This window comes from Equus caballus, chromosome 19 (genome assembly GCF_041296265.1).
Source record: "Equus caballus isolate H_3958 breed thoroughbred chromosome 19, TB-T2T, whole genome shotgun sequence".
Taxonomy (NCBI): Eukaryota; Metazoa; Chordata; class Mammalia; order Perissodactyla; family Equidae; genus Equus; species Equus caballus.
Window position 1 is genome coordinate 52,971,688 of NC_091702.1, and position 1,140,327 is coordinate 54,112,014.

The 1,140,327-nt window shown below is 38.4% G+C and overlaps 4 protein-coding genes, 4 long non-coding RNA genes and 1 other non-coding gene across 65 annotated transcripts; 4 read left to right on the plus strand and 5 right to left on the minus strand.

The window, feature by feature from the left end:
- Positions 1-40,530: 40,530 nt before the first annotated feature.
- On the minus strand, positions 40,531-203,562 carry LOC138919256 (uncharacterized). The gene is made up of 2 exons (XR_011429276.1): positions 202,839-203,562; positions 40,531-41,471 (listed from the first exon to the last, which is right to left on the minus strand). It is a non-coding gene; the product is annotated as an uncharacterized lncRNA (long non-coding RNA).
- Positions 203,221-949,854, plus strand: ZBTB20 (zinc finger and BTB domain containing 20). Of its 50 annotated transcripts, none has more exons than XM_070243771.1 (13): positions 203,277-203,362; positions 337,545-337,795; positions 365,473-365,523; positions 420,922-420,967; positions 513,098-513,171; positions 619,946-619,993; positions 726,437-726,536; positions 796,170-796,209; positions 900,235-900,335; positions 908,147-908,310; positions 908,685-908,872; positions 936,469-938,073; positions 949,042-949,854. In XM_070243771.1, the coding sequence occupies exons 10-13, from the start codon at positions 908,300-908,302 to the stop codon at positions 949,461-949,463; spliced, it is 2,226 nt and encodes a 741-aa protein (XP_070099872.1). In that variant the 5' UTR covers positions 203,277-203,362; positions 337,545-337,795; positions 365,473-365,523; positions 420,922-420,967; positions 513,098-513,171; positions 619,946-619,993; positions 726,437-726,536; positions 796,170-796,209; positions 900,235-900,335; positions 908,147-908,299; the 3' UTR covers positions 949,464-949,854. The 50 variants fall into 50 exon arrangements, with proteins under 50 accessions (XP_070099874.1, XP_070099900.1, XP_070099884.1 ...); XM_070243770.1 differs by lacking the exon at positions 203,277-203,362 and adding an exon at positions 249,556-249,706; XM_070243769.1 differs by lacking the exon at positions 203,277-203,362 and adding an exon at positions 249,556-249,706 and having other exon boundaries at positions 337,545-337,688.
- LOC138919254 (uncharacterized) lies at positions 289,880-421,577 on the minus strand. 3 transcript variants are annotated; one of them, XR_011429270.1, is made up of 4 exons: positions 421,456-421,577; positions 420,289-420,417; positions 405,863-406,045; positions 289,880-294,689 (listed from the first exon to the last, which is right to left on the minus strand). It is a non-coding gene; the product is annotated as an uncharacterized lncRNA (long non-coding RNA). The 3 variants fall into 3 exon arrangements; XR_011429268.1 differs by lacking the exon at positions 289,880-294,689 and adding an exon at positions 379,770-384,019; XR_011429269.1 differs by lacking the exon at positions 289,880-294,689 and adding an exon at positions 402,856-403,183.
- On the minus strand, positions 579,791-587,212 carry LOC111768978 (uncharacterized). Its single transcript, XR_002801656.2, has 3 exons — positions 587,081-587,212; positions 586,794-586,927; positions 579,791-583,639 (listed from the first exon to the last, which is right to left on the minus strand). It is a non-coding gene; the product is annotated as an uncharacterized lncRNA (long non-coding RNA).
- On the minus strand, positions 860,931-880,776 carry LOC138919255 (uncharacterized). Of its 4 annotated transcripts, XR_011429273.1 has the most exons (5): positions 879,463-880,774; positions 872,989-873,106; positions 872,417-872,496; positions 867,567-867,679; positions 861,425-861,808 (listed from the first exon to the last, which is right to left on the minus strand). It is a non-coding gene; the product is annotated as an uncharacterized lncRNA (long non-coding RNA). The 4 variants fall into 4 exon arrangements; XR_011429271.1 differs by lacking the exons at positions 867,567-867,679; positions 872,417-872,496 and adding an exon at positions 867,208-867,516 and having other exon boundaries at positions 860,931-861,808; positions 879,463-880,776; XR_011429272.1 differs by lacking the exon at positions 872,417-872,496 and having other exon boundaries at positions 861,357-861,808; positions 867,208-867,679; positions 879,463-880,408.
- A 21,865-nt stretch (positions 949,855-971,719) lies between the features above and the next one.
- MIR568 (microRNA mir-568) lies at positions 971,720-971,780 on the plus strand. Its single transcript, NR_032970.1, has one exon. It is a non-coding gene; the product is annotated as a microRNA mir-568 (primary transcript).
- Positions 971,781-978,061: 6,281 nt separating this feature from the next.
- TIGIT (T cell immunoreceptor with Ig and ITIM domains) lies at positions 978,062-1,010,403 on the minus strand. Of its 2 annotated transcripts, XM_070243814.1 has the most exons (6): positions 1,010,294-1,010,403; positions 1,000,055-1,000,124; positions 996,315-996,464; positions 994,951-995,280; positions 992,683-992,789; positions 978,062-980,441 (listed from the first exon to the last, which is right to left on the minus strand). In XM_070243814.1, the coding sequence occupies exons 3-6, from the start codon at positions 996,376-996,378 to the stop codon at positions 980,205-980,207; spliced, it is 738 nt and encodes a 245-aa protein (XP_070099915.1). In that variant the 5' UTR covers positions 996,379-996,464; positions 1,000,055-1,000,124; positions 1,010,294-1,010,403; the 3' UTR covers positions 978,062-980,204. The 2 variants fall into 2 exon arrangements, 1 of the variants encoding a protein (XP_070099915.1); XR_002801849.2 differs by lacking the exons at positions 1,000,055-1,000,124; positions 1,010,294-1,010,403 and having other exon boundaries at positions 978,062-978,765; positions 980,150-980,441; positions 996,315-996,490.
- Positions 1,010,404-1,023,182: 12,779 nt separating this feature from the next.
- Positions 1,023,183-1,026,100, plus strand: ZNF80 (zinc finger protein 80). Its single transcript, XM_023623731.2, has one exon. The coding sequence runs from the start codon at positions 1,023,552-1,023,554 to the stop codon at positions 1,024,443-1,024,445; it is 894 nt and encodes a 297-aa protein (XP_023479499.2). The 5' UTR covers positions 1,023,183-1,023,551; the 3' UTR covers positions 1,024,446-1,026,100.
- Positions 1,026,101-1,071,517: 45,417 nt separating this feature from the next.
- Positions 1,071,518-1,112,731, plus strand: DRD3 (dopamine receptor D3). 2 transcript variants are annotated; one of them, XM_070242757.1, is made up of 8 exons: positions 1,071,646-1,071,911; positions 1,078,417-1,078,721; positions 1,088,536-1,088,648; positions 1,099,179-1,099,321; positions 1,106,410-1,106,606; positions 1,107,736-1,107,813; positions 1,110,711-1,110,993; positions 1,112,126-1,112,731. In XM_070242757.1, the coding sequence occupies exons 2-8, from the start codon at positions 1,078,452-1,078,454 to the stop codon at positions 1,112,320-1,112,322; spliced, it is 1,281 nt and encodes a 426-aa protein (XP_070098858.1). In that variant the 5' UTR covers positions 1,071,646-1,071,911; positions 1,078,417-1,078,451; the 3' UTR covers positions 1,112,323-1,112,731. The 2 variants fall into 2 exon arrangements, with proteins under 2 accessions (XP_001917447.1, XP_070098858.1); XM_001917412.5 differs by lacking the exon at positions 1,107,736-1,107,813 and having other exon boundaries at positions 1,071,518-1,071,911.
- Positions 1,112,732-1,140,327: the final 27,596 nt, after the last annotated feature.

Genomic DNA, 1,140,327 nt, shown 5'->3' on the forward strand with positions numbered 1-1,140,327 from the left:
CAAATGGGGAACCACGGCCAAGACTTCTTGTTTTGATATCAGATCAGAGAGACACTGGACCACAGCTAAAGAGCCATAGTATCAAGAGAGGGGAGGGAGTTTGTGGATATTTCTGTCTTCATTTCACTGTCGATGGTAGCAGTGCCAATGTATCCACACTCTCATTGGATTAAAAACAAATGTCCACTATAGGCTGGTCTGATACATATTCTCAAATTTTCTACCTCTATATTTTCTCCACATTAGCCTGAATCATAGACATACTGCGATTCTTATTCAGCAAACCATCTGCACCTAGTTTCACAGTCTGGAAGTAAAATCAATACGTAATACAAAGAAATTAAAATATCCTAGTATCTCTAGTCAGAATAGTCTCCCTATCTTAAAGGGATGTTTTCTTCTTGGTTGGAAAAAACAACCAACTCCACTCAATCTCGTGTTTGTTTTCTATGTTAAAATTATTGGGTTACCTACTGATTACCAGACCTGGCCAATTAGTCTAATTATCTCATTACATATTTTCAACTTCTCCAGCTGTGAGAGTTACTCTTTATGTTGACTCTTTCAATAAAGAACTCTCTAAGCTGAGACAAATGATGAGTGAAGTGATAAACACCCACCAGCAATTGAACCTGAACACTTCTTTAGAGCAGCATACGTGGTATAACTGAGCCATGGATAGAATCCAGGGAATGAACTGGGGAGCTGTATTCTGAGGCTCTGAGGAAGTCCACAACTCCTGGCACCTGGAAATGAAATCGGCACTAATTTTAAATTGAATCCCATTACTATTGCAGGATATAGATAGAGATATGGATATAGATATAGATTAAACATAGTTATAGATAATAGATATAGATATACATAGATGGGATTACTTTGGGAAAATATCAAATGTTACCAGATTCAACTGTGTATGTCCTAGAGGAGCAGGAATAAGAAGAATAGGCTGTCAAAGAAGTAAGATACAGAGATAAGGAAGACAAGCCCGCTTCACAGGAATATATAATCTAACATTGACTTTCTCTTATTCCTACCTCCTCAGGGGAAAAGAGTGCTACAGATGAGGTGATGGTGTTTTTCCATAGTTCCCTTCTATGCTCAGCAGGCAGCACAGTAGAGGATTTGTCAAAGAAATCTCACAGTTCCAGATTCTTCTATATGGTCTCCTAGTTTTTAGTGGAAAAAGTGGTTATGATCCAAAGAGCCCCCCAAATAGAAAGAACTTAACCTGCTACCTTAAGTCTTTAATGAGGGCCACTTCCCTACGCATGGCCACTTCAGGCTTTTATTGTCCAAAACAAAAGCCACCTTAGAAGCTGCATGGGAAAAGAACAATACTCTTAGGATGGATTGGAAAGCTAAAAGTATCTTTAGCATTGAGACCATGCCTGTATTAACAAGATGGTTGGCAACGACCCTGTGCCTTGTTCAAAGCCTGCCATCTCTCCAGGCCTCCAACCTGTCCCCTCCAGCTTCTCCTCTGATCAGTGAGATTCTCTGTGTCTTTGCATAAAGGTCATGGAATCCTAACAGCTGCAAAACATACCAAAGGCGGATTAACTAGCTTGATTCCAACCTACTGGCTGAAATACATGACTCAGAATAAGAATCTCAGATTAGTAGTATTGCCCATCACCCCTGACACTAGGAAATGGAGACACCTATCTAACCTTTCTTGGAAAACGGGCTATCAATATCATTTTCTCAAAGCTCCTGGGAAGAATAAATAAACAACAAAGTGCTCAAAATTCCCTGACAAAGGGGTTCAATTTCAGCCACAAGAGTTCTAAAGACAATTACAAGAACCAAAACCCATTCAGTGATACAATGTCTCTTAACTTTCTAGAGAATACATCTAAGACCATTATAGGAAGAGATTGGATGTGGACAAAAGAAAAATAATACACAATTTGCTAAATTAACTGATTAATTGAAATAAATACGTAAACCACAGCTGGTTTCCAGTCATCTGGATGAGTTTGTGACCACGGCTGGATGGAGCAATTTGAAGTGTGGTGTAGACCTAAGGAGTTGGGGAGCAGCAACATGTTTATTTGTGCTTAAATAGAAAGGCAGATAGCTAGTCCAGGCAAGAACTTCCTCCACAGAAAGAAACTGCAAATAACTCATCCCAGGCTGCCAACTAGAGGCTTATTTTAGAAAGAGTAAGTCAGAACAGGCTGCCTGGCCAGTCCAGCAGAATTTAGAGGTGCTCCTCCCACACACCAGGCACTCATTAGCATGTCTACTCAGTTTCTCAAACATGTAACAGCTGCAAACAGACAATAGTGGGAAACCGTCACAGAGAAAGAAAAAAAGTACTGGGAAAGGCTGTTAATTAAGAAAAGATGGAGGGGGATGTTTCCGTTAGAAAGAAATGCAACTCAAACAGAAGAAAAAAGTTTCGTTAACAGAGAGTTTTGAGAGAAACAACTCAAAGGACCAGAAATCATAGTAAAATATATTGTCATCCTGCTCAAGAAGTTGAAACCATAGTCACCTGTTCCTCAAGCGTTTATTGAGTACTTACTGAGTACAATGCACTGTGCTGAGTCCTATGTGGGCAAGAGAAATGAAATTAGATAATTCCTACCTTTAGGCAACTGGCATTCAGTTGCAAGGACAGAATATTTATATCAATAACTAGTATGCGAAATCGTGAGTTTCAGTCACCTGTGAAATGACTATATCAGCTGTTCAAAACTGTTGCCTTATAAGGCACATTGCTAAGTGAGTAAAAGGTCAATAACTTAAGATGCCATCCTTGACTTTAAAACAAAAGGAAAGTTAAATGTAGAATGTAGAGTCAGGTTGATTGCCTTTTTTCACTTTCCTTGCTTAAAACTCATCAGCTCAGGAAAGTGCCCCTCTGTTTACTGGCAGATCACTCATATCGGAAGCTACATGTCATTCACTCAGCAGAGAGTTCAAAGCCACTGTCTGGAATGGAGATTTCAGCAACATTAAGCAATGCAAGCCTGAGAGCAGCCATACAAGCCAGTCCAAAGCAAACAGAACCAAGGAAAGCAAGACATGCAACAAGGACTCCTGGGGCACCTAATAGAAGAAATACTTGTTTACAAAAATAGGCAGAGTCATTACAGAATTAAAAATCAAATCACATTTGATGAGAAATGGAGAATGAAAACAATTTACTGATTAATCATTATTAATCTCGATCACCACCTTATGAGGTGGCAATAACAGTTCCATTTTACAGAACTAATTGAGACAAATAAATGCATAAACTGGCTATAGGGCACACAGATTGGAAGTTGCAGAACCAGAATTCACATATCAGCCAGTGAGCTCACCACTATGAAATACTGACTCCCACTATGTGGAAGAGATAGGGTAGCAATGGGCTCCTAAGACTTCCCTCCTGTGCCCATGTTTCTTCTCTTACTATGGTTTGCGGTTGGGCCATGTGTGTCAAACTTCCATAGGCAAAGAATAGCACAGAGTCTAAGTAAACGGCATGTTCAGCCTGCAGCAGACAGCAGACGCTGCTATGCTCGCACCATCATTTTCTACCCACTCATCTCCATTATGTCCCTCCTCTGGGAGTGTCATCCTAGAGACTTTGTTCTCCTGGGTAAGCCAGAGTCACTTCAGAAAAATGAAGGTCAGCAATCACAAGTATTGCCCTGACGCACAGAAAACTAGGCTCATACCTTCGAGAACAAAGTCCCTTCTTCAGAGCTGCTTCAGTATATCTAGCCAATAGCTAACTGCCCCTTTGATCCCTGCAGGAAAGAGAAGAGGGTCCAGGGCTCACACTGGCCCTCAATGAAGTGAATGGACATCCAAGAGGCTGGGGATGAGGAAGCCAACACTCAGCTGGGGTACAGCAGCAATGCCACCACTGGGTATTTGCAGATTCCAGTGACTAACTTCAACCAGCTAAGAAAATCAAGGTTGGGGACTTAGTAAAAAGCATGATGAGAAATATCCTAGTTTCTCACATTTCTTAGGACTGGCTCTTAAATGTACATAAATGCTAATTGTTTGAAAGGAGCACCTCCTGGAATTGAGGCTCAGTTTATTATTCTGTTACTGCTTTTCATCTCCATGCTGAGTTTGCCTTCTGATATACCCAGAGAGCGTGTCCAAGCAAGAGGCCGAGAAGGAGAGCACCAACAGAGCAGAGATGTGCTTAATGCAGACGCCATTAATAAATCACTGATAGTTAAGATATAGATTGGATGATGGGTGGCAGATGGGAAAGAGGTACGTCAAATTGCTTTTCTCATATAGATTATTGGATTAACAAGGAAACAGCAGGCAAGTGGCAAACTGGCATAACAAATTGCTATCATAAAAAAAAAACTGAACTTATCCCAGGATGGTAATAAGGCTCCGAAGGCCATTAGCTCTCTGGAGAGGTGCTTGAAGAGGAATATCCCTCTGAGATGGTAATACAGGGAACACTCTCCATACTCCTCTTCTCCTCACTACTGTACCTAAGCCCACTCTGGTGAGGGAGGGACAAGGGTGAGAACCTAACTGCAAAGGGAAATGAATTAATGATGTGGCTATTAGCAGGCCCAGTGACAAGCGGAGGTGCAAAGCACACCGTTCTGGCAACCAACACTGGTTGCAATCTATACTGCCTCCTTTTTTTGCTCCCACCCTCAACATTTTATTTTGAAAAATTTCAAACCTACAGAAAAGTTACACTAGTAATACAATGAGCACCTGATACTATTTTTGAAGATTTCACCTATTATTAATATTTTGCCATGTTTGCTTTCTCTCTCATTTTCCTTCTCTTCTTTTGGTGAACAACTAAGTGGCAGATATCAAAAAATGCTTTACCCCTAAATGCCGTAGTATGTATCTGCTGAGAACGAGGTCATTCTCCTCCACATCCACAACAGAATTTATCATTTTCAGAAAATTTCAGCTTTGATACATGAATTATGCAATACACATTCTGTGTTCAAATTTTCCAAATTGTCCCAATAATGTCTTTTATAAGTTTGAAAAAAAATCTGGGAACAATCAAGAATTATGCATTGTTTCATTGTCATGTCTTTGCAGTTATTTATATTGTAGAACCATGCCTAGCCTGCCTTTTTTTTTTTTTTTTTTTTTTTTTGACTTTTAAGACATTGACATTTTGAAGAATCTAGGCCCGTTGTTTGGCAGACTGTTTCTCAATTTAGATTATTCTGATTGCTTCCTTGTGATTAGAATAAGGTTAAACATTTTTGGTAGGCTGTGTCCTTCCTGGTGCATCACATCAGGAGACACATGTTGTCAGTTTGTCAAATTTGGCGATTCTAAGTTTGATCGTTCAGTTAAGATGCTGCTGCTGGGTTTCTTCATTGCAAAGTTACCATGTTCCCTCTATGCTTAGTAAGTACTTCTGAAACCCACTGATTATAAAGACCAACATTTCACAGAATAGTTTTAGCATGCTTTGATGATTTTTTTGCTTGAATCAATTGTTACAATGGTGATTGACAGCCTTAGAAAATCATCATTTTACTTTTTTTTTTACCTTTATGATTTGCTATTCTTCTGTAATGATGAACTTCCCTTTCTTCTCTCCATCCACCCCCATTGTTTTTGGTTCCATTATGGCCTCATAAAGTTTTGAAAGTAAGCCTATTACAGTTCATTCCTGCCACTATTTATTTTGACACTCTACTCGTCTCCAATTTGGTCAGTGAAAGCCCCTTCAATCTGGATTCCATGTGTTTTTTGATGTTTTCCTATCAGTGTGTGAACACTTCTTTACTTTTTGGTGCAACTCAGTGCTCCAGACTCACCTTGTACTTCATTGCCCATACTTAGAATCACACAGTTTTCCAGGGAGCCTTGGTTCCTTTAACTGGGAAATGGCAGTTAGAAACCAAGATTAGGATAATAAGTACATTCATTGCTGCTGAGGTGTAATTGCCTCTGAGCCCTTTCATTTTACCCAGCAAGAAAATATATATTTCACTGAAGTCATGAATTCATACTGATACCTCCAATTCTAATCCAATACAACAGAATTCTCCTTCTCCCTTTCCTTAATTTTTTCTCCACTCTCCTACCATGAGAACTCCATTCCCCCCAAAACACCAATATATTTGCTCATTTGCGCAATTCTACAATGCACACAAAATAGTTTCAAACTATTCCACTACCAACAACAGTTTCTTTTTGTCTTTAGAAAATATTCCACTGCGACTGGAATGCAGTCAGAGTGGTGTTCAAAATTTACTTGAATTAAACTGGCTTTGCTTCCTTGTGTTCATATTACCAATTTGATATACAGCTCAGTTCATGTGTTTCTATTTGTATTCAACTTTAGGATTTTACTATATACTGTGAATCAATATTCTTTTCTGAGGATGTAAAACATTAATGTGGCTTAAAAGTCAAAACTAGATTGAAAGGTAAAATTTGAAAAGTATCATTTCCTTTATTATTGCTTCCACTGTATTTCTACCCATCCCCAATAGTCAACCAATTTCTTTAGTTTCTGTGTTAAATGTCTTGTGTGTCCATGTGAAGGTATTTGTGTGGGTGTGTGTATATTCTTATTTCCTTTTCTTTCTTACAAAAATGGAAGCGTACTCTTTTCACCTTGCTTTTTTTCACTCAGTGTGATATTTTGAAATTAGAAGCCACTTTCTAATCCTCGGGTTCTGTTCCATTCAACTTCTCAGGCAATGAAATCATATCTTAACTCCAGGTAAAATGAGTGGTTCCTGCAAAAAGGAGTTCAGAATATGAAAGACAGGTGGATTGTGCTAACTTTTTAACTGAGACAGGGATTTATGTGCACATATTTCACTTAATATACTTCTAAGTGTGGTTCAAATGACCCCCTCAATCTGAATTAATTAAGGGTGCTCATTAAAAATTCTTATTCCAAGGCCCTACTCCAGATCTACTAAATCAAGCTGTCTGTAGGGTAGAGTTCAGGAATATGCATTTTAAAACTCCTGGATGATTCCATGAACCTTCAGAGAAATTTAGGCTGTTATGAGTGGAATAAGTGTCTGGGAAAGCCACGAAGATGACTTAGCATGACAAAGTTTTTTTTCACTTGAGTGTCTAAGCCTGCTTTTCCTCTGAGAGCATGGATTTTTTTTTTTTTAATGAGAAGTTGGTTTCTTTTAGAGTAAGCTCTAAGCCGATGTCCCCTGCTGGGGTAAGCCAGATAGATAAACTCTGTATCCCTCTTAGATCTTTGAGATAAATCAGACAGCTGGATAGAGCATATTAGAACCACATTTTCCCTTCCTCTAATCTCCAAATCTCAGGGTAAAATTTCCAGGGAATACAGTGGCCTTCCAAATGTGCAGGTTCCAATCCGTGCTACATTTCAGCCAATGGAAACAGGTCAGTGGAGAGTTTAAGTATCACAAAACCCTAGTACTTCCATTGCTTCTCTCATCTTCCCTAACACTTTCATATTTTCCAAAAATATTGTGATTTGAAGATGCCTGAGGACACATTGTCTCATCCAAAATTAACTGCTTTATAAAAAACATGAGATATTCTTGGGAGAAAGGTAGGAGAAATGAATCATCTACTCCATTTTAAAGCTGTGAAAACTGAGATGCAGAGAAACATGGGGATGAGAAGGTAACTGGCTGGAGAACCTCCCAGACATTGGGAGACCCCTTCACAACACTGTGATGTAGGTAGGTCTTTAATAACTCACTTTTAATAGCCAGTGTTTATCAAGTACCTACTATGAGCCAAGGACTTGGCTATGTGCTTTACCTACTTTAGCTCATTTAATCTTTACAACTCCCTGAAGCAGATCCTATCACCACCTGTCTCTGACAGGTGGATCAACTGCATCTTAAAGATGGTGTTACTTGCCCAATTCACCCAGCGAAGCAAAAGCTAAATCTATGTTGCTCTAACCAGAACTCAAGCCCTTAACTGCTACACAACTGAAAAGGGCCTTCAGAAACATGATTCTTTCCGAGTACTAACTTAGATGCTCAGTGTCTCAACCTGTAGACTGCCTGCCTGAGGATCTCCACTTAACCCTCCACAGGATCTCCCCCTCAAATTACAAAGAGGCAGGGACTCAGGAAATTTGGTTGTGACCTTAGCCAAGCCACTAGCCTAGGGTTCAGTGTCCTCATTCTGTAAAATCAAGAAGGACAGATTAAAAAAATTCATATATATATATATATATATATATATATACATATACACACATATACACATACTCCCTTTCACTTTTGATAGAATATAATCCAAATACCATATGCCTGATTCACATGGTTACATTGTTTTAATAGTTTTGTTTTCTTCCTCTTTATTGTTTTAATATTTTAATGTGCCCCCTCTTTATTCCCAGAGGCATTTGAATTCCAAAAGAGGCTACTGTATTAACTCAAAGAAATGAGTGTCTGATAATGGAAATTTTCAGGCAATGGATCCAATGAGTATTGGAAAGCTGCTTTATCCTGATTATATTTCTTTTCCCATTCTGAGAATGATTGTGTTCAGGAAATGCTCTCTGAGATAAGGCTGGATAAAGTGGGAACCAGGCCCAGCTTTCTTAAACAGGGTTGGCAGAAATGAGGTGAGAAAACAGGGCCCACAAGCCAGCTGGCATACATGGCAGGGGTCCCTCCCAGGCATCAGAGATTCAGGGGAACCATAGAAACCGTATGTGTGAGAAACACTGGCAGAGGAAGGAGAGCTATCAGAATTGTCTCCACATGGGGGTAAATCCCAGGATATTCAATATGACGGCAGCTTCCAGGACCCTTATCTTCCAGCGTGGGGAGCAGAAACTCCTCGAAACCCCACTAGCCAATGAGACAAGAACCACTTCTCTGGTCCTCACTCAGACCTCATCTCTACTTGTTCAGGTATCCCTCAGTGGATGGTTGGCTGACTAGAAATGACCTGTGTTTCTGTCCTACTGATTTTTTTTTTTTATTGAAATAACATTGGTTTATAACATTATATAAATTTCAGGTGTACCTCATTATATTTAGTTTCTGTGTAGAGTATATCATGTTCACCACCCAAAGACTAACTACTGTCTATCACCATACACATGTGACATGTGCCCAGTCACCCCTTTCATCCTTCTCCCTCCCCGCTTTCCCTCTGGTAACCACCAATCTAATCTCTGTATCCATGTGGTTGTTTTTTATTGTTTTGATCTTCTACTTATGAGTGAAATCATACAGTAATTTACTTCCTCCCTCTTACTTATTTCACTTAGCACAATACCCTCAAGGTCCATCCATGTTGTCACCAATGGCAAGACTTCATCTTTTTTTTATAGCTGAGTAGCATTCCATTGTGTATATATACCACATCTTCTTTATCCATTCATCCATTGATGGGCACTTAGGTTGTTTCCAAGTCTTGAATATTGTGAATAATGCTGCAGTGAAAATAGGGGTACACATGATCTTTATGCATTAGTGTTTTTGTGTTCTTTGGATAAATACCCAGAAGTGGAATAGCTGGATCATACAGTAGATCTATTCTTAATTTTTTTCTCTTTTTTTTTTTTTTGAAGATTAGCCCTGAGCTAACTACTGCCAGTCCTCCTCTTTTTGCTGAGGAAGCCTGGCCCTAAGCTAACATCGCGTCCATCTTGCTCTACTTCATACGTGGGATGCCTACCACAGCATGGCGTGCCAAGCGGTGCCATGTCCACACCCAGGATCTGAACCGGCGAAACCCAGGCCGCTGAGAAGCAGAACGTGCGAACTTAACCTCTGCGCCACCGGCCCGGCCCTGTATTCTTAATTTTTTGAGGAATCTCCATACTGTTTTCCACGGTGGCTTCACCAGTTTGCACTCCCACCAGCAGTGTATGAGAGTTCCCTTCTCCACATCCTCTCCAACACTTGTTATTTCTTGTCAATTATAGCCATTCTGAGGGGCATGAGGTGATATCTCATTGTAGTTTTGATTTGCATTTCCCTAATAATTAGTGATGCCGAACATCTTTTCATGTGCCTGTTGCCCATCTGTATAACTTCTTTGGTAAAATGTCTGCTCAGATCCTTTGCTCATTTTTTAATTAGGTTGTTTGTTTCTTTGTCATTGAGATGTATGAGTTCTTTGTATATTTTGGATATTAACTCCTTATCAGATATATGGTTTGCAAATATCTTTTCCCAATTGTTAGATTGCCTTTCACTTTGCTGACAGTTTCATTTGCTGAGCAGAAGCTTTTTAGTTTGAAGTAGTCCCATTTATTTTTTCTTTTGTTTCCCTTGCCTGGGGAGACATGGTACTGAAAAAGATGCTGCTAAGACCAATCTTGAAGAACATACTGCTTATGTTTTCTTCTAGCAGTTTTATGGTTTTGGGTCTTACATTAAAGTCTTTAATCCATTTTGAGTTAATTTTTATGTATGGTGTAAGATAATGATCTACTTTCATTCTTTTGCATGTGACTATCGAGTTTTCTCAACACCATTTATTGAAGAAACTTTCCTTTTTCCATGGTGTTCTTGGCTCCCTTGTCAAAAATTAGCTGTCCATAGATGTGCTGGTTTATTTCTGGGTTCTCAGTTCTGTTCCATTGATCTGTTTGTCTGTTTTTGTGCCAGTACCATGCTGTTATGATTACTATAGCTTTGTAGTATATTTTGAAATCAGGGAGTCTGATGCCTCCAGCTTTGTTCTCTTTCCTTAGGATTTCTCTGGATATGCGGGGTCTTTTGTTGTTCCACATAAATTTTAGGATTCTTTGTTCTATTTCTGTGAAAAATGTCATTGGGACTTTCATAGGGATTTCATTGAATCTTTAGATTGCTTTAGGAAGTATGGACATTTTAACTATGTTAATTCTTCCAATCCATGAGCTCAAAAAAGCTTTCCATTTCTTTGTGTCATCTTTGATTTTTTTCCAACAACGTTTTGTAGGTTTCAGTGTACAGATCTTTCACCTCTTTGGTTAAATTTATTCACAGGTACTTTAATCTTTTTGTTGCAATTGTTAATGGGATTGTATTCTTAATTTCTCTTTCTGCTACTTCATTGTTAGTGTATAGAAACACAACTGACTTTTGTCTGTTGATTTTGTATCCTGCGACTTTATTGTATTCATTTATTGTTTCTACCAGTCTTTTGGTGGATTCTTTAGGGTTTTCTATATACAAAATCATGTCATCTGCAAATAGTGACAGCTTTACTTTTTCCTTTCCAACTTGGATCCCTTTTATTTCTTTTTCTTGCCTGATTGCTCTGGCTAAGACTTCCAATACTATGTTAAATAAGAATGGTGAAAGTGGGCGTCCTTGTCTGGTTCCTGGTCTTAAAGGGATAGCTTTCAGTTTTTCACTATTGAGTATGATGTTAGCTGTGGGTTTGTCATGTATGGCCTTTATTATATTGAAGTACTTTCCTTCTATACCCATGTTGTTACTGAAACCAAAGTGGGTTTGCCTCCTAGAGAGTTAAATCAGACTTTCCAACAGCAGTAGTTGTCATGCAAAGTAGGGTATATTTGCAGCAAATAGAAGGCCACATGGAATCACTTCCAAAGTCATGGCATCCCTGAACATAGGGAAGCAAGGTCCTTTACTTGTACAGGCTCAGTTAGAAGACATGCTTCCACAGGCTGGCCCTGTGGTGCAGCAGTTAAGTTCGCACGTTCTGCTACAGTGGCCAGGGGTTTGCTGGTTTGGATCCCAGGTGTGGACCTATGCACTGCTTGTCAAGCCAAGCTGTGGCAGGCGTCCCACATATAAAGCAGAGGAAGATGAGCACGGATGTTAGCTCAGGGCCAGTGTTCCTCAGCAAAAAGAGGAGGATTGGTGGCAGATGTTAGCTCAGAGCTAATCTTTCTCAAAAAAAAAAAAAAATAGAAATGTGCTTCCATATGCACTGCAGGTTATGGTAATAAGGCCTAAGCTCCTTCTGGAGAGGAGATCTTAGCATTAAAAATGAGGCGAAGGTCATAGGCATGCTCTTGTGGTGGGGCTTGGTCTGGTTCAGGGTGCTTGGTGATTGCATCTCTTAAACAGTGAAATGCTTCTGAACCCACGCTTGAGTTCCAAGGGGCAATTAGTCGGTGACAATTTTATTCAGAGTTTTTATCATAAATAGATGTTGTCAAATGCACTCTCTTGTGAAATGCTTTCTCTGCATCTATTGAGATGATCCTGTGATTTTTATTCCTCCTTTTGTTAATGTGGTGTATCATGTTGATTGATTTGCAGATGTTGAACCATCCCTGCATCGTTGGAATAAATCTCCGCTTGATCGTGGTATGTGATCTTTTTAATGTATTGTTGTATTCTGTCTACTGATTTTAAGCTTTATGAGGACAAAATAGACATTATTTTGTTATTCCTCACAGCTCAAATAGCTCTTCTACAGAGCAGTTACTAACTGTATATTATACTACAGGAAGAACAGAGAATAAAGCCAAATTCTGAGTTGGAGAAACCCAACTTATATTCCAGGTAAAATGAGTCACATATAGACCTAGTTCTTTTTAATATTGCTTGTAATTCATTCAACCAGTCAACAAATATTTATTGAGCACTTTCTATGTACCAGGCGCTCTACTAGAAGCTGAGGTTACAGCAGTAAACAGGACAGGTACCAAGTCCTGCCCTCCTGGAGTTGATTACATATTGGTGGAGGCAGGGAATGAACATGTAAACAAACAAGTAAGAATTTCAGATAGTGAGAGTGGTTATAAATAAAATTGCGATATTGTGATTTATAAGAAAAATTTATATTTGGTTATTCCGATGACCAAAATATACTTTCAAATATATTTGTCTTCCTCCAGGGGTACCTGGCTCACAGCTCCCAAAACTCCTTGGAATTCCTACCCGGTGAGAGTGATAAAGGTGCCTTTTGTTATGTTAATGAGGCAACTTTTGGAAAGAACCCAAGGATGGTGGCTGGTTGCCAGTGGATCCAACCATGTGATTAGAGGGTTAGAACTTTCATTCCTACCCCCTGACCTTTGGGGAGAGGAAAAGGGCTGGAGGTTGAGTTTAATCCCCAATGGCCAATGATTTAATCAATCATTCCTATGTAATGAAGCCTCCATAAAAACTCAGAAGGATGGGATTTGAAGAGCTCCTGAGTTGATGAACAAATGGAGATTTGGGAAGAGTGGCACGCTCAAAGAGAGCATGGAAGCTCCACACTCTTTTCTCATGCCTTGCTCTATGCATCTCTTCCATCTGGCTGTTCCTGAGCTATATCCTTTTCTAACAAACTGGTGATTTGGTAAGTAAAATGGTTCTTTGAGTTCTGAGAGGAGGAGGTCATGGGAACCTCCAATCTATAGCCAGTCTGTCAGAAGCACAGGTAATACCCTGGGTTTGTGACTGGCATCTTATAGGACTGAACTCAACTTGTGGAATCTGATGCAATCTCTGAGTAGATAATGCTAAAATTTAGTTGAATTGTAGGATACTCAGGAGCATTGCTTGTTGATGGTGGGGGAAACCACTGCCCACCCCAACATTGGAATTGGGTCCAGAGATCCTAAAGAAAAATAAAACAAGCTAGTTGGATGGAAAATGATTGAGATGTGGCAGGGCAAAGTACTTTAGGCAGGAGAATCTGGGCAGGACTGTGAGCAAATAAAGGACTAAGGAATTCTGAGCATGCTGCGCATGGCCTGTGACTAAGGAAAGTCTCAGGAAAGTTTGGAAACTTTCTAAATTCATCAAGAATTTTTGATAGCAGTTATAAAAGTAATATGTGCACTTGCTAAAACATTTTTGTAGTACAGTAGGATATTAAAAAAAGCAATATCCTCCCCCAAACCCTACTATTCAAGGCAAGACTGTTAACCACTTTCTCGTGTATTCTTCTAAATATTTTCTATGTATATATATATATGCATATGTCTGAATACCTTTATATACAAAAGGCATCACATTAGCTTTCTCTTCTGAGCTACTCAGATCTCCCTTCAAGAAAGACTTCCTTGCCCAGATGCAAGGGATGTGATGAGCTGACAGCCTCCAGCTTTTAAGATCTGCCTCAGCTTTTGATCCAATAGTGGTTTCATCAATAACTGAGCCAGACAATAGTAAAAAAGAAACAGCCATTTCTACCTAACTGAGACTTCTCTAATGAGGAATGTTTAAATTACATCTACTTTTGCTTTGCTTTGTTTTGCTATTAAAAACAGTGTAGCAATTAGCATCTTTAAACATGTATCTTCTTGCACGAGTGAGTGCCTGTTTTTCCCTACCCTCTATCTAATATTGTTTGATATCTAACTTTAAGTCGGTCCCAGTCTGATAGAAGAAAAACAGCACTTCACTAACATTATAAGGAGGGTGTCGGTAAAGTTTGGAAACTATTAGCAACTTCCTAATTACGAGTAGGCTCAGAATTATTTGGTATCACTCCATCATTTGTATTACCTATGAACTTCTCTCCATGCTCTTTGCCCTTTTCCTACCAGGTTGTTGATCTTTTTTTAAATTGATTTGCTGGATTGTTTTGTAAAAGAAATGAGGTATTTTCCATAAATGTTGCAAATACTTGTCCCTGTTTGTGGTTTGATTTAAATTTTTTTTTTTTTTTTAAAGATTGGCACCTGAGCTAACATCTGTTGCCAATCTTTTTCATTTTCTTCTTCTTCTCCCCAAAGCCCCCAGTCCATAGCTGTATATCCTAGTTGTATGTTCCTCTGGTTGTGGCATGTGGGACACCACCTCAGCGTGGCTTGATGAGCGGTGCCATGTCTGTGCCCAGGATCTGAACCTGGGCCGCTGGAGCAGAGAGTGCGAACTTAACCTCTTGGCCACAGGACTGGCCCCCAATTTTTAAATTTTTAATGGCATTTTTTCCATTCAGTAGTTTTAATTTGCAAGTAGTCAAATTTATCTATTTTTTCCAATATTGCTTCTGGGTTTTGTGTCATGATTTGAAGTTCTTCTCAGCTCTAATAATATTTTCAAAATAGGTCCTCATCTAATTCTAATATCTTTAGCTTTTTTCCCTTTAAAATTTGAGTTTCATCTACAATCTATTTTGATAAAAGTGGTGAGATAAGATTTCAGCTTTTTTCCCCACCAAATTATCCTTATCACTTTTGAGTATTTCATCTCTTCCTAACAAATTCTAGATTTCTCTTTTACAATAAACTAAAACCAGATATATCTATTTGGCTCTATTTCTGGGCTTTATATTCTAATTTACTGTCCTCTTTTGGTATTCTTCACTGATACCAAACTGTTTTTTTATTATTTTAGATTTATCATATTTTAATAGTCTTTGTAAATTATCTTCTTTCTTTGGGATTTCTCTGGCTATTCACTTATGTTTATTACTAACCTTACTTTTTTACATTATTTTCCACAGATATCTTTTGCTTTTGGGTGAGTAGCTAAAATGTGAATCTAAAACTAATTCAATTTTATCTTCTATTTATTTTTCCAGGTTACGTTCAGCATTATTTCAATTTTGCCTCCCCAATTTTACTATTTCAAATAAGATAGAATTGGATTTCTAGAGTAAACAAGCTTTCCATGTTATAAGATAGTTTACAAGATGTTACCATTCAGGGGAAGAAACTGGGTAAAAGATCCAGGGGCTCTCTCTGCATTTTTTTTCTTACAACTGCCTGTGAATCTACAATTCCCTCAAAATTAGTTTGTTTTTTTATTTTTTTGTTTCTAGCTAGTACAATGTCTGATACATAGCAGATGCTTAATAAATGTTGCTTTCCTGCCTCATTCCCTGTATCCCTTCAATATAATTTTTTTAAATGTATTCTTCAGTTTCAGGGTAGGCGTTCATCAATGTGTCTCTAAGGCAAATTCATTTAGCTTTGAGTTATACTATAAAATGGGTATTATACTCCCACATCTCCAGGAGACTGATCTGAAAAATAGCTATTGCAATTAATCATGCCATAAATCATGATAACCAGCTACTGGATCATGGGATCTTCTCCAGTAGGGCTTTTTAATCTTTGTAGCAATTCCTATCTTTAATCTCTTTTCTCACTTTGAAATTTCTCCACAATCGCCAGCTCCCCTTTCCCTTCCTAAGTTATAAGAAATAGACCACATATGTGGATGCCACATAGCTCTGCATCTGCATTTTTGAAACCAGAAAACCTTCATGCTTAGGACTGTTCTAGGAAAGACAGATTACTCATCAGGCTAGTCCTAAGAAAAGTCAGGAGGTAAGTAAACCTTGCCTTGAATTCCAACTCCATTGCCCTTTCCAAAACCACCTCCCACTCCCCACCCCCATTCTCCTCCCACGGCCCCCAAAGCAATTCCTGGGGGTGGGGTGAAACCAGCTCTTGGTCTATGCTCAACACATATTCCCCACTTACAATATTGTCAAAGCTTACTTCTTTTCTGTCTGTGGAAATCTTATTTCAGAAATTGTTTAATTTTCTCATTCAAAATGTTCTATGTAAGACACAAAGGACCCTTGAGCCAAAGCAGTGTAAGTGTGAAACCAGCTGGTAGCAACAATCTGGTAGGGTAATGGCCCTTCTATTATTACGTGTGAATCCATTTTTACGTGTTCTCTGCTAAAGGAGAAGAAAGTTGTTCTGCTCTTCTAAAGGGTGAGAAAGGATAAGAAATATATTCAGCAGAAATGCTGGTTGGGAAATCCCCCTGTGTTGGCAGATTGGGGATTTAGTCCTGACAAGATGAGCAGTGGTACCTGATGCATCTCACAAAGCGAACTGGCCTTTGGCCAGGAGGAGGAAGAAAACTAGAAAAAAGAAAACGAAGATCAGGGATTGAAACATTAGACCAACGGCTAACAGAGGTAACGCTCTAATGCTGACAAAGAGTTCATCATTTTAGACAGAGAGACAGAGAAGGTAAAACCATTAGCTCCTAAAAGAAAAAACCCAAGCACTTTGACCTCAAGATAATCAAAACTAAATCTCAATCAAATTTCAACAGGGAATTAGATTCAGTGGAACAATCTGACCAAAGCCTACCATTTGGTCAGGAGCAGATTAAACTATGCCCAACAGTCATTAGGAGAGTGCAAGAAATAGTCTATTGACTTCTACTGGCATTTATTTCCACAGGGAAAAAAAACTGCAAACTTTTAAGTTGTTTTAAAACTGTTCTCTCTCATATTGGCCAACAATAAGCTCAAGTGCTTATTAGAGCACATTGCTCTTGATGTGAAAACACTGAATACAAGCGTATCTGTCTTTATCTGAGTCTAACAAGTCCACATCTTAGATCCTGAGAAGATATGGCAAAAGAAAATGATCTCTGGAGTGAAAAACCTGGTTGAAATCATAGCTTAGCTATTAGCTAGCTACGTGATCCTGGGCAATTTACTTAGACTGTAAGGATCTGTTTCTTAATTTGTAAAATGAATAACATATTACTAACCAATAAGATTTTGTGGGGGAATTAGAGATAATATACACAAAATGGTTAGCCTCATGCAGGCACACAGTACAAACATAACGAATGGCTGTGACTTTTATGATCTTGACACATTCCAGTCCCCTGTGGTCAAAATTTGTTTCCAAGTTTAGCTTCGAGTCATAAATATACCTATTTTCCAAATAATGTAAAATTCAAAGGGTTATATCACAGACAATGCCACAGTTCCCTTCCCTCAGAGATGGTCCTCTGCTTTGCAACAGCATAGGCTAAATTCCTGCTGAGTTAGTCATGGCTTCAGGTGTTAGTCCTTCTTTTGTATTGGCAGCAGTTCAACCATAGATTCTCATTCTTCGTTCAACAATCTATCTCCTATGACTCAGGCACTGCACTGGATCAGGGAATATGCAAATTAATAAGACCAGATCATCACTGTTTTCATGGAGTTCATGAGCACTCACAGTGATTTAAGATAAAAACAAAATGCTTACAGATGTTAACTAAGACATTTACTTTCTATTAGTACATAGAATTAAATTTAGATGAATATATATGTATATATGTTTTATAGTAGATTCATTTATATCTCATATCACGGGTCTGATTAAGAAAATAGAAAACATGTGAGTTGTTTTAATAGAGAATTTAATATAGGGATTTACTTAGCTTTTGGAGGACTAGAAAAAGGCAAAAGAGAACCCTGAGTTAACACGGAGGAAGTGATAGCAGAATGCAGCTATCATCCCCAGGGCTGGAGTAACAAAGGGATATGGGGAATGACAACAAAGAAATTTGGAGGATGGCCCTACAACACTGAGACCCAGAATCCTAAGGAAGAAACAGTGCTGGCTGGCGTGATGATTCAGGCGCTCAGAGGAGTGTCCCTGTGGAGCTGGGACTCAGCTGGTACAGACATTTCTGAGGAAGAGGTTGAGTATGAAAGCATGGAGGAAAAACTGAGAACTGAAACAAACTGCTACTGGAACTAGCCTCTGCTCCTGGGGCGAAGAACCATTGCTGACATGATAGCGATAGTGATAGGAGCAGGAAGCCAACAAGAAGCAGCACGATCATTTTCTTTCCTTCCTCCTTCCCTCCAGTTTCCCTCTAGAGTTCTCCATTGGCAGAATCTCACAGGAGCCAGCTGGCAAAGCAGCAACACGGTCTGGTCTGCGGGGTCCCAGCCACAGACTCAAAGAGCAGACTATAGAAGACTAAGTTTGAGTCTGAAAATAACAGCTTAATAACAAGGACATCATTTTTTTTTAATAGTCTCTTATTCACCCATAAATTCTGCTCACAGTTGTTTTGGGCCAAGTTTAATAATGATATTTGCTTATGTATCCATTGAACTAGGTGACAAAGGAGATTTTTTTTAAAAGACCAAGTAAATTTTAAGAAACCTTGACTCTAGGACTTGCTCTGTCAGTATCTGGTACATATATAGAAAAAAACTTTAAGAAAAAATAAATAATAAATTTTTTATTGTTTTGAATCATAAAGATCATCTAATGTTGCCTATTTGTTTTACAGAATGTCTTAGTAATTTTCACACAATAGGAATTTTTTGCCATCAATATACAACCTATTTTGTTTCTATGAAACAGGAGTCTGGACCAAATGACCTCGACTGTGTCCAACATGCGGTTTGCCCATATCACCACTCTGCCAGCATCCCTCCACCGACCACACCCAATCATTCAGTAAACATATAACTAAATGTTAGGCATTGTGCTAAGCCCTGAAAATGGAGTTCCTGTCTTCAGGAATATTATAATCTAAAGGGGAGACAGAAAGACAAACAGCAGATTATAACAATTTTAGGTGTTCTGATGGAACTATGAACAGAGCATTAGGCAAATGTGGAGAAGGGGCATTTAATCTAAACTAAATGTGGAGCTTGAGTTGAATCTTAAAGGAAGAATGACAATTGGAGAGTTGAGAAGAGAGAGAATCGGAAGAAAAGGAAGGAAACAGGAGATCATTCGAGGTTGAAGGAGTAGCATGTGCAAAGGTTAGGACATGAGCGGAAGCTGTTTTCAGTCCCCACCAGGACAGGCATGAAACTAAGGCAGATCACAGTGTGTGTCAGTAGAGTTTCAGCTGCAATTAAGAAATTCCTAGATAGCAACAATTTAAAAGCAGTATTATTTCACGTAACAAGAAATCCAAAAGAAGGCAGTTCCAGAATTGGTTAATTAGGCAGCTTAATATCAAGGCTCCTCCTTTGTGACTCTTTGTGGATTCCCTATTTTGTGATTCTCTGGGCTCTCTCTTTATAGGTCCAAGCATCAAATATTCTTAAAACAATATCCAAACAAGAGAAGAAAGGCAGACCTTTCTCCTTATGCATCTCTCCCTTTTGAACGAGGGAAATTCACCTTTCCCCCAAACCTCTGTAGAAGCCTGCATTTCTCAAAAAAACAGAGCCTAGAGTAAATGCCTGCAGATTAGTAGGTATGCATATTATGAGGTAATTATTTCTGGGAGAGGGACTGGTATGAATGAAATGAAGGAGGAGGGAAAGTCAATGCAAATATGCGTTATTAAGCTGGCTACTCACCATAGGCCATTGTGGCTGGGTCCTACTGGAGTCCTCTAAAAAACCATGTAGAGTGCCCTTCAGGGCTGTCAGGGCAAGACACTGAAGAAAGAAACATTTGTCTACCAGCTTCTGTCTCTCATTAGACAAGAGTTAACCCAAGGAAGTTAACTCTGTGTTGCACTTCCAGTTCTATGAATGAGTGAACACGGCTGAGCATATTCCCAAAGTGTCCTACAGCGAGGTACAGAGACGGTCCAAGGCAGAAATTCACAGGTCCAAGAAATTCACAGAGATGAAGTGCTGCGGGCTACACCCACATGAACATCTGCTTGTTATAGCAATGGCCGGAGCAAAGAGGTAAGCTGAGAGAGTGGGAGGCAGGACCTATGAGGTCTAACACCTCCCAGAGGACTTTTCCTCAGGCTCCACTGGTAAGGATTACACCACGACCCATCGCAAAACTACAAAGGATGGTAGGGAGCAGTGATAAAGGCGAGCTGCAGACTTATCTTCCAAAGTGTTCCATCAATAGATAATGCCTAAAATTAAAAAAAGAAAAGTAGAAGCAATTTAGACATGTTAGAGGTACACAGGTATATTTCAAAAGAAAGTTAAAAGTGTTGAAAGAATTTGCCTCTGCAGAGCAGGAAATGGAGATGCAGAAGACTGGGAATTTTTTTTTATGTCCTACAGTCTTTGATGCCTTAAATAAAGTTCATGTTTAACTTTGATTAAGAATAATTAAATTTAAAAATTGTACGTGAAAGCTAACAGACACCGTGTAACTTACATAATTCATATACTTTGTGCCTTCAGATGTCATTGGTGGCCCTTGAAATGGCCTTAGAAAGAAAAGAGCAGAGTAAGTGACCACCACTAGAATAAAGTGTCTAGCTTGTAGAGAGCCAAGAGATGCTTAGGAAAGAAATGGAAAGAGGGAAGGAAAGAGCAGAGGGCTGAGGAAAGAAACCCCTGATTAGCACTACCACCACCACCACCTCACCTCTTTGGTGCAGTGGAAAAGTGCCCAAACACAGCAAAACCAGCCTGGAGCTTTCAGTTTAGGGAGCTTCCAGCTCTCTTACTATGAGATATTTTTGACATAATTACAATAAAGACAGGAAGGGAAGCCTTGGACTGATTTAGCTTTATCTTTCTGTTCTAGATTCCAAGAGGATGAATTTAAATAATGGTATAATGCTAGAATCTTAAATATCAAGGTTGTGCTGGGCACATAAAGAACTCCTCTGATAAACACTTATTGTCCAGGGCAATAAAACACAATCATTGCTGCCAGATCTGAGTTAGTCTTCAAATGCTACCACATAAACTTTTTAGTAAACAGTAAATAAAAAGTGGGAAAAGCCACAATTCTCTTCAGCAGAAAGAAAACACTCTGTGAATTTCTGAATTAAATATACTGGTATATCCTTTAATACAATGACATGCTAAATTCCATCTTTGTGTCACCAGTGCTAACTATGATGCCTTGCATGTAGGAGATGCTTTATAAATTATTGCTGAAGTGAATTAAACTGTATTGAATAATAGAATTCATTTGGCATGTTTCCCAGGTTTTCCATTTCATATTTACCCTTGCCTTTATTTATTCCTTACACTTGTATGTAGACTGGCAAGTTTCCTGAATTCTCTATTGCAGACCTCAGTAATGAAGGGGAGGAGAAAGAAAAAGGACAAGGAAGGATGAAGGTGGAAGGGACAAAGAAGGGAGCTGGGGAGAAAGAGAGGGAAAGGGGAATGAGGGAGGGAGAAGAGGGAAGAGAAAGGGATTGAAGCTTTGACCAGGGGCCCTGAGGAAGAACTGAGGTAGGAGAGAATGGACTAAGGGTGATTAAAATGGCTCTCTCAACAGTCTTCAACACGTGGATCAAACCATTCTACTTCATTCCACCTCTACAACTTCTCAACATCTTCAAATTTCCCTGCCCCTTGACACTCATTTTTTAAAAATTTTCCCCATTGTGAGACTTACCTATAAAAGACGGGCTGGCCCAGTGGCATAGTGGTTAAGTTTGTGCTCTCTGCTTCAGCGGCCCAGGGTTGTTAGCAGGTTTGGATCCCAGGTGTGGACCTACACACTGCTCATCAAGCCACGCTGAGGCAGCATCCTACAGACAAAATAGAGGAAGATGGGCACAGGTGTTAGCTCAGTGACAATCTTCCTCAAGCAAAAAGAGGAAGATTGGCAACAGATGTTAGCTCAGGGCCAATCTTCCTCACCAAAAAAAAAAAAAAATAAAAAGGAAAAAAAATTCAACCAATTGTATTCTTTAAATTTCAACATCTCCACTTCCTCATTCCTTTCATTAGTTTTTGTATTTTTAACACAAAACCGATATCAAATAGCTTGGTTTAGATGCCATGGAAAGCAAGGTTTGATTTCCCAAGGCTGATTGACTAGATTAGAATGCTTTCTTCAGTGCAAGGTAAATACAATTCAGCAACAGAATGCTGTGAGCAAAAAATTCTAAGCTCAAAAAATACTATGCTTTAGAAGACTGAAGCATAGCATGTTGGACTGGATTTGAACCTCCTTTCTACTTTTAATATTTGTATTGCTTTAGTGGAAAAACTCTTCAAACTTTGGTGCCACAAGCGAAGTGCGATATGGGGTCCCTGGAGAAATTCTAGATGCTAGAAACAAAAATGATTCCAGATTAGTGGAATGAGTACCAGTAGGAAACCCCAAAGGAGCTGAGCTTGTGTGTCTTCAAGAAAAAAACAACTGTAGGAAAATTTAATTGTCTTTGAGATATTACTAGCTAACGTAGGACTGGTGGTGGTAGTGATTTTCTGTTTCTATTAAGGAAAGAACAAGTGGGAATAAGCTTTAGTATCAACCAAAATGATATAAATTTGAAGAATCTCTTAACTCGAAGGTTGGTAAAACACTAGACAATATAACTGTATCAAAAGTATCCAGGAGACCTTCTGGTGATTCTGCCACAAACATCCAAGGAAACAAACTTACTTTTGGATCACAGCCCTATTTCATATTCTATAGCCTCTAGATAGTGGGTTAGCGTGGCTTTCTTATTTAGCCATGTTGTATAGAAAGTCTGCCTTCCTGTAGAGTGAGGAATGTTACCTAGGTAGACTAACCATGGTATCCAGCTAAGTCATTGCATCCAGTTTAGCAAAACATAATTCAGAACAGTGAATTTCACATATCCAGTCTCTTTTATTCTCAGGATAGTTACTCAATTCATAGCCTGGGTTCTCGAGGATACTGCCTTTTGCCATGCTCCAGGTATAATTCCAGTCTCCATTGACAACTGAGCCTTGAGTTACATGTTCCCCTGAGTTTCATCCCCAAAAATCTTTTAAAAAGGCTCCCTCGAGTCAATTTTCTTACTTAAATCATCCACCACAGTCATTATCTTCCTCCTCACACGTACAGATTATCATATTCATTTACTCTTTTTCTTTCATGTTCTGTTGCTAGTCAGGCTCATTATAAAATTCACATTTAGAGACCCAAATTTTCATCAGCCTGTTTTAGATAACTCAGTGGACGGGAAAACAATTCACAATGAAGAGGGAAGTAGGAAAATCTGTCTGAGTGCCTAGCCTTCTCAAGTCTCATCTTTGGCCCAAGTTTATCCCAGGCCTTCACGTTATTCTACTTAAACTCCATGACGGATCTCATCTGTTCCAATGGCTTTCATTATTACTTGTTCACTGACGACTCTCAAACCTGTATCTTCAACTTATCTCCTGGGTTCCTGATTTAAACATCCAACTGAATATTTCAACTTGTATGTCTTACTACAATTCAGACCCAACTTGCCCAAATTTAATGATTCATCTCCATCCTCTCCTCATTATTTGTTCCTCCTTCTGTGTTTCCCATCTAAGTGAATATCACAGCCTTTTCTACCCAGTTCTTTAATTTACAAACTTGGTAGTCATCTTGTATTCCTTTTTCCCCTCTTGCATAGCTATACAAAAAAGTTACCAAATTCTATCAATTATACTTCCTTAATTGCATTCAAATACCATCTCTTCTCCCCATCCTCAGCAATATTATTTTAAATCATCAATACAACAGTCTCTCACCAGGACTCCCTGCTCCATACTTGCCTATATCGGCTCTATTCTTGTCCTGACACCATTCATTCATTCATTTATTCAACAAGAACTTCTTAGGGACCTACTATGTGCCTGGCTCTGCTCTTGGTTCTGGATTTTACCTTGTATTCAGTGTGACCCTAGCAAAATGCAAATTTGATCATCTGAGTCTCTTGTTTCAAGTCCTTTAATTTTCAAGTGTCTAGAAAAAGATTCTCCAGTGCCTAGAGTCCTTAGGATAAAATATGAGCTCCACAGCATAACTTACTGGAGGTCTCCGTAGCATGACCTCTGTCTATCTTGTCACTGTCATTTCTTGCCATTCCCCCTTACCTCTGCTCCCACTTTATTTTCTAGAGATATTAAGTCATTTGCAATTCCTCCACTGCTCCACGCTCCTGCTTACCTCGTGGTATAGGTTCTAGATTCTCTCTCTTCCTGGCATGCCCAGTTCCTCCACTTCAATGCTCAACTCACAATTGTTATTCAAAACTCACTGCTGGTATTTTCTGTTCTGAGAAGCTTTCTTTGACCCTGTCCTACTGTCCAATCTGACTGACATGCTTGTCTCCTACTTGCTCCCATACGTCTGTAGTCACCTCTGACACAGCCCAAGCTATTAGTATCTGCCAGTTTACATGTCTACCAGTCCCCCTAGACAGTGAGCTCTTTGTGGGACCATGATTTATTTGTTTTAGCATCCCTGGTGCTTAGCATATGGTAGCTGCCTAATAAATATTTGTTAATTGAATTTTTGGATAGTTGGAAAGATGTCTATAAAAGGAGGTTGTGAACATACATTCACTGTTTAAAAGGAAATTGACTACTTTCAGGGATAGTTTGAGATCAGTGGGAGTAGTGAACAAAAGTAGATGAAGGAAGTGAAGCCATTTAAGATGAGTTGTCTTTCTTAATTAAAAAGAAAGTCACAACTTTCTGGTGAAAGAAGTGGAAGAGAGAAGGAGAGGGCACTAAGAAAGTAATTGTGACCTATTTTCTCTGAAGTCTGAAGTAATCAGAAAATGCAAGCTATGGGTGATGTAATAGCCTGGAGGGGAGATGGTATTGATGTTGTTATTGCTTCTTATATACCGAGAATGAAGGCAAGTGATTAAGTTATGAGGGAGAGGCAATAACTTTACCCGGTTGTGATAGGTAGGGCCGGGCGCCTCCCAGAAACCTGATTATAGTTTTCTGCTATATTAAGTTGGCACAGCTGAGCACAGTGCACCTGTTTCCCACTTCTTGCCCTCAACAATTTGCTTTTTACATTCTAGAGACTGCCATTCCATAGAAGCACCTGATTAAGTGAGCAATGAACAAAATTAGATAATGATACAGCACCAAATGAGTCAGTAAGAATTCAACCAAGCCACAGTCTAAACCTTAGGAAATCTGTTTGCAACAACCCATGTTTATGAGGAAATGTGGAGGAGTAGGAAGCATGATACAATCAGTGTTCAAAGGGATTGTGTTAGTTCAGGTAGGAAAACCTTACTAAGGGTGTCAGAAGTTTCATCAAACTTGGAAGGATGTCAGTCCACCTTGTCTATTCTAATCAGCTGATTCTGTCGAACCCATAAAATCGTGGAGCTGAAAGAAGCCTCTGAGATATCCCGGTCCAATTCTCTCATTTTACAGGTAAGGAAACCTAAACCTAAAGATATTATGAAAGCATGTACTACTTGAAAATTACTTTGCGTGCTCTCCTTCTGTGGTTCAGATTAGCAAAACTTCTCTCCTTACATTTCAGATGCTCTAATCTTAGTTTAGGCAGTTAGAAAAGGGCAATTTACGAACTTCTTAGGTCAGGAATCTCTGTTTTCTCCGCTCACACTGCAATGGCTACATTTCCAAGCTGCCACTTTTCTGTAATTATCACAATAAATTTAGATATATTAAAGATTAATGTCAGACTAAATAATGAGGTTGTGTGTGTGTGTATAAGTCAGTATGCTAAATATATCTGCTAAATTCTTCTTGTCTTTAAGGGAGCCTTTACCTCTAAACATTTTAACCTAGTTAGCCTGTTGCTTGGAAAGAATAGCTGAAAAAAGGAGTTTGTCAGATAAATATATGGATCTGTGAAGGTCATAGTAAAATAAAGTCGTGGAATAAAATATCCAGGGCAACTGAGTAAGACCCTTCCCAGAACTTCTAAGAGATGCTGACATTTCCAAAGAAAATATGTTGGGGTCCGAAAGCAATGATGCAGCTATTAAAAATAGTCTCAGCCATGTTCTTCTTCTCTCAGGCCGGAGTGATACACTTGCAGGTAACTGAGAAACAAAGGCCGTCTTCTTAATTTTCTTCTTTTTTTCCAAAATACATCTCTGAGTGAAGGATCCAGGTGAATTCTTCCTAGACTGATGAGCTCAGAATATTAAGTATCTCGAGTTAGTGGGACACATAGAGTTCATCCTGACTGGCAATAAGTTTTAAGGAGTTACTCAAGCCAGAAAAGGCAATTTGGACTTGAAATTCTGCTGTCTGTCCAGGTAGTATCTTTTCTGCTGAATCCAGAGAATTCTTGCCAATTTGGAAAGTCACAGCATGTAACGTGGATTTCTGCCCAGGGAAGCTGGATGGCTACCAAATCCTGCTTCACAGAGAACCATCTACACTCCTGAGAGGTTTTTTCTTGGTCATGAACCACACAGAATGAAGTTTGAAAGGAATTTTCACAGAAGGAAAAGTAGCCCTGGAAAAAGTTACCAATGGCATCAATAGAAAAAATGGACTACCAGATGATTTTGAGAAGCACAGCTTGGGTCAACCCTAGAAAAACTTTGGGAAGAGGATAGGTACAGTAGTACAGGGAGAGTTGAGGTTTACTTTGATATCTTCCCAGTTCTGCCGTTATACCTCTTTACTCATTCTTGATATCCTAATGAAATAATTGACAAAAGTCTATTAAGCATCAACTGTACGTACTAGACACTGCATCTACATGAGGTGTAAAAAAAACTCCTGAACTCAAAGAGCTTATTATATAGTTGGATAGAAAATACAAGAAGGTGAGCAAAGTGGAATGCGATAAAGACCAGATGAATTCTACAGAATAAAGGTGTTATTTCAGGTAACAGAATCTCCAAGAGATTGTGTGTTTCCAGAAAAGAACCATGGGACTTGAGCCAGACTTGGAGGATATTGTGGTGGACACTAGTTGTCAATCAATACCAATTTTCCTCTTTAATCTTACTAAAAGAAACCGGAAATAGAATTCTATTTGCATGGAAACCAAGTCAATAGACAGTATCCTCCCAGCATACTATATATCTAGTTGTAGCCATGTTATTAGGTTTTGACCAATGAAATATAAGCAAAGTATTGTGTAGACAAGCAGAAATTCTGCTTAAAGAGACATGAATTAGCAGACAGAGGCACTAGTTTTTATACTTTCACCTTTTCTTCTTTCTCTGATTTGGAACTTTAACATGATGGCTGAGCTATAGCAGCCATTTTGAACTGGAAGATAACTGTGGATAGAAATCACATTGCAGGATGGTGAAGCAAAAGGGGCACAAGAATAAGTAAAGAATTTGCGGTCTTTCAAGGTTAGAAGTCTAGACCATGGGTTTTCAAAATTGTGTTGACCAATTATAAAAAAAAGTTCTCAAAATAGGGAAGGACAAACCTTTATATGTTTTCAATATAAAATTAGAAAAATAGTTATCCTCCATTATTATCATGTCACATGAGTAAACATTTTAACATTAAAAAATAAGATACTGTGTGATTTCATAATAACCATAAGTTAAATGAACGTAATATTAAGAGAAATTCACATATTGCTTTTATTTTCATTTCAATATGGCCCAGCAACAATGCTTTCATAGATGAGCAGAAGTCTACATATCAAGGTTTGGAAATTGTTGCCCCAGGCTTTAGAAATTTTATTCTAGAGTAGTATTGCCCCAAATGTGACATTTAAGATGATTTTGAGTGGGAAATGAGATGATTTAGGGTGGTTTATGAGAAAGTTTCACATTCTGCCTCGACAGGCCAATAAATAACACTGAATCACACAGTGAAAAAAGTTATTATGTCTTTTTTCTGTTTTCCTCCAGCTCTTCTGATCGGAGAGAGAGACTCAGTTTGGAACTACTCCATCCGTGATCCAGCGCTAAGCAGCTCCCATGTAAAAAGAGGAAGCGGCTCTCAGTAGCAGAGTCTGGAAAAGGGCTGGTAAGAATAGTTTCAATTTAATTAGCATTGCTTTGTTTCCATTATGTTTATATTGATAGTTACCTTTTTATAGTAAAAGGTTTTCCATTTAAACTCACGATAAAAAGTTTCCTTTTAAAACAGATTTATATAAGGTTTTTAAAAAGTCAATCTATATAAGAAAATACACTAAATAGCTAATCATTTGGTGGCACTTGAATACAGCAAAACTCACGAAGATGTTATGTGAATTACTGAGTAAATTGAGTAAATGGAAATAACTTTGTGAGGCCATAAAGAGTTACCAGGTAGATGACTCCACCCTGGAAACCTGGGCAATCAGTTAAAACAAAAACAACTTGGTTCAGCCAGAAGAGCTCATTCCCCTTTTGAGTTCTTTTTGGCATCTGTTTGGCCTGGCTTTTCCTGACCTCCATTGCCCTGGTCTGGTTGACCTGACCCTACATCTTATCTAGTCTTTATCTGAAACTCATATTCATTTTGCTGTGAAGCCTGTGCTCACTTTGTCTATCCTCCTTTGTCCAATCCTGGGCTGCTACCTGAACTGCTGCTGACTCACCTTATGCTACCTGGTAGGTGGACTGTGTCCTATTCTGTGCTCTTACTGCCACTTTTACAAACATGCTCTCTCTTCTTAGTAAACTCCACCTCTATGCCAGGATTTTATTGATTGGCAATCTAGACCCAAGTAGTAGTATCAAACTTTCACTCAAAATTCTAAAGGACAGATTATAATTAATGCATTTTTTAGAAGAGCTGAGAAAAAAAAACGTTTCCACAGTCTACATTCTTATTGAACCAATTCAGTTCAGCTTAGCCTAGTCATTAGCTGCATCATTCCACAAACTAGATATGCTCCCCAAATATTATGTTTCTTATAAGATTTTGATTTCATGAAATAAAAGATCATTACAGCTTCTAGAACCAAACCAAACAAAAATGTTCTAGTAGAGCCTAGAGAAATATCTACCTTTCTTCTACTCTATGAAGTCCATCAAAACTTCTTCAAGTTTTCAAATAGATTTCTTTCCCTTAAGAGGACAGTTCTCTGACTCTAGAATCTCACTTATTTTATCAGCTCTTAAATAAACATTGTGAAGGTGTCAGGTTGAAAGGGTCCTTACAGGTTGTGTAATTAACTTCCCATGTGATGCTTAAACTTTTTCTCAACTCAAAAACTCTATATGGAAATGGCTTTCACCTAAAAATGTGTTCTCCTGCCTTGAAAGCCTTTATAGCATTTGTTGTTTTCCTAAAAGAGATGAGATTGCCCTGGGATGTCTGCATGCTCAGGCTGAGGCCTATTTCAGTCCATCAGAGAGATAGATGGCCAGGGTTGGTGAGATGTGTTATCTGTGGCAATGTAACCATTTTTCTTATTGTACAACTAACTGACCCATATAGAGATCAACTGATGATTTGGCCTCTTTATCACCCCGAACCAAGAGAATCCTCTAGACCAAATACTAACAATTATGGTAGTGAAACAGTTATTTAGGGGAAGATATGTGTTCTGAAATTAAAATTTTTAAAAAAGTCACATTAAAGTGGAAGCGTTTAAGTCCCTGCAAAATTGCAAATTTGTATTTTAATAAAACTGTAAGTATTTGCCTACATCTCCTGGTTTCCATTCAAAAGAGAGTGGAACGGTATCAACATTTAATAGATGTCAGTAATTATACTAGGCATTTTCACTATATTATCTGTTTTAAGCATAACAATTCATAGAAATTCAGTTTGACGTAATTTGCGCAAGTCACACAGCTAGTAAGTGGTTGATTTTTGATTCAAAAATTTGACCGTAATGGTAGATACATAACATTGTAGATTTGTCAAAATTCATGGAACTGTACAACACAATGACTGAACCCTAATGGAACCTATGGGCTTTAGTTAATAATAATGTATCAATATTGGTTCATCAATTGTAATAAATGTATATTAATTCAAGACGTTAATAATAGGAGAAACTGTGAGAGGTAAGAAGTATATTGGAATTTTCTGTGTTTTCTGCTTAATTTTTCTGTAAATCTAAAACTGCTATAAAAACCACTTATTTAAAAAATAACTGCAAAATAAAAGATACACGCACACATTTAACCGTCCACTCATTCTTCCCATTTCTCTCTTAAACTCACTCTAACGAGGTTTCCCAGGGTCCCACCTCTCCATGGACATTCACCCTCTCAAGGTCATCCGAGACCTCCATATTGTTACATCTAATTCTCAATCCTCCTCTTACCTGACGTACCAATAGCATTAGACACATTAATCACAACCTCTTTGTTGAAACATTTCTTCACTTGACTTCCAGGTATCACATCCACCTGTTTTTTTCTCCTCTTCCCTGGCCCCTCCTTTTCAGCCTTCACTGATTTCTTCTTTTCTCTCTGACCTCTTAACATTGGAAGGCCCCAGAACTTAGTCGTTTTGGATTCCTTGCTTGTCTATCTACCTTACTTTCTTAGGGATTTTATTTAATCTGATGACTTTAAATTTAGATTATATGCTAGTGCTTCTCAATTTTGAAGGTCCAGAGACTTGGTCTCTTCCTAAACTCTAGATTTATATAGTAACTACATAACATCTTTCATTAGTTAGGGTTCTCCAGAGAAACAGAACCAATAGGAGATATATATATATATGTATATATAATTATATATCTATATATTTTATTATAAGAAATTGGCTCACATGATTATGGAGGCTGGCAAATCCAAATCCACAGTGTGGCCAGTAGGTGGATACCCAGGAGAGCCGACGGTGCAGAGAAAGATGAAGTTTGAAGGTGGTCTGCTGGAGAATTCTCTCTTGCTCAGGGAAGCTGGTCTTTTTGTCCTGATTCAGGCCTTCAGCTGACTGGATAAAGTCTATTCACATTATGGAGGGCAGTCTGCTTTACCCAACTTTTCCAATTTAAATGTTAATCTTGTCCATAATCACCCTCCAAGTTATCCCATAAAATTAACCATCACACATCTCAAACATAATATGACCAAATCTGCTCTACCTATTTTCTTTCCCCAGCTCAGATATGAGAACTCCATCCTTCCACTTGCTTGGGCCAAAAACTGTGAAGTCTTTCTAGGTTTGTCCTTTCTCTTATACCTGACATCCAGTTTTTCTTCTTTTCACCTCCACCAATCCTACCCTGGTGCACGCTAGCATCTTCTCCTCCCAGGAGGACAGCAAGAGCCTCTTAACTGTTCCCTGTTTCTCTTTCCCTCCTGCTCAGTCTGTATTACTGTTTCTCCAACTATTGTGCATAGCAATCACCTGGGGATCTTGTCAAAGACAGATTCTGATAAAGTAGATCTGGGGTGGGGCCTGTGTCTCCATTTGTAATATGCTCCAGGAGATGCCAATATTCCTGGTCCACAGACAACACTTTGAATAGTGAAAGTCAGAGTGATACCTTTAAAACATAAATGAAATCAGGTTTCTCCTCTACTCAAAATAATCCAATGGCTTCCCATGTCACTCACTGTAAAAGCTGTATTCCTGGCAGTGGCCAACAGTGCTAAATGATCCAAACTCCTCCCTCACCTCTTTCACCATCAACTACTACTCTCCCCCTTGCTAATTCCACTTCAGCCACACCAGCCTCAGTGTTCCTCAAATATTACAGGCAAGATCCTACCTCAGGCCTTTCCACTAGCTCCTCTGTCTGGAAGGCTCACCTCCAGCAAGCTTCAATCACCTTTGTATTTTGGCTCAATTGTTCTCAGTGAGTCCCAGTGTAACCACCCTATTTAGAACTGCAAACACCTTCCGCATCCCCAGCACTTCCCATCTTCCCTGCCCAGCTTTATTTTCCTCCACAGTACCTTATCGCCTTTACCATACTCTACAATCTACTTACTCATCAGCTGTGTTGTTCATTTCTGCCTCAAAGTACAGGCTCCTTGAGGGCAAGGACTTCTGTCTATGTACTCACTGCTGTATCTCCAGCACTTAACAACAGTGCTTGCACATCGTGGATACTCAAAAACCATTTATTAAATAAATGAATTCCAAAGGCCACGCTTGTTCCAGGACAACAGACTGTCTTTCCAAAAATCAAAAACTCAACAAAGCTTCAGAAAAAACATATTCAAAAGTCGGGGCTGGCCTGGTGGCATAGTGGTTAAGTTCATGTGCCCCACTTCTGCAGCCCAGGATTCGCCAGTTTGGATCCTGGACATGGACCTAGCACCACTCATCAAGCCATGCTGTGGCAGGCGTCCCACATACAAAATAGAGGAAGATGGGCACAGATTTAGCTGAGGGACAATCTTCCTCAGCAAAAAGAGGAGGATTGGTGGCAGATGTTATCTCAGGGTTAATTCTCCTCAACAATAAAAAAAATATTCAAAAGAAAGTCTTCATATAAACTATATCTAAATTGAGACGTGAATACAATTTTGATTTAGAAAGACAAATGCAGATATTGGTTGTTAAATATATATAACTAATGCCATCAATGTAGTATAACACAATGTAGTATAAACAGCATAAGCTTGCTCTTACTAAAATATGTATAAAAAAAGAAAGGAAGAAATACTAAATGTTAGCAGTGGTGAGTCATGGGTAACAAATACTCCTATATAATTTTCCAACTTTTTTTATAAAAATGTAAATAAATTGGTAGTAAAGATTTTAATCTATGCAGTATAAGCGTATTTTTGTTCTACAATGTCAAAGTTTAAACAATTATAGTTTCATTTATGGTGTGCAAAAATAGAAATAAGCTGTTGCATTAATCCAGATTCTTTGTGTCAAATCTCAGAACCCATCTAGTTATTTCAAGCAGAAGATAAATTGATTAAAGAGGAAGATAACGGGATCTCCAGAAGCTCACAGCCAGAAACTCAGGCTGAGGCTCAGCTCGGAGGTTGGTTAGCCCTGAATAAGAGCCAGATCACTCTGTCAGTTCCCTGAAGGTGCGATCCACCCGTCACAGGGCGCAAGCAGACAGCTCAGTTCTCACAGCATGGGAGATCCAGAAGGCCACCGTAGCAGCAGCTCCGCCACTGCCCCTGACTCTCCATGGCCCTTCACCATTCTCCACCAACCCTGCCAGCCACAGGGACCCCAGGCAGCTTCCTCTTTTCAGGCCATATGTACCTGTGCCTAGTGGCAGGGGAGGCTGGGAGAGGCATTTAGGACTTTTATACAGGAAATTACCAAAATGTAAGAAAAGCATTTAAAAGGTATTGAGCAACCACAGTTATGACACAGGTCTAAGCCAGACCCTCAAACTACTAGGTCTCTGGGTTCAAAGCAGTGGTATGCAAGAAATGTTTCATGACTAGCCTTCAGGGCTGGGAGATGCTTGATTCCTAGCCTTTGTGAATTTCCAAGCCATAAATACTCCTAACAGGCTGACTTTTAGCTACCAACATGACATCACTGAATTCAGGGTTTTGAGAAGAGATGCACAGAAGTACTCTATTCCAAAGTATTTCCACCATACAGATATAATAGATATAAATATCCTTCAAACAGAGCTAATAGTACAATGCAGTAAAACAATTAGGAACTGATAAGTTTGGAGTACTTATTATCTTTGCTTTAATATAATTTAATTGAAAATGTATCTAATTTTTAATAATGGATGTTTAACAACCAGCTCACAGGATATCTGAAAGTTTAAGAATTAGCTCTCGTGAGCTGGAATAGCCAACTCCAGCACGTCACGGCCTCAAAGCAGATGTTTTTTTCTTTTATAGCTGGCACCTTTACAGTCTTGGACATCAAAAATTGTACAGGTTTGCTTTTTCTAAACTAAATTAGAGAATCTCCTCATTTAAGTATAAAAATTCCTAATGTATTATTTAAGAAGGGAAATGGAATTCCTATTGCCTTCTTTGATTTCTTCTCATTGCCATTGGGTTTCTGCCTTAATTTTTGAGTGCCTCATCTAGGCTTCATCTTTAATGCTTAACTTCTGAAGCTGCCATTCTATCAAAGCTCTGATGGCCAGTCTTTCCTTGCCTATCAAGGCCTGCATGGTCAGAGCTACGCATAAACCAGTTAGGATTGGGGCCTTTTCTTTCCTTAGTATCCAGCTAACTTCTACCCATTCTCCAGGGCCCAGTTCAGACTTCAATCATTCCTGGAAGACTTCCCAGAGCCTCCAATGTCCTAATGCAGCCAAGGTTAGAGGTCCCTCCTCTGTGTTCCCACAGAAACCCTCACTACCATAATGCTTAGGATACTGACCATAATTTTTGGAGACTACCATTTTATACATCTGCCTTTATAAGCACTTCAAGGACAGGGAGGCTGCCTTCTTGTCTTTCTGTGCCAAGTACCCACTTAGCATAGTACCAGGGATGCAGTAGACACTCAGTTCATCCATCCATTAATTCCTTCTTTCACTTACTTAACACATGTTGAGCATCTACTAGGTGCCAGACACTGTTTTATGTGCTAGACATACTACAGCGGAAAAAAAATTCTCACAATTATAGAGCCAACATTATAAAGGAGGTGTAGGTAACATTTAGTATGTTGGATGACGTTAAGTGCTATGGAGAAAAAATGAAACATACAGAGAAAGCAAGGATGGATGGGGGGTGGTGATGAATTTTAAGTAAGGTTGTTGGAGAAGACCTCGTTGATAGGTTGACCCTTGAGCAAAGACCAGAAAGAGGTGAGGAGGCTAATGTGAATAGCCAAATACAGTGAGGGCCCTCTCTACTTTCACAGGACAGTATAAAGTAGAATCCTTTTGGCTAATGTTTCAGACACAGATTGTTGGATTCCAGTAGGCCCGCATCTCCAAACATCCCCCCTGCCTCCAGAGCAGTTGCTATCTCCACACATCAGTCCCTCCTTCCTCTCCTTCCTGCTTCTCCATTCAGACCCTAGCTCCTTTCACTCCTCTCTGACTCATCCTGCTCTTTTATTCTTGGTCATACTTCCGTGTTCTGAGTCATTCAATTCTAATCAATGAGAATTTACTTCCTATGTGGCCAGCACTATGCTAAGTGAGAGGAAAGATTATAAAAAAGCACAAACTCCTTGAGGACCTTCTGTCTAAATACAGTCAAAGAGGCATAGACAATCTCTTCTCTTGACAAACACCTGTGTCAATGTCTTTCTATCCATGAAGTGATCTCTATTTTGCTAACAAAGAAAATACATAACGTCGAGTAAAAGGGAGCATACCATGATATTCATTGAATTGGGAAGAGGTTTATTCATTATCAATGCCTATATTTTCTGATTATTTCTCAAATCCTGGTCTTAAAAGTGAAATTTTTAGCAGACAGGTAGAAACTGGATATGCACTATTCACGTACTCATAGCATCTACAACATCTGTATTTGGGCAAAATTCCCACTTCTCTTCGTAATAACAATTATGGAGTGGCTAAGAAAAAACAACTTGGTCTTTGTTGTTAAGCAATTAAAGGTCCCATAAAGGTGACATTTATTTGTATTGACTTAAAGAAAATGTAGACTTGTCCAAATTGCATTTTTATTTGTTCATGTGTTTCTGATTTAAAGGGAACTGTGTTTTGCAAGCAGGGCTCTATGAGTCAGAAGGTTTCCAGTATCCTGGTTTGGTTATAAAGAAAGAAGAAAAAGAGATTAGCAAGTGAATACCTACTTGGTGCCAGCCACTGTGGCAGATACTTCCCAATATACTATTTCATTTAAAATATGCTGTCTTACGATCTGTGCATGTGTGCACACACACATTTGGAGGAGGGACTATTACCTTCAGTTTAAGTCAAAGGAAATTGAGTTCCTGAGAGAGTTTGAATAAGTTTTTCAACGAGACACAGCTTGTGAGTACCAGAAATGGGATTCCCGTCTATGTATGTGCCTGACTCTCAGAACCATGGTTTTTTCACTTTCCGTGCTTCTCTCAGATGAGAGCATCACACTGATGAGGCCAAGGCCATGAAGTTGATCATTATTACTTTGTGTCTGCTTTAATTCAGGCCATAACCTGCCCTCCTCCATCCTCCAGCTTCAGGCTAGAGGCTTACGGATCCAAAGCTCAGTTTTAAAAGATACCAAAAGAGAATGTGTGAAGTAGATGGGTAGAAACCCATCCTGACCACTGGATAAACAAGGCTAAACACATGCATTAACGATGGGTCATCAATGCCATCTCTGTTGTGTTCAAAGGCTAACACAAGCTGACCTCTGTCTTCCCATATATCTATGTCACTCTCTATCCTTAAAATGACAGGGCACTATCACCCACCATGTCAAAAAAGGGAATTACAAGGATTCCAGCTATCTCTATCAGGAGAGGAAATGGCCGGATGAATTTTGACTAATCATAGCCTTTTTAGTAGAAGAATAACCAGCCAGATATTGCTGGCCTTATGCGTCTGCTAATTTACTGCTGCCCTTTGGGGATCACAATTATGAGTCCTGAACTCCAATGTCTCCCACTGCTGCTTTAGTGTAGAGAACGACGCTGTGTGTGTGTGTTCATGCTGATATCTGGATACACATATGGCAATGATTAGAGTGATTAATTAATAACATAAACTGAAAGGTTCTAGGGCTCCTTCAGGGAGATTAAATGAATCTGAATCCCTCAAAAAAATAAATCAGTAGTCCTCAATCTGTGCTGCAGCTTATGTGTCCACCAAATTTTGAGCAATGTATAAAACTTATTTTTACAAATGTGTAAACACACTGATTAGTAATATCTGCCAAGTGGACCATTGAGCTAGGTAGTTTTTGACATATTTTGAGGAATGAGTTCCAATTTGATGCCAAGTAAGAGATAAGCTGTATAGCATTAAATCAAACCTGTGGCAAGGAGAGATGGTTTATTTCCTGGAATATCTAGGAACTTTATTTCCTGAGTGTATAAGACAGTGGGATCAGTGACACAGTGCTAATGTCCAATCCAGGGCTAGTGAAAAAAAATGGAGGCAGAGCTTAGAGGTGAATACAGAACCCACTTCTAAAAACTTAGTTCTATTTATTTATCCATCCATTGATTCTATTAACAAATGTTACTAAGCGCTTACCATGTGTGATGATAGGACCAGTCCCAGATAGAAATAATGCTGGCAATAAATAGCCCTGGAGCTCAGTCAAGGCCTTGAATCAAATGCGAAGCGCATCATAATGCACTGCACTCTTCGGTTCAGTCTGTGTTTATCTCTCACCTATACAGGACCCACTGGGGACCTTCAGTGTCTTATAACTTGTAATTGCTGATGAGCCTCTGGCAGGTGTGGCTTACCCTAATGGACTGAAGATGTATCGTGTGCTTTTAGTTATATCCGGAAAGCGCCTTGGTCAATGGCAAACCTCTTTAGTTGGGCTTTTATCCGGTCCTTCTCTGCTTCCTCAAAGCAGAGGAGGCCATTGGAGTGAGATCAGTATGGGTTTTAGGAAATGCTGACACATGCTTCTGAAAATGAATAGAGGGGCAGCTTTTTTTGATATCATTGAAAATCACTTGCTGGAATGAATTTGATATGGATCAGCCACAAGGGCTGTATTATTGATGAATGACACAAATGAATTCACAGCAGCATCTAAGCCTATTGATTCTATCTCGTCTACATTTTGAAGGCATTGTACAGCCACTAGCCTGAGGCTTTGCCTCTGTGCAGGACATTTGGGAGAACTGACAACCCCAGAAAATGAATGGGCATCTGCTCACTTTACTACTATAGGTGTATTAGTTTGCTAGGCCTGCCACAAGAAAGTACCACAAACTGGGTGGCTTGACCAACAGAAATTTATTGTCTCACAGTTCTGGAAACTAGACCAAGACCAAGGTGTCAGCAGGATTGTTTCCCTGAAGGCTATGAGAAAGAAACTGTTCCATGCCTCCAAATCCCTTCTGGTGATTTGCTGGCAATCTTTGGTGTTCCTTAACTTATAGAAGCATCACCCTGATCTCTGCCTTCATCTTCACGCGGTCTTCTCCCTGTGTGTATGTCTGTGTCCAAATTTCCTCTTTTTGTAAGGACACTAATCATACTGTATTAAGGGTCTACCCTTCTCCAATATGACCTCATCTTAACTAATTACATCTACAACAAATTTATTTCCAAATAAGGTCATATTTTGAGGTAGTGGGGTTAGAACTTCATTATATGAATTTTGGGGTGGGGGGGGATATGATTCAACTCACAACAATAGGGAAGGAATAGACAGGGCGCATATCCTGCTTCATGGAATGGATATAATAGGCTGTAGACAATCCCAGAGGCCACAACTATGACTGGCACTCCATAGATAAACCTCACAAAATTTGCAAACCCAACTCAAATGCATAAATAAGACAAAACAAGTCATTTGTTCCTTTCCAACTTGTCAGCTCTGTCTTATGGCCATTTTATGCAATCTGGGAGATTTGCTTATTAAGATCTACTTGTAGAAACACTTAACTAAATTGATCATTGAGGTGGAGCAATTTACTTTAGCAAAGTAATACATTTTATCCTATTTTCCATACTAGTTCCATTGTAATATCACAAGCATATTTATGGAAAACACTTGTATCTAATCAAACAAAATAACAACTATAGAAAACATTTGTATATCATATTTCTCAAAGAAAATTTTTACTAAAACAATAGTAAAATTATCAGGAAACTCTAGTAAATTCAAAGACACTAAAATGAGGCTGTAAAATCACACCTGCCATCCTGTGAGCAGATGCATCTGTCCCACATGGCAGTCCTCAGAGCAGTTGAGCTGCGATTGTCACCAGCCTCAAGCTACACTAACATTTCTACCTCGGCATTCAAGGTAGATTCTACTTTTTCATACTTTTCCCTCATCATTTGAACTTAGTGGCTGTTCCCCCAAATCCCTGCTTGGTGAGACTTTAGAGGTGTCAGAAAAGTCCAGGTGGAGGAGATAAGAAAACATAATTTAAGAGTTGAAATATCTGATTCTTGCTTATCATTGGAGCTCAGCCTAAAATCTGCTCGGACATGTGGTTGTCTAGCAACCAACTAATGTCCTGTAATGATCTACAAATTGAAGCCTGTGCTGAATGAACGTTCTAGTCCAAACCCAAAGCTTTATATAGTTAATTGAAAGCTAATGTCCTCATTAGTGGCTGTTATGGAGGCTCAACAAGTGCAGTTTGCATGTGCTAAGTGTTGAATATTTATTAGACATGTTGTTTAATACAGAGTAGGAGGAACTGAACAATCCATCTGGTGGCAACTAGGAGAATAAAATGGTGGTTTGGAATTGCCCAACCCATAAATACATTCAGGACAGCTGATGCCCACCCTACTGTTCACCACAACTGTCTTAATCTACATTGCATCTTCCTGGTTCCTGGCTTTTCTTAGCAGAGTCTGAATATTACCAAGGTCAGACTACTTCGAACCTGGCAAGTAGCACTCAGACTTATTATATTCCTTGTCAATCACCTATTGTTCATCATAAAATCAGCAGGAAGTAAATGAACCTTTGTAGTTGATACCTACAAGCCCTTTTTGGTTGACGTTAAAATAAGTGTAAATTTAAAATACATTAAAACTTAAGAAATTATGTTTGCCTTAATTGCTACTCACACAACCACCCTGAGCTTCCAGGAGTCATCCTGATATGTTCCTCTTTTTTTTTTTTTTATTGCAGTAACATTGGATTATAACATTATATAGCTTTCAGATGTACATTGTAATATATTTTGAATTCTGTGTAGATTATATCATGTTCATCACCCAAAAACTAATTATACTCCATCACCACACATGTGAGCCTAATCACCCCTTTTGCCCTCCCCCCTCCTCTCTTCCCCTGTGGTAACCACCAATCCAGCCTCTGTTACTGTGTGTTTGTTTGTCATTGTTTTTATTTTCTACTTATGAGTGAGATCATATGGTATTTGACTTTCTTCGTCTGGCTTATTTCACTTAGCATAATACCCTCAAGGTCCATCCATGTTGTCACAAATGGCCGGATTTGATCATTTCTTATGGCTGAGTAGTATTCCATTATGTATATACACCACATCTTCTTTATCCATTTGTCCCTTGATGGGCAGGTAGGTTGCTTCCAAGTCTTGGCTATTGTGAATAATGCTGCAGTGAACATAGAGGTGCATGTATCTTTATGAATTTGTGTTTTCAAGTTCTTTGGATAAATACCCAGCAGTGGGATAGCTGGATGATATGGTAGATCTATTCTTAATTTTCTGAGGATACTCCATACTGCTTTCCATAATGGCTGCACCAGTTTGCACTCCCACCAGCAGCGTACGAGGGTTCCCTTCTCTCCACATCCTCTCCAACACTTGTTGTTTCCTGTCTTGTTAATTATGGCCATTCTGACCGGAGTGAGCTGATACCTCATTGTACTTTTGATTTGCATTTCCCTGATAGCTAATGACGTTGAACATCTTTTCATACGCCTGTTCGCCATCCATATAACTTCTTTGGAAAAATCTCTGTTCAAATCTTTTGCCCATTTTTTAATTAGATTGTTGTTTTTTTTGTTGTTGAGATGTATGAGTTCTTTGTATATTTTGGATATTAACCCCTTATCTGATATATGGTTTGCAAATATCTTCTCCCAATTGTTAGGTTGTCTTTCCATTTTGTTGATCGTTTCCTTTGCTGTGCAGAAGCTTTTTAGTGCAGAAACTTTTTAGTTTGATGTAGTCCCATTTGTTCATTTTTCCTTTTGTTTCCCTTTCCTGGTCAGACATGGTACTCAAAAAGATGCTGCTAAGACCGATGTCAAAGAGTGTACTGCCTATGTTTTCTTCTGGAAGTTTCATGGTTTTGGGTCTTACATTCAAGTCTTTAATCAATTTTGAGTTGATTTTTGTGCATGATATAAGTTAACGGTCTACTTTCATTCTTTTGCATGTGGCTGTCCAGTTTTCCCAACACCATTTATTGAAGAGACTCTCCTTTATCCATTGTATGCTCTTGGCTCCCTTGTTGAATATTAGCTGTCCATAAATTTGTGGGTTTATTTCTGGGCTCTTGATTCTGTTCCATTGATCTGTGTGTCTCTTTTTGTGCCAGTACCATGCTGTTTTGGTTACTATGGCTTTGTAGTATATTTTGAAATCAGGGAGTGTAATACCTCCAGCTTTGTTCTTTTTTCTCAGGAATCCTTTGGCTATTTGGGGTCTTTTGTTGTTCCATATAAATTTTAGGATTCTTTGTTCTATTTCTGTGAAAAATGTTGTTGGAACTTTGATAGGAATTGCATTGAATCTATAGATTGCTTTAGGAAGTATGGACATTTTAACTATGTTAATTCTTCCAATCCAAGAGCACAGAACATCTTTCCATTTCTTTGTGTCTTCTTCGATTTCTTTCAACAATGATTTATAGTTTTCGGTGTACATATCTTTCACCTCTTTGGTTAAGTTTATTCCTAGATGAAGAATAAAAATCACATGATCATCTCAATAAATGTAGAGAAAGCATTTGATAAGATACAGCATCCATTTATGATAAAAGTTCTAAATAAAATGGGTATAGGAGGAAAATACCTCAACATAATAAAGGCCATATATGACAAACCCACAGCAAATATCATTCTCAATGGAGAAAAACTGAAAGCTATCCCTTTAAGAACAGGAACCAGACAAGGATGCCCACTGTCACCACTCTTATTTAACATAGTATTGGAAGTCCCAGCCAGAGCAATCAGCAAGAAAAAGAAATAAAAGGGATCCATGTTGGAAAAGAATAAGTGAAACTGTCACTCTTTGCAGACGACATGATTTTATATATAGAAAACCCTAACGAATCCCCTAGAAAACTTTTAGAAGTAATAAATGAATACAGTCAAGTCACAGGATCCAAAATTAACATACAAAAATCGGTTGCATTTCTATACACTAACAATGAAGTAGCAGAAAATTAAGAATACAATCCCATTTACAATTCCTCTTTTTTTAAATCTCTTTTTAAAAGAGATAGTTACTGTAAGAAAAATCCTCTAATGATATAAAAAGTTAAGTGATTGGTATTTGCTAAATTATTCAGTTGATATATTGACCATCCATTATGAATTTAGGATTATGCTAGAATCTGTGGGGGCCAAAGAAGAAGTATTCCATGCAATTCTTCTTCCTCATCACCAAAGAACCACCTCTTCTGTTTTTTGAAGATGAAGATTAGCCCTGAGCTAACATCTGCTGCCAATCCTCCTCTTTTTTTGCTGAGGAAGACTGGCCCTGAGCTAACATCTGATCTGATAGCAACTTTTCAGGAAAAAGAGAAAAAGAGAGAAAATCTCTACTACCTTTCAATAAGACTTTCTAAATTTCAGAAATATAAAATGAAATATGCATATCTTAGAATTTTAAAAGAAAAAGTTATTTAGGCTTCTAATATAGAAAACGTATGAAAAAATTCACTGCTTCTATAGTCCTGTCTGAAAAGATAAGCTGCAACAGTTGAATAGATATTTTTACTCCTCTTTGAAAATCAATAAAGTTTTCAAAACCATGTATACTTCAAATACTTGTGGTTTTTAAGCTTTAAACTAATTAGTAGTTTTATTAAATGTGCTAGATTTTTAACACTTTTTTAACACTCAGAATGTTTGGACGCATTGGTGTTATTCTCTGTCTTTCTCTCTACCCTTTTTAGCCTCTCGTTCTCTCTCCTTTTATGTGTGGCTCCTTCTCTAAGTTCCTTAATTCTCTAAGCCTCAGCGGGATATTTGTACTATTGATTGCATTATTTAATTAAAGCTTTGTTCTTTGCTTTTAAACCAACAATTCTTTCCCTCTTAAAAAATAACTAAATTCAGTTGTTTTTGTTAATTCACATAGCTCTCAATTAATTTTGTACTTCACCTCAGTAGCCCTCAATTTTTTAAGTGTTTCTGGAAAAAAAAGTACTTTTATAACAAAGTATTTCAGTGTAAAAAATTTATACTTTGCAAATTCAGAAAGAAAAATATTACTTCACTAATATAATAATTTGCCTAGACAAAAAAGAGAATCTTTTGGGGGCTGGCCCCGTGGCCGAGTGGTTAAGTTCACGCGCTCCGCTGCAGGCGGCCCAGTGTTTCATTGGTTCGAATCCTGGGCGCGGACATGGCACTGCTCATCAAACCACGCTGAGGCAGCGTCCCACATGCCACAACTAGAAGGACCCACAACAAAAAATATACAACTATGTACTGGGGGGCTTTGGGGAGAAAAAGGAAAAAAATAAAAATCTAAAAAAAAAACAAGAGAGAGAATCTTTTAAAACACACCAGAGCCAAAGACCAAGTGTCTCTATGGCTATTTTAACTTATTCCCTTCCCTAAACACAAGTCCTAAATGTTGTATCTGGCAATGAACCTGTGCTCTCCTAAATAAAGTTAATGATAACACCAGTCATAAAACAATAACGTACCTGCTATGTGTCAGGTTCACTCTCGCTGGCTCTCTCTCACACACACACCACTGTGGGACATCATTACTGTCACTTCTCAAAGAGTAGAAAACAAAAGCCAGGAGTCACAGCCAGTAATTGGTTGTGGGAGAAGTAAACTCCACAGCCCTTACTGAATCTTCCAAATTCTCTTTAAAATAACCACCTAGAATTTTTTAGGACCTCAAATTCCAACTTCCAGCCAGTCAGACCAATAATATTTATTCAGTTTCCTTATATATACAGTACTATTCTTGGTCCTGGTACAGAAGGGAATCCATACATTACAGGACTTTTTTTACATTTAAGCATATTTTCCTGAAAGTTTTTTAAAAAAAAAACAGCTTCGTTGAGATATAATTCACATACCATAAAATTCACCATTTAAAGTACACAATTCTGTGGTTTTAGTATATTCACGGAATTCTGAAACCATCATCACAATCTAATTCCATAACATTTTCATCACCCCAAAAAGAAGCTTCTTACCCACTTGCAGTCATTCTAGTTTCCCTCTACCCCCAGCCCTAGGCAACCACTAATCTACATTCTCTTTCTATGGAATTGCCTTTTCTGAATGTTTCATACAAATAGAATCATATAATATGCAGTCTCTTGTAACTGGCTTCTTTCACTTAGCATAATGTTTTCAAGGTTCATTCATGTTGCAGGATGTATCAAGAATTAATTCCTTCTTGAGGCCAGCTCAGTGGCACAGTAGTTAAGTTTGCACGTTACACTTCGGTGGCCTGGGGTTTGCCAGTTCGGATCCTGGATATGGACCTATGGACCTATGCACCACTTGTCAAGCCATGCTGTGGCAGGCGTCCTACATATAAAGTAGAGGAAGATGGGCAAGGATGTTAGCTCAGGGCCAGTCTTCCTCAGCAAAAAAGAAGAAGCAGAAGAAGAAGAAAGAGGAGGATTGGCAACAGATGTTAACTCAGGGCTAATCTTCTTCAAAAAGAAAAAAAAGAATTCATTCCTTCTTATTATCAAACAATATTCTATTATATGGACATACTCCATTTTATTCATCCATCCATCCCTTGATGGACATTGGGTTGTTTCCACTTTTCAGCTACTATAAATAATGCTGCTATGAACATTTGTGAACAAGTTTTGTGAGAAAATTTGTTTTCACTTCTCTTGGGTATAGACCTAGGAGTGGAAATAGTGAATAATATGGTAAATCTATGTTTAACATTTTGAGTAACTGAAAAAACTGTTTTCCAAATGCACTATTTTATATTCCCACAAGCAATGTCTGAGGGTACCAATTTCTTCACATCCAGCAGGACCTATTCTTACATCTTATTACGTTATTACATTTTAATAAAGGGGAATTTCACACAAACATGAAATTAAGGGAAGATTTTCCAAAAGCTAATTTGTAATGCTGGTGAATTTCTCAAGAATGAAAAAGGAAAAGGAAAAGAAACATTCAATATAGCTGATATTTGGCCAATTTGAGTTCTGGCCTGGAGAACATCTTATCTAAATATTAATCTCAGAGGTTCTTTCTCAAAATACTCAAAGTTTATATAATTATTTCTATCATCATAGTCATCAGTATTTTTTAAAAATATACCAAAACTAGTGGTCATGAACTATGTTGAAAGATTTTATTTTGTGATGATCCAACCTAAAGATGGCTTTTTTATCTAAATTTTCTAAATGGTAGGCATTTCAAACAATGTTTTCCATGTCTCCCTACAAAAACAAACATAAATCATCTCCAGGCAAAACTGGGCTTTTTGTACATTCTAAGTCTAAAACTTTGACTTGAAAATGTTCAATTTGGATAATACAGCATATTTCTTGGTGCCTAGCAAGGTGCTGGATACACCTTAGGAACTTAGTAAATACTTATTAGTGGGGAGGGAGGGAGAGAGGGAGGAAGGAGGGAGGGAGGATAGGAAGGAGAGAGGGAAAAAAAGAAGGAAGGAGGAAAGCAAGAAAAAAAAGAAGGGAAAGAAAAGGGAAGGAAGAAAGAGGAAGAGATGGAAGGAAGTCAATTAAGAAACTTAAAAATGCCCCTGGAATTTAGAAAAGTAGGTGTTCTCTAAAGTATAAGAATATTCAGAAAGCCAGAGTCTACACATACTAAGAACCTCCAAAGTGTGTTGTATAACACCATAATATGTGAAGCTTCATTAATATTTGTCCTTATGTAACTACAGATGATTATAACTGAGTTTAAATAACCTGGTAGATACTGGTTTCAATGACTAGGTAGAAGCGTGGGATCTAGGGGAATGATGATGCATTATTGCTAGACCTGTCAGGAAAGCTTACAGGAGAGGATTGGGCACCAAAGTTAAACAGATGACTATAAGAAGGTATCAGTGCTGAATGGGTTAAAAGAAGGAAAGGCCTAAAAATTATAACTCCTGAGAGCTGGTAAGAAAATATAACTTTGCAAATGAAAATGAAAATACCCAGATATAAATCTGAGAGGTTCCAATGGCCATCACCTTCAGTCTTAGCAAAGCTCTCCCCATTAAGTTTAGTTGTGAGAAGAGAGAAATATACATAGAGGCAAAATGATTAAGGGATCAAGACACATGAGAGTAGAAGCCAGTTCTCTCAAATACCAAAACTACACAACAGATATCATGAGATGACGAGTGTGACAGAACAAGCCTCTCCCCCAAAACATCAAATGTCCACGTCCTCTAGGCCAGTCTTCTATTTTATCAATCTTCCTTCATCTAGAGTTCAAACTGGAAATCAACCAATGAACTAATCTGTATTAAGTGATATATTTACTCCTCCCAAGAGTATTTGTATTTTATTTGGGGTCAGTCCCTTCTGGCCAAATAAATGATGCTCTGTTTGTCCTTGTCACAGCGTTAGAGTCAGGTGGTGAGACGCATTTTAAGTCATCTGGGGAAGGAGTGTGGAGAAGGAAGCAGAGAGGACCTCAACAGCTCCTCAGAGCACACACCATAGTTAGTCACCTTTACCACCTTTTGCAAAGTAATTCTAAACGTATGATTGGGTGAAAATATGGTATGTATTAAGTAGATATTGAAGATATCCATTAATTGTACTATGGAGACATGGTCTGATTTCGAAGGACCAAGAAAATTTGTGGAAGTGTAGAATATGGGCAAGTACACAGGAATAATCTGTGGTGTAAATTCTAGTTTCTGGCTTCAGGGTCAGGAGACATGGATTCGAGTCCAACTGTGACAAAAAGTTTGTAATTCACTCTCTCTTTTTTTTGGTTTCATCATCTATGATGTTAAAGCATCTTTTTAAAAATTTTTTTCTGAAGAAGACTTGCCCTGAGTTAACATCTGTTACCAATCTTCCTCTTTTTGCTTGACAAAGATTTGCCCTGATCTAACATCTGTACCAATCTTCCTCTATTTTGTATGTGGGTTGCCACCACAGCATGGCATTTGCATTACTATCAGTTTTTTATGTTAACTTTTATCTTGGCAGAGTTGTAAAATATACTTATCAAAGATAAGAAGTAGTCAGGGCATCCACCAAATTTTAGTCTTTCACAATTTTTTCTTACAATAGGTTAGATGATTAGATTAGAAAGAGCCAAACTTTCCAATTCTAATATTCAATCAGTTTCCACAATCAATAAAGGGAAAAGTAGAGAGAAGAAAAACAGTAAGAGAGGTAATGAACTGAAAAGTCTGAAAAAATTTAACTTACACACTGATAATCTAGTTTTATCACCAATAACCTTCCTCTCATCTCACATTCCAGAATTGTATGCTTATTATTAATGGATACCATACTTGTTTGAACAGAAAGGGGGAAAAAACGTAAATCACAAGAGACTCTAAATTTATTATACTCATGGATAAATGGCAAAACCTTCATTGCACATTCACAGGATGCCAATGAAATACCATGATCCTTGGTTGAAGTAAAATTTGTTCTTGGTTAGACTGACAAGGGTAATTAATGCTTCTATAGAAAAGCCTCGATCCCAGTTACTTTATGTCACATGAAAGAAAATTCCGCTATCCACTCCTCCCTCATCTGAGGTTAATATTGAGTTATGAATCACACAATGACAGCCCTGCAGAGACAGGCAAAGTGGTGGCTGAGCTCACCCTGCAACACAAAGCACGCAGCCAGGACTGCAGGCAATAGCACATTCACCTTCCCAGAGCAGAGCTGAGCAGGACATTGTCTACAGGTTATGGTCTAACAGGATGATCTCCAGGGCTTTTCTGAGGCCACTGGCTATATTAGCATCTGTGTGCTATCTGGCCAGATATCTTTCCCTCTCAGACACACCCCTTCTTTTATTCTCTCTCTTCTGTCAAGGCAAATCATTTAAAAGCAGGCCACACCATTAGCGCTATGGCTGAAAGGAACAATTACATGGAACTCACACAGGAGTTATTTAAATTAGCATTTTTAAATTTGTGAACATTTATTGAACATTTCCTGTATGTCAGGCACACTATATTCATTATCTCATTTAATCCACCCAACAAGCCCACGAGGTAGGCTCTGATATTATCTCATCTTATAAGTGAAGATGGTAATTAATTTGCCTTAAGTCCCATAGCTAATAAATGACAAAGTCAGGGCTCACCCTGCATCTGGCTGATCCCAGACTCCACTCTCTTAAGCATAGTGCACACAGCTTCATCTCCACCATTTCTCCTAACCAGACTCATGGGCAGGTAAAAAGTGACGCTGCTTCCCTCAGAAAGATAAATGGTAGGTTATTTTACACTCCCCCACACTGAGCATGACCAGACACTCTCTCCAGGTTGCAGTGAGCTTAGACCCAGAGCACACTTGTGCAGGGAAAAAAAACAAAGACTTTAGCACACACAGGACTGATGCTGATCTGCCTCCCATTCACTGCTACTTACTTTTTCTCAATGAGCCCACCCTGACCAAGAGAGGGAAGCAGGATTTGCTTTTGATGAAAATTTGTTCAGTAGGGTTTTCCTTGAGCAGTATACAATGAGGTCTGAGAGTTCTTTGCAAGACCTCACAACCCCATAACCCCATCTATTAGAGTTCAGTAATTCTTGTTGTTAGAAATTCCCTCTATAAGAAATTCTTTCCTTTGTAGTAAGCATTGCTAGGCACAGAAATTAGATCAGATTTTGGAGGAAAAGAAATCTCACCTGCATCCTTTACTAATCAGATAAGTTCCCAACCTCCTTTGAGCCCACTTCCTCATCTGCATAAGGACACCCTAGGGACCAAAAAAGTTGGTTGTTTAAACTTCCCCTTTTAAATGCAAAGCCATCTGAAATTACTCCCACTTTATTGTGATTTTGTCTACAAGATAATATTTCTCCTCAATAGACCTTGGGAAAATGGTGGTGCCGGTAGAAAAAGGGAGCTCAAAAATGGAAAGAATGAACATTAAAGAGATGAAAAAAGCACCAAAGATACATGTCCCCTAAATCACAAAAGCACCTCAAGAGGAGAGTCCTTTACTTCAAAACCTACATCACAGGTGGTAAAGACAGGAGGTGAGGGAGAAGACGTTAAGACAAAGGAGTTAACAATGCAAAGAACACTAAAGCATACGTTTATTGCCTGGGCAAAAATCTTTTCTCTGATCGTTCACTATAGCCTTCAGGCTTTATACACATCTTGAAAACAACAGACTTTCAGGACCACGCAGAGCCCTAGGGCAACATTATATTTAAATAGTCATCACTGTGTCTTTAAATAGTACAAAATGGAGATGGTGCATTCATATTTCATCTTGTTTCTCACTTGCAAAAAACCTGGCACATCAACCAACTAGCAGAAGAACACAGCTGCGAGTCAAAAGACTAACTACTAGCCCATAAGACTGTTCAGGTCAATAAAAGCAATATAGGAGACATCATCTATCATTGCCCCTTCCAGCATACTTGCTCACCAACATTACAACCCACACACATACGCTCATGTCCAGTGTTTTATGTTTAAATTAATAAAGGAATAGAAGATGTAACTAAACTATGTATACAATTGTGTACAATTCACTTCTCTGTTAATTAAGACTGGTGTCTTGCATTGTTGGACTCACAGGGATTCCCCAAGGCCCAACCTGTCACTAGCTCTGGATCACTTCTTTTCTACTGCCCAGTGTCTTTTCTTTCTGATGCCCATATTGGAAAGAAATTTAAAAATAATTATAATGGATGAGTCTATTTTGTTTGTGCTTCAAAGCGCTTCTAGGAACAAAACCCAAAGAGAAAGAACATTATTAGGATGATTCCACATTAAACTAAGATCTATGGACTCCCAATTGAGAAAAATGGTTTAATCATCACAACGCATATTTATTGAGTGCTCACAGGTATGCTAATGCTGAGCTTTTGTTATTTTCACTGGCAGTCACAACTTCAGACAGAAAAAAAGGCACTTTTTATTAAGAGAAAGGCACAAGGGTAGAAGTCAAAAGACCAGAGATTCTGCTCCAGAATCTGATACATTCTATTTGAACCCCGTCTGAGTTCTTCCTTCTGAATAGGGTTTACTTGACTGCCTCAAAGGGTTATGGTAAGAATCAAGAGATTCATATACGTAAAAGTGCTTTAGAATTTGTTAAGTATTATATAAAAATTAAACTGTAATAAAATCATTATACTTAAAAACAAACACACCCTGGAACTTTAATGAAACCAAGGTAAATCACACTATCACAATTAATTCCTTCCATCTTATAAAATGTACAGCAGCAGTAGAGACAAAATAAATGTTTAAATAAGACTTTCAGAATCTGTGTGGTTAGCTATGCTCACTCAGTAGCAAAGAGTCCCACTACTCTATCTCAGTGTCCCAGGACACATGGCTCCAATTGATGCCTCAGCAAAAGTATAATATATGTAATTTTTTGGTATTGCTTGTGAACGCAGAAATTGCAATGTCAAACCCACTCATGTCAAAAGCTGAAGTATGGAGGCAGAAAGGGTGTTTCCAATGACAGGTGCAGTTAGTACACAATGCCAAAACTTGTCTCAAATTGCTTCCAACAGTCTAACCCTTCCTGTCCATCTCACAAGTGTGACACAGTATGAGAAAACCTGGAAAAAAGGGAGTATTTCCCACCTACCTCCAAATTTCCAAGGTGGGAAGGGTGGGTATTCTAATTATTGGAAACATGTTAAAACTATTGATAAGAAATAAAACTACATAGACTGTGGTTAAATGCTATTTAAATTGTATCATTGAAAAATGCAAGAGTTTAATCAAAGTAGAAAAACGTATAGCATTGAAAATTTTTGAGTACTTTAATAGAACTTAACCAACAATAACACTTTAATCACACCATTTCTACCTAGCAGACATTTTTTGTGCTGTCTACACATAATTGTTGACATATATCAACACTGCATCATTTTGCCTCACTTGCAGCATAGACTCCCTTTGGGGTAGCTGCACAGTTACAGTAATTATTATTTCTCTGACAATTAGACCCAACACATAGGAATGGGTTCTATAAACTACATCTATACTATGAGACCCTATCACTAGTTGTATTTGATTATCTAGAGTGGACACCTATTCTGAAATTTTCTCCCAGGAATTTATACTTATGAACTAAGAAGTGCAATTACTTTAGGCCAAATATTGGTGCATTGGAGAAGTTGTCCATTAACTGAAATCTCTAGAACTTACCCAGAACCTACTCTCTCCAATGACTGATTGTTCAATTCGTCCTTGTAATCTGTAAGATAGACTAGTATACGTCCAATGAATTCCTTTTTAGCTTATTTAGAATTGATATAGCGACTGCAATCAAAAGAACCTTAATATAGAAATTGTTATTCAAATTTGTTTTTCCTTGGCTCATTGTAGTAGGCAGAATTCTAAAATGACCTCCTAAGATTCCTACATATTAGTGTACAATCCCTGTATAATTCCCTCCCCTTAAGTGGAGGTATAACATGTGAATATGAGGGAATATCATTCCTATTATTAGGTTACTGATCAATTGACCTTAAGTTGATAGACAAGGAGATTATCCGAGTGGGCCTGACCCCATCAGGAGACTTTCTGAAGTTATAGAGATTTGAAGGGCCTATGGAAGGGGTCATGTGACAAGGAACTATGGGTGGCCTCTAGGATCTTAGAGTAGCCCCTGGCCAGATGCCAGCAAGAATATGGGGACCTCAGTCCTGCAACCAAAAGGAACTACAAGATTGAATTCTACCAAAAACCACATGAATTGAAAGAAGACTTCACACTCCAGATGGGAATGCAACCCAGTCAACACCTTGATTTTTGCCTCATGAAACCCTGAGAAAAGACCTAGATAACCCATACCCAGACTGAAGATCCACAAAAACTGTGAGATAATAAATTTATAAGTTTGTGGGAATTTGCTAAACAACACAGTTACTCACTATTTTGTCTGAGATTACTTGTGGTTTCTCTCATATCTGCAATTATTTGAAAATTGTCATAGCTGTCAGTGGCTATACCACTAGAACAATCTCTTATTTTCTGCTCCCTCTCTTCCTTACCCTTCTCCCATCTCTCCCATCAACACCTCTGCCCATACCTAGTTCAGCATTCCTAAGAAGTTTGGCCAGTCAGCCAGGGTTAGGAAAACCAACCAACTGTGGTTCAGCACCTTGGACAGCAGCCCCATGTACCGCCAGCCAATCCTTCTTCCGCACCTGTGTCCTCCACCTTGACAATCTAGTCATAGTTCTTTCAAGCACATAAACCATGTGGTACTCTCTACCATTCTTCCTGCTTCATGTTATGTCTCCTGAGTACCTACAGTCAGTGACCAATGGAGAAGTAAGACGATTACACAGGTCAATGTCTGTTTCTGTTCATCATTTATACCCACACCTTTTCCAGGATATTGTCTATACTATTTCAGCCTCCACTGACCCTTCTCACACATTATTTTTTACAGTATTTGTATACATCATTGGCTCATGTAGATTGCTTTAATCGCCTCACTCCATTTAATGTTCTCTTTTCCTAACATGGTTATAACTAATTTCTTAAGAGAAGGAATTATATTTTGTACATTAGTATGACCTTGAGTACAGATCAATAAGTCCTTATTGGTTGATGGGGCAATACATAATATCATCATCAACTTTAGTCTCAGAGAGGAAACTAAAAATTTGATGAGAAAGGGTTTTCACCTACTGGTGTGCATTCCCTGCATAATCCTCTCTCCTTAAGTTCTATCTTAGACCCACGTCTAAAACAACAAGGACTAAATTTGAGGAATTGAGGAGATAAAACTCATGGACACCACCCAGTTCCCCATGCCAAAACTTTCTCAAACATCAAAAGGGATGAGAAGCACAGAGACAAAGAGTTACATCAGAGTGAATAAAGCTCTTCTGCTTCTTGGGGGTGGGGTATCTAGCGTAGTGGTGTTGGTAGGCAGTCAGCACGGGGAAAGGAACCAGCCAAATCAGAGAATCTGAAAAGGACTCTCCCAAGATTGTATCTATTCCTTGTGGGAATGGCCATGAAGGTGCCCAGAAACAACTTATGCTTCCATATAGGACAAAATTAAGCTCCTTAGCAAGCTGCATTGCTAATCATTGTAATACAGACTCATTGTAAGGGCTCTGGGTACTAAAATTCTTGCTTATGTGATCCCTCTAATTCTGAACCTCCACCTCAGATTATGTAACTCCTTATCTAACCCTGCATTACAGGACCTAAGAATTTTCTATTTTTGTCGATTTAGGGGCTTTCTGAGAACAGGCAGGACTGTATTCTTCCAACTTTACAGAGATAAGTTCTCATTACTATACAATCTTCTCAGCACCTAACAAAAGAAAATAAATAAAAAATTATCTTCAAGAGAAAGCGATGCATGTAAACATATAATGCAACATGATAAGTGACACAATGGAAATATGAACAAATTACTATGGTAGAACAGAGATAAAGGGAACTAACTCCCACTGGGGAAGGTTTTAGATTGGAAATGCCAAGATAAATTAGAAAAATCATATAAATAGAAGTTTAAAAAGTTAGATATTTGCTGAGAGATGGTGATAATGGTGGAAACTACGCACTTGTGGGGGCAGGGGTATATGGGGAATCTCTGGACCTTCCTCTCAATTTTGCTGTGAACCTAAGACTACTTTTTAAAAAATAAAGTCTTTTTTAAAAAAGCAAATGAATAAACAATTAAACAAAATTCAATTTTAAAAAGTTAGACAATTTTAGAAACAATACCAAACAGAAAATAAAAACCAGAACTTCCTGAACAGAAAAATTTAATGTGAGGTAAAAACCCAGAGCTCATTAAAAAGACTATATGTTCCAAGGACTTACGAAGAACAGTGAGGGTCAAGAGTCATGTTACTGAGTTTAGAGTCAGACAGCATTGTGTCTCTTTCCCTAGACCACTTTCCATGCATTCTGTTCTGCAGGGACAAATTTGAGTGGTGCTTTATTTGCATGTCAGATTAGGATGACATTGATCCAAACAGACACCAACACAGAATTGCAGAGGAAGCCCTACTGAGTCAGTACTGAAAAAGGAGGATACCAACAAAGGCACAATTGAAGCCATGAGGTACAGGAAGTGTGTGGGCATAGGTGTGTGGGAAAGGATGTCAACACCATGAGTCAATGCCTGAGGACAGATGGGGGTGGCCATACACACAGGAAAGACAGAGGCAGAGAGCCCAATGCGAAAATGAGTGAAAGAGAGATGAACTGAAGCATAGATATTAAGTTATAGGAGACAGAAGGAAGGAAGAAAAAGAGAAACAAACAGAATCCAAGAAGCAGATGGGAGCAGAGGTTCAAAAGCAGAAAGACAGATTGTCTACAATGCCAGCTCAGAAGGGCAAAACTCCACTGTTTGCTTCTGGATTTCACAAGAGTGTCCTTTCAGCATGTTCTGTGGAACACCATGCCCTACAAATATTTTCTATTTTTTTCAGGACAAGAAAGAACTTTTCTCTCCCTCTATCTATGCTGCACCCCTCCTCCCCATTATGAGATTTCAGCAATATTACTCTGTCTTGAAAGCACACATAAAACAAGCAATATATTATGACCATTCCAATATTTTAAATGAATTTCACAATTTTCTGATGGAAGAGTTGGAACTTGCAGAAGGGAAATGTTCAGCCAATTCTTTAAAGGTAACTTGTGTCACCTGGGAAGAGAGGCACATTAATTATCCTCTTGTGATCGCGCAACAGTTCCTGTTAGGATAGCCAATAACTGGGCAAGTGATATCAGCAGCTATATTTAGCTAAGGGCCAATTTTCACTTTGTACTTCAGTTCAGCCTGTAACGACAAAGACGAATGTAACAGGAGCGCCATCATGACTCCTGAATGCGGCGACAACATTATGCTATGGTCAGACATAAGGGTCCCTTCCAGCCTTTGAAGACCTGCCACAGGGTAGTGGAGGTAGACCTGCATACCTCCTTACTAACAGGAAGAAACTTAACTCCAGTAGAAGGAGAAAGGGACAAGAGAAAAACAATTTTTTCCCCTCTCTTTGCCACTTCTAGTCACATTCTTCTCTCCCTAGCCCTTTTTAGAAAAATGTGTCTCTTTTCTCCAAATACTGTAAAATCAAACAATCATCTTCCAATTACATGAACCTATCTACAAAGGTCATTTAGCCCAGTATCCTACTTACAGTGAAATTTCATCAAACAGAAAAGAAAAATAGACCCATAAAAACGAAGGGAAAAAAAATGAGATTCCTTCATTTGGCCATTAGATTTATAATGTATTCTCTAATTCTTCTACTAGACTAGCAGTTCCAAGCTGCAGGAAAGAGTCAGGAGGCTGGGCTGGATTCCAGGTAGGTAAAATATGCCTAAGAGATTTTTGAAATATCACATCCCATGGTGAAATCAAAACTAAGAGCCAATCAAATAAAACTTCAATCCCAAAGAGCCGGGAAGAGAAGCAGAAACAAGACAGGACGCAATAGGACCAAGAAAGTATGGTCCATTCTAGGGGCACTTCCTCAGTGCAGGAGAGGGGTTCAGGGCTTTTGTGTAGAGCTCATTTATCTAATCCACTGAGCAAATGGACCTCTAGGAGCAAGGGCCAGGTGGCATTGCATACCTGACCAGTGATTTTCCAACCATTGCTTGAACCCTTTCAATGTCCAAAACATTACAACTTTTCAGGCACCTTATTTCATGGCAGACAATTCCTGTTACCAGGAAAGATAATCACAAGATCTGCGTCAGAAAGTTCTGCCCTTTCTTGGTCTCTCTATTGTCTCCTAATGCCACATTCATCTCTCCGCAGCAGTAGGCTTTGCCTGTACTGCTTCTTCTTCTCCTTTCAACTCGAGCTCTTCTATTATTCTTAGGCTTTTTTTCAAAAGTGAGTTCCTGCTGGATTTTTGCTTTCTCCAGCTATTTTTCCAGGTGCCTGACACTCTTTTTTTTTTTTTTTGGTTCATTTTTGATGCTCTTCTTGCCGTCTTGAGTGTGGGTCCATTAAAAAAGCTGAGCTGGCGCGTGCTCTCTGTGCAATCACTTTCATTTCTAACTAGATCCCCTATTTTCCTTCTCATAGAAGTTATTCACAGTTGTATTCGGAATTTTATTTGTTTTTCAAGTATTTCAACCCTTTGAGCCATAGAATAATATTTTTTTAGCATGTTTATTGTAGAAACAGGGATAACATTGTGTCACAGTGAAAAAGACAGACCATAGATCCTGAGGTACACAGAGGGCATGCATTGATGGCCAAATAAATACTACAATAGATGCTCCCTTCTATGTAGCCCCTCAGGAGTGTTACTGCATAGAACAGGAGAACAACAGCACCACATGAGAAGTGGATGCTGAGCTGGGCCCACTCACCCACTAAGTGGTTTGCTTCTGCTGACCAGGCTTTCAAGATGAGTGATTCTAATTTTTCCTTCAACAAAATCGCAGCTCTCAATGAGTCATGGATATTTGGGTGGCTTTAGAGTGGGTAAAATCACAGATGTCAAATCCACAAATGTTAAAAGCCTACAGCAGAGATCAAAACACAAACGTTATAGGAGCCAGGCAGGAAACATAAATGAATAACTCAGGATGGATGTAAGACAATAGTGAGTGGTAAAGGCTATGTTTAATTGGGAAGGAATAATAATCATAATCATAGCAAACATTGGTATGGCACTTATTTTTTACAAGGAAGGAGTTGAAAGCTCATACATACTGATTTATTGAACCCTCAAAACTACCCTAGGAGTTAGGTTCCCTTATTATCCTCCAATTTAAAGACAGGAAATGTGAAACACAAAGCATTTAAGTTACAAGCACATACCCCATATAAAGTGGCATCTACTACTCAAGTCCAATGAATTGTTGTCATTAAGATTAGTGTTCCAATGCTGTCAAATCTTGTGATTTTATAACAGAAGCTAGGAATTCAAATTTGCATGTGAAATCTTAGTTTTAAGTTATGGATCATGGTCTTTAAACATATTTTATAGACCAGATATGGCAGCATTCAGCCCAGAGGATACTAGTTTGTGTTTCTGGTATTTAGTACACTTTAATAAAGGAGTCTTCCTCAAGAATGATGTCTCTGTAGTTAGCACTTCCTACATTGTCTTTCTGGAAAACTATAAGGAGTGATAAGATTAAGAATTCCTTATGATCAAGGAAATGAAATTCATTCATTAATTCCTGGGCCATAAGTCCTTTGAGTAGATGCACACATCATACCGCTACTATACAAAACCACAGTTTCTGAATTCCAGAATGACACACACACACACACACAAACTACGTGTACAGCAAATATAAGTAATAAGTATCTTTTATAACTAAGCTTTTCAAATTCATTTCTGAATCTCCGACAACCCAAGTGCATTACAACCATCTCTGCCTTCTTTCCCTCCTTTGATCCACTTCCAAATGAGGTGTTGCTGAAGTCATAGCACCACCTTTCAATCTCCTACTATTCCAGTCCACTCAATCGTCCCACACCAAAAAAACTCTCAACTGTGCCAGGATTCCAATTATACTCCAAAAAGTCCCTTCTGGATATCTCTACTACCTTTCCAGAGACAAAAATATTCCTCTCAAGAAGAGCATACAGCATAAAGATGGTAAAGTTCAGAGAGTCCAGCTTCTTTCTTTTAAAGGTAAAATAAAGGCGTAGAGAAATAAAGCAACTTCTGCAAGAATTTATCCTAATAAGCAATCTGTGAACTTCATACGAGTATTCTATCAGATGGAACCGTTGGTTTATTATTTTGGAAACTTCCAGAATTGTAGTGTATCCTGAAAGCAAATACATGCAAAATTCAGGCAGTTTTTGGTTTAATGCATTTCCCTGACACCAATATCCCCCTTTTTCCTCTCCTGTAGCCACTACTCATTGTTCAAACACAAATCACTGCCACTCCCAAGAAGCCTTCCCAGACACCCTTTCCTTACATCATTTTCAACTGAGATGCTATTCTTTTGTTCTCTTCCTGCTAACTTTTATCAGCTTTTTCATCACACTGGATTTCAGAGGCTCTTTAGGCATTTGCCCTGCGCCCCTCAACTCCTGCCTCTTGGGGACGATGGATGGACCTTTTTATTGCTGTGAACCCAGGACCCTGCCAGTTACTGACAGATGCATACTAAGCTGTCAGAAAAAGTTAGTTTAATGAATGGATGAGTAGATGCCCCTCTATGCCCTTTGGAGACACAGGAGAGAATTGATATCTCTACCAAGATGCTGAGTATCTGAGGATGAACTCTACCACAGAGGAAAGAAAAAACTTTCTCAGTGACCTTACCCTTTGAGGGAGGTGAAAAAGTGAATCTTTCTTCCTAGACAATTTCTTTCTATCATGATGGACTCTTAAAGAAAGTGATTGTTTTACAAGGTTGACTCAAGCACCTGTAATATCAAGTGATTTTTTTTTACAGATAATCTGTTCTGTTTGAACATGGACTCTGGTAGAGGGGGCATGGCGGGAAGGAATAAGAGGACTCTGTAGGTTTGGTCCTCATATAGGGTACAGATTAGAAATGTGCTTGCTTACCTACTAAGCATGAGATTTCGGAGGGTCAGAAACCCACACTACCTGTGTGTCTGATGGTGTTTTGAGGCACATTTGTGTATGTTTGCATGCTTTCTTTTCTTGGGTCCTTTAGCAAAGCTCCTTTTCTAAAATTCATGTGATCTTAGTTATATAAAGGCAGAGAATAGTTTTCCCAATGCTTGTGTCATAAAGAAAGGGAGACCAGCAGTGTCAGCAGAAATAAAATAAAAGAACCCCCAAGGGCCTGTATATCTATTCTTTGAACACCACAAAAAAACAGGTTAGAAAATATAGAAAAGATTTCTCATGCACCTCCTTAATATGTTTCATATTTGGCACTTTCTTTCAATCCTCATGAGCACAACCTCAATTTAGAACCTCATCATTTCTAATTGGCATCATTTCATTATCTCCTCATTGGTCTCCAAGATCCCAAGTCTCAATTCTCCCATCCTCACATCTTCCAATCCATTCACCATGCTCTGGAGTGATCTCTCTGAAAAATTCTTTCATTCCTGACTAAGTTAAGCTTTAGCACTATTTTCTTGCTCAAAATCCTTCAACATCTTGTATGAGGCTAGTATTACCTTGACATCAAAATCAAAGATATCACAAGCAAAGAAAAGTACAGACCAATATCCCATATAAATATAGATGTAGAAATCCTTAACAAAGCACTAGCAAACTGAATCTGATGACATATAAATAGGATTATACACCATGAAAAAGGTGTACTCACCCCAGAAATGCAAAGTTGCTACAACATATAAAAATAAATCAATATATCACATTAATAGAACAAAGGGCAAAAACCATAGGATCATCTCCGCAGACACAGAAAAATCATTCAACAATATCCAACGACTTTTCACCATAAAAACACTTAAACTAGGAATACAAGGGAACTTCCTCAACCCAAGAAAGGACATCTATAAAAAAACTAACAGCTAATATCATACTTAATAGTGAAAGACTGAATGTTTTCAGCCTAATATAAGGAAGAAGACAAGGCTATACACTCTTGCTACTTCTAGTTAACATTGTACTGAAGGTTCTAGCTAGGAAGGCTAAGCAAGAAAAGGAAATAAGAGCCATACAGTTTAGAAAGGAAGAAGCAAAACTATCTCTATTTGCAGGTGACATGGGCTATATTAGAACTAATAAATGATTTCAGCAATGTTGCAGGATACAAGATCAACATATAAAAATCAATTGTATTTTTATATGCTAGCAATGAACAATCTGAAACTGAAATTAAGAAAGCCATTTTTTAAGAAGAATAAAATACCCAGGAATAAATTTAGCACAAGAAGTGTAAGACGTGTACACTGAAAGCTACAAAACATTGTTGAAAGAAATTAAAGAACTAAATACATGTATAGATATTCCATGTTCATGTGTTGGAAGACTTAACATTGTCATGATAGCAATACTCCCAAACTGATCCACAAATTCAACGCAATACTTACAAACATTCAGCTCTTTTATGTAGAAATTGACAAGATAGTCCTAAAATTCATATGGAAATGCAAGCAACAAAGTCAAGGACTCAATTGTCCCAATTTCAAAACTTTCTACAAAGCTATAGTAATCAAGAGAGTGTGGTATGGGTATAAAGTAAGATACATAAATCAATGGAATAGAATTCAGATTCCAGAAATAAAACCTTACACTATGGTCGGTTGATCTTCAACAAGGGTGCCAAGATAATTCAATAGGGAAAGAATGTTATTCAACAAATAGTACTGGGAGGACTGGATATCTACATGCAAAAGAATGATTTTGGAACCCTAGCTCCTTCCATATACAAAAATTAACTCAAAACAGATCAAAGACCTAAGTACAAAATCTGAAACTATAAAACTCTTAGAAGAAAACATAGGAACAAATCTTTGTGACCATGGATTAGGCCAATTTCTTAGATATGGCACCTAAAGCACAGAAGATGAAAGATAAAAATAGATAAAATGAACTTCATCTAAATTGAAAAACTTTTTGCTTCAAAGGACACCATCACGAAAGTGAAAAACAACCCATGAAGTGGGAGAAAATATTTGCAAATCCATATATCCGATAAGAGATGTATTCAGAATACACAAAGAACTCCCACAACTCAACAATTAAAAGATATATAACCTGGGGCCAGCCCTATGGTCGAGTGGTTAAGTTCTCATGCTCTGCTTCTGGGGGCCCAGGGTTTTGCTGGTTCTGATCTCAGATATGGACATGGCACTGCTCATCAACCCATGCTGAGGCAGCATCCCACATGGCAGAGCCAGAAGGACCTACAACTAGAATATACAACTAGGTACTGGGGGGCTTTGGGGAGAAGAAGAAGAAGAAAAAAGAAGAAGAAGAAGATTGGCAAAAGATGTTAGCTCAGGTACCAATCTTTAAAAAACAAAAAGATGTTTAACCCAATTTAAAAATAGTGTTACGGACTGAACTCTGTCTCCCCAGAATTCATATGTTGAAGCTCTAACTCTGATTGTGACTGTGTTTGAAGAGAAGGTCTTTACAGAATTAATTAAAGTTAAATGAAGACATTAGGGTGGAGCCCTAATCCAATATGGCTGCTGTCCTTATAAGAAGAGTTTTGAGGTGCATGCACACAATAAAGGTCAAGTGAAGACACACTGATAAGGTGGTCATCTTCAAGCTAAGGAGAGAGGCCTCAGGAGAGCTCAAACCTGTAGATACCTTTATTTTAGACTTCCAGCCTCCAGAACTGTGGGAAAATAATTTTCTGCTGTTTAAGTCACCCAGTCTGTGGTATCTTGTTATGGTAGCCCTAGCAGACTAATGCAAATGGAGAAAGGATTTAAACAGACATACAAATGACTAGGAAGCACATGAAAAGCTCAAGATCAGTAGTCATCAGGGAAATGCAAATCAAAGCCACAAGGAAATGCAACTTCACACTCACTAGGATGGCTAAAATAAAAAAGACAGACAATAACAAGTGTTCCCAAGCATGTAGAGAAACTGGAACCGTTATATGTTGCTGGTAGGAACATAAAATAATGCAGCCATTTTGGAAAACACTGTGGCAATTCCTCAAAAAAAGTTACCATACAACTCAGCAATTCCACTCCTAGGCATATATCCAAGAGAAATAAAAACATATGTTCACACAAAATCTGTAAACAAATGTTCATAGCAGCCAAAAAGTAGAAACAACCCAAATACCCATCAACTGATAAATGGATAAACAAAATGTTGTATACATCCATAGAATGGAATATTATTCAGCCATAAAAAGGAATGGAATACTACTGCATGCTATAACATGGACAAAACTTGAAAACATTATGCTGAGCGAAAGAAGCCAGTCACAAGAAGACCATATATTATATGGTTCTGTTTACATAAAATTTCCAGAATAGGCAAATCCATAGAGACAGAGCTAGATTAGTAGTTGCGAAGGGCTAGGGAGGAGAATGAATGATGAGTGAATACTAATGGGTACAGAGTGTCCTTGCAATAATGAAAATGTTCTGAAATTAGATTATGATCATTGCACAACTCGGTGACTATACTAAAAGTTGCTGAACTGTACACTAAAAGGTGGATTTTTTATGGTATGTGAATTATATCTCAATAAGGTTGCTACTTAAAAAGATCATTTAGCATCTCCCCTCTGCCTACAGATTTAAGTCCAAGCTCCTTAGTTAGTGCTCTAGACTTTGCTTACCTGTCTCACCTTCTCTCTCACCACTTTGACATTCTCATATATCTTCTCTTAAAAGAAGGAATTCCCTTCCTTATTTCCTGGAAATTCATACTCATTCTTTCATACTCAACTCCAGGGTCACTTTCTCTGTAGTCCCCCCAGTCAGCAGACTAGATTACTTTCTAATTTGTGCCCATGCTGTATATTTTACATACTTCTGAGCACTGAAGTTTTTTCTAAGGACATTAGAAAATTTTTCTTATATGGTCACACAAACAATGGGATTGTTAATAAATATTTCACCATTTTAAAAATCATGACATGTTGATAATTAATTGAAATGTCCTGATGCTTGGCATTTGTTGATAGAGGCCTACAAATGACCACTTGATGATGCCATGGTGCCTTACCTACACAATAAGGACAGAGAGCATGGACTTTCATGGAGATACTGGAAATAAATTTGTCAGAGACTACTTCATTTTATGAAAATATCATAAACTTCATGGAGAAAATGCACATGCCGCTGAGCAGATAGGATTGTGTATAAACTGAAAAAAGTTGAAAAGCTAAATTATAAAAAATCAGCAAATGACACATACCTTTTCAAAAGGTTTGTTTCATCACTCTCTCTTTGGTTTCTGCAGATGCTGTTCCAACAGATCCTGATCATACGTGGTTTAACCACAACCTTATCTTCCAAAAAATGGGTATTTCCTAGTAAACAAACATTTAATATACTTTTTTAGTGTTGCATTATGCTTGTTGCATCTTCCAGGAAAAGGTTGTACACTACAAATCCTGAATTTTTGATATGACAGTGCATAAAATGTACTCATTGTATTTGTGTCACTATATTTTTAAGATTTTTATAATTTTGCTTTCCAATATCAGGTAAATTATGAGAGATAACTTACATTAATACATTTTTACTTATATTAATTTTTAACATATCATTTAATACAACTGACTTATATTAAATGAAACTCTTCAAAGATATAAATAAAAGTCTTTATGTGTGGCTGGGTAGATTAACAATAAAAGTATTTGGGCCGGCCCAGTGGCGCAGCAGTTAAGTGTGCACGTTCCACTTCGGCAGCCCGGGGTTCACTGCTTCAGATGCCGGGTGTGGACATGGCACTGCTTGGCAGGCCATGCAGTGGTAGGCGTCCCACATAGAAAGCAGAGGAAGATGAGCACGGATGCTAGCTTAGGGCAAGTCTTCCTCAGCAAAAAGAGGAGGATTGGTGGCAGATGTTAGCTCAGGGCTAATCTTCCTCAAAAAAAAAAAAAGTATTGATTCATTTTCTAGCAGCAATTAAGATTAAGAATAGTCATGACATTAATTTTTCTTTGGGTGTCTTGAAAACTGTAATCCACTAATTTGTTGATACACTAACTATTTAAAAGGATGGGTGTAAGGAGATCTCAATTTCTTCTCCTCTCTGCAAGTCATTATTGGTAGTGGGAATATAACTGAACCATGATGGGAGACATTGTAAATACTGTATAATAGGCCCAGAGGCAGGTACAATCTGTGGAGGCAGATAATAGCAAGGTGAACACAATTATAATTGAGACTGATATTGAATTTATACATTTAGAAGTCACTTTCAGATACATTGTCTCATTTCATTCTCATAACATCCTCTGAAGAAATGAAGGTGGGTTTTATTCTCATTCTATAGGTGAAAAAACTCAAGCCAGGGAGATTGAATAAATTTTACAAGGTCAAAAAGTCATCCATAGAACCAGAATCCAGGTTTACTGACTCCTTTCCTGGAGCTCTTTCTAATTACCCATTGTTAAGCCTCAGAGCTGCGTGAAATGGAAGGGATGAGAAATGTACTAATGGACATTTACTATGCACTAAATGGACTAAATGGACACTAGAATTGGGGAATAACACTTGGAAATTATATTCAGGCACAAGGTATAGAGTCCCTGTGATTTGTCAAGCTCTGTGATAGGTGCTATGAAAACAGTGACAATAATAAGATGTGATAATATGGTCTTATATTTCCTTATCCAACTTGACATGTGTTATAATGGAAGTAAGGAAGCCATGGACCCACTGACAAGTGATATTAACATATACAGAATATTGAAAGTGTAGTTAAGAAATAAAAGATAAGCCAGAGGATATAAATGGAAAGACTGTCCTTCTGCAAGACAAGGAAAGGAAGAGTACCTTAGAACCAAGTCCTTTGTGGATGGATAGGATTTCCATTCTTGACCTAACACTACAAAAATGACAGTAAATAAAATGTACTGATGCCCCACCTATCAACAAATTATAAATTTGTTTTTCACGATCTACTATTGAAGCTACTTCTTTTTAGTCTGAACCCTCTCTTCTTGGACTATTGAGTTTTATAAGATTAATACTCATTCTGCGAAATATTAGAAACTTTTACATATTTAAATTTACCATTTTAAGTTTTAAGGATACATCTTAGTTGGCTCATGTTGCTGTAACAAAATACCTAGACTTGATGACTTAAACAACAGAAATTTATTTTCTCACATAAATAAATCACAGTCTGGAGACTAGACACTCATGATGAAGGTGCTGGCAATTTTGGTTTTTAATGAAAACCCTCTTCCTGGCTTATAGATAGTGGCTTCTCTCTTTGTCCTCATATGATCTTTCTTTGGTGCATGTGTGAGGAGAGAGAGAGACAGCACATGAGTTCTCTGGTGTCTCTTCTTCTAAGGACACTAATCCTATGGGATCAGGATCCCACCCTTATGACTTCATTTAACCGTATTTACATCCTTAGAGGCCACATCTCAAAATATAGTCACACTGGGGTTTAGGGCTCCAACATACGAATTTTGGGGGAACATAAACATTCATTCCACAACAGATACTTCCTCTTAAAATATTGATATTTTTTTAAAAGTATAGATTCAGCCTACTTCTGCTCTTCAAATTTTAAAGTCTCTGGTCTTATTTTCCCTCAGACTTCATCTTTCCAAGCTGGAGTCTAAGATTTACCATTCCTCCAAATCATTTTGATCAATTTAGCATCCCTCCACTAGATCTACTGCCTTTTTTAAAGTCAACTTTATTGAGATGTAATTTACATATAATAAAATGCACCTATTTTAAGTGTATAGTTTCATGAATGTTGCTAAATGTATACATATGTATAAGTATCATCACAACTAAGAAATAGAACACTTTCATCATCCTAAAACCTCCCTTGTGCTCCTTAGCAATAATCACCACACCCGTGGCACCAGACAACCACTGATTTGCTTTCTCTCACTATAAATTAGATTTACCTGTTCTCCATTATCCCAGAATTGGAATAATATAGTTTGAACTGTTTTGTGTCTGGCTTCTTTCACACAGCATTTTTTGAGATACACCCACGTTACTGTGTATATGCATATCTCTGTCCATTTTATTACTGTATGGTAGTATTCCAGTGTGTGTGTGTGTGTGTGTGTGTGTGTGTGATATAGGTCACATATATACGTATATATGGATGTGTATCACAATTTGCCCACATGTTGATAGATGTTTGGGTTGTTTCCAGTTTTGTACTATTAAAAATAAAGCTACTATGGAAACTCTAACTGTTTGCAGACAACATGATTTTATATATAGAAAACCCTAAATAATCCATCAAAAAACTGTTAGAAATAATTAACAATTACAGTAAAGTTGCAGGGTACAAAATTAACTTACAAAAATCAGTTGCATCTCTGTACTCTAACAACAACTTACAGAAAGCGGACTCAAGAATACAATTCCATTTACAATTGCAAAAAAAAAGAATAAAGTACCTAGGAATAAATTTAACCAAAGAGGCAAAGGGCTTATACAATGAAAACTATAAGACATTGCTGAAAGAAATAGGTAATGACATAAAGAGATGGAAAGAGATTCCATGCACATGGATTGGAAGAATAAACATAGTTAAAATGTCCATATTATCCAAAGCAATCTACAGATTCAATGCAATCCCAATCACAATCCCAATGACATTCTTCACAGAAGTAGAGCAAAGAATCCTAAAATTCATATGGGGCAGCCAAAGACCCCGAATTGCTAAAGCAATCCTGAGAAAAAAGAACAAACCTGGAGGCATCACAATCCCTGACTTCAAAATGTACTACAGAGCCATAGTGATCAAAACAACATGGTACTGGTAGAAAAACAGGCACACAGATAAACGGAACAGAACTGAGAGCCCAGAAATAAAACTGTACATCTACAGACAGCTAATCTTTGACTAAGGCGCCAAGAACATACAGTGGAGAAAAGATAGTCTCTTCAATAAATGGTGTTGGGAAAACTGGACAGCCACATGCAAAAGAATGAAAGTAGACCATTATCTTATGCCATACACAAAAATAAACTCAAAATGGAACAAAGACTTGAAGATAAGTCCCGAAACCATAAAACTCCTGGAAGATAATATAGGTAGTATACTCTTTGACATCAAACTTAAAAGGATCTTTTTGAATACCATGTCTTCTCGGACAAGGAAACAAAAGAAATAATAAACATCCCTGATTTCAAATTATACTACAAAGCCATAGTAACCAAAACAGCATGGTACTGGCACAAATACAGACACACAGATCAATGGAACAAAACTGAGAGCCCAGAAGTAAACCCACACGTTTACGGACAGCTAATATTCGACAAGGGAGCCAAGAGCATACAATGGAGAAAGGAGAGTCTCTTCCATAAATGGTGTTGGGAAAACTGGACAGCCACATGCAAAAGAATGAAAGTAGATCATTCCCTTACACCATGCACAAAAATCAACTCAAAATGGATTAAAGACTTGAATGTAAGATCCGAAACCATGAGACTTCTAGAAGAAAACATAGGCAGTACGCTCTATGACATTGGTCTGAGCAGCATATTTTCCAAGTCCCATGTCTGACCAGGCAAGGGAAACAAAAGAAAAAATGAACAAATGGGATTACATCAAACTAAAAATTTTCTGCACAGCAAAGGAAACCATCAACAAAACAAAAAGACAACCTAACAATTGGGAGAAGATATTTGCAAACCACAGATCAGATAAGGGATTAATATCCAAAATATACAAAGAACTCATATAGCTCAAAAACAAAAAAACCAACAATCCAATTAGAAAATGCGCAAAAGATCTGAACAGAGATTTCTCCAAAGAAGAAATACAGATGGCCAACAGGCATATGAAAAGATGCTCAACATCATTAGCTATCAGGGAAATGCAAATCAAAACTACAATGAGGTATCACCTCACTCCGGTCAGAATGGCTATAATTAACAAAACAGGAAACAACAAATGTTGGAGACGGTGTGGAGATAAGGGAACCCTTGTTCACTGTTGGTAGCAGTGCAAACTGGTGCAGCCACTATGGAAAGCAGTTTGGAGTATCCTCAGAAAATTAAGGATGGATCTACCATATGATCCAGCTATTCCACTGCTGGGTATTTATCTAAAGAACCTGAAAACACAAATGCATAAAGATACTTGCACCCCTATGTTCATTGCGGCATTATACACAATAGCCAAGACTTGGAAGCAACCTAGGTGCCCATCAAGGGACGAATGGATAAAGAAGATGTGGTATTTATATACGATGGACTACTACTCAGCCATAAGAAATGACGAAATCCAGCCATTTGTGACAACACGGATGGACCTTGAGGGTATTATGCTGAGTGAAATAAGTCAGAGGGAGAAAGTGAAATACCATACGATCTCATTCATAAGTAGAAGATAAAAACGACAAAATAAAAAAACACGTAGCATTGGAGATTGGACTGGTGGTTACCATTGGGGAAGGGGGGAGGGGGGAATGCAAAAGGGGTGATTAGGCTCACATGTGAGGGGATGCACTATAATTAGTGTTCGGGTGGTGAACATGATGCAATGTATCCAGAATTTGAAGTATGATGTACATCCGAAAAAAATAAAAATTTAAAAAATTTTAAAAAAGAAAAAAAAAAAAGAAACGAGTGGGAGTTCATCAGACCAAAGAGCTTCAGCAAGGCAAAGGAAACTAGGATCAAAACCAAAAGTCATTCCACCAATTGGGAGAAAATTTTTGCAAATCATATATCCAATGAGGGGTTAATCTTCATAATATATAAGGAACTCACACAACTGAACAACAACAAAACAAACAGCCCAATCAAAAAATGGGCAGAGGATATAAACAGACATTTTTCCAAAGAAGATATACAGTGTCCAATAAACACATGAAAAGATGTTCAACATCACTAATCATCAGGGAAATGCAAATCAAAACTACACTAAGATACCATCTTACACCTGTTCGAATGGCCATAATCACTAAGATTAAAAATAACAAATGTTGGAGAGGGTGTGGAGAAAAGGGACCCCTCATACACTGCTAGTGGGAATGCAAACTGGTGTAGCCACTAGGGAAAACAGTAGGGAGATGCCTCAAAAAACTAAAAGTAGAACTACCATATGATCCAACTATCCCACTACTGGGTATCTACCCAAACAACTTGAACTCAACAATCCAAAGTAACATATGTACCCCTATGTTCATTGCAACACTATTCACAATACCCAAGACGTGGAAACTATCCTACTGCCCATCAACTGATGATTGGATAAAGAAGATGTAGTAAATATATACAATGGAATACTACTCAGCCATAAAAATGACAAATTCATCCCATTGCAACAATATGGATGGACCTGGAGGAAATTATACTTAGTGAAATAAGCCAGACTGAGAAAGACAAACAGCAGATGATTTAACTCACATGTGGAATATAAACAAGCACATGGACAAAGAAAACAGTTCAGTGGTTACCAGGGGAAGCGGGGTTGGGGGTGGGCATGGGGGTGAAGGGGAGCACCTATGTGATGACAGACAAGAAATAATGTACAACTGAAATTTCACAATCATTTAAACTATTACGAACTCAAAATTATAAAGCTACTGTGAATATTTGTGTATAAATCTCTGTGTAGACATGTTTTAATTCCCTTTGGTAAATATCTGGGAGTAGAATTGCTAGGTTGCATTGTAAGTATATCCATAATTTTATAAGAAACTAGCAAACTTTTCTTGCAAAGTGCTGGTAGCATTTTACCTTCCTACTGGCAATGTGGGACACAACCACTACATTCTCCACAACACTTGATACTGTCACTCTTTTTAAGATTTTAGCTATTCTAGTGTGTATGTAGTGGTTTTAATTTGCATTTCAATTATGGCAAATAATATTAAACAGTTTCACATGTTTTTTGGCCATTCACATATCTTTTTTGAAGTATTTGTGCAACTCATTTTAAATATATATCATGCTCACTTAGTATACGTATTGTGAATGTTTTCTCCCAGTCTGTGGCTTGTCTTTTCATTTTATTATAAACAGCATAAATTTTTAATTTTGATGGTAACCAATCATCAATTTTTTAGTTCATGCTGTTGTGTCCTAAGAAGGCCTCGTTTCGTCCAAAGTTGTGAAGATTTTTCTCTTACGTTTTATTAGTGCTATATATTTGGTTTTGTTCTAGAAGTTTTATAGCTTTCACTTTTTGTTGGGGGTCTATGATAAATTTAGATTTAAATTTTGTGTATTGTGTGAGATGAGAGTCAATTTTATTTCCAGATAAACATCCAGTTTTTCCAGCACCATTTGTGTAAAAGAGTACACTTTCCCCCATTGAATTGCCTTGACATCTTTGGGGAAAATCTATTGAATGTACATATGTGAGTCTATTTCTAGTCTTCTGATCTATATATCCATTCCCACACAATACCACACAACCTTGATTACTATAACTTGATAGTAAGCATTGAACTCAGGAAATGAGAGCCCTGTCACATTGTTACTTCTTTAAAGAACTGTGTTGACTGTTCTAGATCCTTTATAGTATAATTAGACTGTTGAATTCTACAAAAAAAACCAAAAAAATTAAAACAGTCTGCTAAAATTTTTATTGGGATTCCATTCAACTTATAGATCAATTTGGAGAGAGCTGACACTTTACCAATACTGAGTCTTGGACATCTTTAGGAGTTCATTATTCAGCCTTCTACAGTGTGGAAACGAAATTTTCTTTCAGCTTTCTATGTCTTAAGCAGAAGGGGAAACTTTCTGGCTCTTTTATATATCTTCTCATTTTCTTCTTTCCATGATTATGTTTTTCCTTTTTATTTAATCAATGTGCATATTTATAATCATTTTAAAGTTTTTGCCTGCTAATTCTATCTTTCTGTATATCTTATATTTCTATTAATTTTTCTCCTCGTAATGGGTCAGTATTTCTGCTTTGTATCATATCTTTTAATTTTTTGTTGGATGCTGGACATTGTGTTTTACATTGTTTAGTGCCTGGATTTCTTTTGTCTTCCTTTAAAGAGTGTTGAAATTGGTCCTGGCAGGCATTAAATTTAATTGTGGATCAGCTTGATCCTTCTAAGGCTTGTTTTTAAGCTTTTCAAAAATGAAGAATCTGGGGTATCCTTTACTCTGGGACTTGTTTACCCTTTCTACAAAAGTGGAACACTTTTGGAGTCTCTAGTGAATACCCGAGGTATTCAACAAAGAGTCCTTGCTCTGGCTGATTGGAACTTGAAAGTGTCTCAGCTCCGTGATATCCCCTGGAACTGTTCAGCTTATGTCTCCCCAATAGTACTTGCCAGGCCATGTGGAGTTGTGCCTTATATTATTCACAGCCTCATATTCATCAACATACTTAAGAGACCCCTATGCAAATTTATGGAGCTCTTTCTATGCATAGTTTCTATCTAATTCTCACTCCAAAAATTCCAGACACTGTCTTCATCTCTCCAACCTCTGATCTCTGTCTCCTTGATTCAGTGAGCACACCAAGCTTTGCGTTGATTTACTCTTGCTACAATATGGTCCAGAAGGTACCTTCTGGAAGGGTGCAAGCTGGGGCTATCATAGTGCTCACCTCATTTGTTTCCCTTCTGTAAGGAATCACAGTCCTATACTCTTGTTTCCAGTTATGTTGGATTAAAGTGGGAGGGCAAGTTTAGAACAAATTTCTCTCGCATGGCCAAGGCAGAAATCCTTTCAACTTGCCATCATTTTTTAAATGTACACAGAGTAATGCAACATAAATGCGTGATGATTTCTTACTATGCCAAGATAATAATACTATATTAAACATCCTAATCAAAAATTATTCTCTTCCAGATAATACCCAGAACAACATTGACATTTTTGCCATGTTTAGAGAATCATGTAGATCCCTTCAAGGAATGGTTTGCAGTTTGTACTTTATTTTTTTAAGCTAGAATTTATTTGGAATTCTTAATTCTTCATGAAGCAGAAAAAGCCAAAAGAGATTAAATTGTGATTCTTTCTTATAGTGGATAAGAGGCCAAAAAAATCCCTTCAAAATCAGTTGTAAAATCTTCCTTAGAAGAAAGCACTTTTGACTCTTCCACAGTAGCCACCTTTGGAAGGGTAATTGTAGGACCCCTAGAGTCATTAAGGATAGCCTCTCCTAGGAGGATGATTAAATAACCCCGCTGTTTGATGACAAATGAGTAATAAGACCATTTTTTTGGAAGGTTTAGGAAGAAGAGCATTCTGATACAAAGGATAAATCCCAAAAGATGAATTCCAGCACCAGCTAACCCCTAGAAGATGCTGTGAAGCTGAGTGCTAAGGCTGAAGTTTCAGAACTCCAAGCACGGGGCACCTTCCTTTGAGTATTGGATAAGCAGAGCCAAATAGACTGTGTAAGACTGGTCTTCATCTGTGGACTCATTTGGCAGTAAGAAGCAAACTGGTAGTGGACTAATCAGACTCTAATTCTCTTTGCATGAGAGAGTGGTGTACTTCTTTGGGAGTGTGTAAATAGACTATAACAGTAGGTTCTAGAGATCTTTGGACATTTCAAGAGGTCCTGCTAAAAGTAAAGCTGAAGGCTCCACCGGTTAATTCAAAATATAAAATTACATAACCATATTTATGCACCACAACTATAGCATATTTCCCATTACCCACAGACTTGAGTATTTTAATGGCATTATCATAAAGTATTTCTCTAGAGTATTTATATGCAATTTTTCGAAAAATCATTCCATTTACACACAAAAAATTTATAACATCTCTAGTAGTTCGTACAGCAAGTATCCTTACAAGAGTTAGCTCTGAAAAATATTTAACTTTCTAAAGTGAAAAAATATACAATTACTTGCAGTACTACGACTCATATAATGATTTTTTTTTTGATTTCTGTAATTATTTTAGCAAGGGGTCAGTCTGTACTCACTTCTGATAAAAAAATAAAACTGCTAAAAACTGAATGTTCAGATTTCTGTCACCTCTAATGAGAAAAAGCTACCTGGTGTGGATAGATATTATCACATTTCACTTCTGTGTAGGGAAATGACTTCATTCAACATCATAGTTTTTAAAGAATAAATGGAATGATTTCCCTTCAATGGTATTTTGTACCATCTTAATTAACAAAGAGAGGGTTGTAAAATGGCAAGGAATATTAATACTGTTTAAAAGTAAATCTCTGATCAATAAAATAAGCATCAGTATATTAGATATTCAGACAAAAAACATAAGTCAGATTTCTAACACTTACCCTCTAGCTCTGTGCTGATTACTTTCAAATGTTTGTCTTTTGCCTTGATCTCTCCTCTAAGCTTCAAATCCATACATTTGCTTGCCTACTGGACATGTGTACTTAGGTATATAATTAAGAACCTAAATTTAATGTGTTCAAAATGAAACTCTTAATTTCTACCTCTGTCCACACTACCCCAATTGGTTCCTCCAAGCATCTCCTCCACGGCCCCTACTTGCCCAAGCAAAAAACTAAGAGTTATTCCTCAACTTTCCACTGGAGATCATTCAACACAAGACTATTCTCTCCATCATGCTTTCCACTTGGCTGCTTCCATTGTTAATCTCTAAAAAAGTGCAAAACCAATTTAAGTTTTTTAGTGAAGAGAAACAGCAGAGGCCTCTCCTAGTCAAGCAGAAGATTTCCCATTTTCAGGACCAGAGTCAATTTCAAAAGGCACTTGTCCTCCACTGATTCTATCAAGCCCCCTCAGCTAAATCAAGGTGGCACTTTAGCAAAACTACCTGCTAGCGCTATATGTGTAGTGGTGTACTTGTTTCCTACGATAGCTGTAACAAGGTACCCCAAACTTGTTGGCTTAAAAAACAGAAATTTATTCTTTCACAGTTCTGTAGGCTAGAAGTCTGAGATCAGTTTCACTGCACCAAAATCAAGATATTGGCAAGGTCACCCTCCCTCCAGATGTTCTGGTAAATATCCATTTCTTGCCTCTTCCAGCTTCTGATGGCTACCAGCATTCCTTGGTTTGTGGATGCATCACTCCACTCTTTGCCTCCATGGTCACATTGCCTTTCTTTCTTCTGTCCGTGTCAAACCTCCCTCTGGATAAGGCAGTTTCTCTATGCCTTTTTACAAGGATATGTGTGACTGCATTTAGGACCCACCTGGATAATCCAAGATAATCTTCCCATCTCAATTCTTAATTTAATCACATCTGCTAAATCCTTTTTTGCCATATAAGGTAAAATTCCTCTGTTGTAGGGATTAGGATGTGGATCTCTTTTGGAGGGGAGGGCATTCTTCAGCCTACTTCCTTCATAGAAATAATTCAGGCAATGCCTTTAAACATATCACTGACTGGATGAAAAGACCTAGAGTTAGATTAGAAATCCAACTCCAATCATCTCTTTGTATATCTAGAAGTTAAACTGACATCATCTTCCCTAGATACGGTTGAGTATAATACTTTTAATATTTTTCCCAACCTGTCAACATTATTTATTACTACCTATAACGCAGTTGCAAATAATCAATGCTTATATTATGTCCTACAAATAATTTATTCTTTCTGGAATATTCCAAGACTTGTGAGCTGCTTGTCACTGAAGGCATGCATATTGGTAGCTACACTCAATGAGTTGAGTGGAAAATTAAATCCATCTTCATCAACAGAATATCTCACAAAGGATCTTTCTTGTTCATTATCTTCTATTTTTAGAAAGGAGAATTGCACCCTAGATATGGCATTTTATACCATCTTTCTTTTATGTTATTCAGGGAACCACAGTGATTTATTTACATTTCTAGTCACTTTGTGGTCAGATCTTTCAAATGTCCACTTTCGACACAAAGCTGTGTTACCTCTGCAAAGATGCTCCTTTTTTTCCTCCTAACTATTAAGTTTTATGTCACGGATTGAGAAAGTTCAAAGTACTGGAAAGATCCCAGAATTTGTGGTCATAGAACCAGAGTTTCAGTTCTGACTGTGCCATTTTCTCAGCTCAAGTTTCCTCATCTGCATAATGGAAGTGGTTACAATAAAACCTATAGAGCAATGTCATTAAGAGAATTAAATGGAAAAAATATGCTTGGGAACTGTAAAATACAATTCAAGTTATAATTATGATTACTTTTGAGACTCTTCCCATTGTCTTTGAAACATGGTTTTGTTTCAAATGATCCTCTGTTCATTAATTTCCACTTAATCATTCATTTAACACTTACGGAGTACGTACTGTATACTAGACACTGTTCTTGGTGCTAGAGACACAACAGTAAATAAAGCCAACTCAGTCACTGCCTTCATGGCACTTACTTTCTATCAGAGATCATTAAGCTCTAAAGTCCTATCTTTAGAGACTTTTGCTAGGAAATTTGCCCTTTTAGAAGTCTGTTCTATTCTGGTTTATGGAGAAGTCATACAGTGACTCATTTTTCATTCACTCAACAAATCATTGTGCCTCTACAATGTGTCAGAATTTGCTATGGATATAGTCATAAAAATGACAGTCACTTCCCTTGAATGGTTTAATTCAGTAGGTGAAATAAAATGGTACTACTACTAGAAAGAGAGAAAGAAAGGGTACAGCATCCTATAGGAGCTCCTAAGAAGGAGCATCCAACCCAGGACAGGAAGTCTCATCTTTTCCGAGGTGATAACTTCTAAGCTAGGTCTTGAAGGACTAACAGGATTGGTGAGGGAGAGGTCAGACAAGCATTCTGGCAGATAACTACCAAGATAAGTAGTTCTTGTGGGCATCTGAGCAGCCACAGGTGAGAACATTGTGACATGGGACTGCTCAATTACAGGGCAAGCAAATAATATCCTCTACAAGTTTTGGAAGGATTCTCCCACCCATCCTCCCAAGAAAATACTTAGTTTTCTTTTAAAATTATTTTTGTCAGTATTTGATGCCTCTTAGTTGACATGCTAAGTAAATGCCCTCTTTATGTTCTAATTGAAGGACTGAATGGGAGTCAAAATGTTCTCAACTGGCTGAGTAGAAGAGACCTTTCTGACACTATCTTTGTTTGGTAGGACCAGGCAGGTTTTTCACTACAGAACTCTTTGACAATTGTCTTGATACTTACTCCTAAGTGACTGGCTTATAGTTCTTATTATTCCCTTGACTAATAATAGAAACCGAACTGGAGCAGAGCTAAGAATGCTGATGGAGACTAAATAGATGCAGCTGTGGGCTTTGGCGGTGGCGGGGCCTAGGTCAATTGTGATGCTGTTCTCTGATCAGGTAGTTTTCATTTCCAGTTTAGCCAATTCATCATATTGGAAAGCTGCTGATTGACCTTGTATCCTTGGTGCTAACCATTAATTGGGCTGAATATTTATTTGGACAAAACATTATTTTTGTATATTAGCCCTAATCTTATTTTTGAATACTTTTAATCATTTTATGATTCTTCACCTTAGATTAGACACAACTTTTGTGTTACAAAAAGCTAGGTATTTCTGTAAAATTGTCTGTAGAGTCATCAAAGTTCTATATGACCAAAGTTTATCTTGCATGATGTCCAGATTTTCTATTCTATGGATGCTTTCAAAGCTAAATCTCTTTTATGACAATGTGTGGTTCTATTGCCCTTTCATGGCCTGTTTACGTTGTACTGAAGATTATCAAATATGTGGTATTGGTGGAAATCTGATGGTTTTATTCCCTTCCTCACAAAGAGAGAATTATCTCATTTTTTATGGGAACATGGGTAGTGATTACCCATTGGTTTGCTGCTTGAATGTAAAACATGCCTTTGTTATGACTTCTAGCTTTGGGGAAAGTGTCATCCTTTGATTCAAACTTGAAGGATGAGACTAAGCTAGTTAAACTTGGCCCTGAGTCCTGTAATAAATTACTAACACTATAAAGTATTCAGTGAGGGGGGTGGTCCTATGACAAGAAAAACCCCCTGCTTCTTTACCTCTCTGTGGAGATGACTGTCATCTCGCCATTTGAAGTAATAAGAATGGCCTTGGTCATTTTTGTAATTTATCGTGAGAAGAATTGGTTCTTACTGCTTTCTCCAATACCTCTCCTCTATTATCAACTGACCTGACACCTCTACATTTTACTGATATAATTTCTTCTATCCAGACATCCTCTGAAATCACTACGATTAGGTTTCTTTACAACTCAGTGGATTCTGGAATTTAAAAATCCCCTCTCATTGATATAGCGCACCAAGAACTATGGTGCCAGAGTGGAAGGCATTTATCACAACAAAAAAGATCATCAATGCAGAAGATGTGGATTGGACAGACTGAGAGCTACAATACCCTATAGATAGTGCCAGCATTTGGAGGAAACAAAATCTTCGGTGTAAATCATCTGATGAAGAGCCATCACTGAAAGGCTATGTTTCCATAGTGACATCACAAAGATGGGAGAGAAGGAAATCCCAGCTTCTGTTCTCTAATGACAAAGATAAACAATTAGACAGCTATCCAGGAACAAAGACAGCTCTGGAATCCACTTAAGAAACTTCAGAAGCACAGTGGAACACAAAACTTGAGAATAACTGCACAACAAGGGAAAGAAGTACAGCTTCATCCCACCCCTCCCAAGCTGGCATCGCTCAGCAGCAAGAGGTAACTGCCCAACTAGAAAGAGGTCCCCTTGCAGGGAAAGGGAAACTGGGATGAGTGACCAGGTTCCCCAGCATTTCCAGGTACCACACAAAGAACCCACTTGGTTTTCACCCCAACCAGAGACAGACAAAGCTGAGATGAACAGAGATGGCTAGGAACAAGGAAGAAACGCAGGAGCTACCTATATCATCCAGCAGCAGAAGCGACTGCGGCTCCCAGTGACCAGCTCTGCAGACAACCCCAGTAGATTTCACCACTGAAGAAACCAACAGCCAGCACAGCTGCTGTGAACTCCCTGAAGATTTCATTGGGTGAGAAGGTTGTCCCACAGATATTCACATTTGCTGTTGCCAGCCTGAGTCCCTCCCTCTTCTTGCCTCTCCCACTCCTCACCCCACCCCTGCTGGAGCTCATGACCCACACCAGCAGCCAGTCCAGGCCTCTGCACCTATCTGAGTACAAGACAACAGCCTAAACCCTGGCAGCTGACCCTCGTTGCCATTTGAGCACCTGTGGCAAAATCCTGCAGCCACGGAAGTGCCAACTCATAGCCAAGGCCCCCACAGCCTCTTTTAGGTCCAATTCAGCCCTGTCCTCTGTCACTAGCCTGCCCCACCAGGCTTACCTGCAACTAGCCCCCTCAGCTGTCCAGCTGCATGCCCCAACTGACCCCTATCACTGGCCTCCACTGCTATGAACACTCCACGAGGAGACCATCATCCACAGTTGGTTCAACATATGAAAACCAATTAGTGTGATGCATCGTATAATAGAATGAAAGACAAAAGTCATATAAACATCTCAATAGATGCAGAAAAAAGCATTTGATAAAATTCAAGAACCATTAATGATAAAAATTCACAACAAACTGGGTATAGAAGGACCATAACTCAACATAATAAAGGCCATATATGACAAACCGACAGCTAACATCATACTCAATGGTGAAAGGTTGAAAGATTTTCCTCCAAGATCAGGAATCAGACAAGGGTGCCCACTCTCACCACTCCTATTCAACATAGTATTGGAAGTCCTAACCAGAACAATCAGGCAAGAAAAAGAAATAAAAGGCATCCAAATCAGAAAGGAAGACATAAAATTGTCTTTGTGTGCTAATGACACAATCTTGTATATAAAGAATCCTAAAGACTCTACCAAAAAAACTTAAAATTAATCAATAAATTCAATAAAGTTTCACGATACAAAATCAACAGACAAAACTCAATTGCATTTCTACACACTAACAATGAATTATTTGAAGAAATAGAGAAAATAATTCCATTTATAATAGCATCAAAAGCAATAAAACACATAGAAATAAACTTAACCAAAGAAGTGAAAGCTCTAAACACCAAAAAATATAAGACATTGACGAAACAAATTGAAGAAGACATAAACAAATGAAAAGATATTCCACGTTTGTGGATTGGAAGAGTTAACATCACTAAAATGTCCATAAAACCCAAAGCCATCTATACATTCAATGCAATCCTTATCAAAATTCTAATAACAGTTTTCACAGGAATAGGAAAAACCATCCTAAAATTCATAAGGAACCACAAAAGACCCTAAATAGATAAATAAATCTTGAGAAAGAACAAAGCTGGAAGCATCACACTTCCTGATTTCCAACTACATTATAAAGCTATAATAATCAAAACAGGATGGACTGCCATAAAAACAGACTAATGGAACTAATGGACTAATGGAACAGAATCCATTAGTTCCATAGACTAATGGAACAGAATCAAGAGCCCAGAAATAAACACACATATATCATCAACTAATCAAGGGAGTCTAGAATACTGAATGGGGAAAGGATAGTCTCGTCAATAAATGGTGCTGGGGAAATTGGATAAAGACATGCAGAAGAATGAAATTGGATCCCTATCTAACCCTACTCACAAAAAATTAACTCAAAATGCATTAAGCACTTAAACATAGGACCTGAAACTGTAAAACTGCTAGAAGAAAACACAGGAAAGAAGCTCCTTGACATTAGTCTTGGCAATGAACTTTTGGACATGACATGTAAAGCACAGACAAAAATAAACAAGTGGGACGACATCAAACTAAAAAAACTCCACAGCGAAAGAAACAATCAACAAAACGAAAAGGCAACCTACGGAATAGGAGAAAATATTTGCAAACTATTTATCTGAGAGAAAGTTAATGTCCAAATTATAAAAGAAACTCATACAGCTCAAGAGCAAAAAAAGAAATAATCTTTTAAAATGGGCAGAGGGCTTGATATTTTTTCCAAAGAAAACATACAAATGGCCAAGAAGTACATGCAAATGTGCTCAACATCACTAATCGTTAGGGAAATGCAAATCAAAACCACAATGAGATATTACTTCACACCTGTTAAAATAGCTATTATCAAAAAAGGCAAGAGATAGCAAACGCTGGCAAGGATGTGGAGAAAAGGGAACCCTGGTACACTGCTGGTGGGAATGTAAATTGGTGCAGCCACTATGGAGAACAGTATGGAGGTTCCTCAAAAAATTAAAAGTAGAACTACCATATGATCCAGCAATTCCAATTCTGGGTATATATCTGAAGAAGATGAAATCACTACCTTGAAGAGATAGCTGCACTCCCATGTTCATTGCAGGATTATTCACAAGAGCCAAGATATGGAAACAACTGAAGCGTCCATCAATGGATAAAGAAAATGTGATATAAAGAAAGAAAATGTGATATTTATCTATATATAAATGTAAAATACATATAATATATAAATATATAGAGAGAGAGTGGAATATTATTCAGCCATAAAAAAGGAAATCTTGTCATTTGGAACAACCTGGATGGGCCTTGAGGGCATTATGCTAGGTGAAATAAGCCAGAAGAGAAAGAAAAATACTACATAGTATCACTTATATGGAATATTAAAAAAAAAAGTAAAATACACAGAAATAGAGAGTAGAATGGTAGTTGCCAGTGTATGTGGGGTGGGGGAAATGGGGAGATGTTGGTCAAAGGGTACAAACTTTCAGTTATAAGATAAATAAGTTCCGGAGATCTAATGTACAGCATGGTTCCTATAGTTGATACTATATTGTATACTTGAAAGTCACAATGAGAGTACAGCTTTAATGTTCTCACCATCACAACAACAACAAAGTGGTAATTATGTAAGGTGAAGGATGTGTTAACTAACCTTATTGTGGTAAATATTTTACAATGTATATGTGCATCAAATCATCACACTGTATACTTTAACCTTACAAATGTTATACGTCAATTATATCTCAATAAAGCTGGGGGAAAAAAGAACATAAATAATTAGCTAACCCCCTAACAGTGAACAATTGTATGTTTTGAAATTTTTCACAAAATGTTTGCAATATCCCTTAGATAAAAATATTATTAATGAAGGCTGGAATTGTGGACAACAAGAAAAAAAGAAGGCTGTGTTTTCATCAATTAAAATTCAGCACAGTGCCAAGCAACAATGACACTGAGCTAGCATTATGCTGTGATAGAACAAAATGGAACAAGAGTAATGTAGGATATACAGAAATGGACCCAAACTAGATGAGGACAATTCTTTTAATCCCACTTTTATCATTTGTTCTTCCCTGGAAATTTATACCAGATCTCATCATATCTCCCTTAGTGTTCTCTGTATGGCTGTGTTAGTTTCCATTTGACACTGTTAACATATTGCCACAAACTTGGTCACTTAAAACAAACTTATTTTAAATAAATTTAAATTACATAAAATAAATTTATCATCTAACAGTTCTGGAGGTCAGAAGTCAGGGGCTGTGTTCCTTCTGTGAGCTCTAGGGGAGAGTCCATTTCCTTGTCTTTTCCAGCTTCTAGAGGCTGCCCAGATGCTCCACCCTCTGCTTCTGCCTTCACATCTTCCTCATTCTGACAATCCTGGGTCCCTCTCATAAGGACACTTGTGATCACATTGGACACACTTAGACAATGCAAGATTATCTCCCAATTTCAAGATTCTTAGTTTAATCACACTGCAAAGCGCCTTTTACCATGTAAGGTAACATATTCACAGGTTCCCAGGATCAAGACTTAGATATCTTGGAGGGCCATTATTTAGCCTACTACAGTGGGGGGAATGCTCAACAGTTCTTTTGACAGCCTGAGGCTTAGTCAGGAATATCAGCAAATCCTTCTCGTCACCCTGTGGTCTAATGCCGCTCCACCAGACTCAGATTCACTCGTGGTATCCAGGAGTCAAATCTGAGTAAGAAACTTCCCACACAAAATTGCTTTAGTCAGATTTCTTTTCATCTAAAACTCCTGTGTGCTATGTCTCACACAATAAATTCCTGCATTCAAGTCACTGGTATGAATTTTGAACTGCCAAGGACAGAGCCATTTTGCAATGAGGACCTCCCTCCTTAAAAATTAAACAGCAGCTGTTTGACAAGTAATTCATTTAATAATGCATGAAGTGTTTTACCATTTTATCCTAAATAACATGAAAGAAATGATCAAATGCATCAATGAAATCAATAGGCACTAAGTCAATGACACTTGCCTGAATTAGCAGTCAATCACTACTCTACAATGATATGAAATCAAAATAGCTTCACTCATCTTTGCTGAATGCAGATTGGTTCCTAGTGATCACCACATTCGTTTCTAAAGGTGCACAAGCCTTCTATTTAAAAATTTAATCCTAATTGCTGATAAAAATTAAAATTCAGTTGTTTGGTTCATACTTTCTGGCATTAATATGTCTCCCTTTAGAAAGTGGGATGACATATACAAGTCTCAAGTTTCCTTGTACTTCTTTTTGATGCCATGGACCTATAGCTTCTTCTTAGTCTACATAGTTAGAATGAACATTTTGGTCACATTTCTTTTTCTCTTTCTCTAAAACTTACCTCATTCACTTCACCAGAGCTTTAGGCTTCTCAGTGTTTTTCTTAAATTCCTGTTATTCCTTTTAAATTCATCTTTCATTTTATGTCTCTCTTTATATCTTTTGTAAAAGTCTTTTATGAACCTGGGCTCAGAATAGAATACCTATGCAACTACATTATTTTCCTTCGATGTCTTTCCTTTAGCCTTTCTCAGTGAACTTTTCAAAACTTTTGTACGATCCAAATTATATTTATAGAACTTTCCATCCTTCATAATCTATTTTCCTTTTCAGAGTCTCAAGGAAGCATTTTAACAATTGGCTTTTAAAGTCCAGGGCACATGAATAACTAAGCCCAGTGTTCCTTTTCTTTGGTATTAGGCATTTACCATTAGATTAATCAGTTTTTCCTTCTTAGTTAAAATCAAGTTCAGGATGGTATTTGCCTATATTGAATCTCTTAGTTTCTCAGTAATAAAATGTCTACTAGTCAAAAATTTATCAGATGCCCTCCTTTCGGCCAAATTAGACGTCCAACAGATTTCAAGAGAGCTTAAGTCACCTGAAACACCAATACCTAGCTTTAGAATCTGCCGCATAGAAGCATATTTTGTCAAGGAAATCTGTGAAACATCACACAATATCATTTCAATTTAGTTCTCTTTCTATATTATTCAACTGCCCTTTGCCATGGTTACAAACACAAGTCTATAAATTTGCATACAGTTGATACATTTTTTTCTGGAAGGAGCTTCTTTTCATCTCTTCTTTTTTATCTATTTTGAGCTGCTATATTCCTGTCTACAATCTAATAACACGCTTAGTAATGCCTAAAATTGTGCTTATCTCATTGACAAGACATTGTTTCAATTTATTACCCATTTTGGGGGGCTAATTATGCATCAGTCTAAGGCCCAACTATCCTTCAAGATTTATTTCCATGCTATTTTCACTTGATAATTCATGATCACAATACTCACTTTAAAAAGAGGTATCACTGCATCCAGCTGATGTTAAATATAATATACACCCCAAAATCTACCAATGAGGAATACACACATTCTGGCACATTGGCACAGTAGAATATTATGGCGACATGAAATAGAAGCATGTGGATGATGTTGATACATGGAAACACCTACAGCCCTGAATAGGGAAAATGTTACAAGAAAGAAGCAGATCACCACATTGATTCCAACTATGTGAAAACGACTATACGTAAATTAACAGCAATTAGATCATTTGGAGAATGTAAATGGTTGGTGTTTAGTCTTAAATAGTAGTTTGGAGTATGTTCAAGGTATCAAGATTTTATAACTGCAACTAAGTAATCAAAAAGTCCATACATATTTTTACACGTACAATGAAACAGCTTTATCCAATCGAAGTTCACTCCAGTGGCATCATTAGCTGACCCATAGGTAATAGCTGCATCACTGAAATTCTTGTAAAGAGGCTGGGACCAGAGTAAAGGAAAAAAATAATTCACTTGCTGGTTTTAGTCTTTTATATGTATGTGTATACAGTATAGATATTTTCCAGAAAGATAAAAGATTTTAATTGGAGAGTTTATGAACTCGTAGGTTTCTTAAATGCAGCCAAAACTAACCTGCATCAGACTCATCAGACTCATTTGGTGGTTTTGTAAAAAAGGGGCAGTCCTGGTCCTTATCTGGACCTATTCCAACCACAAATGCTGGAGCCTGGAGCCTGGGACTCTGCCTTTTTTGATAAGCACCTGAGCTGATTCACAGGCATACTAAACTTTAATAACTATAGCATTATCACGAAAGATTTCAAGGGGTTTATGAATCCCCAAATCTTGAGGGTATGATCATTTTTCATGGCTGTCATTGGATTTTAATGAATTCATGACTCCCAAAGCTAGATGGATCCAGGAGAAATTTTGAGATGACTCTCTTACAGCATACTTTTCCACAATAGGTATGGATAAGTTTTAGATGGCCCAGCATGCTTTGGGAGAAAATAAAATGAACTCCCATCCCCAAATTTTTTCTTGAAGAGCTACAATTTTCAAGGTATATTTGAGAAACAACCCTCTCCCACTTTTTGACTCAAATAAGATTAACCTATTGAATGCACCACCTGAAAGACCTATTTGCCACATAGACTGATCAAGTTCAGAATTTGATTTGACATTAACAGGGCTGATTCTCTACAAAGATAAGCCCTGGTGTTTAATAATGTAGAATGTGAGTTATACTTACAGTCTTTATAGTATACCTAAAAATCTTTCCATAAGTCACCGAGGAAAATCAGCCAATCCCAATGCAGAGATTAGGCAGTAATTGGTGTCACTGAGGATATCAAAAAAGTCTCTCTTTTAAGAATGGCAATTCTTAGATGGCAGATATATTTAGCACAACCATATCTATAGCAATGAAAATGATCAAGTTCTGTTCCAAGTTACACTGAGATAGTGGACTTCCAACTTGCTAATGATGCTGTAATGGGAATAACTTTGAGGAGAGACGGTGAGCATGTTTTGCATTTGGAAGTCAGAGAATAGACTGTGGTTGATGGAAAAATGGAGCCACAACATTTTACAGCTCCTACCATCAAGAACTAGAGTTTATTTTCCCACTCTTTGGAGCTGAATAGTTTTATGATTTGCTTTAACCAATAGAATGTAACCAATTCTAGCATATGAGCCACAGCTTTCATATTTGCCTCTTGGAACATTCCACTTCCGTGTAAAGAAGCAGGCTGTGCTACTGAGTGAAAGATGACATGGAGAGAGAGACCCAGCAAACAGCCAACATCAAGGCCCAAGACGTGTGAATAAGACCATCTTAGACTCCCTACTGATGACTGACAGAGAACATGACTGTAGCTGGATGAATGATCTCACATGAGACCAGAAGAAGAATCACCCAGTTGATCTCAGCCAACACAGACAATTTTGAGAAATATTAAATCATCGTTATTTTTAAGCCACTAAATTTTGGAGTGCTTTGTTACATAATAAGTAATGCATGTTGCAACTTTATTTTATTAAAGAAATAAGAACAAAGACATAGAAAGCACTAGAATATATTTTGAGGACAATAACTTATTGCGGTAGGCAAGAATATTTGCTACCCAGACCCCCCTTCAAGGAAGGACTTGCTTCTCAGCTGTGGGAAATGCAGTTAGCAGACAGCCTCCAACTGCCAGCTCCTTCAGCGTTTACCTCAGCTGCTGAGAAAGCCCTCTCCCAAGGTCGTACCTTTTCTAGGGAAGCTCACATTCAGTGGCTGAGAGGAGAATACAATGCCTCAGCAATTTCAGGACAAAAAGTGAGATGCTGATGGGCAATTCTTGGCCAAGGCTTTTAAATAAGTTTGTGAGAATGCTTGTAGTAGGGACAGTTTCTTTAAGGTCATAGATTACGATGGCAAGGATTAGCCCATACATGGCCAGCTTCTAGGTTCGCTCTGATGAGGATTCCCATCAGTATGTTACCTCAAGACTGCTACTACCAGGCACGAGGGGGAAGTGATGAGCTATGTCTCTACTCATTGGTCAATGACTGCCATGTTCTTGCCAGTTAGGCAAAGAAGGCAATTCTCACCACTTACCTGGCCCCACTTGACTTTTAAATTTTGTTACTCAAAGTTCAGGAGAGAAACGATAACAAGTCAGACCCTGTCTTGAGATTTGCCTTGATTTGTTTAAAAAATTTGATTAGTTTTATTACAAGAATATTGAACTACACACCCAATGTTTTTCAAATCATTTACTCTTCACAGTGACTAATCAAGATGTGTATATTATTCTCATAATAAAAAAAAAAACAACACTGAAGCTCAGTTATTCAAGATCATACAGGCAGTAAATGACATGGGGAGGATTTGAACCCAGGTCTTTCTGACTCTTAAGCACATGTTCTTTCCGCAGGTTCACTGCCTCTTGTAGGGCTAAGCACTGACTAAAATAGGAGCATAATGTGACTGTTTGAAGAAAGGGCATGGCCCAAAGGCCTACCATGTATAAGTTTCCTTAGTACAACTAAGTGAAAAGCAGAGAAACAGAGACAGAAAGAGAGTGTTCCAGAAGGAAAGAAAAAAGGAAAATAAAGAAGAAATCAAAATAATAAAAAACGTGGTAGGAGAAGAGAGGAGTGGTCACAACAGGAAAGGCTGGATAAAAGCCTATGAAGTCATACAAAAGATGGAAAGAATGAACATGAGAGTCCCCAAACTCTGATATGTAAGAATTTAGATCCAAACCCTGAAACTTGAAGTGGTTAATTTTAGGACAAATAAGAAGAACCACTTTACACAGCATTGAGTAAATGTAAAGAACTCATCTTCCCATTGAGATAGTACTGGCTAAAATTATAAGGGTTACAGGAAACAATTTCATGAGCACCAGATCCTTAATAGTTTGGTAAAGGAAACCAGAAAGTTTGGGGTTGGGTTGGAAAGAGAAATCCATAATGCTTAGCTCCCACGGTCCTACCTGGTCCTCGGTCAGAGGCAGAATTCTGGACATGCTGGCCCCCACCTTGCCCCAGTTTAGCATTTCTTATATTCATTTGTTTGCTTCTGGGAGAAAGAATATGCTGCTCTGGCAAAATTTCTCCTGACAGGGCTTTGGATTCCATTTCCAAACACCGAAAATAATCTCCCTTAAAGACAGAGTTTCTCTCTTTGTCTCAAGGTCACTTGCTTGGTGTGGGGTGGGGTAGAAGTGGTCCACGAGCAGCTGAGCCCCTCCCTCGACTCCCAGAGCAGCATCCCTGTAAACCCAAAGCCTGCCACTTGGGTTTAACTCCTAGATTTCTTGAATACAGACCTCATCTCTGCCCCTGCATTGAGCCTGCGGTGAAGGGGGTTAAATCTTCCATTCTCTCTCTATTGTTGGTAGTTCAATAGATTTTTATTCTCTCTTCATCTCCTGCCCCTCCCTCTAGGGCTGAAGGCCTGAGGTTTAAGTCTCTCTTGAAGAAACGGCCATGCTTCATTTAATCCTGCTGCAGCCACACTGCTGTGGATGTCATGCTTCTGATGAGACATTAAATCAAGGTAAACATTAATCCCCCAGGCTGGAGCATCTAGGAAGAGAAGAAAAATGTGGCTTCACCTCGCAGGAAACACTGCAGTCAATCCAGGCCCTCTACTTTGTCCCCAGACCTCACACCCTCAGAGTTAATTATAAAATGCTCCCTCTGGAATATATTAGAAGCCACATTTAATTTGGTGGGGAAAATATTTTCACAAATCTCGCCTGAATACAAATGCTTCTAATGAGTAGTAGACAAAAATAAATAAATAAATTTGTGCATCAAAACAGAGTACTTCTGCCTTCAACAAAGAAGACCAATATAACCTATATTCCTGCATGACGCGGGTGCAATGAAATGAAATGCAGACTACATGGGCAGTCACGCAATCCAGTTAAGTAAATTACCTAAAAAAGGGCAAAACCCATTTGAGAAAAGGCCAAGAAGGTGCCAGCTCAGGATTGCCATTTCAGGCTGCCTTCTTCTAAATGTTTTACTTTTTCATATTTCATTCTAATTCACCTGGAATTTTGATGTTAATTAAAGATATAATTTAATTTACGTTTTAAAGATTTTATTTTTCCTTTTTCTCCCAAAGCCCCCGAGTACATAGTTGTGTATTTTTAGTTGTGGGTCCTTTTAGTTGTGGCCTGTGGGATGCCACCTCAGCAGGGTTTGATGAGTGGTGCCATGTCCGCACCTAGGACTCCAACTGGCGAAACCCTGGGCCGCTGAAGAAGAATGCACAAACCTGGCCACGGGGCCGGCCCCTAATTTACTTTTTAAATTAATTTTACCAGCGCCGTCAACTGGAAAATTCTTTTTATCATACTGATCTAAAACATATATGCTAGGCTTGTGTCAAGGCTCTCTATGCTGTTCCACTGTTTTGCCCATGATTCAGACACCAGCACTACACTGATTTGATTTATTGTGGTTTATTGTATGTTTTAATATTTTATAGCCCAAGTCCCTTACTTTATTTTTTAAATTTTCATTCCTATTCTCACCCATTTATTCTTCCAGGTTAAAAATTCACTTTGTCAAGTTCAAATCACTAAATCTTGATGGGATCTTCATTGAAATTAAACTGATTTTGGAAAGAATTGACATGCCATCTAGAAATACATCTCCATTAGATAAGTCTTTTCTTAAAATGTTTTTTATTCAACATTTGTGAACATCCCATCTATGTTAGTCAAGACTCTTTGTTTGCCAAGAACAGAAACTCAAATTGTTATCGTTAAAAGGGGTGATCAATATAAGCAACCCCAAATTGATCATAGTTTTACGTGCAAAATCTAAAACTATAAAGCATCTTGAGAAAAAAAAATAGGAGAAATATTCATGGCCTTGGATTTAGCAAACATTTTTTAGATAAGACACAAAAAGCACAAACCATGAAATAAAACAATTTATAAATCGAACTTGTTCAAAATTACAAACTTCTGCTCTTTGAAAAACACTTCTAAGAAAATGAAAAGACAAGTCACAGACTGGAAGTAAATATTTGCAAAACATAAATCTGATAAGGACTTGTATACAGAATATACAAAGTATTCTCACAATAATAAGAAAACAAACACAATAAAAATGGGCAAAATATTTGATCAGACATTTTACTAAAGATATGTGGATGGCAGATAAGCATATGAAAAGATGCTTAACATCATTTTCATTGAAATCACAACGAGATGCCCCTGTTCACATATTAGAATTGTTCAAATTAAAAAAAAAAAAAACCCACAAGAAAATATCAAATGCTGGTGAGCAAACAGAGCAAGAGGAACCTCATTGCTGGTGGTAATGCAAAATGTTATAGCCACTCTGGAATACAGTTTGGAAGTTTCTTGGAACATTAAATATATATTTAATATATATATGGTAAATATATATTTACATATAACTTAGCAAGCTTACGTTTAGGTATTTACCCAAGAGAAATGAAAACACAAGTCCATACAAAAACCCATATGCAATTATTTATTGTGGCTTTCTTCATAATCACCAAAAGCTGGAAACAGCCCACATGCCCATGAACAAACTGTGTTATATCTGTACAATGAAATACTACTTAGCAATAAAAAGGAACAAACTACTGATACTTGCAACAATGTGGATGGATCTCAAATGCATTAATACTCAAAAGGCTACACACTTCATGATTCCATTTACATGATAGTCTGGAAAAGGCAAAATTATAGGGACAGAAAAACAGATCAGTGGTTGCCAGGGAGGCAGGGTAAAGGAGATTGACTATATAGGGACATGATGGAACTTTCTGGAGTGATAGAAATAGTCTATATCTTGATTGTGGTGGTGATTATGCAATCTTTATATTGATCAGAATTCATGGAACTAGCTAAACATCATGAATCTTACTGCATGTAAATTATACCCCAATAAACCTCTCTTAAAATGCGGAGAGGCATTTTTTGGCTCATATATTTAAGAAGTGTAGGTGTTTCCTGGTTTCAAGCATATTTGGGGCTGGGTACTTAAGAAATGTCCTTAGCCATATATCTCTTGCCCTTCCTTCCTCCATGCTGTCTTATTCTTTCCAAGTGGTGGGGCCCACCAGTCACTCCCATCTTATGATAATCTTTACAGCTTATAAACTCAGAACAAGATCCTCTCTCTCTTTCCATGACAATAGCAATTCCCCCCAAAAGGACACTGATTGGCCTTACTTAGGTCTCATACCCACCGCTGGTCACTCAATATCTGGGCCCTGGGAAATGAGATACTCTGGTTAGCCACCCTGAGTCAATTGCCCTCCCCATGGCAGGGAAGACAGCCGCATCAGAATTGCTTGGTGTGCAGAGGAGCAGTTTCCAACAGGAAGGGGAGCCAGGCAGACAAAAGAACAGTTGTTCCAACATCCTCATGCTTGATTACTGCATATCAGTGATCTGTCTGCTGCTCTCGTTGCTCAACAATACTCAGTCAGGCCTCCCTTTTTCAAGCTGTGTTACAAGGAATCTGTACAGCACATTTTCCGGATTTCCATCGTGTAGTTTTATGCTTTCACTTACATTATCTGCTATGGATACTTCTCTTAACTTCCCCATTTTTTCACATTGAGCCCACCCTGTGTTTTTGGGTTGGAATGCCTCTTCCACGCTGAGAGACTGACGTTAAGGTAGAATGCATTCCACTTCCAGTTGGTGATTTGACCGGCCACTCTGGTGATAGAAGTCCTAGGAAGTAACCGTGTGCTCACCCTGCCTGGTTCTCAACCCTCTCAGCAGTTGCCCTGACACAGAGCAAGAGAGGACAAGACCAACAGGTGAGCAGGACTCATTGCATAACTAATGTCCCCATACACGCCTAACACATGTACAGTGCTGTCAGAGCTCTCTTTCAACTGCAGAGACTGATGATACTGTCTGTAGATGTTTTTAGGCCCCTCAAGATGCAAACACTTAGATTTTTGGAAGAAACCTTAAAGACTATTTAGTACAAAAGTCTAATTTTATAAATGAGAAAACAGAAACCCTGAGAGTTTCTAGCCCAGGAACTTGGACTAGAACCTGGGCCTCCTTATCACTTGACCTATACACTTGCTACTACATTCTGAAACTTCTCTTTTTCTGAGATTTTCCTCTAGTTAATGATTTGTCTCTGAACATTTCTACCACAAATGAAAGTAAATGTTTTGAAATGCAAATCAGTTAAGTTGTGCCCATTTAGTCATAGATGGTGATGTCAGTGTGTTATCCTGGGAGGATGTACAGCTTAGTGAGCTTTAGAGTCAGAAAAGCTGGAATTTGAGTCCTGGTTATAAGTTATTAGTTGGGTGACATCAGCAACTTATGCACCATTTCCTCACCTATAAAATGGGGACTAAGATAGTATCTCCTTTAGAGGAATATCATGCAGAATAAGATTTTTTAAATATTTAGTATAATACCTAGTGTTTGTGTGTGTGCATATATATTTATATATATATGTATACATATGATCCTTACTTACCAAAATTAGCTATCTTATCAGGTTTTCTCTCTGGTCCATGCTTCTGCCCTGGTCAAGAGGCAGGATTTAAAAAGGAGGGAAGAACACCAAATTTTCCAGACAGTGAACCCAGTGGAACTAAAAGAGTGATTTCATTTAACGCTGCTTTAACAAAATATTGGTCTCTTATCAAAGTACCTGGTATCGCTGTGATGGATGTTGAAACAGGGGGAGGAAGATGATAGCTTTAGGACAAGAAAAGTAACTTTTGGGATTTTGCTAGGTAATATTGGAGTTTACTCTAGTATCTTGGTCGCTTAAAACTCTGGGATGATACAGTAGAATGAAAATCAGGATTTGGGCAGCTAAAGGACAGGGTGGGACAGGAAAGACTAGCCAAAATGACACAGGAGTGTGGAATGTAGATGTATTGCTAGACAAGGTAAGAAAAAGGAAATGGGAAGGCATGTTGGGTTCGGGCAGGCCAAGGGTCAAGTCTAGAAGATCAGCTGAACAGACAGATGGTAGAGGTCAAAGGAATAGAAGGTACAGTTACAAGAACAAGCAGCAAGAATCAGAAAATTGAGGATCTGAGTCTCATTATAAGGAGCTCGGACAATAAGACATTGGGTCATATGATGGGGATTACCAACAATGAGCCTGAGTTCTAAGAAATGAACTCATTACTGCCACTAAGGCAAGAATTCCACACACGTGCCCAGGACCAGGACTGAGGCCAGAGTACCGTAAATTCTGCAGACAAGATAGACGGGGGAAGATTTTAGGCCAGAATGGGGAGTGAGGAAACAGTGTCCTGTTTGTGAAGAAAGTCCTTCACAATCTTCACACGACAACAGACTTTCACAATCCATGTAACTTGAAATAAAGAAGAGGAAAGCAGGATTGCAGAATTTATAGAGATATTTTGGTACATGTGCCCAGAGGCATTTAAAAAATATGGCCTTGTTTTTCAAAATTAAGAAAATAAACTGAATATATTGGTAAAATTGGTATCACACTAAAACCCAAAGGATATATTTGTAAATTATTTGCAAGAATACTCTAAGGCTCTTGGGGTACAGGTTATGTAGTCAAGTGGGAAGTATTCTTTCAAGTATTCTATGAAATTCAGAGATGGAAAATTCTATAGTCATGGACAGTGTTGAATTTCAAGTTTGTAAGGACTCTGAAAGGGATACCTTCATTCCTTGACACAGCAGAGCATCTGTGTGTGTGTGTGTGTGGGTGGGTGGGTGTGTTTCACGGGAAGCAGGTAGAGGTATGGGTGCAATGTGTGGGCATGGGAACCACTAAAGGAAAATTGAGGGCCTGAAATATAAGTCTAATCAGTAATTACAGAAATTATCTAATGGTTTCTGCAGTATGATATATATAGATCCAAAAACTCTGGGTTGGGGTCTCAGTGAGTAATCTAAGAGAAAGAATGAGGAGAAACCTTAATCAGAAACCTCTATACTCACTTCAACCAAACTGATTCTGCTTTTTCATATATGTTTTATGAATTGAGATTAATTCCATAGAACATTTTGTTTGAAACAAAGGACTCCAATATTTATCTCAGAAAAATTGTAAAGGATTTTGAAATGGACTAGCAATAGTAGTAACAAAATAGGTTACTGGGCATCCTGTTGAGTACCTCCTTTCAGGTTATTTGGAGAAGGCTGCACCTTTTATTGTCTTTGAGGTATTTTACAACTCTGCAAGTTATAAAACACTTACAATAATGCAAATGATTCTTGTCCATAGAAAGGCAAATGATCTTTTTCTGTTGAAATATTGCCTTGTGGATATTAACCAGATTTTTATCTGTTTGTAAAGTTATTTTTTATTACTTATATGTGTGTGTTGTTTGAATTATCTTGGGCACTAGTTGTCAAATCTTGCTGGTTCCTTCATTAATTAATGAGTTAAATAAAAGTCTTTCACATGTGTTCATTTTATATCAGTACAAGACTCATAATTTTACCTTTTTGTAAAAAAAATCCTTTAAAATTTATACATAATTGGGAGCTACTGATGTAAACACCGTAATTCACAAATAAAGAAATTGTAGCCTACTGAATCTAAGTGGCTTGACAAAGTGATAGTCAATTGTTAGCATCTGCACCATGACTAGAACTCAAACTTACAACTCTCTGTCCAGTGTTGATGCTGTTCACGTGAGAAACTGATCACTGATATTTTAAATTTGATGAGAAAATTTAAGCTTATTAATACACAAAGATTTACTGAATATCAAAGTATTAAGGCAAAGCCAGTCAAATTTTGTCACATATAACAAAATTAGCTCTGTCTTATCTGAGAATATGTATACAATACCTGATTTAAACATAAATAGGACATGTCTAGACTGAAAACAAATTATTCTTTACCTCCCCAAGGGAGGCCTCTGGTACCCAACAATTCTGTTGGTCTGAAGGAACAACTCTCATTCTTTTTCCTGCCTCGACACACATGATGGATGAGAGTCACATGTGTGACACACTCCTATGGGCACAGATACGGTGGTCTATCCATTACAAACAAATTCCCACACACTGGCTGCAACTTCCCTTTCTTCCTATTTCAAGAGAACATATGAGAATGCAAACAAATGGGAGACTATTAAGAGTTTATTCTGAAATACATATGTTAAAAAGGAAAATAATTAGTATAATTGGGTATTTTACCAACTACAAGGAAAAAGTCATCTGAACATATTTCACAACCCTGAGACTTACTAGGGTATTTCACCTCCACAGTTGACAATCACTGGTTCGGAGAGATGTTAACCCTTCTTTTGAATAAAAGGAGCAGAAGCAGGTATCCACAAAGAAAAGCAAGTGGAAATCAGCAAGGAAAAAAAAAACCATAAGAAGGAACAAAGACTTTAAATGAGATAATTAGGATTGAAAGAAAATAAGATTTCTAAGGGAGGGTCCTAGACAAGAAAGGATTAAAGGAGAGAAGAAGAGAAAGATAAAGACCAAATAAAGAAGACAAACCAGTAAAGGATTGATTCCAAAGTAAGTCTTTAAATATATTTCGTCTTTTTGTGTTTTCTGATGTAGAAAGTCTGTACTTCTGTAATGGGTTGAATTGTGTCCCCTCAAAATTCACATGTTTGAGTCCTAATCCCTCACACCTCACAATGTGACCTTATTTGGAGATAGTGTCTTTACAGAGGTTTGTTGTTAGTGCCACCGAGTTGATTCGGACTCCTAGTGACCCTGTAGACTGCAAAGCTGAACCCTGTTGGGTCTTTTGCACCATTGTCTCACTTTCTGGTGCTCTTCTGCTATTCATAGGGTTTTCATAACCAATTCTTTGTAATTTTCTCAGAAGTGGGTGGCCAGTTCCTTGAAGGACTCCCTAGTTTGTCTTAGTCTGGAAGCTCCACTGAAAACCGCCTACCAGGGGTGACCCTGCTGGTGTTTGAAATATGGGTGGTATAGCTTTCAGCATCACAGCAACCTACAGCAGCCACAGTATGGCAACCAATAGATGGGTGGTTCGGTTCCCTGACCAGGAACAAACCCAGGCACGGCAGTGAAACTGCTGAATCTTACCCACCAGGGCTGGCTTTTACAGAGGTAATCAAGTTAAAATGAAGTCACTAGAGTGGGCTCTAATCCAGTATGACTCGTGTCTTTATAAAAAGGGGAAATTTGGAAATAGACCTTCACACAAGAAGACCACTGTGTGAACATAAAGACAGAAATCTGGGTGATGCCTCTGCCAGCCAAGAAACACCAAAGATTGCCAGCAAACCATCAGAAGCTAGGAGAAAGGCATGAAACAGATTCCTTACAGCCCTTGGAAGGAACCAACCTGCTGACACATTGATTTTGGACTTGTAGTCTCCAGAACTGTGGGGACAATTAATTTCTTCTGCTTAAATCACCAAGTTTGTGGTACTTTGTTATGATAGCCCTAGCAAACTGATACAATCTTCAGGCAGTTGCAGTCATCCTCAAGAAGGTGGGCCCATGTCTACTTGTCAGGTAAAATGGCTTTCTTTGCCGAAGGTCTAGAAATTGGAGAATTAGGGGCAGGGCTGACAGGGAAACCAATAGCTAGATAGTACTGCCGATTGGTGTTAATTCAATGGAAAAGAGAGGGGGAAAACGCAGACATTTTATTATGTATATCCAAAACACATTTAAATAATAAGAGACTTATAAAGTGCTTCTAGGGCTCAGAATTGTATTTCTGGCAGCAAACAGGTCAGACAAGGTGGAGTATGAGATAAGCCTGAAAAGTCAGACTCATCCAGCAGCCTGGTTCTCTCCAGGTCTAAAATACTGTCCAGAATGTGAGTGCCTGCAGCTAGAATGGCAATTCTCTGGGTAAAACAAAACAAAATTAAAATGCATGTTAATTTTTATTATTCTCTTTAAAAATGTGACTCAGTTCAGCTCTGAAAGTTAGCCTGGGTAATGAATAAAGAGTTATCATGTTCATTCTCACTTACAGGGCCGTGGCCTTAATATCCCTATATGAGTCCTCACATACCTCTCAAACAGTAGAGAAGTGACCACTGGAATTAACAAAATTGTAGATCAAAACATCAAATGTCTATAAGAATACATGGAGGTCAAAGAACATATAAAACAAATGGTCAATTGTCCCATCAAATCGTTAGACCAGTTTGACTATACTGAACTACTATATTGCCATGTGAAAACTTTCTAGACCAACCATCCCTTCAGTCATTCCAGGCTCTGGTTTTCCCATAACAGTTCTCTACTGTCATTAAGGCATGATTACTATTTCCATATGTAGACCATGGCTAGTAACCCTGTGGAAAGAAGCAATAAGGGGCACACTGTCCTTCCTTGAAAGTAAGTACGGTATGATTTGCTTGACTGGCAGTTGTCACGTGGTTGTTACCAAACTTGCACCATAGTTCTGGCTCTATGATATTTGCCTGTCTGGAATGTCCCCTTCTGATATTCTGGTTTTCCCTGGATCCTCATTCCTCTGTGTTATTCTCCTTTCTTTGGTCTTCACTTATTGTTCTTTGCTTCTTTCTCTCTTCTACTTAGCAGTATTCACTTGCTAACTCAAGGGAATTTATATTTCATACTTCTGCTTCAGCAGAAGGTGGTAAAAGGTCCCAGCACCTGTTCAGACAGACTCTCCCTTCTCACTAGGCCCATATCTTATGTGCCTTAACCTTTCTTTCTCAAAAACGACACTCTAATCCTAACATCTTTTATTCCATAGCTGAATAAGTTAATTGGGGTAGATATGTCTGCTGTTGGGGAGTGAAGTCAAGTTTCTTTCCAATGTCTTCAAATACCCATAATCCTACTCCTATCTTTAAAAAAGAATTAAATAAAACATCTTTACTTGCCCATTTCACCAGCTTTCTCTTCCCTTCCTCTTGCCACTCAGTCACTTATGTTGTCAAAAAGACCATGAGACTGGAAATCAAAAACCCTGGATTGAGTTCTAACCATTCTCTTGCTTTTTGGAAGGAAAGTTTAGAAAAGTCCTTTAACTTTTTAATATTCTTGCCTGTAAATGGGATGATCACCATCAACCCTGACGACCACACAAAATTATTATGAAAAGAGAATGCTTGAAAAATGCCTGATCTGACTGCAGTTAGCAAAATTAACATATTATGGAGATATTAGATGTTTTACTATCTTGCCTGAAAGAAGTCCATGAGCTGGAGACAGATGGGTGAACTAAATCTTATCTAAAAGCTTCAGAAGAAACCCAGGTAAGATAATATTGGCCAGAAAATGGTGTTCAGATTTTGAAATGTTAAACAGATGAATGAAAAAAATTGTTAAAATAAGACTGAGGACAGTTTGAGGAGGATGGCATTTGCCCAAAACAAATAAAAGCTTCTTCCCCTTTCTGGAATTCTTGTTTCTGTCCTAGCGAGCCAAATCTTTTCAGCTCTCCCTGATAATTTCAGCCAACATTGATCTCAACTCCTCTTGTCTGCCCAGAGCACAGAAGATCTATATCATTTACTTGGGCCCTTAATTAACAGGTTATTGCATATTGTCTTGATTTCTGTGCATTCTTTAATGTATTAATATTCAACAGCATCTTGGGTTCAGGTGACTTATACCTGTTCATAGGGCTGAGCACAGTGTTAGACACATATTGTTATCTCATCCATTTGCCTTTGCATCCTATCTTATGATGCTTTCAGATTTCTGCTTCTCTTTCCTCGACTTTCTGCATTCTTGTATTTTCTTGGAGAGCCAATTTTCTAAAATTTTCTTCTGGATCTTGCAAGCTCCTTTTCAAAGTTATACTTTTTCTTTTGAGCCTTCACAATAATTTTATTCCCCTCATTCTGAAATATTTCTTTATACTCATCATGTTGGCTCCTACTCCCTGTATAGTTAAGTACTGGCTAAATCCTCTTCTTAGATATACCACTGATCTGGGTCAATGTCTACAGCTTGGATTTCTATGAACCACAGGGCTGAAATGGACAACTTCCTGGTTTTCTGATGCTCTGAACAGATGGAATTCATATACACTGTAGCCAGCACTCTCCCTCTTTTCTCAACCATATTTTACTTGTGAAGATTACACCTCCCATAGTGCAACACTCTACACTCTGCCCACCTCCTCATTACTTGCCTTTTCTGGTGTTATAGGTTCTGGTTGGATATAAAAAGAGAGATCTCACAACACAATAAGTGTGAATATACTTAACACTACTGAACTGTACACTTAAAAACTGGTTAAGGTGGTAAATTTTATGTTACGTGATTTTTTACTACAATAAAAAAAAAGAGAGCGTGGTCTTGACTTGGAACAAGGAAAAGAAAAAAGGGAGAAGACAGCATTATGGCTACCCCAAAAAGCAGCAGAGAAGTGGTTGAGGGGTAGCTGCCCAAATTATTACTTGAAACAGAGCTAGCTTTTGTGAATGAAGGGGCAGATCATGGGGGCTAAGGAAAGAGAGAGACAGGTCTTCCTAGGTACTTTGAGTTGAGCATAATAAAGGTAAGCTACTAACTGAGTCTTTCACTCTAGAACCAAAGATCTTGTAGCTAATGGAAATTCCCTCAGATTCCAGCAATAAGTTGATTGTCAGTCATTGTTTTCAGCGTCACTGCGAATTTCCACCTTTATCCCACCTTCATAGATATTTTTGTAGGAAGACATGACGGAACTTTATTAGGAGCACTATCCAGGCACTGGTTTATGTGAGAAGCCCCATTTAAAAGAAAGCTCATTAAATAGATTTCGAATCAACTTTCCATTCATGTTTAGAAGTTTTCAACTAAGGAAAAGAAAAAGCAGCCTAATAGCAAGCCCCTAAAAAACTTAGAAATTGATTAGAGGGGGAGTAGAAGAAACTATGAACTTTCCAGATGGGAAATGAGAGGTTCCAGGCATTTTCAAACATTTAAAGCACATCTAAGAACATGGGGAAAGAAGACATCACAAAGAGCCATCTTAGTAAGCTGGTTGCAAAAGGATTTTTAGTTAAGGGAATAACTGTCTTGAATACTGGCCTAATGCAGGGTAGACTTTTCATTAACATATAGCCAATATTCTGTTACAGTTTCCAGCTGTGCAAGAAACACTAAGAAGAGAGAAAACTGACAGCCCCCACTCTGTAGAATTCATGTATAAAGCTTATGGATTCCAGAAAAAGATAATCACTCATTCCACAAATATTTACTATATACAGAACCAGGTCTAACCTCTTAAATGAGCAGAACAAGCAGCTTCTTCCATGGTGTGTGATAACAGAGAATTTCAATGCTCCTTCATATTACTCAGACGCCTTCCTCTTTACTTCCTTCCTTTCCACCCAAAAAGCAATGTTCCCATTAACACCAACTCTCCCTGTTAACACCTATGCTTTTCTCATATTAACTAGTTGCTACCTTCAGAGGCAGGAAGAAGGAAGCCAATCAAAACACAAGTTGCAGTAGGAGGAGACATTTAATTTTTTTATTTTATTTAATTTCGTTTTACTGGGCTCCTACTATATAAAACCACCATGTAGGTGCTGTGAAACATGCACAGATAAACAAGACACTATTCTAACCCTCAAGGGAGCTTTATAGCTGAGGGGGCAAAACTCACCTTAGCCCAAGAGTCTATGGGAGGAAACAATAAAAATGGGGAGTTGATAGTGAACTAAACTGGGAGAAGGAGGTCTCAGGGTCCAGCCAGTGGTGCTATCCGATCACTTTCAAACCCTATGTCAACAGTGAGGAGGCTTAGAGACTTGTCTGACCTACTGACTGAAGAAGAGGCTACATAGGGGGCTGCTTTTACATCCCAGTCCAGTTGCCACACACACATCTATACCAAAGCTTGAGGGCCCTAGGAAGGTCTGATCCTGGATAATTGTCATTTGGAAAGCACGAATAAGTCCTAACATAAGAGAACTGCACCCACTTATCAGCTATATAAGAACATATATCTGCTTAACACACTCATCTCTAAGTACAACAGAATGCAGCGAAGGCTTTGCAATGATGCAAAATTATATGAGTGGTCTTAGGAAAAAGTAAATACTACCGTCCACTGCCTGACAAGTTGATTCATTTACTCACTCACAATACTTACTAAGGACTTTCTACATGCCAATCACTATTTTAAAAACTGGGTATGGGTAAGACGGTATACAATACACAGTCTAGAGGACCAAACTCAGATCCTCCAAAGCAGACCTTCCAAATGCTTTGTTAGCAATGTGTCCCATGCTTACAGGGATGTATCTAAGCTGAAACAATCTACATCTCAATGATTTGGGCCTATTTGGTGTTTGACCTTTGGCTTTCTTGTATTGCCAGTGACATTAAGGATTCTTCAAGATATCCACTGGAGACTTCCTATATTATTAGAAACCATTACAGTCAGAAAATTAGAATTCATTAACAGGCAGATAAAGTGCTTGCTACTATGATATATGGGACTATATTTCTCCTGCTGTGTAAGATATCTGCTTCATCAATGCAGGAACAGGATGATCTTTCATCTGGATGAAATAGCCTTGAACGCTTCGTCACTGCAGTGCAGCAAGAAAGTACTAAAACGGTTCTTCCTAGCCTCTTTCTGCTGATTAAAAAAAAAAAGACTGCACCACCTCCCAAGGGCTTCGATGCAGTTGCTATAGCAACACTATATCTGAGTCAGAACTATTAACAATCACCATGGCAACAAGTGTCTCACTTGCCATTTCCAGAAACTCATTGCGTTTGGACTAGAATCATCACACCATGTTAAAAGGGGTGGGGTTTTGCTCTCCCTAGGAAACAGGATACTTTCTTTAAATAACTTATCCCAAAAATGTTTTAAATAAAATAAAATGAAAGGAATTATAAGGGAATCATGCTGTCATAAGCTGATTATGCTCTTTTCTGAAATATTATAGTTTAATGGAAATAATGGTTAAAATGTTAATAATTGATATGATAGATTCGTTTTTCCCAATAGGATCCAATAAAATCTTTGGCATGTAAAAAGTTCCTTCCTATTTTGTAAACTCCAGTAACTGTTTTATTTCTCTTGCCCAGCTCTTTTTGTCTCTGCTAATTTCCCTTCCTTCACTCTGTCAGACACTCTCTTGAATATTTAGCAGACAAGAATTCTTTAGAGATTTGTGGATCACACTTGTCAAGTTAGAAGCAGCAGAAAGGATCACACATATTTCTGGAATTGCACCAATAATGGAGTGTGTGGTACTCCGTGGGAAGTGGTTATGGTGGAGCTGCAAGCCCATCCTATTTCTCTTCTTCTTTAAACACAAGGTAGTAAGATGGTAAGAATGGGCAGTGTCCAGATTTTCATGCAGAATGTGACCTCCACACGTGACGGACACTGGAGCAGAATCAACATAGACAGCTCCAGTCCCTGAGACCTATTGGATCATCTTTGCTCTTGTGTCACCTTCCCTCCCTAGATGTCAGGGCACCTCTTCACCTCCTGATCCTAGTGCCCTGATCATACCATGTCATGTCACACAATGACATTATCTTAGGATCTTTGTGCTGGACCAGAGTTGCTGGAGCCAGATAAGGTTGACTAGCAGCTTTCAGAATAGGTTTTCATTTGTACTGACAAAGAAAGGTACAAAACCAAAACAAAACAAGTTTTCCTAAATCAAAGGCCAAATTACACCAAACTTCAAATTCATCTCTTTTTTCTTTTCCAAGTATTTTGGACAGTGAAAACAAAACTTCTGTGCCCTGATACGCCCTTTCTTCCCTCAGAGCTCACACCCAGGAGAATGGAGGCAGGCTGCAGAACAAGCAAACTTTAGTAGAGAGAACACAGCTCTACCTGTGATGGCAAAAGGGAAATGGAGGTGACCCTTCTTTTCACTGGGAATCCTAGGTTATTTGACTCTTCATGCCCTGTATTTACTTAGAATAGAAGTTGGAGGAGGGGAGAGGCAGGGAAGATTAAAATGTCTCACTAAGCCAACGTATAGGAAGTCCTTGAGGAAAGACTCTCCAAGCTATCATTGACAGGTTAGAAGGACTCCAAGGTCAGGGTGACATTAGGCTGAAAGCTGATGGCTATCCTGTAGCCCAGGGTAAACAGCCTTGCAGAAAAACAAAAGGTTGTGTTTTATAATGAACCCACCTCTGAGTGACAGTCCCACATTGCTGCCTGGATTACCCAAGAAAATATGAACTAAACTTTCTCCAGAAAATGTGATATAGGAATGCTCACATTTGCAAAGTTTTCTTTGAAATTCTATAATATGTATACAGACCATTTAACTGTTGACTTCTCAATAAAATTTTTCCCATGTTCTAAATGAAATCAATGCCCCTCTAGAAAAGAAATTTCCAGGCCTTGTGACATGGTATGGATAATTAAGTGCTCCCCTACATAGTAATCAGTGTAAGGGGCTTCAGCTGGGGGACTCATGCTCTGATTGGCATTTGCCATGACTATTTGGGTACCAAACTGTAGGCAAATTGTATAAACAGTAGATTTAAATTCAAATCCTTAGTTCTCCCTTTACTAGCTGTGAGACAATGATGAGTACATGACTTGATGAGCACGTGACTTGATCACACTGACCACATTTTTTCCTCATCTTTGAGACAGAACTAACAATACATACTTCATAGAATTGTTTCTATGATTAAATGAGCTAAGAGACATAAAGCACCTAGTACAGTGCCTGGCACTCAATTAATACTATTATTACATTATGGATGGATTCAATTTGTCTATCTACTCATTGCTTCTTATTAAGATAGATATAAAAGACTTCTGCTGCAAAGATTGCTCATTAACTTTATTCATTCATCCCTTCATTCACTTGACAAACATTTATCTCTGAGAGGCAGAGACAAGATGTATGCCTTGCCTTTTAGGAGTTATAGTTTACTAATGTTGAAAAGACTAGTAGAAGACGGAAAGCATTGCACATGATGTTTTGGTTTCACGGTTAACCACGAGATCTTTTCTATCTGGGTTAAGTGGTCATGCCTTTATCTTTGTGAACTGCTCTCCCTCTCTAACACAACTTTTAGTAGGTAAATATACCATGGGCTTTTGTACTCCATTTGTGAAGCTATAGTATAGGTTGTCCCAATATTGCCATTAAAATAGCCTAGCATAAAGTGTGTGTTACTCTTGGCTATAAAAATGAAAGATCCCTATAGACTGGAACTTGGCAAACACAGTTTGATTAAGTTGGGCTATTTTTGTTTTATGCTCAAAGGGAAGCAACATGCCCTGGTGAATCAAGCCATTTTGAAATAAAAAAACTGGACTTCCGGGCCAGCCCTGGTGGCCTAGTGGTTAAGTTCAGCGTGTTGCACTTCAGTGGCCCGGGTTCAGTTCCTGGGTGCCGAACTACACCACTTGTCTGTGAGTGGCCATGCTGTGGTGGTAGCTCACCTACAAAAAGAGGAAAATTGGCAGCAAATGTTAACTCAGAGCAAATCTTTCTCAGCAAAAAAAAAGGAAAACTGGACTTCCCATTCCAACTCTGCCACTGAGTTATATTCGGAAAATTCCTCAGATTCTCCTCATTTAAAAAATTGGAGAATTTCCACCTCCTTTATTTTATTATAATGAAGGTGAGTAAAAGTGTTAAATGTTATAATGAACCCTAATTCTTTCATGTGCTGTCTCAGAATGGGAACCTGAAAATACTGGTTCTGCTGCTTTCTTATTCTACAAAACAAGAGCAAGTGAATATAATCAGTCCAGCCTGATTTAGCCATGTGCCAAGAGACCTATCAAGTGTCAGAGATGAAACCTTCTAGCAAACAGTCCATTCTAAAAGAATTCAGACATGTTGGCCACAGTGAAGGCACAAGTGGATAGAGTGCAGAGCTCAACTTCTGAGCTCCAGTTCAAACATTGTGTTTTGTTATTTGTGCACTGCCATTGATTTTTCATAACTTTCCTCCTCACAACAACTTACAACATTAGGAATAAATTGCTTTGTGAGACACTCTGCCTTCCCTTTCTGCTTTCAAGGAAGCTCATGGAAGACAACAAATAGTAAGTTTCTCTTGTCTTTACCACTTTCTTACACACACACACACACACACACACACACACTCCCCAAAGGCTAAAAGCATTAGTTATCATCATGCCAAGTTCTCTTCGGTAGAGGCCATCCTGGGCATAAATCCGCTGATGAAGCAGTGACACTGTCCAGGTCTAGCCTGGACCAAGAAGTCCTGTGAAACCAGCTGGTTGCTGAGAGTCAGCAGTAATTCTCACTGAACAGAATGCTGCTTTTCTCCACAAACTCTTTCCTGGCTTCTCCAGCTTTGGAGATTTATCTTCTTTCTCACAGAACTTTCAAATCTGTTTATCTGGCAACCTCTTCAAAAAGGTTAGATGCTCTCTGTGGGCAGAAACTGTGCCTTACGCTTTCTTTCCTTACAGCAGCTAAGACAAATCACTTGTACATCCTTGTTAGCAAATGTTTTGATTTTAGGATTGTGTAAAGACAAAATATTAATAAAATACTTCCTGACTGCTGCTGAGATATGGACAAGGGAAACTATTCCATCTGGGCACAGTAGGTGCAGTTTTCTTTGCAATCTTGCCTACTGAGTAGAGACAGTATTTGAGGTATACATTGAGTCAAGACCCTCTAGTAATTTTATCTTATGTATATGGGATCTTATTAGGGCTAAAAGGCACAGATGGCTTGGCTCCATCTTAATTAACCAAGCTGTGACAAGATGAAGTGAGACAGACCTAGAAAGATGAGCAGGAACCACCATTTTGAAGGATTAAGATGGTCCCTATGATTTAGACAATCCAACTGTTATAATTCTATATTCAAATTGAATCTGTTACTACCAAAGATCCAGTCCAGACTTGGTGGTCCCTCTGACTCTCCGCTCTTGTTAGAAGTGGTCACTCTCAGCGTTTCAGGTTAAAAAAACCTATTAGTTAGGGTTCTTGGGTTGCCAGCAACAGAAACAACTCTGGTTAATTTGAGCAAGAATTATAATATTGGAAAGCTACTGGGCAATGCATGCAATCAAAAAGAAGGCTCAAGAACCCGATTTAGAACAACTAAGAACTGGGTAGTTCCTAAAGGTCTCAGCAGAATCTCAGCAGACGCTCTTCTGCTGGAATGAGTGGACCCTTCCCCCCACCCAACTCCCCCAGGAGACAATGATTAGCCAAGGTTAGGGAACATGTTCACTTCTTGGCTGCCCTGGAAAGGGAATATAGCAGAAGGAACCTCTAGGGAAGCCCACACTTCTGTAGAGAGAGGACAGGCAACTGAACTCACCAACCCACCAAGATCTACCCAGAGTAGGGAGACCATCTACCTCCTGCTACCAACCAAAATATCAAGAAGCTTAAAGCAATGAGAAAAGGATATTGGGCACCTCTAAAACCACAAATATCCACTATACCTATCACCCCCCTTTCTCTTCTGCTGTAGAGTCATTATTAGATCTAAGTCTGTTAGCCCTTAATAGAAAATGTGGAGAAATTATGGGTGCCTGCTGTTTAGAGGCTTGCTAATGAACTTGTCCCAATCAGCTCGCCTAATTTCCCCAGTATACTATATTCACAAAGCTTCTAAAATAAAGATTCTGCCTATTCCTCTGTGTCCCTACATATCACAGCATGTAATCCAGGTGCTCAGTTTAGCAACATTTTGCAATATTGATACCATCCCTACCTGATATGCTTGAAAGATAATGATAAACAAAATGACTCTGGCAACTTTTAATATTTTCCGAGCTTGACAAAGGAGGAAGGATTCTTTAATATTAACATACAGTTGGATTGGAATAAGCAGCTAAAGCAACTGGCTGTGCAAGGTTTATAATGTCTAAACTCCCACCAAGCGGCCATCATCTCTCCATATGTCTCCTGGTCAATGAGAGCCAAGTTTAGGATTTATAAAAATCAGGGCAATGCCTTTTCTGGTCATGATACCTGTAAGTGAGCAAATGACAATGACCTACTACATAGCAAATCAGCATGTTTAGTAGCCGTCATCCAAAAAACAAGCCAGAGAGCCAAGATAGCACTTGCGTTCATACAAGCCCTCAAAAGAAAGATTCCCCATGTCCATGTTCTGCTATTTCTCTCCAATATTTACACACCATAATATGACAGCATAATGTATATTTACTCTGATTACTAGGCCATTTTCACTTCCCAGCTATTTGGCTGATAATTGCTATTCACTGTGTTTCCTAAATGCTAAATGAGCAACACGCTAGTGCTGATGAAAGTTGTACGTGCCATTTTAGTGCTGTGCCAGGAAAAGAAGCTGGGACCACAGGGGTGCCAACTGCAAAGGCTCACTCTGTACTGACCAAACCTTAGGTCTTCATTTTTTCCTTCAACATTTCAGAAGTTATAACTGCATTTATATATTTAAATATAATTATTTTTGTGATTTATGCTGTTGGTTAGCCAACAAAGTCCAAAAGATACTGAATTATCTATGTTTTGATTGGTTCTTTACTGCGAATATACAATCCAAATAATTGCCAGTTCTTTCTGCTATCCTGTGAGTTTAAGGGCCAAAAGTTTGGCTATCTTTCATGCTGGTTTTAAATGACTTCAGATGTCTCTAGCAACTATAGGAACACACAGCTACCCTTTAAGATGCGGCATTTCCTGCCCAGTAGAAACCCTTTGAAAAAGTATTCCTCCTAAACTCCAATTTTAGATGTACCCTATCTGCAACTTTCCAGGCCTAGACAAGAAAAGGAAGATAAAAGCTGAGGATATCATGCCTAGCTTTGTTTCCTGAGGTTTGGGGTGAAGATCAGTAACAGCCCTGGTGTGACCTCATGAGTTTCATCTGCTTCTGGTTTCGGGTACACGTACATTCAGCATGGCTTTGCAGAGCTGTGTGGAATACAGAAATCAGACACTCAGGAGTTGAAGAGCAGTATTAAGTTCACACGTCCCTCATAAATCTCGAAGCTCACCTGATTGGCTGTAGCCTTACTTTCCCAGTGAGGGGCAGAGTCCTATAGGGACAAGGAGACCAGGGTATAAGGGCAGGAAGGATAAAGAAGGCAAAGCAAGGCTTGCAATTCCACAAGTCTGTCCAAGGTAGGCTACAGAATGGATAATTACTCCCAGTGCTTGCCCCATGGGTTTGCCATTTAAATTAGGCAGACATCGCTAGGAGGTAATTACAGGTGTTCTAGCAAAACCAACAGGGATGTTTGGGAGTTTCTGATTGTGGTTGTAGAGGTGACTTGGCAGCAAGGAAAACTGAATATAATTATTTTTAAGCCACAGGAGAAACTGAGATACAACAAACAATTGTTTTAAAAGAGCATCATAAATTGAAGAATAAGTATTCTGTCATACATGCAGTTTGGAAAATTAAAAGCAGAGTGGCACTACCAATGACAACAGTAAGAACTATTCTAGAACACTCTCTCTTCCAGCTTCCTCATTTCACCCTTGCTTGTACCTCCAAGTTCATTCCTTCCACAACGCTGTCTTACCTTGACCTACAGACTATAATTACAAGATAGCCAACCACCACCATTCACTCTGTTTGAGGCTCCAAATATTTCTGGCGGGTCTTGGTTTAACCTTTTGTTTGTCTGTTGTTATTATTGGTTTGTCTGAAATTTCATGGAAAGACAACTGGGCTTGAATAAGAACATTTGATTTCCATTCCCTTTTTATAAGTTAAGCAAGTTATTAAACCTACCTGGGCCTTGGCATCTCAATTTGTAGAATAACATCTATCATGCCTAATTCATAGCATTATTTTAAGAATCAAAAGAGATGGATAGGGGCAGGCCCCATTACCGAGTGGTTAAGTATGCGTGCTCCGCTTGGGCGGCCCAGGGTTTCACCGGTTCAGATCCTGGGTGCGGACATGGCACCACTTGTCAGGCCATGCTGAGGCGGCGTCCCACATGCCACAACTAGATGGCCCACAACTGGGTTGTACAACTATGCACTGGGAGGAACTTGGGGAGAGAAAGCAGAAAAAAAAAGAAGAAGATTGGCAACAGTTGTTAGCTCAGCTGCCAATCTTTAAAAAAAAAAAAAGAGAGATGGATATAAAATATGCTCCATAAATTGCAAAGTGAAGGACCAATGGGAGTTAGTTCTTTTTAATATAATATTTCCTGATTTTAGAAAATTTGGAAAACAAAGTACTAACATGGACAAATTCCTTTCTCAGACTTACAGTTTTAAGTCATGGCTAAAAAGTCTCATTCCTCATTTCTGTGTAGTCACCCACCTGGGGCAGCTCACCCCCACTAAGGTGGCAACATCTATCACATTCACATCTCAGTCTCCAATTCTCTGATCCAGAAAACACATGGGAAATGGAAATTCCTGGCATATACTGCTCCCCAGATCCTTCCCTTAAGGAGTACATGTTAGGAAATTTTGGTATCACTCAAGACACCACGAAAAGCAGCATTCCACAATGGACAGAAGAATACCTTAGATTTGTGGTAGGCACAGATCCTGGTGATTGGTGGGTATTTTTCTTCAGGTCTTCCCTGGTCTGGATCTGCCATCATTTTGTTGGTTTTTTGATTTGTGTGTGTGTGTGTGTGTGTGTGTGTGTGTTAATCCAGTTCCATCTGTGTAATAGGTAGTAGAGGGTATCCCCAGATATAAGTCCTATAAGTCTTGGTATGTGGTCAAGCTGTGTTTTCCTCCCTTCTTGCGTACTCAAAAGTATGTTATCAAGTTAAGAGATATAATATTTTAATTAACTAGTAAATGTCTTGTATATTGACCCTGAGGACATGTTTATCCATTGGTTTTTATCCTGGCATCACTGGATCTGTAATGACACAACATCTTTGTCCACAGACAGACTCCATGATACCTGGAGAGTGTAGTGGGGAAGCACTCTTGGAGTGGAGGCCATGACAGATGAAAGAGTAGAACAGACACTGGAAACTTACAGCTGCATAAAATTCCCTAATGCAGCACTCTCCCCTCTAAATTCCTGGCTCCCATTCCAGTGCTAACTTACTGTAATTCTTACTGATTTCTATTTGCGCATATACCTTATATATTATATTTTCTTGTCTGAAAGAGAAATTTTGAAATAGCAGGATCAGAGAAAAGTTAGAGACCTGATAATTACGTGGAAGGCAGTGTTGATGATGGCAGGGAGCCAGCACAGGATGAGCCCTTGTGAGCACTCTGTCTTTCCTCGAGTAGCAGAAAAAGTTCAATCACATTCATCACAGATTAAAGCGTTTGAGTTGCCACTCCAGAGCACTTGGAAAAGGATGTCTTCTTCTCTCTCATCCAGAGCAGCTTAAGTTTTCCAATCATCTATTAATTTTCTTCATATGGCACAGTTTTTCCAACTTTCCACCAGGGGTTCTTCTTAAAAACCATTGGTCATTCAGAGACATCCATTTTTCCTTCACTGAAAAAGCTTTGAGAGGCTTGAAGGTCAGGAAGAGCGGAGTATAGGGCTGATCTGCAAAAAATGTGAAGATAAGTTTTGTGTTCAGAACCCCTGATTTCCTGCTCTGTGTTGTGTGTCTGTAGAGACGGTTCTGAAAATTAAAATAGAATGAGTGTGGGAGCAAACCTGAATCACTGAACCCTGAGAGAAAGCATGTATCTGAATCAGGTTCAACTCAATTCAACAAATATTGATTGACTGCCTGGGATGTGCTATCACAGGGTTAGCAGGATAAAAAGCAGAAAACCTACAGAAAGGAGAGTGATTAAGGTTCTCTCACCTCCTGTCCTTGGTAGCTTTCTTTTATACCTGAATCTTGACTAACAACTTAACTTATGAATTACAGGAAATTTTTGCCATAAGTTTTTGCCTTCCAAAAATTTTTACCTAACTCTGGTAATAGGATACTGATTTACCTTGGGAAACACCCCCCTCCCACTTTCAGTTCCTGACATTTGGTAAAACTGATTCCATCACCAGTAACAGGAGAAGGCATGTGACATAGGCTAAGGCAATCAGAGCATGACATCGCCCTTGCTATAGTGATTGGTTCAGGGAAGGGCATATGAGAATATCAAAGCCAATCTCAGCTGATCTTGACACTATTTTCCAAAGCTACCAGAAGAGAGATGCCCTCTCTTAGCTGAAGTTTCTGAAAGCAGAGATTAAGGGCTTGAAGCTGCCAGCAACCAAACTGGCATTAAAAGAAAGAGTTGCCTAAGAAAAGACCTATCCAGAGAAAAGCAGAGCCAAGAACCAGAGAGAGAATCTTGAAGTCATTGAACCGTGAGATCTACCTTTTCCAGAAGCCATCCCCCTTGGAATTCCCAGTTACCTGAACCACTAAGTTCTCCTTCTTGACCCAGAATGAATTGGATTTATTGAGACTTGCAACTCAAAGATTCCTGACAAACTCGTTCCTTTATTTGATGAATCATCCCAAAGGATACTACCTTTCCTTCCATTAGCCTTAGTTAACTGAAAGAAAAGATCATCATTAAGAAGTCATATTTACAATTTTATGTAAAATTTTATAGGAATGTAATTTATCTTAATATACCTTTCCATTAGTAAGGAACTCACAAGTGGATACCAACCTTCATTTGTTAATTTGAAGTAAAGGGAAGAATATACTTAAAACCATTGATCAAGAATGTAAGTTCATAGGCAACGGGAATGAATATTAGGATATTGGCACCTTGGCACATTCACCAATGGTTTTGTCAACCCCTTTTACCTGATACCTCCAAATAATATAAGCACATGTGGGCACTCATCTTCCCCAACTATGTGCAAGTTAGGGACTAATCAAACTCCAAAAGAGACGAGCAATTCTCCACACCTGGTCTAAAAGATACTGGGACAGTATCAATCTCCTATTGCAGTAGCATAAAGCTCACCATCTCAATAAATCTACTGTTTATTACAGTGTTTACTAGCTGCCAGCCACCATATGAAGAGCTTTACATGTCAAACATTTCATTGAAATTTCAAAAGACCCTATTGTGAGTCCCATTAAAAATTAGGAAACTGAGTTTCCTGCAAATTAAACAGCTTAACCAAAGGTCAGCTAGAAATGCAAAGCTCAATTTGAAACCATGTGCATATGATCTCAAACCTATGACCTCAACTATATTATTCTCAGCCCATAATCTCACCTTCCCATCCTTTACCCTGACCATCATGGTTATCAATTGAGCACAATAGAATCTTGACAATTAACTCAACTTAATATCCTAATGCTTCTAGCCCTGCTCTGCCCCAAACTACACTCTTTCCTCACCTCAATGCTAAGATTTCAACTCCCCAAACTCTGAGGATTTAATCCATCTCAGGGAGCAACTACCAGGGAGACTCAGTCTCAGTGTGAAAGAAAGGAAAGAGAGCATAGTCCTTTATAACTCATCCCTCCCATTACAAACTCATCATCAACTTCTTTAAAACAATTCCTCCTTTAAAGCAAGCACTAAATCTTAAGTTATTGGGACAGCTTCCTCAAATGAAGTATCCAACCAGTTGCTAAATTCTGCAAATTCCCCCTTCAAGATGACTCCTGTCTATTACTTTCTAATCCTACTGCCTTGTATTACCTGCTCGGCTTAGGACTATTATAAGTTCTTCCTACCCAGTTTCTCTGTCTCTGATCTCTCTCTCCCTGATTCCTCCTAGAGAGTAACCTAAAAGACTCTTTTTATCACATTCCTTCCCAGCTCAAAAAACTTCATCTGCTCCCCTTGTTTACTGAATGGTTTTAAAAAGTTTTATCATAGCTTCTAAGGACTTGCATAAACTGGGCTCTGTCTATTTTTCTCTCCCTTTGCCTCCCTAAATACACTTTTCTTCTAAAGTGTCCTGGTTGCTGGGCTCTGAACTCAGGTTGCTTTCTCAGCTCTATGATCCTGTTCACATTGTTTACTTGGCATGAGATGCACTTCCCCTTGTCTCCACCCAGTGATTCTATTTCATCCTTAAAGACCCAGATTACATTCTGTTTCTTCTGAACCCCCAACCAGAAATCCTTCCTCTTCCTCTGAATACCTAAGGAGCCTACCAGTATCACTTATTTTTGATACTACCTTCTTTGATACTTATCTCATACTGTCTTATACTGCAACTATGCAAGTGGGGATTTCATCCTCCCCACCAAATATTAAGCTTTTAAGAGCAGAACTCACAATGTACACATCTTTATGCCCCACTGCAGCACCTGGCCCAGTGCCTTGGCTATGAGAGATACTGCACCGATATACTAACTGAAGAAAAGAAACACATGAAATGGGTAAAATGCTGTGGTAGTCAACATTCAAGACATTCCCTTAGGATCCCCGCCTCCTGGTATCATGCCCTTGTGTGATTTCCCACACACACTGAATAACCAATAAGACATTGCAGAAATAACAGAATGGGACTTCCAAGGCGAAGTCATGAAAGATATTGTGAACACCAAGAGTGACCATAATGTAAACTATGGACTTTGGGTGATTATAATGTGTTAATGTAGGCTCATCAATTGTAACAAATGTACCACTCTGGTGGGTGATGTTGATAATGAGGGAGGGTATGCATGTGTGAGGGCAGGGGGTATATGGGAAATCTCTGTATTTTCCCCTCAATTTCCTGTAAAACTGAAACCACTCTAAAAAATTTGTCTTTTAAGAAAAAGATACAGTGACTTTCACTTTGTGCTCTCTTCCATCACTTACTCTTGGGGAAGGGAGCGACCATGTCACAAGGACACTCAGGTAGTCCTAGCGGTTGATCATATGGTGGGGAACAAAAGCCTCCCGCCAACATCCAGCACCAACGTATCTACTACATAAGCGAACCATCCTGGCAAGGGATCATCCAACCCCAGTCAAGTCTTCAGATGACAACAGCCGCAGCCAACATCTTAACTACACCTTCCTCAGAGACCCTGAGACAGAATCACCCAGCTAAGCTACAGAATTCCTGACCCATAGAAACTGTATGAGATAATATATGTCTATTTTTTTAAGATCCTAAATTTTATCATTTTTTTACAAAGCAATATATAATACACAAGCCCATCATGGTAGGTATGAACACAAACATAAGAAGTCCAAAGAACTTCCACTGGGTTTGAGGAAAAGATGAAAAGAAAAATGGGAAATAATAAAAGAGAGAAAGACATCAAAAATTTGAATACCTGAGCTGTGCATGAAAAATTTTTCTGTTGCCAGAAGCCATTAATGAAAGATTGTTTTCAGTATCCAGGTTTCTGCATGTTTCTGATCTGTGAGTCATATTCTCTAGGTAAATTTACAATCCCAATTACCAAGCATATGAAAAATATTAGTGACTATCATTCATTTAGCATTCCTATGTGCCAGAAACTGTTCCAAGATCTTCCCAACAACCCTAGGATATAGCTATTCTCATTATCCCCATTTTCTAGGAGAGGCCACTGAGGCACACAGAGATCAAGTAACTTGCTCACGGTTTTAGAACTGGCAGGTGGCAGAGCTGGTCTCGCATCCAGGCAGTCTGGATTTACAGCCCACATTCTGAATCATTATGCTGTATGAGACATCATGCTTCCTTTAAGACTTGACATTATATACAACATTTCACAGAAATCACTTAAAGTATAAATTTAAGTTTATTTAAAATTGGTGACTATAATTAACACATAGATTGGCCCCAGCAATCCCCACTTGGTTACAAGATGGTCTTACTTTACTTCCTCTGATAGTTAAAATAGTGAAGTAAAGCTGAGAGCTGTCTCATTCGGAACTCCCTCAAGAGACGCTCTCAAAACCTTGAGTGTATTTATCTCCAGACTAGTGGGATTTGAAGCATCCTTTGAATCGAGTTGGATGCATCAAATAGTGATGTTTGAATCCAGGCGGCAACTGTTGATTTTCTAAATAAAATAACATTCATTTTACTCTTTTGTTGAAGTCTAGAAGGAACATAGTAAACAAAAAGTACAATTTAGGAGATATTTTTATTCGGCCTATTATTTAGTACACGGAGCTTATACTGTAATAGGTATAGATTGATTATAATAGTTTTTCATCATCAATAAGCATAAATTATATTGTAACAACTCAAAGTGGACATTATGGTTTTTTTCACATCCCAAGCATCCAACAAAACGTTCCATAGATTGGACCATAGATTAGAAGCTCAAAATAATAGATCCCTTCTCAGTATTCTAAATAGAAACTTACCCAATAAACACAAAATATTTTCCAAATGTATTAATTTTGTTTTAAATACAAGATAAGTAATATAAATACATACTTACTGTAAGTAGTGAAAAAAGGAAAAGATGTATTTAAAAAGTTAAATCTCTTCCCTCACCCCTCCTACATTCCCACTCTCCTAAACTAACCGGTTTCTGTCTCTTTCCATACCGTACCCCATACCAACACAAATATTTGCAAACATATATAGAGTATTTTGTGGTGGCTGTCACTGTTTGTTTCATAAAAATTGGATCGGAAACATTACACACTACCTTCAACTGAATATTATTCCTTAATAATATACTATTATGGACGTTCCATCAGGTCAATAGATTTCTAACCATTTTAACTCATTCCTGGTAAAAGGTGCATAATGATCCAAAACTATACATCGGTTTATTCTACCATTCTTCTATTGATGGTCATTCAACTCTTGTCTAGAAACTTTTACCACTACAAACAGCCCCACAGTTAAACATTCTTGTACATATGGCCTACATTCTGCTTTTATTTCTGTAAGATGAATCTCCATAGTGGGGTCATTGGGTCATGGATATGCATTTTTAAATTTTAATAGAAACTTCTAGATTACTTTTCATAGCAAGATTATAGAACTTGACACTGCCAAAGCAGTCTATGAGGATGTCAGCTTCCCCATATCCTTGCCAGCACTAGATCTTCTAATTCTGTAGTTTTTGCTAATCTGATGGGTAGAAATTATCCTCTTGTTGCTTTAATTTTTACTTCCCTATTAATAGAGTAAAGCTTATTCAAATCTTTACAGACCACTTAAATTTTTCTCTTCTCATAATTACTTATTTATATCGTTTTTCAATATTTCTATTAGGTCTTTTTTCTTAACAATATGTAAAATCTAATTGTATTGGCTTTTTATCCATAATTTGGGTTGCAAATAATTTTTTCCAGTCAATTCTTTATTTTTATGATTTTGTTTATAGAGTATATTACCATCCAAATACTTTTATTTTAATAGAGTCAAATATACCTATTTTTTCTTTTATGGTTTCTGAATTTGGTTTCTTAGATTCCTTCTGGCCCAAGATCATGAACAGTTTTCTAAATTTTCTTTAAATATTTTATCATTTCATTTGCTTCACATTCCTTTTCTTTCAATATGCTGGAGTTATTGTTCCATTACCTTCTAGCTTCCAACTTTAGAGATAAGAAGTTTTGGGCTATTCTCATTTTCCTCTTTAAATAAACTGAAGGGTCTAGTAAGTTTGAAGTGTGTATATTTGTATGTGTGTGTGTTTTGTTTTGTTTAACAATACTGTCTGAAAGCTTGAAAAAAATCCTCTCTTTATCTTCGTAATTCAATAATCTTACCAAAGCATATCTAGGTGTGGGTCTATTTTCATTAATCCTTCAATAAGCCCTTTCAATTTACAGACTTTAAAAAAAAAAACAATTACTTTTTAAATTTTCAATAAGTTCCTCTTCTAATTTCCATTAGTCACGTGTTGGATCTTCAAGTTGTGTAATCCATGTCTCTGAGCTTTTTCAGCTTATTAATTCTCTGTGTTTTCACTCTGTTGAGATATCTTTTCCACTGGATCTTCCAAGTCACAAATTCAGTTCTAATAGTAAACATTCTTATCTTTTTTTCAACAAGTTTTTAAATGTTGTGAGTTTCAAAAAGCATTGTTTATAGTCTTGTTGCATCTCTTTGAGAGTTCTTATTATCTTTCTTTTTTAAAGCATCTTTGAATTCTTCTATTTACCTCAGTGGAAGTCATTTATACCAGATGCTCACCTAGGAACCCCTCTGTGAGTGTCTTTTAGTGAAGATTATTTTTGTTTTTCCTCCTTACAGTTTTACGTTCCTTTAGCAGCCACATTAGTGAGACTATTCAAATTTCTCATCCAAGGGCAGCTCACCAAGTGGGGGCTCTATGTAGATTCAGAGGCAAGTAAATATCAAATCGGGTCTGCTGCTGAGCCCTAGAGAGAAAGCATCTCCAAGAGGAGGTCCTGTCTCCATTGCAGAGATTGAGAGCAGGAATAAGAGGCCAATAGGCAAGGGCTGCCTTCCCAAGAGGATATTCAGGCTCTGCCAATAAACTTTTCATCATGAAACCCAAAACCAAGCCTTTCCAGAAAGCTCAAAACCAAGCAAACCCTTTCCTCTGATGGCAGTCACTTGTCCCAGCAGCAAGGAAAAGAGGCCTCCACATTTGCTCTCCCCTGCACATGATCTGCTCCAACAGATCCCTGGATAAGAGTCCACCTCAGGACTTCATCAGCTTGCTGCCCCAATACTGCATTGTTCCAGAGAGAGACTTAGAAGGGAAGAGGAAAAACAGATCTAGGATGTGTACTCAAGATAATATATTTCTAGGATTTGGTATTCAGCAGAGATTTTTTTTTAAGACCTTATAAATACTCATTTCTCAGTAAATTCTTCAAGAATATGTACCTCCAAACTATAGTGAATGCTGTTAATAAAAACCTCGAATATTCTTGAGCCAACCCTGATGGCCGGGAAGTGAAACTTCGGCACACTCCACTTTGGCGGTCTGGGTTCAGTTCCTGGGCGTGGAACCACAGCATGCCTCTGTCAGTAGCCATGCTGTGGCAGCTGCTCACATAGAAGAACTAGAAGGACCTATAGCTAAAATATACAACTATGTACTCGGGCTTTGGGAGAGAATAAAAAAGAGGGGAAGATTGGCAACAGAGTTAGCTCAGGGTGAATCCTTCCTAGAAAAAAAAAACAGAAACCAAAAAACCCCTGGAATATTCTTTGTGCTTTTCTTTCCCTTGGACATGAATTTCTCCTGGCCAGTCAGAGATATTCACATTTCCTCAAGGCGAATTGGGATGTTTATAGTAGCAGTACAAAGAGTTAGGCTAGTCATTCTTTTTTTTTTTTTTTTTAACTTCGAAATGACCTCTTTAAGCCCCCTTCAAAAAGGGGGAAAAAAACAATACTTTTGAAGGAAAAAAAAATAGTTGTTTTTTTTTTTTAAAGATTGGCACCTGAGCTAACATTTGTTGCCAACCTTCTTTTTTTTTTCCCCTCCTTCTTCTCCTCCCCAAAGTCCCCCAGTACATAGTTGTAGATTCTAGCTGTGGGTGCCTCTGTTGTGCTATGGTGAACACCGCCTCAGAATGGCCTGATGAGCAGTGCCATGTCTGTGCCGGGGATCCGAACTGGCAAAACCCTGGGCCGCCGAAGTGGAGCTCACGAACTTAACCACTCAGCCATAGGCTGGCCCAAAACAATAGCTTTGATTCACATGAATTTGGACTTGCAAAAGGTAAGATTTATTAAGAGCAGAAAAGCTCTTGAAAAATAAACAAGATATAGATTTATACATAGCAATAGATGAATCTGACAATAGATGGATCCAGAAGACTCCTGACTGAGGATCTCTCACTGAGGGGCACACAGACTGGTAGGAGCAAGGAGAATGGGATGGAGCGTGACAATGGATGAGATAGATAGAGCCTAGAGCTGAGGAGAAAGCCCTGAATACTCCTTAAAGGGTCGCCACATGGAAGCCAAACCCACATCTGCAGATCATCTAGAGCCGTTCAACTGAGCACAACACATGTGCTGAGGTTCAAGTTAGACATTCTACTCCCTGCTGTCAAGTGAGGTCCTGCATGACATCCTGAATTGTTTTCATATATAACCATAGCCTGAGACTTGACTGAGTTCCATCTGAACTTTCTGGTCTGAACTTCTCTAGGACACTTGTAAGCCCCTGAAATAGATGGTGTGCACCTTGATGCCCAAAAGCTAACTGGTAGCAGTATGCATGGTGAAGTCCTCTTGTATTTGGATGGTACTGAGCAGTGAAAAGCCACCCCACCACACAATCATTTGAAAGATACTTCCAATGGCCCATTTTATTTCCAAAACAAAAAGAGTATATTACAAAGTAGTTTTAATGCTGTAAAGGTAATTTATTATTATTTCAATGTGAGTTTGAGGACTCACGAATTCTAAAAGGATATAAATGTTGATAGTGAATAAAAGGGGTTACTTTTAGTATCCAGACACTATTCACTAGAAGGTACTAAGAATAGTTGAGTCACTGGCACCGATTCGCATAGTGAATTAGTGTCACTACTTCAGGATATTACTCAAACCGACCCTTTTCAACTTCTAAAATACTTTTAACCAAATGAAAAAACGAGTTAAAATCAACCTGATGACACTGAAAAAAAAAATTAGCGTTATCAACGTTTATGTTCACAGTGTGTTTTTGGAAGAGAATTTCATTTTATTTTTTCATAAAGCATCCTCTAATAACCAATGACCGGCTGGGATTCAAAAGAAAAAAAAATAATAAAGAATGTTTCAACCTAGAAAAATGTACCAGTCCCTGCTGTAGAAGGAGTCAGAGCTTGGCCCTGGCCTGTATGATCATTCCAGTCCCAAACTGGAACAGCAGACTACACTGTTCCTTATCTCTCCGTATGCTGAGAAACCAATTATGTTAAATAATATTGCCTGAAGGGATTTTTTCAGAGCCGCTGGAGAAAGATCAATGCAATAACCTAGGACCTTAAATGTCAATATTTAGTTTTAGGAAGCACACAATTTTCAAAGATATAGTTTTGGTAAATATTATTTTTCATAACAGACTCAATAATTAACATTTTACAACAATATTCCTATTGTGATCCTTTGGTGAACAGCAGCAGGACAAGCAATAAATTATAAATACCAAATATTTGCTGAAACAATATTTCAAGGAAACATAAGCCTCTTATCATATCAATCCAAAAGGACTTACTTAACTGACTACAACCTTTAATACAACTATCAACCAGATGGGTTGGATATTCATTCACTCCTTCCATTTCCCACACTACGAAAGGCTACACATTTCTCTGACTCGCATAAATAATAAATTGTCCTTTGTACAAAGATGAGTCTTTATTGTTAAATCCCACAATAAAAATGGAAGTGCCAAATGGAAAACTATATCCCCAGGCAAGAAAAGTGTGTGCTTTAGGAGATATGGGATTTAAAACAAAACTTACGATGTAAAATAAGAAAGAAAAGATTGAAATATATATCAGGGAAATAATATCTAAATAACTTACCATTAGCAAAGGATCCTGTGAGAAAATAATGAGCTATTTAAAGCATATGTTCAGAATTCACCACAGGCAGCATTTCTTCAAAGGAAGGGGAAAAGCTTGATCTGGTTGGGGCAATGACCCTAATGGTGAAAGCTCCGGGTTCTGTTTCACATTATGCCATTGAAATTGCTGTGAGGATTTGAGCCACACACTGTGTCTGCTGATGGGGTCCCAAGTATTTTCCATTCACCCCTTCTCAATATTCATCCACTGAATCCATGCTATAATGAGGCCAGGGAAAGCCAGCAGCATAAATGCTTTAATAGCAGAGTTCTCAATAGCGAATATCCAACAAATAGGGCCTATGTCTTAAATTTGCATTATGCCAAAACCAACACAAAATCTCTGGAGAGAATGAAGTAACTATCGACCTCTTCAAGGAGCTTCTTGACTGGCGGAAACATTTGGATTAATAGCTCTTCCCCGTCTACGTCCTCTCCACTGCTCTTTTTCCTCTGCACCCTCAAATAGGAGATAGGCTGATCTAACCTGGTCAAATAAGAGGCCACACACTGAGCCTCAGGGCCAAGTACTGAAATTTTCAGAAGCCATCAGGAATGACCTCAGTTCCTTTTTGGACACGTATTGTCCCAGGAATTTGGACATTTAAGATATGATCCAAAAATCCATACCCTTATTCACCTTACTTACTTAGATCTCTCAACCTTGCATTTCTTTCTGCTTCTCAAGAGTGTGTGAGGTCCAAGTTTAATATCCAAGCCCAGCTTTTAGCCTGGAAGTGAAAACGAAGCAAGTGGGCCTTTCAGCCTCTTTGCTTGTAGGCCATTCAATATGCATAGCTTAAGTAAAGGACTTCTCCATAAAGCCCAGCCAAATGCACCAGAGTTCTGACTGGAGTTTGGATCCAAAGCCCCAGCTGATAACAATATGTTACTTTTCTTTGATTTGCCTCGTCTACGCAAATATTTCTTGGAGTCTTCCCATGTGAGAATGACCAGTAAAGATCTGGATGTGGATACTCTGGGTCTCTTGGCCAAACACCATCATAATACTATCTTAATAACATAAAGGCATAGTTGCTTGCATATTGTTTTGCCATGACTCCCTTGCTAAAAAAGTACAAACTATATGGTCAGCACTTGAGCAGATACTTATAAGTTCTCTAGGAATTTTGGATTGAGTCCACTATTGTCTTAACAATGAAGCTGGTGGGCATATATTAAGTAGTTTCTACCTGGATAGGGAACCACTCCTCTGCACCTTTTGCAGAGAAGGTAGACTGCCCGAGATACTGTTTTGGCTAAGGCCATAAGACAAAAAACCATGCCAGGGTTCAGATTAGGAACAAGCCAGGCTTAAGGGATCTACATCACCATCACTATTAGAATTTACTTCTCACAAGTTCTGGAGTCCCAGTGGACCTCTGCCGATCTAAGGTGATTCCCCAAGCGTCTTGTGAGGTCTAAATAGGACAAGAATTTTCACAGATTCTCCGAGTAATTTGAACTCCTTAAGGTATCCTCAGACCTTCCTTTTCCTTTTGAAGAACACTGACTCATAGACAACTTGAACCAGGAGAATCTTCTGGATTAGCTTTGGGTTCTGTGTGCATCAACTTTAACTTCTCTTCCATATTACACTCTGCCCTGCCAACCACTACCACCAACTCTACAGACCATGTCTCATGTCTGTAGCCATGGACATTTGACTAGAAAGGTCAAATTAGTGAAGTCTCTAAAATTTTGTACCACAGCATGTTTTTCACTAAAAGCATTGTAGCAAACCTACATCTCTTTAAGTTATATAGAACATATGACAGTCTTAAGGGCAACCGTAGGACCCCAAAGGAATAAGTCACATTAGCTAACAACATGCCTCCACTTAACTTGGTCTTTTCTAGGGAATCATATAATTTCTAACCCCTTTCTGGTACCACCTTCTCCACCAATCACCTTAACACAGATTGTATTTCAAAGTCTCCAATCACTGAAAGTCCAGTGTTCCTATGACTCCAACTTGTTGCTGGTAGCAAGTCATCATCACTTCCACCAAATAGTTTCTATAACAGCCAACTACAACTTCCCCTAAGGGGATTGACATGCCCTTTTTGCTTTAAGGCAACTCAATATAGCAGAAATAATCTGTGGCCTCCAAATACAAGTCTTCGTTGACCCAATCTGGTAGTTCTTCATTCTACTCCTAGAGCCTTGGATATTACTGGCTTCTTCTAGTTTCTTGCTTTTTGGAAGCCTCCCATATAGAACTCTCAGCATTCCTGACTGTAGATTCTACAGGGTGCAGATCAATGTTCCCAAGACTTTTCTCTTCCACGCTACCCATTTCTGTCCATCAGCCTCTCACAGTAACATCCCCAATCTCCCTTCTCCTCATTACTCAGCTTCCAAGTCTTTTGACTATCCCTGTTATCATTCTCTGGCTAAAGCTTAGGCTTCTTAGCCACTCTTAAGAACGTCCATGTCCCTGCTAAGACTACTAAGGGAGTTTTGGGGCCACACTTTTCAATTATTCTCTTGGGAGTCACCAAGTGAAACAATTCCTCCTGGCATCGCATATTATCACTTCCCTACATAGGTGCTCCTCCTCTGGATACTGAAACAGGCACAAACCTACTACTTGCCTTTAGGTTACAGTAGTTCTTCTAGGCTATGAAGATGCCTTGAAGGGCACTTTAGTAGAGTCCCTTAGTATCTCTCAGCATCTTCCAAATCCAGATCTCTTAGAGACTTGGCAATAAGGCCTTGTGGCCAACTGTTAGTTGTCTCCAATATCTGCCTTCCATAGCAACAGTTTTACCTGAGTACATAGCTATGTAGTTAAAGACCTTCCTTAGCCTTCACGGCAGGTGAATGTGTCCATATTACCAACTTGACCAGTGGGATGTGAGAAAAAGTGATACATGTCCCCTCCAGGTCTTGTTTTTAAAACAATTGGGACCTACACTTCCCTGACTCCATTCTCCCTCCCGTTGGCTGCCTGGGAGATGGAAAGAAATGGAACTACTCTCTTGGACCCAGAGATAAAAGCCTGAGGTTGAGATTGGCAGAGCCACCTTACCATTCTGGACTATCACGTGAGAGAAAAGTAAACTTCGCCTTGTTTAAACTGCTGTGTTTTGAGCTCTATTCGTGACAGTTTTAGTCTGTACATGGCAAATTCACCTCCCATTCATCTTCCTATACAGCACCCAAATCTCATAGGTAGTAGAGTTTTCCAAGACAAATAAGCAGCACCCAACTCTAAAAATAATCCTACATTACACAATTCTATCATAAAGGATCTAGAAGGGGGCTAACAACAGTTTTATAACCCTCTGTGGTCAGCAAAGAAACAGGTAACATTGCTTATAACTGTTTTGATCTCTATTCTTTGTTTCAAGCTCAGAAATTTTCAAGAACTCCATCATATCCAGACCTACACCTGGTCTATTCAGTATCCTACGGCAGCAGAATCATCAGGAGTTTTCTTCACTAGCTATCATTATCTGAAGAGAGAAACAACTACATCTCCCTTCAAAAGAAGAGAAGAGGAATTTGCTGAGCAGGTACAAAAATTGCCCCCTTATAGCTTCTAAATTGTTACTTTACATCTTAGGCTGAGTCTTAAGGTGAACCCCCCAAAAAGAGACCTGATGCAGTGTTATTCTGTCCACTAGCAATAAGGGATGCTATTTTCTCTTTGTGGGGTGAACATTTGCCTTAGTCCACATGGTTTATAAAATAGTATTAACCACATATTCTCACCTGAAGTAATACTCATTCTCAAGAATAATGATTTCACGACTCTTGCTACCTTTTCTGCTTCCTTCCTAGCACATCATGTTATCCCAAAAGGGACCCATAACAACTATCAAGTAGGTTCTCCTACAAGTGGAAGGAGAAAATATAAGGGGACTTTTCTAGCAGTCATGATCCAGGGAATGATGGCAACTCTTCAGGCACATGGTGGTCCTTCTCCTCCTCCATCATTATCACCATCGTCAAACATTTCTATCAACCATCCTGTGATTCTTAATCTCCCTGTATTAGAAATTGTGATTGGAGACAGAGAGAGAAATCCCTTACCAAGGAACTTTCAAAGGAGAGGAAATGAAATGTAAATTTGTTCTACATTTCTCAACATCTGCTTCAGGCATTTAAGATGCCTTGTAGGAACATGCTAACATCTTTTCATCTCTCTTATCAACTTATCATCATCTTATAACAACAACCTGGAGTTCTTTATGTCATTCTACATATCATTCTAAAGAAGCTACTCCTCCCTTTTCACATTCTCCCCTCCCATTACCTCCAATACCATCTGTATCGTATAAGTACTAGCCTATGGATTTATCTGAAACACAACATTCTGTTTCTGTGCTGTCCAATCTATACCAATCACAATTGATACACAGCGATTCCAATATGTTTCACAATCTGTCATGCCTCTGCCATTTAGCTAAACAATCACAGTGAATAGAAGAATGGTGCTTTCTTCTTTTTAACAGTGAGTACAAGGTAACAACAATTATTGTTCTTTGGTCCCTTGTGTTATGGCTGACATAAGACATAGATAAATTAGTACTCCACAGAGTGACAAGACACATTGGGATCATTTTGGAGAGCATACAAAACCCATAAGTCAGTTCACTGTACCTCTTAAACTGCTATTAAACACTAAATGTTGGAAGCAGAAGGCTTTTTGACTGCTTTGATGTATGCTTCTTTCTGACGCAATTGCCCTAGCCCAATCATGCTAATGAAATGTTCCAAATCAACAAAAGCTTTGTGAAATCAGTACCTTCACTAACACCAAAATGATTCCTGTACCTAGTTTCACTGCCCATTATCCCTTAAGTGCAATTGATAAATAATCAGTTTTACAAAGTAGGCAAGAACCTATATGTTGACATTCACACTCACAAACTTATATGATTTTCGTATTATTCATTCAAGAAGTAGTTACTGCACGTCCCCTCCCCCTGCACCAAGCAGTGTATTTTGCTAGGATACTGAAGTGCTGTACTCATTTAGCAAACCCAAAGCAACAGCATCAGCTCCGTAGCATGTTCTTTTGTTCAATTCCTTTGCAATTCAGTGATATATGAATAGTTTACTAGGTGACACCTGAAGGGAAAATAGAGAAAAGCAAAATTCTTTGTTTAAATTGTTTTCATAGTTGGGCTTATGTAATACAGAAATTAATGATCCTAAGGATTGTGTATTTTCATTTATTATGATGTTGAAATTCTCAATTCTGTACTGAGACACATAGGACTAGAATACAAAGTGTTTCCGGTAGAAATACGAGAGAGACAGAACATTGTTTTGCTGCTTTTAAATAAGCCAAATAGCTCAGTCTGAAAGGCTGTGTGTGTCAGTGTGAGATAATCCTGCCCTCTCTCTTCCTCTCTCCCGCTTCTCCAGGGAAATGAGTCACACCTGGTCGCTGCCCTTGATATGATGTTTGATATTCTGAATTCCCATCAGCCCGGCACAGCTAGGATGATGTCAGCACAGTTGACATTGTTAGATCCCTGCTCTGCTTACATCAACTCCCTGTCGCTCAGGCATCAGATGAGTGTGGCGAAGGGGAGAAGGCATCATCTTCTTAGCAACCAAGCCCGCGTATCCAGGATCCAGAAATGACATCTGGCACTTTGCTTTAGGGATTTCCAGCACTTCCCAGAATTTCAGCCAGGTTGGAATACTATTTCTCTGAGTTAAAAAGATATTACTTTATCTTCTTCCCATCAGGATGTATATGCATTTACAATATTTCAAATCAAAATTTGTATCACCAAAGCACTTTTTACCACAGGCTTCACCCCATATTCTCTCAATTCTTCTGGGATATCCTTTATTGACTTTTTAAAAATAATCATTTCTGGTTAAAAATGAGAAAGCTAAAATGAGGCCCTTCTATCAACCTTCTAACTCAAACCAAGGATATGTATAATATAAGCAATCAAGTTGGATGGAAAATAGACATGACTGTGCTAATTATAATAACAGTCTTTTAAGATGACTCCGGATAAAGTGTAGCAGTATTTCTGTGTCTCCTTTGCTAGATTATACCCACTTAACAAAAAATATAATAACACAATACACTTCGAAATTGCAACCTATATAGACATTCGGTCATATCTTGATTATCTGGGGAGTGAGGAAGGGGAGAATTTTAGGAATAACGTACAAGGATATTTTGGAAAGTATTGTGCTACAATGGAAGAACTGTGGTAGTACCATGCTACCCTTTTAGAGCTGTCAGAATTCCCAACAATGGAGTCTGAATGTCTGCGTTCCAAGAGCAATCTCTCCACAGTATTGTGGGTATCTTGGCTACTTCATGTGAATGGTTCCAATCATTTTGTAGCTTTCTTTTTGCTCAGTTACGTATTCATCCAAAAAACATTTCTGGAGACAGGATCCCTGTCTCCGTGACACTTAGAGTCAAATGGGAGAGTAAGGTAAATAATCAGACAACTACAGTACTACATGATAAGTGCTCTCATAAGAAATAAACCCAGGATGCTGAGGGCAGGGAGAACCAGAGCTCAACTCAGCCTGCAGCCCAGATATGGGGAGAAGTCCTCAGGGCCGGCTTCCTTGAGTTTTCATAATAGTTTTCTCTGTTGTAATGCAAAAGATTTTCTTAAGTCCTGACACTTTATCTATCAAACACTGCTTCTAAAATTTTTAACAAGCAGCTCCTTTCAGTCCAGACAGTTCATTTGCCTCCTGACATGCCCGTGTTATCTTGAGCATCGACATTCCACAAAATGAGAAGCAGGTATTACATTTGGCCTCCTGTGGCAAGGAAAATGAGAAGAGTTCAGAGAGATCTCTCTTCAAATCACAAGACCTGAACGGGCGGGGCTATATACAGCACCTGTAGCTCCCTCACCACCTCGGCAGATTACTTTACAAGCTGTATAGTCACTGCTTATTTAATTTATCCCTCCCTTTCAAGAGACTGAGCTCTTTGAAAGCATAATGTTTCTATCTTGCTTATCCCACAGTATCCTCCAGGTATCCCCACAGTCTGACCTAGGCCCTAGAACAGAGAGGTGCTCAAAAAATACTGTTGTTGAATGAATATGTTATGCTTTTGCATCTCTTCCTAATTTAATCCTGGCTTCACCCCTACAGTTTAGAGAAGTGTTTTCTAATGTTTTTCTTATTCTAGCCCACATAGGAAATGATAACATGTGTAAGGCACGCTGCAGTAAATGAGGGAGGCTGCACCAGGCTGCAGGCTGTTGGTTCTAAACCCTCCCTGATGCCCCAGGACCCCATCCTCTACATCCTACCCCTCCCCCAAGAACTCAGGGGATCAGTATCAAAGCATATCTGAAACTTATGTGAGGCTGATCAGTTGTGAAGCTCTTCTAGTTTAGAGAATTAAAAAGGAAGAGCAAAACAGGTTAATGTTCTTCACTTGGCTTCTTGTACCCCAGTTTTCTTTCCCAACGTTGTATAATGTTTTTCCTGTTAACTTTCAGTTTTAAAAATATCTTTTTAGGAACAAATCCCTGTGCATTGCCGGTGGGAATGTAAAATGATGCAGCCGCTGTGGAGAACAGTATGGCAGTTTCTCAAAAAATTAAACATAGCATTACCGTGTGATCCAGCAATTCCACTTCTAGGTATCTATCCAAAAAAACTGAAAGTAGGGACTGGAACAGATATTCATACACCCAGCTCATAGCAGCTTTATTCACAGTAGCCAAAAGATGGAAGGAACTTAAGTGTTTATTGATGAATGAATGGATAAACAAAATGTGGTACATGCATACAATGGAATATTATTCAGCTTTAAAAAGAAAGGAAATTCTGACCCATTCTACAGCATATATAATCTTGGGGACATTATGATAAGTGAAATAAGCCAGTCACAAAAGGATAAATATTGCATGATTCCACTTAAATGAGATATCTAGAGTACTTAAGTTTATAGAGACAGAAAGGAAAATGGTGGTTGTTAGGAGCTCAGGGGAGGGGTCAAAGGAGAGTTATTGTATAACAGGTATGGACTTTCAGTTTGGAAAGAGGTAAAAGTACTGGAGATGGAGGGTAGTGATGGTTGCAGAAAACAGAACAACTTAACATCACAGAACTGTACACTTAAAGATGGAAGATCTTATCTTATGTATATACTACCACAATAAAATGTATATATTTTTAAATGGCATTATTCAAAACACTTAAAATGATAATTATTACTATATTTGTTGAATGATTAATGGAATGCTTGGTTGCACTGTTGACGTGTTCAGACATCATGGAAGGCACTTTGTTTCTCATCTTGCAAAGTAAAGATTGTCAATAAGTGTTCATTAATCCCATCCCTAACCCCAGCCCAACATTACTACTGCCAGTATATGTTGTCCAGATGGGTCCCTAACCTTCCATACATTATGAAATTCTCAAGTCATTTCAGAATGGATTTCAACTTGACTTGTTTGTCATAAGCAAAGACCCATACCATTTTCCATTTTCATTCTTGCCTTAAATTTTTAATAAAATGTGATTGATTAACATTTAAATGCAAACACAAAAGCCTTGATCGACCTGCACTTACACTGATCAATGCTTCCAAGAAATGCAAAGCTCTAGACCCTTGAAAATGAAATATAGTTTTGGACTGACAGATTTTCATAGTGTGCCGAGCATTAGATTAACACTTTTCTCATGATGTGTTTACCCCGCACAGCATTCAATGTGACTCAAATAGCATATTATTTTGCTCATTTCACTCACTGTCTTTCCAAGGTAAAAATTACACATTGTTTTTTTCCCACCTTCATCTTAGACTCTTAATTTAGAGTCCCATTTCTTATTCTTGGTTAAGAAAATCAAATTGAGGACAGATTAAAGAATAGTCTTGTTGAGAGGGAGCAGAGGGCAGACACTGGCCAAAAAAAGGGTCCAATTGTATAGTCGCAGAGAATTCTATGATCAACCCAGGAAAATAGTCAGATGCATGATTATCCTATGCCTAAAAACTATGTTTGGCATTTTAATCTCTTGAAGATACAACAAATAATTGAGACAGAGCAATTTGAAGCTTAGACTTCAGTTGCCTCATCGTTATAGTTTGAACCCTTTTCAAACTGCCTGGTACCTAGCAGCCCTTCAGTTCCACTCCACAGCACCACCTTTTTCTAAATCAGTAAGTGATGCCAGTCCATGACAACAAGTTGCTTAGTAGAGGGGAATGTAGATAAATAAAAAGTTGATTACAATATTTTCTACTTCACTAAGACTTGGCCCTGAGGGGTTAGGAAATGTTCACTGGAAGAATTAATATCCACATTGAAAAATAATCATCATAATAAGTGGGAGAGTATAAGGAAGAGTTCGACCTTTGTCCTGGGGCAATGGGGAGATATTTGAAGGTTTTAAGCAGGAAAGGGATATGATCGATTTGCATTTGGAAAGATCTGCAATTTAGAGATGAGGTTGGAATAAAGGCAAAAAAAAAAAAAGGGGAGAGAATATAGTGAGATTAACAATTTTTTAATCCAAGTGTTTCTTGCGTAAAGTTTTGAAAGATAAAATTTTGGCCATGAAGAAGCCCTAAAGGTTCAAAACTAATAATGATATCTCTGACCATAAACAATTTAAAACCAGAAATGACTCCACACTAGACTTGGCCTGCTCGTGCTCTTTCTGCACCCAAAGCATTGGACCAGCTCCTAGAGGGGATCTTTGCTTTCTAGCTCCTTCTGGGAATCCCTTGGTGGGTGTTCCACAGGTGCTCCAAATTCAACATGCCCCAACCCAACAGCCTTTTTCTGTTCCCTCTCCCTCCTTGACCACAGCTACACATCCTGTACTATTTATTTCAGTAAATAGCATTATCTTCTCTATAAAATGCTTAAAACTAAGAATCTTTGCTCTCCTCTATTTCTCCGTTTTCTTTACCATATATGTGTATGTACTATTTCATTCTATCTCCTAAACACCTCCTAAACTCCTTTCATCTTCTCTGACCTTATTGATTGTCCATAGTCCAGACTCTGTCACCTTTTACTTTGACTATTATAACAGCTGCTATGAGGCCTCATTGTGTCCAGTCCCTCCACCTAGAATCCCCCCTCTACACTGTTGCTGCATTGAACTTTCTCATATACAAATCTAATTATGTCACTCCTCAGTTTCAAATTAAAACTTAAATTCCTTTACATGGTTCTGTGTGGCTCTTGACCCCCTAGCCACGCAGTTTGTTTAGCATCATCTCTTGTCATCCCCAACTTCAGCATGCCAGACCTAGTCACCATCTCTGGTTGAGACACTCTTAAAAGGTCAAACTCCATTTTCAATGACAATTTCCCTGTGCCTTAAAAGAAATCAGCCATTCTTTCGCTCTGTGCTCCAAGAGCATGTGGTTTGGCTCTAACATTATTGCTTTGGATTGTAATTATTAATTTACATGTCTTCCTCCTGCCTTCTAAATCCTGGGTCTTAAGTCTGGTTCCACTGGCTCCAGGATGAGTTTTGGGGGTTCTGTGCTCCTTCAAATAGCATGCATAATTCTGTGTGCAAGTGTGGGTATGCATATCAGGTAATTTTCATCAGCTCTCAGAGGTGTTTATGAACCCCCAAAAGTTAAATATCATTATTGTCCTAAACCATGAGCTTTTTAAGGGCACAGAACACATTGTGCACTTTTTTGTATAACCAGTTTATTGAAGAGTCTGATCTCAGTAGGGCATAAACATGAAACAGTTTTATTTTTCTCTAATCCTGACTTTGAACTATATTCTGTCAAATCTTCTTTTCCTGCTCTTTAATGACATCTCAGGCAGATCTCACAGCTTTCCGGTCTCTTTCAGATATTAAAAAGACCAGTTGACTTGTTTGGCTCTTGATTCAAGCAAACCAACTCTATAAACACATCTTTGAAACAATCAGGGAATTTCAACATGGACTGGCATTAGAGAATATCATGAAATTATTATTAATATTATTTGGTGTAGTCAAGTTGTGGATACACCTGCAAGTGCCTAAGGGTTAGAGATGTACACAGAAGTGTTTTCAGACAAAAACTAACTGTATGATATCTGGGACTTGATTCATCATACTCCAGACAAAATGCTGATAATTATTGAAGTTGGGGAATGGATACACAGTTATTCTTAATACTATTCTTTCTATTTTTGTGTATATTTGAAGCTCTTCCTACTAAAGTAATTTCTTTTCTAAACGCAATCCAATCCAATCTAAAACCTCACTCTCATTCATACCCAGTGATGTGCTGGTAAATGTTTAAGAACCAGCTCTATGGTGGAAAAGAAAAGCCCGGATTTGTAGCTTGCCAGTTTCCATAGTGTAAATACTACCATGGCCAATTTCAAGTTACCAACATGATTCCATTGAATTCAGACTTGGGAAGAGACACACAATAACACACTGTTAAATAGTATTTTCACCATAACAATATACTAGAGGTAAACAATAGCATAAAGTAAAATGTAGTAAAACAATTAAGTGACGAGTTTTGAGTGTTTATTGCCCTTGTTTTCATATAATTTATTTATTTAATTGTATGTTAAAGTTTAATTTTGAATAATAGCCATGTAACAATTGGCTCACAAGATTCCTTAAAATTTAACAGTCTCCTCGTATGAACTGGTATGAGCCAGCTCCGGAAAACCACAGCAACATCCTTCCCTTTCAACCACCTAATGCAGCCAAAGTTGAGAACGACTGCTCTAACCTCAACTGACACATCTCCACTCCTTACTCATTACTGTGAACATACCCAGCTCTTCTCAATCAGACAACCAGCCAGGGAGATGGCGAGGCAAATATATTACCCCCTCTCCTGCACTCTCCCCTCATGCTACTCTGAATCCTAGACCCAGGACTTCTCCTTGCATGACACACCAATTTGCTCCCTGTCTTCTTGAACCCTGTATTTGCTTCAAAATAGTTTTGCACGTAAGTCTACAGTATTTAAGTGCTTCTCTCTCTCATAAAGGAATAGCTTAATTTTTCATGGATTGTATTTTAAAGCAAGAGGATGAGAGAAACATTTTTATTCCTAATAAATACTGTTAGGGTATTGATGCCTTAATTATTGAGTACCCTCTTGGTTTAAGCTTAAGTACAATACATCTATTTATTATTATAACTGCTCAAAAATTTTACGTAGCCCAATCCATGCTGTTACTTACACTTGTCTTCTCCGTATTTTAAATCATGTGACTTCAATTTAACAATGAGAAACCATAATCTGTATTTTCATATCCCTATTGAGAAGACTAAATTTATCTTGACCACTTTTTCCTCAGAAGAATAATGACATTTTAGGTAGAAGGGACAGACAATAGAGTAATTCCAGCACAGCATTTTATCTTCACCAAAACAAAACAAATTTACTAAACAGTACATACTTCACCTCCTGTAATCTTTACACAACCTAAATAGCACAAATTTACATGGATGTCCAAGGCAAATTAATTCTGACATGGCACCCCCAAACCACGTGGCTTATACAACAGATGACTCTTCCATGTAAAAAACAGGCTGTACTGCCATAGTCACAGACTGATAATGCTAGGAAGAATATCTAGCCAACATCTTAACTCCCAGAGACATTAAAAGAGTTTCAAAGTTGCCACACACACACACACACACACACACTCATCGCCCAGCTAGTTAGTAATAAACGCCAAGAACTAGTATTTATGGAGCTAGAACTAGACCCATTTGTATAAATCTCATTCAATACTTATAATTCCACTAAGTCCTGTAATACCCATTTTGCAGATGAGCAGACCAAGATTCAGAGTGTTTAATAAATTTGGTCACCCAGGCAGGAAGTCAGAGAACCTGGATACAAATAAGATCTGTCTGACTCCAAAGCCTGCAGTCTTTGCCCAAAATCATGCAGTCTTCCAAATCTGGGGCTCCACCCTAGTCTGCTGACTCTAATGATCTTTCTACCTCAAACCAGAAGCATCTTAAAGCCCACACGTAAAGCTTCATTAGTGCAAATCCGGGAGAGAGCAAGAAACAAGTTCTGATGCCCACTGAAGTAAGTAAAATCTTTCATCTACCAGCTCTCCCATGCCAATGTGAAATTGGAGACAAAAAAACAGTGAGCTATTGAGATTCTTGCCTGTTACTACTACCACGTCTGCAGGTGTCTACAAACTCATCCATACGATGCAGGTCAGAAGAATCTGTTAGCTTTTCCAGCCTCCAGCCTTCATCTCTGGTTCACTGCTGAAGCCCCATCACCTAGAACAGTGTGTGGACCATCGTAGAGGCTCAAGAAATGTGTTGACTGTGTAGATAGCTACTTCAAATGAGTACGATTTTGAACACGGCAAGCCGTCTTAGTGCCCGAGCCACAGCTCTTCTTGTGTTCTCCCTTGTACTGATTTAAAAAGGAAAAAAACAGAAGTCCTTCACACAAGAGAAGGCAGTCTTAAGTTAAACAGATGTGCTGCATTGCAGAAGTGCAGGTTCAGAGGTTGAACTGATAACCACACCAAAGTAAAAGAGGCTTTCCTTCTTGCAAATAAAGGTTCCTTGCTTTTTGTGACCTTTAGGCTAAAGATTTTAAAATATTACTGAAGAATGCAGCTAGGCTGTTGTAAGATAGCCATTCATTCGTTGAGAACTCTCCAGAGGCTTCTAAACAAGTATGCACAGGAATTTTGTTTTATTTAGTTATTTACTTTTGATGGAGGCTTTCAAGGTTTGTGCCCTTTTCCTCAGCAATTTTTTAATTAGCATATCTGTTACCTCCGAGTGGGACAAGTGCCACAACTGCTTGCTGTGGCTGCCGCATTGACATGCAGGAAGGATCTCAGAGACACTGAGCTTGAGAGAATCTGTAGCTTGTCTGTCAGGAAATAAATGGCGCTGAGTGAGCGCCAGCTTGGGCAGTTCTGCTGCAGAAGGTGGCGGTGAGAATCAGGGAGCTCATACACATGAAAATACTCTGGAAACTGAAGCGACTCAAGAAAGGAGGAATTGTTGTGGACGTGCTAATCATGGTGCCAAATTTACATTTGCTATCCTGTTCATCTTTTTTAAATTTTCTGTCTTTTTTTTTTGTTTTAAATCACAGACTAAACTGGAAACTTAGACTACCAGTCCAAGCAAAGGGATGCTGGGCTCTTAGCCAAGCTGGTGCATGAAACCCTGCAGAGTGGCAGGCAAGTGTCCATCTTTCAGGATGGCCATGATATCACTCATGAACTGATAATCACAGTGCAATTTGTCTATGCCTTCCTTATTTCAATAGCACTATCAGGAGCACAATATCAGCTATTTTGTACCTAACTGGAATATGAGTAGAGTTGGTATGCACAGGGGAAAAAAGAGCAGCCAAAGTCAATGTCACCAAATCCTGTGAGCTACAGCCCTCACCCAATCCTCCATCTGGATCAGAACCTAATCACATTGTTTGCGTGAAATCCTAACAAGCTTGTCTTTATGGTTTCCAAGACCACAGCAGACTATCAGCCACACATTTTCATTAGGGAGAGGACCTATTTGATCAGATATACTATACATTGATAAGAGTGATAGTAGTGAGAAAAGGTATGTGTATATAGCCTGCAATATCAAAGGCAAGTAAAGATGGATACAAACTCAAAAATCACAGCAATTTAGGAAGAGTAATATAGAAGCAAGCAGCCTCGTATACTCTGCTGGCCCTTGAGAGCATCATTGCTCTACAGAATAATCACTGATGTGCACAATGATGACTTTGAGTCATCAAGAAAAGGTTAAATAATGTTCAGTCTTCTTTAATTAAGAAGGCAGCAAAGTGTATAATCTATTTTAGAAAGATATCCCAAATAAATGTGGTAAAATTTTAAGCAGACAAACCTGTTACCTAAAATGACTTATTTCCTAACAGTTCTGACTCCCTGAAACTTTCACAGGTCCTACATCTTATCCTTCAAACTTCCTTACCCCATTCTCAGGGCTAAGACTATTGTGCCTTTCCAAGCATTTGAAACTAGTTCTTCCCTTTTTGGTTTACTTTTTAGCTCAGTGATCTTACCACTACCATCATGCCCTTCCCTCAAAACACGTCCCAGGGCTGCTAGTTCTGATGGCCACCAAAGATCCAGGCTATGCAGCTAGCCCCCACCTGGTACTTAGTGAGGCCTGAGAGGTGCATCAGCAAGATCACTGTGCTGGAAGTTACTAGGGAAAATTCATATGTTGAAGCCCTAATCCCCAATGTGATGGTATTTAGAGATGGGGCTTTGGGAGATAATTGGTTTGAAATGAGGTCATAAGAGCGGGGTCCCCATGATGGAATTGGTGCCCTTCTTATAAGAGACTAGAGAGCTTGCTCTTTACCATCTTCCCCCCTGAGCACCGCACCCCCCCCCCCCACCACCACCACCACCTACTATGTCAGGACACAGCAAGAAGGCAGCCATCTGCAAGACAGGAAGAGTGTCCTCATCAGAACCCAACCCTACTGGCACCCTGATCTCAAACTTCTCACTCTCCAGAACTATGAGAAATAAATTTCTTTTGTTTAAGCTACCCCATCTATGGTATTTTTGTTATGGCAGCCCAAGCCGACTAAGACACAGCCACCATACCCAGCAACTCCTGTTCATTGTTCGCTGTCATTCCTTTAAGAAAGGGTTTCAAGTTTTCACCTTTCTGCTTGTAGGACAACATGGGAAAGAAACAGTCTCCCTAAGGAAGGGGAAGGGCAAAGGAGTGAATGATGGGGCTCATCATTACTAGCATATCTTCATCAACTCCTTTTACACCAGGCTTTTGCTCTGCCCTGATACTCTCCCTGTGGATAATGGCACCAGTCTGGGTCTCTGCAGTAAAGAAGCTGGTAATAATTTTCTCTAACTATCTTAGGAGAAAGGAAAGAACAAAGTTTAAACCACAGACAGAGACAAATAGTAGTGTTGCTGGTAATAAGGCAGATTTCTACCAAAGGTACCAGTTTTTTCAAATATGGTCAGATAATCAAAAAGATTCCTGAAAAGGTTTCCTTACCCCTAAAGGAAAAAATAAAGTCAGCATTCAGGGTGCTCAATAAAAAGAAACCAAAGTTAAACCCAATGCAGGATTCACCCCAGGGTGAAATCAGAGAAGGCTTGAAGGGTCTCAGAGGAACAGCTATGTTCAAGTCAAAACCAAGTGTTAAGGAGTCCCAATTTTGAATGGATCTCCCTGGAGCCTCAAGATTGTCAAATGCTGGCTCCCCCAAATAGCCAAAATATTAACAAAATAACCTGTAACTAAGACAAAGCTTACTGTAGCAAGGGAGAGCACTGCTGACAGTCTTAGTAGCATCTCAGAAGGGAAAGAGAGAAGCTGGGATATTTATTGAGATTTTAAAGTCTGGGTTAAAGCAGGTCTTTTGATGAAGAGGCTTGGTTAGAATTGGGTTAAGGATCATCCTATGGTGGTTTAGGATTGGTAGACACAGCAAGGCAGGTATCATGAAATGAGGAATTCTGAGGTTTTGGGGCATAAACTGTTTTTGATGCTCTCTACTAAAAAGTCGATGGGTCTTTCAGGAAGTTCCTGGGATGAACAATAAATTTATTTGTAACTTTGTCTTCCAGGGCAAAAGCATTCCAGTGAAGAGTAGCAGAATATGCCACCACAAAAATGCCACTTTGGCATAAGACTTATTTTAAGCTGAAGGCAATTAAGAAGCAGATACCAAAAAACCTCTCTTCCCTGTCCCTATTTGCCTAAAAGAAGGACATAAGTTTGTCAAGCTGTCCCCCCACCACTCTCTGTCAGGAAAGACAGAAGTTAATCTCTGAAGACAACTCTAGACTCTCATTGGCCGAGGGATGGCAACAGAGGAATCTACAATCTTTATTAACTAGCCCTCATTTTCCATTAGTTCCCTCATGTGTTTACCTTTCCACAATTTGTCATCCCTACAACCTCAGAGTCCCTTTCATTTGTCCTGTCACTTCTCTAAAAGTTCAGTGTTCTTTTGTAAAGTGCCATAGAAGCCCAAGTTCTAACCACTTCTTTGCGTTACTCATCTCTGAATGCTCCCAGTGGTAAGTGTGATGCATGTGTTAACAAAGTTCATTTCGTTTTTCTCTTGTTAATCTGCCTTTTGGGAGTCTAACTTACAGGGCCCCAGCTGGAGAACCTAGGAGAGTAGAGGGAAAAATCTTTTCCTCCCCTACATGGGAATGACAAAGTTATATCGATGACAACAGTGAAAGAGTAAAGTCAGGTTAATGTAGAAGTAAGCTGGGTGGATGGTTTCCATTCTCACTCCTTGATGCCCCTAACTGTATTCAGTTGTGTCCATGTCTATTCCCCACCCAATAATTTGTAAGTTCTTTCAGAGCAGAGACTATGTCTGCCCCTGAAACATTGCCCATTGTCTTTTCTGTCTACCATATTGTTTCAGCTTCAAAATCACTATCATCTCTAAGATCTGTATATCTTCTAGAAGTTTCTATTATAATTTCCAATTCTTCTGTAGGCAAAAAGCTGCTAGACAAGATAATGGCAAACACCAGTTGTGGGTTTTTCTAAACGAAAACTAAAATCATCCTAGATTCCTTGAGCATGTTCAATGTAATTCATTCAGAGAGTATGTTTTGAGCTAATTTTAACATGGATTGATTGTTAAGCCTTCTCAATTGTTTGCAAAACAGTGCTAAAATAAGATAGCTTGGGTAGATAAAAGTGTATTGTATTTTTTTCCACAGCAGTGTTAAGCGCTTAAGAATAACAATTGTAAAAACTCCATTTCAACAGTGTCTTATTTTTATTACACCAGTTTGTCATCAGCAAAACATTGTGAAGTTTCCTGAGGAGAGAAGAGTTCCTCTGAATTTGAAACACCTCAGAAAGAAATGTTTTTAATTATCACTGGTATTATTTCAGATCCCATGTTAGTCACAGGTGCCCCACTCTTGGCCTTCCCTATGAATCTGCTTTTATTTATATCTTGTAAAATGCTTTTCTCTTTTAGAAATGATGTTGCTCTTTCTTTTCTCACTTTCACTGCATTTTATGTATCACTTCATCAAATACTATAAGAAAGCGAATTTGAGGTAAATTATAAGGTGACGAGAGGTTTCTCAGAGACATCACTTGAAGCTACAACAAGAATGCTCCATGAACACAACAATGGTTGGATCTTTATACTGCTGTATTTACCACATCCAGCACTATGCCAGGCATGCTGGACATTTTCTCCTTTACTCCTTAAGCCTGTTTCACATTCCAGATTAAAAAATGAGACCCTCGGGTGCTGAGAATGTGAATTTTACTTCTACCTCACATTATCACTCAATAACGCTTTATTTTCTTAAGTAATCTGTTTAGGTCTCTCCTTTGAGAGTCTCAGGCATGATTATAAGCCAAATGCAGCACTGTGTTCTCCACAGTTGTCAACTGATGAATTCCAGGGTCTCCTGAAGGCAGCAGGATGGTGTTATATGGGACTGCATAACTCCAAATTGACCAAACCATGCCCCTGGCTCTTATATTTTATAATCTGTTTTCAGATCATGATCTGAAATTTTCTAAGTGTTAGAGGAGAAAGCCTGAGAAATGCAGCCTCAAAAGACACAGGAGATAAGGTAAACAGTGTCTTTTATCCAGCTATTAAAATCTCCAATGGTTTAACTACACTTAGGCAGACAAATGCCTATAGTTGTATTTCCCCAAATGTGCTAGAAAGTAATCAATAAATGTGTGAAAAGGGCACCTTCATTGCATACCTTTGAGAAAGCTGAATTAGACAAAGTTAAATAGATTTCTCTACTGCAGGATTTCTAGAGCCTTTAATATGTTCTGAGGGGGATAGAATATGCAATGTTTTCCCAGTTAATATACAAAGTAGAAAACTTTTCACAGAATATTTCTTAAGACTAATGTTCAAAGAAAAACCATTGTGAAATACAGGGCTAAAGAATTAATATCAATTAACAAATGGTTCCAAGTAGCTCTCTTCCATCCTTCATCAAAAGCAGATAAAATTAACCTTCTCTTACTGGTAATTCCTGCCAAAGTCATGGGACTAATCTAAGTAAATATAATGAGTTATATACCGTCCTTCACCATTTGCTGTGGCCAGGAGAAAAAAGAATATGCTTGTTAGATAGATGGCCTGGGACATTTGCCCATCCCGAATGCCCCCAACCTCTGGAAAGGTGGGAAAAGCAGTGGGGTAAGATGCACCCACATCGACTAAGTGAAAAATCATTGGCTACTACATTTACATAATGGTACCTACCCTATATGATTGTCAGGATTAAAAAAGATAACGTATTTAAAGCACCTTACACAACGCCTGGTTCATAGGAAGTGGTGAATTAGTGGTAACTGCTATTACAATAACAACATCAACATCATTACACCCTCTGTTTGCTCAGGGCATATCCCCTTTAGGGCTTCTAATCTAGAGCCTCTCAACTGACCTATCCTACTCCTGTCTGATAATTCCTCAAACTGTATCTAATTATCTTTCAAAAAATTCATATCTGAGCATGCCACTCCCTATTCTCTATAGAACTCTATGGAATAAAGTTTAAACACGTGAACACAGGAAGGTCTCTCTGTAGTCTGGTTACAGCCTACCTTTCCAAGTTCATCTTCCACCATTTGCCTGGTCCCATGGTCTCTACATTTCAGCCCCACCTCACCTTTTATCCCTGAACTCTCATACATCTGTCTGTTTAATTATATCACATGCTCCTGCTGTTCTGTCAAAATGAAATATGCTTCTCCTGACTCCAACTGCTAAAGTCTCCCAGGCCAACTCAATTACTATCCACCCTTGATATCCCCAGTCAGACTTAATCACTTTCCCCTCTCTGATCCCATACATTTTTTACCTCTATCATAGCACTTTTCACACATCCTCATATAACGACTTGTATGAGTGTCTATTTCCATGCATCACTCTGGACTGTCTGTTGCAGGTGATAGAAACCTAATACGAACTTGCTTGAGTAAAAGTATGGAGATTAAATTGGAAATATCCTGGATCACTCAGGTAATTCATAGAATACATGAATAACCAAACTTCAAAAGGACCAGAGATACATCCAGACTCCTGAAAAAAATTGCAACCACAGACAGAACACAGACAGAATTTTGTTCCAAAGGCAAACTCACATCAGTTTCTCTCTGTGGATGGGTTTTCCATCTCTCTGTAAAGTGTATTGAGGTAAAATTTATGCATAGTAAAATATACCATTTTAGTATACAGTTCTATGAGTTGTGGCAAACACATACAATCATGTAACAACCATTACAAATAAGATACAGAATGATTCTATCACCTGCCCAAACTCCCCCATGCCCCTTTTTAGTCAAATTCTCCCTGAAACCTCAGCCTCTGGAAATCACTAATCTGTTTTATGTCCCCACAGTTCTGCCTTTTCTGGAATGTCGTATGAAATCATACAGCATGCAGCCTTTTGAGTCTGGCTTCTTTCACTGAGTGTAATTGTATTTGAGATTTATCCATGTTGTTGCACGTATCAATAGTTTCTTGATCTTGCCTTATTACATTAACTAGGACCTCCAGTAAGATATTGAACAGAGTGGGATGAGTGGACACTACTGCTTTTTCCCAGTCTTAGGGGCAAAGCATTCAGCACCTCACCATCAAATATGACATTAACTGTACATTTTTTTATTCATGCCCTTTATCAGGTTGACGAAGTCTCCTTCTATTCTTAGTTTGCTGAGAGTTTTTCTTGTTATTGTTGTTTTAAACCATGTGGATATTGAATTTTATAAAGTTTTTTTGCAACTATTGTAAATATTATATAATTTTTCTCCATTTGTCTGCTGATGATCAATTACGCTAATTGATCTTTGAATGTTGAACCAGCCTTGCGTTTCCAGGATAAACCTCACTTAGTCATAATGTATTATCCTTTTTACATATTGTTGGATTCAATTTTCTAATATGCTGATGATTTTAGCATCTGTTCATGAGGGATATTGATTTTTAATTTTCTTTATTTGTAATGTTTTGTCTGGTTTTGGTATTAAGGTAAAGTATGTTGACAAGAGTTCCTTCTATATTCTGGAAGAATTTGTGAAGACTTATTATTTCCTTCCCAAACGTTTAGCAAGAAGTACTAAATTTCTTTGATACAGGATTATCCAGGTTATCTATTTATTCTTGCATAAGCTTTCTGATAGTTTTTGTCTTTCAAGTAATTTTTCCACGTCATCTAAGTTATTGGATGTGTGGACATAGAGTTGTTCCTAATAATCCCTTATCCTGTTAATGTCTGTAGAATCAATACTGATATTCCTTCTTTCATTTCTGATATTAGTCATTTTTTGTCTTCCCCCCCACCTTGTTCGGTCTGGGTAGAGGTCTATCAATTATATTGATCCTTTGAAAGTACCTGCTTTTTGTTTCATTAATTTTCTCTATTTTATTATCTTTAATTTCTTTGATTTCTACTCTTTATTTTTCCCCTATTCTGATTGCTTTGAGATTTAATTTGTTCCTCTTTTTCTAGATTCTTAAGGCATAGATGATGGATTTGAGACCTTTCTTCTTTTCTAATGTAAGCATTTAATTCTATAACTTGCACAGATAGCACCGCTTTAGATGAATCCCACAATTTATTTTTTTCAGGAAGGTTAGCCCTGAGATAACATCTGCCACCAATCCTCCACTTTTTTTTTCTGAGGAAGACTGGCCCTGAGCTAACATCCATCCACGCCCATCTTTGTGTACTTTATATGCGGGATGCCTGCCACAGCATGGCTTCACAAGCAGTGCATAGGTCCACACCCAGGACCTGAACCAGTGAACCCTGGGCTGCCGAAGTGGAACATGTGAACTTAACTGCTGCACCACCAGGCCAGCCCCTGAATCCCACAAATTTTGATCTGTTGTGTAATTTTCACTTAACTCAAAATATTTTCTTATTTCCTTTGTGACTTCCTCTTTAGTCCATGGATTATTTAGAAGTTGTGCTGTTTACTTTCCAAAATATGTGTGGATTTTCCAGATATCTCCTTTACATGGATTTCTAGCTTGATTCCATTCTGGTCAAAGAATGTACTCTGTATAATTTCAATCTTTTAAATTTCTTTAGGTTTGTTTTATAGCCCAGAACATGGTCTACCTTGAAGAAAACTGCATATGCATTTAAACAGTATGTACACTCTTTTGTTGTTGAATAGAGTGTTCCATAAATGTCTAATAGTTCAAGTTGGTTGATAGTGTTCGTTTTCTATATCCTTCTGATCTTCCATCTTCTTATGCTCTCAATTACTGAGAGTGTTGAATTCTTCAGCTATAATTGTAAAGTGATCTATTTCTGCTTCTAGTTCTATCAATTTTTGCTTCATGTAATTTAAAATTCTGTTGTTAGGTACATATATATTTAGGATTGTTATGACTTCTTAGAGATTGAATTCTTTATCATTATGTAATATGCAAGAGTAGATTTTGAAGAACATCATGACTTCCTCACCCACAGAGCTCATGAGTAATGCCAGATCCTGAGTTCCACAATTTGGCCCCCACCACCAGACACTGACGATCTTTCCAAGGTAACTTAAAAATTGACTCAAATTGACCCACAGTTTAAGTAGATACTCAACCCTAGAGCAATCAACAATGGCAAGGTGGCAGAACATTGCATCTACCCCATAAATTGCATGGTTGGAATGAGAGAAGGAACAGTTCACAAGGGGAGGGATGCTGGGAAGACAGTATCAAAGGTGTCCACCATACTCCCTTCTAAGCCATAAAAATGCTGAAGTTATGACACTTGCCATATTGATCCTGTTCATCCTATAGAAGCTAGCAAAATATCTACCATTGAAGTTTTGGTCAAGACCTTTGTTGTGACTGCTTCTAGTCCAACTTCTCCCTCTGCCCAGTATTGTTTCTTTCATTTCCCCAACACGTGTAAATGCTGAGAGCACAACTTGGTGTACTTCCTGCACAATCATCTCCATCTCAGAGTTTGCCTGCCAGGAACCTGTCTTACAAGACAATCTCATTTAAGAACCTAATAAAAGATATAGTTCTGCTTAGAAAAAAATGACCACATAAACATTCAATTTTATATAAATTTAGGACATTCACAGCACTATGATTCTCACCATGGACCCAAAGAGAACAGTTTAAATGTCTCATTTTGCAGAAGCTTAGGCCCAGAGATATTTGCAATTTGCCTAAGGTCATATGATGACTCAATGGAAAAACTAGAACTAAATCCTTGTTTCTAGTCGCATAGTCAATTACATTTCCACCACCTTGAGAAATTTGGGGCATTTGCCGATTTCTATATTTTTAAGTACTCAAATTAATAACCTAATAATTATAGAAAACATATCATGTTCCAAGTACCATGCTTACTGTTTGTCCTGTATTATTTCATTTAATACTCAACAGAAACTTTTGAAATAGATACGATTATCCTCATTTTGCAAATGACAGAAATGAGGCTTTTTCAGAGTAACTTTTCAGAGGTAGTATGAGAGTCAACATTTGGATCCAGTTGTCTTTCTGTAGAACCAATTCTTATAACAGAAATACTGTATACACGCAATGAAAATGTTTTTGCTTATAATACATTTTATTGATTTTTCCACATATTACAGATCTATACACTAGGAAGCATACACATAAAACCTGAACTCGTTCCAAATGGTTGGTTCATTAACTCAGCAAACAACATTATTGAGGGCTTACTATGTGCCAGGAACCACAATCAACAATGACCAAAAAAGATATGGTCTCTGCCTGTAACGAATTTATAGTCTAGCAGGAATACAGACATTAAATTATTGCAAGTGTAAATTTAGTTTAATTCACGCTAAATTTCATTTTTGTATCAAATTATGGTAAAGCACAGATTGCTATAAAGGCATTTAACAGGGGAATCTAAAATAGAATCAGGGGGTTAGAGGAGACTTCCTAAGGAGGGATGTTCAAACTGAGAACTAAAGATGAGTACAAGAGATTCAAGTGAAATGAGATGGCATAGTGTGTTTGGGAGGTGAAATGGGGATGGAAGAGACAGGTCTCTATTTCGATGAGGATAACCTTGTACCAGGGTTCTGATGGCTTTGACTACCCTTCTCTCCACCTGTTCTAAGTATGTTTTACCTTATTTGTACCATGTTTTTACCATGTTTGTTCTCCTTTCTTCAGTTCTATAATTATTCTCCTTGATGAATGGAAATGAAATATTGTTAGTGGTTCTCATTTTCTTTCTGGTACAGGCAGTCATCTTTGTGGAATGACTTGAAGAAAACGCTGAAAGCAGTCTTTATCCCACTTCACCACGTAATTCATCAATGCACACAGCTATATAATTCCTCCCACTCAGCCTCTTCATTCATGTAAGTAATTATTACCCTCCATGGTCCTCATTTGGAAAGGCAAATCCTCCTAGGGAAGACTATAAAGGAAGCCCCTAAATCAGACTGAATGATCTAATTACATTGTCTGCTTTCCTTATGACCCACATGAACAGGTGTCAGCAACATGTTCCCTACTTTGGAAAGGTTGTGAATTCCTGATGTAGCCCAAGTCTCAGAACATAGTTTTCCCCCTCTGTGACTGAGAATGCTTCACTTCTGTCTTTGGTACTTCGCAGTGTCACTCAGAAAGGTGCAGAGTAGTGTTCAAGCTATCGCTAAGGGTGTTCTCCACTCTCCTGGAAGAGTAGCCAGACATTCTCACAACCAGCCAGGTGACCTTCAGATCTAAGAAGAATAGCTACTCTTGGAGCCATTCAATCCCACACTCAGTCCATCCTAGGCCCACTTGATGAGAAGGGCCATTTGTTTCTATTGCATGGTCCTATGGTCTAAATTTAACATGTGACCTGAGCAACAGGGAAAAGACAAGATATTTACCAGAATTAGGGAGAAAAATGATAATGCAGAGACCTTAGGTAGATCTTTTCATTTCCATAGGTCTCATTTTTCTCAACTGTAAAATAAGGTAATGGGACGAGAGATGGCCTCACGGATCTCTTCCAGCCAGGGTAGTCAACTTCTTCCAGTTTGCCTGAGATGGTCCTGATTTTAAAACTGAAAGTCTCACATCCTGGAGACCTTCTCAGTCCCTGGCAACCTAAGATAGTTGGTCCTAACTTTGTCCTCTGGTCCATAGGGAAGTCCTAACTCATCACTTGATACACACATATTTAAATTCACTGTTTGGTTCAAACAGTAATAGTCCCAACTTCATGAGAATGCAAAAATGCAAATATTTTTGTCTTATTTCTCACATGGGCTTTGGTCTTTCTATATTGTTCAGTTTTAATTTAGCCAAATGAGTGCTAACAGAGTCAAAGGTTGAGGGGTTTTCTGCCTTGTGAAATTCTCGGATATACCACACCACTTGTTTTGACTCTGAGTTTGGCATGGCAACTCTGTGTGTCATGACAGCTTTCAAAAGTGGTAAAGCACAGTGACATGATGTCATCAGCCATCTTCTCAAGAGCTGCTGTCCCAGGATCATTTATCTGATAGGGAAAAGCACTTCACAAAATGTAAAACTAAGAGTCACAGGTATTTGTAACTGCTACAAAAATTAGCATCTGTTATTTGATATTAATATTAATGTAATTATCTTTGTGACTCTTCCAAATTCATTCCATTTCTGGTCTCTGCTTAGAAAGGAAGCAATGACCTCATCCTTAGCCACTATTCTAAAATCAGTCACAGTGACTAAAACCCTTGTTCTCTTCACAAAAGAAAAAATCAGATGACCTTTGCTCTGACCTTTGGCTTGATATTTACAAAAGCTAATTATGGGGTGGGCAACTCTCCTCTATCATTCAGGGACATTTGGTTAAGGTCTAGTCTTTAAATTAAAAAAAAAAGTGATTCAGAGAGCTGTTTAGGGCTTTATACAGTATGATGAAATCTAGAAAGGGATAGCTAATTTTGAATTTTGGCCATCCACATTGATTTTCTCAAAACCAATCAATTAGAACATGGAGGCAATATAAGCCAGTCATTAAAATCAGTGTTTCGACTAACAAAACGGAATCAGTCATCTGGTGGTCTGGCGGTTAGAGGTCATAGAGATACACAGTCTGACAGCCTCAGAATTAAGCCTCTCTCATTCCCACCACCACACCCTCTGCTACTGCACCAGCAAGAAAAGAACTGCAGGCAACTGTGCATTAAACTCTAAAGGTTACTTGGCTAATAAAGAGAAGAATGTTCCTAAGATTGAGTGTAGTCATACATCCCCATAATGCACATATCTTACTTATTTACCCTTAAACAACCTTTACGCTTATAAAGAGAGATTTTTAAAGGGTAAAAATTCAGAAGAGAAAAAAAGCATTTGGTAATTAAGACAATAATGGAGGCACGCAGCATTCCTCTCTGTCCCTAGGGTTCCCCTGGCAATCTTTTTCTCAGGGTACAAGTAGAGGTCTGATTCCTTTTGTTCATTCCAGCCACCGCCCTTTAGCAATGTGAGTCTGAGCAAGACTGCCACGCCCAATCACAGGACAAAGGCAGAAATGGGGGAACTCTGGGCACAACACAGATCGACTTTATTTATTGATGTGTAATATGTTGGTCTCAATGACATGAAGGTACAAATCATTTGTTATCTCTATAAACAAACAATTAAAACAGGGGGCTTAAAATATATGTATGTGCTAAAATGCTATCTGATAAAAGTATTCTTTTCCTAGAAAGAAAGGGATGTGGCCAGAGTTCTCTGATTTTCAGAAAAAGGGTGAATGCTGCCCCCTTTTGACTATTAAGAGCTATATCCCACACAGCCTTAAACCTAAAACGTAATGCAATGGATGGACTGTGGGAGTACAGATCCCATTTCTATAACGAGAAATCTGATTAAATCTTGGAAATGCGAAAGTAGAAGGGGGCTCAAAGTTTATCTAATAAAACTCTTAATGGGACTTTTCTAGCCTCCTGGAAGATTGGTCATCCTTCATCCAGCCTCCTACATCACTTTAGTTGTGCCTCTCTTACAGACTCTTAATTCTGCCTAGAAGGATAATTTGAGTTTACTGCAGTTTCTCCCACTAATCATAGACTCCTTGAGAGCCGAGGCCATGTCTTTTCTGCCTATGTAAGTGTCACAGTACCTACAAAGAGTTGTGCATAGTGGGTGCTCAAAAAAACATTTATTGAAAGCAAATGTCTAACTGAGGTCAAGATCATAGTCTAGTTATGAGTGGTTCCCTGAGCCAAGCTAATGACTCCATCTGGGGTTTAAAGTCAGAATATTCACATAAGTGGTGTCATAATTTAACCAAGGAGCTCTAAACTTTTTGAGCACACATAACAATATTATGCTTATTTATAGATTATATGGATCTATTACTGAACTATGTTATAAACATTAAAAATACACAAAAAGTAAAAAATAAACAAGATGAAAAACTTAGTCACACTACACAGATATAACTAGACATGAAATAAACCAGACACAAAGGAGTGCATACTGTATTATTGCATTGATACAAAACTCAAAAACAGGCAAAACCAATGTATAGCTGGGGAATCATTGGGCAAATACTGGCCAGAGGGAAGAACATGAGTGACTTCTATGATGCCGCTAATGTTTTATTTCTTGATCTTGATGCTGGCCTCACAGATATGTTCAGTTTGCAAAAATTCATTAAGCTATACACTATGATATGTGCACTTATCTGTATATTATACTTCATTAAAAAAGATTTTTAAACAGTATTTTTCTCAAACCCCAGGAAACTGACTTGCATATTTCCTAGCGTGTATGCCTCCCATTTGGCTTACCTCTGCTTTAATTAACAAAGCTAATCAAACTCTTTCAGCTACTGGTCAGACAGGAAGAGACCTTCCATATATGGAAATTCTCTGAAAGGATTGCCTGTGCATCAGCTCCCAGTTGCTATAGCAACTACAGGGCACCTATCCTCCTTGAGAAAGAATTTGTTCCTCTTCCTGTCCCTCTCAGGTCCCTAAGATGTTATTACTCACCTGGGAAAGTCATTTCACACATGTGAGCCCATTTTCTGGGGTGAGGGGAGCACTTTCACGTGAACAACCTCATGTTTGCCTCCTACAACCTCAGATTTCTCATCTGTAAAATGGAAAGTGGACTTCATGGTTTTGTGGGAAAGATTTACTACATGAAAATGTGAAGAGGACAGGACCTGGTAATTTGTTGACCCTTCAAGAAATGTATTTATTTAGTAAATGTCCTAAATTCTTAGGGAAAATGTCTTCCTCTAGGAGTCAGAGACCCACATCCTAGACCTGGTTCTGCCAGCCATTAGGTGAAACCTTAGGTACACCACTAAATGTCTCTCTGTCTTAGTTACTTCAGCTGTAAAATGACCAGATAGTCTTCAAGTCACAAAGGTCAGCACTTAGATGTGAATAAAGACTAAAAGGACAATACAAAACTCTGCCAGCCAGTGAGCGGGAGCTCAATTTAATCCTGCTGCATGACTAGAATTTTATGACTTGCTGGCCAGTTGCTTCCTTGGCTTTTCACTTTATTACTACAATTTCCTGTGATAGTATAATTTCCTGTTTTCTCCCCTGCCTTCCTTTTACCTTGCTTAACCACATTGTGTTGTTGGACCATGAAGTTTTAAGGAAAAGACTCTGAGGAGACTTTCAGTCCTTTGTGACTGACTGGTTAGCTCTGCTAACAGGACGCGTCCTCTGACACACTGGAGGAAAATTATGGTAGTAAGAACAAACAAAAATGGTTTGGCCTGTGTTGAAAGGTGCAGCAAGGAGAGGATATTTTAAAAGGAAGGATGTCGTTATTAAATTTGCAAAAGCAAAGCAGAACAATGCAAAACAATTACTATAAAAAAATGAACTGGAGATGATGTTATTCAAGAAAAATCTGTGGAATATTTTAAGCATAAGAAAAGCTAGTGAGGAAAATGGGAGCTTAGACTCAAGTATAAGTCTGCTTTTAGAGAATAATCAAGTCCTCAAAGCAAGGAGGAACACAGCTCAAAGTAGATGGGCGCTGCTCTAGAAAACATATTGATGCCTAAATGTAAATATCTAGTAATAACGCATAAATGAAAAGATATAAAAGGGGTCAGAAGATATATAAAGATGCTACGCACTGTTCAAGACTCTAGGATAACCGAAGAGAACTAAAGAATAAACAAAGGACTATGGAATTGTTGATATGCAGCCTTTCATGTTTATCTCATTAATATTCTTGAGACAAGATCTGATGAAAACTAAGATTAGACTCTGTTAAGGACAGAGTGATGGATGAATATAATTGCAAAGAAGAAATATGAGAAAGAAAAGAAAATGAGAAATTAGAGTTAGCTTTCAAAGACAATAAGAGTAACAGAAAGAAGCAACCCATGATAAGTATCCTTGTAGAGAAGCACAGATAACAAAAAAAAAGCAGATATTTTCATCTGGGGAAGGCTGAGAGGCCAACGCAAATGCCAGAACTGTCCACGGGAAAGGTCAGGGCTGTGATGAGTGAGGCTAACTCCTCGTTGGGAGGGTGGTTGCTTAAGCTTACTTTGGAGAATCCACCATCTGAATACTACCTAGATTCAGATGCATAGATTTCTTTTAACAAATGATGAAGATTTCTTCAGAGAAACTGATCTTGTCATGTAAGACAAGGTCTTTTCCGGCTAGTGGGAAGAGTTTTTCAACCCCTAAAGCTGTATACTCCATTAAAGTACATACAGGAGACACTGGCAGGGGGTTTCCGCATGTCCGGGATGCAAAGGGAACTCTATTAGGTGAAATATCTGCTACGCTGGTACTTCTCAAACTGTATTGTACATATGAACCACATGGGGATCTTGTGAAAATGAAGATCTGATTTACTAAGTCTGGAGTCTGAGACTCTGAATTTCTAAGAAGCTCCCGGTAATGCCCATACCTGGATGATGGCCCAAGGGCCATGCTTTTAGTATCAAAGTAAACATGCACATTTTAAAAGCAGAAAGAAACACTAATAGTATCAGACATACACCAAATCACTATCCACTGCAGCTAGAAATTGAACGGTTCATTTAATAAACAAAGATAACTAGATATAATTCCGACCCTCCAGAAGTTCACTATTTGAAGAAACATTGCATTGTTTGTAGCGGTCCACATGACAAAGCACTATAACGGAGCTATGAATACGGCGCTTTGTAGCACAGAGGCGGGGGAGCTGACAGACAAAGCGGAGAAAGAAAAATAAACAGCTTGTACAAAAGCACAGAGGCCAGGAACTGCAAGTAGTTTAGTATGGCTTAAATGCAGAATTTATTTAGAAGAGGCAAGAAGATGAGGCTGGACAGGTAGAGATCACTAGAGGTTTGGTTCTCCACCCTGAAGCATTTGGATATTATATAACAAGCAATGTTAAGCCACTGAAGGGAACAAAGTGACATAATTAGATTTGTGTGTTTAAAAAGCTGTTCCTGACATATAGTGGTTACCAAAGATGAAGGGGGTTGGGGTGCGCATAAGGGGTAAATTGACACATATATATGGTGACTGACAAATAATAATGTACCACTGAAATAATTTCACATTATAAACTATGATGACCTCAGCAATAAAAAAAAAAGTTGTTCTTGGGGCTGGCCCCGTGGCCGAGTGGTTAAGTTCGCGCGCTCCGCTGCAGGCGGCCCAGTGTTTCGTTGGTTCGAATCCTGGGCGTGGACATGGCACTGCTCATCAAACCAGGCTGAGGCAGTGTCCCATTTGCCACAACTAGAAGGACCCACAACGAAGAATATACAACTATGTACTGGGGGGCTTTGGGGAGAAAAAGGAAAAAAATAAAATCTTTAAAAAAAAAAAAAATGTTGTTCCTGCTACAATATAGAGTATGGGTCACAAGTGTGGGTGGAGAAAGTACTGTAACAGTGCCATCAGAAAATAACGGGGGCTTGAAATAAATGAATGGCAGTGGGAATAAAGAGGGAGGTGCATATTCAAGAAATGTGTATTTAAGAAGGTGCCAGAGTGCAGACCAAGATACAAGAGGACGTACACAACAAAGGGAACTTCAAGTACAGAAAGGATATTCTTCGCACACTTATACTCCAGAAATAAGTTAACAGAGGGTCATATATTTTAACTTGTGCCAATGACATAATTATTATTTTTGAGCAAAGGGATGATAATGACAAAATGATACATAAAATGAACTAGTATTTTAAGATAAAAGAGCTAGAAACATCACATGCTATCTCAGCATCTGAAAAGATGTAGCCATTTTTTGCAACCTAAAACCAAGAAAATCTTTGTCCTACATTTATAAGGGACGCGAATGTCCGTTTCAGAACACACTGCTCGGTCAGACAGTGAGAGCCTGAATTAACCATCAGACAACAAATATTTTGGAGACGGACTTAGAAAAAATTATAAATACATAACAGATACTGCCCCAGACCTTACTGATCTGAAAAGATTTTTTTCCTAAAACAAATGTATGTGGGAGGGCCAGCCTGTGGCATAGTGGTTAAGTTTGCACGTTCTGCTTTGGCGGCCTGGGGTTCATGGGTTTGGATCCTGGGTGTGCACCTATGCACCACTCATCAAGCCATGCTGTGGTAGCATCCCGTATACAAAATAGAGGAAGATTGGCAACAGATGTTAGCTCAAAGCCAATCTTCCTCACAAAAAGAAAAAAGAAAAAATTTCTTTTAAAAAATGTATGTGGGTCATGACAGAAACCAAAAGCTGCTTTCTGGAGCCAACCCGGTGGCACAGTGGTTAAGTTCACATTCGGCGGCCCCAGGTTCTCTGGTTTGGATCCCGAGCACAGACCTATGCACCCTCTTGTCAAGCCATGCTGTGGTAGGTGTCCCACATATAAAGTAGAGGAAGATGGACATGGATGTTAGCTCAGGGCCAGTCTTCCTCAGCAAAAAGAGGAGGATTGGCAGGAGGTGTTAGCCCAGGGCTAATCTTCCTCAAAAAAAAAAAAAAAAAAAAACTGCTTTCTGACTCAGGCTCTCATTAACATCATTTATGGAATAACCTTTCCCAATACCCTCCCAGAGGGGGTCAGAAATAGTTTGCCAACAACTAACACTGGTAAATTCACCATTAGTGGGTATGGGCCAAGCAACTCCATGCCCCAGACTCTCCTTCACGGCTGCTTCCTTCTCTGTTGACGCTGCCTCCCTCGGTATTAGCCTGTGTTACCAGCACTGCGGCTACGTTCATTCCCCCATTGGTATCCCAGCTACTCGCCCAGGGGCCAAACCTCTCCCAATCACTTTTAAGCATTGCCATTCTCCTGCCAGTCTTCTGAGACTCCATCTTTTAGGTTTCCAGACCCAATTCCCTTGTGGGATGCGGTAGTTTCCCTACACCAACAAGCAATTCCCCAACACCAGCTGGGAGTCCTCTGGTTCAACTCTATTCTAACCCTATCTACCAGAGATTGCATCAGATTCCATAGGTTAAGGGTTAAGTCCTACAAGACTATGGCCCCTTCCATCCCAACACACACTCTTCAGATGCCAGTTGCAAGGTTGTTACCTCTGCTTCTGACTGAGAAGCTACAACGACCCTCTCCAATTCAGAAGGCCAAACACAACTCCAGGTTGTTACCTGTTCTTCCGACCAATTGGCTATAAGTCGGAGGCTCCCATGACCTCACCTTGGGTTTCATTTACTTGCTAGAACAGCTTATAGAACTAAAGAAAACAGTTTACTTACATTTGCCAGTTATTATAAGAGAGTGATAAAGGATACAGATGAACATCCAGATGGAGCAGATGCACAGCGCAAAAATATGTGGGGCATGGGACGAGCTTCCATGCACTCTCTGGACGCACCAACTCTCTCAGCACCAAGATGTCAACAACACAGAAGCTCCCCAACCCCATCCTTTTGCCTTGTTATGGAGGCTTCATTACAAAGGCACAATTGAGTGAATCATTGGCTACAGACTCTGATCCAACCTCTAGCCTCTCTCCCCACCTGAGAGGGTTGGGAGTTGAGATTGAAAGTTTCAACCCTCTAACCACATGGTTTGATCTCTTGGCAATCAGCCCTCATCCTTAGGTGGGGTCCAAAAGTCACCTCGTTAACATGAGAGACCTTTCTCGCTCTTATCACTTAGGAAATTCCAAGGGTTTTAGGAGGTCTGTGCCAGAAGTGGGACAAGGAAAAAGTATACATTTCTTATTATAAATCACAATATCACAGTCCAGAACACACCTATCAGCCTCACCTGAGCAGAAGGTGGGAGGAGTCCCTGCCTTCTACCACATGCAGGCCTTTGCCCACTCTTCTCTGTCATTCTCTGTCATAGGGCTCTGCTCCCACCGGCATCGTCTTCTCTTGGGTCCCATCCTCACTCCCAAAGAAGATTTTTTCCTACCCTTACCACATTTCCCTGCCTTCCATCACCAGATTCAGTCCCCACTCCTACCTCCAGACAAAATGCCATAATAGGATATTGCTACAGCTGAGGTCGTTTTGGTTGGGAAAAGACCCAGTACCCAAATGAAGTGATGTAAGTGCAACAGAAAAATAAAATGCTATGTACAAGAAACCAGTCACCGCAGCTGTCCACTGGGTATTGTACTTCAAATCCAAGCTGTATAAGCCATGGTGCTCACTAGAACTAGTGCTGGTCATAAGTGCACCTTAAGGGGAAGGAACTACCTTCTCAAGCATCAACAACTTCTTAACAGACAAGTACAGCATCTTTTCTTTCTACTTGGCTTTTGTGATACGAGACCCTTCCAGTTCTTCTTCCGCATCGTAGTTTTCCATTGCTGTGACAACAAATTACCACAAACTTAGCAGTTTAAAACAACATCCATTTATTACCTCACAATGAGTGGGTCAGAAGTCTGGGCACAGAGTCGTTCACCTGGACTCTGCCTGGAGCCTCACAAAGCAGAAATCAAGATGTTGGCTTGATTCTCATCTGAAGGCTCTGAGGAAGATTCCACTTCCAAACTCATTCTGGTTGTTGAGAGAATTCAGTTCCTCGTGGCTATAGGGACTCAGTTCCCTGCTTTCTTGACGCATAACTCTCTTTAACCTCAAACCAATAAGGGCATTTCTGATCTTTCTTAGGCTTGGATATCTGACTTCTCCTTCTACTACCAGACAGAGAATAATGTCTGTTTGTAAGGACTCATAGGGTTAGATTAGATCCACCTGGATATCCAGATAAGCTCCCTATCTTAAGATCAGCTGATTAAGAGACTTAATTACCTCTTCAAAGTCTCTTTTTGCTACCTAAGGTAAAAAATTCAGAGATTAACCCCAGGTGGGTGGGGGGGAGGTCACCATGGGGGCCAAATTCATGGGGGCTACCACATTCTACCTCACTGTAACTTAGTGGATCCACTGTTAGTTCACCTCTACCTGTACTAAGGTTTGCAACCGTGACAACATATTATGATCACCAGGAGGGCATTAAAAAACCCTGATGGCCAGTCCCTAAAACCAGTTATACAGAATCTCTGGGGATGGGGCCTGCCTCAGTAGTTTTTAAAAGCTCTCCAGATGATCCTAACTCCAGCCAAAACTGAGAACCATTGATCATCACTCTTTTCCTGGATCAGTTTATCAATTGATATGCTTTTAATCATCACCTCTATAATAATAGTTCTCTGTTCTACATCTTCATCTCTGACCCCTCTTGCATTCCAGACCCAAAGCTCAAAAATGCCTACTGATGAGGAAATCAGCTCCTCCATGAGCATCAGACCTTCATGTCACATGTTCTAAAAATGTAAATCACAGCTGAAAAAGATCTTTAATATCTTTTCTCTCTTAGGAAACTACTACATTTCCTTCATAGAAACAAAATATTTTTTATTTATATATGGCCTTGCAATGTAACATACTTTGGGATGTATGCTATCAGTATTCTTTTCAAAAATACATTTGCAGTTTGCTCACCCCTAACAAAGTCCTCTTCTTCCCTATTGAGTAGCCACTTGGTTTCATATTCCCCATCTGAATGTTTCACAGGACCTTTCCCCTCTGACCCCAAAGCAATTCTCAAAGAAGTCTTACTTTGCATAAAATCAAGCATGTAATCTTGATGTTTTAAGGAACCAGGTTGTGATAGTTCCCAGCCTTTACCTGTAAACACTTCATTCCTCCTTGCTGCAATGCCGGCCTTGTAAACAATAGTCTTGATTTTAAATTCTGAGTATGTGTTTTCCCCCATAACGATCTAGAACAATTCAACATGGGTATCCTGTAATGCCTTCAAATTCAACATATCTAACACAAATTCACAGACTAGTATATGGATTGTTCAATTGTCAGCTTAGACTACAGGACTAAAAGATTTTCACAAGAGTTTATGCACAAAGCTCTTAACTGAGCCCAATGTTATTTCAAGAAAACAATGGGCATCCACTCTCCATAGATACTATGGTCTTGTTTATTTGTTTGTTTCAGGTTACATCCTCAGAAAGTCATATATCCTCCAAGAAACTAAGAGCAATTATTATGTTCTTCAATTCACACTGTGTTTTTTTACAATGAGCATGTTAATTTTATAAACAAGGAAGCAGCATAGCCCACAGTTTAAGAAGCTGGTCCTAGAGCCAAACTGCCTATAGTGCTAGTATCAACGTTACTTCTTTGTGATTTCAGATAAGCCTTACTTTTGTCATCTGCAAAATAAGATAATAATAGTAGCTTCTTATAGGTAGTTCTGAAGATCAAATGAGATTATACAGGGTAAAGCACTTACATCATAGTAGGCACTTTAAAAAGCTGGCCATTATTTTTTTTAAATAAAGTTTTTATTTTAATAAAATAATTTTACAAACTGAGTCTTCCTTAGTTTAACCCTATAGACACACCATCACCAAACTGGGAAGGCAGTCTAGTGGAGAGTCTCAAGCACAAAACAGACTGCCTGCTTCAGACCCTAGCTCTGCCACGTAACAACTACGTGGCCTGACTTAAAACTCTTAACCTCCTCTCACCTGTGCACCTGGGATAATGTTGGAAGCTGCCTCACCGGCTCTCATGGGGATTAAATCAGCTTAGTAAAGAGCTTAGAACAAGACTTGGCACATAATACAAGTACTATGAAAGCATTTAATAAATTTTAAAATGATTACTTTAATTTGTTCCCAACTTTTATCACGGGCTAATACATTTGCTATGGAACTATTTAAATAATTTACATATTCAAACTTATTATGAACTTAGTAACTTTTTAGTTACTTTCTTAAAAGACAGAGTTTACCATTTCTTTTAACATTCTCTCTTGTTATATTTTGGAAGTTGGAAACTTTTTTTGAATGGTTTCTTAAAGTTTTCATGATAAAGCACCTAATTGAAAAATTAATATTAATATTCTAATCACCTTATGGGTAACTTTGACTTCGTCTCAAGCTTCTGTTTTTCCTCATTCTGATCTTTCTGGCTATGAGATTTTGTTGAAAACTTATTCCATATCTCTCTGGAGTAAAATATATTTTCTACCTTCAGAAAAAAAAGAACTCGTTTAGTTAAAATTACCGAAGAAAAATGGAACTTCATGTATTTTCCTCTCTTTATTCTGAGAATGAGATTCAAAATCATTGTGATCTTTGTATCTATAAATATAGTTTTCTCTACCTAGCAGATTGAAATATATCTTTTAAATATTACAAATACAAGAATTGAATGTGTAGGAAGTTGTTCCTTGAGAATATCTTCTGACTGGAACTCAAATCCTAAATGGAAATGTCTTTTATTTCAATAAAAATGTCCTTTAGTGATTTCTTAATATAGTTTCTATGTTCCTAGAAAGTGATTTTCTTCCTCTGCTGTTCCCAGTTATCTTCAGGCCAAAGCTTCTGGGTTTTTTTGGTCTTTTTCTTTTTCCTCCTTTCTAATTCTGTTTTTTTCTTGCATTAATTTGCTTTTGTAAACCAAAATGTAATTTTTGTTTGTTATAACAATAATCTTTGTATTTTATTTTAGTCTATGTGTAGATTTTCTTAGCATTTCCACTTTCTCCACATACTCAGGACAGTATTTTTATATTGTGTATTTTGTATTACACAATATCAATTGTTCCATTATTTGATGATTAGGAAACCCTAAAGTGAAATGCAAATGAAAACTACACTAAGATATCACCTTACACCTGTTAAAATGGCTACAATCACTAAGACTAAAAATAACAAATGTTGGAGAGGGTGTGGAGAAAAGGGAACCCTCATACACTGCAGGTGGGAATGTAAACTGGTGCAGCCACTATGGAAAACAGTATGGAAATGCCTCAAAAAACTAAAAATAGAAATACCATATGACCCAGCTATCCCACTACTGGGTATCTACCCAAACAACTTGAAATCAACAATCCAAAGTAACATATGCACCCCTATGTTCGTTGCAGCACTATTCACAATAGCCAAGACATGGAAACAATCCAAGTGCCTATCAACTGATGATTGGATAAAGAAGATGTGGTATATATATATACAATGGAATACCACTCAGCCATAAAAAAAGACAAAATCATCCCATTTGCAACAACATGGATGGACCTGGAGGGAATTATGCTTAGTGAAATAAGCCAGACTGAGAAAGACAAACAACATATGATTTCACTCATATGTGGAATATAAACAAACACATGGACAAAGAGAACAGTTCAGTAGTTACCAGGGGAAGCGGGTAGGGGATGGGCACAAGGGTTGAAGGGGAGCACTTATATGGTGACAGACAAGAAATAATGTACAACTGAAATTTCACAATGATGTAAACTATTATGAACTCAAAACAAAGCCTAACTCAAGCAAAGTCAAAAAATAAAAAAGAAAACCCTAAAGTTCAGTTACTTCTTTTGATAACATCATTATTTCTTCTTCAAATATCTGTGTGTCCAATTATTGATACTTGTTTTGCAAGTATTTGGAACATTTTTACTTTACATTCCGTTTCTCTTTCTCCTCTTCCTCATTTTTAAAACTGAATTTAGCCAGACAGGAGCACTTTGCATCATTTATCACTAGATTACTCTTTCAGAGATCTAGCCCACTTTGCACATTACTCTTTAAAAGTTACAGATTCTGGGCCAGCCCCGTGGCGGAGTGGTTAAGTTCACGCACTCCACTTTGGCGGCCCAGGGTTTTGCTGGTTTGGATCCTGGATGCAGGCATGGCACGGCTCATCAGGCCATGCTGAGGCAGCGTCCCACATGCCACAACTAGAAGGATCCACAACTCAAAAAAAATATAGAACTATAAACTGGGGGGATTTGGGGAGAAAAAGCAGAAACAAAAAGAAGATTGTCAACAGTTGTTAGCTCAGGTGCCAATCTTTAAAAAAAAAAGCTACAGATTCTCTTTAAATTCCAGGAGCATCTTCTCAAATAGTAAAAGCCCTCAAAGCAAATAATGGTAGTTTTTGAAAACAATTCTCTGCCTGTGGTGGCCTTCAGATGTGCCTCATAGGCCTCCAACTATAGGGCGTGTAACTGACCAAGGGTCCAGTTGCTGTGCTGTAAAATCCACCTCTGTGGGTACCCTGGGGCCATGCTTCTTCAGGGCCACTTCCAGTCTGACTAAACTAACAGGCCCATTCCTGGGAGATGCTTCTAAAGGCCAGCTTTGGCTCTAGAACTCCTTAGTGGGCCTTGCTAGGCTGTTCTGCGGTCTAGCATGCTTCCATCCAAACTTCTTCCCCTTTCTTCTTCACTCAGAGTCAGAGTCACATCTAGTATGATGGTTCCATCACCATTTTACCACACCAAGTATTTCCCTAATTAAATTCATTTAATTAATCCCTACTTGGCCTCTGTGTCTTAGAGGACCCAGAATAACACACTGCCATATATATATTTAGAAATACCTACTATGTAAGACTAATGCCAAACATAATGGGTTATCTGGAAGGAAACCAAGAAAAGTCAGGGCATAGTCTATACAGGATTGGTCTACTTAAGTCTTTAGTTCACAATCCAGTAAACCCATCTCATTCTAAATTCATCTTTTTTTTTTTTTTTTGGTGTCACCTGTGATAAAGGGATGTCTGTATAATTTCCCATCCACAAATCAGTCTTTCCTGTATTAGCTTCCAATTATGCTTAAAATATAAACTTCTTACCACCGCCACAAGGCTCTGTAAAGATCGGGTCCCTGCCTGCTTCTCCAACCATATTTGGAACCATTATCATCCTCAATCTCTGCCCTAACCACACTGACTCTTCAGTTCCTAGAACACACTAGGCTCTTTCCCCTGTCTTAGAGCTTTCATCTATGCTGATCTTTCTGCCTGAATTCCTCCTGCCTCCACTCTTTGTCTGGTTAACTTCGACATCCTTCAGCTCTTAGCTTAAAAGTCTCTTCCTCAATGAGGCTTTCCTTGACCTCCTCTCCCCACAAAATCAAAGTTATGAGAATCGCATTGCTTTTCCAATAGGTCCTGTTGCCTTGACATCTTAGCACTATTCACAATTTTAATTATTATAATTGTTAATCTCCTACTGTGTGTTAAATGCCCCACTAGATTATAATCAGTAAACTGCCAGGAACCATGACTATTTTGTTTTCCTTTGTATATAGTGCCTTACACAGTTGCTAGTAGTGGATAAGTACCTATCCATACTTGTTGAAGAAATTTACAAGACATTTTCACATATTGGGATATATGCGTTAGATATTCTGGTTCAAAAATGGATTCGGCTTGAAATAAAGAAGGCTGACTTATGACCTATCCAAATACATTGTACATCTGCTTTAACCATTAAAGTAAAGAATGCAGTCTCTTAAGATAAGAATGCATACTTCCCCCCCTACAACGTAATGCCTACCCAGCAGCCCAGTATTAGAACTCCTGAAGATAAGTTCCCTTTCCTGGACATCAGGGTCATGTTGACCCGCTAATTTGCAACTGAATACCTCTTTGAAACTTCGATGAATATGTATCCTAGGCATGTTTAATGTATGTTCTTTGTTCTAAAAATGTATAAGACTGTACTGAAAACCAGGCTTCTCCGGAATGCTTTCTTCCTTCGTGGAAATTGCCTTCCCAGGTTATAATCCTCACCCTAGCTCAAATAAAACTCACCTTATCTCTCTTATCTATAGAAGGGTTGTTTATTATTTTGTGTCAACAGAATAAATAAATAAATGCATGAACAAACTTCTTAAAACATTTTTTGAACAATTAGGGTCATGTAGCTTGATAGAATATTGTTATTTTTGTGCTCACTCCACTATTTGATAATGAAGGAAGAAAGCCTCAGTCAGAATGTCTTTTGACCTGAATCCTGTAAAATGTATACAATCTATGTACTTATGATCTCCCAGGGATAGATATTCTTCTTGTTAGTAACCAGATTACATGTTTCCATCTTTTCCGGTTTGTAAAAAAGCATTGGTCATTGTCACCTACTCAAATCCTTAGGCACTATTTTGGAAAAAATTCTCCTGTCAACTTATATCTGAGTCCTTTTCTCCATCTCCCACTTGCCATTATTCCAGAGAGTAGACACAGCCTTCCAAACTGTTCTTACATCTTTGATTAGCAGTAACAGATACTCCCTGAGGACAGTAATTTCTTAAAATCCAGTATTAAAAGACCATTTTTCTCTAGGGAAAACATTTTAACATTTCCATCAAAATTGGAAAAGCACATGCCCTGCAACCAAGCAATCCACTGAGAAATACTATATCGTCTTATGCACTGATTATTTCCATTTGAGTTATAAAGTTTGCTCTTTGCTGATGTCCTAATCCACGCAGGCCTCATAAGCACCCTGGAATTGGAATCGTTTATGTAGAAACTCAATTAGCAGTCTTTCTTTCTTTGGCAACTGTCTATCCTTGCCCTCTCTATCATTTCATTTTCGTTAATGTTGGTAATAAATCAGTGAGGCTGGGTTCCCGGGAAGAAGATTCCAACCTGTCATTTCCAAGTGAGAAAAGTCCCAAGTAGCACAAAAAATTTACTAGATTCAAATCTTTGGATGAATCTTAAACTGGATATTAGCAGTAGTCATCCTTCTAAGAGTACCAGGGATTTCAGCTCTGAGAGAAAAAAGAATGGTTTCATTCTAACTAGGGGATTCCTAGCCCTTCCATAAATCCGCATTATTATTCTACACAATTGAGAATAGAAATCCTATCTCTATTATGACTGTCCCACTTGTAGTAAACCAACAGGTAAAACCTCGGACTTTTGGAAGTCCTCACAGAGTCATATAAAACTTTTGCTTAAACTAATATTCTCCTCCTTCCCCAGAACACAGAATTGTGTAACAGGTTCAACCCCACAACGCAGCAGCATTCACAAGTATCTTCACTGTCTCATTCTTTCTCAGACCTTCTGGAATGTGTCCCAACCCATGTAGACTCTGTGCTCAGGCATGCTATGCTGTCATAGCAGAAAAATGGAATGAAAGAGTTAGCCAGACCAGCAGAACTGGGGCAAAGGGAATTAACTCTTTGGGCTGGTCCCCAAAGAGAAGTGTAGATTTGAACCCAGTCCAGGCTTATGCTGATATTCATGGGATTCCTAAGAAGACAGGGCATCATATGAAGAGTCTCTGGCTAGTAATATACTCATTGTTGAGCAAATCTTTGGGTTGCAGTTAGGTTAGTCCAGTCAGAAAGGGAACCTGAAAGTAAGATCCAGCCTCCAGGGAAAGCAGATTAAAAGAAAAAAGAAAGAGAGCAGAACACCAGGTAAATGGCGTAGAGGTTACAGTAAGCCAAGGCCACAGTGCCAGCAGGAAGCTGGATTGCACACCAGCAAGGAAGCAGAAACTCTGGCACATGGACTAGTTACATATGTTGAATATTACGGAGCAGATTGCCGCTCACCTCAGAGGCAGGTGGCAAAGGGCTTTGCCCAGGACACTAAAACTCAGACTGGAGGCCACAGATTATTTCCAGACCTTATCCACTTGTAGATTTGGGCAATTAAAATTTGGTTTCCACTGGTTCAGGTAGTTGCAGAATTGAGCCTATAGGAGAAAGGTTGCTGGAGCTTTCATCTGGACAAGACTAGGAAAGCAAGAACTAAGTAACATAACCCTGAGCAAATGAGGGCCAAAGGACTAGGGGATACTTACATGTCTAGAGAACAGCAATACTCATACATACTACTTCATAGAAACCAGAATGCCTTTTTTCCGTGGCAGAGGTGTGTTGAGTGATTGAAACAAAAAACTTCTGTTCATTGTTTATTGCTTTGTCCTTGTGAACACACCTACATTTTATTTTTAACGATAAGATTTCTCAGCTACAACTCCCTTAGATAAAGTTTTTATGAATATTTTGTCTGTCTCTCTCTCCTGAGAACAGGCTTAAAAATGAATTACAAGCAATTCATTTGGGTAATTGATATATTGCAAGGTATCCATTTTATTTCCTTACTAATGGTATACAAACTCTCTATAGCAACAGCAACTGTCTTAGTCAGCTCAGGCTCTGTAACAAATTGCCATAGACTGGGTAGCTTAAAAAAAAATCTATTTCTCACAGTCTGGAGGCCGGAAGGTCCAAGCTCAAGGTGTGAGCAGATTCAGTTTTGGTGAAAGCCCGCTTCCTGATTTGCAGATGGCTGTCTTCTCTTTGTATCCTCACATGGCAGAGAGCAGAGACAGCGCAGCTCTTAAGTTTCTTATAAGGTTGCTAACCCCATTCATGAGGGCTCCACCCTCAAGACCTAATTACTTCCCAAAGGCCTTCCTAATACCATCATATTGGGGGGGAGGATTTCAACGTATGAATTTGGAGGGACAAAACATTCAGTCCATAACAGCAACGTAAGCATCTGTTTGGCTGCTTGCCTTAGCATCTCTCTTCTACTCCCCGCTAAGGTTATCTGAAGGGCACCAACATGCGTATTCCTCCGATTGGGAAAAATAGAGAGGTTCAGGTGACAGCCAACATACCTGACTGCTCATCTTATTCTAAGTTTATTGCAAAGGGCCTTAAACCTCAAAATTGGGGGTAATTTCATTTATAGATGATTAGTGATATGAGTCGTTAGTATTGTAAGTAGTTAATAGTAATAATTGAGCTCCTGTCTCACTTCTGTGACCGGCCCCCACTGCCTACCAGAGTTCCAGTGATTGGGTCTGTCTTGTTTACTGTGCCTAATTGAATACATTGACTATACATTCATTCATTCATTCATTCAAGAAGTATTAATTGAAATCTACTTTGTGCCAGGCATTATTTTTCCTACTGGGAATACAACAGTGAGTAAAACAAAGTCCCTGTCCCTGGGACTAACATTCTAGTTGAAGGGTTATCAGGAAGAGCAGTATAGCAATGTGTGCAAGGAGGAAGGTGGAACAATGAAGTGAGAGAGATTTAGTAATGGATCAGATCACATAAGGCCTTGTAGATCACAGTAGGGAGTTTGATTTTATTCTTAGTGGTATGGGAAGCTACTGAACAGTTTGGAGCATGAAAGTAACATGATCTGGTTTACATTTTAAAAGACTCACTCTGGCTGCTCACTCAGGGCTAGAGTGGAAACAGAAGGATTAGGAAGCAACTACAGCTGTACAAGGTAGAGATAGTAGTGGTTTTGACTAGAATGAGGCAATGGACATAGAAAGTGGTTGATTTCTGGCGATAATTTTAAGGCAGAACTGACAGAACTTGCTAACAGATTAAATGTGGGAAGGAAAAAAGAAATTGGGGATGACTCCTTGGTTTTTACCTGAGCAACTGCCTGACAAGATGTGCCATTGGTTACAGAAAGATCAAGTTTGGGAGGTTCCATTTTGGATTGTGAATATGTTAACTTTAAGATGCCTATTAGACATTAAGATGGAGAGATCAAATAGGAAGTTGGATAGAGCCTGGAAGTTGAGGGAGGAACAATGCTGGAGAGAGGCATTTGCAAGTCACCAGTGGACTTGTACAAACTCTTAAGGAAATATATTGTTCCAGGGAAAGAAAAATTTATTTCCCAATGATATAAACACAGTCTATTTCTTTCTCTGCAGTGCAACTTCCAACACACAGCCTACATTAGTTATATTCCTTGAATTGCAGGCATCAGAAACTATCTCTGTTTAGCTCAAGCAAAAAGAGGATATGTATTGAAAGAAATCTTTTGGTTCTTTCACAAAGAAAAAGTTGAAAGTCTCACCTGAGGACAGGCAGTGACCAAGGGCTCACCAGAGACCTTAGTGTTAAGAGTTTGAGGAACTGCCATTAATTCCATCCAGATGTCATGACTTTTAAGTCCGCTAGAGTCATAGTAATGCCCTACAAAGCCGTGGCCTTCCACATTCAATTCCCTCATCTATGAACGAAAGGGTTTAAATAAATCCTTGCTATTCACAGTGTGGTCCTTGGACCAACAGCTTGTTTGGAATTTGAATCTCAGGTTACACACTCTAGACCATCAATCAGAATTTTCATTTTAATGAAATCCCCAAGTGATTCATATGCACATTAAAGTTTGAGAAACACTGAACTAATGGTTTTCCAGCCATAAAACTCTCTGATTGCCTGAAGGGGTTAGGGGTTCTCATGTATGAGCTGCACTGTGGAAGCCTCTTTGGATTCCTACCAATATAAACTTTATTTAAAATAGAATTAGAAATAGTTTTGTATTAAATGATCACAAAATAGTTAAATTTTATGTTTAGTGTACACCTTGGTTATACGCAGGTAGGTTATAATATATTGTAGAAACATTATAAACCGCTTGCTGTACATCTCATGACCCTTCTTTTCAGGAAGTTCAGAGTTACTTTGAGGCAAACTTCTACTCTGGTGATCAATATATTTATTGTATATCCTTCAGTCTTTTGAAACTCATAGATTTGATATTCTGATTGTGTCACATTGCTCTAAAGCAGTCTTTATTTACACCACATAGCTGCTTTCATTGATCAGGATTCTGCATTTGTAGCATTCTATTATTTATACTTTCTTTGTCATACTTTTATGACAATATTCTTGGGAACTCACACTATCTACCTGTTATAAAATAATAAGATTGAGAGGAAACCTATAAATATTAATGCCATTGTTTGAGGAAAAGGCATGGCAATTTTTATTTGATGGAAGTAAACATTGGCAGCTCATTAAGATTTTGGCTCAGCATTGTGGTCCAGAAAGCCAATAGGTCTTGAAACAGAATGTAACCTGCCTATGAACTCACAATCCCCCTAAATAACTTCCATGATTCCTTAAATAACCTTGTCCAAAGAATTCTCCTAGAAATGTACCTAGCAGATATGACAAGGAAAATCTGTCAAATTTTTAAAGTAGATTACCTATTGAAACTTACTCATTAGCACTGTTTCTTGAAATGTGACTCGTAAACCTCTTATAATAGAATCACTTGGGAGGCTTATCAAACTGCAAAACTATGACCTACTCCAGATCTACCAAATCAGAATCTCTGGGGGTGAGGTCCAGGAATCAGCATTTAAAAATGAGTCCTTAGGTGAGTCTCATTACACTAAAGTTTGAGAATGACTGTACTAAACAATTAATTCTCAAGTTTAGTTTTCCATTGACATTAGCGTCAATTTCTAATGGCTGAGCAAAGCATTCACCTTTATTGTTTCACATTATATTTGCTCAGACTCTCCACGCCTCACATTGGAATGACATTTTGACAAGTACATGGCTTAATTTTTTTTTCTATTTTTCCAAAGGCTTTAAACAAACACTTCTTCTTGACAACTCCTGAAGATAATATGTATTAAGGCACAGCATTTCCAGAACACCTAAGAATATTGCTTTGCCCAGGATTGGGTATCACTTTTTATAGAGGATCACTGATCCACAGTGTAGGGGAGGGAGAAAAACAAGGAAAGAAAACCCACAAAAGGAGGGATCAACTTAATTTAATATTTTAAAATATAAAAATATTCATCTGTTTTAAAATTTAAGAAAGCTTGGGGCTGGCCTGGTGGCACAGGGGTTAAGTGCGCACGTTCCAATTCAGTGGCCAGGGCTTCACTGGTTCAGATCTCGGGTGTGGACATGGCACCACTTGGCAGGCCATGCTGTGGTAGGCGTTCCACCTATAAAGTAGAGGAGGAATGGGCACGGATGTTAGCTCAGGGCCAGTCTTCCTCAGCAAAAAGAGGAGGATTGGCAGCAGATGTTAGCTCAGGGCTGATCTTCCCCCCGCTCCAAAAAAAAATTTAGAGTTCGGCCCGGTGACGCAGAGGCTAAGTGCGCACGTTCTTCTTCCACGCCCAGGGTTCGCTGGTTGGGATCCCGGGTGCAGACATGGCACCACTTGGCAAGCCATGCTGTGGTAGGCGTCCCACATATAAAGTAGAGAAAGATGGGCACGGATGTTGGCTCAGGGCTGGTCTTCCTCAGCAAAAAGAGCAGGATGGGCAGCAGTTAGCTCAGGGCTAATCGTCCTCAAAAAAAAAAAAAAAAAACAAAGCTCTTTTCTCAAAATTGACATAACTTTATTATTTTTCATAACACATGCTTGTTAAATCCACAATAAAGAGACGGTGGAGGTTCTCTCATTATCTTACACATCATTTAAATAATACAGATATCTCTATGGTGCCTCTACAGTGCTTAGCACATGGAAGGCACACAAAATATATATATTGTTTGAATGAATAAATGGCACATACAATATGTACATTTTTACATACTTTCTTGAAATCTGATTATTTTCCAGTTATCAATATACCATAGAATTTTTCTGTAACAATAGCAATTTAATTTTCTATTGTATTTGATGAATCATAATTCATTTAACCAATCCACTACTAATGGACATTTACTTTCAATTTCATACTACTAAAGGCAATTCTAAAATAAACAGGTGTACAATTGTCTGGTTATTTTTTGGGACAAATTCCTCAAGCAGCATTGCTGAATCAAAGCTTATATATATTTAAAACTTCAATACATGTTGCCCTCTTGAAATGTTAATTCAATGCCATTAGAATTAATAACTGAGTATTTGCCCACAATGGATTTTTGTCATTCTGATGGTCAATAAATATAATCTCATTATTTTAATTTACATGTACTTAATTACTAGTGAAAATATATCTATTTCATAAATTTATTAGCCCACATGTATTACTTTTATGAATTTCCTGTTAATGATCTTTAATTCATTTTTCTTTTTTCTTTTTTTGGGGGGGGGGGAGGAAGATCAGCCCTGAGCTAACATCCCTGCTAATCTTCCACCACTTTGTACACGGGATGCCTCCACAGCATGGCTGACAGTGGAGTATGTCCACACCCAGGATTGGAACCCACAAACCCTGGCCACCAAAGTGGAGCATGCAGAACTTTAACCACTCCCACTCTGCCAACAGGCCAGCCCCTAATTCATTTTTTTAATGGAACGAAACAGGAAATTTTAAATTCTAATTAGTAAATATAACACCATAGCAAAACTCCAATGTTCTGTAATCATAAAAGAAGGAAGACATACATAGAGAACGGAAATCAAATAAAAATTGAGAAAGCCATACATAAAATGAAACAGAGAGAAAGACAGCGAGAGAGAGAACAAAGTCCTACAAACAGAGGGACATGTTGAAATGGACATAGAGATACCAAACCCGCTTACATCTACCCAGACAGACATGCAGCCACAAAGACACATGGAGAGATGCATTGATGAAGGCACAGACAGAGATGAAAAGTAAATAGAGACACCAAAAGGAAAAACAGACAGGGCACACATAAAAAAGGCACATATAGGGGGCCGGCCCAGTGGCACAGCAGTTAAGTTTGCACATTCCACTTCGGCGGCCTGGGGTTGGCCGGTTCAGATCCTGGGCGTGGACCTTCACACTGCTTATCAAGCCATGCTGTGGCAGGCGTCCCACATATAAAGTAGAAGAAGATGGGCACGGATGTTAGCTCAGGGCCAGTCTTCCTCAAAAATAAAATAAAGTGAAATAAAAAGGCACATATACATAGTTGCAGCCAATGACACAGAATCAGATGTATATACACAGTGGCATATAAAAAGTCAAATAAAAAATACAGCACAAACAGATGGAGAAAAACCATCTACACCCAAAAATACAGAAGACAGAGGTGCAAAAAAAGACATGCAGAAAGCAGACTTAGCAACATGGGGATAGGCAAAATCAGAGGGAAGACTTTCATGAATTATAACCCCATAAGATGGTTTTTTTTTTAGGAAGATTAGCCCTGAGCTAACTGCTGCCAATCCTGCTCTTTTTGCTGAGGAAGACTGGCCCTGCCATAACATCCATATCATCTTCCTCTACTTGATATATGGGATGCCTACCACAGCACAGCTTTGCCAGTTGGTGCCATGTCCGCATCCAGGATCCAGGCCAGCGAACCCTGGGCCACCGAGAAGCTGAACCTGCGAACTTAACCCCTTTGCCACCAGGCTGGCCCCCGTAAGATGTTTTTTAAAGATATACTTACTAAGGCCTTTTAAATTTATGTGGCCCTATCATCCCTGGTGGCCAGAGTTAAGGTAATGTCTTGCTCATTATCCTGTAGATCAGATCATCTAAAATCAAGGAACAGATATAATCACAGACTTAGATTCCCCTCTTTATTTTGGAAACATACAAAAATGAACCCTAGTAATCAAACACACACGAAATAAAACAAATTCTTATTTTAGCTATTCCACATAAGTACAGAAGTAATGTATCCATTTCCTGTCTTCATTTAGACATAGTCATGGAATATGAAAAATAGCTTTTTAAAAATGATATAGAGAACCACGGGTCTCGCCAAAGCTGCTTCTTTTACTAAATCCTAAGGCCAAAATGATCCTAACAAATCTACCATTTTCTGAATTACTGTTGGGAAGGAGATGAAGGAAAGAGCTAAAATAGCAGCTGAGAAATAAGCATCTGAAGAAATTGCGGTAAAGTTAATCTGATTTGTTTATGAAGTTCCGTTCTCTGAGAAGGAAGGCAGCTCAGCAACCACTGGTTGTTACAGTCACCTTACTATTGAGTTAATCAACTCAACTGTGTGGAAATTCTATCAAACACTCATCAATCAGCCATTATGAATGACCAAAAACAAACAAACAAAGAGATTTAACTAGAAAACCATCAATTCAGCCTTGCTATCCAGACACCGCCAAAGTATTTCAGGGACGCATAAATATTTTGAAATATGTTTAAATAATGTGTCCTGGCTGCCAGTAAAATTTTTCCAAGCAAATGTTATTGAAAATGTTTGGGCTATCCACAAATGTTTTTACAAGCATTCCTACTAGGCAACTACTGAAGCCTCAGAAAAAATTCGGGCCAACAGGAGAACTCATAAGACAGAAGTGCTGAATGGAAGGTGACCTCGGGAAATGTAGGCAGGAATGTTTGAGCTGTTGAGATGGTTCAAAAACAAATGCATGTTTCATGAAAGCTTTTGAAACAAATAGTTCTGGCTAAAAACAAACATTTGAACACTGAGGACACACCCAACAAAAATGTTTGTTTACTGATACTAACATTTTGTTTGGCACATATTTGCCAGAGCAGAAGCGGGCAAAAATAAGATAAATGCAAACACCTCACAGAAGGCAAAATTGCAGTAAATTTGTAAGTGTAAGAAAGATGAGAACATTTGTTTACTGAACATAGAGCAAAAAATAGATATTTATGGCTTATTTAAAGTAATGACTATTTTGCCAGCATAAGATCAAAAGCACAAAAAAATCCCTAAATATTATGTTGTACATTACCGTAGCTTTTACAGTTGTACAATGCTGCACAGTTCTTTTCAATTAACTCACATATCACTTCTCTGAGATCAGTTGATGACAAGTATTATTATCCCCATTTCACAGATGAAATATATTAGCTAGATAAGGCTGTTCTTAGTACCTTATATCACATTTGCCTCCTGGCATTATAAAATATACTTTAAAGAGACTATATTCTTTGGTTGTTTTAGAAAAAAAGATCGATGGTATGCATTATTGACTAATACTAAGAAAATAACTTGTACAATAAAGGAGAAAAACTAGAAAATATAGGAAAATATAAAAGTTCATTTATTGGTACATTTCTTTAATAACAATTTTAGAATGCCTGCTGTCCACTCTGTTTTCATCCTATATCATTGTCACTATCATATTAAGTCTTAAAATACATAAAATTCTACTTATGTTTCCATTTTTCTTTCTTAATTCTTTGATCTAACTGGGCTCAAATTCTAAATGTTGTATACAGAGATTTACACTCGAATACAGTTTCCCCCTTACTTGACTCGCCTGTTGCCTGATCTCCTTTCATTTCTCCTTCTCTTTTCCCACCTTCCCTTAAATGCAGTCAGTTTCATAGGTTCTGGCATCAGCTTGTTCTTCCATGCTGAGTTCTTTGCTAACTCTAAGCCCTTGCAGGGCTTCTACTGATCCCACTAAGTGGTCATGGTGGGTTGGGAGGAGGGGAGAGTACTTTTATTTCTGGCCCCACTTGTCTCACACTTCAAACCCTAAATTTCCAACTGCATGATGGAAATGTCCACTTGGTGTCCTCCATTAGTATATCTAACTCAAAATGTCTAAAAGATTATTCATTGACTTCCCACAATAAGCCTATTTCTCCACATCCATGGATGGCAATATCATCAACTATAGATTGAATGTTTGTCTCTTCCCCAAAAATCCGTATATTGAAACCTAATCCTCAATGTGATGATATTTGAAGGTGGAGGCCTTTCAGATGTGATTGGGTCATGAGTGTGAAGCCCTTAAGAATGGGATTAGTGCTCTTATAAAAGAGACCCCAGAGAGCTCCCTCGACCCCTTCCTTCATGTGAGGTTACAGTGAGGAGACGGCAGTCTATGAAGCAGAAAGAGACTCTCATTAGACACCGAATCTGCTGGCACCTTGATCTTGGACTTTCCAGCCTCAAAAAACATGAGAAATAAATTTGTGTTGTTTATCAGCCACCCAGTCTATGATATTTTGTTATAGCAGCCCAAATGGACTTAAGACATCACCCTTCTAATCACCTTTTAAAAATCTCTCCAGCGCCTGAGTCTATAGCTCCAACTGCTCAATTCTATTGATTTTACCTCCTGAGTCTCTGTAACACACGACACTTCCTCTTTATTCTCACCAACACTACCCCAGCGCTATCAACCACCAATCATCAACTTAATATTGGCTTCCTTACCATCTCTTCTGTTTTCCCTCTCTCGTCTTGCTTGCTGTTGTCAGATTAATCCTCCTAAAGCAATGCCACACATTCGTGAAGTAAACTGAAGCTCTTTGACTGATATTCCTTCAGCTTTACAGCAGCCAGGAGGGAGACCTCTGCTTCAAGTACTTCTCATTTTCCTTACACTTCTCCAAGGGAGGATTGAGCAATCCAGCCAGAGGTGTGCCCTAAGGGGGTGGTCTTCACTATCAGAAAGGCTATCATTTTATAATCTTTTCCCACAAGTCATCTTCACATTCCAGCAAACTGAACTTCTCTCTGTACTCAATGTGCACGCCACACTTTCCAGCTTCCAGGTTTTTCCTCAAGGTGTTCACCTGAATGCAGGAGTATTTAAACTCTCCTCTCCACTTGTCCAATTTCTTGCATTCTTTATGGTATAGTCTAGTCCATGAAGCTTTTCCCGATTAGCACCAAGCAGAAAGCAACCTCTAATGCCTAAGTATATTCTCTGAACCTCTTTTGCAATTTTTAACAATTTCTAACACGTAATATGTGCACATACCACTCTTACTAAGCAGTAAGTTCTAATAACAGTTTTCAATCTTCCCTAACCTTATAACAATAGGTATGGCATACAGATCCTTGATAGTTTACAGATGAATGGATAAAAGAATAAATGACACAACTAGAAGGATCCACAACTGAAAAAAATATATATACAACTATGTACTGGGGGGACTTGGGGAGAAAAAAAAAAAGAATGAGTGAGCTAGAACAGGAATTGGAGGATAACTAAAATATAAACATAAAAGCATAAAAAATGGTTTCTCAAAACCTGTTTCAAGCCTTCTGATTTAACAGCCTTCACAGAAATTAATTGCAGAAGTTGTTAAATATAAAAATACTACAAATATTGTATCACTTTGAGGAACTCTATTGTATGTTGAGCAAGGAACCAGGCACATTATTTCTGCAGTGGATCTTTATTGTTTTTGCAAACCCATTATGCATTCCTCCTTATTCTAGTTACAGCATCTAATTTTGATTTGGTATGCTTCCCTCTTCAACTCACAGTTGACATGATTCAGATGGAGCTGACCCAGCTGTGTCTCAACAAAGTATATGCCCTCAGGCCACAAAATTGACTCAGGAATGAGGCATGGGGCCCTCCTACATCAATTAGAGTTCATCTCTGGACTTTTGTTGTAACTATTGGGAAAGAGGCACCAGGCTTATAAAATGTAAACCTGGAACTCCAAGGTCCAACTTGGCGACAGCTGCATGAGAATGAAATCAACACTAAGCAAAACAAAGATATGGAGAGAAGAGTTTGCAGAGGATGTGATCCAACTTGGATCCCGCTGCGTCTAAAGTTAGACTCTATTATTCCTTATTTTTTTTTAATTTTTTTCTAGTTATATGAGTCAATAAATTCTCTTTTGTTCAATCTAGTTTGTGCTAGGTTTCTGTCACTTGAAACCAAGAGTTCTAAATAACGCCACCTTATTAAGTCTCACATTAATTCTGTAAGGTAAACCCTATTATTCCCCATTTAACAGACTGGAAAAAAACTAGATCTTGGAGCTTTATAAATATACCCAAAAAATTTAAGAAGAAAATTCAAAATCGTCCCCCAAAATATTAACAGTCTTGTAAGTGAACATTAAGTAAGGCCATCTTGTAAGTGAACATAAGTGAGGCCATCTTGTTACAGTAAATAACTCTTTCCTAGTTGAAACTTTCTAGTATGTGATCATTATAAATTGCTGCATGCTTTCATGATTTTCTGGCCCTGATCCTGTACTCATACCCCTGCTGAGGTATTCTGATAGCTTTGTTCTTAGCAATTTTAATGAATTTTCCCAGGGAATAAGGTCTCCAGAAAGAAAGAACAACTGTAGAATATTCATCATCATCAACAGAAGAAAAGAACAATGAGAGATCCTAGAGTCTGTCATGTACGTTTCTAAACCCCCTCCTTACTGCCCATTTTCCCTCTATAACTGCCTCAAGATTCTGTAATCCTTGAAGATGGGGTTTTGAGACACTAGTTACCTGTCTTCTGATTTGCTGGCTAATCTAATCTAATTAAACTTCCTTTCTTTATCTCTAACTCATTGTGATTAATTGGCTCAGATCTGGTGACCAGAGTGGGCCCATTGCTCGGTATCGGTATTACTCATGGGTACTGAAAATAAAAATTATTTAATTTTTTTATTTTTAGGATTTCCTATATTTTCAAACTTTCTGCAAGAAATGCATCAATTTTGTATAAAAATAACTGTTTTAAAAATACATCATTATATATTTGGGATATTGCATAAACATTGTGTTATAACTTTATTCTTATAAAATTAGGTCATAAGTATTTTTCCATATCGTTATATTTTTTAAAAAATATCATTTTCAATGACTCCAAGTAATTTCCTACTTGCCTTTATTTAAACATTTTCCTATTGTTGGGCATTTACTTTATTAAAATTGTTTTTGCCATTGTAAGTATATAACTAATGCTGCAGTGAAAATATTTTATTATATAAATACTTCACATCACAGATTAATTCCTCAGGTTAAATTTCCAGAATTATTTTGAGTTAAAAGGTATAGATGTTTTAAGTAACCCTTTATACATATAAATGGCCAAAATGTCTTCTATATAAGAGTTCCGATTTAAACTTTCAACAGAACTCATATCTCAATTGTGAGATGACTGTTTTTCTCCACATTCTCACCAAGACTGGGTACTATCACTGTTTTTAATTTGCCTATTCCAGAAATTAAAATTGGCACTGTGTTATTTTCAATTCCGCATATCTTTGATTATGGATTATGAGAGCTATTATCATTGCTGAGTTTTAATATTTTTATGTTTCTCAACTGCTTGTAAATCTCATTTTACAAAATGCCTGTTAATGATCTTTGCCCATTTTTCACTAGAGTCTCCATCTTTTTCTGATTTTATTACAAATATTAATTCCTTTCTCTCAACCGTTTACCACACCCCTGAAATTTTTTTTGTACAGAAGTAAAAATAAATTTTAATATTGTCAAATCAATTATTTGGTTTTTTTATTGCTACAATGTTTAGAAAGTCTCCCACTAAAAAACAGGCCGATATTTTCCTAAATACTTCTCTTACTTGTCCATTTCTCTTTCACCTCACTCAAATCTTCACCATCTTTCTATTCTTCCCTTTATCTTCAAATCTCATAATCCTATCTATCGCATTAGTTTCCTATCTGCCAGCATACCTCTGACTCCATTCTAATTCATTTTTCTCATAGAAATCAAAGTACTCTTTTTACATATGTTAATCTGACTGAGTCTTTCCCCAGTTTAAAAATTCCCAACGACTTCTCATTGCCCTTAGTGTAAAAACTAAAACTCTTAAAAAGACCTTATGCAATACTGGCCTCAGCCTAACTCTCTAGCTACCCATCTCACCACTCTGCCCTTTGGTTTCTATGTCTAGTCAGCTAGACAGCCTTCCACAGATGGCCTTCACACGCACTGCTTACTTTGCCCATTATAGTCTTTGAACTCTTTTTTCCCTCCTACACCTAGCTAGCTAAAATCCTTGAGGTCTTAACTGAAATGCAATTTCCTCCAGTAAGTCTTCCCTAATTCACTCTACATTTGTACTGTAATTTTTGTAAACTTCTGTAAAAGTCTTCTCCAACAGACGGTAAGTTCCATGAGGGCAGGGATAATGTCTGACTTCCTCAACACTATTCTTAGTGCCTACCAAAGTCATAAGTAGCATGTATTAAAAGAAAAAAGGAGAACATATTATTTTACCAGTGCTACACTATTTTATTGAGTATAGCTTTATAATATGTTTTAACATCTGGTTGGATATATCATCAAATTTATTATTTTTAAAATGTAGTTTGAGTATCTTTGCCCATTTATTCTAATAGATAAGACAGTTCAAGGGGAAATATTATTGGTATATGAAAGACTTTGAAACTATAAATGTGAGCAGAAAAGACAACTTTATAATATTTGGCCCTCTGATCCAGGAACATGGCATATTATTATTACTCAAGTTTTCTTTTATCACTATGCTTATTTGGAAAAATTGTTCAAATAGATCCTGCATAGTTTTCTTAATTTCTAGATATTTCATAGTTTTCTTACTATTAAGAATGAGATCCTGGGGCTGGCCCCATGGCCAAGTGGTTAAGTTCACATGTTTTGCTTCGACAGCCCAGGGTTTCGCTGGTTCAGATCCTGGACACGGACATGGCACCACTCGTCAGGCCATGCTGAGGCGGCATCCCACATACCACAACTAGAAGGACCCAAGACTAAAATATACAACTATGTACTGGGCGGGATTTGGGAAGAAAAAGCAGAAAGAAAAAAAAAGATTGGCAACAGTTGTTAGCTCACGCGCCAATCTTTAAAAAGGAAAAAACAAAAAAAAAGAATGAGAGCTTTCTTCCCTTATATTTTATTATTTTTTTTTTAAAGATTGGCACCTGGGCTAACAACTGTTGCCAATGTCTTTTTTTTTTCTGCATTATCCCCCCTCCCGCCCGCCCCCGCACCCCCCCACCTCCCCACCCCCATACACAGTTGTATATCTTAGTTGCAGGTCCTTCTAGTTGTGGGATGTGGAACGCCGCCTCAACATGGCCTGAGGAGCAGTGCCATGTCCACGCCCAGGATCCGAACCCTGGGCCACTGCAGCAGAGTGCGCGAATTTAACCACTCGGCCATGGAACCAGCCCCTCTTCCCTTATATTTTATAATAAGCTATTTTATTTTAGAGAAGTTTGACCCCATACCCAGTTTCCTCTATTATTAACATCTTACATTGATATGGTACATTTGTCACAATTTTTTTTTTCTGAGGAAGATCAGCCGTGAGCTAACATCTGCTACCAATCCTCTTTTTTGCTGAGGAAGACTGGCCCTGAGCTAACATCCATGCCCATCTTCCTCTACTTTATATGTGGGCCGCCTGCCACAGTATGGCTCGACAAGCTGTGTGTGGGTCCACACGTGGGATCTGAACTAGCAAACCCCGGGCCACCAAAGCAGAACGCGCAAACTTAATTGCTGCACCACCAGGCCAGCCCCCATTTGTCACAATTAATGAACTGATACTGATATGTTATCATTAACCAAAGCCCACAATTTATTCAGATTCCCTTTCCTTTTACCTCACATCTTTTTTCTGTTTCAGGACACCATATAAACTTCATTAGTCATGTCTCCTTAGGCTCCTCTTGGTTCTGACGGTTTCTGAAACTTTTCTTGCTTTTGATGACCTTTACAGTTTTGAGGATTACTGGTCAGGTATTTTGTAGAATCTTACTGGATCAGGCTTTGTCTGATGTTTTTCTCATGTTTAGACTGGGGGAATGTGTTTTGGGGAAGAATATCACAGAGCTAAGGTAGTATTCTCATACATCATATCAAGGGTCTTAACTACCAATATGACTTACTGCTATTGACATTAACCTCAGTCACCTGGCTTGAGGAAGTGTAAACCAGGTTTCTCCACTGTCAGGTTATTTTGGGGGGTCTCCTTTCCCATACTCTACTCTTTGGAATCATCTCCTCTTATATTTTTAACTGAATATTTTTTAATAGGTGAAGATTATTAATTATAGTATTTATATACTATTTTAAAGTAAATTATAAAGAGTAGATAGTCACCAAGACATTTATCAATTATAAAATATCAATAAGAAATTAAAGTACTCCCATTAAAAAAATGCCCAAAAAACTCTATTCTTCAATCTCATTTTATAAAAATACACTTACTTTGCTGTGGCTTAGCAATATTTCTATAATTAATTTCTGGAAATATTGAAATTATAATCTCAACATTTTATGATGTTATAAAATAAGAACAGAAATTCAGGGCAAATGCCAGGTTAAAAGTCCCATGAAAGCCACTCAGTACAAAATTTGGTTCATTTAGAAGTACTGATCTTGTATGTCCAGCTGCCTGCCTAGCTCCATGTCTATTGTGTTTATTGTGGTACATTACTTGACTCTTTGCTAACTACTTCAGTTCCTCTCTATATGATTTATCCATCACTGAATAAGAAGTTACCCCCACAATTTAGTGGCTTAAAACAACAAGCATACATTATCTCACAGTTTCTGTGGATCAGGAATATGGCGACTTAACTGGGTCTCTGCTTCAGGGTCCCCCACAAGACTGCAATCAAGGTGTCAGCCAGGCTGCAGTCATCCCAAGATTCAGCTGAGGGAGAGTCTGCCTCCAAGCTCACTGCTTGGTTATTGGCAGGATTCAGTTCTTGAGGGTTATTGGACTCAACAAGAAGGTCTCAGTCCCATGTTGGCCAGTGGCCAGAGGTCATCCTCAGTTCTTAGTCATATGGGCTTCTCTGACATGGCCGCTTGCTTCATCAACGTGTGCAAGCCAAGAAGGCAAGAGAAAGAATGAGAACATGCCAGCAAGAGAGAGTGCTAGAAAGACAGAAATAACATTCTTGCATAACAATTACAGAAGTTACATCCTATCACTTTTGCTGAATTCTATTTATTAGGAGCCAGTCACTAAATCAAGGCCACACTCAAGGGGAGAGGATGACACAAGGGTGTGAATACCAGAAGGCAGAGACCACTGGGAACCATATCAGAAGCTGTTTACCACATCATCCCTGGGAGGTTCCTGCTGTAGGAGGATTATACATCCCTATCTCTTGAGCAAAGGAATGACCATGTGACTTGCTTTGGTTCATGAAATCTAGACAAAAATAACACGTTTTAACATTTTAAAGCATTTAAAACCCTATGTTATGAAAACTGCCTCAGAGAAGCTGGAACTTCTGAAATGTTGGAGTGAAGAGCTTGGCAATTCCTCTCCCCAAAAAGCAGCAGAAAAACTGGATACTTGAAAAAAGATTTCCGACTGTGAAAATCAACCAAAGGCATACAATTAACTAAGAAACATCTATTCAAGAAAAACTACCGAACTTTGGGTAAGAACAGTGGGAGTTTATGGCATTTTAGCCATTGGCTGTACCACCCCCAGGGTAGGTGGGCCATGAAAATCATCATCTTTACTGCCAAAGTGGACTGACTTGACTTGGAACAGAGCAGAAAATCCCCATGTCCAGGGCATTGTCAAAACTGATAGTGATCTTGGTGACAAATAATCAGGATGGACAATATCACAGGCAGCCTTAAATTGTAATTAAGGTAAGGACAAGCAATAGACTGGCAGACTAGTCAGAAATTTATTGAGGAGAAATTAAGAATGAGACAGCTTTCCTCATACTAAACACAAAAATTAATTCAAAATGGGTCATAGACATAAATATAAGAACTAAAAATATAAAACTTTTAGAGAAAAACATACTGAAAAAACTTCATGACTGTAGGTTAGGCAAAGAGTTGTTAGATGTGAACAAAAAGCATAATTCATAACAGAAAAAACTGATAAATTGGACTTTGTAAAACTTTAAAATTTTTTGTGTTTCAAAAACACCGTTAAGAAAATGAAAAGATGGGGGCCAGCCCAGTGGTGTAGCAGTTAAGTTTGCATGCTCTGCTTCATCGGCCCAGGGTTCACCAGTCGAGATCCTGAGTGTGGACCTATGTACGGCTCATCAAGCCATGCTGTGGCAGGACTCCCACATATAAAATAGAGGAAGATGGGCACAGGTGTTAGCTCAGGGCCAATCTTCCTTAGCAAAAAGGTGAGGATTGGCAGCAGATGTTAGCTCAGGGCTGAACTTCCTCAAAAAAAAAAAAAAAGGAAAATGAACAGACAAGCCACAGACTGGGAGAAAAGATCTGCCAATCACATATTGGATAAAGATCTTATCTAGAATATATAAAGAATTCTTAAAATTCAATAGAAAGAATACAACTCAAAAAAACTGGTGAAGGGTTTCAATAGATATTTCACCAAAGATGTGGTTAATAAGCACATGAAAAGATGCCCAACCACATTAGTTATTTGAACTAGAAAATGTAAATTAAACCTGCAGTGAAATACCATTACATACCCATTGGAGTGGCTATAAAATAAAAAGACAAACAATAACAAGTGTTGGTGAAGACATGGAGAAACCAAAACCCTCATACATTGCTAGTAGGAATGTAAAATGGCTAGTCACTTTGTAAAAGCTTGGCAGTTTCTTAAAAAGTTAAACATGAATTCATCAAACAACCCAGTATATCAACTCCTAGGCATCTACCCAAGACAAATAGAAATATATGTCCACACAAATATTGTACATGGATGTACACAGCAGCTTTATATGTAATAGTCAAAACCTTGAAACATCACAAATGTCCATCAACTGGCGAACAGGTAAATAAATGTGATATATCCATGCAATGGAAAATTGTTTAGTAATAAAAGGAAACAAACTACTGATATATGTTGTTACACTACAGATGAACCTCAAAACCATGCTAAGTGAAAGAAGTCAGACACAGAAGATTATATATTGTATGTTTCCATTCATATGGAATGTCTGTAAAAGGCAAATTTTTATACAGAAAGCAGATTAATTGTTGCGTAGGGCCAGGGGTAGGATTCACTGCAAACGGGGATGGGAGATGTTTTGGGGGTGATGGAAATGAAATGTTCTAAAACTGGATGGCAGTCATCAGTTGCACAACCCTATAAACTTACTAAAAGTCATTGAATTGTACACTTAGAATGGGTGAATTTATGGTATGGAAATTATACCTCAACAAAACTGTTTTAAAAAATGCAAACGTCTGTGTATGGTTTGAGTCTCTCTTCTCTGTGTCAAGACGACCAGTTATGTTCCAGATAAAGGTCGTTTCAACAGCCTGGGTCCCCAAACGAAGACACACATGGAGCAGAGCTGCAGGCAAGTCATGATGGATGTGAACAAAAACACAACCTTTGTGTTTGTAAACCACCAAGATTTGGGCATCACTTTTTACTCCAGCATAACAGAGCCTATATGACTGATGCATTTATCTTTCTAAGAAATAAAATGTATTGTGACATATTTATGTCAAGTTCTTCAATGAAGAATTTCCATTTAGGGAGTAAAATTATTACTAAATACATTTTCTGTGGTTTCATAACATAACTTATGGGTCTTTAAAATAAAAATATAAAACTTTCCGTAACAATTTAGTGTTTCCCGCAACTCTAAGTCATATGACAAAATTATTTAAATATATTTGCATAGCACCTTACTTAGTGATGGGAATATCCCGATGAACAAGATCAACACGCCCCTGCCTTCACAAACCTTATAGTCTAAAAAGTCATTTATTATCTGTATGCTTTGTATAATCTATGAAAACAGACTGTAATTTTATTTTCATATTCAACGTCAATTCCTTCTTTAAAATAGAGGAACTAGATGATCATCCTTTCAGTCTAAACTTCTGAGACTATCGCTTTTGACTTAGACAATTTTTAAAGTGTGTATTTTAATTTGTAGTCATTTTAATTTCTACCAGCAGGTGGAACCCTTTAGATTTATTTGTCTCTTACTTTAACGCAGCAATATATGTCTTTGTGATTTCTTTTCATTTTTAAGAATTCTTTTTTCTTTGATTTAATATTTATTTCGAGAACAGAAATTAATGAAAGTAGGCAAGAATTGTCATTCCACATTCCAAAAAAATCTCTACGTTAATGGAATCCACATCAGCATATTCCATTAAACTTAGAAGTTCACAGACATTTTGTCATAGAACACCTGTCATGGAGTAAATGCTTAAGATAGACTCTGTGCTTCCAATGGAGAAAAAATATGTATGAGCTAAAATTCAAGAGGTTTCTATTGTCTAGACCAGGGGTTGGCAAACTTTCTGTAAAGGATAAGATAGTAAATATTTTAGGCTTTGTGGGCCTTAAGGTCTCTATCAAAACTACTCAAGTCTGCTTTTGTAGCCCACAAGCAGCCACAGACAATGAGCAAGGCTGTGCTCCCATAACATTTTATATATGTACAATAGGTGGGCAGATTTGGCCTTTGGGCCATAGTTTGCCCACCCCTGCTTCAGGCCAGTGGCTCCTACACTTGAGCATGCATCAGAATCACCCGGAGGGCTTGATCGCTGGGCCTCATCTCCAGCATTTCTGATTAGGCAGGTCTCTGGAGGGGCTCAAGAACCTGTATGTCTAACAGGTTCCCTGGGGATGCTGATGCTGCTGATTTCAAGAACACACTTCACTCAGGAACCCCTACTCTACGTTATATTACATCATTTCTGCCACCTTGTTTTTGTAACATTTAAAAACAGTTAAAACAGACTTTTTCTTAACATGAACACTGTGAGATTTCCTAATGAGATCATTTGGCAGGGAAAAAGGTTGAATGAGTGGGAAGTACGACTATATTGTGACTTATCTGGTTCAACTGTAGTATTTTGTATTTGAGGATGATGCTATAAAAAATAGATTCTGCATAGGGTCACGGGCTGAAAATGTGCTGACATCATTATGAGAAGGTGGGAAAAGCAGTACCCACCACTCAGAGGCAAACACTGCTCTCATCTTGACATGATTCCTATATTTTTAATGCATATTTTTACATAATTAAGGTCATATTATACATTGAATTTTGTAATATGCTTTCTTAAGCTTAGTGATCAGAATCATTTCCTCTTGTTATTAAAGCTACTTGTAAACATTTTTAATGGATGTGTAATATTCTATGATATATGTATATAACCATATTTTACAACTATTCCCACCACTTCCATAATTCTTGGATATTTATGTTCTCCTCAGTCTTTTCCTGTTAAAAACAATCTTTCAATGAACATCTTTGAGAATAAATTTGTCACTATTTTAGATTTCTTTCAAAAATAATTAATAAAAGTGAAATTTAGGGATATTTTTAAGGTTCTTGATGGATATTGGAGTTATTTTGGTTATAACCTCACCCTTATTGCTTAAGAGAGCCAACTTCACATACACCCTATCCATCATTGGGCATTCCAGGCAATTTTCTTAATTTATATACAAAACAGAAAGTAGCTGCAATTGGCTCAATTTTCCCCATCAGATTAGAAAAATTTCTCTTTAGCCTCTCTGTCTCCTGCACCAACCCTTTGCCCCATTCACCCTATCTCACTTCCTCCACCCCCCATAAAGTCACATACACAAAAACACAATTACGAGATATTTGGATTCAGGCCCAAATGCTGCCTAAGGCTGCATTCTCTACGGTGTTGTACTTGGCTGAAACACTTGTATGCATCTCCACAAATGTGCAGAGTAAATGCCCTACTCAAGGGCAAAACGACACCAGAGTGTGGCAGTCCAAAGAACAATCAAGAGACAGAACTCTCCAGCTTTCTGGCAGCCTCCTCACCTGCAGGCAACACATCTTGAGTCAAGCCATGGTTGCTGGGTTGAAATGAAATAGCACAGCAAAAAGGATGATTTAGTTTCTATAAGAAGCCATAAATGTGCTCCCTTGGCTATAGAAGCCCTTGCCCAAGGAAACTTCCCCCCCTGAAGATTGAGTGGAGAAGAGAAAAGCTTTACAAGCTTCTTCTTTGCTTGGCTCTGGAGATAGTTTTTGACAAGTTTATGGAGAAAACTTGAAAGAATCTTATTGTCAGGAAAAATAAAAACTCAGAAGTGTTTTGTGTTGATAAACAACTGAAGACCAGATGAGAAAGAAGCTGTCCCTGAAGATGCCAGGACTGACAGATGGCAACCTATGCCAAATTCTCTCTCTAACCCCACCCTCCGTGCCTTGGCATTTTACAAGTCATACGAACCTTGGACTCAAAACTGGGAGACCAGGGGTGTAACCGCAAAGTGATTCCGTTTTCAGCACAGAGCAGAATAGTGTCACAAAGTTGAAATTAAGTTCAGCTGAGAAATAAGAGATGAAAGATCTTGCAAGCTATCTGTGTAGACTGGCACTCAAACCCAAACTCCTGTCATTTTCTGATACTCCACTACCAGGTATGGCACAATCACTACAGCCTCTACCCTCCATGAAAAGGATATTCAGAAGTGACGATGGATAAAATTGAGGTAAAAACATGTCTACATATTACGAATGTTTTCAAATAACTGGCTTATTGGTGGGAATAATATTGTATCGTGTTCAGTTGAGTTGATGGTTAAAGGAAGCCGAAATAATTGATCCCCAAGCTCTCTATGATCATATCCTTGACAATGTGACCAAATTTATAGAGAATAACAGCAGCAGACCCAAATTTCTGTATTTATATTTCTTGCTTGAACTTCATGATGAAAAACATAAAACTGTTCGGAGTTATTTTAACATTAAACACATTCATCCTTGGAATCAGAAAATGCTAATGCTTTCCTATGCCCATATGCTGAATAAAATTGAAAGTAAACAGAACTAGCATATTTTGGGAATTGCTACTATATTCATCAAACCAATTAAAAACTCATTTCAAGGTGGTTATTATAGTAGAATTTGTTGGTATTTATACATCTGAAGAAGAGACACTTCTGTAGTGGTATGTTATACTACATGTATTAACAATATAAAAAGAACCAAGAAAACTAATCCATTTCATAAATGCCAGAATTGGTTCATAAAGCCTAAAATATTCAGAATCAACATCTTAAGGATGAAGTTCTTTCTGCACTATCATAAGTTTAACATTTTCAAATAAAATTATGTGTATTGTCATAAAAGTATAACAGATTAATAATAATAATGTTTGATTGTCTGACTCATACCTATATAAGTCTTCACTTATTTGACTAGATTGCCACAGCCTACTCATTAATTAAAAGGCTTTTAAAGAATTAATAGTACCGCTTGTCTTAGACTATAACATACTTTACTGTTTCTAACATATTTACCAATTGAGAAAGAGAAAAATCAAGTTCTATTGTAACAACCTTACCTCTATTATGCTAAATATTATCCTAAAAGATTTTATAGAATAAGACTTTGCTAGAAAGTTCTTCAGCCAGTTAACATTTTCCTATAGTTAATAATTGTTCTTATATAAGAATTTTGTCTTTTCAATCACAGAGTAAACACAGAGAACAGAGAAATGTTGTACATTGTTCTTTATACCTCTAAGTGTCACACACTTCTGTAGATTTGAGCCATACCTTGTGCCTGGGAAAATCTCATTCTACATTTCAGGAAGCTTTACATGTACTCTTCTCTTTTCCTCGAAAACATATTAACCAGAGAATACCAAAAGAAAGTGTTATCTAAATAAAATCAAGGTAAAATAGCTTGTGAGAGGCAAATCACAGTAGTGGCTATCATGCTTACAAATGCCCCAAACATACTAATGGTGGTCATTCTTGCCTTGTGCCATGAGAAGTAGTGGATATGAAAAGTCTCTGTATAGAGTCAACCCTCTCCAGGATATTGTAACAGCTATGCTGACATTCCCTGCCAGTTTCGTAAAGCCAAGATCCTTCCCCAGCGGAAGTCCTGCTCTTGGATACTGGATTTTGGTACAAGTCACACCTGAAGCTCCATGTGCACTTCCTGATCCTGTCAAATATCTATGTCATCCTGCATTTTCTCCAGCTCGCCATGAGTGTTGCTTAACACTAAGGGAAGGTACGAGAAAGTCCCAGCTACCAACAGATTTGTCCTTCCAGTAGATGCCTGGGACTCCTTCCCTTGGGGTTATACTGTCTGGTTTTGTAACCATTACACTGGATTTATCAGCCATACTAGGACAGGTATGAGGAGGTAGATCCACAATTGAGGAACAAAAGGTTTCACTTGGGGCTTTAAAGTTTGGTTTTCATCACTTTCTTCTATAAGAGATGATGGTTCTCTCTGGTAACCTATAAGGACCTAAAAAGAAAATGAGAATCTATGCAGACAACAGGTTCCTTTCCTTATATTAGAAGTCATGCCTCTCTTGAAGAAATGTTCAGAGATGGTACAGAATCTTGCCCAATTTCCAACATATACCAGAGGGCAAGAAAAGGTCCCTTGAAAGGACAAGTATCCAGCAGTTCATTATAGTGCCTAGAGGACCCTACAAATCTGATCACTGTGGAGGACAAACCAGAATTACAGTCTAGGCTCCCCTTCAAACTTTCTTCAGTATTAAATCCTAGAGAACTTTGAGCTAATCACATCAGCAGTTCAGATTCTGAAGAAAGGAAAATCGAAATCAAGCCCCAGATGAGAAGGGAGGCTTGATACTTCCTTGGTATGAAACAGATCACTGAAATGAACATTTTTTGTTGCATTAGTTCAGTCCCCCTTTTCCAAGTATTGCCTCCCTCAGCTCCCCCAAACTATAAGTTTGCAGAGAGGGATGCCTCATTTCTAAATGCAACCCAGCTACCATTGATTTGTTCTGGGGTGGACACGTGGTCCTACTTGGGCAAATCAATTCTTGTCCCAAAAATTTGGCATCAGGGATATAAATAACATAGTTTCCCTCTAGGTACATAACAGGCCAAGTACAAAGCTGTTGGCAAATATGGTTTCCACCAGTGGACAGGGAAGCAAAGGAAATTGATCTGTATCCTCCTGGAGTGGTGTGAAACTGAACTTCCTCTTTCTCTTTGCTAAGGATCCTCCTCTTTCTTCCCCTCTAGTTCGTGTGACGATGGCAATATAGTCAGCATATGCTTATCTCCACTTTGAGATCACATCTCTGTATAAAGAAGCACTCAAATTAGTGGGGGAAGAAACTGCTCCTACCTTCAACTCCACAACTAGAAAATTAGTCCTTAATCAGACTAATTAAATGCTATAAGTGTTTTTGGGCTCACAGTCAAACTGTTAAAGTTATATTAAAAATTTGTCCCAATTACTAGGGTAAAGATAAAGGCTGCTTTGTAGCTATTATTCAGGCAGCACAACACCTTTATATTAGAATCCTTCCCTCCCTACTCTCTATAACTAGATTCTTGCTCACCTCGCTCACCACTCAGGACACAGTTTAAATCCCTCTTTGCCATGAACTCACTCTAGGCTATCAATTCCACATCTTCCACATCAAGCACTCCTTCTTTAATCTCCCAGAGCATCTATTAGCAATATGCACCGCCGTTGTCCAGTTGGTTATGGTGCCCTGTCACACACTTATAAAGCCCTGTGGAAGAGGTAGGCCAAGGGAACTGTGTCCTTTATCACTAATCACTCTTCCTCCCCCAACCCCAACAAACAGTCAGCTTATCTACCCTTTGAGCAATATGAAGCCACAGTGTGGATCTTCATCCTGGAGCTCCATGAGATTCCATCTCTCTTATTATTACATGAATTCTAGTGAAAACCCCCAATGAGTCTCTATGACTAGAAATAAAAATAACTAAAACACTAGCCATTTATTAGATGCTCTCTTATGTCTTTTGTGGTATGTTGCATGTCTGTCTATTTAGTGAGATTATGAGCTCTTTGAGGGCAGAGATAGTATGTGTCTTCCCAAAGGAGTCAGCACAGACTCCCGACACGTTGAGATACTCAGGAAGAACATCTTAAATTGGAGTGACATTCAATCCCAATATTCTTTCTAAAATCAATTTTAAAATTCTCCCAAATGTATTTGTTATATGCTATTTTCAATGACAGCTGAATTCTTTCTTTCAGATGTGGGATGTCCTACAAGACTTCTTCCCAGACAGCAGAAAGAACAGAACAGTTTATCTAATCTATTATTTTCTCCTGTATTTAATTTACTTCAACGAGAGATAGAGAATCAGCCAGCAACTTTCTTAAAGCACTCCTATGTATTCACAGCACCAAATGTCTGCTAGCAAAACTTTTCACCCCTCAGTTTTCTGCACAAATAAAAATCATACCTGGAAGTGAAAAATACTATGGAGAGGGACGGTGAGAAATGAGGGTGAGTCAGAAAATACGAGGTAAGTGTATTGTCAGCTGTTTGAACTCCCAACCACTAGCCACACCCACAGTGGGGAATAGAAGCAAGGGAGGTGGGGTATTATCTCTCAGCCTTCATCTCACACTGCATTCTGACAGCACACTAGAGGCTCATTATATATAAGTATACAGAGTAACTCTATGAGGCTTAAGTTTTTCTCAAGTCTGTGATGTTTTGACATTTCTAACTATTAATCTTTAATAGAAAAGATAAATCAAAGGCAAGTTACCTTGGAAGTATTTTATTTAGCAATATTCTTAAATTACACCTCATAACTTTGATCCTTCCCTGGAAGTCTATACTCGAATCAGAAACTTTTGCAAAATTTTAAAGCTTTAACTCTAAAAATACTCAATAAAAATGCCAGAAAGACAATAATGTATTTTTTAAATATCTTCAGGCTCAAATTACTTGCACTATTTTTTTCTAATTAAGATAAATAAAAAAATTGCATAAATATTTTTCCTAACTCCAGAGACTACCCTATGCTTCCTTTCACTAGAATTAAGTCACTGTATCAACTATCAATGCATTTGTCCTTTGAAAGCCATGCTAATTCCTACATTTTATGAAAGGATTGGCAGAAACAGCCTTTTTCTACCAATTTCTCTTAAATCATGATTTATTCTCTTGCAGCTTTCATTTCCAGAAAAACAGATATTGCTTCTTTCTGTGTAAGAAACGCTATTGCTATAAATCTCAACCTTCCCCTCCCATTGGAAAATATTATCTAATCTTTTCATACCCTAAATAAAAATTCAGCTGTTAGTGTTCAAGAATTCTAAAATGTATTTTTTTCGGTCTGTGTGTCCATGGCAGTAGACAAGACTAACTTCCATCTAGAATATAAAATAAGGCAACTGTAGAGGTGATCTAAAAGTATTATAGTGCACAGCTATTGTTTGGCCTGCTCCAAAACCTCCTCTCTGCCTATAGAGACCCACTCATTCTCCACTTTTAGTCCAGTGGGGCCTAGAAGTACCTGAGACTTGAGTCAGCCAATGGAACTCTCTCAGTGGAAAACCCTGCAGGACTTTTGCTAGGACAATAGAGAAATATCCCTTCTGCCCTTCTGTGATTGTGGGTATTACCTTTTCCAGTATCCATCTCACCTGTCTCCCATTATATGGCAGCCACTTGGCTTGGGTGAGATGGATAAAACCCCCAACTCCAGAGGTGGGATCTGGTTAGTATAAGCCAATCAGTAGAGTTCCTATCCCCCTTGCCCTAGATATTGGGTCCAGGATGGCCATGACCTAAGTTGGTCCTCACAGAATGAAATACAGGACTTCTGTCCAATAATTGAGGGGAAAGATTTATTTTCTTTCTCTGATTGATGTGGTGTGCATCTGTGAGGCCTAGGACCATTATAGCTACACCTGACACACAAAGAAGGGCTAAGAGAATCCTAGAGTTTGATCAAACCACACCTGGTGCATCCAAACCACTGCCCTACCTCTGGATTTCTGTTATGTGAGCCAGACATTTATTATTTCTTTCTTTATTTTTTTGTTTTTTTTTTTTTACATTTATTATTTAAACCAGTTTGTGCTGAAGATCATGTATGCCTGAAGTTTTCATTACCATCTTTGCCATTACATGGAGACAGTCCACCTGAAAATAAAGTCAAAAGTGGAGAAAAGCAGAGCCAGGAAAGACAGCAGCAGAGACTGACTGCTGGTAACATCACTCTCACTGGAGGTTCCTTCTTCATCTGTAAAGTAATACAGTATCCTTTCTTATTTAAATTAACTTGAGGTGGGTCTTCTACTTGCAAACGGGAAGTAAGTCCTGACTACTTCAGTAGTGTTTCTGGTTTGTATACTTTAGAGGCTCCAAGACTGGATTATTCTGCCATTGAACAAACCATCAAAACAACCAGATTTGAAAACAAAATGAATAAATAAAACAAATATCATGATTTTTCAGAACTAAGTTAAGTAACTAACCATTGGTCAGAAAATCTTAATTTAAATTACAATTCAGGCAGAATTACCAATTTGCTACTTTAAAGGATAATACTGGCTAAAAAATAGAGAAAAATTTCAAAAATGGCTTAAATTCCATCACCCTATTAATACCTGGTTAGGTGCCCATTCGATTTGCTCCCATTGGGTGATTATTAACTGTGTTACATTCCAGGCTCCAAAGGAGGCTCAAGGCTTCCTCTCTCTCCAGCATCACACAATAAAGAAGGTTATACGATGAAGGTCAAGAGCACTGCTCAGCTCCAGTGCTAAGGGCTAATCCTTCCAACATGACACAAGAAGTTGGACATCCCTGTGGCTTCGTTCTTTTCTCCACACTGGTCGTTTTTGAAATCTCCTCTTTTTGGGTGCTCTCTTCATGGAGGGATCTTATTCTCTGGGCTTTCCTCTCCTCCCATGAATCTATTATTGTCAGAGGAGTCTGGGCCCCTTCTTTCTAAGAGTTTTTCTAGCGTCATCATCCTCAGGCTCTTACAAATGGACAGAACATCAGGGGAGTCAGATAAGCAGGCCATAAGTTCAACAGTTAAAATAGACATTCAAAGAGAGAGCAGCTGTATTAGATGATATTTCAACCAGCCTATCAAAAATAATCTCATGCATAAATTCTACCCCACAATAAAGGATACCTCCACTGTAACATAGATATCAGTCATAGTAAACTATTTGACATTTCCTGAATTCACTATGCTTTTAACTTTGCTAAGCCTCAATTCCTCGTCTGCATTAATGGAGATAAAAATTGTACTTAACTCATAAAGCTATTGGAGAAATTAACTGTGTACATAGTCCCTAGGCACATAGTAAGCATTCAATAAATGTTAGGTATTAAAATATAGCTGCACCATGCCCCATATTATATTGTAATAGAATTATATTTATTTCAGGAGACTATGTGATTCATGAGGGTAGGAACACTGACTAATTTGCATTTATGCACACAGTATTTAGCAAAATTAGGACGTTTTCAAGAAACGTATGTTCAAGACATAAAAAAATGAGTGTCTAGAGTTCAAATTCCTATTGGCCATGTGGGAGAATGGGAAAAAGACATTTCTTACAAATATCTAAGCCATATACAAATCATATCTAAATCATCATACATAAATGTAAATAACAATGTAATAATGTGCTAATTTTCAAGATATGTGCTTTGCATTCCTACCAAATTAAAATTTTATATTATCTCTGAATTTGAATGGTAGATAGTACAGACAACGAAGAAAGCAAGCAAGCACTGATTCAGTATGTACAGATTAAAGTAAATTAGAGTGTTTGTAATGAGAATCAGGAGATAGGAATAAATATCTCTCTTTCCCTTTCCCTTGGTCTGCTCCTCAGTGAAGGAACTCGAATCTACTTCAGGTATATGTACCACTTCTCTTACACTACTGATATGGGAATCACTGAAATGTCTGAGGATTGAAGGAAGTAAAAAGTTAAAAAGGGCTGTGATTATATGTTCCTGAACCTTCTATTTACAGGGAAGCACTCCTTTCCTTGTCCCCCAAATCTAAATCATCCCAATTTCCTGAGAATATAACCATCTATTGCAAACGTTTAGTTCTTATATGCTTCCAACAGTACTACTCTTTCAATCAAATTCGTGAACAATTATAAGGCTCTGGGCTCCAAAACCAGCCTTCTGCCCCATCATGAGCTCACTAGTACTGGCCATAACAACAGATGTATATGGGTCCAGTGAAAATTTTTCATTCAAAATGACAATATGCAGTCTCACAATTTTGAACATTATTTGCAAAGTGTATAGCCTAGGAAGGCTTGCAGGAAATGATGAAATTAGAAGACAAGGAAAACATTTTTCACACTGTCTTGTTTAAAAACTGGGGCATGGGGCTGGCCCCGTGGCTGAGTGGTTAAGTTCATGCACTCGGCTTCAGTGGCCCAGGGTTTCGCTGCTTTGAATCCTGCGCGTGGACATGGCACTGCTCATCTGGCCATGCTGAGGCAGCATTCCACATGCCACAACTAGAGGGACCCACAACTGAAAATATACAACTATGTACCAGGGGGCTTTGGGGAGAAAAAAGAAAATCTAAAAAAAAACAGGGGCAAAAAATGTTACATTTTCGGGGGGAGTTTATGATCTCTACATAGACCAAGAAAATGAAGTTGAACATAACATACTTTATATATCCTTAAATAACCGAATTTATTGTATATCTGTAAAAAAGCACTGAAAATAGGCATCATATTTTTTTCAAAATATCCAGTCTTCAAACTTAGAAGTTTATTGTCATTTCTCTCTGTGGCTTCTGTACTTTCCAGTGATTTTTATGAGGATAGTTGTTTAAATTTTAATTGCAGGAAGACATCTTGTTTTGAAACTTAAAATGTCCTTGGCATTTAGAATATAATTCATTTAGGTGCATTTCATAAACCTGGAAACATTAAAATTCTAACTAAGACGTTGAAGAAACACTGGAGTTACTAAAAGAGGTTTTAAACAAATCTTCTCTGGAGATTGAATCCAGAGCAGATTAATTTTCTGCACAAATAGTTTAGGAATGCACAATTTGAAAAAAGAAAGTAATCTCTCAAATTTCCTTTATGCTTTTTCCTACCAGGGGATGATCTTTAGTATTTCTTTACCTAGAGGCATGATCCACTTTTGGCAGGATTCACAAAGCTAGCCACCTCTGTCATAATGTAAAGTCATATTCTTCAAGAAAAAACAAGTCACCAAAGGTCCTTTTGTTCCTTTCTGCCAATTACAAACAAAGAATAAAATAGCTCTCTATTAGAGAATGGGCTTACTGGATCTGTGGAGGGAGACAAAGAAGGACCTTGGTGGAGTTCACGGTCCTTCCTCTGACTCTAGCTTCCTGGCTGTGATTCTTGATTAGACGCCATTGCATTTTCCATTGGCCTGTGAGAGATATGTAATTAATCTTTGATAAACTGAGCTATTTCCAGACTGAAGGCTGTTGTAAGATTTCAAAAGATCTTTAAAAAAAATACACAGATTTTAGGTCTGTTCTCTAAAAAACATTTAGCAATGTGGAAATCCTATTTGCCATCTCTGCCTCATCCATCCTAACCCCCTGAAGGTCTACATGTTAGGAAATAGTCCAGAAATCCTTGAGCTATAGTAATTCAGAGGTTAAGTCCTTGGGTTACACAATTGCTATACAAGAAAGATCTACTCAGGATTGTTGTTAAGACCTAGGGAGTGATGTCTAGAATATTAAATTCATTTTAAAAATGAAATTCTTATACTCCTTGGGCTTTCTTGAGAGTGTAATGATGAATGCGGCAAGAGGCCTTCTGTGGTAGGCTGAATAACTAACTGCTCCTCTGGCCCAGGGATGTCCATATTCTAATCCCCAGAACCTGAGAATGTGTTACACAGCAAAAGGGAATTTGCAGTTGTGATTAAGGATTTTGAGATGGGGAGATTAATCAGGTAGCCCAACGTAATCAAAAGGATCCTCATAAGAGAGAGGCAAGAGGGTTAGAGTTAGAAAAAGAAGATGTTAGATAGAAATAGAGAGAAAGGGATTTGAAGATGCTATGCTGCTGTCTTCGAAGATGAGCTACGGAATGCAGATGGCCTCCAGGAACTAGAAAAGGCAAGGAAATGAATTCTCCCCTAGAACCTCCAGAAGGCACACAGCCTTGTAACACCTTAATTTTAGTCCACTGAAGTTGATTTTGGATTTCTGATGTCCAGAACTGTAAAATAATAAATTTGAATTCTTTTAAGCCACTAAGTTTGTGATAATTTGTTACAACAGCAATAGGAAACCAATACATCTTCTCTAGGAGCTTGCCAATGTATATCAGGTATATGGACATTCTTTAATACTAAAAGTGGTCCTTGTGTCAACATTGAGGCATTCACTGAACAACGGGGCCTCAAAAGGGGAGAACCCTGCTGGGTAAATCACACTTAAATTATTACTCTTTGGTATCATCATAAATTTTTTCCCAGTTTAAATGTGATTTATCCAGTGACAGAAATTGCAGCAGACCCTAGGACAATAAGGGAAATACTTCCATTCTCATATGCGCAGGAAAAATTTGCAGGAAAGTGTTGGTCTGGCCCAGCACGTGGTTGAGGTAAGAAATCCTTCTGATGCCACCACCTATCCACTGCCTGGATGCCAAGAGTAAATTCTCTCTTTCTCTCTCTCTCCTTTTTTTCCTCTGAAAGATCTCTATAACAAAATTGATGTAAGATTTGAAGCCCAGGCTTTTGGGTCCATAAATGATACAAACACAGGGAAAAGGGTTTTCACACCATGCCTGACCCCTAAGAAACAAGAGTGGGACCAGCTGTAGTGACGTATGTGTCAGGCACTAAAGTACTATCTATCTTACAGAGAGACCCATCAGTTTTCAAAGCAACACTGAATGGAAGAAATAGCATCAATAGAAACCCTACCTAGTGAATAAATCAGATATTCTCGTCATGTGACAGTTGAGCAAGAATGACCCTTTGGGCTTACTAAGTATCTCTGAGAATCTTAGACTTATCATTGGGACATTCTGGGTTAGAATGAAAGTTATCCTTGCTCTATTAGCTGATGCTTAGGAATAGCCAATTTGAATAGTAGACATGTGAGCTGGGTTTATATGCTCAACTTGGTGAAGTGATATATATTCATTCATAGGGGCTCCAGTTATGATGGAGTAGCTCATATTAAACTGATTCTTTGCCAGAAACAACTATAAAAGCTGAATAGAATATAAATATATAAAACATTTGTTTGAAGACAACTGATGTAGACAGGATTTGAGGGGCTATGATTCCTGAGAGAAGGGAAGCACAACAAAGAGAACTCTAAAGTCAATCTGGCCTTTTCCCTGGGTCATTTGCTAATTCACAAAGCAAAGGCATAGAGTCTGAGTAGAAAGCTACAGGCTCATGGGATAGAGGCAAGAGAGGACAGAGTTTGAAACTTGAGGGCCAAAATTTCAGAGAGGAAGGAATGACAGAGAAGAAAGCCCAAAACCCTGCATTTGATTTCCCCTAAAGGAGTCTGTGTATATGCAAGAGAGTATTTAAGCTGTACATGCAGAGTAACTCCAGGAAATCCATCAGAAAACAGTAGCTATGAGGTTACAGCTGAGCAGAAATTTCCTCCTTGGGAGAGAGGGGATGTAGTTCAGAGATTGCGAAAATAGAGGAGAACCTGTAAATACCTAGACTTCCATTTGAGACTCCAGAAAGTCTATGCCTATGGAAATAAATCTGCTTGACATAGACCTGCCTGAATAAACACCCAACACCAACCTTCATCAGGATCAGAGTGATCTGCCTACAGTCTATCTGCCTCCCTGAAAAAAACTTTTGTTCTTCTCCAATGAACTTTTATTCACAACAACCCTCCCCAATTTCCTTCTAAGACCTAAGAAAAGATGATTTTCGTTTTGTGTCTTCAGACTTGTCTGTCATTGACCTTATTTGCTTGTTCCAAATTGCAATTCCTCTGCTATTTCCAAATAAATTCATTATTTTTTTGAGCTGACTTCAGTTTACTCCTTTATTTAGGTTGACATTACATGCTGTCAGAAGTGGACTCCAAAGGAGACAAACCCCTGAGAAACTAACGACCCTTGGAACCATGTGAGATACATTCTTGAGTCCCTTGTGCTCTCCGCTTCCATGAGTCATCTTTTTTTTTGGTTCAGTAAGTCTCTCAAATTCAAGCTCCCTCCCTTTGGATGAGCTCTCCAACTTTATTCGGGATCCGTCTCTGTTTTCATGAAGGCATCACCCTTCCTGGTGAATACTCTTTTGTTTTCTATTTCTGTTTGTTGAAGCTTCCTGCTACGTCAACCATCCTGTTCAAAAAGGGGGAAAACACGTGATTCCCAGTGTTTTAGAACAGCTGTTGGAAAACACGGCCCCCAACAGTAAAGATTTTTAGGGAATCCAAAGGCAAGATAGGTTGCACCCGGTCAATGGAATAAGATCTTGTGCCTTTCTGGAAATGGATGAACTTTTGGATAATTTGAAATTGTATTGGCCATTTTGGGGAAACTATGACTTAGATAAATTCATCTTAAGGGGTACCCTCAAAAGAGAGGATTCCAATCTCTCATAGGCAATGAAATGCATTCTTTGATTGGTATGCAGTAACTTCTAAAAGACAAAATGATTCCAAAAACAGCTCTAAAAGGATTCTTACAGTAAGCAAAAAAAAATCTTTAGTAAAAGACTTTGGCCATCTGAGCAAATAACCTTAACTGAACCCATTTGCCAGAAACACAATTTGGATCCAACTATTCTTTCGAGTTTTGTACCTGAGACATGGCTAAAATTTTTAAAACAAAAGCTTTAAGATCTCTGTTTGTGTCTACCTGTATATGTTATGTAAATCTATGTATTTGTGTTATAGGTAAGTGATCTTTTTCTACCTCCAGATGGTATTGCCAAAGTTAATTTGTAAAAAAGCTCTATTTAATTGCCTTAAAGAAAAATAGGCATTTATGTAAATTAAGTAAACTAATCCAAATGTTTTCTAAGTTCACATGATCTGAGATAATCTTTGATAAATAAAAACTAATTTAAATGTATTGATTTAATAAAAGCAGGCATGCCTTCAAAATTTGTCAACAAGAAAAATAAGATGATGGTTTTAGCTATTTAATACCTAATCCAAGCGTAATTGCTAAAAGCAAGTAATTTAAATAAATGTAAATAAAATCAAAGTTCATACTAAGTTAAACAAAATAATGGATATTCACTGAATATCTAAATCATTTCCAAATAAGATAAACATTAAATGCTACACATAAGTTTATCTACTTTTGGCTTTTTAATTTTTACAGAGAAACAAAAGATATTTGGGTCTATTAATAAACACGTTATATGCCAAATTAAAAAAATTATGAGCAAAAATATACTTCTAAAATTTTTGAAATGTGTTTATAAGTTTGCTAATTTGCTACAGGATGCTAATATATAAATAATTCACAATAACTTGCTTGCTAGTTTCTGCTGGAAAGCAAAGATTACAAATAGTTAAAAAGGTTGGAAGAAGAGAGGAAAATACAAAATAAATCAAAGAGAAAATGTCAAAACACTTAGAGTAATAAGCATAAATTAACTCTGTGCAAACTGTGTGCACTGATGCTGAGAGAATGCAGGCAAAGCAACAAGGGCCCCTTTGGAAGATGAGAAGCAATGGAACTCTCATGAGAGCTTTCTCCTACCGTGGAAGGATTTACTGTAACTTCTTGTTTTCAAACTGTCGTCACAGACCATTGGTGAATTATAATTAACATTTACTTAAAGAGAAAACATACATATTGTCTATATTTGTCTATAGATAAGTGGATAATATGTATATTCAACTTTATAATTTACAGGTAGATTTATTATAGATTTATTATCTATGTATAAATAAAAGAGAATAATTTCATAAAGTGCAAAATAGTGTGCCAAATACACTGAAAACAGGAAATACATGTTAGTTTATTAAATTTTTACTTCAGTTTTATATGTATAGGTATATGCTGGCCATAGTACAAATTTTATTTCTTACTTCTTGGAACTTCTTACATGTTTGAATGATCCAACATGTTTGAAAGCCACTGCTCTTATGCCAAGTAAATTGAGGAACAAAGGGTCTATGTGGCCAGTTGAAAAAGCCAATACAAGAACAGCCACCCTTTTTGTCCTGCACACACACAGTGATAACTCCTCAAGGCCAGGCTATAATCACTCTTCAATAGGCTCATACTTTGTTTTGCCTTGTCTTTTCAGATTTACAGCTAAGCAGCAATCATTATTTTAAAGAACTTCCCCCATTTCTTATAACTACTTGTAAGGCTGGGAATTTTGGTGGTAGCTTCTCAGATATTTATAGCTCTGCCATCAATAGAAGTTGTTGTCCCATATTTCAAATCTTTATTCTGCCTGCTCAACTTAGAGCAACTCTTTTCAGCAATAACGTGGTGATCTTGTTACCCATGCCTGTTCCGTCATTCCCATTTTAGCAGAGCAATGTCAGGATGAACCTATAAACACAAGTGAATCTCATACTGTAATTTCGAAAAAGTGTTTGGTTTATTTTAACTATATTATGTAGAAGGAGTTTATATTAACTTAATGTAATGCATAGGCAATTACGCTATCCTCTATGAGTAAATCCGTAATTATTCTGTAACAATTGTCTTGCATCATTTCTTTTCTAGAAAGCTTTGTAAGTTTTTCAAATTGACAAAATGACTATATATGAAAAGTAGGTAAAGATAAGTGTTTTTGGTAAGAGAAGGTGTGAAGAATACAGACACATTTCTGTTAAAGAAAAAAAAGAAAGTAATTTTGTCCTAAAATAAAATGATTATTTCAGAATAAGGAAGAAATATGAAATGGATATAGAAAGTTGTAGAAGGTATGTGGAAAAGGAATCGTGAGAAAGGAATTTTATGTGTGGTCAAGCTGACCAAGATCAGAATAGATTTATTTAAGTTAAAAAGAAAAAGAAGAATTTTAATATCAAAAGCACACTGGTTCAAAATTAGAATTTGGTTTTCTCTCTGTTAAAATTTTCTTAAATTATTGTTCTGATCTTAATTAAAAAAAGAGTAATGGAAGGTTTTTCTTTACCTTTAATGTAATCTAAGAAACAAAGATTTTATGTCTTATGAAAATATTTCCTGTGCTCCACGTTGTCTTGTCAGATCTTTGATTACTTAGAAAAAATGAGTCTTTACAATATTAAATGAACTAAGGCCTTTTACAACTACGTAATTTTCTGTATTTGCCTTTAAAAATCTTTTAATTGTCTCTGGTTTAATGGATAACTAAGTATTGTCTCACAGTGACTTATGAGGCATTTTGACGAAATGTTTTAAACCTTTTGGTATTTTGGACAGGCTTCCCAAAAATCAAATTCTAAACGAAGTCTTGTTGACTTGAACTAACTTTGGGATTTTTCCAGAAGCTCCTAAAACATCTCAAAAGATTTGTTCTCCCTCCTTATGAAAGAGAGATATTAAACTAATTAGGATTATTTGATATATTACATTACATGGGAAGCATTGTCAACTAAAAAGTAATGCTAAGCCTTAAGTTGTGGCTGTATACGTATATGTTCTAAGTATTCTGGAAATAATATGAAATTCTTAAAAATTTTATATATCCTGATATATTATCAATCATAATTCCAATTATTATCTTAAAGTATTCTATGTCACAAAAATAACCAAATTCCCTTGTCAAATGTATCATAATGAATTCTCATCAGATCTTTACTAATAGGCATTTTTAAGTTTTTTGTCATTTATAGACAATTACTGTTTTACTCTGATGCTTTGGCAAGAAATTATGCCTGCAAAAGTGCTTTATCTTAAAAAAGATTCATAGAAAAGACTTTGACAAGTACTCTAGAATAAAGATTTTTGATAACTTTAAGATCATAACACTGAACTGAGTAAGAACTTCTAAAATTCTAATGGAAAACTGATTGCTTTAAAGTTTTATTTTCCCAGACTTAAAGGACCCCTCTTTTCCTCCTCTCCTTTAAGCTATGTATAACTGACAGCAATTTGGTAAAGAATATCTTTGTAACAAAAGTGGAAGCATTTATCTTTTTCTCCCTGCCTGATCTTTCCAAAATTCAGAAACTCTCAATGAGCATTCTTATTTTTCTGGCAACACAGTTATTTGCACAAGTTCAGTAAGAATCTGTTCTTCTTGTAGACAGGCCACTGCCTCCTCCATAGGTCAGATCCTACTGGAAAGGATCATTCCTACTGGAAAATCCCCTTCGAACTTCATAATGATGGGAGAACTCACTTCAAGGGTCAAATACTTCGACAGGTCCATGCTTTTTGGCTGGTTTTACAACATTTTCACTGTGCCTACCACCCTCAATACTTAAGGCTAATGGAACACACTAATGGCATCATTAAGACACAACTGGCAAAATTTTTAGAGACCCTTTAAATACCCTGGCCAAAAGCACTACAATTGTCCTTCTAAGTCTCAGATCTACATCTTTTGGGACCCATAAATTCTCCCCTTTTGAGATAATCACATGACACCCAATACACCTGGCTCCTGCTTCTTTTGATCCATGACTGATAAAAGGAGATATACTTCAATATCATAAAGGCCTAATTGCTTCTGTTGAAAGTATGCATGCTTTAGCAGAGCAATTTTTCATAGCTCACTCCCAGGAGACAAAGACCTTAAGCATCACTCTTACGGCCCAGAGAGTTCATCTATTGGAAAAGACACCTAAAGAAAGATTCTCTCCAACCTCCTTGGAAAGGACCCTATCAGATACTATTAACCAATCCTTCTGCCACCAAACTCCAAGGAATAGACTCTCGGAGTCACATGTCACATCTAAAGAAAGCACCAAACCCTGACTGGGCCTGCACACCAACTGGTGACCTAAAAATAAAGATTTCCAGGAATTGAAGCAATAACAGCTGAATGGGACAGCTTTCCCAAGATGACCAGACCAGGCCTATGTACTTTCTTTCTCTCTCTCTTTCTCACTTTTTCTTCTCCTTCTCTTGTCTGGAAAGACAATACTCTTATCCGCATTTCCCAATCTATTACAAAGGAGGGAAAACCTCTCTGACTGTTATGTCTGTCACCAAAAACTCCAACTTGTTCACAATGTCAGAGCCCCCTTGCTCTTGCCTGTAACAATTTTTTAGTCCCAAATGCCACTGTCAATTATACCCACAAGCCTATGGGTGTTACCTATTGGGTTAGGTTGTTATAGCCAGGTGCTTCCATACCATGCTTTGACCTTTCTCCAACCATAACCATGCTAGTTCAACTAAACACTTCCACCCTTGCCAATCATATAAGCTTTGCTTCCCCACGTTCTTGTCCTTATTTAAATTCAGTCTGTTCCCTGGCACACAAGGAAAATACAAATGGGCTAACTCCTCTTTGTAAGGCCTTTAGAAAGACCCCTTTAGGATGGGATGACCTCTCACAGAATGTCACCCCAACTCCTCTGATCCCTGGCTTGAAAAGGTCAATCGGGAAATTCTAGCTAAGGAAGCTATCGCTAACCAGGACTTAGCTGGAATCCTCTGAGCTCCACCTGGTTTTAATTTTGTCTGTGGTGGATGGCATTTCCTATGGACACATAAATACTTAGATAGCTGGAGAATGGAGGTCAATGCTTATTGGGATGTTTAACTCTCCCTGTTCATAATTACTTTTACGTTTCCTATCTGTTACCTGTCAAATCTCTGCAGAAGTCATACACTCAATAGGGTGATGCTGGCTCAGTGCTTCAAGATGCTCTCCAACACTTAAAACTTTGGTAAGATAAAGGCTTTAGATGGAAAGTGCCTGAAAGTTCTCCCTCTTGCCTTCCTTACTACTCAAATGTTGCCTCAATGGTTTCTAATCACTATGCACTTTCCCTCTGAGACAGGACAACCAGGAAAGGTCCTTCCTGGCACCAAGGGACAAAAACCACTAACTACGGACAACCTAACTCTTGATCAGTGATGCTTTCAAAGAAAGACCTTAATCAAAAGAGGAAAATGAGAAGATAAATAAAGGAAAACCTCATTTAAAATGGAGTCAGGAAGTCCTGAAGGGGGAGCTCTCATGCATGTACCACTTGTTGCAGCCTGCATAACCAGTAGGAAGAAAGAAGATAACAAGTTTAGAATTCTTTCTATAAAATTCTCTCAGTCTCAGCTTCTCATCTGTGATGACAAAAACGTTTCTTTTCTTCCAGTACAAGGGAAGACATTTTTCACATAGGAATTTCACTTCCTGCTTTAACAAAAAGAAGGAAGATCCTTTCCTGCCCCAGGAACAGTGCGCTAACCAACAGTTACGGCCAATATGAAATCACCATAATCTCGGTCTCTTGTTCTTTGCCAATCTTTTATTCAAAACAACCCTCCCCAATTTCCTCCTGAAACCTAATAAAAGTTGATCTTCCCTTTGTCTCTTCAGACTTGCTTATGGTTCACCATAGTTTGCTTGTCCTAAATTGCAATTCCTCTACTTCTGAGTAAACTAATTATTTTTTTGAGCTTGACTCAGTTTACCACTTTATTTAGGTTGACACACATTTTGATGTTTGATTCAATTTTACTTCACCATGAAAGAGAGACTGTTTTTTCTTTTAAGATTCTTTTATTGGTTATTATCTGCTCAAGTTAATGGTGAGCACACGTATAGAAAAGTAGTACCTGTCTTTGAGTAAATGGCAAAAATATCAAGTGATGTGTATTTCATATATGGTCGTGTGTGAGGAAGGGTGTTAAGTTGTTTAACATATCCTTCAAAGACCATCTTAAAAGTCACTTCTTCCATTGAAAGATTTCCCTGATTTCTTGCCTGCCAGTCCTCAAAATGTAAATAATATTTCTTTTCTGATCTCCCATAGCACTTTATTTATTCCATCAAGACTCTTCTCATTTTGGGTAGTAATACGGTTTTTTTAATGTATATGTCTAATTAGTGCCCTTCTTAGAATCTAAGCCCCCTGAGAGCATGATCTGATTTGATTAACTTTTGGATTCAGTATAGTAATGAGTTCAGTGTATTACAAATATTCCCAAATTCCTAGGAGTTAGAAATTCTTTCTTCTGTATTCCCATGTTGTACATACCACATATGTATACAGCACAGTAATTTATTCTCTTACTTCTCGCCCAATACACAGTGAACTCTGGAGAAAAATGCCAAATCTTCTCTATCTTTAGTTCCTAAGTTTCTGGCAATTTTAAATGCTCACAAATATATCTAATATGAAGAATATGCGCTTAATATTTGTTGAATGAATGAATGAGTAAATGGCATAGTGAAAAGAGCTAGACAGCTTGAGTTTGAACACAAGTTCTGCCACTTGTGAAGGATAAAACATTCAAGGTGTTGTGTCCTCATTTGTAACGTAGAAGAATTCACTTACTACTAGTTTGGCCTCTTTTGATGCACTTTTCAAGCTTTAGAGATTGTCAACTATTTAGGATCTGTGAAGGCAATAGGTTAGGGTACTGACAGAAATTCCTTATAAAATCCTTCTCTAAGTAATCATCACATTTATTTTCATTTTCTATCAGTCATGCCTTCTTCATCCCCCCTGTATGTTTCTTACCACATCATTCTCATTGTAACCTTTTTCTCAGTTCTGCTAATTGCTAAATCAAGAAAACATTTCTTTTCACCCTTGCTATAATTATGGAATTCTTCCTATATCTTTTGGGATGTTTGTATATCTGTGTGTGTTGAGGGGTGGGGGTTGGTGGTCGAGGTCTGTGTGTGTGTAATGTAAATATAAAGACTGAAGAGTTCCTTATACATAGAAGCATTCTAACCCCAGATTCTAACATCAGGAGAACTGGATATGAATAACCACCATCTTAAAAAGGGGCAGTAACATCCAGGGCCTGACCTCATCACTAGCATTTGAATCAGAACATTTTACACTGCTTTCCTAATGCTTTCCATTATAACTCTAACAACTCTCATGCTAATACATTGAATAATAGCTTTAAAAACTTGTTGACAAGATGAGTTTTAAGTAGTACTTGGAGAGGCCATTGCCCGTTGGAAAAGTTATGGGATTAACTATTTAAACACTTTTGTTAAACTTCATTGAATTTTCTCATGTGCAGTCGATTACTCCACATGAAATCCAGGCACGACATCACTTTTTGGCTAAAATTTATACATAAATTCTAAAATATTCTGGTCTCTGGAGTCAATAGGAATTTTTACACTTTACTAGACTTCAAATTTGACACCTGATGCAATCATTTTGTCGATTCTGAGACCCTCATATGTATATTCCTCAAAAGATAGATCTAATCGTATTTATGAGGCCAAGGCCTTGCACACTTTTTTCACCAGGATCAATTTATTTTGCCTAGGGTCTGCCAAAGTCCCTCTAATCAAAGCCAGGTATCTGTAAGCTTCCTTGTAAAATCTAGTTTTAGCAAGAAGCTAAGTCAGTTTAGCAAGAAACCACCCCCCACATCTGATTAACCTCAATATATGATCAGGTCCTTCATCCTCCACCATCCCCCGGTGATGACTGATAACTGTGGCCCATCTTCAGCAAGAACGCTGTTACGTCGGTTTACCCAAAACCTCCCCTTACCCCCAACGTTTCCTTTCAGTAATTTTCCACCGACGACACACACCCCGCCCCCCACAGCCCCCTCGCGCCCCGCCCCCGCCCGCCCCCTTGCTCCTTGGCTAAAATTCCCACTTGCCCAGTCTCTCACCCACCGCAAAATTCTGTCGCTGGGGTCCTATCCATGCCTATCTGATGGTCCTGAATAAAGTCGCCTTACAATTTTTAACAAGTATCACCAATAATTTTTTCTTTAATGTATGATGTTTGTCCCAAAGAAGACTAAAATAAAATTCAGAGGACTTAACGCAAGTCTATTGCAAATTATACAAAAAATGCACGTCCTTAAAAGATACTGTTTTCAAATTGCAAATACAGTTTATTCTGCGTATGCAGGGTCTTTTTGATAAAGTCCCTTATTTTGTGATAAACTATTGCTATCTGAGCTCCCTAAAAAGTGCAACATTTTATTTTCGCAGAATTTTTTTTTCTTTGCACAGTGAAAGGGGAAATTTTTTTTCCATCTTAGCCCTTTTTAGGAATCCTTTTTAGGAATCTTCCCTGAGTTTCCTGCTGGCCTTGAGCCTCTTTTTTTTCCCCCTAACGCCTGAGTACTGGACCAACACTTGGTAAGAATCTGGCTCTGGGGAGTGCTCTGTTGAGTGACAAATGGATGAGAATGAAGGTTTTATTGAAGCATCTGAACCGCATTCAATTTTCCGTGTTGCTTTATTTGTTCCCTCTAGCCCTCAGGATATTGAATTTTGTGGGCTCCGGTTGGGTCGCTGGTACTTCAGGCGTTTAGTAATAAGAAACATAATCTGCTTTTCCCGTTAGGATAATATCCTCATTTATATTAAGGGCGGCTTACCCTGAACTGTTTTACATAGTATTTTTCGAAACCTCTTGAAGGAACAAATTTTCCCTTCGAGCTCTGGCATTGCTTCAGCGGCCTCTGGTGACCTCCTGGCTTGGCAACCTGCGCCCTGCCCCGCAGGCAGCAAGCCTGACCCAGAGTGGCCTTGCGCGCCGCCGCCTCGCCAGACCCTCTCTCCCTCCCACCGCCCTGGACCAGCTTCCATCCTGCAGCCTCAGCCGTCTGCGACAGCGACACCCCCTCCTCCCTCCCGTGGCTCCCCCCGCAAACGGGCCGCGCCAGACAGCGGGTAACCGCCGCCTCCGCTGGGGCATCCCGGCTCCATAGGCCCAGCGCGCTCCAGACATCTGCCTCTCACTGGCCACCGTCGCTGCCCCTCACCCCGCGGCCCCCTCAGCAATTGGCCCCAGGCCGTCCTCCGTCATCCTCGGCCTCGTCTCAAGTCCCGCCTCCGTCGCCGGGTCATTTAAGTTTATCACAAATAAATAAATAAAGGAGGAAATAGAAATGCGTAGAAAGTAAAAGCAGTCAGGAGGGGGCGGGGGCGTGGAGGAAAAAAGGCAGGAGGGGGGAGGAGTAGACAACCAAACCTGATTGTGTCTGTGTTGGCCAATCACGGCTCACTCCAGTCCGGTCTGACGGGCTCTCTCAACCAATAGCCTTCCACCTCTCGGATCACTGAACAACGAGATACGACTGACCTTTCCAGAGTGGGCAAAGGTGCGGCAGAGTGGGGGGGAGTGGGAAGAATGTTGGCCAATCGCCTGTTAGCACTTCTCTGAGCGAAGTTTCCGTGCCCCAATGGGTGTTTGAGATAGCGGATTGGGCCTCTTCTAGCCCAATCGAAGGTGGTAGAGATGAGGGAAGAGGCAGATGGGGGCGGGGACCGGGGAGGGGAGGAGGAAGAGTGCATTTTGTTTATGGGTGGCAACCTCACGAGGGGCGTCCCATTCTGATTGGCTCCGTGAAGCCAGGAGTGGCATGAGAGCAACCCAATAGTGAGGAAAGATAGAGGGTTCGCCGCGTGAGGCGCCCAATGTGGGCCTTGTGCCGAAGAAGTAGGGGCGGGGGGAAGTTTAGGAGTTGAGGAAAGAAGATTAAAGAGCGCGAGGAGGTAACGCCAAAAACTCTAATTTGTTGTGGGGCGGGTGGGAGGGGTGTGTGCGTGCCGAGGGGGGCGAGGCGTCTGCGAGGCGCTTGGAGTGGGGGGCGGCGGGACAGGGAAGGAGGGGCGCGGGGTGGGGTTGGGGGAGCGAGTTAGAGCCGCGAGCCCGCGGGCCGCCGGCCGGCCGAGCGCGCGCGCCCCCGCGCCCCGCCCCGCGCGCGCCCCCTCCCCCGGGCGCCCCTGCTCGTGCCCGGCGGCGGCGGCGGCCTCGTCCGACCCCGCGGGGAGGAGGGAGCGCGGGAGGGTCCCCGTCCCCGGAGCGGGCGGGGCGTCCCGCAGCTGGAAACGTGTCTTCTGCCTTCTTCTCTCTACTCCCTGCGCCTGGAGCTGCCGCTTCCAAGAAGAGGAGCTGAGGGGGACTAGCCGGGGCTCAGGAGCTGCTAGAGGCGCCCGCTTGTCTTCCGCCCCCTCCCTCTCGCCCTCCCCCGCTTGCGGTGGCTCTCGCGGGCTCGAGCGTCTTCAGAGGACGGGGGGGCGGGAGGTGTCCGGGCCCCAGAGCCGCTGGACGCCCCTCCGGACGCCGGAGCTCCTGGCCTCCGCCTGCTTCGCTGCTACGACTAGACAGGAGGGGGCTTGGGAAGGGAAGACACATCTTTCCTTCTTTCTCTCCTCCTTGGGGCTCCTTTTGGAAACATTAAAAAATGTTTACGGTTTTCGATAGCTGAGATAAAACGGTTGGAAGCTTTTGAAAGTTTAAAAGAAATGCACTCGCTCTTACATCGTTTAATGCGTTACTGTCTGTTGGGCTTCTGGACCTCTCCCACCACCCACCTCACGCCCCCTTCCTCCCCGAAGCTGTTAGCCTTTTTAAGGATGCTGAAGAGGCAGGAGGCAGAGATTTTCCAAAAGTTCTATTGATAAACACACTTGCACAAACATATGTTAAGCACACACATAAACTATAAACATTAGCTAAAAACACAATATGGCGTACAGCTACGCTACCTAGCGGGGTAATCCGCTGATCTCTTAACACTGAGCCCAGTTAAATGGGGTCAGTGGCAGGATGACAGTTCTCCAACGAAAATCTGAATGAAACAGGAAGTAATTTGGTAGCCTGTGGGTTAAGTACTGTCCTCAGAATCAGCACTGGCCCAAGCTAAATTGAGCGTGTTAACTTTCTAGACGTGGAAATTGTCTTCCCTACTTCTTACCGATAAAAATACCAAAATGTGGCTAAAGTCGAGGGTCTTCTCACTGTGGTCATATGTAAGTTTCAGCTAGTAAAATTAGCAGAGGCCACTCATTCACCCAGTGTTTTCAAATGAACTCAGAATATTCTACTTACTATCGTTACTTGTTGCTATTGAAAAGTTTTAAAGTATAAATTATAACGCCCGTTTTGTAAGTATATTCTAGCACTGTAAACACCAAATTTAAATGATAAGCAGCTATCATTAACGAATTGCATAAACAGTTTACTCTCCTACCCGTTGCTCTTAATCCCAAGTACCCTTTGCTATCACATGGGAATAGTTAGGACAGGCCCTTACTCCGCCCCTCCCCACACGTGTAAGTATGACCAGTCCACGTTTGGCTACTTTCTGCATTTCTGCTTTACAACTAGGTGTTTCTGTAGTTCTAGGAAAAGAACCCAAAAAACGTTCAAAATCAAAAACTGATTTTTCATGCCTTTGTTTGCTCTTTGTCATTTGTAATCAGAATGTATCACAGTTGACGCACACAGAGCGTGTGGTGACACCACTGTGCCCTCTGGGAATAGTCTTCTCTCAAGATAGCTTTTAGAATTGTCCTTGAAGAATTGCTGATGTTACTCATTGTTCAGTGCTCAAGGTTTCATTCCTAAGATTGGGGTTGTGATTTCCATTGAGCTCAACTTTGGAGGACTCTAGGCTTGAGAATATGGTGCTCAAACAGGTGAGAAGATGGAGGAAAGTGAGTCTTCTAGATCTCTATTAGCTGCTCAGTGAGTCCAGCAGTTGGGTATTCTGGGATTTGTGGTTTCAGATCTCACAGACCAGTGGAATACAGGCCTTTTGCATATGAAGATCGAGTGATAAGTTAACTGGCTACCAGCCTCCAAAGCAAAACACCCTTTCATGGTAAGGTCCTGATTTTAACAGACTAGACAAAGAAATTTGACTAAAAACTGTCAAATTTTACCCATTTCCAGGAAGAAGTCTTTGTTCTTATGTGTCTAGTCCAGTTAAGATGCCAGTATTTTAAGATTACAGTCATGCAGCATAAAGACCTTTTGGTCAACAACAGACCAAATATGCAACAGAGCTCTGGTAAGATTAGTACCATATAGCCTAGGTGTGTAGGCTGTGCCGTCTAGATTTGTGTAAGTACAGTCTGTGATGTTTGCACAAGGACAAAATCACCTAAGGACACATTTCTCAGGACATATCCCTGTCATTAAGTGGCACATGACTGTACTACTACACCAAGAAAATACAGGTATAGTTCATGTGTACACTGACTAGCTACTGAAGGGCGATATGAGTTTAAGTGGAATACTAGAGGAAAGGAAAACTTCCACGTGAGGGTTATAATCAAAGAGGGGAGTTTAGAACTACTGGTCCATGTGATGCCAGTTTCCTGTGTAGTCAAGTCAGAAAGTTTTTGAGACCCACAAATATCCAACTGCTCTTGCTGTCAAATTAATACAAATTTGGCTACTTGGTATAGGAACAAAATCTAAGGAAAAAGCCATTTTAAATGAATTATTTTTATCTCAGTAGTGAAAGTCTTCAGAAGACTTTCTAATCAAATTGGACTTTCCAAAAAAAGCCTAGACTGAATAATTACATCATTTTAGAAGAGTAATAAAAGATAACAACCAAGTGCCTGTAAAGGATCTAAAATTTATAAATGAATTACATATTATTCCAAGTAATTTAGAATGAGTGGTAAGGAGAGACTTCCGTAAAACATTTGGAATAGAGAAGTGGGACTTGATGGGCTCTGCCTTATTCTCTGAAATAATCGTGTTTTTCTGAAATGGATGTTGAAATGCATTAAATTGTTCTGGACACTTGGGATGTAACAGTGAACAAGAGAGAAAATTCCCTGCCCTTGTGGAGTTTACATTCTAATGTCACAATGTCACATATACTTTGTGTACTTCAGATTGCTAGGAGAAGAAATCTTTGGATGAAACTTTAAAACTTAGCAGTTTTCTCATTTTAGGGAATACGATTTGAAAGAACTTGCAAAAGTTTGAGGGGTAGGGAGATATTTATCAATTGTCAATGATTAGAAAGGAAGAGCTTATTTTGTTTCTTATTTGTACCCTTCTTTATTGTCGTGAAACGTTCCCCATATATTTCCGTAGGTCTTTTTAACAGACAGGGGTTTTATTTTTTCATAATTTTAAGCATGCTTTTGAAATAAATAAAATGTTACCTTATATTAAAAAAAATCTGTGTCTTGAAATTTACTGTAAAATTCCTATAGAGCTTTTGTCTTGTTAGCAAACTGAGGTAAAACATAAGCTAGAATATCTTAATTTTTTTTAGTTAGAATTTGTTTTAGGAATATGTCTGAAAACTCAGGTTCCTAAATCTTTTTCCGTTGTGATTTTATCAAGAGAAGATGGAACTTTGTTGCAATTAATTTATAGGTGACATTAAAGATAGAAAAAGCCCTGCAAAAAATGCTTTGTTATTTAAACCTTTCTTTCAAACTACAAAAGCATTTGATTGGCACTTCTCTGTTTTAATAGACCATTTGTAATGCAAGAGGAACGTTACAGAAGATTTTAGCATTACTTTAAGTCTAATCATTTAGTCTGTAGGTGTAAAAATCCTATGTTTCTAACAGAAGGGAACTTGGTGCCTGGTTAAGGGAGTATATTATTTAATGCTGAGTTTGTTGCTTCAAGTAATGGGTGTCTCACCTTTCCAAAACCTAGTTCACAGTTCTCAAATAACAAGTTCTGATTTTCGTTATTTTTCTCCTTCACGGTGAGTCTTATTTTGTTAGGCAGATCCAAGTTCAGTTCTTAAGTAGCATAACTTTTTACACGCAGTCCTCCCACGACCAGTGTTCCCATTCCCTGCTGGGAAGGGCTTGTATTTCTATACGCACATTAGATCTCTCTAATGCTACTTTGTAGCATAACATCTCTTCCAGAAATGGTACATATTAATGTCCTTTAGGGAACATTGAGGTTGCTTCTGGCTATTTGTATACAGACCTGCCAGAATCTGAGAGCTATAAATAGGAAGATTTGGGAAGAAAAGCAGAGACTATAACTAATGGAATATACTGTTTTAACTGAAATCTTTTTTAAAGAGCAAAGTGGAAGAATGGTCAATAGAATGCTAAACACTAAGAACTTTTCCTAATTCTGTTAAGATGGTTGATCAATGTGTGTTTATGTGCGTGTGAGTATATGTTTATATATGAGCAGTTTTTGAATAAAGACATATTTCAGTACTGGATAAATAATTCCACTCCTGCCTTGTGGTCCTTGACATGGAAGGCATTCAAAGTTCCCAGGTTGTTTTTTAAACTCACTTTGTTAGTTACCAAAACTTTGCTCTAAGCAACATAGAAACACAAGCTGATTAAATCTTTGTAAATTTTGTAATAATTTTGATTAAAAGTTGTTTTGGAAAGTTTTTTTAAAGCGTGATTACCAAGCAGCACATAAAATGAATGAAATCTAAAGTGAAGAGTTCTTAGAACCCTGGATCCACATAATAAGACAGTTGAGAGTTTCAAAGAGGTATTCACAGGGCAAAAGATAAAATCTTGACATCTGTCAAATTTTTATAGTAATAAAATAAGCATGACTAATTCTATTAATATTCATGTTTTTAAGGTAAGTGTAAGTATGTGTATAGTGCATTTTAAGTCAAAATTTGGGGTGTTATTGGCTAGACACAGTCATTTCTTTGCCAGAGAGACTAGGCTGTGTGAGGGCTAACCATCTGTCAAGTGATAGAGACAAAGAAAGGTTTAATATACCAGTTTAAAATTTCCACTAACTTGTTTTGAATTGTATTGTCATTTTGTTTTGGCCTTCATACTCTGTGTTGAATATGCACTGGGTCAGTCACCCCACTCTGTTTTATGAACAAACTATTCAAGGTCTAGATAAGGTTATTGTCACAGCTGATGAGATGCAGAGGCAAGATAAAATGTGTTTTGATTTTGCTTTCATGTAATGATCAAAAACTCACAAGTGGGCCACCCACTAGCAGTTATACAAATGACTTCAAGCACACTCATTTTCACCCACCCATTCTGAATTTTGGGTGTCTTAATTCTTTTGCTTTATATGTTCAAGCCTTGTATTTCAAACCCATTCCCGAGCTGTTTGGGGGCGGGGGAAAAAGTAGCAACAGCAATCCAGATTGCCTGTTTTAGGTACAATATGGTGTGATGTGAAATTGAAACAGCAGATTGGTGAGAAACTTTAGTTTCAAACAAATATAAACTAGTTTGTTTAGTGAAGTCATACACAAAACAGTAGTCTCCATTGACAGGGCAACTTTTTTTTTTCCAGTAATTTCCACATCATGAGGTCACTGTGGTTATTATAGGCCAGTAGTCTATTTCCAAGGCATCATATAAGAAAAGAAGCTATAATATTGCTGATTGTAATGATATACTTAGATATGGCAGGCCGAAGAATTATTTATAGCAGTGCTAATTATATCAACAAAAATAGCAATATTAATACTGTGAGTGTCAAAATCCATTCTTGACAGTATGAGGTAAACAGAACTATAGTCAAACAAAGCAGCCAGCCTGTCTCTACTGTCAGCTCATGAATATGCACTTCAGGGAAAATACGCACACAGTTTAGAGAATTGGGTACAGTGATTTCGTCTCCTTTGCAATTACTTTTGACTTTTTAAAAAAGATGTTCTGTATTTCTAATTCATACAATATTAAAAAGACTTGGATTTTTAGTTTTGAAATTCTTCGTGGGAAGAACCTCTAACAATGTACAAAACAAAAAACACGACTACCATACGTACACACACCTAATAAATCTCTGGCTTCTTTTAAATGTTAAAAAATAATCTTTTCCGTGATTTTGATGTAAGGAAAAGCATAAATTTCCTTTTTGATTTTTGTTCTTCTGGTCAGTTTTTATAATTTTATGATATTTTGAGCTTACTGGGAATATAAAATCAAATAAGTACAAGTCATTAAATTCAAAAGTTTTTAACATGAGGGGACAACATCTAACTTTTCAGTCAACCCCTCATATGTTAGATTTAACTCTGACTTTATTGCACGTTTTCAAAAATCTCAAATGTAGAGTTAGGAGAGATTATTCTAGGTCTAGGGCCACCACTAACTGATGTGATCTTGGTGTGTCACATAATCTAGTTGGATCTCTGCCATAGCTGCTTCATCTTTAGGGTCCTCTTCAGCTCTAATAATATGAACATGTTTCTTTCAACATTGAATCTTTATTTTAGCCTCGGGTAGTGTGCCTGAAAGTGATGTGTAGAGTACCAGGAAGGAGTATGTGTAAAATACTTGACTTTGCTCTTTACTTTTAATCCTTGATGGAAGTTTCATTTTAATAATACCTGCTTTCAGAGATGGTATAGTAGTTTGTGTCAATACATAACATTAAGTACTTATAATCTTTTATAGTTGGTAACTATGATACATTTATCAGTTTACGTAACTTTTTCACCATTTCACCTTCACTCATGAAGATAGATTGGTAATAGAATTTATAAACATAATTCTTTGCGTTTTACTCTGCATAAAGTTGCTTAACTGGAGAAAGCAGGTAATAACAGAATGAATTAACTCAGTAGTCTTCTAGTTCTATAAAATAATATTGATATATTTCTTCAAGGTAAAAAGGTAAACTTGGGTTTTGTGTCGCTAAGCAAAAAGTAAATATACTTTGAGTTATCAGGAGCCATCTCCACATGATCTTATAAAATTGGTAATTTTTAACTACTGCCTTTGATTATTGATCCTACATCATACCCATCCAGGGATAAATTTACATAGGAGAGATGATAAGGTAGACAAAGTTGACTTTTGACGTAGAATAGTGGAAAGAATCTGCGTTAGAAAAGACTTTACAAATACTGCATGTCATATATAGCAACAACTGCAGACAGTTCGTGTGTATCTACTTGATAGGTCTTTATCCAATGATAACCTAAAGTTTTCATTTAAAATTTCATTCAAGATGGAAAATTCACTCTCAGTTTCTTTATAATTGATTCAAATTCCTTTTGCTGGTGTGAACGGTAGTGAGAGGCTCAAAACCATCAAACACTTGTACCTGTTCATGAATGGAAACAGCAGTTTTTAGAAAGCTATACTTACAGTCCCTGAATTCTCCCACTTCCCCTACACTGATCCATAGCTCCAGATCTTCCTGGTACTGATCATAATATTTTAAAATCACCTCATAGACAGAATATACAGCAAACTCTCAATGTATTAGGGAATGTTAAGCTATTCTGGTCTGCCAAATGTCTAACTAGTGGGGAGAAATGGCAAGATAATTTTTAGATCACCCATTTGGCACAAGAGGTGGTATGAGTACCTTGTTGTGTACAAATAAGGGAAAAAATATTCTAAGGGATATTTACAAGGGAGGCTGAGTTTAGATGATTAGTTAACTGAAACCTAGCACATGTATTGAGGAATTAATGTAGACTCTTTCGTAAAGACATTGATGCCAAAAGGACTAGCAAAATTTTTGGTGGGAAGCTTAGTGAAAAGAAAAGAAAGTACATTCTGTCCTTGTACTAAACAATAATACTAATGACAACTACAAGAGTAGCCAACATTAATGAGAGCTTACTCTGTACCAGGCGTTGGTTATATCTGCATTTTCTCAGTTAATTACATAATGCTAAGCGGCAGGTACTTTTACTATGCCATTTTTAAAGTTAAGCTAAAGCTCGGAACGGTTAAGTAACTTGTTCAAAGTCACACAACTAGTATAAACAGCTGGGAATTCAAATTCAGGTCCAACTCTTGAGAACCTAAGCTCTTAATCACCACCCCATCATTCCTCTATTCTGGGGCCATTTTCATCAGTGCTTGTCCAGATTTGTACTGGTAGTTTTATTTCAAGACAGTTATAGTGGATTTGGAGAAGGTTCCAGAGAAGGGCACAAGGTGAAAGAGCAGTAAGTGGGAGGAATGGTTGCTATGGCACAGTCTGTTTTTAAAATTTAACTCTTCAGTCTAGAATTACAAATGCTGAGAGGGAATTTGTCTAAAGGTTTTACAGTGGATGGACTGGGTAGCTGCTGCCTGATTTGGTTCAGCGAACAACAGTCAAGCTGAGTAACAGATGTTAAAACAGGCTGAGACAATCATGAGTAGGAACAGGGCAAAGGAAGCAGTAGCTACTGGGAGTACTGGGAAGGTTGAGGTCAAAAAGGAGAAGTAAATCTACGCAGACTGAGTTACCAAGAAGTAGGGATCATAAAAAGGGTGAGGCAGGACAGAAACAGAATATGTTAAAAACTGCAGCAGATCCTACCGACTTTGGAAGGCCCTTACATTTGTTGTTTTTTGTATGCGTCCTTATATTTGTTTTAGAAACCAACAGCTGGCTTAAATAGGGGCCACCTAGAGTTTGGGATACAAAAACAGCAGAGTTTGGGCACAAAAATCATCATCATCAATACTTAGAATTAGGTAGTAAATTTAGATACATTACAAAGAAATGCAATTTAGCACAAAAGCCTGTGTTGTAAGCCTTAGAATTACTTGTCATTTATTGAATACTTAACTGTGTGTCACTCATTTCTGAAATCATTGTTTCTGGGGGCATTTATAATGTAAGTTGCTGTCTGCTGTCCAGTTTTCAAATACAAGAAAACACGTCCTAGCTTTCCTGAGGATTTGATGGGTGAAATAAATTATACCTTAATTTTATTTCATTTCATTATGTAATTTAGACATTGATCTCCTTCCCACATTCATGGAATTTTAAACTAGGCTCCTCCAGGCTTATGGTGGAATAGAGTCTAGACTTCTCTTATGTAACTTTAACTTTTTCTTAATTTGTCACTATACTGAAAGAAAAGTTCATTTTTATTTGACAGGATAAATGCATTTCTGTCAGAGTAATCGGCTCAAATGATAAGCCCAGGTAAAGTCAGTGTACTTGAGTTTGGATTATATTTAGGATAGCCAGCATGAGTTACTGAAAAGGGAATTATAGAAAGTTTTAAGGTGAATTTTTGTTATTTCAAATAATCTTAATGATATCAAACCATGTACAAACAGATGTGTATGCCATGTATACATATGTACTCATACCTTTGTCTATGAGGTACTAGAGACTTCAAAAGTTTTTAAGGGATAATATTCACTGTTGAGCTGTCTTATATATATATGAGTTGGATCATCTGAATGGAGTCAAAGAATAATGAAAGATGAAAGTGCTATACCACCACTTAGGTGACTTTACTTTTCCTTATGACAATATCTCTGATGTTTTCTTTGAACTCTTATTTTTAGTGCATTAGGAAATAAGGTGCAATAACCATTTTGTATGTTTCAAGTAGGTACATCACTAAGAAAAATATGTTGTGAAATTAGAAAGATGATTGACATTCAGTTTATGCATGACACCTTTCCCCTTCAGGTTCATTGTCATGGTACTCTTTTGTTCTTGTTCTTTTGACATCTTGTGGTACCTAGTCTTTTTAACAGCTATGTTGTTTGCATCTCACCTTCCTATATATTTCTGACCCTTACAGAAATACCTTTGAGAACTCATGGTCTCAATAATTTTATTTGTTCTGGTAAAGGGTTGAGAACAAAGCAATAGTATGTTGAAGGAGTGATTTGAGCTGAAAACAATATGGAAAAAAATGGGCAGACTTCCAGGCCCTTCTGATTCAGATATTCTACATTATAGTATCAACATTTGTTATAAAGTGAAATACCAAAATGTATAAAAGCCAAAATAAATAGTTGTTATTCTGTAATTTCGTGTTATGCATACCTCTGTTTCTATCTATTATTTGTGTAATGATGATTTTATTATGCAAAAATGGGTGCATCCAGTGTAAAGTGAATTTGATTCAGTTTGGTGATTTATATGCAGTTTAACTCATGACTCAAGTTCTTTGACATTCATCACTCAAGAAAGGTAACATTTGGAGTTATACTACACTGAACTGCAATTCCTTAAGGGCAGGTACCACGTTCTGTCAACCTTGCAAGCCTTGGTGCTTAGCATTGTACCTGGCACACTGGAGGGATTCAGTGTTGATCAGGCTCTTTTGTAGCTGTCCTAGGAAGGGTTACTGTGATTCTTGCTACCAGGCTAGCCATTCCCGTATTTTCTGTTGACTGGTTCAAATTTAATGTTATTACCTGTTATAGGCTTTCTCTGTACTTTTCTAAGACCCAAACATTTTTGCACGTGCTTATGATCTTTTATCCTTTTAGATACTTAATGAAATTCTATCATGGCAGAATTTCCAATAAAAAATTATATTTACCATGATTCAAAAAAGAATGATATCAGATAGCACGCATCAATAGTAAAGCAAATCTGCTACAATCAATTCAGGATATTGTATTGAATAGAGTACACAGAATTACTTACCTAGTGATTCAAGGATGAAACCCAAATTTCATATCCTATATGATCCCTCTCTGGATAGCAGGATAACCCACAGTATTTTTTGCTCTTAATAGATTGAAATTGAGATTTTGAACATTTTATATGAGTTTCCTAATTCTTAAAAAAAAAATTCATAGAATTTCACACAATTAAAAAACAGTTTTAGCTTATTTTCCCTTATTATCTACATTGTTTAGAAGTCTAGTCCAGGAAAACACTTTAATGTTAGGTGATATTATATCCTTAGCTCTTCTAGAAAGGAAAGAATGTAATTGGGCTGTGAACAACATGGAGGGTAATGTCATGAAACCACCACGTAGGATGCATGTTTATTCCTATATAACAGCTGACATGCTTTCTCATATTTATAAGACTTCCTAGTTAGACAGTGGGAAACTTACATGATTGGCCCAAGTCATAATTTGTCTTTCTGCTAACTGAAACTACAGCAAATTGAGTTGAAGTTGTTTCCAAAACAAAGGATAATTATGTCCTAGAATAATTAAAACTGGAGTTGCATTAACACTTATTTCAAGTGATTAATAGCTGTAGTATATTTTGGGATTTGTATCTAAGCATAAAAACATATTGTCATTTTTATATATTCAGGAATATGCTTTCTGAGAAAAGTATTGATTCTTGGGAATAATTATAATAAATTCGCAGACACACCTCCGACCCACGTATCTCCCTTCCCTCAACGTTTTTAAAATTAAGGATTCTGAAAACAAGGTGACCTATGTTTGGCTACCTTCCCCTTCACTTCCAATTCCTGGCTGCCTTTCTGAATCAAATCTCTCTAAGACCTGTGACCAATTGCCATGACGCCTTGGTTAGAGAAACTCTGCTTTGAAACTCTTCTACCTTCAGTTGGGCAAGCAGCTAGAGAACAGTACTGAAGTCCAGGGATACAGATCAGAAAAGAGTAGACATCGGGAAGAAAAGCTTGGGCTGCAGAGGTCTATGAACCACTATGGGAGATCACTATTTGCTCATTTTAAGCATCCAAGTCTCCCCAACTAGCTAGAATGCTAAGGTAGCTGAATATGCTGAGTTTTCTTTGTCCTGGAGGCTGAAAAGAAATAGAGAGATAGGGAAACACAGAGATCTTCCTCCTCGTGCCTTAGCAGGGAGCTGACAGACTGTCTACCTTTGCTTTCACGAAGTGTGATATTTCTGTCCTGTAGGCTACTGCAACCACCACACCTGAGCTCCCAAGAGTTTTCAATGAAAATAACATCCATTTAAGGTGACCTAGTCATGAGGGAGAGAGGATCAGGTAGGAAAATCAGAGTACATATTCCAAGCAGCTAGTACTACTGGCAAAAATAAATGAAACCTGAATTTACGGGGAAAAAAATTAAGAACATTTAAGGAAATTCAAACACAGAACGAAAAAGAATTTCAGATACTAAGGAAAACACATCTCAATTGAACAGCTCAGTGGAAAATCGAAGGAGAACTTGGTCACTGTTGAAAGATGTATCAGTGAACTGAGAGGCCCAGTGCAAGAAACACATCAAAACACATAGAATACCAAAGTAAAACATGATGAAAATGTTGACTAAACAGGGTAAGTCTTGGAGGATAGATTAGAAGTCAAAACATGTGCATAATAGGACTTACAGAGGGAAAAATAAGAAGAGATGGAGGAGAGAGATAATTAAATAATAGAAGAAAAACAATTTCTCTGAGATTAGGAAAGATCAGAGCCTATAGATTGAAAAGGTTTACTGATTTATGGTCTTGCTTGAAAGAAAAGACACACTTAGGCATATCCTGATAAAAGTTTGGAACTCCAAATATAAATTGAAACATCTTACAAGCTACCAAATAGGAAGAATAAGTTCCTATAAAGGGGAAAAATATCAAAGTATCATAGAACTTCATAGCCTGTAACATAGGAAGCTAGAAGATAGTGGAGTGACAGCTACACATTGCAAAAGGAAAATGATGACAATCCAAGAATTTGAACACCAAGAAAGTTATCATTTGCTAGTCAAGGTGAAAGAAATACATTTAGGGATAATCAAGGAGTCAGAGCATATATAAGCATGTATAATTATTATACTCCATCTGAGAAAATGTCTGAGGATAGATTATAAGCAAACAACCCATGAACCAGAACAAAGACTTCAAGATGAGGAAGGTGAAGAGGAAAGGATATAGTGGTGAATAATGAGCATTTATATATAATTGTGTGTGTGTATAATTTCATTTGTGATAAAGATAGATGGCTAGTAAATATGTAATAAAATAGACAATTTCAGGCCTTTGAAATAAAAGGATCATATTTCTGTGAATAAATTTTTATAAGTACTGAACTGTCTCATTAGTTAATGGAGGGGGTGGGCAAGAGGAAAGTAAAAGAGGAGGAAAATGAGTGGTGGGAGATGAGTGGGAAGGAGAAAGACAAGATGGAGGGAAGAGAATGTGTGCTAAAGGTCTCATTTATTTAGGAGGAAAGGAAGGCGGGGCAACCTCTCGGTAGGATAAAAAGTGTCTCTCATATATATATGTTCATTTGAGTAGAGAAAGGAAAGGTTAATGCAAGAGAACATCATGTAGAACTTACATATTAGGAAGAAGAAAATAGAATGCAGGGCCACTTGATCAAAGAAAAAATATGGAAAAGGAAAATAAGTAAACAGTAAAGTAAAATAAGAATAGGTAACTGGAAGATATACATGTGAGCACATCAGTTATTATGTTTAATATAGATTGAGTTCTCCCATTAAAAGGCAGATGTCAGATTGAATTTAAAAACATAAGCCCCTCAAATTATAACACGAGAAGAACACCTATGACAAAGTTATAAAGAAAGGTTGTTTGTGAAATGGTGGGCATAAAAGACACCAGGCAAATGCAAACAAAAGGAAAATAGGAAAACATGAGTGAACATGGATATCAAAAGGGGTTCTGTAATGCTAAAAGGCACACTGTGTGAAAACCATGTAAATCTGTTCACAGCCGATTTATTTATAGTAGACAAGTCCGTAAAGCAAAAATTGTTGGAAAGGTCCAGACAGCTCTGTTAAACACGTACAAATAATGGTTAAGAGAAATGGAATAATATAATTCATAAACTTAAATATATGTAGAATCTGATATTCTTTAAATAATTTTTTAATATCTTTGCTTGGCCACAAAGAAAAATTTACAAATTTCAGAAAGCAGAGATTTTACAGCACAATCTCTGATTATAAGCCAGTATAATTAGAATTTTAAAAGTTTTTCTAAAAGGTGACAAAAAATTCTTAACTCCTTAGAAATTAAAGAAAGCACTCCTAAATAACTCTTAGATAAAGATGAAGTTACTTAGAAAACAATGAAAAGGAGAATATTTTATATAAAACCTATGGAAAATAGCTAAAGACATTGTCAGAGGAAAGCTGATGGCCTTAAATGCCTTCACTATTGAGGAAGATGGAAAATAAAGGATAATCTACTAAGCTTAAGAAATTAGAATAAAGAATAATACAAGATAGAAGAAGAGAGAATTAATTTTTTAAAAGATGAAATTGTTGGAATGGAAAATAAAATACAATAAAGTAAAATCAATCTATACTTTGGCTCTTGGGAAAGACCAATACAATACATAAACTCCATGTGTAAATTAAAAAGTAGAGAAGAAAATGAGCCCAACAATTCCACTGTGAAGTGGAAGAGAATTGAAAGCATATGTTCACACAAAACTTCTGCACAAATGTTCATAGCAGCATAATTTATAGTAGGTAAAAAGTGGAAGCAACTCAAATGTGCATCAACTTATCAATGGATAAATAAAAATGTGGTGTATCCATACAACAGAATATTATTCAGCCATAAAAAGGAATGACGTACTGATACATGCTATAATGTGGATGAACCTTGAAAACATTATGCTAAGTGAAGGAAGCCAGATACAAAAGGCCACATATTGTATAATTCCACTTAGATGAAATGTCCGAAATAGGCAAATCCATTGAGAGAAAGTAGGTTCGTGGTTGCCAGGGGCTGGGGGAAGGGAGGATGGGGAGTGACTGCTTACTGGTATAGGATTTTCTTTGGCAGTGAAGAAGATGTTCTGGAATTAGATAGTTGGTGATGTTTATACATCCTTGTGAATGTACTAAAAGCCGCTGAATCGCACACTTTAACATGGTTAAAATGGTGAAGTTTATATTATATGAATTTTATCTCAATAATAATAAAGTTTATGGAAAAGAGAATGAGCAAAAATAGACACTAATTAGGAATCAGATAGTAGACAAAACTGGAAGATGAAAAGAATTTTGAAAGAAATCTAAGTACAACTGTCTGGAAATAGATTTGAAGACTATGAGAAATAGAACCTCTTTTAGTGAAATGCAAATTATAAAAATTGACCAGAAGAGCTAGAAACCAGGTACCTATTAGTATAGAAGAGATTGGAAAGTTGACCAAATGTGGTCACTTACACTTTAAAGAATGGATAATTTTGATGGAATTTAAATTATTCTAGGCCACTGAGAAATATTGAAATCTAATTTCATTTAATATCTAACTCTGATAAAGATTGTACAGAAATAAATTACAGTCCAATCTTACTTATGACATAAATGTGAAATTTCTATATAAAATATTAGCAAATCATATTGCCAATAAATCAAAAGAAAATACACTGGGACCTAGAAGTGTTTTGTTTTTTTTTAAATAGAAATTGAAGCATGATTCAACAATAGGAAATATATCAACATAGTTTGTTATATCGCCAAGTTAAAAGAGAAAAATCATACATTCATCTCAATAGATAGTGAAAAGTAATTTGATACAAATCAACAGATATTCTTTTAAAAATCAATGAGAAGATTAAAAGAGAATTTCTTAGATATAATAAATATTTTCATTCACAGCCAACAGAAAATATAATCTGAAATGATTAAGTCATAAAAACATTTCAATTAACTTCAAAACTAGACAGGAATCAGCTATGAAAATTACTTAACATTAACTAGGAGGCTTTAGCAAATAGCTTTAAGCAAAAAGCAAAAAGCTTTACAGTAGGCAAACGATATAAATGATATCAACATTTGTAAAAATGACCATAAAGTGTCTTTTCAGCTCATATGATCTCACCTAAAAAATTCTAGAACTCTAAAAATCTAGAAAAATTACTAAGAAAAGTTAAACAGGTAGTTGGATAGAAGATAATTAAATGAAAATCGATAGCTTTTCTCCGGAAGTAATAGGCATCTAGAAAACTTATTTTCCCAATAGGAAAAAATTATTTTATTTCTCATAGAAACATAAATTACAAAGTGCTTAGTAATAAAATTATTAGGAATGGCATAGAACCTATATTAAAAAAAGAGGTAATATCTTATTAAAAGACTTAAAGTAAGATCTGACTAAAGAAATCACACATTTTGTTTTTGTATGAAAAAATAGCAAAATGTTAATTTTTCCAAAGTTAATAATTTATTTAATGTGATTCCAATTACATTTTCAATGGAGATTTCTTTTTCTTTTTTGAGTTAGACAATATTATTTTTAAATTACATGGAAGATTAAGTGCTAATAAAAGGCAAGAAAGTATGAAAAACAGCAATGAAGAGGGGCTTGCGTTATACGTACTAGAACATATTACAAAGTCAGCTAGTGAAAACAATATGGTAATAGCACAGGAATAGACAAATAGATCCATTGAACAGATAGGAGAATCCTAAAACAGGAGACAGTTTAGTTGGAAAATGATGGATCATTTAATTAATGGGATTAGTGTAACAGGTTATCTTTGTGAAAAAAAATGAAAACATATTCTCATTTTGCATGTTTTTCAAAAACAGTTAAGGTGAAAGGTTTAACTGAAAAAATAAAACAAAAAAACTTGCCAAAAAATCTAGGAGACTATAAAATCTTTTAACAAGAATGAAAACCCAGAAAGTTTAAAATGAGTTAACACAGTTCATTACATAAAAATAAGAAGCTTTTATATAAAAATAATATAATAAAATTATTAGGAAAATATAGATTTGGAAAATCTATATTTCCAAATATATAGATTTGGAAAAGTATGTGTACTTCATATTAATATGAAAGGTTAATATCCAAGAGCTCTTAGATGTTGCTAAGAAAGAAGTTATGAAACAACCCTATGTAAAAGGAAACGACAATTCACAGAAAAGTAAATTGTATTGGTTAACATAGGAGAAGATGTTCAAATTCACGAGTAATTAGCAAAATTCAAATTTAAGTAAGAGTGACGTATTGTCTCCTAGCATTTAAGAATTTTATTAGTCTGATGGGTTTAACATTTATTGCTAGTGGTGATGTGGGAAAAACAGACTCATTTGTTACTGGCGGAAATGTGATACATTTTAACTTTTTTGAAATGCAATCTGGTAACACATATTAAAAGTTGCAATTCAGAATATCCTTTGATTTAACAATCTCATTTTTGGGAATACATCTCATAGAAATGTAAGTATCAATGACATGTGTTTTTTGGTTTCAAAGTTGTTACAGCTTGTTTGTAGTGGGGGGAAAGTAATTCCATCAGTAAGGTAATGCAAATAAATACTGGAAATTCACACCATGGAATATAATGCAGTCATTAAAAGATCCGAATTAAAGCTACCTCAGGTGATTTGGAATAATTTCCAGAAGTTATTGATGAGTAAGAAGAGCAAGTTATAGGAAAGTGTGTATAACATAAAATTTTTGTAAAATAATGACAAGGATCCTGGAATATGTATTTCATGTGTAATGTATGTATATGAATATATCTGTTTTATAGTGAAGTTATTTGCAAATGGAGAAGAATATGGAAGGGTGCATGCTAAGTTGTTAACATGGATTACTTTGGATGGGAGGAAATATAGAGGGAGAAGAGCAGAGAGCCAAGCAATGAAAGGAAAAGAAAAATTGCACTAAAAACACATTCATCATCATTTCACGTGCCTGTTGGCCATCTGTAAATCTTCTTTGGAAAAATGTCTGTACAAATCCTCTGCCCATTTTTTAATTGGGTTGTTTGTTTTTTGGTTGTTGACTTGTATGAGTTCTTGATATATTTTGGATATTAACCTCTTATCAGACATATGATTTGCAAATATCGTCTCCCAAATTTTAGGCTGTCTTTTCATTTTGTTGATGATTTCGTTTGCTGTGCAGAAGCTTTTTAGTTTGATGTAGTCTCATTTGTTTATTTTTGCTTTTGTTTCCCTTGCCTGAGGAGACATGATATTCAAAAAGATACTGCTGAGACTGATGTCGAAGAGCATATTGCCTATGTTTTCTTCCTGGAGTTTTATGGTTTATGGTTTTTAAAGACATTCAAATCTTTAATCCATTTTGAGTTAATTTTTGTGTGGTATAAGATAATGGTCTACTTTCATTTTTTTGCATGTGACTGTCCAGTTTTCCTAACACTCTTTATTGAAGAGACTTTGCTTTCTCCGTTATATCTTCTTGACTCCTTTGTTGAAAATTAGCTGTTCATAGATGTGTGAGTTTATTTCTGGGCTCTTGATTCTGTTCCATTGATCTCTGTGTCTGTTTTCGTGCCAGGACCATGCTGTTTTGAATAGCATAGCTTTGTAGTATATTTTGAAATCAGGGAGTGTGATGCCTCCAGCTTTGTTCTTTATTTCAGGATTGCTTGGCTATTCTGGGTCTTTTGTTGTTCCATATAAATTTTAGGATTCTTTGTTTTATTTCTGTGAAAAGTATCATTGAGACTTTGATAAAGATTGCATTGAATCTGTAAATTGCGTTAAGAAGTGTGGACAACATGAAAAGATGTTCAACGTCACTAATTATTAGGGAAATGTAAATCAAAACTACAATGAGATATCACCTCATGCTCCTCAGAATGACAACAAGTAACAAGTGCTGGAGAGGATGTGGAGAAAAGCGAACACTCATACTCTGCTGGTGGGAGAGCAAACTGGTGCAGTTTATGGAGATTCCTCAAAAAATTAAGAATAGAACTACCACATGATCCAGCTATTCCACTTCTGAGCGTTTATCTGAAGAACATGAAAACACCAATTCAAAAAGATATGTGCACATCTATGTTTATTGCCGCATTATTCACAACAGCCAAGACTTGGAAACAACCTAAGTGCCCATCAATGAATGAATGGATAAAGAAGATGTGGTATATATATATATACAACGGAATACTACTCAGCCATAAAAAGAATGAAATCTTGCTATTTACAACAACATGGATGGACCTTGAAGGCACTATGCTAAGTGAAATAAATCAGACAGAGAAAGCCAAATACTGTATGATTTCACTCATATGTGGAAGATAAAGAAAAGAACAAGAGCAAACAAACACATAGACACAGAGAATAGCTTGTTGTTTACCAGAGTGGACGAGCAGAGGGAGGAGGGCGAAAGGGGTAAAAGGGCACGTGTGTACAGTGACAGATGGCAATTAGACTTTTGGTGGCGGACATGATGTAGTCTATAGAGAAGTAGAAATATCACGATGTATGCCTGAAATTTATATCATGTTATAAACCAATGTTATCATAATAAAATTAATTAAATTAAAAAACACATTAAAAACCCCACTTATGCTTTTTGATAAAATTAGACACATTTGAATATATATGTATAAAGAAATTAAAATGTTTGAAAATAATTATGGCTACTTTTGGTGGTCATGATTTGTTTTTCTGAATATTGGTACCCAGCAAATGCTTTTTTCCTTTCCATTTGCAGTTTCTTTAATTTTGTACCACATGCTACCGGAATTTTCTGCATGTTCTAAAAAATCTTTAGATAATCTTCCAGCGTTTCAGGCCAAAGAAATTTATCTACAAATGATTTATAGTTTGAGATCAAATCAAACTCTATGAGTCATACCCATGTCAAGGCTGATGTGCAGCTGGTATCCTTGGTAAAACATGTTTCAGTTTGTTCAGTGCTCATTTTCTTTGGTTGGTACCTTCTGTGTCAGTTGTTAAATGTTTCTAATATTACCCCTGTCAATGTTACAAATTAATATAACAACAAGTGTGCATGAATCGAAGACTTGCCCATAGAACGTGCTTAATAAATACTTGCTGATTTGATGTAATGGATTTTAGGTACAGTAATGATTTTAACAAGGTAACAAAATGTAGAAGTGTAAGCATTTAAGAGTATTTAAGAATTAAACTAGAAGTCAGCATATAAGATGATTTTAGGCAGAACTCTTGACTTGTGTGTCTCAGAATCTTAATGTTTGAAATAGTATATTTTTCTCACTTATTTCACACAATCTTTGTGAAGCTCAAGTGAAGTCATAAATGTCTAAGTGCTTTGAAAAACATTATGCATTGTGCAGAGAATGATGATGATGATGAAATCTGAAGGCAGTCTTTTTTACACTTAAGGGACATATATTTCATTTTATATATATATTTCAAGTTGCATGTTTGATGATAAGCCTCTTGGCATATAATAATAGAACATATTACTGGTGAAGCTATTAAAACCTCAAACAGGCAAAACAGTGGGATCTGTGGAAGGTGTGAAGACATTTAATTGCTTAAAGTCCAAGATGATTCTCCAGAATTTCTTTATTTTCCTAGTCATTGAGAGAAACTCTTTATTCAAGTATATCTCCTGATGACTTCTTGTTCTAGTGTAGAGATATTAATGTTTTGTGGGAAGTCTGGGCCTTCATCACATCTGGACAAAATGATAATGTTGTGTTGTGTTTTGACTTAATAAATGGCCTTGGACAGCTAGGCACAGCTGTGTAATCTGTTGTTATATTTCATTAGAATTTCTCTCCTTGTAGTTTGTAACTGCAGTTAATAGCGAATATAGCATGAATACTTTAAATGATAAAATCTTTATCATCTTTTAGTAACCAGACACCAAATTTACCATTGGATAATTTTTTTAGGGGTGTGCGACTATCAGGAAATACCTACATTATGATTTATTGATTAAAACTAACACTGCAAAAGGGTAAAAACCTTTACATTCTTTTGTTACAGAAACATGGGTATAATCTTAATACTCTAGAATCGGTACTATTAAAGATACCTAGATTCTGGTTAGGGGAAAATGGAATGGATGAATGTGTTTCACTAAGTCTAAGTAAATTATTATATATGACTCTTTCCAAGAATATATCCTCATTTTAAAATTTTCCTGCCTTGATAATTTGGCTTGTACTTTCTCCATAAATATTCTTGCTATTTCACTGGTCTAATATCCTTCAGTTTCTCTACCATTCTTCTCATAATGGAGACAATGTTATAAGAAAGCTGAAAAGATAGATCTTAAAAGAGGTAACAGTGTTTCTTTGTATTTCTTTAAATAGACCTTCCTTGAGGCTAGTAGTAAAAACTACCTGAATCGGTTCTATTTGATATTATGTATTTCACTTAATGAAATCATTCTAACCAGACATATTTGCACTTTGTGCTTGTGTATTGATTATCTTTATTAAATATGAAATTAACAGTAATTATGATAGATATATTTTATAATATATCTCTTCACTCTTGCTTAGCAATATTAGTATTAATAGTACAGTAGAAGGACTTTTTAGAATACGCTGTGTGTATTCTTGGATGTCTATGTCATTGCCAGTCATCTTTTATTTCTGTTCTTTTCCTGCCTCCTTTGAAGAAAATTTCTAACCACCAATGATTGCTCCTCCAAATGCAAGTTGCAGTTCGATAGAGAACAGTAAGGAAATCTTCAAGTAATCTGTTTGTTCCGATCCTCAAGAAACCAAAGTGATCTTCCTTTAATTCTAAATATTCTTTCAGTTTCTTGTAACTCAGGAAAGAAGTTTCTTTCACTTCAAAGTAAACCCTGAATCCCAGTATCTTTTATCAATATCTTCTACTTCACCTGGGAATGGGCTGAAACCAAATCATTATTTCTTCAGACTGTAATCAGCCTTCCAAAATATGGCACCTATCATCCCATTCGCTGGTCAGGCCAGTTTATTTCAGTTTATCCCTCCAAGTCTCTGAATTTCTTGAGTCTCTGAGGCTCAATCTTAAAACTGTGGTTATTTTTATTTTTCTTGGTTCTTTTTTTTTTAAAATTGAGTTTTAACTTGACCAAATAAAAATATTTACTTGTTTAAACCTTTAAATTGCAACTTTTACATTTATAGTTGCCTTGAATAGTATCAATCTTTTTAGCTTCCCTTGGACCTCATATTTGGAAGTCAGTGGATAATACAGAATATGGTCTGTGAAACCTGTAGCATCTCCATCACCTGGAAGCTTAGAATGCAGAATCTCAAACCCCATCCCAGACCTAATGAGTCATCATCTTCATTTTAATTAAATCTCAAGCATACATGTATACATTAACGTTTGAGACATACTGTTAAACTATGTGTCATTTTTTTAAATTGGACTTCAGGTGCACAGAATTGGTTAATTATAATACCTTTCATAGTCGTTGTTCCCTTTATTACCTCTTTTATTTCATTCTTTCATTCAGTCATTTATTATTTTTAATCAAAATGAATACCTATAAATTCAAGACCTACAGAAAGAATTAACAATAATTTGCATCTATGTGCTCTTCCCCTACTCACATCAACACTCTCCCAACCAGAGGTAACACTATTCTCAATTTTATGTTTATTGTTCCATTGTTTTTTCAAAAAGTAATATATATATAGCTATGTCACTTATCTAAATATGTGACTAATATATCAATACCATGCTATATGTAACTCTTAGAATTTGTTTTTTTTTGCTCTCAACATTATTAAAATTCACCCATGTTTTTGTAAGTAACTGTAATTCATACAGTTCATTTTTCACTTTTATACAATATTTATGACAGTACCACAGTATATTTATCCTCTCTCCTGTTAATGGGAATTTGGATTGTTTCCTGTTTTTTTTTTTTTTTTTTTTTGGCTAACAAGAATAGTGCTGGTATAAACATTCTTGTATATGTCGCTTGGTGACATTTGCAAGACATAGTCTTAAGTATATACTGAGATTGGAATTGCTGGATGATAGGTATGTAAATGCTCAACTTTGCAAGAAATCGTCAAATTATTTTTCCAAAATGTTATTACCCATCTACACTCTCACTAGCAATGTATGAGGTCTCTCTGTTGACCCATATTCTCTTTAACACATGGTATTGTCAGATTTATTAATTTTTGACACCTGAATACATATCTCATTGTGGTCTGGATTTGCATTTTCTTGTTTACCAATGAAGCTGTGAACATGTACATGTGTTTTCTCTTCTGTAAAATAGTTCTTCATGTCTTTTGCCCATTTTCTCCTTTATTTTAATTTTTTATGGATCTTTTCTATTTATTTGCATGAGTTCTTTATATATTCTAGATACTAATTCTATTTTTTCTCCTGATTCATAACTTGTCTTTTAACTACCTTGAGGGTATTCTAATGCACAGAAAAATCTTAATTTTTATGTGGTCATACTTATTTTCTATTACGATTAGTGCCTTTTCTATCTTCTTTTTAATAAATCCTACTCTGAAGTTGATTTTTGTATATTATCTAGAGATTAAAGTTTAAGTTGTTTTCTAAAGGGAAGCACAATTTTCCAGCTCCATTTAATCTGTGTTCTTGTCTTTCCTCAGTAGTTTACCCTGCCCTTTCTCATATAGCAAAGGTTCGTATAAGTGAGGGTGTGTTTATAGACTGTTTTCCCCGTGATGTTGGTTGATTTGACTATCCCTATGCCAATAACACATTGTCTTAATTACTAGAGCTTCATAATAAGACCTTATGTGTGGTATAGAGAGTCTCTCAGAATTCATTTTTCTAATTCTACCTTTTCCTTAAATGTCAGCTTTTTTTCTCCCCAGCTACATTTTAATTTAGAAACTATATGCTTCATTTTTTATTTATGCCTACAACCTAGTTATTAATACATATATTTTTTAATATCTTTAAGTTTATCCAAAGCATTTCTTACAGTAACTGTTTATTTTGGCTTGCAGTTTGTTGATGATGCCAGCCTGTGAAATTTAAAAGCAAAAACCCAACAAAATGTAATACCAATCTTATAATAGTCAAACTAATTCAATATGAATACTACTCCAAATTCATTTATTTACCTTAGGATGTCATTTATATCATAATTTATTTTTTGTTTTTCTTCCTTTTTTTTTTTTTTTGAGGAAGATTAGCCCTGAGCTAACGCTGCCAATCCTCCTCTTTTTGCTGAGGAAGGCTGGCCCTGAGCTAACATCCATGCCCATCTTCCTCCACTTTATATGTGGGATGCCTACCACAGCATGGCTTGCCAAGCGGTGCCATGTCCACACCTGGGATCTAAAACAGCAAACCCCAGGCCGCCAAAGTGGAATGTGTGCACTTAACCACTGTGTCACCAGGCAGGCCCTATATCATAATTTCTTAGTGTAACAAAATAAAAACTATTCACTTAGATTACTTTTAGCAGTTTTTATAAATCTAATGAAAAATTATCCAATGGAATCACATCCATTCGAGGATTATTATAATTTTTAACTAACTCTTCAATATCATTAAATGCCAGACAATGTTTAAATACTTACATTTTTAAAGTCTTTTGTTCCCTACAACTCCACAAGGTAATTAATAATATTACCCCTATTTTACAGATGTGGAAGCAAAGGTCGAGAGAGATTCAGTGGCTTGTTAGCTTGCTTGTTAGGGATGCAGATGGTATGTCCAGGTAGTGCTAAGAAATGTTTCCTTGTGAAAACTTCATTGAGCTAATTTTATGATGGTTAGACACCTCAACCTTCCCTCAGTGCCAAATATTTTTATTCAGGAGAATCAAGTTAAAAACATTAACATCAAAGCCAATCTTGAGAGGGAAGATGCAAGGTACATGACTGTGAAGAAGTATGTAAGTTGCCTTGGAAATGGGGATTGGATGTATAGTTACTGGTTTTGAGTACTAGGTTGATTGTATGTGTGACGTGGCGTCAGGTCTCATCAGGTTTAGCTTTGGCCGTTGGAACCTTCCTCACTCATTTGCCTTTTTCCCTTCTCAGATGTCCAGAGCCTGTATAGTGGTATATTTGTCAGAGGATTGACAAGTATTCTGCTTAATGTTTCTAATAAAGACACACTCTTTGACAATTCAATCTGTATCCATTCTTAATCCTTTGTGTTTTTGGAGTGCTTTCTTCTTTTGTTTCCTATTCTCTGTGTCTATTTTGATTTTTAAAATAAAAATATATGATCAGATAGGTAAATAAATATATGTTTTATTAATGTCATATATTAAAATATATTCAACTATTCTGCTCTTCTAGATATTATTTGTTAAATTCTGTGAAAGACAAATATTAAGGAGAAAGAAGTTTCTATGAGATGGAATGAAAATAGGTGCCCACAAAAGTATTAAGAGATGGGGGCTCCTAATATTTCTACTGTGTGCTCACAAGATATCTTAGTGGGATGTAGATTTAAGAAAGTAGAGGAAAGAACCTTTGCTGACCTGGAGAGGATGCAATAGGGAGAGGTGCATGACGGCACAGCATACACAACTAGCCTGTGACAGATCATTTGGAAAGGAGCAAAAAATAGAACTTTATGGCAAATCATGCACGTTTTTCACAATGACTGGATTTTTGAGATGAATTACTAGGCTTTGACCTTTTGGTTGATACATTTTTGCTTGAAGAGTGAATGTTTTATGTTGGAAATTAGTGTGCAGAGAAGACAGAACTTAGAGAGGAAGCGGTAGGTGGAAAATGATCTGGCTATGTGAAGGGAGGCTTATGGAAAGGTGATTGTCAGTAGGGGATGGACATTGAGGTACTTAAAATGGGATATAACCCATAAGGGATAGAAATATATTAGGCAGAATGTATAGCAGTTGTAGGAATGTGTGGTCAGAAAGAATGAAGGATAGGATGTGTGAGGATAGCCTTTACAGATGAATGTTCGTTGGAAGAGCAAGAGCTCAGACTTTATGGAGAAGCAGGGCACATAAAGGCATTATGGGATTGTGATACCTTTTAAATGAGTTAAATTCTATGGAGACCAAGGATCTCCTCGGAGATATAAGGTTGTACAGATACATAATTTAACTTGATTTACATGAAACGTAGGAAGGAATATTTTGATTGAGGAAAATTTTTTAAATTCAAGGGAGAATGGAGAGCAAGAGACAGGTATATGCTAACATTTTGTTAATGGAGATAGAGGAGAGAATTAGAGAGTCTCTGTTCATTGGCTTTGTGATCTAAAGTCAATTGGGAAGCCCCAAAATTTAGAAAAAGAATGTGATCTTGATATTTAGATTCATACTTTAAAACTTCAGTTTGGCCTCGCAAATTATTTATTTATTTATTTATTTGAGGAAGATTATCCCTGAGCTAACATCTGCTGCCAATCCTCCTCTTTTTGCTGAGGAAGACTGGCCCTCAGCTCACATCTGTGCCCATCTTCCTCTACTTTATATGTGGGATGCCTACCACAGCATGGCGTGCCAAGCGATGCCATGCCTGCACCCAGGATCTGAACCGGCGAACCCCGGGCCACCGAGAAGCAGCATGTGCAAACTTAACTGCTGTGCCACCGGGCCAGCCCCGCAAGTTATTTTTTAACTCCCCTCTCCCTTCATCTCCCATCTCTACCTTCTAATTTTTGCCTTTTGTTTCATTATTAAAATTGAGACAGTTCACCATGACATTGCTCACATATTCTTTTCAATGAAGATATTTAAGATATGTTTGTATTTGCTGCATAGCCAGCTTCTAATAGTCTCTGCCTTCAGCATTTAGACAGGAAACTGAAATTAGATTCTAAATGCTCAGAAGAATCCTCTAAGGTCTAGAAATACATAGTTTCATTAAGATTACAAAAAAGACCATTGAACTTGACAAAGTCACTTTCTATTCTAATTCAAAATTTCAAAATCAAAAAATGGGAAAACTTTTTCAAATACACAACGAGATTTCATGGAAAATAAACTATTTTATTTATACTGTAAAAATAAACTTTGAGCTTTGAGAATAAACTAGACTTGGTGATGTTGAGATTTTGTAAATAGTGGAAACTGGTCTTTCTATAGGTGTTTATTGGAATATGGTAGTTTAGTGATGGCATGAATTTAAACATCATGAAATTAATCTTTATATTCCTCAAAAATAAGACCATCTTTGGAGACTATAATCTCAGTGAAGGTTTATAACCTTTCTTGCCCCAATTCTTTGTGTCAAACTAAAAAAAGTTGGAAAATAATTCTTTAAAATACTCTCCTTCCCCATAGACAATACTTCCATTGATTGTCAAGTAATGTATCTAGACTAGCCCACTAACAGACTTTCCCTTCATTATCCCTGACTCTTGTATTTATTTGCCTCACAGTCTGGAATGTTTCTGGTTCAAATCTCAATGGAGGACAGACTGAAAATCTTGCTTCCATCCTCTTTTACTTTTCCCATTTTTCCCAGAGATGGTTCTGATCTTCACTTTAAATTAGTTCAGTCATCCAGAGAAAAAAAAGGATGATAGTGACAATAGGTAAAACATGAAAGGTAAAATATTAATTGCTAAGATAGGATAATAGATATAAGAGAGAATTAATTTATTATACACTATTTTTTATGCTTTAAAATTTTTATAATAAGAAGATTTTTAAAGTGCAGTCAGGAAAAAAAAATAAATTAGCCCAACCAACAGATGGGTTTGTTGGCCAGTTATAGCTAGATATGAATTCAGGGAATTTCAGGGCACAGACTATAAAATTGACTTTATCTCAACAGGTTATAATTTTCTGTTATTTAGTATGGTCAGTCCAGGGTTTAAAGCACTTTAAATTATTACCTTAAAGGTAAAAGCTCAGATCTGAAACTACCAAACAGGGCAGACTGTCATCACTTCTCATTAATTCTGAAGTTTCATCCCTTTTCAAATTTCTACTCTATTTCTTTCTCTTCTGGTTAAAGCCGTTTTCAAATTGTGGCTGTTCCTTGCCATGCTAGCTAGAATACTTCAATCTGACTCAAAGATTTTCCATTTTGTACCTTTTTCTTGTTTTGTTTTGTTTTGTTTTTTCCTTCAGTGTACTTAATTACTGCCTCGAGTTGAATATGTTCTATTGTGCCAATCTGTTATAGTAGAAAGGGCACTGGATTGAGAGTCATGAGTTTTTACTCCCAGCTTTCCCATCAACTAGCTTGGTGATTTGGGGGCAATTATTTCACTCCTTAAAATCTTCTAATGTGACATTCTCTTCAGTTTCTCTTTTGGAGATTTTTAACCATCTAAACCTGTTTTCTTTTCTTTCTTTCTTTCCTTTTTTTTTTTTTTTTTTGAGGAAGACTGGCCCTGAGCTAACATCGTGCCCATCTTCCTCTGCTTTATATGTGGGATGCCTGCCAGACCATGGCTTGACAAGTGGTGCATAGGTCCACACCCGGGATCCAAACCTGTGAACCCTGGGCCACTGAAGTGGATGTGCAAACTTAACCGCTGCGCCACCAGGCTGGCCCACATTCACACCTGTTTTTAAAAAAATGCCTTTCCTAGATTAAGGTGCTGTGACACTCTCTCATTTTCCCTTGTCTGAGTTAAATGCATCTTGATGGTCGCATCCCCCTTAAATCTTCATATTGTATGTGTGCATTCCTAAAACAACTCCTACTGACTTTTTAAAAATTGAATTTCTTCAAATAGATGTTATTTTTTAGAACAGTTTTAGATTTACAGAATAATTGAGAACATAGTACAGAAAGTTCTCTTATGCAACACCCAGTTTGCCTTATTATTAGCATTTTGTATTCGTATGGTACATTTGCCGCAATTAGTGAACCAGTATTAATACATTATCGTTAACAAAACCCATGGCATATTCAGATCCCCTTGGTTTTTACCTAATGTCTTTTTCTGTTCTAGGATCCCATCCAGGACACCATATTACATTTACAGACTTTATATTTTCAGCAGTTTTAGGTTTACAATAAAATTGAGAGGAAGGTATAGAGATTTCCCATATACTCTTCCCCAACACATGTATAGCCTCCCCCATTATCATCATCACTCACCATAATAGTACATTTTTTTACCAAGGATGAACTTACATTGACATATCATAATCACCCAAGGTCCATTTTTTCCTTAGGGCTCACACTTGGTGTTGTACATTCTATGGGTTTGGACAAATGTATGATGTCATATATCCACCATAATAATATCATACAGAGTATTTTTACTGCCCTAAAAATCCTCTGGGCTCTGCCTATTTATCTACTTCCCCCACCTACCTTTGCTGGCAACCACTGATCTTTCTACTGTCTATAGATTTGCCTTTTCCAGAATACTATAAGGTAGAATTATACAGTATATAACCTTTTCAGGTTGGCTTTTTTCACTTAGTAATATGCATTTAAGATTCCTCTATGTCTTTCCATGGGTTGAAAGCTCATTTCTTTTTAGCACTAAATAATATTCCAGTCTAGATGTACCACAGTTTATTTATCAATTCACCTGCTGAAGGACATCTCGGTTACTTCCAAGTTTTGGCAATTTGAATAAAGGTGCCGTAAACATCCATGTGCAGGTTTTTTTGTGGACCTAAGTTTTCAACTCCTTTGGATAAATACCAAGGAGCATGATTGCTGGATTATATGCTAAGAGTATGTTTGGTTTTGTAAGAAACCACCAAATGTTTTCCAAAGTGGCTGTACTGTTTTGCATTCCCACCACCAGTGAATGAGAGTTCCTATTGCTCCATGTCCTTGTCAGCATTTGCTGGTGTCAGTGTTCTGGATTTTGGCTATTCTAATAGGTGTATGGTGATATCTCATTGCTATTTTAATTTGCATTTCCCTGATGACATATGATGTGGACCATCTTTTCATATGCTTATTTGCCATCTATATATCTTCTTTGGTCTATTTTTAATTGGGTTGTTTGTTTTCTTATTGTTGAGTTTTAAAAGTTCTTTGTCTGTTTTGGATAACAGTCTTTTATCAGATGTATCTTTTGCAAATATTTTCTCTTGATATTGTCTTTCACAGAACAGAAGTTTTTAGTTTTCATTTTAATGAAGTCCAGCTTATTAGCTTATCTTGGGGACCTCCCTATGATTGGATCCCCTGGAGTTTTGAACTCTCACAGTTGTCACACTGAGCCTCTAGCTATTGGCCAATTATAGTTCAGGGTTCCTACCCCAGCACTGGTTCCTGTGGTAATTTCTGCTGGTGAGTCTCTGTTCCAGGAAGCTGTGACTCCCTGTACTTGCCTGTCTCTCCACTTCTGGTGGCAGTGGTTTGTCCTGTTTTCTTCTCTCTCTTAGGCATCCAAGAAGAATTGTTGATTTTTCGGTCTATTTGGCATTTTACTTCTTATTAGGACAGAACGGCGACTTCTAAGCTCCTTACGTGTGGAATCAGAAATGAGAAGCCCTCCTACTGAGTTTTATTAATTAAATGCCGTACACAAATCTGATCCTTATCACTAACCCTAAATAAGTAATGTACAATTTAGTGCTTGCGTGCTCTCTCTTTCCCCTTTTGTCTTCTCTCTCTCACTCAATAATCTGTTTTAGAATGATGGTGTTGAGTAGGATTAGAGCAAGGAATCATGAAATTAAAATATTTGAGAACTACTTCATTCAATTTAGAGCTGTTAAATAAGAAGTCAGCACTTAGGTAAAGTAAAAACAAACACAAAAACACAAATAAGATGTATTAAATGCTTACTGTGTGCCGGGCATTGAGCTGGGTGAGTTCAGCATCTAAGGGTTCAGACTCTAGAATTAGTCTGCTGGATTTAAGTCCTGGTTCTAGTGTGTTAGTTGGGGGACCTTGGACCTCAATTTCTCATCTGTAAAAGGTATAATAATAGAACTTATAGAGTTTTGTGATTATTACATGAGATAATATATGTAAGATGTTTAACATAGTGTCCATCATATGGAAAAATGTTTGACAAATGCTACTTGTTACCAATTATTGGATTATCTCATTTAATCATGGTAAAAGCCTTGTGCTATAGGTACTTTTGTTTCCCCATTTTAGAGATGAGGACAAAGAGCTTACTTACATTCAGGTATTTGTCTAAAGTAGTAAGGCCAAGATTTGAACTTAAATAGTCTGAATCCAGAACCCATACATCTTTAACTTTCATGCTCCATTCCCTCTTAATTAGTAATAAAGAGATAAAAGAGAATCTAAGGACTCAAAGAAATTATTCTTTTAGTGTCGTCTCGAGTCTTGTGGTCGTCTAAGTGATTAATCAGCTATTCTCTTAGAGTTGGCCAGATGAAATGGTGATCTTGTTTTAATGGAGCACCCAATATTTTAGACATACCTATTTTTCCAATATTATTTTGTTGGGTTTTTTTGGTTTTGATGAATAGGTAGTTATTTTATTAAGATATTTTTAGGTCTATAAAATAATATATGTACTATATAGAAAATATTGAAAATACAGAAAAGTACACAGAAACAAAGCATATGATTCCAGTACTCAGAGGCAACTGCTTTGTTTTAAGATTATGTGCACTTTTTATTATTTAAAAAAATTTTCCCCAGTTTTATTGGGTGTGATTGACAAATAAAAATTATGTATATTTAGGTTGTACAATGTGATTTTTTAAAGGGGTATGACATGGTGATTTAATATATGTATACATTGTGAAACGATTGCCATAATCAAGTTAATTAACACATCTATCACCTCACATAATTACCTTTTCTTTTTCTTTTGTGGTGAGAACACTCAAGAGCTATTCTCTTAGTGAATTACAAGTATACAATATGGTATTATTAACGATAATCACCACACTGTATGTTAGATCCCCAGAACTTATTCATCTTATAATATCATTTGGGAAGAGATAAGTTGATTACTGAGGAAATTTAGTATATTACTGAGGAATATAAAATTAGACTCTAAATTTTATTTGAAAGTCATTCCCCACCTTGAACGAACATACTAGCTATTATAAGTTTTCATATGGGCATATCTTCCTTAATTCAATGGTTTTTCATAAAAAGCTATTTTCTAGGAAAGTGTCAAAAATATTTGGCTGTACCAACTAAATTTTCAGGTCCTAGAACTGCCGGTGATAATAATGTGAATGTGTCCTTGGACTTTGGGCCTAGGTAAATAGCTTAATAAAATTTATTATCATTAGATATCACCTTATTAGTATAAAACATTGTTTGTTAGTTCTGGCTAGGATTTTTTTTTCCAGTAGTTTGGGAACCAGGCTTCATGGAATGGTAGGTGAAAGTTCAATTTTGTAACTTACTACTTGCAAGATCTTGTGCAAATTATTTACTCTCTCTAAAGCTCAATTTATTACTGTGAAAAATTAGGATAATGTCAAATGACTTCATAGGGTTGGCAGTGAAGATTAAATTCAGTAGTTGATGGGAAGAGATTTTTTTAAGCTGTTTTGCGACAGAAAAATATAAATTGTTGATGTCATCATTACTAGTTAGCAGAGATCCATAATGCAAAAAAAAATTGAGAACCTCTGATTTAGCGTGAAAAGGAGGAAATGTATTCTCATTTAATGAACTTTTGCTGTGAGTCAAACACTTTATATCTTTTTTCACTTAATACTTTTGCCCCATTTTTCCTAATGGAGAAACTGAAATTCAGGAAAAATGAGTAACTTGTTTCAGGTCACAACTAGCGAACATGGAGGCTTGATTCAAATCCAGGCTTGTTTGACTTTAAAGCCCATGTTCTTTCTACCAAAACGCTCTGCTTCCCCTACACCTGGAGATGGAGTGTGCCTTCCGTGAATAATTAAGGATGAGATGAAAAGCTAATCTTTTAGGTTCTCATTAACATACAATGATATCTTACATTTATTATTCCTCCTTTTACTTTCTCTAAATATTTCAAAATGATTTGCTGATTTTTTCTTATAACAGCACTATGTATTGGGTAGAAAACTTTGTGAGATTTCAGATGTGCTTAAGTAACTAAATACTGTCTATCACAAGCTGGTTTTTCTCTGCCTCAGGTCACTTATCTGAAAAAAGAGTCATGAAGAGCATTAATGGTTTGTAATACAGTGCACAAGTGAATAAAATATTTTATAAAAAATCAAAATTCTTAATTTTAGTGAAGCAAATGGTATATTTCATAATATATTTCAATTGATTTTTTTTTTTTGAGGAAGATTAGCCCTGAGCTAACTGCTGCCAATCCTCCTCTTTTTGCTGAGGAAGACTGGCCCTGAGCTAACATCCATGTGCATCTTCCTCTACTTTATACTTGGGATGCCTATCACAGCATGGCTTTTGCCAAGCGGTGCCATGTCTGCACCCAGGATCCGAACTGGCGAACTCCAGGCCGCAGAGAAGGGGAATGTTCGAACTTAACCGCTGCGCCACTGGGCTGGCCCCCACAATTGATTTTTTTTATAATACTTAGGCAGTCATGATTTCAAATTCATTGATGAGCATTGCCCACTTTATGCAGAAAATATCCCTGTGGAAACAACATTTAACCATTTCTTATCCTCTGGGGAGGGTCTGAGAAAAGGCAAGTTCCATGTAGTTTAAGTAATCAACGTGGTGTAGGTCACACAGAGGAATTAACAAGAAAGATCACAGAGACTGAATTGCATTCAACTTCCTTCTCAGTCAGCTTTTCACAGTATAGCTTATTTTGTTGGAAGTTCATTCTCTTTTACAGAACATTAGGCAAATCTATACTCATATATAAATATGAAAACATTTCAAAATCCAAATAGAAATTATTTTTGGATTATCTGTATTTTAATTTTTATCTGTTGGAACAAATGATCAAAGGTTATTGTATTTTCAACAGCTCTGGAGAGTATTATCTTTCCTGCAAAGGTATAATAGACTACGTATGAAGACAATAGCAATGCTTATGCAGTTAATTGATCATTTTTGTCAATAATGGAGTTACCAGAATTTTTACAAACAATAAACTGCAAGTTATGGTGGCACCCTATGTACATTCATCCAATAATATTTATTTAATTATTGAGCACTTAATACATTCAGAACATTGTACTTTGCACTCTACTAAGATACAGGGATGGCTACAACATGACTTTGCCTCCAGGAACCTTGAAGATTTGTGGAAGAGAGAGGCATGGAAACAACCAACTCTATTTGCCCTAACAAATATTCCTGATTTTTTAAAATTAATTTCTCTCTTTCCTGGGGAAGAAAATTAATTTTTATCAAGTGTTCATTTTGTGTAGACACTGTACTCAGGAATTAATATAGTCAATGTGCTTTAAATAGTGCCTTGTACTTTGTAGGTGCTCAACTAATGTTATCTGTTATTATTAATCTAATATAATCATCAAAACAACTCCATGAGATAGCGATTCTTATTCTTGTTTTATGGATGACCCGTATGAGACATAGATAAGTATAATTTACTTAAGGATACACAGCTAATAAGTACTGTTCAGATCTTAATCCAAGGCCCATGTGTAGAACAGTGGCCTCTTAAACAGTGTGCAGGCATTCTATGAAATGTGTGAGATGATGTATTAGGTTTTGAGAAGATGTCAAAACTTTTATGTATATTTTTTTATTTAGAAAACCTAAGAAATTAAAGTTTCCTAATCTTTAACATGTAAATTGTTGCTGGCAATGTCCAAGTATCATTTACATGAATTGTGAGTTATACAAAGCATCTTGGGGGAGAGTGGAAATTGATTTGTTTTAAGCTTTGGAGGTACTGAATTTTATCTGTGCCTTGTTTTGAGGAATGACATATTACGTTATCTAGTTTTAACTAAACCAACTCTTACAAAACAGACAATGACTAAAAGAATAGCAGAATAAAGATAAGCACATTTGAACAAGAATATCTCTAATACATATTATGAACATTTTGTCAGCTACAGTACAAGGTAAAAACAATGATGATTTAATCATATTTGGCAATCAGTCAACCCAAAATAGTGATCAAGAAGTCTATTTGAAATGTGTACTTATATTCATTCTCGTTAAGAACCTCACCCTTAGGGTATAGCCTGAGGTATTTTCTAATGATGGTGGAAGGCCATCTTACTGGTAAAGCATTAAAATCTAACTATCCAGATCATGAAGCAAGTGGTATGTAACACCACATGATAGTCAGTCCAGACTTTACAAAATCATTAAATCAATGTTTAAGACTCTTTTTTTGGTGAGGAAGATTGGCCCTGAGCTAACATCTGTGCCAATCTTCCTCTATTATTTTGTATGTGGGACACTGCCATGACATGGCTTGATAAACTGTGTGTAGGTCCGTGCATGGGATCCAAACACGTGAAACCTGGGCTGCTGAAGTGGAGCGCATGAACTTAACCACTACGACACCGGGAAGGCCCCCTAAGAGACTTTGGGGATTTTTTTAGCTGAATAGGAAATGACAAAAAATATACCATTGAAAACACTGTCCTTCCCTCAATAGCAAAAATGGCTGAAATAATGCATGCAAAATAACACAGCAACAAATCATATCACATTTATTTGTCTGCAAATGCTGTTAGAAGATGCAAAGAAAACATTCCTGAAGATTTGGAGAAACAAATATTTGAACAAATTGTACAGTGTGAAAGGTTTACTGTATGTTAAATGAAAGTACTAATAATTCAGCCAACAGTATTTAAGTTCAATTTCAGTAATACGAAGAACTATGCTTTTACGAATCACTAAAAGGATTACTGGAGAAGATACCTGCTAAACATCAAAATACGCTCTAATTTAAACAATGTGTTCTGAAAAAACTATATTAACATAGTTTTGGAGTGTGGGAGTGTTTGGTTTAGTTGCAATGGAAAAAAGATTTATGGGTAAGAATACAGAGCTGCTTCTACATGTGAAATTCATTCACTTATCATTTATAAGCAATCTATTTTAGCAAATCTATTGAAGTCAAAAGTATACACAAGTGCTGTAGGACGTCATTGATGTGATTAATTTGCTATTGTTGTTTTAATAAAAGCTTTAAAATCTGGTAGAAAACACAGAATCAAATGTGAAGGAACCTTAACATTTTAGTAGAATTTTTACGGTACTTTGTAATAAAATGGAGAGTGGCCATAAATATCGTTTGCACCAGTTGAGGCTCACTGGTCATTCAGTGGCCAACTATTGAGAAGCAGTATCAAATTTATGGCAGCTGTGCGTTTTTCTTTTACACAATGACAAGAGTTCTAATTTTGCTGACCTTTCTGTGATGACAGGTGGCTGACAGTACTATGCCCTATAACATATATTTTTGGAAAAAAAAGAAACATACTTGGTCTCTATGTTTAAAGTAATGATACGGACAATGAATGAGAAGGTAGCTGCTTTTTGAAAGACCCATGATATGGAAAGAACATTTTCTTATCGAATGTTTTTAATTATTTTCGTTATGTTGTGATTTTGTTGCCAAAACCAAAGTAATTGTAAAACTTGTTTCTGTATAATTTAAAACTGTACAAAAAATGTACCTAAATGTTTCTTAAAACTTAGAGCAGAATTTTATAACTTGTTCTAAAATGAAATCTTCCAAATGGAATTTTTAAATGTTTTAAAATTCCTTTGTTGAAAAAATAAAAGTGGTATATATATATATATATATATATATATATATATCTGAGTTTATAAGAATGAATGACTGACATCTGGGAAGATGGAAACTTACTAGTCAAATTCCACAAAATCTGTTACATAATTAGTGTTTTGGATTGAAAATTAAGTATTGTGATTTAAGACGCACAGCCAACAATGGTCTTTTATTTACATCTACTATTTTGTGAGGCTTACACCCGAATGATACCATTCCCACTGAAGATAACAATAACCTGCACGTAGCACCAGATTTTCAAATGACTATTTCACAAATCATGAAACTAAGCCAAGATATAAAGAATGACAAATATTTAATCAAATTACTTTGTCTAAAAATTTTGTTTTATTAGTGAGAGCAAAAATGTTTTGCTATTGTTGATAAATATGACAAAATTAAAATTTATTTTAAATATTGTTTATTTATTTATCTCATCCTTTAAAATGCCTATTACTTCATATGTTCCATAATGTATATGATATGGTAGTGTATGTCTATAATATAGAAATAATTATATATATATATATATATAAATATCTGCATTGATTGATTGGAGTATGGGCTTCCATTACTCAGTGCCCAGTGAGAAAAACAGAAATGACTGAAAACAGCAGAACTTCAATCCAGGGAATTGGTTACAAAAGTGGAAAGTCTGGTGGAAGAAAAAGAAGGTGGCAATGTTATTTAGCAGTGAGTACCTGCAGAAAGCAAGAGAAAGTTTCGTTACCCAGAGCTTGCAAGCACTGTGCTGCTGAGGCAGTTGGAGAACTGCTGCTGTAGCTGTTGGAATCACCACTGCCACTGCTTTGCAGGAAGCCAGGCTCCCGCACTCCTACTGACATGGCAAGGGCCCAGGAGTCCACAGTCCCACCGATGCTGTTTTCCTTGCCAAGGCTGCTAAAGCTTCCAGTCACCTATGATGGCTGCTGATGTTCTACAACTGCAGTACCATCGCTGCAGTCAGCAGTCCTCAGAGCCAGATGCCAAGAGCTGTGTGCTACAGAGGCTGCTGGAGCACCATTGCTGAGATTGCTAGTGCCAAAAGCAGAAGGGAAAAAAATTCCCTCTGATCTTCTGCCAGTGCTTCCCATTCTGGCAAAGCAATCTGGGAAATGTAGTTTTAAGCTTCCACCATAGAAGAGAGCATGGAAAGGGTGGAAATGGAGTAGAGAACCAGCAGACCAATGATCTACATAGAGTTCAAAATATTTTTACTGATGTGATGTATAATTTTTAAAAATTGGAAAATCCATTGCTCTAGAGTGTAGCGGTAGGAGCTCAGTAGAAACTATATCTTCAAATTTTATTTACTTGTTTTAGAAGATGGATTCTGGTCGTGATCTAAAGTTAGGGCTGTTATTTGAGAAGCACACACTGCTAATATATTATTTATTTACAGCCGGTGTCTGTTTTGATTAGTTAAAGTAACATTTTTTATTGGTCTATGCCCATGCCTGATCAGCTATAAATGTTTTGCATATCACCCACCACTGCCTAAAAACTGCTCTGATTTGTTATTTATTTCTATACACTTATTAAATTAACTTTTAAAATAATAGTAACAGTGAAAATGTGGCACCTGGGAAACTTCAGAATTTGCTTTATTTATAATATCTAGTATTTGACCTTATAATATAAAATATTTTATAATATCATTTTATTGTAAACATCTGATTAAACTGCTAAAGCACAAGTTAATTATTGAGTGGCATATTGAGCTAAATGCATTTATTGGTGGAAGAAATTTAGGTGGAGAAGTTTATTTTATGCAAACCATATGAATTTTATTAAAATATTAGCTTGGAGTGGTTTGTAGTTTATTCAATTGCAGACTTTTAGATATGACATCATAAGAAGCATGTATTGGAGTCCCAGACCATTAAATTTTTAAAATGAACTCCACAATGATGATTTATTTCTTTCATAGCCCTTTTTATAATTAATACAGATTTAATTATGGGCAGTGTTCTTCTCTTATTGATTACTAATAAAACTATTTCCCCAATGGGTGAGACACTTGTTTTATGTTTATATTCTACACAGGTTTAAGTGATGTTAAGAGAATTATTTGTATTGTGGAAGGTCCAATTACTACATTTTAAGTGGTAAAATGTCATCAGTTTGAAATAGAATAGGACATCTTATTTAATTTAGTGATAAGTCCAAATTTATGGATATTCAACATGAAGTAGAATTTGTTTTGGGGGGGGGGTGAGGAAGATTGGCCCTGAGCCAACATCTGTTGCCAATCTTCCTCTTTTTGCTTGGGGAAGATTGTTTCTGAGCTAACGTCTGTGCTAATCTTCCTTTATTTGATGTGCACTGCTTCCGCGACATGGCTTGACAAACGATGCTAGGTCTGTGCCCAGGATCGGAACTCGTGAGCCCTGGGCCGCCGAAGTGGAGTGCATAAACTTAGCTACTATGCCACAGGGCAGCCCCTAGAATTTGTTTTGATAATTTTGAAAATATATATATTCCCAATGCAATTATTAAAACAAAATTTAATTTAATGTAATTCATTTCAAAATTTCTATTTCACAAGAATCCTGTAAAACATGTCTGATACAGTATCCATTCCGAATATGTATACTCTGATTAATGAGGTTTTTCTGTATTTGTTGCTAATAGAAATGAAGAAAATGGAGATTTTATGTAGATTCTTTTCCAAAACTCAGTAAGACCTTATATGTTTAAAAGGTGATGGTTTTAACCCCATACCTTATTGGGGCTAAATGAGGTTTCTTGTTTCTACCCATTTTCAATCATTCCTATGGCCTGTTGCCTCAAAGGAGTTAGCAAGCTGCTATCATGCTGACTCTATTATTAATAACTGGCTTCAAAATTACTGGACAGATTGTTATTAATGTTTCCAACCCTTTAATCAAACTGGTTCATGTTATGTTTCTTTTGTCACCTTTGAAAGTTATTTATTTATATGCTGCTTTTCTTGATTATCCTTTCTTAAATTTTACTTTGAGACACTTAATATACTTTTTCTCAAATATATGTAAAATAGGTATTAGAATTGTATGGGGAATACATATGCTTTCAAACCTGTTCCCCATCATTCATTGTTTTCAAGAATTTCTTCCTAATCTCATCAGTTGTTTGTTCTAGAAAATTTTTGGAGTAATTTTGTTAAGCGCCCCCCTCTGTCCTTTACAAATTCCATTTGGATTGAGTTTAGGCCTGACTTCTACCACTTACTAGCTATGAGACTTTGGGCCTCAGTTTCCTCACTTATAAATGAAAACATTAATAATGCCTTTCCGATAATGCTATTGGGAGGATTAAATGAGACAGTGTATGTAGCACTAAGCACAGTTCTTGACACATGAGGTAGTGATAACTTGCGTTTTAAGAAGGTATCCTTAATACAGCAACAGCTTTTATAGGCTGGAAGAATGTGAAGACTGAGTGTTTGCATTAGAGTCACCTGGCAGGACAGTGGTGATCTCACCAATCTGCTGGACAGACAGCATCTATAGCCAATAAGGTGCCTCTTTTATGTCTTCTATGTGTCTTTTATTTTTCCTATATTATTTCTCTTTCTTTTTCCTGGCATATTTGATATAACCTGTATGTACGAATAAATTATTACATATGTGTTGAAACTTTAAAGACAGTTGCTGGCACTGTCCTAGATTGTTTAAGAGGAAGGATTGAGCAGGGGGCAGGAAGAGTTCACGTAGTGTATATGTCTCATACATTTTTCCAGAGCCAGGGAGACATTGCAAATGATATTTTTATGTTTTTAATCCTTTGATTCAAAATTTATTGATTTTCAAACTACTTTCATGAAAGTATTTTCTTTCCCTAAATTTCTGAAGATATTCGTATCATTTAAGATCAGTTTATAGAGGTTGTACATTCATATCATTTAAGATCAGTTGTAGTAACAACAATAATAGCCATCATACTTTGGTAATTCAGACATTAATCTCTACGCCTCTTCTCCACATGGCTGTATTTCTCCTGTATATTTGAGGAAAAAGGTGATTGACTCATATCCATATCTGAGTCATTCTATGCTAACGATACTTTTGATTTTTTACTCCTCACTATTTGCCATTTTTTGGCCACTATTCAAAGCTCTACCAGACTTTCCTTGGAACTCCTGGAGTATTTTCATTCAGTGAGAAGTTTCTGTGTTTGCAAAAGGCACAGTATAGGGGTGACAGTATGGCAGTACTTTCATTTTTCCATCCTTTTATTTCTCATTACACTACTAAGTAAGGCTGTAGAATATATCAACCTTTCCAGAAGGTTTGGAGAGAAGAAGAATATTTGCATCGCAAAAATGCAAACTTCTTTGAATTTAATATTAGGCATCACTCGTTTAAAAAAATCTTTTGGCCACCTTGACATGGGGAACTTCTCACTGCCCACCTTTCTTTCCTGTCATTGTCCTCTCTTCCTCCTCCCCTCTCATCTCTATGCTCCCCTACCTTCAAATTGTTATTCATTTCTTATGCAGCACACTTTAACCCCGCAAGAAGAGTTGTTCAGGCCCCATTCTAGGACTCCAACCAGCTTACCAAGGTGTTTTCCTCAAAGGAGGTGGTTCCATTTGTATAAGGAATGCTAAGGCCAACTTCAGATTTATACTTGAACACTTATGTTGTAGATGTGAAAGAAAGAATGGATAAATGAAAGGAAAATGCAACCTAAATTTTCTTCTCAGAGACGGTATGAATTAAAATTCTGCTAGCTATAGGGCAATATTTTTTTTACTCAACATTTTATTGTGAAATTTTTCCAAATATGGCAAAGTTGAAGAGTATCACTTTTTTGTCTACTATAACCATTTTTGTTTTTCACAAGGTCTAAAAATAAGAATATGTTTTATATGTGATTTAATACATTTTAAAAATCCTATTTACGGGTTGTTTATATCATCCTTAGGACACAAATTTATTAAAGTTTTTAATTAACCAAGGTTTATAAATCCCAAGTGTTGTTGCTTTGATTGTTCATTTCTTCATTCATTCACTCATTCAAGAAAACTTTGTGAAGCTTCAACTATATTCCAGGTGTTCTGCCAGGCGTTAGGCGGACAAAGCTTATTAAGTAGAGCCTCTGTTCTGGAGGCTCCCTCGGTCCAGGGGAGAAGAGAGGCATATTAAAGGAGAGATGAAGACAGCACAGCACAGGGCATAATAAGGCCACGCCCAGTGATGTAGTTTATATGTGATGCTTTGTTTTTGTTTTAAACGTAAATATTTGTTGACTGGAATTGAAATTAGATATGCATCTCTTCCCATATAACGATCACAGTGCTGGTCTACTATTAGTAAACTGATTTATCTGCAATCTCTCTTAGTTTTTCTTGGGACTGATGGGATACAATTGTAAAACAGATAACCAAGATTAAGGATTATTACTTAATTAGGCCACATAGAATTGACTATATGACAATGGCCTCAATGGCAAAGTCAGTGTACTAAGTAGTGTGGCATTTATTCATTTTGACCCACTTTCCTTTTGCACCCATGTACAAGGGCTAAAACTCTTGTTCTGTCCATCATTGCAACCTGACTCTTGTTTTCACCCCTCCTCCTCCTCCTTCGTTTTAACCTGGGCAATAAAATTCTCCTTTGAGAATGTGTTGTGAACAATCTTTAAACTATCCCAAGACTTTTTCCTGTTCAGCCTCACATAATATAAAATCATTAATGATGTCTGAGAAAAGACTTGGTAAAAGTATACTTGGGATAGTGGTAAATGCTTTTGAAATCAGTTGACATTCTTTCCTTTCTAAAATAAAAAAAAAGTCTCATCCTTCGTGTACTTTGGGAAGTATTCATTTGCCAAGACAACAGTCTCTGATCAAAGTATATTGTGACTCTAAAATTAATGAAATTTTATGCTCCAGGGCAATAGCTATCATTGATTTCCACAATCATTTAAGAAGTACATGTACTGTGTACTTGTAGAAGACACTTCCTAGGCACCTTGGAGACAGTGAATAAAATATACTCAATGGATCTATAAACCACACTGTTAGAGAATAAACTGTCTGTAATGTAAGCTCAGTACCTTCCTCTGTTCCATGAATGTGCATGCCTACATGCACATACACACACACACATGCACACAAATACACCTCTTTCATAAGCCACATTTTAAATTTAGGTATTTATATTTATTTTGTTGAATTTCATTTTTGGCTTTTTAAGGAAGGAGCACAAAATTTAAGGCATTGCATTACATGGAATATCACATTATGAAGCAGCAAGATTATTTGCTTGCACTAATATTGTTTACACGCCTGTCCCCCACCAGCCTGTGAAGTCTTCAAAAGCAGAAACTACATCATATGTTTTATCTTCCTTTTTGCATCCCAAGTATAGAGTATGGTGCACAGTGAACACACAATACATATTTAGTTGAGGCACAAAGATCAGAGCAAGGGTAAATTCTTTCTTGCAGAATGAGTCATTAGTATCAAAGTCTTTAGAATATCTCTCTAAATAATTCAAAGTTAAAACCAACCGTATAAAATCACATGATGGTATTATTCAGCATCTCTTACAAATCATTCATAATTGAATCCTTGCTTTTTCCATGCCTTCTCAGGCTATGGGAGACAGGAAATTTTTTATTGTATTTTATTTTTTATTTATTTAGTTTTTTAACTAATTATTTGCATAACATTAACTATTTCAATGACGGAAACTTAAAGGACTATGTAGCATTTTTTTGGTTTGTTTTTTAACACAGGACCTTCGGGAGAATAATTTATAGGAACTATATATAATGCAAATAGGCTTTATAAATTGATAATCCCATTGATTACAGGTTATTTTCCAGTTCAAACCAATGGAAGCACATATTTATGGACATTTGGAAACAAACATCATTGAATGGATTATGTAAACTTTTAAATAGAGTTGATAGGCTCTTAAACCAAATGCATGGAGAGCTCTAGGTGTAGATTAGAAGAGCAAATTTGCTCAATGCTGTATTAGTAAGCAAGGTGTGGTGAGGAATCATCAGGAGGAGTTGGATTTGACTACATTCACAGAATCTCATGGCTAGCTGGGGCCTTAGCTATCATTAGATATTAGTAGACAATGTGGTGTTGGGATTAAGCACATGCACTCTAAACCAGACAGGCTGGGTTCAAATCCTGTTACTGTTCTGCTTGTGATCTGAGGCAGATCACTTCACCTCTCTGTTTCTTCACCTAGAAAATTCAACTAAAAATAATCCCTACCTCATAGGGTCCTTATTAAGGTTTAATGAGTTAATAGATGAAAAGTATTTAGAAGAGTGCCTGGCCCATAGTAAGCATCTAAGCATTAGCTATCATCATAATCTTTATTATGTTATCCAATTCAATTCCTCCCTTTAAAACTTAATTTTATAATATTTTTAATGTGAAGAAATGGAAGCTGAGGATGGTTACATGACTTGTCCAGGGTATACAAACTATTTGTGGTAAAGCTGGGACCAAAACCAGTTTTTAACTTCTTCTTTAGAATCTTTCTACATGATCAAATTGCCCCATGGCATATCAACATATGAAACAATTTAATTTAATAGTTTTATAACTTCCAGAGTCTGAGAGTCACTTAGAATTATTGTTTCATGTGCTAGGGTTAATTCAATACATGGGTCTCCAGTCCTAAGAGGGAGAGTGTATCTTGAACTCCAGAAAGTTCTAAGAATGTGCCACTTATTGTGCTTGGAATCTAGTAAAGTGTGCAGGCAAAGAGAAAGTGTTGAGATGTTGTGCATTTTTTACTAAACCAAAATATTTGTTTTTCTTTTTTAAATTCAACTAGCTAGTTGTTCTTTAGAAAAGGTGAATAGCCTTCTTGGTCCTTTGCATTCCTTGTAACTCCTGCTGGTAGAAGTCAAATACCATTTTCTTATTCTCCTTGGGTTAAAACAAAATGAAAAAAAAAAAAATACCTAGAACCATATTTTAAAAAGTCAGGACATACTAATGTCTAATTTGAATCACTCTGTTGAACTGTTAGGCTTGTGCGCTCTTTTTAAGTCACATTTTTCTTCATTTGAATAAAGCTTCAGAGAAACAATGGGCAATGGTAGAAAAACAGAACTGCCAGGCTGGGCAGTGAGGGGCAATGTGTGTGCTGGTAACGTACGCACACTAAGCGTATTTTAGAAAGGGTCTTCTCAAGACATGTGACCAAAAGTAGGGGTCTGTTACATCCCCTTTCGTGTGTGTTCCCTCTTTATTAAACAACCACCCTTGACTGGGGTAAAACACTACCGCCACATGAGAGAATTAGAATTGGTGGTTTACAATGAGAGCGGAGGGTCTGGACTCTTGGTTTCTTACTAGAATTTTCCCAGGACAGTTTGCATAATGTGTGACAAGACATTGCCATCTAATTTCTGTGCTGTAGGTTGTCTACCCTTAAAATAGTTAAACAATATTGATCTCTGTTCTGAATATGACCCAAGGTTTAACTGACATTCTAAAAGATTTTTGTGAGTCGAGAGAGGGCATAGTTGATCCATAAGTTGTGTATTGAAGTAATTAAGTTATTTATTTTATTAACTGAATACTGACTTCCAAATGAATGAATTTACGCTTATAGTAAGGTAGTTTTGTTTATGCAAAGGAACACTTTCTAATTTTTGCAGCATGGTAAAACACTAAACCATACAAAAAGGATGATTTTACAATGAATATACTTAATGTACAATTAATTATTGGTGCCCAAATGCAGGGTTTGAGTAGGTCAGATGCACTCGTATTTTTCATTTTTATGTAAATTTTCTGTAGACTATTTAACCTCTCTTGTACTGTTCCTAAGTCCTATCTAAATGACACACAGTCAAACTGTATGGAAACATTTTGAGGAAGGGTGGCTGTCTAAGTAGACAAGCAGAGTCTAGTTTTAAAAAATTGAAGGACAAGGAGAAGGACTTGAAACTAGGTCTGTTTTCGGATATTTGTAGTTCCATAGCTGCAAATATATCACTTATGGGAGAAAAAGCACCTGTGAGTGGGGAAAGGGGCGGGGAGCACGCAGTGGGATGTGGCGTGTCATGCCAGCATTATTTTGGTTCTAGCGTGTGAAAAAAAATTGGTTAGATGTATCAGACAAAGAAAAACAGTGTTTTTTTTCTTTTAAGGAAGGTTTATTTAGCAGCTTGCTTTATTTTTATTTTTCCCTCCTCATAAAAGAACAAGGGGTTTCTGCTATGGTTTCAGCCCCATAGTCTATGAAATCTTGTCCTGCTTGTGATGGAAGCTCCTTATGGGATTTATTTCTGTTGTTGTAACACTATGTACTATATGCATTGCACCTGTTCACACAGAGTACATTGCATTGTGATGTTTGTACAGAGAGATGCTTCACATAAGAAACCAATCTGCCTTCTTCTAGAGTACTAGTCTGTTAGTTACTTAATTGAACTTAATTCTGTTTTTGTCTGCAATTTTGCGTATGGTCTTGCTTTATTTACTGAGCAATGATTTCTTCTTTGCAGTTATCAGTTTTGTCTGAGATCAGTTTTCCTATTGTATGGAGTCTGTTTCCTTCAGAGCCTCCTTTAAGACTGCTCTGACTTTAAAATCATTACTAGGCTTTTGTCAGAGCAGATTTGTTGACACTCTTCTGACATTAAAAAAATAAATTTAAAAGATTTCACAAATAAGCTATGCATTTCACTATTTCCTACTAATATGCAAAAAATGTATTTATGATAATTACATGTACTGTGTGCCAGAACTGAAACAATACATTCCTCATAATGGAGCATAAATAAAGAAGGTGGAGCCAGCTGCTCTTAAACTGTTTATTTGCAAGCAGTAATGATATAGAGAATATACCTTTTTCACTGTTAGTCTGGCAATACTGAACCTGTTGCTGCATTAGACGAGTTGCATTTTGCTGGATAGGGGAAGGAGGGCTGTCTGCTGTCTGGTAGGAGGGCTTTGTCTGTGCCTTTCTCTCTCTGTTTCTTTCTGTTTTTCTTTCTCTCTCTCTCTCCTCTTCTCTCTCTCTCCCACTCGCTTGCTCTGTCTCTGTCTCTCTCTCCCTCTCTGCCCCCCCTCTCCCTCCCTCTCTCTTGCTCTCTCTCTCTCTTCCCGTCTCTGTGGTTTGTAAGGTAGGTTGCAGTGTGTGTATATACACAACATCAAGAGCAGGAAAATGGACTCATTAGGGAGGCAGGCAGTCATTACCACTCACACTGTACTTCCAGGGAGACACCGATTATGAGAAGAGAAACTCAGCGCTGGGGAAGAAGGTAGGGCAGACAACTTTCATAAAAAAAAATCCTGCTTCCTCAGTCCCCCCTCTACCTATCATCTCCTTTAGCCCCCAATGCTTTTATTCTTTCTCCCTTGAATTTTCATTTCCAGATTTAAGTTTGACAGTGCTATTGCCAGCTTAAAATTTGGAACATCTATAGGAGGCCTACCCTCTACTAATTTTCCTTCCACTTATTTAAGGGTGTGCCCTTGTGATTCAGTTTAATTACTTTAAAAATAATTATAAACAAACCTATTTTTCTCACTAAAGTACCAAATAAATCAGTATCTCTCACTCTTCTATAACAGACCCCTCCGTATGTTTGTTAGTCTCTGTGCTTTTCTGGTCTGTTTATGCAATTCCATCTGTCTGTCTATATATCATGTTGTCCTTATTTATTGCTAACTGGGTTTTGTTAGTTATGTGCCAATGAGTTTTAGCTGCAGTGCCAGTGTGGGCATTACTAAAGTGAGACTCTTGTTCTTTGTTTTACATTGAAGTTTAAAGTCCATATTTACAATTTAAATCCTTGAAGCAGGTTGAATACTTTTTGCCAGCATATTTATTTGATGGCATTGGCCATAGGTGAGTGGTAGTCCCTGAGGGTGGGTGAGAATCCAGTAATTATTTTTATCATCACAAACTCTTCTATATTACATCTGGGGGGTGTGTTTTGAAAGGAATAAGGTACTCTGTTTTGTAACTTTTATTTTGCAGATGGACTTTTACATTTATAGGCATATCACTGTGGTTAGTAAGAATGCAAACTTTCTTAACAAGCAGTTTTTATCCTAGGACAGTTTCCTTTTAGTATGTTACTGTTTATTTATGCTTGGGGAGGGTGGGGTGGGGGGCTGGCCATCTTTTTACAAAGTGGAAGCTATGAAGTGTATCAGGCCATCTTGTGCAACAACTGTAAGTATTCATTTAACATTTCGGGGACTATAAATAATGTATTTGTTATTTCAAACATAGTTTTGAGGTGCTTTCTTTTTCCTTTATTTTTTTTTTCTTTTTTATGGTGGGAAAAGTTTCATTTCACAACTAGCTGACATTGTTGAAGAGCTTTCCCAGAACAGCGTTCTTCGAAATTCAAAGGAGTAGTTAAATAGGTCCATTTGAAATGGACTCCTTAATGGAGTTTTCCTTGGACGTGTCCGAAAGTAAAACTGCTATTCATTTGATAAAAATTAAGTCAGATAGTAAGATACACAAATGTTTGCAGCACATATATGAGCAATGATAGAAAATGGATGCTGATCTATAGAGATCTTTGATAATAACAATCACCTTTTTGGTAATAAATTATTTATTTAATAGAAGTGGCAGACTTTTTTTTTTTTTAAATTCCATTAGGCCTCTCTGACAACACAAAGAAGTCCATAAAGCAATATTCTTAACCCACCTGGGACGCTAGAGCAGATTCCCAAACACATTCTCAAGGTTCAAACCTAGTAAAATGTTTATTAAAAATCCATTATTCCAAGAGGGTGGTGAACTTCTGCTGCTGAAAGTCTTTTTTTTCCTTTCTTTTTAAAAATTTATTTGGAGACTTTTAATTTGCTTATCTCGCCTAAACTGTCTTTTAAGCTGGCAAGGCCAGCCTTGACCAAGAGTAGTACAAACAGTATACTCAGTCAGGTCCTATAAGGGACTTTTTTCTCTCCAAAGGTCTAAAGGGGAACTTTTGGGGGACTCTATTGAAAGGATATGTTAATACGGTACACAGGATATGGTGTTTCAAATGTGCTTTCCTCCATTTCAGACTCTTGACCCAAAAATTTCTTTTAAAACTAATACATCAAAAGTGTACGTGTCTCATGCACCTGTCATTGTCTACTTTAGCATTGTGAGGACTATCTAAAATTCTACCCTTTTTTCCCAAAGAAACCTTTCATATATCTCTCAATCAACAATTCTCTTTTTATGTATACTTGTATGGGTGAAGATATCTGTGTGCACATCTGTGTATTTATGCACATATTCTCATACATGTATGGGTAAAGAAATCACGGATTCTTTGCAGATATTAAAAAAATTTCATGTTAAGCCTATTTATGTTAACTAGAAGCAAGCAAAAAACGGAGAGGCTTTTAAGAGAAGATGAAAATTTCTTTTAAGCTTTTGGAAAGAATAAAAGAAAGTAAAAATTCAGTCATTTTTCTGGTTGACTTGATTTTTAGAATGTGTATATGTTTTCTTTTGCATTCTAATTCTTAACCTTCACTAGATCTAAAATATTTTTGGTATGAAAAATCATCTTGGCCTTTTCTGGGAGGGACTGTCACAATCTAAATACAGCAGGACATTGTAAGATGTACATAAGCAAACTTAAAACCAGTGTACCCTGCTGTATAGGGCTTTGGAAAGCTGAAAGCCCTGCGTCACAGGAGAGCTATAGAGTGCCAGAAAAATTCATTAAGCAGCCTTGCTGGTTATGGTGGACTCCTCCTATCAGCACATGAAATCTGCCTGTTGAGCACCCCGAAGTCTTGGTCAGGTCACAGTGTGTTTCATTTTAATGTTGGAGCAGACTGTTATCTAACACACTCGCATAAGGAAGTGCTGTAAAGCACTTATTTCATGCTTTGCCGTGCCCTGTAGCTAAAACAATTTGGTACTGAGTGACGTGTGTGTGCTTTTTACTCCTATCCGATGAAAATCAGCTTTGGCTCCTCGAAAAGGACCAAAACATTGGAATGCAAGACAGTATAATTCAAATGCTAAGCACGTGCCAGTTTAAACTCTTTTTTTTAACTTAAGGGGAGAATCACTATGATTATTATTTTTAATATAAAGACTATATAATAATTTCCTGGATTTTTACTCATTAAGATTTCAAAACTTGTGGATACTTTTCTTCTTCATGCTTTTCTCCAGAAGCCTACATTTATCCAAAGGATAGCAGCTGCATACTTTCCCCTGAAATGTGAACAAATAAATGGCATTCCTGTTTATTTATCTATTTTTGAATTTTAATGATTAGTCCTTGTGCTAATTAACAAATTCCCGTATTCATAAAATCTGGCACTTCATAAATATCCAATTGTGTGATTATCTACACATGTTCTGGCTTTCTATAAATATAGAAATTATCAGTGGATGTGTTTACGGACTTGCCCAAGCCCGAGTAGCGGCTGGTCATGCTGCCACATAGGAAGCCAAGTCCAGACCCTGGGCAAATGTGTTGCCCCAGGGTCTGGCAAGGTGTGGGGAAGCAGCATCTGGCTGATATTGCTAACTAGTGATCCCTTCTGGGAAAGGAAGGACTGATGTTGACATTCTTGGAATGCCACTAGTTCCAGCCTTCCTCAGTCCCAAGGGTGGCCTCTTTAGGTTTAAAGGTTGATAATGGGTATTAGAGCCGACTTGTCCTGGAGGCCACTTTAGAAATGTATTTTAACCAACTACATTTTTCAGTGGAAAATATACTTTACTGAGCTTCCATAAAAGAAGTCAAATAGTATCCCCATCTTAAGTTCCTTACTAGTGAGGATCTAATCAGCATGAGAAGTCGCATAGTACGGAAAAGAAAGTCAAAGTATTTGCATTCATATGGTTGTGTAACTATCACAAGCAAATTATAGAAATCAGACATTACTTACATAGGAATAGTTCACTGTACGCCAGGAACAATAAGCACTAGCTGTTGAGCAAGTGTGTACATGCAAGAGTTATTAAATTAGAAATCAATCCTGTTAAATGACTTTTTCATATTGTATAAGCCATTTTGGTTACCTTATACAATCAGTAGGTATTATTTATAATGCTACTGCAGTCAGCACTGGCCGTTTTGATTCTTTGCTCCAAACTTTCAAATCATGTATATGATTCCTAGGTATTTGGCAAAACTCGAAACTTGTAATTTTCTTGAAAACCTATGTTTCATGCCTTTCCATTGCTTAAGTAACTTCTAGCATTTTACACAATCCTTAGGGATTATAGCCAATGTCAAATAACTAGCAAAATCCTTTTAAGTCTTTACCAAAAACCCAAGGGCAATATCTATATCTTAGAATCTAGAGAATGCCTGAATTCATATGTTTTTCTGCAACATAGATATTATACATGCAATCCTCAAATAACATTGATGTCAATTATGTTTAATGTATCAAAAATATATTCCTTGAGCTCTTTTACTTCTAATTTCAACATAAGCAAGCTTCTGAGGCTGCAGGACGAAATAATGCCGTTTATTATTACTATCATGTATGTAGTAACCACTACAGCAGATGTTGGAAACAACAGTCAAGGGCCTACAAGAAAAAAGGGCCGTTCTGCCACTCTAGCTGTTCAACTGTAATAATGAATAAGTGGCGTGCTATTTCTGCACTAAACTGTGGAAAAATTATGCTTGACTTTGGCTTCATAACCTCTCTTCTACTCCGGGATCAAGCCTTTTGGTGATTCTACAGTTCACTTGAAAGTAATCAGCTTGAGGACATGGAGCTTGCCTTTCTGGAATCTTTTGACACGCAACTGAAACTCCAGCCTGGGGTGTTTTGTAGTTCAATTAACCAATGCAACTTTATATAACTACTTTAACTCAGGGAAAGCTAGCTACTGACTTCCAAGTGAGAATACTGAGACAAGGAGCAAGGGCTGAATTCACATGGTAACTATCTAGTTACCAAGTGCAGACTGAGGATATTATTATTAATTTTTGAATCTTCAGTCTTACCTTTGAAACTCTGATGGAAAGGGTGGTCATTATAACATAGTGTCTTTACTTCCTTGATATTAGAAGTGATTTTTGGCACTGATACCTCTGTGTCTCGAGGTATGATGAATTTAATGTACATGTATATATATTATGCATATAAAATGTTAAGAATCTATTTGAAAACTTTCCATATTAAATAACTAATATAAGGATCTGCGTTCAATATATATAAAACTATTTAATGGAGTTTGGGGTTTTGGGAAGTTAAAAAGATGTCAAATAAATTGAAACTAAAAATGCCAATAATTACAAATATATACATAATAGTTTTATTTTGTTCTTCGGATATTCTTAATCTAAACTTTTTTAAAAATCATGTTTGAATTTAAATTATTTGAATTTTAATTCTCTCTAATGTTTAGAAGGCTTTAGTTTTCTACTAAATGAGCCTGGATATTTGCTATTTTTACCTTTCCTTTCAGAAATGTTCTCTGAATTACTGTTGTAATCAAATTGTGATTTGTTGTTGGCAAATTCCTTTTATAGTATGAGCTTCTTTCCAGTAAATGAAATGCAACTGGAGAAAATTAAAGTAATGTTGACAGTTTGCTCAGGTACCAAATTAAAACTTAGTGGAAAACTATGAATGTTCTAGGCTATGTAATTTTTCTGGTAGATGTATGTATATATATGAAAACTGTATAGCTATTATTGTAAACAAACAAAAACACCTATTTAGACACCAAGACATTTAAACAGTGAGAATATGATCTTCCCTTTTATTGTTTAAACGGGAATTGTGTAGACAGAATTTCAAGGGTGGCTTTATACTGTTGGGTTATTTTGTTTATTTGTTTTTAAATATTGGACACACTAAAAGTTCCTTTTGGCGCAGTAAGTGTACTCTGGGTCTGCACATATTTACTAATGTCTCCATCTTCTTGGCCATTTGCACCTGTCACCTGGCTTTAGGTTGGGCAAAAAGAACTGGAATAGTTCTTACTTTTTCTTCCTTCTCAAATCAACAATGACTTTATCCCCTTACCTCATCGATGGGGGAAGAAGAATAGAGATGATTAAGAAGCAAATAGAGATAAGAATGTGGATAAAGCTGATGGTGAAGGGAGTTTCTAAATTTATGAGTATAAGGAAGGAAAAAGACTTTTCCCCAACTCCCCAGGAAAGCCATCCTACCTATCCGACACAGCACTGTCTTCTCCCTGTGCCTGTCTAAAGCAGATCTACCTAAATTCCTCCTCCACTCCAAGACAGATTCCAATGGTACCACCAAAAGAAGATCATAGAAGAGAAAGTCATAACATCTCACATTTCTAATACATTCACTGCCAGGTTTTCTTCATACCTTTTGCCTTTTAAGCCTTGGGTTTGGAGTCGTGAGCAGGTTTTCATAGTTGGTGGACAGATTTGACTTGTTTTGATAAGAAGCCTTCCCAACAAAGCATTTCTAAGGCATGCCGCAAAACAGCATTGCGAGTTTAATTAAAACGGATGAAGTATTGACTGAACAAGTTTGTGTGTGTGTGTTTCCTCTCTAAAAATAAAATAAAGTCAAATACTTTTTATGTAAAGCAAAACAGAAAACAACTCTAAACTTCTATCAGTCTGAATGAATTCACATTTCTTTTTACAAAATAGCTTTTCTGAAACCATTTTTGTACGGTGGTTAGACCAGCACATTCTACTCTCTCCCCTGCCCACTTGCCGCTTTGCTTTTTAAATGTTGAATGAATGTGAATAGTTTGTTAGTTAAAAAAAAAAAGCACATGCTTGTAACAGGCTCAGAATCTACCTATGAACGTGAAGATGTGCTAGGGGTTATATACGATAGTTTCAATCCTATCAACTTAGGGTGGAAATATGTGAATAAAAGTTTTAGAAACTTATTAGATTTCTAGTATGTTGAGAGAAACTCTATGGTGTGGTAAAAAATAAATAGAAGCCCTGCCTTGGAGAGCAGGAGGCATTAATTAATGCAAAAATAGATTTAAAATGGTTAAATCTGGAGGCCCGGTTTCTAGTGCCAACTGACCAAATTACTGAATTAATGATAATTTCTCTCTTTCTCAGTTTCCTTGCCTGTAAAATGAAGGGAAAGAGATCCTTTTCAGATTTTCGTTTATCTTAAAGAATGTGTGATTTTATTTTAAATAGCTGTATATGTAGATAATTCTGCTTGCGTTTTCTACCTATAAATCACAAATGTTTGGAGAGAAATTTAGGTTGGTAAAGAGGGAAGAATAAAGGAAGTTCAGGTGATCTGAGAGAGCACACGTAGTTTAATTTTTTAGTGGTGGTTGTCCTCAGCTTAAGTAGATGTCATAATATATTATTGGGTCTATTTAATGATTCAATGAATGCAATAAACCAAAAATTGTCATTTGTCAGACAAAGTGACATAATTGCCTATGCGTGGTTTGAGAAAAGGGCTGCTTTTAACTGAGTGGAGCACAACATGGTTACTATGGCTCCATTCCTCCCTGCTGGCCACTAGATGGAGAGGCGGTCCATGTCCACAGCCTTGCCCATGGTAAACAGCTCACTTCTGACTTTCTGTTGGCAAAGCTGCACTCTATGAGTTTGGACATTTCTATGAACACACACAAGACATTTTGCAGAAACCATCAGAGAATATATTCTCTTCTCTACAGGCATGAAGAGATATTCATGACTGCAGGATGACCTGCTCCGTCTACGGCCACTGTTAAGGCTGGTAGACCAGCAGAAGGCCAGTATTAACAACTCCAGTTTTAGTTGTCACGACAGAGCCTCTTGCCTCTCCAATTTGCCCATTTAGAAAGAGCCCTGAGATGAATGTCAGCACGACAGTGCCACCTTGTGTCCCTGTTGCTGTCAGAGTAACTGATGCATGAACCAGTGAAAAGGAAAGAAAGGACATTTACAAAAATTTGGCAAATTGTTTCAAGCTCTGATTTTGTGGTAGCTGCACAAAATCTATCTTTCAGTGTGTTTGGCAATTCTTACCACCCAAGGACAGGTTAGGATGTGTGTGCTTTACCCCTTCTGTCATCCTAGTGTATACTGAAAATACTTTAGAAAGTCCGGGCATGAACAAAGTTGTATTCGATTTAGAATTGGGGATGAAGAAGGAAGGGATGGACGAACAAGGCAGCGATGGTCAAAGATAGTCACCTAATTATCATCTGTAAAGCCTCAGGTCAGTCATTGCAGACAGCTCCTTCCTGCTCATTCTCAGAACAACTTTTATACGCATACCTTGGTAATATCTCTTTTCACATTGTATTTGCCATTGTTTGTAAGCATATCTTCCAAGCTAACCATGCGCTCCTTGAGGACAGTATCTGTCTTATTCGTCCTTCTGCCTCCAGAACTTTCTATGGCATTCAGCCCAGAGTCACTCATGTGTCTGAGGTCTGAATGAATGATTATGTCTGGCTGGTTTGTCACTTCTCATTTGTTTTATTTTTATTTTTTTGAGTTTTAAATAATTTAGAACCTTTTCTCTTTGGAAAAACACCTTCTGATACCAACTCCTTTCCAAACATCCCTTTATAAATTTACTTTCTCTCACATTAAAATGACTGTTTCTCCTTTTGATTATGAAAACAGTGTATTGCCTATTCATGACTGTATATTGTAGTTGACTTTGGGGTAAAGATACTTAATTTCTGGTTTTAGCTTTATAACAAATTTGCTGTGTTATCTTGAGTAAGATACTTAACCTTTCTAGGTCAGTTTCCCATACATGAAATGAGCAAGCTGGACTAGTTGATCTTAAGGTACTTTTGACTCAGGGTTTTTGTAGGGATTGGACACACGTTAGCATTACTCTAGTTGTATATTTGATTTAACAGTTTTTTAAAATACTATGATAGCTGAAAATTAAATTGCCAGTCTTTGAAAGTATCATTTGATATCCCATGTTTTAGAAGAGGAAACTGAGGCACAGGGACTTTTCTTATAGAGGACCGAACTGTAAATGGGCAAGGTGAATAGTCTGATAACGGATGGGCATTCCAATTTTTTGTTTGTTTTTAATTTTTTTGTTTGATTTTGGTTAATTGATCTCCATTTTCCTTCTATCCTTTAACCATAAGGTAAATGGACTACAATAAATTTAAATAACAAGATGAACCCATGCTTTGGTATAGGACTATCGACTGCTTGCAATTTAGAGACTCTTTCATGCTATTTTGGCTTTTTTTAAATGACAGTTAAAAATGAGCGCTAAGTTTTAAATTTCAGAATTTTTGTATGGAATTTACATCTGGAGTTTTCAGTCCACATATTACCATAAACACAAGAAAATTGTATGATTTTGGGCAAGTTGCTTAAGCATTTTAAGCTCGGTTATTTTATTTGCAGAAAGGTGACAATTAGTAAATGTTACCTTTTCTACCTCACAAGGTTATTATGAGGATTGAATTAATGTATATGGAATTTCTTTATAAAGAGTAAAGCACTATACCAATATTAATAATATTTAACGTTGTTACTCTTCTAATGGATAATAGAAACCTAAGCCAAAGCAAAGCAGACAAATTTAAAAAACACTGAAACTCATGGCATTTCTTGTTGGAGTGCTTCTTGGTGGTTGTAAGCTCTCTGGAGATGACTTGATATGTTTGCCCAATTTCATATGTTTTGGTTCAAAAACCTGTGTTAATAATAATAATGATGTTTATGAGCCTAAAATTAGTGTTTTATTTAGATAAAATTTTTTACCTACCATTCATAAGTTCATTGTTGACAGTGACATTTATTAAAATAGAAGGTAAAAAAATTTAGAATAACCAAATATGATGAAAAATGTTTACATACTTTTTCTTTTCTTCTTCTTCTTCTTTACTTTTGGTGAGGAAAATTGGCCCTGAGCTAACATCTGTTGCCAATCTTCGTTTTCTTTTTTTGTTTTTCTCCTCAAAGCCCCAATACATAGTTGTATATCCTAGTTATAAGTCTATCTAGTTCTTCTACGTGGGGTGCCACCACAGCACAGTGTGATGAGCAGTGTGTAGGTCCTTGCCCAGGATCCGAACCAGTGAACCCTGGGCTGCCAAAGCAGAGTGTGCAACCTTAACCACTATGCCACCAGGCCAGCCTCCTATATGCCTTTTTGATATTGTAGTATTGGGCTCTAATCCACTGGTTCTTAAACCTTGTGTACTTAAGAATTACTTAGGATGTTTACTACAATTCAGATTTCTGAGCTTCGTCCCTAACAAGTTTGGGGTGGGACTTAGGCATCCTGGTTTGTAGGTGGTCCACAAATGTTAGAAAATGAACCTTTCCTAGGTTATTGTACATCATAATCACCTGGGGGATTTTTAAATGCACGGATATCTAGGTTCTACTTCCAGATATCCTAAGTCAGAATCCTTAGACTGGTATTCAGGCATCTATATTTTATAAAAACTACTTCATAGATTCTTTTTTTTTTTTTTTTTGAGGAAGATTAGCTCTGAGCTAACATCTGCTGCCAATCCTCCTCTTTTTTGCTGAGGAAGACTGGCCCTGAGCTAACATCTGTGCCCATCTTCCTCTGCTTTATATGTGAGACGCCTCCCACACCATGGCTTGCCAAGCGATGTGTATGTCCGCACTCGGGGTCTGAACCAGCGAACCCTGGGCTGCTGAAGTGGAATATGTAAACTTAACCTCTGCACCACCAGGCTGGCCCCCATAGATTCTAATATTACCACAAGATTGGAGAATCACTGCTCTTGTTGTCAGAGTATGTTGTTAAAGTATATTTACTGAATTCATCCTCATTGTTTGTATTATTCCTTAACTAAATATAATCTCATTTATAATAGAAGGACAAAGTGGATACTGCTATGTAAGAAAAGTTTAGGCATGAAAAACAATTATCACTCTTGCCCTATAACCCTAAAATTAAGGAAGAGAAAAGTTACCAAGCACCTTTCACATAAATTGCTTAATTTAATCTTTACAACAACTCTGTTGTATACCCTGGTTTTCTGAATATGTTACAGACAAAAAACTGAAGCTCATAGAGTAAATTGCCAAGTTCACACAGATGTTAAACGTCAAAGCCAGGATTCAGAGTCCCTACTCTTTCTACTATATCATATTATTTTTTTCCCTTAATTCAAGAAACCTTTACCGAGTTCCTATTATATTAAGTGATAATGTCTAGCTTTGAGGGCAAAAAGTGTATTATACTGATACGGTATAATACTTATTGCTTACATCATGTAAAAGAAATAGAAATTCTTTTTCTTATGTTTCCATTGAGAAACAATTTTTAGCTAGAGGTAGAATTTAAGTCTTCTGGATGGTCAGAAAGGGTCTAAGTAGTAATAATAATTGTAATCATTGGACTGTTGTCTATGGGATCTCTTTTAACCCCCATGCCTTTGCTATGAGGCATTTTTTAACTCAGTTTACAAATAAGCCAGATTTGGGATGGTTAAGTGACTTACCCAAGGTTGCAGAGCAAGTAAGTGGCAGAACCAGATTGAACTCTGGTTCAATCTACTTTAACAGCAAAGTTAGTGTTCTTAACCACCCATATATGCAGTTTCTAACTCTGCTTTACAGTTAACCTGCAGAATCAGGCTGTTCCTCCATTTGATACGTACAAGCCACTAAGTGCTAATTAAATGTTGTGGTCCTTAAGTTCATTTCCTTTGAAGGGAACTAACCATTTTGCCACACTTAATCAGTCCAGTAATTTCTTTTTAAAGTCTTGTAAAGTTTGGTGTTAACGATGTATAATACTTTAGGGAAATCGGTAGGAGTGAACAATCTTTTGTTTGTATTTGTATTTGAGAGTTGAAACTCTTTGATGGGACAGATTATTTGAATAAAAGTTTCAACCTTATCTGTTATAACACGCCATGAAACACAAAAATTTCATGGCATAGCCATTGTTATTGGTCTTAAAATAATTGATTTAAAATCCAATGAAAGTATTAATAGAATCAATGCAACAGGGCTTCATAAAATCTAAAAACTGATTCCTGAGTGTTACTGATGTTCTTGTTGGAAAAAAAATGCTTCCTAGTATAAAAGGACAGTCTATGTACACAGTGTAGTGTGCAAACTAATACAATTTCTCGTTTATCTAGGATATGAATTGCTAAAGGTGTTGTGTTTATACATTTTTATAGATTTACTAGTATTTTAAATAGGGGTATTAATTTAAAGGAACTCTGACATGTATCTTTTAAGTGTGAAAATAATCATGATGTTTACATTTTTTGATGTGAAAATAATCAAAATAATCATGAAAATAATCATGATTTTTACATTTTTTGATATACATGTATTTTGGGAATATTATTCATTCCTCTATAATTATGTATTAAAAGATACATTTTTTAAAAGACCCACAAAGTCACTAACCAGGAGATGTAGTGTTATCCTTAGCAGACCTAAAGTTTATTGGAAATTTGGGATCTATTTTAACTTTCTTTTCTAAGGAATGTCTTTTCCCAAGTGTCATTCTTTTCAATTCTATCAAATGAACGCTAACCATGAAGAGGGAAGGGTGAAAATATAAAATGAAGAAGTTTGCCTATACTCCTTTTACAGATGGAGAAATTAAAACTTGATTTTTTCGAAAGTCCCATTTAGCAGCAGAGCACAGATTGGAAAATTTGGTCGGTGATTTATTTAGGCTCCGCAGGGAAAATCCTGTAGGGTGTTTTCGAATATCCTAAATTTATTTTGATTTGAGAGCTGCTTGAAGGGCATGTCTATCTTAAAACAGTTCTCCATTTTCCTGAGAAAAATTCCAGTGGAGCTAGTTGTGGGAGGTAGTCTCCCGACAATGAACCTTTTGGGGCCAAATAAGCACTTTAACACAACTTACTCCATCCCTTTCCTTAAACCAAAGCCTGTCTTGCCCACTGGGCTTGTTTAGCTTTGACTGCTCATTTTATTTCTCTGCAGAGGCAAAGGAGACAGGAAAAAGGAGGGAAAATAACTGATGGCATGTGGGTGAGGTTTTGGCTCAGGGAATACGTTTTGAAAGATCCTAACGAGTGTGGGGATGGGGAAAGCAGTTGGTGTCTGAAACTCACCCCTGTTCTAGAGATTGAGAAACAGAAACCAAGAGAGGTTAAATAACTTGCCTGAAGTTACATGGCACTTTCCAATGTTGGGGTTGGTCCTGCGCACTAGGCAACTCATTGCTTTACTAAAACAGCTGGATAACCCAGCTTCTCTGTTGATCAAGGTGCGCTTCTACCATCCCTGCTCCTTTTGACTTCCCTCTTTAATTTTTTTGAATACTCTTTTTTAAAATCTAAAAAAATCATTCTGCTTATAATTTCGAGTTTAGAAACTCATTGAACAAATATCTTTTGACTATTCAGGCCATTTAGAACTAGCCAACCTGTGAGGACAGTGTGGGCCATGTGAAGCCTTCTGCTTCCATATTGTTGGGATTTTATGTAAGTAATGAACATGGAACCAGAAAAGAAAATGGCTTTAAATAAATTGAGTCTGAGCTCCTGGCAGAGCTCTAAACATGATAAATGTGGTGGGCACCTAATAAAAAATAGACCTTTTTTTGAAGTCCTAATTGCAGCTGATCTTTGGATTTTGAAATTAAACATCCGCTAAGGTTTGATAATTTTTCCTAAATTGTTGTCATTATATGGATTTAGGGTGGATAAGGGGACCATGGTAGAAATATGAATCAGTACTTTAATCTTCCATAAAGGGTTTATAACTGCCCCAAACATCCCCTCTGTTTGGACCCCATGGGGAAATTGCTTCTTGGCCCTAGTATCACTCTGTCAAAGTTGTGAGTATATATTGAATTAATTTCTCACTGATATAATGAATATTTGCTTTAAAAAAATAGTAAAACTTTTTTGATGTTGAGGTGCCTGATGAGTACTATGGTTTACCTCTTAACGCCATTAGTGTGGTTCTAGATACCAAGCAAACTCAACTAGAAGATAAGTTTTATTTGGTTCCGAGGGACTAATTAAATGAATATACAGCAGAGCTTAGAAGTGATGTCATCATATCAGACATGGTGCGAACAGGTCCCAGTGCACTAACAGATCCTCTGCATTTTTATTAGGAAATATTTAAGAGTTTTGCAGAGCTCCAAAATTCCAATGAAAGTCAGGTAGATGTCCTCATATTGACATATCTGCAGATTTGGTTTCTATTCTAAGAACTGCAGTTTGAATTAATTGAGGTCAGAAGCAGCTACCCATTTGTGTCCCATCTACTTGCAAATAGCAGCTTGTTTCCTTTTAGGGTCTGACGAGGTGGTGGTTGATTTCTATATCTTAGTAATAAAATCAATGGCGGCAGCACACATAGGCTAATTGTTAGAATTGTAAGGCTTTGTTAGAAATGGAATATAGGCTTTTGGTAATACTCTTAAATTCACACCAATTGTCAGGAAATTAAATATGGTTCTTTAAGAAATATATCGCAGGAGGCTTAAACTAGATGTGGTTAAAAAAAAAAAAACCCAAAACCTCTTCACAGGCATTTAGTTATTTTCTACCCAAAAAAGTAATTTTCCTTTTATCTGTATCTTTACTAAGCCTTTAAGATGAAAGAGGAGAGTGACCGCCATAGAATGACAGTGACCTAAAAGTGTAAAATTAGAGTTAGTGGAGTTTGTGTAATCTTGAGGACAAATATAATCCAAAATATTTATCAGTGAACTCAAAGGGCAAATGCTGCTTTCAGCATACTGCAAATAAAATGCTTAATTAAAAGTCCCTAAAATATAACAACTTGTTCTTAAGCGATTACGTTGTGTCTGAAGAAATTAAGACTGAAAAAAAAAGTTAAAAGAAAGAAAGAAGAAGCTGGTTGTGATAAATTTTTTCTTACATTTAGGTACTTTTAAGAATTGTTTTTATTAATTTCTAAATTTGAGTGAGAGGGAGATAGGCTTGGATTAATTGCCATTTGAATAGGCAGTTTCAGATTTGTAGGCATCTTCTGAACCAGGATGGAAAGACCATAGAAAAAAGTCTAGTGTGGAAATGATATTTCATGTGGTGAAACAGAAACTCAAGAAGTTTCCTGTGATAATAAGGTGAAAGTGGTTACCAAAGAAACAAAAGTTTCTTATCACTCTGCCTGAGGCAAATGTGGCATATTAAGCTTAAAATGAATTCTCCTCTCCTGAATGCACACAACTCTTATTAATGTCTTGGAAATTATGCACACATAGGAAAAGAGGAATAAGATTTTCTGGATACATTTGAGTAAGCATCCATTGGGATATGGGAGCTTTCTCATGTCTATGGCTACTTTAGCACCGAAGTGACCAAAAATCAATTTTTGCTATTTTACCTTTTACTCGGGTTTAACTTTGGACTGAATGACTTGCTTTCATCTTAAAAGGGGCCTTTCTTTCCGTGAGAGTTAGGTTCCCTGGTGGCCTGAAAGAGTTAATGCAGTTTCCAAGAGTGTCCAACTTACTTCCAGGGAGTAGTGCCTGCATGTGAGAGTCTGGCTCCAGGATATTTGTTCACATCCCAAAACCAATTTGGCACAACTTAAAATGTCTGCTAGGGAGAGGATTCAGAGTGTTGTTAGGCCACGCAATTAGTGCTTTATTTCATGAGCACCAAATTCACCCAATAGTGTTTTGTTTTAAAGAAGAGCTTGAAATTCACAATAACGGGTTTCATTTATCAGAGCCATATGGGACTCACCATCTTTGGATATATTTGTAAGGCTCTCACAAAGAGGACTCCTTAGGCATCTCAGATTTCACGGATTGGAGGGCAATCTGGATGAATATCTTTTTTGGAAATGATGAACTATCTTTTTCATATGTAGTCTCCAATTTCAGTAATCCTTGAGAAGCTCAAAAAAACAGGAAAGAGTTAAGTAAACCTCAGCTTATTAGCTTTGACTGGAAAACAAAGACCATGATCGGTTCAAATGCCAAGTGTACCTTTGATGTTGAAATTGGGCCATCTAATCTTTGCAGTTTGTGATGTGGCATTTATGAGAGGGAAGGTGGGTTCTAAGTCTCAACCTATTTTTGCACTTTTTGCTAGTTCTGTCATGGTCATATGTCAATGGATCGTTGGGAAGCTATCTGCAACATAGCAGACTGATAATAGAGCATTGTAGTTTTTTTGATGCTTATCCAAGATTATTTCTTTATTGCCTCCTCCTTTTCCATACTTCTCTGATCATTAGGGATCTATTTTAATGCAATATATTCTCGAAAATGTCAATACAAGTTGATTTTTTTGATAAATCTCATATTTGCCTACTGATCTGTAAATTTAGAGATTTAAAAATAAAATCAGATTGATCTTCATTTGGGGGCGGTTGCTAATACTTAATTTTTGGTTCCTAGATTCTGTTAAGCTATTCATGACCTATAAACAAATATTTAAGTGTTTACTAATTAAAAATGAATGTATTTTTAAAGGATAGAGTGCTATTGTGTTATGACAGGCAACCACTATTTTTTTAGGTTTTCAAATTTTTGTTTTCTCAGTTCTGTAGGCTTTCTTGCAAAGGGCGTACTTGATTGTGTTTGATAAATCTGGTAAATCAGAATATTTGTGAGTCATAAATAGTACTATAACAATTACTACTGAGTTATAAGGTCTATGTAAACTCCATGAGGATGGTAATTTGGGTTTTATTTTAAATTGTTATGGTAAGTTGGCAATTATTTGAAATAATGCTTGCTCATCTTTAAATACCATTTTATTGTATTCAGTCTTACTTTATTATCCTCTAGTTTATTTTTTATAAAAACTTTTAACACTTCATTTGCTAATGATGTTTGTATTATCATGATTTAGGTTTCCCCGAGAGTGTCCGCTAAACTTTGTTCAGTTATGAGCATTGTTGAATAACATTAAATTAAAATAAAATATACTGTATTCTTAGCTGCTTTTAAACTTTATATTGATACCAATGTCATATATTTTAAATATTATTTCATAAAGATTTAAAAATCTACTCCCTACCATCCCATTTCTTCTCTCATCTGCGTTATACACTACAGAAAGAGCAGTTAGACCTCTGTTACCTGGCACTCCTGTAGGGTGCACACTTGTATTGCTATATGTCATTGACCCCCGTACTTTAGGCTGATGAGGCTGCTGGACAATAGGTAGAACATTGGAATCATAGAATGAGCTGTAACTGCTTAAATCAACTTGAGCTTTAATTGTGCTAGGTGGTTGAATGATATTCTGTCTATATTTCCTTCTTAGTCAAATGTTCTAAAATCATTTAATGAGTCAATTGCTAAAATACTCTTAGGATTGTTATATTATTTTTTTCCCTACAAAAATAGATATTGTGACCCAATGAGGTTAAATGATTTTTTCACTGAAAAAGTCATTTTGAAACTAAACATTCACCCGGTTTTTGGGTGATGCCTGGTATTTTCCATAAGAATTTTGAAATATTTTATTTGGGAAAAAGATATAGTGTTGGGATAGTAGCCAAAGGCAAAAAGAAATGAAAGATGGCAGAAAGACTCAGGATAGAATGTGTGGATATAGATACATTGGCATTTCATAGGTCTTTGGATTTAGTATAAACTGTAGGCTATGAAGAGAAGATAGACACATGGATCGAACAAGAAAATGTGGATGCAATGATCAATAGTTAATTTTTTTATGAATATTTCTACTAAAGGACAGATGATTGGGGAAAGAAGGACATAATTTGATGGGGTGTATGTGTGAATGGTAAAACAGTCGAATGCTGAGAGGTGAGTGTGAAGAAAAGAGATAAAGATTATATGTAGTTTTGTGGCTCTAACTGTCTAGTTTTCTGCATTTTCATTGAGTTTCTGTGTAGGGATGAATGACTCCTGTATATAATGTTCTTGGTATAAATAGAATCCATAAATCATTTGGGTTGAGAAGGAATTTTATTTCCTTGTGAAGATAAACCTGTTTGATTTTGAGGTGTGGTGAGCTATTATTCTTACTTTATGGTCAGAGTAAAGTTTATATTGTTTTTGTTCAAATTGTAATATGAGTATAATTACGTGGAGCAGATGTGTGTGTGTGTATGAGTGTGTACACTTGTAAAGAAGGACACTTTCATTTCTGTCTCTTTGTTGATCTGTCTCTTTCTGTTTCTCCTGTCTGCTGCTTTTTGCTTGCCAGTTTTTCTTTGTCTCGATCATTTTATCATTGAACCCATCTGTGTAGAAAACAGAATGACTGGTTTTCTAATTTTTAATGATTTTTTATTTTTTGTTATTTTGTTCTCTCAACTTGTTTTCATCTCAAGAATTAAGGCTCAAGTATAAGGCGTTTTAGTTCTCACATTCAAGAGGTGTTTCTGCTTTCGTTCCCGTCCGTTTGTCCATATGTTTACTGGTCTCTGATAGGCTGTGCAGTGAGACAGCAGTTTACTCTGTGCATGTGTGTGTGTGTGAAATTAGCTAATTGGTGTTAGTAGAAATATTTTCACATGTTTTATAAGCAAAGTGCAGCAAGGTATATACATGTAGATATGATCCAGACACGCGCACGCTCACGACTGTCACTGCTCATGCATAGGCGCTCAGAAGTAATTAATGTTAATAAGATTTTAATGTGCTTGTGAGATCATAATGAGGAGAAATGAATGCTCTGATTAGGAAAAGGTAACTGTGTGTGTGTTTTGGCTTAGAACAAGATTTCAATTTTTATAAACCGCAATTTTAGAACTTGTTTGTGATTGCATCAATTGGTTTTTATTTTCAAATTAGAGGTCTGTTTAGCCATTTGAATGATTAACCAAATAAATGGGTGAAACCCTGATCATAAGGAATAGTGCAGGTTTTCATTTGCAAGGCAATGTTAGTGTACAGCAAGGCTATGATCATGTCTTTTGCCAATGAACCATTTTTTTGTTGTTTTTTAAAAAGCTTTTTCAGAAGCTACTTGTGGAGCTAGTACTCATTTTTATAAATGTAGATGTTATCTATATGTTCTGGAGACACCAGTCAGACACTGTAACATTGTGTCTGAGATACATTCCTGCCAGTCAGTAAAGGTGGATTCAGTGTCCAAAGAATCTATATCATGCTTCCTGAAATGTTTATGGGGAAAGATGTAAAATAAGCAAGATTTTTTTCCCTAAACATGATCTTTACAAATTTTAGAGGCTTGACATTTTTAATGGTGAAGAAAAATATCTCAAAGTTAAGTAAAGATGCTGTCTCATCATGGGCTCAAGTGTTGTGCAGTCAAGAGCCGCAGTATAGACTGGCTCGAATCCAGCTGGACACCAGGGGTACTTCTCCACAACAAATTTTTTGCAAATATTGTTTACAAACCTTTGGCATACATTTGCATTATTATTATTTTTTAATTATAGGATGAATCTAAATATCTATTAAGGGCCCTTGCCCTGTAGCGCATAGAAATCACTTACGCATTTTTTAATGTAAGTAGTGGATTAAGATATTCAAGGATTGTAATCTCTTTTAAAAGTAAGTATAGTACTGAAATGTACGAAGTCTTGGATATGAATTGGGGTTTAGGGTAGTGTAGTTTATTTCCAGCTAAATTTTACAGACATGGTTTAGGTTCTCCTAGGTTTCGGTTATATTACTACAATCTTTCTGCTGGGGCTTAAAAATGATGGGGAAGAAAGAGAAGGTGTTAGAGTTTGTTCTATTGAACAATTCTGCAATTTCTGTGATTCCCAGAGGTCTGTTGGATTTTGCTTTCCATAGAATCCGTAGGAATGATGATTATCTAACCAAAAGAGTCATTTGCCTTTAACAGTGTTTAGTTGACTTTCTTGGGTCATTGAAGCTTAGTTAGGAAAATTTTTCCCACTTGCAGTTTGTAGAGGAATTCATTTATGTTTTTCACAGTCCTTGTACAGTTTCCTATTATTAGTATTCCCATGCGGTCATATATATTTTTACATTTTCTATTCTGTGCCATTGGTCTGTCTATTCATATGTCATTATCACATTATTTTGATTAGAATATATTTTAATATCTGAAGCGTTAGGCTCCCTCCCCACCCCAGCCCTTGCTCTTCTTTTTCAAGGTTTTCCTGGCTTTTCTCACTTATTTGTTATTCCAAATTAAGTTTATAATCAACTAGCAGAACGGGAGGGGAAAAAAATCTGATGGTATCTTTATTGGAATTATGATAAATTCACGAATTAACATAGGGATAATTAATATCTTTATGAGGTTGAATCTTCTTATCCAAGAACTTGCTGTTCTTTCCATTTCTTCATAATTTTTGTCTTTCAGAAATGTTATAGAGCTTTCCTTATAGAGGTTTTAAACATTTGTTACTAAGTTTGTTTCTTGGTGTTCTATTCGTTTATTTATTTACCTGCCTACTTACTTTTTTACATAACTTACTACCCTAAACAGTCTCCTCTTCTGTAATATTTACTAAATGGCTTTTTGTTTCTATATAGGAGCTATTGATTTTTGTATGTTAATTTTGGCAAACTCCCGCTTTGCAAAATTCTTTTATTGTCTGTGGTAGCCTGATGGCTTTGAAGCCCCATTCTAGCACAGTGCTCGGTATCTCTGAGACCATGGACAAGTTATTCTGAGCCATTTTTCTTATCTGTAAAGTCCCCAGATAAGAAAACCAAACTCCTAGACTGATGGAGAGTAAATGAGATCATATAGTAAAGCAGCTAATATTTTGCCCAGCACATAGTAGGCACTCCATTACTGATATCCATTACTAATGTAACGCAATATATGACATGTTATTCTTGTCTTGTAATATGTTATTTTCATTATTATTCTTAAAATCTGGCTACTGAACTATAGAATTATTGAAGGTTTATCGTATCAGAGTTTTTACTTCAAGAATGGAGTGAATTAAAGAAATGAAAAAAACTTAAACTTTCTGATTAACTTTGTGATTTAAGACACTAGGGACTGAAGATTAATTCTGAGATTAGGGCGTTTTGTAGTTTTGCACATATATTTCCATTACTTTTGTTTTAATTATGATTATTGCATGCAAGACTCCTTAGCTCTGGAGAGTAAGTGGAGGGAACGTCTTGATCACCTAGAGTGAATATTCAAAGCAATTTCTTGAGTGCATTGATTCTAGTGCTCGCTAGCTACGTAAGTGGATGTGAGCATCTAATTTAAAGTTCTGTAACCATTATGTTCTCCCTCAAAAATCTGCAACTTTGCTACGTTTTCTTAGTAAACAATGTACTAACTTGTGAATGAACTTGTGCAGAATAAGTATTAGACATATATGAACTCATGATGATATTGATGTAAGCAGAATAATAGTGCTTGCCAGCCCATTATGTAACACTTTTGATAAAGTTGGTGAAAAAACAATAATTGATAAAAATGTAGTCCAGTGTAGTAGTCTCATGATTTTTAAGCTTCACTCTAATTTAATAAAATGGATGCTAACTTTGCAAATACACTCTTAATTCATCTGAAATATCTATTGTTAGAAATGAGAATGCCAGAGTTTCAGGTGGGCTCCTCTCATTCCTGACTCGTGGTTGTTGTGAGGGTTTACTGAGATAATGCATTAGCATTATAATGTCATTAATTATAATGATAATGCAGGTGCCTGGCTCATGGTAAGTGCTTGAAAATGGTAGTTGTTTCTATTGCTGTTATTTTATTATTACCTTTGCTAGTTCTTCACTCCCACTCTCACACACATATTGTCCTCATATATATATTCTTACTAGTAGTATTGTTCTATGCTTAGAATATATGAATGAACTATGTCTCATAATGTTCATTTACAAATATAAAATTACATATATATCATTTGCCAATATTGAAATTAGCTCAGAGTGAAGTAAGACTCCATCATTGGAGCCTGTGAAAGCTTAGTTGCTTGTGGATGAAATTTTGTGGAGCTGCAAAGGTGAAGAATAACTTCTCTCAAAGAATTATAGATACATTTTGTCCAGTTTGAAATCTCCCAGAGTTCTGGCTTAGCACTCAGTGTAATTACTCCTCCACAGCCACATGGTGCCCCTTTGTTCATTCTTTCATGTGGAGGACAACATAGAGTACCTGTTAGGTATAAAACATTGTTCTGGGTAGTATGAGATGTACAAATAGTGAGATTAGTTAGATGAACTGTCTCTATTCAAGAAGTCTGGTAAACGATTCAGAGAGGAGACAACTAGGTAATGTGCAAGGACTTTGGGGCAAGAGTATTTGGTTTGAATCCCTGCTCTGAAACTTACTAGTTGTGTAACTTTAGTCAAGTTATTTAGCCTATCTGTGTTTCAGTTTCCTTACTTACAAAATGGGGCTGAAAATAATACCTACTGTATAGGATTGTCCTGAGGATTAAATGATTTGGTACATGCACGGCATTTAGAGCAATAACATAGTAAGCACTCAATAAATGTTGGTTAACGTTAATGTAATTATTAGATGAAGCAAAATAAAATTAATGCCATAAAACAATAAAAACAAAGTAATACAGTATTATACAGGATGATAATACTAATTTTTATTGTAGCTGGGAGCAGTGAAATGAAGGGAGCTTTATGGTTGAAGTAATGTTTAAACTGAAAACTTGAAGTGCGATTTCTATAGGGCGAGGAAGAGTAGAAGAGCAGGGGTGAGTTGATTTCTAGGCTGAGGGAATCGCCCAAGCAAAGATTTAAAGGTGATAGAGAAACGGAAATGAAAACTTCTGGGGATTCTGCAGTCAGAAAGACTCATATCTGAAGCCCAGCTCCACTCCTTGTTATCCGTGTGACCCTGGGCAAGTCAGGCTCTCTTTGGGTCCTTCCTGCCCGAGATGCGGTCTGGTGGATCTCTCTAGGCAGTAAGCTACAGCAATTATGGAGCTGACCTTGTCATGTGCTGCCTGTTGTTGGACATATGTAAGCCATTATTTTGTCTAGTTTTTAGTTGTTTAACGCAGGAGGCTAAGTCTTGTTTCTGTTACTCCATCATTTTCGGAAGCAGAAGACCAACATCTTACTTTCGCTTTTCTCCTCATTGAGCTTGGGACTTATCGTCTCATGCTGTCAGCACCTGTAGTTAGTTACCTTTTTTGTACTCACTACACTGCATTACAATTTATAGTTTCTTATCTGCCTCCTCGCTACACTGGCTTCTTCGAGAATGGGGAGTCTATCTGGTTCATCTTTATCACCACTACCAACCCACTACTCTGTTTGGAGTCTGGAACATAGCAGGCAGTTAATGAATGCCTTTTACATTCAATTTAATTACTGTGAATTGTAGTTTAGTGCCATACTGTGAAAGACTTTGAATGCTATACTAGAGTTTGGATTTAATCAATAAACCACTCAGGATTTTTGAGGAGGTGAGAGAAATTCCCAGGGCCTTTATTGTTTTTCAAAGACGATAACTCTAGAAACATAAAGATGAATGACAGATGTTAGAGGTTGAAAATAGATGACTTAGGATTCTAGGAATAATAGTGGGACTAGAAAGGGAGCATTGACAGGATCTGGTGATTATTTGGTTGGGTGCCACTAAAAGGGATGGTGAGAAAAATGATGACTCAGATTTTCAGAAATGGTTGATCAATTTCTTTAGAATGAAATATTAGGTTTTTTGTCTTCTTTGGCACCAAAATGAAGGATTGGAGTATAAAAATTTGAGAGTAAAATTTCGCAATGTAAAGAAGTAATTAATGGTAGAGATTTATCTAAATTATGTTTTAGTTTTTTACTAGAATAAAGCTTGAATTTAAAGTATTTTATAATTCTTCGGGGAAATGAATCATGAGTTTTATTTTATCGTGTAGGGATAATTTTCTATTGTACTACAAATATCAATGTCTTTCTTTATATACATTTTTCCTCAGTATAATCCATTTTATTTGGATGCTACATTTCTATATATTTTTCTTTCCCTGTTAGTTTTTAGTTTTTTTCTGAAAGATTGCTTCTTTTTAGTCTTTAGAATATGCTGGTAATGGACTCAGGGCTAAAAGTTCATTTTCTGTGGTTGAATGGGCTAGTACCTGTAGAATGACCTTGAGTGAGAATAATTTTTCTCAAATATATTTTAACTTTGATTTTGTAGTATCAATTTTCATCCAAATTGTCTTCTCTTTTTGAGAGACGTTAGAAGAGCTGCTGAGAGTAGAAGCGTGGTAGAAGTAGGGGAACAAGAAACATTAAAACAATTATGGAAACCCTCCCATGCCAAACCTTTATGTATAAAATATAGGAGTAACTATTGGAAAAAGTTAAACACTTGTAACAAGAACTTGTTTATAGTGGTCTGAAGGAAGTTAATTACAACTAATGGACTGAATATGTGAAAAGGAGATATTTCTCCCAAGGAGTTCTATTCACTTTGGCGTAATCCTCTAAGGAAATAATGTTTCGTGTAAAGTGTGATCTAACCTGAGAAAAATGACACAATGTTTGAATCAGTAATAACATCCTGACAAGGTAGGGTAATATTTTTTATATTATATCCCATTTCTCATTTCAGTTTCTTACGTGAACTATGTGTTACTCCTGTTACAGAGAATGACAGGCAGTGACTACCATTTATTGAATCACCCTTTGTGCTGGTAACTGAACTGTGAGGTAAATATTATCTTATTATTCTTCACAACAATCTCATAAGGCAGATATTTACATTTTATCAATGAGGAATCTATGGCTACGTTAGATTAAATAACTTCCATAAGGCTACACATCTAGTTATGGAGGAGTTATTCAGAATCAGTGGTGTAATAGGCAAAAAAGGATTGCTGAGACTAAGGTGTATACTGTTATGGATAATGAAAGGAGTTTCTCACTTTTTTCCAGTAAACAGAGGAAGATGAGCTTTTTCGAGAAAGAGTGGGAAAGGGGGAGGGAGGAAGGGCAAACGTTTGTGTTTTTGACCGGTAGGAGTGAGTTTGTCAGAGAATAGAAGGCTGATGCCTCACTGTGGCCTGTCTTTCCAAAGCCCTAGGTGCTGCTTTTGGTACTGTTGTAGACACAGGCATCCAGGGCGGCTGAAACACTGCATTATGCCTTGCTGGGGCCAGTTGAGGGACCGGAAGCAGTGGTGGCTGCAGGGGAGGTTCTTAGAACTTTTAACTCTATTTGGAACAGCTTTTATGGGCAAACTTATCAGCACAGCTATTCCAGACTGTCAGAGCCCAGGAAACCTGATGCTGTGTATGAGTGCCACATCAGTTTCACTATTGATTTGACCTCAAAGCCCGTGGTCCCAACCAGTGTGCTGTTTTGTATAACAATTATATCATTCAATGTACCTACAGCAACTGCAGAAAAACACCTATTCCTGCACAGTTTTAAACTCCGAAGTAACCTTCAGCTCTAGCCCAGAGGAAAATAAAAATCCAATTATATAATATGATCTTTTACTATGAATGGGGAACCCCAAACGTGTGAAACAATTAGAAATTCTCCGTTTCTTTTAATCACAGGAATATTCACACCTGTGTGAATTACAGAGCTAAAAAACACCCCCGACTCTCCGAAGTTCTACTATAAAGAAGTCTAGTTATTTGCCTTAGTTTCAAAAGAAAAGTTCCCTAAGTATTTCAAAATGTTCGACTGGCTGCCCCAGCTATTCTCTTTGGAAGCTTCTTTCTCATCCTCATGGCACATCCCTCTGGCATGCATGACCAGCTGCAAGCTAAACCCTGTGGAATAAGAATTCTTTCATCCCTTTGTGTGATGTGTTTCATTTTCAGAGTTTGGATGATCCTCCTCGGCAGCAGCGGCAGGCATTGTTAGTTTCAATAGGAGGCCTGGATGCACAAGAACAGTCATCCTAGAGAGCCAGGCTCTCGGGGTCCGTTCCTTCGCACCACGGTGCTGTGTTAGATCACTTTCTCCTGCTGGATTAATGACCAGGAAAAAAGGGTAACAAACTATACCCAAAGGAATCCAATTAAAGTACTTGAACTTCACTCACGTCCATCCTATCATTTTCTTAACTTCCTAACATAGGCTTAATTATTCTGACCAGTAGAAAGGAATAGCATGAATAAGAGAGTTATCTCAAAATCCTTATTTTCTTTAGTTTGAAAGGTTCAAAATCTTGTTGTATAAGATGAAATAATAATCTGTGTTTGGTATGGTTGAACTTTTTTTGGGTTGTTTTTTCTCTCTCTTCTCTAATATCTTCACCAAGGTCACTGCCAGGACTGATTGTATGAAACTGCTCAGCCCTTACAATTTTATCTCTGTTCACAGTCTACACTGCAGCATTAGTTCATTCTGGACTCTTCGGCTTCCTTGAATTCCCAATTGATTCCACTCCCATGACTGTGATATTCTTTTCCTAGTTAATCAAGAATTCTCTATTTCTGCTCTGTCATCCATGCCACTGTAAGTGGGAAAGTAGTTTAGGCTTTGGCTCTCAGCCTCATCATTTGTGAAATGACCTCCTCTGATTCTAAAGTTCTGTGTCTAAAATACAAACTAGGATTTCCGGTAATAAAAACTTATGTGTGTATGATGACTGATAGTTTTCAGTCTTTTCATATGTTTTATTTTATATAATTCTGACCATGGTTCTGTGAGATGGGGGAGAACAGGTTTTATTGTCTCTTGTTTTCAGAGAAGGATCCTGCAGCTCAGGGAGATGAAGTGTCTTACCCACGTCCAATAATTAGTAACTGGCTGAACCTGAACTTAAAATTCAGTTTTTCCCACATTAAGGTGATGGTTTCTTCTAGTAGGAAGTTTCTTTCCTATAGCCTAAATTTCTTCATTTATTAACTATAAGTTTTGGTGTATGTGAGTGTGTATGTTCTTGCTCTGGGAAGGGGCTTCCTTATGCTTAAATGAGTTTGGGATGGAATTTTGTGACTTTAGTTTTTATCAGTGAAGGAGTCTCCTAGGATTTCTAATTAAGAAAGACAAGGAATGTGCTACCTTTCTAGTATGAATTTTGGTGTTATTGTAAGCCCCTCTATCAAATTTGATTGCATTTTTCAATTATAAATCTATTCTGCCAGAAACCTAATATACCTATTAGATAATATTCTTTGTGATTAAGGAAGATAAGAAAATAGTAGGGGCTGGCCCCATGGCTGAGTGGTTAAGTTCACGCACTCTGCTTCGGCAGCCCAGGGTTTCGCTGGTTTGGATCCTGGGCACAGACATGGCACTGCTCATCAGGCCATGCTGAGGCAGCGTCCCACATGCCACAATTAGAAGGACCCACAATTAAAAATACACAACTATGTACCGGGGGGCTTTGGGGAGAAGAAGAAGAAGATAAAAGAAGATTGGCAACAGTTGTTAGGTCAGGTGCCAATCTTTAAAAAAAGAAAAGAAAAGAAAAGAATAGAAGCCCTCTTAGCCAATCCCTTCTTCAGGCCAATAGGATACTCTCTGAAAAATGGTGCACTTCTGTTTATCTGTTTACCTGCTGGTATGCTTACCTAGAGTCATTTGTATTTGTTTTCAAATTTGTTTATGCCCCTTGAATGTGCAGTTATAATTTAATTATGCAAACTGATGAAATATGAGTAGAAAGGTATAAAGGGTTGTTGATTTTATGAAGTTTAAGTTGACTGCTTTGTAAAGACTTTTTAAAGTGAATCACTAAAACCAATTACGGTCTAAATACGTGAAGGCTAGACAACTGTAAGAGATTGCCTGGGGTAGGGGTAGGGGATGAATGTAAAAATTCTGGAAGGATCCTGCATTCAACTTGTTTTGCAAATCCCTTTAAGCACACACTGACTTTAAATAAACCAGAAGCTTTAAACTCTCACTGACTTTAAGTAGATGATACATTGTGGTACAGTTTAAGCAAGAAGAATAATGTGACTTAGATGATCAGGAGTCAACAACAGCTCTTGGTCCTACATCTAAAGTTTGGTTAATAGGTGTAAAATTTTATGTTTTAACGCTAAATATGTTAAAATTGCTTTAACCAATATCTTTCTGTGTCTCAGTATCCTGTGTAAAATGAAGATGAAAATAATTTTACCTAACAAGTTTTTTTTTGAGTGTGTGAGGATTACATGAGATAATAGAACAAAGCCTGGCACGAGTACTAAAAATGTTAGCCACCGTCATTGACATCATCATCATCATCTGAGAGTATCTGCTGTAGGGCTTATGTACATTTATATGAAAAACGTAATCACCGCTACCAGCTATTGGTAGCAAGACATAATAGTTCTGTTTGGGTTGACAGTGAAACTATCCATTTTCACCCACACCCCATCCTTTTTTCAGGATTTATGAGAAGAGGAAGTTTGACTTTACCTTTCTCAGGAAATGCTGAGACCTGAAATTGTTCATGAAGCGTTAGTGAAAGGGCTAGGTGTAGTCTGAGCTGAAGACTGTTAAAAGGGTTGGAATGTGGAGAGTTGAAGTTGTTTAAGTTTAAGATACATTGTTGCTGGACTTGTATAGAATGCTTACACTGAGCCTAGATCTAGCCAAGGTGTTTCTCACTTAAATGAACACTAAGCTTCACATAGTTCTCTCGCAATTGTAAATAGAGAAATAAAGGAGAAAAAAAAATTGTTTTGACAAACAAGTCTGGTAGCTAAACTTGAATGGCATGGTAGTGAGAATACTGATTGTAAGGCTAGGCATTGCACTGTATGCCATCAATTCCTAAATGCTTCCGCAGTGTAGGTTACAAGTTTTCATTAATGAACCCACATTTAGAAACTGCTTTTTGGAGGAGGATTAAGATTTTACGTGCTTTCTGTCTGAATGCTGCCACCCACATTTCCATATCATTCACATCCTGTTTTCCTACCTAAGAATGTGGTCCTCATAGGAAAGAGGCTCAGACTTCAAGGTCGGAGACAACACCCACTGGACTGATAGTTTCCTGCTTGATTTGAATGTATAAGGGTTGATTCAGTGCTGGTCACACTAGAGTGAATGCTCTATCAATGGTTCCTTTTTTGTTGGTATTATTCAAATAAGCGATACTATTCTCCTTCTATAGATTATTTACATAGCACTTCCAGAATTATTAAAAATAAAGCAAGTAGGTAGCAAAGTGGAATTTAAGACATTTTCCAGAGTTGAAAAATTTTTGGAATGATATAATCTAAAGTTATTAAGTACCCATTTATGTCCTTAAATAGTACAAGTATCATCATTCATCGCTTTCTATGCCTATTATGGAATTTAGGTTTATTTGTTTTTTATATTGCAGGCCATCCTTACCTGTCATAAAGCTTTTGGATAAAAGAAATATTGTCTTTCTACTTCATGGCTCATTATAACTTTGGGATTACCTTAGCTCACACAACATACATTTTCCTACCCATGGATATTATTCAAATTTCTCTTCTACTCTGTCTTTCCTGTGCATTCATTTCAATCACTATATGTCCTATAAATTTTGTCTGTCCTCAGCCTTTTGCCCTCAGCTGTGACTTTATATATGTTCCTTTGCTCTTCTGTATGTCAGCATTTGTTAACATGTATCCCTCTTTCTAACCTACACTTTTATTCCTTAGTTTGATTTAAATTTCACCTATTTTTTTTCTTTAGCCACACCATATCCATAGAGTTATTTTATATGAGGGCAACAGTGGAACTTATAAAAACTAGGTAGTATTCCAGGAAATAGCAATCTTTGCCCTGAAGTACAGTAGGCTAGGTATTCAAGCTTCTACCTAGCGAAGATCTACCTTTTATGTCCTTTTGTTATGCAAGATATTTTTAAGGAGGTAGGATTCAAGAGAATTTCCTTCTTCATATGAAATTCCTGTCAGTCAATATGATATTCAGAACCGCTTACTAAGCACCTTTTTAGGCAAAGAAAAGAGCCAGTCTCAGTTTGGGTGTGTTCTGTTCTTGATTCATTTCCCTGGGGCCCAGCCTCTTATATTTGAAATTTTAGGTTGTGAATTAAGGCATTTCTATAAACTGGCCTGGGATGATGCATTGCTAAGCTTCAGGTGATGGGTTCATACGTCACGAGCAGTGTTTTGCTGTGTCAATAAAATTAAGGTAGGAAAGCAAGTTGGCTTCAGTGCCAAATAGTGGTCAGAATATCACGGAACGTGAGGTTGGTGTGGTAGCAGCAGCATGCAGTTAGGCACACGTGCATGCACAGTGGTGCTGTTCCTATTCTGTTTGGAAGGCAGTTTGGACATCATTACAATAATATGAAAGGCAGTAACTTGATCAAAGTTCTAGCCAGGAAAGTTCTTATTTCTCTATATTGGAGAGATGTGTGCAGGACAATCTAAAGATAGAATACTGGTAATGAGAACATCTTTATTTTACGTGTTTTTCAAAGAGTATCTGTTTTTTTTTGTTATGTTGCAATTTTTTGCTATGTTATCCATTGAATGATTTAATGGATGCCCAAATAAAGATCAGACTGATGTTCCATATAAAGACCTGCTGGATTTATATATACACACTTAAAAAAATATGTTTTTATGGCATATAATAAGTTCCATTGAATTATTGAGCTTATCAAATAGCAGATAAGCTTTTTCTGCCTGAGTTTGTTGGCCTGATATTATCTACAATTTTATTTAATAATTCATTCATTCATTCACTGGGCACCTATTATGTTGGGGATTATATTTGGGACAGTAGGGAATGCAAAGATGATTAAGACATGGCCCCTGCCTACTCAAATTTGTAGTCTAGTGGCTATTGTATAAAACATTCTTAGATTTGGCCTTTACTATAATAATGTGTTAATCCCTTAATTATTTCACATCCAAAAGGTCTAATTCTTATTGTTATGATCATATATTTAAGGTGCATCTTCAGTGTTCTAGATACTGAATTTAAAGCACTGCCAATACCTTTAAACACATTATAATCCCTAAAATCTAACATAACATATTATAAATATAAAGTATTATGGTAAACAGAAATTTATCAAATACTTTTTATAGGGTTAATACTGGTTTTTAATCATATGACTCTCTTTCCTTTCATCTGATTCCTTCTTTATTTGGGAGAAGAGATGGGAAAGGACAGTTGGCATTTGTTGGTGAAAATCCACTAGGAATAGAAAATCCAACAGAAGACTTGATTGCAACCTGGTTTCTAGTTCAATAAAATGCAAGGTGAAGAGCCACAGGAGATGAGGATGGAGAGATATGCAGGTGCCTACCACACAGTACCCTATATATGCCTAGCTAAGAAATGAAGTGGGATCCACTAAAATGTTTTAAGTAAGGAAATGACTCCTTAGTTCTGTTGAGAAAAAACACTTCAGCAGTTGAGCGTGGAAGAAGGAGTGTAAAGAAAAGAGGCCAGAGTCTGTGAGACCGGTCAGAGGACAGTGAATGGCAATCAAGATGAAATGAGTGCAGGGCTTGGACAGAAGTAGCAGCTCTGAAGCTGGGAGACATCCGTCAAGAGGCACGGGTTCAAGAGATTTGTAGGAGGTAGAATTGACAAGATTCGGGCCTAGATGAAGGGGCGGGAGTTGGGTGCGGTTAAGGGAAAAAAAAGAAGTTTAGGATGACTATCAAGATTTTTGCTTAAGTACCTGCGTGGTGCTATTCATGGAGGAAAGGATTCTTTTGGGAGAAGCAAGTGATTGGCCAGCCTGAGGTCAGGGAGAATGTGAGGGTGGGAGATAAGGAAAGATATAAATAATTTAGTTGAATTTTAAACGTAAATTTACTATGCTTTGAGAAAATGGGGTGTGATGCTATGACCTGAAAAAGTAAAAATTAAGGTAAGTCTGACATGTTGAAGCAGGCTAAGGAGACTGAGTTTCGTGGAAGAGTACTGATTAGGGAATTTTAATGGAAAATAGAAAGTCTGGAATCAGGTATTTATTCTTGGAGTCATTGTTTCCCAGATTTTCTTTAATGGAAGCTTTCCTCCATTTTGTTAACCAAAATCAAAACTGGCTTATTCAAATGGTTTAACCTTATGATGTGTCTGGGAGTCTTTGGAGAATAGCTACTTTAAGGAGTTATCTGTGTGAGGAGGTAGTATGGTAATGAAGGCAAGGTCAGTTACCAGCAGTATGAATTGCTAGTTAAATAACCTTGCATAAACCACTCAACATTTTTGGGTTTCCATTTTCTCACCTCTAGAATAAGAGGGTTGAATCAGATGATCTCTGAGAAGCTTTGTTACAGTAAAAACCCTGTGATTTTATGACCCGATGAACAGCATGATTATACCTGTAGGATTAACATCTTTAGAAACTTTAACAACAGACTTCCAGTTAAACTTGGTGACTGAACACATGTTTTTCCTTGTTCCTTCCTACTAAGGGGCTAAAACCATGAGTAAACGACTGAAAAAAAAGAAAATGAATCCACAAGCATAAGGAAGAGGAAGCAATAGATGAAAGAAATATAATTTTTGGAAGATGTAAAGGATGTAAAGGATGGAGGAATTCACAGAACTGAGAAAGCTAAATACAAGTGCCTGGAGTGTGTTGTGCCAGTGAGAAAGCAAGCCAGTTCATGCTCAAGATCTGGCTCAAAAATTGGAGGCAGCACTTCCTGTGGAAGACAATAGCTGAAGTAAAAATAAATTATAATTAGTATACTCAGAGAGATAGGAGAAGATAGTACTCCCATGAAATATGACAGGATGATATAAAAAAGGAATAATCAGAGAATAAACATTCATAATAGCTGAAATAACTTTAATAGAAGGATTGAAATTTTTCTGAAAATAGAGCAAAAGGTCAAATAAGTGGAAAATAGGAAAGAAAAGATAAAAGCAAACAGTCTAACAAGCCAAAAATTTGATTAATAGGAGTAAACCGGGAAGAGAAAAGAAAATGATAGGGAAGAGATTATCATAAAATTCTATAGTAAAAACTTTCATAACTGAAGGACATGAGCTTCCAGTTTGAAAGGGTCTACTGGGTGCCCATAAAAAGTGTAAAGCAGATCTATATCAAAGTACATAACTGGAAAATTTCAGAACACCAGCAATATATAATGAAATAGAAGCTTCTAGAGAGAAAATATAAACCCTACATGCACATTGCCTCTAGAATCAGAATGATGTCTGATCTCTTAATGGCAACATTCAAAGCTAGAAAATGTGGCTTTAAAATTCTGAGGGAAAATTACTTTTAACTTGTAGTTCCAAACTGTTGATCAGGCATGAGGATATTTTTAGAAAAAAGACATTTTTAGACATTTTAGACATTTTTAGACACATGATCCTCTAAATTTCCCTTTCATTGTTGCTTTCTCAAGAATCTTTTGGGGGATGTGCTACGTATAAGTCAGGAGAAACTGAGGAGAAAAGAAGAAGTTAGAGGAATCAGGAAATAAGTGATGAGAATGATACATGAAAGGTGAAGGGAAGTTCCTGGACAATAGTTGGGCTTAAGAATAACCTGTCTTTAGTTGAACAGGAAGATGGAAAACTCCAGAAAGAGATGTGTTCAGAAGGAAGAATTGGAATTGATGGAATGCTCCATGTTTAAGAGTGTGAAATATTATATACAGAGAGGTTTTACATTCTATTGCAGAGCTGGAACGGGGGGCAAAAGTGGCAATATTGACTGTAGTAAGAAAAATTGTTGCTCAAGGAAGGAAATGTATTAAAAATTTACTAATTGACTGAATATTGGGAGGATGAAAGGAAAGGAAATGGATGATATAAGAGAGCTAATCTTCATCTTCCGTAATAGGGAATTTGTAGATTATGTCTATAATTTACAAATCAAAATAAGAATATATGCATATTATTTAGAGATGAGATAAGCACTAGAAAGAATTTGACACGGTGTCTCAAAGGTTGGGATATGCGCTGCTGTTTTTTTAATATAAATATTGTGGTACTATTTAACTAGTACACAATATACATATATTACTTTGAAAACAAGAGAAGTGATAGCTTCAAAATTCTAACAGATTAGGAATACAAGTATTTTGGATTTTGATTTTTCAGATAGAAGCTTAACTCTTGATGAAGTGTACATATTTTAGTTATCTAGGAGGAATTAAATGGTTGATACCCTGGCATTGCTGAAATGTGGATATTCTGTCTCTTGAGAGTAAATATTATTTGGAGGGGTTTCCTCTTATCCCTATAAGGTATACATGTTGTTTTCATGGTAGAAGGTATGGTGAGAAATCTAAAAGTTGTGCTACAATTTTCAGATTTTAAATATGTGTTCAAAATAAAAGAAAGTCGTTAACTACTCATGAATAAGGAGAAATAGAAACCAGGAGTAAACTTTCATTTGATTTGGTAGGTATAGTTTTATAAGACAAATTAAACGTAGTTCATTTGTTAAACAAAGAATAGCTTTCCCTCGTTCCAAATGATGTCTAAATACTTAAGATTTTTTCCTATCGAAAACTTCACATGGCTAGTTCATGCATTCTCAGGGAATGCTTTTAACTGTTCACTGACTCATTACCTATTCATCTATGGCTAATGTAAAACCACTTTTGTTGTGGTTTACAAAAATATGGAGGTTATGTGATTCAGTGCATACAGTTCAGAATTTAGATTATCTTTCGATAATCAAAAACATGCTTTGCCAAAAAATCCAGTATGAGTGTGCTCAAAATATCAAGTGCCTTTTGAAGTTTTTAAATAAAAAACTCCAACAACAAAAACCTAACAACAAATCAACAAAAAACCCCAAGAACATGTCTTATAAACAAAAGTGTTTCGCAGCCATCCGTAAACCTCCTTGAGAAAACTTTTAGCACATAAGAGAGGCAGAGACAGAGACCTAGTTAGAAAAGGAGGAAATTTCTCTTTGAGTTCTTTTTTTAAACCAAGGACATTTGGTTTTGAGAGGAGAAGGAGGAGAGAAGAAATGAAGAAAGCACGTGATTTGTCTCAAAGATTTATTTTGTAATTGATTGTAACTTATAAAGGTTGTCATTGATAGTTGTATGGGAGGGAGAATTCTAAGTTTCAATGCTGACACTTTGAAGAGTTGCCCTGTTGTTGCAGCTGCTTGGGCAGCCTTGCTCAAACATCAATGGTGCATTGTGGCAGCTTGCTCTGCTTCCCTGTTTCTGATGGACGTTCTCCAGGCAGTGAAGGGCAAAGGGGCTGGCAATGCTGGTAACTGGCATAATAGAAGTTGTTGGACCAGTTTGGAGAGTATGTGTGTGAACTGAACTCTTAATGACAGATTCTGTATTATGGTCAGTGTAAGTTCAGGGTCAGAAAGTACTTTCTGGTCAATTAATAGAGTTGGGAATATGTATTTTCATGTTGTCTCTCTGTGGCATAGAGTACATATTATTTAGATTTCCTAAAGTAGTTGGTAAAAGGGACTAATGTTTATGGACTGAAAAAAAATTGGTATATACTCAGATATAACTACACTGAAATATTTCATCATAAAATAAATAATTGACTTTTACTGTTCATAATACTTAATTATTGATTTTTTAGCCTATCTTAATTAAATATTTTCTCTTATTTGTGAAAATCTATGCCAATTTTTTTCAGCTCTTTTTTTTAGTATGTATAGTAACACTCTACTCTTTTAGAATCATAAACTTTTAAAAAGGATATGAAATGTCTTCTCACACCAAATAGATAGAGCCATTACTGAGAAGAATATGACATAATGACAGGAGGTGATACAGAGCAGGAAGAGATGATAAACACTTATTTTGCTTATATTTTTCTCTGCTAAGAGAAATAATCTTCAAATTGGAAGAAGGGAATAGAAATCAATGATCAAATTGGTTAGTAAGAGGCCATTTTGGCAAATTTAAAATCAAAGTCCACAGAGTTTGGCAAATTTTATCCCAGAATGATAATAACCATAATTTTTTGGAAAAAAAAAAACTCTATTCATTTATATAATGTGTGTTTTTCAAAACATTGTCAATATATAGTTTTCACTGGATCCTTATGGTTATCCTGAGAAGTAAGGAGGGACGATTATTCCCATCTTATAGGTGAAGAAACAGAAAAGCAAGCAACTAAAGAATTTTCAATAGTAGGCCCTAGGTCAGACTCTTTTACTTACTTGCATTTAATATTCACTATACCCGAGAAGACGCTATTATCTCCATTTATAGATGTGTTAACTGAAATTAAATAATTGTTTTCAAGCCACACAGCTGTCTGTCAAAGCACCTGGAATCCAAACCTAAGGACTTTTTCTTTAAAGCCTGTGCTTTTTCCATTGAAATTCATAACTTCCAAACATGATCACATTTGGAGAGTTAGAAAGTACAAAATACTGGATATAAGCAAATGTGTAAAATCTTAAAGATAAAATCAAGATGAATTCTGTAATCTACAGAGTTAACTTTATTTTCAGCAAAATTCTGAAATGAAATATTGAATAGATTATTTGTGAGCACATGCAAACCAAGGTGGTTATTAAGAGCCACATCATTATTTTACCAAGAGCAAGTCATGTCATACTAATCTCATTTCCATTTTTTGATAAAGTTAACTAGGTTATTAGATAAGAAAATGTTGCAAACATATGTATCTTGGTGTAGCAAGGGGTTTGACAAAATGATGGCAATAGATTTAGGTAGATTCATAAGCTGTTTGAAAAACTTGGATCATCATGTTTGATTTTGTTTGTTTGTTTTGGGAAAATATTTATTAATGACCTACTTAAGAAAGCATACTCTCACCTTGGATCTAGGGGGAAGACTTCTTTCCGAGGTGGCATTTTAACTAGACATTGAATCATGAATAGGATTTGTATATAAAAAAATACAGACAGGGTTTGTAAGTAACAATATTAACTCATGTTTATTGACTATATACACTGTTCCATTTATTCTTCACAACAATCATTTTGAGGTAGATTCTGCATTACTATTCTGCCTACTTAAAAAATGGTAATAAGGTACAGACACTTTAAGTATAACTTGCTCTATAAACTGTTGGAGTCAGGATTTGAACTTAAGCAGTTTACCCTAGAACCTGTACTCTTAAGAAATAGAATCAAGAAAATAGGTGTTAAGAGGAGGCTGTTTGCTTAATGATATACAATTCAGTATGACTAGAACATAGCTATGCCTAGAGGAAGATACTAAGTGATGTCTTCGACCTTTTTGTCTCAATGTTATTTTATGTATCAGTGATTTAGATGAGAAGATAAGGAATTGCTATAAAATTTCTAGATTATCCAACGATGAACTTTATAGCAATAAATATAATTCTTATATTTTGTTTCAAAATATTAATAACATAACCAAGTACCACATAACATACATAGTTCTTAAAAATAAACTTGAAATTTATTTGAGACAATAGGGAGAGGTAGATATTTAAAAAATTAATGCCATCTTCTGCTGCATTGAAAGAATTATGTTTTGTGCCTGCATATACTTTCCTGACTGTGACGCAGAGAAGGGGAATTTAAAAAGAGCACAAAGATCATAGTGAGTTGAGAAGACAGAAATTGAAATGAGAGAGATGGAAGAAGTGTAATTAGTAGGGTAGAGTACTGGGGAGGAGGGAGCTATGAAGAGAAAGTAGGAATCTGCAAAGCATTGCCTTGAGTCTGGTGCTGAATACTGAGCTGTGCATGTCTTGGGTAAACTTCCAGGAGGCTGGGCAATGAAAAACCAGAGAGCTGAAAGATGAGCCACTCCCAGAGCTAATATAGGGGGTGGAGGTATTTTAGTTTTCTTCAGCCACAGTGGAGAGACCTTGTTAACAGCCTGGGGAATGAGACCCCAAAAGGATCACCCGTTTTAGTAGGGCTTAACAAGCTCCTGAGTAAGGCTACTCTGGACCTGTCCTAACAGAGCTTCAAAACAAGACTCAAAACAACCAAACTGATTTACAAGCTATTAAGCAGCCTTCCAAAAAATGTCTAATGCTCTTTAAAGGAATTCAACAAAATTCAACACTCAACAACATAAAATTTACAGTGACTGGAATTAAATTAAAATTTATTTTACATGAGAAGAAGCTGAAAAGTTGACATATTACCAGGAGAAAAATCATCAATGAAAACACCCAGCAATGACAGACATAATGGAATTTGAAGGAAAAGATTTTAAAATAGCTATTATAAATGTGATCAAATATTTAAAGGAAAACATGACTATGAAGAGGAGAGTACTAGATGATATAAAAGGGAACCAAATAGAACTTTTAGAGGTGAAAAATAACAAATTTGGAATGAAAAATTTACTATTTTGGCATAACAGGAAATTAGATACTGCAGAAAAAATATGAGTGAGTGTGAAGACATAGCAACAGAAACTATTTAATCTGAAGCAGAGAGAGAGACAGAAGATTGAAACAAACAGCAAACAAACAAGGAAATACAGCCTCAGAGATCTATGGGACACTAGTAAGCAGTTTAACACATATGTTAGTCCCCAAAGGGAGGAGAGAGAGAAGTCAGGAAAAATACTTGAATAATTAATGGCCAAAAGTGTTGCAAATTTGATTAAAAAATATATATCCAATGATCCATAGATCTCAACTATAAGCAGAAGAAAATCAAAGAAAATCACATTAAGCCATATCATACTCAAATTGTTGAAAGTCGTTGATAAAGAGAAAAAATCTATAAAGGAGACAGTGGAAACAGATGTACTTCATAAAGGAGGAAAAGATAATTATCACAGATTTTTTGTCAGAATCAATGCAAACCAGAAGTAAAGAAAGTCAACCTATAATTCTATAAAATAAAGACTTTTTCAGATAAACAGAAGCTGAAAGAGAAATCATCACCCACAGACATGAGTGTAAGAAGTTTTAAGGTAAGTACTTCAAGAAGGAAAACGATACCAGATGGAAATTTTTAGTAACACAAAGGAATGAAGAATACCAGGAATGGGAAATATATGGATAAATAAAAATACCTTTTCCTCTTTTTAAATTTTATTTTAAAGATAACTGTTTCTATCAAGAAAACCTAGTGTATTTAAGGGTATGTAGAAGCAAAATATTTGATGTAAATTACATAAATGATGACAGGAGCAGAGAAATGGAAGTATATTTTGGAAGAGTCTGACATTATATATAAGTGGTACACTATTATTTCCAGGTAGACTTGATAAGTTAAAGTTATGTACTATAAACCCTAGAATAATCATTACAAAATTTAAAAATAAAACAAAATAAAAATGCAGAAAAAGAGAAATAAAAGAGCAGATAGAATAAATAGAAAAGAAATAGCAAGATGATGGACTTTAAACTCACCTATATCAATTAAATATCATTAAATACTTTAAACAATCCAGTTAAAAGACAGAGATTGTCAGACTGGATAAAGAGTAAGATCCAACTACATGTTGTTTATTAGATTCCTATTTTAAATAGACAGATAGAGACAGATTAAAAATAAAAGGATGTAAAAAAGATATACCATGCAAATAATAATGACAAGAAAGCTGGAGTGTCTATATTAACATCAGAAAAAGTACACCTCAGCACAGAGAATATTGCCATAAATAAAGAGGATATGTTATAAACAAAGATCAATTACTCAAAAGATATAAATGTCCTACATATGTATACATCTAATAACAGAAGTTCAAATAATTAAAACAAAAACTAATAAAAATGAGAAGAAAAATAGATAATTCTACTTGGAGATTTCAACACTCTTAGCAATTGATAGAGTAAATGTACAAAACAACCAGTGAGGATGTAGGACACATAAGTAACACTAAGAATTTGACTTGCTTAGCGTTTGTAGAATCTTACACCCAATAGTAGCAAAATACACATTCTTTTTAGGTACACATGGAACCATCACTGAGATAAACTATATGCCGGGCAATAAAAGAAGTCTCAATCAATATTAAATGATTGAAATCATACAAATATGTTGTTTATACACAACAGAATTAAATTAAAAATCAAAAACATAAAGAAATCTGGAAAATTTCCAAATATTTGGAAATGAAGCAACATACTTCTAAATAACCCATGGGTCAAAAATCAAAATCATCAGATATTTGTCCTTCTGTAACAAAATCACCAGTCCTTCTGTAACAAATTACCACAAACTGGATGGCTTAAAACAACATAAATTTATTCTCTCATAGTTCTGGAGACCAGAAGTACCTAAAATCTGTACTGAGCAGAAATCAAAGTGTTGGCAGGAGTGCAATCCCACTGAAGGCTCGAGGAAAGAGTATATTCCTTGTGTCTTCCAGCTTCTACTGGCTGTTAGCATTCCTTGGTTTGCTCCTTCTTCACATTTTCTGTGCGTCTGTATGCCAAAACTCCCTCTGCCTTTTTCTTATAAGGATGTCTAGGATTGCATTTAAAGCCCACTTAGATAATCCAGGATAAGGTTCTCCTCTCAAGATTCTTAATTATAGCTTTTCCCACTAAGGTAATTTTTACCCTTTTGTCATCTAAGGTAATATTTCACAGATTCCAGGAATTGGGATGTGGACATATCTTTGGGGTTATAGTTCAACTCACCAGGGAAATCTGAAAATATTTTCAACAAAATTATAATGAAAATGTAAAATATTAAATATTTTTGGATGAAGCTAAAGCAATGCTTGGAGAAGCATTTATAGCTTTAAATTCTTGTGTTAGAAAGAAGAAAGATCTACAATCAATGATCTCAGCTTCTGCCTTAAGGAGCTAGACACAAAGATGGCAAACTGACCACAAAGTAAGTAGAAATAAGGAAATAATAAAGCTAGAAATAAAGTAAATGAAAATATATAAACAGAGAAAAATAAATGAAAACATAGCTTTTATTTTGAAAATATGAATAAAATTGATAAACTTTTAGGTACACTGATCACACAAAAAAGAGAAATGCAATTGCTAATATCAGTAATGAAAGAGGGAAATCACTACAGATCTTATAGATATTAAATGAATAATAAGGGAATATTATGAACAACTCTATGGCAATAATTCAGTAACTTAGATGAAATGGACAAATTTCCTGAAAGTCATAGTTAACATAATACTCATTGATGAAAGACTAACTGCTTTTCTATGAATATAGATAACAAGGTTATCATGTTCACTACAACCAATCTTATTTAACATATTCTGGAAGTCCTAACGTGCAATAAAGCAAGAGAAAGAAAGGCATAAAGGTTGGAAAGGAAGAAGTAAATTTTTATTTATTCACAATGGCATGCCCTTGTTTATATAAAACAAGATTTTATATAAAATCCTTATAAATCTACAAAAGCTACTACAACTAATAAGATAATTTATCATGGTTGCAAGATATAAGATAAATATACAAAAATCAATTATATTGCAGTATGTTAACAACAAGCAATTAGAAAAGGAAATGTGCAATGTTTATAATAGCATAAAAATCAAATATCTTCAGGTATACAATTAACTGTCTCTGTATAGATAGAACATATACTTATGGATATATGACTTGTACATTAAAAACTAACGAAATATTACTGTGAGAAATTAAAGATAACCTAAATGTAAGGAGAGATAAACCATGTTCATGGATCCAAAAACTCAATGTTGTTAACAATGTTGATTCTTTCCAATGCAATCTATAGAATCAATGCAATCCTAGTTAAAATTACAGTAAACTTTTTGTAAAAATTGACAAGGTATTTCTAAAACTTATCTGGAATTGTAAATGAACTAGAGTAGCTAAAATAATTTTTTTAAAACAAAGAGCAAAGTAGAAGGACTTACTTTACGTGATTTTAAGACTTAATCTAAAGCAGCAGTAATCTAGATAGGATGGTTTTGTACAAAGATAGATATATAGATCAATGCATAAGAATAGAGAAGCCAGAAATAGACACACACATATATGGCTAGGAGATTTTTACAAAGTTGCCACGATAATTCAACAGGAAGAGAAAAGTGTCCTTAACAAGTGATACTAGTACAACTGGTTAAATGTAAAATATTTCTGGAAGACAGGAGAAAATGTTTGCACCCTTGGAGTAGGCAAAGCTTTCTGAAAAAGGCTACTGAAAGCATGAAACATAAAAGAAAATGAAAGATAAGATGAACTTCATTGAAATAAAATTAAAGATTGGCTCTTTGAAAAATGAAAAATAAGTCATACTGCAGGAAAATAATTGCAATACATATATTTGACAAATTGTATTCATAATATGAAAAAAAAACACTTTCACCCAATAAATAAGAAGATAAACACTGCATAAAAAATGAAGAAATATTTAGACCCTTCACTAAATAAAAGAATGATCATTAAGTACATGAAAAGATGCTCACCACTTTTAGTTATCAGATAATTGCAAATTAAAGCCACAAGGAGAATACCACTACATACTCAATGGGATAGCTGAGATTTAAAACTCTGACAATACCATGTGTGGCAATGATATGGAGCAAATGAAATTCTCTTTCACTGCTGATGAAAAATTTAATATGCTACGACCACTTTGGAAGACAGTTTGTGACTATTTCTTATAGAATTAACCATACACTCATCATAAATCCAGCAATTCCTCTCCTAAGTGTTAATCCAAGAGAAATGAATGTGTCCACCTGACAAACTTGTAAATGAATGTTCATAGCACCTTAAATTCTATTTTTTTATTTTTTAATTTTTTTAGCTGAGGAAGATTAGCCCTGAGCTAACATCTGTGCCAACCCACCTCTACTTTATATGTAGGTTGCCACCACAGCATGGCTGACAAGAGGTGTAGGTCTGCACCTGGGATCCGAACCAGCACACCCAGGCCGCTGAAGTGGACCATGTCACACTTAACCACTATGCCCCAGGGCTGGCCCTGGCAGCTTAATTCTTAATAGCCTAAAACTGACATCAACTCAAATACCGTGCATTGATCTAATGAAGGAAAAATGTGGCATATTTATACAATGGAATACTACTCACCAATAAAAATGAATAAACTATATGCAAGAATTTTATAAATGTATTACTGAGGAGAAGAAGTTAGACCCCAAAGAATAAATGCTGTATTAATTCAATTTACATAACATTCTAGTACAGACCAAACTAATCTTTAATGACAGGGAGCCTGGGCCTGGAAGTGAGGATGGAGTATTGAATGGGAAGGGGTACAAGGAAACCTTTATGTGCTGATTGAGATGTCCTATATCCTGATTGTAATGTGGTTATGTGGGCCTACATGTTTGTCACAATGCATTGAACTGTATATTCACAGTGTGTGCATTATTGTGTATGTCAGGTTCATATTAATAAAGTTGATTTAAAAAATTGAATCTAATCTTAGGGTGCATTAAAAGAAATATATTGTCCTAGTCAAGAGAGATGCTTGTTCTAGTGAAGATGAATGTAGTTGCAATGGCAGCTCATTCACCAGAGATGTTGGAGAAGGAAGAAGGGTGATGAGATGATGTTTAATTCTGTAACTCGATAATAATTTTGAAATTCATGACTATGTAATTGGAGTATGAATACTTTTTTATTCTCAACAGAGAATTTATACAAGTACCTACTCCAGAATAGATAGGCTCAAAGGGTGCTCCAACAGAATACATCAAACTCTTTGAGGCAGTAATTAGAACACAACCTAATGTTATGTAGCTACTTCTCATTTCAAATTGTACTGTGAAGTAAAAGAGGAAAAATTATTTCTTTTTCTACTTCTTTTCTTCTTCTATTCTTGTACAAAGCCCAACACCCTGTAAGGAAATATTGGTAAGCACTGATGTAAATTTTATACCATAAATTTGAGGAGGTAAGATTGGCTATTAAAGAGCTAGATTGCTGTATGATTTAATTATCTGGATATAAACCTAGTATTCCTCCTAATACTCTCCTCATACCCATAGATAGCATTATTTATAGTTCTGTATATCTATTTATAATTTTTGAAGAGAAGACACTTTTTAGAAAACAAAAATTTCAACACACAATACATCTTTCTATTAACTAATTAAAAAAACTCAGCAACAGAAGAGGCATGTTTGTATTTCAGGGATATATGTGTATCATTGTACAGTATATATGTGACTCTGCATACTTGTGTGGTCATTTCTTTAGGATAAAATCATTGCCAGGTCAAGGAGGGGCACATACTACATTGTGGTATGTAGTGCCAGGGTGCTCTTCAGAATTTCTGGGCCTGTTTACCCTTTCCTGGGGTTGTGTTAGTTTCTCCACCCTCTCATAAGTACTAAATATTTTCAATCTAAGCTAGGTAAAAAAGTGACACTTTCTAGTATTTTAGTGTCATATTTCCTTTATTTTTTGAGCATCTCTTTATGTTTATTAATCATTTGAGCTTTTGTGAAATTCGTATTCACTTATTTTTTTTTAAATTTTACTTTAAGAACTCTGTTTCAGGGGCCAGCTCAGGGGCATAGTGGTTGAGTTTGCATGGTCTGCTTCGGTGACCCAAGGTCCACAGGTTCAGATCCTGGGTGTGGACCTACACACCACTCGTCAAGCCATGCTGTGGCAGTGTCCCACATACAAAATGGAGCAAGATTGGCACAAATGTTGGCCCAGCAACAAGCTTCCTCAAGCAAAAAGAGCAAGATTGGCAATAGATGTTACCTCAGCACCAATCTTCCTCACCAAAAAAAATTTTAGTAAAAGGAAAAAAAAGAACTCTGTTTTACACCCTCCCCCCCAACATACATACTCACTCATATATCTCATTACTTTGTAAGCCTCTGTTTTAAAGATACTCACTTTTTGTCGTATATCTATATAGTATATTGTTACCTTTTTGTCATTTGACTTTTAACTTTTGTATAAAATCATTGACTCTGCAGATAGTTTCCATTTTTGTGTAGTCCTATCTCTCAATATTTTCTTTTAAGATTTCTTACCTCGGCATTATTCTAAGGAAAATTTTCCTACCTCGAGGCTATAAAAATATTTTTAGTATTTTCTTTTAAAACTTTTACTGTTTCATGTTCCATAGTTAATTTTAATTTGCAATTCTTATTCTAGTATATGAATTTCTTCCCACTTAGCTATTGAAGTAAACGTGAGCTAGCAAAACATGGTATGAAACATGGTAAATTTCTGTCATTAATAATGATAATTTTCTTATGTTATAAGATTAATATAGAAATAATGACATTTATTGAGCTTTTACTGTCTGCTAGGCATGATGTTTTCACATTTTTTATTTCTACAAAATGCTATGGTTAGATAGTATGTGCATGATCTCATAACAGTGAAGAAATAGATTGAGAGAGCTAGATAACTTACTTCATTCCTCATAGTGAGTGTGAGCTATCTATTGTCATATAATAAATTACCCCAAATTTAGGGACTTAAAACAACAAGCATTTAATCTCCCATTATTTCTGTGGGTCAGGACTTTGGGAGCTATTAGCTGGGTGGTTCTTGCTCAAGAGTTTCTTATGAGTTTGTGGTCGAGACCTTAGCCAGGGTAGCAGTCTTGTGAAGACTGGAGGATCTGGTTCCACGATGGTTTACTTGCATGGCTATTGGCAAGAGGCCTCAGTTCTTTGTTGACTGTTGATTGGAAGCCTCAGTTCCTCACCACAGAGGTCTCTCCTTAGTGCTACTTGAGTGTCCTTATGACATGGCAGCTAGCTTCTTCCAAAGCAAGTGACCTGAGAGAGAGAGAGAGAGAAACTGCAAGGAGGTAGCAAAAGTTTGTGACAATTAAAATTGCTTTGTGGCTGTATATATTAGTGATAGGAAAAGAAAAGCCAAGAAGCTGAGACTTGCATTTTGTACATGGCTCTGGTCTCAGGGAGCCTCTGGAATGTTCACGTGTTGTCAGGAAAACATGAACTCCCATAAAAGTTCTGATTTCCAAAGAAACTCGACCTTGAGGTTAAAGAACTTCAACATGAACTATTATGAGAATTGGAGCAGGTTGTAATAGTTCTTATAACTAGTTTCTATGCTTTTCCAATGCCTGTAAAGCATTATAAGAGTAAAATTATGGAGTGTGAAAAGGATAAAGTACTAAGAAAATTCAGCAAGATTGTGTAACTTTTTTCTATTTTATTTTATTTTATTTTTTATTGAGTTATTGATAGGTTACAATCTTGTGAAATTTCAATTGTACATTAATGTTTGTCAGTCATGTTGTAGGTGCACCACTTCACCCTTTGTGCCCACCCCCCACCCCACCTTTCCCCTGGTATCCACTAAACTGTTCTTGGTCCATAGTTTTAAATTCCTCATATGAGTGGAGTCATACACAGATTATCTTTCTCTTGCTGGCTTATTTCACTTAACATAATTCTCTCAAGGTCCATCCATGTTATTGCAAATGGAATGATTTTGTTCTGTTTTGCAGCTGAGTAGTATTCCATTGTTTATATGTACCACATCTTCTTTATCCATTCGTCTGTTGATGGGCACTTAGGTTGCTTCCACGTCTTGGCTATTGTAAACAGTGCTGCAATAAACATTGGGGTGCACAGGACTTTTGGGATTGCTGACTTCAGGCTCTTTGGATAAATACCCAGTAGTGGGATGGCTGGATCGTATGGTAGTTCTATTTTTAGTTTTTTGAGGAATCTCCATACTGTTTTCCAATGTGACTGCACCAGTTTGCATTCCCACCAGCAGTGTATGAGGGTTCCTTTTTCTCCGCAACCTCTCCAACATTTGTTGCTATTAGTTTTAGATATTTTTGTCATTCTAACGGGTGTAAGGTGATATCTTAGTGTAGTTTTGATTTGCATTTCCCTGATGATCAGCGATGATGAGCATCTTTTCATGTGCCTATTGGCCATCAGTATATCTTCTTTGGAGAAATGTCTGTTCATGTCTCCGGCCCATTTTTTGATTGGGTTGTTTGATGTTTTGTGATTGAGTTGTGAGAGTTCTTTATATATTAAGGATATTAAGCCTTTGTCAGATATATGACTTGCAAATATTTTTTCCCAGTTAGTGGGTTGTTTTTTTGTTTCAATCCTGTTTTCATTTGCCTTGAAGAAGCTCTTTAATCTGATGAAGTCCCATTTGTTTATTCTTTCTATTGTTTCCTTTCTCTGAGAAGGCATGGTGTCCGAAAAGATCCTTTTAATACTGATGTCAAAGAGTGTACTGCCTACGTTTTCTTCCAGAAGCCTTATGGTTTCAGGTCTCACCTTTAGGTCTTTAATCCATTTTGAGTTTATTTTGGTGAATGGTGAAAAAGAATGGTCAATTTTCATTCTTTTACATGTGGCTTTCCAGTTTTCCCAGCCCCATTTGTTGAAAAGACTTTCTTTTCTCCATTGTATGCCCTCAGCTCCTTTGTCAAAGATAAGCTGTCCATAGATGTGTGGTTTTATTTCTGGGCTTTCAATTTTGTTCCATTGATCTGTGCACCTGTTTTTGTACCAGTAAGATTGTATAACTTTTAGGAATAATTGTTGTGATGTTAATAATTCCTCTAGGGGCCAATCTGGGAGCCATTCCTAGTTTGTTTTAGGCTTTTGTAGAAATCAGAGTGTCAAGTCAACCACTTCTGTGTTATGCAAGTAATTGTTGCTTGCGTGATAATGGATGACTTTAAATACTACTTCTGTTTTGGCAAATAATTAATTATACATTGTTAATTTTCATTTGAACCATGTAGACCTAGTCTTTAAAGACTAAACATAGAACATGATTTAGTGTTCTAATGGAACACTTGAGTGGGAAAAGATTTGGGTTTGGATTCTAATGCTACCAAACAGCTGCAAAAATCTCAGATAATTCATATAATCTCTCTGAACCTAAGTTCTCCATTTTTAATATTAGGGGTTGGGCGAGAAACTCACAAACTTGTTATGATTCCAATTTTTGACCTTAAATTAACAAAGCTTAAAGCATAGTTAAACCTTATGACTCTTATGGGTTACTTCAGCCCTTCCTTGGAAAGACAAATGAAGAAGAACAACCTATATGGAAAGTTGGAGCAGTCTCTGTTATTGCTCATTATGAACAGATCATTTGATATTTTTATCTTAATAAGAAATATTTTCCTTCCGGCTATTTCTCTATAGTTTATTTCTTCATCAGTTGAGTCATAGGCTTTTTGTCTTGGGTATAGGAAAAATACTGTATATTTCAACGCCTCATATGTTAAAATTCTGAATATTTGATTTTACAAAGCAGATATTGCCTAATGGAAGACATTTGGCTATGATTGTTTCTACAAAGTAAATAACTAAACATGAAAGCCCAATTTAATTGAAATTACAATTATTAGTAATTTATGGTAAAGACTGTGATTTTTTTTGAAATGTAGTGCCAAACTGATGACAGAATAAACCAAATAAAAACTTTGCAACGTATTCTGATAACCATACATTCTGTTACAGTCTATTTTCATCTTTTTTTCTATTTGTTTTTGTGGAGATACATATTGTATCTCTTAGAAGTTTGATTCAGAACTTAAGTATAATGGACTGGTTCATAGGACATCGAGATAATTTAAGTAAAGAGGAAAAATGATTCTTAGCTTTCAATATGGAAATTCCTGAATTATAGAATGAATATATACTGCAGTGAAAGGATGAAATACAGTGGAATCTTATCAATAAATATAATTTAATATAAATAGCATATTTAATTTACACAAATTTAACCATAGATATTCATTGAAAGAAAAAAAAGGAAATATGTATCTAATACATATTCCACTGAAATGAGCTCGAGCTCGTTAGTGAGCTCATCACGCTCAGAGTGAGATAGGAGGACATGGCTGGCTTTGATCCCTGTATTCTTCTCACGTGAGCATCTTGCCTTTCTGAATGATTCTAATGTGTCTAATATTATATGACACTTAAAAAAATATCCCAACACCCCTTAAATCAGTCCAGCAACTTCCTATGGTGTTGAATTGAAAGATAAAGAAAAGAAAACAAACAACAAAAAACAGTTCTAACGATGAAGGAAGAAAAGGCTCTGTTGAATTTATAGAAAGAAGGTGTATAGTCTCCAATGAGCTACACCTTTTAAAGGGATAGATCAAATGATTTAGATTAGTGTTTCTCTTTTTTGGAGTTCACATGAAAACAACATAGACTTTGTTTTGAACTTCTTTGTCTGTATTACAATATTTAGTTTAGGGAAGAATCACTATTCTCGAAAAGAGAGCCAGTTACTACCCAAATGAGAGATTCATGGGCATAGATTTTACCATTCACATTGGTCTTTATTGTAGATTTTACTTCAGAGTAATAAAAATGGAATAACCAGAGAGATTGAGTAATTATAAAGATTTTAAAATTTAATTAAAAACCCAATTAAAGAATGAAACATTATTAATAGTAACTAAAAATGATCCTAACCTCAAAATGTTGACAGTGCTTGGGATTCTAAACACTTTTTTCCTCTGAAATTTCTACCTTTTACATTTTCTAAACTTCTTAGAAAAGTATTTATAGTTTTATAATTAAAAATTAAATATATTTCAAAATTATAATAAAACTCTCAGAAATTTAAATTCATGAATTTTTAAATTGAATTAGGCTTTTTATTTATTTGTATGTATGAGATAGTCAGTGGTAGGAATGAAAGCTTGACAAGCTTCTTCCAAACAGAAAGTTCTTTTTTTAGTTAAACTTTGCAGGAGGAAAGATGGTGAATTTCCATTTAATAGTAAAACATAATTCTAATCTCGTCTTTTTTGACTCCATATTTCTTTAGTACACAAAATAATGCTGTGGTCCAGGCACTGCCAGTTTTGAAAGCTTTGGTATTATCAAACTCTGATTAAGCCTCATCCACTAATATATCACTAATTTCAAATTTATGATAATTGGAAAAAGAACTTTCTGAAATTTGATTTATGAAAAAGGAGTTTGTGTAGCACATTTCGATTATGAGCAATATTACCAGAATAATTTCTAGCCTAGTTAGGAGAACAAAATATCTTTAAGATATTACTTTAGCAACATTAATTTCTATTCCAACGATTAATTAACAGTTTACTAGCCTGTAGATTCATTTAAGAAAGAACCTCTAAATCTCAGTCCTGGCCCCTACCAGCTTTAATCTGCCAGCCGCGACACTCTGCCCATCCATCACATCTTAGCTTAAACATTGCTTCCTCAAGGCAATCTTCTTGAGCAGATGTCGGGTCCCTTTCTCAAATGCCATCACAGAATCTCATTTTTTTCTTCCAAAATCTTTGCTCTACTGATAGGTATGTAATCATCAAATCAAAATTTGGCCAAGCTGCTTTAAGCTTAAAGCTTTAGCGTTATAAAATTTCAATTAAATCATTTATAATTTAGATACCACAATTTGGATTTTTTGAGTATTGGGACAGAAGTTTATACCTGAAATTGGAGACAGTACTTGAAAATGATAGAGCAACATTTAAAAATCAGTATTCTATAATATTGTCTTCCTTTGATTCTGGATTGACTTTAGCTTTCTGTTATTCTAATTGAGTTTTATACTAGTGTTCATTTTATTACCATCCTTTTATTGTTACTCTTTCTGTAGATAAAACTACATAGTGATATTCTAACCATATGTCCATATCAGTTAGCATATTGATCATAGCCTTTAATCAGACCTGGCATCTGTACATAAAAAATTTTGTTGAAAAATTCCCTAAGTTTACATCCCAATTAGCCTATATTTGTGAGATCGTATGTGCTTGACTACTTATGGCAAGGATTATGGAAAGGGAAATAAAGTCAGGAAACCATTGTGAGATGCAGAGGATCAATCTATGTATGCACGTGTTCCCATTATCTTAAATTGTAAAAGGTATTATAAATTGTTTTTACATAAAAGTGTTTGATAATGTAATACTAGTTTTGGTTTCTAAGAGAAGGTGGAAGACAGCTTAATTCACTCATTAATTTATTTAATCATACATTTATCAGATTCCATACATGCCCCCAAATAAGATAACTGATTATAAGTCAGTGGAGTCCCAACTTTATCATGGAAAAAGAATCTTTTGGGAGGAGCTTTGGATGCAATAGAAAATGTTGACTTATTTAACTTGCTAATTTAGAAACATATGTATAATTAAAAATAATGTCATATCAAATAATATTTTAATTTACTAATATTATTTTTTAATCCTAATTTTTTTTTCTTGAGGAAGATTTGCCCTGAGCAAACACCTGTACCAATCTTACTCTATTTTTTTCTTTTGTATGTGGGTCACTGCCACAGCACAGCTGCTGACGAGTGGTGTAAGGTCCACGCCTGGGAATCAAACCTGGGCCAAAGAAGTGGAGAGGGTCGAACTTAACACTAGGCCATGAGGCAGGCCCTTCTATCCTAATTTTATAAACCAGTTTTATTCAGATTCTTTCCATACATTTTTAAAATTAGTATCATTTTCAAAGTTTTCTAAAGCACATAATCTTAAATTTTATCTGTTATTTTAGTTATAGCATGTTTTAAATCCAGGTGTGATACAGGCGCTTAAAATTTCTCTAGAAGATGCAAATTCTATTTGCATAACAATAAGAGATTGTTTTTAATGCTTGTCTCTTAAGTGTTTATTTATGACCTCTATGGTGTAACCATATAACTTTTTCTCTTCTAAGTGATTTTTGAAAGCCTTATTTACTTTGGCATCTAATATTATCAATTGTGGATAAAATTGCCAGGAAGAAACACCAAACTTGTATTAAGTTTTTTTGCCTCCATTTTTAACTATACTATCAGAATGACCTGTCAGACCATTCAAAACCAATACTGATAAATGTCATTTCTGGCTAATACATTTTTCCCAAATAGTACCTTGTTGTTTAAAATAAAGCAACTGGGAGTGCACCCCATAATAGGGAGCCTCTCTTTTGAGAAATAATATTGAGTAAACAGTTTGCTTTATATTCTGAAATATACTATATTTAGTCAAAATGTCCTACTTGTCTAGATGCTGGAGATATAAAAGTAATCGCCAAATACATCCTGTCCTCAAAGAACATATGGTATAGCCGGGCAGACAGCAGGTCATCGCACATTTTCAATACTGTACAGTGACTACTATTGAAGCAAGTTACCACAGAGAGGTACATAGGCCTATGGGGGGGCACCTAAACCAAGCCAGGGAAACCTTCCTGTTGGACATGATGGCTAAGATGGCACTAAAAATGTGAATTGTAATTAGCCAGAGGTAGAAATGTCAATGGTATTGTAGGAAAAGGAAATAGCTTGTCCAAAAGCCTGGAGGTTGGGAAAAAAAAGAGTGTGTGACAGGTTCATGGATGTGCAGAGACTTCAGTATGATTGGAGTGCAGTTTGCAGGTGAGAATGTGCATACTTGTGAAAGATGCAGTTGAATAGGTAAGCTAGAACATGAGTGGATTTTTATAAATGCCTTTTTAAATAGAAATCTTTAAGACATAGTCTTTTGTAGATCACACAAAAATTTGCTATTTTAAGACAAGTATTTAAGAAACACTCAATTAAAATATAAATAAAAACTCAAAAATAGTCGCATCTTTATAAACAAAGGAAAGATCATTGGTTTCACTTCCTATGTGTGTGAGCCAAGACTGGTGGATCACCTTTCATAGTAGTCCCTAGCACAGAAGCTCTGTGAGAGCAGCAATTGTGAATTTGATTCATTTTGTGAAGCTTCTGGTTGCTTTCAAAGGTACACAGTAATAATCATCTCAACATTTGTTTTAATTCAACCAAGATTATTTATTTTACCTGAAATGACAGACACTTCTGTTAGGATATTATTATAGCTATCTTTGTGATTTATCAATATAAGTCTTATGAACTGAAGGCCCTGACTTTGGCATAGGACTTAAACCACATTAAGTAGGCAGGCCTTGAGATGGTCTCGAAATGGGATGTTGCACAGGCTTTTGGGGGAACTTTTCTATCTTAGCCGAATAATTCAGGAATGAAAGACTAAGTGAATTGAAATAGAAATAATAGATTTTTCTTGTGTGTATAGATATACTTCAAGTAAAAAGAGGATTAGTATTTGATATAGAAAGTGCATCAGCTATTAATATTATTTGTTTTGTTTATTCTGATATCATGATCATTCTATCTCTAGAATCAGGAAATAGCCTCAGTTTCAGGTAACTGCATAGGGAATAAACCTTGTAAACACTCAGTTCCACCATATATAAGGTAAGCTTATGTGTGAGAGCAAGCTGTTCACCACCAATTAAATCATTATTTGTTGTTGTTGAGTAAATTATGACAACATTCTGACAGCTTCAGATTCTTCATGTTTCTGTTTCCTAGAAAATATAATAATTCCAACCATATATAATAAAACACTCAGAATTTAATAACTAGAGAAGTACGTTATAGTCTGTACTCTTGAGCATATATTTTTTTCTCAGGAAATTTTGGTTGCAATATGTATAGAGTAAGTAAACTCAGCAGAAGAGCAGGAGGTAGCTTCTGCATGTTATATTTGTCCACCATACAAGCTTATAGAAAATCCATATTTGGGGCAGAAATATCTGGTATTCCTAAAAGCAGAATCTCTTACAATGTCCCTTTAATGAGTAGAAACAAAGTTATTAGCACTTCGGACATTATTTCAATACTGCAATAGAAAAAAGTGAAGAATTGGTGAAAGATGATAGATAGCAAGGAAGCAGGAAGGACTTACTGGTTTTGAAAGAACCTGCATTGCATATCTGTAATCTTCATTCTTCTTGATTCTCTGTCCTACCCTCCTAAGCCTCTCATTTTGCATTATGTTCAAAGAAGTCGTGGTACAGTGACTGAAGTGTGTAGCCATTAGAAGGTGGAAATTTACATGAGGATTTGCATCTCCAAGTGGCACACACATGTATGAGCTTGCTGTAAAAATAAAACGAACATTTAGAAAGAAAATCTAGTGGAATCATATCCACAATGTGGTCTTCTGTTTTGCTTGTTTGTTTGAGCTATTGCTCAAAAGAAGTCCTTTTCAGATGCCATCCAAGCTATTTTATCCCAAGGAAGCCCACATTTGGACAGACTAGACTGTGCCTCTGAGTTTTATTACCCAAGAGATCCATTGAATCTGATCACGGCTGATGTTTTCTTTCACGATGTTTCATAGTAAGGTATTTGGATGAAGCATGTTTTTCAGTCACAGATGAAGGCAAGGAGGATTGTTTATGATGTGACTGGGTTGCTATTCCTGAAAGTTTCTCCATTACTTAATACTTTTTTTATTTGTAGTAAAGAGTGGTCTTTGCTGCATCACCTGTCCCAAACCAGCCTTCTAGTTTTTGTTCTTTATAATAGTGTTCCCCTAATTTGTTGCTTGTGGACCTGGCAATTTAGGCAGGGGCCCAAGAGTTTTGGTAATTTTAGAGAAAGAAAAAGCAGTGAAATAATTTGGTTCACATTCATTTCAAACATAAGAAATTATGTTTTCACAAACTTTTGTACTTAAAGTTCACATATATATTACGTAGACAGCTTGTCTCAACCAATAATCAGTTAATAGGATACAGGATGTGATATGTCTTGGCTAATATACTTTTATATAACTTGCAGATTATTTATATGTCTTAAGTTTTGCATTATTTGTTGTTACTTTTCTGTTATATTCCCAATTCACAAAAATATATTAGTAGTTAAAAATAGGTCATGGAAATATAAAAATATTGGTGAAAATTTTAACTAAATAATTTGCAATAATATTCTAAATATTAGTGACTATTCTGGAGCAATACGGAACATGCGTTTAATATATGCTGAGAAAAATAAATATGCAGATGTGACTATTTCATGCAAGCAATTTAAAAAGTACAAGTAGAAAAGCCCAATGATGAATTTCTGCTCCCATTTCCTGGTGTGTTGGTTCTCAAACTTTGTCAAAGAATCAGAGGAAGCAATTGAAGAGTTTTTGTCATTTTTAATGCTTTCTGGTACAAACTTGATGACTTTTGTTGCCAAGGTGAAAAGATCAAAACTACAAAGGCTTAATTCACAGTTGCACTCCTCAAAGCAAAAACAGATACAAGTAATGCACAAGATTGCTTTAAAACTGGTAAATCAACCTTCAAGGTCGTGACAAATATACTTAGAAAAGTAGAAGAAACTATTGATAAAATTCCTTTATCAAACCACATTGTTGGATTTGGATTATATCAACATATTAATACATTGTGGAAAAATAGATACCATCTGATATATGTGCTAGTGGATAATTAAATTTTAAGTTGGGAGGTCTAAATCAGCTCTTGGCATTTGTGCTGAGAATAACTGGAAAAGAAGTGCTTGGTGACTTTTTTGTTCTGCTTATCACTAAAAACCCATATTCTACAATAGAGATTTGTGTTTGTTTGTTTTTAATAGTTATTTTCTGAGCTGTGATGTTGACTGGAAAAATGTCATTGTTACAGTATGGAGAACCAGTTTTGCCCATACAAGGGCAAAACCCATTTTTTTTTTTTTGTTATATGTGAATCAAAATGGTTTCTCTTGAAAGCCAGTTCACAAGCTACGTTGGCAAGCATGAATGAGGGATGAGAGAAATATTTCTTCATAATACTTATAACGCCTGTATAGAGTTTCCTATATTTGCAAGTGGACTTGTCAAGTTGTATATATCAGTTCTTAAGTAGCTTTAATTTATTAATTTAAGGTCAACATGATTTTTTGTCGAGGTAAGAGAGCAGGATTTCTTTAGAATACAAACTCTGATGCAAATGGCTCCATGATCACTGAGAATATGAGTCTTACCCAACGTTTGATGTGTTCTTTCATTTTGGAGGCAAGGGATTGATGCTACATTTTTAACATGCCAAAGGATGGATGAAGAATCCATTCTTCTCAATATTCCAAGTTGAAACCTTCAGCTTTTGAGGTTTGAATAATTGTTGACTTAGCATCTGACACATGCTGAAGGTAGTCCCCAACGAGATGCGCCAGAACCTCAGGCTTAACGGTTTTTACAAATTATCCAAACTACCTGACCGAGCCACCTCTAACTTGCTACCAACCCCAAAGACCTGTAACTGTAAGTAGTGATTCTTTGATCAGTTAAAAAAAAGTAATTTCTGGGGCTGGCCCTGTGGCTGAGTGGTTGAGTTCACGTGCTCCGCTGCAGGCGGCCCAGTGTTTCGTTAGGTTCGAATCCTGGGCGCGGACATGGCACTGCTCATCAAGCCACGCTGAGGCAGCGTCCCACATGCCACAATGAAGAATATACAACTATGTACCGAGGGGCTTTGGGGAGAAAAATGAAAAAATAAAATCTTCAAAAAAAAAAAAAAGTAATTTCTTTTCTGCGTAAAATTTTACTTGATCTATGACTCAAACAATTTGTCATTAAGCCAGATAAAGATGATGAAAGATTGTAAACAGTAACATCTTCTAAATGAAATTGGTTGCTCATGTGTTTGAACCCTCTTTAAGCGGTCTAGCAGAACTCAACAGTTTGAAAAACAATCTTAGAATCTTACAATATGAGAAGAAAGAGTAGAGAAAAATATTCATATTAGAATTTGAATTTAGGGGAAAAATATGGAAATGGTGGGGAAAAAGAAATATCTTTATCCTGAAGATTTTTTCCTAACTTTCTGAAAGGTAGGATTAAATCCTATAGTCATATCCCCTTTCTCTCTTATTTAGTTTTCTTTTCCTGTTATAAACTTCTTCCTTATTAGTGATATTCTGAAGAATTTATAGCACTATGAATTCAACTGGATTGATCAGATTTTAGTTGCTTGCCTGTTTTTTTCATTTGAGAAAGTGTAAAGTCAGTGCATACAATAAAAATATCAGTAGACAGATTTCTTCTGTACAAATGTAGTTTTAGAAAAGTGTAGTTTCTTTGTGTTTTTAATGGATATAAATTTTATATGTTTAATTCAAATGAAAATAGCTCTATTGTTTTACTTATCATAAAAGTGATGTATGCTTATTGTGGAAAATTCAGCTACTGCAAAAGAATTATATAAACCAAAGAAAAATCACCTCTCTGTTTTAGTGTTGTAAATATGCATATATAAATATATACTTATGTTTATATGTACATATAAATAGGATCATATGCAGCATGTTTTGTCGTTGGTTGGAATTTGATGTAGAAAAATTGGAGAAGAATGTTCAATGTGACTAACTTAATGAATGGATTGATAAGCTCTTACAGGAAATTGAGTGTTGGATACCACAGAGCTTTTTGTGGTCCTTTGTGTGGCATGAGGATATTTCAGTAAGGGTAACGTCTATCAGAGGAAGCCCAAATATGATTTGCTTTTCTCCTTCTGTTTCGTGGGTGTAGCACATTGCTTGCTGAGGTTGATGTTGAAAGAATGTTCTTCCTTCTTAGTCACAGGCACACCGTTTCCCTTCTGTAGCCCCAGTAGGCTCTACCCGTGCAAAGCACAAGAGCTCTAATAGCAGCAGCACCCACAGATATTTGGGCGCATACAGAGTCACTGTTCTAGGTTCCTTACGAGCATTATTTCATTTAATCCTCACAATAGCCACATAGTGTAATCATTATGCCCATTTTGGAGATGAGGAAACTGAGACTCTCATAGGTTAAAAGTAACCTGTGTTCTTAATAACTCTGCTAAACAGTCGACCAAAACAAATGCTCTTCCAGGTATACTTTAAACTTGGCTCTACCACCTGTGAGGTGATCAGTGTAGAGTGTGGCTCTGGCATGGGGATGTTTTAAAAGATTCCAAGTGATTCTTTGGGTTGGCCATGATTGGAAATCACTGACACAGATAAGGGCCAAAGTAATTTCATTTTCCACAAAATTTTGATAAATACTCATTGAAATCCACAAACCAACATCATTCAGTGTAGCTGTCTTTTATTATTATTATTCTTTTATTTTTTGAAATGTTGTTTATTTTGCTTTTCAGATTAAGCAGATAATGAGACTGAGCCACATTAGGTTCCAACTTGTCATCTAAATTCTGAAGCTTGGAGTAAAGTTTGTGTGCTTCCTAGAACTGAAATGCCTGCCTACCTCTATAAATGAAATCCAGCTTTATGGATTAAGTGATTTTTTTTTCTCACTAGAGAAAAAAGGAAGGTAAACCTGGGCTGGCCGGCAGCAACATGCCAATGCTTAGTCTTAAATGATTTGAAACCCCTTGTAAAGTAAATCCTGAAAATAGAGCTTATAAATTCAAGGAAGTAGACGTAATAGAGAAAGAATAAAGAGACAAAGAAAATGTGCAGTAGAACTATATCTCAAAACCACTCCTATGTGGTTGACGGCCTCTTCTTTTCTGGTTCCAACTACATTTTTACAATTTGTTTAAGGACGTTATAAACTCGTTCAGAAAATATACTTTCAGAGTTAAATGTTTGTTTTTAAATTTACCACATAAGAAATGTACTGATTTATTCTGATATCATAGAGAAGTTATAAGTCAAGATTTGAAAAATTGTCACCCTGAGACTGTAATGTGTAGAAACAATATTTTCAGGGTAACGCAAGGAAAAGAATGTACATTTCTAGAAAGATGCACCAAAAAAACTGGGAAAATCAGAATTTCTAGATATAGAAGTTAATAAAAAATTTCAAATGACATATCCTAAGTTAATTTTTTTTCCCTTTATGTTAAAACCCAAAATTTAGATTTTGACCTGGCCTGGTGGCATAGTGGTTAAGTTCGCACATGACCTGTGCACCACTCATCAAGCCATGCTGTGGTGGCATCCCACATAGAAGAACTAGAAGGACTTACAACTAGGATATACAACTATGTACTGGGGCTTTGGAGAGAAAAAGAAACAAAAATAAATAAAAAGAGGAAAACTGACGACAGATGTTAGTTCAGGGCCAATCTTCCTAAAAAATAAGTTCGATTTAAGTTTGGATCACAACACTTACGATCAAAGATACTAATCCCTATTCTTTTGCGTAACTGTTTTGTTTGTTTGATTGTAAAAATGGAGTATGATGATAACGCATGGAAAAGATGTAGCATCTTGGTGTGGATCTCATGGACATTTTTCAAATTTGCAAAAAAAAGTTACCTCTCACTGCTAGAATAAACTCTCTGAGAATGGAAAAACTCTTTATTCTCATAATCCAGGATGAGTTATTATAGCTTCCTCCCCTTAGGAAATAGAGGGAGGGAGACTTTTTATACTACTAAGTATATGATTTCACTGTTAAGTATTCAAACTTTTGTGCCTAATTTTAAGGGTATGATGACTGTGGGGCAAGCAGAATTGATTTCTCCATAAGGAATTTATAGTCATTGAATTTTTTAGGTCTTAAGTTACAAATCATTTCTGTGTTTCTTGCTAGTCATCTCATCAACAAATTACTCACTCCAACCAAAAAAATGAAAAGAGCTTCCCCAGTGTACATTCCCTGGTGGCACTAAATATTGGTCATCGTTTTCTTTGGCATGCAAATTCTTCCAAAATAATTCTCGGAAAAACATGCAATCCAATTTATAGTGTTTGCATTCTCTTTCCGTTTTTCACAGAATTGTATAGAATCATTTGGTTCTGTCGTCTTCTTGTCTTAACCTTGTCCTAGTTCACAACTGTTTTTCACTTGTGAAATATGACAAAGTGAACCAAGGACTGGACTTATAATCAGAAACTAGAGGTTTGGTATTGGCACTATCATTTATTAATTGTAACATATAAACTGGGAAAGTATTTTTAATTTATATGAGCCTCAGTTTCATTCCTGGTAAAATGGGAAACGTAATTTTTGTTCATATGATCATGGCAGAGATCAAGGCAGAGAGGAGAGAGGATGAATGTGCAATGGCTTTACAAATTTTAAGTGGTATACACATATATGTATTATTATCTAAAAATAAATAGAATCTTCTGCAGGAGAAATTTAAAAGCACATTGAACTCAAAGTTGTACTCTTAATTTCATCTAGATATTTTTATCCTCCTTGAGTTAATGGCCTTTCCCCCATTATGCACCAACATGGTCTTTAACTCTCTAAAAATGCTTATTCCTTTTGCAGTAATCAACTTCATACCGATCCGTGCAAATAGTGTTCATTCATTTAATGGAACTTTTGAATAAAGGAATTATTTAAGTCAAAAGTACAGGCTCAGAAATAATAACTGATATTACAAAGAATTAGGCACTCTATGTGGCCATCTGGCACCTATTAACTTACCCTTGCTGGTGCCAGGAGCTGGAGGACTCAACTCCCCCTAAATGTTTCAAAGCAAAAACTAATATTTGAAAGAAGTGAATTTCTCACGATGATGCTTATAAATTTTCCAAAATGCAAATCTGATCATGTCACCCTTCTACCTGGAAACATCTTCCCTTTGTGCAGGTGAACCGAAATCCTTATACTGTCTTCAGGGATTTACTCACAAACTGCTTAATCAATCTTACTTTCATTCTCTCCTCGCTCTATGTCTTACGCCTCAGCCCTACCAAACTTTTTCCTCTTTCTCCTACACACACCGTGTGCTTCCATGTCTCAGAGCACGTGATGCTTTCTCTGCCTAAAATGCCTTTCTCTCTCCTTACTATCTAGTGGAATCCAAGTAATCTTTTAAAACCTAGCTCAAATATCACCTCCTCTGTGAAGTCTTCCCTGATTCTCCTGGGAAAGTTAAACACCTTTTCAGTATGCTCCCAGATATAGAATCAGACGCAGTGCTTAATAAAATAATGATTTTTGTGTGTTCTACTTACTCCAATAGATCAGAAGCAGAGACCCTATCTTGGTCTCTCTTTTTGTCTGCCACCTTGCGGTCTTTGGCATCTACTAGGCTCTGAATAAATATTTGTTGAATAAATGACTGAATGATTCAATCAGTCAGAGAGTCATTTAGCTCTTTGTCAGGCTGTACTACTTGGAGTAAAAACAACAGCCACAACTTTTGAGAAGCAATCGCCATTGCATAAAATACGTATTAAATTGGGAAAAAGAACAACTTTTTTAATATTTTGCTAATAAAAATCAGACAATAGTAGGTTGATAGCTGCAGATTCCAGTCACCATAAGAAAAAGATTTAAAGCTCAGAAAGATTAAATATTTCAGTTCTTAGCTTTGAGAAGAATCATAGAATCCTATGGTAAAATTGCTGTGAGGGTAATCTAGTCCAATTCCTCGCTTTGTGAATAAACACCTCCAGTCTCCTTATGCCCACTAGTATCTCAGCTAAGTGTCATATCGTCTGTGAACAGTTCTGATGTTAGGACCTTATTTACTTTGAGTTGAAATTTATATCTAGTATTCTCAACACATTGTTTTAGTATATCCCTTGAGACCATGCAAAGTACATCTAATATGAAGTTTTCAAACATTGAAACCTTTCCTACTCCAATTATTCCCCCAATCCTATAAGTAGTAACATGTAATACCCTCAGTTCTTCCAACCATTCCTTGTCTGTTATGATTCTAGTCTTGTCTCCTTTCTTAGAATATTACGCTGATTCTGGGTCATTCTGTATCACCATATTGATCATGTCATCTGACCATCACTGACGAGAGTGGGACTGTTATCTCCCTCTTTCTAGATAATACTGTTAGTCTGTTAGCACAGTTTAAGATTTAATCTAATTTTTTTTAATGTTCGTATCACACAGTTGACTCATATTGACCTTACTGGAGATACTGTCTCTTCCTATCCAAGGATATGGTAAGAGGTCACTGAGATATTATCTAATAATGATGTCAGAGAAGAAGCCAGTAGTCTTCAGTAAAGAGGGAGAATGCAAAAATAGAAAAAAAAATAAAGGGTGAAAATTGTGTGAATTAAATATAAACATGATACAATGGTTGAAAGTTGTTGCAAATATTATGTTAAAATGCTAAAACTTTCGATTTTGCCACTCGTAGACATGTTAAGCAAATGTTGATAGTATTATAGTTTTTAGAACTACAATTTAATTTGAATTTCAATATTTTTAGCTTTGACTGTAACAATAATGTTAATAGTTTATCCAAAACATTTTTTATGAAATTCGTGATTTCTCTAAAATTGGATGCGTTCTTTATATTTAGAGATAAACTTGTTTCAGGAAAATAAACCTTTGATTTTATAATAAAAATTCAAGGAAAAATGTGATTTATATAGCAAAAAATATATTAAGAAGACTTCACTGGGATGAGTTTAGTCCATTGAACAAGTGATGTATGTTATTTTCATTTCTTACTTTCTTGAATACTTACTAATTTACTGAATAAGTATGTGCTGAATATTTACTGATGTGACTAGTTGTGTTTCTATCTATTTATTTGTGATTTTCTAAATTTCTATTTAGATTGTAAAACCTGTATACACAAGTCAGTTTTCTTCTTGTGTTGAATTTGCTCGTATAATCTTTTATGGTGTTATTATGCAAGCAAGGAACCGACTTCGTTACTGAAAATTGTTAACTGGGTTTGTGAGCACCTTCAGAATATAGGATGTGTAGTACTTGCCTTGCTCTTAACAAATGCATTTTGGATTAGTATGTACTGGTGAACCCACCTTAAAGCTCACGTAAATTTTACTTGTAGGTCTTTGAACCTGTGACATTCATCATCATGCACAGGCTTTGGACTGGAAGTTTAACCATGAAAAGCTACTTATTTCTTTTTATACATTTGGCTATAACTTGAAAATATGTGACTATGTAGGTGGTAGTGGCACCTGTGTGAAACTTCATTGTTTGAATATAGCCAAGTTTTCTACAGTTAGGATAACTGCGTTAATTATGCAATCGTGATTTTCAACTCATTTGTGCTGTTCAGAAATTAAAATAGAATTCTGTATTAAAAAGACAAAGAATACATGTTTTCTAGTGGATATATTTATTAAAAAAATAGCACTCAAACAACATTTAAAGGAGTAGCCACATCTAGGTACTGTTGTGTGTTTATCACACTAGTCTCCTATCTATCACTGCCTAAAGCCCCTCTTCAGCCCAGGTTAAGTCATCCCCTGTATTCACAGCTCTATTCAAAGCCTGCCAGCTGTGTGCAGCTCAGCTATAGTTGTTCTCTAGAACATTTCAGCTTCAGGTATTCTTGCAAGAGGATTTTTATTTTAAACCATTAACCTTGTCTCAGTTTTGGAGGTTCTAGTTACCTACTTAAAAGCCTTGATTTTGCATTCAGATAGATGTAGATTTAACAACCACTCCGTGTTTATAACTTTGGTCCGTTTTCTTGATCTCACGATTTTTGTTTCTAAAATAGGCAGACTTCATCAGATTGTTAAGAGAAAAAATTGTGATATTTTATAAAGAGTTCTCAACATTGTGCTTGCCATTAGTAAGAACTCAATAAATGATAATTATCATAACTATGTATTACTATCCCATCAAGTTTCTCTGTGTCGTCGTTGAAATCAGCAACTCCGCTGTCCCTTAAAGATTGTTTTGATTGTATCTCTAGTTTCATTGTAGACTTCCTTCAGGAGTGAAGCTAAGTTTCATTTTGGATTGCTTTCTGTTAATCCTAAGGAATGTTCTCGCTTTACTTTTTATGCATTCATGATAAGTTTTCTAACAGCTTAGAATTCTTCCAAAGGATGTTTTAGAAAAGAATGTCATTACTGGGGCCGGCCTGGTGGCACAGTGGTTAAGTGCGCATGTTCCGCTTTGGCGGCCCGGGTTCGCCGGTTCGGATCCTGGGTGCGGACGTGGCACCGCTTGATGAGCCATGCTGTGGTAGTTGTACCATGTATAAAGTAGAGGAAAATGGGCACGGATGTTAGCTCACGGCCAACCTTCCTCAGCAAAAAGAGGAGGTTTGGTGGCGGTTAGCTCAGGGATAATCTTCCTCAAAAAAGAAAAAAAGAAAGTTATTACTATTTCTTCAGCCCAATGTTTAACAGGGTGAGTTCTCCATACATTTTTGTTTTCTTTTTGATGGGGAAAGGGCAGGTAAAAAGTTACAAAACTTTCCTACTATTTTTTCCCATTTTTATAAAGTGTGGTAAAATACTCATGTTTACAATCTCAACCATTTTTAAGTGACGCTAATATTTTTGTGCAACCATCACCATCATCCATCTCCAGAACTCTTTTCATCTTGAAAAGCTGAAACCCTATACCTATTAAGCTATAACTTCCCATTCCCTTCTCCCCACAGCTCCTGGAAAACACCATTTTACTTTCTGTCTCTATGATTTTGACTGTTCTAAGTACGCCATAAAAGTGGAATCATACAGTATTTGTCTTTTTGTGATTGGCTTATTTCACTTAGCATAATATCCTCAAGGTTCATCCATGTTGTAGCATATGTAAGGATTTCCTTCCTTTCTAAGGCTGAATATTGCATTGTATATATATATATATATATATATACATACCACATTTTGCATATGCATTCATCCATCCGTGGATACCTGGGTTGCTTCCATATTTTTGCTATTGTGAATAAGGATGCTGTGAATGTGGTGTACAGATATCTCTTTGAGACCCAGCTTTCGGTTTTTTAGTATATACCCAGAAGTAGAATTGCTGGATCATATGGTAATTCTACTTTTAATTTTTTAGGAACTGCCATACTGTTTTCCACAGTGGCTATGACATTTTACATTCCCGCTAATAGTGTACAAGGGTTCTAGTTTCTCCCCATCCTTGCCAACACTTGTTTGCTTTCTTTCTTTTGTTTTTTCATAGTAGCCATCCAAATGGATGTGATGTGGTATCTCATTGTAGTTTTGATTTGCAGTTCCCTAGTGATTAGTGATGTTGAGTATATTTTTATGTATTTAATGCCCATTTGTGTATTTTCTTTTGAGAAATATCTATTCAAGTCCTTTGTCCGTTTTTGAATCAGGTTGTTTGTTTTTCTGTTGTTGACTTTTAGGTGTTCTCTGTATTTTAGATATTAATCTCACATCAGATATATGATTTACAAGTATTTTCTCCCATTCTGTGGGTTTCTTTTTTACTCTGTTAATAGTCTTTTGATGCATAAATATTTAAAATTTTCATCGCGTCCAATTTGTCTACTTTTTCTTTTGCTGCCTTTGGTGTCATATACAAGAAATCATTGCCAAATTCAATGTCGTGAAGCTTTTATCTTATGTTTTCTTCTAAGAGTTTTGTGGTTTTAGGTCTTTCATTTAGGACATGGATCTATTTTGAGTTAATTTTTGTATATGGTGTTAGATAAGGGTCCAGCTTCATTCTTTTGTGTATGAATATCCAGTTTTCCTAGCACCATTTGATGAAAAAACCATTGAATGGTCTTGGCATCCTTGTTGAAAATCTTTTGACCGTATATGCAATGATTTAATTCTTGACTTTGTAATCTATTTTAATGTTCTATGTATCTATCTTTATGCTGCTACAACATTGGTTTTAGTGTAGCTAAAGTCACACTGTAGTTTTTTAGTAAGTTTTGAAATCAGGAGATATTAGGCCTCCAGCTCTGTTCTTCTTTTTCAGGACTATTTTGGCTATTCGAGGTCCCTTGAAATCCCATATGAATTAGGATGAGATTTCCTATTTCTGCAGAAAACATCATCGGGATTTTGATAGGGGTTGCATTTAATACGTAGATCGTTTTGGGGAGTATTGCCATCTTAGCAATGTTAAGTCTTCCAACACATAAGCATGGAATTCTGTCCATTTGTTTATGTCTTTAATTTCTTTCCAAAATGTTTTGTAGTTTTCATTATCCCATTCTTTTACCTCATTGATTAAGTTAATTCTTAAGTATTTTATTTTTTTGATATTAGTATAAATGGAATTGTATTCTTAATTTCCTTTTCAGATTGTTTTTTGTTAGTATATAGAAATGAAACTGATTTTTGTGTGTTGACTTTGTATCTTACTACTTTGCTGAATTCATTTATCAGTTCTAACAGTTTTTGTGTGGAATCTTTAGGATTTTCTACATATAAGATCATATCATCTGCAGATAGAGATAATTTTGCTTTTTCCTTTCCAATTTGAATATCATCGTTTATTTTTCTTCTCTAATTGCTCTGACTAGGATTTCTAGTAGCATCTTGAATAGAAACGGTGAAAGGAGGCATCCTTGCTTGTTTCTGATCTTAGAGGAAAAACTTCCATTCTTTCACTATTAAGTATGATGTTCACTGTGAGTTTTTCATGTATGGCCTTGATTGTGATGAGGTAGTTTTCTTCTATTCCTAGTTTGTTGAGTTTTTTTTTTTTAATCATGAAAGCGTGTTGAATTTTATTAAATACTTTTTCTGTATCAACTGATCTGGTCATATGGTTTTGTTCCCTGTTTATTCTGTTAATGTGGTGTAGTACATCAATTGATTTTCATATATTAGACCATCCTTGCATTCTGGGACTATATCTCACTTGGTCATGGTGTATAAGCCTTTTAATATACTGCTGAATTCAGCTGCTAGTATTTTGTCAAGGATTTTTGCATCAAGTTCATAATAGATATTGCCTGTAGTTTTCTTTTTTTGTAGTGTCGTTGTCTGGGTTTGGTATCAGTAATGAAAAAGTTTAAGAAGAATTGGTGTTAGTTCTTTAAATGTTTGATAGAATTCACCAGTGAAGTCATCAGATCTAGGGCATTTCATTGTTAGGAGATTTTTGATTACTGATTCAATCTCCTTACTAGTTATAGATCTGTTTATATTTTCTGTTTCTTCATGGTTTCGCCCTGGTAGGTTTTGTGTTTCCAGAAATCTGTCCATTTTATCTAAGTTATCCAATTTGTTGGTATGCAGTTGCTCATAGTACTCTGTTATAATCCCTTTTATCTCTGTAGAATTAGTAGTAATGTCCCCACTTTTATGTCTGATTTTGGTAACTTGAATCTTTTCTTTTTTTTCATAGTCTATCTATCTAAAGATTTGTCAACTTTGTTGAATTTTTTTGAATAATCAACTTTTGGTTTTGTTGATTTTCTGTATTATTTTTCTGTTCTCTGTTTCATTTATCTCTGCTCTAATCTGAATTATTTTCTTTCTTCTGCTAACTTTAGGTTTAGCTTGTTCTTTTTTTCTAGTTCCTTAAGTTGTAAGTTTGGATTGTTAGTTTAAGATCTTTCTTGTTTTTCAATATAAGCATGTAGAACCATAAATTCCCCTCTTAGCTTTTGATAAGTTATGTTTTCATTTTCATTCATCTCTAAGTATTTTCTAATATCCCTGTAATTACTTCTTTGATCTGTTGGTTGTTTAAGAGTGTGTTGTTTAGTTTTCACAAATTAGTGAATTTCTAATTTTCCTTCTGTTCTTGATTTCTAACTTTATCCTGTTGTGGTCAGAGAAAATACTTTGTGTGTATGACATCTATCTTTTTAAATCTATTGAGACTTAATTTGTGGTCTAACATATGGTCTATCCTGGAAAATGTCCCATGTGCACTTGAGAAGAATGGGTATTCTGTTGTGGTTGAGTTGAGCATTCTCTCTATGTCCATTACCCCATAATTATCTTTTTTTGAGGAAGATTGGCCCTGAGCTAACACCCGTGCCCATCTTCCTCTACTTTATATGTGGGACGCCTGCCACAGCATGGCTTGATAAGTGGTGCATAGGTCTGCGCCCAGGATCTGAACAGGTGAACCCAGGGCTGCCAAACCGGAGCACACAAACTTAACCGATACGTCACTGGGCTGGTCCCCCCATAATTTTTTTTTTGCATTACTAATAACAAGTGATTTTTGTAGATTTCTATACTTCAAACATCCCCGTTTTTACCTCCAGCAAATATCTAAATATTTTATGCAATTTGTTCTCTTTGTAGTGGCTGTATAACATGTCTCTTCTTGTCTCTTCCTCCTCCCCATATCTCTTGCATCCACACACTTACCTTTCCCCATTACCCAGGTTTAAAAACATAGGTTCCTCTAAAGACCTAGAAAGTTGTTTCTTCATAATATCTGATGATATCACTCATTCAACCATTAATTTTTCGTGTGCTTACTGTCAAGGCCATTTTCTAGAGAGAATTCAATCTGGACCATAAAACAGATGCTATTATCTTACCTTTCATTTCATGCTAAAAATTCTATAAAAATATATATATTTTAAAGGATTAGGGCCATCAAATAGGCCCAAGAAGTCATGATTCCTACCACTGGTTAATTTAGTTCGTTTAAACAATTTGAACTTTCCCACTTCCCTTTAAAGCTCATCGAGAGACAATTTTGTCTTGATAATATGACACTAACTTATCTTTTGATAAGGATGTTAAAAGCAACCAGTCTGATGTACTCAGGGTTGGATAGCATGCCCTAATTTTTGTTGACTAGTGACCTCTAAAACTTATTACATTTGAGCCCACTTAATATCAAGTCACCTAATGGAAGCACATTTCTTCCCACCAAATCATTTTGTACTAATTCAGTACAATTTTGTCCATTTAATATCAATTGACACTAAACGATTTCCTGTGCAATGTCAATTGAAAATCACTGATTTCCTGCTAATACAGCACTTAGTGTCAATTTCTGTGTGCAGCAAAAGCATTTTTTCAATTAACTACACCATATAATTTTTTGTTTTTAGTTGTTTGCATGGCCTGTCTGGTAAGAGTTTTGTGAAACAAAGACGTAAGAAGGAGAAAAAGATGACTTTCTTCCTTGGCATTAAATAATTTAAATCTATTAATTTTATTTTCGGTCTATAGGAGGTCAAAAAGCTTATTGGATAATTTGGAATGTAGCAAGCAGTGTGGTAGTAAATTGAGTTTAGCTGTAAATAGGATTGTGTGTTTTTGGACATTGTGGATACTAAACTATATGTGTAAAAGTGTTTTGACTACCAAAGAATTCTTACTAGTATCTCCTCTTATGATTTAGCTCAAGAAAACCTACTCTTTAATCCTTATTAATGAAAATTACTCTTTTTTTTTTGTAGAGAGATGAACTCATTTAGGTATCCTCACTACTCTTGCTAGAAAAGTGTGGCAACACTACCTTCATTAATTCATGAAAATTAGGAAAGCTTTGTGGCCTGGCACAGCTAGGAGAAGTATAGCTAAAGCTGTTCTTCTGATTGGATAATATCAGGCTTACTCAGTAATAGCAAGTATTCTGTTATACTCAGTATGTATCCACCATTCTGGGTGGTGATGGGAAAAGAAGGAAGTCAGAGCCGACTCTCACCATCCTAGAAAATTATGAAGAGAAATATGTATATTAAAACACAGAAAATTATTCAAAGTTATAAATAAGTATACATTGAATGTTTATTAAAATAGTAAGCTGTTTAGCCAAATACATTGTAGGATACCTAACTAGAAGAAGGCATGACCTCTTCCTATAAGAGAGCTTAACATCTGATGAGAGAGAAGTATTTCTAAGTGAGAAATAATTAATTAACAGTAAAATTGAAGCGATAAATCATGGTACAGTCTGTAAATGGTGTACATCTTTAGGTTTTTGAGAAGATCAGTATATACTTGGGATACAGTAGAGTGGATCATTGAGTTGTCCCCTGAAGGAAGCTTCTGGTATGTCTTGGAAAGGAGTACAGAGTGAATTCTCATTAATTGGCTATGTCTTTTTTTTCTTTTAGTCTTCTTATACTGTTTAATCCTTCTTAAATTGTTTGGCTCCCTATTGACATTAGCTCCATTTTCGAAAAATCCTGATTAGAAGAGAGTTCAGCAATAATTCAAACTAATATATTTTGAATAGGTACTACATGATAGATATAGTAATAGGCACTGGGGATGCAGAGAAAAGTAAAATAAAGTTTTTTTGCTCTTGAGAAACTTGAATCATAGGAGTAGAGTTCTCTCTCTCTCTCTCTCTGTGTATATATATATATATATGTAGACAGTATTAATAATATATAACACTAATTTGATGGTGTGCAACATTATGCTATGAGCAAAGGAAGGTCACCTATTGCTTCCTGATTATTCAAGTAAAAGTTCTTGATATCTGAAATGATCCTTGAAAAACGAATAAGAGATGACTCAGACAACAGGAGAGGGAAGATCTCTTTGGTCAGAGGGAACTGCATGAGTAAAAGCATGGAGATTATAAACAACATGGTGTGTGTGGAAGCCAATATACCCAAATATACATATGTTTTACAAAGTTGAGATCATAATGTATGTACTGTTTTGTAATGCTTTCTTCACTTATCAGCACATACTGATCATTTTTTCCTAGTTCCTTAATTATTTTTCATAGGACATTTTTTTTAAATTGCTACGTGGCATTCTATCATATGTTTCAAATAATTTTTCTGAATTTATTGTTTGCCTTTTAATTTTGTCTGGTTTTGCTATATAACCTTTTCATTTCCTTGTGTTCAAATTTACTATTTAAAAAAAAATCTATTACATTTTCCTTTCTGGCTTCTGCTTTTGCTTTTATGCTTGGAAAGACCTTCTTCAACTCAGATTAAAAATTCTCCTATATTTGCGTCTAGTTCTTTTATGGTTTCATTGTTTACATATAACTCTTTAAACCATCTGGAATTTTATTTTGATATACAGTGTGAGATAGGCTCTAAATTTACTCTGTTCTAAATATTTAACCAGTTGTCCCAGCACCATCAATTGAAAAATCTCTGTTTTCCCCGTTGGTTTGAAATGCATTATTTATCATATGCTAAATACTTAATTTATAAATGGGTTTATTTCATGCCTTTCTACTCAATTTCCAGCCTTTCTCTTGTTTCTCTTTAGTTCTATCAGTTTCTGCATTCTTTACTTGGACTATGCTATTTTAATTATTGTGGCTTTTACAATACAGTCTAAATGTGTTAATGAGAGTTTCTTTTTATTATTTTTTATTTTAAGATATTATTGACTATTCTTATCCAGTTAATGTCCCATAAGAACTTTCAAATAATTTAATCAAGCTCCCCCACTGTATCCCCCTTCCTGCCCAGCCTTCACTTTCGTTGGCTTCTGAGACGGATTGCATTAAATTTATGAATTGTTTTGGGGAGAATTAGTGTATAGCTTTGTTAGGTGGAAATATTAGGATTCAAAACTTTAAGTGATGGGTCCAATTTAGTTATATGTGACTATGTATTACAACTGGAAAGAAATACCTGTATTTGACCATAAATTTTTTTGTTATTGTTTGTTTTTTCTTTCCTGTTGTTATTGCTTTTTATTTTCTATATTTTCTTTTTGAAAAACACACATATGTTTTTCATCTCAAGAAGTAAATTCTCTGAATTTTTCGTTTATTTAATCAATGAACAGAGGTGAGAAGAGGAGGGTGAGTTGTTGCTAGAGGGAGTCGTAGGGTCACTGGAAATTTGCATTAGGATGATGGTGATTTACATGTTCTGAAAAACACGGAGCCACTAGAGTAGAGGACATTGAAGATGAGAGAGAAGTGAGAATTGCTAGAGCCAAGTCCCAGAGGCTTTAGGAGATTACAAAAATCAAGTATACAAGTGGAGGGGTTGGCCTCAAGTAGGAGGATAATGATAGTGATTTGATGATAAATAAATGAAATTATGACATGCACTGAATTCAACTGATTAGCACAACACCTCTGTAATGTAGGTATTATTGTTGTACAGATGAGGAAAGTGAGTTTTAAAGATGTTAGGTGAAGGACAATTAATTTCCAGAAATCTTTGGTGAGATGAGATCTGGAATTCATACAATCGAAGTAAGCAAGGCATTTATATATTGTAGGTGAAAGGATTTCAAACTACCCGGAGTAATTTGGGATAGATTGTCAGTAAGCACAGTACAGTGAACATGCAGAAAGTGGATGAGGGGGTATTGTCAGAAATAATCTGAGTCAAAATGGATCTTATTTAACTTACTTCAATTTTCTTCATTTTTAAAATTCTTGCCTTACTTCACAAACTAAACGGTAGTTACTTATTAAACTTTCCATAGAGCTTTGAAACCTGTAAAAATACTCATTCCTGGGTCTTCCATATCTCTGATTAAATGCCTCCAGATATGTAGATATATTCCTGACTCTGCAACATTCATTTACATCAATGTGTTTTTCTATTCATGCAGTCTTCAATCCATCCAGCTACATTTTATTAAACCACTTACTTTGGATCAGGCATTCTGTTAGTACTGGGGACACAAATATAAAAAAGGTTCATATTATTTATACTGACTCCTTAATTATGACTTTGCAGAATCTGTAAAGTTTCATGTCATAGGAGAATCAGGATATATTTATGTGAACTATTCACATATGTATCATGCCTGGAAACAAGTTTAGAGTCCATTCTGATTTAAGCCCTTCATTTTACGGGGCAGAAAACCCAGGCCTACAGATATTAGATTATTTTTTCCTGTAGACATTATATTAAGTAATCTCTGTTTTCCTCAGTAGGTAAAATTGGGATTATGTGATTCCCTGAATCATTTTTCTTGATACATTTAAATATGTCTGATTTTGTTTTATTCCTATTATTGTGGGAATCATGCATTTCCAATTAGACAACAATCCTGGGCTGTTTTTTTGTATCTGAGGTAAACCTTCATAATAACATCAAATAATAAGGCAAACATTGATAATTTTAAATTAATATAATCTATATTTTAGCAACAGTAGTTACTAACAGTAGGTACTACTACTACTGACGGTAATAATTAGATCAAATTGTGTTTTCTAAGTGAATAAGAATGTAGCATCCTATGTTGTTTAAAAAATAATTATGTCAAAGCATATAAAGAGAAATTTTATGTGGAAGAGTTAACCCCTTGCTGTTGTGATTGAAGTGTGTGACTAAGTTATTCCTAAAATCTCTCTCCTAACAGCTTATTATACAGTTCTTGAAATCCCCTCCACTAGCAACTAGTTCTTTTCAAATGGAGTGACTTTTTAAAATGCAAGAGAGATAGGATGTACCTGCTTTACTCTTTCAATACCCAGTATGAGTTCATTTGTGAGATTGTTTTCCCAAGACATCTGTGCAAGTGGTGTGCCTTGAGGGAAAGCGGGTTTAACCAACAGGTAAGTCTTAATGAGGAGGATAGAGAGGTGGGGTGAAAGTACAGGGAAAATCCAAGGAATAAAGCTGAGGCCTCTGAGAAGCCAGATGCATAATGAGGATAGCAATCTGTTCTTACTTCCCATTAAGGGCCTTATCAAATTATATTGCAGTTACGTTCCTGCCTCGCCACCTGGGTTATAAACTTTTCCATGTCAGAGAAGGCCTAATCCATCTCTTTATCAATGGGACTTACCGTACACAGTTCCTGGCAAACAGTTAGAGTTCAGTAAATATTTATTGAATGAATAAAGGAAAAAAGGGGAAACTAGGAGATCAGGCTGATTACATGGAAGAAAAAGGGAGAGTTTGGAGACAAACATATTGGGTCCATGTTTTTGCCTTGACCAACTTTGCCTCCTGCCAGCAGCAGCCCTCTGATTTAGTCCTGCAAGAAGTGGAGAGCTACAAAAACTTTCTGAGTGCTGCATTAGACTTGTAATAGTTGGGAAACAGGATGTAGATATCAAATATAAATGACCAGTTTTCTTTAAAAAATAATTTAATAAAATATGTTCATCTCCAAACTACTTGTCACTCGATTCAGAAAGGAGGTATAACTTAGAATCGTCATTAAAATCCAAACTGAACTTGCATGATTGAGCTAGTAATACTTGGAAGTACTGTTTAGTAATGTTCTGATCGAAAAGAATGTTTGCTTTATTTTAGCATCATTCTCCCCCTCCGCGCCCATCAGCAGCGTCATGTAAAAATCAGGAAGGAGAGAAAGAAAAGGGATAAAGGGGGAAAATGGGTAAAATTTGGAGATAGTACAGAGAAATGAAGTGAGAGGGAAGAAAAATTAAAAAGGAAAGAAATAAGTACGAAGAGTAAGGAGTTGTTGAAAACTCCATTTTGTCAGAGTTTACCCAAGTTTGGGTTTGTCCATGAGAGGTATTTCCAAACATCAGGTAAAAGGTGCTTTTTCCTCCTTTTCTATATTGCCTGTCTAATGGAATTAAAGATAAATACCCAGAAAACTTTACTTATTGTGAACAACTAGATGGTTTAAATTTCTCCTTTCAATAGTAGAAACAAATCTTTGAAAATCGATATGGATTTAAAAAAAGACTCTGGAAAACATTAGTTTACATCTATCAATATTATTTCCTCGTTGTATTGATATAGCCAAAGGATTAAAGTTATTTATAAAATTTTAAAAATCTGTGTTTTTATTTAGGATTATGGTCATTTTAAAAATACCGCTGCTGTTAAGATGAAGGCAGAGTTCCAGTAGTTTTTAAGCAAACTATTCTAGCGCTTGAGCCTCTGAAGAATTTGGGTCTACACTGTCACAAGAACTTGTGGGTTGAATACTTTTCATGGGTTCAGTCTCTACTTGGCTGGCAAGGAAGCTAAACTCCGTGCTATTGCCCCAAACTGAAACCCAACATAGGTCATCTGCCTTGAAAACGAGTACATTTTGTCCTGAAAAGAATGTGAAGGGCTCTGTATACATTTAGCATTACTATGGTTTAGAATGACTACAAAAATGCCTTACCTATAATCTCCATTATATTATATACACTCCCTTAGATTATTCTGTGATTAAGAGTCCTATGCTTGCGTTTTCTCTTTTTCTCTCTTTCTCTTTTTTTCTTTCTCTTTCTTTTTTTCTAGTATAGGAATTCTTTGCAGCATATAGGAGTAAACAAATCTTCTGTGTTATACTGTCAATGCGGTGGGTTTCCCCAAGCAATTGCTTTCTCCTTCTCTCTTTCTTTTTTTAAGGAAGCAGTGTATATAGATTTCATTGGAAGATGGCTATTTGGGGACTTAGCTGGCAAGATTTGACACCGACTCTCAGAAACAAGTTTCTGTGCAGTGTAATAAGCCCTAGGGTGTGTGCTTTGTTCTTTTCTCAGTTTTATACGTGAATCAAGGAGACAAAGAACAAGAGAGTCTTTCCTGTGCCTCCGCCCCTCCTTGGGTGCCATTCCTTTCTTCATTCAGAGAGGAAGATTCTGTGTATTCTTCTCACACAGAACACAGCCAGTTTTTCTTTTGCTCTATTTTAAAGGGCATAATATTTCTTGAATTGAGGGACACGTTTGTAATGTAATTTCAAAATGAGATTTTTATTTACTCATTTTCACAGATTTCTCTAAATTTTGGGGAGGAGATTTTTGGCTATAATTGGTCAAATTTATCTGTCTTCATTTCAAGAATCTCCATGGTGCTGAAATTTCTGTTTAAAGAATCTGAAGAATGTTCAATTATGTACTGCCCATGAACATATTTACTTATCCACCTTCAATCATGTCAGCTATTTCTTTCCAAGTGTTAAGCAGGATTGCTAAAAGCTCTGTGTGTGTGTGTGTGTGTGTGCGCGCGCGCTGATAAAGGAGAAGCAGAGACAGACAGAAAGTGGGCAGTCATGGCATTTGACCCAATAGGCCCATTTCTAGGGAGAGAGATTTTATTCTGAAGAATTTGTTCTTAAAATTCTCCACTTTTAAATTAATAAATTTTAAAAGGTTTGATACGATGCGGTGAAACTAATTTAAGTGGAAATTTTCCCCTTTTCGGTTTACTTTTTGTTGTAATCAGACATTGAATTAATCTTTATGTAACTTTTGTATATCCCCAAACATTTCATGAATCAAAAACATAAACATTTTTCTTTGTCATCTCAGAAATTATGTACATGTTTGAAAACCAAACAGTTCGTATCTGACTGGATATTTAGTTGCTGTCACTATTTTAAGCTTGGAGTGAAGATTATTTTTAAATAAATTATTTATAAGGAACTGGGATTTATCGCAACCTATCTTATGCCAGGTGCTTATCATGTCTTGTCTCACATATGCTCTGAACATCTCTTTGCATTAATATAATTAACCCCAGTTTATAGAAGATGAAACTGAGGCCCAGAAAGATTAGGTAACAACTAAGGGGACTCAGGACCTAACTGACAAATCTCTGTCCACTTCTCCCCATCTCCACTGCTGCCTCCTTAGTGGAGGTTACTGTGATCTCCACCCTGGATCCCTGGGTTATCCATCTAATTGCTCTCCTCACTGACTGCCGTGTGCTTCCAATCCAGTCTGCATCAGAAATAGGTTTATTCTTGGATTATGTCTTACTTCAGCAGCTTCTCATTTCCCTTAGAGTAAAATTCTGTAAGATCTGTCTCTCCATTTCTCTTTAACCTCATCTCAGTCCCTTTGCCTTTTAGCTCATGACATTCTAGCCATATTGATGTTCTTTTGTCCCTAGACAACGTCAAGTGCCTTTCTTCTTTGGTGCCTTTGTATATGCTATTCCCTTCCCTGGGTTTCTGCATCATCAGATTCTTCTCATCCTTGAAGTCTCAACTAAAATACCACCTCTTAAAACAGTCGCCCTGTCCCCCTTGCCTGAATCTTTGTTAGTTATTGTCAGAGGGTCTTTTTAATTTGTAATTACTACTTTGTTTTATTTTGTTTGTTTGTTTACCATCTATTCTTCCCTCTCCCCACCGTAGACTGAAATCTTTATGAGGACATATAGATTCCATTTCGTTTGTTCCTCTTAAACAGTGTCCAGCACTGTAGGCACCCAGTAAATATTTATGGATGGATAAATGACCTTATAAATAAATAAATAAATACTTTCTACATTCTAATATGTTTTCATGTTAATCAGATATAGTCGTAAACTTTACCCACTTGGCAACGTGTACTTTATTCTTTACCGTTTTGGGAGCTTCTGTCGTTCTTCAGTAAAGTGTGTAATATGTGAAGTTATGGCACTTTTATTTTCTTTGAATATTATTCCTTGCCCAGAACATGTCATCTTCCTGCTTGGCCAACCCCAAATATATTGTGGCTTTATGTTTTAGCAAAATATCTCAAAGTATCTTAAAATATAGTGTCATGGAGCAGTAGGGCACCTTAAAAAATCCCGTCCATTCCTATTACCCCCCTGAAGCCTAAGTCTTCTCCACAGACCCTCCAAGTGGTCATGGAGACTGTGCTTGGACGTCCCCAGGCTCAAGGAAATAGTAGCTTTCAAGGCAACTCGACTAATTCTTAATGTGTTTTAATAGACTGACATTTATGTTTAGAGTTTTAGATATTAATGCTTTCCAAATTTCTCTTGTCTACAGAATTTTAACTATTTATACCCTTAGATTCATCTGAAATCTTTTCAGTTTTACATTTTTTTTTATTTAGAAACTCAACTAAGGTAACTCGTTTTTTGAACTAATATAGCAATACCAGAAAATTTCTTTTTGGTTTAGTCTTTTAGATTGTTATACTTAGTGATGAGAGTAGGGGTATTTGGAATTTTCCTGCAAAATATTTTCATCTATATTTGTTTCTATTTCTCAATGTGCCAATTGTGTTCTTTCAGTAAATCACTGTATTCACATCATAATCAGTTTAGTTTTTAAGTAAAATTATGAAATGTAGTTACTTTATTTTCTTGATGCCTCTGAAAAGCACATTAGTTTCAAGTCAAATATAATTTATGACTGCCACTTCTTGAGATATTTTTCCTATATGGATTTCATCATTTAATTTACAAATAAAGCCTATTAATTTTGAATAATGTCAGGATACAATTTTCTGAAATCAAAATAAGGAAAAAGAAAAGGAAAAGAAGAGAAAGAAAGAAAAGAGAAGAAGATAATATTTTAAATAGAGTGTATTATGTGTGTTCTGAATGCCATTGCGCTTTCATCTCCCAGGACTTTGCTAATTCACGATTAGCTATGCCGTAATACTTTTAAACGCTTGCTGTGTGTTCTATTACTTATCCCTTTTTCTGAACTATATATTCAACCTTTTATTCTCTATTAGCTCTTTCTTCTTAGCATATAAACATGTGCAAGTATCTCCCATCAAATGTCAAAAAAAAAAAATAAGCAAACAACAAAAAAAAGAAGAAAGAAATTTCTTTTTTGAAGATTTGCTCTGTTACTGCTTTCTTCTCTCTCATTTCTATTCAAAACTTCAGGAAAGAAATTTTACTTCTTCACTTCTCATCCTCTCTACAGCCCACTGAAAACTGACTTCTGTCCTTAAAATGTAATTTAAATGATTCCCACCAAGAATACAAATCATAAAATTGTCAAATCCAATAGAATATATTTGGTCTTGGCCTTACTTTATTTCTCAGATGTTTTTAATATTTTTGACAACTCTTTTTTAAAACTCTGTCTTCCCATTTATTTCATGATACTTTTTCCTTTTTCTCCTCACTCTCTCTGGCCTCTTTTAAATTTCCTTTGCAGGCTCTTCCTATTCCTGCCCCTCTCTGTTTCTTCCTCCTCCTCTCCCTGCTGTCCTCATCTCTCTCCTCCTCCTCCCCTCTCCTTCTTCCCTTTCCTGCTCTCCCATCATACTCTCCTTTGGTGATTATATTCATGTCTTTTGTTTCAACCATCATCATCATTTTGAACAGTCATCATCTTGATGACTTTCAGATCTGTAGCTCCAGCACAAACCTCAGTTCTTCCATCTCTCTCCAGACTTATACATACAGCTGGCCACCGGGTATGGAGCTGAATGCTCCATAGGCACTTCAAACTTAATGTGTCTCAAACTGCAGGTTTTATCTTCACTCTAATGTGCTACTTCTCCTGCCATTCCCATCTCTTTGAATGGCAGCATCATCCACCAAGATGATCTGGAAGGACCTTGAGTTCAAGATTTTTCCTTTATTCTCCTCCAGTTGCCCTGTAGATCTGTATGCTGCAGTTAAAGGTGGAGCTAGGAGAGAACGTCTATCTCTATTAGAGGAAATTTATCATCAATACCTCATCAATATTAGAAAAATAACCATGAAAATGCTCCTGATAATGTGTAGGTAAAATACAAAGGAAACCTCTTTGTAATTAACATTAAACATTTGTGAGGTGGAAGAGTCCTTGAACATTCTAAAAATCTCAAACATTAATCTTACATATGAAGAATCAGTCCTAGAGAGGGGAGGTGAATATTTAATATAATTAAAATCTAAATTCACTTCTGCAATTTTTGTGTCTATTTGGCATTAGAAATAACTAAATCCTTGCCTCCCATCTATGTAATGACAAACTTTTTTTTTTTCCGTAGGAGATAAGTCAGGGTTTAAGAGTATAGAATGCAGAATTTAAACAAAGTATATATGTAATGTAAATTTCTGCTAGCGGAATTTACCCTACATTTAAAAATTTGAGAGTTATTTCTAAATTACCCTCCCAAAAATTTACACTATTTACCTTCGCACTCACCATGTATATGTTTTTCCTATATGGTCACCAACCCTGAATATTATCCAGTATTAAGATATTTTCACACATTTCTTGGATGTTTATATGTTTTTTTGTATGAACCATGTTTTCATATCCTTTGACCATTTTTCTTTGGGGTTATTTGTATTTTTTCTTCTTGAATTCTTTTTTATTTCTTGGGTTAAATTTTCTTCTGGAATGTATTCTTCAGATATAATTTTTCATGCTCCATACTTTTTTCTGTACTTTTTTAGCATAGTTATTTAATATGAAATGTACAAGTCACGATATAGCTCTTAATCTATATATTCGAAAATTGTGTGGGTAAATACTCCTTGATGCTCTTCCCCCAATCTGAATCCAAACTTATTGACTTATATTCTGAGCCTTTGTTTGAGAAATTTTCCTTAAATAGTGCCAATCGACCCAGGTGCTTATTTTCCTATTTACCTTTACTCTCCACTATACTTTTTCATCCCTTTTCAGGCAGTGAAGACAAATCAGGTAATAATCAGTAGGTGTTGCTATTACAGTATTAGACTATGTCTTAGCTTGGGCCACTCTAAGAAAATACCATAAATGGAGTTGTTTATCAACAATAGACAGTCTGAGAACACAGTGCCAGCATTGTCCGGTTCTGGTGAGAATCCACTTTGAATTGTAAGCAGCTGACTTCTCGTATCCTCACAAGGAGGGGAAGAGCAAGCTAGATCTCTGGCCTCATCTTATAAGGGCACTGATTCCATTCATAAGCGTTCTGTCTCATCACCTACTTACATCCCAAAGGCCCCACCTTCTAGTACTTTCATATTTGGGGGGTAGGATTTCAATATATGAATTTGGAGGGGACACAAACATTCAGTCCATAACAGTTTAGAACCAGCAAGCAGAGACTATATTTCTGCCTGTTTGTAGGGCTCTTCCTTCAAGCCTCCTCTTTCCTTAGAAGACTGTGTATTATTTATTTTTTCTCTTTTGCTTTACATTCTTCTAAGTGCCTATTTATAACTAAGGGTAATTAGCTTTGGGAAATTATCATGGTTTTATCTTCCCTTTCCTACTTTCTTCACAGTAAAAAAAAAAAATGGTGAGCATTGACCATTTACCTTTCCCTAACTCCCTAAGGAAGTTTTCAGGACTTTCTAATCTTGTCCTTTTTTAAATACCCCTACTCTCATCTTAGGGTTGTCAGACTTTTTAGTAAATATTTCTTCAATTGAGGGCTATTAGTAAAGTTTTTCTTGGGATTTTGTCCACTCAATTTTTTTTTAAAAGCTGTTTCTAGTAGGAGACAATGTTGCAAATTAGGAGTTATATAAGTAGTCTCTCTCTTTCCTTGGCTGCAACTTTTCTAAAATTATGGAAGGAAGTAGTGTCCCTTCCTTTAATTAATTATTGCTAGCAATTTTTTGGGAGGGAAGTAGTTGAGAAAATTTCTGTCAGAAGCCTCCAAATTTATTTTATTTTGAAAATAATACAATGCATAATATTATGTGTGTATTCTCATTTAAAAAAAACTCCTATGGAAAATCTCAAATTTACACAAAAAGAAGAGAGAACGATATAATAAATCCCTATGTGTCAATCACTTAGCTTCAATAATTATCAATAAATGGCCAATAAACAACATCCACCCCCAATTATTTTGAAGCAAATCCAGGATATCACAAAGTCTCATTCATAAAATGTCAGTATCTCAGATACAGTTTTTAAAGTTCTTTCTTGGTCCTAAAAAGAGGTTTCTAGAGACATTCTCTTTGTTGGCTTTCTTTAAATTAGCTTGCCACCTGGTTCATCTGTAGCCTATTTGACAACTTTATCTCATCAGAATACCCAGAAAGGTGGAGAAACAGAGAGCATTTGTAGTTTTGTTGCTTTCTTCATTTAGGCCCTGGTCAGTTGTATTTTGTCATTAAATTATGTATGCAAATTAATTCAATTCTATGAATATTTATAGAGGTTTTACTGTGAATCATAGAGTTTCCTGGATAGTGGAGATGTTGTCGTGAACCAAGGAAGTGCTCTCATGGAGTTGACAGTCTAGTGTTTAACTTTGAGAAGTCACTCTAAAGTTCAAAGGGTCTGTTTATTAAAGAATGTTTCTCAGTGTCTTTTTTGTTTCCTCTTTGTTTAATTTTTGTTTTTCATTTGAGGATTAAAAAATTTCTCATTAAAACATTGGTTTAAGCATCTTGTTGAGGAGTCTGGTGGAAGAAAACAAAGATGAGCCAAACCAGCTCTTTACTTTATGGCTTCACTTATAAACTTATAAAAAGTTGCTGTCACTTTACAAGAGCCTGAGGAAGCAACTTCGATGAAACCCTCATTGGCTGTTTTAATGACATCAACATCTTGTAGTTCTTTTATTAGGAACATAACATGGAAGGAGTGGGGAGAAGTTTAGCTGGAGCTATGCTTGCTTACCTGCTGTGTGATGGGTCTCGGATGCCCTATACACTCTTGCAGGCAGAAATCATTGCTTATTATTTTAATGTAAGTCTGATTGGAATGTGACTAATTACATAAGAGAGTTATACAAGAAACATAAAACAGGGATATTCTAGATCTGCCAATTAAGATAAGCAGTATGAGGTAAAAATAAGGTATGGTTTGTGCACAAATAAGGAAACATTTTGTGTCATTACCATATGATAGGGTTGATAAAGTTATTTGGGACTGTATTGTCAGTAAATATCTTCAAGAAAAGTCTATGGTATAAATTATTAGTTTAAGATGGCAGTCTTCATTGCAGTAGGCTGAGAAACTGACAAGAATACGTTGTCACAGAGAGATGTAAATTGAACTACCTGTTGAGGAAGTATGTTATTACGAATGCTTTCCCATGATTTCTTTTATGTTAAGGATCTAAAATTTTTAAATTGTGCTATTGCATTCTTATTATTACCTACTTATAATTTCTTTAACAAATATATATTGAGTAAATACTATGGTTCAAGCATTGCGCTGGAATTTGGAGATACAGTGGTGATGAAATGAAGCATGGCTCATGGATCTTACAGTCAAATTGAAATAGATATTTATATATACACACACGTACACATATACACAAATGCACTCACACACAAACGTATTACATAATCACACAAATATATGAATATTTACTTCCAGACCATGCTAATAAATTGCGGTTAGTTTTGTGCTGGCAAGAAATATTCAGTTCATTGAAATTTATATTTCAATGATTTTTCCAAATTTAAACCTGTTTATGCCTGCGGTGTTTTTTTTCCTCTTGCAGTTCCAATTACAAATTGAATCATTGCTGATTTGTATCCATGAAGACTTCTTATTTTGCAGGAAGTTTATATGTGCTAATATTTTCCATTAGCACAATAGATTGAAAGATGCCTCAGTTGCCTGGAATTTCTGCCACCAAGGGAAAACAGTGATTAGTGAGTTAAAATTCTTAGGTCATTGGGTTAATCATGTTCTGCCAGACTATCATAACTATCCTTTAAATAAGAAAAAAAATTTTAAGTTAGAAAATTTTTAACAAGTTAAAATTAACCAGGGACTATAAAGGAAAGTAATTTCACTAGGATTATTTATGCCCTCAAAGTTTAAAACAAACAAACCAAAAAAGGTGTATATGTGACATCTTCTCATTTTTTGAAGATAATTCTTTCCCTCCTCTGTTCTTTGATCTCTACATGAGCAGAAGCACAACAAGTGGCAATGGGGCTAAGGGTGCTAGATGTCTTGGCACTCATTAACTACGGCAATTAGCACCATTTAGATTGATATATTTCCAAGATGAAAACATGACTTGGACCAAACAAACAAAAAATGATGATGGCATTTGCGAAGGTGAAATGACATTGACCAGCAAGAAACAGAAAAGAAACAGCACTCACCTTGAAAAGACTTGGAATATTTGAAAAATTGATTACATGATAAGACAGTTTCAGCATAACTACAATTCCTCCAGGACTTATTAATGTTCGGTAGCATTAAAAAGTAAAATGAAAAGACACCAGGGCAGTCCGCTTTAATAGCTTGCTGGCTCGAACCCCAATACATAATGTTCTTGTAATAGTTTATGGGTGACTACAGTAAATTGGTAGTGAATGTTTTCCATTTTTTGGCTCTTCATATCAGATCCGCTCTTAGAGAACATTTTGTTCTGAGACTATTATGAAGGCAATTGATCTAGTTTAGAAGTTGCTTGACAATTTTAGTATAGTGTTAACTTTTCTCCCTCCAGATTGTGTGGTTTTTGTCCTTCGAGCTGAGGTCAAATTATAGTTAGTTTGGACTTAAGCAATTTACTCATTTATACTTCACCTACTCTGACTAAATATTCTGCAAGTACTGTCACAAAGAAAGGAAAATCTAGTTTTTTCCAATTCTTTTGTTACCTTTAAGATAGCAGTTTAAATCTGTCCTTCTTAACAGAGAAAACAATTTGAGATGGATTAATTTTGAACCTAAATAGCTTATTGATGAATCGTTAATGATCATATTCAGGGGTTGTATTTGAAATAAGAGAATTATGATATACCAAAAGAAATTACTGAATTTTAAACAAGATGAAGGTTGAGAATTGTCTGGGATTTAGTGAACCAAATTGTCTAGTATGGTATGCCCTGAGGGATTGAGGGCATGCCCTATCTGTTTTTTGTTTTTTCAAGCAGCAAATATTTGTGCTGTACATACAATAAAAACAAGCTGCAGACTTAATAGAAATTGAAGTGGGCTCAATGTTAACATTAGACCAATGAAAAATTAGACGACATCTGAGTACCTCATTCATTCTTTTAGTCTTCAGTGTGCCTAGGAACATTTGTTTCATATAAAAGTTATATGACTGTATATAGTAATGTATAGTAAAAGTAATGGACTGAGGGCAGAAAGGGAATTTGGAGAAATGTGAAATAAATCTGGATATATACTAAATGCAGGTGGAAGATATTTAAGGAACATTCATGGAGCAAAGCGCAGTCTCCTCCTACTAAGCTCTAAGCATCCAAAAGCGACAGGAAGAGTCAGTGTGGTTCTAGGTTATATAAAACTGAAAAGAAAATTCTGGTCAGACAGAGAGCTCTGAAGAGGCAGCAATGAGGCAGTAAAAGGAAAAACTGAGCAAATAAAAAAAAACGCAGAGAGGAGTTAGAAATAATTAGAGAAGAAATAGAATGCCTCAACAAAAATAGAACAACAAAAATTCAAAGGATGTCAATGCAGAGCAGCCCAGCTGACAGGAAAGGATTTTAAAATTGCATGTGCAAAAAGCAGACAACATGATTGGAAATGAAGTATTTGCTCTTTCCCGGAAGAGTTGAAGGGCAAGACATTTCTGTGCAACACAACTCTGCACTGGATTCGTTGCACTTTCTCAAATGTATTTTGAAGTAAAAAGCTGAAAACCAAATATCTTCAGCCACCTGAAATACCCAGGGTCTTATATAATACATTGCCTTTAGTGTTCTGTGGTGTATACAAAAAAGACAAATTATATCTTAAAATTGATATGTGTGTGAGCATGGTAATGCTACGTCTATGGATTACCAAAAATAATACCAATAGCAGTCAATCAACAAAGTCACTTTAGCCTCAGTATTTAAAAAACCCTTCAAAATATTTTGTTAAATCCCATGAAAGTGGTTTCAGTGACAAAGGTTTCTGATCTTTGCAAATGATAATGAATTCAGAGACATGTAAGGAGAAACGCCATAGTCAGGTCTAGACAGATTTAGATAAATTAGTGACCCAACTGGTTGATGGCAGCCACAGTCTTTAACTTTGAGTAAAGGAATCTTAGAAGCAGTTCAATGAAGAAATATTTTCTTTCTTTCCTTTTTCTTTTTAGAACTTTTAACTGTCTTTTTTGAGGGTGATAAAGAAAAGATGAAATCTAGAGACTTTATTGTACTGTACTCATTATATTCTCTCTTCTGTATTATACATACATCTATTTTGCCTCTTTACGTTTATTCATCTCCTTCTTTAAACAAACAGGTATTGTATATAAAATATATATACTCTTTCTATACATATATGTGTGTATATAATACACACACACACATACTCGCTTCCATTTATGCCCATATAGTAAATCCTTAAAATGTTTATTGAAATAATTGTTTTGGGTGGATTGATTTTACAACAAATAGTTTTATTACAAATAAAAGACTTTCTATTAAATGGAAGCTTCTTTTAATATTGGAATGAGGCAGAACATTATTGCTATAGTATAACTGTATGATTGTATATCCTATTGGCTGTAGAACTCAGCTGATTTAAAGTTTTACAGGCTGTTAGATGGAGTGTTTTCCAATATTTTATATATACAACATATATGTATACACACATGCACATACACAGAAGGTTTGTAAAAAAATACTACATTTGAGCAACATTAAAAATATTACTAAATAAATTTTCTGTGGAGTGAAGCTTTGTTTTCAGTGATGTTTTGTATTGTGAAAATTTCTTTAAAAATTTTTGTATGGTGAATGCACTTGAATCACTTTCCAAACATGAATCCCTGGGAAAATAAAAATATTTGCATGTGTTCTGCTATACAAACTGAAGAGGTGTGTACAAAGAATAATGCCATTATCTTTGTTGTTCTGTCATCAAGAAGTTCTACTTTTACAATTCAAACAATCTACTCTCCTACATACTCAATCACCATCGCTTAAAATAGGTCTATTCTAACAGTGGAAATAGTTATTTCTTGTTCAAACTAAATATTATGTGAAAATATTTCACATTTCCACAAATAATGCTGTTCTCATTAAAAAAAAACTGAGTAGAGGCATTTTGAAAGTGGCTGAACTTTCAGCTCAAAATAAATATGCACTTTACATACTAGTATAATGATTTTAGGAATTCATTGCATTTTGAAACTTTTTTCTGAATAATAGCGGCATTTTGACCTTTAAGGCACATTATTCAAAATATTTTGAATAAAAATTGAGACATTTGTCCCAAAGATTAGAATCTGTCCACATAATAATTCAAGTGATCTTCATTTTTAAAAACCTAATTTATGAAAATTTAAGATTTGCAAAAAGAGATAAATTAAGGAATGATGGTTTGCTACATAGAAGAATTATGGTTTGCAAAATATTTTAAAAGAACAATTTCTTTACAAAATTTGTTTTGCATTTATTTAACATATAAAAAGAATCAACTCCACATTCTAAAACATTTTTTTTAAACAAATGCAACTGTCTATTAAGTAATGGACTTTTTTTGCATCCAAATGAGTATTATTCTTTGCAAAGTAGTCACCTTGGGAGATATTTCTTCATTTAAGTAGTATAGTCATTGCTCTAAACATTGTAATGTGTTGGAATTGCCTCTGGAGCCAACAACATATCCTTTTGAATATTTTCATTGACAACTACCCTTTAATTTGATTTGATTTTTAGAAATAGTCAAGAGTAATTTAGAGCCATGTTTACTGAATAGAAACAAATTTATTGCCATAGTAAAACCTGGCCTATTCTGACTGGTAAGGATTCTCTAAATCCCTTACTTTCATTTCTTCATCTCCAAGTCTACAACCCATTCCAATTTGGTGCCCTTTGCCCTATCCACTCCATTCAAACTACCCTTTCTAAGGCTATGGCCTGTTTTGGGTATTCAAGAAGGGCATTTTTTTAACATTATGGAAATAGTGAAACCATTTATCTTGTGCGGCTTGTGCAGTCTCTAAAGGCAGTTTCAAAGCAGAGGAAACTTACAGTACTTTGAGAATGGTAGAGTCATCAGACAAAAGATATTACCTCCACTGTGACAAAGTGTACTTGGGCCTTTAATTTTTGATATCTGTTATGTATCTTCAGTTCAGTACAGTAAATATTTATTAAGCATGTATTATTATGCAAAACACTGTAAGAGGTGCTGACGCAAAATGCAAAGATGAGTCCAGCCCTGACTCATGGACAAATAGTGAATGAGGGGACTATCTTTCAATGACTCTACTGCAAGACAGATGTAAGTGTTCCCTTGGAGTTACAAAGCACTACATAAATACAGGAGCGGGAGGGATTCATTTTACCTGGGGCATGACAGTTAAATTGAACCTAGAAGGACATAGATTGAAACCTTGACAGGCAGGGATGGAAGAAAGGATGTTCTAGGAAGAGGAAATAACTTGTTCAGTTGTAGAGCAGAGTTTGTGTCTTTAAAAAAATGAACATTTTAATTTCTAATAAAATAAAACAGTAAAATCTGTACTATTTTCGACTTTACCACCTCTATAAGATTTGTCTAGATTTAATTCAGTTGAATCTTACAAACACTGTTTGTTTGTCTTTGCGTGTGCCCTGTATGTCTTTTCTTAGTGGTCATGTCTGTGTCTTTCTCTCGCTCCATGTCTCCTTCCTTTCCTCTTTATCTTTTTCTCACCTTCTCTATCTCTTGCATTCCTTTCTCATAGTCTTCTTTCCATCTTGATTGTTATAAGGAATTGAAATATACCTGTTAGACTTAGTAGTTTATGTTTCCTGTTCTTAATTTTAGAAATAGGTGAGTTTAACTTTTTTTTAATTAACAGACTTTATTTTTTAGAGCAGTTTTAGGTTTAAAAAAGACTGAGCAGAATATACAGAGTTCCTAGATACCCACTCACCCCTGCTACTCACAGTTTTCCCTATTATTAACTAGCCTCATGCATTGGCACGGTATATTTCTTACAATTGATGAACCAATATTGATACGTTGTTATTAACTAACGTACATAATTTACATTAGGGTTCACTTTTTGTCATACAGTTCTATGGGTTTTGACAAATGCATAATATCATGTGTCCAGCATTACAGTACCATACAGAATAGTTTTACTGACTTAAAAATTCTCTGAGCTCTATCTATTTATTCCTCTCCTCTACACTCCTCCCTCTCCTGTCTTCGAACCCCTGGCAGTCTTTTTACTATCTCTTTAGTTTTACCTTTTCCAGAATGTCATATTGGTGGAGTCATATGATATGTAGCCTTTTCAGATTGGTTTCTTCCATTTAGCAATATGCATTTAAGATTCCTCCGTATCTTTTTGTGGCTGATAGCTCATTTCTTTTTAGTGCTAAATAATATTCCATTCTGTGTGTGTACCACAGGTTGTTTACCCATTCCCCTATTAAAGGACAGTTACCTTGGTTGCTTCTAACCTTGGCAATTATAAATAAATCTACTATAAACATTCATGTGCAGCTTTTTCTATGGACATAAACTCAACTAATCTGGGTAAATACCAAGGAGCATGATTACTGGATCATATGGTAGCACTATATGTAGCTTTGTAACAAATTGGCAAACTGTATTGTAAAGTGGCCATACTATTTTAAATTCCAGTAATGAGTGAGAGTTCTTGTTGCTCCATATCCTCACTAGCATTTGGTGTTGTCAGTTGTTTTGGATTTTAGCCATTCTGATGGATGTGTAGTGGTATCTCATTGTTATTTTAATTAGTAGTTCCCTGATGGTATATGATGTTGAACATCTTTTCATGTGCTCATTTGCCATCTGTGTATTTTCTTTTTCTTTTTTTATTTTTTTAGGAAGATTAGCCCAGAGCTAACATCTGCCACCAATCCTCCTCTTTCTGCTGAGGAAGACTGGCCCTGAGCTCACATCTGTGCCCATCTTCCTCTACCTTCTTTGTGAGACGCCTGCCGCAGCATGGCTTGACAAGCGGTGCATAGGTCTGCACTGGGGATCCAAGTTTGTGAATCCTGGGCTGCCAAGCAGAACGTGCAAACTTAACCAGTGCACCATCAGGCTGGCCCCCATCTGTGTATTTTCTTTGGAGGTGTTTATTCAGATCTCTTGCACATTTTTTGAGTTGTTTTCCTTATTGTTGAGTTTTAAATGTCCTTTGTATTTGAATACCAGTCCTTTATCAGAAATGTGATTTGCAAATATCTTTTTCTACTCCATAACTTGTCTTTCACAGAATAGAAGTTTTTAACTTTAACAAAGTCCAATTTATTAGTCATTTCTTTCATGGATCATGCTTTTGGTGTTACATCTAAAAACTCATTGCCAAATTCAACATCACCTAGATTTTCTCCTATGTTATCTTCTACAAATTTTATAGTTTTGAATTTTACATTTAGGTCAATAATCCATTTTGAGATAATTTTTGTGAAAGGTATAATGTCAGTGTCTAGATTTATTTTTTTTTGCAAGTGAATGTCCAGTTGTTCCAGCACCATTTGTTGTAAAGGCTATCTTTGCTCCATTGTATTTCCTTTGCTTCTTTGTCAAAGATTAGTTGACTATATGTGGGTCTTTTTCTGTGCAGTTTTGTTCCATTATCTATTTGTCTATTATTTCACAAATACCATACTGTCTTGATTACTGTAGCTTTATAGTAAGTCTTGACATTGTGGGGTATCAGTGTCCAACTTTGTTCTTCTTCAATATAGAGTTGGCTCTTCTGGGTCTTTTGCCTCTGCATATAAACTTTAGAATCAGTTTTGTCAATATCTACAGAATAACTTGCTGGGATTTTGATTGAGATTGCACTGAATCAATAGATCAAGTTGGGAAGAACTGACGTCTTGACAGTATTGAGTCTTCCTATCCATGAACATGGACTATCTCTCCATTTACTTAGTTTTTTTATTTCTTTCACCAGGGTTTTCTAGTTTTCCTCATATAGATCTTGTACATATTTTGTTAGACTTATGACTAAGAATTTATTTAATATTTCGGTGCTAATGTAAATGGTGCTGTGCTTTTAGTTTCAAATTTCTGTAGTTAATTGGCATTATACAAGAAAACAATCGAATTTTGTAAGCTTTTAATGCCTTAATTTTACTTTCTCTAAAATAAAAATTCCTAAACTAGTATAAATACATTAAATTACTTATTGCTCCCATATGGCTCTCAATTGTTCTTTTTTATATGTCATTAGAAAACAAACAGCCTCCCAGAATAAATTCGTAATACTGCTATTGGTCATAACCTCATATTTTCATTCTTACAATAAGAATATTCATTCTCATATTCATTATTCTGGAATGTATATCAAATATGACACTGTGTTTCCAACCACATTATAAGTTTCATTTGTGCATTCCATTGGAAATGAAAGAGTAGTTCTGATTTTTTTTTAAGATTAGAGGGCTAGAATTTATTTTGTAATGCTTTATTTTTAATTTTTTTTTAAAAAAATATTCAGTTTAACAAACCTGGAAAGCACTGAGCAGTATGACATTTTTTTCAGAATCCTACTACACTGGTAATGTTTTGGAATATAGGTTCCTGTGGTTTTTTTGGTTTGTGAGAAATGAAACCAGATTAGATAGGACCATTCTAGATATTGTTTCTTCCTAGTAATGATCAAGGGTTGGGTACATATAAGATGAAAGTTTATGGTAGTTCACTTATAGTTAGACTTAAGTATGTCCCTGCTGGTACTGATAGAAGAACTCTGTTACCTTATTTCTTTTTGAAATCATTGTATTTATTGTTTCTGTTTCTTGACATCTCACTTCTTCTTTTTTCTTTTTGCCCTGGTGTATTTTTACTTATTTTTTTTATTGAGATAAAATTGGTTTAACATTATATAAATTTCAGGTGTACATGATTATATTTCAATTTCTGTGAAGACTACATCATGTTCACCACCCAATGACTAATTACCATCCAACACCATACACGTGTCCTTTTACTCATTTTGCCCTCCCACTTTTTCTTTATCCATTCATTCATTGATGGGCACTTGGTTGTTTCCAAGTCTTGGCTATTGTGAATAATACTGCAATGAGCATATGAGTGCAAATATCTTTTTGAATTAGTGTTTTCATGTTCTTTGGATAAATACTCAGCAGTGAAATAGCTGGATTGTACGGTAGTTCTATTTTTAACTTTTTGAGGAATCTCCATACTGTTTTCCATAAACTACACCAGTTTACATTCCCACCAGCAGTGTATGAGGGTTTCCTTTTCTCCAAATCCTCTCCAACACTAATTATTTCTTGTCTTTTTTAATAGTAGCCATTTTAAGGGGCATGAGGTGATATCTCATTGTAGTTTTGATTTGCATTTCCCTAAAATTAGTGATGTTGAACATCTTTTCATGTGCCTGTTAGCCATCTGTATATCTTCTTTGGTAAAATGTCTGTTCAGATCCTTTGCCCTTTTTTTTTTTTAAAGATTGTATTTTTTTTCCTTTTTCTCCCCAAATCCCCCAGTACATGGTTGTATATTCTTCATTGTGGGTCCTTCTAGTTGTGGCATGTGGGACGCCACCTCATCGTGGCTTGATGAGCAGTGTCATGTCCGCGCCCAGGATTTGAACCAACGAAACACTAGGCCGCCTGCAGCGGAGCGCGTGAACTTCACCACTCGGCCACAGGGCCAGCCCCTGCCCATTTTTTAATTGGTTTGTTTGTTCTTTTGTTGTTGAGTTGTGTGTTCTTTATATATTTTGCTTATTAACCCCTTACCAGACATATGATTTGCAAATATCTTTTCCCAATTGTTAAGTTGTCTTTTTGCTATGTTTATGATTTCCTTTACTGTGCAGAAGGTTTAGTTTTATGTAGTCCCATTTGTTTATTTTTTCTTTTGTTTCCCTTACCTGGGAAGACATGGTATTCAAAAATTATTTCTAAGGCTAATGTCAAAGAACATATTGCCTATGTTTTCTTCTAGGAGTTTTATGGGTTCAGGTCTTACTTTCAAGTCTTTTATCCACTTTGAGTTAATTTTTGTGTGTGGTGCAAGATAATGGTCTACTTTCATTCTTTTGCCTGTGGCTGTCCAGTTTCCCCAACACCATTTATTGAAGAGACTTTCCTTTCCCCGTTGTTCATTCTTGGCTTCTTTGTTGAAAACTAACGTCCATAGATGTGTGAGTTTATTTCTGGACTCTCGGTTCTGTTCCATTGACCTGTGTGTCTATTTTTGTGCAGGTACCATGCTGTTTTGATTACTATAGGTTTTTAGTATATTTTGAAAGCAGGGATTGTGATACGTCTGGCTTTGTTCTTTTTTCTCAAGATTGCTTTGGCTATTCGGAGTCTTTTGTTGTTCCATATAAATTTTAGGGTTCTTTGTTCTATTTCTGTGAAAAATGTCACAGCAACTTTGATAGGGATTGCACTGAATCTATAAATTGCTTTAGGAAGTATGGACATTGTGACTATGTTAATTCTTCCAATCCATGAGCATCGAATATCTTTCCATTTCTTTGTATCTTCTTTGATTTCTTTCAACAACGTTTTAGCTTTCAGTGTACAAGTGTTTCATCTCTTTGGTTAACTTTATTCCTAGGTATTTTATGCTTTTTGTTGTGATTGTAAATGGGATTTTTAAAAAATTTCTCTTTCTGCTATTTCATTGTTAGTGTATAGAAACACAACTGATTTCTGTGTGTTGATTCTTTACCCTGCAATTGTACTATATTTGTTTATTATTTCTAATAGTTTTTTGGTGAATTCTTTGGGTTTTCTATATATAAAATGGTGTCATCTACAAATAGTGACAGTTTTACTTCTTCCTTTCTAATTTGTATCCCTATTATTTCTTTTTCTTGTCTTATTTCTCTGGCTAGGACTTCCAATAGTATGTTAAATGAGAGGCATAAGTAGGCTTCCTTGTCTTGTTCCTGTTCTTAGAGGGATAGCTTTCAATTTTTCACTGTTGAGTGTGATGTTAGCTGTGGCTTTTTATATATGGCCTTTATTATGTTAATTTCCTTCTGCACCTATTTTATTCAATTTTTATCATAAATTGATGCTGTATCTTGTCAAATGCTTTCTCTGTGTCTATTTAGATGATCATGTGCTTTTTATTCTTCATTTTGTTAATGTGATGTATCATGTTGATTGATTTGTGGATGTTGAATCATCCTTGCATCACTGGAATAAATCCCACTTGATCGTGGTATATGATCCTTTTAATGTATTGTTGTATTTAGTTTGCAAATATTTTCTTGAGGACTTTTGCATCTATGTTCATCAGTGATAGTGGCCTGTCATTCTCTTTTTTTGTGTTGTTCTTGTTTGGTTTTGATATCAGGATAATGTTCATTTTATAGAATGTGTTAGAAAGTGTCTTATAATCCTTTATTTCTGTGGTGCCCATTGTAATTTCTCTTTCATTTCTGATTTTGTTTGAGGCTTATCCCTTTTTTTCTAGTGAGTCTAGCTACAATTTTTCAATTTTGTTTCTTTTCAAAGAACCAGCACTTAGTTTCATTGATCTTTTCTATTGTTTTTTAGACTGTTTTTCATTTATTTCCATTCTGATTTTTATTTCCTTCCTTTAATTAATTTTAGGCTTTGTTTGTTCTTTTTCTAGCTCCTTTAGGTGTATTTTGAGATGGTTTATTTGAGATTTTTCTTATTTCTTGAGGTAGGCCTGTATTGCTATAAACTTCCCACTTAGTACTGCTTTTGCTGTATCCTATAACTTTTGGTATGTCATATTTTCATTTTAATTTATTTCCAGGTATGTTTTTATTTATCCTTTGATTTCTTTGTTGATCCAACATTTGTTCAGTAGCAGTTTAATCTTCACATATTTGTGGCTTTTCCAGTTTTCTTCTTGTTGTTGAGTTGTAGTTTTATACTATTGTAGTCAGAAAAGATGCTAGATATTATTTCAATCTTCTTAAATTTATGGAAACTTGTTTTGTGGCCTAATATGTGATCTATCCTGGAGAATGTTCCATGTGCATTCAAAAAGAATGTGTAGTCTTCATTTTTTGGATGCAATGTTCTATGCATTTCTACAAGTCCATCTGATCTAATGTTTCATTTAAGGCCAATGTTTCCTTATTGATCTTCTGTCTGGATGATCTATCCATTTATGTAAGTGGAGTGTCTAGTCCCCTAGTATTATTGTGTTACTGTCTATTTCTCCTTTTGTGTCTGTTAATATTTTCTTTATGTATTTTAGTGCTCCTATGTTGGGCGCTTTGATAGTTACAAATGTTATATACTCTTGTTGGATTATTCCCTTTATCATTATGTAATGCCCTACTTTCTCTTATTACAGTTTTTATTTTAAAGTCTATTTTGTCAGATGTAAGTTTGCTACCCCAGCCTTCTTTCCATTTCCATTTCCATGGAGTATCTTTTTCCATCCCTTCACTTTCAATTTGTGAATGTCTTTAGGTCTCAAGTATGTCTCTTATATGCAGCATATATATGGGTCTTGGTTTTTATCCATTCATTCCCCCTTTGTCTTTTGATTGGAGCATTTAGTCCATTTACATTTAAAACAACTATTGATGAGTATGTGCTTATCACCATTCTGTTACTTTTTTCCTGTATGTTTTTGTAGTTCTTCTCTGTTCCTTTGTTCTTCTCTTACTCTCTTCCCTTGTAATTTGATGACTTTTTTTAGTTTTGTTTGAGTTCCTTTCTCTTTATTTTTTGTGTATTTATTATAGGTTTTTGGTTTGTGATTACCATGAGGTTCATATATAATAACCTATGCAAATATCAATCTATATTAAGTTGATGTTCTCTTAAGTTTGACTTCTTACTAGAAGCCCTACACTTTTTACTCCCTGCTTCAGGTTTTATGTTTTTGATATTATATTTTACCTCTTTTATTTTTGTGTGTCCCTTAATCTTTTATCATAATTACAGTGCTTTTGTCTTTTGACCTTCATACTAGCTTTATAGGTGGTTAATCCACTACATTTACTGTCCTTTACCAGTGATATTTTTTCTTTAATAATTTTCTTATTCCTATTTGTGGCCTTTACTTTTCCATTTTAAGGCTCTTTAGCATTTCTTGTAAGGCCAGTTTAGTGGTGATGAACTCCTTTAGTCTTTGCTTGTCTGGAAAACTCTTTATCTCTCCTTCCATTCTGAATGATAACCTTCCTGTGTAGAGTATTCTTGGCTATAGCGTTTTTCCTTTCAGCACTTTGAATATATCATGGCACTCCTTTCTAGCCTGTAAAGTTTCTGCTGAGACGTCAGCTGATGGCCTTATGGAGCTTCCTTTTCACGTAACTTTTTCCTTTTCTCTTGCATCTTTTTGAATTCTCTATTTATCTTTAATTCTTGACATTTTCATTATGACATTTCTTAGTGTGGGCCTCTTTAGGTTCATCTTGTTTGGTACTCTCTGTGGTTCTTGTACCTGGATATCTGTTTCTTCAATTAACTTCTCTGCCCCTTTGCCTCTCTCTCTCCTTTTGGAACACCTATAATGAAGATGTTAGTATACTTGATGTTGTCACAGAGGTCCGTTAGACTGTCCTTGTTGGTTTTAACTCTTTTTTCAATTTAGCTTGGATGATTTCCTTTACTCTTTCATCCTGATCACTGGTCCATTCTTCTGTGTCATCTACTCTGCTGCTGGTTTCCTCTAGTGAATTTTTCATTTCCATTATTGCATTATTCAGTTCTGATAGGCTCTTTTTTGTATTTTCCCATTCTTTGTTGAAGTTCTCACTGTGTTTATCTATTCTTCTCCTCAGATTGGTGAACATCCTTATGACTATTAGTTTGTACTTTTTATCAGGTCGGTTGTTTTTCTCTGTTTCACTTAGTTCTTTTTCTGAAGATTTGTCCTTTTCTCTTATTTGGAACATATTCCTTTGTCTCCTCATTTTGCCTACTTCTCTGTGCTTGTATCTATGTATTAGGTATATCAGCTACATCTTCTGATCTTGGATATGTGCCTTATGTAAGAGATGCCTTATGGGACACAGCAATGTGTTCTCCTCTTGTCACCCATGCCAAGTGCTCCAGGAGTGCCCCTGTATGGGCTACGTGTGTCAGGATGCTATTGCTGCAGGTGCACAAGTAGGCTAGGCTGGCCCTTGGGCCAGCTGATTGTAAAGCTAAGCCACATGTGACTGCTACAGTCACTTTATTGGCGAGTGTAAACCCCAACATGGCTGACTGTGAGATCTAATAGCACACAATTACTGCTGTTTTGCTGTTAAGCAAGTCAGGCCCCAATTGTGGCTGGTTGCTAGGCTCAGGGGCTTACAATTGCTACAGGCCTCTGTTGTGGCTTCTTGTGGAGCATGGCTGTTATCAGCTCTCTTTTGGGTGGGGTAGGCCTCTGGCCAGATCTGGCTATGTTGCCCTGCAGTACACAGTTGCCTCATGAGTGCAGATGAGTGAAGCCAGCCCTAGGCATGGCAGTGCACAAGACTTTCAGGTTTTGGAAGGTGGGACAGATTCCCTGTGTGGCTGTTTGTGATGGCCAGTGGCATAAGTCTACTCTGGGACCACATGCCCCATGGATGCAGACCCACTTGCCCTGCTGCTGAGGTCACACAGGCCCTCCAACATAGGGTTCTCCACGGGCTTCCTGGTGGGCAAAACCATCCCTGTGGTGGGCTGCCGGCTGCCTGCTGCCGGGCTGCACTCAATTGCCTCAGGTGCTCTAGTCAGTCAGCCAGACCCTTGCATTAATAGGCTACAGAAAGGAATCCAATGGTGCCTGCCCACGTCTGTGTCAGCAAGACTAAACTAGGTCACAATAATAACTCCCACCAGTGTCTCAGTCCCTGGGGGGTTGTGCCTAGCTGCCTCTTGCCTCTCTGAGGTGCACTCTGACTTAGTAAGTGGGTCTCTTTTACCAATAGACTGTGTACTTTTCTATCTGATGTTTTTGTGCTGTTTTCCAGATGAGGTGAATGTGTGTGTGGGCCCTTTGAGAGTAGGTTTTTCTTTCTCTGAGGTTCTATAGTTTTCCTAGACATATTCCCCATTGGTTTTGTTTCTTTCTTTTTTCATTTATTTGTAATATTCTTTTTTATTTTTTTATTTTTATTTTTTCAATTATTTTATTGTGTTCATATTGGTTTATAACATTGTGTAATTTAAGGTGTACGTTATTATGTATTAGTTTCTGTATAGACTGCATCATGCTCACCACATTTTTATCTGTCGCCATACATATGTGCTCCTTTACTCCTTTCCCATACCTTCCCCTCCCTCTTCTCCTCTGGTAACCACTAATCTGTTCTCTTTATCTGTCTGTTTGTTTATCTTCCACATATGAGTGAAATCATATGCTGTTTGTCTTTCTCTGTCTGTCTTATTTCACTTAACATAATACCCTCAAGGTCCATCCCTGTTGTTGCAAATGGGATGATTTTGCCTTTTTTCTGACTGAGTAGTATTCCATTGTGTGTACATATATATATATATATATATATATATATACCACATTTTCTTTATCCATTCATATGTTGATGGGCACTTGGGTTGTTTCCACATCTTGGCTATTGTGGATAATGCTGCAATGAACACAGGGGAGCATAAATGTCTTTGAATTGTTGATTGCATGTTCTTTGGATAAGTATACAGTAGTGGGATAGCTGGATCATATGGTAGTTCTATTTTTAATTTTTAAAGGAGTCTCCATACTGTTTTCCATAGTGGCTGTACCAGTTTGCATTCCCACTAGCAGTGTGCAAGTGGTCTCTTTTGTCCACATCTTCTCCAACATTTGTTATTTTTTGTCCAGGTAATTATAGCCATTCTGACAGATGTAAAGTGATATCTCATTGTAGTTTTGATTTTAATTTCCCTAATAATTAGTGATGTTGAACATATTTTCATGTACCTTTTGGCCATCTGTCTATCTTCTCTGGAAAAATCTGTTCATATCCTCTCCCCATTTTTTGATTAGGTTGTTTGTTCTTTTGTTGTTGAGTTGTATGAGTTCTTTATATATTTTGGATATTAACCCCTTGTCAGATATATGATTTGCAAATATTTTGTCCCCATTGGTTTTCAAAGTCAGTAAGGTCACATATTATGAGATCTCATCTCTGTTGTGCTGAATCTAAGGGCTGGGATACCTAACATGGGGCTCAGCTCCTCAACTCCTCCAGGAAAAGCCCTGTGCTTTTGAGATCACTACCAATGATGAAGCACTGCCACTAGGGTGTGGGGTTTTTTCCTCAGCAGGACTGTATTTCTGCCTCTTCCAACCCTGCCAGTGTTGTCCCTTGTTGTGGAGGTTATTTTTATCCAATTTCCAGATCTTTATCAGAGGAAATTCTTCCACAGGTAATTATAGATTTTTTGTGTCCATAGGAGGAGGCAAGTTCAGGACTCTCCTATGCCGCCATCTTCCAAAACCTTATTCTTCTGATTATACTATCCATATTATTAATTCTAATAGATAGTTTTTTGAAAAATTAAGATATAATTCACATACCATAAGACTTCACCCATTTAAAGTGTACAACTTGGTGGCTTGTAGTTTGTTCAGAAGGTTGTGCAGACATCGCCACAATCTAATTCTAGAACATTTCATCATTCCAAAGATTCTACAGTGTCATCCAAGCAGTCATTCTTGGAGATTTAGACTGTAATATTCCATTAATTTTATAACTACCTGATCGTCTATCTACACAATACTCTATCAAGAATATGTTGATACTGGAGACTTCTCTCTTGGTCTTCCCTTTCTCAAACCAACCCTCCTTGGTTTCTTCAACTGCCCCCACTATTTCAAGACTTCTCACCATTTACATGTTTTTCTCTATAGGCTTTTTGATAAGGCAATGTCTTTATCAAAGTGGATTATCCAGAGTAAGACACAGGCTGTGGTCTGACCAGTGCACCTGGGATCATTGCTATCTTTTAAAATTCATTACTGTAGTTGATATTATTGATCATAAGGCCTTGATTGATACGTAGAATTTCTGAAATCTATAAACATTCCCAATACTTCCACAACATCTGTAGTTTCTTGCCTCTAATGAGTAAGAATAAAGTTTTTAAAAATATTGTGGCTGGGAGAGAGCAAAGGGAAAATGAATGTGGGAATTGGGGGACACAACTAACACAAACTTAATGTACACCCAACAAAACTGTAAAATATCAGTTGATTCACTGTAGTTGCACTTCTGAATTTGCTAGTATCGTAAAAAAGAGATTAAGACTAAGATTGGGAATATGTATATCTCTTGCAATGGGCCAGGCATTTGAGGGGTTTGTGACAGCACTAAATGAATAAATGTTATGGTCTGTCATACTGTGACATTATCTTCAATAAGTAAAATGAGCAAATAATTATATTCTGAAGGAAGAGGGTATAAAAATGCTTATAACCATTTCTACTGAGAGTTTTTTCCCAAGTTGCTAAATAAAAGCAACATTTGTGGCTTCAGGTGGAGCTTAGGAAATAGAAGTCTTTGCACTGAAATTTTTTTCTTTAAATGTTAGGCTACTCCCAGTGGATAGTTTAATGATTCTAAATGGAAACTGTGGAAAAGCAGGTCTAACAGTAACCAGATGTCTTGGGATTTACAATGGTATGCTAAAAGTAGCAGCCTATATAAAGCTTTTAAAAACTTAGAACGCTTGCCATTTCTTATTTTCTTTTATGAACTATTTGAGAAATATAATAAGGCACAGAATTAATATAAATACCAAATACCCATCACTCATTTAAAAAATGTTAGCATTTACCATATTTGCTTAAGATAATTTTTGCAGAAATTAATCAACAATTAAATAGTTGAAATTTCCTCCTGTTTACATTTCCGTATCTTTTTTCCTGGACATAACCATTCTCCTGAAGTTAGTGTATATGATTTCAGTCTATATTTTTACTACCTTTATAGTTTTATTTTGTCTGTGTTTGTGTGTGTGTATGTGTACGTGTTCATGAACGTTTGGTGTAGTTTTGTATATTCGATATGTACATATGTGTTCTTACATATGATATATGTAAAAACTTTACATAGATCCTATCTCACCGTAATGCCATGGTTTTCAATGTAGGTACCAACGTCCTCCCACAGTGCAACAGTGAGCTCACAGATGTGCTGTGGGGTATTTTAATTTTTCAAGAGAAACATGACAATATTCGACATCTGTCAGACACCAGGTCAGCTGCTAGCTCAAGGTAGTTCACAGTTTCAACATTTGGTTTTAATACATTCTTCTTGATCGTGTCATGTCTTTGAGAAGTTTGTTTTTTGGCAGTTGCTCTCATAGAAAGCAGGTATTGTGTGAAAATCAATATGGAACAAGAACTAAGGGTGTCAGTGTCCAATCTGATTTCAAGGCTTGAAAAGTTGTGCAGTGTTCAATAGGCACACACATCCTAATAGTAAATAATTTAAAGATGGTTATAAAAGAATGAAATTAAAACAATATTTTCCTTTCAATTTATGTTTATTATTTTTTTATGTGACCGCTAAGTCACTGGGAAATAAATACTTATTGAGTTATTTAGAACTAAACTACTCAATAAATGGATCTATTAGGTATTTTTTAAGGCTAAGTTTCCTGTGAAAACATTACCAAAACACTAAGGGCTCTGTAAAAAAAATAATAATAACGACACTGAAGGCTATTGTGAACTGAGAAATTTGGGGTCATTCCGCAACCTATTTTGGCTTCCCTTGACCTTATGTTTGTGCAGAATTTTCTATATTAGTATACCTAGACCAAGGCATTTTAGCTCCTGTGGACAGTGCTGTGTACTATTCCAGCGACTGAGCCACAACTTGTCCATTTCCTACTAATGTACATGTAAGTGTTTCTTTTTTTCCCTTTCTCTTCACTCCTCTCACCCTCACTTTTCTTTATCCTCTTTCTTCCTCCCTCCCTCTCTCCTTTCCTTCTTTCTTTCTTTTCAATTTTTCTAATTACAGTCAGTGTTGCAGTAAACATCTTTCTAAGTATCTGCTTGTGTACAGGTCAGAGAATTTCTGTATTTGAATTGCTGGGTTTACGGAATACACATTTTTAACTTCACAAGGTAATGGAAAATTGCTTTCCAAATGTTTCTGAGTTCCTCTTTCTCCATACCTTCTCCAACTGTAGATATTGACAGACTTTTAAATTTTTGATAAAAAGATAGGAGTAAAAGTGTATCTATTTGCTACTTTAATTTTGTTTCTTTAAGTAAAGTTGAGCTTCTCTTCATATTCTTATTGGCTAATCAGGTTTTATTTTCTTTGATTTTTTCATTTATATTCTCTCATCAGTTTTTAAAATTATAATGCTTATGTTTTTCTTACTGATTTGTTGTAGCTTGTATATTCTGAATAGAAAGACTTCACTGATTATGTATGTTGCAAATATCTTCTCTTAGTCTAGTGCATGTCTTTTATCATGTTTGTAGTGTTTGGTTTTTTTTGTTTGTTTATATTCAGAGAACAATGGTTTTTCTAATTTAATCTCTGAAAATGATATGTTTCACTTAATATATTTTCTGACGTTGAATGATTCTTACATTCCTCGTATAAATTCTTTATAATTATGATGTATTTATGTATATACATACACATATGCACATGCACATTGCTTTATTTGGTTTGCTCTTATTTTATTTAGAACTTTTTCATCCAAGTTCTTAAATGAGATTAGCAATACTTTTCCTTTCTCATGCTCTCAACTTTTAGTATCAATTTCACTATCAATTATTGATCCTAAAGTTATTCAGCTTTTCTATTTCTTATTGTACTGATTTTGGCATGTTACACTCTTCTAGGAAATTGCCATTTCATTTGAGTTTGTAAATTGATTGCCGTTTAGTTGTTCAATATATTCTCTTATATTTTCATCATTTCTCTACCTTTAGAGATACGTTCTTCATTCCGAAAGTTTCTAATTAGTGCCTCTTTTTCTTGCCTAAATTTAATGATTAATAATATTTTGATTAGTGCAAGTTTTATTATTAAGTTGAATTTTGGCAGTTTCATATGGTTAACCTAATGTTTTATTTGTCTTTTTAAAGAACCAGTTTTGGCTCTCGTATATCATTCTATGTCATTAATTTTTGTCCTGATCTTTATTATTTATTCCCTTCTCCTTTTATTTTGCTTTATTCTGCTATTATGTTTTAACTTGCTAAGTTAGATCCTTAACTAGTTAATTTTATAACTTTTTAACATTTAGAGTATGCATTTTAAGGCCATAAATTTTCCACTAAGTACCACTTTAGCTACATCCCACAGGTTTTGATATGTAGTGTCTTTATAGTTGTTCAGTTTTCAATACTTAATATCTCTATTAAAATTTTTTTTGACTCATGGAGTATTTATAAACATGTTTTTTTAGTTTTCCAATATATAGGGATTTTTAATCTGTCTTTTTGTCTTAATTTCTGATATTATTGCATTATGGTCAGATAACATGGTTTCTATGATATAAATTCTTTGGTGTTTGTTGAGGCTTCTTTTATGGATCAATAACTATTGAATTTTATAAATACTACACACTAGTTGAGAAAGAACATTCAGTCCTCCAGGGAAAAATTTTCTACACATCACTTAGTTCAAAATGATCAATTATCTCTTTTAAATCTTATGTATCTTTACTAATTCTTTCCCTTACTTCTTGAAGTATCTTCTGCCTCATGATTCACTCCTTTACTTTGTTCAGAGTTCTGCTGGAATTTCACCTTCTTAGAAAGCCTTTCTGTCAACCCTCCATCTGAAATATCTGCTTCTCCATATCACTCTCTTTTCCCTTATCCTGCTTTTGTCCTTATGGCATTTATTATACTGGAAATTAGGTTTTCTGTTTAGGTGTCCATTGTCTCCCTTACTGGAATATAAAGTTGCTGAAGACAGGAACTATGTTTTATTCACTATTGTGTCTTTTGGGTCTAAAATAGTACTCGCCTAAAACAGACATTTAATGTATAGTTGTTGAATGAATGCATAAAAGAATAGCAGTTTCTGATATTATGGCGAGCTCATTTTTAGTTGAAAGATGTTGTTTTCTATGAGAATTCTGTAGTACCTTATGAAGTGAATTAGTATTTCCTTCTATCTTATGACCCAATATCTGTGCCTATAAGAACCTAAAAAAGTCCTGATTTTTTTGTGTGTTAATTTTTAAACTTGAATTTTCTGTCCCCAAAATATAGTATAAATGCTGATTCCTGAGGTGCCCATGTAACATACCTGGGTTTCGTATTTCTTTCATGTGACTTTCTACTACCCAGAACCCTAAGAAGAATTCAATTTCTTCCATGCTAATCTGTAGATTTTATCTACTTCTAATCTTATGGATGGGGCTTCTGTTAATAAGGATGTCTCAGTTGCTGCTCCACCCCTCTCATTGGCTTTAAGTCTTGTCTGTCGTCCATACACTGGTGGTAACACTCTGTATAGCACCCCTATACCTGGGTATATTTGAGTGTGATACCCTAGGGTCCAACAGGGCTTCAGCCCTTCTCTCGGCCCTAGCTTTCAGTTCTCTTTTCTTTTCTGACATCAGAGATTGCCCTTTCTATCTTTCATTCTAACTTGGCTCAGTTTTTAATTATCAAAATTATCCTAAATATCTGTGTATTTGAAGTGAAAGAGAGATACAAGCACATCAATGGAATCTGCCATATTTACTGCAATTACTAGCATTTTGAACAGCCTGTCTTTACTTCTGGTAGAGCCATTAGGATCTTTACGTGAATCTTTATTAAGGTTGTTTATAGCATTGTAATCCCCTTAAGGAAGATGCACAGTAACTATATTAATGTATCTGGCAATTGATTTGGATCATGTTGCCCTAATTTTTCAGTGGTTAACATACTTCTGTGCTGTTGTATCAATAATCACATGTGATTTTTTCAAAGAAAATATCCTTTAAGTTAACAGTTAACATCATGCAGTGTGCATTTCTTTGTGTGTGTGTGTATGTGTGTGTGTAGTGAGAGGGAGGGAGAGGGAAATAGAGAGGTTAAAGAGTTTAGGTGGAAAGTGAGACTATTATGAAGAACAAGATAGTTTGGGAGAAGATGAGGAGTGAGCAAGAATGCATTGATGACAGCTTGTACCTAAACAAGAGAAATCTTCGGCAAGGTTGGTTTAATTCTTTTCAGTGAGGTAGATGACCTGTAGCAGAGGCAGATAAATTATTCTAATTCCAATCTGCCCTTCCCTTCAACTCCTTGGACCTGACTTCATTTCACACATAGCTAACCCAGCGCTTTTTGCTGATACCTGAGTGAAGTTGAGAGGTTTGCACTTACACTCAATTTTTGGCACTTTATGATTTGTGCTGTACTCATGTCCACAGGGGAAAATTGGTTCCTCTGAGTACAGAGTAAGTGACTGTCAGTTTGACTGTGTGTGAAAGCTCCTATTCTATCATGTGATGTTAGCAGGAACCCGGGATCAGCAAACCTGTGTTCTTTTGGAACTGCTTTTCTTCAACATTCTCAATACATAGCAAGAGCGTAGGTAATCAAGGTATTCAGGTCTCACAAGTGAGACGTGAATACTACATTCTCTTTGGCAAATGTTGCAACATTTTCTGATTCTCCTTCATATCAGGAAAGAGAAGGAATCTTTCCAATTATTTCTTTAATGAATCACTTTATGGAGCTTTTGAAAATGCTATTTTTTAGATAGATTCAACAATCGTATCCCTATTGTGTAATACAGTGGTAAGCTTTCTGCATTCATCTTACCTGGGAAGGCCAAGCATTTTATGACCTCAAAAAGCCTGATCCTTGTTTTGTACAGACAATTACCTAAATGTTCCCATTATTTAGAATGGATATTTCAACCATCTCAAGGTTTACTTTTACTAGGATTCTCAAGTGTTTGCATTTATTGAGTACTGAATCCAACTGAAGCAGCTTTTATGGTATTATCTAAAATCTTATATTTTCTCATTTTATTTTAAAATTCATGGCTGTCTGACACACTGATATAACTTAATAGTAATCTTTACATTTAGACGTTATAGCTTTAGCATTTTTGCAAAAGCCTAGTTGAAGCTAAAAAAATATTTTGACATCATAGGCTCTAGAGATTTATGTAGCCAGACAGATAAAACAGAATTGGATGTCAGAAAGGTAGAATACAGTTTATTGATTTTCACAAATAGAAGAGCTGATAATTTAATGAAAACTGATTGGGAGTAGAATTTATTATAGCAACTGTAAGATGGAGAATAGAAAATGATAGTATTACTAATTAATAACACATCTCACGACAATGTGGTCAATGTACTATCATTTAGAAGCTTTACTGACCAAATTTTGTTTAGTTGTGTAGCCATTTTGGTGTTGGAATACAATTTTGAGAAGCATAAAATGAGTTTAAAATACCTTTTGAAAACATCTATCAGCCAGAATCAGGTAAAGGGGTAGTTGGTACTTTGGATATATGAAGGTATATTCTAATTGGGTAATTTAGAGGACCTAAAAGATGTTGAGGAAGAAACAATTCTTATAATAGATGTAATGAAATATATCTTGAAATGGCCTGACAACATTTTCAATAAAACACTGGAAGAGAAATCAGTAAACATCTTGAAGACAAAGGAATCATGAGCAATGAACAAGATGAGTTTATTACAAACAAATCATGTCTGACAAAATTAATCGTTGTTTAAAATAGAATTGCAGAATTAGCATGGATAAAGGGAATGTATTTTTTTTAGCTTCAGCCAAGTATTTGTTGTAGCTTTTCAAAAGTAATTTTAAAATTAGGATACAAATAATCTGATGGATTGAATATTTATGGAAAGACAATAAATCTACATAAGGCCAACATGTAATGCCAAGAGTATCCCCAAATTGATTGTGGGATTAGATGGCAGTGACAAAGGTGACACAAAGGGTTTAGGTCATCCATAATATCCATCAATTTCTCCAAATACTCATACAATTCATGTAAAAGCAACATGCATATCATGCAAAGGTAGCTTCTAGCACCCCTTCTAATCAAATTTTACTGCTAAGTTTCCTATATATAGAAATTCTATAGGTTTTTACTGATGGGTTTAGATCAGGGGTCAATAAATCTGTCCCACTCTCTGTTCTTTTTCTTTGAGGTATAGTTGGCATATAACATTATATTAGTTTCAGGTGTACAACATCATGATTTGATATATATGTGTATTGCGAAATGATCACCACAATAATTCTAGTTAACATGCATCACAACACATAATTACAATTTTTTTCTTGTGATGAGATCTTTTATGATCTACTCTCTTAGCAACTTTCAAATGTACAATACGGTATTATTAATTATGGTCACCATGATGTACATTACATACCAAGGACTTGTTTATTTTGTAACTAGAAGTTTGTGCCTTTTGACCGCCTTCACCCATTTTTGCCCACTCCCTACCCCATACTTCTGGCAACTACCAATCTCTTCTCTATGTCTATAAGATATTTTTTGTTGTTTTTTAGATTCCATAAGATTCCACTGGGTATATTGAGATCATATGGTGTTTGTCTTTCTCTGTCTGACTTATTTTACTTAGCATAATGCCCTCATGATCCATCCATGTTGTTGCAAATGGCAGGATTTTCTTCTTTTTTATGGCTGAATAATATTCCATTGTATATATATGTGTACCACTTTTTCTTTATCCATTTATCCATCAATGGACACTTAGGTTGTTTCCATGTCTTGGCTATGGTAAACAAAGCTACAATGAACATGGGAGTGCAAATATTTTTTCAGGTTAGTGTTTTTGTTTCCTCCAGATCAATACCCCAAAGTAGAATTGTTGGGTGATATAGTAGTGCTATTTTTAATTTTTTGAGGAACTTCTGCACTGTTTTCCATAGTGGTCGTACCAACTTGCATTTCTACCACCAGTGCACAAAGTTTCCCTTTCTCCACATCCTTGCCAACACTTTTTATTTTTTGTCTTTTTGGTAATAACCATTCTAACAGGTGAGGTAATATCACACTATAGTCACACCATAGTTTCTATTTGCATTTCCTGGATGTCCCACTCTCTGTTTTTGTAAATAGAGTTTTATTGAAATACAAGCATGCTCATTTATGTATTTATTGCCTATGGCTGTTTTCATGCTACAATGACAGAGTTGAATAGTTGAGACAGAAACTGTGTGACCTATAAAGCCCAAAATATTTATCATTTGGCCTTTTGCAGAAAGTTTGCTGATCCCTGGTTTAAATGAATGATTTTTTTTTTTTTTAACTTTTAGAAGCATTAGAATTGTTAAGTCTGGGCATAGGTAGAATATTTGTGTATTGTATGAAGAAGGGAGTGAATTTGTACATGTTACTGTACTTAGGGTTTAGTTTCACCCTGAATTTTCCATGTTGCATGGGGACTGACCCATCCCTTTCAGTAATAAATGTCCCAAATGAGATATGTGACACTGTCACTCCCCTCATTCAGTTCCATTCAACTGTCATCATAAAACATAAAAACATGACATCATAAAAGTTAATGATGATATATCAATAGGTTTAATGGGGACATGTGAAGGGAACTGTCGCTGAGAAAAACAATACTGTTAGTTAAGTATCAAGAAATTTTAGGCCTAATTCTGTGACAATCGATTTTGCTTAGAACTCTTTCAAAATAAGCATCGTCAAATTTATCTTGGACCCTTCTCTCAAATGTACTTATGTTGGGGCAGAGCATTCCTCAGCCTGGGATTCAACTAAAAAATCACCTTGTGCATTGTAAGTGTTTGACTAATATTTATGGCTTCAATATTAACTTCATAATTATTTATTTATTTATTCATTCTGTAGATATTTGGGTACTTACTATGTACCAGGCCTAATGCATAGGGGCAAGAGATTTGGCAATGGATCACATGTAACTAAACTGATAGGGTCCCTATTGCAGAGAGATAGACAATGAATGAGTTTATAAATAAACAAAGTGATTGCAGAGAGTGATAACCTATGAAGAAAAGAAAACTAGACAGTGGAATAAAGAGTGACTTGGGTCAGAAAGTGTAGATAGTGAGATGCCATTTGAGCTGAGACTGAATGATGAGAAGGGGAAGAAGTCACCAGGAAGGATCTGAGAGAAGAGCCTTTAGAAGAACAAGTTCAAAAGCCCCAAACAAGTGTGGTCTGATAAAGGAATAGAGGAAGACCAGAGTGTCTGGATCCTAGTAAAAGAGTTTGCATGTGTGTGTTGTGTTAATTTAGGATCCACCGTGTTTTGTGTCTGAGTGAAGAATTAGTGGGAAGATAAGTTTAGCCCTTTGTTTGTTTTCTTAGGTATTCAAATGATCAGTATTTTCTGAACAGAAATGTGAGCGTCTGAGCTAATGTGAGAACGATTGGATTGATTGTATCTGAATCAACTTTTGTTGAATCCAAGGGAAGGTCATGCATAGGTGCCTGGATAGGAATAAAAGAGTGAGAAGGGAGGAACATTGAGATAGCGAAAGTCTGGGAGAAACTGGAGGTTAGCACTCGGTTCTTTCGCTCCATGACCATGTAGATTTCAGTTACATGAACAATCCTTGAACGCATTGCAGGTTCAAAGAAATGTTTGCTGAATCAATATATATAGGTTCAAAATCTTATCTGATTGTATTGGAGGGTACAATTTCTGCATTATTTGAAAGAGAGGATACATAATGAAACTAACTTATGGAGGACATTGAAAACCAAGCACATAGGATTTAAAATTGTAAGTGATTGGGAATCATCATAGGGAATAAGGTAATAATTAGATGATTTCCAAATATTTGTTTTATTATGGTATGTAGGATGATTTAGAGACAGAAGGAGCCGAGGGTGATATTTTATTTCAGGTCTACTTTCTGTTTTAACCAAGTTCTCGTTCACAGCCTCGCTTGCCTGTGTTGGGATCAGTTACTCCATAGAAGTCCCTGGGTCTAGTGACAAGAAGCTGCCTCGGTTATCAAGGTTCTTTCTTGTTATGTAGTCCTGTATGTGTCTTCCTATTTGCCTTGTGCTATACCTTCTTTCCTGTATATCTGATCTTTAACCATTTTTCAGGACTCTGAGCATTCTGCTTTATTTTGCCCTTTTATATTTGTGGTCTCACCAGTACCTGCTTGACTGCATTTATATGTAGGGAATAATTCAGTAAAAATTAAATGGGATAAATTTATAACTGAAAACTTTTCTGTACCAACTGTAAGGATGAGATTTTTTCTCTCTTTTTTCTTTTCTGTTATCAGCCTTTGCTCTTCATGGGACTACTCAAAATACAAAGGTTGGTACACTAAAAGCAAATTCTGAGATACAAATTTGTTGCTATCTCTGGGAACGCTCAATCTGTCAGTGAGAAGCATATGCCAAGAAAATTTTCAGGTTGCTGCAGCTTTGGTCACTTGAAGCAACTTGCCTGCCCTCACTAAATATGCATTTTATTTTAATATTTTATTTCATGAAAACTATTTAAGCCTAGACAGTAAAACTCATGTAATCTGTTTTGTTCTTCTCTTTAAACGAATTAGGAATCACGACAATCTCACCTTTGGGAACTGTTATTATGATAATTTGGCCCATTTGTCCTGTTGTCTTGGTTGGCCTTTAGAATGTATAATCATTCAATTTTGTCTCATCAGGACTATTTCCAAAAAGGAAACGAGGGGTCAGCTTTTACTGTAGGGTTCCACATTTACTGAGATAGCAGTGTCTTATTTTTCCATCTGGGTATTTGACTCTGGGAAAATTACCATGGCGTATAACTGCCAGCTGCACAAAGGTGGTGCCAGTTTTGTCAGCAACTTATGAAAAACTCCTAAATGAATATGTATGACAAAACAGTATACACATTTTCTTGCATGGTAGTGAAGAGGTGGACTTGTGTTAAAATATAAAACCACACGATAAAACCCGTCAGCTCATGAAGGGTTCAAACTAGACCTGTGTGGTTGTAGGAGTGCAGACTGGCCAGCCTGAGTGGGTGTGAATCCTAGTTCTGCCACTCAGCAGACCGGTGATCTTCGGCAAATCGCTTAATCTCTGTGCCTCAGTTTACATGTCAATAAAATGGGGATAATGACATCTAATATCTAGGTACCTGCCTCCTGGAGTTTTTGTGAGGTTTAAATAGGTAAATATACATAAAAGTACTTAGAACAAAACCTGAATACAGAGCATGCTTATGTATTTGCTAATATCACATAATCTGTAGAAGTGAAGATGAAAATGTAGCTGTTATCTGAGCCTGCCTCCTCTAAGAGTTACAAAAGTGTGAGAAAATTCTTACCACTTCTAGAATGTGGAATAATTTGAAAACAGCACTATTTTGTTTTAAAGCTCAAGCATTGATAGTGCAATTGTCCTGAAAGGAGACATATTTAACCTTTAACCAAGATGAAATTAAGCAGAATTGTTTTTATACTCCCCTTTTAGAAAAAAGGAGACGAATCATTAGAAAATAGTTCATTTTTAGGGGTATCTTCAAAAAGCAACTTTAAGCATGCTTGTTATGTTCTAGGGTCACTGTGTAGTCAGTACAATATCCTATGTCTACGTGTTTAGAATTCTGTCAAATTAGAAGGCAAGTGGTCGTTACGTGGGTCTCTGGACTCCTGGAAATTTTATACAAAATTTTGTGAACATATATACTTTTCTAGAGAAGAAGAGCCTTGGTTTTTATCATCTTCTCAGAGGGACTTATCCCCCAAAAGATCAAGAACCACTCTCTAAAGCAGTATAAATTTTTCATCTTCAGTGAAAGACAAAATTGTAATACCCTATTTACCAAGGTAGCGAAATCTGCTAGTATATCCTAGGTTTTTATTTAAAAGGATCAAAATGAAAACTTTATTCTCCCTGGTGAACTTTTAGCTAACCATAGAATTTAATTATTTGGTGTTCTAGGTAATAATCAATGTTTACTTGTGTCAAACAGCCATCATTCTTCAGTATATTAGTTGAGCTGGTATTTTGTCCAGAGAAAATGATGATTTTTGTCTTCTGTTCATTCTTTCTTTTTGTCCTTCTAGTTTCAGAATTATTGACATTTTGCATAGTTTCACAATTGTGTACTTCTTATGATGTACTTAGGAGTAAGAATGTTCTAGAAATGCTTTCTCCAAAACCGTTATTATATCAATCTCATTAATATAATTTAGCCCAGAATGTTTCTACTCGTTCTGTCCAAATGTATTGTGACATAAAGTATCTGAAAGAGGACAAAGGAAAGTTGGAAGGAAGGGAATTTTATTGACTGCTGAAATCTCAAAAATGTGTTGTATTGGCTTATGCGCTTGTGCAAATGTTTAAGTTTCCATTTACTTTCGTGTTTTTTCATTGCTTTTAGTAAAATGCCTTAATAGAATATTTTAAAATAATTGTTCTATGGAGCCTTAGAAGCTCAAAACTTTAAAGTTTTTAGTTGAAGGAGATTAATAATTCAGAAATGCATTCTGTTTACCTGTTAATAATTAAGCAGGTTAGACTGTGTACTTTTTATAGTCATTGAGTTTTAATTTATTTATTTGTTGGTGAGTTGGTTTTTAAGAATTCATTTAAGGCATTCTGCTATTGGGAAATAAAAATAAACAGAGTCAAGCAGCACATAATAAAGGGAAAGGCTTGGGTTACTTTTAAAGAGACAAGTGAGAAAAAAAAAGAAATTGATTGGATTTTAGGATTAAAAGCAGTATTTAGCACATAATCTTTCTGAACTTTTCCCCTCTGTTTGGAAGGGAAACTGAAATACCTAATAGCAAGTATAATTGAGTCCAGTGAATGGTCTTTTGTTGTTGCCCGAGAGCTCTGGCCCAATGTAATTTGATTTGATCTTAGATGTCTTTAGTATGGGGCTTAGCCAGGTCACTTTTATGGGTTCTTGATGAAGTCCACCTTAGAACTTATGAGATTTCTCTGCTGTTTTAAAAACTCTGATAATACCCAAAGCCAAAACGAATACCTCCACGTTAAGAAGCACCATTATGGATGGACTAGAACTAAATCTTTTCCAGTCTTAGGGGGAATATATCTTGTCCTCCTGGCTATGTATGCACAGGTTCTTTCTGATGTTCTGTAAGGATTATAAATTGGTTTTCATTTGACATTTTTGATGAGATACAACCAAACTTAGTATTTAAATTTTTATTTACTGAAGACTTGTTTTCTGTAATTATTGATAGAGGATAGCGTTTAGCAGTTCCTTTTCATTTTGTCCTAAATTGTCAATTCCTTACTTTTAATTTTCACCTATTTGGAATTATATTCCTTCTACTTCAAAACTCATTGCGTATGGCTTCATCTGTTCTCCTGGCATATTTTATTGGTCTCTCTATGGTGGCCCTATCACTGAAATTGATGCATGTTTTATCTGTTTTCTTTTATAGTAGTATGCTAACTATATATATAACCCCAAACTTCTTAAGTTTTATACATTCCAGGCTATGCCTTTCTTTGAAAATTTAATTAAAGATGTAATCAGTTAAAATTTGGCTTCTAAGAATCTAATAGATACCATTATAGGTGGCTGCTGGGTTTTTTTTACAAATCTTATTTTTCTTTCTTTTTTCTTTGTTGATCTCTTTTTTCCCTCTCTCACTCAATCTTCTTTCCTTGTTTCCTTCTTCTTTTTTTAAATCTACAGATTTAATGGAGGTGGTCTTCACCAAATAGACATTTCACCAGATAGACATTTTCAAATGGGTTTCTTAACATTCAGAAAATCTAATAATATATCATCTAATTTTTTTCTGCAACATAGACTAGATGTCTTGTTTTAGTGCTTTTTATGTTTATAAAAAGTACTTTGTGTTTGTTCTAGAAAATTTGAAGAGAAATTGTAAGAAGAAAAACATCTGCCATAATCTTAATACCTGAGATAAGTACTAGGAATAATTTAGTATATATAGTCTTTACATGCTTTTATTTAATATGAATATGTTTTTTCTAATACATACACATGCATACCTACAGATCTACATTTATACATACATATGACCAAACATTGTGCATAATCTATATATATGTATATATGATATATAATACAAATTATTAAACATTGATATCCTCTTATTACCATTTTACAACCTGCTTTTTAAGCTTAATGGTGTATTATAAACTTTTACTTCCTGTATTTATTGGCAACTTATTATTATATTACGTATAATTTATTTAACCAGCTCATTATGGAATATTTAGTTTATTTTAATGCGCATTTCTTTCATTGCTATTACAGATTAATATTATTTCATATATATCAGCGTGTATTTCTCCTATTGTGAATTTCCTGTTCATTTGAAAAAATGAGATATTTGTTTTATTCATTTATATATAAAAACTGTTAAACCCTATGAATATTATATACATTCAAAATATTTATTTCTTGTTGGCCTCTTAGTTTTCTTCAAGATATTTTTGAACTTATAAAAATTTTTAATTTTAATTAGTCAAATTCATAAATCTTTGTGCTTCTGTTACATACCACTGCTTATGTTATATACTACTGCTTATGGGCCTAAAAAGGCTTTCTCACCTTAGAGTTCAGAAAATTATATACATAGGTTTTCTTAAAGCTCTCTGATTGTTTTACTTATTATATTAAAATATATCAGTCTGATTTATATTTTGGTGCCTGGTAAGAAGTAGAGAACAAATTTTTTTTTCTCTCATATAATTAGTCAGGTATCTCAACACTGTGGAAATGCTACCTGTAATATTTACCCCACACTCGACTCCTTGTGGTCTGTTCTACTGATCTGTCTCTTACCCTGCCAGTATCTTGCAGTCACTTACATTTCACTCTTTGGTGAAAACTAACCTTGTTCTCTACTCCTTTGCTGCGGAACCAAAACCTAACACTTGATATTTTTTTCTGTTGTAATCTCCTATTTTGTTTTATTAATTTTTTAAAAACTTTGAACTGACTTAAAAGCATCAGAACTATTAAAGATAATTTTAGTTCAATTCAGTTCAACAAAGATTTATTGAATATTTGCTATATACCAGGCCCTGTGTTTGTATTAGGGATACACAAATGAATCAGATACCTGTGCAGTAGTATCCTTGCGCTGGGAAAATATATTAATCGGATAGAAGCAGACAGAGTATGTTAATGGTCAAGACAGTGGCCTGATTGACAACTTCATTTTTTTCTTATTGTTTCTTCTTTTTTTAATCTATGACTTATTGGCTCTAGTCATTTCATATATTTTTCCCTTTTTTCTTTCTAATTCAGAAAAAGATTAATTATTAAGTGACATTGATTTAACAGAGTTAGATTGACTCAAGCATATGAAATATGATGACTTTTTCATATTCATATAATCTATTTGCTTTTTCTAATTAATGAACTGGTAATTATGTCTTCCTATTTTCTGTTCTATAAATGTTTATTGAATTCTTGCTAGGTGCTATTTCAGGAGCTATAGGGAAATAAAAATGAATGTCTTTGATAAATATATAATCTGGTGGGGGAATTCACCATTTATAAAAATAATAGCAATATAATAAAATAATAGTTATTGAGAGTACTGTTTGCTGTCTGTTAGCCACTATATTAAGAAAGGTAATATGTATCTCCTTTAATCCTTACAACAGCCCATATCCACCCCCAGATATGTTTTTGACTCTCTCCTTCACTTCACTCAGGCCTTTTCTTATTGTCACCCCTTCTGAGAAGCTTTCTTGTCTAACCCTACCTAAAATATCAGCCCATGTAACTGTCAATGCCGTTTGTTTGCCCCCATGGTACTAATTATAGGACATTGTAAGTCTAACAATTTATTTGCTCGTGGTTTGTTTTCCCTTCTAGAATGAATATTGAATGGGAGACTAAACAATGGGTTGTAGAAGTTCAGAGTTGTAAAGGGCAAATTTTAATTTAATATATAACATTTAACATTTAACTTCTTTAACCCCAAATTTCTTTATCTGTAAATAGATACAGACTTAGTGGCGGTTTCATAGGGTCGTCAGGCCATTCATCTTTCATTCATAAATATTCAGCCATCTCCTGTGTGGCAGACACTATTCATGGAAATGGCGGATGCAGTGAAAGAGACAAAGTACCTGCCCTTGTGGCATGTGCATCTAGTGGGGGAGGCACACTATAAATAAATAAAAAAATATTTTTACAGCATAATGTCCTTTCCCACCTCCTCCCTATAAGCTGAACATTTTTTCTTTTCCATCTCCAGTTATCTTCTGTTTATCCATGATTAACAGTTCTGATCTCCTCCTAACAGATTCTAATTCCCAGTGCCTCTGGTAGAGTTTGGTGTTGCAGAATAAGTGTGATATTCTCATATACTCTGAATACAACAGGACTATCACCTTCCTTTTCTGGATCCCATTTTTCTGTTAGTACAGCCTAAACTCAGCTTTGTTTTGGCATACTGGTATGGCTTGTTGTTTGGTTCTTTGTTTTCCCTTTGTAACATATTGTTTATGCATATTAAAGATCCAGTCAATTAAAATTCTCAGACCATTTTCATTTTAATGGGTCTTTTACTGTAGATGTACTGGTTTATAGGATTGCCTGATGTTTATGTATGCATTTCCATTAGTAAAACTGCTTTTGAGACTTTTTGAATGGCTGAATCTCTGTGGAGATTATTAGTAAATATGACATCAAGGTCATCATTGAGATTTCATAGCAAATTTAGAGAGATCGCTTTCCAAGGGCATAAAATATCAAACTCAATTTTTAATAGAAGAGTTGTTTCTAATTACATCATTTCAGATTCAAACTCGCCAAATTATCTTTAAAGGCACCTCAGCATCCTGCCTGCTGTACTGCTCCCAGTCCTAACTTTGATTCTATACTATCAAAATGCATTTGGATGGAAAGGAATTTAAAAGTGACTCATCCATTTGTTTGACATCTCTGCCTGCAGATCTGAGTAGGACCCTGCTATTAGCCTAGCTTGCTAAGACAGGAAATATAAAACCATGTTCTAATGTCAATGCATTGGGTGCTGTAGACCAGTTCAAGCTATATTGAACATGGTACACTCTGCTCCCTATTTCTTTCCACTCATTTACTCTATTCTCTTTCGATTATCTTTTTTTATGCAAATCTCTACAACCTCACTCACTATTTTGAGGATGAGGCCTGTGTCTTACCTTTGTATACTTCCTAACACACCAGTGCTTACCAGTGTATTATACACAGTAAATCTTTTCAAAATCCCTGTAATTAAGAGTAAACAAATGAATAGGATAAAGCCTATTTGGGATTAGTCTTTTTTTAATTATAAAAATAGAAATGTAGAGCCAGCTCTGATGGCCTAGTGGTTAAAGTTTGACACGCTCTGCTTCAGTTGCCTGGGTTCAGTTTTCAGGTGTGGAACCACACCACTCATCTGTCAGCAGCCATGCTGTGGCGGTGGCTCAAACTGATGAACCAGAAGAACCTACAACTGTACACAACTATGTACTGGGGTTTTGGAGGGGATAGGGGAAGAAGAAAAAGGAGGAAGATTGGTAACAGATGTTAGCTTAGGGAGAATCTTCCCCTGCAAAAAAGAAAAGAAAAAAGAAATGTACAAAACCTTTAATTCTGTAAATTAAGAAAGCTTCTAATAACACTATTCAGGGTATTCATGGTCATACTATAATAAATACTCTATTCTCCATCTAAACTCTACACCCACAGCGGTTTATATTGTACATTTGTGCCACATTTTACTGAGTTCTTGTTCTGCATATACACAAATGAACGTGCTAGCCTTTATTTTTCTTTTAAAGCTATAGATTTTAGTTGACATACCCAAACTCAGCTACCTATTTCTCATGACTAGTCATAAAGACATTATGGAAATGTAAATTGTTTCCTTGGCAGACTTCTAATTTTAAGTATTTCTTTTTTGCAGTCACACAAAAGAAGTGCTAAGAATTGCCCTTTGAGACTCTGAAGGCTGAAGGTAATGTCCAAGTATATTTTCTTAAATGGGTTTTATCTTCTTTAAATGTTTTATAATATTTAAGGCCTTGGGTTTATTACCTCAAGTCTTTCCTTTATTGTCCTTTGACACATTAAATATCTTTTTCTATGTCTGCCTAAAAAGTAATCTGAAATTATAAGTCAAAAAAGAAGAAACCTTTTGTCATCTCAGAATATCTCAGCCTACTTGGGTGTTGCTACTCCTCTTCTTCTGTCTATACGGAATGCATTATAGCCTTTCCCCTTTTTAAAAATCAGTGTGGAGCTCTTCTGATTTTATACCTTACCCTTTTCTTAAATAGACGTATTGGCTTAAAGCCAAAAAGTCAGTACCTGTTCTTCATCAGGAAGAGCTTTTCAACTAACTCTAAGAATAAAAATGCATTTGTTGGGGACAACAAAACCATTCAGGTGAGAATTAGTGGGTCCTGGTAGTCAGAAGTCCAGAAGTTTATAACAGACTAGGGTTGCTGCATTGTGTCTAGGGAGCTCATAGGGATTGAAGAAGGTTCTTAGACAAGAGGGGGCTGTAATTACTTGGCTTCTTACATGCCTGGTTAGACCTTCCAGCAAGAATAACATGGTAGGGTAATTTATGATAGAAGAGTAAATCACAGATTACATTGGAGGGGGATGGGGTGGTGTGATCCAACCATCAGTTTTGTGAATACATACACTTAAGCATGTGTGATAGCTTGTTTTTAATTTCTTTACGCCAGTGCACACCTCAAACATTCCGTTTAGCAGTGGGATATGCAAATTGTTCCAAATGCAGCAGCAGTACTTTCACCTGAATGTCAAAACTGTCAGAGAGCTTTAAATCAAATCTCCATAACATTTTTTAAAAACCAGCCAGCCTCGAGATCGAGGCAACAAACTCACTGCAAAACCTTGATTCCCACACTTTCACAAACTCCTGTGTCAACAGGGTAACGTCAAAGTCCTCATTCACCTGCTTTCTAATTTTAACCTTTTAAGGATTTTATTTTATTTGGCTTAATTATGATATTTTTTACAAATTAATGATAAATGCCTTGATTAATAAAACCAAATGTCAGAGAAAATGACAACTTGATGAAAAATTAATCCTTGGCAATATTTTAAGGTACAGAAGTACTAAAGATGTACTCTTAAACCTCAAACTTCATCAGTTCTTTTTGAAGAGAGGTAACCAGAATTCTCCTTGCACCTAAGTTTTCGTGGTCACATGTGTAGGTGCATTTTAGTGACATAATTTTCAGCTATTGTTTTTACTGCCAGCTGTTATAGATAGAAATATGTTCTTAATTTTTATCACTCCCTTGCCCCACAATATTATTTATTTTTATTTCACAAAATCAAGGTCATATTTTATATTTTGGGTTGGTTATAGATATGAAGCTGCTGTACTAAGAGTCCAAATACTGTGCGTGTGTGTGTGTATGTGCACGTGTGCGTGTGTTTTAAGAGATCTCATGGTGTAAAATGCAGTAACTGGTGATTGGATATCTGCTAGACTATTAATTCATTTGGTTGTGATTATTTCAGCTGGTATATTTAAAAATTATTTAGTAAAAATAATATCTACCCAGGGAGAGCACAGTCTTTCAAAAAGAAATGGATTTTAATATAGGAATTTGCTTTTTTAAAATATATTTTTTTTCTGGGATTTCATTGAAAGACCTGAATACCAATAAAGAATTGTAAGTCATTTTGTTCCTGTAAACGGTTGGTTAATTTAAAAAACTGAAGAGTAAAAAATATGACTATTTTATTTTTCTCCTTGGAGTTGAAAGATAAAAACTAAATCACGTGGGGACCAGCCTGGTGGCATAGTGGTTGAGCTCGAGTGCTCTGCTTTGGGAGCCTGGAGTTCCCGGGTTCGGATCCTGGGCATGGACCTAGCACTGCTTATGGAGCCGTGCTGTGGCAGGCATCCCACATATAGGGTAGAGGGTGATGGGTGGGGATGTTGGCTCAGGGCCAGTCTTCCTCAGCAAAAAGAGGAAGATTGGTGGCAGATGTTAGCTCAGGGTTAATCCTCCTCCTCAAAAAAATAAATAAAGATAAATAAAAATAAATCACATGTATTTTTCCATCTTCACAAATATAAGGATGATTTTTGAATGTGATTACTTAAATATCGATTAACTACTATGTGGAAATGGTACTGTGCTGGATTATAGTCCACGCTGGTTTTCTATCCCTGTATTTCACAGATAAAGCTGCCAACCGGACGGGGGAAGGCACAGTGGCCTCTTCTGCATTGTGTTTTTGTTTGATTTGGTTGTTCTGGGATGAAAAGACCCACATAATATAGTGTCAGTGAAATGGACTCACTTGGACCATCTGTTCATGTAACAACCTGATGATCATACCTATCAACAGAAATTTTTGCCAACTAATGTTAAATCACTTTTTTCTGTAATATACTGGGAATATTTGGGTATGTGTTTCGGGCATGTTGCTATACATAGTAAGATAAATAGAGGTAAATGTTAGTTAACATCCTGTAAATACAATATACACCAATCCCAAAGGAAAACATTCTTCAATGGAGATTTCTAGTACTATTTAAAATTGGAGATGAATTGGGCTGAATCTCCCCTTTGCTGGCTATAGGTTTTACTTTTTGTGTCTTGCCTGGTTCCAGGCATCCAGTCTGTACTGGCAAAGCTGCTTGATGAGGAGAGGCCACCAACATTGCTGCCCTGACTGCTTACATACCTGCCATGAATAATAGATCTGTCAGCTAGTTAATCACTGCATTGTAACTGTCTCTGTTCCTTCTTAGCTGATCACTGCCCAGAGGAGTTCAAGTTCCATTGTAACACAAAACTTCTATTATGTTTCTATACCTGCATTTATTTGTATGCAAAAGTATCCATTCTTCTTTTGTCATATACCAGTAAATAAGACATGCCCCACTTCTTTGACAGTTCTTAAATTACATATTAAACAATACGCTTTTTTCCCCTTGTTTATTCTATTCTTTCTCCTTTCATCATGTACTTCCGCATATGAACCTATTAACTTTTGTCCATTAATTACAAAATTTGGTTAAGGTTATACTAATACCTACCTCACAATCCACAGTTTTATAAGTTTTTAGTTAAGATTCTAGTTATTTGGGTTAAGTACTGTGAGAGAATGTCATCCTTTCCCCAAAATGTCTGTGAACAAAGGAGATAGACTGAAACCCAAAATAATCTTTAAAAGGCTTTTGCTTCGTGCTGTGTTGTTTGATCCTAGAAATGAGGACAACTAACTCGGCCCTACACAAAATCTTTAGTTTCAGGACGTTGAGTTATGATATTTTAAATTTAATGCTTGAATTAACATACACAACAATAAGCTGATGTCTTTGAAAAATCTAAACCTTACAGAAAATTAAACAGTGTTAGAGTATTTCTCATCCAACAGAGAAAAAAAAAAAAACACCTAAAAATAGGTGTTTTCTAATGGACTTAAAATACATAAATTCCCAGTTTCAGTACTTATAATTAGACTGTATCGTCTCTCTAAATGACTTTTTAGCATCTTTGGAAACTGCATTCTCTCCTTTAAGCCTACAGGATTTTATTCTGCAAGCTCAAGTGATTGAGATCTTACTGGTTTGAAAAGATTAATGCAGCTTCCAACGTTGCCTAATGTATAACTTAAGTACCAGTAGAACGATCTGTTCTTTTAAATAGGATTCATTTACCCCATTAGTTTCCTTTGGAAGCCTGTGTTTATTAATTGAATAAACTATGTTCATGAAACGCACTGATAAAGCAATCAAAAGATCTCAAGAAAAACCATGAACATTGTCCAAGATATGAGGGCATTTGTATTTCTTGCCTAAATGCTGCATTCATTCTTCCTCCCTATCTACCCTTCCCCCAGATATCCAGGTCTCTCTTTGTATCCTTTCCTGATGACAAGATGTTTTTTATTCCTCTAATGAAGTGAGAAGCAGATTAACATGCTTTCGTCTTGGGAATCAGATTACTTATTGTAGTACTGCTCAACATATCTTTGTAATACTCCTCAACTCCTACCCACAACTAATTAGTGACTTCCAGAATTAGGGAAAATCTTGGTTGTGCGGTGGTTCTATATTTACCAGTGATCAAGGAAGTGTTACTAATACACTTGTCAGTATTAAAAAAGAATTAAGTAAATAAAGGGCCAGATGGTCGAGCCCAGGACCTATCAAGAGCCCAGTATGTGTGGGCTGGTCCAACGGAATGACAGGAACGTACTACCAGGCTAAGCGAAATCAGAGTGAGGCTTTCATTTATAAGAAAAAGGACATTTTTCAAATGTGTTTTCTTACTATATAGTGACTTACACATTCAGATCTCGTTTATACTAGTAACGTTTGAGAGCATATATTTCCCCATGCATCAAGAGCCAACAGTCTTTCCATGTGTCAGAAAAGTCTCTTGGAACACGACATAGTGGCATCAAAGGAGAGAAATAACCATTTAAGCATTTTATTGGTTCAGAGAAGAATCCTGCTTTGTTATCTCACAAAACCTATGTTATTACTATTATAACTTACTACATTTTGTTATAATTGAATACTTATCTCCTCCAATAGACATTATGGTCATGATATAAGGAACCTGGGTATGTAGTGTTTACTATAGTGCGTGGCCAGATGAGGAACTAGTAAATATTCTCTTAGTGTTTTGTTATAATAAGAGCATTATAATAGTGGTTATAATAAGATTAATTTAAACTGAAGAAATTAAGAAGCAAACTTCCTTCCTTTCTTATGAATAAATTGTCTTTACACACATGTATATATGTATAAACATCTTTTTTTCCCCACTCTAATTTCCATCTTTTTCATTTTTCATCTATTTTAATTTGTTTTATCTGGTAACTTTGTATGTTCAGAAGCTTTTTTTCCTCTTTATAGTTTCTAGGATAGATGGATGGATCAGTGAATTACAAGGTAGGTAAATTGACCAAATAGAATGTACAGTTTTTCTCCCCACAATCACGTGTATAATACTAGAGGAGACTAGCTAACCATAGGCCCCCCAGCTTCCTTCTCTCCATCCCTTCTTTTCATCCTCCAGCAGATATTTATTGACTCCTCTGTGCCAGGAACTTCCTAGGTCTTGGATATAACTGCCGAACAAAAGTAACATAGTCCTTACCCTTGTGGAGCTTACAGCCTAATAGGAACATATAATAAACACATAAATAAACATTATAAACATATGTATATAATGAAATGACTTATTTTACTGGACTTCTCAATTCTGGCATGGGTGAGGAATTTGGTCTACTGCAGAGAAATCTTCAATGGCCTGCCTTATTAATAGTGGATCATTTCTAGATTAATAAAATGCAGGCACATCAAATTATTTCAGATTATATTTTAAGGGGTAGGTGGCCTTGGGATGAAGATAAGTGAAGCAATATTTGCTCTCAAGGTGAGACATAAAGAAAACAATTTTGTAAACCTGGTTTACTGTATATAATGTAGGTGACCTTGATATGTATTTTCAAATCTCAGACCGAAAAAAATCACAAGAATTTCTGGTATTTTTTAAATTACGGAAAATTATTTCCTGTAAAGATTGTTTATTAATAGTCCAGAGTTTACCTGTGAATTGAGTTGTAGTAATGGTGATGAAAGAGCAAGTGATGGAAATGTATATTTTCCCTTCCTCTCTTTGGACATGTGTGTGGAATATTTTTGTCTTCTGATCAGATTGTTCATTATGCTCCCTTTGGACAAGTGCACTGTTTGGCCTTCCAGCCTTGCATGCTCATTCAAAGGCATTCCAAGTCATTATGCTGGACTTCAGCCTTGTTCAGTAAAATGCCATTTCCTCCATCAGCTGTCCACTTGGATATACATTCTTTTCACTCTCAAAAAGATTTTATATGCATTCAGAGTATATTAGATGGATTTGTCAAATTACTCACAGATAATCAGTTTTTTAAAGTCATAATTTGAGCTGTGACCTCTCAAACTGTGAATTATAAGGTTTGACACTTTGGTTCACTGTTTGACACAGCAGCCATTAATTACAGTTTTTAAAGGACATTTTATTTCAGTTAGAATTTGTGTTATGAAAACAGTTTAAGTATTTTTCCTTTAACTTTCAGGAATAAATGCTGAAATGTAAATGTACGTGTACGTATATAAAATATGTACATTCAAATATAATATGTAGCTGGCTTATATATGCATACCATGCTCAAAAGCATTTATGCGTATTTCCAGCAGTCTGTTAAGTCTGTTGTACATACTTGGAGAGATTTCTGTATGATAGCCTGTGAGTTAGCACTAAGATCATACTTATTTTATATAACTCTGGTATCAGGACGAGACCGACTTTTTAAATATGTTTATCAAGGTGAGAGAAACTTTATTCTTCTTTGAATCTCGGCTTTTCTCTTTTGTTTTTATTGAGCAGGGATACAGAAGTAGGCGCTTATGAATGCCCAGTGTCTGACAGTAATTCGAAAGTCCTCAAGATGGATTGAAGTAGCATGGCGGGGAAGAGTAGAAACTGGTCAAGTGGTTTTCAGAAATGTGCATAGCTTAAGGGACTATAGAAAAGACATAGCAGAAAAGTCAGTTTAGCTGAGTGCAGAAGGATGTCCAGATGTATGGACCTTTTTCTGATTAAGTTTATAGTTTGGATTTTATTCGTTTACTTTTAGACCCGTTAGTTGGTAGTTTTTAAGGAAATGTTTGCCTCTGCTTTTCCAAAGGGCAAAGGTATAGTCAGGATCTACAAACTAAAGGTAGAATTTTCAAAAGGCAAAAAATTTCTGAAACTTATTGTAAGCAAATTTTTATTTCACAAAGTACGTTTAATCACTTGCAGATTTCCCAGAATGCCCTGGGATATGACTCCACCAGCCTCTCTCCACTAGCTTCCATTGATACGTAATCTTCCAATCTTTTAATCTTTTAGATAGACACGTTTTAGGAGCTTTATTTTCCCATGGCAGAAAACTAATTCTTTAAAATAAATGTAAGTACTTATAAATACATTATGGGGATTTTGGAATTTGAAAATAGTTCTCAGAGATCAATAGGCTTAGAAATGTTCAGTTTAATTTTCAGGATTTATGCTAACCTCATCTTTGTTTGGTAAAGATCTCTCTTCATTTTCTCCTATTCCTCATATTACTTAAAATTAATATTAATACAGGCTGACATTGAAAATTCTTTTTAATTTGTTTCCAATGTACTTGTTGAGCCCCTAACTTCCAACCCTCTCCCACTCTTCCCACCTCACCTCCTTTCCCTAAGCACGCAGTTCTTTCTGCCCACACTGCCCTGTTTGCTGGCTTCTCAGAACATGATGTCCTGCCACGCTTTATGTCTTTGTTCTTACGGTTCACTCAGCCAGCTATGCCCTTCATGTGGCCCAGAAAATGCGATCTCACTAGTGAAGGCCTTCTTTATCCTCTAATACAGAATCAGCACATCTTTTCTTAGTGTCTCCTTCACATTTACTCTCCTGAGTGTAACACTTATCGCATCATGTTATAGTTAGTTTTTACTTATGTCTGTCTTCTTTCCCAGATGGTAAGCTTCTTGAGGGGAAGGAATATGCCTTCTTCATTTTTGTGCTTAGCTTAGACCAGGTACTCAGTAAATGTTCATTGACTTGAGTAGCCTATCAATAGACTTAGAGAAACTATATCAATTGTTCTCAGAATTTTTATCCACAACACAAACATAGCAAAATGATATTCTGTAAAAATATGTGTACTAAATTTGCTTTGGATCACTATATGATTTCCTCCATGTCTTGGTATTTGCTTTGGTGCTTATTTTTATAGCTTAGTAAGGAAACGAAAGTTTTGTTCTATAGGCTACAATAAAATTAAATACAACGTTAATATAAAAGACATTTTTTAGGCAAAAAAAGAGAAAAGGACCAAACCAGTGACTTGTCAAAGTAGTTTTAGATATTAACACTTGAAATGATAACATTGAAGGATTAACACAGGAAGTCTTAGAAGTGTTTAACATTCTATAATTTTGTATTAACTGCCATTGATGATTGTACTTAGTTTGAAATGGCTTTTTATATGTATGGACTTACCCAGGATCCAAAATTCAGGCAATAATTAGCCTCTCAAATGGATCTGTTTGGAAAGCATTACAAAATAATAGCTCTCTTCCCAAAGAAAGATGCCGTTGTGTTAAGGCTGCACTCATTTAATGGTGTCTCAGCTGAAACAGGTGCCTTACCTGCTTTGCTCTCCAGGAGCAGCTTTATAGATTTAAGCACTGAATATACAGGACACAGTGGCACTATTAACAAATCAGAATGAGTCCAAGGGAAAACTCTTCCAGCATCCACACACAAAAATGCAGTTAGTAAACAGAGACACTAACTCTCATTAAGCATAATTAAACCTAATATTGACTGTAAACTGTTACTTACCTTAAACTTCTCTGTAGAGAGAGTGGAAGGGGATTAACCTAGCAGACTGGGACATTAATTACTACCTCTTTCACATTAAAGTTACTATCAAGAAGGGCTATATTCATAAATAAAACATAGAAGGGATTGAGAGACTGAAAATATGTAAATTTACTTTAGAAAAAGGAAAGAAAAGCCTAAATTAAAAAAAAAAAATAAGTGAGCCGTGAGTGATGCCAGCTCCAGCAAAATGGAACTCTGGCTAATTACCACAAAAAAATAGTCTGAAATAATCACAGAAATGTGTCCTTGCCTCTAACTGACGGAATCTGCTTCGCGGGAGACTCCAGTTCAGCCAAGTCCACTCCCTTTCACGCCAGCTTCCATCACTGCTGAAATTATTGCGGGGTTTGAGGAGAGGATGAAGGGGCTTGGGAGAAATAGAACCTCTTTCCTTTCTTCCCCCCAGTCATTAATAGCCCTTTATTTATGAAATTGATTATACTGATTGTATAAATGTTGTTTCATTTGTCAGCAAGAAGGCCCAGTGCTGTTTTTTTGGTTCAGTCAAAATGGTCTGGTAACTGGTCTCCTGCTACTATTTAATAATCTCCTTCTTGGGTGCAATCTAAAGAGTATGTTGTGAAGGATATAAAAATGTCAGCTAAATTTAAGACCGACTGTTAAGTTTTTATATCATACTGCTGCCCCAAGGGGGGAAGCCAGGATCTGGGCGATAAGACTTTAAAGAGAAAAGCAAAGTAATGACTATAAACTTATCTACCAGCCTTAGAATTGTCTTCAAGATCTATCAGCCTGACTGTTTGCCGTGAAGCTATGCTGTTATCGATTACTTGTTTTCTATTTCCTTTCCGATAAGGAACCATGTACTCATTTCTGGGCTTTCTTGTTATTTCATCAGGATGGGGTTCTCATTTTCGGTACTGAATCCCACATGCAACCTTGCGTATGGTTGTAGTACTAAATCACATTTTAAGTTTAACATATTAGGCTCCTAACCAGGTCTTAGTGTTATCATGCTAAATTTGATCTTTCAGGTGCTGTTGAGACCCAGAATAATACAGTAGTTGTGCATGTGGAAAAGAGAGCTTAGAAATTAAGCCTGGAGCATGTATTCATTTTTTTAGAGGATGTGAGGTTTAATTTAAGAATAAAACCTCTAATTTTTCCTCCTGAATTTAAAGCTAGTTTCACAGCTCATGAGATGAACTAATGAAACAGAAATAATTAATGGACAAAAATCTATCCTTCATTTCCCCCATTGAACAAGAATTCGCAAACTGGTTGGATGACAGAGGGTGAACAAAAACAGTGAGAGTAAGAGTACTTCTCTCCTCTGTTCTTGTAACAATCGTGACATCACGAAATAACCATAACAATGGCACTCTTATTAATCAGACATATTTATACAGAATTAGTGTTGGCTTCTGCTCTATATTACCTTGAGTTTCACATGAACTTTTATTATCTCTGCATATCAAAAGAGACATGGTGAATGAACAAAGAAGCCCTGTTATGAGACAAGTATTATTTGACATTTTTGGAAGCTCTTATTATAGGGTTTCCTCTTAAGTGAGAGTAACGGGAAGGTTGTCATTAGTTGCACTATTACAGACACTCTGGATTTTTAAAAACAGAAATGGAGCCCACTTTTTTCCTTGAAGAAGATTCATCAGTTAGAACAATTCGAATGATCCAAGACTTCTAACCGAGACTTGTTCCCCTAATGTCCTTGTTTTATCGTGTGGAACAATAACTCCATAAGGCATCTCTTAAGTTAATTGTTTTTCCCTTGGTTTACAGAGCTAGTTAGCTATATGGTTCTTATTGTTTTAAAGCTGCACAATCATCTTTAGACTTCTGGAAAATCTCTGAATAAACTGAAGTGCAGAAGTCCTGCAAAGTCTATAGCCTACTGTGAACAGATGCCTTTTATTTTCCTCCCTAAAGAGGACAGCTCTCAGGAAGTTCTTTTGAAGTCTTCTTCCTGGGCTTATGACAGGTCTGCCTGGGAATTATGGTGAAAAAAGCATGATTATGGGTAATATTGAATCTCCTCTTAAAACCATTGGGCCTGTATTTTCAGAGACTGACCAGTTGTCATGTATTTGTTTTTTTTATACCTTAGGATGAAATTTTAAGTTCAAAGAATAAAAATAATACTGTTGAAAATAGGTAAGTCGCTACCGCTGTAATATATCAGCTGCCTGAATAAGGAGAACAGTGATTCTCACCGTAGAGAATGTCGAGCTCAAAATTACCACCTGTAGGGTCTTTTCAAATCAACCTCCCCCAAGTTGACAATTATTTCTATAGATGCTTGTCTGAGAGCCAAAGATACTAGAAAACAGTTTGATCAATTGATAATTTATCTGCTTTTAATTTTTTGAAATTTAAATACAGAAAATAGAGTAGAGATTTTATAATCACAGAATTTCCCCCTACCTACCTCATATCTTCCTATTTTATGTTAATAGACACTGAGTTGGGGGGCTCAGTGAAAAAACAAACACAATCCCCAAATAACATATAAGCCCTCTGGAAGAAGAAAAGGCTGCCAAGTTTGGGATTTAAACACATGTAAAAGCAAACCAAGTTCTCTGAATGAGCCATGAAAAATCATTCAACTCCTCCTAATCACTCATCTGTCCTGCTCAGCAACAGGAAAGAACAAAACTGTTTTGTACCTTGAAATCCTTAAACTGAATCCTTTCAAAAATTATTCACTTACCTATCTGTTTGTTTTTAATTTCTAATGTTTTCTATTATACATTTTACTTGGATATTAGAAAGACAGGCAAAGTGACTTTACCTGTGCCCATTCTCCTATCTCTAAGTAGGATGATGCTTAAAACCTATTTAGAATAGGAGAGATCGTCTTTGTCTGGAGTCAGAAGATTCTTTGGCCTTGACCTCTAGCATGAAATGTCTTCTCATTTTAAGGGCGTTAGTCAAACCATTCATTTAAGACAGGGTCACTCTATATACGGTTTTTGCTACTTATAAGGCACTTATTGTCCAAATAACACTTGAAGGTGGTTCAAAGCAGTATATATTTCCACATGTCTTAAATTTCCCACCAGATTATGAACTGTGGGAGCAGGGAATGTATCATCTATAACTTTATATCCTCTTTAGTGCTTTGGATATTACAGTGCATTTTTTAGGTGATTCTTGTTTTAAATGTGGACAAGCTGAGGTCAGTGAGGAGAGTCACCAAATTGAAAGGTAGTTCAGTGAACTTTTTTTAACATCAGAATGTGATTCATCTTAATTTTCAAATACGTAAAATTTTCAGGGAAATAAATTCACCTGTGACTCACAAATCACTAGTTTCCCTTAGTGGCCAATTATGTACATCCCATCTATGATGTAATCTAAAGCTGGTTATACTTTGGATTTGTACCATGTCTTTAGTAACAAATCAATCCTTTCGTTCACTTAAAAAAAATTTATTAGTGCTAATTATGTACAGAGATATGTAAGTATAGGGTATATGAAAATGTAGGATGTCTGCTTTTAAGAGACCTGTGGGCTGCTGGGGTCTGAAACACAATAGAATTCCACAAGTATTAGTACCTTAAAAGGGGCCTAAAAAGGTTACTAGGGGCACATGAAATCTACTTAGGGGATCAAGGAATGATTCATAAAGATAACACTTGAATGAAAATTTAAAAGATGAGTAGGAATTTGATAGGTGAAGAGGGGGTGGGGAAGTGGTTGCACTGGGGAAGAAAAATCTAGGAAAAAGTAATAGTATGCTTGAAGGAATGAGAAAGCCTGGCTCATTCAGAAATGGCAACTCCTTTAATGTGGTTGCATTTTGGGTGGAAGTACGAAGTAAGACTAGATGGGCAATGTTGGCTGGATCATAAAAGGCCATAAATCCTATACTAAGCAGATTGGATTTTATCCTATCATTGTTAGTGAGTCCTTGGATGATGAATGTAAGATGATACATTCAAGAGTGTGGAGATATAATCTATACCATGGAATGATCAAATAGGTATAGGGAATGATGGAGGAGTCACAAATGAGTCAGCTTCCTAGCTTTGATAAGTTTTAGTGTCATTTATAAAAATAGAACATGCTGTTAGCTACTGTCTTCTCTCTTTCCCCTGTCTACACTCAAATTTCTCCAGAGATAATTTTACTCTCTATTTCCATTTCCGCACCAATTCATTCATCACCCTATCTGTTTCTGAGATTTCTACCACTTCACCAAACTCTTATTGAGATCTCATTGAGCATTTCACCTTGCTGACCACTTCCTCCTTTTTGAAATGCTTTCAGCCCTTCTTTTCCATGACATCATGCTCTTCTGATTTCCTTCCTATATCCCTCGTTATTCCCTTGATATCTTCCTTGCAGACATATTCTCCCATATCAGCTATTAAATGTTGGAGAACCTCAAGGCTGGATCCAAAGCACTTCTGTTGATGCCCAGCATTTTGGACATCTGTATAGCCACAACACGTTGAGATGTTTTCAGGGAATGTACTATAATTCTTTTAAGGTCTTCTTTTGAAGGTCATGTGTCAAAGGTTATATTTAAGTACATACTCTTGTATTCATTATTACTAGTGATATGTAATATTCAACACATGCCTACAGGAGAACTCATATGGTAACTTTTGTTCTATTTTGCACATCTTATAAAATCTTCCTGATGTTTGTTTTAACCTTGGGCAATTATTAATACTCTTTGAATCTCAGTTCCCTAATCTATAATATATGGAAAGCCATCTCAGCTCTTTAGGATTCCTTGATGCTGTGGTTTGATGTTTTACAACCCAAAGAGGATAGTGAACTCTGAAGGATGTGCAAATGACATTTTGAATTCCATGGTCAAAGTTTATAATAATGTTTACTTGCCTTTTCCACATCTACACATTATACTTTGCTTCCTATATTTAAGATAATTCTGTGCTTGTGGAAATACATATTACTAATTCCATGTTTACTTAAAATTTCTTTGCACAGATTTTTGCTGTGAAATTTTATCAAAAGCTATTTGAAAATCTGAATGGACTGTATATTCTGGTTATTGCATTTACAGATGCTTATTTAACCCCACAGGAAGCCCAGATGTGAGAGGATCAATTATCCAAGGGGGGCTTAATCTTTTCATCAATCTTATGGTTTTGTATATATTCCCCTTTTTTGTCTTTGGTTACCACGGTAGTTTCTAAACCCTTTTTTTGTGATTGGGTCACATTGCTAATGTACTTTCAGTACTCTGTGAAAATGGCCACTTTAAGGATAGGTTCATTAGGTATTTGGGGCAGTTTTATTCTTGGTTGGCACCCATTTGATGCTGGTGATTTGTCTACATCTAGCTAATTAATTAATTTTAGAATGACCTTTGTATTTGTCATTATTTTGAATTTAGGACTTGCAAATTTGTGTGCTTCAAAGTATATCTGAGGCTTGGGAGTCTCCTTAATGTTTTCCTAGTATATATGTGTGTGTGTGTGTACATATGTATTTTTTTGATATTAACTTAGTAAATCTAGTCTTTGAATTGCCCCACTTATTACTAGCTGACTTATTTCCTTGGCATACAAAAGAAACAAACGAAAAAACAGAACAACAACAACAAAAGAAAACCTACTTGGTATTGGTGTTGGTGTCCCTTCCAAATTGGTCCTCACTTTTCTTTTTATTTATTTGTCTTACCCAATGTCTAATGGATTTCCTTTCTCCTTTTGGATCTTTTTACTGAACATTTGCAGTGTGTAGTCTACCTGGATTTTTTTCCCCAGACCTACTCCCTCACTTTTTACTCATTTGAGCAATCTTTCAATTTAAATAATAAATGGTCTTTTCTCTTATTTCTTTGTTCACGTTGTCATCTAAACATACAGTATGATATTCTCCATTTCCACTTTTCTCTCCCTTAGTGTTTATTTTTTGTTTCTTGACATTTTGTCCAATAAATTGTTTGAAGGTGAGCCTTGAGCAACCTGTGTGATTTTCTGTTTTTGAAACACTCCTTTAAGGTTTGCTTGTTCGCCCCTAACTGACCATAGGTGCTCATTTGGGGAAGTGAGAAATCAGCTCAGTTTCTCTTGGGGTTCTAGAAAGGAAATCAGTGAGTAATTCAAAGTATTTTCAAATTTTAGTTTTTTGGTCTCCTTAAATCTAGGTAATACATAGTTTTGTCCCAAGCTAGCTAGAAATGGGAGACTTTGTGAAAAATTCAAGTGCAGTATTACCATTTCTGGGTAATTTATGAATTCAGACTGTTTATCTTGATATCTTAAAAATGTTTATTATTTCAAACTTGGGAAAAATAATTACGTTTTAAAAATCTGTGAAATAATAACTGTATTCTGCTCCGAACAAGAAAAATTCCCCTACTCAAGTGCAAGTGTAAATATTGTGCTCCAATAGGAAGCTACTAGCTGATTTTATCTTCATTTAAAAAATTTTATGTATTATAGTGTTCCTAGATTCTGTGGATAAGGATGGCAGATGAAGCAGTATGAGCGGAGTATCAGTGTCACACAAAGAAGTCACAGAAAGTAAGAAATATCTGGACTCTAAAGAATATTATAATAGAAATTCTTTAAACCAGAAACCATGGTTTCTCCTTATTGGCTCTTGTCTGTAGAAGAAAGGATCCACCAGAGAGTAAAGATTCAGTCTACATAAATTGATGGTAAAAATTCCTAAAGTTTAGCATTGAAAAGGGAGCTTTAAAAAGTAAGTGTCTCTGCAGCTTTAAGTAAAACCTCGCTCTTGAAATGCTATGTATTGAGAAGCACAGATATCTGTGTGGAGACACTCAAATAGAGATGCGTCCATTTTTAGTACATTGTGTGGGGAGTGACATGCATGGAACTCCATTAATAGCAATGTATGTTGTGTTCTTTTCATTTTGCTAATGAATTTAGTATCAGATTGATGGATGCTTGGAACAGAAGACTTAATTTCCAGAATAAATAGAACAATGTACAGATCCTAAACATTATGGCCTGCAAAGCTATCTCCATTGGAAGTTAAGCTCTAGATACACAAGGATGCTTGGAAACATTTGCTTCTCATCGGGTATGAATTGATCTAGCGACCTGTTGTCTGTGGATTCGTTTTCTTTAGAAAGGGTGACATCACCTCCAAGGTAGCATTTGGAAATTTTTAGTTGTTCCTGTGACCAGAAAGCACTATTGGAATTTAGTGGATAAGGGAAATAGATGATTTTAAGTCCTGTAATATGTGGACTGATTACTTAGAATTGGAACTTGACCAGCTCAGTAGCTTTGTTGCAGAGAAATGCTATTTTGGCAATCAGATAGGTATCCCTTATGGCAGTAGTTTTCAATCATTTTCATAACGACCCATAGAAAGAAATGCTTTTTATCCCACAACTAGAAGGACCTGCAGCTAAGATATACAACTATGTACTGGGGGGTTTGGGGAGATAAAGCAGGAAAAAAAAAGAAAAAAAGAAATGCATTTAAATCATTACCTAGTACCCACATGCAGACATATATAATTGAAGCAAAAATTTCACAAGACAATATTTACCCTTCCTATGTGTGGTGTCTACAAATATTTTCCACACTATCCTGTTTTATCTCATCCTATCCCATCCCATCCTATCCTATCCCATCCCACCCTATCCTATCCCATCCCATACTATCCTATCCTATCCTATCCTATCCTATCCTATCCCATCCCATCCCATCCTATCCTATCCCATCCTATCCTATCCCATCCCATCTTATCCTACCCCATCCCAGCCTATCCTATCCATTTCTTTGAAAACCTACAACACACTATCGTAATTTCAAGACCATTAATAGTATACTTTGCAGTTTGAAAAATGGTGTTTTAGAGATCTTTAAATTTCCTGATGAGAACAAGATAACAGACAAAATAACTAAAGAGTTGCTTTTAATATGACATGATTTCCTTTTACCCTAAGCAGAGCTCAAAATGTCAATGTGTGACTATGGTCCAGAATTATTTTGGGGAGATGCCCGGGTGCATATGCCAGCAGTCCAGGTATAAAGCCTGACTTTCACCTTTGCCTCCCGTTGCCATGACAATGAGGGAAGAGAAAGAGAGAACACTGTTCCAGATCACTCACAGCACTTGGATCCAAAGACTCAAAGTTGCCTCTGTGGTGCATGTAGGAATCATGTGGTGTTATATTAAAATGAGCAGGGTTCAAGGAGGTGAGACTGAAACATTCTGCTCTTCCTGTCAAAATGAGTCATCCCTAAGCTATGATTTGGTGACTTGGCATATTGGGCCTCTCCCTTAAATATTGTTGGCTGAGGCAAATGTGGAGTGAATTAGCCTGCATGTTTTGGTGCGGTGCCGAATTTATCATGGTCATATAAAGTTAACCAAGATTCTTGGCTTCTCAGAATATTGTCAGAATATCAGCTTTTCAGAATATTTTTAAGGGATGTAGTAGTTGCTGATGGCAAGCCTACCACTGTACCTTAATTTTCTTCATTTCCTTCATTTGAAGCGATTATACTCACACTTCTCAGCTGACGGAGGGAAAGGTTATTTTGAAAAAAAGCTTCCCTGGCGATTTCAGTAAGTCTTCATAGTGGAGGACCATTATTGGGCTACTACTAGGAGGCCTGCTCTGCTCTCTTAAATCATCAGAAAACTTGCAAAATGGAGAAAGAGAAGTGAACTGAGCGTGGGCAGTTTTCTGCTGTCATCTTCCTGGTCCGTGTGTTCTTCTCATGAGTATTTGTCCACCTGTTCTGCTGAAAAGACCGGGATTTACCTTCATCCCTTGTTTTTGTTTTGTTGACCCAGTGACAGTTGCAGAATGCCTCGAGTAATGAATTGGAGATTTATACTTAGGGGATGAGAGGTTGCAATCATCTTCTCTTCCTGTGAGCTGAGTTTGATTTGCATTTAGCCACTCTTTAGTCAGTAAGGCTGGTTGTTCAGAGTCCTTGGTCTCATTTCCAATAGTAGAACACATTTAGTAAAATATTTCGCATCGTATATGGATGTTTCAGATCCATTTATAAAGTGAAACTAACACTATTTGGCACCAAGTCTTTAAAATGGATTTAAACACTTAGTATGTCACAAAATTTTCCCTTTCTTGTTCCACTTTTATTAGAACACTCTCCAAGTTGTTTTCCGCTCACATTGTTCTGTCTATGGGAACAGGGCCATTTCCTTACGAACATAACAAAATAAAATGCATCTCCTTCCCTCCAATTTTTTGTTCAACTTTACCCAGAAAAACAGATTTCCTGGAATGGAGTGATGGAGTGACAGCTATCTTTCCCTTTCCTCTTTTGGAGCCATCATTTCTTGTTTGAAGAGGGTAAGTTACCAGTGCCCTAACCTTTCCTTACAATGGAAGAAGCCTTACCTGGAAGACATCTCCATGTGTGATTTCAGGGTTGAGTACAAGAGCTAAGCTACTGAGGACTTGACCCACTTGAGCTGGGCAGTGTGGAAAAGAACAGTGTTTTGTCCAAGTCCTTAGAGAGTGGTTGTCATTAAGTCCATGAAGCCAACATCAGAATACAAGCCCGAAGCAAAATAGTGCAACTAACACGTGACTTCAATCCAAGAGTTACGAATGAAGCAAAGCAACGTGGAGAGAAAAAGAAGGAAGATTCAGGATGAGCTCTATGAACAGAACTCAGCAAACTGTCCTGTTTATATTGGTCCTCAACCACTTGGTACATAGGTAGATATGTCTGACTTTAAGTTGGAGTGTCTAGGTAATTATGAGGAGGCACAGCTATCTTGTTGCTGGCTACTGCCATTTAGGAACGTGCCCAGGAGTCCCCCAGCTGGAGTTGTCAGAATTCATTCACAGACCTGGGAGATCACTTCTCTGGTTACCCAGCTGGTAACCAGAGCTGGTGAGGATCTGAATGCTTGATTTCCAACTTCCAGCTAACTGTGGTGGCAGTCGTTCTGTTTACCTCAGGATCTTCCTGCTCTGGCGGGATAGTTGTGTGGGATGAAGTGGAGTCCCAGACTTGCACTTGGCAGCCGTGGTAAAAGCGGTTTGCTTTGGAATGACTATTAGCCCTTCTGTGGTAGAGGAGCTTTTATCAGCAGCAATGGCACCTGCAAGTGAAAGCACCTTTGTTTATCTTGTTCCCCAGTATCAGCCAGGGCAAGGTGGGGTCTAACTTCAAAAGATGTTTTCTTAAGGGGCCAGCCCGGTGGCGCAGTGGTTAAGTGCGCACATTCCGCTTCTAGGCGGCCTGGGTTTGCTGGGTCAGATCCCAGGTGCGGACATGGCAACCCTTGGCAAAAATCTCTGCTGTGGTAGGCATCCCACATATAAAGTAGAGGAAGATGAGCATGGATGTTAGCTCAGGGCCAGTCTTCCTCAGCAAAAAGAGGAGGATTGGCAGTAGTTAGCTCAGGGTTAATCTTCCTTAAAAAAAAAAAAAAAAAGATGTTTTTCTAGCCAGGACCCAGTGAATTTTTCTATTCCTCTGATATTTCACCCTGGAAGTGATTGACTTCTAGTAGTATTTACTGTTGAGTGTGCTTAGGTGCCACAAATCTCTTACTTTGGAAGAGACCTGTGACTACTTACCTTTATTTCTCTCAGTGCTCTCACTGAAGCATGCTGGCACTGGCACTTCTTAAACTCACTCTTTACTTGGTTGGGTCCTTCTTGACTCTATAGTCTTTCTTTAAAGACGTGTCTCCAAAGCGGCTTTCTAAGATCATCCTGTCTAAGGTAGGACCTTCTTATTAATCCATACCACAGTACCGTGTTCACTTCCTGCTTAGCATATGTAGCTCTAGGAAATTATAAGTGTGTGTGTGTGTGTGTGTGTGAGAGAGAGAGAGATTAAAATAGAAATAAGAATGAAACAGTGCACTTACTTCAGACTGGCTCCCTGATTTCTTTTAAGGATAAATGTGTAGTAAAACATATTTTTTTATACCTGTCTACCTACCATCTCACTGATTTTGCAAGAAGAATATTGGTTTCCTGGTAATTAAATCCTTTCACATTATTTAAATGCCTACTTTCTGATTTTAGATTATTTTTCTAAGCAAAAATCAAGTCCTTTTTTTTTTTATAAAGGATCTTAAGTTATTGACAAGTGGATTTTTTTTTTTTTAAAGATTTTATTTTTTCCTTTTTCTCCCCAAAGCCCCCCAGTACATAGTTGTATATTCTTCGTTGTGGGTCCTTCTAGTTGTGGCATGTGGGACGCTGCCTCAGCGTGGTTTAATGAGCAGTGCCATGTCCGCGCCCAGGATTCGTACCAACGAAACACTGGGTCGCCTGCAGCGGAGCGCGCGAACTTAACCACTCGGCCACGGGGCCAGCCCCTGACAAGTGGATTTTAAAACAAATATTTAGCTTCATTATGGTTAAAACCATTTATATTATAAAAATGTTTAAACAAAGTAACAAGCCTGTTTCCTAAAAGTGTGATAAACTAATAGCATTTTCACAGTGAGTTCAGCAGAACTTCATTTCTGCAAAGCTTCATTTTCAATTTAGATCTTAAAAAGGTATGATCTCCTTCTTTTCCTCAGCTTTCTGCCTCTGCTATTGTAGGTCTTATCTCTAAGCAAGTAAGCTTTAGTCTTACCAAAACAGTAGTTGCCTATATTGAAAAAACACTAGCCATACTCATAGTGTTCTAAAATTTTGGTAAAGAACATGATCTGTTTAAACAAACAATGTTGATTTTCTCTAATGATCTTTTCTTTTAACTCCAATTTTTCAGTTCTATATTCTCACTGATTTTCTATCCACTAGTTCTGTTAGTGAGAGAGGAATGTTGACATCTCCAACTATAATTGTGGATTTGTCTATTTCTCCTTTCAGTTCTGTCAGTTTTTGATTTATGTATTTTGAAGCTCTGTTGCAAGGAGCATATGTATTTAGAATTTGTGATGTCTTCTTGGTGAATTAATCTTTTATCAATGTCTCTTTTTCTTTTTTTTGGCTGAGGAAGATTTGCCCTGTGCTAACATCTGTTGCTAATCTGCTGCTTTTTTTTCTGTATGTGAGCTGCTGCCACAGCATGGCCACTGACAGACAAGTGGTGTAGGTCCACACCAGGAACTGAACCCAGGTCGCTGAAGCAAAGTGTGCTGAACTTAACCACTAGGCCACTGGGGCTGGCTCTTATAATGTCCCTTTTTATCCTGGGTAATTTTCTTTGCTTTAAAATCCACTTTGATACTAATATAGACATTCTAGTTTTATTATGATTAGGGTTTGTCTGATACATTTTTCCCATCCTTTTTCTTTTAACTTGCCTATGTCATTATATCTGAAGTAAGTTTCTTATAAACAACATTTACTTGGGTCATTGATTAATTCATTCTGACAATCTCTGGCTTTAATTGAGATATTTAGACCATTTACATTTCGTGTAATAATTGATATGTTTGGATTTATGTCTACTATTTTATATTTTGTTTTCTGTTTGTTGTCTCTGTTTTCCATTCCTCCATTTCCCATTTTCTGCCTGTTTTGGATTATTTTAACTTTTTTTTTTTGGTATTCTGTTTTAATTTATCTAATATAGTTTTGACTATATATCTTTATAGTATTTTTTAGGGGTTATTCTAAGGTTTACAATAAACATACTTAAAACTTTATAGTCTATTTGAATCAATATTTTATCACTTCAAGTAGAATATAGAAATCTTGTCCCATATAAGTTCTCGTACTCTCCCAGTTTTGCATTATTGTTATCATATCTTATATCTGTATACATTGAAATCTCTATCAGATAAATGTTATAATTTTTGCTTTCAACTGTCAAACATATTTTAAAAAGGTCAAGAGGAGAAGAATAGTTTATTATGTTTACTCATATGTTTATTTTTTCTGTTGCTTTTCCATTATTTTTGATGGATAAAGTTTTTTTCTGGTATCATTTTTCTGGTGTCTAGAGAACTTCCTGTAGCAGTTCTTTCAGAACAGATCTCCTGGCAACAGATTTTCTTAGTTCTTTTTCATCCAACAATGTCTTTATTTCACTTCATTCTGGAAAGTTATTTTTGCTGGATATAGAATTCTGTGTTGACAATTCTTTTCCCTGTGCACTTTAAAAGAGATGTACCATTTCCTTCTGGCTTCTGAGGTTTCTGATGAGAAATCCACAGTCATTTGAATTGTTCTTCCTCTATAGGTAATGTGTGATTTCCTCTGTATGCTTTCAAGACATTTTTTTCTTATTTTCAGTTTCTATAGTTTAATTTTGATGTATTTGTTTTTGTTTTTGTTTGTTTTTTTTTTGAGGAAGATTAGCCCTCAGCTAACTACTGCCAGTCCTCCTCTTTTTGCTGAGGAAGCCTGGCCCTGAGCTAACATCGTGCCCATCTTCCTCTACTTTATATGTGGGACGCCTACCACAGCATGGCCTGCCAAGCGGTGCCATGTCCAAACCCGGGATCCGAACCGGCGAACCCCGGGCCACCGAGAAGCGGAACGTGCGAACTTAACCGCTGTGCCACTGGGCTGGCCCTGATGTATTTGGACATGGATTGTTTTTGTTTTTATCCTGTTTGAAGTTTGCTGCACTTCTTGAATATGTAGATTTGTGTATTTCACAAAATTTGGGACGTTTCCAGCCTTTAGTTCTTCAAATATTTTTCAGCACTGTACTCTTTCTCCTTTCCTTTTGATATTCTGATGACATGAATGCTAGACTTCTTGTTATTGTCCCACAGGTCCCTGAGGGTTTTTAAAATTTTTTTCTCTTTCTTGTTCGTATTGAATAATTTCATTGATCTATCTTAAAGCTCAGTGACTCTTCTCTATCATATTCATTTTGTTATTGAGAGAATCTGGTCATTTTATTGTTGTTCATGTTTATTTTTCTATTTCAAGCCTTATTGGAGCATTTTTATAATAGCAGATTTAAAGTCTTTGTCAGACAATTTGAACATCTGTCTCTTTTCAGTGTTTGTGACTGTTAATTATCTTTTATCATGTGAGTTGAGATTTTCTGGTTTTTCATATGCCTAGTAATTTTGGATTATAACCTGAACATTTTTAATATATATTATGAGATTTTGAGTCTTGTCTAAATTCTGTGGAGAGTGTTGATATTTTTGTTTGAGCAGGCAATTAATGTGGTTAGGTTCAGATTGTAAGTTACAAGCTGCCTTCCATTGCCAGGTTTATATTCAGTGCCATTCAGTTCTGTCCTGTGTGTGTACCAGTGGCCAGCCTTGCACCTAGGCACTGGTCTATCTGTTAATTTATTTTGTTCTGATTAAAATCAGATCCATGTATGTGCTGATCAGGATGAACTCAGAATTTCATAACAACTTTATGGTGTTACTTTCCAAAGGCCTTTTCTCTCCATGATGTCACTGGTATTTTTCAGTTCCCTGGAGCTCCCATTTGTGGTCCTCCAGCCAGCAAGCTGTGGATTTATTTACTGCACTCTGATGCACATTTCTATGATAGTGCCCATGTTCAAGGCCAAGTGGTGAGAGGACAGAGAGAGAAAAATGAAAGCAGTGGGAGTTGACACAACCCTCTTGGGACCACAACTATTTTTAAGCCAATTTTTTAATTAAATGTTTTACCTCAATAGAATGTACATGTTAAAAAGTGTAGAAATCATAAGTACATATCTAGGTGAATTATCAGAAAGCAAATATATCCATAAGCAGCATCCCAACCAAGAAAGAAAGCATTCCTAGACTACAGATGTCTCATCCTACCTTACATTCCCTACTCCGCTAGGGAAAGTGATACTTGACTTCTAATACAATAGATTAATTTTAACTGTTTTTGAACAATATAGAAATAGAATCATGTAGCATATCTTCTTTTGCTTATGTTTGCAATATTCATTCATGTTGTGTTGCATCTGTGTGTAGTAACAGATTTCTAAAACCTTTTCATTGCTTTATAATATTCCTGTGTATGAATGTACCATAATTTTATTTTTTTAAGCTCTTCTAGTGTAGATGGACATTTAGATTATTTTCAGTTTAGGGTCATTGTGAATAGTAGTTGCCACAAACACATTCTAGTACCTATCTTGTTGTACCTGTATAAGTATTTTTATTGGATATTTGCCAAAGAATGATATTGCTGATATGCCTATGTTCAGCTGTAGGAGATATCACTAAATAGTCTCCAAAGTGATTATACCAATTTCTACTCGTAGTATTAGTATATGAGAGTTCCAATTGATTTAATTCTTGACAACACTTAGTATTATCTGTTTCCTTTATTTTAGCTTTTCTGATATGTGTGGCATGGTAGCCCATGATGCTCTAGTTTGCATTCCTCTAATGGTTAGTGAAGTTAAGCATATTTTCATGTGTTTATTTTCCATTTAGATCCTCTTTTGTGATGTGCATGTTGAAGTTCATTACCCATTTTCCAGTTGGGTTTCTCACTCTTTCTGTTATTGACTTGTAAGCATCTCTTAATGTAGTCTGGATGTATTGATAGTTGTCTTTTGATAAACAAAAGCTTTTCATTTTAATGAACTTCAATTTATTAATGACTTCTTTTATAATTAGTCTGTTTTAATGTCCTATTTTAAAAAGAACAACTTCTGTCTACCACAAGATCATAAGGACATTTTCCTTTGTTATCTTCTAGAAGCTTTATTGGTTTCATTAACATTAAGGTCTGCATCTCACCTGGAATTCATTTTTTGTGTAAGGTGTGAGGTGGGGGTTGGGTTAGACAAGATTCATTTTATTTTATTTTATTTTTTGGATGTGGATATCTAATTGATCAAGCACCATTTGTTGAAAAGGTCATTCTTTACCCAGGTACTTCAGCAGCATCTCTATCATAATTCAAGTGCTACATATCTGTGGGTCTATTTCTACACCCTCTATTCTGTTTGATGCTCTATTTGTCTATCCTGGTACCAATAATATATGGCCAGTTAGTTTAGATTTAGAATAAATCTTGTATCTTGGTTGTAAATCCTTTAGATATGTTTTTCTTTTAGATTGTTTTGGTTATTCACAGTTCTTTATTGTTTCCATAAAAATTTTAGAATCTGTTTGTCAATATCCACAAAACGGAATTTTCTGGGATTTTGATTGAGACTGTATTTTGAGAAAACTGATATCCATTCTATAAATGCACTGTATTTCCCACTTATTTTAGTCTTCTTTAATTTCTCTCAGTAATGTTTTATAATTTTCTGTGGAGAGGACTTGCATACTTTTTTGTTAGATTTATTACTAGTATTAGATTTTATTTTATGCTTTTGTAAATGGTATTGTTTTAGGTTTTATTTTCTAAATTCCTATTGCTAGTGTATAAGAAAACAATTCATGTATACGTATTGATTTACCTTGTAGCCAGGGATCTTGCTAAATTCACTTATTAATTCTATTAGATTTTGTCAGTTCTTTTGGAGGTTTAAGGAATACAATCATGTTTTCTTTGAATAATTACAGTTTTATTCCTACCCTTCCACTCCATATACCTTTATTTTATTTTTTCTAGCTTTATCGAGTTATGGTTGACATATAACATTGCATAAGTTTAAGATACACAGTGTGATGATTTAATATGCTTGTATGTTGCCAAATGATTACAACCGAAGGGTTAGTTAATGCCTACATCATCTTACATAATCACCATTTCTTTTCTGTGGTGAGAACATTAAAGATTTACTCTCTTAGCAACTTTTAAGTATGCAATACAGTATTGTCATACTATATTCCCAGAACTTATTTATCTTATAACTTGGAGTTTGTGCCTTCCACATACCTTTAATTTCTATTTCTTGGCTTGTTGCTTTCGCTGGGACATCCAGGACAGTATTGAACAGAAACATAATATTTGCTATAGGGTTTTTTTTTATTGTAAATATCCTTTGTCAGATTAAAGAAATTTCTCTTGATTCCTCAGTTTGCTGAGTTGGTAGTATGTGTCTGTGTATATGAATATGTGTGTGTGTGTGTTTACATCATGAATAGGTGTTGAATTTTATCACATGCTTTTCTGAATCTATAGAAAGTATAGAAATTTTTTCTTTTAATATGTTAACATGATAAATTCAATTAAATTTTTTTTTTTTAGGGAGATTAGCCCTGAGCTAACATCTGCTGCCAATCCTCCAATTTTGCTGAGGAAGATTGGCCCTGAGCTAACATCCATGTCCACCTTCCTCTACTTTTTATACATGGAATGCCTGCCACAGCATGGCTTGCTAAGCAGTGTGTAGGTCCACACCCAGGATCTAAAACAGTGAACCCCGGGCTGCCAAAGTGGAAAGTGCAAACTTAACTGCTGCGCTATCAGGCAGACACCCAATTAATTTATTTTTGAATGTTAATCTACTCTTGAATTCCTAGAATAAACTGAACTTGATGTTGATGTATTAGCCTTTTTTTTTTTTTGTAAGGAATTGGATTGGATTTGCTAATATTTTCTTTATATTTCTGTCTGCATTCAAAAGAGAGATTGGCCTATAGTATTATGCTTTTAAAATGTTCTTCTCAGGTTTTGGTTGCATACTTATACTATTCTCACAAATTGAATTGGAAAGTATTCCTCTATTTCTACCCTTGGAAGAGGCTGTGTGTGATTGATGCTATTTTTTTTCTGTAGATATTTGAAAGTACTTACCTGTGCAGCTATTTGGGTCAGAAGTTTTCCTTGTGGAAAAGCTTTACATTAAATACTCATTTTCTTTATAAGACATAAAACTATTCAGTGTTTCCATTTCTTCTTGTGTCCATTTTGGTAATACCTGTTTTTCAAGAGATTTTCATCTGATTTTTCAAGTCTGTTGATATTAAGGTTTCACCGTATCCTCTTCTTATCTTTGTAATGTCTGTAGCATCTATAGGAATCCCCTATTTTTCATTCCTGTTAAGTTTTATTTGTGCTTTTTCCTTTTTGTTTTAAAATTAGTATTTCTATAGGATTAATACTGTTATTTGTCTTTGCAAAAACAATTTTTGGGTTTCTTCATTTTATTGTTACTTTATTCAAAATATTTGGGGCATTTCGTGATTAACATTTTGTTATTGACTTTAAGTTTAATTAAATATGGTCAGAGAATGTATGCTATATGACTTAAATACTTTGAAATTTATTGAGACTTGTTTTGTGACCCAATTTAAGGAACGTTTTGGTAAATGTTTTGTGTGTGCCTAAAATAATGTGTATTTTGTAGTTGTTGGGTGTAGAGTTCTATACATATCAATTAGGTCAAATTCATTAAATCTTGGTGCTCAAATCTTTTGTTTATCTATTGATTTTCTACTTTCATGTTATATTATTTACTCAGAAAGGCATCTTAAAATCTTCTATTATGATTGTGGATTTGTCTGTTTCTCCATTTAGTTCTGCAGTTTTCACTTTTAAGGCTATATTATTAGTTGTATACAAATTTAGAATTGTGATGTCTTTCTAGTAGATTAACTAGGACCACTTGTCATTATTAAACGCCCTTCTTGTACTATATCTTCTCTTAAATTCTACTTAGACTGACATTGCAATGCATAGTTGTACTAGCATTCCAAAAGAAAATGATGTTTGATTGGTAAAATTTTTTTTTCACTGTTTTACTTTCAACTTTTCTGTATGCCCATATTTAAGGTGTGTTTCTTGTGAACAGTATATTATTGTTGTTTTTAACTTTCAGCCTGACAGTATTTGTCTTTCAAGTATAATATTCAGCCTACTTACATTAAATGCTATTAGTAATATCTATGGATTTAATTCTGCTATCTTATTATATTTTTCTACTTGTTTCATGTTTACCAATTTTCCTTTCTTAACTTTGTTATTAGCCAATCTTTTTATCTCATTCCTTCCATTTTATCTTGCTAATTAAATATTTCAAATTTTTTTCATGGTTAACCAAATAAAATCTACTATACATTTTATCTCTTTCCACCAAAGAAACTGCATTTGTCCCTCTCTCATCGTTTGTGATTAATGTCCTGTATTATAATCCTTCAGGTGTTCTAATTCGTATAAGAAATTATTGTTATTTTTTTCCTGTCAGTATATATGTATTTTTATATTTACTCAGATATTAACCTCTTCTGGTGTATTTCATTTCTTCCTGAATTTCCATATCATTGTCTGAGATAATCTGTCTCCTGGAAAGATATCCTTTAGTGTTCTTTATAGAATAAATCTACTGGTGAAACTTTTTCTCAGTTTTGTTTTTCTGAAAAGATTTTTCTTTTGCCTTTACTTTAAAAGATATTTTCATTGGGTACAGAATTATAGGTTAGTAGTTACTTTTCAAAAGTATTTTAAAGATATCATTGCTTTGTTCTCTGATGTCCATTGTTTTTCATGAAAACATGAAATTAGCTATCAGATTTATTATTCCTTAGAAAGTAATGAATTTTTATTTCTTTGGCTCTTTTGAGATTTTCTTTTTGATTATTTTTTATTTTAAGCAGTTTAAAGAAAAAACTTAGGTACTTTTGTATCAGTTTCTTTTTGTTTATCCTCATTGGCGTTCTTATACATTCTTGAATCTATGGCTTGATATCTTTTGTCAATTTTGGAAAATTCTGGGCCTTTATTGCTTTGAATTTTGCTTCTGCTAATTCTCTCTACACTTTCTTTCTGAAACTAGAATTATTTGTATGTTAGTCACTTTTTTAGTCTTTTGAGGGAGATTAGCCTTGAGCTTATATCTGCCACCAATCCTCCTCTTTTTGCTGAGGAAGTTTGGCCCTGAGCTAACATCCATGCCCATCTTCCTTGACTTTATATGTGGAAGGCTTGCCACAGCATGGCTTGATAAGTGGTGTGTAGGTTTGGGCCTGGGATCTGAAGTGGTGAACCCCGGGCCACCAAAGCAGAGCACGTGAACTTAACTGTTATCCCTCTGGGCTGGCCCCTAGACACTTTTTTTTTTTGTAACTATGTCTGATTTGTCTTTTTTTCTTAAATTTTCCCGTCTTATTTCTCTCTTTGTTTTAGTCTCACTATTTTCTATTGACCTATTTTTAAGTTTATGATCCCCTCTTCTGTTGTGTCTTATCTGCTGTTAAATCCATATATTGGGTTCTAATTTCAGTTATTTTATGTTTAATATAATTTGATATTTTTTATAGATCTCAGTTTTCTGGTAATTCTCAATCATTTCCTCTACTTTTTTTTTTTAAAGATTTAAGTTTTTCCTTTTTCTCCCCAAAGCCCCCCAGTACATAGTTGTGTATTCTTCGTGGTGGGTCTTTCCAGTTGTAGCATGTGGGACGCTGCCTCAGCATGGTTTGATGAGCAGTGCCATGTCCGTGCTCAGGATTCCAACCAACGAAACACTGGGCTGCCTGCAGCAGAGCGTGTGAACTCAACCACTCGGCCACGGGGCCAGCCCCTCTTTTCCTCTACTTTTTAAGCACAGTATTTAATCACAGTATTAATCACAGTATTTAGAAGTCTGTGCCTGATAATTCTCCTATCTGTATCATTTTTTTGGTTTATGTTTATTTTTTCTCTTGGTTTTTAGTTATTGATCATAACTCCTGGTATGCCTGAATGGTTGTTGTGTTTGAAAAATTGAGACTCTTTGTATGATATCATATTTTTCTAAGGAGAGTTTAATTTTCTTGTAAACAAATAGAGTAAAGGTAATTCACCTTGATCTAATCAGGAGTTGAGGTAATTTGAAGTTGTGTTTCTGTCTTTGTGACGGCTAATCTCTTTCCATTTTGCTCTTACTCCTATAAATAGCCATTTAGAGGTTCAAATAAAACTCTGGAATGCTTTTCAAGCTGTTCCTAATCTCCACTTTTTCCCTCCTTGGCACCATAAGATCATAAGAACTTGGCACTCGACATTCTGTTTAATTTCCTACTGTCTAGGTTGATGCTTTCTGATTGTTTGTTTTTTGGGCTTTTCACCCCATGCAAGGGAATCTGCAAATGCCTCAAGGGTTAAAAGCGAAAAAGAATATGTGCTTTACCTCATTGCATTTACCTTCTGTCCAGGATCTTGGCTCCTCATGTCATGGCTATCTTGACAGCTCCGAAATATAATTTTTGTCTTTCCCTCTTCCCTAGACTAGTTAATGCTCTGACCCAGAGCTTTGTGCTCAGTCTCTCAGCAGTATGCTACTTAGGATCACTAAAGGTCTTGAGTGCAAAAGTGGCAAACATCATAGGGCTTACTTCAATGTTTTTTCCTTCTTCACAGGATCTTGAGTTTTAAGTTGAATATACTTTAGTTGGTCCCTGATGCTTTCAAACAGTTTTAAAATAATTTTACTTCATTCAGCTGTTAAAGTTTTTCTTAGCAGGAGGGAGTTTTGATATAAGCCACTCTATCATGGTAGAATTGGGGTCCTCTTATAGTGCTAATTTGGTTAATAGGTTATCTGGGACTCGGTAGTTAACTACTTTGTCTCTTTGCAAGGTAATTTATGATTATATAATGCTTCTTCCAAATGTATGTTATGCTCCCCTTTATATGAATTCCTTACATATATTTGAATCTAAATATTATTCCTCCAGTATTTAAAAGTACAATAAAAATTTGTTACTGAAGTTCATTTGGCTTTTATGAATTGATCAATCTTCATTTGAAAGATTACATTAATCTCCCTAGCTAAAGATAAACTGTTCTAAAATTCAAAAAAAAATCACCAAAAATAACATTGTTATTTTCTAGAAGAAAGTTGGTTATTCTTGGTGCAGAGGAAATCTTCTAATTTAGGTAATTACATGCATTCTGAGAATCCAAATAATAACGATAGTTTTAGTAGGCTATAATATCCTTCTTCAGTTTGTGTACTAAACTATGATTAATGTTTCCCTGTGTCATAAACTGGTGCCAGTTTCCTTTAACAATGGGTAGAGGAGTTTATAAAGGGAAGTCAATGTTATTTAAAACTCTGATTCATGTGTATCTTGTGGTGATAGTAGTGAATAACTAGGCATAAAAGTAGTTTTGCAAATGGGGTATAAATAGTTTTTGAAATTATTTTGACTTACTGATTTTTTTTCCTGAAATTTTCTTACCTCCCTGGATCATGTGATGAACCTTTATAGCGTAATATTCAAGTAGTAAAATCTGTAGCAGCAGATACATTTCAGTGTTTGTCCTAGGAGATCCAGTACTGGAAAGTTGGATAAAATGGAGCAGTTACAATGGAAGTGGGACAGTGAAGACATGGATAAGCATGCCCATTTAGAAAACATGGAGATTTATTTATTAACAATCCATTGTATTTTATAACGTTGAAAGTATCAAGAGTTAAATACTTTCTGAAACAAAGAATGAAAAATAAGTAAAAGTACCAATTAGTCATTCCAGGGGCTGTAGAATTCTTAGATATCTTTTCATTTATCTTCCCTTTTGTCCTGCCAATCAGAGACTTATCTTTGTTTCCAACTTCTAAATTGTTTATCACAACCTGCTTACCAAATGTCTGTATTTTAAACTGCTATGGTTGATAGAAATGTATGGTTCTAAGTGGTTTGTACAAAATTTAGCAAAACATTGCAAATCATGGATTCTTTTGATTTGAATGTATTAAAAAAAAAACAGAAGTAGGAGTCAGGTGGGTAATAACCTAGCTCCAGGTACATGTTGCTGTCAGGCAACTCTCTGATCTTCTCTGGACTCTAATTTCATCCTTCATAAAATGAGACACTGTGAAGCATTTACCTTAGTTTCTTAAAGAGTCATTATAAGGACCAAATGAAATAATGTATGTGAAAGTCATTTCTCAAAGTAAAACTATTATGCAAATGTAGGAGATTATTATTGTTATTCTCATCATCATTATTGGTACTGATGATAGTGAATGACTATAGCGCTGCTTAGAACTATGAGACAGTTTTGATACAAATTTTCTCTAGTTTTTCTGAAGATAATATGAAGTCTGCTTTCCTATCTGTAACCTCTTAGCATCCTTTGTATTTTTGTTTTTGTTATTTTATTTGTTTTTTAAAATGGCACCAAATTTGCTCAGTGGATTTTAGGAGATCAATCCAGTAACAAGCTTGGATTAGTTCCTTTGTCAGTAACAAAGCGTTATAAATTCAGCGAATTTAACAAACTGGGACAGGATTTTATCTTATTAAGAATAGGTCCCCTAAGGTCCCTGAATGCATTTTACTTATTGTTGAGTGGAGAAGCAATAGGCTCCTTCGGAGCAAACTTACTGAATTACAAAGGGGAAACACTTTATCCTTGAGCCATTATGAAATTGAGGGAATCGATGATATTCATCCAAGGCTAGTTTCGTAACATGAACATAGAAAATATTAACTCCTATAAAGGGATGTGCATTGTTTTAATTCATGTAGTCATTAAATTAATTACTTGAACATCACAGATCATTATTTGATGGATTTTAAATGGACAAAGAAGTATGCATAAGCTGAATAAGAAGATAGGTATGCATTACATCAGACATGTCATTCAAGTAGACCTGGAAAACATGTTTGTCTAATTAGGGAGTATGACAGCAAGCTATGAAACCAGTGCTTATGAATAAATAGAGTTCTACTCTGAGAGGGTTTGGCACACTATAGCAGAATTCAGGTACTTTCCATGGTCCAAAGAGAGTCAGAAATGAATAGATAATGTCCTTCTTTCTTCATTTATATGAATTAATCAAATTGTAATCAGACTCTGTTACTCATGTGCATATTGAAGGGAGTCTGAAAAGCAATGATATGCACTGTACTCAATGGACAGATATTCTGAGGACATGAACATGTATGTACTTCCTATAAACAATTTTAAAAAACAAGGCTAAAACATACATTTTATCATATTATGCTGTGACCTTTGATTTACTTACACAGTGCCTAGCATATGGTGACTCTCAAAAAATTATTCAATTGTATGTTGAAAAATAAAAGCACTAATGAACACACACATACATATGCGGAAGATATTCCTCATGGTGATGGTAGAACACCTGTGCCTATGAGACATAGAAGAATGTATAAAGCATCAATTCTCATTCAAAAACTTAATGCCATGATTAAAATAAAAACCTTCCCTTTTCAACTCCAAATTTTGGCTTTGTTTAATGGTATATTGGCTCCATGAAGCTGTTTTCCAGAATTTCTTTTTTTTTATTTTTGCTGAGGAAGACTGGCCCTGAGCTAACATCTCTGCCCATCTTCCTCTATTTTTTTTTTATATGTGGGATGCCTGCTACAGCATGGCTTGACAAGTGATGCATAGGTCCGCACCCGGGATCTGAACCAGAGAACTCCAGGCTGCTGAAGCATAACGTGTAAACTTAACTGCTGCGCCACCAGGCTGGCCCCCTCCAGAATTCTTAAAGACGTTATTATTCAAATTTTTTTGTCTTATCTTTTGTTTTCTGTACCATTATCGTCATGTTTTCCTTACTTACTTTACATTCTAAATCATTTTAAATATTATGACTTTTTTCTCTTATTTTTCATACTTTATTCCCCCAAATAAAGGTCATATATTTTATTAAATAAAATTTGGAAAGTTTCAAAAAGCTTGAAAAAGGAAAATATTCTTATTACTGTATTGGTTTACTTTCTTCTAGTCTTAAAAATGTATCTTTTCAAAGATAATCATTAATCTTAATCATTATACTATGTTTTATCTTAATTTTACTCAAAATGTAACTACTTTTTCCATTTTAATAGCTACAGCATATTCTATTGAGTAGATAAACCATAGCTACTTATTCAATCCTTATGCTTGGACATTTAAATTGTTTCCAGCTTTCAGTTATTTTAGAAAAGACTGTGATGAGCTTCTTTGTGCATAAAAGTTTTTTTCTAGTAGATTATTTCCTTGGGATAGATTCCTAGATTTGGAATAAAGCCATATCGGGTGGCCATGGAGATGCCCTTCTTAGATCTCCTTTGAAGCGAAGCGGTTGTGGAGAGCATAGGTGACTGACAGCCTCCAGCTAACACACCTTGGGTCCACCATGGCATTCAGGGATTCACACTGAAGCTATATGCTCCCAGCCAGTGACTGAGCATGTTGAAAGTATTAGAACTGAGACATTCTTACACAGCACAGGATTATTCTAAGGGGCAACTTTGCCTCAAGGACGCCTCACCAATTTGGCTGAGACTTTCTCAGAATTGCTCTGCATGTGAAAGTCTTCCTTTTCTCTCCTTTCATAGGTGTCAGACTTGCATCATGGTGTGAGCACTCTTCTTGCCTAAGCCTGTCCCCCTTTCACATTCACAGGTTATTCCCCCAATATATATCTTACACACCCAATTGCTCTTGGCACCAGAGGACCAAAGCTGACACAGCGTATAATCATTTATCAGGCTCTTGGTACATAGTGCTCAATTTTCTTTCAAAAAATGTCTCACCAATTAACATGCCCACTGCTGTGCAGCTTTTAAACACTGGATGTTTCTTTTTTTCTTTCAACTTTCATTGATTTGATAAGTGAAAGAATAATATTCCCTTAAAATTTCTATTTCCTTCATGAGATTGAACATCCTTTATTTTCCCTTTAAGATTTATTAAAATGGATTCATTTTTTTCACTAAGAAACTTTTCTTGGGGCCAGCCTGGTGGCTGAGTGGTTGCCTTCATGCTCTCTGTTTTGGCGGCCAGGGTTTTGCTGGTTTGGATCCTGGGCGTGGACCTAGCACTGATCATCAAGCCGTGCTGAGGTGGTATCCCACATAGCAAAACCAGAAGCAGTCACAACTAGAATATACAACTATGTACTAGGGGGCTTTGGGGAGAAGAAGAAGAAGAAGAAACTTTTCTTATTATTCATAGTTATAATTATGATATTTCTTTTTTGTGGCATTTTTTCACAGTGTATTTGAATGAGTCTCATTCAATGTTCATTTACCAGTATTTGGGGTAAATTAAGAATGTAACACAAATATCATGGTCACTCATTTACTCAAAGCTAAACTAAGACCATAGATACTATTTATGATTTGCCAGCAGCAACAGTGGTAGAACCCAGGCCTCCTGTATGTCTCTCAGGAAAGGTGTATGTTTTAACATTTCTGTAATTAAAATGTGTGTGTGTGCGTTTATGCATACACTCGCATGAGTATGAGGATGTGTGTAAGTGCGCAGAGTTTGTCGGTAAAGCTTAAAATTTCTTCATTTAGTTGCCTTACCTTTTTTCTGTTAGTAATCTTGTTTTTCTCTTTTGTTATTCCTCCACTATCTTTTTCCCACCTTTAATTCCAAGGTGTCCCTGATCATCTGATACTTATTAGGTAGTTAAATTATGCACGTGCCAATCTCTGTGTCCCCAAACACACATAGCTAATCAAGAATAAAACCATTTATTGTAAATTTACCTCTAGAATGAGTCCTCCTTTCTCTGATTTTGAGGATGGATAGATGCTCATTATGATCTAGTAGACAATTACAACATGCACATTTAGAGTGTCGGTGGATAGAAGAGTACTCCGTGTTAGGTGTTAAGACTTTTATTTTACTCATTTAAAGACAAAGATTTAAATGTGCTTGTTTAAATTCAACAAGCCCTTAGAGCCATGAGGCCTTGGGGGTAAGAGGTGCTTAAAACCAAATAGCACAGGAGCTGAAGAAGTAATTATATGCCAGACTGAGAGAGAGCTGAACAAAGAGTGAGCTGATCTGGGAACAGGGGATGCAAAACTGAATTACCTCCCAGGTATCCACAGCCCAAGAAATCAGGCTGAGAAACATGCGTCTTTCTACATTTTACCCAATTTTATAAAAGACAGTGCTTTTCAGATGGTCTGCTAATCTGATTTCACCCTTGTTTTCTACACTTTTGCTTTAATCTAAATTTTTGAAAATCTTAATTGGAAGGATATTTTTCATGAAGAACACTAAGCCTTCATAATATCACGTGTAATCCGAATTCGAGGTGGCAGGAAATAAAAAATAACTGGAGTGAAGTTTCAATGTCCTGGTTTCCCTGAAGACTAGCCTTTAAAAGCCCCTTCACCTCCCTCACCTCTTCTAAAAGATGGCATGGTGGAGAAGAGGGGAGGTGGGAATCACTCGGAGCAGATTTTAGGCATTCTAAAGCAGTGGGATTAATATTATATTAAAGACTTCAAATGTCCCACATGCCCCAGTTGCTGAGAATGTGGTAGGGAGGAGGCGCAGTATATATTCCTTATTCCAAACCCTTCCATAGGGAATGAGGCCTCTGGTTTAAGAAAAGACTCTAGGACTAGATAGGAGGGCTCAGAAGTGACCAGAAGCCCAAACTGATTTTTTTCATTTCTCTTAAAGTTGACAGCTCATTCTCTGATGAGAGTAAAAACCATACCTATAAAAGCTGATGTTGATATAGGCCCATCAATCTGACTACATAAAAGGATGTTATTTTACATTTCTAGAAACATTTTCTTAAACAAGCTCACTGTGAATATACAAGTATGCATTTTTGCCTATGAAAAGCCTTTTAAAACTTAAGAAATTCTGAATTTTGAGTGATAAGGAATACGAATTCTATTTTAGAAGCCAGTGTTGACTGAAATCTGTTTCTCCATAGTGTTAAAACAAGACAAAAGGTTCCAAGTTAGCAATGGATTCCTGAGCTTCTAAGCAAGTGCATTTTGCTCTGTTATTTTTTTACTAAACTGTATACAAATCAAAAAGGGGCTCTCAGTGAGAAGTCGACTTCTTATAGAAGAAGTAGAAAGAGGTATAGACATATAGAAAAGGAAAGAAAGAGAATGGAAAGAGGCAGAGCCACACTGTGCTTACATCGATCCTGCATGCAGCTTTCACTAAAGTTACTCTGGAACGGTGAGGAGAGGAGAATGAGAGGACCCGATTCATTTATTTATTCAATAAATATTTATTAAGCACCAACTGAGTTCCCAGCATAGACACTGTGTTTCAAAAGTTTATAAGACAAATACCTGGTCTGGAGAAGCTTACATTCAGTGGGAGGGAAAGGGGAGTATCGAGAAAGGGAGTGAGCAATTTCAGTACACAGCAAACTGCTCTGACGGGGTAAGTGTGGATTTGGGGAGTGGTGGGCAGCAAGGTTAAAGAAGGTTTCCCTGAGAAAGTGATAGCTAAGTTGGGAGCTGAAGGATGAAGAGGAGTTTGCCTGGGAACAGTCTAGGGAGGAGTGAGGAAGAAAAGAGTACATTTCAAGCAATCAGAACAGTATGTAGGATTTCAATAGATTAATGGCTCGATCATATTCCTGTGTTAAGAGAGACAGACAGGGGCAATCATATAAGAGGGGCAAAACCCCTAAGGTGGGGGGTTCCAGTGATGGAGACGTGATGGATTAAATGCTGAATTAAGGTTGATCCTTTCCTGTGGTATTAGTAGGGGAGGAGGAATGGATGGGTATGAATGCAGTTGTTTGAAAGTGAGGTACCAAGAAGTTGATCTAATGGCCTTTATTTTCTCATTGGGATGGATAGGAGATTTCTTTGCAGGTACTGAACGGGGAGGGGTAGAGTAGAAGATATCAGGAAAGAGGGAATATTTGAAATAGATGTCATATACAGAGGTAGAGTGAGAGTTGATTCAGGAAACTTGGAAGGATTATAGTCTGTGAATTTGTGAGACCCTCTTTAACTTCTGAAATCTAGAAATGGAGAAGGCAGATAACAGGACTGCTCCAAGATTGGGTTTTCACCAATGTTGGTGCTCTTTCTGTTTCTCCCTACCACTCATCTCTTGTCACCAAAGACTTCTTATGGCTGATATTTGTGACTCTCTGCCTGAGGACATTTTTTCAGGCTGTTGAGCAAGTTTGGCTTAAGTGTTGGGTGGACTTGATGTGCCAAAAATTTCACGTCACTAGAAGACGCCTTAATCAAATAACTGGTGGCAAGTTAGTGGGTAAATACCCTAGCATCCTCGCTCTTTATTTGGGATAACTGTGAGCCATGTTCTACATGTTTCCCAGAATAGCCCAGTAGGATTGAGCTCCAGTTACTATACAACTAAGTTGCTTAATAAATGCAGCCCTTTTTGACTTCCGACCTGTTTCATTTATGGCTATGTAACAAACTACCCCCAAACTTAGTTGCTTAAAACAAGGATTTATTATTTCTCACAATTCCACAAGGTGACTGGGGTTATCTGGAGAGTCCTTCTGCTCTGGCTAGTAATACCAGAGGTCTGGGTCACTAATGTCCACAACGGCTTTATTTACGGGTCTGGGGCCTCAGTGAGATGGGTGGAATGGCCAGAGACTGTCTGGGCCTCTTTCTCTCCACGTGGTTTCTTATCATTCACTAACCAAGTCAGAGCCTCTCTACATGTTGTTTGCATCTGAAGAAAGCAAAAGAAGAGGCTGCCAGGACTCTTCCAGCCTTGGCTCAGAGCTGGCACAGTATCACTTCTGCTGCAACCTATTGTCGAAACAAGGTATAAGGTCAGCTCAGATTCAAGATGGGAAAATAAATTCTGCCTCCTGAAAGGAGGGGCAACATGCAAGAACAGGGCCATTGATGGTTATCTTTGCAGACAGTCTATCTTATTTCCCTTCTCTGCCTCACTTCCTTTCTCCCCTACTAGTGCTTCCTAGGACCATCTCCCAGATAAACTACTGACACTAAAATTCTCATCTTAGGACCTCAACCAAGAGAGCCTGGTAAATGAGACAGAGGAAAACTAGAAGTGAATTGAGAGTATTAGCAAAAGAATAAAGTGATGAACTATGGGGTTTGGGCACGGTGAGAAAGACAACGTAAAATGGGTTCAAAGAGCCAGAGAGAAAACCAGAGAGGCCTAGAGCTTGACAATATCTATGTTATCAAAGAAATAGACATGACGAGTTTGGCAAGCCTGGAAGGGAAGGAGACTATGGTCATAGGTCCAGCAATTTTAGAGTACACCTTAGAGATCCCAAGGAGCAGAAACCAGTGGAGCAAAGACAAGATTTCGTTAACGAATCTATGACAGGCCACCACCTTGGTAGTGAGACTCTCCACTTTTGAAATCAATTCTCTAGGTTGTACGTTAGGCAAATACTCCATCAGCTTGTGTTACACATGATCCATGACGCTAGATCTGGAGAGGAGCTGGCCGTTAACAGAATCAATGCGCAACACCTGGCAAGTGAGGTTGAGCGGAATCTCCTGCCTACCACAGCTGCAATCCCGAGGAACTATGCTACTTTTTAAAACTGAGACATGAACAAAAACAGATGTATGAGGGAGAACAGAACCTTCAGAGTCAGATTGGGATCAAGTCGTGGTGTCACCAGTTAGTGATACATGATGTCACCAAAGTAACTTAGCCTTTTGAACCTCACTCCTTTCTTGTGTTACATGGTGTGAATATCTCATTTGATTGTGACGAGATTAAATGGTAAGACATTTGCTAAATGCCTAGCCCAAAATATGGTATAACTGAATGTTAGTTCTCTTTCTCCCTTCTCCCTTCCCCCATTCTATAAACCAAGATTGACAAGCAAAGTGTAAGGTACCTTCTCTTTCTGTGGTTGTAACTTGTTTCTGAAGAAGCACGGCACATGTGATCTCGAATAGTCCTCTAGGGGCCAAAGGGTTTGCCCTGTCTCCCTTCTTCTTCACTACTAAGCAGTGAGTGGGGAGACTGTGACCCAGTGGTAAGCGCCCAATCTAAGGATGTGTCTTTTTAATTTAAATGGAGGCAAGAGGATTCATTTGTACTAAGTTGCCAAACAATCAGCTTGGAAGGTATTTGGCATTCATATGGATTTTGGCAAGAAATAAGCTTCATCTGAACTCTGTTGCACTCTTATTCATTTTGTTAAAGCTGATAATCAAAAGATTACAGTTATATTTAAGTAAGAATCAGGGAAATTTTCACTATATAATTTATGTTTGTAGACTTTTGTGATTTGTAAATTAGACTTGGAAGCTCTTAGCTAAAGTATTTGTCTTTCATTTCAAAGGAAGGAGTTAAAATTCTTATTCTTGTCATTATAGTGTGATTATAGATGAATTCGTTCTTACTGCCCTTTCAAAACAGAATGAAGACCAGTCATATTTGATTCCAACCATCTCATACATAAATAGAATGATTTAGAAAGGGTACAACTCAGTTGCACAAATGAGCTATATCAATAGCCTTTTAGGGGATAGGATAGGAAGTTATAAACAAGAACTTGGAGGTAACTTTTCTCCTTATCTTCAGGTTTAATTTAACCTGCCAGAATTTTTAAACTGATAGAAATTGTTACTTTTTTAGATAGTTTTTGCTTATATTGACATGTTCATGAGGTGGAAAACTAGAAAAAGTTCAAAGTTCTTTCTTCTGTGGTTTTGCTCTTGATATTTCCGCAACATGGAATACCCTTCTTCCCATAACAGAATACTTACTCCATTGCTCTCTTTTCTCAACTCCCAGTGGCACAGAATCCTTTTTGGGTTGGCCTTCTGCCCAGGAATTAGATCCTATCTTTCAGGCAGGTACCTCTTAGATCTCCAACTGACTACTGACCTTCTTGGCCCATAGCTCCTCCCCTGTTTCTCTGGGGTCTTCTAGCCATTCTATAGTCTCTTTCTTCCCTCACTAGCTCTGAGTGTCCTGTAGGCTGCGTGGTTGGCCACCTCCTGCAGTATGATCCCTGCTAACTTAGCTCCCTGCAAGGAGCAAAGCCTGAGGCACAGGGCTCTGTCTGTTCCTTGTTCATGATATTTACCTCTTCCTGCTATGCACCATTGTTATTTGGGTATGTATGCCTTCTAGTATGTATCACTTCTGGTAGATTATAAACTCCCTGAAGGCAGATATAAAAATTCTTTCTTATATGTATGTATCTCGAAGTGGACAGTACAGCACCTTGTACCAACCAGCTGCTTAATAAATATTTATTAGGGTTATTTGAATGAATGTAATCTAGACAGTTGTAAAGAGCATTGCACTACTTGTCCCGTCTTTATTCTAAGCACAGTTTTTATAAGAAGATAGATCTAAAGTTCTCAGAATCGTAAACAATATTGCAGCATCTTTTCCTTGAAATTCATAACAAATGTCCAATTGCTTAATCTTCAAATTTAAAATTATTTTTAACACACCATTCACAAAATCATCCCACTCACCTGAAGTACTGATGTAAACAAGCTTCTTATCTCTGTAGGTATGACAACTTCGGCTGTCAGTTGATGATTTACTTGAGATTGTATATGGGAGCCTGCGTGTTTTTTTCATCACTTTTCTAAAAGAGTAATTTGTCTCTTCTGAAATCTTTTCCATGGGCCCGAGATCTGAGGAATTTGCCAGACCTGTTTAATAGAAATCATACAATAAGGCCTCAAAACAGTGAAGAATGCAGAAATAAGGCGACTTACATAGTCATAGAATGCTACAATTGGAAATTAGAAACCATCTGTTCTAGCCTCACATTTCACAGGAATAAACTGAAGCCTTGATAGGTGAAGGGACTTGTCTAAGGTCCCACCACTGCCTAATGGTGGAACCATATCTTCTGATGGCTGATGTGGGGAGGATTGCTGTAACCTAATAGAATTAGATCGAGAGGCATACCGCAGGAGAAAAACTATCATGAAATTATTTCAAATGATAGATCTCTTGCAGAGATTAGTTTCTTGCTGAGCTTTAAATGAGATTTTTTTTTTTTTTTTTACTGTCTGATGTTACCATGTCCTATAACGCATCAAGTCTTAAAACAAATCTTCTAATAATAGAGATATATGGGCTCTATTTTCATCTATAAAGTGAATGTGCTTTAACTTCATTTTTTAAAAAATTTTACATTTGAGAGTGTGCTTGTTTTTAATTTAGAAAATATAATTTAGTTCAGAACTTAATCATTGCCAGTTCTTGAGATAGTTTTTCAAACTTTGAGATGTGTTGTGGGTTACTATAAATCTTGGAAAAAAACAACTTTGGACAGAAATTCTTTTATGTATTTGTTTTTCCTACTTTGGTTCTGAGATCTTGTGAAGAGTGTTGGTCTTGAAACACTTGACTGATATATTTTTTTCCACTTCCAAAACTTTTGATGATTTGTCATATATAAGTTTCACTTGCATTCTTACCCATTTGGTGGCACAAATGTTTAAAAAATTGTTCATTACCCTCTTTGTAGCCCCTTTTCTTCATGTGTTATTGTTCAGGCCTCTCCCAGAAGCAAGTGACATGTTTCTAGCCCATTTACTACCATTTTTATCCATACCTCTTGATACTTCTTTAGAGCCTGCTGTTCCCAGAATTAATCATAATTCAAGAGTTTTGCTTTTGATGTGGAGAAATAAACTTCTAATCAAATAACCCAGCTGCAAATAACAATCGTAAACTCTGAACAAAAACAAAAGACAAAAGCAAAACAAACAATAATACAACAATCTGAGGGTTTTGGAGGATGAACAATAGTAGGAAGATTTTAGAAGGGAGTTGAAGCTTGGATTGAGCAACTGGCATAGGGTGGGATGAGTTTCACATTTTTGTGGCTTTTCCTGAGGGTATCTGCAGTTGTAGTGACAACATAGGGCAACTAAACTCCAAAAGAAAGCCCACTGCTTTCCGACTGGAGCAACCCTGGGAAAGAGCAGGGATGCCAGAGAGTGAGGGGTAACTCAGGAAACGAAAGACCCAGACATGGGGAAACTCAAATTCTGTATGAAACTCTTCCTAACTCTCTGGCTGACCCCTGAACCACACATGTGTAGGGCAGAATGAAAGCAATAAAACTGAGATCTGAACAGGACAGAGTTTGTAATCTGAGACCAATCCTGCTAATGGCCTGCTGAAACGAACATATCAGCACTCTTTGGCTGTATATTACAGAATCCAGAGTATCCACAATTAACATTGACAATGTCCAAGATAAAATCCAAAATGAGTTCAAATACAAAAAATTAGTGAATTCTAGCCCTTTCTTATGGAAGAAGAAAATCAACAGATGACAATCCTGAAATGACCTGAAATGTTGGAATTATCAGGCGAGACCATTCAAGCAGCTATTACAACTATGCTGAATGAGGTAAAAGAAAATATTGTTGAAATTAATAAAAAGTTAGGAAATCTCCAGAGAGAAATTAAATATGTATATCTATAAAACTAAATAGAACTTTTAGAATAGAAAAAATACATTATCTGAAATAAATTACTGAATAGACAATAGCATAGTGGAGGTAGGTAGCAGAAGGAGAAGTCGGTGAGCTTGAAGACAGATCAGTAAAAATCATCTCATCTAAACAGGAGTGAGAAAAAAAGAGTAGAAAAAATAAACGGAACCTCTGAAGCCTGAAGGACAATTTTAAAAGATCTAGTATATGGGGGCCGGCCCCGTGGCACAGTGGTTAAGTTTGCACATTCCGCTTCTCGGTGGCCCGGGGTTCACAGGTTCCAATCCTGGGTGCAGACATGGCACCGCTTGGCACACCATGCTGTGGTAAGAGTCCCACATATAAAGGAGAGGAAGATGGGCACAGATGTTACCTCAGGGCCAGGCTTCCTCAGCAAAAAGAGGAGAACTGGCAGTAGTTAGCTCAGGGCTAATCTTCCTCAAAAAAAGTAAAAAATAAAAAATAAAAGATCTAGTATATGGGTAATTAAAGAACAAGAATGGGGCAAAATTTTTTTTAGTATTTTAAAGACTAAAGGTTGAAGCACCCCAAATTTTGAGAAAGACGTAAAAGGCATAAAGCCACAAAAGAAGTTTAATGAACCCCATCCACAATAAATTTGAAAAAAACAATTCCTAGGAATATCATAGTAAAACTGCTGAAAGCCAAAAATTATATTGCCTTCAAAATTGAATTTAGTGTTATGGAGACATTATAAAGTTCTATTTGAATATACTTTTAAAAAGGTGAGGAAACAGAAGAAGATAGCATTTAAGTAATAGGCATTAGTTTCCTAAGATCAAACTCTGCCACTTATTAGCTCTGTGAACGTGAGCTAGTTTCTTTTCTTTGAGCATCACATCTTCCTTAATAAAATGGGTGATAAAGATGAAAATAAAACTACTTCACATGGCTGAGGTACAGATTAAATTATGTACGCAGAACTCTTGGTAAAGCACAGTAGGAGCTAAATAAATGATAGCTGTTGTTACCTTTTTTTTTCCGTAAGCATTCTTTGCTTGTATCTCTTAGTCCTCATTATTGCAAATAATTTTACTTTCTCACAAAGTCTTTATCTAGTTTTGTTTTGTTTTGTTTTTTTAAAGATCGGCACCTGGGCTAACAACTGTTGCCAATCTTCCTTTTTTTTTTTTTTTGTTAAGGATTGGCACCTGGGCTATCAACTGTTGCCAATCGTTTTTTTTTTTCTTTCTGCTTTATCTCCCCAACCCCCCCCTCCCCCCCCACCCTGTACACAGTTGTATATCTTAGTTGCAGGTCCTTCTAGTTGTGGGATGTGGGACGCCGCCTCAACATGGCCTGACGAGCAGTGCCATGTCTGCACCCAGGATCCGAACCAGTGAAACCTTGGGCCTCGGGAGGTGGAGTGGGAGAACTTAACCACTCAGCCACAGAGCCAGCCCCTAGCCTTTATCTAGTTTTGATATCAATGTTCAATAGTCTTATATGATGAGTTGGGGTGCTTTCCTGTATTCTGTGGTATAGTTTTTATAACATAGGCCATAACTGGTTTTTGAAGGTTTGTTAAATGTTGCATTCAAATGTATTTGGCCCTGGTGTATATGTGTGTGTGTGTGTGTGTGTTTATATAGACTTCTAACTACTGATGTAATGTGTTTATTTATAATAGTCTATTCAGATTTTCTAGTTCTTCTCAAGCCAGTTATATTTTTCAATAAAATTGTCCCTCTATCAAAGTTTTAAAGTAGGTTGAATATTTAGTTCAAATAAATAGCAAAAAATTGTTCCTAGTATTGAGTAATTATTCTAAATCTCCAGATTTGTTCTTTTTTCCTTTTTAATACTGTTGACTTGTACCTTCTCTTTTTTAGTGGTAAAACTTCCCAGCAATTTGTCTATTTTATTAGTCTTTTCAAAGAACCAATGTTTTATTTTATTGACTGTCTTTATCTCTGTCTTTATTTATTTCTGATATTATTTTGTTATTTACTTGCTCTTATATTTCTTTGGTTTTATTTTATTGTACCTTTTCTAACTTGATAATTTTTACTCTTTTATTTTTTTATTTATTTATTCTTTAAACTGGGGTCAAGTACCAGTGATTAAAGATTTTATTTATTTTTTTTTTCCTTTTTCTCCCCAAAGCCCCCCGGTACATAGTTGTATATTCTTCACTGTGGGTCCTTCTAGTTGTGGCATGTGGGACGCTGCCTCAGCGTGGCTCGATGAGCAGTGCCATGTCCACGCCCAGGATTTGAACCAATGAAACACTGGCCCACCTGCAGAGGAGCATGCAAACTTAACCACTTGGCCACGGGGCCAGCCCCTACTCTTTTATTTTTAACACATAAATTTAAAGCTATACATTTTCCCCTAAGAACTTCCTTGAGTTTGGGTATGTATTGTGTTCATTGTTGTTTAGTTCTGTATATTTTCTAATTTTCAAAATTTCATTAGACTTTGACCCATGATTCATATAAAGCTTTAATGTTTAAAAAAAAACTCCAATTATTGGAGGTTTTTGGGGAGCAGGAACATATTTTTGTTATTAAAGTCTAAATTTAATTGTGATTAGAGGAGATGATATAATGATTTTAATTCTTTAGTATGTCTTGAGACTTACTTTGTGGCTTGATATAGGGCCAATTTTTGTAAATTTTTATGTGCTTGGAAGGTATGTATATCATAATTCTTAGGTGCAGGGCTTTATATTTGTTAATTAGATCTGCCTTGTTACATTATCATTATATTTTTTTATCCTGCTCACTCTTAAAATTAACGACAAAAATATGATCAAATCTTACATTATGTCTGAGGATTGTGCTGTTTCTGTTTTATGTATTTTATGTCCACGCTGTTAGATGCTTAGAGGGGCAGTTTATGGTATCTTGTTGATGAACACTTTCATTTTGATTATTTAATGATCATTCTTTTTTTTTTTCTGCTGAGAGAGATTGGCCCTGAGCCAATGTCTGTGCCAATCTGTCTCTATTTTGTATGTGGGATGCCACCACAGCATGGCTTGATGAGTGGTGTAGGTCTGTGCCCAGGATCTGAACTTGTGAACCCTGGGCCACCAAAGCAGAGCATGCAAACTGAACCACTATGACACTGGGCTTGCCCCCATCTTTTTTTAAATAATGCTTTTATTTATAGTCTAGTTTATTAGATATTAATATAGCTACCTCATTCTTTTTACCATTCCTGTACTTTCAAATTTTCTGTCTCATATTTTAGCTGTGGCTTATAAACAGCATGTCATTGGATTTTTTTAAAGTTCAAACTATTTACTTTGAACCAGACATTTAATTGGTGTGTATTTATTGTGATTACTTATAAGTTTAATTACTAAAATCCTATTTTGTACCTTCTATTTGCTATGCTTTTAAAAAAATTTTTGTTCTTTGCTGTACTCTGTTGTATTATTTAAGTTCCTTTCATCTCTCTATTAGTTTGAAAGTTATACATTTTAGTTTTATTTTCTAGCAAATAATAATTACCTTTAAATATTTTATAATTCTTCTTGATTTGACAATGTTAGTGTCTCTATCCTCCTTTCAAACAATATAAAAACTTTAGAATACTTTATCTTCAATCACCTCTGTCCCTATCTTTCATGTTAGCACTGTCTAATAGCTTAGATCCAACTTGTTTTTATATGCCTTTTAATAACTTATTATTTGATTTTTTATGGTGAAAATTTATTTAAAATTCATTTGGTGGTTACCAATTTCCAGTGTGCTAGAACTCTCTCATGTTGACTGGCAAAAGCTCATTGTGTGTATCTCTTTCCAACTCCTCATTCAGTGACATATTTGTAGTTTGAAATTGGCCATGGTGGGAGTATTTATTCAATAGAAATCAGTAAACACTACAAATCTGGGTGGTTTTTTTTTTTTTTTTTTGGAGAAGCCATTTGTTGAATATTTACCAGCACACCCCTGCCAATCTTCTTGTTTCATATTTGCTTTTTCATCCAATCCTTTTTTCTGGGTGAAATTTATACATTACTAATTTATATTGTTTTAATGAAGGGCCATGCTAAGTAAACTCTTGTCTTTATTTTAAAATATACTTTATTCTCACTTTTGAAGTGATAGTTTAGTTGAATATATAATTCACAGTACTTATGTATTTTCCCTCAGTAGTTTGAAGATAATATTCCATTGTTTTCTAGACTCCATTGTTCCTGTTGAGAAGTCAACTATCTATCTAGTTGAGTTTCCTCTGTAGATTATCTGTCTTTACTCTTTGTCTTTGGTGTTTGTACATGTTGTAGACTGTTTGGCTCTCAGATTCATTCTGCTTTCTTCTTCTTGGTTGTCTTTCAAGAGAGCTGACCACTTCAAGCTGAACTTCCTAGGCTCCCAGGTCAGCTTCCTTCTGCCTGGGCTCAGCCAATAGGAATCATTGGTGATTGATTAGAGGACAGAAGGAAAGGAGAAATGAAAATATTTCTCCTTTGTTAGCTTCGAGTGACATATCCAAACACAGCTACATCTCTGCAGTGGACGCAGCTCCTGATGGACTGGTCCACCAGAACTCCCCATTTCACCCCTCTGTCCCTTACTGTTGCTAGTCTTTGGGTTGTATCACTATTCCTTGGTTCACTTATCAACCTCTTCTACATACTTTATATTGCCTCATTTTAAATCCTCTGAGTGGTTTATATTTTCTTGATTGGACCATGAGTGATACAGCATTCTAGATTTCATTATATTGTCTCTATATTGGGATTTATTTTTTATTTATCATTCTTGGGTCTTGTGCTTTATGCATCTGATGTTTTACATCTTTCATCAATCCTGGAAAAGATCCATTATTCCTTCAGATATTGCCTTTTTGTCTTTATTTTCCCATTTTCAAATGCCTGTTAGAGGTGTGTTAGATCTTTTTATTCTTTCATTTTTCTTAATCTCTTTTTCATATTTTCCATTTTTCTCTTTTTAGTCTAGGTAAATTCTTTGGAATTATCTTTCAGTTCAATAATTCTTCCTTTAGCTGCATCTAACGTGATGTGGCCTTAGTTCAGACATTAATTTTAGTGAAAATTTTATTTCTATAAGTCTCTTTGTTTTTTTATCAAATCTACCTTTTTCATGTTTTTTCACCTTATTTTTACCTCTCTCCTTTTAAATTTCTTATCATTTTAAACAGCTTGTCCCACTAAAGTCTGAGATTAATATTCTGTTACTTCAGTTCTTAAGATTTTTTTCTGTGCATTTTCAAACTTAACACTCATATTTGACTTAAAGCACTTTTGTGTCTGCTAACTCCTTTATGGAAAAACGTTTCCTCATGTGTTTGATATTTTTGATATGTGAGCTCTTCTTTATTGGAGACTCTCACATGGGCTTCGTTGTTGAAGGTGTCCTGCTAGAATGGATTTATTTCTTCTAGTTACCCTAGGTATATTACATGATTGCCATTCTCTGTGATTGTAGTTATCGTAAATCTGCTTTGTGTCCCTCAGTTTCCCTGATTATTAGTGAGTTGGATAATCCCCCTGGCACGTGGTGGTAGCATCGCAATACCACCAAATGTCCTGTCTTTGATATCTCTTTTTGTTTCTATCTTCTTAGAATTTTAATTTCTTTCTTGTGAGATCAAACGTTTAAAAAGTTCTGTTTGTATATGTGTTTGTGTGTTTTCTCTTTTAAATGTAGCACCTCTATTAGGAACATTTCTGTGTGAATCTACCCGGACATTTTATAGGAAACAGAAGAGCATAAAAAGCCTCCCAAGGGGCCTTTGTACTTCCCATTCCTTTGGCTTTAATGCCTTTTCTCCAAGGATGTTTTCCTAACTCATTTCTTCATTTGTTTCAGGTCATTACCTGAATATGGTCTTTCAATGATTTCATCACTGGTCACCCTATCTAAAATTTCAACCCCGACTCCCCATCCCAGCATTTATTTCTCCCTTCCTTGCTTTACTTTAATTCCTATCAGTCTGAATATTTAACTTATTTTTCCTGCTTATCGTCAATTGCCCATACAGAAATGTAATCTCCATGAGATCAGAAATTTTCCTCTATTTTGTTCATTCCTATATCTTCTCCAATTAGAACAAGTTCTGGCACATAGTAAGTACTCAATAAACATTTGTTTAATAAATGAATGAAATATTTAATGGCTTTGTATTGTGTGCCTGTCTCTGAACTAGGCAGTGATAATACAAAAGAAAGAAAAACAGACAAGATTCCAGCCCTTATGAAGATGCCGGTCTTATAGAGAACACAGACCATTAAAAAAGCAGTTTATCACTACAGGTGGACAAAGGCTATGAATTCAGATGAACTCTTTTGATGAGCTTAGTGGTCTCATGTGGGCATTCTCTGAGGCAGAAGTATGGTGATTACTTTTGGTATGCAGTACATCTAAGACCTCCTATCCTCTTTCTTTAAGGACAGACCAAAGAATACGCACACACACACACACACACACACACTCTCAAATGTACATACACGCACACAGACTAGAAAGAGAATGATTTAGACAAAACACTCTTAATGAGGGAGCTGACATAAGTTTGACTAAAGTAGTGAGAAAATGAAAGCAAGTAAATGTGAAAAAAATTTTAATCAACTTTTCATGATACCCAGTTTCTCTTCCAGTGCTGGTAGCCCCCTGTCTGATAAGCACAAAATACAAAGAGCGAGCCTAACGCTACATTCTGCTGCCTTGTAACTGTGCCTTAAGAGCAAGTACACATTTGCCTTTATAACTCTGCAGGTAGTACATAGAGGAGGATATGCTGTTACTTTATCATAGTAAATAATAAAGTTCATGGCTATATTTACACAGGCTGAGTTTCCAGCATGTGAAATCATGTGAAGAATGTTAAATCTCTAATATGTGTTTAAGGTACATTTCAGTTTATTTTTCTCCTAACTATAATAGTAGCAATTATTTTATTTATGTGTGGGGAAGGCTGTGTCACCTAAGGGAAAAGCTAATAGATTTCTTGGCAATTTTTCTATCATGTTAAAATCTCTTTCCATTTCTAACTGCTGTTATACTCCTACTACTCTGTCTTATGCTTTTTTACTTCTTGTCCCTAACACCTACTTATTTTTTTTCTGCCTTTGAGCCCTTATTTCTTCCATATTTCTCTATCAAAAATGTCTGCTCCTGGGCTTTTTGTCAAATCATACCTCTGTCTTGTTGCAGACGCTGGCTGGCCAATGCAAAGCAACTAATTTGTAGCGATCCCCTTCTCCTAAATGCCATGAATTACACTCGCTGCTGCTTTCATATATACCGTCTCATTCAATTGCCATTAAAAACTCTGTATGTTAGAAAAAATCCCCCCATCTTAAATAAGGTGAAACTGAATATTAAGGAGATGATGTAAATTTCCCTAGGATACACCCTTAGTAAGCTGGAATACAAACTCCAAACTTCTAATTGGAAGTGGTTGCTGTTCTCATTATAATTCCATTGCTTCTCCTAGATATCCTACTTCTAGCCTACTTAGAATTGCTTTTGAAGTTTTCCTGACTTGCCATTGATTGAATGGAATTTACAATGAGAGAGTACCTGTAGCATTGAGGTTTCCATGTGGTAGAGAGAATTGGAATGTAGAGAAAACAATGGCAGGGGTAGCTGTTACCTACTAATTTTGCAGTCTCTTTTGATTGAAAGCTGCTGCTCCAAACCTCATATTCATACCTCTGACCAATACTTATTGAGTGTGTACTGTGTGTCCGGCACTAAACTAGACCTTGGATATAGAATGCTGAACAAAATCATGTGGCCTCTATGGAATGTACGACCTAGGGTGGGAGAGAGAGAATAAACACACAAACCAAGGATCAAATGAATAATTCAGACTGTCATAAATGCCACAAAAGAATAAGATAATGGAGGGACCTGTCTCAGGAACAGTGTAGTCAGAGGTGGCCTCTCAGAGAGAGAGGAAAAACCCACAGTTGCTTAGGAAATGTCAACTCCTTGAGAGAATTCTGTGTCTCAACCTCTACAGTACCAGGTGTCTGTTAACAAGTGGGATTTGGGTCACTCACTCCTGCCCGCCCTGGGGCCAGACCAGCCAGGCTTTCTAATTTATAACAAGATTAAGCACAGAACACCAGATTCTGGAGGAGGTAATATCTAAACTAAGACCTCAGGGACATGTACAAGCAGGTCAGTGGAAATTTCACATTCCCCAAGAATAATAATTCCGTTCCATGGTCATAACTTTAAGTTGAAAGTATTTTGAAAATAGAATTCTTAATGTTTATCTAAATTCTAGTTTTGTTCATTTTCTTGACTAGATCTTAAACTTTCATGTGAGAAGTTGTTTTAAAAAAAACATTGATTTAAAAAAAATAATTTCTCCTTAATACACTGTGAAGTTTGGATTACAGGATAAATAGAATTATTAACATTTAGTGTGTTGTAGATCAGGTTTCTACTTGAAAGAGTTCAAATTCATCATGTTTACACATAAAATTTGATATTAAATTATCTCATTTTAAGTGGTAGCTATTAATAACAGAAAATTCAAATATAGCACTTTAACAAATAAGCTTAGTTTTTCATGCCTTTTGCGGTTTTATTATAGCTAGTCTGACCTAAGGTCTAGACAGACCAACTGTGCCCTTGGGTTAAGGGGTGTTTGTCACATGATTCCCTTTCCTTCCTTATGGCCCTTTATTTCTTTCCAGTTGACAGAGATGATAAATAGATAACTATTGCTTCTCAGGCTTCCTCTTTCTGATAGGAAGATAGATTTTTTTTAAGCATGAGGGGCTAAATCTAACTCCATAATTTACAAAAAGAAGTATAATTGGCAAGTTTTTCGAGTCTGCTTTTAAAATTACAATTCCCCTTATTCTTCATGAGCTTTCTGTTCAGATAAACCAAAGACATTAGGCACTTCAATTTAAAAAGAATTAAATTGGCTTTATTGATGGTTAAAATCTACATTTTATAATAACAATCTAACAATGATAGAGCACCCAAATCAGTAGTGGGTCTAGAAGAAGTAAATACATATTAAATAAAATAAAAATATTTTAGATTACATACTGTCTTTTCTCAAAATCAAATTTGAAATGTAAAGCATTTAGGATTTTCCTAAGGATGCTTACACAGTCATGGGGGAAATAATTTTTACTCTAAATTTAAATCCAAAGCTCCTCTATGGAGCCGCTGGCCCTGCAGACCTAGCCAAGGCCCTTTTCAGTGTCCTAAGTGGATTAGCTATTAGATTTATTAGTGGCTCAAGAGGCACAAGTAAGTACTTCCCTCTTCCATCTCTAGCCAGGCCCAACCAGTATGGAGGGAACTTTCCTCCACTTCACAACTTAGATTTGGACCTATTCAGTTACCACCAAGGAACGCAGCTGTGCCAACCTAGAAGTAAAAACAGCTTCACACAAGTTCTCTACATTATAGCTCCATTTGGGATGGTGCTGAGAGTATCTTCACCTTCATGTGACCCAAACAATTCTAGGCATTATGTAATCTGTGTGGGATTCTGAAGACACCGTTTAACAATTCTGGATCTGTGCTGTCCTCCAGATCAAAACAGAAATAAGGACTAGAACAACATCAGTGTGCATTCGTTTATGTATTTCAAGCCCCGAGGGAAAAACTGACTGTAATAGTTTTTACTTATATTTGCAAACTTTGCATTATATGTGAGCTCAGGTCATCTGCAAGGTCTCTTTAGAATCCTTAAAAAGTTGATACTGCCCACGTGTGATGTTTAAGGAGCCTACAACACCTCAGCCTGCTTGCAGTTGAATAATGGTATTCATTTTCCATTTCCTGATTGTTTCGGTTAAGTATGGAAAAGGATCCTTCATTTTACACTCAGAGCAATGGGCTGTATTGCTGCTCATATTACTTAGATCCTACTGCCTTCCTCTCCAGTCATAGGAATGGTGCTTTAAAAGGCTGGTTAAGGTTGCTTATTGTGGCTGTTAATATTGTCATTGTGTTTCCTGATTTAGAGATGCTCTGTGAATGTCCAGCACATGACTGGCTCTTGGATGAGCTGTGGAATATCGAGTGGATATCTTGAACAAGCCATCTTTCTATCTGCTTACTCTCTGCTTAGCTTAGCCCCTTAGCTTAAACGGACTAGATATCTTCTCCTGTTCCCATACAACTAGGACAGTACTGATGGCTTCCACTTAGCAATGCTTACTTTATAGCAGGCTCTGTGCTAGTTCCTTTACATGCCTATAACATGTCATTCGCATAAACAGTCCTATAGGGTAGGTAACATGATCATCATTTTACAGACAGGGAAAATGGGACTTGCTTAAGAGCACACAATTGAAGAGAGGGAGCTGGCATTTGATTCCAGGTTTTCCCCGCAGCAAAAGCTAATCACTTAACCATCATCCTACCTTATATAACTCTGCTGTTGTCCAGAACTCTGTGAGCCCCAGACCTACGGATCACTGATCACATGAATAGCTTCTCTTAGTGCTTGGCACCACTTCACACAGGCTGACCCCATTGACCAAACCTCAGAACCATCGTGTGTCACTAGCTTCAGAGGGCAAATGCTGATTATGGTTACAGGCCACAAGGAAACTGAACTGCTATCAAGAGAAACTCTATATTGAATCATTTTATCTGCACAACAAAAATGATTTCCCTCACCCCCACCCCCACCAGCGCCTTGGGATGTTAGGCACCCCCTCAGAGTTCGCCTCTCCACTCCTATCTCCTTTCCTTTGCCTGGTGGTGGTGTTGTAACAGTGTCTTTGGCAGGGTTGGCAGGTAACTCACTTATTTACTTCGGGTGCCAATAAATAACTATAGCCTGTTAATAATTGTGCATATGTTTTATGTGGCCTTTGATAATCTGAGACAATCTTACCCATCTGGAATCTGAGATTGGATCAATATTCCTTCATACCTGATCTCCTATTATATAACTCTCTATTAGCAAAAAGTAGATCACATAAGGAAAAGAATTTAATCCTTAAAGTCATTTATTAGGCCATTTTATAAGTGAGGCACACTCATGTGCTCATGACTTTAACTGAGGGTTGCCTAAATATCAATTTTTGCTCAATAAAATAAAAGAATAAACCTGATATATGTTTTCTTTCTTTAAAGTGGACTAGATCTATCACAAATGCCTTAAACTGTATTGTGTTTACATCTTTTTATGAGCTGTGTGTACCTATTGGGGGGGTGGTTTTGTTGTTTTAAGACTGTTTTTTAAGAGCAGTTTTAGAGCAAAATTAATAGGTAGGTGTATGTACATATTTGTTAGCATTTTTAAATAGTTAGCTCTGTGAGGGTAAGGTGTGTTCTCCTTTATCTTTTAGCATGTCATAATGCCAAACACAATGCTTCGCATGTAATAGATGCTCACTAAATATTGTTGACTTAGTGAATAAATTAGTCTGTAATAGGTTGAACAGATTTGCAGTCCTAAATTGTTCTTGCCATCATTTCACTCTGCATAATTAAAGAAGTTTTACTAAGATGATTAAAAATGTGTTATTGAATTCCTCGTGTAGATTCTGTAGCAGTGAGATGAAAGAGACCCTGGCGGTACCCCTATGAGGAAACAGTGAGGACGCGTTTCTCACTGTAGGTCCACTTAGTGGATTTGATGTGTGACTGAATTAATTTATTTCAATTAGGAAGGTTAGATTTATGATTTCCATATGGCACTCATAACTTTTTTCTTCTACCCCTCCCCTGCCAACTAATGTTTTTTCCTACTGTAAAAGTAATGTTTATTGCAGAGATTAACTATATGTGAAAGTAAAAAAAATCATAGATAATCTTATTATTCAGATATGATCACTCAATGTTTGTGTGTGTTCTTTGTTTCTCTTTTTCTCATCCACACAATTTCATTATGTCCATGCAATTGGCACTGTATACATTTATATAATATTACAGTAACACAAGGTACCTTGTGGCTTGATGAAAAATATTCCTCTGTGTGGATGTGCTATACATTATTTAATTATTTTTCTACTGTTGGACATTTAGGTTGCTTTAAGTGTTTTGCTGTCATAAAAATTATCTTTTTGACATAAATCTTGTTTGGTTTTCCGTGATGTAAGATGGATTCCTGGAACTAAAATTACTGAGTAGATTTTGAACTTTGAGTTTTTGATACATGTTACCCAATAGTTTTCCAGAAAATTTTTAGCAATTCGCGCTCCCATCAGGAGTGTATGAAGATGGTGTCTCACTGAGTCATCATCAAAGTTGATTATTTCCTCTACACATTTTTGAGCAAGTATTATCAACTAGGCCTACTGACTTTAATCTTACCTTCATCAACTCTGCGCAGAAGTATATAAATTAAACACTTCAATTTTCTTTCAGGAAGAATTATGAAACATTTTTAAGGGTCAGAGTAGTTCGGAGACTGCATGTGGCAGTGCAGTTTCCATCTACCTGCAAATATTTTTCGGGTCTAATTGTAAACTCTGCCTGCTTTGTTTAAGCTGGACTTACCTTGTCTTCTGTGTTGGTAGCTGCTTCATTGGCAGTGTTGTCAAAGTGTGCTGGGTTGAGTCATTATGTCTGGTGTGGCTTTAGTTCTCCTCTTGTAGGGATCAATCTCATTTCCATTTGCTGTTGTAACTTGAAGTTAATGAACATTCAGAGTTTACTTTTATTTATTTGTGCATTTTTTGTGGACTGCTCTACAAAAGCACCTTTCTGCCTCCCCAATATTCTATCCAAACTGAGTGCCGATGTACTGAGTGGTTTCATTTTAGAGAGTAGCAGTCATATTTGTATCAGGAAGGCAATAGTCTTGGAAGAATACAAAAAAAAAAAAATTTAAATATTTGCCTCGTCTGCTAGTGAAAGCATTTTCATTTCAGAGGCCATGGTTAGTCTTAGTCCCTTGCTGGTCCTTGTTTTTGATAACACTGCCAAGAGACTCTATGTGTGTATATATTCACACATATGAATTTAGGGTGATATGAAATATCCTATGGGGAAAATACAGACATAAAATAACTCACCTCTTTAAGGACTGTAGTCTTTTCTACTTCTCTGCATAAATTGTCTCAGCATAAATACTAGCTCCACTTAGAAAATTCATTTTTACGTACATAATATATTTGTTTTGCATTTCAGAGTCCCTGATAAATTGCAAGTCTGTCTGCGCCCCATAGCTGCACAGGTATGTATATGAATTACCTATAGTTACGTAAGTCTCTGTATTAACTAACAAATTATTACAATTTTGTGTATTAAATTTGCTTACAGATTTGCTAATGTGAAAATGTTAATTTTTGAGTCCTTACAAATATTGACAGCTTCAAAGGATAGTACATTTTATACATACCTTGCATTTCACTCTATTGTAAGAATCAAATAAACATTCTAAGATTTGATGAAGCAGAATAATTTTAATTACAAAGCATTCATCTGATGAAGAGATGAGAGAGTGTTTTCTGAAACTGTACCATTAAAGCGACTGCTGATATGGGGTCAGAGACTATTGCAAAACCCCTGTTTTGGACGTGACTCTTTTATTTTCAAACTTTTTTTGCTGCTTTTGAGTTTATTTTGTGTGGTGGTTGCTTTAGGTAAGGGGCGGCTGCAGATGTACTGTCTGCGGCACTGCGTCAAGCACTAGAAACAAGAAACAGAAAAAAATGTTTGCACCTGTTTAGAATCTCAACTGTGCCGTGTTGTGGTTCCTGGGCAACAGGCTGGAATTCTCAAAAGCTTGGTTGCACCTGCTCAATTGTTGCTTGCAGCTGTGTCCTCTGAGTGAGAGCACAGAGAAGCTTGTTAGCAGTTTGCTTGGGTTGTTACGTATTTTGTGTACTCTGAGTTTGAAAGATTCTTACTTGATGTAGACCTTGAGCTATTACGTTGGCTTTTTATAAAATTCACTGCTTTTAGCTCCCAAATATTTTCTCCAAATCCTTCGTTCTGCGTTTCAAATATTTTTTTAGTAGCTGTTGACTGCCCTGGATAATGTGTATGTTAACTTCTCTAAGGGATACCTGGGGAAAGTAGATCTCTCTAGATAACTGGGTTGATAATTATTTTTGTCCTGGTAGAGACATTTTGTGTTTGGCTCAATTTCACCATGTTGGCAATCCCACTATGTGAGGCTGGATGTAGTTATTGATCCGTTTAGCTGAACAGATTTGAAAGCATTTGGCTATTAGTGGACACATGGGGCATATTCAGAAAATTTAAGGGTATATTGTAAGATGATTTCTTGATTTGTGCGTGTGTCTCTGTTGCTGTTGGGTGGAAGTGAGAGAGAAATAGTGAAAATTAAATAGTAACCCTAAAAAAGGGGCTAAAGTACAGATGTGGCTTTCAAGGCTGGAGTAATATCCTTTACTTTCATCAAATCCTAGTTACCTGTTATTTTTTCCTAAGTGTTGCTGATAGTGATGTTTCTTTTAGTTAATAGCTCTATGTATTTTCTGACAAATATCTATATTTCTACTGTAGACAAGCTGTTATAGACTGTGTCTTACACTAGTTAGATACAGTTCTATAAATGCAAACTGAAAAGTCCTAAATACTAGTTACTTGTTATATATTTGGGATGGGTCTTGATGGACTTCCTTTAGTTCTCATACTGCTGATTAGACAGAGAGATGAAACTACTGAGAAGTTATTTCCTTATAATGAGAAATGACTATGTAAGAATTGATCCTCATTATAATTAAGAGTTGACATAACACTATTTGCAATATGCTTTATATTCATTTTTGCTGACTGTGAGAAAAGTCTTGATATCTATCCCTATTGTACACACAATGCTGAGGCATTCAATGACTAAATTACTTGTCGCCTTGGAAATACTTTGCATCATGGGAATAAACAAATCTTCTGTGTTCTGTGATCAATGCCGTAGGTTTCCCAAAAAATCAGTTTGAGCAATCTCTCTCCCTCTCTTTCTCTCTGTTTCTCTCTGTCTCTCACCCTCTCTCTCCCCATATCTCTATCCTACTGAAAACACAAACATAAAATGTATGTTGACCCTCTTCAAGTCAGATAAGATCAGATCATATTAAAAATCTGTAGCTGTTTTTGTTAAACAGAAGTAATGGGCCCTGTGTTTACTGTATACATGTTTATAATTATGATTTCTATTATTCACTAAATTATAACTGTAAATAAGTAGAGATAAAGTCAAACAGAGGCAGAGTCAAAATAAGGTAGTTAAGACTTGCTTTAGATAGGCCCCTCTAAAGTTCCATTTTGTGTGGTATGAGGCAGTCACATAAAATGGCAGAGCTTGCATAATGAGCCAATATCTATTGCATCAAAACATCTTCTTTAGGCTTCTCAAATTTTAGTGCCACTGGTTGATGATATTCATGTATACCCCTGGTCTTGGAAGTGCCTTTCCTCTGGGAACAATTTTTCTTTCATCTTAATTTACATCAGTGGATGAGAGGCCAAAATCAAGGACATTATTTTTTTCCAGAACCTTACTGTGGTAAACTGTATTCCTCTGTTAGTCTTAATTAGGAATTAAGAGATGAGCCAAGAACATGTATTAGCTAGAATGCTAAACCAGAGTATAGCAGCTCCTTCAGTGACTTGTACCAGGGACTGTAGTATGGAATTCCCAGGAGGGAGAGATCACCAAGCACTAGGATTCCTGGACATAATTGCAGGTTACCCTATGATTTCAGGATTAGAGAAATGAAGGAAGAAAATCAACATTTATTGAGAACATAGCATGTCTAGATATAAAGTCTTTCTTTCTTTATCCCCTTCCTTCCTTCCTTCCCTCCCTTCCTCATTTCCTTCCTTCCTTTTATTCCACACAGTAGATAGACGCCTACTATTTGCCAGACCCAGTCCTCAGCTAAGTAAATAAAACAAAGTCCTTGCCCTCAAAGAGCATAAAGGCCAGTAGGAGACAAAGATATGTCAACAGAGCTCTTTTTGGCTCATCACTTATTGTTAGTATGGACCTAGTCAAGCCACCTAATCTTTCTGTTCCTTTGTTACTCTTTTGGAAAATTGTAAAAATAATAATATCTACCTCATACATTGTTGTGTTGAGTTAGATATAACACAATACATGTAAAATTCTTAGTGCAGTGATTGGCACTTAGCAAGTGCTCAATGAATCTTAGCTACGCTACTATTATTTCCATCACCACCATCATACAAGTTAGTTGCTGAAGAAAGCCCATCTGATTGCCTGAGAACAGGGATCCTGGTCTGGAGGGATCCTGGTCTGGGCATTGTCACATAGATTATATCAGATGTTCTATCCAAAGTTACCGCTACTTCTAGGAGTTTAGAAGAGATTCTAAAAATCGTACCGTGTTAGAACTTGAAGGGAACTTAGTGGTCACCTAACATCTTTATTTTGTCCATAGTGAGGAAATAAGCTCAGAAAAGTTCACGTGCTTGTCAGGGTTATACGGTCTAGTAGGTGAGAGAGGCGGGATTTGAACGCAGAATTCTTGATTCTTGCTTGAGTGTAAGATACCTCATGTTGGAAAAATATTAGAGTTAAAATATTTTTTTCTACTGGTGATTGGAGGGTTAATTGCTTATCTCCAGGAAGTAAATGGACTATGTCAAGGTGCTGAAATACTAACTATAAGACAAGCTATCATTGTACTGCATCTAAAAGACCTTCAGTTATTCTTATAATGGAATTAACTTAATCTAAATTGATTGAAGCCTTTTGGTTTGTGTTTGTGAATAACTGGTTTCTTCCTAAGGAGGATAAACTGAGTCAGGTTTAGCAAGATATCTACTGTCTACATACGTGACTTCCGATGCTTTAAAAGAGTCTGTAAATACCTTAAATAAATCAGCATCTTGGAAGCCAATGATGCTTTTAGGGTATCTAGATTCTGAATCTGTTGCCTGAGTTTGAATTTAAGAGCTTTGGAGTCCAAATGACTTTCACTGAAATCCCAGTTCCACAATTTGGTAGCTGTGTGACCTGATCAAGGTTGCCTAACCTAACTAAACCTCAGGTTTTCTTATCTAAAATATGATGGTAACAATTATCTACCTTTTTATGGAGGGATGCGAGAATTAAAGTAGATTAGATATACAAAATACTTTATTTAGTACATAACATACACTAGTATCCCCTACATATTATTTTTTCCTCTCTCCTCCTATTAAAATATAAAAGTTGTTATGATGGGCAGTATAGGAATTTAGAGGAAGTGTGGGATTCACCCATTAAGAAAATTAATTTTGGCAAAGTTACATGTTTGATGATAGCCATTGAGTATCTCAGTTCAGTGTAGTTAGACTCACCATTTCTAACTATGCATGCTACATGTCTGTAGAAGGCTGGGGCTATTTAAAGAAAACTGAAGAGGAGGATAATCACATCCACTTCAATGTCTGTTGATTATGGAAATGTGCCTTGCAATGGAAGGGCTGTTGATACAACTCCCGGACAACTGTCACCCCTCTTTTGAAAGTCAGATACCCTTAAAACCAATCTCTTGCAAACAATAAAGAACCCATACTCACCAATTAGACCATGTACTGTTACATGCATCCTAGTGAACCAAAGGTGGTTCTGTTGGCAAAGTTGTCACAATCTACACAGCCTCAGGTTTAGTGAGCATAGTTGGCAATGAGTAAATGGCTGTATAAGGCTGTCTTTATTTCTTGAGAAGGAAATTAGTGTGGTAAAATGTCCCTGATACCCTCCTATGCAAACTCCCTCAACAGTAGAAAAATGGATTTGTGAATTTGTGTGTATGATTTTCTCCTTAATTATCTTTAATAAAATCTAGATGATCTTAATTACAGTAAACCAGTTTTTTTTTTTTTTTTCCTGCCAGGCTGTTTATATTGCAGCAGTGTCTTCCTGAACAGAATCAGAAAAAAGTAAGGGAAAAAGCACTAGAGAATACATGGGATAGACCATTATTCAGCAGAGTTGATAAAGTTGACTTGCCTAATGTCAAGTATACAGTTTTGACCATGACGAGTCAAGGTAAACATTGGTAACTAATGAAATCTTTATTTAGTTGGGTATTAGTTTGCTAGGGCTGCTGTAACAAAGTATCACAAACTGGGTGGCTTGAACAATAGAAATTTGTTTCCTCACAGTCCAGAAGTCTGAAATCAATGTTTTGTTTTGTTTTGTTTTTGAGGAAGATTATCCCTGAGCTAACTACTGCCAATCCTCCTCCTTTTGCTGAGGAAGACTGGCCCTGAGCTAACATCCATGCCCATCTTCCTCTACTTTATACATGGGACACCTGCCACAGCATGGCTTTTGCCAAGCGGTGCCGTCTCCGCACCCAGGATCTGAACTGGCGAACCCCGGGCTGCTGAGAAACAGAATGTGCAAACTTACCTGCTGCGCCACCGGGCCGGCCCCTGAAATCAATATTTTGACAGTGTTGGTGCCTTCCGAGGGCTGTGAGAGAAAGATCTGTCCTAGGCCTTTCTCCTTGACTCGTAGATTGTGGATGGCCACCTCCTCCCTGTGTCTCTTCCCATTGTCTTCTCTCTATGCGTATCTGTCTCCATGTTCAAATTTCCTTTTCCTATCAGGACACAAGTCATACTAGATTAGGGCCCTCTCTATCTCATTTTTACTTGATTACCTCTGTACAGAGCCTATCTCCAAATAAGGTCGCATTTTGAGGTACCTGGGATTAGAACTCAACATCTTTTTTGGGGGGTAAACAATTCAACTCATAATGGTTGGGTGAATAATAGTTAACATTTACTGAGTGACTTTTATATTCTATGTATTTTATATATTATTGATAATTTTTATAACAATCTATCAGGCAGATGTTATTTTCCCCATTTTACAGATGAGAAAACTTAAACTCAGAGAGAATAAGCAATTTCTCCAAAATCACACAGCTAGTAAATGTTAAATGCTAGTATTTGAACCCAGAATCCCATGCTGCCTTTTTTTTTCCCTTTTTCTCCCCAAAGCCCCCTGGTACATAGTTGTATATTCTTTGTTGTGGGTCCTTCTAGTTGTGGCATGTGGGACGCTGCCTCAGCATGTTTGATGAGCAGTGCCATGTCTGCGCCCAGGATTCGAACCAACGAAACACTGGGCTGCCTGCAACAGAGCACGCGAACTTAACCACTTGGCCACCAGGCCAGCCCCTCCATGCTGCCTTTTTAATGGATAAACTGCATAACAACTCAGTCAAAAGCCCCAAAATACTTTGAGCACTTAAGGTATTGTTTAAAAGTTTGTTTTGTTTTTTTGTCATTAGAGCTTGTGCCAAAGGACATTTTATCCATCAAAAATGACGCATTATGCTATCGTAAATGCCCACCATTAACTACCTACATCTTCACTCCTGAATTTTTTGCTGACAGTTGTCTTTCAAGGGTTAGTGTTTTGGCTCTCCTTCACCTGATAAAGCTCTTGGTCAGGATGGGTTGTGAACATAGACTGCATGGGTTGATGCTGGCCTCAGTTCGTGCGGATGGCATTGAGAGCCAAGTCATGCCCAGGGTCTGCTGCTCAGCACGTGTGCACTCTGATCTTTTCTTTCTCTCTTTCCTCTCCCTCATCTTTGTTTTTTACTTTTAACAGGTAGTTTGTGATTTTTTCCCTTTTTTAAAATCCCTGCCATGAGTGATAAACATTGACAAGGACTGGTGTGAAGAATGACACAATAGGGAATACCTCTGCATGTGTGAAAGCCAGTGTTCCTGTGGGTGTTGACTGTAAACTGGCCGCAGCCTTATTGTTATCATTCACGGCAAAGAGCAAGGGGCTTTGTGTACCTTCTTTAAGTTTCCTATCTTACCAACCGAATGGTTGGTTTCTCAATTTGAAGTTTTAAAGCAGAACTTGTTCATGACCCAATTTCACTAATAATTCTCTTAAGTAACCCTTGTACTCATTTATAAGATTTTTTTTCCACCCACTGTCTATCTAGCCTGGTTTTAAATTTTTATATACGTACTTTTAAAAAATTGATTAGCTGGAGAGCTGCCCATTCCTCTGTGCTGTATAATAAGGATTTAAAAACTGCACACTGAATTCTGTATAGTGTAATTAAAACTGACCCACATTTGGACCTGAGTACACCAGGACTTAGCCAAACTTGCCATGAGCTGAGTTCTGGTGGCAGATGGGAACTAATGAGGACACACTCCACTCCAGAATTTCCCAGCTGCTTGGCCCCTTTTTGTACAAACAAGGTTTGGAGTGAAGTCCGGATCCCAAGAGCCTGTTCTGTAAATGTGCTGTACCCAATGATTTGGGAAATGTTCTCACAAAATTAGGCTGTTTTAAGGTATCCTTAAGACCTCAGCTACTGTCAGATTTTAAACATGAAAATTCAAAGGACCTTTTGTGCTCTCTCTAACCAATTTTTAATTTTACAGTGAATTAAAATTACATTTTTCCACCGTCTTTTTTTCCATGCCTGGGGATAGAATGATCACTTATCTCCAAACCTGGAGATTTGCAGGTGGTTGTCTCAGGATGGACTGGGTCTCCTTGCAACCCATGGATCTCTTCAACTGGTTTGATGTCCTGGGACTATTCATGCAGATGTAATTGAATCCGTTTGAAGCAGCTGTAGCTGGCATGTGGTCTCTCAGATTGCTAGCACCTGCTTGTTTTTTTGCAACTCACTAGAGTGAAAGAAGTGCCAAAACCAGCATTGGTCTTGGAGCAGATAAAGCACTTCAGATCCTATATTCCATTCTCCTTCCAATCTAGCCACATCATCACTGGTGCCTGAATTAATAAAACCCCTTTGCATGATTATGTCTGAGGTATACTTTTCCTTCTCTGTCTTCTCAGTATTGAGATCCTGACAGTACTGACCATGCTGGTCCAAAAAAATAAGGGAGTATAATGGTGATCAGGTGGCTTTGGGGCTCTCTTATCATTAGACAACTGGGTAGCCTGTGGTTTGCAGAATCATTTAAATGAATGCACCAAATTCATTTGCTGTTCCAGCACAGTCTTATTGGCACAGAGAATGAGCAGTTAATGTATAACAAACTGTGAGCTGTTATGGAATATGATAGATACATTTGCTTAGCAGGGGGGAATGTGAAATGGAACTATTTCTTTATGTAACTCTAAACTAATCCACATGGAGTTCTTCAACACTTACTTCGTGCAAGAAGATGCAGTCTACTAAAAAAGGTATAAAAATCCTAGCACATACTAAGTCTGTAAAAGATATTTTAAAAGATAAAGATTTAGAGTTTTTTAAAAAGATTTAAATCCATTTAAAAATGCCTATCTACTTTGTCTTCTCTTTATCCCGTTATATTATTTGGCAAGCATATATTTAATCCTTAAATATTATCAATTTCCTAATGTATAATTTGAACCTGGGCATGAAAAAGACTATATTTACTTAAAATTTATGGTTTATGTTACAAAATTCCTTTAAAATGGTTTTACTATTGATCATCTTTTGAGTGAAGTCAAGAGATAAATTGAATTTATGAATAACAGTAATGAGTGAATTCTAGAAAAGTCACTTAGTTATCAGCAGATGCCTCTTTTGCAAGGCATAACTAGATACTACAGACATAAAGAAGTATACATGGTCCTTGACTAGAGGAATCTTATGGTACACTTGAAGAGACATAAGTTTTTTAAAAAATAACAAAATAAAGCACTCTCGGGTTTAAATGCATGCTCTAGACCTGGATTTGGTGTCAAAGGAATGCTATAAAAACAAAAATGTCAGCACTCTTGTTGTTAAGTGAATTCTCTAGACCCAACGTCCCTCCACTCCTCTTCACTGCCCATGAAGGACATCACTCATCCATCAAGATTCTCTCTGCTGCTAAATGAGGACTTGATCTAAGAATCTTCCCGACGACAACACTTTAGATGACCACTACCAGTTGAGGGAAGCTGGATATAAGATGAGACCCATTTACCGTTGCTTAAAAAGTCATTAAGTGCTAAAGATATTTAGTGGAGGTAGAGAGCTCAGAGAGCTGCAAATAAGAAAGAGGACTTGAGCGGGGCCTGGAAATAACATGAAGCATAGGACCTAATAACTAGAAAGGAGAAAGGAGATCATTTTCAGGCTGAGGAGTAATATCATCAAATGAGTTACGTTTGAAATTGTGTGGTATAGTCAAGGTTATAGACTAGACCTCAGACGTAAATAGATAAGGGATTATGTAATTATTAGTTCAATGTTTTTCTTCTCTGCTACACTGTAAATTCTGTGAAGTATTATGTTATTATTTATTATAAAATATCTCCTCAGAGAGAACTTCACTGACTCCCCCTATCTGAATTAAGTCTCCCATATGTTTCTATAGGTTCCCATTCTTTTCCTTCATAGCATGCAATTCACCTCAGAGTTTTGGGAGCAATTTCTCACTGCTAAGATTCTATATTAAGGAATGAGGGAGATTCATACAGGATTTATAAATTTATATAACAACTATTTTAAAAAGCTGATTTTTATTTTTGTAACTACTGTGGCACTTTCAACACCAGTTTGGGGGATTTCTATTTTAACCATAGTATTTAAGAATTTTACTACATACTCCTCGTTTCAGGGAACAAAGAGGCAATACATTACGGTGGAAAGAGTATGGGGTTTAGAAATAGAAGATGTGGATTTTAGTTTCTGCACTATAACTTATTGGCTATGAGATACTGGGCACCCCCTCACATGCTTTTAGGATCAGTGTGCTCATCTGTAAATTGCAGTTGATGATAAGCCAAAGCACCTTAAAATTAGTCCTTTCTCCTTCTCCTCCTCCTCCTGCTTCTTGTCTTCTTCTCTATCTTCTTCTCCTCCTCCTCCTCCTCCTCCTGCTTCTTCTCGTTTACTGTCATCATTGTAATTCTACTCTGAAGCCATGTAATACAATATTTAACACAGTCTATTGTAGTTATCCTTCTTCCAAACAGGAGTGTACTGTAGGTCATCACTTTTTAAGATAAAAATGTAAATAAGTTAGGGTCTTCTGAATTTTGAGATTTAATAAGTATAGATACACAAAATGTACAGAAAGCGAGCTGAAAATTAACTAAAAATGTTGCTTTTATAATGTCTTAACTTTGTGTAGCAAATAGGAGAGCTGAGTTCAGTATTACTGTAAGAAATGGTTAATTTCAGATATTAGGAGACACTCAAACATAATCTTTAATCGTGCTGCTCTGATGCCTCAAGCAGAGCGATGTATACTTGTTAGCCTTTACCGGTGTCAAGATAGGATATACCCCGGGCCAAAAGAAAATTGATTTTTCCCCTGTAAATTTGTCATTTGATATCATGTTTAAATTTCTGTTGATCAAAATAGGTATATTTACTTTCTGAATCCAGTTCTTCAACAACATAAATGTTTTTTCATTTGATGACTGATGTAAATTATGTTCAATTAAGTGATTTCAAGAATATCTTTGCTATTGATCATGTCTTGTCATAAAATATTTATTAATTATTCATGTCAATGTGGTTCTTGGGATTTTTAAAAGGATAAATATCATAATTTTCTTTAAAAAAAAGTGACCAACACCTGTTTAAGGCCAGTTTCGGGCTTTCTGGAACATAGGGGCTTGGAAGAGGTTCTATCCCTTCTGGAGGGCATCTGATTATGGGATTTGAAAGGGAACAACTCCAAGTAGAGGGCAGTATATTCCTTTTAAGGTTGACCTACTACAGCCAGCAACCATCACTACAACCTCCCAGAAAGTTTTCTCACTGATCTCTATTTGTCCTATTAACTGGGGACTTTGAGGTCGCCATTTACGCTTATGAAACTGCTCTTCCACATTTTTAGACCTGGAGATAGAGAGAGAGTGTTTTCGTTTCCTAGGGCTGCTGTAACAAACTGGTCAGCTCAACACAACAGACGTTTGTTCTCTCACAGTTCCGGAGGCCGGAAGTCCAAAATCAAGGTGCAGCAGGGCCAAAATCTCCCTGAAGGCTCTAGGTGAGAATGTGTTTTTGCCTTTCCCAGCTTCTGGTGGCCCCAGGTGTTCCTTGGCCTTTGGCAGCATAAATTCAACCTCGGCCTCCATCTTTACATGGCCTTCCTCTTTGTGTGTGTCTCTGTTCCCTCCTCTCTTATAAGGATACCAGTCATTGGATTTAGGGCTCACCTTAAATCCAAAATGATTTCATCTCAAGATCCTTAACTGGTTACATCTGCAAAGACCCCATTTCCCAATAATGTCACATTCTGATGGTCTCAGGTGGCCATGAAATTTGGGAGGACACTAGTCAACTTACTGTAGAGAATAACTTTATTTTTCTGGAGTAAATATCTATGGAAAGCTTATTTACTTATACATTAATCCTTTCTCCCCTCTGTAGTTGATAAAGTTTATCTGTTCAGCATTTATAGAATACTTGTTGTCTTAGCACCTTGGTATATTTTATGGATTCAACTGAAGTATGAGTCGTCCCCTTTCATAATCTTTTAAACTACTGAAATTTCTCTTCTTTATAGATGTCGAATTTGAGGCCTAGACTCGGTAATCAACAAGGTTATAGTTACTCCACAGATGCAGTGCAAAATTAAAAACTAACTTTGGTATCATCTAGCTTTTCTGTGAATCCATGTGTTGAGATACGAAATATACTTTTATAGCCCTTAATACTTTCAAGTAACTTTACTGATGACCTAGGTCATGAGTCACAGGAAACTTTTTCATCTCAATCTCCAGGTACTGTAAGCCAAGTATGCACCTGAAATTTAGTGTCATAGAATGACAAAAGCATTGTGCTGAGTGATTGCTTGTTGAAACCATGAGATAATCTAATCCTCACATTTAGCATAATCAAGGTCTTTGTTAGAGAATTATGAATCTGGCTATATATAAAAATATACATCCAGTAAGTGATAACTGGAAGTCATGAGTATTCAGGACCAAATTGGAAAAGCTAGATTCAGCTCAGAGAGGTTAATTTCTAACTCTATGTAGCCAATAAGTGGTTGAGATAGAATTTAAACTCAGCTCTCCACAGTTGAAACACCTGCATCCTTTCTACCTCTCCCAAGTTGATTCCCAAGCTGTTGAAATGTTTTCTTTTTCCTGTAAGTAAGGAGTAGACCATTATTAGGGTGAGGGTGGACAGTGGGAACAGAGAGTAGAGTAGAGCCATTCCTAAAAGAATTGGAATCAAATTGGAACATTTGTTGGTCCTTTGCACCTCATGATTGTAGGATATTACAAATGTGTTTTAAGGATACTCAATAAACCAACAACTTGCATTTTAAAAGTAGGTATTTAGTAGAATGATTATCTGAATTATGACAATTCCTTCACGTTGCAGCTCTTCTGCTGCACTTCTGTTCTGGATGTCACATAATTGTATGCTCATGGGACAGGAAAATTTAGAAGTAAGTGTTAGACTTCCCTGACAAAAACAGATAAAGATTAAATAGAAATGAAAAAGAAAATGAAAATTAAATAATCTCTGAAATAGTGATGTAGTTAAATTGAAAATGTGATTTTGATTTACAAAACTATGATTTGCACCCAAAGTACATTAGTTGAATTAACCTATTCTAGTTTGTCTTGTTCCTATTGCTATAAAAAACAAAGAGAAGAAAGTGTCCTTTTGCTAAATTGCAGATTTCTCTCTGCATGGATCACTCTTCCACCATGGGTGAAAGTCAGACCTGGATCTAGGCAGTGGAGATGGAGCTCTGGACAAGAAGACCAAGATCCTGTACCTCATGGAGCTAACATGACCGTGGGGTGGTAGTGTGTGTGTATGGGAGGAGACAATAAACAAATTAGCAAATACGTAAATAAGATCCATTTAGAAAGTTGTAGGTGCTATTCAGGAAGTACAACAGAAAAAATAGGATAGAGAATGTGGGTGGGGGAGTGACCATGGGTGGCCTTTCTGAGGAAACAATGCTTGAACTAAGAGCTGAATAATATGAAGGAGCCAGTCAAGGGAAGATCTGGAGTACAAGAATTTCTATCCATATATTCTTACAGGTTTCAGGGCTGTGTCCCAAAGGTGTTTGTGGATTAGGCTCGCAGGGCAAGGAGATGCATGTCCTGTCTGTCAGCTATTAACAATGTCCAATTGGGAGATCTGCTTCAGGGGCAACAAGTCAACCCTCCTCTTTATCCTGATAGTAAACACAGCAAAAATAAGCATTCAGGAACAGATTAAAGATGCTTAACTATATCTCTCTAAAATTTTACAAACTTGTTATTTGTGAAAGCCAAGGTCAGTTTGGCTGCAAAGAGAGAGACTTGATTCGTTGTTACTCTTAGCTGTCCTTATCAATTTCATTGCCCACTCTGGTGCCAGGGATTAGTAGAGGAACCACAGGGACTCTTTTTTTTTTTTTTTTTTTTTGAGGAAGATTAGCCCTGAGCTAACATCTGTGAATCCTCCTCTTTTTGCAGAGGAAGACTGGCCCTGAGCTAACATCCATGCCCATCTTCCTCTACTTTATATGTGGGACGCCTATCACAGCATGGCTTTCCAAGTAGTGCCATGTCTGCACCCAGGATCTGAACTGGTGAACCCCAGGCTGCCAAAGCAGAATATGGGCACCTAACCGCTGCACCACTGGGCCAGCCCCCACAGAGATTCTTGAACCATCATTTCTTTCTTTGGCAAATCATCTTTTCTAGGAGTAATATCACCCCTTTTCCTCTTTTCCTGTATATCATGGCTGTAAATGGAAATGGAAGGTCAAAGTGAATATCCTTAGATTTAAAGTTTTTTAAGTATTGGTCTCATAGTAGGCCAAGATTTAACATAGAACTCCTTAGGAATTTGTAATATTTGCGTTTGAGTTGAACATAGGAAATAGGTTTTTCTCACCTCTACTTTCATTCTGAAGCAAAAATTCTCCAAATGCTTCATTCAAATTAAGTTGTTTATCCATAACTAGACAAGGACGTGTGGTGGTAAATTATTGAAATTGATGAGATTTGATTGAATTTTCCTGAGTTTAATGTGTCTAATCAACATTCCACTCACGGCATTATTATTTTCCCATTGCTTGATTCTATAATGGATGGCAGTATCAGCAGTACCCAGGCTGACACTATATGAAAAAATGCCCATGGAGGCAGAGTCTACTATGGGCATTTGAAAAACAGAGCCAGATAACATTTTCAGAAATAGTTAAGTTTTTAGATGAGAGGGTTTAAAAGTTTTCTTGCACTACAGAAACTAAAAATCTCTCAATATCATTTTTGATGAGCTTTACGTACGTTATAATTTATAAACCAAACTATGGTGTAATTGATAACACAACATTGCTATCAATTATACTATTGAATCGTACCAAGGAAATCCCTATGGTTCTGTTCCATAACAATAATGGAAACCAGAAATGGAGGAAAGAATGTTCTTTCTCAGAAATGTCACAGCCCAATTTCTGTTATGTAACTTAGGTGACCACATAATTTGTCATCAAAACCATGGCTGCGAGATTTTGCTTTTAAAAACATCTATCCAAGTGACAAGAATATTAAGACACATGGAAGAAGGCCATTATTACACTGAAGCCTCAAATACCACACATTTAAAAGATATGGAGTACTTATAATTCGTGAATGTGCACTATAATGTTATAGAATATCACAAACTTTTGAAGAGTTCTTGTGGCAATATATACCTGAATTATAAACCAATTTTGAAATTTTGTTCCACTCGAGTTGTTTATTTGAAAGCGTATATTAAGAATAGATTGAAAAAACACCTGGGCCAAAACTAGAAGTTGGCAGTGAAGTATATAAAAAATACATTTCTGATCAGTCTTGTTTGGCACATTTAACACCTTGGCAGAACTAAAGTGTTGAGAAACACTACAGTACTTGTGCTGCGAGTATGGTATTTATGATAATATTTAGTTCATTCAGCTTGTCAAAATTTTCGGCATATATATTGTTTTTTATTGTCATAAAGACACGACGACAGTCTGTCTACAAAGCACCAAACAGAGATTTGTTAATTGTAGTAGTTGTAGATGCTCAAAATAGATATTTAAGTCTCAAACATGTTTTTCCACTATTCTGTATTGCATTATTAAGACAAAGAAGTATAAACTGTTAGAACTACAAGGTAATTTACATATTATCTCTTTGTGTAATTCAGTTACTTTAAGATGGGGAAATGGAAATACAGTGAAGTTGAATAGGTCTAGACAAGTACAGAGTGAAGAACCCAGCAATGCAGTAGTCTACTTCCACAGTATACTTTTCACCATTTAGCGCTACACGAAACAATTTCTTTTGCTATTTTTATTTTAAAAATGCCCTCACATGGTAAAAAATTTAAAAAATAAAAATGGTACACAAGGCCATAAAATGAAAAGTATGTCTTTACCAAATTATTGTACTGTTACCAGAGATAAACAATTTCAAGTGTATTCACATGTGGAAATGTAGCTGTATACCTGCATTTTAACAAAAGCGAGAGGAAATCATACTGTTCAACTTTTCTTTGTGTTTTGTTTTGTTTTTTCTTTTTAATACTGCATTAGAGATTTTAGAGTACTTACACTATAGTATATTATGCTATATCGTCTTCTCCTTTTTAATAACTGCCTAATATTTCCATTTTATGGATATATATAACAAAATGTACTTAACTACTGCCTAATTTATGGATATTTGGTCATTTCCAGTCTCTTCCCTATTCGAGAAATATTGCAATAAACAGGCTTCAAAATATACCTCGTACTAATTTTAATGTACACATTACATATTTCCTAGATACATTTGTATAATTAAAATTTTGATGGTTATTAAGAATTTCCCTTCAAAAACATTCTTTTGATATATACTTATAACAACAGTGTATGAGAAATCTTGCTTTCCCACAGCCTCACCTATACTGGATTTTAACAATTTTTTTTCTAATCTGAAAAGTAAAATGATATTTCATCATTGTTTTTATTTGCATTTCTTTATTTATAAGTTAGATTAAACAAAATTTTAAAGTTTTACAAGCTATTTGTATTTTTTTTCCTGAGAAGTTGCTGTTAAATACTTTTCCATTTTTCCTATAGAGTTTTTTTTATCTTTTATTGATTTGTATAACCTCTGTATATTATGGAAAGTAACAGTTTTTCTGTAATATGTGTTAAAATATTTCTCATCTTTTAATTTGCTTTTGACTTTTGTTACAGTCTTTTTATATAGCTGCATTTATCAATCATTTCCTTTATAGTATAGAAAACTCATGTCAAAAAAGTTGCCCATATTTTCTTCTAGCACATTTATGATTTAGTCTGTTTTAATATTTACATCTTTGATTCAACTAAAATTTGTCTTTGCATACTATATATTTTTAGCAAATTTATTAACACAGTATCATTTGAAATAAAAGAATTACCTTTTTTTGTCCCATGAACTCCTTAGAAAGGCAGAGATAAGCACTAAGATAAAAAAGTGTTAGACTGAGAACTGAAATGTCAAAATTGACATATTTTTCTTTATGAATCACTGATATCTATTGTTTATGACATAGAAAAATCCCAAGAAAGTTTTTTACTTATGAGGATAAATTATTATATTTTGATAATCTAAGCAACGATTACATCAGAGAAGGCATCGTAGAATAAATCAAACCTTTAGCTAGATACTTCTAACAGCAATTCCAGTTCATATGATAATATTAATTTTTACTTAGTTAAGAGAAGCTCTTACTTATCAGTAAGACCCTATAACTGTACAAATAAAACCAAAATGTGAATGTTGTAATTTAAGCAGGACACACTTACCAGGTGATGAATAGATTTATTTGTACCCTGGAAAGTTCACTTCGAGTCATCATTGTTGCTAAAAGGCAATTACTTTGTATGCTTTTTCTAAACTTAAAATGCTCGTTGGAGACTCTAAGGGCTCTGATAGCTGCCGTCTTTTTAAGGCTTGAAAATAAGTAAAGGATCCATTCAGTTAGAAAAGTTGAATATTTAGCAATAAAAGAACCTTATTCAGTTTAACATCTGTGATATTTATGACTGGAATTGGCAAGGGGAGAAGTAAAGACAGGTGAAATGTAAAACCTAAGAGGGAGGGAGGGAGGAGGAAATGTAATTTAGCTTTTTCTTCCCCTTCACTTTGTTTTTAATAGAATATTCAGTTTTATATCATAAAAGCAATACACCATCATAGCAAAACTATTTGGAAAACACAAAAAGACAGAAAGAAGACAAGAAGATCACCCTTTATTACTATTACCACTTAGAAAAAAGTCATTAGTAACATTTTATGTGTGTATCTATATGTGCCGTGCAAAAATGTAAGATTATACTCTATGCATGATTGTGGATTCTGATTTTTCAGCTATCAATATGTTAGGAACATTTGTTTCTGTTAATAAATAATTTTTCTGTGGCATAAGTTTTATTGATTAAATAGTATTCTATGCAATGCATGTGTTATCATCATTTAGCCAATCTCTTATTCTTAGACATGTAAGTTACTTCCGGTTTTTCTCTTTTAAAAATAACCTATGATGAATATCATTGTGCAAATATTTTTCTGAACATCTCCGATTATATCCTTAGGATAAATTATTATAAGTAGAATAATGGAGTCAAAGATATATGCATTTTTGAAGATTTTGATCCATTTACCTGTACCACTTACACTTTCCAGTGGCTTTTCCAGCAGTCTCTGAAAGCGTCTGTTTGCTCGTATCTTTATCAGTTCTTGGTATATAACTTTGTATAGCTCAAAGAAAAGCTCTCGGTGGTCTGTGCAGGATGAGTACAAAGAGGTGGGAAGAGGTCAAGCAGAGGTAAGTGGTGTTTCTGTCTGAAAAACGTCACAGCCTGCCACAGGCTACGGACAGCAGCTGTCTCCGAAGCGAACTTGCATTTTCTAGGGTGACTCAGACCCTGTGTGTTAATGTCGCACAGTCAAAGTGTCCCTGTTTGCTTTTAGGCAGTGGCCTGACCCCTCAGGCACGCCCCATGTATTCAGTGATTGAGACCACTTATTCATACTAATCATTGCACACGGAAAATACATAAAAGATTTGTATTCATCACTCAATATATTTTGCACCTCAAGTGTCATGAAACATTCAGGGTATATTAACTGGCAAATGCACACCTGGAGTATGTTACTTAGCTTTAGAAACTGCTAATTTAAAAAAATCAAATATTTAATTTTGAGGAAAAAAATCAGTTTTGGATTTTGAGCATATATATCATCTTTCATTTTGGCCCAATTAACCCAGCAGGTGTGTGCAAATTAGGTCACTACTTTGTCACCGTGGTAACATGCTTTGGGGAGGTGGATCTTAACCACCTCCAGCACAGGTGATGTTGGCTGAGTAGTATTAAGAGATGCTTTACAAACAAACAAGGCAGAATTTAATATGTTACAGTGTAGAAAATAGGTCTGGTGCTGGGTACCAACAGATAATATTCTATGACATGAAAAGAAGTGCTACCTCAAATTAATATTAACAACAGAGATCTAATGAGCCTTAGAAACAGAACTTTCACGTAAAACTTACTGACGATCTCAAGGGACAGTAAAACTTAGCAACGATCACTCATGAGGTGATGGTCTCATTCCCTCATGCAGAAAGAGGTTTGGGGGTCTGGATCAGGTTCCCTGGAATTTAAGGATGTGTTTAGAGCTAAGCCTTGGTTTTCAGAGGGTCAACGCCTTCCTGCTTACTCATTCTAGTTGCTAGAATCTAGTGAACAACCCAGGGCTTTTAAAAAGTACAGTATCTAATCATTTCTTTTAAGTGCTATTTTTGATCATTATTCATAATTGCTCATGGGTTAAGACGTTGGCAGACTTGAGCAATGCCAGCACTCCAGCATTAATACAAGACTCTAACTCAGGCTTCTTCTCACCAGGTGGAAAATCAGACATGCTTCAAGATCGCTGGTAGAGATGGTGCAATCTGTTTGGCTGCCGAACCTTCCAAATCATGTGGGCATTCCGCAGCCCCACAGAGTGGCAGGATTTCTTCACTTATCACTGACAAGTTCACAGCTATTTTGGTCATTAAAATTGTAAATCTGCATTATCAGATGCAGAAAACAGGCCAAATTAATGATATGAAATATACTTCGAAGGAAGTGCGTCTCCCATGACCACTTTCAGCGCCCAGGCACGGGTGATATTTCCATCGAGCCTGTGGGGCCAATTCATAAGTGGCTTTACGATTTTACTTTGTTTCAGTATCCTGCCTTATGTTTGCATCACTTGTTATGATTTTGAAGCATTTTTGTGGACCGTATTTCATTTCTTATGGTATTTTGCACATGGCATTTCAGAAACTTGAGTCCCTCTAAGTGTTTATTTTCAGTTGGTTGTGACCTCAGCTTTATTACTTATTTTGTGTGTTTTCAATAGTTAATATTTACAAAACACTGAACAAACTCCTCAGGATTGCTTTCCATAATCTCCCACTCCATGCATCTAGGATGAGAGGTACAGAGAAGAGTCATAGTGACTTACCCCGTGTCACAGAGTATGTGAATTCACTTTCAAACAAGAATCGAGGGCCCTGGTTTTCAGTTTTGTTTTTTTTTTTTAATCTTCTAAGAGTCTTCCAGGTTTGGAGACTTACAAAGGGAGAGCATCACTAAGTGGAGAAACAGTGGACTCAAGTACCCTTTTGCCTCTAACTTCTCTTTCACCATCTACTTCCTCCCTATGTTCAAGTCTTCCTTTCCCATCTACTCCCCAGTGGGCACTGAAACCATTTCTTGTGAAGAGCTGGTTCATAACATAAAGAACTGAAGTCTCGGTAAATCTATTAACTTGCCAAGGGTAAGGGTGTACATTGTTCACTGGAGAACAGTATGCCACATTCTACCTTGTTTGTTCAGGGAACAAGGCGGGTGGCAGCACACATTAGCATCGGAACAGAGCTTCATCACAGTGCTATCCCAGGTTGTTTTAGGAGTAAGACTCGACACAAAAATATGTGAAGGGATTGAATCCATCAAATCTAATAAAGGAAATTGTAGTAGATTCAGGGAACTTGGACCTCTGAATTGTAGTAACCAAGCTGGAGAGGAAATGGGCAGTTAAACAAAGTAGTGCTGTATCTTTCTTTCATTGTTTGATGAAATAATTTTTGCCCCTTTTAACTGGTATGTTAAAAAAAAAAGGAGCCTGGTATATCTGAAACAAAAAGCTTACATAGTCACGGAGCTGCTTGGTTTTTATACCTTCCTTTACTGAGTATTGTCCTTCAGTACAATACAGAGCCATTCCTTTGTTCTCAGAAGCTAGCAGTTAAATTGTATGTAAATGTATGCAAATTAGATGCTGTCTAATAAAGAGAGTCATTAGATGGAAGAAATATTTAGTTTAGGAAAAAAAAGCAGGTGTATTGTGTGAAAGAAAATGTAAGGCTACAGAAAAGCCCAAACTTTTGTGGACAGTTATAGAAAAAATTTATTAAAATAGATTTTTAAAAGACTTACGTCTTCCTGACCTTTCCTTTGTGCTTATATATATGTGTGTGTTTTTTAAATATTTACATATAAAACTAGGGGATTGGCTTCTTTCCCAGAATTACTGGAAGCACCTTCACCAGGAACATTTGGGCTTGAATAATCTCCACAGCAGCATTTTCTTTCTTGAATTAAATGAATTGTAAATGGATGATTGGCCCAGGAACACTGACTGCTTCTTTGGGTTCCTTTCCTTTAGGTTGATAGAGGCTAAGTGGCTCCCTGGTGGGTACCTTGCAATTGATCAGCTTGGCTACTTTAAGATTCCCCTTCCGTTCTACTCCACCCCAGCCTCTTAAAGGCTACTGTAGGCTCCTTAAAAGATGTGTAGACTATAAGCTCCTTGAGAGGAACCCACAGTTCCTTTTGAACTTGATTAATGCTGTGTTAAATGTTTAGCACAATGCCCAGCACTTACTAGGCACTGACATTTATTTTTGAATGGTTAAGTGAATGATTGAGTGAATAAATAAATAAAATGTAATTCCACATACATTAAACATTTTAATGGTCAGTAAAGTGGTTATGGGTATGTCAAATGCCTTTGTAGTCCCTGGCAAGTAGTTAGTGAAGCAATTCTTGAGGTTTGCATGTAGCAGTTAACATGGTAAGTGCATAGTAAAAAAATACTTTGCTGTCCGGTTTCCTCGAGCCAACTGTAACAAATGTGTTGAGTGCTCACCATGTGCATCACTGATTGTGGCAGCTAGTGTGGGGGCAACGATGAAGAGGCATGGTAGTGTCTTTCAAGGAGCTCCTCGCCTTCTAGAAGAGTCAGCTATACACGTCCTTAATACATAGCTAACTGTATAAGGTAGAGTTACAGATAAAATAGTATGGGAGCATGAGAGAAAGAAATTCTGATTAAAGAGTGTCTAAGATGGTTTCTTGGAGGATAGTGGAAGTGAACTTAGCCTTGCAGGTCATCAGGAGCAGATGGTTGGCTGTGGTGAGGTGGAGAGAAGCAGAGTGGCAGGATTCTCTAAGTTGCAGTCCCAAGTTAGTAGAAATATACTAGATTTTCTTCTATTCTCTTATGAATTTCCAGTAACAGCTTGATTATACCCTCTGTGGAAACACAAATGAGAGCTGTGATGGATACAATAATGACTAAAGTTAAATTATAACTCTAAGTCAAATTTTAATCGCATTCAGCCATTGATAGGAAATAAGGTAAGGTATACAAAAAGATTTTGTAACTTTTTAATTCTAAGGCATTAAAAATATAAAATTTTATTATTATTCATAAAATGTAAAGTTGTCTGTGGTATGAAATAAACTTTAGGAGATAAGAGGTTTAGGGACCTAACCGGGATAACTCATGTATGTGTAGGGCCTTACCGTTTACAAAGTTTCTTCATAAATTACCAATTTATTTTATTTTCACAACAACCCTTGAGGTTGCAGAAATGGCATTATTGTTTCCATTTTATACACAAGGGAACTGAAGTTCTGAGGAGTTAACTGACTTAGCCTAGCTCACACAGTAAATGTCAGGGCCAGGTTTTCCTCACAGGTTGTCTAGTTCTTTTCATATACTTCATTATCATTCAGAAACGGCACATGGGAGAATTGTATACCTATAGAAGCAGACACATCTTGATTCTAACTTTATTCCAAATATTTTTCACTGATTTGGTTTTATATCCACATTTTCTCCATTTTGGCATGGGTAAAATATGCAAGACTAAAACTGAGGGAGAAATGCATGGGCAAGAAGAGCTTATTTTGATAACTGATATGGATGTGAAAATCATAATGTGTCTATGGATCGAAAGCATTTTAATTTATTTTCTTGACTTTTGAGTTAAAGAAAAGATTTCAATGTGAAGGTGCAAAATATGCTGCACTGAACTCATCTTGGAGGTAACCAAAGGGCTGTGGGACTAACAGCTTTTGATACTACTTGGTGCTTATTATTGTTATTATTATTATTTCTTTTTAATTATGCAAAGTGCTAATCAGTTTGATTATGCACAGTGCTAATCAGGTTAATTATGCAAAGTGCTAATCAGTTCTTCTTGAAGCACACAAGGAGAGCAGAGGTGCTGGCAGTGAATGGCATAGCTAGATGGGGGTAGTCACGGCAGTCATTCCTTATTAAGATAGGAGTAGACAAGATAGCAAGGGGGATTTATCCATAAAAACAAGGAGGAAAGGAAAGAGAACTATGAGCACACGAAAGATTGTGGTTTTGGCAGGACGATGTTTACGCATAGAAAGCTTTTTTCCCCCTGTTGCATAGTTTGGTTGGATAGTCTCTGCTATATTTTGAAGGCACTCATTTGAAGCCAAAAAGACTGCAGAGGGAAAGAAACAGAGTATTGTATAGCTAGACAAGTTGTCAAAACAACTTATTGTAGTTGGCAAGCACCAATTCCTGGGAGGACAGTAGAGGAAGTAGAATCTAATAGACCTATACATGAAAGAGGACATCAATAAAGAGAACTGAAAAATTAAGGGGGTGCCATTCTGATAAAATAAACAGGGCCATCTCACCACTGTATTGTTATTGGGATGGCTGTCTGTGCAGCTTATTTCCTGAGGTGGACCCAGGGCTTCTGGTGCTGGCAGTGGTCTCTATTGAGAGTGCTGATGACGAATATGACAATAAGGGTTTTATGTAATAGCTCCTAGTTGGATCAGCCTTGTTGCTGCTGAAATCAAAGTGAATTTTAATATTAACTTGCAGGTCTGTGCTTATTAAGCTGGGTGACTTCCTGTGAAGATGAGTTTATAGCAATATGTTCATATGTTTTTATAGAACAATGACCGTGGAGCTCCCCTAGGAAAGCCGTTTTTACTCGGTCCTCCTGTTCTATTCTGTGGTCTGATAAGCTATCAATGAAATGCTGTGATACCTACTTGTTTGAATGTATTCAAAGAGCAGCAAGCATTTCAGGATTACTAAGTGAATATTCATTTTTTTAAAAATGTTTTCAGTCCCTGTGACTTTTCCTTTCCTCTGGAATTAGAGCAGGAGGTTTATAAGTCATTTATAAAAAGGAGGCTCTGCTTTCCCTTTTATAACTGGACAGAGTGTTTATTTATCTTCCCTTTTTAGGCTTATGTTTAAACACAACTCATCTTCACAAACGCCTGTAGTGAACTTGATTTCTGGAAATGTCCAAGTAATGGCGAGTATTCTGCAGAGGCAAAGTCATTGGTGACATCTTCATCACCAATGAGGGTATATTAATGAGGTATTTGACCAGGCAGCATTGGTACTTGGAATAAAGACAGGCTTTCAGTTTTCATTTTTATTTTAACCAGGACCAATTTCATTTTAAAATAGGAAGAGAATGACATAAATCTTTGGTTTCCAAGGAGAGTCTGGAAAGGAATAGATTGTTAGAGGACAGCGCCCACAAATTGAGAAAGCCTGTTGGGGGCCCTTCGAGAATTTGGCTGAAAAATTCTGTTACAAGCAGTCCTTCTGCTCAGCTTCATGGGAAGGAACGTGGTTTTAGAAATGAAACATTGCTTCTGTGTTCCCCACCCCCCAAAACTAAGATAAGGATGAAATGTTCGTATTACCGCTTTATCAAAATCTTTTGAGTTATTTCTTGGTAAGTTTAAAAAATCTTCCTAATGTTTCTACCCAAAGGACACCTTGCAAATTCCATTCCTTGATGGTATACTAAACTCCTGATTCCTGATGAAGGCATTTGAAACCAAAGACCTTGCTATGTAAGGCATTTAAAATGTCACTGGAAAGTGTCAAGGAGAAAATGATGTGATCCAAATAGCAAATAAAAATTAATTTAGTAACATCTAACTAATATGGCTGATCTCCTGGTTAATTGCACATTGCACCAACATCGCACACACTCCCATACACAGAACCACTCATCCCTTCTTGAAAGAAATATTATTTGAGTGCCTCCTTTTGTAAAGTGTTTACTGTGTGCAAGTAACAGTACCATTTACTGTCTTAGATAATGGAGATACAAAAAGCCAAAAAGATGCCTGGCATTATGGAGCTCACCTACACAGGATGAGATGGTATTTTTCTCATGAACTTTAGCCTTAGGAACAAAGATTTTGTGCTTTATTTCTCCTCAGAACTTCTCTCCTTTGTAATCTATATGATTAAAATAGATTGTCTTAGTATCTTCAATATTTGCAACATAAGAGTTTGGAGTAGATGGTTCCAAGCTTTCTCCATCTCAAATATGCTATGCTGGCTCTATTAGCTGATTATAACATGAAATGAATTTATTCATTATTACCACGTGAAGAGCTTTAGGATGAAGTCTTTCTTAGACTTTGTACTTTGAGGAAATAAAGTAATTTTTGGCTAATTCTGTGGACACAACCTCCTTGGATTTAGGCCAAAATTGAATGTGTAAAAGGTGGACTTTGGGGGCTGGCCCAGTGGTGTAGCAGTTAAGTTCACACACTCCACTTCAGCGGCCTGTGGTTCACCAATTTGGATCCCTGGCACGGACCTACACAGCACCTATCAAGTCATGCTGTGGCAGGTGTCCTATATATAAAACAGAGGAAGATGGGCACAGATGCTAGCTCAGGGCTAATCTTCCTCAGCAGAAAGAGGAGGATTGGTGGTGGATATTAGCTCAGGGCTAATCTTCCTTTAAAAAAAAAAAACAAGGTGGACTTTGGAATCAGTCCTGGGTTTGACCCTTGGCTCTTCCAGTTCCTGGACAAGCAAGTCTTAATGCTTTGAGCCTGTTTTCTCACAGTTCCTATCTCACAATGTGGTTATGAGTATCAGTTGGAACAAACTATATAAATCACCAAACTCAATGCCCAGTGGCACACTGGAGCATAGCTTTGCTCCATAGTCAGTCCCTTTTTCATTTCTGGCAACTGTAGCCTTTCTAACTCTTGCTACCAAAAATATTTTGCGCTAATTCAGCTTCCTTTCTCCAAGCTCCTTTTTCCTGCATTAAGCCTGTCCTTCAGTTAGCTCAGTGTTTATTCTCCCATTATATCTTTATAGTTTATTTCTCCTTGTTCTCCTTTTTATGTGCGTTGAGTACTTCCCTGCTTATTCTGTGTAAATTTGGGGGTACTTACATTCACCATATGTAACATAGCCTTGATTAAAACCACAACAAAAATGTGTACAACTCTAATTCAAGCTAATTACATAGAAATATGCTATCTGCATCAGAGCTGGACTATTTACGGTTTTAACCTCCTGACTATACTGGAATCCTCTTGAGGGCAAGAGTAGTGTCTTTAATCCCTGTATTCCCAGTATTTAGCATGTGCTCTATCAGTAATAATCCCACAGTCTAGCAAGGGACATGGATTTTAAAGCAGTAGTGAATGTGATCTACTGTTGGGGAAAGTGTGGTGGAAGAAGAGATGTTGAAAGCTTCATGGGGCAGATATTGGAAAGGCTTCCTGGAGAAAATAATGTTTGAGTCTGACCTTTAGAAAAAAGTTCTTAAATTGTTTTTCCTTGTGGAAAAATGGACAAGAAAATGAATTCTAGGCAGAGATAAGAGCTCATGTGTACAAAAGGTTGACTGGCAGGTGGAAGGCAGGGAATCAGGTGACACAAAGGAAGACAAGAAAGGTAGATTGGGAGCGTATGATGAAGGACCTATGAGCTGTGTAGAGTCTTGTGCGAATAATCCCAGCTTTCCAAAGTAAGTCTGGTAAAGATAGTGCATTGTGAGAATAGGGAGATTAGCCATTTTTTTAAAGAAAGAATTGGAAAGATCTAGCAACCAATGAATACAGGAAAAAGGACAATGAGGGATCACATCAGAAAGAAGGTCCAGATCTGAGTCCAAGCTCTACTCCACACTTGCTTTAGGACCTTAAACAATTCACATCATCTTCCTGAACCATATATCCTTGAATATCTCTCACTATCTCTTATTTAAACTTATATGAATTTAAGTCAGTTTATTGATTATGATTGAAGAGGGCTCTTACTTTGGATGCTTTGTGTCTCAGAACTTGAAGATGATTGGTCTTATTAAATGAGAAAGATAAGTTTTATACTAGTAGCACATTTAGCTTAACCCAGTGGTAAAATGTTTGGGAAGAAAAGGAAGATGAATAAAAACAATATTGTTCTGAGCAGAAGAAGGAGAAAAGGACCTCTAAAAATGAAAGTAAAGTTATGGCTCAAACTATCTAAGAAGGCAGGGATACTGAAAGATGGATTTAGAAAATTTTTGCATTTGAGAGGTAGACATAGACCCATAGACCTGAAGATAAAAAGAGGCCATGGAGTACCTTGATTTCTCTACCTTGTATGTTGAAAGTTAACTCTATGATGCTAACTAACCACAATATGAGATAAGAGGGGAGATGTGCAAAGGAGTTAATAAGGGGGCGCTGGCCAGTGGTTTGCAAAGCTTTGAGGTCTGCATTATTTTCATGTGAGTGTTCACAGCAAGCCCTCTCGTCCTTTCTTCTCCCACAGAAGAGGATTCTTCTCAGTTCTTCCTCCTTCCCTTCCTTCTAAGAATGCTCTTCATGCCAGCCAGGTGCCAGAGCGTTGGTAATGTAGAATCAGGGGAATGAGAAACAACTGGAAAGTTGATCATGGTCGGGGAGGAGGGAGTGATGACTCATCATAAAGTGCGAGAATTTTACTGGAGTAAGATGAAAAGAATAGAAATGGAAAGAAAAATGAACAGGGAGTGGGGGGAAATGCTTGTGAGGAGTGGATAGGATGGAGAGAGGTTCGGGCTGGGAGGTAAAGGTAGGAGTAGAGAGATTCTGAGGCACAGTTGCTGTCCATATTTAATGTGACCAAGACAGAGAAAAGGGATTCTTCTCTTCCTCTTTTTGGTATTTTCTTGAGAAACTGAACAAAAATTGAAATTGTTTTTTAGTATGTTTTCATGCTTGGCTGCCTTGTCTTTGGATCAAAACTAAGTATAACCTGGTCCACAACTTTGTTCCCACATTCCCACGTCGTCACTAACACAACACAGTGAAGAAGTGAGGCTCAGAATTTTTCCAGTGTTTCATAAATAGTCTGTAGATTTATTCTGTGATTTATGCTCTGTTTGTCAGTTGTTCTTGATGTTGAGTTTAACCCCATAAAAATATAGGAGCAGAGGGATGATGGCCAAGCAATATATGATTCATACTAGACAGCAATTCCCTCAAGATGTCCTCATTTCTAATGCATTTTACCTACACGCTGATCTTAATTCATGTGTTTCTACTTAGGGGTCAGATCTGCAAAGCAATTTCATATTAACCACAAGAAATTCATGCTTAGGTTCGGAGGAAAGAACTCTACATTTCAGGCATTATTATGTTTTGGAATAATCTTTGGAGGATTAGATAGCCAATTAATCAAGATTCCTATAAGAAATGTTAGCAAGTGAACATTATCCAATAAAACATTATTAGTCATCATTGTTATTCAGGAATTAAATACAGTTCAACCAGGGTAACTGTTGAGTCATGAAATTGTTCTCTGTAAGATTGACCACTGACATGTGTGGCTATGCTTCAATTGATGTGTCTGGGAGCTTGCTGCCACCCCTGGGCTGGGATTTCAAGGACTGTGTGAAGGCTTCTTGACATAAATGACACATGTTTTATAAGGTGGATTTTATATATTATCTAACATCCATTTTGGAAACTTTCTTTTGTTTTTACTTTTGGCATCAGAAAAGGAGTACAGTTTCATAAATCTACATTTATTTTATTGTTTTTTAGAAAAGGAATTCCCACTGGATTATGTAACATTAAGCATATGGCTACACAAAGATTAGAAAGCTGTGGCCATCAGAAATAAATATTGGTAATAACACTGATGGAATTTCACACATGTAGTTTGTTGTGAGAAAAGTAGAAAGACTTGCATAGAACTTAGATAAGGAAATAAGCTTGTTTTTTAATAAAAATATAAATGGAGGCATTTGTTATTAAAATGGTAGGCTTTGAAATTGGCTTCCTGCTTTCACATAAGAGGAAACACCTTAAGTCAGATGATGTTTTTTCCTCTGATAAGAGTGAAAAATAATCAAATCAATCTATACACATTTTATTATGAAAAAAATACTTGGAAGAATTCTATCGGTATAAGCTAATGCAAGGTGACAGTTTGTTTATTGAAAAGTGTTTTGAATGTCCTCTTCCATTGGTTTTGTTCAACTGTTATAAACAAAGATCCTGTGTATGGTAGAAGCCTTATATTTGCATTCTTTTGCATGTTTAGGCATTCTTTAGCAGGACTTATTTTTCTGTTTATTGACAGTGCTCCTCAGACCTTTGTACCATAATACTGTGTGTATCACAGCCGCAACATCTGATTGTGCAGTAAGGGTAGGTTCTTCAGTCAACGTAGCCAGAACAATATGAAAATTCATGGCAGTGGTTTTGATACTTTGGGTGAAATAGGTTGCTCATGAGCTTCCCATTGCACAGGACAGAATGCTGTGCTCAGGAGACATGAAGGCAGCTGAAGACTCAAGAAAAGCTGCACTGGCCTTGTTTGGGGAGTGCCTGGCTTTTCATCTGCCTGGGAAGGAAGCAGGCCTTATTGCCAGTTGTCAAATGCTCTGATGCTGAGAAGTGTGTCAGCTGTGGTTACTCTGGGGATTTTGGCAACGATAAGCACTTTTCCTTGAGAAAAATCAGCATAGATGCCACACATTGGAATTGGACGAATTGCTTTATTTTCTCTTTTCTTTAAAAATCAAATTTGCTTTTCCTTCCTTCCCCAGCTGTTGCAACTTCCTTGGTTTTTAGCTTAGATGATGGGAGAAACACATGTTCACTGAGACCCAGAGGGAAGCACACTTATTTCCTTCCTATGTGAACTCCTTAAAGTCACGATACTGACTGACCCCAAATGAATAAATGATATTCAGAAGGAGATTTTTCAGGGAGAGGTGTTCGTGGGTGATAGGTGTAGTGGTTGGGGATCATCGAATCAGTGTTTCAAGGATATCAATATAAATCACATGCTTCAGGAAACTTGAATTTGCCGTCTCCAGAAGGTTTTTAGCTGAAAACATTGGGGACCTAAACTGTTCCATCAAGAAGTCTTTTTATTCCCCATGGTTTATAGCTGGGGACAAAATGCAAATGGAGGACCTGGTTGGGTTAGATTAGCGCACTGTAAGTCAATCATTAAACAAACCTGACCTTTTCTGTTAATTCTTTCACTTTCCCTGTAACTTCTTACCTCTCAAAGGGGAAGGTCACATTTGTATTCCCACTGAGCTTGCCATCATGGTAAAGGACCAAAATTCCCTTCCAGGTCAGTATAGGGGAGGCTGAGAGTAGCTTTTATTCTTGATGTCCAGATCAAGCTAGTTTCTCTGCCATCTCTTAGTTTACAGAGAGAAGCTGATCATCTGAGCTAGCTGCAGATTGTATTTTAAAATTTTCTGCCTCCTTTCTTAAAAGCCCAGTGTCCACAGACTATTCATCCTCCTCCTCTGGCCCTATTTTCGCTCTCATTATTGAAGGAGGATTTGCCATCCTGTAATTCCTTTTCTCTTGGGTTTTCTTGGGAAATTTAAGAAACAATTGTTGACTATTACTGTATGTCAGACACTAGACAGTTTGCATGCTGTATTGGTCAGGCTTCTCCAGAGAAACAGAATCAATAGGATGTCTGTATATATATGTATAAAGAAATTTATTATAAGGAATTTGCACACATGATTATACAGGCTGACAAGTCCCAAGATCTGCAGTTGGCAACCTGGAGACTCAGGAGAACCAATGTTGTAGTTCTGTTCCAAATCTGAAGATCTGAGAATCAGGAAAGCTGATGGTGTAGTTCCAGTCCAAAGGCCAGTAGGCTCAAGACTCAGGAAGAGCAAGTGTTTCAGTTCAAATCCAAGGGCAGGAAAAAACTGACCTCCCAGCTCAAAGGCCATCAGTCATGAGGAATTCCCTGTTGCTTCTAGGAGGGTCAGCCTTTTTGTTCTATTCAGGCCTTCAACGGATTGGATGGGGCGCACCCATATTAGGGAGGGCAATCCGCTTTACTCAGGCCACCAATTCAAATGTTAATCTCATCCAGAAATGCCCTCACAGACACACTTAGAATAATGTTTGACCAAATATCTGGGTACCCTGTGGCCCAATCAAGCTGACACATGAGTCACCATCATGCATGCTTTACCTGATTTAATCCTGACCAAAACACAGCCAAAAACCCTATGAGGTAAATACTATTGGTGATTATCACCAAATTTAGTGATTAAACGTGCGGTTTCTGGAATGAGATTACCCTTATTCTAATTCTATCTCTACCACTTACTGTATAACGATAGACAAATTACTTAACCTCAGTTTCCTCATCTCTAAATTGAGGATGATAGTACTACATACTTTGCTGAGTTATTGTGGGAATTAAATGAAATAATACATGTAAAACACTTAGCTTTGATGACTGTACATAGCTTAATATCACTGAAGCCTAGCTACTTTTTATATGTACAAGGAAATAAACGTTCATAGAGGTTAAGATCCTTGCCCAAGATCACAGAGCTAATAAGCGGTGAAATTAGGATCTGAATTTATGCTGTCTGACTCCAAAATCATGCATTTAACCACACCTCTCTACTAATCCCTACTTTACGGGGAAGCAGTCTAATGTAATGGTTAAGGCTCTAGTGTTAGACTTCATGGGTTCAAATTCTGCCTGTTTCTCTTACTGAAGGAATTTAGGCAAGTTATTTAAGTTCTCCATACCTTAGTTTCCTCTTCAGTAAAATAGGAATAAAATAGTTCCATTCCCAGAGTAACAGAACTGAGTGATTTCTCGGGCTACTGCCTCCATCTAAGAATTTTAAGTGATAAAATTTCAGGCACAGGAAGGCTATAGAAGAGAGAGTTCTTCAGTTGTCCTCAGATTATACCAGTTGACACTGGGATGGGTAAGTAAGATTTATGAAATCTAGAGAAGTATTGAAAAGACATTAATGTGTTCTTAATATTACAGATAGCCTTGTTTTGAACAAATTTCTTATGAAACTTTTTGAGAGAGAGAATGCAAATGATAGTTTTTGTTCAGATGATTGTATGTATCCTCAAAATGAAGTTGAAAACCAATGGATAGGTGGTAGAAGGAAGCCAAGGAGGAGTCTATGATAGGATGAAAACTGTAGGGTCTTTTTTTTGTGACTCTCTTTCCCATTTAATAAAAGCCACATAAGATCCACTACCTGGGACCAAATATTTCCTTCTTCAGTATACATGACAAGAAGACTCAGAATTTCTAAATGTTCTATCTGACTTCTCATCTGTCAACCAAAAGCAGCTGAAAAGGCGAGAGCCCTACAGAACTGTTTTCCTACATATGTGTTTGTTTTCAGAAAAATGTGTTTGTTTGAAGGTCTAAACACCATGGAAATGGGCACCATGGAAATCCATAGTTGGGGGTGGGCAGTAGCCCGAGAAGTGTTGACTCAGTCCTTGATCCTTCTGTGTGATGGATTAAATGCCACATGCTTCAGTTTGCTGTGTGTGAGGTCTGTCAGCACAGTTTATAATAAATGGAGATCCTGTATGAAGGACATAAGAAACTTATGATTTTTTTTCAAGAGATTAATAGGAGGTTGGTTGTCATTTGGCCACTGCTTATAAAGAGAGAACTCAAGAGAAAAGCATATTTTGTTATTTTGTCTTACTCTCCCCCTTCCCAAAATGTTTACATACACATGAAATCAGGTTAAAATTACTATTAAGGGCAGCCTTGAAGAGGAAACATAAAATCCATGTGCAGGTTGAAAGCAGTGTGGAAATCAAGGGGAGAAAGGTAGAGTTACTTTCTTGCCTGAAAGTGGTAGGAGAAATCGTAAGCCTATTGCGTGTCATCCTCAACACTTGTGTATACTCCTTAATTACTTTTTAAATTTAACTCCTGAAGCCATAGCTAGAAACCTGTCTTCCTTACCAAGTTTCTCCTTGAGTTACCTACCCTACATCTGCCTCCTGCAATTTGGAATCTTCTCAAAATAGGTAGAGGTTGTGGATATTGTTGTGTGAAAACTATTGGAATCAGATGAAAATTTTATGGTACACATCAGATGGAAATGTCCTTTGTGCTTATGATAGCAGTTACTTTATTATACACTTTTATTTTCATAGAATTCCAAGGATTACTTCATTTTTTTTTTTTTTTTGGCAATTGATCTGAACAACATTACTCAAAGCAAAAAAATACTTAAGAAATAGGAGACCAAGAAGGAAAATGTAATTGAGTCTGGAAACCTTTTGGCCTCAGCTAAATAAATAAGAAATCATAAGGAGTACAAACAATAAGAGATGAGAAATATTGAGGTTCAAGCAGACTGTTTTATTTAACTCCATTTAATTTTATTGGATTGCATTTCATAGAGACGATGTCAATGGACATGTACAAGGAGATTGATCGTGGAATGTCTGGGGCTCTTGTGTCATTTACGTGAATGTGTATAAACAGAAAAGGGATGCGGAGTAATTCTGAATATAATAGTGACTTTAGACATCAAGTTTCAGTTTTGCAAATGCACAGAACCAGCAGGTTGAAGCAGCTCTGTCACCTGTTTCTAATTCTTGATTTCAATATACTGAAAATCAAATACATCAATATCATGTTTTTTTCTTTTCTTCCTTTGCCAACAATTGTCTAGAATGTTTTCCCAGCATTGCTGAACTCCCAGCTAAAAGATATATTTCAGCTTAATTTTTAGGGAAGGAATAAATCCTAAGTGGGCTGCTACCAGTGGTCAAAGATCAAACTTGGGTTGCCTTGGCATCTTTGGTTTTCTTATAGAGCTAAGCTTCCATAGCATACCTGAAGAATCAATTTACAAGCAGAAATATTTGCAAAAGCTTGGTTTCATGTCCTAAAAGGGAACTTTGATTGTTTTTGAAGAACTGAACATCTTAAGAGGATTATCAGAGTGAAATAAATTCAATTCCTCCACAAGCTATAGTTTGGCCGGTTATGCTTTGAAAGAATTTGTGTAGTAGACAGAGGAAGCACATGCTATAGTCCCACAGAGTGACCACAGATGAGATTGCCAGCCTTTGTAGCAATAACTTTTCTAATTAGCCCATATGTGACAGAGAGTTTGTAAGACCTTATTTTCTTGTAATATTTTGTGCGCTTCTTTATTTCTTTTCATTGAAATGGCAGCATTCTTGAACTTATCCATTAATAGCTGCATTTAGATTCCAATTTTGGGCAGCCTAAATGAAGCTCTGGAGTGTATTTGTGTGGATTAAGTTGAGAATTGACAATATGGGTAACTAAAATAGGTAACTCAGACCTTTCAGAACTCACCCTGATGTCTAGGTATGATGATCGTCTAGGTAATTGTCAGATAGCCACGTCACCTTATAGATATATGTTTTTATTAATCAGTACACCTACATTTTGCTATAGTTTACTCATGGATACCCGGAAAAAGACTTAGCAAATTAAGATGGTAAAATGGTAAAACAAACAAACAAGAATCACTAGTTTATAGAAAACTCCTGCCACTTATTGCATTATATACAAAGATACCCTTCTCTGAGACACATAAACAATAATTTAAGCTTTGCGACAATAAAGGCCTTGTTTTTATTCCTAGGACCTTTTAGAATACCTGGCATAGAGTGTATGTTCAATAAATACTTGTTAAATAAATGAACTCTCTTATAAAGAAGGTCACTGTTACCCTAGATTTAGTTACACACTGGGTCACATCAAATTTCTTCCTTTCTCCTCCACTTCTAAGAGCAAGAAATTTTATAGGCTGTTTCCAACGTACAAACAGGTTGTGTTTAAAAATTCAGACAGTTTAGACTTTTGGAACTAAGAATGCTTCTCTTATTTATCCATTTATCATAGCAAGTACTGAGTCAGCATTCATTCTGACCCCAGGCACAGTTCTAGACTCTGGGGATATGTGGTGAACAAGGTTCAAAGTCCCAGTTCCCACCAGCTCTTAGAACAGTGCCCAGCACACAATGAATACTCAATAATTGCTAACTACTGTTCTTGAGGATTGACTTTACTGTTTTCAGGGATGTTATTTAGAGCCCTTAGCTTCTGTACTGAGTTATCAGCTTATTTCACTCACCAAAACAAATTCAAATGGAAGCACTATGTAAGAGAAACCAGGGGCAATTTGAGGTATATTCTTATCTTATTTCATTTATCTTCCCTGGGGACCCACTTGCAAAAAGATGAGTCTCTCTTGCTCTCTTTTTAAAAAATCTCCTTGCTGGGTGGTCTTGGCAAGTCAGGGGCCCTTCCATGTGATTCTCTCCTGAAAATAATGAAGATATGATAATATTCTAGTTCACATAGAGAACATAGCAGAACTTAGTAAATTAATGTTTGCATAGTGCTTAGAAATCTGAGGTTAAAATTGCCAAGAGAAATGTACAGAATTATTGTTGCCACTAAAATTATAATAGACATTTTTTTCTCTACCAAAAAATACCTCAGTTAATTGATGTTTGTATTTTAAAAGTTGTATGCCATCTTAAAGGAAATGTTCAATGTGTATCTAAAGGAAAAACAAATATCATGGCATTTCATTATTATGTGATATAAAAAAAATTTCTAAGGAATCACTAGTTAGGGGGTAAATAAATGGCATTTGAGATCTCATGATTCACCAGTGTGGACAGATGGATGATTGCCTCTTCTTACATAAGTGACAGGTGGCAGCTCCAGTGAAATGACTTCCAAAGGTCTTCTGATTTTTGCCTCTCTTCTTAAGCTGTTGTTGGCTTGGAGTAAAGTAGCAGTGTACTCCAATTCCAAGAGGTAGGAGGGTTTTTATTTGTTTTTTTCAGTGTGTGTGCATGTGTCTTGTCAACTCTTTGGTTAACTCCATCCATTCAGTGGTCTAGTTAAAATGGCAGACAATAAATGCCCCATAGCAACAGGCTGGAATTTCACATGCTCTTTCTAGAATAATGATTCTTCCATGTTGACTGCATATGTTGTTTAGAGGGTGAAGGGTCATTGTATGTGATGACTTCTCTTATCAGCAGAAGATGAAATGAGTTAAGAATTGTAAAATATAAGGTTGAGTATCTTAGCCCTAAGTTTTATTTATTTGACAAATATACAGTGAACACCTATCATATAGTAGGCATGGCTCTGGGCACTAGTGATACCATGGGGAATAAGACAATGTCTTTGGCTCACAAAGCATATTTAAGTAGGGAAGACAGATAATAAATATATAATTTCAGGACAGAATAAATACTATGTAGGGTAGGGTGGAGGTGGCAAGCAATTGTAGATATGATGGTCAGTGTAGGTCTCCTGAAAAGATGACACTTGAGTAGAGACCAGAATAAAGAAAGAGAGTGAACGTGCCAAACTCCAGAGGAAGAACATTCCAGGCAGGGGTAAAAAGAAGTCCTCAGTCCCTGAGGTGGGACTTAGCTTGGTGTATCCCAGGAAAGAAGGAACACTTTATGAACTTTGACCATCTTTAAAGTCCTGAAGATCCCGGTAGAGACTGGCCTACATCATGTACACTTACTTGCCTTATACAACCTGTAGGGCTGGAGGACGTTAAGGCATCCACACAACATGATTTGCAGTCTTAGATTTTAAAATGTCTTTATTAAGCTTTTGATTTTAGTAAAACCGTAAAAGGACTAAATGCCTTCAGTCAAGTGGCACAGGACTAAATCTGTTCTGATAAGACCTGAAGTTTACTCCTGCAAAAGTGCTTTGAGAAGGCATGCCACAAGACATTGAGGCACACCAGTGAGAGAGGCAGGGTGACTGCAAGGGTGAGAAGAAAGATGAAAGCACAGCACTGTAGGTGCAGCTTTGTTGTCAGCCTTCCGCCACTTAGAAGGCGTCTGCCCTCGCCGTCACCTGGAGGCCCCTGCTCCCCGTTGATTACACTGATCTTGTTAGATGCCTGAGTGTGAGGAGTGTCTGCTGTAATGTTGTGATCCATAATGTTGCTCTGCCTCTGGAGATCTCTGATGGTTCTGAAAATACTGACATTTCTTATATTATGGCAACCTTTCTTAAAAGGTCTCATGACGATGAAAAAAATTAAATCACAGTTTTTGACATATTTGAAGTTGCTATCTCGTCAACAGAGCCCTATGGCAAATCATTTTATAAAACACATAATCAGATTCTAATTTTGTTATAATTGAGGATTTGTATGTGGGATGTTCATAGAGCCAGCTATGTGTAGAAACAGATTTCTTCTCCAATACCTTCTTTGATACCGGAAAGTGAAAGATGAGTTAGTCCCTGACCTTGTTTTGTCTGCAAAAGATTGTTTAAGGCCTCAGACTTGAATCTTGATATTTAGAACAGCAGGAGGGGGATGAGGCCTACTGGTGATATTGTAGTTGTCAAGTGAAGTTGGAACCTTCGCTTTATCTATGCATGTACTCCCTACCATTTACTCTTGTGCCTTTACAAACATCATTGAAAAAAATAGTTCTTCACCAGCTACTGCAGTCTTTTATAAAAGACTCCCTTTGCTGGGGGACATCACAAACTGCTTGGTGCAGGATCAGAGGCCATTAGAGGTGTGTTTGGAAATAGCTTGACCCCTGAAGGATATCTATAGACTTTAATGAAAAAAAAAAAAAAAAAGCTCTAAGAAGTCATCTAAAATTTCCCTCTAAATCAGCGCTTTGAGTAGTAAAAGCACATGGATTCTGAAGCAAAAATATTATTTCCTCACTCAGAGGAATTAAAGAAAAGAGAGAGGGAGGGCCACAGAGAGGCTGGAAGGGGGGAAGGAATGAAGGGGAAGAGAAGGAGAGAGGGAGGGAAAGGAAGGCAGGCCGAAAGGGAGGAGAGGGAGGGAGAAAGCTTCTCTTGGCATGTTTTAGTGCTTCTATGAGATTCTTCAGACATTTTCTGTTTTCTTAAAAAATATTATTTTGTCTCATTATACAACCTTGAAAGTTTAAAATTGACTGGCTTACTGTAAGAAGCATTAAGTAAATGCAATTTCTATTTTTAATAACGATAGCTCAAATTTCATGTGAGATCACACCAGCCCCCCAATGTAATTAAGTTTATGGTTTTCTTATGCACTTCAAATACCCATGATGTGTAGTTACTCGTATTTTTTTAGAAAAGCATTAGGACACCCACAACAGTGATGCTGAGGTAGCTGGTGTCTGCAGCAAAGTCAGTGCTAACAAGTCATGGAAATTACGAGCTATTTTGGTGTAATTCGTCTCAAAAGTTTCATGACAGAGAGGTCTGTTTTAGCCGAATGTCCGAAGGGATAAGGGGCTGAAGTGTTTGAATGACGGAAAAGGGAGACAAAGACTGTATTTTGCCAGCTGCAGACCTGCTGCGCGCCGCACAGGTATTCCTAGAGGGATGGCTCCAAGGTAACATGGTAGGGAGTGTGTACTTGTGATGAGACTAGAAGCTCCTAAAGCAAATATGATGTCCCAGGATTTCTTTTAACATCAGAAGAAGAAGGAAAAAAAAAACCCACAAGTAGAAACTGCAGGTGCTCCCTTTTTATCGCACTGTGTAAAGAGAAAATGTAAAATGGACAAGCTTTCGACAATCATGTTCTCTTCATCAAGCTGTTATTGTTATTTCAGTGAGTCCACTAAAAGGAATTATCTAGAGCTTCTTGTTTTTACTTCTTTGTATACTTGATGAATATGATTACCATTTTTACCTCATGTATTTAAACCCCTCTGCCATAAGCCCATTTTCTGCCTAAAAGCCACGTCTGTGGGAGCTTTTCCCCCTTCCCTACCGTAGTTTTTAGGGATATGCCTGCATTTAAGCAGGTGCAGTAAATGCATTTTTGGCAATTTTCACTGTCGTGTGCAAGTGCAAAACGTCTGACATAATTAAGCCGAGATTAATAGAGACCATTAGTAAAATAAGCTTGTTTTATGAATGAAGACCTCACACTCATTCAACATAGCCTTTCTTTGACAAGTGCACTGCATTCGCTTGTGTGGCACAGCATTGTATGCCTGGAAAGTGAATAAACATTTGTCAGGCTACCTTCCAGAGTTTTCCATTAACGGTCTCCTAATTCCCTTCTTGTGGTCCGCAAAGGGAGTCCGATTTTATTTTTAAATGGAACAAAGGGATTGGCCTAGCACCACGAGGGCCAGTGATTGTCGAAATCATGAGAAATTTTTTGTTAATTTTGGTCCTGAATGGTTCTTAGTCCTGTGTTTTTCTCACTTTAGAATTTAAAGCATCCTATTCAAAATGGCCACCACACAGGGGAGGAGGGAGTGAAGGAAAATAATAAAGAACAGTGGCAACTGAGTTGGGGCTGTATAAATAAACACATTTGCTGTGTCTCTGTTCTGCAGTTTTTATGTCCCACTGATGAGAGAACTGGTTTGAGATGTAAATTGCTTCCCTTTGATTGAACTGGGGAGGAGATGTCATGTAACTCATCTCATCAGCATAGAGCATTGTGCGCTTTGGTGAATTATAGGACAGCGGAGCTAGGAGAATTCCTTAACCTCTCGGCAGCGCTGTTCCGGTGTTTAATAACCACCAAAAGGAAATCCTTACCTCCAGTTCACCTGAAAACCTCGTGTAGTTTGAGCTCATTTCTTCTGATCCTGTCCTTAAATGTTTCGTAAAGGATCACTGGGAAGTGCCACAGTTTTAACTTGCCGTGTATGCTGTAAATTAAAATTGGAAGTTGTGGGGTGGGTTTTTGTGTGCTTATTTGTTTTACGTAGAGAGCATTTAAAAGATTGCTTTGGAAAATGAGGAAAGGGATGAAGAAACGACCCGAAGGCAATATTTTCCGTGGTGCATCTCACTTGGCTAGATTTAGGATGAACAGGGGTGGCAGCTCTACCTAAACTTGCGAATGGAGCAGGGGGTGGGAGGAGAGGTGGAAGTCCGGCGTAGGGGCCCGGGGTGACACCCGTGAGATGGTGTACTGTATGAGCAAAGAATTAGAAAATGGATTTAAAACAAAAGAACTGGAAATAGGCCTGCCATCAATCCAGCCTGGTATCTCCACAAACCAGGGACTTTTTTTTTTTTTATAAGAAATTCAGGGCAGATATCACAGCCCTATCATGACAGCACGGCCTTTTCTTCCTCCCCTTCTATTAAATCTACATTTTGAAGGTGGATGGTGCTGACTCATAAATTAAATTGGAGTAATACATACAGTGTATATATATTTCTGTCACTTTGTCTCAAATTAAACACGAACCTTCTCCCCTGACAAGATGATAGAAAAGTTAATTGCTCGCCCTGGCTTTAAATTGGAATTTGAATTTGCAAAATGCTAAAGGTTTATGAGATCTAAATCATGAGGAGCTTAAATTACATTCCTGTGATAAAATATTAATAAATCAATTAAAACATAAGCCGAGTATAATATTACTTTTTTTTTATAGGAACCTTGAACACAATAATTCATTAGGGTGTAGTGCAGTAACAATTATTGTATCTTTTTTTAATTTTCTTTTTATTAGTTTTTTTTTTGATAAATACATCATCAGATAACATCCCACATGGTGGATTATTGTTACCCCGATGCAGCATCCAGAAATTTTGTTGCACCCCTAAACAAGAGCTCACAGCCTAAATTATCTGCTGTTCCTTATCCTTGTTAGCATCAGCTGCTTCTTTTACTGAAGGAGTATTTTCCTCTTGGGAACATCTGTTCGATGCCAGCTCTGCCATTTTGTGGTTTCTGGATCTCTCCTCTAAAAATGGGCATAATCATAATAATACTACCTCAGAACTGGCACGAGAATCAAATTAGATAATGTATGTGGAAACCATTTGTAGGTGGTAAACACCATCAAATGTTAATTATTACTATCACAAATTGGGGGATTTTTATCTCTAGAAGGGCTCTTAGGCATCACTTAGTAACCAACCCTCTCATTTTAAATGTGAAGGATCAGAGGTCCAGAGAGGTTTAGCCACTTGTCTGAGGTCACACAGCAAGATGGTGAAACTGCTGAAACTAAAATCAGGACAGCTAAATTCGGACTCAGAGTGTTTTCCACTCTCTACCCTAAGGCTCCCTACGAAAATGCTAGAAAGCTCACAGCAAATTGGGTATGTTATTTATTCTCTCCACATTGTTTTCCCTTTGAAGTCAGATTTTTTGACTGACTAAACATTAGTGATTTTAGAGATAATTTTCTAAGGGGCCTCGTGGCACAAGCATATCCCCACAGCTGTCAGGAAGGGGTTCGTTTGGCTAAGAAGATGCTGCCTTGGCCTGCTGCTCCCCAAATGAAGACTCAGCAGGACGTCTTCCTCTCCAGCAGGGTTCTGGAGGAAGCCTCAGATGAGAGAAGACAGTGTCCTTCCTTTTTAGACATTTCTGCTGTGGCATGATGGGTGACGATTCACCCACCACCAATTTCACCGCCTTCACCTCCTTCCTGTTCCCTGGCCCTGGCCTGCGGTTTTCCTGCCTCTTCCCCACCTCAAGTCTCAGCAATCACTGGGATTTGCTTTTCATTTATTTTGAAAATAAAGAGAACTACCTCTTTAATACTGAACAGACCTTTCCCAAGCAATAGTACTTGGAAATGAATAGATCCGTTTCTTCCTCTGATGCTGAGATAACGCAAGCTCAACAGGATCTCGGCAAATCAGAGAAGAAGCTGAGTGCTAATCCTGTTTTTCCTGGTGGGATGTCTGACAAGTGTCAGCATTCCATCCCTGTCTCCTCTTCTCACCAATGGGAATGAGCAAATCAATCTCTACCAGGGTTTTGAAGATCTCCGTTAAATGATCATGAAATGTTTGCAAAATGATAAAGGATTATATCACTGCTATCTAATAATATTCTGTGATCTTCTAGGAATGAGCTCAGGCAGCATGGATAAATTCTGTGGAATCCTTAGCATTCACATACGTAATCATTATTTAATGGTGGTAGCGTTTTTACAGAACGTTCAGTGCATTATGAACAGAGACGATATGGTCTCTGTCCTGAAGGTTTAAGATTAGAATGTAGTATTTTACAGGAGAAAAAAGAAGTTAATTAAGACAAAAAGAAGTTAATTGAAACAGAGAAACGGTTGGAACTACACAATTAGTCAAAGATATCAACAAAAAGTAGATCTTAAGGAAAAGTAGATTCTATGGAGACATTTAGAAAAAGTGACATGGTTCATGGCATAGAAAAGCTGTTGATCACAGTGCAGAAATACATCAGTTGTTAGGTGTCATAAAACCTCTATGAAGACCAAAGAAATAAGCAACAGGTGCTTTTAAGAAAGTAAATGGGATTTGATAAAATCCAAAAACTCTGCATATTAGATAGCCCTCAGATATCTCTGGTTTTAAAATCCATTTATCAAGCTCATACTATGTACAAACATAGTGTGTTTGTACGAGGTGGAGATATGATCTAATTTTTTCTCAGAACATTCTTTTTACAGATGAGGAAACAGATTCAGAGATATTAACTGATGAACGTAAGGACAGAGCCAGGATTCAAACCAGGTCTGCTGGACTCCGAAGTGTCCTTCTCTTTTCATTACCCTATGCTATGTTTCACCACAGATATAAGGCATTAAAAAACAAGTCCACAGAAGGGGGAAGAGGAAGCAGGAAGAGAGAAAGTACTGGTCCTGGAGGCTGACTTCCTGAAAGCAATGAGAAGTGAAATGGCAGCTCAGAGCTTAGCTGAACAATTGGAAAAAGTACACAAAAGCATATCATGTTGTGTAGGATAAACTGCCCCATATGCCTATGCCTAGATTATCGTTGGCAGTACCATAAAACCACGTTTTATCTGGATGTCTTATATTATTAAGACCCTTATACTTTACTTGTCGCTTACTAGTTTACAAAGCATTTTGATATATTTTATTTCCCGCTCACAGAAAACCTATCTGGTAAGAAAGAAACATTGCCATTCCCATTTCACAGATTGGAAGGTGGAGGATTGGGTAGGTTAAATGATTTGCCAAAATTTTATTTCTCCACACAGCTAAAGAATCTAGACCTTCTCACGCCAGTGTACTTTCACTCTGTTAAATCATTTCTTTGTCTTAGAAAATAGGAAATAATTATAAAGATTTCTGCCTTAATGTTTACAAGAAAATTGTTTAAACAGTTAACAAGAAAATTAACTTATTTTCTCTATTATTCTCCTATTCTAGAAGAGATTGCAGTAGCAAATGCTATAGATTAAAGCAATTTAAACAGCTTTATCGTTCACCCACATGAGATAATTTTACAGATACTAATTGGGATCCTCTAACTTCTTTCCCACCAGATTGCTTGTCACCTACAACCGCAGTTTCATTTCATAGCTTCATCTGGAAGTCTAAGATTTAGTCTAGGGTTTAAAGTCCCCTATTTCAATGCAAATATCCTTGGGAAAGGAGACATTCAACGGTCAACTAATGTGAACTCTGTAGTTAAAACTTTACGGTGGATTAGTCCAGTTTTGGAGATGGGGATGGTCAAGCACTTAACTGAGGGAAGGGTTGGAGAGGAGCTGAAAAGTGAAGTCCTGTTTTTGCCAATTAAGAGGACGTAGATGAAAAAGTAAGTGCAATTCTATTTTATATCTTCTTGTGCCAAACCCAAACAAACAAAAATGAGACATATAAAAATCCCCTTCCTTTAGAAGGCAGGCACAATCTCATATCACAAACCATGGAACACTATGAAATTTATACCAAGTCAAGGAGGTTATTAAGAGTATGTTAAATACATGCAACAGGAAGAACCTCCAAAAGTCAATGGAACAACCCGAGGGATGCGTGCTATGATTGCTTCCATGGAACAGGAAAGTCTGAGGCCATAGGTGGTCCGTGGAAGTGTCCCTGAGCCGTATTCTACAGCAGAGGTTCACAGAGCAGCAGGCAGTGAATGAGGAATGGCACCAGCCTGCCACATGTGGCAGAACCAGGACTGAGGGTGGCAAGGTGGATATAATCAACCACATCAGCTTTTGCCGTGTTGACACATTCAGGAGAAGAGAAGGAAATGTTTAATCATGACCCATAAGATGTGTGACATACAGGACTTCATTCAAGTCCTTTAGGGCTCCCACTAACCCAAGAGGGAAAGCCACTGAACAGAGGCATATTCCTTGAGCAAAATGCACGGCGGAGTTGGTGAGAAAGGGTACAATGTACCAGCAAATATGGCATCAAATGAAACTCCCTTCTGCCCCATTTCACTCACTGAGCCTCTTCCATTCATCACACAGCTGATAAAATTAACTCATTGATCAAAAAGGAACCAGCATTGGACCTATGCTTAGCTGGTTATAAAACAAAGTAACATAAGAAAAAGCAGATCAAGATATGTACCAGAAGAAGAGTTATACCAGAAAATAATATATATTTTCCACAGCAAAGAATAGAAGAAACTGAGGCCTTTTTAAAATAAGAGGCCAAAGATTAGATAAACAGAATCAAAGAGATAACACAACAAAAGGAGAAATAAAATGAGCTGTGAGAACAGGAAAGAAATGGAAGAGAAAAATAAAACTATTATAGGACTAAAAGCCACATTCTATATTATGATTGGCGACTCATATCTAAGATAAAAATATTATCACCCCAACAAATTAGAGTTCCTGCAAATTGATAAGAAAAAAGATGGACAAATCAATAGGAAAGTTGGCACAGAAAATTCAAATGGTTCTTAAACATATTAATAGATATTTAAATCATAGATAATAGGAGAAATAATGGTTACAATATGCATGATAAGAGAACTGAAAGTTAGAAATACACAGGGATGCATTTTCATTTATCAAAATGCCAAAAATAATTTCAATTTGAGATAAATTTTATAATATCTACCAAAATAATAAGTACATATACTCTTTGACCCATCTAAAACCCATTCTGGTTTTAAGAAATTATTCCTCATGAGTTAAATAATATATGCACAAGATTATTCAGTACAGCATTGTTTGTTGTTGGAAATATTGGAAACAATCTAAATGTTTGTCAATAGGGGATTGGATTAATTAGCTATTGGATATCCATCCAGAATATATATATATATTTTTTCTTTTGAGAAAAATGCAAGATGTGGAACAGTGTGTATAATGTAAAAATATACATGTGAAAAATATATTTTTATTTTTACTGGCTTATCTATATTTTAAAAAGCAAACAAACTAACGATAATGGATACCTGTCAGGATGGTGTAAGAACTGCGTGGATGAGAGACCTTTTACTGTATTATCATTTCGTACGTTTGTATTTTGGAATCATGTAAATGTGTTATCTATTAAAATTGAAAAAATAAAATTTTATGTTTACCTTTGGAAGGCAAAGGAAATATAAGAACAACTGATATTTGTGAAGGAAGAAAGAACAGCACAAATGGAAAACAATTTCAACATGTAGAATTTTTCTGGAATAAAGGTAGCCCTGAGTCTTTATATCGAAAAGGGCACACTGTACCCCAAGGAGATCAGGATGCTGAGCAATAAGCCCTGAGACCTATCTTGATGAAGTTACAGAATTTCAAGGCTGAAGAAAGAAACTTGGAAAGCATACAGGCAAAAATATGAAAAGGGGAGAAATTGGATTTGCCCCCAAATTTTAAATATAAGAACTCAGAGACTAACACCATGAACTCTTCTGGTAAACAGGCAAAACAAAACAAAAAAATGTTTAATAATGAATGTAGGTTACCAAAAGATTGAGAGAAGCCATGATAAATAGTAAATGTTAGTGAATCTCAAATCAACTTAAAAATAGACTTATGACTAAACGATGGGGGTGGAGTGGAGAGTATGTTACAGAATAGAATTTAAACGGTGTAAACCTTGCTGATATAGAAAGAGTATCACAACAGAACCTGAGGAATTTGAAAGGTGAAGAGCAGGTGGGAGGAGACAAGTGTGGATTCGTTTATCTGTGTTTCATAGCAGAGAATGAGGGGTCAATACTGTCTAATGCTGACTGAATCTTAGTGGAAATGAATGAGACTTGACATCTATGCTTTTAATGAAACCACTGGGTATGAGAAACAGTGCAATAGAAGAATTAACAGTCTATGATAAAACTTCCAAACTATTGGGAGGAAAACTCTCAGTAATAAAGCAAATCATTAGAAAAGAAGAGAAGTGGTTTTTTAAATTATGTAAAATAAGGTGACAGAACTAAGATCAAGCATATATTTTTTATAGCAATAAGTTTAAGGCTAAAGCCATCTATTAGAAAAATGTGGTTTATTATTAGGAAGTCTACTGATACTGTTAGCCATGTTAATAGATCAAAGAAGAAAAAAATATGACGCTCAAAGGACATTTGAGAATATTCAGGCCATAATCTCTCACAATGTAGTGAATTGGATATTAATATTAGGAAGAAAAAATTAAAATTGTATCGTTCTGTAAAATTTAAACTATTAAAAATCATTTTTTAATTAAAGAGCAATTACAGAACTTGCAGAAAATAAGCACATGTGGGTATAGATAGAGCAGTTCTCAGAGGAGAATATATAGCATTAAATACTAATATTAGGGGAAAAATAATTATAAACATGTTAGCATTCATCTCAGGAAGTTGGTTAAAAGAAAAACAAGTCTGTGAAGCATAAATAATTGATAAAAATAAAATAAAATAATAATTAGAAGACAAAAAGAAAGACATGGATAAATTAGAGTTGAGTTTTTCAAAAAGAATAACAAACAATAAATAAATCAATATCATATGATTAAATTACGAAATGAGAAAGCCCGAAAATGCACAAAATTAGAAACACAAAAGGGGAAATAGCGAAAGAAATAGAGGAAACTAAAATAATTTTAATGAATACTTTACACATAAATTTGAAAAGTTTGGACACAATAGATGATTTCGAGGTAAATGTAAATTACCGTAAGAGATCCAAGAGAAGTAGAAAGAAATTTAGAAAGTTTCAGGGCTACCGCTAAACAAGTAAAGTGTGTATGTGTATTTACTAAATGAATCAGTCAACTTAGTAAAGAGACACCTTTTTCTTCTTGTTGCTAAATGTGTCCCCAGCTGTTTTCCATTAGCACTGAGAAGTCAAGAACAGACTCCACTGGAGTTTCTGTTCTTTTTGCATCAGTGGACATCTTGTCTCATTGCTTTGCTTTCACCGAGTTGTGGGGAGCCGAGCAGAGGGACAGACAGTCTCTGTGTCCTTCCCTCAGGTTTCTTCTTCCTCAAAGGCTGGCCACCTGAAGGAGTTAGGGCTGAGAGGATAATGAAAGGAGCTCTGGTTTCTAGGCTTGGTTCTTCTACTATTTTCTTATAATATGTAACATTTACATGCATTGCTCTATGGCTTTATTTTTTAATCTCTTAATGGAGAGATTTGGACTATATTCATGGTTAATATTCTTTTCCCAGAAAAGTGTATCTATCCGCAAGATTTTGATGCTTCGCCATCTTCACAAACCTCCTCCCCCCAACCTGGAGTTCTAGAACCATGCACTAGATAATTTTAAATTGCTTCAGCTCTAACATGTCTTAGCCTCTGGGACCACATAGCTTTAAACTAAACACAAACCTCAGATGGAATGATCATCACTCTGAAAAGCAGAACATGGCAATTACTGTTAGATTCTGCCTCAGGCAAGTTTCTTAACCTCTCGGTGCCTCAGTTTCCTCGTCTGTAAAATGGAGAAAATAATATTACCTACTTTATAGGGTTGTTGTGAGGCTTCAATGAGTGCATCCACAGAAAGCTCTTGGAATCTGAGTGTCTAGCACATAGCCGGCTCTCCACACGTGTGAATTGTTACTAATGTCTCCTACTTGTTGTGAAGTGTCTTAGCACAAATATAAATACATGCCACTTGTCTTTAATCTACTTATTGTGAAAAATCCCTGTTCATATTTGGGTTGTGGCTGAAATAGCACCTTTCCTCTTGTGAACCTATGAGTGGATCCATGGCTCTGCTGTTAACTAGTAGTTACAAGCTTTGTTATATGTAGGATGCTTTGGGAGAAGTCTCTTGATTTTAGAGTTAACTTCTTTAATTTGGGGCTCTTTATGAAGCATCTCTCATCAGTAGAGGAAGTGATTAAATTAAACTAGGGATTAACCTCATCCTAAATAGAGAATTATTTTTTCATACTTTGTTTTTGTAAAGTTTTATTATGTATGTGTATATAATCTATGACCTAAGGACAACTCCTTTCTTTGAAAACCAGAATAAAATGAAAAATATGAAATTATGACTTTATTTAACTATACTTGGCATATATTGTTTGAGTGGCTTTTAAAAAATTTGAGAGATTGAGAGAAAATGAATGATATTTTGATATTTCAGCATATGAATATCAATTGTCAATAAGAAAACACAAAAATTAATATACATAGTTTCAGGTAAGACATGTGGTTTGCTATGTCTTTATCCTCACTGGTAGAAAGCATTTTGGTGATTTACTCATGGTCATAGAGAAAGTGGATCCAAGGTACAGTTAAGTTTCGAAATACTGAACTAGCTTACATGGAGCCAATTTTATCTCAAATTTGTAAACAGTTGTATAGAATAGAGTTACATAAAGTATCAAAGGCTGCCTTGGTGTATATTGAAGATAAAAGCCAAGGTTCTTACACTTAAAAGAAATGTTGATTTATGTTGAATTTCAAAAGAAGTGATTAGATTATCCGTGTTGCCTAGTTATCACAATTGTCTCAGGTGCTCTGACCTTAGTATATCTTTTAAAAAACAGTTAATGCTTTCCTAAGGAGCCAGGCACTATGTCGATACTTACCATTTTTATATTTTTTATATCAAATTTAATATTTTGATAATGTATGAACCCAACGTGACTACTTTCTCTACAGGTTTTATGTTGGGCTGGTGCCATCTGTGGTTGTGAAGCCAAGTGTTCTGTTGGGGCAGAATAATTAAATCAAAGTTAATGGGGTGACCATCTAAGCAGGGCTCTTTGTCATTAAGGTCCACTCTTGTGATAGTAGCGTATTATCCTGCTGATTGGATTCGTAGGAAGGCATCCACCTGTGGCCCACATTGGCAGAGAAGAGACTTACTGCAGAGGCAGTTCTGGCAAAGTAGGAGGTAGCTGTCCTGGGCAGCAGATTCTTTTGCTGGAAAGCCAAGGCGTGCTGGACAGCATGAGCAATATTAGTAGATGGGTGATTCACACATTATTTGGTTGATTTAGGTCCCACAGTAAAGCAACCAAAAGCAGAGGAGTAGAAACTAGATCATTAAAGAGGAATGACTGGTCTTGAGCAGGGGAAAAGCAAGCACCCGTAGAGACACAGCAGACGATCAGACAAAATTTAAGCACATGGAGCCCTTTACTTCCATCTCAGGAATGATTTTCTCTGTTTGGATGAGAGCTATTGTAAGAATTTCCATGTCTGTTGGGGGCACTGAGGTTCTCACAGACTATGGTAAACACGATTTGGCTCACACGCTCTCATAATCAGGCTGACTTGCACTGGAACAGAGAGTGCTCTATAGCAGTGCCAGGCCTCTAGCAGTACCAACTGTTAAATAATAAACAGGCCCTGTTTGTTGGCAGCCTCTTCCCCTCCCGCCAACATGGAGTGCCCATTCTCTGGGTTTACCTGCCTGCATGTGTTCAGACACTCAGAACAGTATGCGTGTTGTGTGAGGTGGTGGTGGCATGGAGGCATCAGTCTACATCTAATCTGCTTAGTTTATTATTCTCCCAGGACCTCGGGTGAGCTAGCAAACATGCAGGGCTCTGGCAGCCCGAACAATGGCTATGCTGTCATTCTAGATAATGTTACAGGCTTTGCAGAGTGCACTGGCTAATTGTTTCTTCTTATGTTCATTTTCTCTTCATATTCTTTCTCTTCCTTTGAATTGGTTTGGAGGGAGCGGAGTTAGGAAGAGCAAGAGTGGTTCTGCCAATTCGCTACTTTACTTCCGGGAAATTGGAAAGTATTTATGTTGATTGTTTTATTTTATTGGCAAGGGGTATGTGGTTTATTCATATAAATAGTGAGTCAGGCATTCAGTCAATCAACAAATACTTACTGAAGACCCACAGGGTACATGGAACCCTAGACTAGGGGCTTCTATTTAACTCATTGTGCTTTATTTACTGTGTTCCTCTACAACAGCTGCCAGGGTGAGGTCAGCGTTTTCCCTCAGATTCCAGGTACCGAATGACTGCAGCAGATACTGGAAGAGCAGTTCACTTAAGAACCAAGCCGGAAACATGCACACCCGCAAACCTCAGAAGAAAAACGATTCCTAAAAGTCCTCTATTTGATCATGGAGAATTTTTCCCACTCATTTATACCCAGGAAAAGGGCCCTTGGTTATCTCAGTTTTATATTGCTTTTTTGGCCAGAGGAGTCTGGTATGCCCCACAGATGCAATGGTCAAAATACTGTCTTTCTTCCCATAAACCCTCTCCAACCCCCGACTCCCAGCAAATCCCAAGATACATAGGCCAAGATACATAGGCCGTGACAGCAATCTCTAGGAGGAGGCTTTTCATTGATCAGTGTAAAGGAGGCACATTCGAAGTGGGGTAATCAGGGGCATGTGGTTGTAGGAGAAGGGTTTTTGAAGCAAAAAGACTGGTTTTTCTCATGAACTAATTCTAAAGGCAGGGCCCCAACTTTCACGTAACGAGAGTAGCCCCAGAGCAAGTTTCTACCAGGAAGACCACTATGAAAAATAGTCCTTATTGGAGGTCTGTATTACAACACATTTGTTTAAAAAACTCAGTCACATGCCTTTATAACGATGGCTCCCACGTGATGAAGCTATGCTTTGGTTGGAATACTAAAACCATTTGCTTGAATGAAATGAAACTTCTCCTTTCTCAGATCACTAAATATGCTTTCAACTGTGGGGTAATCAGTTTCTTGGACTAGCATATTTTTAGATCAAGAGTCGTATTTGAATTAAGAACTCTGGTGACAGCTCAGGGAGTATTGCAAAAAGTTAGGATAGCAATTTCATGTTCGGCCTAATTTTCTCTAAATTCATACCTCAATGGTGTGTAATGGATGTACTTGTGGTGATATTATTTTCCTTTTATGGGAAATGCAAGGCCCTATCTTCTCATTATGTTTTAAGAAAAAGTTTGGCTGATTTGTCGCGTCAAAAGTAGTTTAAAAAATTCCAGCAGTTGTGAATTCACTCAGGATGGTCCACAAATACCTGGTGGTAAAATTCATAGAGAAACAATCATTTAAAAAGCAACAGCATCATATAATAATACAATGAATTTGTAGTCACCGTCAGTCTCCTATTGGATCCATATTGGCTTGTCACTGAGTTCTTAAAGGCTTCATCCAAAGGAATTAGACCCAGATTAATTACCCTTCATCCAATAAATTGTGCCCACCTCCCCTGGGCCTCCTCCTAACCAGCCTCAGTGCACCACCAGGTTACTACATAGATGGACCCTATCAGAACTCTCATTTCTTCCTATGTCAGGCAGCTTGCAGATAGTATCAACCACAGGGTCATCTACACTCCTGAATTACCACTGTTTAATCTGTTGTAGATGGGAAAGTGTCTAAATGGAGAATATATACGGGCTGAGGAGCTCTCTTAGGAATAAAGCTCATCAAGGTGATGAATTCTGTTGGCTGCTTGAACATCTTGTCTCCTGTGTTCCAGTGACTTGAGATTTGATTTCATACATGCGCATACACACACGCTATGTAGGCATATATAGTTACACATACAACACAAGTATATTATATACTATATAATATGTATGTCTATAACATTGAGTATTTATCTATAATCTATCTACCTATCTATATCTCTGGTAATTGTTGCTAGTGATTTAGATGCTAAAATCTATGGAAATAAGCTTTTGTGTGTCGGGGGTGGGAATGCCTATTTAAGCACCTACATATCTGGAAGTCCTCAAAATGGGTGCTTATGAGATTCCAGGAGACTTCAGAGTCAAGACACGTGCTATTGAGGACCGATATAGTGCACTGCCTTATTACTTATTTAAAAAAAAAAAAACTTTCACTGCCTAATTTACTGTTTTGCAAAATATAAGAATATTTTTGGTGTATTTAATAGAAAATATGTATATAGTTACAGTTGACTTTGCTTGTTGGGAAAATGGGATTGCTGGAACAGCACTTAAATAAAACGAATAGTACTGACCTACTTAGAAAAATTAATTATGAAAGAAAAAATAATGGATTATAGTTGCAGATAATGGTTTTGGGGACGCTGCTGGTTGAAATCCATCCTGAGGCTTATTTATAATTGGCACAATTAGAGTTTTAGAGAATTCAGCAGCTTTGATTTATTTACAGGGATTCATATAAGGTTTCAGTTACTGGGGAGGTAGGGGCTGGAGAGGGATGAGGACTTATTGCTCTACACTTACGTTCTATAGAATTTCAAATTCGTATTTTGGAGGAGAAAGAACACCAGGTTTTTTAACTGAGAGAATTCAATACATTTAAAACTTTTTAAAATTTTATATTAGATCAGATAACAAAAATTGAACATGCCTGTACACTTAAGACTATTTTCTGTGTTGCCTACAAACTGTTTCCACAATTTGCATTGTACTTCTTGAAATTTTTATTTATCCATCAGATGTTTATTGACTACCTACTGTGTATCAGGTACCATCCTTGGCATTTGGGATCCATCAGTGAAAAAGATAGGTAAATCAGGAGTACTTTAGGAGATGATAGCTACACGATCCATTTACTCATGGTCCACAAAAGAATAAATTGGACTTCATCAAAATGAAAAACTTCTGCTCTTTGAAAGCATTGTTAAGAGAATGCAAAGACAAGCCACAGACTGTAAGAAAATATTTGCAAAGAATGTATCTGATGAAGGACTTGTATCCAGAAAATATAAAGAACTTTCAAAACTCAATATGGCAGGGAGAGACTGGGTGTGACTTGTCAACTCCTGTATTCACAAAGTGTCTAGCTTACTAATTGTGGAGTGAATGAACAAATGTTTATAGAGAAAAGGAGAAGATAGAGATGGAAGAGCTCTAAGCTCTAAGAAACAGTTCTCCCCCTTCATAGTTTTGCTTCAGGTTAGCCCTTCCTTAGAGCAGTTCTAGATGGAGAGGGTTTTGATATGATATGTACACAAAGCTTGACCCCTTTAGAGATGACACCTAGGCTACTGCCCAGGCTGACACTAAGGAAGAAGCTGTAAGCAATTGATGCTTAAGAGTAGAGTAGTGTATGGAGAGAAAACTAAGCTGGCAATAAATAGTCCCAAGTTCCACTGTTAACATTGGTGTGCAATGACCTCAGGCCTAACCTTTTGGAACCTAGATTCTGATCTGTAAGAGTTACACCACCCACTCTACTTATCCCATAATCTTGTTTGAGGGCCAAAAGGGAGAATGGAAGAGTAAGTGTTGAATTGCTGTAGAAAAGTAAAGGTTTGTTATGAGGGGATTACAAAGTGCCATAAAAGCAATCTTACTTAACCTTTGGAAGATTAAAAGTTAAATGTTCTCAGGATTCTCTCTTAGGCTGTCTCCTCACTGGGCAGTCCTCCTGGTCAATCTCATTTACCCCTAGCTTTGATTAGCTTCTTCATATGGATGGCCACTATATTTTTCTCTCCAGCTTGGACTTGTGTCTGTTCACTGCCTTCTAGACATCTTTTCGTGAATGAGCCATAGACACTCCAAACTCAGGATGTTCCAAACTCAACTCATAATCTTCCCCCAAACATGCTCTTACCTCCGGTGTTGCCACATAATTGTCTACATTAGAAACCTGACATTACCCTTCTCTTCTCCATATCCGCTACTGTCCTTTATTCATTCAATCTCCAAGTTCTTTTGATCTTCCTCCTAAGTATGTTTTAAATCTGTTCACTTATCTCCATACCAAAGCTACCAATCTAGTCTTTGGAACCGTACATCTTATCTCACCAAAATTATTGCAACGCTCTTCCAATCTCCTTAATATTAATCTTACAGCCTGGACCCAGTCTCCTCTTCAAGGCTGATTCATATCACTTTTTCCCTAGTTTTCTATGCTCCAGTCATACTTAACTTCTTTTTGTACCTTCAATGCACCATACTCCTCTCACTGCTGGTTTTGCATATGTCCTTCCATTTGTTTGAAATACCTCTCCTTGCTTCCCTTTTCCCTTTTTCTGCCCAGATACTCTGAAATAACTTAGCAAGTCTCACCTTACAGCTCATTTTCTCTGGATGCCTTCCCTGTTCCCTAATTAGAATGGCCTTACACTGTACTCCTATAATATGTGCCTTATTTTTATTGATTGTTTAGTCTAACTCTTCTTTAAAATAAGGAATGGTATATCTCATTCAAGGCTGCATCTTTGGTGCCTAACACAATACCTGGTATTGATTAGGCATTTAATAAATATTTGTTGAGTGAATGAATAAATACATGCATTTTAACAGCCACAAATAATGTAATCTATTACATTTCTTAAATTTAATTTTTTAATTTTTTTTAATATTTTCCCAGCTTGTCCCTAGGAAAGTAAAAACACAGCAATTCTTGAAAATTTATTTCACTTTTGTTGCATGTATTTTGAATAGCTCTCACTAAAGTCTCAATTTTCTGGTATGAAGGAGTTATTCCAGAATATGAAATACCTGAACTGCATGATTCTCATATTTTTTCCTTAGGAAAATTATTGTTAGAGCTCCTTTTATTTTTTTGTCTACCTTAATTTCATGAATAACTGAAGGTGTCTGTGACTGGTATGAATTTGACAACTTTGTCCTAGGGATTATTATGCTGTTGTCAATTTTCTTAGACTAACATTTAGGAAGATTCTGTTATCACAGCCTTTGCCTCTATATCTGGCTGTCTTAAGCCAAAGCTAGATGCAAACATTTTCCGGTACTACTCTGGTATCGCTTTCCATTATTTGTCTATAAGAAACTAGGGAGGATATTAAAGCTGAAACAGTAAAGGAACCTGTCTGAATATGCTTCCACTGACAACTGAGGAGGTTGTTTAAAATGGCATGAATAGTCAGTTTGAAACAAAGGTTTGTCGAAACATTTGGTATTGCACAGCCAGTTTCCACATTAATCAATCCCTTATGCTCTAATTAATACCTTGCTAAAACGTTGATTCTCAAGGAAAACAACAGTTTTTAACTTTTATAGATATGTGGCACACTTTTGAATATATTATTAACAGGTTAATCGAGTATTGAATATTGAGCAGAATAATGTTCTACTGTTGGAATGCTCACAGCAAGTGAGATCCTTTACATAACTCCACATCCCACAGTGAACCCACAATGGGGACTCACCATCATTTTACGAATGAGGAACCTGAAGACCAGAGATATAAAGTAACTTGCTTTTTTATGTCACACAACTTGTAGGGAGAAAACTGAGGTTTAAATCCGAATTTGTCTTGCTTAAGTGTTCTTTCTAATCCGCTCCATTACCTCTCTGTGAAACAATTACTTGTTCTGGATATATTAGATTTTTAGGGTTGCCATAACAAATTACCACAAACTTGTTGGCTTAAAACGACAGAAATATTCTCTCACAGTTCTGCAAGCCAGAAGTCTGAACTCAGTGAATCAGCAGGGCCACACCCCCTCTGAAGGCTCTAGGGGCGAATCCTTCCTTGCTCTTCCAGCTTCTGGTGGCTCCAGGCATTCCTTGGCTTGTGGCTTTTATAACTGCAGTCTCTGCCTCCGCCTTCTCATGGCCTTCTCTGTGTCTGTGTCTTCCTTTCCTCTGTCTCTTATATGGACACATCGTTGTATTTAGGATAATCCAGGATGATCTCATTTAGAGATCTATAACCTAATTAGATCTGCAAAGACCCTTTCTCCAAATAAGGTCACATTCATAAGCACTAGGGATTAAGATGTGGGGATTATTTTGTAGGGGGCCACCGTTTAACCCACGACACTAGTTATTATAGGAGACATTTTACTCTCAAAAACAGTAGATATATCTTTGGAATATTTAGTAGTCAAAGTACAGAAAGCTGAAGTTCACTAACAGATAGATAGATAGATAGATAGATAGATAACTTGCAAATGGCTAGTTAATGCTGATTCTCCATCAGGACCAGCAATAGAACAGTGACTGCCACTCTGTCACTAATAGCACAGAATGATTACCTCTTATAGGGATGCTGCTCATGCTTTTGGAGTGGCTTTGGTAAAACTGTGACTTATCCTATTTGGTTGCAAATGGAGACGTCAATAAATAGGTTGAAAGACATTTGGTTTTCCTTTCTGGTGCCAACCTCAAAAATATATGCCATCATAGTCTCTTTCGGTTTATCTTCCTTCTCCATAACTTCCATAACACCATTGTGTAGTAGATCGGGGTTCCGTGCCCTTCATTTAACTTTTCAGAAACTTTAACCCCAAGTCATACTATGGATCTTGCACTTCCAAAGCTGTGTATATCCCTCTCCATTTAAGCTTTCATGGATTGTACAGACTAGAAATGCATCATCACACATATTCAAAGATGTCGTAATTTTACATAAAAATAGAAAGAGCTTTCTAACTTGTTTTCAGTACACTAATGAGTCTCAACATTTTATTAGTCTTTTTCGGCTACAGGTTCATTCCTTTTTTTTTTTAATTTTGTTTATTTATTTTAATTGCCTTAACATTGGATTATAACATTGTATAGCTGTTGGATGTACATCATTGTATATTTTGAATTCTGTGTAGATTACGTCATGTTCACCACCCAAAAACTAATTATATCCCATCCCCTCACATGTGAGCCTAATCAACCCTTTTACTCTCCCCCTTCCCCTATGGTAACCACCAATCCAATCTCCAGTGCTGTGTGTTTGTTTGTTGTTGTTTTTATGTTCTACTTATGAGTGAGATCATACGGTATTTACTTTCTCCCTCTGACTTATTTCACTCAGCATAATACCCTCAAGCTCTATCCATGTTGTCACAAATGGCCGGATTTCGTCATATGTTATGGCTGAGTAGCATTCCATCGTGTATAAATACCACATCTTCTTTATCTATTTGTCCCTTGATGGGAACCTAGGTTGCTTCCAGGTCTTGGCTATTGTGTATAATGCTGCAATGAACTTAGGGGTGCAAGTATCTTTATGCCTTTGCGTTTTCAAGTTCTTTGAATAAATACCCAGCAGTGGGATAGCTGGATCATATGGTAGGTCTATTCTTAATTTTCTTAGGATACTCCATACTGCTTTCTATAGTGGCTGCACCAGTTTGCACTCCCACCAGCGGTGTACAAAGGTTCCCTTCTCTCCACATCCTCTCCAACACTTGTTTCCTGTCTTGTTAATTATGACCATTCTGACCAGAGTGAGGTGATACCTCATTGTAGTTTTGATTTGCATTTCCCTGATAACTAATGATGTTGAGCATCTTTTCATATGCCTGTTGGCCATTCGTATTTCTTCTTTGGAGAAATCTCTGTTCAGATCCTTTGCCCATTTGTTAATTGGATTGTTGGTTTTTTTGTTGTCGGCTACAGGTTCATATTAAGCTAATATCATTAGTAAACCATTCATAGTGATTCATAGATTCTTTTTTGAGTTGTATCTGATATTTCAAGTATCATCATCCTAAAAATACAATTTGCATTGCTTCCCCCCAAAATGCTTGCCTTGTATTTATCTTCATTAAGAATAATAACCACTATTTATCCAGGGCCTTTAATTTGTGGGGCCCTATGTTAAGTATTCCATAAGAGTTACCTTGTTAAATCTCCAACAATGTGGTACAACTACTTTCTATATTTTTCAGATGAAGAAACTGAGGTTGTACTGCTACTTTTTTCTTACTCACACAACTTAATCCTCCAAATGTCTTTGGTTTGAATGGTTTGGATGTCACTACTTTGAGTGAGATTTTATTCACTACTTTTCTTTGTTACTGGCAAAATGCTGAATTCAGACAGATTCCAGTACTAATACCTGGGAGATTCATTTTTTATTCATTTATTTATTAAATCCCAGGATTTATTTTGCACACTGAGAATCCAGTAGTAAACAGTTGTGACAGGCAGCTTCTGAGACGGCCTCCAATGTTCTCCACGTCGTATACCCACTTCCTTGTCTAATGCTTTCTCCTTTAGTATTGGCTGGCCCTCATGACTCATTTCTATGAAGGACAAAATCGATGGGATGTCACTTCTAAGATTAAGTTAAAAAAAAACTGTGGCTTTCATCTTGGATGTCTCTCTCATTCTCTCCTGCATTGCTTTCTCTGGGGAAAGCCAAATGCCATATTATGAGGTGGCCCTGTGGAGACACCCACTTGGCAGAGGACAGCACCCAAGTGATTGAATTTGGAAGTGGATCCTCCACTCTAGTCGAGACTTCAGATGAAACCACAGCCCTAACTGAAAGTTTCATCACAACTTCATGAGTGACTTTGACCCAGAGGCACCTAGCTATGCTGTACTCAGATTCCTGACCCACAGAAACTGTGTGATAATGTTTGTTTTTTTAAGCTACTAACTTTTGGGATAAGTTATTATGCAGTAATAGATAACTAATATAGCAATAAGGCCAAGAACCCTACTCTCATGGAACTTACACTCTGATAGAGATTACACACACACACACGATATAAATGAAGAAGATACTAGTAATTAATTCTAGGAGGAAAATAAAGCAGGAGAGAGTGAATTGGGGATGCTTCAGATACTGATCAGGGAAAGAAAGACCTCTCTTGAAGGTAATGTTTCAGATAAGAGTCACGAGAAGGAATCAGCCATGTGAAGATGCAGGGGCAGGGTAGTCCAGGCAGAGGGGATAGCTAGATCAAGGATAGTAAGAATAGGCTTGGCTTATCTGAGGAATAGAATGGCTCACGGAGGAAGAAGCACAGTGAACAAGGGAAGAGTGGTAGGAGTTGAGATCCAACCGGCTGGCAGGAACAGATAATACAGGGACTCACTGGTCATGGTCTTGAATTTCATTCTTATTACAACATATATACATTGCAGATTTTATACAAGGGAAGGATATGTTCTGCCTTGCATCGCCGGGCCACTCTGGCTTCTGTTTAGAAAATGGATTTTAAGAGGCAACAATGAAAGCAGAGAGATCAGGTAGAAGACCAGATAAGAGGGAATTGTGATTTGGGTTGGCAATAGCAGAGATGTTGAGAAATGGCTGGGTTTGGAATGTACTTTTGGGGTTGAGTTAATGGGCATTATTGATGGATTAGATGTGTTGAGTGACGCAAAAGGAATTCCAGGGCTCCTAATGTTTGGCCTGATCAACGGGGTGGGTGATGGCACTCTCACTGAGACAAGAGAACTGCAGTTTGCTTGGAGGTAGAGATGGCAACAAGGGTGCTGTGGACTCAGGAGTTTTGTTCTGGGTGTGTTGTGTTAGTCTATAGGGTGTAGAACTCACAAGAGAAGTGCCCACTAATCTCTATCCTGTGTTTTAAGCCAGTTTCTTGCTCTGGAAAACCACCTCTAACATCCCCTAGTCTCTTGTTTCCTGCTGAGTTTTATTTTTTTTTAATCTTCGTGGTGGATTTTGTCAGAGGCTATTTGAATGCTTAAATAGCAAACATTCACTTCGTCCTTTCAATTTAGTGAGTTAATCAGACATAATTTCTCTTATGGAGTGCTACAAAATCCACTGAGGAAAGAAATCAGTGTAGTATTTTGGTTATAATTTATCATACCATAAATATCAAATACAAGATAACCTTTGCTCTCTCCTTGATTCAGACTTTGTTATAGCTTCTAATCATGCCTTTCTCTATTCATTAGTAATGCATTCATGCCACCTCGCTCACCTTAAAAGTTTGTAGCAGCTTTGTTATAAGTCCTGTAAGTGCAGTGGGGAATTTGAGTGGATCATCGTTTTCCTTCCTCCACAACTCTATGGTAAGAATAATTATGTTTACATAGATGCATTTGTCCCATAAAGTCATCAGAAAACTCCAGAAGAAATGCTAATAATACCAACAGTGTTTTGTAATGAGAGGGTGAACAACTGTCAAACTCAATGTCTTAAGAAAATTTTTTTAAAAAGCTAAACATCATCCAGGCTAGTTGAATATCAGTGCCCTGCATGAGTGGTCAGTAAAAATGTCGTTAGGTGTCTATGTGCTGCTAAACATGGAGTGATTCTCTAGCCCACTGGAAAATGTAGCATTGCCTCTCAGATACTAAAATATGAAACTGAGGAGTGTGGATTTGATCCGCTAATTCTGAGCCAAGGTATTGCAACTGCTGTGCATTGTGAGATAGTCACTTCAACTGGTAGATTATAAAATTAAATTGTATTGTATAGCGTATTGTATTGTTCCATCAGATTTTGATATCCTCACGTTAAATAATTCATGGGAAGAAATGATCACTTCATAATGCCACAAACTCACAGCAGGCAAAACTAATTTTACACAATATGAAAACAGATTTTATTTATTTAAAAGGAATATTAAAAAAACACAACAACTTTTTTGACACCAGCTGCTAAGAAATAAATAGAATACTTTATGACAAAAAATATCTAAATCTATAAAAGCTGTTCCTGGGAGAGCAAATTGAGAATTGTAAAGATACATTTAAATGCCCTGGTCAATGCTGTAAGCCTTATTTTGGAGGAAAAGAACCCTTCCATCTTACTTACTCCCTGTTGGCATAAAACGGTACTGGGAGAAAATTAGCTTTACAAAAACCTCCTGACACCTGCAACATGATGCCGACAAAGTGGCAAGCTTTAGGTATCATTCCAAGTGCCCCCCTACATTAGTCCAAATAACATCTATAGGTAAATGTAACTAGTGTCCCCAAACACAAACTAGAAATTATTGCTTACTTTTGTCCAAACTAGACCTTAACTGGAAATGGAGAAGAATATTTTGGAGTGACCACAACAATTTTCCTTTCAACGTGGCTTTAAGAATGGAATGAGCAAATAAGGTGAAAATATAATGAGACTGTTTTCTTTGGGAGAGTTTATTAGATGGACATTTTTAATACAAATATACAAATATCGTACATTTTTTATACAAATAGTAAAAAATCCAGGCTTGCTGTTCAATTTGGTAATAACTCCATATCTGACTCAATCAGACGCTGGCTTCAGACAAAGAACGGGACCCATGCCATGGGTGGATCTGGGTTTAATCTCAGAAGCGTGAGGGTCCAGGCATCCAGGCAGTTTGCAGCCCTCTTCCCTGAAGCTTCAGGGAGAGAACAAGTGTGGAGAGGGGGCAGGGGTTGGAGTGAGGGAGCTGGGATGGACGAAAGGGAGAAAGAAGAGAGCAAAGTCTAAAAAAATCAGATATTTTAGCACCAAAACAATGAAAACACATTCTGTTGGTAATATAAATGTTGTTTATTGAATTTTTACTTTTAAAAAATGTTTAACTTAAAAACTCTTGCTGACAGTGGGAATGTAAATCTGAGGCTAAGAGACTGACTCACTGGCAGAAGTTTATTATTATCTCTGATAACAGCTGAATTCCAGTCTTCTTTGTGTACTGTAAAATGGGGCAGATTTGTATATCCATGGCGTCATAGGCACTGCTGGAAGGGCTTTGTCTCTGGCTTTGTTATAAGTTTTCTTCTTGAGGGGTTATAAGTCAGAAGTTAGAAATTCATTTTAGATTTTGAAGGGTTACAAACTTGGAGTGACTCAAATTTGGTGCTATTATTCTTTAACTTTTCAAGATTTAAAATACTTTATAATGTAGCTGAGACTTAAAATGTTCCATAGGTGTTAGCAAACTCTTGGATGGGATGGTGTTTTTAGTAGCTTTCTGTATTTTCTAGGGGCAGTAGCATATACAAAGATAATGGGTTTTGTCTATCCTTAGGATGTCAGTGGAGTCTATATACATCAGCAAGGTTGCTTTGGGAGTTATAAAAACAGCACTGAGATTCCAGTAGAGAAGTTCTAAATTCAAAGTCTGGCTTAATTCCACTTGTTACTTGTTGACCTTATGAAACCCATCTTAACCTTTCTGTGCCCTATTATTTTTTTATCTGTAAAATGGGGTTAGCAATACCAATCTATGAGGTTCTCTCATTATTCAGGGAAATAATAAAGTTCTTAGGAGAGCTTAAAGTGCTATGAAAAAGTTGATTTAATCTTTTTAATGAATACTATATAAATTCTGTTTCTCAAAGCCAACAGTGTTGCATTTTAAGGGATGACTTTGTATATATGTAAGGTAATATATGTAAAAATGACTCCGTGTCTGCTGAGAATTTTGCTATAACACAATCAGAGTTATTATGCAAACATTAAGCAAAACAAAGCTGGTGTAGCAATGCTAGTATCAGACAATCTGAGTAATACTGTAATAATTTTCAGTAAATCAATATATATGTGCCAGACTATTTGCTTGTGTATAGAAAGAAATAAAACCAGAAATTCCAAAATTTCTACTGTCATATCTATGATTTTTCTAAGATTTCTACCTTCCAGAATATAAAACTTAGATCCTTTTTACTGAAATCTTTACTTCAGCATCAAACTTCTCTTTGCAACGCAAGGGCTAAAGATAGAAAGAGAGGTAAACATTATTTAAGCAGAATTATTTAAGGCCATATCAGTGTCATGAAATTGTAGATATCCTGAAATAAGTTGTCACCTTTCAACCTGCTCAGACAGATGCTGTAAGTCAATCATCGAAAAACAGAATACTGGCCTAAAATATTCAACTGTTTTTATGTGGGAACAGGAATGGTCACATCTAAGTGGGGCAGGGGAGGTTCATTCGATGCACGAATTTGGTATCAAAGATTTGAAACATCTTAGCTGTCCATGCAATTAAGAACAATTAATTAATCTCAGGTGTTGATTTTGAGCATAGAGGATTTTAGAAATAGGAAAGATAGTGTTTCATAGCTTTTAGCAATACAATTATATCATTTTTATTTGCAGAAAAACGCATTATGTTTATTAGAAAATGTCAAAGATTTTATTGAAGATTAGTGAATTTAGGGTGATTGCCCCTTTGCCCCCTTGTGGAATTTACTTTGCTAGAATAGATTGTCATGCTCTTTGAAGACAATTGCTTTGATATTGATGCAGTCACATGCCTTCTTTAGATCTAGAGATGGACAATAAGGCACATGAGTAGCACTGGCACATTTGGGTATAATAAAATTAGCCGAACGTTATATATATATGTCACAGAATGAGGTGATTCTTGTTAGGGACAAAGTAGTCCAACCAGGAATGTACTTTTGTGGAAAAGAACACTTAATGATTGTTGTGTCAACTCGGCATTCCATCCAAATCTGGAAATTGTGTTTATCCAAAGGGCTGCTCTGAGATTCAACAAGATGACTGAGAATGGACTGAGCCAGGTGGGACAGAGACAGAGCAGGGCTCTGCTGACGTGGTAGAATAAGGTTTTGGTTTATTGCCTCAAAAGTAGTGTTAATTTCCTTTCTATGCAATTATAACATCTTTCATTTTCCAGGAGACCCGTCTATAGAATCTAAGAGGCTTATTCTCTTTCATGGAAATAATGCAGTTAAGCTGCTTGAAATCTCAACAGATTAATATAAATGTTCAGATAAAAAGTTAGTATTTTAATGGTAGTCTTCAAACATAATTAGTAATGAAGTTTAAGCTGGGCCTGGGAGAATAGGATCATAGAATCTTAGAATCCTAGAATAAAATCGTATCATTTTAGACGTAGAAGTAGTCCTATTCCTCTGTGTAACAGATGCGGTAGGTAAAGTGACTAATTCAAGATCTCTAAGCTGGAGTGTGTGGAAGAGCTGGGAATAGAAGCAGGTCTCCGGTCTCCAGTTGAGCACTTTTTCTGGTAGAGCTGGAGTTCTTTAAATCTGGGCAATAAAGACAATCTCATAGAATGATATAGGTCGCAGCTGGCCCGGTAGTGCAGCGGTTAAGTTCGCACGTTCCGCTTCTCAGCAGCCTGGGGTTCACCGGTTTGGATCCCAGATGTGGACATGGCACCACTTGGCAAAAGCCATGCTGTGGCAGGCGTCCCATATATAAAGTAGAGGAAGATGGGCATGGATGTTAGCTCAGGGGCAGTCTTCCTCAGCAAAAAGAGGAGGATTGGCAGCAGTTAGCTCCGGGCTAATCTTCCTCAAAAAAAAAAAAAAAAAGAATGATATAGGTCATTTTTTTTTTCCTAGGCAAGTAAGTGTTCATCCACTCCTATAGCATCAATAATAATGGCAAACATTTATCGCACTTACAACTGCTAGGCAGGACCCTAATTGTTTCACTTATAGTCTCTCTTTTAAATCTTCATGAGAGCCTTATAAAGTGGGTACTATTGCTATCTTCATTTCATAGTTGAAGGAGGAAACTGAAGCAAGAAGATTAAATAAATCTACCAAAGAAACAGATCCATTAAGTGGTAAAATTTGGATTTGAACCCGGGCAGTCCAGGTTCCAGATTTATGCACTTAACCACCATGCTATGCTGCCTCTCAAGCACTTGTTAATTACATACCTGCTTTGAAATGGCGTGGGTCCGTTCTGAGTGCTCCAGAAGAACCAGTTTAAAGAAAGAATAAAATATAATGTGAATAGCATACCCAGTATATAAAATAAAAGGTTGGAAGAACTGGCGAATTTTACCTTAGAAAAGAAGAAACCATGAGAGAAATATGATAGCTAAGGGGAAATAGGTTGTAATTGTTTTCGATGACTAGGACCACCAACAATGGGTGAGAATTATAAGGAGATAGGTTCTGGTTAATGTAGCAGCGCAGTAATCAGAATGGCAGCCTGGTTAGTGAGTTCCCTGTCGCTGTGTATACAAGTTGCATGGTCCATGTTGCTATAGACGGGATTCCTGCACTGGGATAGGACATCAGAGTACAACAATGCTCGGTTAGTTGAGAGGTAAGAGACACTTAAATTTCATCTGAAACTGTATTGTAAAATACGTGAAGGCAGGAGTTCTACACAGATCTGGCTTTGAATTCTGTCACCATCACTCATTAGCTGCGTGAACTTAGTCAAGTTACTTAACTCTAACTTCTCTGAGTCCAAATTTCCTCATCTATAATTGGGATAATTGTATTAATCTCCTAGAGCTGTGGTGAGGAGGAGTAAGTGAGATCATTCTGTAAAATGCTCCGCACTGTGCTAGTCACATAGTAAGTGCTTAGAAGATACTCATTTTTTTTTAGGAGTAAGAGATTAATTAATTTTTCAAAAACGAACTACAGTCTAATTACTTTTTCATATGGAAAGGGAAACTTGGCCTAGCAGATAATAAGAGGTAGGACTTTATGCCCACCAGTCTCTCACTGTCTTTGAATAAGAGGCCATGGACTCTGGATTGTGGAAAGTGCTTATAAAGGAAGCTTTGTAAATCAACTTATTTAAAATGCAGTAGAGCAGCTTATGATTTAAAAGCATCCTGTGGTGAATCCTTTTATAATGTTAATAATCACCCCCTAATTTATCTGTTTGGTAAGTTCAGAATTTGGCTTATTGAGTCTTCTTAAAGCAAAGAGTACACCTGCACTCTTATTCCCACAAGGTAGGCAGTATTTTCATGCTGGGCTGACTTTCAGAGAAACACAAGATGCCTCTTGGATTCAGGATGGCACAGGCTGGGTAGCTGCTGAAACATGCAAGGTCACTGTAGTCAGTGAAAACATTAACTGCACTTTGTGATGCATACGTTTTTAATAAGCATGCGAGCTCATGTAGGTCAGTTGACTATTAGACCATTGCACGTAGGAATGTAACCTGAATTGAAGAGATGGATACTTAAGTGTGACTTTCCTTTTTCTCTTTTTCTTTCTCTGAAATTTAAATGGAAGTCACCATGAAAATATGACGTGATACATAGATCCTTCCAGAAAAACCAAACAGCATTGAAAAGTTGTGCAACAGAAAGAACATTGGGTTAGGAACTCTGAATAAGACCTGCCATATGCTAAACACATGGCATAGGATAGGATGCCACTTGTTTTTTCTGTGTCTTAGTGTCCTAATTGTAAAATAGTCGTGTTAAATTTAGATCTCCTATGTAACTTCTAGCTAAAAATTTTTAATACATCTGATTCATAAAATGAGATGAAACTACTTGGTTTCTTTCTCTCCAATAGAAAGAATAGAACAGGAAATCATCGAAAGAACGCTTATGAATAATTAAGAGGTTTTCTTATTCCCAATCAACAATACTTGTCACTCTGCCTCAGCTTGAACCCTCTTTTGCAGATGTGAAGATTTATAAGACATTTTATTTTGCTATGATGTAGAAATGAATATGAACATGGGCAAACTCAAACCAAATAGATCTTTTCTGCTATCAGCCAGCAAACATTGACCTGTGTTTGGAGAAACTTGAATGTATTGAGAGAAAATGACCTCACTCACAAATTAATTACATTTAGGGCTAAAATAATTATATCTTTTCATTGATTCCCTTTATTTTCACAGTATCCATGGGAATTTTGCCAATTCTTTATAGAGTGTTTTAAGCTTATTTCTAACCAAGTTGGATGAAGTACACTTTGAATACATGCTGGTAAATCTGTGCTCTGCAAGTTGAATAGGGGAATAGCATGCATCAGATGTGCATGCTTAAACTATCTGATGCTTCTCAAAGAGGGCCCCTTAAGAGCTCAGGTGGCTACTCTCCAAGAGCTCTGAATCCACGTTGAATTTTCCCAACTTTTCATACTGGTTGCAATCCATGCAGGATATTGAAAGGAGCTGGAATTCATAAATGACACTGGCTTATCTTTTATCAAATGAGAATTTAAAACATTTTTATGCAAATTCATGAATTAGAAAGGGCTACTATCCAGCCCTGAATGTCTTATTTATGAAAAGCTTCAACTTGACTTTTGAGAGAAACTGTTAAACTTAATTCAATTAAGGAATAATGGAACTCCAAGTTTTACCAAATTGGAAATGCAGACAAAGCCTTAGTATTCCATAATCATCTTCAGAATTATCCCATCAACGTTAAAGATGTGAAAGCCATCAAGAGTGTAAGCATGTGTGAAGAGGTCACCACGATGCCAGGCATAATGGCCAGTGGCCATCAGTGGTTCAGAAGAATCTTTACATTCTAAAGATGAAGAAGAATTTTACTTCATCTTCCATTTTCATTCTTAAGAAGAACATTGCCATGTGTGGTTATATGCCATTGCCAATTTTTTAATATCCAGACAAAAAAACCTGTTCAGTGTTCCTAATAAATAAAAAATAAACATTAAAAAGTTAATCACATAACAAAGCAATTTTCGTGTTCTGTTTTCTGTTAAGAATTTAGCAAAAACAGGAAGCATATAGAGAGCAGATATCCTTAGACATAATTAGAACAAGTGATTTAGTATAAATTCAAGAAAGGTGAAACTACAGTTATAGAAAAAGTTCCTAACATATGGAGTAGAGATGAAGAGTTAATCACATGCATGTCGTCCTGTCAGGAACATAGTACAGAAACTTCTGAATGCAGTCAAGCATGAAGAAATGTTTACTGAGTACTTATTTAGTGCTCCATATTTGATGGCATTATAAATATGAATAATATACAAATAACTGCTTGAGATTGATTCCATTTGACAATAAGATTGCCTTTACAGGTCCTATAGGATAACAAAAATCTTTTCAATAGATATATAAATTATGATCCTATTATAAGATTAAAATATGTTTGCAAAAATAGCTTCATAACCTACAACAAGAATATACAACTATGTACTGGGGGGGGCTTTGGGGAGAAGAAAAAAAATAATTTCGTCAGTTAACCTCATTTAGTCTCACTTTGATATCTCAGGAAGTTTCTGTAGTCATCTAATTAGAATGTAGACTTTTGGAGACCTCTAAGATCTCTTGTGGGTCTCACATTTGTGAAGACTACAAGTGTACTAACAATAATTACCAAGGAAAATAAGAACCAGTCTTGTGGTCTATGAGATAGCCTTACATCTACATTGAAGTAGTGAATATAGGTTCCATGATGGAGTCCAAGTTATGCTAAGGCAGAATATATATTCTAAATGATGCTTGGTTTTCTAACTGGAGAATTGACGACTCATAAAAGCCCAAGAGCACCCTCTAGTGAAATTTCTGGAGTAGGCTCGAGGGGCTTGCTCTTCACCTGGGCTCTCCCTTTCAAATGACCTTTGATCTCCCACAAGATAGAAGGTCTATTTCTAGTTTCTGGCTTTATCTTCAAACAATTTCCAGAACACAAAGAAAGTGGTATGCTTGACAAGTATTTCTAGTGGCAGAAATGCTTAAAGGCTAGGACCTAATATTCCATCCTTCCCATGCTTTTTTCTTTGTGCTTACAATACTAGCCTGCCACACATGACTTCTACTATAGTCATGTATTAAAATAGTTCCCGGAACTAATATAACTGAAGAAATAGTGGGAAACGTAGGAAACGTGTTACTGAATTGTAATCCTCCCCCCCCCCCCCCCCCACCTTTCTCATGCCTCTCACTCTTGGCTCGGGTACACTTCATTCAGGAAATTTTTTAGTATTTGGCAATATTAGAGGTCAAGGATAGCAGACTAAGATTTTAGGTAGAGGTGAAAAATTGTAGGAGAGGTCAAGAAGATTAAGTCCTAGTATTTATGCACTTCTGAGGTTTTATATTATCTGATTACTGCAAAGACATATTTTCACTTAAATCTTGAGCAGAAATGAAAATGACATATCCCACAGTGTTCAGGATAGCACCTTATTATATCAGAGCTGCAGTTAGAGAGATGATTACAAAGCAGGCCCGGTCTTTGCTGTACCTTAGTTAAAGATACTTGACTTGGGTAGCTTGCTATAGAGTGCTATTATTGAAAGGAAACTTTGAGATCTAAGTCTTCCTATTTAGAAAACAAAACAAAACAAAAACTGATGCACCTAAATGTTAAGTAATGTACCCAAGATGATACAACTGGATAGTGGCAGCTTCAGGACTATAGTACAGGTCCCATGTGCCCATTCTAGTGTTCATTATGCTATAAGAATCTGCTTATTAAAGAGCTTGCAATGCAATTTCAAACAATTTCATTCTCATTGGTTATTGGTTTTTATGCCTCTAATAATTTATGGATATGTTTTCACACTTACAGTGAGAAAAAAGAGTGTAACTTCTAATTTCATCTCTTTTTTATCTCTACTTTCATGTATGGAAGAAGAAGTTACTCTGATGGTTACTATCAGGAAGAATACAAGACATAATCATTTGATATGAGTCATATTTATTCTTGAAACACTGTGCCCCACTGAAAAAAGTAGGGGGACCCGTAAGTCAGATTGACATTCTAGCATTACTATTAACCACCCCTGCGATCCAGTACTTCAAAATCGTGTCTGCATTCTAATAGTACTTACCTCCTAATGTTGATGGAAGGATTACATGAGTAAATGCAAATAAAGCACATGGAACGTGGGTGGCATTCATTAAATGCAGCATCTATATTGAATGTTCATGTCTAATTTCAAATAAAGAACACGACATTCTTAGGATTATCCAGTAGAGGTCAGAGCTATGAACTCTGTTAAATACGTTTTTAGAATTGTTGTCTGATTTCTTGAAAATAAAAACAAAAAACTCCAAGATCTCTCCAAGTTGTTTTTAATTGAGAAAGATTGTATAAGAAATTGCCATTTGTCAAGGCATATCACATATTACTTCAGTAGCAGTTTATACTTCTTTTATTTCTCAATTCATTATCATATTCTTAGTCTTGGCTTTAATCTTAATGTTACTGCATGTGACTTTAATATTCAACCTTTCATTCATATTATTGATGATGTTTAGTACCGCGGTGGTTGTTTATGCCAATTCAAGGCACAATTGTATAGCTTCGCTTTCACTGGAAATTTAATAATTTAATGATATTTTTTCCCCTGTTCTTTGCCTATTTTTCTATTCCTCAACAGATAGTGTTGGTGTTTAGAATCATAAAACCAGCAAATATTAGAGGTAGAAGAGATCATAGGTATGAATAGGTCTGATTCCCTCCTCTTACAGATGAAGAGACTGGTGCCCCAACAGGGATGATAACTGAGTTTCATTCTACATGCTGAGTCTCAGTGATAGATCGTATTTCCTAATTTTTCTAAAAACAATTGGATCTGTAGAAACAATTGTCTGTTTAATTTCACACTGATGCTCTGAACCAATAGATTGGCAATACAAATGAATGTTATCTATGAATAGACAGTACACAATATTTTAAACCTATCCATTCAGTAGTACAGAATTCCATAGAAGCCTGCCAGCTTTGTAATTCCTGTCACTTTACAATGATGTTAAAGCCCACAGTGAAACTCTTAGGTGATTATCTTTAAGGATTTTCTTCTCCAGCTATGCAACTAAACAGTCTGAGTAATGAGACTGCATGGTCTCTGCGTGGTCTACTAAATACTTCTAGGAAGTGGAACCCCCTTCTGGAGTTATGAGAGAAACATCACTTCTAAAATGCCTTTAAAAGTACTCCAGCATAAACATTACACTGGAACATTTCATTAGCTTTTTGAGAACAATAAAGAAATGTGGAGCATAATAAGCTAATATGTTTAAGTGGCCTTGGTAGAACCCTACTTAACTCAGTGGGATTTTCTGCAGCATGCAGAGGTAGAAAACCATTCCCTACGTATTGATTGTGTGGGACTGCCTCCTTCTTTATTGCATGCAGTTTATATCAAAGAAAAGTGACTTTCCACCTGTAATTCTAAAATGAAGAAAGTCTCAAAATACAAGTTTTTGAAGAGTCAATATTTAGATCTGATGATCGGCAACCAGCAGTGCTGGCTTTTGCCACTTGGGATTTCTGTCAATAAAGATGGAAGAGGGGCCAAGTTCAACCTCAGTATTTCCTAGCCTCTTAGAACTTACATAGCCATCGGGGTATTAAGATTTGTGAAGTCCCTAAATTCCCGAAGAAAAAGGCAAGATGTAAGCTAAATCTTATTGGTCACAAATTACAAAACCTAATTAAACAAAAATTTTCAGTTTCTTAAGCCGGAAATAAAACTTTTCTGTCCGATATTTTGAATTACGTAAAATGATAAGTTAATGAAAAAGTATAAAATGGTAATTTTTATGGTTTTATTAGGATTCTAAGTTACCGCACTGAGTATATTGCTGGACTTGCATTATGATCCTTGCCAATACTCTTTATCTCTCTGGGCTTCTATTTTCTCTGACATAAATTGGGACTCATTAGTCTTGGAACACTGTGATCATTGCGATTTTCTTGAGCTTTTAAGAAAAAGAGGTGTAAATTAAGCCCACAATTATAAGATTTTAAGTAAGTTCAAACAGACATAACATGATGACAAATTAAAAGTCTCCCCAGTATTGGTTTCCTTTATGTAGACAAGTTGTCACCAAAATTTATTGAAAAGTAAGAATTCCTATTTGTAAGGCATTGAATTAATGATACCCCAAAAAAAGCCTCTTGAATGACAGCTCTAGTGGCTGAAGTGGCATATTTAAACCATTATGTTTGTTTGTTTCATTTACTGTCAAACTCTGTCTCAGAAATACTATCAACTGGTTATATTGATAGATGGAATCTGTCTTGCAGTCCCACGATGTGTTTTGTATCAAAGTTTCTCTTCATTGGTTTTTGGAATCTATAGGCAAAATAACACATAAACACAAATGTAAATCCCAGCTGTAATTGTTTCTCAGCATTTGGAGACATCACAAATTTCTTAAGATTTCTACTCATATTGTATTGTAAATATCACCAGAACCATTCAGTAGGAGGCTGAAAACTCTAAACAAAACTTGAAAATAATGCATATGCTTCTTTCTCACCATGAGGAGCGTTTCCTAGCTACCCTATTTACCCCAGTGGAATTTTACAAAAATGTTCCTGGCGCTCAAAGTTGATCTAACAAAGAATCAACTGGGCTTATTTTAAAATTCACCCCTAAATATGTTTGCTGGTTTTGAAATTCTGATTTTGTGCTTATGTAATATGAAAATAGCTTTGGTTTTAAAACAAAAATTGGCAAAAATACTGGTGCATTATGTGTTCTAATCACGTATGGTGTTTTGAAAAAAATAGATTCGAAATTGACAAAATTGCTTCATTGATATTTTGGTTCAAATGCATGGCTTTTCTTTCTCACAAGTTGCATAAAATAAAAGTAAAACCAACATTTAAGATATTTCTTAAATGAGTACTATGTGAACTTAATTGATTTTCATAATATATAGTCCAAAAATGCACTGCAGACGTTAATTTTCCTTCCGTGTTTTTGCATCCTTTGATTTACAGAGTTTACTATGTTTTAGTTTATGGTCAAGTCTGCAGTGTGTTTTAGCATCAATTTTAAAGTATCTGGGGTTCTCAGAAAAGTTTCTCCCAGTGATATGATGAATAGTGCTCAAATTCTAGTATCAAGGCCCTGCTTCTTTTGATTTTTCTTATAAGTGCTTTTTTTGGTAAAGTGTATAAACTTAGAAACAGAAGTTTCCCTGGCTCATATTACACTCAAGAGACAATGATGATACTGAAGTCCTTTTTATAATCAGGCCCTTTGTAGAGATTGTCCAGGTATTCTTAGCCAAAATATCCCTCTCATTGTACACTACTCCAGGGCAACATGTGGTGTGCCAGCTGGATGCCCTCCCTACATGCCTCAGGTGGCCACATTTCAATGGTGTCTATAGAGCACAGGCCAAATTCTCATTCTCTGTGTTAATCAGTGGGAGAATTCCCACAGAAAATGGGATGGGAGCATATTTTAGGAAAATTCAAAGAGCTTATCCAGATGATTAGGCCAGGACATTGTAAGTTCGGGTTTTATGTAGAATTTCTATAGCATTATCTTACTTGACCAAAAAGTACTAGAAAATTTAGAGATATTTAGAAATTTAAACTAACCATGCTTTTTATTCTGCTGTGATTTCTCCAAAAAGAATCCTACAAAAATTTTCTTTAGCTATAATAGAAGCTCATCTTGATTCATAACATCAAAGACAACGGATGTACCTAGTAATATAATTCGATTGAACTTTTTCCCATGATCTTGAAAGGATCTGAGTTCTACTTACAGAAGTCTCATTATACTTCTCTTTTCAATAAAATTCTAATCAATTCTACAAACATTTAGTAAGTGCGTACCGTAATAGATGCTCTGAATAATTCTGTATATGATGCTTCATGGTGTATAGCATATTTTCACATTCATTATCTCATTTATGTGGTAAAGATTCACCTTAAAATTATTACTTATTTAAATTGCCTAGAGTTTCAGTTGATGCTATATTTTGAATTTGGGGTAGAGTTTTTGTTAGTTTTGTTTTTGTTGAGTCCAGAGACCATTCTAGAAATACGTTTAGCTTCCCTTAAACAAAAAATAAAGGCACGTCATCATATTCAATTGTGTTGGGTTGGAACCAGTAGAGTTTCCTGAAATTTTCTGTTTGTTTTATATGCCTTTGGGCTCAATCTAAAGTGCATTTTTAATGATGTAATTGAAAAGCTTTGTCAATACGTTCACAAAAAAGTAGTTTTATTTACTACCTTGAAGGCAGTATTAATTTATTGTTTGCTTTTGATTTATTTTTAAGATAAAAAAATTTGATTTCTCCAGAAATTAGTCATATTTAAGATTATATCAAATTCTACTGCTCTACCATGAAGTCTAAAAGTGCCATATAACTTTTGGAGAAGAGGTCTGAAAGCTGTTATTCTCTGTTTAACATGTGCAATATTCTTGAATAATGTTGCATCTAAAACATCATGAAATGTTCTACTTCTATATTAATATTCCTCAATAAAGTCTCATTTCTATATATTTCCAAGATTTTTTTCAAGTCTTTCTCTCAAACCCATTTTGTGAATACTTTAAAATAACCCCGGTTTTATTTTTCTTTGTTCATGTTTTCCCTTTCCCATAGTGTTGAAATAGAATTTATCCTTTAGCATTTTTAACATTTTCAGAGAATTTAAAGGGAAATCATCTTCACTTTAAGCACTGAACACGTCACATTTTTCCACAAACCTGAAACTCTAAAACTGGTAGGAGTTTCTTCATTTGTTTTATTTCTAACATCTAATTTTCAAAAAGGCACTCTCCAGGTAACCCTTCAGCTCTGTCACCCTGGGTGTTTGGACAGAGGGCAGCCATGTTGACCCCATCTGCAAAGGCTGGCTAAACTAGAATCTTGGACTATTAGAATCCCATTCATCAAGGTCCACATAAAGTAAGGTAGGTGGGAAGCAGGAGGACAGATGGTAGGGTCGGCAGCAAGGAACTTGTTTGTTGACATTGATGTAGACCCTTCTTCTTGCCAGAGTGACTCCATGGACTTGTTTTGGCATGGAAGACTAGGCCAAAGCTATCATCTTAATAGAAGGTGAGCTGCAGGCAAACTGGAGAGATCCATGCACAGTAGGTATTTAGGATTGGCTTAGATTTTGTCTATCAGCTTGACTGTCACACATACATGATTGATGTGCAGTAGGGCTTGAAAGTACTGCATTGATGTCGAGGACTGTGTCATAAGGTTCCTGATATGGTGCACATGTCTGAATGGAGTTGGACATTGACTATCTTTGCCTATGCCAAGCAACACCAGACTTGAGCGCATTATTCTGTGGTTGAGTAGCAGATGGTGAGTGCAGACGTTTGGAGGGGGGTGTGCCTTCAAACACAATATGGAGCCAGCAAACTTACTTAGAAGGTTATTGCATGTCTTGACTTTGGCAGCTACTTTTTAAACACTGATGACAAATCCGAGTCCCATCCATTGTTACTCTCAGAATACTCAGCATGGCTGGTGTTCCAGGCAAAAGAAATGTGAAAATCAAATGAACTATTCACCATGTTGGTCACAGTTAGTTGAAGGTTATTTCCTTGGCGTGGGCTAAATGGGCCAAGTAAACATTCTCAGACTGAACTTGGTACTGAAACAGTTATTAACGAAGTAAGTAACCTTTATCTAGAAGTGGTCAGAGGAAGGGTCATCAGAGCACTGGAGAAAGAACAGTGTGGCCAAATATGGTACTTAAGAGTGACTTTATTTTCCTTGGTTTTTAATTCAGGAAAAGTAGGTTCTTCAGAATTAGAAATAAGACAATCAAATATCTCAATAGATGTTTCTTAAACACAAAATTATGGAGCTTCACGGGTGAATGAGCACAGTTCTTCAACATGTATAGGAAAAGTGATTTTTATTAGTGTTTTATTTTTTTACCTTGAGTGGATTCTGCACACATATGAATTTGTCTTAGGTTTAAAATAATTTTTTTCCGATTCAAAGGTAAAATTTGCTCATGGAATATAATTATGGAAATAAAAAATTCATATAGCAAATAAAATTTAAATCAAGGATGAACAATTCTAAGATTTTGCTCTGCCTCCCTCCAATTTTATGTACATTTCTAAGTGCTTGTGTGTTTATATGTATGTATGTATGTGCATTTTTAAATAAAAATTTGGATTATATAGTATAGTCTAAATTCTACTTTCTTCAATTAGCATTATCTTCACTTAATTAGCATTAATTATATTGTTAATTCTGAGTCATATAATACTCATTTTTAATGGCTGCATAATATTGTATCTTATCTATGTACCAAAAAATTTTAAACTCCTCCATATTTAGACATTTCAGTTATTTTCCACCATTATTTCCACTGCTCTGAGGACCATTCATATTCATAAATTTTTATCTGCATCTTGCACTATGTCCTCAGCACATATTCTTAAAAGGTTGATTTCTGGGTAGAGGATGTAAACTTCTCAACGTTCTTTTGATAACTCCTCCCAAATTGTATATGAGAGTACTTTTCTACCTACACTTTTACCTGCTTTGAATAGTATCATTTTATATATATTTGCCAATTTAGCAGGCAAAAAAATGGTTTATTTTGTCTTAATTTGAACTGATCTGATTAATATAGAGCTGGAATATTTTTCATATGCTTATTTGCCATTATTTTCTTCTTTTTATAAATTGTTTGTTCAATGTCCTTTCCTCATGTCATCTTGATGATCTGTAAGATTTTTTAAATATTGTCACTAATTTTGTCAAATGTATTGCGGAAATGTTTCTTCCAGATTCATATGCCATTCAATTGTTTTTGCTGTTGTTGATATGAGAAAATTTTAAGTATTTGGATGGTCGATTCTATTGTATTTTTTCTCTATGACTATGGCCTTTGTTTTTATCTTCTTTTTTAACGGCTTGGAATCTGATAAATATTCACCGTTTTTCTAGTATCATCATGATTTTATTTTGTATTTTTTACTCTCTATTCCTCTCAGAATTAATTTTAGCCAAATGTGTGAGATAAGCTTCTTACTTTATTTTGTTCCCAATAGTTAACCAATTGTCCTGGCACCATTTCCCCAATGATTATGGTGCCATCTTTACTGCTTACTAATTTTTATCAACATTAGGATCTATTTTTGGACTGGTTTTTTTTTTTCAGTTTTTTTGCTGGTTCCATAGTGTTTCTGTAAGGACTTGACAGTAAGCTTACACATCTAAGTCAAATCTTTCCTTATTTTCCGTTTTTCAAAAATCCTTTGGCTATTGTCACCACTTATTCTTCAAGATTAATTTACTTCATTGAGTTCATAAAAATATTCCATTGGAATATTATTAAACTTATAAATTAGTATTAGTATTTTTCCAATATTCAGTCTGCACATTCAGAAGCATCATATGTTCCTATTATGTAACGTTTCATACATAAATAAATTGTGTCTTTCTACTCATATGGGTCCCCAAATTCCTTATTATATTTAAGTATAGGCACGCTGTGTTCTTGTTATGGTCCTTAATTGCTTACATTCCATTTTCTAATTGGTCAGTAGAAAACCCATATCATCTGCTTTATAGTATTTGTTATCTAGCTATTTTATTCAATTTTTCTTAATAATTTTAATAATTTTTATGTATTCTTGAGTTTTCAAAGTCATTAAATTATCTGCAAACAATGATGACTTTATCTTCTTTTTTCTTCTTATTTCTGTTTAATGTCCTACTTCATTGATTAGAATTTCCAAAACAGTTAATTAACCATGGTGATAGGAGACATCCTTGTTCGTGACTATATTGTAATATCTCTAGGTTTTTCCATAGTTAAGGTGGATATTAGTTGTTGATTTAAGTCAGATAGTCTTCGTTATATTGGGAAAGTGAATTAGAATACAATTTCCTAACACTTTGTTTGTTAAGAATGAGTGTTGAAGTACGTTATATGCCTTTTTGGGTAAATATCGTCAACCTCTAGTTGATGGACATAGACTTTTCTTGTGATGTCTTTTTTCAATTCAAATCAATGTGTGTTCAAATGCACATTTATTCAGCACTTACTATGTGCCAGAAGTTGTTTGCTAGGCATTGGAATTCAGATGCATAGCTTCTTTGCTTAAAAACATTATAGTATTATTTAGAACATGATAATTCAGCAAGGGATTTATACTAATTGCCCTTGCATTACTAGAAAAACTTTACATTTAGGATTTTATGAAGAACACTTTAAAGGCTTTTTATAATCTCATTGTATACCATGTCAAAATGTGAATTTTAAAAATTGCTAAATGTAAAATTATGATTTGCAATTGCAGTTCTGAGTTTTTACATCTGAAGTAATAGTGTTCAGATTCTAATCAAGAGCATCTATAAAACTTGATAGTCTCAGGAAATTCATAGACCTCTATAATATAGATTGTTTGTAGTCTATATGATCAGGAAATTGGAATTTCTAATCATACCTTATCATTTCTTATATAGCATGACAGAAACGATATGTGATATTGGGCAAATCATTTTCATGATGCCATCATTGTGTTTTCATTTCTCTGGCAGTCTTCTGAATTATCTATAGGGTTTAAATATGGGTATACATTGATTTATTTTCAGTTGAAGCCTTTTTTGTATTAATTTTATTGCTTATTGTAGTTTAGCTTAATCTATACTGTTTTCCCCATTTAGTGTTATAATTTATTTTATTTTTCAGAATCCTTTATGTTGTTCTTTTATATAGTGTGCATGAATGAACATCTGATATTTTTAAACTATACCCTCTTGACAAGATTCTTTATATTTCACACAAATCAAATCAACAAATATTGATTAAGACTCAATTTTCTACTCAGCATCATGCTAGTTATTATGAGTTGTCATACAGGAAAGCATAAATCACATTCTTTCAAGAAACTTACCTTCTAGTTGGTAGATAAGATATAAATAGGGAAAAAATGCAAAAACAACAGATCTTAATGAAATATTTATTCTTTGTAGTGGCTAATATAAATACAGTCATATTCTTGTTCTATATTTAAGCAAATGTATTAGAACTCACAATATATCTTTTGTATATTGACCTCACCCTGGTCTCTTCATGCTTTTCCTGTCATTATTGTACCATTACCATTACAGTCAGTCCCCGGCTTAAACAGAGGTTCAACTTAAGATTTTTCTGCTTTACAATGGTGCAAAAGTGATACACATTCAGTAGAAACTGGACTTCGAATTTTGAATTTTGATCGTTTCCTGAGCTAGCGATTTGTGGAAGGATAGTCTCCTGTGACGCTGGGCAGTGGCAGCTTCTCTCGGTCAGCCACGAAATCATGAGGGTAAACAAGCTATACACTTACAATCATTGTGTACTCATCCAACCATCCTAGTTTTCACTTTTAGTACAGTATTCAATAAATTACATGAGATATTTCTTAATTTAGTATAAAATAGACTTTGTGTTAGATGATTTTGCCCAACTGTAGGCTAATATAAGTGTTCTGAGAACATTTAAGGCAGGCTAGCTTAAGCTATGATGTTTCGTAGTTTAGATGTATTACATGCATTTTTGACTTACAATATTTTCAATTTATAATGGGTTTATCAGGAAGTAACCCTGTTGTAAGTCTAGGAAGGTCTTTATTTCCTCACTTGCCACTTGAAAATTGTACTTACTGGGGCCAGCCTCACGACACAGCAGTTAAGTTCACATGTTCCAATTCTGCAGCCCAGAGTTCACCAGTTCAGATCCCCAGGGCAGGACCTATGCACCACTTGTCAAGCCATGGTGTGGTAGGTGCCCCACATGTAAACTAGAGGAAGATGGGCATGGATGTTAGCTCAGGGCCAGTCTTCCTCAGCAAAAAAAGAGAAGGATTGATGGCAGATGTTAGCTCAGGGCTGATCTTTCTCAAAAAAAAAAGAAAAGAAAAAGAAAAAATTGTATTTACTTTTATAAGATTTTTTAAAATTCTCTTTGGAACAACACAGGATAGACAAATGTCATGTACATTAATCTCTGAAATACTATTATGAGTAATAATTTTTGTCACACAAAGGTGACCCTGCTCAGAGTTTGGAAATAGGAATAGTGTGGGCTACTGTAATTGTAGACTGAAAATCATTGCTTTCTGAATCTCTTATTTCATTAAAAAACTTGCCATGATTTTTAGAACCACTCACAAAAGAATTAGCATGCAAAGTAGGAGAAATCCAAATGCTAACACGAAGTTAGCATCTTTTCTAAAAGGAAATTTTAGCAGTAAGCGTTGGTATGTTAAGGAGGAAGAATCGCATCCTTTGGGCTTTGATGACATTTTTATATGATAGGGCCATCCATTTTAAACTTTAGCATTTGATATATGTTATAAGTTATAACCTTAAAATGTATCCTATTTTGGAAAATTTATATTCCCCCCCCTCAATTTTTAATGCCTGCATTGAGTAATGTTTGTCATGGGCCACAATACTCTCCCTGTGGAACTGTTATCCTATCTTAATTCAGAAGCAATACTATTGATTAAGTAATACTTAACGGCTTCCAAACTTCAAAGTATTTTTCAGCCACCATTTCTCCCTAACCTCACTATGAGCTTCCTGTGTGGTATCATTCATCTGAGGTCTTATTAAAATGTAAATAAATTACACCCAGCACACTTCCTCTATTTGCCAAGCTTGTTACTATATCGAAATGACTGTCTTAATGAAACACATATTGATGTATTGTCTATTTCCGTGCTGAATCAAAGTGAGGAGGTTGTACGAATATATAACAGAACCCACTTCATAACAGTTTTTGCTAAAGCATTATATGAATTGGAGATAATCTGAGCCATGGGAAATGATGTAATTCTACATGACAGAGTTCACAGAAAGAGGATAGCACCTTAGACAGAATTGGATTAGACTCCTGAGAGGCATGCTTTGGGGCTTTTATGGTACTTCACCTTTATAAGCATAACTATAAGCATAACTCAGTTTTCTATACTAATATTGTAGTGTAGTTTCATGGTAAATATAACAAAAATAAAAATAAAGAAACGAGCGTTATCTAAAATAATTTGTTTTTGACCTTGCTATACAGTATTTGACTTTTTAGTATCGAATTTACCACTTTATTTTGTTTTCCATGGGTTAATGAAACCATTTATAACCTCCATACTATGAAACAGAAATGATCTAACATTTGTGTAATGTCATGCTTTATTACATATAATAGCTAATCTTCATAGGGCAGGATTGTATGAAACCTAACTCACGTAAAAATGAGCAATAATAATGAAAAAAAGAAGAATGAATAATAATAGCAGGTCTATGAAACACAATAGTACTTGGTTAATTACTAAATTACTTTGTAGAAAATAATTACCATTGAAATCTTTCAATTACTTGAGTACGTAGAAATAGTGGAAATAGGAGGCAACTGAGTGATGTGCAGGGGAAAAGGGGGAAGCCAAACTGGGATTAAAATTTGTTGCGTTTGAATGAATGCTGAAGTGCCGGTAGAGGTTGATTGTCTCTGTGTCATCAGACTATTGGTGTTTGTAAGTTTTTCTTCTACTTTTCTGTATTTTCCAATGGGCATGTGTTGATTTTGTCATCAGGAAAAGTTAATGTAAAAATGTGTTATGCATAGCCTACTTGCAAATAATTCATTGAGAGTTAACTGTATAAATTCTCCTAGGGAAAATGGAAGCCATAAGCTAAACTTAAGGACAAAGTATTCCGTTATACAAGTAATCCATTGTCTCAGAACTTACTGAAGTTTTGTTATCACTTTTCTCATTGCTTGAAAATTCTAAACTGGAGACAATAATACTAATATGAATAACATTATGTTCTGCTCCCACTTCTCAACTTAGGAAGAAAAGCGTTTAGTATGTTGAGAATATGATCTGATATAAGATGTGTTGTTATCACCTATGGAGAAACACAGTACTAAGAGCATCTTTTTCCTATTATTCTGTTTCAAAGTCAGGCTCCCCGAGGAGAACCGTATATATTACTAACATTTTGTTTTTAAAGCATTGTTTAATCCAAGTCGTGGAGACTTAAGCTCATGTGGCAGTCATTACTAGGAGGCTTACCTGAATATTTATGTGACATGTAACAGCTAGAAATCCAGCTAAATCAATGCAATTAATTGTACTTTGTTAGAAGTACTATAGAAACATGTCGTAGAGGGCCTATGTTACTTATATGGAGATTTGGTACAACTTAGAAAAAGGCGCCCTCTTTGGGCACCTTTGTGCAAATTATTCAAAGAAACCCTTGGCATCAGCTGATGCAGCCTGAGTCAGGGAGCATAGCTTCTTGAACAGAGCACACTCCTGGATTGAGTGCCCTTGTGCAGAGCAAAGACTGCACAATCAGCCATGGCCACCCTACCTTATATGCTTTGTTAATGATTTGAAAATAGTTGCTCTTGCTCCATGGGTTCCAAAATTGTTCTCTTCTTCCACAGGAAGCTGAGGATCACCCTCAACTGACTTAGCAAAAAGATGCTTATCTAAGCTTTAAGTTAGTCTCAGACTCTGATGATACAAATCTACTACTTTGCCTCAGACATCTGATTTGAATAGCACTGAGGGTAGAAGAAAGTGGAATAAAGTCACCACAGAAGCACAGATGAGTTTATGAAGTCCGGATCCTAGACGATATAGGTTGACATTTTGAAAATGCATCTAAAATTTTGGAGTATCCTGTAGTAAATTTAGTTAAGTTGATATATCAAAGGGTAGATGAAAAGAGAGACAGATGGACATCTCTTTGTTCCAAAAAAAGGAATAAAGATAATTTAAAGGGATACATAAGTATATAATATAAATGAAAAAAAATAAAATATAAATAAAGCGTATAATATAAATGAAGTAAATGAAAACTAAAGTGGGTAAACAAGGGAAAAACATGAGAAGGGGTCAAGAATTAGACGTACGTAACAAGAAAGCATTGTATATGGAATCTTATATACACTTCCAAATTGAGTTCTTACCTTGTGTTTTGAAGAAATACATTGCTGATAGTAAGACTAGAAAGAAATATCTTCCTATAATACCCTTCAGTATATAAAGGGATCACTATATTATATCACGAATATCATGATCGATATTCACTTTCATGAGAAACAAAGAATATTATAGGTACACTTCTGTTGTAGCCATCAGTATAGATTGATAACATCTCAGTAATGTGCAATTTGGTATTCTCAGTCTTGTAAGATACAGACCAGGTAGAAGACACTCCATTCTGGTATAATTGAAAGGGAGATTTTAGAATTTATCTAGATGCTGAACTCTGATGAAAGAATTGCACATCCTTCAGCAATTTTCTATATATTACTGTTTCTCTAAGTTATGCCTTTGATCGTTATTAGATGACAGTGAATTCTATATTGTATTACTGGAAAACACTTGGAATACAGCTATTCTTTGTTAATTAATAGAAGAAATAGTAATCAAGTTAGGGATTGGGTTGAAGTTCTCCTATAGAAATTTCAAAGCCTAACAAAAACACACAGCTAAAAAACTGTCCATGCACTTTACCTGAGAGATTAGCTAGGGAAGTATCGTTTCTTAGGACCAAAAAGTTTCTTTAAACATTTAATTTGATTATGTCCTTATAAACAGACAAATGGGAGATGGAGGCTCAAAGTTTATTCTTTGTCGTAGCCTGGATATTGCCTAATTGATAATCTCATCTACAAAATGATGCAATTTCATCACATACTTCATCCTCAGATTTACTTGTGTCCTTAGGCAATTTATGTGATGTTTCCACGATTTGTTTTATGGATTACATTTCTTGTTTTCCAAAAAGAAGTAGTAATGTTTACTCTTACAGTTTCCTGGTTTAAAGGTGAATTATTATGACATTTTAATAAGATGAAGTTTGTGAATACTTGGATTTCTTTGACAGTTTGTAAATGTGAAACATTAATGTTGATCCAAAAGCATCAGTAAGATATTCAAAGTTAATGCATCATACGGTCTGAATTTCTACCACACAAAGTTTGCTGATTTTCCCATTCCCTTCAGTCTCTTTGAAGCAAAAAAGTTTTGAAAATTCCTAGAAGCAGATACTACATGTTTATCTCATTTTATGCGATAGGAGTGATTTCATAAATCTATTCATAATTTAAATGCTCTAGGGGAATCTATTCTTGAGGGAATTTTATTGTGGATCATCTTGTAAAGCAAAAATCATTTTTAAGTGCATATTGCTTCTCATGTCTATACGGCAACTTTCTGACTTGCAAGAGCTATTTAAGCTCCCAGAGGAGTGTGTCCCCTTAGTATGTTCCTGAGAAGGTATAACCTGGGTGGGACAGAAAACAGTGAGGGAGTAAGTTGGTAAATACTAACCTGATCCCAGTAAGTATTTGAACCTCTTTAGAGAGATCTCCAGGCTACTGTTTTGTATGAGATTAATTCCAAATGACACATTCTCTACAATTGCTTAGAATGGCTTTATTCGAGTTTAGTCCAGCTCCAAATTTCCTAGCAATGCATTATGAACCATGTAATTCTAGCTCTTCTCATTGACTTGTTCCTCTCAGCTGTGTAAAGTAAGGCAAAATTCTTTATCTCCCATGGGAGAAATTTGGCACCTTCATCCTCATCCTCCATCCACCTCCTAATCCTCATGGCCCAAACCTAACCAAGAATTTTCTGGATTGACAGATGTAATCTCCTAAAGTGTTTAGATTTTCCAGAGATGTAGTGAGACAGGCTGTTGAGGATTTCCTCTACACATGTAACTGTCACGGAAACTCTCATTCAATGGCAACTGGACCTCCTCACCCACCCACATACATACCCCTGCATCTGGGCCTCTGATTCTTTCATTACAAGGAAAAGAATTAGACAATGGTCGTTTGCTGAAAGAATACTATAAGTTGTTTACCCTCAATATATAGAAGGAGATCATAAATTATGTCACCCAAACTAGATACATTTGAAAGTAAAAGGGGCTGCATTAAAGATTGTGATGAGACAATGGACGTAAGTGAGATCTGGTATTATAGCTGGGACTACCTCCACTGCTTACCTCTCCCCAAACTCTACTGGCAAAATAGTTCTACCAGGAGAGGGCAAGCCATGAAAACCCACAACTCCGCTGCTGAAAGGGTCTGCCTTGATGGGGTAGAATGTGGAAAACTACACATTCCTAGGTATTGTCAGAAACAGTAGCAATCTCAGTGGTAAACAAAAAGGGAGGGTAAACGTCATAGCTAACCTGAGGTTGCAATTCAGGTTGGGGCAGGCAATAGACAGGCATACTAGCCAGAAACTTGGCAAAAAGAATTGTATAAGGAGACTGTCCTAGTGGGCCTTGATAAACTAACACATATCCCTGGTGGTTTGGAAGTCTGCACACATATTGCAGGGAAGACCACAGAGGGTCCAAGATATACACATACCCCAGGCTGACCCAAAGGCCTTGTGAAAGAGGAGATAAGAGAAAGTCCAGTGGAAAGTACGAACCAAGGAAGACTTGTAAACTGCCTGAACTTTCAATGCATTCTCCAACCCATACACATATCCAGCAGCAAAGGGTGTTAGCTTATTGGCCAAGGTGTTTGAGTATAACTTCTGGCCAATCATTGGATGTAAACTGCAAACTGTGTTGACACAGGGGCAAGTGGTAGCTAAAAAATGAAAATATAAATTATGAAAACTGACCAGAGATATCAGTAGAGCATGAAGGAGACAAACCCCACAGCATTAGACTGGTAAGTCACTAAACAAATAAACAAATAAATAGCAGTAACAGAAACAACCTCCAGAGGGAAAAACCAGAAGCCAGACTTGCTATAATGTGTTGTATAAAATGGCAATTTTCAAGAAAAAATTATGAGACATGTAAAGGAACAGGAATGTGGCCCATTCACAGTTTAAAAAGCAGTCCATAGAAATCGTCTCTAGGTTGCAGGGGGAGAGCAGATGTTGAATTTAGCAGACAAAGACTTGAAAGCAAATATTATAAATATGTTCAAATAACTAAAAGAAACCATGTTAAATATTAAATAAAATATTAATGTAATTACTCTTCAAGAAAAGGGTATTAATGTAAAGAGAGAAATTATTTTAAAGAGAAACATAACCTTCTGGAGTTGAAAAGTACAATAACTAAAATGAAAAATATTCTAGAGGTATTTTGAGATGGCAGAAGAAAGAATCAGTGAACTTGAAGATAAATCTGTAGAAATGATCCAATCTGAAGAACAGAAAAAAAATAATGAAGAAAATGAACAGAGCTTGGAAGATCTGTGAGACACCTTCAACCATACTAACATATGTGTAATGAGAGAAGAGGAGAAGAGGAGAGAAAGAAAGGAAAGAAAAAAGATATTCAAAATAATAATGGCCCAGAACTGCAAAATGTGATGAATAACATTAATCTACACATCTGAGAAGCTCAGAAAACTCCAAGTATGATAAACACAAAAAATCCTTACATAGATATGTTATAGTCAAACTTTGAAAGTCAAAGAAAAAGAAATTCTTGAAAGCTGCAAGAGAAAAAAGACTCTGAAGGGACAACTCTATGATTAACAATTGACTTCTCATCAGAAACATTTAAAGTCAGAAGGCAGAGAGATAACATGTTCAAAGAGCTGAAGTAAAAAATATGGAAAAACATGGCAATCAAGAATTTTATATCCAGCAAAAATGTTCTTCATGAGTGAATGTAAAATAAAGATATTCCAAGATAGACAAAGACTGAGGCAATTTGTTGCTAGCAGATCAGCCTTACAAGAAATATTGAAGGAAATCCTTTAGGCTGAAAGGAAATGACAACAAACAGTAAATAAAATCTACCCAAAGAAATAAATAGTACTGATAAATAATTACATAAGTAAATATAAATATGGTATAAATATATAACAAAACAATTCAAGAAGAAGGAAGAAAATAATAAAAATTAGAGTAGAAATCAATGAAATAGAAAACAAAATAATACAGAAAATCAATGAAATCAAAAGTTCATTATTTGTAAAGATCAACAAAATTGGCAGACCTTTAGTTAGACTGACCAGAGAAAAAGGAGAGAATATAATAGATTGTGAAAATCAGGAATGAAAGAGGGTACATCACTACCAAGCCTACAGAAGTTAAAAAGATTAAAAGGTAATACTATGAACAAATATATTAAACCATTTAATCTAAATGGTCTAATTTCTAGAATGCACAAATCACCAAAGTTGACTCAAGAAGAAACAGAAAATCTGAAAAGACCTGTATCAATAAAGAGATCAAATTATTCATTAATTCATCCTACAAAGAAAAGTCTAGATGCAGATGGTTTCACTGCATATTATCTAGTATTTAAAGAAGAAATAATATCAATCTTTCAAAAGTTTTTCCAGAAAATACAGGAAGAAGGAACACTTTTCAATTCGTTTTGTAAGAACACTATTACCCTGAGACCAAAGCCAAAGCCATCATAAGAAAAGAAGCAAATAGTCTCATGAACATAGATACCAAAATCCTCAATAAAATATTCACAAACCAAAATACAGCAATCTGTAAAAGTATTACGCCCTCTGACTAAGTAAGATTTATCCTAGGAATACAAATTTCGTTTAACATCTAGTAATCAATTAATGTAATATACCATATTTATAGAATAAAGGTGAGAACCACATGACTATCTCAATAGATACACAAAAACATTTGAGAAAATTCAATATCCATTCATGACAGAAACTTTCAACAAACTACGAATAGAAGACAGCTTCTGTAACCCAATAAAAGGCATCTATGAGAAACCTACAACTAGCACCATACTTAATGATGAAAGACTGACTGGTTTAACCTGAAGATTGGAAACAAGGCAAGGTTGTCAGATCTCATGTCTTCTATCCAACCTTGTACTGGAGTTTCTGTCCAGAAACATAAGAAAAATAAATAAAGGAAAGAGAAAGAGAAGAAAGAAAACAGGGAAAGAAAAAACCCAGAAAACAAAGGCACCCACATTGGAAAGTAAAAAGTAAAACTCCTTATTTGCAGAAAATGTAAGTATGTAGAAAATCTTAAGGAATGCATTCACACACACACACACATACACACACCTGCACACTAATAAATGAATTCAGCAAGTTCACTGGATACAAGGGCATTATACAAAACTCAGTTGTATTTCTATATACTAGCAACAAACAATGAAATTAAGAAAACAGTTTTATTTACCAGAGCATCAAAAAGAATAAAGGAATTTTCGTAGAAACTGACAAGGTGATCCTAAAATTTTTATAAAAATACGAAGGACCCAGAACAGGGAAAATAGTTTTGAAAAGAAGAACAAAGTTAGATGACTTATACTTCCTCATTTTAAAACCTACTGTAAAAACTATAGTAAGGAATACAGTACTGGCCTATAGATCAATGGAATGGAATGTTAAGTTCAAAAAATTAACCTTTATATTTTTGTTCAATTGATTTTAACAAAGATACCAAGGCAATTTGATGGTGTTTTCAATAAATAGCATTTTCAATAACTAGTTCTAGGACAGTTGGTACTAGGACTATATGAAATACAGATAAATAGCCATGGTGTTAGGATTATACACAAAAAAAAGAGATTTTAGATTCTTACCTTACACTATATACTAAGATTAACTCGAAATAGTCATGTACCTAAATGTAAGAGCTAAAACTATGAGACTTCTATAAGAAAACAGAAGAAAATCTTCATCTTGTGTTAGACAGAGTTCTTAAATATGACACCAAAAGCATGATACAAAAAGGAAAAAACTTCACAATTTGGATTTCAACAAAATTTAAAACTTTTGCACTTCCAAAGATACCACTAAAGAAATGAAAAGACTGGGAGAAAATATTTGAAAGATTTATGGTTTGTAAATATATATCCGATAAAGGATTTTTATCATCATAATATATAAAGAATTCTTCAGTTCTGTAACAAAAAGACAACCCCATTAAAATTGGGAAAAATGTTTTTGAATAGATATTTCACCAAAGAAGATACCGGAATGGCTAATAAGCACATGAAAAGATGCTCAACATCATTAATCTTTAGGAAAAAGTAAATTAAAACCATAGTGAGATACTAATTTATACCAACTAGAGTGGCTGTAATTAAAAAGACAGGCACTAAGTGTTGGTGAAGATGCAGAGAAATCAGAACCCTCATAGGTTGCGGGTGGGAATCTAAAATAGTACTACAACTTTAGAAAATGGCTTGACAGTTCTTAAAAGTTAAAATGAACTTACTTTTATGACCCAGCAATTCCACTTCTAGGTATCTACCTAAGAGAAATGAAAACATATGTCTACACAGAGACTTGTATATAAGTGAATGTTCCTGGCAGCACTATTCATAGTAGTAAAAAACTGGAAACAATCCACATGTCCATGAACTGAGGAATGCATAAACAAAATGTGGTATATCCAGGCAATGAAATACTATTCATCAATAAAAGAGAATAGACTATTGCTACATATCAAAACATAGATGAATCTGAAAAACATTATGATAAATGAAAAAAGCCACATACAAAAGACCACGTATTGCGTGATTGCCCTTATATGAAATGTCCAGAAAAGGTAAATATTTAGAGACAGAAAGCAGATTAGTTGTTGTCTGAGGCTTGGGTTGAGAGTGGGGATTGACTGCCTAGGGACACAATGGATGTTTTTGGGGTGATAAAAATGTTATAAAATGGATTGTGGTGATGATTACTCAACTCTAAATTTACTTAAAATCAGTAAGTCGAACACTTACAAGGGTGAATTTATGTTTTGCAAATTATACTTCAGTAAACTGGTAAAAGTGAAATTATGCTTATTAAAATTAAGGAAAGAGAAATCTCGCAGACACTCCCTTAGCCAAATGGCCGAGATTAACATCCCCAGTGACAAGTCATCTTGATATCATATACCCCCTGGTGTGATGTTATAAGAACACTTCATACTTTTTCATTCTTCTCTGAAACTATAATCCCAGCCTAATTATGAGACAACATCAGACAAATCCAGATGGGGAACATTCCACAAAACATCTAGCCACTCCTCTTCAAAACAATGAAGGTGATGAAAAGCAAAGAAAGACTGAGAACTGTCACAGATCAGAGGAGATTTAGGAGAAATGGCAACTAAATGCAGTGAGGTATCCTGGGTCAGATAATTGGAACAGAGAAAAGATATTAGCGGAAAAACTGATAACATCGCAGTAAAGTCTGTGGTTTAGTTAATAGTATTGTACCAATGTTAATTTCTTAGTTTGCCAAATTTACTGTGCTTATGTAAGATGTTAATGTTAGGAGAGAGTAGTGAAGGAATTACGAGAATTCTCTGTACTATCTTTGCAACTTTCCATAAATGTGTAATTGTACCAAAATAAAAAGTTAAAATTAAGAAAAGGAAAATTATTTTTAAAATGATCTGGTGGAAGAAAAAGAGAGTGAGAGTATAGATGAAAAAAACATTAACTGTGGGTGATGAGTACATGGGAGATAATTTTACTGTGCTCTTTAGTCTTGTATATCTTTAAAATTTTTCATAATAAAATTTTTTAAGTGAAAAGAAAAAAGGGACTAAGACAAATAATTAAAATATTATAATTTGAGCTTTATGCTGACCACAGACAGGGCTTGTCCCTTAAAAGTCAAATCTGAACAGTGTCAGAATGAATAAATCATAGAGAGGTGAGCGAACTCTTGAAAAAACTCTGAGCACGATAAAATCGATGCTGAATAGTTGGGAGAGCATTAAGACAAGCGCCATACTTAGCATAGACCGCCTTAACTGGAGTGCTTTGTTGTTCTTTCCTTGAAGTTTTGTGACCTGGTGATATCTAAACTCCTATCTATGTCAGGATTTTAAAAAGTAGAGTGTGGTCAGAAGCAGCCCTTTGTTCCTAGTCAATGTTAAGATCTATAGTTCCTTACTCCCTTTCGGGTTTTTTTATTGTCTGGGGGCTTTGTTTTTTGGCCTTGTGACTTACAGGATAGGTTACTGTAATATAATGCATTTACTGCTTCTCTGGAAAGCCATTCAGAATCTTTAACTAGTGCAGAATTTACAACTCTTTTGCTAGAGTCTTGCCAAGAGAAGCATTCTTCCGGGCTTTGTAATTTGCATTGATTACTGAGCTGTTTCCCAGCGTATCTGGGTGTGGGCTGTGATCTATAAAGCCTTACATAGTTTAATCCTGATTAAAAAAGTCTGACACTGGTGGTCAATTTTAATAATGACTGAGATTGATCTGGGTGACTTGAAAAAATTTTAACAGATTTTGGAACCTGAAATATTGAGAGAAAGTTATTCTCATTGATGACACATACTCTGGAAATCTACAATTTTAAAGGGGGGTTCAGTGTACAGTACTGAACTTGGAAAAAGCAGAAAGTTTAAAAGTAGACAATAGTGCAAAAAATAAGGTCCTAGTCCTAAATTTCTTCTCCTTAATTTAATCCAACATGCCTTTAGACTATTTCACTTCCTTGACGACCATTCTTCCAAGCAGTTTCTACCCAATACTTAACCCCACATAGTGACAGAATTAATGATTTTCTCATGAGGCAGATATGAATAGGAACAGTATTCATATCAAAGACAACTGGTCCCACTTCCAGGTCCATCTTTGGGCCAAGATACGTAGTCGCCAACAGTGAGTTGGCGACTGTATTTTTTTTAGTCCTGGCGCAAAGTAAGATCCATCTGTTTTGCCCAGCCGTTTGCCTGAGTGCCACAAAATAGTCCTGTTATTAGTCTTATTTGTGGTCCTATTTGAGGTTAGAGGATAATGTAAATAAACTTCAGTCCTCCTTGTGATGAACGTAGCATGGGAATTAAAAGCGGTGCTATTGGTAGTGGTAAGTGATGTTGTGTCTCTATTTTCTCAATTGCTCTGTTTTCTTTGGATTGGGAAACAGACATTTAAGAATGAGTTTGTCATCTGGAAGGATAGTTGTGACCAAGTTTCCCTCAACAGGATACAAGATGTTATTTTTGAGCTTCATTACCCTCACCAAGGGGAAAAAAAAAGAGAGAGGGGAAAAAATAAATAAGGAAGAAAGTGAAAGTAAGGAAGAAACAGAGAAGTGAAGAGAAAGGTCAAAGAGGAGAAGGAGGAATGACACGAGGAGAGGAGGAGAATGTAGCTTAGTAGACTGTCTATTCATAGAAATGACTTTATTATTTTGAACTGATAGTTCAATTCACTCAACATCTGGTGAATTAAAGGAAAGGAAATCTAACCGATTAAATTGAACTGCTAGTTGTCAGTTAAATAGTTTATGTATAAATATGCAGCCTAGTTTCCATCACCTTTTCTTGTCTGAACTAGACAGTGAATCAGTTTCACTAACCACATTTGAGCGGTGAGTAGAACAATACCAATTGGTGATTCAGATTTATAGAGAGGTGGGCAGTTTTTAGATTTCTGAATCATTTATCGGAGATTATTGTTATTTCATATAATTTCTGAGCATGAGTTATTTTTGTCAGTTTCTTCTATGAATGTTTTGTTGCCTTATAAGGAAATATGTGCACTCCCCTCCTCTCATTCAGTTGTCCCTGGTGACGCCTCCATAATTTCTGTCTTTACACTGGTGCATTTTTAGTCTAATTCTGGCATGTGAGAAGCAGGGGAAAAGTTTAGTTAGTCAATGTCAGTGAATTTTTTGGATCCATTCATGGATAGATTCAGTGAATCTGAACCAGTTTGCATTTAAAATCCATATACATCAAAGAGACACAATACCCAAAATATTCCTCCATATAATACAAGGAAAAAAGAAAACAATTCGTAAGTGAGAAGTCGATGCATTTTCTAATAATAGATGCAACTTCAGGGATGATTTATGGTCATGCTCTCACATGTGGAGATATTAAAATATTACCTTGCACTAATATGAAGGTGGACAACATAAACATCCCACATTTAGAGCTATAAATACAGAAAAAATGTACTGCCATGCTGTAAAATAAAAGAAAGGTAGTTGTATTATCTACATTTTGCATTTAAAAGTATATATTTTTCTAAATCTTGTTGTGTAGTTATTTGAAACTAAAAATAGGGATGACTTCATCCAGTCTGTTTTTTGTAACTATTATCTTATTTATAGATGGTGTTGTATGAAGAAAGAAAGGATTGAAAAAAACAGTATGACGTCTTAAGCCCAAATATTTGTGACATACTTGGAGATTTTAATGCCTGGGCTTTTAATTCAAAGATTAAAAATACATTTATAAAATATGGTTACAGTTATTTAAACCAGAAGGTCTGGTTCAAACCTCAATGATCTTCCTGAGCTGCTTCAAACAGCAGTGGCTGCAGGAGACACGATATTCGACATGATGCAGTTTGGAGCACACTAAACCCACACTACATTGCAATGGGCATTTTCTATTGCTAAATGTGTCCATTTACCTCTTCTTCGCTCTCTGGCCCATCACCAATTCGGTCATTTGAAAGCAGTAGATCTAACATTTTTTTCCAATTCTATTTGCAGGCAGAATTTCTCTTGAACATGTGTATTCAGATCATAGATTTTCGTCTTTATTCTCTGAAATTAACATTTTATGTAATCTTTAGGCTGTGAAATTTTGTTTAGGAGTTTTTTAAATCAGATAGCATAGAGCAAAAATTCAGAGGCACTGAGCTTCTAGTCGTATCATTATGAAGTCCTTAACATGGAGGCATATTTTGTTTTTCAGAATTGCCTTTTTTTCCTCTTTAGATCCTTTTCTTTTCATTAAAAAACTACTCTGGGAAGAGGGTTTTTTTTTTTTCTCTTAACGGGAAAAAAAAAGCCACGCTTGACTGATAATGCATTGCTTTGGATGGTGAAACATTATGAAAGTTTAATTTTTAATTAAATCTGAAATACCAATTATAACTGAAAGAGATTTTAACCTGTTTCTTTTCAGACTGCCTGAAGTTACATTTAGAGACTGAAATCACTGCACCTTAAAAACAAAAGATTGGGCTGCACTGCATTCCTGTAAGTGAAGGCTTCCTGCACCTTCCTCTGGATTTTTGTGACCAACTCATAAAATGACAAAAACATTGGTAACACGGAAACCAGACATGAGTAAAAATTTGAATGTCCCTGAAGAAATATATATTTAAATGATTTCCTTCTTTAAAAAAAGAAAATTTGTTGGGCTCAATATTCAGCATGTCTTTTTTATCCAACCTAAATTGTGGATCCTTTCTTTTGGCTGGTTTGAATTGCTTTAGGGAGGGTGTCACCCACTGTGCCTCAGCACAGTGACATACACCCTGTCAGGAAGGATTCTTGCATTTTTGTACAAGTCTCATTGAAGGTAACAGATTTCTTAGGGAAGCAAAGTAGATTCCTTTTTCCTTTGTGATGTCATTAGAAATTTTTAGCCTTTGTGTCAATGGAAATGGAGAAAAAGAAAGTTCATGATGACATCACAAGATTCTGTTGCCTTGAGGACTTTGGGCAAAACTAAGTAAAATGCATAATTCCCTTGTGTGCGTGTGTTCCCCATTCTGCTATGAAGCAGTCAAAATAGCACATCTTATGTCTTCCCGTGAGCTACAAGGCTGTCTCTCAGAGCCCCATTGTTCCATAAATGCATGTCAGAGTCTACCACAGTCTGGTCTACCCTTATTTAGCTGCTGTTTTGTCAATGTACTTGGAAGAACAATTAACATTTGGGATTTCAATGTCTGAATAACAGGCAGTGAATAGAACCCAAGCATATAAAAGATTCAGACGCCCAGGGTAAGAAAACAGAAGCTTATAGTTGGTAGGGGAAAAAAGAAAAGCATTTTAATGCTGCACTCAAAGGTTGTGAAATACTACAAGGAAAGTCAATCTGTTTTTTTTTTTTTTTTTTAATTTTAGATCAAAATGTACATTTTGGTAATGAAATCCAGAAGCTTATGATGTCTTCCTAAGTTTTGCAGTTTAATGTGTTGCAAGGTCTCTAGCAAGAGAGTCTTAAAACATTTAAATAACATTCATCTCCTTGAGTCATTGTTGGAATGCCGGATGTGGGGAATACTGCATCGTGGTTTTCAGTGTCACAGTGCCTGTACAGCAGGGTACATTGAAGGTGATTCAGACAGTTTCCTGCATTTTCCGGTTGGTTACTGCACTGTTTTACTATTGACTATAGTTCTTGATGTTGACTGTAGACAGTCTTGAAGTTGTCTGAATATCTCTGCCTATTGTCTTAATTTCTGCTAGGTTCATTTTTCTGGGAGATGATACATGGACAGAGCAAGATCTCCTCACTGACAGGGGATCTGGTGAACTGGAGGGAACTTAGGCAGCTTATGCGTGTTGCCCGCTGAGCACAGTGCTTGGCTGGTATGAGTGAATAATTGATGATTATTGTTATTTTTGTCATAACTACAACAGTTCAAACCCATAGACAGTAAGTTCTCTAAAAGCAGGGCCTATTTCTTATTCATTTTTGTAATCCCCAGTCCTTGGTGTAATAGTAATCAAGAAATAGCTGTTGTTATTAGTACAATTACAAAATTTCTTAAAAGTCAGAATTTTAGGATTCATTTTGTCAGAATATTTTTGTGAAGAGGGGTTGAATAGAGCTTTTAATAGTCAGGAAGACAATCATAAAGGAATTTGTCAAAGACAAACCTTCTGTTCATCATACCACATTAGGTGTCAGTCCCCCAGTCTTTCTACTCTTTGACTTTCCACTTCTTTCTCCTGACCAAAATGAGGAGTGCTCATTCATGTCATATCCTTTTCCTCTGTGAAATGGTCTTCAATAGTTTTCCATTTAAGTCATGGGTCTGACATCCCATACACTGGAGTTGTCTCCAAAGATGAATCTACCTGACTCCAGGATGGATGGTGCTCTGTACCTGTTTGTCTAATTGCCTTGCAGTGGATTACACTTCAGGGAAATGGGGCAAATGGTACAATGGGTATTGGGCCAAGATGCCAGGTATTTGGGAAATTACCATTAGAAACGTCTACTTTCAGTGCATTAAAAGCCTGGCCAGTTTCTGAGCACTAATAAGACCACAACATTCTTTAGAACTCAGACCCATTTGACTTCTTCTAAGTTTAGCTTCCTGGGTTTTTTTGTTTGTTTGTTATTTTGTTTTTTGTTTTTTTGTCATAAGGTTCTCTGCCCTCCCCTACCAATTTTAATTTATTTCCAAAAGGATTCCCTTCATTTTTATTAAATCAGCTTCTGGTGATGCAAATTAAAGCTCTCATAAAACTTGGCCTTTGAGGCAAAACTAAAATGATAAAATTTGGGCTCAGTGAATTGTGCTGTTATCATGTTGAATAACATTTAAGGACATCAAAGAACTTTATAAACACATTGCACATTTTTAAGGTTAAAAAATTGAGGTGAAAGGAATTTAAGGGCAGAACATCAATAAACATTATAGTAGAAGGCATGTAAGAAATAAACGTCCAATCATCTCATTTTGAAATAAATAAATTGAGGCCCAGGGTAGGGCATGCAGGTTAACCCAAACCATACTGACCACCAACGCAGATCATACTCAGACATCTGCTTGAGAGTAGACCTGAATTTAGACTCTGGGGCTTCGACCTCTCCTCTCTACTCAGGGAACAAATTGCCTGACGTTCGTTTTATGAGATCCATTGAACTGTCTTCCCCTCCACTGAGTAGTCCAAAATTCATATATAAGGATAGTCTGAAAAAATTTATTGTTATCAAAAAGTTTATTTTTCATTTTTCCTGTGCATTGATATCATGCCTCTGGTTGTGCAATGAGTCACATAGAGGCAAATTTATTTGGTTGACTTAGTATTCTTTATGATGATTTACAAAGTGGACAGAAGACCATTAGAACCTTCAATAGTGGTTTAATTGGGCTTACAGTCATGATGAAACCAGTAATCTGAACAGAGCCATTGTGACATGAAATTTAGACTTCCCAAGAGTGTGCATCATGCATGGTGTCAGAATGTCACTGTTGCCAGGGGTCATTTCCGTCAAAGAAAAGTTTTTCAGGGTCTGAAATAAATGAAATAAACTTTAATAATTTAAAATGAATTACTTGCCCTGGTAATTTATTTCAGGTTGCCTTTATTGGATTCTGTCACTTAGCAATTCAGGTAGGAAATTTTCTATTTCACCCAGAGCTAAGTCTTGGCTACATCTTAGTTTCTTCCTCAAATTTATTTTATCCCCTCCAGACCTTCTCACCCCCCAGCATGAAGAAGCTTATGTCACTATGCACTAAAATTTAGTGGCCTAAGTATTTGTGTCCCCAATAATGAGACGATGTTCTGCCCTTAAAAATTCCATGGAAGCTTTGGCATATAGAGAAGAAGGGAGAATGAAGATGCCAGAGCAGGGCCTTAGATGTAGACGCTCAGCAAGATTCTCTTCTCTTTCCTCTTTCCTCTACAATAATAATTTAAATTTTTTTCTATGCTTCTTGTGAACAAATCATTTCACCAGGATACATAGGTAACACCTATTTCCTATCAACTAGTAGTTCATAATCTATTTGGATAATAGATAGATCTTTTGTTATAGACAAAATGTTATATGGGTACAGTAGAGGAAGTAAATGTTTATCATTTCTTCTGAACCATCAAGGAATAATATGGATATTAACAAGCAGCCCAAGTAGAGGGAATTATAAAAATGAAAGTTGAGGGAACAGTGAGTAGTAATGGTGTGATATGAATATAGCATGCTGGTTGGGGCCAGTGTTTTCCAAAGTGTGGGTTTCAACCTGTTTATAGGTCATGAAATCAGTTTAGAGGATCACTGTCAATATCATTTTAATGAAATAGAACCAAAGGAAAAGAATTATAAAAAAGAGTGTACTATATATTTTTAAGATAATGGATTGGAAAATAAATATATTTTTTACTGGGAATCATGCCACCAAAACACAAAAGCAGATCTAAAGATGATAGGTCTTTTAAATACTCAACTCAGAATGACTCATCAAAAGAGGAGAAATAACAAGTATTGGCAAGGGTGTGAAGAAAAAAGAACCCTGATGCACTGTTGGGAATGTAAATTGGTGCAGCCACTATGGAACACAATTGAAGGCTCCTCAGAAAATTAAAAATCGAGCTACCAATTGATCCAGCAATTCCACTACTGGGTATCTATCTGAAGAAAATGAAAACACTAATTCAAAATGATATATTCACCTCTATCCTCATTGCAGCATTATTTACAATAGTCAAGATATGGAAACAACCTAAATGTCCATCCATGGATGAATGGAAAATAAGATGTGGTATATATAAATATACAATGGAATACTACTCAATCATAAAAAAGAATAAAATCTTTCCTTTTACTACAACATTGATAGACCTTGAGGGTGTTATGCTAAGTGAAATAAGTCAGAGAAAGACAAATATTGCATGATTTCACTTATATGTGGAATCTAAAAAACGAAACAAAACCCAGATTTACAGATACGGAGAACAGATTGGTGGTTGCCAGAGAGGAGAGAGGTTAGTGGGGAGGCAAAAATGGGCGAAGGGGATTAAGAAATACAAACTTCAAGTTATAAAATAAATAAGTCAGGGGATGTAATGTGCAGCATGAGGAATATGGTCAATAATATTGAGTTAACTTTGTAAGGTGAGAGACAGTAACGAGATTTATTGTCACGACCATTTCTCAATGTATACAAATGTTGAATCACTATGTTGTACAACTGAAACTGATATAATACTATATTACAATTATACCTCAATAAACATAAATAAATAAGTAAATACTCAACTCATGTAATCCTGACTAAGGGATAATATTATTTTCCCTCTTTTTATATGCTAGAAAGTGGAGGGATTAAGCAGTTTGCTCCAGGTCATACAACAGGTAAATGGTAGAGATAGGATGTGAATATGTCTGTCAAACTCCACATTCATACTCTTCCCATGATTTGACTCTGTTTTCCAGGGTGGCATGACTTCAATTATATCCCTATTGATAAGTCATACATTTATATCTCTAGTCCTTATATCTCTCCCAAACTCTAGTTATATTTCCAAGGTCTTTATTTAAATCTTCAATTAAATATAACACTAGTTTCTCCAAGTCAGTACATCAAAATTGGATTTATCCTTCTAGGTAAAAACCATCCTCCTTTTGACCATCCTAATTTTCTTCACCCCAATTCTCCAGGTCATCTTGACTTAAAATATGTCATTCTTGCCTCTCCACCTCAGGTATCCAATAAGTGACCAAGTCTTGTTAATTCTTCTTTGGTACCTCTATCCTAGTCAGGTTTTCATCTTCTCTTGCGTGCAATTATCTCCTAATTGGGAGAGAGAGGAGGAAGGGAGACCAGCTCATCCTAAACTCTGTTGTCCTGTTAGGTCTCCTAAAGCAAGAGCCCTAAGATCATGTCCCCTTTGTTCAGACAAAACTTTAATAATTCTATATTAATTACCAAACAGTTCCTAACTAATATTCGTAACATTCTAAAATCTAATTCTAACCCCATTTCTGACTTAATCTTATGGTATAATATACCATACACTTGGGCCAAATTTCCACACCCACATTTACTGTATTGTTTCTGCCATCTGGAATGTCCATCATTCTGTTTTTCCGTATGCAAATCTAACCCGTCATTCCAGGTCCACTTTAAATGCTAATAATTCCCCAAGAAACCTTCCTCCCTGACCTGGTCAGAAATAATCCACTCTCTCCTACCTACCAAACTCACAGCACTTGTAGTGGCCCTGCCAACTATTTGATTTTGGATTTCTAGCCTTCAAACCTGGGAGAGAATAAATTTCTGTTGTTTTAAGTCAACAAGTTTGTGGTAATTTGTTACAGCAGCCTAAGAAACTAATACAGCACTCATCTACACTCTTTTTTGAGACAAGAATTACTTTCTATATTTTTAAACAATATTTATGTGCATGCCTTATTCTTTTTTTTTTTTTTTTTTTTTTTTTTTTTTTTTTTTTTTAATTTTTTTAAAGATTTTATTTTTTCCTTTTTCTCCCCAAAGCCCCCCAGTACATAGTTGTATATTCTTCGTTGTGGGTCCTTCTAGTTGTGGTATGTGGGACGCTGCCTCAGCGTGGTTTGATGAGCAGTGCCATGTCCGCGCCCAGGATTCGAACCAACGAAACACTGGGCCACCTGCAGCAGAGCGCGCGAACTTAACCACTCGGCCACGGGGCCAGCCCCTGTGCATGCCTTATTCTTATACTAGAAAATAAATTCTTTAGGGACAGAGTCCACATTTAGTTAAAATTTCTAAACCCTACAGAATCTACCACAATAGAATCATTAATTCATTATTCAACCATGCTTAATACTAGTAATATAGAAATGATCCTTTAGGCTCTCATGGAACTTACAGTCTCCTAAGGGAATCAGATGTTAAATAAACAAATGATTCTGAATTGCACATTGTAGTCCTTGAAAAAAGCAAACAGGTATGCAAGACAACAATGGGTGAGGGAAATCTATTATACTGCCCTTTGGGTGCTCAAGAAAGAATTCTCGTAAAAAGTGTCATTTAAGTTAAGAGTTGGAGGATGGAAGGATGGGAAGAATCAGCCAGGTGATGAATTTTGGGTGGAGATGGAAGCAAGAGAGGGAGAGAAAACTCCAGACAGAAACAGCAAGGACAAAGCCTTGAGGCAAGGACAAACATTGTATATTCAAGGAAATAAACAGATTCCAGAGTGGCTACAGCAAGCCAGCAAAGGAGGAGAATGACTGGAAGTCAGGTCAGAGAAGTGGCCAGGGAAAGGAGTTTAGATTTTGTTATGAATACATTGAAAAAGCACATAGTAGATGCACAAAAAGTAAATAAATAAATGTATGTATTTATATGTGTGTGTGTGTGTGTACATTGAAGGACGGCTCAAAATTAGAACAAGATCAAAATAATTCAAAGGTAAATAGTATACACAAGTTCATAGCATCCATATGTTCATTTTGAATCCTCACTGAAGGTTTACTTCTGATTTTACTTAGGGTTTGAACTTCTGAAACTAAGGTCTAATTGTTCACAACATATTTCCCATCGGCATAACCAAAGTAGATTTCTGACAACCTTCTAAGATAAGGTCAAGTTAATTTTATTTCCTTTCTAGTTAATAATTGTTAAAATTCTGTTGTTGGTTAATAGATCTCCTGTTTTTATTTATATTTAAGTGCTTGTTGTGTAATGTAGGAATGAGTACCAAAAGTGTTTTATTTCCAGAATGTACTTTTAGCTGTTAAACTTTAATCTTATTTTTAATTTTGGTGTATTTTACCATGCGCAATGACCAGGGGCCTGGAGGCATAGAAAGCCTTGAAAATGAATCATCATTATCCTCATTATTACTACCTATAATATTACTGAATTTCTGGATTAAAAACAATCCAAACTGTTTTAAAGTATGATGCATTAATATCCTGAAATGCCACTAAGTCAGGATAGAGATGTTAGTTTGTTTGTAAAGTGATGGAAATTATCCCCTTTTACAATTAAAGAAGAAATAGAGTAGAGGGAATGTGAAAATTAAACCATAGAGAAGTAGGTTAAGCTCTGAGGATATGAGGATTTATCTGCTGTAACTCAGTAGAAAGACACAAGAATCATGAAATATTACAGCTACAGAGAACCTAAGGAATTATTTATTCTAACCTCCTCATTTTGGAGATGAGCAAAATTCAGGCCTAGAATTCCTATCCAGGTCATACAGTTAAATAGTTAATGGCAGGGCTGGAATGGTAACCCCAATTCTTAGGATCTAGGTTAACACAGCCAAACCCGCTAATCTGTGATCTGAGCCCCTACACAATAACTCTTTCAAGGTCTTAGGTTGAAGAAGAAATATTAAGTACTGGAGATGAGTCTACAGACAAACTTTAATTAATAAAAATCTGAACAATATATATTACTCACAATCTGTTTACTTAATCTGCCAGATGCTTTATAAAAGTTGTCTCTAATCCTGCTACCATACTCAGCAATCACTCCACAAAGTAGGAATCATTTCCATTTTATAAGGAGAGTGCTGAGCTCCAGAAAGATTAAAGAACATACAAGATTGCAAAGCCTGTAAGTGAGTTTGTACTGATGCCGGACCTAACTGATTCAAAGTCTGTACTATCTCCTGCTTGGTGTTTTTATCTATTGCATTTTGTTATCATCTTAGCTCAGGTGCTCACAGAGGCCATTAGTTCTCTAATAGCCCAAATGTCTGAAAAACTTGAAAAAAGTTAGGAAGGTAAGGAAGAAAGTTACATTTAGCAGGTGCCTGCTCTGCATAAAGCTCTTTACATTTAATTCTCACAACAGAGCCTCAAGATAGATGTTATAGTCCTTAGTTTACAATTTAGGAAACTGAGGCAGAGTGAGATTAAATTCCCCCATGCATTTCAGTAAAAGCCTGAGGCAGGATTCAAACATAGATCTGTCTGACCTCCAGAGTCCTTCCCATTATTCCACCTCCAAATCTGCTCTTCTCCTGGATGAGACTTAGTTTTCTATAGTCTGCACACTTCAGTTTCTTATCTGGCAAGGTAGAATTATAATACATGCTCTTTCATAGACTTCCCAAGAAGAGAGAATGTTGAGAGTGTGCTTTCATAATTAAGTTAAATCATCTTATCTGGAAGTAAATACCATGCCCCCTGTATGTTTCCTTCTTTGAGAAATGAGGTGGGAAGATTAGTCAAATCCATGACATCAGTCTTTCATCTCTGCACCGTCTTGACTCACTGTGTTTCTGTGCTCAGGATCTCAGTGTATCACAGATAGTGGTACCACTGACCTAGACCATACCTGAAAATACCTTTGAAAAGTGAAAGAAGTAAAATCATTGTATTTATTAGACCAATAAGAAGGAATAAGATTTACATTTTCATTCTTAAGACTAACTTATTTGAATGCTTTATAAGTCTGATCAGAGATAGAGGTCAATGAAGGTGCTCATCATACAAAACTGAAAATGCAAACATATTTATGAATTGTTAGCATTGTTTTCTAATGACCACTGAGGAATACATTAGCAGTGAATGCCTTGATAAAAGCAGAAGATAGAGAGAGAGAGAAAGAGAAAGAGGGAGAGGTTAGAAAAACTTGTTGATGGCAAGTCCGACTGCAAACATGATCCTGAGTTTCCTTCGATGTGTCAACTTTAGCAGCACTGCATGTATACACTTCCATTTCTGAGGAGGTCATTTTCTATTATTGATACACTTGAACAATTATTCTAAAACCAGCTGTCACTGTAGAATAGCACCAGTACCCATAACAAATTTCTGGTAATTAGAAGCAATGCCTACCTGTTATGGTTCTGGAGTTGGTGTTTTTTCCTCTCTACTTCTTGAATTTGACTTCCAGGTCTTTCTGTGCGAAAGCCCTTAGCAGTCTGTTCAAGTCTTCTAAAAGAACTCAGTGAAAAACATCTTTCCTGCTTCACAGAAGGGACTTGGTTCTTTGGTTCAGCTTGGCTGTTTGCAATATGTTGCTCACAGCCCTAAATCGTAAAGTGCATTAATATATCCTTTGAATTGCTGGATCTCCACAGGAGGAAAAAAAAACGTTTTCAAAAATCTTATAATATTTTGTTTAAACTTCAATTCTGGTTCAATGTTTTGTTCTCAAAGGAATTTTGAATGAAGAAAAAGCTTTTGTAAGAGGAAGGAAGCTTATCTAATCTCTTCAAGACTGATGAGAAGCAATCAGGAGACTTGTGACTCTTTGAAACAGTAAATTTCCAGGGAATTAGGCACACGTTTCTCAAGAACAATAAAGAATGTTACACTTCAGGTGGCAGCCCATCGGCTCTAAATGCACCTCTTCATGTATCCCAAATGGCAATTTGAAAGCCCCATTCTTTGAGTCAACCGGAAAAGGGAGGAGGCCATGCTGAACTGACATCCTTTCAGGAGGTCATGAGAAATTGAATACAGAATGAAGTCAGTCTTCTGGTTAGTATCAGATTCTCAGAGTTATAAACCTCTTAGGATAAAATGTCTTCAAAGATGTAGGAAAATAAGTTCGCCCATGTGATCCTTACCAGGTATTAGAAGATTTAGATTTTTGACAAAGTCGTTTGCTTGTTTGCAACTGCACTAACTTGACCATATGAAATTTTCTGGACCTTTGCTACAGTTTTACTGAACTGCTCTTTGCTTATCTTATTTGAATATTGTAGGACTTTATTCAATGATCAATAATCAATATATGTCTGACGTAGTTATCATTGCCATTGTTGTTACTGTCAGAGTTTTATTCTCTTCTCTGGATTAGGGCTGACAGGAACAGCTGTGGGCCTGGTTACACATTTAAGGCTACATTTGTCGCATCCTCTTGTAGCACTGGAAAGTGGAAGCGACTAAGTAGACTGGCTGCTCAGTAAGTTAACTTAAACTCACCTCATCTGGAGAACTTGTCAGGAAAGTTTTATTTATAAGCCCTTTTAGCACATAGGGCAACAGTATGAATGAAAAGCTCCTGTTTTTTAATAAAAAGACTCATTATCATGCTGTATAAGACTCTCTGATTGATGACATAATAGCCTCCTCCTTATCTTTGCAGTGACCACTAGGGCAGAAGCAAGTGTAATTGAGAGGGAACAGCATACAGCTGACTGTGCGCAGACTTGATTCACGTATTGTCAAACAGATTTGTCCTGAGATCATTTTCCTTATCAATTAGGACACTTTTCTTATTTTACAGACATTCTGCAAAGAAATCAAATGATATACATGAAGTATTTAGAGTTCCATGCAATGAAGATAGTTCATAAATATCATGCATTAGTATTACAGTGAAAGTATTAGTAGAAGTGTAAATCACTTTGAGGTCTCAGGAGTAAGCTGCTTTATCTGAGGTTTTAGTGGTTAGAAATTAGTTTGTTTTTTGAGTTGCTATATACGGAAGTACATACTCTGTTGCTGTTAACTACTGTTTATACACTGGAAACAATGACTAAGAGTGAATTGCCAGGGATATATTACTTCTTTTAAAGATTTGTTTTAAAAGCACTCTTTACTATAAATTCTCTGAGCAGTTTGTCTCAAATTAAAAGAAAAAATTAACTGTTTGATCTCCCATATTAGACAGTGAATTTCTTGAGGGAAAGAACCGTGAGTAATTTACTAATTTTCTGTCACTAAACCTGGTACGAAACAGCTATTCAGTAAGTGTTTATAGAGTATCCTGTGTAAAAATTTAGTAAAATTTTATTAAAATTTGTTTTTAAAAAAGGATACTGAGTTTATTAATTTAACTACACGTATAGCATGTGATATGGACTGATGTTATTGAAGATTATACAACCATTAGAAAAAGAATGAATGGCATCTATCGCTATTGACCTGGAAGGATGATCAGAATTTACTAAGGGAAAAGAGCAAATTTTCAGAGTAATGAATATTCATGAATAAATATGTCGTGTATGTTGTATGAACATGAAAACAGCTATAGAAAAATACACACCATATTCTTCACGATGGTCATCTCACAGGGTTGAGAACAAAAAGGACTCAGGAAAGATTGCTAATTTTTTAAAACATTTTTTATTGTGTCACTAGTTATAAAGAACATCTATTATGAAAGTAAGTTTGGAAAATTAATATTTAAAATTATTTTTTAAATTACTGTCTTTTACTTTTTGGAAAAGCAGCCTAAGAAAAATAATCACCATACAGAAGTTTTAATTTCATTGTATTGCCCGAACTTCCATAACACAGAATAAAGTACATGCTTTAAATAGATGATTCATTTATTCAATAGGTATTTCCTGAGCTCTATGATGGCCCTAGTTCTTGTGAAAAAGTATGATGTATATATATGTGTGTGTATAAAGCTGAGCCCTTTCATGATGCAGCTTCTTACATAGGATCACATATGAAGAAGTTATAGTTGAGCAAGCAAAAGTTAAAGGTAATTTGATTCTTTACTGTAGTCTCTCTGCATATATAACCTACAAATGCACAAGAAAACTTCTCAAGAAATTTTTTTTTTTTGCCACCTCTCTCATCCACAATGTATCTCCCCATTATTGCAACCCCCAGTATTTCTCTTACCTTTTCCTCATGCTCCTCTTCAAGAGATCTCACTAACCCTCCTTGGCCCAGGTCAATTAATTTTTCTGCTCACTTCCAAACTCCTTGCTGGATCTGTCTTATTCTTCTCTTTCTGTTGTAAATCTCACTAGGCTTTCTGGCTTATATTTCTCTCACTTACTGAGAAAAAAAAATCTATGCAAGATAAGGTTTCAGGACTATATTCCCAACAGAAAATTCACAGGAGTTTAAATAATCAAAGGGGCAGACCCAGAAGCCTTAGTTTAAAAACAAGCATCAAAGTTCCCCTTTAGAATGTACTTGAATAGACTTGAGCCAATGAGACGGGCAGAACATCTGAATTGGAATCAGGCAAGAGAGGACTGTACAGTCTGAAGTACTATATTTCTGACTCAGTACATTCTAGATCCCACCACAGGGTAGTCCTGACAATGACCTGACCTTTATAGATAGAAGACAGAGGCACCCAGAGCTAAATTTACAACACGGGAAAGATGTGGGATGATGACCACAAGTAATGATAAATAGATACACTTTACCTCATGTTATAGGCAGTTTGATAGAGGCTGTAAGAAAAAGGAGGGAGACAGAAGGATGGAGGGAGGAGAAGAGAGAAGGATGGAAGGAGGGGGAGGAGAGAAAGACAGACAGACAGACCGACGATCCCTCTCAAATAAAAAAGCAGAAGGGGTGGAAGAGCGGAAGAAGGTGGTTGGTTAGGGGATTAGGAAGCAGGAAGAAAAAAATAAAATGTATTTTGACACCCAGCCCTTTCTTTACATCTGCACAAGTGTTCCCTGGTCCCTTATGGGTCCTACCCGGGGTGGGCTGGGTCTGCTTGGCACTCCCAGCTGGCCAGTGTCCTCTCCATTTAGAGACTGCTTACTCATAGTGAACCATTTACAGTGGTGGGGAAATCTCTTCAGAATATGCTAACAATTATGTTTGTTGTTCTTAACTCCAGGGGGCTGAAGAAGTCAATAAGCAGCTGATCACGGCAAGTTTACCCAAAGATATAGGTCGCCTACTCTGTCGTACATCTTCAGCTTAGGGGATTTATGCAGAAAAGAACATGAATTCTTGTTTATGTTATATGACTCCTACCTGGGCCCCAGCAGTCTGATGAGAACAGTAACTCTAGCTAGAAAGATATCTAAAATGGAGATGTGGGTAGAAAAACAAATAATGTTTATAAAGAGATTTTAATGAGATAAGAAAATGCTTATATAATGTTAAGAAAAAAAGCAAGATACAAAACATGTAAAATATTAAATGCTCGTTTCTAGGTGGTTATTGTGCATTTCTGTTCCGTTCTTTTCATTTTCCAAAATGTCAGGAAAGAGAAAAGAAAAGGGCTCTTGGGATAGCCTTCCTTTTTTGTTTTTTTGTTTGTTTGTTTTTGATCAATGAATTAATTTTAATGGTGGCATCTCTTATAAGAAAGAGATTTCACCTCAAGTTTGAGTGATATGATACTCTTTGCTGAGAATTTTTGTTCTTTGTAGACTGCTAGTATGGTGTCATGTTCTGGTAATTTTTAATGCTCAATGCCCTTCAGCTCTGGTGGAGTGATTGGGAGAAGAAGGTTATGAGGTAGACGGTTTATTATCTAATTACTGATGATGGATTAGTATAGCTCAAACAGAACTTTTGTCACTTCAAGTATGAATAGCCAAGAGAAGCAAGGTAGGTCAATGGATATATTCAAACCATGCGTTTGTATATAAGAAAAATGTTTACTTAGATGATGAATTACTTCACATTCCACTTATAAAGCTCAGTTAGCACAAACATTTAAATGGAACAAAAACTACACTGGCTTAAGAAACTGGATATTTCCAAAACTCAGTAATCTCCTGTTCCTCTAAATGTTTACCTATCTACCTTATTCTCACCTTATGACTTCTCAGAACATTTTCATGGCTTATGTTCTAGTTTAGGTCCTGCAGCTCTTCAGAATCCAGACATAATTGTCCTTACAACTGATGTCTCTTCTGCTTTTAACTAAAAGCCTACTTAATTTCTCCCAACCTGAGTGGTTCTTCCGCCATTTACAATTCTCAGTGTCTCTTCCCCTCATCTCTTTGTGCTCCAGGTCCTAACTGCCTGTTACAGTTACTTTCACTTGCTTGCTCTTAGCTCCCCCTGACTCAGGATCTCTTTCTCTAGCTCAGAGGTTCCGAATCCTGGCTGCACGTTAGAATCACCTTTAAAGTTTTAAAAAAATGCCAATGCATTTGGCCCACCCTAAATATTCTCTTTTAAGTGGTCAGGGGTGGAGTTTAGCTGCATGCTAGACTCTTACAGGAACCAAACTCTTCCTTCATCTCAAAATTTTTAATTCAGTTAAGTTTAACAAGCTGCTTCACACTGGGAAACTATTTTTCTGGATAAAGACTACTTTCCTAGCCAGACAAGAATAAAGCTTTAACATTATGCATAATCCAGCTCCACCTATGTATCATCACACAGACATGCATGTGACACACACAAACACACATTAAGTTAATGACCAAAGATGAACAACTATTTAATAAACATAGAATTGCTATTACCATAGTAATTAATTAGAAACTAAGGATAGCTGACCAAGTTTTAAAAGTCCTCTTTAAACTTGACTATTATAAATAAGATGTCCTGCCTTGCTAAAGGGTATCAGAATATGCCTTGAGTCTGATTTGTGGGGGGAAGAAATGGTGGCTGACAACAATGTCAAAAGGATGTACAATTGGTAGTCAAAAGGTGGAAACAATTGATGGGTGAATGGATAGACAAAATCTATATACATACAATGGAATATTATTCAGCCTTAAAAAGGAAAGAAATTCTGACACATGCTACAACATGGATGAACCTTGAAAATATTATGCTAAGTGAAATAAACTAAACACAAAAGGACAAATATTGTATGATTCCATTTCTATGAAGTGCCTGGAATAGTCAAATTCATAGAGACAGAAAGTAGACTAGAGGTTGCCCGGGGCTTGGAGGAGGGGAGAGTGGGGAGTTATTGTTTAATGGGTACAGAGTTTCAGTTTGGGAAGATTAAAAAGTTCTAGAGATGGATGGTGGTGATGGTTGCAAAACAATGTGGATGCATTTAATGTCACTGACTGTACACTTAAAAATGCTTAAAATGGTAAATTTTATGCTATGTATATTTTACCACAAAAAAAAGGGAATGTACATTTGAAAACTTTCAAGGCATTTCAGTGAAAATGGATTGCAGTTCCAGAGTTCAGAGGCACAACTGAACTGAGTAATCTATTCACAGAATCATTAAGGCTTGATGAAATGCAATAATTTATTAGTTTAAGTAATAGGCTTTACTTTGCTGTTGAGGTCCGTCATGCTTATGAAATTTAAGCACTGGTATTATCCTTGATCCACAAGCAGTAATGGATTGTAATAAACTACAGAGAGCAATTTTTAAATAAACAGGATTATTGTTAAGTGCTTATAGCTATATTAGAATCCTTGTTTTGGTCAGCTGCTAGCAGAGGCAGAACTGCACATTTCTCTTTCACCAAGAATACTATCTTTTACCAAATTATCTTCTTGGTAAGAGAAGCCATGGCCTTGAATGAGTCCATACTTCTCAATAATTCAATATGTAAGCTAGTTGCTTCCTTTTTTTTTTTCCTGAAAATGTTTAACATTTTTATTGACATTTATAAATTTCTTGGTTTATAGTTCTATAAATTTTAACATGAATAGATTTGTGTAACAGCCACTGTCACTCTCCAAACACAGAGTGGTTCCATCACCCCAAAGAACTCCTTTTTGCTATCCCTTTATCCCTCCCCCCCCCACCAACCCCTAGCAACCATTGATCTCTTCTTTATCACTATAGTTTTGTCTTTTTGAGAACTGTCATTTAAATGGACTCATATATTACATAATCTTTTGAGGCTGACTTCTTTCATCCAGCATTATGTATTTAAGGCTCATGCATGTTGTTGCACGTATCAGTGGTTTGTTTCTTTTTATTGCTGAATAGTATTCCTTTGTATGGATGTACCACAGGCAGTTTATCCGTTCACCCATTGGAAGACATGTAGATTTTTTTTTTCCAGTTTGAGGCAATTATGAATAGAACTGCTATAAGCATTTGGGCACGGGAAATTGTGTGAATGTAAGTTTTCATTCTCTAGGGTAAAGACCCAGGAGTCAGATTGCTAGGTCAGATGCTATATGTATGTTTAATTTTATAAGAAGCTGCCAAACTGTTTTGCTGAGAAACTATACCATTTTGCATGCCCACCAGAAATGTATAAGAGTTCCAGTTGCTCCAGATCCTTGTCAACATTTGCTATTATTAATATTTTTTATTTTAGTCCTTGTAATAGGTGTGTAGTGGAAACACTTTTTCTCTTTCAACTACATTTTTTAAAGCTATTTAATATTTATTTAAGAAGCTACATTTATTTAATAAACTATTATTTAATAAACTACATTTATTAAAGCTGTTTTTTAAAGCTAGACAATAATGTGATTCTGAGATCATCTTTCCTGGTTCCTATTTTTAGATATATTCTATTTCTGTGTACTTTTTTCTATGGGGGAAAAATGTGGTCTATTATTTTTGTATTTCTGATATTGTTACTTTTTTCTTACTTTTCTCAGAATTACCATTTTTCCCTATGATCCTGCATTCATTTTTTTCAGAAATTTCTTTCTTGAAGACATAAAAAAAAAAATCACTTCTCTATATGTAAATTCTAATGTAGCTTAAAATAGTGTGTGTATCTATGTAAATGGTAAATGTCATAGGAAATTCATGTACTCATTAAATATATGTTTGTTGAACGCTTGCTATATCTTGGCCGGTTAGGTAAAAGATACATGGTACGATAGGGAAGGGTAATCTGAAAACTATCAAATTGTAGTTCTGTTTGCACTTCTAATGTTGCGGCAAATTATATTGAGAATGTGTTTGCTGAAATAAAATTCTTTGAGATCAGCACATGAGGTGTTGAATGGGTCTTGGTCTCTACTTTGAAGTAACATTCAAAAGAATGAAAAATTTATGTCAATGATCACACATCTTCTTTAAGGAAAGAACCCTGTCCCAGAGCTAAAAGACCTGCACCACAGCTGCACTTATGCCATTTTGTAGCTTTGAAGCTCAAGCAATTTATTTCGCCTCTCCAAATTTGTTTCTTTGTCCTTAAAGTTAGAAAGTTGGTCTAGATGACCCCTAAAATCCCTTCCAGTTTAAAAATTAAAAACTTACATTGTGTCTTTCCAGGACTTACATCTAGCTACGAGTGCTGGCAAGAAAGGCAATATTTTTATTATTTTTAACAAATATTGGCATCATAGCATAGCATAATTCACTAATTTGTTTATTATTCTTCCTTGCCACAGGACATTGTCTGTACCCTGATATAGAGGCCTGTTCTGATCTCACCCAACATCTCAGAAGCATTTCAAAGTGTGACCGAATCCTTTTTTTTTTTTTGTAATGAAGTCACCCCTTGGCTTCAATGACCTCATACTCTCTTGATTTTCCTCTTCCCTTACTGACTTGTCAATCTCTTTTGTTAGCTCCTCCTTCCCTGCTCCATTCTACACCCTAGATGAGCTCATCCAATCCAATAGCTTTAAATCCTATTTATATGCTGTGACTCACAGATTTTTATCTCATCTGACCTTAACCTATCACCTGAGCTTCAGACTTACAAATGCAATAATTTACTTGCTGTCCCCACTACAGGTCCACTAGGCATCTTAAATTTAGTAAGAGATCTTGATTCCCCACCCCATCTCTGTGAATAGCACCATCCTGCTGGAAGAAGCCTGCTTCAGTTATGCTCTATCTCATCTTTTTTCTTATTCTTATATCTTTGGCCATGAAGTTCCCTCAAAAACTTAATTGGCTTCTGATCCCTTTGTTTCAGGTCATTTCCATACATGAATAACCACAGCCAAGATTCTCAACTAAGCATAGTTGGTTTTTTTTTCCAGTAATTTTATTGAGATCATAATGGTTTATAACATTGTGAAATTTGGGGTGTACTTTATTCTTTATCAATTTCTGAACACATTTTATCGTGCTCACCTCAGCAGTCTAGTTTTTGTCCATCACCATGCATATGTACCCCTTTATCCCTTTCCACCATCCCCTAACCCCTTTCCCCTCTGGTAACCACTAATCTGTTCTCTTTTTCTATGTATTTTTTATCTTCCACATATGAGTGAAATCATGCAGTATTTGTCTTTCTCTATCTGGCTTATTTCACTTAACATCATACCCTCAAAGTCCATTCATGTTGTTGCAAATGGGATGATTTTGTCTTTTTTATGGCTGAGTAGTATTCCATTGTGTATATATATATATATACACACACACACATACACCACATCTTCTTTTTCCAATCATCCATAGAAGGGCACTTAGGTTGCTTCCACATCTTGGCTATTGTGAATAATGCTTCAATGAACATAGGGGTGCATAAATCTCTTTCCGTTGTTAACTTCAAGTTCTTTGGATAAATACCCAGTAGTGGGATAGCTGGATCACGTGGTATTTCTATTTTTAATTTTTTGAGAAATCTCCATACTGTTTTACATAATGGCTGCACCAGTTTGCATTCCCACCAGTAGTGTATGAGGGTTCTCTTTTCTCCACCTCCTTTCTAACATTTGTTGTTTTTTTCCTTAGTAATTATATCCATTCTGACTGGTATAAGGTGATATCTCATTGTAGTTTTGATTTGCATTTCCCTAATAATTAGTGATGTTGAACATTATTTCATGTGTCTGTTGGCCAACTGTATATCTTCTTTGGAAAAATGTCTGTTCATATCCTCTGCCCATTTTTTGATCTTATTTTTTTTATTGTTGAGTTGTATGAGATCTTTACATATTTTGGAGATCAACCCCTTGTTGCATAAATTATTTGCAAATATTGTTTCCCAGTTGGTGGGTTGTCTTTTCATTTTGTTCATGATTTCCTTTGCTTTGCAGAAGCTTTTCAGTCTGATATAGTCCCATTTGTACTTTTTAAGCCTGAAAACTCTGTTTATTTTTTAACAGACCTCCCTGCCCCCACCCCGGACCCCGTGCTCTCCCCATCCTCACCTTCTCCAATATAATACTGACTTTCTGAAGGCTGTTGGAAACAATAGGCAGGATGGGAAAGCACACACTTAATCTCCTCTTGCTCTGAGCCAGTTGCCATTGTCTGTCTGAAAGACAATACTTGAAGAGAGGTGCTTCTCTCCTGCGAAGGATGCCGCTTTGCTTCATTTTTGGTCCAGAAGAAGTTGGCTCTGTGCTAAACCTTTCTAATCTTAGCCCTCTATGGGGATTGCTCTCCATTGTCTGGTCTCAGACAATAGATACCATTTAATATGTTCTAGATATTATTTAGATATTTAGAGACCGTTTAATATGTTCCCTCCAGCTGGGTGGATTTCTTTCCTCCCTTCTCTTCCTATAAATGATTTGTTCTGAATGATGAAGATGGCCCTTTCTCCTACTCAGAAACTTTCAATTACCGGTCTTCATTGCTTATAACCATACAATCCAACTCCAAAATGTGACAATTAAGGTCCTTCAGAATGGGACCATCAGAATTTCCATAGATAATAAACGTTGTGTATTGAAAAACATTAACACGCTTAAAGGGCATGCCACACTGCCTAGAATGTTAGGCGCTAAATAATGACAATTATTTTATTAACAAAATTACTTGGTGTTTTAAATGTTTAAAGAATTCACCTTCAAAAAACGGTTTTTTAAAGGAATATATCTGAAGATCCAGCAATCCACTTCTAGTAATCTTTCCGTAAGAGATACTTTCACATGTATTACAATAGTTTTTATTGCAGCTTTATTCACAATAGCAAAAATTTCAAAATATACTAGATTTCCACCAAAAGATAAATGGTTTAATACATTTTTACTTTAGACTATATCTAGCTATTACAAAACATAAAATAGATCCATATATACTGCTCTGAAAAGATTTGCATAATATATTTTGTTTAAATAGTAAGTTGTAGGTTAATATAGGTAATTCTCTCATCTTACATTGATACAGAGTGAAGTACCTCTGTCTCGAAGAATAGGAAGAGAATACACCCACTGGCTATTTCAGGGGGTGACTGAGGAAGTCTGCAAGGACAAAAGGAGGTTCTTTCTCTTCCGATTAAAATTTATTTTTAAGTGGTGGGATTGTCTGCAATCTTTTTAAAAATTTTACTTAGTGTATGTTTGTGAGGGGAGGGGCAATTTTCAATCCAAATTTTTTTTTAAGTTATAAAAAAACCCCTGTTAAAATTTAAAATGTTGGCTTGGAAGAACATTAAGAACTATATACAAAATACCATTAACTGATTTCTTGATTCGCTCTTACCTGGGTAAATAAAATGTAATATTTAGGAAAAATATAAAATAGAATTTGGAAAATGTAAGGCTTTTTGAAGACTTTACAATTTTGCTAGGGGCAACCTTATTTAAGACCATCAAGGAATTTGCATAATAGCACTACTTTATAGATCTTTCATTCCATCAGAGACTGGATACCATCCATCTGTAAGTTTCTGTAAAGTCACCCAGAATTGTTAGTTAATTTTTCTATTACTTTATTACAGTAGTGTTCAATTATACCTTTAATAATTGATAAATCATGTGACATTTGACCTCAAATATCGTAGGTTGACTTTTTAATTCTATTTTCTTTTAAAATAGACAGCTGAGTGTAAATGAATGTGTGACAATAAATTCTTGATACTTTTGCTCTAAGTAAGAGCAAGAAAACTCTGCTTCTTTTTGTGTGTGTTGAAAAGATTCTATGTATGCTGGAAGTCATCTGTTTTTACTATCTCCCATGAAAAACGTCAGTGCATCTAAAAGCTTCTTGAGAAATTTCCATGACTAACCATAGGAGTTTCAATAATTATAATAACAACAACAACAATATAATAACAATAAAACAATATAGAAGAGACAGTTTGCAAATCCAGCATCACTTTGTGTGAACTGTGAATTTAGAGTCTTAATTTAAGGTAGCAAATATTAGTATGGAAACAAAGAATTAAATCATGTAAAGCTTTCCTTCAGTAGGGAAGCTGTCTGTATGTTGTATTTACTCATTTCACGGTAAGGCTATGCTGATTTTCTTCCTGCCCCTAACATACTACTTAAATGCCTCTTCAAGAGAAAGCATGTCCCTCTGTGATCACATTCAAAGGGGTCTGTGGAAATGCAATCAAATATAAATTGTCCTAAGAAAATTAAGAAAACAATAATCTGCAAGGCAGATATAAATATTTGATGCTACAGTTACATCCATCCATTCGTTTAATTAGTAGGATGTATGAAGTATAGGGTTTACAGATTTAGCATTTTATCTAAAAGTACTGACGGAGTTGAAAAATCAAAATAATTGTGCTTGTAAAGTAAGATAGTACCATAAAACCTTGAAGTTGGAAGAGTTCTCAGAAATCATCTGGTGCAGTGACTTTGTTTTCTGGATCAGGGCTGGTAAATTGTAGCTCATGAGCCAAGTCCAGCTTGCTGTTTGTTTTTGTCTGGCCTGTGAGGTAAGAATGGTTTTTACAGATGAGAATTTGCAATTGACTTCATGATATGGACACTGTCTTTGAACCTCAATTAAGCAAAATGTTACCCACTAAAAAAGAATTCTATCCTTATTTTCATTAGTAGACATGCATTCCAAAAATATATACGTACTTAATTATTATTATTTTTTAAATTTTGTTAATAAAATAGCAATGTAATTTATTTTTTAAAATTAAAATGTATTAATTATTTTTTTAAAATTTAATAATAATTTAAATTTTTAAATTAAATAATTTTATTTTTAAAAACTATAATGTCATTTGTTTTCTCTCTTGTTATATAAGTACCTAGATAATATAGCTTTCCTGATTTTGCCTCTTGACCCACAAAACTTAAAATATTTATGGTCTGGCTCTTTATAGGAAAAGTTTGCTCACCCCTGTTCTAGATGAAGGACCTAAATTCCAGAAAAGCTGAATGATGTTTCCAAGGTATTGATTAGATCCCTTTCATTTCTTTGGGTCAGAATTTTCTAATATTTTATGGTCTCTGGAGTGTCTGGTTTGAATCCTAACTCCACCTTTTTACTAGCGTGTTGACCGTGAGCAAGTTACTTAACTTCTCTTTGCATCAGTTTCCTTATCTGTAATATAGTTTTGTAAACATTAAATGGGATAATATATGTGAAATGATCACAGCAATGCTTTGCACGTGGTTAGTGCTCAATAATTGTTAGTTATTGTTAAAATTAGTGTCAATGTGTTTAATTAGTAGGATATCCTAAAGAAAAGGGATTAATCCACACTGATCCTATCTTTCATTTTCTTATCATAGAAGTGAGGATGTCTTATCTCAGATCTGGGGAAGAATTGACGTTTATTCACATTCTCATTTTTGCAACATGATTTGTTCATTTTCTTTCCCGTAGCTCCATGAGTTAATCCAAAAAATTATGTACTTCTACAAACATTCATACATAATTTATAGTATCAATGGGAAAACTTAAACACCGAGCACTCGAATGCTGCCACACAGCACACCTGCCCTGAGTCCAACAGATGAGCGTGAGACTCTTTTGTTCTCTCATCCTGTACGTCCTGAGGTCATTGTCACCATATTTAAGACTACTTGAACTGATCACATTTCTTTCAATGATGGGGCAGAGAGTCAGCTGCTGTTTTGTTTTTTAAATAATCATATTTAATTGTATTCTGTGCAATAGTAAAGTGTTATATTTCTGTTCGTCTTTTTTATGCTACTCACATAACCCATTGTTTGCCCAGTTTATTAATGCTTTTCATCTTCTGCTTAGATCCAAAGCCATGTTGCTGAACTAGATGAAATCCAGTGAGATGAATGCCCTGAGCATTGGATCATTTAGTGTTTTACCCCACTAGTCCTCTAGCAAGCTGTGGCAGCTCTAGTTAACTATACTTTTTCATGCAAAGGAAAAAAGGAAGACAGTTTTATTCCTCCCAAAGAGTTGAAATGAAGGAGGCCAGCATGTTTTTTACTTTAATAAATCTAGAATTTTGGTTTCTAAAGCAGGCTCACGGTGCAGGTGACAACTTTTAGGGAAATATTTGTTATAGGATATAGGTTTTTGCTTGGATTTGAAAAAGAATCATAGCAAAAAGACCAACTCAAGCCTTTGCTTTTTAAAATGATAAGAATTGGCATTGCCTATAATTGCTTGCTCTGTGACTCCTATGTTGTTTGTTCAGTTTACTGGTCCAAACAAGATTTTACTTTCCTCAGTCCTGAAGATATAATCTCACAAAAGAGAGCATATTTTCTCTATTTCATACATCATCACCGTCATCTTCCTGAGGTTGCTATTATTTATAATAAAAGATGTACCTTAACAGAAAAAGAAATACTGAAGTAGGGAAAATGTTGCCACATGTAGTCTTAAAGAAATTAAATTTATTTGTGCTCAATGCACCCATAATTAGATGGGTAGTTCAAAAGGCAAGATTTTGAGTAGCAAACAGTGTATGTAAGATCCACATGTAGCAATCTACTCTGTAGACAAATAAGACCAAATCAGAAGAAATTCAAGGTCAATGAAAACCACTAGGACTTTATATTGTTCAAATATAGTTCTGCCATATATCTGGAATGAGTTAAAGTATAAATAGCTTAAAAGTTTGTATTTCCACAATGTCTAGTACTTTACCTAACATAGAATGTAACACATTGTAATTATTAATTTAATTTTCTGAATCTACTTTGTGGACAGAGAGTCATTCTTTTGGTTGTTTTTTTTTTTTTAATGTATTGAAGGTGTGTCTCTCAAAAGCAGCATATGTTTATTTTTTTATTCTAATTCAGGATTCTTTTATTTATTAAAGTATGCTTTTCGGTGAGAAAGATTGGCCCTGAGCTAACGTCTGTTGCCAATCTTCCTCTCCCCCCTACCCAACCCCCGCCAAAGCCCCAGTACACAATTGTATATCCTAGTTGCAAGTCCTTCTAGTTCTTCTGTGTGGGATGCTGCCACAGCGTGACTTGATGAGCTGTGTGTAGGTCCACACACAGGATCTGAACTTGTGAACCCTGGGCCATCAAAGCAGAGCACACAAACTTAGTCACTACGCCACCAGGCCAGCCCCAGCCTATTCTGTGTTAATCACCATGATATCCAATACGCTCAGCACAGTTCAGAATCTGATATGCAGTAGGTCCTCGCATTAGATTGAAAGAATGAATGAATATTCATGAATGGGTGAGTTTTCTAAGGGACATTATTATTATTTTATTTACTGGACTGATTGCCATTACAGGGACATCAACTAATAGCCAGCTTTTCAGGTATATCAATACTTTGAGTTAGGAATGCCTTTAATGTTTACGTCGCCCATTCACGGATATTTCCAGTTATGTCTGCACATCAATCAATTTCCAAATTAAGGTATAATGCTCTATTTTCACAGATTTAGATAATTTGCATCCAGATTCAGCTCAAATATTACCCCCTCTACTAAAATTACCTTGATTCCTGCAGCTATAAGCAATTACTTATTCTCTGATATCCCACAACACGTTACCTAGGCTTCTTTTATTGAAGTTACTTTCCGACTTTTGCCATGGTTTATCAGCCTGATTATATTTATACCCCACATTGCATTTAGTTCCTCTGCCTTATAAAGTGCTACATAGTAGATTCTCAAATATTTGTGAATTTTTTGAAAAAAGAAAGTCACAGTAAAAAACAAAAAAACTCACAGAACTTACACCTGTTTAAAATTCAAAAGTATTTTATGCTTACAGCAAGCATTTATGGCCAGCACAGAGATCAGAGATCCAGGCCAGTACCATAACGGCCAGTCATTTCTCCCTCTGCACTTCCCTCTATTGTGTAGGAGCACCTGTGAGAGTCTTGACTCTCCCTTAGGGAACTGCTAGCTAGCCTCTCCTATTGCAGTAGGGTTATGTTATTAATTAACTAGTTAAGTCATTCATTCAATGAATATTTCACTGGGCAACTATTGCACAAAAATGAATGGGACAATTTTTGTCCTAAAGTAGATCACTGTATAATAGGGGAAGAAATATATATATAAACAGGTAATTACACAGTAGAAGGTTAACTGCTTTGAGACATTCATAAAGTGCTATGGGATCATATAAGTGAAGCATTGGCTTGCTCAAGTCAGCACCTCTACTTTCCTCTGTGAGTGTTCTCTCATGCTGCCCCACAATGTCAGAAGACATATGCATCCTGCTAAGCCTCTCCTGCTCCCTCCTTTTCTCCTTTGCCTTTTAAGAGTCACCTCTCAGTTGCTTTAAGCCAGAAGAAGTACAGCCTTTTAGTTTATTCCTTTTAAAAGGACTGTAATTTCTGTCTCAAACACATCTAAGCAAATCAAACTGAGGTTTTTCCTCATACTATTTCATTTTTCATCCTGAGATGGAATATTGGCCTGAATTAAATTAGGCAATGAATTGAAAGACAGAATGCTTAAACAAATGTCATTAATGAGATTACCCTAACCCCCTTGAAAATGTTTAACTGGCTTGTACATATTAGTAGTAACAGCTAACATTTATTGAGTAATTACTATGTGCCGGTCCCTGTTCTAAGAGATTTATATGTAAAGTTGTATCATCCCATCCTCACTACAATTCTTTGAAATAGTCACTATTGTTATCCCAGTTTTACTGGTGAGGAAATTGAGGCACAGAAGGGAATAAATTTGCCCAAGGTCATGTAAGTGGCAAAGCTGAGATTCAGTCGCCAGGAAGTCTGATTCGAGAGCCTACACTTTTAACAAGTTTACATACTCTTTAGTAGCAAGTCTCTAAACTAAAATTTATCTTTATATGACTCTGAAAAGCAGTCACATTTTTGCTGTTTTTATGAGATAATCTTTATTTTGAAATAGATTTTAACAACAATCATTGTATTTCCCTTCGATTTGCGAGTGCTAGTGAAGTGAGAGGTGATACACAGTGTAAATGAAGGGACAGTTACCGTGTTAGAAATACAGAGCAAGTTTGTTTATTTATGATGAGTCATGTGATTCCTGAGAGATAAATCTGTCTAAACTGTTTATATGTTAACAATCTAGCAATTCTTTAAAAAATAGATGCAACCATCTTTGTAATATTTAAACCAGTCTCCAGCAAAGACCTGGATGAATACTAGACAATGTATCTCTGCTTAATGCTCTAGTCCACTGAAAAAGCCCTTCTCTTTTCTTTTCCTCTCTCCTTCACCAACCTTCTCCTGTTAAGACTTTTTTTGCTTCTCTCGTCATGTAAAAGCCATTTTGTTTCAATGCAAAGCTTAAAGCAGGCTTTATTAAAACACTCACATATTGTTTCTTCGTCTGTAAAATAAGGGATTGGATTAGATGATCTTAGAGGTCCCTATGGGAACACTCTATGGGCTATCTATATATTTGATGGAGATCCCATTTTCTTAAGAAAAAATATACACAATAATCTGTAATCAACACACATCATGACAGTCATTGATATAGAACATTTTTATCCAGAATTTAAAGTCTGGTTTTATTTATTAGGAAGTTATTTTAATTCATTAAACTGCTTCAAAGAAAAAAATATTAACTTTACATTTTTTGTGTATGTAATTTGCTCATACAGAAGGGGCTGTATAAATTCACCCACTTTGAAGATTTAAGGCTATAATCAAAGGGTGTTTATCGGAAAATTTCTACTAAGTAATTGATAACCTGGGACTTTGATTAATTCAAGTCCCAGAAACATGATGACTAAAATGCTAGAGACAAGTCCTTGTTCATTTAAAAGGTACCCAAGTACATCTTATTTCTTCCCAAATGTCCTCAGTTCTTGATTTTTAAAGCCCCATTCATCTCAACCATTTCCCCATCCCAGCAAACTATATTGTACTACACTCATCCTCCTGTGTTTGTTATGGCACGGTATATTTGTTATGGAGCAGTACAGATAAGTAGCTTTCAAGACCATAATCTATGCTAAAGGAGTTAAGGTACTTTTGTATTAGGATTTTAACAAATTCTTTATGTTTTATCTCTTCAGCACTCAATGTTTTATTACAAAATTTCTAAAGCCAAATGGGTCAGTCCCCACTGATCCTGGCCATCTATTCTGTGCCTTGAGTTATGTGTCAACTAGTTATTCCTTAAGAACTTACTAGGTGTCATAGAGCTAAGGGGAGCTAGTTAAAAGAAAAACATATTCCCTGCTCTCTAGGAACTCATAGAAACATGTGGGATGGTGATAAATGGGAATGTTCATAATTGCCTTCTGAGTTATTGGAAGAGTTAATAAATGAGTAAAGAGTAACTATAATTATACGGTGCTATGAAAACCTGCACCACGCAAAGCAAAGATATGCATTCTGTCCTTCCAAAGATAAGGTGTACCGAGTGTTAAAGCAAATAAAAAAATGAGACACGGGAGTATGAAAGTGGAATTTACATTGATTGCTCTTTCACTCCATGTAGTGAAACTCTGAAGTCCTGAGACCTTGAACTGCCTCAGGTCAGGATACAGCTGGTAGTGGTAGGCAATGAAAAAGGCAATGCACTGAGATTCTCATTGCTCATGCGTCTCCAAATGTAGGTGCGTGGGGATCACCACCAGTTTCTTTAGCCTCCTGCTACTTTGAATGCCTTGGGATATATTTCTGTAGTGCAATTGTTGCATTAATCATCAAGTGCAATTGTATTAGTCATCGGTTTATCATGTTTATTTTGTTAATAAATAGAGTATTGTGTTTTTTCTGTTTTTAAACTTACTGTCAAACAAATGCTCAGTGGTAATTATATGAAAGTAGCAAAAAAGTAAATGACCATCTTTTACATATTCTCTCATTGGAGTGTTATCTTCAAAAGGAAAACTCAATCTTTATTTGCTTTTCAAATGTGCTAGAGAAGAGAGTCAGCATTTCTACTTGATTTTCCCAGTTCATCTCATTTGCTGATTGATCCAGAATCTCTTTAGGCTCTTCAGAACTTTATTTCTTCTTCTGTATCAGTGCTCTAAGTCTACTGACCTCGTGCTGATGATGAAGATTAATAGTGTGGTTGTTGAAAAGCCCAATAGCTGAAAAGAGTGATGGGCAGTGAGGAATCTTCTTTGTCCTTTTTAATGATGCAGCTGCTATAGATTTTTTTTTTAAGGATTTTATTTTTCCTGTTTCTCCCCAAAGCCCTCTGGTACACAGTTGTGTATTTTTAGTTGTAGGTCCTTCTAGTTGTGGCATGTGGGATGCCGCCTCAGCATGGCCTAAGGAGCGGTGCCATGTCTGCACCCAGGATTCAAACTGGTAAAACCCTGGGCCGCCGAAAGAGAGCACGCAAACTTAACCACTGGGCCACGGGGCCGGCCCCTGCTGCTATAGAATTTTAATGCTGAACTAGAGATGTGATAAACTGGGTGGTTTGGTTACATAATAATCATTTTGCTTTTGGACTTTTCCAGATTTAAGTTATTGTTTTAATACATCTATTGAAGAATCCTTAGGTTTACATACCAAATTATCTTTGGGTTAATCTTAAAAATCAGTCATCATTTAAAGAGCTAAAAGAAACTTACCTCAAGTGCAGACACAGAATTTTCACTTTTATAGCATAGTATATATGTGCCAAATATAGTATATACATGCCAAATCAGTTGTCACTAACGTTCATTATACTGACAGTTGTTTTAGGAAAAGAATGGCATGATACATTATATATAAACATTTATTTTAAAGGGAAAAAGATTTCTTCTACTTCATAAAATATGCAAACTCGAATTAGAAAATTGGAGCATTTACCTTCACAATCTGTAGAATCTGTTAAATGCCCCCATGTACTCTCTTTGCTCTGTTTTTGTTTTTGTTTTTGTTTTGATTCTCAACTTACTCTAGATCACAAGTGCCCTTAAGAACTCCAGCATCTGCACAAAAAATTTTGTCTTCAAGTCTTGGCACCCTATTTTCCACTCCTCCTTTAACCTGAGACTTTGATGATTTCAGAAATGTGCTAAACAATTAGGTCTTGAAATAGTTGTCATCTGTATTAGTTTCCTATAACTGCTTGAACAAATTACTACAAAATTGGTGACTTAAAACATCAGAAATTTATTCTTTCACAATTCTGGAGGCCAGAAGTCCAAAGTCAGTATCACTGGGCTGAAATGAAGGTGTTGGCAGGGCCCTGTTGCTTCTGGAGGCTCTAGGGGGAATGCTTTTCCTTGCCTTTTCCAGCTTCCAGTGACTGCCAACATTTCTTGGCTTGTGGTTGCATTAATTCAGTCTCTGCTTCCATGGTCACATTGACTTGTCCTGTTTCTGTGTGAAATCTCCCTTTATGTCTGAGGATACAAGTGATTGTGTTTAGGATGCATCTAAATAATCCAGGATAATCTCCCCATCGCAAACATCCTTAATTACGTTAGCAAAGTCCTTTTTTGACATGTAAGGTAACATTCACAGGTGCCAGGGATTGAGATGTGGGCGTCATGAGGGAGGTGGCATTATTCAGTCTAGCACACATCTTTTTTTTTTTAAAGATTGGCACCTGGGCTAACAACTATTGCCAATCTTTTTTTTTTTTTCTGCTTTATCTCTCAACCCTCCCCCACCCCCCCACCCCCCCCGTACACAGTTGTATATCTTAGTTGCAGGTCCTTCTAGTTGTGGAAGCACACATCTTTACCTGTGCATCCATTCTCCATCGCCTGCCTTTTCCTCCCTTCTCATTTCTACTAGCACCCTCAGTGAGACCAAGAAAACACGAATGTGTCCAAAGGCTTCACTTCCTGTCCACTATAAGCACTATAGATGGAACAATTGGAGAAGTAACATGACAGATCCAAATATTAAGACTTTATAGAATTGGATCAGGCCAGTTCTATGAGCCATGTCTGCAGATTTGTATATTTTGTTCGGCCTGGTTCACAGAAATTCCATCCTAATTCTAAGGACGTTTGCCTGAAGAGACCCAGTTCTGCCTTCCTCAGTATTAACCTCCTTCCATTGTTGTGCCTAAAGCAAGGACAACCCAACAGCTCAATCAAATGTCAGCTCTCTGTCACACTCCATTCAGGAAAACTGTGTGTTGTAGCCGTAGGTCTCGAGTGTTTATTCTTATGCTACATAATGAAGAGGGACGTTGCAGAAAGGTGGCTGTGGGGAAAACATCTGGAAGAAATAAATTTCCTAGGATCAAAGGCCTCCGTGTGCAGCCCAGAGGGTCCTCAGGGTGCTCCTCAGAGCAAACAAACAATTCTCTTGATGAGTCACTGCAATTTTTTTCTGCCAAAAGCCCACATGTTTTGCAAGATCTCAAGGAAAAGGGGTGGAGTAAGGGGAGAGAAGGAAAATTAAAGAAGGCAACAAAAGTGATTTTAAAAAGATCTTAACCATATGAATAAAAGAAATCTCAACGTGATTACAATCCTTTAATATACCCGCCATGCTCAACGTTGTATCACATATTGCTGCAGAGTAAAATTAAGTATAACAAAATATTTTTAAAAACAAAAAACGGTGGGGCAAAGACAGGGTGTTGGGGAAGAATACAACACTGAAACAATATACTTTTTACTCTAACACATGAAAATTGGCAGAGGAGGGTGAAATCCAGGACTATGTCCCGAACCCTCGCCAGTGGCATTTTACTGAGGAAAAAAAAGTTACTTATGAATCAGTACAGCCATGCTTTGTTCTGCATGAGTGTTTTAATAGAGCGAGTGTAATATAAGGATCAGGTGGGCTCGTGGGAATGGAACAAAAGGTTTTGTAAAATTAAAGCAAAATAATTATAGCTCTAGGTGCAAAGCGAACACACTCCAGCAGTTGATAGCAAGGACCTGCTCAGAATGGAGAAGGGAGGGGGCAGGCTGGAAGTTTTTTTCTTTTTTTTTATTCACTAACAAAGGCTTTTAATAGGTAACAGTTGTAAAGCGTCTTTGAAAGTAATTAATGCACCCAGACAAAAATTTATTAAAATGAAAATTTAAGGAATTGTCTAAAATGAATAAATTAACAAAAAAAAGAACATCATGCCTTTCTTAGTTTTTAAAGAAGGAGAGAAGGTTAAGCAAAGCAGATTTTTGTGAGATTGCATTTTAAAATGTTCTCAGTTTATTTAGTATCTGAATAGCCCTAAAAAAGAGAGTTGGCGGGATTATTATTATCCACCCCCTTTAGAAATACTAAACTGGGACAGACGTAAAATGGGGATTACTTTGCTGTTTGTGAGCCTCAAAGCCCCTCAAAATTATGATATCGCATTATAAAATGACCAAAGTTTTTAATAAATTTTCAGAGAGCTGTAGGAAGCAGAGTGTGGTGTTCCAAAGAGAGGAAGATAAGCGTTTTTCCTCAAGTGGCCTCCTCTGCAAGGCCCTTGACCAGGCCAGGAGAACATCACTTCCTGTTGTGGCCTCATGGAGTACAAAGAGAAAGCTGCAGCCTGTGGTGTTAGCCGTTTTTACCTCAGTGTATTTTCTGTATTTACAGAAAAAAATTAACTGCACTTATCCTGTTTCTATACGAATTTTTAATCACTATATTTGTTTTTCCTCCTATTTTCTTTTGTATTATTTCATACTGTGATATAAAGTAGAATACGTACAACCTGCTGAGAATTTACCCTTTACTATGAGAATTATTTCTAGTTGATTCAGAAAAGTATCCGTTTCCAGCATGTTGTTGTGATACCTCAAAAAGCTTTAGGCTCTGAACTTGAGCAAATCAAAGGTTGGGTTCTCTAAACCTTCCATGCTGAAAAATCGTCGGGAAGTGCTGCCTTTCTTCCAAAATTGTTTCATTCTGTTGAGGCCAGAATCTGGCTGTTTAAAATTGTGACTAAGAAATAAAATTAATCTTAGAAGGTATATTTGAAAAATAGTTCTGGTGATGCCATATAAAAATACACAAACGTAGTTTTGAAAATAATTTCCTTTAAGCGTATGGTTATAAGATAACTTGTGTAGTGGGAAAAGCACATCCCAGGATATGTATGATCTGTGAATTTTGGATACATTTGCTTGAATTTTCTGTGTCTTCATTATTTCTTAAATGGCCATTATGATCATGTCTTTACAATGCTGTGAACTATTCTCAGATTTTTGTTTTCCCTTTTCAAGACAGTGGATTTAGTTGGTATGAGTAATATAGCACTATTAGTACAGTATTCCTGCCTGTGAGGAAGAGGCATATTTGTGAAGCATCTTGGTGAGGACACTGCATTTAAGTAGATATATACTCCTCATGATCTTTGTCCTTCAGTCCTGTGTTATTTCACTTTCTCTGGAGATATGGCTGAAAAAAGGAAAATAAAAAAAAAATGTGTTTGTAGTACCGAGAACTTTGTGCTCATAATAGTGGTTCATGTTCCAACTCTTTACCACATAATTTTAAACCTTTGTATCTATTGGCCATTGAACCGGAATAGTATATTACTTTGCTAGTGCTACTGTAACAAATAATCATAAACTTAGCAGCTATAACACCACAAATTTATTTCATAGTTCTGCAGATCAGAAGTTTGAGTTGGCTCGATAATGTCTGCTCCCAGTTTCACAAGATCGAAATGAAGGTGTCAGACGGCTAGCTTCTTACCTGGATGCTCTGGAAAGAATCTACTTCCAAGCTCATTCAGTTCCTTGGGGTCGTGAGACTAAGATCTCCATTTCTTTTCTGGCTGTCAGCTGGAGGCCATCCTTAGTTTTTTGTACATGGGCCCCTCTATCTTGCTGCCAGCAAGAGTGCCTCAAATCATCATCACCTTTGGAATTTCTCTGACTTCCCTTTATACCACATCTCTTTTCCAAATTCCAGCCAGAAAATGTTCTCTGCTTTTAAGGTAATTAGTTGGACCCACCTGGATAGTCCAGGATATCCTACCTGTTTTAAGGTCCATAACCTTAATTACATGTGCAAAGTCCCTTTTCCATGTAACATAATTTTGCCCTGTACTGGAGGTTCTGGGTGTTAAAGAGTGGATATTTTGGGGGTCCGATTATTTTGCCTACCACAGATGAATTCTAGAAGAATGAGTCACCTCCATTATATATTTCTAGAGTAGTCTGAATATTCTTTTTTTGCTGTAGAAGTAGAAGGAAAGACTCGGTACGAATACTTACATAATCTATTAAAAACTTAAACACTTGTCCTTATATATCTCATGGACTTTGGTAAAGAATGTCTTTTTCTCGTTGATAAATAGAATAAGGGCACAGGAAAAGCCAAGTTGACCATTAGAGCCTGAGCTGGGCTGGAGGTTTTTTGGCTCATGATGCAGATTTTCTTTATCAACATCCTTTTATTCTCCACAAAACATGCTAGAACTATAGTGGTGGCCCAACGGGAAAAGGGAAATAAGCCAAAACTGAGTGAACTAGAAGTGGGATTACTAAAATATTAGTAGAGACGACTTACATGGAGGGCTGAGGTCAATGCAGTTATAACTTGCCAGGAAATAGAGAAATCTTGAGTCTCCCGCTAGTACTTGAGAGAGTGTGGTCTGGTGAGTGAAGGCTTGACACAGGAATAGTGAAGTTGGTCAAGTAAATGGCAGATTTTTGGTTCAGGGTTGGCAAGATGGGCTAAGGGTGCAATAGTAGGAATCCAAGTTGAATAAGGATCTCAGTTTATAGCTGAAATTAAAGAGGAAGTTAATAGCACCTCAGGCAAAAGGGAGCTGAAATGAATCTTTTGATAAGGTTGAATGAAGAGCTGAGAAGGTCAAAAGGAAACAAGGTCAAAGGGAGATAAGGGTGAGAAACTGGGAACAAAATTTATCTTCACATCACAGTTTTGCTCAAGGTGGGTTCTCCTGTCTGGGATGTGGGGTTGCTTTGGCTACAAAGAGAGAAGTACAGGCAAATCCACTGGATTGTAATTTCTGTTAAACCCTTTCCTTAAACAGGAAATTAGCTCATCCCAGCAATCTACCATCTTATTTGTTTTAAAAATAAGACTATATATCTTAGATTAAAAAAAATAGAAAGGAGAATTTTCCAGCTAACAGACTCATTTCCCAAGTGAAAACAGAAAATATAAGAACAATCAAATTGTAAAACTAACAATAAGTAAATTTTGGACTCCCTTTAATTACAACAGAAGGTTGAAAATATAGTCACATATTTTTAAAGTCAGTTTTTGCTTCTAATTTAATAAATCTGGTTTAAGTAATCACTTACCAACTAACAGGCAGGATAATTGAAGGTACATATATATGCATTTATATTTTTTCTCAAAATATGTTCTACTATGCTGTTCATGTATTTATGTTGATTTAATTTATAAATTATTTATCAACACATGCCACTACTAAAGGCAACATTATTAATAAAGTACAAGCTTACCTTGACAGTATTGTTTTCTAATGGGATGAATGAACACACGTTTGTTCCCACACACATGTGCATGGACACACACATATACAAGTACCTATATAGAGAATATCCATAACATACTCAGTATGCATGGAAATATATCTACATGCATCTCTACAATAGCTAATATACTTTCTACTTCACTGTATGCCATCCACAAAATCCTGGTGTAGGAAACAAATTGGTCATGGATATGAACTCATTTGAGGGGATATAGCATTATCCTGATTTCCAAAGTCACACACTGTAAGTGCCTAAATAGGTTATATGCAATGAACATTTTTTGAGGACAGTATAGGATAGCGAAAAATTACTAGATAGGTATCAAAATTCCTGAGTTCTAGTCTTTGCTTTGCCACATGTTAGATATGTGATATAAAGCGTATCATTTAATCACTTATGACCTCAGTTTCCTCACTTGTAAAATAAAGATAATCTCTCTCCAATTTCCTTTCCAGAGTTGATATGTCAATCAGATGAGCTAAAGATACCTTGAGGCATTTAAAGACTATGAAATACCATGAAAAACATTACTATGTTTTTAACAGATATAAACAACTTTTGTTTATTACAGCTAAGGCGTGGTATGTGTCCTCAAATATTCGCAGTCTAGTTAAAATGTTGAAATTAGTTTATTATTCTTTGTTTGCTTTTTTCATATCTGTTGCCAAGTCTCCATGTTGTTTCTTATGTGTCTGATGAGTTCTTATTCACAATGTTAAGTAGTTTTGGTCTTAATGAGATTGTATATGTTAGAGCTATTTTCAAAATCAAAACAGTGTTAGATTTCAATGCACTATCAAGGCAATGAACAGGGAGTAATGTAAAATTAATGATTAAAAACATGCAGAGTCTCTCTCTCTATATATATGTATATCTTTCTGTGTGCTTTCCTTTATTTTTGTTAAATAGTCCATTAGTCAAGTCAGAGTTTTCCATGTTCTAAGTTTCAAAAACAGTGAAAAGAGTCAAAAGCTTAAGCATTGACTTGGAAACAAAGGACACCTTTTTCACGTTTGTGTTGGTTGGTTGGTTTTATAATCCGTTTCCATTTCTTCAAGTCCCTGTCCTCATCTGTTTATTCTGGCTTGGTCCCGATTCTGGAGCCAGTGGTCTTCACAGGGAGCTAATGGGTGGTTAGAGAGTGCATGAATTAGTTTTTGGAGTTGATGTGAGCCCTTGGAAAATGTATGCAAATACACTTTGTATGTATGTATAGGCATATGTATACTGTGTATGTATTTGTAAATGTGCTTGCTCTTTCTCCCTGGGAGAGGTTCACAACTTTCATTTATTCTCAAAAGGGTACATGAACTTAAAAACACTTGGACCTGCTGAATTACTGATATTGGTACCTAAGTGAGCATCAATTGAAGGGAGAAATTTTCCTCCCCACTCCCTTTCAACTATCCCAGTTGTGTCCCAAACATTTGTGTTTCAGTAGGAAGTAGGGAAGGAAGATTAGAGGGCCAGCCAGTGGGGAATGGGAAGAGAGAGTACATCTATAATGGCTTTCTCTCTCTTTCTTTCCTTCTTTCTTACCTTCTTGCTTTCTTGCTCAGTTGCTTGATCATTTCCTTGCTTTCCCTTCCTTTTCCTTCCTTCCTTCCTTCCTTTCATCCTTCCCTGCTTCCTCTTTTTCTTTTCAATTATTCCTCTTCAGAGGAGAAAGTTTCAGCAAGCATTATTTTGAGTAAGGGCAAAAAATATATACATATTTTTAATGCTGTAACATTATCCCTTTCCTCTTTCCCATCTCATTTCCCTTCCCATTGATATGAATTCATTCATTTTTACTACCATCTCAGTTTTGAGAGCACCCTTTCCTATCCACCAGAAGTAGCACTGCTCTGCAGAAGTCATTTCTATAGCAGAAGTCATTTAGAAATCAGTAGAAAGAAAATGTAATACTGACATAAAAAATATCCCTCACCTTCCTTTTCAACATTTTGGTTCCCTACTTGAACGTCATCATCTAAGCTAAAATTTCCCCCAAAGAATAAATAAAACAAACAATTAAATTGATTTGTGAATTGCTTCACATAGAAAATAGATGAAATTAAAGTGTAATTCTTCCATTTAGTGATATAATTGAGTTGTTTTAGAGACGTGGACAGAAGCGTCTCCACCTTCCAAGCAGAGTAGAAAAAGGCTACAGTTGGCCATCTTGAGCAATGACTTCCTATGACCGTAAAAAGCAAATAGCTCTCTTCACTTTTTTATCTCATCCTAGAATATCTTCATATCATCATTAATTTTTTTTTTTTTAGAGAGAATGAGTTTGGGAGTGGAAGAAAAAGATGATTCTGTTATTATGGATTTCTGTTGGCAGTTGAAAATGTTGCTAAGCAGAGTTCTCCCTGTGCCCTATTCTTGTAGGATTTGAATTTTCCAGTTGGATTGACTTGGCTGTCAAAAAGTCAAGTTGATTTTTCTTTCCTCAGATTAAGTTGATAATTGGCTGAATAAAATGTTAAGAACAATTAGGACAGGTAGGACTTTAAAGCTACTTAACACAACAAACAAACTTTGGGGAGTTATTCTGTCCCTCTTTTTTTTTTTTTTTTTTTGCAACTTCTCCAGAGAACACATTGTATAAAGTTACAGCTTCCTGTTCCATGAAGTGTTTCTTCCTTGACCTACCTGCCATAACTGCTTAGCTTATGCTTAAAGAAAAAAAAGTTTCCATTCCACCATTGAATCCTTTTAGAGAAAAATCAAGGTACAGGTCTTTCTTTTTCACACAAAAGCATTCAATGCACTAGTTTTAAAGAGAGCTTAATTCTGGCACTAGATGTTTTTACTCTCTTCTTGTTCAGAATACAGGAATGCTACCCTCTCTTATCTTTCTTACTGTCTGCAGGACTTTATCATTTCTGTGCTCATTTCAGATTGTTTTGCTCTCAATACTAGCTAGCTCTTTCATATTCCCCCTACTGTTTTGTCCCCCCCCCCCCCCCGTCACTCTTGCTTTGCCTCACAGTGTTCTCACTTTCCCCCAATCCTCATACTGAAAATTGTCTGTATCTTCTTGTCAGGACAAATGCCTCTTAATTTTGATCTAGACTCAAAGCCCATGTCTTAAAGTCCTCTTCTGAGTCGGCAGCCTCTTCTCTACCAATGTCTTCTCTGGGTAACCATTCCACACTCATTAGTTTATGAATTTAAGCAAAAAATGAATTCATATTTATCTGTCTTGCTAGTCAAAATGCTTCTTAGAGGTCGGGGACTCTTTCTTTGATGTCTTCTGTAGGGTGAATATCACTTTGTCTTTTTAGGCAACATCTCATTGAATTAGTAAAAATTAAAAACTGTATGTTGCATGTATATTAGTCATCTAGCTACCACTCAAAACAGTGAATGATTTATTTATTTAAAGCATATCAATGATCCTTTTTCTGCAGTGAGTCTTATATTTTTCAACCTTCTTAAAGTGTTCTGAACAGGATCTAATCTTTACATAATGATTCCCTGATCGTCGTTCTTGTGTTAGTTTCCTAGCGCTCCTGTAACAAAGTACCACAAACGGGTGGGGGGACCTGAAAAAACAGAAATGTATTATGTCAGAGTTCTGGTGGCCAGAAGACAAAAATCAAAGTGGCAACAGGGTTGGTTTCTTCTGAAGACTGTGAGAGAGAATCTGTTCCCTGCCTCTTGCCTCACTTCTGATGGTTCGCTGACAATCTCTGGTGTTCTTTGGCTTGTAGAAGTCTCTCTCTGATCTCTGCCTTCATCTTCACATGGTGTTCTCCCTGTGTGCATGTCTGTGATGAAATTCTCCCTTTTTTTAAGGACACCAGTCCTTAAAAATTAATTAAATTAGGGCCCCACCCTCCCTGTGACCTCATCTTAACTAATTATATCTGCAATGACCTGTTTCCAAATAAGGTCACATTCTGAGGTACTGGGGGTTGGGACTTTAACATATGAATTTTGAAGGGACATAATTCAACCCATAACGATTATGAACACTATTTTTGTGTAGAGCTCCACCACGTTGATTTCTGTGGGACTCAACTATAAACACATTTGCAAGCCGTACATGATTCTCAGCCTTGGTTACCTCACCCCTCCCCTCCCCCCTCTGTCCCCTCTTCATTCTGAGATACAGAGTGGTTATTTCTTACAGTTATCATTGTGCTTTCCTCTGACAGTGTCCCATGTTCCCATCTAACATGAACGGAGGGTCCCGATAACTATGTATTAAGGAAGAATATGTTGGTTCCAAGTTAAAGTCTCGCTGAATAGTAAAGATGAGTTTGGGCAACAGTGTGTACTTTATAGCATCGTTTTTAGTTTCTCAGGGACTCTATTTTTTCTTTTATGGGTTCTTGACTATGTTTAATCAAGATAGGCCTCTAAGTGAATATGAGAATGCTGGATAATTGAGGTATTAATGTATTATTTTCTCATGGCAGACATGAAAACTAAAGAAATATAGCTGATAAAAATATTAGAAACTGAATTATTTTGTCTACTAGTTGCCCAAGATTTTACCATTAATGTAGGAAAATCAGAGTTCTCCTTAGAATCCTGTAAAATGTGAAATCTTCTTAGAAAGGAATTATGCTTTTGTGTGATTTGTGTAGTCTGTCACACTGAGATCATTCGGTAACCATAATACAAGCGCAGAGTTGTGTTGAAATCAAATGCAGTGAGTGGGTAAGGAAATGCGCACATTTGGTTCTGGCAGGTAGTCCTCCTGAGCAGGACGCGGGGTCCGCAACCCCAGGTGCTGGCCTGCCGGGAGTGGCTCCTGTGATTCTCAGGGCAACATGCTGTGGAGCCACCTACTGTGGTTCCAGTTTTGGCAGGCATAGCCACATCGGCCCTTTGATCCTTGGAGTGGCTCCTGCCACTATGAGTGCCTCTGTTTGTTTTGCCCCTCCCTTTGGTCATTACTCCCACCTGGCACTATAGGACCAAAAAAATGAGTAGTGGGCAGCAGTTGTGAGGGGACACTTCAGGAACATGACTCTGCCAAGTATGAAAAGCTGCTTAAACAGTTCTGATTCTAGAAGCACGTGCATAGCATTTCTGCCAACCCATTAGTGAATGCATTTTATTTTCTATATCATTCAACAATCTGCTAAAAATCGCTTTCTCCATTTCTGTTTTCTCATTATGAGGGTCCTGGATCCACCATAAAGTGCAGCCAGCTACAGGAATAAAAGGCAGTATGGCTTGCTGTCTTTTAATAGTCTTCCTTCATAAGTATCTGAGTGTGCTTGGAAACATTTACCTCATCCTATGCCTCGATATTTTAAAATCAATTCATCTACTATATTTGAAAATCACCTGTAGTGGTATAATTATATTGGTCAATGTTTTTACATTATATGAAATTTTTTTTGAAAAGTTCTAATAGATTATGCAGTAGTCTCTCTATTCTAATACAGTATTGGATGAAAAATGTACACATGACTATACTCATTTTATAGCTGAAATGGCAGAGACACCGAGGGGCTAAATTTGTTATTTAAGACTGTACAGAGTGTTAGTGTCATTCTAACAATTTGATACTGATGGTATCATTCAGATACTCTGGGATTTAGGACTTTAACATATGCTCTGTGAGTTGATCAAAATATTTGCTCCACATTACCTTGCTAGTATCATTTAGGTATCATAGATAAGAAAACAGAAATGAGACAAAGGGGGATATTAAATGCCTTGTAGCAAATCACACAGCAGGGTCACAGGAAAGCTGGTAAGATCTTGGTCTCCACTCTGTGAGCTAGCCACGACTAGTTTTCTGACAAGAAACATTTTTCTCCTTCGGGAATTTCAATTTTCACATGTGTGAAGGTTGGAGACTTTCCCTGAGAAAGCAATGCCTCAAGGGACAAGGAACTTTTGAGAAAATTTAAGGTTTTTAACCTCAACCTAGTACAATCAAATATATTGATCGCCACTTAACAATTTCAGAATATTAGAGTGCTAAAATTCTTGTTTAGACAGAAATCTAGATTTGAAACTGGAAATAAATTACCTTTCCCCTCCTTCACTATCTGGTAATCACTTAGTAAAACATGTAGGTATTAGATATTTATATATGTATGTAAAAATGCATAAGTTTGGAAACTGTAAAGTATATGGAATTCATTTGGGAGGTTATAAAAAATAGCATCTACTTTGAAATGTTTCTGCAATAACTTCTGCTTGTCATCATTTTCAACCAGATGATTAAATTTCCCTATATAAGGCCGGAGACTCAGGTAGTTAATAAGGAAGCAGAGACCCAACCAGGCCAAAATTTTACTAAGTCGTTGTTACCAATGCAGGTATCCCAGGGAAAGAGTACATGAAGTAGTCTTTCATATTTTTACTTTCTACCAATTAGGATTTCAAGTTGAGAAATAAGCAAATTCTAGAAAGCTCTGACAGCCCAGGAGATTCCACTCAGGTTAGTGTGGCTCAGGCAGTCCCTATGCTCATTAACTGATCTGCTGATTTCCCATCTACTGATCTCAGCCAGAGACGATAGAATAAGGACCAATAATGGAGGTCCAGGCAGTCCCTTATCCCAAAGGAGAAACTTTACATACACATTCAAGTAAATGAGAATGGCTTTCGTGAAGCCCTTCCAATGATTCCTCCATGAAGAAATAGCCCATCTTACCCAGAACCACCATTAAATGTGTGTTCCACTAATATTTGCTCCACACTTTCGGTCAAGAACTGGAAATGGCTGGACTTAATCAAGGTCAAGAGAGAAGAAAGTATGAGGAGAGGGTATCAGGGCGCTGGAGCTGGAGAATGCTGATAGTTAGCTGGTAGTTAAAGTTAGCAGCATCAGGTTACCTGAAGATAGTGTATGATTGTACTGAGTAATGGCTCCCCCAGTAAGTCCCAAATAAGCTTTTCCATCTCCGTTAAATAAAATGTAATATTAATCACTTGGAAAAGTAAAAATTTTTTCTATTATTAACTGGTAAGTTCCTGTGTCATCTATCTCTATTTTGTCTTTCAGCTCTTTTTTCTTAAACACAACCATTTCAGCTATATTATTAACATTCTCAAAGGAAATTCAACCAGACTACCAAGTCCAATTTGCTTTAGCTAAAACTTATTTACATTTGTTGTCTAAGACAGGCTTAGATAGTATATGTGTCGTTTGGTCTAGAAATAGTAAATCTCGGTTGTATGTGATAAATTTTAATTCTGACTACTTCAAATGCCATATATTGTGCACCTATTCTGAGCTAGTTTCTATACTATGCATCTTATGTACATTATCTCCTTTAATTTTCAAAACAAACCATTTCGAGATAAGAAAATTGAGCCTCAGAGAGCCTAATTAATTTGACAGAGGACATGCAGCTAATAAGTGGCCAAACTAGGATTTAAACCTAAGCCTTTCAGATTCAAAGTCCTCCTCTCCTCTTTTTAAACCACTATCTCATCCCTAAACGTAGAAGGTTCGGCATTACCTTCTAAGTGTCTGTGCAGTGTTAATACAGGAAAAGGCGACTGCCATAACATGTGCTTCTGTGGGGCTAGGTTTATCACCTAAAACACGCCCAACTCAAGCTAGTTGCCAATTTGTCTCCCAGTACAGTATACTAGCCTGTTGATATGATAAACACTATTTTCCCGTCTTATTTTGTGAGACATGCCTCTCATTAGATATAGGAATTCAGCTTAATTCTCAAATTAACCTCAAAATCACCTTAATTTTGCTAGATTAAAAGTAATAACAAAAGCATTATGTGTGACTATGTAACTATAAAGTAATGGAACTGATTTTGGGTGGGTATTAGTGGTGCTGGTCTCATTATTTAGAGTGAATCCACGTAGTACATATCCAGATTCACCAGTTGTGAGTTTCATAATTTAAATGGAGATGGTAACAGTGCCTAACTCATAATATCATTATGAGGATTAAATGAGATAATATATGTAAAGTTCTTAGATCAGTTCCTGGCATGTAGGAAGCAATTATTGAATGGTAACTGCTATTATATATGAGCGTTACAGAGATAAAAAACAATTACTGACAAGTACTTGGTACATAGCAGGAGCTCAGTAAATATGTATTGAATGGATTAATAAACTGCATCAGTTCTTCAAACTGGCTAGGTGTTACTGATCTATGGTCAATGCAGTATTCTAGCTGCTGCTTCACACTGTTGAATTTACTATAAAACAAAATGTTCAATGTCGTTAAGAACTCTATGCAATTTGCAGGAGCATTTACTGACTCTGAAAGAGCCTTTTTAGGGGGCTGGGGTATCATTTCTTTTCCTCAACATTTTCACTCTTACTACTATATAGCATGCACTCTCTGGATAGATTTATACATGTGACCACTAAATGGATGTAGATTTTCCCCTTCCGATAATAGATATGATATATCTTATAGTACAATGAAAACAGAAACTCTACAAGTATGTACATAGGAAAAGAAGATACATGGACTGGGAAAAGCAAAAAGGCAGCATGTGGCATGAAGCTTCCTGTTTGCCTGAGACAACTGAAACAAATTGAAAGCAAGAAAGACCTTTATTGTCACTATTTGTACCAGTTCAGGGAATGCTGCATACTTTTCTGATGATGTCAAGATGTTATAGTTTGGGGAAGCCTTTTTTTCTTAGGAAATTTATCTTTAAATCTCAAAATGTTTACCATTATGGATCTGAAATTATCGTGCTTTAAATACCATAGTTCCTAACTGATTAGATTAGCAATCTAATTTTAGCAAGAGTTTTAGAAAGGGTTCAAAGGTTTGCCCCTCCCTAGAGTATTCTTCCCACCAATGATATTCCTACTCTACCTTTAGAAAGAGCCCACGAGTCACTTTTAGGAGCCCTGCCTTGTACTATTATGCATGTCTGTGTGTATTATGGTTGTCTGTTTAGATGTACATTTTCCCTATTAGAGTCTAGTGACCAAACTCTGAGCTGCTTGAAGACGAGGGCTGTGCTTTATTTATCTCTGGATCCCTAGTATTATTCAGTTCCTAAGACAGAGTAGGTGTTCAATAAATATGTATCCAATAAACTAATGAACTTGCAGTCACACACACACATAATATAAGATCAGAGATGTGAATAAAATGTCCTATGTCTGCATGTTCCTCAAGTGCTTGTGAACCTTCTAACACTGCTTATGAACAAGTTGATCAGCTTCTGAGTACTCTAGTCACTTTGAGGGAAATTTTCTGATCTTTGAAAAAAATTTTTTTTTTACCTGTTCATATTCTTTGCTTTTACTCTGAGCGTCACTTCTGCACTTGGACTCAAGCGTGCTGTCACGTGCTGATCACTTGGTTGAACCACACAGACAGTGGTATGAATTTTTATTTTTGTTTGCATGCTACCTGTGGCTTTGTTCAAGCACATTATCTGTATGTTAAAAAAAAAATACATGGATTGTGTCAGGTAACTGGAAAAGTCTTACTTTCAAAAAAATTCTCAGCATTTAATACAGTGCTTGGCATATAGTTGGGATTCAATAAATGTTTGTGGAATGCATGAATAAATCAGCCATTACTGTTAACTGTTTTGAGGATGAAGTATGAAATTTTTTGAAAAAAACTACTAAATGAAATGCCTAGCATCAGGCGGCAGGATAAGAGTAAATCTGACACTTGTAGTCTTCACCTCTTTGTTATACGGGCTCACGGAAAAGTGCCCTATACATCTGATTTCTCAACTTCACCCTGCAGTAAAGTTTTGCAATCTGGAGGCTGGAGCTCTCTTTTGTAAATGTTGTCTGCCCGATGACTGTGTTGGCACCGAGGAGGCCTTAGCAGATAAAGTGGAGGAACATATGGCTCCCATCTGAATACGAATTGGTGGACATAACGCGGTAATTCAGCTGAGATGTCCTCTATATTGTAAACTGAAAGAGTATGATTAGAGGTGTTTATAAACGGCGTCTGAATTCCCTCCACACCCCTCCCCACCCCTTTTCCACTATAGTTTTATCGGCCTGAATCACAGCCATCTAGCGTCCTAGCTTCACTGCGTTATTTGTTAAAATAGCCAGCGTGAGGAATTATTAATTAAAGCTAACAAATCACCCTGACGAGCTGTGCCCTGGCATGGCTGAAGGTTGATTGGCGAAAGTGTTCTCCTTTGGAGAAAAGACTTTTTGTGCTCGTGACGCAGTCAGGGACGGATTATTGAATATGCAAGTTAGAAGAAAAATCACAGGACAAGCAAATTGAGTATTTACTGGCAAATAATTGCTCCCTTAAGCTGTGGCTCTCTTCCTAAATTCTTAACATTCCCGAGGGTTAGAAAGAAACACAGAAAAATGCATCGGTACAGAGTACATTTCAAAAAAAATACATAGACTGATGTTTCAGACTTGTGCAGGTAAGTGTGATTGTGTGTGCATGGAAAGTGAAAGACAAGGCGAAGCAAGGGAAGGATGGGGGAAATTTTAATCTGGTGGCTTTTTAAAATCAATTTGTTGTTTATTGGAATACTGCTCGGCGTATTTCTAAGTTGACTGAGAATTTAGTTTCAGTGCTGCATTTATTGTGAAAGTTAGAGAAATGCGAAGGAGGGAGGGTTTTGTCAGTGTTACTTTATGTCTTTATCAGCAGAAGAATATGCTAATGTTTCCCCCAACAATAGTTATAAACTTTGCTCAGATACTGGTGGATATATGTATGAAACTATCGCTTGATTTAGGGCTCGATGGTTATTCTCAACATTGTTAATTATGACCTGTCTTAACAGTGTCCCAGACACATTTGGGTGGAACTATTGCATTTATTTTTCGAAGCAAACTCTGTTTTACGTTAGCACCAAGCTAGTCCTTGTTCAGAATTTCTAAATGGACATTACAGTTTTGGAATAGTTACTTAAACCTCGGGCTTCGGTAGTAACCAAAATGTCCTTCATGTCAATTGTGTGGTCTTTTTATCTGAAATGTTGATCAAACTACTGAGTTTTGTGGACATTGTAAGAGAAGAGAGACTAGTTTAGAGGCTTTCTCAAAATCAAATTTAAATACATAAAGGTATGATAAGTGTGGAAATGAAGGCTCATTCTATGTATAAAATGTAGACATTGAGAAACAGAGATACTCTCCTGAGTACAGCTGGGTTATGTGAACAGCGTTATCCGAACACATATATCCACTGAGGATGGATTCGTATTCTGTGAAAACCTGGAAAATGTGCTTTCATCGACAACAAACTGTTTTTGAAATGAGAATAATTGGCTGGCGAAATAGCATTTCATGGTTGTAATAACTATGAATAACGGATTTAAAACAAAGGCATAAACATAATTTAAACTAAATTAACTAATTAATAATTCCAAAGTGCTTTAACAATAAAACTTGTAGATAGTATAATAATAGGAATAATAATAAAAATTGAAAATCTGGCAATCCCCCAGAAATTAAATCAGATGACTCTCATAAGGTTTTAGGGAATCAGAATTTTAAATATAAGTATATAAAACTTATATTTTACCTTCTAGTCTGTTCCTTTAACCATGCAATATTGTGCTGGTCAGGATTTTTTCTTACTATATCCTATTTTATGAAAAATATAGTTTGTCTTAGTATATAGAATAGAGCTCATAAGAAAGTTTAGAAAATATATTTTTTAAAGGTTTAATTCCCATTGGATAACATTTTGTCCTCAGATTTCAAGAGGCAGCCTCCTTAAAGTTTCTTGTGACTATTTGAGGCACAATTTGGTCCATTATTTTCAAATAGCAGAGGGGGCATTTAAAGCATATGTTCAGAGACTAAACCATCTGCCTGCTTTATTAGAAATACCATAGAATTATGAGGACTTGGAAAGGTTCAAAAATTGAACCAGAGTTCTATGCAAGATTGAAATAAAAATACAGCACTTTGATTTTAAAAGTGTTTTGTAACCACTTACTTTTGCTAAGTATTTCATTTGTCTTTTGTGGGAAAATAGTATCATCATACCCTTTTGATATATGGGGAATGAATGACAAAGTGTCGTTGAGTGACATGAACATATGCCAAGTTAATGGTAATATTTTCTGTGATTTAACCCACTAAATTTAAATACCTTTTGGAGTTTCGAGTTGACTTATCAATGGTGAAACTCACAGTGAACTGGAGAAACATAAAATGGAGACTGCTGGAACAAAAATGAAGTCCAGCTGCTAGCTTCTGGACTACAAATGAGTTGCAAGAGACATGTGGAGGTCAGACTAAAGAGCACTTCTGTAATCCAACTGTGATGTAATAGAAGTATGAATCGGCTATTGGTTGCCCATGCTAGGGGGAAGACAAAAAAATGAGCACAGCTTGGCATTATTCCAGGGTGGTACTGTATTCCTTTGGTATCTGGAAGGATATGAGATCCAGAAATTAATAGAAGAACAAAAATCATATTTAGGTACCAAACATAATAATGTATCAGCCCAGAGTGGTCATATCAGGACAAATCAAGATGAGTATCATTGTTAAGATGACCAGTGCCCAATTAGGATTCTTCTAACTTACCTAAGTGTTACTAGAATCAGACTGAGACTAGCTGGGTCATTTTCAGAGGAAATGCAGAAAACAGGCTCAACTCAGCCTGAATATAAGCTTTCAGTGTTGAGATGACATATTGCTCCTTGTTGCTTAATGAAAATTACTTAATTAAGAGAGAACAATAATGGAGACACAGGACTGAAGTGTTTGGTTTGAAGATTCTAAGTAAAATATGTGTGTGTGTAAAATGCATATAAGTAAATAATATATACATATATATTAATACATGTATACATATATAATTTTTTAAAAGAAAAAATGTTTTCAGAATTGTACACTTTGTTAGGCTGATTAAGCCTAGGACTTTTTTTGTACAGTTGGTCTAGACACTGGACACACAGATTTAACACAGCTATAGTTTCAGAACTGAAGGAGTCAGAATTAATGATCTGGTGCTGAAAATACCTATGTCCAATTTCATATGGGTCTTCTCTTAGTAGTATTTTATGCCTCTCTAAATTGAAATCTTCCAAATAATCAATGAAGCTAGTAGCACAATGACTGCAAAATAGCTCCATTACTTCAGCAGGCTAGTTTTTATGTTATGTTTTGGGAGGATTTGATATCTGTACCTAAGGCACATAGACAAACACACACTTTTTATTTTGTTTTGTTTTCTTCATTTATTTCTGCCACCTTGTTCCAACAAGGAATTAAAATGGCTGACAAAGAAAAAGAAACAGATAATAGTGAAATACATGAATTAGAAGTAGATAAGAAAGATAAAATACAACAAAGCAATAAACAAGGGCAAGGAAATAAACATGGAGTCAGGAGTAAAGTCAGCCCGTGAACTACATTCAGTGAAGTGCTATCCATTTGCCTTTAAACTTTTCTTGCAGCCAAGTCAAGGGGAAAACCATGATAAGTTATGCAATTTACAATATTCATAAGAATAATAAAATAATTTCCATCATTCATTAATAAAGTTCTTGAAAAATGACAGACTCTGAGTTTTTAGAACACTCGGTGTTAAGACAACTCCCATTGGAAATAATTACAGGCTTCAGAGAGCGAACGGTCAGGGCAGAAGCAGAAGCAATGCCTTCCCTTGGACGTATGTGAAGGAGTAGACTAGAGTAATCTCCTTTCAATCCCAATGGGTCAGTTCCTGGGGGGAAAAAAGCTGATTAGTGCAGTGATGTTGGCAAGACCAAGATCTTAGGAAAAATGGGGATTTAAGGAGAGAAGTTTTAAAATTATTTCATATAAATATGTACACATATGTTTTAATAGTAAATCAAAGATTTAGAAGGCATGTGCTTTTATAATAGCCATTAAAACTCATTTTATCAAATAAACCTCTTGAATCAATACTGCTTCCCTAAGTTGTTCATAAAAACTTGCTGTACTGCTGCCATTCTTAACCCACTTTTACTTGAAGCACACTGTCAGTCGTTGTGAAGTTTGAAAAAGAACTTTTCTGGCTTGAAATTTAATGTTTCTTGCCCTTGCATACTCCCTTGGTTCATTTTCAAAAGTCTTAGCAAACTGCCTGGTCTTTTCACAGATAAATTTTGATAGTTGTCACATTGAATGGGTTAGTCTTTTCCCCATATTTTAAAGGCAAATCATAAAGATTTCTTTTCATATTACCGTTATAGTCCAATCCATAGTAAGTGGTCCAAGGACCACCTGTACCAGAATTACCTAGGGTGCTTGTCAAAATGAAGATTCCTGGGCCCCACTCTTGAATTTCTGAATTAGGAACCCTGAGGATGGAGCCTGGGAATCTGAAATTTAGAAAGCTACCCAGGTTAGTTATGCACACTAAAGTCTGAAAACCACTGTTTCAAGATTGTGACTTAACATTTCCAGTATATGAATATAAAATGGTAGGATTTCCTTAACACATTTGGTGAGGGTTTATTATATTAACACTAATCCAACCACTAATTTCTGTTCCATAATAAAGGATGATTACGTGCTAATAAAACTCAAAAGACCAAGCTTAGAAAAACATGGCATTTGTTTGAACTCTTTAAGCCATATCTCACCATTGTAGAAAACATCCTTTAACTCTTTTAGTTGTCGTTTATTGAAAACTACTATATGCTAATTCACATGTGGGGTCTGGGTACCAGAGATACAAAGGTAAAAAAAGATAAATCAGTCTGTTATCTGAAAAAACTCATAATCTAGGATAATTTATTATTACTGGGATAGTATCATCTGCATACTAGGATAAGTTGAATTGACACATAACCTCCTCTTGAGTAAAACTCAAGATTTCCATTGTATTATATCAGTGTAAGTATACATGTGTTGGCAGCAATTTCGTATAGTAGGACCTTGCTATAATTTGGAAGCTGCAAAACATGAGAAACCCTTGAGGATCCTCCTTGTTCCCCTCACCAGGAGACAGGGATGGGAGGTATCATGTGGGCCTTCTAATTCCATTTCTCCTATCATCAATCAGTGATTTGTTACTGGGACCCTTTTTGAGAGCAGGAGAGAAATGTGTCTGTGAGTGTACCTGACACTATGAAAACTTACATGTCTCTTTCCACTCCCCCCTGGGGGCTCAGCTGACCTGTAGGAAATGCTGGAGCCTATATGGCAGCAGCCTCCCTAGTTGGCAGGTGGGACAAAATATGGAGGGGCTCAAACTGCTTCTGCCTAGTACTCTGCTCCCAAGTCTCAGCAGTGCCAGAAATTGGGTATCGAAAGCCTAGAAGGCACATATTGTACATGAAGGAATTTGGTAGCTGTTCTGAGGAAGAGCATGAGAGCTTACGATTTCATTGGTAATTCATGTTTTCCTGGAAAAGTGCTGGAGACACCTGCCCCCTTTATTATTTCCAGAACTATATGAGAAATATTGTGAGAGTGTCTATATATTTTTTTACCTTTTCCTTCCCTTCTTTTCAACATATATTTGTTGAGTATTTAGCACCATGCTCTTTTCTAGGAACTAGGGATAATAATGACAAATAAAATAAAGTTTCTACTTTCATGAAGTTTGTATTAGGGTATATAATATATTAGGGGTAGAAAGGAAATGAAATTACTAAATATAAAGAATATAATTTAAATATAAGAAGTAATATGCTTCATTTTTGAGACATTGCCAACAGCATCTCCACGACTTCCAATTATATTCATGTTATTTCACATGTGTGGATGTATGTGTGTGTGTGTGAATATATATATTCCTTGATGCATTTATAAACTCCTCTGAGGAACAGAACAATCAATTCAGGACACTGCTTGTTGTGGGAAACTCTTTTTCATGAGGACCTGCACATAATGTAAGGGGAGAAACAAGCCAACTGTAAGGACCAAAAAGGTGCACAGTCAACCACAAGATCATTCTTTATCATCTCTTTGCTTGTTCCAGGGGTGTGTGTGTGTGTGTGTTCTGGGTTTTGTTTGTTTGTTTGTTTGTTTTTAATGAACTGAAAGCTGGGCACTAAGGATGCCCAGGGATCTAAGAGGTGGATAAGTTAAGGAGACAATCTTCAAGGGACTAAAGATAAAGTAGAGAAGACAGGCAATTAACAATAGTATGTGGCTTGATAAGGTTCTATGGAGAAGAAAGTAAGGAATGCTGTCCTAGAACAAATCAAACAACAGGAGCAACAGGCAATGTTTCCCAGGGGAGTCATATTTTAACTGAGACTAACAACCTAACAGGAAAACAAAATAGAAAGATATTTTTTAGTGAACTAATTTTTCCCCTGCTCACCTAAGTAATATATGCCCTTGAGGAAAATATTTTAGACATAGGACAACATCCTTTTTTAAGAAAAGGGTGGGGAGGGCAATCAGCTGTTAACACAGCACTTGGAGAAACCATTGTTAATGTTGATCAGATACTTTTTCAAGCACCGTATTACGTTCTAGGGTTATGCCAGCCAGCCTCCATCTTCTCAGAAGGGAGCATTTTAATTAGCAGGCTGTATGGATAGAAGCAACTCAAACTTTAACTCCTGATAGCTGGCTTCAGATTTGGTCTTACCTACCAGCTGGGTTCCAACCCTAGTTGATGTAGATAGGACAGCACAAATGCAGCATTCTCCTGAATAAACGTCATACCACCTGCTATAACTCCCACCTAGTGTAGGTAGGAGAGTCAGACTCATTGGGTTCAAGTCCTGGCTCTGCTGCTTCTCTATCTGTGTGATCTTGGGCAAGTTATTTGACCTCTCTGTATCTCAGTGTCCTTCTCTGTTAAAAGGGATTATTAATAGTACATACCTCATGAGATATTTTGAGAAATGAATAAGATAAGGCATGTAAAGTGCTAATCATAGTACCTGGCACATAGTAAAGCATTCAATAAATGCTATATTATTATGATGTTGATTACTATTATTATTTTTACTATTACAGTCATTTTCATTACCAAGGAAACTTGTGGAAAATATATTTTGTCCAGTGCAACTCCATGATCACTACTGACAAAACAACTCAAAACACTTTTCCTACCGAGGGCGGGTCAGAGATATCATCTCTGCGACACACATTAAGGATCCGGGTTTATAGCTGAAAATTATAATATAATTTAGCTCGGTAGATAAATGACATTATGCAGACTAATTTTCTGTTTCTAGGTAGAAATGATGTTTAAATCTGCCTTAAATGCCCTTCATGCTACAGATTTTGTTTCAACAATTTGTGACTAACTGGGTTTGTTTTATTAAAAGGAACTTTTACATCCAAAGCCCTAATGTTTTTCACATAGTGCTCCATTTCTTTATGCCACTAGTGACTGAAAAGGATTAGAAATGCAATTTTACCTAAAGAGGCACCTTCAGGAAGCAGAGGATCCTACATTGTTGAGATCTGTATTGTAACATGATAATGAATGAAGATATCTAGCCTAGTGGGTGCTACATAGTAGGTGCTTAAGGAATTTGTTTTAAATTGAATTACGTTTCATAAGAAAAAGCATGTGAACATCACTGTAGATGTTCTGTAGAAATGTAAACAATTTTAAGAGAATGATGACACAAGGGGATGACAGTGTATTAGAAAAAAGCAGTTGTGTGGAATCTTGACAACACGTTAACTTTTTATAATTGTAGGCTCGCCACGGTATAAAAAGCAGGACTATATAGTGAAAAGAATGTAGGCTCTGTAATTGCACGGCCATATATTTGGTTATCACCTTTACCATTTACAAATTATATGATCACAGACACTCTATTTCTTGTGTCTGAGTCCTCAAATGGAAAATAGTGCAATAATGGTGTCATTGCATGGTGTATGTGTACAGTGCCCAGAAGAGTTCTTGGACCATTATAGGTACTCAATAAATGATATCTATTAACATCAGCAATAACAACAAGACATAAAAGCCCTGTGTACAATGAACATGAGCTTATTATATATAGTATGTATATATAAATATATAATATATATAATTCATGTATATTAATACATCAATACTAATACTTGAAATTGCCTTGGTTAATGTTTGACACAGATTAGGAACTCTAAGTGTAAATTTTACCTGTTTACATGCCTTCATGAGAAAGATTTGCTTTAGCTATTCTAGTGAAATGAAAATAGAATTTGAAAATCTAAAACTAACTTTATCTTTTGAAAAATGACAATAAAAGCAAAAGCCACCAAAGGATTTGTTACGAAAATAGCTCAATAGTTTGGACTTGATGCAAATAAAGAGCAGGGATAACACTCCACTTCAAATGCTAGAAAAAGTGAATTAACTCGAGAAACTCTTAGGTGACCCTTAATTTGAATAGTATTAATTGGAAGTATTTTAAAGATCAAAAGGCTATTATTGCTCGTTGCAGTGGTAGCTACATATGGAAAATGGCTGCAGAGATTCTCAATACAAAAATAGTTCATTGCTAAATTCGAAATTCTGTTAATGTCACAAACAGTGGGATGTGAAACTCAAATGAATTGTGATGACAGTTGAGTCCCAAGCTGCCTACTTTTTTTCCCTCAGAGCTGCCCATATTTGGCTTTATATATCCCTCAGTCCTGATTTAACCCATCAATATTTGTATTTTCTGGAGCTAGCACCACCTTGGAGCATACCACGTAAGGATTTTATTCCCCAGTGCTTCTCAGTTCCTAGGGATTTCGCTCTCACTGATTTTCTTCCCATAGTTATGTATTCTTGAATCTTTCTTTATCTCTCACCTTAGAGTCAGAGTTTTGATCACTTTTAAGTTATGGTCTTCTAGGGCCCCATGCTGTTCTTTACTCTTCCATTCCTCTCATGTATTTAAAGTGTCATTCCATTCTTCTTCATCTGCAGGCTGCTTACTCTGGGCATATTTCTTCGTGTTGCTTTGACTTGGGGCACTTCCCATCATCCTGATGATCTACATTCATTTCCTACTGTAGTTTTTAAAAACCTGGTTGCTAAATGTCTCTCTTATCCTTTATGGTGGAAGGTAGTTATGATCCTGGATTTGGGTAACAAGATTAGATACACTGTTTTATGAACTATGAACTGAATAAAGCTCTCTTTTAAATACAGCAATTCCATATAACCATAAGCTAGCTTGACTTTGGGGAAATATCGTTTGAAAAAGTCTCTAAAGAGTGTTGCTAAAATGACCAAAGTATTCCGGCTTAATGGATTTCGTAGCGTGGATACCAGGCCTACCTCACAGAACAACAGTCCTGGCTAAATAGGTTTGATCTGGATTTTACTGCAGGTGGAGATTTGGCGGCCATTTATTGAGAGACCTCCCTGCACCAAGCATTTTACATTTAATTCTTAAAGCAATCCTCTGAGATAGATACCATTTTCTTCACTTAAGAGATGAGAAAACTTTGACCTGGGGAGGTTAAATGACTTGTTAAGGGGTGGAAACAGGATAAAAACCCAAGGTTCTAAGACTCTAAAACTCCTCCTTTCTTTATTACCACAGGACTGTGGCTGGTTATATATTTACATTTTTGGCTGTCGGAATGAATTTTCTAGTATAATTTAATTGAAGACATAGCCAAATTTATCAAAGCAAACAAAGTGATGATGAGATTTTACTGTGTGATCATTTTTATAGAAATACGAACCCAAAGCCGTGGGTTCACCAGATCTCCAGGAGGGAGAAGCGCATGAGTATGGGCAACTTTCTTGACTGCCCCCTTTGGTTGCAGGAGACAGGCTGTTATTAGTTCTGAAGAAACTGGAGCTTAAAATGAGTGGTTCATAGACCAGGGATTTCTGACTTCCTGTCAAAAGCCTCCTGAGACTTGTCCTAGCCTTTTTCTCCAAAATTAAAATCTGCTGATTATTCTCAGCAAATACATCCTGTGGACCTTTTTCCCACCAAATTTCTGAGGAATTAGTAGTCGCAGTAGTGTTTAGTACTTTTATAAAGCAAATATTTAATACATTTTTAATCCATTCATCATCAACCTATATGTTTCTTTTATGAGGCATTAATACTATTTTACTTTTATATGGCACTTCACAGTTTACAGTTTGGAAAATATGTACCAAAAAAAATAGCATGTAATCTTTTTCTTGAGGTCACCCAATGTAGAGATATATAATTTAGCCACAATTTCCACATGCAGTAAAGCCGTGGTAGAACTACCCTTCAGATAGAGAATCTTTATTTTCCAGGGTCACACTTAGGCCTGGTTTTCCAATTTGCCCTTGTGCAGTTGGACCACTGAGTTCGCCAATTTGCACTCCAAGCCCTAAGACCTTGCTTCGAGCAAGGACTTGGAGGTTAATGTAGACTTGTTTAATTTATCACTTTGCCACAACTACTTACTTCATTTGGGTCAGACCCTCTAAGAGGAGCTTCTGAAATAGCCCAAGAATTTAGAGTGAAATTTTAGCTGAAAAAACAGAAAAGAGAGAAACAACAACAAAAATCCTGGAAGTATCTTTCTTCACATATTGCCCTGAAAAGAAAAATATAAAAATTTTGTTCTATGATGCTGGATTTTGGATTACACATCATGCGTGCTTTTCCTGGGTTGTAACTCTCGTGCTCATCCTTCCTCTGGTCACAATGAATGTTCAATTTCCTTCTCAAACTCTGGCCACTGCCAATTTTGATATGTGCCTTCAGTATTATTACTCTAAATTTCAAGTGGGGTAGGTGTTTTACTCTTTCAATTTTCAAAGATTCAGAACATTTGATTATGTATTTATCAAAAATTACTGTAAAACTCAGTCCCACTTCCTATTTTTTAAACAAATAAATATTGCCACTTTCTACAAGTCTGAATACCATTGGCTATTTTTACCCTTTGTCTTAATCCCAAAGTTCTTCAACATTTATTCTTCTCTGTAAAGTATTGAGTCCTGGAAATATAAGTGAAAATTAACAGTTCTAGAAGATTAGCTTAGGAAAGTTTGCTATTCTCAGTTATATTCAAAATGGACTCCCTGTCATGCTGCTTCTGTATAATGTATCATTTTCACAAATGTAATATTACATAGATATTAAGGCATATTCACAGATACTCATTATCAAAAATATGGAGTAAATCCCCACATGTATATGCCCCATCTCCTCTGCTCCCCAAATGAATTTTGGACGTGAGAAAATATCTTCCCAACAGTGGGATATCATGTTTACTTGGTGAATTTTAACACTTGCATCCCTTGGTGTTCACGTTTGTGAAAAATTATTGAAGACATGACCTCTTTTTCCTTTTAGCTGCACATGGCTCAACCTAGTAAATTTTGAATATAGATTCAATATGGTTATAATCCCAATTATACCACATTTAAAAGCAGTGTTCTAGACTGTGTTTCTCTGCCAGCATGACTCCACAAAGAAAACGAAACCAACCCTAACAAAAGTCTCCTTAAAACCGAGAGTAAAATGGGGCTTGCAAGAACTGTTTTGAAAAACTATTTCAACAGTGACTGACAACCAATTTTTCAAACACTGTTGTAGCCATTTCAAGCTGTAGAGTGGACAGTATGTGGGAAAAATCAATAAAGGAAAAAGATCTCTATCTGTCACAGATGAAACCTAAAAATACCACTAAGACCAATTCCCTCTCGATGCGTCTGTTATTGCATTCCACTAAAAGGTGTTGAAAAAAAATCAGCCAACTTCTACTAGAACGAAGTGTCCAGACAAGCAAGTCTGTAAATAATTAAAAGAATAAACTAGAGTAGAAAAAAATGGAATTGAGGGGGAGGTCATTAAGCACTTAAAATGTTGAGTGTACCAAAACCAGAAAACTCAGGGAGAGAAAGAACTTGTTCTTCAAAAGAAGATACTTTCCATCCTTCACCAGTAACACAGAACTGATAATAGAGGCCCCTTGGGTGGGGTTGGTGGGAAGAACACTGTCTTCACAAAAGCTTCACTAGGTGTTCAATTGCCCAGGGCAATCTGATCAGCTTGTCCTTGCTTCTAGAATTGAGTAAACCAAATCAGGATGAGCAACATATGGTTTAATAGTTAACTTTGAGAACGAGGGACAGGGAGATGCTTTTATGCCTTGGTCCCAGCATTCGTTCCAATCTCATTACTAAAGTCTGTTTTGAGAGCATTTACAGCTTTCCAAAGAGTCTGGCTTTGGCTGAATCCTGAAGACAGAAATATAGCCTTAATGACCTCCTTGTCCTGGAGTCTCCCTTAATACAGGTGAATCTTTGTGATAAAACATGCTCTAGAATCCAAAGTATTGCTATTAATATCATCATTACTAATATTGTTATTTCTCCTTTCTTATGTTGATAATAACATTTCCATTTTCCTATTCTAGAAATAAGTGAAAATTTTGTGAGTATGCAGAGTTGCTTTCTCTAAGTTTCTCTGAGAAAGTTTGTGTGTCTCCTTTCAAGTTGGTAGTTGCAGATATTTTGAAATATAGCCGGATGTGCAAGTCCAATCCTGCCTTTTATGACCAGGGACAGAAAAGATCCTAGAAACAATCTCTTAGTTGACTAAGGAAGGGAGAGAATTGTATATTTTGGCTGATAGGGTCTTTTACGCTCAGTATTGTTTGGCTAGTAGTCTTTTTATTAAGGTCTCTGCTTTCTCAGAATCCTGATCAGACTCCTCCCCTATGACCAAGAGAATCTCCCCAACTCTTAGCATTTTCATCAGCTCTTCAAAAGTAGAGTAACCATGGACTAGGATTTGGTATACCTAAGGAATGGGCATTGGGTTATGAACAAGTGCTAAGGGAAAATAATAAGAAAACTGAAGACAAATTCATGATAAGTCCTGAAGTCTTGGAACTGTTGGAAGAATCTGGTATGGAGTTGCTGTAGTGGTATAACTAAACTAAACACAACAATAACAACAAACAAAAAAACATACTTCTGACTCGCCTCTTCCTGATTCCACTTAAAAACAACCACTCCAGCAAAGAGAAAGAGCACGTGTCCGTATTTTGGTGTATGGCCCTATATCTTCATTGTAGTTCCTCACAGAGTTATTTGTCCCTAATACTTCTCAAAGATCACCTTTGTGCATGTCTCCATAGCTGTTCTAATGGTGTTACTATTTTCTCTTCTTCATCCTTTCCTTTTATTTGAGCTCTTTTTTTTTCATGTGTGCAAAGAGGCTCCTTCTCTAGCCTCTGCACACATTCACCATTTCACTGGGACAGATGGGTGTTTCTATATGATGCCTTTTAAAGTGATAAGATAGCAAGAATAGATTTTGAACAATATTTTACCCGTATTATTGAAAAAATAGCAACTGTATATTCTAGATACACACAGAGAAGCTGCATCAAATGCAAATTCTATTCATGTCTGATGTCTTCTGCATTTATATAGTGACTATTGCTGTAGAATCTAGGCACTTTATGTTATTTCCTCTTATTATTATTTACCACCTGATCGTTCCAAAGTGCTTTTTACAATCAGAGAATTTCATTAACAATCCATTCCCTCGCTCTTTGTTTTTCTGCACCCTTGCATGTAAAAGTATCAAGCATCTCAGTAGCTATATCAGATAAATTACAGTAAAAAGAGAGTGCTGCTGACAGCAGGGTGGGGGGAAAAATCCTCCCAAAGCATCTCCTAGAATCCAGTTGATGTTTTAGAGTATTCAAATAGTAATATTACAGAAGTCTATACATAAAAGTGAAAACAACCCCTAGATTTGCACTTTTATTTATCATGGTTTCCACCATTGCAATAATCAGAAATGTGAGGTGAGCGAGAGGAGTATTGTCTGCACTTTGCATATAGAGGTCTGAGCAATTGCACCTTCTCACTGTAAAAAGCTCATAATTTCTTATTGCTTCTTGAGCTGCCTTTAGCCCAGAATTATAGAAGTCAATCCATTTTAAAATCCGAAAATCTACTGTTATATTTTTTTAAGCTAAGAAGATAGAGACTTGTTTATAAAAAGGTTCATTGTGATTATAGATGAAAATGCGTGGTTGGTACCTTAACAGTTTGATTGAATTAAAATCAAGTTCACTCTGGGGTTTCCTTCTCAGCTCTACTCTTTGCTTTCTCTTTGACTCCAAGCTAATTGCATAACCTCTGGTTGACTTGTGCCTCGTCTACACATTGAAAGTGAAATTCAGAAATGAAGTTATTAATCTAACTAATGTAGGCTATAATATTATTTCTCTAAATATTTCTGCAAGACAATTTGAGATTTCTGACTTAAGCAGATAGTAATAAAAACTAATACTTTTGTGCACAATTTCCTTTTATCCTTAGACAACAATCCTATGGAAGTGGATGCATCAGAATCACCTGGTGATGATCAGAATCACTTGGAAGGCTTGTTAAAACACAGATTGCTGGGTACCACCCCCAGAGTTTCTGAGTCTGAGTCTAGGGTATGGACTGATAATTTGCATTTCTAGTAAGTTCCCAAGTGATGCTGATGGGGACCACACTTTTAAAATCACTGAAGGAAAGAAAACGTAGCTTAAGTAGAGAAAGGGAAACTGAGGCTGAGAGTGACCTCAAGTCATGGCAGTAAAGTGGAAGAGTACAGACAAAAACATAAGGCTTCCGGCTTGAAGTCTTACTGTCTTTCTACTCCACACATTTTCTCTTTACTTCTACTATTTTATGTTTTGAATGACTTTCGGTTGCCTTGAGATCCTGAGTGAAATAGCATTGTAAAGGAGTGGTAATTGGATCTTTTCCCCTCGGATCTAGTAGCTACTCTTATCGGATTTGTGAAAGGAGAGGAGGAGACCATTCCAAATTTTAGTGGTTAGCTTTGGTATGAAGGGCTTTTAAGGCCAGCCTTATACTTATCCTTTTGGGGATGAGAGTAATAAATCTGAGTCTTCTTTGTGTTCATTCATCAAAGATTGTAATAGATATGAACAGGTTTCTCTTTGGTGACCATATTCTGCTGAAACAATGCTTTGTGTAAATTTCCACATGTATATTATTTCTCCAGACAGTCATGATGAAAGAATGTGGCAAGGAGTACATGGTGGGGCAGAGGAAAAGCTGCTGCAAAGAGATTGAGGACACTTGCTTTCTAGCGCTACCTCACCCTGCATGGCTCTACTCACCTTCAAGGGAGACAGGACAGTGGTTCGCGATCTAGGCTGTTCGTTACAGTCACCCAGGGGATCTTTGAAACAAACACCCACATCTGGGCCCCATGCACAAGAAATTCTGATTAATTGTTCTGGGAGAAGGGTCTGAGCATCAGTAGTTTTTAAAAGCTTCCAGGGGGATTCTAATGTGTAATCTGGGTTAAGAACTACTGGCCTAGTGCTCAAGTGGATTTTGAAATCAGACAGATCTGAAATCATATCTTGGCTCTTCCGCTTAACTGTGCAATCTTGAACAAGTTATTTAATCCCTGTCAGCTTTAGTTGTTCTCGTCTGTAAAATGTGAATGATAACACTTGGCTTGTAGGATATTTTTGAGAATTAAATGAGATGATACGTTTAAATATTTGACATATTTCCTGGCTTGTACTATGGATCTATTACGTTAGCTGCTTTATTGTTATAATGCACTTTGGTTTCCTTATCCGTAAAGTGAGGAAGCACTGTATGAAATGGAGGACAAATTTCTTAGGATTCTCTATAGATATTTGTCTGTCACCTTATCCAGTGTACCCTGTTCAGTTCCATCTTCCCCTTTCACTTCCTAAATATATATATTTTGTCAGGTGTGGTCTTTGACAAGACTCAGCCTTTATTAGCGTATTTGACCAACTACTGCTACTCTGTCCTCCTCCTTCCAATCAAGATTGGAAACTTGAAAAACAGGACAAATCCACTGAAATTTTGAGATGGGGTAATGGAGGTACGAGGTATGGTTGACAGATAAATTTAATAAATAAATGCAAAGCTTTGCAAACGTGTACAAAAGCTAACATGGCCCTACAGTTGATTGCTGTTTTGCTGCCATTACCCCACTCTAAGAGATCAGTCATTGGTACCTGTCATCACAGAGGAGGAAGGGTGTTCACACCCCACTTCCTGAAGATTATTGCAATTGTTAATTCCCTTTGTTTTCCCTGATCTCCTCCTGTATGTCTTAAGGAAGCCTTCATGTATGGATGAGTAGTAACAATTTTTTAAGACAATCCTGGTTTTCTAAGCCCATCTGCTTATCTCTACCAATGTTTACTAGGTTATACTTTTCAGATCACTTTATATCACCAATTTTAAAAATTAAATCCTTTTTGAGAAAACTCTCCTTTTATCTCCCTTAAAGTATACAAATTATGTTTTTGGATGGGCAGAGAGGAATTATTTGACTGTCCAATAAAAGTACAGATGGTTCCATTTTCCTTGACTCATCTCACAGCACGCATTAGTCAGGTCACATGCCTATTTGAGAATTTTTGTAGCACTAGGTCACTTGCCGAGCTTCGGGGCACATAAAAAACTATTTGCCTGGCTTTTAAGTTTGTGGATCTTACACTGTGCCTGGCATGGAGATAGGAAGGACATTTTTTTTCCATTAAGCTTTTTCACTGTGTTTTGAAAGGAAAAGTTGAAACAGAGTCCCTACTGAGATTTTTAACATGTTCCATGGTGGTAACCATAGGAAATAGGGAAACAGAAAATTTTTGGACAGAAGGAAGCCAAGGAGTCCATCTCAGTCTGTCCTCACCTCTCAGATACCAGTTGGACTCTACAGTATTATTTTGATCTAGGTGTATATCTAATGCTTTGTATTTCTACATGTTGCTTTCTGATAGAAGGGAAACGTTGCTACCTATCATCGTGAAAAAGATTGCTGTCTAAACCGTACTCAGTTCCCTGTTCTGAACAAATCAATGGGAGCATTCATTCAGATGTTAATAAAGCTAAATCATGGAAGTTTTAATTCGGAAAAATTCATTTTGATGTTTAAAAGGATTCTCACAGGGTGTTATGATAGAGCCTATGTAAACTCCAGTTATGGAGAAGAGTACTTGTTTCCCACAAAGGTATATAAACACATAATAATGGCATTTTTCGTCATTAAATCCAGGGTGCTTAAATTCACATAAGTACATGACCGCCTGCATGCGTGCGCACGCGCGCAGACACACACACACACACACACACACACACACACACCCTCCAGGTACTGTCTTCTTCCTCCACCAGCCCCCTGCCCTAACCTCTGGGGATAAAAAACACTGAAATATAAATCAACTTCTATTTCCAAACGATATTATAATGCCATTGAAGTGTAAGTGCTTAACAAACAGATCTATTGATATTCTTTCCTAAAAACTTGAATATGAACATTTTGAGGTATGCTTGTGTGTGTGTGTGTGTGTGTGTGCATGTACATGTTCCTCAGACCTGCAGGGGACATTTTTCAAATAATCTGGTCTGATGGAGCTCTATTGAAAAGTTGCCAGTTCGTTAACATTATACCTGTTAATAGTTTCTATTTCCTTTCATTATATGACAGCTATAATGAATGAGATCCTAGAACACGACTTCCCATAGTTACATTCAAATAGTGAAATACAGCTAACCAAGTCATAGTCATGGCTATTAGTAATTTTTTGATACACATTGAACATGGCAGCAGTTATGTTTTCTTTCCCGTGTCCACAATAGCACCAAACCTTAAAATGAATTATGAAAATTTAAAATAGTAAGTTTTTTAAAATCTAGCTATTACCAGGTCAGAAATAGTACCTCACAAGACTGGCATTAGCATGATTATTATTGCCATTTTAAACTGGACCACCCTAGATTGCATAATCCTATACTAACACAGTAAAATTAGTTTTCTCCATAGTCCATCTTTGAAAGATAAACCCCATGTACACATAGATATAGACCAAATATCTCAGAGATACAGAGCCATGACATGGGCATATTCCATAAAGTCGGGGAAAGGTTTGCTCAGGGAGCAGGTTGAAAGGCAGGGTGGTATAATGTCGGAATGCCTGTGCTCGGTTCAGACTCTGCCACTTCACAAGTGAAGCTTGGTTAAAGGATTTAACTTTCCTGAGCATCAGTTCCCACATCTGGCTCAATGTCAATGTACAACCTCCTACATTGTAATAATAATCAAAATAATTAAATTCATAAAGTTATTTTGAAGTGTTCAATATGATATACATATAAGGTCAATTAATGGTCAAGTTTTAAATGAGAATTGGGACCGAACTGTTGAGAAATGTCTCTTGTTAGAAATGTTGTGGACTAGCGGAGTGATGCCAAAGCCTCAAAGATTTCCATGGGTTGAAAACAAAGGTAGAGCCTGAGAGAGGGGGCTGGCTAAAGGAGAACACTGACAGTGGACTATGGTTTTTAAATTCATGGAAGAAACGGGAGACACTGGAATCTTTGAAGAAGCATTTAACTTGATCAAATGTATGAGGTCTCATTTGACACAAAGGATGGATCTAAAAGGCTATCTGACAACGGGAAGCTCTGGTGAGATACATGGGTTTTGCCATAAGACTGTTCTCAAATTCAATCGTCCCTCACAAGCTGGCTTAAAGGGCCAGGTTTTAAGGCCATGTCCCTCAGATTCTGATTCCACAGTAGTTCCTGCGTGGGCCTGTGATTCTTCATTCTAACCAGCTCCCCTAGTGACTTGGTTGCTAATATCCTGGAGACCACACTCAGAATTTTCTGTCATAGCCTTTCAATGCTCTAGCCTTCAGATTCTGTGGTTTCTGGTTATGGGAAGAGCCGAAGGGGTTATTTAATGCTCTGTAAAGCCCTACAGATAGAACTTTTTATTTGTTTTGATGGAAATTCCGTATCTTTGAAATTTGCTCTGTTTGTTCCTACTAAATTTGCGTGTTTTAGCATTTAGGAAAGAATACAAATAGATCTGTTTGGTCAGAATTTTTACTTAATTGGCATTATAGGATCTATCAGAATAGGGAAGCTTTTACAAATTTTGGTATTTTTTGTCCTCTTTTTATGCATGTGCCCAGCTGTCTTCCCAAAACTAAAATGAATTTTAAAAACATCATGAACAATTCCATTTAATGTATTTATCACGTCATATGAGGTAATGGTGCCATCTGATCTAACCTCTCTAAAATCTTAGAGTCCATAGGGTAAGCAACAAAAATGCCCATTACTAAGAAATTTTTGTCATATGAAAGAAAATCTCTCTATCTTATTCCACATATTCAATTCCCTTGTCATTTTGCATTATAAATAAATAACAAACCAATTTGGCACATGCCCACCGATTAAAAATAAAAGTTGTCAGAGTGAGAGGGGAAAGACAAAAATATGAATTATTAATAATAATATTAAGCAGCACAAAAAAGCCTAATGTGAAATGATATCCCCTAAAAAGAGATTTTATCAAAATAAGAATAGGACAGTGATACAGTCTTTATCACAAAATTTGCATCGTTGTCATTTTAAGCCAGAAATATATTTATCATATCTAGTGCATTTATATCAAATTAGATGAAAAGATACTTTGTGGCAAAATAAAGAAGTTACTTATAGAATAGTAGCATAAAAGGAAAGCTCAATTTTGAAGTCATACATTTAATTATCATATTGACCTGGTGGCTATATTCACTATAACATGATACTCTTGCACATTGCTATTTTCCAAATGTCCAATTTTCCAAATGTCCACTACTGGAAAAAGCAAGAACACTTAATTAGAAGAAAGAGTGATGTTTTTCTTTTCAAGATGATTTTAGAAGTTTACATAGTTCATATTTGAATGAGAAAGAATGTGGATTTTTTTCCTAAATGGAGGTTTCAAAAGAATATACACTGAATACTAGTTTATAACTAAACATAGGTTTGCAATAGTAGAGTGATTTCTTCTCAAGAGGAGAAGCCATTCAGGACTTCAGTGGAAATATTTCCAGCTTATGTCTCTCTAAATCAGAGATATCCAGCATTTGTGATTAACTGGAGTTTTCTTTTCATAAATAGGCTAGCCTTTTGTTTTTGGTAATTTAGAGGTTTTATTTCTGATAAAGTTTCATTTGTTTCATGAAAAGTCTTACAATTTCATTTGGAAACAAAGGTAATTCTAAAAAAAATCCCCACATTTGGAGTAATCTCATAGGAGTTATCCACATAGATTGTGAGAAAAATTCTTCACTTGTTATTCCCATGCATAGCAAGTGTGGGTCTGTTCAGTAGGGTTTTTGTTTTAACACTATAGAAGGCTTCCTTGACTTGTGTTAGGTTTGCTTGTTCCATTTCAGTTGGTTTTGTTCATCCTGTCTTGATAGTTTATTCTCTCAGGCGTGATGTTACATTACCATCTCAATTTCCTTGGCAGTATCTTTGTTTTTAGTTTTTAACTGAATTTAGTGCTCATGGAAGTTGAGAGACAGGTCCATATCCAGGCACAACGCAAAAAGCCATATATCTGCATGCATCTATGCAGTAAACCAACTATTTCTTTTCTGTTGCCTACATGAAATATTTTTCAAACAACTAAATCTGTAGAGTTCAATTTAATAAAAGCTTTTGTGTCATAGGCTACACTGTCTCAATGTTTGCCAATATGGGTTGTAATTTTAATTTATGTTGTCTGTGAATATCTAACTTTGGCTCTTAAAAATATATCTCCTCAATGCTATTGCCATCATCACCAAGCATTTTTTAAGCATCCCATCTATGTTAGTATACTCAAAGATATTGTCCCCTCAATGCAGGTTATGCAGCAAAGAAATCAAATGCAGTAAAAATTTCCATTTGTCTTATTTCTCATTCTAGTCTTACTAGTAGTTCCCATTGATCAGAGAGCATCAGTTGCTTCAGTGTTACTGTCTTGTCCAAATATTCATTCAGAAGTGATTTTCCTGGCTCCTGTACTCTTCAGAAGCTGTTTATTAAGCTTAGTTTTCCCTTGTAAATCATGTAAGTTTCATGGCCTTCTGATTTTTTTTTGTTTCTTTGGGGTTCACTGATTCTCACCAGGTACAGCCATTTCACAGCTGCTGTCTTCAGCTGCTGTCCTTTGGTGTGATTTATTTTTAATAGCATCCCTTTTTGCCCCACTTTGATAACCATTAGACTTAATAAATTCCTCATAATGTTGAGTTCTTCTTTGAGTTTTACTTTTTAACCCACTGAGTAGGAACAAGAAAATGACACAGGCAGTGACAGAAAACCAAGTAGTGAACTACCAAAATAAAGCCCAGCGATCCTATCCGATGACTGGGGTGGAAGTGAAGAGGTATTAGCCAGAGAACATTCTAGAAACAAAGAAAAAGTAATCTAAGTAGAACATCATCCCAGAAGGGAAGAACATATAGTCAATAAATTATGAGTAAAATCACATCATAGAAAAAAGTAACCAGAAGAAAATTGGGTTTTAGGTGTTTAGCAATTTTAACAATTATACTGAGAGTTTTTTATGTGCTCGGCAATGTGCTAAGCAACTTTCATTCATTATTTCGTTTATTCATTTATTTCTTAACTACAAATCTATGAGGGTAGCTATTATTATTTCCTCCATTTTACAGAAGTAAAAGCTGAGGCTTAGACAGTTTAAGTAATTTGCCCAAGGTCACATAGCTAGGACTGTGCAGCCAGAATAGAAACTCAAATGCTCTTTAAACCATTCTTTATACTGTGGTACCTTTCAAGTGACAGCCTTTAAAAGACAAATACATACATAATTCTAGCTTTACTGCTCTTTATAGAGACCGTGAAAAACCTCGTCAATTTTTTCTTAGCTTACATGTGTTTCCATGTTAGAAGAGTTTGACATGCTTCCATAGTAGAGCATAGATCAGGTCTTGAAAAATGGATCTTTCCTCAAGTTTACTAGTTCCACTCTTTGTAGTGGTGGAAGCATTTTTGGCCCACTCTTTTCTTAAACCATAGATAATGGCTGATTAATGTTAGGAAAAAATCTTGTGTAGTCTTTTGATATATTTTGAGTTAATGTAAAATAAATGAGTAAATGTCCATGTATTACATAATTAATATAGGCAACGCTTCTTAGGTAATTAAAGAGGTTTCCATTGACTTATTTCTTGGTTACTACTTGTTAAATTTTAAACTAATATATTAAATTCTTATAATCTGACATTCTCAGAATATCTGATAAATTTCATGTCCTGGGTATATTTGAGACAAGGGGACCTCTTTCAACATGTGATGGTTTCATGATAAATAATCTACTCCTCAGAGTAAAGATATCATCTCTCTTAAGCTTGAAGGAATAGTAGCCAGTATATGAAATCTAGTTTGCGCCCGGTATATCTGCTGTATGCAGTAGTCTGAACCAGCAAGTCAATAAATTCAGAGAAACTGAGCAGCCTGGAGTCAGAAGCATGAAACTCATACTACCTTGAGTTCGAGGGTTCATACAAATTATTTGATCCAGAAATTTTTCATATTTCTTTTAAACATCAGAATCCTCATTTCAAAACAAATCTTATTGGAGGCTTTTCATATAAAATAATAAGAGCAATATTTTATTAAAATAAAGTCATTTTACAAATTCAAGTTATTTATCATACTAAATATTATAAAGTCAATCAGTAAGAATATAATGGCAAATATACAAAAACATGGAAACAGTATTTGATTATTATATTATTGGCTTAAGCACTCAGTGTATTTTCCATGAGGAATGGAGTATGATATGGTGTCAAGAAAATCACGAGACACAGATAAGCAGTTGCACATAGTAACAGTTTTTGAGGTTTTTTTGTAACAGTTTGCCATCCAATCTCAGGGCCTTAATTTGAGGCCTGCATGAAAACTAGTTAACCTTATTGTGCATATTTAATTTGTAACAATACATTGGTCTCCGATGTTTTTTAAAATTTTATATAAAACATTTAAATTTGCAAGTCATTTTTATCACAATTGTAAATTGGTACAAATGTATAATTTTTTTAATTTACATTTTAATTAAATATTTAACTGCTCAATCGTCTCTTTGCAATCTCTCTGTAAGCTTGGGGACCATCAAGAGGAGTGTGAAAACCACGAATTTAGTTCAAATTTTTAGGAAGTACCTTTATTTCCTGTCTCTGTTCCTCTATTATTTAAGGACAATTAAACACTTTGAGGATTCTTTATCTTGTGGGTTTTGGTATTTTTTAAATTATTTCTTCAACTAGGGGTTAAACTCCGAAAGGGCGAGAACCTTGTTTTCGTTTTTCTGCTTTGTTCTCTCCACAAGCCTAATATTACACATTAAACATAGACATTGGGTTTGTCCAAAGTCATTTAATTACCATCTGCGTGCACTAGAGAATTTGGAAGAGGGGCCCAAATCTCAGTCTCAGTCTCCTCCCATCTACTGCTCTAGGTTTCTACTTCTGCTTCTGCATGATGCTGTTGATAGCAAAAGCAACCCAGGGAATTCTCCAGCCTCCCAGTTTCAAAGCTCCCAAGATGGCACTGTGAGCTGATACACTGTGGCTTTCAGAGGGGAGAGCTTTGAAAAAATAAGATTGGTAGAATAGTAGTTCAAGGTCCTGATGAACTAGAGAAAAAGGAAGGAGGGAGAGAGGGCTTCGAAGTGGAGAAGAAGTAGAAAAGGGTGGGTAAATGCTAGTGTAGAAGAAGAAAGAACCATTTACATGGTAGAAGCAAGGTAGTTTTGGTACCATTAGTACCTTCTCTGGAAAGCTTTGAAGTGTACAAGAGTGACCAAAAATCAGAATTGACTATCTGGGTCACAAATGAAAAATCAAGTCCAAAGAGAGAATGTGGGATCAACTGTGATATCAACCAAATGACATAAAAGCCAGAACTAGAAAGACTTGTGGGGAACCCAGAATACTCTGCTGCTTCTCCACCTTCAGTCAGGTTTTGGGTATCCAGATAGACTTAGCCATTGGGAACTACCTATTATGAAAGTCAAGCCATGTTGAGACTATTACTTGATGGGCCCGTGAGGAAACAAGAGCAAATAATAGTATGCTGTGAATTCACAGAACCCAAACTAAGTCTGTTTTAATAAATGGGCGACATTTCCTACTACCTTATTTGAAAAAAAAATCATTTTTATAGTATATATGTTTACCTAAAACCAATGAAAAGTCTTGTGTGTGTTAGAACATTTTGCTTTTATGGCTGGTAGACCATTTACTTTACCTCCTCTTCAGTGTCTGCTGGAACATTTATTTTATATTCTCTATTTCATTCCTGTTGGAGCATTTATGTATGATTTGTTTGTTACTTTTATCAGTTGATCTTGCCCTCCCCATATGCTCGTGTCTGACTGGCCTAGTTTCCCACATTCAGTATGTGATCTCTAGCCCTTCTTAAATATTAATTAGTGTAATTGAATTCCCTCCAGTATTTCTAACCTCAGGCACCTGAATCTCAGTGTTTTTATTAGAACTGATTTGTGCATTTAAAGTCCAACCTGCATCCCTATCCCCCATCCCCCAAACAACTTTTCTTGATTAGGTAAAGGTCAGGTACATGCCTGCCTCAGAGAAAGACTTTATGGGAAAATAAAAGCAGTATATATCACAATCTTTTTCAGTTAAAGGCTGAAAAATACAAAGCTTTTGTATTTGGCAGAGGAAATCATCCAGAGTGAATAGGAAAAGGATGTAACTCTGTCTCGGTACACAGTTAGAAGTCAAAAACAGAAGTTAGGCAGATCCCTGGACAGAGATGAAAGCAAACCCTCACCTAGTCACAGCCCATTCTCCTCTGCTAATGCGGTCAGGCCTGAGGCCAGCACCTTGTTTAAATCCTCTCTACTCTTCGGCTTTACAGATCTATCTCTGACCAGCATACTGTCTCTGGATGCACTCCATGATTACACATGAGTGACTCTGTTCCTCAGAAGGAAATAGGAAGAAGAAAAAGGACAAGAGCCTGGAAATAGAGCTAGAGAACCATAGGCTAGTGAGAGGATTTGTCAATTAGATCATCAATTACTGCCATTCATATCCAAGGAGAAAAGACATTAGACAACTAGAGATGTAAAAAATATTCTGATTTTAGAAAGTATAAAAAGGCAGATTATAAGAAGAAACAGCTCAATGTCAGTCCTGAGCAAGTGCCTAGAATGCATTATTAAAACAATAAAGCTTAAAGCAATGGTTTATGATCTCCTGAAAGAAGTGGTGCTTGTTAAAAACCAGAGTGGATTCAGTGAAAGCATGTCTACAATATATGACCTGACCTTACCTGGGTTAGATGTACAGATAGATTGGTAACTAATCTAAGTACAGACAGATTAGTAACTGGATGAATGACCACACTATTAAGTGCAAATAAATGGTTCAATGTCATCATAGAAGTGATTCCTATGGTATATTGCAGGAATATCCTAAGCCATATTTGGCTACCATGTTTTTTTCAATGACTTGGATGAAAGCATGTTCATCAGAGTTGCAGATGACATGATCTAAATACATAGAAAAGTTTTTGAATGAAGTAAACATTCCAAAGACATCTTGAAGGACTGGAATGATGGGCTACAGCTAACCAGATATAATTTCTAAAATGGATAAATGCAAGATTTTGCCTTTATATTCTTAAAGGACTACTCATGAGTGATATAAGGGAGATATGATGTAAGAAGCCAGTACAAGAAATCTACACAAATAGGAACCTCTTCAGGATGACCACTTACCTGGTCATCCTGATAAGTGACCAGGACGGTAGAGAATGAAATGTGTGATATGAGGAAGAGTTGAGGAACCTGGGGTTGTTTGGAAATTCATGAGGAAGGAGTATGACAACTATGTTCGAGTATATTGAGGACTGTCACATAGAAGATAAATTGTGTTGTTTTTTGTGACTCCAAGTAGAACGCAAACCAGTGATGAAATATACAAGAATAAAATATTCAGGTCAATATAAAAACTAACTTTTTAACACCCTTATGTGCTTAAAGCTAGAAAACAGACAAGGAGAAAAAAATATTGGTCTGGAGGACAGAATTAGGTTAAATCTTAGTTATGCCAATTATTGATTCTGTGTCTCTTGGGACATTTCTTGAATCTCCCATAATCTGTTTCATACCTGTAAAGTAGGTTTAATCAATTCCTACCTTGCAAGGTGTTGTGAGAACTTTAATGCCTGTATTAGTTTGCTAGGACTGTCATAACAAAATATCTCAGACTGGGTGGCCTAGACAACAGAAATTTATTTCTCATTTTTGGAGGCCGGAAGTCCAGGATCAAGGTGTCAGTAGAGTTGGTTTCTCATGAGGCCTCTCTCCTTGGCTTGCAGACAACCTTCTCACCATGTCTTCTTGCATGGCCTTCTCTCTGTGTGCACTCTCCTTAGTGTCTCTTCCTCTTCTTATAAGGATGTGAGTCCTATTGGATTAGAGCCCCACCGTTATGATCACGTTCAATTTTAATTACGTCTTTAAAGGCTCTATCTTGGAATGTAGTCGCATTGGGGGTTAGGGATTCAGCATATGAATTTAAGGGGGGGGGGACATACTCAGTCTATAACAGTCCCTGATATCAACAAATATTAATCCTCTAAGACCAAGGTGTTTCAGCATGGACAACCACTTTCAGGGATGTTTTATAGGGTGTTCAATCCTTAGGCAATTGTAATATATAATTTTAATGAACTCCAACAGTAATATTCTTCATTATAAAAATAAAATACCCAGGATAGAATCAACTCTGAAATTCTGCAATTGTTTAAAAATGCTCAGTAGCAAGGTAGTTGTTAGGTATACACAGCAATCTTCTTTCAATAAATGTTTTAATTTAATACTCAAAAATTCAATCTAACCTCGCAAATATTTACCTATAGACTAGACCTCCCTTGTCCTCTGCAGCCAAAATTCCCATAATGCCTTCTAGGTGAAACCTCCATCTCTTTTGTGGGAAGACATTGCTTTGCCAATCCTTTAAATGCTCTAAGTCAGAAGCGGTGCATAAAGTAGAGGGAGCATATAACTATCTCAAAACAAAAAACAAAACTTACAAGTTGTACAAGTAAATGTAAATTGCAAAAAAATGTAAAAAGCAAAAATTATACATTATTGTACAAGTAATTGGATGTGAAAAGTAAAAGCAAAAAGAGGTATGGCAATTTGATCAAGAGGCTTCAGAGTCTGAATCTACCGCTTTGAGACTCCTGAGTTCAGAACAGCGAAGGGATGATTTGTTTCGCTTATACACCCTCTCCTGTTATTCCTCATTTTAATATGCATATATCTTAGCCACTTATTTAAAAACTAATAGTTTAAAGTTGAGCCTAGGCCAGAATCTAGCCTTTGAGGTTGGTTAGTCTTTTGATTTGTTTTCCTTGTAAGGAGTATTTTGGTGGAAATGAGGCTGTGTTGTCCCTTGTGTCTGTGGGTAGTTGGAGTGACTTTTAAAAGTCGGTATTCTAGGGGCTGGCTCTGTGGCCGAGTGGTTAAGTTCGCGCGCTCCACTGCAGGTGGCCCAGTGTTTCGTTGGTTCGAATCCTGGGCGTGGACATGGCACTGCTCATCAAATCACGCTGAGGCAGTGTCCCACATCCCACACCTAGAAGGACCCACAACGAAGAATATACAACTATGTACTGGGGGGCTTTGGGGAGAAAAAGGAAAAAATATAAAATCTTAAAAAAAAAAGTCAGTATTCTAAGCCAATGAAATAATACATTCTCTCCTTTTTCTCTTGACAGACTAAGTAATATAGAGATGCACATCTTCTCAAGGGGTGTGTACCATTTTTGTCAGGCTAACTAAAAACAAACAAAACCTTGAACACTACTAGTAGTTGTCACACTTGGCAATTGAACAAGCCTCCTCTTGAGAGGGCCAGTTGCTATAACTATACGTTTGCAACTGAGAATCCAGTCTATGGTTTGGTAGAAAGTGCATCTTAGGGACTGGATCATCCGCCTTCAAGTCCTAGCTCTGTCATTTGTGACCTTGGGTAGGTATCAGATTCTCTGAGCCTATTTCATGTTATGTAAAACTCTGTATTTGGGCTTCTTTTTAGGTCTGCACAGAGTTTGACTCAATGTAGATATTTAGTAAAGATTAATTTATTTCCGTCTTCTCTGATCTTTAATTCTCTCACTTGCTGATGGGTAGAATATTAATACTCTTCCTACTTACCTATCCCACAGGATTGTTGAGACAATCAAATAATATGATGTTTGTGAAAGTGCTTTATAAACTGTAAAACACTATACAAATGCTATTTCCTTTTTCTTATGAGTGGATGGGGATGCTTAACTAGAAATGGAATTGGGACCAGCCAGGAATTAATGTTGATACTGTTTCCTAAGAGACGTTGGAGGCCTCATGTTGTTGTCTACTTAAATTGCCTGAACTGATCTATAAAATGAAGATCTTTAACAAGAGGTATTAAAGTTCATTGTCTATTTTTCTGTGGTATTTTCCAGGGAGCATAGGAAAGATTTTTTCCTTTCAATTTTTTCTCTGTATTATTGGGCTGCTGTCTGTTCTTGAAAATACTGAGACAAATTCTTATCCTTTGTAACTGTGAAGATCTGGGCCTATGGTGCTTACCATCATTATTTCTGTTGTACTTGTGGTAATTGTTGTTATTATTATTAATTATACTTTGTAATTATATAGCTTATTTTAAGGAAAGACAAATGGCTAGGACATAAGCTGCTATTATTGAGAGATGTTTGGAGTTTCGAACATTTAAAATCCACTTTTGACCTTTTATCACAAAGACTTCTGCATGAGTCTTCAAACACAACATTATTTTTTTTCTGCCATTAAAAATAAAGTACTAACTTGTGAGATAGTGCTGTTGGAGTCGTGCATGAGAAAATAGAGTCTCTTGGAGCATTTCATTTTCTTTTTCTGCCTTTAAAAGTATTTCCTAAAGTAGAGTTACTACATAGTGAAAGTTTGTTTCGGAGAACAATTTTGAAGCAGTAGGTGGAGATGCTTAAACAGTGACCCCATGCCTGGGTAAAGAGGTCTTGTTCCCCCTGCTGACTCCTGACCGCCTGGTGAAGAAAATAAAAAGGTGTATATCAGATCCCTATGACTTATTTACAACTGTACAGCATACAGAATATAGCCAATCATATAGTAATAACTTTGTATGGTGACAGAAGGTAACTAGATTTTTGTGTTGATCATTTCATAATGTATATAAATATCGAATCACTATGATGTACACCTGAAACTTACAGGATATTGTATGTCAATTATACTCCAAGAGAAAAATAGCCTCCATCTTCCAGAATATGCTAAGAGTCTATATTCCAAAAAAGATTTTTACTTAGAAGAAATATGTAAACAAATGACCAAGGAAATAACCCAAATCAAATCATCTCATTGTACACCTTAAATTTACACAATGTTACATGCCAATTATATCTCAATAAAGCTGAAAAGAAAAAGAAAAGGTGAATGAAGGTGGGTTGAAAATAGTTTGTGGTTTATGGGGCAGGCAGTTAATTGTAACCCAAGTACAAAATGTCTGGCACGGATTGTTAGAGACTCTTTGGAATAAAAAGTCCACCCACCTTCTTCAATCTCTTGGCTCTATTGTTTTCAATTCTTGAATATGCTTAATGCTAGTTAAGTCTCCTTTAACTGTCCAAGCTCGTTGGCCTGGGGTCCTTTGATTATGGATCTTCTCATTCCCACAGTTATGGACCTGAACCCAGTAGAGAGATTAGGAGGTCAAATTAGCATTTTTTTTTTCCCTTAGGTAATCTCCAAGTAGGTTCTTTCACAACTTGGTATGAAAATGGGCGTGAAATTTTATAGGAAATTAAGAGAGTTATTTAGTTATTCAATTTTTTCTTACTTTTAGGTAAAACCTCCTCCTTCCGACTCTGTCTTACCATCTTCTAAAGCAGTGGTTCTCAAAGTGACCAGCAGCATTCATATCACCTAGGAATATGTTATTACACAGACGCCAACCCAGTGAATTAAAAACTTTGGGGTGGAGTACAGCAATTTGTGTTTGAACAAGTCCCCCAGGTGATTCTGACGCATACTGAAACTTGATAACCACTATTCTAAAGAGATGTTGAAATACACTGGGAAAACATTTGAGCAATTAAAAATTTTACCAAGAAAACAAAAAATGACTTTTGGAATTCAGAACCCTCTATCATTTTACCCAAATTATATTTTACAGTTTTATCCTAAACTATTTAACAGTCCCTAAACACTTTGTATCTCTTACCTGCAGCTCAGATCAACACCACCCCCCCAAGCCTAAAACGACCTTTGTGCCTCTGTCTATCCAATTCTTAGTCGTTCTGAATTATCCAACTCAAATACCACTCCTTGCAAAAACCTTACCAGCCATGCCAATATTCTCTTAATTTTAGATTTCTGTAGCTCTCAATGTCTGCACCATTCACTTAAGTCTCACCTGTGACATATCTTGTGAAATAAACTGTCAACTATTATAATAAAAAACAGCTTGCATTTATTCAATACTCACTATGGTCACCACAACCCTCTCGGAGAGGTACTGTGCCTGAGTTTCTGAGATCTTAAGTAGCTTACTCTAGCTCACATAGTATGTATTAAAAAGATTCTCCTTCTGCTTCACACTTGACTACTAGGCTATATTGTCTTGTAATGTGGATAACATTTTCTCATATTGCTATTTTTTCCTCCACTATGAGCTGAGTTGCAGCTCAACTATATGCTCAGCTGCAATTAGAGACCATAATTCTCTTGTGGTCTTGTACAATAACTTTTAGAATATAGAAAGTTAATGTACATCTGTTGGCATATTGTGTTACAAACTCTAAACACATTTCTGGAATTTGTCTCACTGTTTTTTCCTTAGAAAAACCTTGAAGGTGAAAATGTTTAAAATTTTCCCTTAGATCCAGAATAGTTTCCATTTATAGGTTGGATATCTTCCTTTTAGCAAATTAATTTATCAATTGCACTTAAAATATTCAACTCACAATTGTGCATTGATTTTTATCATCAATTTTGATTAATGTACTTCAAAAATACTTTATTTTATGATGCATTTAAAGGAGGAAATAGCTACTTTTGTTTGTTTAAAGAATTTGCCAATTTTCAGAAGGAGACATTTTTATTTCATAAGAAGACAAACGATGAGTTGATAATGATCTGACCCATGCCTGTATACTTACATGTACCTAATGGTGATGAAAAAGTTGAAGATAATATTAGTGGCTAAATGATAATTATTCAGGAAGCATTTTTTTTTTTTTAAGATTTTATTTTTTCCTTTTTCTCCCCAAAGCCCCCCGGTACATAGTTGTGTATTCTTCGCTGTGGGTTCTTCTAGTTGTGGCATGTGGGACGCTGCTTCAGCGTGGTTTGATGAGCGGTGCCATGTCCGCGCCCAGGATTCGAACCAAAGAAACACTGGGCCGCCTGCAGCGGAGCGCGCGGGCCAGCCCCATTCAGGAAGCATATTTAAGAAAAAATAGACTTTTTACTCTGTAAGCATAATCACACTCTGTGAACATGTTATATTTGTGCATAACTTAAATTCATCTAACTGAATTCTGACCTAAGGAACAGAAAGCATGGCCTCGTCCAGGTCAGGCCACACCTGTGATTATTTTGGGGATAAATGTTTAACTAATTTCTATTCCTTTATAGCTGTTTTATCAAAGTGAGGATCCTCGACCTGGGTGGTTGCTAAAATGCATATTCCTGGATTGCCCCCTTACATGCTGAATCAGACTCTCTGGGATTGGAGCCCAGCAATTTGCATTTTTAACAGTCACTTCCAGGTGATGCTTATGCACAATAAAATTTGAAAGCAGTTTGTATTTGGATTCATTCTCTTTATCCCTGGCAGATCAAATCTTCCAGAAAACTGATCTCTGAGTCTCAAAACTGACGGTTTTGAGGCACAGAGGCTCAGAGACAGCCTTAAATAATATTATTGTATTTGCCTTCAACAGACTTTTATTTCATTCTGATACTTTTGTTGGCCAGGCACTCTTACGTAAATTAATCAATATAAAACCCAAAGAGCTCTGTGAGATAAGTATTCTTGGCCCCATTTTAAAGATGTGATTATTGAGACTTAGAGAAGTAAATACCTTTCTGAAGGCCACCCAACTAGTAATTGGATTCGGTTTGACTCCAGAATGTGTGTTCTTAAACTCCAAAACAAGGCCGAGTCAGAATTTGAAATCAGGTATTTCAATTCTGCCGTTCTCTTTCTAAAAAGACAGCTGAATAGTGGAGGTATTAAATTAGATAACAGCTAATTCCGAGTTTGTGTCCAAACTCTGAGATTTTCTGAAGTTAGTCAACAGTCGTCTTACATTATATGGTTTGTAGCTACAGTGTTATCCTGTGATGAGCTCAATCAGTAAACCATCACCTTGAATGTTATCAGATGGATCAGTGGAAGCATTGTCAACATAAATCTCTGTTTTGTAGTCTTCTTCGTCTTCCATTGCCCTTAAGAGACCTGATATATATTTTTCTATGCAAAGGTTATTAGAAAAAGGTTTTTACCATTTTCTTAAGAGATTTTCCACAACAATATCAGCCTTCATTTCCCTCAACAGTGGCTTGTTTTGATAAAGCGTTTGCAAATATGGCTGGTATACTGTAGAGCTCACTCAATGGGGCTCAACCCTGGCAGCAAGTTCAGTTCGCCAATAGACTTATAAAAATTTACAGGTGCTGGGGTCTCACTGCTGCAGATACTGAATCTTTGGGTCTGGAGCGGGAGCTAGATGTCTTGATTGTTTACAAAGCCTCACAGGTGCTTCTATAGACGTCTAGGATTGAGATCAGTGATCCAATGCATGACTCAGTAAAGAATTTGGGAATATCTCACACATTAAAAGAGCAATTGAGAGAAGCAAAATTCCTCCATAAATCCTACAATGAGTCCTTTGAAATAAAAGTGGAAACTAAGCAGCTTGAGAAGCTGTTGCTTGGGCCATCCAAATGTTCAGATTTGAGTCTCCGATAATGAAAAAGGAAGAAATAAGAAGCCATTAGAGCATGGTGCTAAGTGGAATTATGTGAAACCATTTGTAAAATGCTGTGGGGTTTGGAAGGACCTGTTCTTTTTAATAGACATTTTTGTAATAGCAAACAGGGTAATGGAAATGGTAGCATATTTGAATCTATCTGCATTTCCTTCAAATAAAAATAAAATAAAAGGAAAGGGTATAGCCTTGCAAATGTCTCTTGATCTGATATTATTTTGCAAGTTAGACAGATATGGGGCCACCAGTCAGCCCGACTCAGGGCTAGCTGTCAAATCAGAGCTCACTTCAAATCCCAGCACTAATCGAGATGATAAAGAGCTACCTTTCGATTAATCCTGCCCTGGACTTTCCACGAAAGATACTGCAGTTTAATTACTGAGTGAAATTCACTTTGTCTGATCTGCCTGTCTTTGCTGTAATGTCATAATATAATCAGCATCAGCCCCATCTGAAACACGAGGCTGTGAAGTCCAAGGACCTGTGTGATTGGAAGAAATAAAATGATCCTCAAACAACAACCAGCCACAGTGCAGTAATTATTCAAATCTTGTTTTCATCTGTATGTCATTCTCCCATTGGCTTGTCCTGACAGCATCTGAGAAAAGGATGGGAGAGAGCGTGATTGAAAAGGAGATTGACCCGATGGAATCAGACTAGGTGTGGGAGGGAAGAGCCACGCTGTATAAAATCTTAAGGCTAATTAAACTTGGTTTTTCTTTGGATCCCACTAGTCCACACTAAACCATTCAGCTGATGTCTCCCTGCAATTAAAACCTCCCCTTCAGTTGAAACTATAAAGTAATTTTACTTCTCTGAAAATTATTTATTTCTCTTTTAATACTGGCAATTAGCAGATTTTTTTGTATAGGTCTCAATGTAGTTTCTGTAAGTTAAACTCAATAAGAGAAGAAGGTTGCAGATTTTCTTCTGTCAGAGATAACAGCCTTTGAGGGCATCCTTTCTAGGTTTTTATGGATCCACTGCCTTACATAGAAGCACTAAATCCAGAAAGCTATCTGGCTTTCTCATGAATTATTACCTCATATTCTACAAAATGTTTAAAGTAACATACGCTAGGTCCTAGAGTTGGAAAGTTGATGAGCCAGGATTTGAACCAAGATTTGTCTTACTCTGGGTCATACTCTTTTGACTCTACTACCCTCCCTCCCTTTATTCTCATTTATGATTAATACCCCTCCAATGATTCATTTAACACGTTATTGTTGAGCATCTCTTATATACAGAGCACTGTGCTAGACTCCACATATACATTAGTGAAACTTGGAAGGAAGAATCAGCTGGTTCCTATCTTCAAAGCCTTTTAAGTTTGGTGGTTCAGCTGGTGGTTTTGTGACTTTTATGGTGAATTGACACTTAAAATTGAAAAAGCAATTGTACCATTAAGAACAAATGTAAAATATGAAGTCCGGAAGGTCTTTTTAGTTTCCCTCCTTTTATTCATAGTGTCACTATTCTAGCCATTGCCCAAAAATCTCAGAATCAAGATTCTCAACAATCTCAGGTTCTTATGACTCATATATAATCAATCATCAAGTTCTATCAAATCTTGTAACATATGATCCACCACCAAGACCCCTGAGCCTATGCTTAAACAGTAAGCATAGAGGTTAAGAGGCAGGCCCCAGAGACAGATGACCTGGGTTTGAATCCTGGTTTATCACTATTAACTGTATACGCTTGAGAAAGTTGCTTAATCCTCATCTGTAAAATAGAAACAATAAACTTACTTGCCTTTTGGGGTTGACATGCAGATTAAATGGGTTAATCCACATGAAGCACATAGTACAGTCCCTGGCACTTAGTAGAGGTTTAATATATATTAATGATCATTTCTTCCTTCACAATGTCTCTAGAACATTTCATTTCCTTTTTATTCCTACTGACACTACTGAGGTCACATATTTATCTCATAGTGCCCGGGTTATTGCAATGGATCTCTCTCTCTCTCTTTCTTTCTCTCTCATTATCTCTAGGCTTTCTCTGTTTGAATTTATTCTGCCCATTATTCCCAATTACTTAAAGTATCACTGTGATGGTGCCAGTACCCTACTTATATAAGCCTTTAATAGACCTCCTTTGCCCACAGAATAAAGCTGATTACTCGGCCCAATATTCAAGAACCCCCTTCACATTCCAGGCTCAACCTACCTTTCCAACGTTATTTTCCTATAATAATTTCCACTAACGTTTATTTGCTGCTCGCAAATGTATCTTTCAATTTTCTGCTTCTATGCTTTTTCTCGTGCCCTTCACATAACCTGGATCTTCTTATCACTTCCCAAATCCTACACATTTTTCAGAGTTCAACTAGATTTCTTCATTGTAGTGAAGATTTTCATTGTCAGCTGAGATTTAAGAGATGATTTTCCCTAAATCCCTATTCTGAATATCTGAATTGCTCTGTATTATAATTATTTTGGGACATTATTACAATAATTAGACATTAAGTACCTCAGGCACAGGTCAGTCTCTCAATACATAGTATTGTTTGCCCAACAGCATCCAGAGAAACTCAAATATAGTAGGCACACAATTGATGTATGCCAAATGAATAAGTGTTCTGAATTTGGAGTTTCTTCCTTGCTCCAACCACTTTTTCTTTCCCACAAATCACTCCTAATTTTGCCCTTCATTCCTAGTGCTCGTCTATATTCTCTTTTGAATATTTTGAAAACTCTCTCCCCTTGATGCCCTCCTCTGATCACTCACTTATAGTCTTTCCATTCCTCAGTTGTCAACCTATCCCCTCACTCATCATGTCCATAGGTATAGCAAGACTGCTAATAATTCTTGTTTCTCTGTTCTAGTTCATTCTGTGCCAACTACTTCAATGCTACAGTGATACTTGCTTAACAATAGAACAGAGATGATGGAACCTACTCTTTTTACTCTTTACTTTTTGGAGTGGTCAGGAAAGCTAATTTTTGTGAAAGTATTTATAAACTGTAAAAAGCTCCAAGTATAAAGTATAGTCTATAGTGTGTAAATATTTTCCAATAAGCATGTATTCATGTATTAAGTGTATAATTAAAAATATAAAAAGGAAGGTCTGATGAGCTGTATCATATTTCTGGAATCTAAATAAGATATACATGTGTATTTCAGGATTGTTCCTTCTATATTCATGTATCTCTCCTTTTTTTCCATCTCATCCCACCCCTCTCTTGAGTAACTCACACTGTTTGGCCTCACTGTTTCCATATATAGGACAAATGGGAGTCTTCCTTAAAATACCTACACTGGGAAAATTTTTGTTAATGATTTTTTTTTTTTAATCAGCAAGCAGGACTAATCCTTAACAGACTGACAGGAAGAATCTTAATAGTTCCTAAGCATTCCTGAAACAGCATTAAAAATAAATCAATTTTATCCTATACCACAGATATCAAGATTGTGCATATTATTTAGCTATGTAGATTTTCTTGAAATTGTTGCGTCGAAGCCCTAACCATAACAATATTTATGGTAACACATCCACACATTGGTCTACTGCCTAGATCCAATTTTTTCTTAGGTGATATGTCTATATTAATTATCGAGTGAATTGATGGAAAGTTTGACGATTGCTTAGAACTTGAAGTCACAGCCCCCACCAACCCAGTAATGAAGAGAGACATTTCAGCTTTGCTTTGTTATTATTAAGAGGAACCGGAACAGGCAGAGCAGTCTGCATTCCATTGTTTCTAGTGGGAGAGTGGTCCCAGAATGCTCCACATGAGGTTCAGTGGCAGGTAGGCAGTATGGACTAGCCAGCCTTGTACTGGGTAGCTTATCTATGTTGGCTAAAATAAAAAGATGTCCATATTCTTGAAGCATAGCTTTATTGTCCCTGAATTCCTATGGACATTATCAGTGGATTCATATTCTCATGCATTTTCTTTTCCATGAGGTCTGATGTCAATGTATCATCTAAGTTTTGAGATTTTGATGATAGGCAGTAGGTGTCTTCCAAGTCCTTTCTTGCTTCCCCTCTCTCCCTCTCCTATTCGTACACATCATCCAGCTGCCACCAAAACACTCTCTTGCCTGACTGTGTCACTCTCTTCCAAGGCAACCTGATACACCAAAGGCAGCAAAATCTTTATTCCTTCCTACTGGCCTTTTGGCTTCTCCTGCTTGTTTGGAGTTCTGAGTTTAATTTTTCAAGTTAATATTTAGCTCATGAGATAACTGTTTACAAAATTGTTAGTTGATAGTCAGGGATTTTTCCCCCCAGATTAATATGGTTAAAGTTTAACTTAGTGGAATAGCTCATTAAAAAATAATAAATATATAGGTATATAATTAAATAAAAGTATTAAGCCTGGGAATTTTGTTGATATGCTCTCAGGACTCAAAATGGACTATTTGTTCTAGTCTAGATAAGAGAAAGACCTTGGTTAGAGGCTTGGCAAGCTGACTCTGTGGAAGAATTTGAGCAGAAAGGGGAGCCAGAGTCTATTCCTAGGTGGCAGGTGACATGCAAATCATGGGAATAACTCTTTTTTTCTTAAGAAAATACCCTTTATTCATATTCTTGGTAATATCACAAGCAAAAGAATTTGTTGGCATTCTCTCCAAGTAGTACATTTGGATAATTTTAGGTTTTGATCAGTCCTGTGCTATCTTGTGATATTTTATCATGTCAGTGACCTTATATGTTACAGCATGATCAAACTGTAGACACAGACATAGGGCTAGAAACCAGTTTGTTCAGGAACTGCCCTCCAGCCATATCTGTAAGTCAGGAAGGACTGTTTCTTCTCCTGAGACAAAGATGAACTCAAGCTCCATCTGCTGATTGTTAGAGTATATCTTGTGTACTTACAAGAAATTTTCATGCTTTTGCTAGAGTTCAGGGGTACAACCCAGCACTGAAACCATATTCAGGTTGCTTTGGTTTATTTGGGAGTGGTTTTCATCTTTTCTTCTTGCAATGTACACCTCAAGAAACAATTGTTGGAAAAAAACGAGTAGAACAGTTAAGTGACTCTTGTAGAACTATGAGGCAATGTATATTTGTGAATTTCAAGTTCAATATGGAGGTCTCTGAAATTCTGTGCGTTGAAGACACTCTATATTTTGCCCATATGTAGAAATCTGTCTATTTGGCCAATTTCTAGTTAAAGGATCATTTATGGATATTTGAAACTTAGTTGCTAATATTTTTGCTATAAGAATAAATAAGCTTCAAGCCAAACCAAGAACTAGATTTTCTGGTCTATTCTGTGGCATTTCAAAGTCGTAAAGCCAGACATTCAAAACCTGCATATCTCACCAGCACCTTCTAAGAGTTCATTGTTCTGCCAAATATGCTGTGTTTATCCCAAATCAGAAGTAATTTTAGATTGAATTCCTAGTAACGGATTTCATATTTGATGAGACTCAAATAGGTTTTAAGCACCCAAGAAGGTAGTGGGAAAAACTGGAAAGAGAGGTGTCCCAGAAGATAGCCACAGTATTTCAAGTAGGAGGAAGTGGTTAACTTCGTTAAATTGCTGCTGAGAAGCTGAGTAGAATGAGAATGAAAACATGACCTCTGGATTTGGCAACAGCAGGTAAGGTAGAGTGAAATGGATCAAAGCTTTGTTGGAATAGGTTGAGGAAAGAATGCAAAGTGAGGATATGGTAACAGCTAACATGGACAATTCTTTCAATAAATTTTGCTATGAAAGGAAGAAGACAAATGGGAAACAACTGGAGAGAGACTTAGGATCAAGAAAATAGTATAAAGATTTGCAAAGCATGGTAGGTTTTTGTCTTGTTTGGTGTTTTTGTTTGTTTTTGTTGTTGTTTAATCTGCTTCCTCAGTTGAAAACAACATGAACAAGAATCAAAGCCTCAAATCTGGAGTAAAAAGGGAGAAGGAAAAGGCAAAGCCAGCCTGGTAAAATGTAAAAGGTATTGGCTAAGATTCAACAGTTCTACTAGCTACTGGTAATATGGCTCTAAATAACATTTCTGTAGCTATAAGTCTAGTTATTTATTGATCACACCTAAAGTCCATTTATGATATTCTAGTTCCACGAAGGGAAAAATAACAGGCATATTTCAGAAATCTCTCTCTAGTAGAAATAAAATTTATATCATTTTTAACCATTTACAAAACACATTATTATTTAGAAAGCACACATAATCTTGTCAGTTAACCCCCCCCCCCCAAGACTGCTATGAGGTAGGTGGTTATATTGTTTTGTTTAATAGATAAGAAAACCAAGGTTCTGAAAGACTAAGTAAGTGGCAAAATCCTATAGCATGCAGACAGCAGGGGCAGGGCTTAAACCCAGATTTTCAGAATATAATTCAAAGGTTCTTCCCAGCATCCAGTGCTCTCTCTCCGCTTTCCCTGTAGTCTTCTGTTTTGTTTTCTCTCCTCATTCTTCAATGAATCCCCTTTTTTTTTCATTTCTGGTCCAGGTTTCCATTATTTTTCTTTTTTTCCATTTCACTTTCCCCCAGACTTTTCAGATATGTCCACCTCCCTAAATATCTGTGTTTCCTCATAAAACAGAACAAGGTACACAGGGTTGGGGATCTGTATTAAGTGCGTAGGAAACATGATCCTACACCAAAACGTTTTACTAGTCAGGTGAAATTGCGTTTCAAACAGCCCATGGAAAACCAGCCCTTTGACCACAATGGCCAGTGTCCGCAGTAGAAACTCCTTCACGATATCTTGTCATTTGGGCTTACAAGCTTTTAAAACCAGGAAATGGAAAGGGAAGGGCAAGAAGGTAGGAGAGGAAAATGGGAAACGGGAGACAGGAGAAGAGATGGCACCGAGGGGTACAAGTGTTGCTCAGTGTAGGCCCTGCAGACCAAAAATTATTGTGTTTCTAACACTATTGATTTTTTCAGCAGCTGATATTTCAATCTGGGCGCAGTGTGTCTGTGAGTCTACGCACACTGTCAAGAAGAAATATGATAGTGTCTTAAAAGATTAATAATATCGCTGGTCCTCTGGAGGCCTGTCTTAATTCACTGGCCTGTTCCCTGGCATGTACTGTAATTTATCTAGTCTGATTTGAATAGCAAATGGCAATCGGCTGCCATTAGGGAAATGGGCATCATTCTTATTGATCCAGCATGGGCTGGATTTTATTTAAGGAGAACTGCAAAATGTTATTACCTTCAGGAAGAGAAACGGAAAAGGGAGCTTTTCCCTCGTGTGTGTTGGAAGTATTCTACCTTAAAAAGGGGGAAATGGATTGTGGATTTAAGAGAACAGAGGGAGATGATGATCCTATTGTGTGAACAGGGACACGTACAGGCTGTTTTCAGCATAATTGTTTACCAGCAAGAAAGTGCTCATGGTTATGAGAAAGAGGCCATGGGCTGCAGAGGTTAGAACATTGGGGCGTTAGTCAGATCTGACCTCTTTCATTGCCCAACTTTGTGAAAAGCCCTACTTGCTCAGAATCCATTTGTCAGTCTGTAAAATGGGCTAAAAAAAAAAATCTACTGGCCACGTATAATATTTATTTAGTGTTTGTTTCACATCCTGGGATCTTTGGATAAAGGGTGCTACAGAATAAGACAGAAAAAACAAAGAGGGCCTATTTAACATTGGGGGGGTGAAGTTTCAATATTTATTATTGCTCTTTATTTAGGACTCTTGAAGGGACAGGTTATGCGCTGAGTGAAGCGTGACGAACTAGCCTCATAATTCTCATTAACCAGAATGGGCATCTCTCAGGTTAACATTGAATCTATTGACTTTCATGTTCACCTGTTAGTGGCAGATCTAAACCTACACTTTCACCTGTTTTTACAGAATCAAGGAGAGCTGTCAGCATTATGGTAGCAAATGTGGGAGACAGTCAGACCTAGTCTTTCTGCCTATGCCCTCCCGTCTCTGCCGCAGAGAGAGGGGCTGAATGTGCCGTTCCCGTTAGAGCTTGTTGGAGATTTGCTGCTGAGGAGCACGCACATACCCTACCCCTAACCTTCCTTAGCAGGCCCAGGAAGGGAAAGACGTAGGACAAAGGTGCCTAGAGGAAGTGCTCAGAGCTACTGAAATTCTTTTCCATTCCACCTCGGGTTGTTATGGAAAGAAACGATAATGTGCTCCAGGAAATGGCCAAGTATAAAAGCAATAAAATAAATTGAAAATGACTTTGTTTTTTTGAGCGGCAGTAATTGCTATATGTTGTGATGTTTGCATAAGGAATTAGTTAATGTGTAGCAGAATGGCATGTGATACTTTTTATTTGCCTGATGACTATAGTCTCTGAGTGAATGACTTATTAAGGTTAATAAAGAAAAATTTGCTTGTGACTTGTAATGATCCAATTGCTAGAATTTAGCATCCCCTTATGCATTGTTGCCTAAAGGGGAGAAGGAAAAAACCCACACACATTAATGGCCGACTGGCTATGATTTTTTATAGTGGTGTGAGAACAAACAATGTCTTCTAAATTGTTGGTCTGTCTATCTTTCTGCCTGCCTGGGCAGGAACGTTATGGCTTTCTTAATTCTCCTGTGTGATTTATCATCCTAAATTCATTGTTTTGCATAACTCTGCTCAAAATGAAGAAATGTCATTATTTTGCAGCGAAAAAGTTGTCATTTGCATAATGCCTGCCATTAATTATTGTGAGACTAATGCAGTTGTTGATATTTTTAGGGCACAGTGGTACAGCCTGCACCTTGTATAATGTCATTCTGAAAACATTGGTAGTTAATAGGTGCCACAACATTGCACAAATGGGAAAGAAGATGATGAAGAAGAAGGGGACACCGTGGAACAGGCTGTGATCTTTATTTAGCTTTTTTTTCCCTGAAATGCTTGGTGAGGAAAGACTATAAAAGGAAGCGAATAGAGCAGGGAGCTGTGACATCCAAGAGAACAAAGGGATTGAAAAGCAGAGGGTTTCTATTTAGACTGAATTAGTGCAACCTGGGTTCCAGCCAGTTTAATGGAGGAAGTCGTGTCTCCTCTGCTTTGGCTTACCTACTTAACCAAAGCCCTGAACAGAATGTAGGGTTGGGCTTTTTGAAACCATCAATTAGGATAAGGCTTTCCTCTAAACATGCTCATCTTGTGGAAGAATCCTTTTAACTGGGCCTTTGGCCAAAGTTAGGAGGACACACCACAGTTTCATGGAGGAGAGCTGAAGACTGTCGTTTTCATGTTTTGATTAATCTGTCTTCTGTAGTTCCATTATTTCAGTATTTGTATCTAGGGCCATAGCTTTCCTTTACTGCAAAAAAGCAGAGGAGTACAGTAGTAGCATATTAGGGTGACACTTTTTCCCCCTTCCGTTCCTTGCAATAGAACTAACTTTTGCGTCTGATTCTTTAGGACAAGAGCCTACCAAGGCTTTCTATTTCACAGGTAAATGAAAGTCAGTTATAAAAATTCGATCAGAGATGAAACTCATTACCCTGAGTCTGGGAGGCATAAATATTACAAATGTAGGTAACTGTTGATCTTTTTAGTCATGGGAGCTGGGAAAAAAAAAACCAGACTCACATCAAATAGAATTTTTTTCCTAATTTCACTGTTTCGTGTATATTATAAATTTAGATAGTTCTTCTTTATCATTAAATTTAAAAGACATAGAAGAAATGGAGCCTTAAAAGTAGATCTAGTTGCTAAGACTGACCAGAGATATTTAGAAAGAATATATCATCCTTCAATGTTGAAAGCCTGGCATTATAAACTCTGGAAAAGGCAATATTTTTCATACTGTAATCCAGATTCTGATGACTATTCTGTGTCCAAAAACCAACTACTATTTTGGAGCCTTCTTAAAGCTAGATGATCCTTGTGAAGGAGACAGAAAGATCTGGAAGAGTCCATGAGGATCTGTCCCCATTTGTCTTATAATAAATACCTCAGCAGAATTCTGGCTGGGATAGTCTTGTAGATCTCACCTTGGATTTTGGAACTTAATCTGCTTGTGTTCCATTCTGGAATATGTAGAAAACATGCATTCTGAGTTAGGAAAATTTTAATTCCCCACATTGATGTCACCATCATAAATTGCCACATTTGGGGTTGTAAAAAACAGATGAGCCCGTGCGTCAATCGAGACCAGGCTCCCATGCTCCTCCTCAATTTTCCGTATCTTCTGAAGAAAAGGAAATTGTCCTAACACCTCAAATTAATATCCTTTGACTGCAATAAAATCGATACAAGCACACAATTTAAAAACATAAGTAAGAGGTCCAACATAGCGGGGAAATGGAGAGGAAATAAAGGAGAGGGGATTTGCACTTCATATGGTATACTAGGATAAGACTAATTCTTAGTCCTCTTGTGTTGGTAGCCTAGTGATGCCTAGTTGTCTAGCATATGTTCTATGTCTACCTATAAATCCTACATATAGATACGTTTGAGTATCTGATAACTAAACTAGCAAGTTATGCTATGATTGGGGTGACTAACTCATCTCAGCTAGCCCAGAATTTTCCCTGTTTTAACACCAAAAGTCCCACATCCCAGGAATCTCCTCAGTCTCAGGCAAACCAAAGCATTCGGTTACAGTAACCATGGTGGGTACTCACAAGGCATATTGATTTAATAGTTGCATTATATATTTCATCTCATATTTGAAAAGGGTTTCATATTTAGTGAACAAACTGCTTTCGGAACTCTTTTTTATAACATCCATTTGCTAAAGCATTTTACCTAACTATAAGAGTTGAGTAAAGAGGTGTAGATTTTCATGCACTGAGTGTCTAGCACTTTGATCAGCAATATTCTGGAAAGTAGCAGTCTCATAGTAAATAATCAGCACCAGCTCTGATCCCCTGTGTTCAGGAAATAATTTTAGAGCTCAAGTCTTCCATAGAAACAGGGTAGGAATCCATATGTTAGTTGGCATGATTTTCATCACCTAACATCTGATAATCATGTCAGACTGGCATTCTTTAATACTCACTGATTCCTGCCAGGGCTTCTAACTTCTCTATCCTTTGCTGTAGAGTTTTTCTCCTTTTACAGCCAGATACTGTGCTAAGAACCGGGAATACAAGATGGATAAGACATGGTCCTTCACGATGAGGTTTTCAATCTAATCTATGAAGGAAAAAAAAAAGCTACGAGAATGGATTTTATATAGCATATGTCTAACCGAAGCAACTGCTTTATTCGCTGAGATTAGTTAACACTATCACAAAGCTTAGACACAGAAGAATCACACTTAAGATTTTGTTATTGTTCGTCTCATGGATCAGTTTGTTCATTTGTTTAGTAAACATTTATTGGAACTCTACTATCTGCTCGGCAATGTTCTGAACACTGTGGATACAAAGATGAGTTATGCTTAGTACTTTCACAAAACAAAGAGTATAAAAAGATCCCTCACTCCCCCTCCAGATTGGGAACTCCTCTAGTACAAGATTGCTGTGGCAGCATTCCATGCCAGTCCCAGTCATCAGGGCCAGTTGGGCTGGGAAAACTTCTACTTTTATAGACTCGAAGGAGACATTAATTTTAGTTAGCTACTAATTTGACTTTACTTCTCCCGAGGACTTTATTCTAGGACTTGAGCTATCCCATGCAGGTGGGTTCCTGGATTGGCCTGTGCTGTCAGATGGAAAGAATAAAGGCCTCTCGGACAATCCAGAGCAGTGACTACATCATGCAGAATAAAGATTTTCTGTTTAAAGTTGATGTGACTAGGATGAGATGGATAAGTACTGGAACACTTTATTCATCCACTTACTCATTCAGTCATTGAATATCTATGAACCACATGTAATGTTTCAGACATTGCTCTAATTACTGGGAAGATAGAGACAAGTTAAACAAAGTTCCCTATGAAACTTACTTTATAGGGGAAGGAGAGTGGGCCAAGAATTAAGTAGGCAAAAAATATACCGTTTTAAATATCGATAAGATCTGGGAAGAAAATAATGCAAGGTAAGGGGGAGAAAATAGGGATAGATGATGGGGGAAGTGCTATTTGAAATAAGGTAGGTAGGGAAGGTCTCAGTGAGCAGGAGACATTTGAGCAAAGACTTACATAATGAGAAGGAGCTAAGCATGTGGTGATCAGGAGGAAGAGGATTTTAGGCACAGGGAATAGATGTTGTAAAGTAAGTAAGAACAATGTGAAATATTCCAGGAAGAGCAAGAAGAAATGTGTGGCTCCAGTGGAAGGAAGTGAGAATTACCATGAAGCCAGGTAGGGGCCAGATCCCACAGGCCATGCTAAAGAGGGATTTAGGAAATGCATGTGGTCTAACTTATACATTAGAAGAGATCTGTGGCTCCTCTGTGGAGAATCAACTGAAGGGATCAAGGGTGGAACAGGAAGACCAGTTAGGAGTTACGGTGGTCGCCCAGTAGGAGATGGGTAATGGCAGTGGAAGGGAGGAAACGTGGTTCAGTTCTGAATAATTTGAAGGCAGTTGGTGAGGGACTTGGTGTGGTGTAGATTAGAAAGAGAAACATCAGGTGTGATGAGTACCAGATGTTTGGCCTGAGCAACTGGATCAATGGCAATATTAACTCCATGGAGTTGAGAGTTATGGGGGATATGGGAGAAAGGGCAGTTTTGGGGAAGAGATAATTAGGAGTTAATTTGGGGACATGTTGATTTTGAGATTCTTATCCAAGTGAAAAAGTTGAATAGACATTTGGATACATGATTCAGGAGCTCAGAGGAGGAATTAGGGCTAGAGATGCAAACTCTCTCTTTTCTTTTTTTCATTTCTACATGTGTCCTGTACTTTCTTCACCATGTAAGCCTACAGAGTGCAAGGAATGGACTCTGCCAGTTTTGGGAGATAAAGATGCATACTCTATGTTATTTGATGATGAATATACAGGTGCTACTTTCGTTTATTCTATCTTTGGAAAGTCCTAGATGAATATAGCAAAGAGGTACTAACAAAACCATGTGAACACTTCCTGAGGACACATATGGTTTATGATGTCACTGAGATGTAAGACAAACATAAATTGTTGTTTCCATAATGATATAAGACAGAGGGGAAACATGTATTCTGTGGTTTATTGATGTGAGTATTATCAGTGTGAGTTAGAAGAAGGGAGGTGAAACTTGAACCCAATTTTGAAAGTGGAGAAGATTTATACAGGCAGTAAAGCGCAGGCAGGGCATTCTAGATGGGGCGAATCAGGAGCAGATGGGCAAAGACATGAATTCAGTTTCTCTGTAGGGGGAAGCAAGGATGGAGAACAAGGAGATTGGCCTGGCAGGCGCAGAATTTTTGTTTGTGAAGTTAAGGGAGATGAATTGATAAACATTGAACTTACCCAGTAGCACATGGGTCCTCATCTCTAGGGTATTTCAGAATCACTTTTGGAGCTTAAAGATGTGGATGCCTAGACATCACTTCTGGATATTCTGATTCCATAGGTCTTGGAGGGGCCCTGGCATTTGGACTTTTCACTGGGAGCTTGTTCCAGAACTTACTTCCTTCCCAAAGCTGTGATTATTTACTAGAGTTAATAGTCCTACTGGACACCTAAGTAGAGTTGTTTCCAGTCGCCATTTTTGTGTGGGCCCCCAGGCTGGCTCTTCTGGTTTCAGAATGTTTATTTCCCTACTTACACAGAAAGTGATGTTTGTAGCTTTTTCTGTCTTTTAGTTATGCTATAAGCATAGGTTGCAGTTTTATTTTCTCTCCTTGTTGATCTACATTACTTTTAGAGGATATTTGGAGAATTCAAACTGAGTTTGCTACCATTATCCAGTAGGAATCTAGAAGCCTGCAAATTGGTGTCAAGAGTAACTTCCTGCCTTTGTAAGTGATCGATACACTGTTGTGTATCATGGACACCTCAATTTATAATACCATGCACCCAACATATAAACTTGTAATGCTCCACTTTAGTTATTAGAAATTTCCCTGGTGAAATCAGAAACTCAGGTTTACAAAAAGTCTGTGTTTTGGGTTCTAATGATATCTCAAAATTTGGATGTCAGGTGTTATTGTTGTTAATATTATTTTATTTAAAGGAATAGAGACTCACTCACTTGCTTAAAGGATGAGGATATGTTTCTGAGTTATGTTTGTCACAATAAAGAAATTCTAAGGAGAGGTTCTGGTGAGCCCAGATCTAGGGCTGCTCCAGAGAATCTCATGGCAGGAGTTCATGGAAATTTACTCTAGTAGATTAAATATCATGGCTGAGCCTTTCTCAACGTCTTTGCCTAATTCTTCTTTTAGGACTAATAGACTGTACATCCTTTTACTGTTTTATAACTTGGGACCACCTATGGCCTGTCATAGCTCCTCCATTTTCTTTCTACTCTTTGGTCCCTTGTACAATCGCCTATTGCTCGGTGTGGATGTGCAGGTGAATAAAAGCTGTGGATGGGGTGGTATCTTTTCCAAGGAGCTGTGGATATGAGAAGCCCTGGGATTATTACACCAAATACTGCACAGGGAATTAGACTGCATTGAACTGAGCTGCTGCTTATTTGGCCAAATTTGTGATGACTTTTCCTGAATGATTGACTATATATGGTTCATTTATTCTCTATTGCATCAGCATCTGTTAAACAGATATAGCATTGGAGAAATAAACAAAAAAGTTTGGAAATCAAAAAGAGCAGAAGTGGGGCCAGCCCTGTGACCGAGTGGTTAAGTTCACGTGCTCCACTTCAGTGGCCCAGGGCTTCACTGGCTCCTATCCTGGATGCAGACATGGCACCACTCATCAGGCCATGCTGAGACAGCGTCCCACATGCCACAACTAGAAGGACCCGCAACTAAAATATGCAACTATGTACTGGGGGGATTTGGGGAGAAAAAGCAGGAAAAAAATAAAAAGAAGATTGGCAACAGTTGTTAGCTCAAGTGCCAATCTTTAAAAAAAAAAAAAAAAGGAGAAGTGGTATGCTATGGGCCTAAATAATATAACAACGATATTCACGGCTATTATGCAGCCTGAACTGAAAGCAAAATTTAAGAGTTGAGGAGAAATAGATACAGAAACACTCTTCTAATTCTTAAGATTCCATATTATTAACTCATAGGCCATTGGAATGTTTTCTAAGGAGAAGCCTAAGACTAAAATCACAGGGCTATGAAAAGTTTTTATTTAAGAGGTACAGCATATGTTATAACTACATGGTCTAGAACACAAGATTTTAGAAAGGAAAGCATACTATCTATAAAAACAGAAGAGAGAAGACTTCTAGGGACAAAAATGCGTATGAAAAGCCACCTTTTAGGCCTTTAGGGAAGGCAGATTTGTGTAGATTCATATTTTAAGTAATATTTTGCTATAAAATTAATATACTTTCATTATGGAAAAATTCAAAATAAACAAAAATTATTTAAAATTCTTCTGCCTGGAAACAACCACTTTTAGTGTTTTTGTACATATTTTTCAGTCTTTTCCCACTGTATGTGTACACATTTGTCATTTCTCGAGCCATACTTAACTCAGCAATGCTTACTTAAACAATTGATCAACCTTTACATATTGTTGGTGCATATGCCTTTTCATTTAAAGGTGTTCCAAAAACATTTCTTCATGTTACTAAGTAGTATTCAAAATATGATTTTTAATAACTGCATAGTATTCCAATATATGGATGAATTCTTATCTATTTAATCAACCATCTATTACCAAGCAAAGTTTCCAGTTTTTCACAAGTGTAACTAAGGCCAGGATAAACACTCTTGCTTCTAAATCTTTGATTATTTCCTTTAGATAAATTCCTAGATGTAAAATTTCTGGGTCAAACAGTATTCATATCTTTTTAAGTTTTTGATGCATATTGCTAAGATGCTCTCCAGAGAGTTGTGCCAATTTTATTCTTTCTGGGGTAGCATCTTAAAGTTTCCTTCCAAAAGCAACTCGATTTGAAGCTGTGCCATTACTCTTCTCTGAGTCCTCTGGTCCAGTGGTTATAGCCAACTCAATTTAACTCTTACCTCAAGGTTATACTTATAATAACAGAAACATTTTTGTAGATTATTTATGCTGCAAATGAGACAGTTTATGAATATAGTTTGACAGTGGGGTTAGAATTTGTTCCTGTCTTATGCTGGCTCTGTGCAAGCATTCTGCTTTTTCTGGAAAACAGACAAGGAGAACAAGAAAGAGAGAGAGGGAGAATGAGAGAGAGAAAAAAGAGAAAGAAAGAAAGAGAGAGAGAGAAAAGGAAGGAAGGGAGGAAGAAAAAAATTACCTCTCTTATTTGGACTTATTGAGCACTCATAGCGTACTAGGCATAGTACTGAACATGCACAAGACATGAGTCCTGCCTTTTGAGACCATACAATTCCACCTCCGGTGATTCATAGGCATGATATGAACTGTGGGTTTCTAGGACAATGCCCTATTGTTAAAGTGCTTGAACCATAAGGTGCGGGCAGACTACAGGACACCTGTGATCCACACTTGTAAATAAGTGTAATAAGTCTTCATATCTGTGGAGTCTGGAAGAAGGGCAAATTTGGGTATCTGTTCCAACTCTAGAATAATACAGAAAACTCAAGAGATTCCTGCAGGGATAAATGGAGATAAGTGGTAGACTAGAAATAGGTGATGGGATGAGGAGAGAAAAAAAATCTGCTCCTTCCCATTTCTCCCACTGTGCCCCCTCCAGGGGAGTCTGTGCCACTGGTAGGAGGCCACGTTCCTCCATGTGGTAGCTTTGAGTTCCTGAGGTTTTCAAAACTGCTTTGGGAAGGGTATGGCATGGATAGAGAGACTATTTTCTTGTGAGGACGATGGGGCAATATTGGAAACGGGGCCTCTCGTGAAGAATCAGACAGGCAGCGGAGGACCTGGGACGTCCTGGAGTGCTGGAGTGCAGTGTGCAGTTTGTCACGCTGCAGGGAGGTGCGATGGGCGATGGGGATTGCTTGATTGAGAATTAAAGAAGCAAGCGTTTCTATCCCACTGCTTGGACTGAACAAGCTTTCCGACAGTTACTTGGTTAGCTAAAACTGGCGTGAGTTAGAGGGACAATTGTAACAGTGACATAAAAATTCCAAATAGCCCATCTGAATAGATATTCACACATTTAGAAAATGCATAATAAATGACGTATAGTGAAAATGTAAACAAGCCATTTAATAACATTTTAATGCTTGATTCTGATCTCTTAATTAAAATGTGCATAAAAGAAAACAATGGTGGAACATCTGTGTGTGTTATTGGGATAGCAGGATTTGTGCTGCACCCTGGGCTTTTTTGTTCCCTTCTCAGTGTGTGTGAACGTGGGAGGGTTTCCTCTTTGAGGCACATTTACCCATTTGAGCCCCACAGGGTCTATGTTCCCACCCACCTTCTCTTGGCTGAGGTCATCTCCCCTTTTCTTTTCTCTTGAATTAAATACTGTATGGCTTGTTCTCTGCTTAAATTTAACTACTCTCATCATTAGATCTGAAAGCCACTCTTCACCCCACCCCTCTAACCTGAAACCCTGACCTAACCCTGACTCACCCTTGTTATCTCAGCAGATGTACACAGCATTACCTAACGTTTTTGGCCTCGGTGAATGATCTCGGAGAGCTTTGGGGGAAGCGTGGCCCTTTGTTTCTGTGACCTTGTAGCCGTTATTACTCAGCTGGCCACCATGGGGTTTAGATGTTAAAGACAGACATTCTTCTCACCCCTGCTGGTGGTTTTTTAGAAATTATTATTCATTTGGGGGATGTATTTCTGAGCTTCATTCTGCCCAGTTGTCAAATGAGAGTACAAGCAATCACAAAAGTCGAGGGTTATTAAGGGCTTTAAGATCTGCCAGTGAAAATGTTACACCATGAAATGCTTTATTTCTACCTTTCCTGGGAACATACCTGATCACCAAAGTTTGTCTTTGATTAAACCAGTAGAAAAAATGCCTCCTACCTTCTTTTATTCCTAGAGGAATTCTGTAGCATTTATACAATAGAAAGTCACAGCCAAAAGGCCTTCTTAAAGACGTCATAATTAATGTTTAATGTCCCCCTTTATAAGGAGGACATCGTACTGGGACTGTGTGTAATCCTCACAATGTTCCTGCAGAAAAGCTGGTTTTATTCTTCATTCCACAGGTGATGAAACAGATTCAGAGCCGTTGAAGTGATGGGCCGAAATCCATGCCGTTAATAAGTGGGAGACCTGGGATTCAAATTCAAGTCGGTCTCTCTCTCTCTCTCTCTCGGCCGTAATCTTTCCATTACATCAGACCCTATCGTATGATAGCTCCCGTTTCCTGTAGACAGTAGCTAGATGGTGTTCTGAAAGAGTTAAGTAAAATGCATCCTGTTTGTGACAAATGTCTGAAACTTGTTTTTATAACTTGGATTTAATTCACAAATAAAGAGTAATTATCAATATGCACAGATGAAGAGCTGCATGTATGGATCAGTGCGATCTCTGTTGCTTGGCTTGTGGATGCAGTGTGCCCCAGGGAGTTTCACAAATCCACATGGCGTCTCCCAGTGCTGGGTTCTGTGTAAGTGGAACAAAGTGTAAAACTCCTGTGTGTTGGGATAGCTCACGACTGGTTACTATCTGAGGGAATTTGTATAAAATTGCCTTGCCATATGTAGACATAGTTTCTTTTCTGAATTTATTCTTAACACGTGTGTGGGAGCAAAATATCGATTTGGGGTACTGGCTTTGCATTTTTTGATGGATGTTTGTGTACCAGGGATGTGGAACTAAGACCTGTCCCACTGCTCATCGTTTTTTTCCCTCCGGTCTGAGAGAACCTCTGCCTTAGACTTGTTCTGTATCCTGAAACAGACCAGTTCTTAGATTTATGTGATGGTTAGGTTGTGGTGGGGGGGGGGGGGGGTCATAGGACATTCAGTTGTGTATTAAGGAAGACATCAAGATGTAGTGGGAAAAACAGGGACCTTGGAGAATCAGGGGAGCACCACTGTTTTGCTTGCTAGCTGTGCAGCTGTGGGTGAGTTCCTTCACTCACCAAGCCTCAGAATTTTTTGTCTGTAAAATGGACTTCAGTAATAATACCTTCTTTACAGAGATATTGTGCAGCTTAAATGAGATAGCACATTTAAAACATAAGAAACAGTGCTTGACGCTCAGTGAACGTTAGTTGTTTACACTTCACGCAGCAAGGAAAGGGAAAAATAGGAAAGAGGGGAAATTAAAAGATGATATTGAGTTTGAGAAAAATGTTGTCATCATTTCAATCCAGCATAGTGGAAAGTGTGTCGAGAATGCAGAAACCTACGTTCTACTCCCAGCTCTGCCACAGGGAAGCTGTAAAATCTTTGCTCTTAGCCTCTCAGTTTCCTCATCTTTAAAATGAGTAAGTTAGAATGCCTGATCTCTATTTAGTTATATGGTTTTGCCTTTAGATTTTTCTGCCTCCCAGAGTAGGCTATGGCTGTCACTCAACAGTGTGCAAGTCTCAGAGTCCAACAGCCACGTATCTAGATGAGCCTATTGTTGAGATGTGCTTTTCCCTGTGCAAGTATGTTTACACATGCTTTTGTGTTCTGTGTGTGTTTGTCATGGGTCTGAGTATTTATGCACCTGCATGCTTGTTGACAAAGCACACTAGCATACATTCATACATTTTTTTGTGGGTATGTGTGTTTATATATAACCTATACATATACAGTATGTGTGTATATATATAAATATATGTCTGTGTGTATGAGAAACAGATGCACTGTAGGCAGATAAAGCAGATAAATATAGATCCAAATAGAAGCAAAGCATATAAATATAGATGTTATATAGAGTGAAAGCAAGCAGATCAGCACCATTTCATTATTGCTTCAAGTCTTTGTAATAAAAGAATTGAAAATAAGTATCTGACATTGAAATTATTGATTGAATGACACTGTCAGATCAGAAGGCACGGTATAAGGTAAGAAAATAACCTCTCTTTCAACTTTGAGAAGCAATTAGCAGGAAGATTTATTACTTTTAATTATTTGATTTATGAAAGTTTTTAGATGCGCTGTGGTGTGGTGTTTTTAAGAGTACAAATATGTCACCTTTTCTGAAAATACTACCAGACAACAAAAAATAATACGTAGGAAAAGAACACCTATTCCAGTCCTGAGAAAGGACTTGATAAAGGTGACAAAATCCCCTTTGTTTGCAGACTATGATTGGCAGCTCTTTCCAGTTTCTGGGTGTGGACAGATGAGTTGGTTTCATTCTACATTACTTTTCAGAAGCCCTGTGAAGTCCTCAGGGAAAGCCACCTAAAGGAGATATTTTGAAGCCCCAAGGCAAAGTCACCATTGTTAAGTTATTTTTGTGGGGACGCTTGCAATTGTGTTTAGTGTGTTGTGTGAGTAAAACTGGGCTTCCATCTGTTACTTTCATGTCACTGTTTTCACCAGTCAAAATAATTGGTCATGAGTTTTTGCTTTATTTTGTTTTGTTTTAGTGAAGAGGGTATTGTGAGTTATTTTTAGTAGGTTTGAGTTAACTGTGTAATTTTTTCTAGTGTTGCAAGTTATATCTTGGCCATGTGTTTAAATACTATTTGAAAATAAGGAGTTTCTCCTCTTTCCCCCCAAATCTCATCTATTCCCCCAAACAGATCACATCTCTCCTTCAGCTTTGTTGTAAGAACATCCAGAGAAGCTAAAATTTGAAGAAAGCCCTTGAAATTGTGCAGATGCAAATCCTGCTTTTGCCTACTACCATAAGACTGCCAAAGTCATTGTTGTTGTGGTTGCTTTTTCTGTTGTGTAGTTTACTCTTGCTTTTCCTTATAAGGATGAGAAAAGAAGGCCAGCAAGATGTTCTAGTTCTCTCCTCTTTTGTGCTTCTTCTAAACCAGAAGTTAGTGTTTCTTCCTGCTCCCAATCAAGTTTAAACTTGAGGAAGAAAAGGAGGGAAGGAGAAAGCAATAAGGACTCATTAAAAGTTGATTAGATTAGAAATTAGAGCTGCTTTAGGAACTGTTAATTCTTTCTTTCAAAGCTGTTTGGCTACTATTACTTTGTGGTAAGTTCTTTGTCACATTATGATTTTAAAAATATATTTTAAAAAAGTGTCCCAGTGGTCTTGAGAATAGTACATCACACACACACAATCTAGACTCAAAGCGTTATGACCTATCTAGCTTAAGAAATATGTTAGGATTAAAATTCTGAGAGAAGTTATGTACACACACACACACACACACACACACACACACTCCTTTTCTTGTTCTTTGTTTCTTTCCTTTTCTCCTGGCTTAACATATTTACTATTCAGCTTTTGTCAAGTACTTTGTAGTAATTACCAGAAATTTTGGCAAGGAGAAAAAAATTGTATATGCACACATATACACACACGCATACACACAGACATATTGAATTGTTAATGTTGTATTAATCATCCAATTTTCTATGCATCATATTTTTTAAACTTTTATCTAGTATAAATCTTTAAAAGAATTTTTATAAACACTCAAATATCTGGTCTGATTTAAATGTTCCTAGGAGATTGTGCATTTCCTTACCTACGACAAAGAACATCTTCCAAATACGCATTTGGAAAACAGGCGTTTATCAGAGCCAAGAGCAAAGTCAGAACCTGTTTCTTTTTAGGAAGTCCTTTACCCTTCCCAACTCCCACTTGCAGCATGTGGTGGCTCTCGTCATTGGCATGGAGAATTCTTTTTGGTTAGATGGCTTCATGTTCTGCTCTTGGTTTTGTGATGCATTACAGTACATATGGGCCTGGGAGTCAAACAGAGCCTGATGCTCACCTGCATACATTTTTAATTAGCTCTGTGTGCTTAAGCAGGTTAGCTAACAGCTCTGTAACTAGGTTGCTAATCTATGAAACTTACACCAATCTCACTTACTTCACAGCAGGTTTGTATCAAATGGAATAATATTAATGAAATGTGTGGCACATAATATGTACTAAAGAAATGCTCTTTTCCTTCTGGCCTATTAATTTCGATGTAAGTCTGTGATTTCCTCCTCCTCTGCCTCTCACCACTGTGGTACAGCGTCATACTGTAGCCATTAGAAATCATAGCCAATGCTAGAGAAATAGGAGAAAGAGGTTTAAAAAATTAGTATCTAATACCCATCCAGAGAATGGGCTTATGAAGAAAGAGACCTAAGGAAACCATCATGAATTCTTGGCTTCTATAACTGTAATGTTTTCTAGTGATCAAACAGGAGTGGGAGACTTTTCAACAAAGTGTTGCTGAAATCCTGTTCACATCAATAAAGTGGAATGAAATATCCATCCAATTAATGTACATTAAGCCTTTTAAAATAATAGGACATCCTTTTATTGCCCATTCATATACCAAGTGAATGTCCGTCATTCCACGGTGGATGTTGTCCACTTTAGGTCGCTGTCGATTAGGACTCTTAATTAGCACCTACTCTTTTTAGGGAAAATTGTATGATCAGAATTCAAATGTCATTGAAATTGCTGAAGAGTTGCTGTATGTTTTCTTTTTTAAGGAATAGGGAGGAAAAAAAATACCTCCCACTCTAAGATATTTGGAGCTGCGTTTCAGCCTAGAGCTGATGATTTTAGCTGAAATGTAAACCCCGTAAGAGTTAAGGTTTATAATGGAAACAATGACACAATCTTAATTACAATGATTCTGGCAGCTCTGTCCCTGTTATCCAGAGACCTGTTTCTCATGTCCGAGTTTCTTTTAACTTCCTGAGACTTCACTTTCTGTGTAACTGCAATTTTAGCATGCAACTCTTTCTGACTTTTTTTGGAATTGAGGGAGTTTGGCCAGTATCATTAAGCCACATGAAGCCAATAGGATTTCTCTGGATCTCCTCCTGCTGTACCGTAGTCAGCCTCAAAATGGTTGTATCTGTGGAATGGAAAGAAAGAAAAGGGAAAAGAAAGGTGACCTGCCGTAGTGGAAAATGAGTGGTTTGGAGATTCTGAGTTTCATTTTCTTTCATGAGATTCCTGTTCCACGAGGCCCAGCTCCTTACGGACAATGCGGGGGTCTAGACAGATGTAATATTCTTTGGCAAAGTCTGTCAGTCATCAGTATGTCATCAGTATCTTCTTGCAATTTTTTTAAAGTGTATACTAAAGCCCTATTTGTTGTATAATACTAAATTTAAATTTTTCCTTCCTTTATGATTTCTGAGGATCTCAAAGCACATTAACAAAACAATGATTTTTAAGAGGAAGAGTAATCAATAAAAGTTGGAGAAACAGATGAAAAATGAGAGAAAGGGAAGAATTAGAGGTCAGGAATGGGTATAAATGAGCTAGAAAGAGAGTAAAAAGTGAGTCTCTCCTAAAGTCCAAAGAGGGAAAAGAGGAGGAAGAGAAGACTCAGATGAAAGATAAAAAATTAAGTATCAGACAGCTTTGAGGTGAATATTTTTGTATAACGTAAGGATTCCCTATCTTACAAAAGAATCTTTTGAAATCTTTCTCTATGGCATTTAAAATAAGATTCATCTTATACAACTTTGACTTATCCTATGCTGTGGAGAAATGACTGTGAGCTTTAGATGCTATTCCCAGGTCTGTCTCAAAATATATACTCCTGAGAACATTCTCTTCCAGGCTCCAGAATCTTCATATACAAAAGGAGGGGGCCAGACAAGTTCTCATCTGCTTTTAAGTATCCATGAGATGAAATAGCACATAGGATGGTCTTATTGACATACCACCAGGATGGTTATTGAAGGAAGTTGCTGAAAATGATTAGATTATACCAATGACAAGCTTAAAAAAAAACAAACAAAATTTTTTGAAGGTTTTGACTGAAGTGTATGTGCTTAGTCCTAGCTGAGTTAACAAGATGGTAGCCCCACTTTGTCAAAAGTACTATGGCTACGAAATACGCTTTTAGTTGAATCTTCAACTGGAATTTTTGAGAGATTATACTTGCAACTCTTTCGCCAAAGGTCTCATTCTCCAATTAACTGAAGGATGGCATTTCTGACTTTCTAATCCAGAAATTTTTTTCTCATAAAACTCCTGTTTAACCAAGAAAATGGAAATGAGTACATTCTTGGTTGCCCTTCTATTAGTTTAAATTTGCATAACCTAATCAAAACTCAACCTGCCTTGCCCTTCAACAAAAAGTTATATTCTCTCCCATTACTAAATGGCTACATTCTTCTCAGTATTTTTTAAAAGATGAATTATGTTGCTATTCCATGACTTTTTCTTTAGGATGTGTCCATGGAAATTAAAATGGACTTTTCTGTGCCCAAGGCTGAAATGAAAAATAGTCCAAAAGGGCCGGTGGAAATGAACACAAAACTTTGCTGATCCTATCAGTATTATAATTTTTGTTAAGCTTTTTTCTAATAAAATGGAACTGAAGTCAACTGACCCCCAAATAACTGTCTGACACTTCCTCTACATCATTATTTTGTGTCTGCAGATAAATGATAGAGTAATACAGCCTAAGGTTTCCTGCAAATCATTGGAATATGTTTTTCTGAGGCTTTTCTAGTGTACTTTCCCGACAGAAATGTTTCCCCCGTAATTAATTTACTCTTTCAACAAATTTGCTGAGGATAGAGAATGTGCCAAGCACCGTGCTAGGTGCTCAGCATACAACCATGTGCACATGGCCATCGGTCTTTAAAACAACCCTGACTAATGGATGGAATCAGCATCTGTTGAATATTTTCTAAGCTCAAATGAGTGAATAGAGAAGATCATTGGATGATCAGAAATGAAACCACAAACTCTTGTTCTTTCTTTTGCATGACCTCATGTGATTTTTCCCAGTCACCATTTACAACCCCACATTCAGGAAGGAAACAAGCTCCCTGCCTTGTTCTTTAGCTGGCTGCTGATAGAACTTCTATTTCTTTCTCACCTTGGTGGATGTTCTCAGCCATAGGAGGGCCCTCAGGTACAAGAAAGTCCTGTGACTAGCAGCAGAATTAACCTCACCCTTACTTTCTGGCCTAAGCTTTGGGAACTCGTTGTAAGGCATGGAAGCACTTAGCAGCCTCAGAGGACTGGAAATGTCTATAATCATCCAGATGAAGAGTTAAATTTTAAGTGGTCTCCATAAGGATAACATAAGAAATTACAGTTAGTTAAATTTTAAGTGGTCTCCATAAGGATAACATAAGAAATTACAGTTATTTAAATTTCTTTTGCAAGTATTGTTTATCAGTTTAGAGTCTTTCTTCATTTTGCCCATTTCTCTTCCGTTATCATGTGTAGGGCTGTTCTATTTAGCCAAATAATTTGTGGCATATCTTCTTTCAAAGTAAGATAGTGTCCTATTTAAAGATTTCTAAATGTATTCTTTATGCATTTTTAAAGGAGATGGGTAGAATAGAACATATTTCTCTTTGCCCTGATGATATCCCTGTGTGTCTTTCAAATAATATTTGTGCCTAGGTAAACTGGTTGGACCATAGCATTGGCTATCACAGACACAGATTCGCAAATGCATAGAGAGAATGATAGATAGGTGCATATGGAGAAGTCTGACAGTTTAGTGGAATTGCTTTCAAGTAATTTGACACATTAGTACTTTCAGACATTCACCTGCCAGTAATCCCCATTAGAAATAAGATTGGAGTATTGGGGTCACTAGCTCCAGACCATTTTTCTGAGACCTGAACAATAACCAAAAGTCAGAGCTAGAGGGAATAAGAATGAAACCATTTGAGGCGTTGAATTGTTTCTCTAAATGAGCTCTTCTCCCCCCCCCCCCCCCCCCCGACCCCACCACCGTTCCTCCTTTTTCCTCGCCCTGTTCCTCTTTTTCTCCTTTTTCCTCCCTCCCCTCCCGCTCCTTTCTTTTCAGTGTTCTGAATTCATTAGATGGCATAGTGTAAATCAATAGTAAACGCTACCCGCCTACTCTGTACTCAGTTACGCAACATCACATAACCGGTACACAGAGACAAAAAGGGAAAAAGCACACACAGCCTTTACATTCAAAAGCTCTTGCATAATTTTACTTTTCCACAGCCAAAAAGAAAAAAAAAAGGAAATAACAGATGGGGAAACTTACAGTTTTTTTTTCCCTTTTCTCAGACTGTTGAGAAGGGAGTTAGTTAACATCCATGGCCATTTCTAGTTGCCCTAGGCTGCAGCAAAACATCCCATAATTGTCAGTGCCTTAACTGGCTTTAAAACAGGATTTTGTGACTCTCCATGATGTGGTGAATTTTCCAGGTAATATAAGACTAAAATTATTCTGAGGTGTTTAATGCTGACTTGGTTTTTACTTATTTTTGAAAAATCAACAACATTTAAAGTATGAAATGAATTTTAAAATAGAAGGAGGATAAGGAAGACGGCTATGTGTGTGTGTTTTCATTTGAAATGTATCCTGATGTAATATTTATGTAAAAAGCCAGTTACATAAACCCTGTCTTTCTGTTGGTTTTTACTTTGGGAGCTGTATAAAGCTCTAATGTTTTTTTCTCATAACAAAGTACATTCAAATCCCAAAGTCTTATAACATCTAGATGCTACAGGAGAGACACTTAATTCAAACTCCCTACGGAATTCACCCCCTAAATAACAGTTCCGTTTAAGAACCTGTGGATTCTGGAATTCTCATTTAGAGCTTTTCCCTGAAACACCTTTGGATTCATTGTCCTGCCTTTAAGTCTCAAATGTATACTGAAAGTTTTTTTTTTTCTCTTTCTCTCTTCGTAGCTCTTCTCATTTCCCACACCCCCTGCTTTTTCATTGGAGTGACTCCCTTCCCAGCTCAAATGGGAACACAGTGAGATTTGTATGAGGTTTATCAGTTTTCCTTCCCCGTTATAATATTTTGTTTCACTTAACTGACTGATGTCCTCTGGGAACATCTGGGAACAGGCAGTTGTCTGATGAGGGAGCTTGGAAGGCGTTTGGGGTTTGTTTTGTTCTTCCTTTTCAGTTTCTGCTTATCAAATGGTTATAATATGGATACAAAATGATGAAGAGCACAGCACCAGGCATTGCTAGCATCTGCTAGGGTGTGTGAGGAGTAGAGGCGGTGGTAGTTCTGATTGCTCTTAATGCAATCGGAAAAGGTGAAAATGGGCAGGAGAGAGGATGGATGTGAGTAAGATAGGTTGACTCACTTCATCTCCTCATATTTGGGATCAGTCTCATTCCTTTAGGTCGTATTTTACTTCTGGTTGGTAAGGCCATATGAAATTGGTTCATTTGAGTTTGCTGAAGGTGAGAGGTGAGTTTTCCTTTACTTTAAAAAAGAATTTAGGCTATTTCCTAATTGTTTAACTTTCTCTTGTGTGTTAGCTGTTGAATTTAGGATTCCTTTTGTATGGAAAAACTTAGTGCATAAAGATAAAAATCCAGAAGAGTTTTGTGTGGTTTTCAGGTTTCATCACCCAAATGTGAGGCCTTCTGTTGCAACAACTGAAGGATCATGATCATTGGGATTATCATGTCTCCATATTTATGAACATGTGGAGACAACTTTTGTTGCCTTAATATGAGTAATGGCTAAGCTAATATATATTTTTAAAGTATTTTATAAATACATCTCCTTTCAGCTTTTTTTCCCTTAGAAGAATCTATAGTTCAGGTAGATTTGTTTGTCGAAAACTAGTGAAAATTTGTCAGAATATTCTAGTCTTTAAGTGGGAATTAACATTTACACATATATTTTTTTCTAAGTATCCCTCTACACGGGTTATAGCTGAGTTTGGATTACAATATGCAATTTTGTGTGTACGTACCTGATGATCAAAATGAAATCTGCGCCATGTAAAATATATTCTTTATAATGTAATTTTGACGTGATTGATTATCTGTAACTAGGCACTTATTTTTGGTGTGTAGTTCTGTATACAGGAAGTCATTTAAGGTAGCCTGATTTTCAATTGGGTTGCCTGGATTTAAAAGAAAACTTAGAAGTCTATAGAAGAGCATTTTCTTTGTTTTCAAAATAGTTAGAGGATCCAGTTATAAAAGAAATAGACCAAAAACATCCTTGAGTAAGCATCTTTGAAATTTTTTCCTGCCTCAGTTTGTCAAAATAACTTCCATTTTCATCTCAGTGGGTTTCTGCACTCTCTGAACCGTACTTAGGGCAGAATTGACCTTTCACTGCCCAATAGATGCCAGCTGATTCTGTTCAGCCCTCATTTTCAGTTGTAACCACGGCCCTGGAAACATATAGACTGCTAATTTTTCTTCTGCAATATGGGATCCAGGCTTAGGAAAGGCTGGCGGGCCTAAACCTTCTATTTCCAGGGCATGCAAGAAGCTAGGGAGAGTTTTAAACATTTTCCAATTTTTCAGAAGTCCTTTACAACTCTTTCAACCCAGCTTTTCATTGCTGTTGGCAGTAGTAATAGATATTTTTAAATGCTGCAACAAGAACCTCAGTCACTGACTTACCTTCTCAAGCAGAAACACTCTAGTTGTGCCTGGCACATAGTAGATGCTTCATAAATATTTTACCATGTTTTGGTGAGCTGCTGTGGCCATTCCCACATAGTGCTTATACAGGTAAGCAGTAAGCCATGCGAGTAATAAAGGGGTAAGATGAAATGGGCTACAGCGTTCTTCAAGCTTCAGCAATGGACAGAGCATCCCATTTTACAAGAAAATCTTTGTCTTTATAAAAGTTGCAAATTGCAGAAGGCTATTTTATAGCTTTCCTAGAGGTCCTTTTTAATGGTCAGTGCTGCATAGACCATTGGCTCATTTAGAAAACATAATTTTTGGCAAGCTACTTTGGTGATCCTCATTAAGTTTCATATGCAAATGTGTTAGGTACTTGTTAGAATCCTGGGTCTCAGATATACTCCTCTTGCACTCTGTCACGGGGTCCTTTGAATCTCGACTCTTCTCATGATCCCTGGAAATTGTTTTTTAGACTTTTTTTACTTATGTAGGTCCTAGGATGATGACTATAGACAGATTTTACATAGAGTTCTTCTTTTATATAGTATTTTACTATTTTTAGCATCAATGATTCCTGATCGTTCTAAATCAATTTTGGCGTAAGTTAGTTATACTTGCTATTTTCATTCTGGTGATGATATTGGGGGTGGGAGATGATATCTGGGAAAACCACCTATGGCTTCTAAATTATAAAAGCAGTGAAAAGACAAGCATGTGGATTTATTGATAGACTGCTGCTCGTTAGGCAAGCAATTTTTAACATGCAGATTGTATAATATTTGGGGATTTTGTTGCTCCACAATACAAGCATTTTAAATGTTAATTTGGGGTTTGTTTTGTTGCTCTGTGTCTTAGGATAAAAGGTTTTGGTTTTAAAAGGTTTCCTTTCACTCATTCCATTTGTCTTACAGGACTTGGAATATAATACTATACATTTATTTATACTCATGAAGGAGGATAAGGCCAGTAACTCACAACTCATGAAACCAGGGGTAAATAATCCATCGCTTGTTCCCCCACCATTGCCACAATATTTATATCCAGAACACAAGTAACAAACAACCAAAAACAAGGAGAAACCAGTTAGTTTTTATTTACAAAATGTGTAATCAAAAGTACAGTAAAGTTCAAATGGAGCTGCAAATCCTGGTGGTTCACAATGGTTTGATTTATTTTTTTAAACAGACCATGGATAATTAACCATAAAACATAACTTTCTCAACACAAGTTACAGTGAATTGCAGACATGGGCAGCAAGTCATTCACAACTGGTTAGAGCTTGTGAAGTTAAACAAGCAGGCAGTTACAAGAGCCACTTTCTCAGTGCACAGTTGTATTTTCATTCCCAAAGGGAAAGATCCTTTGCTTTTTATATAATATCACCAAGTCAGTGTCCCAAAGTGAGAAGTCAATGAGTTATTTTCTATGAATGCCATGTTGTCGTACATTCGTTAAATACCTCATGTTTACCGTACTCTCTTCATTTCAGAAAGTTTCATCATCACTAACTGGATATTCCTCACGACATTACTGTCTGGTAAGTAGGTTTCGTTGTCTCTAAATGGCTGTCCAAAATATTGAGCTGCAAAGAAGTCAAGTATATTTCTCCAAACCTTAGAAAGAATTAGACTGGAAGGCGTGATGAGTCCACCACCTCAAGTACTAAATTTGATCAGAACATATTTTGATGTTGGTGAAGGGTACATCTTTCATATCCTATTTGTTCATTTGAAATGCCATCATTTAGAATGATAAAAATCGTGATCCCAAGAACATATTATCACTGATTTTGATGAATATTTTACAAAGATTTTGCTACATAGGGGTGGAAGTATTCAAAGGACTTGTTTGGAAGACTCTCCAAGAGGGAGAGATATATTTCCAAAGGAGACTCCTGAGTGAACAGAGAGGGTGATATGGTGAAGTTGGGCACTGATGTTTCCAGTGCAGAATATTAGATGTTTCGGCATTAAGCAAACAAACACAAAACTCTCCACATACGTTTTGTGATGCATTGAACTACCTATTATATTCTGTGACATGCTGCAAATTTGAAAGGCATTTGCTTCATTTGGATCAATCTTAAAATCAGACATGATTGCTCTGTGTACACCCACAAACAGAAGGGAAAATGCCCTTTAGGAACATGAATATAGCCACTCCCCCTTTAACAGTTAAGTAAGAGTACCAAGACCGGGATTGCAGGTGAGCCTGGTTTGACGCTTTAAGGTCTACGTGTCTTTTAGTGAAAATTTGTAAAGTTTCAAAAAGGTTGGTATTGTGGTCTTCTAGAACTCGAGATTTCAGTGGCTGGGAGGACAGCGCGGGTCAGAACTGAGGGTATGTGGTAGAGATTCATCAAGTCAGACAGAGCCAGAAAGAGCTGACTTTGCTAGAGGTTGGCCTGCATTGAAATGCGTCGGCGACTATACCCAAGAGGGAGGAGGAGTGAAGTGGGAACTTGCCTGGCATTTGACGATATTCTGCCTGGCTCTAGCCAGGCCTATTTAGTCATGAACATCATACTCATCCAAACCTTTAAAAGTTACACTCTTGACTTCACTTTATATGAATGTGCATAAAATGAGGAAAATGATCTCTTGGAGTAATAAAGATAGCTTTCAAACAGGGACTTTCCATAGCCGTTGCACATAATCCATAGTTGTCACTGTATTTTTGTTTCTAATTCTGTTCCACATCTATCTCTGTCTCTCTGAACAAATCCATCTCGCCAGTGAAGGCCACAAGCCTTTAAGATTGTAACTTCCCCTCCCTCCCCACTCGCACTCCCATGCTTTGCTTGTTATGCTGCCCAAAAGGAAACTCATATCAGCGTGAGCGTCAGGACCTCAAGGGACCGGCTTATTTGGTAACTTTCATTTGTCGCTCCCTTTGCATTCATTGCAAAATGATCTCATCACAAAACGGCCTGAATTTCACACTCTTTCTGGCTTGCAAAGAAGCCAGTTCCTCCCCTATTTCTATCCAACACAGAGAAACTCTTTATGTTTCTATGATCAGATAAAATCTGTATTGACGTTTCTTTTCCTGTGGGTGTATTTCCCTTCCAGGTATGAAGATTTAAACTATCAGGGCAATGCTGTGTGTTTGCAGTTTCTCTGTTTGAGCAAATGAAAAGCTCCTTGGGAAAGGAGAGCACATCTTATCCACTAATGAATAAATATTTATTTTCATTTTAAAATGATACATGCTCATTAAAAATAATTTGGAAACACACATAGGAGTAAAATGAAGAAAAATTAAAGTAATTATTTCTATAATTTAAATCCAATCATTAATAACCATTTGATATATTTCCTTACTTTCATCTTCCCCTGGGGATATATTTTTTTAAACATGCTGTAATCATACTTTGTATATAATTTTGTGTCCTGCTTTCAAAATTTAACCTGAAAATTCTACATGTAATTACACAGTCCTTAGAAACATCATTTTAAATAAATATATACTTTTCCTGACGAGGAATAGCTTATATAACCTAAATATCCAAGAGGAACGTTGGTTTTTGATTCGGTTTTTCACTTTTTACGTTTCCACAATATCTTGCATATAAAGACTAAATGAATCAATCAATAAATAAGTAAATGAATAAAATTCAAATAAGTATATATTTTTAAATTTTTAATTATGAAAACTTTCAAAGACGTGAATGCAGACAGATTATTACAGTGAACTCCCATATACCCAACACCCACCTTGTACAATGATTAACTCGTGGCCTGTCATTTTCTGGTGCTAGTGCCATGTTATTTTGAAGCAGATCTCAGACATCATAGCATTTAGTCCATCAACATTTCAGGCCCATCAGGACTTTTTTACATAATAATGTTAAAAACATTCAGATAAATAGTTTTGATTATTGTTTACAGGATTATTTTTCTTCTGAGTATACTGCCATCATATTTTCTAAAAATGTAACAATTGATCATAAAAGCTCATCAGTGTGTTTCATAATATTCTCAGGTACATCTGTAAGCCATAGGGCCATTTGGTTGGCTAGAGAGAGTTCACAGCTTTGGCTAGGTTTCTTGGAGGAACTTTTTTTTTTTGGCACTTATTTTATGTGACTCAAATTTAGGATGATAATTTCTATGCCAGACCTATGTAGCATTAATTATACTCATTATTGGATGTATGCTGTGTTATATACAATTCTGATTCTGAGGTGAGAAGAAAACACTCCTCTGATGACTTAGAAGTCCAGTGTGGCTGGCCAACCCATACTGGATAAATATGGTGAACCTACTTAAATCAAACCTAACACTGGATTTAAAAGTATATAGTTTTTTAAGGTTTATTGGCAGAAACAGAGGGTTTCTTCCTAAGGGGGCACTTAGGAAGTCTGAAAAGGAAGGAATTATATATTAATAGTCTGAATAATTTTTTTAAAAAAGGGCTATGTTTGGGGAAGCAGGATTGGAGGGAGATGGTGCATTGCAGAACAAAGAGTGCTCCCTGTGTACCTGTATGTATTGCTCTAGTTTGTTCTAAGAATACTTAAAGAACCCTCTATGACTCGGCTTTCCACAGCTAGACTAGATCATTTACACACAGAGCTCCACAGATGAGGAATGCTCTGTGCAAATCAGGCTCTCCTTAGAGAACTAGACTCAGAGTTTTGTCCTGCCTCTCTGACTTTAAATTCCAGGTCAGTGACTGTTCACTAGCAGTGTGTTATGCAACAGGTGTATTCCACTCATCAGAAATTCAGGATGTGAGTAACTGTGTAACATACTGCATCAGTATAAACTGAATTTATGTGTTACTCAGGTCTATTTAATCTTAGGAGCACATTTTCCATTGGCCTCGAAAGTGAGTAGCTAGAATATTGATGTGCCTAACCCTTGGGGAAGAAAAAAAAAGCTTCTCCACCACACTAAATCTCTAGAAAAATATGAGGGTTTACAGTATGGACACATACAAAATATTTTCAGCCAAAGTTGGTAGAGGAAAGCACATGGAAAAAAAAAGAAAGAAGAGAAATATAACATAAGCAATAAACTATCCCAAGCAAACAGAAAGCATCTGTAAAATTTGCTGGACTGGATGGTGTAAACAATACACTCTTTTTTGCTTTCCATTTCGTTTTTGCTTCCCCTCAGTCTTCTGATCATTCCTGTTTCTCCTTTACCCTGACGTGGTGTTACCGTCATTAAGATGTCCTCAAGAAGCCAAAAATGGATCTGATGGCTTGGCACTGAGGCAGGTCTTCCAAGCAAAGATAGGTAGGAGCTAGCCACTGTACTATTTTAAGCTGCAACGATATTTTACCATAACCCATAATAGCCGTATTTTAAAACAGCTCACCTTTTCATCATTATTTTAAGATTGATATTAACAACACAACAACTGAAATAAAGACATAAGTCTTCAGTTCTTCCTGCATCCTTTTCTTACATGCGGTATTGGATTATGTAACTCATGTCATATAAACCTAGAATATAAACTGCCTTTTAAAGAGAAGAGTACGTTTACCCATGTTTTTTTCTAGCTAATGTATTATACATTACACCCAAGTGAACCATCAATGCCTCATCAGGATAACAGCTATAACAATAATTATTATTATTAATGATAGCGTTTGCTTCTTGGTATGTGTGTGTGGCATTTCCTTATGCTTGGCCTTTGGGTCTGGTGTTTGTTCAGTCGTTGTTACCTTTGTGACCTGTGTGTGCTCAGGCTATAAAACAACATTTCTTGGAGTAAAGTAGTATTCCATATCCTCTGCCTCCTTCCCCCTAGCTAAGTTCAGAATCATAGTTGGATGATTCTGCTTATATAGGGCAGGGAATCCTTTGTAAATACCTCCATCAAGCCAGGATTTTCATTTTAAATCTAAAGACAAAGATAATTGCAAAGGAAAAAAAAAAACTGTTTGCTCGTATCATCAGATCCACGTTTCATGAAGTTGGCATATTTTCTGGATAAACTATTGGACATGTAACACACCATCACACACATTTACCAGAAGAATGGGAATGATGAGATTCCCTTTCTGACATAACTTTGGTGATTCTGCCTCACCTGGAGTGGTGAGGGAAGGATGAAAACCCCCCTCAAGGCAAAGATATTCAAGGAAATGATTTTGCAGCTAGCTCAGTCCTTTTAGACTGGAAGTGCTGAGGAGAAGTCTTCATTTTTCCCACTTCTCTAGAGATTACTCAAAGCCTACGGTATAAAGAATGTACTTTGGAGATGGTCTTCTCTTTTGTGGATTGTCCATTAGTAAACCATGCTAGGCTCCCGAGAGGATTAGTTCTGTTTGTTGTGTCCTACTCCATGAAATATTCTTAGCATGCTATTGATGTATACTTTTTGGTCAAAAGTAATTTGCTTTCTGGGTTTTTGATGGCCACGCTGTGAATCAACCTAATGTATTTGTGGTGTGAGGATCTGTAACCTCTGAATACTAAGTTTAAAGACTTTTATAATTAATTATTTAAAGACATTTTAGCCCTTAACTCTTCCTCTCTCTTTGTCCACAAACAAGTTGATTGGTTAATCACGTCTTTTTTATTGTTGTTGCTGTACACATTGCACATAAAACAGGAAGGAGGGAAGGTTGTAAGAGGTAATTACAGTGGCAAAATTGTACTTTCTCTAACTCTTCTCATTTTCTAATGTTTCCTTACGTGAAGAACGGCACTCCAAGAAACGTATTTCAGTTTTGCTAAGAAAATGACAGAGGAGAAAGATAAATTCAGTTCTACAAAGTGATGTCAAGCACAACTTGGCACAACTGCAAACATCAACAGTTCATTCAAACCCTATTGCTCCACTCCTGGAGGACTTTGATGCTGGCTATCCCTTGATAATAAGGATTCAGAGCAAGGAAGAAACAGACAACTTTTGAGACCCTCGAAGGTCTAATCTTTCATGAGGACATGATAGGTCTAGTGGATTTTTTGGAGCCTGAGTTACTGCTGGGATGGCTCATCCATCCCTGAGAATCAGAACTCAACAGTTTTCTGCAGATCAAATAAAAAACCCGGAAGCTAAATGAATTTTTAAGATTGTCTCCAAGGTCATTCTTTCAACAAACTTTTGTTGATGTTACTATGCAACGGATAAATGGGAACCCATTTATTTTTTATACCTTCTAACTCCTTTTACTTTTTTATTTATTTTTTTCACTTAAGCAGGGAACAGTCTCCGTATAGGTTGCTAAGGGCCCCATGCATATTCGCATGTAGCCAAAGATTCAGTCCCTTCCAGGAACTCTGGGTTGTCATACGGTGATCTTGCCTTTGTCTTCCTTATAGTTCTGCCTGTAGTGCCTGTCACTAGCAGTCAAATAAGGACAATTTTACCATTCTCTCCTGCTGCTCTAATTTTTTTTAGTGCCGGTACATGAATTTGTTATTCTTTATAATTCTCTTTGAAGTTGGAAATCCAAGGGGAATCTAAAACCGACCAGATGTTTCTGCTGCTGGAGAGGGAAGAGAGTAAGGATTAAGTTTAACAAAAACTTAGTCTCTAGGAAAAACATCATTTCAGCTGGAATTCATCCTCAAATGCACTCATTTGCTACGTGTCTGTTAATTTACATTTACTTGTCCTTTGTAGACAATATTACCTATCAGTTTACTCGGGGGAAAAATTCATAAATTTTGTGAACAATTACACGCATGTCATGGTTTGCTCAAGCCTGTTTCTCTCTTGGAGTTGTAGCTCTATTTCTCTACATATTCTCCTTGTGTGCTGTCAAGTGAGAGTTTTCGGTTATTGTTGTTGTCCTTGTTGTTGTTGTTGTTAAAGGATCCCTATCATGTCACATCAAGCTAGGTGGCCAATTCTGCACTGTTCCAAGAGGGTAAGGCCAATGCAGCCTGCTGGTAGGGAGGGAAGGAGAAGCGATTCGCCAAAATGCTTAGCCTTTATGAAGAACTTCATCCTCTTTAGAGATATGTAAATCAAAACAAGAATAAGAGTGATGAAGACCTTGGAGTTGAAAAGGAAAGTCTTGAGGTCTTTCAAGGACTCAGATCATGTTGCAGACAGTGTGAATAAACAGGCTAGGAGACAGAAAATGGTAGAGAAAGTTGGGTCTATGAAAACACAAATGAGAAAAGGGCATCTGTGAGATGACATTCATGGGGCCTCTCAGACTGGGTTACCAAGGCTTTAGCCCCCTGTACAAGGGAAGAATGATTAAAAAATAAAATTGGAGAAAAGTCTTAGAAACCAATCAGAATGTTTTGGTGGTTTCCTTAGTACTTCACAAAAGCCTTGGATGGCAGAGATGGATTTTTTATTTGCTTGCTGCCTGCACCGCGTCTGTCACACTATCCCCTTACATTGCTCCCTGGATTTCCCGGGTTTCCCTAGGTTTCCAGGAGGAGAGAGAAATCTGTGAATAACTACTTTGCACTCCTTACCTTGTTCAGTGGATTAAAAGTTTGGAAACATTTCCCACACCCCATGCGGGATGAATACTCACAACTCAGAGTTTCTATTGCTCCAGCCCATCTTATTTTTAAATCGAAAGTCTGAGTCCTCCGTAATTATATTAAGCTTCTTAAGCAGCACATATCAATTGCATATACCATTTTAAGCATTTTCTCAGCCTTTCGAGAAAGAGTAGGGGAAGAGACAGAGAGAAATCACTTAGCAGCTGATTCACTTATTTTAAGCAGCTTTCCCCATTTTCAAATATAAAAAATTCAGGTCCTGGAACATTGGGTTATTTGAATGTTCTGTAAGAATTTGAAAAAAGATTTTTTAAAAATCGTATGTTCTACATTCAGGGACCTGGATTTTCAATTTAGTCCTTAAAAAGATCAGGTTGAAATAAGAGAGTTTCAACCTCAACAGTTTCTCTTCTTCCTTTTCATTTATTTATTATTATTATTATTATTATCATCATCAAAGCAGATGGTAGGAAAAACATTTATGTCAGTCTCACTGCTGACAGAGCTTAACCTAATAATCCAAGACTTGGAACTTGGTGTTTCAATAAAGGAAACACTGTTTGAGGTATTTTCCATTCAAACCAGCCTCAAAAGTTTTTAATTAACACCATCAGAAATTAATGGGCTAAATGCAGGACAGGGTTCTGACATAGCCCACTCCTGGAAACAAGACAGCGAGAGGGGTCCATGGTGCATGTTTGTATTTTATAATGTATTTTTATTTACTTACTGAAGCAGAGTCCCAGCTGCACATTGCCTGGCAGAGCCGCAACACTGAACCCTGAGGAGGGCTGCTTCACTCCAGCAGTTTCATTTTGCTCTCTGATTATTGTCCTGAGCTTTTTGTGATTGTAATTGGTTAGAAAGTTTGAAATTAGCAAGTCCTTGTCAGCCCATGAAAGCTCTGAAATCACGAAGCTTGATACAGCCATCAAGCTTGCTGAAGCCCAATCATGCGGTGGGTTAAGAGCCTCAGAGTGTTGAGCCCCCTCCATCCTCTGGCCTTGTCCCAGTCACCGTCCATCACCCTCTGCTGTTCCCTGTGTTGGACGATGGCTGTTTGAGCCCTTTCTTTTCCGTCACTGAAGCCTATTTGGGGATGAACAGATTGCAGACTGACTGATGGGGTGGGGGAAATGAGAGCAAATGGAATCAAGAGTGAAGTTGTGGATCAAGGGCATAGGGAGGCAGGAAAAGGGGAAGAAAAAGCATAAACGAAAAAGGAAGTGGGATATAAGATGGAAAGAGCTTTGTAAATATTGACATTTGGTTTCTGCGCAACTAGATTGGATGTCTCAGGATGGAACTCACTGACAGAGCCTAAATGGTCCCTGGGGCACTTTTTTATTTTTCAGAACTTTTTTTAAAGACTTGCCCACTCAATGTCAAAGGGAAGCCACATATGTTCATATAAGGGACCGTCATCTACCCGCCACATTTCCTAGGGATTAGGAATACAGTCCTTTCCTTTATATATTATAATAGAAGAATGAGGGGTTTATCAATTCTTCTCCTGTAACCATAAAAGTATCTATTGTTTTACCTTGTGCTCTGGGCTCCCAAACCAAAATTCTCCAGAAAACTCCTACGCTGCTTGGTGAATTGCAAAATAAACTCACCTTCAACCTTACAGCAACACAGGAACTGCTCGGGCAGGGTTAACTAAAGTGGGTATTGTCAGCAGTAATGAAATGTTTATAGAAGCTGAAAGGTCCTAATAACTTTCTATAAATCTTCTCATTTATGTTGAAGGCCTTCAAGCTTAATACATTTAGGTGCAATCCTTAACCTTTCCCATTTCTCCTCTACTTTAATACAAAACAAAATAGTACAAACCAAAGACAACAACACAGATATTATTGCCATGAGTTCAGAATGTCAGGAAACTTTTCAGTAGGCTCAGTTATGACAAAATGAGGCAAAGCTGTGTCACCTTTTTTGGAAAAACTCGCTAAAGCAGTTCAAAGATTTCTTCCCTGAAACACAGGGAGAGCGATACCTATCAACTTCCAGAGGGTAATTGGTGAACGAACGTCAGGATTTTCCTAAGACCTGCTAAGAGTCCAATCTTGACATCATAGCCAGAGTCAGGTAAGCAGGTTAGCAAGTCGACATTTTTCTGTTTTTTTTAGCTGGACAGTGTCAGGATTTACTGTCCTAAAGCTTGACTTCTTGCAGAAGTCAGAGACACTTTATGCAGAGTATAATTTAGTAAGATGTCAGTCTAACCCTACTCCAGACAGTCCTTTAGGGGCTGCTAGATCAGGTTGCACAGTGTGTTATGCCCCCCTCACCAAGTCTTGATAGGTCACTCTAGCAGGTGTGTCTGGCACTCTGTCACTGTCCCTCAGATCACCCCTGATTTCAGCTGCATCTGAAGCAGTTCAGCATTAGCCCAGAGGCCCACCTCAAGAGTGCTTCTCTGCATTCTGCCCCCGGACCTTTGCCAAGAGCTGAGAGAGCTCGATAAATCTACATTGGATTGGGGAAGGAGAGTTGGCAGCTTAATGCCCTAGGGAGGGCAACAGTCAATCAAAGGAGGAATAGAGCTGGAGAAAAAATGTTCCAGCCTCTATTGCTTTCTGGTGGACACTTCTAGAGGCATTATGTACAAGTCAGAGATCCTGGTAGAATTGCGTTCCAGTTGCCACACTGTTGACCTCTTTGACACGGACGACTTATTGTCTTTTCCTCCTCACTGACTCACTCTTGCCATTCCTTCACTCCTGCCTTCTGAGATCACCTTCCGAATTACTACCTGCACCCAAGTCCTTGTCTCAGAGTCTTCTTTGGAGGGAACCCAAAATGATCAGGTACTCAGATTTTTTGTTTGTTTATTTGTTTTAATCAGTTAATTCATGGCATCTTCTTCTCCACGTGTACTACCCCCAGTGAATTACTGCCCATTCATAGCCTGTTTACCAAAGCTAAATAGAAGCCCAATTGCTCACATCAATAGACTAACAGAAGAAGAGACATTGCTTTATTCATCTGTGGTCTCTTGTATCTAGCACTGCCCTGACACATAATAGGTGTTCAATTAATGTTTGTTGGATGAGTGAATAAATGCATATACTATACCAATGACTTTTATTGCCAGTAATAAGAAATACTGGTATGTTTCAATCGAGTGTGACGTGTTACAACAAATTTTTTATGAATAATAAATTTATGAAGTATATATATATGATTTACTCTTTTAAAAATTAAAGTAAAATGAACACAAGATTGTTTCTAAGATAAAATAACACTCATACACTTGTGTTGTCTAATATGCTTTATTAAGTGGGAGAAAATGGGTAGTGTTTTAGTTTGTACTTCAGAAATTGCAAAGAACTCTAGGTAAACCCATGGGCATGTGTTAGAATCTAAATACCATCTTTTTGTACATCAAGGTGGAGAAAAACAGGTGGAGAGCTTCAGTCATACGGTAGGAATAGTGGTACATACTGGCACCATAATTCCTACACCAACCACAAACCGTTTGAAGTATCTGGTTAAATTCGACAGGTTTTTGAATGACTCTCATTTTGGGATATTTATTGCTGTGATTATGTGAAGCCAATCTGGAATGAGATATGGTGAAGTCTTGGTGGTGCGGGTTTTCTAGACAGAAATATAGGATCCACTCTGTCTATAATCAGCACCAGGGAAGAGCCTCCATCCTGTGAAAGAGATTAATGAGGCTCCAGAACACAAATAACAATGAGATGGAAAGTTTGAAACTCTCTTTCTGCATCTCAGTATGCAAGACGTGGATATTTTAAGGTTATTTCCAGGGAATGGGAACCAAGACGGTCACCCTAACACCACAAACCTCCTCCTTCTTAACCGATGTCCCAGTCTAGACTGAAGAAGGTGAAGAATCAGGAATATACTCCAGAAAAAGGCTCTTTAATTTTCCAAGTAGTCTATTTTGACCCCATGTGTACAAAACGACCTGATGTTGCGTGTTCCCTGTATTCCTCTGGGGAAAAGAAAAAAAGATTTTCTTCCCTACTTTTAGAAAATTTTTTCAGTTTTTATTCTAGGAAGATAAACCATTGATAATTACTGATTTGGGGGCAGGGGGAAGGATCCTGTTTCGGGAAGAAATGGTGATTGCCATTTACTTTCTTAGCATTCCTTGTGACACCTGGAGAACTATAAAATTGTAAGTATTTAGAGCTGTTGTCTTTAAGCAAGGTCAACTATCTGATCTGCTGTTTTCCAAAGTGGACTTATTTGGAATTTGTACCATGCCTTCCAGCATAGTTTTCTAAATATCCTCATCTTTTCTGTAGTGGTTATTGATCAACTTCCTAAGAAATCCCTAACCACACTGGTGTTCTCCAGAAAATAACAGCTCAACTGTGAATGATCCAAAATTAGAGTCAGAGACAGTGATTATCATGGTGGATGCTCTTTGCGTTCTGAAGAGTTTGTGGTTGTGTCCAGTGTGTAGTTTGCCAAACTATGTGAGATGGTTATTGACCCCCTCAGGGAGGCCTCCCGGCAGCTGGAGCCCCACGGGTTAGTCATAGCCAACCTCACAGATCCTCCTCTAAAGCTCCAAATCCCTCCCAGTTTATCCCAGTAATCAGGACAAGTATTACCCTTTTCTATGTGTCCCACGACATGAAAAAGTTTGAGAAGTATTACAGACTGAATGTTTGTGTACCCCCCAAAATTCATACGTAGAAGCCCTAACCCCAATGCGATGGTGTTAGCAGGTGGAGCCTTTGAGAGGTAGCTAGGTTTTGGTGGGGTCATGAGGGTGGAGCCCCCACGATGGGATTAGTGTCCTTATGAGAAGAGGAAGAGAGAGCAGAGCTTTCTCTCTCTCCACATGTGAGGACACAGTGAGAGGGCAGCCACCTGCAAGCCGGAAGGAGGGCCTCACCAGAACCCAACCACACTGGCACCTTGATCTTGCACTTCTCCCCCTCCAGAACTGTGAGAAATAAATTTCTGTTGCTCAAACTACTCAATCTGTGATATTTTAATATGGCAGCTTGAGCCAACTAAGACGACTAGTTTAATGGCTTTTAGTGAAGAATAAATGAAGTATTAGGAAGAGAAAATAGACAAAGGTAAGCTTGCTGTTTAGAAAGCTCCATTTCAGAAAGTGAACTTCTGTGTAAGGTTTTTCCATGTGACAGTGCTGCAAAGTCACGAGTTTCCCAGTTCAGAGGTTCATGTAGAATGTACTGGGACGCCACTTTAACTCTGTTTCTGGGAGACTCTGGTACTAGTCATTAGCGGGCAGGTGTAGGTGCGTGACTGGGCATATATATTCACCCTTAGCATGAGGGCTGTCATTTGATTTGTTCGCAGGGCCCATTTACTTTGAGTCTTCTGCCTCTTATCTGAATTGTTTTATCATCAAATAAAGATAAAAATTTTAATCAAAATTATCTGCCTTGTTAGTTGCTTTGTTCCAGATGGTCTTGCCTGTCTGTGACTGTTTCCTGCCACGCCCAGCTAATCGCATCATCGGAGGCTGTGGTTCCCTTCACCTTTCTTTTCGAGTTTGCCTCAGTTCAGCTCACTGTGCCCACGTGGCTACCATCGTCTGTCCCCTGTGCCTTTGTTCTTCAGCGTGCAGTAGGATTAGTGTCAGCATCACCTGGGAACTTGTTTGAAACATAGACTCTGAAGTCCCACCCAGACCTACTGAAAAGAATATGCATTTTAATAAGATCCCAAATGCTTTGTTCAGTAAAATAGGAGAACCACATACATATCTGACTATAAAGCTTCTGCACTTATGAACTTTCAACTGACAACCTCTTTTAATATATGTGAAAAATATTTATGAATATATGATATGTATGATGCATAAATCAGAAAGAGTAGAAAACGTGCCACCATAGATAGCATTAATAGTTGTTTGTATATCAGTTTTTGGTGTGATAATGCGGCATAACAAACAACCCCCAAATTTCAGGGGCTTATGACTGTATTTATTTCTCACTTATAGTTGTGTGTGGCAGCTGGGTAGTCTGTTTCAGGCAATGTTTGGGTTCATATCTTCTCCACATGATTCTCATTCTGAGACCAAGGCAGGCGCCAGATACCCGGGACAAAGTTTTCTTATCGCTAATTCCAGCAGCACGAGAGGCCAAGACAAATTACACGATCAGAATTAAATCTCTGCTCATGGCATGTCTGCTGACGTTCCATTGGTCAAAGCAAATCACTTAACCAAACTCAAAGTCAAGGGACAGAGATATGTACCCGACTCCCCACATTAGCACACACTGTACTGAGAGTTACAGTAAAGTCATGTGCTAAAGCATATGATGTGTATAGTAAGGTGTATGAATGTACAGTTCTATTATCCAGAGAGTGTGAAGAATTGAGGAAAATCAATCTACCACTTATAGTATGAGTTTGGACCCAGAAACAGATGACTTACGTAGTTACATAAGCAACTTAAGAAACCTAATGGGGTGGAAGGGACTTTGTGTGTGTGTGCTGATAGCACATTTGCAGTTACAGTATCTCTAACCACCCTCCAGGGTCTTCTTCATAGATTACATCTGAATCCCTCAAAAATGATCATTACTGAGTGCCGGCCCAGTAGTGTAGTGGTTAAATTTGTGTGCTTGGCTTCAGCAACCCAGAGTTCGTGGGTTCACATCCTGGGCACAGACCTAGCACTGCTCGTCAAGGCATGCTGTGGCAATGTCTCACATAAAATAAAGGAAGATTGGCATGGATGTTAGCTCAGCAACAATCTTCCTCAAGCAAAAAGAGGAAGATTGGCAATAGATGTTAGCTTAGGGCCAATCTTCCTCACCAAGAGAAAAAAAAGATAACCACTGAATAGAGAATAGGGTGTGCGAGAAAACACATTAGGCTAGAAATGAGGAGGCTTGGGTTCTATTCAAGCTCCATCTCTAAACAAGTGTGGAATCTCACATAATTCTACTAATGTTGCTGTTCAGTATTATCATCTCTAAAATAGGAATGTCCCTGTCTCAGCTATTATTCTTTTTTATTTTATTTTTCTTCTTATTAAAAGCATATATTGAGATTGTAGAATAAACTACAAGAGAACAATGAAAATCACCCACAACCATCCAGAAATAATCTCCTTTCAAACACTGGAGAATGTACCTTTCCAGTCCTTTTTTTCTGTACCTTTTTATTTTTGGTAAAACACTGTCACACTGTCTTGTATCCTACTTTGTCACTTAAGTCTATATTATAAGTAACATTTTGCACTGTCAAACGCTCTTCAACACCCTTTTGATACTGGTTTACTATATTCCATTCACTGTCCTGTTTTTGTTAAATCAGGTTATAAAGTCTTTGAAAAGTGAGATATACTTTAAAAATAAAGGTATTATCATTATTGTTACAATTAAAGAATTTTAGAGATTGTAGAAAAAGAGAGAAAGTAACTAACATTTAATACCAGCCTACTCTGTGTCATGCCCGGTGTCTGGAATCTTATTTATCTCATTTAAGAACCTTTCAGCCTAATGAGCAGAATAGGATGATGGTTAAATTCTGTGGGCTGTAGGCAGAGAAGTTGACTACATAGCCTCTTATCAGCTTTGTGACTGTGTAAAACTTTATTGTCTTCTCTTCAACTCAGTTTCCATACTGTAAAGTGATACAATAATAACAATAGCACTCACCTCCAAAAAAATTGTATTAAGGATTAAATGAATGAATCCATCCAATACATTTAGAACCGTAGTAAGTAATCAATAAAAATTAGCTATGATTTATATCTTTCAATGCTTACACTAAAGTCTCCCTCTTTATGGGGACTTTTTTTTTATTCCTGAAGCCTTCCATTAAACTATAAATCCACATTGATTCCAACTTCTTTGGTTTAGAAGTAGATTCTAAGAAGTAATGTAATGGAAATGGAAAAGACAAAGGTCTCTAAACTTTTTAATTCTGGCTCCCGAGACTCCTAATAATGTGGCCTCTGGGAATTTAGTTAAGATTCTCACATGCAGTTATGTTTTTATTTAAAATGGATAAATACGAGCAGTCTTAGTGTTTTTATGAGGATTTAAATGAGATAATATATGTTTGGAAGCTACTACATTGCCTAGATGATAAATGGCTTTGTAAATGTTAATCTTTTCTCCTTTGTATTACTATGAAATTGTTTTATTTTTTATACTATTTGTAAATACTATTTAACAACTATTTAACAATTAGTATTTCTGGGAAAGTAATTCATAGACTTTTGCGGGTCCACGGGCACTCACACATTGATGTGAGACAGTCAATAAATAACTATAGGGTATATGGAGGCAGTGATGTTAAATGGTGAGCTGGTACATTGCTCACTTTTCACCTGGTACATTCACCAGTTTTCCTGATTCTAGCATAGTATGTACCCTTTAGATGTTTCCATTACTTGTTTGATTCAATAACAGTAATTACCATACCATAGACTTCTCTTTCTTTCCTGTTGATTTGGAAATAATTTTTATTCAAATGAACAGAAAACATCTTTATAACGCAGCCTTTAGTTCCTTCTATCTGTGATCGTATAGAATTATTGAATGAATGAAGACATGATTGACGAAATAATTGAATGACTGACTCCATCTTATTCACCTAAAAGTTATTGAGCATTGGTTATGGCAGGGTAGCATTTGGACATCCTTACTTGACCGAGTATATCGATACACTGGGCTTCTTTTCTTTTTCTGTTTATAAAGCTTAGATGAAAGATTTAAGGCCAATACGCTCAGGCTGTTAAGCATCTAAATTCTAGAAGGAGAAAGCCTTGGAAACAAAGCTCTAATATAAAGTAGAAGGACAAATGTGCTGTTATAGAAGAATAGGCAAGGTGCTGGGGGAAACCAGAGAAAGTGGTTGATTCTAAGGCAAGTGAGAAGGAAAACTTGGGAAAGAAAGTGATCTTTCAAGTAGATATTGGAGAATGAATGGTAGAAAAAAGGAATAAAGCAATCTAGGCTGACAGAACACCAGCAGAACTGAGGCAGGAAGCCACGACAGTCTGGTATGTTTCAGGAACCGTGAAGAGACTAATGTGGCAAGACATTAGGGCATTGTGGAATTTAGTGGGAGATGAAGCTGTACGGTTTCCAGGAGCAGATCATGGATGTCTGAGAATGAAGTTCTATTGATTAGTTAATAGGAATCAATAAAGGTAACTCTTTTAGAAAATAAAGAATAATGACAGCCAGTCTGTGTTTCCTAGAACCAGATATTACTTAATTCCTGCTGGGCTCCATTGGTGATGAACTCTGGATCAGTTAGAGAATCACGTAGTTCCACCCAAAAAATCATATCCTAGTAGGTTGGACATTTTAGCCTGTGAAAGTGGTACTGTAAGAGAAATGAAGGCAACAGCAAAGTTATCTTTCTAAAACAAAAATTTGATCATATCATTTCTCAACTTGAAAATGTTTTCTAATTATGTATAGAATCTGAACTTTGTTGTATGTCATTATAAAGCCCTTTATAATCAAGCAATCTTTTGGTTTTCTCCTCTGTGAGAAGATGATGATACTTACCCCGCAGGTTTGGTGTGAATGGTTCATATAAAGCACCTAGGATATTGCCCCCATACATGATAGACCCTCAGCTCAAGGCAGCTGTGATTATAATCACTTAATTATCCCATCTCTGTTATTTCTCACCAGCCCTATCTAAACACCTGCTGATTGATTGCTTTTCAAATCAAGTTGATTGCTTTTTGTATTTTCATTGTCTATTATAATGCCTAGCACATAGTAGGTGCACAATAAACGTATCTTTAATGAATTAATAAATTATGCTAATTTCCTAAGGTCACTCTTATGCTCACGCACTCTAGATAAAGATAAAATGCTCTTTTTTGGCATTACATTTTAAATAATTCTGCATAATTGAGCCATTTAATGACAGAATTTCAGGAGGGCTTTCTTTTGTTGAAAATCTCCCCTCTAAAATTATCAACTCAATACAACTTAAAGTCATACATAAGAAACAATGATGCTGCAAAGTATACCTGAAGACTACTGACTTCAGAATTATCTGCTTCAAACCCTTGAATACATATTGTTTAGAAGCAAACAAAACACTAACTATACCTTCGGTATTGAAGTGAATGAAATATTGACAAGATCTGTTAGCTGACTAGAGAATTTGTTACAGCAAAAGTTATGGTCTCCCGTCGCCCTTAAACTTGTCTTCTCCTTAAGATAGTAGGCTCGGGGGGCTGGCCCAGTAGTGTAGTGGTTAAGTTCACGTGCTCCACTTCAGCTGCCCAGGGTCCACAGGTTCAGATGGATCCTGAGTGCGGACCTACACACCACTCATCGAGCCATGCTGTGACCTCATTCCATATACAAAATAGAAGAAGATTGGCACAGAGGTTAGCTCAGGGACCAAAGATAGCCGGCTTGGTTTTCAGTGAGTTCTATGTGTGCATTTTTCAACTTTTTTTTTTTTTTTAAAAAAAAGAATAAAAACAGTTTTCAGAGTGATGCTGACATTGGTTGATGATGACAAGGCACCAATGAAGAGTGTATTTTCTAAGTTGAATGTGTTCTTATTTTCTTGTTTGTTGATTTTAAAGCCAATCTAAACATGTGGAGGAAAAAAAATCAAATTTTGCCAATTTGGAAAGAGCAAAAACAGCTAAAACCTTCTTTTAAAATTTCTAAGCTATTATGAGAATATTACAGACAAAAGATTGTACATGAAAGAATGTTTTTTAAAAAAAATCAGGTTGCTTTTCTTTTCTTTAGTCACTTCTAAAGTCTTTGTCAGAGATGGAAAAGAAATAGACTCAAAATGAAGAGTAAATATAATTAAAATGCTTCCTTGCCTCGACATATACACTTCTTATGGGCGACAATCTGTATAAATTCAATACTATGAAACTTGGCTTTAGAAGAAGAAAGAAGAGTGGGCAGAGAGAGAAAGGGAGAGAAGAAGCAGTGTGATTTTTATAAGAGTAGACGTAGAAAATAATGGTAAGTGAAATTACATTAAATCTTTAATTGCTTTCGACAAGAAAATTTAAGATTCATAGTATTCTTTTTATTGCCAGTACTTGGCATGTACCTGGCACAAAATAGTCTCTTTTTAATAGTTAACTACTGAATGAGTGATATTGAATAGGCTATATTAGTTTGCTGTAAGCACAAAGTTTCTGGTAACAAAAATAATTAAGAATTCCACTGATTCACCATCAAGACGAAATATTTATTGCACCCCTACGTTAAATTTGTTCTTTAACAGGTAACATAGTGCTGAGGTTCAAAGTTCACATTCTTGAGCACTTAGCTGAGTGACCTCTGGAAGCCTTGGTTTCCTGTGTAAAGTGAAGATTTTGAAAGTCCCTAGTTCCGAGGATTATAGAGAGAATTAAATGAAATAACACTGTAATGTACTTGGCAGAGTTCCTGGCACCCAGTAAGTGCTCACTAAATTTTAGATATTGGTATAAATGTTATATTCCTTATAATATAATAAATAAATGACCTGATAGAATTGTTATGAAGATTTAATGAGTTAATACATGTTATTACAGTGGTGCCTAGGACATCTAAGAGTTCAACAACATATATTAAACCTGGGAAGCCCTACATTAAACGATGAGGATTCGTATTGATAATTTCTCTGAAAAGAAATGCAATCTAATTGGGGAAGGAGAGCGTATGTATTACAAGATAAAAACCAGCAATAATGAAGCTAACGTTTATTAAGCATGGACTCTCCATTGAGTTCTAATGTGCATTACCCCATTTAACCCTCACAACAACTACATGAAATCAGTACTACTATTCCTGTTCTACACAAGAGGAGACAGAGGCATAGAAAGCAGCAGAGGGCCGACCTCATGGCCTAGTGATTGAGTTCGGCATGCTCTACGTCAGAGGCCCTGTTTGGATCCCTGGCGTGGACCTACACCGTTCATCAGTAGCCACACTGAGGCAGCAACCCACATAAATAATAGAGGAAGACTGGCACAGATGTTAGCTCAGGGAGAATCTTCCTCAGCAACAACAACAACAACAAAAAGCAGTAGAGTTAAGCACTGCTGATATTTGGAGTCAAACACTTACATCTGACTTCAGAGCCTGAGCTTTTAACTACTATGTTATTCCAAACAGGCTCTGTGCAAACAAGTGTGTAAGTGTTCAGAAGGGAAAGTGAGCCTGAGAGCTGGTCAGTTGGGGAAGAGCTTCAGGGGAGGTAAGGAGTCTGGGCTTTATGAGACCAAATATTCCTTCTGTAGCAGAGTCTGGCTCCCTTGGTTTGAATCCTGACTCCTCTGCTTACTGGCTGTGTGATCTTGGGCAAGTTTTTAATCTCTCTGTGCCTATATTTAGTCATCTATAATATAGGAGTAATAATAGTTTACCTGGTAGAATTGTTAGGAAGATTTAATGAGTCAATACGTGTGATTACAGTGGCTCCCAGGGTGTCTAAGAGGTCAATAAATGTTAGCTGATATTAATATCATTATCGTTATTGTTGCTGCTGCTGCTATTATTTCCTGCAATACTTTGCAATTTTTTCCTTTTAATGAGTTAGCATTTAAAATGTAAGGCGAAGCTAATATTTCAAAGGTACAGATCATTAGGAGATTTAAAGCATGTTTTTTCTACTTTCAGACCCAAAACTAAGCTTCAGCCTAACGTGATGAGAAAAAAAACTACATTATGTCACTGGATTCTATTGTATATTTAGGTGAAAGAAAGTCAGAAAGAGAGTATGTTTGCTAGCCTCGTGTGATTTTCTTTTTTTTTTGCTTTTCCTTGTGACTGTCCATTGATATTTCTCAGTTAGCCTTCTTCAGAAAACAGTAATAGCAACTAAAAAATTGTCATTTTTACCTCTTCTGGACGTATAAAGATTATTTTTAAAAATGTGCGCACAGAGGCCCTAAAACAGAATCCTGGGAATGCTAAGCCACAACCCATGCTGTCGCGTTTAGTCAATTTCATTAAAGAAAGTAATGTGCCCAGTGGCTAAGTGTGTAGAAATCCAACAAAAAAAAGTACAGTCACCTTATTCGTGAGAAGAATATGATAATATTCATTGACAGGAGAACTACAAGGAGCAATTATCCCAAGCTGTGTCTTTCAGACAATGCTGTCAGTTTCTCCACTTTGATGAATACAGCTGGGCTTGTGATGCAAGGGTGAGAAATTCCACTGTGGCTAGAAGACCAGGGCTTTGGCTACCACATTAGCTATACCAAAGGAAAAAAATATCTGTCAAGGAAAGAGGGATTTTAAAAGTGTTTGTTGTAATAGAAAGGATTATTGGCAGCACGTGGCTGGATTTGCTCTCTGCTGATGACCCCGCAAGAGGCAGTATATCAGACACCCTTTTGCTTCTGCCCTTTTCAGAGGCCCTTTGAAGCCAGAAAGCTAGAACCAGAACACCCATATTTTTGACGTGGGTGTGTGTGTGTATGTGTGTGTGTGTATGTTTATGCATGAATGTGTTTAAACACACATCACATTTGGAATATTTTGCAATGTTGGGTATTAGGTATCACCTGACTTTTTATAAATCAAAATGCATTTCTAATATTTTCTACTTCATGCAAAGAGCATCAGTTACAATTCTGGCTTTTAGATTTTTAACTGCCTGTCATTCTCTTTCTACCTTATAGACAGAGTAAAGCTTAATTTCAGTATTTACAAGATAATTTGAGTTGTACTGATTAACTTTATTTTCTGGTACTCATTCACCTTAGTCTACACCTGCTTTTACTCACTCGGTACTGAATTTTTTAAAAATGTAAATCTTTGAGGCTAGGAGTTAATAATTAAAAGTACAGCAAGGTACCACAGACTCATTCCTCTCCTTGCTTGCTTTCTTTCCCTTTCAAAATACTCAACCGCAAACTTTATTGCGTGGCAGTACAGCACCTCCTTACATACACATCGAAACTACTTTGTGTGTGAGCTATAAAACAACTAGAATTAAAACTTGTCCAAGGCCCCAAGCCTGTTCCTCACAAAGGACCTTTCTTGCCCGATTTAGAAAGTGTTTTGAATGATGCATAACTAAGTAGAATAACTAAACAATTGCTTTTGAGCATCTGAAGCTTGCCCATTAAGATTTCTATAGCCTTTTCTTTTGCTTTTTCTGGTTTAAGAAGTGATTCACGTTCAGTATATGAAAGTTCTGGGTTCGGCCCTTTGAGCTTTTAGTGGAAGCGTCTCCATGAAAATAATAAATAAAACAAATAATGTAAGAACTGAGGGCAGTTGAGCTCATGTGGTTTATGCACCAAAATCTTTTCTTCTGGGAGGAAAAGGTACCTCCTGGATGTTTTAGTTTCCTAAATTCAGATATGGAAATACACTCTAGTTTTCTTAGGAAGATACGCAGGAGTCAAGTTGATCATAAACAACTGATTCAAATATTACCTGGAACTTCATAGAATAACATTGATACTTTTCAGATAGAAAAACCATTGCCTACCAATAGAGGTGAATTATGAGCAGATTCCAACTAAGAAAAAGCATAGTCAAGCCAAGTGCCTTATAAATGCTAAATTTTGTACATGTTGCCCTGATGAGATATTTTCTATACAAATAAAAGACAAAAATGTGTAAAACCTTCAGGATGTGTGCCTGAGTTAGAATTACAATGCAGCTGTCATTTTTGCATTTCCTGGCTTTCATGAACTGTTACTAGTGATCTTCTGTCATTTAAATCAGTGGAGAACATGGATTTATCTTAATTTTCACCCTTTGTTTCCCCTTTTGGTGATAACAGTTATGAGATATGATGATGTAAAGTGTTTCTTCTTATAATGGTTTCAGCCTTGTCCCTTGGCAGCCTAAATCTTCTGGCTAATTCACTGATCAGTTAAATAGTCGAGGTTATTATTATTATAATTATTATTTTACATTTATATAGCACTTTCCTCCAAGGGGCTCAAGGCATTTTACACACAGTAAATTACCAAATAGGAATTAATCCTTATATCACCCTGTGTGGTAGGTACAGTCACGTAAATGAAATTCTACAGAAGTCCTGCCAGTGTCACAGTTCTCGGCTCTCCTCGCTCAGCCCCAGTGAACCTACCCTGCCGAACTGGAGATAAAGCAGAATGCTGTTGGCATGGCAGGGAATGGCTCGAAGCAAGAGCTTTGGGAAAGGGGTCCTGTGTCCTTGCTTTGGTGCTTTGAGCTGCCCTGGCAAGTAGCACTAACGAGAGCAGCTAAGCATGCATGTCTTGATTTGTGTTCACAGATAAGTTTCACCTCTGTTGGTTAATTTAATCCTGACTTGAGACCAGTCAGCATATAGTCCTAAAACTTTAGCATGTACAAAAATCATTTGGAAAGCAGGCTTCAGATGCAGATTCCAAGGCTTTCTAGTACTAGAGAGTCTAATTTCATAGATCAGAAAGAGGCCCTGGACTCTGTTTTTACCCCAGGTGGTTTTGAGGCAGGTGATGCTTACCGATGCTTTGAAAGACGTGAGCTAGTTAAGGAAGAACTGTTAGTGCCCATTCTACATAGCAGAGGACAGTTAAGAAGGCAGTATGTCACAGTATTTGGCAGAGCAGGAACTAGAGACCAACTTTTCAAATTCCAAAACCCATATTCTTTTCATTATGCTGCAAAGGGAAAGCAGAGAAACAAACAGAACAGGATTTAGATGTAAGGGAAAGGACAGACTCGTTCAATGAGCATGTGAAACACTTTGCACTATTATAGACTCATCTGCTGGCTCCTTTGGAACTGGAGTTGACTTGTGATGTCTGGATGGATGGAGAAGACCATCATCTATCAGGCAGGACCAGACAGAAGCCTGTTCCTTGATCTCAGAGCTACCTTGTTCCCTCTAGTCAATGAGTCAGTCAACTAACCCTATTCCAACACGGGCCTGGAGGATTTGCAATGTTTAATTTTTCACCCTGCCCACAAAAAGAGTCCTCTCTTTAATAGGTACTGCCACCAAAATAAAAAGCGAATTTTGCCAGGAAACCAAGAAAAGCTCTTTAATAAGTTTCCTGTTTACGTGAGTGGGCCCTTTATGGGATGGGATGGATTTTACATTTTTTATTTGAAGCATTCTTACTCCATTTCCAAGAGAGAGAGAAAAAATATAACAGGAAATGGTTGTGAACAATTTAACTATTATTTTTCAATTTAGTATTCCATTTGGGGTAATTTCATTCATTTTTTTCTTGGATTAATTTTTATTCAGTTTTCTTCAAAAACTGGGACGAGGCATTATAGCAAAAACTGCAGACAGACATTATGCATCCAAAGTTTGTATTTTGTTCTGAACTCCTTACTCTGAAGTGTCAGAATTCCATGGTGGGGTTTAGAGGTGCTTGTGGGATTTATTTGGGGTTTTCAGAAACCAGAAAAACAGACACGTGGTGTTACTCGTGGTAAAAATTCCCACACTCTGCATAAACTCACCACTTTTTTCAGGAGGTACTGTTGTAAGTCGTACTGAGAGAATTTCCATGTCCTTCCTTTTCTCAAATGCGTGTATCTCTTAGCTATGAATAATAGTTATTTCTGTTTTAGTGAAAAATTCTGTGAATCTCTCTAATGTACCTTTTTATTCTCAAAATTTATCTTCTGCCTGTGAATTTTTCATCTTTAAAAAGAAAAAAATACTCATTATTCCCAGCCGTTGAACAGACAGATTTTATTGAGAAGAGTCTAGTAAACTTATGACAGTAGAGTGAGATAGCATTTATTCTTTGGCGGGGCCGGAGGGCAGCAACAATAGGAGAGGCACATTTGGAAATATATTTATCCTTGTAAAGGTGCTTTTGTATCCTTCTCAGAATTGGCCTTTGGGGACTGTAGGTTTCAAACCCTTCAAGATGATTTTATACTCAGGGTAGATCAAGATTTTGCCAGGAGCTTAAATTATTTAGGGAACCCTCTTTAAGGAAAAGAATGCAAAATTATGATTACAAACGAAGTACAGGGCCTTGGAAGGGGTCATGCAATGGAGGGGCGCTGAAGTTTAAGCTCCATTAAATTCACAGTAAATCCGCCTCTGCATACCCTCATTTTGGGCTTTACAGAGGCACCCTTAATAAATAATATTACTATTTCATATAATAATAAGATTATTTGAGGATAATACTCCACTTCAAATGTCCAGTCTTTAGGTTAAATGTAATAAAGCATTGCAAAAATAATGCAAGCCTACTTACAAACAGTCTGGTCCCCTGCAGCGTTCATCGCTGTTTATCCAGGCTAACCCTAACTTAACGCTGGTCAACAAATACCATTAGTACAGACGTCTCTGCATGTAGCCTCGTATTTCAAGCAATACTTGAAACAATAAACTACAGGGCAGCAAAAAATGTCAACAGATCCTCGAAGTTCTTTGTAATGGGATTGTAGCTATTTTATGAAACTAATACCCGAAACTAGAGTAGGTTGCCTTTGACCCATCGTCTCTTTTCTCCGAGTTGGAGAAGATGTAAGAGACACGGCTTCTCCACAGCATTTTGCTTCTACCACCCATTTTTACACTTTGTTATACTGTTTCTTATTTTTCCTCAGTTATTTTAAGTAGATTCATCTTTTTCTGTAGAACAAGATTGTAAGCATCTTGAGAGCAGGAATCAAGTTTTTTTTCCTGACCTTTCATAGTGCCAGGACATTGCTGCTTCCTTCCTATCATTTTCCGTACTTAAATCGCCCCCTTTGCCTTGTTCTAGAAGTAATATTAGTGGTGGTCTCTTGGTAGAAGGTACTTAACAGTTTTGAACTGAACTGCTATGAAAATCCAAAATCGTCTCTACCCTTCCCTCGACTATCCTGCAGACCCCAGAACTTCCCCTTGAGGGAGAAAGAGCAAATGTTTTGGAGCTAAGTCGAGAAATGAAAATGAAATGAAGGAGAGGAAAAGATACTGGCAGCTCAGAAATTAGTGGGTTTCCATTCTGTGTGGGGCTAAGTCAGTGACCTTATGCCTTGTTTCCACATCAGTCAGAAGGGCCTGCCTAGGAAGCAACTGCTTAGGGTTCTCAGAGGGAAGAAATAAAGGCCATTTTTTGGTGGCCCTCAATATATTTCAACTCCTGGTACCACTAACCAAAATAAAATTCAAAAGCAAGAGGGTAATTGCACAAGTGAGTAAATCCGTGCACCATCACACACTGGTAGTGTGCAAATGATCACCTGAGTTTCAATTTCAGACATCCTCTTTCATCAGGAAAATATGTCTTGCCTTTGACAGGGAAACCCTTAAAGAATAAAATGTCACATATTTGAATTTTAGCCATATTGAAAATCAGTTTTACATATTTTCTTCATTTTCCAATTTCATTTATATTGGTGCTTCCTTTCATAGGTAATCAACATTCTTTAACAGTGGCATGGTGCTAAGTTAAATGTTTGCAGAATAGTTGTGGCTTATTCAAAAAATAAATTTCACACCTACCTTAGAGCTCATGTTGTGCTCTCTTAGCTGAAAATGACTCTTGTACAGAAAGGGTTCTTAAACTCTTAGCGTTGGCCTTGTTTGTCTTCAGAGAGCAGTCTTGTTAGCAATGTGGTGCCATGATCTGCACAAATGAATGTTTGTGATACGTATGGAAAATACTATGTATAGAAAAAGAAATCCGTCCTCGAAACATGACTCCTAACTTTTCATAACTCATGTGGGCTATCTTTTTTTTTTCAATGTGTTCACTGCTATTTATAAACCATTTCAAAATATCTCTGTGTCAGGATAATGTTGCATAATCTATAACTTCATGTTTTTAGACCCCCTGGAATTAAAAAAGATTATTTGTCTGGATGACTCAGTAATGTAAAATTACCTGTTTATAATATTTGGCATAATTAGCTACCAAAAACAACTACTTGCTTTACCAGCTCTTTCCTTAGCTCTGTATCCAAATTTGTTGGGTTAGAGATTTGAAGTGGTGTTCCTTGTAGGCGAATTCTTCAACTCTTAGACTCTCCGTAGACTGAGTATCCTAAATGTTGATGTGGCTGATGGCTTAAAGCCAGTGCCTCCGGGATACCAGATTACTTCTAGTTTTCTCAACAGCAGCAGTATTGATATTTTGGAGCAAGTAATTCTTTCTTGGGGGCGGGTGGGTGCTGTCCTGCACATTGTACGATATTTAGCAGTATTCCAGGCCTCCACCTACTAGATGCCTATAGCACCCTTCAGTTGTCATCATCAAAATTGCCTCCAGACATTGTCAATCGTCTCCTAGGGGTGAGGGGACAAAATTGTCCCCCAGTTAAGAACCACTGGATGAAGAGCATACATTACATACAACCAGAACCACTGTTTGTTTTTTTTTTTAATGTTGTTCATTTGTGCTTTTTTGTTGTTCTTAATGGAGTACAGAAAAATCTGATGTGAAGAAAATCGATAGTTCTCAGCTGTGAATTTCTTCCATAGAACAGTGATGGGTCTTATTTTAAATGTCAAACTACATAGCAGGACTCAGAGTTTCCTTGAAAGACTTATGTGTTAGAGAAAGGGTTCTAAGATTCTGCATAGATGTATATTTTATTCTTTTTATTTATTTATTGGTCTCCTTATTACGGTGATCTCTCTGAAAGGCAGCCCAAGCCAGCATACTGCTATTGACTTAACTAAACTCCCCTTTCAACATTTACTTGCTTCAAATAGTTTAACAGTTGATATTTTACCCTTAGCAGCTAAAGAGAGATCCAGTGAAAATTAATACCAACAGGTAAATCCGTCTTGGCTTTGAGGCAGAAAGATGGGAAATACACAAGCAGAGATTCACTTTACTGAGTTTAGGACGTAGGAGGCCAGAAGAGAAATTTGGAGCTCATTAGCCAAAGTAACCAAAGTGTTGCTATACTTAACTAACCCGATTTCAACTACTTCCAGAGACTCAGCAGTAGCTCCATCTTGACTGTATGGCACGCATGATTCCTCACAGTAACCAGGGGAGGCAGGTACCGTCATCCTCACAGATGAGAAAACTGGGCCACTGAGAAGTTCAGTAGTTTGCTCAAAGTCACACAGCCTGTAAGAGATGGAGGCAAGTTCCAAATTAGTCAGTACTCCAAGTTCATGATTTTCTAAAGTCCTTTACAATTTGTCAGATTTTAAAAGGAAACTGATGAGCTGGATTTAAAGCATCTGTACACAGGATATTTATCCAAAAGAATAAACGAAGAAAATAATCAACCCTTCAGATTTAAGGGAAGGAGATGATAGGAAAAAAAGGTCTACATATTTAATAATCAGCTATGTCATAATTGTACTGTACTATTTTTAAAGTACCTAACGCAAAATTTTCATCGAATATCTCAGTTCTGTCCACAGAGTCTCAAATGCTTTTATAATCTCTCATTTCCATTTAAGGATTGAGAGAATATTATTCCTCTCATGAGCCTGATTGGCCTACAGCAGATTATTTCCACTCTCTTTCACTAACTGTCAGATAATGCTTCCTCTCATTAATACTTTTTCCAGAAAACACAAGAACTTAGATCATAAATAAATCAGATGTCATTATTTTTTACAAAAATTATGCATTTCTAAGCATCTTTTTTATATACTATACCCACTAAAAAAATTCCTAGATCTGGAATACTGTAGTTGAAAAATCATGTTGATACTTATAATTTTCTAAGCATCAACGTTAGTCAACAAGTAAATGTTCTTAGTGATTGATTTATACCCTGATAATAGTCACTAAAACATTTGTGTCACCTCTTTTGATTGTTCATAATTTTTGAAAAATAATTCCAAAATAATGTTTTCCCCAATTCTCTAACTTGTAGGCTGCCATAAATCTGTGGTGGAAGAGGAGCTGAGGGCTGGGCAGTCTGAGAAGTGTAGGATGGACCCATTTCTTTCCAAATGTGGTTAATCATGGCGGCCTGCAATTAGACCAGTTTGGTTGGTATCAGAATTAATTGATTCAGTTACTGGTTATCTTCAAGTCTAACAAGATCCATGTTTCTAGAAATGATGAAATTATATATGTAGACTCATTCTGTTGAAAAGCATTTTGCTTACAGTTGTGCCATGCTTATCAAGGCCTTGCTTCAGGAACCTAGCAAAGTGACTTTTGATATACGTTTTAAGGGGCATGATTACAGTATAGGAGGGAGCTTAAAAAAAACAGAGAACTTTTCATCTTGTTCTTTTACACATTTCATGTGTGTTCTAGATTATCACAGTAGCTTTTATTCTTTCTAACTATATTTTAAAATTATCTTGCCCAGCCCATATCTGTTTTTAATATTTGCATCTCACTGGAAAAGGTTTTGGTAGCATGTCTCTCTGCCGAACATTGTTGCAGATGGGGTTTCCACTCCCATTCACCATTGTCTTCCCTGTTTCTAAAGAGAATCTCATGCATGGTTTTTAAAAAGAAAGCCAAGAGTTTATCATGCGTCCCAGATACTCTAAAACCCCTTCGAATATGTCTGTTTGTTCCCTGCAAATGAAGAGAACAGTGTCTCATCTTTTATTTAAGAACTCTTGAGCAATTTACCAATCCCTAGCATGTATAAAATCATGGAACAGAATCACTGTTCACAGATTCTGAACTTGGAGTTCCTAATAGTTGAACCTTGGTTGCCAAATAAGAAAAGGGTTTTGAAACCTATCACCACTTACCAGAAGTTTCTATAGGCAAAGAAAGATTGTACTTCTTTCTGTCTGCATACAAAAAGAAGTGGCTAATTAATCTTTGTTGCCAGGTGAATTAACTGTATTCAGAGAAAACAGACAACTTGTAGAAAGAAAGTCTAACAGGTATTTTAGAATTCTGTCATGATGCAATTTAGTAACTGATGTTGGTGAGCAGATTGCTAATGTGATTTATTACAGGAGAACCACTGTTAACGTGTAATATTTCTACTGGGGCAAAGGAAATCAAATCATTCCTTGATTATGGAAAGTGCATTCCAGCTCTTCAACAAGGCAAGGTATTTGGGGCTGATGGAGTTCCGCTGTAGATAGCACTGTGAGCGCTGTTAAGAACTGCACAGTCTCTTGGCTCCTCACAGGAAGATAGACGTAGAGCAAAGGGAAATAAGTCCAGGAAAATAGGTGGGAGAGGAGCTAAGATCAGGGATCTGGACTTGCAATCATAATAGATAACCTCCAGTAAAAATCAGAGAATACAAGTGACAAAGGAAGCATAGGGTCCATTTAGGATTGTGACAATATGTACAGAATCCAGTCTGATCTTACCAGCCTGGTACAGCTGGAGGAAGTGCTCGATGAAAGTTTGTTGAATGGATAAACAAATGTAAACACCCAAAGCTACAAGATCAGTAGTCCATAAGCTCAGAGAGTGGGGAAAATTAGACTTATTAGGAAACTGCCATGGTAGCCAGCTTACTAAGAAACGTCAATATGACGTCTGCTAAATAGCATTTGTTAACAACCATGTTTGTTTGCATTTTTCTCATAGTCAGTGAATTATGATACAAGAAAATGACTCGTTCTCTACTAGCTTACATGATATGAATCTAGTTTGAATTCTTCAATGCCTGCCTTCTCTGAGAGACTCCAGGAGGTTTTGTCGTAGGTACATGGTACTATAAGGGCAGATGGTTCTACATAACTGCGGGGGTTTAATATAAGGAAAGTATAACTTTTATTTTCATTACTTCTCTTAAAAATGGCTAAACTTTTCAAGGCCTTTTGCCTGAAAAAGCTCAGTGACCTTCAAATCTCTTTCCTGGTTAAGACTTAAAACTGTCCTTTTCACATATTTGACTATTTTAGTACATGTTTATACTGCCATCTTTCTGCACACCTGGACAAATACCGTGCCCCATCAGCTTGGCTTTTCCCTGTTCAGGAAAGTTTAATTCCATCCATAGACTTGTATAATTTATGGTGCACTCCTTGTTTTACATTATTCATCCATTCATTCAGCAAAACTCAATCGACCTTCCCCCATATACCAGGCATAGTGCGAGACACTGGGGCAAGCAAGTCATTTATAAAGGTGTTTTGCAGGGTTAGTCCTATTACCCATTCCACGGGAATGCTAACTGGTTCTCAGTGTTCACCACTGTCCATTGACCTTTAACTTCTCTAAGCCTATTTCCTTTCCTTGCAAATTTATACAAAAACCATGGCTACACCAGTTTTCTCACTTTCGTCCATCTACCGTGTGTATATAAAGCAGTTGCTTAGTGGCTCCCAGATGCAGATTTAACACTGGAGCCATCGGCCTAGTTAGTACTATGTGTATATGCATGTGCGTGCCTGTGTATGTGTGTGTGTGTGTGTGTGTGTATTGGGGAAAAGGGTGCGTAATAGACCTGGACGTTGAGAACTGTTTCCTACAGATCCAATTCAAGTAGTGCTGCAAGAATTGTACACAAAATATCTCCAGTGGTGCTGAGGCTGTCCTTTGGATAGTTTGTTGGCATGGTTGGCTGCATAGGAATGTATTGATACAGCACCACTTTTGTTTCTAAATTCCAATATTGTTTAATCATTTCTCCTTCTGGAGGTTGGCATTTTTACAGGCTCTTAGTTCTTTGGTTTTCAGCATTAATCCTAATGTTCTGTCTAAAGTATAGTAAAGGTTTCCTTGCTCTTCAGGCCACTATAGTGCCTGAGGGGGAGTCACCAGAAGTAATGATTTTGCTCTACTCCTTGGCAGTACAGCTACAACTAGACAGTGGGTCTAAATTGCAGGTTTTTCAAGAGATTGTGAGATCATATGAAGCCTCAGGGAACTGCTGAAATGCTCAGATTAATAGTCTAGATACAAGTTCATGAGTTCCATGAACATTTACTTCAGAGTTAGAAGAAACTCTAAGATCACGAAGTCACTATTAAATGTCAGGATAAACCACTTGGTTTTACTGGAGGAAAATGGTATCCATATAAGAAGCAAAATCCTAATATCTAAGATGAAGTTAATGTAGGATAACGAGGGAGCAGCTGTGAAACCTGTGGCAGTAATTTTGCCCTCTGTAGACTTTGTTTCATGTAGCTGCTCTTTCCTTTTCGAAGTTCACATTGTAGACAAGTTTTTGTTTATTTAGATGAGTAGACAAACTCATGAAATGGCCTCAAGCAGCAAATGGTTTTGGATGCCAGATAGAGTGAACTAATCTTTGATTTATAAATGTGCTGTGATATTAAAGGAATGGCTGCACTAACAATCAACTTTAACAGGGAATCAGGGGTTTGAGGATAAGAAGCTGAAATGGGTAAAAAAGAACAACAGTGCTAAGAACAAATGGCATGCCTGAAAAGTAAACGTCATCATTTGAAGGAAGATTGTGCAAAATCCAGCTTGAAAAGAATGAATGAGAGGGCCAACTTGATATGTTTTAAAGAGGGTTGATTGAGATAAGGTCTCAATTTGGCTTTGACAAGACTGTTGCTAAATGTGGGGAGAGTGGGGTTCATGTCGCCAAAAATCACATCTTTCAATCTTTATTTATGCTGAGCAAAGATAGCAAGAAGGTACATTTTCCTTCCTCATTACCAGACCTTTTTTTCTTTCTTTCTTTTTTTTGTCCCCAGACTATAAATCAGTTAACTAGGCAGAGTCATTTTCGAGAGCTCTCGTAGTGCCAAGAGACACCAAATGGTGAAGTAGATCAAAGGGACAAAGAATTATAGAGGCGCTGAGCCACTTTCCTTAGGACCCTGAGTACAATATGAACAGTCTACTTAGCTCCAGGCCCCAAACCAAGTATTTTGCAGCAGACCTGGTCTGGATTTCTTGGGAAGTTCTCTCTGTTGCTTTTCATAGTTTAGATAATCCACATGAACAATCCTGATTAAATCAGTTGCCCCTAAGCTATGGGCAAAAGCATAAATGGCTTTCAGAAGAGAATGGTCCACAAGCCTGCCTCTCTCTCTCTTCCTTCTTCTCTCTTTTCTTTTTTCTATTTATATATTTTCTTGTTTTATTAGTTACTAAGATTCATTTTTTTCTCTCTAAAATTCTCTCTGTCCAGTGTAATATAAGTAGAGAGTATTACTGAAAAGGTGCTGTTCCCCTCGTCGTTTCGTGATTCGGGTTTTGATTTTGAATTTGAATGCCCTGTCTTCTTGTTCTGATTATGAGCAGTTTTTTGAAAGGCTGTTATCTAGGCTGTGGTTATCCAACAATACTATGGAAGGTCACCAGGCATTTGTTTCTCATGTCCGATTTGTTTTAAACCAGGCAATTACTCTATTATTTAATAATCCTTACCTCAAAGTTCACTTGAAAGAAAGCTCATAAGATTTAAGGGAAAAAAAAATCCCTAAAAATAAAAGTTAGGCTAGGCTAGGCCAGGGTGGGAAATTCCATTGTGGCTAGAAGCCCATGGCAGGTAGAGTGGAATTTAATGAAGGAAACTGCTGTGTTTTTGTGTCTTTCTGTATGTTTTTCCTTTAAAACCAAGAGCTGGGCAGGCATCCCATTCGACCTGACGTGACCCAAGCAAATTGCTTCTTATATAAAAACAACTGCAGACTTTGAGAATGTGAAAATGCACTGTATCCTTCTCCAACTGAGAGAAACGAAAGCCTGAGAAACAGGACGGTCCTGTCAATACTCGTTGAGCAGAACTATCACTCAAACCTGATAAGCGAAGGTTAGGACAGGCTTCCTGATGCCAGAGGGATTCATTATAAGTTGGACTTCTTTATTTATTTTTTATTTTCTTAAACAAGCACAAGTGGTAGATGGACAATGCATTTTTTAAAGGCGTGTTTTATGTAGGAAATGGCAGTATGCACATTTTTTAAAAGTCTTTTCCTAGAACTAGCGTTTTTAATTTTTTTTTAAAAACTAATATTAAATAAAAAGAAGAGACAAAAAGGAGCACTTTCCGTTTCTGCCACAGTCTTGGACAAGCAAAGGAGAAGCGATTCAGGGTGTGTCCACTGATATTGCATTCAGATGTGTTGTCTTGGCTTGTGTACTGACAGATTTATTTAAAAAACAAAGTTTAAAAAATGCATTGTGTGCTAGTGAAGTCACTTCATAAATCTTTTCCTTTATGAATTATTTTGATCACAAGCCTCGTTGTTTGAATCACTGAAGGACTATTCTCCCTAAAAGAAAAATGCCTTCATTTTCAAACTGTCAGTTCAAAAGCCAGCAACTTCCCCTGAACAGCATGCGGGGATCCAGAGGGGCAGAGAAAAAGGCACCACGTGAGTCCTGACTCTAACATAAGGTATAATCCAGTTTAGATTTGCTATGGTTCACAGAAGAGATATGTTTGAAAATTTGGACCCAGAGTCCTTTCTTTTCTAATAGTTGACTTAGTTTGAAATGGTGATTCTGCTTCAGGAAAAAAACAAACAAACAAGGGAACACAGCCTTTGATGCAGCTGGTCCGTCAGAGGGCGGAAGGTCAGAATTAGAATACTCTTCAAGCTGTTGCTGAATAATGAAGGGTAGGGCTTCCTAGCTGGGCAGTGACCACAGCCCCCTGGGAGTACAGAGGACAAATATTACCTAATGTGTATAAAGACTTTAAAAGTTAAGCTGATTACAAACTGAGAGAGGAAGGTTGGATGAGGCAGCAAGGACTGAGTTGTACCAGGGGGACCTGATAGGTACCATAGGGCTCCACTTGGCCCTCAGTCCTCAGGGTTAAAGTGATGGTACCAACAGGAAGTCAGTCAGGTTCTTGAAATGAACAGCCTGCGTGAAATCATTACAAAGAAGAGAGAAAAGCAAAATAGCACATTGGAATATATGCATATGTAGAGACTGTTGTGATAAACTGGATGAAGAGTATACTTTAGGGGACTGTGATGGGTAAGAATCTCCCCAACCAAAGTGTAATGAGCTTCTAGCTAAAGACCTTGTCTTGTTCTTCATTTGTTTTCCACAAGCACCAAGAATGTTGTTGAGACATAAAAGTAAATAATTAATAATGGGTCTATTGTATCAATTCGCCAAGGTCAGATTTGTCAGAGGAGTGATTGGTGGTTCCAGGTTAAATACTGGAGGCTCTCTGGAAGAGACGGATTTGAAACTGATTTTTAAAGGACAGAAATGGGCAGACTGTTTCAGTTTCATTGATTTCAGAGGTATTTCTTGACCATTTACTGCTTCAATCTGAGGTCTCCATTTTACCGCTGCTCCAGGAAATGAGCAAGAATTTTACAGGAAGGATGGAGAGCAAGTTTACATGACAGAGGAAGCAAGTTGCTAACGTAGAAAATGGGAAGAATATTAATAGGAGATGTATATTGTTAGAACACGTGATGACTGAATGAGTTTGATCTCAGTTCTCAGGAGGCAATAAGAGGGAATGGTTGGAATTTGACTCTGGAGTCTGACTACCTGAGCTACTATATAAGTTCATCCATCTAAAATACTTAGCAAATGTCTGTATTAGAATAAGTCTTTAAAAATGATGAGGATGGAGTTACCCATTTTCCCTGCACAACTGTACCACGTGTTCAGAATCTCTGTCATAACCAGAAATATCTCATACCACTAATCTCTCAAGCACGTTCCAAAGTGGTTTTCTTTATTTGTAACTCTATTTAATTTCACTCATATAGATTATTGTTTTGAATTTTATTATACAAATATTCATTGGCCATATTTAGTAAGTGGAATACTACCATTTTCACTGTGAACGATTAAAAAAAAATGACACAAATAAAAGTCTTTTCTCACAAGGAACAAGCAGTTTATTAGGAGGAGAAAGCCTATTGATACTTTGATTATAATTCAATTTTCCAAATCAATTTCTAATACTATTTACTATAAAACAGTACCTTTGATAGTTCTGATTTTGGTAATGGAGCAGTAACTTGTACTATCCCAGGACAAACATTTCCACAGATAACCATTTTAAACTCTGGCTATGATTTTTTAAAAACAACTAAACTACAATTAAAAACTTGCAAACAATTATTTGAAAGCATTGAAAAAGTGACCAAAAACAGACAGAATCAGGAATGAACTGTACTGGGTAAATCCACATTTATTACAGCTTTTCCCCCCAAGAAACTCCCCAGCCTGTGTGGTGTGAGTCAGTTAGAATTCAATCAGCAAGCCATAATCTTACTGGTTTGAAGTGTCAGAGGATGGAGTTTGGCATTGGCAGAATACCTGAAATTGAGGGAGGAAATCTTGGAAAGGATGGAGCCACGGAGGGAGGGCACCCATAAATCTGTATATAAACTCTCCTAATGTCTTGGCTGCCTTGGTAACTGTGCTTGTGGAAGGAAGTCTATAAGGACTTGGAGGAAGGGAACAACTAGAAGGCTAAAAGAGCTGAGTAAATATGTCTGATGAAGGGGAGACAAAATTAGAAATTGGAGTTTTACTAGGTTAGCAGGGTTGGGTAAACATCTAAAGCTTTACTTAAAACCCAGTAAGGCCACACCTTAGCAATATAGATGATGAGCTAAGGCCAAGAAATTAATTCAAGGGGCTGGCCTGGTGGCATAGTGATTAAGTTCACATGTTCCAGGACTTTGCTGATTTGGATCCCAGACACGGACCTATGCGCTGCTTATCAAGCCATGCTGTGGCAGGCGTCCCACATATAACATAGAGTAAGATGGGCATGGATGTTAGCTCAGGGCCAGTCTTCCTCAGCAAAAAGAGGAGGATTGGTGGCAGATTTTAGCTCAGGGCTAATCTTCCTAAAAAAAAATAATAATAATTCAAGAAAAAGGGACAAAACTGCATCATTAAAAGGCCCTAACAAAGCATAAAACTAAGCTACCACAATGTCAAAGTGGTCAACCAGTAATTTAATTGCATGCTAGAACAAAAATCCATTCCTTAGAAAAAGATAACAGAACCCAGAATCTCTACAACATATCATACACAAGGTCCAAATACAGTTAAATAATGACTGGACATGGAAACAGGAAAATGTGATCTCTAACTTAAAAAAAAAAACAGAGCAGTCAATAGAAACAAATTCCTAGATGACCCAGATGTTTAAATTAGCAGACAAGGACTTGAAAGAAAATGTGATCATAATGAGGGAACAGATGAGGAAATAAGAAGAGAAATGGAAATTATCGAAAGAACCAAAAACTTAAGGGACAATATCTGAAACAAAGAAACAAAAAAATAATTGGAGAGGCTTAACAGCAGATTGAAGATGGCATAAGAAAGGGTCAGTAAACTTAAATATAGATCAATAGACATTACTAGTATAAAGAACAGAGAGAAAAAGGACTGAAAAAATATTCAGTGTCAGTGATCTGTAGAATGATATAAGACAGTCTAATATTCTTTTCTCAGAAGAAAACAAATGGAGTTATTAAAAAGCACTAAAGGGTTAAAATAAAATATCCAAAATAAAAATAATTCATCGGAGAAGCTTAACAGCAGATTGGAGATGCAGAAGAGAGAATGGGACAAAAGTGATATTTGAAAGAATGATAGCTAAAAATGACCAAAATTTGGTGAAAAAGCAAAATTATAGAAGGAAAATCCCATGTAGACGTTGTTGTCAAACTTCCATATGCCAGAGATAAAAAGAAAACTCTTGAAAGCAGCCATAGGGATGTGGGAGAATAGATTGCCAAAGAGGAACAAATAAGTACCTCACTGTAAATGATGGAGGCTAGAAACAATGGAGTGCCATTTTTTAAGTGATTAAAAACTACTAAGCCAGAATTATATACAGCAAAGAAATCTTCCAATAATGAAAAAATAAAGAATTTTCATATAAACAAAATTTGTTGTCAGCAGAACTCTTACAAGAAATGTGAAAGGAGGTTCTTCAGGTTGAAGGGAAATGAGATCAGATGGAAACTGGGTTTAAAAAAGAATGAAAATCACAAATTGTAAATATCTAAGTACATGTAAAGAAATATCTTCTGTTAACTTTTTTTAAAAAGCTGACTGTTTAATGCATAAATTATAACATTTTGTCATGGGTCTATATTATTTATGGACTTAAAATGTATTAAAAAAAATTGCAAAAGACAGAGTGCTGGTAAATAGAATTACACTCTTGTAAGACTCATAAATTTAGGTGAAGTGGTACAATATTAACTCTAAGTAAACAGTGATAAAGAGGCATATAGTGATCCCCAGAACAGCTGCTAAAAACTATTACAAGAAAGTACAGCTAAAAAGCCAATAGGGGGGTTAGAATAGAAAATAAAATACCAATTTAACCCACTAAAAAAATAAAGGAAAGCAGAGACACAAAAAAAGGAAAAAAATAGAAAGCCAATAATGAGAAGGTAAATCTAAACTCAACTGTAGCAATAATTCCATTTAATGTAAATGGTCTAATCTCTATTATTAAAAGGCAGAGACTATCAGATTGGATAAAAAAAGTAAGATTTGACTCTGTATTGTCTACAAGGAATGCACTTTAAGTATGAAGATATCCATATCTTGAGAGTAAAAGGATGGGGAGATTTATACAATACAAACAGTTAAGCATAAGAAAGCTGGATTAGCTATGTTACTATTAGAGTAGACTTTAAGAAAAGGGCTACTATTTTATAATGATATGTGTCATTTTATCATGAAGATGTATGTAATAAACATATACACAGAAACTGACAGAAAAAGAGAGGAATAGAGAAATCCATAATAACAACTGGAGAGTTTAATACCCTTCTCCCAGTACTTGATAGAATAAGTAGACAGAAAATCAGTAAGGATATACCAGATATTAAAAATGCTATCAGGCACCTTGAGCTATTTGACATTTATAGAAGACTAGCCATACCTGAAAAATATGCACTGTATACAACTGCACGTGGAAGTTTTGTCAAAGTAGACCACAATCTGGGCCATCAAATGAGTTTCAAGCATTTTCAAAAGATTGAGATACTTCATAATATGTTTTCTGATCATAATGCTATTAAATTAGAAATTGTGTATATATATATATATATATAAGACCACTTGGAAATTGAACAACAAACTTCTAAATACCCCATAGTTGAAAAGATAAAGTCATGAGGGAAATTACAAAATATCTTAAATCAAAGTATACTGAAAATGTAATATTTTGAAATTTAGGTAAATTGTGAAATTTACGTAAAGAAAGGATTAGCAGAAATTTAGAGCTTTCATTCCTAAATCAGAAGAAATAAGAAAGATTTAAAATCAGTGGCATAGTTTTCCGCTTTAATAATGTAGAAAAATATGGTCATATGAAACCATAAAGTAGTAGAAGGAGAGAAATAAATAACAAGACAATAATCCAAAATGGAAAACAAACAATAAAGATTTACAAAAGCAAAACTTGATTCTTTGAAAAGATAAATAAAATTGGCAAGCCTCTAGTAAGAACAATCAAGAAAAGATACAAATGGCCAAATCAGTAACTAAAGAGGGGATGTCATTACACATCATACAGATATTGAAAGGATAACAAGGGAATATTATGAAAACTTCATGTGAATAATATCAACAACTTTGATGAAATAAATTCCTTAAAAACGTGGCCAAAACTGACACAGGAAACATAGAAAATCTGTATAACTCTATGTTTATTAAAGAAATTGAATTTGTTACCAAAAACATTCCTAAAAAGACAACCTCAGGCCCAGATAGTTTCCCTGGAGAATTCTATTAAACATTTAAAGAGGAAATAATATTAATCCTACACAAACTTTCAGAAAATATAGAAGGAAAAACACTTCCTGGCTTGTTTTATGAGCCCAGCATAATCTTCTTAGCAAAAACTGAAAAAGATATAAAAAAAATTACAGGCTAGTATCCCTCGTGAGTCTAGACACAATAATCTTTGAAAAATAATAGCAAATAATGTCCAGCAATATGTAAGATAGGTAATACCTCATGACCATGTGGAGTTTATCTCAGCAATGCAAGTTTAGTTTAACATTTGAAAATAAATCAATGTAAATTCACCAGAATGAAGGAGAAAAATAGGATCTTCTCAATAGAGGCAGGAAAAGCATTTGAAATAATTTAACAGGCATTTATAATAAAAACTCAGAAAACTTGAAGAGACAGGAACTTCCTCAATCTGATGAAGGGCTTCTGTGAAAACCTACAGTTCATATCACACTTAATGATAAAAGACTGAATGATAACTTTCCACCTAAGATCTAGTAAAAGGCAAGGATATCTCTTACTATCTCTGTTCAATATTGTACTAAAAATTCTAGCCAGAGTAATAAAGCAAGAAAAAATAAATTAAAGGTATATAGATAGGAAAGGAAGTGAAACTGTTTTTATACACTTATTCCTTGATTATTCACAATAGAAAATCTTATGGAATATACAAAGCAACTACTGGAGCTAATAAGTGGATGTGGGAAGGTCACAGGATCAATATACAAAAATTGATTGTATTTTTGTGTGGTATTGGCAAATAATTTGAATATGAAATTTTAAAGTCAATTTGCAATAGCATAAAAATACAAAATACTTAGAAATAAGCTCAATAAAGGAATATGAGGCCTCTACATTCAAAACTAAAAGGCCTTAGAGAAATATACATTGCTCATGAATTAACACTCAATGTTGTTAAAGTTTCATTTCTTTTCAAATTGATCTCTAGAGTCAATGCAATCTGAGCAAAGACCTCCACATTTTTTTCTAACCTTTAGAGAAGTTGTCAAGTTGACTTTAAAATTCATATGGAATTGCAAATAACCTAGAAAATAAGAACAAAGTTGGAGCACTCACACTATCTAATTTCAAAACTGTCTATAAAAATATAGTAACAAAGACAGATTATACCACCCCCACCAAAAAAACCCCACACGTTTGTCATTGTAACAGAACAGAGAGAGAGTCCAGAAATCAACTCCAAACAAATGGTCAATTGATATCAACAAAGATGACAATGTAGGTTAACTGGGAGAAGGAAAACATTTGCCACAAACAGTGCTTGAAAAACTAGATAAACATATGGAAAAATGTTAAACTTTGGCCTCTATCTCACACTACACATGAAAATTAATTTTATATGTATTATACACCTGCAAAGAACTAAGATGGTAATGCGTCCATAATGACACATAGGGGAAAAAAATCTCTTAACTTTGGAGTAGGCAAAGACTGTTTAGAGGATACAGAAATCCCTAGACCTAAAAGAAAAAAATGATGTCAGACCTCATCTGAATTAAAAACTTCTCATTATCAAAATACAATATTAAGAAAACAAAAAGGCAAGCAACAGACTGGGTGACAATATTTGCAATACATATATCCACATATCCAGAATATGTAAGGAATGCCTAAAAATCAATAACAAATAAACAAAATTTTAAAAAGGGCAAATGACTTGGATAGGCACTTCAGAATGGAAGGTCTAAGAGCAACCAATAAGCTCAGAAAAAGTTACTCAGCATCATTAGTCATCAGGGAAATTCAAATTAAAACCAGAGCGAGATCATAGTTCCTGCTTACTAGAATGACTAAAATAAAAAAGACTGACACATTCAAGTGTTGGCAAGGATGTGGAATACTTCGCATTCTTAACAGTTAAACGTATGCCTACCCTATGATTTGGTAATTGCATTCCTGGGTATTTACCAAAAAGAAATGAAAACTGTGCCCTCAAAAAGACTTGTATAAGAATGTTTCCAATATCTTTATTCATAATTGCCTAAAAATGGAAACTCCCAAATATAGCAAATGGATATGCAAAATGTGGTATATTCATAGAATAGAATGCTCATAAGCAAACAAAACAAAGTGGACTATAATAGAGGCAAGAATGTGGATGAATTTCAGAAACATGTTGTGCAAAAGAAACCAGGACCCAAAAGACTACACATTGTATGATTCCATTTGTATGAAGGCAAAACTAATCTATGGTGATAAAAATCAGAATGTTGGTTGTTTATGAGAGGTGGGAATTGACTGGAAGAGGGTATTGAGGAACTTTCTATATCTCAGTCAGGATGGTGGTTACACAGGTATATACATTTATCAAAACTCTTTGTATTTTACACTTTAAAATCCATGAATTTTGCTTTATGTAAATTTTACCTCAATTTTTTTTTTAAAAAATCTGTTCTTTAACTGAATCAACTCTCGCTTGAAGTGTTTCATCCATTTTGCTAACAATTTCCCCAGACCCTGTCTTGATTAACCCTCAAAGCTTTGTTAAAACTTTTCAGCCTATTGCCTTGATTCTAAGAGATGTGATGGAACATACATTGTCAAGATTTGGAACCCCGGGGAATGTTCGAGGTTAAGGAAAGAGGTACCTGATGAAAATGGCCTTGGGCAGGCATTGCTGCTTCGAGCAAGTTTTCCCTGCTCTGTTCAGTTTTTTCTTTCATGAATGATAATGTTTTCTAAATGTGCTTCATTTCTTGAGCAAGAAGGAGAAAGTCCTTCACATTTACTTCTTGTTTGATTACATATTGTAAAGTTAATAGCAAACTCTAGTTTAAAAACTTCAAAGAATGTCAAGGCTTTTTAATTTTTCCTTCTTACTGCTGTCCAAGTAATACTTTTGTTTATTTTCTGGTTTACTCTGTACTTTTAAATAGTCATAGCCAAAGAAAAGAGTAATTGAATATTCAAAGCTGACAATAGTGAGATTTCAGTTTCTTTACAAATATAGGCTTTTACCACTTCCCTGTGTTTAACTGTGAAGCTGGTGTTCTGGCAGTATGATCATATGATTGAGAATTCTGCTTCACCTAAAACAGTTTTTTGTCTTTAGCTTATACAGGTGTCATCAAGTCTTGTCTTCTTTTACTCCTCTCCACCCACCCCCAATAAATACTGCCCAAGTCTGACTGTAATACAGCTCTTCCTTTGTAGTGAATATTTATTAAACTACTTAATACCTGAATTATGAAATGTAGACAAGAGCACGTTAACCTGGCTGAGTTACTTCCTTTCTTTTTTTTCCTTTTAACACATATTCTAGCCCAGTCTATCAACGCCAGATGGCAATTACATTTTGATACACTGAATATTTACCAAGTCATGTGGTGTGCTTTTGAAGTATTTTTCTTTTTACCCTTTCCATCAAATGAGCTGACTCATCCCTCATTCATTTATTCTTGCTTTTAACAAGTTGCATTTTTAGAAACTTGACTTCAGCTTTATCAAAATGATAAATGATGTTTTAAAATGATGTATCAGAAGTTCTGAAGGGCTGACTACATCTTACGTCCTATGGCTATCATGTATATTGTTTAATTTTTAAATATTATTAATGTACCAATTTTCCTCACATATTTTAATGAAACTTTACTCCAGCTACATTATTGTGTTAGCATAGAGGAATGTGGTGGGAGTATATTTGTACTTAGACAGCTTTAGGATATTCATGCAATTAAAGCATTTATGGTTGAAATAGCTTAAAATGACCATGAAAATAACAACTGAGCAACTGATATTTATGTTCAAGTCCTAAATAAAGTGTCTCATAATTCAGGTCTAGTGAAAGATCCAACCTATTAGAAATAGGTGCAAGCCTAATAAAGTAATCGTAATGAGAAAAAGAAGAAAACAAAAAGGACCCCAGGATACTATGACCCTCATGTTTTCTTGGTCTTCATAAAAATATGCATTTGTGGGAGCAGTCTCAGGATATTTCTGTAAATAAATGCAGATATTCCTTAATCTAGGGATATGAAAAATAAAAGAAGAAAGTATTGATGGATAAAAGTAAATGGCATTGAAAAATGTGGGTGGAGGCCAATGCATATTCTAAGAATTCTTCCTGGCCTATTGATCTGTGAAGACTGTTTTCAGTTATTATTTAAGTTTTTATGGCTACTTGTCAATGATTTTTCAGAAATAGTAGAGAGTATTGTGTGTCTTAAGAAGTTAAGAATCAAGGCTTTATATAAAAGAGTGGGAGTTTTCTTTGTGAATAATTTTTTCAAAATTATTATAGTTTTTTTCCTTTTGAAAAGCAGACATTAGGGATATTTGGAGAGATTCAAACAAAGAAATATGAAAGGACCTATTCAGTTTTTACCAAAAATCTCCCATGATACTCTTATCCATTATATTTTCTAGGTCTGTTGTGTAATTAAAATTGCTTCTATCTTTTGTGTGTGTGCGTGACACATTTTGTATAGTGCCTAGTCTGGAGTAGTTCTCAAAAGTATTGATTGCTTTGTTAATTTGTTAATGCGTGTAAAACTCTAAGCGTAGTGCCCGACACATAGTGTGTGTTCAGTTATTCATTATTCTTGTACTAATATTGCTGCTGTTATTATTGCTACTTTGAAAAGGAAATCTCTAACCAGCCTTTAGAAGTTATTTCATTTAGCTTATCCTTTCATAAAAGATTTGGGAACGATACAATTACCTAGTGTCAATTTAAAGTAACTTGAGTTATATTCTAGAGGCAAAAAAAAGGGGGACATTCTAGGAGCAAAACACCACCAACATGACTGAATTCATTAAAGTTTGACTTAGAATTACTTTCTATGTGTGTGTAGAACTTGAGATCAAATAAATGTTATCCCTGTGACACATGTGGAATTTCTCTCTCTGTCAACTTTGTCAGCTTGTTCACCTACATGACCCTCTAAAAGAGGAAGTACATCCTGATGAAGTATGCCCATGAGTCACAAAGCAGACTTAAGTCCATTATGCAGCCTTTCAGGTTTTGTCGCTCTATAACGCTGTTAGTGCTTTCTTTAGAAAAGACTCTCATGGAACTCCACATTCTCTTATTAAATGAGCCCAGAAGATTTTCCACTAACCTTTCACTTTTAATCACCCTTTTGTGTGTAATCAGCTTCTCAAGAACTGAAATTTCTGGAGTCTATTTATCTGCTTTATTTTATGAATTTCACTTGAATGATTCTAACTTCATGGAGACTCATCTGATTGAACGGCAGCATTTTGTATTCAGTCAGCAAGAAAATTAGTAGTGAAAGCATTGTGGTGGGCATACACACAAAAAAGGAAGGTTTTCCATATAGTTTATATTGTATTCCTTTCCCCAGGGTAGAGTAACAATGAAAGAAAAACATGTCTTCCTTGGCTCCTTGGCCAGATTAAACCGTGGGGTAATTAAGTTATTGAATTATTTGGGGAGATAGGAAATGGATGGGCATAGGTGAAATTTTTGAACTGTGAGACACTTCAAATGTGATGAGGATCATTTTATGTAGCAACCTATTGGTCAACTGCTTAAAGCTGTATTACTTTTAATCTTTAGATATTTAATTTCTGAGCCTGATGGTTACTCAAAAGGGTGGGAGTTGGAATAAATCATGCCGTTTGCCTTACTTTATTTTGGGAGGCACTACTTTCTGTATCTGCATTGCTTGCGTTTGTTGCCTTTCGGTTGAAACTTAGTGATAATCCTCTGACAACGTCAATGATCTTCACCTACTGTATTTGTGAACTTTGAAATACATAGGGACAAATTCCAATCAAGCTCAAATGTTTGGTTTTTCTAAATTCTCTCTGTATTTCGGATGGAATTTCGTTCCTCTATTACGCTGTTGTTCTAAAGGATTATTGTGTGCAGTTAATCAAGTGCTATCTTTTAGAGGGCAGCCTTTCAGTGCTGTGTAATGTAACCTTATTATTGCATACAGCACAAATTAATAAAGTTTATTAACTGTACTTTTACGAATGGCATTTTCTAAAGTTAAATATTACCATTCTGTTCTATCACTACTTGGAAGACTGTTCCGATATGGTGAGTTTTCCTTTAACAAGAAAAGATTGTCATGTCTCCTCATTTATCCAATGATGCTTAGTGCATTAGGTCTTTGAAAGTATTAACTGTGAAAATGTATATAAAATGCTTAGCAAAGTGTGGTACACAAAAAGCCTTCAGTAAATGGTTCCTATTGTTATTATGTATAATATGTTTATAGCTATTAATGATATTAAAATACTAATAATAGTGTGATTAGTACAATGTCTAGTGTGTAATAAATAATAAACATTAATTATGTTAATTAATAGATTCCTTAGTAAATTTTTTATTAAACTGTGGTGCTCAGACAAAAATGTAAGGAATATCATAATGAATTCAATACTACAGGTAGAATAACTAGTCAAAACATGACACAAAATTTATTTAAAATTTACATGTAAAGTACATCTTTTTACCCTTCTGACAGACAACCATATCAAAGTGCAAGTAGAGAACATGTTCTATAATGTGGGAACACTAATCACCAGAGGCTGGTGAAAAATCTCTAAGATTAACCTTAAAAATAATCTAGTATTGGGGCTGACCTGGTGGCGCAGCTATTGGGTTCACTTGGGCAGCCTGAGATTCGCCCTTGGGATCCCAGGTGCAGACCTGCACACTGCTTGACAAGCCAGGCTGTGGCAGGCATCCCACATATAGAGTGGAGGAAGATGGGCACAGATGTTAGCTCAGGGCCAGTCTTCCTCAGCAAAAAAAAAAAAGAGAGAGAGAGAGAGAGGATTGGCGGCAGATATTAGCTCAGGGCTAATCTTCCTGAAAAAAAAAAAACTAGTAATATCTTCTTTTTCTTAGTTCTCACCTTCAATTTTTTTTGTTTTTTTGAGGAAGATTAGCACTGAGCTAACTGCTGCCAATCCTCCTCTTTTTGCTGAGGAAGACTGACCCTGAGCTAACATCCATGCCCATCTTCCTCCACTTTATACGTGGGATGCCTACCACAGCATGCCTTTTGCCAAGAGGTGCCATGTCAGCACCCAGGATCCCAACCGGTGAACCCCGGGCTGCCGAGAAGGGGAACATGCAGACTTAACTGCTGCACCACCAGGCTGGCCCCTCAGGTTTTTTTTAAATGATAGAAGTTAGAGATTAGTCCTTTTTCTTCCACCCAAAAATTTTATCAATTAGTAAATGAAAAGATATCAACCAAATACCATCTGGTCAATTGTCCAGTGATTGTTGCAGACGGTGAGTGCTCTCAGGATTAAATATCTTTCCTTTGTCTCATACAAATGTCATGATACTAACTCGTTACCCCAGATCCAGTTTAGAGAGATACTACAGAAGTACTGTGTACTTACTAAGTACCTGCATAGTATACGTAAGACAGGTTTCATAGGTAATCATCATTTTAGACATGACTAAACCGAGGTTTAAACAGGTTGGCTAACTTGCTCAAGGTCACACTGGTAATAGGTTAGTGGAGCTTGGTTTCAAATTCACAGCTGTCTGAGCCTAAGTCTCTGCTTTTCCTAGCAGATCAAATTGCTTCTTTCGCTTAAACTAAGTAAATTGCCAAAAGCTTTTCCCAGAAGTTGAACCTCACTTTAGACTTTTGAGACCCCCGCAGCTGCCACCTCTGGCTTCCTATTCTTAGATCCTTTACCTTTGAGTTACTGAAGGAAGAGCTACAGAGGTGGAGGGACGAAGAAAAGGAAGGTTGTAAGAGAGGGAATGACGAACTTTCCCCTTCAGCTTCCTCTCGATGATGACTTTTACCTTTATTCCCAAGAGGGAAAATGGAAAGTCCTTCCTTCTTGGGAAGTGTAAAGCTGCCTTGACTAAGTTCCTTCCGATCAGTGATTAACTAGCACCTCTGGCCCAGAATTCGAAATCTTTTCTTTTCCCTTCTAAAGGTAACTCTTAAACCTTCCCTTTTACTTAATCTGCATATTGTACTGAGGTTATTTATCTTCCAATGTTTTGCAGGTTCCCTTAGGAATCCCCTTAGCAACTGACTTCCATACAATCTGCCTGGGAAAGTTTAAGGGGATCAAATCCCTTGTAACTAAACAAAATAGAGGGTTTGAACGGAAATTTAATAGCAAATTAGACTGGCATCATTACAGGACGATGAATGAGACTTTTGTTTTCTTTACATTTACAATATAAAAGTCAACTAACTCTCCTTTATGCAATAGACTGGAAGAAAGAGATTATTCTATTTTTTGGCTTATTGTGCAATATAGCTTGCTTTCACCACATTTTATCAATACAAGCTCCAAAGCAAATCTTAAACTTAAACTTGGTCTCTCTTTCTCATTGCCACTGCCTGTAGCCTGTTGCCTTGACTATGGCAAACGTTCTGAATGGAGTTTTCATGAGGAAGGAGAAGTTTTCGCTAGAAGGAAGTAGACTCCTTCTCCAAATACAAACACTAGTACCAGCGAGAAAAAAATATACCTTGCATTCTCTTTAAACTAGAGCTTCCACTTTTCTTGATTCCCACGTAGACATTTTCCAAACTTCTTCCATCCGCCATAATCCTACTGAGAGAGGACATCAAGATAAAGGCTTGCTGGGGGACCCTCCTTTTTGGCCCATAGACTCCTATTGTTCTCCCACTTAGCTGCTTTTCATATAGTCCTTCTCTCTTGCGTGCAGGTTTTTTGAAAACTGAGAAATTTGAGAAAAATTTATTCCTAAAATGGTTATGCCCTATTTTTGATAAAGGGCCTTAGGAAAATGACTAAGGATAAAAAGATGACTGTCCTCTGTCAGTATTTCTGATCACCTTCATTAATTCTGCTAATCCTTTGCATTCTTTTCTGACCTGCTCCATGCTTTGGACTTTATGCCATAGTTGAGGGCTCTATTTCATCAGTATTTCTTTTCCTTCTATTCCTCAAAGCTACATAATCTGTTTACTGAGGGACTAAGAATGAAATATCTCCTACTTTATAGTTTTCACACACATTCTTTGTAATTGTGTCGTCAGAGAAGTGTCTGTGTCTATTTGGTGGATCCAAATGGTCAAATAAATACCAATTTAATGGATCAAATTAATTTGGCCACTTGATACCAAAAGTGTGTTTGTACTATAAGTCTGTTAGCTCAAGGAGTCATGTTAAATCTCCATGACTCAACATCCCTCTTTGAGGTGCTGGTGGAGGGAGGAGGGTGGGGAATGTAGGGGAACTAATAATAATATTACAATAAGATGACTTTTACATGCAACAATACTGTCCATTGTAAACCGATGCCAGCCACAAGGATATCAGGAAACAGCTGGCTGAAACAAATATAGTTGAAACATTTCTGGAATTAACAAATGAGGCCAGTTTCCGGATAGTGCCATCAAGACAAAGACATATAATCCTTGAGTGATTGGGAAGAGGGGGAGAGGTGAGGTTGAGGGATCTTCACCATTTGGCTATAAAATTCATTAGATTTGTAAGTAATGCTTTAGATGGTATTCATAAAGGTTTGAAGTGGATATTAAGTAATCATATACAGGAATTCTTTGATAATGTACTTGTGTTTGAGAACAGTCGGTAGTAAAGAAAATTTTTGTACATAAATATTATTTACATAAAAATGGATATATGCATTCTTAAAGAAAAGAATAGATGATCTTTGGTATTTGCTCACCAATATAGTGCCCCATAATGAATCCTTTAGAACACTAACATTTTATTTTTATATAGGCAACTCTGACTATATTTTCCTTGGTCTTGGAGCTTTGTAATATTCACTTCAGCTGATATCTGTGGGGCCCATAGTTTGTGTGTGTGTGTGTGTGTGTGTGTATAACAAACTGTATTATATCAACAGTAAATGTATGTGGTTTACTATAATATGCTATTGAATATTCATTATCCATAGGAAAAGAAATTTTTTTAAATTTCTAAACTAATTTTCTGTTTGTTTTTTCATTTCTAGAGCTAGTGAATTCATTTAAATTATATCCTAAATATGCTTTATCCTTCCTACCCACAACTAAATAATTCTGTGATGTGAGGGCTTGTTAGTCCTGTTTCTCTGTCTTACTGACCATCTTGACAGCAGCAATAATTAGACACAAAATGAATGAACTGCAATGATACGCAACAACATGGATAAACCTTAACAATATCATATTAAGTGAAACTAATTAAATCCGAAAATATTATATAGAGCATAATAGCATGTTATAAAGTTAAAAGCAACCAGAATACATACATATTGCATATATATATACACACACATACACACATATGTATATACAGACACATAAATTTAAGAATACCTATAGATGTGATAAAACTACATGAAAAGGAAAACAAAGAAATGATAAACATTAGAATCAGGATAATGGTTCTTTTAGGTAGAAGAGGCAAGAACGTAAGATGGGGTAAACTGTATGGATAGATGTAGGTTATTATAAAGCTCCTAGCTCTTCTTCCAGGGACTTAGTTTGATGGTTTATTAATTCATTAAAAAATAACTATGTGAATAAAATTAGGCCAAGCATGGACAAATAATGAGTATGCATCATGTTCCAAGGATTATGATTAATCCGGTTCTGTGCACTTGAGGTACACAAAAAAAGCCACAATCACTGCATTAGTTTTCTATTGTTACAAAAAAAAAAGTTACCTCAAAACCTATTGACTTAAAACAGTAAGCATGTATTATCTCTCAGGAATCGCTCATGATCAGGAATTCAGGAGCAGCTTAGTGGGGTAGTTCTGGTTTCAGATCTTTCATGATATTGCCGTCAAGATGTCAGCAGGGGTTGCAGTCATCCGAAGGCTTGACTTGAGCTGGGGGATCACTTCCAAGGTGGCTCACTCACATGGCTCATAAGTCGGTGTTGACTGATGGTCTCAGTTCCTTGCCATGTGGACCTTTCCATGGGGCTGTTTGACTGCCCTCAGGGCGTAGGGGCTGGCTTCCCCAGAGTGAGTGATTGAAGAGAGTAAGGAGAAGTAGAATGGCCTTTCTGACCTAGCACTAAGTCACACACCATCACTTTACCATATTGCATTGGTCACACAGACCAACCCGGATACACTGTAGGCAGGACTATACGAGGGGGTGAACACCAGGAGGCAGGGATCCTAGGGGGTCATCCTGGAAGCTGGTTACCGCACAAACCAATCTGGCTTACCTTGAACGTCTAGCTCTTTTATCTGCTATAACTCTTAAATTCTAAACATTTCTCCCTCTTCTGCTCTTAGTGGCATTGGAGTATTTGTTCTCTCTAGAGTTGGAGCAGAAAGAAATAACTTTCTGGCTTTTGATATAATAATACCAACTAACATTCTGATTTCAGTCTTTCCGTTTAATTTTTTAATAAACAATATATTAGCTTTCTTCTGCATGTGCTTTCAATTGTGTTCAGCTGTAACATTGTTTTCTTTTCTGATTCTATAATTTCTCATTTTTAACCTTCTAGGCCTCATCCTTCCTAAATATACTTGGAACTATTAATCACTTTTTTACTATCATGGATTTTTTTCCCAAAGCTGTAGATTTATTAATTTGCTTAATTAAAGATTTTTTCTATGGTTCACTTTATAATGTTTGTCCAGATGGCTTTTCGTGCATTCAACAAGTATTTATAGAGAATTATATATGCCAAAACAATAGGGTCTCAATGTCAAGCAGAATTGGGAAGGTATGGGAGTGAAAATATGTAGGAAAAGGAAGAAGAGTGTTATAAGGAAAGGTGAGGGCAGAATATAAAGTAAGAAATAAAATTAAGTAGTTGGAAGGATTCTCAGGTGTTCTACAATACCCTTCTATTTGAAAGAACTGCACCTCAACCATGCCAGCCTAATAGTTGACTGTTACACTCAAAGATCAACTGAGAATCATATACCAAAATTCCAAGGTCAAGCTTTGTGAAACTTTAATACTGCTGGGATTTTTCATTCCTCTCTATGGGTGAGATATTTTTAAATGGTGGTTCATTGATCTGATGGAAGATAAAAGTGTGTAGATTTATGTTTATTAATAAGAAAAACTTGTCTAGTACTTTATAAGTAACTGAAAATTAACCACACAAATAATCCCTTTCCCACTATTGCTTCACGACTTGTCAAAATGCATTCAGGTGAATAAAGCACAATGGGATCAATTGATTGAAGAATGTGCAACACAATGTTTGCTGTCCCCTGTGTCCTATATCAGCTCCCAGCCCACATCTCTAAGAAAGGGATTTTCATTAGAGGGTTTCTTTTGTTCCTTATTAGAATTCATTTCATTAACAATGGAAAAGGAAGAAAATTATTTAGAACAAGAAGCCATCAGCACAACAAAATAGCACATGGAACAAGTAAGGAAAATTTTGCAACCTCAAAAGAGGAACACTCATGAAGGAATAAGCATGTTCCAACCATATGTTTTTGTGTAATAGTTTACAAATGTATCCAACCACATAAAAACTAAAATTAGCCATTTTGGCGGGAAAGTTGACCCCTTTTCTTAACAGTGAAGATTTTAGTATAATTATCTTTCATATAAAAGGAGAGATGACTAATAATGTTATAAAATGTCATAAAATATTTTTTCCTTCAATTTCTGTCTAGCTAAGACTTGTAGCTTAAGTCAACTGAAGTCTAATTCAAATTTTGAAACCTTTTCTACCGGATCAAGGGGCACTTACTAAAACAGATATAGACATAATATATCATCCTATATTCTTCCAAAATGGCTCACGGTGTGTTCTAGGATTACCTACCATAGTCTCCAAAGAGGTGAACGACTAGTGAGACGATGAAAAAGGACTGAACCACATTCACTTTGTTCTGGAGTTCATTTATCAGTTGAGTATCAAACCTGGGAGGTTGAACTAGATGAATCTTAGAATCCAAGGTTGCCAGCTTATGGAGACAGTAAGAATTAGCTAGAAAGGTTTCCAAGAAAGGCTAAACTCAACTTGCTATGACGAATTATTTAAAACTTGAAGTTTGCAGGCTTCCGGCCCTATTCTGATCTCAGCCAGACATTGGCAATCAAGAAAAGTGCTCATTTTGTGGTCCCTGAGCAGCTGTCACTCTCCTAGACAAAACTGCACAATCTCAAGATGCTCTCTTGCCCACAGACGAGATCCGTTCACTACCGCCTCCACCAAAATTTCCCCTTTTCTACCCTGAGCTATTTGTTCATTCCTAGATTGCCAATATCAATTTAAGTGCTGATCAAATTCTAGAACATCAAAGTAATTAACAATAAGGTGTGAAGGTGGTTTACAGGTTCACAAGGCAGATTTGCATTTTAAAAGTGGGGCTTGTTAAACACAAATGAACTTCTAATAGATGGAATGTGTGAGAGAGATTTTTCTCCCAAGGGATGGGGGAAGATTTCTAGCGCTCTTTTTCAGCCCGGGGATACTAAGTACAGTCTTGTTGGCATTCCTTTTTCCTCTACAGCCTCTTGCCATTCACTCCTCTTTTTATGTGACCTCGTTGGCAAGCAGAGTATATTTAAAATAGAGAGTCATTAGTTAGAGAGTTGCTTGATAGAACCTTGTACAAACCTAAAGATCTTGAGCCTTCGAATTAGGTACTGGAGCTCTAATTCTCAGAGTAGTCAATTTAAAACAGACAAAAATGCCATGAGTTACTGGATTAGCTCTCCATTTAGTGTATTTACCTACTTAAGTATTTGGATGAAGGATAATTTATAAGAACTTTTCCTACAATTATTAAAAGCTCTAAAGAAATGCCTCTTAAACAAGACCTGTCAAGACTTTTTAAAAAATAAAAATCACTTGTTTACATTCATATAGATGAAAAACTAAAAACACTTTCCATATAATTGTGATGTCAGATAGATTAAGAGAAGTAAGTTTTAATGCCCATGTTTTTTTCTGGGCCAAAGAATTTAGAATTTCAGAGAAGAAAGAGGAGAACATCAACAAGAATAAAGAGGAATATATCTGTAGGGATCCAGTAATCTCTTAAAAATTTAAAGAGAAAATTCTTTCTGCTCCACAAACTAGCCTTTCCGTTTCAGCTCCTCTTAGTTCAAGTTTCTCTTTCCTTTTGAGGGCAGATTATCTATATCAGGAACTTGTGAAATCACTAACAAAACTTTTGATCAGAGTTGTGTACTTTCAATTTCAACCTTTCATTCTCTGGCCTCGGTGCACAAGGTCCATAATCTTTCTTCTTTGATCTTTGTGGGCCATCAATGTCCTTGCACAGGTGTCACCCAGAAATGTGATGGAGCTTGTCAGCAGGAGATTCTAGTGGAAGATCCCTGCTCCCACACGTGTGGCTCCATCTTAGCTGCTATGGGCAATTTTTCTGCAGTCCATACAAGTGTCCTAGGAGTGAAAAAGGGGAAAGCTGTCTTTAATATAAAAGGAAATAATAGTAAATATGTTGAAATTATGTTCGCTTTTTACATTATGTATAGCTCTTTCACTTCTGGTTTTTCAAATATGCTTAAAGACAGTTTAGGAGGGGTTAATAATGATGTTCACAGAGATTATTTGAAGTTGCCAACTGAGCAAATAGTTGAATTAGGATTCAAATCCAAGATTTAAAGAATTTCATTTCAGATCTCGTGCTTTTTTCATTACAACAAATTTTAAGGGCAGATATGTCTCCTTGTATGAAATAGGGCTAAAAAAATAACCCAAGACTACCTAAAATTAGGAATCGTAAATAATTTATAGAAATCTGATTTTCTAAAATTATTCTCATCTTAAAATAAACTTTTAGATGGCAAGAGCTCTCTGGTTTGAGATAAAAGTAATACAGTTTTAGTTTATCTCTTTCTCTTTATAGAAGTTGACCAATAGCGACTATTTTAATTTGTCCTAAAGAGAATGATTATCACTGTAAATGGTGTTATAAATAACTTTTTTAAAGCTTATATTTAGGATAACCTCATAATTTATTATCTAAACTGGGACACTTTTGAGAGTGAAAGTGGCCACTATTAATCATTGTGCCTGGAAAATTGGAACTGGAACTGGAATTATCCTGAGTAAACTGGGAGATATGGTTACCCAAATTATAAGACATAATTCTCAGTCTGAGAGTGATGCATTTTGAATGAAAAAAGGCCAGAAGAATGAAAATCTATATATTTGACTTGTAACTTGCCTTGATTGCCAGTTCCCATGAAGTTGGTTCTTAGGCTGTACAGGCACTATGGAACGCTTCACTCTCACGTTCTGCCCAAGAAATGACAGAGTGTTGGGGCATCCATTTAAGACCGGAAGGAAAATTGTCATCTGCTGAGATTCAAACCCCCAATTTTTTTATACCACTGGCTACTTGGGCGCTCCCATCTGAACTTTGACTATGCACAACCCACACTCTCAGACCAAAAGACATGTTCCATGCAATATTGTCCAGTAAACCTCAGTCACTTTCTAAGGGTCTAAGGGACAAATCTTAAGCCAACATTTGGAATGTTAAAAAGGAAAATCTATTCAGCAGTTAAATTATTTTTACAGCTGATCAAAATAATATTACGTAATGGAAGGCTCTTAAGTCAGCAATTGATGAAAAATTAAAGAGATAAAAAACAGACTTTTACCCATCAAAGCCAAATTTGATAGCATAGGACTGTATTTAATCTTAGAATATCCTCGTAACAGGCCACAAAAATACATTTTATTTTGAAAAAAGATACTGTTCATGAGAATGTAGTGCTATGTGCCGTACATGCAACATGCTGTCTTCCAAATTTTGCCTATAAAATGTTGTATTGAAAGGTGACCCTCTAGAAGATTGATACACTTTGATAGAGAAACACCACCAGAAAATGATAGATCGAGAGAGAGAGTCTGATGATTATTGCTAACTGTTGCTGAATTATTCAGAAATTCTTCAAACGAGGTTATTTTTGTCCATCTAGCTTAAGAGGTGTTTCCCCACTCAGTGTAAAGTTCAAAGTATTTGATTTGGTTCCTGAAAAACAAGACCGTTTTCTTGCAATTTAAATTTTTATTTGAGATAGAAAGTTTCCCTTCTGGACAAGAAGTTGCAACCTAGAAGTGGTAAAATGTCTAGCGGGGGGGGGGGGGGGGGGGGGGGGAACTAATGAAACTTTGTTGTGGAAGAGTTCACAAAGGAAGACAAGATGCGTTACATAATGCAGCCCTTTGTGGTGCCTCTGAGAGAAAGCTGCCGTTTTAGCTGCAGCCGGAAGCTGCCGCCGAAGTCTCCCCAACTCCAGGCAGCTCTGAGTCTTTTTCCCCACCTCCTGCCATGATTACTCTGGCTTCTGATTAAATCACACCTTATATTTAAGGTCGCTAACCTAAAACGACCCAAAGCTACTTATTTCTCTCCTCAACAGTTCCCCGTTGCTTGTAATACTTGGAAGACTTGAAAATAGCTTCTATCCCGATTTATGTAGTCTTTTCTCCAAAAGCGAATGCTATAATAGTTTCCTCACTCAGGGGTTCAAACCTCAGGTGAAAGATTTTTGGAAGCTAATTAGCATGCTAAGGAGGCTGGAGCATTTGGGTGAGTCACAGTCATTCTACCTAAGGGACAGAGAAAATGTCTTCTTGCTGGTGATTTTTGACAAGTGCTGGTTCCTCAGTTATTAAGAGAGCTGGAAGTGCGTAGCGTTTCCTTCTGTATATTTAATAGGAATCTTGTTTATGTAATCTCTTCTTTAAAACATCCATCCCTTCGGGGCTTATTCTAACGTCTTATTTCTTACTGAAGATATGTTTTACTAATTTTGGAAAACTTTTAAAAGTTTGCTTTTATTGTATTAATAAGTAAACTAGGTTGTAACAAATTCTTGTCATAGAACTTCTTATTTTAGACTCAAATTTTTCTTACTTGGCCTGGTTTAATCCTCTTTTCTTGTCCTAATACAATTTTCCCCTTGTTTCAGACTGGGAATTTCATTACATATATTGAATGTCTAGTATACATAATCAAGATATGAAGCAAATGAATATTTATTTATTAAGTGCCAAGAATGTGACCAATGTTTGCCATCTAGTTAGGAAGAATAGTTTGGATAATTCAAATTAGGAATGCTATTTCTTGGTTAGCAATGTGCTCAGTAGCAGAAATCCTGACTTGAGTGGCTTAAACAAATAGGGAATTGTCTTTCTCACGTAACAAGTCCAGAGGTAGGGAGTTGCCGGTGTGTGATAAAGTCACGGCCAACATCTCTGGGATTCTATTGGCCTTTTTTTCATGCTTGTTGCTTTGTGATCACAAAATAGCTGCTGTAACTCCAAACATCATGTCCATGTTCAAAGAGGAAAGAAGAGGGAAGCAGAAAGATCACTTTGCATTTCTACTTTTATCAGAAAAGAAAAAGCTTTCTCAGAAAACAGCCTCTTGAGCAGATTGCCACATAGATCTTATTGACTAGAACTGGGTCCCAAGGCCACCCTTGGTTGCTAGGGAGGCAAGGAAATCAGGGAACAGATTTGTCATAATTGGCTTCAAACTATCATAACTCATCATCCAGGACTGAGCACATTGCCGCTCTGAACAAAATAGGGATCTAGCTGGGAAGAATTGGAGGAATGGATATTGGGCAGGCAATAGTGTCTGCGCTAGCTGTACTAGTCAAAAGAAAAAGAAAGAAAACTAACGTGGACTACAAAAACTAGAAAATGATTTATAGCAGAAGTAGAACATAAGCTGGACTACAAGATAACTAAAGCAATCACATTGATAAAAGAATAGTGATAGGATAGGATACTCCAACTAAGAAAAGAACAAAAGCTTAGAAGCAGGCACATATACGCTGTACATGGGAATAGCCACTATGTTGTGAATTCCTTAATGTTTTGAAGGCAGGAAGTAAAGCCTATTCCTATTTATTTTCCTAGTGTCTCACACATAGTAGATGCTTATTGAATCATAGTAAATGAATGCATAATATTCCAACGCAAAGGTCCAGACATGAGTTCACAAATCATGCGGAGCATAGAACAGAAAATTTAAAATTTAGAGCTCCCTTGGCAATACCAGGATAAAGAGAAATGCTAATATAGTCCGGCTACCCTCCAGAATATTCGTTGGGAAGGACTGGAACCTGGGATGCCTAAACAATGTAGAGCAAGAAATGGAGGCTGAAATACTAGGTTGATGATTTGAACTTGACCTTTGAAAACTCATTTGTGTTTCTGGAATCAAGTTTTGGTAATACACAAACAATGGTCTCCAACAGGCCCTCCAACTATTAGAAGCACCAAGCCTGATACTGTCACTTCCTCCCCTTTTCCCCATGTTCTGTTCTCTGTGATCTTCAGGGATTTCCAACGTGAAGGGTAGTGCATTGGAGATTCCTTGATTCCTACTTTACAGTAATTGAAATTTTACATTTCTTCAGTTTCTATGCCAGTCACTCTGCTGCAATTTTTAGATTATTAAAATAACTTTGACTACAAATTGTTTACATTCTAATCAAGAATTTAAATGTCTTAATTGATTTAAGTTAAGGATAGGAAAAAGAATTAATACTGTCCAAAAAAAAATCAGGTCAGTCGAAAGGCTAGTTTCACTGGCTTTTATTGTTCTGGTACTGATTTGACCAGATGACGCAGCCAAGAGTCAAACACACTTGTTTCTGCAAATACCACACAAGTAACTTCCACTAAAGGGAAATTGTGTTTCTCACTATAGGCCTGCTTATTTTTTATTCAACAAAGGATAAAGTGTCTTGTCCTGTTTTGTTTCCTGAACCCTAGAATTTAAATTTGTCTTACAGTCAACGATATGGCTTAATAGTGGACTGAAATAATAAATGAAAGTAATTTCATTTTTGAATTCGCTTCCATGAATCCCACATAATTTCAAAGATTTGACATTACTTTTTGTTTTCACGACCTTAATTTTACCTGAAAAATATGCCAGTGGACTGGGGGATAGGCACAGTGTTGAAATGTGCAACCTCCGTGACTTGGCATTTCTAGCACTCGTATGGTCTGTAGACATTTAGTGAGGTTTACTTCTTTCTTTAGGCTTCAGCCTCCCTGGTTGGATTAGAATACTTCAGATTATTTGAGCTGAAGAGTACTTCTTATTTTGACAAAAGAACATCTATTTTGTTTTAATTGATTGAGGGATATATTTTCAGTGGCAGATTTTAACAACTCCTCAAAAGACTTGTAACGTTATTAATATAGCACCTGGATAAATTACTTAATTTATCTGGGCATCAGTTTTATCATCTGCAAAATGGGGTAACTGGCCTTACACGATCTCTAGCTGCTTTCCACTCTAAAATTGTATACTCTCATTTTTCAGTTCAATTCAACAAATGTTAATGGAATACTTAGTGCAAATCAATATGGGAGGACCTGGATGGTTGCAGAGATGAATAATGTGATCTTTTTATGCAAGTAGTTTATAATTTGATGCATTCAAGATTGAGATGTGTGTTTCCCAACACATCTTAGCTCCTTATGTTTGGGATGTCGTTTATGAATGAGGGTATATGATTTATTCCCAGAAGGGTGGAAATTCGTTCATTTGTTAGTGTTTCTCATATGGATTTAGAGAATCAAAAGAGGAGTCTGAACTATCATCTTAGTAATATTGTGCATTTGTATCCCACCTTCATTGCAAAGAATTCAGAGCATTCCAGAACCATTATCTCATTCATCCCTAAAGAAGCCTAGTGCATGTAGAAAAGGATAAATATAGTTATTCCACTAAAGTGGGAATATATAATATAATATGTTGTATATTAATATTAATATAATATAATATTCCCACTTTTAATCACTATAATTTAGTGATTAGAAAACTGGACCCTGAGTTTTCTGGAGTTAATAACGATCCAGTGAGCGAGAACAGGTGGCAATCTAGGCACTCTCCAGAACTACTCAGCCAGCTCCCTTTGTGTGTGACAGTTTCTTCTAGCAAGTTCTGCAGAGCCTGATTGCTAAACCAGCTTCTACACCTGATCCTTCCTTATTCCCAAACAGCGGCTGAGTCATTGATGATTTCAGACCTATCAACAGGAAAAAGAAATGTAGGGGAAGAATGGAATATGTGCAGCAACAGATGTGATGTGCAAGCTGTGATACAGTGATATAATGTTACAGTCTTTGGTTTGCATTAAACTAGAAGTGAAGAAAAGTTGGGGACTCCTCCATCAATCTAATCCATAAACATTGACTAGAGGCCCAGCAGCCTTAAAGAAACCTGCACTTTCAGTAGGTGAGAACATTCTGAACATGCCCCCCTGGAAACTCTGCCTTGGTTTGTAGTATCACTAGAATTTTCTTAGCCTGCCTTTGAGAAGAGTCAGGAACGTAGGAAATTTACTTCTTTTTACAAATCTTGCAAGCAGCCCCTTGGAAACAGGTGACTATATTTCCTTCTTTGCCTAAGTCTTCCTAGGGAGTGAAAAAGTCATATCCCTCTTTCATCTCATGGTTTCCTTAGTCAAAAGATTTGCAGCTGAGGCCTAGGACACTGTTTAGCCTTCACAGTTGTATGTTTAAACAGGTGCATGCTGCACTGGTCTGGCTGAGGAAAGACAGTCTCCTCCTTCTAGAAACCCTGAGGTTAAGAGAACAATCCTTGTGCCAGCTTTCATGTGTGCTTGAGAAGGGAAGTTCAGGTGATTCTTAAGTCTTACTACCTGGTTACCAACCCACTTGCCTCCCTCTCCCATACTGCATTCTCATGAAGAAATTGATGTAATAGATTCAAGATATTATTAAATACATTCTACATTAATATTATATGTCCTCTTTGAATCCAAGTGGCAATACAATAGAATTTCATTTTATAAATAACACCTTTCAAGCTAACACCACAGGGCACAGTACAAAAGAATCAAAATAGAACACAAATGCTGTAATCAAATGCAGACCCCAGGAAGGCTGATTAAAAAGGCATGTTGCTAGTAAGAGCAGCCGACAGGGTAAGTATAGTGGGTCAGAGCAGAAAAGCCAGCTGAACAGAAGGGCAGACTAAAATAAAACGGACTTGCCTGCCTGATTCTGTGGACTTATGACACTCCTTTGTCATCATCTCCTTTTGGACTCAGCAATGCCAAGGGAGCAGTGTGTGTATGTGTTTGTTGGCGAGGTGGGGATCAAATGTAGGTAGAATCATTAGGTTTATCCTCAGTCCTTAGACACAACACAAACAAAAGTAAATCCTAAAGACAAGTGCCGCAGCTGGCAAGGATGCCTACGGTATGGTTGTGAGACAGCCCTACAAGGCTTGCCTTGCTTGCTAATAACACTGATTTTCAGAAAACACAACTGTAAGGAAACAGGTAGACCCCTTCCGTAATAGCGAGGACAGTCAGTGCTGCTCATGGCCAGGCATAGGTAAAAACAGATGCACGGGTGAGATGGGGGCTTCGGGGTCTTAGCCTCACAGGACTTCCTTCCATAGGACCTTCTCATTCAGTTTCTCTCTGTGCTCTCAGCCTCTCACCACCACCTTTTGTAGTGTCAAGGGTTTGTGCTTTAAAACCCTAACTCTAATTATAGAGTAAAAGTTTCTGTCCCCTTCTTAAAGAAATTGAGCAAAAAAACAGGCGATATTTTGGCATCTCCCTCCCCATCGATATGTAAAACCAGTTCTAACAATGTCACCATATACCTTGAGGAATGCACCAAGTTGGTCATTTACTGATGCTTGTCTATTTAATATTGAGGGTAGAACAATATAGGATAGGGAGCATAGGAAAGATTCTCTAGTAATATATGATATATTTTTCTGAAAAATAGCAACTGGAGTTAACAGCCTCCCCAAAATGAGTCATAGAACAGCAAAATATGGGTTCTAGATTTAATGAAAAAAAAAGGAGAGAAAAAGGAAAAATGATTACTGGGGCGATTTTTACCTCTTGAAGCTGTGGATTGCTTGCAATGACTCTCCTGATTATCCACTTAGTTGAAATCTGGACTGGGATCACTGATGCATAAATTGACATCAATAGTTTAGTATTTCTGTGCACATTTTCTGGGTAATTTGTAAATTTTAAACAATTAAAACATGTTGGCAGCACTTGGGGGAAAACATTCTTATACAAATACCAGTATTGCTACGTTTATTTAAAAGAATCTTATTTTCCTTAATTCTGACTATTTATTTAGCTATGCAGAGAGTCAATTTATTAATAAAGATGAACAGTAGTCTAGTAAGTTGAGAACACTAGATTGTAATCTCCAAAGAGAGTTATTTCATAAAGTGTGTGAGCAAATAATGGTAACTGTGCCAATTATCAATGTGTTGCCTGTCAAATCCTAATTTGCCCTTCCTTGCCTTCTCTACAAAAATGTGTCTGGGTCCTTTAAATATTTTCCCTTTCCTGGCTGGTATGAGTGTACTTTGTCAGTGGAGTATTTGGAGAGACGTTACAGGAGGAGGGGGGTTTTTTCCTGGTTACCATGTACTCTTTTGGCAGGCGCCTGCAGTGTGCGTGGTTTCTCCAGGGCCTGGCTCCTGCAGCATGCACATGCCTTGGTAGCTTCTCCAGTGCCTGGAGCCAGCCGCTTTCTCCAGCACCCACCACGCACGCAGGCATGCACCACACACCCACACACATAGACACACACATACACACACTGGGTGGTTTATGTAGCAGCATGCCTCGGATGAGACACCTCCCTGTGAACAGCTTTCCTGGCACCCTAGAATACAGATCTCCCGCAAGTTCTGATACAGCTGCCCAGCAATTTCTCTGCCGTTCACTCCCTCAGTGGCTGTGCCTGGTCCTCAATGGTCTGGATCCCCATCCAAGGGTGGAGGGGCCTCTTCCCTGGGCACTCTGTCTCAGCCCTACAAGTAGCACTTGCTCCTTCTATTTGCCTATTCTTACACAATTTAGAATTCTCTTTACTTCTTACTAGCTACTCCCTCATTACTTCAATCCCGTTACAGTTAATAATTCTTTATATTAAACTTTTCCTGTTCAAATTGGTGCGTGGTTTCTCTCTCCTGATGGATCCTGACTGATACATAACTGAACAATATTAAAATAATCTGTATTCTTTGGGAGTAGGGGAAAGCAAATATGATAAGTCTTCTCTTTATGGAATTAATTAGCAGTGGCACAACGTGTCTTATCTAGGTCTGGCTGTTAGATGAACAAAAAGTTGTGAGAATTTGATGCTAGATTGAAAGGTGACATAATAATATGATGCTATATACTGTTTTTAACTGAATATATGACTTTAAGGACCAATTTTTAAATATTTTACTTGGTTTCACTGAGCGTTTTTTAAAATCTAAACTATAGCAAAGCAAACAACAAAAGTCTCGACTCAAAAGTAATTTGTGGGCCTTGAAAAGCTGTTGCAAAATAATAGCACTATAATGTGGATTTGTAGATTCTCAATGCTAGGGTAATATGATACCCATCATTTACTGAGAACTCAGAAACTCCTCAGCACCTTACGTTAATTTGGTGAATCCTCATAGAAATAGAGGGAGATGCTGTTATTATCTGTGTTTTACGAATGGAAAAACAGGCCCCAGAAGGTTAAGGAACTGGCCTAACTCAATACGTGTAGTACATTTCAGAGCCAGAATTGGAACCTAGGTCTGCCTGTGAGCCACTGCACTCTGCTTCCAGAACACTACCACTGAAGCAAATAGCAAGTTACCTGGCAGAACAAACACAGAATACTTGTTCTTGTTGTTTTCATCAAAGATCCAGAAAAAGAAACTCTGAACTATCCTTAGGATGTATAGCACACCCTGACCTATTTCTGAGACAGGCAGTCGATTACTCCTACCTAACAAGATATGGACAAAGTGGGGGACTCTGGTGATCAAATGCCCAGAACCAAAGTGTTAACAGTGTATCAAAAACCCAGCAGCCTTTATTCAGAGCTGAATTGAAGGCAGATGAAATATTAACAGCAGTTCTAGCAGCACAAAATGAAATATGAGATCCTGTATCAGAAATTATTAGTAACCTGTTAAAAGAAATGCTGAAAAATGGCAGTTACCAAATTAAAACTGGGAAACAGAGCCCAAATGGGGAATTTCGAAAAGTTTGGAGGAAAATAAATGACAGATTGTCCTCTTGGCTCTTATTACCATGCCATCCTAAATCCTACTTGGCAATCCGTGGTGGAGGTGAAATAAGAACTGCATCCCTGCCAGAGCTGGTCCTCAAATTTGTAGTCCTAAGTGTCTGTGATGGTGTCTGGGATTGAGTGGAAAAGTAGCTGGAATTTGGTAGCGTTTGAGCTTTCTCTAAACTGAAGAGTCTGGAGACTCTTATTATGAAAAGCTTCCTCTCATTTGTGAATTGGCCCCTCTGCTCCACTTTTGGATGGCTGGCTTCCTCCATGCCGAGCTACACTGAATACTCTACATGGGAAAGCTATTCTCCTTAAATGCCTTCAAATTTAAAGCATCTATCTGGATATGTTCATGTTTATGACTCAAAATATCTAGTATCAAAAAACGAGAGAGAGGTTACAAATACCAAATACCGGGGAGTAAATGGAGATATTTTTCCCTCCGTAACTGAGAACAGAGAAATGACTATACACAGAGTTGTTGAGCAGTGGATGCCAGAGAGAAAAAGGAAATGAGCTATAGAACCATAGAATCTTGGTGTTGGCACAGACTATGGAGCTCATGCGGTCCTACCCTATCATTTTTCAATGAAGAGACTGAGACATGGGGAGTTAAGGGACTTGACTTGCCCTAGACACATAGTTGTTTACTGACAGTCAGGCCAAAAGCATTTCCCAACTCCCAGTCTGGAACTCTGTCATTCGGCATGCTGCTGCCATCCTCTACTGAAAATTAACACTAACCCAGCCTGGAACATAGAAGAATTCAGCTTATGTGGGGAGCAAGAAAAATGGTGAATCTTGAGATGGAAATCAGTCGGGGGAAAGGAGAGGTGAGATGGAGGATTCTCCTTCATTATGGGTTGCTGGTCAAGCTTGTGCAACATATTTTATCAGTTTACTCTCCCGTGCCTTCCCCCAAAAATAATCAAATAATTTGGTTGTAATTCCCCAGGGTTTATATTTATGCATTCAGATTTGATTTGCTTAGAGAATTCTCCAGCATACAGGTTATCTCCAGGTGTATATTGGTTTGTGGGTGGCGTTGCTGTTGATCCCTGTTATTTACATAAGCCTGACTTTCTCTAGCAGTGAAATGTGCTCCAGAGTCCTCATGGGGAGAATCTCTTCTCCATGGCACACCCTAACTGAGGATCAGATGGAGGTTTAAGAAGCAAGAATTATCTTCTTTTAACCCTCATGTTCTGTTAACCTCATGGAGAACTTGGGCCGTATGTGATCCTTTTAATCAGGCCCGTGAGTTAGGTAAAATAATTTTCTTTATTTGGAAGCACAGAGTGATGTGAAGTAAACCAGTAGCAAAGAAGATACAATAAAAATCTCTCAATAGGATCCTCTTTGAAATAGCAGTACAGGTCTTTTAGACCAGTCAAATATTTTTCAGAATAGAGCAACCGGAAATGAGAGAATCAGACAGTATGATGAAAACTACAGATGGAATGCTTTGCATGGAAAGTGATTATATACAAGAGAGGACTCAGGAGTGGGTAGGCGTAGAGTTGGAAAGGAGTGGGTAACTGAAATAAGAGAAGATAATGCTTGACCAGGTCTAGTAAAATATTCCCTGCCACAACCACTGTTCCATGAAGAGATTGAGCCAAGCAGCCTGAATAAACTAACCTTAAGTTCAGAGTTGCCATTATTGTGGGAGGCATCGGGGAGAGCACATCCGGATTTGTGTTACACAGTAATCACTGCTGGGTGTCAGCATTCATCAGCCAGATGGTCAGACCCACAATTAATCAATTAGGCTGGATGATCAACTGGACTAAGTTTTCCCCTTTGGTAAAAAACCCTCATCATGCGGTCAAGGCCAATAGCGCTTTTATCCTGTTGCTTTTGGAGAAGCTTCTAAAAATCCCTCTTTTCTTTTTTAGGCCTCTAGTTACTGGACACTGTTAAGCTCCAAGCTGCTTTGACAACATAGATACCCCAAATCAAGATTTTCCAATAATAGATTTTCAATGTGCTCTGTGTTCAAGTATGATGTTCAACATATCCAGACAGAAATAAGCTTTTTAAAGCAGCATTCTCTGAGGAGTGCTACTCAACTGATTTTACTAGAGTCTTCATGTTGGCTCCCCTCAATCCGGTGGAACGACACTGGAAATGATTCTTTCACTGGGCACTTATGAAGATGATTTAATAATCAAATAAAAATAGTAGCAATTTATTGAGTGCTCACCATGTGGCAGATACTGCTGTGATAAGAATTGACAAACACTGATTCACTCCTTATAATAATTCAAATAGGGTGACATTATTCCATTTCAAAGAGAAGAAAACTGAGGCTAGAAAGTCCATTTGCCCAAGGTGAAGGACTTATTAAAGATATGTTGAGATGATTTAATACTCTCTGGAATGAAAAATATATAAAATTTACTCTACGTTTTCTTACACAGCTTACATATCTGTGCATCCCTAAGTGGAAACTATTAGGAATATATAGTGGGTCCTTATTGTTCCTCTTCAAAGAACTTTAAAGACATCTTTTACTAGTGTGTCCCAACCCTGTTGGTTTTATTCTCTTTTCCATGCCATTCTTGATGTACACTTTGACTTGAAACCGCTTTCTCCCTTATTTTGGGGCCGTTGCTACTATTTGGTGCTGGCTCTCAGGCTCCATCCCAGCTTCCTTATCTAGACATGGCTCCCCTCAGTTTGTTTCGGATACTAAGACTTTTCTTTATCAGTTGGCTTAGAGGGCAATTTGCCTCTTCCAAACCAAAATGTCTGTTACTGATTTATTTTTCATCTTGAACCTGGTTTTTCCCTCTCTTTTATTTTCCCTCTTCTCTTGCTACATTGCAATACTACTACACAGGGAGAGGTGTTTGAAAGTCCTGTTGGTAGGAAGCGTCCCTTCTTGGTGGAGGTCTGTGCTGACTCCTTTGAGTAGAAATGTGGAGACAGTGTCATGTTTCCCTTCTGTTTCATCGTGGAACTTGTGCCTCTCTTTCCTCTTAGCTCTTCTCTACCACCACCCAAGCTCAATTTAAGGAGTGCTTCTCTTTAACCATTTTGTGGCCAGTATTTTTCAGGCTATCCAAGGACACTATTGACCCAAATGACATCTTTGAGATATTAAGCTTTTATTTATAATTGCATTACTTTGTGGAATATGAGGCTGCTTCTTGCTGTTTAACTGCAGTGCTTTGCTTTTATGTGTTTGTTTTGCTACTTACCAAATTGGGAAGGCAGTACCAAAATACCAGAATAGTCTACAGGTAACCACCGTTTCTTAAATCAAGCTTGGGAGCACATGGAAGAAAAGGTATTCCAGAAATCTTAATGAGCATCTTTTCTCCTCCAGGGCTCTACCATGCCCTCTTTTTCTGACCGTGGTACTCTAATTTGTTCTTGCTATGTTTGGTAGGCAGCTGTTCTAAGTGTTTCTCTTGCTGTTCCTTTTTCTATAATCCCACGGTCTTCACTCCAGAGCTGATGAGCCTCTGTCATTTTGACCTGCAGTATCTGTGTGCTGCACAGCCGAGCTCTGCCATCTAGACTGCCTTTCTGCTTCGTTTTGCTCCTGACCTAAACCCCCCTGCTATTCCAGGCCTGGCCTCTCATGACCAGAGACTGCTGACTCATCCTGGCCTGTGCCAAGCTGTGCAGTCGCTTAGCGATGTGGACAGGAGTCGAAGGACTAGAATGAGATCACTGAACTCATTTCACTTGTTGCTTACGGTACAGTCCAGCATGAGCTGGAAATGTAGGAACCTCAGCCTCCCGAGCAGAAAGAGTAAGTAGATTAAACACATCGCATCACCAAGTCCTCAACAAGCAGTAGGCGGGTGGCGGGAGGGGGCTCGCGTTCTCATGGCCGTGGCTAGGGCATTCCGGTTCATCAGGAGCGTTCCTTTGTCCTCTCTTCTTCCTCTCCTCCACAGTCGCACCCTCCCCCCTTCCCTGAACTTCCCTTCTGAAAATGTCCGGATGGCACAGCAATGATCTGGGCAGAAATGAAATTTTGCTAATAAGCAGCCTCCGCAAGAAATCCTGGAACAGTGACACTGTTGAAACTGCTGGTTTAGTTTGTCTACTGGGAACTCACATGAACTTGCCAACAGAATTCAAGGGGATGAAAAAAATCTTTTTTTGTTCTCCTTTTCTTCTTGATTCTCTTTTCCTTTCTGTTTTGAGGGAGGTAGTTTCAGGAGACATGGCTGCATTTTGAGTGTGGTGTAAAGTTTTCCGTCGGGAGACAATAATGTACATTCCTCTGGCAGGACGGGATGGGTTTTTTTTTGTTTCTCTTGCTGTTGTTTATTTATAAGACATTTCCTCTCAGTTAGTGGAAGTTAGATCGCAAGAGGCTCCAGTGATTTTCCTTCCACCTCCCCTCCCTAATTTCTGGGCTTCAGCACTCTGGAACACTGTGAACTCGACAAGCTAATCAGAGCAGGGAGCTTAGCAGCCAGGCCTGGACACTCTCAAGAGGCTGTGCTGACTCTCAGTCGACACTCCTTGGATCAGGAACCACAGTCCTGGTGAGTGGTGAGGTTCCAGAATTTGATGTGTCAAGGATTCTATTCTTGGTGGCTCTGAAGCAGTCAGGAAATAAAGGGTGTTTTTAAAGAAAAAAGATACATTTTTTTTAAAAAAGCTACCAAACAATCTAACAGAATGATGAAGATTTTAGTGTGCACAGCTGAGAGCGCTCCATGGACAATGGCAGAGCCTTGAGTCTATGCTCAGGACGACCCTGCAGGCATAGGTTTCCTGCTGCCACCGATGGATGTCAGCCTTGACATGCCTAGAAACACGCTTGTGGGAGGAGGAAGATAGGTGAGTGAGTGTGGGGGGAGGTAGTGTTCGGGGTGGTAGGAGGGGGAAGTGAAAGTGGGATTCGTCGTTCCTTTGGAGTTTCTCTCTGCCAACTTCATGCATCTCTGTTCTGAGCATTTACATTATGCTCAGAATGCTTCCATACCCAGCTAAGCAGGAAAGAAAAGTGGATGCAAAGCAAAAGAATACCTTTAATACTGTTCTTCTAAAGACCACTTTGCTAAGAACTGGTTGCTTTTAAATGTTTGGGAACCTCCCTCCACCCGACCTTTGGAAAATATTATTTGTCACACCCTCTTCTTTATTCTTCCGCATTCATGGTATCGAACAGAAACATGCAATGAGAATCCTTATTTGGTTCCTGGGAAATTTATCATTCTGACATAGGAAAACTAGATGGCTGTCCTCACAGTATTAAACCCAAATGTAGGATTGTCCTCACTATAAGAGACTGATCAAGTGTGCTATGGGATGTTGTCGAAGGAGTGGAATGGGGGTAGTTGCATCCTGTCTGATATGAAACTAGCAGACGAGTCAACAGACCAACTTTCAGAGCCAATATGTGCCTTCCATGTCCTTGTTAATAGCTCACACTCTCCCTGGAAGTCGAATTTCAGTGGAATGTGTATTTGTCCTTTACCATCGGGTCCCTACTTAGTTGTTCTCCCAGAGGTATTTGATCTTAACGTGTTTTCTTGTCTTCCTTTCAATTTTAAGAATCTGGCATGTTCCAAAATATTAAGAGTGGAAAAAAACAAAAAAGCAAAAACCCATGGTGGCCATAAAAGCATTTGACTGTATGGCAGCATCTGAAGTGAATTGTGCTTTGGACAGAGGGAGGAGTCTTTGATGTCCCCAATATGGTTCTCATAGGCTGCAACTTCCAAGAACCACAACCCGGCCTAAGGGGCACTTACTCGATGTCCTTAAATATTTGGAAAGAGAGATGCTGTTTTATTGTTTTACTTGTCCTTGCTGTTAACACATTGACAATAAATTTCTCCTAGAAGTTGAAAATGCTTTGGCAATAGTTGATTTTACATTTAACCAGCTGTGTCTTGTGCTCCCGTCCAAGCTGGTGCAGTCACCCAACATGTTACATTGATACTTAGTTTTGGAATTTTGTTTGCTGCTCTGGGCAATTCAGATTCTTCGCCGTAGAACTCACGCATGTTCACATATCCCAAGCTCCCTGCAGAGACTGACTCCTGCTCCAGCCTCATCAGAGTCTGTCAGTGACCTCCAGAACAAAGAATCAGCTTCCTACCACAACTTCTATAGTTTGCAAGGCACATCAGATTCCTCAGCTGTCATTGTGCTAGGAAGCAGTCTCCAGTTTGATTAGGGCCAGTACGCTAAAAATGTAATGGTATGTAATGGTAAAGTTTCCCTATTTCAGTTAGGAATGTCGGTTATGGCCATTCTATTTGTACGTATAATGTTTCTCGGAGATTTTTCCATTAGTTTTCTTGTTTGCTAAAGGAAGAAGTTGAATGGAAAATAGTGTAAAGTTTTAAAAATATGGTATAAAAAATGTAACTAGCTTTTAGCGCATTATTACCAAGACCTACAAAGGAGGCTGTGCCTCCCTCAGTTAGCGCTCAGGCTGCACACACTCCTGAGAGAAGTGTCTGTTAGTCTCTGGTAGGGATGTCAATTAGGACTGCAGTGAAGGCAAGCTGGATCGCTAACACTTTGAAAACACTTTATTATTGAAATCTCATACATCTATGTACAAAATGTTGTAAGCATTTTTAAGCAGAGAATAGGTAAACACAAATATCTAAGACTATATCCCAAAAGATGACATTTTAAAAATATAACCTGTCAGAGAAGTTTTCCTTATTGTTTCCAAGATCTGGAGTTCCACGTAGCCATGGAAGAATTCCATGGCTAAATTGGAGTAAATAAGTCAGAATTTGATCAGTACACCTCTGACAGAGAGGCAACATAATGATGCATTTTTTCCTGCTTAAATGGCTGTATGAATATTATCTGATTTTTTCAATGCCTATATTATAAAGTTTCATAGTGTCCTATCAATAATTCAATTTTCTACTGCTCATTCTGAAAATTTTAGTTTCATTTTAGAGGATGCATGTTGTAAAATGTAAATTTTCTTGGATGTACATTTTAGCTGTCAGCACTTTCTATATGTTATATTCATTTAACTAGACAATCAAAATTAGGCACAAACAACATTGCTAAATAACAGAATTACAATTTTCCCAATAGGAAGTTATTCTTTCTTATTTGTATGAAAATGCTTTTTGATATTTATGTGATTGCTTTTAAAAGATAGATATTTTAAAAGTTAAAAATAAGGGGTTGATTCACTGTATCATGTGATTATGTATGTATGTTAGCTTGTAAATACATATATACTTGCATAATTACATAACTATATTGAACTATTAAAAATATAACCAAATACTAGCTAGGCTTACTTGTCTTTGAATTCAGTCAAATGGTTTTCAAGTTGACCAAAGGTGAATTATAGTTGACATTTTATCACGCTGACAATACAGAAATTTTATGCAAATATTATGAACAGTTTTTGCAATAAGATTGGTTAGCTGATAGAATTGGTAATCATCCTTTATCAAATATCCATGTTAGATTATAAGCCTAAATTCTGTTATGCACAACTTCACAATAGTAATTGCTATATGTAGAAAGTAGTTAAAATTAAGTAGAAATAAATTAAATTGCTATTAATTATATTAAATTTGAGAATATATTTAATGAATTCACTTTATTTTGTAAAAATGAATTTGTGTACAAATGACCCAGTTTATTCTAGTTTCTCAGTTGTTTAGTTGTAGTTTACATACGTTGATGCTGTGTTTACATATCAGCATCAGCAACTACAACCCTCCAGACACCTTTTCAAGATACCCAGCCGCGTCATATCCTTGTCGAGTCACACTTATTTCTCTGAAGCTTTCCATGATAAACCAAACTAAAAGTGAACTTCCCTTTCTGACATTGATAGCATTTTAAAAATCTACGGCGTTCACTTGGCACTTATCATATACTGCTTTGAATGGAAGGTTTTTGTATGTATGAAACTACAAGTGATTAGTGAGCAAGTACTGCATTTTACGTTTATCTCCTTCCCAACCAATGTCAAATTGCCTCAGACTGAGTGGAAGATTAATGAATAGGTGACGAATGAATATCTATATGTCAATGCATTGACAGTGAGTATATTTTGCTTATCATAATGGAACAAATATGTCCAGAAAACAATTCAGTAGATTTTTCTATGTGTGAGCCCCTTAAACTCCATTATTAGATCTTCCAACTAGCTGTCAGCATCTCCAGCCCTTTGCCAAGGTAGCTTCTCGAATCCCCACAAAGCTCAGGTGATTTCTGATGGGACATAGGTTCTTGAGCTTGCAGTGAGTCCATTCATTTTTGAGGACTTGTGAAGTTGGCCAAATAGCCAGCTCGGTCTGCTTGCACAAAATCTGAAAGTACCAGACTCACCTATAACGTATCACAGTGACCAAAGGCCTGTCCAGCTTGTCAATACTTGCTTACAGTCAGTCAGTGGCTCTTCCTTTCCTCAAACTCAACATTCAAGGAGTTCAGGCTGATGTCAGATTTTGTAAGACATGAAGACTGCCTATGAATGCCCAGTGAACTCGACAGAGAAGGGGCAGGACAGACAGACAGCATAATAAAGAGAGGGGCAAGAGGACAGGCAGCCAAATCATTCGCATTATCTTAACAAGCACTAATTAAATGCCCCGTTTTAGACAAATAATAGCTGAAAATAGCCAAGTGCAATTGTTCCTCATGGATGAGTAGACACATTGGTGGGATCACTTGGTGTTGCTTCAGTCATTAAGCTGTTGCACGTTAAGGCACCTTCAGTGCTCTGGGAACGTTGGAGGAAAGGGGCCTTTTCCAGCATCCTAAATGGTACCCTGCTGACATGAGTCACATCTGAGGAGTAACTTTATATACTACAAACTGACCCCAATAAGCAGTAATTAAAAGAAACCAAAATATTTGTAAAATATGCTTTAATTACATCTGTTATCATTGGTCAATCAACTTGGCAAGCCCCAAACTAGATATAATTCTGCCTCTTATACTGAATTCTTTTCTGGAGCTTCTAATATAAATAAAATGGACTAGTTTCATTCTCATCTCTTTATTTTCCCTACTTATCCTCTAGTAGACTGAATTCCTAGATGTAAGCAGCCAGAGGGAGAAAGAGAAATGATTCACATAATGGATAATTAACCCTTGAACAATGTAAAGTTAACTCTCCATAGACATGCCAAAAACCGAGATGTTTTGTTGTTGAATTTGTTCTCCTTTGGGTGTTAACACGTAGAGGACATCTCCATTAGCACAAACTTGGCACTAAACAACCTGTTCATCCTCAAGCTACAAATGCCACACACCTTCCAGTTCATTCTGGCAGGATTTGTAGCATGACATCCTCAGGGGTAGTCATGTACAAACCACTCTGAGGGGTAAAATTGTATGAGTGCCTAATCCACTTTTGAAAATGAAAGAAAAGGATCTGTTTTATGAAAAGCGCCTAATAAGGAAAGACACAAATTGTAATAAAAAGTATTAGCACCTTGCACCTCCCGCTAATTGCCTTTCTAGTCAAGAGGAATCAAAATAAAGTAATAAATGTTAGAGCTGCATCAGGAACAGAGTACAGAGAATTGTCTCTACCTTTTAATAGTGAATTGAAACAAATAGTAGACTTTAAACAACCCATATAGCCTTAACGTAGGCTCCTAACCTTTCTAGGACTCACCAACTTCATTCTTCTCATGTGAATAATAGTACCCATTCGACTTACTCATCAGTGTTATGAGGATCAGATTACAAAGACGGTTTCTTCATTACATTCATTAAACATGGATTTAACATTAAGTTATTTATTTATTTATTCAAGAAACATTTTTCAACCCATACTCTGGGTCAGGTATTATTCTAGAAGCTAAAGATTGATTCACTTATTCAAGAATATTTATTGAGGAGCACATGCTATATACCTGGCACTGGGCTGGGATACTACAGTAAACAAAACAAGGAGAAGTGTCTGTTCTCATAATGCCTACTTTTTAGGCAAGGGAGAAAAATGTAAGATATACAGCATGTTGGATAGTGATCAGTGCTGTGGAGAACAGTGAAGGAGCAGAGAGAAAAGAGAGAGGGATTGAGAGAGAGAAGTGTGTGTGTGTCAGGGTTAAGGTTGCATTTTAAACTGGATATAGAAGGAAAGCCTCACTGAGGGGACAACATTTGAGAAAGATGAAAAGGCAAGTTTTGTGGATATCTAGGCAAGAGCATTTTTGGCAGTGGAACCACCAGATGCGAAGGCCCTGGACAAGAATGTATCTAGTAGGTCTGAGCGATAACAAGCAAGTCTATATGGAAGGATCACAGTGGGTAAGCAGGAGAATGGTTGGAGATGATGTTGAGGAGGCAGTGGGGGTCTGAGCACATAGGCCTTTATATGCTGCTATGAAGGTTTTGACTTTGTCTTTGACCATGGGAAGATGAATAAGACATGACCTCAGGTTGGTCGCTAGAGGAGAGACAGATAGGGAAACAAATTGGGATAATGCCATGTGCCATGCATCATAATAGAGGGATATTTAAGGAACCTTGGAGCACAAAATAGTGAGTGTTCAGCTGAATGTACCTTGGGTAGAAGCTCAGGGAAAGCTTCAAAGAAGAGCTAATAAATCTATCCTGGGCCTTAAAGGATTTTCCCAGATGGTCAGAGGGAGGAAAAGCATTCAGTAAGAGGACCAGCAGGGGCAAAGACCCTTAAATAGGAAATAGCATGGCAGAGTTGGGGACCAGTATCACTGATGTTTAGTAGAGGAGTGGGGAGAAATGATGCTGTAGATGCAAGCAGGGAACAATCATGTTGGGCCTTGATTGCCATACAAAGAAATTTTAACTTCATCTTGTGGCATTTGGGGAGCCATTGAAAGGTTTTAAGTAGAGAAGGTTAATGATCAAACTGTGTTATAGAAGCTCACCCTGGCAGCCGGGTGGAGGAAAAATTGGAGGAATGGGAGAATAGAGGCAGGAAAATGAGTTAGGAGGCAACTGAAATTGTTCAGACAGGAAACAATGAAACCCTGAACTAGGACAACGACTCTGGGAATAGAAAGGAGGAGACACATTCAAGAGATAAGAGGCAGAATGGACACGATTTAATAACCTTTGGGCTGGGCATCGAGAGAAGAAGGAATTTTGGATTGCTCCCAGGTTTCTGCCTTATACAACTAAGTAAGAAAAGGTATGAGGAGAAGAAGCAGGTTTTGTAGGGTGGGTGGGAGATGCTAAATTTGCTTTTGAATGTGTTAATTTTGAGATATTGGGGGAGCATCCAGACCCATGTCTGGTAAGCTGTTGGATTTGCTCAGGAAAGCTGGAGGTAGGTCAGGGTTAGAGATAAGTTTGGCAGTCATCTGAATTGTCAGCATCGTGGTAGTAGTTAAAATCATGGAGTGGACTTTTCTCAAGGAAACTATATTGACAGCAAAAGGGAGCAGATCCTTGGTGTCCACATGTTTATGGAACAGAGAGAGGAAGAGGAGCCTTAGAGAAGAATAGTATGAGCAACTATTATGTGCCAGCCATTGTGCTAGGTGGTGGAGGAACCAAGATGACTGGCACTCAGATGCCACCTCGGAAGTACCCACAGTTTGTACAAATATAAGAGGTTATTATTACTGTCACTACCAAACATGGGACAGTGCTAACAGGGAAAATGCTCAAACATAACAGAGAAAGTCGTGCAGAGTATTTAATTAGCATCAAGGGAGATTATTATAAAGGCAGAATCTTGGAAAGTTTGCTGCATGCATTTTTGCTATACAGTTCATTTCTGATTTCTCTACTACTTGTGTGTGTATGTTCCAGTCTTAGCAAGGGTTCAAGCTATTGGCAAAACAAGCCAGGTGTAAATTATGGTAGAATTGAAATCGATAGCGCTTTGAAGGACTGGAGTGCCCAGTTCACATCAGGGCGTGCGTCTGTGTTCACTGAAACATGGCTATCAAGTGCACCCTGAGTCATTAGATGTGTTATCCAGTGAATAACAGCATAATGATATTTTAGCAGAGCAGCCTTATGATAAATTCTGCTTTAGTGAAACTCCATATACAGAGCAATTTCTCCTGGCCGTGTACATTGCATGGCAAAGAAAGGATATCCTGCTGCGTATCAGAAGGCTGTAATTTCATTTAGGGGTTCTATTGACATTGTAAACTGCAAGAGCAGAGCTCAAGTGGCTATTTAAGTCATGGGAACTTCAAGCTAAAATTACTGCCTAGTCCTAATCGCCACCTCCAGGGGTCTCCTACCTATACATATGTGCTTTATGTATCTATCTTTGTGTCTATAAATACGCAATCACTCCAGGCACTGAGGTGATAAACCGTCCTAAAATATGACAGGTATCTGTCACTTTTGCAGCTGGTACAGGCTAAGGGCTAAATCAGTTATATTATTCATTGAAGGTCAAATGCTAAAAGGGGGCCAGAACCCCCTGACAAGTTCAGACTACAGGTGGTACTATTTTTCTGCGTGAAGACATTCTCTACTCAATTTAATGTCAGGGTCTTCCAGCATGTTGCGGCTAGAAAAGCAGGGACTTGTAGATTTACATATACAGCAGTTTGCAGCCTGTAAGTGTGCCCCACTTTTTCCCCTCTTTGCATTAACCCAGCTCACTTGAGAAAATAGTAGTGCTGGATAGCCTTAGTATCCAGTGAGGTACAGGTTGCATAGTGCTCCACAGAGTGCTTCCCTAGATGTCAAGAGGGGACATTCTGTCTTGAGATATAGACAAGCTGAAAATTGGAAGCCATAACAATTGACTTGAATGTTTATACTCTAAGGAAGATAAATTTATATAAAATTACAAATTGTCAAATAGTATTTATTAGAAGATGCTTTGGAATTGACTCCAGGAGACCGAGAAGGAAAGATTCAAAGCTACATACATTTCTCCTTGGTTTTTAATGGAAATTTGATGTTCATGCCCCTACATTAACAATCAACTTCGTCAAGAGTGGACACTACGCAATTGTCCGCTGGAGTCCACACTTCAGTCATTATGGTGCTGATGTTTTATTTGGTCACTTTCTTTCCTGGGCTTAGGAGTCATCTATCTACGTGCTGTCTTAATAAGAAATCCCAGCAGAATTATCATGGTTCAGGAAATCACAGTAGTAATAGAACTTATGACTCTTCATAAAGTAAATGTGTTTTACAGTCATCTTATTAACCCTTATGTCACCCTGTAGAGAAATGGAGGATGGAGAGGTAGAGAGCTGGCCCCATACTTAGTAGCTAACTGAGACTAAAATTTTCACTTTCTGTGTTAGCCTGTCTATTGTTACACTGCTTCATCGCAATAGTTCTTTATTGCTTACATAGTATAATTAAAAATTAAAGTCTGTAAGAGCTGAATCTCTCTCATCTGTTACCATGATACTTTCATAATACGCCTGAACAACTTAATATGCCATTCTCACATCTCTGAGAGGGGCTACTGCTCTAGGGAGAGTAGCCTCAAATCATTTCTATTATGGAAAAATAGATATTCCATAGACATAGATAAGCTCTGCTCTGAGGTAGCGTAACTCTCCTATTGTTCTCCTGGATGTAAGCAGCCTGGCAGAGTGATTCAGACTGCGGGCCACCTGGGTTCTGTCACTTACTAGCCATGTGACCTTGGGAAAGCTATTTAATTTTCAGTGCCTCAGTTTCTTAATCTGTAAAATGGCATTGATGGTGATACCTTTGTCATAAAATTACTGTGAGGAGTAAATGATAATAAGTGTAAAATATTTAAACCAATTCTTGGTATATAGTAACCACTCGATAAATGTTGGCTGCTGTTATAATCATCATTATCATCATCCTTATCATTTATTCCTATGCTACAGGGTCGTGGTTCATACCTGTTAGGAAAAAAGTACACGAGTGTATGCATACACACACACACACACATACAGCCCATCCAGCTAGGAATGCTTGCTTACCCCATCTGTGGGCTTAAGTTTCACCTACATGTTAATCTCAATGTCTTCCTAAACAGAGAATATATGAAGAATACAGGCTTTGGATAACGTCGCCTTGGTACTGCGTTCAGGCTTAGCACTGATTTCAAGTCTTAATGTAGAATTGCTCGGTTACTAGACCTTACTCCAGTTGCTCTCATCTCATCACTTGAGTCCTTCATGCCTCTCTTCCCTCTAAACTATAAATTCTGTTAAGCAGGGTCTAGTCCAGATCTATTGTAATTCCAGCTCAATAAATAAATGTAGGGTGAGAGAATGAATGAACATTCTTCTCTTTACAGCCTCTTCATTTAGGTCCTAGTCCTGGCTACCTGATATTCTAAATGCTGACCTCATTGTCCACACAGGCCACTGTATTCACTATCCCTAGTTATTATTCCCAGTCTTCCAGTCCAAACTCTCCTAGGTATTTTTGTCATCTTGCCTGATTCAAAACTCTCAGTATGACATCCAGTCAATATAGTAGGCCTGCCTTCTATCTGCTTCATCTTTTCCTTCATGGAACCATGGGCACCACCCTTAGAACTGTGTTCTTTATGCCTCTACGTTTGCCTTCTTCCCATTTGAAATTCGAACTTTAATCTTATAAGTGATTCATTATCCATTTGCATATTAATCGGATGCCCTTGGTTCTAACCTTGATTTTGATCTTCATATCATGGTATTCACACACCCCTTTCAATATTTATCATATTTTGAGAAAAATACACTTATATCAATAATAAGTAAGTGAAAGCTGATATCAAGCCCTATCTGCAAGAAACGGCATTCAACAAGCTTGCAGACTATGTATTGTACCATTTCTTATGCCTCATACAATGGTCCTTATCCCAGCTCCTTGATGAATATCACAGACCTTATATCCTGAACCTGGTCTCAGTTGCCCTATACCTGCTCCACCCCTAGGCTGGTGCTAACATCCAAAGCTTAATTAATGTAAAATTTAATTGTGCCATGATGGCATTAGTGTAGAATGTGTCTAATAGTGAACATCACAGGCAAAAGCGAGAGGAGCTAAGCAGTAAAATGTAACATTGTTGCAGCTGGTAAAGACCACTGACCATTACATGTTGATATATTTATTGTTTCTTTATTGTCACTATTTGTGTTTTTTTGGACTCTTACAGGAAAGGGAGAAAAGATTTTTTAAAAAGAGAAACAGCAATGCAACTTAAATTTAGAAACAAGTATGATGCTAATCTTAATTAATATCTTTCCCTATAGTTAACAGTGTTACTGATTACCAGACATACAATACCTGCTTACAAGGGCCTTACAGTTTCTATAGTCTTATTGCAGATATTAGTAATCAGATCCTAAAATTAATGAGGTAGAAATTACTAGTCTATTATTAGGCACGAAAATAAGCAGCAAAGAAAGGCAGTGAGTACTACAAGAATTAACGTCAGGGTGGTCTCTAACGGTACATGGAAGGTTTGGTAGTAGAGGGAGAACTTTAGCAGTAGATGTAAAAGCTGGGCATTGAAGGATGAAGGGAAATGGGTCCTTTGGAGAGAAAGTAAGATGCAATGCAGTGGAGTGATGTTGGAAAACAGAGAAATAGGGAGAATGAAGAAAAGTTTCACTGTGAAAGTAGGCATGGCAGTGGGAAGGAAGTTGATGTGTACAGGAAGTAATGAAATTAGAGAAGCGATCTATGTTGGTGAAGATTGGGGTGTGAAATTGAAAGGGCAGGTGGTGCCCAGAACTTTTTCTTGTGGATTATGAAAACAATGGCTGTCAGATAATTAGAACTCGATAAGGGTTAGGCAAGCAAAAGTAATGAAAGCAGTACATTAGGAGTTAACACTATTTGTATAGTGTACAAAGTGGACTGAGGGACTGAGACTAGTCAGATGCCAGCTGGTAGGCAATTGCAGCCATTCAGATGTAGAGCAATCAAGACTCAAATGCAGTCATGACTGTGGAGATAAACAAGGGACATCTCAGAAAATGTTAACGGCACTCTCCGTGTCTCTTGCCTACCAACCCTAACCGTAGTGCCACCTAACTATAAATCTAGCCGGAAAATACTTCCTAAATGTGAGATCCTCTTTGCCTTCTGATTTGTTTATAGTCAAGTCCATTACCGCTTACAAGACAAGGCAAAGTTGGGGAGTGGGCCCTTAGGCTCACTTAAGCCTCTAACCATTGAGGGCTTGATTGTATCATATTCCTGAACAACATGAAATGCTCTCCAAGTTTGACCCCTTGGGGCATAAACTCAGGTAACACACAAACTCCTTTGGGTTCCCATTTATGAGTTCCTGATACACAAGACTCTGTGGGAGATCTCCCATATCATAGGGTGCTGATCTTCTCAGGGGGATTTGGGAGGAATCCTAGGTCCTTAACTATTTAGTAGTTCTTAACTCTCACTCTCTGACTCCTGAAATAGCGATAGAACCTTTCTCCTGCGTTTTCTCCCTGCTTTCTTCAGTTCAATCAGGTCAGCACCAGAAAGAAACCTCAGGAAGACTATATTCTAGCAGAGATTTCAAGATCATCCCAAGCTGTCATTAACCCTGAGGCAGTCTCAGAGATCCCAAGGAAATTCTGGGACTTGGTTGTGAGAAACAGTGCTCATTAGCTGGTCTTTTGCTGTGTGCCTAATTCACTCATCATTATCTATCATGCACCTGGTTGGCCTTTCTTTGGACAGTTCTGACATTTCTTGAAGTGTAACAATTTGGCCAATACGTCACATCTATATGCAGCTTTCTCTTGACCAAGAATTGTGTGTACCTTGCTTTGTTCCGTTCTTAAGGCAAATGTCCCATTTTATATTGTGGTCATTTGAGTGAGTGCCTTTTCCCACCTACTGAGAGCTCCTTCTAGAAAGACCATGCCTTACTTTTCTCTGTATCTTCTGGGTTCAGCATAATGTATGCCCCACAGTAGACCACTAGGACGTATTTGACGCTCCTGATTTTATGCATTTGAACAAGGATAACTCTCTGTGAGATTTCCATCCTGAGTTCTCAGTTTCTAATTTGGAAAATACTTCCTAAGTGCCAAATGCTCTTGCCTCTCAAGCCACTCAATCCCAGGTACATACTAGGCCTAATTTTTCCTAGCAGTTGGCACAGGGAATGTGAAATTGATGGCTCTGCTTGTCAAACCTGTCTGTCTGCACAGCATAGAGTAGCACCATTTAGAAGAGGGGGTTTGGAAAATTAAACAAGGACTGTCTGAATAGGAGACCTATTGGCCTGCAATGGAATGACAGGTTTCTGCCCACAAACTGAGGTTAAGACCTGCATATTGATGCTTCTTCTCACCCATTTGTGAGCAATGGGCCTCACCCCATTAGAGGGTGAATGTGTTACACCACTGGAAGCTGTTATGCATTCTCTGTAGGTCTGTATGAAGGAGATGGAGATATACATAAATATGTACTTGCCAACAGATCTCTGTATTTATCTGCCTGTCAGTGGGAGCAGACAGGGCACAGCTCTTTGATGGGCAAGAACTGCAGGTCAAAGCCGTGCTCTTGCTGCTGCTGCTGTTGCTGTGATTGCTGAGGCTTTATCATTTGAGTCCCGAAGGAGGCTAGGGGCAGCTTGTTAGTTGTTGTTGCAGCCTAACCTGGGAGGCTAGCTCTGGTCACTGACATAATTAAAGAGACCTTACAAATGTTGGCTGCCAATGTTGTTGTGGCCAGTGGAGATGGATTCTTAAAACCATGGTCACCCACCATCTATAATCTTTCAATTGTGCCGCAAGAGTCCACACATCTCTGCTGTCTCTGGGCACTGTCTCTAATGCTGCTCTGATGCTGTCTCATCCTCCTGGATTCTGCCTGTCAAGTGTGTTTCCTGCTTCAGGCTGTACCACTCTGCGTCTCAGTCTCTACCCCACTCAAGAGACACGTTCTCTCCCAGTAGGAAAAAATGACTATGCTTCCAGCTTCTAAGGGAAATAGTGTACAAAACTAGGTGCTTATTTTAGCAACAGTCATACCCCCACAATTATATACATCATTGACCTTGGTGTTTATCATCTCAATATGCAATATGCCCTGCGAGGAAAAACATTTTTTTCCTCCAAAGTGAAAACATACTAGCGATGGCAAACTGAATTTATGATTACTTTGTATATAACTGAGGAAAACAAGCAGAGCAAACGTGTTTTTAATCTAGGCCCGTTTACCAGTTTAATTTGATAGTGGGAATTAATTGTGCAATTCTTAATATAACTACAGTACAACCACAATTAGCAGACATTCTTTATAATCATTGCCCCTCCTCTCATGCTTATAAGAGGGCATCAACTGTTCATTTCCCCGAAATTCAATTTTCCTCAAGACTGCAGAATTATTGCAAAAGAAGTGACATGAGTATTTTTGTTTTTTGGTTGGTTTGCTTGGGATCCATTTAATAAAAGTCTGACTGAAAGACATGAGAAAGTGAGCTCATCTCAGACACCATTTCCTGATTGTGTCTTTCTCAAAGGTAGGTGGAGGAGCTGAAGAGTTTTGTCTCAGACAGAATTTGGAAGGAAATAGACTGACTTATCAAGGAGAGGTGAGATGATGTGAAAGGCCTTATTTTTATGTGTCAAAAAGATATAAGACAGATGTTTCACTGAGCAGGATGGGGCCTGGGCCCAGATGTGGAGGTTTCTTTTCCTAGTTATTTTTGTTGGCTATGCTTTCTTCTTATTTCTACTGTGAATATCTCTGGGATGCAACAAAGGCAGACTGATTTTTCTGAGAATCACCTCCAACAGGGTAGAAATTAGTAAATTGATCAACCAGATTGACAGACAATGAAACAGAAGTGAAAAAGTAACCCTGGATACAATTAAAGGAGGTTGACTAAGCACAGGGTTTTTTCTTCTTTCTCTAATAAAGTAGGATTGATGCTTGGGAGTTATAGGCTGATGATTCTGTGTGAGTGAGCTGCTTAAGAAGCCCATTTGACTTTTTGCTATCACTAAAAACCCTAAAACTCAGTAAATGTATCTAAAGTTATTTTAAAGGAACGTATGAGTTCACAGTTTGCTGTGAAAGTCTGCACCTGCTGAAAAGGCACAACAGAAACATTGAAATGAAATAATTCAAAGGAATGAAGAATTTTTTAGCTGCTGTGGCAAAGGTTTCTCTAGGATAGTGTTTCCCAAACATCCCTGAGCCTAAGAATCATTAGGATTATCTGTGAAATATGCACATTTCTGGGTAATCCCCCAGACCTGGAGAACCAGAAGCTTCCATAGAGCAGCCATGGCATTTGTGTCTGAAGCAAGAAACCTACTCGATTGTTGTAATCAGGGAAATTTGGGAAACACTGCTCTAGGAGATTTTTTTTAGAACATGTAAGAAGGGGGAATGATGTAATAACTTATTCCATATAAACGTGATCCTATATACACATTTCTCCCATGTTCTTTCCAGGAAATCAGAGGCATTTCAAGTGAGTAAAAGAACAGCTTTTCTCTAGACCAGTGGGGTTATTTTTTAGCATCTCATCGCTCTCCTTGTCCCTCCATATCAGTGACCTTAAGACTTTGTATTCCCCTCTTGTCCACCCCTCATCCCTACCTAATAAATGGTCGTCACATAAAATAAAAGTCCCCAGACTAAGAATTTGGAGCTTGAGTTCTATTTCTGGCTGAACTCAGAGCTATGTGACCTTATACCTTCTCATCCCTTTGGTTTCCACATTGGAACAAGGAGGAGGTTGCACAAAACGTTATTTGTGAACCATACCAGCTCTACGTTCTTCCAAATATTAAATAACTTGTGCAACTTCATTTGGAGCCTATAACCTTATATGATGATTTTTGTGCTTGATGGGAATATGTGTTCAGGTTTAGATATGTCCGTAAGTTTTATTTACAGACTTTTGCCTATTTCTGAAACCAAGTTGAGTTACAGTTTAATCTAAGGTAATAAACTCTTTGGAAAATTTATTTTCTGCTTCTGACTGTTAGAAGCGTCTTCCAGGGGAATTATTGACAAGGGTTTGTCATATTGACAACCACATGATGGATACTGATTTGTTAAAAGAGTAAGAGAATGAATGAACTACCTGGTGCCTGTTCTAGGTGCTAACATTTTCAAGTCATGGAGGTAAGGAGAATTATACTCTTCAGCTAAAGTATGGAAACTGGCAGTGAAAATAACTTTTTAAATACGTATAAATGGCCGTGGCTTGGGGTTGCTACAAAGCTGTATAGAAAGTTCTTGGCTGAGAACAACAATGAAAGTAGGAAAGAGAAGAAAGCGCTACTCCAGAGTTTCAAAGGTGAAGGCAGAGTAGAGTATTGGTAGAGGCTTATGTTTCCCAAACTCCCTTGTCGGCTCAGCATGTCCTCAGTGTAAATACACATGTGACAGTGGCCTCTGCACTCATTCACACTTCAGAGAAGCCCTTGGTTTCCTTTTCTCCCTCCATTTTAGCAGTGGGCAGCCTGCAACCTTTTGATCAAGCTGACTTTGTACATTACATGACTGAACTCAGCTATGCCAAACATCCTTGAGGAAGCTGACATTTGTGTACTTTGAAAGAAAAAAAAAAGAAAAGTGAATCCCAACTGCTTCCTCCTGCCCTTTTGATTAAGAGAACGGTAAGTCAGCAGGAGAGGTGCTGCTTTTAACAAGCAGGGGTGTGCAGAACTGATTGGTATCTTTCTTTGAAAAAAAGTGGAAAAGATTGATGTTAAACAACACTAATCAGAGTTGATTACGGGGACTGAATGAATTCATTGATGGGAAAGAGCCATGGTTCCAGAGACAACAAAAGAGATTAGATAATAGTCAGGGGAATAGTATTTGGAATAGTCCTGTTCATCTCTGACAACCAGGAATCAGTGCCCCTAGCAATTTAACCATTCTTTGGAATAGACTTATCTTACACTACACGCAGTTATCTGCTGAGAATGCTCCTCTCCCTGAGTTTGGCATGGCTGACTCTTCATTCAGATCTCAGGCTTCCCTGATCACCTTATCTAAAGTGGTACTTGCACCACAACCTGAGTGGGCCCTACCCACCTCTGACAGCTCACTTCCTGCTATTCCCAAATATCACCCAGTGCTCTATGGATCTGCCTGCAGTTCCCTGAATGGACCATGCTCTGCCTTGCTCTGTAATATTTCTTTTTTTTTTTCTGTTGCCTCTACCTGGTGTCTCTTTCCATCTTCTCTAGTCTCTGCCTGATCAACTCCTCCCATCCTTCAAGTTTTAGCTCGGGCATCATCTCCTCCAAATTTGTTTTCGAGCTTCCTCATCAAAAGTCAGGTTCTTATGCCTCTGTTCTCTCACAGCTATTTAAGCTTAACTCAATTATAGCAGCTACCACCCTGTATTATAATTAGTTGGATTTTACTTTCCCTTCTCCTCAGTAGACTGAAATATTTGAGGGCAGGGACTATGTCTTTTATCTCTGTATTTTTAATGCTGGCAAAATACCCAGAACATATTGGGTGTTTAATTACTAAAGAATGAATGAATCAATCAATCAATACTCCCTACCTGCCTACCTCCACAGTTTAAAATAAATGCCTAAAGTGAATAATGGAACCCAGAGGAAGAAATTCCTACACAGAATGGATAACTCACTGGTTATCTGTTTACCAAAAAGTAATGGGAAAAAGGAAATGGGGAATCAAATTTAGGAGCATTTATCCCTGCTCTCTTTTGTGACTTCTGGGTTGTTCTAGACAGCACTCTTGACTGTAAATATGACGGAACCTTTGGGGAAACAGCTTGGTGGACTGATGCTATAATTTTTGACCAGTGAATGAATGTGTTGCTCATTTTACAAAAATTAGGCTGCTGTTATTAAATGTATTATCAATTACAATGCACCGTTTAGATAGGCTTCTCCTTTAGGACCCCCCAAGTACTCAACATACATCATCAGCCTAATGCTGTATTCTGTCTCATGTTAGTAATCTTATGCATACTGATTACATCACCTGAGCACTTTAGAATCTTGATAAATCGTATCTAATGAATGAATATATTATACTCATTATTTTTAATAATCTCATACATTTAAACTCCCAGAGAAATGTGTTTTCTTCTTCTTAGATAGCAACAAGTGAATAACCAGATCTTTTCCACTCAACACATGGAGAGTAGAACTTATGGCGAATCATCCTAGGCTTTTCAATGGGATTTATCCCAACTAATTCATGGTTGCAACATTTTAATGTCATTTTAGATTTTACCAGTGACTCCATTGAGTTTAGAAAGAAGTAGCTGTTTATTAGCATTGAAAGAACGCTGCAGAGCTAGAGAGGGAAGAACAGGAAACGTTTTACGGTCCAAGGTGAACGAATCCCAAGGATGCCAAATACTGTTTCACCACATTCGCCCAAATGTTGGCTGCACTAGTGGCTAAAAGATGGGGGAGCACGGGGATCATTTTATCATTGCTATGACATTTTCGTGTTCATTTTTATGTGAGACTATTCTTGAATTAGTCAATCTTGTAATTTTCAATGCATTTCTCAATCTTGAATTCTCCAATATATCTTGGAAACCTTTCCACATCAGTATATAGAGAGCTACCTTAATCTTTTATTCAGTTGAACAGTATTCCATTATGTAAATGTGTCATAGTTTATTCTACCAGTCTCTATTTATGAACAATTTTTGTCATTTCAAACAATGCTCCAGTGAACAACCTTGTACATAAATCATTTCAGAGATGTGCAGGTTTTCTGCAGGATGAATTTTCAGAAGTAAAATTGTTGGTCACAGGGTTACATGCATCTTAAATTTTGAGAAATTTTGCCAAATTGATCTCGACAGGAGTTGTGTCACTGAGCAGTCCCATTGGCAATATATGAAAGTACCCTTTTACCTTAGCCTCAACAAAATAGCGATCTGTTAGACGGGATTTTTGCAATTGTAAAGGTAAATGGATGATACTTCAGTGTATTTTGATTTGCATTTTTCTTATTATGAGTAATATTAAACAACTTTTTATGTTTAATGATTTTAGTATTCATTTTTCTATGAGGTGCCTGTTTTTCCCCTTTGCCTTTTCTTTCTATTGAGTTCTTGTTTTTTTCCATATTGACTTCTTGCTCTTTCTACATTAAGGTGATAATCCTTTTACGTATATGAGCTGGAAATATTTCTCACAGTTTGTCTTTTTTTTTTTTTTAAATTACTTTGCTTACGGCATTATTTTTTGGTCATACAAAATTTGGTTTTTATTATAATCAGACTTACTAATCTTTTCTATTATGGTTTCTAGATATTGAGTCATAGGTAGGAAGTCCTTCCCCATGCCAAGATTATAAAAGGGTTCACAGATGTTTTCTTTTAGTACTTTGATAGTTTCAATTTTTATATTGAAAAATATGATCCTTTGAATGAGATCTTTAATCCAGAAGATATTTTGAGGATGAAGGAGAAGCCATAATGTTCCCAGAGCTTGAGGAGCTGTGGCTGACCTGCTGTCATTTGCATAGCATACTAAATCTCATTCCTTTCTGCCAGTGGGATGCAATACAATTACGATGGAAAAGAACAACCTGGATTTTAAAATTGAAACTAAGAATAACCATGTTTAGCTTTTGAGGTGTTCACCTTTCTTCTTTTTGTGTTGCTACTTGTTTGTTTTTGTTTTTTGTTAGTTTCTTTGTTTCTGTAAGGAGGCCATGTACTAGCAGAGAGACCATAAGCTAATGGCATTGTTTATTGGTTGAAATTCTAGTATCCTATGTAATTCACCACTAAAATCTCATTTATTATGAAACACAAACTGATATGAAATAATACATAGAACCTAGCCCTTGGAGTCAGAAACCCTGAATTCATCTTTTGTACCCAGAGCATCTCTCTTTGCCATGATTTCCATCTGTATAAAATGGAAAGAATGAGATTGGCATTTCAATACCAGTGAGAAAGCAATTAGATGCATTTTAAAAAGTGCTTTGAGTTCTAGAGAAAATCAATTCATGAACTTGTTAGCTGATGATATTTTCAAATTATATGATATATGAATTTTTGGAGGGAGGCTTTATGTAGAAAGCGTGTTTTTTTCCATACTCCAGTTAATATTTGCTTACCCTCTTCTATATTTTGCCTTCATTTGCTTACCCTCTTCTATATTTGCTTTCCTTCTTCTATATTTTGCCTTCATTTTCAAAAGTGGTATTTCAACAAGAATCTGTTCTAGGTGCAGGAGTTTCAACAGTGAACAAAACAGACAAATGCAAAAAAAATTTGTCTTCATAGAACTATATTCATGGCAGAAAGGCAGAAAATAAGCAAATACGTACATAAAATATAAAGCATGTAGGAAGTCGGTAAGTGCAATAGACAGCAATAAAGAGGAAGGGGGCTAGGCATTGGTGGGAAAGGGGAGTTTCTGTGATGACTAGAATCAAAGAATCCTATGCATTTAGCAGTAAACCTTAAAGGATATACAAGGATATCTCAGAGTTTCAAATACAATGAAATGACTTTCTATATCAGAATTAGACATGTATAAGTAACCAATCATTTATGAACTTATTGGCTCTATTCAAGGTCAAATGACAGCTTTTGTCAAACCATTCTACAGACATCTCCCGTGTGCTCAGGATACTCACCTCTCTCCTCTCAGACAGACTCACCATTGGCCTTTAGGCAACTCTATAGAATTTGTGATTGACAATGAAGAACCAATGCCTATGTGATTAGGAGCTGGTGAGAGCCTTGTTTAAATAATGTGATATGATGAATCTCAATAGATGAAGCATGATAATCTTAGTAAGACGTTGGATTTGAGGACCTTTTCTCTACCACTAATGTAGCATCTCCCCTGTGGAGCCCAAAGTCTCAAAGGCTGTGGATTACAACACTCTCTACTGAAATTATGGTGCTGGTGAGTTGTTTACTGAACTTTATTCAGACCTGGATTATTGACAGAGTGATGCTCCTTGGTTGGGACTCAAGTTCCCCTGTGAGTTAGTCCTAATTTACCTAAAAATTACCAATTTTATTTCTTGCTACTCCTTTTCACAAACCAAATGGTTTGCTTTTCCTTATGCACGATGACCTTTTCTTCATGTGGTTTATTCTGCTTGAAATGATTTCTTTTTCCTCTCTGTACTTTGAAATCCCATCTATCCTTCAGTAACTAGTTTAAAGGTATTCCATCTAGAATCTCCTTCCCTAGCCATTTCTTGAGCCCATGACTCATATATTTTATCTAGCTAGCTATCTATTATTTATCCATTGATTGACCTATTTATCAATCATCTATCTACCCATCCTCCTAAGGTACTTGATATTTATTATAATGAATAAATGGTAAAATGGAGGCTAGAGGACAGATATGGGAAGATGAAAGCAGTAAAATAAAGGTAGTCTTGAGTAGATCCTATAGTCTGCTTATGACAAAATATTAAATAAAATATATATGCAACTTGTTTGAATTGGTCTAGAACCAAAGAGCCTCTCTGGTCATGTGTGAGGTAAGCTGAACAAGGTCTCCTTTCAGGGTTTATGAAGAATATGTCTAGCTGAGCTGTCCAAGCTGCGTCATAAGGTCACTATGCTGACCTCTGTCACTTGACACCTATTAGCATGCTGAGGTTGGATCTTGTGTCCTACCTGAGCTCTAAAGACAAGGAAGCTAATAAACTTAATAAAGCTTTCGTGCCTCTGATTAGTTGAATCTGGTGTTTTCAAACTTAACTGCTTTTCCCAAGGTCTGGGCAGCAGATGGTTTATTTTTAAAATTCCATTCTTTCTGAATATTTTCCACGAGCAAAGGATGTCCTGAAAGAAAAAAAAAAATAAGGCATTCATTTAAGAATAAGTGCTGGTACCTCAAGAAAAGGCAAGCAGCAAGACGCAGCTGGTGGTTAGAAAGAAGTGAATTGTGGGAGCGTGTAGCTTGGCCTCAGTCAGTAACATGACACACTCTTATCTGATGAGACTAGAGGGAGAAAATAGCACTTCAAGCCCAGAGTCAAGTTTAGTTACGAGTTGGAGGTGAAGTAAGTACTATTTAAAGTTTACTTTTATTTATAGGACTTACTAGTAAGTGTAGGGTGTCCAAGAAAGTAGAAGACATGGTTCCTGACCCAGAAGCCTTTCAATATAATGAATATGATGAAACTAATGCAAGCGTTATTAATATATATGACTGAAACTTACAACCAAACATACAGAGTAAATGGAGCACTAATGAATTTACCTAATTGGAAGCCGCAAATTAAAGGAATTTTCTAACTCTTCTATATCATGTGTGGGATAAGGCCATCAGGTGAAGTATTATTGTTGCATACAAATTCCGTTGGACCTCATAACCAGAAAAAAGGAAAAGAAGGAAATCATCTCTGGAAACTGCTGGAATAGATTCAGGAATTACCGGACCAAGGAGGCTGAGGAGAGGGAGATAAGAGGATACAGAAAGTTCTGCCAACACGCAGACTGCTCCCAGTATCACACTGACAGGCCCAACCTCCCCCTGAACCCCTGCCTTACGGCAAGTCTTCATCTCAATCTGTTAGGAATTTTTTATCTGTGATTTTATAATGTAATTGCTCTGTGATTTGATAATAGAAGTTAAGCCTATACATTTTCATAATCACCTTCTCTAGAACACATCCATTATGCAAAGGAGGGAAACTTGTATAGCAGTAATGATAATGTTTTATTTTAGGTGTACTCAGTGCTTTCACTTATATTATCTCATTTGGTCCTCACAATAAACCGCAGAGGTAGGTGCTATCCATTTCAGAGGTGAGGAAAATGGAGTCCTAGAGAAATTTCATAACATTTTATTTGGAGTTCTTCTCTTTCTCTCGCGCACACATGTGCACACAAACACACATGTAGGAATAGAAAGATAAGAAAGCTCTGGGCATGGCTTGAACCTCTGAGGAAGGAGTCATATAAACCTAATCTGGAAAGTGATCTTAAGGGAGCTTCAGAATCAGCCTGAAGTAGATTCAAGTCTTCATCTGCCTCTTCATAGATTTGTGACATTTGGCAAGTTTTCGACATTTCCAAGTCTATGTTTTCTCATCTATAAAATAGAAATAATAATAGTAACAACAACAGCAGAGTTATGTTGAAAATTAAGTGAAAATAGTGTAAATAAACTGCCCAACCCATAGGAACCAATCAATGAGAGTAAGCCATAATAAACATAATGATTATCATTATTATCTTATTTTCAATAACAGCAGCAACAAAGTGGGAAAATTCTTAAATTTGTTGAAAGGAGGATAAATACTTAAAATATAAGCATTAACAGCCAGGTGTTAGCATGAAAGAGAGGGTTAATACCCTTCTTCAGAAGATGATCCTCAACAAATAAAGTATTAAAATGTTTTGTAGGTCAATTGCCTAAGAAATAACACCAGTATTTCACCTCTCTGTGTTCTTCCTTCAATTTCCTTATCTTTTGAAGAAGTTCAAGGCCCAGTACCTTGCAGGGAAGCATCTCTATGTGTTCAGAAGAACAGAACATTTCTGAGTCCTCCAGAAACTATTTCAGTGCAAACACTATAATAATTTGTGGGGCATCATGAGGGCGTCTCTGCTCCAATTCCATGCTCTGCTGCAATTCTATTCCAACTGCTCCAGCTCCACTCCACCTTCGTGGAGATCGTGAGATCTCCACCACCAGATGCTATGTATTCTTATAAGGTGACACAAGGATCATGCTTTTCAAGGAGCAGTACCAGAAGGAAGACCTGTGCAATTTTGAGAAGTGTCACTGTAGCCTATGCTGCTCCAACAATGTCCTAGCAATCAAAAACAGTGTGGTGGTGGAGGGTGTCCAGGAAGGGGTATGGAAGAACAGCTCATAGAGCTGTTTCGGGTCCCTCTGCCTAAAGGAATGAAGAGGATCTTTCTTACTCCCAAAGCAGAGAGGAAAAGAGACTTTGTAAACTGAACACAACCCACCAAGAATTCAACAGTGGGTATTGTTGGGCCAGGGTATTGCAAGGATTTTTTTTTTACGATTTTTTAGTGCTTTCAAATTTCTTATCACTAACTTTGAGTTACTTTGACATAATTTATTTTAGAGACATTTTCTTTTAAAATATCATATTTTTTTTATTACAGAGGAAAATAAAGAACAAAATTCCTCATAACCTTGCCACTCAGATACCCTTATTGGTGTTATTTTTTAAGCATATAATTGGAAAATTCAAACAGAATAGAAAAATATATAATTAAAAGTAAAATTCCCCAGCAAACCTGATGGCATAGTGGTTAAGTTTGCACACTTTGCTTTGGTGGCCCAGGGTTCACAGGTTCAGAACCCAGGGGCGGACTTACACACCACTCATCAAGCCATGCTGTGGCAGCGTCCCACACACAAAATAGAAGAAGACTGGTGCAGATGTTAACTCAGGGACAACCTTCCTCAAGCAAAGGGGAAGATAGGCAATGGATGTTAGCTTAGGGCCAATCTTCCTCACGGAAACAAAAACAAAAAAAAGTAAAATTCCCCTCATCTCTCCAATCAAAAGTGTCTTGTATATCCTCCAGAAAAAAATATGTTTATGTAAATCCAGTGTATATACATATATGTCCTCATTTTATTCACACAAGAAGGATTGTACCATATATGTCTCATGTCTTGTCAAATGGCATATAAGTCTACCTTATTCTTTTTAGCAACTTCACAGTATTCCTTGTAGGGGTGTACCACAGTTGTTTAACCAGTCACTGAATATTTGGTGAACACTGTTACTCTTATAATCAAAAAAAAATTTGATACTGGTTTTTTTTAATGTGTTTGCTAGACCTTAGTCTAGATTAAACCAAAACCCCTCTGCTTATTATACGGCCACGGGAGAAAAATCAGTGTGTGTATGTGTGTGTGTGTGTGTGTGTGTGTGTGTATTTGTGTGTAACATATTAGAGACAACTGCCTTGATCTACAATTTTACAGTATAAAAATTTTATGGTATAAAATGTCAGAATGGCCATGGGCCACAGGCAAAATGGATAATGTCTCTTTGTGATCCTGGCTGCGTTGTGGCCTCACATGGAAGTTGGCATACTTCTTGAGAGTTTTAATGCAGTCACTGATTACAGTGTCTGAGATTTTACTGCAATTTCCATTTGAGTTAAAACTGATTTTGTCTTCAAAATAGAAGCCTTTAAAAACAGAGAAAATAATTATTTTTCCCATGGCAGGAAGTCTAAATCCTTTCAGTTTATCTCCTAACATAAAAAAGAAAAGTACTAAGAAATCTTTGAAAAGTTGATGCAAAAACAAAACCCCTTTTGAATATTTGAGCTATAGGACTTTATTTTCCAAGAACCTGCTAACGTCCCGGGTTCCCAAGACAGAGAAAGGCAGAAGCAGAAGAATAATTTATACCAAGACTTACTGTGATGCTAGTGAAAAGGCAATTGAGGCTTTTCAAAACCATATTGCTGCAGGTTAAAAAAAAAATTTACCCATGTGCTATTGAATAGGAGGATGGATTTTGTTTGTGGGCATTGGCATGATTGCCTTCTGTAAAATGTGGAGTGGCACAACTCTACAGAAAAGTAAATGCACAAGCAAGCCATATTCCATCCTTGAAAATGTGGTCGCTTTTAATGACACAGTGCATCAAGGTCAAGAGAAGGTGCCCTCAGCAGATGGAAGACTTTCAAAGTGAAAAGGCTTCATTCACATTTAAAATATATTGAGTTACATATGATTTCTAAGGAATGCTTGGTTGTTCTACTTATGACCATGGCTCGTTTCTGTTATCACGTGTCAAGTAACTGACTTACCCCATGTACTTCCCTGGCAGGTGTTTTCTGTGGAAAGGCAGGGAGAGAGATGTGAAGGAGGAAAGTATTCCTCAATATCTCGTTATGAACCCACTAGATGTCACCACTTTCAGTGGGACTCTGGAAGGAAACTGTCATAGGACATATCTGTGCCTTGGTGAAAAATGGATTTTGTGGCACCTTGACTTTTAACCTCTAATATACATGGAGGACTGCTTAGGAGAATTTCTCATGTTTATTTGTGCCTCTCCTGTTTATTTGTTCCCTTCATTTATTTTATTACAAATTTCTTTTTAAGATTGAGTTTTGCAATATTTATATTTAAACCATATTTTGTTCAGAAATGGTTCATTGAAGCTATTCTAGAACATGTTTCTGCCTTAACTTTTTAAATACACAATGAGATGACTGAAGGAGTCAGAGAGCTTTGGTGCCACAGAATGCATTCAGAAGGCTTGGGCTTATATCCTTTGTAAGGCACTTTAGAGATGAGATGCCACATGCTTCATGTGACTGATGTGGAAGTGATTTTCTTCTTTCTTTTTTTCTTATCCTGCCTCTCATTCTGTGTTCTTTCTCTCTTCTTGCTCTTCATTTCTCTTTCCTGGTTTCATGAAAATTCATTTATCTGTGACATTTAAAGACTCTGTCTGAGAGGTGTCTGGAGCTGTGGCCGGCTGTGTACATCAATAGTTTCTTAGAATCTGGCACTCTGTCAATATTTGGGGGCCTCAGTAACCGCACTTAAATGCAGTGCCTGCCAGCCATCAGGCTCTTAGTGTCTCAGTAACGAGTCCGAATGAATGGATATTAGCATGTCAAATCCTTTTGCAACTGGCAACACTTTGTAGACAGTATATGGCCATTGTGCATTCACCCTCTGCACCTTTCTGTTTGTCTGCTTTGTTTATATGATGTCATTTTTCCCTTATATACAAAAATAGGAATCTACAAAACATACTATTATGAAACTGAAGTAAGTGGCATCATTATACGATCTTGATTTGGTGGGTTTTGTAGTATATAGCCAAATACACAAGCAACACTTTTTTCATTATATTCTGGGTGTTTCTTTTTGCTTAGGTTATATTTGGACCAAAATTGTTATTGCTCTTTTATGGTAGAAATATAATATGTTGAGACTCTCTAGGTGAAGTCTCCATAGTGTATGTATGAGCCCCTAGTGTGATGGAAATTTAGGTACATAAAAAAGAAATATTAGTGGGTTGGGGAGATAAGATTGTTCTATGAAAAAAAAAACTATTTATCTTTTCAAACATTTCTCAGTTGTCCTCCCTCCTATGTCAATGAAATGGCCCATTTATAAATCGAATCATTAAACCATTATTATGTCAACTTTCCCATGAGCTGCCCCAGATAATAACATTGGCCTTTCAAGGTTTGTAAGAGAGACTAATATTAGTGCACCGTCTTAGTTACTGAACTGCTGTGTGCTCTCAACCCATAACTTTGGCCATAACTTGTAGTGACAATACGCCAGGAATCTGAACTTTAAAAGAAAAGAACAGGGAAAATGAGAACTTACCAGATACCAGTCATAGCTTGGAGATCTGCATCCAACCTAGGTTAAGAATGGAAGGATTTGCCAAGCTTTAGGTCATGCTCAGATCAAATAATCCAGGTATCCAGATATCAGAGAGACTGTCCTGGAACCCTTAATGCCCCTTGATGGAATCATTAATAACCTCTTCCTTGGACCCAGTGCACCAGCGATAACTCCTTAGTTGAATGAACTCACCCAAGCATCCTCTCACTCACAGATCTTTCCCAGTCTGGATTTTCAATTCAGGTCTCTAACATTTTAATACTTGCTTTCCTGTGAGCTGCTGGAATCTGCTGTACACCATAGGAGATTTTAAAGTGGCTCTTGTTGGGACCGAGAAAAGAAATGCCCAGTGACCAGCATTGATGCAGTTTCCATACAACTGAAGACAAACTCAGGACGTCTAGGGCCTTTAGTGCTACCTCAGAAAGGGAAATAAACATATTTATTTGTCTCATAAAATGAGTCATTTGTAGGGCTGAAAGTTCATTTGACCAGCTATAAATTCTGCCTCCAGGTTTTTTGTCATAATACAGAAGTCACCTTTTTCTTTAAGTCCAATCAGTCATCATCTTTGGTAGGAAGAAGTCCTCTTGGAAATGTTGTGTTGAAGCAGACAGCATGAATGGACAAAGGGAGGTCAAAAGGGCTCCACCCACCAGAAATCATCTGGTAATGTAAGGGCAGGGCTCATTCAAAAAAGAAAAAATGAGCACAAGGATTGAGAGAGTAGGCAAAAGGAAAGCATAGGTGCACATGGATTTGTAACATGGCCTGTGTCAAGAGATTTGGTATTTTTCTTTCTAATTCATTTACAATAGAATATGGTAACATGCACAGCTTCTAAGGAAGAAATAAACATGCTCTCCTGCCTCTGTCTATACTTAGCTCTGTTTTTGTGGTCCCAGGGAAGAGAGAAAAAAAAACAATATGCCACATTAACCACAAGATTTTTATACAACCAAAAATTCATCTCAAGATATAATAGAGAACATTTTCAGCACCTTCCATGGGTGGATTAAAAACACGTCTCTATTGCTGTCAGTAAGACTCATCTGCTGGGCTAAGAACTTACCCTCCTCTTGCTCTGGATTCAAAATTTTATAAGTATACATCATCTCTGTTCTTTATTGTATACAGTTTGTTTAATGTTAGACACTAATCCTTTCTGGGGCAGAGGAAGAAACTGGAATGAGATGAGAACATAGAATCAGCCTGCAGAATTTATAGCTAAGGACAGGAAGAATTTTGTTTTCTTTTGGATCACTTTAGACACACCTTGGAACTGTATTTGAAACTTGATGGGCTAGAATTTAACCATCTCTTTTCATTAATACTAAAATGTTCTCTTGCCTAAAGCAGGCGAGATTTGGGTTCTTCTTCCTTAGAAATCCTAGCAACTTCCTCAAGTCTTTCTTCTCTAGTGTACATTTTGTCTCCTAATCCCAGAGTGAAATGAGAGAAATGAGAACGGCAGGACAAAAGTGCTGAGGGAGTATGCCTGGTCTCTCCTCAGCAGGGAAAGCACATATATTGACTCTTCAGCCTTGCCTACCCCAGCCAGAAAAGAAATAGCTGCCCCTCTGCATGGCTTAAAATCAAAACACTTGAAGGGGTTATTTAAAAGGTCTATCTTAACATAAAGTAAAATCTGCTGCCGGTGTCCAGCTCCAGCAGAGTCCAAGTTTCCTGAGGGATGGACGGTGTCAGAGAATGAGAGGCAGTGAGACTGGAAGTGAGGTTTCCAGGTCTGATTTATTCAAAACATTCAAGCACTTATATAGGGTCCAGGTCACGTGCTTATGATTTCATGGAATTGTCTCAGTACATAATTTTGGCAAACAAAATGGGTACATAAGCATATCTTGTTATAATATTAGCACAGTATGTCTATGAGAAGCAAGCAACCTTTATTAAATATAGATATTGACCTTTTCTATATGTCCTCTAGGCGTCTAGATGTCTAAGACTGATTGCAAAACGGGGTGCAACGTCTCGACTCAGTTCCCCATGGGTCGAATGGCCCTAAGCCTCTGTGTTTATTCCTGCAATAACAAAAGCAGAAGTATTGCAAAGTATAAGGGGACCAAGTACACACAGGCCCCCAGCTCCATCTGATCGAAAGCCACACAGGCACAGTGCTTGGGGTTTCTCTTTTACCATTAACTATTTTATAGGGTTCCCAATCCTCATCATAATCCCAGTTCCTCTATGTCAATATATTACGGTATTTTTCTGCAACTTTATCAGGATCATGAGTTGCCTTAGGAAGGGGTAGTTTTTGCATGCCTCTGCTCCTGGGTGGGTGCCACCATTTACCTCCTGTCCTAACAGGCCTAGGATAATCTCTACCTCCTAGAAGGACCTGAGGAGGGAATGTTCTCCTTTGAGGCTGATTATTAGAAGGCTTCCTCCTTGAGGGCTGTCCAAGCTCCTTTTCCGCCTTTCCAGGAGGGGTCAGAACGTTTTTTCCCTTCAGGCTGCTGTTCCCTAAACCTTCCCTAGAAGGCCAGGTTACATCAGCTTCTTTCCCCTGCTTGGAGAGATTTTCCCCAAAATAACCCCATGTACAGAAAAAGAACAGCAGGAGCAATATTGCTAAGATTAGTAGCATGGGTAGGATCAGGAGCGGCCGATCGCCATCTTCTGAGGGTCCGCCATGTGTTCCCTCATCTCTCTCCCGGACCGTGTCCTTGGGTAGAGGTTTAGAGGACTGGTGGGCGGCTCCCGGCAATCTGCTATTATTATGGAGATGAGTTTTGTTGATGCCTCTGTGATGCCTCAGTGATGGAAACCACCCAGAAACCCACACCCCCATCCCAAAAGGCACAAGTGGCAAATGGGCCATCTAGTTCCAGTTCTGTTATGTCCTAGTCACAGAGACACCTTTATTCAGAAATTTGTCCCCCTCTACATTTTGGCCAATAAACTGTCATTCTTATTTTTAGTTTATGAATGATTGAATGATTTTATAATGATTACTACCTCTGCCTTCCTAAAAAGTCCACTTGCCAACTTTTAACTCAAAAGGACCCCATGTAAAAGGTGCTATTACTACAAAAGGAGGACTTTTTAGTACTCACCTCAAGATCTACTTTTTTAAAAAGAAAGCTGAAACTGAATTTATGAGGTACACACACCAGAATAGGGGCCATTACCTTTGTTCTTTTTGAAGAAATGCGCGTTTGAAATAACTACACCCTTCTCCATAATCAAAGTCCCCTTTTCCCCAGTAATTATGAAGCACTACTTTTCGGTTTCTACTCATTTAAGAGTAGCCTGGAAACTACCTGCTTAACTAGCACTCGTGGGCCCAGTGACCACTTATGTGCCCAGAAGCAATGAATGTTGAGTTATATATGTGAATCTCTTGGAATTATATGCTGGGAGTAGAATGGTTTGAGTAGGTATAAGAATAGATTAGGCAGATAGAAAATGTATAATACAGATATTTATAGAATAAAATTCCATAAAAACAATAGCCTGGTCAAAAATAAAGAGTAGATTGGACAAAAGAATAGATTGAACTAAGTATTTTAGAGGAAAGTTCTCCATAAATTTAATAAATGAGCTGCTTATTAACAACATTATGTTTGTATTCAGTGCAATTTAAAAATAAGCTCAGTAGAGAAATGCAGACTCTTCATGAGTGGTGCTCTGTGACTGAGCGCCGGGAGGCTGCGGCCATGCTCTGGCTCAGCTCACCAGTTTGTGGGCGGTGCTGCTTTCACACTCATCTTCATTGTCTCTTCTCTGCCAAAATGAGACTCAGTGTTAAGACATCCTCAATTTGAAAAAAGGTAAAAGTCAGTATTGGGGAAACTGCCCCTGAATACGTCCATTTTAATACTTCTATCTACAAATTATAGACATGGAACTCTAACCTGCTGCCATGAAATATCCCGGGAAAGGCCCAGTAAAACTGATTTGGCAATCCTTGGATGATACTAGGACACTAGGTAATAACTAACACGATGCCGTGCCAATACTTTATCTTCTTTCTTGGCCCAATGAGAGCTCTGGTGAACTAAGACTAAGCTGGAGTTATGATCGGACTCCACTGAATCAGCAGAGCTTTTAATTTTCTCTCAAATGATCAAAAAACAAAAAAAAAGATTTCCAACCTATTTATTTGTTGCCAAGCACTTCAGAATTCTCAGGAGACAATTATTAGAGGAGCAGAGTCAATATGGAGAAATGTAGAAATGAGATACCATTGGGGTCCATCCTGGATTCTAGTTTTTGATTACTTTAATTATCTAGACACGTTTTCCAATATTAACAAATCCAGTGTATTCTAACCTGTTGGTAGCAGCATTTCAAAATCTCAAAACAAAATCAATTTCAATTTAAAATTTTATTTTAAGAAGGAGTAGGCAGGGAAGAGTGATGCAAAATCACATTAACAACAGGACACCAGGGGCCGGCCCGGTGGCACAGCGGTTAAGTTTGCACGTTCCGCTTTGGCGGCCCAGGGTTCGCTGGTTTGGATCTCGGGTGCAGACATGGCACTGCTTGGCAGGCCATGCTGTGGCAGGCGTCCCACATATAAAGTAGAGGAAGATGGGCGCGGATGTTAGCTCAGGGCCAGCCTTCCTCAGCAAAAAGAGGAGGATTGGCAGATATTAGGTCAGGGCTAATCTTCCTCGGGAAAAGAAAAAAAAAAAAAACAGGACTCCAGAGATTCTGAACAGTTGTAAATCACTACTTTAGATGTTGAGGACAGGGGATGCTGCTTTAAAAGTACAGTGCTTTTATGTACAATGTCCAAATAACAACAACTTGAGACAGGGTGTAACCGACCACGTCCAAGAGAGGACAGTCATTTGAAAGGAACACTCAGTAAAACAGAAAATTTTAAAAATGTAGTTAAACGAAAGTCAATGTTAGTATTTTTCAGTAGGAAAGCAAACCTCACAAGTGGAAGTTAATCCCACTACTCCTTCGTCACTTATGTATAAAGTTTCGTATCCGTAGCTGTATTAACTTGCATTTGCTAATAACTGCTAAACTAACACTACACACCTGAACATGCATACTGACATTGCTTCTTTTATGTGGGATTGCCTTCTTTCTCCATAAAGTTAAGAATCTGCAAGGGAAGACATATATTTTTGTTTCTTTTGAATCTTCTTGCAAGTCTTGTGTTTTCCATTACCCATGATGGTTTGGTAAGTGTCATCGATGGACTGCAAATAAAGAAGGACTAGTTCTGTAGGCAAAATAACATCTAGAAGTAGAGCATAGAAGGTTAATCAAGAGTGTGAAACATAAAACTGAAATTTAAAAATAGCTGTAATAGTGGAATATATAAGAAGCATGCAGAATATAGACATTTCTACTATTTCTTCTGAGCAGAGATCAGACACTTAATTGTGCTTGTTCTGAATTCAACTAAAATTGGATATGAGCATCTTGGAGAGAAAGAGTTATAAAACCCTTCCTATAAAATTTAAATTTAACATTTTGAGAAAAAAGTTCTTTAAGGCAAAGTCAAAAACATTGAGGTTTTTTTCATCTTGAAAAAAAAAATGTTAAGATACTGAGCTAATACCATTTTTTAAACAAGTTATGGGAAGTAAGAAATGAGACTTTCTCTCTTCACTGAGGCCCCATAGTGATGAAATATGCTTATGCTGCAACAGAAAATCTTTAGGTTTGGTAATGAGGCTTGAGAGAGAGGCTTCTAAACACTGAAAGAGAGGTTATAGGATTGTCTTCTATGAAGCTCTTTAGCTTAAACAGGATAGACTCACATCTTAGACCATGGAATGAGCTAAAATGTGTCAGGGACAAGGGAAAGAATGACTTTTTTAGGTGGTTCATGTTTTTCGGGAATTTCTCTCATTTCTCTTTTTTAAAATCATTGTTAATCAGAAGCTGCTGAAAGTCACCAGGACATCTGAATGTGCTTGGCCAAGATGAGAGCAAGAGAAGTGCCACCAATGCTTTAGTGGAGAATTCTGAGGAATCACATTATATTACCTTATGTTACATATGACCCCATATGTAACCATCACACTATGTTACCATGACTTCTGATAATAATTAACTACAAACTTGAAATTGTGGGTACAGCTGCTGAAAAAATTTACTTATAAACAAAGAAATTAGAGCATATTGTTCAGTGGTCTGTAAAAAAGTGCAGTAAACTTTTAGTGGAAAACACACATTTCCCTCTCTGCTTGTTGCTGTCAGTATTCTAAGTCAAACCCTTTACCACTAAACCACTAAACCCAAACCATTCCCCTCCTATGGCACTAAGTGAAGGATTGTTGATTCGTCTCTGAAAGTATGAAGCCAATATATGTTGGTGATATTTGCTATAAAATAAGGGGAGAGCTCCATAGGAGGCAATTAGGGAAAAAGACATCTTCAATTTGAAAAAAAAAAATATCTACAAGCTCTTCTTACTTTCCAAGTACTCTTTTGGAACTGGAGGTACGCAGGTAAATAAGTTTCTGTCACTAAAGAGTGTTCACAGACTAGTGGGAGAAGCAGACCTGGAAACAGATAACTACGGTGCAGAGAGAGAGTTCTCTCTCTCTCTGTGCGAAGTACTGTATAGGTTTGCCTGCAACAGTTCTGGTTTATGCCTGTGATCTTGGGATAATTATTCGTAGTACTTTCACCCTCAAAAGTGTACCTGTTTGGACGATAAATTATATGATCACCCTATAAACAGCTATAGCAGTCAAATCTGCCTGAGGTTGTCTAGCAAGATTTTCCGCAGAAGAGGACAGAAAATCAAAGAGATTAAGAATGCTTTGCCACATGTGTCGTCTGCATCTAAATGAAAATGAAGAACTGGGTAGACCGACTGACTTTCATGTCTCCCAGGGTTGTTGGAGAGGTAGAGTGGAAATTTAACTTATGTGGGGTAAGGGGAGAGGGACAAGGCGGGACAGTCTAAACCCCTCGTTGGCGTGTGGTCTGCACAAGGGTTGTCGTTAAATGATCCATTAAACTGTTAATTCCCTGAAGCTCTCAGGATTGAAAGGTGAGATGAGAAAGAATTAGAAGCAATAGGGGGGATTTTGGAAAGAAAAGTTAAGGTTCAACATGAGGAAGAACGTTGTGTACAAATACAGGGTCCTAAAGCGGCATCAGGTTGCCTGTGAGGTTGGGAGCCCGATGCCCCTGGTGGTGTGCAGCAGAGACTGAATGCTCACGACCGGCGAACTCCGACACCAGATCAAGACTCTGACCCCAGGTCATTTAAGGTTCTTTGCACATGGCCCTGTGATCTTACGATTCTACGTCATGCACAGTGTCTTTTTGAGTAGCTTTTAAGTAAGAATCCTGTGCTTGGGGAAACCAACCTCTAGAAGTAAAAAAATGTAGAAACATCATGAAAAAAAAACTGGTTTGTGTGAGCTAAACCCTCTTGTGATCCACTCTGTACACACAGTAAAAACAGACCAGGGAACATCAATGCAGATCTCTCTGAGCTTATTCTTTGCCACCCACGCAAGGAAAGCAGCCACCAGACGCGTCACAGTCAGAAGACATGCCTCACTCAGAGGTTCTCACCTCTTGGACACAGATTCATTTGAAGATAGAGTAGCTGTGAAGTCGTGCATACCAGTTTGATTTGCATAGCTCTGAGTCACGAACAAATGGGACCCGTGGCACAGCTATCATTAAAGAGAAAAAGGGCAGAAGGCTGAACAGAGTATACAGTCTGTGCCAAGTTTGAAGTTTAGACTGTTTCGGTGATCCTTGTCATGGTAGGAAAGATGTCCGTCCCTTCCCCCACCACAAAAGAATGGCAGGCAAGTGACAAAGGAGGCTCCCTGGAGGTGACATGGGAGCAGAGATTAGGGGGAGCCAAAGCCTATACATATGAAAAGAGAGAAAGGAGTTGGCATGGACGCGAGGAGATGCGGTCAAACACCCTGTATTCACAGCACAGACAAATGTGATCAGGCTAGAATCCCTTTCACCTCTTCCCAGAGGTCGGGCTGGGCAAAAGGAATGACATCTTGATGAAGCGCAGCTTTCCCAGAGGCCTAAGAAGGATGGCAACACAGCTAAAGCCAGAATAGGCTCACTGGCCTTTTTATATCAAATCCTCAAATATCTACATTTACACATTAAAATGTTTTCCAGTAAACTAGAGAGACAAGTCTCCTGGAGGCAGTGGAAGTGACGTTTAGTTCTTCAGTGGTTAAGAGTATGAGGGTTTTGGAGTAAGGGAAAACTAGTCTCAAATCTCTGCTACTTGTAGATTTATGGTTAAGTCTTTAAATTTCTCTCAGTTTTAGTTTCCACATCTGAAAAAAAAATTGATAATACATATACCATAGAGCTGTTGTAAAGATTTTATTACACATGTAAGTTGTGTAACACATGTAGTGTCTGGCAAATGATTATTAACAATAAAATTTTTATTCAGCAAGGACTATTACCCATTTTTCTGTTCTCTAGTCACCCATACTAAGCTCTGCCTCATTTGACTTCATTACTCTCTGTCTGGTCCTTGACATTCCATCTCTGTTCCAGCTTTGACCTGCTTCCCCAGATACTGTGAAAGTCTGTCTCCCCACTTCAAAACTTCATGCTTCTATGATCTTTAAGAGGTACACCTAGGATTATTTATAAATTCAGTACCAACAATGGACAAATGTTAAGTCATGAAAAGAATACGTAACTTTTAGGAAGTACTGTTTCTGTTCTTGAGTTCTGAAGGCACTCTTCATCTTTTATAATGCTGAGTCTGAGACCATTCACGTCAGGTGAGCGGGAACAGGTATTGTTATTGCATACCCTCCTCCCAGGAGGTTAAAATGACTCACCAGTAGTCACTCAGTGATCTCAGATGAAGTATCTAATGAGACAATCTCGAACTCTGGATCTGAAATCTGCCAGGGTCTCCATTTGCTATGAAAAAGTCAGCCTAAAGGGGATGATCCTAAGTATTAATTTTAGATTATGATATTACTTTTTACCACAAGCTTAAAATGTTTTCTGGGTTTGGATTGGCCCTCTGGTTACCCACAGAACGAGGGAGAAGGCTGCGCAAATTCCCTTCTCAAAAGTTAGAACGGTCCTTGTCACCAAAACTATCATGTGTTAGAGCACATGTCAGTGTCTGTGACATAGTCAGGCTTGGCTTCTCAGGACCTACTCATTACCAGTGAGTTTATGTGACTTGAAGCATATGGCCTTGATATATGATCCCAGAGCAAAAGAGCAAGGTATTTCAAGCTGGCCACAATTTTATTGACTCTCACAGACTTTCTTTGTAGTCATTCCAATAAACTAGACAAGAAATTTCTGATGCTCCAAGCTATCCCGTCCCCAGGACTCCATTTCATGACTCAGAGTCCAACTAAACAACTCAAGAGTGCTTTTGTGTGACATTGTGACCACAGGGATAAATAATTGCTTAGTAATTCTCTTTGAGGCAGAAAATTCTAAACATGGAGGAACCATTTCCCCTTAATGGGAGCCAGAAATCCTGTAAGTGCTTGAAATGGCATTCACAAGTCTGAATGGTAAACAGATAAAAACAGGAGCGCACCAGTTGCACAAATGACTTGCTTGTCACAAACTTGTCATTGCAGTAATCTAACATTTCTTTCACAGAGCCCGATGGAAAGTATGGAACAAACAGGCCCTGCTGACGTTTTGGCTCTGCTAAGCCTTCCTCCGAGCTAAAGCATCTGCAGCATCTTCCTCTTCTAGACCCTTTATCTGCTGAAGTTAGCTGATACTGTACATGTCAAAGAAATGTTTGACTATTGCATTAGCAAGTTGATGACAAGCGAGTTATTCCTGCTACTGAAATACTGCTGCTTTTAGCAGGCTGCCATTTTGACCTTCATCTTATTATAGAGAAGAACCCTAACAGAGCAGAGCACTGGGAAGATACCAGTTTGGTTGTCCCAGGCCTCTACAGATAAACAAAGACCACTAGTCTAGGACTTAGATGCGGTGGTCTAGTGGATGTGTCAGGCAGTTCCATCAGAGTTACAGATGGGCTTTTCTGGTGAAACATAAATGTTGCAATCACGTTGGACTGTCCCAAGGATTCCTTTGCTGAGATGAAGAGAGCTGCACAGAAATTCATTTCCTTCTGCTTCCCTCCACCCCACACTCACGTGTGCATACACAGGCCTGTATATACTTTATAAAATGTTAATAACTAGAAAAGTTATTGAAAACTGTCCACCAGCTTTACAAAGTTTTTACCAGTTCTTGGAGTTCCTCCTATCAGTAGCCTCTCTTAAACTCCTTCTCATTCAGCAGAACATCTGGAACTATCTAAATCTGATGAGAACCCTGCTCGTCCCCCCTTGAAAAGTGATGTATGTCCATTAGCCTCCTCACAGAAACCTTCGAAAGCCCCTTCTAGGGGACCCCACCGGCGAATCTCCAACCTCAGCTACCAGCAGAGAGTGCTCATACACTGTGCAACTGCCGCCTCTTGCCTTTCTGTTTGAGGAGCCCTCCTCCCCTGGGGGACCGACTCGTGGTGTTCCCTGAGTGTGCAGGCTGGTGATCCTGGGCTTATCAGCATACAGACCCAAGCTGGAGCCTGTAACAGGAGCCTCGCCTGTTGCTCTGCGTGCTCTGCCTCTGCCGGTGCCTTTGGCATATCAGCACTTGGAACAATGGAGCGCTAGCCCTAAGACTGGCCTTTTCATAAGGCTGAGCTTCCCTTTTTCACCATGGTGTCAGGTGCCCTGTATTCTTCTAAGACCCTTCGTGAAGGGTACATTGATACTGTCTTATCTGGTTCAAATGTTGACATGAAAAACTTGCATTCTGAGACTTATTTTCTGGCTGGTGCCCCAGGCGCTTTCATTTCTTTAAAGTCTTATGTAAAAATGATTATCATTGTTCAGCCTTGAGAACCCGAATTTCTTGCCATCGTAGTGATGGGGCTTAACTTTCTTTTAGATTTGGCAAATCGACCACAGTACTGTCTCCCAGATGAAATGCTTTACTCCCATCCCAAGTATCTCAAGCTGTAATCTATACCTGGGCTGTGTTTGCTCAGAAGCCAGGTGGGCAGGGCGTGAGGAGCCGGTCCTGTGCTCCACAGGACAGTTAAGGATCTTGTCCCTGGAAAAGGAAGGGAAGGTTTCAGGGGACACTGCAAACATGTAAACGAACAATTTGAATTTTAAATGGCGTTTTCGTGACTTTTTCTTTCTTTTTAAAGTTCCTAATAGGATTTCTGTAATGATTTTGTGTTTCTTAATAGAACTTAAATGGCAAAGAAATGATATGCTATTTTTGATTCAGGAAAAAGATAAAAACTCTCTGTTTAAATACACATTGGGGAATAGATAATGGCAACAAAAAAATGGTTCTCACTTCCTATTCAGAGGGGTGGCTGATTAGGCTAGGGTGTGTGTTTTTAATGTATATTTACTCCCTTGAAGAGTAAATACAGGAGATGAAGTGTGTATGAGACAGCGTCTGCCTATGGGGTTACTGTGTGGGTTAGGACAGGATTTTGATTATCAGTAGCAAGTGGAACAGACTTACATACAGGCTGTGCTTTCTATCTTAGAGGTCAGGATTGAGAGGTAAGCTCTAACAGCTGTAAAGTAAATGTTTGGTGCCACTGCTAACTCTCGCTCATCCTGTGCTGAGATGTATGTATATATTCATCCAGAAAGTGAAGCATTTTCCACATCAGTTGATGATGAAATAAAACATTTAAATTTAAAAATATATATTTATGTTTACTTACTTACTTGATTGTTTATTTTAAAAAAGCAAGAAAGGACGGAAGAAAAGAAAAATTCTTCTGCTGGAGTAATTGCATTAGATTCGTAGAATTTTAGGGCTGGAAAGAGGCTTGATGACAGGGCTGTGACTTTGTATCACACTCGAACTTTAGGCAGATGGACACTGAGGCCAAAGATGTTTAATAATATGAACATACACCAGGATTGTGGCAGAGCTGGGCCTAAGTCGAGGTCTGACTTTCAATTTAAGCAATACTCCTTCAAAAATTCCATTATGTTTTTTAATTTTTTTTTAAACAAAGACAGTCTCATTTGAATAATTTACATTGATGTGCTTAAATCTAATAAGGCATTTGCTTTTGGAATAACTGGAACTATGTACTAGCTAAGCCAACTTAGGGGTGGACATTTCAACAGTTCGGAGACATTTCTTCCTAAGCTATATTTTATTTGAGTTGTGTAAGGAACTGTTTCTTTTTTTTTTTTTTTTTTTTTGGTGAGGAAGATTGGCCTGAGCTAACATCTGTTGCCAATATTCCTCTTTTTTTTTTTCTCCCCCAAACCCCCCAGTATATAGTTGTGCATCCTTGTTGCAAGTCGTTCTAGTTCCTCCATGTGGGACGCTGCCACATCATGGCTTAATGAGTAGTGTGTAGGTCCAGGTCCAGGCCCAGGATCCAAACCAGTGAACCCTGGGCTGCTGAAGCAAAGTGTGCAAACTTAACCACTCAGCCATGGGGCCGGCCCCCTGTAAGGAACGATTATAATTTCAATTAACTTTTTTCTCTTACAAGATTTCAAAGAAACACTTTTTCCATTCCCATTTTGGCAACTGAAAACATATATTTTTTTAACAGGTCTGCTCCTTTAATAAGTATTCATTTAAGTAGGTCATATTCTAACATTCTTGGAGATAGAAAATCTTTTATCAGATTAAAAGAAGTCTGGTTTTTATTCCCACTTTTAACCATGTTTGAGTTGGTCCTTGTAATTGTCAGTTTCAACAAAATACCGATTAAGTCAAAACATCAATGTTTTTATTTGTTTGGGTTCTTTTCGTTTAACATGAGGAGAAAAATAAATGTGTTGACCTTTTTGCAGCTCTGATAATTATATACTCTGTTTTTCATTTATGCAAAACTTATTTTTGAGGGTTTTCTTTTTGTTTCATTTCTCTGTTTTTGCGTTTTCCAAACATCTGTACCGTGGCTGGTGGCGAGAGTAGCAGTGGCTGGCACTTTTCCTCCACGTTTTGAGAGAAAGAGAATTGGCTGGAATAAAACCTTGCTTTCCATATGGTCGACTTGAAATACAGCATTGAAAAGGTATCGTCTCTTTTTCTTTTCTGAAACCAGAGGTGAAACCTACGAACAAATAGCCATATTGATGCCAAACCACCTATTGATCCACGTCAGAAAAGTCCTTGGCAATGCGTTCCCCACTTCGTCAGTTGAGAAACCTAAATGAATGGATGACCTTTGTGCACTGGTAGCATCATAGCAACAATATATGCTGCTGGTCACTCGCTTAAGAAAGCCTAGATTCTACATGTAGTCAAGAAGTGAAGCGAAAGTTTTGCTTTTGATTCAACAAAATGATCACTTTGTGAGCACGTGTGGCTCCGAAGTGCTTACTGATTCCTAGAATATTGGGATCTCTTGTCAGCAACAGGGCAGAGACGATGACTCTAGTGCTTTCTTTTACTGCGGCTGATTCGAGTTAGGAAAAGCAGTTGTCTTTGTCATCAATTTTTTTATGTAAAATATTTCAAACATATGAAAATATAAAGGATAATGTGGACATACAAGAATCCAGAACCCAAGTTAAACAGATATTAATTAATTTGGAACATTTATTTCTGAACCCATTTTTATCTTCAGTTATTCCATTATAAGTTACATACAGTAAAGTACCTAAAGTAAGTGTATAGCTTGATGAGCTTCTGTGTAAGTTTCTATCCATGTGACCACACCCAATCCAAGATACAAAGTATTCACAATACCTGGGAAGAATCCTCATGCTTCCTTAGAGGTGATATTCTCCAAAGCTTTAATGAAAGGTTAAAAACAAGTAAAACTATTCTGGCCTCTATCATCATGACTTAGTTTTACATAAGCCATATATTATGACTCATATAATATATCCAACCGTACATATCAGTAAAATTTATTTATTGTGTCCCTCATTATTAGACATTATTTCCAATGTTTCCCAATCACAACCAATACTGCGGTTAACATTTTTATACATGTTTATACACAGAGGAGGGAGTGCTGATGAGAAATGATGCAAAGTGGTAATACCAATTTTATTCTCAGTAGCAAGCTATGAGAGTTCCTCCATATACTTCACAACATTTGGAATGGCCAGACTTTTAAAATTTTTGTCAGCCTGATGGGGATTAAATAATATCTCATTTAAACATTTTTTCACTTACAAACTATTGGGATTTCCTCATGTGCCTTGCCTATTTGTATGTCTGTCCATCTTTCTCTTGGGTTATTTGCTTTGCTGTTGTGATTTTAGACAGCTCTGGTTTTGGTTTTGGTTGTTATTGTAATATTCTGGATTCTCATCCTGTGGGCAATATAGATTGCAAATATTTTTTTCCAATTTGTAGTTTCTCTTTTAACTGTGTCTATAGTAGCATTTATTTTTAAAAGCTTCTAATTTTAAAGTAGTTTATTGATATTTTCCTTCACGTTTTCTGCTTTTATGTCATTTAAGAAATCCCTGCATATGACAAGGTCATCCTATATTTTCTGACAGTTTTAAAGTTTTGCCTTTTATATCTAGCTCTCCAATCTTCTTGGCATTTATTTTTGTAGATGGTATCTTACGCTCACTCTATTTTATTCTTTTTCCGTGTGGATAACCCAATTATCCGAGCACCATTTAACAAATTAGTCATCCTTACCCACGAATTTGCAAGGCCATCTTTTGCCTACATCAAATCTGTTTTTAGGATCTTTATTTCATCCAGTGGACTGTTTCTCTGTTCTTGCGCTAACATGATAGTGCCTTAATTACCATACTTTTATAATATTCTTGTTATTTGGTATGGTAAATCTCTCTACACTGTTCTTTAATTCTCTGGCTCCTTTTGGCCTTTTGCTATTCAATAAGAATTTTAGAATTAGTTTGTCAAGTTTGGCAAAAGCCCTGCTGAATTTTACTTGTAATTACATTAACTTTATGAAATAATCTGGGGGAGAATTCACTTTTTTATAGCATTGTGTTTCTATCCATTAACAGACTATATCCCTTCACTTAATCAGATCTTCCTTCATGTTCTTTAATAATGTTTTATAATTTTCACCATAATGGTCTTGCTTGAACCTATTTTGTTAGATTTCTTCTCATATAACTTAGGTTTTTGTGCTTTTATGCATAGAATCTGTTTTTCATTTCACTGTTTATTGGTTATTATTAGCGTATACTCAGCAACTTTGCTGAACTCTCATTAGTTCTAATGGCTAAACTAGAAATTCTTTTAGGCTTTTTACATAGACATATAATCATCAGTAAATAATGACAGCTTTTCTCTTACATTCCAATTCTTAAATGTTCAATTTCTTTTTCCTGTCATATTGCGTTACTAAGAGCTCTATAAAGTGTTGAATAGAAGCAGTGATATTAGGAATATGTGTTCTGTTTCTTACTTTAATGGAAATGTTTTGGAAATGTGATATTTGCTTAGGGTTTTGGTAAATCAAAATTATTGTGTTAAGGAAGCTCCCACTATCTATTTATAGTTTGCTAAGCATTTTGAATCAGGAATACTAGTTGAATTTTATCTAATGCATTTTCCCAATAATATGATAAAATTTACCAATAATATGTTAATATTTTATATTACATTAATACATTTCCTGATAATTAAACATTTCTTACGTTCCTGGAAAAAAACATTTACTTGCTGCGGTATGTTATTCTAACCCACTGTTGAGTTTAATTTGCTGATGTTTTATGGACGTAGTATGTTTACATGGAGAGATTAGTCTTTAATTTTCTTTCTTAAAATGTTAATGTAGAGTTTTGGTGTTATGATCATACTAGCCTCATAAAATAAATTAATCAGCATTTTCCTTCTTTCCTTCTTTTTCCTTCTTTCTTTCCTTCTTCCCTTCTTTCCTTCCTTCCTTCCTTTTTCTATTTCCAAAACAGTTATTATATTATAGGGATTATCTATTCTGCAAGTTTGGTTAAACTTGCCTCCAAAATCATCTGGACCAGGTATTGTGTGTCAGTAGGGGGTAGGTAGTATAGGGTGAATTTTTGGTTATCAGTTCAATTTCTTCCATGGTTATTGGTTTATTCAAGTGTTCTATTTCATCTTAAGGCAATTTTAGGAAGTTTTTTTTAAGAAAAATATGCAATTAACAATCTACACTTTCAGATTTATTTGGATAAAGTTCATAAGAGTCTTATGATTTTTTATTTTATCTTTAATTATGTGCCCTCTTATTCCTAACATTATTTATCTCAGCCTTTTCTCTTACTAGTTGTTAACATTTTTCTTTTTCATTTACTTTTTTCAAAAACTGGCATTTGATTTTGCTTACTTCCCTTATTGTGTCTTTGTATTCTATTTTATTACTTTTTGATTTTATCAACATTATTTCCTTCATTCTACTTTTTTATAGTTTAAGCCATTTTTCTTTTTCTAGATTCCTGAGTGGAATTATTACTCGTTTAAAATTTCAATACTTATTATTTTTACAAATGAGTTTTAGTCTCCAAATTCTTTTTCAAGTTTCTCATTAGCTGCATAGCATATTTTGATAATGTAGTTTTGCTGAGTTTTAAATATTTTGTAATGTCTGTTTTGATTTATTTTTAACCATTGAATTATTTAGAAGTGTATGTTTTTTACTTTCTAAGCATATATTTCTCTATTTTTATTACTGATTCTAAATTTAATTGCACTATACTAAGAGGATGTGTTTTATATGGTTTTAAATGAAAAAAATTTTTTGAAATGTCTCTTATGACATGGATTTTACTGCTGGGCTTGAAATCTATAGGTGGCTTATCTGTTTCTTTAGTGCTTATGCTAAAATTTTTGAGTGTATACCTAACTACATATTTTTCTAATTAAAAATAAAATCCATGGGATCAGCCCCCTGGCTGAGTGGTTAAAGTTCCAGGAGCTCTGCCTTGGCAGCCTGGGTTGCAGGTTTGGATCCCGGGTGTGGACCTACTTTGTTCATCAGCTGTGCTGTGGAGGCGTCTCATGTACAAAAAATAGAGGAAGACTGGCACAGATGTTAGCTCAGGGCCAATCTTCCTCAAGTGACAAAAAGAGGAGGATTGGTAATGGATGTAAGCTCGGGGCAAATCTTCCTTACAAAATAAATAAATAAACAAAATCTACTTTTTAGTATTTCTAGCTTTCTCCTTAATGTAAAAATGGTGCCTAGCATGTTTTATCTACTTACTGAGTATCAATCTTGGTATAGTAATTGTTGAATGGAGTTTTAGTTTTACCTATTTGTTTTAAAATTATACAAAATTAGTTGTCATTGATTTTTTATCGTCAATGCTTAATTATATTTGTTCATATGTTTTGGTCATTACTGTGCCCCCTATTATTCTTGGGTGCTGTGCCTTCCTTTCTGGCTTCACTCTTCTTGGTGAATCACATCTTGTAGTAATTCTTTAGAGAGGGCACTGGGTGGTACACTCTTTGTGTGTACCTAAAAGTTTCTTTATATTTTATCTTAAATAACAATTAATCTGGGTATTTCTGATCCCCATTTGAAGATATTATTCAATTGTATCTTAGACTATTTTTCTGTCAACTCTCATTACTTACGAGAAATCTGCTATCAATCTATTTTTCATCTCTTTGTAGGTAGTCTGCCTTTTCCCTCTGGTAGCTTTTAAGAGTTTTTCTATATCCTTGATGTCTTATGGTTTCTTTGAAATGTGTCTAGATGTGGATTTATTTTGAATTATCAGTCATGAACTCAGGATATACTTTCTAGTCTCAGGACTCTAATTCTGGAAAATTCTCAGCTATTTTTTTTCCTTTATCGTTTCTTTGTTATTACCTCCATTTTCTTCTTCTGGGATTCTTATAAGATATATTTTGGTGTTTCCTAGTCAATTTACCGTATCTCAACTGCTGTTTCATTTTCTAAAAATATATTTTACACTTTGTGATTTTTTTTCCTGAGAGAATTCTTTAATATTACTTTCCAACTCCCTTAATCCTCTCCTTGAAATTGCCTAATTTTAAGTTATGCCGTCTATTGCATTTTTATGTCAATGAACATATTTTTCATTTTTAAGATTTCTGGCTGATTCTGTATTCACCTCTTCTTATCTCATTGCTGTCTATTTTTATTTGATAATTTCTTGTTCTTTTACCTTCCAACTCACTTAATCCTCTCCTTGAAGTTGCCTAATCTTGAGTTATTCCATCTATTGCATTTTTATGTCAATGAACATATTTTTCATTTTTAAGATTTCTGATTGGTTCTTTATTCACCTATTCTTATCTTATTGCTGTCTTTTTTATTGAATAATTTCTTGTTCTTTTATAGGAATGACTCTTTTATTTATCTCTGAGCATTGCAAAGATACTCATGTTGAGGTCATTGTCAGACAATTCTACAAAATTAAATTCTTCTGGAGTGAATGTTCCAATTACTAATTTTGTTGGTTTTCTTAGCATTAGATTTCTTGCTATGTTTCAGAATTTTGTTTTGTAGGTTAATGTTGTTCGTAAGGCTTTTTTGCCTTGTTTCTTTCTTTCTCTCTCTCTCTCTTTTTTTTTCTTTTTGTTCATACATCCCTGATTAGTGGTTTTGCAATTGCCTTATCTAGATTCCTGGGTTCCTAGTCCCAATCCAAATCATACAATGGTATCTTTCAGCTTCTTCCCTTTAAGAATATTTGATCATGAGGCTGCATCTTTATCTTTCCACTTCTCAGTGCCTGCAGCTCTATATAAGCTATCACCCCAGGCAGCAGTTAGCCAAACTTTTTTTTTTCTAAGATTTTTTTTCCTTTTTCTCCCCAAAGCCCCCCAGTACATGGTTGTATATTTTTCGTTGTGGGTCCTTCTAGTTGTGGCATGTGGGACGCTTCCTCAGCATGGTTTGATGAGCAGTGCCATGTCTGTGCCCAGGATTCGAACCAACGAAACACTGGGCTGCCTGCAGCGGAGCTGGAGAACTTAACCACTCGGCCACGGGGCCAGCCCCCGTTGCCCAAACTTTTTGCAGCCTCTGCTGAAGTAGTGAGTCGAGCTCAGTTCCATCATTTCATAAGGAGCCTTTTTGGCTCCATTACTCAAGAGCTAGACTCCTAGACACCTCTGCGTGCTTCTGGATCCGGATTTCATCAGGCTTATGGCTTCAGCCCTCTTTGCTGCCTTTAGTTTCTTTGCAGAAATGATGACCTTTTTAAGTCTCATTCTCTGGCTTTCTCATTTTATATTATATCAATTTCTTCAGCTGACAATACATCGACAGCACTCCTTTGATTTTTACCTCTCTTTTATTTAGATATATCATTTTAAAACAAATATTATAAACAATAGTTATTATTATTGAATGTTTAGTTGTGCTAGGTGCTGAATTTTATAGATATTAATTATCCAGTTCTCGCTGTAATCAGTCATTTTTATTCCCATTTTATAAACTAGGAAATTGAGGTGAATAGGCTAAATACATTTCCCCTTAGGAAAGAGGTTGTAACTAGCAAATGGCAGAAGTAAGATTTGAACTCAGTTTTCTCCACTATCAAAGTTAGTGCTCTTAAAGTACTACCCTCTGTTTAGATTTGGTGTTTTTTTTTAAACCTCCGTCATGGTGTTTATTTTTAATAAGTTAATTAAATTAAGTGATATTTATTGTTGTAAAGAATATATCTGGTCCTATCTCAGAAATTTTATTTACTATTCTGTGTGTTTTTATGCATCCTTGTTCTCTCTGTCTCTCTCTTTTCCTCTTTTGATATATGACTGCTTTATTTGTTATCAATCTAGCAATTTGGAAGTTTTAAAGCATAGTTTATTTTTCTTGTAATGATTACTGTCATTTTAAAAAAACATTTATGCCTATTTCCTTTAATTATCATCATTAATGAAATTGTATGCTGTATGAAATAAGAAATTTAGAATGTTGTTTCTTCATTCCTCTCTTCCTACCCAATTTCTCATTTTTTGTTGTAATATATTATGTCAGATATAGATTATTATTTGTTTTTATGATACAGCTGTGGAGAGGATAATCAAAAAAGCTGGATCATTTCTTTGGTTGGTAGAGAGCTTCTAGCACAAAGTAGGTGCTTAACAACTATTTATTGAGAGTGAAATGGATGGACCTGTTTTGTGTGCACTCATGTGCACACACAGAAAGAAAATAGAGCTGAGATCTCTTTAGAGTCTCCCTCTACTGCTGGATGACCCACTTATTTATTTAAACCTTAGATTTTGTAAACCATTGAACCGCCATATGGTTTAATAAATAGTTTTTCTGTCAATACTTTCATTAGGCAAACATGCTTTGTGAACCAAACCTTTTATAATCAATGACCCCCTATTGATGTTAGTTCCATTCACAGCTATTTCCACATTTGAGCCTTCTGCCCTACCTACCCCTACAAATAATAAATATATTTGGCAACTCCCATTCTCACATCAGTGACTACTGTTAAGTTTTCATTTGGCAAATACTGTGTGACTCTTGAGTACGAAACAGTGATTAAATACCAATAATTGCATCATATTCAATTGCTAATAGACCATGTTCTTCCAGAATATTTCCTGTTGTTAACTATTCAAATAGAGGCATTTTGAAGTAGCTCTTATTGTTTTATTTTTTAAGGGTAGTTCTTAAGATCCTCAATTATAGTAAAAGGAAATTCTTTCTAGAAATTGCTAGAAAAATTGGATTTTCCATTGAGTACCACTAAATATTACCAGGAAACTTAATGACGATCTGCAACACACTAGAATCTGGTGCTGCTGTTATAGCAGATGAAATAAAACAATGTGCATTAACAAGAAAAAAGCAAACTGGTATAAACTGGGTCATTTGCTGATGTGCAGATTTTATGGAAATTTTAATGACACATTTGATCGATTTATAAGTACATATTATTTGTTTTTATAAGAACATTCAAGCCTTCTATGTGGCATGATTTTAACAGTCTTTTATACATAAGAACAGATTGAAATTAAACTGTCTTCCTAGCTGTTTCTATTCTTTGAATTGTAAAAATGATTTTTAGTATTCTCTATTTAAAAGGCACTGAACAGGGAATCAGGAGACTTGGTTTTTAGTCCTAGTTCTGTCATTTAACTAGCTCCATGACCTTGGGCTATTTATTGAACTCTTTGAGTCAGTTTCTTCATTTATAAATGTAGAGTTGGGCTTGGTGCTCCATAAAGCCCCTTCCAGTGCTTGTGTCTAGAATTTGGCATTATGTCTGTCTGTCTCTCTCTTTTTTATGTATAGATACCCACATATAAAAACTTAACTGCTTATAGGTTCCATACATCAATAACCTAAGTTATTCAATAGAATCCATAAGGAAATATCCAAGAATGGGATTAATTTTCCCCTGAATAAGGCAGTTGAATTGGGCCAGTAAATAAATAACTGGGAGTTACCGTACGTTCTTGACCAGGACTGATAGGATTAAAGCAGTATTTTCGAAAGTACTGTTGGGCAGCAGTGTACAAAATGGATCAGAATGGAAGAAATCTAGAATGCGGGCCAGGCAGCCATGCTGACATGTCCGGGATGAGGTAAGGAGTCCAGAGTATAGTGATGGCATCAGAGATTAGGTGGAAGCAAAAGATGCAAAGACACTGGGATATATATTTGTTCAAACAGAACATCTCAGAAGAATATTAAAAAACAAATCATGAAAGAGGAAATAAAGTGACTGATAAACATATGAAAAAGTACTTTAACTCACTAGCACTCAAACACGTGGTTTATAAAAATAATAATTCTCAGTGCTGGCAAGTGGCACTCAAATCATAGTGATAGTGGGGGCTATGTATTGACCCAAAATTCTGCAAAGGAATACGACATTATATTATCAGGATCTTTTCTTTAAAAATGTATTCTTTGGGGGGCCAGCCCCGTGGCCGAGTGGTTGAGTTCGTGTGCTCCACTGCAGGTGGCCCAGTGTTTCGTTGGTTCGAATCCTGGGCGCAGACAGGGCACCGCTCATCGAGCTGCGCTGGGGTGGTGTCCCACATGCCACAGCTAGAGGGACCCACAGCTAAAAAAATATACAACTATGTACCTGGGGGCTTTGGGGAGAAAAAGGAAAAATAAAATCTTTAAAAATATATATATATTCTTTGACCCAGTAATTTCACTTCTGGGAAACTATCTATAAGAAATAGAAACTCAGACAAAGATTATATACAAAGATATTCATCACAATGTCATTTATAAAAGGGAAAGAAGAGGAAAATGATCTTAAATATTTAATCAGAAATTGTTAAAGAAATTATGGAGCATCCATATATATCATTACATATAATTAGTTGTACAGTTATTAAAGATATTTTAAAGAATTTTTTTACTAGTAAATACTCATGAAATAATATAACTGAAAATACCTGATCCAAAGGAAACTTGTATACCTAACATGATCCCAAATGAGAAAACTGGAAGTATTTGGTCACAATCAAAGGAAATACATTAAAATGTGAACCGTAGTTACCTCTGTATGGTGGAATTAAGTGCTATTTTATTTCTTCTTCTCCTTAAACTTTCTAAATGTTCTAAAAGTACTCTAATGATTAGAAAAATAAAAGTTTTCAGGGGCATAGTGGTTGAGTTTTGTGCACTCTGCTTGGGTGGCCCGGGTTTATGGGTTCAGATCCCAGGTACAGACCTACGCTGCTAGTCAGCCATGCTGAGGCAGCAACCCACATATAAAGTAGAGGAAGACTGGCATGGGTGTTAGCTCAGGACTAATCTTCCTCAAGCAAAAATAAAAGAGGAAGATTGGCAACAGATGTTAGCTCAGGACCAATCTTCCTCAGCAAAAAAATAAAATAAAATCAGCAAACAGCAAATAATCTAATTAATTAATTCCAAATTTGATGATAATTTACCTTAAGAATATATGTCTACTATTTGTCACCTCTCACTAATTAAAATGTTTTCCTTTTCCAATTTATTAAGCTTCTGAAATAGCTGACATATAGATATTTGGAATCACATCATATTGCATATGATATGGTATATATTTTCTGAATCATATACTATTGTTTCTATTGCCAGGTGTTTCCTAGAGTCTCCCTTTTTCTCTTTTCGATCCTTGTGCATTTGCCTTAGGTTATCAGCCTGCACTTTGACTCCCAGAACCTCATTTTCTTTATACCATCGATCGGTTCTACATTAGTATGCTCAAACCACATTTACATGTATATGAGATTAGCACCAAGGAAGAAATCTAGATCACTTTTTATGTTTTCAATTGTTTTTAACTTCTAAATTTCTCATAGTGTAAAACTTTCATAATCTAATACTAGCATTTTGAGTAATTGAAACAGATGAAAATGAAGTAAAGGACACAGCCTATATGTCACTATGGAGTCACTTTTATTGGGTGAAATGAACTACTACTGATAAAATTTATCAGGCACCCATCTCAAGAATAGAATCTCGGCTGCTCTATGTAAGAATGAATAAACATAACAACTTACTTGGCTCTGTACCCAGAATTTAGCCAAAAAAGAAACCCGGTTGGATGCCAGAAAGAATGAACCAGATAAAGTTTTCTCGGCTCAAAATATACAAGTAACTTAGTCTGCCCCTTTCCTAACAAAACGGTGTAAGTAAAAAGGTAATCTTCTTTCAAAATCTAAATTCCTTACACTAGCCAATGGCAAACGGCTGGAGCAACGAAAAATTTCCAGACCGCACCCTCTTTCCCTTCATCTGCCAGGAGGATGAACCACTCTCTCTCCAGGCAGCCTCCACTGACTACAAGTTAACCCAGGACCTTTTGTACACAAGCTCATCTCTTTTTCAGAAGTGCAAGTTCGGTGAAGGCAGCGGCTGTGTCCTATTTATCTTTGTTACCTCAGGTTCTGGCAAGGTGCATGATTGTTGGATGAACTAATGAAAGATTAAGCAGCTTAGTTTAGATGATTTTAGTGCCTGTAAAAATAATCTAAGGGAAAAGTTACTTGGCTACAAAGGCTCACACTGTATGTATCATTATATAACCCATCTTACTAGCATTTAGGCGAGTTCCTGTACAATGATACTATCAACAAATCGTGAACATCTTTGGGAGTAAACATCTTTCAAGAAGATATTTTTCTGCAGGGCTAAGAGTTAAAGCCGTGCAGTTCATTGCAAAGAGTTCTTGGAATGATTAGGGTGACACCCAAAAGAAGTTACTAAATCTTTCTGAATCTCAATTTCCTCATCTGAAAGGTGGGAATAGTAATAATGCTTATCTCATAGTCCTTGCTGTGGGGATTGGATGACATCTTGCCTATGAGACAGCGTCATGCCTGCTAAGCCCTTGGGCTCTTATTACTAAAATTGATGCCTCCCAGGACAACTGGTTGTACTTGCACAGGCATCTTGACGATTGGGACAGAAGGTACAGGTCTACCAGCAGGGCTCCCACTGAATATAGAATCAGAGAGTGTAAGTGCATAAGCCAGTGCTTTTCAGGCTTCAGCAGCATAACAATTACTTGGGAAGTTCGTTTAAAATGCAGATCTTTTGAGTTCCACCTCAAGAGACTAATTCAGTTGATTTGCTCTGGGGTGAAACCCTGAAATATGTCTTTTCAACATGGTCCTCAGGTGACTCTGGTGTAGCTGGTCCCAGACCAAGCTTTAAGTAACCCTGGGATCAAGATTCCATCCCAGCTTTGACTGTGCATTACCTCCCACCCCATGGCATCATTCCCCAGGACTCGCCCTGTTCAATACAGCGTGGCTTTGCTGGCCCCACCCCTCACCCCACCCCACTGAAAGCAGAAAAGAATAGAGAAAACAGGGTCAATTGGGAAAACTTGAGTAGCTGCAGTAAATTATCTGTTATTTTGTATTATTCAGACTAATGATCTTCTGCGTTAATCCAAAACCAAGCTGACCTGAAAGGTAAGCTTGAAATTTTGAACAAGAGTTTTCCCCCAGTGACTGTAGAATGACTGGCTATAGTGACGTTTATCTCCTGTTTTTCATAGAATGTCTATCTAGAGAATTTAGATGAATAAGCACAATTGAAGTGCAAAGTGTTCAATGTGGGCTTCGATGCAGTCCATGCATTTGCACATTGAAGTAATTAGGACGTATTTAAAAGCATTCTGCTTGCTCTACTTTGTTCTCCATTTCCTACAAATCAAATTAGTGAGGGGGAGATTTGATTTTGACATCATTTTGAAAATATTTTCTTTTTCTTTTTTTAATTTTCTTAGTATTCCATTTTTGCAAAGTTCAAAACACAACCAACTGTGACTAAATTCATAAAAACAAAACAAAAAGTCCAAAGTGCACGAAAATGAGAAACAGCACAGAGTAATGTGCAGTAGAACCACGTGAATCATAGCTCACAGATATGGTTGTAATAACACATCTTATCCATGTCTGATCAATTAATAACAAATACTTGTTCAGATAGCAAATAGCTCAGTCTTTCACTTTGATTGAGAGCCCCAAATTTGATTATTCCTCTCAGTCCAAATAAATATGAAAAGGAAGCCAGATCTACTTAGAAAAATCTTAACCATCTCCTGTTTTCATTGTGCTGTATGTAGTGCAATGAATGAATGTGAAGAAAGAATATAAAGGATGTTTTCCTTGTTTGCTAACAAAGCATTCAAGCAAGATTATTCATTTTTTAAAGTTAGATTTGGCAGAACCAAGGAATGTTTATGGAGCTCTGTGGCACAAAGACAGACCTGGAGTTGAAATCTCAACCCTGAACACTGCCCATATTGTCTTTCATGAAGTGCTTCACCTCCCTGAGCCTCAGTTTCACATCTGTCAAGTGAGGGGAATAGTATCTACATTGCAGACTCTTTTTCTTAATATGCAATAATATATTTAAAGTGCCTGGAATTTAATAGGTACTCAATAAATGGCAGTTATTGTTATTAATTGAGGAAGCTTTGGAGGTATTAGAACCCAAAATCCTCAGGGGAAAAAAACACTAAACAGAAATATCTTGCCTTCTCACTTTCCCAGAGACTAGTCACAGGAGTCACAGGTTTTATCCCAGGATTTTATCAGGACTCCTACAGAAGGGATGGTTTTGACTTTATAATCTTCTTGCTACCCAAATTGTTGTCCTCATTGTAAATCAATGACCTCAAAATACATGTTGAGAAATACCCTTCATACTATTGAAATGCATATTTGAATGACTATAATTTTCTAATGCTAATTATCATATTTTTTTCTTGAAGATAAATCGTACTTTGGACTGGATGAAGATGACCTAAGTCTAATTCATATTTTTTCAATGTAATTTTATGGTTTCAGAAGTATACATGTGTATGCATAGAGTGAAGGGAAGATAGAGAAAGAATGAACGAGAACAGTAGATTTATTTGTGCTTAGGAAACAGAGATGGTATCCTGTTCTACCCTATCTTCAATGATTAGCTCTGTGTTTCCTATATAGAAAGTGCTCGTGAAATGTTTGTTGAATTGAGAAAATAAGGAGAAACAAAATGCTGAGAAAATATCTAGCATGAAGGAGCCAGGTCAAAGAAATATGTGCAGGTAGTGGGCAGAGATCTTAAAACTTACTTACAGGAGGACATCAACACCCCTGTAGTTAGAATGTCTCCACTTGAAACGGCAGTCCCTTTATTCAGAGACTCTAATTCTCAACTGGAAGAAGCAGCTAAACCAGGAGAGCCAACTGACGTTCAGTCAGAGAGCCATGACGTGACCTTCATGTCAGAACTGGAAGGAACCGTGCAGATTTTCTAATCCAAGGGCCTCCTTTCTCAGCTGAGGGAACTGAAGGACTTGCCCGAACACTTGGTGGCAAAATTTATTGATACTCACACTTCGGTTTCCTGATTCTGGTCCAATTCGTTTTGTATTGTACCATGTTGTCTTTGTGTCCCCAGACTGTCTGTCCCCCTGGGGGTTTGCATAGATCCACAGTGGCTTCTCTTCCTTTGACTAAGACAGTGCAACGAACATCCAGCAATGCCTCTGATTAGAATCATCTCACTTATTATGGCATTTTCCACAGAACCTAAAAGGCCACAATGAAGAGATTCTGCCTTTGACTCTTACGTTCAATTTTTTTATCAAGAAATAGTCTATATTAAATTATTATCAAGCATTAACATCTCATCCAAATTGCTTAGCTCTCTTTCAAGTGATTATTAGCTGGAGCTAAAAGGAACAGAGAAGAAAAAACCGTTATAATTTGAGTGGGGAGAAAGGGAAGGAAGAGTTCTAGCCTTGGGGTGTTACCTAGGGGAAGGCAGGTGGCGGGTGTGGAGGCTGGGGGCGCGTCAAGAATATCCAGGAAGTCACTCAAGGATTTGAATCTTGGAGAAAGAGAGGGGAGATAAGAAGAAGTGAAGGAATACAAGTCAAAGGAAGTAAAAACGGGAGAAGGTACTGCAGGTAGACTTCATAATTTGGTCTTTTGGTTCATCATTGACTTTACCTGTAACCCTTGTGCTCAGTGGAGAGCTTTGTGTTCAGGTCACGTGTTCCTGTCACAATTTATATTGCTAGTGTTGAGTAAGGACTACAATTCCTTGAATCAAGTAATAATGACATCCATGAAAGAAGAAATGAAGCACTTGGTAGGTAAATGTCTCTCCCATCCACCTAAAGAATGGAGGAAGTGTTGATGGGATGTTGATGGTGAGTTAAACTGGCATACCAGGAATTTTTATAAATGGTTTTCCCATGCTCCATTGAATCTGTGGCTGAGACTTTAGTTGTATACCAGCTGTGCGTGCAAAATCTCATAATTATTCTTACTGTATTAAGCATTTTATAGCAATTTTAGCTCTAAAATGCTATGCAATAGTTTTTATGCAAGTGTACCAGACATGTAAGCTGTTCCAATGAAAACATTTCCTTTCATTTAGACACGTGGTTTTAGGTTTCCAAACTTAGCTCTTTGCATTGACAGAAGAATCTTTAGGACAGACTTCAGGTTTTTCTGTGGGAGAAGAGGAGGTAGTTGGCTTTTCTTGCACATGCTTTATTTCTTCGAGCAGCCTCATCAGAAAAGGGGCATTTCACTAACTGTACAGTACTGGTATTAGCAAATACTGTCGCTGAGCACCAGTGCCTGCACAGCCTGTCCTGTTGAGAAAGGCGGTGGAGAGGAAGCTGGGGTTATCTCTGCATCGCTCCGGGGTGTGATGACAACAGGCAGGAGGACTTGGACTTAACCTCTCTGCAGAAGGCTGACACCTTTAACACTGCTGCATGTGCTGCTGCGCCCTGCAGTGGCAAGTCTTGGGCCTGAGCCCAAAGCTGGTGTGGAGTTTGAACCCTTGGCATTCTGGCCCAGGGCCAAGTGCTATCAATGGAACCCCACTGACACCTTTAGTTATTCTTCCTAGATTAGGATAGTAATTTACTTGTCTCTTTGATTTCAAGTGTCTGGTTTTGTTTCCAGATGCCTCCCAGCTCATCTGTATTCCAGGGGTTTCAAAAGACTTTAACCTCATTGGTTCTCTCCTTTGTCAGTTCCATTTGGTGAACACAGGAGGGATACAGAGACTAGAGGGAGGCAAGGGAGGGGGTTGTGCATGTGTGTGATGTAGGGGGCATGTGGGAAGGGCTTTGTGAGACCGTAGGAATAAATGAAAGGCATATTCACTTTCAGAATTTCAGCTATTATACCAGAGCAAGTCAGGGTGGTGTGTAAGAGGTGACGTGTAGGACAATGCAGTGAAAAGTGTCGTTAGATGGATTCATGTGTAAAAGCCCTCAAACCAGCAGTAATCTCAAACTCCCCCAATGATTACAATATATGAACGAGATGGAGAGACTATAGAAATTTTATCCCAGTGCCAATAAGGTAACAGCACTAGGATTTTTACATGCTATGGGAAAAGGCGCTTATGGAGGGGTGTCATTTCATGTTTACAAGGGCCTGTCTAGCACTGTTTATTGATTTTACTGCATTTCTTTCCCTAGGACCCTGTAGATAGATAATTGCTAGAAATGTCCATCATTAGCAGAGCAACGAGTGCAACCACCGCACTAGGAAAAAGATACACAGAGGACCGACCCTACAAGCAGGCATCAGATCGGGGGAGAAGAGGCACACAATAACACGTGCAACTATAACTCCAGGCAAACACACACACAACACCCTGTGTAGCCATTGCACTGAGAAAATACTCAGAGCCCCCTGTGCAGCCATCACGCATCAGGAAAATACACACATGACACCCCTATGCAACCATCACACCAGGCAAAAGCACAGGCATAAAATGCTAAGTCAATAGGAATGAATAGCTCATAAAAGCCTACTGGAATAGATCACATCACAGCCAGGTACATCTGTTCTCAGCACTAACCATTATCGTTAGCTTAAAATGCTTAAAATCACTGCGCATCCTCAGGTCTAGGGACAGATTATTCCAAGAAGATTCTGCTAAATAGATTTGGCAATGCAGTGAAGGGGACCTCAACTACATTAAAGTGATGCATTTTGCATCTCGAAGGCTGTCAACTGTATTTAGAGGAACTGTGATTGAAGAACAATGCTCTAGGATAGGAGAGCAATTTTTCCGGCCCTTCTAAATCTGGGGGTGATTTTTACTCCAACTTGAGTTAAATGTACAATTGAACGGGCAACTCTCAGATTGGGAGGTGACTAATAAAAGCTGAATCGGAAAGAGCTTTCATCTGTGCTGCAAAGTAAGCCACTCCAGGCTGTTTTCAACTGGAACTCTCAGGTGGGATGTCATCTCTAGAGGTCTTAGTGAGGTCAGACTTCAAGCCGTCAACTGGAGATGCATAAGTAGTAACTACAGTCCTTGCTTCAGAGGGTTGTCTGCCCAACTGGGGGGAATAAAGGAACCACCCACCTCTTCTTTTGCCAGTGCCTTCTCTTTATCCTTTTGCCTTGGTCTGTGATGTTATCCTAACTGTGTGACACAGAGGTTACAGCACTGCAAGGGAAACTCGGTGTGTCCTTCTGAAGAGCAGCCCCCAAAAATAGTTAGAAAGAGTTTCAAGCTTGCCATTCCGCGCTTCAATTACAGTGGCGTTATGTGTTTCTACTGAGTGAGACAAGTTTCAAGCTAGCTTGTTAAGAATGATTTACACCATAATTCTAGGAAAAAACAAATGTGAGTGACTGAGCTTTGAAAGGGAAGAGCAGGGAGGAAGTGCCAGACTAAACGAATCCTAAGTAAATAGGGTGGGGTTGGGTTTGAGGTTTGTGGTTTTTTTTTTTTTTTTTTTGGTGTTTTTTGTTTGCTTGCTTTTTAAAAACAACAAAAGAGAAATTGTATGTATTGTTGGTAATTACTTCTCTCACCTGGGTGGAATGAAGCAAAAGGAAACAGAATTGCTCCATTTGCACCCTGTAAAAGCAAATTTTTGGGCGAGGACAGGTGCTTCTCTTAAATTCGCATGGCAACACCTTACTGGGAATGAGCAGCGCTAGAGAGGAGAACTAAGAATTCTACTTCTTTTTCTTTTCCAAATATGGTGGAAAAGGTTTTGTTAGGGTGAGATAAGCATTTTCCATAAAACAATGCAGTGGCAACATGAGGTAATTACATGGTGACTGGGACACACCACATGGCATACCGGAGAAATTGCATGATACCTACATGATGCCTATGGTAACTCTCGTTATCGCTACCGTATTATCTTCTGATGACGGTATAATTAGTTTGTGTCACCAAAGCACCCTAAATGTGTGCCTGTTCCAGCTACTCTGGTAGAAAAAAAATAAACTTTTTTGCAAGGGGGGAAAAAAAGCTAATGAAGAAAGTTGCCAAGAACAGATATTTTGTAATCTGTGCTAAATCTCTGCTGGAAAACATGAACAGTAACGAAGGCTGAGAAGACAGTAAAAGAAATTCGGGGCAAGGTGCCAGACGCCCAGACGGAAGGAGAATGTGGACCAAAAGATTGCGACAATCGGGTAATTATGGTTTATGAATTTCAGCTTTAATCTGTAGTTCAGTGAGTCCTGATTAAATATCTGTTAAACACAATTAAAGTTTGTTTTTGTATTTCACCGTCTTGATCAGAATAATTAGAGACTGCGTGTTTCATGTCAAAAGTAGCAAGAGGAATTTTAGTGAATGAACATCGTTTTTAAAAGCCATTTGTAGCACCAGCTGTTGGCATTATTTTATATTTTAGTGTTATCAGCATAAAGATGATCCTCTGGATGCTGAATAGTTTCCAGCAGGACAAGGATGTTATGCTGTCGTGATGGGCCTGTGCCGATGAGGCTTAAGTATGTAAGGGCTAATGTTCACTGGAGATGGTGGGCAGGGCAGATGTAGGTCAGGGAATCAGATATTCTAGGTGAGAGAAGAAGGAAGACATCTGAGTTAAGTTTAGCCAAGCAAGGGGCTGAGGGAGGGGATTTCTCACAGTGGAGTCATTTGTGTTAACACCTGCAATGCTGCTTAGCTTATTAAGACAGGCTGTATATAGCGCCTGAGGGGAGGCCACAAGAAAGGTGTAATGAGAAGTGCAGGAACTCTGTCCTGGTTGGTTCTTGGCTAAAAACTTGGGTCTTTTATTCCTAGAGTTAGAAGAAGACACTGCTGAAAGAACTTACCGTATTCTTTGGCTAGGGTTAGCAGTATGAATTCTGCAAAAAAGACAAGTTGGGAGTGAACAAGTAGGATTAACTAAAACTAGGCAAAGAGGTAAAATAAGACTGTAGAAACCAAAACCAAGATATGATTTCCATATACATGTGCCAAAAAGTGGGGCCGGAAAGTTGTAGGTTACTATCTCTTTAAAAATTATAACAGGGTGTATGTAAAATTTTCTGTGCAGCTTACCATGATATGAGCTTTAAAGAAACAAGATACTGTTTTGCTTGCTATTTAAAATTTGAATACCTGGGCTATTTTGGTCCCTGTGATCAACAGAATGATGATCCCCAAACATCCCCAAAGATGTCCATGTCCTAATGCTCAGAATCTGTAAATATGTTGCCCCACCTGGCAAAAGGGGCTTTAACAGATATGACTAAATTAAGGCTCTTGAGATGGGAAGATTGTCCTGGATTATCTGGGTAGGCCTAATGTAATCACAGTGTTGCTTGTAAGGGAAGGCAGGCAGGACAGTCAGAATCAGAGAAGGAGACGTGACAATGGAAACGGAATCGAAGAGAGAAATATGAAGATGGAGAAGGGGACCCTGAGCCAAGGAATGCAGGCAGCCTCTAGAACCCAGAAAAGACAAGGAGAGGGATTCTGCCCTTAAGTCTGCAGCAAGAACACAGCCCTGCTGACACCTTGATTTAAGGACTTCTGACCTCCAGAACTATAATAAATTTCTGCTGTTTAAGCCATTAAGATTGTGGTACTTTGTTACAGCAGCAATGGGAATCCAACACAGTCTCCATGAACCTGCGCCATGGATTTGATATCCATTTAAAAGTTGTCCAGTTAAAAGTGCATCTCGGTGTGAGAAAAGCAATCAGCCTCTATGAATTTATTCTTCTAAGGCCCATTCTCCAGGCTGTCTTGTGGTATTATTTGGAGGCACCTGCTATAGTAAGGTTTAAGAAAGCCTATATATTATAAATTAAAATCTTGGGCAAATTCACTGCCATCCCCCAGCACCATTTCCCAGCAATACATTCCACGTGAGTAGAAATGTTTACGGGAAGGGGGAATTGTAGCGTGAGAACCATTTCTCTAACAATAGCAGTTAACATTTGAATACTTAACCACAGGTTGAACCATTTCACTTTGCCAATATTCGACCACTTTTGACCTACAGAAATGACAATTTTATATGATTCAACATACCCAGTGTTACCTCATTTAAACCTTCTAGGATTTAGATTAAAGGATTTTCCCAAGATTATATCATTAATAAACGTCCGAGTTATGTAGAGTTTAAGCTAATAAAATGCTTCTATCCAACGTATTCACGTAAAAATGAGATTAAATCCCAACTGGCCAGAGATGTTTCAGCAGAGTTGAAGATGCAGACATGTATTTCATGTGCTATTCCGAAATGTGACAGTTTAAAAATCATGAGAAAGCCATAGGGTAAAGTGAGCATAACCCAGATAGACGCAGACAATGATTGAAATTTGCTACCTAGCATTTTTGTGTTCAAAAGAGCGTATACTACTGCAGAGGAGAGTGGGATAGCACAGTGCTTCAGAATGGTATTGCTTAAAAGGATGCCCAGCCTCCTTTGGTTTGCAGCTTGCATTGATAACCTGATGAAAGTTGTGAGTCCTCTCCCCCAAAGAGGGCACAGCAGCTTTTCAAAGGGTTCGCAGACCGCTCAAGCCTCTCGGGGGACCTCAGATTAATTATCCCCGGTATTGTGTTCTAAGAAAAGCACTGTGGAACTGACTGGTCTGACATGATTTGAGACCAGAATTGTGCAATACTTATTTGCCACATGCTCTTGGACCAGTCATTAATGTACACTGAGGTGCAGGCTTTTAATTGGTAAAATTAGTACCATTGATGCTAAAGCCCTAGGAAAGTGCATTTTGTTTTTAAAACATTTTGGGGTACATTTAAAGAACCACTGAATGAAAAGCACTGGTATTGCCTGTGTTTACTGTTCCTTCTTTTATCATTGAGTCATTCATTTATTCATCATTCAGCAAATATTTATTGAGCCCCTGCTGTTCTAAGCACTGGGAATATAATAGTGTGCAGGACTACAAGGTCCTCTTTCCTCATGGAACATTCTAGTTAGAGGAGATAGTTAATAAATATGTAAACATACTAACACACACTGATGAATGAAATGAAGAAAATAAGAGTGTAACCTGATAGAGATAGCATGTAAGGAGATGGCACGAAGTGAGACTTGAATGATGTTAGAAACCAGCCATATGAAGATCTGAAGGAAAGGCATTTCAGGCAGTTGGAATAGCAACTGCAAAGACTATGAAACTACAATGAGCTAGGCAGGAGAATTATGAAAGAATGTCAGTAAAGAAGAAGTATAGTGGAGATGTGATCAGAAAAGGAGTCAGAAATCGGCTTATCCAGGCTTCATGGTGATAAGTTTGAATATTATTCTAGTTGCAGTGGGCAGCCATTGGATATTTATGTAGTAGGATCTGATTTCACATTTAAAGAAATCATTGTAGTTGCTGTATAGAGAATTGAGTGTAAGGGGGCAAGAAGAGAAGTAATCCCAACTAATAGTTAAGAAAACAGCCAAAGCTGAAGATAGAAAGTCATCTCATGACAGTGTAATATATTGCCTCATGGAGAATTTGAGCTGTTTTGTCTTGAGCAGCCAAGAGAGCAGAAACTGATTTATGAAGTATAGCATCTCTTATGTCTTTGGTCTATTAAAGGATTGTTTTGGCCTAAAAATGTTCTTCCTGAGAGGAAGAGGAAAAGGAAATGTGAGCACAGTCCAATGATGTTTGCAAATGAAGCGGAGTTGTTTGATGGGAAAAGGATTGTTAGAGTAACTAAGAAAATCATCAGCAATCTGGAACCTCAGTAGGTAAGGGAGGTGTTGAGAGTTTGGGCCCGTTTTACTGAGGCTCATCTCAAGTCAGCCTCCTCTGTTTCCTAAAGCCTGCCCAAGATCGCATGTCCTCTGAACTCTTCTGCCCCTTTTAAATATAGGTTTAAATGTCCTGCTTCTTCACCACCATCCTCCCCTCAAAGTAGTCTGCAGAGAAGATCACCACAGTGCCTGGGGGCACATGTAATGTAATCTGAGTGAACATCAGGGAAGGAAGAAATTTTGTTATGTTTTTAGGTATTTCCCAATAGGATTAAGATACTAAGTCCAGGGGTAAATATTAGTGCAATGTATTGGGGCTTGAGTGAGCCACCGACCTTGCCTGAAAGAAGCTTAGTTCTATTATACTTTGTCAGCCAATTAAAATCCTTTAATAAAATGGTAAATCATAATAAGTATACCCAGGAAGAATGCCTCTGTGAAAGTAGTGGTTTATTGTTAGCTGACAGACAACTTATTTTCACTAATAAACTACGAAATGATATAATCGCTTCTCAATGAGATTTATAAATCATGCAAATTGGTAAAATAACCAATTATATATGAAAATATATCTAGAAAATCATTCAGGAAGTAAGGGGCATTCCTAGGAGACTATAGGTTACAGCCTCAGGGTAGGTGGGAAGAGATGGAAAGAGATGAGAAAACTTCCTAAGAGTTGAGGGTAACTAACTGGAAGTAAATTTCATATATCAGAGTTTCTTGAATGACCTTGCAAATTATATTTCCAGGGGAATGAGCATAATAGTATAGTATTATGTAGTAGCCTTATTCCATGGACCAGAAACAATTAGGTACTATATATGAAAGACATTGCAAATACTAAATGTACTGAGCTTATTTAAATGAAAGCTTAACAACTGGTTATTATTGTTGTTGGTGTTTTAATTAAAGTTGAAAAATCCTATAATAGAATTTCCTGCCCTTCTGCCACCCCGGGTCTTTATGCTGTCTTAAACCGTTCCCTCCCTTCAGTTCCCAAACTGCCCTTTCTCTGGGGAACAGAATATAAATTATCCTATCTAAATTTCAAGAATGACTATTCCCACATGAGAGCATATCAAAGCTGGGAAGAGAATACAGAACTCTTAACAACCGGTACTATTCACGCCAGCTCATCTGCTACCTCCTAATAAAACTGGTTGTTAATCTTCCCTGATTTGTCTACATCTTTCAGGTAATAAAAGTGTCTAAACCATAATGCATTCTTCCAGAGAAGATAATCAGGTAACTTAATACCTCTCTGCTCAGCGACACAATGTCCCTTTGTATCCAGTCCTGAATTGGATTGACATTTCAAGCTGACACTTTACATCAAAGGTCATTTTACTCAGTTCACTATCTGATCTTTTTCATTGTCTTCTAGCATATTCCTAATACTCAAAAAGATTTCTTCCTCCCCAGCAGTATACTGAAAGCTTCCAATTTCATTATCTCATTGGTATATTTCATTAATTATTAAGATCTCTCCAAATGTAAGTTTCTCTTCCCAGGAAAGTGTCTGAGTCCCATCATTAGAGATATTAATAGTTAGAATATTGTCAACACCAAAAGTATAGTTAAGCTGGGCATACCCCTGAACCACCAAAGGAACAAAGATCTCCCAAATAGAAAGAGCTCTCCTAACTATAATGATTTCAGAAGAGTCATTCATTACTTAGTCAATTTTCTTGAAAGGGAACAAGTCAATGTGAGTAAAAGGTTTAGTTTCCTTCATTTATTTATGTTGATCCATTCAACTTCTTTAGGTTGGAAAACAATTTCAGAGTCAAGAGCAACTAGTATTTTTTGACTTAATATAGATGCTACATCCTGATGGATATCCTTTATTTTCCCTTAAATTTTGGCTATTTCTACTTTATCCCCCTATAAAAAGAAAGGCTTAAAAATATTATGACCTAATAAAATAACAGAACTTCCAAAACTTATTTACTAAAAAATAAACTGTAGTCATTAAATGTTTAATGCTATCAAGGTATTGACCAAAAAAATTGGACAGAAATTAAAAATCAAAGGTACATTAGGAAATAACATCACAGAAATATGAAAAATATGGTGCCCTGTCTAGAATCGAAAAGCCCTGAAGATATGGTACTGCCACTAGAACTAAGGGAGATGGGATCAAAAGAGAGATCACAAGAGAATATCCAGCTTTAAGAAGGATGTCTGAGAGCTGAGGAAGAGATATATTTTGGTTGAAACTTTCATAGTGATAGAGCATTTACCAAGGTATGAATAGTCTATGGAGTGCCAGTTATCTTGTCTCCCAAGGAGATTTGGTAGTAAATGCAGATGAGATTGGGAGGGTAGGGAGGATTTAAAGGAAAAGGTCAATATAAGTTGGATGAGGAAATAGACCTGTTGGGAGATATTTTGAAAATCATGAGTTCATACTACATAACTGTTCATCTTTATCCTGCCTTGTAGCAACAATGTGTGAAGAAATCCAGAGATGAAGGGAAGCACATGGGAAGGAAATAGTTAACTTTTCACTGGCGTGCTTATTCTGGTTTTTTAAAAAATTTGTGTTTATATTAGATGGTGGGATGTTATTACCTTCCATTGATAGAGAGGATAAAAAAAGAAAAAGAAAAGGAGTGAAAGGCAACAATACCTATGTTATCTCCCAATGTATTTTTGAATGACTCTGATCCAACTTTCAGTTTCAAGCTGTTTAAATCTATCTCACTGACGAGTCCAAATCTAGTGCTCACATGTTTGGGACAATTAAAGTCAGCAGGGTCTGTGGCTCCCTAACCCAGGCTTTATTGTATAAGGGGTAAACAGCCACTTGTAATTTAGTGAGTAAGTGCAGGTCTTTCAAGACGCACATACCAGCCCCACTGAAAACCGATCAATTTCTGTGCTTGGCAGTGGCATTCATAAGGCCCCTATGGAGCATTATCCCATGCCTGAGGGTCATTACTCTTCCACGGAAGCACTGACAGTTGTGATGAATGGCAGTACCTGGAAAGAGGAGTGTTTGGATGTTTAAACAGATTACTTTTTCCTTTTAGAGTGGTAGACATTAGATCACTTCTTAGACTGTCTACCCATGTGGACATTTAGGATGAAATCAGGGCCGCTCATATGTGCACTAGTGAGATTCAGGTCCACTAATCATCGTTTCTATTGGGGGAAATGGACTTGACTTTGCATCCTGTCACGATATTGTATGTGCTGCAAAGCAAAGGGTGATAGCCACACACAGCTGCTGAGATGCTGGGCTGTCAACAGGCATGAGATTCCGTCCATCACTATTATCTACAACAAGACTCATTACCTGCCAGCCAGTACACATCCCATTTACACCATCTGCAATGAATTAGAAAGTGACGAAAAGAATCAGGATCTGTGTGAGTTGCAGCATGATTGTCAACTTCATTTTTGTCTCTGGTAGCCCTTCAGTTTTTTGAGAGACTTTAGGGAAAAATATATGGTGGAGAAACCCAGGAATAGCCTGGCAGTGACAATTGTCGCTAACAATTGTCAGGTTTTTAACCAGGAATTTACAAATAGAATTAGCTTCTTAGAGTATAAGAAAACTCTAGGCCTTTGTCAGTTCCTCTTTTCAGCTCTTCCCTCTCTCTGGTGTTTTGGTGTGCTGGAACTCGGAGTCAATGTTTGATACTCCTAAATTGATGCTGACTACAGTGAGAAATATTTCATAAAAATGTATATTTCAACATAAACTCTGAGGCAAAGCTGCCACCGTGTCCAGAGAAGGGTGATGATTAGTTTCTCATTTACACGTGCAGTGATTTCTTTGGCAAGTGTGAATTCCATGTCCTACAGTGAGGTTGTCTGTAGCGGTTCCTACTTGAAGCAGTTATTGGGGTATTAAAAAGATACAGAGGTCTGCTGGCACTTGAGGCCATTTAATTTATATGTAAGCAAACTAGCTGTCTGTCCAGATTACACATGTGGGTCATCCCGTGGTAGAAACTGCAGAGCAAAGGGTCAAATAGAAGTGTCACCCACAAACCACATGAGAAATAGCAGGATTTGACATTTATTCGTATGTCACCTTTTATTAGCAGAATCTCTTATTTTTTCATCTTCCTTTTTCTTCGCCATATATTCTAACAACAAGGAAATAACTATCATTCTTACCCTGAAGGTGGGGGTTCTTGGTGTGGCCCAAGGTACTGCTCTGAGCAAAGAGACCAATTCTGAAACGAGGATATTGAAGATAAGCCCTTCCGAAAATAGCCCTGGCTACGCAGTAGGATTTCACTCCCAGAAATCCATCTCTTCCTCCCACAAATTGCCCTTGTGGTAGTAATATAGGAAGGAGATTATCTGTTACCTCATCTCCTCACAGAGAAAAGGACAAGTGCTATGGGAAAGCTTTGTTTCTTTTAATCATTCCAGCCATCCCCTGCCTTCAATATTTCACTAAAGAGGTCCTCGGCTGCCTTTAGAAAGATACTCTAGTGAAAGAGGAAGAAACAGTAATGAAAATGATGACCTCATCTGGAAAGGCTTTCTAACCAAAAGGGATAAACTAACTGTGACCCCTGTCCTCAGATCTGTGAATCAGACAAGGATAGAAAGGTAGTATGAAGTTATGACTACTTCTTCAAAATTTTGCTTGGTAACTCTTTCATCTGGTACCACAATTTAGCGGGAGATACCATCTTTTTATCACAAACTCATCTTTATGTTTTTAGAGGGTAAGATGCAAACCTCTATGTAGAAGATTTTTAGAGCTTCTGACTTCATGCTAGAAATAAGGAAGAAAAATGTCACATTGTGGGAACAAGGAAGCTATTTTGCAGAACCTAGCAAGGGAGTGAATGAGTTTCATTCTCCCTTCCTTTTCTCATCTACCCAGACCTGAACTTGTACACTGTATTAATTCCACTAAGGCAAAGTTAATTGCTCATGGGGTCACCTAGAAGTGTACACTTTGTTTCTCTAGAAATTAAATGATTATATTCAAATTATTTTAGTCCTGAACAGCACATTTTCAAACTACAAATAGAAGGAATATAGTAAATAAGTTATAATGTGAATTTATGGTGTTAATGCTAACTGATAAATTTGACCAGCCTGATAACTAATGTTAGGTTAGGAAAGATATAATCCATCTCTAATAGCATCAGAAAAGGGAAGCCCAGTATACTTTTTATCTATTTATTTAGTTAGTTAGTTAGTTTTGAGGAAAATTAGCCCTGAACTAACATCTACCACCAATCCTCCTCTTTTTACTGAGGAAGGTTGGTCCTGAGCTAACATCTGTGCCCATCTTCCTCTATTTTATATGTGGGACACCTGCCACAGCATGGCTTGGTAAGCGGTGTGTAGGTCTGCACCTGGGATCCAAACAGGTGAACCCAGGGCTGCCAAAGCAAAACATATGAACTTAACTGCGGCACCACCAGGCCGGCACCCCAGTATACTTTTAGTAAATGTACGTATAATCAAATACAAAATCCTGATTTTTCGCTGATTTGCCAAGGATCAAAGAAATACTTTAAGAAGGCTGGTAAGAAGAGGCTAAATGTTTGGGAAAATATAATCTAAATTATCCTTTAATTTATTACATTTTTCCTACAAAATAACTTAATGCACATGCCCGAAATTACTATAAATTGAGCTACTACGTTCATGAAGTATTGATTAATACTTTATGAACCACATCATAGACACATATAGAATACAAAATGGGATCTGGCCAGGTGGCGCAGCAGTTAAATTCGCACATTCCCCTTTGGCGGCCCAGGATGCACTGGTTCGGATCCTGGGTGCGGACATGGCACCGCTTGGCAAGCTATGCTGTGGCAGGCGTCCCACGTATAAAGTAGAGGAAGATGGTCATGGATGTTAGCTCAGGGTCAGTCTTCCTCAGCAAAAAGAGGAGGACTGGCAGCAGATGTTAGCTCAGGGCTAATCTTCCTCAAAAAAAAAAAAAGCATACAAAATGATGGCGTTCTATGCTCCTTTACATGTCACTAATATACTGGACTGGATTGCTTCTCAAGTCTAAATGCCCGAGTAAACATTAGGCATTATTCCCAGTTGCTCTCTTAGCAAAACACCATATAACTATCCCATGAAATTAACCTAGATTGGCAAAGAAGAGGGTAAATATTTGAAGCTGCATTGAGGACACTTCTTGCAGTAACCCAACATCAGTAGTTCAGCTTGGACTTATATTTTGTGTTTATATGAAATACTGCTGTTGAAAACAATAATCCTGAGGGCAAAAAATAATGTAACACAAAGTAATAGGCACAATTTTCACTTGCCTCAAACTTCTAAGCTTCTACCTTGGTCATGAACGAGCAAACTGAGAGAGAGACCATATTGGAATACCCGGCCTTGGTGTCTAGCTTCATTTTACTCTACCAAACACAAGAAGGCTTTGTGTGTGTGTGTGTGTGTGTGTGTGTGTGTTAAACAACAATAAACAGGGATCAAATTGTCTGGTGTAGCAGCAAGCGGCCACATCTGCAGCAAAGACTTTTATGTGGGAGCTCCTAAAACTCATAACCATGGAGTGAACCATAATTATATTGTTTAGAAATCTGTGTCAGAGAAAAAGCTCTTTTGACTTTAACTATTTCCCCCATTAATTTGGGCTTTTTGGAAACAGGCCATAGGAACATTTACTGAGTCTCTGTAACTTTTCTATAATTTCAATGGTTCTAAAGTAGAATTGATTAATAAATGACTAAGGGAAGTAAAAAAAACAGGAAGAGTCAAGCAAAGAGCTCAAAAAGGTGTCACTGTCCTTGACTTCATGATTTTTTTGGATTAGATTTCATAACCCTTGATGTCTTCTCCCTTGCTCCCTGTTCCCAGAGAACTTTAGCTAGAGACAAAATAGTAAGGAAATACAGTTAAACTGTAATAGGAAATAGATACCTGAATATCTACAATCTCCACGTTTTTAGCTGAAGATGAGTTTCCATTTATTCATAGCATTAGAACTGTTCTAAAACAATAAAAGTTTTGTGAGCTTTATTTCTTTGAAGACCATATTGAGACGTTTACAGAAACATCTGGAGTACAATCAGGATATGACTAGTCACAACCTCACATTTACTCACATCCTTTCTGACTTCAAAAGTAATGTACCTTATAGGCGAGGAAAACATTTTATACTGGGTCTCATTGAGTACTATATGAGTGACAACTTTGCTTAGAATGATTTGTAAGAATAGAATCTGAAATATTATCTATAGTTTCCATAGAAAAGCGTTATTTTTCTGAATAGCCCACTTCTGATCTAACACTCTTTACTTGGTTGCTTATGTATATATCCCATCTTCATTTCCATCTGTCAAAAGTTATCTACCCTTAAGGGCCATCTCAAATGCCACTACCTTCATGAAGCCCTTCTTGCCTACTTCTCTTCGCCTCTCTCTGCAGCAAAGGTCGTTGATTCCTCCAATAGACACCCCCCACCCCCCCAACAAACTTCTTGGTGCCTCTTTTATGAAACTTGGTGCTTAATTTGCAACGTTATCTGTGATTCATCTAATCTCTCTGCTAGGTGCGAATTCTTTAAGTGAAAGACTTTACTTGGTATAATGTCTTAGACATAGTAGCTTCTCAATAAATATTGTAACTCAAATTAAATCTCTTTCATTCTAAACAGGAAATGTTTTTGAGGATTTCCCATACTACTTAGAGAAGGATAGATTGATAAGTAAAAGCATCTCTACATTCAAAATTAGAAAGACAGTCAAAATAATTTTTAATCCTTGGAAGTCTGCAAGCTCCCTTTCTTTCAGATGCTCAGGCATCTTCTAGTCCAGATCCTGTTTAAAAAATTTATCTTAGGCTCTGTATATTCAAAAGATAACTCATAAATTATGACTTTTAAAAAGGGCAAATATACAAACTGGAAGAAAATAAAGACATCAAGAATGGGACTAGAAAATAAGAAATTATAATTTTCTTCCTAAAGGGTGAATGAAAGTCCCTAAAGACAACCAAAACAAAAAAAAAAATCGGAAAGCTAAAGCAACACGCTTACTGTCTTCAAGACTTTCTCCATAAGTGAAGAGGAAATAGAGTTGGAGAATGGCAGTCTTGTCCAGCATCATGCTTACACAAACTATAGACAAATGAACTTGTAATTTAGATTTCAATCTATTCACATTGAATGTGAATCAGTTTGATAAATTTATATGCTCTATGCAAGTCATCAACCAAACTATGGAATAAGTGATGGAAATACAACTAAACACTGAACCAAAATGTGCTCAGGAAATATTTTAATTGCATAAGAAAAATAGAATCAAATGTGATAAGTGAGGAAAAAAATAATTAAAGAAGATACAGTTATATAGAAGTAGAAAGAATATTCTAGGGAAGGAAAATTGAGGAAGCACAGAGAGAAAAGCAAAGTGGTAGAAAAGGGATAGTTGGAGTCAGTTGCCATGCAAGAAAAATGTCAAGTACAAGATACAGTTCTTAACTGATTGGTTCACCAAACGTCTAATATCAGCATCAGTTAAAAAAAAATAGTCAACTTGTAACTTGTTATGAAATCAACTCTGCCCACAGCTTTCTAGGAAAGAATATTCTTAGTATGATGATTAGAGAAATGAAAAAAAGAGAAAGACTCAAAGGAGGACAGTACTAAATTGTTTATGTCCTAAATTGGGCATCATTAGCACTTTTATAGTTTGGTGGAAATCGCTGTGTGAAAGCGAAATTTCTGTTTACAAAAAGAAAATGATGCTACAGTAGAGAATGGGTTGTGCTGCATAGATTTAAGATATGAGGAGCCATTGTGGTACCAGTAATAGTACCATGGTGAAAAAAATTAGCAGTGAGGATATACATTGAACATTTAACAGGATTTTGCCATTAATTTGATAAGATTTGACTAAAAGAATAGAAGTATAGGACTCCTGGAAGAATTGTATATTATTGTCCCACTCTACCAGATCTTATACTATAAAATTAACACTGAATCCATCTGAAAGAATTTATTATACCTAACACACAAAGTGGCCTGCTTAAGAAAAGTTCTCATTTATAGTTATAAGGACTGCTGAACAAGACTATCTAAAATAAAAACACATAAAATGCTCTTCGGCTGAATAGATATTTGGTGAAATGTCATAAAAAGACTTTGTTTCCTTGAATGAGAGGAGCATCTGCCATTATATAGGATAGCTAGAGAATTGTCATCCTTCATATTTTCTCAGTAGCCAAAGGTCAGAAATAAATATAGTAATACCTTGGTATATTAAAAGGCTTTCATATGTTTGTTTATTTCTTTGGGTGATTTTCTTTAACCACTGTGATGAAGTTATTTTCTTATCCATGACTAGTTTTCTTCAAAGTAGTTTTCAGGTCTTAATAATTATGAAGAAATGAGATTCCTACATCCATTTTTTGTGCTCCTTTTGCTTTATATGAATGTTTAAGAAGTGACACAGCCACGTTTTTAAAACTCGAGTTCCTTTTGGTTCACTTGTAGATGAACTCAGTTCAGAAACTAACTGATCCCCCCAGGGCTCTTCAGTTGCTTACATATCGGTTGTATGAGAGAAGTGAGATGATGTAAGAGTCAGTACTGCAGGTCGACTGACCAGGTTTCCATCGCCCCTGAATTGAAGAATGAATGGAGGCCACAGCCATTGGATTCCTGCACAGTGCTTTGTGCAAAATAAGTGTGGATTTTCCTCTCTCCTCTCCCCATCAAAGAAGCAGGAATTCACGAGATAATTGATAATAGTTCGATACCGTGGCCATAAGGCCAAAATCTGAGTGTGGCACAGAATATTCCCATATACATGCATCCCTTCGAGAGAACCATAGCTTTCGATCACGACGGATCTGAGTGGAAATTTAAACCTGCTGTAACCGAAAGCCATCTTGTTCGCTGGCCTCATTTAAATGCATAAATGCTATTTGAGGAAAAAGAAGATAGCCAAGTACATGAAGAAAGATTACTTGATTATAAATTGTGTCGAGATGGCACATCTATCACTGATGAAAGCACTGCTATGTCAGTGGCCTAAGAATTACAAACAATAGGAAAGTAATATAAAAAATGAAAACCTACCCTTTAAATAATGTTGCAATAAGGTTTAAACCATTTTGCATCCAGTGATGGAACTTTTATATCTCCTTACTCTAAGCCTTACACATAGTTATATTGCAAATCTTATGCAGAGTAGGCACTTAATATATACTTGTTTAATAAAGAATTATGTAACTGAATGAAAGTTGTAAGCTGTTACGTAACATTAGGGAAAAGGAACATTACTCCTAAATCTGCATGTCTATAGTTCATACACACACACACACACATATCCCTAATCCTTTGGATGTCCCATCACTGCTCAAAGCATCTTCCACTCCAGCCAGCCATTTTTGTCCCAATTACTGTCCATGGGGCCCTTTCCTCAGGCCTAGCGCTAGGATCGTTTAAAAGATCTCTTTTTTGCCTTTCACTTCACACTCACTGAGTCACTAAATTCTGCCACTTCTCCCCCAACAGTATCTCTTCAGCTGACCTCTTTCTTCTCTATTTTCAGGACCTCACAGTGAGCCTTGAAAAGGGTGGCTTAACTTGTCTCCTTTCTGAACCACTAGAAACAGGCCATCCTTCCTTCAGGCTATTTTCATAAAACAATCTTTTCAAGCATCTAACATAATTGCTCCCACCCATCATTTTCCTCATCTCATTTCATGGCCTAGGATTCTACCCTGCTGCTTCTCTACCTATTGATTAAAATCCAAATTCCTCCTCTGGCTGTAAAGCTCCTCTACTACCAACTATTGGCCTTGGCCTCTTTTTCCTCTCCGACTCCAAGGTCCCCATCAACTTGCATTTCCCCGAAAGCAGAATGGACAGGAGCTTTGGGTTAGATGTCGGCAGTCTTCCTGAGACAGGTGAGTGGGTTCCTCACACAGCTCTGTGCTCCTGCAGCGACCCTCCTGCTCTGCACTGCCCTGCTTTCTCCACCTCAGCCATGTCGCTCGGCTTGCCCTCTGCCTCCTCCAGGCCCTTGTTTATCCCCTCTCTCCACTCTGTGATCCTCTTCTCTCTCACTTCCTTCCACATTCCTTTTTTAATCTCTTCATTACCCTAAGGTCTTTATATATTCTGTATGTACTCACTTTTGTGTTGATCTAGAAGCAGTTTTGCAGTGGCACAGTTTTGCCTCTATGGTTTTTGTTGTTCCCTCATTCTCAATAAGATTATAAACATCTTAAGGGAGTGGGAGCATTTCCTTAAGTATGGTACAGAATTCTCCACATTGAACTTGTTCAGTAGATGTTTGCTGACTTCTTGATGAAACATGTGACCACTAGAACTCAATAAGACGTCGGGATTCTCCAGTCATGATTAAAAATAGTTGTATATTGCAAAAGGACTCACTGCACATCTGTAACCCACTGGTCCAGGCCAAGATCTTGATAATGTTTGAGGAACAGGTAAAACACTCAGGGCTCTTAGACAGGTGTTTAGTTGGAAGGTCTTGAATGTGTTCTACCACATGAAGGACGTTAAAGGGTCTGTTTCCCAGCCAAGCAACGGAAGCATCTCAGAGGCAGTGGGCCAGGTTCACCATTCGGTAGAGGAAGTTTGCCAAATGTTGTAATGTTCAAATGTGTTTGTCCTTAAATGAGCACATTTTGATGAGTATCCCCACCCAGGCTGCTCTCTGAAGATGTAAGTGGGCAACAAAGCAGGAGTGTGACTCAGTCAGCTGCCAGAGACTGACTGGCTCCGAAAACATCCACACCCACCACTTTACACTGTGCGAAATGTACTATTTTACTCTCGTTGTGCCAGCCCAATGTTTGAGAACTATCAATGAATCAGTAAGGGAGAGAGACCATCAAGATTTTTCCTGTACTTATGGATCTTGAAAATTCTTCATTAGACAGTTTTAACTGACTACCTGAAGGTTCCATGGGGACAGCCATTATGTAAGGAAATCTCCTTCTGAATCTGCTTTAGCCCACCTAATAAAATCTGATGGCAGCACATGAGTTGCTTCAGGCAACATAGTTTCAGAGTTAAAGAAGACCTAGAATTAAATTTTATATCTTTCTCTCAAAGAAGGACTATCTCTCTGAGAGTATATGGAAAGACATTCTTTGGCCATGAATTAAAGAACCATTTAAAGAAGATGATTCAGATCTAAGATCTGAGGACACCATTACTTTTAACTAGTGGTTGGATTACGTACTCTAAGTAATGGTGAAGACCCCTTCCTCCAGCTTGATGAAGAGAAGCACACTATTGAGAAGCCCTTGTTGTCCCTCCTAAGGGTTATCAATGATGATAGCACATTAACTGCACCGTAGTAACAACTACCTCACTGCAAGGTAGGTATTGTTATCTCCAATTTACAAATAAGAAAATTGTGGCTTAAAATGACCAAGCAGCTTAAACAATGGTATACAACTAGTAAGTGACTTTGGCAAACACCCTGATTTCTCTGATGCCAAAGCCAGTGCTCTTAATCGCCACACTGCTGCCTCCTAACTAAACCACACAATGCACTTGGAAGTATTTTCAAACCATAGAGGCATATACAAATGGTAGTTTATGTGGGAGACAGAAAGTCTCGAGAAAGACAATTTCCAGATTACCCTGAAAAGAGAATAAATGGCTTTTATTCTGAACACTCTAACATACTTTTGGTTACGTAATAAAGGCCATAAGTTGTTCTTCTTATGGCATCCAGAAGCATCCAGTAACAACAGAGTTCATATTCCTTTTTGACTAGCCTAGCCAGGAGCATAAATATCTAAAGCAGGTTTTCCCTCCTTCATTTACTGGGATGCTCATGGAAAATGCCATCCCAAGAAGAAACAAGAGGTGTGAGCAGAGGTCTTGTATTTTAATATATGCATCGACTTCATGAGCCGTTTCATTTTAGTTTTCTGACAGGGTTTCTTCATGCTAACCACCACATGAAATAGGTAGTCATTCTTCTAAATTTATTGATGGAGTAAAATTAGCTCCTAGAGATATTATCTTCCATGTTCTAGACACCAAGTAAATACAGACTGAATGAATGAGTCACAGAGTTTTTGAGCTAGCTGGGAGATCCCCTACACATTTGAAAATCTTCTTTTTAAGAGCACTTCACATAATTTTATTGGCCTTAGGTAATATGCCTTTTTTATAAGATGGATTTCTTCCCCCCAAATCAGTGTGTGTTTTTTTAAATTGATTTATTGTTGTTATTTCAAAAATGGTTCTACTTGGCAATTCTCAGCGTTTTTGCAAGAAGATAATTTGTAAACAAACACTTAAATGATATAAATAACTATTATTTCAAAAATTCCTTGATGAAATGAAACTTAAATGGTCACCGTTTTGAACTTTATTTACCTCTGTGACCAAATCCACTAAGCCTAGCTAGAGCTAGTTTTCCTCAGTGGTAGCAGGAGAGTGTCGTGTACTATCTGTGAGAGCAGAAGCCTGGGCCCCCTTGGTCACTGCCTCACGCAGCGCCAGGCGGTGTCAATGCTCAGCCAATACTTATGAATGAATTAATGAATGAATTACCTCTAATTTGTTTAGCATTTAGTTTTGTGAGGTGTCCTAGAGTAGGAAGGGAGGCATTTAAATTAAGACTATTTACCTATTTCCTGAGATTTTTCATGCTTACTCTCAAAGCTAATTTTGTATGAAAATCTTTAAAGAAAAACACTTCAAAAGTTTTTGAGTTAAATTATTGTAAGAAGAAAACTCTTTCCTTTCTCAGAAAATAGCCGTTGCTTTCATTTTTTTTATAGCCATTGAAACTTCAGCGTTTTTTCTTGGTCTTAAAAGAGTGAATTGTATTATTATAAATATATGCTGATGTTAAAAAGCTTGGGGAATATAAATCTTTGGGTGTAGACAGCTAGGGTCCTTGGCTTATTCTGGAAACAGCCCATTTTCTTGTAGAATTTATATTAGCTAAAGGTTTTATAGTCAATTTGTTAACTGTTGTTAAGAAAATGAAGTTCCAAGAAGATAGGCAACTTGGTCCACATCACAGAAGTCAGGAATGATATGTGATGCTGAGCTCATGGATCCAACTACTGCCCTCTATTCGAAATCTCATCTCCACCATTGATTTAACGTAGAAAGAGCCAATGAGACTCAGAAATGATTGGTTATTTCTGTTTTTCTGGGTAATACATGTGTGTGAGATTTTTTGGTTTCAGTAACTGTTATCAGTTGGGATTCATGGTTTCAGTATAGATCTCTCTACCTTTCATTTAAATCCATTTGTTGCATTGTAGTACCCCCAGGAGCAAATGCTGGCTGTAAATGTGCCAGGAACTGTGCAATGAGTTATCAGTCTATTGAATAAGCTATTCAAGAATGGTATTTGTACCTTAGGAAAGGAATTTGGTATGTTATTCTGGGTGGGTCTGATTCACCTGAACCCTGCCTGTGTACCTCAGTGCCAGAGGAGAAAATCCAAGTAGTGCAACACATGTACCTTTTGTGTACCAGTCTGCTGGACCTCAAACGAGATTACTGTTGACAGGGAAAAACAGATTTCCTTTTCATTCCGCAAGGTAACTTAGCTGCTTTCAGATGCAAAAGCCTTTCCCTCCAACTTCCATTCTCTCTCCCAACCCCCTCCCCTTTAATTCCTGTCTGGAATGGATTTCTCCCAAATGAGGATAATCCTGCCTTAGCTGTTTACTCACTTGGTTACCTTCCTGGGCTCTGCACCGTCCGTCCACAACAGGCTTTGCCGCTTTTATTTATTCCTGCTGGAATGCACTTAGGAGTTTTTATTATTGTTTTGGTTGATGTGGCACTTTAGCTTTAAGCCCTTGTATTTGTGATTTATAACTTTCTCTCTAAATTGCATGGTGGACTAGAATTTCTCAAGCATAGTTTCTATTTAGACACAAATGTTTTATAAAATGTGAAGAAAACATTGGGCATGGCAGCCCATTATCCAAGAATTCATTTCACTCACCTCCCTTCAGAGTTAGCTGATGTACCTCGACGCATCATGTACTGAATGTATCTGGACACTCAGTAAGAAGCCATCGACACATCCCTAACCTAAGGAAACTATTATGAAAAAAAAAAAAATACCTCTATGTATCTTTCAATAAAATGAATTGTAAATGATCATTGTTTTGAGTTTCAGAAACACCTATAGACAGCCAAGTGATGGTTAAATTATGGTTATTCATTCTTTAATGGTTATGGTAGATATGGAGCTATAAACTGCAAGAGAGCTTTGCAAAGCCTGTGTTCCGCATATTACTGCATTTCGTCTTCATAATAACCCTACAAAGTGGGTGGGTATGATGACTCTGATAATAAAACTCAGAGAGGTCAGGTAATTTGCTCAAAGTCACCTTAGCTAGTAAGTAGCATTAAAAGGAGTTGAACCTCTGTCTACCTATCTCTAGAGTCTTTGCTTCTTCTATTGGATGTGCCCATAAACCTGAAGATTCTGAGTTACTGTCTTAAATTGCAGTCTCACATGAATACCTTTTGTCATATGTTGAAAGAACAGGCCCATATGTACCATCACAGCCCACAGGTTGTTTGTTTTATTTGTTTTTACATAAATTCTCTTTCCTTCTCAGGGGGGATGGCTAGTTTGTAATCAGAAGTGAAGGTTAAAGGATTTATAGGGGAAATGGACAAATTCCTAAACAGGAATAAGATGATCACTCAAATGGGACATTGTAACTTAAAAATAATTGTACTTTTCTAGTATTGTTGATTATATAAAACTCTAAACAGACATCTACAAGTTGAATCTTAATCTGTCATGTTTTATATTCTTTCCTAGGAACTCTATCACAGACACGTTTAAATTAAACATATATTGTAGAAAATCATGTGAGGAATGTTGTAGAACTGACAGAGAGTGGCACTGGAAACCTTAATTTTAAATTTCACGACTTTTGTGCAATTAGAAGCTCAACCTTAACATTGCATTAACTTAGCTTTTTTGCATTTAATTATAGATATTGGGTTAAAGCTATGGAAGTTAATATTTTAAGCCTCCATTAATGGTTGTAATCGATTTTTTTTTGTATTATTTTTTGCTATAATAATCAAAAGAGCACTTAACCTGGACAGGAAATAAATCTGGGATTCTAGAGATTAATATTAAATCTGCTAATGTATTGTCCAATGATTCCCTGGAAGCCTAGGTTATCTGATGCTATATGTAAGAGCTTACAGGTGACAAGAGTCTCTGGAAAATGGCCTAGGTTTCATTACTTCTCTTTGAATTGTCATAGTAGCATTGTTTTTTGAGTTTCACAGTGGGATGTATTTTAAGCAAATGGAGGGTGGGGATTCAAGGATGAAAGGAATCTACATAAAAACTAAAGAAATTGCTTAATTTGTCAGTTTAACCCTGTATCATGATTCTTCATTAGGGATATTTGCTATACTGATGCAGTACCAAGCACAGGGGGCAAATGGGACAGAAAGAGCACTAACTGTATTGAAGAAGGCACTAGAAATTTGGAGGGCTCTTAATAATTAGGTACTTAAGCTCACCTAGAGAAGTGATTAGTGTTTAGGAGTGGAGACATGGCTACAGGAACACAGATAAATTAGAAGGGAACAAAATGTCCAGTTTGCCACTGTTCTTTTAAACAATTGTACCTGCACAAGGGATGTGAAAATTCTGTGCATGCTGCCTATGCAACCCCCACAGTCCATTTGGTTACAGTACATTTGGCTATGGTGGGACAGATGTGGCCTGAGCGTGAAGATCCCTGGGCTGCTTTGTTGTTGTTGTTTTCACGTCTCTGTCACTGACTTGCCAGATACTCTCAGATAAACCATTCAGTCTCCTGATTTTTCCATTCTCCTACTTTTTTTTTTTTGTTTGTTTGAGGAAGATTAGCCCTGAGCTAACATCTGCTGCCAATCCTCCTCTTTTTGCTGAGGAAGACTGGCCCTGAGCTAACATCCGTGCCCATCTTCCTCTACTTTATATGTGGGACGCCTACCACATCATGGCCTGCCAAGCGGTGCCATGTCCACACTCGGGATCCGAACCAGCGAAGCCCGGGCCTCCAAAGCGGAAAGTGCAAAAATAACCGCTGCACCACCGGGCCGGCCCCTCCATTCTCCTACTTTTAACATGGATGAAATGCCTTCCTCTCAGATAATACTAACATTTATAACATATTCTTAAAAATCTTGGGTTGAAACCAGTTTATAACTAAGAGAAGATGAACATTTATAGCACAGAATCACTTGGCAAACACGTGGTAGGATCTCACTGGTGGGCTAGAGATACAAACATGCATGAAGCATGGTCCTTGAGTAGCTCACAGTCTAGTGAGGGCTGGGGGGAAGAGAGAGGGTGGACACCGTCTAGTAAAGAGATCAATTAGAATATGACAAGAATGATATGAGTGTAGTGCAGAGGTGGACGTGATGGGTAGATCTTTGAAAAGCAATAATAAGTATGCGATGGTAAGTAGACATTAACAATAATGTGATGCAGTGGAAAGAACCCTGGAATAGGAGTTTGTCCTGGCCCTGATGCCTACCGTGTGTGACCCAGAGTTATTCTCTATTCCTGTGTTTATCTGTAAAATGGGTAATATCTGATCGCTTATGCCACAATGTATATTGAGAATCAAATAAGAACCATATAGATAGCAGCACTTCAAAACTTTACAGTGCTTTGCAGATGTCTAGCATCATAACTATTATATCACCAAAACTGGTGGCAAATCAACATAGTTAAATGGGTGATTCAGACCAAAACTCATTTCACCAAAAGTGTCAAATAATTGTGGCAGAAGTAAACTTTGATGCTTAAATTGTATGAATGATTCCTCTGACAAAAATCTTGTGTTGAATTGATATATTCTAGCCACAAACTGGCAAATAATTGTGACTTTCCAAAATTGTAATCTTCTGAACCTAGGAGAGAGAAGCTTAAAATTGGAAAGAGCCTGGACACTTATACATTAAAAATGACAGGATGAAAAAGAAGGAGGATTGTGCTTCTCCAAATGTCAAAATTTAAAATGCTAATAAAATCCAATAAACAGGATATTTACCATGGCTACAACAACTAGCAAAGGTTAGCTTGGACAAGGACTGGAAACCATCGAAGATGCTGAGGGACAACAATCAATGAGAATGCCAACCCCGGATGAGTTTTAATCTCATTGGCATGTGCTCAAGTCATAGAGCTGCTTCTTTCATAGACTGAACCCAACTTTAATCACTATTTATAACAGGTTTTTTAATGCACATATTATTTTATAACTGTGCTTTTTATTTTTGCATAACAGAAGTTAATTTTGAATCAAATCGAGAAAACTGTTCTTACGTGATTTAACTCCAACAGTTTGAGTAAGATGACAGAATGCTCAGACACGAACAGGACCTGTCTCTACACATCTTAGACAGAGAGCAGAATATTCAAACATGTGTATCTTGCACTTAATTTAAACTGCGTGGTTGGTTACCTATCTCTTTGGCAATTCAGTATAAAGTTTTATTACTGTGAAATAGAATAGGGTAGGGATTTATGTCACACAAAAATGAATTTCCATGGATGGGAACACACATGAAATAATTTAGGTAAGCAGTATGTCAAATGAAAATTTAAGATGTTAGAGCTGGTGGTGCAAAGGGAGGAAGCAAAGAGGAGGTTTGTGTAATAGATGATAAATACATCACCAGGGAAAGAAAAAGAACCACAGTTGCTATTGGAAGTTATTACTAATGTTGAAGAATTGTGGAAAACAGTGAGGAATGAATTTTAGGACCAAGAAATCAAAGCAACTGATTAGATGAGGGGAAAGTCTCATCTGAATGTCAATGGAAAATATAACACTTAAAATAAATGTGAACCCTTACAATTCTATCCAGAAATGAATGGAAACCACGGGCCTAGAGTTTCTGTAGGTTTAGCTATTAGGGACTTTTTAAACTTTTTTTTTGCAGTGAGCAAAGCTCCTGTCACCCCTGCAAAAACCCTTCCTTTCCATTGATTCAATTTCATTTTAAAGCAGCCCAGTTGTGAGAAATAAAATGTGAGAATGTCCACTCTCAGAACAGCTCTCATGGTTCTCTGTGGGTTTCTAGTGTCACTCGGGTATGATGGGAGGATATGAAAATCTTCTTTTTGTCACTCTATACTTTTTGCTTTTTTAATATATTTGTGAAAGAAATTCATAGCAGTAGGTCTCTGACATTGAGTTACAAGAACTCCTATTTTTAATCTGCCTTCACTTCTCTAGTCCTCAAATTTAGACTTAAAATCTCGAAAGGACTGTAAAAACACTATAGGATTTAGATTTTAATTAGCTAACTTAGATAAGGGACAGAGGAGAAGGATAAGGAGGGTTTAAGGTGTCTAACTTGATGTCATCTACCAAGAGAGGGAACACAGGTTTGCCGAGAAGTGACAAGTAATGCTTTGGGACCTGTCATATTTAAGGTGGCTGCAAGATGTTTAGATTTTCTTAAAATTTCTAGGAAACCATAGACAATACAGGTCTGAAGTTCTGAGCTGGAGTTAGAGATTCAGGAGTTACTTGTGATGAAGTGGTTGGTGAAGCCATGAGACTGGATGAGATGACTCAAGGAGAAGCTGTGAGGAAAAAACCCAGAGCAGAATTCTGAGAAATTCCAATACTTATAGAGTGGACAAGAAAGAGGAGCCAAAGAAAAGATGAGAGGACTCTTAGAGCCAGAGAATGGGAAAATCCAGCCAGTACTGAGGAAACCATGGGTGAAGCATTTCAGGGAGGGGTGGTGGTGAGGCCAACCAAAAATAAAACAGAAAATGTCCAAGGAATTTGACTCAAAGGAGGTCAATACTGACACTAAGAGTAATGTACCAAAAGTGCGAGGATCTATTTGAGATAAGAGTTTATAGCTGTAATTTCTTGAGTGGTAGTGGTAGTAGAAGCCCCATGTAACTCACAATATATTTTTTTAAATCCCTTAGTTCTCATATTTCTCAGTTTATCTCTTCACTTATCCCTCCCTTTGGTATTGTTTTAATTTTTAAAAATATTTAATTTGCACGTTATTTTGGGAGCGTGGTTATTGGGAAGGCAGTAAACAAAATATATTAAAAGGCTACAATTGTCACAATGACATTTCCACACTGAAAACCTCATCATTCCTGCCTGGTACCTAAATAGGACAAGACAAAAGTTGGAATCATTTTTTAATCAGAACTGCTTTTACCACTATCTATAATTTCCAAACTAGCCATGTTCTATATTCAGCATTTATCCAACTAGCTAGAGTCCCGTGAGGGGGTGAGAAAATGAATAAAACACATACTGCCCTCAAAGATCTTACATATCAGTAGAGAATTCATTTTAAAGTAAAAACATGGTCAAAGTGACATAAATCAAGTGTCTTGGAAGGACAGCTGATGTCTGGTTTAGGGGGTTCTTAGTTAAGGTAATATTAGTTTCTACATTACAAAAACCTCCAAATCTCAATGGCTTAGCATAATGGAAGTTTCCCGTTTTGCTCATGTGAAGACTGGTTGGGGATCCAGGTTGGCAGAGGTGTCATCTTCAGCACATAGGTTCCAAGGTCACCTTGGGTGTGACATCAGCCAGAAGACTGGTGCACAGAAAGAGCAAGGATTGCACGGGAACTTTTCTAGGCCAGGTGGAGCAGTACAAGTCACTGCTGCTGACAGCCCATTGGCCAGAATTCGGTCACAAGGCTGTAGTCATCCACAGGGAGGGCTGGGAAATGGAGTTTAATTATGTGCCCAAGAGGAAAGGTAGGGTTTTTTTTGAATAATTAGCCGGTGACTGCCTGGGGGTAGGTAGGCTTCTGGGGTGGGATTTAGACCTAGAGACAGTGGGGAGTCAGTGGGAGAGTGATACAGAATGGGAAAAAGGAGGTTTGAAGGAAGAATCAATTCCAGCTTCACCTCCGTGGGTAGGGCCCACGAAGTTGGTGGGGACAAGAGTTAGCTTTCAATATAGCCTCCTTAATGACATTGTTCTCTCTTCTGAGAGAATTAGTCGGTTACTGAGAAAAAAAAAATCTGCAATGCATAGTAATGCGCTTAACTGGATACGGAACGTTCACGCAGAGAGGGATCGCAGACTTTCTCCTTAAAGCCCCTCATTTCAGAGATGAGGAAGAGGATTCCAGGGAGGCTGCGCCCTCTGGATCCCACCCAGCAAGGCATTGTCAGAACCAGGATGGAACCCAGGCCTCCGCTGCCATTCCCCTGCTCTTTCTGTGCAGGAGGTACAAGTTTTAGCATTTTGGGGGGATAGCAGTGGAGGTTAAACTCCATTCACCACAATTATGTAGAAATAACCATGGAACTTCATCATAAGTTGTTTCTGTCATCGTATTTTAAATTCTGCTGCCAAACGAAAGGAAGTCAGCTAGTGCTGATGTAAAATTCGTCAGTGGTAATCAGGATAGTCCATATTTATTCTTCCAAAAACAAATCTTATTTTTTTATACTGAAGAGCTGTGTATGTGTCCTCTTCTTGTGTCTCATGTAGACATTTAACAGTCCAAATAGACAGAGCAAGGGTAAATGAAATCAATATGTTTGCTGTTATTCTTGTACCTAAATTTGAAAAGAGAGAGGGAACAAAAGGTGAGTGATAAGTGAGTTGTATGGCTATAATTGTTTGTGTTGCTTTCATTGTTATAAAATTTTAATTGGCATGAACGCTTAAATGTATATCAAAATGCATGTCACAGCTTTTGTACAAAAATAAATTTGACTTTAGAACCTATTTTCTTAAGTGAGAATGATAAATTATCTCAGAGCTTATGATTCTTTACTTTTAAAAATCATAAGGTCAGTTCTTTTAATTAAAAGATACAGAAAAGTACTCAGTGTCTATGTAGTCAAATCGTTTCCATCAGGATAATCCAGTAGCAGAAAAAAAAACAGAGAAAAAAATTATGAAGGGAAAGATGCAATCTGTCTTCAGAGTAATTGGCCTAAGAATGACTTCTTATATAGTGTCATAAGATCCACTTCTAGAAGTCTGTCATTTCACTGCAAAAAAATGGAAATGATGCTAGATACTCCAAAGAATTTATTCTAAATTTACTTATATCAGTTTCAATCATGGGGCTTAATTATTTTTTTCTGTTAAATAAGAGGTCTCTTATATGTAAACATTCTCTTTTCCAAAACAATTAACATGAATATATGGATAGTCTCCAGTATAGGACATACATATGTGAAATACTAAATTGGAATGACTGGTAAACATGTATTGTTAAGTGGTACAGAGTACAGCTATGTAAACCCTTACCCTAGCCTCTCTGACAGTCTTCTCCATGTGTTTCTACACTGGCAGATGAGACAACCACTTTTTATACCCCTGAGATTATGGCTAGGTATTGCAAAGACCATTAGGTAATGAAACACAGTGGACCATTTATAACACCCAGATCTGAGAATGTCTGTTGATAGAAATCTAAAGATCTATCTGTGTATGTGATGACAGTGCTCTACAAACCTAGATAAGAAAGGGCTTCCTTCTCCCTGCAGCCCTGTGAAGTAATGTGGATATTGTCTTAGCCACCCAATGTTTGGGCAAACAGCAGAGGTTTCTTGATAAACCCATGCTGGATTGAGTGCCAGAAGCCTTCTACTTCCCTTGTAAGAACTGCCCTCCAGTGAGACTCCAGTCAGATTTTTGGACCTGCCATCTAGTGGCCACTGCAGTAACAAGGCAATCGTAACATTTCGGTCTTCATTTGAAACCTGGAGTTTAAATGTGGCTCATCGGTGGATAAATATGGAGGCACTCCACCCGTTAAGCTACAGTCCCCTCCTCCTTCATTAGACACACTGCCGTTTTCATAGAGCAGCTTCAATCAGAACATTTGTTATATTCACAGGAAAAACAGATTTTTCACGCAAAATGATACACTTCCCACCTGGAATTTAAAAAAAAAGAAAAAGAAAGCAAGCAAGTCTTCCATTATTGAAAAGAGATCTGGAGTGGCAAAGGGAAAGGGGAGGGGGAGAAGGGGAAGCTGGAGAGCAGGCATATATTCTGTCAAGTAGTTCTACTTGTGAGACTAATTCTTACAAACTGTGCACCCAGCAGAGTAAACCTCTTATTTTGCTGCTTTTGCTCTGATCCCCCACAAAGCTGTAATGTTCTAGTTGTTTTTCCCTGTCCTATAAACCACATAGGCATTTGATATGATACATAATGTTGGCAAAGGAACAATTTACAAATGACTTAAGTAGGTAATTATTTATTAGAATATTAGTCTATAGAAGTCTATGTTACTGTAGAAAAACCTGGTAAGAGGTTAGTTTCGTTTCAGTGTTTCTATTATAATCCCTGGTTATTAGTTTTCCTTTTTCCAGGGACTTATGAGTGGAATGTAAAAATGCACAGTGGGCTATTATTATTATTCATTATTTGTCAAAGAAACATGAATATACAGAGCAAAGGCCAGTTTGTGAACTATGCAAGACAGTCCCCAGCCCCAAAGACCTCACAATACAACTCTTAAGCAGGTCCTGAAAAATGCAAGACAGAATGAAAACAGATGGATGAATGATACTTATTCAATATCTTAAATATAGAACTTAGTGGTGCAGGTGCATCTTCAGATGTTATTTGAAAGAAGAGACAGAATATCTTGGCATTGTGTCATTTATTCATAAATATTATAAATTTTATATTATTTGAGAAATTATTCTAAATATACAGGGTGGTTTGAAAGAAGGTGTGAAAGCCAATTCCCTCAAATAAGACAAAGGGCAAATCGAGTGAGAAGCAGAGACTGAACACAGAGAAAGTGGAGAAGAAGCCACCGAAGGATGGAGCCAAGGGAAAATAAACTTCAAGGGGATACGTAAAGTTTGATGGGAAAAAAATGCAAGGATCTTTTTCTAAAGAAAGAATCATATCAACCAAGAAGAAAGATGATCTTGGCAGCTATGTCCTGAATATACTAAAATTGCCACGAGACTCCAGGAACAATAATGGCAAAGACAATGATTTAGTTATGGAAATTGTAATGCAGGGGCGTAGAATTCTGTGTGGCAGACCGAGGGTGTAGCCTTGAAGACGATATTGATAAAGCAGGAAGAATAGTCAAATAGTGGGAAAGGGGTCAAGTTTGTCAGATTGCTGAGGAAAACAGAAGTCAATGAAACTATCCAAAGAAGCCATGGTATTTTTTTGAACTTACATTATCCGTCCTACGTTATGTTAATTATTATGGAGTGTACCATGGATGTAAGTCAGGATCCCTGAGCCAAAAACAAACCTATGTTCAAAATGAAAAGATAAGATTAACATGCCTTAAACAATTAGAAAATATACGGCAGCTGACATTATGAGGCTTAGCAGGGTTTTCAAGACTTGAGAAATCAGCAGACCTAGGAGTAATCATGGAAAAGCCATCCAGGAGATGAGACCCAAGCTGAGCCTTGAAGAATTAGTGTGTAGGGAACTGAAATTAAAAACAGGGGAGAAATACGATGAAATCATCAGGATAGAAATTAGCAAGATGTTTTATGGGAGCAGTCAAATGCCCTTACTGAGTGAAATGGATGGTTTGAGCAGGAGAATAAGGAGAAACAGGTAGGCTGGTAAAGTGAGGCCAGTGTGTGAAACTGAGAAAATTAGGATTCACCAGCACGTGATGGGGACATTTGTTAATTCCTTCTAGAAATATTTATTGAGGGTACGCTATGTTTCAGGCACAAAATAGACAAAGATTTCCCCTTAAGGAATTTACATTCTAATGAGGGAAAATAGAACCTCCATCCAACAAAAAGCAAACTAATAAATGCACACGATAATTTCAGATACTGATTAGTGCCATGAAGAACATTAAACTCAGTGATAGAAAAGGGAGTGACCAGCAAGAGTAGTGATGGCCGAAAATGAGGAGAAAGGAGAGTAAACATTTGAAAGTGGAAATTCTTAGGACTTGGAGATAATTTGAATAGAAAGGACAAAGGGACTTCACAGGTGATTTATAGCTATCTAGTCAGGAAAATTAAGAGTTTACTAATGCCAGTCACATAAACTGGGAAGGTGGAAAGTGCGGGAGAGGAAAAGTGGAGAGGCAGTAGGAGAGCTCAGTGTTCCCATAACCCCTCCTTTTGCGGGAATCTACGAAATCCCTGTTTGCCACTCCCAATGTTTGAAGATTTTAGCCACAGGCTCACTAATGCTCTTTTTATTTCTACCTCATCACAATTCTTGGTCATTTCAGTGTCTAAATATGTAATCTTTCCAATACCTTGCCTCTCCATTCCCTGATTCTCTCATTATCTGTCCGCCACCCCACTACAGCTACTCACTCCCATGGTTATGCTTTTGACCTTTTAATTACCAGTCATCACAACTTTTCTATAATCTGTTTCAAACATGCCACTCTCCAACCACCACCTAATGTTTTCACAGCCCAATCCCTCTGTTTCGCCTATTAAAACAATTCCTGAAGCCTACTAGGACCTCTAATCCATTGACTCTACCTATAGTCCCTCATGTTCTCACTTCCTTATATAGCCTAGATTCCGTGGACAATGATTTTAAGCATTTCCTTGCATACACCTTAACTCCCTTGATCTTCTCTTGCTTCACTGTCCTCTCCTGGCAAATCTCAACCAGAGTGGTCATATGCAACTCCCTCCTGAGTCCATGCCTGCATGCCAGCTGAATGTGGTTGGAGAAAAACATGCAAGTAAACTGAAGATTCTCACTTTAAACTCATGATCACTCAAAGAGGCTCTTAGTGCTGCCTTGCAGTTGTATTATGCCTCCCTATCCATTCATTTTTCCTTATCTCTGCAAAAGTATTTCGTATCTTTCCCTTTCTCCAACTTCCATCTCCTCCTCTATTCCTATTCTCAACTTATGACCCTCCTTCCTACTTGGCTGAGAAAATAGAAGCAATCAAAAAAGAACTTGCACAAACACTCACTCTCCAGCACACCTACCCTCCCATCTGCAATCCATGCCCACGTACTCTCTTTCTCTCCTATAACTATGGATAAACTCTGTGTGCTCCTGCTTCAGCCCACCCCTCATTGTGCATTAGACTCCACCCCCTCTCGCATAAACAATGCTCCTGAAAAAGCTCCCCTCTTTCTTTTACTTTATCAATTTTTTCCTATCTACCAAATCTTTCCTATCAGCATAAAACATGTTGTAATTTCTCTCATCCTAAAAATACTCTCTTCTGAACCCACACTCCTTGCCAACTACTATTTCATTTCTTTGATTCCCATTGTAGCAACACTTCTCTAGAAATGTCAATAATCACTATAGACACTCTCTAATCCTAGTCTCTACTTCTCTCTTGATCCTTCTCTAATTAGCTTTTGCATCCATCAATGTAATAAAACTGTTCGTACTAAGATCACCAATGACTTCCTTGTTGCTAAATCCTTTAACCAATCCTCAGTCTTCATCTTTCTTCATCTCTCAGTATCGTTTTACATGGCTCCTTATTCTTTCTCCATTAAAACACTTTCTTTACTTGGCTTTCAGTCCCCCACACTCACCTTATTTTTCCCTACCTCACAGGCTATTCCTTCTCAGTCTCCTTTGCTGGTATATTCTCATTTCCTCAATGTGTAAACGCTAGAGTGTCCTAGGGCTCAATCCTTGAACCTCGTCTCTTCTTTCTCTCCATTCACTCCCCTAATATTCACACCCAAGCTTCTGGCTCAAACTTATATCTCTAATCCAGGTCTTTACCCTGAATTCTAGGCTCACATATTCAACTGTCTACTCACCATCTCCACTGTAAGTCTAGTGGGCATCACAAACTTGACGTCCCCAAATGGAATTCCTTATTTCACCCAACAAATACGCCATCTTCGCCACGTTGGTAAATAGCATCTCCATCCTTACAGTTGCTGAAGTCAAAAATATATTTCTCGGGGCTGGCCCCGTGGCCGAGTGGTTAAGTTCGCGGACTCCGCTGCAGGCGGCCCAGTGTTTAGTTGGTTCGAATCCTGGGCGTGGACATGGCACTGCTCATCAAACCACGCTGAGGCAGCGTCCCACATGCCACAACTAGAAGGACCCACAACGAAGAATATACAACTATATACCAGGGGACTTTGGGGAGAAAAAGGAAAAATAAAATCTTTAAAATGTATATGTATATATATATATGTTTCTCTCCCAGCTCTTTATTTCTCTTTCAAATTCAACCTATCAACAAATTCCATGGTTCTACCTCCAAAATATATCCAGAATGTTACCACTTCTTGTTGTCACCACAGCCCTACTCTAATTCAAGCTACTATCATCTGTTTCCTGGATTATTACAATAGCCTCCTAATTATTCTCACTGCTTCTGGCCTTGCCACTTAGAGTCTCTTCTCAAAACGGTAACCAGAGTGATTCTTTTTAATGTATATAATATAATTTAAGTCAGACCACATCACTCCTCTGCTCAGAACTCTCCAGTGACTCCCCACCTACTCAGAGGAAAAGCCAAAGACTTTACAATAGTCCAAAAGGCCCTACACATTGTTTCCCCTATTTCTTCTGTGTCCTCATTTAGCCCTTGACTCCTCACTCACTCTTCTCAAGCTTCATTTACCTTCTCACTTTCCTCACCTACCATATGTGATTGCACCTCAGGGCCTTTGTACTTGCTTTTCTGCAATCCTTTCCCTATATAAGGTTTGTTTGCTCACTGTATTCAGGTCTTTGCTCAATTTTCACTTCTAAATAAGGTCTTTCATGACCACCATTTTTAAAATTTTACCCCCCCTCCTTTGCTTCATTTTTCTTCATAGCTCTTATTTCCTTCAGATATATGTTTTATTTACATATTTATTTCCCTTTGATATGGAATATAGGCCCCATGATTTCAGGGTTTTGTTTTTGGAGTTTGAGGTTTTTTGTCTATTTTGATCTCTAAGAAATCCCCAGTGTCTAGCACAGTACCTGGTGTGTGAAGGGTGTTCAGTAAGTATTTGCTGGATGAATTGAATAAAGAATGAATGCTTCTTTCCCTGAATTTTCAGGTGTTTCTATTAAATGCAAAACTTAATATTGTGGTATGGGCCCCATGATTCTCCATGGCAAAATTTTCAGATTCTTCAAAATTAATTTTGAAAGTAAGAGCACTTTATGTAGGTTTATCTAGAATATTAGGTAGGCCAATATTTCTGTTCAGCACCCAAAACAGCAACATATAAAGCACTTAGTCTTTTTTTTCATCTGGTTTATGTTTATCAGGGAATATGGGTGCTCTAGACACAAGTAGGGACATGTGCAAAGGCTCAGAAATGTATGAGAACATAGTACAATGGACTGTTACAATATTACAAGTGACTGATAATAGAGGTGCAAAGGGAACAGAGACCTAGAAATGTGAGAAACATTAATAAGTAAAAGGTCACAGGAATCCAAAAACCTGGTTGACTGGGAAAACAAAATTACTGTCTATGTTTATTAGGATATAAAGTGGAAAGTGATTATGAAAGAATTAGATAAGAATGAAACTTGAACATAGAGGATGTGAGTTGTAAAATTCCCTTTATAGGATATTGACTTAGAATCCCTCATTGTTATAGTTACTATAAAAATATTCAGTGTGTTCACTGGTGACCCAGATAGAATCATTCTGGAAGGTGCTCCTAGATCAGACCCTAACTCTCATTCTTCCAGCCCCCTCACTGACAGTTGAAATAGTTTGAGTTCCCAAATTTTCCACCTAGTAACCTCACCCTTCCTGAAAGTGATTTTTCTTGTTTTATACAGAAATTACTAGATTAATAAATAGAATAATATGTGTGTGTGTAGATAGGTACATATACACACACATAATAGTTTAAAACCCAATTAACTATAAATATTTCTTTCTATGCACAAAAGCCTCCTTTGGTCATTAAAAGAAATTACATTAGAATTACAAATCTGGTGATTATTTGAGGGGTGATGAAAAAGCAATAGATGATTCCCAGGTATGGGGCACGGACAGATGGGTGAATGGAGATGCTGTTTGCTCACATGGGGAACATAAGAAGAAGAGAAACTTTGAAGGAGAAGATGATGTAGCTTTGAACATGTGGAGATATCCGATTGGAGTTGTCCAGTAGGTCATTTGATATAGAGGGCTGGCGGTCAGGAGAGAACTAATGCTTTAGATGTATATTTGAGAGATATTGACATATTGATGATAATTAAAATTGGGAGACACAGATGTCCAGTGGGCAGTGGGTATATTAGACTGAAGTATGTATAATAAAACATTACCAGATATAGACCTGGACACCAAGGAACTTATAATCACTTATCTAACATTTCTCCAAACTGGTTTCCTCTTAATTCTCTCCTACTCACACCCTACACCAACCCACATCCTATCTCCAGCCTTCTGTATATTTAAAAATATCTACAGTTCAACACCTGGGCCCTTTACCCTGCAGACACGCCTTGATCTTTGTAATAACTGTATACCTCAAAACCGTATGCAGAGAAAAAGTATGTTCATGAGATCACACTGTCAGGGAACTCTAAGCTCTCATTATTAAGAACCTATGGAATGAGCCTGTTTGCATTGCAGACAATGTCCCTAATTTATGTATTCCCCAAGAGTTTTTGTCAGATTTTCTTTGACTGCCATGCATCCTGTTCATCTGTTATAACATCAAACCGTTGAGGTGTTTAAGAAGATCCCTGTTAAAAAATAAGAAGGACATCATCTTTATTCTTTTTCTTTCCCGCAAGTGGGAAAAAGGCACTCAGAACTTAAGTTACTCCCTGAGGGCCAGCCTGTCTGTAAGTCAGCCATGCTACAGAAACGTAGCTTTCAATTTCATTGTTCTCTTAGATTCCTTTTTTTCCTTGCCTTGAATCATTTAAAAATGTTTTCTTGCCATACCACTTTTGTCACCTCTATACCTTGGTAGGTTGATGTATTTACCTTTTTATTTTAGGATATTTTCTATCTGTTCTTTCTCCTCATATTTGAAATTTTCCTGACAGTGGCAGCCTTTGAGTGGAAAGTTTATGTTGGATTTATAGTAGTAGTTGTAATCTCTGTTTTCCTGAATTTCTAGAATCTGTGATCGTCGGAGGCTTCTCTTTGCTGTGCCTCTTTATTGGCAGTCTCACTTTCTTTCTTGTGTCTTATCTTTATCCCTCCAAAAAAGCTTCTGCAAAATGTGTCTTCCCCACCAATCATAATGCTACACTGTTAGCGTATGCCGTCTCTATGGTAACTGGGAGACATGCCACAAGACCAAGATTACTGGAGCAACCATCATAGTGGGGAACTCGGCACATGCACTCCTCTGGCACCATGGAAGTTTCCCCATTGAGACCAGAATCAGATACTACTATTTTCATATGCAGGGCAAGGAAAGGAGCAGAGGAAATGCTATAAACCCAGCCTCTCTACTGGGCACATTATTGGGTTTTGGTCAAATTCTTGAAGTTGATGTTATTTATCATGAATAAAGCTAGACTCGTGTGCAGATCCAGACCAGACATGGATAAACGGGTTGAATTAGGGAAGGACATTCCTTTTTCTTACAGATACGTACTTGGTCTCTAAACAAACTAATTTTACTGAAATTAGGATATATTCTTAGGTAAGCAGGGAAATTACCAATATGCTGTAAAAATTATTCAGTGCCATTGTAGAGACAGGCTTTTTCAGGCAGTTTCCCCAGCAACTGCAAATCAACCCAGTGGGAGCAAAAGGCAAGAATGGTTGTCTCTGAACGTGCCTTCAAGTGGGGACAGTTCTTCTGGGTCATGAAGGGAGTGAGACTAGAGCAATGATACTCTTCCAATTTCTTCCTCTAGAACTGGACTTCCTCCCAAATATACGAAGCATCATGCTCCCAGTTCCAGCCCAATAGAAACAAAGGGCCTGACGCAGAGTTTTACAGCCTTGGCCCTGTTGAGATTCTGGGTCAGATACATCTGTGTTGTGTAGAGCTATCCTGTGCTTAGCAGCATCCCTGGCCTCTATCCACAAGATGCCTAGCAACTTCTCCAGTCTTGACAACCAAAAATGCCTCTAGATGTTGCCAAATGTCCCCTGGTGGGGGCAAAAGTTACCCCAGGTTAGAACCACTGGCATAAAGCAAAATGTGGCTTGGGTAAAAAAAAGAAAGTTGGGGAATTCCTTCAAAGGCCTAGAATACTGATCCAGTTCGTATTCCAGCAGGCATTTATTGAGTCCTACTATCGTCCAGGCACTTTCTGTGTGTCAGAGATACAGCTATGAACAAAGCAAGTCCTCATCTGCCGGAGCTTCCGTTCTGGTGGGTGTATGCCACATGTCAGTGACCGGCTGATCCCCTTCCCTCCATACAGCCTAACAGCAGAGGCGTCAAGCCAAGTGAGGGCCAAGAAAAGAAAAACACGAGTTCATATTTGAAGACTCTTTTTCAGTTTATGAACCTCAAAAACGGCTTTAATTTAAAAATGAAACTTGGCAAGTGATTAGTTCATATGTTTTAGTTTATAATATGTTTTAATCATTTTGGGTGTTTTCAAAACAAATGGTGAGATTAGGGGGTTTTTTTTCCTTCTATTTTTGGCCCCTTTCCTCTGGAGAGCCCTTCTCTTGTGTTTAGTTTTGGTGTTCTTAGTATATTTGAAGAATGCTTTTAAGTATTTGAAATGTGGGCACATGGATGAAAGGAGATGAGGAAGAAGAAACATAAGATTCTGGTATGCCTGCTCGAACAAATACACCCCAGCCCCAGAACCGTGTTCAGGCATCACTTCCTCAAGGAAGCTTCTCACAAACCCCTCAGGACAAAACCCCCTGACCATGTGCTCTGCCAGCTCTCTTCATACATCCTCATCACAATCATAATTAAGGGATGTGAAATCCGTTGTTCAGGTGTTTCCCGTTAGAATGTTAGCTCAGTGGGGGTCAGCACCATGCCCCCTGTGTCCACAGTTCTCCTACCTTAAGCTCAGGGGCCAGCACACAGTAAATGCTTAAGAAATATGTGTTGAATGACTGACTGACTGGGAAACCCAGCTTCTGGGCTGTCCTGCCCAAATGCTTTCAACCTGTGGTCTGCCTGTGGATTACCCTACCCTCACTCCCAGACTTCACTGTGTTGATCATGGTTTTGTAGATTCCTAAAATCATGCTTAAATCAAAAAGTGTAGAGAACAGCTTAAGTTCATTAATCGTAGGGATATTCCAGGCTTTTATAGAGATTGCGGAAAGGTAAGGGAAATAAGAGGGCATGGTATTAGGAATATTTTTAAATATTACTAATGCCTTGAGTATTGTTCAAGAGTTACAGGGTTTAGAGGATAAATGCTTGTGATTGTCAGTGTGGGGCAGAGAGTGAAATCACATAATTATTTACTTGTTTTCTTGTTTGATGTCTTTTTTCCCCACTAGAATTTAAGCTCCATGAAGGTACAGAATTTGTCCTATCAATAACTTTATCCTCTGTTCTTGGAATGGTATTTGACACATAGTAGGCGTTCAATAAATATTTGTCGGATGAATAAACAGTAGGCATTCAGTCAATCCTATGTTGACTGGCAGATTAATTGCTTCTTAGTGCACAAACTGCAGTAACATGATGAAGTTCTTATTCATTCATTCAACAAATTTATTTTGAGTTTTTCTTATATGCCACACATCCCAACATCCTAGAGCAGTGCCTAGCACATAGTAGGTACCCAATAACTATTTGATGAGTGAATGAGCCAATTAGCATTCCGATATACTCAAAGATGGTTTATTTACTAAGTGTATTAGTTTGCTATGGCTACTGTAACAAAGTGTTGCAAACTAGGCAGCTTAAACAGCAGAAATGTATTGTCTCACAGGCCAGGCACCCAAGACCAAAGCATTAGCAGAGTTGGTTGCTTCTGAGGGCTCTAGGAAGAAACTGTTCCATGCCTCTCCCAGCTTCTGGTGATTTGCTGGCAATCTTTGGTGTTTCTTGGCTTGTAGGAGGGGCACCAAACCATACAGTTTTGTAATTTTTCTCCAGCCTTGGACATGAACAGGTTCATCTGGGCTCAAGGACTGGCTAGGTCCAGTTGAGAACCATAGTTGAGGGAGTTGATGGAGCTCGTAGATGTCTTTAAAGTTAACAACCATGAGGGTCCAGGCTGGTAGAGAAGAAATTGGAGATTAATAGTCTGGGAGAAAAGAGAACTTCATAACTTTGCCATCGTTACTACCATTATCACAGAATGCTGATCCTTAGGAAACAAATGTCACCTGTGTACATAAAAGTAGAAGTAAGAACCTCCCATGGGGTAATGGTGGTAATTGACAAGAGGCAAACGTTTTTACTTTTTGCCTCAGATTCCGAAAGTATAGTAATGTTTCCCTCAAAGCATGCTCTTTTCTTTCTCTTATTTTAAGATCCTCTATTTATTCTGTTAGCGAGTCTCCAGAGCTGGCACCCTTCTTTTGGCACTCACTGTCTCTTTCTGTGTTTCTTCTTTCTCCTTGCTTCCTCCTGTCTTTAGACATTGAACGTTGTCATATGTCTCAGCATCCTTCCCCCACCCAGTGACCAAATAAAGTATTCCCATAAGCTTTGTACTGGAATTTTTTTCCAAAAAGACAGGGCTAAAAAGTTGGTGCTTGGTTAGAGAATACTTTTAGGTGCCTCACCGATGACATCACGCCACTAATCCCTCATGCCGTATGCACTCAGATGAAACTGGATGTCTCTCTATGGTGTTCATAAGGAGACACCTGCTCCTGTGGGCCCTGCCTCCATATGTCCGACTGGCAGAGTAACCAACCATGTTGTTCACTGTGAGATACCATGCTCTAGTTATCCTTTACTTGCTTGAGTGGCTGTGATGAACATAACACACAGGATTTAGTAGTTTCCTAAACCCTGTGAGAATTTCTAAGTGCTTTCTCTTGATATTACCTATAAATAAGTTCAACAACTAATTTGGGGGAAATTTCAATAGACAACTCTAAAGAAGTTCCTTTTTTCCTGCAAATATAAGTTCTTATAAAATTCTGGGTTTTTTCCTACTCATGATTCTATTATAGCTCTTTCCAGCAAAGCTACAAACCAGCTGGTCTGGAGATTAATATGACCAGACATACCATGAATTTTTTAAATCTCAAAAGTCCCAGTTTCTAGTTCTTGGTCAATCAAATATAGGTTGTATTTTCTTGTATATATAAATGTAAGTATATTATCATAAGTCTTCTTTAAATTCTTTTTTTTTTTTTTTTTGGTCTCACTGCTCCGCTAAAATTGTTCCTAAATTCTTCTTTGTCATAAAGAGGCAGAGGAAAGAACCTGAAGAAGGGAGGGAAAAAGGGTATGAAGTAATGGAAAGAGAAAGCACACTAGGGAGGAAGGGAAACCAATGAGGAGATGGAAAAAGGAATGATTTCCCTTTGCCCTAGCCCCTTCAGAGCACTTCTATATTTGGTTTTGATATTCCTCTCACCTAATGCCCCCAAATGACCCCTTCCTAGCAATTTGTTCTTCTAAAAATATTCCTTTCACTGCCAGAAAATGTCTCCTACCTACCCAACAAGTCGAAATCTCCTGCCCTAGCAGCTAACTATCCTCTCCAGCCTGCCAAGCCCCTTACCCACTGACTCTGCGGTCTTGGCCCCATTGCCATCTGTTCCTCCCTCCCCTTCCCCCGTGTTGGCATGGGGAGTGTTAATGGCTGACGTAAATCTGAAAGGAACTTAAGCAATAATTCGCTTTTAGTTTATTAACATTCAAAATACAAACAAGTAAGCTGCAAGTTGAATTCATTAATTCTTCCTCCACTATTTAGAAAGATGAAAACTGCATTTTTTAAAAAGAGATTGATTGATGTCAGGTACATATTCGTTCACTTCTGTTTATGCAAGATAATAAGAGTATTAACATGGAGGTAGAACAATGGTATTTATAATTCCATCACCACTGTTTACATAAGAAGGAAATATCTGAAAAGAAATGGAGAGAGAACATTTGCTGCTCTGTACATACATTAAATTCTTCCATTTTTGCTTATAAGGCCTATGAGGAAGAAAAAGTTTAACAAATTTAGCAGGAGTTAGTGTTCTTCATTCCATGTTCCCTGACATTGACCTAAGAAAGCTAAGTTCAGAGAAGAGTAAAGTGGTGGAGGGGTATGTCCTTATAAGGAGCATAGGGACCAGAGACATGTGCTCCATTAAATCCTCTCTGAGATTGAGATTATCTGAGTAATAGAGTTGTCTATTGAAATTCCCCCCAAATTAGTTGTTGAACTTATATATAAGTAATATCAAGAGAAAGCACTTAGAAATTCTCACAGGGTTTAGGAAACTACTAAATCCTGTGTGTTATGTTCATCACAGCCACTCAAGCAAGTAAAGGATAACTAGAGCATGGTATCTCACAGTGAACAACATGATTGGTGACTCTACCAGTCAGACCTATGGAGGCAGGGCCCACAGGAGCAGGTGTCTCCTTATGAACACCATAGAGAGACAGCCAGGTTCATCTGAACGCATACGGCATGAAGGATGCACCTAACTTCTACTAGGCGCTGAAATGTATCCTGGAGAGTAGTGAGTACTGTGTCTGGGAGACCTCTGGCTTGTAATTTGAGATATGCTTTCTAGGGGCTGAGGCCCCATTAATTGTTCCCCCCCAAAAAAGAACAAAGAAAACAATGGTGTCTTAAATAAGATTGTATGGACTCATTTCAAACACTTAAACAGTTCTGAGCAGACTTTTATAATATTTTCTTGGCTGTTTGAGAAAGAAAATGTAGTTGGTGGTGAAAGGGTTTCTTATCTAAATAGAAATTAGCTGAGTTGATAATATGGGCCACAAAGTGTCAGATCATTCATGAAGGCGTAATGGATGTCACAGGGCAGTTGAAAAGAGTAAATAAGGAGCAAGAAGAGAGGTTGTTATGTTTATGATAACTTACTGAAGTGGGCTAATAATCTGTCAGTGATAATGGAGATGTAAAAGCTCTCTAAAACATACACTAGAATGGAAGGTCCTTGAGAGCAGAAGTAGAGTCCAGTTAGCAGAGTAATTAATAATTGACTGTGAAGGCTGGCCCCATGGCCTAGTGGTTTAGTTTCGTGTGCACTCGCTTCAGCGGCCCAGGTTCAGTTCCCACGCACAGACCTATACCACTTGTCAGCAGCCATGCTGTGGCAGCTACCCACATACAAAATAGACAAAGATTGGTGCAGATGTTAGCTCAGGGTGAATCTTCCTCAGCAAAAATAATAATAATAATACTAGACTCTGGAAAAGCATCTGTTAGGTTAATGAGTGAATACATGCCTCCATCTGGGCAGCGCTTTGCATGTTCTCCCTTATCTAACCAATTCTCAAGCGAAGCTCAGAAACTTTGTTAGGCTCAGTTGTAAATACAGGTGTCTCTCCAATGAGAGAGTTGAATTTTAAAAACAGCACAAAGACGCTCCCTGGTGGTGTAGTGGTTAGGATTAAAAAGGGCACAAAGTCACTAATTTTTATCGATTCATTCATTTGAATCCCCATTCACATTCCTATTCCTATCCACCCACCTAGGTAACCATATTCTATTGCCAGTTGGACCAATTTTGCATGAAAGTGATGGAAAATGAGGTCAGAGAGGTAGTGAAGGGTTGGGCTTCATAGGCCATGGTAAAGGCTTCAGAATCTGAAGCATCAGTGGGCCTGAAAAAGTCTGATGGGCAGGAGTCTAAAGCACAGCACCCCTGTTGCAGGATGACCAGATGAAATAGTTTCAGCCAAAGGCTGGAGGCAGAGATGTAAGAGCTTGATTTAGGCTCTATGTCAAATAGAAAATTTTTGACCAGTGTAAATAAAAACAAACTGTGCATCATTGGACCCTCTTTTTTGCCTATGAACCAGTTTTACCCACCTAACAATGCTTCCCATTGGCAGCCATACTTATGAGAAGCATAGGAAGCAATAGAGAATGTGTTTTAGAACTTTCACAAGGTCTTCAGTTCCAAAGCTTGGAACTTAAGACACTTCAAACAAGAATTTTAAATATTAGATAGGTTTCCCGTTGTAGTGACTGTCCACTGTGCTAAGAATTATAGAATTCCTGGGCATTTAATAGTCTGTGCCTAAATCATTTTGCAGAGGAAAGTGAGGTGGAAAGTTCACACAAGGTGTGCATGCTGTATGCCAAAGTCTTACCAAAACGAGCCACACATACTTTTGACAATGAGAGAGATCTGATAGTTTGCCTAAGATGGGACATTCAGGAGAGGTCATTTTCTTGTCCATTATGTATAAATCTTTAAAACTCTGAAGTCATATACTAGCATAACTGAGGGAAATAGCCCAGAATTTTTCTTATCGTGTACCAGAGAAGACAGACTTAAAATCTGATGAGTCTTTAGATAGCTTCTAAAAGAACTAGAACTTGTCTGGCTCCATTCGTCTGGCCAAGATGTATTTCTGTGACTTATCTGTGGAGGTTTTATTCAGAACCTTACACTTACTGTCTAAATTAATGATATTCCTTTCTTTTGGCATGACCAAAACCACTCTACACTATGACATTATGTTAAAGATTTTTTATTTCAGCATGTGGGCATATACTGTAAAAGCTTTTACAATTTCATCATATTGACAAGCTAATTCCATTAAATCACCCACCATCATCATGCTTATTTTTTTCTCTTTTTTGAAAAGTTAGGAAACAGTGATCATCTTAGAGTTTTCAAGGCATTCTCTTTGGCAAAAATAAATCTGGAAAAACGTGAGCCTATCTTTTGGAATGGAAAAAAAGACAAGTTATGCTATTCTTCTCATTGGCCCCTCTCTTGAAGCTGTTAAAAATAGGGAAGAAAACTGTGGGTCTTTTTTATTTTTCATGTAAAATGAGATTTTTAAAAAATTTTCTGGATATAGATCAAACTTCTCTATCTCAGTATTTATTATGTACTATTTGTTATTTAAAATAAAAACATCAATAAGTTGGATAAATAACATGAAAGAGTTTAATTCAAGTATTTTTAGCATTTCTGCCCCCTTGCATGAAATGTTATTTGGTGCTGTTTTAGGATCACACTGCTGTTTTGAATGAGAGCAGACATATCTCAGCTCTCCCGCCACCATGCTTTCCTCACTGAGAAGAAAAAAGTCATCTGATCATGCTACTGCTGGGTCATTTAAAGCATTGAGTGGATGTGTGAAATGAGAAAAAAAAATGCTCAGTGTGGGGTTAATTAGCTCTGTGGAGTTGTGGGTGGGTCGCTTCCTCAGGACCTAATCATGCAGGAGGAACCATGCACGTGCAGACTTATAAAATTAAGGGAAATCTGTGACCCCTCAGACTCTGGGGCATGAATTGATTGCCTTTGGAGACCAGAAAGGAACCCTTTGGTGCAGTGAGTACCTTGGGCTCCCTTGGTCAGCAATGAATGGACTTCCCTTGACGTGTCTGGTGCAGTCCACTGTCAGACACTGAAATGAATCTGCAGTTTGAGAAAACCCTGGCAAAATCTGGCACTTCTTGAAATTTCCCACTGCCGCCTCTTTTTAAAATCGTGTTTTGCTCAGTTTCTTTCAATGTGCCTTATTTTCTAGGTGTTATCTTGGAAACAACGTGATTTCTTCCTGAAAGTAGGGGTGAATCCTTTCTATTTTCAAAATTGTGTTTCACAGCCTGCCACAGGTTCCCTGCCTGCTGGGATCAGCTCAGCCGTGGTTTGGCCTGAAGGATTCCCGCCAGGTTGTTTACAATCTAATCCTTTCGTGAAGTAGGAGGTGAGAGAGCAGACAGAAAACATTCTCGATTCCTAGATCATTAATAGGTGAATCCGAGAATTCAGATATTTACAAGGAAATTGCACAGGCAGGGTGTTCTAGGGCAGAAAGATATTGTGAAAAAGTCTCCTTGAGCATATGCTAACAAAGAGCCAGGAACCAATGGAAATTAACCATGAGGAAATCGCTAATGGAGAATATATTAGTAAAGTTTCAGGGCAAATCATTTATGTTTTCTTATGTTTCTGCCTCAATTACTCTTACATCAGTAGGAACAGCACTTCATAGAGTATATGGGCAGAAAGCCCCAAAATGTTTATAACTTTTGATAGAAAAATTATATATATGATGTATGCATGTGTATGTGTACATCTTTATTTACAGGTAAACTATAAGCAACCTTGGCTTCTTGAGATGGGGAAGCAGGTGACCCCCTCAGCAGTAAAACTGAAAAAGTTGAAGAGCCCAGAGTAGAATCCACTGCCACCACCACACACAATATGTAGTCACCAAATACCTCCCTCAGCACCTATGGAAAAACCAGAATTTGGATCTTGTGGAGACAGTTAAGAAAATGCAAATTCCCCTAAGAGGAAGTATTAAAGCAATTAAATTAATAAATTTGCAGATAACTGAGAGCAACTTGGGCAGGAGGAGGACAGAGAGCTGACTGAGAGTGTCCCCAAAGAGGCAGTCCGGGTCAGATTTGTTTCTTTTTCTTCAACTGGCTGGTGATGGGAATGTGGATCCGGAAATGAGAAGGGATGGAGGGATGCCAGGAGTAAGTTTTATGAATTCTAACAACCTACATTATCAGAGTATTGAACCACAGCTTTTCAAAGTTCAAGTTGTTGGTTAGCTTGACACTTTGCTGGGTTCATTCTTGATATTTGAAACAACATAAGCGATGGCTACATGCACCAACCATTATCCTAGTGAGGTTGTCAAAGTTAGCTTAATACTGACTTTATTTTCTGTAGCGATACTGAACAAAACGTTTCTTTTGAAAGGTCTTAGACCTCTATCCTCCCAACTCCTGTTCACAGTAATAACCAGCCTCAAGAAGTCATTAGTGAAGACCAGGACAATATCCTATAACAAGTCAGCTATGAAGAAATCGGCATGGTTTATCTCTTTGATTTGCGTTCTTATGAAAATAATGGGTTGCAAAACAAAACTACATTTCTCTCTCTCAACTGCTTTTTTTAACCGGATCTTTACAAGTTACATTGGGGCTGATTATTTTTTTTTTCCCTAACAAAGGTTGAATAACACTAAAAGGCTTTAGTAGCCAAAGTCCATCTTTAGAAATAGCTTTCTTCTATAATGTACTGCCAATTTCTTATGTGTGTGTATTTTGACCTTTCTGATTCCTCTGCTATGGGCTGCCTGTTGATTGGTACATGTTAGTGCTTTGCTTATAAGAGTTGGGCAATAGTTCAGTGATCCAATCCAAATCTGGGCCATAGATAGAATGGACTCATCTTCTATTTAAGAAATGTGGCAAACTGCTTTAAGTGAATTTGGTTCAGACAAGGTCACTGGAACTGTTCATCTAACCCAGTGTGCTGTATGTAATGGACACTTCTGCTGAGCTCCAAAGCTGCAAGGTAAATAGACAAGAAAGCCAGTAACTTGCCACCCCTGTTAGAGCTTTTCCTGAGTCTGTTATTAGAGTTACATTCTGAATCATATGGGACCCGTTTTGGTCTTTTAAAAGGACTTGTTCACTGGTTCTTCTGATGTCTTTGGAGGTAGTCCTGGGAATAATAATAATGAGTTCTTATATTATTTTCTGGTCTTTTTTCTAACTTTTTTAAAATTGGAAATTGGGTTTATATGCATATTCATACAAGGTTTATGAAATATTCAGCTAAATTTCTTAGACGTGAAAGAATTAATTGTTAGAATGTTTTACTCTAGCTAATCATTATGTTAAAACTATAGTAGATTCAAGTACATTTTTCCTCAATTCTATTTGTGTCGTATGCACTTGGCAATTGAATCAATGTGTAAGCACTATATATACTATTTTGAATTTAGTAACTTACAGACTTCCTGTATTGACTAATTCTCTTCAAACTGTAGAATGTATTTTACTCAATTCTGTTGTGATTCTGTACAATTTTTCGGGTCAACAGTTTACAGGATTCTGTAGTCATATAGAGCTAAAAAGACAAAAGGAGTTATTGAATTCATCCTCCTGAATGGAGGCAGAGCTGCATTTATTCCATCCAAAATAGATGAGGATCTTTCCTATTTTTAAATAGCCATGAAGATAGAAATTTCATAACTGCTCTTAGCAATCTATTTGGTTACTTACCTCTTGCACATTTAGGATGTTCATCTTTAAGCCTTAACTTAAATTCTTCACTGGACAGTTTAATATCATTGTGCCCTAGAACAAAAATACTGATCATTATCCTCTTTATAACAACTCTTCTTGTAGTCAGAAAACTATGAAGATACACCTCAGCTCTTTCCTTCCTAAGCAAAATTATCCCAGTTTTTTTAAACATTTGCTTTTGTTTTTATACCTTTTTCTGTCCAAGAGTGGCAAAGGGAACTATTTTTAAAAGCTCTGTCATATATGATGTCTCTGAGAAAGGCACTGCATATTTTAATTTCACTGTGCTGATGTGGAAATAGCCACAGCTTTTTCATTATATGCTGATGGACAGAGCATTTGTGTTCATTTAACCTTGAGGTTGAAACTTGTTCCCAAAAAAGTAACTGACTCATAGCATTGGCTAAACCCAAGAATAAAGAGCATCAGTTTTCCTAATCTTAAAGCTCATCTTGCCCCCACTCCTAAAAAGCACTAAAATTAACTTCTCCTTGACCTCTCTCTGGTGCTATTTATTTACTGATTTAACAACTTTTTTCTATCATCTTTGTCTCCTAAAATAGACAGACAGCATTTATTCAACAGACGTTGGAGTGTCATGCTTTGTTTAGGACATTATGCCAAGGCTTAGGAGACTCAAGTGTGAACTGTTAGCAAAGGCTGAGAGACAGAGATGTCCTGGGCATGTTCAGGGAGGAGCAAATAGCCTATCACAGTATATAAGGAAGTAGTGGTGGGGGACAAAAAAAAAAAAAATGAGAGAGGTGGACTGGGGCCAGATTGTGAAAGATCTTGTATGCTCTTAGGCAAATAGTTGGTGGTGACAAGGACAAAAGTAACATTTTCCAATCTATATTATGGAAAGGTCTTTCCAAATCTTTAAAATGCAGACTGAGCTCACGTTGTCCTCTTGGTTTAGTTTCTAACAGACCACAGGGTACAAGTACCTGCTTAATTTATATCTTTTGATACAAATTTTGTGTCATGATTTTCCCCTTTGTATTAAAAAAAAAAAAAAAAAACATTTGAGGGAACCATTTGAGTAAAGACAGCCTTCTGTTCACACTGATCTGGATGTTTCTTTCTCCTGCTGTGCCCATATTTATTCCAAAGCCCTCAGTACCACTAACATGTTACTTTCTGTGTTTATACACCGAGGAGTCTTGGGATGAATTTTCTCTATAATATGCACAATCTTTTTGTGCCAAATGATATTAATGGTAGGCTGTGAGCAGCATTATGACCAAGTGTCTCTAACTGATTGGACCATAGGATAACAATGTCAGACTTTTTCAGCATCCTCTAAAAGATATCAGTTTACTATAGTCAAAGGTCCTGGTACAGCAATCCATTTGGAATCCATCAAGCTACAACTTTAGGAGTTTGAGATATGGAGAGAAAAGGTGCTTGGGATCAGATTGTAGCGTGATCTTGAATGGCATCACGCCGTAGAGTTGTCTATTTTAGGAGCTGTAAGAATTCATCCTAAATGTATCAGAGAAATTCAGTCCCTGACACTACTTCCCGCCCTGTCCTGCCACCCCTCCCAGCACTACAGCTTTTACTTCACTCTAATCTCTCAGGCCCTACACCTGGAAGAATCAGGAAAGCTCAGCAGGACTTGTATTGGGTGGGGTGGGGTATCAACTTGTATCTCAGCAATGTCTCAGGCTCAGAAACAGTCCCAGACCTAATTACTGAACTTTGGTCCTTGAATCCTCTCTTATTCTTGATCATTATTTCATCACCTAAATTCTGAAGGTAAATATCCTCAGAGTTGTTATCAAAGCACCTTACAGAAAGGTAAGGCATCACTGTGATTTCTTTACTGTTCTTCTCAGGATGGATCCAAACAATGGATGGTCTTGAAAAACAGACCCCAAGATATGAATGACCATTTGTGGCATTTATAGTCTTCTTACGCCTGACCAAAAAGAATGAAAATCCTTCAAGAAACTTGTCTGCAGGAGACACCAAAGTACCTACTGGGAGATTGCACATGCTCTGTATGCTCATCTGAATAACCCTTACATCTAACTTTAACTTAAACGTTTTTTCTAGGTGGAAAACAGAGAATTAAAAACCTCCAAATTCAGGGTGCATGAGATGTCATTAAATCTAGCATAAAATTTCTTGAATCTGTCAGATAAAGAAAATCATATATCCAGAGCAAAGAGGGACTATCAATTGACAGGAACCTATGAAGCTGGCACTTATTCTGAGAGATATACGAATCTGAAAATCCAATAGTGCCTCATCCTTTGAAAACACTAGAAGCCAGAAAGGTATTAAGAAAATCAATAAGGTAAAAATCTTCATCCTACGATTTGGAATGACTCCCACATAAGAATTAATTAACACAATACTTCTAGAACATTAAAAGGATGTTAAAATGTTATCTCTACCCATAAAAAACAAAAGTATAAACCCACCTAAGTTCTAGAGAGAGTAGTCAAAGAAAAAAGATTGGAAAGATAAAAGGCATGTCTAAGAGGTCATTTCCATCGTCTTGTCACACCATTTACCTTCTTCAGATAGAAGGATAAGTGTTGAACTTCAGTTCATCTGAATTCCTCAGTTCTGTCATCAATGCTGTGACACATTCTAATTTTCTGATTCATTTGTGATGAATAAGCTCTCCCTTTTCTATTCACAATGCTAAAAGTAACCGTTTTTTGAGTGTTATGATTACTTATTTTCCATTTTTTATTGCACTATTATTTTCTCTTAACAAAGTTTGTCTCACTCTTTATCAGCCAGTGTGAGTCCCATGTGCAGAAAAGCCCTTGGACAGTCCCATTGCTCAGGCTTGGAGTTAGTCGAGAGGAATGAGAGACTGACGACCCGGATTCCGTTTTTAACCCAGCCAGATACCTCAGCTGGCAAGTGGCTCAGCTTCCACACCATAAAATGGGTATAATAATAGCTTTCCCCTACCACTGTGAAATATTTAGAATGCAAATCAAGCCAAACCTGTCTCCTTCCAAAGGAGAAGCTTAAACTAGCCTACAAAATTCTGAATGAGCCCACATTTCAAGGGGAAGCATAAAGTGGGAAACACCTAGAAGCAGTGTAATTGAGTGGTTAAAAATATGTAGACTTTGGAATGGTACAGACTTATTCAGATCCCAGCAGCTATGTGATTTAGGGTAAGTTTCCCAATTTCTCAAATCTCCCTTTTTACTCTAGCAAATTGGAAGTAATGGTATTTACTCTTGTAGTCGAGATTAAATGATATACTGTTAATCTGCTTTTCCTTTTTTTTACCCTAAGAATACACACAAATTTTGTATTCTAATCCTCGATATATTCTTGTTTGTTTCACTAAACTGGCAGTTCCATGAGGACAAGAACAGAATCTGATTTATTTCTTCTATAACATCCAAGAAATAGTTATTGGATAAATGAATGTATGTACAAATAAGAATTTGAATTACTTAGCCACAAGGACAGCTAACCCTCCAAGGAGATAGCCATGTCTTTATTAATTATTTTGTGGCTTTGTGTCTTTCCATTGCACTGCTCCACGTCCATGGGTGTAGCCATATTGAGAGTTAGGAAGCATTTACTTAGTAGGATGCTTGAAACCACGGAAGGCACTCGGTACATAGTAACTCTTATTACCATTTCTCTGCTCACTGCTCCTCTACCTAACTGTTCCTAAGGTTCTGTGGACTTTTGAAAAAAGAGACTATAAAGGAGCAGGAAGTTCAGAGTCAGGGAGGCCTTCAAAGGAGTCTGTGTGTCTCTAGCCACACACACTCACCCACGCAGAGCTCTATTTTCCATACATTTTATGTACTCCAGGCTTCAGTTTCTAGCGACTTGTTAAAACTTCCTAGAGGTCATGACCAGTGGGATTGAAAGGGCAATTTCTCTCCTCCCCACCAGGCCAAGGGGCACTAACCTGGAATTTGTGGTTGTCTTTCATGGAGTCTGGGAGCTCCTTGAAACTTGGGGTCTTTGAGGAGTTTCTGGGAGAAGGGATTCTAATAGAGATCTGATAACCTCAAAATATTGGAAACCATTGTCCTAGAACATTACATAAACTGAAATCAGAATTGATTAATCTTTCGGGTACAATTAATAATGCTGTTAGTTCCTTGGAGATTGATACTATATAATAATTTCCACTCAGAAATCACAACACTAAGATCAGATTTCACCACAAGTCACGCTCCTTCCCCTCTCTACTTTTGCCTCCCCCACCATGTTTTAAGGTCCTGAATTAGTTGGGCTTTACTGTTGTATAGTCTTTGCTTTGAACCTAGCATGCTTAATAAATATGTTTTTAATCTTATGCAAAACTATTATAGATAATTCTTTGCATTTCAGATGAAGACAACTTACAGGCATATAAGGTGAATATCACTTAGGCAGAAAGGGCACATATCAATAAAATAACAATTTGAACTGAACAAAAGTAAATCTACATAGATTAATACATATTCTCAAAATTGCCTAGCGGATTGTAATTCAATCAAAAAGTAGGGGCCTTTTGACGTTTATGAACGTTTATGAATAGTATAAGAACTCTGAGATTAAATTTTTAGCCTTAATATTAAATTTGATATGGATATTATTGTTTTTCATTAATACATAAAGGCAACAATTACATCCAATAGAATCTTCAATTTAACTTGGCTTTAATTTGTCTTAGACTGTGACATATACACTGTGATTTTTCTCTCCATCTTGGATTCCTGTCATTGACAGCCTGTGTGTCATTTGACATCCAGGAAAGATAGTTTTTCATTCCAGGCCTTGGATGTATTAGTCAATCTGGGTACAATTTACATTGATCTCTGTGATCACATCAAAAATTTAATTTTGACTGATTAACTTTTATAAATAAATGCTCCTTTCAATTTAGAAAGGAAATGTGAAATAGAAATATATATGTGCTTAGATATAAGAATATAAATTCTGAGTACAGTTTTTTGTTTTTTTAAGATTTTATTTTTCCTTTATTTCCCAAAAGCCCCCCGGTACATAGTTGTGTGTTTTTAGTTATGGGTCCTTCTAGTTGTGGCATGTGGGATGCCACCTCAGCGTGGCCTGATGAGCGGTGCCATGTCCGTGCCCAGGATTCGAACCCGCGAAACTCTGGGAGTGCACAAACTTAACCGCTCAGCCACAGGGCCAGTCCCCTGAGTACAGTTTAAAAAGAACGTAATATATTATAGAGAGTTTTGGGGTTTATAATATGTAACAGAAAAATAACCACGAATCATATTTGTCTTCTTTTCCTAAAAGGTTGGGAAAGAGAGCAAGCTCAAAAGATGTTGAGGGCGTGGGAGGCCGGCCCGGTGTCCGAGTGGTTAAGCTTCTGTATTCTGCTTTGGTGGCCTGGGGTTTGCAGGTTCGGATCCCGGTTGTAGACTTAACATGGCTCATCAAGCCATGCTGTGGCAGCATCCCACATAAAGTAGAGCAAGATTGACAGGGATGTTAGCTCAGTGACAATCTTCTTCAAGCAAAAAGAGAAAGACTGGCAATGGATGTTACCTCAGAGCCAATCTTCCTCAAAAAAATAAAATATGGAGGAGGGAAGAATGGATGGAGGAACAGAAGGACAGATGAATGGAAGGAAGGAGGAAAAAAGATTTGAAAAGATGCACCAGTGCAGTAGTCTGGGATCCTGGTTTATAGAAGATACTAGAATGTAACAAAACTTAAAGCTTTAAAGTCTTTGAGACTCGTCAGTCTTTTTTTTGTATATGTGTTTCAAGTTTGTTTGTATTTTCAATGAATCATACATCATCTAATTATCTTGCTTAAAATTTTCATTAAACTCATCAATTTTGTGAAACATTTGAAAAAAATTTGAAAGCATTGAAGACCCCCAACCTCTCATTCGTTAGCATACATTATGATCCAGGCTGCAGATTTTCAACTTAATTCCTCTTGTCCAAGGAAGAGAACACCATTCTTCATCCTTGCGTGTGTGTGGACAGGGTTTTGCCACGGCCATGAAGGGGAAACTTTCTTTCTGGAGGAACCTCTACGATGCTGCATTTGTCCAGAAAGCTTGCTGAGAAGTGGAGTCTCTTTAATTGCCCGTTTTCTGCTTTGGCCTTACTCTAATGCCAGGTTATTTAATCAGATCCTTCCACTTGATTTCTTTTAATACAGTTTGTTTTGCATATTTCTGGAGGCCTTATGTGAAGTGGTTAAAATCATGGTGTCAGAGAGACAAGAATTCAATCAGCATATATTAAGTCTTTGATAGATCTGAGTAGGGTAGGGGTGAAGAGACTTTGTTTTCTCAGCATCCTTGTCTGGTTTATTAATTTCTCGTGAATCTTCTGTTACTTCAGTTTTATACTGCTATAAGAGAAGCTATCCAAACAATGGTGAGCAGGCCAGTCCCATAATAGTTTATGTGACTTCTGAGTTGAAGAATACAAAGGAAAATTATTAGATTTGAAATATAGAAAGAGAAACTGTCGAGGTCAACTCCCCCCAAACCTGAAGTTTTCATCATTAAAGATGTGTTTTGAGGGGCAAATGCTTTGGTTTAAAATAATGTTGTCAGAGGGGACACTCCTAGGCTTATGAGAAGGGTTAGATGAAGGGGTGTCCGGTCCTCAGCCAGCACCAAGCCAAGAAGAGGCAGAAGCAAGGCATGTTCTCAGCAGAAGGTTAATAATGCATGGAGGTGGTGAATTGTCCAAAAGATCCTCTGGACATTAAACATATTAAATTTACCCTGAAAAGAGCCAAAGCCAAAGTTTATCAGGATTTGACTCATCTTTGTCAAAATTGGCTAAAATTTGTCAAGTGCTATACAGTAAAGCTTTTACCTATGCTAGTCAGTGCTGCCCAATAGATATTTTTACGCAACAATAGAAATGTTCTACCTATAAGGCAGCCACTAGCCACAGGTGGGTATTGAGCACTTGAAATGTGGCTAGTGTGACTGTGCAATTTAATGTTTTATTAAATTTTAATTAGTTTAAATTTAAATAGATAAATATGGCTAGTGGCTACTATATTGAACAGTACAGCTCTAGAAAATGATTTAGATCAGAATGAGGTTGACAGAAGAAGAGGCTGGCACTCCTTATGCTGGGAAGTACTGTGTTAGTCATATAGCAGGAGGCCACATCTTTGGAAAATTGGAGGAGGCTGGATCTCCTTTTTCTTGGGCTACAGGTGACAAAATGGGCTCCTACTGCTCATCCTTTAGGAGCTACCAGTCCCATCTATACTTAGTTTGCTTTCCTTCTCCTCACAGTATCATTGGATTGATTTTTAATTCCTTATATTTTTTTTTTTTTGATTTTCAGTTCCTTGACCATCAGTCTGTGGCCTGCCTCTTCTCTTTATGTAAGTAAAAGTGGTTTCTTTACTTTTCAAAAAATGTCGGATTTGATAAATTTGGGTCTATATCGGTATGTTTTCTGGTTGACTTTGTTGTGGTTTCCAGCACTTCTTCAGTATGTATTAGCTTCTTTCGGGTTTGGAGTTGATGCTCTTGGTCGTAGTAGTGGTTGCCGTCCATGAGGGGGCTGAACAGCCGCCCCAGCCACTGGGCTTATATAAAGACTGCCTTTAACTCCACCGCAGCTGCTGTTTGCAAAAGCCACTGCTCTTCTAAACTGTGGCTTACATTCTTCAGCCAGACACCAGCAACAGTTGGGGCTTTTGCTCCACTGTCAATCAATGGGCAATTATTTATTCTTTAGTTGTACACCCATCTCTAGGTCCAGTCGTTTTTAATTTCAACTCCTAGATCAGAGCTTTCATTTACTGACAATATTTATAATATCCTTTTACTAAGAAGTACAAGACTGAAGTACAAGACTTCAGCCATTTAGGCTAACATTGTGTGTGAAATTGTAAAGTCCAGAAAAAAAAAAAAGAGAGAGAAATCCAGGATTACACATGCCAGGAGGTTTATAGAAGTTGCTATTCTTTTTTAGAAAAGATGGGAAGTCATTTGGGAAAAAAAACTTGATTTCAGATGAAAAGAGAGAACATTTATTATTTAAAGCCCAACCCAGGCTGCACTGAGTGGATTTGGATAAATTTTACCTCGAGCTGTTTGAAAGAGAGTCTGGGGCAGTGAACCCAAATAATCAAAGTTACTACATGAGACACCACCCGAGAGATGCCACAGATAGTACAGTCATCTCATGTGATGCATAATCATCAGCATCCTTCCAGCGGCTTCTCACTCTCCACTGAGCACTGTCCCTTATTCACAACATTCTATGTGACTTCACTGACTCCTTCGCACTCCAAGGTATTTCTTGTATTGTAATCATTTGCACACAAACGGGGTTCCCATGACTCTTTTGCTTGTGTGTTGCTCCCATTAACATTCCTAGAAGCTAGTTGCAAATGTATTTAGGGGAGCAGAATCTTCCAAAGGATGCTAAGGCTAAACTCTAAAGTGACAGTTATTTGACAGAGAAAAGAGATTGATTAAACTCCCCAAAGACTGGTGCTGTGTGTAATGCATTTATACAGCAGGGGTGGGTCCTCCCTGCCCCTGACAAGTCTGGTTACTCCTTATTCTCGGCGTTGATAGAGTGGGTCTGTCAATGCTTTGGAGGGTATCAATATGCATGCTTGTGGTCACCACTTTATGTCTCCCGTCCCTACCTCAGTACCTCAGTTACCTAGCACTGCATATTTCTAGTCCTCTGACTGGCAAATCATTTTTGTTACAGTTCTTTTGTGTAAAAACAGTTCACATAATAGCTCTGTGTTAGACAAGGCATTAATCCTCGCATCACCAGGAATGAGTCAGCACAGTGCACTCCTGCCCGCACGGCTCAGCTATTATGACGTCAGCACTGTAGGGCGAGCCTCAGACACAAGCAGTACAGGGGACTGGAGACCTGTGTCACAGATTAGAAATTGAGGGGGAGACCTTTGAGATAAAAAACGTAATTGAAAGGCTGTCTCTGGCTCACAGGAAAACGTGAAACTGATTCTATGCTGCATCAACCATCAATTGGGCAGCTTCTAGAGAGATCCTGGTTTTTAACCAGAGCTAAGGCTGGGACAATGACCTGTAATGGGCTGATAGCCCCATTCATGTACCTGCTAACCTTGTCCCACCCCTGGGCCAGGCTTCGTGTTTGCTTGGATTGTTCCAAAGCCTGAAGCTGCCTTTATTTCAAGGATGACAGGGCCTGTGACAGTCTTGATGTCCTCAAGTGCCCCACAGACACAGCTGATGGCTTCAGGGGTGGTGCCCCAGATGCTCATCAAAGGGAAAATAAAATTTCCTTGGGAACAGATCAGAACATTGTCTTTTCCTGTGCTTCTAGTTCTCAGTGCCTTTCATGGCCTCCTCCAGACAGGTGCAGAATCCTGCCCATTGGACCTTCTCTCCTTGGCACTGCATTTCCTCCCAAGTCCAAACCTGAATTGGACACAGATTCAAATAGGAACTGAGTAGCTTCCAGATGTTCCCCCTCAAGAGTTTTGCATTCCGTTGCTCTTTAGCAGAAACAACGAGGAGCCCTCCATAACTGCTATGTTGCCTTGAAGCAGGTAACACAGACTTGCCCTATTTGAGAAACCAGGTTCTTACAAGAACCTCTTACAAGTGAAACCTCTCCATAATTCAGTCTCAGATTCATTCTCAGAACAATACCTTTCAGTATCGAAAACTAAATGTAGAAAAGGTTGAAAATTGACTGCCTCAGTGACACTCTCCGTTAACAAGACTTTCCTCCATCTATCCTTCACTCTTACTTTAACCCTGTGATAACCGTCAGAAAGTGCCTTACTGCTGGGATCTTCTGCCTTCATTAGATTGCTAATAGGCTCCTACCATGCTTATAGAAGCTACTACTACTGCTTGGCTTAGTTTTGAATAGCATGCAGAGCTCTTTATTCAGTTTGCAGTCAACAAACATTTATGGAAAGCTAGTCATTACGTTTGGTTCCTGAAACTCCAAGATAAATAAGAAATGCTCCCTGTTGTTAAGAATCTCACAGTCTGGTTGGAGAGATAAATAGTAAATAAAGACTCTCCCATGTGATAGGTGCTGAAATGGAGGTATGTACAACATGTAGCCAGGGGAACGAGGAAAGAGTGCCCACCTGCGTGTGGAGAGGCACCCAAGCTGGGTCTAATAGTCCGAAGAATGAATTGCAGTTTACCAAGTGGATGTGGGGGAGGGGAAGGAAAAAGGGAATCATAATCAGGAAAAAAAGCAAGAGCGTTTACAGTTTCCAAAGTCAGGAGGTGTCATCAAGCACCAGCCAGATTCAGAGGACAGTGGTTCAGTGTGGCTGGAGCGTGGTGGTGGAAAGGGAAGCCTGAGGGAGGAGACTGCAAAGTGGGTAGGAGGCAGATCACGGAGGACCTTGCATGCTGTGCAAAGGAGTTTGGACTCGATGCTGCAAGCTTGAGGAAGCTTTGAAGAGTTTTAAGTAGATTTATATTTTAGAAAAAGAGCACGCTGGTGACTGTAGAGATGGCTGACTGAGAAGAGGGAGCTCAGGTCAAAGGTGAAAACCTAGGGTCTGAACTGTGTAGTGGAGGTGGGCGTGGAGAGGCAAGCTACTTGGTAGTGTTGACATAAATATTGACATTTGCATAATGCCAGCATATCTTGGCCCAGGGCCTAATCCTTGCCTTCTAGGAGAAAGGCTGATGTGTTGTGTGGGACCAAATTTCAGGCCAACATACATCTCTTTATGGGAGCTTCACCAGGACCTCCGTGTGAATCTGACCTCACTCTGAGATGCTACCTACTGGTCTCTAGAGACGTGTATCTCCTTCTCCCTTAGTGGACTTGCAGAGTGGCAGGCAGATAAGGAGAAGACATTCTCAGTGTCCTGCTTTTCTCTTCTTTCACCTGAAAATGAAACAATTTCTTAATAATGTCCGCCTAAAGTCAATCACTGCCCCAATTTCCTATCATTTTTCTATTGCTTTTTCTAAGAAGAAGTTCCAAGCCATTGAGCTGAACTGCAGCTTATGCACAGCCGGATGTTGAAACAATTCAGTGTATTCATTCCTTCTTTCTGAATTAGAGTTCACCATAAGTGTGCTTTTCTCTTGTTCACTTTGGGCTGCCAGGACAATTTAAAGGAAATTTTCAACAGCTTATGTTTCATGTACCACGTTCTCTTTTGCAAATGGAAGGGTATGCGTGGGTGTGTTTAAGTCTTCTCTATATTACTTTCTGGAGAAAGGTTTAGAAGATGAGCAAGACAAGGAATAGGGACCTATTAGAAGCCCAGGTCCCCCCAGTGACCTGAGAGCAGAACGTAGGCTGGTGATCAGATGGTCAATTATGTGTTTGTCAAAACACAGTGGGCTGCATTCCAGACTGCCAGCTTTGGAGGCCCAGCTTCTGCCAACCAAATGTCATCTGGGAACATGCAACACTGGGCACTGTGAAGGAGTTTGAAATAGACCATGCCACAGCCAACCTACTGCCAGTCTTATAGCACCAATATGGCATGCACAGCCGGGCCCCATGTTTCAGAGCTCAGGAATTCACTGTACTAAATTCAAGAGGTCAGATGGGTTCATGTTTTCAAAGCCTATGTTCTCTGCTTTGAACATTGTGACTTGCTCCTCAGCGATTTCCAAGTGATTTTTCCAGTCACATCTCTGTGGAAACCACTCTTTTTGTGATGGTTATGAGAGCCTTGTAAATGTCCCAGAGGAGAGAAAAAAATAAACTTGCTCTGACAATGACTGTGATTCCGACAGAGGGATTCCAACTCTTAGGAAATTACATTAAAGGTGCATAGCTTTTAAAATATCAGGAACCACCTTGGCAACTTATAAAAAGCAGAAGGGCTTTGCCTATTTTATAAAGTGATTTGCATATACCTGCATAAATAATGTCCCCACCTGTACTTTTATGCATTTAGGTTGAATAAATTAAATTCAGTGATCTTTAAAATATTCACTGTCTTTCATTGCTCAGATACCATTTTCAGGACCCTTCCTCCTCATTTTTTTCCTATGGTAGTAGCGGCTATTTTTTCAATCTTTTGACTCATTCAGAGAATCAAAACATTCTGCAGACCAGTCTATCACAGCCAGGAGCGTTACGTCCCTCTGCTTGCATTTCTCTTAGCCTTTCTACCTATCAGACCGTGAGTTCCATATGCTTTTCATAAAAGAAAATGGGGGAATATATTACTAAAAGGAAAACACAACACATGATAGGATTAAGCTCCACTGCCTATATCTATATCCAGACCTGCATCGATATGCATCTCAAGGACACACTTAAATTAACCTTCTCTTTCTTTGGCCACTGCCACCACCCCTTCAGAAACCATCCAGTCACTAAGCCATATCAATTGTAACCTGGGCCCTCAAATCAAAGCCTGGTCATTAGGCCAACCTCAAGCACAATCATCCCATAAGATATTATTAAGCACTAACTATATGCAAAGAGCCATCTTTAGTTGGGAGTTAAAACATAAATCTAGATGTTGCCCTTGCTTTCTCTTAAGCAACTGAAAATTGCGTTAGGAAAAGAAGTTATACTGTTGAGTGTTCTGTATGCATATGAGACAATAAATGACGATTCCTAAAGGAATGATAGAGACCAGTAAGTGCTATGGGATTTCATTCATGAAAGAGAGCCTTGAGGACTGGAAAGCTTTATGTAAAATGTTATTTAGCTGGGTCTTGAAAAATGGCTAGAATGTAAAAAAGATGAAGAGTAAAAGAATAATATTCCAAGCAAAAGCAGAGCCTAAGTGCTGGAATCTTTGAGGGCGTCCAATAATAGTTCTGTTCTTTCCCCACTCAAATTCTAAACCCATTGAAAAATAAGGCAAAAGAACTGATAGCTGGGGAACCAAAATTTTTGATAAAGGCTGGGTTGAAGGATGTAGTATGAGAGGTAAGATGGACTTAACGAATTCCCTTCCCTCCAATGTAAACCTTGGAAAAGCTCTCCCAAGGAAAAACTTAGATCAGCATAAGCACAGTGCTTTTCCAGGTCACTGACTCCCACTAGTCTAAGTAGGAAAGGAAGGAGAAAGAGGCCAAAATCCTACACTTACAAACTCTGACAGATCAATTCCACCTAACTGAGAAACATGGACCAAGGGCTGTCTCACCAACAGAATGATTCACCTCCTTGGAGAAGTAGAAGTATAAGGAATGAGGCAAGAGACAAGGAGTATTTAAAGAACTTCCCTCTGGAAACTAGAAACGGAAAAGAGGCATTCCTACCAATCCTAAGATCAACAGACTGGAAAACAAGAGGAGGAAGTCCTGAGTGAGAGGAAAATGGGAGCCAGAGCCAAGAGGCCAAACAAGGCTCTCATTGGTCTAAGGGACATCCCTGGTGTTGAAACCAGTAGTCATAGAATTATCAAAGGTCTAAACTGAGGATTCCTTTTGGACTCGCAAAGTTACTAGAGTCAGAACCCTGAGGAACACGCAATAAATGAAGATAATAAACTAAAAGTTAGGTAAAAAAGAAATACAAAAACTCTTATCTTTTGTTAAGCTAATAATAACAATAAGAATAACAATCGCATTTGTTGAGTGCTTGCCCTGCCGTAGGCACTAGAAAGACACTTTTAATCACTATCTGATTTAATCTTTAAAACTACTATTATTAAGTAGGTGCTGTTATATTACTATTGGGCAAAACTGGGTAAATGGTATACCAGATCTCTCTCTATTTTCTCTTACAACGTGCACGTTAAACTACAATAATCTTGAGATTAAATGTTAAAAAAAGAATCAAGCTAGCTTCATGGTGGCAAATGGTTTAGAAGGAGCAAAAGTAGGAGGCTATTGTAATAGACCAGACAGGAGACAGACTAGGATAGTGACAATAGGAATAGAAGAAAATAAATGGAACTGAGAGAGAATTCAGAAGGAACGTATACAGAATTTTCTTATGGGTTAGATGTGAGAGATGAAGGAGAGAGAAGTGGCAGCTATGAGTACTGGTTTTGTGCTTATAAAACTGTGCGGAGGACAGTACCATTCATGGTTACAGGAAACACCAAAGGAGAAGCATGGCCAAGGGAAGGTTATTTGAGATGTCTAGTGTGAGGTGCTTTTATAGAGATAAGTGGGCATATTGAACAGGCAGTTAAATATATGCAACTGGAATTCAGAAGTGAAGTGAAGGCAAATGAAGCTGTTGGCATGGATGATATTGCCTGGGGACCAGGTTAGATTGAGAAGAAGGCCCATACTGGGACTGAAGAACTCTTAATATTTAATCAGCTGGTAGAGAAAAATGAGGCTATGAAATGCCCTCAGAAGGAACAGCTGAGAGGTAGTGGGAAAATCAGAAAATGTTGGCGCAGAAGCCAAGAGAAGAGAGGGTTTTAGGGAGTGGGCAGTGTGAGAAGTGCCGCTGAGAGGTCAAGCAAGTTAAGGACTAAAACATGTACATTTATTGTGTTAATTTGGAGGTTACTGGTGACCTTAGCAGATGCTGTTTTGTTGAAATGATGGAAGCAGTAACCTGTTTGTAATGGGTTGAGGAAAAGAGTGAGAGGTGGTGAAAGACAAACAGCAAATGTGTATAACTCTTAGAAGTTCTCTTGTAAAGGAAAGGGAAATGAGCTAGGGTGAGCTCTTGGAATGGGGGAGTGAAATCAAAAGAAGATTTGGAAAAAAGTGGAAATATGGTGTTTTTATATTTTAATTTAAATATTGGTGTTTCCCATATTCTTCAAATGGGAAGAATAGAGAAGAGAGGAGACATCCAGTGTACATCCAGTGTATGGGGTGATTCCTAGTATAAGATTCCTGATAAGGCTAGAGACACAGAGTCCTGAGCATCAGTGGAGGGACAGAAGGAGGGGCATCTCTTCTATTGTTACAAGAAAGAGGAAGGAAGAGAGAGGGCAGAGGCAAGCCACATGGAGGTTTGGTACTGAGAGGTTTCCCAAATGAAGGCTCTTAGGAGGCAGGGTCCTGCTACGAATAAGCAAGGAGGCAATTTGAGGAAAGTAGGGGTTTAAAATAGTTCTTGGCACAAATGGGACAACAAGTTGACCAGAGAAACACAGTGGGATTATCCTTGGCAGTGTAGAGGGCCTGGTGAGTCTGGTGGGTTAATGTTGATGCCTGTCTGCCTTGTGTGATTTTCTCCAGCAGTTCAGTGACCAAGGTGGAAGCTCAGAGGACATGTGTATTTGAGTTCAAATTGAGATGGGGTTTTACTAGTACACGGGAAAAGACAATAGGGATTTTAGCTTCTTTTTGGTTCTAGTTGAGGCCAGAATAAAGGGGCAGTAAATGGGCTCAAGTATCTAGTGAGCACCTGCATTGCACCAGGCACAGTAGAGAATAAACAGAGATGAATAAGGCACCATCCCTGCCCTCAAATAGCTCACTATCTTGGGAAGTGGAGAGTTTGAAGGCTGCCATCTGGTCCAAAAGCCCAGGAACAGGTGACTAGATAACCTTTCCAAGACACAGAAACCCACGTCATTCCTTTTCTTTCTTCTGCCTGCTCCTTCCTCCCATCCTGGCACTACCCAGTCATTTTCTTGCTTTCTCAAAAAATGTCTACTTTCTACCTTATTGCTAAGCCTCTAATATGCATCATACATATTCTGGTTTCTCCCATCATCATTTTGCTAAAATATCATCATTTAGGAACAATCAGATCATCTACTTGAAGTGTGGTATTGGTATGATGTGAATTTTCTCTAAAATTTAAGAGCTGGCATCGAACTATACAGAAAGGCTATTTATTTAAAAGAAGGAGGGAGAGAGGAAGAGTGGGTCTGTAAGAGAGAGGAAGAAAAGAGGGAGGGAAGAAAGGAAGAAAGAGTGCAGTGAAGGAAAGAAGGGAAAGAAAGCTAATCAGCTACAGAAGACTTTATGTAGCAGCTCATGCTTGTTATTCAAGGGAACTCCCGTTTAAGATAAATAGATAAGCCTCCAGTCCTAACTCCATCAGCCTCCAAAAACAGCTTCCAGACCTGGAGACACACCAGAGTACTGTAGATTAATTAAATTCCAGCTTCTGGCAACGTATGACAAGATAGGAAGAAGACCTGAAGAAGGTGGAAATTCCTAATTACCAATGGAAGTAGGATTCCTGACTCAGGTTTATTCTAAGCATTATAAAATGGTGGCTTAGAAAGAGGCAGTGGCAATGCCAGCTTTCCTTTATTTGAACACATTGCGTTTTGCTAGATTCTCTTTAGGAAATGACATTAGGGCCATTTGAGTCAAAACTACATTGCAGATACATCTGGGGTAGAATTTGGCAGCTGTTGAGCAAAGCAGCTGTATTTTTTTTAATATTTACTTCTTTCATGATTCTATAATTCACACTTATTGTAAAATATTAAGAAAGTATAGAGTGAGGAGAAAACATCCATAATTCCACTAGAGAGAAACAACTATTATTGGCAATGTTTAGACCACCTTCTAGTCTCTTCTCTGGATTTTAACATAATTGAGCATACATTGTATGTTTAGGGTTGTATCCTGTTTTTAAAATAAATATTATATAATAAGTGCTTACGATGTCATTACAACCACTTTATAAACACCACTGTAATGTCTGAATAATTTCCCAGAATTTACCTAACTATGCCCTAGATATAGATATTTGGGTTATTTCCAGTATTTGAGATTTAAAGTCCTATAAGGTAAGAACTAGAATACATCACTTGAGACTGCCAAACCTGGAGGAAATTTGAGGATGGCAGTGATGTCACCCATCAAGAAAGTGGTCAGGCAGTGATGTCACCCTGTTAAGAGAGTTACTAATTACTAATGACTATGAAACTCATGTTTGAATTTCTAAGTTGTTGTTGCAGAGTTTATCTAAACTCTTTCCCTCCCAAAGTAAAAGTTCTAATTTTTATTTCTAAAAAGTATGCATTTAGTTTTGTCCAAATTTGTTACAATGATGATGTATAAAGAAGAAAGTAAGATTCACTCAGAATTTCAATGCCCAGAGATAACCACTATTAACACTTTGGGAGGTATATTTCCATACATATCTATTTACCTGACTCTTTTTCTTTTCTTTCCAAAGTGAAAGGAAAAGCTACTTTCTTTTTCGTAATCTGCATTATCACTCAACATTGAAATAGGTATTTTACATTTAATATAGATCTACAGTATGTTTTTGACAGCTACATGGTACTCCAGTGTATGGATAATTTATTGAATCAATCACTTATTGATGGATGTTTAGGATATTTGGAAATTTTTTTCTAACTAAACAATGCTACAATAACTGTCTTTATGCACATATGCATTTTTTAAAATGCACTTGCCCGATTATCTCCATAGGTTAAATTTCTAGCAGTGGAACTGCCAAAGTGAAATTTATCTATCGCTAAACTGACCTCCAGTAAAGGTGTATCATATTTTACCTCCACCAACAAAGAAGGAGACTGCCCATTTCTCTACATCTTCACTAATTTTATAATTGCCAATTTTTGTAATTTTTGCATATGAGTGAATATTTTCATATGGGGGGTATGAGATGCTTTTTCCAAGCATGAAACATAAGTCTGAAAACTCAAGAAAAATATATTAAATTGTATTACATGAAAATAAAAATCACTGTGGTAGAAAATATTTTTTTAGAAACTGGGAAAAAATTTGTGACATATCCCTGATGTTTGAAGAGTGGTTATACATCAACAATGAAAAGGTGAATGATGCAATAAAAATTTGGAAGGGCAAAGGCACACTCCAACATGCCTCTAGTTGTTTAGTCTCATTCCTCCTGAAAAGGCGGTGCTCCTGGAGTCCTGTGAGGCCACCTCGGGAGCTGTTTCCTGTATTCTGATGGCAACACCCACCCTCCTTGCCCTCCTGGGGAATGTTGTGGGGATCGAAACACTAGTCCAGGACCTGCGGAGTTTCTGGGTCGGGGGCTAATTGTTCACTCACGTGAATGTAAAAATGTTCATCTGAGCTCCGCCATCAGACTCCAGAATCAGTAAATTATTGGGAAGGGAAAAATACACACTGGCAGCATTGCCTGATCCATGTCTCCAGGGCAGAATTGACACTATTCTTCTATCAGACGTAGACAGAGATTTCTGGATGTTCTCATAAATAAAGTGCTAGAGGCCATGTCATCAATGTCCTCCACCTTTCCCTCTCTCTCCGATTCCCATGTGTATTACTACATACTTAATGAAATGGAATATTTTTCAGCAACTCCAGGGCAAGTGAAAGATGCCAGAGAGGCAGAAATGCCGCACTGGCAACGTCAGCTCCTGCCTCCACAGCACAAACTGTGACAGGGCGTCTTCCCTCTGTTTGGCATAGGGAGCTTCTGGGTTCTCAGAGTGAGATGCCCAAGTCTTTCAGCGGGGCAGGAGTTGTGCAAAGCTGTTCTGAGTGGTAACTGGAGCACTCCTTCAGCACAAAAAGTTCATTTGCAGATGATAAGGGATGGCATCTGCTCCGGGGCAATCTTCCTCCCTCTTTGGTGGAAAACTGTGTGCAAGAAAATCGTGTGTGCCTTAAATCCTTAGTGTCCAGAAAGGAAGCAGAAGAGAGGTAAAACATGTCAAAGATTGTATGGAGGCCTCTTTAGGCCAACCACAAGCTAAGGAGGATTGTAGGAACCAGACCTAGTAAATGGTTTGTTTTCTACCTGAGCAGTCAAACAGCCCCAGGAGGTGTGAGGATGTGGGCACCCTGGCTCTGGTAGAGGCCCCATGGCTGGCTCAGTGACCCAAGGCTCAGAGTGCTGAATGTCTGGCTTTCTTAATGATGCTCTGAGAAAACTTCACATATTATACACCTGCCTCGGCAACATAGCTTGTACCCAGAGGCCAAACGGGGACACAGTGTTGATGATTAACATTGAGTGTTATTAATTAACAGAATGACTGTTCCTCACGTTCCTTCTCACCCTTTTCTTTTCTTCCCCAAATATGATTGCCTGTCCAAAGCTGGGGAGGGTGTATATATATGGTGTACATGTATATATAGTACATACACAACCTGCTTATTTAGAGAATCTTTCTACTAGGGCACTGGCAGAGGCGTCTTGTTTAAAAAGTCTTTGCAGTGTTAAAATTAAGATTTTTTCTTTCATTAGGCTCTTCGTTTATGCACTCTTTCTCTGGTCTCTTTGTTGTTCCTCATCCCTCCTAGTGTGAGGTTATTGAAGACAAATCAGACATACCTACCTTATCCCAGAGAATCATGTCCAGATATTTATTTCGGATGGGCCACCTTACCTCTCACTTTTTGGTAGACTAAAATGGATTCCACCTTTAGTTCCTCACTATAAATTTCTAGGCTTTTGGTACATGGAACATAATGATCACTTCTAATTTTAAATTAACCCTATATTTTGGCTGAGAGAAGCATGTGTCTCATGACAGAGTTTAAGTAAAATGTACACCCGAATCCTTTAACAATGTCCGTCAGTCTGGTCCTTACAAGCTAGTCAAGGATGCATAATAGAAATAACAGGAAATGTCCAGTTAGAATCATTTTCTGGGATTTTTCCCCTGCTTTTGCCATCATCGCCATGCTTGAATAATGTCCACTGTGCTTGTGCTTCCCCAGTAGGCTCCAATCCTCTACCAGTTTTATAACAGTACCTTTCAGTAAAGATTAGGAAGAATCTTAACACTGTGTACTTTTCCCAAAATGCCTGAAGTATCTGTTGATAGGGTGTCTGTATACTATCTGTCCATTTACTTATAAAGAATCAATTTCTTCATCATCTCATTACCACCAATCATCAACATCAGTCATCTAGAATAGGTACAGAGGCCAGCCAACTCACAGTAGGCTGTGTGCTCACCACTCCACCCCGACTCTCTGATATACCTAGGAAAAGAGTGTTAGCAATGTGCACTAACATCCAGAAAACTGCTTCAGAGTTCTGAATTCTGGTGCAGAAATCCAGGAGAAATCTTATTGGCCACTGTTATTTGGAATTTTTCCCTTTTACCCAAACAACAAAGAACTACAGTCAAAACACTTAGAAGAATTCCTTTTGCACCCTTCTGGTGTTGGATTCTAATTTATTCCTTCTTAGAAAATGGAGGGTTACATTTAAATTCCAGATAAATGCTTTCGCCTAGTAAGAAATGAATGTATAATTTTTGACTAGTGTGATAAAATGATCTTTCATGAAGTGCAGCATCGAAGACTCATCGCCACCCCAGTCATGGCCAAGAGATGGAGGCCTTCTTTAGAGATGAGACAAGAGCTCTATGGGTAGCCCTCCAAATGGATGCAGACTTTGAGACAGGAAGGGATGCAACTAGAAGCCAGAAGAGCTGGGTGTACATTAATAGCACCCAGCAGTCACCCTAAAATGAGTTAGACTTTAGTTAAGAGGGAATCAAAAATCTGCACTATAGATATTCATCCATTTCTAGAATTGTGCAGGGTTTTAGTGTCTTTTCATCTCTTAGCTAAATTCTGTTTGTAGGAATAACTTGATCTAAGAAGAAAGATTTCCCCGTACAGCAGTCAGATTATTTCATGGCAACAGTACATCCCTTGGCAGCCCACACTGACTTGTGGACCAGCCTGAGGATCCAGGGAAAACAGACTGAGTGACCCAGAGGGACAGAGTCAGGGCCAGCCGTGGACATGAGTCTTTACCATCTTCCAAAAGCTACCCCAAATCAGCCATGTATTTCTTTTCTCAACAATAGGCATTGGAAAACTTAAAGATCAAAATTCCTTTTAAGGCCTGAGCTATTGATGTATTTATATAGAGATTATTTCTAGGTCAGCCACAGCTACCTTTGTCTGTGGCTCAGGACCTCAAAGCATCCCATACTCACATGCACGCATGGTCTATTGGTGTGGGCTTTCCCCTGCCTATTAGACGCATTACAAACTTGCTTTTAATGGGGCCTCTCTGCATTCCAACAGAAATATTTCTGGAGCTCTCCTGGCTCCCACAATGTTTGCTGGGTGCACATTTAATATGTTTTAGCTTTACTGCCTGAAGATGGAATCAGGGACATCTACCTGCACATGACAGTGCTTTGGCTCTTGCAGCTGCAGAACTTAATGTATGTATCAGTAATGAAAATCTTAATTAAGAAAGCTGCATCATTGTCCATGAACACTCATTTTTCTCCCCCTGCAAAGCCCTTTGTGTATTGCAGTATATACCTGGTCCAGACAGACAGAGCCCTCGAAGAGCTTGTCTGCCAGATCTTCTCTTGATTATTAACAGCTAGAGAATGACAAAGTCTCGCTCTCCTTTTGTCTTGAAGCTGAGGCTTGGAACAGCAGAGCACACAATGTACTGTAGGGTTTGTTTGTGTTTTTTTAAACTTGCTTTTATTACGTTGGTGGGTTTAAAAATCCGACAGTGTTGATCAAAACTAATTTAGGTAACTTAGAGTTGCCAAAACACTAGCAGATGCATATTTACACATATACTCTCAGAGAAATGTAATTTTCCATATAGAAACAATGCACAAACCTAAGAAGGGACCATTTTAAGCTGCCTGCCCATGTTTCCAACGCCTTTGGCCTCTGATGCCTGAAGCCTGCCGTGTTCCTGCTTATGTGAACAGACCAGTTCCTTCTTTCCCTGCACCAAGGTGTGCATGCCAATTTGTCATGTGCAGAGAATAGGAAGCTTGGAAGGAGGGAATAACTTTAGGCAACTATCTACCCAGAAATAACTGAGAGTTCTTAAAAAGGTCTTTTGAAAAGGTGGCCGATAATTATGTTTAAGAAACAATGTCCAATTTTAATGCCTTAATAACGCCCAAATCGTAATACCCAAAATAAAAAGTTAATTCATTTAACATTCTCTTAAAAGCCTCAAAGCCTTTCACTCTTAAAAAGTAGCAACTCCTCCTATTAATTTCAGGACCTTGAATCATGACCTATAGCATAAGGAGAGAGACTGGTGTCTCATCTATTTGTGTATCATTCAATCGTCTGCATTTTCTAAGTCTCTGGCCTACAGTGTTAACCATTTTCTAGAAAATCCATGTAAATAATTGAATTGGGCTGTAGCCATATGCTTACATAATACTTTCTACTGGAATAGAAGGGCATGCCCACCTAAAGTTCTGATAATAAGTACTTAGGACCTGTCTTCTTCCTGTCCATATTCTGTCCTCATCAAGAGGGGAGCAGACGCACTGTCTCTCATAATTCTAGTGTGATCTGTTATTTACTCTGCTTCTTAGAACTTAACATGCTTTAGCTCATTTATTTTCAAAATCACTGTAAAGCAGGTAACAGTCAGCTTTCTGCATATCTGTAGCACAAGAAAATGTGTGTAAATATTCTCTATGTATCATGCAAGATGTGAGGAAGACCTTATTAAGGGAAAATTATTTCTGAATATCTTGACATTAAAATCTCATGGTTGCACTCAACATTTTAAATTAAGTTTACAGATGAAAAGTAAATAAAAATAGACTTATGGTTGCATACTAGAAGCATAATAAGGTTAGAAGGGATGCTATCAGGGTTCTTGGTTGCTAGATAGGAAACACTGTGAACAAGTTATTTTACTCTGGAAGATTCTCCTTTTCAAGAACCATCTGGCCAACTCTGCTATAAAGCAACTGGAAGTAATTGGCCTCGAAATATGTTGCAGGTATACACTGTGATGCATAGAGGAGGCTGTCAGTAAATGTTTGGAGAATGAACAAATTAATAAATTATGAATGAATAAAGGAAGGAAGGAATATTGTTGGTGTTTCAAAGACTAAACCAGAAGATTGGGTACTTCTCTTAATTTTGGAAAGCCCTTGGTTAGAAGTTTGAAGTGTGTTGGATGTCCAGACCTTGATCTTCAACTTTCCAAACAATAAAATACTCAGTAGGATTATGAAGATTCTTGAGGTTTACTATTTGGGGAGATCAGTTACTTTCTGCCTCTGGAACACACGCACACACACACATACATACACACATATATATGTAAGTGTGTATATATATGTACATATACATACATACATCCTTATTTAAATGAGATATATAATCCATGTATGTATGTAAACAACCACTGAATCACAATGTAAAACATACTTCTTACTGTGAGTTGTGAATAAAAATGTTTGAACCACCCCCCCCCAAAAAAACATTGCAGTAGATCAAGATAATCTCCTCTCATTCAGCATATCTATGATTTGCTTAAAATTGAGGAGTGACTAGGCCCATTAAAAATGGCAGGTGGCAGGCCTTCTGATGATTTACCCTCGTCTCTGCCTCTCTGCTGATGCCTCAAGGGGTTTCCTCATCATTTTTGTGCAAGAAATGCCATATGTTTTATCAACTTTGACCCGGTCAACAAGCTGAGGAATCAAGCAGGTTTAGGGCCAAGAACTGCCATGGAACTGGAGTAAAAGGTATTTTGAAAGTATACTATCTGACTACAAGGATGCTCTTCAGTTCAATCCTGGCCACCCTTTGCTCTCACATGGATATATGTCCACTAGCAGTGTGATAAGTGATCCTGTCAGCAAACATGTGCATCAGTGGTCCTCTAGAACATCATATTTATGTTAGTGCCTAATGAGATGTTCATAAAGCAGCATACAGTTTGTTATATTTAAATGCCTATGACTTCCTTATTTCAAAAGCAAGTACCTTTAAACATAGAAATAGCATTTCTCTATATGCAAACCTCTATACATAAAAAGGTTTACGTTTTAAAACAAACATGTTTTTGAGTTTTATCCAAATTCAAAAAAAGCATCTGAAAAATTTAACAGCTGAAAAACACTTTCTCCTTGCTGGGAAAACTTAAACCTTGCTAGGCTTTATGCAACTTAAAAAAAAAATCGCTTCTGTGCTGAGAACTTGCATGAGAAATCTCAGCATGAAAGGTTGTTGGAATTTTTTTCTTCATAGAGCTAAAACCAATCGTTAGTTTTAGAGTGATGCTGCAATATGCATATGCTTTGTCAGGAACAAATATGATTTAATTTCAAGGGCATCTTCAACAAAAATTAGGGGGGGATGATAAAGCCTACTTAAGCAGTGATCCAGAGTCTGAAAGCAAAGGTTGAGGACGTCGTTGTCCCATCAGATCTAGACACACTGCTAAGGCTGAGCTGGTTGTTACTACTTGAAAAGCCGAGAGGTATTTGTATTGTCTCTGTCTCACCCAATCCTTACTTACTTGTGAGCCAAGAGGATCTCACAAGGAGAGTGCTGTTCTGTGATGGAGTCCTGGACTGTGTTTTCTATTTGTTTCAGCCCTTCAGTAAATGGTCTGTTACCTGCCATTATGACCTGCATGCATTTGCTGAGCAGCTTTTCAAATCAAAACAAATTACGTGGCTGTGTTTCTAGAAAGCTGAACCATTTTCAAGATAGTATGGAATTGGAAGCACACATAGACATGTCCATGCAATTGGATGTTTATCCTGGACACATATGTTCAGGCATATTCAGGAAATAGGAAAAAAGAAAATAGACTGGACAATACAAATATGGAAATACAGCCTGGTCAAACATTGGCAGCACGTGCTCCTCCTAACTGTGCACCCATGTATGAGTGACTTTGTAAAGAAAGCCCACACTCAAGCATGCTACTCTTAATACTCTCCTGGAAATAGGGAATGCAAAGTAATTTTTCAATATCATACTGGCCACCTTCGGAGTGTGATGCTGTGGGTAGTGACTTAGAGGCCATGGATGGGAGAAGACACAACAACATCCATCCATTATTTACAGGGTAATTTTTGAGAGAAACAAGTCCTTCCTTGAAGACAGGCTTAGATATTTCAAGACCTCCTCAGAAAATTTTTTCAGCACCTTCTGTGCTCCAAATTGAGGCAGTTTGCATCATGTTTCAGTATAACTGAGTAACAGGCTGGCAAATTCCCTGCTTTCCTGTTCACCAAAATCCAAAATAGAACTCACAAAAACTCCCTCTTTCAAACTCCCACCCCACAAAAAACACCCCACGGCGGCCCCCCAGGGAGGAACAGCTTAGTAAAAAGCAACCAGTAAATAGAGCCAGCCCTGGAAGATACATTCCCAGCTGTAACTGGAGCGCTGTGCTGGGCACTGTGAGCCTGCGAGAGCTGGCACGTTTTTATAATACAGATGCGTAAACGCGCTGTCTGAGGCAGAGGAGTGGCGGCATCTCCTTTGCTGTTTCTTGTCTGGAATAAGTTGCCCAGGAGGAGCCTCCCCAGACCCAGAATAAAAGACCTGATTTGCCATCGGACTCTTTTTTTTTTCAACTATGACCTCCTGCAACTTAATTTTTCATCAGGTTTGCAAAAAACACTTTTGTCAGACTTCCGCAGCATTTTCCAAATTCAGACTTTCACTGTCTGTTGTCGTACTCACACATACACACATATGCACACACATTTACGGATTACATATTTAAAGTGAAATATGTAAATATGGACCACTTTAAAGGTTTTCTAAGGAGCTTGTATTCATGTGTTTTTGATAACGAACTATTTTACAGTGAACATAAGATAATCAAACCAATGGGAAATCATTGTTCCAAACCAAGTCAGATATTAACTTTTGGGACCATGTGATATACATTTTTAAAGAACAGTTTATTTTATGGAGTACCTCTTTTTCTTCTCTAAAATTATTTTCTAGAATAAAATTTTTAAAATTGATAATACTGATTAAAGTGAAAAGAAGGAAAGCTGTGCTCCAACCAGAGGTCCAGTTAAACTTCCAAAATTGGGCCAAAATTTTGTCCAAAATTCAAATCTGATCTCTGAAGGATAAAGATTAGAAATGCTGAGGTCTGTGCAAAAGAGCTCGCTGTCCAAAGGCCATTTCCAACAGCTCAGGAAGAATTCCAGGGGTTCAGACCTGTGTTTGACAATAGGCCCTGCCTGTTCTGACGTCCTTTGGGACAAGTTAATTAATTTTTAAGCTTCAATTTCCTTAGTTATAAAATAAGAATAGTAAGAGTAATTGCTTCAGAGAACTCTTGTGAAGATTAAATGAGATAATACACGTGAAGCATTTGTAAAGCCCAGTATCAGCCACGTAGGAAATACTCCATACTGGTAATTATTAATCTAAACTATTTTGACATTGGCAATATCTTTGGAATAAGTGCCTAAGCTGGAGATGAAGATGATGCCCACTTCAGTGTGTTATTTCTGGCAGGTCTCTCAGTTTACATGTGATGATTTCTTGTAACCACAACACCCATAATTATGCAAGCAGCATTTTGTTTTCTCAAGGTGCTAATTATTACCTACTAACAGTGTGCCAGGCACTGTGGAAGGCATTTCATGCACATCATCTCACAGGATCCTTACAACAGCCCTTTAAGTTGCCATTATTATACCGATTTTTCAGATGGGGGAACTGAAGCTTACCCACAGTTACCTAACCGGGTAATAATGGAGTCAGACTTTGAACCAGGCAGCCAGTACTAAACTCTGAGAAAATAATTACAAATAAATAGAAACCATTGTACACAAGATGTTTATCATAGAAAACATATTTTTTTACTTTTTCACTGTAGACATTTCAAACATATAGAAAAGTAGAAAGAACGTCATAGTGAACCCTTATGAGTTCCTCACTCAGCTTCAACAAATATCAGCTCATGGTAAATCTTGTTAAACATACCCACATTATAAAACTGGAAATAAGCTATATGTTCAACTCTAGGGGACTGGTTATTATTATGACATATCTACTAGACAGACTTTATGAGCCACTGAGACGTTTCTGAAGAGCTTATGATAACCTGGACAATTTATGCTACATATTAATTAAAAGGCAGCATACATAATTATACATATTGTATAATCATAACTATTTTTTTAAATAATACATTGTGGATCTTGGAAATCTAAGATTTTTTAAATTTTGTTTTACTACTTTCCTATATTTCCTAAGTTGTATATCATAAGCATATTTTATTTTAACGATATAAAAATTATTTCTCTAATATTCAGAAAAATAAACAGGCATACTCACATGTAGAGAGAGGGCTTACTTATCAGATCTCACTATGGAAATCAGCTTATGTAACAGAATATCCCATATAACAGAAGTTTATCTCCTCTTAATTATCAAAATATATTTTTTATTTTATTAATATTTTTGATGTACAACAATTTAAATTTATATGCATATCCAGCTTTCTTAGAATATACTTACTATAATCCAAACTTTTCTAAATGACTTTAGGTCACCATCTTAAACAACAATTGTGTTGTGTTTCTACCGATGCTGATGGGGATGTGGAAGTATAAAAATAATGCTGTACATTTGAATATTGCTTTGTGGTTTCCATTTTGTGGCATTAACCATTTTGTCCTAAGTCTATAAGATTATTTGCTTCTCTGCTTATCTACCCCTAGACTTCTATAATATTTTTAGTTCTTGCGTCTTCTTTTTATAGGTTTTATTTATCTTTAACTATCAAGTTACTTCTCGTCGTGCAAGCCTCCATTCCTTCTCTAATGCACTACTTCTAATCTGTTTTGGGCTAAGAAAACAAACAACCAACATTGTTTAGGTCACATACAAAGTCCATGCATTCACTTGATAAATATTTGTGAGCAGTACACTGTGTACTCAGCCCTGGAGAGGATACACAGACAAACAAGACACCAATCCTGCCCTCAAAAAAGCTTTAATTTAACAGCAGAGCTGAGACATTGCCTACCTCGCTCGAATCCACAGTAGAAGGTGATATGCTCTATGACGGTAGTATACAGATAAAGTTTTATTGGCGTTCAGAAGAGAGCTAGCTGGGGGCTTTACCAGAAGAGGTAACAGTGGATTTGGACCTCAAAAGGCAAGGAGGACTTGAGCACGCAAAGATAGAGAAAAGAACATTCTGAAACTGTGAGCAAAGCCCCGAAGAATCAAAGGATAAAGACTTTCCATAGAAGTTGTTGAGTTTAACTACAGCGTGGAGTGTGTAAAGGCGAGTGGTGGGAAATAAAGTGGTAAGGAAGATTGGGACCAGAAAGTGAAAGGTCCTGATTACCAGGCCGAGGAATTTGGACTTTATTCAGTAGACACGAGGGAGCTATTGCAAGTTTTTAGTAGGAGAGGAGCATAATCAGAGCTGAGCCTCAGAAAGATTGATCTGGCAACAGTGAGTCAAATGGATTGGGGTAAGGAAAGGCGAGAGGACACAGATCAGGTGGGAGACTAGCCCCACAGTCCAGGACAAGGCAGCAGGGCCCTAAGTAGGGCAGGGGCAGAGGGAACGACCGAGCCGGGGAGCTGATTTATGACACTTGGCAGAAGGAGAATTAATCCATTATATTTGGGGAGCAAGGGAGAGGAAGGCACCAAAGACATCGCTACGATTTTGAGCCTGAGTAGGGCCGTAAACACAAGCAGAGGGCCTCAGAGCAGGAGCAGGTTTGGGAGGGGAAAGCAGGACTTTCATTTTGAACACGCTGAGTGAAGGTGCTGACCCGCTCCACTGGGCTTTTGGAGACGTGAGACTTCAGTGCTGAAGAAAGGCCAGGCTTGGAGATGAAGAGTTTGAGCCGTCTCTGCCTCAAAGACAAAGAACACGGAGAGGCAAGAGGCAGAGCGTATCAGAGAGATGTCAGGGATTTGTGGGTGGTCTCCTTCATGCCAGTTTTGGCTGCTTGCAGGTGTTTTTCGCTTTCTTTCTGCTCTTAACCATATGTGGAATACCACATAAATGGCTTGCAGATAAGTGAATTATTGCTTTATACATACAAACATAGAAAATATATTCTAAAGTAATGCAGTAATTTGGAATATAGCTTAGGGGGTCAATTTCACATTATCCACAATCTTTATCTTCACATATAATATATTCCTGTGTGACCCAAGAGAAGTCACCGTACCTCTCTGGATCTCAGATTTCTCACCAATTCAATGAAGAGTTGATTAAGATCCTTGGTCCCCACAACTGGTTGCAGGTAGCCAAAACCTAGATTGTATCAGAATCACTGGGGAAGGGAGGGGTGAAGACCAAGGCTCAGGAATCTGTATGTTTTAAACCTCCCTAGGTGATTCTGATGTGCAGCCTGAGTTGGTAACCACTGGGGTAAACATTCCAGCTCTTAAATTCTAAAGTGTTATCAATATTTAGACAAAATATGGTGTTTTTTTTTTTTGCCACAACTCACAAATAAGAAAATATATCCAAAATAGCAAATTTACTGTTAAATTCAGTTCATCTATGACAAAATTCTCCCCCCTCCCCTTTTAGTTAGGAGTGAGATATAAAGTGTGTTTTAAAAGCACTATAATTTAGAAATCTCCTGTGATGTTATAAAATGTGAACGATATGTGTTGGGGGGAAGCTGTAAGGGGAAGAAAACCAGGGAGATTGAGACTGTGTACATACACAGCATGCTCGGCTCTGGCCACATCCGGGGACTATCCACATACCCATAATTCGCCCATGCCTGTGCTCTACAGTTGGTTTTAATGCCCCAGCTGTGCTTGTTGAGGCGTGTGGTCCTTGTGCTGCCTTTGATTGTACCTGTCAGATTGTACATGTAAGCCTTTCAGAAGTACCTGTGCAGACTGTCTTAGTCCATCCAGGCTGCTGTAACAAAATACCACAGACTGGCTGGCTTATAAACAACACAGATTTATTTCTCACAGTGCTGGAGGCTGTAAGTCCGAGATCAGGGTGCCAGCATGGTCAGGTGAGGGCCTTCTTCGGGGTCACCACTTCTCTTTGTATCCTTACCTGGCAGAAGGGGCTAGGGAGCTGTGTGGGACCTCTTTTATAGGAACACCAATCCCATTCATGAAAGCTCCACCCCCATGACCTAATCATCTCCCAAAGGCCCCACCTCCTAACACCATCACATCGGGTGTTAGGGTTCCAACATGTGAATTTTGGAGGACATATACGTCCACACCATAGCACAGAACCAGCACAGATCTAGAGTGGAAAATAAGAGTCAACTGAGATTCCAGTGGGGGCCGATGAGCATTCTCATTAACGGGCTTGTCTTTAACATACCTGTCTGTCTGTTTTTCACCACATGTTTCATAATTTAACTTTTACATAGCTCCATTGTTACAGCATTGCCTCAGCATTCATAGGACATGCTTTCTGAAGGCCCCATAGAATCTAGAGCATGCTGTACTGGGCCACACAGGTGGGAAGAAGGAGAGGACTGAGGTATCAGTTCTTTCTTCACTTTCCATATTCTTTCTCCACTTTCCATATTTTTTCTCCCTTCCTCCCATTGAGGAAACAGTTTGCTGAACTCGACAGGTTGGGCTGGATTAACCTAGACTGGAGGAACAAGTTGGAATTTGGAAAATCTGAAAGTTTCTAACTTCCAAGCTAATTTTGACATCCCATTTGCTCAACAAGTATTTATCGAGGAGCTGCCTCTAAGTAGGGCATTCTGCTTAGTATTTACATCAGAAATTAGCATCCAATTGTGATTTTGATTGCGCAGTGGCTACTACTAAAATTCTAGACATAAGTGCAAAGTAGAAATAATGATGATGATGCTGGTACTTTACATTTATATAGACCTTGACAGTATTTTCACAGAATTCTCTTTTTCTGACCCTCCCACTCCCCTAGGGAAATCCTCCTCTCATCCTTATTGTGTCTCCACCCATCGCCTTTCTTCCGCTCTTCAGCTCCACATTCATCCATTCTCTTTCCCCAGTCAAACTGACTTTAATTACACTCAGTTAGGTGGTCTGATAACCTCATTCAAGTAATTTACCCCACGGTGTGAATGAGGTCTAACCCTCTTGGATAAATTTGTATTTTAAAAAAGAAGCTTGTTAGACATCTGAGTTTTTTCCCCTCCAGTTAGTGACAAGTGAAGAGAGATGTTTTTGAGTAGAGCTCTCAGACACATCCTCTTTGCCCTCTGTCCCCAAACACACAAAGCTTTATTTGCATATGTAAAAGAGAATAACATAGGAAATCAGCCAAGCAGCCCAATTTATCTATCTGCCACCCCCCAGATATTCTCCCTCTCTCTCTCTCAGCTCTGCATGTTGCTATACTTTCAATGTTACATAACACTCCTGTGTATCAGCCACCTGTGGCCTCCACCATCCCAGAGCTACCACCTTAGTCTCTAATCTATTCCCACTCCAAATCCTGAGTCTTGGCTCTGTCTTCTATTTCTAATGTTATAACTGCTCCTGAAATTCACCTCTTTAGATTTTGTTCCCCTACTTTTGGAGACAGTTTAGTAAAGTGAGTGAAGCGTAAGCCCTGGAGTCGATGTCATTTACTCAGCATGTGCACGTAGGTGAGTGATTTATCATCTCTAAGCCTCTGTTCCCTCATCTGTAAAATGGTCATATTGTGAGGATTAAATGTGGTATGTAAATAGGATCAGGAACGTTTTGTTAAGAGTTCAATGCATGTAGTTAGTTTATTAATATTATTTATTATCCCCATCCCCTCAATAACTTTGATTCAGATTCCCTGTACTGGTTCCACCTTGAAGCATCTATTTCTTGAATATTCTATGCTGGTCAGAACTATTTTCCTCAACCTGACCTTTTTAGCTACAGTTTATACACAAAGTAGATAATGACAGAGACCATGTTTTCTGAACAAAGACAGGAGGTAATTTTATAAGTGCAAGCACATTTGTGGGGACAATAAAAGGCAAGATTTGAAACCAGGGCTGTTCCAGGAAATCAGAGACTTATGGCTTCTGTACCTATTCTTAGAACGTGAATTTTAGACCCTGGATGAAGATGAATTCCAGAGTCACAAGGTAGTGCTAAACATAATTAAGAATGTGACCTCTCTGATAACCCATTGTATTAAGAAAGCAAGGTCGATTACACAGGGAGAAGTTGTCTACATTTCAGGGAGGTCTTTTTCTGCCCCCAAAAGAGAAAGCCGAGACTTTGAAGTCAGATCTGAGATTGCATCCAAACTCCACTGCCTAAAATCCATGGACAAAAAGACTCCAAGCCCCCATCATCAATCTGTCACTGATCAGGAAACTGAGGCTCAGATAAATAAAATAATTTGACTGACATTAATGATACCCATCTTGCAGACGTATTATGAAGATTAGAAATTATGTACAAAAGACTGGCGTATTGTTTGGTCTAAATAAATATATTTCCTGGAAATTTGGAGCCAGGTTTCTCTTCAAGATGAAAAGGGACTCAATTCATGCCCACCTTGCATATAACCAAGCTCTATATTTAAATACAAACAAGACCTATCTAGTGACTCTAGAACATGGAAATAAACATTTTCCACATTTACATTTTTTAACCCAAATTTGTCCAATAAGTCTTTCCAGATAGACAAGTTGGTTATAAACGAAGTACCTTTTCAACATTGATTTCTAAAAACGAAATTTTCAAAGGATTCCCAATGTACTTGAGCAGTATAGAAGTGTCTTTTGTTATCATGTAAGGGAAACGTAGGGTAATCTGAGGCTGTGCCATTAAAAAATGATCACTAAATATTTTATGGAGAAATACGGAGGCACTTAGTGAAACCTCACAAAAAACAGACTCTACATTTCGATATAGTTAATGCTGTATTTCCAAATAGAAATATTACTCTTATCTAAATAAATCTTGAACATTTTAGATAAGTTGAGAAATTGTATGCTGAGTGTTTTTTGTTTCTTATTTCTAATGAATCAGTAATTTTGACCTTCGTTCCATATGCCTCTTTAATTTATGGGGAATAAAGTAATACTGATTTTTCAAAAATTAATACACAATCTCAAGCCACCAAGTTTCCAAATTATGATATTTCCAATGGCAAATGAAATAACATGCTGTCCGTGCAGTTAGTGATTTGAGGCAATTTGAACATCATGATAAAGGAGGGGGGGATTATGAGCAGTGTTATAATTAAAGGTCTGTTGATTCTTCAGTTTAAATGCCATTGTTGAAAGATTTTTCACTCAGATGTCAAAGTCTGTGGCCAGCCAAAACTTGGCATGCTAGAACTCAGCCCAGGCAAACATCGTGTTCCACAGATTTAAAAACCAAAATCTGTTAAGAACAGAAATGTTGGGCTTGGGCTGATTTCTCATGAATCAGAACCAGAGCATAGCCAAATACCACCTCCTCTTTACAAAAGGAAGTAGTGCAGGTGGATGTTAATGGGAAATGTTTGTTCAGACGGAAGATGAAGGGAAATTATCGCTAGATGTCATCATACAGAGCGCTGGGTTAAAGTTTTATATAATTAAAGCATGTTTCTTGGAGAAGTTCGAAACATTTTAGAAGCTTCTTCTAGTTAAACTTTTGTGGGTGATTAAATGGGGGGGGCAGTATTTACCCATCTTCCAAGATTTATTTGCGTACTGAGGTTCAGTTTCTCCACATCGCATCTTTTGTTACTGGAAAAACTTGAAGCAAAACTTTATTTGCTTAACTTATTACCTAGAAATATATTTCCATCACCATGTTTCCTTTCTTTGATTTGAAGGTTATGAACCAGTGGCCTGTGAGCTGCATCTAGCTAGCCCGTAGAATTTCTTTTTTTGGTCCATAGAGTATTTTAAAATAATTAGAAAGTTTGAGCCAACCTTCAAAGATCAAGAGATCTAACTAAAAGACACAGATGTTTCCAGCTTCTCTTGGAGATTTGGAGATCTTGCAACATTAGGACTCTATTCTTACGTGGCACCAATATCTAGAACAGAGTAGTGGCTGCTCCCTTCAGAGAAGCCACGTCCTCTCCAGTTGGGCAAAGTCCCTATCATCCCATATTTTATGCTCCATCCACATCATTCATGTACTCTACCACCTTAGCTCCTAGAGGCATTTGACTTTTCTTTCTTTGTTTATGGTTGATGTATTAAGTTTCCTTGCTTTCTTTGCTTGTGGTATTAAGTTTTAAAGCTTCCAAAAATTTCTTTCCAATAAATAATAGCATTTCAAAGGCTATGCACGCTGGTGCTCACCAAAGCATTATTGGAAATGACAAAAATTGGAAGGCAATCAAAATGTCAAAAAATAGGAGATTGTTTAAATGTATGTTGATATATCCATTGAATGGAATACTATGCAGGACTTAAAAATGTGTGTGTCTTGAAAGAGGGCAGGTTACAAAACAATATACACAGTAAGATTCATACTTTGTAGGAGAAAAAATAATTGTACATATAGGAAAAAGGTTAAAGTGATGTCTCAGGACAGCATTAGAAAAATATATACATATACAAAGATATATACAAATAAGTTAACAAATAAGCCCAAGGGTAGCTTTCGTAGGTCCCCTTGCATATGGCTTTCTTACTCCATTTTGACTCAATAGTTGGAACGTATCCTGAAGGTATTTTTCAATTCCCTATCTAAAGCTGATTTTTCTTCTTGCTTTATTCTTTACAGGATACAATCAAGAATAAAGATTTCTTTAGTTGTTTTAAACAGTTGAATAAGTATTCTTACCTGCCCACATAATAGACTACCACCATGGCAAATCCAGAAAACCAATTATTATGTTGGCCTGGAGTTGGTTCTTCTAAAGCACCTTTTGCTGATACCAAAAATTATTCAAAACTTTTTGAAAGCATCTTGGAACAGAAAAATTACATAAATATGCACTTAATAATATGAACACAAAAACTCTTAGGGGCTGGAACTCAAATTCATTGTCACAAAGGCATCAGCTTTGTGCCAACCATAGGAAGCAAAGCTCACAGGCCATCTAAGTATTTACAGAAATTCTTCTGATCCAGGCACTTAGCACAATGCCTGGCAGATAGGAAAGGCTCCAGAAGTGTTTGTTGAATGAAATAGGAATAAATTTGCACTCCTACCAAGGAACAGTTGACCTGTGCATCAAAAAAGTCAGTTATCCTTTAATTAAAACACACGATAAAATTTGGATTTTACTCATAAAATTTCCAGATACAGTTTGAGTGCTTCAGAGTTAGTAATGCTATAAGTTTTTTCCTAGAAAAAAAAAATGTTTGTTTATGTGTGTGGTTGAATGTATGAGTATGGGGAAAGAGTAGAAAGGCACAAGAGGTGATCCTTTCAAAGATGAGTACAGTGATGACGGCTCCAGCTCCTACATGTGCCTCCTCCTCCTGGCAGGGCTAGCTTCACTGTTTCTGATTGGACTGTTTTGACCACCTCTCTCCACTTCTCTAGAGCATTCTTCACCTTTGTGCTCCATAGCATCTGTGTTCATGGTTCTCCTGTTACCTGAATGATCCTTCTTGCTCTTTCATCCGTTTTCCTTTCATCCACCCACAAAACGTAAATTTGCCTTTCTTTCTTCCCTCGCTGCATTCTTGGCGTCTGTGGGCGGTTTCATGGAACCCATACAGCTGTACCCAGACATTCACATCACCTGCCTGAAGACCTGGGTGTCTAGTCCTGACCTGTAGACCTGGTACTACAGACGTGGGAGTCCAGCTGCCCACTGGACTTTTCCAGCTGGATGTGCCACCCACAGCATCTCAAACTCTTACTGCTATCCTCTGAGTATTCTAGAAGCTAATCAAGTAAATTCCAAGTATGCTTTGTGCTTTCCTATCCCCATGCTTTTATCCTGTGCCTCTTGCCTAAAACCTCTCTCTCCAAATTCCAACTGTTGGAATTTTCCCATATTCCAAAATCCATCTCAAACACTGCCTTCTTCAGGTAACTTTTTTCAGTGTCTATGGTCAAATGATATTCCTCAAGCCACTGAACCTACAGAATTTTGTTAGCAACCCTTTCTGGTAGTCACCTTATTTTGCACTGTATTTTAGTTATGTGGTGTTTTATTTTCTCCCATATTCTAAATACTAGGTGTATGGCTTCTTACTTGTCTTTGTAGTTATTTTCTAGTGCTTAGGTCCTAGCAGAGTCCTTTGCTCATAGCAGGTACTCATTGAATATATATTGAATTAAATTGGGTTTATGTATTGATGGTCATACATGGGTTAACGATCTGGAAAGGCCACCTACCTAAAGAGTCTCCCCTACTTTCCAAGCCATAGTATCTTGCTTTAGGGATTTTCTCTTCTACAAATGGGGATTTTCCACTAAGTTGTATCTTTTGGTTCTCTAGTGAGTAAACTATTAACTGGTTAATAGTTGAGCCTCCCCTACCTTCTCAGATCCCCTCATTGTCACCTAAGAGGCAGCAAAGTCTTAAAAGATTGCGCCAGAGGTCAGGTATGTTCTTAAGGAGGTAACAAACAGAAGAGGCCCATAGGAGAGGTGGGTAATGGAAGGCAGCTTGGGCTATGCCTAGTTGTGTGTCTTACTCTTCTCATCTGTAAAACTGAACGACAATAGTAATTTCTACCTTATAGAGATGTTACAAGAACTAAGCAAATAATACTAAATAATAAATAATAAAGTACTTAGAATAATGTCTGGCATACTGAAAGTGCTAGTAAGTATTGGTTATTGTTAAGTATTCATATATATAGTATATACATAGTATATATAATCATATGTATATTAGGTATATATATGCTTAATAGATATTACATATGCACATATATTTAACAATTATTATAATTGTTGTAATTGTTATTTTACTCCATGAACCTGATGGCAGATCTCAAAGAAATCCTTCATTAGCCAGAGACTTTAAATGTTTGGGGATGGAACATGTAAAAGAAAAGAGATCAGGCTTTGCAAGACAGGCAGGGTTTGACACACAGCTCTTCCACCTCTTAGCTGTGCACCTTGGGGAAGTTCTTTAACCTCTCTGAGCCTCAGCTTCTTCATCTGCAAAATCAGTGCCTATCTTTTACGTTTGCTTTGAGGATTAAGTGGGCTTTTGTTCTCCCTAATCGTTTCAAATTTGGCTCTCATCCTTGTGGTGATTCCTATCCTTTTTCTGAACTTCACATTTGTTTTCTTTGACAAATTAGATTCCAGACTTTTTGTTTTGAACCAAACTTAGAAGAAATGGGTGGCATTGTTTCAGAAAAACCATAGCAGTACCAGTTAATCATTACAAATTATTAATAATTTAATGCAGCAGTGAAATGTTAAAATATGTACCAATTAATATGCACCAAGCCTAATAGAGAACAAATACTTACCAAACTGTGACTAAATCCTTAATCTAGAACAAGCTTACCAGTCAGGCCAGGTTTTGTGTTTTTTTTTTTAATAAAATATGTTCTACCTATGGGAATAATTAACTGTACTGATCCACACGTTTTACAGTTGGTCATTTTTTAGAAGTACAAGAATTTAGATTTTTATTGAAAACAAAAAGTCCTTTCCGTGGTCCTATTTAAAAGGAGCATGTGGGGGTTGCAGGGAGAAAGGAAAACAAAGGAGAAAAGATGGTCTTGAAAATACCTACAAACTCCTGGATATTTGGATCTGAAAGAAAAAGAACCTTGTAATGTACCTTCTCACATTTAGTCCTGTTCTGGGAGCGCTGTGATGTGGCACTTAATGCTCTAGGGGACCCGGAGCAAGTGTTACAAATGCAACCAAAAGTCTCATGAAAATGAGCCTCTTAACAGTGTGTGAGCTGGTCTGCCATGGCCTCAGGAAATCCCCCCAGCTATTCGCGTCCTTTTCATCCACTACATCCTCTGACTCAAAGGGAAACCTCACTTCACCTCCTTGACCAGAATTGAGCAGACGTTGATTTGGTTACCCAGTGCTTTATTTATTCATTCATTAGTCTTCATCATTTGTATTCCACTAGAACAAAAGAATATATCTTTTCTTTGCATTAATTTAAGTTTAAGGATGTGCAAATGTGTGATTGTGGAAGAGTGCCTATTTATGTTTATGTAATTTTATGGGTAGCTTGCTTTAATTTAAAATATTTTCCGTCAAAGCCTCACCATCACCATCGTTGTGCAGAATGACTCTGCTTGACATATTAGCTGAATTCCTAAAAGTGTTGCACATAAAGTGAGCTTTTTAAAGGAGAATCATGTTTTTCTATCCACTTCTATAATTAGTCAGGTTAAGTGTCACATGGGAAAAATAAGTGGCCCAATGCATAATTTAAAAAAAAAATTAAGAATCGCAACTTTCACCTCAGTGATAATGATGCATTTATCTATTGGCACTTTATGTGCCTTAATTGCCCCCAAGAAAAGCCAATAAGAGATGAATCCAATTAAACGGCAGATATTTTGGAAGCAAGTACTGTGTGTAAACCACTGTAGTGGAGGCAATGGGAAATTCAGAGAAGGATAAGTCAGGTTTGATCCTCAGGGAGCATATAGTCTAGTTAAGGACACACAACAAAAAAGGTGGAATTGTATATACCAATTAAAGATTTAAATAACACTTTGCTAAGTAGATGTTTGATGTTAAGCAACTGAGGAATGGCCTTTGAAGATATTTCCACTCGTCAATACCAGTTTTAGATGCCATGCTTTCTTCAATTTTATAATACTGGATTTGTTCTTACTTAGGTAGTATGTTCAAAGAAGAGTTGGCTAGAACATAACCATAATAAATTCTGCAGCAGTGTCTACTTAATGTATAACTAATCATAATCAACGCAGAGGTCATATAAGGACTTAAAGGAAATAACATCCTTAGTTACCACCTTAGTTATAACCTGACAAAGAGATTAATGTAGGTTCAGGGGAAAACCATAGAGACATGTACAACTTAAATGTCTAATAGTATGCGGGCTACCCGACCCAGTATTTCTATACACACCTTTACTCTTCCGCTCAAGTGTGAATGATAATTGCATCAATAACACCAAGCAAATGGGATCTTTAGTTTGCAAAGCATTTTGGGTCCATCGTTCCTTTTGATCCTCAACTTGTGATTTCAACAAGGTGTGAGATTGGTAAGGCACATATTATCCACATTTTACAAATGAAAAACCTATGAAGTTGAAAAGGACAGATGATGTGCTTAAGAACACAGAGCTCTTAAAATGTGCAGCTGCTTCTCCTGATGCACGCATTGTGACTGGCTCAGTGGAAGCAGTAACGCAGAGTCTCTGCCACACCACAACTGTCCTGCAAGGCACAGAGGAGTTGCCAAAATGCAACCTGGTGACTTTAACCTTCAGATGGAAAGAACCCTCAGGCCAAAAGGCATACCTGCTATGATTTCATGCAAGAAGGAAAAAGTAAAGTTAGCTATCATTTATAAGGTGTTTTTTCCCACTTACATAGAGCCCTTGGTAAATACCATGAATTTTCATCACTCAGAGATTGGATAAAATCCTGATGATTGTCCATGAAAATCGTGGTTGTGTCTAATCTGGTTGTGTCAGAGTTTTGTTTTTTTTTCCAGTCCCCTAAAGAGCTTGGACTTGAATATCTAAAAAATTCTCAGTCTTGATCTGGACAATCATTCCCACCTACTAGGATTTATATCTTTTCCGTTGCAAAATCTGTGAATATAGTCAGTTGTCTTTGAGCTGGCTTCCAGGAGCTTCTTACTTATTTAAGAATATGGTATGGAAATGATGGGGATCATGGGCCACTTTACTGAAACTGAGTGTCACTGGGAATTGATAAAGAAGTGTGGTTCTGAATTCCACAAGCCACAGGCTTTCATTGGCAATATAGAATTCACAGCTGTCACTAAATTTTGCTGCCTGATGAATAGAAAGGTAGAGTTTCAAACCAAGAAATTCAGCACTTGATTCTGGAAACTAATGTCAGTGGGTCCTCCATTCAATTCACATCCTTTAAAAGCCTACAGACTTCCAGCCTTCATTTTGGCTTGGAGAATTAGACCTGACGTCTTGAGCTTCTTGAACGTTTTTACTAGTATTACTTCAGAGCCTCAGTTAATGTGAGTAATATTACAGTAATATCAAGGCGATATCCCCAACACCTTGGTCCCAGGATGTTTGCAATCCAAATTAATGTTTCTTCCATAATAATAATCCTGCAGTTATAAAGTGTTTTCATATTCATGATCTTATTAAGTCCCACATTAGCCTTTTGCACAGACAGGGCAATTATTATTATTATTATCATTATTATTGTCATCATCATCATCATTATCCCCATTTTGTAGATGAGGAGATAAACAGACTAAGAACATGATCTCAGGTTCTAGTGACAGAGCCACAATTACACCCAGGTGAGCAGGTGATCTCACTCATAGTCTAACATGTCTTTCAAAATCTCGCCTTGCCGAGCCTCACAGATTTGCCTCATGATGGTAGTTCTCAGCCAGGCTTTAGAATTACCTAAAGGACTTTTAAAACATAGGCACTCAGATAGCTACCTCTGAGAGTCTGATTCAGTAGGTCTGAAGTAAGGCCCAAGAATTTATTTTTCTGACAAGTTTCTAGACAATGCTGATGCTTCCAAGGACCACCCTTTATGGAGCACTGTCCTACAGATTATGCAGGAACTGAATGGCAGTGATACCTTAAGGCAAGATAGTCTTCTAAGAAGAAAATTTATCTTGCATGATGCTGCCTTATGCTGCTTCTTTTCTCCATTTCTGACCTCCATTGGGAAAGAACAGAACAAATGTGGGGTGAGAGGCTAGCAAGAGAGCACCTCACTGTTTAGAATAAGTTTAGATTTCCCGGCATTCAAGAATTGGAGAGCAAACCCTTCAGTTTGCTTCTAACTAGAACCTACTTTTGTAGATTAACTTGGAGATGTGATTGCCAATCAACTGCTGAAGAGCTGCTATAAGACTGGGCATGGGCAAACGTGATTGGATGGGTCTGTAGGCAACTGATCTATTAACCAGCAATCTTTAGATAGATTTCTCCATGTCACCTTAAGGAAGTTCTTAATGGCAAGAGGGCGACACCATTCTTGATCTATCCCACTCAGTATTTTTCTGAAGACTGGTAAGGAGTTCTTGTATCACAAGCTCAGTTTGAGCCAACAAGGTAATATATCTGCCTTAAAAAAAAAAAAAAAAGCTAAGAAATATTTCAGCTGTATTGTGAGATAATGTCCAGATCAAGGTAGCTGATGGTAGGGTTGGTTCCTCTGAAGGCTGTAGGGGAGAAACATTTCCTTACCTTTTCTAGCTTCTGGAGGCCACCTGCACTCCTTGGCTCATGACCCCTTTCATGAATAACTCCAGCCTCTTGTTTCTGTTATCACGTCTCCTACTACTAGCTCTGATCCTCCTGCTTTTCTTTTCTAAGAACCCTTGTGGTTACATTTAGAGCCTATCTAGATAATCCAGGATAATCTCTCCATCTCAATATCCTTGATTCAATCACATCCACAAGACCCCTTTGCGATAGAAGGTAGCGTTCATAGGTTCTGGGGATTAGGACATGGATATCTTTTGTGGGGTCGTTATTCAGCCTACCACAATCCTTTTGTGGTGTATTTATCAGACTACACTAGGAATATGGTACCCCTTTCTTAGCACCTGAATTTTAGAGGCTCTTTAATAAAATACGTCCCAAAGGAAGGTGGCTAGGACTATGAAAGGCAAGAATGTGGCAACCATCTTGTAAAATGAGGCTGAGGAGGGCGTGGGACCAGGAGACAGAAGAACTGGGTTCCAGTAATAGTTTCGCTTCTACCAAACTGCGTGGCCATAAGCTTGTCAGATAAAGTGTCACTGCCACTCAGCTCTTCTCTCTAAACTGAAAGAACAGAGAGTCTCCTAAATACCTCCTGGGTCTAAGATTCTATGCCTCTATAAAATCCATCAGGCTGTTCCTAGATGACATTTAAATTTAAAACCAAGAGCTTGCTTACTGTTCCTAATAGTCAGTATAAATCTTGTCGACTTTTCTCTTGAATTTAAAATTCATTTGAATTTTGAATTTAGAATGTGTTTTCCAAGGACTTCTCGCTGTAAAAATGGTAGTGAGGCTATGAAAATCAACAATATGAGTGCTTTTCACTAGCTAATTCTTAAATATCCTACTCAATAATATTCCTTTAGTCTAAGCATCAAATCACTAGTCTTAGGGTAATAAGCATACCCCTTTTACATATTGGAAACTTGAGGCATAGAGAGAATAAATTGCAATTGCATATGAAGAACTAAGAGAGTTAAGACTTGCTGCCTCCAGTCCTTCTGAGATATCATCTACCACCATGGGCAGGTGTGATACCAGACAGTACATGAAATATGCCAAGTAGAATGTGAAGACCTTGTCCCGAACATCTCAGTCTCAAGGCAAGAGTGACAAACTAGAGGACGGTCACTGAGTACTGCTGTCACTATAACAGGGGTCAAAGAGGTGGGAAAGGGCTGGAGTTTTATTTTTTTATTTAATTTGGCTTATTCTCAGATAAGGGCATGGACCTTGACCACTGATTCTCAAAAGGAAATAAGGCTAGTTTGATACAAATCTCTCTACAGCATTAGAGTCATCCTACAAACACCGATTTTAAATAATGATTTACAGAGGGCCACAAAGAAGAATTTGGAGGAGGTTTACAGGAAGGAAAGCTTTGAGAGCTGAACCAGAAAAGGTGCTTGAAAGTAAATCAAATTATGGCATACATTGAATTACGGCATTTATTATTATGTGCAGAGTATGCATGGAATTTTGAACTAAAAGCTGAGGAAGCAAAGGTCTAGAAACTCTCGTGCATAGTAAATAAATTAACCCTTATTCTCTTACTTTCGATGCTCCCTATACTGGCTGACTTGTTCGTACAAATGTGCGCTGAAAAGGACTCATAAACCAAGCTCTGCTGTGGCTGCATTTAACTATTTGTACACATGATTAAAATGTTTGCCTCCGGGAGATTTTCTTTGGTATCATGTAGACACAGTCAGTATTTCAAAGGCCAAGAATTCTTTGGGAAAAGGAGAAGAGTTGTGTCTGTTTATGACTATCAAACTTTCCTAAGCTTATTAAATTGGGATCTCTTGTCCTTTCCATTTATAATTTGAAGATTTTCTAGTAATATGTTTGGCAAAGAAAAAAACCTGCCAAATAGTCAGGGTCTAATAACTGGATTAATGACTCTTCTAAAACCCATGAGTTTGGTATACTACACCATTCAGGACCTAATTTCACTTTCTACTTTAAAAGATCAGCTTTCATTGCTGTTTTTTATGCTGGAAACTGTATAGTATAAGGAAATCAGCTTATCATGAGCAGGTCATCAGCCCTTGAAATATCTGCCCATAAGAAAAAAATGTGATTGGAATCCTGTCACCAAGGAAATGGTTTAAAATCTGTTTATTTCAGTGCCAAATGAAAATCTTAGCTTCAATTAGTTACCCTGATTTTGCAATGACTTTTATTCTTTTGCCCATTCATTCATTTATTACATGGCTACCTTACACTAATCATTTAGAAAAAAGAACACCCTATAGGATTATGCAAACCTTAAATATAACTATATGTTTGTGTGTATTCATATGCTTTTTTAAAGAGCACATTTGTGACAGGAAGTGAAGAATGGCATAGTCGGGGAAAAATTAAAGAGACACGATGTAATTATCCGAACTGGAATTAAGCCAATTAATAACCCGTGTGCTAACACTACCCTCAAAGTGCGGAAAATGCCATCAGATATTTAGATACCCTGGGCGGTCATAGCCAGCGCTCTTTACCTCGTCCATTTTCAACACCACGCAGGGGCAGGGCTCACCTCGGCTTCTGGGGAAGGACTGTCCCCTGAAGTGAGCTACAGAAGAGGTGAGATTCTGTAATCTGAGCACAAGACTCTCAAGAGATTGTACACGGATTTCCACTTATTTTTTAATGAAATCAAAACACGTGTTTTATGCATTTGCTCATTTATTCAACACATATTTACTAAATACCTGCCGTGTGCCAGCACAGCACTATGGCTGAGGATGCAGACTTTAAAGTCAGATTGCCCGGATTTCTTCACTAGCTCCACACTTATTAGCTGTGTGTTCTTATGTGAGTGACCCATCCCTTCTATGCCTCGATTTCCTTTTCGATGAAGTAAGGATTGATAGTACCTAATCCATAGGTTGTTGTGACATTAAAGAACAATAAAAAGTGTAAACTACTTGGCGGAGTGCTTAGCACAAACCAAGTGCTTCGTAATATGCTGGTTGTTATTATTATTATTACTATTATTGTTATTATTATTATGAACCAGGAAATATACCAAAGTCTGGGAACAAAGAGATCAAACAAACCTCCTATGATCCTTGGTTTAGATTCTAGAACTCTGGGGTTCTAAACTCCATAGTCTTTACTGCCAACCTTTTCCAAAACAGGTCCTTCTGTTAGATCCTTGCTGTGCTCTGGGTATTCATGTCTGCACGCTTTGAATAGAACACCTAGCACATCTATAGTGTGCAGTTTCGTTTATTTGTGACTTCCTCAACAATAATTACCATGAAACGACCAGCCATGGATTTTATATATGTCCCAAACCAACATTATGGAATCAATACAATCCCCTTTTACAGATAGGGAAACTGAGACTCTGAGAGTGGCTGTGACTGATGCGATGTTATAAAGGTCTGTTTGATTCCTGAGCTCATTCCCCTTTTTACTCAGTTGGCCCAGCTAGCATTTACGGAGCACTTCACTGCTCTGCTCTGGGCTCTGGCCTATCAGGTGCCTTGAGACCTGCAGGAGGACCTCCCGGTGTCGAAATCACTGATCCCCACCCTCCCAAACCGATTGACTGTGGACGCTGTGCTTTGGACGCATCACAGCAGCCATTGTTAAAGAGGTTGGTGTGCAAATAAACTAAATTACTCTGGCTATGACTTCTCTCGGATGACTTGCCATCGAGTGGGTTCCCAGGTGCCTGACATTTCTTTCAGTTTTCTTCTTTCACCCTAAGTAGCAACGTCGTTGCTGAAGCATGACTGAGAGAGAGTTTTTGCTTTTATGTACACCATGATCCTTGTTTTAGGACGAGAGACTTAATCTCTCCAGTCGCATCTGATGGCAGTGTTCTCCTCATAAGCACCTCTTTTTTCCTTTAAAAAATTTACCTTCAATTATCTGTTGTCAAGAGGGAGATCCTTACTGAATATGATCATATGTGTCCAAAAAAAGATACCATCAAATATGTGGGCAGATAATACAGTTTCCCCTTTTTATTTTAGTGGCTTGTTTCAGTTGAAATCTATAAGAAAGTTGCCCATAGCTAATCTTCCAGATAGAAAATCTCATTAGTGATTTAAAACGATGCTGTAAACTGAGAGACTCGATCTCTTTCACCCACAGTGTGCCTATATTTTAAAAGTGAATTGGATGGGAGAAACATCTTTTTTCATGGTGATATATAGCAGACAATACTCACAGAGAGAATTGCAAATTCTAGAAGAGGTCGTTATGTCCATCCACCGGCCTTCTCTACTTGGAATGTGGCACCAGCTATATGTTGCTGAGACAGGGCCTCTGTGATGTTATATTTTTTTGCTTTTCTCTGAGAGTGAATGAAGGACTTAAATCCCTATCCCTAGGATTCAAAACGGACCAAAAAATATTTCCACTTAGCTATTTAGACATTTTTAAAAACTGGAGGTTTGTGCACTAGCTGTGTAGATGGAGAACCTTGTTATTCTGGAGACAAGGGTGATTTCCATACCTGTTGGGTCAGAACCTTTAAAGAAAGCTGGAGGTTAGCTGGTATGATGGAAGGAGCACTGGCTTGATGGGCCGCTGGAGCCCTGGGTTCCAGTGTGGATGCTGCTGTTGCCTTTGTGATTTATTAGCCTGCGCTCTGGGCCTCAGTTTCCTCATCTGCTAAATCAGGGCGTGGAGAGATTGATCTCTGTGGCTTTTCCCGGCTCTGGTATTTTCTCTGGGTCTGCAAATCGCCTTCAGTGTCTGCCATAGTCTGCCTTGCCAGCTCTGTTTGTCACAGAGATTAATCCATTTTAACTGTACCTTGGAGCGCTCCCGGGAGAGGAGGATGGATGGATTGTTTTGCACCTATTATTGCATCAGAACTTTTGCCTTTTTAGCCGAGATTGTGCCGTGCCTCAGATCTGTCTGCCTGTCTGCCCACTGACTTTGTCTGTGCTGATCTCTTGCCACGGTGCCTCTTCCTCCAGCATCCATCTCCCTCCAAGATCTAGACTCAGCATCCGACCGTACCTGTCTTGTTCTCTGCAGCATCTGTCTGCTACGCTCCTAGAGCATCGTTAATAAACTTTCACACATTACACGCAGACCCTAATATGTTGGAACCTGCACATAAATATCTACCGTTCATAAAACTAGGGGGGAAAACTCCATTTTTTTAAAAGACCTCTATCTAGTGCCATTTGTATTTGCACTTTTTGTTTAGTTGTAAGTTTTAATAGTTCCCCCTTTGAGGATTTGTCAGTACGAGCAGTATTGCTTATCAGAACACACCAACAGTCTTTTTGTAATATTCGCTTTTCCCCTTTGGTTCAGCCGAGCCTGCTGACAGATCATTCAAATTCAATTGTTTTATGTCTAAGCCGAACAGCTAATTAAAGTAGGGATGATTAACCTGACTGGCAGTGTCGCTCTCCCTCTCGCGCTCTCTCTCCCTCTCCCTTTCTCTCTCTCCCTCCCTCCTGTTCCAATCAGTCTTTTTCTCACACTCTCTCTCTCCTTCCGTGTGTCTGTCTCTCTCTCTCTCTCTCTCTCTCTCTCTCTCTCTCTCTCTCTCCCTCTCTCTCTCCCCCCTCTCTCTTCCTCTCTCGGTCTCTCTCTCCCTCCCTCGGTTGGTCTCTCTCTCTCTCTCTCTGTCTCTTGCTCTACTGTTTTTTTTTTCCTCTCTCTCTCTCCTAAACGTGGTCTGCTTGCTGATGGCAGAATGGCACTCGGAGATTTGTGCATTGTGTCTGGTTTCCTACGGGCAGGCTGACCCAGTGCCTCCAGGGACTTATCAATAGACCACTCAGAAGAGACACAGACAGGAGAGAGGAGGAGGGGTGGGGGGAGAGAGAGAATCAATATCAAGAATAGAAGGAGCTCCGAAGCCATTTTTTTTTTAAAGAAGTATCGGGACTTGGGAGAGGGTGACAAAGAAGGTTTTTCAAAGAGGCAGTGGAGGAGGTTCTAATAAATTTGGAAGGAAACAGTTCCCTGTCTTGGGAAAAGGAGAACTCCTGACTGATTAGCATTCACACCAGGTATGAGATGTTCGCTACCCCTTATCACTGTGTCGCAACCGAGATGGAAAAGCCTTTTTTTTTTTTTTTTTTTTTTTAAGGAGACTGAGGGAGCATGTATTTCGCTGTGTTTGTTGTTGGGGGTAAGGGGGGCGGCGTGAGATCTGTGGGCATTTGTGTATGGGAGCAGAAAGAATGGAAGCAGTACAACGGGGGGTGGGAAAGAGTATGGAGTATGTTACTGTCTTTCCTGTCTTTGTGCACCCCTGGGGGGTTACCCAAGTTCATTTCTAGCAGGTGGATTTAGACGGGAGTTACTTAACGCTTGACCGCCAGTTTTGAAAAAAAAGAAAAAGAAAAAAAAAACGCTGCTTCCTATGTCTATTAAAGGAAGCTCCAATTCCTCTCTCTCTCTCTCTCTCTCTCTCTCTCTCTCTTCCCTTCTCTCTCTCTTCCTCTCTCTCTCTCTCTCTGCCCCCCCATCTCTCTTCCCCTCTCTCCCTCTCCCTCTCTCTTCTTTTTTTCCTCTTCTAACCAGACAGCGGGAGGGTTCCTGGCTCCCAGCCAGCCCAAAAGCCTCTAAGTGTTTTGCACTTGTTTCAGGGAGTAGCTGCCCGGGGATTTTTCAGCATTTTCACTAGAGAACAAAGAGTTCTTTACAAAGGGAAGGGGGGGGGGGGGGGGAGTGAGCTTAATGTCTGATATATGTTTTTCTATTTTTATTAGTTTTTCGCCTAAAAAGAAAGAGACAGGAACAGAACATTCACTCTATAAAGACACAAAGACATTCAAAAGAAATCCAGTTATGTTTCCTCCCCATCACCCCCATATAGACCTAAAAAAATAAAAGGGAAAAAGACTAATTAAGTTGGATATGTTGCTCTTTTCTCCTCTTTTAATCTTCCTAAATCCAACTGTTCTTATGCTCACTCTATGCTGTTTTTTCCTACTCACAATAAAAGTTGCTCAGGATGCATCTTCTCTTATCATCTCTTTACCTTTTCTGGGTCCCCAAAATTCTGTGGAGGGGAGAACAAGACCCACCAAATAATCAGTTTAGTGGCGAGAACATCCTCTACTTTTGCCACTTGGGTAAAAAGTTAATTATGGAATTTGGGTTCCCAAAATACCAGTGGGGTACATTAGTTCATTCGGTCTCGCAAGTTTTTGCATCCATCTGTGTAAAAGGTACCACTTGTGTCACTTGTCAGTTTTAAGAAAGGTACTAAGGGAGCAGATATTTGTATTTTATTTTTGTTTCTATCTAATTACATAAATGACAAAACCCCCAGAGAGCTGACTTGCCCCATCCGTGACACACTGGTTCAAGCGAAATGCAGTCTAGACAGAGATTTTTCAACGATTCTGATTGCCATGTACCTTTGTCTTCTCCATTTGATTTTTTGCTTATGCATGTATATTTTTACCATGAATTTGTGTTTGTAGCAAACATTCCAGAATGCTTATCATTTTCAAATTAATGCTCTAACAAAAGAAAAAAGAAATCAGCATGTGAACTGTGTGTGCAAAAGGTAGTAAACAATCCCATCTTTTATATATGCTGTACGTTTGTATCTTGATACTAGTATCCTTGAATTATCAACCCAAGAAAATGTTTTCTTTCTAAAAGTTCTCCTCCTCATGCGTTTATATTATATTTTGATTGTCGTTTGGAAATCTTTTTAAGGTACATACACAAAACTGAACAAGGGGAAAAATTCACAAGCACCACAAAAATCCTTAAATATATATTATGCACAGCCCTTAACTACAGATAACTATTTTATTAAGTGGAAACCAGCTACAACAGTTGTTTCAAGATTCAGAAACTCTTTTCTTTTCTTTTCTTTTCTTTCCCCCATTCACTGAAAATATAAACTATTCCTGTCCCTGGAGAGAAAAACTGTAGGGGAAATATAGATATATACATTTTCCCATATTTTTAGAATGCATTTATATAACTGCTTCTTAAGGGTGTAATGCACACAGGGCAGAGTGTGATGTCTAGTCAGTAAACCCTTCTGGCTGGGAGGTGTGAGCGCCTTATGTTTGAAGTAACTTGATAACAAGGAGTCTTTTCGGGAAACCTTACTGTGTGTGTGTTGCCTCAGTAATGACCCTCAGAGAAAAAACAAGAGCTAGGTGGCCAGTGTTTGCACTTGAACTCGCTGAAAGACATTAGAATTAGGGGAACTTTTGGCAAATCCAAAATTTCCTGGGGTAGCTCACTTCTTACCGTTATGTGTTTCCTTCAGCAAAATTCTTGTATTGCCTCCAGACTTTTCTATATTTTCGTAGAGATTTTTAATGCTTTTAATAGTGCGTAAGGAGAAAAGATCTTTAAAAGGAAAGTCATCAAAATAAGAGAAAAGAAACTCGGTCTTTAAAAAGTTTTATATTGAAGGCAAGAGCTTTTTTTTTCCCCCTTTTGGCTTGTTTCTGATTTTCTTCCCCTGAACTCTTTTGTTGCTGTGGGCTGTCGTGCTTGCATTTTTGTTTTTTGTTTTGTTTTTCGCGTTTCCTTTTTGGGGGGTCTATTTTTGATGTGACCAAGGGGGTCTGTGAAAGGGGCTGGGGGTGGCAGTAAGAGGCTGTTACTGGAAACTGCACGAGCCCCTCTTGAACCCAACTCCGGCAGCTCCCATCAGCTAGCTGTGCCACCAAGAGTCCAGTGAAAGGTGATCGCTGTCATTCTGGGATTCTTCGTGGATCTGACCTGAGAGTAACACATTCACAGTCGAGGAGAAAAGGGAAAAAAAATAGAGGAGGAGGAAAGAAAAGCTCTTTGAGCTGGAATACACTGGCCCTTTCTTCCTGTAGGCAATCCGCTCCAGTTCTTGGCGACGTGTCCTGCACTATCAGATATCATATGACTTTTTATTTAGATTCCTTTTCGGAGAATGGCCTGTTAGGACTCTGTTTGTTTTCTTTTATTTAATTTCCTTCTCCCCTCACCCGCTAGTTTTGTGTATCTGTGTGTGTGAGAGAGTGTGTGTGTGTGCGCGCCTGCATATGTGTGTGCAATTTTTATCTTTGTTTTTGTTCTGTTGATCTGATGCTTTATTTAAGGACAAAGCTTTAATTATTTCAGTATACTGGTTTAATCATTTGCCAAAAAGAAACCTCATTCTAGGCTTTTTGGGGGGTCCATTTTTAAACACATCTATTAACGCATGAGGCTGGAGATCCTAAATGCTCGCTGGTCGGTCCTTGGCCCACTCCCTCACCTTAATTTAACCCTCCCCTCATCAGCATGCACAGGAGGAGAAGTTAGGAAACACCTGTGCCGAGTTGAGAGGGAAATAAAAGTAGAAGCAACTTCTTCAGATCTGCACTCCTGGTTTCACTTTAATAAACTTTTTTTTTAATCGTTGATTTTTTTTTTTTTTTTTTTTTTTTTTGGCACCCTCTGCTGAGCTTGAAAGCATCAGAGACACTGAACGATGTGTCTGTGGAGCTTTTGTGAGGCCAGCTGAGCACCCCTGGAAAGTAGAGCAGAGGCTGAAAGTCATTCAGAGACTTAAGAATTAAGTGAGAGATTTAAATAAGATCTGTGAGATCTGTGGGCTGTGCAGGGTTTGGTGATAGATGGTAAAATGGAACGCTTAGGGATACTCAAGGAGGAGAAAGAGAAATTCCCAGCCAGGGGTAACACAGGCATTCCTGCTGCAATTAGTACTTTAAAAACTGTATTTAATCAAATTTTCATTTTGTGTAACTCGAAATTTAACTGACTGACAAGTGATTGCCTTCTTCTCCGTGCTTGCTGTGTAAGCCAGAGGAATTAAACTGACATTATTACTGGGTTTCTCCTAAATTTTGGATGTATTTCTTTTTCAGTTTTGAAGAGTTCAGATTTTAGTTAGCAAAAGGAAAGCATAACTTCTCTAGGTATGCAAATAGTTGTCTCTACATTATTCTTATCGCTGCGTCATGTATCTGTACATAACATAATATATCCTGTTTGTATCAGGATTTTTTTTTATATCGTAATAAACAAGACTGCTTTGAAGGTTCAGATGACCATCGCATTCTGTAAACCCATCGTTCTTAGTTCCTTGTTACTTTCTCCAAAATTATTTTTTACAGAGCTTAAATTTCTAATGCCTTATCTTAGCAGAGGTGAATTTTGTTGAAACTTGGAGGAAAATTTATTCCACCCCTTTAAGAGTCCCCAAAAGGGAAGGGAAAACTATTTTTCGTTCAACAAAAAATTTTAGAAGCCTTTTTTTCCCCCAGCGGAAAACTCCAAAACAGCTTTGTCTCAGAACGTTAAACTTGGCATGGATAAGAAATGTGAGTTTTGCTTTGTTTGAGGAAATTTGTTTTTGAAACAACAATGTTATAAATATTTTTAAATTGCCTGCTGAGCATGCGCTGTATCTGACTTTATTCATAGTTTTAAACACACACCAAGGTGCAGTCTTCTGAATGGCCACAGGTAAGGCTGTTGATTTGTATGATCTCTCTCAGAGCCACCTTCAGTGAGTCTACTCAATTTTGCAGAAGGGAAAAGGGCGAGAGCTGAGTTTAGACCTGGACTCCCTTCTAGAAATCATAGAGCAAGAGTAGATTTCCCCGTTAAGGCTTACACATTGTACTTAGGGTAAGTATATTCAACTTTCCTTTCTTGTAGGAGTTGCCTGCCTTAACTTTTCAGCTTAATACTGGCAGAGTAAATTAAGAAAAAATTTAACTCAGTGAGGTATTTGACTGAAGTAGAAAATTTGCAAATTTTTAAGGGCGTCTATTGTGCATAAATTTGGGGATACGAGAATTTGCCAGTGAAATGATAGCAGCTCTGTGCTTCCAGAGCAAAGATGTGCTAGTCTGAACATGCCTGAGCTCATCTGGAATCGAAAGCTCCATCTAGGTGGGCCTGCAATAATACCAGAAGAGGAACACATGTATCTTTGTGCAACCTTTTTCTTTTTTTTTCAAGCCACGCTTCCAAAGGGAGTGACAAAGGGCTAGGTTCTCCTCTTGCTTAATAAGTAGTCATACTTTGCTTCTGGAGAGATATATTTCCAGTTGTTTTGGGGTGTTTGGTTTTGTTGTGTTGTTGTCCTCGCGGCTGAAGTATATTCTTTGCTGTCAGTGATGGTTAAGGTTTTCCATTTTTCAGAATGCTTTATCTCCATTAACTCCGTTTGACGTTCCCTCACTTGGTTCTCTCTCCAGTCTGCGATGACCCTCTCAGGCTTTACAATTCTTATCGATTCTTGCCAGAATATATTTATTCATTAGCTGTTTGTTATAGTTATGGGGGAGATAATCTTGTTTTTCAGGTCTTTATAACTATCCGAACAAATTTCATTTTGAGGTGAAATTTCTGTTAGTTATTCTTAACTCAGAACTGAACTTGTCTTGCAAGGGCTTGAAGAAAATCCAATTAGTCGTTTTTGGAGAACTAAATATTCTAATAAATGAAATGAATTTTTTTACAAAATACATATTGATATGCAATGCTTTTCTAATTTGTTTTTTTTTAATCTTTTGAAACAGAACCTGAAACTTAAATGTATAAAGAAAAGAAAAAAACCTGCTAGGTTTATGCTGATATTTTAAATGCCCAATTTAAAATAATTCAAAGTTTTGATTTCTGTGCAATATATCACCTTTCAATGTCAGTCAATAATACTTTGTGCAGATATACATATATATATATACACGCATACACACCCACACAGAGACACAACTCCAGTTTCATTTATATTACTTCTATTTTTGCATAAAAGAGGATTAGCATTAATGCAAACTTTTATTAATTTATTATATTTTATTATTTTTCTGTAATTTAAGAATCCAATTAACTGTTGCCTTCATCTGATTATGTAGTATATGTATATACTTATTAATATCTGCTTGTAGTCTAATAATTTATCATAATTTAAAAAGTATTTTTATAAGTTTTACACACTCTTTAATTTTATGCAGCTATATTAACGTTCGGGTTTATTCAGATACGATTTGCTTGGTTCTGTATCTGTTACCGTATTAAGAAGTTTTTTACTTTCCCAATCTAGAAAGACTATGGCCATTTTTTCCCATATACGATTTCTGTATGTCTTCAGTATTCTGAGGAAGAAACTTTTTAACCTTGTGATCTCCTGGAAAGCTTTCAAACAAGTGGGAGAAGTAATCTTTACCTGGCTGCTGCCCAGTCGGTTTGCCCTCACTGTACCACCCCTCGCCACCAGCAACCCTGCAAACAACAATAATAAACATGATATGATAATATTTCTGATCACAGAACCAGGAAATACCAAAGAAAATTGTGGCATATGTAGGAAAATGCCAAGAGCTTCTCCAGTAAGATCAGCTGTTTTTGTACTTTTTTTTCTCTCCCGAATTTTGTTTGTGACTTTTTTGGCTTGCTGAAGCATATCCCCATAATCTTACGAAGCCACAGCAAATTCCCAATGCCACAACAACACTGTGCAGCTGAGGAGAGCCCAGAGGAGCTGATCCTGGGTGGCTGCAGACGTCCCCCAGCAATGATGCAGGCAGGAGGAGTAAGTAGACTGCTTTTCTCTTGGCTTCCTACCTGCGCTACTCAGCCGGCCAGGTAGAGTGATTTTCTTTCTGGAGCTTTCTCTTTAGCTCTCTGGAGTTTTGCCTTCAATAACCAATGGCTTTCTACCTCTTTCCAGGGATGGTTTATATAGCAAAGCATCTCATTTTTCTTTGATGTTGAAACATGGAAAGCTTCGGAGATTGGGAAGGGCAGAGGGAAGGGGCTCAGGGTATCTGGAAAATATTCAAAACGGCATCAGACTCAAAGCTGCTTTTTGGTGTGTAACTTTTCTGTTCTCTCCAGAGCCTCTAAGAGGTTGGAAGTAGTGAATGGGATAATATAGGGTGCAAACTATGATCTAACTGATTCAGTAGATGGAGCTCTTCCCCCTAAGTCTGTATTTAAATTAACATCCCACTCTAGTTTGTGGGGCTTTCTGTTTCAAGGTGTGTCATATTACACATGTAAAATCAAGGGCCTAGATAGCTGGAGAAGAGATTTCCTGGCACTTTTCAAGAGATGAAGCATTTGTTCTGAAACACAAAGCGTAGTGCTGGGAAGAAGTAAGGATGGGGTGGGAAACAAAGTTTACGTATCTAAATTTCTCCCTATGTTTGTTGATATTCCAGAGTATGAAGTTAAATCCTAGCACTTACTATATAAGTGATTATTACTGTAAATGTAGAAAAGTGCATGGAATATATAGGAATTGGGCTGTATTTGTTACAAATCTTCCAGGCTATCTGAACTGTGCACATCTTCTCTCATTTGATTCTGCAAAGGAATCTTAATGCTGTAATGCAATTGTTTCATCCAATTAGTCTAGAGAACCTGGCTGAAATGTTACAAATTCTGAATTGTGACGGCACAGAGGAGGGCAGAGCAGCTGTGTTAGTAAGGTGCCTTTGTGGAAACGAAAATATTTTCTGCAATAGATCTCCAGGATCTGTTTTAATATGGAAAGAGCTACTTGTTTATTTCTTTTTAAATTAATTGAAATGAGTAATCGCCGTAAGATTCATGTCAGAGTTAGATTATTCTCAGTACCAGCAGAATAAGTTTGATCACATCCCTCCCCGTACCAGGAGAGAAAATATATGTATACTGTATGTAATAAATTATCTTTCTTAGTAGAATGCCTTCTCATAAATTGGAGATATTACTGAATATCTCTTGTTAAATCTTGATAAGCTCATTTGGCCAAAGTAGAACTGGGCTTGGCTTTAGTACCAAAAGACATAGTATTTTTAAGGGACTTGGATTTACTTTGCATCCCACGTGTCTGAGTCCGATACAGTCCAGGAAAATAGAAAGGATGAGATAAAATTATTCCTAAGCAGCCGCCGTAGGCCAAACACTGAAACAGTGCCAACCTGGACCAATCAGGCCAGCTTCTCAGAAGATACATGCTTTTGTCGAACACTTACATGAAGAGAAAGAGGGAGGCAGCCCTTGAAATTGCATTCGTATGAATGATTCTTCACTAATTTTAATAAAGTCCATAGTAATAAATTCAATGATTTCTATTCTTTCAGAAAGTAGGAAATGTGAGTTTTCTTGTCCAGCTAAAGATCTCTAAATGCTGTACTCTGACATCTTTTGAACAAAACTATCCTTTTGAATTTAAGCGAGTGAAAAACTTCTCGCAGAGAGCAAAGAGTAAAATTGATGGAAACTCAAAATCAATTCCAAACCCATTTCTGGCATGATGAGAATAACATTTGTGCTGTGTATAAAGCAGTTTAAAACAAGAAAATGATAAAATGATCAATATACTTAAAGCCAAAAATAACCAGGAGAGAACGATCTGTAATCCATTCCCAGACCTGAAACCCTACACTTTTGATTGAACATGAAAATAAACGAATATACCTTTTATAAGGTGGCATTGTAAGCCGTATAATATAAAGCAATGATGAAATGCCAAGCTTTCAATTCTATTTAAGCTATGTTTTCAGAGTTTAGCCAAACAAAAATTCCTAGACTTAAACTATCATGGATTTATTTATTTGTACGTACTCTGACCATAGAAAGAGCAAAAGTTAAGGAATATATAGATTGTCACAATGAACTACATTGCCACTTCACAGTCTGTATACTCTATTAAACAAAAAACGTTTAGGCTACAACAAAAAGAAGATTTTAGGCTATAGCCTAAGGTCAGTGAATTAGTCAGTGTGGAACAGACTGAATATTTCTTTAAAAAGAACTTGACTTTTAACTAATTTACTAAGTTCAACACACACATAAGTATAAATCATGCATATTTGATACTTGTTGCTGTAATAGATTGAAAGACCAAGGCTACGCTAATAAACTTTGAACCTGTGGATTCGAGGTCAGTGAAATGCCACTGCCCACGTTTACAAAAACCTCTCTAGACTTAAGATTTTGCCCCAATCAATGATTTTCTACCAATTTTTCCAGAGTCATTTGACTGGCTAGTTATTTATTGATCAGATAAAATAAAATTGTCCTTCTGGAGGAAGAAATCCTAGCCGAAAAAATTAAAATGACAACAATTGCATGAGCACATTTAATTTCATTGACCTAAGGTACAATAGGAATGATGATAATTCTAATGAGCACTGTGACGAATGTGACTACAAAGGAGCATGTGTGATTACATCAGTAGGAGTGAACTCAGTGGGCAAGGTCAGAAGGGTGAGACACAGCAGCCGTGACAGTGTGGGGGCTAATTATTAAAGTTATTGGAGATGTTTAAAGCTTGTGGCTGGCTGCAAAATTAACAGATACCAAAAGGAAGAATCGATCAATTTTAAAAGTAGACAGAAAGGCAATACAGTATTTTTTTCCCTGTAGGATATAACCAACTGTAGAATTCACTTTTCAGAGAATTTTAACAACCTCATAAGCTTTGGCTGTCCAGTGTCATAATAGTAGTAAAGTGCTGTTATGCACATCCGCTTAAAGATTCATATAAGTGTAATTGTTGCAACAACTTGTTATGCTATTGTTTGAAGTTGAAAAGCTCTGCTTTAAGTGTCGACAAAGCAAATGTCAGCATCATAGAATCATAATCATTGCATCTTAGAGCTTAGAGGAGCCTTAGATATCTCTATATGGGTTGCATGGGTTAGCAAACTCTCCAGAAAGGAATGTTGGAATATCTGGTGCAGGACCATGCAGAATTTGAAAAAATGTATATTTTATATATTGCAATGACTTATATTTGGAAAACACAATTTAAAAGGAAAACTGAAAAAAATAGAGAAACTAAAGATCCATACATTCCTCTTGACTAGTGGTACTATACACTGGATTCTGTGAACCAGTCTTCTAAATAGGAGAGAGTGGTAGAAGTTACAGAAAAGCACAAGGTTTTATTTTCATCAAAGTGGGCAGGGGGTTTAACAGATTGAGAAATGCCATTTGGGCTTAGACCATTCACTTTGCCAATAAGAAAATTTAAACAGAAAAGTGACAAAACTTTCTCAAGATGGGAAGGGCAAATTTTACTAGAACACAAGTTTTCTTGCTGCTACACCACAAGCCAGACCTCTAAAACAGATCTATAAAAACAAAAGATGGATGATATTTCAGAAGTCATTGAAGAAGAGAGCAAAGGAAACAAACGCTTGGGGTTCCTATTTCTGTTTCAATAACTCCCCCTTAGATGGGGCAAGAACAGATATGTATGGTAGAGATAAGACATTCTAGAGAATGAAAGAAAATGCACCCAGACTATGCACTCCCTGAAGACCCTCTGCTCTTAACACTGCTCCCCTGACCCCCATGTTCCCTCAAAGGGATACTCGTATCTCCTTTCTCTTCTTCTTTCTACCTCCACCAAAAAAAAGAAGGAAAGAAGAAAGAAAAGAAAAAATTTTTTGAGAAACTGGAATTAGTTCTTTTGAAAAGAAGTCCTTCTTCGTAGAAATCTTCCTGTACAGATCAGTGTATCTTATTATCTTATCAAAGTATAAGTTCTGATCAGAGGGTGCTGATTCAACAACTTTAAACACATTACGAACTGGGCTGCTCCTGGTTTCCTGGGCACGTACCTCCTTTTCACATCCCTGTTCCTTTTCCCCTGGTGTTCCCAAATGGAAGCAAATTCTGCCTCCTTTATTTCTACGATACTCTTTCTTTTAATGGCTCTTGTCATGGTCTGTCTTATAGGTTAGCCATTCATGTGTTTATCTGCAATGTAAGGAACAGAATAGCTCTGTGTAATTCAGGGCAAGGCCCTTAATTTGACTTGGCCTCACTTTCCACATCTGTGAATAGGAAAATGATAACTACCTTGCTGGGATATCGTAAGAACTCCATGAAATGGAGTATATAAAGCACTTAGCATGATGACTAGCACATGGTCATCACTCAATATCATTGCTGTTACTACAGCTGCCACTATTATTAATATTCCTCTGCCTCTAGATCTTTCCTGACAACATTCTTCTTGAGGTCATAGATCCATCTTCTTTAGTTCAGTATCTCCTCAAGCAACAAACGTAATGACTTTTACATAATAGGAACCGAATAAAAATATATCGAATCTTTTTCCTTAGGGCTTATTACTTCCTAACAAAAATTCTTAAATTCTTTCCTGGAAGTTTAGAGTAGCAGATGGTCAACCACTAGTGCCAACCTATGTTCACCATCAAAAGTATCAGCATTGCTCATTGTAGACTGTCAGTGCCACCTTCTCTCACAGGTTCCCCCAGACCCCCAACCACTTAGGATTGCTCTTTGCAGCATCCCCAAAAGTGTCAGCTTATAGTTCTGGTTCGTGTGATTAATGAGCTTGTTATATCTCTGTCTGTAGCCTGAACTAGAAACTTTCACTTTGGAGAGCAGGTCAAGATATCGAATTTAATTTTAGTTGCATCTGTTATAAGCCAATTGTGTATTCATTACATTTATAGATTCCCTCTCCAGCCGTATATTTTCATGGCTGTTGAGAGCACCTGAATCTGTGTTGAATGTCCTTAGATTTTACTTTGGGGACCTGAAAATGAAGCAGTGAGACATTTTTGATAGCTAGCTGTCATCTTTGGCATTTCTTCCCTTCAGTGTCTAATCTGGTCTGTTTGAAGAAGGGGGTAAGTATAGAATTTTTATCCAAGTTGAGTATCGCATGGTAATTCCGTATTAATGAGGTCTCTGGTCAATGCAGTTCATTTACACATTTCTGTTTTTTCTGGCATGCAACCACATTCTGTGGAAAAGGGAAACTTCTGAAAAATGGAAATGGTAAAGTAACTTGAGGCTCGCCAAGGTAGAGATATAGCATTAAATGCACAGGTTTGGCTTAGGCAAGTCAACATACAAGGTGGCCTCGGGGTGTCTGTGGATCTTGCTGGTCCTTCAAGGTTACAGTGAATAATGAGAAAATTAAAAAGGGGCAGATCCCGTGAACATGGCTGAGGAGAGGCTGACAACAGGGTGTGCTCAAGTCAGGAAGAATGTCGCATCTTAATCAGCTAGAAATTCCATTTATTTGAGAGTGAGCTGGTATTTGTGAGGGGAACAAGGTCACATTTAGTAGAACTGGTAATTCAATAAAGGGTTCTGACTTTGCCAGAGTAATGGTGTTGGCATCAAGAGAAGAAAGTTTTGCAGATTTCTGTGTGTGCACTTGCTGTTACTGGTGTTCCTGGTGGGTGGCTGAATCATCCTGATGGCATTCAACAGGAACCAGCTGCTGAGAATATTAAAATGCAAGCATTTATTCCTCTAGAGAGACAGTAGCATCTGCAAAGTTTTCGTATCTTGATAGTACAGATAATCCCAGGGAGCATTCTCTAGTAGTTTTAACTCTCTATTCGTTTATACATTTTCTTTTTATCATTATCGTCAGTATCTCAAGTTCTAACTGGAGAGGAGTGCCTGAGTCCACACCAGCTTGTGGAGACAGATAGTAAACACTTGGCCGAGGACATGGTATTGCCTCTTGGGCTTTACCTTGAATTATGATTCTCAAGAGGAGAAGTCGGTGCTTCCCTCCCTTGGCCTGTCTTCACAGCAAAGAGCCACCCATACTCCTAGTCCTCCATGAGTGCCACCAGCAGCAAGGCAAGGCCATGGACTTCCCCAGCCTCAATACTGGCCCCTTACGAGCTTTCCTTTTTACTTGTAAAACTTGTGGATTTGTTGCTTTCCTTGTGTGATTTGTTGTTGTTGTTGTGTTTTTGAGCTAGCATCAACAATTGGGAGAAAGGGCCGTGCAGAAAGAAGGTTTGGACTCGGTAATCTACTAGGCCTTTTCCATCTCTAATATTTATGAATAATGTATTGAACTGATGGGAAAAATGTTGAATATGTTCATTATGAATTATATTCACTGGTGTGTTGCCTAGAATATAAAAAAGTGGAGAAGTTGCAGCATAACTAGTTCCTTACAATAAACGTACTGGTACGACAGAGCTCTGCATCCTTTCCTATTCCACTGCGAATCGTCCCAAAGACACGCTGAGTGTCTGAGCGGCAGCTGCAGACTGGGTACCTGATGAGATAACAGCTAGCCGGGGTTCTGCAGGGAACGGGGGCATTCTTCGTGCAGTCTGGGTGCTAAACAGAAGCAGCTTTCTTAAAGGTATTGCTAGTGCAGTCTCCTTGATGAGAAGTCACGGAGGCCAGTTCCACGTGGCAGATGTTGCTCAGGTGCTAGCATGCTGCCGGGGTTACAGTTCTTATCACTAGAAAAAAAACTTACAATTTTGTCCCTACACTTAAAAAAAACTCAATATAGATAACTAATTTTTGCCAATGTTACACGCTGATATAAATGAGTAAGAGCGGCAGATATTTCAAAATTAAGTAACTTATTACATTTCACTGTAAAATTCATTATGTTTTTCTCTATTGGTTTTCTTTCACAACCATATTTTGTTTAGGATTTATTAAAATAAAATTATATTTCCTAAGAATTTACCAGATAACACTGGCAAACATTAACCAGAAGCATGACAAGAGGCAAGAAATTTAGGATTTTTTTTTTATTCACACAAATAATCAACAAAATAGATAATAAGGAGTTAAAATAATACCAAAATAGTCTTTCCCTGGCCAAATAACAGTTAGGCCCATTTTTTATCAAATATAGCAGTGTAAGAGACATGCAAATATGTACGAAAATAGAGAAAGACTATCTAAGGTCAGGAACTTAGAGGATGCAGCCCTCGTGTACAGTACAGAACAGTTGCAACTTGAAGCAGTTCATAGATAGGGGCAGCAGAAAGCTCCAGCCCTTGTCTGAGATCCCAGGAGGACAGCAGGGCATTGATGAGCGAGTTCTGCCTCAAAGAAGCCTTTGCTTCATATTGTGTCATTTCAGAGCTAATGGACTAGCTCTTGTGACAGGGGAGTCCAAGACCTCACTTGTACCAATATCAACTTTTATAGTGACATGAGCTCAAACTAACTGCCTCAGCATTATTTATCATCATCAGGTCGCTCAAAAACAATGATGGCTACCCAATTCCAGAGTGGTATAACGTGAGAGCCGATGTGGCAGGGCTTTTTATCCCAGCTCCACCCTTCCTTACAGGACAAATCACTTAACCTGTCTATGTAATAGTGTATTTGTCAAATAAATAGAAAACCATCTATCCTCATCTCCTTCACAGCGGTATTTCTAAGGCTGATTGTGCACACGTATATAAATATATATATCATAGCTCTCTATTTACAGCAGGGGAGAGTGATTTAAAAATATATGAAATAGGATTTTATATATGCATCTGTTGCAAAGGTCAATCACATTTTTTTTTAACGTAAGACCTCCTCTGGTAATTATCAATTGTTAAAACACTTGAAAATAATGACTGAGCCTATATCGCCTCTGTGAAACGGAAGGCTTTTTGAAATCTAAGTGTGATTATGAGATTCAAACACATTGCCATCTATTTATGGACCCCAGTGGCCTTACTCAAGGCAGTATAAACCTATTAAGCAAAATAAAAGACTAGCTATGCCAATAGATATCTGAAAAGAAAATCCAAAATCAAGATCTAGTATCAAAGTATAATTCTGTCTGTAGGAGAGAACTGGTACTTTACATTAAACACTTATTTTTTTTTTTAAAAAAAAAGGGACAAAGATATATAGTCAGGAGAGGATAAGCTTCAGCCTACACAAACATCCTAGGCAGCTGTTCAGGCTACTGGTCTGTCCCAATGAGAATCAGGCTCAGTATATATAAAGACCCTCAGATCATTGGAAAAGAGGCCACATTCATCTATTTTGTACTGCTGTTATCCGTTTGATGTTTGTCTCGGCTATTTAATCTCTGCTTTCTATATACAGATCTCTGTGGAATGATAATGACATGAGGAGGGCAGGTGAAGATAAATAAATGTGATTTTTTAGACATGACCGTTATCCTCTAATAGCTTTTCTCTGGTCCATTCCAAGCATCCAGGATAGAGAAACTTAGCTTCCATGGAGAGTGAAGTCATAGCACCAACTTAGCATAATAAGAGGAGGGAGAGGGAGCAAGCAGACTGTTAGTGAAATGAGTGAGTTTCTGCTGGGCGATGACCAGGTTCTCCTCTTTCCTCTATTTTTTCCCAAACTGAAAAGAGTTATTGTGGTAATTCACCTGTGCTTCTGAGCCTGTGTGCACATGCCCAAGACCTGCTCAAGGTAAGGCCAGAAAGAAATCAGGGGCAGGACTTACAGCCAGGAAACTCAGTTTCTTTTTACTAACTACTGCTTGTTTTCTTTTTTTCAAGGAAGTTTGTGTTTTTAGAAAATATGTTTCAATTCCCAGACATTGATATCCTGGGCATCTTTGGGTTGCGACAGAAGTGGGGATTAGTGGCTGTGACAAACGGAACAGAAGCCAGTGCAATTGCAATCCATCAAACGTTGACAGACCCCAGATTTTTCTGATCCTTGCTCCAGAATTCCGTTGTGTCCTTACCCTAGGAAGACAGGGTTAACTGAGAGTTTTGAGGTTGGTGGTGCCTCTTTCTTAATTTTGGTCTTGGTGACTATGGGACTGGAATGCCTTGGTAAAAGCAATAACTAGAACCAAGACCACCTTCCTGGGGGTACAAGCTGTGCAGTTGTACAAGACCCCTATGCTTGAAGAAGGGCCCTATGCTTGGTTTAATGCTCTGCTGTTGCTGTCTTGAAATTCTTAATGAATTTTTAATAAGAGGCCCCACATTTTCATTTTGCCTTGAGCCCCACAAATTATGTAGCCGGTCCTGCCTGGAATTTCTCTTTCCCTAGTGTGCCAACTGAAGATATCAGTCACATGTCTTCTCTCACTGAAAATGATCCTCTTGTTCCATTCCTCAGAAGCTCGCTCCCCTTTAAAACTCTGATGATTTCTCTCCATACAGTGTAGTTCAGAAGAACCCACCTCTCCTTCCTTCCTCCGGACACCTTGAGATGATTATAATCAAGATGGTCTTATCTTATAATCAGAAACTCTGGGGGTGTCTCAGCCAAATATTTTTTTGCTGGAGGTTAATACTGGGAGCACTTAGTGAAGCCCCTTTATTGGATAGTTAAAATAGGATTCAACCATTAAATTGAGATTTTAAAAAGAGCGTCTAACAGTCAGGTTATTTTAGACCAGGACTTTCCAACCGTTACGTGATCAAACACATCAGTGTATTCTGAAAACAAGTTAATCTCCCAGCTCTGGCCCTGGGCTTCTCTCTCTCTCAGACTCCCACCGTTGTTGCTGCCAGCTGTGAGTTCTAGGTCCTTCTCATTTTTTCTTTTTCCTTCAGCTCATACCAATCCTTTCATCTTTCTTACTCAAAATTGGCCTTAGGAGGAGGGAGTTCCTCTCTTTAGTCTACCTGTGGCATCTTATGAGAATAATTCTTGCTAACTTTTGTACTGTATATACGCACCAATTCTGCCACCACCTTGATGAGTGTGAATGACAGACTGTAAGGTCCGAGTTAGACCCCATAAAGTTCATGGGCCTGTCCACTGTGACAGGTTTTTAGGACCAAGCCTTAACCAGAAGAATCCAGGTTTCCTGACTCCCGGCCAGATATGTTTTTGATGACTCAGGGCATCCTCAACATTCCTAAAAGATACATGTAGATGACTGGGCCATAAGCCAGTTCTTAAGCCTCCATTCCCAGAGGGGGAAATGTGCAAGAGGAGCTAGGAGCTGGGAGAGTCATGTGGGAGAAAGAACCTGACTGGCCACCTCACGCTAGTTAGTTAGCTTCTCTGAACCTATCAAATACTTCCTACCACGGATAATGTCTCCAGGGTTGTTGGGAAGATGCAGAGAGATGCTAGCCTAACACGAGTCCTCACTCACAGCAGAAGCTCAAGATCAGCTTTTTCCACCTCCACCTCCTCCTTCTCCCTTACATTCTTCCACACGTCTATTCTCCCTCCTCTGTGAAAGGAAGGAAAGCAGGAGGAATCTGATGGCGGGGTGCCAGACCATGCAGTCTTGGAGTTTAAATTGTAGGAGATTAGCATAACCTGTCTTTGCCTGAGCCAGGTAGGCTGAAGCTTGCAGGTTCTGACCTCCTGTCTAGCAACAGCACAACCATGGCACAGCAGAAGAGCCAAAAGCATTATTCATAAACCATGGCCTCTCTCAAGGGACTTTGCAGTGCTTCGCCAGCTCCAGACACGGCTCAGGGCAAAAAACGGCAAAGGAGATTGAATCCTTTTCAGCCTTGGCCATCCTTTCCTCCTCTCCTCTGCCTCCAGGGCCCAGAGTCCTGGTGCTAATCTGATTCTCTCCTTCAACCTCTCCTGTTCCAGAATTATCCCTAACCCTTCCCCCAGCTCCAACTTGAAACTGATTTACACTGAGATGACCCTCTTGAGGTTGAAGTGATTAGAGGATGGGGGCATGAATATCTCAATCCCACCACCGGACGTTTGCATCTCAGAAGCAGCGTTAGAAATTGAAATGTACCTTATTAATAAGGGGACTTCTGCTCCTTGCCTGCTGTAGGTGTCTGTCCCTCCTGTGCCTAGAATTAGCCACTTCCTGATGCAGCTGGACCCCTGGACCCCCCTACTCCCCTTCTTTATCTTTGGTCACGTATGTCATGTGAACTTAGAAAAGCAAACTTTCTACCTGGGAGAGAAAGAGGGGAAAAAACTGTAGGTTTACACAGTGAATAATCAAGCCCTGGATGATGGCACAGGGTCTCTCTTACAAAAACATGCCACAGGATCATTTTTCTGATATGAAAATAAGTTTCTATCTTAGATAGCTAAGGCCTTAATGGGTATGGTTATGAAAGTACTGTAAATAAGTTTAAAACCAGACCGTTTTGCAATAAGTCAAGGCTCCTACCTCCTGTGAACTCCGAGCATTTTGCAAATTTGAATAATCAGTCATCTTGAGTTTCCTCTTTTTACAGAGGAGGCTGTGAAGGCTCAGAGGAGACAGGGCTTTTTTTCCTGGTCACCCACTTCACCTGCAGATCTGTGTCTGCGGCCCTCGGCCCCCAGGGAAGTTTGGCTTTGTTAGGGGAACTCCTGAGAACACCTCCATCCACGGCAGCCTGCTTTTCCATCTTCTAGTCATTTCTCTTTACTAGTTGTTGCTCCTGCGATGTGAGAGAAAATGTAGCCCAAGAATCAAAGGGAGGCGATGGAGCATTAGGGGAACATTAGCAACTATTGAAAAGACAATTTGACCTATTTCTGTAGTTATCAATGTAATAGTATTTGTTGCCAGGAAATGCACCTAAGGCGGGTGGGAGGTTGAATTGCACTAGCAGCCTGCTCTCAGGGGCCCTCCAGTTACAGGAGGTGGTAATTCTAGTTAATAAAAGGGTGAACTTCAAACACATTTTAACCAAATCAAATTGTAGCGGGAAATATTGTATTACTGATGTTCAAGCCGACTCACAGCTGGTAACATTAGTCAGTATAGAGGCCCCCAATTCTGACTTTCCAGCATTTTCAGATGAGTTTCTGGCAGTGGGAGAGTTCCCCAGGCACATTGTTATGTAGGAAAAGGAGATGTTTAACTAACGTAGGAGCTAGCCTACATGAAAAATTCTTTATTCTTGTCAGACTTTTTATAAGATTGTCAGATATTCAAATAATATGTAACCAAGCCAAACTTCAGGTGGTTAATAGGAAATCTCCAAGAGCCAGGAGTTTTAATTTTTTTGTTGTTTGGGTTTTTTTCTATGACATGTTGGCAAATGATAAAAGCGATTCACTCTGCTAACCAGAGATGCTGGGCACAGTTCCCCCAACACTGATCTCATGCCATGAAAAGCACAAGGCATGGCGAAGAGCACAGCCTGCTGATCCTACAGCTCGGATTTGAATCCCAGTTTAGCCCCTACTAGCTGTGCGACCAGAGGATATTCACCTAACCTCTCTGAACCTTAGGGTCCTCACATGGAAAATAGGCAAAATATCAATCTTTCATAATTGGTATGAGGACCAAATGAGATAACGTGTGTAAAGAAATCCACATATAAAGAAAACCTGCTGGGCACGTATCCAGCATTCAAAAGTGATCATTGTTAACTTCTACTCCTTTTGCTTCTATGGTTGGCAGGGCTTTTTTCTTTTTTTTTTTTTTTTGAGCTAATTAATTTTTTCCAAAAAATGCACAGCTTTTAATATAATAATAAAAGGAAACACTGCTATGGATGCCCTGCAGACTGATCTGGTCAGTCCTTTTTTGGGTGAATAACTGTTGGCCACTCACCTTTCTCGCAGTGAGCCTAGACTTCCCTTTATTAGCCTCCTCTGGGGTCACGTCGTCAAACCATAGAACACGTTTTCACCAAATCCACTAAACCCCCTGGTAACACAGCCCCAAATTATGTGGGCATAAGTGAGACAATGGATCATAGAGCGGCTGGAGCTCCCCAGGCCCCTTCCTCACCTGTCCTGTCCAGTTCACCTTGAGTTAGGAGAGATGGCAGAACCTTTCTGTGGGATTGCCTCCTGCCCAGACTTTTTTCTGAACTTTTTCCATTGGCCGGAGTCTCCGTTTTACAGAGATTAATTCTGATTTGGTTCGCCTACACTTTTGAAGCTCTAAAAGCTTTTCATTGTGGGCAGATTGTCTCAAATACTGTATTTGAGGATGGAAAAAGAAAACTCTGCCCAAATGTAAGCACCATTGAATCAAAGAAACAGTATTTTTTTTCAGTTGCATTCTTTGAGGATCCAGATAACCTTGAATCCTTTACAAAAGCACATCAGTAATGCCATCCTCCCTCTTAAAAAGACACGTACACACACACACACACACACACACTCACACCGATCACAGAAGGCCACTGTTCATGATATAAAGGGGTGGAGTGTCCAAGAGGAATACAGACTGAAAAAGAAGGTGATTCTATAGATAGAACCCAGATCCAGAAGCCAGGACATCCAAATTCTCGCGTGGGAACCTGCCTTCTGGTATGGGTCCCAACATATCTGCTGCACCCCAACTCCATTGCCATTATTTCCAGGCAGCATGAATTCTGACCCATCCTCCTTAGGGGTTATAGGGGAATTCACCTGTTGCTGTTTTGAAAGACATTGTGATAGGTATGCCAAAGGCACTTTACGTGGGCAAAGTGTTTTCCTCACTTGGAAGGATAGAGCCCTGAATTGTACCTCCCCTCACTCTGGAGTGGATAAATGACTGAACTTTTCACACCAGTATGGGAAGAAAATGATGTCATTATAATGCCAACTTCTAACAGCGTTTTTGTAATCATCTTAATATCTAGGGCTGATGCAGACCCACTGACCTGGCCTCTCATCCGTATTGACTCCTCTTTCATCCATGCATGCTTTTGATAAGCATTAATTACAGGACAACTCAGTGTGAGAGGTGTTGTGGATACAGAGTACGTATCCCTCCCTCATAGCCCAGCTAAACCCCTATGCACACTGGTGGCCAGTTGACTTAAAGCTTGATCCAAATCCCTTCCTTTTTGTGCATTGAGCCATTTTAGTAAGTCTATGGAAGGGCTGTTCCATAGCCAGGAGGTCTTGCTTCTTCTGACTGTTAAAGCACTCATTTATATGTCTCATGTGGCACCAATTACATACTGTCCTATACTAGAGCGTGTTTATATGTGTCTCATTCTTTCTACCACTTCCCAGTAAGCTTCGTAAGTACAGAGATTGTATTTATACACAATTTGTATCCCTTTCAACACCTAGGATGTACCGTCAGAAATAAAAGGTACATAGTGAATACTGTAATTTTAAGAATGAAATTAACAATAGCTTATAAGTATCTGCCAACAAACTATCTTTTCTGAACTCTGTAAATACCTACCGGGAAGCTAGCCTATAGAGAACATCACTCAAAGATATCTGTGAAGCTTAAGGATTTTTTTTTCCAATTTAGTATTTATAGGTTTCATTCTTCCCTAATCTTGGCCGACAGTATTTGCACATAGTAGGTTTTTAATAAATGGTTATTGATTTATTAATTAAAATCATGGAATAAATCAGTGATTTCCTATTTCTTTACGTTAAAATAGCCATTTTGATTCCCATCTACATCTTTATCTTTAGACCTTGTCAAGCCCTGCAACACAGATATCCTAGGATTTTATCCCAAGTGGTACCTGGCTTCAGCTTAGAAGTGGTCATGAGTTTTAATTTGGCCTGTTTATCGGGCCTCTAACAGGGCAGAAAGAAAACCTTTTTTTTTTCTGTCTCCTCCTCTTCCTAATAGGACTGTTCTATAGTTGAATAGGACCTATGTCTAGATAAAAATCTTTTCATTCCTGGAATAAACATGATATCAGATTCATAATGTCAGATTGAGGAAGCGCAGCACACAAAAAAAATCTGGACATCCTATGTTGTGAGTTTGCTTGTGGGCCTGAGGGGTGAGGCTGTTAGGTTAGGTGCGCTTGATCTGCACCAGCTCCATTAACTGTGTCCTCCGCCCAGATGAGACGGCTGACTTAACAGATCCTCTCCAGCCGCACAAGCTTCCCCGTTACTCTCCAAGCTCATTAGATCCTAAATTCCATCCACACGAAATGATCTGAAGCCAGTTGCTTTTGTGCTAGGTCACAGGATGTGATATAGCAAAGAATTCCAAAATAGAGACGTTATTCCAGTTTTTCCTTGGTTCTTCCTCAGAACGTCTGTCTCACAGAAAGCCGGGGAAGCCAGTCCCTCCTAGGCTAGACATTCTGTTGAGTCATGTTTACTGTCCCCCTCAGAAAGGTTCCAAAAGCAAATGCAAGAGGTTGCCGAATGCAGGGACATGTGGCGTGCGTGCTTCTGAAGTGAGAGGCATAGCACACACCTGCTTTTTGGCTGTGGCAGGCCATCTTGACTGTGCCATGCCACAAGTTAGCATTTTGGATGAGCAATTGCCATTCTGTTGTTTTCTTCTCAACACATGGTGTTCAAAAACAGTTAAAAGAAAACTGTACCCATTTGCTCATCCCAGAAATCTAAAATTTCAAAGAAGCATGCCAAATTAATTTTCACATAATATTTTCCAAGCTTTTTCTTTGCACTGAGAAATGATATTTCACTTTTTGAACTCTTGGTGTCCCGGCCTGAGGTAAATGGGTGCAGTTTCTCTTTAAATGGCGTTAAACATATCAAAGCAGGATTATATCTGTCACTGTCTTTTTTTTTTTTCTTTTTTTCTAATGGAATCAAAATCCTTCAGGGAGTGTCCCAAATCCACATTAATGTCTTTGAGTGCTAATGTTTCCACTGGGACTTTTACATTAGCAAAATACAAGCGTGTGGTTTCCCCTCTCTGCTGTCTGTATAAGAAAGAGACGACTACACATCCGTTATTCTCCGTGGCCTCCAGCTAACCCGTGTCAAGGTGGGAGAAGATGAGTGGAGATTTTGGAAACTAGTGCTTCCTTTTCTACCCTTTGCCTCCCATGTGTGGCTCGCCTGCTAAGCTAACGTGAATGCTGTTTCCAGCATGGGTGAATCTCTGGAATCCCAGCCATGAATTTTATTCAAAAAAACCCTAAATTACAGTAGCCATCAATACTATTTATTAAGGGCCTATTAAAACTCAAATTTCACCTTTGGTTCTGATTCTGGAAAAATTAGACAAACACCCGTGATTTTAAGACCTCACCACTGACATTTTTGTCATCGATTTTGGGATATCGGTCATGTGTCCTTATTATTGCAATACAATTCCTGTCTACTTCAATCCCTCTTTTTTATTTCTTTAACAAAGCAATTAAAGTGACATGTTGTCAACTCTCAATTATCAGGTGGCAATGAAAGATTGCAGTGTCGTAGATAGATAATAATTATAAATAAATAATCGTAAAATGATAATAAATAATTAATAATTCTCACATCACATTTAATCTTAGAATGCACCTTTTTCTTTCATTTCAATGTATTCTGGAAAGTCACAGTATTTCTGGAGTAACTGTTTTTATATATGATGTAGAAGGGGCTGGAAACTCTGTACTCTCCAACCCCTGCCCAGCGTCTTCCTTCTTTGGGTGCCATCCTGGCCACAGAGGGCTTTAGTTCTGGAGCTGATGGAGAGAACCATCCCTGGAGAGCTGGGAGGTGCCTGCTCTCTGAGCTCGCTCTTTGCTTACTTTCACTTTCTAGAGCACTCTGGAGAACGACAGGCACTACTTCCTTAGACACTCTTCCTAGCCCTTCCTCTTTCTTCCTCCTCTACACCCTTTCCTGCTTTGCTTTTTTTTCTTCTTTCTTTTTCTACCCCGCATGAAACTAGGTGAGGGAGCTTGAACTGGGGTGTTTTGGTGTGGATGGAGAAGCCCAGGGAGAAGGGGGATCTCCTAATGCCCGAGCCTACCACCAGCAAAGAAACTCAGTGTTTTTATTTAAACAACCTTTCCCCACAGCTAAGCCTTCATATGTGGAAGAAAGATTCAAACCTTTTGCCTTTCCACACTTTACAGAAGACAAGGTAAGCAGAAGCAGTGATAATGTCAACCCTGGCTTGAAACAGAAGCCTTTGTGTACAAACTGTGTGCTCACCTTTAAATATTTTTGAGGATAAATCCCTATGTGGCAATTAATGGAGAACTGACTGTGATAGATTTTTGTGGGGATTGTGCATGTTTTTCTGGTGTTGAGTCTTGGGGTTTTGTGTTTGTTTTTAAGCATTAGTTGCACAAAAGCTTTGCAATGTCAGGTAGACTGTCTGTCTTCTGTAACTGAAAAAAAAATACCCTTTTGTACATGAGTCATTTGAATTTTCTATGTTAATATTCTTTTTGGTGGGTCCAATGTCAGTTTGTTCATGTTAGCATATTTAAATGTCAAGGTGGCAGAAACTGTGTGTTTATATTTGTATAAACTTCTGCACACAGTTTAGCACCATATAGAAGATCCTCACTAAAAACATTGCTGATGGCATTCACAGTCGTTTCATCTTTGGCTTTCCCTCTTAGCAAACTTTGGCAAAGGACACAGGCTTTGTAGATGGACAAACTTGGATCTGTATATGAGGGCCATAAATTACTTTCTGCTTTGTGAGTCTGATCAAACCAAAATCTTGCTGTGCCTTAGTTTCTTTACCTGAAGAAATGGGGATGATAATCTCTACTCTGGAAGGTTTTCATAAGGATTAAATGACATGATAGATATTAATCCCCTAGCTAGTACCTGAAATGTGGTATAACACTCAAATGTTATTTCTCTCCTCCATTTTTTTTTTTTTTTTTTTCCAAGGGAAATGCCTGATTGACACGATCAGTTCTTTGGTCTTAAGCTTACTATTAGTGATTTTTCTCCATAACCAGATTACTTGAACTGATCGTATTCCTTAGGTTTCAGCCACTCAATTTTTGTGCATCTCAAAGGAAGTCATTGTGCTCTGCCCTATCCTAAAATATAACTGTAAGTGAAAGGACTTGGAGGTTAGGTAGTGTGTTGGAGCTGATAGACACATGGCTCAGCCAGGTTCTTTCCTTTATCCCCAGCTCCACCCTCATCCTTGACCTAAATACCCTCTCAGAGACTGGGCAGAGCAGAGGAGCAAGGCGTAGAGAGCCCTGTTTCTAAGCTACTTAGGGAAGTGAATTTGGGGTGGATACTGAAAGGAAAAGTATATCCAAACGCATAGAACAGCTGAAATCAATGGCTCAACCTTTAGATTTGGGGTACTAGAAACATTCTGAATTCTTTCCAGTCTCTACCTAAAATACAGTGCAGAGTTTATGCCTTCTCTCCTGATTCAAAATTAACGGTTATGTTGTATATTCATTCAATGGGAATGAGTATGGCTACTCAATTATTTTAGGTGGTTGTGTTGCAGATGTAAAACAACTATATTGTAAACTCTTTGGAAGAACCCAAATTGCATCTAATCATACACTTTTTTTACTTTCATAATACTTGCACATAGTTGGAGCTCAATAAATATTTGTCCAATGAACAATCGAATCTAGCCAATGGCTTCTTGACCATGGTAGTGATGGTGCTGCAACATGGGATCCTGTTTTATTGCCTAGCAATGTATTTTATGCGTACATATCTATATCTGTAGATCTTTCCCTCTCTCTGTATATGTGTATGTATTTATATACATTTTTATATACAATTGTTTAAATAAAAGATCTTAAAGGACCCAATTCCATTGGATCACTGAGTGCCCTAAATCCATCTGCGGACTCATTACTGATAAAATTGCCAGCTGCACAATTAACTCTGTGAGCATTGCCAAGTCCTCAGTTTCCTCATTTGCAAAATGACTATATATATTAAGTAATCGCTAAGGGAAGAAACCCTTCCAACTCCATAATTCTATTCTTTCTCTCCAGTGAGAAGTGACATGTGTTTTTGAGAGGTGTGCTGTTGTTTGAGCTTAGTTTTTCTCCTTATGCAAGAATCACACATGAGGTCTACCAGGGGGCTGGGGACTTGTTTATTTGCTTTTAAGACTCTTTCAGGGCAGCCATTGAAATAGTGTCTTTTCATTTCGATTACTTATCATTTAGACACAGGGACTCCGCATGGTAGGGCCGACCTGACCCCCAGAGGAGCCTGCCCTGGTTCTGTCATTCCAAAAAAGAGACTGAAAGCTCCTCCAGATCCCCCCTTCCGGAATCCTTAAGGGAACTCCTCTTTGGTGGAAATGAGGCCTGATAGTTCCAGTCTAGCTTCATAGATGCTTTTCTGGATTCACAGGTTGTGCTTGACATTAAGGACACAGTCTGCTTTGGCCAGCCTCACCATTGCCAGAGTGAGGTGTTTCTGGTGATTTGGTTTGTTTTTCCTTTTAAAACCCGCGTATTTAATGTTGTGTGTGATAGAGCATGATTGTCCCCATAAGGAAAGTAAGTTTTTATGTCATTAACATGCTGATTTGGTTCAAGAAAGAGAGAGTAAACTGCCAGTATGGTACAGTATTTCTGGGTGTTGTTTTCTTTTTTCTCTCTCCTTTTTTTTTTCTTCCTTTTACAAGAAGAAAAAGACCCAGAATTGTGCCCTTTGGATTATCATCTTCTCCTCTTACATTTGAGTTTCAAAATCCTCTTTGAATGAACAATTAACTCTCAAGGTCTGTATCACAGCAGCTGCCTTTGGGTGTGTCCCTGGTGACTTTATGGCTCTGGACACTTCTTCCTCTCAGCTCCTTGTGAATATTGTGTGTCCTGGCCCTCTCTCTGAATCACACTGGCATTCAAACAATAACCTCTCCCCTGGCTGGTGCTTCTTGATCACCAAAATGACCACGCAGCCTCTACTGCTGTACTCTTCTTTCAGATGCTCCCCACGTTCTGGAAGAAAAAGATAGTTTTAACATTTAATTGCTTACATGATAAATTTTGATAAGGACTCAAGTATTAGATTTTGATGAGTACTAAGGGGGAGACCCAGACAATAGACACAAAATCTTATTTTTAGAGACTGCTTTACAGTACAAATGTGCAGCACTTGGGGGGAGCCAAGTCTTCACATTTGAAGGAGAACAGTGTTGTTGCCCTGTCTGTGTCAGGATTTCCTCCTCTTTGGTCTGCAATGCAGTCCTGCTTTGGTTTAATTAATCCATTAAGGTCTATCTTAACCCTAGTCAGTAATGATGGAGGGGCTCACCGGAGCCATCTAGAATGGGAGAAATTAGATGGATAATGATTTTTGTGCTGATGATGTGTTCTGTCTTTTTATATAGTTGATCCCATGAGGGACATATTTCTTTGGTGTATTCATGCTGATGTTCTCAAGACAGATATATTACAGAGAAATAAATCAGACTCTGAGATTTTGCTAGTGTCTAATTCTTGGTGTGTAAATTTAGTGTTTTAAAATCAAAGCTATTTTTAAAAGGATATTTTTATCAATATAATATTAAACAATCAAGAGGATGAGAGAAATTTGAGAAACTCTCAATTGGGTATTATTTTTTATTACACTTAGATACTGTTATGGAATATTTATGTTAATAGTCTTCTTCTGATTACTCCCTTCTCCACAAGTAAACTGTTTAAGATGATTCCTCCTCAGTCCAATTCAACAAGTGTTTACTGCATGGCAGTTGGCAGTTCTCAAAAATCAGGAGACTTAAATGGCTTTATATGTCTAAAGTAATAAATCAGGACAGTTGGGGTTTTTTTATATAGTTATTTGAAATCAAGACCTAAAGATGCAAGGCAATAAATTAATCAAACTGTACAGGTTGAGTACCCACTATATTTTTCCTACTATGAGTGGAATTTATAAGCAACTACAATATACATTTAAAATTCAATACTTTTTTTAAAGTATGGTAAGGTGGATGGAGTGGTTTTTACCTTGTTTTAGAGGGTTGGCAATTGGCTGATAGAAATCTTGGAAATTTCTTTAGCCAAAGCAGGGTTCAAGTTATAGTTTGAAGGAAGGAAAGATGCATGAGGGATTATTCTGCAGATGCAGGCTTATGGGGGAAAGGCTCAGAGGTGGACATTTCCCACGTAAAAGGAAGACTCTCAAGGGGAATAAGCCAGAAGGAAAGGAGATTTGCTCAGTGGACACAGGAGGGCCTTAGTGGCACCATTTTCTGACAGATTAGATGAGCAAACTTGTAAAAGGCTTTCAGTGCTGGGAGTTTGGAATTCACAATTGATCTGAAGTAGGATGGAAACCCACTGGAGGACTGAAGAGGGAACTATGACAGTCAAACCATTGAGAATATGTTTGGAGGGAGGCAATTTTCATATCCTAGGTACAGTGTGATCAGAAGCTGGCAAAGGATAACAGAAGAAAATGCATATTTGAGTTAAGATCATTATAAGAAATTTTCTAGATTTAATAATTGGCTGTATATGAGAAGCAAAATATTTTAAAATATGAAAGTCTAGCAGAAGTTTGAGGCATTGGATGGTGTCATGGACCATGGTTATATAGAATTTGGATAGCAGAATGATTTAAAAGGAATGAGAGAATGCTCTATATGGAATCTGAGGTGCTAGCAGAAAATCTAATCAGAGATATTCTAAAGAGGAAGTGCTGACTAAGTTCACTTAATTAACCCCAACTAAGAGAAGTAGGCTACAGAAAAAGATGGATGAGTGTATGAACCCCTCATATGTATGACTATGAAAAGAAAAAACTGTGCGCCTTAAGACGGTAGTGCCTTTTAAGATGGACAGCATATTAAGGAGAAAGTAAAGGAAGGTTGAGGAAATCATTGAAGGGATAATAAAATTGAGCTAAGATTTTAAACTACAGAAGCCAAAGACAGAGAAAGAAGCCATTTTGAGGAACTTTTTAGGGAAACAATAGCAATAAGCTTAAAGGAACCTTGCAGGATCATCTCAGCCAATGCCCAAATCCTGTGTATGGGAAAAGGAGGCCTAGAAGAGAGAAATGCCCAAGCAAGCAGAGCCAGCTTGTAGAAGAATGAGGACCTGGGCATAGGCATCTCTGATCGTGGTCAAGTGCACCTTCTACTGTGCCATGCTGCCTCAGTGAAGGACTTGTCCAGTCACATCTTGCAAATGTTACGAGTTAGGCAAAGAGAGTCTGAATTTGTAGAGGGCCAGGCTGACAAAAACTGACTTGTGTAAATCTGCTGACGAGAGAAAAGGAGAGGGTTTCAGCTGTGTCCAGGACGGTCAACAGAAGAAGGGGAATGAACGGTTTTGAGTATTTCAGAGCAACTTCTTGCCTGCTAATGCATCAGAATCACATTTGTAAGAGGGCACTTAGAGAAGCACCGCTACACCATTTTGCAAGTGTAGAAGCATATTTATATTTTTATTTTGTTTAAATATCAACTCTTTTCAACTTGGTTCTTAATATTGAGGGAAAATTCTTTGGGTTTCATGTCTAAAATTGAACCTAGACTTAGTTGGTTAAAAATAAGACCAAAACTGAAGAATCTTTCACTCTAACCTAAACTGAGGGGCTGGTTTGCTTTGGACCTTGACTGACTTTCTTCAGTACAGCCATGCAAAGACTTGGCCAATGCTGAAGTCCAGAAAACATGCTGTGCTTTGCTTGCTAAATATTTTGAAATTGGCCCCTTGTCTTCAGGAAGACCTCCTGGGTTTTGCCTGAGTAAGGACCACAAACTTGAGCCCATGCTAACTACAGCTGTTGAAGTCTTGTGAGGGATGGAGGAGATACTGTGCAAATGTGACATGTTGAAGGGGACTCCCCTGCATAATGTGATCCATGTCTTTAGGAATAGAGCTTTGCTTCCATGTTAATACATTCTGGAAATTGCTCAAGAGGCAGCTTTGGCATTAGAATAGCAACTTTCAAAGCAGTGAACGTCAGCACTTCTATTTCTCCTTCTTCTTGGCGTGCATTACATGAAGCTGGAAAGACTAATTGGCTAAATGAAGGGACTCAGTGTCGCAGAGTTGAAATCCTGGCGTGTAAATGGAGAGGTGGGGAGAGACTTTGCATGCATATCTATATGGCCTCCCTTTGTGAATTATCAGAATAGAAATGGTTCTGCCGCTTCTCTAGTTTCCCTGTGAGATGAGTTGGGGTGTGAAGTGCATGGCACAGAAATTCGCCATGCTTTGTATCTGTGATTACTTGTCTCTGTGTGCATCTTTTCCACTCCTAAATTGCGTGTTTACCTAAGCTTGCTGAATATTGCATTGTTTTAAAAGATGTGTCCCTGAATTAAAGTTATTATATGACAATTATAATATGGCTACATACAGCTGAATATTATAAAGAAAAAATCAGTAAATGTCATTTTTAAAAGCAAACAAGGAAATCTCTCATTTGTTTTATAGGTGTTAGATATGCTTCCTTGACCTCTGCCAAGCTTTTACAAAGACTGATCAATAATGGAATCAAACAGATCATATGAGATTGGTTCCCTATGGCAGTAGTCAACTTAGCATATGGAGTGTTTCAATCGGAAAGAGTTTCATCACACATACATTTTTTGTGAAAGAGTATTTCAAGATAAGCTCTACAATCCATTTTTAATTTTTGTACAACACCAAAGTCTAGAACTCATTTGGTTGGTTCACCTGTTCTGCCTTTTAACAACACTTTGCCTAAACTGTCACAGACAAATGTAGACCAAAAGTATTTCTTAAAACTTTTAATAGGACATCACAATATTTCATATGAGGATTTAAGATCTCCTGAAATATGTCAGAATTTTATAACTAAACTAAATCTTTGATGCTTATTAAGCTCCCCTTTTTAAGGTTTAATTTGAATTATGAATAATAAACATCTATTAACACATCATCTTACTGATAATCATTGTCAAATCAACTCTTAAAATACTTTGGGCAAGGAAGGGGGGAAAGTTCTTTGACCTTTGCCCTGAACTCTCTCTAAGGTTTTCCCATTTCCATTAATTACGGAACTTTGAATCCCAATGTTGATCTAAAACACAGGGTGAATTTAAGTTATCCACTTCTTTGTTAATTTTTGTCATTGGTTTTTTTGCCTTTTTTTGTTGTTATTGTTGGGGTTGTTGAGGAAGTTTGGCCCTGAGCTAACATCTGTTGCCAATCTTCCTCTTTTTGCTTGAAGAAGATTGGCCCTGAGCTAAGATCTGTGGCAGTCTTCCTCTTTTTGTGTGTGGGTGCCACCTCAGCATGGATTGATGAGTGGTGTGTAGGTCTGCACCTGGGATCCGAACCTACGAACCCTGGGCCACCAAAGCAGAGCACACAAACTTAACCACTACGCCACCAGACCAGCTCCATCATTTTGTTTTTAAAGCACTCTTTATGCTTAGTGACACTGCAGAGACCTGAACCTGACACAGTGATGGTCTGCAGCATAAACACCTCACAGACTAATAATTGTTAAACTTTTGATCATTGACAAAATCATTTGAAGTCCCTGGGTACCACTGCATGAAGTGTTGTGGTTAAAGAGTGTTCCTTGGAAACTTGATGCTGAAAGAGGGTCTTGGTGAGTCACTTGAAAGCTAGGTGAATTTTAAACACTAGTAAAACCAAATTTGAGGATGCCAAATTTGATTCAAAGGTCAAACATTAAAATGTTGCCCGTGGACCATGGAAGAAAAGGGTTTGCCTGGAGAAGAGCATGGGTAGGGCTAGACCCTTGGAGCCAAAAGATGGGAGTTGCTATTTCCATGTGGCATTCCACCCAAGAGGGGATAAAATGCTGCAGTGGACTTCGACAGTTATCAGTCATCAGTTATGCCACTCTAAACATGACTGACCTTAAATATATGTAACATAGTGTCTTTTGTCCAGTAGCTCATCATATAATTTCATTCATCCCACCAGTAAATGAATGTGAATGAATATGAATATGAATGACTATGAATGTACAGGTATCATTCTTCCCAAATGTGAACCAGGAAAGCTGAGGCTCTGTAAGCGTAAGCACCTTGCTTAGTGTTACTTTTATAATCAGTGGTAGAATCAAAACCAGAACTAGTTTGATGTCTGGAATCTACAGAGTGTTGTTTTCAGGGCCAAGTGGAGCAAGTTATGTTTAGTTTGATTTTAATCCATTTCAGAATCTGGACAACATCTTAACAAAATGTCTCGTTATACCCTGTTTTTCCTGTAGATTTCTAGAAAGGGAGCTACAGTTAGGGGTGCAGTGTAGGTCTTTTTTCTGACAACAAAGTGTTTTTGCTCTTACAATCTCATCAGCTGAATTACCAGAAAATTCATATTCTGTATCAAACTCACATAAGGTGAGTAATGACAGGTAGCGATGTATTCACAAAATGTACCTTCTTGCTGTGTGTTCTTCACACACCAGACTGAAATGGCTTTTACAAAGCTCTCACTGGTGATTACATAAGGTCCTACTTCACTGCCACGAGGTTTGATCTTTGACACCAGAGAAGCGACAGCCGCAGCTCCAAAGAGCCTCTGCCCTTTGTTGTCTCAGAGCGGCTGCCAGGTGTGCTTTGAACCTCATTGCGAGAAATCCCCGGGAAAAGGTAGGAAAGCCACAGTGTCAGCAGAAGATGCAGTGGTCTAAGCTAGAAGTAGTTAGTCTTTCATTTCTCTCCATTTTTTTTACCCAGCCATCCTTCCTGAGGGAGAGAAAAAAACTGACTTAAATAGAATAAGAATTCCCCCATACTTCATCTTCTTCTGTATTCCTCAGGGCTGGAGAGGGGGCTGAAGAAGAAGCTGTGAAGCAGAGATACACTGGTGTTGGCCCTTGCGTGCAGCAGATTATTCTTCAGGGTCATTCTGTAAGAGATTGCACAAAGATACAGCCAGAAACAAAATGCGGTGGGGGGCAGAGAGGGGAAGAGACAGTGATGTCAACCAGATGGGGGACACTGAGAGAGAGGGAACATTTTCCCTGAGAGGTTCACCAATCACGGAGAAATTAAAAAAAAAACAAAAAACTGTAGTCTTAAAACGACTTTAATGTCTTATTTTTCCCTTCATCAGGAAATTAGCATTCCAAAAGTTACGCTTTTGAGTGTATCTTGATGTATGTCTAATCAGAAGTGCATTTTTATGGCTGGGTTATAAACCCATCACAATCGTGAGGGGTTAAAATGGGATGCCTTCAAAAGATAACCTATACCTACTCCAGGCTTGAAAGTCGATTAGCCCAGCTATTAAAACCAGGAGGACAAGCTGTTTCTTCCCTGGATACAAAAGCTGTTAGGCTACGACCTGACCCAGTACAAAAGTTTTCTGAATCTCTCTCCACTTTACAAAACGTCGGCTCGTCGCTGCCGTCTGCAGCGAAGCTGTTTACAGCTCTGTGCTAAGTGGAAAGTTCAAATCAATTATTGTCCATTAGAGTTTAGGTATAACTGATGAAATATCCCCGGAGGAGTATTGTAAATGTATCAAGACGTCCTTCCCCATTATAGAAATGGGGACGCAGAGTGAATTACTTACCTTCTCTCTTACCCTTAATGTCTCTGGAAGGCTGCTGGGCAGACAGAGCTTATCTTATCTTGCTGGGGTTTAAAGTGAGGACTTTACCATTTGGCGAACATGTGTAGTGAGCTGACAGAAATTCCAGGTTCCAGCTCACCTTATACCCTCCTTAACCCCCTTCTGGACCTAAAGGGTCTAAGAGGCCAAAGATATACAAGAAAATCCTAAAAAAATAATGAAAACTGCAATCTAGAAGTTCCCTGCAATCAGGTTCTTTTAGAAATGATGTTTCTTGTCAACGATCAAGTAGGAAAAGCTTTGACTCCAAATTTTCAGCAAGTGACTCTAAGACTTAATGCCAGATAATTTGTGCCAGGATGCTTTCTTTCATAAACCTAGGTCTCTACATCAAGCTTCAGCCGGGAGGAAAAGGAGACCCACTGACTGCTCAAGTGTGAGATGGGTAGCATTAATTTCCCAGAATCGGTTATTCAGTTACAGTGCCTTTCACTCCATAAAGACTAGAACTGAGAGGAAGAGGGTCTGGATTGTGATCTGCTATGACAGGAGATGGACAGAGGTTCTTGACTTCCTTTTAAAGTTGTCTTTACTTCTCCTCCCTTAGTTCTGCCCCATAGCAATCTCTGTGCCTTAGAGATCCTCAGGCTGAAATATATGTGGACTCATCTTGTCATGGGAAAGCCTGGGTGCTATTCCTCAGAGTACTGTAATTTTTCAAAATCCAAAAAGTGACAGAGAAAGGTCAAGGAGACATCATTCTCCTGTATCAACTTTTCCTTCCTCCATGTGCACAGGTGAGCAAGACACCTTTTTATTCAGAGCTAGTCTTATTCAGTTCCAGTGGCTGCACTGAGGGGAAGCAGTGGAAAGGTCCCAACACAATCCCACAAGCCCATCATCCTGGGGATAAGAAGCATCTTTAAAATGCAGCACTGATTTCTTTGTGTTTCTTAATGCCAAGGATAACTCCGAGGATGTTTCTTGCTGACAGCTCTGTCCGTGGTGCTAAGTAGGAAACTGGCCCTATTTCTTCCCTGTGGTCCATACAGCTTACCCGCTACTCTCCTGGGGCTTCCAGTCATCTGTCTATGGAGATATTAATTGCTGTCCAGTAAATCTAGCCAAGATGAAAACCAAGCTTCCGAGATATTTATTGGGTCAGATTTTCTTCTAGGTCACTCAGGTAATGAGAGATTTCATGTTGTTTTTCACCTTTATCTAGGTAGGTCTGTTGCTTTTTTTTAAGTTGACAAGAAGTCCTCTGAACCTACCTTTGGTTGCTAGATCATCACATGTGCCATGAAAACTGTCACTCACTCAAAGGGAGCAACCTGGTTCCATGCCCATCCAGGTTCCCCTCCCCTCAAATGTATGTCTAGCCCCAAATCACTAGCTTCTAACAATTTATGATATTTAAAGAATGAGTCCATTTCTCTCCCCCATATTTGTAGTAATGGCCGTCTGCCTGCTTCCCTCAGCGTGCATAGGACACATTTCTCTTCATTCAGATTTCATTTATTCTACGTGGTATATCAGTTGTGTTGGCAACTCAGATTGTACAATTGTTTCCTCTCACTACTTTAGGAAAACTGTTTTACGTGCTAAGTTTGATACTAACATTTACTGATTAAAGTCTAAATACTTTAAGATAATTAATATCATACAAAGAGAACTGCCTTCAGATTTGTCCCGTGTCTTAACGGCAAAGTGCTAAAGAACTGTACAGTTCCCTATCTTTCTCCAGTGGAGCAGAGCATCTGGATTCTACACCTGAAAAGCAGCCTAAATATGATAGCATTAAATGTATACCCACAGTACCAAATGTGTTTAGACTTATTTTCCTGCTTCGTTACTATAGGTAAAAGTGTGTTCAGTCAGTCCTTTCCAAACCAGCTTCTCTGCTCTGAAGCCCATTTTGCCTGCCCTATTCTGAATATCAGCCAGCACACTCACAGATTGCTAACACGCTTGCTCAGATTTAAGGAGCCGTCCTGATTTTCAAGTTTCTTCTAGCCGTTATTTGTGTTCCAAATTATCTTACTGCGTCTGTATTAATTTTCTATTTCCAAAAGTAAACTCCATGTATTTCAAGGCAGCACGGTTTCTTTTTTACATTTTCCAGGGAACTGGTGTTTTTAATGTCATGTGAGGACAACATTACACAATGGATCTTTGGCAGGGATACACAGAAATGAATACCGTGTGCGAACAAACATTAAATGGCAGTCTTAATTACAGAGTTTGACTCTGTTGTTTTTAATGCCCTTCAATTTTATAATTTGATGGAAAATGCATCAACACAGCTCTTTTCTTTCTACCCTAAATGATTAAGGATTGATATACCCCCAAGCCATAGTAGCCTGTTAGAGCCGTCCGATCAGGTAGGTCTTACATTTCATCCACTAGAGGGCAGTAGGGATACACATCCACACCAACCAATATGTGCAACATATGGTCGATGTGGAAACATAGTAGCCATAGCTTTCGTGTGTATGAAAAATTCCCATTACAGTGTTGCTTCACTTATAATTATATTGAAAGTAAACACTAATTCACAGACGGACTACGCATATTTTATTTCAACATACCCCACTAGTGTTTTGTCTATTCCCGTTTAAAATGCCCTGAGTAATGAAACTTCCACTACTTCCCTTGGGAAGCTGTATCAAAACCCAACTGTTTTCACTGCTTGAATTTTTTTTTAATATACTCAAGGTCTATTTGTCCTCTTTCGAGCTCATTTAGAACTCCGTTACGTACTTCCTTTTCCCTTACCATAAGGCTAGTTCCATTCTGGGAAGCAAATGTTTATTGAGCTCCTACTATGTGTAAAGCATCGCTAAGGGAATGCATGGCCACAGCTGACAAGGGCTGCAGCAGTGCATTAGATGGATTTTTGTGAGTCAGAAAGCCAAAAGGAGCAGCTCTCCCAGGCCAAACCTCCGAAGACAAGTCGGTCTGAGTTCTAACGTGAGTGATATCCAGAAAGCTGTCACAGCTTGGGCAAATTTTCATTTGTGCTTAGGTTACTGTATCAGAACTCAAAAGGTATTCCGAAGGCACGGTAATATTAAATATCACCGAGAGAACAGTGAGGTGTCCAGCTGACACAGCTGTGAGTTCATGCCAAGGAAGTGACATGGATGTTTACTAATGAAGGTTTAGTCTTTCTTCTTTTTGCAGCTGGTTGTCAGGTTAGTCTAGAAACTTCAGAACTTATACTGGTGTTCTTTATACCCATTTATGAAGGATAGGAAGTGGGTCTCTCCCCAGGGAGTGGCACCTTGCTATATATAGATCATATTGTGTTGTCTGCTTTCTATCACTGACTTTCTGGGTCCAATCTTGGTCACATTATACACGCTACACAATGGGAAAGAGGTCCAAGTTCATGTGCAATACTCTGGTTTGCATCATTAGTTTCTTGGCATATACTTTGATTATTAAGTATCTGAGGGGGAGGATGGAAGAAATCCAAGCCAAGAAAGTTCCTTTAAGGCTAGAACTCACAATTACACAGTTGTTAAAAAGTCTTTTTTTCCTTTACATTAGAGACGTAGCAAGATTTTTTGCTCTATTGGGTATATTCATCTGGAAGGATTTCCGTAAGGCTGTCCTGATCACCAGGAGTAATCCCCAGATAGACATGTATGCAAACAAGAACTGTTCAGACTCCAAGAGCAAAAATTGAACATTGTGGAAATTCTAGAAATGATACTATTTTTCTTTAACATCCTTTGAGCCTCTGCACGAAGTAACCTATTCTCCAGAGTTTTTCAAATAAAGTGCTTTCCTTTGCCAATTAAGAGAGCAGGAATGTGGTTTCATAGGCTGTCTTTCTTTAGGCAAATGGTAGGGAAGGGTACCAAATCGACACAATACCTTAGCCCAGGTTTTCTACCACAAACAAAGTTTAGATTTGAAATTGATGTCACCTGTAATAAAATCCACACGGGTATTTTATACGGAAGTAATTAAGTGTAAATGTGCAACAGCCATTTTTGTGTTTTTGTTTGTTTCAAAATATCAGAGGTGATTAGGCCATATTATGAACTAATTACTTACTTAATTTATTTAAGTTGAAACGAGTTTTTGAGTTAAACAAGGGCCAAAAACAAGAACTCATTAATCCATTCTGCACATCCCTGAAAGGAACAAAACAAGGATGTTAACGCCTTTATTTTATTATGTTACAACACACCAATATTTTGAACACTGATGAGGATCCAAGTGGTCAAAACATCTGTATTTGGTAAGAAAATAAAACAAATAAACTCATTTTCCCACCATTTCATCCTTTCACAAGTGGTGTGCTGAAATTCAGAATGAATTACTAAAGGTACTAAAATGGCGTGTCTTTTTTAGCACATTTTCCTATGGAAAGTTTAAAAGAGTCTTCAAACATATTTGAAAACAGTAAACAAATAACCTACAAAACTCAATATTTTCTTAAATTTGGAAGTAAACCACAGTCATTCTGGGGCTTCAGACTCTGGTACACCAAGTTTCAAACCAGAGCATATTTTGGTATTTTGATGGTTGAGTTATAAGCCCCTGAGAGAGGGACTGCTTGTGTGCAGTGAGGGCAGCTGCCCGTGGAACTACAGCGGAGCTACTAAAATCAAACCAGTGTTTACTTGTCACTGCTGGCCAGGAGGTGTGGGACTCGGTAGATCTGTTCTGCAGGCCATAAGAGGAGCTCTGTCAGCGCTCTGCGATTGGGTTTCACCCTCTGCATCTATACTTGGCCAGGTTCTAGAAGGACAGAAGGGGAACACAATATGCTCATGGACCCAAAAGACAAAAGAAAAAGAAAAAAACCCTAGATGCTGGAAGCAAATGCAAGATGTCAGACAACATTTATGGCCTGAAGTTACTTGTTCTCATGTCTGAGCCTTCATCTTCTGGGTTCTAATCCCTCTTTTTAGTTAGTTTGTAAAGTATTGCTGAAGAATTCAAATTATGGTATATCTGGCCACACTGATCAGGTGGTTGATATTATTGTCCCACTTAATTTCTATTTTTACGTGTCCTTTTATGACATGATTCTCATTACCTGAGGCAAAATTCTGGCATATGATTGCCACCAGCATCGCTGGGTATCCTACACATGGGCAAAGTCTATGCTCAAATATTTTATGAAGAGGCAGTGGCTCAAGCTTTAATTCTGGTAAACTTGTTTCCCACCGCTGTAGGAACTGGGGGTGACCTGCAATGGAAGCAGGCTTCTCTTTTCCCACGTGAAAAATGGAGAGAAAAATCTCTGTAATTTTCATACCTCAATGGAATATGGTGAAGATTTGATGAGCTATTTATATAATCTTGAATTCAGGGGAATTCTCTTAGGATTAACATCTTTTTGGGGAAGGGATGATCACTCTCAGCTGATTTGAGGAGTAACAAATTGAAACCCTGTTCTTGTACCTCAATACAAGCTATAGCAATACCACTGACTTAGCATTAGTGAGAGCTGTGTTCTGAATTATTTTGCCCAGGGACTCAGATCCGTTGGTATTAAGCCCTAGGTGTCTCTTGGAAGCTTGCCACTTTAACCTAAATTAGAATCTTTGACTGTGAAATAGAGTTTTTCTCTGTACCAAGACATTTATTCATTAAGCAAATATTTATTGAGCAAGTACTATGTGTGAAGCACTATACAGGGCCATCTTATTTGTATGAGAACTGAATTTATGATGTTAACCTCATTAATCCCATGTTCTAACCAAGAAAACCAGCCAAACAAGGCTCACAAAATTGGAGCTTTAGATTTGAAAGGAGTCCTTCACTTTACAGATGAAAGCATTTAGGCCTAGACCATTCAGTCATTTTGCCCAACTGAACACATCTAGTTAGTATCAAGAGCCAGAACCAGAGCTCAGAGCTGGTGGTCTTCCTGTAATGTCCTGTCTACTATATGCTCCTCCTCCCCAGAGGCAAAGGGTATGAGCCAAGCAGAGGTCAACCTCAGCAATTTAGTACTGTCAGGATTAAACCCAAGAGGCTGAACTAACTAGTCTTCATTGGAGTTTTACCAATAGGAAGAGGCTATGAAAATCAAGTATTAAAGTCAGGACTGCTACATGGAAGGAAGAGAGAGTCCAGTCAATACATGATATTGTGAGTCTTTCGATACATATAATGTCTTCATTGAGAAGTTTTTCTCTAGATCTAGACAATAAACCCTGATATTTTCCTCATACCATCTTTCTTCTTTGGCGCTTATCAGTTCTTTTCATTCAGTTAAGCAATGACTTCATGACATAGCTTTGCCACGTTCAGTAATGCCACATCCCCAGGTCTTATTTGCAGGAAGATCGTCAAATTAGCATTGAGGGAAAGTAAGTCTTTAGTTAGGAAGTGTTCTTAAATAATAAAATAATTTCTGCTCAAAGGACTATTTCAATCCTTTCTAAATGTTATCAGACCACACTGATTTTTCACTGGCCAGTGAGAGTAACTATTTGGGTAGTCCATCTCCAGGGGCATATTTGTGAAAGCAATGAGTTGCCTGTCAGTGTTACAGAAACCCATTACTTCTATGGCTAAAATCTTGGAAAAAAAGAAAGAAAGAAAAGAAAAGGCAGCAGAAATGTAAATAAGGAAGTGTAAGAGAGCCCTGGAAAAAAGATTATAGATGACTTGACTTTTACCTGAATTTTTAACAATACACATAAATAGCTCCTATTCACTTGCAAACATATGCAATAATTCTGAATATATAAAAAACAACTGGCCCCATTTAACAAGGACATAAATTAAGATACGAGTGTTTACCAACATATTCAAAGGCAAGGCTTTTGTTTTTGTGATGACAGATAGAAAGCTCCTAAAATATGTTATCACAGCCTTTAGGTTAGCAATACTCTTGAATCACAAAATCTCTCGCAACTGAATTTAAACTCTTCAAAATATGGAGGAAATCAAGCTCATGAGGATTAAATCACCCAGAGTTTGGGAAATTAAACTCTGGATTTTCTCTAATTTCTCTCCCCCTCTTCAGATATTTCTCCCCACCGCCCAGATAGTTCTTGCATTTCTCGTCTTTCATTTTGATAACCCATTCAACATTAGAATTAGTAAGCCAAGGGGGTGGTTGGAGTCCATGATATTCATTCACTTCTTTGACATTACTTTTATTGAAATATGTCAGTTTAGATTAGGGAAACTAAGAATGAGTCTTTAGATGAGCTAATAGAGAAGAAAGAGTTTCTGTTAATATACGTTGTAGTCTGTGGTAGTCTATAGTAATCCAGAGCTGCATGTGTTGCTAGCCATCTGTCTTTACTTTCTCATGATCTGCTTGCTTCTTTCGTTCCCTCTTAATGAGAGCTGAAGACATCTTAATGTAAAGCTGTAGATGTTCACATGGGTTCTTGGCAAGAAGCTACCGTACACACAGTTTAGATAACGAGGGAAATGGAGAACAAGACTTCATATAGCTTTAACAAGTTACGCTGGTCGGCTTAAGCTGTTAATATTCAGGCTCCTGGGCAGAAAACAGCAGCAGTGTGGCCGCATAGCTTTGGAAGCAGATAATCCTGAGTTCAAACGCCAGGTCTGCCCCTTACCAGCTGTGTGACCTTTGTGAAATTACTTTTCCTCTCTGAACGTCTCTGATCCTTAGTTCTCTCATCTGTAACAGGGAGATAACAATTGCTGCAGAGAAGGCGTGGCATGACCTGACTTAGGCAGTACAACGTGTGTGACTGCAAGTTCAAGAATTTGTGGCACTTCTGGCCTCGGCATGCCTAATGTCAGCACCACAGCTGACCCCTAGTTTCTTATGAGCATCTGGTTGAAAGAAAAACCCCACTGAGTCGGGCCTACGGACCTTTCATCTCAGCAGTCACCTTCTGATCACAGAACCAGGAAATTGTTGCATAAGACAAGTTGTCCTTCTTGCTAACTTCAAGAGTTAGAGTTGCTTTCCCCCAGACATATGAGTTTCCCACTATGGACTTACTATCCACAAATTTAGCTGAGCCTTTGTGATACTATTTGTCATCAACCTTTAGTGAATTTTATGTTGACTGCCAACTGTGTAGTTTTTTTGTCTTAAATTGTTTGTTTTAAAGAGTAACAAGATGATTTCTGATTCACATATACTAGAATTTGATAAGCAAATCCATGTTCGCGTTACCCATTCTTTTCATTTCTCTGTAGGTATTTACCATATCCCTTCCTGGATTTGATCATTATAAATCTTATATCATGGTTATTTTAATTGATTCTGAGCTTTCTCCTGTCCTTACTTTATTTATTTATTTATTTATTTATTGAAGTACTTCATCCAGAAACAGCATCCTACACACGGGCTGCCATTGTCTGCTACTAGAGTTGCTTTAATTTAACTCTCCCCCTTCCCTGTCAAAATTACATCCTAAGTATGCTCTGGGCTCAAACCAGAATGATCTTAATGTGGATGCAATTGTATTTGAACCAAGGGTCAGCTTAGAGGCAGCTGGCAAAATGTTCAACAGACAGGACCAAAAGGAAGAATTGTAACAGAAAATGTGATTCTGTCTGGAGCAAAGTGAGAAAGTTGCCTGAAGGAAAAGATAGAGACTGAAATGTTTACTCATTTTGGAGATCCTAAAGAAGAGGTAGAAGATAATGTTTACCTAGCCAGTTTGTTCCATTGGAGCTGGAGCTTGGCCTTGAGCACCGGCGGGCCCAGAATGAAGTCTAGGTTGGGCGGGCCGGCCTGTGTTGCCGTGAGAAGCTCGGGCTACCATTTTGACAATGCCAGCAGAAATCTGCGACTCAAAAGCCCAAAACTGCTTACCTCCACATAAGCATCGCTAGCACGAAGTAAGATTTGAACTTTATGTGACTCATTATGAGTGGGTGGCAACCTACTGTGAAGGCAATCTGTGAACCCAAGGTCAACACCCCGGTGAGAAATCCCTGTAGTTAGCGAGTGATGCAACCAGTCAGCGCACAGAGGGGAGATCCGTGTCCTCCTCGGCTTGACAAAGCTGACAAGAGCATTTTCTGCTCTTGTTTCTAATGCTGTTTCTAAGGATATTTGGCACATCATTAGGTCTGTGCTTGGCACCACAGTCTCCAGGAAATAAGAATGCCTGACGTCTGAACAGTGCTCCAGAGAACACTTTAACATAGATTATCTCACTTGATCCTCACAGCTCTATGGGAACTGGTCATGCTCCCTTTTTATGGATGAGGAAAACTGATTAAATTAAATTATGTGTGCAAGTGTAGCTAGTAAATTGTAGAGCAAGGACTGGTCTTATGATACTCACTCTTATGTCCTTTTCATGTCACCACCACAATGATAACCAGGTCATCTCCAGTCACCATCCTAAAAATATACTTTCTTTCCCCTAAATGTATTGCATTATACTTGCATATCCTGAAGTTGATCTGAACTGTTTTGGGCAACAGCAAAGCTCATGACATCTTCCTGAAGACCCAGTGTTTTAATACGCACGCAGAATACCAGTCATACAGAGATTGCCCTGAGTTCTACAATCTATGTCATGGGACTATTGTACACGAAGCCCAGCACTGACCTTATGTCTGGACATTCAATCCAGAGAAGAGGTCATTAATCCTAACCTTTTCTTCTTTTCCTGAACTTCCTTTCCATATTAAAATCCCACTCCCACTCCTTAATTAAAATGTGCTTCAATACTATTTGAATAACTCAGTGGCATCTGTATCTTACATCTTTCTGTACCCTTCCCTTCCTCCTGACGGGCAGAATCCCTGAATGATCCTCGTAAGTTCTGAAAAGCTTTAGCAGGGTAGATAATGAGTAAAGATCATTGCATTTCAGCTCCCTGATCCATTACACTCCTGCCTTTCACCAGCATGCAGAGCGTTGTGTTGTTTTTTTTTTTCTAACAGAATAAATTAAATATGAAAGAGAAGGACTAATGTAATTCAAATAAACATGTTAATGACCCTATTTTTCCATTTGGTAACTAGACCGGATGTGGTGGAATGCCAGTTTTTTACTGAGCCTGTAATTTAAAACTTTCAACAAGGACACTTTTTTCCCCTTTTATTTCCATCCTCCGCTCCCACCCCCGTTTATTCTTACAGACACTCCTTACTGTCCAATTAGTTTTGGAACATGAAAACTGCCCTCACTGCTGCCTGGAGTCATAGGGGACCTGGGTTGGTTTATCTCTGTGGGATGGCTTGTAAGTCTCCGGTTTTACTGGTGATTATGCTGCCAGAGCTCTGTGTTGTTCAAGGGCGTGGGGAAGGAGGTGGCTGGCGCCTTTCACGCACCCCTTCTCTGGCTCTGGACCCCCATTTTGTGGATTTTTGATGTTTTCCGTGTACATGTTTACTGCTGGAGGCCATACTTTCGAATTCAGATTTGGGAACGGAAGAGCTCTTAGCGTGATTTTAACCCTGTCAGTAGCCATCCATTCCAGCTACATTTTTTATAACAGTCAAAGCCATGCCATGAGAGCTTGTTGTCATCCACACGGACACCCTAATAGACTCGGTGTGCCCCGAGACGACTCCCGAGTTTATTCCTGCCCCCGCCCTCCTCCAAGCCACTTGTCTCCTTCTGCACCGGGATTGTAGTCGTTTGCCCCTGCGCCTCCCACCCCTCCTCCAGGAAATGGCCTGCCCAAAACGAGGCCCTTCCTCCTCCAGACTTCACATTTGCCACCTGTCTGCTGCACCCATCATTAGTTAGCTCCAGAGCCTGACTTTTCTCCAGACTCTGCATTTAATCCCTAATTTCTCTGCTACTCCCCAAATATGATATTCCTTTGGCATTTTACCTGCTAGAACCAGTTCTCTTATTTCTTTTACTTTGGTCACTTTCCAGTGTTTGAAGGAAAACTTTTTGATCTGAACACATTTCTGGTTTTTTTTTTTTTTTCCAATTTACACGGGAGGGAGGGATGGAGGGGAGAGGGGCTCTGGCCCCGTTACTTCCTGTTTGTTTTCGTTCTGGAGAATGCGGACCATCTGTGTCTCTCAGAAGCTAGTCTACAGCCATCGCGCTGATTCTGATATTTAACTTCTTAGTGTTTTCCCTCGTTTCTCTCTAAGTAATTTTCTATTCCTCCTCCAAAAACTCCTAAGCCCCTCATTAAATCCTTCTTCCTGAGATTTCTTACCTTAATAGTACCTCTGGATACAGTTCCATCCCCGTGAAGGCCAGGATTCAAATTAAGTAAACAATAATGGGAAAGAACAAAAGGGAGAGAGGAAGCAGTAGATGAAAGAAAAAAAAAAAAAAACTAAAGTAGGTTCACTTTTTAAAAATGGATTTCACTAATTCCCAGATGCAATTCCCGTGTCCTCAGATCCATTGTGGCACGACAGCCTCACCTGTCGGGTGGACTCTGCGTTTTTCTGAAGAAACGTCTGTGGATGCTGGGGCTCTAGAAGAGTGGCCTGAGCGCCCCTCCCTAGGATATTTTTCCAGCCACACAGACTTCGGTGAAGGTTGTACTTTCTCGTAGTAATCAAGATGGTTACTTCCCAGAGCTGGTGCAGACCGTCTCACTTTTCTGAGGGCTGCGGATGAATCCCAACATAGAGTCACCGTCTATAAAAGACCTGTTTCGTTTCTGTGTTTCTTTTTTGTGCAATTTTTTGTGCAACCAAGGTCTCTAAACGACTAGATCCCCTTTTGGTAGAAGACTCTAACTCTGTAACTGATGAAAATGTAACTGTTTCATAAAAAACAGTTAAATAGGCTTGTTCCTGAGAAGCAAATTCCCATCTTCAGTTCAGCTGTCGTTGCAATTTAGGACGCACTATTTCCCCCATCCGTATTTTTTAAAAAATCAAAGGACTTTGATTTTTTTTCTCTCATTCTTAAGGTCAGAATTAAAAAGCTAAATGAATTGCAGGCTTCAAACTCCCAGAATCATAGTCCACCGAGTTCAAGTCTAGAATGTGCTATCGGCAGTCCGCTGGCGAAGGGCTGGCGGTCGGGCCCTCGTGGAGCATCCGCTGCAGTGTCAGCCGGCAGGCTTTCTGGAGCTGGGGCCTGTGGTCTCCCATCCCCATTCCTTCGGCAGCTTCTGCCTGTTCCTGCTGTCATGCCTTCAGCCATGAGCACACTATTTAATCAGTGATGTATTAAAATGGCCCTGGTACAGTCAGCCATAGCGAGGCCAAAATCGATTGGCTATTTTTAAAAGGAAAAAAAGAGGACGGAAAATTGCTCTTTTAATCTAGGTAAATCAAATGGTGCCTGCTTGCTCTTTACCTGTAGCTGAGCGGTGGCGAGAGCATTGGGATTGATGAGGGTACTTCTTTGTGCTTCTTTATTCGTGCTTATCCACTTGGGGTAACAGCACCGGGGAATCTTCAGAATGGAGTTTTCACATTCACGGGAGAAAGCTTGTCCTCTTTTTCTCTTAGGGAAAAAAAAAATCATCTTCCCTTTTGCCCCCTCTTAGAAGATTTGAATAAAAGGAAAATACATTCAACCTTTTCTGCCTTTTTGTTTTTTCCGGCCATGAAATCATATCTGACTGTGACATCACAGTGTGTGGCTTTGGGCAGCCTTGTGATGTATGAAGGTGAGGACCTTAGTTGGGTTAACAGAGCACACACCGGAAGCGGAGGGCAGACGAGCGCTGCTCTCCCACTAAGCAGTCCTCTGCTCCAGGCGCTGAGAAAGCAGCAGAGACCCACTTGGGAGGAGCTCCTTTTCCCACGGATTTTTTTTTTTTTTTAAAACTCTTGGGCTTTCTCTTCTTTTAGTATGTTACCAACCAATGAAATTAATTTTTTAAAAGAAAACTGCGCTCTGTTTTTCAAACTGCAGGGAGGTGAGGGTGGTGGGGAGATGGGAATGTGCTGGCAGGTTTGTTCTATAGCATTGATTTGTAACCAGCAAAGGAAATATCTACTTATGAGACACAAATCAATGCAACCAGACTGCGAAAGTGCAAACAGAGAGTGAGAAAATTATTCAATCGTTAGTCTTCCAAGGAATTTAAAAACGTGGAGTCTTTTGATTGTTCCAATACCAAAAAAAAAGAAAGAAAGAAAATGAGTAGAAGAAAGGAAAACAGGACCTGACGACTGGTTCTAATTTTGCCAAGGTTTTTCTCTCGTGATTATGGAAAGGTCAGGCAAGGTTATGAGATTCCTAAAAGATTAGCCATGTGAATGAATTTCAGAACTCATTAACCATGTCCGCAGATGCTGTTGTGGAAAACTGGTTGAAAACCAGTCTATTCCTGAACTTCTGCTTTAGTCCCCAGTAACTTGGCTGCTGTAAAACCGACAGTTTCTTGCAAACTCTCTTTGTCCAAAAATAATCTATAACAAGTAGACCTAGCACTTACTTTTTTTTGTCACATAAACGTGTTACAAAAATTAACAAATAAACAAGTAAAAATGTAACTCTAGGAAGCTACCCATGCTTATTTTGTAAAATTTCACCAATTCAGACGAACTGGGAAAGAGACAACCAAACTGAATTAGCTGAAAGTATGAATCATAGAATATTTGTATGTAGTTTGAACTGAGATTTCCAAGTGTTAATAAGTAAGAGTTTCTTGAGCAGAGGCTTCAAAATAAATAAGAATTATCAGTAGCTTATCAGATATGTGTATTTTAAAATATTTTAAAAGTTTTCTTTCCCCCTCTTATAGGTTAAACATGGTTCTCCTTGCTCCCTCCCCTCAAAAATCTTAACACTATTAGTTTGCTTAGAAATCCTATTTTCAGAGAGAGGGAAAAGGTAAATTGCAACGTAATCCCTATCCTGACTACCACAGGTTGTGAATTATACTGATTTCTCCTTTTGGGGCAAGGGAGAAAAGATGCTCGGATATTCCTTTTCTGAACACTTAAATTAATATAAATAGCTTCACAATACTTTTAATTTTTTTCCTAATGTCCAGTTAGGCCAGAGTCCTGTTCAAAATCTAGAGAAAAATTGGCCGAACAGAGAAATTTTCTAATTTGACTATATACTTTTGCTCCCATCCCTATGATGAAGGCAATTAGCAAGAATCTCTCACCTTATCCTAAAAAATGTGCTATTATTTCTCGAAGTTATCATGTTAGTTACGTTGCCTGCGGAAATCAGGAGAGTGAGATGGAATGGATCAGAGCCCTACAAATAAAGTAATCAAGAATGGCTTTCTGGGCAACCTCTTTGAAAATAAGAACCCCTGCAATAAAACAGCATAAAAGTCACACTCTGTGTTATACAATAATACTTTGAAGTCTGGTTTCTGACAATTCAGAGTCTGAATTCCAACAGAAAGAAAGAAACGAAGACCTGCAGACATGCAAATGAGTGTCCCAAAGTCTCTGACTAAACCTCGCTTCCAAGCAATCTTGTCTTTACAGCACTCATTTTTCTGGTTTTCCAATCCAAAGCAGACAAGAAAATATACCTAGCATTTAAGGTTGGAAGGAGATGGCTCTTAAAAACTGGGACGGTGACACCCCTGAGCTATGGCAGTGACCAGTGGGCTGCAGCTCAGCTTGTGGCCGTTAGACTGAGAGCTGAGGGACGAGTCTGATTCTCAAGAAAAATAAAATGTATTATTGAAGAACAGGAGGAGTGAGCATTCACAAGGATGACCCTGTTTCATAAGAAAAAAATATAAATGATATCAGCATGCTCAGTTTAAGCAAACAAGGATATATTAAAGTTTTCTATTAAAAAAGTGTAAAACATATTTTATTACTTAAAGTGGCGAGTTTATGTCATTAAAAAAATTATATATGGAACATTTCATTCCCCAGGATGGCTTTTTTTGTTGTTCTTTTTTTAATTTGGAAAAAATTAGAAGTGGTTTTTCAGGGACATTAAAAACAAATCTAGCCAAAATTACTCGAGACAAACACCTTGGAAGGAAGGATATTTATTTTTGAATATTTTTTCAAGTCTAGATCTCTTAAAATAAAGATGTCCTCTGTCATTGATCTTAGTTATATAACGTATGTTGTCATCTGGAGTAAGGCACAGTTGCTCACATTTAGCTGTTTTACTTTGTAATGCGTCATTATAAGTGACCAAAAGCATGGTACAGGAAGCTGTTTGTGTGTTTTTTCACTGCTTATGCAACTTCCAAGCAGCAAATGTTCTTGAGACCAGATGCTAAAGAACAGTCAATTGCAAGTTCTCCTCTCCAGATGTATTGATGTTTCATGTCTTCTGGAAGCCAGTTCAAATACATTTGTAAATTCAAGTCTTAACTTTTAGTAACCCTTTCACTTCTGCTAGCCCCTGTTTCAGCTGACAAAGAAGTGGGCTAGAGGCACCGGCCCCAGAGCTGAGTGGTTAAAGTTTCGTACACTCTGCTACGGAGGCCCAGTGCTGGGGTTCAGATCCCCGGTGTGGACCTACTCAACTCATCAGCCATGCTGTGGAGGCATCCCATATACAAAGTTGAGGAAGATGGCATGAATGTTAGCTGAGGGCTAATCTCCCTCAAGCAAAAAAAGAGGAAGATTGGCAATGGATGTTAGCCCAGAGCTAATCTTCCTCACACACACAAAAAAAAGAATTGGGCTACAATATTTAATTTCAGGTTCGGTGAAGCCAGCCATAGCATGGAGTGGCAATGCCACAGCATACATAATCCAGCCAGGTAAAATGGCACCTCATGCCGAACACTACAATGACTATGAGTTTATGTGTGTGGTACCAAACCTCTTTCAACTTTATCCTTTCCAATAGTGCACTTTGTTAAGACAATTAAAAAAAATGTACCCAGTGTTTCTACTTGGCATGTAGGGTTTTTTTTTTTAATCTGCTCAGCAATTTGGGAGTTTGCTTGGAACACAGATGAGTTAAGATAAAAAGCTATTTTTCAAAAAATGTCTCTAGTAAGTAAAAATGAAGATACTATATCTGAATGAATGTGAACGTTGTCCCCTTGTATATTTTTAAAGCTTCCCAAACCATCGCCAATTCTCAGCCAAGTGTAGCCTACCCAGATTGTCTTTAGAAAGTAGCAATTCACAGAGATTCGCAGTTAACCGTGTATCAGACTGCACTCTGTCTTCAGCCCCTGCTCACAGCTCCACCATTTTAGAATATAGTGAGCTATGCCAGAGCCATACCATCTGTTTAATGGGCTAATTATGTTTACCACATGCCTCCTTCACAGGAATACCACGAGTGAGGTTGCCAAACATCATACAAATATATATGTTTGTATATATAGATATAAAAATATACACATAAATAAAATCATATACATATCTAACAGCATCCAGCATTTCTGAGCGTCATTCTATCTTTCACTATCAGAATATACCACGGGCCATCACTTCAGCCCAGCTAAGCACTGTCGGGGTTTATCACAATGCATGGCAGAGCCATCAGACTGATGGGGACTCAGGGTAGGTGAAATTCAGATTCTATGCCCATACCTCTGTCTTTGCCTGTTTCAGCTGTGCTCTGTAGTGTTCCTAGTAAAATCTTGACATTTTAGCTTCATAATTAATATTTTCAAACTTTAGAAGACTGTATGTTGCCATATTCAATGTCTTAACTCCTTCTTTTAAGATATTATGTCTCTTTTCCTTTGTTAAAAAAAAAAGCGCAAAGTCAGGCCATTCTAAAATAATCCCTCTGCACAAGGCTACAACTTTTCTTTACAAAGCTACAACTTTTCTCTCATGCACCGCAGCTACTATATTGGGCCTATTCTTAAAGCTAGCTTTTTTTTTTCCGTTTTACGAGGACCCTGCCACTCTTCACAATCTTTTTCCCTAGTGTTCTCTGAGCACTTGCTAGATATGTGTTGTAAGTGACTCCAGTTATCACAAGGGCTAATGAACGCTTTCTAGCCATGAAAATTATCACTGGGTCCTAAGATGGGTCAACTTAAGTTGCTTCTTGGAGATGGGGCTTGAGCTAGGTGGGTCTTGAAAGATAGGGGACATTTTGAGCCATAAAGGGAGGCAAACGGAGGGCATTCTAGTTGAAGAGAATGAAATCAGCAGAGGAACAGGACAGAGATGGGAAAGAGTGAGTCATGAGTGACGGGAGTGCCTAGTCAGTATACGATATAAGCTCCAGGTATTGGGTTTTTTGTGTAGCTCCTTTGTCCGTGTAAAGCTACCTCAGCAAGCTCTGGGCCTTCTTGGCTTCAAGGATGCAGTGGCCTGAGAAATATTGGAAGAAATATCCACATCTGTACACCAGACTATAAACTCAATATGTAACATTCTCTTTGAAAATGAAAAGCAGTAACAACGTATGAAACTATCATTGATATAACATTTTATTTAGTCTTTTCTAAGATATAGGAGTATTTTTAAAAGATTTTTTTTTCCCTGAGTGTTAGAATGTTTTCTTATACTGCCTTCACTGAAGAAAATTATTCAAACAGAGCTGTTTTGTTTTATTTGTTTTTGTTTTTGCGGCTTTATGCTTACCAGGGATTTCATAAACAAGTTGAAAGAGAAAAAATAGCCAGGACGTAAATACAGAAATAACCCAATCAGATAAGCTTGCATGAGCATGAGTAAGGGCCTGTGACAAAGATGAGGAAGAGCCTTCGTCGGTAACAGAATGATTGTGTCCTTATCTTAAGCTTGTAAGTCTGATTGGAAAACAGAGATTGACATAGAAAGAAAGGAAGAATTATTCTCTTATAACTTTCCCATGTATAGAAGGAAGAATGACTCGAATATTTACTATGTGACTTCTAGAGCCCAGAAACATAAAACCCAATGCAAACCACATAGACACAGCTCAGGAGAAAGCAACGTGTTTACCAAATTAGAGGGAATTATTCTGTCGTCTTTTCTTACTTTAAAATCATCAAATGTTATAACTAGAGAGACTCTTAAAGACCACCTAATCCAACACTCCCATTTTACACATGAGAAAAGTGAGACTCAGGAGAGGTTTGATGACTTGTAAGATCATGCAACAGTTGCCACACATGGCTGGGGACCTAGATCTTCTGATTTATAGTCAGATGCCTTCCAGCGAAACCACTCTGTCATTTTCCCACTTCTCTGTAACCATTTTAGAGAACTCTAACTTTGCCTTATCCCACTGACAGGATTTTGTGTCTCTTGAGTGTCAACAAGCTTCTCAAGTAATTGCTTTGAAGTTTATTTTATAATAATAAGTTGTCAGATTCTTATAAATGATTCTAAAAATTAAGATGGGTTCTCAGAGGTATTCTGAGTATTCTACAAATAGAGAAGCTCACTAGATAAACATATACAAGTCTTTTCCGTAAGAATTCTGTCATCCCCATAAAAATGGCATGATCATGTTCTCAGATTTTTCAAGGTATCTAGAGTTCTAGACATTTGTTGGAACATGTAAATAGGTCAGACCAGATCTGCTCATTTACCGCCCCCCCCCCCACGAATTGTCCCTGAAATGTTCTTAAACTGCTGTGCCTTTGTGAGGAACGCATTCCCATTGCTATCAGTATCACCAGTTCCTACTCTCGTCAGCATGGCCAGTTACTACATACTGATTGCCTATCAGGTTCAAAAAAAGCTGTAGTACTTGGTGTTTTACTGATATTTTGTTCAGTGTTAGAGGGGAAAGAACATGGTGAGAGTCTGGCATAGCCCAGCTCCCTTCTGTGAATAAAGAGGCCATCACTGACAATAGGCATTCAATATATGCTTACTGAATGGGGGAAAAAAGCATCCACCTTTTCTCTTTTTCAAAAAAATCTCTGGGTCATTTGAAGATAGTAACTCTAAGCTTCTGATACAGTGTCGTGTGGTTTGTTGCACCACACATGGTTATTATGATCGACTTGTCAGCAACTAGCCAGAAATACTCTAACTGTTGCAATGCAAAATAATATAATAATCTCCTTTTACATTTTAAATGTGTCTGGCCCACCAAGTCCTTGTTCAGGAGCCAGACACACCACTGTGAAGGAACTGGCTGACATAGTGCCCTGAAATTTCAGGTAAGTCTAAGCGCCTCACAGATGGTCTTCCAGAAGCAGGAACCTCTCAGCAATATATTCAGAGTGGTTAGAAGGAAAAGCCTTTGCAAAGAAAACTGGTGTCTCGTGGCTGTTTTTATTAAAACATTTAGTCCACCAGCATACCAAGTCTAAGAACAATTTAATTCCCAAAGCGAATGAGTAAGCAGAAGATTCTAGTCCCATTAGCCACATTCCACCAGTGTGGTCCTGTTGTTATGTGGGGTGATTAGTAGTCAAGATCCCCACTGTTCTACTTTTGGATATTTGTGAGAAAAACCTAGAACTCATTTCCTTCAGAAACCACATCCCTATGGCACATAGAAAAGGCTACCAGAGAACAGCAGTAAAGGTTTTGTTATCAACTCCAGCCAGGTTTGCAGGTGGGGATAACAGGACATTAGTCATTTTCCTTCTTCCTCTCTCCTGTCTTCTTTTTTCTTTTATTCTTTTTCTTTCTCTCTCCTTCTTCTATTCAACTCTTTTGCTTATGGATTTGGAGAGTATTCCAAAAGTAAACAGGAAGAGTGAATCCTATTTTGAGAGAACACACAACCATTTGGACATATAACAATATCCATATGCCTTTTCATAAACCTAAACAACTGAAAAGCTTGCAGAATAACCCAGGTGCTGGTCTTCAAAGTGGGTGTGTCCTGGGACATTGTTGGGTTTGAAGTAGCCTCATCTACTGTTTCATGTTATTGAACAACTGAAGCAGAGAAGAAAGTTTCCTTCTGCTAGCCCAAATGAGTGGCAGGATGTAGCCTCCACCTATAATTTTCCCTATAGTCCTCCCCTGGTCCAGTGCACATGATGTCTAGAGCTCCTGGGCTTCTGGGCAGCACGCTCAGAACACATAGCCCACAGGGATTTTTCTTACAATACTCATGATGAGAGCGTGAGGAAATGGAGACATGCATGTTACAAATCTGTATTTTTTCCTCATGCATTTTGTAACTTGCTATCGAAAGCCTATTTTTTTCTCAATCAAATGAATGGTTTAAAGGAAAACTTACCTTTATAATTTTTTCACAGCCATTTTTCCAGCCTGTCCTATTTTTGCTTTTTGGTAATCGCCTTGAGAGGTGGCTGGGTGGGGATCATGTATGCAAAGACCTCACCATGTCTTACAAGGCAGAGATTATGCTCACGGGAAAAATACAAGTCTTCAGATGCAGGGTTCTCTCTCCCAAAGAAAGTGGCTCAGATAACACTGCCTGACACTGCAGAGCCTGCACGGTGGGACACTGCAGCCGTGTTTTCAGCTGCTTTTCACTCTCTGGAATTTTATGCAATGAGTGTAGCCAAGAACATTTGGAATATCTCTCTCTGGTAAGACAAAAACGAAAGGAGAATAAGTCCTTTGAAAATTAAACCTAGTTGGTGCAAGCTAGTAGCCAATCGAGCGAAACTTCTATCCCATCCACCCTCTCCTCCTGTTTTGGGGGTTTGGGGTTGTCATACAGTAGTAGAGTATTAGAGAAGGTGTCTCTGGTGTGTTTGGGGTCCCTTGCTGTTTTCTTCTTTGAAGAAGAGTGTTTGTTTCCTACAGCTTATTAAACTAGCTCAGTTACACATATTGGTCATCAGGCCCTGTTATGCATGATTATTCAATATATTTTAAAATTAAAAAAAAAAAAACAATTGTGCTGTCCCCTTTCTCCCTCTCCTCCTCCCTGTCTGTCTCACTTTACTGCGAGGCACTGGGAGTAGAGTGTGTGTGTGTGTGCGCGCGCGTGTGTGTGTGTGTGTGTGTCTGGGAGGAAGACAGACTCCCCACCTGTAAGTGGCTTGCTATTATTAGACGTTCAGTTACCAGGGGTTATGTAAGACAATTGAAGCTCTGTTTTTTAACAGAGACATGATTCATGCTGCTTGTAGTAACAGTAACCACCTCCAAACGAGACAGAAAGCAGACGCAGACAAAGGCTGGAGAAATCGATGCCGACTCGGTACAGCCGTTCTGCTGATACCCTCTGCCTTTCAATCAGAGCACTTAGGTTATCGGACGAGGAGGCTCCTGCTCTTTCTGGGTCTCTTCTGTCTCCTGGGGCTGCCTGGTGAAATCATGTGGGTTGGAGCTGGTTGCAAGAGAAAACCGGGCCTCAAGAGCAGTGACATCTGACCTCCCTCCCCAGCCCCCTGGACAGCCCTCCCTGGGGTCTCCCCAGTGCTTGAGACACACCTGGAGGAACAGTGATTGTCACCTGCACTGTGGCTCGGAATTCTCTGTAGCTTCTACTCAGAAAGGTTGGAAGTGGAGTGTTTGGCTCACCCACTCAAGTAACTTTGTTGGAGTGACACTCTGCAGCATGCTGGAAGAAGAGAGGATGGAGCGGGATTTGAACTGGTGCCAGCGCTTTATTACAGCTTCTCCCAAAACCTCGATGGAGGTGGACTGGCTGTCAGTTCCCACCCCCACACAGGGACCCTTTCCCAAGTCCCCTGGCAGTCAGTCATTCTTTGAGACTACATTGATTCGGTATTTCACAGAAGGCAAAGCACTGCCACGGTCATCAGCTTCTTTTAGCCTCACGATTTGTGAGACAGGCAAAACACACTATTAATCAATACCTTTTACAGGTGAGAGGTTTTACAGCTGGAAGGCAATTATGCTATTCATTCATTCCTTGCCCATGATTTTAGAAGGTTCAGAAAAGTTAGTGACTTGACCACAGTCACGTGGCTAGTTCTTATGAGACCTAAGAAGATAAGGCAGGTCTTCCAATTCTCCATCGAGTGCTCTGCTTCTCGAATTTGCTACAAAGCATGTTTGCACCCGTGGCATTTTGGGGGGGAAAAGGATTTTCTGCTGAAAACCTTGGTTTTAGATTAAGCTCTCCTGCTCATTAGCTGGGCAACCTCCCTCCCCCACCTCAATCTTCTCATCTGTGGAACTCATGATGGGGAGAACTCATTTTTAGGAAGTGTCTGTGAAAGTCCCACGAAACCTTTAAGGTGTCTAAATCAATGTAAAGCATTGCCAATAATATTTCCCTGTCTCCACCACGATTGACATCCAGGAGAGGGATGCAGAGATCTCAGGCTTCACCCAGCACATAAACGTAAACTACCTATTTTTACTACAAAAAGAAGAAACTAAGATCCTTTAGTGCAGAAACTGCCCCTGGCTCTCAGAAAACAGCAGCCTTGACCCAGTGGCCTGTTACACATCCAAAGTTCAGGCCACCCTTCATTTTCACTCTCAGATAGGTACATTGTCCAGAAAGACAGCTCTAAATGAGGGCATGACAGAAAAATATCTAAGCCATTCAGCTTCACCCACCCAATAATCTCCCACAATAAAAATTCTAGTTGTAAAAATACTCATTTATTGATTACTACTAATAATAAACGCTCTAATATGTTGTCATGAATTTTAACTAAGCACTGACAGTTTTTTACTATAGAATTTTTATCATTATCCTACTATTTTCACACATGACATAATACGGTCTATACCTATTTTAAACATAAACATTCCCATTTATAAATAGTTTTTAATTAAATCTTTTGTTTGTATACCACTTTTTATCCAGGAAAGTAGCAAAATACTTCACAGACTGTACTTTAATGAAATGCATTTTCTCTTCTGCTAAAACGTGAAAGTCACTTGTTGCTGCAGCTTTAGGGAAGAAAGCTATACTCTGTTCGCTCACGTAATAAAACTCCCTGACTAGGCATCAGGAGACCAAATTTCTAGTCCTAGCCTTGCTACAAACTCACTATTAGGGAACCTGTTAAGTCCCAACTTCAGATAACATCTAATCTGAAAACTCAAAGCCCCTTAATATCTGGTGATTGCACACTCACCCGAGACTTACATCTGCTCTGTGCTCTTACGTGATGGGGCAGTAAAAGAGCTTTATGGGAAAGATGGAATTCATTGCTTGGGGGTTACATGTTGTGCTGGAGGCAGCCAAGCTTCCTTGCCTCCTCCAGTGTAATGTGTCTCCAGACTGACGCAGAGAGAGGGAGGTTGAAATATGACTGGAAGGCAGGACGTTCAGTCCTTTGACATTCTGCAGATCGTTGCTACATACTCTGTATATCAGGCACGGTGATAAGCAGTGGATCCTCGCACAAGGCTGCCCCTGACGTCCTTGTGTAGGGAAACAGCCTTTTCTTTTTCATTGGGTTACCCTGATTTAATGATCATGAATGGTAATCTCATCACTGGTAGAGAGGCATCTATTCTAGTGTTTCCTTCCATGGGTCTTTTGACGTTACTAGATTATTTTACCCTTCTCCCCATTTGGTGTCGACTAATGCAAATTCTTATTTTCACCGAAGAACAGAGCTGCCTTTGCTCTTCTACATCTAGCCTTCATCTTCCCAAAGCACACATGTTATCACTGCAGAGGTGATGCTGGTGATGGTTGGTGGTGTTTCTTTCCAACAAGATGATGGTACATTCCACCTGGACCTTTAGCATACTAAACTGTCCCAATAACTACAGAAATCAAGTTTTGATCTGCCATGCCCCAATGTCATCCATTTCTGTCTATGGCAGCCATTAACATAGTTGTAACCCATACTGTACACAAAGGACTACACTAGGTTCTGGAGTTTCTATAATGTACAAAACAAGATCCATGTCCTAGAGAACTTACATTCTCACCAATGATATAGAAAACAGGCATTAAACTCTAACTATTTATCTGAGTACTAAATGAGTGGCAGAGGTCAATATGGGCTGAGACAGTTTTCACAAGGAAAAGTTTCATAAGGGATACATGATTTAATATGGGCCTTGAAGGAGGAGAAAGGCCTAGGTGAGAAAAAGTTGATCAAAGCATTCCAAGCAGGCAAAATGGTATATTCAGGGCTCAGAGATACAAATGTGCTCAGCCTTTCTGACACTCTATAAGTTAACTAGTTTAAACCAAATGGAGTATTGATGGAAAGGAAATTTAAGAGAGCTTATTTGATATAGATTCAGTGAATTTACATACCTGAGCTAAAGAGTTTGGAACCAGGGGATATCCATTAAAGCATCTTTTCTCTAAGTATATTCTGAAGTTAATGTGTTCCATTAAAAAGGGCACGGGGGGAGGTGTAATCCAATAAATTTGGACAATGCTGGGGTCTTCAACACCTTTAATATCCTTATGTGCATTATGCATTTGCAAGAGGGACGTATAATATGCAGTGTTTCCTATATTTTTTGACCAAGGAACTTTTTTTGAGGTGCCTCTTGAAGTTCTAATGTTCTATAAAACTCACTTTGAGATATACCACCTGGAAAGATTTTGAAGGGCAGGAGTTGAAGAAAGGGCAAAACACTGTTTTGTGATGATTAATCTAATACTATTATAAATGGATATGTCATCAACTACAGAGAAGACAATATCACTGATGGAACCAAAGGGAAGGATAAAGATCATAAGCGGAGAGGATAACTTCCAAAATAGGAAGAGAATGTAACAAGACGTGTAGATATATCTTGAGGAGACAAAATGATGAAAATTCAGAGATATTGGAGAAGGAGGTGAGAGCCAATGAACTTACCACACTGGATGGTCTAGATCCTCTTAATATCATATGACACAAGGTCATCAACTGAAAAAGAGAATGGAAAGTGAAACTTGGTAAAGTAGGACATATTAAGAAAAACTACTGTAGGCTTGTACTGAGAAACAACACTGAGCAGAAGAGAGGGTCCAGATGGCTTGCATGTGTAGGGTTTTGTACTGAGAGTAGGAGGGAATGGTAAGTAGTGATATGGATTCATGGTTGAAAAACATAAGAAGAGGCCGTGTATATAGAAGATTAGGGAGCAAGGAAATCTGGAGGATTATTGAGAACAGTGTTGAAATGATTGATCATGGGGTAAGGTCAGACTGGACAAAGACATCCAGTGAAGCCAGCAGGGACCTACTAATGGACCAAGTGAAAAGAGTAGATCTCTTAGGCATTAAGGAAGGGGAGTTCTCAAGCTGGGATTAGAACACTTGGCGTCAAATGTGAGGCCTTGAAAGAGTAAATTGGAATGAGGATGAGGGCTAAGAAGTAGCTGACAAAGATGGAGGTAAAGATCTGTTGATAAGAAATCGTAATAGGTTTTTGGATTGAAGTATTGATCAAAGTAGAGACGGAAAACATAAATCAAGTGTAGAAGGTTTGAAGAAGGTTAAAAACAGGTTCAAGAAGGCATTGGAGAACCATGATGGAGAATCTGGTATAAGTCTATGGTGAGGACCTCTGATGAACAGGGGTGGAATGGAGGCAGGAGATCAGTCGTTTAGTGATCACAGGCTAGGTATAGGTTAAGCTGTAGAGCATTGTGGTTAAAACCCGGCCTGAAAGCCCTGCTTTGCTGTCCTCTGGCTTCATGATCTATGGCGAATAGCTTTACCATTCCTAGACATGAGTTTCCTCATCTGTAAAATCAAAATATTATTTCCACCCCTGAAGAGTGATTATAAGAAATAAAGCTAAATAATGTATGAAAAGTGCTGAGCACAATACCTGGCACACAGTAAGCATTTAGTTAATGGTAGCCAAATTACTATGGAGGTGGTGGGAACAGGAAGAGGGGAGGGGTGCTCGCTTTGGAGGCAGTGAGTGTGTTCTCTGGGGTAATGCCATTTTGATGTTTCTCGGTACCTGTTTTCCGATTTAGCCACAAACTGTAATGATTCCTCCAGAAAACATACTCACTGCAAGGGACAAAATATAGCTAACTCTGATATAACACCAAATAACATGCTGCACCATAAATCGTGGAATCCTCGTTACAGAATTTAAAATGACCTTATAACCAGGCCCTGGGGCAGGCTTTCTGGACAGGAAGATTCCATTGTCAAACAACCTAGAGAAAGGTTTCCCATCACCAGGGATTCATTGAAACCAGAAAAATCATCATCATATGTATATGTGCATCTGTAGCTATGTATTGAGATATATATATATATATGTATGTATCTAATCTGATCCCAAAGATCTCCTATTTTAAAAACAAGAATCAACTGTACCTGATCGTGCTGAGGCTCCTGGGAGGTGCAACTCTTATTAACAGAGTTTGTCAATTGTCAAAGAGGAATCAAGAGGTCTCTATGGAGAAAATTAACATAGATTTAATGTGACAAACAGTGGAACCTTCTATTGGCAGGGCCATCCCAGGGGTCTTCAAGCCATTAGAGGTATTTCTTCTGGACATGGGTATTAACTAGTGGTTAATTAAGGAGCTAAAAATTTTTAAAGTAAAACATTTCTTCTAGCGTCAGAAAGCTGGAGACGGGGCTCCTGGTTAGTTTGGCCATGCTGCCTTTGCTGCCGTATTCATTAAACGGTCTTCTCACCAGTTACCAGAGAGGTGGCATTAGTGATGTCGGCTTGGGAATTCGTTTCAGGTAATTAGTTAAAAAGTTAAAAGTCAAATAGATTTTTTTAGTAGGTTTAATGGCTTAACAGGTTGATGAGCTACTTAATTCCCACATCTTTCTTCTCAGGGAATGCTTAGAGTTTTAAAGGACCTTAAAAATCACAAAATCCACTCCTTTCCTTACAGATGGAAAAGCTGAGCCACCTAGAGGTTAAATGACTCATCCAAGGTCATCTAGCTAGTTCTATGATTTTACTTTCTCTTTTCTTACTCTTACTGCTTTAACTCTCCCTCCTTTCTTCTCTCACCATTATTATGTGCCCCCACTACCACCACTCCAATGATTATTTCTTGGATTTACCCTTGCTTTACAAAATTTCCTGTTCCTGAAAATACGAGACGGTGGGTCTTTGCCAATTAGTAACCCCTCACTACGAATTCATTGCTACATTTGGGGCAAAGAAAGGAGGGAAGTGGAACAATTTTAAATTTACTGTGATCTTTGAGACAGCTTTCTCTACACCTGGGAATTGCTGTTAGACAATTAAGGTTAGTAAGGCTCATTGAATTTCTCAGAGGAAAGGTGTTATTTGAATTATTACCAGATAATTATTGTTAAAAATAACAATAATGTAAAAAATAGGAACTTTACATGTTAGAGACATTATCATTTTAATTTCCAGTGGGGAGGAGGAAAACCCTGGGGGATCTAGAAACTTCTTTTTTTCATAATATGCTCTATGCCAGAAACTCCTTGAATTCTGTCTAATGCCTGACGACCTGACAAACTGGCCCAGAATCAAAAGCCAGTCGTGCCCTGTGAGCTGTTAGCCAAGTTATCCAGCTTGAACTGCTCCTTCAAAAACAACCCTCGGTGGGAAGGTGCGCGTCAACCTGTGGTACTCAGACCAGTGACATCAGCATCACCCGGGAGCTTGTTAGAAATGCAGAAACACAGACTCCATCCCAGATATGCTGAATCAGAAATCCTGGGTGATTCGTTTGTTCACTAGAGTTTGAGAGACCATTATAAGATGTTCGTTCTCCTCTTCAAATAGAAAGGATCTATACATATTGGTAATTTCTGAAAGAGTTTCTTCATCTGAGGTCTGTGCTCCTGGTTCTTCCAGTGGCTCTGAACCATCATGGAAATAGCAGAAACATCTTTCTTGTGCTGAGAACACAGTGGGAACTGGAAACGCGTCCATGCTGTGTTGGAGCAGTTGTATATCCAAAAAAGCACAGATTTAGATTTAGAGAAATCTGGGTTTGAATTCTGGCCTCATTATCCACAATTTTCTAATCTTGGAGTGGTTATTTGAGCTCTCTGAGTCTCGCTTTTCCTCATCTGTAAAATGGGTATACTAACACCTACAACATGGCGTTGTTGTAGGATTAAATGAAGACTAAACGAAAATGTATTTACATATAAAAATTCCTTGTGTAGTCCTTAACAAAATTTAGACATCTAGTGAATGGTAGCTATCTTTATTACTATTATCTTTTTTTGTAAGCTTTAGTCATGAAGTCCCCGTGTGTCATTTTAGAATGATTTGGTGTGACTTCCAAAGAATGGGAAGGGCCATACTGAAATGAGACCTCTGCAGAAAGTTCCTTACAGTGATATGTGGCAATGTGTTACATAACAGCGCTGCTCTCTAAAAGCTTCCAAGATAACTGCAGAGACGTCAACAATAAAAGAGACTGGAATGGAAATGACCCACTGTCGCCTCTGCCTCTGACACTAGCAAGAGCCTTGCCAGCTGGGTTCCAAGAGCAGATTCTTTATTACTGTGATGATGTAAGAGGCAGGGAGAACAGCTGGATTTCCAGATTCTGGGAAGAATGTGTGGCCCCAGCAGCCTTGCAAAATTATCTCTTGATTTAAAAGCTGAGTACATTGGATATGGAAGTCATTGAAAAAGAATAAATATGAAACCTCATGAAGTCATTTTCACTGAGTCCTTTTGAGAGTGTAACCACCCTTTAAGCAATAAAACATGACACACCCCACAGTAGTTCTGATTAACAGACCCTCAGGTGCGTGCTAAGGCAAGAGGGGAAATAAGAAGAAGAGGATAGGTGAAAATTGGCCGAAAAAATGAAAGGAATATTGTAGCAGCAGGACATGGGGCTATGAAAGAGGAGTTTGATTAAAGGATGGGAAGAGTATGTCTCCATTTAATTATAAAATGCACAATTTAAATGAAATGTTAGGCATTGTTAAAATTATGTAGTTACGCAATGGATTTGTATGCTTCCAGATGATTTTTCGTGGCAATGTTGTAGACATATCGATTAGTGATTTCTTTATCATTGTAATGTGGTTGCCAGGGGGAGAAAGAGAAGGAAGCTCTGTCTGGGGAAGTGATAGCCTGTCCAGACATGTGATGGTTTAGTAAGAACTGTGAAGAGATTTTGAGCCCAATTTGCTGTTTATGTGGCTACCGGAGTGTTGCTATTTGATGGATGTCTCAATGCATAGCATGGCTCCACCATACCGGCCAAAAAGACTATGATTAATAGTACCAAGTCTTTCCTCTGGTGAGTAACAATGAGTAAAGCTCTCACCTGGGAGAGGCAGATAAAGTCTAGCAGGACTGTAGACTAACATTTAAGAGCTGAACTTTTCTGTCTAAGTAAAAGCTACTGAGATTCCCTGGAAAAGTCTGTTTTTCTCACCTAGGTAAACTCTATTATCCCCACGACACGTTTTGTTGGGCTTTTCATCTTTGGGTGAGAGAAAATGATGCTGTTTGAGGATGAGAATAGAGAGAAGATTAAACAATTAATGTTTCTTCTACCACAAGAGGAGAACAAGGGAAGAAAATTAGAACAGACTTGAGAGCAGTCATCTATGCATTTCTACAGGTAAATTAGTGATACAAGGAAAAAAATAAGTAAAAATTTAAACAAAGTTGGAGGATAAATGATGGGCAAAGCTGAGTGGAAAAAGGAATGTTGATGTGGCATGATAGCAAGGTTGCCAATAGCCTATGTTTCTGTGAGGTCATGAATTTAGCCATAGAATTACTGCAGCGTGTTCTTACCAGGAACCTCAGCTGAACCCACTGTTTTTCCAAAGCGTGAGAAACTCCTTCATTCTGGTTTTCGCCCTGAGTTTATCACCCCACTGGTATTTGCAACATTGTCATAATTGTTTCTGCGGGCAACCTTAGAAAGCCTTGCTTCCTTGTTCTTTGAATCCACGCTCATTTTTTAACCATCATTTAACTATAAAAAGATATTTATTAGGTTGGTTCATTAAATGAATAAGTGAAACAAAGTTCCTTATTTTTTGAAACCCAGTATATCCTTGCAGGCCATGTACCCATGCCCTCACTCTCTCTGGTCTGGTCACTATTGATGAGTCTGCTGGGCCTGCTGGTGCCCAGCAGCGCTGAGAGCTATCTAGGGATTTGTGACCTTTTCTATCAGTTACCGCTGCTCAGCCATTAGCAAGGATGTGGCCTTGAGCAAGTCAGTTCCCTTAATCTCCTCATCCGAAAAATGAGGGGGTTGGAGTAGATGAGCTTAAGGTCTTTCCAATTCAGGCTCAGTTTCCATGACTCTAAGCAAGAATCTTTATTCCTTTTAAATTCAGTTCAGCAGACATCAGCTGATCGCAGACCTGTGTGCGAGGCATTGCACACTAGAGGGTACACAAAGTAAAAATTGTCTCTGCCTTCCAGGAGCGTATAGAGCAGGAGACAAATTACACACAGAGTCCGTAGAATGTGCAGAGGGAGTAGTGCTCAAGGATTCGAGAAGGGCTCTTTCCCTTTGGGAAACGCTTCAGAAATGAGGTGGCATTGGGATGGCCCATAAGGAAGCTATATGTAGACATTGGGAAAAGGGAGGAAACACAGGCAGGTGGTGGGAAAGAGTGGGCCTTTACTGCAGTGTAGAATGGACTATACACATCAGAGTAGGACATTAGAGTGGGGCTACAGTAAAGGAGCCTCAAATGCCAAACTGAGAAGTTTGACTTTAACCCAGTAAACAACAAGCCAAGGAGTGATATGTTTGGAATGGCACTTGAGAAAAATCAATGTATCATTGGTGTAAAGAACAGGCTAGAGGTAAAGAGAATTGGAGGAAGGGAAGCCAGTGAGGAGGCTCTCACAGAAGTCCTGGCAACAGATGATAAAGGGATAAATAGGTGTTGGGATAGAAAGCAGGTGTTGATTCAGGAAACGCAGCCTGAGTAAAAACCACAGGACTTAGCAACTGATTGGAGAAGAGAAACAGAAGAAAAGAAAGACTTAAAGATGACTCCTCACTTGTAGGCCCAAGTAGCTGGAGGAAGATGGTGTTAATGGCAGGAAATGGGAATGCTGAGGAAGGAACCTATTTTGAGGGAAAGGCAATAATTCTGTTTTAAACTTTCTGAACTAGAAGTGCGTGTGCATTATCTGATGGAGATGTGAGCTTCTCAAAGTTAGAGGCCCCATCTTATTCACCTTTTCCACGTGCCTAAGAGATGCTAGGTAAACACATGAATGAACAAATAAGCAAATGAATTAATGAACCAATAGCCATCAGTTATTTAGAATGTGAGTCTGGAGCTCAGTAGACAAGCAACAACTAAAGATAGCAATGTGGGTGTTCTTTATGGAGAAGCGATTGTTGAGGTCAGGGAGGGTGGGTGTAGGCAAAGGCTGAGGAGGAAATCTTGAGGAATATCTACATTTAGGGAACAGGAGAAAGAAGACAAGCCAGTGAAGGAGGCAGAAAAGAGAGCTGAGAGGTAGGCAGAAAGTCAAGATCCCACAGAGTCACCATGAGAAGCGAGCAGAGTTTCAGGAATAAGAGTTCATTGGGGCCCAATGTGGCCAAAGGGACAAGGCCTGGGAAAACACCTCGGGGTTTGAGGTCTGAGACAGACAGTAGTTCTGTAGCCCTAAGGCTAAACTCCTCGGGGCTCGAGGATATGAAGGAAATGGAGACTTTGTAGTGAAGGGTGGAGAGAAGCAAGGGCTCAGAAACGTGGCCAGGTCAGTGGGCATTTGAAAATAGATAAGAACTGATCACTGAAGAGAGAGACTGCAGTGGAGTCAAGAACCCTGGAAGAAGAGTCAGCTGTGAGGCCGGCGTGGTGGCACAGCAGTTATGTTCCCACATTCTGCTTTGGTGGCCTGGGGTTCACCATTTCGGAACCCGGGTGTGGACCTACACACCGCTTGTCAAGCTATGCTGTGGCAGGCGTCCCACATATAAAGTAGAAGAAGATGGGCACAGATGTTAGCTCAGTGCCAGTCTTCCTCAGCAAAAAGAGGAGGATTGGAGGAGGATGTTAGCTCAGGGCTAATCTTCCTCAAAAAGAAAAAAGAGAATCAGCTGTGACAAGGTGGAAGGACACTGCCCCTCTTCCCCCACCCTCAGCCTCCACCTCTGCTTCCAGCTCAGAACCACAAAGTCAACTCCATGTGCACTGACAGGGTGGGGTCGATGACGTCAGACCCCACGAGCAGACAGGTAGCAATGCTGAAAATGGAGCCTATTCTCCTGTCCCTGACCTGCTGGTCTCTGGTGCAAAGGTGCAGGAGCAGCCTCTCAACCAAGCCCCACAGTTCCGTCTCCATCAAAACGAATGATCACCATCACTGATTCATTTTACAGCCTTATTTTTGTTTGTTTGTTGTCTGATCCAGATGCAGCCGCTCTCTGTTCCCTGCCCCAATGAACATCTGCACTAGGCCCAAGCCTTGGAGTGACTTACCTGAAGAGTGACACCATTTATTTGGAAACTACTGTGAGTACATTATGCCTCCAGTGAAAGGCCTCTTAGTTCGCTTTATTTAATTTAAAAAAAACAAAACACACAATTGTAAAAGCAGATGAAATTTTAGATGGCTTCATCTCGTGGATGCAGCGAGGTAACGAGACTCAGTCCTGAGGCGCCCGTGGTGGTTCTCAGCTTCCAGCCTGCAGCGCCCACCCCGTGCAGCATCCTGCCCTCCTTGCCAGTTGGCTGTGCGAAGCTGGATCTGAGCACACCTTGCAGGCGCTGGTGCTATTCTGCTTGGTCATCTGTGCCTCTACCTGAAGCAGTGGCAGCTCCAGCCCTGTTTGCCTCTCACCACCCTTCTGAGCCCCTGTGTCGAATCTCCCTGCTGCTCCTCATTTCATGCCACCCTGGTCAAATGTGAGCCAGCTTTCCTCGGCTGTGTCTGCCTGCTGTCAGCTGCAGCTCTGTGCCCACGCTGCTGCCTCTCTGCTACTCTAGGGGGCCAAGGTCCTCCCCTGGGAGCTCTGGGCTCCTTCAGACACATCTCTAAGCCATTGTATCCAGCTCAGCTCTGCCCTCTGGATGCATGGCTCCATGTACCTGGTTAGTTCCCTCCATGTCAGGCATTTATGTAGGAGAAGTACAACCCTTGCAAGGCAAGGTGCAGAAGTAAGTTGGAGTAGGAGATGATGCTTGCAGGAAAACACTGATGATATCAACTATTGATATCAACTAGATTGGTATCAACTATTCATTAATGATTGCTAAAAGCAACAGATGGATATATATTTTTTAGATATATATTTTATATATTTTTATATATTTTATATAGAACTGCCAGACATTTGAATTACTTAGAGACTGTGCATGCAAAATAACTTAATTACACATTGTAAAACAAAAGCTCATTCTAGCTGTTGTATTCACACGTTTTCCCATACGGTGTGGGGCAGGTAGCGGGATGGTGTTTCACAGACATCTCTGTTACTGGAAAACACTAAACCTGGAAGACTAGCATCCCTCTTAGGCTTCAGGTAGGACTTTCACATTCGTCTTTTCTGTCTTTGGCTATTCTGGCATAAATCAAACCCAAAGGAATGCAGCCAGAGCTTTTGTTTTGTTTTGTTTGTGTTACTTTTTACCTTTAATGCTTTCAGTCACCTGCATTGTATTTGATAGCAGTGGATGTGCGGGTGATGGGCGCGCCTGCCTGGCCAGCTGGGAGATGGGGAGCATCGGAGTGTTCTGCAGTACTGACAAGTTCAAGTGATTGGGGACTAGACATGATAGAAGGTCAAAACTCAAGTTTCTTCATCTCATGTCCATGCAAGGAACCTACTTGTATAAACACCTTCATCCATCCTTAAGTTCAAGTGCTAGGCGTGCCTTGGAAATTCCCACATCTGAGTAGTGCTCTGAGTTTTTCTCCATCACAGACTAACTGTGCTGGTGCAAGTAGCACAGCTCCACTAAGATGCAGACAGGTTTCAAAGGTCCTGTATCCTTTGGGAGAGAAAAGAATCTTGAGCACTCCTACCTTCCTGTGCTGCAGACAACCTAGATCCAGACCCAGAAATCAGGACCTCAGGCTTCCTGACAATCACAGGGAAGCCCCCAGTGAATGTCTGTTCCTGCCATTGGAGTATCACCTGTGCAGGATGCCAGTGCCTGCTCTCACATTTCACAGGTCCGAAAGAGTGGACAGACTGGGTTCTAATCCTTGCAGTCTGCTTTTCAGAGACTCAGCTCCCTCATATATAAAACAGAAATAATCATAAAACTTACAGTGACTTGATAAGTGCAAAAACCAATAAGGTGAATAAAGTAGAAAAATGTAGACTGGTTACAAAAATGTGTCCCTTTCTGTGGGTTGACAGTGCCCTGCACCAAGTCTCTGAAGGTTTAGGGGTGGGTGGGGTGGGGAGGGAGCCAGTGCTAGATCTTAAGATCTCCCACTCCCACCCCACCTGGACAGCCGTGCTCAGCTGCCCTGCCTACTGACCTGGATGGTTGTGATCATTAAAAGAGATGATGTACGCACAGTGTCTGGCCCAGCAGGGGTGAGCAGATTTACTCAGTCAACTAAAATTTACTATGTGCCTGGTACTGTTCTAGGCACTAGAGTAATGGCAGCAAACTTAACAAAAATCCCTGTCTTATGGAGCTGACATTCAGTGTTCTTCCCCTGTAAAGGGCAAATAGACAAAATAGGAACATGGACACTAAGGCAGGACTGATTTCATTTTCTTTTGCTGTGTCTTTCCTTCCAGAAAGTAAAGTAGAGAGGGAAGGAGTGAAGGGAAGGGGGCAGGGAAAGAGCAGATATGTGATTCGTCTCCCTCCACCCCCGACACAGCCACAAAACCCCAGAACCATCCTCTGCCCTGATTGGTGGCCCAGAAGGCTGATCTCTCTGGACTGCATTACTCAGGCTCTCTTCTCTGGCTTCCCTTTGGATTTGGCCAAAAGGAGACATCAGCTAGAGACGGGAGAGTGGAAGGGGAGTAGGGCCACAGCATTTATTAGTGCAGCCCACTCCCCACCCCCAACTCCAGTTCTGACTGGACTTAGAGAACACCACTCATTTCCTTGCTCCTTGAGTGTAACAGTTTAAAGCTGAGATTAACAGCTTTCCACTGCTGCTAGTCCCTGCTGCCTCACCATCCCCCGAGGGTCCCTTAACCTTTTCTGTCCCTCCAGTCTAGAGTCCCTTCACTAAACTCTCTTCAGGTCAAACCTTTGAGAGTGCCATAAGTTTCTTGCCAGGATCCTGACTGATACAGTGAGGGAGAAATACACTGAAAAACATTATAAATCAGCCTTGCCCAGAAGGTTAAAAAAAAAATTGAGAGAATAAAATGTTTTAATCACAAAAGCATCTTAAATGGATCTGAAACATTAGACCGAGTAGTGAAAGGAGATGTTGTAAGAAGACGTGATCAGCCAGAGTGTCGAAGGTTGGTTTCAGTGAAGAGACCGTAGTGTTCAGGCATGATGGGCTTCTATAGGCCAAGTGTGGCTGGCTTGACCTCAGCTTGGAGAGGAGCTCTTGGCAGAGGAGCAGCACTGACAAACACGCGAACAGAAAGAAGGTGTCAAGAGGGTCATATGGTAAGATCAAAGCATAGAAGAAGGGATTGCTTATCCTAGCACTCTTTCTGCCTTTGCTGCAATTACAATCCATTTGCCCCTGCCCAAATCTAGATATTAAAAAGATTACTAAATAAAGAAAGTGCCTCCTTATAGCTGAAATGAAAAAAACCGCATAACTGATGCTCTCTGTGAAGAGAGCTCCCAGCGTTGGGCACTGACCATGTGCCATCACTGTGCCAATCACTTGGCATGAATTATCTCATTTGATCTTCACATCAGCGCTAGAGGGTGGGTATTATTTCCATTTTACAGACAAGGAAACTGAGGCCCAGAGAAATAGAGTAATCTGCCTAGGGCACACAGCTTCCAGATGGTGGAGCTCAGTTCTACCACCAACCCCCAGTGGGGTAGTTTGCTACCACCTCTCCTTTGTCCCCCTCCCCAAACACTCTACTAAACCTTTTCTGTGTATTATTGGGAAGGAGAGTAAGAAAATGGTTGTCACTCCAAAAAGATCCAGGGGGAGGGACATCATTGTTCTAAATTATCATGATCCAATGACTAAGTAATTATTTATCAAAAGGAGGTTCTGACTAATTCTTTCCTATCCAACCAGGCGAGTAAGTGAAAGGCATGTTAATGTGCAGGAGAGGGTGGGAGCCCAGCGAAGAGAGAAAATTGGGAGAGGGAAATAGAAGAGAGCACTCTCGTCTCAACAGCCCCTGGAGCCTGATAAGAGCTTACACAGATAAAATATTTATTTTCCATATGTTGCAGAAAGCATTGCCATCACTGTATGTGTGCAATATGTGCGAAGAAGTGTGAAATATATACATCAAATGCCACTGGTTAATTTCCATGCATTTAACATGCTTATTACCTACCATCTCATCAATATGTTTTAATGCATCTTTCTTTCCACATGCAATATGGTCTACTAAGGAAAGTGCCAACATCATCCACAACCTTACTCACTGCTATGTTTCAGCCCAAAACTTGTTGCCAGGGCCAGCACAATGAGAGTTAAAAGCCAGTAGGTCCTGCAGGCTAACTGAGCCGCCAGTCACCTTAAAACGCCTTCCTGGTTCTTGAAGCAGCCTTTTTCTCTTCACAGAAATGTTTGCAGTGGGGAGATGAAAATGTTTTTGTTCTCTTTGGACAATCGGGAGATATTCAGTCAGAATGTCAGAACTGACCGTTGAAAGGCAGGTGCCTACGGCCACAGTTTTGTTTTGTTTTTTGAATGCGGAACTCCACCAATGTGGCGGGAGGAAGTGCACAATGATTGGTCTGTTTCTCTGTGGAAGTGTTCAGGGTACACCCAGTTTTGCTTTGCATATATTTACAAAACATCTGCCCTTTTCTCCTTCTGAAATCCTTCCCCCTCACCAGCCCCCTTGCCCCTTTCTCCCGGTTTCTTTCTTTGTTGTTGTTGGCTTGTCTAACTTTTTCGTTGGAGCTTTCATTTTCCGGTTGAGGGGCGACTTCATCAGAGTGTATAATTTTAACATTGACGGAGGGAGGGAGAGAGGGAGAAACAGAGAGAGAAAGAGAGAGAGAGAACAAGAACTGAAAAGAAAGAGGCTGACCAGCCAGCGCTTGGCAAACCAACCTTTGGCATGGTGACCAGGAGGAAGGTTCTGGTCTGGTTGGGAGTTCGCCTCTCTGAAATGCTGCGTGGCCTCGGCCGGTGTGCTGCTGCCCTCTAAAGGCTCCAGGGAGAAAGGCATGGCCACAGAGGCTTGGCCAGCCGCCCTCAGATGTGCCATGTTTATATAGCTCTTTTTACACAACTGAAGAAGGTATTTTCGATTAATTACTACACGACTTGCTCTTTCCTCCTTAATAAACTATGGACTACGAAAGTGTGGTCAAAATAACAGCACCTGTGCATGTCTACAGACTGCACAGACTGGTCAGTTTTAGTATTTCTCAGCTCCGGGAAAAGGAGTCGAAGAGAACTATAAGAGTAAGACGGGAATTGCTTCTAAGGACAGTGAGCGGCTCTTTGTTATCTGTGCAATTGGGAAACAGGCCAGTGGTATAAGGACAAGTAAAATGATATTAGGCAAATGAGGGTGTGAACCAGAAGGTTGAGTTTTCAGTATTTTCTGTTCATAGAGGTGATTCCAATGCTTCTGTGCTACGAATGTTCTCCAAAGGTGATCCTCAAGACGACAAACAGGAGGGTGTGGTGCAAGATGTCAGGTAGGAAGCAAGATCAAATCTAGGGAAGGAAGCAAGGGCATTTATATAAAGAACAAGACAATTTTCGCAACATTAAATATAAAAGAGTAACGTTGGTCGTTTGACCATGCACTCGTGTTTGAAAGAGGGCTTCCTTAATTTCCTGAGGTTCGCAGCTAGAACTAGCCTAGGCCTTGTCTGTGAGCATCGGAGAGAAATATTTTTTTCTAAGTGATATCTGTCATTCACGTTTCATCCTGATATTTAAATGACTCAGGAAGAAGTAGTCTAGCTTTCATGAGCAAAATGACCCTATTCTTATCCAATGCCCTTCATGGATTCAGAGGAAAAGCATCCAGTCAAGGTAGATTTCATTGCTGCATAAAGAGCAGGAAATTTAATTGGGATTCAGACTACGACTATTCTCAAAACATACTTTAATTTGAGCTCTATTCCATTCCATCAACAAACATATATTGAATGAGAGCTTTGTCTAAGCCTCCCAGCTTAACGCTATGCACTAGATGGCAAGACTGGTAGGGTAGAAACCAGGCTTGTTTTGTGCCCTAAACCCATGCTGACCCATCCTAGGACATAATAAGTATTGGTGAAATGAATACATGAATAAATGAATGGTAGGGGGAAGGAGGAAGGGAAAACGAACACAGGGAATTAAAAAATAACTAGTACATTTCCTTACCCTCAGAGAGTTTACAGTCTCATGGAATGGATAAGCACATAAACAACCATTACTGAAACAAACTTTAGTGAGTAAAATAAGAGAAGTAAAAAGTATTTGGAGATTTCAGAGAAAGGTGGGAGGGAGGAGAATTTCAGAGAGAGAGAGAGCAAGAGAGAAGTTCTCTCTGGTAGAGAGGAATCAAGGCAGTTACAGGATGGAGACAACATTTAGTAAATATAAAAGATAAGTATGATTTCAACAGTTAGAGTTGAAAAAACGGGCATTCAAAGCAAGGGAAATAACCTGAGCAACGATGTAGAGCTAAGGCTGTAGACTCCCCGGGATGTTCTGGGAATACTCAAGAAATCTGAGAGTCCAGTGTGGCCAATATGCTCTAGCTAGGTTAGAGCAGATACGGAACTCAGCTTGAGCGTCGGGCTCCTGTGATCATCTCAGATTTGGTGGATACAAAGAAGTAGGACTAGAGGAGTCAGGGAGGATAGAGAACTAGAAAGCCAACAACAGTCTAAATAGGAAGCGTTAAGGGGATAGTAGTGGAAAGGGAAAGGAAATATTGATATGAACAACACGACGGAAGCAGGAGTGTCAGGACTTGACGAACTGGATTTATGGCAGGGAATGTGTATGACCTTGAGGTTTCCAATCTGATGACGAACCTGGTGACAGACAACAGTGATAGAAATAGGGACCTTAGAGGAGACATTGGTTTTTGTAGAAAAAGGAGCTGAGCTTTAGAGACTTCGATCTTGGATACTTTCTTAAACTGACAACCAGAAACCAGCTCCTTGGATCCAGGTCCACATAGACACTCAAAATTTAGGGGTTAGTTCCGTAGTCATGGACTCAACAAACAGTTGGGAAAGCATTGTAATTTGTTGCTTCTCTTATATTGGCTTCCTCCATACCGAAAAATATGTCTGAAAGCTTCTCCTCTATTTTCGTCTTTCGATGCCATCTCTGCCTCCTGCCCTCTGAAAAAGCAGATTTGATTTCACAACCTGTTGGACCAGAAGCACAGCATGCTAATCATAACACCATATTCTGCGAGGGCAGATTTAACTACCCAGTATAACAAATTTCAACACAAAATACTCTGTATAACAAGTCCATTGCCATGCTTGTAGAAGCAAGGAAAACACGGAAACAAATCTACTCACAACAAATTCTGTACCACACATAATCTTCTACCAAAAAATAAAATAAAATACTTTCTCTGGTCACCAGACACACAGTGATAGAAAAAGGCACAGAGCCAAGGAGTTTGGGGAGAATGTTCAAGGTGTGACTAATAATCAAGTTTGGCCGGGGCCTCCAGTCCATGCAGTATAAACTAAATATTTATCCATTTCTATCAGTTGCATTGTCCTAGGGAGAGGAGACTGGAGCTGACCAATAGCTCAGCTCTTTGGCTTCCCATTCCTGACCCCAAATAACAATTGGCAACAATTGCCTTCTAATTCTCTTTACCCATCTCTTCCTCACATCCTAGACACGCAATCATACTCCTGTACTCCAGGATCGTGCACTAAAGCAAAAACTAAAGGGAATCTTAAGCTTTGGATGAGTAAAGAGTTGGAATAGAGGATCTCTGTGTGACACCTCCCCTCTCCCTACTGGAATCGAAGCTCTTCTTTGTACTTTTCATTTGCTACTTTAACAAAAACTTCCGTCACTACCCCCTCTCGTCGGTACAGCCTGAAAATTTAGATTGTGATTTGAAATTATGTGTTGATCTAAAATGAAATCTAATAACAGCAAGAAAGTTGAATGTTCCATGATGTGTTCCATGAATAGAAACTTAAAGCTGGAAGGAACCTTTAAGGCCTTCTAATGCAAGCCCTTTATTTTACAGATGAGGAAACTGAAGCCCAGAGAGGTGAAGTGAGGTGCCCAAGGCCACACAGCAAGTTAGAGGCACAGCTAGTACCATAGCTCAAGTCTCCTGACTCCCAGTCCAGTGCTCCTCCCATTACTCCACGGGTCCTGTCTCTAAGCTTCCTGACAAATGCTAGAACGGTAAACCTCCACTAGTATTTTTCCAGACCATGTTAAAACTCTTAAGGGGGAAAAAAAAGGATGCTTTCTTGGATAATGTCAGCCATACGTAGCTCAAGCTGTCTAAAGTTCTGGGACAGGGTCTTTTTATGCAGCCAACAGAGTCCAAATGTGGTGCTGTTTGCTTGGCCCATATGCTTTCATGTGTTCCCAGTTAGGCCATTACTGGAGGGAAAAAACAAGAATCAGCTTGTTTTAAAACAAGGGACATACTGGACTCCCTCCCATCCCCCCTCAGAAAAAAAAAAAAATCAAGTTATCTTTAACAGATTCTAAAAATGCCTTTTCCCAAATATGCAGTCAGTTCCTTCAAAGGGCCCTTTGTTTATTTTCAGGAAGAAACCCAAGACAGCTGAAAACCAGAAGGCATCTGAGGAGAATGAGATTACTCAGCCGGGTGGATCCAGCGCCAAGCCGGGCCTTCCCTGCCTGAACTTTGAAGCTGTTTTGTCTCCAGACCCAGCCCTCATCCACTCAACACATTCACTGACAAACTCTCACGCTCACACCGGGTCATCTGATTGTGAGTACACCAGTAAGGTGATGGTGTCTTCGCCGTGCCTGGAGCATGCTTCTCCCCTGGGTTCTGGCTTTTTTGCATTCAGAGCAAGCTGTTTCCATTTGGTCTTCTCAAGTAGCCAAAAGTAACTTGCCACCATTTTGACTCAGCCAACGTCCGTATTTTCAAAACTAGAATGTATTTTAAAACGAGGGGACCAACCATTTGGCCTCAAAAGGCTGATTAATGACACAAACCACATTCTCTTTCATAACATTAATTCAAAAAAAGAAGTTGTGTCGCTGCTTTCTAATTATTCTTTTGTCCCCGTGATCTGAATAACGGCACTTCCACCATGACTAAGTTGAACAACCAAATACGGACCTCAAAAGGCCAGTTAGACACAAGGAAACATCCATTTTGAAATTACGTAACACAAGTCAGCTTTGCATTAGTTATTGGAGTCTCATGCAGCTTGGCTGAATTTCTGTCTTTCCAGTTTTTAATTTATTTTGAAGTGGTTAAAGGATAGCATAAATTTACAGAAGAAAAGAGAATGGCTTCCAAGAATTCAGAAGCCACCCAGACTTCACGTAGCCAATAAGAATTCAGGTTAAAAATATTTTTTAATTAAAAAAACTGCCTACAGGCTAAATTTGGAAATGGGCAGCTTAATGAGATCGTCGCTATTGAAATCACTCCATTGCTGTTTATTTTTGCTGTCTTCTCACTAATCTGGGAGTCACTTCTTCAAATTCTATTTTAAGAAAGTTGATAAATCACGTTTAGGAGATTGTTTTCTGTTTCTGAAACGTAACCCAATACCTCAGAGAGAAAAAACACGTATGTTGACAAAGGAAAGGAATGGAATAACTTTGGGGTACAATTGTAAAGAATATTCCTTTTAGTCTTGAGATACCCAACAACTATTCTGAACTGATCTCCATAGAGGATGTCTTGTAACAGGCAAAGTTGGCGTATTCTTCTTTAGAATGAGTAAGATAAGACCAAGAAAGTTTTATTTTCAAAAAGGATCCATTTTTCCTGTCCACGAAGACAAAAATTATTAATTAGGAAATGAGATTCTAAATGTCCTATTGTTATTATTCTGACAAAACAAATGTAGAACTCTGCAAAGAGGGCAAGAGGTGAATGAGTTGGGGAGATTCCATTCTCTGCTTGCTTCATCATAATCGTCTCTAGATAAAAGGACAAGACCTAAGGGTTGGGGTTGGGGTGAAGGGAGTTTGTTCTGCTCGTGGCTGGGCTGAGACCACACTCCAGCTGTCACTAGAAAGTGAAAAGAGAAGTAACAAGATCAAAATCTCTACAGCCCGTGTGATTTGTACAAAGTTGCTGCTTCCATAGGGAAACCTGGAGGTCAGAAGCCAGGACTGTGTTCTGTGGACTGTCGTAATAGTAACATCCTTGGCCCTTGTTGCCTAGCAATCTCCAGCCTAATAGTAATTACAGGAAGAATTGGAAAGTAACATGGCCCAGTGCCCATAGACATGTGCACACTGTCCCTATCTACCAGGAAGGTAGCCTGTTCCTGCGGAGAAGGGCCTGGAGCCCCTGCACACAGAGCTTCGTCGCCTGGCTTTCTGCCACACCTTATGGGGAAGATTGCATAGAATGGCCTTAGCCCAGAAATCCCCTGTTGCAGCAAAATCAGTGTTTTCCTGAATAGTAAAAGCCCTGAGCTTCATTTATTGTACTTTACCATGAGCATCCTCCCACCAGGCCCTGGGGTTAGCGTGGAATATGTACAAAGAACTGTACAAGCATGGTGCCGATACACAGCTCCTTGGTGACCCGGAGGAAGCCAGTGGATCTGAGCTCAGTGTCTGAATGCAGTTGGAAGGAGAACAAATAGGGAAGAGAAACCTAATCTCCAGCTGTTTAGAAAGTCATTTTGATTTTGCCATTAAGACGTGTTAGTCTTCTCAGCCCCAACCTGTTGTTTAAATTGATTATACTTTTCTCCAAATATATTTGGATTGTAGTTTGTCCTGATTTGAGCCTACACTTAGAAGAAAATTGTTTTTAGGAAAGATTCACAGAAATCTGTCCATTTGGAGATTTCTTGAGAGAAGACAGGAAAGAGGTTTATTTTAAGCTGTTAAAATTTTTGGATGCTCTTCTTGCATTCAAGAGGATTTTTTTTTTTTTTTTTTTTACTTTCAAATGTCATTCTTACCATAGATTAATTTAAAAGCCTAATTTCTTTAAGGTAAAATATTCAGTTCCTATTTAGAACTAGCAGATTTGGGGCATTTAAAAATAGTGCCCTTGACTTGCTAGTCTCTTTAACTTCAGAAAGATTCCACCAGTGTATGGTGTTCTGAGCTTTCACAAGTGCCTGAATTTTTATAGCACCTTTTCATTTGTCATGTGTTTTGCAAAATTATTCTTAGTCGTGCCTTATTGCCCATTTCCTGTCAGTCATTATATTTCTTCCCAATTTACAGATGAGAAAACTGAGAAAATTGACACCCAGATAGAGGAATGACATGCTCAGTAGTTAAGTCACTCAGACACTGAGGGGTATTTACGGATTTGCTGTCACTGTGAGCAGCCTGGATGCTCTGTTCCAAGCCCAGAGATGTCACTCCTGGCTCTAAAGGGGCATTTTGAAAATGTGCAACCACTCCTATTGGTGACTAGGTAATAAAACACAATGAGGAAGCAACCCCACAAAGGCAGCGTCAGCTCTGCATAGGAACTGAGGAGGGCGTGTAAGCCACAGTATGTTGCATGTAAAGGGCACAGACCACGTCTGACCCCATAAATTCTCAGTTGACCATCCAACCTGCTGAGCCACTTCAAATCTGGCAAAAGATCCCAGTCGTGGTCAACACAAGAAGGAATATGGTTGAGAAATGCTTTCCTTTGTGAGACGATGAGGTTAAGATTGCTACTGAACTGTGTGCTGCTCTGCACCAACAATTTCCTTTTAGCAATATTCCCCCGTTATCTCCTAGCTTGTCACCTCTTCACCGTTTCTAAAAATCTAGCGGTAAACAAACTCAGACAATGATAACAGGAGGCATTAAGATGAGTTTCAGAATGCAAAGGTGACAAAACCCCTAGGTGTTTGACATAGCAGTTACCCACTGAACGGGATAAGGGTGAGCTGAGCCGAGCTCTCCCGTCACATGCTGACACAGGACTCAATCAAATCAGGAGAGCCGATGAGGCTGTCCCGTGAGAAGCCCTTCTCGCGGACTATGAAGCTACAGCAGAGCACAGACATGTAACATATGATAGATGCGACCAGAACTTTTTCTTGCATATTTCTCCCATTTTGTTTTCCCCCAAATAAGGCTCCCCTTGAAGAGAGAAGGGATTCTCCCCGCTTTGGCATCCTCCCTACCTATGGCTGTAGATCTACCTTTTCTTTTGTAGGAAGCTGACTTCCGTGGTTACTTACCCTCCCGTGTTTTGCTCTGGCCTCATCAGCCTATCTCATTTTTTGTGTCCTTGCCAAGACACACTTACACTTTAGCAGTTTTTATTTATTTTTAATTTAACCTTTACACCTCACCAAACTGTTGTGTGGGTGGGTTTAACTTTAGCTCTGTAGGTAGCATGACTGCTGCAGCTGCACACCGTCGAGGAGACCGGGGGCTCTGCCCTCTCTCTGTCTTGCCATCCGCCTTCATCGGCCTTCCCCCTCCCAGCCCTTTGCTTCACCCGTCCAAGTCCCCGAGATTAAAAATTTTAGTACACTTGGTTCAGTTTGAACTTTTCAAGCAATTTTTCAGAGAACAAAACAAAGAGGATTTTTTTATGGCAAACTCCATTAATGCCACATTAAGGCTGACATTTTAATTACCCCAAAGTCAGGAAATGCAAAGTTCAGGTTCCCACAGCAACAGAAACCGTCCCCTTGACTGCCCGTACCACAGCCAAGTCTTTCATTCCTTGACTGCACAACACCCGGCCTGGGGACGTTGTTTTTTTGTCCACCTATGTGGAAAGGAGCTCAGCTTTTATCCTTTGTTTTTTCCTGTAACTACAGTTGAGGATATGGGTCTTTAGCTTCCCTCCCCAAACTGTCTATATGTATTATCCTGGAACGGAAGACGATTAGATCTCTACATGTGCACACGGACAGAATTAAAGTTGCTGTGGGAACATTAACTCTGATTTCCGGACTTCCGTGCCAGTCACATTTAAACCATAATGTTGTAATTTTTGGCATGTAATAAATGTGCATTTCATGTACACAGACAGAAAGAAGCATAAAATGTATTTTAAAGAGCAATTAATTACTAACTTTGTGATTAAAAAACATTTGGTGCATGTTCCTTCCCATTTAGCATCAGCTGCTGGTCTTAGCCAGGCCTAATAGATGACATACTGTGTCTCATCCTGTATCTCAGATGTACTTACTGTATGTTCCTGCTCTTCTAGATAATTAATTCCTTAGTAAAGCTGCAGGGGGAAAACAAAATGGAAGGAATATGCAAGCATGTAAATAGGGTAAAGGATATTTTGAAGGAAATGATTCATTCCTGCAAATAAACCTCTTAGTCCCTGACAAAGAGCCAGAAATCTGCTAAGTGGGTGTAGACAAAGGTTTCTGGCCACCTTAGAGCATCTGGTCCAGGCCATAAGAACAACTTGAAAGAAGACTTCCCCCGAATTCTGGGCACGCCCAATGCGGGAAGGATTTTACTATGTAATAACTTTTCAGGCTTAAGGCTTAAAAAGTTACTTGACTCTGTCACAACTTTTCAGTTTATGTTCAACCTGGAACAGAAAAATTGTAGGGAGTCAGGTAAGATATGGGTTTTGCCAAAGCACCCCCGATTTGGAAAGTAGTGTTTTGTTCTTCCTTTAGCTTTGAATCTTGTTGACTTATTTGTGTTGGAGAAGGAAGGGTTTGTTTCAAAAGAACTGTTTAAACAAGTTTGCGAGTAAGAGGAATTGGTAGCAGTACTCTAAGGTACGGTGTTTAAAAACTCAAATACTGCAGCAGTTATTCGAAACTGGGTGAGATGGAATTTTGACTGAAAGGATGTGTGGCTTAAATGCTCATGTAAAGCTTTAAGGTTTTAAACTTGAAGGGGAACACGCTCATGAAGAATTTGAACCTCTGTTCTTGCTTTTGTGCACGATCACTCCTGTCATGTATTGCTTTCCGTGCGGTGTGGTGGCGTATGGTATTTAAACTTTCAGAAAGATGCTTCGGTTTTTCCAGGGCTCTTATTGCCTTCACTCGGGCTGTCTGTATGTGTGAATGTATGTCTGTATGAGTGAAGATTGCTCAAGCAAGTCTGAAGGTCTCTGGCAAATTTGCGTGTTCAGAAAGTTTCCAATCGGAAAGCTGATTCAGTGTAAAACCTTCCAAAAACTTCCTGAGGCACCTGTTCGCATGAAAAGATTGGATTTCTGCTGGAGGTGCTCAGAAGGCAGTGTTTATAACTAAAGATCTCTGTTTGGAGTGCCAAAAAAAATGAAAAACATTTTGGCCCCGAAAAAACCTCCATAAATGTTCAAAATGTATAATCAAACAAAAGCTTCATTTGGATTCAAATGCATGTATCTCAGCAGATGTGTCTGAACGAACTGGAATCCCACAGGAGCAGCTGAACTGGATTTTGGTATGTCTTGATAACTGAAAGAGTTATTCTTAGACTTTGGAAGGACAAAAATGGTCCATCTGTGAAGAACCGTAATAGAGACATGGCAAAAAACAGCATCCTCTGAAAGAGTTTATTTATGGAATTTAGGACAAGTTGGACAATCCTGAAAACATTTTGGGGTCACACTAATTTGCTGAAGAAATATAGCCAAAAAATGGGGTGGAATAAGCAACCACAGATAGTTATTACCCTATGGCTTGCTATTCGTTTTCTAACAGATTCCATGTCAGTGAAACAGTAAATAGAGCATCTTTGGTAGAACTAAGTGTTCTCATTGTCCCCAAAGTGTCCTACATTCTCTTTATTCTACTTCCGATAAAGAATTCTATATTTACATTTTCATTGCTAACACTTGAAACTGTTTTCTGCTATTTCATTAACCAAGTAAACCTCGTACCTATTAAGTGTGGATTCATTTCTTTAAAGATAGTATTTCCCTTTTTAGAAAGTCACCTTTCTGCCTGAGTTAATTGATACACAGTCTCTTTGGAATTGTTTTTATTGCCTTGGATGCCCTCTTATTTAGAGGTTTCAGTGTTTAGTCCAGCGCTTAGACATTGGAAGGCCAGTTAATTTTTTTATTTGTTCTTCTTTCCCTGAGGTTCCACTTTGTATATCTGGGGACACATTTATTTTTAAAAATCATATTTCTTAGAGTTTCATGTCATCATCTACCTCTTTTTTTAAAATTGTCCCTTTTTTTTTTAATAAACCTTGCCCTCTCCCTACAATGCTAAGTTAATTGGATGTCTTCCATGGCCCCTTGATGCAGTAATTTCTGGTAGTCACTCTTGCCTCATTCATTCATGCATTCTTTCATTCAGAAATTCAGCGAATGTAATTGAACCCATGCTTCTGCCAAGTCCTCAGCTAGGACTAAGGGCAAAGGTATAAACAAGATGCCATCCCTCACTTTAGGAACTCAGAGTCCTCCCAAACACTTTACTAAGCTTATAACCCTGTAAAGGGGCCATAAAAATGCAGTGTTAAGGTGTTCGACGATGAACAAAAAGCTACCGCGCTCCTAAGGAGGGAGCTGAAGCAGTAGGAAGGGCTTCGCAGGGAAGGGGACATTAGACCTGGATCATGAGGAAGAAATGTGTGTGAAGTAGAAGAGGGAGGGTGTGGCATTCCAGTCAGAAGGAACAGAAGCAGAGCCGCAGAGGCACAGAAAGAGCACGGTGTTCTCAGAAAACAAAGCGGTTCAGTTACGGTACTCAGACCTTCTGATGCCTCATTTTAATCATGGAATGGTTTATATTTGAGTACCATTGCCATCATTAAAATTCAGCTGGGCTGAACCTTATGTCCCTTTTAGAGACATTTGCTTTCCAAATAAATAATAAAGCAAGACGCCCATTTATTTCCTAACGGGCAAAAACTGTCCTTATTTCCATGCAGTCAGTAGAGGTAGGAAAGTATTCTGAGGGACCTGCTGATAACTTATTGATGAGCAGATTTCAAAATAGCTTTTCTTGATGAGAAAGGTGCATTCTTGGAGCCACAGAGTCACCTCTCAGTGTCATGCTGGAACTCTTGTCATTGACTCGTAGTCTCCCAGATTCTAGCAATCTGTCCTCTTAAGAAATCCTCCCAGGGGGCTGGCCCCGTGGCCGAGTGGTTAAGTCTGTGCGCTCCGCTGCAGGCGGCCCAGTGTTTCGTTGGTTCGAATCCTGGTCACGGACATGGCACTGCTCATCAAACCACGCTGAGGCAGCGTCCCACATGCTACAACTAGAAGGACCCACAACAAAGAATATACAACTGTGTACCGGGGGGCTTTGGGGAGAAAAGGGAAAAAATAAATTCTTTAAAAAAAAAAAATTATTAAAAAAAAAAAAAAAAAAGAAATCCTCCCAGGTCCCTTGGCAAATCTGGTCTCGTGGCCCATTGCCTCGAGTTATGCCAGGCCATATTGCTCCCCCGGATATTGCATGAATGTGCTTATGATTGTCCACACAGAATTGTTACGACCAACTGCTGGTTTTCAGGGCTCTATTCTTCATCTTGCCATCTCATCTCTTGCTGGAGGACATCTTTAATTCTTATCTGCAGCTGCTAGTGACAGTTTCATATGTGCTTCCTCTGCTCGTGGCAAATTCCGTTATATAAAATTAGTGTTCCTCCATATCTGCCAGGGCTTCTCACATCCTGACTTTAAAAAATAAATAAATAACGCATGCATGACTTCCCTTGGAGATGGATCATTCAGGAACATGTGAGAGCATTCATAAAGATTCTACGAATTCCTTGCTTTAAGGAAATTTGAAGTCAGATCCTTCTACAAACTACCTCACACAAGGTACCATAGTCACACCCCTTATCACCTCATCGCTGAGTAAGCACTTTCTGCTTTCTTTTTTGCTTTTCTTCTGCTTCTATATCCTTTGTTCTCTCTAAGGATTGTGTACCAGGTAGAACTTTTTATCAGCACTGAAAGAGATTAAAGCTTACCTGGTCTAAACCCATTATTCTACAGATGAGGAAACTGAGGCCCAAAAAGGGCAAGTGTCACACCAGAAGGTTCCCAGCATGGTGAGTGGAAGAGCCAAAATAGAACCGTGCGCCTCCTCCCTCCATATGATGCTGTCTGTTACTGAGTCTGCTTCTAAGAGAACTTCTGTTTTCTGAATGAAAAGGGAGTGAGGACTATTCATCCAACAATTTACTGAATGCTTTCAGTGTGGTGGACCAAGGCTAGTATCGTGCAAGAGGCAGCTTTATAAACTGGAGCCCTACGCTCAGAGACTTTGAGTCCCGTAGAGAAGATAAGACATTTACAAACAGCCGCCCTGCAGGGTGCTTACAGATGCGTCCCCGTATACCTGGATGCACAAGAGCATTGATGCACTCACATGGCAAGCTTGTGTAGAGTGCATCCTATGTGGCTGGCAGAATGCTGAGTTCTGAAGGAGGATAAAGGTGGAAACAAGTAGACCCTGCCACCAAGAATCTTACAACTTAGTACATGTCCTCAAATTAGTATTATCTTAGATAGAAGTTAGAAAGTTCATAAGATACATTATAATCCAGTTAAGAGTAACATCCAGTTCACTTTATCAGAGAAGGTTCCATTTGAGCTCTTGGAAGATGAACAGAATTTTATCAGAGGTGAGGCTCTAGGGTAAGGCAGAAGGAGTTTGCCTTCTGGTGCAGAGCTGTGGAAGGGTTTTCAGTAGGGGTTGCCATGACCAGGACTTTGCTATGGGAAGATCTAATTTAACATCAAGGATGTGGAACATGCCTGGATGTGGGAAGGGGTGACTGGAGGGAAGAGAGAGCACAGGGAGCTTTGTCAGTAGTTCAGACTATTGGTAGCCTGAAGGGGGCTGGTGACAAGAGGAATGGGGACGATTCAGGTTCAACGGACTTTGTGGATGAGAGTGGACAGCTCTGGGAGCTGACTATTGGGTAAAAGAGAGGAAATTACCCAAGATCACTCCAAGATATCAAAAAGAGAAGATGAAGAGGAAGTGTTTCGAAGAATAGTATGCAGTTCAGTTTTATACAGTGCTGAGTGTGAGATCCCAGGGGTAGACCCAGTGGAGACAGCTAACACGGAGTCACAAATAGGGGGCTGGAGCACAGCAGAAGATTGGAAATAGGGCAACAAACACTTTGGTCATGAGGCCATACTTTAAACTGTGAATGCCAGAGTAAATTCAAAGACGACTTTGTTGAGAGAAAAAAGGAAAATAGAACCTTGAGGAATATTTACAATAAGTGATTTAAAAAAAAAAGAAAAGAAAAAGCATGAAGTACTGTCAAAGGAGGAAAGGGAAAGAGGGTCTGAGATATAGGAGGAAAACCAGGATAGCGCAGAGAGACCCTCAGGGAGGGGCAGGGTCAGCATTGTTGGGTGCTGGGGGCACCAAGGATTGGCAGCTTCCTGGAGGCTGTCAAGAGAGCAGAGTCAGATCCATGACGAAAACACCATGAAAAGTCGTCAGGAGCAAACAGAGGAAGAATGGGGAAGCAACAATTGTAAAGTGCTTTTTAAAGAAGTTTAGTCCTTTCAAAAGAAGTAACGAACAGGTAACGCAAAAGCAGGGTACTGAAGATTTTTACAATACAGGAGTCGCCAGCCCATTTATAGACTGAAGAATAAAAACCAGTGTTTAAGAGACTGCCATTAAATAGGCGAGGTGAGAAAGAATTAGACCTCCCATTTTACAGGGCGGTTGGAATGATAAATATGTGTAAGGAAAATTTGAAGTCACTACCCAAACCCAAAGAGTCAGTAATTTTATTCTATTAGTTCTTTCTCTACTTCTTCCCAACGTTGCTTTCTCTTCCTTTTAGCTGATAAGAACTAATGCTGTGAAAGAATTGCTCCATGTCTTCTTCGGATGTCTTCACAAATACTCACTTACCCTCAGTAATCTCTGAGCTTTAGGCAAAGGACAGGTATTGTATACTTTGGGCATTTACATTTTTTAAAAAAATTTTTAAGCAAGTTATCTGAAAGCATACTCCTTTTAAAATGCCACCTTTTCTGAACTTTTTTCATGATAGGTCCAATTCAGGTAGCTCTGTAGTTACTAATAACTAACCTATGTGTTGTTCTCATATACTCCTTCATTGTACGTCCTCAAGTTCATTATTTGTGTGGCCTTTTCAAGTCATTTACTTAGATCATGTTGCACTCTTTGATAGTTAAAGACACTCCTAATGCCACCGTCACCTGGACACACATATCTACAATTACTTCTATTTCAGAATGCTTCTCTGGAACCAACTGAACCAAATGTTACTTTACTCTGCCATTAAATAATCTGTAAAACTAAATAAGAAAATTATTTTATCACTACTGGAAGTTATATAAATAATCACATGGAAGAATTTTGAATATGACTCCTTATAATTTCACAAGGAAGAATGAATTCATAGTTGACGTCAAAATAGACCTTGAGGAGATTTTCCTCTCCTCTCCAACCCCAAAAAGGAATTTCCTCCTTCTCATTTCTCTTCAGTGGTTTGGGCCAGGTTCATGTTATCAGTTTCATATCAAGATCTCAGGCAGCATTAAATCAGGGCGTACAGAATTTTTAAGAAAGCTTGGTGTGGCACGTAGCCAACAACATGAAGAATTTGAAGAATTAACAAGTTAACTTTGTCATTCAGATTTTTGCTGTAATCATTTCCTTTCCTGTATAATCAGTTATTTTCTCTTTGCATCATATCTCAGCTGTGTACTTGGCTATAAGGGAGACAATGGAACAAAGATGTATGTGAATTTGAGCTACAGAGCATAAATTCCATGTCTCATGGAAAATACACATGCAAATGCTGAACTTCAACCGTTAGAAATTAACCCCAGGAGAAAGGATGGAGGGAAATACTTTCCTCGGGGAAATACTGTACATCTCTCCAGGCAGGCCTGGGTGTTTTTTCCAATTTTAAGAAAATGCCCAGAAATCTAGCCGATTCCATTTTATTCCTGACCTACACATACCAGAGGGGTGACTGGATCCTGGGTTCCTGAAGCAGCCTCGTAATCCTGAGTTAAAGGCTGAGAGAGGCACTCCCGAGCAGACTTGGCGTCCTTGGGCAGTGACACAAGCAGAGGGTTTAGGCAGTTGGTACGCCCCTCCCTCCAGAGGATGAATTCTTGACCTGGAGGCCTTAGACACCACTGGTGCCATGAGTGAACCTCCCTCTCTGAGTCCATGAACTTCCTAGGAAGATGTGCACGCACACACACGTTCGCATGCCTATGGGTGTGCTGTTCTGGGACACGAGTGTGTACCTTTCATTCTATTGGAGTCAGGGAACTAAAAGGATGAAAGAACCCCTTCCCCAGGTCATATCCCAGTCAGAACCTGCATCCTCAAACGTGGCCTCCAGAGGAAACTAAGAAGCAGGAAGGAGAAGTCTGATGCTAGCATCCAAATGCAGACTGACTCCCGATGCTCTTTCAGGTCCCTTCAATATGCCCGCAGGGCAGGGCGGGATGATAACAGACATCTGAAGCTATTTCTTGAACATGTTGATAATGGACTAAGACTTGGACCATGTATTGCTCAGAAAATCTTTTCTCAGCCCCATGGTCTAGTTGTTTGCTCTTTCTAGTGTGAACTTCAGCCTATGAATGCATTTTACGTGCCTTTACCTAAGCTCCTGTGTTCCCATTTCCTCATATGCATAATGAGAGTGAAAATAGTATCTATGTCATTGGGTTATTATAAGAATTCAATGGAATGCTTTATGTGAAGCCCCTAAAACAGCACCAGACAGACAGCCAGCACTCGGTCAGTTTGAGCATTAGCTATAGTTTAAGTGTTTTAAATCATTAAGGGAATATGTACTAAAAATTGATGCAACATAAATGCAGGTTGTAGCAGGTGCCCTTGCTTCCCCCTGGGAATGACCGAGACAAAAGCCCCAGCTCTGAGGAGGAGAGTGTGTGGGAGCCATTCCCCTCCTGCCAGCAGGAGAAGGCCGGGCCCTCCCGTCCCTTCTGAGACAGGGAAGCCTCTCCATGAGCTTTCTTTTATTCTCCCATTTCTCTGAATTTTTCTAAAAATAGAACAGGAATAATATTCACTAAGCACCCACTCTGTGTCAAATACATTATATCATTCTCACAAAACACCCCGTTTTACAGATTAGGAAACTGTGGCTCGGAGAAGTGAAAAAAACCTTTCTGAATGTTTTCTTCCTGGTGTAGGGAAGGTTTCAAGTATTATTTGCATTCTATTATAGTATTAACCTATTAAGTTCCTTCTTGTCCTCCAGTGCATTCTAATCCATGGGAGACTTCCAAATTATAGACAATGGACTTGTGCACTGTCTTTCCTCAGAATGCGTTGTAGAACCTGTGCGTGCCCTTACTGTGTGCCCTTAGGGGTCCTCTCACCATAGCCACCTTCCAGCCCTAATAGCTGAAAAGACCAAAACATCGGGCCCTTAGAATGGGCAACCTGCTGGGCTGGCACATCAGAGAGCCCCTTGCAAAGAGATGTACTTACAACCAAAGAAATACATCTTTTATCTTGTTTGAAAGAAAGTCTGCCTGATGGCTTCAGAATATTTTGAAATAATTCAAAATAGAGGTAAAGTTAGAAGACTAAATGTTACACTGCAGAGGAGGATTGCTCTTAATCACCCCACTCTCTGACCTGCTTCCCTTCTGAAGCAGTTTGCAGTAGGGAGAAAAAAATGGCATCTTAAGAAATTCAGTAAGACTTGTTGGCTCATTGTCCTTAGTGAGCCTTGTGTCCCGCGGTGCCCACGTGGGTTTTGATCATGCGTGGAGATGATTGTGGACAATTGCTTCTCAACTCTGGAGCAATTTTGCTGCTGCGTATGGAGTTCCAGAGACACCTGAGTGTGGAACTTGAGCTACAAGTCTCTTAGTAATGTTTGCAGATCAAATGCTAACCTCAATTGTGTGCGAGTCTGTATAAATCCCAAGTCAGAGCTTTAAAATAAGAACTTACCGAGTCATGATTTCTGCATCTCGTATGCAGTCTTCCTTAAATCACATGTTGATGGCTAATCAGCAGAATCCAAAGACACAAATTAGATGGTACAATATTTACAGAGAAAATATGTGTGTAGCTTGAAAAGTAATGATCCTCAGGGTTATAGTCCTACCAAAAAAAAAAAGAAAAAAAGATAGCAGTTGCAAGCTGAACTCTCAACATTGTAGCCAAGAAAGGAATGAATATAACAATAGAAAGAGAGAGCTTTAAAAGCCAGAGTTTCTCGGTTAAAGGAGATTTCAAGAAATATGTTTGAGAAAGATTCAGAAGAAATACTAGGTAAGATGAATTATTCCTGTTCCTCAAATAACATTCTAGCAGTTAAATTATTAAATGCTTATTTTGGCCAGGCGGAAGAATTCCTGAGGGCAGAAATCCTGTCTATCTTGTTCATTGCTGGATCCTCAGCACCTAGCAGAGTGCATAGCTGTAGTGGGTACTCAGCAAATATTTGTTGAATGAATGGATGTGGTGGGGAGAAGGAGCAAAAGGAAGAGAATAGTGCATTTGTGAGCATTTCACTCATTTGTAAAAGTATAGGTACTGATTTCTCACCTGATTCTTTTTCATTCGGCAAACCTTCAAAACAAAGAGGGTCACAGAGACCCTCTGGTTTGTATGCTGGGAAAGCAGAATCGCTTTCTGTTGGTTGTGGACTGCTGCATGTTTTGATTCTAGTAGCAATATGGCAGGGTGAAGGTCAACTTTGTAGTAGAATCTGGTGCCTGTTTTTGATAGATATCATGAAAATAGACACTTATTTTCAAGATGCTTAAACAGATGATTAGGCGAAAGCTCCAGCAAACCTTGAAACAACAAACAGGGAAAGGTTTTGCCACTCTCACCTCCATTACTGTCCTACCATCCTGCTCACTGGTTTGCAACCCCACACCCTCCTCCTTGTTTCACCCCTTTCCTGGGTCTAATCTTTGTCTGGGGAACACAGCATGTGACTGTCAATCTAGCAAGGAGACAGTTCTTGAGAAATCTGCCCCCCACACAGTGCTCCAAAGCTCCTCTCATGGGAATGGCAGGATTTGATCAGCAGCAGGCAGAGCTGGTCCAGGGAAACAAGAGCTTGACATGGAATCTTCGTGCCCTCCCGCTGGAAGGGCCCTCAAGAGAGTTCTTCATGCCCGCCCTCCCTCAACTGGCTGGACAGTAGACGGATGTGTAGGAAAACAAATTCCCGGTTGAATGAATAGAGGATTAAATGAATGAGAGATGAGTTCACTCCTCCAGAAGTCTCCGCCATCCCACTTGAATAGAAAGCTAACTTTGAAGCCACTCTGTTCTCCATGACGTGATTTTGTATACACTCAGCTTTGGAATATGGTTGCCATCTGCTGCCAGTGCATAGAACTAAGGCAGTATTGGGGTGGGTAGGAGGAGGCTGGGAGGGAAGAAAAGAGACACTTAAAACGAGCTAATGATCTCCTTTGTGTTGGAGTCTAGGTTTTAGAACATCAGTCCTGTACTTCACGAACAAAACACCAGTGTGTCTCAGACCACACCAGGCGCCGGCACATCAGATAAGACCTGCGCTGTGTGGTGTTCAGCCACCGAGCCTCAAGAAGTTCTAAAAGTGAAATTAAAGGAGCAAACTAAGGAAATTGAAAGGAGAAAAGGCTTAGGGGAGAACGCAGTCAGGAGGACCCTGCAGATATGTGTCTTTGGGGTTACAGTAGTTCAAAAATGAATCTACTAATTAAAGAGTCAGAAAATGCTAGACATCCCAGGAATTTAAGGATCTTTAGAAGAAATGAGAGACGTCCATACACTTTGAGTGCACTATGATCCTTTAGTAGAATCTCAGGGTGTAAGTGACCTGGCTATTGTGCATTGTCCCAGATTTAAACAGTTGATTAAGAGTTACAGGCGACTGTACTAGAGGCTTGGGTAGGTGGTCCTTTAAAAACAGAAAAGGCTGTTAAGCAAAGCCAGTAAGACCAGAGAACATCTCTGCAAGGCAGGGAATAGCTCATGGAGCTTCGTAGTTTCCCTGGTATCATCTGTATAAATTGTTGGTCATGGCACAGAATTGTATGCTAATTTATATACTGAAATGACATGCCAAACAGTAATTATTAAGCAGGGGAAATAGAACAGTGAAAAAAAATATTCCAGTAAAGTTAACTTTGCTTTTGAAAAACATTAGCTAGTTGGTTAAGTGCAACATTTGAAGGCAAGTATTGTTATACATTCAGTAGTAGTTCTGTATCTCAAGTTTGAGTATTTGCAAGGTGATGAGGTGGAAATCCTTTTGGCTGTGCAAGGAAAGAATCTCATCAGACCTGTATGTAATGTAAATTTAGGAGCATGGACAATCCTAGTCATGCAAAAATCACTTTGGAGCACACAGTGTGGTTGCCCAGTAGTGCATCACATTGAGCACCTTGGAGTAGTTGAATCAGTAAAGATTCGTTGGCTGCGTGAGCTCTGGCCTTGACTCCTGTCTGCCGTCAGGGACAAGTCACACAGCTGTTAGACTATTAGTAATGCCTTAAATCGATCTTGTGTACAGTTTCTCTTCCTAGGAAGCCTACATGCCTCCATAGTCTATTTCATTTGTCCTACAACATCCCTGTGAAGCACAAGCATCTTCATTTCACAGGTGGGATAACTGGTCCACAAAGGAATAACTTAATCCTTTGTCTTTAGATATGAAATGGTTGATAATCATTATGAGACCCGGCTCATTGTCCTATCTTTCACATTATTTCAGGTTTTCCAGGCAGAAGACATATTTTATCTTTCTCATTATTATTTTTAATTGGTTTTCAGAAAAGTTGAGATAAAAACAGAATCTAACAAATATCCCATAGAGATATTTGGTGTTCTCTTTTCTTTCAAGAATAAATTAAGACCTTCTCTGCTCCTCTCTGCTGGCTCTCTCGGCAGATAGTCAAAATCCCATGCCAATTTTCAAATGAATAAGGGCTCATTCTAATAGCTTGATCACAGTCTCCTCTATTGAGGAAACTGCCTTGTAAATTGGTGTCTGGAACCTGCAGAAGTTACTTTTGGTTATAAACTCTAACAGTCTGACATGAAGGCTTTTAAACAGTAGTAATATGTGACCTCGTTGTGAGTTCAGCAGTAAATTTATACCCAATGTGTATAAAGGCCGAAGAGAAAACTAGTGTTTTTTTATTCTCTCTGATGACCTACACTAAATATTGCATATTTACTTTGTAAATGAGGACACCCAGTGGCCATCAAGTGAAAATATATTCTAAACAATCCCTGACACTGTTTATGCAAATTTAAATACCTGTGATCACAGCTGATTGACAGATGTCTCTGTAACAAGCAAGGTAGCTTCCTTAAGTTAGGCAAGAGTGGTGGGAGTTCGGCCTGATCATTTTTATAACACATCACAGATTGGTCTTCTCTTCTCACTTTGGGTTACAAGGTGTGGCGGACTTAGAATTCCACTGAATCTTCGGCTGACAGGAGGATCCAATGAGCTATCTCTTGGGGGAAATGGAATCAGGAAGATGGAGAGAGTGTGGCATGTGTCAGAAATCATAAATGAATGAGCACAGTTTGGGGAAAACTCAGTGAACACGTAAAAAACCAACTCTTGGACCTTAAATTCATACTGAAAATAGAACTGTGGCTATTTCCCGATGAGATGGGTAGGGTAATAAAGGACAGGGAGAAGAACATTACGTGGAACTTTGGGGGTGGAAAGACCCCCGGGGGCTACAACATGTAGACATATGTCAGAGAAAAGGTGCACCTAAGGTTCCCATTTATTGTCAGCATGTTTTTGAAATGCAAAGGAGAGTTGCCAAACAAATACTCAGATAGGACCTACTCACTGTACAGAAATATATTGGGCAGCGTGAGGGATCCAATAAGTTGTAGCTGTGATTGTAGTTTTAACAAGGCAAGGTACTAGCCTTCAGGAAGCTTAGAGTATCCTTACAGATATAAAACAGACACAAACGAAAAAAATGAAAAGAGACAATAAGCAATAATATACTGTTAAGGACTAAATTGTGTGGTACATGTTGTTGGAAGTTCAGATTTATTTCTCAACATTCAGGTGCAAGAAACATTTCCTTATTTCTCTAAAGAAAATTAAACCCAAGGCCCCTATCACTAAGTTAGCAAGAAATGCAGTCAAGTTTCAGGGTTCCCTTCCCTCGCTTAGACTTGCCTCGTGGAATCCAGGGAGGGGTCAGATCCTTGGTCCATGGTGGTCTCCATCATTGACGTCACTTGTCTACCCAATAAAGATGCCATTGAACCTGATCCATCTGACTACCAGGCACTGCTGCAATAGCTGGGTTTAGAGATGCCCTTCACAGTGGTGCTTGCTACTGAGCATGGACCCAGCCCCACGACTAACACAGTTCCTCTCAAGATAGTGCCTTTTTATGTCCAGCCTCCTGAAGGGTGCCAAGCAATTACCCCAACTGGAGTTGCGTGCAAGCGGGAGCCTTGCACCTTCCCCATTTGAAGGGAAGTTGATGATTTTTCTCCCCAGTCAGGCCAACTCAGTATAATTCCACAGCATCAGGCTCCCCTCCTCACCCCAGAAAGGGCCCAGCTTAATTGCCCTTAAAGGAGCTACATTCAAAAAACAAAGCCCTTTGTCTTGAGGCTTTGTTTTTGGGGCTTAACTTCTGATTTGGGCTCTGAAGCCACAACTCCCAGGGGTGAGGGAGCCCAGAACTGTGTGCAAGGCTTGGCCTTTCTTAATTGCCTATTATGAAAGTTTTCTAATTCAGTGGGGAAAAAAACCAGAAACTAATGTTTCAGTTTATTACTTCACCAACCAGTGGGAACTAGGAAAGGAGAGAACTCAAGACAGACTCCAGTAACCAAAGAAGGAGCCACAAAAGGAAGAACTTTGAATAGGGTTCTCGGACGGTACATAAGATTTGGTAAGTAGCGAAAGCACAATAATTTCAGAACTCAGGACAAATTCAGCAGAAGAAAAGAATTGAGAATGAATACAATACATTCAAGAGATAGCAAAATGTCCAACTTCTTGGATTGGCACAGAGGTTTTATTTGGGGAAAAATGAGAAATTAAGATTAAATCAAATTGGTGAAGTGAAATGAGATAATTAGAATGTTACCTAGAGCTATAGAAGATTCTTATGGCTTAATATGTTTTTTCCTGTAATATATAAATAATATAATAAAACATTATTTAAAAGCATATATAAAGAATATAATAAAAATAAACAAAATAAAAATACAGTATGTTACTCTTTCTTAGAACAATCATGAAGAGTGCCTTCCACTTCACTTATTGATCAGTGCCTCCCAAGGTTTTAGATTCTGACAATACTTATTTAGTTTCTTCTTCATCTCACCATGAGCCAAAAGGAAGTTACATCTGATTGTTTTTTAAGGAAATCCTGCCCTAGTTCTATAAGATATTCCCCTGGATGGGCTGTTGAGACATAGTTTCAGCTACTTTCTTAAGCCGGCCCACATCAGTTGAAGATGCTTAAACTGTGTTTCCATCATAACCAGTCATCCAGCAAAACAAATTTAGCTTTTTCCTTGGCTTTTCCTTGTCGTTTTGAGATGGAAGGCCTTCATTCCTCAGTAAAACGATCTATCACGACTCAAGTCCACACTTTCCTTAGAGAAATAGTTTGGCGCCCTCCTACCAACAAAGAGAGCAGTGCTTGAAACCAATTGTCACAATGGAAGCAACTTATTTTTTCTAGGAAGACACAAGCAAAGTGAACATTAGAGCGTGAATCTGAAAGTCTGCTTCAAAAGCAGTTTCAGACAGTGCAGCCACAGAGGACTAAAGGAAGTTCTGTGAACTGGGAATCTCTGATTATTTCAGTCAGAAAGCTTTTCTAAAATGACGCTATGGGGTTCTGTTTTCTCACTCATTGAAGTTCAGATGAAAGTTTTCCCAAAGTCAAAAAATTAATTTCTTACCTAACTATGCTTCATCATCAGTTGATGATATTTTCCAAAGGAATGCCATTCCTGGGAGTTATGCTGGATCTTTGAACTCAGTAACGTGAAAAATTTGTTTTTCCTTTAAAATAAGTATATGATGATGTCGAGATCAAAAGAAGAACAGGTTAGTAAGAAGATGCTGGTTTTTATAGAAACACGTTTTAAATTTATAATTTCTTTTCAAGCAAAAGAAAGGACTAACTTACGAACTGAATATTTGAACATAGAGATCCCTCTTCAAGGCCTATCCAAAGCCAGGTTCAAACTGCACACTCTGAATTTAAGTAGATCCTTTTGTTCACTTTTGTATCCCACCCACGGACGCAGCATCTCTGTGTTTTTGTTCCCCAGATTTAGGGAACAAAGGAGAAGGTTACAATAGGGCAGGAGCTAAATTTGTAAGGAAAGAGCTTTAGAGAAAAAAAAAATCAAACTCCTAAAAGGTGTCTCAGAAGGTTTACGATATAAGAGGATTTAAAGGCATCAACCGCAGATTTCATTGACTTTTCTCCTCAGTCCCAGCAGGTCCTCCCTCGTCAGGAAGAAGCCATTTCGTTTCAGCTTTGGAATGAGGGCACAGGTGTCTTTCAGAGTGTTGTCTGGAATTATAGCTATCCTGTGCCTTTGTTCACACAGTTAAACCTTAGCTCTCACAAGCTGGACTATAACAGAGTAAAGAAGGTGTTTGAACTTTCAGTGTTTTATTCCACTGGAATCAGATGCCCAAAGTATAGAAATTCATAAAGCATGTGGCTTGACAATACCCAACACTGAAGCTTTCACTTACGTTTAGAATTGGTTCCATAAAGTAGAAGTTCAATTACTTGTTGATTAGTTGTTTGATTTTATCCGCACTTTATAACTAAAGGGGTTTAAGTTGGCTTGAAAGAATATTCAATACATTAATAAATATGTAGGAAAATATATTTATATAGAACTATCAAAAAGAAATTGGAATAGAAGTAAAATAAGGAATTGACAGTAGAATGAGGTTGGGGGTAAATTTTACATAGAAAAAGCATACCATTAGGTCCTATATAGTTGCTAAAATATGGCCTAAATTTGTATTCTGAGCTCCACTTATGACATTCACAGAGTCCAAAAAGCAGAACGGAAAAGTTGATTGATTAACGTACATTTCAAATATCAGAGGTCCTTAGGGATGAATTTCTTCCACTGTTTTAGATTTCAGATCATCTATGTCCTTATGGGTCCATTTACACTGGGGCGTTCTCAGTAAATGTTTCACTAATGAATAGGTGAAAATTCAAGCCACCCCAAAGTGACTTTATCCATAAATCAGTTGTATTTGCAATGTTAGATGTATGGGCAGGCATTTCTTAGTCCCCTCTTGTAGATGACAGCAGACTTCATTTGAAATCAGGCAAACCAAAGACCTGGGCTGGCAGGGAAACCGTGAGCCTCCAGAGCCCAGTGAAGAGGCTCCCCTGGAACTGCTTCTTCCTCTGGACCTGAAGATCTCACTAGTAATATCAATCTATTCCCAGCCTTCAGACAAAGTCTAAAGCTTTTGCTTTTTGGTAGTGTGGAAAGACGGAAAGGAGGTCAGGTAGGGAGGATCAGTCCAGATGTGGAGATGGGCCTGAAGACCATGGGAGAAATGTTTCCCAGTTCACAATTTGGCGCCCTTGTTCCCCATACTGGAAGCTGAATAAAACTTGATGATGTAACAGAGGGAAGGAAAGAAGAAAGAAAAGAAGGAAAGGAGGGAGGGAGGGAAGAAAGAAAGGAAGGAAGGGGGAGGGGAGGGGGAGAGAGTAATGAAGGAAGGAAGAAAAGAAGGAAGGAGGGATGGAAGGAAAAAGGGAGGGAGGGACGGGGAAGGAAGGGAGAGAAAAAGAAAGAAAAGCAGGCTTCCTATTTGAAGCAGTACAGAACTTTCAGGTGAACTCCATCTTGCTGGCTGCATCAGAAGTGCACATCGAGTTTGTATTTACCTTTTATTCAACTTATACCACAATTCTAATTTTTAGCAATCAAAAAAAGTTAAAGGGCATTTCCTCGTTCTTCTGTGGATTTGTGTTAGCTGTCAAAGGGTATCCACTTTGATAAAAACCTGATTCAAACCAAATTTTCCTAAATAACATTTGGCCTCAGCAATTATACAACTCTCTGGCCCTGTTCCATTCCTCCAGATTTCAGCCCACGTTGGTATTTTATTATCTACCTTTCTCCTCTCTTTTTTGCTCTCTTCCCTATCAATCCTATTTTTGTTTTTAAATCATTCTCTTCTGAAAGGTAACTTCTGTCACTTTGGCTAAGACGGTTGAGTTTATCATATAAAATAAGGTCAGCTCAACTTAAGTCAATGGGAAATATTAGCTCCACAGGCCTGACGCTCGTAGTGCAGGTGGCATGAGTTTCAGAGGTTGTGATTATTGAAAGCAGTTGAGATGATTGAAAGTATCAAGAGAGATGCTTGAATCTCAGTTCATGAGTCTTAATTTGAGGGCAACACAGACCTCTTTGAGAGCCTAATGAAAGCTTCTGACCTTATCCCTATGAGAGTAGAAACGTCTACTCACGAAAAAATGTGGCTACCTCTTAAAGACTACACATACTTTTTTTCTTTTTTCGCTGGTAAAGATTTGCCCTGACTTAATATCTTTTGCCAATCTTCCTCTCCCTCTCTTTTTTTTCCCTCCCCCAAGGCCAAGTACATAGTTGTATATTCTACTTGTAAGTCCTTCTAGTTTTTCTATGTGAGCCATGGCCACAGCATGGCTACTGACAGACGAGTGGTGTGGTTCTGCACTCAGGAACCGGGCCCAAGTCCCTGGAGTGGAGTACATTGAACTTTAACCACTAGGCCATCAGGGCTGCCTCTACACATACACTTTGTAAGGACCTTTAAATACTTAAAATGTGCTCCAGAAGGAATTAAAATTCATTACATGTGTGAACTACATGTATGAATGAAAATTCAAATAATATAAAAGATGTACACAACTACAGTGTTGAGATCATAAATAGAATGGTGTTGTAAACACTTTAAACAAGTTAGTAATTTTCATACCTCTGTCCAGCTAAAATTATAAGCAGTGACTGTAAAAGCACATACAGGCTGTTCCCAACTTTCATAGGTGGTGTATTCCTGAAAATATGTTTGAAAGTGAAATTTCTGAAGGTTGAACAATTGATCTATGTTTTATGAGAAGAATTCTGTTACTGATGATTAAGGGGAAAAAAAATGACATCTCTGATGGTTCTTGTACCCTGGGCTTAGATAATCTGGAAGACAGAGGAGAACTTTCATTGGGAGACAGCCCAACACATCCCCCTTTTCACCCAGGAATGGGTAAGTAAAGCGGGGCTGCTCTCCTTCCCATAGGCTGATGACCTCCCATAGTTTGCCTACAAGGGCAGTGACAGCTGGGATATGCTAGGTGTATGGAGCCAGGGTAGGAGAAAGAGGTCTTGTTCTGCCTACCACCTTCCACTTGCTCAAGTGATTTCCCCAGTGCCCCCAGCCACCCTCTAAACATTGTGAAGATGCCAGTGAGACAGAAAGAGAGGATAAGGACATACAGGACCATGTGCCTTAGAGGGTGGAAGCTATGAGGAAGCAACCTCTATCCTTCTATAGTGCAGAGGCTCAGCAAGTCCCCCTCAGCATAGAGATAAAGTAGACACAAGTGAGGTCTTGACCCTGGCAGGGCAACAGATGTAGATTTGAGGAGTAAAAGGGCTGAATGACCACACACAACCCTTCTTTCTCCAGCATGACTGGCTCTTTCCTGGTGTGACCAACTTGGTAAGTAGCACCAACATGCAGTAGCTTAAGATCATCACTAATCACCTGATATATGAAAGAGCAACCTCAGCGTACTAAAGGTATCAAGGTACCATGTGGAAAAGAGTGTGATATAAGAGGCCAGGCTGCGGAGGCCTGGCCACCTAGCTCTATTTCATGTGCTGACCCACTTACCTCAAGTGAGCCTGGTGGCCCAGATTGAAAGCTCAAGGGCTTTTCGGCCCTGCCACTTGACTTAGACCTGTTGGCTTGACCGAAATTCACAATGCTTTTAATTTGAAAGCTGGTGTTTCCTCCCAAGTCACAGACTTCAAATTCCCTTCTCCCTCTATACACCTCACCCCTGCACTAGTCTCATTTTATATATCCGGTCTGAGGAAGGACTGCATTTCACACCTAATTAAAAGCGATCGTATGGCCTGCTGTTTCCTTTCTTGTTCCTTTTCCCTTGTGCACAGGCAGCATTTTATTCTCATGCTAAGGCCTATCCCTGGACACCCGCGGTGGAAGGGCCAGGCAGGAGCTGGATTCCTACAAGATAGAGAGCCGGGCCCTCTATCACCTACTTCACTACAAGCAGATTTCCCTCCACTACTCACTCCTGCGTCCGCCCCATCCATATTGTGCTCACTCACAGAACACAATCACTTAGAATGCAGGATTGCTTTCAGTAATAGAATTACGCACATGTTTCTAGCGAATTGCCGTTACAGGCTGAGTCTATATTTTCACTCCAGTGGAAAGGAGGTAGGTTGTTACTTTAAAACACACAGAGAACTATTTTTATCACCTTTTTCATTTTGCTCCATCAGTTCTATGTTCACACCACTGTGGGGTTTTTCTGGAGGGTGAGGTGGCGTCCCCAAATACACATAATCTTTGTAAAGTTGTATGGTTTTGTAGAGTTTAGGGTTTTTTCTTTTTTTTTTTTTTGAATAGCCCAAATGCCTATTCAGTGCCAATCTAGGAAAGAATGGAGTGAGCATTTTCACACCATTCCTCCCTATACAGTCCCTGAATAACCATCTAATCAAGATTTGTTTTCAATGGGGAACAAATCTTCTACAGTAGAGTATTTCAGATTTATTCCATTGGAATCTATACATTAATGCCCATTGGATGAAAAGGACGTGTTTCACAAAAGCCTGGACATTGCCTCGCTGTGGCAGAAACTTTTTCCCACTGTATTAGTGTTAAAAATAAAAGAAAGCCTGGGAAAGGAATTGCTTTAGCATTGTGTGCTGGAAGAACGAGGCGCGCTTGAATGGACAGGCAGGGTCCCCCATGGCCTCTGTACCCGTGTCAGCAAAACCAATTCAGCCTTTCATGGCTGCTCACTGCAGTGGACGACCCGTGTGCTCAGGGAGGTGTTTAAAATTGTCTATAAAAATCCAACTAGGCTTGTCAGATCAGGTTAGATATGTGTGCAGGTTTGAGTCTGTGGTTTTTAAGGAAGTTGGTGACAACAGTACTGCAATAATCATAACTCAGACTACTTAACAGACAAATTTTTTGTAATTTTCTCTGTGGGGTTACCTGATTGTTTAGATAGATTTGACCAGTTGGGCAAAATTCAAACAAACAGTTTGAATTTTTCTCATGAGCTTCTGTGTATTGTGTCTGTGCGTGTGTATGTGTGTGTGTGACATGAGGGCTTTTGCTGTTGACCATTTCCATCTCTAAAGCAACCTCCATGACCACTTTCACTGTCTTTGTCTTTTCTTCTATGAGAATTAGGATCCCACAGGATCTTCTATGTCCTGAGAGTTAGGATGGCCCTAGGTCTTTGAGCAATCCAGGTTTCGGTCCTCAGCCATCCAGTGTGATGCAGCGAAAAAAGCATCAAGGGGCATGGGTTCTACTCCCAACCCTGCCACTTACTAGGTGTGTAAAGCTTTGGGCAAATCATTTAGACACTTTGAGTGCCTCAACTTCCTCTTACATCAAATAGTAATCACAGGACCTGTCCTGAAAACATATAGGGTTGTTGTGAGGGGTAAATGAGATGTTCCATGTGAAAGAGTTTGTACACTGTGAAACACTACATGGGTATTAATTATTATGATAATTGTAATAGAGCTGCTTCCCAGAATTATCAGAAAGAAGACAACTCTTTGTCATAGATGACATCTCCAGTGATATAGTTGTGACTGGTGCTATGAGCAAATGTGTGTTTAAAGAACGTTTTCACCTGTGTGGAAAAAAATTTTTAATAAATCCATCCTGCTCAGAGATGGTGATTTTATCAGAGACTTAGCCATTTTTAGGGCTTGCTGTTTTACTTAAAGGAAAGAGACCTGGGTGGTAGTACAACTGTATATAGAAAATTCTACATGTTAGTGCCAGGACGAGTTGTATCTCTTGTGTTGTTCTTAAAAAAAGATGTTCTCTGGTAGGTGACTGAGGCTGTACCGAAGTCCAAGGCCCGGAAACATGAAAGCCCTGCTAACTCATGGATAGGGGTCGAAGCAGCTGGAGGGCATACTGGGCATGCCTTTTCACACAGCTTGACAGCAGACCCAGGGACACCTAAGGGCCAGACTTCATTCAGGGGCAAGGAATGCAATATCGTGAAGCGGAGAAGAGTGTGAGCTCTAGAACCAGGCTACTGGGTTCAAACGCCTGCTCTATCACCAATTGCCTATGTGGCCTTGAGCAAATTTCTTAATTTCTTTGGCCTCAGTTTCCTCATTTGAAAAATGAGGATGATACTACTACCTGCACCATAGGGTTGTTGTGAGGATTAAATGAAATAATATATATAAAGTAGTTAAAACTTAAAACGTAGTAAGCTCTAAAAGAAAATATGTGCTCTTATTATCATGGTGCACATGCATGGGGGACTCAGCAAGAACTTGGAATTTGTCTGCTGACTTCCTGAATATTCGTTCCTGGGTTATTGGAGCTTTCCTCTGGGGCCCTATTTTGTGTTGGTATAGTTATAGAGGATTCACCATGATTCTTTAATCTGGCAAAGAGAATTTGTTTTACATAAGCAAAAAAAAAAAGTAGAAACAGTAGCCTGATGAAATATTTTAGGCATGTAACAGACCTGATGGAAGTTGGAACAAGAAGGAATTCTCTTATGTAAAATTTCGTGCGAATCGTAACAAAGTGAACATAGGGCCTATAGGCATTTATTAAGTTAAGTGGATATATGTGGGGCTGAATTACTAAATGTAAAGATGGGAACAAAGGAAATGAGTTCTAAAAGGGCGCGGTCACACCGACTAAGCTCAGACAGCTGGAGGAGCTTGAGTGATGCAGGTAGAAAATCTAGCTGAGCTCAGACTTCCCTGAGCAGGTCCTCTCCCCTGAGGCAGAGGAGAAAGAAGCCGAGGAGGTGCGCCTTCCTCCCGTCTATGGCCCATTACCTCCAGGGTTACTTCTAACAAGACAGGGATCTGGGTCACCAGCCAACAATCAGTACTTGGGCCACCTGGTTTTGAAAGCGCACTTACTTGGCCTCTCTCAAGCTGCCTGTTCAGTTGTGAAGGCAAGAATGGGGAATCTGACTGAAGGATGGTTGGGAGAGAGAGGTGAGGTAGAAAAACAGGAAAGCCCTAAGACTTAGTGTTATAGCCACCTGTTTTCTTTCTCAATCTGTGATCCAAATGTTACCAACATTATCCTTTGTCTGCACAGCTTGGGGTATAAGGGTGGCTTTGGGTCAGGCTACCCACAGCCTCCACATAGCTGACTGTTGCCTTCCTACTGGGAGCTGTTTGATGCGTCCCTCTAACAAGCACATAGAGCACCCATTACCTAGGGTGAGCACACATCTTACTCCTGGTTTACTCCTGCCATCCTAACCTATTATTAACAGTGCTCCCTTCACTCTCAAAGGTGCCCAGTTTGAATGATAAATATGATCACCTGGTGCTCTCTAGTCTCCCAGATCAACACTGCCGTCTCTGGCCCTTTTAACATTCCTTCTTCATTAAGCTTCGGAAAACTCAGAAAACCACCGTATCACATCTAAGCACCCTAGAGAATACTCAAACAGGTTGTCAGAGACGACAACAAGAGTACAGACAAAAAGATACAGAAGGCAGCGGGCAAGTGCCCCTGTAGCTAGCAGATTGCATTCTAGAGCCCGTCTCTCAACTGGAAAACATGGCAGCCGCTGTTTGGTGGACATCTTGGTGTGGGTTGAATTTTCCAAGAATTTTTGCATACATGGTGTGGATTTAGGGAATATGCCATATAAATTAATACAAAGGAAATTTATTTTTTAACTGTGAATATTGGTTGCAGTCTATTCATAAAATAAGGAAGTTTAGTAAATTTTGAAATAACATGTAAATTTCAGATAAAATGTAAGCTTTCCCAAAGGACTTGGGCTTAGGCCTGTCTAAAGTGGAAGCAGAGTGTTCCATGAGAATAAATATTCCATTTGCCTTCCAGTTCTTATTTGCTGAAGTTGTAGGAATAGCTGGCAAATGACCCATCTGTTTATTAGGCTTCTCTACTTCAACTGACAATCCTGGCTGAAGCTCTAGGGGATTAATATGGATTCAATACCTAAAATAGCTGGCACATTGTTGGGACAAAATTCAAGGCCTTGTTCCCATAGGACATCATACTCACAGCTTGACTGGGGTGCAGAGCCTGTCCACCTTGCCACACAGCCTGCTTGTATCTGCAAGGGGGATGCTTCTAAGAGCCATGAGATTTACCCATCTGAAACTTGGGTGTTAGGAATGCAGTCAGCTACCTCTCACCAACTCCCTGTTTTGTGTCTCTATTGCTGTGCAGGTGACATCAGTTGCAAGGGGATGACCGAGCGCATTCACAGCATCAACCTTCACAACTTCAGCAATTCCGTGCTCGAGACCCTCAACGAGCAGCGCAACCGTGGCCACTTCTGTGACGTGACGGTACGCATCCACGGGAGCATGCTGCGGGCACACCGCTGCGTGCTGGCAGCCGGCAGCCCCTTCTTCCAAGATAAGCTGCTGCTGGGCTACAGCGACATCGAGATCCCGTCTGTGGTGTCAGTGCAGTCGGTGCAAAAGCTCATTGACTTCATGTACAGCGGCGTGCTGCGCGTCTCGCAGTCGGAAGCCCTGCAGATCCTCACGGCCGCCAGCATCCTGCAGATCAAAACCGTCATCGATGAGTGCACGCGCATCGTGTCACAGAACGTGGGTGATGTGTTCCCCGGGATCCAGGACTCAGGCCAAGACACGCCGCGGGGCACTCCCGAGTCAGGCACATCGGGCCAGAGCAGCGACACGGAGTCAGGCTACCTGCAGAGCCACCCGCAGCACAGCGTGGACAGGATCTACTCAGCGCTCTATGCGTGCTCCATGCAGAACGGCAGCGGCGAGCGCTCCTTCTACAGCGGGGCGGTGGTCAGCCACCACGAGACTGCGCTTGGCCTACCCCGCGACCACCACATGGAAGACCCCAGCTGGATCACGCGCATCCACGAGCGTTCACAGCAGATGGAGCGCTACCTGTCCACCACCCCTGAGACCACGCACTGCCGCAAGCAGCCCCGGCCCGTGCGCATCCAGACCCTAGTGGGCAACATCCACATCAAGCAGGAGATGGAGGACGATTACGACTACTATGGGCAGCAAAGGGTGCAGATCCTGGAGCGCAACGAATCCGAGGAGTGCACGGAAGACACCGACCAGGCCGAGGGCACCGAGAGTGAGCCCAAGGGCGAGAGCTTCGACTCGGGCGTCAGCTCCTCCATAGGCACAGAGCCCGACTCGGTGGAGCAGCAGTTTGGGCCCGGGGCGGCGCGAGATGGCCAGGCTGAAGCTGCCCAACCAGAGCAGGCTCCGGAAGCCCCTGCCGAGGGCGGCCCGCAGCCACACCAACTAGAGACAGGTGCCTCCTCCCCGGAAAGAAGCAACGAAGTGGACATGGACAACACGGTCATCACTGTCAGCAACAGCTCGGACAAGAGCGTCCTGCAGCAGCCTTCGGTCAACACGTCCATCGGGCAGCCATTGCCAAGCACCCAGCTCTACTTACGCCAGACAGAAACCCTCACCAGCAACTTGAGGATGCCTCTGACCTTGACCAGCAACACGCAGGTCATTGGCACAGCCGGCAACACCTACCTGCCGGCCCTCTTCACTACCCAGCCCGCGGGCAGTGGCCCCAAGCCTTTCCTCTTCAGCCTGCCACAGCCCCTGGCAGGCCAGCAGACCCAGTTTGTGACAGTGTCCCAGCCCGGCCTGTCGACCTTTACTGCACAGCTGCCAGCGCCACAGCCCCTGGCCCCATCTGCCAGCCACAGCACAGCCAGCGGGCAGGGCGAAAAAAAGCCTTATGAGTGCACTCTCTGCAACAAGACTTTCACCGCCAAACAGAACTACGTCAAGCACATGTTCGTCCACACAGGTGAGTGCCAGGCCCCTGGAGGCCTGGCAGCAGGGCAAGGGTGTGCGAGGTCTGTGGGCAGGGAGGGCAGGCCAGCAGTAGAAGGAAAGGTGTGGAGTCATCTTTCAGATTTTAAGGAGACCCCACTGTAAGCCATCTTGTAGAAGCCCCAACTGTGCCCCCATCATAGGAACAAAGAGCTCTGCCACCAAAAGACAGAAGCAGAAACCCTTTATGGAGAAGGGCCAAATGGGAAAGCCTGATAAAGAATTTGTAGGCACAATGTCCCTTAAATACAGTAAACTTTGTAATACATTCTTTGATCCTAGGTGTTTAGAAGTGGAAAAGTCCTTAGAGATCATATACTCCAGTCACCTCATTTTACAGATTGAAGTCATATCAGCAGGGATGAGGGTTTGGGTGTATAGTATGTTCTATACGAACCATCAGGTTGAAGAGGCCACAACAAGGTTGATGCAAGCTTAAGCTACATTTGTGGTCCCTGAAATGAGGAAGAGTGAGAGACTGACATTATTTTCTGTTGCTTAGTCTCTATTTTCCACATATAGAGACCACAGTCTGTTCTAGATACTATCCTTTAAAGGGACGATAGACTAACTGGGACACACTCAGAGGAGTATGCTTAGGATGGGGAATGGACAGGAAGCCATGGCATCTGAGTCATGGTGGAAGATCCTGGGGATGTTCAGCCTGAGAAGAGAAGACTCAGGGCATCATGTGAGCCGTATTTATGTATTTGAGCTTCAGGGCCGCATAACATTTTAGCCAAGCTGGAGCTCTGGAGCCAGAATGCCTGGGTTTGAGTTCAGACTTAGCCAGCACGGAACTTTGCACCTTGGCAAAATCACTTGCCCTTTCTCTACTTCACTTTCCTTGTCTATATACTGGGGATAATAGTGATACATCTTTCTTATAGTGCCACTCTGAGGATTAAATGAATTAATATATGTGAACTTCTTAAAACAATTCCTGACACATAATAATCGCCCTATAAATGGTAACTATTGTTAGCACTATTAGCATTATTTAAATGGTTGGGAGAGAAGAGACTTTAAGCTTCTTCTGTTTGGCTCCAAAAGGTAGAATAGGACCAATGATTGGAAGCTATAAGGAGATTCTTTCAATTAAATAAAAGACAGTCAGAGCTGCTCTAAGATGGGATAGACTGCCTCCAAGGGAGTGAGTTCCTATAATTAGAGATGTTCAAGGAGCGAATGGGTGATGATTTCCTAGGAATGTTGTAGAGGGGATTCAATCGTCAGGTGAGTAGTTGAACGAGGTGGTGCTTCATCCCTGGATTCTATGATGCTGGAGCTAAGATCTGACCTCTCAGCCAGCGCTGTTTCCTAGCTCCATAATGGGACAGAGACAGAAGTGAGAACTCCACAGATGCTCTTGCATATAAGTGACCACATATGTGATATGATTTCACATAGATTCTCTTGTACCTAAAAATACCTTCCCCAATGACGATCACTGTATTTGAAATTCTTATTGTGAGAGTTACTCTTCTGGTAAATCTCTGGTTCCTGAATGCCCCTGTTAAATGACAGATAAGTTGCCGGGGAAAGTTATATACTTAAATTATAATACATGAAAACAAATTAGTTCCTCGAAGCAACGTTGTTTCTTACATACATAACCTAGCAGGTATCTAGGGAATAGAACATAAAGCAGATAAATTTAAATTGGGAAATAGAAGGAAGGGAGAGCAACAGACACGGGGACAAGGTACCGAACAGGGAAGTGAACAATTGAAATAGCACATTTCTTAAACCAGACTTTGTCTTTCTTGAAGTTCAGCTTAAGTTAGGACATTGTATAAATCCATGTACATGCCTTTATGCAAATCAGTTGTTCTTAAAGATGACAGTTTTCACACTTTCGAATAAATGGTAGTGACTCTACTGAATTTAGGGGGAAAATCAGGTAGTGGTGGGTCACTAAGTTTGATTGGAGTAAATGTAAATGCACTAACACCTGGAGATCAATCAAGGGAACCTTCCTATGTGGTATAGGTAACATCATTATTTGGTAAATTAATCAGATAGTAATATTTTTATTTATGTGGCAATTTATGATTTACAGAGTGCTTTCACATAGTTTATGACCTTTCCTCCTGTGAAAAGCTGTCTTACAAACTATCGTATTGAGGATTAGGGGAAAAAGGGACCATTTGTGGAAGTGTCTTCTTAGCCCAAGTTGACTTTGCTGGTCTGGATCCATCAACGTTTCTACTCTCCCCTTCTGCACGTCTCTTCCAGTACACCTAGTGAATATAAAATTCACACATTCTGTTAGATTACATATTGAAATAGGCTTTAAATTTGCAACATAAAATTTTTAGTGTAGTACTAAAAATTATCTTTCTGGCGTATAAACACATTTATCCAATGGATTCACCAAAGGATTGTGTGGTTAACCCAAATAACTAGATTTGCCCGTGAGAAAACCAGCAATGGGTTTGCAGATTTAGACAAAGTAGATACAAAAGCTGCAAGTAAAGTTATTTTATAAATCCAAGTTATGCTCAAAGTGTAGCTTTCAGATCTCAAGTAAACTACGAAGGTCCTAAGTAAATTATGAAGGTTTTGTATAACATGGCCACATCTGGGAACAATTAATAATGTGCATATGTCACTCAAGCGCCTCATTTAAAAGAAGCAACACTCTTCCCTTTCACCCCAGAATTATTTGGCAGTGGCAGTTTAGAAGGGCTATCTGTCTGTTAAGGCTTATTTCTGACTGAAGGAGTCCAAAGTTTGAAAACAATTGGTCTACATTTCCAAAAGGCAAGACAGCCTGGACATATGGAAGTAATTCAGGACCTGGATTCACTGTGGCCCACATTTCAAAACAAAATTCTCTCCAATTTCTTGGGAAAATATCAAAAAAGTGGGGCCTCCAAACTTTACAGGAGCTCAGTGGAAATGATAAAAATCCAGAGCAAAAAGTCCAAATGTTAGTCTAAAAACATTCTAGAGAGTACTGGGGATGCTTGGAAAAGTAGGGATGGATTTAGTATTCTTCCTATAATCTAACCGAAAAGAATCCTACCAAGAAAAAGTAGTTTGACAGAGCTAAAAGGAAAGAAATTTGAGTTCTTGGCATCACAAAATACTATGCAGAGTAACTAGCTTTGCATTTCAGTAACTCCAAGGTTTAATGTAAGTGGTACTAGCTTTCAACAACTGCGGAGAATCAATTCTGAGATCTGGATTCCAAATAAAATTCTGTGTAGCTCTATGTTAGTGATCCACATATTCATAGACAGGAAGTGTCTGAGACAAATAAGTAGTCCATCATATTGACTTTGGAGCTAAGCTACCTTAGAAAACCAAGGAAGCCCTGGTTATAAAGCATGTTCCATAATGGTTATAACACTAAAGCTTACAGTAGGGACATAAATGAAAGATGATCATACTGGAATTAGATTATTTGGATTCAGTTTTGGTTCCTCTAATTGGCTGTGTGGCCTTAAGCAAGTCACTTAATTTCATAACCCTCAATTTCTTTGAGTTTAAAATGGAAATAATAATTTTCCTGCCTTTCGAGTAGCTGTAAAGATATGGTTCATGTGAGAGCTAAAAGGCCAAGAACTACTTAATCTTAAAAAAAAAAAAAATCATCATTATTACCTTAGCCCCCACCACCCAGAGACCCTGAGTTTCTTTGCTCTGTCTCCCACGTCTGAATCATAGCATCTTGATGCGCTTCCTTTCTCTGTGGAATTTTAATACTGAAGCAATAGGATACTCTTTGGGTTTCCCTTGAACTCCCTTCATAATATGAATTTCTTTTTTCCTTTTTAATCATTCTTTTAAGAGTAAAAGATAATTTCTCACCTAACTACTATATCCACTGAAACAAACCACAGTAGGACTTCATCTCTTCTAGGAGTTTCTCAAGTTCACTTTACTGAAGCTTCACAAAAGTTGTGAGGAAGGAAACCAAGAGTTAAGGACATATTTGAAGCAAGAGAATTAGAGGAAAAACAAAGATAACACAAACCATCCTGTCATGGCACAAAGCAGGGCTCCTCTTTGCCCCCTCACCTTAAGAGAAAAAAACACAAATCACAGGAATGGGAGTGGAAGGGAAAGACAGAGGACATAGAAGGACAAGCCTTGGTGTCGATGCAGACCTGGAGGGCAAGAGGGAACATTCAAAGATAACCCGGGAGCAGTGGTTCCCAAAGTGTGATCCTCACAACAGTAGCGTGCGAATCCTCAGGCCCATCCCAGACCTGAACCCGAAACTCTGAGGATGGAACCCAGCAATCTGGGTTGTAATAAGCCCTGATTCACACTAAGTTGGGACACTTCCCTAGAGGCCCTGAGTGATGAGGAGGAGGATGGGATCGGGCTGCTTTTGATGCATGCCATTGTTCTCCAAAATTCTACTCATAAGAATCGATGTGTTTAGAAAAGGTAAACCAGAGTTGTGGATACCAGCTTGATTTTCTAGTGGATGAATTGCGTTATGGAAGCAACTGTCTCGCATATGAGAGGCGAGTGGAGTCTCTCAAACTGCGTAGGTACCCTGGCAAATGTATCCCTTCTGGCACCAACAGTACTGACTTGTATGTGGGTCTCTTTCCACCTTCCCAATAGAATGTAAACTCGATGAAAGCAGGAACAATCAGATATGTGTATAGGTAGATATAGGTATAAAGATATATGTGTCTAATGCTTCAATATACCCAGCATGATACCTTACACATAATAAACATTCAATAAATATTTGATCAATGAATTAATCAAATCCTTCTTTAGTGACGTCTAACCACTTCCAAAAGGATGAGTGGTCTATTTCCACAGTTGTTATTTATTTATTGTACAATGTAGCTCCATAGAAGTAATGCAAAAATACTCTGCGTATTTACATATTAAATACTTTCTCCAAGAATCTCAACATGTTTCAGGTACCACGTTCTGTTTGTTCTTATCTTGCTGTGTATAACAAAAGAGCACACATATGACCAATCAGGATGGCAATTGGGGTATTTATTTGCCACTGGTATAGGATTGCCAGATTTAGCAAACAAAAATATAGGATGCTCAGTTAAATTTGAATTTTGGATAAACAACAAGTATATTTTTAGTCTAAGTATGTCCCATGCAATGTTTGTGACTTGCTTGTACTAAAAAATTATTCACTGTTTATCTGAAATTCAGATTTCACTGGGTTAAATGCGTTTTATCTGGCAATGCTATCCAGCTGGTAACTGGAACTTTCTTAGAATATGCAATCTTAAGACTTTCAGCTTTAAATCTATGGCTAGCATATGTAGTTGCTTAACAAATATTTGTTGAGTGAGTAGGTGAATGAATGTTCAAAAATGTGAGAATGCTTTCCAGGAGAATTGATTCAAGGCACTTTTCCATAACTGCATTATTTTCTCAGCAAGACTTCAATTTTTTAATCTTTTCTTCTTTTTCTTTGTTCATTTGCTAGAGAATATATTGTATCTGTGTTCCTACTTGTCTTTTCTTCACCAACAAATGGTAGATGTTTGGAGCTTTTCCTGAATCATCTTATCAACAGTCCATTCCTTGGTGACTGTTTTTAGCCCATTAGTGTCCTCTGCTATGTGATCATTTTGTTTGTTACTTTGAGAAGCTCAGCCTTTCAGCCGTGAATTTGATATGAATAGATATAGCAATAATATTGGTATAACAATGTCATCAGTAGGGCAATAATACTCAGATCAAGATAATAACGTGATAATCTTCATATAGAGCTTGGGCTAGGAACTATATCAAGCCAGCAGAGTAATAAGTACCAGGTTTGAAGTGTGAAAGCCTTGGTTTTACCGCTTTCTAGCTGAGAGACTTTAGGTAAGTTCCCTGATCAATCTGAGCCTCAGTTTTTTGCCACAAGATACAGATCTTAATAGTACTTACCTTACATGGTTGCTCTGGGAATCAAATAACGTAATTTATGTGAAAGCACTTTATAAAATCATCAAAGCCATTTAGGAACATATATGTTATGTGTTAGAGCAACATCTTACATTTTGCAGCATAATCCAGACAGCAAGAAATTGTTAACAGGGGAGAGAAGAGATAATCTGGCTGGGCTGGTGTCATACTCTCAGCTGTTACTGACTTGTTGAGTGACCTTCAGCATGTTATAATACATCTCTAATGAAGATACCATCTTCTGGGGATTTTAATATCTACCCTACTCATTAATTTGTAAGAAAAATCAAGTAATTTGGATGAAGTTCCCTGAAATCTTCAAAACTCTGCTTAGCACCAAAATATTTTTGTTGTCACCAAAGCCCCAGATGTTTTGTGAATATAGTGTGTCCCCACTGGGCACTGCCCCCTAGAGAGCCTCACCGTCCCAGCTGTCACCTGGATTGCACCCCAGGAAGTGGAGAGAAAGCCAGGCAGGCGGTCACACCAACTGTATGTCAGGTGTGGAGGCCCTCCTTCAACTAGACTTGGTGGAAAGCACACTCTGCAGCCAGTGAAAGCCCTGTGTGGTTCCATCTGAGCACACTTTCATTGTTGTCACTGAAGCTTTTTCATTTTCTCTTCCAATCTTGATTTTCCCCATTCAGAGGACCTGTAGTTTTAAGACCTCTTCTTCTTTCCTCACCAGTAGCCACCTTCCCTGCCCGTACCCCCTCTTCCTTCCCTGCTGCCTGCTCTCTCCCCAAGCGCCTGGTCTTGGTTTTCTGACACCTCACTGTCCTCACCTGAACAGGAGGGTATTGTGCTAGAGCGGATGTTGGAGAGGCCAAGAGAACGGGACAGAGAGGTGAGAAACTCTGCTTCTGAAAAACGTCCTAGTAACAGCATTCACTGTCCTTTCTGCAGCCCAGGAGAAGCCTGGTTAGAATGAGAAAGAATCAGCAGAATAAATGGATTCTTGCTGAGCCCCCAATAAAGAGATCACTGTTCAGATTTGGGGTGGCTCAGTCCACTAGGATATCTTTTACTTGAACTTTGGGCAGACCCTGTGCATCTACTAACTTGGCAGTATCTTTCTTCAGTGCTGTTCCACAGGGAGTTGAAAAGTGGCTCTTTAGAGAACAGGCATCCAAAAATGGAGAAAAGTCTGTGCCTTCACTACTCTCCCACCCTTGGGATGGTAAAGGACACCGCCTCCCTGTCTGGTTTCTGTCTGGCTTCCAACCTCCAGAGCTCAGTTGTTGTTTGCTATAAAATCTTCTGTCTGTGCCGCTTGCTGACATTTTATTCATAGTTCCACTTCGTTCCATTAGCATATAACTGAGAGGAGACTCTACCTTTAACTCTGAATTGCATAACTGCAATACAATCACTTGCTTTATTGATTATCTGAAACAATTGCTTTTAAATCTCGAGTTGGCTTCCTCTCGGGACCAAGTCCTTTCTCATATGGTTTCATTTATCACCAGTTCCTTTGTGCTGAAGGAAACAGTTGAATTTTTTCTTGAAATGGTCACATCCTCTGTGCTAAGTGCTTTATCTCTTTAGTTTTCAAAATACCTTCACGAGACGGGTACTTACTGCCTTATTCTCAAGTTAGAGATAAGGAAACTGAGGCTTAGAGAGGTTAAGTATCATGCCCAAATCACTCAGCCAAGGAAACGGAATTCCTATCTGACTCCTGCATCCGTATAGCCCCAAGATGGATCATTGCAAAGTGAAAGGCCTTATGTGAGCTTCCCCCAGCGTTGTAATTCTAGTGTCTGCTTTGTACTTTGTATTTCTGTCTAACACATCAGACTTGCCATTCCCGGCCACAGATTGAGACCAGGGAAGTCATTCACTACCGCTCATCGTAACTCTTCAGTTCTCCACATTGAGAGCAACCGTCAGCAGAGCACATCGATTTCATGTATAATGTTGAAAGCCCTTTGGGGATTATTATAAGTAATATGCAGGAAAATAACAGGAAAGAAAAATATTAACTTACTACTGAGTGACACTGTTTCGAATCTATACGTAAAGAAATGAAAGTTGTGGACACTTGATTAATCTGAAAATACACCCCATTTGGTAAGACCATTCCTGAAACGCTTATGCGCCATCAGCACAGCACCTTAACAATTACAGAGAGCACTTTCCTTTAAGGGGCTCCCAAGGGCTTTGCAAACATTTTTCCTCGTTAACTCTCACACCATTTTTCTGTGGCAGGGAAGAGAACAGGATACTTTGTCCTATTTAAAATGTGGGACTGCTGATGCGTGGAGCAATTTAAGCAGGTTGCCCACAGGCCGAGCACTGACAAGGCCGGGACCAGAGGCCTCAGGGGTCGTGGGCCACGGCAGGCAGAAGGCCACAATATCTGCAAATGGCTATGGCAAGTACCCACAGCAAGGGAAACAAAGCCAGAGAGATGAAAACAACTTAGCAAGCCCAGGGTCGCAGGGATAATTAATGGTCAAACCCATACTACTTGCATACAAACAACATACATATATACCCTGTGGAGGAAAGATGACAACTGTGAGGAGAATGTGAAAGGAAAAAGCCTTCATCAGTGACCTCGCCTAGAGGAAAAATACACTGTAAGAAGGTGAAAGTTTCCAACAGCAAGAGCATTTTACATAAACAAAGTTTCAACTTCTTAGCAGCTAAAATACCGCCTGGAACTTAAGAGGGCGCACGTCCCATTAAAGGTGAGCGGTGGGCACGTTTCCTTGGCCGGCAGATCGCAGCCTCTAAGTGTAGTGAAGGCACAAAGATGGCAGAGACCAGCTTGAGTTCCAAGCTTATTTACGGCTGCCGGAAATGTTCCAACTAAAAATAACAGGCGTGACTGTCTCTCTTAGGGAATGTCTCATTTCAAAAAAGTGTACCTGCGTGAACAGCATGCATGGACGGAACTCTTCATTTAGGGACGAGGCTTCCCTGAATGCCCCCCTTTTAGCCTAAAAGTGAAATTCTTCTCTTCTGACCCTGTGATCCTATGGATCATAGTGTCCCACCAGTGAGAATCAAGGGAAAGGAAATCAGAAGCGAGTTGAGAGGAGAGGAAGCTGGGCCAAAATGTTTGTGACTGACTAAAGGAAAAAAAGTTCAAAGATCAATGAAACTGATTCAGATATTTGTGGAGCAATTCCTGAACGAAACAGTCATTTCTTATGATCGTGTGCTTTCAAACATATCCTTTTATGTCTACAAACACAATGAAAAAGCTTTCTGATGAGATAAAGTTTCATGAAACAGATCATGAACATAAAGCACAAACACTGAGCCTGGCACAGAGTCAGCACTCACAACGTGGTGATTGTTTTCACTGCCATGATTACCATGACACATCAAACTTCTTCTGTTTCATAAAGGGAAAAGTGGAAACACAGTCAAGGCACATATTTGAAATGGAAGTTAACTCAGATTTAAGAAATAGATTTCGTACCCTGATGCATAGTCCAGATGTTGAAATATTACCCGAGAGAGTTTCAAAGGCTTTGGGGTTTAGGCTGGGAGAGATGGAAACACCTTAATGCGGTTCGTCTCACCTGTCAAGAGCTGAGAACAAACAGCACCAACAAAAACAAGTCTCTGTTTATCCAAAGAGAGGTCACAGGTCCATGGACGTTACTTATAGAAGAATTCCTCATGCGGTCATTCAATGACAGTATTCTTACTTACCTTGCTGATTTTAACAAGCTTGATTGTTTGGTTTCTAAGCAAACAACAAACCAAAGCAGTAAACTGAGGAGAAAAAAGGGTTTCGGCCAACAGACTAAGAGCAAAGAAAGAGAAAACTATTTTAAAAATTGACCCAGGAGTTCAAAAAAAACATATGGAACCATTTAATGGTAGGGAGAGTGGAGGAGGGGTAATAAGAATATCATGCAAGTATTCCCACCATTCCTGGTGGTCTGCAAAGTGATTTCATATGCATTTTATGTCAACACCAACCCAGTGAGGTAAGTTGGACCCTGTCCCTCAGAGGCATTTGGAGATTTGTCAGAGTGTTGTGCCTGGGTTCAACCAGGACCACTTGACTCTGAGATCACCATGTTGTCCACCACTGACCCAACCTCCACACTTGACAACGTCAAGGGCAGCTCAGTGCAGTCAAGATGGAGCAGCCAATCAACTCAAGTTACATTTTAGGAAGATTTCTGTCTAGAATAGATAAAATCGAAAGCGTAGCTCTTCAAAATGACTTATTCCTATGTTGGCCAATATTTTCCAAACTTATGATGAAGGCATGAGCGCATTAACTAGACAGAATACTGAAAATGGAGACTGTCCCCAAAGAGCCAAGCTGTAAGACCACCATCCTTAGTTCCCAAACATTCTAGAGAACCTTATGTCTCCAAAGATCTTTCCTCTCTCTTTTTTCTTATATTTGTTTGATAATGTTAATGGAAAACACAGTTAAATCCCCTAATGATGACACTGAAAATGACCCCCTTAAAGGAACCGTCCGTCTTCTCCACAGAATGCGCTTTGAAGACTTTTAGTGGGGAATATCTTGTAGCTTTTCAAGAGAGCCATTTTCTGGCATGGAGAAAAGGAAAACTAGACTGTCCTGGCATCACCTGAAAGTAAGATTTCTGAGGGGCCAGCCCAGTGGCATAGTGGTTGAGTTGACGTGCTCTGCTTTGGCAGCCCATGTTCCCGGGTTTGGATCCCAGATGCAGACCTACACACCGCTCATCAAACCATGCTGTGGCGGTGTCCCACATACAATAAAATGGGGGAAGATAGACACAGATGTTAGCTCAGGCACAGTTCCTCAAGCAGAAAGAGACAGATTGGCAACAGATCTTAGCTCAGGGCTGATCTTCCTCACCAAAAAAAAGAAAGGAAGAAAAACAGTAAGATTTCTGAGAACAGAGAGGCAAGGAAAGACTGGATATTTCTAATCAAGGGTGATCCATGAACCAATCAGATTTTTTTTTTAATTTTTTTGTTTTTGTTTTTTGTTGTCTTGTTTTTCTGTCTCTCATTCTCCCTCTCTCACTCTGTCCCGCTCTGTCCTACATGCTGTCTCTTCCTGCATCAACAGGTGAGAAGCCCCACCAATGCAGCATCTGTTGGCGCTCCTTCTCCTTAAAGGATTACCTTATCAAGCACATGGTGACACACACGGGAGTGAGGGCATACCAGTGTAGTATCTGCAACAAGCGCTTCACCCAGAAGAGCTCTCTCAACGTGCACATGCGCCTCCACCGGGGGGAGAAGTCCTATGAGTGCTACATCTGCAAAAAGAAGTTCTCCCACAAGACCCTCCTGGAGCGACACGTGGCCCTGCACAGTGCCAGCAACGGGACCCCTCCCGCGGGCACACCCCCAGGTGCCCGAGCTGGCCCCCCAGGCGTGGTGGCCTGCACGGAGGGGACCACTTACGTCTGCTCCGTCTGTCCAGCAAAGTTTGACCAAATCGAGCAGTTCAACGACCACATGAGGATGCACGTGTCTGACGGATAAGTAGTATCTTTCTCTTTTTCTTATGAACAAAACAAAACAACAAAAAAGAAACAAACAAACAAAAAAAGCTATGGCACTAGAATTTAAGAAATGTTTCGGTTTCGTTTTTACTTTCTGTTTTCGTTTTCGTTTCGTTTCATTTTGTACTACATGAAGAACTGTTTTTTGCCTGCTGGTACATTACATTTCCGGAGGCTCGGGTGAATGGTAGTTTTCCCAGCCTCCCTCGGATGGTGGCCTTAAGGCCTGGTAGTGCTTCAAGAGGTCCACTGGTTGGATCTCTAGCTACTGGCCTCTAAATACAACCCTTCTTTACAAAAAAATCTTTAAAAAAAAAAAGTAAAAAAAAAAAAAAAATTTTTTTTTTCACTTGTGAAGAGCACTACAAAAATATATAACAAAATCTAAAAGGCCTACTGTCTTTAAGTACACCGCTTGCAGTGTTTCAGTGGACATTTTCACAATTCTGGCCGCTTGGACTTCACAGTAACCAGTCAAAACTGTGGAATATCACTTCTGGTTGAAAACCCAGAGGGAAGGCCCTGCAGTTTTCCACCTCCCACGTTGTCTGATTTCATAAAAGGGCTGTGGGGGTGGGAAGGGGCAGTGGGTTCCGAGGTGTGGGAAAGGCAAATGGCAGGCTTGTCCCCCAGGTTCTGCTTGGGTCCACACACCCTGGCCCACCTCCTCCATATCCCCCCTTTCAGCAGAAGCCAGGAAGACTTGGACAAGCATCAAGCAACAGTGGCTATCGTATTTATTCAGTGTCTTCGCTGAGCCACCGCCTCAGCACAATCAAGAGGGACTTTCATGAAAGGCAGGAATGCAGATAAAATAAAGATATCAGAGGTTTGCACCTGTGTTTCTAGGTACAAGAGAAGGATTATTTCCAACAATCTTTGCAAAAAACAAACAAACAAAAAAGTGTCAGGATATATTCTTGTGGAAGAGAAAAAGAAAGAGAAATGGAGGGTGGGGGGAATAATAAAAAGTTCTTGAGGCTTTTTTAATTCAAAATTTTATAGAGGGGCAAAAGTGACGTTTACCAGATAGAATGCTGATTTTTTTAATATATTTACGACAGTATTTGTGTAAAAAAAAAAACAAAAAAAAGTGAGATTGTTAAAAGTAATTTTTTTTTCTTCATCTTGGTTTTACATACACTGCCACCGATCCCTTCTCTTTTATTTTATTTCACACACGTATATATATTTTTTGGTAAGTCAAGACTGTTAAGGTTAGCGATACTGCTTCCAGGTAGAAAGAATAAAAAGGCAACTAAAGTTATATTTGAAAGAGAGGAAGGATATTTTCTTCATATTTTTTTTAATTTTTCTTAATTTTTATTATTTTAAGTATTGCCTGGGTTGATGAGGGCCGCTGTGGCCAGCCCATCCCTGCTGTAATTTGAACTGCTGCTTGTATTTTGATATGTAGTTCTTTGACTTTTAGCAAGCTTAAGTTGCTCCACTGAATATTTTTTTCAGCTGATCCATCTAGAATTCTGTTCTTTTTCGTGGGAGGGACTTTGTCTTTTAGAAACAGATTTCTTGCTTCTCTGAAAGTTCATGAGATCTTATGAGTCTAGAATTTCTGTTGACTTTACTTTTTTTCTTTGATGAAACACTAGTAGTCCGGAGGTCTTGACCGATGGATTCTTTCCTTTTGTGGTCAGCTGGGAGGAGGGGTTCACAAAACTCTGCCATACCTCCACTCCCGTCACAACTACAGAGAGCAGCGTTAGCAGAAGCCTGTTACAGATCAGGATGCCTTGATGCCAAAATTACTTTCTTCCGTTCAGATATCACCTTCTGACTATTTCCACCATGGTTGAGAGGGCTAAATAAGATGATCATTCTTTAGATGATTTATTAATCCTTGCTTTTTGGAAAGGTTTCAAAGAAATTAACGAAAATTTCCCAGATGCCAACATCCATCTTTCAAAAGACGGCCAATCCATTGCATCATCCTAGATGCCACTCTCTCTTCCTAGTTGGAATTTCTCTCCTCGGTCCTGATCAAGGTATCGTAATAGAGATTTTTCCATTAGAGACAGTGTCTTGAAGGGATTCCAACTCAAATATAGGAATTCTTAAACCTAATGAAAACTCCAAAGGTGATTTCGTTGCTGGGCAGATTTTAACACACTTCAGGGGAAAAGTAAATCTTTAAATAAAGCAGAAACACCAAACTGCAATTTAAAAGAAAAAGTAAAGAGAGTATTTTAGTTTCAAAATTACTTTGCATTTTAATTTAATTTTCATGTCAGCAACTTATTTACAAAAACTGGGCAACAAATGAGGAGAAATCTTCCGAGGGAAGCAACTCTGGTAACTACATTGGTTTTGCTCATACCTTTTAGACTGGTTCACTTGAGTATTTTCCTTAAGTTCTTGGTGATGTTCAGTAGGGTTAGTGCAACTGGAATGTGTGTGAGTTCGATTCAGTCCCATGGTCCTTAATTCAGTAAATATTTTGCTAGAAGTTTTAATGTAGACTTGGATGGTTAACTGCCTATTGAGTATTGCCCATCGTGTTTTCTAAGAAGAGAGCCCTGTCAAGAACTATGTGTCCAAAATTGACCTGTTTTAAAAGATAGTGAGAAACAGCTTCAGAAATAAGAAAAAGTCCATTTTTCTCTTGCTAATTTTGCTTTTTAAAATACCGGTGTTGTAAAACTCTAATATTTCCACTTACCACCAACAGAGGGAGCATCAGTTAATTAACCATGTCATGGAATTGTTTTGATATTTTGAAGTCATTCAACCCATGCTATAAAAAAGAAAAAATTGACATTAAGAAAAAAGTTTTTTTAATCTAGAGGAAAATGACATGAAATCACTCAGCATATGTTACAAACGTAAGAAGGCCAAAAGCCCCTTTAAAATATTTTAAATTATTTGACAGTGGCTATTTTAAAATAGTGTCCTTATTGAAACCTTACCAAAGTAGATAGAATTTATAGTACCTCCAGAAAAGTTGTTCTTGGGTTCCGTTATGGGCCACATTTAGCTATCTGCTTCTCAAATCTGAGGGAGACTCATTTGCCTTAATGCTGATTTGCCACATAAAAAGTTAAGCAATTGGGTTCAAATCCACATTTTGTTATAGAACACGTAAGGGTAAAAATTCCACTTTGGTTTGAAATCCTATTTATCTTTTCCCTTCAAATGAAGTATCTCTTTTTTGAAAATGTTGGAGGATTCCCAAAGAATTCTTGGTGAGGTGATATAATCATTACAACAACATGGACTATCCAGCTTTGTGTAGCCTAGACTTTTTCTTACTGTATGTCTATTCCTCCCAAACATCTCATAGTCTAAAGTAGTTGACAGATGGTTCTCTGGAGAGAGGGAAGAAGCTGAATTGGAGTGAAGACCTAATCTGGGGAGTGATGAACTTGCTGCAGGGCCATTACTATATGGTCTGGTCTCTGAAAGGATTGCTTTCCAAAATGCCCTACGTTTTAGAAAAGAAACCAGTCTGTACCTATTTTAAGTGGGTAGATATGCTTTTAAATTGTCAATCCTTACTTTTAAATTAAATATTCACCAACATCTTGGGAAGTAGGCAAACATATTTTGCTTTAAGAATAGAGGATGAGCACAGATCCTTTTATTTTTTGGTTTCAAATCCAACAATCTTCTTACATTTAAAACTTCATGCTAGGATGCTATGAGTACTAACAAAAGTTTTTTTCAGTAGCCAGGGAGGAAAAGGATAGATAAAATGGAAGCCAGTGTTCCAGATTTAAGACCTTTTAGGATGAGTACAGGGAACAGGAACTGGTATGGAAAAGAACATTTTTCTTCAGCAATTTATGATGTAAAACTGGATTAGCTGAACAAGGGAAAGGAACAAGTCAAAGGGGGATATTTATCTCAAAACACTTAGATACGATTTCTGAAGAATAAAATTTCCTAGCACTAAAAACATTGGTAGTATATTGCAGAGTGGGCAATTTTCCCCCCTATTAATATAATGAATGCCAGTATTTGTACCCAAAAAAACCCTAAATGTGTAAAATATAGCCCTAAAAAAGCAAGGACTTGGAACACATGGATCTGATACAAATCTACACATGGGAAAAGATTAAGAAACAAGCCAGGAAAAAAGAAATCTGAAATGAAAGTCTCTATAGCAAAATGGTTTTTACTATATATTTTAATTGAGTTGTAAACTTTAGCTCCTAATAACAGTTTTATGGACCTTTGCCTCTCCATGTTCCTAAGGCTCTGAACCTGTTGTGCCATGAGTAAGTGCGGCGGATAAGTTCCTACTCAGCTTCCAGCTGCGGTCCATTCCCTCTTCCTAGGCATCTTGGAGGTCACCATACTTCCTGGCCTTAGAAAGAAAGACTTGGATTTGCTTTGTTTAAAAGTCTTAGGGGTTTTATTTTGTATCATCCCAATATTCTGTAAGGACCAAGAAAACCCTTTTCAATCCATGAACATTTAGAATTTGTACATTCTGGTGTGAAAAGAGAAAAAATTTTTCTCTGGGTGTGTTTGTTTCTCGTTAAGTCCTAATGCCTTGACCCATACGGACTTCCATCCTACAAGCACTCCAGCAGTATGTGCCCAGCCCATGCCCCAAATCAGTGTTTTCCTTCAGCACAGAAATTGAAAATGAGGTGTGCCCCTGAAGATTTTAATCCCTCTGATCCCAGAGAGAACATAATAAAGGTCCAGGCTTCTTCCTCGTTTTGACTCCTCCATCATGCTCCCAACACCTGTTGCCCTTAGGAAAGCGGGCAATGAGGTAGATTGGCCAAGATTCACACTAGAGATGCCCGTTCTGGAGCCTTCCTCGGTGGTTATAGATGTTATTTAATTAGTTGTGATTCTGCAGCAAACATGTAACCAAATCAGGTCTGCCTCTGCTGTAGCTGGTGTGCTGCCGCCGCACAAAGAAACAAGACGAAGGTGTGGTGTAAGAGCAGACACAACCCGAGATGCCCTCAGGACTTAGCAGAAGGAGAGGGTGCCCTTTCTGTTGTGACCTGACTCTTAAATGAAATCTTCTGAAAGAATTCTTTTAGTAATGAGTTGAAGTCCAGGGTCATGGAAGCCGTGGAGAAGAGAACAAAAGGATCACAAAATACATTCAGCACCCAAGAATGCGAAACCAAAAAACATCCAATCGCAAAACTAGGAAGTTTGGCAAGGGGTATTTAGCGAAATCTCTGGGCTTTTCCATGGGTAGGATCGACAGACTTTCTTTTGAATGATTTCTGGCTCTGAGAAACCTCTTTACTCACTAGAAAAGAACTTTATTTAAATGGCCAATTTTGTCCCCCAGAAAAAGAAATTAAAAAAAGAAAAGAAAAATAGGACACTAAAGACAGAACCATGTGACTTGGTGACAAACAAAAGGAAGGGCGCACTGGAATTTCAATAGACTCCCTAATTCCATAGAAAAAGCAAGGCAACCCAATGCCTCTCCATCTGCGTTGCATGAAGAGAGTGCTTGAGCTGAACCCCGGGGCTTTCTGGGGCTGGACAGAACTTCTCGGTTGGGACTCAGCCTCTTTCTCCTCTATGTGTTTTCATGAAGAAAAGAGCTGTTCTCTTGGGTGCCCAGGAAATTAATTACATGGGGCAAACTTTCAAAAGCAATCTCTGCCCTGGTGCTCAGGCTGCATATGGAGGCAGAAGAGCCCTTGTTCTAGAGAGAGAATATTTTCACATTCCCAAGGGCTCTCTGTAGAGTTGCCATTTCTGATACTGCTTAAACCTCCGCAAGAGGAAAAGCTGTGGTGACTCAGTGTTCCAGTAAACACAGAATGTGGAAATTACGAACCCAAAGCATCATTTCTAGCACTAGGTCTGAAGATGATCAGCCTGACTAAAATACCCTAAAGGTTTTTCTAAATTTCTGAATATTTTTTCTTCCTTGAACACTGAATCCATAGCAGTCAGCGGTGTGCATTAACAGATCCCAGAAAATGACGTGGAACACTAGGGTTTAATTTGATTTTTTTAGGATGAAGAGGTAGAAGATGAGGACTGCGGAGCATGGGTTCTTTTTCAGAACTCTGTTTCACTGAACGAGGGCTAAAATTGCCCTGGGTTGACACAAGAAGCCTTGTCTTTCTGCACCACTGACTGACTGAGACACCTGGATGGCAGTGGTTTCTTCAGGCCTAGCCTGTTGCTTCATAAACTAAACACTTTCAGACTAAAAACTAATCTGAAGCGACCTCAGATCTTTTCACAAGAAGGCACTTAGAATAAAGAATTATTGCCTTAAATCAGAGAGCCCAGGGAAGAGGACAGAGATATAGAAATTGGAAGGGTGTGAAGACATGAACAGTTTTTGCTTTTTAATGGTTGCATTATCACAAAAATGACTATTCATGACTGAGGATTATGGAAACAGTGACTTTTGGGGGAGGTGCCAAACGTACCCGGAACTGGCTGCTGTCAGGAAGTGGCTGCTATTTCCTGTCTATTCTATTTCAGTGATGTAGATCTGGGCTGAGTGTAAAACAGACATCATATTAGCTAAGTAGCGAATCCCATAAGACATGATCACAGGCGCCTGGATGCCAGTTCTAAACGTTTCCTTGGCAGGGAGGACAATCTCAACAAAAAGCTTTCTTTCCCTATACAGTGTATATCTCAACTGTTTTTTTCTCAGTTTTAGACAGCATCTGGCTTATCTGATGGTTCTTTGTTTAAATGCAAACTCACAACTTTCGAGTCTTCAAAGAAGCAGCATAATCTGCAGATCACAGGGAAAATCTAGCTACAGTTATGGGAGTCCTAACTTTTGAGATAATTAGGGTGTAAAAAGTCCCTACTAGCCCTCTTTCAAATTCAGAGGTTTTTTTGATTCAAAATGCCTCAATGAGATTCTGATACAACCAAGATAGAAAAAAAAAAGAAAAATTAACCCCATAGGAGACATCTGTTTCTATTCCTGTTGCACCAGAAGTTTCTTATTGCCCAGCAAAACCATTACAATTTGTATGTAGATTCTAGTAATGAAAGGGACTTAACCCATCTAATATGTCATAGCTGCTGTCCAAAATGTCTGTAAATGAGTATACATTAGGCATATACCCGCGCAGTGTGAGGTGCTCTCGGTACAAAACTGTTCCACGTTCATCTTCCCCAGTGACAAAAAGATAGATGCCGGGATTTCTGGTCAGTCAAAGGTCTCCCGTAACTCACATATCTGCTCCTGCTCTGTTGCCTTAGTTGGGTGCATCACTGCCATCTGCTATCTGTGAGGAGGCCGTAGGGCATTCTGAAGGAGCCCGACCATCAATAATCTCTATGTATCCCTTTCATGAGAAACTTGAATATGCTTGTGTGTAGTAGAGGGCACTTAAACTCTGCACTTCAATTGGATTTACTGACGTGTGTCTGTGCGTGGACACTTGTAGTCTGGGAGTGTGTGTGCTTCTCAAACAAAGCACACACACACATAGGTCCTGGTGCAGAGATACAGTTGTCTCTTCCCACCATCGTGCTCAAGACTTGTGGCTCCCTTCCCGGGAAGCAGTCACCTGCCCACTCTGTTGCTTTTTGTGGCGTTTCAGAGTTGGGAGAAACAAAAGCAGCTTGTTGGACCCACAGCAAACCCACAGTGACAGGCTGTCTTCCTCCAGAAGAAGGCAGAGCAGACGTATTCAACTGGGGAGCAGACCAGGGAGAGCAGCAATCTGGGTCACCTCACCAGGTCTCCTGGGTGAAGTGGGCACCCAGGCCAGGCAGGCAAGGCCAGTACAAATCTTGGCCGGTGTTCTCCATGCTCCATTCCTTTCCTCTATGCAACCCAGTGTGCATGCAAACACCCACCCACTTGTAAATGTTACTCCCAAACGAAAGCTTCCTCATCCTGCCTGCATCTGCAGGACATCATCCTAATTCACTAACCGTGTCTCCTGACACCAATGTGGCCTTTGCCGAAGTCTTTCCAGGAGTGAGTTGTTTACCATGTCTAGCAAACCAATAGACTCTCGGGGCGATACTTTTTGGCAATCTCTAGGAATTGATGGCTCTTGCTCATCTCGAACGTTAAGGCAGGATGCCACTCTAGTGCACTATTCTGAAAGAATGGACCTGGCTCTCGTAGCTGACTTTGAAGGGTGGCCTGGAAACAGTCGGATTCAGTTTTCTCTCTCCCTTGCCCTTCTTTTGCTAGATGGTTTGTTATTTTTTATGACAGTTAGATTATTTCTGCTAATTTACAGAATTCAGAGGACATTTTCTTTCCTCTTCTATTTTGGTGATTTCTCCCCTCCCTCGTTAAGTAAGGCTACTTACAGTTGCAATCTTTTTGTTGTTATTATTTTTAAAAATGTATATTGTCTTTCTATATCCAAAAGAAGTCTGTGACTGTAACCATAGGTATTTCTTTTTACTGGAAAAAAATGAGCTGTTTTTTTTCATTAACAGTACTAGTGACTGTGGAAGAATATGAGTTACAATTTAGGTATGCTTACTTAAGTACAGTACACTACATTGCAGTATTTCTGAAACCTAGAACATACACATTATATATAACAACTCTATATTGAAATATATATTACATTATATTCATTTTAACTTTTGAATCTGCCTATGATCATGAGTTGATTGAAACATTGTTTCTTTGCATTTATCACCCGTCACAAACCTGCTGCAGTTAACCTGGTGCATTTAGTACTAATCATTACTGCTCTAGCTTGCTTTTTATATTATCAGCTTCGGTATTGTCTTTACAGGATTTTAGATTTTTTTTTTTTTTTTTAAGCTCAGACTTAGCAAATGTAGGAAAGTGAAAACTTTTTTTAAGAAAACTTTTTTTTGGTGTGGCTGATACAAAGAGGTTCATGTTCAAAGTGATTTTGTTTAGCTGACCCTCTCGATATCTGAAGAACAAAAGAAGTGCATATGAATGTATCTGTGATTTTCCCCTCTAGGACTGTCACTGTCTATATTTGCTTTTAAAAATATGACCAGGGGGCCGCTTAACCTCCATATGATCTGACCAACAATTGCAGGCTGCATTTCGGAGGGCTGCTCACCTGAGAAGCACAAAGCAGCGAAATGCCTAGTTGTCCCAACTGTGTTTTCAAACATTGATTTTTTAAAATTCTGATTCTTTACTGACTACTTTGTTTTCAGTATACTCATAATTATTTTAGCTAGTCTTCGATGCTTCCCTGGAGGCAGCAATATGGTGTTCATTTTCCTAGGAGGTTTTTTTGTTAATAAAACCAGAATTTGAGGAACTTTCTCATGACAGAAGTTGATAGAAATAGAACTCAGAAATATTTATCTCATTTTTAAGTCTGCAGAATCCATAAAATGGCGGCTCTTGGGTATTCGGCCCTCAGTATCTCCATTTGTCTGTTCAAGTGGGGATTTGGTGCCTTTCTTCTTCACCAGGCCATCATGGAACCTTCAGAAATTAGGCATCCTGTCTTCCTAACAAGAAATACTTCAGCTAGTATTTTCAGATAGAGAGCTTCTTCAGCTTCCCTCAACTACTCAACCCAATGCCTGGAAAACCCCACAGCTGGATAAACTTTACATCTATCCTGGGTGCCTGAAACCAGTCTCGTTCCATCGGTTCTGCATTCAGGGCAAAATGGAAATAGCTGTTCTTAATACCTAGTGTGAAACCCCTTCCCACACTGGACCAACATCGTCTTCTCAGTGTGAATAACACCCATTCCTTCCCTTCATCTTTCCTAATAGATTTTTATTTTTGACTCCCATCCCTGTCTGCCATGCCCTTCCACAAGTCTTTCCCCACCCCCCTTAGCCAAGCTCCCCTCCATGCCCTCCTCTTGTGAAGCCTGGTACTCAGCAAGCAACTACCTACTCTAGTCTACTTTGAAGAGGCTCATAGACAGTCTAATAGCAAGATTATCAATCTCTTTCTCCAAAGTTTTCAACTAAATATGTTTCTACTAAATGAACATAATCGTGAATTGAGAGTTAGTGAGGCTTTTCCTTTTCCAATGATTACATCATACCCGAATTTTATCAACTTCGTTATTTTCCTTTTCCTAATCCTTTCTCTTTATCTCTTGTTTCTCTTTAAGACTATTTTAAATTACCTCTTCTTCTCATTACTGCCCAAAGAACTCTCATAATGATGACCCCTGAATGCTCATTTCCCTTCCTTCCCCCACCCCATTCTGAATGTTCCTCTTTAAGCTTTATGTAGTTACAGAGCGTTGACGTGAGTCCAGCAACCTGAGACTCATAGGCAGAGTGAAGCGTATCCTCACTGTACCTTCAGATTTTAAAAGTTATCAATATTCTTTTGAGAGTGGGAGGACCTGAGTCACAATTGTAAATGTCAGCTGTACTAGCTGAGGTCATTAATTCCTTTCACCTTCACGTCTGGCCAAAGATAAAGAGAAAAATATTTTCTGGGTTTTTTTTTTTCTTTAAATACCGTAGTGGTTAAATTCCTGAGATGAGTAGACAATTTCTGAGGGAGGAAAAAAAATCATCAATCTTGACTATTTCAACTCCTGCTAATATTTAGCCAAATGACATGGTATGTACTAGATACTAGATTTACAGAAATCTAACAAAAGGGGTAACATTTCAAAATAGTTTTGATAACTGCTCAAGCCTTAGTGAGCTCTGCTGAAACAAGTAAAGCCACTTGAACTCAAACACAATGTAAGAGACAATTAGGAAGAATTTTTTTTTATTTATCTTTTTGAAAAATTGTTGATTAGTTTAGAACTTTGAGCAGTAATTTACTAAAGGATGAAAAGATCCATAAAGTTTTTAAAGTGTCTATTTTGCAACCAGCTATTTTTTAAACATAAACTTAATATATGTTTAAATGAAATAATAATAAGGATGAATAGATACTTGAAGTGTCCTATATACATTCCCCAGTACCTAAATACTCACCATATCATTTGGTCATCATGCTGGATCTCATTCCAATGAGCTGCAACTGTCTGGTCACCAGAGCATTGCCCAAAAGACCACTACTATTCTGGATCTGTCCCTTTACGGGATGTGCATAATGATATCTTCACAACAACTCTGTAACACAGGCTTCTCTGACTTCCAGTCCAACACTCTTGCCATGATACCGCATTGCCTCCGGTCTCTTATGAAGACAAAGTCTGTGACATTTACAGTACTACCTGGTTTTGAGCGTGCAGGGATGTGCTTCCACTTCTTGCTTTACCCATTGACAAACAGAATCAACATTTGACGTCAGAAATGTATTCCCATTTGACTTGAGGCTTGACCCAGCTTTTGTCTTAAGCAGACCAGTTTATACCATCAACTCACACCATAGAGAGCAATGAAATAAAGAGAAGGTTCAAAAGCCTTGCTGAGTCCCACATCTAGCAGGGAACCAACAATTTGTAAAGCCAGCGTTTATGTTGCTTAAGACTGTGATCTTCACTTGGCATACTCTCCCAGTCAATCCCGTCTCCTCTTCCTTTGTCCATTCTGATTCCCTCTATCTTTCTTTAAAGTACTCTTCATCTAAAGTACTCTTCTCCTCAGCCATTGGCTTCTGCAAGAATAAAAGACTCTCTTTTAAGTCCTAAATACTATCATTTATAGTATAATGTGGAGTAGGAGGGGACCTGATTCTGCTAGGTCCCATTTGGTCCAGTTAATCATGAGGATTTCTCCAGGATGCCTTCTTGACATTGTTCCTTCTAGTTCTCCAAGAAGGCTTCTAACCCTGAGACCCAAAATTTCTCACCACAACCTCTATATTAGTCTAGACGAATGTCTAAATCCTGTTTAATATTCTAGAGACTCCAGGGTCTGAATTTCTTGTTATTTATGAGCCTCCTGCTTTTCCAGGCTGACACCTGTCAGGAGCACCAATAGCCCTAACAGTAACTAATGCAGCAAAATAATGGTCAGAAACATAGTATGTATTTGGGAGGATAGGAATGGATTTCTTTCTTCTTTTCTCCATAAAAAGCTTGCTTCCCCCACCCCCACCACAATGCATTTCAGAAAGTCTGCATCTCATTTTACAGATATATAGTTTTAGGATTTGCAAATATAGTTTAGGAAATGTTCTGAGATTGAGGCTGGTGACAACCCAGCTTATTTTCTGCACTGGACTTTAGGACAAGTGTGCACAGATGCAATTCCTTCAAAGAAAGTGAAACTAACATAGTAAAGCAAAGGGATAATACTTTTACACATTAAAACAGTTGTTTGCTATCTGTAAACCTTGGTTTAAGCGTAATTATTAATTTTTAGAAAGCTGAAACTGGAGGAATGTGTATTTTAGTAAAGTTTGTTTGTTCATTTGTTTGTTCTTTATCTCTTTCTTCTCAAAATAGTCAAAGATTTTGATTTTTTAATTTGATACTGCCCATGGCCATAGGCATCAGTCAAATGCCTGCCCACCCTGACGTACTCGTTTCCTTCTTAGAATGAACGCCTTCTGTTATACCATTAATGAGTCTCTTCTCTATGAAAATTGTATCTTCCTTTTATAGTAGCACTTGAGTTTTGAGGAGACAAATTCTCTCTGCACTTTGAGGGTAGAATAGTTAAAGTAAAAACTATTCCTTGAGAAAGAAACTCCATTTACCTAAACTATCAGCTCTGGGGCCAAAGAATGGAGAATTGATTGCAGCTGAAGGTCATGCATTTTACACTACAGATCTCTATTGCCTCCTCAAATTTCTGGAATGAGGCTGGGAATAAATTAGTTTAATGAAAATTCTCTTCGGATGTTTCTTAGTATCTAGTGCAGAATACCTAGAATAGAAAAAGAATGGATGCTACTAATATGCCATAATCAATCGATCTATAGATTTTTATAATTGTTCAGATTTCTATTCATTTCAAAATGGTATGTGTTCATGAAGTCTTAAATAGAGAAACATCCATTTCTCCATTACTTCTCATCTCCCCCACCTGGTGCTGGAGGTGATGGTCGCAGAGGGAGAGTGGCACTACATTACCAGCACCATCCATACCCCACCACCACAAAAGAAGGAAAAACCAAATTAGAAACGTTTTAAATAAAAAGAAGTTGTAGTGCTTCCTTTGAATGTATACTATTTTCAATTCAATTTACAGATAGCCTGCCTTTTTCTAACCTGCCTTTTGTGCTATAATTTGCATTCTTAGCTCAACCTTTAAAATAATTGATTTCAGTTAAGTGAACAGAGAAAAAGCAAAGGTGCAGGGTGGGGACACAGGGCATTGTGATGGAATTAAATCTGATGCAGTTCTGGCTTCCTAAAGCCAGTTCTTAGCGTTCCCAGGGAAAGTTAACACCACTCACTCTCTGTCATTCTTGCCAATCTCTCCTATTAGAGTCCTAAGAATTAGTGAGATAACCTCACTTCTTCTTGATTTAAGACTTCTCTTAATACTATCAAACCCGTGTAGAGAAATTGTAGACACCCTTGACTGCTCCTCTACCTAATCTGTTCTCCAGGGCATATGCAGAGAGAGAACTCAAAACAAAATAATGGTTCCAATTTGATAGAAGAGTTAGACATAGTCTCAAGTGCTCTGTGTGTGTTCACTGCCAGTGGGTTCTTAAAAATAAGGCTATTTACTCTGCTCCTGCTCTCCTTGGGATAACCTTTGGTTTGGAGCCATCCGTATGTAGACTTGTGAGGAGAAAATTCTCCAAGGCATTCTCAGCAGTGGGACCCCTTCCTCAGTCCCATGGATCTGAGCCTCAGTTTCCCTGAGGGATCTATTGAGATAGAAAATAAGGGTAACTTTCACATATCTAATTAAAATTATTTTTTGCACTATTGTTGAGAGAATGGTGATTTCAGAGTCAATGTTAGCAGTCTCTGAATAATCCTCATCGTGGCAAGCAAAGGCAAGAAGTTGATGGTATAGGGAAAATCTCTGGTAACTTGATGTTTTAAAGTCATTTGAATGTGCTGACCCCACTATGCCAAACACCTTTGCTTTTATAAACTATTCTAAACCACACATTGATTCTCCTGAGACTTCCAGCGTGCAGGTGTGGGTGTGAGCAGACATGCAGACTTAGATTTGGAGAGTCGAGATCCAGACAAACTGAACAGACGGATTCTTGAGGATTATCAAATGCAAAGCATTTCTCCAGAATCATTCAGTACTTCCATATCCCAAACTAATTCTAGGTTAATCTTAAGCGAGAAGTAAGCTCCAAAAGATATTCTACTATGAATGTTTTTTCTTACAGAATAATACAAGAAGAGGTACAATGCAGACTCTTAATTTTGGTGTAATAATTCACTTTTATATTTAATAATTGTACTTTTTGTGTGAATGTGTCATTGAGTTATTTGTACCAATTTTCAATCTACCATCCTGAGAGGGGCCTTGAGAATTTCTGTGTATGTGTATGTAGATATGTATTTATGTTTAGTCAGAAAAAAAAAGTGGATAGGAGAGAAATGAGGTGAGGGGGAAGGGAGTCAATGTGAAAAAGCGAGAGCTCTTAGTGTCCCTATTTATGTTAGGTAAGGTGGCGGCTGCCTGAGGCCCTCGAGGAATAGCTAATTGCACTATTCAGAAATAAGAGCCCAGCACTGTTAAATTTAGGACTGTGTTTGGGGAAACAGGAAGCTTTATCTTTTTCTGTACCCATTCCCTTTAGCATCGGAGCCATTTGACATGATGAAAACCATTCAGTAAAAACCACTACTGACTTTTGCATTAAATAACTATCTTCCTCTTCTAAATACTACCCCTGGTTTCAACTCAACTACTTCCCTGTATTTTCTGCCCATTGGCTTAACATTTTCCAGAATAATACATAGGTGCATGCTAGTAGTTTCTCTCCTTTGAGCTGAAACAAACAGGGGCAACAAAAGAGATGACTCACGGAAAGTGAGCGAAAGACTGAATTTCCCACTTTTGTGGCACTGGTAACCTTTAGTAAGAGCTGTTTAGGGTTGAGCTTGGGTCTGTAATAGGGCTTTTTTTTTTTTTTTTTTTTTTTTTTGCACTAAGTATGACTGCACTGCATTGCACTACTGAAATGTATTTACTTGTGCTGGGAGAGAGTGTGTGAGTTATGAGAAAGAAAGAAGCAAGTTATGAAACTAGAAGCATCGCAAAAATGGAGGGTTAATTCCATCATGCTTGGTCTTAGCAGGGTTGGTGGGAATCGTGGAATCTGCCAACTCTTAATCAAGCCTAGAAACTGCCATGCTGACAGGATCTGTTTTCTTATTATAAAGAACCTGGGTTAGTACAGTAAATAGAAAACTTTTTAGAAGTTTGCTCAATGTTGTCTCCAAGTAAGCTTTCGGTAAGAGCTGCAATGGTGAGGAAGCCAACCGAGGTGACATGGCAGTCTTTGCCTTGGCCTACACCACAAAGCCCTTGCTGATGCACATTCCGATGTGGCAGAGGACAGTGGTATGTCCTCCTCTCAAAAGAACGTAATCTTGTCCATATTGGAGATACCCTTTCAGCCTGAGCATGCTTCTCCATCCCTGGGTGAAACCTAGATCAGGCTAACCAAAGAGGAAGGCCATGCATGTGGTGAAATCCTTTAAGATGACAGTAAGGGAACAGTGCAATAAACACTGAAAACCAGTGAGGTGAAAGGTTTATTTTGAAACAAGCTAGACCAACTTTGAAATTGGAGGAAGCATTGGAAGATTGATCAGAACCTACTTAGTAGCTGCTCCATCATAGACTGTCCTTTATCAAGCAGAAGACCTTAACAGTGCCTAAAAGTTTAGTTCTGAGGTTGTTGGATTTTTTCCAACTTTCCTTTTTGGATTCACTTTTATTGCCCTTTTTAATTTTAGAAGTAATTAGAGTTTGACAGCTCTTTAGTGATTATTCATAAAAGAATAGTTGCACCACAGGAAAAGCAATAGATTGTATAGGGAATAATCACACAAGAGTGAAGATGCTGAAGGACACTTTCAGAATCCAGGGTGACAGCTTTGAAGATTCTGGTTCAGTTGGAAAGGGTCACAACCCATATAAATGGCTAATGTTGAATTTCTCTGAACACTATCTCATGTGGAGGCGTCAGTTTGGAAAACTCTCAGTTGAGGCCTCTTTCCTAAGATTACGACATTGATTCCTATCTCTTTCTCTCTCCTCCTTAGCATCCATCCAAGTCTACTATTTCAAGTTAAAAATTTTTTAAGGAAGCTGTCAGCCTTGGTAGTCAGAAAAACCCCATTTAAAGCTTTTGGAACTAACATAAGCAATCCTTTAAGCACTCAAAGCATTATCTTCGTTTTAAATAAGAAACTCTAAATTCAAAGCTCTTAACAGGTACTTAGAGATGTGCATTGGGTAAGCACTAAGAGGGTGTTGACTGCACCAAACCAAAGTTACAGAAAGGAATAATTGACCTTTTAAAATATATTCACATTAACTCTCCTAGAATACTTCTCTTGAGGTTTTGGGAAAACAACTTCTTCCTTGAAACTTGCATACCCACTCCAGTTTTGTCACCAAAGATTTTAGTCTCATGAGCCCAACTTGCTCTCTCCCGGATGAAAGTAATACAGCAGGCTCAAGGGATCTGTTTGAATTCATTTTTTCACAGTGATATTTACAGGAGACTGGTTATTAGAGGAGCTACTGAACTGTCTTTATGGCTAAGGGTTTGGTCAGAGGTTCAAAAAATAGGAAAAAAGTATACAATAGTACTTGACACTGTAAACTAGTCTTCAGTTGAGTCATGACCTGGAGACTGATGGAGAGAAAGAAACTTCCATGGAAGAGAGTGAGCTCAATCATTTAGAACCAAACAAGGATCACTGGTGAAACGTGGGGCAACATGGACGCGGAGCAGATCGGTGCTCTGCATGGCCAGAACCAGCAGCAGTGGCCAGTGGGGGTGTCAGAAAACTGGCCAGTGAATTCCAGTACTGAAAAAGCCACAGTCTGGGTCTCGTTGTGGTCCCTCGAGTGGTTAAAATGTCCATGCCCATGCCCAGGAAAATGCTCGAGGCTGATCTGTTTTGATAGTGCCTTCCTTGTTGTAGCGAGTATTAGATTAATCATTTATTAGGTTATGCTTTGCTGGACCATTGCCCTCAGTCTTCTGAGGAGGTCTCAAGGGATAGTATTCAGTTAGGATGAAGGAATAGGATATTGCTCCTGGAATGCTGTGATTTGATGATATTTGCACTAGATTCTATACTTTAAACTGGAGCAACTGAATGAGAGAAAAACCAAGGATGGTTTGAAGTTAAAAGAAACCAAAAGCAGTATTTTCTGACTGATGTCATTCTTTTTCTTCTTCTTCTTCTTTTTTTTTCTAGAAGAAAACTTCATACTTCTTGATTACCAAGCTCAACTCTTACCAATTATTTTCCTTCACTTTTTTCCACACTGAACCATCAGTGTGATTTAATCATCAGATTAGGGCTGGTTAATGTAAAGGGCCTCTGTCGTTACAACTTTGCACACCTCCTCTGCTTCATCAAGGGCACAGGACAGTGGGGGGCGGGGATCCTCCAAAGCCACCTAGCCTTTAGGAAGGCCAATAGGCATAGATATCAGATTGAGAGCTGAGCTGACACATATTTGCTGAGAGGACACGGGGGCCTGTAGCTAATCCTGAAGGATGCTCAGAAAAAGAAGGAAACCAATATGTTGAAGAAAACAAAGGAGGTGGTGCCTGAAGTTTGCCTATCTCTCCTCTCTCTTCTCTTTCCCACCACACCACCATGTCCTGTCTATCAGAATTACATTTCATCTCATATATTGTATGTGACCAGAAGAATTATTTGATTCCTTGGTTTCTCTCTTTATCAGTGGGCTGGGAACTCCTCCAAAATTAAAACCAGATACCATCAGCAGCTCCCCTGCGGCCTCCCAGTTTCTCGAATGCTGTCCACCTGGTCTTAACCAGTCAACTAAGATAACTTGGGAGCTTTGGCTGGCTCAACCATCTGTTCTCCTTATTTTCATTGTGTTTCCATTTCCATTTGAATTTTGAGTGATGCTACGCAAAGGTGGAAATCTTGGGAAAGACTTGGAGGCTGCATTTCTAGGGCATAGCTTGTCAGGAGTTTGTATTATCCAAAATGTACCTTTCTACACCCGTTTTCAGTTTAATCTGTTGCCCTGATTTTAATTTCTATTATATTTGTGATTATTTTTATAAGAATAGAATCCATTTGCTATGTCTATTTGAGTCCTTTTTTTCTATTTTCCCCACATGGATGCAGTACCAACCTGTCAATGAAATATCTTTTTGTTATATTATGAATATGTAATTCTACTGTAGACCAAAAATATAAAAACAAATTTGTTCATTTTAAAGATATAAAGAACTAGTGAGTAAAAGATTAAGAGTTGAAGGAAAAGACAGAAGAGCAGTGGTTAACTATGTTGAGTTAGAAATCTAAGAGTAGCCTTACCTATTTTTTAACCAGTGCTTGTCAATCATACCATCGTTGGGATTATGTTGTCTTGGCTCCTTCATGCTTATGTTCTATAATTCTTGTTTGTCTGTTTGTTTTTCTCTAATGTCATTGAGGTTGCACATCATGCTATTTTTGGCAATGCCTGATTTTTATTATATTGTACTTTTATCAGTCATTTCCTTTAGAAGGATGGGGGGAAACGTTTTATTTCTTCTTTTAATTTAAAATTTGTTTAATGCACTGGAAATAAAATTGGACACATTTCACTGTTTAAAAATTCAGAAACAAAACAAAACAAAAACCACAAAGAAAAAACCAGCAACCAAACAAGCCACAGGAAAAAAAAGCTACAAAAAAAATCTATATTGTACTGAATATACCTACAAAATACATCCCACATGAAAGAGAAATACCATTAAATAAGAAAAATATATTATTTCAGCTACAATGCTGAAACCATAAAAGAAACCTGGGTTCCATGGGGATGGGGAAAATAGGGCATTCCTTTGAGATCTGAGATCTTGTCGTTGTTCCAATTCATGCCCAAACAGCTTCAACGTGGGAGAGGCTGCTATGGAGAAAATAACCCCAGCCTTCCTCATCCCACTGGAGCTCTCCATTACCGTTCATTCAATGCTTGAGCTCCATTTTGAAGGAAAAAAAATGATGTGCTATGGTTGAGAAAGTGGCTTGTACAGAGGTATGTGTACAGTACACACATGGACATGGTTTAGTCCTCTGCCCGTATACCACCTCACGTGTTTCTCTTCTCCGTGAGGAGTGGCAGCGGATTGACCTGCAAAATGGGAGACTGAAAATGACTTATTGGAACATCAGCTAATGCTAAAGATCCTCTGGACTCCGACCTGGTCTCCCTTCTTCAGCATTCCTGGATACCAAGAGAGCCAGTTAACCCACACAAATGCACAGTGCAAAGAAAGACATAGATTTTTCCTAGCCAACTGGCTGTATCATTTGTTCAGTGTTTGCTGGGTTTTTCTGGGTTTGTTTTGTTTTAGAATTGGGGTGGGAGTGGCTGTAACTTCACAATCTAATACAGTAATTGTTTTGCATCTTCCATGTTTTATGCAAAAACAGACATTTAAATCAATAAATAATTGTGCCCTAGACTGAAAGCTAATGTTTAGGAGAGGAAAAAAATTGTTGGAATTTTTTCTACATTTTTTTGTGAAGAACCTTTTTTGGAAAGGAAGGATACATATTTTTGTTGTGTAATATTTTCTATTTTTGAATGCATTTTATTGGTACAAGACTGTTTTTTTGGTGAAGACATTATTTAAAAAAAAAAAAGAAAAAAACTAATCGAAAAGTTTGCCCTTAAGGATATGCTGCAGTTTTGAGGTTAAAAAAAATAACTGATTCAAGATGCGTGTTAAAAGTTGGGATTATATTGTTGTTTTTTTTGTAATTGTTACAAGAAGAAGTTTGTACCCACTGCTGTTTATTTTGTTTCAGATGAGTAAGTAAAGGGATTGTTCTTGTTTTATTCTTTTTTTAGAGAAAAAAAGCTATTTATGAAATGTCAAAAACACTGGACTGTGAGTTTAAGTGTGGAAGCATTTTACCACCCTGTGTCTTCAACCAATTATGGGAAACCCCTTTTCTCTTCCCCCCGCCTTAGCCTTGCCAAATGAGACAAATATAACAGCTGTCAGATGATCGAAGCCACTGAAGCCCTGCTTTAATTTTTATGGTTTGAAAAAGTTGGAAAACCAAAGTTCAATTTGTTTCTGAAATCCCACTGTCCGTAGCCCTTTTTTGTATGACGCAGCCAGTTGACTCTGCCTCTCTATCTTGGATCATTGCCTTCTTAAGGACTGGGGCCAACTGTGATGCAAAGAGAGGCACGAAGGTGGCGAGCCTGGGAGTTGAGGTCTCATGGAGTAAGATGTGAGTGGGACTTCAACCTCTCAGTGAGCAACCGTGCTCCTACCCTGCGGGCCAGGCTCCAGAGAGAACTCACAGCTAGGCTGCCTGAGGAGAAGCCTCCCTCCCATCCCCTCCACCCTGGGCCTCTAAGCCCCTCCTGTTACCATGGCGCTCCAGAATGGCTTTGCCTTCCTCAGCAGCCAACATTCCATGGATGGGGTGGGGGGAGGAGGGAGCCAGTGGAAAGAAATGGCTGTGAGTGCTGGGAAGGCACCCCCAGCCTAGGGAGGGGAGGGCAAGTGACCATCTAGCACAAGGGAGCTTGCCCGCCTGGTCTTTGATTCTGTGGATTGTCCATCTATCTGCTCACTGTGAAGATGGAGAGGCAGAGGGAACCCAGGCTGTTAAATAGCTTTTCCATATTTTTTCAAAATTGAAAAAATAATTTTTGAAAACTGTGCTTTTTTAAGAAAAATCATTTGGCTGGGGGGAAGGGAAAAGGGAAACACCAAAAGCTGTAACATGATTAACTGGAGATATTTAACTGGGGGCGCTTTCTAGACCAAGTCAAACCGATTCCGTTCTGGACCCTAAAGCAGCCAAATCCTGAGACTGTCGATGACAGAAAGCCGAAGAGAGGCCTCCACTTCCTCCTTTCTCTTTTCTTCTCTCTGTCTAAAAATTCTCTCTTGTTCTCTTTCCCAACTTCCCTTGGACCACTGCCCCAATGGCCCTTGGACTCCCATTTCATGTGTGTGCGCACACACGCACACATACACACACGCACACATACACACACACACATACACACTTGCAAAATACCATTTTTCTTAAGGATTGTGGGACCGAATAAAATCATGTGCCTTCATTTTTTTCCTTTTATAGTTAGATGAACCTCTTCCTTTTTACAATGTTTCAAAAAAAAAAGAAACAGGGGAGGTTGAATTGTTAGCGGAGGACCTGGGCATCGTTTGAGAAGTAATTTTTGTTTAGCACATTCCCCCTAACCATTAAATGCAAACGTTTCAACCCCTTCACGATGCTCTCTGGACATTTAGAGCATCGAGTAACCAGATTCATGACAGCCTAAACCCATTTGATTTAGAGCAATTCCTGAAAATTCAATTTCATGCACTTCTTTGATTTTTATCAAAAATGAGGTGAACAATGGCAAGCAGCTTTGTTCTCCCGATTTGGTGCTTTTGCATGTGGTGTGGGGTGGGCGTGGGGGTGGGGGGATGGGGTGTGTTTAGACAAAGGGTGCATTCCTAGAGATCTCTGGTGCTGAAGGGCCTCGAGTTCCTTTCAGAGACTGCATTTGACACATTTTAAGTATCCACAAATGAATGGTATCACATGCAATATTTAAATGGAGCAATGGGAGAGGCTCTTTGAAACGGGGTTTTGCATCTTTTTGTAACATTTTCATTTCTCTGGTGCCTTATTCCTACTCATTGCTGGCACTCACATACCCACAGGGAACTGACATGGAAGTCAGCCTCGGGAGTGGGAACACGTGGGCGATGCTTGAGCTGCGGGAGCGTGGGGAGGTTGGTGTCAGTTGGTGGGGAGGGGACTAGATGGCATCTCTTAGCTGAAGCCAAGCAGGAACTGCACAAATCCATGCAAAAGTGAACAATTCCAACCTGTAAACACACCGCAAACTCATCCTTCCTCATCTGAGCTTTCCTTCCTTCTTCCTCTTCTATCTCTGCCTTCTCGTAAAGGTGCTGCTGCTGCTGCTGCTAAGGTGCCCGGAGTCCAGAATGCCCAGTAATCACTCAGGCACGAGCCTGGCACTGCCACGTCAGCCCCTGGCACGACCAAACCCAGGTTTCTCTTGCTTGGGGCTGAGAACCGTCAGATTTTTCTCATCAAAAATGTTTTCCAAGGAATCTGCGTTGAAAATGCACTTTAAAAAGTAAATCAAAGCTCCAGACTGTTTAAAATGTACAGAGGGAGCAGGGGAAAGATAAACATGTGCTAGTGTCTGAACCCAGTTCAGTTTATCTCCAGTTGAAACAATATACACTATATTATGTATAAATGTATACACACTTCCTATATATATCCATATATATAGTGTATATATTATACATGTATAGGGTGTATATGTGCATATATACACACATGCACATAATGAAATCAGATGCTCATTACAAATCCAGATGCTCATTACAAAACCAGATGCTCATTACAAAACCAGATACTACACAAACAGCAGCAGAGGAAACAAGGTTGGACTCTTGCAACAGATCACAAAAAATAAAAACAGCCACTTGCAGTGACTTTGGTCATTTCTGTATGTTCACAAGGAATGGATTGTAACAAAGAAAAAAAGGAACAGTGTTAGTGAAAGAGGAAAAATGGGCGAAACCATCTTGATCCAATGGGAATGCAGTAATGTTCTCTACCATTTCATCTATTTCTTTTAGTCATGTTGATTTGATTTCAGTTTTTGGCTATTAAAAAATTTTTTAACTCAAGTGACCCACAACAAACTGAATAAAACAACTACAGTGAAAGCCCTTTCCAATGGAAGATGTCAGAAATCTCAAAACCCTTGGCCTGGCTCAGAACTACCGTGTGCAAATCAGTACTCTCTTAATGTTTGAAATAAAAACTGAAAAAAAAAAAAACTTTTTTGAAGCACCTTAATGTGGCCATCCATTCAAGGAGTGGGTGCCACTTTTTTCTTTGAGCACCTTATTGACGTGTTTTGCTATCTGCTGTCTTTCTGTTACCTGTTGGCTGAATGGCTAGCTGTTAACATACGCACGTGCACAGACCTGACGTCTGGGCATGTGTGTTCTCAATGAAGTTTACTGTGGTGACTGCTGAAAGGTGAACCCATTTCCTGATTTTCCCGCCACAGTGTTGTGATAAGATTCAAAGAAACCCTATTCCCTGCACAGAAATGTTTCTTATCACATTGTATCTTAGTATGGAAAGGAATATGGTCCCTTTTTTGCAATTGCTACTGTACACACACACACACACACACGTGCACAAAGATTCATTCGTCCAAGTGGTATTTTCAATGTCTGTGTGGGTGTCACTGTTTATGCAGTTTCTATTTCCCAATAAATTTTGAAGGGAGGGCAACTTTTCTAACCAGATTGTCTTTTCAGACTGAAGACCTGGGAATTGGGGAAGATTTTGGAAAAAGGGAGAGGCAAGGAAAGAGAGAGCTTTATATTGAAAGAATAATTCAATTCTTTCTTCAATTCCCAAGAGGAACCTGAGCTTAATGACCACAGAGACTGTACCCTCCAATCTTTGCAGGTGGGCATGGAACACTGCTTGTATCCATCTGTGTACCGTACAAACCCATGTAGACACATCACACACATCCATCCATCAATATATACGTGGTTTGGGATGAGCAGGTCAATAGTTTTGAGAGGGAGTTTGTTCCTTTTTTTTTTTTCTCATTATACTCTTAAATCGTTGTCAGTTATCAAACAAACAAAAAAATTGTTTTGAAAAACCTTGCATACGCCTTTTCTATCAAGTGCTTTAAAATATAGACTAAATACACACATCCTGCCAGTTTTTTCTTACAGTGACAGTATCCTTACCTGCCATTTAATATTAGCCTCGTATTTTTCTCACGTATATTTACCTGTGACTTGTATTTGTTATTTAAACAGGAAAAAAAACATTCAAAAAAAGAAAAATTAACTGTAGCGCTTCATTATACTATTATATTATTATTATTATTGTGACATTTTGGAATACTGTGAAGTTTTATCTCTTGCATATACTTTATACGGAAGTATTACGCCTTAAAAATACGAAAATAAATTTTACAAGGTTTCTGTTTTGTGTGGAAGAGTAATTGATGTTGCTAAGAATGATGTTTGTTTTTTGGGGTTTTTGTTGTTTTTTTTTAAATGTTACCAGCACTTTTTTTGTAAGTTTCACTTTCCGAGGTATTGTACAAGTTCACACTGTTTGTGAAGTTTGAATATGAAGGAATAATTAAAAAAAAAAAAAACTCTTCCCTTGTTTTCCTATTGTGTTTTGTTTATATCGTGACAGTGTTTCTGTCTCGGGCAGCCCTCCGCATTCTTTCATACTTTGTGGTCTAGGTCCAGTCTGAGATTGTCCAAATTGAGGTTTATACCTAAAAGGCCAGAAAAACTCTCAACATATCAGTCCTCTTGATACCAGCATTGAGTATTCAAGGATTGAATATATTGACATCACTTTGGGGAAATATAAGGGAAATTTGGGCATTTTCCTTCTCCTGTCCAAACTCACAAATGATCACATGGCTCATTTACTGCTACGAAAATTGATTCCCCTTTTTTTCCCTTCCCCATGTGCAAATCCGTATCTGTCTGCCTCCTCTGGAAATACCAATGCCATGTCACACTATGCCCGTCTATCCTTGTATCCAAGGAAAGTTTGTGGCTCAAAATATGCCCCCATTTGATGACTTTAGAGACCCCTAAGTGACTCCTGCTTGCTCCATAGGACCTTCTCATATGTGACCCTACCCATAAGAGCTCTCTAACCTCATCTTTCTCACAGAAATTACTAACGTGATGGAGAAAACTTACATCTTGTTTGTCCCTGGTGAAGTCAATTCAACTGAATTAGATTTGCTAAGTCTTCCATAAGCATCCGTATTTCACTCAACACTGTGCAGTATATGAAGAAAATGGAGGAAGTTGCTTCAGCCCTGGTAAACCTTAAAATCTGACAACTAGAAATAAAGATTCATATAAAATCAAGAGCTAGATTGTACCATCCAGACTCTCAGTGCCACGGGAGTTTATAAACGGAAAGATACATGAGCAGCAAACATCAAGGAAGAGCCCAAGGAATAAGCAATCTGGCTGGGGGACCCCCAAGGACACACAGGCTTTGGTTGGAGGGGATGAGTGTGGATAGACATTTCCACCAGTGTGAGGAACACAAAGTTACCTAGAAATGGGCTAGGGATGGGGTGGGTCTTAAGGAGAACTCTGAGCTGAATAGTGACCTCTATGAATATAAATATTGACTTCTTGCAACTCAATCACTGAACCCCTAAGTTCACCTGCTATTCTAGGAAGTAGAAAATAAAGAGGAAGAAAACATTTTCATGATGCGTGATTTGTCCCTAATTGATTTCTGTGAACCTTAGCAGCATCGCAATGATGCCAGCCAACTTCGCCCAGAGACTTTGATCTCTCTGTGCCTCACCCACAAACTCTTGAGGCCTCTTCTCTGCCTGTTGAACATTGTGGTGTGGTTTGTGTATAGATGGGCTATAATAATAGTAAATGGCACATGGGCTATTCAGACAGCACTTAGTTTACAGAGTTTCTCCTTCATATACTTTATCCATCCTCACAATTACCCTGTGAAACATTTGAAGTAGCTGTATTATACCAGTTTATAGAAACAGAGGGGCAGAAGTACGTATTTTTCCCAATATAAAACAATAAACTAGCACTTGACGTCAAGTTTTCTGAAATCCAATGATAGGTAACCCGCACCAGTGTCTCTCAAACTTGAGTCACGTATATACCCTTATAAAGGAAAAAAATACTTCTCACAGACCGCCCCCCCCCCACCAGGGGAGGGGGTCTGAGATTATTTTTATTATAATGTTTAGAAATAAATTAATATAACTATTTTTATCACAATCATCTTTCTTAAACAGGCTCAAACATAAAACCTAATAAGCCTATTATGCTTATAGCTCTTCCAGAATTATAAAACTAAAATAAAAGGAGATAAAAAATTCCCATAACAATAAATACAAGTAAAACTATGAAATTAACAGTTTAAAATAGCATTAATTTAATGTATTGGCGACACTTTGCTGAATCTATGTCACTGCTCACGAGGTGAGGTGTTCTGCCGGCTTCGGCACGTGTCCTGAGAGTAGCAGCCCCACACGACAGTGTCCGAAGTGAAGACGCTTCTCCCACCACTTTCCTAGTATTTCAACTACTCCTGCGAAACCTTCCACTGCTCTGCCCTGCTGGGCAAAAGAATCATTTATGAATTAAGCCTCCATGTCATGAAATCAACTTAATTATAAACCTAAATACAGAGACTGAAGACAATGGCAGCACTCTGTTAGAAGAAGGTCATCAACATCCAAGAGGTGTTTGACTTTTTAAAAGATAATCATCTCACATAAAACACAAAATTTTTAAATATGGAGAATTTGCAGACCCCAATGATATATGCAACTCTTAGCATTCCTTAAATTCCAGTTTTTAAGAGTTTGATCATTATAGCTACCTTCATTGCTCCCAAGAAGTTTTGATGCCCCCTCGGGGACCTCTGCAGCATCATAAGCAGTGCCAGATGCACATGCTCATGGGACATAATATAATAATAATAACATTAATTCAGCATCTTGCAGTTTACAGAGACTCAACCACATTATCTTATTTCATCTTCCCAAGAACCTTATAAAGTAGGTATTATTATTACCATTTTATAAACGGGGAAACATTTGTAATGACAATTGAGAGATTAAGTGGCCTATCAAATGTCATGAAGCTAACTGGCAATGCTGAGCACTTGGACCAAGTATGCTGACTGCCAGTCGGCGACACACCATAGCTACTTCTCTTTCGGGCTCTGGAAAATCAACCTGACTTTTAGCATCAGAGGAGGTGTTCTTCAAAACATTCTAACGTGAAGCCAGAATGACTGTAGTCCAGGGCAAGCCCTGTGATACAAGTCTATGCCTGCATGACACCTATGTGTTGCTAACTTCTTGACAGTCCTGGCCCCATTTACATGAACTGGACCACTCAGATACCTTTTGCGAAGAGTCTGAAATAAATAAATGCACAACCTGCTTTTGGCCTCATGCTTTGTCTTGATCAAAGGAAGGACACAGGAGAATAGAAGAGGACCTCCATGTTTCTTCCTAGTGGCAGCCCTTTCAAATGCGTAACATCTGTAGAGCCATCCAATGGCTTATAAACACACCTCTCTATATTTTCTCCATGTGCAAGGCAATTACTACAATTGTGATGTGTAATATACTAGCCACTAGTTACATGTCACTATTTAAATTTAAATTTGTTAATTAAAATTAAATAAAATTTAAAATTCAGTTTTTCCAATACATTAGCCACATTTTAAGTGTTCAACAGCCACATGTGGCTAGTGGTTGCCATATTGGATAGCACAGATAGAGAACATTTCCATCATCACAGAAAGTTGTATTGGATAGCATTGTCTTTGACTCTACCTTACGCAATCAGGTATCTCATGCTATCAGGATCTTGCACACTTAAGGCTCCCCTGGGCCTCTTGGGCGGTGTGCTTTGGAGTGGATGTGGGGGATGACTAATTACAGCCATGAAGCCGGACTAGGAAGAACCAGCAGACTGAACAAAACTCACACCCACGGCCAGCAGCCACAGCCATGCTGCTGGCTCCTTCCTCTATGTGGGGTGTGGTGTGCCCGCCTGCATGCTGCTGTTCATGTGCAGCACACACAGCCTGCCTGTCCTGCTCAGCACAGACGGAATCCGTAGGAAACTTGAGTGCATGTGGTGAGTCATTTCCAGGGGCTCACTAGCCGAGAAGGGACAAGTCATGAAATCAAGTTGCAAGGGAAGGTCCAGTCCCCTCATGAAGATCATCTACCTCAAAGCCTCGTGACTCAACATTTCTCTTTTTTGTTCAGTATAGTTCTTTGGATTATAGGTAAGACTCTAAATGCCCAGGCTCAGAATGTAGAGTGATAAGGAGTAGGGAATCAGTAAATTTATTCCTCCACAAACTCCTTCCTTGATTCATTTATTCTCCCCTCCTCTCAGAGAACACAGGAGGGGATCTAAGGGAGCTTAAGGTCTCTTCCTGTCTGCACTCAGGGGTCCTCTGCCTCAATCTCCCCTGTGATTCTTTCCTGTATATTTCTCAAAAGACACAGGAAGAGAGAAAAGCCTCCTCAAACCCTATTTTGAATGTAAGAGAAAGAGACAGAGACCACCCGTCAGAGGCAGACACCCTCCCCAGGCACCAGGTTGGCTTGGGTTTGCCGTTTAGCACTGCACAGTCCAATAAAAACATAATGGGAGCCACATATGCAATTTTAGATTTTCCAGTAGCCACATTAAGAAAGTAAAAAGAAACAGGTGTGGGGCCAGCCCCATGGCCAAGTGGTTAAGTTCTCACGCTCTGCTTCGGCGGCCCAGGGTTTCACTGGTTCAGATCCTGGGCACAGACATGGCACTGCTCATCAGGCCATGCTGAGGTGGTGTCCCACATGCCACAACTAGAAGGATCTACAACTAGAATACACAACTATGTACTGGGGGGCTTTGGGGAGAAGAAGAAGAAGAATGAAAAATGATTGGCAACAGATGTTAGCTCAGATGCCCATCTTTAAAAATAAAAAAAGGTGAAATCAATTTTCATAATGTATTTTATTTAACCCAATATATCCAAAAGGTTATCTTTTTGACAGGTAATCAATATTTTTAAATTACCAATGTGATAGTTTACATTCTTATTATTCATATTAAGTCTTCGAGATCCAGTGTGTATTTCACACTTACAGGCCAGCACATCTCAGTTCCGACTAACCACATCTCGTGTGCTTGATAGCTACGTGTGGGGAGCGGCTTCTCTACTGCATTGCCCACGTCTCCAGGAATCTGGCTGTTAGGGGATTGTCTTCTTTTTTCTCCAAGGAAAATCTATTTCAATGAATTCCATTTGGAAGTTTCTTTTCTGTCTAATTCAAATTCATTTTAGTAACCTTGCCCATTTACAATGTCTATGGATCCTTTTGTGTTTTTATCACGATCCAAATGGTATTTGTAAACTTTTCCAGTTACCATAATCACGTTAAATAACACCCAACTCTCAGTCCAGCCTCGGCCCAGTATATATCTCCACCAAATCAAAACACCACTCCCTTTTTGTCATTACATTCTAGCTCATTTCCAATTCGTGAATTGTGTTCTACTCCCAACCAATTTGAACCAGTTTTGCACGAAAAATGCTGTGAACTGCCATGGCAAATAACAGCATTTTACATGTCTCTATCTCTCTTCCAAAGGACTTGGTGTTCTGGACAGGCTTCAGCTCATTGCTCTAACTAAATACCTGTTGGGTAGAAAAGTGAGAAAAATAAACATACATAAAGATCCACAAAGGAGTAGGAGTTGAATTGTCTTCTTGCTTAACCAGCCTAATTCTTAGGTAGCAGGGCAAAGCTCCATGTATCAGTTGGCAGAAGACAGGCCTGCTTCACATTCTCTCTCAGTTCCCAGATCCCACGAAAGAAAATCAGTCACCTGTAAACCAACCAACCCCCTCATTCCTCTAAGAAAGATGGTAGGGAGATAAAAGCCTGAATGCCAGTTAAACAGAAATGAGTACTCAGATGCCACCCCAACCTCAGCACAAAGAAGTCAGTGGTGAATTTAAGGGTTCAGAGAAGCCAGTTTGAGGGTGTTCATTTTTTAAGCCCCTTATTATCCCCCTATTTTTCTTCCTAGGAAAACTCCTTACTTAAAAATCCAAGTTTTTCTTTTAGTGGGAAATAGACACTTTCTTCAAAGGCTAAACGGTGGATTGATAGAGAAAAGGCAGATGGATCATGGCCTAAGGGCTAAGACGCAGCTCCCGCACCATTGGTGGACTCGCACAACTTCTGTGGTTGGAAGAGCCTAGAGTCCTCTCTATCAGACAATTACTGGACTCTGAGTATATCCGACAAAAGGAGACTTGAATTGCCTGCCCAGAAAATAAAATCTGAAGTCTTGTTGGTTTCCTTGGTGCCAGGGCCTTCCTTGTGGGGCTTTTTGGAACTCAACTTTAGTTTCTACGAGTTTCCTAGAAAAGTTCCTGCTCTTAGCAAACCAGCCCCACTGTTCCTTTCATCCTCATAAGCCACTTCACCACAGATTAGCCTATCCTGATCACCTCACCTCGGACTGACATCTCTTCCCAAAGGCCTGTGTCTTGTATCCTTATCTCCTTACTATCTTTCTATGTAAGTGCTGTCTCCCCACTTAACTGTAAGTTCTCACAGGCCTGAGACCAGAGACCATGGTTTAGTCATCCTTGAATCTCCCCATTGAAGCTAGTACCATGCCTTATTCATAAAGCACCTTCAATGTGTGAATGTTCATGAAAGTGACAGCGAAGTGAGAAATGAGATACGGTGGCTCCACAGTCATACCACTATCATTTTCCACCACAAAACTCTGTAGCCCAAAACCCTGCCCAGTGTTATTAGGAGGAATCCATTTCTCAGAGCCACAGAATCTGCTCAAACGGCCAGATTCAAAACCAGGTCAAGTTTTTTTTAACATGCATTCATAATCAAGACACAAGCTGCTCACCCCAGGTCTGCCACAATGCAACAGAAGGGAAGGGTAGAGGAAATGCAGAGAAGAGGATAACATTCATTCATTCAGCTGAAGACACACACACACACACACACACACACACACACACAGCAGTGATGGAGAGTGCATTATACCTCCATCTGTATCAGCAAAGACAGGACTGTATGTCCCAGAAGATGCCTCTGGGAGCTACCCAGTCTCTGCCAGGAAGACAAAGCTCCTGAGGCTTCTGTAACCCAGGACATTGAAGTAGTCATGAGGCTCGGCATAGTCATCTCCCCTCTGCTCTCTGCAGGGGCTGGCAGGTGCTGCTTCTGCCTGGACACAGCTCCTAGGGAATGACGGAGCACTGGGATTCCGTTCCTCCTGTTCAGATGATGTTCTTCTGAGGTCATTTTCTGCAGAACGCATTCTGAGAGATTTCCTCTAAAAACAAACAAACTACAAAGTAAGTATATGGGATTGTTACTCAAAAGTTACTCCCCAACATGATACATGGTTAGAATGGCCTCCCCCTTCCTTTCTTACACACACACACACGCACACACACACACAGGGAAACTTAGGTTCTTACCAACACTGATTCCTTAACCTTTACTTTCTCAACCTTGTCACAGCTAGAATTCGGTACTAACCACTCCATTGAAACTACACTTGCTACACGGTCAATGTGCCCCACACCCCAGGACTTCCAGTCACTGAGCCTGGTGAGGCAGTTTTCAGTCCCAGTTTTCTCTTACTCCTTACTGCATCTGACACTGCTGACCTCTGCCTTTTTGAAATGTTCTCCTTCTCTGGCTTCCATGATACCACTTTCTCCTGATTCTCCTCCTCCTCCTGTGATCCCCCACCTTCATCTTTAGCCAAGTCTTCATTCTGCTTACACATCAGCTCCCCAAATAAACGGGTTCCCCAAGTTTCTGCCCTCTGCTTTCTCACATTCAACACTCTCTCTGAGTCACTTCATCCATATGCATATCTACAACCACCACCTGTCCACTGAAGAGGCCCAAATTTCTGTCCAAACTAGACCAGGCTTCTGCCCTGAGCTCCAGACCCAGAGGTCCACCTGCTAAGGGCATCACCACCTGATGACCCTCAAAAAGCTCAGACTCCAAACCATCATGGTCTCTACTCCACAAACTGCTCCTGCCCTTGAATTCTCCATTCCTGTTCATGACACCAGCTGACCGGGGACCTGGAAGCTAGTGTTAAGCTCCAATTGGCCATAAACTCCATCCAATTTTACTCCTAAGTAGCTCTGAAATCTCTCCTCTCTTTTCCATGCTGACTTCCATATCTTATCTCTCACCTGCCTCTAAATTTTCTCTTACTTCTGGTCCAACTTCCACATGGCCACCAGCAGAGTGATTTTTCAAAAATGGAAGTTTGATCATGCCATGCTTCTGCCTAAAACCCTTTGATGGCTCCCCTTGTCTGTAGGAGGGTGCTTGACCTCCTATAGGAGGCACAGGTGGACTTCAAGGCATTCATAAACCTGTTTAAGTTGTATACACAACATTGTGGAAGGGCGCATTCTTCTGGGAAGAAAGTCCCTAATTTCACTACACTCCCCACAGAAGACTGTGTGTGATGCCCCTCAAAATGCCCTTGTGACTTGGGCACACTCACCTTTCCAGCTTTATCTCCTGTAGTGCCTCCCCAACCAACACCCCAACTTCTGGGATAGGGCCTAGATGCCAGAGAAGTACCATTTATTGAGAATCTGCTATGAACACAGACTGGGCTCGCTTCTTTATGTAATCTCAGCAACAATGCTATTGAAGTTTCTACTTTTGCATGAGCTAACAGGCAGGAACAGGCAATGTCCTTTGCTCAAAGACAAATCCAATTCTGACTTGGGCTCATCTGACTCCAGGCCATGCTCTTTCTCCTCAGCTAAGCTGCCTCTCCTCTTACAGCTTCTCCAATGCCATGCACTGTTTCCTGCCTCCTCAATTTTGTATATGCTACTCCCATGATCTATTCCCTGTAGTTCCCTAAAAGGGACCCTTGCAGGGTCTTCCTGTGTGCGAGAAGATGGTCCTGGAGGTCCTCTGCTGTAGCATTCAATGCCATCTGGAACTCATTTGTTAACCCTCCTGTCTTCTCCAGGCCCCAAACTGTAAGCTCCCTGAGGGAAGGATCTGAGCTGTATTCCTCTTTGTAAACTCAGAGCCCATAACAGATGCTCAAAATATGTCTTAGGACTGAAATGCATGCGCACACACATACACACTCTTCCTCAGCCCCATGCCTAAAAGAATAGGATTTTCCAAATCAAAGTAGGGACTCCTGGTCCGACAACTACAATTGCACTTATGCGACAATTGAACAGACAGTGCAATCTGTTTGGGACAATCAAGGATGTGAAGCAGCCATCACATCCAGGTGAGAGCATCAGAGGTGCGGGTTGTGCTAAGGTAAGGAAATCAAAGAATAGCTAGCACAAGCGAGACGGCAGAAAAGACGCCTGGTGACACCCAGTGCAAAGCTGACACCCTCTCAGCTTTACTGAGACTCCTCTAAAGCACGTCACTCCCCCCACCATAGGTCTGAAGACAGAATCACAAAGAGCCACAGACAGGCTTGGAAAATAACAACAAACACAAACCAAACCTCATCCCCCCTGCCCCACCCCCACTGCTTCCTGGATAGGAAACACCAGCATGACCACTGGCTAGCGTCAAGCTCAGCAGAGCATACGTATATGCAGGGAGGCCGAGAGGAGGGTGGATGGGGCCACATGGATATGCATCATGGACAAATATCAAAAACTAGGGATGGCACACACTGCAGGCCCTGAGGAGCTGGGCCTAGAGGGAGGCCAGTGTTCCAGAAACACATGTATGAGTCAGGCAGTCTCTTTCCATGTACTGTTTCATTCATTCTTTTTCCGCAGAAGTGGCTGCACCTAACTGTAGGTATGAGGAAAAGGTTGTTATCAGAAGTCATGCTGATGCTGTGCTTAAAAGAAGAACTAGATCCCCTGATGCAAACCCATGCATTTTTAAAATGTGAATACCCAACTCTTCCTCAAAGAACTGATTGTGACCTTTTGTGCTGATGTGTTCTCATTCCCAAACTGGCCACCCTTGCTGTGGAATCTTAAGACTATTTTGGCTTCCAAAAGTCCTCTGGGAAACGTAAGTGTGCCTGAGATGGTTCCCTCAGCTGTTCCGTTTTCATTCCATCCTGGGCAGGGGACTCTGTAATTGTAATCAGTGTAAAAAACAAGTCTGGAATTAACGTACTGATGTTGTCCTAAAGGACCAAAGGGAGCTATGGAGACTGCCGCTGGGTTCTGCCAGGACAAACACTGCCCTCTTGGAGAACGTGAGGAAAACGGACAGTTGGCTGTCATTGTCTTGGAGCTAGACACACCCATCTCTCCTTTCCCTCACAGAAAGTCCCTGGGGGCAGTTTTCCTGATAGCTGCTTAGCAAATAATATTCATTCATTTAGTCATCACCAGTCCATGAAAATAAATATTTATTGAGCATCAGTTGCTATGGTAAATAAAATTTATGTAAATAAAATTTAATTATAAGAACTTAAGAAATGAGTTATTAATACATGCCAAGAAAAATACCAAGTGCCTCACATGAATTATTTGACTTAAATTTTCCCACAACCTTGCGAGGGCAGCACCATAATTATTCCCATTTTACAGACAAGGAAGCTGAGGCTTAGCAAAGCTAGGGGACAAAGCTGCTCAAGTGGTAGAGCCAGGATCCAAACCCAGATCTGTCTGATTCCAAAGCCATGCTCCTAAAAATTGCAATCCACCAGCTCTCGTGGTCTGTAGGGAATGCTACTGATGCTCTACTCAGATTCGCCCTACCTGCCCAGGGCTCCCCTTCCCCAGATGCTGGAAGGATAGGCTGTGAGCTGTTCACAGCTTCCCCTTCTCCGAAGAATTGCTCTTGAGCCCTCCCTGGTGAGCAGCCAGCACTCAATGACTGATTGAGGTGAGCTTTCAAAAGACCAGCTCCCTACCTCAAGATGTGACCAAATTTGCGTACAATTCTTGCTTCACCCACATCTTCAGCTGAGACCACATCAAGCTGAGCTTTCTTCCTTTAGCCCTATCCTACTTCCTTCACTACCCTTCATCTGAGAGCCCACCCCAATAAATCACTCTCGCAGAATTTGCATGTCAGGCTCTATTTCTGGAGAGCTGATCTAAAAGAGTTGCTCCTGAAAATAGCCCTAGAAGTCAATGCTAAGGATGGGATTGTGGAGGAGAAGCCCTCAGCAGCTGGATGGGAATATGGACCCCACCACTGGTGGTGAAGTGGGATGGGACACAGATGGAAGGGGATTCTGAGTTGGTGCAACATCTCTGACATATGAGAAGTATGGGGTAAGGACTGTGGAATTGGTGACTTCTACTAAATTCCACTGATGCACTGAGGAGAGAACATGACAGGCTCAGATCTGTCAGCATCTGAAAGCAAAGTGTGAGACTCAAAGTTCCTCCTTGGCAGCACTTAAGGAAACCTCATCTCCAGCACTGAAGACCAGGCACAGGACCTAATTGTAAGAGAGACAGAACTTCAACGAAGGCTGGATTCTCAGCCTGGGCAAGTCTCTGATGCCAAAATGGGGCCTTGGTAGGAAAGGAGGGATCCTTGACTTGGGAGGAGGATCTCTGGGTCAATGGACTTGAGAGCCTTGAGCCATCTGCTTCTCTTGCATCATCCGGAGCTGCAGAAGGGGCCCCCTCCCTTTTGATGGAAGATGGGGCCCTGCCAGGACCTCTACCTCCTCTACTGGCCATTGGCCCTGTGATTAGGGTAAAATCGCAGGGAATGCTGGGCACAGTAAGGGAGGAAGGAGGTTACAACTAAAGGGCCTGGCTAACACGTACTGGCAGGAACTGCGAGGGTATGTTTGGGAGTGAATCCTGAAGGTGATGGATCAGGGCTGGGCAAATAAAACATAAGATGGAATGAGGGATAATTTGTCAATATTGGGACACATCCCATGACTCAAGATTTAACACCCTCACAGGAACCCCGGGAGAGAAGTCTAAAACACTTCGTCCATAGAGATGCCAACACTGCTTTGGCAAACTGTGGAAGAAAGAAACAAAATGCTCAGAGAAGTGGGAATGCTCTGATGGACCGATGTAAAATAACATGTATATTGGTCTCTACCCCCGGTTCCTGCTAACACTTGGTCTTTAACCCCAGTTCCTGACACAGACCTCCTTAAATCCGTAGAATTTCCTGAGTGACAGGAACGTCTTCCACAGGGCTCCTAAATCCCTTGGAATTTCCCGGGTGATAGGAATGTCCTTTGTTCCAATGAGGCAACTTTTGGGGGGCTTCTGGATGGAGACTGGTCACTAAAAGACCAGGCCATGATAAGAAGCTTGGAACTTTCAGTCCTACCCCCCATTCCCCAGAGAAGGGCATGAAAATTATATGACACATGAAAATTATGTGAAATTCAAATTTCAGGGTTTATAAATAAAAGTTTATTGGAACACAGCCATACTCATTCATGTATGGATTGTCTATGGTGCTTTCACTCTACAACAGCAGACTTGAATTGTTGCAACAAAGACTGTGTGGCCCACAAAGCTAAAAGATTTACCACCTGGTCCTTTACAGAGTAACGTTGCCAATCCCTGTACTACATAATTTTAAAAATCCAACAGCTGATTATGTTTCTAGGGAAGATCCAGAGGACACGCTTTTACTAAGGTGGAAAGGAATGGGCTAGTGAGGAGCACCAGCATCATTGAGGTTATGTTAACTCAATTAGTGTTACCTCTCTGTGTAAGATGGACCTGAAGTGGGAGATGCTTTTATAAGTATGGATCCCTAGTAGCAACAGGGAAGAGGAGATCCCAACACGATAGAAGGGCAGGTGGCAGCACTTAAAGAACCAAGTGGATGTAATTACTGCAAACACAGCCAAGGAAGTCCGACCCACAAGGATATTACCATGGCTAATAAAGCACAATGTTCCTAGGAGAAATAGAGATGAACAGCCAACAAGGGTATTGCTTATACATATAATCAAGGGATCAAGAATACATGAGAGAAGGCTGAGGTCAGCACCCCATGAAAAGTCAAGGTCTCTCACCCAGGTTCCAAGTCTATGAACAGTACCAGTGTGGATCCTATTCGTTCACCCCTCATCTCCACTCTCCAACCTTCTGCATCCTATTTGGTGCCCTAAGAAGCCTGAACTATATGTATTGCATCAGTAGGGTCCCTTGCCCTCTCACTTGAGTTTGGGTTCAGGCAATTCAGAGCAACAGTAGGAGAATGGAGGGAAGGGGAGTGAAGTGAGGGTGTATATTCCCTTGGCACGCTCTCTGCAAGGTGGCCTTGGACTGGCTGTGACCTTCCATCTAAGATTACAGCCCTTCTCAAGGCTGTCCCCTCCACACAATCTCTCTTCCAGGTTCTAGTAATCACCTTCTCCCTTTGCCCCTAAAAGAACAGGAGTGGTAACAACATACTGCTACACTCCCCCTTATGGTTTCCTTATATGCTGCCTAATCCTTCGTAAGTCTCCTTACTAAATTGTCCTCAAACTGCACAACTTGAGAGTACTACGTGTTCCCTGCTGAACCTTGAATAATACAAGTGTAAAATGCATTTGAGTGAGGAGAGAGAGAAGATTGGAGACTATAGTCAAAGTACATGAAAGAAGCAGAGAGGACCTGAATTAGACAGGCAGCAGTGGAAATGTCAAAGAGGGGCTGGTGAATAAAACATTATAGAAGGGGTGCCACAGGATTTGACAGCTACTGGACTCTCTCTTTTTACCTTTTCCCCTTTCCCCATCTCCTACACAAAATGACCAAAGTTAGTCTGGGTTACTGGCATGAAAACTAACCAGTCTTAATCCTTAATAAGAAAATTTGTTCTGCTTCTTCTAAAGAACCTTCCATATGTCCATTCCAGAGCTGTAGAACATTGGTGACAACAGAGGACATCTGTTCACCAACCACCATAGCAGCTCCCTTCCAAGCTCAGAAAGCAATCGTCATTCTCTTCACCTCTCCCCTCTAGTCAATCACTTCTTTTATCCTCACTTCCCCTAGAGGTTTCATTTCTGAATCATGTCTACTGTGAGAGACAAGACATAAATGAACATACTATGGGTTATTGGCTTCCTGCATAGCACTAGCCACATCTCAGCCACTGCTGGATCCCCAACACTCTGTTCAACCACGTCTGTTGAATGATAAAGAAGTGGTAACTTCTTTTTTTTTCTCTTCCTTTTTTTTTTTTTCTGCTTTATCTCCCCCAAACACCCCCCCCCACCACCACCACCCCGTACACAGTTGTATATCTTAGTCGCATGTCCTTCTAGTTGTGGGATGTGGGACGCTGCCTCAGCGTGGCCTGACAAGTGGTGCCATGTCCGTGCCCAGGATCCGAACCCTGGACCGCCGCAGCAGAGTGCGCGAACTTAACCACTCGGTCACGGAGCCGACCCTGACAAATGGTAACTTCTCTACGAACCAGGTAGGTCAGCAACCTCAACATTTACCTCATAAACCAAGAAGTGAGGGTATGAACCATGGGACAACAGAGACTTTTGTAAAAGAGTTGGTGGACCAAGCAGTCATCTGCTAGTATAAGACTTTATGTAACTTTCACCTATCACATGAGCTTTCTTACCATTTGGAGAATTTCTTTAATTATCTCTGGACCATATTAGCAAGATTCAACAGGTGCCTCAAGAACTTTTAGACCCATAACTGGGGAAGACCTGGGCAATTTGTAACTCACAGAAGGGAACATGACTTTGGCTCTGCTACCAAAATACCTTTCCCCATCCTCACTCCAAACTGTTCTCAGTGAAATAAGGTTAGAGTAAGAGTTCTTGGACTCTCTTCATTTGTAGATCTGGCTGAAGATAGAATGTGTGTCAAATGGAACATGTTCTTATTACATCACTACCTTTGTTAGTGATGGTAGTTAATGAAAATAAAATAGGTTTATCTACACAGAAAACTAGGAGAACTTAAGATGTAAAATATTAGGCTAAAAGTTCAAGATTGGTCACTGATAATATACATGAATGTGCAGAAAAAGTGTAACTCCATAGGCTGAACTAACAGTAGGAAAATATACACAAAGGAGTCAAGGCAGGCATAAAGAATTCTGATTGTTTAAAATGCCAAATGCCATGAGGTCTAAGCAGAAAAAACATTATAATGGCACTTTCTTATTAAGCAATTTTAGTTTGTGCGATTCACCCCAACTCTGAGGCCTGGATAGGGAAAGAGCTCTCTATGGTCTTTAGGGGAGTGACAAGAGTAAAAGTGTCAAATAAACATTAAATAAGAAAGAAGAGAAAATCAAAGGATGGTCCATTTCTGGGAGAGGAAGAAAGAAAAAGAGGGCAAGAACTCACCATAAGCAAGCAAGATGGAACCAGAGCCTAAGAACACAAAGCTGTCTAAACCTCCACCTCTCTGGGACTGGCAGTGACCCAGCCAGATGCAGGCTAACAGCCTAGTCAGGAATCAGGAATGGTGGGACTAGAACTCGGGTGGGGGGTCTTGACTCAATATAGCCCAAGGTATGCAGTGGATGGGCTAGCTAAATTAGCTCTGCTTGTAAAAGTCAACCTTCAAATACCCATATGAAACACAACATCAAGGAGTTTTGCTTGTGGTGGAATTATGATTGATTATGCTACTTTGAACCAACCCTGCCACTGACAACAACTAGAAAAATTGAACCAAATGTTAGAAGCATCCATTTGTAGTGATCCGAGATCTAGCAAAATAGTGAGGAATTTGTGGGCTTGGGAGCAAGATCCAAAAGAAGGAAGCCCAGAGAGATGAGATGAGCACTTAGGGACATTTTTTCCGGGAGGCAATTGACTGAAAGTTTTGGCTAAGAGGCAGATACGGAGGATAACACAGAGTTTCTGGCTGGAGGGACAAAATTTGGAGTTTGGAAACCACCAAGGAGAGGAGACATTGGCAGACACCACGGGCTTTTGGTTGGGTCCCCAAAGGACTAAACCATATGAGCAAGGAAGCACTAGAAATTAAATCCAGCTTTAAATCCTCTCACTACTGGGGCCAGTCCGGTGGCTGAGTGGTTAAGTTCACTTACTCCGCTTCAGCAGCCCAGGATTTCACCAGTTCAGATCCCAGGTGCAGACATGGCACCACTCATCAGGCCATGCTGAGGTGGCATCCCACATAGCACAACCAGAGGCACTCACAACTAGAATATACAACTATGTACTGGGGTGCTTTAGGGAGAAGAAGAAGAAAAAAAGAAAAGATTGGCAACAGTTGTTAGGTCAGGTGCCAATCTTAAAAAAAAAACTTCTCACTACTGATTTAATTAGGGTGACTTGAGAATGCTGGTGCCTCCAGACCAATCTCGTGACAGAAGCAAAAAGGAATCCTCTCTGGAGTAAAATGATACTTAGTGCCTCAAAGCTTTCCATGTTGAATACACAGCACTCAATGAAAAGTAACCAGATAGCCAAGAAGATAAGATAGAAGCAAAAATAGACAATAGTAAAAGACCCACAGTTGACCCAATTAATAGGATTATCAGGCACAGAGTTCAAAATAACTATAATTAATAGTTTCAAAGAATTCAAAGACAAGATTGAGAATTTTGGCAGACTGTAAATTATTCAAACAAAGAGCAAAATGGAAGCCCCAGATCTGGAAAATACAATAGCTGAAATTAAATGCTTAATAGATGGGTTTAACAGAGGATTAGATACATCAAAGAAGATACTTAGTCAACTGGAAGGTATGTGAAAAGAAAACATCCACTCTAAAATTTGATGAGATAAACGGATGGAAAATACAAAAAAAGAGGATAAGAGACATGGGGAAAAGTGAAAATGCCGAAAATACCTGTAATTAGTATTCCAGAAGGAGAGGAAAGCAAGAATGAAGAAGTAATATATAAAGAGACAATAGCCAGGAATGATCTAAACCTGACAAAGTCATCAAGCTACAAGTTCAAAAAGCACGCCAAACCCCAAACAGAATAAATACAAAGATAACTATATCTAATTATATCACTGGAGAATTGCTGGAAGCCAGAGAAAGAAATTTTGAAAAGAACCAGGAGAAAAAAGCATAGCTTTAAAGGAGCAAAAATAAACCTCTCACATAATTTCTCAACAGCAATAAAGGAAGCCAGAGACAAGGGAATCATATGTTCCATGTGCTAAAAGACAGTAACAGACAGCATAGAATTCTATACCCAGCAAAACAAATATATCACTTTTAAACTAAGGAAAAACAAAGATACTTTCAGACAAACAAAAACCAAGATAATTCATCCCTGGCATATCTGCACAAAATGAAATAATAAAGAATATTCTTCAGGCCGAAGGAAAATGATCTTAGTTACAAGGCAGAACATGCAGGAAGAAGTGAAGAGCAATAGAAAGGGTACATCTAAGTGAATATTGATTCACAAAACAAGAATAATTTCTTTTGGGGTTTAAAATATACAGAGAACTAAAATATATGGCAATAATAGCTATAGTTTGGGGAGGTGGATTAAAAGAGTTAATGTGTTCTAAGGTTCTTGCATAATCCAAGAAATGATAAAAGTACTAATTTATATTAGACTTTAATAAGGCAGGAGCATATTTTGTAATCTCTAGTGTAGCCACTAAAAGAATAACAAAAAAAATGTATAACTACCAAATGAATCAGTTTTTTTTTTTTTTTTGGAGGAAGATCAGCCCTGAGCTAACATCTGCCAATCCTCCTCTTTTTGCTGAGGAAGACTGGCCCTGAGCTAACATCGATGCCCATCTTCCTCTACTTTATATGTGGGACGCCTACACAGCATGGCTTGATGAGCGGTGCCATGTCCGCACCCGGGATCCGAACTGGTGAACCCCAGGCCACCTGAAGCAGAACGTGCAAACTTAACTGCTGTACCACCGGGCAAGACCCCAAATGAACCGTTTTAATAATGAAAAGTACATAATTCAAATCATGGCAAGAAACATGGATGGACCTTGAGGGTATTATGCTAAGCAAAATAAGTCAGACTGTGAAAGACAAATACCGTATGGCTTCACTCATATGTGGAAGATAAACAAAAACACAAACACGTAGATACGGAGACCATATTGGTGGTTACCAGAGGGGAAGGGATGAGCAGAGGGCTAAAGAGGTAAAGGGACACATGTACGGTGACAGATGGCAACTAGACTCTTGGTGGTGAACACAATGCAGTCTATACAGAAGTCAAAATATAATGATGTACATCTGAAATGTATACGTTATAAACCAATGTGACCTCAATAAAAAATGAATAAAATTTTTAAATAATTATATTTTTAAAAGGCAGCAAGAAAGAATGGGGGAACAAAACAGGCAAAACAAATCTGAAAAAAATAAGGTGGTAGCTGTAAAGCCCCATATTTCAGTAGTATTAGCACCAAGTGCATAGTCCAGGGAGAGTAGTTTCGGGGCTACAGAGTTGAGTTGTTACTTGAGTGGAACCAGAGTTGGAGGGACAGTGAGCCAGGAACTACGGAGGCAGATCTAGGATGAGGAGGAAAACAGTGTTGGGAATCACAGGCTTGCGTTCCCCAGAATGTTTGTTTGGTGACTTGAATTAAGGCAACCTGGGATGGCCTAAAAGGTAAGAGGGCAGACAACAGCTACCACTATGACAGAAAGACATTGATATATTTCTTCATTGTTTACAAAGCTTTCACATGCAATATGCCACCTGCTCATCACAACTCTGTGATACAAAGCAAGCAGAACCATAATCCCATTTTATACATGAAGAAATGCAGACTCAAGGGCCAGCCCCTTGCCCGAGTTGTTAAAGTTCCATGCACTCCACTCCAGGGGGCCCAGGTTCACAGGTTCAGATCCCAGGTGCAGACCTACTCCACTCATCAGCCATCTATGGAGGCAACCCACATACAAAATGGAGGAAGATTGGCGTGGATGTTAGTTCACAGCTAATCTTCCTCAAGCAAAAAAAGAAAAAAAAAGAGAAGGATTGGCAATGGATGTTAGCCCAGGGCAAATCTTCCTCACCAAAAAAAAAATAGAAAGAAAGAAATGGAGACCTGGAAGATTAAACAACTTCCCTGTAATCACACACTCAGTACTAAGGTTAGAGACTAAATCTTCCAATTCCCCATCCAGGACTGCTTCAGCCACATGACCTCTTAAGCTAGAGTAACAGAGGAGTTAAAACCTACTGATGTTGCCATGTACATTTTACCCCTAAATTTCTGTAGTGTATATTTCTCATCCTGCAAAGGCCCTGGGTAGCCCAGCACTCCTGAAGGGTTGCGAAAATTAAGTGAGCTGATGTACAAAACACTCTTGCATGGAGTAGATGCCCAAGAGGCGTCAGACTCACAGTAGGTAAGTCAAAGTCTCAGGGAAGTGGCTTAAGGGACAGGCAGGAACTAGAAACTATAGACGACAGCAAGATGGGGAGGATATATGTCCAACCTTTCAGGAGCTCCCAGACAAGGGAGGGGACAAGAGAACAGCATAAACTTCACTACAAGACAGAGCAACGACATGCAAAAGGCACAAAGAGCAGTGGGGGGATCACATCTAGGTCTCTCTCTGGACAGAAAGGGGACCTGAAAGTGCCAGGGTGGCTGGGGTGTGGTGCCCATGCCTGAGAGATGCAGCCAGAGTCATTACCTTTATAGCCAATACGACCACCACAATGGCTGCCATGCAGATGACCGTCAACCCTGTGGCCATGGCCCCAACCAACAGGATCTGGAAGCCAGCGCTGTGCTCAGCCACTAGAGGGAGGACAAAACAGGGGTGAGTGAGCAGAGGCTGGAAGCAAAGGGCAGCCATTCCCCCAGGGAAGCCTCAGCGTCAGGGCCAGAGGTGGGGATCGGCCAGGCCTTTCTCCCACCCCAGGCCTGGGGTCCTAAAGCCCAGCTCCCCGGACAGCAGACCATTGCCTGACCCATCGTGAAATCAATGGCTGATCTCTCAAACAGGGGCGTACCTCACACATTTCCCACCAGAGTGGACCCATTTTTAACACTCCCTCCCTCTATTCGACAAAACCAGTTTGAGTAATGTGTGAAATGAAACAAATAATAACATCCAGAAAAAAACCCAGAAGCGAACATTTTCTTTTATTAAACTTCATATTTATAATCATACTAGTAAAAAAAGTTAATTAAAAATTAAAGTAAAATTAATATCAAAATAGAAAAAAGAAGATAATCATATAACTTTTCACCTTAGGCCTGTTACACTTATTCCAGTGAGGCTGTGAGACCCTGGAAGAAGGTTCTAGGCTTTATCCTTGGCTGTTTTCCCAGCACCTGGCACGTAGCAGGTGCTGACTAAATATTTGTGACAGGAACCAAAGCATGAACAAGTGAATTTCTATTAGGACATAAAATGTAACTGGAAACAGGAAGAGGCAGGAAGGGAGTTTTGAAGAGATGAGTGATGTTTGACTCAACGAGAGTGTGAGAGAAACAGGACAATGGCCCGGATGTATGCTGTGCTGTAGGCGGAAGTGTTCCCAGGGTGCTTCATACCATCCCCAGCTCCTTTCCAGGAGCTTGAGCAGAACCCCGGTGCTCAGGGAAGTCTGGAAGGAGAAGGGTGGAGCCGAGGCCAGGCCCTCTGCCCTCTAACTAAGGGGTTAGATTGCCAGAAAGGTGTCTGAGGAATGCAGTCACTTAGGACAAGGGCAGTGTCCACAGCACCCACACAGTACCAGGAGAGGGGGGAGCCCAAATTCCCCAGAAAGTGTTCCTCCTGCCCTGAGGAAGCAGTCCCCTGCTTTTTGGCCACAGGTGGAAAGAGGGCGGATGGGGAGCAAATTGGGCCTGGGGAACACAGCTGCAGGGCATCGGAGGGGCTGCAGAGGGCTGTCCATAGAACAAGAAAAGGTTCTTACTGCACGCTGCACGGGCCTGTGTGGGAGCCTGCTGAGAAGCAGCATTTGAAACGAGACTTTCAGGTAACGTTTTATCTTCTCAGTTCACACATATTTTGCTAACTCATAAAACTTGTTCACCGACACAATTTATAGCAGCACAGAAGTTCGGAGGGAAGCAGGACGCCTGTGTGAAAATCAGCTCCACCACTCTGAGCACCTCCAGCCTTCAGCTTCCACCTCCATCAAACAGTCACACGGGAACTGGATTCACAGCCAACACTTACTATGTGCTTACCACGTTCCAGGGGCCGTTGTAAGGGCATTTTCTTACAGCGAGTAACTCAGTTCTACATTAACACCGTGTCAGGTCTTACAGCTACCCTCATTTCACAGATGAGAAAACTGATGCACAGAAATGCTAAGTAATCTTGTCTGAGGTCAACAGCAGTGCCAGGATTTGGACCCAGGCTGTCTGGCCTCAGTCTAAGCCCATCACCTCTCTGCTGTGCTATCTCTCAGATATGGTAATAAGCCTTTCCCATCTTCCAGAGAACTGGTTTAAGTGTCCAGGTGGTAATGAACGTAAGAGAATTTGGGGAACTGTGACGTGCCAGACAAATGTAAGTTACTGGACATTTACTCTTAGCACACACTGTACTCTAATCCTTGATAAATGTAGGGGCTAATGCTAATTTGCACGATCAATGCTAAACTAATCAATGAGAACCCTTCCCAAATGACCTTGACAACTGGTCTTCCTAACAAATATACATAAGATGTGGTTCTTACCCAAGACAGTGGTTCTCAATCCTGGCTGCACATTTGCATCCCCGGGGATGCTTTTAGAACCTATCACATCCAGGCTCTGCCCTTAGAGATTCTGACGGAATTGTTCTGGGATGGGGCACCAGCATCAGGACCATTTAAAAGCTCCCAGGTGATTCGAATGTGAATCAATGTGGAAAGGCCCTGCTCTGCGGAGTGTTTGGCAGGAAAGCATTTTCTGTCCTAGAGGATGAGGTTCCTCAGCAACCCTGATCCAGAGGGCATACCTGAGCTTTGCAGGACCTCCAGAAAGAGTTTCGCTTTGTAAATCCCGTCAGGGTAGGTATAATAGGTGCAGAAGTACTCCCCTGTGTCATTCACGGTCAGCGACTGGAGGATGAGGTCCAGGTTGGGGCCCGGGGCCACTCGCTTCCTGAAGACTGGGTAGATGTACCATCCCAAGGTAGGGTGATACACAGCTAGAGGTTGGTCCTGCTGCTCCCAGTTGACCTGAGTCACTTCCGCGGTGGTGGAGGAGAGGTGACACTGCAAGGTAACAGAGTCACCTTCCTCTGCAGAAATGTTACCCACTGTTACTATTCTGCCTGTCACCGCTCCTAGGGGAGGGGAAAAAGCACACATGAGTCCTGAGTCACACACGGCTGGCCCTGAATGTTCCCATAGAAGTTCCAAGGGGTTTGAGGCCAGAATTGGGTTTTGGAGCGATAGTCTGTCCAGTCGATCCTGTTACTCCCCCATATAGACTATAATTGTTACACAACGTAGCCCTGCACCCTCTCAGGATATTCTGCTGTAATATAACTTCATGACGAGCTCATTGATTATTTCCATATACTTTATTTTTGTCTCCCTATTCCAGATATAAGCCCTTATCAGCCACCACTTCTGTTTTATCGTACTCCCAGCAGCCAGTTCTGTGCGTGGCACATTATCCTTTGAAATAAAACCTGGCTGTTTGGTTGACTGCCATTTGGGTTGCCTGGAAAAACCTTCAGGAAAGCCACAAAATCAAAAAAGAAAGGAGGCTTGGAGACAAACACTGTTTCTTCCAGGCAATATCACCCTCCTCGGCACTCACCACCCCCGGCACCCTTGGGCACAGCTCCACTCTCAGATAGTTCAGAAAGCAATATAAATACTAAATTATACCACAGTTTTTAAATATTTATGCCCCCCTCAGAAACATTTGTCTGTGATTTTTAATATAGAAGGAAATAGATTTCACATAATTTCAGTCTATAATGGTAGACTCTCTGGAATCTGTGAAGAAGACATTTTTAATCCACAGAAAACGTACTATGTTTTTCTAGAAGTTTCCTCAAGGACAGAAGAAAGGACAATGGAGCAGGAGTGAACTGTAAACTGAACAGTAAACTGATCATTTCTCCTCCTTAATCCCTCTCTCTCCCGGTTTCTTTTCTTGGGTTGGTTAATCAGGCACACTCAACCCCAAGTTCCTCATCTGCGGCCCCAAACAGAACTGGGCCTCCTTCTCAGAGACTGCCTTTTCTCACACACGGGGACACAGGACTCTGAGGACTGTGTTCCCTTCCCTGAGAAAAATGTGACGTTCACTCCCAGCCACCCACTTCCTCCTCCCTGCTCTCCCTCCTCCACTTCCAGGCCTTACCTGAGGCGGGGAGGGGAGCCTGCCTCAGCCCCTGCGCCCAGATCAGGAGGAGACACCACTGCATGCTTCTGCCCAGGGGGCCTCCAGGAAGCAGATGTGGCCTCTTCTGCCACCGAAACTGGCCGACTGCAGATGGTGGTGAAACTGAGCCTATGAGAAAAGAGGGTCTCGGAAAAAACGAGTTCAGCGAAAACAATGTCACCAACAGATAAAACTCTCAACAAGTACGTAAACTGCGTAGGGCGAGCCACAAGAAAGACTTTGAAGGAAACACATTAAAAAATAAACAAAAATGTGGTTAGAGGTACACTGGTCTTTGGATTATTATTAGTCAATCTGTTTTTAAGCTCTGTCTTAATGTGCTTGGTTTTTGTCAGCCTTTATCTAACAAGCTCAAGGGCATCTGTGTAATGCCCAAGATGCTGCAGAACCTGTTACCTGTGGTATTCACTGGGCTCGCTGGTATGGCCACCCAGCCAGCAGTGGTCACTGCCAGAGCTGAGCAGCGTGGCTGTGCAGAGCAGGTCTGCACTGAGAGTTCCCCGGGCCACTCTGAGCCTTTGGGGGCAGTCGGCAGCCCCTGCAGCACAGGGTGACCTCGGTGGTCAGTCAGATACTGACTCACATTTCCATTTAAAAGCTCTAAAAGGAGCCACCATATTTTTTCTCCCCTGACTTGGGGTTGTGGGCTGGATAGATCTGGGTAGCCTTGATGCTGCTGCATGGGTGTAGGTCCTGGGAAAGGGATTCCATTTGCATGAGAAGGGGAAAGGAGTGCAGCCTGGTACATAAAATACTCCCCAGGGGCCCACCTGGTTGCGCAGCAGTTAAGTTCGCATGTTCCGTTTCTCAGCAGCCCAGGGTTCACCTGTTGGGATCCCCGGTGTGGACATGGCACTGCTTAGCAAAAAGCCATGCTGTGGTAGGCATCCCATGTATAAAACAGAGGAAGATGGGCATAGATGTTAGCTCAGGGCCAGTCTTCCTCAGCAAAAAGAGGGGGATTGGCAGTAGTTAGCTCAGGGCTGATCTTCCTCAAAAAAATTTAAAAAAACACTCCCCAGACCCCTCCAGGCCTTTCACAGCCCAGCCTTCCCATCTGCTTTTAAGTTCAGCTCAAGTCAGATGCAGAGATCACAACAGCGGGCAAAGGGGGCTGAGAATAGTCACACTTTCCATGAGGCCCGAGACTTGTACATAGGAAACACGACCTAGGGTTCTCTCAGGGCGCAGACCAATCCCAGCAGTGTCTTTAAGCTGCAGCCTCTCCAAAGTCTTCCGTCTGGCTCAGCAGCGGTGGGGGAGCTTGCGGGATCTCACAACTGTCTTCGCCCTCCTCTTCCCTGCCTCTAATCAAGTGCAACATCCTGCAGCTGCAGGTGCCCTGACCTCCGACCTCAGGCAAGCACTCCCACTCTCGGCCTCGTAGACCAGCACCTCCTGGTGGTGGGCTGTCTTGTGGCCAAGGAGGCAAGGAGGCCCCTGACCCCTGCAGGTCCACAGAGGGCTGTAGGAGCAGGGAGACAGGAAGCAAGGGAGAGAAGGGGGCGTGGCTGCTCAGGGCACCCAGAAGAGCCTGTCCTGTGTCCCCTCACCCCCAGCCACCATCTGCCATAGCCAAGCCCCTCACAGGGGAGCCATCTAGCAGTGGATGGTTGTTCCAAAGCCCCTCGTGGTGAGAGCTGCCTCAGAAAATCAAATACTCAACGTGAAAGGAATGTCTAGGACCTGAGGCTTTTTAGTAAGTCTGTGAGCCACCCGGCTTGTTGCCTGAAACTGGCTCAAGGCGAATGCAAATGGGGAGAATTTGGGGGTAGGGTTGCTGACTGTTGTTAGTTCAAGCTCCCTTCATGAGGTGACTCTGAGGACCTCCCCGACAAAGGCTGCCAAGGACTTCAGTGGACTATGGGAAATTCTTTTGCCTTCCCAGCTGTGAAAATAGGACAGAGACCCCCCAGGAGAGGTTGGAATGCAGAGTGAGAAGAAAAGTCTTGAAGAAGAAGCTGCTGACCTCTCCTCAGCTTAAGCCTCTGCTGCAGCCTCTCTTCAGAGCCCTCCCACCCACCACCATTGCTCCCCTTGATTTCCTCCCCCTTCCTAGATGAGATTATACTATCAATCCACCCCCTAGTCCCACCTCTGGGCGAGGTATCCTCTACTCTGGAAACTTACTTCCTACTTCCTACTACCCAGAGCCCTCAACATCCATGACAACTAGGACTGGGAAAGAAGTACAAGTTGTAGGGGAGGAAGACATTTCCTCTACCCACTCTGGGTCCTTCTGGCTGGACAACAAATTAAATTCATATGAGACAGAATAACAGGAGAAAATTAGACAAAGCTTTATAACATGTATACATGGGAGAAGCTCAGGAAAACTGAGCAACTCCCCAAAATGGCGGAGGTTCGCATCTTAAATACCCTCCTCAGCTAAGGGCAAAGGAGGATGTTGGGGGTGGGAGGAGTCAGTTATGGGAGATTACCAGAAAAGCGCAGTAAACAAGGGTAAGTTTATGCAGACTTAAGTTCTCGCCTTCCGCATTGATAAGAGTTTCTAGAGATAAGGTCATCCCCCCTTCTTCCTGGTACAGAGAGGGAGACACCTTTACAGATGGAGATTTTCTTTATGAATGTAAATGTCTCTTAACAAAGGGTAAGTAAATTCTACTTTTCAGATTTCTCTCATGTCTGCAGTTTTTAAAAGTAACCAGCCCAAAATAATCCTCATGCCAAAGAGACGTATCTTGAGGTGGCCAATTCCATCCCCCACAAAGTAAACAATTCATTCAAAGAAGCTCTCAGTCATCAAGGGCTCTCCCTCCACCAGCAAAAAGAATGCCAGGCCTAGACGGTTTCACAGTGGGACTATAACAAACCTTTAAAGAGCATATCATCTCAATGTCACTTAAAATAGACAGACATAGAACACAAAGGAGAACTTCCAAATCAGTTTTATGAAGTGAATTTCAAATTGTTATAAAAATGATTAAGATTGCACACAATTAAAGAAAATCAGATCTTGATCTTACTTACCAATATTGAGGAAAAATTCTAGACAAAGTATTGTCACACAGGCCCCAATAGCGTATTAAGCAAAACACACAATGACTAGGTAAAATTTATTCTAGGACTACAAGGGTGATTCAATACTGGGAAATCCATTAATATTACATACTAGATCTACATAGAAAAAGCATATGGTCATTTCCTTTGATGCTGAAAAGAAAATTCAATCCCCATGACTGATGTTTTTTTTATTGAGGTTATGACAGTTTACAACCTTGTGAAATTTCAGTTGTACATTATCGTTTGTCAGTCATATTATAGGTACACGACTTCACCCTTCATGCCTACCCTCCATCCCCCTTTCCCCTGGTAACCACTAATCTGTTCTCTTTGTCCATGTGTTTGTTTATATGCCACATATGAGTGGAGTCATACAGAGTTTGTCTTTCTCTATCTGGCTTATTTCGCTTAACATAATACCCTCAAGGTCCATCCATGTTGTGAATAGGAGGATTTTATCCTTTTTTATGACTGACTAGTGTTCCATTGCCTATATATACCATATCTTCTTTATCCAGTCATCAGACCCATGACTGATTTTTTAAAAAATCAATAAATCCTTTCTTAACGTAATTATACACATGCATACATGAGCCTCAAAGCCAATCTCTCTTTTAATGGGAAAACATTAGAGGTATTCCCACAAAGGTGAAGAATAAGACAAGGATACTCACTATTTCCACCACTAGTTAACTTCTCAGAAGTATCAGCCAATTCAATTAAGTAAGAGAAGCAGGTAGAGGCCTAAGAATTAGAAATAAGGATATAAAGCTATCTCTAGTTATTGATGCTTCATACATGGAAAACTCAAGTGAATCAATGGGAAAAATGCCATAAACAATAGAATTCTGCAAAATTTGGATATAAAATTAACACAAACAAACAAATAGTTTTCCTATATACAATTACTAACCAGTTAGGAGGTATTTCGGAAGAGAATGCCATTTACAATGGCAGCAAAAAAGGATAATTTACTTGGCAATAAATTTGACAAGAAATGTGCAAAAGCCATTTGAAAAAAAACTTTACTCCATTGAATCAGCAGCTACCCAAATATACTTTTTTTTTTTTTTTTTTTTTTTTTTTAAAGATTTTATTTTTTCCTTTTTCTCCCCAAAGCCCCCCGGTACATAGTTGTGTATTCTTCGTTGTGGGTTCTTCTAGTTGTGGCATGTGGGACGCTGCCTCAGCGTGGTCTGATGAGCAGTGCCATGTCCGCGCCCAGGATTCGAACCAACGAAACACTGGGCCACCTGCTGCGGAGCGCGCGAACTTAACCACTCGGCCACGGGGCCAGCCCCTACCCAAATATACTTTTAAATGAAACTGTATAGGGGCCGGCCCAGTGGCGCAGCGGTTAAGTGTGCACATTCCACTTTGTGCACCCGGGGTTCACTGGTTTGGATCCCCAGTGCGGACATGGCACTGCTTGGCAAACCATGCTATGACAGGAGTCCCACATATAAAGCAGAGGAAGATGGCACAGATGTTAGCTCAGGGCCAGTCTTCCTCAGCAAAAAGAGGAGGATTGGCAGCAAATGTTAGCTCAGGGTTAATCTCCCCCCCCCCCCCCCCCCGCCAAAAAAAAGAAACTGTATAAATATGAAAAGAAAACATGGATGAGTTCCTTCAAAACCTGGAAATGGAGAAAACCTTTTTAACTGTGCCTCAAAATCTAGACTCAATAAATATAATTTGGTGAGGAAGCTGACTACACAAAGACTTTTTTAAAAGGCTTTTGCATTTAAAATAATCATAAAGGTCAAAAGACAAATGACAAATGCAGAAAGAATACTCGAGACTTATTTCGCAACCAAATGATTCATCATCTCCTTACCATAAAGAGTTCATAGAAATCGAGAAGAAAAAGACCAACAACAGTGAACAGGTCAAAACACATGAGCCGAATAAAAAAGGAAATACAAATGTTCCTTAAACATATGGAAAGTTCCCCAATCCCCGTCATACAGAGAGAGAGATGTATTAAGACCACACTGGGATACCATTCTCCCCCAGCAAATTGGCAAAAATCAAAATTTTAACAGTATACTCTGTTGGTGAGGCTGTGGAGAAACAAGTCCTGTCATATATTGTTGTTGGGAATACAAAATGATACAACTCTTTTGGAGGAGAATTTGTCAATATCTATCAAGATCACAGCTGTGTTTACCCGGAATCCCACTCCTAGAAATCTATTTTAAGGCCATAACTGCACAAATATGAAATGACATATGCGCAAAGTTATTCGTTGAGGCCTTATACGTACTAGCAAAAAATGTGAAACAACTCAAATGTCCATCACTAGGGGCCTGCTTGAATAAACCACGACATCCAGTCCCTTACTGAATGAACTATGGTACCTCCGCATGATGGAGAAGTAGGCAACCACAAAAAGCATGAGGGCGAGCTCAACGTGTGGCTATAGAGTGATTTCCAGAAGACACTGTTACATTGAAAAGCAAAGCGCCAAAGAGTGTGTGTAGTGTGCAACCTCTGCGGAAAAGGGCAAAAGGAACAAGAACATAAGTACAAATTTGCCTGTATTTGTAATAAGAAACACTGTAAGAATTAATCAGGAATTAATTTCAAATTACATTAATGTTGTTGGAAACCAAGCTTTTCAGCATAAGAGAAAATAGAAGTATAAACTAAAATAATTAAGTAAAACCATGTAAAGTTAAATTTGAATTTGAGCTATTAATACCTAGCCATGAATTTAAAGAATGTATATATCGTCATGGTTGGCTCCTTGAAAGAGAAAAAAACAACAACAATATTCCAATAGTAATGAGGGTCCCTAGAATCAGTTTATGGTTTCTAAAACCACTCAGCATTTGAGGAACCAGGACTTCTGAGAGAAATGGCTGACTCCAGGTTTGGGGCAAGGAATGTACAAGGCAAGTGTGGGACATCTCATTCTCCCAGGAACTGAGGCATCTCAAAGATTAATGTGGTCATGTCAAAAAGACCAGACCAAGGCAGGGGCCACAACTGGCCGAAGTTGGGCCAATTACAGTATAAAAAAGAAAAATTGCTATAAGAATACGTTAAAAGCCATGAATCTACAGGTGACACTCCAAAAACAGAAAATGCCAAACAAAATAAATCTCCTTTGCCACTATTGGAGGTTGTTATTACAGCAACTCTTTGTTCTGAAAATTGGTAAAGTTAAAAGTATTTATCCTGTCTTTCCATTTGGAACTGTATTTAAGGATAGCTAAATAGCCCCAGTTGATGAGGGAAAACCCTTCTTTACAGAATAATTCCAGCTAATAAATATAGAATAAATCTTGTAAACCCTAATGAAATAGTTGATTTAGTTAAGGATCATGCAAGGAAACGAAAACCATTAAGTGACATGTGATGGCAAAGCGGATGTCCCAACGTCCTAAAGCCCCCACAGATCGCTTGCTGGTCACATGGGAGGAAATGAAACTGCTCAAGGGAGCAATCAAGCTGTCCCCACTTTATCCCAGTGACTAATCTAAACATTACTTAAATTTGAACCACCAGACGCAGTATGCCTTCTCATGGAACCCCATAGGAAGTGTACAGTATCATCTAGGAAATATTCTTGCCTAAAATGTTTAAGCTGAATCTAATCAGGCCTTGAGACCTAACTTCTAGTTTATAGGAAACCCAGGACAGAAGATAGGTAAACAAGTTAAATTACCCCACTACAAAGCAGAGAAAAATGCCAAATGTGAAGCAATTGCTCCAACAAGGCAAGGTCATGGGAAAGAAGAGGGAAGGGACGGCACTGTAGATTTAAAATAAATTTAGGAGACGTAGCCAAATGCAATTCATGGTCCTCAATTGATCCTTGGTTTGGACAAAGACATTTTGGGGACAATTGCTAGAAATCAAATACGGATTAAGCATTAAATTATATTAATAAACCTTTGATAGTTTTGATTAGTGTGTGTTATGACCTGAATTGTGTCCCTCCCCTGCCAGGGGCCCCAGATTCATATGTCGAAGTCCTGATCCTCAGGAACTCAGAATGTACCTGTACTTGGAGATAAGGTCGTTAAAGAGGTGATGAAGTTCAAATGAGGTCTTCAGGGTGCGCCCTAACCCAATATGATTAGTGTACTTACAAGAAGAGGAGATTTGCGCACAGAGAGATACACATAGACAGAGGGACAACCACGTGAGGACACAGTGAGAGGTGGCCATCTACAAGCCCAGGAGAGAGGCCTCAGAAGTGACCAACCCTGCTGACACCCTCATCTTGGACTTCCAGCCTCCAGAACTGTGAGAAAATAAATTCCTCTTGTTTAAACCACCCAGTCTGTGGCATTTTGCCATGCAGCCCTACCAAACCAATACAGCGTGATAAGGATATTGTGGTTTTATAGGAAAAATTTTTACAGATTTCTACTGAAGTTTTTAAGTGTGAAATGTCATCATGTCTATAATTTTTAAATCCCTAAAAAGTAATGAAGAAAAGGTGGCAAAATGTTGATGGTTAAATTTAGGTGACGGGAATATGGGTATTCATTTTCTTTCTACTTCTCTGTAAATTCAAAATTCATAGTAAAAAGTCAAAATTAAATGAAAGGAAACGTTCCAGTGCAGCTGGGAGAAAGAGGGCTGCAGGCAGGATGGGAAGCACAAGGACAAAGAGCCCAGGGGAAGACCCCTTACACGGGGTCCCCTCTCTGCTGTGGGATTGAACTCCGGGCTCTGCCTTTTAACCCATCTGAGCATGATACTGGGTGATTAGAATTCAAGCACACATTGCATCTGAGGAATTGCCAACAGTAAGGCTGGGAGAAGTGAACAATTAAAAATGAATTTGGTTTGGCTGTAAAACATTACTAATTTCAGTCGCTTACATGAACTACTAAACATTTAAGTATAAATACTGTTCAGCATAATAATAATTATGCGTACAACTGAAAAATACAGTTGGAAATATATAATTAATTTAAAATGTCATAATAATTAAAGGAGCTTTTCAGTATTTAGCCAAATTCCTCATATTGGATAGGCAGCTCCTCGTCTGAACTAAGGCTGCCTGATTCTCTGTCATAACAAAACTCACAGCCCTAACACATTTTTTCACATCAATCAATCAACAAATATTGAGCACTTACTTTGCAAAACTGCCGTGCTAGGCGTTATGGTTGATATGAAGAAGAAGAGTTTGCTCAAGGCCTTCACAATCTAATTAGGAAGTTTGGGTTGTTTTTTTGTTTTGGGGGGGGTTTTTTTGGTGAGGAAGATTGGCCCTGAGTTAACATCTGTTCCCAATCTTCCTCTGTTTTTTTTTCCTCCCCAAACCTCCAGCACATAGTTGTACATCCTAGTTGTAAGTCCTTCTAGTTCTTCTATGTAGGATGCTGCCACAGCATGGCTTGATGAGCAGTGTGGCAGGATCCAAACTGGCAAACGCCAGACCACAGAAGCAGAGTGCACAAACTTAATCACTCGGCCACAGGGCCAGCCCCTAGTTAGGACGTTTTATACTCAAACAAAAATGATGTAAAATATAAAATAGGCTAAAAATGCGAATGACTGGTTCAGACGAGCAAAGGTGGATTTACAGGATGGTCATTCGTATCCGGGAAAAGGAGAAAGAGGTAGCTGTGTGGATGAAGCAAGGATGTCTAAGCTTAGCAAGGAGATATGTCTAAATAACATAAGGGCAGATTCGGAAGCAGTAACAACTGATGGCATACACCCAATGCCTGGACAGAAGCGCGATGATGGTGTTAATCCACATACCCAGATTCCTGTGCTCCCAGGTGACACCTCAGAAATATGATGGGACACTCAAGCATGCTTTTACAGAATGTTTACAAACATATTATGAAAAACAAAACATACTATGGATGCGGATGGTGTGGTGGCTCAACGGAAGGCATGAACAAAGTCGCAATAGAAGAGGGGCCGTGGATTCTGAAGTCCCCGCCTAGTGTCACAGGGTTGATGCGCACAGCCTGCTCCTGTGGTCAAAAGGGTCAAGTGGCAAACATAAAGGCTGGATGCTCCAATGAAAGTAGTGACTGGAGAGCCACTGGAAGTGTCAGACTGTGGCCCCACAATGGTCCTGGCTCAAAACAGACACATGTTCTCTTTGCCTTACAGAATTGAAGACACCTTTCCACAGTGTCTGAGAAAAGACTTCAAAAAGAGAGGTGAGACATGATCTGAGGTATGAAGAGCCAAGAGCATGTAGAATTCTACCAGGGGGAAAAGAGGGGGCAGAATTGAGGTGTGGCCTCCAGAGCTCCATTCAGCTCTCAGTAAGACCTTGCCCTACCCCAAACTGCCTCCCGCCTCACCATTACAATCTGCAGTAAAGACCACCGCCAACGAGGCTATGCCTAGCGTGGCTTATCTTCCTGCTTATGTTACCCAGCACCAGAAGTCCAAGCCTCCTAGGTCAGTGCTTATCACCTGGATTCCCTTCCTTTAAGGCTCTAATCTGACCCACTTCCCCACTCTTCCTGCCTCCCCCGACTCCAAACTCCCATTCTGACCTCTGGGCCTCACAGGCTGTCATCAGCAATATTCTTTTTATCTTCAAACTCTTCTTTAAATCACTGGTTTTCAAAGTGTGGACCTGGACCAATAGCATCACATTGCTTGAAAACTTGGAAGAGATACAAATTCCCAGGCCCCATCCCAGACCTACTGAATCCAGATCTCTGAGGGTGGGGCGGCAGTCTACACTGCGACAAGCCCTCAAGGTGACAGGGCAGTTGTGAAGTATGTCTGCAAGGACTCTCCTTCCAGATCAAGGAAAGCAGCCTTTTTCACGCCTGGATCACCACAGTGGCCCACCTTCCTTCTTGCATATTAATTAACATATCCCCCTAAAACAGCAACGAGGCCACCTCTTCCAACTTTTCTCTTCACCTCTAACTTCTTAAGTCACCACACACACACACACACACACACACATTCACTACTTCTGAATCATCCTGTCTGAATTTCTTAGAACTAATTCTCTTTTCTTTTACCCTAAAGCAATGGTCTCCACATTTTTTCCTTTTAATTTCATACACCATCAGTTAGAAAAAATTTGAGCAGTGACCTCCGAAATGTGTATATTTATATGAAGTATGTGGATATAGGGCTGTAGTAATACATTTTATACATTATAAAACAAAAACTGAGAATAGAAAAAAATTAGAGATTAGGAAAAAATATTTAAATAACAAGTGTAGGATCTTCCTTATGCACCACAGTGACTCATTTTGTGCAAATTATGTTGGAGACATCAGCTTTGAAGGAACTGAGACACAGCAAGGGTTGTGCTTCCCCTGCAAGTTTCTAGACCCAGAGACATGTGGGCCCTCTGACTAGGAGCACAAGTTAGATTTTTGCAGTTGTGTAATAGTAAATGATCAACAACAGCTCTCCTAGACAAAAAGGCCCATGTTTGTAGCCTCTGTCAATGTCAGTGCTATAAAAACTCCCACTGGGATGATTTCAAGTGTAGGGGAGGAAGACAAATCCTCTACCCTTTGGGTCCTTCTGGCTGGGCTACAAATTACATTCGCATGAGACAGAATAACAGGAGAAAATCAAACAAAGCTTTATAACATATATACATGGGAGAGACCCAGGAAAACTGAGCAACTCTCCAAAATGGCGGAAGTTCTCATCTTAAATACCATCTTCAGCTAAAGACAAAGGAGGATGTTGGGGGTAGGGGGGAGTCAGTTATGGGAGATTACGAAAAAAGCACAGTAAAGAAGAACAAGGTTATTATGCAGATTTAAGTCCTGCTTTCTGCATTGATAAGAGTTTCTAGAGATAAGGTCATCTGCCCTTCTTCCTGGTACAGAGGGAGATACATTTACAGATGGAGATTTTCCTTACAAATGTAAATATCTTTTACAACGCGTGAATTTTTACTTTTCAGAGCTTCTCCCCTGTCTGCAGTTTTTAAAAGTAACCAGCCCAAAATAATCCTCATGCCAAAGAGGCACATTTTGGGGTGGCCAATTCTGACGCCCGACACAAGCTACCAACATGATGTTCTTGAACATGAAGTTTGGGGAGCGCACAATCGTCTCCAACAAGCCTGCACAAGCCAACTCCGCGACTGGATTTTTGTTCCTAAAACTTCCTGATTAAGGTGTTTTTTTCAGTTATTTCTCTCTCTTCCAGGGAACCATTTTCTTAATTAAGCATTTTCTAATTAACTTGCTCCCTTTTAATTTCTCAAAGCCCCTGCTATGGCCAGGGCAGCTTTTCAGTCCTTCTGGCTTTGGTGGGGGACTCCAGGTCTGATACGGAAGCCAGATGGTCACCTGGGTCTTTTCCACTTGGGGGTAAGAGTGGTGGGAGAGAGAAGCAGTGACAGCCGTGCCTTGAAAGTCCTCGTCACATGGCCCTATGTCAAAGACATGGGCTTATGCAAATTCACCCAGCCTACACAAAAGGAAGCTGGGATTTAGATCTCTCGAAAACCCAGGCTCCTTAACCACAACAGCCTCTGCCTCCCTGCTCCTCTCCCCACATGCAAACCCCTAACCTGATAGTAGCGCGTAGGTAGGAGCTCTCAAACTTTCAGAGTCAAATGAAAGTAAAAACTATTTACTAAAGTGAGTATTGACTAACGCGAATGGAGCATTTACCTGGTGCCAGCCACAGTTCCAACTGCTTTATGAGTATCCTCATTTTGCACATGAGGAAACAGGTTTGGAGAAGTTAGACAATTTGCTCAAGGTCACATAGCTAGTAAGAAGTGAAATTTGGTACCGATGTGGGTGCTGCATGGGGTAAAAAACCCAGAAAAGTGTGCCCCTGTCCTCAAGATGCTTTCCAAAAGCTGACAGCCTCCTTAGGAAAGCAAGACCAACGTAAGTGAAGTAATTAGAAAATCTTCACAGACAGCCTGTAATTAGCTGTAATGTAATATCCCCCACAGCTAAGACAAGTGCTTCCTGGTGGAGGCCATGAGACCTGACCCCTGCCTCCAGAGCTATAATCACTCTTCTAAAAACTCAGAATCTAGGTCAGATGGGGCCCTCAGCCCACAGCCTGGTACTTAATTCTCTCTGCCAAGGAATCCCATCTGACCAAACGACATAGCCATAAAATAGCTATAGAAAGCTGCTTTGCATGCACAGTTTTTTCCATCTTTCTCAGACTAATGAGAAAATATTTTTAAACCTCAGTTTAAAAGTTTCTAGTTCTCAAGTGCCATAAAAGTCCTAAGTCTGGGCTCTGGGCTTCCGCCCAACCTCTCTCTCGTGTGCTATCAGTTCTTCGAGGTCGCTCACTGTGGTCCATCCTAAACTGACAACGCGGACAGAGAACCGGACATCCCTAGAGGAAGAGGAACTTCAGAAGTCAGAGCTTGTTCCTGTTCCCACTGCTGTGGAACAAGCTACCCAAAAACTCAGGGACTTAGAACAGCAGCCGTTTTATTCTCTCTCACATTTCTGTAGCTGACAAATTCTTAGCCGGGTGAGCATATTAGTTTCCCAGGACTGCCATAGCAAAGTACCCCAGACGGGGTGGTCTAAACCACAGAAATTAGTTTTCTCACAGTCCTGGAGGCTAGAAGTCTAAGACCAAGGTGTTGCCAGGCAGGTTTGGTTTCCTCTGAGTCCTGTTAAAGCAACCAGATTAGGCCCAAGATGGAGTGGCTCATGCTAGTCCCACATCTTCAAACCAAAGCTTAACTAAGTTTCTGTGCTCAGCTCTCCTAGAAAAGGAAGGGCTAAGTCAATCAGTCAGCACTTGCCAGCTCAGCACAAGTTACCCGACCTGGCTCCAGGCCTTCCCTTTGCTCCATATGAAAAAGTAACCTTGCTTTAGCTAATCAGCAAATGCCCAGTATAACGCCCTTGTTCCTGCTCACTTCGGTCTTTAAAAACCCTCTTGCTTTGTACAACTCTTTGGGGCTCCTTTCTCACCACTAGATTAGATGCTCCCCAATTCATGAATCATTGAATAAAAGCCCACTAGATAAGTAAATTGTCCATGGAAATTTTTGTTTTAACAGGCGTCTCTCCTTGGCTCGTAGATGGCCATCTTCTCGATGTCTTCACGTGGTCTTCCTTCTGTGTGGTCTGTGTCCTAATCTCCTCTTCTTATAAGGACACTAGTCAGATTGGATTAGGGCCCAGCCATATAACCTCATTTTACCCTAATCACCTCTTTAAAGGCCCTATCTCCAAAGAAAGTCACATTCTGAGGTCCTGGCGGTTAGGATTTCAACAAATGAATTTGGAGGGGGCAGGGGATAGGATGCAGGCCATAACAGTGAGATTTTTGCTCTTGTACATTCCCTGATGTCACTCAGCGGAACTCAGTTGGCAGATGGAATGGTCTAGGGGGTCCAAAATGGCTTCAATCACCTGTCTGGTAGTTTGGTGAGAATGGCTAGAAGACTGAGCTCAGCTATGCCTGTTGAGCAGACAGCCTTCATATGGCATCTCCATCCTGGCCGTCTTGGGGTAATCAGATATTTTACATGAAGGCCAGCACCTCAAGAGAATCAGGCATGACCTTTATTTTGTTGTTTTTTTACTATTTGTGTGTGTGTTTGTGAGGAATATTGTCCCTGAGCTGACATCTGTGCCAGTCTTCTACTTTGTATGTGGGATGCCACCGCAGCATGGCTTGACGAGTAGTACATAGGTCTGTGCCCAGGATCTGAACCTGCAAACCCTGGGCCATCAAAGCAGAGTGTGCAAACTTAACCACTACACTATCAGGCCAGCCCCAGCCATGACCTTTTGTTACCTAGCCTCAGAAGTCACATAGCACCACCTCTGCCATGCTCTGTTGGTCAAAGCAGTCACAAACCTGCCCTGATTTGAGCGGAGGGGACACGGGCCCCACCGCTCAATGGAAGGAGTTTCAAAGAATTTTTGTCCCCTTTTTAAATTGATGCAAGCTGTTTACAGTTCAGCCATATCATCCACAAAGTTTCCTACCTCTCTGTCATCTTGACTCAGATGAGAAGAGCTCAATAAACACCACAGTTATTCTCAACCCTCTGGGTTCCTCTCTGCTTCTTAAGGGCTGGTGCAGGTGGCTCAGGTTTATAAGAACCAAACGGTTCCTTTTAGGCCTCACCTGCCATCTGAGTTCGTTAATTCTTCACGTTCTTTTCTAGTGACCCAAACACTCCAACTTTGGCGTTGTGGTTTCTTCTTTACCAACATGGCTGCTGTGCCTGGTCACAGGGAGTCCTGACTTCCACAGTCTCCATCACTACCCCATCTCTCCATCGTGTCTGGGATATAATTTGTGATCCCTTCTGTTTCCTTTTGGAGCTGTTTTACTGGGCTTAGACCACTCACTCCTGCACCTCAGAGCTCTTTTTGGGGGCGGGGGGGGGGGGGGGGGGGCGGGGATGATTAGCCCTGAGCTAACATCTGCTGCCAATCCTCCTCTTTCTGCTGAGGAAGACTGGCCCTGAGCTAACATCCATGCCCATCTTCCTCCACTTTACATGTGGGACACCTGCCACAGCCTGGCTTGCCAGTTGGTGCCACGTCCGCACCCTGGATCTGAACCGGCAAACCCCGGGCCGCTGAAATGGAACGTGCGAACTTTGCTGCGCCACCAGGCCAGCCCCAAGAACTCCCATTTTGTATCCTGCATGTTGTTTGCCCTGCTCCCATCTCGGCTGGTTCTTTTTATTGAAAAAATTGGAATTTGGGTATGTCTGACCCAGATGAGGCAGGCCTTCCAGAATTCTATTTGCTAGAGAGACTAGAAAGCCCAGGAGATAAACGTCCCTAAGAGACGACCACATGAGGCACTGACAGTCTGACTTAGGAAAAAAAGCCTCAGTTCTCAGAATCTCCACTCCTGTCAGATCCTGAGTGGTAATAGTCACTTGGATCCATCCTAGTTCCCATCTCTTAAACAGTCTGGATACTGGATGCTGGATCCTGGTGAGACAGGGCATTAATAAAAACTGAAAGATCTAGTCGTTCCCTACTTTAAAACTGCCTTGTGACTGATCATATCACTAAGAAAGGGGGTGCTCTTCCCTCTTCCATGGAGGAGGGTTCCAGGGTATCCTGGGACAGGTCTGTTTTACTGGCATTGAGTCCATGTGAACCACCCTCCGGGGTGGGGGCGGCGGGGGGGAGGCGGCTTCAAGAAATCTCTAGGGGAGAATGTTCCAGAGACAGGGGCATTTGGGAGTGAGATTTGAATTATTAAATTAATCAGCCCCCTTCCGTGTCTACAGAGGAGGCCTGGGAATCTCAGCTCAGAAGAGAAAAGTCTCCGCTGTGCTCCTTCCCTTGCTTGGCTCCCGTTTTCCATCCCCTGGGCGGGCAGGGTCTCTGGTGGCCCAGTGGTATTTCTTTGCGTCTTACCAGCACACAGCTTCCAGGAGGCCTGGCTGGAGGGGTGTGAGTGCCTGCACGGACCCGGCCACTTTTAAGTCTGGTAACTTCATGCACCAGGAGTTTTCTGAACTAAGTTTCTTCATCTGTTAATTGCGAGTTACACCACCTGCTCATTAACCTCAAAGGGCTGTTGTAGGAACCAAATTTTCTAAATGACTTAAAATGAATAGCTTCACTACACAGACACAAATATTCTATCTCACGTCTTTGACTATCTCCTTTGTGATATTCAAAGGGTGTGGAATGATTTTAACAGCAACTTCCAGACTTAACCTCCACTTATGTACTTATCTCTCCGCGACCACACTGTAAACCTTTTAAATGTTGGGACAGTGTCTTATGCCTCTTCATATTCCCTAATGCACCCATTGTAGAGCTTAACAAACTTTTGGGGCTTAATAAATTAATAACCAACTTAATTTTAAAACCTCCCCACTCTATTCTCCCTTATCGTGACATATCTCTTAAATTCATAACCAACCACCTTATCTGTTTTCTGGATTAAGGGACAGCATTAATGATAAATTAATTAAATTTCACCATCACCTCTGTGGGACTGTGGGGCCTGAGGTTGTATCCTTTCCCAGTGACTGGCTTTATTATCAAGGGTTGAGAGTATGAATCATACTTTCCCTGCTCCTGCACACAAAGGAGTTTCGACAAGGTTTGGAAACAGAAATCCTGAGCTGCTAACTTGACGTCTGCACATCTGTAGATCTGGATGCTGCTGGCTGCCTCTGCAGAGAGGCCTGGTCATCCAAGCAGATTTCAGATTGTCTGGGTCTTCAGAGAAAGGCACACTGTCAAGGTTGTTTCTGGCCATCCCAGTGGGGAGGGCAAGAAGGCTGGGAAGTGAGCACAGTCTGAGTGTTACCATTTTTCTTTCGTAGGCAAAAGTTCCCTTCTTCCCTCTGCTCAACTAAAACTAAAACTAGTGTCCTTTCCAGCTCTCATTTAAGATGTCTGGTGTTGCAGCCATGACTCATTCTTTCCCTCTCTAGCCAGATATTAGAGGTGTATTTTTGAGGGGGTGGGGTTGCTCCCATTTGGATGGTCTAAAAAAAATCCTTACCTCTCTCTGTTCAAAGGGCCAGGTTAAAACAGGAACTCCCTGAGAGTTCAATTTAATCTAATTATATGTACTAGGTAGATGCTGGCTGCCCAGGTCTTAAAAAAAAATCCTGGGCTCTTTCTTAGATGTGTAATAACATGGGGGAAAAAAATGTCTGAAAGGCCCTGGTTGAACAAAATAACTCTGTGCTCCAGGGGAAAATTGTAGGTGAGTCACGACCATCACCCAGACTCATTTGCATAGGACTAGGAGTGACATGCTGATTGGGTACTAATCAACTTGTTCCATCCAGACAGTTCCCTTCAGACCTGTACAACTGATGATGTGAGGGAATCTCTACCTGGGTGACCCACAGGCACACCTAACTCATCATGTTCAAAGCTGAACTCAACTTTTCCACCCCCAAACATACTCACTCCTTTGTGCTCTCTGTCTCAGTTGGTGGCATCTCATCTACACAGTCATCCAACTTAGAAATCTTGAAGTCATTCTTGACAGCCTGTTTCTTCTGCGCCACCACCCCCACCATCCAATTATCAAGCCCTTAAATTTTTAGAATCTTTCCCCACCTCCACATCTCCAACGTCCCTGCCCAAATGGAAGCTTTCGTCATCTCTCAGTTGGAATACTGCAATTGCCTCCCCTTACCTTTTGGAGTGATCTACCAAAAACTCAAATCTGAACCTGTTGTTATTTCCTGAAATCATGTCCATAGTTGCCCTCACTCTACAGAATAGAATCCAAAGACTTTTAACAAAGGTGCTTCTTCTGGCACTCAAAGTCCCCTGCCCATGTAGGCCCTGCCTGGGTCTTCAGTCTTGTCTCTCTTCATTCACTCTTGTGCTTTATACATCTGTCACCACAAATGGGTGGCTGTTTTTCCTTTGGTATTTGGCTGGAGTAAGCCAGGTATTATCAAAAAGATTTGCTGTTCTACTAAGCTGCTCTTTTCCTAGACTTTTGACTAGAGAATGACGACTTCTCTTGGGGTTTTTTTGCGTTTTTTTTTTTTTGTCTTTGCCTCTTGGGGGTTTCAGGTTGAAGGCTTCTCTAGCATCCTGTGGTTTGGGATATACTGGAGGCAAAAGAAACCAGGGAACTCCCCATGGTGTCGTATCTCAAGTCCTGCGGCTCCAGGCAGTACACCTTTTTCCTTCCACCTTTCAGAGTCTTTCTGTGTTTGTCATGTTATGTCTGAGGTTTTTTAGTTATAAGAGAGAAGACTAGTGAGAAATGGAGCTATTCTATCTCGGCCAGAATCAAAGTCCATCAATTAAGCTTTAATGAAAGAATAAAAGAGGCTGCTTGAAAAATATGTAGGGAGCAGATCAGTTGGGTATTTTGAAGGAAGTATATTCCTCTATTACAGAGAATATTGAAGAAGGGGTTGCCCAGGGAAGGCCTGCTCGGGGATTCTGGGATCTACTCTAAATGTTGGAATGATGAAGAGTTATCCTCTATCAACTCCTAGGAAAGAGTTTCAACCTGTGGAGCACAATAAAAACATATACAACTGAGCACTGTCTTATGAAGAGTCTGGGGACAGAGAGTGGGCTGGGATAAATCAGGATGTCTTGTATAAGGCTAATTCCAGACAGCAGCACCATGGTAATCAGTCCTATCGCTACCGAAGGTCAAAAAAGTTCTAAGACATTCCCCCTCCCCTTGTGGAAGGGAGGCCAAAAAACCTTCAGAAGGACAGTTGAAGTTCTCAGATAGTAGCAGCCACATTTGCTCAGCCACTAATAGAAGAGTCTTCAAGTTGGCAACTTTGGGCAATGGTATGGAGCAGCCTTTAATTAGACAAGAAAGCAAGAAGAAGCTATAGGCAAGGGCCACGACAGCCCAGAATGGGAGGGCATGGTTTGGGAGATCCCCTACTTAGACTTTAGTATGGACTATATTCAGGATCTCTCCTTCCTTACCTTAGCCCTTGTCCTGAAGCTAGAGCATCTTGCTGGGAAGGGTAGGAATGGAAGGAGTTAGTTAATGAGTTCTTAGAGATGGCATGATCACCCCTATCCAGACACTCAAAGACTGCCAAGATTGGACTAAACTTTTTGGCAAAGGATTTTTGAGAGTTCTGAGGAAGACAACCCAGAGATAAATTAAAATGACACACAGTGGTTCAACTGGTATTTGCCCTTTAAATCCCAAATTGGAGTTATATATGTAATTATAGTTCTATGAATTCACGAACTCTGTTTCTGACAGGATTTTCTCTTTAATATTCCCTTCCTACCCTGAGATTTACTCGTTTTTCACACTTGGATCTATATGACCTATATCCTATAATCTCACTGTAGACTGAGATAGCCTAAAAGTGGTAAGGGAGAAATTCCTATAGCTGGATAATCTGATCTAATCCCTCATTTTCCAGGTGAAGAAACTGAAGGGTAAAGTCAATTTCCCAAGGTTATTCAACCAGTCAGTCCTTTCTCAAACCTAGGCCTCCCCACTTTGAGTTACCAAGCCCTCCTGGACCAAGAAACAATGAAGCTTTCTTTCTCTTTCCTATTCTTGAATGTTTTTATCAGGACATTGCAGAGTGAGACTTTAACATCTCACAACAACCTCTGAAAGATTTGCTGTGGCCTGGTAATGGAAAACATGGCAATAAATAATTATTTACATATATATGAATAATTGAGGAGCCAGGCAGCCTGTCAGCAAATGGTAGACAAGTAGAACAGACAAGAAGCACATGGGAAACCTCCAGTCAGAAAGAATATTTTCTGAGAAAAACGGAAAGTCATCCTTCCCTACAGAAACCACCATGGGGAGGCGCTTCAGAACCCACTGGGCATCTGAGAGGCAGATGTTGAGCTCATTACAGCAGCTCCAGGGCCCAAAGGCAACTCCCACAAGCAGCAAAAGAGGAGGAGCTGGTCCTAACACAGTGTCAGGAGTAAGGATCTGATTGTGTGTTGAGATGGATTGCTCCCTCCTGAGGCGGAAACAGAGCTGTCCCACACGAGAGAAGTTGGCTCCCCAAGCAGATAGCCAGCGGATACGCTTTACTGAGCTTTGTGTTTTGGTTTTTTTGTTTGTTGTTTGTTAGGCTTTATATTGTTTGAAGCAGTAAGAGATGGTGAAAGAATTCTATGTGGGCAGGTCATTCTCATCTGTGGGCCATACTTCTCTTAGTCAGTCAAAAGGGTATAAAACACCTTTTTCTAAGTTACGAAAGGAATGAAATTAAACAAGATATATATTCTCTCATGGACCACATGCAAGGCACAGTGTTTCTTACTGTGGGAGATATAAAGATGAATTCAATAGGAATTCTGCTCTGGTGAGCTTATGGTCTGGGGACAGTCAGGCCACACACACGGTTAATTAGCCTTATCACCAGGTAGTAGGTGAAAAGAGATGATATGAGATAAAGGATAACAGACTAGGGAAATACATAAGAGAGTTTGTTCCTAACATGAAGAATCCATATTTTCAGAGGAAAGGGCATTTTGGTTAGACCTTGGACATTCAGAGAAGGAATAAAACCATTCCAGGCAGGGGTAAGGCACAGGCAAAAAGGTGAAGCAGCCAGGCCCAGGAGAGTCTGGAAAAGATGAGCTCTTCAAGAGGCCTGTCCCACAGGAGGAGGAAGGAAACTGAGTTAATGTGGCTCTAGAATCTGGGTGATGACCTACGGAAGTGCCTGTGGGGTTTCGCTGTTACTTCTTTGTTGACATTTGCTTTAAACCCAGTCTTAGGCTCCTCCCCTAGGTGCCTGGGATGGAGGAGGGGAGCAATCGAAAGCTCCCCAGTGCTTATAGCTGTTTTAACTCACCTACCCCTAAAAAGAGTCTAAGACCTTTTCCTTCTATCAGACTTCCATTTTTTTTTTTCTTCTGAAGGAAGAAAATGTGCCAGCATTGAAATATATCACCCATGTCAGTCTCTTTCGAAGTCACTATTTTGATTTTTGTTTTCCTGCCTGCATGTCCTGGGACCCTGTTGCTAAGAGCCTCGGGTCCATAAGCTTTTTTCGGCTTCTCTTCTACCATCTCCTAATAGAAGAATTTCAAGGGCCAGCATCATAAGCTGACGATGGTGGGAGAAGTGAGACTTAACTGCTTCAAAGATATCCATGGGATGTGACTGAGGGTGGGAGTGGTCGCCCCACCAGACAATTGGATGCAGGGTTGGCTGCTGCAGGAGCAGAGTATCTGAGCAAGGCTGGTGCCACTAGTTTTCTTCCATTTCCCAGACCTCTTCCTGACCCCTCTGCTCCCCCCCTCAACCAGCCCCAGTGAGAAGGGGAGAGGAGGGTGCGGCTCCACAACACAGGCCTGGATATGCCCATACATCCTCTTCTTTCTCCTCCTGTGTGCTTTACACAGAGTCTTGGTAGATGGATACAACACTGTGAGGGAGTCCTACCACCCAAGTGGGCTCTTCTGCCCACTGCAACACATCCCAATAGTCAGGAGGCAAGGTGGTAGGAGAGAAATGACTTTATGACGGCTTGCTGCAGGAGGGAAGATGGCTGACTCATGTCTGAAAGAACCATCTCACAGAACAAAGACTACAGGGCAGTTACATACTGGCCCGGTCTCCAGGTGGGAGAGGTGGCTGTTCTCTGGGTGGGACAGACCTCTGGTCACTGTTCCTGATAGTCCTTTGTTCTACTGGATATGTATCAGAGGATAAAGCAGCTGCCCTATACCCTGATCTTTCAGTTGTCATTGATTTTGGCTATCAGCATAGGCTCTCTGCCTGGGGGTCATCACATTCCTAAGGGACTCAAAAGAAGAAAGTTGTCATCTTAAAGCAGCTGGGAGGGGCCGCAAAATCTATAGAGCATGTGTGGGCTAGTTAGCGGTCAGTTAAAGTTATGATGTAGTTTCCTTTCTACAATATGGCTTCCCTTATGTCACTCTTGTGTTGAGCTGGTATCAGGAGCATCTCTCTGACCTGAATGTTTGTATAGGATAAATTTGGAGATGACTCTAGGCTTATCAGCACAGATGAGGCCATGAAGGACCTAGCACTGGGTTGGGAAAGAAGTCCAAGGGCACCCTGCCATGCTCAGGACCTTCAATGACCCACTCTACTCAGTGATGAGACTGGGACCCTTTGCTGCTATAGCTGGACTCAGGGACCAGATCCTAAGACAAAATGATGAGGTTATTCTGTTTCTGCTAACTGGCAACAGAACAGATCTAGAAAGCAAAACATACATTTTCTGGAAGAGGGAAAACACAGAGCTCACCAGTGGAAAGTTAACCATATGGAAACATCTCCTAGAAGACGATGAGAACACAGAGAAGTGGAGATGACAGGGCAGCTGTGGTTCCAAGGAGCTAAATTTCCTGTGTGAGCCTGTGGAACTTTATCTGCATAGCAGACCAAGTTCTACCTCAGCAGACCATGTCTGGACAAACGCGTCCTTTCCAAGGACAAATATAGACTCTTCAAAGTGCTACAGGCAGAATGAGCTTCACCTCTGTCAGGGCTTCTGGAGGAGATGCCCACAGGCTTGTGGAAATGCAGCCTGGATTACACTGCAGATGTTCTGCACAAGGTGTTATTTCAAACTGAACAGACTAGAATTTGGAAAAGTTAAAAATAAAAGGGGTATAGGGGAGGAAAACATTTCCTCCACCCACTCTAGGTCCTTCTGGCCAGGCTAAGAATTAAATTGACATGAGACAGAATAACAGGAAAAAATGAAACAAAGCTTTTTAACATGTATACATGGGAGAGACCCAGGAAAACTGAGTAACTCGCCAAACTGGCACAGATTTTCATCTTAAATACCATCTTCAGCTAAAGACAAAGGAGGATGTTGGGGGTGCGGGTGGTTTGGGGCTTCAAAGGGGAAGAAGGCAATTCACATAGAAATGGAAAAGAGAATGTTTGGTAAATAGAACTTTGATAAGAGTGGGTTTAGCAAGGATCCTCCCAGTCTATCGATACCCAGAGTTATCTATGGTGATGGCCTGTCCTGGGGACAGGACTTTATTTTAAATTTCTTTTAGGCAGTTAGGGGGAAGGTCAAAGTTTCTTTCAGAGTCTTTTGTTCTTAAAAATAATCAAGGCAAGGCAAAGAGATAGATTTTGGGGTAACCAATTCTGATTCCCCACAGGTGTAATATGTGAATATCAATATTATATACTGTTTATGAATAAATATAAATGTTTTCATAAATATATAAATGCAAATCTAGCAGAAGCATAAAACATTGAAGAAATGGTAAATATCAAGTTTACATCTAGTAAATAACTTAGTTACTTCCAAAGTGGTACAAAGTTAATTGAATCCAGAAGGCGTATACAAGAGGTTTCCATTACATCTGTAGGATTTTATTTATTAAGCTGCATTGTAAATAAACAGGTGGTCATTATAGTATTGTATATATGCCTGAAATGAAATGTTCTTTGAACATTTGAATATGAGCCTTTAAAAAAAGTTTTACTGAGATGTAGCTCACATATATAAAATTCACCCATTTAAAGTGTACAATTCAATGTTTTTAGTATACTCATAGAGTTGTCCAACCATCCTTCAGTCTAATTTTAGAACATATTCCTCAACCCATTAGTGGTCAATCCCCATCCCTTCCTCCTATGCCTAACCCTACTTTGTCTCTATAGATTTACCTATTCTGAACAATTCATATAGATAGAACTATACAATATGTGTTCTTTTGTGACTGGCTTGTTTCCAATAGCATAATGTTTTCAAGGTTTATCCATGTCATAGCATGTATCAGTATTTCAATCCTTGTGGCTAAGTAATATTTTACTGTGTGGATATACTACATTTTGCTTATTTGCTCATCAGTTGATGGACTCTTGGGTTGATGGACTTTTGGGTTCTTTTTGCTATTATGAATCATTCTGCTATGAACATTTATGTACAGATTTTTGTGCAGTCATGTCTTTAAATTTCTCTTGGATATCTACGTAGGAGTAAAACTCCTGAGTCCTAGGGTAACTCTATGTTTAAATTTTAGAGGGACTACCAGGCTGCTTTCCAAAATGTCTGCACCATTTTATATTCCCACCAGCAATGTATGAAGTTTCCAATTTCTTCACATCCTCATCAATACTTGTTATTGTCTTTTTAATTTTAGTCATTCTAGTAAGTAGGACATGGTATCTCACTGATTTTCACTTCCTTAACAGTTAATGATGTTGAGCATCTTTTCATATGCTATTGGCCATTTGTATATCCCTTATGGAGAAATATCCATTCAAATCCTTTGCCCATTTTAGTTGGGCTTTTTGTCTTTGGTTTTTGAGGTGTAAGAGTTATTTGTATATTCTGGATACAAATCACTTGTCAAAACCATAGCTTGCAAATATTTTCTCCTATTCTGTGGGTTGTCTTCTCATTTTATCAGTGATGTCCTTTGAAGCACAAATGTTTTTAGTTTTGATGAAACTCAATTTATTTTTTGTTGTTGTTGCTCATGCTTTTGCTGCCATGTCTAAGAAACCATTACCTAACCCAAGATCACAGAAATTTACTCCTCTTTCTTCTAAGAGTTTTATAGTTTTAGCTCTTACCTTTGGGTCTATGATCTATTTTGAGTTAATTTTTATGTATAGCATGAGATAAGGATCCAAGTTCTTTCTTTTGCTTGTGGATCCAGTTGTCCCAGCACCATTTGTTGAAAACACTATTCTTTCCCATCATGATCAGTCTTTTTAATGGAAGAAGCTTTCTCTTTTTTTCTGAAATGTTTTTATAAGGACATAGTCATATTAGACTAGGCCTCACCCTAATGAGTGCAACTTAACTTGATCATCTGCAAAAACCCTATTTCCAAATAAAGTCACATTCATGGCTACTGAGGGTTAGGACTTCAACATCTTTTGGGGGAGATGCAGCTCAACCCATAACAGTCAGTATGCTATCTTGTAGAAATGTTGCTCTAAAGGGATGTACTATTGTAGACATAAGGTAAGGCTAATACTCTGTGAATGGGGGTGGAGTCTCCACTAAAGGAAGTAGGTACTACACCCATCAGTCATCCTTACAGGTAAAAGATGGGAACAGAAAATGGGGAAGACGGGCCTGAGACAGAGTTAAGAAGGAAACTTCTTCTGAACCTCTCTCTTAGCCTTGACTTGGGCCAGTCTCTGGGGAATCGAATCATGTTCAAGGTGTTTCTGGTGGTTAGAGGTAACCTGGCCTCTTCCTTAAGGGGGAAGAATGGGCTCTGAACAGAAAGGCAGTCCTACAGAGGTCCCAGGAGGACACACTAGGAACTGAGGGCCCTAAGAACAGCCATAACTAGCAGCCAGTTATAAGTTATTCTCTGTGTGGAAGTCTGTCTGTGATCCCCAGCCTTCAGTGAAGTCTCAATAAACTCACATCCTGGTCTGATATCAGAGAAAAAGTCTGTGTTCATGCTTGGTCTATAGTGCTAAAGGGAGGCAGAGGAATGATGGTGGACACTGCCCATGGGTGTGTCCAAGGACTGAAAATTGCAGGTGACAGTCTATACTCACAAGTGTGAAGTCACCTGCAGTGGCCCAGGCTGACACAGGAGCCCTTGTGAGAAGTCCCCCTGAGAACTCCCAGATAGCAGACTCAATATAGTATAGCTGTTGATGTGACCTAATTTATAACAACTTCCTGCTGAGATCTTCAGGTCACTTACAAGCATTGCTACTCATGGCTCAAATGATTGAAAGCATTAATCATTTTGAAAACTGTTATATAACACTAAAATCATATATTGAAAGGTAAATTTGCTAAAGAAAAAAATTAGACTTTTCCAAGAAGCCAAGCCAACTCATTTTGTAATTGCCCATATTATCATGGTTATAATGCCAGTATTTAGTGGTCAGCCTTTCTTGAACTCTTAGAAGTGGACACAACTGAACCTAAGGACCAAACTCAGAGAACCACTGCTGGACAGAACTTTGTCTCAAATATGTAGCATCCTGAGACTTATGGGGGCACATGTCCCAGGCAAGACAGCCCTGCGCCTATTCAAACCAGCTCATGTATAGCTGCCTAAGTCATGGCCATCCAGTACTGCCTCCTATCCTGGGGAGAGTCCTGCTCTCTGGAAAACACAACTGAGCTCTCTGCTTTGTATCCTGACTGTACTGACTTCCACCAAATCCTTTGGGTGAGAAAACTCTGTCACATTTTCCCAGGTGATGTGTTTGCCTGGCCTTTCATTTCTCTGACCCTAATATTTATATATATTATGAAAGTGATCAAGCAGGTGATACACAAAAATCCATGCTGAACACATTCTCAAGTATGAAATAATAGAAGAATTTTTTACGTCAGGAAAATGAAAATAGCACCTGCTATCATCTCCCCTCTTCAACACTGTAGATGGAGGTTCTGGCCAGCACAGAAGACATAAAAATAAAACTAAGTTTAAATATTTGCTGAAAGTCAACCTGCCAGGCCATTTCACTGGGAGACCTGCAATGTCAGTATCTTTAGGTCTCCCCTCTTGAGCTGGACAGATTCTCAGACAACATTCCAAACGGCTGCCACGAAGAGCAAAGATGATAGAGGTCCCAGCACTCAGAGTGGCAATGACCATCAAGCCTCTTCTTTCCACTGTTTGCCAGAACCTTCAAATTTGCCTCTCCTTCTCTTGTTCCAAGATCCTCTCTTCACTTTAACAACCAGCTCCAGCTTGGGTAGCGGAGGGCAGTGGATCAGGGTCTTACTCAAACCACTGTCACCATCCTCCACATGATGGTCTCCCCTCCTACCCAGTTCCAGAGGAACTTGGCACCGCTGGGCCCTTAATTTTTGAAGATTCTGCGACACATATTGTGATGCTTCCGATTCCCCCGCTAGCAGTGGACTAGAGCGCTCTCGGGCTGCTGAATAATGCTCCATTCTGTGGAGAACCCCATCCATCCTCTTTCCTGGACTCTCTCCAGGTATTTGCTATCGTGAACTTTCTTATACATGTCTCCCAGGATGCATATGGAAAAGCTTCTCTTTGGAGGTGAGGCCAAAGCTTTTCAATATGTTTTTACTAACGACAGAACCATCCGCAATGCAAAAGAGATCCTGAATTTCCATGCCTTTTCCAACACTCGGTAATTGGACTGGATTGACTTTAGCATCCAGCCCCGGGGACAGTTTGATGAGCGTCAGCGGGTAAAATAAAGCGGTTAGTATGGCTCTTTTGCTCCCCACACTCTGCATGTTCACGTGCATGTTCGTCTGCATGTTTGGAGGTTCTCTCTGACACAACCAGAGTGAACGTCCAACCAGCCACACAGGTGAACTTCCATAGTAACTGAAAATTCAATTGCCGGATACAAAAAAGTGAAACTGCGGCCTCTGGGACTTGTAGTCCACTGGCGGCAGCGCCTGAGTGCGGTGTTTTCTGGTATCTGTAGGCGGAGGTGCCCTCTGCGCAGGCGGAAGCTGGTGCCACGTGGACCTTTTGTCCGCTTGGTTGCAGCCGCGTCTCAGGTTGCGGTGTTGGACGTCGCCGTGACCCTCGCTTGGAAGGAGTTGGGGCAGCTGGACCAGGCCCAGAGGACCCTGTTCCGGAAAGTGACGCTGGAGACTTGCAGACTCCAGGTCTCACTGGAGCTTGCGGTTCCCAACCCAGAGTTGATGTAACAGCTGATGCACGGGTAAGAGGGAAGAGAGGCCTTTGCCGAATCATCTGTCCAGGTGACAAGTAAAACCCGAGACCAGCCCGCTTTGTCTTAGGAGCCTTGCTCTGGATAAGACTGACTCAGGGAGCCAGGAGGTCCTCCGGCTTGGAGCAAGCCAGAGATCAGGAAGTATTGTTGGAAATGCAGGAAGGGCACTTGAGGCCACTTACCGTCTCCCACGAGGAGACCTTCCTTCCAAATATGAGCCTTGAATGTGATGGGTTGGGAACAGATGATAGTCTGCGCTCAAGGGTTTTACAGAAGCAAGACTCTGGAGGAAATGCGCTCCATGAATGTGATTCACAGGGACTGAGTAAAGACGCGTTGGTTCATGCAGGGAAGACCCTCTACAAATGCGAAGAATGCGGGAAAGTGTTTCACAAGAATTACGTACTTGTTCGACATCAGCGTATTCACACTGGGGTGAAGCCTTATGAATGCCAGGAGTGTGGGAAAGCCTTTCAGGAAAAGGTAGACTTGGGCCGGCACATGAGGATTCACACTGGGGAGAAGCCCTATAAGTGTGTGGTGTGTGGGAAGCTCTTCAGCCGCAGGTCACACCTCACGTACCACCAGCGGATCCACACTGGCAAGAAGCCCCATGAGTGCAGAGAGTGTGGAAGGACCTTCAACTCCCACTCTGTTTTTGTCCAGCATAGTCTGACCCACACCGGAGAAAAACCCATTGAGTGCAAAGAATGTGGAAAAGCCTTTCACTACAAGTCTTCCTTAACTCGACACATGAGGATTCACACGGGAGAGAAGCCCTACAAGTGCAGCGAATGTGGAAAGACCTTCACCTACCACTCTGTTTTTTTCCAACATGGGATGACCCACAGTGCAGGAAAGCCCTATGAGTGTAAAGAATGTGGGAAAGGTTTCTACTACAGCTATTCCCTCACTCGACACACAAGGAGGCACACTGGAGAGAAGCCCTATGAGTGCAGGGAATGTGGAAAGGCCTTTGCCTATCGATCCGCTTTTGTTAAGCATAAGAAGATCCACACTAGAGGAAAAACCTTTCAGTGCAAATAATGTGGGAAAGCCTTTTGTGACAACTTTTCTTTCCCTTGACACTTGAGTCACACTGGAGAGAGGCACTCTGAATCCTGTCACTATAGGACAGCTTTAAGCTGCTGCTCATCCCTCACTTTACCATCAAAGAATTCATGCTGGAGAGAAACTCACTAAGAGTGTAAGCTGTGTGGAAAGACCTTTTGCAGGCGGGCCTGCTTCAGCCAACATCATAGAACTTATGCTGGGGAAAGACCTTTTGAATATAAACCACTTTTGGCCATGGGAAATATCTTACCTGGCATCTGAGAATTCATCCAGGAGAGAGACCTCTGAGTTATTGTGCACTTGGCAGAAACTTCTGCTACAGCTCTCTCCATAAGTTATAGCACCAAGCTGTCTCAGAAGTATTTTTAAAAGAATGAGGAGGATGACGCTGTCAAAGAGAAAAGAAAAAGAATTGTTTGCACAGCTTCTTCCAGACTTCTCTGAAAGCCAAGCCTCTGAAAATTTGAATTCAGCTCTTTATTTTGAGGATATTTGAAAGGTAAATGGGGCTTGCCCCTTAATTTGTCCTTTATATAAATATTCACTTCTGTCTAGTGATGGGAGAGCTGTGCAGTTGAGGGCAGCTCTGTAAAGATTTTGTTGACAGCACTCTTTGTTCCAAATTGTCTGTAGTCTTGAGGAGCATAAATCTTTGTGAGAGATATGCAGGCTTAAGTCATGAAATACTTGAAACTTGTAAGAAATTAGAATATTAAAAATACTGCCACATAAAATTATTTTATATTTAAGGAGATAAGGATCCACATATGAATGTGGCACATTTTGCTGCGTCATGTAAGACCATTTAAGGCTTTAATGTTTTTCAGTTTCTTTCTTCATGTGGTTCTGAACATCCAGCAGTGTCATTTTCTTCTTGACTTCGAGATCCTTGTTTGTTTTGATTCATTTTCTCTGGGGTGTGGGGATGATGGCGTGGCTGCGTGGCTTTCCCAGGTGAGCCCTAATTCTTTCCTCTGCAGTTCTCAGCTTCTTTAGTCCTCTGTAAAGGGGCTTCTCCAAACCATGTCAGCAGTTTTCTAGAGATTGAACTAAAGCTAAAACAAACTAAATAAAATACAGCCAAGTTAGACTGATGGAAAACTTGGGAAGAAAATTAAAATTTTCAAAAATCAATACAATGTATTACAATATAAACCATGTAGATCCTTTGACCTATTAATTCAATTTCTAGAAATCCAGCCTAGAGAAATAGTCTCACAAATGTGCAGAGACATGTGTACAAAAAATACTCACTGTAATTTTGTTTTTATATGTGAAACATTGAAAACAACCTAAATGTCCATCCATAAGGAAACAAGTTTCGGTACATCTGTTCTATGAAATACTGTGAAAAAATAATGTTTGTGTTATGTGCTAATGTTCAGATAGCTTCAGATATAGTGTTAGGCAAAAGAGCAAGTTGCAGGAAATAAATCCAGCTCTGGACGAATGACCCTAACACTGTTAACAGTGGTTCTCTAAGGGGAATGGGATGGTCAAGGGTTTTAGGGAACTTTCAGTTTTTACTTTATATACTTCAGTGTTGTTTGCATGTTTTTTAAATAAAGAGCATATATTATTTTCGCAATAAATGTTTCAAATATTTTAATTAAAATAGCATCATGGAATACAAATGACTCCTATCATTTCTTATAAAGCATGAATTTTATAGGATTTTTAAAGCCCTGGTGTTACTATACCTTAAAAAAGAAAAACTGAAATCAAGGCTTCAGAGCTAGTAGGCCACACTTAATAAATGATAAGGTAGTTTAAAAATGAGTCAGCATGAACATAGAATAATACCTGCGAAAGATGAGTTCAGCATAGGCACTCTTCAGTGAACTTTCATTTCCTTTAAAATCCTGTAACTGACAAATGCCCTTTTGCAAGTGATTAGATTTTAGGTGTCAGGTTTTTATCTTCTCAGAGTTGATCACGAGAAAAGTATTTTGCTGTTAATGTCGATGTGTTGTGTGTACACACACATAAACACACACACATTTGCTGGCTACAGCTGACTTCTAAATATTTGCTGCTGAATGAATGTGGTTTGCTTATACTGGGTTTACTTTCAGACTTCACAGTGTATGTTAGGGTTCTGAAGAATGAGAAGTGTAGCTGCATTTTTCCAACATGATATTCATACCAAGCAATCAGATCTTTTCTCCAGTAAGGAAAACAAGTTTGCTCCCCACTGATTATATCTTAGGATTTGCCTGTGTTTATGATATGTGTGAATATTTGTTAACATCATTTCATTGGGATCATATACCATCAGAAATATTTTCTCTAGTTAGAAATAAACAAGGAGTGGGATTTTCACACGAGCAAACCTGTAACCCACAGGTAAAACCCTGCTTGGATATTTCAGTTATAGTAGTTTCCCCCAATAGATTTGCTGCACAAGAAGTTGATTTTGTGAGTTTTGTTCTCCTTTAGCAAGAGAAGTTGGCAGCTGGGTCATGATATAAGTAAATTCTGCCCATTTGGGGTCAGTTCCTGAAGTGGACTCTGACCTACTGCTCCCTGGGAGGTTATGATTGTCACTCAAGAAAGTTGTAATTTAAGAGTCCCCAAGTGGGGTCTCACTGTGATTATGCAGTGATCTGAACTCATCAAAATGTCCTTGTAATAGCCAAGTATCCATGGAATTTTTCAAGGCAAAATTCAACTGCAATACATACGGCAGAGAAAAAGTAACTGTACTGGGTGGTATAAACTGACCAAATTCCATTTCCCTCTACATTTGGCGTTAGAAGAGGACTGACCCACTTTGCAGTTAGTGCCCAATGTTGTTAGACAATTTAATTTAAGGGGCATAAGAACTCTTGGAAGATGCTGAACTTCCTGAAATGAGGCACGTGGGACATGTGAACAGGTGGCTAATTGGAAAAAATGTCCATATTTCAATTCCAAGTTTGTGAGGTAATTCATTCCAGTTATGGGTGAAAAGGCATTTTCTTAAGGCTAATAAAATGTAGGCCATTTGGAGATGTCATTCTTTAGATCCCACATTTGGCTTGTTAACTATTGTTCAGTGAAAGATTTTGAATATGTATCTCTCATTTCCATTGATGCTGTTGAGAAGTCAGCTATCAGCTAATTATCATTCTTTTTTTGCTTTCTCCCCAACGCCCCCCAGTACATAGTTGTATATTCTAGTTGAAGGTCCTTCTACTTCTGCCACGAGGGACGCCAACTTAGCATGGCTTGATGAGCGGTGCTAGGTCCGCACCCAGGATCCAAACTGGTGAAACCCTGGGCTGCCAAAGCAGAGCATGCCAACTTAACCACTCAGCCATGGGGCCGGCTCCTATCAGTCTTTTAAAGGTTATTTTTCTTTTCTCTCTAGCTTCTTTCAAGATCTGTTTATCTTTGTTCTGTAATTTCGGTGTTATGTCTAGGTATGGTTTTCTAATTTATCGTGCTTGGTACTCATAAGGATTTCTGAATGTGAGGATTCCTGTATGTCATCAATTTTGGAAATTTTCCATTCATTGAAACTTCGGATATGCATCTCCCGCATTATGTCTGTTATTACTTTCTGTGATTCCAGTTAGATGTATATTGTACCTTCTCACTTTATCTTCCCTTTCTCTTAACTTAACCTTCCAGCCATGTCTTTATTCCTCCATGCTTTCAGAGTAATCACTTCATATCTTCAAGTTCATTAACTCTCTTTTCACCTATCTAACTGAAACTTCTAAATGCCAGTGGTTATATTTTTCACTTATACACGTTCTAATTGGTTTTTCTTTTTAATATTCTTAGTAATTTCTTATACTTTCAATACTTCTTTTATTTTATATTTTGTATCCAACACTTCTAATATCTTAAATTTTTAAAGTTCTCGTTCTGCTGCTTGATGTTTTTCTGGATTTCTTCCCATATCTTATTTCCTCGTTTATTTTGTGATTTTTAATTTTGAGCTAATTGGAATTATATCTGTAGGATATTCTTTGAGGCTGGAAAGTAAGGTGCCTGCCCTCAGAGAAAATTTATATTTGCTCCTATGGGGCACCTGGAGGCACTTCCCAACTCAAACTATTTTGAATTCTCAGCTTGGGATTTTTCAGCTCATATTAGTAATGGGAATTCCAGCCTTAAATCCAATGAGAGTGACTCATGGCTATGAACTTCTCAGGAGAAATTTATCCTTCCTAGCATCCCAAGGGTAAGATAGACAGTTGTATGTACTGGGCTTCCTTTGAGGGGCACTTTTTTTCCTATTTCCTCTTTTCACCAAGGATGTCACCTTTTGGGAGCACTAGCTTTAGGCAAGAGTCTTTGATCCTATTTCCTACCTTACTCACACCTTGAGATTTTTCTCCCCTCTCTCAAATGTAGTTTTCTTTGATTTGTGCTTTCTTATCATTTTTGGCCTCTAGGAATTTTCCTTTCTTGCCAATACAACTATGCATTTTTTAAAATGTATAATTTTTCCAATTTTCCTTTCTTTTTTAGGTGCTTTGCACCAGAAGGGTTTTTTTAATACCTAGTATTTCATATTGCCAGAAAGAGAACTATTTTTCATGTAGTTAGCTATATCAGGTTTCCACAGCCTTTTGAATTTACCAAATGGTAAATTTTAACAAAAAAGAATTGACAGACATAGGCTTGCCAACTTTTTATTTTGTAAAATAACATTTTAAAACAAACAAACAAAAACCTAACTACCTCCTACTAACACCATCATTCCCTAGTGGAAAGTTGGGAAGACAAATTGTGAGAGAAACAGCTTTTAACTTAAATTTACTTTATTTTCCATTTTACTGAGATTGGTGGCAAGTTTGTCATACACTGTCATTGGTCCATGGACTAGCATTTGGGAACCACTAAGCTATGTCACATGCCATGAAGATTAGTCTCTCTGAAAGTGTACTCACTGTAAAATCTGTTAACAGAAATTCCAAGCACCAGCACTCAGTCAACTGCCCATGGGCTAATGCCGTTAAATTTATCTGTTTGCCATTATGTTAATAACTCCCGACTTATAAAAGAAAGAAATAAAGCGTGGATGTGAAGTCCAAATCTTGAGTCCTACTTCCACTTGAGAAAAATCATTTAACCTCTTAGCCTCAGTTTCTTCATCTGTGACAACATTACTCATACAGATATTTTGAGGACTAATAGGAGTGTTCATTGGGCTTATTAACTTCTCTATTATTCCCCTCCCTTACAAAATACAACTGAATTCCTCCAAAGGAGTAAGCTCCAAATTCCACACAACAGGCCTTTCTTTTCAATATGGTTCCAGAACCAGCAATGTGTTCCATTGGTTCCTTTTATTCCTATCATGGAAGAAGAAGTTTAGGCCAGCTAAGACTTCCAGGAGAATAAAATTTGCTAACAAGAAAGATAACCCCACCAAAATTTAAGCTGCACAGAAGCTAGGACTTTGTTCATGGCTGGATCCCCAGTACCTATAACAGTGCTCGGCACAGTGTAAATGTTCAATGAATGAATGCGGAATAAGAAAGCAAAGCAGAGCCCTATAACAAAATGAGCCACAGTAAAACTACTACCAAATTACCCAACCGGCACAGAAATCCTGTGTTCTACTTCATAGTCTTGCCCCTCAGCAATCGTCTTCCCCCTCTCCTCCCCGTCCTCCCCACCATACAGTGCTTCTCCAGCAAGTTCTGCACAGTCCCAGAAGCAGAACCTGGCTTTGGGAGAAAAAGGCAGAATTAAATTCAATATGTTGAACCACCTTTTCAGAGTCCTTGCAATCTGTGCACAAGTCTGTCAGACAATAACTGCTTGTGCGGTGCTCCGTGCTGGCTCTGAAGGCCCGTAAGAGCATCCATCAACTGTATAGGAGACGGTCAGCTCACAGCTATGAATAATAATACTAGTTAACATTCGTTGAGCATTTTTATTATGCCAGGCTCTCTGCAAATGGCCTTATATGGATTATCTCATTTAATTCTCAGAGCAACCCATCAAGTTAGGTACTATTTTTATCCCCATTTTATAGACGGTAAGTCTGAAGCTTAGAAAAGTGAAATAGCTCATCCTGGGTCACACAGCTAATACTCTGCCTGCAAAGTCCATGCTCTTAACTATGGCACTACACATAATACATATTGTATCCCGTTTCAAAGTCTTTGGCATGGGTTATACGTAAGCGTGTCCATATTGCTATGTGACTTTTCTTAAATAAATCTATTTCCTTTGATTTTCTTGTACTAGGATATAAGTTGAAAAGACAAACATGAAGAAAACCAAGTCTAAAAGTGAAAATAGTGTTTGAAGTGACTAGAACAGAGAGACAAGGACGAAACTGCTCTTCTTTCTTGGAGAGTCTTCCTCCTCCTCTAAAGATCTCTGTCCTGTCCCTTCCTCCTCTCTGCCACCCCCACCACCCTCTATCTACGTATTCTCATTTCTTCCCTCCACAACGACTGCAGAGCCTTCCTAACTCATCTCCCCAGGTCTTCTGTTGCCCCTCCCCATCCTTGCAATCCTTGGAGAAAAAGAGAAAATGAGATATTTTAGAAATTGTAAAGCAGCTTTTAAACACTGATCTGATCGTAGTTCACCCTCTCACCTAGAACCCTTTTCAATGGCTTCTCTTTGCCCCTAGGAGAAGGCAAAAATCACTAATGGGGCTAACGTGGCCTTGCTGGCCTGGCCCCTGCCCACCCCTCCAGCCACACTGCCTCTCGTTACTTCCACTTCAGCCACGGGGCTTGTGCAGATCCCATTTTCTCACCTGATATGCTTTTCCTCACTTCTCCATCTAAAGGAGTCTGACTTATCTTTTAGACTGCTTGCCATTATATCACTGTGCAGAGCATGCCCATGCCTGCCACATGACAGGGGCTCAATAGATGTGGTTAAGTGAGTGAATGAAGGAATGAATCCATGGTGGTCCATATACCACCAGGTCCATTGGCATCTAGTTCTTATTTTGAATCCTCCTGAATGATGATGCTGGAGTTCTTTCACCTCCTGCTTCTGTCACGATTGGCTCAGGATCTGGGTCGTACTGGGCCTGAAGGTGGGTCTCATGACCCAATCCCACCAGGGAAGACAAAGGAAGGCCTACCTCAGAAGGAAAGCTGCTCAGAGAGGCAATCCTATTGAGTGATCTGTTTCTTTCAGGAACTCTTGAGGCTAAAATCAACCAGTAAGTGACCCTGGGAAGCCAGGGAAGCCAGGAAGACACTGGGTGGTATGCATGTGCCCTCCTGATTAATCCAGTAATGGACCAACATCACAACTTCCAGCAGAAAATCAGATAACCAGGTGGCCATTCCTGAGTTCCTGCTCTTGAAATCTCAACTGCTTTCTGGGGCCACTGAGACCCAGCTGCCTCTTTAACTCTGTACCTCCCTTACTCTCCTCACATCTCCCACTGCTCTCCTAATACTCTGTTGTCTGTGCATGGCCCTTCCCATCGCATCCTCATCAACTCCATGGCTGTCCTTCTCCAGCTCCCATAACCTTTGGAGAAAGACCCAAGTTCCCCCAAGTCCCCTACTCTCTGGGGTCAGCAGGACCCAGTATTCCACCCACAAGGCCCTTGTCCTATTAATTAATAGAGTGGGAGCTGGGTATGTTCTTGGGGCTTCAAATCTCCCAGTAGAACCTGATTAGACCAAGAAAAGATAGGCACATGTAGCAGATACTATAATTAGCCTGCTTCGAGTTTATTCTAACCTCCTCCTTGTGTGCCTTCCTGTGCTGAAGAGGCCAGAAAGAAAAAAAACTACATTTCCCAGACTCCTTTTTAACTAAGATTCCAGAAACACTCATCAAGCTAACCTTTCAAATTCACCAAGTAAACTTGAAAGGAGGAAGATGGGAAGACCCCACTTGCTGGCATGGATTGAGACAGAGGCAGCATGTTCTGCAGTCAGCGGCTTCCTAACTCAGTGGCCTCCTGCAGCAGAGATGTAACTGTTCTGATTATGGCTGAGGTTTATATGCCTTTGGGGTCTGGGAGTATCCTTGGAAGCTCATCCTGAATCCAGCTCTTCCAGCCCTCAAATAATTTTATAGCCACTTAATATCTGATAATATTAGTATCTGGTAATATTTCTGCTTAAGTTTACTAGAGTGGTTTCTGTTGTACAAAGCTGAATCCACCAATCCAAGGCCCAGAGAGCAAACTGTGAGCCTCTGAGGCAGTAGGCATAGACCTGTTCGGTCTACCTGGCAGCTTGTTCCAGGCCCAGACCATTTTGTATCTGTGAGCATTAGTCCCTGGGCAGCACCCTTAAGACACTATATCACATGGCAAACCCATGTCCAGTCTTTAGTGACACCAGACTAAAGGGTCATTCATTCTCAGGAAGAGCGAGTCAGTTTACCCAGACGCCAGTCCTTAAAGTGCTGCCTCTAACTGCCTTTTTTTCTATCGCAATTTACTGACTTCGCATTTCCTCTGGTTTGTCCTGAGAGTCAGCTTATGGACTCTTCCATAGAACTCGTCATTACCCCTACTTCTTAGGCCACAAAACAAAGTCTTAAGCTACTTTTACCAATAACTTCAAATGTGAATAGATACCCCTCTTATGTGTTCCATCGCCCTCTGCGTACACCCCCAGGTAGAGTTTGTCACATTTAGTATAATTACCTGTTTACTTTTCTGTAACTCCCACTCGACTGTATCTACAGGACAGTGAGGTCAGAGCCTATTTTTGGAGTACTGACTCCTAGAGGTTAACACTGTCCTTGGTGTGTAACAGGTGGTCAACAAATAGACTTTGTTAATGATTACATAAATGTCTGATATAAATGTGGTGTTTCTTGCTAAATCCTGGGGTCTTTCCCGAGCTCCTCTGACTAAATCTTCAGAAAACCAACAAAACAATGCTACAGGGAGAGACAGAATTGCCAGAAGCCCACTGCTTGGGCAAATAGACTATTCTGGAATTGATCGATTGTATAAAAATTGCATAATTTCATGTTTCCTCTGGGGAATGTCAAAATTCTATAAAGGTAAGTTATTGTGTAACCTCTGCAAAGCCCTTTCCCCACATTATGATTTTCTTGAGCTTTGAACTGAATATATCTCAGTATTGTCTATTAAGGTATCTTTGTAATAAGGTTTCTGAAATGCCAAACAAAATTCTTTGACCATATCAAAGTCCTCCTTGGCAGCTCCTTCTTTTGAAGATTGGCATTCACAGATCTCCAGTTACACCCGTGTTCCTGCTCATAGCAAGCAACACACAAATGAACGGCAAATGGTGTCAGAAAAACAATCCTGAACACCTGTGTGTGTTTGCTTGCTTTTGGCATTTCATTCAACTGCTAGCTATAAATTAATCATCCCAGCCAAAATTAATTTCTCCCTCTTCTGTTGCCCAATAGTACTGTCTTTATTCTGCAACTATAGTTTCTAGCACATTTTCCCATGTATTTTGCAGAATCCAGTTCCCCAGTATACTTGTTTAGGTACTGCTACACCATTGATTCAAAGACTGGAAGAGAACCACAAACTCATTGAGATGAGGGTCCTAGATGGTTAGTTAACTTGACTTACTAGCTAGTGACTGGTTCTCACATAGCAGGCTCAAAGCACTTGGATTCAAATTACCCTACAGCAATATTACAAATGATATTCATTGCATGCATATAAGCTGTAAGTTTACTGCACTGTTACCCAAAGAGTGTGTCTCTGACCACTTGAATCAGAATCACCCAGGGTTGTAATTAATTAATACGTGCAGATTCCCAGGCTCTGTGATAGAGCTACTGAATCAGAGGTCCCATCTGGGAGACAGAACACAATAACCTAAGATACATGCTGGGACCCCATCTATTTGGGAGTACTCTATTCTTCCAATCCTAGGCCTGCACACCCTTGGTGTTCAATAGATTGTTGTTGTCCTGCAATTTTTAAATTCTTTTTTTTTCTTGAGGAAGATTAGCCCTGAGCTAACATCTGCTGCCAATCCTCCTCTTTTTGCTGAGGAAGACTGGCCCTGAGCTAACATCCGTGCCCATCTTCTTCTACTTTATATGTGGGACGCCTACCACAGCACGGCCTGCCAAGCGGTGCCATGTCCGCACCCAGGATCCGACCCGGCGAACTCTGGGCCACCAATGCGGAACGTGCGAACTTAACTGCTGCGCCACTGGGCCGGCCCCTGCTTTTAAATTCTGTTGCCCACTGAGATTTGAGGACTAGTGATTAACTATATAACACACCATAATAAGAGAAATAAGATAATAAAATAAATAATAAATCAATAAAAATAATAGTAAAATAAAAAGGAAAATGAGAGACATAAGTATGAACAAAATGTTAGGAAGGACCAAGGTGGAGACAATCAATTCTGCATAGAAGGCTCTAGAAAGACTTATAGAGCAAATTATAGTTGAATTGGGTCATTCAGAAGGCACTACAAATGGCCAATCAGAGAAGCAACACAAAAGCACTATGGATAGGGGAGTATGAGCTGGCATGGAGAGACACACGTCTTGGGTGTCAGAGATGAGCAAGTCTCCCATGACGGCTTAGGGGCAGGGGCAGAGGCAAGAGGAAGGGAAAGTGGTAGTCTGGCTATAATGACTGGGACCAGACTGTGAGGCATCTTGACCATATGTGCCTTCCCCTGAATTCTCAGAGCTGTAAGGGATCTCAAGTGGCAAACTGGCACAGCCATGGTCTAATGTAGCGAGAGGGAGGGCTGCTCTCAGACGTGGAGCTTCCACATGCTCAGTTGTTTCACGGTGTTTCTTTGTCCTTATGTGGCCTCCAGGTGACTACTTCTTAATTACTTGGAAGCCTTTCTGTTACATCAACCAGTCAAGTCAGAGTGCTGAGATCTACGCTGACTACTGCAACTTTCAAACACACTGAACTGTGTGGCTTATGATTTATCTGAAGAGGAACCACAAGTGGGGTCATGAGTTATTTTCAGCGACCGCAGGCTTCAGAGCCCAACAGTAAATTCTGAGAAACCAATTTCTACTGTGGGCAGAACCCAGCTCCTGGGGTCTGACCATTTGTTTAAGCTTCAGAATGAAGAAAGACTCGGTGACAGGTCCAGCCTGACCAGATTTGCTAAGGGGATTGCAGATCTTGGGGAAAGGGTGGGCTCCCTTTGTCCCTGCCTGTCAGTGGAGTGGGGTGAGGACACCCTCCACTAAAACATTCAAACTTCATTCCCAGAAAATCAGGCAGGAATTGGACTGCAGGAAGGAGGAAAAGGCTTGCTGGACCATAAGAAAGGTGGGCAAGAACCCAAACCAAAGAGTTATTCTGGGCCTTTTCCCTGTGGCTCTACTGAGAGAGGAAATCGCCCTGAGCGAGATCCTGCCATTATTATCTTCTCATCGGTGTGTTTCTGCTCCAGTTGGGTCCTATCCCTCCAATCTTAGATGAAGACAGCAAAGCATAGGCCTTTGCTCGACATTAACCTATCTGCCCATGCCCCTGAGCTTGACCTTTCTTTTAAGGAAGTCCACACTCAGCAGTAGTGGCTAACGCTTCCTAAATGCTGACCACGCCCTTTACACAAGGGTCTCACTTAATCCTCCCATCAATCTCATGAGGTGCATATGGTTATTGTCTCTGTGTTACAAATGTGGCAACTGTCACAGAGCAGTGAAGGCATCCTCCCACGGTCGTCACCCACTGCCAAGCAGGAGCGCTGGGCTGTGAACTCGGGCAATTGACTCCAGAACTCATCCCCTTGGCCTCTGCACCACATTGCTTCCCAGGCAGAAATGATGCTGATCATAAAAGCAACACAGGTTCATTACAGGAAACTTGGAAAAATACAGAAAAGGCACAAAAAGGAAATAAAACTCACCCACAATCCCCCACTTCTACTTTTCGGGCAACGGTATAAAGTAAAAACTGAAAATTCCTTATTTCTAACTTCAACTTTCAAAGGTATCCATAGTCCTCCTAGACTTTATTCTTTAATATTTACACAAATATACACACACAGTGCTTTTGAAATAATCATAAGACTGTGTTTGCACCTTGTGCCATAAGATTATTTTGCATATTGTTTTTTCTTCATTTAGTATAACATCTATTCAAACCTTTTTTAGTGATTGCATGATTATCCACTATCTGCTGTACCATAATTTTTTCAACTAGTGCTATAATAAATACCTTTGTCCGTATATCTTTATGTACCCATGCTAGGAGTTCTGTGGGATACGTTCCAACAAGTGGCTCAGAGAGCATGTGCATTTTTCATTTTGCTCATTGTCAAATTACCCAGTGGATCTTTAACTCTTCTGTAATGGCAAAACGGGGATTGTCAATAATGAATCTACATCATGTAACGAAAATCACGCATAGCTTATTTAAGCATAATTGTATACAACACTGAATAAGGGGTTTCTCATGTACATTTCAAACTCTTCCTCATTAAGAAGCTGGAGAAATACACTTGCTCATTGTGGATAAGAAAATGTGTCTCTTTCTGACCTCTGGAACTCTCCTGTCTGCTACACACTGCTCTTGATCCACATGAGTCACACTGGGGTGTACCTTTCTTGTATATGTGACTTTTATTTACTATTCTCTGAAAATGTACGTTCTTGATTCCTATACGTGTTCAACATGTAACTCAAATACCAAATCTTTACCAACAACACTCCTCAAACGGCTGCTCCCTCCATCCCCTCGTCACAATGCTTGCTGCTGATTTTTCTGTCTGTCTGCCTGGCCTGCCCCTCCGCTCCAGAGCTGGCGGATCTGATGGCTCATGTACTCTGCTCAGCGAGAGGAGGGTAACGTCGCTGTTTTTTTCAGAAAGAGTAGCTTCCAGATTGAGTTGGGCCTGGTCAAACTCTTCAATTTCCCTCCCGGCAGCTGCCCGTTGTCCCCCACAGCCAGCCCCCATCGCTGCCCGGGCGGCCAGATGCCCAGCTCCTCAGGGACCCTCTGCTGTCAGCCAAGCCCAGGATGCCCACTCTTTCGGTAAACAGCAACCGCTTTACTTTACACATGCATCTTTGTATTAATTATTCCCCCCTGCCTAAGAGGCAGTGTAGCCAAAGGCAGAGCATGTGGGGCTTTGGAAGCAGAAATTTGGGGGTTTGAATTCTGACTCTTAACCCTATTGGCTGTGTGATGTTAGGCAAGGCATTTAATATTTCTGTGCCTCAATTTCTTCCATTATAAAATAAAAGTAATGAAAAAAATAACAAACAGAACTTTTGAAAGCACCTGGTCTACAGTGTCTGGCACACACAGACATAATCATTTGTAGCTATTCTTAATATCATTCCACAGCCAAACTTCTCAAATGAGGCGTTACTGGTAATGTCATATAAAATTTTAGGATTATTTCAAATTTGGGAATTTTATCAAGTTTCTTTCATACATGAGCCTTGGAAGTGGCTCTGAATCTTCAGCTTCTTTAGCCTTAGAGTCAATCCTCCGCTCTGCTGGTGGCATGGGATGAGGTGGGACACATACATACTGTGGCTAACGCAGCCCTCTCAGAGAGGGTCACATCTCCAAGGAGGAGACAGTCAGGATCTGCAGTCTTTAAATACTTGTTCACTCTGAGAGCTTGCTCTGCCAGCCTCCCCCATTTGAGAACCAGCATCAGGCAGTGACCCAGCTGAGGCCAGGCCGCCAGCCAGCTAGCTGGTGTGCAGGCATCTCTCAGGGAGGACCTTCCAGGCATGTTGTCCCTCACACTGTGATTCCCACCCTGGGGAGGTTAAGAATGTGTGGGGTCGTTCTGGTTATTACAGTGCAGCGAGGAGAGAGGCTCTACTGACATTCAGTGGATGGGGGCCACAGGTGTCATATATCCTGCATTGATTGGGATAGTCCCACTCGGTGAAGAATTGTCCCTCCCCAAATGCCAATAACACTGCTTTTGAGAAACACCTGTAGGGCTTAGACTTCAACAAACCTTTACCATTGTTTCCCATCCTGGTCAACTGGGCCAGAGCATGGCGGGAGCTGTCCTGGCTCCCTTTGGCCCTTTAGCTTGGAGGCTGGGTTACAATGATAGATGTCCCACCCCTTGCTTTCTTCGCTGAGCACTACATCAGTGCTCACTCGGCTGTGAGTGCAGAGGAGCATAAGACAAATGCACATAGTCTGATTATAAGGCTTTGACTTCAAATCCCTGTGTAGTACCCTCCCTAGTGAACTGCCATTTGGCATTTTGGCTACAGGCTCAGGCCCAGAGAAAAGCCAACTCAAGGAAAAACTGAAGCCACTGAACCTTGGGCCTCCCAAGGGAAATATATCCCCTTTGCTCCATGGCCTAATAACGCCACTGATTTCCCCCATGTCTACCCCCACCCCCAGGGCTTGGAGTTTCCCAAATATGGAAGGCCCCTAAGTCTTATCATAGAACCTGGGAAAATAATAATTAATGTCAACCCTTTCTGAGTGCTTGCTATGTGCCAGGCTCTGTGCTAATCACTTAATAGACATTATCTCATTTAATTCCAAGTGACATAAAATAAAGCTCTCATTAGAAAAAGGCAATGCCATCCATGCTAATTCAGTCACTCAGCCTTTGAGGGTGAGCCACTCTTGGACTGAAGCTGCGGTCTGGACCTACTGCACTCCCAGAATCCCTCAGGTGTCTCAGTGGCTCTGGGAGGCAAAGCTGCTAAATTCATGAGGTGGGAGCCCACACAGGGAGGGTTTATCTCTCACATGTCTTCTGCCATTAACAGAGATAAATCCAGGTATTGTCATTACCGTAATGGCCTCCGTGACTAAGAGGAGTTAAAGAGAAAGTCAGTGAATGTCAAATATCTTGAAAAATCTATTCACCACGCAGTCACCTTCTAATGTGTTCTGAGGAAACAATAACATCCATTTTCACTGCAGACACTACTCTCTGTGGTAAACAATATCACTAGGTGACTTTATCCTCTAAGTCTCTGGAAGTTGTTTCTAATTATTGTCAGAGGCACATCAATTACCAATAGCGCCTCCAGGCAGCCCTCGTGTGGCTCTGATTAGAAACATGGTTTACTTCCCTTTTCTTCTGTCAAGCCTCTCCGCCTCTACGTAGTTAATTGCTCTGTCTTGGCCGGGATCTGCTTTCCTCACCCTCCTCTCTGAACTACACTTCTCACAGCTCAGTCAGCATCTTCACCCTGCACCTCACCCTCCTTGAGAAGCTCCTCAGCACCTGCCAAGGGCTCATTCTGTCCCTTCGGAAATACTGGGGTCCTGGTGACCCAGACAGCTGATAAAACTGCTTCAATTAAAAAACAAAACAAAACCCACTTTGGGCCAGGTACTGTGATAAGCACATTTCATACATTATCTCACTGAATCCTCAGAACGACCCTGTGAGGAAGTTACAATTGTTATCTCCATTTTCCCTTTGGGAAAACTGAGGCACAAGGAGGTTAAGTAATTCCCCCAGAGTCACTTAACTAACAAATGGAGGAGCAGATCCCACCCAAAATGGAGTTTGTCTTCACTTTCGTTCCTCTTGAGCCCCTGGGCCAAGGGGAGTGTTGGGCTTCCTCCTTACTGGGAGTTGGCTCCTCTCAAAGTGCTGGCCCCCAGTTATTTCACCTCCTCTCCCCCAAGGATTTCGTTCTACCTCACCTCAACCAGCCAGCTTCCCAGCCCCACCGAGACATCACCAACCACCACAACTGCGCTCTCTGTTTCTACATCTCCCTCTCAGGCCACTGCCGCCTCCCTCTCCCGCTCACCTTTTCTCATCTCCCAGCTGCAACCATTCTTAGACCACACTAGACCTTCGAACCCTTGTTCATTCCGGAATCTTTATTGTCTCTCATGCCTTCACTACCTCCTGCCCTCCTTACTCAACTTAGATTCTGTGGGCATGGGTTGTGTTGTTCCCTGTGCACACCTTCGACTGCCTCAACCCACTCTCCCCTCTTCATACTCAGCTGGCAAAACCCTAAGCCAGGTTCAAGCTGGCTCTCCCCTTATTCGATGCCCGCACCTGAGCAGCTAAAGCTACTGAAGAAAAACAACCCTGCTGAAGGGTCTCACTTTACTCCTCGTCACAAACCTCACATGGGCCCCCAGCGCTTCCTGGCAGCCTACCATGTTTCCCCAGTCCACGCACTTTCCCAGGACTATTTCACCCGTTCCTCTCTCTTCAAACCTCCAACACATCTCTTCCCCTTCAGGAACTCTCAGCTGATAACTTCACCCTCCACTTCATTCAGAAAATTGGCAATCAGGAAAAGAATTTGAACAAGTTGCTACCATCACATCTACCCATCTTTCTGCGTTTATGTCCACGTACTTTACCTTCCCTCTTGTTGCCGTGGATGAACTGTCCTTCTATCTAAAGCCAACCCCTCCCCTTTGCACCAGGTCCCGTTCACTCACGCCTACCCAAGGACATTGCTCTAGCATCAGTTTTCCTTCTCTGCTGAATCTGTGTGCAAACATAATGTTATTTCTCCAGTCAAAAACACAAACCAAAATCGGACCCCACATCTAAATCAAACTACTACCCCACTTCTGTTCCCCCTTAGGACAAAACTCCTTAAAATGGTTGTCTTTACTCATTCTCTCTAATTCTTCTCTTCTGTCTTTTCTTGAACACATCCCAGATAGGCTTTTGTTCCCTCCATTCTACCAAAACAGTGCTTGTCGAGGTCACCAACGACAACCCGTTGCTAAACGCAGTGGCAAACTCTCATTCTAACTTGAACTGCCCGTATTATTTGACGCACGTGCTCACTCCTTCCTTCTTAAAGTGCCTTCTTTCCTTCCCTTCCAGGACACCACTCTCTCACCAGCGGGTCATCTCAGTCTCCTCTGCTTGTTCGTCCTTGTCTCTCTCAACGTTTAGATGTTGGAATCTCCCAGGGTTTCAGTCTTCAGGTCATTTCCCTTCTCTAGCTACAATCATTCCTGCAGCCTACACCTCTCCTTTGCCATCCAGACTTGTGGAGTCGACTGGCCTCCTCGCTGTCCCTGGGACACACTGAGCACACTCCTGCCCCTGTGGCTTTGTGCTGACTGCTCTCTCTTCCAGATTCTTTGCACCAGATGGTTTGTTCCTTTCAGTCTCTACTGTAGATTCGCGTCAGAAGTGAGCCCTTCACAGCCTTGCTGACCTCATATCACACCGCCATTACCTTCAGCACCTGTTCTCCTTACTGCCCCCCAAACTATTTTTCTCCATAACATTTATGTCTATCTGGAACATTATATATTTAGCTGTTTACTTATTTATATTTGTCTCCCTTCACGGGAACCTAAATTATATGAGAGCTTGGACTGATCTTTCTTCAGCATCTAGAACAAGGGCAGGCTCATAGCAGGCACTCCTTTTAAATGTACTTTGACCGAATGAATGAATTTAGGATTTGAACCCCTGCAGTCAGACTCCAGTGGCATTGAGTTAGAACAGTAGAAGAGGGACGTCTTTGTCACAAGGAACTCCAAAAACTATCTAAGAAGGTGAAGGATTGGAGGTCCCCCCTAGTAAGGGCAGAGCCAAGGAAAATAAAAGCTGTGTATCGTAACCTTGTCTTTGCCCCCTCGCTGGTGGGCTGAGAAACCCAAGTTATACATCTGTGTTACTGTAAGAGATGAAAAACACCCTTGTACCTTGAGACCACATGGTTTGACCTGATGTGTAACTGCATCCGTGGATCACTATGGGCTCCTTCTGAGTCTTTTATTTTCACTCACGAATTTCTCTTCCAACTGCCACGTGCTCACCCTACCTCCTACCCCTGTCTGAAGGAATTTTCCCCACCTGAGCCACCTGTGCCCATCCAGAGGCAAATCAGTGCCCATGCAGAGGGTGCCATCTTGCCCTACTTAGTTGGGAAACGTGTCTCTAACACTGTAATCACAACGGCCATCTGAGCAGAGCTAAATGGAATCACAGCTCTCGTTGGCCTATTCAAGCAAAGATGGGCTTTTCAACCCTGCTATCTCTCTAAAAAAAAAAGCTAACTCTTTTTTCTTGCATTCACCTAGATATTCGTGCCAGGACTTGCAAGAGAAAAACACTTCTTTCTGACCCCTGTGGTGATCAACTGATGCCGTGAAGCAGGAAATTTGATTGCCCTCATCTCAGGCTGAGTCTCTGTTTTACCAATCACAAAATGACTCAACCCCTTTTTAAAAAGCCAGCTGTGACCATTGACTCTGCCCTCCTGTGGTGGTGAATTCAGTTTAAAAAATAATAATGATAAAATAACAAAGGTTATCGAAGCTATTATGCTTCAGTTCTCAACTCCTTGGGGGCTGGAGGAAATAAAGCAAGTTGGCCAGACCCGAGGAACTGATGATACACATTTCCCTCCTCCAGAAGCCTCTTATAACTTGTCCCACACCAGCAGTGACTTCCCAGTACGGCTTTTCTCCCTGCTGGTCCCCATCAGCCAGCACGTGCTGACACATAGGCTGATGAGCAGCACCAAAACTTATCGAGTGTGTCCTTCCTGCCTCGAACCTCACAGCCTGTCATCCGCTGTTGTCACCCTGCTCTTGCTCATTCACTCACCGCTCGCACTAATCTAGAAGACGATCAAAGAAAAACTCCACTGACTCACCCCTGCCTAGACCAGCGCGGGGATTGGTCAAGCGTGAGCGTGAAATATTACCAGATCCTAATCTATTCCGCTCACCCAGCTGGCGGGCTCAGCCGCTTGCACCCTCTCTCTTCCTCTCTCTCATTTTTCAAAAAATAAATAAATGAATTCTGGGTTGGTTGGAGATTTCAGCAATGTGACTGCTGTGCAGATGGATCCTGCTGAAGCTGGTGCTGGCTCTCTGGGGAGTAGCATGAAATGCTGGTTTTCAAAACCTGAGCAGCGTGTAAATGGCAGCTAAAAAGGAAATGCAGATTGGTGCTGAGTGTTAATTGTCTCTTCCTCTCTTCTTCACACACTTCAGAGACTGTGTGGTGGCAGAAGACGGCAAAGCAGACCTGGCCCCTCCTGGGGTGGGCTTTTCTTCTTTCAAGCTGGACTGAGAGAATAACATCTAGAGTCCAAGTCAAAACACAGAACAGGATTTTTTTTTTTTCTCTTTTCCTTTTTTTTTTTTTCCAAGTTCTCATCTGATGAAAGTCAGGGAGGTGGCATCAAGCTTGTAATGGAAGTAAGATTCGGCTGAGAATGAGTCGACGAGATGTGACACAGAAAGGGGACGCAGGAGGTCTTTGCTTTGAAATGACAGGTGATAAGCTGCAGGGGGCCTGGTGAGATTTTAGTCCATAACTAGGTAGCAACCTGTCAAATGCAGGCCCCTTAAATGTGGCACAGGAATTCTCACTCAAGAGGATTTCAATTCCAGCTCTGCGTGTGTGAGTGTGTGAGTGTATGCACACATGCCAAGCAAGCAAAATTGAATGTCACAGAACGCTGCCACGTCCTGTCAGGGTACAGCTGTAATCACACTGGGGCAAGGGCTGCAAGTCCTGCCCTTGCCTTCCTCGCTTAGGCAGTGACAAGGTCAGCCTCATGCCCACAGCCCCGCAGCCCATAGCCATTTATTTTCATCCCTGAAGACTCATGTTAGCTTTCTCCCAAGACGTTAATCAAGCTGAATGTTGATTGACTGTCTTTTGTTTTTATGTGTTTTGTCTAGATGAAGGTTATTGTCTGGATTCCTTCTGTCCCTCATGACCAGGAATGTGCAGGTGAACTGGTCCCCACTCCTGCACTTAACTGGGATGATCAAGAAGGGTGTGTAGTAACACTTTCCAGAGAAATGGCTCCCTCCTGCTGCTGCTCCCAGCTGAGCTGGGCAGTGTGCTCCACACCCAGCCTCTCCTAGCACCTTTCCTAACCAGGGCAGAGAGTGGGCTTAGCCGAGGATGGGAAAGCCATGAGCTGGATCTTGCTCCAAGTATGAAGTGGACTCACTCAAGCTGTGTGCTTGAAGGAAGGAAGCAGACACACAGGGAATGTCCTTTCAAGGAAGTGGCAAGAAGGACAGTTGTGAGGGGTGGGATGGGGACCATCTTGGCTGGCCCCACCCTCTGAAAGAGCTTCCCTGGCTAGAAATGGGGCTCAGGGATGGGACACAGTACCAGGCAGCCAGGCCTTTCTCCTTAGAAGTACCTCCTGACTCTGACTAGTCGCTTACCTACCACCTTCAGGTTATAGTCCAAATTCTCAAACTTATTTCCCTCCCAAAAAGACAGTGGCCCCCACATGCAGGTCACCTAGACAGAATCACCACATTGTCACCCCTAATAAAGGGGAGCAGTGGTGGCTGCCATTGAAGACAATGACATTGGTTAATGGGATGTAAGGTATGACTCAGTCGTCCAGCCTTGTGTGCAGGGGAAAGTCTGTCCCTTGAGGGGGAACCCCAGAGTAGATGTCTATGAGCTTATAACTCACTTTTCCCAGAGGTGGAATGGGATGGGGCTGCTGTTTATTCTGTCTCAACATCAACTTGATTCCAGTGGTATGTGATGTACAAGCCAAAAAGAACCTCGGGCAAGGTCTCAAAGCTGCTTAAATGTCACTCGCTACCTAGTGAATGCAGAAGGGAGCCGTTGTCACAGGGACACTGCCTCTGTTTCGTGACATGAGCTGACAGACCTATCCAAGTAGCTCACATGTAGCCTGGTGCAGGTTGACCGTGACAACCAAAGGAGATGACGCAGTCACTGTTGCCAGTTCAGCCTTTCCCATAGGTGACCAAAACAGAATCATCTTAAGCCAGTTCTCCAAAATTATGGGGCAGAAATCAGAACTGAGGTTATTTGCCAGGAATACGCGAAGGGAGGGTGGGGTTGATTGAGAAGGCAGGTGAAGTGATGGAAATGTTTCTGGAGTGATGGAAATGTTCTACATCTTAACCATACATGGGTTATATGAGTGTCCGCATTTGTCAAAACTGATCAAACTGTATACTTAGTGTCTGTGCATTTCAATGTATGTAAATTATACTTTCATTATAAAGAAGCTATTCCATTTCTCCTACAGGAGGAGGCAAGAGAGGAAATTCTGATAGTCCTCACCTCCAACCCACCTATCTGATACCAGTTGAAAAGGGGCAGCCCAGGAGTTCCATTCCTGATTCCCCATGCCCCACGGTGTTCAGTAGTAGATCACATGCAGGTCTTGGACTCTAAAGTCTGCATCTGAAGCCCTGCCTGCCAGTCACCAAGCCTGTGACTTTTGGAAAGTCCCTTGATCTCTCAGAGGCTCTGTTTCTTCATCTGTAAAATGCAGGGTAATGATCCTTCCCCACCTTATAAGATCATTGCAGGAAACAAGAAATAATATTTCATAAACTGAGAAGAGCTGTAGGAATACAGATTATACACCATCTCAAAAGGATCATCACTGTTTAGACTCATACCTGAAATGGAAAAGCTCCCTGGCATAGTGTTAAAACTCCAATTGGACAATTTGCTATGAAAATCTCCATAAACAAGATACGACTAATTGCAAGTAATGGTATGAATTTTACTCCACAGCACCCAGGGGTGAAATAGTGTTATGTTTCCTTATTTCTTTAGTTATATAATCTCTTCCAAGCTTCCACTGGCCTGAGAGGCAGGAAGCTCACTTTCAATTAGTTTGGGGGTACTCTGATCAACTCCAAACACAGACATTGCCACCATGGGGCCAGCCCAGTGGCACAGTATTTAAAGTTTGCACGTTCTGCTTCGGCGGCCCAGGGTTCACTGGTTCAGATCCTGGGTGCAGACAGGGCACCGCTTGGCAAGCCATGCTGTGGCAGGCATCCCACAAATAAAATAAAGGAAGAGGGGCATGGATGTTAGCTCAGGGCCAGTCTTCCTCAGCAAAAAGAGGAGGATTGGCAGTAGTTAGCTCAGGGCTGATCTTCCTCAAAAAAGAAAAAAGAAAAAAAAGCATTGCCGTCTGACACCCTCAGAGTAACCATGTACTATGGGATTGGAAAACATAAGTTCTTTACTCTCTCTGCCACTACCCCTGTAATGGGGATGGTGGAGTAAGATTTTACTACAGCCCTGGCTTATCTTTACAGGGTGAGGAAATTAAATGTTAACTCAGTAGTAGTAGTACATATGTGTGTGTGAACACAACATATCTAAACATACACACATACATATATAAACATGACATTAACAACATCCCCTCCAGCCTCAAGAGTCCCCCACCTATAAATCACAGTCCAAACTGGTGGAGGAAGGTAGATTTAATGCATGCAACTCGTTTCAAGAAGCATGTGAGCTGAGAGAAAAACTCTCTCCTTAACTGTAGACAATCAGACGTTCTCAAGTTGGATGAGATGAGGGGGCTCAAAACATGTCACAAACTCTTAAAGTAACTTGAGTGGAGATCTGTCTCCATTCTGATGATGGCTACCAATGTGGGAGAAGAAAGACAACAATCCTAGGATTGCCTAGGGAGAGAACAAAGATCAATGGGAGGAAGTCACAGAAAACAGAGAAGCTAAAAGTAAGAAAGATATTTCCAACAAAGCTTGTCTAACAATGGAATGGTCTCTTTCCAAGGGGGATAGAAATTCCTCAACACTGGAGAGTTTCAGAAAGACTGTGTTAAGATAATACAGATGTTGGAATAGAGGTCTTCTTCATTCAATACCGATTGTGTATTATTCTGACACTAGAGAAGAGATTAGAATTTGCCAAAGAGTCTCTCCTTGGAATTCTCAGGTATCTTTCAGAGTAACTTGCCCTGAGAGAGAGAAGCAACAACACAGAAGAGTCTCACAATGGGCCAGTAGAGAGAGGGATTTAGACTCTACTGACTGGACCACAGGCCCCATTAGGAGGATATCCAGCCATTCCAGGTACAGCATCCTGAGAAGCTGTGGCTTCCTTGGTTCCCAAGGTGACCTGCTATCAGTATCCAAAAGGTCCAGTCTGATGATCTGAAAAATAACAACAGGAGGCTCTAGACAGCATTAAAGGTCCATTGCTGATCTGAGATTCAAGACAGGGACAAAATTACCAGGAGCCAGGAGTAGGCATGCTAATAAGAAAACCAAGCAATGATTCTTAACTGTTTCAGGATCCCATACCCCTTTGAAAATCTATAAAAGTTATGGTCCCTCTCTGCAGAAAAATATACATTTACACAAACACACATATTACGCTTATAATTTCAAAGGTTTCTTTGAACCCCCTATAGTTTATTCAAGAACTACAGGCACTATCAGTAGTTGTTACTGATGTTGATGATGATGATGATGGATTGGCTTTCTTGTATGAATCAGTCCTCCCAAAGCCTGAACTCTGGTAAGTAAACATTGTGGTTGCAATCCAACAAGTTCTAAAGTAGGAAGAAATCCATAACCCAATTATGCCTCTCCCTGGAACTTGTCTACCCAGTGGTAGAACAGAGAAAAGCCAGGCAAGCAAGTAAAGATAACTCAGAAGATAGCTCCCTCTCTTCTCCTAGGGGAGACTAGAGTGTAGACTGAACCTGGACCATCCAAAGGTCAATAAACAAATATATTTTCAGAATGCTATTGACAACCACAGAAAGGCTGACTATTCCCACTCCCCAATTTAACTCTTCCTTTAGACTGACCCAGGCTGCTGTGCCTGAGCAGTTCCAGAGAGAGTATTTGCTTCATTATCTTCTTTTAAAATATCTTTGCCAGGCATCCAAACCAATTTGAGGTTCTTACCAAAAGAGCAGGAAACACAGTGTGTTAGTTATAGGTTACTGTACTACAAATTATGCCAAAACTTAGCAGCTTAAAACATTAAACATTTATTATCTCACGATTTTTGTAGATCAAGAATCTGAGCACAGCTTAGCCAGAAGCCTATATCTCACGGTCTCTGATATGTCTACAGTCAAGGTGCTGGCTAGGTCTGCAGTCTCATCTGAGGGCTTCACTGAGGGAGGATCAAATTATAAGCTCCTCACATACTTTTGGCTGAATTCAGTTCCTCAGTCTTCCAGACTGAAGGCCTCACCTCCTCATTGGCTGTTGGCCAGAGGTCTCCTTCAATTCCTTACCACATGAGTCCCTCCATAAGATAGGTCACAACATGGCAGCTAGCTTCTCTCAGAGCAAACAAAGAAGAGAATGAAACAGAGAAATCAAGATGGAAGTCACATTTTTGCAACCTAATCTCAGAAGTGGCATCTCATCCTTTTGCTGTATTCTATTCATTATGGATGAGTTATTACCATCAGCTCACATTCAAGGGGAGAAGGCATTATACAAAGGCATGGATACCAGGAGCGGGGCATCATGGGGAGCCATCTTAGAGACTGCCTACCACTCATGGACTCAAATTATGGCTTTGCCATTTATTGTAGGACCTCAGGCAAGTCACTCAACCTCTTTCAGCCTTGGTTTTCTCTTCTATGAAGTTAGGGTAATGATGCCTAATTTTCAGGGTTGTGATGAAGATTAAAGATAATGAATGTAACTTCTACAGTTCTACAACAAAAAGACAACAACTCAATTTAAAAATGAGCAAAGCACTTAAATAGGCATTTCTCCAAAGAAGATGTACAAATGGCCAATAAGCATATAAAGAGATGCTCAACATCATTAGTCACTAGGTAAACGCAAATCAAAACCAAAATGAGATACCATGTCATACCTACGAAAATGGTTATCATTAAAGAAAAAATGAAGGCCAGCCCCAGTGGCCTAGTGGTTAAGTTCAGCACACTCCACTTTGGCAGCCCAGGTTCAGTACCCAGGCATGGACTTATACCATTCATCTACCAGTGGCCATGCTGTGACAGTGGCTAACATACAAAATAGAGGAAGATTGGTAACAGATGCTTGCTCAGGGCAAATCAGCGAAAATCTTCCACAGAAAAGAGGAAGATTGACAGCGGATGTTAGTTAGCTCAGAGTGAATCTTCCTCAGCAAAAAAAAAAGGGAAATAAGTATTGGTAAGGAGGTAGAGAAATTGGAAACTTTGTACATTGTTGGTGGGGATGTAAATGGTACAGCAGCTGTGGAAGAGTTTGACTACTCCTCAAAAAGTTAAACACAGAATTACCACATGATCCAGCAATTCTACTCCTAGGTATACTCCCAAAAGAATTCAAAACAGGGACTCAAACAAATACTTGTATGCCAACGTTCATAACAGCATTATTCACAACAGCCAAAGGTAGAAATAACCCAAGTATCTATCAGCAGATGAATAGATAAACACATTGTGGTATATCCATACAATGGAATAGTATTCAACCATAGAAAGGAATGAAGTTCTGGCGCACACTCCACGTTGGCAGCCAAGGGTTTTGCCAGTTCGGATCCTAGGCGTGGACATGGCACTGCCCATCAGGCCATGCTGAGGCAGCGTCCCACATAGAAGAACTAGAAGAATCTACAACTAGAATATACGACTATGTACTGGGGGGCTTCGAGAAGAATAAGAAGAAAGAAAAAAAAGAAGAAAAAGAAGATTTGTAACACATGCTAGCTCAGGTGCCAATCTTTAAAAGAAAAAAAAAATGAAGTTCTGAAATATGCTACAACATGGATGAACCTTGACAACATTATTGTAAGGGAAGTGATCCAGACACAAAGGGACAAATATTATATGATTCCATATGTATGAAATATCTAGAACAGAAAAATTCACAGAGACAGAAAATACATTAGAGTTTACCAGGGACTGCGGGAAGGGAGGAATGGTGAGTTATTGCTCAAGGGGTAAAGAGTTTCCATTTGGGATGATAAAAAGAGTTTAGAAACAGGTAGTAGTGATGGTTGCACAACATTATGAATGCAATTAACACCATTGAATTGTACACTTTAAAATGATTAAAATGGTGAACTTTATGTTACATATATTTTACCATAATTTTTTAAAACATAGTGAATATAGTATAGTACAGTAGCTTCTCAATAAATTGGAGAATTAAATACTTAACCATCAGCAGAGACCATGCAGGCAATAGTTTGAATGCCTTGGACTATGGTCCTGCCAGATCTGGGATGTGAAAGGGGTTGTGGGAGGTAGGGAAGAGTTCAGATTTGCTTCCACCAACAGCTACTTCCTTGCTTGCAATTTTTGAGACAACTGCATTTTCCACAAATTCTTAGCTCTAACAATCTGAGAAGGAATTAGGGGAGAGATTACTTTATTCCCCGTGATTGTTTGGGAGACAGACATATGCTCATGGTTTCAGGTAAAGCTTATACAAAGCAAAATTTGCCCTTGTTAGATCATCCTCTTTTCGCCTCAGTTCCCCTCAGAATTTGAAGTGGTTTCACAAAGTGTTCTAAAATTGCTTAACTGTCTTTCTATGATGGCTACTTTCTTATGGCAATCTATACCAGCAGTTAAGGCTCAGGCTTGAAGCCAGGTACCCTGAGGTTTAGTGAGTGATCATGAGCTGGTTACCCAATCTAGCACTTCAGTTTCTTGCTCTGCGAAATGAGGATCCCAGTGCCTAGCTCACAAGGTATTGTAAACTATAAAAGAAATACCGCGTATAAATGATTTAGGAAGGGGCTGCCGCATATCAAAGTGCTCAATAAATGGCAGCTAATATTATTTTTAGAGCACTATTACTTTCCTACCAAAGCCTATAAACATCTCTCTGTGCAATTTTAAATGAGGCAAGAATTATTTAAGTTTAGTTTCCAGGTATCTGTTGAATAAAATAGACCATTCCTTTCTCCATTCAAATATTTAATGGACACTTACTATGTGAATGGTATTCTGTTGTACAATTATGCCATCTTGTTTCATTCAACTGATGAAATGGGGGAAGGGAAGGGAAGAGAGGTGTGAATTGGAAAATAGCCATGACTGGAGTCACTGTAAGAATCAGATAAATTTCTAGAGCAATTAAAATCTTCCATGTAGCTTCTAGTGTCCAGATCAACCTATGTTACAAATGTTTTTGAAAAGTCAATATGACTATACCAACATCTTTAAATAGAGCACACTGCTTCCTGGGTATGACTAATTGTGATGACCAAGTCTGTTCTAACCCTCCTTAGTAAGAAATAAAACTCATTTTGGTACTGTTAATGATGATTACTCAATAGCTGGACCAGAAGACAAAGGAACACCTGTTTCAGTGTTCAAGTTGTGTAACACTACAATGGACTGCTTTTCCTTTAAGGACATACAGAAATAGCAAGAGAAAGATGCAGAATTGAACATACGAAGACTTCTAGGTTCTGAGGGCATGCCATGAGTCCTCCTATCCTTGTTTAAATTTCTCCTACAAGGATTATTTCAAATTATCTTAAAACAGGTATTGTAGTAGCCAGTTTCATATGCTGATTGTTTCATATAACTGATTGTAATCAAATAATTGCTTTCCTTTAAAAATATTCCAATACCCTTCCGTGCTTCCTTACATCAAAATATTCTAAATCAAAGGCGTTAGACAATATTTACCCTAATTCTTCAATTCCTGCTCATAATAATGCAAAATGTACTTTCTCACACCACAGGGAAAACTCTCTTTTAATTTATCCATGTAATGAATTCAATAAATATTTGTGCAACCTTTAGTTATTGAGTGCCTACTCTGTGCCAGGGAGAAAACAGTAACATATTCTCCCACTGCCCCTCATAATAAGAGTAGAGGTAATAATAATACAGTGTGAGTGATCATCAAGCTTCCACTTGAATGATTCCAGGGAGAGATAACTCACTATTTTTGAAGGATCAAACTCAGTATTAGCAAGCTTTAATTGTTAGAATGTTATTTCATATACTGAGCTGAGTATAGGTGAAGCTTAGTTCCAACATAACATCTGGCGTAGGTTTCCCTGCCAGGCAAAAATCAAGGACACTGCCAAGGCTATCCTGTACCTAATACAGAAGAGACATCTTTTGGCACAGTACAAAATTCCCTACAGAGTTTGCTTCCGGCTCCAGCTACTTCTCCACTCCCTTAAGCCTTCAGCATCTCTATGCTAGTAACACAGATTTATAAAATAAGTAAACTTTCATTTTATACTTTTTCCTTCATTTTGGACTTAGGTGTTGAGAAACTGACCACCTCAATCTCTTACAGAACCCATTCCAACTCTTATTTTACAGTAAGCTAATAATTGCCAAGCATAAGTTGACTTCCTAAAGAGAAGTAACAGGAAGAAAATTATGAGATCTTTATAAATGTTCTGTGATTCAAAAGAAAGGAATTTGGTCCCAATGCTGGTATGGCTAATTAAGGTCCAACCAGACTGATTCTCCTGCAGATAACAGCTATAAACTTTGCACAAAATACAAAAAATAAACTATCTGAAAGTAGTGGAGAGCAAATAGAAGCAGGTAGATTCGGGAGGAGTGTTGAAACTTACAAAAAGGAATGAGCATACGGTGAGTTTCCCTTTTTTAATGGTGCTGAGCTTGTAGGTAGGCTGCAGTCAGTGGCTGCTCAAAGCAGCTAAAACTCCAATAGAAAATTATAACCTATCTGTTCTGAAGAACCAGAGGACGTGTTGGAGAACCACAGCCACTGGAAATTGAGGGCTGAATCCCAGAAAAGTAGGCACCAGAGTGAGGGAACCCTAAATTCCATGTATAAGTTCTGCCTAAATCCCTGACTGACTCCCGAACTACACATCTATGGAGCAAACTCCAACTAAAGATAAAAGAAATGAATTGAGATTTCAGCTGCCACCTAAAAGACAAAGTTTGCATTTTTATTACAATCAGGTCAATTGCTTAATAAAACAACACCAGCAAAATAAACCTTTAGAACAATAAGACAGAATCTACACTTACCATTCACAATGTCAAGGATAAAATGCCAAATTACTCAACATAGAGGGAACCAGGGAAATGTGACTTATTCTCAAGAGAAAATAAATTAATAAAGAATAACTCCAAGATGACCCAAATGTTGGATCAGCAGTTGTTATAACTATGCTTGATAAGTTAAAGAAAATTATGCTTGCAATGAATAAAATGATAGGAAATCTCAACAAAGACGCAGAAACTATGTTTTAAAAACCAAACGTAAATTAGAGAACTGAAAAATTAAACACTTTAAAAAATCACTGCGTGAACTTAACAATGGAATGGAGATGACAAACAAAAGAATCAGTTAACTTGAAATGTCAATAGAAATTTTCCAATCTGAAGAAGTAAGAGAAAAAGAATTGGGATAAAAAAGAACAGAGCTTTCAGATATCCACGGCACAGTAGCAAGAGCTCAAACATACATATAATTAGAGTCTCTGAAGGAGAAAAGTGTCAAAAGGGGTCATAAGAAATATTTGAAAAAATAATGGCCAAAATTTTCCCAATTTTTGCGAAAAACGTAAATTTACAGACTCAGCTTAAGGCAGATTGAACTCTAGGCAGAATACATACAAAGAAAACTGTGTGCAATAGCGTCACAGTCAAACTACTGAACATCAAAGATGAAGAGAGAATCACTTTAAAGTCCTGAAAGAAAAATAGCTAATCCAGGATTCTATATTCAATAAAAATATTCCTTAAGAATGAAGGCAAAATAAAGAAAATTAAAGGAATTAATTGGCAGTAGACACACACTGTCAAAACGTAGACAGGAAGTTCTTCAGGTTAGAGGAAAATGGAGCCAAAGGGAAATAAAATCTTCAGCAAAGAATGAAGAGCATCAGACATGGTTAATATCTGGTAAATATATAAGACTGTTTATTCCTCTACTATCCTTAAAATACATAGAATTGTTTAAAGCGAAAACAGTAACATTAACTTGTTGGAGTTTATAGTGTATGTACCTGAAATACTTACAACTATAGCATAAAGGATATGAGTGGGAGTAAATGGACCTTTATGGTTGAAAGATTTCTATTGCATTGTGAAGTGGGACAATATTAATTCTAAGTAGACAATGAAAAGTTACAGATGTATATCTTAAACCCTGTAGCAACCAATTAAACATTATACAAATAGGTGGAGGTAAAAAGCCAATAAGCAAATTAAAATGTACTTCTAAAAAGTATATAAATAATCCCAAAGAAAAAGATGATAGAGAAAAAACGTCTCCTTTGAAGGAGAAATTTCCCCAAAATGTTCTTGTTTCTTTCAGAATTCTCAAGGAAGAATGTTTTATCCATGAAACCAAAACCAACAGTAAAGAGAAAGCAATATAAAAGAAGAAAAGATTTCATGGAGAATTAAAACAAGCAAACCATTATTATGAGAATTAGAAACTGTCACCAAACAAATGAATAGATTGAATACTGCAGAAAATTGAAGGACAAAATTGGAAACATTGCAATTAGAGGAAACAGGAGTGATGGTGGCATTTTCGGGGGGAAATATAAGAGGGCAGATCTAGGAGGTCCTATATAGGAATAATAATGATAATAATAATCCAGATCCTGTCTGAGAATCCTGGAAAGCAGGAGGGAGCAGAGGGACAACTTGAGCTATGATGCATCTCTGTGTCTGCTACTCAGAGAAAACTACCTGCAACACCTTATAACTAAAAGGATTGCTGTTCACTGTTTTAAAAAGTAATAATGCCAAATGTAATTCTTAAGTCAGAAAGATGATAAATAATCTAAAAGATAATGACAAAAATAATATGGATATAAAATCTCTGATTTTATTAATAAAATCTAGGATTCTGGAGAAGAGACAGGAAAGAATTAAATGGTTTTACCCAACACAGAGACTATCAATATATATTTCGTTTCTTTTTAAATAAAACCTGTGAGATACAATTTTATTTGAATATGACAGGAAGAACAAACTGAAAGGAAACATTAGCATCACTGAATTTTAGAAAATTATTTCTTTGAAACAGGAACTATTTCATCCAGAAATTTTTTTTTGAGGTAAAAAAAAAAGATTAAGAAAAAATTTTAAGAAAGTTAAGTGGTTGTGTGAGAGCTTTTGTTTCTTAAGGAGCGTAAGTTTAAGTTTCCAAGAAGTAATATTTCATTAACTGTCTCTTACACATCTGAAGATCCCACTAAGGCTAAGCAGCAAGAACAAAAACGGGGTTTTTTGTTTTAAAAAAAGAACGAAGTTTGAAACTTTGGAGGAAATTAATAGGAATAGGCTGCACTGAAAAGAAAAATAGCCTATAAAAAAGACAAATTAGTTTCAGGAGACGAAAACTAAAGACACCACAGGAATATGATTAAATCTGGTAATTATGACTAGCCCAAAGAATCTACACATGAATACAAAGCATCGGTTGGTCCTCTTCATCCTCCTGAAATATCTGAAATTTTGCTTCATTATTTCAGAAAGGGCTGCTCTTCCATTTCCATTAATTGCTCAAATCATACAGTGCAATTTACTCCATTTTTATAACATGACATTCTCATATGTACTTAGTTTTCTCTGAATTTCTAATTGTCTCTCTTTGTTGTTGTGCTGCGGTTACTCTTCATTCATAGAGATACTTTACTGTCCCCCACCAATAGCATACTTTGTACTTCCAGGTCCTTCACGATCAATTCATAATATATATGCCTCTCTTTGAAGACATTTTCAGTGGATCTTCTGATTTTATATTATTATTTGGACTGTTTCATTTTAGGCCTGCTAATTAGGTGTTAAACCAGGAAATTTTTAAATCTCATTCAGGGATTAATTCCAATAGTTATTAACTCCCCATAATGGGGGGTGGGGGGTGATCAGTCAAAAATGACCCAGAATTGATACAGATACTAAATTTGGCAGATAAGGACATTAAAATCATTATCACAACTGCATTCTTGACATTCAAAAAGTTAGGTAGAGGCATGCAAAAGCAAAAGGCATCCAAATTGAATTTCTAGACGTGAAACTACAATATGGGAGATGAAAACTGTTGGATGGGATTAATGGTAGGTTAGACATCACAGAAGAAAAAATTAGTGAACTTGACATAAAAACAAACTATCAAAAATGAAACAGAATAAGAATTTTTAAATGTATATACATATAGAGAGAAACAGAGACAGAGAGAGAAAGAGAGAAAGAAAGAAAAATCAACCAGATTGGAAAGAAATAAAACTGTCATTATTTTCAAACAATGTGATCATGTGTATATAAAATCCAAAATCTACAAAAAAAAAGCTGTTAGAACTAGTAAGTGCAAATAAATATTAGAACTAGTAAGTGCAAGATTACAAGATACAGATCAGTATATAAAAAGCAATTGCATTTGTCTATACTAGCAACAATCAGAAATTGAAATTGTAAAATAATATTACTTACAATAGCCTTAAGAATATGAAATACTTAGAGATACGTTTGACAAAAGAAGTCAAAGATCTATACACTAAACACTGCAAAATATTGCTGAGAAAAACTAAGCAAAACCAAAATAAATGAAGAGTTATACCTTTGTTAATCCATTGAAAGATTCACTATTGGTTTGTAGGGAAGACAGGAAGACCCTAAATTGATCTATAGAATAAAGGCAATCCCAATCAAAATCCCTGCAGACTTTTTGGTAGAAAGTAAAAGCTGATTTTAAAGTTTGTGTGGAAATACAAAGTACCTAGAATAGCCAAACAACTTTGAAAAAGAAGAGCAAATTTAGAGAGTTATGACCCTACCTGATTTCAAGATTATACAGCTCCAGCACTCAAGACTGTGGTGTTGGTGTCGAGATAAACAAATAGATCAATGGAATGAAAGCGGGAGTCCAGAAATACAGATATGTGTATGGACACTCATTTCTCACCAAGGTGCAAAGGCAATCAGTGGAGAAAGAACAGCCTTTTCAACAAATGGTGGGAGAAAACAATGTATAACCTTATGCAAAAAAATGAACTTCAATCCATGTCTGGCACCACAAACAAAAATTAACTCAAAATATATCATAGAACTAAATGTAAAACCGAATACTACGAAATTTCTAGAAGAAAATCTTTGTTTCTCATATAAGTTTCTTATGTAAGATAGCAAAACAATTTGATAAATGGACTTCAATGAAATTTAAAACTTTTGCTCTTCAAAAGACACTCAAGAGAATGAAAAAACAGACACGTACTGGAAAGAATATGCTTGCAAAGCATATATCAAGTAGTGGACTTGTATGCAGAATGTACAATGAACTCTCTAAACTCAACAAGAAAACAAATGCCCAATATAAAATGGGGGATAGGATTTGAATAGACACTCCACCAACACAAATATGTAGATGAAGCATGTGAAAATATGCTCAACACCATTATTCATTATAGACACACAAGTTAAAACCACAATAAGATATTGCTTCATATCTATCAGTATGATTAAAATTAAAAAGTCCGGTCGTATGAGCATCATAAGGATGTGGGGGAGGTGGGACATTATGCACTGTTGGTGGGTATGTGTATGTACATAACTGCCTTATTTGTAAACAACCAAAAACTGGAAATGGATAAACAATGGAATACTACTCAGCATTAAAAAGAAATGTACTATGGATACACAAAACAACATGAATGAATACAAGATAACCACACCAAGGGAAAGGCAAAAAGGAATCCATGCTGTATGACTCTGTTTAAATAAAATTCTTAACAATGCAAACTAATTCATAGTGACAGAAAGTAGAGCAGTGGCTGCCTGGGGACGGGGTTGGAGATAGAAAGGGATGGTTGGGAGGGGTTAGGAATGGGCACGAGGAAACTTTTGCGGGTGATGAATATGTTCACTATCTTCATCATAGTGATGTTTTCAAGGATGTCAAATTTATGTTAAAACTTAAATTGCATACTTTAAATATGTGCAGTTAGTCAATTATACTCCAATAACAACAAAAAAAATCCTAGGGGTGATTACGAAACATAGTTAGCGTGAGCACACTGCATTCGTCCTGCCTCATGGATGCCAATCTCTCCACCACGAGGCCATCCTGCTCAAAATGTGCTCTTGCTCCACAGCAACATTCCGAAGGTTACCTGGACAGTCTGAAGCACAACGGGAATATTCCCTCCCTGGTTTTGCAAGACTTTTGTTCAAACAGCCTAAGGTTGTACAGTTTTGAAGTTTTGTGGGTGTTTATTTTAATCAGGCTGCTAAATCTTCTCAAATTTATGATCCAACCAACCATTCCCCCTAAGCTTTAGTCCCATAAGTATATGGTCAAGTCAGTTCACCCCACACTCTGCTTAGATCAATGGGTATTTTATATATGACTAAGATATTTTATAATTTTTAACTGTTTTATGGTGTTATAAATATACATGCTATTTACCCCTGTGAATTCTAATTCCACCATCCAACAAGCAATATACTAGTTATCCCTCCCCACTTTGAATTAACTTCAAACCTGAAAGCAAAACTATCTAGATTTTCAACCACAAGGGCAATAACTTTTCAAGGTCACTTTATGTATTATTGTCTCTACTTGCCAGTCTCTGTTATCACATGAGTAATAAAGACTACTATAGAACTTAGTTACTTTGCTTAGCAGACCTCTGAACAATTGAAATGCGTTCATGACGTTATACGTTTTATTGACTATGTGATTGCAGATGTTTAACATTGCCTCATTGTAATGGTCACACTTTGCGAAGATGTCTCATCATCCTTAGACGTGCCTGGTGGGCCAGCACAACGTCAGCTTAGCATCATGTAACTAGACTAGGTCTGCACATTACTTGGCTTTCATTTTACAGAGATTTCTGAAAGCATCTTCCAGTTACTGCAAATAAGACAAAAATAAAATAAAAGTAACTTAAATGAAAGAATATTTTCCCCCTTAGAATTCAAGGAGTCTTCCTCTAGAAAAGATTTTCCTGGTATTTAGTAGCAGATTCATAAGCTCCTCCAACACCCCCCTTCCCTTCTCCCTGTTCCCCACAAGGCCTAAAGCACTTGACAGGCCTCCGGCTCAGCCTCAAGTGGTTCCTTTTGAAAGAAAAATCACTGATGAGTAGATTAGAGTGGATTGGAGATAGCTGCCTGGGGGAATTCCTCAGAACTGAGCACAGACAATCTTCCCCCAAGTCTTAGGAAAGTTGTTCCTCCCTCACTGGGGATGATTACCGAGAAGCAGATTTTGCTCTGAACGTTGATGATGAATGACTTGAAAGCAAGAAGAGACTTTGTTTTACTTGAATAACTTCAAAAGAAAAAAAAAATCTTTGCAATGTGCTCCAAGACTATGTCAGTCTTTCCTACGGAAGAAGGCAAGGTAGGAAATGACTTTCGTGAGGCAAGACAGCATGTCTGCCTTCAAAGGACCAGAGAAAAGCAGGTAGTAAGTCCAAGTTCATCACATGGAAACTCGATGACGGAGGGTACTATGGTTTTGTAAGATCAGAAATGCTGGCATTCCCGACATGTCTTTAGAGATGTGGAGGACAGAAAGTACATTGGATTCAGGATTCAGAGGGGACCTCCCAGGGCGTGCCTTCTGAAACACAACTAGACAGGGAAACCACCAGTTGGATGGAAACAGAAAGAGGAAACTGAGTCTAAAATACTGACTTGGATGAGGACAGTAATTACATTGGCTGTATCATTTGGGGATACGATTTAGGGCATGCTATCTCGGTCACCGAGGTGAACAGGGACAGAAACTGACTGACACCTTGACCATATTTTATTAATCAAAAATCAGAACACACGATCTGACAGATATGAATTTACTTATAGGACAGAATGTCTTAAATTAGAACTGACTAAGAGGCTCCAGAATGTACTGTGGCAAAGGAATAGGGTAACAAGATAATGTCTTATCTACTCAGTGATCTCAACAAAAAAGCTAACTGAAACTGGTTCGCACATTCAAACTACGTGTGTATGTTCATTTATACACAGAAAAATTGAATATATGAAATTTAAGATGCTTAAGATTTCCTTTTCCAGTCTTTGATATTATGTCTCTCTATATTTTTAATGTATGAAGGACTCCAAGGTTTAGATCTGCATAAACCCCCAGAAGGGGAGGTGAGAGTGTTAGGGAAAAATTCCAGGAGCCAGCCCGTGGCCGAGTGGTTAAGTTCGCGTGCTCTGCTTCAGCGGCCCAGGGTTTCTCTGGTTCGGATCCTGGGTGTGGACATGGCACCACTCATCAGGCCATGCTGAGACAGCATCCCACATGGCACAACCGGAGGGACTTACAACTAGAATATGCAACCATGTACTGGGGGGCTTTGGGGAGAAGGAAAGAAAAATAAGAAGATTGGCAACAGATGTTAGCTCAGGTGCCAATCTTAAAAAACGAAAAAAAAGAGAGAGAGAAAGAGAAAAATTCCAATAGGAAACAAGGAAGGTATGTTTCTCCTCTCCCCCTCCCCACCCCACTTCTGTCCACCAAGCCATAAGAGGCTGTCATATGCAGAAGCGATGCTCTGTGTAGGCAGAGCTTGAGAAAGAGAAGTCCAGTATAGGCCTAGTTGACTCAGAGACCAAGTAGGATTGACTAGAAGAGGTAGGGAGAGGGAGCCACTCAAGCTGGGGAGACAGCCCTTCTCCAGTCAGGTCAGTCACTGTCTCAGACCCCATAAGCGAGCATTAACTGTTTGCTTCCTCTTCATTCCTCTTCTCACTTCAGTTATTCTAGCCCCGGCCACCGTAAGGAATCTAGCACAGTACTTCTCGAACTATATGTTATGAAAGTCTGGGTATTTTTTTAAAATTTCCAATCCATACATTGGATTGATGAAATGAAAAAGAAAAGGCATATAAGCCTGAAATTTAAATATCAAGTTCAGCAGATATAAAATTACTTTGTCAAATTGCTATAAATGTTTCTGAATGCTTATCCTCAACTGCTGTATTTATCTTGTCCCAGAACAGTAACAAAGTTCACCTACCGGCACCTCTTGGTAAACCACACTTTGAACCCTAGAGAATGATCTTTTGACAAGTGGAATAGGTGGGCATAAAATGTCATTAGGCAACCCTGGGTCTTAGGATTGGAAGCTCAACTAACATCTGTTGTAAAATAGTCACCCAGGAGAAGTGAGAGCTATGTGAGCCACTGAAGGAAAGTCTGATCTCCAATGGAAAACTGCGGATGGAGCAGAGATAGAAACAGGGAACAATAAAGAGAAAGAGATGTACTGGAGTTTGGAGAAAGAAATATACAGAAATTTATGACCTGCTTTGAAAATAAAAACAAGTATTATCAAGACATTGAGAGACTGAATACACAACTGGACAATGGCCAGATGGTACATAAAGATAAAACTTTGTCCTAAACCTGCAGCCACCTGCTCAGAAAACCAACCCTTCATTTACAATAAATGACCCAGGAAGCCAGCCTGCTGTAGGTCAGACTCGTGGAAGCCAGGCTGCCATCTCTAGTGACAACCCAGGAAGCTAAACGATAACTTATGCAACAATAGGCCAAAAATGGCTAGGACTTGATTAATAACTGACGGCTTCCCTAACTTTTTCCCCACTTCCAATTTGGAACCAACCACAGAAAGCCAAATGTGCACCTTAGCCAATCACACAGGATGCCCTGCTTCTACTTATCCCACTTACGGCTTCCCACGACAACCACCTCCAATCGGGGCATCCCTGAAGCCTTGCCTCTTTTCACTATAAAGCTGCCTGCCTCTGAGTCCCTGCCAAAACATGAGGGATGGTGGCTGACTCCCGTGCTGTAGCAAGCTCTGAATAAATAGCCTTTGGTTTTCTCATGTGGTTGGTCTTTGTTTATTTCCACAATATGCTTACTTTTGTCTGGAGAACTCAACGCTGTGATCAGGCTTCTGTAGGCATTTTAGAGAGCCCAGCACATTCTTAATAACCGAGCCCAACTCTGTCACTATTTTGGTAACTCCATTTCCCTCATGCCCACATCCAAACTGTCGGTAAGTCATGTCAACTTTATATCCAAAATGTAACCCAAATGTATTCGCTTCCCCCGCATCCCCAGTACCTCCACAGGAGTCCAAGGACCGCCAATGCACTTCTGGAATGCCACACTGGCCTCTTCACTGACCATGGCTTCTTCTCTTGCTACTACGGTGATCCATTTTCATATAGCAGCCAGAGGGATCTGCATATCAAATATATTATTTCTCTACTTAAGCCTTCAAATGGCTTCCATCCCACTTAGAATAAAATCCTAACTCCTGTACCATCTGGGATATTCCCTCTCCAGCCTCACCTTGTTCCACCCCTCCCGTCATTCACTACACTCCAGTGACACTGGCCTTCTCAAATGTGCCAAACATGTTCCCATCTCAGGGCCTCGGCACCAGCTGTTCCCTCAGCCAGGAATGCACTTCCCCATGACCTTTGCATGGCTGGCTGCTTTTTGTCATTCATATCTGAGCTTAGCCATCACTTCTTCAGAGAAGCAAAGAGAGCACCTCCTCTATCATAGTCACCCATCACTATCACATCCCCTAGTTCGACCTCTCTGCATAATGCTCATTGCTACCTGAGGCTTTCCTTTGTTAGCTGGCTTTATTCCGTCTCCCTTATCAGAGCAGGGAACAGTCTGACATGATTATCCACTGTATCCTCACTCCTAAAACAGACCTGGCAAAGAATTGATGCTCAGTAAGTACTTGTTGAACAAATGAATGAATGCATGCATGCATGAATGAATGAATGATTGAACTACCTGAGACTTTGGACTCTAGTAGGTGAAGCTATTCTCCCCTGCCATTCCCTAGCTCAAACCTCATGCCTATGTACTTAACATCCAAGTCAAATCCCAGCTTCTCTGGAAAGTTTTCCTTTTCCACTCAGGTGATGTGATTGTCCTTCTTCCTCATGCACAGCTCTGTCTGAAGGGCTCATTTGGACTTGACCATATCCTGCCTTGAGGACTCTCCCTTGTAGCCTGCTGCTGAGTCCTGTTAAACTCTGCCCTTGCTTCTTAGCTTAGCACATGTTGCATGTTCTACCCATCCAAACATACTTCTCTGAACCTCCCACAAAACAGTGCTGTGAACGTAGTGGAAACTCCGTAACTAATCTGTTGAATAAATTTTGAAAAATGCATATCAGGTAAAATTAGGATAACATGATGCTAAGTTGTGCAGGACCAAGCCAACAATGAACAAGATTAAAACAGAGGCCTCAAAGCACTTCCTCGGGGCCACACGAACTCCCTGTTGGTGTAAATGGCCCACGTTCTCAATGCCCATTCATTGGTTTGCTCTGTGCAAAGTCTATTTCATCTCTTTTTTCCTCTCTAGGATGCATTCTGTGCTCCAAAGGCGATGCTATGCGTGGATTGGGATAACATTCACTGAGGACAGGCTTATAAGCCCAGTGGGCAACCAGCCAGGAATTGCAGCTTGAATGACATTTTTTTGCTTGGCAAAGAATGAGTTGCTTCACCACCCCAGAGCTCAAACATCAGTTCACCAGGTTGGTGAAGGCTTCTTGCTATTTTATTGAAATTATGCTCCTGAAAACTCATATAGTAGTTGCTCCCCTAGAGTCTAGTTTGTGATACTGGCTCTTTCTAAAGTATGTAAAAGAGCTAAAATAATGTTTTTAGGAGTGAATTTTCAAAAAGGATCAGCAATTCCACAGGTTACTCCGGCTTTTTTCCCCATCTGCTGTGACAGCAGGTGTGATTTCACAAGCCCACTCCCATCAATCATCCTCTCCAACCTGTCTCTGGTGCCTGACAAGGTGTTTATGTGCATAACATGGAAACCATCACTAGATCTTGTGAACAAATAAGCCTGCCTTTCGACAATACTCCGAAGGAAGACTTCCATGGAAACCTAGGCGCTGGGTTCAGGGGAGCGATTCATGTAATTGCCACAGTCTCACCTTTTTCCAGGGGTTGCAAACTCGAAGTCCTTCCCGGGCTGCTCCAATGAAAGTATGAAGTATCCCAGCGTGAAACAACAGAGCGGAGAAAGGCGCAGCCTAAATGGACAGTGCACGCTCCATCTAAACAGCGTCTGCATTCACTTTACATAAAAATGTGCTGGCTAAATCCAGGCTTCCACAGGCATACTGTGGCCACCAATTTGCAATCTCTGTGCCTCTATTAAATTGGTATTCTAGCCTCAGACCCAAACACTTATGCTTTTCAAAGGACCTTAGAATTCATAAAATTATGGACAACTGGAACCAGAAATAATCTTAGAAATTATTTATTCTAACTTCAACTTTTCTAAGTAAGGAAACTGAAGGCTGAAAGATTGATAAACCAGTCAAAAGGCACAGAGAAAGCATGTAGCAGAGAAGAGAAAACTCTAGCCTCCAACTCCAAGCCTGATGATCTTCCAGCTACTGGCCTTTGCTTTTCCTAATGTGTTGCTAACAACCTTACACTTCACGTTTGCTTAATATAAGTATTCCCTTTAAAGATTTATTGCACTAGTATTAATAAGAGTGAAGACTGAATAACAATAATTAACTAATTAATTAAATAAAAATGAATAATAGGGGCTGAATTAAAATGTTATATCAACTCAGTAAAAGAGAATTTAGTCATTAAAGATGATAAAAGTAATGTAAACTGTGTATTATTGGCAATTATTTTACATGGTAAACAGACTACAAAAATAAGATTTCAACTATGTAAAAATATGTGCACATGTGGACAAAGACTAGAATGAAATTTGCAAAATAAAATTAATTAGAGTGGCATGATTGTTGTTACTCTTTTTGAAATCACTTTAATGCTGTTATAATATTCTTTAGAGCGTTTTAATGGTTCTCTTTAACATGGGGGTTCATTTTAATCTCAAGGGCAGCCGTTTGCCATTTTTTTGATAGCAAAACCCCATATTTTGTTCCGATATCCAGTCTCTTCCCTTGTGACTCAGGGGAATGTCCTGATAAATCTGTCAATAGCAGTGTTCCCATTCCTTTTGCTAGTGACTGGTTCAAGTATGGACACATGATGTAAATCTGGCAAATAAAACAGAAAGAGAATTTGCTGAAGGACTCCTGGGAAAGGGTTTCCTCAATCTTGAAAACAGGTCCCTTTCTCCACCTCTGGATGTTGTTGTGATAGTATGAAGACCTGGAGCTGCAGCAGCCCTCTTGTGACCAAGAGGCAAGGCAACCTGAGCAAGACCTATATGCTGAGATTAGCAGGGCAGAAAGATAGAAATCATCCCTAATGAATTGGTGCAAAGTCGCCTATCCCTGGACTTCTCATGTGAGATAATCAACCTTATCATTTAATTCAGTTGAGAAGCAGATTTTCTGTTGTTTGCCAAAGCCACAGCCAAAATAGTAAACTTGATTCTCCCCCTTGTATTTTGGAAAGCACACTTGGATAACTTTATGGAGAAGGAAGTACACTCACATATTTTCTTCTCCTTTTCTCTTCCTAAGGCATAGGCAGCACAACTACATTGAAATTCTCTAGTGTCTTATTTCAGGGGTGTGGTCAGGATGGATATAAGCAGAATCCATTTCCACGAGCTACCAATTACGGTTCTACTAAGTACCCTAATATGACCAGAACCTGATGACCATCAGCACTTTTATCTGGCATCCTTAAAACATAAGAGAGTTGGAACCAGCTTGAGAGATAAATCCCCTCTTAAGAGAAAAGAAGACAGGAAAGAGGAGGAAATGGGCATTTCTAGGAACAGGGACGCCATCCCAATCAATCTGAATTTTTTAACTGCCCCAAGAGTTCTAGTGACACAAAAGGCCTTTTTTTGGATGGTTGTATTTGTCCTTTTCAAACCAGCTACTTTGTAATAATTTGTCATTTTTCTTTACTCTGGAAGTGACCATATTTCAATCACAGCAATACAGTAGGATATCTGGACATCAATGACAAGTTTGCCAAGGGACTGTGGAGGGAACAAAATCTACCACTGAATGCAAGATTATTGTCATTAACATACATAGTCCTGCAAGCCCTGTCTGCTGGGGAGAAGCGACCTTTTGAGGATTAGAAAATATAACCTGTAGAGAACTGGCTGCAGATAGACTTTACACATGCTGAGGATCTTGAAAAACCAGGTATGAAGATAAAGGCACTCCTGTGTGCTCTAGGGCAGGGATCAAACCATTATAAAGGCACTTACCCAAGAGAAGCATGGCATGTGAGCACTCAAACCCCAACTTATGGCAACAATAATAATAGTCCACTTCTAATCATAGAGAACATTTCCTCCTGGGAAATCCTAAAAGGCTTTAAAACTTTGTGGGTTTTTTTGCAAAATGAATATATATATGTATATTTAGGCAATGCACAATCACAGCCTATTCTGTGATAGAATGTTGTCAACTATAAAAAAGTTGAAGTATCTCTCCTACCCTTCCATTTTATTCCCCCAGAATGTCCCTAGGCCCCTAGAGTAAAATAGTTGTAACATGCCCCCTACACTGGGTCTCTAGGCCTCCTCTGGGCTCCCAGATTCTTGCTCTCCCAGCCATTTCTACTTCTGTTGTAACACTTCTCCATCTCTCTCATCTTCCACCCCACACGTACAGCCTCCCGATTTCTAGGGGGGCAATAAAAGCAAATGGAAAATAAATAATAAGTTCTTTGTCTAGTGTCTATAACTGCATCTGTTTTACAGGCTTGTTCTTTACACCAGTGCTTCTCAAATTTTGATGAATAACCTGGGCATCTTTTAAGATGTAGATTTTCGATACAGTAAGTCTGGGGGAGTGGGGGCAAGATTCTTTTCTAACAAATTCCAAAATGAAGCTGATCCTGCTGGTCCTGGTTCATGATCCGTACTTTGATTAACTAGGTTTTATAAAATTTGCAAGATAGACAGGATCTGAGACTCAAACAAAACACACTATATAATTAAATGGCAGTTGCTTCAAAAGGTGATGGGATTTGATAGAATTTGAGATGTGCTCTTTCTGAACACTAAATATGATAAGTTCTGGAAAGATTAAGTCTCAATGTAATTATGTAGCAATAGCTACATAATAAAATTATTGGTTTAAGATAATATCAAACATTTATTTTGATCATGAATCTGAAATTTGAGCAGAACATTGTAGGATAGCTCACATGGCACCAACCAGTACAGCTCAGTTGGAGATTTGAGGAGTCACTTTCAAAAGGACTCACTCCTAAGGCTGGAAAGTTGATGCTGGTTTTCAGACAGAAGAGACAACTGTCTTAGTTCCTCTCCATGTGGGCCCCTCCAGGGACTGCTTGGGCTTTCTCATAGTGTGGTGACTGAGTTGCAAAAGCAAGTGTCTCAAGAGAACAAAATAGAAGTACATAACATCTTTATGGCCTGGTCTTAGGAATCACATAGCATCATTTCCCCCATACTCCATTGGTTGAGACAGTTACAAAGACCTACAAGTTTCAAGAAGAGGGATATAAGACTCTACCTCCTGATGGTGGAGTGTCAGGGTTCTAGAGGAGCATGAGAAATAAGAGATATAATTGTGGTCATCTTTGGAAAATACAGTCTTCCATATTCATCAATCCAAAATCCTTTTTGAACAAATAATAAATTAATTAAGATACAAATTTCTATAATTCTAGCCCATCCCTATTTCCATTTATATGTATTTTGGGGAAGAAGAAATACAGAATAAATTGGAAGAAATTAAGGAAAAGGTAGTAGAATAAGAGATTATTTGATGGAGGGTGGGAAAAATATATGTAGAAAAGTGAAGGGAGAAGAAAAGGGAAGTAAGATGCAAGCACACGGAAAAGTAGAGGTAAATGTGAACATAAAACTCACTTATTTACTTCCTTCCCTACTCTTCCTCTGCTACCTGTGAAAGAGTGGAGTGGGTACCAATCTGATTTGTTAAGAAGCCTCCTCTGTTATTTGCTGCCATTCTCTGATAGAAAAAAAGCAAGATTGGAGCCTACTATTGGACAATAACGAATGAACTGAGCTATTTTTCTCTTTCAATAAATTTATTACAGCAGCGAAGTGAATTCAAACATAAAACCTAGAGCTTTCTCAGACAGTTCTCATCTCTGGCAAGACAACAGTGTCATCGGAGAGGAATGAGGGCTGGGGTTGGGAAGAAGCAATCACACTGCCTGGTCCACTTACTGCATTTGCTAACTTACATTTGCACCTTATAACTGGAGATCTGATTCCAGTGACAAGCACACCAAGGGGCTATTCTTTGGACTAGATATGTATCCATGCAGTTTGAGATTATCATGATGATCAAATCTATTGATTCCCAGTGAGAAAGGCTGGTTATGGTGAGACGTGGAAACAAAATATCGCTCTGTTCATACAGAGCCCTGCAAATTGGCTCCCCACACTACCTCATTTGGTCTCCACATTGTCCTGCTGGGTGTGAGCTCTGTGGACGTTTAAAGTGGTGTGAGAAAGTCATGTTTCACTCAATGTTTGGTGCTGAAGGCAAGATTCCTGTGATGAAACCAAAGAATTGCTACCCTGGAGAAGCATTTCAAAGACTAGAAGGGAATATTTCCACCACAAACCTCTCATTAATTCCCTTTTTTTAAAAATTTGGTGAGGAAGATTGGCCCTGAGCTAACATCTCTGCCAATCTTCCTCTATTTTGTATGTGGGATGCCACCACAGCATAGCTTGATGAGTGGTGTGTAGGTCCACACCTGGGATGCAAACCTGTGAACCCTGGGCCACTGAAGTGGAGCATGTGAACTTAAACATTGCACCAATGGGCTGACCCCACATTACTTCCCTTTCAAACAAAACCACTGAGCATGCCTATGTATCAGAAACCAACCACCACCTAACTCTTGCTCTCACCCTCCCACCTTAGGTTCAAAGGATAAAGACTTCCCTGATGAAGCACCATCAGCTGGTACACGAGAATGCTCAAGTCATGCTATTGAGACAGGTTCATGGAAGGAAGATAAGAAAAATGATCTGTATTCTTCTTGATTTCTGCCCAAGCATGTCTGTTCTGTAGGCGTCCTGGAGTTCTTCCCAGAAGGCAGATCTCAAAATCTTCAACGCCAATCATGAATAAGAGTTTCACTTACTCAAAAGAACAAAACTTGTTCAGTGTTGTAAGTATGAATGAAAAGTGCCAGATTAAAAGGAACAACTGCTGAGCTTCACCCCACTGATGTCCTGAGAGAAAGGACCACCTCATTTCCCACTCCACTTCCATTCTCTACACCAATCCCTCCCCATTTACCAAGGCAGTCAAGGAGTCTACGAGAGAGACAGCTGGGTCAAGACAGAGTTGACTGCCTAGATGTGTGACTTTGGGCATGTCAGTTAATTTCTCTATCTGTTGTTCCTATATAGAATGAAATAAGAGTGCTTGTCCCTCTTTGTCTTCATTGGAATTTTGCCAAAATAAAGGCATTACAAAAATGCTGAGAAAAATTCTACAAGCAACATTTATAGCTGCCCTGTGAGGATACATCATGTGATCTCAAGGCAAAAAGTCTAGAAATATGGCCTTTCCTGATACATTTATGCATTATCAGGGCACAATTATCATTAGACATGATATCTTCAAATGTCAAAAAAATAAACATAGGATACTCAAAGTTGGAATCATGATGATGAAAATGAGCAATTAAGACCTTGAACTCCTTAATATGCCTCTACTTCATTCTACTCGCACACTCTCTGCTTTTACATGTCAGACATACCAACCCTTAACAGTGCATATTCTCTTGGTCCCCTAACCCAAGGGGTGAAGAGCCTGGGAGTTCACACTCAAGCTGAGAGTTCCAGTCTTAAGGCATGTTTGATGTAGTTATGTCACATAACCATACATTTACACCCTATAAGTTGTGAGCAAACTTGGATATGCCACCTAACCTCTCCAGGCTTCTGTATTAGTTTTCTAGGACATAACAAAATACCACAGATTGGTTGGCTTAAACAACATAAATTAATTTTATCACAGCTGGAGGATAGAAGTTCAAGGTCAACGTGTCGGCAGGTCTTGGCTTGCAGATGTCTGCCTTCTTGCTGTGTCCTCACATGGCCTTTTCTCTGTGTGTGTCTCCCTGATGTCTCTTTCTCTTCTTATAAGGACACCAGCCAGGCTGGGTTAGGGCCCACCATAATGGCCTCAGTTTAACTTAATCACTTGTTTAAAAACCTTATCTCCAAATATAGCCACATTCTGAGGTTAAGTCTTCAGTATATGAATTTGGGGGAATAATTCAATCCATAACAACCTCTGTAAACATGAGCATCATAAATATTTATGTAAGATGTAGACAAGAACATGAATTATAAAATGTTTTATAAATTATAAGTCACCATACAAATGTATCTTTGATATCATCATTTTTGTCATTACAATTATTATTCTCTATGACATATTATCAGTCTCCAGGGAAATCTAAATTTTCCACCTTTGGAAGAATTATAGCATAGTGGTTAAGAGAACTTGCTCCAGAACTGATATGTCTAGATCCAAACCCTGGCTCCACTTGTAGCTGCGTGACCTTCAGAAATTATCTTAACTGCTCTAAGCTCAGTTTCTCTATCAATAAATTAGGGATGTAAATATAGCATCTACCTTTTAGGGTTGTTGAAAGGATTGAAAGAGAGAATGCATTAAAATGACTGGCTAATAGTACATGCTCAATAAATGATGGTTGTTCTTATTAATAGCAGTATTTAGACCTTGTTGTTGCTGCTGCCTCTTTCTCAGCCAGCAGAGGTCTCCATCATAGTCAAACTAGGACTAGCTTCCCTATGACAGTCTGCACTGCAGCTGCCAAACACATCCACTGTTGGCAGAGAAAGTAGTGAAAGAATTACCACCCTGTCTGAAGGAAGGAGAAGAAATAGAAAACAAGAGAACACGGAATAGTTAGATTTTATAGTAAAATGTTAAAGTAACAGGTGAGCATGAATTAAGATTGTCTAAGTTCTAGTGTTGCTTCAGAAACTGACTTTCACTGACAGTGCCCTTAGTTGCATCTCACTTTAGCCAGTTCTCAAGTTGAGTTAAGAAAAATTATTCACATCTACCTCAGAGGAGCAGTAAGAATGAATCAGAAAATGTTTTTTTAAAGTCCTCTGAAAACAAAGAGTTCTGTTAAATAAACACTTAACATTTCTCACATTATTAAGCTTATTTCATCTTTATCACCAGTTATACTCCATGCCTCAGTTTTGCTTCAACTGTAAAATATTTCCTTGAAGCTTCTTTTCCCAGACAGGCTTACACCTCCAACTTCAATTATTCTGTCAATTGTGCTTTAAATTGTACTGACTTATATTAACCACTTGTGGTATCAATTTGTTGATCTGTTCCTTCTTTTGAACCAATCATCTCTACACCCACCAAAAGCTGGAAAGACAATTAAACTGAGGAATGTGAGGGTTATTCAAGAGAAATTAAAGCATAAAAGTACATACAGTGGAAAAACTGGGATTAAAAAGAGTACTGAGGGAAAAATATACATGTACTAAAAAGCAAAGCACAGAGCAGATAGAGGCACAGAGGGAAAACAGGAGAGCAAGGTAGAAAACAGATCCTGCTTCTGCATGTTCGGTCTCTCTTTCAGCACCAAGGACAGAGCCTCTGAAGGGCTGACCCAAGCAACGTTCAGTTTAGGGTTCCTCCCAAACCCTCTAGAGAAAACGGATGCATTCAAAAGCTGCTATGAAACATGCAGTAAGGTCTAATAGGGAAGCTGGAAGAGCAGCACACAAGTGATTTCACCTTCGAGGCAAAAATGGGTGGTTTTCTTTCTGTTCATTCCCATAGTTTCTGCATCCTGGGAAAGGCAAAGTTTGCTTTGCTTGGGTATGTCTTCTGTCAGTAAATGGCCGCAGGAGCTGAGGTGCTAAACTCCACGGTCTCCAGAAATAAGAAGAAATTTTCAGGGTAAGTAATTTTTCTTTTTATTTCTAATTTTATACGGTGTGTTTTCCTGGAAGGTATTTAATCAGTTTGGGGTTCTGTGGTTCTCTAAAAACATGCTTTAAAACTCCGTACCCACTCTTATTTAAAAACCTGAAACCCTGAGGAAACTGTTTTCACTTTTCCTCATTTTTTACACGGTAAAAACCTGTTCTCTGTCTCTTTTTTCCCCCAAAATTAGATCCTCATGGGCTCTAGAAGCTGTATCAAGGCAGAATTGAAAGATGGAAAATAAAAAGCTGTTACTATTCCTGGATTTGTATGGAAGTTGATTGTATTCCTCTTAAAGGTTTTGCTTAATTGTAAGGGTCTGTTATTTTAAACTCCCCAATTCAGCACCCTGGTAATCCAGGGCTGAGGGTTTGAAGAAGCACTGTTTTCAATGGTCTATTTAAAGTCAGGCTGTTTCCAAGTCAGAATCTAATTATTCCCAACAGATATGCCGTACTTGAGATGATGATTGTGTATGTTTTCTTTAATAATGGCATATGATTTTGAGGGTATTGTTGTTTTTTAATTGCAGGACTTTCCTTACTTACTGTAGGTTATTGGGTCAATGGAAGTTGCTGCAATTAGACATTTGTTCCAGTTCATGCATTTAGTTTAATCGAATACTATCAAAATGCACACACAAATGATAATGCAGCAATAACAAAGTGGAACTTGGGTTCTAAACTCATTCTGCATGCCTGTTTGCACTTTATAGGTGAAGCCCTTTGCTTACTGATACTAAAAGGTCAGTAAGATGTCGCTTCTTGTGTAAGAGGGAAAAATCACCATTTGACACAGCATCGGGATCTCTTGTAGCCAAACAGAAGCAGACACAATGTGAGAAGACTCTTACTCAGACATTTGTTTATTTATAGTTAAACATTCTCAAGAATCTGCATTGCTAGCAGTGAGCAGGGGTGTTGAGCAAAGAAAACACTGACAGTATCCAAACGAATGCACGGTATTAAAGCATCTATATGGAAGACTGCTTTTTATGGAACATGAATTAAAGCAAATAACAAATAGATTTCACTCAATATTAAATTCAATTTCTAATGCATTAAAGTCTGTCGTCGATTTACATTTGCTTATTGATTGACTGACTGATCCATTGAGTTTCTCATTTTATCTCTGACTAGAATGGTAGGATGCTTAGAGATTGTGATGGAAAGTGAGGGCGCTCTGCTTTACTGGGCAGGTTTAATTAGGGAAAAAGGTACATTACCTTAGCTAGTGGATCTCAGTAACCAGCTACAGTTTTTCTCTGTACATTTGCCAACAATGTAAATGTGCCCAAATATATAAATATGGTATGTATTTCAATGCACTTGTGAGTCTTCACTAGGAAAATAAACCAGACAGCAATTTTCAAGAATAAAGTGCCATAGAAATGCTAAAGACTACCTCTAATAATAATGATAATGTAACACCCACTGTTTCTATGTGCAGTGTGCACCTGCATTGACTTCACTGAGCTTGGTCAGGTGATGTGCACAAGATACTTGGAAAAAGTGAGGTTTTAAAATTAGTCCCCACTTCAGGTTTGTCTTCCTCACCCCAATAGTGGAGTAGTTAAGAACATGAGCTCTGGAAACAGACAGATCTTGGGGTGAATCAGCTCCATCGTTTAGTGATGTATGACCCCAGCAAGATACTTAACCTTTCCGTTACTTTCTTCATCTGAAAAAATGGGAATAATAGTAGCACCTACTTCCTTTATCAAGTTCTTGTGAGATTTAAATATGGTGATGCTTATAAATGTTAGCTATAATTATTCATTTTGGGGGGCAATATAGCAAGTCTGCATTGAAGCCCAAAATCAGAGGAGGTCTGGAAACTAGAGGTCAGGAACTGAGTGTTTAGAGACAGCACAAGACAGGGATCCATGATACAAGTGATTTGATCATGGAACGCTGCTACTAAGGTATTTTGTTCTGGGTTTAGGAAAAACCATTTCTACCTGAAATGACTGCTCACATCAACTTCTACCCCCAGCACAGACACATTAAATAAGCACAAGTTTTGGATTTAGGGAGACTGAGAATAAGCTGGGCTCAACACAGTCCCTTACACATTGTGTAATCTTCAGAAAGTTATTGAACCTCTGTCTCAGTTTTTCTAATCTATCAAAGGAGGATATCCATATCCCCCTTTGGGGATGCTACAAATATTAAAATGAGATAATATGTGTAAAGTACCAGTGCCTGGCATGCAGGAGTAGCTAGGAGTGGTCATGACTATTGTCTTCAGAAGGAGATTGAAAACTCAGGTTGCTTTTGTTTTTCTTGTATTTGTTTTTTTTTTTTTTTTTTTTTTTTTTTGCCTAACTCAATATCCTTAAGGAAGAAGAACAAATAATTAAAATCCTGTAAATCTTAATGAGTGTCTTCCTAACAAACTCGACAGTAGCTTGGTATGGAACCAGGAGCCAAAGAGGCGGCCCACAAATGTTCCAGGCAGACTGTAGTTCAGCACCCAGGGACTGAATATCAGCAAAGTGGGACTCGTGTCTTAGCTGATGGGGTCTGCTTTTCAAAATAGATTTGTGCACTCACTCCAAGAGATGCTAGAATAAACTATAAAGACCAAGATCAGTCAATACTTTGCAGGAAATTCAAAGGCTCATTAAAATTTGTAAGTGGTGTTATACATACTGAATCTGAAAAGAGTAAGACCAGCATAATCTTCCAGTCCTTGCCTTCTCCACTTTCTCTTTTCCCATGCACTCTTAACTACGAACACTGTTTGCCGAGGTCACCAGTAATCTCCTAACTTCCGAGTCCGTTAGACACTTTGCAATTATTGCTTATTTGACCCCTTCACTGTTCCTACTTTCCCTTTAACAATAAAAGCCACAATATTTCAAGTTCTATGTGCCAGACATTACATGAGTTCCATGATTCTCAATAAGGAGAGCAATTTTGCCCCCCAAGGGACATTTGACAATGTCTGGAGGCGTTTTTGGTTGTCACAACTTGGGGGAGGAGGAGAGCTACTGGCACTGGTGTGTAGATGTCAGGGAAGCTGCTGAACATCCTAAAATGTACAGGACAACCTGTGACAACAAAGAATTATCAAGTCCAAATTGTCAATAGTGCCCAGCCTTTACATTTATACTTTTACTTGATCTTCACAATAAACCTATGGAGTGGGTACAATTATTTTCATTTTTCTGATGAAGAAACCAGGCTGTCATTATGAATTATTAGAGAGTGATTATTAAGTTAACGAATTCTCCACCAGGCTCTTTGCTTCTTCCTACCTGAGACCAGTTTACTGTCTGTTATCACGTCTATTAGAGGGAGAAAGAAAAGAGAAAGCCCAGCCCAGCTCTGTGTTATATAAGCAAAGCTGGTTAAAAAAAAAAAAATCTAAGGAGGGAGGAAGTTGAAACAATTATCTGAGAGTAGGAGAGTAATCTAGCATCTCACTCATTTTCTGCTTTCACCTCCCACACCCACAGCTCACCAGGAACTCCCTGGACAAGCCAGGCCTACCCCCACCTGCTGCTATAAAGAATCTAAGACCAGAGACAGTTAGAATGCAAAAAATAAAATAAAATAAATCAGAAATCCATGCAATTGCGACATCAGGCTCAGAATTGATTTTCAGAGCTGAGAGTTTCCCTTCGTATAATTAGTCATTGACACTGAGCTGTGCTATTTTTAAGTAGCTGTCAAACCTCAGCAGAGTAAAATGTCCAGCAAGATGGCAACAAATATCCCAAGGTTTTATGCTTCCCTCTTACCTGACAGGTGAGATGAGGCGAAGGCATCATTAGCAAACTGCAGACCCCAGGAAAGAGTGATTTCTGGCCACTGCTTTCCAAGGTGGCCCAGTTGCAGAAGAAAGGCATTCTGGAAACATCCCTGAACAATCAGAAAGCATTGTATTTTTCCAAAAGCTCTTGGCAGCAGCAGCGCTATCTCCTGGGTAGCGGCTGCCCTTCTCCAAATAATGAGAAAATTATAATTATTATCAAAAATTATTATTATGTTTTAAAATATATTGAGTGCAAACAGTGTGCCAAGATAAAGAACAATTTTTTTAGACAATTCTGTGAATTCACTGCAAGTTGGTCGCCCCTTATAATCATTTGTTCATTTTAACACTTTCCCATTCCAGGCTGAAACATTTCAAAATGAGGCACAAAATGACAGCCAGGATGAGGCCAATCTCCTAATCGAAGGAGAGCTGCAGATACCAGTTTGAGAGCCAATCCTGGTCACCAAGCCGGCCTCTACTTCTGCCAGGGCCTGGAGCAAGAGTTCCTATGGAGGTCCCTATACTCCATGTCTAAATATTTTAGTCATAACCAGAAAACTATTGAGTAAAATGTTTAATCCTCCTGCCCTGACAAATATAACTTCACAACAATCTGGAAGGCCAAGTTGGAACTTAGGATTCCTGGGGCCTTAAGAGTTCCATACAAAATGTGAGAGGGCAAGAGAAGCTGTGCCCCACCCCCATCCTGTCCCAGGGACTCTGTCCTCTTCTCTCCTCACCTCCGGCTACACCCAAGCTATTGTTCTGAGCTCCCCCAAAGAGCTACCACTTGAGCCCAGGGGCTCCACATGTTCACCCTCAGGGTGAGAGATCCAGAATGAGGCCTGTGCCACCCTGGAAACAGGATGCAAGCTGTTTGGGCTCAGAATTCTGTGATCTTGGGACCCAGAACACGGTCTAGAGTGGGAGTGTGGACTCTTGGTGGACCTGTTCCTTGGCACTGCAGGAGGGTATGAGCTTACTGAGCTGTGGGAAATGGATGACTAGAGGGGCTCCAGAATGGGACCTTCTAAAGCACAGAGCCTAAGGTAGGAGTCAATTTTTCCCAGGTCTCAGAGCCACACTATAGGTGGCAAGCCTTGTATCTTCGCCTGGTACATGGCTTTAATGCACTGCTACCCTTGGCACACAGGCATTTCCATCTTTTTCTTTAGCATGTGTGACTCTTGTCTTCCACAGACACACACAAACCGGGCTCTAAGAGCCCAGAGCCCCTCCTTCAGGGCTGGCCCCTGATGGGCTCTGATGCCTTATGCACTCTAAGTCTGAAGTCCCCACAGTTTGAGGATTGGCTCTTCTCTGTGGGATAGTGACACGACAGTTGTTGTGGCTTTCAGGTGCCAAAAGAGAGCATTGGAAGGATTAGAAGGCCTGCGTGCTAGTTCTGCCACAAATAAGCTGTGCGAGTTGAGACATGTTACTCGTCTCCCTGGGTTTTGACTTCCCTGTTTGAAAAGTGAGGGCATTGGATGAGGTCAGAGGTTGGAAACGGGAGGTGCACAGATCATTGGCCTATGGATGTGGGGCTTTTTTGGGGGAGAGGGGAGTTCATAGACTTCAAACATTTTTTTAATTGGTAACCAATCTTTAAAAATTAGGAGGTATCAAATAAAACTCCACACATGGATTTTCCCTAAATATAAAAACCACTGTACTGCCTCTAGACTCCATTACTCTTGAGACTTTCTCCCTCAACCCAGTCTCCCCAACCCACCAAGCCCAATGGAAGATATGAGAGAGAGAATGGGAGACCGAAGGAAGTGATGGGAGATGGGGAAGGGGGTGGGGGAGGAAAATAGGGGCAAGAGAACATGGAAAGGAGGAAACAGGAAAGGAGGATGAGAAGCTAAGAGGAAAAGACCAATAAGAGAAAAAGAGCTAACATTGTACAGCTTTCTAGGTGTCATGGCTGTCAGTGTCTTACATATGTAATATCTCATTTAATCCTCACAAAAACCCTATGGGATGGGTTCCATTATTTCCCCCTTTTACAGAGGAGGGAAATGAAGCTCAGAGAGGTGAAGTGACATGCCCAGGGCCTCAGACTTGGGAAATGGCAGAAAAGGGATTCTAATCCTGACAGCTTCCCACATCACTCAGAGCCCAGGGGTGGTGATGTCAATGGCCTTGCACAACCTCTCTACCTCATGCCCTTCCTCTGCCCCTGCCTCACTTGGCTTCCGCCATGCTGGCCTCCCTTCCACACACCAGCCTGCCCTAGCTTTACATGTATTGTTTCTTCTGCCTGGACAACTTTTCTCCCAGACAGCTGCATGGTCTGCTTCCTCGGGTCCTCCAGGGCTTGACTCAATTGTCACCTTCTCCCTGAGGACCTCCTGATTTAACTCTAGCTAAAAATTGCACTCAGGCGCCCTACTCACACACACCAATCCTCACCCTCTCCTTATGCCCTTGCCTGATTTTTTTCTCCAAAATACATATCATCATCAAATATATTACATCTTTTATTTATCTTGTTTATTACTGTCTTCTGCTCTAGAATGGAGGCTCCCTGAGGGCAGGGATTTCTACCCCCTTTGTTCATTGCTGTATTTTCAGTGCTTAGAACAGTGCCCAGTGTATAGGTGTTGCTCAATAAATATTTATTGAAGCAATAAATCAAAACAGATACCTAAGCAGCCCAGCTCCAAAGAGTCTGATTTTACTGACATTGTTTTCTCTCTCTTCCCAGGAAACCTCTTAGAGTCACACCTCTCCCTCTTGGCTATGGCGTCTCTGAGCCAGCTGAGTGGCCACATCAACTCCTCCTGCTGGGCAGAGAACTCCACAGGTGACAGCGGGACCCACCCGCACTCCTACTATGCCCTGTCCTACTGCGTGCTCATCCTGGCCATCGTCTTCGGCAATGGCCTGGTGTGTGTGGCCGTGCTGAGGGAACGGGCCCTGCAGACCACCACCAACTACTTGGTGGTGAGCCTGGCCGTGGCAGACCTATTGGTGGCCACCCTGGTGATGCCCTGGGTGGTGTACCTGGAGGTGAGTGGGCCCCAGGTGCGGGCTGCCCATGTAGTAATTGTGCTTGTCTGTCTTCCCTGAGCTCCTGCCCTTCTGGGCTCAAAACACTCCCTGCCATGACCCAGGGACTGGGGAAGGAAGGACAGTTCCTATCGTGCTCCCTTTAAGGAGTAAATTAAAGCTCCTGAGGGGAGCTGCCATCCAGCATTACTTGCCCACATCAGAACCTGGGAGGTGGGAATGATTCTGTTCCTGGGTTTCCAGCTTCCAGGTGACTGGGTGTGAGTGAGGGTTTAGTCTCTGTGCCAGTCATGTCTCAAAGATGTGGGGGATTGAAGGAGGCAGTCCAATGGGCATCTTCATCAGTGTTTCAATGCATATGGGGGTGAGGGCGTGCAGAAAGGCTGCTGGGGTAGGGGTAGAGGGAATTATAGAAAAAAAATTTTAATGAATAAGAGGAAAAGAGAGAGATACATCTTGTTCAGTTGCCTCAGACTCGGCTCTTTCTTCCTGGGTACCAGTTCTTCACTGACTGCTACTGAAAGGAGAGACCAAACCTTTAAATGTATATTTTTGATGCCTCCATTAATAGTACAGAGCCCTCGCCAGTCAGAAAATGCGGCAGACCCTGGAGAATTCTTCTGGAGAGAAACATTTCTTAAATTTGAAAGTATTTTCATTTGAAAATGCAAAACAGAGTCAGGAGGTGATCAAGACAAAACATCCATTTGCTAACAAGGAAATCGGGGTGCTTACACCTGCTCAAGAAAAGACATTCTTACTGGGAAAACATGCAATTACTGAAGAGGTTTTTTTAAAAACACCTTATATACTATTAATATTTCTCCTCTGCACTGCGTATCATTCTAAAGAGGTGTCCAATGAATGATCGAAATGATTCTATGATTAAGAGAAATTAAAATTCATCAAATTAATATCTCAGTTAATATTAATAGTGAAGATGACAGTTAATTAAGTATGACACATCACAGGAGAGCAAAAATCTTGAGCATAGACTGCCTAAGCTGGTACCCGTATTAAAGAATGACTAGGAACTAAAATTAGATTTATGATCTCAACACGGAGAGAAAGGAGAGAAATCAAGAAAATACAAAAGAAATGGAAAGGAAGAAAAACAACGAGGCTGATTGGAATGTATTTAAAGGCTAAGGGAATATTCGGAGAAAAAAATGTGCATACATTCTTCCCGGTTAGGACAATCCTGATGGCAAAGGCTCTTGTAATTATCTTGACTTTTCTGTCAACGCAATTAGGCTGAGACGTCAGAGGTTACGTCTTTGTTCTTTTTTTCCTGTAGTCCAAATACACTACCTGATATATAATATGTGCTAAATAAATATTTGATATATGAATGATTAAATGAATCTGTTCTGCAACGTATGCATTAGATGGGCAATTCCTGCATATATCATCTGATGTATATCTATTGTGACAATGAACTAATTTTTTGACAACCAATAATAATGAGATTGAAAAGGAGTTAGAAGCATGTGATATTTCTGTTCAAGAGTGAGGCAGACTTTAGATGCTACAAACCAGTGTGGATTAGTCAGTGATTCATAACACCACCACCATCCCCAAACTCCCTCCATCCTGATGCATTACAAGGATTCTTAAGTCTTCCAGAAGGATGAATGTCAGGAAGAAACACAGGAAGATGAACTTTACTCTAACAGGGATTTTAGTTGCTTCTGAAATAAAAGCAGGCTTTTGGTGTCTGTAACAAAGCCACTCAGGGGCACGCTTTGGCTGTCCGTTTGTGACTGCTTCCAGGACTCTGGATGGACCATATTGGAAAACCTCTATAGATACCGGTATAGGAGATGGACATTGTGACTTTTCCACGCTATACACCCATGGCAGCCCCTTCTAGCCACACTGCCGATATAGATGATGCCTCCATTCTACTGATGAGCATAGAAGAGCAACCGAGCCCTCAGAGAGCAGGCATGAAATCTTGCCAAAGGCTTAACGGACTCTGCAACTTGGATCTATGGGTTTCCCCCATGAGAAGAGTTGTGGTGGAGCTCTTAGTTTCCCCTCATAAAAACCAACACGCCCTCTGTCGAACAGGTTATTTGGTGCAGGTGTTCAGTAACCATAGGCATGGTCAAATAAGTCTACAATCACATGAAGAAGATTTGGGGGAGTAGGAAATGGGTGTTGGGGCCTCCTTTTGGTCCTACCCGCTTGCTTCAAGGCTTTAGTTAATGCAACTTAATGTCTCTGTATCGCTTTCCCCAACAGTTAGCCAAGGGTCTATCTCAGTAAAAGATAGATATGACTTAAAGTAGGCATCATTAACAGATGACCAGTTAAGATATAAGAAAGTTCTAGTCCAAAGGACCGGTCCCCCTATCCTACCCCAGTCTATACTTTTCTTTGTCTTAAATACCTGGCTGTTTGCGTGGATCTCAGAAGGAGACGCAGTACCTTGGTGAGAGAAAATAACACTTTGAGGCCTTAAAGGGACTGTGAATATATAAACCCATGTGTTTCAGGAAGAACAAAGTGTTCCTCTCACTAACTTGTCCTAATGATGGCAAAGTTTGAGTAGCTAGTCTAGTAATTACATGATTACACTTAAGAGCTCCTTTGAAAAGAGGAAAGGATGCAGTGTTGACCACAGAGTCTGCTATACGATGAGGGCTCCCAGGAGGAGCAGACAGACAGGAGAAGAACACCATGTGTGGGCCAAATTAGCCACCACATTCAGAGCTTCCTGTGCTCTGATGTGAATACATCCGTCTTCTGCGAAGGGAATATTGGCTCACATTGGCCAGACACCTTCCTTCAAAGGAAAAACTGGCTCATTTTGCCAGACACCAATATATATGAGTTAGGAATGTTTTGGCTGTAAGAATGGAAAATTTGACTAGCTATGGCTTAAACAAACAGGAGTTACTTTTCTCACAGAATGCTGAAGGCAGGCAATTGTTGATTAGGTGGCCCCACGGTGTCATCAAGGACCAGGTGTCATCCATCTTTCCTGCTCACCATCCTTGGCAAGCTGGCTTACGTTCTCATGTTACTCACAAGATGGCTGCCATAGCCCCCAGCATCAAAAATATTCAAAAATAAGATGAGTGGGGACAGCAGAGAAAAAAGGGGAAAAATACAAAAGCTCTTTCCCTGGAGTGGCTCAAGGCATCTCCCTGAGGGACTTCTCTTAAGTCTAATCGTCCAGAGCTGGAACACAAGGCCACCTCTAGCTGCAAGGGAAGACAGAAAAGAAAGAGTGAAAACGTGGGTTTTATTAAAAAGAAGATGTGGGGGTGAAGAATTGCTGTGGGGTAGGCAGTAAAATGTCACGTAACACTGTGTCTTTGCCGGAATTCACTGAGAAGAATGTCATTCCAACACAGGGTTGTGCTATGAGAAAGACTCAGAAGACAAAAATGGAGGTGACAGCTATACTTTCGCTGCCTCATAGGATTGATGTTAGGTTCAATTATCATCAACTAGAAAGTGCATTGAAAACTAAAAAGTGTGATCTATAAATATCTCAGTTAAGACACTTTCAGTTGTAAGTAAAAGCAAGCTTAACTCCAACCAATGTGAACAATAAATAGAATGCATTGTCTCTCACAATAGGGGCTCTAAAAGTCCTGTGGTAGGGTGGACTGCAGGCACAGTTTGAACAGGGTTCCAGCTCCATTTCTCTACAATTCTCTCAGCTCTGCCTTCTTCCACATATTGGCCTTATCCACAGGCAAAGGGTAAGCTATAGGCTTCAGATATGCACACCATTCACAGCAAGAGAAATGCCATGTCCCAGAATTTCTAGTACAGGATGTAAGTGTCAGGATGTACTTTGACTGGACTGACTTACGGCACACGACTTTCTCTGAACTAATGACTGGATAGAAGAGTTGGTTTAGCATAGGTTATGTGTTCCTTTCATGGAACGCATCAAAGGCCTGCTCAGGAATCTCATGGATTCCCAGCAGAATCCAAGGACGGTTGGAAAGAGAGAAGAGGAGAGTCAGCAAGTGTGCGGCATAGTGGTTTTCACTAGTACCGTTCTCGTCACCAGGGCACACAGGAGCCTGGCCTTGGGCCATAGCCAGTCACTGACCCTCTTCGCTTTTCTCTATCCTCAGGCCTAGCAGCGAAGTTCAGGATGAAAACCATGCAGGTGACCTCAGAGCAGATTGTATTCCAGAGGACGCCGGCCCGGCAGTCCCTTCAATTCAGTTTGCAGCATTTTCTCAAAAACTCTTTTCTGTGTCATACCAAGTAGTTCTATCTCAGATTCCCTCTCGAGTTTTTAATTTCCTGCTCTAGAAGCTGCAGGCTGTTTGGAGTTCCCTCTCCAAGCACAAACATCTCATTTTGTTCCACTTGGTTAAGCACCTTTTGTGATGTTTAATGTGCTTATATCAGGGCAGAAAGGCAGCGTGAGCAGCCAGGGGAACATTTGGAAGAAATACTGAACTCTGAGTACTTGGGTCTCTGTATGGACAGGAGAAAAGACTCGAGGGTTAAGTAACGCAGACAAGCAAACGAGAGCAGAGGGCGTAGGCAGGGAAACTCCCACCAAGAGAGGGATCGAGGTCAGGAAAGAGCATCAGTTTGGGGAGAGAGAAGCCTCTGGCCTTGGAATGATATTGATTTTTAAAAATAAAGAAGAGTCTGCATTTTAAATGGGCTCCTCCATGATCTTACATAACTAAACTTTGAGCAGTTCTGTGCTAAACTTTCATTACAGGGAGTTGCTTGATCAAAATACAGATTGTGAGTCTACCCCAGATCTACCAGACCTGACTTTCAGGGGTGGGGGGGACCCTGGAAGTCCATAGTAATTGCCACCAGCCCCCAGCTCCAGCCCCATGTCAAGCGACGTATACCATCAGCTGGCCATGTGCTGCCAACTGACATTTAGGAACCACTAATCTGTAAGACTCCCCTTCCACAGATGAAAAAGTTGGGATTCAGAGAAGTGAATCCCCTATCTTGCCCAACAGCAATCCTCTCCTACAAAAAAAAAAAAAAAAGTCCCAAATGTGGCAAACAAAAATGGAATGAAGAGGCTAATTAGAGAAGTAATTCCATCTTTGCCCCTTGGCTATCTCCCAAAATAACTAAAAATCCATTCCTTAGAGCAGGAGTTTTTAATCTGGACAGCCCATCAACTTGAATGTAAATAAAATTGCTTCTTTATTTTTCATGAAGCTAAAATTCAGCACTCCTTCAATTATGAACGTAGGCATCAACCCACAGCAGAAGAAATCCTTAGTGTCACCAGGAGAGAACACAGATATTTACATTTTCGAGTAGCATTACAGCTGTTGCAGACACCTTGAAATACCATTTACACTCATTGGCACTTTGAAATCACAGGAATTTTGGACCTGCCGCTAGGTCTTGTCATTTAATGCATTATTAAAGAAGTATATATATCTAAAATACTTTGGTGACTATATTTCAATATAATTGGTATCCTTTGTGATTCACTGTATTTTATTTTAGGCACTTAAAAATATTCTTCTGAGAAGGGGACCATGAGGTCAAAGAGATCCATGGGACAAAGTATCCTTAAGAAGCCCTGCTTTAGGGACGACCATTTCTGAAGATTACGTCATGCCCCCTGCACCCGCAAGACGAGTGTTTCCCAAACCTCCCAGGCAGTAAGCATCACTGGACAGACTTATTATTCTGAGTGGGGCCTGAGAATCATTTTGTTTAACAAGAGCCTTGGGTGATTTGGGAAATGCTGCCTTATAATCAGTAAATTTGGGAAATGCTGCCTTAGGCTGTGTCTGTTGAAAATCAATAGCCAACTTCAGTACCTGAAGACACTCTCTTGCTTACTCCCACCTTCTGTATTGCCAAAGGGAGTTCGGTACATTCATTAGCAAGTGAGAGTAACACCACCTGGCTGCTGTATAATTCTGAAGTGAGTTGTTCATTAGAATTTAGGAGAAAGGTAGACTCATGTCTCTAAAGAGCCTTAAATCAACCAGTTTTGTTTTTTATTTTTTGCTTTTTTTTCTGCTTTAATTTCAAAAATCACTTTACCCTTCAGGTTCTCCCAACACTTTGTACTTGTCTCACTGTCAGCACTTATCACATTGAATCAAAGTTATTTTCTTAGTGTCTCTCTCCTGGGCTCTCGAAGCACCCACACCCATTCACACATTACTCCCCCTTACACGTGCACACTATGTTCTGAGGCCCTGGGGACAAAAACAGGTCTAATTCATTTCAGAACACCCACATGGGCAGAGTTTCAGACACATAACGGGCATTCAGTAAATACTGGATATATGGATGGATAGATGGATGGACAAAGGCCAACTCTCCTTCCTCCTGTGATATTAGAACAGAGTTCCATGGTACACTTCCTGGAAGTGGTGTGTCAAGGTGCTGACCTTTGAGAGGCAAAATAGAGTAATTGTTAATATTAACGGTTTGAAATTCCAGTCCCTTTTCCTAGCTATGTGTCCTTAGGCAAACTACTCAATCCTTCTCAGTCACCATTTCTTTATCTAAAATTGGAAATAATACTTACCTCCTCAGGTTGCTATGACATAATGTGTGAGAGTAACTTAGCACGTTCCTGGCCCTCACTGCTCTTTATTGATCACTTACTATTATTGACTTGGTGTTGAGGACTCCATTAAAAAAATGTATTTCCATTACACATCCCGCCAATTAGAGACTCATTTTAATGAGTAAACTCCAGGGAAGGCTGAGTGATGGCACCTTAGTGGGAATTACTTTAATCAGCTAATCAGATTGTTTTCTTCTTGACATTTAGCTGAGATCAGGGAGAGAATGGGAATTTTCACAGCAGAATTGGAGACAGGAAGATGGGATAGGCCGAATGGGGTGGCAAAGTGTGGGCCTTGGAGTCAGAGGACAGCTTGAGGGCTTTGGCCATTAGAGGCTAGAGAAACCTGCCAAGTGTGTCCTGTCACAAGGCCCCAAAGTCAGCAGAGCAGCAACCACTGTGTTGCACTGGTTTTTGCAGCCCAGGACAGAGGCAATCAGAAGGGAGATGACACAGTCTGTCACATAACCTTGAGGAGCACCTGGTTTTCTCCTTTCCCCTTGTGTCCAACCATTTCCATCCCTTTCCAATGGCTGCCTTCTCCACGCTTAACACTTCGCTAGAGCAGGGCGTGTAACAACTCACGTTCCAATGTCCTGGCTGCCTCTACTTGCTGTGTCACCTTGGGCGAGGTGCCGAACCCCCCGAAGCTTTAGTCTCTTTCTCTGCGATGAAGATCAGAGTCCTCTCTCAGGGACTATAACCGGCAATAGAGGCCATGTATGTAAAGGGCTTTGCAGAACGTCAAGACTCAGAAAGCATTTGACAAATGTTAGCTACTAGTATTAATACAGATTATGCCAGAGACCATTCATTCTTCCAGAATATATTTGCATCCCGGGTCCTGCTCTAGGACCCAGAGATGCCGCAGCAAAGATGTAAATGTCCCTGCTCCTATGGAGTTTATTTAGTAATGGTCATTTAGTCTCCTATCAAGTGAGTGTAGAATTTGTCCTCAAAAAGCTTTAAGAGCACATACAGTAAAAGACAAATTCAGTTTTCAGAATATGAAGTTTCAAAGTTATAAAAATTCCTGGAATGGGTCATGTGGGTCAGTGACCCACGTAGAGGAAGTTCTCAATAAATGTTAGTTTGTATTAAAAGTATTAACATCTCATGATGATCGCTAGTTATTTTATTGAAGAATGCCTTGCTTCTCCAGTTATAAGTTCTTCAAGGACAGGGCCTGAAGTACATTTGTTAAAAACCTCTTAAAACACATAACATACCCTCTTTCTATGAACCGAGTAAGAGGGGCTTCACAAGTACTTGGTTTACGAATGAATGAATGAACGAACGAACAAATGAACACCGAGCAAGCGCTGGAGTTTGCTGTTGTTCTAACTATCCTGTCTCACCTACCCTACCCTTCCAACACACACATACAGACAGGCGCTCACAATTTTGCAAAAAAAAAAGTGGTTTTCCCCCAATTTAAGACATAAATTGCATAGTCGACCTATGTTAAAATGAGATTTAGTATGCAAAACTCAATTCTTGTAAGAAGCTTTTACTGCAGACAACTGTCCTGTGTACTGAGCAAAACCGTCTTTTATTCTCCTGGCTCCCTTAAATCATTGTGTTACTATGACTATATATCTCCCTTTTAAAAAGTTTTCATTCTCAGAATTCCTATAAATTCATATTAGGCCTTTATTTATAGAGAGAGCCAAATGGTGGAACTAAAAGAGAGAGAGTAGATCCACAACCAAATGAACAAAAATGATGACTTCATCGCTAGTTTGAACTTTTCATTGTTACTTTTAAACAAAATATCTTCGGTCAGAGTTTCTCAAAATAGAGTCTGGAGATGACCAAATATAGGCGTAAGTTCGGATGCTGAAAAGGAAAATAATCCCAGGGTAAAAAAGTGACTAGGGAAGGGGAAGGGGAGAGAGCCTTTCTGGGCCTGGCTTTAGTGTTAAGGACAAATGTCAGGAACGGAGAGTAACGTGGCCCGATCATGCTGCAAGAATCTTGGATGAGAACAGCTAAACAAGGAGCGGCACCATTTTGCACACTATTATTTAGCCAATATCAGTTTTTTCCCTTGAGAAGCTACTTCAGAAGCTGCTGTACCTCCGTTTTACTCCCCTTCCTCTTAAACAGCCACTGGGCCTGCTCAGCACAGAGATCTCGGGAACACTCAGCCACAGCCCAGGGCACAGAGCTTCACAGGTTGCTCCTTGAGAACTGCAGTCCCCAAGAACGGAGCCCCAGGGGCCAGGAAGCTAGCAATGCACAAAAACCTGGGGGGCCCAAGAAGGGCGTTTGTGGACATTCTGAAAGTGACAGTCTCCCTGACACCTCTCTCGGGTTCAATTAGGTAATGTAAAAATTTTAAAAATAAAACAGAAATGTGCTAGAATGTGAATTAAATGATCTAAATTCCTGACTTTTTATAAATGTTACTTGGAGGACGTTACAGAGCTCGGAACACACGTGTAAGTACCTGAGGTCAGAAGCATCCTCACTGATTCAGTGAGTGGTAGGGAGGATCCAGTCCTTTGCTGGACCCAGCCTTTCTCCCCACCTCTTGTTGATTGGCACTGGGGTGTTGCAGGCAGGCACATGGCCACAGTCTTATTTTACATAGGTTCTTATAGATGTTGTTCCAGGATGCTTCCAAGCTTTAAAAACAGAGCAGATCGATTTTCACTTCAGAGTTAAGTTTTATGAAAAATGTGCTCTCCGCTTATTTCCTGGGTACGTGGTGAGCTCGCCACTGGGTGGAGGGCTTCAGAGAGGCAGTTCTGATGCAGTGCGCACTTCTGACAACCACCCAGGCTCTCTTATTACCAGCTGGGCATCTCTGGGCATATCACTTACCCACAATGAGCTTTACTCACCTCCTGAGTCTGAACTAAATCACTGATTCTCAAATGTTGGTGTAATGGGGAGTTTTTACTTAAAAATGAAGATTCATAGGCCCCAAATCCAGAGATTTTCATTCAGTGGGTCTAGGGAAGGGTTCAGAACTCCACCACACTTTGAGAAACCCTGGACCAAATGATTTGGAAGGTCCCTCTCAGCACTAACGTTCTAACGTTCTGTGAATTTGTATTTGTCCTTTCCTGGGCGGCCAATCTTAGGCAGCTTGGCACCCCCTCGATGTCTGTCTGCCCTTGGTAACGATGACGTATCCAATAGGGAAGGTGTGCCAGCGTCTGTATGGGGAGCCTAGGGAAGACAGTAGAATTGATTGGGTTATTGTCCCTTTGCTGGGGGAAACACTAACAGTTTGTCTCTGATGCCCAGGTGACAGGCGGCGTCTGGAATTTCAGCCGCGTCTGCTGCGATGTTTTTGTCACCCTGGATGTCATGATGTGTACAGCCAGCATCCTGAACCTCTGTGCCATCAGCATCGACAGGTAGGGCTGGGCTTCCCCTTCCAGGCTTAGCAGAGAGGCAGCCTAGACCTGGTCGTGAGGGAAAGCAGCCTGGGGCAGCTGCCTCTGCCGTATCCGAGAAACAGGCTTTGCATTTGAGGACACTCGGGTCACTGCCAAGTAGAACTTGTCACTGAGACATTTTCCTTCCTCTCTTTCTTCTAAACTATGGTTTGCAGATGAGAAGAAACCCCTGTGATGGGAGAGAAATCATTGTCCTATAGCCTTTCCTTTCCCTCAGGTCCGTAAAGAGGATTCTGGTTTTGCTTTTCCACCATCCCTTGGGGCCTCTGTGATTCCTAACTGGGAGAAGGGGGAAGGGGACATTGAGGAAAGGTGAGCTGACAAGGTTGGGAGGAAAAGTTCCTGCTATTATTTTGCTTGTTTTTGGTAAAGGGACGGAGGAGGGGGAAATGGGGGAGAAGAAAGAGGAGACAGAAAATCTTGGGAGAATTTGGGAGGAGGGAGAGAAGAGAGAAGTGGATGGGGTAGAACGGCAATTTTAGGAAGTATGGCTGCGATCTAGTTATTTACTTCCTTTAAAGAGTTTAAGGGAAACAAGTAAAGAAAGGTATTTTTTTAGAATTGCTTTTTGGTTGCTAGAATGGATTCCTGTGATTTTGACTCAACTCTGTGCATGTTCCACTTGAGTAACATCGCTTTTTATCCCTGAGACTGCACTGCCCAGGCTCCAGGTCCCCCTGCTCCTCACTTCCCCTCTTTTTGTTTTCTCTCCTCATTCTCTTTCCCCTGCCTGAGGCTTAGATTGGCCATGGCTCCCATGGGCATCACCAGGGCCACTGAGAGCCCTGGCGAAAAGAGGTCGCTTTCGAGCCGATGGCCTCTGTTGCGGGTCAAGAGCCTCCAATCTCCCCTCTTGAGTCCTCTTCCAGCTCTACTCTTCCTAGCCTCTTTCTCCAGGTAACATCATCCATCCACTCCATAGCTCTACCAGGTGACCCCAAATAAGATCTGCCGTTTATTGAGAATTTACCACATTGGGCTAAGGCTTTGACATGCATTGACTCATTTCATCTTCACAACAGCTCAGGTACTATTACTATCTTCATTTCCAGCTTCCTAGAGTAACTAAGGAACTTGCCTGAAGTCACACAGCTGGTATGGGGCAGTGCCACGACTGGAATTCATGTCTCTCTCACTCCAAGTTAATAATCTTCGGCTTTGTGCTAAGCCTCCTCAAATCTCCAGCTACACCCCTAATTTTCCCCCTGAGTTCCAGACCACATTACCGCATGGATATCCCCTTGGCTCCTACAAGGCAGAATGTTAAAAACCAAACCATCAAACCATCAAAGCACCAAATCATCTTGACATGATGATCTCTCATTGGCAGCGTCATTCTCCTGGAATGCTGGGCTGTGTTTGACGCCTCTCTCTCCTTGTCTCCTACATCTAAGCAGTCAATGCTTACAGACTCTATTTTTGAAATTTTTTCCAAATTTGTCCCTCTCTTGCCTTTCTTACTGGGCCTGCTTATTTTAGGCTCCTAAGACCTCTTGCCTGGACTTCAGCCATAGCCTCCTTCCTGGCCCTTCACACCACTCTCAGAATTATTCCCCCGGAAATAAAGCCTGAATGTCCATCACCATACTCGAAACCCTTCAGTGTTTCCTTGGCCCATGAAGTAATTATTAAAATTACCTTCACAGCCTAGGATTCAAAGTTTTCCACAATATCGCCTCCATCTACCTCTTCAGTCTCATCTCTTTCTGGGTTGCCCTACATTCCTCTCTTGCTCCGAGGCCTATCACACCTGTCCCTTTTCCACGAAGCCTTTCCAAATGTCTGCAGTTTGATTCAGTTACCCCTGAACTCTCATAGTGCTTTCTCTGAAACCAGGTCGCCACATCTCCAGCTGCCTGTGCTACAGGTCTTAATGGTGGTCCTCCCCAGGCCCTGCATTGATGTCCACAGAGCCCAGGGCTGTGCCCTCCAGATCAGCAGCCCTAAACTTCCTTTCATGTGCTGAAATGAGAATTTTGAACAATAATCAAAGAATGCACATGAATACCCTATCCTATAGTGATATTGCAAACCAACCTGTCAACTGGACAGTCTTTTGAATTGTATCACTTGACAGGCTATCCAACTGAGAAGGAAAACTAAAGAACATGTCCAAAATGCTGGAACTGATACCATTAAAGAATGTGTTTAAACATAAAGGGATATGGTTATATAACTTTGTAAATATACAAAAAAAATATTGACTTGTACACTTTAAATGGATGAATTGTGTGGTATGTGGATTATAGGTTGATAAAGCTGTTAAAAAGCGAAGGGATAGGTAACGGTTTCATAATATATTTAGCTCTCTGGGAACAGAAATCCTCTTACAACATCGAACTCTTTTGTGTGATTTCCGGACATTTAGTACGCGTTTGGGGGAACATATTTACAGAGGTGACGTGCGGCATCCGGTTTGCAATATCATCACCTCCACCCCCCCCCCCCCCAACTCTTACAGGAGTCCTGTGAATCTCCCTGCTGTGCTGATTACAGAGATTTGAGCAAAGAATATTAAAATGAATTCAGTGGTCCCTGCCTGAAATGTAGCCAGTGATTACACCACAAATATGCACCTCCAGAAAGGATATGAGCCAGTGGGAGTTCAGCCTTGGAGGAGGGAGGGAAGACTCCCTTAGAAGCATAAAGAGAGCTTCTAGGAGAGGCTCTGGGACAGCCCCCTCCCAGCTTCCCACTTCCCCACACTACTCTCTACCCTCTTTGAGAGTGCGCCTATACACTCTGCCCACACATCACACACATGGGGCCGGCGGTGAGGCCATGCAGGTCGTACCCTGCCTCCACTGGGGTGTGGGCACCAAATCCAGCCAGTCCTTCATTTGTCAAGCCTTGAGTCGACCAGGAGAGGGTGCCTTTTTCTAATTTGCACAGAAGCACCGCTTTGTACACGCTTCTACTTGCACCACTTAAGACAGAACTGACAAGAATAAACCTTGAATGGCTTCTGTCCCATACAGGAAAACTCCCAGAATGCATAGCACTCACCTACCTGAAATCGGAGGGACAAGCCATGCCCTGGCCCCCAACGGAGAAGGATGCTCCTTTCTTGGCTCGTATGTCTATATGAATCGGTCCTCACCAAACCTCAAAATGGAGCCTCCTCCCTATTCTAGGAATGAAAATTGGCCTTGGAAAAGCTGTCTCCATCATCCTTCACAGCAGTTTGCAGTACACAGCATTAAATTCTGTTCATGTGATGCCAAATAGCTGGTCAATCCATTAAAAATGCAGTCCATCACGCAGACCTTTGGTCTTCACACAATGCTAGTCACCAGTCTGACAAACCTGAGCAAATGGATTCGGCATTTTTTGGTCATGAAGCCCTGGTCTGTAATAACAGGGGAGTGAGATAGGAAAGAAAAGGAAATGATAAAAAGGGTTTTTGAAAGCAAGTAATACTATTGTCATTAGATTCTTAGGCATAGCTCTGGATGCTTGGATTAATGCCGCCTTTTCTTTTCTAAAAAGCAGAGTGGGTGAGCACAAGCTCCCACCACCCCCTTGGCTCCTTGCCTCCCCAGCCGGCCAGCCCCCTCCCTGCACAGCCTGGGTCAGAACTAACTTGGGGAGAGGGCTGAAAAAGCGTCAGAAGAGGAGGACACGATCCGGAGGGGTGAGAATGAGAGTCCTCTGCGAGGAACCCGGGCATAATGCAACCAAATTCATTCACCAGGGAGTTATTTAAGTGGCTCTCAAATGGCACCCATCACACAGGCAAGCCTCCGCGTCTTTGCAGCGAGCACAATAGGTACCAGATGAGTCACAGGCACCTTGGATTTTTAGTTTGCATCTAAATAAGCACTTTATATTTGCAACAGGCTTTCCAGTCATTTGCAAAAAGCATTCTCCTTCAACAATTCCACAAGGGGAGTCCACAGAACTAAAGATTTATTGAGCCCCCTGTCTGACCAAATAAAAGGTGGTGAAAAGCAGCCCTCACAGAGTTCTGGGGCTCATTAAACCCAGGCGGGGGGTTAGACTCGGGCCCTCCCACCCAGCCCAGCCTCTTTCCTCCCCCATGGTCAGCTCCCTCAAGAGGCACCCTCATCAGTTCCCCCCAGACCCCTCCCACCCTGGGAAAGCGCTCCAGGCAGAAGTCATATTCTTCAAGGGTCCTGAGACCTTCAGTAGAGTGACAAGCCCACAAACCCCAGTCACAGAATTGGGAGTCAGAAGGGGCATCATAGTAGAACTCATTTGGGGAGAAATGTTAGATGCTTGCACAGGGTCCTGCAGCCTCTTCAACAGACATGGGACTAGGATCTGAGTCTGCTGACTCCCCGCGGGTCTGTTCCCGTGAGTGGCTGCTTCGTTGGTGAAGGTGGGGATGGAGCACCCAAGGAAGGATCTCTGACCACGTCCGCAGCACACCTCTCTAGGTCTAGGTCTTGGAGTAAAGCAGATATGTTTCCTTTGTCTTCAATACCCTCCATGCTAATCCTAACTTGCCTGAGTCTAAAAGCAACAACAATAAAAATGGTGACCATTCATGTAGTATGTACCACGTGCTAGGCACTGAGAGCTTTTCATTATTGCTCACCCTCACAACACCCCAGCACAGCGGCATATTATCCCCATTTGGGAGAGATTCTGAGGCTAGACATGTAGGTGAGCGTGCCAACATCACACGGCTGGCAGGTGCAGGAGTAGAGATTCTGCCAGCCTCTTCTACCCCAGTACCTTGCCTTACACAGAGGTGCCTAGCCACACTGTGGGCCCCAAAGCTGGGAGCCACACTGCCTGGCTGCAAATCCTGGCTGCACCACTTCATAGCAATGTGACCTTGGGCAAGACAATTAACGTCTCTGGACCTCAGTTCCCTTATCTGTTTAGTGGAAATATAATAGCAAAATAGTTGTTACGAAGACTAAATGAGTTAACATTTGTAAAGCTCTTCAAACAGTTGCCTGGCACATAGGAAGTGCCATCTACTTATTTGTTTGATAAATGGATAAACTTGATCTTCCTGAAAATCAGGAATAAGAAGCAGACATCAATAAAGTCATCGATACGAACAATCAAGGTGCCTTTGGCTAGCACGTAATAATAATACTATTTTTTGGAAGTTTAATAGATACCAGGCACTGTGCTAACAAACTTCAGAGAGATCATCACCTTCAGTATTCCTAACAGCTCTATCAGGAGGAATCATTATCTCCATCGTACAGAGGAGGAAACTGAGCCTCAGAGAAGTCAAACCTCCAGGGCCACACAGTTAAGTGCGCTCATCAGTCTGTTTCGACCACGCACGGATTTAACCGTGTTGTACACTGCCAGTGTGGCAGCCGCGCCAGAAACGGGCCAGAGAGCTAGGAGCTCAAACACAAGGGGAGGGGACCTGGCGAGGGGGCAACAGGGGAGGCGCGCACAGTGTCCGCGGAAGACCCCGGTAAGCGCAGTGGCATTCAGGGGTGGCCCTGCGGCAGCCTCGCGCTCGCGCCCACGCCCAGCCCTGCCCCCGCCTGCGGCCGGTCGTCTGCCATCGATGCGAGAGGAGCCCAGAGGCTGAGCAGCCTGCCTGCTCGGGAATTCGGGGTCCCCGCGGGGTTCCACGAACCAGGCGGCAGAGGTTTCCCCCCGCTGCCTGCGCGCGGGGCCTGCAGAACCCCCAGGTGAGCGGTGAACTTGGCGCCCCGGCCGGGCTGGCAGCTCTCTTGCTGCATTATGGTGCCCTCCGATGGCTGATTCCGGAACAGCCTCTGTGTCTCAGCTCCTATGGCAAGCTTGCTAGGGGAAAAACCCTGGGGCCAAATTTGGGAACTTTATTTATTCTAAAAGTTCGATCACGTTTAAAAAATAATAAGAAAAAAATGTAATGTAACAGTAGTAATTGGAGTCTTATCTCTCACTTCTCACCTAAGTTAAGAAGAATTTTTGACACAGCAATTTTCCCCTAACCTTAACCTTGTCTCATCACGAGGCACTTGTTTGTTAAAAATACACCTTTCTAGGGCCAGCCCGTGGTATAGTGGTTGAGTTCACCCGCTCTGTTGTGGTAGGCCCAGTTGGCTGTTCAGACCAGGTGCAGACATACACACCGCTCATCAAGCCACGCTTGGCAGTTTCCCACTTGCAAAATAGAGGAAGACTGACATAGACGTTAGCTCGGTGACAAACTTCCTCAAGCAAAAGCAGGAAGATTGTGGCAACAGATGCTAGCTCAGGGCCAGTCTTCCTCACCAAAAAAAATAAACAAATAAAAAATACACATTTCTGTGTTCCACTACAAGGTACTTAATCAAAATATCCAAGGGTGTGGCCTGGGGATTCTGTATTTTAACAGGACCCCCCCCCCCCCCAGGCAATTAACAGAATCAAGCTAATTGCGGAAACTCAGCTCTGGGCAATCACAGTGCTCTCAAAGAGCAAACCACCCTCAATGTCACCTTTCTTGAGGAATCCCTTGTTGCCACAAGGCCTCAGAGACTTGTCAATGCCCTTGAGAGGGAGTGGGGCACCCAGCAGAGACACTGGCCTCACAGGTGGGAGACCCGGCTCTGCCGTGACCAGCTGTGGGACCCTGGGTCATCATGTCACTTCTCTCCATCTCTGATTCCTCCTTTAGAAAGTGGAACCAGTGTTCCCTACATTCGCTGCCTCAGTAAATTAATGGGAGCCTCCAAGGAATTGCTGAACATTAAAATGTATTTAGGAAAGTATCCACTCTCGGCGGCGGGCTTAGAGCCAGCTTGTAATGGCAGCGAGAGCTGATTGGCAAAGTTTTAGGAATTTTTTTGAGCCAGTTAATAAACCATTGGTGTAGCTCAAAATGGGCAATGGTAGAAGTATTTATCCCATGGAAATTGAGAAATGGTAAAAATTAGGGTTTTTTTCACCTGGAGAGCCGGTTGTTAGTCATTTAGCAGCACACCACTAAATGTGTGGGCTGGTCAGGCTCCTTTGCTTCCAAGGACATTATGGCCATGGAAAGCCTGGGCCCAAGTGCAAGTCTGGACAGGAGGAGCTGGGTCATACCTTCCCTCCTCCACCCGAAACAGCTCTTTGGCCACAACAGCTGCAGGGCTCAAGGCTCAGCCTCTCTCCCAAGGTCCCTCAGGGGTCACTGCTAAGGGCCAGGCCCTGGGAGACACATTTGACTTGAAACCCCAGCCTACTGCCCCAGCAGAGTCTAAAGTTTGAGGACAGTGACAGGCCTGGAGGAATGCCAGGGGCTATGTGCCCTGCTCCTTCGTCACCAAGTCAGGGATTCAAGGGAAGATTTATAACATATGTGCATCAGGAGAAGGGCACTGGGGCGGGTCGTCGTGAGCCTCCTTTGAGGTTGGTGTAGGATCTTAATTTTGACCTTATTAATTAGACCTCTATGTCTTCTCTTGAGAAAGAAGCCACCTCTGTCACACATTATGCTTCCAAGGCCAAGTTCTGCAGAGTCTGCCTCCATCTCAACCCTCAGAGCTGACTCTCAAGCTGCCCTTTGGGGAATACAAATGTTAATACATGAACTCTAAGGCCAGATACCCGAGAGACAGCTGAGTCACGCAGGCTGTCACATACAGAAGGAGCATCGGGAGCGCCTCCCCAACCCCTGCAGCCCAGGGTCTGTCCTTCCCTTCCTCAGCCCAAAGCCTTGGGGTGCACAAGAGGAGCTAAGGAGGCTCCTGCTCTGAATCTGGCCTCCAGGTACGCTGCCACTGAGAAGACAAGGAAGAATTGAGCTTATGTAGACCCAGCTATACAGGTTAAATCTCTTGAGCCGGGCTAGGATTAGAATTGTCCTCTTGGGGGGAAGGAGGTCTTCAGGATCCACAAGGCAATCAATCAACAGCTTCTTCCGACTTGCTTTGTGCAAGGACCTCTGGGGAATACCAAAGCTCTAAGATGATTTGAGCCATCGAGTGACTTAAATCATATGGGGGCTGTTCCTCTCCAGCCATGAGGCAAGTTCAATAATGAGGCAAGACAACTGCATGCAGAAGAGCAATGTGATTGATTGTCATGGGAGTGTTATGCGTCCAGAGTTAGAGGTCTCTGTCAGATGGAGAGGACAGAGAAGGTTGTTGGAAAGCTGGTCTGGGATTAAGGGAGGACAAGATCGAGCTCCTCAGGGAAGGATAAGGGAAAACGAATTGAATGAAGACACCGGTCTCTGGGTGTTAAAGAGACCCACCACCAGGCCTGTTTGGCTGGAGTTATAAGTAAGAGTCAGTTATAAGGACTGTCAGGTTGGCAAGGCAAGTTGGAGTAATGCTGAGGAAGGCTGAGTATTGACAGTGTATTTGTTTTCTTTTGCTGTGTAACAAATTATCACAAATTTAGTGGCTTAAACAATACTCATTTTTTATTTCACAGTTTCTGAGATCAGAAGTCTGCGCACAGTGCAGGTGGGTTGTCTGGTCAGGGCTGGAACCAAGGAGTTCTAGAACTTGGAGTCCTCTTCCAAACTCATTCAGGTGGTTGGTAAAACTCAGTTCCTTGCAGTTGTGGGCCTGAGGTCCCTACCTTCTTGGTGGCTGTCAACCAGGGGCTCTTCTCAGCTCTATAGGCCTTTTGCTGTTCCCTGACACACAACCTTTTCAAAAACACAGCAATTTTCTCATTCAAGGCCAGCAGAAAATTTTTTCATACTTTGAATCTCTCTGAATTCAAGAAAGGCCTAGTCTCTTTTAAGGGCTTACCAGATTAGGCCAGGCCCATTTAGGACTATCTTCCTTTTCATTAACTCAAAATCAATTGATAGGAGTAATATTACATCATATTCACAGATTCGGCCTGTATTCAATGGGATGGGATCCTACAGGGCAGAAATCTTGGGGGACATCTTAGAATTCTGCCTATCTCAGGGATAGGGTGAGGGGGTGACGTGATGAAATCTATTTTTGGAACCTGGTGGTAAGGGACCAGCTGGGATACTGTGGTCATCACACAGAGCAGGTAGTAGGAAACAGATGTGTGGATAAATGGGGAGGGCATCATAATGGGCAAATTATAGGACCTGATGTCCATCTGTCTAAAATGTCCTTCCCATACCTTACCTCATGGTTGGCTCCCTCTTACCCCATTCATTTGTCTGCCCATTCTATATTGGTTTGCCCCTTCTTTACCACGTCCTTTATCCTCAAACATGTCACCCAGCTTACTTCTTTCATGATACTCTTCTTTTTATGTTAACTTCTTTTTTTGTCCATCCACTCCACTCAGCTCCAAGCTCAATAAGGACAAGGACAGTGTCCCAGTTGCACGTCTCTATATTTCCAGAATAGAGGCTGGCACTTGGGAGGGACTCAATAAATATTGAATGAATGCAAGATTAAATGAATGAATGAGTAAATGATGCAGAAGGGTCAAGAGGGAGTCAAAAGGCCTGAGTATTGGATCTGGATGTCTTGAAAAAAACAGGAAGTAGAACCAGATTAAGGGATGCAAGGAGGTAGGGAGATCTATTTCAGATAACTTGCGTTTGAGACGACCGTGGAACAATTGTCCAGGTAAGTCCCACAAGCAGCTGGAAATGTGTGTGAGGAGTTGCCACAGAAAAGACAGCAATGTCCAACAAAAATAAGGAACTATGCTTTGACCATGTAAAAACATGTGCCATAGACTGAATGTTTGTGTCCCCCCAGAATTTGTATGTTGAAATCCTAGGCCCCAAAGTAATGGTATCAAGTGGTGGGAACTTTGGGTGATGACTAGGTCATGAGGGTGGAGCCTTCATGAATGAGATTAGTGCCCTTAAAAAGAAACCCTAGAAAGCTCCCTTGCCCCTTATGCCATTCAAGGACACAATGAGAAGATAGCTGTCTGTGAGCTTGGAAGTGGGCCCTCACCAGACACTGAATCTGCTGGCACCTTGATCTTCGACTTCCTAGCCTTATGAACTGTGAAAAATAAATGTTTGTTGTTTAAGCCACCCAGTCTATGATGCTTTTGATCTAGTAGCCTGAACATACTAAGACAGCTGAAAACTGGATGTTAAAATAAGCCTTCACTGGCTATTACTTATCTCTATTATCAAAATCTCTGCTACTTGGAATAGCTGTCACTATGAGGGTTGGAATGTATTTTAGGATACAAGCAGGGGTCACCATCCTCTTTGGGTGCAATTCTACCATTATCTCAAAACTGTGGGAGAAATTAAGGGCACACAGACCAGCGTGGAGAGTCAGGGTTAAGGGTATGTGAATATAAGGCTTGGATATGCTGGCCCATCAATCAGCTCTGGTAACGAAGTTCTCCAGCAGCAACGCAGTGTTGTTGTAGGAACTTTTTTATTCCTTCTTCCTCTCTCTGCTCGACCCCCTCAATGAGTTCTTCATGTATCTTATCTCAGCCTTTCTACTGTATTCATTCAAAAAGCCTTTTCTGTTTAACTTTCTCCAACCAGATTATTTTTCTCATGCCACATGTATTGACCTGATTATGTCTCTAGTGACCTCTTTCAGCTTGTCTTTTGAAGAGTTCTCCCATCCTTTCCTGTCATGTCTCTCCTCTCTCCCCTTCCTTTTACAGGTACACTGCAGTGGTCATGCCGGTTCACTACCAACATGGCACTGGACAGAGCTCCTGCCGGCGTGTGGCCCTCATGATTACAGCCGTCTGGGTACTGGCCTTTGCTGTGTCTTGCCCTCTCCTCTTTGGCTTCAACACCACAGGTATCAATGACGGCCCCACTTCCAACTCCCTTGTGATTCACAGCACACCTGAGTCGCTGTGAGTGGTGCTCAGCCCTGAAATTTCTGACCCATGGTCAGTGCACTCTGTAATCCAATGAGGATGCCATAGACTGCACAGCTTTGGCCTTTGTTGATTATAAATAAAGCATAAAGCAAAACCTCATCAATTATTGGCATGAGAGTAAAGTTCTGCTCCAATTAGTGAAAAGTCTGGCTTATCTCTATTTTGAAAGAAATGTTATTGTATTCATTTGAAGAAATGTGCCAGATAAAAAATTAAACTGTATTAATAATTCAGGTGAGGTTTGCTAATGAAAAGATGACAGTTCATAAAGGACTTACAATGCAAAAAACATATCATAAAAGCCTTCGAGTAGGATATAGGTTTCTAACTTTTTACTCAATAAGAATCATCTGGAATTTGGAAATAAGTATGGATTCCCAAATTATTGGAAGATGTATTTCTTATATTTTAGTATACAGAAATTCTGACCATGATGGTTGGTCCATGGTACATCGTCTATTGGCTGGATGGATGGACGGATGGATGGTTGGATGGATGGATGGATGGACAGATGGGTGAACAGTGTGTATGTCTGAGATGTTTGGGATTTTAGACATAAGACACTAACTAAATTTACACCTCATGTGGATCAGGGCCTTCTGTGTCTGTTCCATGTCTGTCTTTCAGTCTCAGGAATTTCATGTGTTGAATGAAAACTATTAGCACACATAGAAAAGTTATGAGTATTGACAATAAACACTGAGTGTTTGCTAAAAGAGAACTGATTGACTCATGTTCTAGTGTTCCTCTGGATTGGTTCATTCAATTCCCACTGTGTTGCAGGTTTGTGAATTTCTGGTATATATGTATAAGTCACATAGCTGTGTGTTTATATGTGTGCAGACATTATATGTAACATATATAAATACAGGCAAATCCTAACTTATAAATAGTCTTCAAAGAGTCATTTGCTGGACAATGATTTAGAGGTCAAAACTGCCTAAATTTAGGAAGACAGAGGCTCTCTGGTCAGAAAAACCTAGATTCAAACTCCAGTACTGTTACTCACCAGCTGTGTCTCCTTGAACACATTTTTTGACTTTTCTAAATTAAGTTTCCTCATTGACAAATTTGAGATAATACAGTGGAGCATACACTTGAGCAAATTCAAATATATGGACTCAGGTTATGTATTTAGTTAGGGAGTTTTCAGTATTTATTTATACATATGGCCCCTTGCAAATAAGCCCAGCAACTTTATCTCTAAAGTCACAGGTTGCACTTGAATTCTTTATAATATATGACATGTTACTGCATATATCGTACATGTTTGCTTATTACTTTTCAGGGCTGTAATAAAACCACGTATATCTTTATATGTGATTCAGGGGATTTTTCACAGCAAATTTCAACTCTATACAATTTTCACTTTACTGATTGACTTTAGACTAACCCTACTAATGATATAACTCCACTCTACCTCCTTCATAGAGCTTTTTTACAATTAAGTGAGGACTAAATTGGGATAACGTACATTGACATGCCAAGCACACACCACCTGCTCAAGGTCAGGCTTGTTTCTCTGCCATATTGAAGGTTAAGTAGCCAAGTTATCCAACAAATATTTGCCTGGTTAACTCAGGGTTTCCTAAAATATGATGTTGTCATCGTCTCTGCATTACTCTTTACCCTTAGTTACTTTATTATTTTAACTGAATGACATTTTCTACACACAGACATGTGCACACACACACATGCCAGAGCAACTTTCCCTAACACGACTATAGAGGCTCACTCTGGGGCTAAAATACCATTTTTGATGAGTGTTAAATGTGCTTTTTGGGTTAGTGTGATACCTAAGCCATCTGCTACATCCTAGTTTCTGTATAAAAAGGCATTCTAAGTCAGAACGTGTGGTAGGGGGCACTCCTACCACTGCTAGACCGGGGAACTGCTTACCCCCAGGCCAGCAGCAGATCCCCACCAACGTGTTCTGGGCCGAGTGGTTCCCCTTACTCACTCCTGGAGGCTGGCAGGGGCGGTGCTACTCACTCACACACACAGACACGCGCACACCCTGGGCACAGTTAAAACAGTCTCCAAATCTGACGTGAGACAGACTTCCCAGTTACTGTCAACATCTAAAGTCGAGAAGAATGATGAGCTAATTGCAGTGGTGTTGCCACCGGTGACATCACTATTATTCCAGAAACAAAACTCAGAAAAATCTTTCCAAAAGGGTTTTCAAATATAGAATTGAGAAGGCAGAAAAGGTCCATGACTTAGCATGTGCACGCTCACTTCTCTCTCATCTTTCTCATTCCTCTCCTACTTTTAACTTTATTAATAAGATTATATAGTAAGCCCTCCACTTATTTATATATTGTGTCCAAGTGCCAGGTCCATTGTAAGAGGCCGATAGATATTAACTAGTGTTATTGTTATTATTATTATTATTATTAGGTATTAGAAAAGATCTCTGTGCATCAAAATTGACTACGCATCTGCTCCAAGGAAAATCTGAACACTGGTAGCTCTGCTAGTGGTCAAAGGGACCAGTCACCTCATCCGGGAACACAGTTCAGGGAATTAGTGAGCAGAACTCAAGGCAGACAAGCCCAGCCATCCTTCTCTGCCTCAGTCTGACCTTCACAGTGCAGCTTCATTATCTTGATAGATGTGGGTTCCTCCAGCACCTCTTCCGTCTATATGGAAGTTCCCAAGTTCATTTGAAAGCTCAATATAAATGACTTCTCTCTGTCATTTTTTTCTGATCCCTCTGTGGAAAGCAGAGGAGAAATGGCAGGATACTACCAATGATACCTGATCTTGGAAGCGGCTGGACGTTCACTAAGAAGTGCAACATGACAAAGAACTTTCTGGCAGAGCTCTTCTTTTAGTGAAATGGGCTGCCACATGGGATTGTGAATTGTCGGAGAACATAAGGTAGAGAAAGGTCAAACTTCAGTTTCTTCCAACTTGGAGTTGCTCCTATTGTCTAGGAAAAGGTCAACATGCATTTCTGGGTGCGCACATAATGCAGGGTCTTGGGTCACAGAGAGTTCCAAGGCTGTGGGGCCTGGCTGACCAGTGTTGCCCCAGTGCCCAGCAGAGGCCCAGCAGTCTGGCCAAATATACAGCAGCAGCAGCCCCTGACAGCAGTGGAGAATGCAACGTTAGTGCTAAAGGAAACCCTGAAGATTCCCAAATGAGCAGCCCCATGCCTTCATTTCACAGATAAGAAAACTAGCTAATAGTTAAATTTCTGCTAAATCAGATAGCTATTGTGTTATAAAAAAATTCTACAATGAATACGCAATAGCTGATGACAAGGGTTTTAAAAACCTTCAAGAGAGGAAAATCTTAAGGTTAAGAAAATCCTATCAGCTGTCTTAACTTCCCTTTGAAACAAGGCAATGGAGGAGGGCTATTTAGATTTGAGCAATAGAATGCCTCCCCTGGCTTTCAGGACTCTGGAGCTGGTGGGAGTTTGGTTGAGAAGCACAAAATTAAACAGATAATAGGCTCATCCTAAAATCAGATTCACCAGGATCTTCTATCTTTGGAAACAAGTTAAGGGCAAATCTTCAGTGAGTTTGGAGTGCACAAATCTCTCCAGTCAACTGCTTTTGGCCTTGCTGTTCACATCACTGTGGGACTCAAGTTCCCAGGCTAGCCCACAAAAGTCTCCTTGACCCCTTAGTAGAGCTATTTAGTGTTTTTGTCACCCAGCACAGTGCATTGAACAGAGTAGGTCCTCCATAAACTTTTGTTAAATGAGTAAGTGGATGAGTCCTCATCCTCATTGCTTTGTCCTAAAATGTTGAGATTAGTCGGGATAAACATCCCCACTCTCAGAGAATGAAGAGTAACCCCCTGGCCTTCCCCATTATCCTCCAGCCAGTGACTGCCTGTGTGCTTGCATAAATGTTCATTTGTTCACTCTGCTCGTTTATTCATCGTTCAGGTATTCATTCAATAACTGTTGTGCTGATGGCACAGTACTGTTTTGGGTAAATAATCAGGACAAGCCACCTCATCTCTTGGGGAAGCCTCAGCTCCTGGGCCTCACTGCCCTCACCACCTCCTCAGGACTCAGCAGAGAGAAGTTTCTGGAGTGGCTGGTGTGTGGTGCTTTACTCTGTCTTGCTGAGAGGACGCATACCCAGGCCAGCCCTGGCAGAGGCTTGGGCAGGGCCCACTCACTGGCCACCCGCCTGCAGCATTGATCTGCCTGTTGACAGGCCTCATGGGACTGCATAGCATGGGAAATCCTGGGCGGGGCTGCAAAGCCCAACCTCAGGGCCACAACAGTTCACTGAGACACAGGAGGCAGGAAGGGATGACAGCACAGGCTCAGCAATCGATGGTGTCTGAGGGCCTTCATGGACCAGCGATCCTGAAAGAGCTACGGGCTCCCTCTTCACTCTCTCTCATACATATGCTTTCAATGGTTTTAATGGAAAAATAAATACTTGCACATGATTAAACATAAGCTGTAAGGGGATACACACACACACTTATATGTAGGTGTCCCTTCTCCCCTAGATTGCTAATTCCCCATCTCCCCCACCAGAAGCAAACACTCATATTCTTGAAAGATAATGCTTGAAACAAGCATTATCGTCTGTGTGTGTGTATATGCATGTATATATACAATGTATTGTGTATTTTTACACACATAGAAGCATATTGTACCCATTTTTCTCCTGGCTCTTTAAAAGTAGTAGTTAATATATAAAATTTAGAGGTCAGCCTCCCAGAATCCAGAGGAGGGTAGAGAAGGGTCAAAGGTGTATCTGGAAGGACAGATGGGGAATAGCCAGCACACCAACAATGGCAGCAAGATGAGTCGTGGCAGAGTAGCCCTGCCACCCCTCTGGGCCCCTTCTCACTAGCAAAGCACGCTGAGGCACATCCTCTTTATAGGAGGAGTTGGTGTCGCGGTAAGATGCTGACAACAGGGGAACTGATGTCAGGGGAGGGGCTGATCGCCTCCAGCATGGCTCCATATTGATTCAGAAAGACCACCAGCTGCCCCCTGTCCCTACCTCCAGCCCCATCCCCTCCAGGGCACCAGAAGATGCCAATTTGGGGCCCACTGCTCAAAACTTTGTGAGCTGTTTCCTAAAGGATGCTGACACAGGCTTTGGTGAGATGACATTAACTTTACCTGAGTTTTTCCCCCTCTCCAAGAGAGTCAGAGAATTTGGGAGTAACTTGTAAAGATTCTGGTGGCAGTGCTATCATTAAAATGCCTCACCAAGCGCTGAGCACACTCTTCTTTTCATTTTAATTTTTAGCTGTTGCTCCCTTCCCTCCCCTGCAAATATTGTTCCTTATAAGAATGTCTCCACATTTCCATTCCAAATGATACCTTCCTTTTTAAATTCAGAAAGCTCAGAGGAGGTAAATAATAAATACTAATAGTAAAGAATAAATAACAATAATAATAGTTACAATTAACTCTCATTAATTCTCACAACCACTGTAGGAGACAATATTTTTATCCTCCTTCTACAGACAATGAAACTGAGGCTTGGCATAGTTTAGTAACGTGCCCAAGATCACACAGTTAATAGATGGCGTATGTGGGTCTCACACCTTGGGCTGCCCGGCCTCTGCTACCTCAGGAGACCAAGAGCAGAATGAGGGGTCCATGTGGCCGCTGCCCTCTTCCCACCAGTTCACACTGAGGCTGCTTCTCCTGAGGCCAGATTTTGAGTTGGAGAATCCCCAACCCTTTTTGAAGATTGGCCAAGTGTCCCAACCGTTTTGCTGTTAATGGTGGACAGAGCACAAATGTGCCATGGCTCAATGGTAGAGGGGGATGGAGAGTCAAAAATCACATAACAAACCTTGGTTTTTGGGTCAGATTGGCTGGAGGAACATATCCAGGCTCTGTACCTTTCAGGCTGTGCAACACTGGGTCAGTTACTGAACCTCTCTGAGCCTTAGTCTACTCATCTGAGAATAGAGACAGCAATGGCACCTGTCTCACATAGTGATTAGTGATTAGGTAAGCCTTAGTGATTGGGTAAGATAATGTGTATAGCCTCTGGCACAACACGTGGAAAATGTTAGTTTTCTTCCTTTTCTCTTCCAAGATGGGGCAAGTTCCGGGCCCTAGCCTGGGCAGTGGAGGAGTCTCAATATCGGCTAGTGAAGAAGGCAAGGCTACAGGGACCTCCTAAGGAGGAGTGGCGGGAGCATTTCAGGACACAAAGCAGGGACAAGGACACTCCTCAGTTCACATTGTCTATGGTGACAATATCCTTACTCGCCATCTGCCCATCTCACCCCCGACCAGTGCTAGGATTCCCTGAAAAATCAAATGCCTGTCTCATATTCAGCCACCACCTGCCTCGCATCCTGGATTCAAAATTGGAGACGTGGCATTCTCAGCAGAGAAGCCTCCCTCCCTTCATTGTGTCCAACAATCCTTTAATACCTCCACACAGCAGGCCGTTTTCTGGGGGAGCCTCTGCCCTGTAGCTCTGTGACAGTCTCCCCAGCCTCCCAGACCACATTCCTCTGTGACATTTAGCGCAGCATATGGAAGGGATCATCTGTCTGTCTAGACTGTGAGCTCCTCGAAGGGCGGACACCGAGTCTTAGGCATCCTTGCAGCCCAAGTGTAGAGCAGCGTCTGGCATGGAATCATTGGTAAATTTTCTTCTTCAGTGAACTGTGAGTGACACAAAGATGAATTAGACCTACCCTCAGGGAGCTGACAACGTAGGTGTCAGAGACTGTCCCACCTTCACAACTTAACACTCAAGACTTGTGTGCTAACCACACAAAAGAGGCACAACTTAAGGGCTATGGGGCACAAAAGAAGTCAGAGTCGCTTCTGCCTGAGCAACTCAAGGAAGCCTCTATGGATGAGGCAGCATGTGACCTGGGACACATGGTAGGTGGGACCAGCACCTCCTGCTTCTCAAATCTCCGTGTGGCTTAGACGGTAGCAATAGCACATGTGATATGGGACCATATTGTATGCTCCCCACTGAGGTCTCATACTTTGCAAACAGCTCTGCTTTCTCCCTTCTCTCATTCACAGGGGACCCCAGCGTCTGCTCCATCTCCAACCCTGATTTTGTCATCTACTCTTCAGTAGTGTCCTTCTACCTGCCCTTTGGAGTGACTGTCCTCGTCTATGCCAGGATCTATGTGGTACTGAGACAGAGGAGACGGAAACGGATCCTCACTCGACAGAACAGCCAGTGCATCAGTGTCAGACCTGGCTTCCCTCAACAAGTAAGCACCCTGGAGGGGCAGAGAGAGACCATACTCAACCCCGTGGCCTCCCAGCCTTGTGTCCAGCAGTGCATGCTTTTGCCTGTGCTGCCCATGCCACATTGATGACACCCATCTGACGCCCACCTTTTAATCTACTAGTATTGGCTATGCTTTAGAGATAGGAAATCCAATCTCAAAGTGCGTTGATCCTCTTCCCTAGAGCACCCTGCACTTGGCAAGATGATAGGAAAGTTTCTGGGCTTGTTCTGCTTCTGTTCAAAGTCTTTCATCACCCGCAAATGGCCAGCAGTTCAGACGTCACCTAGGGTTTGAAGTTTTAGTGTAGCAGCTGTACCATGCACTGCTGGTAGGTTCCCAGGACTGACTTTTGGGCCGGACCACTCATTCCAAGAATCATCATTTGGGGTCCATCAAAACCTCTTTTCTTTACTAGATCTGCCCCTGTGTCAAGGCACTGACCTTGGTGGAAGGGGATGCTGATGCTGCATTTTATTGAGTCTTCCTAGGCTCTGAAAAGGAAGGTCATTGCCTCAGCACTGACCTTCCAGTTGCTTGGGCTGTAAATTCTGCCGATCTCAGTACCTGGAATATGGTTCTAGATGTACTTAAAGCATGAATGGATGAATACCAATCACTTACAATCTGCTAGGGAAGGGAGAGCAGGAATATTATCCAGCTTTTGCCTTTGTGGAACTTAGAATATAGACAAGATAACAAAGCACACCTCCACCCAAAGTTAATGAACGGCCCCAAACTGAACGGATGTTTGCGAAATGTGAGATAAAGACAATAAGCACCTAAATCGTTAAGTGCTGTGGAGGTTATGAGAAGAAAGAGGTCAATATGCTCAGGAAAGGGCCTCAAGGACGGAATATGAACTGAATTTGATCTTGAAGGCAGGTCCAATTTGAATGTCGAGATCAACCTATAGTGACCTGAGTGATCATCAGACTGTTGAAGTCCAAGTCCCAAGGCTTAGATAGAACAAGAATATTGGCACCTATGAAATAAGAAACCAGGATCCAAGGTTGAGGATATAAACATATTGTATTCAAAGCATTGGCATCTATATGGCTCAACTATGTAGAACATAACCCACAACTGTTTCTCCTTCAACCCACCCTAGTCTTCCTGTCTAAGGCTGCACCCCATTCGGCAGTTTTCATTAAGGGCCAGATTTCCATCAGATGCCACAGGGAAAATGGTAAGTAAGCCATGTCTTTGATTGTAGGAAAAGAATAAGAGACCTTTTCTCAAGATGCTAGCCTGACTTGATTCCACTGCCACCCCAAAATGGAATCTAGCCCCCATCCCGCACTGTATCTATAATATATGACGGATCTGAGATCCTGCCTGATTTGAGCTTCAGAATTGGAATCATCAAACGATATTCAGAAAGCATGTGACTGTTGGACTAAATCTCAAGGACTTTTGGATGTGATATGAAGATGCCATCTAGAGCCCCCTGTATTAGAGGGAAAAGGGCATCAATGAAACATACATGAGTGGGGCCAAGGAAAGCAGAGAAAGAAAACTAATGTGAGACTTTCAAGTGTTGTATTTGCCATTGAATTTGGGAAAAGCCAAGACAATTTCATGGTCACCCTAATCCATGTCCTTCCAATTCAAGCCAGCTCTGCCTTCCCAAGCAAGCCAAGTGCAGAGTGGAGCTTGAAAGTGTTAAATATGAGACCAGTACTCTTCTGCCTGAACCCCACAACCATGTAAATATTAGGAATAAAACTTCAAAGACCCATAGTGATGAAGATCTGAGCATTGTTCGATTTCTGTATAGCTAAATAACCACTTTTTACACAGGCCTGGTCTGGGAGTTAGAGATTCTTGCTGTAAATGATTTTTAAAAACTAGATAAGAGGTGTAAGTTTGCCTATATCAAATCTAAGGTCTGAGGAGGTTCCAAGCCCACAAGGAGGAAAAGTGGCGACCACTAAGGAGAGACTGGAGAAGCAAGAGGCTGGCAGTGCCAGGAGTGTGGAAAGATGGGTTCTGTCCTGCCATCTGAGAGTGGAGGGCTCTGCCAGCAAGAGGAAATCCAGTGTTTCCTCGTGTCAGTCACAGAGGTGGTATAAGGATTTGCAGAGAGAGCTGAAAAATACACTCACCGATACACACTCTTGGAAGACTCACTCTCCTTCTGTAGGGTTGAATTCCCACATCTGTAAAATGGAGGCAAGGTGAACTAGCTCCATGTTCTCAAATCTGAGATTTCATACACGCTCTTAAAAATTTGTCCCCATCCCTTAGATTCAGAAATCATGCATTAGAAGTTAAATATTGTCACTTTTAGAGATCACTAGATGCCAGCACCATCATAAACATAATCTTGGTTATAAATGATCATTCAGATAAAACACCATATGTTTGTATAATTATCAGAAAACCTCCTCAAAATAAAAACCCCCAAATTTTTAAATATATGATACTAGAATCCCTATGAATAAGTCTGTGGAGCACATTTTTAAAAATACTGTATCATCTTGAAGGCCTCTTGCATTCCTGCATTCAGAAATGTTTCTGGGTGTGCACAGTGTCCTAGCATCATAGATCTGGAAGACTGCGATTCCTTGAACTAAGGAGAGAGTAGTGAGGGTTCTTGGTTGCTGACACTGACTAACTTATATGGAAAAAGAAATTTATTGGAAGGAAATCAAGTAGCTCAGACTCAAGGAGAAGGCTGAAGAACAGCTTCAGAAGATACTATTCATGCCTAAGGAGGAATCTAGCTAGAAGACCTAGGACACTGGACATTAGCTGTCACCACTGCCAGATGAATTCCGAAGTCTCCCTGCTTCACTGGCTCTAATTCAAGGTCTTAGGTGCAAATCTCCAACTGGCTAGGCTTGGTTCTTGTGCCAGAGTTCTAGCTGCCCGGCGGCAGAGTTGAGGAGAATGAATATCCGGCTTTTAGGATTTCAGTACTGAGAGTTGAATGGTCCTGCTGCTACTCAAGATTGACACAGTCTGATTCTTCAAACATGGAAAGAAGTTCATACGCTAAGCACACACGCCTCCCCGCAAAGTACCAGAAACCTCCACATATTTTCAGTTTTCTACTCTCGGAGTCTACTCGTCCCAAACCTATTTTTCCCAATTTATTTTGTTTTACAAATGTGACTCTGAGACATTTAATTAACTTGCCCAAGGATGCATCTACTATGTAGGAAAGCTGAGATGAAAATCCTGCGTTTTCTTTTGTTTTTTAACTTTCGCTATGGAAAATTTCAAAAGTAAAAGAGTAGAAAGACAAATATAACAAATCCTTCAGTAGCCATCAGCCAGCTTCAGCAATTATCAGCTCATGGCCAATCTTATTTCATCTCCACTCCTACCTACATTCACACCCCTCCACCCCACTGGATGTTATGATGCAAATCCCAAACATCCTGGCATTTCAACCAAAAATATTCTGTAAGACTCTCTAAAGGATACAGACTCTCTTTTTTTCCTGAGGAAGATTAACCCTGAGCTAACATCTGTGCCAATCTTCCTCCACTTTATATGTGGGTCGCCACCACAGCATGGCTGACGAGTATTGTGGGTCTACACCCAGGATCCACACCCGCTAACCTGGGCTACTGGAGCAGAGTGTGCCAAACTTAACCACTGCACTATGGGGCCAGCCCTGATTCAGACTCTTTTATAAAACACATAACTACAATACATCACACTAAACAAATTTATAATTCCCTAATATCAGTAAATATCCAACCAATGTTCAAATTTCCCCAAGAGTGTTGTAAACTTTTTATAGTTAGTTTATTTGAATTAAAATTCAAATAAGATCCATACTTTGCAAACGGTAATTGTTGTTGTTGTTGATCCTATGCTACTTTCCTTAAGGGATTATTGTGATTCTCAAATGTTCTATATCTGGTAAGTGCTTTTATGTTGTAAAGTCAGAAGCAGATTTCATTTACCTTAACTTTCCATGGTCCCACTACTCTCGGATGTGCCCTCCGTAGGTTTCACACAATGACAGTTTCCTCTTCCTTCTTGACATTCTCGTTCCTTTTCAGGAACATTCAGAAAATAAACAATATTCCCCAGAAATGTCAGGACCCTCTCTTGTCGCACCTGCAGCCCCTGTCCCCTGGCCGGGCACACATGGAGCTGAAGCGCTACTATAGCATCTGCCAAGATACTGCCTTGGGGAGACCAGGCTTTCAAGAAGGAGGAGGAGAGCTGAAAAAGGAGGGGAGGACTCGGAACTCCCTCAGCCCCACCATGGCCCCCAAGCTCAGCTTAGAGGTTCGAAAACTCAGTAACGGCAGGTTGTCGACATCCCTGAAGCTGGGGCCACTGCAACCTAGGGGAGTGCCCCTTCGGGAGAAGAAGGCAACCCAGATGCTGGTCATTGTGCTTGGTGAGTCTGGATGGGTCGAGCTGGGCTGGGTTGGATTAAGTTGGGTTAGGTGGAATTTGGTAGAGCTGGCGATGGGTACTAAGTTAACCACATTTAGCAGAAATTGGAAATCCATTGACTGTAATATTTATAAATGTTTATAATACAGTTGAAAAGTATTTATGTGTATGTTAACTCTAGTGGAAATTCAAAAGACCTAGAGTGAAATTTGTGAAATATGAAACTGAACAAGTGACCTAATTGAGCTGTGTTTACCCATTGTGTTTGTTGTCTATCAAGTGGAGTTATAATGGGTAAATCAAATAATAAGTAAGATGATTCGATGAAATATCTGGCACATATTGGACAATTAGTAAATGCTTACTTATTCTAAAATATTAAGTGAAAAAATAGAGATGCAAAAAATACTGTCATATGGTATGATAACATCCAGCTTATTTTAAATACAGAGGAAAAAACCTGAAAATTAATTCACCAAGATGTCAAAAGTAATTGTCTTTGAGTGGTGGGTGGTTATTTTTCTTCTTTCTACTTTTCTGTATTTATCACATTTTTCATAATGTACAAAACCAGGGCTAGTTTTCTAGTACAAAAATAAAAAATTTATTGAAAGAAAGAAAGAAAAATGGATAAGTCACAGATATCATACAGAGTTAGTGACGGCAGTTCATGCTGTTGGCTGTCACTGAAAAGCCTCAGTTTCTCAGATCTTAGAGACTATGAGAACCGCTAGACGTAATCTCCTCAACAGCAGGAACCGTGTCAATTGCGTCTTTAAGGTCTCCTTCCCTAACAGTGCCTAGGATCAAGTCCTGCATGGCTAGACATTAAGTAAATATTTGAATTGAATTGAGAGGTAGAAAAGACTAGTAAAGAACTACCTAATGATCAAACTAGAAAACTGATTTTAAAAACAAAGGCCTGAGATGAATCCAAGACGTTAACATGTAGTTTTCTCATCCAAAACAAAAAGTGGCTAATCACACCCACTCATAGGCCTGGTATAAACATGAAATGTGTACGTAAAACTTCCAGCATAGTGGGTGGCGAGAACAGCCATGAGTCATTTTCATTTATAATGAAAGGAGTAAGTAAACCCCTTACCCAGTTTCTCTGTTTCTTTGCAACCTAGGGACCTTCATTGTCTGCTGGCTGCCATTCTTCTTGACCCACGTTCTCAATACCCACTGCGAAGCATGCCACGTGTCCCCAAGGCTTTACAGTGCCACAACATGGCTGGGGTACATGAACAGCGCCCTCAACCCTGTGATCTATACCACCTTCAATGTCGAGTTCCGCAAAGCCTTCCTCAAGATCCTGTCTTGCTGAAGGAGAAAAGAGAACATCCCCTGTGCCCACCTTTAGCTATCAGGCCATTGGGCCACTGGCCAGAGCCCGCTCAGCAAGACTGGATATCCTCTGGCATGTGGTAGGAAGAAGATTCCTGGAGCCAGGACACCCTGAGTGGCAGGTTGTCACCAACTGCTTCCTCCAAATCAGAACGTTCTACCTCCCCAGCTAAAATCTGACTTCATCCTGGCAATCTTCAAGTGGTTGGGAGGCCCCTGAGTGATAAGCAATAATTCAGAAAGAAGCTGATAAAACATGACTTTACACATAAAAAAAATTGTCATCAGAGGCATGAGTCATTACCATGAAGGAAAAATGAACAGATCTCATAATTCTCAACTTGCCAGGGGTCCTTGAAATCTCAGCCAGTAAAGCATCTTGCAGAACAGCCAGTCTCTCTTCCTTCAAACCTCTAATTAACTGTCAGGCTAACCTTGTACTTTGGTGGGCCCGCTCTCTTTGGTCATTCTTTTCATTCATTATATCCTGAAATATAATGGCGAGGCCAGTGCTTCTGCCTCTCAGCAGAATCTGATTGGCTACATTTGGTGAGGGAAATTCCTCACGCTGAGGGGACATTGTCCCACATTGGGACCTGGACTTCATTTCAGACCTTGCTACCCTTGTATTTTAGCTCTAGCTAAGAAGGCCCTTTGATTCCATTTCCTTACTTTCAGAGTCTCAACTCCAGAGTAATTCAAGATGGGGATGTTAAGTAAAAAAGGAATGACAGTTCCTCCTGTGGTTTCACTGGTGAAACTTGTGGTTTAGAACATGGCTTAGATGCTATTCATAAGTCTATAAGGTTTTTCTACCCAGTCATCTCCAACTCCTACTTAACAGAAACCCAAAACTTCCAGACCCTGAAACCCACTAAGTATTAAGTGTATACAAAGTGCCAGTCACCTGCCAGGTTCTGGGTAAAAGACAATGAATAAGACAGCTCCTGCCCTCAAGGAGCCCACAGCCTACTCCTGTGTTTGCCCATTTACTAAAAGGTAGTAGGGACTCATCTGGACTGCCAGAGGACCTCAGAAATGAGGGCACCAGGCAGAGTACCTGTCTGAAGCCATCACACAGACAGTCTTTGCAAAGTCCTAGCGCAGAACCTAAACATCACCACTCCAACAACTGAGATTAAAGGCATAATAAAAATGATGTGTCAATGTCATTCAAAATTGCGTTTAGAGAGAACTTGAATATTCTTTTACCTTTTCACCTACAGAAGCTATTTTTTATTGATTACAGAAATCAAGATACAACTTATGGATAATTTATAAAATGTTATCATCCTGAACTTCAATAAATTTACTGTTCAGAACTGTTAGGTCATAGGCATGACAGAAACCTGCTGCAAGGCTGTTAAAATTTTAAAGTGGACAAGACCTTTACAAGGAATCCAAGACTTTCTTGGCCCCGTCTTTATTCCTCTCACCCTTAAGTGTGTAAGAAGAAAACATATACCCCCAGTGAGCCAGTTACCTGTTACTCCTGCATGCTTTCAATGAGAGCATTTTTTTTAAAGGTATGTTTTTTGGTGAGGAAGATTGGCCCTGAGCTAACATCTGTTGCCAGTCATCCTCTCTTTTTTTTCTCCCCTAAAGCCCCAGTACATAGTTGTATAACCTAGTTGTAAGTCATTCTAGTTCTTCTATGTGGGATGCTGCCACAGCATGGCTTGATGAGCCATGTGTAGGTCCAGCCCAGGATCCAAACCAGTGAACCCCGGGCTGCCAAAGCAGAGTGCACAAACTTAACCACTTGGGCACGGGCCCCACTGCCAGCATTTTTTAAACATTATCGTCTATAACAATGTTTTTGTTGTAACTCGGTGTGAAAATTCTGTGTTCCCACTAGTTCTTGGACCTTATGCCATCTACCTCAGTAGGTTTGTGGTGCAAGCAGAACTGGGGACTGAGACAATTAAATATTTGAGAAGTCAAAGTACACAATTCCTAGGTTTTCCAAACAAACAGCAAACAGGAGTAACAATGGGGTAAAAGATCATAGAATTCCATATCAAAATCAGAGTTCTAAAGACAGAATGGTAAACAGCATCAGTATTAATATGTGTGTGAGAAATGTTAGCAAATAGTTTGTATCCTTTCTTTACATCAAGTCATTAAACCCTCATGATAACCTCAGGAAGATAAATTCCATTTTGTAGATGAGGAAACTAAGGCAGAGGGACATTAAGAAATTTGCCCCAGGTCACACCCTGTCAGAGAGTGGCAGAGCTGGGATTCAAATGTGCCTCTATCTGATTCCCAAGCCCATGCAATTAACCATGGCACTCTGCCTCCCACCAGAGAGGTAAAGGGGTAGGGAGAAAAAATGGGGAGAACAAGATGGAACAAAGATCCCTGACAGGGCCTCACCCTACCCCACCCACCACCCCTAGACTTTCCTAAGAACCCAATCCAAGGCATTGCTCACTCTCCTGCCACGTTCAGTTTCTGAAACAGTCGCATGAGAAATCCATAATCTGTTTCTATAGAATCGTGGAACAGTCCTTAGAGAGTATTTGGTTCTACCCTTTCCTTTATTTATAGAAACTGAGGCCCAGAACTGTTGTCGCATAGTTGGTCAATGACAGGCAAACACTCAAATGTGCTGAATCCTAGTTCAGTGCTCTTTCTAATCTACTGCATACCCCAAGAGCCCTATAAACCTATAGACTCTACACAGACACATGGAGAAAGTCCTATCGTCACCTCCACCATTAAACTGAGAGGTGCTTTTTTCCCTAGGCAATGCCTATTAGGGGACAATGTCTCCTTCCCAGAATTTTCTCATGATCCAGGAAGCGCCTCCTAGGGGAATCCCAATCACATCTCCCAAGGACTCGCTTTAGCTTCTTCATCCTGGGCTTCGTCATCCTAACTCCTCCACCTCGACACTGCCCACCATGAACCAGCACAGTTAACCTCAGGGCTCCCACTTTCAGAGCCAGCATGGCCGAAACTCCCAGGAGACATTTTGGCCTGAATGAAGCAGAGCAGAGTTCTTGCAGCAAACCAGTTATAGAGCCCAAAGAAGCCTCATAGCTGCCCATAGTAATTGGGTGAAATGCAAATAGTATGGAAATCCAAATAGACTACAACCAATGTTCAACTCTAGACTTTAAGGAAGTATTTCCTTCTTCCAGGACACCATCCTTCAAAAATCCACTGATTACTCACTTACTAAATCAACCACTTATTCAGTAAATGTTGATTGTTCACCTTGTAAGAGCCAGGCACTGTGCTTGGTGCTGGGAAACATGATCAAAGAAGACTTGGTCCTTGCCCCCAGAAGCTTGTAGTCCAGTAGGGAGGTAGAATTTATGTGTATGGCGACGATCTGCTTGTTGTCTATAGTAAAGGGAATTCATGGTATTTGGGAGTCCCATATTCAGCCTTTAGAAGGCTTCCCAGAAAGTATTGTCAGGGTGGAAACATAATTAAAAAGGAGGACGGATGTTCCAGGCAGAGAAAACTTCTGAAGAGCTAAAGATAAGAACAAGCAAGGAATCTCAAATAATTCCATCTGGCTGTAGAGAAGAGACCCTAGGGATAGGACTGGAAAGGGAAGGGCCTCATTGGAGAGCTCCTCCAGCTCTGCTCAGGTGAGCTCTGCTCACCTCTCACAGAAGACCTCTAGATCTTGCCTCCGCTTCCCTCCATGTGGGCAACACACATCACAGAACATCCATCGCTGACTTACATAACTACTTCTCTCTGAGCTACAGTGAATTTCGACAAATGCAGAATTCTATTTGAATTCTTTGCTCTTTTCTTTACAAGATGGGGAATGGCCAGTTGAATGGATGAAGAGTCAGAGATGATTAAAATTAAGGCAGTTCAGAGGGTTTGGATCAGAAATTGAGGGAAGTTGGGCAAATAGATTTGTTTTCCTGAATGCTTGGGTCACAGGTAAACAGAGAGGCAGAAAGGTTAAGGGATTTGCTCAGAACTGGCTGTTTCCTGGAGGTCCTGACTCCCAGGCCTGTGCTCTGATCATTTGGTATCTGCTAACATCAGAAAACTGAAAAAGCTTAATCTGAATCAACACACAGAGAGCAGAGAGGGGATGACAGGCAATTAACTTGATTCCACCTTTCTACCTAATTCTCTCAACAGCTCAGGAAGGGAGTGAGTTTCCATGACTACCTTCTGACACAGAGACTCCGCTGAGGGTGATGCAGTGTCAGCTCGGCTCCATGGCACACACTGGCAGAGGCGGAGCCCGGGCGTTCGTGCCAAGCACAAGACCTGAAGCCTCTTGCTCCACACACTCTCTCCTCAATGAATCACCAGCCTCCATCATTGCACATTGAGTCTCTGCTTTCTGCAGTCTGCTGGGTACTGGGAGGAGAGGCAAGGTGGCCATAGGCCTTTGAGAATGGAGGTGCCCCAGAGGGGCAGCTGGGCTGAACACAAGGTGGCTCTGACCACCTTATGGGAAAAACAATGCATAGAAATGAGTCACGGGAGTGCCAGCATAGACAAGTGTTTCACCTCTGTGAGCCTCGACTTCCTCATTAATAAAATGGGGGACCTGAAAGCCTGGCCTTCCTCACTAAACCATTGAAAGGTTAGATAACATCATGTGTTAAAAGTGCTTTGTCAACTATAAAGCTCTGACAAATGTAAGAGATGATGATTATCATTGATTTTATTATTATTTTCCCCGTAAGCAGCTGTTTCTATCACACCTATCTGGTTCACAGCCCCCTTTTCTTTCTCTTTGCTGATTCTCTAATTGCCTGAAGTGTTTAGGCATAGACTGTCCGCCTCCCACGTGAAATCTGAGTTTTCTCCTGTCTTTTATTCCTTAAATGTGCCCAGGATACTTGGCTGAATTTGTGGTCAAACTTTTAGGCAAATGGATAGCCTCTAACAGGATGCCTTTTCCCTGTTCACACAGCCAAGTGCCCCAGTATGGCCGACCTAACACCAGGCTAATGGCAGATACTTGCTTGCTAAAGATTATCTTGGGTCCTTTATTGCTCTCCTGGCCAGGGAAGGAGGAGCAGAACACATCTATTCCTCAAGGCTTTCCACCTTTGCTCTCATGATGTCTGAGCCTAACACTTTCCTCTCTTCCTTCCTGAGAGAAGAGTGTTGGATATAGTGCATTAGTTTCTGAGGATTGCTGTAACAAATTAGCACAAATTGGGTGGATTAAAACAGCAGAAGCTTATTCTTTCACGGTTCTGGAAGCTAGAAGTCCAAGATCAAGGTGTTAGCAGGGCCACACTCTCTCTGACTGCTGTAGGGGAAGATTGTTCTTTGCCTTTCCCTAGTTTCTGGTGGTTGCCCGCAACCCTCAGCGTTTCTTAGCTTGTGGCAACATCATTCCAACTCCTGCCTCTATCTTCGTATGCTGTTCTCCCCTGTGTGTCTGTGTCCAAATTTCCCTCCTCTTATAAATCATTGGATTAGTTCCCACCCTAATCTAATATGACCCCATCTTAACTTGATACATCTACAAAGACTGTATTTCAAAATAAGGTCACATTTACAGGTGCTGGGGGTTAGGACTTGAACAGATCTTTTGAGGGGACGTAAATCAATCCATAAAAATGGTGAAAGTGATCTGAAAGGCAAGAGGACTTGGAACTTGGATGACTTGGGAAAATGCACCAAATCTATGTCTTTCAGAATATGAGAGGTCAGATTCCAGCCTTGGCATGGAGTCCCTTTAGTGGCCTGAGGCAAGTCTGCAAACTTCCTGGAGCTCAACTTTCTTATCAGTGTAACTGATAAGTATGGATTCCTAAGCTATGATAAGACAAGCTAAAAATAATTCTAGAAAGATATACATTATCTTCTAAGCCCTAAAAACCTACAAACATGCTGACTAATTAAAGTCAAAATTGCTCAAAGATAATCCTTAGTTGCTTCTCTGCATTTAAAAAATAAAAATAAAAAAGGAATTCAACAGCAAAATCATTGGGCTGAGGAAAGCTTAGGGACTGTCATGGAGCTCTACCACTCCAGGCTGACTAAGGCAGAGGAGGGTGTTTGTGCCTTTGAGAAAAGCTGATATAATTGAGTCTTGCATTATGGTTTGAGCAGATCCCATAAGACTCCATATAAAAGACTCTTTAAAAGCTTGTAATTCATCACAACCTATAATTATGGGATTTGAGAGTTGGAGGGGACTTTAGCCCAGTTCCCTAGTTATTACAGAAATTTTCTCTAACGTCTCTGACCCACGATCAAACAGCTGTATTAAGGAGCTGGCTCACTTCTTCCCAAGACATGTGACAAGTTGTCCTTAAGAAAATTCTTCCTTCCTTTAAGGCAAAATCTGCCTTCTTATAAAATCCACCTTTTGGTCCTTATTCTCTCCTCTAGCACAGAAACCTCGATTCCATCTTCCCAATGACAGCCTTTGAGGGATTAAGACAGTTCTCCAAAGTTTCAATCCCTCTGTCTCTACATCTTCAAGTTACATTTTCTCACACTCTCCATCTTGGTTGCTTTCCTCTGGATGTAGTCATGTTTTTAGCGTTTCTCTTAAAATACGAGGCCCCAAATAGAATACAACCTTCTAAATGTTTAACCAGTTCAGAGTGCCATGGACTCATTATTCTACATGACTGAATATTCAATTTTTAATGACCCAGCTCAAATTGCATAGACTTTTACGGCTCATATTGAAACTCTAAGAAGGAATTTGCATCCCGATTGGATAAGTTTACTGGGATATGCCTTAGGGATCAACACTTATATGTGTAGGAAGTAGGATTCAGCAGAGGGAGTTGCTGAGCTGTACTGCAGTCACACGAAGAACTCAAAGACCCTACAGGGAGTTCTGGAGGGGGCTAGGCCTTTATGGCCCCAACCAGTAACTGGATGCTCTGGGAGGATGCATGACTTAGGCAAAGAAGCTTTGTTCCGTTGAAAACTTTCAACTCTCAACACTCCTGCCAACTGAGAGGTCAAATTCCTCAATCCTAAAGGGTGGATCTGGGTGGCACACCACAGTATCCACTATAGTCCACTCTTTATGCCATCTGGCTCCACTTTCTTCATATAGTAAATTCTAGAAGCAGCCTCATCAGGAATCTACTTGGTCCCTCTTCCTGTGGAAGGTTAGTGGGATGGACTATAATCTCTGCCACAGCAATCGGTCTCAAGACCAAAGTAATTCTCATTGCCCTCTTCTATTTCTATTCTAGATTTCCCTCACTACTGATTAGGACTCTACTGATCTAAGTGGCTTACCTGGTTGACTGACCCTGAGGAACATGGTGACTTTCTCAGGCCGCAGCTGCTGTGCTTGTCCATGTATCACCAAAATTAAACAAAGGAATCATCCAGGCACCAAAGGTACTCTTCCCTGTCCCCATGTGTAACAAATTCCTAATTTCTCCTAGTGCAGGATTCAATTATCCTTGTCAGGATGCTCCATCCCTTGCCTGTTGATCTCCTAGCACAAAGAGCTCCAAATGACGAGGTGGAAGCCAGAACTCAAAGCTTAATAGGAATCTTACCCTCTAGTGGACATATTCCTCCTTTAAGAACAAGGACCCTTACCTCAAAAAGTTAAACATAGCATTACTATACAATCCAGCAATTCCACTCCTAGGTATATACCCCAAAGAATTGAAAACATATAATCAAACCCTTGCACAGAAATGTTCACAGCAGCACTATTTATACTAGGAAAAAGTTTGAAAAGAATCCAAATGTCCATCAACAGATGAATGGATAGACAAATTGTGATATATATATGCAATGTAATATTATTCAGCCATAAAAGGGAATGAAGTACTGATAGATGCTATAAAGTGGATGAATATCAAAAAACATTATGTTAAATGGAAAAAGCCAGACACAAAAGGTCACATATTGTATGATTTCATTTATATGAAATATCCAGAATAGGTAAAGCCATAGAATCAGGAAGAATCTTGGTGGTTTCCAAGAGTGAGAGGAAAGGGAATGAGAGTAACTGCTTAACAGGTACACGATTTTCTTTGGAGGTGTGAAAATGTTTTGGAATTAGACAGAGGTAGTGGTTGCAGAATATTGTGAATGTGCTAAATGCCACTGAATTGTTCACTTTAAAATGGTTAATTTTATACTATGTGAATCTCACCTCAATAAACTTTATTTTAATTTTAAAAAGAAATAAAAAAGAATGAGGACATGGAGGGTCCATGTTCTTGCATTGGAGGACTCAATATTGTTAAGATGGTAATCCTCCCAAAATTGATCTATATATTTAATATAATCCCTCTCAAAAGTCCAGCAGACCTTTTCTTTTTCCAGAAACTTACAAGCAGATTGTGAAATTAGTATGGAAATGCAAAAGATCCAGAATAGCCAAATTAATTTTTTAAAAGAAGAACAAAGTTGGAGAATGTTTACTTCCCAATTTCAAAACTTACAATAAAGCTATAGCTATCAAGACAGTGTGGTATTGGCATAAGGATAGATATTTAGAGCAATGGAATGGAATTAAAAGTCGAGAAAAAAACTTTATAGTTATAGTCAATTGATTTTCAGCAAAGGCCATCTGTTAGGGGAAAGAAGAGCCTTTTAAATAAATGGTGTTAGGACAACTGGATATTCATATACAAAAACATGAATTTAAGCCCATACCTCATGCCATATGCTAAAATTAACTCAAAATGGGTCATAGAATTAAATTTAAGAGCCAAATAATAAAATTTTTAAAAGAAAATATAGATTAAAATCTTTGAGATCTTGGGATAGACAAAGATTTCTTACATATGACACTACAAGCACCGTAAAAAAGAAAAAATATAAGTTGGGCCTTATGAAAATGCAAAACTTTGCATGTCAAAAGACACCGTTTAGAAACAGACTGGCTTGCAAAACATTTGCAAACACATATCTGACAAAGGACTTGTATCCACGATGTAAAAAAGAATGCTTACAACTCAGTAATAATAAGACCCAACAACCCAATCTAAAAAATGCCAAAATATTTTAATAGACATTTTACTAAAAATTACCTAGAAACAAATAAAAAGATGCTCAACATCATTAATCATTAGAGAATGATTTAAAAATTTTAAAAGACAGACATTAAGAAACATTAGAGAGGAGGAAGAGAAATAGGAATCTTCACACGTTGCTGATGGAAATGTAAGATGATGCAGTCTCTTTGGAAGACAGTTTGGCAGTCTCTTGAAAAGTAAAACAGAAATTTACCATATCATCCAGTGATTCTGCTCCTGGGCATCTGCTCAAGAGGAATGAAAACAAACATGCTCGCAAAGACTTGCACACTAATATTCTTTGCCGTGTTATTTACAATAGTCAAAAGTTGGAAACAATCTAAATTTCCATGAATTGGTGAATGGATAGATAAAAGGTGGTGTATCCACACAACAAAATACTATTCAACAATGAAAAGTCACAAACTACTGATGCATGGTATGACATGGACAAATCCCAGAAACATTGTACTGAGTGAAAGAAGCAAGCCACAAGAGACTATATATTGTATGATTCCATTTATGTGAAATGTCCAGAAAAGGCTAATTTATACAGACAGAGAATAGATTAGGGGTTGCCTGGGGCAGGAGATGTGAATGAAGATTAACAGTAAATGGACATGTGGATTTTATTGGGATGATAGAAATGTTTTAAAACTGACTTGTTGTGATGGTTGTACAACTAGGTAAGTTTACTAAAAATCATTAAATTATACACTTGAAGTAGGTGAATTATATGCTATGTAAAATATGCTTTAGTAACGTTATTTAAAAAAAAAAAAAAAAAAAAAAAAGAACAACGACCTCAAATCTGCAGAGTCCAGAATTCCAGGGACAAGAAGTACAAACCTCCTCAAACGGGTCAGGGAGAATAATGTTAAGCAGGAGCACTTCTACTTCCACTGTTTGTTTCCCAGATCCCTGTATTCTACGATTGGGTCAGCATCATATATTGGTCTTTGATTTAGAGTGTATACTGTGTCTGGAGGCTGGTGCCCCATCATCAGAAGGTATTATCTCTAAGCTGATGCCTCAGTGGTGCATCCAATAAGCTGTTGCACATTCCATTACGCTGGCAGCTGCTGGGAGGAGTGATATGCCATAGAAGCAGTGGATCTCACGGTCATGTGCATGCAGCCATATCTCCATTGATATGAGCAATTACCTTGATCTGATGCAATGTTTGACGGGATACTATTCCAGTGGATCAAATGCTGCACTGTCGGGCTGAACTTGTATGAATAGGAAAGATAACTCCACACTGGAATATGTGTCAATTCCAGTGAATCCCTATCACAGTGAATCACAAGATGGAGGGGCCCGTTGAAATAAATTTGCCATTAGGAAGCTGGTTGGTCTCTTCAAGAGTTGGAGCCACATTGAGAGCTCAATGCTGGTATCTGTTGATGGCAGACCGGATATTCAACAGTGGCAGTAATTAGATCAGCCTTAGCAAGTGGTAGCCCATATTTTTGGACCATGCATACCCTCCATCCTTGCCACCATTTCTCAGGTCATGGTTTTTGTAAGGTCCATTACCATCCAAATTGGGCAAGGAAGTATTTTTTTCTGTCTCTATTATGTAAGAGCGGAACTACCTTCTCCTGATGATCAAGGTCAATTAGCCTTACTAGGATGGAGACTCCATTTCTTACCTGTGAGACTATTAATGTGCCTATTGTGCCAACACTGATAGAAGTTGGCTGACATCAACATACTAAGACACTCTGTTTCCTAAGTCATGTAGAGTCAATTGGCCAAGTCATTCACTACTGCCCACGAGTGATAGATGTTATTACCTCAAAGTACTTTTCTTGAAAGGCATACTTCCTGAGGCTTTGTCCCTTAGGAACAATTCCCCTCATCCCTATCTTTCAGAGACACCCCTGAGTCAGGCTGCAGCCATGAAGTACAGCAATAGTTTATTTTTGGCTTGCAACCACATGCTGATCTTACCTATTCATAAACCAGACTCAGCTTTTTCCCTCACCTCATGCAGCCCTAAGTGTGAGCTAAGTGTGAGGCATCAGTGCAAGAGCGGTGAATGACATAGAAGTCCAGGCCACCCATTATGCAGCTTATTTGTGTTCTCTGGCTCTGCTCCTGCCTGATCCCAGATATACAACTTTTTTCCTTACGATTGTTGTTGGGGGTCTGACAGGACTTATGATGGGAAGTTCTGGCTGCATGGACACCCGCACCCCATGATCAGGTGCTCTGTTTCTACCAAGAGCCCCTAGCACACTGGGAGCTATTTCTCAAAATGAATCTAATCATCTACTGCAGATAGCTTGTCTTGCTTCTGAATCCTAGGGGTCTATCTGAGTTTTCCTATTAAGGCTTGCCGTAAAACCCACCCATTTTTCCTATCAATAATATTTCTTATTCCATAGGCTCCACCAGGTCATGTGACGCAAGTCACTCTGATTCAGTTGTAACAAGGGCTTCAATGAATCCCATAGGGTTCTCTGGGTCTGGGATAGCCTTTCAGACTTGTCTTGCCCTCAGGCCCATGAAGCAGGTCTTTATATACCCATATTTATCATTATTAAAAGCAGCTATATCCAAGGAAGAGACCCATCCTGGGGGGCGGGAATGGCTCTCTTCAGCGAAGGACTATGCCTGCAGAGGGACTCAGCTTAGAGCCATTGGCCATTAGCCACCAATACACCCCACAGCTGGAGGAATTATTGCCTTAATTCTGAAGGGCGAATCTAGATAGCAGATAATAGCATCCACTACATGTGTTCAACTAAAATTTAAAAGTGTTTTCCATTAAAATTCTACTAAACCAAATCTGACTCATCTTGAACTTCTGAAGTAGATTTTTGGAGCCAGGACTGGATCTTGTATTTGTCATCTATTCAACTTGTTGGTTTCATCCCAGCATTGCAGCCTGCGAAGACACTTTGAATTTTAATTCTATTCTCTTCTCAGACTTCCTTTGAGATTTTAATTATCTTCAAATGGAAGAAGACATCAAAGGGAATGTTGTCATGTTATTGATAAAACATCAAGGTTTGAATCCTCAGAGTCAGACAATATCTGTAGGACTTGCACAGATTATCACCACTTTTTCAGCCATTGACAAATATAGTTATTAATTATCTGGCCAAGTTATTTTCATATCAAGAACACTATGGAAATATCTGTGAAAATGTTTTGTTGAATTCAATATATACCATTGTGTCAGTTAGCATGTCTTTGCCCCAAATATCAGAAAACTCTGACTTGAATTGCCTTAAATAATGAGAAAGTTTATCATCACTTATGAAGAAGTCTACAGGCAGTGTGAACTTCACACTGCAGACTCAGTGGTTCAGCAATGTCATCATGGTTTCAGGCTCTTTCCACCTCACCTCTCTGCTAACCTCAGAGTATTGGCTTTGTTCTCAAGTTGGTTCCTCAGCTCCATGAGTACAGGTAATAATGGAGTAGTTCCAGGAGTCCTAGCGCACACAATGTCCAGCAGCGGCAGCAGAACCACTCTTCTCCTCATGTCATTTCTTTGCCTGTTACACCCAGAAGACTTCCCCTTGTGTCTTATTAACCAGGATTAAGTCACTGTAGAGCTCTAAATTCCATCCTGGCAAGGAGAAAGGAATACCATGGTCGGCTTAGACTTCAACTAATCATTTACAGTGGAATGGATATCAGGGCTGACCGATCCACAGTTGGTAGAATCTAACCTGTTCCCCTTTGTGGAAGGCCATCAGACTCAGGCACCTCTCTGATTTGCTGTAATCCCCAAAGGATTATTGATAGAGGCTCTGAGAACCCCTCTACACTGCACATTATTTCAATTTCCTGGCATTTAATTCCTCTAGCTCTAGAGACTTAAATCCACATAGAGAGGTTCCATGTTTTCTTACTTCCTCACCTACGTAGTACTTCAATTCTCACTGCACCTTCTTTCCAAATTGAAGGTGGTATATGCTGGTGTCCCTTTCCTCTGGCTCCTGTATCTGAAAGTTCGTTTTCATTTTCCCCATGTCCCTAGGGAGCCAAGCTGAGTTCCATCTCCTATTTCCATAAGAAATTCACTCACTCTAAGCAATTAATAAGTTTTCATGGAATTTATCCAAGATCTCAGCAGGATGGGGAAGGGAGGCGGGGCAGATCACCATCTTCCTGGCTTATTCTCCCTCTTATATCTTCTCCTACCCACCTTTCTCCCAAGTTTGGCCTGGGCGCTCCCAAGTCTTCTTCTGTCTTTGATGCCCAGGCCCAGCTTGCTCAAGTGGGCTAATATCAATATACACCTTCCACACCCTCTCTCTAAGAGAAATACAATTTTCCTGTCTTTTTACACCTTGGAGAAGAGAGAAGCAAAATAAATGATGGCAAAAAGTAAGAACTACCTACCTTCTGTTAACATTACACCACCTTACCTACTCACGGAGCAAGTTGCTCCATGTTTGTTCTTCTCCTTGCTCAAAGCAAAGCTTTTAGGCCCTTATAGCACATTTTGTAAAGCTAGATTTATTCCTGACATTAGCCTTCTTTATTCTGTTTTTGAAGGTTCATGACAGTCTTTTGTGTTCAAGCTTATCTATAATCCCTTCTCTGTCTTTTGTTCATGTCCTTTTAAAAACCTGAGCTGTGCAGAGAGCTCCCGGTACAACCACCTCCTTCTTTAGATTTCTCATTCCTATAAGCGGATTATTTCCTATTATATTATAATCAGGATTTTATTGTTTAAATCTCACACCTCCCCCAAGTCTTATTCCTTTCTAAAGTCTCACATCAGAGAATCACACCTGTGGCAAATACTCTTTTGAAGTGAATTGTTAATTTGTAATGCAAATAATTACCTCTTTATTTATTTCATCTTCAAGTAGGAATTTTCATATATCAAATTTTCATAAAGACAAATTAGGGGCTAATTATTTCACACCTTTTCCTTCTCTGTCACTTACTCTTCTTCCCCCTCCCACTTTCCTCCTGTCCTTTTCCCCTCTGGTTGCTTTCCTGCCTCCTTCCAGGATCCACGTAAGCCCCCTGGGCTTCTCTCCCAGACTGCATTTGTTGAACTGAAATACTTTCTGTTCATGTATCAGAGCAAGCCTTTGTTGTACTCACCTACCAGGCAGACTCACCTACCACCTGCCTCCAAAGAAGTTCATGAGTGGAGCCAAATGAAGAAATTACTGCTACAGGGAACTGTCTGTGTCTGTCTGTAGCTCCTGACAGCTGGGGACTTCCATTTCCTAACAGTCCTGCTTCTATCAACCTCAATTAAAGCCCACCTTCTTCGGGTGACAAACTCTACGGAGTAAATCTCTCTACGCCTCAGCTTCCTCAGGAGTAAAATGCGGGCAATGACCTCTGTTATGCCTACTTTATAGTGACAAATTGAAATGGCAAGCAATAGGATATATTGGAGTATATGAGAAAGCCATTTGGTGTAAACCTAATTTGGCCTGACTTTGTTTTTCCAAAAGGGCCTGACTGTGGCTATTGAGCACGCATTGTATATCTGCTTTAAAACATTTCCTATGGCAAGAACAAAGGCCCTTGAGATAAAGGTGCAACTTCCCCCCCAATTAGCATTTCCTTAGGGATAAGCATCTTTCCTCAGGCTAGGAACTGATTGTTGTGCTCACCTTTGACCACCCAGCTCACCTGTGACCACCCAGCTCCAGACAACAGAACTGCCACCCTGCTGTGTTCACCAAGACAGCAGACCTACCTGCTGTTTCCATCAATCACTGTGTCGACAGAGCAGTCTCGCGACTATTGTAAAAGGGACATTTCAATGATATGTGAAACATCCTGTTTGGGGGTATATAACCACTCTGTGCACCCCACTTCTTTGGTGCCCTTTCTTCCTTCGGGAAGAAAGACCCCGGGCCATGGTCCTCAGATTTCAGCTCAGATAAACTCTCCCAAATTTTCATTTATAGATTGGTTATGGATTATTTTCATCGACAACAGAATTGTTGAAAAAAACATAAATTAAAAAGTATGATCTATCTATAAAAGAATGTCTATCGCTTGTGCTTAATCATAGGGATGTCGCCTGAAAATATCAAAGGTGAGATTTTTAAATATGAAACGAGGTAGAAATGAACAGTCTTTAGGGAGAATTTTGAGGCAGGAATATGGAGCACTTAGTTTTTTTAATCAAGAATTGCCCTATCCCCACACACGTGGAGAGAAAGGAAAGGCTGAAGAAGTAGGAGCACTCCAAGAGATAAAAATGCTGCTGTCCCCTTAGATGATTTATTTAACTTTTGAAAATATTATAAAGACAAAGTCATCTAGAAGACCCAGATAAAGGGAGGAGAGTGGAGATAAGGGCAGGGCTTGTTCAGGATTTAAAAAAAGGAAGGTAAAGTGAGGGAGCAAAGCTTCTGTGAGATAAGGGAAGTTGTTCTACGTAGAGTTGAAATAGAAGAGAAGTAAAACAACAGCTTTATCAAGTGAAAATAAATTAAATTATGGTTTAGAAAAAAGAGAGGAAAGCTGTGAGATATGTGAGTTAGAAACAAAGAATTCAGTGAGAATCTGGAAGAAACTAGAAAGCTAGGAGGAGTAAATCCTTTCAATGAAGAAGAAAACAAAACCTGTCTGGTAACTGCATCCCATCCATCTTTCCACTCGCACCCACCACCATCATCTTCAAACCTTTATGAGGTTTTATTCTGAGGAAATGTAGGAGAAACTTCAATGTTCTTAAATTATTCATTTAATTATGTTGATCAATGAGCAACATCATGTGGGTGGAAATCAGAACGTGAGTTTTCATTCCCATCAGGAAAAAAATCATAGAGAGAACAAATAAATAGTTGGTTCTTATTGGGCTGCCCTTGTGGTTACACAAACATAACCTCATACTAATTCCTAAAGAGGGGACAGAGAACTAAGAGAGGGGAGTTGGAATACCCAACTGGGAGAAACACTAAATTCTGCAACCTTGGGAGTGGCCCATGAAATTAAAAATGTTGTTTCCTTAGATGATTTATTTCACTTTTGAAAATATTATAAAATCTATCTCTCAGAAAACTTTAGAGAATAATATTGCACTTAAGTGCTTTATTAGATGTTAACATTTTGTCATATTTATTTCAGATCTTTTAAAAGAAAGGATGCATTACAAATATAAGTAGTAATCATCCTTATATTGTTTTCCTCCTCCATGCCCAGAAGAAATCACTATTTGGCATTAAATGTTTATCATTTTCATCATGTTTTATGCTTTGCTACATATGCATATATCCATATGGTATTGAATTTTGTGCTTTCAAAGTATACATAAGTACTTCTCTGAAAAACCCTTTTTTACATAAGTTGATACATGTAGGTTCAGCTCATTCACTCATTTTAACTGCTGTATAAACATACTATTCTCTTGCTGATAATTATTTAATTTGCTCTCAAATCTTTATTGTTTTGCAAAGCTATAATGAATATTTTTACACATACATCCTTAAGCATATGAACTGACTTTTCTCTAGGATATAAACTCACAAAAGAAACTATTGGTATAAAGATTTGTACATCTTCTACTTTATTACATATTATAAACTTTTTCTCCAAAGTGGTTGTATTAATTTACTTCCCCATCCTTAGTGTATGAGAGTTCCCATTTATTCACATTCTTTCCAATCTTTTGAGTTCTTAACTATTTAGTTTGCTAATCTAATGGGTATCATTTGTTCCTAGACACTTTATATCTTTATTGCTATTGTTGATGAGATCTCATCACTATTGCAATTGCAATTTGCTTATTACTGGAATTTAAAAATATAATAGCTCTTTTTATATTAATCTTGTATCCAGCAACCTTCAATGATTCTCTGATTAACTCTTATGGTTTATAGATTTTCTTAGATTTCCTATGTTATCAAATGTGTTGACTGAAAATAAAATCTATTTTGGAACTTCTTTGTAATTTTTGTACCTCTTATTCTTTTTCTCATTTTATTGCATTGTCTACAATGTCCAGAAGAATGTGAAATAAAAGTGGCAGTATAGTTTACTAAATTTTCCTCATTAACTTTCTGCATGATTTTGAGAGACATGTTTTGACCAATTAAGGGTATTTCCTTCCATCCACAGATGCTAAGAGTTTAGTTGTTTGTGTCTTTATGACTTAAAAAGCACTACACATGTTTCCATCTCAGTCTATATCCCTAACATTCTAACCCTAGATATCAACATGGCTCACTCCCTCACTTCCTTCAGGTCTCTACTCAAACATCGCCTATGAAAGGCACATTTTATATAAAATAGCAACTCTCCACTCCCCAACCTTATCCTGCTACCTTTTTTCCTTTAAATGTATGAATAAGAGAATGCATGAATGTTTACCATTACCAAATGTGCTCTCTTTTTTCTACATCTATTAATTTGATCTTATGGGTTTTTTCCTTTTTATTGTTTATGTGATATATTATATTAATAGATTTTCTGATGTGAAATCATTTTCCATTCTTGAGGTCAATTAATCTTGGTCAGGTATATATATACATTTGGTTTATTTTTATTAGGATGTTTATATCTATTTTCATAAGTGAGATTGACTTTTTTTTTCTTAAATGTCTTTGTTCTCAAGGATATAATAACCCTATAAAATGAGGGAAGTAGCTTTCCCTTACCATTTTTCAAAATGTAGGGATAACCTGTTTGTTGAAAGTTTGTTAAAATTATTCTGTAAAAATCGACAGGGACTTTTGTCCATTGGTAAAGCATAGTGGGAGAAAGACGACAGGAGGAAGAGCTTTCTCCTAATGGAGCTTTGACTTAGTATTAAGGAAAGAATGGCTTACCTAGGGATTTCTGCTGATATCTCATGGTCCAGAACTGGTCACATGACTACCTTCAAGGGAGATCTGGAAATCAAGTATTTTTGGGTAGGCGCATTTCCTCCCTGAAAAACGTTAAGGTTTTCCTATTGAGGATGGAGAAACGGCAGTGGTGATTGTGTAGACTGCTACCAATGCCTTCTACAATAAAACTCCTATTAGATATACCAGAATGTTGGAACCTTTGAATCTATCCTTCATGTCTCTTAACTGAAATAAATAAATAAACACACGTATCACAAATATGTGTTCTGAATAAATACACACACACACACACAGATACACACACACATACACATTGTCTTGTTCAGGCTGCTGTAACAAAAATACCACAGATCGGCTGCTAATGACCAGCAGAAATTTATTTCTAACAGTTCTGGAGGCTGGAAGCCCCAGATCAGGGTGCCAGCATGGTTGAGTTCTGGTGCGAACCCCCCTCTGGGTTGCAGATTGCTGAGTTCTCACTGTGTCCTCACACAGCAGAGAGCAGAGAAGAGAAGCAAGCTCCTTTGTGAATCTTAGAAGAGCACTAATCCTATTCATGAGGGCTCTACCCTTACCACTTCATCTAATCTTAATTACCTCCTAAAGGCCCCATCTCCTATTACCATCACATTGGGGTTAGGGTTCCAACATGAATTATGGGGGGGCACAAACTTTCAGTCCACAGCATCCCCTGATGAAGTAGTGGATCTGGGAAATGATCATTAATGGCTGCTAGAATCATTAGGTGAAAAGCTGATGATGTACTGGATATAGATGGATCAGGCTGCAACGCCGGGACCACTGATCAATCTTAACAGCAGGAAAAGTGTGCTAACCATTATGGGCCTCCACATGGAAGGACACACCACCGCCTATGAAATAGTCTTGTCAAAAAAATTAAACCCGAACCTGATCAAGCCTCTAGGTCGGCATTATTCAAAAGAAATATAATGTAAACCACACATATAATTTAAAATTTTCGACTAGCCACATTAAAAAAGTAAAAATAAATAGATGAAAGTAATTTTTTTAAAGATTTTTTTTTCTATTTTTTTATGTTTCCTTCTTCTCCCTAAAGCCCCCCAGTACATAACTGTGCATTTTAGTTGTGGGTCCTTCTAGTTGTGGCATGTGGGACACCGCCTCAGCATGGCCTGATGAGTGGTGCCATGTCCACGCCCAGGATCCGAACTGGTGAAACCCTGGGCTGTCAAAGCAGAGCACGTGAACTTAACCACTCGGCCACAGGCTGGGCCCCATGAAATTAATTTTAATAGTGTATTTTACTTATCCCAATATATAAAAAATATTATTATTGAAGCGTATTATCAATATAAAAATTATTGTTTTACATCTTTTTTATGTGCTAAGTTTCTGAGGTCTGTTGTATATTTTACATTTTAAGTATATCACAATTCAGACTGGCCATATGTCAAGTACTCAATAGCTACATGGATGCTGATTCAAACAAACCAACTGTAAAAACTTCGGAGGTGATGGAGGAAATTTCAATACTGCCTAGGTATTTGGTTATAGCGAGGTATTATTCATTTTTAAGTGGAATAATAGTACTGTGTTTAAGGTTTTTTCAAAAGTCCTTATCTTTTAAAGATACATATTGAAATATTTACAAATTAAATTATAAAATGTCTGGCATTTGCTTCAAAATAATCCAGGTGGGAGTAAGAGAAGTGGATAAGAATTTAGAAAAAACAAGATTGGCCGTGAGCCAATTGGTTGACACTAAGAAAATAGCACCAGCTTGCTGTTTCGTGTTACTGTCAAAGAATGGAGAGGGTCTTATTTCCTGAAGCCACTGCAAAGGAGAGAATGGATTTAGGATTAGCGGTTATCACATCAATCACTTCGAACTGCAGGAGAGGTTGTGACAGTGGTCAGAACACCTCCCCTGGCTTTGAAGCAGACACTCAACTGTGGGCAATATCTCCCCATGTTCCTTCTGCCATCCTACATTACCCCAATGCTGGAGAAGAAAAAAGATTGTGGGTCTAAATCTGCTCCACTACGTGAAAAAAACAAAGAAATTTCAGTTGCTCTCCAAGACAGAAACTAGTTTCAAAAATACAGCTTGAGTCAGAGTGTTCCTCCGGGAGACGCTCACATGATGGAGACAGCGCTAACCTGAATGTGAAGCTGCCAAAGAGAAGTTAAATCTCAGAGGGAGAACACTGGAGCCACTAGAGTCAGTTAAGCACCCCTTCCAGGAACATGTCCTTCCTTCCAGTGCTCAACTTTGGAGGTTCTGGGTTTTGTTTGATCAAAGGAGGCAATGTTCCTTCCTTTTGTGTCACTTGCATTGCCTGCCTGGCCAGTCAGCAAATTGTGGTTGAGTGAGTGAGTGGTGGCTCATCAGAGGCAACGTGGCATTGTGAAAAGGCAAATCTGGGAGGGATTCTCAGACCACTTCATTAGTGGCCTGGAATATTCTTCCCTTGGTAAGACTACACATACTTTTCAAAATTACCAAATCAACTATCTCCCTTATTGCCCCCATAAGTAGATTCACATGCATTAAACCACGTTCTCATTTTGCTTCAGAAAACATGGTGAGAAAAACTTTCACACTTTCCTACCACAGCATTTTGTAGATCCCACTAGCAAAGAGATTACTGTGCTCTTTTTCAATCAAGTGTTTATTTTCTCCACTAAGCTGTGATTTCAAGAGCAAAAACTCTGATATCTTCGCCGTTGAGTCTTCACCATCCAGCAAAGGTGGGACACACAGGCAAGCAACAGACGGAATAGATCATCCATCGATAAATATGACTGAGCATCCGAACAGGTTAATAGTATGAAATGGCAATTTCTTTAATTTTTTAATCGCCAAATGAACACTCCAACTGTGGCTTTGTAGCTAGAATCTTGTTACTGACTTCAAAATCACACAAGAAAACCGGTAGTAGTCACTCTAACCCACATACCCACACCCTTTTAAAAAATCATAACCAGAATTAGTGAGCTTGACCTTCTCATGAGACATAGATTTAAATGACCTTTTGTTATTTTCCAAAATTTGAAGCACATGTACAATGCTATCATGAATACTCAACCAGATGCGCTTTCCACTCTGAACTCCTTTCCCAAACTCTATTTCCAAATATGGTTCCAAAAAGGCTTTGAGTAATTGCAGAGTCATTAGAAAAGGTCTCTACGATTATCATCATCTTAGACATCAAGATTAAATGACTTTTTTCAAAATTCTGTTTAAAAAATCAGTGACACGGCTCTGTAGAAACATGTTTATTGAGAATGGGCAGTTATATTGTCTTTACGCCCATTGCCGTGTCTTCCCCTGGGCCTCGGTGCCCGTAAGTGAGAAGGGAGTGAGGACAGAAACAAGAACCAGATTTTCCTGAAATCAAAGTAATCCTAAGCAGTTATTTGATTGCTCCAGCCCTGTTTCCTCAAATATAAAATGGGAATAATTATACTTTCTTCAAGGATTACAGATTCCTTGGGAGCCTTAAAATGAAGACCAGTCAAACTGAACCAGTACGAGCTGCTCCAGGCTGCCAGCTAAGAGGCGAACTCAGCTCATTGATCTGGCCTGCAGTTCTATTCCTTCGATAATGAATAGTAAAAACTCTAACAGTTTGGTTTTCCTTACCTATAGATATAGTCATCTAGGGATTTCCACATTCTTTCATCGCTTAGGACAGTTTAATAGTCTTCTTTTGTGGCTAGGATATGATTTAATTGATTATATGAGCAAAGCAAAGCTTTCTAACTCTGTGGAATGTATATGTAATTTTGGAGTTTGCTCCTGGTCTGTAAGTTCCAAGAAGGCAGGTGCTCTCTGTGGCATGTTTGTCATTGAATCCCAAATGTCAAGAGTACCTGATACTTGGAAGTGGTTAAATTTTTCCTGACTGGATGAATGAATGAATACTAAGTATTGGAGAGAATTAGGATGAAGAGGATGTATGTGACTGAGCAACATCTCTGGTGCCAAAATATGAGAAGTGCCTGCTCAAGATGTTGGTTTTTATGTACTGATTGGCTGGACTGAATTCCATAGACCATCAAGGACCCAAGAGCCAAAGATAGGATCACCCGATGGAGCCCTGGAAGATGAACACCCTTGCTCATTCTTTCCCCTCTCCTGACACAAACCAGCAACCCACAAAAAGCAGTGGGGCCCTTCATATTATGGGAGGGGCATAAGCCAGAGAAGGGATTATAAACGACATAATACGTTGGAAAGAGATTGGTCTATGTGATCTTTCTGAACTGGGCTTGAGACATCTTTGCCAACTCCTATGATGCCCACAGTCGTAACGAGGTCAATGAAGCCTTCTAAAAATGTGTCTGCAAACAGAATGACCTCTGTGGCCAAGAATAACTATTATCCCAGCAGCTGGGGAGGCTACAGCCACTGCCAGAGTGTAAAATAATGTCTGTCAGGATTCTCCAGAGAAACAGAACCAATAGAATATAGATAGATAGAGAGAGAGATGATGGATAGATAGATAGGAGAGATTCATTATAGGAATTGACTCACAGGATTATGGAGGCTGAGAAGTCCCACCATCTGATCTGCCATCTGCAAGCTGGAGGCCCAGAGAAACTGGTGGTGTAGTTCTAGTCCAAATCCAATGTCCTGAGAACCTGGGAGCCAGTGGTGTACGATCCAATCCAAGTCCGAAGGCCCAAGAACCAGGAGCACTGATGTCCACGGGACAGGAGAAGATGGATGTCCCAGCTCAAGCAAGAGAGCAAATTCTTCCTTCCTCCATCTTTTTGTTCTATTCAGGCCCTGAAGGGATTGTATGATCCCACCTCATTGATGAGGGCATCTTCTTTATTCAGTCTGCTGATTCAAATGCTGATCTCTTTCCAAAACACCCTCACAGACATGCCCAGAAATAATGTTTTACCAGCTATCTGGGCATCGCTTACCCAGTCAAGTTGACAAATAAAATTAACCATCATATGTACCTAGTATATAACATAGGAGCTGCTTTAGAATACTGAGGCTGCATAGAGGCAGAACACGAGATGGGGACAGGGAGAAGGGCTGGGGCTGAGAAAGGAAACCTAGACTTCTGTTCCAGCCTTGCGTCTCATTTCCTGTTGGACCTTGGGTTAGTCACACTCTCTGGGCCTTGGTTCCGTCTGCCTCTATAAAATGAGGGGGTTGGATAAATGGTCTGTGACATTCCTTCTGGCTCTAAAATTATATTCTCTGTGTTACCAAAGAATCCTCTTCTGATGAAGAGAAAGGCTAAGCGAATTTCTTTTCCCCTTTCTACACTTTAAGTGTCCTTTTGCTTTCCATTTATATGTAAATGTATGAGCCTTTGACCAAAACAAAATCAGTATCTCTGGGTCACTCCTCAGCCCTCTCATCGTTAAAATGCAGCTGCAGATTTCTGGGACCAAAAAGGGAAAAGAAAACAGTTAATAAGTCATCCTGATTTACCAGTCCTAGAGTACCAGGGAGTAATTATAGGGGTGGTCATAGGAGAGGTGCTCCCACAGGAAATTTTATTTGGCACAGGCCCCCACCTATCTCTAGCCTTTGTTCTTGAAGGAGAGCAGATGTTCTGTATAAGAGAAACACAATTTAGGGAGGTCAGGGATTGACATGGGAAAATCCCGGGCTTCAGAGTGGTAGTACCCAGTTCAACCCTGGATCTCCTACTTTGTATCCTTGAGCAAGTCACTTAACCTCTCTGAGCCTCAGTTTCTTTTCTATAAATGGGAGAATACCAACTTCAGAGGTTTGCCATGAGCAGTAAAAGGTAATGTGCTAAAGCATAGATAATGTTGAACAAATTATAATAAAAAGAGGTATGGGACAAGTGATATGTTAAAGATAGAGGAGCAGAGGGCATACTATAGGCCTGATGGGAAGAAAACTAGTCACATACTCCCCCTTTAATTATTTCAGTGGACACATATGTTGCAAGCTGGGGCTGGAGTTGGGGCACAGACAGAGAAAACACTGAGGAATCATCCTGCCTTCACAGAGCTGATAGTCTGGTTGGGAGATGAGGCTAACAGAATTGAAGGACTGACCAAACCAAACGCCTAGAGCACTGGTTGTTGGTGCCTTTATGAACAAGAGAAGTCAGAATGGAAACCCCGCTTCTTCCAACCGTGAGGGTCTAGGATTCTAGAAAAGCAAGTTTCGATGGAAGCTTTTGTTCTTGGGCTGAACCTTGAAGAATGGTAGAATTAGGATATGATCATTGGGAAAAAGTGGGAAAGCCCATGGTAATTGGAAGGGGTCAGATTATGACAGGCCTAGAAATTCATCAGCCAATTTAGCCTTGCTCTGGATGGCATTGGGGAGCCATTGAAGGGTTTTAGTCGGGAAGTATCCCAATGAAGATAATATTTATGATGGCTTAGCCTAATAGCAGTGAATGGGAAAACTAAAGAAGGAAGAGAGGAGTGGGAGAGGACAAGAAGGAGATGAGGGCTGGACGGGTGGTAATGTTCCTTGAATCATGCCTCAACTGCATCCTTTGAGCCAGTCATCAAGTCTTGGTGATGTCGCCCTTGAAATATCTTATACCCATCCCTTCTAGGAATTACTTCATTCATCCAAGGAATAGGTTTTCCAGCTGGATTGACTGGAAGACAGGTGCCACTGACAAAGGCAGGGAAGTTGAAGTGGAGAACTAGTTTGATTGAAAATAGATAATAAATCTGGTTTTTGTTATATTGGATTTGTGGTAATAACTGAAGGTTCAAATGGAAAAGTACAGTTGAACTGACTTCTTCAACATGACTGGAAGTGACTTTTCTACTCAAACAACATGAAATTGGAGAGTCTAACCAAAATCAGATACAGGGTCAAAAAAGAAAAAAGTGGAACATACTCTGTCACTCTCTTCTCCTCTGACGTGTGATTACTATGTGGTGAATGAGTGCATTTGCATCGTTTGTATTTTCTTCAGCTGGCATTATGGGGAATGACAAATGCAATTGTGATGGAAATATTGCATAAGTTTATTAACCCAAAATAAATAAACGAGTAGGAAATGGAAAATGTGGGTCAATATTTTAGGTTTTTTGGAGGTATGATTTGAAGAACTCTTATACCTATTATGTAACTGGATTCTATGAAGGAATTTGTGACCAACATAAATGATACTAGGATGGTTCTAAGTAATATTTTAATTATTTAGAAGGAAAACAAATTCTCACAGGGGAGACCATCTTCCCATTCCATCCATAATAATTAGAGGAAAGCTTCACCAGACCCCTGGGCTTGTAACGTTCAGTCTTGAGGGCTAATCTTGCCTAATTTCTTAGTAAGAGTCCTGAAGATGCTCGCCCTGTTTCTTAATTATCAGAGCATCCCTCACCCCCTCACCTTTTGGTTTCTCTCTCCTGACTTTTATCTCCGTCCTCTTGTGCCTTATTGATAGCAACTACAGAGCAGTAGTTATGAAGTGGTTGTGACACTTGTATTTGAAGCAGAGATGATTATGTGGTTTGGAAAGGAAGGGGAAACAGACCAAATAAAAGGAAGTGACTCTAAGCTGTTAAGAAAGAGAAGACCATTAATAGCAACACCTTGATTTTGTTAAGAGGCAAGCTGAAGCCATCTGAACCAGGCAGGGAACAAGGTGCTAATAAGAGAAAATGTGTTTCTCAGACAAAGGAGCAGACTGCAGGGGACAGCAGTTCAGGGAAAGAGGCGGCCATTAGGGAGAGTGTGCAGAGAGGACGTGCTAATCCCTCTGAATCATACTGGCGGAAGCACGGGCGTTTGAACTCCTTGGCAACTTCAGCCTGGTCTAAAAGTGGATTGTGAGGAATGAGAACAAAAGAAAAGTTCACTCTGAGTTCCTCTCATCAGAGCAGGAGAAATTGCTTTGAGGCCAGCACTAGAAGATGCTAATGGTAGAAAGCAGAACCAAGTAAAAGAAGAAAAAAAGAATGTGTCAGGTCACTGGGAGTTTGCCCAGCATCAAGCAAGATAAAAGCACCACTGACAAGACATTCAGCCGGGGTCCTACCACGGACTGCTGTGTGACTCACTTCTACCCAGAGCTCGGCTGGCTAAAATCTGGAGATAATGCCTCAACTGCTCTAACAATATTCGTTCACTTGACAAACAGTAATCGAGCCCTCACGGTGTCAGCCAGGACGATTGCTGTTAATGCTGGAAAGTGCAATAGGACCCCTTACGTCCTTGTACCAACTGTTTTTGTGAGTCAGAAAGGCTCATTGGAAAGTAAGTAGTGGGAAATCACTGCTGACCCTGGAAGGGCACAGCCCAGCAGACAGTAGGGTAGGATGTAGGAGAGCCAAAGTGGTAACTGCAAAGACATGTATCTGTTTAAACCCCTTAAGAGGAAAGACACTGCTAGTCTTTGCTGGTCCTAGCAGTTCTCATCCCTAAGAGAGCTTGAGTAAGATGAGTCACTTTCCCTTCGGGTAGATGAAGAATGGTTCTGGGTGTTATCTGGTCAAGCCATGGAGTTGGGATACCATGGGGATCTCTTAATGTGGGACCTGGAATCAGCTGCAGGAGCTAGAAACTAGAGGGGCTTTTTCTGTATATTCTGATGAGTCATTGAGAAATTTTTAAATGTTGGAAATGCCAAAGCCTTCCCTCCAGATTCTAAACCAAAGGCTGCAAAAACAAGGCACACCTAGATTTGGTTTGGCTGGCAGAATATTTTAAAAATATTGGTCCAGCATTTAAACATTGTGAGATTTCACCTGAAAATTCAGATTGTTGGCTTCTCTGAGAGACTGGAAGATTTGACAGCACTGGACCCACAGTGGCAATTAGCGAGAAGTGAGTAGCAGCTGTCCCATGTAGCTGGGGCACCTGCTCTCTAGGGTGCCCATCTCTACTGCTCACATTAGGGTGACCACATAACTTGTCATCCAAACTAGGGCACCTTTGAGAGTAAGAGGGGGTGCTGTTAGTAATTATGCCTGGACCACAGACATGAACCAGATTCACTGTGGGCAACGAGGACGTATGGTTACCCTACTTCACATGGCTTACCCTGGGCTTGCTTTTTTCTTCTTTGCCCACTGTTATTTGGGTTACGGGTCATAAGTTAGGGACTCTCATGAGGAAAAAGGGAGAGAAAAGGTGTAAAATGAGGAAGAGACCTTAAAGTTAAAAAAAAGGAAAGAAATGAAAAAGAATATTCAAATGAATGCCAATTACACCAAACCTTCAGGTAAAGGCAGCCTTGCTGGTGGCTGGCTCAGCATGTAAGCTTGACCTTCCTGGCTCCCTGCCCTACAAAGCACTGTCAGTTTTAATAAGCTGTAATCCCGTAGCTACCAGCGAGACTAATCAAACTGCAGAGAGCAGCCTGTTCCTAATCAGGAAGGCACAGAATAATCATTTAACTCTGTGATTTCTCAGCGAGCTCCAAGCTGCCTCAACAGAAAAAAACATCCTGGATGAGACAGTTGCTTAAACACTCTGGTCTTGACCTTTTGATGGTCTTTGTTTGAAATTTTTATTAAAATGCTTTAATTGCAGAAGTTATTTGGTTTAAAAATGTTTTAGATGAATCTTTTCCCTTATTCCCAGAGAACAATAAAGTATCCCCCCCAAGGCATATAGGAAACCTTGGACTCCTATTGATTACCCCCGTCCACTCGAACTGATCACAGACCCACACCCTTTCAACACTATTCAGAGCGATTACAGTCCTCACACTGGGAGGGGAGGGATTCGGGGACGTGGAATGGCAACTCACAGAGTACCTACAGACCTACAGGTGCCGGCAGGGTTCCATGGGCTGCACGTTCCAGTGCCACTATTCCCCATTGGAGGAGTGGGAGCCAGGACCCAGCTACAGCAAAACTCCAGGGGCACCCTATGCCTCAGGGCCACAAGGCCCCTCTGTTCAGTCCTTGCTTCCCTTACCCCCTTCAACCCAGGAGCAAGTCACAAGAGGATGTTTAGTGCAATGGTTAACTGCTGAGTTTCAGCCGGATGGAGCTAAGGTCTAACCTGGGAACTGACTAGCGGTAGGCCCTTGGGCAAACTACTCAACCTTCAGACATTCCAGGTAGGTCCTCAGGTGAGCCACTCAACCTTCCTGAAGCTCAGTTCTTAACAGAGATAATAGTAACACCTCCCAGCCATGCTGGAAAGGTCAATGAGATATGTATGGAAAGCATTTACTGAGGTGCCTGGCACATTAAAAATGCTCCATAGATTGTCGCTATTATTATTTTTATTGTGTGCTAACATGGGCTTCAGGCCCC

Coding starts and splice junctions, on each gene's coding strand:
- ZBTB20 (XM_070243773.1), top strand. Junction 908,873..936,468: donor TCACACCGGGTCATCTGATT/GTGAGTACACCA, acceptor ATTGCTGTGCAG/GTGACATCAGTTGCAAGGGG. Junction 938,074..949,041: donor GCACATGTTCGTCCACACAG/GTGAGTGCCAGG, acceptor CTGCATCAACAG/GTGAGAAGCCCCACCAATGC.
- TIGIT (XM_070243814.1), bottom strand. CDS start 996,378: ATGCAGTGGTGTCTCCTCCTGATCTGGGCGCAGGGGCTGAGGCAGGCT. Junction 992,790..994,950: donor GGAGGTCCTGCAAAGCTCAG/GTATGCCCTCTG, acceptor TCCTCCCTCTAG/TGGCTGAGCACAGCGCTGGC. Junction 980,442..992,682: donor TGGTCGTATTGGCTATAAAG/GTAATGACTCTG, acceptor GTTTGTTTTTAG/AGGAAATCTCTCAGAATGCG.
- ZNF80 (XM_023623731.2), top strand. CDS start 1,023,552: ATGCAGGAAGGGCACTTGAGGCCACTTACCGTCTCCCACGAGGAGACC.
- DRD3 (XM_070242757.1), top strand. CDS start 1,078,452: ATGGCGTCTCTGAGCCAGCTGAGTGGCCACATCAACTCCTCCTGCTGG. Junction 1,107,814..1,110,710: donor CAGATGCCACAGGGAAAATG/GTAAGTAAGCCA, acceptor TCGCACCTGCAG/CCCCTGTCCCCTGGCCGGGC. Junction 1,110,994..1,112,125: donor GATGCTGGTCATTGTGCTTG/GTGAGTCTGGAT, acceptor TTTGCAACCTAG/GGACCTTCATTGTCTGCTGG.